Source organism: Bos indicus x Bos taurus, chromosome X (assembly GCF_003369695.1).
Source record: "Bos indicus x Bos taurus breed Angus x Brahman F1 hybrid chromosome X, Bos_hybrid_MaternalHap_v2.0, whole genome shotgun sequence".
Classification (NCBI taxonomy): Eukaryota; Metazoa; Chordata; class Mammalia; order Artiodactyla; family Bovidae; genus Bos; species Bos indicus x Bos taurus.
In genome coordinates, this window is record NC_040105.1 from 127,676,966 (window position 1) to 128,830,398 (window position 1,153,433).

The 1,153,433-nt window shown below is 41.1% G+C and overlaps 7 protein-coding genes, 1 long non-coding RNA gene, 4 other non-coding genes and 2 pseudogenes across 17 annotated transcripts; 4 read left to right on the forward strand and 10 right to left on the reverse strand.

Annotated features, from left to right (window-relative positions):
• Window positions 1-16,809: 16,809 nt before the first annotated feature.
• Window positions 16,810-48,112, reverse strand: HPRT1 (hypoxanthine phosphoribosyltransferase 1). The gene is made up of 9 exons (XM_027533904.1): window positions 47,965-48,112; window positions 38,923-39,029; window positions 37,246-37,429; window positions 28,178-28,243; window positions 24,626-24,643; window positions 21,801-21,883; window positions 18,276-18,322; window positions 18,045-18,121; window positions 16,810-17,523 (listed from the first exon to the last, which is right to left on the reverse strand). The coding sequence occupies exons 1-9, from the start codon at window positions 47,989-47,991 to the stop codon at window positions 17,476-17,478; spliced, it is 657 nt and encodes a 218-aa protein (XP_027389705.1). The 5' UTR covers window positions 47,992-48,112; the 3' UTR covers window positions 16,810-17,475.
• Window positions 48,113-69,700: 21,588 nt separating this feature from the next.
• Window positions 69,701-118,538, reverse strand: PHF6 (PHD finger protein 6). Of its 6 annotated transcripts, none has more exons than XM_027533355.1 (11): window positions 118,370-118,530; window positions 114,285-114,468; window positions 113,943-114,044; window positions 100,149-100,282; window positions 99,839-99,882; window positions 90,347-90,513; window positions 90,043-90,186; window positions 84,040-84,144; window positions 81,447-81,580; window positions 73,171-73,300; window positions 69,701-72,840 (listed from the first exon to the last, which is right to left on the reverse strand). In XM_027533355.1, exons 2-10 carry the CDS (start codon window positions 114,420-114,422, stop codon window positions 73,171-73,173), a joined length of 1,098 nt encoding a protein of 365 aa, XP_027389156.1. In that variant the 5' UTR covers window positions 114,423-114,468; window positions 118,370-118,530; the 3' UTR covers window positions 69,701-72,840. The 6 variants fall into 6 exon arrangements, with proteins under 6 accessions (XP_027389156.1, XP_027389154.1, XP_027389157.1 ...); XM_027533353.1 differs by having other exon boundaries at window positions 90,347-90,516; window positions 118,370-118,459; XM_027533356.1 differs by having other exon boundaries at window positions 69,701-73,300; window positions 118,370-118,538.
• On the reverse strand, window positions 99,602-99,708 carry LOC113888338. Its single transcript, XR_003509964.1, has one exon. It is a non-coding gene; the product is annotated as a U6 spliceosomal RNA (small nuclear RNA).
• A 77,783-nt stretch (window positions 118,539-196,321) lies between the features above and the next one.
• Window positions 196,322-204,860, reverse strand: CCDC160 (coiled-coil domain containing 160). Its single transcript, XM_027534711.1, is given in 4 exon segments — window positions 196,322-196,816; window positions 196,819-197,371; window positions 203,383-203,440; window positions 204,545-204,860. Coding segments are annotated over 2 exon segments (969 nt in total). The 5' UTR covers window positions 197,348-197,371; window positions 203,383-203,440; window positions 204,545-204,860; the 3' UTR covers window positions 196,322-196,376.
• Window positions 204,861-389,312: 184,452 nt separating this feature from the next.
• On the reverse strand, window positions 389,313-400,130 carry LOC113887196. The gene is made up of 3 exons (XR_003509662.1): window positions 399,562-400,130; window positions 397,485-397,614; window positions 389,313-389,648 (listed from the first exon to the last, which is right to left on the reverse strand). It is a non-coding gene; the product is annotated as an uncharacterized LOC113887196 (long non-coding RNA).
• On the forward strand, window positions 398,565-862,103 carry GPC3 (glypican 3). The gene is made up of 8 exons (XM_027534191.1): window positions 398,565-399,170; window positions 431,270-431,431; window positions 642,645-643,339; window positions 701,765-701,898; window positions 712,651-712,776; window positions 744,354-744,474; window positions 800,966-801,125; window positions 861,588-862,103. Exons 1-8 carry the CDS (start codon window positions 398,996-398,998, stop codon window positions 861,755-861,757), a joined length of 1,743 nt encoding a protein of 580 aa, XP_027389992.1. The 5' UTR covers window positions 398,565-398,995; the 3' UTR covers window positions 861,758-862,103.
• On the forward strand, window positions 427,601-427,673 carry TRNAG-CCC. Its single transcript has one exon. It is a non-coding gene; the product is annotated as a tRNA-Gly (tRNA).
• On the reverse strand, window positions 457,180-458,589 carry LOC113887195 (ferritin light chain-like). The gene is made up of 2 exons (XM_027534193.1): window positions 458,101-458,589; window positions 457,180-457,464 (listed from the first exon to the last, which is right to left on the reverse strand). Exons 1-2 carry the CDS (start codon window positions 458,383-458,385, stop codon window positions 457,219-457,221), a joined length of 531 nt encoding a protein of 176 aa, XP_027389994.1. The 5' UTR covers window positions 458,386-458,589; the 3' UTR covers window positions 457,180-457,218.
• On the reverse strand, window positions 457,683-458,095 carry LOC113887492 (annotated as a pseudogene).
• LOC113887194 lies at window positions 596,979-597,727 on the reverse strand. Its single transcript, XM_027534192.1, has 2 exons — window positions 597,503-597,727; window positions 596,979-597,338 (listed from the first exon to the last, which is right to left on the reverse strand). Exons 1-2 carry the CDS (start codon window positions 597,641-597,643, stop codon window positions 597,075-597,077), a joined length of 405 nt encoding a protein of 134 aa, XP_027389993.1. The 5' UTR covers window positions 597,644-597,727; the 3' UTR covers window positions 596,979-597,074.
• LOC113888343 lies at window positions 846,993-847,099 on the reverse strand. The gene has a single exon (XR_003509970.1). It is a non-coding gene; the product is annotated as a U6 spliceosomal RNA (small nuclear RNA).
• Window positions 862,104-915,158: 53,055 nt separating the features above from the next.
• Window positions 915,159-915,277, forward strand: LOC113888309 (annotated as a pseudogene).
• A 50,522-nt stretch (window positions 915,278-965,799) lies between these two features.
• On the reverse strand, window positions 965,800-965,872 carry TRNAG-CCC. Its single transcript has one exon. It is a non-coding gene; the product is annotated as a tRNA-Gly (tRNA).
• A 4,990-nt stretch (window positions 965,873-970,862) lies between these two features.
• GPC4 (glypican 4) lies at window positions 970,863-1,081,243 on the forward strand. Its single transcript, XM_027533704.1, has 9 exons — window positions 970,863-971,542; window positions 1,044,318-1,044,476; window positions 1,058,483-1,058,874; window positions 1,071,272-1,071,437; window positions 1,076,568-1,076,698; window positions 1,076,783-1,076,929; window positions 1,077,611-1,077,747; window positions 1,078,389-1,078,564; window positions 1,078,675-1,081,243. Exons 1-9 carry the CDS (start codon window positions 971,383-971,385, stop codon window positions 1,078,875-1,078,877), a joined length of 1,671 nt encoding a protein of 556 aa, XP_027389505.1. The 5' UTR covers window positions 970,863-971,382; the 3' UTR covers window positions 1,078,878-1,081,243.
• Window positions 1,081,244-1,153,433: the final 72,190 nt, after the last annotated feature.

A 1,153,433-nucleotide genomic window follows, 5' to 3' on the forward strand; every position in this document is an offset into this window, starting at 1 on the left:
ATAGATTCTCTAATGTATTTCCCATATGAAAAATTGAGTTGAAAGTTGTTGTACAAAGTTACTGGACATTGAGAATTCCTCTGCAGTCCAGTGGTTAGGCCTTGGCGCTTTCACTGCCTAGGGCACAGGTTCGATCCCTGGTTGGGGAACTAAAATCCCACAAGCCACATGGCACAGCCAAAAAAAAAAAAGTTATTGGGTATTATGAAAATATTTAGCCAAAGATTTGAAGAAAGTCAAGGAGAGAGGGCGAGGGTGAGTAAGAGGAAGGGAGAGAGAGAGCACAAGAGACAGGACAGAGGCAGTCAATAGGAAATATTTAAAATTTTTAAATCAGGAAAGAGTGGTGTTACCACAGGATTTTATTTGTTTATAAGTCTAATATCTCACATAGCTTCTTTGATGTATGGGTTATTTAGAAGTGTGTTAGTTTTCTAATATTTGAGAATTTCCTGCCTTCCTTGGATTAATATTTCTTTGTGATGATGTAATTTTCTCTATTGTCTTCTTAGCTTTACTTCTTTTTGTTATTTTTTAGCAGTTGCTCTAGGGTTAACAACATGCATCCTTAACTTAGAAAGTCTACTGAGAGTCATTATTGATACAGAGACAAAACATCAGACTTCCAGCTTTCCCTTCTCATCTGTGTGTGATACTTCACAAATCTAGGAACCTTAACAACACAGTAATTACATACACTTGCCCTCCTGTTCTCTGAGCAATCATTGTCATATCTTTTACTTCTACAAGTCTTATAAACCCCAGCTGACAGTTTCTATTGTTTATTTTTATCGTCATTTGTCTTTTAAGTAAATGACAGGAAGAAACACAGTCTTTTATGTTTACTCACTTACTTGCCATTTCCAAGGCTCTTCATACCTTCTTGTATATCCAGAAAAAATGATAATGCTATTTTGATTAACAAATTAATCACTGCGGTTAATTTTTAAAATCTCACCATTGGGGGTATGGGTCAAACAAAGACCCTACTTTGGAAGTTTTAACCCATCTCAGTTGAACTGTGAAAGGACCTGCTCTAAGTCAGAGCCCTCCAGAAACCACAGGGAAGAAAAAAACTATTTTGATTTTGCAATAGTTACTGTCTTAAAAATAATATACAGCTGTTAAGGGCTTCCCTGGTGGTCCAGTGGTTAAGAATCCACCTTGCAATACAAGGGACACTGGTTCGATCCCTGGTCCAGGAAGATCCCACATGTTTTGGAGCAATCAAGCCCACCTGCCACACCTACTAAAGCCTATGCACCTAGATCCCATGCTCCACAACAGAAGCCACTGTGATGAGAAGCTCTCACGCCACAACTAGAGAAAACCCCTGTGCAGCAACAAGGACCCAGTACAGCCAAAAATAAATATTAAAAAATAATTATAATATACAGCTGTTAAGAAGATTGGTGATAAAAGCTGTGTAACAATTATAGTAAGAATTGTCATTTATTGACTATCTACCTACCCCATGTTGTTGGAAATGGACACTCAGTGGGAACTGAACCTTGTTCAGATGCCAGGGGTAGGGAGGAAGTGGAAGTGAGCACATAAATTCAATTCTGACAGTAGATACATGTTGGTTTTCTCATGCAATAGCCTGGAAATGTGTATGACACACAAATGTTAGTGTTAGTTGCTAAGTTGTGTCCAACTCTTTGTGACCCTGTGGATTGTAGCCCACCTGGCTCCTCTGTCCATGGAATTCTCCAAACAAGAATACTAGAGTGGGCAGCCATTCTGCTCTCCAGGGGACCTTCCAGACCCAAAGATAAAATCTGAGTCTCCTGCATTGCAGGCAGATTCTTTACAGTCTGAGTCACCAGGGAAGGCACAAAGCTAAGCCCCCAAAAATGTCATGGTCATATATAAAGTGTGATTAAAATTAGGATAAAAAACACTATGCACTATGATTGTGTTTGGATAGACTTTTCTCTAACTTCCACATTTTTAAAAATCAGAGAGCATTAAAATCTATAGGAGCACAAACAGGTTTTCTTCTTGATGTAATCAGAAAGACTGAAAAATAATTGAAAAGAGGAAAAATCACAGAGCATTAGCTTTATTTAAAAAATTATTTTCTTCTTTCTCTGTTTTGGCTACAAAGCAAATAGTTTCATTTTTTTTCTGATTATATAATTTTATCATGCATGCTCAGCTGCTCAGTCATGTCTGACTCTTTGAGACCCCATGTACTGTAGCCCACCAGACTCCTTTGTCCATGGGATTCTCCAGGCAAGAATACTGGAGTGGGTTGCCATTTTCTCCTCCAGGGGATCTTCCCAACCCGGGGATTGGACCTGCATCTCCTGCATTGGCAGGCAGATTCTTTACCACTGAGCCACCTGGGAAGCCCCATAAGCATTCAGATATATGCATAAAAGTTCAAAAATCAAATAAACAACCTGATTAAAAATGGGCAAAGGACTTGAATAGACACTTCTCCGAAGAAGATGTACAAATAGCTAATCAACAGAGGAAAAGATGCTCGACATCACTAATCACAAGGAAAATGCAAATCAAAGCCACAATGCAATGCTATTCATACTTCAGACCTGTGAGAATGGCTGTTATCAAGAAAATAAACAATAACAAGGGTTGGTGAGGATGTGGAAAGTTTGCAACCCTTGTCCATTTTGGGTGAGAATATAAAATGGTGGAGTCATTGTGTAAAGCAGGATGGCAGTTTTTCCAAAAAAAAGTTAACAAAAGTATATGGTAAACATCAATTCCATTTCTGAATATATACCCAAAAGACTTGAAAGCAGACACAAGTGGGTATTTGTATACCCATGTGAATAGCAACCTTATTCACAATAGCCAAAAGGTAGAAGCAAACCCAAGTGTGTTATTTGCTAAGGGCTGCCATAACAAAATGCTACAGACTGGGTGACTTAAACCGCAGAAATTTCTTTTCTCAGTTTTGGAGGCTGGAAGTCTAAGATCCAGCTGTCAGTAGGGTTGGTTTCTCTTGAGACCTCTCTTGTTGGCTTATAGATGGCCACCTTCTTGCTGTGTCTTCACATAGGCCTTTTGCACTCGGTTTCTTGGACTAGGGTCTTATATCCATGACTTCATTAACTCCATTACCTCTTCAAAGTCCTATCTCAAATGCAGTCACATTAGGGATTATGAATTTTGAGGGGACACAATTCAGTCCATGACACCAAATGACCATCAGTGGATGAATGGATACACAAAAAGGCTATATATACATGCGATGGAATATTATTCAGCCTTAAAAAGGAAATTCTGACACATGCTCCGTGGATAAACCTTGCAGACATTATGGTAACAGACATTAGCCAGTCCCCAAAGGACAAACACTGTATGATTCCACTTACATGAGGAATCTAGAGGAGTTAAATTCCTAGAGACAGAAAGTAGAATGCTGGCTGCCAAGGGCTAGGGGAAGGAGAGACTGGGGAGTTATTGTTTAATGAGTACAGAGTTTCAGTTTGGGAAGATGAAAAGGTTCTGGAGATGGATGATGGTGATGGTTGCCCAACAGTGTGAACGTGCTTCACGCCACTGGATTCTACACTTACAAGTAGTTAACATGGTATGTTTTATGCTGTGATGTATACCACAATAAAAAATGTGCAAGAACTTCCCTGAGATAGTAATCATTAAAACTAGGGAACTGTTCTCTGGTGGACCAGTAGATTAGAATCTGCCTGCAAATGCAGGGGCCACGGGTTTGATCCCTGGTCTAAGAAGATCCCACAGGCCGTAGGACAACTAAGCCCACGTGCCACAACTACTGAGCCTGTGCTCTAGAGCCCAGGAGCCACAACTATTGAGCCCACAGACCACAACTGCTGGAGCCCATGCACCCTAGAGCCTGTGCCTTGCAACGAAGATTAGCTCCTGCTCGCTGCAACTAGAGAAAGCCTGCAAGCAGCAATGCAGACCCAGAACCTCCAATAATTAATTTAAAAACACACAAAAACTTGGGGAACTCATCTTTTCATGCATCTTTACACTTACATGTATATATATTATGTGTTTTTTGTCCTCATAGAAATCCTTTTAATTTCAAAATATTTTATTATTGTATGATATATCAAATGTATAGAGAATCATAATGCAGATGTCCATGTACCCACCACTCAAGTTTAGAAAATTTTTTTGTATTTTCCCATTCTGGCTTGAGACCTTTTATAAAAGTCTCTTATCATGTAATATTCAGTACCTACAATATTTTGTGTGTATAAAATTAAAATGCACACTTAAGAACCTACCACAACACCCAGTCTTGGAACTAGGCCCTGTGGATGCCTTTGAATCCACCCGTGTCCAACACCGTGTCATGTCATTCCTCTGCCTCTGCCTACTGGCACCCCGTCCCCTGCCACCAAGAAACGCTGTTCTGACTTTTGTGTTTATTCTTCTCTTGCTTATCACATATGTATCTAGCTCTATTCTGGCCACTTCTTGCTGCCTAAAAACCTGTCTCAAAACAGTGATTTAAAGCATCAGGCATTTAATTATATCTCATGATTCTGTGTGTCAGGAATTCAAGCAGGGTTCTGGTAGGAGATTCTTCTATTACAAAGAGTGGATGGGCTGGGCTGGAAGGCCTACATGGGCTCAGCACAAGTCTGGAGGCTTGGTGGAGATGGATGGGTAGAAGGCTGGGTTCAGCTGGGACTGTTTACTGGAGCCAAACCTCCTGAATAACTGACTCTGGGTAGTCAGACTTTTCCTAGGGTAGCTCAGGGCTTTCAGTGTCCCAAGAAAGCCAAATAAAGCTATAAGACTTCTTATGACTTAGTCTAGAAGTCTGGAATGTCACCCTGCTGGACTCTATTGCTCAAGCAAGTCTCTAAGGCCAGCCCAGATTCAGGAGGAGGGGAATTTTCTCCACCTCTTGACGGGAGGATTAGAGAAGAATTCTTGGCCATATTTAATCTATCACAACAGCCCCTAGACTATGTTTTCAGTATTTTTATTGCCAGATGGTGACAGGGGTCCTGTACATGCTGAGCATTCCACAGCAAATGTCACCTTCTCAATTAAGCTTATCCGGATATCTTGTTTTTCTTCCTTTCGTTAAAAAAAAAAAAAAAAAAGTTTTATAATGGAAAATTTCAAATGTATAAAAACGTACAATAGATCCATCACCCTGCTTCAATGATCATCAGCTCATGGCCAATCTTGCTTTCACGCCCCCACTTATTATTTCCCCCAACTCCCATGTTATTTTGAAATAAATCCCAGACATCAAGACTTTTTTGTCTATAGATAATTGAATATTATTGTATTTCTAAAAGACAGATTATTTTTAAAAAATAACCACAGTATATTATTTCATATTCTAAAGTGAAGTTGCTCAGTCGTGTCCGACTCTTTGCAACCCCATGGACTGTAGCCCACCAGGCTCCTCTGTCCACGGGATTTTTCCAGGCAAGGGTACTGGAGGGGGTTTCCGTTTCCTTCTCCAGGGGATCCTCCCAACCCAGGGATCAAACCCGGGTCCCCCACATTGCAGGCAGACACTTTACCATCTGAGCCTTCTAAAAGCCACAACAATTCCTTGATATCAATGTATGTTCAAGTGTGTGCAAATTTCCAGTTGTCTCCTAAGTGTCATAAATGTGTATTTTTTTCTGCACCAACTCTCCCTTTTTTAAATATGCATGTATTTTAAAGTTTATTTGAATTGGGATCCAAATGAGGTCCATATGTCACTATTGATTGATATTTCTTCTTCTTTTTTGGCCATGCCACATGCATGACATGTGGGATCTTAGTTCCCTGACCAGAAATCGAACCTGTGCCCCCTGCAGTGGAAGCCCAGGGTCCTAACCACTGAACCTTCAGAGAAGTTCCTAATGGATATTTCTTGAATCTCTTTTTCTATTGGTTTCTCCTTTATGTCTTTTTTCCTTGAAACTTATTTGTTAATGAAACCAGGTTGTTATCCATATAAAAACAATTGATAGCATCTTAGATTAGAAACACAGGGATATTTTTGCTTTATGAAACCCAGAAAGTTTTCCAGGTTCTCCAGTTTCTCACTTAACAAGCATAATGCAGTTTCTTGGCACTTTTTGCCTCCTCAGCACAAATTTCTCCCTTATTCTTTCTTCAGTGAATCCTGACCTTGTTCAACATGTTCCAAGGGAAATTAACTATAATCTTAGCTTTAAAAGTGGGCTTGACTTGGGAAAAGGCAATCCCATCCTCCATTTCCAGTGACTGATTAAGAAATGGGACATTTGAGCCCATTTTGGCTAGTGGGACTTGAGAGATTTGTCATTGCTGTTGAGAATTGACTCAAAAAGCCTTTCTCGAGGAAGCTTGCACTCACATGACTATTGTCAGCCTCTCTTCTGAATATTCACTGGAAGAACTGATGCTGAAGTTGAAGCTCCAATACTTTGGCCACCTGATGCGAAGAGTCGCCTCATTGGAAAAGACCCTGATGCTGGGAAAGATTGTGGGCAGGAGGAGACAGGGGCAACAGGGGATAAGATGGTTAGATAGCATCACCAACTTAATGGACATGAGTTTGAGCAAACTCTGGGAGATCATGAAGGACAGGGAAGCCTGGCGTGCTACAGTCCATGGGGTCGCAAAGAGTCGGACATGACTGAGCAACTGAACAACAATTCCTGACCGTAAGAAGGCACAGACTTAGGATGAAGTTGGCATTATGGACCACAGAATAGAGCGATGGAAACCCCGTGAGTCCTTGGCATCATAGTGGAGCAGTGGATCAACTGGTCATGCCTGAGCTACCTCTGGATTTCCCAGTTACATAGTCAATAAATCTTCTTGTGTAAGCCAGTTTGATCTGGGCAATATGACTGGGAGCCTAGAACATCCTAACTGATACAAAGGCCATTCTGATGAGTCCAGTCCCCCTGTCTGGCTTCTTGTCTTGTCACTTCCCTCTACCTTCCCCTTTGCAACCAGAATAGGCTACTCACCATTTCCCACACTCCCCTGCGATTTTTTCCCTATGACTTTGCCCAAGCAGACCTTATGGCTGAAACATTTTCCCCAGCTTTGTTTCCTCTATATCTCCCTGTCAAAACCTTTCCCACTCTCCCAGGTCCCATTTCAATGATTGTTTCTCCCTGAAGCTTCTCCCCAAATGCCCCCCACCTCCACCTCCCTCTTCTGAGTTTCCTCTTTGAATTCCTGTTGCGTTAGGTGCGCCCCTTTTCTAGCACTGAAGGAAGAATTGCCTTGCTTTACAAATGCTTCTATACTTGATCCCTCTCCCCTACTAGACTCCCGTCAAGTGCAGGGATAATTTTCTTTCATCTCTATCCCTGAAGAACCTAGCACAGAACCTGAGACACAGAAAGGCGCCATAATAAGTCCCTCACATACCAAAAATTTCCATTTCGAGTGTGCCTTCGTAAGTCCAACAAAGTCAGCCTAGGTACCCAACTAACACAACTGACTATATGGTACTATACTGTAATAGTAATAAAAATAAAAACTCTACTGTAATAGTACTTACAATACTTTTCACACAAATAATACATTAAAAAACACAAAAAATAAAGAAAATACTTTTAGTCTTACAGTACAGTACCTTGAAAAGTACAGTAGTACAGTGCAACAGCTGGTGCATCTTAGCAGTACCAGCCACATCACTGCTGCTTTTATGCTTGCTTCCAGACATGCTGGGCTTGACATAAAGATACTGTACTACTATACTCTATACAGTACTGCACAGTAAAGTACACTCAAGTACAATCACTTGTAGAGGATTCACACGTGTGACAATGTACGCCAGACACAGATGTTCGCATCTTTGAAAGTTCGCAACTTGAAGGTTCTTGTGGAGGGCGCTTGTACTGAGTTGAACAGCAACAATACCAAATGTGGTTGCTTCTTTAACTTATGTGACTCCAGACAGTTGTTTCCTATGAAGGCTCAGTGACTTTTTAAAGAAATGGTTATGTCTCCAAATTTACAAGTAACATATGTAAACACATTTTGAAAGTGCGGAAGTCAGATTCAACTGAAGGCAGTATCCTCCCCCAAGTTCCACCAAAAGGCCAGATGGCCCCTTGTGAAACTTGTTTAACCACACATGACCAACTAGAGCAAGTGTTGCAACTGTTAACAAAATGTCGTCAGAAAGGTGATTTTGGAAGTGCTGAGGTTCAGAAAGACCCAGACTGAAGAAAGACCAGATAACTTTCCCCCAAGTTCCAACAAAAGGCCAGATGGCCCCTTGTGAAACTTGTTTAACCACACATGATCAACTAGAGCAAGTGTTGCAACTGTTAACAAAATGTCGTCAGAAAGGTGATTTTGGAAGTGCTGAGGTTCAGAAAGACCCAGACTGAAGAAAGACCAGATAACTTTAAGAAAAGGGTGCTTTGAACACCATCCCTGGTGTCAGACAGATCCCGGTTTCAGTACTGGTTATGTTCCAGATATGTCACCTTGGACAAATTCCTTCCACTCTCTGGGAGCTCAGCTCCCTCATCTAAGAAAATGGGAAGAGGGAATAATAGTGCACACTCAAGAGGGTGTTGTGCATAGGAATGAAGCAGTGTGTGCCCAGTGTTCACACATGGTCAGTGGTCGGTAAAAATGTACCTGCCATTAACAATAAGGAGGGTGATCCTCAAGGGATGGGAGGGGAAAGCAGTGGAAAGTAGGGGTAATGGGGACAGGATAGTGTGGAATGGGGAGGGAAAATCTAAGTAGACCTTTTTGTATAGCTCTGACTCGAACGTTTTGCCATAATAAGTATTTACGACTGGGAGCTGGAGGGCCTACCTGAAGTATGAAAGTGAAAGTGAAGTCGTTCAGTCATGTCCGACTCTTCGCAACCCCATGGACTGTAGCCTACCAGGCTCCTCCATCCATGGGATTTTCCAGGCAAGAGTACTGGAGTGGGTTGCCACTTCCTTCTCCAGGAGATCTTCCCAACCCAGGGATCAAACCCGGGTCTCCCACATTGCAGGCAGATGCTTTGCCGTCTGAGCCACCAGGGAAGCTGAGTTTATATATGATGTTTATACATGAAGTATAAACACTAACAAATGAATCAAATTCCATTATAGGTTATTAAAGTAATCATGGAGAACAGCATTTTGACTGAATACTATAAGTCTTATGACAAAAATCTGTCCACAAATACTGGACTCTAGTTAATAAATCTGTTACAGGCATATGTAACTACTTTATGACACTAGGGTCGAACAAACTACTGAATTGAGCCACATTCTCTCTGTCAAAGAAAAAAAAGTTTAAGAATAAAGAAAAGGGGAAGGTTAGAATGGATCTTGTGGTGTGGATGAGTGGAGACAACAGACATACGGAAATAAACATACTGACATCTCCACTCTCACTCAAACTACAGGATTCATTCTAGCCCAGATACAGAAGTAAACATAGATGTGTGTGTACATGGGTTAGTATGCGTGCTTGTATTTCCTAGTTCTGTCCACTGGGAGGACCTAGAAGCAAAAACACCCCAATAGTCATAAGCACATCTAGCTCTCGGATCTTGATTTCTAATACCATTGTCCAGTAAAGGAACCAGGGCTTCTTGAAGTAATGGTTGATTCCATACCAGGGCAGGGTAAACACAAGGCAAACCTGTAATATCCCATGGTGCCAGGAAATAGGAAAGTGCTTGGGAAAGGGTGGGATTAATGGGAAGATGCACAGCAAATGTTCCAGGGGAAAAAATGTGCAATAGAAATGAACCTGTGATTTATGTTCAAAACTCTCAAATACTGTCATAATGAAAGGAATAGGAGAAAAAATGTTAAGAAGAGAAGTTCTACTGAAAAGTTACCAAGTTTGAAAGTCACTTCAGTCATGAATCATAATGAGGAGGCTCATTATGATGCACACTCAGGCTGTATAAAGAGAAAACTTGAAACTTAATTTGGCAGTTTTTATTAGTAATGCTTGAAGTTACAAATAATAATGAAAAACCATTAAAAAATCATTACTCTTTCAAGTGGTTTGAAGTATCTATAAAATTCACATTTAAAAATGGCAAAGAGCACACACAATCCTTCATGCCAGAAAGTTATTTTGTCTGAAGCTGCCCACGGGATCATAAAATAAGCCAGCAGAAAAATTTGAAGATCACATTAGAAGAACTCTGTAATCATCTTTGAAAATGCTTCCCAGTGCCAGAGGAAGTCAGTTTGCATTCTTAAAGATCAGCCATGACCTCAAAAAAGCACTTTAATGTACAAGTCATTTGGAATTATTACCTTCAATGAGCTTAATATTTTCCTCTATGCTCTCAGTGTATTCATTTCCACTTAAGAGCTGAGTGCCAAAGGTTAAGTGGCAGTGAATGAAGAGCCAGGTTCTGGACTAAGATTGCCTGGGTTCAAATTCCTCATCTGCCACTTCTAGCTGTGTGATCCTGGGCAAATGATGCAGCCTCTCTGGGCTTGCATTTCTTTATATGCAAAACTGGGATAGTTAAAAAAACCAACCCACCATCATAGGGTTTATCATAAAGATTCAAAATGCTTAGTATGGTTCTATTGCCTATGGTGATCATTCAATAAAAGATTAATAATAAATAGGGTTTGGGGGTTTTGTGTGGGCCTTTTTTTGTTTGGGTTTTTTTGTTCAACCTGAACATGTTTTGCTTCTTATTCTAGGTAATTCAGATACAATTTAAAAATATTATATTTATCTTTTTACTTTCTATCATTTATTCAACAAATATTTATTGGGCACTACAATTTGGCAGGCACTGTTGTAGGGGTCTGGGATGAAGCAGTGAACCAGACAGTCCAGGTCCTGCCCTCATGGAGCTGATGGTGTACCACCGGAGACAGCCAATAAATAGAGAAATAAAGGAAAAGCTCCACTCGGCAGGTGCTTTTAAGGGAACAGCTCTGCCATAGGCCATGTGGACAAGGTCAACTGCAGTTGGACCCAGGTCTCAGATCAACGCCCCGTGACCCTCCCAGGAACATGGTAAACAGCTTTGTGAGGCGCTGTCCTGAGGCTATTGGTTACCCACCTCCCAACCTTGAAGGGGCTGCCTCAGAAGGCAGTTTCTGGTCCTTCTCCTTGGTTCCCGAGAGGCATGGGGCTTCCAATCTTGCACCACTGAGGCTACAACTGAGGGCAATACAATCATTTAGTTGGAGTATGGAGCCAACCCCACCATGACAGGGCAACCCACCACTTGTCATCTGTCCTCTCTGGTTTGGTGCCATCCTGCAGGGACTGGGGATGCAGGAAGCTGACATCGTGCTGGGATCTCGCCTACCCTTCGAAGTAATAAACTCTGCAGCCACCTTGGGCTTTGTTTCCTCCCCACCCCAATCGATGGCAGAGTGGCAAGTCCCGAGTGGCAAGTCCCACCTAGCAGCTATGGCAGTAGTTGCCATTTAGGGACTGCCTGACCGCTTGACAGAGCTAAGTACCATGAGGAGATTAAAACAGAGGTAATGGAGAGAGACTTTGAGGCTATTAGGCAGACCAGGGACAGGTCCACCAAGGTGATGGGTGAGCTCATCTGGGGGAACAGAGTAATAGGCGGAAGGAACAGCAGTGTGAAGTGAAGTGAGACAGGAGGCAGAGGATAAATGAAGTTAGAGGAGCGGGCAGGGGCCGATTTACCTGGGTTGGGAAGATCCCCTGGAGAAGGAAGTGGCAACCCACCTCAGTATCCTTGCCTGGAAAATCTCATGGACAGAGGAGCCTGGTGGGCTGCAGTCCATGGGGTCGCAAAAAGTCAGGCACGACTGAGCGACTAATACTTACTTACTTTTGCAGGTCTGCGGATAGCTTGAGTTTTCAAGTGCTAAGAAGGCAAGCGATATACAGTTGACGCTTGAACACAGAGATTAGGGCCGCTGACCCTTCAAGTAGTCAGAAATCTGCATAGAAGGTGTCAGTTCCACGTGCACAGATTCAATGCACAGCAGTGTGTAGCCCTGTAGGTATTTTTGGTAACACATCGCTGTATAAGTGGTCCACACAGGTGAACATCGTTATTCAAGGGTCAACTGTAATCTGATCTGTAGTTTTCAAAAGATTATCATCCAAAAAAGAGAAAAAAAAACACGTAAGAATGAAAAAAGGGTGTCCAAAACTATGGCAACCCACTCCAGAATTCTTGCCTGGAGAATCCCATGGACAGAGGAGCCTGGTGGGCTACAGTCCATGGGGTTGCAAAGAGTTGGACACGACTGAAAGCAGGGGCCTAGCACTCTGGTGAAATATGCTCAGAGTACTAGGAGCCTGGTGCTGGGAGCAGCAAGGTGGGGAAGAGATAATCCACCCTTGTAGGAGTTTGGCTTGAACTCTGAAACCAAGAGCCACAGGAAGGATTTGAGCCCTGTACACACACATACACACACAGCCCTATCAATACTCACTCTAGAAAAGATTTAAATTAGGATCACTTAGGCATAAAGGACAGAAATGGTATGGACCTAACAGAAGCAAAAAATATTAAGAAGAGATGGCAAGAATACACAGAAGAACTGTACAAAAAAGATCTTCACGACCCAGATAATCACGATGGTGTGATCACTGACCTAGAGCCAGACATCCTGGAATGTGAAGTCAAGTGGGCCTTAGAAAGCATCACTATGAACAAAGCTAGTGGAGGTGATGGAATTCCAATTCAGCTATTTCAAATCCTGAAAGATGATGCTGTGAAAGTGCTGCACTCAATATGCCAGCAAATTTGGAAAACTCAGCAGTGGCCACAGGACTGGAAAAGGTCAGTTTTCATTCCAATCCCAAAGAAAGACAATGCCAAAGAATGCTCAAACTACCACACAATTGCACTCATCTCACATGCTAGTAAAGTAATGCTCAAAATTCTCCAAGCCAGGCTTCAGCAATATGTGAACCGTGAACTTCCTGATGTTCAAACTGGTTTTAGAAAAGGCAGAGGAACTAGAGATCAAATCACCAACATCCACTGGATCATGGAAAAAGCAAGAGAGTTCCAGAAAAACATCTATTTCTGCTTTATTGACTATGCCAAAGCCTTTGACTGTGTGGATCACAATAAACTGTGGAAAATTCTGAAGGAGATGGGAATACCAGACCACCTGATCTGCTTCTTGAGAAATTTGTATGCAGGTCAGGAAGCAACAGTTAGAACTGGACATGGAACAACAGACTGGTTCCAAATAGGAAAAGGAGTTCATCAAGGCTGTATATTGTCACCCTGTTTATTTAACTTATATGTAGAGTACATCATGAGAAACACTGGGCTGGAAGAAACACAAGCTGGAATCAAGATTGTCGGGAGAACTATCAATAACCTCAGATATGCAGATGACACCAGCCTTATGGAAGAAAGTGAAGAGGAACTAAAAAGCCTCTTGATGAAAGTGAAAATGGAGAGTGAAAAAGTTGGCTTAAAGCTCAACATTCAGAAAACGAAGATCATGGCAACCAGTCCCATCACTTCATGGTAAATAGATGGGGAAACAGTGGAAACAGTGTCAGACTTTATTTTTCTGGGCTCCAAAATCACTACAGACGGTGACTGCAGCCATGAAATTAAAAGACACTTACTCCTTGGAAGGAAAGTTATGACCAACCTAGATAGCATATTGAAAAGCAGAGACATTACTTTGCCAACAAAGGTTCGTCTAGTCAAGGCTATGGTTTTTCCTGTGGTCACGTATGGATGTGAGAGTTGGACTGTGAAGAAGGCTGAGCGCCCAAGAATTGATGCTTTTGAACTGTGGTGTTGGAGAAGACTCTTGAGAGTCCCTTGGACTGCAAGGAGATCCAACCAGTCCATTCTGAAGGAGATCAGCCCTGGGATTTCTTTGGAAGGAATGATGCTAAAGCTGAAACTCCAGTACTTTGGCCACCTCATGCGAAGAGTTGACTCATTGGAAAAGACTCTGATGCTGGGAGGGATTGGGGGCAAGAGGAAAAGGGGATGACAGAGGATGAGATGGCTGGATGGCATCACTGACTCGATGGACGTGAGTCTCAGTGAACTCCAGGACTTGGTGATGGACTGGGAGGCCTGGCGTGCTGTGATTCACGGGTTCGCAAAGAGTCAGACACGACTGAGCGACTGATCTGATCTGATCTGATCTGAGGCTGCTGTACTGAGAGACTGTGTCTGTTGGTCAGGGGAAAGGGGGACAAGAATGGAAGCTGGAGTTCAAATCAAATCGAATCGGAGGTTACTGCCATAATCCACAGAAGAAATCATGGCCAATTTGTCCGTGGCAGCCTTTCCTCCACGATTTTGGCAACTGAAGCTCAGAGATAGTCTCTTCTGTGAAATGTGCTTAGAATGGATGTATATAATGTATAAAATAATGTATATAAATAATTTAGCACAGCATCTGACATATATTAAACCTATTAAATAGTAGCTACTACTGGCTTTGCCAGTTTCATTCCTGAAGCCTCTGCACCTACCTTGAGAACTCTCTTACAGGTTCTTGTGTCTTTAAAAAATGCAAATACAATCTTATCTCTCTCTACTTAAAAACCCTGAAGTGCCTTCACCCTGTGGAATGCAGAAAATCCACCTTCCTGGTCACAGCCTACTGGGTGGTCCATGGTCTGGCCTTGACCTTCCTCTCCAATCTCAGGGCCTGCCTCTCTCCTGGCTCGAAGACACTGGCTTTCCTCCTTTCCCTCCAACCCCTCAGATGGTTGTCACCACCAAGCTCATCTCTTCATGTGGCTGGTTTCTCTTCCATTCAGTTGCAGCTCAACCACGACCTTCCCTAACTGCCTTATCTAACATCCACCCCTCAGCCACCAGTCCCTAACACATTGGTGTTTTAGGTCCTTCACAACCTGCCACTATTGGAAATTATTTGGTTTGTTGTCCCTCTCCCCAACTAGAATGAAATCTTTGTGAAACTAGGAACCTTGCCCATCTTTCCCAGGACCTAGAATATTGTAGATGCTCAATATATTTCTAGGATCTCAAATGCAGGGAAGGACATTACTTGATTAACTCTAGCCTAGCTAAAGAATTAAGGTACTAGCCCTGGTTATCTATAAATCTTTTACACGTGGAATTAAAATGGGGACCTACCTATATTTACAGGTATGATTCATAGATTATAAGCATTCACAATATGGGAACATATGAAAGCTTTGACATAATGAATTTTCCAGGTTGCTGAGGTGTTCTTCTTTAAGCACCAACATTTCCCTGGATGGCAACATTCCTAAAACAGAGTCTGTGTTGCCCTAGCTCCTAAAATCAAGTAAATGAAATTTCATTTTTCCTTCCTTATGAACATTCCTTATTGTAAGAGGCTGAAGTGAAAGAGCAGCCCTGAGGGATTACTGAGGTGTGACATTTATGACCATCTGCTCCAATCCTCAATGACTACATGGTCCCGGAGCCTGCAGCTTTTTCCTTTTAAATATTCTTCCTCTACCTTGACAGGCTGTTATCCTAAAAATTACTGCTATTCCTGTCAGTATCTCCCCTCCCCTTTCTTATAAATGTGTTAGGGGAAGCACACTGATTGAAACCGCCCACCCTGGCCAGGCACCATAGTAACTTTGCATGAGTTGTTTTATGACAGGAGATCCTGTTAAGGAATACAGAAGTAATAAGCCACCACCAATCGGAAGAGTTCGGGAAAGGTCGAAAGGAGACACCGCGTGTCTGTCCACTTCCCAGAATCCCTCTCGCTAGCATCCGTCTTGGCTGAGCGATGTGTGCGCCACCAGGAAAGACTCTGAATTAAAGTGATTGGCCAAAGACCACTCGGAAACTAATCCCATCACCATAAAACCCGAGACTGCGAGCCACGCGGCAGAGCAGTTCTCCTGGGTTCCCTTGCCCTACTGCTCTCCACCCGGGTGCCCTTTCCCAATAAAATCTCTTGCTTTGTCAGCAGATGTGTCTCCTCAGACAATTCATTTCTGAGTGTTAGACAAGAGCCCAGTTTCAGGCCCTGAAGGGGTCCCCTTCCTGCAACAGAAAGAAGAGGGTGAGGCAGGTGTGCAGTGGGAGGCAGGATGCAGTGGTGAGTAGGGTGGCCTGGGACGCCTGGTTGGGGGCACGTGGTGAGGAGAGGACTTGGGAGGCATCCTCTTCCTGATCCTGGATGCTACACTCACAAGGTAACACCTCAGACTCACAGGTCACGAAGATCAAATGAGATAACAAAAAGTGAAAATATTTTGCAAACTAGGAAGTTCTAGGACTATAACACATTATTATTCATTATCATTCAAAGTTCCCTGTAGGGAATTACAGCAAACTTTTTAAGGCACAAATACAGCTGGATGGCCTACAAGGTTGCTAGTTCATACCTTACCTGGAGCAGAGAAGCAGTGAAGAGTTTTGGCGTAAAACTTACCTTCCTGCTCCCAGAAAACAAAAAGTTTTGTTGTTGTTCTTTAGTCAATAGAGTATTCTCTACCCAAAGAAGGTAGCAGTCTATGTTTGAAAAGCTGTGCAAGTGTAGGTGAAGTTGTGACTGAAACAATTTAACAGAATTACAAAAGAGAGAGCCATGTTACTTTATTTTTGGTTGCCCCACTCAGTTTGTGGGATCTTTCTTCCATGACCAGGGATCAAACTTGGGCCCTTGGCAGTGGAAGTGCGAAGTCCTAAGCACTAGAGTGCCAGAGAATTCCCTGAGCCGTGTTATTTTAGCATAGGAAAACATAATAAACTATATACTATGTGTCTAAAATCTAAGGCCTCTGAAGAAGGTCTAGCTCCACCAACCCATTTTAATAGATAACCATTATTTGCTGTGTTTGGTCAAGATTACAATTAAACTATCTACTAAAATTTAACAGACAAGGAAAAGGTAGCCAACAGAAAACTAGGTTAATTTGTAGAGAAATGACAGGTATGCATAATTTCCTTTAAAGAGATAGCCTTTATTTGAAGGATTTTTACACTGAAGAATTCAAAAATGGTAGGTTTTTGGAACTTACTGACCTGTATTGAAAAGGAACTGTTGACAAAGATTCACCAGAAATGATCTGAACAAGCAAGAAAATATAGTTAATACTACCGAAACCTACTGAAACACTTGCGGGACATGCGGTCTCTCTGACACAACAATGCCTCAAAGTGCTGTCGTGGGTACGAGACTGCCTCTCGCTACTTTCCTAAGCACACAGTAGCATAGGGAACAATATTCAGTCACTTCTGTTCTTTCCTGAACATATAAAAGTTAAAATACCAATTAAAAAACTAATATATTCTTCTCTTCAAATGTTTCTTACACATACAATTTCCATATTTCCAGTCAATAGTGGTGTGGTTTAAGAGCTATTTCATTCACAAGTCAAACAACAATCTACCCAAAGGGAACTGATAGTCTTTAGGCTCGTAGTGCAAATGAAGAGTTCGGGAATGCAGCAACTGACATTTCTAAAATACAAAACAGATCAAATTCTTAGGAGATACATGCAATAAGCTCTATTAAGCAGCTGGCCACAGAACAAGAACATTGGATCATGTCACTGGTGATTTCACTGGGACGCCAGGTATTTCCAAACTCAACTCGGACTCTCATCTTAGGCTTTGTATTTTGCTTTTCCAGTTTCGCTAATGACACACACGTGCTATAAAATAAAAATTGAGAAATTTACATTAGAAAAGTATCATCTGAAGTAAAAGGCAAGAACAATATTTGGCATGTCTTCTATGAACAGTATTATGCTGCAGGGGTTTTAGTGAAACCAACAGAGGTCTGTGTGCCTTCCCCATCTTCCTCACCCATGCTCACAAATGCATTCTCCAGATTCCTGCCTCCAGAGGAGGAGGTGGGTATTTGAAGGAGAGTGACTTGAGACAGAAACTAGTTCCTTTCTTTCTTATGACCACATCCATCATCTGAAATAATAATGGGACGGTTATTGTGTATTAAAGCTGTTCAACTGTTGAGCCAGCAAGAAGTGTCACCCTCGCCTGGCCAAGTTCCAGCTCTAAGGATGTCTGTACTTGACTACAGCTTTATGTGACTAATGGGAACCATCAGTCTGTTCAAATTATGAGGTGCTGGAAAGAGAAAACAAGTCTTCCCTTTTGTAAATTTTTATATGGGTTCTGAAAACTGAGAGTGAAGAAAAGAAGCATTACTTACATTCAAGTCCCTGAAGTATTCATTATAGTCAAGGGCATATCCCACAACAAACTTGTCTGGAATTTCAAATCCAACAACTAAAAAGAACCATAATTCATCATTCAGATACAGAAAACATCACTTTCAAATCTAATATGTGTAAACATTCTCTAAAGTAACTCTAAACCATTTCATATAAAACTTGTTTGGGTTAAAGATGGTTAAATGATTGACGAAAAGTAATTCACTTACAGTCTGGTTTATATCCAACACTTCGAGGGGTCCTTTTCATCAGCAAGCTGTTAATTATAAAATGTGACATGTGACACGTGGAGACACCAGAGGGCATTACAGAAGAGAACATGTGTGTTCTGCAACATGGTTTCATCTGCTGTTTAGCCTGCTATGGTCAGTTTTCACAAACTCAAAGAAAGACTGTGAAATGGAGAGCAACATCACAGGGCTCGCTGGGCAGGGGCAGCAACGAGTTCACACTACATATGGGGCCCTTGACTGATCTCCACCTGGGACAGAAGGGACTGTTCTGAGAGCTTCCCCCTGACTACCCACATGCCCATCAAAGGGCAGCTCATTGGGAGGATGAATGGGTGGGGAATGCCAATGAGCAAAGATGATAAGATAAAGGCTCTTAGTCCCAAATCCCCAGAAAACAATCCCTAAGCCACAAATAAGTGGCTTACAAAGAGGCACTTTAGCCAAAAAATAAATAAATAAACTACCACCCTAAAGGAGCTGGTATTTATTTTGGAGAGCAGAAACTGCTGGTAGGATGCGGCACCTCTACAAAAGCTAATTTCATAACCCAAATGCTGCCTGCAGAATTTTTTCAGCTGTTAAAAAAAAAAAAAAAAACAACCTGTAATGGTTCTTTGAAAGTCTTTACATATGATAAGGGCAGTCCCAAAAAAACTCAAGATTTCACACCTTCAGAGATAAGTATATTAAAAGGGCTGGAAAGGACCTGCACATCAGAAGTATCTGGGAACCTTAAAAAATACGTAACAGAACTCAGATGCCCAAGCCATACCCCTCACCAATTACATTTGAAGCTCAAGGGAAGGGACTTTTAAATTCTCAGGTGAGGGACTTCCTGCTCCAAATACAGGGGGTCTGGGTTTGATCTCTGGTCAAGGAACCAGATCCTATGTATCAGAGCTGGGAGTTCACAATGCCACAACTCATGATTCCACATGCCACAGCTGGGGATCAAGGATCCTGAGTGCCATGGCTAGGACCTGGGGCAGCCAAATAAATAAATCAAATAAATAATTATTTAAAAAAACTCTCAGGTGATTACAATGTACAGCCTAAGTTGAGAAGCACTAGCCTAAACCTTAGACTCCAAGAGATCATAGTCTAGTAAGTCCTTCGTGATTCTCCTTTCAGTAATGAGAGGAGACACTTGGACTCAGTTTTCATTTAGAAAGAAAATAACAAATCGATCACAGCAAAACCCCTTCCATCTACCTGAACTCATTCAGGAACAATCCAGAAAAGGTATCATTAAACTCAGTGCAAGCTGTACTAAGAGCTCAGGGGAACTCAGCACCTTATGTTCCTATAGATCTGAATGAAATAATTGGAAGTTACAAAAAAATGCACAGGGAGGATCCCTGCGTCCTTTCTCCAGTGTCCTCCAATGAACATTTCACATAATGTAGCAATTACCACAACCAGGACATGGACATTGGTGGACTGACCTTGCCCCGATCTCACCAGCTTTGCAGGCTCATCTATGTGTAGTTCTAGGCAACTGTATCACACGTGTGGACTCATGTAACCACCACCACAATCAGGATACAGAACTTTCCATCACACATGGCTTTCTCTTGCTACCTCTTTATTTATAGTCACCTCCAAACATCACCTCCTAACCCTTGGCAAACACGAATCTGTTCTCCATTTCTACCATTTTGTCACTTTAAGAGGTTGTGCAAACGGAATTATACAGTATGTGCCCTTTTTAAGATTGGCTTTTATTGAACAGTCCCTTGATCCTCCTCCAAGTCATTGTGTGGATCAGTAGCTTGTTCCTTTTTAGGGCTGAGTAGGATTCCATGGTAGGGTGGACCACAGTTTAACCAGCGACCTACCAAAGGACATTTTCATTCTTTCCAGTTTGGGGCTATTACAAATGCAGCTGCCATGAACACGCACACATGGGTTTTGTGCGGATGCAAGTCCGCATTTCTCTGGGAGAAAAGCCCAGTGTACAGCTGTTGGGAGCTGTATGGCAGATACAGGTTCAGTTTCTTAAGAAACTGCCAAACTGGTTCCCAAAGTGGCTGCAGCATTTGACATGCCTCGCAGTTAATAGTTTTTATTTGCAATTTAACTTTGAAGTTAAAAAGCTTTCTAGTCATTCTTAACCCTGCTCTGAATAAAAAGAATAAGCTTTATGTTTCCTCTCTTTATGCATAAAACACAAATACACATACACTACACAAACAAATGCACAATATATCTGTGATATTAAATGTAATGGCAAGGAAGAGATTGAGAAAAAAAGGTTGAAAAACAACTGACTTGGGTCAAGTCCATCACTAAGAAATGACCTAGGTATTCTTTGACTACTTCACACCTCCAGCAACAGGAAATACCTCTCTCGTGAGGCAGTCTTTCTCAGTTTCTCAGCATATTCCAGGAGAGAGGCACAAAAGAATATCTAGAGAAGTACATGCCATGGTAGGTTGACATTTAAAACCCTAAAAGCACGTAGACAAATAAGCAAGTGCACTGACTGGTTTACAGGAAATTGCTTAGAGCACTAGAATGCATCATTTCTGCACTTCCATCATGCCTGTCCCAAATCCTGATGATAAACTTGCACCAGCTATCAGAAAAGCCCCGAAGGACAAACTGCAGACATATGACTCAGTGGAAGGCTTACTCTGATTCAAAGATGTTCAACAAATACTTTGTTCCTTTAAGACAGGTTTATAAAAACCAGATAATCATTTAGGGGAAAAAAAGGCAGATCACTATCTGACCCCTACACAAAAATTGCAGATTGGTCAAATTTTTTAAAAAAATGAAAAAAAAATCCACACAGGAATGTCAGTCGACAAAACACTTAAAATAGTACAGCATAAACTCAGCCAGGTTTCTGGGTTCAAATCTCACCTTTACAGTGATCCAGCTCTGTGCTTTTTGGATAATTCCCTATGCCTTGCTATCCCCATCCGTGAAGTGGGACTAACAACTGACCTCAGAGTTGTCGGGGGGTGGGGGGGGTGAAACTCTAATTAGGGATAAAATAAACACAGGTAGAATAAAGCAAAAACCAGACAGCATAGGTAGGACCAGGAGGTGAGGCTGATCCAGAAGAAAGGAAGCAGGCACTGTCCATTTTCAATGTAGTTACAAGATGCGACACACAGGCCCACTGCGTCACGTGACTGCGGGAGCTAAGGCGCTTCAAGGCCTACCCCTTCCCTCCACCTCCTTACTTGTCTTTAGGATCCTTGGTCTCAGTTTTGCAAAGTGGCCCCAAACCCTCTGCCATGCTACCCTGGACAAGTTGGTATCATTACTATATTGTTGGAAAACCAAATATTAATAACATAAGACAATAAGGCAACTGCACTGAAAGGCTTTAAAACGTGACGAATGATTTACAAGGACATTTACTGAGTCTTATTTGAGATTACATTACTTTTTGAAGATAAAACTAGAGTTGAAAAAATTTACCCTTACAAAGAAGCAAGTACTCTTTTTTCAAATGAAGTAGCTTATGTCAAAATGTTATATACATACCTCGCAACCTTGACCATCTTTGGTTTATGCTTCTTGACCAAGGCAAGCAAAGTCTGCATTGTCTTCCCAGTGTCAATTATATCCTTTCAAAACAAAGAAAAGATATTTAAATGGCAAATAAAACCGTCACAGCTTTAAATTCAGTCATTATACAAACACACACAAAAAACCAAAATCCCATGTATAACTGGAATAACGCCATTTTTTTAACTGCAGTTATTCTCACCACAATTCATACTGAGATATTCTGGAATCTGAAAATCAGTTGGCTCTCAGCAAGCAGTAGGAACGCCAGTCCTCAGGGCTGGATTTTATAGGCACCAAGAGGTCAATGACAGCTAGTTTAAATATATATGCAAGTATGTACATGCATATTTTATTAGAGAGTTGTGGTTGCTGCCCTTCATTATAAGAGATTAGATATTTTTTCATAAATTCAAGATGAGGATGCTTTCCTTCCAACTCTTAGACACGGGTGGTTAAAAGACCACACTGAGAAACACTGTTTTATATCATCTTAAAAGTATCCAAGGGACTTCCCTGGTGGTCCAGGGGCTAAGACTCCACATTCCCAATGCAGGGGCCCGGGTTCCATCCCTGGTGAGGGAACTAGATCCTGCATGCCACAACTTAAGATCCCGCATGCCACCACCAAGACCAGGTGCAGCCAAGTAAATAAAGACTACAAAAAGTATCCAAAATATTAAGATTTTACTATATAGAATGACTTTACATGAAAGTGAATTTTAGCTATTTAGTCAAAAGTAGGACATTATTCAAAAGAAACCCATCTCTAATTGGGAAAATATTTCTTCAACCATAACCCTAATGTTCTTTTGTGAAAATATTCTCTACAGATGGTCTAAAGCAGCGCTCACAAAATGAAGCTGTAAGTCATCAGAAACATCAGGGCTGGGGATTTGTGAAAAATACAGATTTCTGGGCTGTGGTAGACAGACTCTGACTCCCGCCCCCTAGTGGACACATCGAGAATAATCCCCTGCTCCCTGAGTGTGAGCAGGACTTGTGAAATGATGGAGTAGTCATTAGGTTGTGTTACACAAAACGGCTGGAGCAGCCTGGAGAGACATTCGGCTGGTTTTGAAGAAGTCAGCTGCCATGTGAGAGGGCCATGTGCTAGGACATGAGGATAGCCTAGCAAGAAACTGGGGCTCCCAGTCTCGCAACCACAGGAACTCAGTTGTGCCAACAATGGGAATGAATTTGGAAGACAGTACCAGAGTACCATGAACCACAGGTGAGATCAGAGTCCCAGCCTTGATTCAGCCTGATGAGACCTGGGGCAGAGGATTCAGCTACCCTGAACTCAGGCTCCTGATCCCTGAACCCTGAGATAATAAATGTGTGTTGTTTTAAGCTGCTTAGTTTGTAGTAACTTATTAAGTGGCATCACCCTAGACAAAAATGAATCAATCTGAAGTGGAATTAGTGAATCTGCATTTTAAAAAAGCAACCAGTTCCCAGGGATACTCATGTACACAAACCGTTTGGAAAGAGTCTTACTTGTTTATTTACTTTTTTAATCTATAAGCTAAAATCTAAGAACCCTGATAACAATAAAAAAATGAATTAGGGGTTACTGGCGGCTCAGATGGTAAAGAATCCGCCTGTAATGCGGGAGGCCTGGGTTCAACCCCTGGGTCAGGAAGATCCCCTAGAAAAAGAAATGGCAACCCACTCCAGTATTCTTGCCGGGAGGATCCCCATGGACTGTAGCCTGCCAGGCTCCTCTGCCCATGGGGCTGCAAAGAGTCGGACATGACTGAGCAACTAAGCACATGCTGCTCTTAAGCCTTACACCATTTGACACAAAAGAGTGAGAATTTATTCTGTATAGTACTATGATGAGTAATTTGGCAATAAGAGTCAAATTGAAAATGTACAAATTCTACAACCAAGTCATTCCACTTCTAAGTGCCTGCACCCGGAAGGAACTGGAACACACGCACACGGGACCTCACAGAAGGATGCTCTCAGCAATCCTGTCGTAGTAGGAAAACCTGGAAGCCAGCTCCCTATTTGTAGGGCAACAAACAGGTTCATTCATACACTGCAAAGTTATGATGGATTTTAAGGTCAAGTAACTCTATATGTCTCAACATGAATAACCTCAAAACCAATTCTGAGTGAGAATAACAAGTTGCAAGAGAGAACATATAGAGACTATGGGCTTCCTTGATAACTCGGTTGGTAAAGAATCCACCTGCAATGCAGGAGACCCCGGTTTGATTCCTGGGTCAGGAAGATCCGCTTGAGAAGGGATAGGCTACCCACTCCAGTATTCTTGGGCTTCCCTTGTGGCTCAGCTGTTAAAGAATCCGCCTGCAATTTGGGAGACCTAGGTTCGATCCCTGGGTAGGGAAGATCCCCTGGAGAAGAAAAAGGCTACCCACTCCAATATTCTGGCCTGGAGAATGTCATAGACTGTACAGTCCATGGGGTCACAAAGAGTCGGACACAACTGAGTGACTTTCACATGTAAATTATCAAAAGATATGCTTTGTATATGGTTATATATATGCAACAGAAGCATAAATACATGGATGGGAATGATATATGTAATTTTAATTTTTAAATTCCAAGCCAAAAAGAGAGGGGTAAGATATATACCATAATGTTTCCACTATCCAATTTAACTTAAAAATAAATTACTAAATACTTCTTACAAACGATCTCATTCCCTTATAATACAAGCCCATCACTAAAACTGATGCAAAGGAATTTCTTTCCCTGGGTTACCTTTAGGACTGCATATACCAAGTTAGAAAATCATAAACACCATATTAAAAATATGTAAAACTTACTTCGACAATCAAGACATTCTGGAAGAAAAAGAGAAATGAAAATCAGTACAATGAATCAGACAGTGTTTCCAATTATAGTTTAAGTCACATCATAACAAACTCTAAGGATTTCTCCAAATTCTTGTTTTAACCTACTTTACTATATCAAACCCTGATTTAAACAAATGGGCCATCTGTTGGGATTTGGAACTCTTTAATATAAAATTTTCACTGCAATGGAATTTTTAAAATAAAATTTGACCCATATGTTCAATTTTTTAAAAGAGTTTCCATTACTTAAACAGAATAATCTTGGGCAAGTTGAAAAATTTCTCTGGGCCTCAGTTTCCCATGTAGAAATACACTAATGTGTATTCCAACTCCAACATTCAAAAAACTATAATTTGTACAATAACTCCAAAATCATGCATTTAACTTACCATATGGAATCCTATTAAAACCCCCATTTTCTTGGTAGGCTGAAATTGATCTGCATGTGCTCATATTCTTGGACTAAACTAAAAAAAGATATCAATGCTTCCTGCTACCATAAACCCTTATCCCAATTTCTACCTCTTAGAATTTTATAGCTGAAAGAACCCTTAGAGGAAATACTGCCTTAACTGTCTAAGGTAGAAAAGAGTCCTATCTATTCTTGGGAATGAGGTAGCATTTCATATACTGATTATAATCAGTCATAAGAAGATTCATGTATATTATTTATTTGTAGTCCTCATTTCTCTGTCACATACCTATAGCATTAGGTATGATGTTCTCTATACTTTTCTAAGTCAGTGGTTATCAAAGAAACATTTGAAACTTTTTAAACCTCACCTTATTTAATCTGTAATTTTATAACTGCATGTATTTTATAATATACATTATATTACTACAATAGTTCATATACAACACTCTCTTTCTCATATTACAACTAATTTCTCTCTTCTCAAAAGACACTGTAACCTAAATCTTTAGGAAAATTGAATATACAGTTGACCCTTGAATGACAAGGAGGCTAGGGACACCAACCTTCCACACACTTGAAAACCATATATACCTTTACAGCCAACTGTATCACAGTTCCTCCATATTCACAGATTCAACCAACTACAGATTGTATAGTAGTGTAGTACAGATTGATAGGAAAAATGTGCATATGAGTGGACTCACACAGTTGAAACCCATGTTGTTCAAGGGCCAACTGCAATCAAGTAATGAACCAATAATTGTTTCACCACCCACCATGTGGTTTGCTCAGCATTTTCTCTAGCCCAGCTAGCACATCTGAAGGATAATATTTTCCCATCAGTAACTTTGGCTCACTGATGTGGCAATCAGAACCATGGGATGGAGTTATAGTTTGAAAACAGCATTGAATTATGAGACAGAAAAACTGGAGTCTAGTCTTGGCTCTAATACTAAGTAGCTGCAAAAGCTTGTCTAAATCATAATCAAAGACTTTTAGTACTATGAGACAGTTTACACAAATCAAAGTCTAGAGAGATTAAATATTTGCCACACAAAATTATAGTATTCAGAGTATGGTATCATTACTGTTTAAAAAATAAAAGAATGAGAATTACAACCATTATTGAGAGTTTATTTTATATCAAATAACTACCTCTTTACTTAATAAATGAAAAAAAAAAAAGAGGCTCAGAGGTCAAATGATTTGCTTAAAGTTATAAAAATAGTCAAGTGGATAGACTTGAGAGGTTTTCAGGGTTCAAAGCCCATATTCTCAGCTACTAACTAGAAAAAAAAGGGAAAACTATTCATAGAGACAAACTGAAATAGAAAGTCTAAATAATCCATAATCTCACCCCTAAGAAATAACTTCACCCAACTTCTGCATCTTCATTTTTTTCCACAATAAATGAGCTTACTCAAAGTTATTTCAGAAGCAAAGAACTTGTAAGATCACAGAGCTATGCAGTGGGACAGCCATTAGGTGGGAAAGGCAAGGTCGAACGGCATCAGAAAGCTTTGAAGGCTAGGTCCCTTCCAGCACTAAAAACTGATTCTAGGAGTAAGGGCTTCAAATGACTTCTAAATATGGACAAAGCATGCTGAAAGGGAAGGAGGATATGTCTGGCAGAAAGGGAGAAGAGTCAACAGACTACAATTTCTCCTTTGAAGTTTTCAAAAGATGTTGAGGAAGACAACATTAGTTTGGCATGACCCTGATATGGGACCATAGAATTTGACACAAGTGTTGTATGTTAAAATTGCCTTACAGATACTCAGTCATGTAAGTAAGCTATAAGCATTAAAATCTAAAAACCAGAGGAAGAAAAGAACTTTGGAGCTACATAGACCTAAATTTAAATTCAAGTTCTATCATTCGCCAGCTTCCCTGGTAGCTCAGATGGTAAAGATTCTGCCTGCAATGAAGGAGGCCTGGGTTCAATCCCTTGGTTGGGAAGATCCCCTGGAGAAGGGAATGGCAATCCACTCCAGTATTCTTGCTTGGAGAATCCCATGGACAGACCATGGGGTCGCAAAGAGTCAGACATGACTGAGCGACTAACACTTTAACTTTCTTTCACTCTGCTGGCAGAGTGACTTTGGACAAGTCCTTCAACCTTTCTGAGTCCTAAGTTTCTTGATCTATGAAACGAGAATGATAATATCTACCTCACAGGATTCTTGTGAAACTTTTATAAGTTTATGCCTTTATATTTGGTACTGCATCTATCAGCAAAAAAAATAAAATAAAATAACTGGCAGCTGAAAAAGAAATCATAGCATTCCATCATTTATCACAGGTTACTCAAAAATCATTTCAGTGTATCAGAAGAATAATATTCAAATATTTTAATAGCTCTATTATCTCAGCTAAATGTCTGTACTGGAAGATTTTTGATGTATTTAAAACTCTCTTTGCGATTCCTTAAAATAATAGTATATTTGAAGTGTTTGTACTACCAGAAACTGCTGAAAGTTCTACACAATTATTATCACTTGACCCTTTTAAGTCTCTGAGGTGGTTGCCAGTATCATCCCACCATACATATGGGAGACAGAGAAGTTAAAGAACCTGCCCAAGGTCACGCAGTTAGGAAGCACTGAGTCAAGCATTGAATCGAAGTTCTCCAGCTCCAGAACCCACACTTTCAGTCACTACATTATACTGTTTATCTTGTAAGAAACGATGTGTGATCTATTTTTAAAAAGGAGGCTTTTCCCTTCATATATTCTTTTGAAGGATCCCAAATTAGATCCCCACAGAAGCATACCAACAGTACTTGGCAACAAGAGATTTGAAGTTTAACGTTGGATTCTGTGGCCTCTTTGCTATATGACCTAGCTTAGATGCCTAACTTAGATTGTTTCCAAGGGCTAAATAACTTGTGTTTGAGTACATAAATAACTATCTAAACTGCCTCCTGGTGATGGATTGAAAGCACAGTATGACTCTTGGTATGGAGTGTTCTTTCCTTCTCCCTCAAGATACATACCTTTCCCTAAGAGGAAGTTTATCTATGAGCTTGCCCCAAAAAATGAGAAAAACATCAAATAAACAACCTAACCTTACACCTAAGAGAACCAGAAAAAGAACAAGATACATACCTTTCCAGTTAAAGTTGAGAGATCATCTCCACCAATTACTTTTATGTCGCCTGTTGACTGGTCGTTCTAATTAAAAAAAAAAAAAAGGTATAAATATACATGTATATCCTTCCATATAATACACACACATTTCAAGTTATCAAATGGGAACTAGGAGATTTAAGAAGTTAGCTATCTCATGTCACAGCATTATGATACTCTAAGAATTATGTTTCTAGAAATGAATGACAAAAAATTAAGAAGTTCTAATTAGCCATTACTGATTTGATGCTTTGAAGAGTCCTAAAAATGGCGCACACGCATTTTTGAGTGGGCAGTATTACAGCAGCCACCCATCTTCAGTCTCAGGAATTTCTGAACCATGAAAGAATTTATTAGCATGACAGGTGTCTGGTTCTGGCCCAGGACCATTCCCATGAGTCAATCAAACTGTAGAGTCTGGTCTATATCACATTCAACTCCAAAGATATCTCCCTCAAAAGTCTAGCTGAGGCCCAGGCCATCTTCAGCACAGTCTGGGAAATCAGGTCTGATCAGGAGTCCTTTAAAGCATACCTCTTAGGCTCCAAGTTTTCTGCTATCATAGAATCTAGTAAAAACCATTAAGGAGTTTCAAAAAGGAACGCTCCACACCCACTCTAGCTGGTGGTGATAATGATCGTAATTCAGCTGTGCTGGATTCAAGACAGAAAACTAGTGAACGAACAGTGAATGAAAGAGCTTAGACTTGCCCTTCCAGAGAGCAAACCATACCAAAGTTCTGCCAATTATAATGGTGCTGTAACAGACAAAGAGATCAAGGAACAGAATGGAACCCAGAAACAGACCCAGAAGCACATGAGGATTTAGTACATGATAAAGATGGCTATTTCAAGTCAATAAGAAAAAGAAGAATTATTCAATAAATGGTGTTTCATCAACTAGTAATCCATTTGGGAAAAAAATAATGTATGATCCCTACCTCATAGCATACACAAAAATAAATTCCAGATGGATTACAATCTAAACATAAAAAATAAAGCCATAAGCAGACCAGAAGAAAATGCAGAATATTTTCACATTCTCAACAAAAATTGGAGACAACCAACATGTCTATTAACAGGGAATTATTTAAATCAAGGTCATCCACGCAGTGTAATACTGTGCAGCTATTAAAAAGAATCTGACAGTCTGTACATACTGTCCTGAACAACAGTAACTAAAACACCAAGTTGTAGGGAAATGTGCTGCCCATGAAGCCATTTCTGTTCAGCATTTTAAAAAAGCTTATAACTGCAATTACCTCTGAGCAGTGACAAGGGATAAGAAGACTTTCTACTTTTTCGTGTAGGAATACTTGAGATATTTTGGGTTTGGTTCCAGACCATCACGATAACATGAATGTTGCAATAAAGTAAGTCACACAAATTTTTTGGTTTCTCAATGGACATAAAAGTTATATTTACACTGTACTGTAGTCTATCAAGTGTGAAACAGCATTATGTCTGAAAAACAATGTACATTCCTTAATTTTAAAATACTTTATTGCTAGAAAATGTTATCATTTATATGTGGAATCTTAAAAAATGGTACAAATGAACCTATTTACAAAACAGAAATCGAATCAAAGATGTAGAAAACAAACTTAGGGTTGCCAGGGGTAAGGGGGGAGAGGGATACATGGGGAGGTTAGGATTGACAGATGCACACTGCTATATATAAAACAGATCATAAAGACCTACTGTGTGCAGTGCAGGGAACTCCACTCAACACTCTATAATGGCCTCTATGTGAAAAGACTAAAAAAAATGGATATACGCCCACGTGGGGCTTCCCAGGTGGTGCTAGTGCTAAAGAACCCGCCTGGGAGACAAGATGCGGGTTCCGGAATTTGCCCTGGAGGGTGTGGCAACCCACTCCAGGATTCTCACTTGGAGAATCCCACGGACAAGGGAGCTTGGCGGGCTACAGTCCGTAGGGTTACAAAGAGTCCCACACGACTGAAGCAACTTCATGCACGCACGCATGTGCGTATGCATAACTGATTCACTGGTGTACACCTGAAACTAACACAACGGTGTAAATCAACTATATTCCAATAAAAATTAATTTAAAAGAAAATAAAGTAGTGACAGCAAACACTGTGGAGGATGCAGAGAAACTGGACCATTTATACTTCATGTGAGTGTACAGGCACTCTGGAAATCGTACAGGCACTCTGGAAATCAGCAGTTTCTTTAAAAATAAAACATGAAACTATGGTACAACCTCCCCCAAAATATATATAAATAAAAATTCTAACCATCATTGGAGCCTTCAGTGAGTCTTAACCTTTTTGTAATGGTAACATCAAAGATCACTAATCACAGATCACCATAATAAATATAATAATAATGAAAGCTTGAACTGTTGTGTCAATTACCAAAATGTAATTCACAGATGTAAAGAGTGCAAAAGTGTTGCTGGAAAAATGGCACCAATAGACTTGCTTGACACAGAACTGCCAAAAACCTTCAACTTCTTTTTAAAAATGCACTATAAAATGAAGCACGATAAAACAAGCTGTGCCTGAATGCTTCTATATACATGTCCATATTTGATGGCAATGTTATTTTTGAAAAACACAAATGGGCCAACAGAACACAGTGATGCAAACGAATATAAGATACAAAAGTATGACTTCCAATATAAAAAACCCTTGCATATCACTTCTCATCGCCACCTCTTATTCTAACTAACCTAAAACCTAGAGTTTCAAACACAGAATAGAAAACAAAAAGTGTACAAAACCTGAAGCTTTCAATGAGCACAACAAATCAAGGTAAACAGCGACATCTTCTGTTGAAATTTGGTATTACACTCCAACTTCAATTGACCCTTTTGTACAGAGGATAGATCTGAGAACTGAAAAGTATGGAAAGTATGAAATCATGGAAAAAACCCTGTGATCCAAAGGCGACGGTAATAGGGAAACAGACAAGAGAACTCCAAGTATGCAAGACACTGCTGCTCTGATAGATCTAAATCTCCATATTCGTGTTTGCCCCAAGGGTTTTAGCTTCTAAGGCTTCTTTGATGAAAACACAAACAACTTTTAAAATGCAGGCTAAAACAGCACATTCATTTACGAAAAATGTTACAGTCCACTGTGCTAGAGAAGGCAATGGCACCCCACTCCAGTACTCTTGCCTGGAAAATCCCAGGCTGCAGTCCATGGGGTTGCAAAGAGTCGGACACGACTGAGCGACTTCACTTTCACTTTTCACTTTCATGCACTGGAGAAGGAAATGGCAACCCACTCCAGTGTTCTTGCCTGGAGAATCCCAGGGACCGGGGAGCCTGGTGGGCTGCCGTCTATGGGGTCGCACAGAGTCGGACACGACTGAAGCAACTTAGCAGCAGTTCCCAAATCGCATACAAATGACAACCATGAATCCGTTCCCCCCCAAAGGATTTCCCTCACTCCCTCCATTCCCGTTTAGGTCAAGGTTCCCACTGTCTCCCTGCTGCATTTCACTACTGAGGGACTCTCAAGTACTTCAAACTTCATGAGATGATGGTACTGGCATGGGAGAGCCCAATCTGTCCTTAACTCAGAATGTCACTGTCTACTACATAAAATTCCCAGAGAAGCTCTTTGGGTTTACAAATACATACCCTTAGTGTCTGTGTTTCCATTTTATCAAACCTTCTTTTTTAAAAATATCTCTTTATGTGGCTGTACCAGGTCTTAGCTGTGGCATGGGAACTCTTAGTTGCTGCATGTAGGATCTAGTTCCCTGACCAGGGATCGAACCCAGGCTCCCTGCATTGGGAGTGCAGAGTCTTAGCCACTGGACCACCACGGAAATCCCTCCATGTTTAAAAAAATAAAATTTGTGGTTTCATGGGGCCAAACGTGACTACTTCCTTCATGTTCTATGAGTCAGGGTGCTTGTATAAAACCTAAGCTGCACAAGAAGGACTACATCAAAGTAAAAATCCACAGGCAAGGATGAGAAAACACACTTTTGACCTTTCTGTTAGAGTTTCTTTACACTGTGGACAGTACATATCCCCATTCCTGCCAATTTAAACTGAACAAATTCTTTCCCCCATCAGTGTCCAATAGTCTTAGTTCAATAAGCAGGAGAAAGGCATAAATCACTTCACTTGCTTTATATATATAAAAATAGGTTTACAGAAGATAAGCTTTCAACCACATCAAAGTGGTACTTTACATTTAAACTTTAACTGTTCTGGAGAAAAAAAGCATACCTTAAAGCAATTGACTAAATACATACAGATTGAAAGCTACTGACCTCTTCTTAGAAGAGATACTTTAAGAAACTACTCCAATATTTTCTACATTTTTCTTTAACAAACTCAAAGAGCCAGCTTCTTACAAATAACAAATCACTATAAGTAATTTGCACCTTTCATGTATTAAACAGTTGGCCTAATCAAGCTACTAATCAAGTGACCTCCAAAATTAAGACTGAAACTTATAGCTTTATGAATCTTGATTATAATTGAGGAAAAAAATCCCAGAATTGGCAAAATGAATTGTCTTTGCATGCAAAACTGATGAAGAAATAATAGGAAGCCCATATCAGAGGATCCAAGTCAGTTAAAAAGTTTCCCAAGTAAGACTCTTCTGCACAGAATTAAAGGCCTGGGTTCAAATCAAAGGCCTGCATGATCTTGGGGAAGTCACTTAATCCCTCTGCCCCTCATTGTTCTCAAATGTCTTGTTGCTGTTGTTTAGTTGTGTCCAACTCTTTTGCGACCCCATGGACTGTAGCCCACCAGCTTCCTCTGTCCATGGGATTTCTCAGGCAAGAATACTGGGGTGGGTTGCCATTTCCTTCTCCAGGGGATCTTCCTGACCCAGGCATCAAACCCATATCTCCTGTGTCGGCAGGTGGATTCTTTACCGCTGAGCCACCAGCGAAGCCCTCCCAAATGTACACTGAGATAAGTCCTAACTCAAAAAAGGTTTCTACAAGATTTAAAATCCTAAGAACAATTTCAAGGTAAGCCATTTAGTCTGAACACATCATAAATCAGGCTAATTTTTCCTTTGATTACGGCCCACAAAAAATTTACTCATCTGACAACTTTCCCTCCTGAGGCTTTCTTCTTTTTAAAAAAAATTATTTATTTTTAATTAGAAGGTAATTTGGAGAAGGCAATGGCACCCCACTCCAGTACTCTTGCCTGGAAAATCCCATGGATGGAGGAGCCTGGTCGGCTGCAGTCCATGGGGTCACTAAGAGTTGGACACGACTGAGCGACTTCACTTTCACTTTTCACTTTCATGCACTGGAGAAGGAAATAGCAACCCACTCCAGTGTTCTTGCCTGGAAAATCCCAGGGACGGGGGAGCCTGGTGGGCTGCCGTCTATGGGGTTGCACAGAGTCGGACACGACTGAAGCGATTTAGCAGCTTAGCAGAAGGTAATTGCTTTACAATGTTGTGTGTGTTCCTGCTGTGCATCAACGTGAATCAGCCATAGGTATATATATGTCCCCTCCCTCTTAAACCTCCCTCCCACCTCCCACCCCATCCACTCCTCTACATTGTCACAGAACACCTGATTGGAGCTCCCAGCACCACACAGCAACTTTCCACTGGCTCTCTATTTTACATATGGCTATTTATGTTTCCATGCTACTCTCTCCATTCGTGCCACCCTCTCCTTCCCCCGCTGCGTCCATAAGTCTGTTCTCTATGTCTGCGTCTCCACTGCTGCCCTGCAAATAGGCTCATTAGCACCATTTTCCTATATTCCATATGTATGTTAATACATGATACTGTTTTTCTCTTTCTGACCTACTTCATTCTGTATAACAAGGTCTAGATTGATCCACTTCACTAGAACTGACTTTGTGGCTGACTAACGTTCCACTGTATACATGGACCACAACTTCTTTATCCATTCATCTTGTCGGTGGGTATCGAGGTTGCTTCCACGTCCTAGCTACTGTAAATGGTGCTGCAATGAACACTGGGGTACATGTCTTTTAAAACTGTGGTTTTCTCAGAGTATATCCTCTTGGAAAAGGAAACGGCAACCCACTCCAGTATTCGTGCCTGGAAAATCTCATGGACATAGGAGCCTGGTGGGCTACAGATCATGGGGTCGCAAAAGAGCCAGACATGACTTAGCAATGAAACAACAACAAGGTATACGCTCAGTAGTGGGATTGCTGGGTCATAGGGTAGTTTTAGTTCTCGTTTTTCAAGAAATCTCCATACTGTTCTCCATAGTGGCTGTCTCATTTTTTTTAATTAAACTATTTTAGTAAAAAAAATTACTAAAAAATTGAACTCACAATAGAGAAAATACATTTGCACAGTTACTAACTGCTTTTTAAAAAAAATATCATAGATCTTTAGTGATAGAAAAGGTCACTTAATATATAGCATTTTACTTTTGAAGGATATATATACACATCTTAATACCTCCTGAAATTGACATATGACAGTTGCCAGCAACTTACAGATATAACTGACAGTGTCTTCTTTCTTAGCAGTACAAAAAGTAGTGGGAAATCTTAAAATCGAGGCTATCTTAGATTTAAACATGGTATCTGGAATCCCTAGGCAATTTCTCAACTAGGCAGTAAGCAAATAAAAATCTGAATAGCTAGTCTAAAAGTATGTAAACTATAATATGTGTGTGTATGCACAGAAAATTCTTCAAAATATTACAATTAAAAGAGGTACTGGAATTTAATTCCTTTATAATTTTTTATGGTTGTATGTTCTTTTACAGGTTTTTTTTTTTAATCAGAAAAATTTACTTTTTATTCTGAAGAAAAACTAGATAGGCTGTGTTAACACTGTTATGGCTGTTCATATATCCGGGGAAATTTAATAGTTCATGGAGCATTTCTTTAGGATAAGTACAGATCAGTTAATGTTTAATTCACTACTTCAAACTGGTGAAGATTACACTAACGTCATTGTTACTGATGCTACAAACAATTTTAAATGCCTATTTTATGATTACATCAAATTGTTTTATAATATGCACATGTAAATATCTTCCACAAGTTGATGAATTATTAAAGAGGGTAGAAATGTTACTTCAAATCAACAAAGTATATATGGTTTTCCTAATTTCTATTGTTTAGTAGTAAATCTACACAAAATGTCACATAAAATAGAACAGATAATTTTTCTCTATGGGAAAATTTACCTAAATGTTTGCTTTAATTATGTTCAAGATCTCAACACTTTTTATCAGTTGAGGACTTCAGCTTAACAATCCTCTAAGATCTAAAACTAACGGGAAAAAACTAGCAATTCCTTGGTGGTCCAGTGGTCGGGACTCCACACTTGCACTGCAGGGGCACAAGTTCAGTCTCTGATCAGGGAACTAAAATCCTGCATGCTGTGTGGCGTAGCCAAAAAAACAGAATTAAAATGTCAATGTTCCTACTGCTTCAAATTGCTCTATGACTATAAATATACTTAAAAAGAAAATATTAAACTCCCTTCATTTTTTAATGAGCTTTCTTTTCAAAGAAAGAACATTCTGCACACGTCTCCACAGTAATGAAGTAGAAGTCATAAAGCAACAAAACTGATTTTTATGTGTATGTGTGTGGGCAGGAGGATTCTTCAGAAGATCAAAAACAGAAATCATGCCCTGGACTGTGAGCCTCTAAGCAATAGCATATTAAAGTCAGTTATATTGACTAGAATTAAACCTTAGTGTAAATCAGCAAAACAACTTCTGTTAAGTAAAAATCCAAATTTTGCATTTAAGCAAGTCTTTAATTCAAGCAAGATACGGACAAGTTAAAAGGAGTTTATAATTACAAAGTACTGTCATGATATATAAGCACAAAGATTTTTAACAGGATAGGGAAACTGTCTATGATGATACTTAAATAGTTGTCCAATCACCAGCAGGACTGATAAAAATGGGGGAAAGGTCAAAAACTTGGGTCAAATAGATGATTAACGAAAAGAAAGGAGGCTGAAAGTTAAATGTACGTAAGTGGTCCTTATTTCCAAATGGAAGTGTAAACATAACACAAGTTTCTACAAAGATGCCCTACAATACTGATTTATAAAGCAGAAAAAGATCAGACATTCATTCTAATCCTTGAAGAAGCTAGGGAAAAAAATCTATTATTTAAGGAAAATAGTAACTCTCAGGAATTACAATGCCAACATGCAACCAGAAAAAAGGCAACAGTATGAAGTAATAAAAATCAAGCATACGGATGATGAAATTCACATGAAAAGATGACATGGATTTTGGTTCACCCCACAAGCATCAATAATGCTTACTCTGTCAATATTCTGAAGCATTTGAGACTGTGTGACACAGACAGAGGGAATGTGACACAAAGGTGGTTTCTTCAATGTGCTAATGCTCGCACTCCAACACGCTTCCTAAAGGACAACTGCTGACCCTCCTTATTACTTACAACTAACTCCAAATGCCTAGGACTCCCTTGCAAGTCAATCTAGCGCCAGAGAGGATATCTGCCACCAGTCAACAGAGGATCCCCTAAGTCCCAAGAGCAATTCTTCAAGGGGGTTTTAAAAATCCAGAAAACCGAAACTAAATCAAAAAAACTTTAAAATAAATATAGGCTTTGGGGGAGAATGGATACATGTATATGTATGGCTGAGTCCCTTCACTGTTCAGCCGAAACTACCACAACATTGTTAATAGGCTATATCCTAATACAAAATATAAAGTTAAAAGTTTGAAAAAAACTATAATAAATACTGGCGACTGTATAAGGCAACTAGTTTGAAAAAGACAATATTCACTTGGATATAAAGTACTAGGGAATATATTAGAAAAGCTCAGTAACCATGTAAAATGAACATGTAAGTATAGTTTGAAGAGCTTCAAAACATAGGAAAACCTACAGCTGCCATGGGTTTTTTTGGTTTTGCAAAACATAATGCTTCACAATAAATTCATGTTAATCTGAATTTTAGAATCCATGTAGTTTTGTTTTTATTTATTAATATAGATCAATTGGAATTTATGCATAATCAGTTAAAGCTGATACATATAGGATGCATAATAAAAATGCCATGTTTATTTTAAACATGTATGAAATATACTTACACAGTAGCTCTTCAGTCTGATAAAATCCACAGTCATAGGAATGGATTTGTCACTATTTCTGTTCAGTGCTTTGATGTAATCCAACAGGTCGGCAAAGAACTTATAGCCCCCCTTGAGCACACAGAGGGCCACAATGTGATGGCCACCCATCTCCTTCATCACATCTCGAGCCAGCCGTTCGGTCCTACAGAAATTAAAATCAGTAACTTAATAGAAATTAAATTATATTATTAAAAAAAACATTTAAACTTTATGGAAATTCCCCAGCAGTCCAGGGGTTAGGACTCCATGTTTTCACTGATGAGGGTCTGGATTTGATCCCTGGTAAGGGAACTTAGATCCTGCAAGCTGAAGGGAGTGGACAAACATTTAAAAAAAAAAAAAGGAGGTTCAAGTCAGTAAACCTATTGCTGATTCATGTTGATGTATGGCAGAAACCAACAAATATTGTAAAGCAATTATCCTTCAATTAAAAAATAAGTTCAAAAAAATATAAATAAATAAAATCAATGCATTGCAAATGTTAAAAAAAGGATTAAGCTTCCACAAAACACGTCCTCTGCCCCCTGTGAAGTCTATCTGTGCTCATAAAGCAAAGGTAAAAATTTCAAAAACCTTCAAAATCCATGTGTACTATAAGATCTATCATGAAAAATTTAAAAAAGCAAATTAAAATAAGATACAATTTTTACCTATCAAACTGGCAAATTCTGATAATACAATATTAGAAGAGACGGTGAAGAAAACAGTACACTCATATACCATTGGGAGTATAAATTAATATAACTTTCTGGAGGATACTTTGACAGTATCAAAACATTCAATAAACACCTTCCCCTTGGCCCAAAATTTCCCCATGCATAAAGTTAATTGACCAAATATCTGTAAAAGGATGTTCCCTTCTAGTATGATCTGTAAAAGCAAAAAAATGGAGACATCATGCATCCATCAATAAGGAACTGGTTATATCAATTATGGTACAGCCAGAAAGTGGAATGCCATGCAACCTTTAAATATTGACACAGTACCAGATGTACTAATCTGAAAAAATGTCCAATAAATTGTAGATCTATACAACAGCAATACTCATGTGTTAAAATATATGGTATACATACATAGGCAGTGAGTAGGGAAGAAATGTGTACAGGAGACCGAGAGAACTTTACTCTTCATGTTTAAGCGTCTAGAGTCAGAATATTTTAGAATATAGTTATAATAATATTATAATCTTAGAATAAAAAAGAACAGCCAGAGACACAAGACAAGCATTTAAAGAAAGTGAAGTTTTTCACTGAAATTTATTTAACAGAAAATTTTCAAGCTAGTGTGCGTAATAATCAAAATATGACCTTGCCTTCCCATGATTGAGCCCCACTCCATTACCCTGTTCAGGGTTGAGAAATCAAAGACTTTGTGACTAAAGTTCATTCCTCCAGTTTCCCTTCAATATTTACTTTATTCTTCTCCATACAGATTCCCGGTATACCATGACTTATACTGGGTTATTCATAAGTTCTCCTCCCCTCCCTTTTTGTCAAGAGGGCTTCTAAAATAGAAAGCATCAATTATGTGAAAAGCTGGCCTAGTTTATGTTCAAATATCAACTAGTTAAAACAGTTGCTGACACTAGAAATTAATATAAGGAAAGACAAAATTCCAACTTGAGATCATACTAACCTGTCCATAATTAGTCCATGAGGAATAAACACCTTCTCTAAATCCTCAGCATAATGATTGGGTATACAAAATAAATTTAGGTCATAACCTGGTTCATCATCGCTAATCTGAAAAAGAAATACAGCTGTGTTAATGAGAGCATTTCAGGATACAAACACTTGATTGGATTTAGATGTTTAAAAACCTTAGCCTATCACAATATTTAGATATTATGAGATATCTTGTGTGTGCTAAGTCATTTCAGTTGTTTCCAACTCTGTGACCCTATGGACTGTGGCCAAGAACTTTCTGTAACTTCATAGGTATAATGAATTGTAGTTATAGAAGAAATCAACCACGTTTCAGAGATGAACAGTTAAGATTACAGAAGTTGAATGACATGAAAATTTCTTTAGTTCAGCAGAGAAGAAAAACTAAATAGCTAAGACAAATATGGCAAAATCTTGATAATATTATAAACATAGGTGATAAGTACATAGAGATCAATTATACTTTTAATATGCTCTCCACTTTTGCATGTTTGAAAATTTAGTAAAAAATGTTTAATACACTATAGTCTAACAAGTTAAAATATCACAGTGAACAAGAAAAATTGATGGTCCCTAACTCAAATCAAAATAGTCTCATCTCACAGTAGGGGAAAAAAAACCCACCATGAAGCTAAGTGATTCCTTAAAAACCCACGCTTGCATAACTCTGAGACTGTTATAATCAACTCATGAGGAGCCTTCATACTAGACACTCTAAGATTGTTTGAGTAGGACCACATATTGGTCATCTTGGTATGTCCAGTTCCTGGAAAGTAAAATATTAATAACACTGAGGACGTGGTACCTGTGGTGGTGAAACATACTATGAGTACAGCTTTCTAAATTTTGTATATGAACCTATACACACAGAGGACTTCCCAGGTGGTGCTGGTAGTAAAGAACCTGTCTGTCAATGCAGGAGATGTAAGAGACACAGGTTCGATCCCTGGGTCAGGAAAATCCCCTAGAGGAGGAAATGGCAATCCATTCCAGTATTCTTGCCTGGAGAATCCCATGGACATAGGAGCCTGGTGGGCTATACTCCTTAGGGTCACACAGAGTCAGACACAACTGATGTGATTTAGCACACATACACACAGAAAAACTATAATAAAATCACAAAAACCTTTATCTTGGGGAGTGGAGTTACAGTGATTTTATTTAGCTATATATTTCAAATTGTCTTCGATGAGTATATATTGCTTTTTACAAAGTCAGGTCCTCATTAATTAGTTGTGGTAGTATGTCTTTTCATATATAATATGAAAAGCATAGGGAAATTTTCTAAGATATATTAAAACCAAATCTATGAATAAAAAATTATAATAGAAATAAAAGGAAGACAAGAAAAAAAAGAAAGGTTGGTATGCAAGAATATACCAAACAGTGGTCAACTGTAAAAACTGGGGACCTGCCACTTTCTGCACATTAATCTTGACTTGGGTTTTTTTCATTGTTAATTTCACTTAAAAAAAAATTATAGTTTCTTTATAATTTCTATTCGGCATTATATTTAAAATTTCTTCAGCACCTGGCCAGTTAGCTCAGTTGGTTAGAGTGGTGCTAATACAGCTTATTCCAAAGACACCAACCAGAATTATAATATTTTGTTTCACATTTTATTCAAGATGGAATATCTTCCAAATCACATTCAAGAAGCTGATGACATGAACTTTGGCAGCTGGCAAGAAATATTGGTCAAACCATAATTAAATCTTGCCAAGTCAGTTATTATCTATTGAGCATCTCCTGCTCCACTCAGCACTGTGTTAGGTGCTTAAGGACAAGTAGCTTGGTTTTCAATAAATTGTAAAAATAGATTTTTAAGATGCATCTATTATCCACAGAATTGATAATTATATTTTAAGAAATTTGAAGTTCATGTCGTCTTTCCTTCGGTCCCCAGAGTTCTGAGTTTTCCAGACTTTAGTGGAGTTTCAAGTGCTGTCAGACTGGTAGTAATTGCACGCCACTTCCGTCTGGAACTGTGGCCAGGAGGCTGGTGGTCATTTGGGCAGGTGGATCGGGACATGTCCACGGGCAAGGTCCAGCAGCACGCAGAGCACAGGCACTCGCTGGGCATGCAGCCTGAAGTCAATATGGGTTTGTTTTAAAAACAAACATGTATTACTTTCATACGCAGGGGGGAAAATCCTATTTTGGGTATGGGAGAAAGATTATGCTAGATCCTCTAGGGTGAAGTACTAATGTACCCAACGCAGCATTCACATCAGGCTTATTTCACAAGACATTACTACAAAAAGAATGGGAATGGGACATCTGTGACACCTACAGGAGTATTTTAAGTGAGTATTATTTTTATAATGCTTCATAACAAGCAAGGTATTACTTTTCCAAATTTTATAAACTGAAATCTAATCAAAGTTTTGGGAAAAGGAGAGGTAGACCTTACTAGATCCTATGCAAGGATAAACATTCATGTCAGGCTTGTCAGACTAGATCTGCTATTACCTGACAAGAATGAAAAATGTACCATTTCAGAGTGCTTTAAAATCAAGATCCAGAGCACCAAAATGGCTTCACTTCCTCCCAGTTACTCACTGCTCTGTCACAAGCATAAACCAGGACCCACCCAGTACTCTGAAACATGCAAGACTTTCACGGAAGACTACTGCTTCTGTGAAAATGACTCAGTATCTGGCTATGGGTTTTGCATGCATCCTAAGAACTTCAAGTCTTGTTTGTATCCATCAAAGCTAATGTGAATTCTGCCCAGAGTTCAAGTCAGACACGCAGTCTAACACAGACAGATCAGCAGGGATATAGCCCCAAATAGGAATTCTGTCATCATGCCAAATTCATTTCCATCTCAGGGAATTCCCTGGCAGTCCAGTGGTTAGGACTCCATGCTTTCACTGCTGGGTGCCCGGATTCGATCCCTGGTCAAGGAACTAAGATCCCTCCAGCTGTGTGGCATGGCCAAAAAATGAAATTTTTAAACAAATTTTCTCCAATTGAAAAGGTTTTATTTTCAACTGGTACTATTCGATTTATATATCACATTCAGTGTAAAAGGGTTTTTTTGTTATTTGATGCATTAAAAAAAATACATCAATATAACTCTTTCCAAAAGGCAAAAACAAAATTCATAAAATCTGCATCACTTGAGGTACTTTAGACATAAATTCACAACTTTGTTATAATTCACTATAAATATATGGGGTTGCCATTTCCTCCTCCAGGAGATCTTCCCAACCCAGGGATCGAACTAGTGTCTCATACGTCTCCTGCAGTGGCAGGTGGATTTTTTACCACTGAGCCACCTGGGAACCTCAATATTAACTGATTAATATCTGATATGAATTAACCCCATCTAATATGGATTAGTTAACAATCCAGTGGGTACTTTGATAGGAAGGGATCATATATATTTAATTACATAAAAATGCATTCAGCATCCACCTTGATTATAGCACTATGCCAGATTTTGTAGGAGGATACAAAGATGATTATAAATTGAGAGACTTCAAAGAGTTTATAATCTAATGGAAAAGACAAATATATATATATGACTAACTATACAGCACATTAAAGCTTATAATCTGTACCATATCTAATCCCACAAGCCCACAAATGTGTGATTATCAAAAGTGCTTATACACACTAAAGATAAATGGAACCCAAGGTCACCTAGCACCAATGACCCCTTCCTAAAGAAATATTAAGCTTAAAGTATATGATAAAGTATTATATTCTGTTGCCTAAATTGCAAACTGAGTAAATTAGACTGACATGTCTCTGGCACCGAATTAGCACAGCCTTCTAAATCAACTAGGTGACAGAAATGCCCAACCTTGTATATGAGTATAAATTACAGGTATTATTTGTAGCTTGTATGTCTAAGGACAGTGGTTACTACCAACACTTCCTAAAAGAAGTGTATTAGTCTGCTGTAACAAAAAATCATAGACTGGGTGGCTTAAACAACAGTAATAGTAACTTATTTCTCACTGTTCTGGAGGCTGTGAAGTCCAAGATCAAGGTTAGCAAAGTAGGCTCCATTATGAGGCCTCTTCTCCTGGCTTGTAGGCAGCTATCTTCTCCTGGCTATGTGTGTGCTGGGGGCGGCGTGGGGCTGGGAACTCTGGTGTCTTTCTTCAAAGACCAAGGCCCCACCCCCACAACCTTATCTAATCCTAATTACCTTCCCAAATACCACTGCTTGGCAGGGCAGGTGGGGCGGGGCGGTGGCTAAAGCTTCAACATGTGAACTTAAAATGCCTCAAGCTCACAAAGAAGCTTCTGGATGGCTTTGGGAAGGGCCCAACCCCAAAATATTTAGGGGAGAGCTCTGGAGGGGCTGGAAGTGGAAAACAAATGAAAATGTGGTTTCTTTGCAGATACATCTTTCCTTCTATGATTCCCAGTTCAGCCAGAAATGGCCAAAAGATAGGTTATTAATAGCTCTGAGACACTTACCATTTACTCAGTTCAGAAATCTGACTGCATCTACTCAGAGCTTTAGAAGGTAGCTTTCAAATTCTAACTCATCTATAATAAACTTGTTAATGGTAAAATCTACAAGGCACTTTTATTAATATGAAAGATTACTGAAAAATGTAACATTACTATATATCTTTTGTTTAGGACCAAAATCCATCTTTTACTATCATAACTTATCAAAATTATTTTATTTTCCAGTAAAACTGGAGCCACAAATTCTTAATAATTATATGTGTCACATCTATAATAATGGTTTTCATACATGAAAAATGTTGTTGCTTGTACATAAGATGTCTAATTACAAAGATATATTATCTAAAATTACAGTAAGCAAAGAAATTAACTAGAATGAAGATAACACATGCAACATCAATTCATCATCTGTGAGCTGGATGGCTTAGGTCTATTTGTGATCCAAAAATGACAATGTTTATGCGTCTAAACAAGACTAAATGGAAGTGAGGAAATGAGTTTTAAAATGTGAATTAAAAGGTGTACAGTAATAGATAAAATACATTTTATTTTATTCTTAGTAACCAACAATACGGGCTTCCCAGGTGGTGATAGCGGTAAAGAATCTGCCTGCCAAGGCAGGAGACCTAACAGACAAGAGTTCTCTGAGTCAGGAAGATCCCCTGAAAGAGGAAATAGCTACCCATTGCAGTACTTTTGCCTGGAGAATCCCATGGACAGAGGAGCCTGGCAGGCTACAGTCCGTAGGGTCGCAAAGAGTTGGACACTACTGAAGCAACTTAGCACACACACACCAACAATAATCCCAAGCTTCCAGAATGGGCAGAAATGACCAGGTGGCATATTTTTACCTTTGATATTCAGACACTTCAAACTCTCAAAAAACACCAAAGCAGATATGTCATACCCTTGGGATAATCTGTGATAACTCAGGGTATCTTAAGACCAAAATTATGAATTTCTGATGCATTTATTCCTAAATGTGAAAATAGTTTAAGCTAGTAGTATGTTCATTTTCCAATTTTATATCAGCCTTACAAATAAATTACATACATCACTTGCTTGCCCTCCCTTCTAATAGGTAAAGAATTAAAAGCTTTACAAGAATCTAAGGCTTACAAGAATTAAAATCAGCATTCTATTCAACTCAGGGATAAATTATTACCTGCTTCTATGTAAGCGGGCCCATAACTACTATCTATATGTACAAGGACATGCATTTAGCCAACATTATCATCTTTCCTTTCCAGTGTGCACAGCAGAATAATAGGCATGTTAACTCTGGGCAAAATACATGCCTATCAATTATCAGAAGCACAGTGCTGAAGATAGTAGTTCACAGCAATTTCAAATGTCTGTTTGAATTCTTATTTGTAGCAAATTTTTCTAAATATTAGACATTTGGCAGCCACTGGTAGGAAAGTAACAGTCTCAATATTGATATTAACAATGGTGGCTGGCAATTTTACAGCATATAAATCTTACTGATGCATGTAATATACAATTACAGAGGAAGAAGAGGACACTAGCACATCTTCATCTTTAGCATCTCTTCACACTGGCGGTAAAAATGACACGGCCTAATTACTCCCTAGTGAACTACAGAAAGCTAACAGAAAGCTAAAAGAACTCCAAGACCCTTCTTCTCTGTTGATCTGGTTGTTCCTTTTGTCTTTTTCCCGCCTCTTGCCTACAGACTTTCTGTAATACCTAGATATAAAAAATGGATGGAAAAAGTTAAGATGAATCTATAGGATGCATGTCACATTAATTAATCAATTTTAGAATGAAACCACCAAATTCAACTACTCCATTTCTCAGCGGTCACCAAGGATAATTTTGGTCTACACTGTCAGCCTAAATCCTGTTGATAAAATGATAGTGTTGTGGACCCCAAAAAAGCACTATTTTATCAATTCTGTGAAAATGTGGCAGGGTAAGATTTAAGCCCAGTTAATAGGGATTACATTTCTAGCAGTGCTGCTGCTAAGTCACTTCAGTCGCGTCCGACTCTGTGCGACCCCATAGACGGCAGCCCACTAGGCCCCTCTGTCCCTGGGATTCTCCAGGCAAGAACACTGGAGCGGGTTGCCATTTCCTTCTCCAATGCATGAAAGTGAAAGTGAAGTTGCTCAGTCTTGTTTGACCCTCAGCAACCCCATAGACTGCAGCCTTCCAGGCTCCTCCGTCCATGGGATTTTCCAGGCAAGAGTACTGGAGTCGGCCATCCTGAAATGTAGAAGATATTTTATCCACATAATGTATTTCTGATGCTTCATAATAACCTGCAAAAATTTAAAAGCTTGTTCTTTGTTCAAGTGTGTCCAAGTTTTCCCTGGTAGTTTAGAGACATACTTAGAAGTAGCATGGGTCTTACCAGGTAGATCTGGCGGTCAATTTCATCTGATTGATACTGGGTAAGTTACTTCATCCATCTATGCCTCCAAGATCATACTAGTATTTATCTACCTCCCTCAACGTCCCTCGGAATATCTATTATGTATTCTTAGGGCATTTATACTAGATAATGTTGTAAAATATTTACTTCACTGCCTAAGACATAGTATGTACTAAATAAACACCTACTACTGTCACTTTGAACTTAAAAGTGGAGAGGTTAAGAGCAGACTCTGGGGCCAGATAGCTTAGATTCAAATTCTAGTATTGCTGGGTCATCTTGGGAAAGTTACTTAACCTCTCTGAGCCAGGTAAATTTTTTAAATAAACATCAAACCAATTAATATGTATAAAGGGCTTAGTAACCAGCACATAGCAAGCACTATTTAACTGTTTGTTATTGCTAACATGGAGACAATTTCTGGGAAGGAAATAAAAAAGGGAACAGGAATTTGCAAACCAAAAACACAATGAATATCTTGATGTTTAAACAAAACTAACAGCCAGTTATAGCAAAAATAATTCACTGTATGCTGGGGCAAGCATTGGACCCCAAAACTTAAAACCAATCAACCTCCTCAGCAAGTGAATAAAAATAGCTGAGTAGGTACTATTAGCATCATATTTAAGCACATGGCGCTTGATAGAGACCTAGGTTTGAGTCTGAGCTCCTTTCAATAACTTCAGAGATTTAGAGCCTAAAAGGATTCAAAGATTCCCCATCTGTAAAATGATAACCATACTTCTGTTAGAGGGTTGTTTTGAGGACTAAATAGGGATAGGCAGGTAATGACAATGATAGGATCCCAGCTGCTACTGTTGCTAAGCCGCTTCAGTCGTGTCCGACTCTGTGCGACCCCATAGACGGCAGCCCACCAGGCTCCCCTGTCCCTGGGATTCTCCAGGCAAGAACACTGGAGTGGGTTGCCATTTCCTTCTCCAATGCATGAAAGTGAAAAGTGAAAGTGAAGTCGCTCAGTCATGTCCGACTCCTAGAGACCGCATGGACTGCAGCCTACCAGGCCCCTCCTTCCATGGGGTTTTCCAGGCAAGAGTACTGGAGTGGGGTGCCATTGCCTTCTCTGAAGGATCCGATAGGATCCCAGGGCAGACTCCATTAAGACCACTGCTCTTTAAGTCACAAGGCCTAATATGAAATAGAATCCTTTCTTTTTTAGGGCTCAACGGTTTATTTAATTTACTCATCCAACAGAAAATCATCGAGAATTTCTTACGTGCAAGGCACTGTGATTCCTGCCCTTTTGGGAGAGACAATCAACAGGTAATAAGGTAACTGTTATAATAATAATAGTAATAATGCAGGCTAAGGCATTTAACTATTGAGAGAGGGTTGGCTCTTTTAGCAAGCATGATCAGAAGGGGAGAGCAAGGGGAGGGAGCAGCTTGGCTTCTTGGAGAAACAAGAACCAATGAGGTTGGAGACAGGATACCAGAGACGGATTATGGTACCAATGTCCTTGAAGGTCAGGACCAGATTCGCATTTTTTATGCCCCCTGAGACATCAAAGAGCAACGGATTGGGATTCAAGCATATCTGATTACGAGGCCTGGCTTACCTCTGGGCTGTGGGAAAATTACCTAATATCAGTTAACTATTTTCTACGCATGTAGGTATGGTTACGGCTGCCAAGGCTGCCGCGAGGATGCAATGAAGCAATGCGCATTCCCACAGATATTCATCATAGTGTTTGCAGAACTAAGTGAAAATACCAGTCCCCGCATGCCTCCCATGTGGTCGTTTCCGTGCCCGGGGCCCTCTCCGGACCTGCCCTGAGGACCTCACTCCCACACTCCAAACCTACAGAGAAGAGCCTCTCCTAAGAAATCCCCCACCCTCACCGCGCCAGATCATTCCCGAACTGGCCCACGGCCCCTCCCCATAGCACGCTCGCCAGCGGCACATGTCAACCAAAACGCCATTTCCACCCTCTCCTCCCACACGCAGCCCTCCTTCCCGGGGCTCTCCAGAGGCGGCCACCCCGACCTCGCCGTTCCGTCACCCCAACGCCCCAGCGTGACACGCGGCCGAACCCAGGAAGATGCGGCCTCCCCCCTTCCCGCGACCCCAGGCCACCCGGACCCAAGCCCGCACTGCGGCCCCGCGGCTCGGGGGGGGCCGGTGGCCGCCGCCACGGGCCTCGCGAGCCAGGTTGCTCACCACCACGCTGGGGCTGCGGGCCGCCATAACGTAGCCGGCTGGCGCGCGGGCTGAAGGCAGTCTGGGGAGGAGGAAGCCGGTGGCGGGGCCGAGCGGGAGGCGGAGGCGCGGCGGTGGGCGGCGCCGCGCGGGAAAGCCAAGAGGTCTGCAGGAGCGCTCTCCACCGCCGCTCAGAGCTCCGGAGCAACAGGCCCCGCCCCGCCCCGCCCCGCCCAGGGCCGCCCGCGCGCTCCCCGCGCGCCTCCGTGGGCGCCTGCGGGTTTCCACGCTCCGGTGGTGGCCGTGGGAATTTTCTTCCCAAGGAAGTGGAGAGTCGTCCGCAACCTCTCTTTTGCTTTCCCTCAGTCTCTGTCCAGACGGTCCCCAAATTCCCAGACCTGCCGCCGCCCTCCTTTCCTCCCAGTGGCCCTAAATCAGGCACCGACTCTTCAGGTTTCTGTCACCACGTGGTTCCTCTCGCCCAGCGTCCCCTTCCCAAGACCTTGGACTGCATTGCGGCTTCCATTTCCCTGAATCGTGGCCCAATTCTAACAAAAATCTTTAACTGGGTGTACGAGTTGAGACCTAGAACCGTAGAGTCAACCCGAACAGGGTATAAATCCGAAGGGAAACCTTAACTGTTCTTTGACTGTGCGAATCAGACTCACTGAGCCACTCTTTTGCGTCTCAGTAAAATGAGGGTATTAACTTGGATCGTTGAGAAATAATGATATGTACGTAGACGGTGTTCTATGAGCACACACACACACACTATATATATATATATATATATATATAATATATTTTACATTACATTACATATATATATGTAGTGTGTGTGTGTGTGTGTGTGTACAACACTGAAGACGGTGCACGATCAGTAAATGAGAGCTATCGCCTTCACTGATCTTTATTCTTTGCCGCCACAATTCCCGATATGAATCTGGGGGGGAAAATCTTTCCCTACACTCCAATAGGTCGAGCACGCCAATAACAGTTGTTCCATTTCTACTGTGCTCATCTGTGTAGCTCCAGCACCCACCACAGCGCCTAGCACATAGTTGGTAGCCTCCATTAAGGCCACTGACAGGTACGTGGTGGGAGGAGATTTGTGAAACTGGGCAAGTCATTGAACTCGGAGCGTCAGTCTCTTTCTCAGTTACGAACTTTTTGTACCTATCTTTTGGTGATCATGAGTGTATTTCCATTGGGTATAGACATTGACGTTCATATCAGCACATTTTTATTACTTATTCCTTTAACAAACACTGTTGCCCTAGGAAGTTAAATCAGAGAAGTTTCGGTTATATATTTGGCCCCTGACACAAGCGGACTCAGCCGCCCACGTTGGTTTCTAAATCAAGTTCCAACTCTTCAGAACCCTTCCAGCTTGCTTCTGCTTTGCAGTTTCTTTCTCCAACCCCTATACTCCTGTATTTTAACAGAGACTTGAAATAAATGGTGAAAGCCAGTGATTTTAAAGACAAAGAAACAAATCATTATTTCAACCTTGTCATTTTAGGTGACAACTTGGAGCTTTTACTTGTGAAAAAAAAATTTTTTTAACAGCAAACAGAGTACAACCTACAAGAGGTAATCCTTTTGTTTGGTAAGTGAAAATCTGGTTCATATATGACATCTTTTGCTGATTTTGGACAATATATTTTAAATTGAAATGTATTCATTTAAATTTTTAATTGTTTTAAAACTAAAGATGAAACAAGAAAATAATGGTTTTTACTAATTACTATTTTTTCTGTAGTAATTAGTAATACCATTATTTTAACAGAAAATAATTTTGTCAGATAGGCAAAATAATTTTCTCACATAATTTTGTCATTCTGGGTGTCAAATATGCTAGGCATGCCACCATTCTTCACTAGAAGATCTGCATGCAGAAAGCAGTAAAAAAAAAGCATGGGTATAACGCAACATTCCCCTGCCCCACCCCTGCCTTTCAAGAAACAATTTTGTAATCCACTTATGTGGACAGAATGAGGAATTATTTCTATACTACAGCCAATTCTGAGTATATTTCTGCTCCACAGGTTTCTTTGTTTAGTAAGAACCTTGTTTTTACCATGGTACTGTGTATTTCTATGGGGGAAAAAATCACTGCAAAAATCCGTATCCTAAATGTTGAAAAACTGAATTTACAATAGCCTTCTCAATGTCAGATGTTTCTCCATCAGATTAAATTCTCATTAGTTTTACTTTGATTCCATGAATTGGATGAGAAACTGAACAATTACTGGAATTAACTAATGGGATGGTTCATTTTATGTGCCAACTTTGCTGGGTTGTGGTGCCCAGATATTTCATCAAACATTATTCTGGATGTTTCTATGCAGGTGTTTTTTGGATTAGATTAGCATTTAAATCACTGGATTTTGAGTATACCAGATTACCTCCATTTCAAGTCCTAAATAGAACAAAGGCTAACCTCCCCTGCCGGCAAGAAAGAATTCTGCCAGCCAGACTGGAACTGCAACTCTTCCCAGTTTCCAGCCTGCTAGCCTTTTCCATCAGATTTTGGACTCAGCCAGGCCTCCACAATCACATGAGCCAAGTCCATAAAATCTCTCTCTCTCTCCCTTTCTCTCTCCACACACACACATCCTGTTAGTTCTGTTTCTCTTAAGAACCCTGACTAATATAACTGATTTTCAATTTGAATCATCGCATGATATCAGTATAAAACTGACATCATTTAACTGTGAAGTTCTCCTGCTAGTAGAGCTACATCTTAAAAGCTATTGTTTCACTTTTCATCATGTACAAGGAAGCATGACATCAAAAAGTAAATGAATGTTGAAAAGTATTTGATCTAAACAAGTCATTCATGAGCAATATGAAGCTACCCTCTCTGCAGCTGGACCTCCTTAAGTCATCCTCTTTGGGCACAATTTTCTTAAAATAACTACAAACCTTTGAGGTAGATGATGTTGTCTCTGCAGGCATGCATACAGCTTCTGGTTTTCATGTGATCAGTGATATCACTGAGGAGCCCCACCCATGAGTGGATAATTATCAACAAATGTTTTGTTCACATTGTACATTCATGATCAATTTTCTTAAATAACAAGTTCAGTATTTTTCATTAGTTATGTACTTTAGTTTTTTAAACTCATGCTGAAAGGGTGGACTGCAAGTTTTAAAAAATATAAGGGTTGTAGATTTGCAACATATAATGAATAACTATTGTACCAAGAGCATTCAGACTGTTTGCTGTATTATGTTCTATGGCAGGACATATTTCTACCTCTATTTCCTGAATATATTTTACATACATGTACATATGTAATTTCCTATGTCCACTTGCCTAGTGGCTTCATGTATCTTGCAGGTTTTGGCATGGGCACACCCAGCTGACACACCCAATGTCCAGCAAGAGGCAGAGTAGTGAATACTGCTCTCCCAACCCCCACCCAGGATAAGAATGAGTCGGTTGTCTCTAACTCATAGTGTGAGTGCATTTGCTGACACAAGTGAACACCCAGCACACTGTCCTTGAGAGGAAAAGGGAGAAGGTTTATCACTGGCTGTCCACTGGTTGTTGCTTAGGTTTAACTGTGTTAAAGTGAGAATTTGGTTCTCTGCATATTGCATCTCACAAGCTAGTAGGCAAGGCCAAGGCAGAAGCTGGAATTTAAACAGTGGTATGCAACTGACCCATCCTGGCTTATCTCGATTCAACTATTAATACTTACACTTTGACTTCCCTGGTGGTCCAGTGGTTAAGAATCTGCCTGCCAATGCAGGGAACATGGGTTTGATCCCTGGTGCGGGAAGATCCCACATGCCGTGGTACAGCTAAGCCCATGAGCTGCAACTAGTGAAGCCCTTGTGCCTGGAGCCTGTGCTCCACAAGAAGAGAAGCCACCACGAGAAGCCCACACACAGTGCAACAAAGAGTAGCCCCTGCTTGCCACAATGAGAAAAAGCCCACATGCAGCAACAAAGACCCAGCGCAGCAAAAAATAAATTAATTAGTAAAAAAAATACTTGATAGGAAAATGAAAAATCTGGGACAAATGCTAAATTGGACAAGATGCAGGGTAACACATAAACTGGGACTGTCTTTGGCAAACTGGAATATATAGTCCCCCTATAATGGTGTAGGCCAGGTTGAGGATGCTTTCCAATGCTCCTGATAGGCAGCTCCCAATCTCTGACCGGTTTTCTTCCTCTCCAGTTCATGTTGGCCACCATGCCTAACATAATTTGTGCTTCAGATTCATGGCAGGTCTCCAGTTTCATCATCTAGCATTCTGTTCTTGGCTCTCCTTACAACCTTTACTTCCCACTTCAGTTTGGATTCCACCTGCACCACTCTCTCACCACTGCCAGAGGTCCTTTGTACCCTTCTAATTCTGCTCTGCCACAATGGCAGTGCCACATCCTTGTTCAACCCACAGCCTGCTTTGCCCACCCTATAGGCCGTTAAGGGCTGCTGGAGAATATCCCACAACCATGGACATTGATTCCTCTACAGATTTATGGTCTCAAACCTCAACCGGGCCCTAAACAGCCATGCACAATCCTTTACAAGTGCTTGGTCAGTTACCCCTCTTGTTCTCCTCAGGAATGTTCTGAACACATTCTCCTTCAACTCCATCAGATTCACTCTAGAACACAAATTCAACCCATTAACTTATGAAGAGATGGAAGGAATCAGACCTGAATCCCATCAGTTCCTTCCGCCAACATCTGCACTGCTTCTTCACCTCTTTTCTCCAGGCCAAGAGGTGATGAGTCTCTCCATACTTGCTCCATCTGCTTTTTCATTTCCCATCTCCTCTCAACAAACCTTCATTACCTCTGTCTCCTGCACCAACCATTGTACTGAAAAAAACTTTAACAAAGAACACCATTGACTGCTATCTTGCCAAATCCAATGGACATTCCTTTTGGCCTTACATAATTGTCCTTCACATTGCATTTGATACTATTTATCACTTTGTTCTTGAATGTCTCTATATTTCTTTGGCTGCTGGAGCACCGCCTTCCTGATTCTCCTACTGCCCTATTTCTTCTTGCTCCTTCTCTCAAACTTCCCAGTATACCCTTCCCATGTTAACATCCAATACAATCACACTTAGTGCAATGATCAAAATCAGGAAATTAACATTGCTACAACAGTGTTAACTAATCTAGAACCCTTATTTCAATTTCACCCATTGTCTCATTAATGTCCTTCCTGGACCATGACTAGTTCCAGGAATGCATATTGCATTTCCCGAACTCTCCTTCATTCTGGAACAGTTCCCCAGTCTCTGTGGTCTTGACATTTTTGAAGGGCACTGGTGAGTTACTCTGAACAATGTCCCTCGATTTGGGTTCGTCCAATGGTATGACATCATTAGATTTCAGGCAGTCCACTTTGGGTCAGAAAGCCAACAGTTGTGATGCTGTGTTCCTCACAGCGCTTCACCTTAGGTGGCGCATGTTACCCATCTGTCCCATTATGGATGTTCACTTGGATTACTTAGTTAAGGCAGTGTCTGCTAGGTTTCTTCACTATAAAGACACTATTTTCCCCTTTGTAACTAATAAAGATTATGAAGAATGGTACTTTAAGACTATGTAAAAAATATTTTTTCTCATCAAACTTTCACCAATTTTAGCATTCTTGCCGGAAAGAATCACTGGGATGTTTATCAAATGTTGATTTTTTCTATTAACATAATTCCTTTTTAGTTTATTAGCTTGAATTCTATTACAATGAAGAGCTTTCCTTTCTCCCTATTCATTATTTATTAAGTTATTTATATCATCATAGACTCAGAGACTCCAATTTTATCTTATACATAATGATCCACTAGTAGCATGACTTTGTTACCCAAATTGCCCAAGATTTGGCCATTGGGAGGCCCTCTATGTTGGCTCCTATATCTTGATGTTTCCCCCACCATCCTTTGAGCACCGTGTCTTTATTTTTTTGGCTGTTCCACGCAGCATCCTAGTTCCCAGACAAGGGATCAACTGGTGCCCTCTGTCTTGGGAGCATGGAGTCTTAACCACTTGACTGCCAGGCAAGTCCTGAGCACTAATTTCTGGCACTGCATGATTTTCTATGCTCATCTTGTGCTTTCCGAGCCCTAGCCTTGGAATCAGCCATTTTCCCAAAAAGCCCTGGTTCCTTTAGGTTATAACTTTTAATTCATGATGGTAAAAACCAAATGTCTTATAATAAGCTTTTAGAGATTCATTCATTCATTCATGCCTCACTGCCAACTGGCAGGATCTTAGTTCTGGACCCGGGATGGTACTCCGGCCCTCAGCAGTCAAATCATAGAGTCCTAACCACTGGACTGCCAAGTAAATCCCAAGAGTAATTATATTTTAAAAACTAAGGTTTAAAATGTAATGCCATCTATCAGTATTTAGTATGTGTGCTGTGTGTGTGCTCAGTTGCTGAGTCATGTCTGACTCTTTGAGACCCTATGGACTGTAGCCCACCAGGCTCCTCTGTCCATGCAATTTTCCAGGCAAGAATACTGAAATGGGTTGCCATGCCCTCCTCCAGGGGATCTTCCTGACCCAGGGATCGAACCTGCATCTCCTGTGTCTCCTACACTGGCAGGCAGATTCTTTACCACTGAGCCACCTGGGTATGTATATGTATACTTAAGTTTGTACATTTAAATACTGATATATGTACATTTTGAGGTATGTTAAATTCTTTTTTGAAAAGAGAACCTTACATAAAATAGAATTAGTAGCTCACAAAAATAAAAAAGAGCTATATACTGAGTATACAGTTTGTTCTCAAGGTGAGGCAATAAAAGAATTAATTTCTACATGAAGACAGAGTTGTTGCCTCACCCAATATAAATGTGTACTCTTAAAAGGTCTACCTTTCATGCTTCTGTGCTACATTTGAGTGTTTTTGCTATAGAAATTTGTAAAAATCAGCAAATGAGACAGAAAGGGTTCCTTGCTTCTAGAGAGGCTAAAATCTCTAAGGTTATGTTACCTTCTGTTTTGGTTTTCAGAAAGCACTGTTACTCTGGTTATTAATACAGTTAAAGCTGTGGCTACTTGACGTTCTCAGGTATCTGTATGCTAACATGACATCTCTTTCTGATGGTGCTCTTTTCCAGGATCAGGTTCAAAATTCAGAATATTAAAAACAGACAGGGTATTTTACACCAATCTATCTTTAACACCTTCTTAGATGTCTGCTAGCACCAAAGGCTTACTCCTTGATCTCCTGACCCACAGTGTGGTATCACAAACAAAAGGATTGAGGGGTGTGTGTTAGAAATTATTAGGTATAATAGATATGCTTCATAATTTTTCATGAGTTCAACAGTGAACTGTCTTATATAGTTCAGGATCCCATTGTAGGGAAAGTTGTAAGTCAAAGAAGCTCAGGTTACTTTAGGTTAATTTTGTACAGGTCAAATATACTATAGGAAATTGTGTGTCTTTTCAAGCTGGGCAGTAACAGGGAGACAGATAAGAAATTGACCTAAAAAATATTTTATTGCTGAGTTTAAAATACCTCTGTTGTTTGAAAGTGATTATATAGAACACATTGTACAGGACAGATCGTAACACTGAAGATTTATCAAGGCCTTCTCTGTTGGTATGTTCTTGCCTCAGGGTTATCATACACTAAGTATGATAAAAAGTTACAAGTAGGTTCATTCCCTTGTGTACTAGTCTCTAATCAGACATTCCATTTTCCTCCATTCTGATACTTTTGGTTATTTAAATGCAATCATTCCATCATTCAGCACAGTAGTCTCTGCTCTCCCTTCATGCTTACTTAAAGGGCCCTGCTATAAATAAGATAGAGCTGTGCTGTTTAAGAGAGCAGCCACTAATAAAATCAAATTTAAAAATTGGTTCCTCAGTCTTACTTAGCCACATTTCTTTAAAAAAGTTTTAAATTGGAGTATAATTGCTTTACACTGTTGTGTTGGTTTCTGCTGTACCACATGAATCAGCCACATGTATATGTATGTCCCATCCCTCTTAGACCTCCCTCCTGGTGGCTCAGACGGTAAAGAATCTGCCTGCAATGCAGGAGACCCAGGTTCGATCCCTGGGTTGGAAAGATCCCCTGGAGAAGGCAATGGCAACCCACTCCAGTATTCTTGCCTGGAGAATTCCATGGACAGAGGAGCCTGGCGGGCTACAGTCCATGGGATCGAAAAGTCAGACACAACTGAGTGAATAACACAACACCCGCCTCCCCCAATCAGTTCCCTCTAGGTCATCACAGAGCATCAGGCTAAGCTCCCTGTGTCATACAGCAGGCTCCTTCTAGCTATCTATTTAACACATGTAGTGTACATTCGTCTAAGCTACTCTCAATTCATTCCACCCGCTCCTTCCCCACGTCTGTTCTCTGTGTCTGTGCCTCTATTCGGGCTCCCCTGATAGCTCAGTTGGTAAAGAATCCTACATTGCAAATAGGTTTATCGGTACCATTGTTCTAGACTTCATATATATTTAGCCACATTTCAAATGCTCAATAGCCATTTGCAGCTAGTGGCTACTGTATTAGTGTGGACACAGAACATTTCCATCACTGTAGAAAGCAGAGTGGGTCTTCTGGAAGGAATGCCAAAGAACAGTCTCAGAGCCTCATGAGAAAGGAAGCAGGCTTCTCAGTGTAAGCGGATACTGATCCCAGGTGCATAAAACTGACAGACTGTTCCAGTGTACCAAAGATTCACAATTTCCAGGACTATTTTAGTGTAGAGGGAGATGAGTTCACAAAAGCAGATGACTATGGGGGGAACACATGTATACCTGTGGGTGATTCATGTTGATGTATGGCAAAAACCATCACAATACTGTAAGTAACCTCCAATTAAAATAAATTAATTAATTTTTTAAAAAGTAGATGACTACTCCAAGTGGAAAACAAAATAGGACTGAGTAAAATGGATGAGATATCTATGTATGGCAAAACCAATACAATATTGTAAAGTAATTAGCTTCCAATTAAAATAAATAAATTTATATTAAAAAAAAGAAATCTAGTTGTGGTTGTTTTAGACTCTTTTCAGAATTGCTTTCAATATTCTATTTTCCAACAAAGGCCCCATTCTTTTTGCTTCATTTGTAACCCTCAGTTTAGCAGGTGGCGTCAATGCCCTTGAAATGAACATTTGCTCAAAAATCACTATCAGTGGACTTCCAACTGAAACAATATTTCTAAAACAAAAAGCATAAATTCCTCAGACTGATACGTTATTTTTCCATTATCTGAGGGAGGAACAGAAACAGGAGAGTGAGAGTTGTGGGCAAGGATACAGAGCCCCGGACTAATCTCCTGCAGGAGTCCTGCCTTCAAGCCCGGATGACAAGATTTTGTATTCTGGTATCCCTGGCTACCTGGGAAGATGGGGAGTGGACCCTCTCAAGCTCCTATCAGTCAAGCGCAAGAAACCAGAGGTCCCTGTGGAAGGTACACTTGGAGCTAATGTGGGATGGGGGCATAGCTAGTAAGGGGCCTGGCAGGGCACTGCCAGCTCAGAGCCATAGGCTACACAAAATAGCTACCAGTGGAAATGAAGTATCATGGGATTTTCCTTGGAAACACCTTCCTAATATAGGAAACTAGTTTGAAGGAATATTATCAGTATAACTAAAAATAATGCTAGAAATGACTTTGTTACTATATAATTAAGACTATGCCTAATTTCCACCATTTACTAGAAGCAGCTGCTTTTTAAATAACTCATTTTCACCAGTAGCTATTGCAAAATAATTTAATGTTTGGCTGAATCCAGGTAAGATTCTGTAATTTTCGTGAACATATAGAAATGTTTCCATTCAACTTTGTGTGTGAACTTTTAAAGGTATAGTATCTGACAGACGTTTGTGATAATTATTTAGCAATTGTATTTTGCCTCTATTATTTTAATTGTACCTCCTAATATTCTTAAGTATCTTTGGGGAGTTTAAATTGGCATTAAACTAGATAAATAAGCACTTGATTTTATATATCTACCAGAACTGCCTGTAACATATACCTATATAACACATAATATAGGGGTACTTACATATGTAAGTGAATTTTGACCTTTAAGATGATTTCAAACAAAACCCCAAGAACTTGTGTTTGCTTCTTCCTCCTCAAATCTGGGGAAATTCAGATAATAGCAAACACTTAAATAGCACTTACCATTGGAGAAATTTAAACACTGGAGGGGTTCAATAATATTATTGTGATTATATTTTTTAAAGTCTTCATGCTATATATATATATATATATATACATATATATATATATAAAATAATGGGATTTGATTCAAAATAAACCATGGTGTGTGGGAGAGGAATAGGTAGGGGTGTATATGAAACAAGATTGGAAATTAGTAATTGTTGTATCTGGCTACTGTGTTCACAATAAAAATTTTCTGCAGGGCACTGAGTTATGTGAATTAACGGACTTTAAAAAATGTGCACAGAACTTTGACTTGGGAGTTTCTGTTTAGAAATTTACCTTAAGGAGATAATCAGACAGGGAAGAAAGCTATATGTTTAAGAATGTTCATCTCAGCATTATTTTTAAATATTTTTTACTCATGTATCCTATAAGAAAAAAAGAAATGTTACTTTAATAAAATGAAAAAGGAATCTAAGATGAAGACATGAAATACAAAGCAAAACAGTGGCAGGTGACGGGTCAAAACAGCTCAAAAGACCAGTTCCCTCTATTTTGGGTGTATGTCAGTAGAAAAGGTAGAGAATCCTCTGATTCTTGATTCCCTGATTCCTAAATGGGAAAGGAGAGAGTCCTCTCTAGGCCACCTGATCCAAATATAGTTTATACCCTTTCCTCCAGATGTGGTTCCTTAGTGAAACATCCTGATGACTCACCAAGGCTTACTCATATTTCCTGAGATCCAGCCTTCTTCAGGCTCCCTTAACAAGAACTGCTGTTTCTGCTGGTGTGTTTAACTTTAAAAATAAATAATAATTTCAAAATTACAGATAAGTTACAAGAATAGTACAAAAAAAAAAAAAAAAAGAATAGTACAAAGAACTCCCGTACATCCTTTACCAAGACTTACCAACCTGTGACATTTTGCTCTATTTGTTTTATGTCTTTTTATACATACACACACATGGATTACTTTTTGAACCAGTTAAAATGCAGACATGACACACCTTTACTCCTAAACAGCTCAGTATGTATTTTCTAAGAACAAGGATATTCTCTTATATAACAATAATAATCACAATCAGAAAATTAACATTGAGACAATATCATCTAATATTCAATCCATATTTACATTTAGTTCACAGTCCCCCAAATGTCCTTCATAGCGAGAATTCTTTTTCTGAACCAGGATCCAACTCAGGATTGCACATTGCTTTTACTTGTCATGTCTCTTTGGTCACTTTTAACTTGAAACAGTTCCTCTGCCTTTGTTTTTCAAGACGTTGATTTTTCTGAACAGTACAGGCCAGTTGTTCTGTAGAATATTCTTCAATCTAGAGTTCCCTGTTGTCTCTTCATGATTAGATCAGCCCTCTTTGCACTTGCAAAATAATGGCAACCTAACCTGCAACCAACTTAACTGTATGATGATAGGGAAATGGTTAAATAAACTGTGATACAACCACAAAATGTACTATCATGCAACCAACAAAAATGATAGAGTATATTTACTGAGCTGTGAAGACACTTTCAATTTTTAATTGAAAAAAAGCAGAATACAAATCAATAGTTATAACATGAGCCCATTTTATATAATTACATATATGCATAGAAACCCTGAAGATTTTACAAAAAAATATAATGGTGACCTATGGTCAACAGGAATATGATGGATTAAATTATTTTTTTCTTTTTTTTTTGGTGCCATGACTGAGATGATGGATTAAATTTTTTAAAATTTATCTGTATTTTCTATGACTATACTACCAAATGCAATCTACAGATTCAATGTGATCCCTATCAAATTATCAATGACATTTTTCACAGAACTAGAACAAAAAATTTCACAATTCATATGGAAACACAAGACTCCAAATAGCCAAAGCAGCCTTGAGAAAGAAGAATGGAGCTGGAGGAATCAACCTTCCTGACTTCAGACTATACTACAAAGCTATAGTCATCAAGACAGTATGGTCCTGGCACAAAACAGAAATACAGACCAATGGAACAAGATAGAGAACCCAGAGATAAACCCATGCACCTGTGGGTACCTTATTTTTGACAAAAGAGGCACAAATATATGATGGGGCAAAGATAGCCTCTTCAATAAGTGGTGCTGGGAAAACTGGACAGCTACATGCAAAAGAATGAAATTAGAACACTACCTAATGCCATACACAAAGATAAACTCAAAATGGACTAAAGACCTAAATGTAAGACCAGAAACTACAAAACTCTTAGAGGAAAACATAGGCAGAACACTCAATGACATAAATCAAAGCAAGATCTTCTATGACCCACCTCCTAGAGTAATGGAAATAATAACAAAAATAAACAAGTGGGACCTAATTAAACTTAAAAGCTTTTGCACAGCAAAGGAAACTACAAATAAAGTGAAAAGACAACTGTCAGAATGGGAGAAAATACTGGTAAAGGAAACAACTGACAAATAATTTCCAAAATATACAAGCAGCTCATACAACTCAATACCAGAAAAGCAAACAACCCAATTAAAAAGTGGGAAAGGGACCTGAAGAGACATTTCTCCAAAGAAGACATACAGATGGCTAGCAGGCACATGAAAAGATGCTCAGCATCACTCATTATTAGAGAAACGCAAATCAAAACTACAAGGAGATATGCCTCACACCGGTCAGAATGGCCATCATCAAAAAGTCTACAAACAATAAATGCTGGAGAGGGTGTGGAGAAAAGGGAACCCTCTTGCATTGCTGGTAAACTAATGGATGTAAACTGGTAAACTGGAATGTAAACTGATACAGCCACTATGAAAGACGGTATGGAGATTCCTTAAAAGACTAGGCATAAAACCACCGTATGACCCAGCAATCCCACTCCTAGGCATATACCCTGAGGAAACCAAAATTGAAAAAGACACATGTACCCCAATGTTCGCTGCAGCACTATTTGCAACAGCTAGAACATGGAAGCAACCTAGATGTCCACTGACAGATGAATGGAAAAAGAAGTTGTGGTACATATGTACAATGGAATATTATTACTCAGCCATAAAAAGGAACACATTTGAATTAGTTCTAATGAGGTGGATGAACCTACAGCCTAATATACAGAGTGAAGTAAGTCAGAAAGAGAAATATAAATATCGTATACTGACACATATATATGGAATCTAAAAAGATGGCACTGATTAATTTATTTTCAGGGCAGCAATGGAGAAACAGACATAGAGTACACACCTATGGACATGGCGGGAGGGGAGGAGGGAGAAGGGGAGATGTATGGAGAACATAATATGGAAATTTACAATACCATATGTAAAATAGATAGCCAATGGGAATTTGCTGTATGACTCAGGGACCTCAAACAGGGGCTCTGTGACAGGCTGAAGGGTGGGATGGGGAGGGAGATAGAAGGGAGGTTTGGGAGGGAGGGGACATGGGTGTACCTATGGCTGATTCTTGTTGATGTACTGAACAGAAAACCACAAAATTCTGTAAAGCAATTATCCTTCAATTTAAAAAAATTTTTTAAACTTAAAAATTATCTGCATTTTTCTAATTTTGTCATATGAGCATCAAGTCATCTGTGAATAGTGAAAATATCTTTTAAAAACTTTAAAAAGTAACAGGATGGCTTCACTTTTATATCTGAAGGATCACCATGTGGAAAACGAAATACTTATTACTTTCCTGTACCATGAACCAGCTAATTTCACTTAAAATCACTTCATCTTATTTGCTTTTTATGACAACCCAGTGGTTTAAGGGATATATATTACATATAACATGGATACTATTTTGACAGAGGTGTAGGGGCTGAGACTGAGAGGAGGAAGGTACCTTGCTCAGAGTTTACCACTTACTGGACACAAAGCTAGGACTCAAATCCAGGACTTTCAGACCATAAAGTTCCTATTTATCCACTTCACTCTGCTCTTGTGTGGCTCTTTTTCAGGTGTCTGCTGCCTGACTCTATCTCATAATGGGCTTAGAATTTTGACAGTTTCCCAGATTTTGGTCTTACCATCATACCTCTGATGATTTTCATAGGTTTCATAAATAGGCACATACCTTAACTTTTATTTTTCTACTAAGCAAGATTTATATATGTGTATCTATGTACATTGGAGGAGGAAATGATAACCCACTCTAGTATAGTCTTGCCTGGAAAAATCCCATGGACAGAGGAGCCTGGTGGGCTTCAGCCCATGGGATCACAAAGAGTCGGACACAACTGAGTGACTCAGCATCGGTGTACATTAAATGACTTTGCTTTCTGATGTGCCTCAAGCTTTGAGTTATCTTTATTATGTGGCATTTTCCCAAGCAAGGTGGCTAATCAAATTCATTACCTCATGACAGCGCTGGCCTCAACATCTTCCTTCTCTCAACTTTCCCTTCCACCATTTTACCTCTCAGGTACCTACGGTTCCCTCCACTCTGTCTTTGTAGGTCCTCTGCCAAGGAAAGGAAACCAGATGGTGATTTTGCACAGGCACCTATTAAACCTCTGCTATTGGGGAGGGGCTAGGTAGACAGTCCATGCACAGTCCCAACCAACAGAAGGACTTTTCAGTTTCGGTCTTGTCATCTAGTGGGTTACTCTTCTCTTCGGGTCATCTGCAAAAGCAGATTGGCAGAGAACCGTGTGATGGAGCGTGGACTATATGGACACTAAATAGAGTCAAGGAAGTCAAGTAAAACAGGAACTCAAAAGCGCAAATTGGCTTTAGCAACAGTCACTGGTGAACTGTGCCCGAGTGGTTTTAGTGTAGTTGAGAGAAATGGAGAGATGTAGACAGAAGTGCGTACAGTGAGCTAAAGAGTGTATAATAAAAATATTGAAGTGGAAATATCAAGTGAAGACTTGACTTTCAAGAAAATTATATGAAAAGAGAAGGTAAAGTAAAACTAGAAGGAAGCACAGGAACAAGGGACAGTGTATTAGGGGATGGAGATCTTCAGTCTGTGTTCTCTCCTCTAATTCTCACAGCTCTATGCACAGAGTACTAGTTTCAACTGCATTTAAAAGATGAGAGATAATGGAAGTGGAGAGTCAGCAACCTCATCAAGGCCACCGAAATCCGGAGGCCATCTGTAAGTACAAAGGACTGCAGACTGATATGGAGAATCTGAGACCAAACACCAGTATTTATGGGGCATCAGTCTGCATTGGGATTTCCTCTAGCAGGTCATCTTCCACCAAAGTAAGAGTACGGTAAACTCTAGGCAGAGGAGAAGCAAACAGTGGAAGAGAATTACGAGAAGTGGGAAGCTGAGGCCAGTGGTGTCAAGGGGTAATGGAGCTCATTAACCATCTTATCCAAACTGAGTATTTAAGGAAGCAAGACCAAAGAAAATGAAGGAACTAAGAGTCTGGTGAACATGGGCACAGAGTACAAGTTAGGAATCTTGGCCAAAAGTTCAAAAGAAAAACATACAAACAAATGAAACCCAGTAGAATCCAAATTAGTTTATCAGTGGTAAAAATAGATCCAAAAGACAGAATGAGATTCTAAAGAAGTATATGTGGAAATCAAAGCAGATCAATTTTATCACTATGATTGATGGTATCATTAACAGGCAGATAAAATTCAGGTCAGGACAATTTGATGTGACACTCATGCTTGAGTAGCCAGCACATTGGGTAAAAATGTCCAGAAGAATAGCATAGTGTCCCATTTGAGACGCAGCTTCAGTGAATGGAGCAGACTGCCGATAGGGACTGGAACTAATCACCTGCGGTCACACAGGTGACAGTTTGATCAGTTGATTGTGGTGACAAGTAAGAACAATACAAGAGGGCAAAGACCAGGACACCATGGAACATTTAGATCAAGGTAGGGGGAAGAGTCAGGAAAGGAGTAGTCTTGAAAGAGTGGTATAGATCATGGAAATAGTTTCCAGGAGGGCATCAAAGGAAAAAAAGAATAAAGATAGGAACGTTTTAAAGTTTTATGTCAACCACCTTTCTAGGAAATGGCCTACAAACAGTTGGCTGCATTTCCAAGTTTCATGAAATGGAGTGACTCTGGTTATTAAATGCAGTAAAGGCAGCCTAAATCCTTTCCTACCTTGCCTCTTTCCCAGGGAAAAAGAAAACCTGTCAAGCCTTTTTCCTAAGCAACCAAGGTTTTTTTAACCCCTTTCCCTGCCCCTTGGCCCCCACCCTCATCTCCACCCCCAGCATACTGGATTCCTGCCCTAGGCTGCTTGGACACATGGGATAAGGTGAATCACTTAAGAACCATTCTTCCAAGGGAGGTCTGAGAAGACTATTGTGTTTGAGGATAATGCCAAAATTTCAGCTCTTTGATCTGCAAACTTTCAGACACTGCTTATCTTCTATGCTTGCTCTCTAACAGAGAACATGAGACCAGGGTCCGAAGAATTACTGCTTCCTGGTAATACTAAATCAATACTAAATATAGAACATAAGCTTATTGGGCTTAAGGATCAGGAACATTTGAAAATAAGCCTTTCTGTTAAGTTGTCTGGCTAAACTCTGAAATGAAAATAATACCAGTCTTCATTATTACTAAAGTTTCAAGTTACAAAAATGAACTCTCTAGTGTAGTTATCCTGTTTGTGGCTACTCCTTAAAGACTTAATTATTTCATAAGCATATGAAAAAAAGGGGAGGAAACATAACCAAAGGTCAAGTTATTGGTAAAATATTCAAAAGAATTTTTTGTAAAAAAAAAAAAGAAAAAAGAAAAGCTATTTGTAATATTATACATCTGACTTAAATCTATTTAAGTAAAATAATTGGCTAAAGTCATAAATACCCAATTAGCACAAAATGTTAAACTAATGGCATCAAGTCCTGGTTCCAAATCAGGAAAGGAGTATATCAAGGCTGTATATTGTCACCCTGCTTATTTAACTTATATGCAGAGAAGGCAATGGCACCCCACTCCAGTACTCTTGCCTGGAAAATCCCATGGGTGGAGGAGCCTGGTGGGCTGCAGTCCATGGGGTCTCGAAGAGTCAGACACAACTGAGCGACTTCACTTTCACTTTTCACTTTCATGCATTGGAGAAGGAAATGGCAACCCACTCCAGTGTCCTTGCCTGGAGAATCCCAGGGACAGGGGAGCCTGGTGGGCTACCATCTATGGGGTCGCCCAGAGTCGGACATGACTGAAGCGACTTAGCAGCAGAGTACATCATGAGAAACGCTGGGCTGGATGAAGCACAAGCTGGAATCAAGATTGCCAGGAGAAATATCAATAACCTCAGATATGCAGATGACACCACCCTTATGGCAGAAAGCAAAGAACTAAAGAGCCTCCTGATGAAAGTCAAAGAGGAGAGTGAAAAAGTTGGCTTAAAACTCAACATTCAGAAAACTAAGATCATGGTATCCAGTCCCATCACTTCATGGCAAATAGATGGGGAAGCAATGGAAATAGTGAGAGACTTTATTTTGGGGGTCTCCAAAATCACTGCAGATGGTGACTGCAGCCATGAAATTAAAAGACGCTTGCTTCTTGGAAGAAAAGCTATGACCAACCTAGACAGCATATTAAAAAGCAGAGACATTACTTTGCCAACTAAGGTACATCTAGTCAAGCTGTGGTTTTTCCAGTAGTCATGTATGGATGTGAGAGCTGGACTATAAAGAAAGCTGAGTGCTGAAGAATTGATGCTTTTGAAATGTGGTGTTGGAGAAGACTCTTGGGAGTCCTTTGGACTGCAAGGAGATCCAACCAGTCCATCCCAAAGGAAATCAGTCCTGAATAGTCATTGGAAGGACTGATGCTGAAGCTGAAACTCCAATACTTTGGCCACCTGATACAAAGAACTGACTCATTTGAAAAGACCCTGATGCTGGGAAAGATTGAAGGCAGGAGGAGAAGGGGACGACAGAGGATGAGATGGTTGGATGGCATCACCAACTCAATGGACATGAGAAGTTTGAGTGAACTCCAGGAGTTGGTGATGGACAGGAAGGCCTGGCGTGCTGTAGTCCATGGGGTCGCAAAGAGTTGGACACGACTGAGTGACTGAACTGAACTGACTGAGTGGCATCAATTCATTCTTGAGTAAATTCAATTTATTCTTTAGAAACTTTCTTGATAACCAAATATTCACGTTATTTTTTCCCCTAATTTATTTATTTACTTATGGCTGTGCTGGGTCTTCCTTGCTGCTCAGGCCTGTCTCTAGTTGTGGCGAGCAGGGGCTCCTCTCTAGTTGCACTGTACAGGCTTCTCATTCTGTGGTTTCTCTTGCTGAAGCACAGGCTCTAGAGCACTTGGACTTCAGTAGTTGCAGCACCTGGGCTCAGCAGTTGTGGCTCCCGGGCTCTAGAGCACAAGCTCAATACTTGTGGCTTATGGGCTTGGTTGCTCCATGGCATGTGGGATCTTTCCGGACCAGGGATCAAACCCGTATCTCCTGAATTCGCAAGTGGATTCTCTACCACTGAGCTACCAGGGAGGCCCCTATTCATGTTATTTTTACTCTTATTTCTTATTTTATATTCAGACATGCAGGTAACTGGTGCTTGAAATTCTTAAATGAAAAAAAATTCTAGCAGATAAGCTAAAAGCATGTTATGTATATCAAGTCATTTTTTCTAGTTAGTCTTAGATTTTATTCATACAAGGACAAACCAACTAGTTGAAAAGGTCAAGTGATTCTACCTTATTTTTTACATAATTGACCAGTTGTTAGACAGTGTTTGGGGAGTAGGAACCATCTCAACAGAAAAAGGTCATAGGAATTCTTCAACAAAACAGTACACAACCCCTTCAAGTACACTGAACTGAGTCACATCTGACCCTGGACACACAGTAAATCCATCCGGCAACAATGAACAGCTATGAGCAAGCTGTTACTTTTCAGAAAGCAGAATGAAGGCAAATGATTCACCAATAATTAATACAAATAATAATACATACAAAACTGTTGATAGTACATATGAAACAAAGCCTTTTGACTTAATCTTTTCACAAATGAGATATAATGTCCAGTTTCTCAAAGATAATTCATATTCCACTTTGAGATATAGTCTATTTGGTCTTTACAGCAAAATCAAAACTCCACAGAATTCTCTATAGAGCATGTATGTTTTTTTTAAAGGCTCCACACCTCTTTTTCATTAAAAAGCACTCCTTTGGAGTAGCAGAGCAGGGAAGCTTAGTCCCTACAGGTGGACTTTTAAATTGGTACTAATTTTTTGGATGGTGATTTTTTTAATCAAAATTTTAAATGTACATACCCTTTACTTAGAAGTTCCACTTCTGAAATATAGCCTAAGAAATTACTTAAGAACATGAAGATGTACATGAGACTGGACAGAACTGCAGTTCATCCATACACTCCAATGCCATGGCACTGCTAAACAGAATGTGAGAAATCTCGTTGTGCTGACACTTTCTAGTGTTGTTCAAGTGAAAAAGACAAGGTGCAGAACTGGAAGTACAGCATAAGCCTATTTATGCTAGGTTATATCTTAACATAAGCATTTGGCAGAATACACATCAAGTACAGGGGAATAGGCTGGTGGAAAAAGGGGGATTTTAGCATTTTGCTTTATACATCTGTATATTTTCATGTTGCACAATGACTACATTTTTTTAAACTGAGGTAAAGTTCACATAACATAAAATTCACCCTTTGAAGTATATAATTTGTGGTTTTTAGTATAGTCACAAAGTTGTATAACCATCACTACTATTTAATTTCACACATTTTCATCACCCCCAAAAGAAACTCCATGCCAGTTATTTCTTACCCGCCCCCGCCCCCCACAGATCCTGGCACCCACTAATCTGCATTCCGTCTCTATGAATTTGCCTCTTCTGGACATTTCATACAAACAGAATCCTACACTATGATGATCATAGTGTAGTAAGCTGGCTTCATCCAGTTAGTATGAATCAGCACTTCATTTCTTCTTATGGCTATATATGACTTTAATAGCTCCAATTTTAAAGCTACTCAAACAGAAAAACCTTACTCTTTTGTATACACGACTTTATAGAAACTCAACAGCTCTAAATCCAGTGTCCATATTACAGTTTATTTCTACCTCCCTGCTCCTAACACTCCCTTGAACATTTACTCTCTCAGGTCCCATTTAAAAGGTTGCCTCTTCAAACAGTACTTTTGTTTTCACATAAATCTCTTAGACTATTATCATTCACACAGCAGAACGCTTTTTGCCCAGTTGTACCTTCCCCATCTCCACACCACTGGCCCCACCCCCAACATAAAACACATTTGTAAGTCTATAGACTTTTCACTTTCACTTTCATGCATTGGAGAAGGAAATGGCAACCCACTCCAGTGTTCCTGCCTGGAGAATCCCGGGGATGGGGGAGTCTGGTGGGCTGCCGTCTATGGGGTCGCACAGAGTCGGACACGACTCAAGTGACTTAGCAGCAGCAGCAGACATGTATAGGCAAAGGCAGAATTTGGGAGTTTATGGATCCGCTATGTTGACAAGGACCCAGGTCTGGCTGACTTCAGTACATTTACCACAGGCAGAAATGTCTGCTACAGTGTAACAAAGTAAAATGCTATCGTTAACTTCCATAGTAACTTATTATTAACTTCCATAGGTATTTTATAGCTTTCATCTTCTGAATAAAAATCAAGACTATATTTTTGCCTTGTCCTTCAAGTTCGGTTACCTCATTATCTGAACAAGGCAAAATTATGTAATACTGGTTGATACATAAAGCAGCACTGTCACAGGGACTGGGTTTTTCTCTTAAAAACATGGACTGGCCATAGAATTTTCCTAGGAAATTCTACCACATTTATGCTTTGGAATGACCTCAGCAATGCTGAAAAAAGAAAACAAAAATACCCCAATCCCAAACCCCAGCTGTGAATAGTTTCAATTAGCTAAAGAAAAACCACATAATTCTCTTCTCCATATTTTTATTGGGTAATTAAAATGAAGCTCAGTAATGGATTTTCAATGTGCGCACACATGCACACACACACACACTCACTCACTCAAACATGACAGGTAACATTTGCAATAAAGCACACTATAGTTCTAGTTCCAGCATTAATCAGCAATCTCTTGCTTGATTTCTTTTTCCTCTTGAGTAGGGATGCAGGCATGCAGGTTAGAAATTATATGTATGGAATGAGTATATTCTACCAACCAAAACTTTGATTTCTGCCCTCAATAGGACCACCTCAATATATGAGCACTACTGCTAGAAGTGTCCACAGTAAAGGAAGTATATTTAAATCTTTAAGATGGAATTCCTTTATGACAAGGATATTAACCTTGCACCCTTATGAGCAAGCTGATAAACTATACTAGGAGTTTGGGTTTATCTTTAAAATCGCCTTGTAACTAGGTTTCAGAGGATCTGATGTAAGTCATAGGTATCTGAATCATGTAATGATAAAAGAAACAAGATGTAATGCAGTTCTATTATACTTTTGAAAGATTTGCTGTTTCTCTCCCTGATAAAGCCTTATGTGTGAAACGTCAAAATTAACTCAAATTCACATTTTTCTCTCTTTCATACTTATTTAACCACAAAGTTATTAAACAAACTAGGCATTTCACCTTGAAATAATAGCAAGACTAAAAGGAACATAATACTATTGCAGTTACAGATAAGCTTCATCATACCCTTGTACAAAAAAGACATAAGTACAAACATGAAAGTCATAACTCATTTATTGAATGAATAGTATATGCAAGAATACCAATAAAAGGAAACTAATACTACAAACTACAATTTTGAAAATAAAGCCAATATAACAGGAACAAAATATACATAATATGAGAGGAATGTTTGATTTTGACCCATAATGCATTCCTTATCTTTACAATAACCTAAATGTCTGTTAGAACAAAACTGTATACCTTGGTCTAACTTTAGTGCTTCTTAAAAAAGCAACAACATTCTAGAACACTTTTCTTTTGCTTTGAGATATTTAAGATTCACACATTTGTTCAAGTACATAGATTCTGATTTAACAGTAGATCTACATATCTTGTTATTCTCTTAATATCTTGAGTAACATGTACTCCAGAGCAAGTACTATCTGAAATTCTAAAACTGATGATCATTGAAATAAAATGTACTTCAGTTGTGGGTTTTTAATAAATTGAGATGAAAGTAAAACTCACCCTTCCCACCCCCCTCCCCCCAGGAACAAAGAGCTCATTAAAGTATAGAAACTCAAGTCTATCTTTCTACTCTAAAGAACATTTCTTACTAACATTTCTGGTAAGGCAATAAATGCTCCAGAATAATCTTCAATATATGCTTGCAAAGATTACACTGTTTAATATCGATAACAAAAACAAAACAAAAAAAAAAGGAAAAAAGAAAAAATGCTTCAAAATTTTAAGCTAAAATATGCATAAAGGACAGTCATGGCAGTATTTTTTGAAATGATGTAAATGTTATATACTTATCAAATAATGTCATGCTTATTAAAACTACAGTTAAGGACTTAAGAGATGAACAGTAAATACACTGCTGAGGTCCATTTTTCTAAATATTCATACCACAATGTAATTACTACCCAAAAGATGATGATGCTACTTGGGAACATAAGTACTGTACAATTTTTACATTGTAAGGCACTTTTACTCAGCATGTGACGAAAACATGGATAGAGAATCAAAATATTGGAAGTTTACAACCGAAGGTGATTTTTCATGTGACTTCAATTTACATTTCAATTTTTAATGAAAGACTGTTTAGCCAATGACACCACAGTGAGAAAAATAGGTAGCCAGCCACTTATCTAGCCAACCAAATGGTAAAGTGCTATTCTGGTTGCTAGTGGCAGAGAAAGGGTTGAAGAAACCCATACAAAGTCATACACTTTATTACATAACAAATTTATTAACTGACAGCTATAGTATTTGAAGTTCATTATATGATTATTGACTGGCCATTATTACCCCTTGGCACCTTCCATTTTTCCTAAAAATATCATTACAGTAGTTGTCCAAAAATGAAGGTGCTCTATTATTCCGTGGGTAAATCTATGGCACACAATGTAAAAATGATCTAGACACAGTGATTCAAAGATTTAAAATAATGGGTTTCAAGCTGCTGTAAGGAAATAAAGTACAGATCCTTTGGGAAAAGTCACATAGCTTGGTAAACAAACATCTAGATCTGTCGTTGCACTTCAAGTCATGGTGAATTTTGAAAATTCATCACATACATACACAAAAAAATCCAATGGTATATTTAGAGCAAAAGGAGAACAACGTATAGGGCAATCCACTACTAAAGCTAGTTTCCTTCTAAAAATAATAAAAGATGGTTAAAATAAAGCAATCATTGAGTCCCTTGATTTAAGTAAATGTGTGAATACACACTTGACAAATGTGACTTTAAGGGACTGGCAGTTAAAAAAAATCAGTCATTAAGCACAGTGTAATTTTCCACCTGTTACATTTTTAAAATGCTTTTCCATAATCTGCAGAACATCTCAATGTACAGTCAAGTTAACATGTTATTTCTTGTTGGCTAATCTGCTTTAATGTGGTAGGTTAATAAACCAGAAATCAGAATCCCTACCCTTGATACTGAGGTGCTATGGTAATATTAGGCAGAACACAACTAAAGTTTTTTTGGTTTTGCCACAAAGAAATAGATAAATGTGCTTCAGCAGGTAAATGGAAGAAAATATCACTAGCTAGAAATGCCAGTGTGAAAATCCTTTCTAAAAAGCTGGGTTCTTAGGCTTTGAGAAACAATTCTGATGATCAATGAAACAATACCGAACATTACCAGAAGGAAAATAGGACACAGAAGCCTATTTTATAGATAAGCAAAGCAATGAATGAAAACATTAAAAATATTAAATAAAGTTTCTAAAATAGTGGTCACAAAATTAAAAATAAATACTGTTTTATGCAAAGACTGTTTTTTTTTTTTTACTTCTACAGCACATGAGACCTCCTTACATACTTTGGGCCAATATATGAAGTGTTCCACAAAAACACGGCACTTGAGAGGAACAAGTTTCAGACATGGTGGCTAAAGTCCTTAGTAAGTGGTAACCCCTTAAATCTTAAAGAGGTTTCATTTGCTGTTGCCAAATGTTAGTTTAAACTTGAAAGGATCCAATCATTTTGCTAGAAGCTCTTTGTATGACATGAAAAGAGAAGAGGTTTACTGTCAAGAGAATTTTGGCATAAGCACTGGAGCTCAAAGCTTATAATCACCAGTTGCCCGAGTCCATGCTGGTCAGTGAAAACAACTTTAACAGGAACCAAATGAAAAGCTTTAGCACACTTCTTGGAAGAGATTTTTTAGCATGTGCTGTCAAAGCCAAGAGAAAAAGAAGGTTCTCTTCATTTCTAGCCTCCGTTACTTGAGCGTGGAAAAAAAAATTCAAAAATTCCCATGTGTTGCCACCAGAGGCATGTTTGTACTGTAAAGTGAAATTTGCTTACGCTTTCCCTTGAGTATGAATCCACTAAACAAACTTAGACATTCTAAACAGTAGAACTTTGTTCAGTCCAGAAATATAGCTTACTTCATTTCAATGTCTGCTTTAACTGTTGACACTATACACAGGGTTAATAGTGTTTCAATTGCTTCCCAGAAACTGCAAACTACAGCTACGTAATATCAACATGTCAAACTCTGCCATCTAGTGAAGGCTCATAAAACAAACAAGATGCTTTTAGGCAGTTCAATGAAGGATCTAAGAGTTGGGCAGTAAAAAGTTACAAACCCTTTTTGATTTTAGAAAACAGTGAAAAAAGAATAGTAGTTATGGATGTCTTATTCATTCCCAGTTTTCTAACTCTGTCCCATGAACCTGTTTAAAAGATGATAAAAAAATGTAAAATATGATGCTTGAGGGGAGCACAATAAATAAAATGTTATTGAGGAGCAAGAATATCTTATTGGTTTGACACTACAACTACATTTATTGATAAAGTGGATAGCTTGTTTTTACAGTTACAAAATCAGCTAGTTAAAAGAAAAAAAAACTATGCAAGCCTACACATCCTCAGCATTCTAGTAACATGCTTAACTAAATATAATAGCATTAAAAAAAAACCAAACTGCACATTATTAGTTCAATATATATTTATCAGTGTGTACTGTATTCTGACAACACAGCCAATATAGTTAACTTTCATACCTAGTTTCCATTAAGCTGCTGCTGAGTTAGTTGTTGCTGATCAATTTCTACTTTTCCTCGGCTTTTACTCTCTCGTTCTTCATCTTCTTCATCTCTCTCATCATTTCCACTATGATTTTTACAATATAGTCTACAATGATGAAAGATAAGAATCTCAAAATGTTTTGTCATTATTGATGAGAACATATTTACATCATTAGTGGACGAGGTTGACGCCCATTTAAAATATGGTCTCCTCATCCAAAAACTCTCCACAATTAGGTAAAGGTTCATTTCTATTTAATAGAAAGGAAAGCACTCTATTAATGAGATACAAAAAGTTCATCTCAAATAAAACCTCTGGTTTAGGATGAAAGTTACCACATATGTTCAAATATAAGGCAATTCCTCACTTTGCCCAATGAGATTAAAAAGGTTTTCAGCCAACATAAAAATATCAATTTTCAGTATATATGTGAAAATGTCAGTTGCTCAGTTTTGTCTGACTCTTTGTGACCCCATGGACTGTAGCTCACCAGGTTCCTCTGCCCATGGAATTCTCCAGGCAAGAATACTAGAGTGGGTAGCCACTGCCTTCTCCAGGGGATGTTCCCAACTCAGGGATCGAACCCCGGTCTCCTGCATTAACAGGCGGATTCTTTACCATCTGAGCCACCAGGGAAGCTTTACTATTGGTGTTTTACTATATACGCACCAATATATTTTGCATAATCAATCATCTCCACCATAGTCAGAGAAGGGTGGGGGATGATCTGAGCTTAGTTTTAAGGCAATTATACACAAGATGACAAGATGGAACAATGCTTAAAAAATGTTCAGTAGATGCCCTCTTGTGGGCAGCAATGGATAAAAGATGATCACGTAAGAATTCATCTGCCACAGATGATGTAAGAGTAGCTTTAACATGAACGTTTCTAACAAGTGAGTAGAATAAACGGCAGAGGTGGGGTTGGGGGGGCAACAAGGATAATTGACTTCTGACATAGTTTTGCTCGTCACTTTTTATTCTTAAAACATTTTCAATAATTTTCAAAGAACTATGGAGAATTTCTACTCTTCAAACACTGCACATTAGGAATCACTTTTTAAATCATGACTTCAAGTATCAAGAGTGAGACTTTTTTATAGTGTACCTGTGAAGTATCTTCCTCCAAAATACAACCTGAATCTAATTAAGCCTTTGAACCAAGTTATAAATACAGGAAATACAGAGGGGTAGGAAATGAGGTATATGGTATATGAAACCACGAACAAGCAAATAGATAAAATCTAGAACAAGGGGCTTTTCCAAGACAACTTATCAGGGTTCTTCAATAAGGAGGAGGAAAAGGCAAGGGTGGAGTGGGGACTGTTCTTTATTGACAGAGACTTACTTAAGAGACTTCCATTAAATGCTATGTAAGGACTGTGAATGTATTGAAGTTTGAACAAATCAAGGCCAAAAGAACATTTTCAAGACAACTGGGGAAAGGTGCAAGCGGACTGGGTATGAGATGATACTAAGAATTTACTGTTAATTTTAAAAAGTGTGATAATAATTGCACAGTGATACTAAAGTATCTAAGGATAAAATGACAGAAGATCTGGGATTCTGCTTTAACATACCTCAGAAAGAAAAAAATGTAGATGAAACAACTGTGCAATAACTTGGTACCTGCTGAGACTAGGAGTTGTGTAGTTTTAGAAATTTTGATAACAGAATTTTATCTAAAAGATGAGCTCTTTGTTAGAAAAATATTAATCTTCTCTGGGATTATTTTTCACTCAAGGACTATTTCCCATAGATCTATTATGTGTCTTTCCTCAGTCGGGACACCCAGGCCACAGGTGTTGACCAGTCAAAGATCTCTGCTGTCACAGAACTTACTATTTTATGGTGGGAGGCTAACATTTTAGAAAACTATATATTTATATAGTTTAGAAATACAATAAAACAGGATACAAAGATCACTATATAATCTTCCCTTGCCTTTTTAATATGAATATATTCATGATCCATCCTAAAGGAAATCAGTACTGAATATTCATTGGAAGGACTGATGCTGAAGCTGAAACTCTTAATACTTTGGCCACCTGATGCAAAGAACTGACTCATTTGAAAAGACCCTGATGCTGGGAAAGATTGAAAGCGAGGAGAAGGGAACAACAGAGGATGAGATAGTTGGATGGCATCACCAACTCAATGGACATGAGTTTGAGTAAACTCTGGGAGTTGGTGATGGACAGGGAGGCCTGGCACGCTGTAGTCCATGGGGTCGCAAAGAGTCAGACATGACTGAGCGACTGAACTGAACTGATTAATGATCCAGAGAGGACTGGTAAAGAAAGAAGGGAAGGAAGCCATTTCATGTAGAAATATTCCTCCTTTCATTTCCTCCTATCTGCCCATTCTTCTCTCCCCAAACTACTCGGTTATGGACTTATTTGAACTCAATGGTGTCCATGAAAAAAGCTAGATTCCACCTTCTAATTTTAGAAACAAATTTCAATGTGAAAAAATAAAAAGAACATTTCAAATCATCGTAGATCCCAGTCCAAATATTTTTGTTCAGAGATGACCACTGCAACATGGTGTTCTAACAACTAAAAAAACCATCTAAACGTCTAAAAGAACTGATTAAACAGGCTAAATCACGCATTCAGTGGAATACTAGACAACCATTAAAATGGTGATGTGCTACTGTTTAACATCACAGAAAAAATGCCTCTACTAAAGATACAGGAAGTGGGAAACAGGTTATAAAATATTATATATAAGAAAGTTTGGTTTTTTAAATGTATATATGTAAATAATCACATAAATGTCTAGAAGAAAACATTCCAGAAGATTTAAAAGTTATCTTTGATGCTAGAATTAAAGTTGATACTAAGTTTTATTTTTATCTGTAGTTTCCATTTTCTTTCTGAAATGAAAATGGATAACTATTGTGAAAAGAATATCTAAATAAAGTTAAATTTTAAATACAATAATTCTCATATATTTGATTTTAAATATTTTAAATGAGCTTGTTATTTTAAAATATTATTGGGGGACTCCCCGGTGGTCCAGTGGCTAAGACTCCATGCTCCCTATTCAGGGGGCTGGGGTTCAATCCCTGGTCAGGGAACTAGGTCCCATATGCCACAACTAAGACCCAGCCCAGCCAAATAAAATAAATAACTAAATAAAATTAAAAATAAAACATTATTGGCTACTTTAAAAAATAATGTATTGCTCATGAACTATATAAAGGAGAATATAAAATTGTCTCTTCTTCCCTATGCAATGAATAAGAGGTGACAGCTATTACATTTGCTGACGATACTCCAAGAAATTCTTTTATGTATAAAAACCATGCGACTTCTCTGGTGGTCCAGTGATTAAGACTCTGTGCTTCAAATGCAGGGAGCATGGGTTTGATCCCTGGTCAGGAAGTTAAGATCCTACATACTGTGCAGTGTGGCCAAAAACAATCCTATAATGTGACGGGATCTAAATATAATTTGGACAAATAGGCTTTAAAAAATACACATATCTTGTATGCATGTACTTTTCATATGCTAAAATAGAATTATGCAACTTCCCCCCCTTGACTGGAAATACCTCTTTCATAACTCTACACATGGGTCTACTTTATTTAACTGCTGCATAGCATTCCACTAGATGCTTGTATGTACGAAAATTCATTTACTAAGTCTCTTGATGGAATTCTGATTTTTTTCCTTTCTTTCTTTTCTTCTTGCTATTGTAGGTGAAACGTTAATAAAAATATTTCCCCTTTCTGCATGAGAATTTCACCTTTGGTTAACTCTTTAGCTCTGTTCCCCTGGCAACTTAACAAACATTCAGTTCAGTTCAGTTCAACTGGTAGACTATATCTGGACTGGGGGCTTCCCTGATGGCTCAGCGGGTAAAGAGTCTGCCTGCAATGCAGGAGACAGAGGAGACACAGGTTTGATCCCTGGGTCAGGAAGATGCCCTGGAGAAGAAAATGACAACCCACTTCAGTATTCTTGCCTGAAAAATTAATCCCATGGACAGAGGAGCCTGGCGGGCTATCGTCCAAAGGGTCACAAAGAGTTGGATACGACTGAGTGACTCAGCACATGATTGAAACATTACAACTTCTCTAAGCAGAAAGCCTCCAACTCTGTGAACATTTCCATTTCTAAAATTAGTTTTAATGGTGTCCAAGTCCTTACTGGCAACACACACAAGTTAACCAGGAAAGGAAACTTCCCCTGTAAACTCTGCCTCCCCCCAAATAAAAGTAAAATATTTAAATTCTCTAAAGAACCACAGATGTAAAATGGAGAGCAATTTATCATTGGAGACCTAAACCCTAAACAATATATATCTTTTACTACTAGTCTGCTTGTGTGGACTGAGCAGACAACAGTGCAAGAACATGTATGTGTAAGAAGTTTCATTGCATTGTTAGTGATAGCAGCAATACCCACTAAGGCATCTTCTTAGATTCTAAGATTCCAACAAAGATATGGATCTATCTTCAGTGATCTTTATCCCTGGGCCAGTACCATACTATTTTCATTACTATACAATATGATTGGCTTTGATATATAACAGGAAGATTTCTCTTCTCAATTGCATTAAAAATTTTCTTGGCTTCATGTGATAAAGATTAGTTGGCTGCTCCAATATCTATCCCTGCCCTTACCTACATAGTACTAAACCATAGTTTGGGTAGCAATGTGTCCACTAAGAGTATATTTCCCAGACTCCTTTGGACACATGACTAAATTCTGGCAAATGAGATGCTGAGTGTATGGAAATTCCAGGAAGGCTGATTAAAGCCTGACTCAGGTGGAGCAACAGCAACTTGGCCCTTTCATCTTCCTTTGCCCCTGCTTCCTCCTGCTTCCTATGGAAGGAAGAGACAATGGGAAGAAGGAAATGGGGACCAATGATAACACTGAAAAGCTGCCTACCAATCTGCATTGCTTTCCCCTGGACGTCTTTCGGGAAAGAAACAAACTTCTATCTTGTTTAAGTTTCCATTTCTTTTTCCAGGTATATAAGGTAACAATCATTACTAATAGACAATAATACTACATTTACTTTTTTAGATAAAACTGTCAAAAAGTTGGATTTCATTAAAATTGTATTAAAATGTATAACTTGGGAAGAATAAGTATCTTTCAAAGTTGAGTCTATCAAGGATCATAATATACTTTGTCATTCATTGGGGTCCTGTGTAAGATGCTATTTTTTTAAAACAAAGTTCACCTTTGGTGTGTGTGTGTGTGTGTGTGAAGAGGAGTAAGAGTTTGGCAGGGGGAGTGGGAGACAGTTTTCCTTTACATTTTTTAACTAGCTATTTGTTGTTTAGTTGCTAAGTCATGTCTGAGTCTCTTGTAACCCCATGGACTATAGCCTGCCAGGCTTCTCTGTTCATGGCATTCTCCAGGCAAGTATACTGGAGTGTGTTGCCATGGAACTGTGGGGGTTTTTCGTCATGGAATTGTTTTTAAAAATTCATCTCATACTCAGCAGTCTTACTGAGTGAGCTCTTATAAACTGTTAATAAATTCAGAGTTGATTTCTTTGGATTTTCTTGGTAGACAATGAAATCAATAATATTGACAATTTTTTCTCCTTCACAATATTTACTATACATTTTCCTTCCTTTCCTTGTTGTACCAGCTTAACCCTCCAGAAGAACAGTGAAAGTGACTTTGGTAGTTGGCACCCTTGTCTTGTTGAAATGATCTGAATGAAATGAAATGAAATGAAATGAAATGATCTGAATGAAAGTGTATTGGTATAGTGGTTCTTAATTAGAGATGAACTTGAGAATCACTTAAGTGAAGTGAAGTGAAATCACTCAGTCATGCCCGACTCTTTGCGACCCCATGGATAGTAGCCTGCACCAAGCTCCTCCATCCATGGGATTTTCAAGGCAAGAGTACTGGAGTGGGTTGCCATTTCCTTCTCCAGGGAATCTTCCCAACCCAGGGATCGAACCTAGGTCTCTCACATTGTAGACAGACGCTTTACCATCTGAGCCACCAGGGAAGTCCTGGCAAGTCATAAAATACAAGGTTTGGGCCTCAACCTACTGTGAGGGTAGGGCCCAGGCATGACCATTTTTAAAGAGGGCTCTCTCTACCTTCTGGTTAAGAACCATGGTCCATTTACTTTAATGCCAAAGAAGCTGTTTTTTTCTTTTAACACTCTAGTAAGACTCCTAGCTTACAACCAAGAGTACTTTTGCTACCTTACTTTAAAATTCAGAAATGAATGTTGAATGATATCAAATGTCTTTTCAGTTTCCACTAGGAAAGTGCTAGGATTTTTCTTTATTAATTACAATGGGTCACAGTCCTAATTCTGAATAATCTTGAAACTGTTAGACTACAGCCCTGGATTTGATTTTCTAATATTTTGGATTTTGGTACATATATTTATAAAAGTAAGATCAGTCTCTAGTTCTTAAATTTCTGTTGTTAAATGGTATCTTTGTCAGATTTAGTGTCACAACTATGCAAGTGTTACAGAATGAATCAAGAAGTTTTCCATTTTTTGCTGTGTCCATGGGGTCGCTAGGAGTCGGGCACGACTAAGCGACTTCACTTTCACGCATTGCAGAAGGAAATGGCAACCCACTCCAGCGTTCTTGCCTGGAGAATCCCAGGGACGGGGGAGCCTAGTGGGCTGCAGTCTATGGGGTCGCACAGAGTAGGACACGACTGAAGCGACTTAGCAGCAGCAGGACTTAAAAATAACATTGGAATTATCTGTTCCTTAAAGGCTTGATAGAATTCATTTGAAAAACATGTGCCTTTATTATTAAGCAAAGTTTGGCCAAGTTTATAACACAGCATTAGCACCTCATGCAGTCACCCAAATGGCTTGGTGACTGCTGACACAAACTGCTTTGTCCATGAAGTAGCTGACTCTGGGTCACTGGTTTACTGCACACTGGGAATGTGAGAGCAAAGAAGTCCTTTACAACTTGCAAAGACAAACCAAATAAATATTCAGGGATCCCTATCAACTTACTCTCCATTTGATTAAACAATGGGAACCATTAGAGATTCATATTGATACCACTAGTCCAATGCAGCACAGGTAAGAAGACCATAAAAAAATGAAGGTAACATAGAATCCCAAATCTCCAAACCTTACTCTTTCATCAGTCTTCCAAGAGTACCTTTAGACTTCTATCTTCACAACTACTATTCTAATCTACCAGCAGTTCTCACCTGGACTTGCAGCAGTAGTCTCCTACCATCACCTCCCCCCTCCCCACCATTTGCACCCTGGCTTGTGTACCATCTTAGGGCCTTGCACACACTGTTCTCTCTGCCTAGAACACCTTCCCAACACCCACATCCATTTTGCCTTTGATATCTCAGCTCAAGCACTATTTCCTTAAGGAAATTCCTAGACACTTTTCCACTACAGACTAGGTTAGCTCCTCCTCCTTATATGCTCTCACAGCACTTTGTAACAGAACTTTTACATCAGGGGTCCCAACCCCTACCAGTACCAGTCCATGGCCTGTTAGGAACCAGGCTGCACAGCAGGACGTGAGCAAACCAAGCTTCATCTGTATTTACAGCTGCTCCCCTTTGCTTGCATTACCGCCTGAGCTCCACCTCCTGTCCGGTCAGTGGCAGCACTGAATTCTCATAGAAGGGCGAACTCTACCGTGAACTGCACATGCAAGGTATCTAGGTTGCACACTCCTTATGAGAATCTAATGCCTGATGGTTGGAGGTGGAGTTGAGGTGGTGATGCTATCGCTGGGGAGTGGCTGCAAATATAGATTATCATTAGTACAATAAATGTAATGCGCTTGAATCATCCTGAAACGATCCCCCCACCCCCACCCCAGTCCATGGGAAAATTTTCTTCTGGTTCGGAACCGGAAACCTGGTGCCAAAAAAGTTGAGGACCACTGTTTTATACCGTTTATGAAGTTTGTGATTGTATATTTATTTATGTGGCCATTTGACTGATATGTTTCTCCCACTAGACTGTGAGCTTCCATGAAGACACAGTCTGTGTCCATTTTGATCACTGTTGTATGCTCAGCTCCTAGCCCAATGCCAGGCACATAGGAAGCATAACAAACACTGGATAAACAAATGCTAATCCAGAGATGTCTAGGCAGAGGAAAATGCCACTGCAGTACTCATACAGCGTCCTCAGTATTCTATACGTGGCTAAACATCACCTAAGAAGCGTGAGCAAATAAACTAATGTCATCTATTTAAGGGTGGTTACTTACTGACAAGTTTAGGAAAATGGACAATTGTTGTTCTCTTACTTGTAAATTCCTCGTGACATATTTTCAATGTATTTAGCTTTGTCTTGTACTCCACAGTGGTAATGGTAAGTCTTAACACAGGCTTTTATTTCACATCCAATAGTAGCACCAGGCTGACTGCAAAGTGTACATTTCTGTTTAGGGGAAGAGAAAGAATAATTATAAGCAGTATTTCCAAGTTTATGCAATCTTATTTTTTCTATTTTAGCCATATTTCAGCCAAACATTCCATGTTACAAAGAAAAGTTTTTCTATTGAAAGAGAGTACACTGAACTTATAGTATAGCATATATATTAAATAGTGTTACAATCTAAATCATACTTTGACTTTCTAATATGTAGTCACCCCTGATGTTTCCATTATTTAACTCTAGTAACCATTAGCAATCTGACATTGAAACATAAAGGGAACACTCCTTAATACTGGCAAACACACATAAAAATATATTCTATATTTTAGTGGTTGGCTTCTTCTCTTCCCTGCAATCAGTCCCTTTCTTATTATGACCAGGGGGAAGAATGAGAAGATAGGAAAGCAATGCCCCCCAGAAAGGGATTGCTACCAAGTAGGCAAAAGGGCAGAAAGAGACTAAGGGGCTGAAATTCTCGTAAGACTTAAGGTGATTGTTGGCAAAAGAGTTTCATACTCAAAGAAGTTTGAGAAATGCTAGTTTTAAACAGATTACTTGATTGCAGAACTTCTGACAGCCTTTCCTCCAGGAAGGAGGGTATAGTAAACAGTTTCCAAGTTTATTGAATTCCAGATGCCCTTTTAATTTTGGAGCAGTGGGAGAGCATCTTGATGGAGCGATTTCCTTTGAAGCACACATGGGAAAATGCTAGGTTAGTGCTGACACTAACGGTCAATAGTGTAGAAGCAAGCAAGCTGATCAAGAGAACTGAATGGCTATCCTAGTCACCTATTGGACTTCAGATGTATGACATAACAACATTGCTCAACATCATATGACTGTTTTCCCCTTTATTTTTTTTTAATACTCCACATTCTGTTTTAAAGGAGTTTCGTTTTTAAAAGAATAATCAAAGTATCAAGAAACTGAACTGGATTTAAATGGAACAGATGATATCAATAATTTTTATACCTTCAAAAATGCAGTTCCACAGAGAAAAAGTCATTTCTAATCAATTCAGACAAAGATCAGCAATGTCTGAAACAGATCAAAGGGGAACTTCACAATGGAGGGATTGACTCACCACCTGAATCCAAGGATCAGACATTATGACTTGTCTGATGTGATAAAATATGGACGATATAGTCCCACCTGTGAAGAGTTCTTACCCCCCAAAATGTTGAAAACTGAATCTAATCAGTTTTTTACATCTAACTTCCACTTTAAAAGAAAATCTGGTGGATAGAGGGACAAGTTAAATGGCATTGTGAAAAAGCAAACAGACAAATAAAACATGTGGGATGTTCTATAGGACAATTAATTCATTTTCTTCAACAAGTCAATGGCATACAACAAAACAGAAACAATAAAGACAGGGAGGACGGAGTGCCCTAAATTACCTAAGGGATATGTAACAACCAAATGCAATGTGTGAACCTCCTCTGATTCACACAAACCAACTTTAAAAAGATAGCTTTAAGACAGTTGGGGAAAAACAAATACAAACTAGGTATTAAATGATACTGAAGACTCATTGTTAATTTGTAAGTTGTAATAACATTGTGGTTAGGTAAGAAAATGCCCAACTTTTAAGAGATACATACTGAAATATGTAGAGGTGAAATGATATGAAGTCTCAGCTCTGCTTTAAAATACTTCAAGCAACAAGAATAAAAGGCATAGATGAAACGAGTGCCGCAAATTCTTGATGAGTCAAGGTGATGGACAGACATGTATTACTAGCCTTTCTAATTTTGATGTTTGAAAACTTTCACAATAAAAATTTTTTAAATAAAGTCATTTCTAGAGACAACTGCTGTCTTAAATATTTTGCATTCCTAGAACATTTTATAATATTCATAAACTGTAAAGGAGTAAGTGATCAAATAAAGATGCCAGTATTTCTTAAAGCTATTTATTAGTAATTCAGTATGTTTAAAAACACGAGACTTAGGCACATTTTATAAAGGAAACTTTAAAGCTATGATAAACATATTAAGAGACAACTATGTATGTGAACTTTAAACAGAAGGCTCTGAAAAAATCTTTTCCTTTTATTTAAAAAAAAAGAATGAATAACAACATGGGGAGGTTCTCAATACTCTATTGGGGTCATGAAATTGTTCTTAAAGCGAGCTTAAACAATTTAACATTTTAAACTTAATAAGGTGTGTCACATTCACATCTTCATTTATTTTATTAAAAGACTCTCAAAATACCCTGAAATATAAATCTCTGTATAATTCTCTTAAGTAATGAAGTTACATAGAAAGAAGAATAACTTTCAGTAACATCAGCATCCTTTATTATATTACAAATGAGTCAAATATATACTTTGCTTTAACACATGAGCTACTTTATATTAAAATTTTTGGTGACTGGATGAATTTAAGATGTGTTCTAAATTTAAAGCACAAAGTCAGAAGAGTAACGGTGCATAGCATAAACATAAAAGCACAGACCATTCTTTTCCCTCGTTTAATCTCCTGCAGTACAGTTTTAATATCAAAATCTCCAAATTCTGCTCTTGAAGTTGTTGTGAGCTGCACGGTGCCAGAAGAAAATAACTAGAGAAGAAAAATGCAAAAACATGTAATATTCAGAATCCTTGTGAGGAAAAGATTAAACAATGTGTGCACAAATGTGTTAGATTATTTTAATATCCTGAGAAAGATGACTTTTCCTTAATCAAATACGACTCAAATATTGTTTTAATCTAGTCACATGTCTGATTAAAATATAACTCAAAATAAGAACAATGGAATAAAACTAATATTGCCAGTACAGGAACAAGATTAAATGCTTCATTAAACAAGAAGAGTTCAGCAGTGTCATCCTGTCATCTCAACTATTTTACATTTCCACAAAGTTTAAAAAAATAGTTTCAAATGACAAATTTCAACCACAGATACAGATCAGAATCACCTGGAGATTTTTTTTTCCAACTAGACATGTTTGGCGGAGAAGGCAATGGCACCCCACTCCAGTACTCTTGCCTGGGAAATCCCATGGATGGAGGAGCCTGGTGGGCTGCAGTCCCTGGGGTCGCTAAGAGTCAGACACGACTGAGTGACTTCCCTTTCACTTTTCACTTTCACGCATTGGAGAAGGAAATGGCAACCCACTCCAGTGTTCTTGCCTGGAGAATCCCAGGGACGGGAGCCTGGTGGGCTTCCATCTATGGGGTCACACAGAGTCGGACACAACTGAAGCGACTTAGCAGCAGCAGCAGCAGACGTGTTTGGGATCTACTCCAGGGATATATATTTTGGAAAAACCTCCCCACATAAATTTGATATGCATCTCTGATTAAGAACTCCTGAAATAAGTAATATAATTTTAAAAAAACTTTGGGGCCATGTCACATGACTTGTGGGATCTTCCTTCCCTGACCAGGGATTGAACCCAGGTCCTCAGCAGTGAAAGTGTAGAGTCCTAACCACTGGACCACTAGAGAATTCTATAAATAATATAATTTTTAAAAGCTAATCATCAATGGGATAAATAATTTCAATACAACCTATTTCAAAAATACTTACATATATTATGTGTCAGGCCTGTATCTAATGATGCAAAGATATAGTTTTTACCCTCAAGGAATTAAGGCTCATAAATGAATAACTGCAATACAGTATAAGAAATACAATAAGAGAGATTTTTACCAGGTTATAGTGGGGTCTAAACACAGCTTCCAAGACAAGTTCATAAAGGTGATGTTTTTAGTTATAAGACTGTTAATTATGGATTATCTGGAACACAGTAACTACAATCAGGATTACTTTAAATCCCACTAAAATCATAAACACTATATATTTTAAAATCTAGAGTTTATGAAGATTTGGGATTATAGAACATAATCTAAAAGAGACGCTCAGAGGGCTCAAACAAACTTTGTGTGCACCAGGACCCAGAGACCCCACAGAGACTGAGACAGAACCATGTTTGAGTGTCTCCTGCGGAGGTACGGGTCAGCAGTGGACTGCTGCAGGGGCAGGAGCTTTAGATGCAGCAGACCTGGGTGTGGCGTAAGCCTTCTTGGAGGAGGCCGCCATTAACCCCACCATAGAGCCTCCAGAACTTACAGAGGACTGCGGAAACAGACTCTTGGAGGGCACAAACAGAACCTTGTGCATGCCAGGACCCAGGGGAAAGGAGCAGTGACCCCACAAGAGACTGACCCAGACTTGGCCGTGAGTGTCCAGGAGTCTTGGCAGAGGCCTGGGTCGACAGTGGCCTGCTTCAGGTATGGGGGCACTGAGTGTAACAGTGCCTGCATGGGACCTTTTGAAGGAGGTTGCCATTACCTGTATTACCTCCACCATAGTTTGGCCCCAGGTAAATAACAGGGAGAAGGAAATGGCAACACACTCCAGTATTCTTGCCTGGAGAATCCTGCGGACTGGAGGAGCCTGGTGTGCTGCTGTCTGTAGGGTTGCGCAGAGTCCAAAAGGACTGATGCGACTTAGCATGCATAGCAGGCATGCAAATAACAGGGAGGGAACACAGCCCCACCCATCAACAGAAAATTGGATTAAAGATTTACTGAGCATGGCCCTGCCCACCAGAACAAGACCCAGTTTCCCCCTTAGGCAGTCTCTCCCATCAGGAAGCTTCCACAAACCTCTTATCCTTCTCTATCAGAGGGCAGACAGACTGAAAACCAGTCACAGAAAACTAATCAGGGCAGACAGACTGAAAACCAGTCACAGAAAACTAACCAATCTGATCACCTGGACCACAGCCTTGGCTAACTCAATGAAACTATGAGCCATGCCATGTAGGGCCACCCAAGACGGATGGGTCATGGTGGAGAGTTCTGACAAAATGTGCTCCACTGGAGAAGGGCATGGCAAACCAAGGCAAGATATTCTTGCCTTGAGAACACCATGAACAGTATGAAAAGGCATAAGATAGGACACTGAAAGATGAACTCCCCAGGTCGGTAGGTGCCCAATATGCTACTGGAGATCAGTGGAGAAGTAACTCAGAAAGAATGAAGAGATGGAGCCAAAGCAAAAACAACACCCAGTTGTGGATGTGAGTGGTGATGGAAGTAAAGACCAATGCTGTAAAGAGCAGTACTGCAAGGGAACCTGGAATCTTAGGTCTGTGAATCTAGGCCATGTAAGTGGTCAAACAGGAGATGGCAAGAGTTAACAGCGACATTTTAGGAATCAGCAAACTCAAATGGACTGGAATGGGTGAATTTAATTCAGATGACCATTATATCTACTACTGCGGGCAGGAATCCCTTAAAAGAAATGGACTAGCCATCATAGTCAACAAAAGAGTCCGAAATGCAGTACTTGGATGCAATATTAAAAACGACAGAATTATCTCTATTCGTTTCCAAGGCAAACCATTCAATATCACAGTAATCCAAGTCTATGCCCTGACCAGTAATGCTAAAGAAGCTGAAGTTGAACAGTTCTATGAAGACCTACAAGACCTTTTAGAACTAACACCCCCAAAAAATGTCCTTTTCATTATAAGGGACTGGAATGCCAAAGTAGGAAGTCAAAAAACACCTGGAGTAACAGGCAAATTTGGCCTTGGAGTACAGAATGAAGCAGGGCAAACGCTAATAGAGTTTTGCCAAGAGAACACACTGGTCATAGCAAACACTCTCTTCCAACAACACAAGAGGACACTCTACACATGGACACCACCAGATGGTCAACACCAAAATCAGATTGATTATATTCTTTGCAGCCAAACTTGGAGAAGCTCTATACAGTCAGCAAAAACAAGACCAGGAGCTGACAGTGGCTCAGATCATGAACTCCTTCTTGCCAAATTCACACATAAATTGAAGAAAGTAGGGAAAACCACTAGACCACTCAGGTATGACCTAAATCAAATCCCTTACGATTATACAGTGGAAGTGAGAAATAGATTCAAGGGATTGGATCTGACAGAGTGCCTGATGAACTATGGATGGAGGTTTGTGACACTGTACAGGAGACAGGAATCAAGACCATCCCCAAGAAAAAGAAATGCAAAAAGGCAAAATGGCTGTCTGAGGAGGCCTTACAAATAGCTCTGAAGAGAAGAGAAGCAAAAGGCAAAGGAGAAAAGGAAAGATACAAGCATCTGAATACAGTGTTCCAAAGAATAGCAAGGAGAGATAAGAAAGCCTTCCTCAGCGATCAGTGCAAAGAAATAGAGGAAACAACAGAATGGGAAAGACTAGAGATCTCTTCAAGAAAATTAGAGATCCCAAGGGAACATTTCATGCAAAGATGGGCTTGATAAAGGACAAAAATGGTAGGGACCTAACAGAAGCAGAAGATATTAAGAAGAGGTGGCAAGAATACACAGAAGAACTCTACAAAAAAGATCTTCACAACCCAGATAATCATGATGGTGTGATCACTCACTTGGAGGCAGACATCCTGGAATGTGAAGTCAAGTGGGCCTTAGAAAGCATCACTACGAACAAAGCTAGTGGAGGTGATGGAATTCCAGTTCAGTTATTTGAAATCCTAAAAGATGATTTGTGAAAGTGCTGCACTCAATATGCCAGCAAATTTGGAAAAATCAGCAGGACTGGAAAGGGTCAGTTTTCATTCCAATCCCAAAGAAAGGCAATGCCAAACAATGCTCAAACTACCGCACAATTGCACTCATCTCACACGCTAGCAAAGTAATGCTCAAAATTCTCCAAGCCAGGCTTCAACAGTATGTGAACCATGAATTTCCATATGTTCAAGCTGGACTTAGAAAAGGCAGAGGAACCAGAGATCAAATTGCTGACATCCATTGGATCATCAAAAAGCAAGAGAGTTCCAGGAAAACATCTACTTCTGCTTTATTGACTATACCAAAGCTTTTGACTGTGTGGATCACAACAAAGTGTGGAAAATTCTTCAAGAGATGGGAATACTACACCACTTGACCTGAGAAATCTGTATGCAAGTCAGGAAGCAACATTAGAACTGGACATGGAACAAGAGACTGGTTCCCAATCAGGAAAGGAGTACGTCAAGGCTGTATATTGTCACCCTGCTTATTTAACTTATATGCAGAGTACATCATGAGAAATGCTGGGCTGGATGAAGCACAAACTAAAATCAAGATTATGGGGAGAAATATCAATAACCTCAGATATGCAGATGACACCACCCTTATGGCAGAAAGCAAAGAAAAACTAAAGAGCTTCTTGATGAAAGTGAAAGAGGAGAGTGAAAAAGCTGGCTTAAAACTCAACATGCAAAAAACTAAGATCACGGCATCCAGTCCCATCACTTTACGGCATATAGATGGGGAAGCAATGGAAACAGTGAGTGACTTTATTTTGGGGGGCTGCAAAATCACTTCAGATGGTGACTGCAGCCATGAAACTAAAAGACGCTTGCTCCTTGGAAGAAAAGTTATGATCAACCTAGACAGCATATTAAAAAGCAGAGACATTACTTTGCCATCAAAGGTCCATCTAGTCAAAGCTATGGTTTTTCCAGTAGTCATGTGTGGATGTGAGGTTTGGACTATAAAGAAAGCTGAGTGCCAAAGAACTGATGCTTTTGAACTGTGGTGTTGGAGAAGACTCCTGAGAATCCCTCAGACTGCAAGGAGATCCAATCAGTCTATCCTAAAGGAAATCAGTCCTGAATAGTCATTGGAAGGACTGATGCTGAAGCTGAAATTCTAAAACTTTGGCCACCTGATGTGAAGAACTGACTCATTTCAAAATAACCTGATGCTGGGAAAGATTGACGACAGGAGGAGAAGGGGATGACGGAGGATGAGATGGTTGGATGGCATCACTGACTCAATGGACATGAATTTGAGTAAACTCCAGGAGTTGGTGATGGACAGGGAGGCCTGGTGTGCTGCAGTCCATGGGGTCACAAAGAGTCGGACACGACTAAGAGACTGAACTGGGGATGTAATATACAGCATAGGAGACCTAGTCAATAATACTGTAGTAACTTTGTATGATGGAGAAGGCAATGGCACCCCACTCCAGTACTCCTGCCTGGAAAATCCCATGGACGGAGGAGCCTGGTAGGCTGCCCATGGGGTCACTAAGAGTCGGACACGACTGAGCGACTTCACTTTCACTTTTCACTTTCATGCATTGGAGAAGGAAATGGCAACCCACTCCAGTGTTCTTGCCTGGAGAATCCCAGGGACAGGGGAGCCTGGTGGGCTGTCATCTCTGGGGTCGCACAGAGTCGGACATGACTGAAGCGACTTAGCAGCAACTTTTTATGATACATGGTAACTAGTCTTATTGTGGTGATCATTTCATAATATATAAAAACATTGAATTGCTACGGTGTATGCCTGAAACATATAATGTTACAAGTCAATTATACTTTTTAAATAGATTTGGGATTATAGGATATGCTATTCCTAATTCTAAAATATGAATACTGTGGAGGGAAGTTCTATATTTGGTCACTAGCTAAATGCCTTTCCAAAACTTGGATTTAAAAGCATATAAAAAGAACCATACTTACCATGCACTTATAATGTGCAGCTGCCTTCTTGGCATTAAATATATGCAGTTTTCCTCTTGCTTGATTTTCTTCCTCCCCTACATGACAAAATCCACATTTAGGCCTGGTGTCACTAGGGCTGCTTCTATGTGGAGACCGATCTCTCTGCAAACGTGAAAGAAAAAGAAAAACTTGAAAAAAATCCATAAAAAATATGCTATCAGTACCTCAAGCTTAGTTAACACTTCAAATGATTAACTTTACCTATAAACACAGGTATACTCATGTTGCCACAAAAGTAAGAATCCAACAATTTTCTACTTACATAGGAACTACTTTCCATTTCATCCGTTCCATGAGAGGATGTAGACCTGGTATCTTCCGACAGTCCTTTAAAATTAGTTTTTCGTGGCCTTCCTTTGCGACTTTTCTTTTTACTTTTAGGCGATGAAGGCTCCAGTTCATGTTCATTAAAACTTTCTTCTAAATCAGCTGCTTAAAAATGAACAAAAGCTTTATTAACATGGACCAATTTTAAAATGAGCATTAGTTCATGGGTCCTTAGAACATACGTTTTTCCTCAGAATATCACCTCAAGATATGAGGAGAAATGGTCTGTGGTATGTTTGATGTAACAGCCTAACATTTCATATAAATGCAATGAAAATCAAATACAAAGAAACAGTTTTATTATAATCATTGTAAATTATTTCCATCAAATATATAATTCTATGCAAATGAGTCTTGTGATCCCGACTGTGCACATAATTCAGTAAACATTTCAAAATACCAATAAGGGAAATTTTAGAGTTAGATCTTGTTGGACTGCCTTGGTGGCGCAGTGGTTAGGAATCCGCCTGCCAATGCAGGGGATACAGGTTTAATCTCTGGTCTAAGAAGATTCCACATGCCATGAAGCAAGCAAGCCCATGAGCCACAACTACTGAGCCCACAATTTAGAGCCCGTTAGCCACAAATACTGAGCCCATGGGCCACAATTACTGAAGCCTGCACACTCTAGAGCCTGTGCTCCACAAGAGAAGCCATCACAGTGAGAAGCCCACACCACAACTATAGTCCCCACTTGCCACAACTAGAGAAAGCCCATGCAAAGCAATGAAGACTCAGTGCAGCCAAAATGATAATAATAATAAAAGAAATTACTATTTTAAAAAAAGAATTAGATGTTGTGTTGTTGTTTTTACCATAGGTTTCAAAGAGTTTTCCCTCACACTACTGGTGAAATTAGAAAAATTACCCAAAATTTAAACTTACAATAACTTGGAAAACTACATGAAAATCAAGTAGGTATAACATGCATGTGTGCTCAGTCCCTCAGTCATGTCTGACTCCTTGTGACCCCATGGACTGTAGCCTGCCAGTCTCCTCTGTCCTTGGAATTTTCCAGACAAGAATATTGGAGTGGTTTGCCATTTCCTCCTCCAGGTAGTGGTGGTGGTTTAGTCACTAAGTCATGTCTGACTCTTGCGGTCTCATGGACTGTACCCTGCCAGGCTTCTCTGTCCATGGAATTCTCTAGGCAAGAATACTGGAGTGGTTTGGTTTCCTTCTCCAGGGGATCTTCCCAACTCAGGTATCAAACCTGGGTCTCCTGCACTGCAGGCGGATTCTTTACTGACTGAGCTACCAGGGAAGCTCAGTCACCTCCTCCAGGGGATCTTCTCCACCCAGGGATTGAACCTGTGTCTCCCGTGTCTCTTGCATTGGCAGCTGGATTCTTTACCACTGTGCCACCTGGGAAGCCCATGTATATCTGTGCTGTCTAATATAGCAGCCACTGGCAACATGCTTTTTTTTGAAATTTAAGTCATTTATAATTAAATAAGATTAAACCATCAGTTTCTCAGTCTGACTGACCACATTTAAGTATTTATTAGTCACATGCAGTAAGCTGAGTCTCTACTGGACATCACAGATATAGAATGTTTCTATCATGGCAGAAAAGTTCTATTGGGCAGCACTGTTCTAGATAGCTCTTTAAACTAACATGAAAATCAAAAGACCTAATTCAACAAAGAAGTCATCTACAAATGAGCTAACCAACTGATCAAGTAAACAAATATTAAGCCCTGGTGGCTCTCAGATGGTCAAGAATCTGCTTGCAATGCAGGAGATACAGGAGACCTTGGTTCAATTCCCAGGTTGGGAAGATCCCCTGAAGAAGGAAATGGCAATCCACTCCAGTATTCTTGCCTGGAGAATTCCGTGGACAGAGGACCCTGGCAGGCTACAGTCCGTGGGATCGCAAGAGTCGCACATGACTGAGCAACTAACAGTTTCACTTCCTAAGTATAAAAGGAATTTCTAACGTAAGTGGTAGGAAAGCTATGTTGCAGGCTGTCTGTACATACTTTAATGGATTAAACAAAATTAATGTAGAAGTTTCAGAATTGTACTTCCCAGCAATTTGAAAAGAATTTGTACCATTAATAGAGGTGTTTCATTTGGTTATTCACTACAAATATTTTATTCATTGAGGGTGTACAGTATATAAGACAATGTATTTAGTATTCAAAAGATATAAAAACCAAATATTCAGTCTTAGAGTCAAACTACAGAAAGTTTTAGGTACAGTTCTAATACCTATTTTGATTTTTCTTTTACCATAAATTATTGACTATAATTCCATGGACTAATTTCTCCATGAGAAAGCGTATTAACTCCTATTCTCAGATGCTGATCTTTCCTAATAAATATTTTAAGGGTTTTTTTAAAGCAATAAAAGCACATTCATTATGATAAGAAAAGGGTAATTTAAGTAGTGTACTTGCATATATAAACTCCAGGAACTGAGAGCATTAGATCATCTGCAAAACAGTTACTAAAACTTGTATCAATGTAACTTTACCTAACTATGGTAGAATCTGAGAGAAGAAAAAGGGGAGGGGGAGAGTTTTACAGACAAAAATCTGGATAACTCTCCCTGTGAAGACAGACAAGTCAATTAAAGATATATTCTAATCTTAACACTATAGCAAATTTAACATCAGAACACACCATCTACTTTCTTTAAACATTTAATCTGAGAATTCTTATGACACAATTTCATTAAAGGTACTAGAATTACTGTATGTACCAAAAATTAAAATGAAAAATCATAACCAAATGTTTCACTCATCCTGGTACATACTATATCATATATGTAAAATACATAATATTCTGTCATTTACAATGAAAACAAAAGTCATTAGCTATAATACCTATATTATAATCTATATATAGATTATATATAGAATATATATAGACTATATAACTATATTATAATCACTATAATAACACTACATTGTCAAATACCTATAAAGAAATTACTTAACTGATTCCATTATCAGGCCAACATGTCTAACTTTCTACATGGCAAATCTGTCTGTCCTAAATATGAAATCATTCAGTATAAAATTTCAGGGGACTTTAATAGCAATAGTAAAAAAAACAATCACAAAAGATTGACAAAATTTAACTATATTAGACTCTTAAACTTCTCAAAGTAAAAATATAAGTGATAAACTTAAAAGGCAAACAATAAACTGGAAAAATATCTTCTGTACTTATGACAAAGGATTAGTATCTTTATGATCTGATAAGCTCATAAAAGATTAAGAGCCCAACACAAAAATATGATCAAATAATTCATAGAACATAAATAGTTAAATACACTTTGAGAAAATTTGACTTCTCTAGAGTCAAAGTGTAAATTAAGTGATATATCATTTTCACCTATCAAAATAGCAATCTTTAGTTATAAAAAGCTACAATAAATCCAACAAGAAGTGTGTTAGAAATACAAACATAAAAGAAACCCTACAAATATACTGAGATAAATGATGCTTCTGGAAGAACCAGATCAAAATGAGAATGGTATCAGTTCTTGCTAACCTTATTTAATGAAATGTTGAAAAGACAGAACTTAAGTTGATTCCCCAGTTTTCTGGAACAGTAAATGTATAATACTATCTTTTTAAAAAAGATATCAAAATATACCATAAAGCAAAAGTACTTAAAAACACTGGCATAGGAATAGACACATATCAGCAGAAGAGAAAGCTAGGTTGAAAACAAACCCATATGGATATGGGAAATCAGAGTATGATAATGGTGGCATTTCAAATGAGTTGGGGAGAGACATAATGGCACAAATGGCTACCTATTTTCTAAAAACTGAGATTCCTATTCTCATACCATATGAAACAATTAGAGATGGAGCCAAAAAATCTAGTAAAATAACAAACTATAAATGTAATAGAAGAAAATGGAAGAGAATTTTGGGATTAGGCCACCTAAGAAGCCATTTAGTGGCAGGGAATGAATATCTATACTTTACAGAGAGCACTTCAAATCAATTTTGAAAAGATAAACCTTGAAAGAAAAACATGTAAAAGATAGAACTGACAGTCCACAGAAGAAATATAAATGACCAAAAAAATGGGCAGAAGCACAACCTTATTAGTGATAAGGGAAATGGAAATTAAATGAGATAATCATATGGGTAAAAGTTATAAGGCTGATAATATCCAGCAGAGGTACAGGGAACTGGACACTCTCATACAATATTGGTACATATTATAGTACTTATTTCCAATGTTAAATGCATAGACTGTCACCTGCCATCACCATTTCTAAGATTTTATCCTATAGAATCACTTGCATAAGTACATAAGCACGTATGTATAGGGAAGATCAATGCAGTTTTATTTGTATGTGGAAAAAGTAGATATAGGTGTTTTTAAAACACTTTGTTTGTATTTATTTGGTTGCACTGGGTCTTAGTTGCAGAATGTGGGATCTAGTTCCCTCGCCAGGGATCAAAACCGGGGCCCCTGCATTGGGAGCGCAGTCTCAACCACTGGAGCATCAGGGAAGTCCCAAGGTGATTTTTTAAAGTAGAGAAATCTGTAAGTAAACTACAGTTCTATTTATTCTATGGGATATAACACAACAATTAAAAAGAATGAGGTTGATCTGTATGCAGACAGAGAAGGGTGTCTGATATATCACAGAAAGAAAAAAACAAGTTGCACAACGTCACCTCTATATATACTATGATGCCATTGTATTATGAACAGTGCATATATGGATACATATGTAAGAGTGTATGTATCTAAGAAAGGTTCCGAGAAGATATACAAACCATTATTAGTAGTTACTCACAGAGTGTGATTCTGGGGTGAAGAGAGGGCTTTGTGAATTAATTTAATAGTACCATTGTACTATTTAAATTTTTTAACAATGGGCAGTATACTACCTTTGTATTTAAAAGAATTCGTAAAATACAATGTGCTGAAAGGAGGGGGTAAAGTCAGCCACTGCTGACGGGAATATAGTCTAGCACAATCTTTCTAGAAAGTAGCATGGCAGTGTGGATTGAGGACCTTAAAAAGATTAAACCTTTTGACCCCAGCAATATTATTTTGGGAAATTTATTCTGAAAATTATTTGCACATGAAAATGTGAGGAGGAAGCTAGTCACAGCACCTTTGTTTAAATTTTTCATGGTTGCTTACTGGTTTTTTTCCTATTCAGAACTGTGAAATATTTTACATTTTTTAAAGGTATCATTTTTAATAATAATTGTAAAAGAATTATCTGCATGAAAGAAGGAAAAATCTTCCTTTCCACCTTCCAATTCCAACTGCTCTGCACTCCCAGCTCTTGCCCTAATTTTCTTGCTTCCCTTTCTTCATATTCACTCCCTCCCTTCTCAAGGTACTACTGTTACGTAGTATCTGATATTTCTTTTCTCAGTCTCAAGGGTAGAGAGCTTGGTTTTGAATCCTGGATCTCTTGTCACAGACTTTGTGTCCTTGGACCTGAGACCTACCTCAGAGGGTTCCTGAATTAAAAGAGTTAAGGTACTTAATCTAGAACAGGGCCTGGCACATAAGACACGCTCAATAAATGTCAGCTGTTATTTTCTATGCATATGCAAATCCAAGCATACTGCTCTACATCTTGCCCTTTTCCATTTAATATATAAATGCAAATACCCAAAATATAAGACCTGACATTTGAGTTTTTACTATACCAGATGTGCTGTGCAGTTTACATGCATTATTTCATTTGCGTCTCGAAACTGCCCCATGAGGTTATATCAGTCATCATCCCCATCTCCCATTTTACAGAAGAAAAGTAAATTCAGAAAAGTTAAAATTATTTTGCCCAAGATCACAAAGCTGGGGAAGAGCAGAGCTGGGACAGACACATGTCAGTGAGTGACTTTATGTTCTAGAAGTATTAATACTGACTATCTAGGAAATAAACATTTTTATAAGCTCCTGCAAGGTAGAAAACTGCTAGCTATACATATGCTTATGTATGCATATTAGTGCTCTTGAAGGACACAAAAGAAACTGATCCTAGATGTTGCCTTCAGCGAAAAAATTTGGAAACTGAGAAACAAGGACAAGGATGAGAGGAAAGCTGCCTTTCCAGTACTTAGTAAATCTATTCTATGCACCTAAACTTAAAAGGTTTTTAAAGACCTTGATACCACATTAGGATCTCCCTAAATTTCCATTTAATAAAAGTAATGGAGATTGGAAATTGCCAACATCCTGGGTGATTTCACTGTCCACATGGACAATCCAAGCAACACGTAGTCATTCAGCTCCTTAATCTTCACTAATGTCCTCCATCAACCACCTAATCCCTATAATCACACCCAGATACCTCATAATCACCTAAAAGGATTCTCTCTCTGAAATCACTGCCTCATACCGTGGGACCACAGATGATTGCTTTCCTAAATAGTTTCATTCTCATTGTTCTCCAATCTTACCAGGACCTCCAGTCTATTAATTCCTTTCAGTTTATTTTTCTCTAGCAAATATTCTAAACTTCCTATCCCTTTACTTCTTGGTTGAACTCACTTGGAAAAAATCCTGATTCTGAATGAACCAACTAGCCACTCTCTCTGTGCTACACCCAGGATCCCGAGTTGCTGGAGGAAATGTCACACAAGCTGACAGCATCATTTTATAAATTCAGGGTTACTAACCTCAACTGCTCCAATAAGGTCTGGAAACTTTACACTTCTTTAGGTCAACTTTCTCCCCTGGTCTTCACAACTAGTATTTCAAAACTTTCTCCTTCAACTTCCAACCCTCACCCATCTCCCTACACTTTCCCCCACAGAGAAAACAGACCTAATAGGAACCACCTATCTTCCTTCTCTCCTATTACAGTAGAAAGGTTCTCCTTATCACAGGGCAGTTGTTCCACCTGCACTCAATCCTCCTCCTTGTACCTCCAATCTCTTCTTGTCCATTGAATCCTTTCTTGTAAGCATTAACAACTAATCTCCCTCCCCACAAAGGCCAACTAAGTGAAAGAAACCAAGCTGAAAAGGCTACATATTGTATGATTCCAAGTATATAACATTCTGGAAAAGGCAAAAGTATGGAAGATGGTACAGAGATTCTCAAATCTGATATTTCAAAACACAGTTCATGTTATATCAAGCTAACAGAACAGACTGAATTATATAGTATTTATCACTTTAAGTATTAGTAAAGTAGGTACTGAGCCACAGATGGCAAATGATCAATACACCACCAAAGGTATCAATTCCTCTTTGCTCTATAGACTAGTGCTGTACAATTCTCAAAGACAGTCCCTGAAATACAATCCTATTACCCCCACCATAAATTATAATCATTAAGTAGAACATATGTTTCCCATTAGAATAATGAAGTAAATGGAAGTTGTTTCTGACAAAGCATCCGGTATCTAATAAATTCAAGCTAGATAAACGTGATAAAAGTCTAAATTCAATAAATAGAAATTGCCATATTTTTAAATTGCAAAGTTATGCTCCAAGTTCTACAATATGAGTATATACACACACTACATATGTCACTAATACAGGGAACCCCAATATGCTATAAAGTATACACCGAACCCAAATTTCAAATCAACTGTATCCTAAGTTTGAATTGTAGTATTCCTGCCAGTTCTACTAAAAGAAAAGTCCTCTCGAAAAGTATGAATTTAGATCTTCCTCATTAAAAAGTTTCTCAAAGCAAAACGGTGGTTAAAATTATTTCACTTTGTGTAGTCTGCAGTGACTTATCCCCACCACTAGATGGTACTATCAGCTTCAGAAACTGAGGGAATAAAAGGGGCGATGTCTATAGGACTCATTGTTGTCACCCTTAAATACCCTGCCCCAGTATGTTGATACACTTGCCAGATCATTAAGTCTCAATCCTTGGTTTACTGCATGTGCTCACTAAAATTTTGAAGAGAATCAAATAAATACATTGTTAAAATCTGAAGCAATGAAAGGTGAGAAAGCTTACTCTTAACCTTTCACTAAAGGTTTTTCAACTCAATTCTAGAATTAAATGAAAAAACTGAAGGAAAACACTATAAAGTTTATCAGTTGTACTTTATCAATCAAAAAAGATTCTGTTCTTATATTTGTCCAGTATCTTTATTAATAATAAGTTTTTGCTAAAGACAGTCTTTAACCAGCACTTCTAAAGTATTTAGATTAATCTGGTCCTAAAGGGAAAACAATACTATTTTGTATTATAAAACCAAGACCTAAGAAATCAAAAAGGGCCACAAATTTTAATGTGCTAACACTGATAATTAGGTAAGTCTTTATAAAAGAGACAACTTCTTAAAACAACAGGCTCAAATCATTCTTAATTCTAAGCAACATGCTCTCAGAAGCTAACAAAAACTTGAAAGATCTCTAATCTAAATGAAAGGATAGAACAATCTCAGATTAAATCTGAGCTTTTCATATTGCTAGTAAGAGTATCAAAACCATCTGTATGAGAAATTTGAAACAAGTCAGAATTCAGTTTCAGAACTTTCCCATACGTTTTAAAGACCAACTATACAGCTTGGCTAAGAATATATAAACATGACTGTTCTGGTTTTGTACAAATTTAAGTGGAAACAAACCATAAAATAATTTTAAAGGTTTGTATTTTAAAATTGATTATTTCTTATGAACATGTCTATATTAAGGGGAGTGAAAGTACTTCAGTGTGAATAAAAATTCAACAGAAAGGTTGTTTATCACAAAATGTACCAGTATTTCTAGTCCACATTTTCTTTATCTGACAGTAGCAAGGACTCTCTATAATTATTACCTTTACAACCACTAACATAGTCACCTGAACACAGAAACCCATAACCACTGGCATCATTTCCCCCTAAAGATAAATATATTCTCCATGTACTCCTTACAGGAATTTAAGGTAAAAGTTTTCTTTAAAAATTCAGATCTTTTTCACTATTAGTTTAATGTAAACTTTTCACATTAGTTTATCCAAATGCTTTTCTCTTTTTTTCCCATTGTTCTGGTTCATTCATAACTTGAGTAATTTTTATAGTGCCTTAATTTAAAATGAACAAACATGTTCTCTTAAAATGAACAAACATGTTCTCTATACTTAAGTATCTTCATTATAAATCTTAATAATAGGAATAAAAATTCATTTGCAGATATAATAAAACTGCTCTCAAAAGGCTTTGAACCTCTGTAGGAACTGGGTTAAGTATTCTTTAAAAAAAAACAACTGAAGTATAGTTGATTTACAATGTTGTGAAAAATCTGGAATGCTTCATGAATTTGCATGTCATGATTGCACAGGGGCCATGCTAATCTCCTCTGTATTGTTCCAATTTTAGTATATGTGCTGCTAAAGCAAACACCCGAGTGCTTTTCTTAATTCTTCAAATAGCATTCAATTTTAAGACACCTCTTGTGGTGAAAATATAGTATAATTCGCTCATATTTTACTCAAATTTCCTCTTGAAATTAAAAAGTAGCTGAATGACGTACCTTCAGAATTATGTGCAGTTTTCTTGTGTTTTCGACAATAAACCCTACAAGAAACGAAAAAATTAAAAATTACCAAGTAAACAAACCAACTCATTTTTCAAACTAAGAATGAGCAGTATACTTCACCCCATTCACTAGATTCCAAAAACCTTATCGTTAAACTTTCTATGCCATTTCTCGGAGCAGTCAATTCCCTACCAAAAACACCCTTTGCAACGGATGATGAGATGCTTGGAATCAGGCACAAGTTTTTTACAAAGACCTAAAGAAAGTATGACTTTAAGAAAGCTAAGAGAAGTTAAATAATTACATGTATATCCCTTGTGAAGGTTTCTCTCGTATCTGAGCTTTGTCATGCAACGCACAGTGGTAGTGGTATGTCCTGTGACAAGTCTTCACGTCACAACCGATTGTTGCTCCGGGACAATGGCACAAAGAGCACATCTACAGCAAAACAATAAAATAGTATTATTAGTGTGTGCTTTTGCTACAGCTATGATATCAGGTTAGAGGCATAGCAAATCTCTGTCAAGGAAAAGAAACTGGTTATTGAAAAGTTCTGTAACTAATATTGTTATTTTTCTTATATTTCTCACCTAGAAATAATTCAAATAAAATTCTACTGGGAGTATTTTTTCCCATGTTAAACAACGACAAAATTAATGGAATATTATTGATGCTACTGTTGTATTGTGGTCAAGAGAAAATCTGAAATGCTGCAGGAATGTAAACTGTAGACCTTTTCACAATCCAGATCTTCCTGGAAATGAGTAACTGGGGAAAATGGCTCATACCAGAAAAAACTGTCCTTCACATTTCCACTTATCAGTGAGAATTTTTAGAAAAGAAATCTCACATACTATTTGGGAACCTGGTAAAATCAATTTCAAGTGAGAGAGGGAAAGAAGATAAAAGAATTAGGTAGATTTTTAAATCCCTCAAGCCCTAAAAATATTCTATGATGTCAAACTGATTGTGAAAACATGCTCATCTATTTTAATTTAATCTGTTACTTACCTTTCACATCATGAATTCAAGCAAATAGATAAAACAGATGCTTTCAACATATTTTAATACAATTTACCTCTGACTTTACTGGATAATTCATATTGTTTAACTAGCTCACGTTTAAATTTAGAAAAAAATTCTTTAAGAAAAGTACATAACGATGACTGTTAGTGGTTTTGATTACCATATCATAGTATACTGTACTATGGTGGTGGTTTAGTTGCTAAGTCAAGTCCAACTCTTGCGACCCCATAGACTGGAGCCTGTCAGGCTCCTCTGTCCATGGGATTCTCCAGGCAAGAATACTGGAGTGGGTTGCCATTTCCTTCTCCAGGGGATCTTCCCTACCAGGAATCAAACCCAGGTCTCCTGCATTGCAGGCAGATTCTTTACCCACTGAGCTACGAGGGAAGCCCATTATGAGTGGACTTTTAATGAGGCTCTCTCCTAAGCTATAAATGCCATGCCAAAATAAATTCACAGGAAGGTAAATCTTAAAAACTGTTCACTTTGTTTCTTGGTAGGGATGCCTCATTGGGAACTGTTCTCATTCCTCTTTACTTGGCCCCTAAGTAATTTTGGTGTACCAAGAGGCTAATGTAAATTCTAATAAAATACCTTCTATTTCTCTAAGCAAGTCAAACACTCAACCTTTCATTCAAGCTATCATTTAAAAAAGACTCCTATATAAGTCAGAAACAGAAACATTCTCAATACAGGTACTTCCCAGAAAACACGAGGGCCAGTGCCCATTATTAATGCTAAAGAAATACACCACTTCCTTAAATAAATACAGAAACTTCAAAGCAATACTGTAAAAAGAAACACTGTGCCAAATTATCAAGCAAGGCAAGTTGTTAAATCCTTTTGGGTGGCTTATAAATTGTTAAGGACATGGAACATTTGTACTCAGCTTATGAGGTTCTATTATTTTAGTAAATTATACTTCTAATTAAAAAAACATAGACTGATTATAGAAATTGCAGAAAACACAAAAGAGCACAAAGAAAATTAAAAAATCATTCATACCAACCAAGTGTAGACACCATTACAGTGTTGCAATGCTTATGTGAAAATATTTTTCTCTGTAATTCTATACATATTAATCACCTGGTTTTTAACTTAATAAATTGAACATTACCACTACTTCATTAAGAGCTGTACTGAAAGTAGCTCATTTCGAAATTACACTGAAAATGGGTTTGCACAGGTACATTTGGAAAATATTGAATGCAATGAGCAAGCAAAAATAAAAGGAGAGGTACTGTTACAAATCCCGTACCAGCTCAGCACTGGCATACATATAGTGAGATGGCCACTTTCAGATACTGCTGGAAATTGGTATACTCTCTGGACAGCAACTTGCCTTATTTATCACAGAGCTTATTAAAAGTGTATATACTCTCTGATCCAGTATTTTTCCTTTTATTAACCTAGTCTACAAAAGAAATCAGACTTAATTTATATGCAATCATATTCACTGAAGAATTATTTAGAATAACTCCAAATGTAAAACCACCTGTGGAAAACAGCCATTGAAAAATGTTTAAATAAGTTATAGTACAACCATATGTAGGAATGTTCTTTACTCTTTTCAAAAACATTTTAATGGCATGGGAAAAGGTTTATGCATAGTATCAAGTGAAAAAACAGGACACAAAGTTAGGTATGCAAATTATGACCCCAATTATGTTTATAGCTTTATTCTTTGAAAATAGGTGAAAGTAAACACAGTGAAATGCTGAGTGAGTATCTCTAATTGGTTTTCTGTCTCATAATTTCCTATATTTTCTGATTTTTCTACAATGGGCAAATTACTTTTGTATATGAAAAATTATTTTAAAACCATTGGGAATACTCCAGCAAATGATTTCAATCCCCATCTCTCAGTTTATTGAGAATGAGAAGGAAACCAAATACCAAAATATATCAAAATGTGTTTTGGTTGGTTATAAATTCAAATCTGCCTAAAGTATAACCAGTTAACTACAGCAACTCAGGACAAATAAATTTTCTGAGTGAGAAAAAGCTTATTCTCATTTTTATTTTGTCAGTTTCTCTCAAGGAAGAAAGGAAAGAGGAAGATATACCAATAAAAATGTTTTCAGAGAGGAAGATTCTTCTCAAGGTTAGGAGTAGGAATTTTTCTTCATTAGAATTTATAGGAAAAAGAAAGAATTTACAAGATTTTATGCAGCATTCATATACCAGCAGATATTTCTGCTTGTAAATACATTCTGGGAAGGTATGAAGAAAATACCAAAATATTATCCAGAGTAAAACTAAATATGAAATGTAAATTTGCTTATATACCTGTGAGTACAGAATGGGAACACTACTGTTATGTTCAAGATATCATTGCTATGTTGCAACCCATATCATTGCTATGCTGAACCCCTGAACGCCTATGGGACTTAAGATAGCATATTCATTTTGGCTCTTACCATTTTACTTCTTTGTATGACTAATTATCTTTGTAAATGTATAGATTTTATCTACTGATTGCTTCTAGACCAAGTTTTTTGAAAGATAAACACTGTGACTACCATGTAGCACTCAATAAACATTTTGATTTTAAACTATGTTACTGAAAATTTTAATATCATATACCATATTTTTTTCTCATTCATGTTTTTAACATCTGCAGACTTGACTACTTATCTTCAAGTATGTCTAAAAAATATTTAAAAGTCTGATTTGAAAAGGTAAAATGGAGAACAATCCAGTTGAAGGGGCAGAGAATGAGCAGAGAGAATGAGGAAGAGATAAAAAGACAATTAAAGACATAAAAATCCCAATTAAAGTTTGGAAACTAGATAGGTGGCTAGTATTCTTTTCTTTAAAAAAAAAATATGGATAATAAAATAGAGAGGACTTCTACTGGAAAAAAAAAACAGTTGAATAATAGGAAAATAACCCCTGCCCTGACACGGCAAGGCACTACTAGCTGGCTGGACCAGAGTGATGTTATCCTGTGTTCCTCTTTACACACACCATTTATTTGCCCTTCAATCAGTTATAGGCTCTACTGGGCCCTCACCAGAAGTGTGTTAACCTGCCATTTAACATCATGCTTGCACTGCAGTCAGAGTGCTCTCAAATGTGGTGAAATGCAAGTTAACCTGATGGGAACACATTTTTCAAGGACAATGGTGGACTTCCTCCTTGAAAAAAGGTCTTTTCCCACATACCAAATACACATATCAAATATTCTGTTGAAGGCCAACTTCCTGTCTTCAGGATAGGTATAATGTCAATTCTCAGCTTATCCTGCCTATACCCTGATTTCAAGTTCTTTAAATAGAGGTGAAAATGTCTTTGTTGTTAATGATTTTTCTTTTACTTTTATCCCTCTATTCAGTTTGCTATCTAGTAGACCTAACAAATTCAACAATTTGTCTTCCAAAATAGAGAGATTAGAAAATAAGACTCAACAGATGTTTGCATAACATGGTATCTTTTTTAAAATTTTTAATAAAAATTACATATATTTAGGATATACAGCATGTTTTAATGTACATATACATAGTGAAATAATTACTATAGTTGAGCTAATTAACATACCCCTCTCTCCAATATAGTTGCCATTTTTTGGTGCATTGGTATAAGCCCCTGAAGTCTACTGTCAGCAAATTTCCAGGATACCACAGAGTATCATTAACTATGGTCATCATGTTGTACAACAGATCTCTAGACTTATTCATCCTACATTAAGTGCAACTTTGTACCTTTTGACAAACATCTCCCATTTCCCCGACTCCTCCTGCCCCTGATAACCAGGGTTCTACTCTCTGGGAAGCTATACTATATTAATATTCAGTTGGGCCAGACAAGCAGAGTCTCAAGGAGCTAATCCACAAACAAAAGAGGAACGAAGTCATGCATGAGAGTAGATGAACAGATCTGAAAGGACTATGACTTAGCTAAAGTCCTGCAGGAGCCCAAGGTTGGAACTTATCTGCTCCTCAGTCAGCTGATCAAGGCCAGGACTGAAATTCACTCTACAGAAGGAAGAAGTCTTAAGTAATAAAAAGACAAATACTGCTTTGTTAGTAGCTATGGGGGAAACACAGGGAAAAACTCAAGACCACAGACAGAGACAAGGTAAAACAAATGAGATGCCAACTTCTAGGACAGGTAGAAAGAAAAGGCTCTTGAAGACAAGTTCTAAGACTTAGTTTGCCCCGCTCAATTGCTGTGTATCTACTATGTATGTCAGTAACTGACCACAAGTGTATAGGTATAAATTCTCATAGCCAAGTAGTTACTAATCTCAAGACACTTGTTCCAAGAAAACTGCTACAAATGTACAGAGAATGCAACAGATTTCCAAAAAAAAAGTCTGTAGAGAAAAAAATACCAGAAGCACTTGGAGTTGGGACTAGGGTACCTAAGATATTTTCACAGGAGAGATGAGACAAAAATTAAGTGAGAGCAGTTTACCTTACACTAGTGTTTGTCACTTTGTATTTTTTTTAATAACAGAAAACATTACCTCTAGTTATTAATAATAAAATAATTAGGTCTAAATGGAAAGCTAGAAAGCAAAACTGAACTCTTAAAGTTGTCTAAGTCATTTTAAAAATAACTTGATAGATTAGGACCTTAAATTCTCCAAGTGCTTCTAAAAAACAGGGCCACTGAAAAGTACTTTACTAGAGTGACAGACTAAATCTAAGCAGTTACTGAATAAATAATTTCAGAAGTCTTTTAGAAATCAGAGGGCAAGGAACTAATAATAAGTAAGCCTAACAAGCTCTTACTTAACCTAGTCTCCTGACCTTGCTCTCAATATCACATACTCCAACTCCATCCAACTTTATGAATCATCATTATTCTTACGATTGAAACTGCCCACTCTGGCCAGGCACCATAGTAACCATTTGCATGAGTTGTTTTATGACAGGAGATCCTGATAAGGAATACAGAACTAATAAGCCACCACCAACCAGAAGAGTTCAGGAAAGGTCGAAAGGAGACACCGCGTGTCCGTCCACTTCCCAGAACTCCTCTCACTAGCGTCCATCTTGACTGAACAATGCGTGCGCCACCAGGAAAGACTCTGAATTAGAATGATTGGCCAAAGACCACTCGGAAACTAATCCCATCACCATAAAACCCGAGACTGCGAGCCACACAGCAGAGCAGTTCTCCTGGGTTCCCTTACCCTACTGCTCTCCACCCGGGTGCCCTTTCCCAATAAAATCTCTTGCTTTGTCAGCACATGTGTCTCCTCGGACAATTCATTTCCGAGTGTTAGACAAGAGCCCAGTTTCAGGCCCTGGAAGGGGTCCCCCATCCTGCAACATTATGAGGAATATAAATTCTCTTATTGGAGCTTTTGAAATTTGTTTTACTTATCTGAAAGATTCAGATTCAGAGTTTTTCGGAGCTCAGATCTCTATGTTTAAGCTCTAAGATGTAGGTCTTACAGGCTGAGGGTACTCTAAAGTGCCATACTGCTTGCTATACTTAATCTGTGAACACCAAAAATCCATGCTCAAATAAGTACCAAGACATCCCCCCCAAATCAGACATAGATTATTTTATATTATTGGTTAGGTTATCTTCCATTACCACAAGTAATTACATAATGACATAAATTTACAGTATTCTCAACTGCAAAGAAGTATTAAATGAAGGCAAAGGAGAAAAAAATTTGAATTTTTAAAATATTAATTTGTTCAGTAATAGCCAAAGACCTGATTTTCTCCACCATTAGACTTGAAGTTTCTCTTTGGCCTCACATTTATTCTCTTTAGTCACCTCCAAAGTAAAACAAAGTTATTTTTCTTTTTATAAATGACAGGTAAAATATCTGTGCACATTTAATCTGCATGCCATCATCCGAACTTTGAAAACAATTCACAGCTCTGTGAATACCTTCATGCTGCATGTACACTTAGTTACACAGGTGACGATGAAGCCAGGGAAATCTTCCGGAAAAAACTTACCTGTTTTCCCCCCAAAATACTCTAAGGCAAGCCCAATTCGGCCCATCTCCTGTCTTCACAAAGAAAGTTTTACTGGAACACAATCACACTCCCTTCTTTGGGTACTGTCTATAACTGCAACTGCAACAATATGGCTAGCAAAACCTTAAATATTAATTATCTAATCCTTTATACAAAGTGCGCCAACCCCTGTCCTAAGGCAATGATCCATAACTGAGTGCTCATCAAAAATCATTTGGGAACCTTTTTAAACCCACTCACCCTCCTTTCTGATTGCTGGTTAAGTATCCCTGATCTAAGGATTTAGTAGCACTATTAAGTCCGTGGGCATTTTGTGCTTCTTTGTATATAGTAAGCAGTGGTAACATTCTATACACTTTGGGTGCTTCATTTTACCCTTAATGAATGCCAAATAAGCCACATACTCTAAATAGCACTGGAGGTGATATACGTATAATTATGGCTGATTTGCATTGTTGTATGGCAGAAACCAACACAACATTGTAAAGCAATTTTCTTCCAATTAAAAAATAAATTTAAAACATAGCACTGGCATTTACTACTCTGTACTTGTTAAAAAGTACTTCCTCCTCCTTGAAACTGTTCCCTCTTTGAGTTCTACAGTATCATTTTCCCAGTGGAACACACTTTAAATGTCACTCTCTCTGAAGTCTTCTGATTTCTCAGGTAAAATTAATTATGGTCCTCTCTCCAAGATCTCCTGTGGCATTCTTTACATTCTAGGCTAAAGTACATGTATTCATGATCGCATACAAAGTGCCTAACATTGTGCTTGGTACAAAGTAGGTGCTTAATTAAGTATCTGATAAATGGACAGACAGATGATTTCTAGACTCTGGATAGAGGCTTTGAATACAATGCCTAAGGAAAACAACAAAAATTTAACACCCTACTGGGAGAGTGAAGGTTGAAGAAACATGGAAACGCCCTTGTTTGAGGCATACACAGCTCTTCACCATCCTGAACAAATAAGCAACCCGATCTTTCCTTCTAGATTTCTCTCATTCCTCTTCAAACAGCTAGAATTGCAAACAACACTAAAACACTGATTAACCAAAACAGAGGAATTTTATGCCTATACTCTTATCTCCATGGGCAATTTACACCTAGCCCATTATTAAAGCTTCACACTATTGTCCCATTGAAGCCCTTCCCTCCTTCAAATTCAGCCAATTAAGGAGTGCCCACTTAATAGAGTACAATTGAGCACAAATGAGATGTCAAGCACCGTGCTAAGTGTTTTCCATGCATTCCCCAGCCCCCACCCCCACTTAATCCTATGCTGGGCAAAAAGAATAGTCTTTGCTCTCCCAGAGCTCACAACACAGTGGAGAAGAAAGGCTTGCGCACGTGTAACAAATACAATGCAGGGTGTCAAACCCTGTGTCAAAGATGAAGGTCGAGTTGGACTCAAAAACCAGAGTTCTGAGAGGCAGCTAGGAGATGAATAACGTCAGTACATGCACAGCAGTGGGGGACAAGTGGAGGATATTCAGGAAACAGCTAGAATGAGATAGGGGATGAGATAAACAATGGAAATGGTGGGTTAAGTTATGCATTCTGAAGGGTAGATATTCTATAGGCAGAAAGGAATCAGTAAAGGTTTGGAGTCAGGGAGTGAGTGGTATTAGGTTATAAAGGTAGAGATCAAGTAATTACCAGCACTATGCTGGAAGGATGGAAAGAGGAAGACTGGATATAGGGTCGCAATAAGAAAGAATGCTGAGACATCCCAGAAATAGAATCGATGTGAGTAATATGGAAGGAAGGTATAAAGGATTCAGAAAGAGAATCGGGTTTCAGGGCAGGGAGATGATGAACAGTGGAATAGACAGGTTGAGTTTAAGATGCCTGCAGGACATCCAGGTACAGCAGACAAGTATGCTGCCGTTATTGTATTTCACTTTCCACAATGTATATCACTTGTCTCCTGAAAAATCCTGCTTTGCCCTTCCCTTCCCTTCTTACCTGACTTGAAATCCTGTCTAACGTTTACAGACCCTGAAATCATCCCACCTTTCTCAATTCTAATCTATTACTGCCAGTCTCAGTGGCCCATTCTCATATAGTTAACCTATTTCATGGACTCATACTTTTTTTCCCTTTTAAATCTTACCATCTCTGGGATATAGTCTTAGCTACTTAAATTGGCATGACTCCTCCCACACAAAATAAAAAGGTGTATCTATAAATTGTCATACTGCAGATTCATATATGCAGATCATATCTAGATTATGATCTCTCAAAACCAGATATCCTGTTTCGCTGGGGTGCCAAGCACTCAACTGGTAGTGAGTAAACAACAAAGTCAATATGTAGAATTATAGAATTGGTCTTTTTATTTTCAGAGGCTACTAAAAATATCTTGCAAGTAGCAGAGACTCAGAATATTCTTAGATAGTATGTAGGTAGGATTTTTGTTCTAAAAACTAACAATGCTATTAACAGACTATATTAATAGCAGCCTGATAATGTCCCAAATTCAGTATTATTTCCATCTTTATTAGAAAACTATTAAGCTTTAATTGTAAAATGTGATTTGGGGTTAGGGAGCTTAAAAACAGTCTAGTATAGCCTAGTGATTAAGAGTTCTGGCTTTGGAGTTAACTGGCCCTGGATTCAAATTCTAGCTCTGCCACTTACCAGCTATATGATCACAGTCAGGTTACTTCTCTGAGCCTCAGGTTCCTAATCTGTAAAGTGAGACTAAATACCTTCCTATCTCACAATATGACTGTGAGGATTAAAAAGGATCATGTATTTAAAGTACTTAGCCCAGTCCCTAGCACATACTAAATGTTCAATAAATGTTAGCTATCTCTGCTACTGAAGAAGAAAACAGGAAAAAATGTTCAGAGGATTTCTCAAGACGTGAGAAAAATTTAGTTTAAAAAGGAGAAAGTTTAGGAATGATCTGAGGATAGTTATCAAGTATATGAAGGACTTTTCATTCTTAACACAGGAAAAAAAATACTTCCCTTAATGGAAAGAGACAGACCTAGAATAAATGACTCTAAATTAAATGAGATATTTGATTTATATAGAAGGACGAATTTCTCAACTGTGAAGAGTGTTATATAATACTGGTCCTGTTTCAGCTTGCTTGGGTAGAATCACAATTTCTTAATATATTTAAATATAAGATAGACAAAAAAAAAATCTGTTATATGGCTTGTAGGTAATCTTGCCTAAGGGGAAGGAAAGTGAAATGGCTTCTTAACCCCTTTCGGTCTTAAGAGTTCTTGATACATTTGACACAGGTACCAATTAAAACAGTTCATTATTTGATGTAGATATTTTTTTGGGGGGAGATGGATTTTGGTTCCCTGACCAGGGCTCGAACCTGGGCCCAGCAGTGAAAGCGAGTTCTGATCACTGGGCTACCAGGGAATTCCCGCATAGATACTCTTAACGATCTCAACACCTAGCTCCATTCATCAAGAGTATGTTCTTCAATATTCCTCCCAAGTGTCTCCTTAAACAAAACGAAAACAGCAACAATAACTCATAATTTTACTTGGAAATTTGCATTTCTTGGCTAGATAGCTGGAGAATAAGAGTAAATGGTACAGATGTTGTATCTCCACATATGGATTCAACAGGAACTAGAAACCATTCTGGAAAAAACAATTTGTCTTAATTGCAAAAAGACTTTCAAATTATAAAAACCTTATATGCTGGCAAATGTCTTGATGTAAAAGAGATAAACATGTTCATGCAGAATGGCTTTTCTCTCCAATTCTTATGGCTGACGTGATAATCTTGGAAAGTGGACTATGGCAGCAAGAACACAGAAACTAGCCACCTGTACCCTTCTTTTTTGTGGCTTCCCATCCTTTCAAGACTCTGACGCACCTGGCCACCTATATATTCACACCTTACATCCAAGCCTCTTCTCTTCATGGTTTTCTTTGGGGCAAGCATGAGATACAGACTGGAACCTGCCTTAAAAGGACCTATGGACCAGCACTCTTGCCTTTCATTACTTTCAATGGATATTGACCCACTTCTCACCTAGGAATCTAGATGAAAAAGAGCCAGGGCAAACAGACTCACAAGATAAAACGCCTTAAAAAGTGAATTGTGCTTAGTTGCTCAGTTGTGTCCAACTCTTCGTGATCCCATGGACTGTAGTCCACCAGACTCCTCTGTCCATAGGAATTCTCCAATCAAGAATACTGGAGTGGGTTGCCATGCCTTCCTCCAGGGGATTCTGCCATATGGCAGGTGGATTCTTTACCATATGAGCCACCAGGGAAGCCCAAAAAGTCAATTAGGGAAGCTGATTATCTAGTTTTCACACAGTTTACCTACTTACATGAAACTCTTCACTTTTTGTCTTTCTTTCTGATTTATGCCCTTTTAATTGCTTAGATAAATCTACACAGGGAAAAGTAAAGAAGAAAACCAAAACCTGGAATTTTGGTTACTCAGTAATATTTCATGTAAAAATGATATAATGGAAGGGCCAAAACTAAGGGTAAAAAGGAGACTTAAAAATTATTTCAAAATTTAACATATAAATGCTACTCTAGTCCTAGGCCCTATGTAAATTATGCAAACCTGGCTCAAAAGTTCTCTCCTTCTGCCACTATTACTCAAGGCTGGATGCCCACAGCCTCAAAATTTAGGCTGCAGAACACCTTTCCTAAGGAACTTCCCTGGCAGTCCAATGGCTAAGACTCTGCTATATCACTGCCAAGGGAGCGGGTTCAATCCCTGGTTGGGGAGTGTCAAAAAAGAAAAGAAAAAAAAAAAAAAACCTTCCCTAAGGTAAAACTCTTTACATCTTCTCTAGCATGTTTTAGTTATGCAACATCACTGTATAGCAAGCAGTGATACAGCATTATCCATTTATACTGCTGGTAAAAATACAAATAAGATAATGACTTGTCTAAAGTTACATAATGTATCAGTGGCAGCTATTAGCAAAACAGGCCTCATGAATTCTCAACCCAGTAGGCTTTTCATTAGCCTACAATGTTAGCAGGGTCTTATTATTACTTATGAACAATAACTACAACAGGGCTGCCATTTTTAAAATCTTAACTATGTGCAGGCACCATGCTAGGTCCTCTACAGTTTCTTTTTAATTCTCACAATATCCCTGGGAGGCAGGGACTGTCGTTATATCCTTTAGGCAGGTGAAGAAAACACGGCTTAGAGAAGTAAAGAACTTGTGCAGAGTCACCCAGCTAGTCGGTAAGAGAGCTGGGATTCAAATCCCCGTCTGTTACTACAGCTTGTGGTCTTAACCTCCAGTACTGTTCTACTCCCTAGATCAAGGAATAAGCTTAGTTATGTATAACTCAGTAGGGCAAAAAAATTAACTCCCTACATCTTGCCATTAAAAATTAATCAAGACAATTTATAATAGTGAAATCTGTACAAAGTTCTGATGCTGTCTGCACAAAGGGGAAATTTTACCTAATTTAAGTAAATTAAATCTCCACTGAATTTAGCAATACTGATAGATGTATGTTGCTGCTTCTTATAAAAATAGGCATCGCATTTGTTAGTAACACAGTAACCTCAGGGACCAAAACTGCTCCCGTTCTGACTAGAGCAGCCGCATAGAATAACAACAATGCTAACAAGTCAGGGTGTAGACACGTTTTCCATGAATATTCATCAAGCCAAGGAAAAAACAATGGGTGATAAGGGTTACAGTACTACTAGTTTCGAGTTAGTAGTATTCTGTCTTTGTATCCAAATTGGTTTTTAAGGACTAGGAAATAAAAACATACTGCTCTGGTTCTCAAAACTCAGCAAGCACAGTAACATAAAGAAATCTAAAACCACCAAATGAAAAAAAGATCACATTTTTTTTTTTAATGGAGCATTCTAGTGTTATCTGCAGTTTTGGGGCTGGGAAAGATAAACGTTGTCATGGTTAAGGTCTCACTGCAACAACAACAAAAATGTCTGGCCTCTGAATTCCCAGTTCTGCCTATAGTGACTCTAGAGTTTAAGACTATGCGAAGGGTTGACTCATTGGAAAAGACTCTGATGCTGGGAGAGATTGGGGGCAGGAGGAGAAGGAGACGACAGAGGATGAGATGGCTGGATGCCATCACTGACTTGATGGACCTGAGTCTCAGTGAACTCCGGGAGTTGGTGATGAACAGGGAGGCCTGGCGTGCTGCGATTCATGGGGTCGCAAAGAGTCGGACACAACTGAGCGACTGATCTGATCTGATCTGATCCTAAAAACAAATCTCAAATGTTCTCTTTGAACTTCTTCATACTGCTTTTATTTTTAAACTATAGAAAACTGACTACTTTTCAAAATAGATTATTCCCGATATCAAAATGAGAGCCCTCCTTCCCATCAAGATTCTTTATGAGTATGAGATTACTCAGTGTCTAAGGACATAGATATATGTTCTGCCAAACCCATCTTTAAAATAAACACTTGATAGTGATTCAATAAAGAGCTCAGAAGAGAAAAATAACCAAAGAAGAAGAAATTATTTCAATGTAAACTATAATGTATCAAATACCACTTGAGACAATACTACTTTTCCACCAGAACAATACAGTATCTTGCCAAACTGGTTACTTGGTAGCGAAGACAACTGCAGGAACATTACACTGGTGAAGTTTCAGAAAAACTGTAAAATTCACCAAAAGTTATCCAAAGTCATAAATACTGTGTTGTATAACTGAATCACAGTAAAATATGCTGTTCAGACACTGGTAACATTTTCTTGTTGAAAGGGTTCTGTCATCTTCATTTGTAATGATCACAATTACTTTATCATGGAAAGTAAAAACATTTCAGAATTTTAATTTTAAAAATAAGCTTGAATGATGACTTTAACATAAAACATTCAAATTAAGCAAACTGCTTGTTTCTAAGTCAACACAGCTCGCAAAAAGATTTTAATACTTTTGGGGGAAAAAAAAGATAAATATACATATTGATTTACTCCTTTTTTGTTCATTGGCAGACAAATTAAAACTAGCCTTGCAGTTTGCTGATTTGGGGGGAAAAATAAGACTGCAATTTAAAAAAAATTACACTCAGTTAATAAGGCAATACACTTTAAAATAAGCAATTTCCTCCTTAATGAGCTTAAAATAAGTTTTATTCTCAAGAGGCAGAAATAGCAACTTACCAGCTTCGTGCCTCTTTTAATTTCCTTTTGGACATCTTCAATAGAAAATCCACCAAGACTTTCGTTATCAGAGTGTGATGAAACCAAAGCAGATGAGAACAGCTATAAATTACATTTAAAAGAAATTAAGGTTCATATAAAAAGAAATTACAGTGAAACGTAATTTATAGTGAATAAGATGCTAAATTTAAAAGGAAATAGTAAAGTAAAAATGACACAACATTAGTGAGGAACCATTTAGCCGTTTAACTGGTTTTGTTGTTGTTCTGTTTAGTATTCAGGAATATTCATTGTTAAGATTCTCCCGGTTTCAGGTCTCCTGGTTGCCGCGAGCATACTTACCATACACTTATGGTGTGCTGCCACCTTCTGGTTTTCAGATATTAGTAACTGTCCACATTCCTTGTCTCTATTTGACTTACAAAAGCCACATTTGCGCTGTCTTGTAGGCCCTTTTTTCTGTTCAACAGAGCTTGACATGATTTTTAAATTGCCTTTAGAATGCCACTTTATGCCTCAAGAAAAGCTACAGAGGATAAGAAGGGCAACAAAATGGTTAATTTGTTTTAAAAATCAATTTATACATTCATGTAAATTGTTTCATATTTGACCTAGGTTTTAATATGTGTAATTAAAAATAGCTACTTAGTATAGACAAATGAACATTGAAACCTCTGTAATTTTAAAAAGTGTACTATCTATGCATAAAGATAAATTAATGAAGTAACTGGGAAAAATCAAACTGCTCTCAATTAAGGGACATGTGAAATAATTAGAACTACTTCTGCATGGATAAATAAAACATGAACAATGTGTGAAATTAAAATAGTCATCTGCTGACATAATTAATGAAAAATATTTTTCATGTATACCGGGGTGCCCCTTCAAGGAGACAAAGAATTATATATCTAAGAGCAGAGCAAAAACCATTGAGAACTACACAATATCCAGAGTGAACAGAACTCTTTAATTGCACAATTCTGTAAAGTTCACATATTGATAATCCAACAAATGAGAAATAAATTTTATATAACCATGACTTTGGAACACTTATTTTTAAAATTTGAGTTCTTTTCAAGTTTAAAAAAATCATTTATACATCTTTATTAGTTTTTGCTACTGTATTCCTTTTGCAAGTAAAGGAAAACTTAAGTTTTACCGCAGTCTATTAAAAAACACAGACTTTAAGAACCAATCATTTATAAAAACAACTATGTTATCTGACTCTGAGATTTACTCCAAAAGTCTGCTTATTAAAGTTACAAACTGACAGTGGTGTTCTATATGCAGTAACTTTCATACTTAAATTAGTAATACTGTATAAAGGGTGGGAAATTTTTCTGAATGAGCCTTCAATTTAGTCAAAATTATAATTATAGGTAGTATAGTCAAACAAAAAAAGGGAAGAAAAGTTCTAACATGGAAGGTTTCAGATTTAGATCATCAGTCTCAACATGGATTCTTCAGAAGAACAAAAACAAATGTAAAATCAGTTACTTGAATTGTGCCGTTTTCCCAAATCAAAAGAACTAAGTAGCTCAGGACCTAGGTTACCATAACACACATTTCAACCAATAAAATCTCAATTTTTTATCTTAAAACTGACTAAATTCTTTCCATTCTTTCATATATTTGGACCTTTTCATAAAATGCTGAAAACATGGACTCACTAACACTACACAGTGTCTTTCTGAGGAGCGCTTGTTCACCAACAGAGCGGCAGCAGCTGGATGCCAGCAAGGTGGTAGCTGCAAACCATGCAGTGCTTCACAATATAAAAACACAAATACTGAAAAGTGAACATAAAGTCACAAAGAAACAGGTCTTCTCATCAATTTTTATCTAGGATTTTCGGTGTAACGAAACTTCACAGGCCTTGACAGTCTCTACATTGATGGGTTTAACAAACTCTTAACGCTATCAACAATTTTAAATACCTCCCCCTTTCAAATGGCATCGGATACTTTACAACAGTACTGTATTCACAGCACTGGCTATAAACTGTGAAACTGATTGAAAACAGGCAGCAAATACTTTTAGGATTAAAGAAAAAAAAAAGAACATAACAGAGAAACAAAAGAAACAAAAGGGGAAGTGTGTTTGCATTTGCTCAGGCAAATATGTGTTCAGTTGCTTTATCAAGAATATAGCTGCCAACATCTTTAGAATTAAACATGCAAAACACCAAAATTCATAAATAGCACCAGAATTTGCTACTTGGAGTTCTAAATTAGCTTTCTTTACTACTGTGCAATGAACAGTAAACACTCTGAAAGCACTGTAATGTATTCAGCATTTTTTCCGGTCATCCTTGGCCAGTTGAAAGGATGGCACCACTACAAATCCAATCTATACAGACATCTTAATGTGTAATTTCTGTACAACCCCAGCATAAGCTATAAAATCAGCTTAAGATAAATTCCTAGATTAGAAAATTCTTTATTCTTAAAATTAATTCTGAAAATGGTGTCCCTAAAATCTACCCATATTGAATTCTACCTCTTTCCGTTTATAAACAGATAAATGTCTCATCCTAATTTTGATATCTACTTTACTAGATATCAAAGACCCCAAAATCTAAAAGAGAAAAAAAAGTACACTTTATTTTGCATTCAAAAATATTCTAGTGTATCTTTTCTATAATCAGTTTAAATATAATTTGTTAAGTGAACAGAAACGCACACAAAAGTGCACCAAACCAATTAAAAACTTTCCCCAACGTGCAATGACTAAATGGATTTTTCCACTAAAATTCAAATAATGCATCTGTGCATATCTTGCTAATTTTTTTAACAACCTCCTTGTAAAACATGAAGTGGAGAACATCATGGAAACAATGACTCCTAGCAAAAAATGTCTTTATCATAAAAATATAGATTTTTATCTAATACTGTCACATTTGTGGTTTCTACTTAAGGAGAAAAAGGGCATTCCAAGGACCAATATTAAGTTCATAATGATCCATACAATACATGGCATTTTAGTTCTAGTCTAAAAGGTTTTTCCGGGCATGCAGAGATCAAACTTTGATGCTTTCGCCCAACAATGAGACCTTTTCCTTAAAAGAAATACAGCATTATGAATAATGTTATAAAGCACAAATAAATAGGCAAAGATGCCTGAGAAACATTGTCTGAAAAAATAGAAAAGCCTGTTTAGTTAGGCTGAAGCAATCAGTGCATTTCTGATTTTCCAAGATGCTGTAAAGCACCAAGCTGGCAATAACCTGAAACATCAAGGAGAGCCTTCAAGAACCAACTCGAGAGCTCATTCAATGTCTGGTATCTGAAAGACCATTTTCATAGAAAAACAAAACAAAAACTGCAGTTCCGGAAGATCAAACAATTCCACACGCAAGCAAGTTGAAATATACAGATCAAATATATATATAAACATGATCCAAGAAGCAGTATTTCTATCAGTTACACTGGAGAGAAATTAACGAGTAAGAGACGAACCGGAAGGGCACCTGAATTTGGTTGCACGATATTGTTACATGCTTCGCACTGTTTTTGCGGTTATTCAAAAGGAAACTGAAGGAATTTTCCAGTTGTTTCAAACCCAAGGGTAGAGAAAGAATTTGAACTGTATGAAGAAGACCTGATATTACGTAGTAAGCCGATGAAAAGAAAAAGCATTTGAAAAATAAAGGATTTTTCAACTTCCACGCAGAATATCGAAACGAAGAAATTTCAAAAGAATGCCGAGCTGCTCGTCCATATAATAAAGGATGGTACACAGAACGTACCGGATCCTCTCCGTTATTTATTCCTCAGTACAAACTAGACTCCAAGATCTCCCTCTAATCAAGCGCTAGATAAACTCGCAAAACTATCTTCCACTAAAATACTTTAGCAGGTTCCTTTCGGTCGTGAAGTCAGGGTCCCCTAATTGTCCTTTTCCAATCCTCCTGGATCCAGGAAAAGATCACCCTACCACTTTCTTGAACCCTCCTCCCCCCAGGAGTTCGCCCTCTAATAGTCTTCGTTTCGTATCTCAGTTTCACCCCCAATTCCCCCCACCCCGGAGTTTTTCCTCATTCCGAAAGGCTAACCTTCTTGTCATCCTAACAATTTTTCCTCTCACTCTTCCCAAACTGCGAGTCCCCCTCCTCCCCAAATATGTCCTAAGCGATGGGAAAGACTAAAAATTCCCTGTATTTTGTCCTCCTTAAATGTCGCGCCCCCTCCCCCGAAGTCTAGGCTTAAGCCTAACGTCTCCCTCCGCTCCTCCGAAGCACTTTTCTCAGCAGCCTCTTTGCCAAGCGCCTTCAATGAGTGGCGCTTCTGGGGTCCCTGACAATAAAGCGAGACCACCAAGAGTCCCCCTTAACAACGGGCAGGGGCGGCGGCCTGGCCACCGCCATCCTCCTTGTCTTTCCCCGCTGGGCAGAGAATGGGGGGCCCCAGGGTACCGTGGGGACTCACCGGCGGGGCCCAGAGGCGAAGGGAAGGGGAGAAGCGCCAATAAGGGGAAAGAGAAAGAAGTCGATCTCGGTTCTCCGGCAGCGCCTGGGAGCGGGGCTCTGTCGCCGGAGGTTGTTTCCTTTCATTCGAGGAGAGACGGGCTCGCGGAGCGCCCTTACGTCGCCCCCCTCGCACGCAACGACACACTGAGCGTTAATACGTCTCGAGCGCGCCGCGGGCCCTGATTGGCCGCAGAGGGGACAGCTGAAGCCGCCCAGCCAGGACGCATGTGTAGAAGCCACCCCCAGGATGGATCCAGGCAGCAGGCCCCACCTCCTGCTCGCGCGCGTACCTTCTATTCTCCGGTCCACCGCTTAGCCAAGTGTTTGGGGGCAGAATCCTAGGAGATGAAGAAAGAGATTTAAAGATATCGCTGTGGGTTGGGCGGAGAAGGGACTGGGCTGGGACTAGAAACCGTTGACCAGGGGCCCTGGGTAACCAGTTTTCAACAGTGATTCAAGTGGGTAGGCCTTATCCCTTGCACTTGTTCACTGAGGCCTTTTCACATCCATTATTTCATTGTACTCTCGTGGCATCTCTTTCAGGTCCTCCATTCTCTCATTTTACTGCCAGGAAAAACTGAGAACCTGGTAGTGGAGTCAGTCTGCCTGGATTTCAGTCTGTGGGCCAATCATGTTTCACCTCTGTGCCTTAAATTTGTGTGTATCTTTAAAATGGGGATAAAAATAGTAGCTCACGGGTTTATTGTGAGGTAGAAATAAGATAATGCCAGTAAACCGTGTATTAGGGCCCCTGACGTATACCAGGCCCTGTGTAAGTTATGAGATTTTCACAATCCGAAAAGATAAGTGATTTTCTTCATAATTCGCACAGGTAAACCCAACACCTAAACTGAGCACTTTTCCCCTTTAATGAATGACGCCAGACTGCGTGGGTTTGAAACTCAGCTCCCCCCACTTCTAGTTCAATGACCTTGAGCACATTGTATTACCTCTGTCCCTCAGTTTCGAGACATCGAAAATGGAGATCACAGTGGTATCTATCTCGTAGGGTAGTTAAGAGAAATGGATTGAGATGTGTAAATCACATAGAATGATGCTTGCACACATAGTATGCCATGCTGCTGCTGCTGCTAAGTCGCTTCAGTCGTGTCCGACTCTGTGCGACCCCATAGACGGCAGCCCACCAGGCTCCCGGGTCCCTGGGATTCTCCAGGCAAGAACACTGGAGTGGGTTGCCATTTCCTTCTCCAATGCATGCAAGTAAAAAGTGAAAGTGAAGTCGCTCAGTCGTATCCGACTCTCAGCGACCCCATGGACTGCAGCCCACCAGTCAGTGGGAGTTTCCAGGCAAGAGTACTGGAGTGGGGTGCCATTGCCTTCTCCGTAGTATGCCATAAGGGTCAGCTTTTGTTATTTTCCTCCTGGGCTCACAGACTGCTAACTAGTGGTTTAAAAGAACAACAACAACAAAAAGCCTTAATAAACCGATGAAAATTTAAAGATCTCCTTCAGGTAGCTATTTTTCCCGTCTAAAAAATAAAGAGGGGAGCAGTGGATTTCCATTGTTTTGATCCGCTACCGTTTCGATGCTGTTTCACCATTTTTTTTTTTTTCCGACCTCAATGTCAACATTAGATTGTAATCCTCAAGAAAACGGGAACCGCATTTGATGTAACACTGTATCCCGTTTGAAAGTGTTAGTCGCGCAGTCCTGTCCGACTCTTTGGGATTGCATGGACTTACGCCTGTCAGGCTCCTCTGTCCGTGGGATTTTACAGGCAAGAACACGGGAGTGGGTTGCTATTTTCTTCTCCAGGGGATCTTCCTGACCCAGGAATCGAACCCGTGTTTCCTGTGTTGCAGACGGATTCTTTACCCTCTGAAGTGAGTGAATGAGTGAGTGAAGTCGCTCAGTCGTGTCCGACTCATTGCGACCCCATGGACTGTAGCCCATCAGGCTCCTCCATCCATGGGATTCTCCAGGCAAGAGTACTAGAGTGGGGGGTGCTATTTCCTTACCCTCTGAACATGTACCCAATAAGGGTAGACAAAGCAGGACCCTTTGCCCTTTCATCCAGGCCCTGTACCCTTGAAAGGGAGAAACTAGAGATTTACATAAGATCCAGAATGTGTATTCCAAATATTTACAGCGTGTTTGAAAACAGGTTCTCCCCCCACCCCAACCCCTAGCATCATTTCCCACCAACTTCACACACTTACTGATGTGAGGATGAGACTGATGATTGTGTAAGTGACAAAATGTAGTGCCTGTGCAGTATGTCATCATTTTAGATTTCCTCACAAATCCCCATATTTTGCTCTCTTTTATTCATTCTCTCATCCATGCATTCCTTCTAACACCATTTGATTGAGTAAACATCTGCACAGCTACTAAGTTCCAAACACAAGAAGAGACATAGATCAACTCAATCCCTGACCTTGAACTCATGGTCTAAAAAGGGAGACAGACAAGCAAACAAAAACATTATGATGTGAAATATGCTGTATTAGGTGTGTGCCTGGTACAGATATCCTCTATTATGTACAAAGTATTATGCTAAGGCACAACGCAACTGTGAATAAGACACAGTCTTTGCCCTCAACTCTTTACAGGGTACCAAGGTTAAGATGAATAGCTGCGATAGGGATGGACTATAGCAAGTGCCTTTACAGTGGAAAGGAAGTGCAAGGAGAGTTCAGGAGAAGAAGAGATCAGTGACCCCAGTTAGTTTCAGGTCCCAGGTCTGGTAACTAGTTCCAGTTAGCCTGACTGATCCATGCAACCTGTTATTTCAAGGGCTACAGAAAGGAGTCAGATGGTGGTAACTTGCTTTTAACAATGCCTGAGGATGGAACATCAGATCTCTTAATCTCTTACTGATTCACCAGCACACTCCCACCCAATACTCTTTCTTTTCCTTTCACTTTTTCTTCAGGCTCTAGGTCTGGTTTTTTGTACCTGATTCTCAGCAAAGTCTTTAACTTCCTGACTTATTTAGTGTAGGGCTATCTGAGCCACGCTACTTTATCTTGTACACCCATCCTCTCTGGCTTCCTTCAAGATGCAGAGAGAGAATCGTCCTTCCTGCTTTTTAAAGTTAAAGCTGTAGGTTTAATCACATTGTTTCTGTACTCTGGAGGAACTGATTCCCTACTTATTTTCTGCTTCAGCAGCATCAATTGCCCTGCTCTCATTTACCTTCACTGCCAGACTCTACCTTCACTGGTAGACTGTGTTATTTCTCTCAAATTGCTTTCCCATCACTCATTCAGCAAGCATTTGCAGGTATTTTCTATATGCCAGGTATTATGCCAGACATTGCATGTTTGAAACGGAGTAAGACACAGCTCCTGCCTTCAAGGAATTCTCAGTCTAATGAGAAAGACAGAATTTCTTTCTGTCTGTAGGTGAAATGCTACAATAGAATTACATACCTCCAAGATTTATGGACTCTGTCCAGTGGAGCAGGAAATACATCCCTGCAGAGGAAATGTTTTGAGTTGAGTCTTAAAAGACAGGTCCTGGTCTAGAAAAATCTGGATCCCGTCTTCATGACTCTTCTGTCTTCATTCTTTACATCTTTGTTTCATTTGACTCTTAGGCCATTTACTTGTTCTGAAACGTTCACCTTCCTTGTCTTGTAAGGGACTCTGACTCTGGCTTTCTGGCTGTTATTTCAGTCTCTTTTGTAGGTTTCCCTTCTTCTCTTTTTAAATGCAGGCTTCTGCCTAGACAGAATCCTGTACCCTCCCCTGGTCTACTGTTCTATAAGCCCATGTGTGTGCTAAGTTGCTTCAGTCATGTCCAACTCTTTGCAAGCCTGTGGACTGCAGCCTGCCAGCCTTCTCTGTTCCATGGGATTCTCCAGGCAGGAATACTGGAGTGAGTTGCCATTTCCTTCTCCAGGGGCTCTTCCCAACCCAGGGATTGAAACTGCATCTTTTATGTCTCCTGTACTGGCAGGCAGCTTCTTTACCACTAGCGCCACCTGGGTTGAACCCAGGTTTCCCGCATTGCAGGCAGATTCTTTACCAGCTGAACCACAAGGGAAGCTCCAACCCAGGAATTGAACTTGGGTCTCATGCATTGCAGGCAGATTCTTTACCATCTGAGCTATCAGGGAAGCCCTGTATCAGCCCAGCCGGTCTTAAACTTTGGAGGTGAGAATTATCTGAGGAGTTTGTTAAAAATGCAGAATTTCTGGCACCCCTCCTCTGAGGATTCTGAAGGTTTGGGTCCAGGAATCTGTGTTCTTAAACTGGCCAGATAGCCTGATGTGGATATTCTGGGGATCACACATTAAGAAACTTCCCTGCATTCTTTTTTTGTAGAACAGATACTATCTCTTGACTTCCACTAACTTGTAAACAACCATTTAGCAACTGCGCTTGCTCTGCTTACATCAGCCCTGTCCTTGAGCTTAAATCACTAAGTCCAATATAAGCAAATTCATCCTCTCCAGCAACTACAAAGTACTTTTTCTTCCATCTTCAGTTTTTTGTGTAAGATACCACTAGCATTTCTGCTCCTGCCTAAACCAAAGGCTAAATTCGCCTAGTGCCATGACCTCCCTTCTAGCTGTAATCAACACCAGTGGATTATGCATTCATTCATTAAGTACCTATTGATTACCTACTACATTGTTAGATAAATATGGACATGGTCCATCTGGGTCGAGTGGGGGAGACAGACAGTAATCAATTAATCACATAAACCAGTGTAAAATTATAATTATGACAAATTTTGCACAATTTGTTCAAAAAAGCAAATGTCCCTTATATGAAACTTAAGTCTATTTGCATTTTGTATATTGGATACATATTTTTTTATTCTTTATTTTTAAAGTGGATGGATTAAGCATTTGAAATGTTTCTGTGAAAAAAATACAATGCTATGTATTTGTGTGAGATGAGTCAGAAGACCTGAGTTTGAATTGCTGGCCTGCCACTAACTAGCAGAGTTACCTCAGGTTATTCATTTGGCTTTGTTTACACATCAGTCAGATGAGATTACTGTTACTTGAAAAATTGATTGCAGGTTACTTGCAAGATTACTGTTACTTGCAAGGACAGATAATGAGGTACAAGAGTGTTCTTGCCCAATAAATATGAAGGACAATTTTGTATCCCTGAACTGCCATATCATCTGCTTGATCTACCTGCTGACATAGGCTCCCAGCACTTGGCCACTATACTCTTCTACGCTCAAGCGTCTGTCTACAATGCAGGAGACCCGGGTTCGATCCCTGGGTCGGGAAGATCCCCTGGAGAAGGCAATGGCACCCCACTCCAGTACTCTTGCCTGGAAAATCCCATGGACGGAGGAGCCTGGTAGGCTGCAGTCCATGGGGTCGCAAAGAGTCGGACACGACTGAGCGCCTTCACTTTTCACTTTCACTTTTCACTCTTCTACTTAGTTTTTGTTGTTGTTGTTATTGTTTCAACTTCCACTTAGTGTGTTGATGAGCCTTTATAATATTGTTAACTCTCTCCACCCTATGGAGCTATTCTGGTACCGAAGTGAGGAGATGGGGGCCTTGAGGGCCTTGAGGGCCCCCATCCTTGAGGAATTCCCCATTCCTTGAGGGAATTTGTATAGATCTCTTTCCCTAGTTTAGCAATTTGAAGCTGAATGTGGAGAATGGGCAATGGAAAAGAGAGTAGAAAATGAAGAATGGGAAAGAGACTGTAATGAAGAACGGGAAGAAGTGAAATTGGAATGGGATGACATCATCTCAAGAGTTTGTTAATAATACAGCAGACCAAGCCCCTACCCCAATAATTCTGGCATAGGTATGAAATGAGGCCCAGCAACTATATTTTTAGCAAGCTCCCCAGGTAAAAAACTGTGATAGATATAAAAGTTTGAGAACAACTGACCTATAGCCATCAAGCTGAAAGCAAGAAAAAAAACACAAACACTTATCACTTGGGCAATTCATCAGTTTCACCTGACTGCCCAAGAGATTTCATTCTGATAAATATCATTCTTACACATAGATGTTAGTGAGGACACGTGCTTATAACTGGCTTTGCCATTGGGTCCCAGGTGATCTTGAACATTGTGGTTCTGTGGCCGGCCCTATTTTGGCTGTTGGCTAAGTAGCATGATCAGACAAGTCTACACTAATCGCACATATTATAATAATGTTTTAAAACAAGAAGAATTGTATATGAATAAGATTTGTGGGGAGCTAACATTCACAATGAGATATAGTCTGAGCCAGGAGACAAAAAACAAATGGTATGGACAAAAATCCTGGTTTCAGGTTAACTTTTCAGTGCCTTAATTTCCTCATCTGTACACTGAAGATGATGGAAGTGCCTGTCTCAAGGATCTGGCACAGTTCCTGGCCCACAGAACTCAATAAACATTAGAGCTAGCTTTATGGGCAGCAGTATGGAGTGTTCCACTTAATGAGCAGCTGTAGTAGTCTTCAGTGTTTCTGATAAGTGGAATGGAGAGACAAAAGACTTTTGTTTCTTTCTTTTTGCTGTATTTGCTTCCTACAACTCCTTTGACAGTTTTCTTGGACTTGCTAGGACCTAGCAGCCTTCAAACTCTGGTTCAGTTGTCAGCCCTTAGCTTCCCGAAGCTTTAATTACCCTTCCACTGGGTGAAGCTCCCACCCTCTGTTTCCACAGCATCCTGGCCAGACCTTGAGCTCGTCATTTTCCACCTTGTATTGGAGTTATTGTACTTCTGTCTCTTCCACTAGACAGTGAGCTCTTGGGGAGAACAGGCCATGTCCTATTCATTTTTCTACCCTTAGCACCTAGCACAGTGCTTGCCCCATAAATGTTTACTGAACTTTCTCAGAGGAACATGTTAGGGAGCCAATGGTTACTACTTTGGGAAGACTTTTTCCTGTCTGAGACTGCTGTCTTTATTATTTTATTTATTTATTTGGCTGCACTGGGTCTTAGTTGGGGCATGCAGATCTTTAGTTGTGACATGTGGGATCTAGCTTCCTGACCAGGGATTGAACCCAGGGCCCCTGCATTGGGAGTGCAGTCTGCCGCTGGACCACCAGAGAAGTCTCTGATTCTGCTATCTTGTACTCTGTGCCTTGGCTCCTACACCTTTCTGTTGTGCTGAGAATCATTCAATGCAATTTAGCAATTAATTATATATTGTATACACTATACTATTTTAATTGCTTCATATGTTAATCTACCGCTTATTTCCTCTTCCCTCGGGCATTAAGAGAAGACAGGGCTATAAATGGGAAGTGGATAATCTAGCTGGAAGCCACACCCAGTTGTCAGTCAGGCCTGCTTATTGAATGCCCAGGATACTGTGGATGATACTATCAATCACCAGAGGTGAATGCAAATGAAAAAGTAGCATAATTTACCACAAGTGCCTAGAACACTTAGGCACTCAGTATTTGTTAAATGAATGAGCAATTTTGTGAAAAACAGTAGTGTACTTGATTAGACTAGAAATCAGGAGCCCTGGCTTCCAAACTTCATTTTGAACTTGAAAAGTCACTTCATCTTCCTGGGACACCTTTTCTTGTTCTAAAAAAATATGAAATCAGACTAGATTATCTTTAAGATCTCTTCTAGTTTTAATATGCAGTTCTGCCCAACAGTTAGGCTCCTCAAGGGTAAACCTGGTAGATATTGCCTCTTATCTTCTCCATAGCACATAGCACAGTGGTGAGCACACAGGAGGACTTGAGAAATACTCAAAGTCAGAAACTTCACCAAGATAGTTTTTTTTACCAAGATATTTTATTAAAAAGCACAACCGATGGACTCCAAGTGTGCCATGAAACATGCCTCATCTCTAAAAATGGGACCTCAAAAAAGTAGGAGAAAACCTGGAAACCTGAATTGTTGCACTGCAAAATCATTAAAATATTTAGGATTTGGAAGCCTAACTTAGGCTCCAGTTGACAATCCAGTGATTTCCTTTCCTTAATCCAAGTGATAACTTGAGTGCATGTGGGATACAATTACAGCTTGATCTTAGACTCTGTTCTCTCTCTTACTTGGTAATCATCCACCCCACCACTTTATTTACCACCCACTGGGATTGACAGCACACTCATTTAGCTCTCTAGCCAAAACATCTCTCCTCTGAATTCTAGGGCCATATATCCAACTGCCTATTTGAAATTGCCTAGTCACCTCAAAAGCATCTCAGACTCAGTATGTCTGAAACACAACTCGTTATCTTCTCCCTATAACCTTGGTACTGCTCCACTGTTTGCTAACTCACTGACTGGTACCTCTGTCCACCAGTTCTGCAGGCTGGAGATCAAGAAGTCATCCTTGACACCTCCCTCTATTTCACTCCCCACACTGACCTCTAGTCTATCAATAATCATGGTAATTTTGACTCCTAATGATATCTAAAATCAGCCTACTCTTTGTTATCTCTACTGCCTCTACCATTTCCAACCTGGATCACTCCACCAGTTTACTGACTTGGCTATCTGATTTAATTGTCTCTCTTCCAATCTATCTCCAACACTCCTGCAAGTATCATTAATTCATTTATTCACCAAAAAATATTTATTAAAAAAAGAAAAAGAAAAAAAATATTTATTGAGTACCTAAAACTGATGTGCCAAGCACTCAGGATATAGCAGTGTACAAAACAAGCAAAAATTCCTATTTTCATGGAGTTTGCATTTTAGCAAAAGAGACACACACTAAAAATAATGTGTAGGGACTTCCCTGGTAGTCCAGTGGTTGAGACTTCGCTTTCCAGTGCAGGGGTTACAGGTTCGATCTCTGGTCAGGGAATGAAGATCCCACGTGCCTCGGGGCCAAAAAAGCCAAAATATAAAACAGAAACAACGTTGTAACAATTCAATAAAAGATTTTTAAAAATAAAAATAATACGGAGAATACATAGTATGGGGAATTTACTTCCAGCATGATGAATTAAGAAAGTTAACAAGTCTTCTCCACCCAAAGCAACTATGAAGCTTTACAAAACTATCAAAAACAGCCCTTTCAGTGCTCTGGAAAGCTGCCAAAGACATAACAGGGTGACCAATTATCCTGATCTTCTTGGTTTGTCCCAGTTTCAGCACTGAAAGTCCTACATCCCAGGAAACTCTTTCCCAGTATGCAAAATCAGTTTTCAGCAATGGCTGCCCAGGTTTGAGGGAAAGGTACCAAACTCATACTATGGCTCCAAATACAGGGGCTGAAAGCAATGCTATTTTCAGTGTCCAGTGAATATGGTAGCAATTATCTACCCCTAGTCACTGTTGCTGTTTTTAATCCTGACCACTGATATTGGCAACCATGATTCACTGTTCACAATATCCCATCATTCATTGTAATAGAGAGATGCAACTTTAAGTTTGCAGCTTATATACATTGTAGTCATGATTTGTAACATTCTGTCTTTGACTTTGCCTGTGGATTAACTGTTGTGATTTGTATGGAGATAGTGGCACTGTAATTTTTTTTTTTAATTTATTTTTTGTTGGGGTATAGACAATGTTGTGATAGTCTCAAGTGAACAGTGAAGGGACTCAGCCATACATATACATGTATCCATTCTCCCCACAATGGGCTTCTCTCATAGCTCAGTTGGTAAAGAATCCACCTGCAATGCAGGAGACCCCAGTTTGATTCCTGGGTCAGGAAGATCTGCTGGAGAAGGGATAGGCTATCCACTCCAGTATTCTTGGGCTTCCCTTGTGGCTCAGCTGGTAAAGAATCTGCCCGCAGTGCGGGAGACCTGGGTTCAATCCCTGGGTTGGGAAGATCCTCTGGAGAAGGGAAAGGCTATCCACTCCAGTATTATGGCCTGGAGAAAGTCACAGAGTTGGACATGACACAGAGAATAGTTCACTCACTATTCTCCCCCAAACTCTCCTCCCATCCAGGCTGCCACATAACTTTGAGCAGAATTCTATGTGCTATTCCGTAGGTCCTTCTTGGTTATCCATTTTAAAATAGCAGTGTAGTGGTACTTTAATTTTAAACTTTATGAACATTGTGTTCTAAGTGTTCAGATAAAGAAAATGAGAACAATTACAATACCAACTGCAGCTTGACCCAGAAATTACCAAAAAGGAAAACTAAATAAATGACTATGTTATTTTGATGACAGATGGAAGGACACATACAAATGGATTAGGGAGGTAAACAATGAAAACGACATACTGGATAATAAACTGAAAAGAGTTTGGAACTGAGCATGGCAGAGAAGGAAATGTGTAAGCACATATGGAGATTGAATCTCACAGGTGAAAGGTAAGACAGATAAGTGCTTATAAATCAGTCAAAGGCTTTTGGTCTTCCAAAAGGACACTAAAGTTTGGTTGAAACTGGTGGCCACTAATTTACCCTAGGCATATCATAACAAATATGTCTTATTCTATCATTCCTATCATTGCTCTTTGAATAAAGTTACATTTCCTGATTCTAAGACAGCAACTAAAATGTCCTGTGGGTGAATGAAAGGTGAAATTTTGGTATAAAATGTTTGGCTCCTAGCAGTCTGGAGTTGATTTTACCGAGGATCTTACCAAGGATCATGCTTTGTACAGTAAATCAAATGATGTGTCAAATCATGGCAACTGAAAAATGTTCCTCCTAGCTTTTAGGTACTTTGATTTGAAAAAGAGGATTTCAAATCATCTTCTTAACTTCTTTGAAGATCATAATGAAGCTTCAAAAAATAATAAGAATAAAAGATTGTTGATATCTATCTTTGATCATTGTTCTGCATATTCAGTAGACAGTGCCAATGTAAATTTTGGAAAGCAGATGGTTTTAGAACTCAAAATAAAATGTCACCCAGTAAAGGGCAGTCAAGTTAAACAGTGCTTCCTCAATTTCTTATGAAAATTCTAACTTATTTGGAATCCAATTTTGATTTCACAATTTCAAATTTCCTCTGTACTTTTTTTGCCCTGAGAACAAGGGTTAACTTATGAGTAAAAATTATAGACATTTTAGGCATGAATAAGCCCATACAATGAATTTATAGATACAAAGGACCTGATTGGCAAACAGCTAGTCTAACAAAAGTAGCTTGAAGATACAAAGTGAATGAATGTACATTTTTGGAGAGTTGGAAAATAATTCCTGCAAGTCTAGCAACCTGTTTCCACTTAGTAAAATCTATGTATTCTGTGCTCAACACTTTTGTTGAGATTATTTTAGCTCTTACAGTTAAGCCTTTGATCAATTTTTGGTTAATTTTTGCATATGGTGGGAGGTAGGGTTCCAACTTGACTCTTTTGCATGTGGATATACTGTTGTCCCAGCACCATTTGTTGAAAACGCCATTCTTTCTGCATTGAATGGTCTTGGCACCCTTGCTGGAAATCAATTGACCATAAATGTGAGAGTTTATTTCTGGACTCTCAATGCTCTTCCATTGATCAATATGTTTATTCTTTTGTTAGTACCTCACTGTCTTGATTAGTAGAGCTTTGCAGAAAGTTTTGAAGTTAGGAAATGTGAATCCTCCAACTTTGTTCTTCTTTTGCAGGGTTGTTTTGGCTATTCTGGGTCCTTTGAATTTACAGATGAATTTTAGGATCAGCTTATCAAATTCTGCAACAAAACCAGCTGTGTTCTTGATAAAAGGTTGTGTTAAATCTATAAATCAATTTGGAAGGTATTTCTATCTTTGAAATATTTAAGTCTTCTGATCTATGAACATGGGGCCATTTTTAATATTTTAGGTTTTTTAATTTCTTTTTTTAATCCAATTTATTTTATTTATTTTTTTACCATTTTAAAAATTTTAATTGGATGCTAATTACAATATTGTGGTCTTTTTTTGCCATACATTCACATGAATCAGCCATGGGTGTACATGTGTTCTCCATCCTGACCCTCCCTCCCACCTCCCTCCCCATCCCATCCCTCAGGGTCATCCCAGTGCACCAGCCCTGGAGCACCCTGTCTCATGCATCGAACCACAGTTTTCAGTGTAAAAGTCAGCACATCTTTTGTTAAGTTTATTCCTAGGTATTTTATTCTTTTTGATGCCATTGTGGATGGAATCATTTTATTTTTTTAATTGAACTATAGTTTATTTACAGAGTTGTGTTAATTTCACCTGTACAGCAAAGTGGTTCCATTCTGCATATATATTCATTCTTTTTTATATTATTTTCCATTATGGTTTATCACAAGATATTGAATATAGTTCCCTTGCTATACAGTAAGACCTTGTTTTTATCCCTTCTATATTTAATACTTTGCATCCTATGGAATTGTTTTCTTAATTTCACTTTCTGTTTGATCATTCCTAGTATACAGAAATACATGTGATTTTTGTATTTTGGTTCTATGTCCATGACTTTGCTGAAGTCATTTTCTAGTAGGTTTTTAATGTGTTTGTTAGAATATGCTATATATAAGATCAGTTCAGTTCAGTTCAGTCCCTCAGTCGTGTCCAACTGTTTGCGACCCCATGGACCGCAGCACACCAGGCCTCCCTGTCCATCACCACTCCCGGAATTTACTCAAACTCATGTCCATTGAGTAGGTGACTCCATCCAACCATCTCATCTTCTGTCGTCCCTTTCTCCTCCTGCCTTCAATCTTTCCCAGAATCAGGGTCTTTTCAAATGAGTGAGTACTTCGCATCAGGTGGTCCAAGTATTGGAGTTGCAGCTTCAACATCAATCCTTTCAATGGATATTCAGGACTGATTTCCTTTAGGATGGGCTGGTTGGATCTTCTTGCAGTCTGAGGGACTCTCAAAAGTCTTCCCCAACACCACAATTCAAAAGCATCAGTTCTTCAGCACTCAGGTTTCTTTACAGTCCAGCTCTCACATCCATACATGACCACTGGAAAACCATAGCTTTGACTAGACAGACCTTTGATGGCAAAGTAATGTCTCTGCTTTTTAATATGCTGTCTAGGTTGGTCATAACTTTCCTTCCAAGGAGTAAGCGTCTTTTAATTTCATGGCTGCAGTCACCATCTGCAGTGATTTTGGAGCCCCCAAAAAGATAAAGTCTGACACTGTTTTCCACTGTTTCTCCATCTATTTGCCATGAAGTGATGGGACCAGATGCCATGATGTTAGTTTTCTGAATGTTGAGCTTTAAGCCAACTTTTTCACTCTCCACTTTCACTTTCATCAAGAGGCTCTTTAGTTCCTCATCACTTTCTGCCATAAGGGTGGTGTCATCTGCATATCTGAGGTTATTGATATTTCTCCCAGCAATCTTGATTCCAGCGTGTGCTTCATCCAACCCAGCGATTCTCAAGATGTACTCTGCATAGAAGTTGAATAAGCAGGGTGACAATATACAACCTTGATGTACTCCTTTTCCTATTTGGAACCAGTCTGTTGTTCCATGTCCAGTTACTTTGTTGTTGCTTCCTGACCTGCATACAGGTTTCTCAAGAGGCAGGTCAGGTGTTCTGATATTCCCATCTCTTTCAGAATTTTCCACAGTTTATTGTGATCCACACAGTCAAAGGCTTTGGCATGGTCAAAGCAGAAGTAGATGTTTTTCTGGAACTCTCTTGCTTTTTCAATGATCCAACGGCTGTTGGCAATTTGATCTCTGGTTCCTCTGCCTTTTCTAAAACAAGCTTGAACATCTGGAAGTTCACAGTTCACGTATTGCTGAAGCCTGGCTTGGAAAATTTCAGGCATGACTTTACTGGTGTGTGAGAGGAGCATTCTTTGGCATTGCCTTTCTTTGGGATTGGAATGAAAACTGACCTTTTCCAGTCATGTGGCCACTTCTGCATTTTCCAACTTTGCTGGCATATTGAGTGCAGCACTTTCACAAAATCTTCTTTTAGGATTTGAAATAGCTGAACTGGAATTTCATCACCTCCTCTAGCTTTGTTCATAGTGATGCTTCCTAAGGCCCACTTGACTTCACATTCCAGGATGTCTGGCTCTAGGTGAATGATCACACCATCGTGATTATCTGAGCCATGAAGATCTTTTTTGTATAGTTCTTCTGTGTATTCTTGCCACCTCTTCTTAATATCTTCTGCTTCTGTTAGGTCCATACCATTTCTGTCCTTTATCGAGCCCATCTTTGCATGAAATATTCCCTTGGTATTTCTAATTTTCTTGAAGAGATCTCTAGTCTTTCCCATTCTATTGTTTTCCTCTATTTCTTTGCACTGATCACTGAGGAAGGCTTTCTTATCTCTCCTTGCTATTCTTTGGAACTCTGCATTCAAATGGGTATATCTTTCCTTTTCTCCTTTGCTTTTCACATCTCTTCTTTTCAAAGCTATTTGTGAGGCCTCCCCAGACAGCCATTTTGCTTTTTTGCATTTCTTTTTTTGGGGGATGGTCTTGCTCCCTGTCTCCTGTAGAATGTCATGAACCTCTGTCCATAGTTCATCAGGCACTCTATCTATCAGATCTAGGCCCTTAAATCTATTTCCCACTTCCACTGTATAATCGTAAGGGATTTGATTTTGGTCATACCTGAATGGTCTAGTGGTTTTCCCTACTTTCTTCAATTTAAGTCTGAATTTGGCAATAAGGAGTTCATGATCTGAGCCACAGTCAGCTCCCAGTCTTGTTTTTGCTGACTATATAGAGCTTCTCCAAGTTTGGCTGCAAAGAATATAATCAATCTGATTTCGGTGTTGACCATCTGGTGATATCCATGTATAGAGTCTCCTCTTGTGTTGTTGGAAGAGGGTGTTTGCTATGACCAGTGCATTCTCTTGGCAAAACTCTATTAGCTTTTGCCCTGCTTCATTCTGCACTCCAAGGCCAAATTTGCCTGTTACTCTAGGTGTTTCTTGACTTCCTACTTTTCCATTCCAGTCCCCTATAATGAAAAGGACATCTTTTTGGGGTGTTAGTTCCAAAAGGTCTTGTAGGTCTTCATAGAACCATTCAACTTCAGCTTCTTCAGCATTACTGGTCGGGGCATAGACTTGGATTACTGTGATACTGAATGGTTTGCCTTGGAGATGAACAGAGGTCATTCTGTCATTTTTGATATTGCATCCAAATACTGCATTTCAGACTCTTGTTGACTATGATGGCTAGTCCATTTCTTCTAAGGGATTCTTGCCCACAGTAGCAGATATAATGGTCATCTGAGTTAAATTCACCCATTCCAGTCCATTTCAGTTCTCTGATCCCTAATACGTCAGTGGTCACTCTTGCCATCTCTTGTTTGACCACTTCCATTTTGCCTTGATTCTTGGACCTAACATTCCAGGTTCCTATGCAATATTGCTCTTTACGGCATCAGACCTTGCTTGCATCACCAGTCACATCCACAACTGGGTGTTGTTTTTGCTGTGGTTCCGTCTCTTCACTCTTTCTGGAGTTATTTCTCCACTCATCTCCAGTAGCATATTGGGCCCCTACTGACCTGGGGAGTTCATCTTTCAGTGACCTATATTTTTGCCTTTTCATGCTATTCATGGGGTTCTCAAGGAAAGAATACTGAAGTGGTTTGCCATTCCCTTAATAAGATCAAATTATCTGCAAATAGAGATAATATTGTTTACTTTTTCATTTCCTATCTGGATGCCTAGTTTCCTTGCTAAGGCCTGGTTAGAACCACTAGTACAATATTGAATAGGAGAGATGTTGTTTATGGATGAAAACTTGCAACTAGTAGGTAAATAAATCCTGGAAATCTAATACACAATATAGTGAATATAGACAACAATATTGTATTATGATCATCAAACTTGCAAAGAGACTAGATCTTAATTATTCCCACCACAAAAAAGAAATGATAATTATGTGATGTAATAGAGGTGCTAACTATCCCTACAATGACAATCATATTACTAGGTATATATGTATAACACAGCATTATATGTCAAATATATGTCTTTTACTGTGTTATACATATATACCTAGTAATGTGATTGTCATTGTAGGGATAGTTAGCACCTCTATTACATCACATAATTAGTTGTGGCACATAGTATCCAGTTCCTTGACCAGGGGTCGATCCTGGGCCCGCTGCATTGGGAGTGTAGAGTCTTAGCCACTGGACCATGAGAGGAGTCCCTACGGCAAATATATTTCAATAAAAAATGTTGAAACATGTGGTTGACTACTATTGACTTGAGCAGACATCCACATTTCATTCCTGATCTTAGGGAAAAAATTTTACTATTTCATCATTAAATATGATGATAGTTGTGGATTTTTCAAAGATATTCTTTATCAGGTCAAGAAAGTTCCCTTCAATTCTTAGTTTATTGAGCCATTTTATCATTAAGGGATGGCAAATTTCACCAAATACTTTTTCTGCTTCTATTGAGAGGATTATGTTAGTTTTGTCCTTTATTCTATTTATATGGTATATTATTAATACATTAATTGACTTGTGGATATTAAAACAACTTTGGAATCCTGGGATGAATCACACTTGGTCATGGTCTGTAATTCTTTTTATATGTTGTGGGATTTGATTTGCCAGTATTTGATTGAGGATTTTTGTTTTTGTTTTCATAAGAGATACTGGTTTTTAGCTTTCTTTATTTGCTGTATTTTTGTCTGATTTTGGTGTCAGAGTAATACTGGCCTCATAAAATAAGTTAAGAAGTGTTCCCTCCTCTTTTATTTTTTGGAAGAGTTTGTGGGAAAGTGCTATTAATTCTTCTTTAAATATTTGGTAAAATTCACCAGTGAAGTCTTTTTTGTGTGTGGGTAGTTTGTTTTTTTTTTTAATTTATTTTTTATTGAAGGATAATTGCTTTATAGAATTTTGCTGTTTTCTGTCAAACCTCAACATGAATCAGCCATCAGCTCAGTTCAGTTCAGTTCAGTTGCTCAGTTGTGTCTGACTCTTGCGACCCCATGAATCACAGCACACCAGGCCTCCCAGTCCATCACCAACTCCTGGAGTTCACTGAGACTCACGTCCATCAAGTCAGTGATGCCATCCAGCCATCTCATCCTCTGTCGTCCCCTTCTCCTCCTGCCCCCAATCCCTCCCAGCATCAGAGTCCTTTCCAATGAGTCAACTCTTTGCATGAGATGGCCAAAGTACTGGAGTTTTAGCTTTAGCATCATTCCTTCCAAAGAACACCCAGGACTGATCTCCTTTAGATTGGACTGCCATAGGTATACATATATCCCCTCCCTTTTGAAACTCCCTCCCATCTCCCTCCCCATCTCACCCCTCTAGGTTGATACAGAGCCCCTGTTTGAGTTTCCTGAGCCATACAGCAAATTCCCATTGACTATCTATTAAAATGACTAATTCAGTCTCTTTGCTTATTTTAGTTTTAGTCATAATTTTCTATTTCCTATTCTGTCCAGTACAGTAGGTTGTGTCTTTCTAGTAATTTATTCATTTTATCTAAGTTATCTAATTTGTTGGCATATAGTTGTCCAGGTGGTGCTAGTGGTAAAGAACCTGCCTGCCAATGCAGGAGATATAAGAGACATGGGTTCAATCTGTGGTTCAGGAAGATTCCCTGGAGTAGGAAATGGCAAGCCACCCCACTATTCTTGCCTGGAGAATCCCATGGACAGAGGAGTCTTCCAGGTTACAATCCATAGAGTCGCAAAAAGTTGGACATGACTGAAGTGACTTAGCACATAATTGTTCATAGTATATGCTTATAATCCTTTTTATTTCTATAAAGTTGGTAGTCATGTCCTCTATTTTATTCTTGCTTTTAGTAAATTTTTTCTTGGATAATCTAGTTAAATGTTTTTCAATTTCCTTGAACTTTTCAAAGAACCGACTTTTGGTTGCATTAATTTTTTTCTATTTTTTCCTATTCTCTATTAATTTCTACTCTACTCTTTATTATTCCCTTCTAATTGCTTTGGGTTTCGAGTTTAGTTTTTTTGTTTGTTTTTTAGTTTCTTAAGTGGGAAAGTTAGGCTATTAATTTGAACCTTTCTTCTTTTTTTACTGTAGGTGGTTTATGGTTTTTCCAGTAGTCATGTATGGATGTGAGAGTTGGACGGTGAAGAAAGCTGAGTGCCGAAGAATTGATGCTTTTGAACTGTGGTGTTGGAGAAGACTCTTGAGAGTCCCTTGGACTGCAAGGAGATCCAACCAGTCCATTCTGAAGGAGATCAGCCCTGGGATTTCTTTGGAAGGACCAATGCTGAAGCTGAAACTCCAGTACTTTGGCCACCTCATGTGAAGAGTTGACTCACTGGAAAAGACTCTGATGCTGAAAGGGATAGGGGGCAGGAGGAGAAGGGGACGACAGAAGATGAGATGGTTGGATGGCATCACTGACTCGATGGACGTGAGTCTGAGTGAATCCTGGGAGTTGGTGATGGACAGGGAGGCCTGGCGTGCTGTGATTCATGGGATTGCAAAGAGTCGGACACAACTGAGCAACTGAACTGAACTGAACTTACAGCTATACATTTCTCTGTAAACAGTACTGTAGCTGCATCACATAAATTTTGTATGTTGTATCTACATTTTCATTTATCTCAAAGTATTCTGTAATCACTCTTGTGATTTCTTTGGCCCATTGTTTATTTATGAATATGTTGTTTAATTTCCACATATTTGACTTCTATTTCCTATGTGTACACCTATGTTCATTGCAACCTTATTTATAATAGCCAAGATATAGAACAATCTAAGTGCCCATCAATGGATGAATGGATAAAGAAGATATATACAATTAAACATTACTCAGCCATAAAAAAAAATGAAATCTTGCCATTTGTGACAACATGAATGGACCTAGATGATATTATGCTACACGAAATAAGTCAGATAAAGATAAATACTGTATGATTCCACCTATATGTGCAATCTAAAACAAAATAAATGAACAAACATAGCAAAACATAAATAGAAATATAGAGAATAAACAGGTGGCTGCCAGAGGGGAGGGGGTGGGAAGACGACAGAAATAGGTAAGGGAGACTAAGAGGTACAAACTTCCAGTTATAAAATAAATGAGTCACAAGGATGAAATGTATAGTATGGGGAATATAGTCAATAATAATGTAATATCTTCATATGGTGACAGATGGTAACTAGACTTATCATGGTGATTATTTTGAAATGTTAGAAATACAAAATCACTATGTTGTATATCACTATCTTGCCTTGAGAACCCCATGAACAGTATGAAAAGGCAAAATGATAGGATACTCAAAGAGGAACTCCCCAGGTCGGTAGGTGCCCAACATGCTACTGGAGATCAGTGGAGAAATAACTCCAGAAAGAATGAAGGGATGGAGCCAAAGCAAAAACAATACCCAGCTGTGGATGTGACTGGTGATAGAAGCAAGGTCCGATGCTGTAAAGAGCAATATTGCATAGGAACCTGGAATGTCAGGTCCATGAATCAAGGCAAATTGGAAGTGGTCAAACAAGAGATGGCAAGAGTGAATGTCGACATTCTAGGAATCAGCGAACTGAAATGGACTGGAATGGGTGAATTTAACTCAGATGACCATTATATCTACTACTGTGGGCAGGAATCCCTTAGAAGAAATGGAGTAGCCATCATGGTCAACTAAAGAGTCCGAAATGCAGTACTTGGATGCAATATCAAAAATGACAGAATGATCTCTGTTCGTTTCCAAGGCAAACCATTCAATATCACAGTAATCCAAGTCTATGCCCCAACCAGTAATGCTGAAGAAGCTGAATGGTTCTATGAAGACCTACAAGACGTTTTAGAACTAACACCCAAAAACGATGTCCTTTTCATTATAGGGGACTGGAATGCAAAAGTAGGAAGTCAAGAAGCACCTGGAGTAACAGGCAAATTTGGCCTTGGAATATGGAATGAAGCAAGGCAAAGACTAATAGAGTTTTGCCAAGAGAATGCACTGGTCATAGCAAACACCCTCTTCCAACAACACAAGAGAAGACTCTACACGTGGACATCACCAGATGGTCAACACCAAAATCAGATTGATTATATTCTTTGCAGCCAAAGATGGAGAAGCTCTATACAGTCACCAAAAACAAGACTTGGAGCTGACTGTGGCTCAGATCATGAACTCCTTATTGCCAAATTCAGACTTAAATTGAAGAAAGTAGGGAAAACCACTAGACCATTCAGGTATGACCTAAATCAAATCCCTTATGATTTTACAGTGGAAGTGGGAAATAGATTTAAGGGCCTAGATCTGATAGATAGAGTGCCTGATGAACTATGGAATGAGGTTCATGACATTGTACAGGAGACAGGGAGCAAGACCATCCCCACGAAAAAGAAATGCAAAAAAGCAAAATGGCTGTCTGGGGAGGCCTCACAAATAGCTTTGAAAAGAAGAGATGTGAAAAGCAAAGGAGAAAAGGAAAGATATAAGCATCTGAATGCAGAGTTCCAAAGAATAGCAAGGAGAGATAAGAAAGCCTTCCTCAGCGATCAATGCAAAGAAATAGAGGAAAACAACAGAATGGGAAAGACTAGAGATCTCTTCAAGAAAAGTAGAGATATCAAGGGAACATTTCATGCAAAGATGGGCTCGATAAAGGACAGAAATGGTATAGACCTAATAGAAGCAGAAGATACGAAGAAGAGGTGGCAAGAATCCACAGAAGAACTCTACAAAAAAGATCTTCACTACCAAGATAATCACGATGGTGTGATCACTCACCTAGAGCCAGACATCCTAGAATGTGAAGTCAAGTGGGCCTTAGAAAGCATCACTACAAAACAAAGCTAGTGAAGGTGATGGAATTCCAGTTGAGCTATTTCAAATCCTGAAAGATGATGCTGTGAAAGTGCTGCACTCAATATGCCAGCAAATTTGGAAAATTCAGCAATGGCCACAGGACTGGAAAAGGACAATTTGCAATCCAATCCCAAAGAAAGGCAATGCCAAAGAATGCTCATCTCACACACTCATAAAGTAATGCCTGAAATTCTCCAAGCCAGGCTTCAGCAATACGTGAACCATGAAATTCCAGATGTTCAAGCTGGTTTTAGAAAAGGCAGAGGAACCAGAGATCAAATTGCCAACATCTGCTGGATCATGGAAAATGCAAGAGAGTTCCAGAAAAACATCTACTTCTGCTTTATTGACTATGCCAAAGCCTTTGACTGTGTGGATCACAATAAACTGTGGAAAATTCTGAAAGAGATGGGAATATCAGACCACCTGACCTGCCTGTTGAGAAACCTGTATGCAGGTCAGAAAGCAACAGTTAGAACTGGACATGGAGCAACAGACTGGTTCCAAATAGGAAAAGGAGTATGTCAAGGCTGTATATTGTCACCCTGCTTATTCAACTTCTACGCAGAGAACATCATGAGAAACGCTGGGCTGGAAGAAGCACAAGCTGGAATCAAGATTTCCAGGAGAAATATCAATAACCTCAGATATGCAGATGACACCACCCTTATGGCAGAAAGTGAAGAGGAACTAAAAAGCCTCTTGATGAAAGTGAAAGAGGAGAGTGAAAAAGTGGGCTTAAAGCTCAACATTCAGAAAACTAAGATCATGGCATCTGGTCCCATCACTTCATGGGAAATAGATGGGGAAACAGTGGAAACCGTGTCAGACTTCATTTTTTGGGGTTCCAAAATCACTGCAGATGGTGATTTCAGCCATGAAATTAAAAAATGCGTACTCCTTGGAAGGAAAGTTATGACCAACCTAGACAGCGTATTGAAAAGCAGAGATATTACTTTGCCAACAAATGTCCATCTAGTCAAGGCTATGGTTTTTCCAGTGGTCATGTATGGATGTGAGAGTTGGACTGTGAAGAAAGCTGAGTGCCAAAGAATTGATGCTTTTGAACTGTGTTGTTCAAAAGATTCTTAAGACTCTTGAGAGACTCTTGAGACTCTTGAAGACTCTTCAGAGTCCCTTGGACTGCAAGGAGATCCAACCAGTCCATTCTAAAGGAGATCAGTCCTGGGTCTTCTTTGGAAGGACCAATGCTGAAGCTGAAACTCCAGTACTTTGGCCACCTCATGCAAAGAGTTGACTCATTGGAAAAGATTCTGATGCTGGGAGGGATTGGGGGCAGGAGGAGAAGGAGACGACAGAGGATGAGATGGCTGGATGGCATCACTAACTCGATGGACTTGAGTTTGAGTGAACTCTGGGAGTTGGTGATGGACAGAGAGGCCTGGCGTGCTGCAATTCATGGGGTCGCAAAGAGTTGGACACGACTGAGTGACTGAACTGAACTGAACTGATATTGTATAATAAGAACTAACATATGGTTTTAGGTCAATTATACTTAAAAAACAGATAACTAGAAAAAGAGATCATATTTGTGGTTACCAGATACAGAGGTTAGGGGGGAAGGGGAATTAGATAAAGGTGGTCAAAAGTTACAAATTTCAAGTTATAAGATAAACAAGTACTAGGTATGTAATGTACAACATAAGTATAATTAACACTGCTGCATATTATATCTTAAAGTTGTTAAGAGAGTAAATCTTAAGAGTTCTCATCACAAGGAAAAATAATTTTTCTCTTCCTTTAATTTTGTATCTATATGAGATGATGGATATTCATTAAACCTACTATGTCATCACTTCATGACATATGTAAGTCAAATCACTATGCTGTACACCTTAAATTTATACAGTGCAATATGTCAATTATATCTCAATAAAACTGGAAGAAAAAAAAGGCTTTTATTTCCTTTTCATCTTCTGCATAGTTTTTCTGTCCATTATCAAAAGTAAGGTGTTGAAATCTTCAATTATTGTCGAATTCTCTACTTTCTTGTTTCACTTAAGTCAGTTTTTGCTTCATGTATTTGGGGCTCTGTTGTGGGTGTACATGTTTATAGTTCATATATGATCTTGGTGGAATGACTCTGAATATATGATGTTTTCCTTTGTGTCTAGTAATGATTTCCTTTTTGGTGTCCACTTTGCCTGATACTAATAGAGCCACTCCAGCTTTCTTATGGTTGCTATTTGCATTATGTATCCTATTCCATTTTTTATGTTTTAACCTATTTGTATCTTTGAATCTAAAGTGTGACTCCTCCAGTAAACAGCATACATTTGCATCTTGTCTTCTTTTATCAAGTCTGATATTCTCTGCCTTTTGATTGGATTGTTTAATCCATTCACTTTTGATTTTATTATTGATGGAGTACTTGCACTGATATTTCCCTTTTGTTCACTGTATACAGTTGACCTCTGAACAACATAGGTTTGAACTGTGTGGGTCCACTTATACATGGATTCTTCTCAATAAATCCATACTACAGTATTACACAATCCTTGGTTGGTTGAATCCTCCAAAGCAGAACCGTGAATACAAATGAACAGCATCTATGGAGGGCTGACTATAAATTATACTTGGATTTTCATCTGCAGGGGTGAGAGAGTTGGGGCCCCATGATGCTCAAGGGTCAACTTAATTTCATGCCTTTTATATTCCTCTATTCTTCTTTACTACTTTATTTTGCATTCAATTCAGTTCAGTGGCTCAGTCTTGTCCAACTCTTTGCGACCCCATGAATCGCAGCACACCAGGCCTCCCTGTCCATCACCAACTCCCAGGATTCACTCAGACTCACGTCCATCAAGTCAGTGATGCCATCCAGCCATCTCATCCTCTGTTGTCCCCTTCTCCTGCCCCCAATCCCTCCCAGCATCAGAGTCTTTTCCAATGAGTCAACGCTTCGCATGAGGTGGCCAAAGTACTGGAGTTTCAGCTTTAGCATCAGTCCTTCCAAAGAAATCCCAGGGCTGATCTCCTTCAGAATGGACTGGTTGGATCTCCTTGCAGTCCAAGGGACTCTCAAGAGTCTTCTCCAACACTACAGTTCAAAAGCATCAATTCTTCGGTGCTCAGCCTTCTTCACAGTCCAACTCTCACATCCACACATGACCACAGGAAAAACCATAGCCTTGACTAGATGAACCTTTGTTGGCAAAGTAGTGTCTCTGCTTTTGAATATGCTATCTAGATTGGTCATAACTTTCCTTCCAAGGAGTAAGCGTCTTTTAATTTCATGGCTGCAATCACCATCTGCAGTGATTTTGGAGCCCAGAAAAATAAAGTCTGACACTGTTTCCCCATCTATTTCCCATGAAGTGATGGGACTGGATGCCATGATCTTCGTTTTCTGAATGTTGAGCTTTAAGCCAACTTTTTCACTCTCCACTTTCACTTTCATCAAGAGGCTTTTGAGTTCCTCTTCACTTTCTGCCATAAGGGTGGTGTTATCTGCATATCTGAGGTTATTGATATTTCTCCCGGCAATCTTTATTCCAGCTTGTGTTTCTTCCACCCAGCGTTTCTCATGATGTACTCTGCATATAAGTTAAATAAGCAAGGTGACAATATACAGCCTTGATGTACTCCTTTTCCTATTTGGAACCAGTCTGTTGTTCCATGTCCAGTTCTGACTGTTGCTTCCTGACCTGCATACAAATTTCTCAAGAGGCAGATCAGTTGGTCTGGTATTCCCATCTCTTTCAGAATTTTCCACAGTTTATTGTGATCCACACAGTCAAAGGCTTTCGCGTAGTCAATAAAGCAGAAATAGATGTTTTTCTGGAACTCTCTTGCTTTTTCAATGATCCAGCATTGTTATTCAGTCACCAAATAGTGTCCAGCTCTTCATGACTCCATGGACTGCAGCATGCCAGGCCTCTCTGTCCCTCACTATCTCCCAGAGTTTGCCCAAGTTCATGTCCATTGAATTGGTGATGCCATCCAACAATCTTAACCTCTGGCTCCCTCTTCTCTTTTGCCTTCAGTCTTTCCCAGCATAAGGGTCTTTTCCAATGAGTCAGCTGTTTTCATGGATATGTCTGGACTATTTTTGACCCTTTGCATTTCCATATAAATATTATAATAAGTGTGTCAATTTTTTTAGTGGAATAAAAATAACCTATGCTGCTAAAGAATCTGCCTGCAATGCTGGAGACCTGGGTTTGATCCCTGGGTTGGGAAGATCCCCTGGAGAAGGGAACAGCTACCCACTCCAATATTTTGGCCTGGAGAATTCCATGGACTACATAGTCCATGGGCTCACAAAGAGCCAGACACGACTGAGTGACTTCCACTTCACTTCACTTCATTGGTATTTTGATTACTATTCCATTCAGTTTACAGATCAGTTTGGGGAAAATCAATACTTTCACTGTACTGAGTCATGTAATCCATAAACATGGCATATCATTCTATTTTTTAAATCTTTTTCTGAATTTTCTCAATATATTTTAGTTTTCAGTTTACAGCTCTTGGGTATCTTTTGTTAGATTTATTCCTTATTGCTTGATGTTGTTTGATACCATTATAAATGGTATCTTTAAAAATTTCATTTTGAAAGAAAATTTCATTTCTATTTACTTGATGCTAATATATAGAAATACTATTGATTTTTTATATTTTTATATATAAACTATCCAGTAGATTTGCTAAATTTGCTTATTAATTCTAATAGATTTTCTGTAGATTCTTTCGGACCTTTTTTTTTGGGTGCAAATCATGTCATCAAGAATGACAGTTTTATTTCTTCCTTTCCTACCATATACTCTTTATAGCTTTCCCCGGTGTTATTGCCACTGGACTCCAAGCTTCGTTGAATATAGAAGTTGTGATAACAGACTTCCTTGTCTCAGTCCTGATCTCAGGGAGAAATTTTTCAATAATTCATCATGATGTTTGATCTAGTGGGTTTTTTTTTTAATAGGTACACTTTATATGATTAAGAGTTTCTATTACTAATGTGCTATGAGTTAATTTTTTCCTAATCATGAGTGAATGTTGTATTTTTAAAGATTTGCTCTCCATCCATTGGATCATTCTTACTGTGGCTGCAAATTTATCTATTTCACCTTTTAGTTCTGTCAGTTTTTGCTTTTTATCTAGTATGGGTGTGTATGGCTTTAGAATTTGTAATATTCTCCAAGTCGACTGATTCTTCTATTTTTACAAAATATTCTCTATCTCCGATCATGTTTTGTCTGTGATTAGTACAGCTGCATCAGCTTTCTTGTGGCTAGTGTTTGCAGAATATATCTTTTTTCATTCTTTAACTTTCAACTTATATTTAAGGTGTATCTTATGTAAGCCATTTGTAGTTGAGTTTTATTTTTATCTAGTCTGACAATTTTGACCTTTTGATTGGTATATTTCATCCATTCACTTTAAAAAACAACTTTATTGAGATATGATTCACATACTACAGAATTCACCCATTAAACTGTATAACTCAATGACTTTTAGTAAATTCATAGAGTTGTATAACTCAATGACATTCAGTATATTCATAGAGTTGTGCAACCATTACCACAATCAAATTTTTAACATTTTCATAATCAGACAATTCACTTTTAATGAAATTATAAACATGTTTGGATTTTTAACTCCCACTCTTTTTCTTCTATTTGATTCAGCTGTTTTATGTTCATTTCTCTGTTTTGCTTTCTTTTACGTTAACCTTTGCTGTTATTCAGATTTTCTCTTCTAGCCCGTGGCTTGTACATTCTTTTGTTTTTCTTTCAGTGATTACCTTGGAGATTACACGTGTATCCTTAGCTTATTGCAGCCCAATACAAAGTATTGCTTTTCTTCTTTACCAATAATTTTATATAACCTTAAAGTTCTTTAACTCCATTTACACTCCCATTTTGCATTATTGTCTTTATACTTTAAAAAAGGTACTTAATTCACAGAATTGCAAATTTCAGAGATAGGCTAGTTTTCAGGGATAGGTGGACTCAGGATCTTACATCCCAAATAGACCTCTGTCCATCTACCATCTCTGCTTCCTTCTGTTTTGGATTCATTTCAGATAGGCGATCCCACTGTTATATTAAGCCTTGGAATCTCAAGGTATGCAACCTACTGCTTAGCAACCCGGTGGGGGAAAAATGCCTATACCATAATACTTCCAGCTAAAGTTTCAGGGTTGGTGCTTGCTGGCTTGTTAGGGGTTCATCTTTGATCAAATACCCTGCACTCAACCAATCATCATGGTACTTTATTGACCACATCTGTATCACATGCCTAACCCTGAAGTTAGAGATTGGAATGAACTCCACCCAAATTCCATGGTGTTGTTATGCATTTAAATTATATTTTACACCCTACTAAGCATTACTATTACTGTTTTGTACAAGTAAATCAATCTGTGTTTATTCCAATATTTAGTTCTTTATAGCTCTTTATTTTTTCCTGCATTTTTAGTATCCATCTGGGATCGTTTCCTTCTGCTTAAAGAATTCCTTTTAGTGTAGGCTTGCTGACTATAAATTCACTCAGATTTTGTGTGTCTGACATAAAATAAGTATGGCACCTTTGTTTTTCAAGAATATTTTTACTGACTGGATTTTTACTTTTGCGAGTCACTTTCCTTCATGCTGTAATAACACCATTGTGTTCTGGCTTCTATGGTTCCCGTTGAGAAGTTGGTTTTTTTTTTAATGCAGTATTTTATTTGTTAATTGCATAATTAAAATGGCATAGTGTTTATACTTTTCATGTATCACCTATTTGGAGCTGGTACATTTCCCTCAAAATGTGTTATTGTTTATAAACGCCCTCTAGATTGAATAGCTGTATTTTTCAAGGCATAACAGTATATTGCTTTAGTTTGTTGTGGCAATATGCTTCCATTTATAGATATTTAAATTTATAAATCTAATTTTTCAAAGTTCTTCAAAATGAAATGAAATGCTTTAAGCACATATGTCTAAATCCACTGTGTGTGTCTCTCTCTCTGTTTTATTCTTTTTTTTCCTAAATGTCTACTTCTGATCTTAGATTTCACTTGCTCAAAAACATCATCATCTACCATTTCATTATCAACTTTCCACATCACAACTCATTCACTCACTGAGGAAAGAAACTTTGAATCATCTTGGAATCCTTTCCTTCCTCTGTCTATTTATATTATATCACAGAATAAAGGAAGCAGGCAACAGAAATGCATCAGAAGAGATGCTTAAGTTTTAACCATTTATCTTGAAATGTGTAGAATAGGACTATGTAATAAAGCAAATGATGTAAGATGTGAATGTAAATCCATATTTCAAATTGTCTTCTTGATAATTAGAAAAACTTTTGCCTGACTTTTGTTATATCTGCTTAGAGTGTCTCAGTCTTCACCTTGAAATAGCGATGAAGAAGCACTTATATTGGGATGATGGGAAACCTCTGCTCTTCCATTTTCTTTGCTTGTTTTGTGCTTGCATCATTAGCATTCGCTTCAACCCACGGCTTCTTTGCAAAGATCTTCTGAAATATTTTGTCCACTGTATTAGAGTTGGCTTGTCTCAAATTAGATAACATTATGCATAAATGTATTTAACCCTCCACCGGTAAACTGCAAGACTAAAGAGCCAAGGAATGTGGGAGAACACCATGAGCAAGTCATTTGCTTTGTGGAACTTCTCTTTGACTCATTAATCCCTCAGGCCTTGTTTGTGACCATCTGATATATGGATCCAGGGAAGGTGCTGATGACAACTTGTATATTAAACATTAGTGAAGCTACTTTTAAAATTTTCTTTGGATTAAAAGAACTATCACTATAAGCTCTAATATTTTCTTACAGTACCCAGTGGTACATCTTGCATCTCCCCTCGGGATATACACCCCATTGGGGATCATTACTATCTACCGTCCTGAAATGATGACCCATAAGTAACAGAACTTCACTACAGAAAGTCAGGCAAACGACAGTGTACATTTTTCTCGCTCTTTTCTGTCTCAACCCTAAAGTTCTCAGTGCAGAAGAAGGAAGAGAGAGCAAAAGAGAAGGAAACCCCCTACTCTGTTCTAGACCCATGTTGGAACTCCTCCTTGCCCTGAGAAAAGAATTTTGAATGAACTCAAATACTGAAGCTTAGAAATCAGCATAACTGGGGAATTCCCTGGTGGTCCGGTGGCTAAGACTCTGCACTCCCAATACAGGGGAGCTGGGTTCAATCCCTGGTCAAAGAACTAGATCCCACATGCCACAACTAAAACTCTATGCAGCCAAATAAATAAAAATAAATATTAAAAAAAATAAATCAGCATAACTGGATCTTAATTACTAAAATGAAACTCATGGAAGGGGTTGGAAACTCCTGGGATTGGACCAAGATGTCATTGAAACAAATGAAAAGATAGAAAGGGAATTTCAACCTAGTAGGATGGTCATCACATTTAAAAAAATCCTAAGGAAATGTCATATTTTGAAACTTCAGAGATATCCAGTTGTGGACAAGTCCAAAAGACAGAGAATGAAGGAACTACAGAGAAAACTGGGCCAGGCCAATGGAAGGAGGCACAGAAGCAGTATCACCGTGGGGTGTGACACAAGCCTTCCAGATGGATCGTGTAGATGGTCTTGCCAAGAGACTTGGCCAGTCTGGCATAAATGAGTGGTGTGGATCACCTAAGATCTCAAGCACAACCTCAAAGGTGAGGACATATTGGTTTGGATCTAGGCTTTGCCATTTTCACTTTAAGCATGTTGCTTAACCTCCTTAAGCCCCAGTTGCCCCAACTGTAAAATGGGAATGATAATAGCACTGGTCTTATAGGATTGCTTTAAGGAGTAAATAAAGGTAAATGGGCACATAGTAAGTGCTCCAATAAATGGTAGGTAGAGTCATCATTGTTATCACCATCACCTTCTTTATCATCAGATAGTTGCAGGTGCTTCTGCTGAAAGTGAAACATTTGGTAAATTCTTTACCTGCTCTGCTGAAAATGTTCCATCTTGAAAGAAGATATTGGCTGCCTTTCACAGAACTCCTATGTTATCACAGGTACTGTGCTAAAAGCATTTCTCAGTTGCCACATAACTCCCACAAGATGGATTGTTGCCATTGTTCAGTCTCTAAGTCATGTCAGACTCTTTGTGACCCAATGGACAGCAGCATGGACTGCATTTTACAGGTAAGAACTATCACCAAGTTTTAAAGAGCTTAGTTCACCAATTTGCCCAAGTTCACAATGCTTGTTGGAGACGGAGCCCTACTATTTCCACCGAACCACAGTGCCTCCCACTGAGCATGGACCTCATTCTGGAGAATCTGCTAATAATATGGAAATGTTACTAACAAAGAAAGAAAGGGACTGGGTTGACAGCAAGTTGCAACTGTCAGAAAAAGAACTAAAGACATACTCATAAATGTACCTTGATTTTATGGAAGTCAGCTTCAAAATGTTCCAGGTTGCAAAGTCATTTTTAAGACTTCTTTCGCTTTTTTTTTTTTTTTTTTTTTTGAAGGTAATTTGGCTTTTTCTCTTTGGTTGCTTCTAAGACTTTGTGTCTGACTTTTGCAATTTTACTCTGATGTCACCATAAGTATTTTTTTGTGTGTGTACTTAGCCTGTATGTGGTTCCATCTGTGTGTTAATGTCTTTACTTGATTTTGGAAAATGCTCATCCATAATCTCTTCAAATACTACTTCTGTCCCAATTGTTCTCACTCCTGTCCTCTGGGACTTAAAGGACATTTATATTAGGCATTTTCAATGCGTCCCACCTGTCTTTTTGTTCTGTCTGTTTTTTATTCTTTTTTCTTTCAGCACTACAATTTAAGTGTTATGTATTTAACTCTCAATTCACTGATCCTGGCTTCTGCCAGGTCTGTTTTGTTGTTAAATGTTTCTAGCTAGTTCTTAATTTCAGATATTAGTTTTCTGTTCTATAATTTCCATTTGATTCTTTTTTCCAGCTTTATTGAAATATCATTGACATAAAATATGGTGCAGGTTTAAGGTATTCAGTGTGATGATTTGACACATGTATATATTACAAAATGTTTACTGTGATTAGGTTAACGCATCAACCTCACACATTTACCGTTTTGTTTTTGCTGTTGTTATGGCAAGAATACTTAAGATTTACTCGTAGCAACTTTCAAGTATACAATACAGTATTGTTAACTACCCTCACCATGCTGCACATTATGTTCTTGGAATTCATTCATCTTATAACTGGAAGTTTGTATCCTTTCATCAATATCTTCCCATTTCTCCACCACCCCAGCCCTGGTAACCATCAATCTCATCTCTGTTTGTATGCCTTTGATATTTATTTATTTTAAACAATATTTATTTATTTATTTGGCTGCACCAGGTCTCAGTTGCAGCATGTGGGATCTAGTTCCTTAACCGGGGATCAAACCTGGGCCCTTGTGCTGGAGGTGCGGAATCTTGATCACTGGATGACCAGGGAAGTCCCCCAACTGTCTTTCTCATTTGACTATAAACTCCATGAGGAAAAGAACCCTGCCCATCATGTTTACCACCATAGTCTCAAAGTTTAACCCACATGGTACTCAGTTAATGTTTACTAACTGAATGAGTCAGTGGATGAAAACAAGAAGGCAAGGGGACACGCATGCAAGGAAAACTACTCAAGAGGGTGTCATGGTTAACTAGGAATTAACTATTATGGATTGGTTAATTAACTAGTTGACTATGAATTAATTAACCAATTAACTTTGTCACTGAATTACATTAATTACTTATGTTAATTAGTTTATTAATTATGAATGAACTATTAACAAGAAGGAACTGAGACTTGCAGTAAATGTTGAAAACGAAGAAAATACACAAAAAGCCCAAAGCTAAAACAAACAATAACAAAAAGACCTCTTGCTGCTGCTGCTGCTAAGTTGCTTCAGTCGTGTCCGACTCTGTGCAACCCCATGGACTGCAGCCTACCAGGCTCCTCCATCCATGGGATTTTTCCAGGCAAGAGTACTGGAGTGGGTTGCCATTGCCTTCTCCAAAAGACCTCTTAGGGAATTTATATTCAGAGAAGGAGAAGGAAGATTAAGAAAAGTATATACCTGATGCTTAGGGCAAATGATTAAATTTGATGGATGACACAGGAAATGAATAACTCCAACTCTCACTGTGTTTATTTCTGCTTTGATTGAGAAGTTGTTGGAGAAAAGAGATGTTCAGCAAGAGTGGAAGTAGGCAAAGAAGCTTAGAGGAATAGATGTAGACGTTAGAACTAGACAACAGCGCGATGAATTCTGGCTCTGACATTGGCCTTGGTTAAATCACATAAATAATTCTCACAGCCTCAGTTTTTCCATATGTAAAATGAGGATATAATTATTGGACAAGGTAAGGATTTGAATAATAAATGTGTGTTTAATGCTTTATATACCATAGAGCTTTCTCCTCAAAGAGAAGGTAGATTCCTTAAAAATTACTTGTTATTAATATAACAGTTAATTCTGGCAAGGATTATTAAAGGAAAATGTTCTTCAGTAATTGGATAAAGAAGGGACCAACTGACATGATATGTTTATATATGATCTAATTATATGTATATATAGGGGAGGAGAAGAGGATCAGTTCAGTTCAGTTCAGTCACTCAGTCATGTCCTACTCTATGACCCCATGGACTGCAGCACGCCAAGCTTTCCTGTTCATCACCAATTCCCAGAGCTTGCTCAAACTCATGTCCAATTAATTCGGTGATGCCTTCCAACCATCTCATCCTCTGTCGTCCCCTTCTCCTCCTGCCTTCAATCTTTCCCAGCATCAGGGATTTTTCCAATGAGTAAGTACTTCCCATCAGGTGGCCAAAGTATTGGAGCTTCAGTTTCAATATTCAGGAATGATTTCCTTTAGGACTGACTGGTTTGATCTCCTTGCAGTCCAAGGGACTCTCAAGAGTCTTCTCCAACACCACAGTTCAAAAGCATCAATTCCTCGATGTTCAGCTTTCTTTATGGTCCACCTCTCACATCCATATGTGGCTACTGTAAAAACCATAGCTTTGACTAGATAGACCTTTGTCAGCAAAGTAATGTCTCTGCTTTTTAATACTCTGTCTGGGTTGGTTATAGCTTTTCTTCCAAGGAGCAAGAATCTTTTAATTTCATGGCTGCAGTCACCATCTGCAGTGATTTTGGAAACCAAGAGGATATATGTACATATTTCTACATAGTTAGAGATACAGATAGCAAACTAACTTGATTTGATAGAGTAATTTAGACAGGTTGAATTGGATTACCAAATTGATCATAAAATGACATACAGCCTCTCCAGACTTCAGCAAGGCATTTGACAAGGGTTCTTTAAGTGCAGAAATACAGGTGGATGGTTTTTTTAATTATGGTAAAATATTTTGTGATATTGTGATTAATAATAAGAAATATATATTTGGTCTTCATCTCCATCTCTAGCACAGAGCTCCTAAAACCTTTTGTATTTCCTAAGTGATGAGAACCATAAAGGTATCTTTTGTATGTTAATCAGTAATCTCAGATGTGCAGCTGACACCACCCTTATGTCAGAAAGTGAAGAGGAACTGAAGAGCCTCTTGATGAAAGTGAGAGAGTGAAAGAGCTGGCGTAAAACTCAACATTCAGAAAACTAAGATCATGGCATCCAGTCCCATCACTTCACGGGAAATAGAGGGGAAACAATGTGCCAGTGTCAGACTTTATTTTGGGGGGCTCCAAAAATCATTGCAGATACTGATTGCAACCATGAAATTAAAAGACACTTGCTCCTTGGAAGAAAAGCTATGACCAACCTAGACAGCATATTAAAAAGCAGAGACATTACTTTGCTGACAAAGGTCTGTCTAGTCAAAGCTATGGCTTTTCCAGTAGCCACATATGGATGCGAGAGGTGGACCATAAAGAAAGCTGAGTGCCGAAGAATTGATGCTTTTGAACTGTGGTGTTGGAGAAGACTCTTGAGAGTCCCTTGGACCGAAAGGAGATCCAACAAGTCAGTCTTGAAGGAAATCAGTCCTGAATATTCATTGGAAGGACTGATGCTGAAGCTGAAGCTCCAGTACTTTGGCCAGGTGATGTGAAGAACTGATTCATTAGAAAAGACCATGATGCTGGGAAAGATTGAAGGCAGGAGGAGAAGGGGATGACAGAGGATGAGATGGTTGGATGGCATCACTGACTCAATGGATATGAGTTTGGGCAAGCTCTGGGAGTTGGTGAGGACAGGGAAGCCTGGCATGTTGCAGTCCATGAGGTCACAAAGAATAGGACATGACTGAACAACTGAACTGAAGTGATAAGAGCCAGAAAGGTGTCTTTTGTGTGTTAATGAGTGAATTTGGAACTCATCTAAGGATAGGGATGGGTTGTCAGGGTAACCAATTGGGATTAGAGGGTTGGAATTTTCAGTTCCACTTCTTGATTTCTGGGGAGGGGAGAGGGGCTGGAGGTTGAATAAGTCAGCAACAGCTAATGATTTAATGATTTAATCAGTCATGCATACATAATGAAACTGTCATAAAAATCCTAAAGGATGGGGTTCAGGGAGCTTCCAGGTTGGTGAACCTGTGGAGGGCTGGGACAGAGCATGGATGCTCTATACCCTCACCCCATACCTTGCCCTCTGCATCTCTTCCATCTGCTGTTCCTGAAGTCTATCCTTTTATAATGGGCTTTCCTGGTAAGTCAGCTAGTAAAGAATCTGACTGCAATGAAGGAGATCCCGGTTCAATTCCTGGGTCGGGAAGATCCCTGGGGGAAGGGATAGGGTATTCATGGGCTCCAGTATTCATGGGCTTCCCTGGTGGTACAGATGGTAAAGAACCCACCTGCAATGCAGGAAACCTGGGTTTGATTCCTGGGTTGGGAAGATCCCCTGGAGGAGGGCATGGCAACCCACTCCAGTATTCTTGTCTGGAAAATTCCACGGACAGAGGCGCCTACCAGGCTGCAGTCCATGGGGTAGCAAAGAGTCAGATGTGACTGAAGCGACTGAGCATGGCACGGCACAGCATAGGACAATTTCCGGAACAATTCACCTGCTGGTATCCATGAACTGTTTGGTTGATATGTGGATAAGTCTCCACTCCACATGTTGGAAATTGTGTCCAGGAATTAAAATTATATACATAACATAAAATTTACCATTTTAACCATTTTAAGTGTGTAATCCAGTGGCCTTAACTATATTCACAATGTTGTAAATTCATCTCCTCTATCCATTTCCAGAAATTTTTTTTAGCCTCCTAAATAGAAATTCTGTATCTGTTAAATAATCACTCACATATTCCCCTTCTCTGAGCCCCTGTTAATTTTTCTTCTTTTTCTGTGTTTATGAATTTGACCACTATAGATACTTCTTATAAGTGGAGTCATAATATTTGTCCTTCTGTGTCTGGATTATTTCATTCAGCATAATCTTTTTAAGGTTCCATGTTGACAGTATCAGAATTTCATTTCAAGGCTAAATTATATTCCATTTCATGTATATGCCATGTTTTGCTTATCCATTTTTCTGTTCATGGACATTCTTATTGTTTCCAACTTTTGGCTATTGTGAACAATGCTGCTGTGAAAAAGCTGTTTAAACAATTTGATGAATTAGCAACTGGTTGATACAGTTGTACTCAAAGGGTGCTGCTGAGTGATGGCACCCTTGAAGGAAGTTTCTAGTGGCTTGCCACAGGGTTCTTTTCTGCAGCCTTCCTCTGTTCATCAGTCTTTTCAAAAAAATATAGAACATAAGACTGGCTCCTTGTGTTGCAATAAATACAAACTTGGGGGAATGATAACTATATCATATAGAAAGATTAGAACTCAAAAAGATATTGGCAAGTTAAAGACACTGAATGAATTAAGAAAGACGGAAGTTTACAGGGGCAAAATATAAGGTCATATATTTGAGTTCAAAAAACCAACTGCATGAGTACAGTTTAGGTATGCTATCTCTTTGAAAGCATAAGCTTAATGTGTGCCAATAATATAAATTGTTCCCTCCAAACATTCAACTGATAGTAGGCTACATTCAAGAAAATATAATATCTAAAAAGGAGATCATAGTCATACGTACTTTGTGCCACACCTAAGGTATTGGTGTTCAATTGTGAGCAACACTCTTAAGAATGCAGAATAGTGTGGCGTGGGCTTTACCGTCTCAACTGCCCTACCCCAATTCCAGTTTTGTCACTTTTAATTCAGTTTGTCACTTTTCATTTATTTTTAGTTTTGTGGCATTGAGCAAGTTACTTAACTTCTGTGTTTCTTCAACTGTCAGATAGAGATAATAATAAGAATATTGTGAAAATTAAATGAAGTAACACATAGTAAGTACTCCATAAATATTAATTTTTAAAATGATGTGTTCAAAACAGAGTATTAATATAGTCAAAGAAAAAGAAACACTTATCTTTTCAACCCACAATTATTTATTAAGCTCCTCCACGGTTATAGGAGGAACACTTGAAGAAACTAGGGATGTTCAGCCTAGAGAAGACATAACATGGGGAGTATGAGAGCTGTCTTTAAATCTTTGAAGGACTGTCACGTGGAAGAGGCATTAGACTTTTTTTTGAATGGCCTCCTGGAGTAGAACTAAAACCAGTGGGTGGAAGCTACAGATTTTGGATCAATGTAAGGAAGATGGAATTCTCTGCCTTCTGAGATAATGAGTTAACTGTCATTGCAAATATTCAAGCAGAAGCTCGACAAAGATTTGGCAAGGTACTGTAAAGGAGATTCTAGTATCACATGGGTGATTCGAGTACATGACCGTTAATGTTCATTAATCCTTCCAGACCTGAAGAGTCTATGATGATATGAAAACATTTTTGCTCTTTCTTAACTGTGGGATTGTATAAGGTCTGCACACCTTCTACCTGCTTCCAATTTATTTTGTCAAATCACATTTGGACCTAAACAGAATGACTTGAAGTCAAATGCAGGTCGATCTGGGAAATCTTAGTGGTTTATTTTTCAGCTATCTAGTTTACAAGTGGTTCTTTTGGAACCACATCACTCAGAGTCCCCAACCACTACCCCAACTCCTGTTTGGAATTACAGAGAAAAATGGTAACCCAGACTCCTGGGATACAGAGGCTGAGGGAAGTCTGATGAATTTTTAAAGAAACTATTGAAATGTTCCTAAGTGCTTACTAGAATAAGTGTCATTTGGTGGAAGTGTGGGGAAGATGTATATTTAAATTTTCAACCATAGATTCAGGAATATCATCTGAGAACAACTGAGGTTTGGTAGAGTTTTCTGAAGAGTTGAGAATGACAAATAAAGCTTGTTATTTTTATAGGCTAGAGTTTAGGAATTCATAAACTGTAACTGTTGTCATAAGAAAATTTGAATCAGGAAAGTTTGACTTAGCAAGTGGCTCAACCATGCTCTTTATTTGTCATCTAAATTAAAATGTGAAACAGGATGAACTAAAACAGAAAGTTACATAGAAAAACGTATTATGCATTGTTTTTCATTACCTCCTAAATAGATAAGGATGAGCTAGAGAAAAAAGGCACTAGGTAAATCTACTAAATAAATGAATAAATTGTAAGAAGACTTTGTCATTTAGAGGAGACAACTAGCATTTATCCACAAAATACATAAATGACCAGGCAATTTACATGAATCTGTGACATGATTCGTCTGACATACATTAAAAAAAGAGCTTGATAAGTACATTTAAAAATTTCACAACCAGTTTTGTTGGTACTTTGAGATAGTGTCTTAAAAAATACAGAGAAAATTTTTGAAATGTAAGCCAACAATACAGACTTTATTTCCATTTCTGGATTAGATACTAATGGATAGTATCAATAATTCTGGAGCCCATAGAAGCATATACTGGTTTGGCTACACTCATCTTTATTTATAAGTTAATTACTTTTCAAGTGACAACAAAAATCTTAGTAGATTTTGTTTGTGGGACTTTTTTTCTTACAGTAATTATTTTCTTACCAAGAGATAATTCATTTTCAAGAGGCTGCTCGGGGAAAAGTTAAAAATAGAACACATACCATAGTAGGTGTCAAAAGCACTCTACAGTTCATGAACTACATTGATATCTCATAAATCTATTTTCGAATAGCTACAGAGAATAACTATTGGAATTCAGTAAGTAATAAGATCATAGTTTATAAAACCAAGTCAAGGTACACTAGAGCTGTGCCACAAAATATCTAATACCATCTGATATACTTGTGTAGCACCTCACTGTGTACAAAAGCATGTTAACACCCCTTCTCATTTGAATAAATTCATAACAGCTCTATGAATAGACAATATTATCCAGATCTTGCAGATGAGGAAACTGATATTTAAAGACTGTAATTGATTTGCCCAAGGTCTTACAATGAGAAAAGGCAGTTCTAGGACTCAAACTTAAGATGGCTGGCTCTGTGCTCCAGAGCAGTCATCCTTTATCTCCTGAAGGATACATTCAGCCTAGAAGTGACAACTTGTTGCTCCATTAGTAACTAAACCACTCTGATTAAAAGCCCAAAATACAAAGCACTTCTTATATTGTTTCTCTCCTTTGGGAAGAATTACAACAAGTGTTACAAGTTTTAAATATTCTGACAAGTGGAGACTTCCAAGAAAGTGTATGAATATGTAACATCAGAATAGATACGTTATGTGATTGTTTCGTCTGGGTACCTGAATTAGACACAAAGCTCTGTTTATTTTTCTTGCTAGTAAAGAAGCAATGTACCAGAACTGTATTGCTTGGGTCACTCAGATATTGGGTATCTACAGTGTACTGGGCACTCTATGTATACAACCCCATGAGTAACATAACTATTACTCTCATTTTAGAGATCAAGTATCCAAGTTTCACAGAGATTAAATAACTTGATTGAGACCACATAGTTAATAACTGAAAAAGCTGGGATATAAACACAGATGCTCTGACTTCAAAACTCATTCTATTAATCAAAACTACATTACTTCTAACATAAAAGAGGTATGAAACCATATATGACTTCAAAAAGAAAAGGATATTTTAAAGGTTAAAAAAAAGAATAAAAGCAGGAACACAAATTCCGGGTTACTTTGAAAGCTTTTTAAGATCATTTCTTTTAGTTTTTATTGGAGTATATAGTTGATTTAAAATGTTATGTTAGGTTTTGGTGTACTGCAAAGTGAATCAGTTATACATAAACATATACACACTCTTTTTTACATTCTTTTCCCATTTGGGCCTTTATAGACTACTGAGTAGAGTTCCCTGTGCTACACAGTAAGTCCTTATTCAGTTACCTGTTTCAAATATAGTAATGCGTATATGTCAATCCCAATCTGGGATCATTTCATTAAAAAATTTTTTTTTGGCACACCCTGTGGCATATGGGATCTTACTTCCCTGACCAGGGATCAAACTCTCACTTCTTGCATTGGAAAAGGGGGTCTTAAGCACTGGACCACTGGGGAAGTCCCTGGTATCATTTCTTAATAAGTAGTCATATAGGTATCTCTCATTTTCTCTGTGTAAATAATAATCTCTAGTAGAATAAAATCGCTCTGTATGTGCAATATAGGTATCTCTCATTTTCTCTGTGTAAATAATAATCTCTAGTAGAATAAAATCGCTCTGTATGTGCAATATATACATATACAGATATATTTAATACTTTCTAGTCTACATTCCAATTTTTTTCTTGATTTTGGAGAAATTATGAGTACACACTGATACTTCTAACTTCATTCCAACTCTACAAGTTATCTCCTGCTGGTGACCCTTTTAAAATTTTTATCTCCCTTCTTCCAGCAAGAAGTCCGATTTCCAACAGTATTAACTCATTTTCTCCAATACACATAAAATAGTTTCAGAATTACTGTTTTCATACTACTATATAAAACAAATCTACTTAGATGGATTGAAGATCTGTATGCAGGTCTTTTTTATCCCTAGTCAGAGAATACACAGCCCAGGTACTTTGTTTCAAAGTTATTTGGATTAGTTATTTTCCATGTGGTGATGTTATTCATTTGAAATACAGTTGGGTTCATTTGTTTCTGTTTGTATTCAGTTTTAAGTTTCTTTTCCCCTCCTGTTGATTCAATTTTATTTTTGAAAATGTAGAACATTGGCACAATTTCCAAAGCTAAAACTGCAAAAATGTATCCTCAGAGAAGTGTGACTCCCTCTCCATCCTTTACAACATGCCGCTGCTCTCTCCTCCCTGAAACAGAACCTTAGCCATAACAATAATTTGTCACTTTCCAAACCTCAGTCCTACCTGATAAAATCTTCTTCCTTGGTATTTCATTTGGGAGGAAGCTATTAGAAAAAAATGTCTAAAAACTCTTCTCAGGGGGGCCAAAAATGAAAAAAAAAGTTAAAAACACTGATCTATTCTCCATCTTTATAATTTTGTCTTTTTTATCATATTAAATAAATTGAATCATACAGTATGTAACCCTCTGAGATTGGATTTTTATCATTCAACATAATGTCTTTCAGACCCATTCAAATTGTGTAGATGAGAAGTTCTTTCCTTTATACTGCTATGTAGTGTTTCATGGTATGAATATATCAGTTTGCTTATCCATTTATCCACTGAAGGTCTCTTGGGTAGTTTCTAGTTTTCAGAGATTGTGATTGAAGCCTCTATAAACATTTGCATATGGGTTTTTGTGTGAACATAAAGTTTTATTTCTATGGAATAAATACCAGGCATACAGTTGCTGGGATGCATGGCAAGAAAATGACAAACTATTTCTAGAATGTCTGTACCATTTTAGATTCCCACCAGCAATGTATGAGAGATCCAGTTTCTCCACATCTTCACCAGCATTTGCTAGCATCAGTGTTTTTAATTTTAGCTATTTTGGTGAAAATGAAAGTGTTAGTCGCTCGGTCGTGTCTGACTCTTTACGACCCCATGGACTGTAGCCCACCAGGCTCCTCTATCCACGGAATTCTCCAGGCAAGAATACTGGAGGGGGTTGCTATTCCTTTCTCCAAGGGATTTTCCCAACCCAGGGATCAAACCTTGGTCTCCTGCACTTTCTGGTAGATTCTTAACCATCTGAGCCACTGGGGAAGCCCAGGTGTGTATTAATATCTCATTGTGGTTTCAATTTACATTTCTCTAGTGGCTAATGATGTTGAACATCTTTTTGTGTGCTTATTTGTAGTCGTTCAGCACTTAGATTTTGTACATGTTTTGTTAACATTTTACCTAATTATTTTATTTAGCCTCTTGATGAAAGTGAAAGAGGAGAGTGAAAAAGTTGGCTTAAAGCTCAATGTCTTTTCTGATCTTCAGAAAACTAAGATCATGGCAACTGGTCCCATCACTTCATGGGAAATAGATGGGGAAACAGTGGATACAGTGGCTGACTTTATTTTGGGGGGTTCCAAAATCACTGCAGATGGTGACTGCAGCCATGAAATTAAAAGACGCTTACTCCTTGGAAGGAAAGTTATGACCAACCTAGATAGCATATTGAAAAGCAGAGACATTACTTTGCCAACAAAGGTCCGTCTAGTCAAGGCTATGGTTTTTCCAGTGGTCATGTATGGATGTGAGAGTTGGACTGTGAAGAAAGCTGAGCACCAAAGAATTGATGCTTTTGAACTGTGGTGTTGGAGAAGACTCTTGAGAGTCCCTTGGACTGCAAGGAGATCCAACCAGTCCATTCTAAAGGAGATCAGTCCTGGGTGTTCATTGGAAGGACTGATGCTGAAGCTGAAACTCCAGTACTTTGGCCACCTCATGCGAAGAGCTGACTCATTGGAAAAGACCCTGATGCTGGGAGGGATTGGGGGCAGGAGGAGAAGGGGACGACAGGGGATGAGATGGCTGGATGGCATCACCGACTCGATGGACATGGGTTTGGGTGGACTCTGGGAGTTGGTGATGGACAGGGAGGCCTGGTGTGCTGCGTTTCATGGGTTCGCAAAGAGTCAGACACAACTGAGTGACTGAACTGAACTGAACTGATTTCATGTTTAAAATGGTATTGTTTTTAATTCTGGTTTCTACCTGTTCAATGCCAGCATATAAAAATACAGCTGATATCTGTGTGTTATCCTCGACCCAGTGACCTTTGGCCTTGCTGAATTCACTTATTTTAGTGCTTTCTGGTAGATTCTTGGGATTTTCTACTTAGACAAAATGACATCTGCAAATAAGGACAGTTTTATTTCCTCCTTTCTAATTTGCATATCTTTTTCTTGCCTTCTTGTCCTGTTTAGGAGTTTCAGTACCATGATGAATAAGAGTAGCGAGAGTAGAAGGCATCCTTGCCTTTTGCTTGTTTTCTGGGGAAAGCATTCAATATTGCACCATTAATTATAATGTTAACTATAGGGTTTTTTAGTACGATGATCTTTATTAAGTTGAGCAAGTTCCCTTCTATCCTTAGTTGGGAAAGAGTTTTTATCATCAATTTTATGGACTGAATGTTTACTTCCCCCCAGAATTCGTATGACAGCACTGGCCTTAATTCCCAAACCATCCACCTTTGCCAGGCACAATGATAACCACTTGCATGAGTTGTCTTATAACAGTAGGTCCCAATAAGGAACATGGTGCTGCCACCAAAAGCTAATTACAAGAATTTGGGAGGGGCCAAAAAGAGGGAGAAGACTCTGGCCCATAATATGTCTTATAAAACTAACCCGAAGTATTTGGGAGGGGTCAAAAGGAGGTAGGAGATGCCATCCCATAATATTGTCCTGCCAACCTCCCAGAATCCTTTTCACTGGAATCCATCTTGGCTGCAAGATGTATGTATCACCAGGAAGGACCCTGAGTCAGACCAAATATGGGCACAAGCATGATGACTGATCAGAGACAACTGGGAAACTAACCCCATTACAATACAACCTGAGACTGTGAGGCACATGGCAGAGCAGTTCTCCTGGGTTCCCTTACCCTGCTGCTCTCCACCCAGGCACCCTTCTCAAATAAAGTCTCTTGCTTTGTCAGCACGTGTGTCTCCTCAGACAATTCATTTCTGAATGTTAGACAAGAGCCCACTCTGAGGCCCTGGAAGGGGTCCCCCTTCCTGCAACACTTTCTTTTGATTAATGTTTACAGGATATATCTATTTTCATTCTTTTGCTTTCAACTTCTGTATATCGTTATAGTTGAAGTGAGTTTGTGTAGACAGCATCTAATTGAACCATATTCATTTATCCACTCTTCCAGTCCCTCTTTTTCAACAAATGTGCTTACATTTACTTTTAATGAAATATTGCTATGTTAAGGCTTATGGTTTCCATTTTGTTATTTATTTCTCTTTGTTCATTTTCTCTTTTTTATTGAAGTAGAATTCATATAACTTAAAGCTAACAATTTTAAATTATACAATTTAGTGGCCCATTCATAATATTGTATACCTCTATCTAGTTTCAAAACAGTTTCATTACTACAAAAAAAATTCCTGCACCCTTTAAGCACTCATTCCTCATTCCCTCCTCCCCTCAGACCTTGACGACCACTATTTTACTTCCTGTTTCTGTGGATTTGCCTGTTCTGGGTACTTCATATGAATGTGGCCTTTTATGTCTGACTTTTTTTACTTTGCATATTTCTATGTTTCACCCAGAATGCATTATGTATCACTACTTCATTCCTTTTTATAACTCAATAATGTTCCATTGTATGGATGTATCACATTTTACTCATACATGCATGATTTTATGCATTTGAGTTATTTCAAACTATCAGCAATTGGAAATAGTTTTGAACATTTTGTGTACAAGTCTTAAATACTTATACAAGTAAAAATAGACATCTGATTTTTAGCCAGTGGATAAGAAGAAAAGATAACATCTGTACTTGAAGTGTATGTTGGTGGGGAGGGGTCAGTCTTGTGGGACTGAGACCTTAATTTGTGGTCTCTGACAACTATTTCCAGGTAGATAGTGTCAGAATTGAGCTGAATCATAGGACACTCAAAGAATTGTTTGGTGGTGTGTAAAGCCAACCACCCCCAACACATATACACATTGCAATTGGTGACTAGAACCTTTTCATACCTATTTTCAATTTTTTTGCATATCTCCCTAGCAGTGGAATTGCTGAGTCATTTAGTGATTCTATATTTATTGTTTTTAGAAACTTTCAGACTGTTTCTAATGTGGTTGCCCCATTTACAAATCCACCAGAAGTGTGTAAAAGTCCTAGTTTCTCCACATCCTCACCTACAATTTTTTAAATGTTTTTTTTTTTTTTAATAATCATCCTAGTGGGTTTGAAATGTATATGAGCCGTATCCCATTGTGAATTTGAATTGCATGTCTCTGATGCCTAATTTTGCTGAGCATCTTTTCTTATGCTTCTTGTCCATTAGCACATCTTAGGAGAAATGTCTATTCAGATCCTTTTTCCATTTTTAAATTTGATCATTTGTCTGTTGCTGAGTTTAAAAGTTCTTTATATATTCTGGTTATAAGACCCATATTGGGCTTGCAAGGTGGCTCAGTGGTAAAGAACCTGCTTGTCAATGCAGGAGACACAGGTTCGATCCCTGGGTCAGGAAGATCCTCTGGAGGAGGAAATGGCAGCCCACTCCAGTATTCTTGCCTGGGAAATCCTATAGACAGAGAAGCCTGGTGGGCTACAGTCCATGGGGTCACAAAGAGTAGAAAATGAGTTAGCGACTAAACAACAACAACAGAAAAGATAAAGATTAGTAAATTGATCTTCCTTAAAATGAAGAATTTTTTGTACACCAAAAGACACCATTTAAAAAGTGGAAAGGCAAGAGATAGAGAGATAAGATTTGAAATCCATTTATCCAATGAAAGACTCCTGTGCAGCATGCATGCTAAATTGCTTCGGCCATATCTGACTCTTTGCGACCCTATGGGCTATAGCCTGCCAGGCTCCTCTGTCCATGGGGTTCTCCAGGCAAGATTACTGGAATGGGTTGCCAAGGCCATCTCCAGGGGATCTTCCCAACCCAGGGATTGAACCTGCGTCCCTTATGTCACCTGCATTGGAAGGTGGGTTCTATGACTATATAAAGAATTGTTACATACTAAGAAAAAGAAAGTTCATTTTTTAATGAATAAAAAGACTTAACTGATATTTCAAAAATAGTATCTACAGATGGCCAATTACCACATACAAAAGTGCTTAACATATTATCAAATTAAATCCATAATGTGATAACAAATCTATCTGAAAAATCTAAAATTTAAAAGCCTGATGATGGAAGGTTTGGCAAGTTTGTGGAGTAATTTTTATACTCTATTCATTGCAGTAAAAATTGGTACAACCATTTGGGGAAACTGTTTGACAGTATCTGCCAAGATGAACACGTTTTTCCTATGACCTAGTAATCAGGGTGCCAAATATATACCCAATACAAAAATTAATACAACATTGTAAATCAGCTTTATTTCAATAAAATAAATTTTAATAATCAATAAAAAGTTATGACCAACCTAGATAGCATATTCAAAAGCAGAGACATTACTTTGCCAACAAAGGTCCGTCTAGTCAAGGTTTTTCCAGTAGTCATGTATGGATGTGAGGGTTGGACTGTGAAGAAAGCTGAGCGTTGAAGAATTGATGCTTTTGAACTGTGGTGTTGGAGAAGACTCTTGAGAGCCCCTTGGACTGCAAGGAGATCCAACCAGTCCATTCTAAAGGAGATCAGTCCTGGATGTTCATCGGAAGGACTAATGCTAAAGCTGAAACTCCAGTACTTTGGCCACCTCATGCAAAGAGTTGACTCATTGGAAAAGACTCTGATGCTGGGATGGATTGGAGGCAGGAGGAGAAGGGGACGACAGAGGATGAGATGGCTGGATGGCATCACCAACTCGATGGACATGAGTTTGAGTAAACTCCAGGAGTTGGTGATGGACCGGGAAGCCTGGAGTGCTGCAATTCACGGGGTCGTGAAGAGTCGGACACGACTGAGCGACTGAACTGAACTGAACTGTACCACATGAGATCCCAGTTCCCTAAAGCCCATCCCTCACAATGGAAGCACTGAGTCTTAGCCACTGGACCAGCAGGGAAGTCCCTGTTCTTCATTTTCATCTGGGTAGTGAGGACATGACTGTGTTCATTTTGTGACAATTCACTGGGCTATGCATTAAAGGTTTGTGTACTTTATGTAGTATGTAGATTTTACTTCAAAAGAAAATTAACCTGAAAATTTGCCTTTGAAAATTCTCATAAAGGTAAATGGAATCCAAGGGAGAATAGGGAGAGAAAGAAAACCATGTTTTATTATTTTCTGTGATTTGAATTTATATAAAAATACCTTTTCCCAGAAGTATAATACAGATCTAGTGGGTGGGACATATTTCCTGACTTTATAGTTGATCATAAGAAGGATAATAAAAGTAAGTAAAACATATATTCTAAGGGTCAAATTACATCCCTTTCCCCTCACTCAGTTCCCCTCACCTCTTCCTTATTTTGGCACCAAAAATGAGGCAGTACACTATGGTTAAAGGAACATAGGCTCCTTGAGTCAGGTAGCCCTAGGTTTGAATCCCTGCTCAGCCACAAGCCAGCTAGCTGTGTGAGCTGACCCAAGCATTGTATCCTCTTTGAGCTTCGTGTCCTTCAACATTAAAATCAGGCTGATGAGACCTCCCTCATAGGGCTTTATGTCAAATACTTAGCCCCTAGTGCCCATTCAATAAATGCTAGCTGTTGTTGTTCTTCTTCTTCTTTGGGCCATTGTTCTTTTCATAAACTGTATTACTGTATTCATATTACTGTAAAGTGTAGAGGCTTCTTCAGTTGGAAGTATGGAGATAGCTGTCTTGCAAAGACAGGCGGAGGAAAGGTGCTAGGATTGTGTCTGCTGCTGCTGCTTAGTCGCTTCAGTTGTGTCTGACTCTGTGCAACCCTATGGATTGTAGCATGCCCAGCTCCTCTGCTCATGGAATTCTCCAGGCAAGAATACTGGAGTGGGTTGCCATGCCCTCCTCCAGGGGATCTTACCAACTCAGGGATTGAACCCAGGTCTCCTGCATTGCAGGCAGATTCCTTACTGCTGAGCCAGGGAAGCCCCAGGATTGTATCTACTATCCCCTAATCCATAACTTTTTAAATTTTAAAAAAATTGGTCAATTTGGGGCGATCCTAAGATGGCGGAGGAATAGGACGGGGAGGCCACTTTCTCCCCGACAAATTCATCAAAAGAACATTTGAACACTGAGAAAATTCCACAAAACAACTTCTGAATGCCGGCAGAGGACATCAGGCACCCAGAAAAGCAGCCCATTGTCTTTGAAAGGAGATGTTTTATCAATGGTGCTGTATAGATGGAGAAATCTTGAGGCTACTGTAAGAATAAGACTGAAAACCAGAAGCAGGAGGCTTATGTCTAAATCCTGAGAACACCAGAGAACTCCTGACTCCAGGGAACATTAATCGACCGGAGCTCATCAAACGCCTCCATACCTACATTGAAACCAAGCACGCCCCAAGGGCTAACAAGTTCCAGAGCAAGACATACCACGCAAATTCTCCAGCAACACAGGAACATAGTCCCAAGCTTCAATATACAGGCTGCCCAAAGTCACTCCAAACCCACTGACATCTCATAACTCATTACTGGACACTTCTTTGCACTCCAGAGAGAAGAAATCCAGCTCCACCTACCAGAACACCAACAGAAGCTTCCCTAACCAGGAAACCTTGACAAGCCACCCATACAACCCCACCCACAGCGAGGAACCTCCACAATACAGAGAACTCCACAAACTGCCAGAATACAGAAAGGACACCCCAAACACAGCAATATAAACAAGATGAAGAGACAGAGGAATACCCAGCAGATAAAGGAACAGGATAAATGCCCACCAAGCCAAACAAAAGAGGAAGAGATAGAGAATCTACCTGATAAAGAATTCCAAATAATGATAGTGAAAATGATCCAAAATGGAATCACAGATAAATAGCCTGGAGACAAGGATCGAGAAGATACAAGAAAGGTTTAACAAGGACCTAGAAGAAATAAAAAAGAGTCAATATATAATGAATAATGCAATAAATGAGATCAAAAACACTCTGGAGGGTATGAATAGTAGAATAATGGAGGCAGAAGATAGGATTAGTGAGGTAGAGGATAGAATGGTAGAAATAAATGAATCAGAGAGGAAAAAGGAAAAATGAATTAAAAGAAATGAGGACAATCTCAGAGACCTCTGGGACAATGTTAAAAGCCCCAACATTCGAATCATAGGAGTCCCAGAAGAAGAAGACAAAAAGAAAGGCCATGAGAAAATACTTGAGGAGATAATAGTTGAAAACTTCCCTAAAATGGGGAAGGAAATAATCAACCAAGTCCAAGAAACCCAGAGAGTACCAAACAGGATAAACCGAAGGTGAAACACCCCAAGACACATATTAATAAATTAACAAAGATCAAACACAAAGAACAAATATTAAAAGCAGCAAGGGAAAAACAACAAATAACACACAAGGGGATTCCCATAAGGATAACAACTGATCGTTCAATAGAAACTCTTCAGGCCAGGAGGGAATGGCAGGACATACTTAAAGTGATGAAAGAAAATAACCTGCAGCCCAGATTACTGTACCCAGCAAGGATCTCATTCAAATATGAAGGAGAAATCAAAAGCTTTACAGACAAGCAAAAGCTGAGAGAATTCAGCACCACTAAACCAGCTCTCCAACAAATGCTAAAGGATCTTCTCTACACAGGAAACATAGAAAGGGTGTATAAACTCAAACCCAAAACAATAAAGTAAATGACAACGGGATCATACTTATCAATAATTACCTTAAACTTAAATGGGTTGAATGCCCCAACCAAAAGACAAAGACTGGCTGAATGGATACCTAAACAAGACCCCTATATATGTTGTATACAAGAGACCCACCTCAAAACAAGGGACACATGCAGACTGAAAGGGAAGGGCTGGAGAAAGATATTCCATGCAAATAGAGACCCAAAGAAAGCAGAAGTAGCAATACTCATATCAGATAAAATAGACTTTAAAACAAAGGTTGTGAAAAGAGACAAAGAAGGACACTACATAATGATCAAAGGACCAGTCCAAGAAGAAGATATAACAATTATAAATATATATGCACCCAACATAGGAGCACCACAATATGTAAGACAAATGCTAACAAGTATGACAGGGGAAATTAACAATAACACAATAATAGTGGGAGACTTTAATACCCCACTCATGCCTATGGATAGATCAACTAAACAGAAAATTAACAATGAAACACAAACTTTAAATGATACAATAGACCAGTTAGACCTAATTGATATCTATAGGACATTTCACCCCAAAACAATGAATTTCACCTTTTTCTCAAGCGCACACGGAACCTTCTCCAGGATAGATCACATCCTGGGCCATAAATCTAGCCTTGGTAAATTCAAAAAAATTGAAATCATTCCAACCATCTTTTCTGACTGACTACAATGCAGTAAGATTAGATGTCAATTACAGGAGAAAAACTATTAAAAATTCCAACATATGGACGGTGAACAACACGCTGCTGAATAACAAACAAATCACAGAAGAAATCAAAAAAGAAATAAAAATATGCATAGAAATGAATGAAAATGAAAACACAACAACCCAAAACCTGTGGGACACTGTAAAAGCAGTGCTAAGGGAAAGGTTCATAGCAATACAGGCATACCTCAAGAAACAAGAAAAAAGTCAAATAGATAATCTAACTCTACACCTAAAGCAACTAGAAAAGGAAGAAATGAAGAACCCCAGGGTTAGTAGAAGGAAAGAAATCTTAAAAATTAGGGCAGAAATAAATGCAAAAGAAACAAAAGAGACCACAGCAAAAATCAACAAAGCCAAAAGCTGGTTCTTTGAGAGGATAAATAAAATTGACAAACCGTTAGCCAGACTCATCAAGAAACAAAGGGAGAAAAATCAGATCAATAAAATTAGAAATGAAAATGGAGAGATCACAACAGACAACACAGAAAAACAAAGGATCATAAGAGACTACTATCAGCAATTATATGCCAATAAAATGGACAACTTGGAAGAAATGGACAAATTCTCAGAAAAGTACAACTTTCCAAAACTGAACCAGAAAGAAATAGAAAATCTTAACAGACCCATCACAAGCATGGAAATTGAAACTGTAATCAGAAATCTTCCAGCAAACAAAAGCCCATGTCCAGACGGCTCCACAGCTGAATTCTGCCAAAAATTTAGAGAAGAGCTAACACCTATCCTACTCAAACTCTTCCAGAAAATTGCAGAGGAAGGTAAACTTCCAAACTCATTCTATGAGGCCACCATCACCCTAACACCAAAACCTGACAAAGATGCCACAAAAAAAGAAAACTACAGGCCAAATCGCTAATGAACATAGATGCAAAAATCCTTAACAAAATTCTAGCAATCAGAATCCAACAACACATTAAAAAGATCATGCATCATGACCAAGTGGGCTTTATCCCAGGGATACAAGGATTCTTCAATATCCGCAAATCAATCAATGTAATACACCACATTAACAAACTGAAAGATAAAAGCCATATGATTATCTCAATAGATGCAGAGAAAGCCTTTGACAAAATTCAACATCCATTTATGATAAAAAAAGAAAAACCCTCCAGAAAGCAGGAATAGAAGGAACATATCTCAACATAATAAAGCTATATATGACAAACCCTCAGCAAAGATTATCCTCAGTGGTGAAAAATTGAAAGCATTTCCCCTAAAGTCAGGAACAAGACAAGGGTGCCCACTTTCACCACTACTATTCAACATAGTTTTGGAAGTTTTGGCTACAGCAATCAGAGCAGAAAAAGAAATAAAAGGAATCCAAATTGGAAAAGAAGAAGTAAAACTCTCACTGTTTGCAGATGACATGATCCTCTACATAGAAAACCCTAAAGACTCCACCAGAAAATTACTAGAGCTAATCAATGAATATAGTAAAGTTGCAGGATATAAAATCAACACACAGAAATCCATTGCATTCCTATACACTAATAATGAGGAAATAGAAAGAGAAATTAAGGAAACAATTCCATTCACCATTGCAATGAAAAGAATAAAATACTTAGGAATATATCTACCTAAAGAAACAAAAGACCTATATATAGAAAACGATAAAACACTGGTGAAAGAAATCAAAGAGGACACTAATAGATGGAGAAATATACCATGTTCATGGATCGGAAGAATCAATATAGTGAAAATGAGTATACTACCCAAAGCAATCTATAGATTCAATGCAATCCCTATCAAGCTACCAATGGTGTTTTTCACAGAGCTAGAACAAATAATTTCACAATTTGTATGGAAATACAAAAATCCTCGAATAGCCAAAGCAATCTTGAGAAAGAAGAATGGAACTGGAGGAATCAACCTGCCTGACTTCAGGCTCTACTACAAAGCCACAGTCATCAAGACAGTATGGTACTGGCACAAAGACAGAAATATAGATCAGTGGAACAAAATAGAAAGCCCAGAGATAAATCCACGCACCTATGGACACCTTATCTTTGACAAAGGAGGCAAGAATATACAATGGAGAAAAGACAATCTCTTTAACAAGTCATGCTGGGAAAACTGGTTGACCACTTGTAAAAGAATGAAACTAGAACACTTTCTAACACCAGGATGGGGAACACATGTATACCTGTTGTGGATTCATTTCAATGTTTGGCAAAACCAATACAATATTGTAAAGTTTAAAAATAAAATAAAATTTAAAAAAAATAATAAACTCAAAATGGATTAAAGATCTAACCATAAGACCAGAAACTATAAAACTCCTAGAGGAGAACATAGGCAAAACACTCTCCAACATAAATCACAGCAGGATCCTCTATGACCCACCTCCCAGAATGTTGGAAATAAAAGCAAAAATAAACAAATGGGACCTAATTAAAATTAAAAGCTTCTGTACAACAAAGGAAACTATAAGCAAGGTGAAAAGACAGCCTTCAGAATGGGAGAAAATAATAGCAAATGAAGCAACTGACAAAGAATTAATCTCAAAAATATACAAGCAACCCCTGCAGCTCAATTCCAGAAAAATATACGACCCAATCAAAAAATGGGCCAAAGAACTAAATAGACATTTCTCCAAAGAAGACATACAGATGGCTAACAAACACATGAAAAGATGCTCAACATCACTCATTATCAGAGAAATGCAAATCAAAACCACAATGAGGTACCATTTCACGCCAGTCAGAATGGCTGCTATCCAAAAGTCTACAAACAATAAATGCTGGAGAGGGTGTGGAGAAAAGGGAACCCTCTTACACTGTTGGTGGGAATGCAAACTAGTACAGCCACTATGGAGAACAGTGTGGAGATTCCTTAAAAGCTGGAAATAGAACTGCCATATGACACAGCAATCCCACTGCTGGGCATACACACCAAGGAAACCAGAATTGAAAGAGACACGTGTACCCCAATGTTCATCGCAGCACTGTTTATAATAGCCAGGACATGGAAGCAACCTAGATGTCCATCAGCAGATGAATGGATAAGAAAGCAGTGGTACATATACACAATGGAGTATTACTCAGCCATTAAAAAGAATACATTTGAAGCAGTTCTAATGAGGTGGATGAAACTGGAGCCTATTATACAGAGTGAAGTAAGCCAGAAAGAAAAACACCAATACAGTGTACTAACACATATATATGGAATTTAAAAAGATGGTAATGATAACCCTGTATGCGAGACAGCAAAAGAGACACAGATGTATAGAACAGTCTTTTGGACTCTGTGGGAGAGGGCGAGGGTGGGATGATTTGGGAGAATGCAATTGAAATATGTATAATATCATATGTGAAATGAATCGCCAGTCCAGGTTTGATGCATGATACAGGATGCTTGGGTCTGGTGCACTGGGATGACCCAGAGGGATGGTACAGGGAGGGGATGTGGGAGGGGGGTTCAGGATGGGGAACACGTGTACACCCATGGCAGATTCATGTTGATGTATGGCAAAACCAATACAATATTGTAAAGTAATTAGCCTCCAATTAAAATAAATAAATTTATATTTTTTTAAAATTGGTCAATTTATCTAATGAAAAACATCTGCCAAAACAGTTCACCCATTCCTCCCACCCTCTACTCCCTGTCTCTTAAAACTACCAATCTGTTCTCTTTATCTATGAACTTGGTGGCTTTTTTCCCTTAGATTCCACATATAAGAGAGATCATACAGGGACTTCCCTGGCAGTCTAGTGGTTAAAACTCTGCACTTCCACTGCAGAGGGTGAGGTTTCATCCTTATTCAGGGAACTAAGTTCCTGCATGCCATGGTAAATGGCCAAAAAAGAAAAAAAGAGAGAGAGAAGGAGAGAGAGATCATACAATAGTTTTCTTTCTCTGTTCGACTTTTTTCACTTAGCATAATGCCTTTAAGGTCCATCCATGATGTGGAAAATTGATAAGAATTTACTCTTTTTATGACTGAATAATATTCCATTGCATATATGTACCACAATTTCTTTACCAATTTAATCATTGATGGACACTTGGGTTGTTTTCCTATCTTGGTTATTGTAAATAATGTTGCAATGAACACAAGGGTACCTATATCTTTTTGAATTAGTGTTTTCATTTTCTTCAGATAAATTTCTTAAATATTTCCTATGTTCAAAGTTGTATGCTGACCAGCATGGAAATGATGTGACCCCAGGGCTTAGAACACACCTTTTGGCAGAAACAAGACATGTTCAGAAAGGATTGGTGGAAAGCAGGCATAGAGGTGGCGTAGGTCTGAAAGATAGGGATGAAAGTTACATATGAGCTTGGTAGCAGTAGGGGTCTGGGACCAAATTGTAATGATAAAAACTTCCAAATTCAGTTGAGAAATTGAGACAGCAGGAAGACTTTCAAAGCAAGAAAGGGATTTGGACTTGCCAGTTAGTTCAGTAATTCCCTGAGTAGTTACCAGGGATACCACTGTTGACCAAGTGTGGGTGGTGTTCAGGTTGGAGCTTACAGACCTTTCAAGACACTTTCAAAGAAGGGGAGAAAAACAGGGCTGGCAAATGGTTTAGGAACAGGGCGAGCAAGGACTTCTGTGACCTGAGCGCTGTCATCCATAAGTGAGCAATTAAAGCGACTTTCAACCTTAACACAGGGGTTGTCCTTAATCATTGACAACTTGGCTAAAACTTTTCAATTTCTGATTATTTCATCTCCCATGATGAAGCTATCTGTTCCTTGTTATCAGTTTATCAGGCTGTCAGCCTTTTGAGCACTCACAAGGGGCAACAGAGAGCATTAAGTATTCCCAAGGGCTTCCCTTGTGGTTCAGCTGGTAAAGAACCTGCCTGCAATGTGGGAGACATGGGTTCGATCCTCGGGTTGGGAAGATCCCCTGGAGAAGGCAATGGCACCCCACTCCAGTACTCTTGCCTGGAGAATTCCATGGACAGAGGAGTGGGACAGGCTATAGTCCATGAAATCACAGAGTCGGACATGACTGTGTGCTACCTTTCACTTTTTTTCACTTTAGGCTCAGCAAACCCAATCTTTGGGGGTCTTTTAAGAAACTGCACTCCATGCCAATATGAAGCCTTCATTCAGTAACTAGAGTTAAGGAGAGGTCAATTGCTTGGAAGAGGAAGTAAAGAGACTGTGCACAGGGAGACCTACCTTCTTTTATGGCCTAACCCTCACTCTTGCCTGGCTCTTTCCTGGCCTCCTAGGAATCATGCTATTGGCTGGGGACAAAGTGATCCACGTTCATAACAGATCCTATCACACTACTGTGTTTCTGCTTCCTAGCCTTTGACTTTTCATTTAAATGATGTTGGATCTAATTTCTTTATGGCTGACTCACAACATAAAACATTTATTTATGATTCTGTACCCCCCTGAAAAATAAACAAGAAAAACACATCATTCATTCATTCATTAGACATTTGTGCAGAATCTACTATTGAAGAATTCTTTCAGACAAGATGACAATGTGGGGTAATTGTTATTGAACTGGCAGGAAGCCAAGCAGCATTAACAACAAACAAGTGAAAAGAAAAACTTTTCACTGGCAAACTAGGTGGCAAAATCATTACACACAAGCCTGAGTATTTATATTCTCCCATTTCAGTATAAAAACAAATGCCTTGATCACAAATTTATGGGATTTAAACTACAAACAAGAGCATGTCACTTAACTGACACTGCATTAATCCTCTTTCATAGGCCAGAATGTGTGTAAGTGAGACAGCTTCTCATCAGACATGATCAGCTCCCTGGCATGTCCATTGCTCAGCTGGAGAAGAAAATGTCTTTCAAGAACAACCTGTGCATCTAAGTTTTGGATAAACATAGAACAGAAAACATCACTGTGCTTTTAACAGAAATTGTTGGGGAAAGCAAAATGTACTGCACACATTTCTGGAGAAATTACCAGAGTAACTATTAGAGGAGTGTTATTAAAATGTGTCCTGCAGGGTCCTGGAGCACAGCCATTCCCAATTAGATGTTGGCTTTATCAGAAACCTGCCCCTTCCCTTCACAGAGAAAATAATTGGCACCTTAGGAGAATCTGTGACAACATCAGCAATTTCATTTGCTTGGTAGTGGTATTTTTTCCCTTCTCCTTTTCTTCCTCTCCCCCACCCCAAGCTATAATTCACATGCCACATACCATTTTTAAATGTACAGTTCATTGCTTTTTAGTGTATTCACAAAGTTGTGCAACCTTGACCTCTAATTAACTTTCTGTCTCGATGGATTTGTCTATCCTGGATGTTTCAAATGAATGGAATTATCCATATGGGGCCTTTTGTGTCTGCCTTCTTTGATTTAACGTCATTTTTTTCAAGGTTCATCTATGCTATGGTATGGATCAGTACTGCATTCCTTTTATGGCTGATTGATATTCCATTTTACTGATATACCACACTTTATCAATGTATCAATGGACACAGATTATTTCCACATTTTGGCTATTATATATAATGTTGCTATGAACATTCACAGACAAGTCTTGTGAGATTGCATATTTTATTTCTCTTAGATGTATACTTAGAAGTGGAATTGCTAGGTCATGTAGTAAATATGTTTAACTTTTTGGTTAAAACTTTGGTTAACTTTTTGGTTTTCCAAATCAGCTGCAACATTTTGCTTCACACCAGCCATGTATGAGGTTTCAAATTTTCTCCATATCTTTACCAATACTTGTTATCATCCTTTTTGTTTATTGCCATCTTAGTGGATGTGAAGTGGTATTTCACTGTGGTTTTGATTTGCATTTCCCTAATGAGTAATTTGGAAAACTCAGCAGTGGCCACAGGACTGGAAAAGGTCAGTTTTCATTCCAATCCTAAAGAAAGGCAATGCCAAAGAATGCTCAAACTACCGCACAATTGCACTCATCTCACACGCTAGTAAAGTAATGCTCAAAATTCTCCAAGCCAGGCTTCAGCAATACGTGAACCATGAACTTCCAGATGTTCAAGCTGGTTTTAGAAAAGGCAGAGGAACCAGAGATCAAATTGCCAACATCTGTTGGATCATTGAAAAAGCAAGAGAGTTCCAGAAAAACATCTATTTCTGCTTTATTGACTATGCCAAAGCCTTTGACTGTGTGGATCACAATAAACTGTGGAAAATTCTGAAAGAGATGGGAATACCAGACCACCTGACCTGCCTCTTGAGAAATCTGTATGCAGGTCAGGAAGCAGCAGTTAGAACTGGACATGGAACAACAGACTGGTTCCAAATAGGAAAAGGAGTACGTCAAGGCTGTATATTGTCACCCTGTTTATTTAACTTATATGCAGAGTACATCCTGAGAAATGCTGGGCTGGAAGAAGCACAAGCTGGAATCAAGATTGCCGGGAGAAAGATCAATAACCTCAGATATGCAGATGACACCACCCTTATGGCAGAAAGTGAAGAGGAACTAAAAAGCATTCTGATGAAAGTGAAAGTGGAGAGTGAAAAAGTTGGCTTAAAGCTTAACATTCAGAAGACAAAGATCATGGCATCTGGTCCCATCACTTCATGGCAAGTAGATGGGGAAACAGTGGAAACAGGGTCAGACTTTATTTTGGGGGGCTCCAAAATCACTGCAGATGGTGATTGCAGCCATGAAATTAAAAGACACTTACTCCTTGGAAGAAAAGTTATGACCAACCTAGATAGCATATTGAAAAGCAGAGACATTACTTTGCCAACAAAGGTCCATCTAGTCAAGGCTATGGTTTTTCTAGTGGCCATGTATGGATGTGAGAGTTGGACTGTGAAGAAGGCTGGGCACCAAAGAATTGATGCTTTTGAACTGTGGTGATGGAGAAGACTCTTGAGAGTCCCTTGGACTGCAAGGAGATCCAACCAGTCCATTCTGAAGATCAGCCCTGGGATTTCTTTGGAAGGAATGATGCTAAAGCTGAAACTCCAGTACTTTGGCCACCTCATGCGAAGAGTTGACTCATTGGAAAAGACTCTGATGCTGGGAGGGATTGGGGGTAGGAGGAGAAGGGGACAACAGAGGATGAGATGGCTGGATGGCATCACTGACTTGATGGATGTGAGTCCGAGTGAACTCCGGGAGTTGGTGATGGACAGGGATGCCTGGCGTGCTGCAATTCATGGGGTTGTAAAGAGGTGGACATGACTGAGCGACTGAACTGAACTAAACTGAATGAGTAATGACATTATTAGACATGAAGGAAGCTTAAATACATATTACCAAGTGAAAGAAGTCAATCTTAAGAGTTTACATAATGTATAATTTCAACTGTTTGACATTTTGGAAAAGGTGACAGTAAAAAAATCAGTAGTTGCCAGGGATTGGGGCAGAGGTGAGAGGAAGATAGATGAACAGGCAGAGTACAGTGGATTTTTAGGGCAGTGAAAATACTCTGTGGGCTTCCCAGGTGGCTCAGTGGGTAAAGAATCCACCTGCAGGGCAGGAGACCCAGGTTCGATCCCTGGATCGAGAAGATCCCCTGGGGGAGGGCAAGACAACCCCACTCCAGTATTCCTGCTTGGAGAACCCCATGGACAGAGGAGCCTGGTGGACTATAGTCCATAGGGTTGCAAAGAGTTGGACATGACTGAAGTGACTGAGCATCCAGGCACAAATACTCTATCATTCTATAATGGTGGATACATATTATTATCCATTTGTCTAAACTCATAAAATGTACACTGTCAAGAGTGAATGGTAATGTAAACTATGGATTTGGATGATTATATTTCAGTGTCGGTTCATCATTTGTAACAAATGTACCACTCTGGTGGGGGAAGTAAATAATGGGAGAGGATATGCATACACGGAGATAGGAGGTATATGGGAAATCTCTGTACCTACTGCTTAGTGTTGCTGTGAACATAAAATGGCTCTAAAATATAAAGTCTATTTAAAAAAAAACAGAAAGCAGGGCTTCCCTGGTAGCTCAGTGGTAAAGAATCTGCCTGCCAATGTAGGAGACACAGGTTCAATCCTTGATCCAGGAAGACTCCACATGCTTCAGAGCGACTATTGAGCTCGTGCTCTAGAGCCCGAGAGCCACAACTACTGAGCCCACATGCTGCAATTAGTGAAATTCGAGCACCTAGATCCTGTGCTTCACAACAAGAGAAGCCATTGCAATGAGAAGCCCATGCACTGCAACTAGAGAATGGCCGCCGCTTGCCAGAACTAGAGAAAACCCCATGCAGGGACAAAGACCCAGCACAGCCGAAAAAAAGACCTTGTTAAAAAAATCAAGATAATGCAAGAGGTATTTAGGGAATAGTGCTAGAAAATGTATATGCCTCACATTCAAGTATAATAATTGTATTTTTAATGTATTAACTTTTGTATTCTTGACTCAGCTCCTAAATTATAAAGACCTTGAAACTATAAAAACCTTGATAAACCATGGTTTCTTTTTTATGTTACATTTAAGCTCTAGCACAATGCATATAATAAACTTTCAATATATACTTCTACCAAGAAAAGGAAAAGAGAATGGATAACGTCTCAAATGGACGAATCAAGAAACAATAATATGCATATAATATTATTTGGAAATATCATGGTAAATACAGTCAAGACTTGTTTAAATATTTTGAAAGTGGTTGTCTTTTGAAAATGAAAACAGCACCTCAAATCACATATTTTAAAAAACCCAACAAATGAAGCCTTGTTTTGAATGAAATTTATAAACTCTTAAATATATTCACTATTATAGTACCCTTGGTTCTTCTGACTCCTCTTGTTTTCAAAAAATATTTTTGAGTCTTTTGCTTAAAGTATATTTTACTTGGTTTCTATTTCTTCTCTGTTTTCAAAATGCAAGCAACTTTTCAAATATATGTTGTCAAACTTTTTAAAATTAATTTTTACTGGAGTATAGTTTATTAATAGTGTTGTATTAGTTTCTGCTGTACAGCAAAGTACATCACTTATACATATATGCACTTTTTTTAGAGTCCATTCCTATATAGGCCATTTTGAAATGAGTTTACTCTTTAAAAACTCTTAATAATTTTCTTTTGCTTTTTCCATTATGTCTTATTTAATTTAAATTTATTTTTAATTGGACAATAATTGCTTTACAATATTGTGCTGGTTTCTGCCATATATCAATATGAATTAGCCACAGGTACACATATGCCCCCTCCCTCTTGAACCTCCCTCCCACTCCCACCCCATCCCATCCAATTTAGGTTGTCACAGAGCACTGGATTTGAGCTCCCTGCATCACACAGCAAATTCATGGATCTCAAAACTACTCCTGAAGAGGTTTAAGGGAGAAATCTTAGATTGTACCCAGGTATATCTGGTTAACTTCTGTCTGGGAGTTCCTTACTCCCTTTATCTCTTCCTGAAAGCAATTTTTTTAAAGTAAATGGCCAAAGTCATACCCCCAAAGTTTCCATGTCTTATGGTCTTATATTCAAAACGTTCTAAATCATTTAAAAGATTACAAAGAGTCCAAGTGTCCATCAGTAAGGGCTTGGTTAAATTATGGTGCATCTACCCAATGTTAAATTTCATATTCAGCTACTTCCTTTCACCATCTTTCTAAAATAACAACAGGAATACAATTAGTGAGATATAAGTAGTGTACTCGATTTTTCATCATTTTTCAAATTGATTAGAGTAAAAATGTTTGACCTAAATACAAAAAGGACAGTGGATAAATTAAGGAGTAATGGCAACTAATTAACCAATATATATATATATATATATTTTGTTGTTTTCAGTTGCCTAATTCTATTTGTGATTAGACCAATAATTAAATTTACTTTTATTCCCTGAGAAGACACCAAATGATCATGGAACATATGAATAACAGAGATGCAAGTGTGAGAATAAACTGGCTGGTGACTAATCCATGAAGTAAAAAATTTACATGCTGAAAATTAATAATCAATTTTCTATGAAATGCATCCTCAGTTCCTCGACAAGTTACAGTTACCATATGACCTAGCAATTCTCCTCCTAGAGAAACGAAAGCATACGTCCTCATAGAAACCTGTGTGTTAATGTTCATAGCAGCATTATTCATAATAGCCAAAAAAGTAGAAACTATACAACGTTCACAACAGATGAACAGATGAATAAGAAGTGGTATATCCCTACACTGGAGATATTACTCAGCCATAAAAAAGAATGAAGTACTAATACATACTACAATCTAGATGAACCTCAAAAACATTATGTGCAATGAAAGAAAACAATGTTTCCATTGACATAACATACCCAGAATAGGCAAATCAGTAGAGACAAAGCAGATTGGTATTTGCTTGGGGTTGGGGGATAGGGTCTTGCCTGGAGAATCCCAGGGACAGGGGAGCCTGGTGGGCTGCCGTCTATGGGATCGCACAGAGTCGGACACGACTGAAGCGACTTAGCAGCAGGGGGATAGGGAAATGGGAAACTATTGCTTAATCAGTACAGGTTTTCCTTTTGGGATGAGGAAAATTTTCTAAAATTAGATGGTGGTGATGGTTGCACAAGCCTATGAATATAGTAAAAATCACTGGATTGTACGTATTAAATGAGTGAATTATATGTATTAGGAAGTTATATGAATAAAACTGTCAACAAAAAAGAAAGGAGCAATTAGGACAGATAAGAGGAGGGTAGCAGGTCTCCCTGGCAGATTCAGGTAAACACAGCTGGATGTGAAATCCCTCGGGTTTCTGTTCTCAGACCCTTGGGTTTTGGAAGGAGTCACAGCTGTGGTTTGCCAAAGCACCTGAAAGGCTCCAATCAGTCACAGGCCTAGAGAAACATCATGAGCTGAGAGAAGCAGGATTCTTGATCTGCATGGCAGTCAGCCGGATATCCAGCCACCCATGCCTGTGGGTGAATGAAATCACCTATATGGCAGGGAACACCAACCACTTGGTGCTGGGAAATGGAAGTCAGAGGCCCAAGCAAGCATGGTACCACTTGGAAGAAGAGCACAGCAGAAGGTGTGTGGGAAGCCAGCTCTACCCTGGGATGCCCATGGACTATATGAGGAGACTGTCGACAGCCAGTTCTGATAGAGATCAATATATGCTAACTACAAAATCATTCCAAAAAAAGGAAAAAAGATACACGTACATTTTATCCTATCTTAAAACCTGTACACTTGCTCACCAATCTATTGATTTAAGGCCAATGTTTTTTTTCCCCCGAACATGAATATGTTGATGGGTTTTTCTCCTTATCCTTCTTGTTTAAATAGCACATTTAAACAGCATCTGATTCCCAGTGTCTGTTTATTCAAAACAAATAAAGGACTCAGAGATATGGGTAGTGAAATCTGAGAGTAGGATATTTCTAGATTTTCATGTTTTCCCATCTTTGCTGATATCTCAACCACAACTAAACTGACAATATTTTAGCTATTTAAGTCTTTTAACAGTTTCTACAATCATTAAACTTAGCTTTTATAAAATGTTTTTACAGCCATATCTATTCAATTTATGTAATATTTAGTTATAATTACAATAACTAGTGTTATTAGGGGTTAGGGGACTGCTTTGGTCTGAATGTGTCCCTCCAAAATTCATATATGGACATTCTTACCCCTCAGGTGATGATATTAGGAGGTGACTATGTCATGAGGTTGGAACCCTCTTGAATGAAATTAGTGCTCTTATACAAGGAGCTCCCAATCCAGTATTCTGGCCTAGAGAATTCCATAGACTGTATAGTCCATGGGGTCAGGTTGCAAAGAGTTGAACACAACTGAGTGACTTTCACTCACAAGGAGCTCGAGAGCTTGCTCACCCCTTTCACCATGTGAGGATACAGTGAGAAGCTAGCAGTCTGCAACCTAGAAAAGGGCCTTCAATAGAATGAGACTGTTCTGGCTCATTCACATTGGACTTCCAGCTTCCAGAAGTGTGAGGAAAAATTCATCGTCTATAAGCCACCCAGTCTGTGATATTTTGTTATAGCAGCCTGAATGGTCCAAAAGAGGGCCAGACTGAACTGACTTGTGGAAGGTATACCATCCCAGTGGACGAGGTGGGAGTGCTCAGGGCTGACCGGTGGGAAGCCTTCCCCAGGCAGGTGACTCCTGTAGGCAGACAACTCAGGCATTAGTGAGCACATCCACAGAGACTGGAAAGTATCTGTGAGTTCAGCTAGTCAGATTAGTGGAGGTTGTCTAAGAGGCCTTTTGTTGTACCCAGTTCACCTCTTGGCCACAGTCAATCTTAATAGAGCCCTGCTCCTGAGTGATTGGACCCCACTCTGAAGGTTGTTCTGAACCTTGATTTTATCTGTCACTCTAGGTCTGAGGTGTGACATGCTGGCTTTCAGATGCTCCCAATGACCCCCATCTCCTGGCATTCACACCTTGTGTAATTGTCTCCCTTCAAGTGTGGTCTGAAACTTGCTTTTAACCAGTAGAATGTGGCAGGGGCTATGGGTGTCACTTCCATGATTATGTTACGTAAAATGGTAACCTCTGTCTTGCTAAGCAGACTCTCTGTTGCTGTCTCAGCACTTTGGTGAAGCAGGCAGCCATATTAGGGAAGCCTAGGTGACAAGAAAATGAGGTGAGTGTCTGGCCAGGAGACAGCCAGGAACTGAGTCCCTCAGTCCAACAGAGACCACAAGGAAATAAACCCTGACAGCAAACTGTAAGATTTTAGGAATGGATTCTTCCCCAGTTGAGTCTCAGAAGAGGCCCCAGCACTAGTTAACACTTTGCACCTTGTGAGAGACCTTGAGGCGAAGGACTCAGCTAAACCAAGCCTGGATTCCTGGAACTGAGATAATAAATATATGTGTCGTTTTAATTTAAGCTGCCGATTTTGTTTTTGTTTTTGTTTTGGTGAGGGGGGCTACTCTATATGGCATATAGGATCTTAGTTCACCGACCATGGGTTGAACCCCTGCCCCCAGCTAGACTGCCAGGGAAGTCCCTTAAGCTGCTTTTGAAAAATGTAGAATTAGGGCTTCCCTGGTGGTCCAGTGGTGAAGATCTGTCTAGCAATGCAAAGGACACTGCTTCTATCCCTAGTCTGAGAAGATCTCACATGCTATGAGGCAACTAAGCCCATGTGCCACAAGTACTGAAGCCCGTGTGCCTAGAGCCTGTGCTCCACGACGAGAAGTCACTGCAATGAGAAGTCACTGCGATGAGAAGCCCATGAGCTACAAGCAGAGAAAGCCTGCTTGCAGCAATGAAGACCCAGTGCAGCCAAAGATAAAACAAAGAAAGAATACAGGATTAAATACCAATACTGCCTTGTTGAGAATATTTGATTTTACATTTTCCTCAAGGAGATTAATATTGTTATAGATACCAGTAAACAAACACAACATGGCAAATATCTCTTTCAAAATAGTTTTTAGAAACTGAAGCATTTATTGGTGAAATGATATGCTGTCTCAGATTTGCTTTAAAATTGTCCTGTAGGAGTTGGGGGAGGAAGAATGGAGGGAATATATTTGACACAAGTTGGGCTATGTGCTAGTAATTATTGAAGCTGAGTGATGTATCTGTGGGGGTTCATTATATTATTGCTTGCTTTTCTGTATGTTTGAAATTTTCCATAATAAAACCAAAACAATTTCTATAATGTCACACAGTTCAGCAAAGGTAACAATAGTTAAACAACTAGTATTTCAGAAGCTATTATAATCTATGTATAAACACTGTACAAAGTAATGGGAATATTGTGATTCAAAGTAGGTGGTATGGATACTTCTATACTTGATTTGAGATACTGTTTTTCAAATACTATATATACATGCAAGTTATGACATTGTTAATTATTCAGTTTTGGAGAGGAAGGGGATCCAAGACTATAGCTTTCTAAATGTATTTTGGTTATATAAGCTGTATGTAAATCATTGCCATATTAATTGGCAATGACTTTGTATAGAAAATTTAATTAGAAAATTTTAAGCAGAAAAAGTTACAAATATATTGACTGTAACATAGGTTGACTCTCTCCCTATATGTGTGTATTTCTCTTTTATATACATATATATAGTAGCATAAATAAAACTGAAATCATATGTAAAAATGAAAAAGTTCCTATGTAAAGTTCTATGAAACTTGGGGAAAGCCTAGAGTGAAAAAAAAGTAGTTTAGTTGTTCTCTTGGAACCAGAACATTTAATAGAAGGGGAACAAATGAGGCCTTCTATTTAGCAATAAACATCTCTTTTTTATTTTTTTAAATTAAATTTATTTATTTTAATTAGAGGCTAATTACTTTACAATATTGTATGGATTTTGCCATACATCAACATGAATCCACCATGGGTGTACACGTGTTCCCAATCCTGAACCCCCCTCCCACCTCCCTCCCCATACCATCCCTCTGGGTCATCCCAGTGCACCAGCCCCAAGCTTCCTGTATCGTGCATCGAACCTGGACTGGCGATTTGTTTCTTATATGATAACATCTCTTTTTTTTAATTGCCTTTTAAAAATATTTCATTCAGTCACTTAGTCATTCAACAAATATTATTGAATATCTGTACTGTGATAATCAAGGAGCTCATGTTTTGATAGGAAAGAAAGAGGAAATTTAAAGTCCAGCCTTCAGTGAGAAAGTGACACTTTGGGGCAAGGCCTCAAGGAAAGGACTTTTAAAAATTATTTTATTTATTTATGGTTATGCTGGGTCTTGTTGCTATGGGCAAGCTTTCTCTACTTGCGGCGAGCAGAGACTACTCTTTGTTGCGGTGTGCGGCTTCTCATTGTGGCGACCTCTTCTATTGCAGAGCACAGGCTCTAGGCACACAGGCTTCAGTAATTACGGCACTTGGCTCAGTAGTTGTGGCCCACAGGCTATAGATTGCGGGCTTGGTAGTTGTGGTGCATGGGCCCAGCCACTCCACTGCACATGGAATCCTCCCACACCAGGGCTCAAACCTGTGTTCCCTGTATTGGCAGGCTGACTCCTGTGGACTGCACCACCATGGAAGTCCAGAAAGGACTTCTTGACAGTGGCTTGAAATTATCTTTCAGGGAGGGACTGATTGGTCAGAAAATAATATTAATGGAAATGAAAGCATGCACATAGTCATTTACAAAGCTTCTTATGTACATGATCACATAGGATCCTCACACGATAGAAAGAAGCATTGTCTACCTAAACAAGAGCTTACTTGCATGAACATGATTATAAAGCCACCAGGTAAATACTACTAACAATTTGTGCCTGTTACAAGGGAGCCAATGAGCCAATTGTCTCAGAACATGCAGGACCCATCTGATGGGAAATTCTCAGCCCGTTGGTAATGGCATATTCAAACTAAAGGATTTCACAACCTGTTGGTCTACTAATGTAGCTATATCATGAAAATAAAATATGGGTTTATTATTTAATTTTCCAGATAATTATTCATTTCTGATTACATTTTCTGTCTCCTCTAAAAGTGGGCACAACTTTTCCCATTCACTCACTAACTGAGCAAATATTTATTGAGTGCCAAGCTCTGTATTGGGTTTCCAAGGTGGCTCAGAATTAAAGAATATGCCTGCAGTACAGGAGATTTTGATCCCTGGGTCAGGAAGATCACTTCAAGAAGGAAGTGGCAACTCACTCCAGCATTATTGCATGGAAAATCCCATGGACAGAGAGCATGGTGGGCTATAGTCCAAAAGAGTTGGACATGACTTAGTGACGAAACAACAACAAACAAAGCTCTGTATTAGGCACTATTGGCTATCCATATTAAGTCAAACATGGATCTTCACATGAAAGGAAGATCTTTCCCCAATACAGGAAAAATGCTGGTTAAGACTTTATTCAGTGCATCACCTTAATTTAGGAGGCTGAAAGAAGTGGAAGTAGTTCAGAGAAAGGGAAAAAACCCTATGAATCCCAGTTAATGTGGACTTTTTTGCATGTGGAGATTTATAATACACCTTAGAGTTTACAAAGTGATATCATATGTGTATTGCTTCCTTTAATCTTCCCATAACAACCCCATGAGGGAGGTATTTCCATAAAGATTCAGCAATGTAGAACTTTGTCCGGTGTCACACAGTGAGTCAGGACTCAGATCCTCCTCGTCTTCTCCGTGATAGACACAAAGAAGTCCACCTCGAGGAAGGAAATGCTGCCTAGCTGTGGGGAGTTCAGTCAGCAAACAGCCTCCAGCTGTCAGCTCCTTCCACAGCTACAGAGTTACCTCACAGCCAGATCGCACCTTTTCTGAGACAGCCTGCATCTGTTGACTCAGAGAGGTTGGATTATAAAGGTGTAGCTATTTTGGCTTGATAACAGAGCACTTAGGTCATCACTGGTTGCTCCAGAGTCCCACAGAAGTAGAGAAAAAACAATCCTAAAGTTCATATGGAAACACAAAAGACCCCCAATAGCCAAAGCAATCTTGAGAAAGAAGAGCAAGCCTGGAGGCATCATGTGTTCTGATTTCATACTATATAACAAAGCTATAGTAATCAAAATAGTATGGTATTGGCATAAAAATGATACATAGATCAATGGAACAGGATAGAGAATCCAGAAATAAACTCATACATATACAGCCAAGTCATCTTTGACCAGGGTGTCAAGAGCACACAGTGGGCAACAAACGGTGCTGTGAATACAGGGTAAGTCTAAACATAACCCAGATGCACTGGGCCTGACAACGGAGGAAAAGGACTATATTCCAAAGAAGCTGCAAGAGGTAGCTGGTGTGTGTCAGCAGGAGAAGATCGGATTTTGAGGGTGGTTGATCGATGTGGGGATGGATAACCTCAGAGAGATATAATTGAGTTTACTGAGTACTTTCCTGAAATACAGGTATAACACCTTGTTACGGACCCCAGGAAGTGGTGTAAATTTTCTATTAGGATGGCTCCTAGAAGGAAAATGTGATAGCCTATGCTGTATGGATTTGAAATGTCAATTACTGTGGTGGCAAATAGTTGAGGATGGGATTAGAAGGCTCAAGGAAGTGGGCGTGCTGGAATGGACATCCCCACGTCCAACCACAAGAACCAGCATAAAAGTTTGTCTTCCATAGGAAGAGCCAGAGAGCACACTATTTAACAAAGCTGTCAGGAATGCTCAGGTGAGACGGACGCCAACGTCACTCAAGAGTTCAGTGGTGGCCTCCTTTGCCATCCAGGTCTGAGAAAAAACTGTCATAAACTTAGGTTACTGATAGCCTTATAGATGAAAAAACTCATGACAACAGAAGCCAGGTTGTGGTGCTTAATCACCAGGCACCAGGAGTTTGCAGTTATTGTAATATAACCAAGTTTACACTGGCAGCCAAGGGGTCTGACCCACAGAGTTATGGAGATAGTGAACAGAGCGTAGCATTTACAGGCACTATTACTACTCCATTTGTGATAACAGAAACAGTCTGGGAGACCAAGGCCCCTTGTTTAAAACAACGAAAAATCATGATCCCCTGTCCAGTTTCCAGACCCAATTCAGTTTTCGACTCACTGATAGAAGACCTGGCTGAATCCCTCAGAGAAAGGACCCTGCAATATCACAGCAAGTATCCACTATAGTGATTTCCCTTCTGCAAAGGGACCTCTGATCATTTATTTGGGTAACTGTGTACTGGAGAAAGAGTACACTTTGATATTTTGAGGGCTATAGGACATAGGGTCTGAGTTGACATAGATACCTGGATACTCAAAATATCATCATAGCCTCCAGTGAAAGTGGGAACATATGAGGCCCAGGTAATACGTGGAGTCCTGGCCAAGATCCAGTTCATGGAAGGTCCGTGGCTACAAGAACTTCGTGGTCATCACTCCAGTCTCCAAGGGTACAATTAGGTAGTTGGCACAACTACCACTCTGTGTCCTTGGCCAGTGAGATAAGAGCTATCACAGTGGGGAAGGCAAGTGGAAACCTCTGATACTGAACCACCAGCACCACACTGCCCTGCTTGGCTGTGACAGTAAATGGTCACATTGCAGAAGGGGCTTGTAGAGATTAATACCACTCTTAAGGTTCTAAAGGATTGCAGGGTGGTGATTCTCATCATATTTCTATTTAATTTGCCAGTCTTGTGCCTGCAGACATTAGCTGGGATAGGACTGTAGACCACCACAAGTTCAACCAAGTAGTAGCTCCAATCACATCAGCTGTGCTAGATGTGATCCCCTTAAATACGTCCTTATGGCCACTGGTTTGGCAAATACTTTATTTTCTGTCCCAATCAGAAAGGAGAATCGAAAAGAATTAGCATTCAAATGGAAGAGGAAATAGTATACACATTTACGGTTGTTGGGGTTTTTTGGGGCGGTTCTGGCGGATACTCGTTTCTTCACGAGGCCTTTCTCTAGTTGCGGTGAGTGGGGGCTGCTCTTCATTGCAGTGCGTGGGCTTCTCATCGTGGTGGCTTCTCTTGTCGTGGAGCACAGGCTCTAGGCACGTGGGCTTTAGTAGTTGCAGCTTGTGGGCCCTAGAACATGGGCTCAGTAGTTGTGGCACACGGGCTTAGTTGTTCCACGGCGTGTGGAATCTTCCTGGACCAGGGATCAAGCCTGTGTCCCCTGCACTGGCAGGTAGATGCCTATCCACTGTGCTACCAGGGAAGTCCCACACCTACAGCTTTGTCCCAGCGCTATATTAGCTCTGCTATCCTCTGTCATAATTTAGTCTGAAGAGATCAGAACCTTCTGGGAATCCTGCAGAACATCTCACTAGCCTACTACATTGACAATATTTCGTTGATCAGACTAGAAGAGCAAGAGGGAGCTATTGTTCCACTTCTTGGTAAGATGCATGTACTCCTGAGGATGGCAGATAAACCCTACAAAGATTCAGAGGTTTACCAGATCCATAAAATATTTAGAGGTCCAGTGGCCAGGGATTTGCTGGGGGCACCCCCTTCAAAGCAAAAGACAACTTCTTATACTTGTACCTCTTGCCACAAGAGAAGGAATCATGACCTCTGATGGGTCTTCTTGGGTTGTAGAGGCAGTGTATCTCACATCCAGAGATTCCACTCCATCCCAAGTGACAAGGCAACACACATCAGCTATGACTGGGGCCCAGAGCAGTGAAGGGCTTTGCAGCAGGTCCAGGCTGCCATGCATGCTGCCCAGCCATATGATCTTGGCAGATCACATGGAATTAGAGGTATCAGCAGTGGGAAGACACAGTATGGAATCCATGGCAAACCCCCATGGGAGAATCACAATGCAGGCCCACGGGGTTCTGGAACAAGGCCATGCCATCTGCAGAAAAGAGTCACATGCCTTTAGAAAAACAGCTCCTGGTATGCTGCTGGGCCCTGGAGAAGATGAAACACCTGACCACAGGACACGAAGTAACCATGCAACTAGAATTATCTATCATAAACTGGGTCTTATCAGGTCCATTAAATCATAAGGTCAGGCAGACCCAGCAACAATTCATTACAAGATGAAAGGGAGGTATCCAAGGGTGATCATGAACAGTACTAAAGGGAATAAGCAAGTTGCCAGCTCAGGTAGCTCCGATGCCCATAGCACGCACCACTGATACACAGAGCACCTCCCTCAGTTCATGCCAACAGCTCTTTGGGGACCCCCATCAGATGAACTGGAGGAGGAGGGAAAAGCCTGGTTTACAGATGGGTTGGGTCAGTATGTGGGCAGAAGTGAAAAATGGATGGTAGCTATATTAGCCTCCTTCAGGGGATGGGGGACTTGAAAGAGAGTGTCACATGAAAGTCCTCCCAATGGGCAGTGATTTGGGTGATATACTTAATCACCCACTTCGGGTGGAAAGAGAAGTAGCTCTAGGTTAAAATATTTATACATTGATGGTCAGTGGTGAAGGTTCTGAATAGCTGGTTAGGGGTTTGGAAGGAAAAAGCCTGGTAGATGAGGAACAAGGAGATCTGAGACAGAAGCATGTGAATTGGCTCTACGCATGAAGATCTTTGCATCACATGTTAACATCCACCAGAGAGCATACTGCTCAGAGGAGGCACTGAATAACCAAGTAAACAAAACGACCTGGGCAGCCGACATCAGCCAATCTTTGTCACTGGCCACCCCAGTGATGGCAAGATGGGCACGTGAACACAGTGCCCACGGTGGCAGACTCAGAAGCTACACATGGCTCCAACAGCATGGACTCCTGCTTACGAAGGCTGATCTTGCTAATGCTACTGCAGAATGTTCAACATGCCACATACAGAGACCAACACAAAGCCCCCAGGATGGCACTATTCCTTGAGACCAACTGGGCACCTGGTAGCAAGCTCACAACATTATGTTCCTTCCATCCTGAAAGGGCCAATGGGTCATTCTCATAGAAACAGACACAGATTTCAAGTATGGGCTTCACTCTCCTGCCTGCAGGTCCTCAGCTAGCAACTTCTTTCTCAGGACTTATTATGGGATGCCATATAACATTGTATCACACCATCTGTGATGTCTCTATCCATAGATGATAGATAGGTAGACAGATAGATAGGTGATAAAGAAATGTAGAAGATATAGGTATAGATATCAAAATAAAATCTCTTAATGGTTCTACTTCTCTGTTTGAATCCTGCCTAATGCAGGAACTTACACTTACCCTCCCTGTAACTCTACAGGACTTGAGGACCTGGTTTCCAAAGGAGGCATCCCTTCTCTGGGGACACAACTAGAATCCCACTGAGTTTGTTTCCTTTCCTTTTCTTTTGGTTGCACTGTGCAGCTTGTGGGATCTTAGTTCTCTGACCAGGGATCAAACCAGGGCCCTGGCAGTGAGAGCACCATGTCCTAACCACTGGACCACCAGGGAATTCCCAAGAATCCCATTGAATTCTAAGCTACAGCTGCTGCCTAAGCCTTTTAGGGCCCTTGTGTCCAGTGTCCAGCAGGCCAGAAGAGAGGTCAGTGACACAGCAGGGGTAATGGACTCTGATTGTCAGGAGCAGGGCTGCTGTTAAACGAGAGCCCTGAAGAAGCGCGTGTGGAACTGTGTGGCCACTTGGGCCTCTGTGAGTTCTCTTTTGCCCAGTGATGACAGGAGGTGGACAGATACAGCAGCCTCAGCCTGAGAAGGGCATGATGACCAGGGGCTCCCTCCCTTCGAAGACGGTCTGGGTCAGGCCCGCCAGTAAGGCACTGAGGCCACCAGAGGGCGGTAGCACCGGGAGAGCATGACCTAGAACAGAGAGTGAAGGAAGAAGATCCTGTGGTTATGCATGCTGTCGTGTCTGACTTTTCGCGACCCAGCTGACTGTAGCCCGCCAGCCTCCTCTGTCCATGGGATTCTCCAGGCAAGAATACTGGAGTGGGTTGCCATTTCCTTCTCCAGGGGATCTTCCCGACCAGTGATCGAACCCACATCTCCTGCATTGGCAGGTGGGTTCTTTACCAGTGAGCCTCCTGGGAAGCCTAAGAAGCTGAAGGAAGGAGATGCTGAGTGATAATTGCAGCCCCAAGAGCAGCTGCAGAGGTGGTGGTTGTCGTCAGTCCCACGAACGTAACTCTTTTAAGTTTCCCCTCTGGAAGAGAAGCCTGAAGGAGGCCAGAAAGACTTTGGAGGACAGGGTTGTGGATGCAAAGATGAACCTCCCAAATCTCCTTAAGGACGGACTCTACCCGACAGAGGGGAGTGAGGGCTGGAGACATCTGTAGCCGTCAGCTCTTTGAGGAACAGCTTTATCCTCAGAGAGCCATTCCGCCTTCCAGAGACCGCCGGCATTTGGCGAGGCACAAAGGCCCAGCCATTTCCACCCAATGGGGGTCACTTTGATGGATAAAACTCCAGAGCTTCTGCCCGGTTGTCAAGACTTTGCTGTTCACATGGCAATTCCCTCTCTGCTCAATGTTGCTTCCTCTTTTCCTTCACAGGTGTCGATCCCTCATAAATTTCTGGGATCCTAAACTCCATCTTCTATCAGTGACCCAACAAGGCAAACTCCACATCTCCTGCTTTGCTAGTACACTGCCCTGCCTTGGCACAAACATATGAGCTGGAGCCCTTCAATCTCAGCTCTATTTATAAACATACCCTAATATATACCCAAAGGAAAAGATTTTAGATAACTCATGTTTTATGGGAGAAAAGTCCTTATGCTACATGTAAAGGTATTTTTGTACTCATTAAAACCACATAAAATGTATTATGCATTTTAAAAGGTTGATTACCTTATAACCAGAAATGCCCTCCAGGCTTACTGCTGACATAACCCACATTCATGAATGTCAAGAGCAGCTCTCCAGATTTTCTTCTACTTCATTATATGAAGGGGACATGTTGTTTTATAAAATCTTGAAAAAATTTGTAAATCTAAAGGAAACATTTTGTCTGTTATTGAAGATATTTTAATAAAGAGATATTGAAATGGTTTTTCGGAGAACTGTTTAGTTATGAATGAACACAATATGATTCCTTCATTGGAACTTTCAGAAATTTACCAGAGCATCAAGGAAAGAATAAGAGTGAAGTATATAAATTATCAGCATACTTAACACTGTCCAAGCGGTAAGGGGGGCTTAGAGCATTTTTTTTTTTTCTTAAAAAGTAGCCATCTTTCAATGAAAACACTTTAGGAAGCAAAGATACAAAGGAAAAAATTGGGTAAAATGTGATTAGTAATTTTTAATTTTAAAGAAAAAACTCAAACCCCAAAGCTATGATGAGCATAGAAAGACTCCTTGTTGTTTACTAAGTTGGTTCTATTAGTGCTGGAGCTTGTTTTAGAGAGCTGTCAATTGGTCTTCATATTTCAACTGTTCTTGTTTATGTTACTGTATGTTGTGTCCTTCATGTAGACCTAATAACCCACCATCAGAAGATGTATACTTTATGGTCTTTTCAATAATCAGATGCATCTTCACTACTCAGCCTTGCCATTTAAGAGATGGTTGACTCAAGTTGAGTCTGGATTGTGGCAATAAACCAGTTTATCCTTGAGAAAGTTAAATAACCTCTATGGTGATTGAACCTTTGGCTTATTAATTTTTGTACAAAAAAGTGACCTGATATAATGGAACAAACATCACATGTGGAGTTGGCCAAGCTGGGTTTGAATTCCAGATCCACTGCTTACTGTGTGATATTGAAAAAGTCATTTAATATCTTTGAGCCTTGGTTTCCTCATCTGATAATCAAGGATTTTTGTGCAGATTACAGAAGACAAGGTACAAGGAAATATTTGACACAAAATAAATTAGTCTCCAACCAACAGTCCAAGTGCAGGCTACAGTACTACTGACATAAAAAAGAATCTCTCAGGTTATATCTTCTATCATGGTCTGGAATATACCTATTGTGGAGTTAGCAGGCATGGGCTGAAAGGCCAAAGAAATTCTTAAAAGTACCCCAGAACACACCCTCAGAGAAGCAGGTATAAACTGAGTCTCCTGGGAAATGCAACTTGAGCCCACTGAAATGTTGCAATCATCAAAAGTTGGGTGTGATCAATGGTGAGGAAGAGAATGAGAATGAGAGGGGGAGAGGAAGCGAGGGAGGAGGAGGCTGTGTGAACAGTAGCTCTGCCCACTCAACAGGGGAGACACCACCTTGATACTCAGTACGGAAAAAAGGGCACACCTACAGTACATGGGAAACTTCAGCTTCAGTGTCTTAAGAGTACAGAAAAGAAGACAATGACTTATTCTTATCCGAGCAGCTGTAGTAGTGGGTCCCCAGCTGCATGGCTCCTTGTGCCAAGGGGAAATGGAAAATACTATAATAGCCTCTCTTGTCTCCATTCCCTCTTCCTAGATGAGCTTTTTCCCACTGGAGCACTAGAGCGGGGCTTTCTTCCTCCTTCTGGTATTGTGCCTGCCAAGGCCAGGGGCCAGCCTTACTCTGACCTGATTGAAGGGGGGCTGGGTGGGCTCTGACCCAAGAAAATTCCCTTTGTCTTGAGGCCTGAAAGTCCATCATGACAGATTCACTACTTTGGCTTAAGCCTTCATACACTAACAAAATCAAAATATCGCCTCCCCCCCTGCAATTTGTTCCATCTTCCCAAATATATCACACACATCATTGATACACATCTTATGAATGAGTTTATCCTAATTCTCCAGAGAACACAATTTGAGGGTCAATAAATGTAAAAAGCTTAATGAAAATAATAGCTGGGAGGAGACAGATGGACTTGATCAACTTCCCCTTGTCAGTTATATGATAAAATAATAATAATAAAGATGGTGACATTTACTGACTGTATGTGATCTCATCTTATCCTTCTGACAACACTATTTATTAACCCCATCCTGCAAAGTGAGAAAATTGAGCTACAGGGAATCACACAACTTGACCAGCCACAGGGCTAGTAAGTAGATAACCAAAGTTTGGGCACTTCATCTCTGTGTTACACTGCTTCTTGAAGACAGGAGCCACTGTGGTATTTCTGTTTCATATCTCTCTTTGAAACCGGACCACTCACAGTGGACTTAGCTGGGTACTATGAAGACAATCTCTTAGATCTTTTGTTTCCAAAACAAAAATGATGGCAGCCACAGGTACAGTGGCACCAGTAAAAAAATGTTTCCTGCAATTTGTTATCTGGAATCTCGTGTTTATGTCACAAGAACTTCATTCTCCAGTTTATCTGCAAAAAGCTGGAATCCAGGCAGTTTTCAGAGTAGAACCTCGCATGGGACTTTAAAACGTAGTCAGCAGAATGTAACATCGCAGTGTTCTAATTCATTGCTGTTAAAGAGTTTTCTTTGAAGCCAAATAGACTTTGCACATTCACATTCCAGAAATGCCCCCACCCCTGCCCCCATGCTTTGCCTGGAAAAATCCTTCTTATCCTTCAAGGCCCAGCTCAAATGTCACCTCCTTTATGAAGTCCTTCCCAGCCCCACAGGCAGAATTAATTGCTCCTCCTCTGTGCTCCCACAGCACTTTGTATTAGCACTGCTAGTAGAGCCCTGGCCACGTTGTTTTAGTTAGTTGCATAAGTAAGGTCCCTGAGGTCAGAGACCTGTCTTACTCTTAAATCCTTTTATCCCCATATCCCTGGCCTAGCTCATACCACATTTCATCAAATCTAAAACCCCAGTGATTGTAAGATCCACCATTATTTTATGAACTACTAAGAGAGACTTAAAAAACCAAACACAGACAATTATACTATGACTTGCCATCAATTTAAAGATGTGCCCCAAATTCAGGGATGTTTATTTATTTAGTTATTTATTTATTTGGGGCTTCCCAGGTGGTGCTAGTGGTAAAGAAGCCGCCTGCCAATGCAGGAGACAAGAGATGCAGGTTTGATCCCTGGGTTGGGAAGATCCCCTGGAGAAGGAAAGGGCAACCCACTCCAATATTCTTACCTGGAGAATCCCACGGACAGAGGAACCTGGTGGGGTGCAGTCGGAGGGGTTGCAAAGAGTCATACATGACTGAAGCGACTTAGCACTTAGTATATCTATGTTTTAGAAGTGATTAACTATGGTAATAACTGCTCAGCAAATGTTTCTAGAACTGGGTTGTAAACTCAAGGTGGAGCAGCTATTCCTAGAGCCCTTGTTTTTGAATAATTATGGAATTGGGAGTTGATAGGGATGGTGTGCAATTGTATTGCTGATTTCAAATATTTTACCCAACAGATTGAAGGGATAAGTGGCTTGACATGCCATTCCTGTTAAGAAACACTGCCACATTGCTCATTCAATGGACTAGAAGGTACAGTGACAATATGTTCTGATCTAAATTGGGGGCCCACAATCACTCAAGTGAGTGTGATTACAGAGACAATGGGACAGAGTATTTGCATCAGCCTTGACTCTGGTTCTGTAAGCCAATTCAATCCACTGCTGTTCCCATCTGCCCATGAAGATGAACAGTAACTTCTAAGCTTTCTCTCAGCTTGCTTCAGCCCTGCTTTGAAAAATTAAAGCATCAAAAGATGTGGTCCTTTCTCAGCTCCAAACTGTTGGCTCTCCTTGGCCCTCTGGACTTGGTGATTTTATATTGTTCTCCCTGGATTGTTTCTGGATCTAGGCTTTCTAAAGGGCCTTTCCACAGGGTGAAGCTTGCTGGGACTCACCATCCCAGGCTGTCTCATCAGGACTGTTTCAGTTCCATCCTAGAAATACAAAGCCTCCCCCACCACTCGACCTAAGAGCTGGACTAAGTGATGCACTTATCTTTTCTGCACCTCCTAAAACCATACTCCTTTCTCATCCCCCAAGCACTCATAAACACATACACACACACACGCAAGATAAACCAAGTTGTCACCGAAGACTATCGATGTGTGGTTGGTTGATAGAAATTCTGGAGTAAAAACTTCTCTTTAGAAATTGAAATATACTAAGAGGTTGGAGCGTAATAGCTTAATACAATTTGTGAAATATTTTAAACATGTAAGCTTATGTGCACACTAGCAGTCAGGGGCTGAGCGTCTTTGTGGGGGAAGGAAAGACCCTGGGTTGGAAGCAGTGACCATTAAAAGCCTGAAAGTCAGCTTCCTCTTTGAGCAGGCTGCCAGCTCCTGGGTAAAGTTATCACGTTGAAGTCAGAAAGTTCCAAAGATGATTATCTCCCAATTTAGTCCAATCTTCCCAGGCCAGGCAAGTTCTGCTCAACTCCAGGTCAACCTAGTTTCTCTCTATTCAAGTGCCTTCCCTGACCTTAATGAGTAAAAAGGAATCAAGAGAAAGGAGGAGAAATAACCTCATTTACTCCCTCTCCTGATTTATTATTGACATGGTATTCGGAGATGTTCAAACTATAAAAAAGAGCCTTTGTGCATTTCCTTTGAAAGGAGAAGCTCTGTAAAGTAGGTCCCCTGAAGTATTAAGAGCTGAATGCTTTCAAAGCCATGTTTTACTTGCTCGTAGGTAGTTATACACTTGTGATTAAAATCACTGTGATGAAATCACAGAATGTTAGAACTGAACAGAATCTGGATGATAGATCTACTTCTGCATTTTATAGATGAGGACTTTTAGGTCTAGAAGGTTAATTAGCTAGTTAGTAACAACAAAGCAGGTCCTAGAACTCAAAATGTCTAGACTCCCAGTCTGGGGATTTCCCGTGAGGGAAAATACTTGAACCCTTACAACTGTATCTCACCATCACAGGCTGTAATTACATTTGGCTCACTGGACTTAAAAATACCATGCAAATAGAGCTCCAATTACAAAAAAAATCTTGATTGATACAAACAAGTGCAACAATCGACTGGCCCACAGTCTCCACCAAAGGCCTGAGGCAGTACATTTTTATTCTTTTTAAGTAAAAAAGAAACTGTCATCGTCTGGGCTCTTTACACAGCTGGATTCCTGTATAAATCAAGCCAGCTCAGTAAAAGCTTACCTAGATGACATCCAACACCTTTCACTCCCTCTCAGCCAGCTGGTGAAGTAAACTGGACAGGAAGCTTACAAATTTTCCCCTGGTAGAATTTTGGAAGAACTGTGTCAACATCGCCCCTTGCTGGTCAACATAAGAAAATGCAAAAGCCAAGGCTGTCAAAATCAGGGCTCTAGCCAAGGTCACAGCCATGTCTCTAAGTTGTCTTCCAGTCTATGAGAACCATGGCCAGGTCAAGTGAGAAAGCATGGGGAAAACAGCAGGAAGGAGGAAAAGCCTGCATTTGGGGGTGATGTTCATCTATTCCTAATTAAGGATAGATCTCAGGGAAAGCAGATACCTTTTCAGTATCCTGTTGAGTCTTTAAGACCCATACACAAGTCATACTTATATCCATAAATGAAATTTTTATTGTTAATATCAATGAACACAGATAGAAGAATATTCATGTGCCAAGGAAATATTGCTCACAAGATCACAAATGTCTGTTAATTTGTGTTTATCAATGATTTGGTGAATTACTATATGTCTCTGAGTTAAAAACATATATATATACATATATATATATACACACACACATATATATATATACATATGTATATATATAAAGGGGTTTCTGAAACTTCATTTCTATTTGGACTTAGGCAATAAATTCATTAGAAAAAGAAAGCAGAAGCTTTGAAGTTAACATCTATAGCCTTTATGGGTAGCCCGATTCACCAAACATGAAAACTATATCCTGTCCCACACGTTTTAAGTCATACACAAGGAAAGCACAAGAAACACTGATTTGGCTCAAAGATTTGCCCAATGAAAGGATTTTTTTTATTTTCTTTTTTAAGTTTTAAAAAAAATCCCCCATAAAGTTGTCAGAGGTACCTGATGGCATTACAGAAGCAAAGTGTTTCCTAAGCAACTCCAGGGCTCTGTTATTTCTTGCTTGTAGGCTCTTCTCTGTTCTCAGTTCATTCTTGATGGCAGTGAGCTCTCCACGGATCTTTTCCATTTCTAATTCATAATACAATTTCATTTCTTCTTTTAGGAATGCATTTCCAACCTCAGTCTGCCGCTTTAACTTCCTAACAGTTTCTTTTAAATCCTTGTTCTCAAGGCTCAACTTGTGGATGACCTCTTTGGCTTGCTGGAGCTCTTCAGTTAAGTTTTTAACATTTGTTGCTTTTTCAGAGAGGTCATTTCTTAAAGCTTGAAGCTCCCAGTCTGTCTTGGAGGTTTCCACCTCTGCTTCTTGAAAATTTAGGGGTTTTGTGGAGACTTCTTTTTGGAGTTCAAAAGTTCTTTTTCTGCACTTTCAAATTCCTCTTCAATTTTTTTGCATTTCATATCAAGCACTTCCAGCTCTTCATTCAAAAGATTCAGGCGAAGTTTTGAAGACATTCCTTCAGTGAATTTCTTTTTCTTGTCTTTTTGTGGTGGAGTTGATAACTCCTTTATAACCCAGGTAGGAAGCTCTTCTGTGCTATTAAAGCTTTCTTCAGTTGCAATGTCTAAATTAGATGACTCACAGGAGACAGAATTTGTGTCTGCCTCAGTCTTTGAAATGTTTATCTTTCTCTCTATTAAATTTGATTCTTGCTCATTTTCATTTGGTTGGGAAATAAATTCTTTCCTTTTAAATTTATTTTCTTCTCGAAACTTTCTACTAGACAAATTAAATATTATTTCCATTCTCTTGACCTTATCTAAAGGCATTTGTTCAGAAGAAGATTCAAGCTGAGCAGCTTCGTTTGGAATATCCTGTGCACTGAAAAGAGGAGCAAACTTATTCTCCTTCCAGTGTTTTCTCCTAGCATCCATTTCTTCAGGTACCTCTTCCAATTCCTGAAAAACAAAATTTAAAATCAAGGCACATATTTACACTGGCAGCTGGGACAGTGGAAAGAACTAAGAATCCTGGCCCGTTGGTGAAAGAATCTAAATATTTGAGGGCTGGCACACCCTCTAATTCACCACGCGACTCAGGCCTCAGTTCCTTCTTTTATAAATGGAAAGGGCTAAACTGGCTAAGTTCTACAGACCCTTCCAGCTTTAAAGTTCTCTGATCCTATGAAATATAACCAATAAATGGACAAGCTTGGCTATTTATTATAGAGAAAATAATCCTATGAGAAAGCAACATGAAAACAGATTGCTTCAAAACAGTATAAGTGATTTTTAATTAATAGGTAAGCCTGTGCTTCCAATGTGCTTGATTTTTTTCTAGTTCTTCTTGGTTGAACTACTGTTTATTCATTCTTTAAAGTGACTGAAACATCAGTGCTTAATGCAATGTGAGCTGTTTTTGGTAAAGTATACCATGCAGACTTCCTTATGACTAACTCTGCCAAGTGCCCTTCTGTCTTGACCTGTAAATTCCTGTTATTCCAGTCTTGGGCTTTGCTTTTAGACAAGACTGCCAAGTGTACAGAATTCAATCCATTTTGACAGCAATTTCATGATGAGAACCGAATGTCAACAATTGGAAATACTAATGCCACCAAATGGGTTTCTTTTTCCAAGATACTGACTCCAAGTATAATTTTTAGATGAAAAATTAGCATATTAAACCACAACCAACTTTCTAAATTTACAAAAGTTACAGGATATTTATTTTGTTTCCAAAGGAGTCTTCCCCATTCAAAGAGAGTCCATAACATACAGCTTTCCTAAAACACAAAAATATTTGATCAGTGACTACTTTTGAAAAAAGGGAAAAAGAAGGACCCAAGCAACACACTGATGGGCAACTGGCATCTGAAGCCACCAAACTGGTGACTGCAGTTACTGCTAAAGGGTGGGAAGAAAAAGGAGGGGATCACTTTATTCATTCTATACATTAAATTGCTGCAATATATTTGCAACATTACTACTGAGAAAAATCAAAGTATGTTTGCATCTATTCTTCCCATGCACACAAATGTAATTTTATCTTGGTAACAAAAATGGCAGTTGTGCTTATTTTTAAATTAATATTTTCTTTAGTATTATTAAAGAGTATAAATGTTATATTATATTAATTAATATAATATTTCATATAAAGATGCTAATAGTCATGCATTAGCATGACTGTAAAATTTTGGAAGATACAGAAGATCACAGACACACACACACACACACACAGAAATATTCGTCATGATCCCATGGTACTGAGATAACCACTCTTTGGTATATTACTTCTCGATACTTTTTAACAAATGTAGTTTAAATTCTACCAAGTTTTTCTTGCTACAGACAATGAGAGAATAAACTCAATACCTACATGCCTGACACCTTCCCCCGCAAAGAAGAGGGAAGGTAACTCATTATACCCAAGGATATATCTCCACTGACAAGTATTTGGTTTCGAGGAAAGGAAAAGGTGCAAATATGCAGTGAAGGTGTTAAAATGATTGGTTTAAAAGCCATAACCCAAACTTTAAGTTTAGTCAATCAGACCACAGTAGTAAGTCGAGACTTGAAATTCATGATATGTACCAATATTTGCCATTGGAGCATCCTCTGCTTTCTCTTGAAATAGTCCTCTCTGACTTTGTTATCCTATTAGTCACCATCCAGAAGCATCAGTGATGTATCTGCCCTTAAAGACGAAGATGACCATAATCACACTTGCTCTCCTCTCTAGAAACATGAATGCAAATACTGGGGATTATTACAGTGATCATAAAGGAAACGAACAGAGAAAAGGGGAAAGATGCTAATTGCCAGTCACAGTTTTTAGCAGTCAAATTTTTACCAGACAACTCTGTAAGAGTTTAAAAATGCATCTAGGGAATTCCCTGGCAGTCCAGCAGTTGGAACTGTGTACTTTCACTGCTGAGGGCTCGGGTTCCAACCCTGGTTGGGGAATGAAGATCCCACAGGTTGTGCTGCTGCTGCTGCTGCTAAGTCGCTTCAGTTGTGTCCGACTCTGTGCGACCCCATAGACGGCAGCCCACCAGGCTCCCCCGTCCCTGGGATTCTCCAGGCAAGAACACTGGAGTTGGGTTGCCATTTCCTTCTCCAATGCATGAAAGTGAAAAGTGAAAGTGAAGTCGCTCAGTCGTGTCCGACTCTTAGCAACCCCATGGACTGCAGCCCACCAGGCTCCTCCGTCCATGGGATTTTCCAGGCAAGAGTACTGGAGTGGGGTGCAGTACTCTCTGACAAGTTGTGCAGAGTGGCCCCAAAAATGCTTCTAATCTGGTAGCACTGGGAGACAGATTACTATTATTCCTTCTACCAAATTCTGAGTGAAAGGTATTGGTGAGGTTGACCAGGAAAGAGGTGTGCAGCGGGGCAAGTCAGGTGAGGCCACTTTATACTTGGAGATAGCAATAATGACAAATCTGAGATAGGGGTCTGGCTGTAGATAAAGGTTAAAATAGAAAGCTCTTTTCATTAATGATTTTGCACCTTGAAAAAGTCACTCTATCTCCAACCCTCCCATAAATCTCTGGCTAAAAACTTATATATATATATATTTTTTTCAGTGTTACTATCTTTCTTTCCTGAGCCTCTGTACAATTTCCTGATACAGCCAATGCTTTTCACAGAACTGGGAACAGTCCACTTATTTTATAACTGAGGCTCAAAGAAGTGAAGTGACTTGTCCAAGTCCTCACAGCCTATAGTGGTAAAACTGAGACCCTGTCTCCCAGATCAGTGCTTATTCTAAAATTTCTCTTTATTCTTCTGATAGGTTTCATTCCACAGATTGAAAGAAAACAACCCACTATTTTCAGAGCTTAGGTATTTTTTAAAGGGCCACAAAAGGAGAGAGGAAAAATGAATGGGGGAGGGTAAGGAGAATTGCATGTCACATATCAAAGGACAGAACAGAGAAAGGTTTGAAAAGCCTTTTGGAATTTCCCTCCCCTGGCTTACACAGGGCAGGGTCAAGAGGTCTCTGAACTGCTTCTTTCTTTCTCTCTCCCTTTCTTTCTTTCCTTTCTCTTTCTTTTTTTCCTCTTTCATTGGCAAGATATGCTTTAAGGGATTGTTCCCAAATCGAGTCACAGAGGATGGCAAAGCCCAGACTGAGGGTAAAAGGTACCAGGCTCATTTTCTCTTCTCAAATTGTGCTCTTTGTTTTTTCCACAGAACAAGTACGACATTGGTATTCTCTGGCAAAGACAAGAAATATGCTTTGAGACAATGACACTCCTTCCTCTATCCTGGCATGGCAGCCAGTTTGCTTTCAATAAACTTGACTAGGTAATTTGTCGCAGCATAAGGCAAATCAAACCAGAGCCGTTGAGAGAATAAGCATGCCTTTTTAGTGGGTCAATTGCTAACACTTTTTATTACAAGTGCCTACCCAACACAATATCGGGTGTTGAAGGACCTTCGGTAGGGGAAGGAGGTTCAAGAGGAATGAAACATTTAAAGAAAGAAACAACCAGGACACAGGAAAACAATATAAAGTCATATGACAAAAATGACGTTAGTGGTCCTCTAAGCCAGTGATCTCCCAGAAGTCCTTGGGACTGCACTGCATGCTTGTCCATTATATGGCTACATGTATGCATTTGTGTCTGACGTGAATTGATAATGGACTCCTGATTATTCTAGTTAGTGTCTCTCTAAAACATCACCATTCATCCTCTAGTAACTTCCTTATTTTTGCAAAGGTAAAGTAGTAGTGCATCTTGGTGGAGTAAGGAAATTTATTGACTCATGGAAATGGTTTCTACTCACCTAAAGAATTTGGGAACCACTGATAAAATAAATTGAAAATGATTTATAATGTAATATAACATAGTGTAATTGTTGAGAGCTAAGCGAAGAGTGATCACTTATTGTGGATTTTTAGGCAAACTATTACATAAAAATCTTAGGTGAATGCATATCTGTCCTCAAATAGCTCCAGAAACTAATACACTGTTTATTGTGAAAGGAGAAACCCACTAAACTATCTCATTTTCATTTTCAAGGTATGGGGCCCTGGGGAATATGCTCATATTAAGATGGATAAGTGATCAAATATAGGAAATCTAATTATTTTCTAAAATATTCACTTTAAATTACATGCTTTAGAGAAATCTGATGACATAAAAATCAAAGATCTTTTTTCTCTATTTCCTTATCTCATTTACATTAGATTTTATTTCAAAATGTCAGGAGTATCTCTTTTGCATAAATCTCGATCTGCCTGCAAAAGGCAATTATGCTTCCAGGCAGGGGGAGCCAGGGACTGGGAAACCTCCAGAAGCTTTTTCCCATCTTGCAACAGTGCTTTGCCCCAAACTTTGTAAACTGGGAGTGATGTTTAGAAAAGGTCATTTCCAACCTGTGATGGACAACCTTATGTTATAACCCTCAGCACTTCAGCCACACTCAACTAAAACTGTGGCTTTTAGTGACAGCTTAGGGGCAGTAAGGGGGAAGACAAAAGGCCCTTCTTAGCCCAGGGAACTTTTCCCCATTATTCTTGGATGGTTTCAGTTCTCTCAACCCTCAGAAAAACTGGTTGGCCAAGATAGGAATAGAAAAGTTTGTTACAAAGATCACTGGCCTTCCTTCATTGCTCAACTGTCCAATCTGTTCTCACATAAAAGCAGTAGTTCTCAACCTATTTTTCTGCTTCCCTTGTTCCCAAGCACAAAACCCTGCCACCATTACTCTCTTCCCTTGCTCCAGAAGATTCTGACCTGCCCCCTCTATGGGAGCTTCTCCATTATGAGGACTCTCCAAAGCTGTCTGAAAGAAGGTGGGTAAATATGTTTTGCCGTGCAAAATTGTGGGAAGAAGGAAAAGAAAGTTCTTGAGAAAGGAATTGTGTCAACCCTGGTGGAAAAAAGACTGAAGACGTCAGATATCTTGGCACCCACATTTTAGAACTTCATAGAAACTTACCTTTTGTGAACCTCAGTTTCTTCAGGTGTAATATACAGACAATACACCTTTTTCCAGGTGGTTAAGAAAAATTAGTGAAAACGAAAATGCAAGCAATTTTATACTGTACACAATGGGTTTTGTTCTTTTTTAGATTTTCCTTACCTTCCCTTGAAACATCAACCAACAACCCAACCCTTCTCCAAAGATATGTGCTTCAGAATTGCCAGTCTGAAGTCATCAGACCTCAGAAGAAGTCAGTTAAAAAAAAAAGAAGTACTGTTAAGGTAGGTAGAGGGGAACTTAAACTTGAATCTTACATTAATTTGAGCTGTATCTTCATGGAAGAATTAGCCCTAAATCCTGTAAGTTGTTGATGTCCCCAGATTTCCAAGCTAAATTTATTCTAAGCAGAAGAGTGGTAGCCTTTCTACACCAAAGAGATTTACATTTTTTTAAATCACTAATCGCTTTGCCATGAACTTACCAAATGTCCCAATGTTTTTCAGAGCCACCAATAAACATCTTAAAAATATTACAATTGGGGCATCAGTTTGAAGATTAGCAAGGATGACTCTGCAAGTTTTTTCTGTGCTTCAGCATCATTTCATACAGTTTCATTTTACCAATATGCTGAGATCTCCTGGCATCTTTTTCATCATTGTATCCCTTGTTGTTGCCTGGCACATAGTAGCCCTCAATAAATATTTGTTGAGTGAATAATTCTTAATATTCTTCCTGAAAATTCTATAATGTTTTGATTCTAATTGAGTTTCTGTAAATACTTGTAATTTTTCCTTTGGCTTATGAGGTTTTGTGGGTGGCATTTTAGGGAAAGAACTTTTATTTTTCCCTCAAAGTTTATTGGGCTCAGCTAAAGTCTTTAGGACACTTTTTTTTGTATTTCTATGAGGCTTTTTTGATAGTGTACTGACAGTGCAGACTAATGGTCTTGTTAAAAGATTGAAGATATTTGTTGGGTGAGGCTCTGTGCTTCTCAACACCCATAGCAAGCTATCAGCCAGCACAAGGGTACTTACAGTTCCTGAAGTCCAAGGTCTTCTGTTGGTTGCCACCGTTCTCCTTCTCCAGATTGAACTGAAAAAGAAAATGCCACAGCTTAATTAGAAAATATAATTAACAAGAATGACCAAATTGTGTTCATATCTGAGCTGTAGCTTAAAATTACAAGTGATAGCTTTAATGTTGTTTGGCTGATCTGAAATGCAACATCAGACACTTTGAAGCAAGTTTTCATTTTAACTTGTCAACCCAATTTCCCAGCTATTACGCCATTAAGTCTTCCTTCCCCCAGCAATGCAAATATCAGATGGGACAACAATCATGGTCGCATCTTATTCAACACTGTACCTTCTTGCCTTTAGCAACTACTGAACAAATGAGCCACCACTAGCGGCCACAGCAACATGCTTGTTAGTAAGGAGCATGCCAAGAGCCACGTTAGCAGAGGCTGGAGCCAAGGCCTTGGCTCCCTCTCCCAGAGTCCAGTTATTTTGAAAAACCATTAAAAAGGAAAGGGATCCCAGTTTTTGCCTTAATCTCTCAGGGTCCTCACATATGAGCCAAGTGTCCACTTCACGGGACAAACTGTCTTGTCTATTGTTTGGCGGATATTGAGAGCGAAGCCAAGAACCATTGAAAACTGGGCCCTGTGAACGGTTCTTACCCCCAATTCTTTGTTATTAGTGTGGAATTACTCCTTCTAGAAGAAAAGATAGGAAGTCACCTTAATTCTGAAAGGCTGAGTACCGTATTAGTATGAAAGTCACATTTTTGCTATAAAGCTGCATCTAAGCATGCAGAGTTTGGGGGTTTTCTCTGTAAACGATTAACTAAACTCCTGCCACCGCAGCTTCCCGTGCAGAGGAGATGGTGAGGCTCGGGTGCTGCCCGGGACGCCACTGCAGGTGACACCTCCCACTTCCCCAGGCCCTACCCCCATCTACCCCTTGGCTGGGAGAAAGCAGGGACGAGGCCTGACCCCACCCCTCCTTCCACACCCCGACTTCCACGCCCAGTCACCTTCGTTCGCAAACGCCCGCCAGTTCCCGGCCGGAGCCCTAAAGAGTGAGGAAACCGCAGCGGGCGTCGAGGCAGGGAGCACGATGCCTCCGCCCGGGTCACCCAGGGAGGGCGAGGGGCGAGCCTGGGGAGCCCCGGCCTGACTGGGCTCAGACGTACCTGGTGGCGTGGGTGGGGTCCAGTGGGCCCTGGTCCCTCTTCTCCGAAGACGGCCTCCAGCAGCGGGCAGATGACCTGGGTTCGGCGCTGGCCACCGCGACCCGGCCGGGCCGGCCCGGAGCAGAGCCTCTGCACTGCAGCGCCAGCGCGGCTCGCGCCGTTGCCTGGCAACCGGCCGGTCCGATTTAAAGGGACCCGCGCGCCGCTGCCAGGCGCGCGGGGCCCTGCGCTGCTTGGCGGTCGTCACAACCCGCCTGAGCACTGAGCATGCCCGGTGGGGCGGGCGCTGCGGTGGCTTCTGCCTGCACGAAAGCCGAGCTCGAAGAGCAGGAGAGAAGAGTCAGGGAGGGAAGGAGCGAGAAACTGCGAGGCAGCCCCACCCATGGTGGCCTTATTACGGAGGGTGTGGGTGACTCACAAAGCCACCTGGACTCTGCGATTGGCGGGGTGGGGGGGGGAGTGGCACACGGATAATCCCTAGGCCTGCAGTTTAGTAACGTTCCCTCGAGGACGGTCAGCTCTGGAAGGTTGCCTGGATTTGGTTCGGAGTCCCTGACAACGTGGGAATTACACGCCCCCCCCCCCCCCCCCCCGCACATCCTTGCCAGTCAGCACAATGGTCTGGCCGGAATTTCTGCCTCTGACCGAGGTTCTAAGGGCCTGTATCAGGAGAGCATGTGTCCTGGTCGCGCCTATGGGAGACCAGGCTCGTTCCCCAGCTAGCCCATGGTGTCCTCACCCATCACTCAGGAATTTCTCTAAACCACTCTTGCACCTATTTGAATTTAAAACCAGTTGCTGGTAAATGGGCGTCCCTGATGGCTCAGATGGTAAAGAATCTGCCTGCAACGCAGGAGACCTGGGTTCAATCCCTGGGTTGAGAAGATCCCCTGGAGGAGGGCATGGCAACCCACTCCAGTATTCTTGAAGGCAACTATTCCAACACTGGGCTTCTCTGGTGGCTCAGACAGTAAAGAATCTGCCTATAATGCAGAAGACATGAGTTCGATCCCTGGGTTGGGAAGATCCCCTGGAAAAGGGCTTGGCAACTCACTCCAGTATTCTTCCCTGGAGAATCCCATGGACAGAGGAGCCTGGTGAGTTACAGTCCATGGGGTCACAAAGAGACAGATAGGACTGAGCGACTAAAACACACACACACACACATTCACACACACAAGAATCCAAGCTACTGGCAGTGTTAAGTGGTTTCCTTTGATCAGTCCCCAAGCTACTCTCTTCCAGCTTCAAAGGTTGTTCACAACTTTCCTGATTTGGTTGGGGAACAAGCCCATGTTCTTCATCATGTGATAGATTTAAGTCCTACTATTTTGTTAAATAAATTAATGATCTCTTCAGACTTTGACTAGCCTTGTTGCCGAATGATGATTCTTCCATCATCAAATTGGCTACACACACTGACTATGCACCTTGGCTATAGTCTGATTGGTACCCAGCCTGGGCTTAACGGAAAGATGGACTAGACAAAAGTTGTGAGGCCTGAAACAAAGAGAGACTGGACTGTCCAAAATAATAATCCTAGTGACCCACTCCAGTACTCTTGCCTGGCAAATCCCATGGATGGAGGAGCCTGGTAGGCTGCAGTCCATGGGGTCGCTGGGAGTCGGACACGACTGAGTGACTTCACTTTCACTTTTCACTTTCATGCATTGCAGAAGGAAATGGCAACCCACTCCAGTGTTCTTGCCTGGAGAATCCCAGGGATGACGGAGCCTGGTAGGCTGCCGTCTATGGGGTCACACAGAGTCAGACATGACTGAAGCGACTTAGCAGCAGCAGCAGCAGCAGTGACTTTCAGGAAATCTGGTATTTTCTAGGGAGTAGCAAGGTGAAAAGAAACTTTGACTCTGGAATCTCAAGTGAAAGGAGGTTTATACAATTTAAAAAATGACAGTCTAAGGGCTTCCCTGGTGGTCTAGTGATTAAGAATCCACCTACCAATGCAGGGGACACCATTTCCATCCCTGGTCCTGTAAGATGCCACATGCCAGAGAGCAACTAAAGCCTATGTGCCTGCAACCAGTGAGCCGCTGTAACTGGAGAAAGCCTGCATGTAGCAACAAAGACCCAGTGCAGCCAAAAATACACAAACAAATAAATCTTAAAAAATAAATAAAGAGAAAAGGATTTTAAAAAAGAAAGTGACAGTCTAATTTTTCAAGACCTAGCAAGGGAATGACAGAAACAAGACCAGGATTCATTTCAAAACTTCTTGGGAATCAGATCTAACAGGTGTTTGGTGGCTGACAATGTTGCGTTCAGATGCCCGGAGGCCTAGTTCTCAGTCTTTTTTTTCCTCCTTAGAGAACCAATGTCAACAAGAGTTGGCAGCAGGAAGAGGCTCAATGCCAACATTGATTTTGTTATGGACCCCATCAGAATTAGTTTCTGGGATTCTGACAAAACTACTTTCCTTGACATTAAGTCTCCAAACTACTTTGCATTTTATCATGTCTATTTTCGTTCTTTTAAAAGGGTTTCATTTTTTTCCCCTGATATAAGATCCTTTATTAATATAAGAAAAGCTGCTGCTGCTGCTAAGTCGCTTCAGTCGTGTCCGACTCTGTGCGACCCCAGAGACGGCAGCCCACCAGACTTCCCCACCCCTGGGATTCTCCAGGCAAGAACACTGGAGTGGGTTGCCATTTCCTTCTCCAATGCATGAAAGTGAAAAGTGAAAGTGAAGTCGCTCAGTCGTGCCCGACTCCCAGCGACCCCATGGACTGCAGCCTACCAGGCTCCTCTGTCCATGGATTTTCCAGGCAAGAGTACTGGAATGAGGTGCTATTGCCTTCTCCGAATATAAGAAAAGAATGTTTCCTAATTGCTCTGTGAGTCAGTTTCCCTGCTCATACAATAGAAGCTATAATTGTACCTAACTCATAGGAATGTTGTGAGGATTGGGTGAGTTAATATCTTTAAAACCCTTAGAGTAATCCCTGACATGTTGTTGTTCAGTCGCTAAGTTGTGTCCAACTATTTGTGGCCCCATGGACTGCAGCATGCCAGACGCCTCTGTCCTCCACTATCTCCCAGAGTTTGCTCCAACTCACGTCCACTGAGACGGTTATGCTATCTAACCATCTCATCCTCTGCTACCCCTTTTCACATAGCCAACCCTATATAAATGTTTGCTGTTATCATTAGTACTAATATCATCTTGTCTTATAAATTCATTACCCTCCTAAAATATAAACACACTGATGGAGGGCACTTCTATGGCAGTCCAGTGGTGAGGACTCTGCTTCCGTTGTAGGAGGTCACTCCTTCATGTAGTCAAGTATCAAATGGCAGAGAGTAAACAACAGTGAGGACAGAGATTTGTTATTTGAAGGTACTCAGACTTGGAGATAGGTTTTCAAATATGGAAGACAGAAAACAGTTTACCCCTCTAGAACCTTTATCAATACCAAAACAAGGCATGTGATAGTAACAAGATCATACAGTCACACAATGGAACCCAATCTTCTTGTTTTACCAAATAGGATATTGAGACCCAGACAAGTAATGTGATTTACTCCTTGATCACACAGCAAAATAAGCTGCTTTTTGATTTCCCTGGCAAACTTGCTTGAGTAGTCTCAAATGCAGGATATTTGGGAGAATGAAAAAATACACATTTATTGGTATATGCATCATGTTTATAAATATTTAAATTATTCATGCAGATAATAACAGCGAATATTTCTCGCACTTCATATCCTATACATCAGCAGATTCTGTTGGCTGTACCTTCATAATGTATTCAGGATCTGATGGCGTCTCACTGTCTCTATTATCACCACTCTGATCCTGACCCCCACCATCTCTTGCCTGGACTATGGCAATAGCCTCCTAACTGCTTCCACACTTGATCTATATTAGTTTCCTAGGGCTGGCATATCAAAGTATCACAAACTGGGCACTTAAAACAACAGACACTTATTCTGTCATAGTTCTAGAGGCTAGCAGTCTGAAATCAGGGTGTCACCAGAGCTGACTCCTTCTTGAGCTTCTGAGGAACAGTGTGTCTCTCCTAACTCCTGGGAGTTGCCAGCCATCTGTCGCCTTCCCTGGCTTATAGACACATCACTCCGATCTCTGCCTCTGTGTTCTTGTGGTGTTCTTATGTGTCTGTGTGTCTCCACATAGCTATCTCTTCTCTGTGTGTGTCTGTGTGCCCAAAGTCCCCTCCTTTTGTAAGAATGTTAGTTAACTGGGTTAGGGCCCACGTTAATTCAGTACGACCTCATCTTAACTTGATTATATTTGCAAAGACCTTGTTTCTAACAAGAGCACATTCATAGGTACAGGAAGAGGGGTAAGGACATGATGATATCTTTTGGGGGGACACAAGTCAACCCACAACCCCCTCACCGTCTATTCTCAACACAGATCCAGAGAGACTGTTATAAAATACTAAGTCAGACCATGTTACCACTCTGCTCAAAAGCCTAACAAAGGCTTTCACTTTGACTTGTTGTAAAAACCAAAATCCTTATAACAGCCTACAAGGTCCTACAGGATTTGCATGGAGAATCCCCATCCCCTCTTTCTCCACTCCCACCTCCATACAATACCTTTTTGACCTCCTCTCCCGCCACTTTGTCCCTTGATGACGCCACTCTAGCAATACTGGCTGCCTTGTTCCTATAACACCCAGGCACCCTCTCACCATTAGGGATTTGGCTGCCTGTTCCCTCTGCCTTGAATGCTCCTCAAAAAGTACATGATATTCACATATCTTATTGCCTTACCTTCCTCAAGTGTTTGTTCAGATCTTAGCTTCTCTGTGAGACCTACCCTGACCCTTCTATTTAATCCTGTCAACTTTCAACCTCTCCAGTGTTTCCACTTCTCGTTATCCTACTCTACTTGAAAAAATATAGCACTGTATCACTTTTGAATGTACTATACTGTTTTTCTTCTGTTCTCTCCATCCACCCCCCTTCCAGGTTGCTCTTTACTACGCTCCAAGAGGGCACGATCTTTGATTTGTTCACGGATCCATCCCAAGCATCAAAGTGCCTGGCACATGGTAAGCACGAACAAATATTTGTTGAATAGGTGAATGAATGAATGAAGCTCACACCTTATGCCAGGAATGATTCCTTTAACTTTCACAAAAATCATATGACCTAGGTGCTATTATTATCTACAGTTTTGGATGAGAAAACTGGGCCACAAAAAGGTTAAGTAACTAAGTGCCTAAGGTCACAGGGTTAGTGAGCAGCAGAGTTGGGGTTTGAACTCAGAAAAGTCTGGTTTTCAACAACTATACAGCATTGACATATAAAGGGCATCTGACCACAAGTGCCTGGGAGACCCTGTATCTCTTGTTCTGACATTCACATTTTGCAACTGCAGGTGATGCAAAGTAGCCATTTTACACTATTGCCATATGTTGCTGAGATAGTTTGATGTTGTTTGTACATTGCACTGAACAAACTCTGGAGACTTGTTATCTGGGGTCAGATACCAGCTCCACCACTTAGCTCTTATGGGTCTTTGTTAACTTCTTTCTATGCCAGATTATTCATTGGTAAATGGGGAGTAATTATAGTACCTACTTCACAGGGGGCTTTGAGGATAAATTAGTTAATATATGTAAAGCAATTAGAACTATACTTGGTAAACAGAAAGCGCTCAACAAGCCTTAGCCACTGCTAGTAGTAGTGGTGTATGGTTGAAGTGTATAATGAAGGTATCAAATTTTGATCCAGTCTTGGCTGTAATACAGAAGTTGTTATACAGACAAGGCTTATCTTTGGTGTTAGAAGTTAGATTAATAGTTCTCTTAGGGGAGATAGTGACTGAGAAAGGGTACCAGGTAGGCTTCTGGGGTTTTTGTAATGTTCTATTAATATTTCTTGACCTGGGCGTTGGTTATATGGATGCTTTTACATGTAAAAAATCATGAATTGTACACTGGAGATTTGCAAATTTTTTTGTTTGTGTACCTCAATAAATATTTTATTTAAAAGCAACTGAAAAAAAAAATAAAAGCAACTGAACCCAGCCTTATATGACTTTCTTCTAGTGTCTCTATTCTTTTTCTTCAATTTCACCCCAACTTCCATTTATTCAAGCAACAATTGCAGAGAACATATATGTTTTATGTATATATATAAATTAAATCACTTTGCTGCACACCTGAAACTAACACAGTTATTGTAAATCAACTATACTTCAATTTGAAAATAAATTTTAAAAATCAATTGACTATACATTTGAGGGTTTATTTCTGAACTTTCAATTCTATCCCTTTGATTTATATGTATATCTTTGTACCAGTACCACACTGTCTCGGTTCCTGTAGTGCTGTAGTCAGTTTTGAAATTGGGATACGCAAGTCCTTCTACTTTGTTCTATTTCAAGGTTGTTTTGATCTCCTTGAATTTCCATATGAATTTTACACTCAACTTGTCAATCTCTACAAAGACATCACCTGAGATTTTGGTAGAAATTGCCTTGAATCTGTATATCAAGTTGGGTTGCATACTGTTCTATGATATATACGTTTCCCATTCTTTTCCTTTCAATATTTTTGCTTTCTTATGGTTTTTAATATGTCTCAGTAAATAACTGCCTGTATGTTTCTAAGACCAATCTGACATCTTTGTTCATTTCGGCTAGTTAAATACTTTAAATACTTAAATATTTGGTTTAACTTTATAGCCTTACTTTTGTTCTATAAGCTCCTCTTTACCACGTTTCTGTCCTTTCTTTCTTACCTTTTTTTATTCCATGGTTTTCTTCTCTTCTAATCCCAAGATTATGCCCTCTGATTTTATTTTTAAACAGTTATTCATTACTGAGACTGCAGTATGAAACCTACACAAATTTAGAACTAATCAATACTCTTCAGACAACAAAAGGACCTTTAAATACTAGGTTCATTTACTGCTCCCTCTCAGTTTGTGTTGTTATTATATCCTAATTCTATATATTTATATAGTTTAACCCTCTAAGACTTAATTATTTTTATACAGTTAATATTTATTTAGATTTATTCATATGTTTTCACTTGCTTTGCTCTGTTCTTCTTTTTACATCTCTGGCATCTGCAGTAACTTATTTTGCCTTTGAAATTTCCTAAATGAGATTCTGGTGGCAATTCCTTTCATTATATTTCACCGTCTTAGCTGAAAGATATTTCTGCAAGGCATACACTTGTAGGTTGATAGTTCTTTTCCATTAGCACATTAAAGCTATAATTCAATTGTCTTTTGGTTCCACCATTGTTGGGAATCAGCTGTCAGTTAGCTGTCTGATGTCTCTCCTTTCTTTGAAAGTAATCTGTGTTATTTCTCTGGCTGCTTTACTCTGTATCTCTGCTTAGTTCTGAAAAGCTCTTAGCTATTACCTCTACTTTCTTTTTAGAACTCTGATTAAGTGTATAATTCAGATCTATCACTCTAAATTCCAAGTTTCTTTCTTGGAAATTTTGTTTTCTTTTATCGGTTGATTTTTTGATCAGAAAAAAAATTTATTATAATACCTACTAGATGTTATATTATACACCTTGGATTGAAACTTATCAAATAGCAAAGCCTGTCTATAAAATTACTTTGTAGACTCTTTCATATATTTTACCTCTTTGCCTCTCTGTGCTGATTTCTGAATAATTTCTGTTTTTAAAAAAACTGAGGGACTTCTCTGGTGGTCCAGTGGTTAAGACTCCACATTTCCACTACAAGGGACATGGGTTGGATTCCTTTGTGGGGAAACTAAGATCCTACATCCCACACGCCATGTGCAGTGTGGCCAAAAATATTGAGGTATTATTGATGTATGACATTATATCAGTTTCAGGTGTACTACAAAGTGATTTGATATTTGTATATATGGTGACATGATCACCATGATAAATCTAGTTAACATCTATTACCACCACAGTTATAATTATTTTCTCATGGTGAGAACTTTTAAGATTTATTGTCTTAGAAATTATTTCTTCTGAAATGTCTTCCAATCCACTAATTCTCTAATTAATTGTGTCTAATTTGCTATAAATCTCTTCAGTTTGAGTTCCTTGATTTTTTTAACTTTCTGAAGTTTAATGAAATAATTTTTCAAATATGGTCATTCTCTAGAATTTCTTGTTTCCCACACACATTTTTATTTCTTTAAACATAATAAGTATAGATTTTCATGTTCTGTGTTTAATAATTCCAAAATCTAAATTATTTCAGCATATGGCTCTGTTGTCTGGTACTTTTGCTAATTCTCACTTATGGTAATTCAATTTCTTTTTTGATTATTAACTTTTTTTGTGAGCTGCTCATTTTCCTTATAAAATAATTTGGACAAATTCTTTGAGATCTTGGACAAAGAATCTATGTTTGCTTTTGCTAGTTGTCTGGAACATTAACTTGCCAGAATCACTTTAAATTTATGACTAGAGATATCTTGGAGAAGGAAATGGCAACCCACTCCAGTATTCTTGCCTGGAGAATCCCATGGACAGAGGAGCCTGGCAGGTCCACGTGGTCACAAGAGTTGGACATGACTTAGTGACTAATACCACCACCAGAGATATCTTGAGTCACCTCAGCAGTGTGATTTGGGGCTACAAGATGACAGTTTCTGGGTCATCTTTTTCCTCCTTGTCCTGCTTGGCATCATCAAGAAAATATTCCTTTGTAGTCCCTGGGGGAGTGGGTAGGAAAGCAAATTAAGTTCTCATTTATTGAGGGTTTATTCCTTTGGGGCACTAATTTAATAGAAAAAGATTTCTATTAGACTGTTCACCTTTAATTGGTCCCTGGGCTTGCATCTTTTACCCCTATGTTGTAGATGGCTTTTGCAAAGTTGAACTCCTCAAACACCCAAATTTCTCAGTTGTTTTCAGGACAAAGCTGGTTTCATGACTTCACTTCTCTGTGTTCTCAGAGTCTCAGAGGTTTTATCCTGATAATTCCTTACCTTGTAGATCTTTAAGGCTTTTTCAGTGGATGTTTTCTATATATGAACTGTAATTTTTGTCATCTTCAGCAGTGATGACATGCCAGAAACAGAAAGCCTATACTCCCTCTTTGGCCCTCATCAACACAGCTTCTGGATTCACTAAAACCTTTCACAAAGGTCAGTAAAGATCACTCAGCTGCCATATCGATTTGACATACTTTTCATTCCTATTGAATTCAACCTCTCCATGGTTTCCGACACACCTGATTATATTCCTTCCCTTTTGGAACCAGCTTCTGCTTTCACAACACCTCACTTTCCTATACAGCTCATCAACGACCACTCCTCATGGCTCATATCTGACTCTTCTCATTTCTACATTTCCTCTGCCATCATTCTACCTTCACCTACTAACATCTATCTCTTATATTACTTTGGTAGCCTCCTTGTGATGTCCTCTACCCACTCTTCTCTCCAACCAATTCATTCTCCCCACAGCAACCAGAGTGATTTTTTAAAAATGAAACTTATTAGGATCTTGGGATTAACATACACCCACTGCTACATATAAAATAGATAACCAATAAGGATCTATGGTATAACACAGGGAACTCTGCTCAATATTATGCAATAACCTGAATGGGAAAAGAATCTGAAGAAGAGTATGTATATGTATACGTATAGCTGAATCACTATGTTGTAAACCTGAAACCAACACAACAGTGTAAACCAACTATACTTCAATAAAAAATGTAAAAAATAGAGTTCTTTGAGAATAAAATAAAAATGAAAATTAGGTCATGTCATGTTGCCTGGGCCAAACCCTTCAAAGAACTGTATTTGGTAGATAAATTTCAAACTATTTACCATTACCCATAACCACAAACTTTATATAATCTAACTCTAGATTATATATGGCTAATTGTCCCTTTATATAATGCTATAGACAAGCTGATTTTTTTTTCCGGTTCCTCAAACATGTTACACTCTTTCTCACCTCAGATTCTTACAGTTGCTGTTTCCTCTTCCTGGAATACTGTTTCCATGCTTTTTACATGACTAACTTCTATTTATACTTTCATATCTCACCTTTAACTGTAAATTTGTCAGAGACTTTTCCTAACCACCTGATCTAATGGCATCCTGTTCTTTTCCTTGAGAAAGTTTTTCCTAATTTGCAATTAAATATTTATTGTAGGTTTATTTATTTAAGGTCTCTTCCCCCAATTATCTTTAAATGTTAAGAAGGTGGAGGCCCTACTTGGTTCACATAGCTGAGATGATTATTACCAGGCTAAGGGTTGAGCATATGAATTCAGCCTGTTCATAATAAATTCCTTCTTATGAAAAGTTTTTATTCCTTCTGATGAGAAAGGGCCTCCTTATTTTGAAGAGTTTATAAAATTTCACCCCCAAAAGCAAGGGTTTTTAGTCAATGAGTGCTAATAATTTTTTGGTAATTGAAGAATTCACTATGCTGTCATTTAGATAATAAAAAGTCATTATATTTTTCAGGCTCAGGTTATAACTATCAGAGGGAATATTTGAGGGAATTGTTCAAATTTAACATAATTTATTTCTATTCAAAATTTTATAAATAAAGATTCAAGTTTATAGACTATTGTCATCTTAACAATACCAAGTCTTCCAATTCATGAACACAGAGGTCTTTTCATTTATTTGGATCTTTACTTTCTTTCAACAATATTTTGTAGTTTCCAGTCTTGCATTTCTTTTGTGTTAAATTTACCCATAGTGTTTTATTCTTTTTAATGCTATTGTAAGTAAGATTTTTTTTTTGGCTGCACTGGATCTTTAGCACATGGGTTTTGTCTAGTTGCAGCATCCACGGGCTTAGTTGTCCTGATAAATGTGGGTTTCTAGTTCCCTGACCAGGGATTGAACTTAGTCCCATGCACTGGAAAGTGAATTGTTAATCACTGGACCACCAGGGAAGGTCCTGTGAATAGGATTATTTTAATTTCATTTCTGGAATGTTCTTTACTAGTATATACAAATACAAGTGATTGAGGCCTCCCTGATGGCTCAGTGGTAAAGAATCTGCCTGCCAATGCAGGAGACACAGGTTTGATCCTCAATCCAGGAAGATTCCACACGCTGTGGAGCAACTAAATTCATGCACCACAATTACTGAGCCTGTGCTGTAGACCTTGCGAGACACAACTCCTGAAGCCCATGTGCCCTAGAGACCATGGTCTGCAACAAGAGAAGCTAACACAATGAGAAATTTGTGCACCACAAATAGAGAGTAGACTCTGCTCGCTGCAACCAGAGAAAAGCCCTAGCAGCAATGAAGACCCAGTACAGCCAAAATGAAATAAATAAATAAAGTATATATATAAAAAACAAATACAAGTGATTGACCTTTTATCTTGCTATCTTGCTATACTGGTTTATTAGCTCTAAGAAGTTTGTTGTTGGGGGGGTAGGTGTGTATGCATTTATGAATTCTTCAAAATTTTCTATATACAAGATAAATTCCCAATTTAAAAATTCCCCCCAAAGAAATCTTCAGATCCAAATAGTTTTACTAACGAATTCTACCAAATGTTTAAAGATTTAACTCCAGGTTTGCACAATCCCATCCAGTTCATTTTATTAAACTATTATTACCTCTACCATCACTCCAGTGGGGAGGGGAAGGAGCATCTCATTGTTGCCAGGGGTGGCAAATCCAAGCTCTCCATGAGGTCTCCGCTGATACATTTTTGATGGAGAGTGGAAGAGGGGAAGCTTATTATGGGTCAGCAGAGTGACCTGACTTGGCTTTCTCTGACACCACTCTGGTGGGGGTGCTACAGAACTTTGTTACTGCCTGCTTACTGTGGAATTCTAAGCCAGCTCCTGAGCATTTGCTGTTAGGGCTGGGGGTGGGATTGCAGATTTTTCTGTGGTGTTTGGCTGGAGTAGAGCAGTTACTGCAAAATGTTTTCTTTCTTTCTAGGCTGCCCCTTTCTTGGCCCTTTGGCTAAGGAGTGCAGGCTTTTACTGGGACTATTTTGAGTCTGTTCCTGTTGGCATTTCTGGGTTGCCAACTTCTTCTCCACGTCTGGGAAAAATGAGGCAAAAAAGAAAACGCAGGGAACTCGACACCATGCTATTCCTCAGGGCCTGAAGTTCTTAACCAATATGGTTTGTTTGTTTCAGTCCAGCTTTCAGAGTCTTCTTTTGTTGCTTCATATACGATATATATATGAATTGTGTATATATCAATACACAATTGGAGGAAGGAATAGGAACAAGTATGTCTATACCATATTCGTGGAAGAGGAAGTTTTCTTGCTTAGTTTTTTTAAACAAAGAAACAAAGCTCTTTAGTTCTCAATGTTTTAATATTTTAAATGACAATATACTAAGCAAACACTCACTTTACTACATTTTTCTTTTCTCTATACACTTATAAACAACAGTAAAAGAGTTTTAATATTTTGATAAAAATTTCCAAGCTCACAGAACTATTGTTACTTTCTCATTATTAAGATCTCTTGTACAGTTCAGCTTGGGTGGTCATTTTTACAGTCCAGCAGTATCATGCAAAGAGATGACTTTCTGTACTACAAGCCCTAGAAAGCAATAATCAAAATACAACTACAAAGAGTTGTAACTAATGTCAACAAAGGAGATAAGAAGTATTATAATAATTAAAAATACTCAATCCAAAGGAAGGCAGAAAAAGGAACAAAAAGAGATGGGACAAATAGAAGATACACATGGACGGAGGAGCCTGGTAGGCTGCAGTCCTGCTGCTGCTGCTAAGTCGATTCAGTCGTGTCCGACTCGGTGCGACCCCATAGATGGCAGCCCACCAGGCTCCCCCGTCCCTGGGATTCTCCAGGCAAGAACACTGGAGTGGGTTGCCATTTCCTTCTTCAATGCAGGAAAGTGAAAAGTGAAAGTGAAGTCACTCTGTTGTGTCTGACTCTTAGCGACCCCATGGACTGCAGCCCACCAGGGTCTTCCGTCCATGGGATTTTCCAGGCAAGAGTACTGGAGTGGGGTGCCATTGCCTTTTCCGAGGCTGCAGTCCATGAGGTCGCTAAGAATCGGACACGACTGAGCGACTTCACTTTCACTTTTCACTTTCATGCATTGGAGAAGGAAATGGCAACCCACTCCAGTGTTCTTGCCTGGAGAATCCCAGGGATGGGGGAGCCTGGTGGGCTGCTGTCTATGGGGTTGCACAGGGTCGGACACGACTGAAGCGACTTAGCAGCAGCAGCAGCAGTACAAAGGTAGGCTTAAATCCAAGCATATCAATAATCACATTAAATATGAATGGTTGATACATCTCAATTAAAAGACAGAGATTGCCATATTAAATAACAAAGAAAACCTTAAACATATGTCACTTTCAAGAAAATTTAAATACAAAGATACATAGGTTGAAACCAAACAGATGGATTAAGGCACTGTGCTAACACTAATCAAAAGAAAGCTGAGGTGGTTATATTAATATCAAACAAAGTAGATTTCAGAGTAAAAACTGTTACCAGGGATAAAGATTATCATTACATAACGATAAAGCAGTCTATTCTTCTAGATAAGAAGCCTAAATATTTTTGTGCCTAATAGCCAAGCTTCAAAGTACATGAAACATAAACTTACAGAATGCAAAAAGAAACAGAGAAATCCACAATAATACCTGGAGACTTCAACACTCCTCTCTCAATGATTGATAGGACAAGTAAACAGAAAATTGTTGAGCATATAGAAGACCCAAACAACATTATCAGCTCATTTGACCTAATTGATATTTATACAACATTCCACCACTACCAGCAAAATGCATATTGTTTTTAATTACACACATTGACCAAGATAAAACATTCTGGGCCATAAGTCTCAATTAATTTTAAAGAATTAAAACAAAACGTTCTCTCTGTTCACAATGGAATTAAATTAGAAATCAACAACAGAAGGACATCTGAGAAATCCTCAAATATTTGGAAACTAAATAACACACTTTTCAATGACACACTTTTCAATATGGGTCAAAGTAGAGCTCAGAAGGATTTTTAAAATATTTGAAACTGAATGAAAATGAAAACATAGTATATAAAATTGTATTATAGGCAGCTAAAGCAGTGCTCAGAGAAAAATTTAAAGCACTAAATACTTATGTTATAAAAGGAGCCAGTTCTATCTTCTCAAATCAATGACTTCAACTTCTGCTTTAAAAATCTAGAAAAATAAGAACTAATGAAACTCAAAGTAAGCCAAAGAAAAGAAGTAACAAAGATAGAAGTAAAAATAAAAATTTAAAATATAAAGATAACAGAAAAAAATCTATGAAATTAGTTCTTCTTTTTGAGAAGACTAATAAAACCTATAAACCTCTAGCCAGATTAATCAGGAAAAGAGAGAGAAGACACAAAAAACTAAAGTGGAATGAGACAGAAGACATCATTACAGATATTAAAAGCACAAAAAGGGAATGTTATGAACAACTTTACATCTATAAATTCAATGACAGACAAAATGGAGAAAGTCTTTTAACAAACAACCTACTAAAACTCACTCAAGAAGAAATATATAACTTGAATAACAATCTACTATAATAATCGAACTTATTGAAAAGGTTTCTACAGAGAAGACTCCAGTCCCAGATAACATTATTTGGATACTTCCCAGCACTTAGGAACAAAATATTAATTCTACACAAAGTTTTTTAGAAAATGAAAAAGTTGGGATACCTCCCAATTCAGTCTATGAAGCCACCAAAGCTATACAAAGGAATCACAAGTTAAGACAATAATCCTTCATGAACATAGATACCAAAATTCTTAATAAAATATTAACAAATCAAATTTAATTATATAAAGGATAATCCACCAAGTGACATTTTTCCTGGGAATGGAAGTTTGGGTTAACATTTGTAAATCAATCTATGTAACTCAAGATTTTATTCCAAAAAGGAAAAAATATGATCATCAAAACAGACATAGAAAAAGTATTTGACAAAATCCAACATTCATCTCTGATAAAACTTCTCAGCAAGCCAGGAATAGAAAAAAACTTCCTCCACCTTACAAAGGGCATCTATCAATACTAAAACCTACAGCTGATATCATACTCAGTGATGAAAGGCTGAATGGTTTTGCACTAAGATTAGGAGTAAGGTAAGGATGTCTGTTCTCTCCATTTATATTCAATATATTACCAGAGTTTCTAACCAGTGCAACTAGGGAAGAAAAAGAAAATCTTTCCACATTGAGAAGAAAGATGTAATGCCAATTTTATCCTTTGAGACATGATCATCTTTGTACAAAATCCTACAAAAATATGACAAATAATAAGTAAGTTTAACAAGGTTGTAGAACACAAGATCAATATAAAAAAATCAATTGCATTGCTATTTACCACTCTAAAGGCAGAAAGTGAAGAGGAATTAAAGAGCCTCTTGATGAGGGTGAAGGAGGAGAGTGAGGAAGCTGGCTTAAAACTTAATATTAAAAAAGTAAGATCCTTGGAGAAGGCAATGGCACCCCACTCCAGTACTCTTGCCTGGAAAATCCCATGGACGGAGGAGCCTAGTAGGCTGCAGTCCGTGGGATCGCTAAGAGTCGGACACGACTGAGCGACTTCACTTTCACTTTTCACTTTCCTGCATTGGAGAAGGAAATGGCAACCCACTCTAGTGTTCTTGCCTGGAGAATCCCAGGGACCGGGGAGCCTGGTGGGCTGCTATCTATGGGGTCACACAGAGTCGTACACGACTGAAGCGACAGCAGCAGCACCAAGCACATAGTTGAATTTTCTCTTTCAACGTTGGAATCATTCTGATACACAGTTTTTAACTTGCTGTCGAAACAATATGTTGTGAATATTTTTCCATGGCAATAAATATAACATACTTCTAAAAAAAAAAAAAAAAAAGTAAGATCCTGGCATCTGGTCCCATCACTCATGGCAAACAGATGGGGGAAAAGGGGAAGCAGTGACAGATTTTATTTTCTTGAGCTCCAAAATCACTGCAGACGGTGACCACAGCCATGAAATTAAAAGACGCTTGCTCTTTGGAAGAAGAGCTATGAGAAACCTAACAGCATATTAAAATGCAAAGACATCACTTTGCCAAAAAAAGTCCAGCTAGTTAAAGCTATGGTTTTTCTAGTAGTCAGGTACAGATGTGAAAGTTGGACCATAACGAAGGCTGAGTGTGGAAGAATTGATGCCTTTGAATTGTGGTGTTGGAGAAGATTCTTTGAGAGTCCCTTGGACTGCAAGGAGATCAAACCAGTCAATTCTAAAGGAAATCAACCCTGAATATTCATTGGAAGGACTGATGCTGAAGCTCCAATACTTTGGCCACCGGATGCAAAGAGCTGACTCATTGGAAAAGACCCTGATTCTGGGAAAGATTGAAAGCAAAAGGAAAAGAGGCCGATAGAGAGGATGAAATGGTTCGATGGTGTCATCGAAATGAGTTTGAGCAAACTCTGGGAGATAGAGAAGGACAGTAAAGCCGGCTGTGCTGCACTCCATGGCGTTGCAAAGAGTCGGACACAACTTAGCAACTGAACGACAACAGGTCGCTTAGCTGGTAAAGAATCCGCCTGCAATTCGGGAGACCTGGGTTCTATCCCTGGCTTGGGAAGATGCCCTGGAGAAGAGCATGGCAACCCACTCCAGTATTCTTGCCTGGAGGATCCCCATGGACTGTAGCCTTCAGGCTCCTTTGTCCACGGGGTCACAAAGAGTTGGACACGACTGAGCAATGAAGCACATGCACACTCTTTAGCTATCAATTCTCCTCCAAATTGATTTGTAGGTTCAACACAACCCCAATCCGAATCCTAGAAGTTTTCTTTGGTGAAAATAAAAAAAAAAACTGATTTTAAAATTCATATAAGATGTATGAATATATGTACACAAGCGATTTTTGACCAAGTGCAAAGGCAACTCATGGAGAAAGGGTTGTATTTTCAACAATTCATGCTGGAATATTTTAATACCATATGCAAAAAAATAATTTGTATCCGTATCTTGTATCAAATACATTCACTCCAAATGTGTCACAGATCTCGTCCAAACTATAGTCTTTAAACTACATAACATATGGGGTTTTCCCTGGTGGCTTAGTGATAAAGAATCTGCCTGCCAATGCAGGAGGACTCAGGTTCTGTCCCTGGTCCAGGAAGATCTCACATGCCTCAGAGCTACTAAGCCCATTCACCACATCTATTAAGCCTGTGCTCTACAGCTCGAGAACTGCAACTGCTGAGACCTTGCACCCCAACTACTGAAGTCGTCGCTCCCTAGAGCCCGTGCTCCGCAACAAGAGAAGCCACCACAACGATGAGAAGCCTGGGCAGGGCAACTAGAGAGTAGCCCCTACTTGCTGCAACTAGAGAAAAGCCAGCACATCAATGAAAACCCAGCAGAGCCACGAATAAATAAATAAAATTTAAAAATTAAAGCCTATATAGTTTATAAAAGAAAATCTTAGAGAAAAATTTTTTTGACCGTAGATGAGGCATCTCAGGTGGTGCTAGTGGTAAAGAACCTGCCTGCCAATGCAGGATACTAAAGAGATGCGGGTTCGATTCCTCGGTTGGGAAGATCCCCGAAAGAAGGGCATGGCTACCTACTCCAGTATTCTCCCCTGGAGAATCCCATGGACAGAGGAGCCTGATGCACTACAGTCCATGGGGTCGCAAAGAGTCGGACAAGACTAAAGGGACTAAGCATGTGTGCATGCAGAGACATGCTGCTGCTGCTGCTGTCACTTCAGTCGTGTCCGACTCTGTGTGACCCCGTAGATGGCAGCCCACCAGGCTCCCCCATCCCTGGGATTCTCCAGGCAAGAACACTGGAGTGGGTTGCCATTGCCTTCTCCAATGCAGGAAAGTGAAAAGTGAAAGTGAAGTCACTCTGTTGTGTCTGACTCTTAGCGACCCCATGGACTGCAGCCTACCAGGCTCCTTCGTCCATGGGATTTTCCAGGCAAGAGTACTGGAGTGGGGTGCCATTGCCTTCTCTGATGCAGAGGTATAGGTTTCTTATATATAACACCAACAGCACATCCATGAAAGAATAAATTTATAAACTGGGCTTCATCAAAATCTAAAACATCTGCTCTTCATGGTACCCAGTTTAAGAAATATAAAGGTAAGGCATGGACTGGGAGAAAATAATCACAAATTTTATATCTAATGAAAGATGCTTACAGAATATATAGCACTCTTACAGCTCAATAATAAAAAGACAAGTAACACAATTACGAAAAAAAAAAAGCAAAAGACTTGAATCAACATGTTACCAAAGAAGATATATCTATATATCGATGGCAGATAAGCACATGGAAAAGATACTCAATGTCATTCGTCATTAATGAAATGCAAATTAAAACCACTTCATGCCTATTAAAATGACTAAAATTTAAAAGACTGTTTGTACCAAATGTTGGCAAGGATGTAGAAGAGCTAGAATTTTTATACACCACTAGTGTGAATGTAAAATGATACAAGCATTTCGGAAAGCAATTTGGTAATTTTTAAAAAATTTTATTTTATTATTTTTATTGAGATACAATTTACAAACCACATTATGTACATTTCAGGTGTACTGTACAACATAATGATTAAATATTTGTATACATTGCAAAATGATCACCATAATTAGTCTCACATCTGTCACCATACATAGTTACATAATTTTGTTTTCTTGTGATGAGAAATTTTGGCAAATTCTTAAAAAGCTTAATATACACCAACTATATGATCCAGCCATTCTACTCCTAGGTATTTATGCAAGAGACATGAAACCATATGTCCATTTCAAAGACTTGTACATAGATATTTATAGCAACTTTAATTGTAATGGCCCAAAATGGAAAGCAACTCAAATGTCCATTCCACAGCTGAGTGGGTAAACAAATTCTAGTATATTCACACAATGTAACACTATTCAGCAACAAAAAGGAATGAACTTTTGTTATATATAACATCATGAATCATCATCCTAAATGAAAAAAGCCAGACAAAATGACTATATACTATATGATTCTGTTTATAAAGAAAATTCTGGAAATGCAAATTCACCTATAGTAGCATAAAGCAGGTCAGAGGTTTTCAAAGGACGGGGTGCAGTGGGGTGGGCACTACACAAGGGCACAAGGAAATGTTGGGGGTGATGGATACATTCATTATCTTGATTGTGGTGATGATTTCATGGGTATATACAGATGGCAAGATGTACAGTTTGTGTTATGTCAGTGAAAGCATCACTATGAACAAAGCTAGTGGAGGTGATGAATTCCAGTTGAGCTATTCCGAATCCTGAAAGATGATGCTGTGAAAGTGCTGCACTCAATATGCCAGCAAATTTGGAAAACTCAGCAGTGGCCACAGGACTGGAAAAGGTCAGTTTTCATTCCAATCCCAAAGAAAGGCAATGCCAAAGAATGCTCAAACTACCGCACAATTGCACTCATCTCACACGCTAGTAAAGTAATGCTCAAAATTCTCCAAGCCAGGCTTCAGCAATATGTGAACCGTGAACTTCCTGATGTTCAAGCTGGTTTTAGAAAAGGCAGAGGAACCAGAGATCAAATTGCCAACATCTGCTGGATCATGGAAAAGGCAAGAGAGTTCCAGAAAAACATCTATTTCTGCTTTATTGACTATGCCAAAGCCTTTGACTGTGTGGATCACAATAAACTGTGGCAAATTCTGAAAGAGATGGGAATACCAGACCACCTGACCTGCCTCTTGAGCAATCTGTATGCAGGTCAGGAAGCAACAGTTAGAACTGGACATGGAACAACAGACTGGTTCCAAATAGGAAAAGGAGTATGTCAAGGCTGTATATTGTCACCCTGCTTATTTAACTTATATGCAGAGTATATCATGAGAAACGCTGGACTGGAAGAAGCACAAGCTGGAATCAAGATTGCTGGGAGAAATATCAATAACTTCAGATATGCAGATGACACCACCCTTATGGCAGAAAGTGAAGAGGAACTCAAAAGCCTCTTGATGAAAGTGAAAGTGGAGAGTGAAAAACTTGGCTTAAAGCTCAACATTCAGAAAACGAGGATCATGGCATCCGGTCCCATCACTTCATGGGAAATAGATGGGGAAACAGTGTCAGACTTTATTTTGGGGGGCTCCAAAATCACTGCAGATGGTGACTGCAGCCATGAAATTAAAAGATGCTTACTCCTTGGAAGGAAAGTTATGACCAACCTAGATAGCATATTCAAAAGCAGAGACTACTTTGCCAACAAAGGTTCGTCTAGTCAAGGCTATGGTTTTTCTTGTGGTCATATATGGAAGTGAGAGTTGGACTGTGGTGAAGGCTGAGCGCCCAAGAATTGATGCTTTTGAACTATGGTGTTGGAGAAGACTCTTGAGAGTCCCTTGGACTGCAAGGAGATCCAACCAGTCCATTCTGAAGGAGATCAGCCCTGGGATTTCTTTGGAAGGAATGATGCTAAAGCTGAAACTCCAATACTTTGGCTACCTCATGCGAAGAGTTGACTCATTGGAAAAGACTCTGATTCTGGGAGGGATTGGGGGCAGGAGGAGAAGGGGACGACAGAGGATGAGATGGCTGGATGGCATCACTGACTCAATGGACGTGAGTCTGAGTGAACTCCGGGAGTTGGTGATGGACAGGGAGGCCTGGCGTGCTGTAGTTCATGAGGTCGCAAAGATCGGACACGACTGAGGGACTAATCTGATCTGATTTGGTCTCAGTAAAGCTGTTTAACAAGTATTGGGTAGAAAAGCCTGAACAAACATTTTGGCTAACCCAATATTTTTAAAAGTTACAACTAGATGGATAAGTTCTGGAGAGCTAATGTACTGCATAGTAATTATAGACAACAACACTGTATTGTATATTTCAAAATTGCTAAGAGGCTAGGTCTTAAGTGCTCTCACCACAAAAAGAAATAGCACTTATGGTGGTAATCACATTACAATATATAAATGTATCAAATCAACATGTGGCACACCTTAAACCTATACAGTGTTACATGTCAATTATGTCCCCCAAAAAAACAAGCAACCAAAAAAGAGGAATAAGATTACTGAGCATTCTGGAGACAATTAAGGGAGATTGTAGGATAAGACAGTGTTAGAATCTCTAGAATCTCTAGTACGTTTGAAAACAAGACATTTTGTTGCATTGCCATGATTTGTTTGCAGTTGTGTGTTAGTCGCTCAGTCATGTCCGACTCTTGGCTGACCCCATGGACTGTAACTGGAGCAGGTTGCCAAGATTCCCCAGGGGATCTTCCAAACCTAGGGATTAAACCCGGGTCTCCCGCATTGCAGACAGATTCTTTACCATCTGAGCCACCAGGGAAGCCCAAGAATACTGGAGTGGGTAGCCTAACCCTTCCCCAGGCGATCTTCCTGACCCAGGGATCGAACCCCGGTCTCCTTCATTGGCAGGTGGATTCTTTACCACTGAACCACCTGGGAAGCTCCTTGTTTGCAGTTACAATGTTCAATTTACTTTAAAATTTCAAAAAGCACTAAAGGAGAATGTGACATTTTAAAATGTACCAAAAGAGAGGCATGGGGTTTCAGGGGTTCTTTTGGCCACATAGCCCAGCTTGTGGGATCTTAGTTCCTCTGCTGCTGCTGCTGCTAAGTCACTACAGTCGTGTCCGACTCTGTGCGACCTCATAGACGGCAGCCCACCAGGCTCCCCCGTCCCTGGGATTCTCCAGGCAAGAACACTGGAGTGGATTGCCATTTCCTTCTCCAGTGCAAGAAAGAGAAAAGTGAAAGGGAAGTCGCTCAGTCGTGTCCGACCCTAGCAACCCCATGGACTGCAGCCTACCAGGCTCCTCCATCCATGGGATTTTCCAGGCAAGAGTACTGGAGTGGGGTGCCATTGCCTTCTCCTACCAGGGATCAAACCCATGTGCCCTGCAGTGAAAATGCAGAGTCCTAACCACTGGACCACTAGAGCAGTCCCTATAGGTTCTTAAAAGTTACAAAGCTATGGTATTTTCTTTTCTTTTTCTATTTTATTTATTTATGGGTGCACTGGGTCTTCGTTGCTGTGTGTGGGTTTTCTCTAGTTGCAGCGAGCAGGGGGATACTCTCTAGTTGCGATGCACGGATTTCTTTACGCTGTGGCTTCTCTTATTGTGGAGCACAGGCTCTAGGTGCCCAGGCTTCAGTAGTTGTGGCGTCCGGGCTTACTTGCTCCGCGGCATATGGAATCTTCCCCGACCAGAGATCAAAGTATTGGCAGGCAGATTCTTAACCACTGGATCACCAGGGCATTTCCTATAAGTTTTTAAAAGTTACAAAATTATGGTATTTTATTTTCAAAGAACTTTTTCAGCATCTCTTTTCTATTATTTTAGATATGTATGCATGTTTTAAAAGTCAAACAAAACAGTAAGGTAAAAAATGAAAACTCTTCCTTTGTCCTTGTCTCACTGTAATGTTGCCTCCTGGGCATTACCATCATTAACGATTTCTTTCAAATTCATTCCAAATTTTCTACAACATACAAGCAGAGAAAGAAACATTTTTGGGGGGTTTATTTTTGTTTTGTTTGGATACCAATGGGATCACATTAAACAGAGTCCAATACAAACAGAGCTTTCATTATTTTTAACAGCTGCCTGTTACTCCATTGCCTGATGTACCTTAATTTATGTAACTAGTCACTCATTCATAGGTATTTGTGCTCTTTCTAGCTTTTTACTATTTCAATATTGTAATGAACATTCTTCAAGGATGTTTCCTGTACTGGTGGGCATATATTTGTAGGAGAAAAATCACAAAACTTGGACAGCAGGTGGTATAGAGTTATTAAGTGCATGGACGTTGGTCCCGAAGAGGTTGCCAAGATTTGTATTCTCACTATTATTGTTTGGAGAGTGCCTATGGATTTCCCCAGCACCCCTGCCAACATGGGAAGGTGAATAATGCTGTTTTAATGTGCATTCTTGAACTCTGAGTGAGGTTGAGCGTTTTCTTATGTTTTACTGGAGATGTGTATTTCTTTAAAGAAGCACTTTGCTAAAGAGAGTTGAAAATGAATGGATGTATATACACTTTAGGGGAATACAGCAATTATGGTAAATGAAACACACTTCTCTGTTACTTGCACTTAAAAAAATAAAACTTTTCTATCACTAAGAAAAGTGGTAAACGTATAAAGGACAATAGAAATACAGTCTTCTGGCATTTAAAAAATAGACCAGTGATCTGCAATGTGCCATGGGCAGTAAAACATATGGTGGGAATTAAGATTTTCAGAGGGATAGAAAGGATGGCTTGTTTCTTTCACTGGCTTAAAGGTTATGACCCACCGTGCACCATGTGACCTGTCAGGACCTACTGACCCACCAATTATCCTGTGGAAAATGGAACTCACTAACTCTTCCTAACTTTTGCCCAAATCTGTAGCTCCTGCTGCGTTCCCCATCTCTGTTAAAAGCATCACATCTACCCAGTCAGCCGAGCTAGAAATCTAGGGGGCGTCACCACTTCTTTCTCTGCTCCATGCAGCTGCTCCTAGCCCTCACCTCTTTCACAGGGTCTTTGTGAGCCTGAAATGAGGTCCCACGTCTAGAAGTGCCCAGTACACTGTTAGGCAGGCAGTGGTCAGGAAAAGGGATTTCATTCTTTTGCCTTTGGCAGCTTTATCCATCAGTTCCATGCCCCCAAACAACAATCTCCCACAAAAAAAGCAACAAAAAATATTTTTAAAAGCAATGCCCTCTTACCAGCCACCCAGGAACTTTCCACGTTGTCTACCTAAGGCTTCTGCCCTACTTGTTAAACTGTGTACCTGGAGGAATCAGTGTACCAGACAATCACCTTCCACTAGGCAGGAATAATGGAGTTGCCCACGTGCAACATATTAATTGAAAAATATCCTAATCTTTTTCCTTTAAATAGAAAGGATTTTAATGATTTCTTCTCTTCTTATAGACAAGTATTGTTATTTTAAACTTTGGTTTGGAAGGAAAATTTGATGGAATGCTTTCAGAAAGATTTTGGAGGGGAGGTCATATGAAGGCAAAGGCAGAATGTCTAAATGGTGATGGGAAGTGAAATAAAAATCTTCAGTCACCACCTTGTGACCCAGTTATAGGTTATCAGCATCTCCTCTATCACAAAGCTGATTTCTGGCCCATGTCTTCCACCACCTTCTGTTGGTGGGTGCTCAGCGACTACAAATTCACTTTAATATGTCTATTACCCTCAGCAAAACATAATTAAGAACATAAATGGCCTGTTTCTAAAAATAATATTATGCATTTAAAAACAAAATATTATGAAGTTTGGATTATCTGCTGTTTTGGATTATCTCTTCCACTGTCTGAGAGGGTTGAATTTCCTCTGCAGTTTCATAGCCCTTGAAAACATGTGTTTAGTTATAAACATAGGTCCCTCTGGGGAATCTCCAAATGGGAATGTTTCTCTCGTTTGTGAGTGAGAAGTGCATGCATTTCCTTGACACAAAGGAGAGCATTAATGCTTGCCAATTTGCACATAATTTCAAAATGTGTTCTAACCCCCCAACTTTTACCAGTCAGCAAAATTTTTGTCTAGCATCTATTTGGCAATGAGCATGAGTCGACTCAAGAAGTTTAGTTCTTAGATACTACTCTAGGCTATATTTTCAAGCGTGAAAAAAATGAAAAGTATTTTTTAAATTAGAAAAGTTGTCAGAAGCAGTCTCTCTCACCCCATTCTCCTTTAATAGCCAGATTCTTATGTGGGGGCAACCACTGTTAGCAATTTCTTAAGAATATCTTTGAAAATAACCTCTACAAATACATATACATATGGGTATATTTATCCCTTCCTTTTCATGTAAATGGGAACATTTTATTCATACTGTCCTGAAAGATTGTTTCATATCAGGAGATCTGTCAATCCATCTGTCTTTTACTTTTAACAATATCACAGTATCCTATTGTGTGACTATACATTTATTTTATTTAACTAATCCTTATTCTAGATATATGGGCTTCCCTGGTGGCTCAGACGGTAAAGAATCCACCTGCAATGCAGGAGACCTGGGTTCAATCCCTGGGTTGGGAAGATCCCCTGGAGGAGGGCATGCCAACCCACTCCAGTATTCTTGCCTGGAGACTCCCAGGACAGAGCAGCCTGGTGGGCTACAGTCCATGCAGTCACAAAGAGTCAGACACAACTGAGTGACGAAGCACACAGCACAGCATAGTCCTTATTCTAGATATATAGGTTGTTCATAAGTTTCTTTCCAATTACAAGCAATACTGCTATAAAACTTTACACTTCACTATTTTTAAAAAGTCAATGTAAAAGATATTCAAAAGTTAAAAAAAAAAAGATATACAAAAGTAGAGAAACAACACAACAAACTCCCATATACTGAACACCTATCTTTAACAGTAATCAACTGACTCATGGGCAAAATTGTCCCATCCATACTCCTCCACTTCCCCCACCACATTTTGAGGCAGATTTCTTCTGTAAAAATTTCATTATCTATGTATAGAGGTAAGGACTCTTTTAAAAAAATAAACACACACCACTGCCATACCTAAAAAATAACAATAATTTCTTCATACCAAAAATATGCTGTCAGTGTTCAAATTTCCCCTAAGGACAATTGTTTACTGCTAATCTATTAAAAGTCAGAATCCAAACAAGGTCCACGTATTATACTTGATCAACATGTTTCTGAAGTCACTTTTAATTTAGAAGTTCTCCCTCCCCTTTTCTTCCCTTGCAATTTATTTGTTGGCAAAATTCGGTTGTTTGTCCTGCAGTTTCCCATATTCTGGGTTTTGCTGACCGCTTTGCATGGTTTTGTTTAACATGTTCTCTCTTCCTGGTCTTTCCTCCAGACTGATAGCTTGATAAGCAGGCTTTGTCATATTCAGGTTCAATGCTTTGGCAAGAATGCTTCCAATACGATGCTGTGTACTTCCCTCAGGAGACCATACGCATTCTGCTATGGAGGTGGGGCTTCCTGGGTGGCACAGCGTAAAGAATACACCTGCCAATACAAGAGACACAAGAGAGGTGGGTTCAATCCCTGGGTCAGGAAGATCCCCTGGAGGAGGAAATGCCAATACACTCCACTACTCCTGCCTGGGAAATCCCACAGACAGAGGAGCCTGGCGGGCTACTGTCCACAGGATCACAAAAGAGTCAGAGGCGACTGAGCACACAGGCATAGAGGTGGGGGGTGACTGTTGAATACATAACTTTAAGTAAGATTACTTGTTCCATTTTAAAATTTTGACAGTTATTACCAAATTACCATGTGTCTTCCGCAGAAATTGTGCCAATTTACATTCTCTTCTGAAATAAATAAGAATCTCTATTTCTCCATACCAACACTGCTTTATCAAGCTCTTCTTAGTCTTTGCCAACTTGATACACAAAAAAATGTTATCTTGTCAAGTGTTCATACAATCTAGATTTGACTAGAACCAGAGTTCACATTTCTGCAGCCCAATTTCTTTCTTCCCTGGCTCACATGAGTACAATATTGTACATCGATATATCTATAACCACAGCAACATTACAAATGATCTATATAAGCCAAAATGAATTGGCATGTGTGAAATAGTTGTTAAAATTTAATATAAAGCCACATGTACAATGCTACTGCCTTTGTCATGTCAGTGCCAAGTGCAAAGAAATTTGTGTATATATTTAGGAAGTTGGTAGAATTTCCCAAGTCTAGAACACCTGTCCTGTGCTGACTATATGGAGGGATCCAGTGATGACTGAGACCAAGATCTTTGTGCCAACAAGCTTACAGTCCAGTAAAGGAGGTGAGACAAGTATAACGCAGTTAAAATTTAGAGGAAGAAGGGGTCCCTTACTTCTTCAAACAGGTGGCATTGCAAACAGGCTTTGACAAATGAATAAGTCTCAGAAAAGCAGAGGTGGATATTGCATTCCTGATCACAAGAAGGGCATGAGCCAAAACTGGAGTGAAGCAAGCACAGAATATATTCAAGGAATCCTGAGCAAGCTAGTTGGAATGAGGAGTAGATAAAGGACTGGATAATTGAAAGGATAACAAGCCTAGGAAGTATGGAAAATCAAGCTAATTAGCATAGTTACTTTTGAGATACAATGTTTTGAAAGATTAAAAGGAAATAACTTACTGTAAAAAGTAAAAAGCCAACAAGGTGATTAAAAAAATATATATCACATGGGTCTTTTGAATAGTAGTCACTTTACAACATGCTACCATTATATCTTCTCTTAACAATCTTCCATGATAATTTTGTGTTCATTTACTGTATGTCAGCCAAACACAGTTTCCATAGTGTTCTATATATCTTGGTTAGGGAAAAAAAAATAGAAGAAGCTACCTTTCTTCTTTGGTTAATCAAAGCTAGAGGGCACTGGGGAGTTTGATTTGGTTTCGTTGTTTATTTTTAATTATAGGTTAGAGTAACAAACAACTCTTAAAGGGAATTTTCAGAATTCTTAATAATCAAACTAAATTACCAGCCCCAGTGAATTTCTCAAATACATTATGACTGGGAGAAGAGATACCACTCAGCTTCTAGAAAGTTGGGCTTCTGTGGATAGGAAGCTACAACAATCATCAGTGTTTTCTGCTGCCAGATATGAAGAGTTATGTCAAAGAATAAGTACCCTTTGAAGCAGTGCTGTCCAATAGAACTTTCGGCAATGAGGGAAACACTCTACATCGTCATTGTCCAGGTTAGTGAGACTGAGGCACTGCATTTTTTGTGTTGCTGAATTTTCATTAATTAAACTTCAAATATAAAATAGCAACATATGACTGGTGGCTAGTGGTGCAGTTTTTAACTGTAAATGTTTATTCATTTTTCCCTAAAAGATTGAGTTATCAATGAAAACAAACATACAACATGAACTCACAAAACACTTTAATGCTCATACTCTAATGAGGGCAAAGAGATTCAGTCTGGAGCAGTGGAACTTTTCACGCCTTGAACATTCCACTTATAGTCAGAGGCAATGGTAATTTACTTCTTTAGGCCAGTTTACTGGGTCCTATTCTTTTAACAAAGGCAAGCACGCCTGTGTTGTTTAACACACTTTAAAGTAGAGATAATAAAACATTAAAATCCTTAAGTGGCAATACTCAAACTATGCATATTGCTGCTAAATTCTTTGACTTTAACTGAGCTGGATTTTCTTTTTCTCCAAAAGTCTTGAGTGCTAACCCCTCTGGATACTTCATGCAGTGGAATTATGCCTTAAATTGCCAACCAATAGCCCCTTTTGCATACTTTTAAAAATGGAATTTCAGATTCATTAGAACAAAAGGATGCACTTTTCTCGACCTTGGGAGCTTGTGATCGTTGGGAGATGAAAAGAGTAGTGACACTAAGGAAAACTATTGTCCAGAAAAATAAGCCTCTCCAAGGGGCACCAGGAATCCACAATAAAATCCCTGTTTCCAAGAAAATCCAGGCATTTCCATCAAAAAAGCCTGGAAAGATAAATAGAATGTCCTTAAAAGCCACAGGTTTTTAATAATACAAAATGTCTAAGTCCAGGGTAAACAAAGAGCTAAGAAAAACTAACATCTACTAACTCAAGTTTCTCAAGACCCAGGTCGTGACCTAGAGCCTGATCACAAGGTATTTTCAAAAGAGCTGCTTTTCCTGCGCCTGCGATGAGTTTATTTTGTAGAACTTACTTGGCTACAGAACTCAACAACTGCGAGAAATTTTAAAGCCAGGTGAATTACCATGACTCCTTCAGTTCACAACAAGAAGAAATGGGGTTTGGGGGCTCATGTAAAAAGTGATGTCAATTTTTACATGATGTCATTTTAAAAAGGGACGCCCTTCATCTAACAACCAAAATGAACCGGGCTGATTTGTTGAATCCAAAGTTAACACTTACTTTTATCGTATCATTTTCCTGATACATTACTTCCTCTCTCATCTGAATTCCCCAAAGTGATGAGTGAAGCTTTTCAAAATGGAATGGTTTCTTCCTCTTCTATGCTTTCTGAATGAGCTATTTAAATATAGTTCTTTCTGATTTCAACCCTCTAGGAGGCAGAAGTCAACAGAGCTCTCTTCCCTTTGTTGCACAAGCTATTTAAACTTGCTGCTACACCACATCCTTTCTCTGACCGGCTGACTTCCAGGAACTAACCTGTGGTTTTGAAAACAGTATTTTCCATAGCAGGCTGTATTAGTTATTATTGATATTATTCATGCATTCTGAAGGTGTGCCCCAGGGCTTTTACAATGGGCTACTAAAAAAAAAAATCAAAGAGCAATAAACAAAAATCAGAAGTCTTGCTCAACCACCTAAATATTAATTCACTTGTTTTTGGACTTAGCATTTTGTTCACTGAGATAGGCTCTGAAAATGTTAAAAGCAAGGACAAAATGAATTTTCCCATGGTCCCTAAAGTGTATTTTGCACGATTTTTATTAATAATTCAAGAATATGTCATTTGGCTTTTTAAAGTTCTGTTAAGTAACAGCTCTTGAGAATTAAGCTGTCACTACCGAGGCTCTATTCTCCCCTGGAACTAGCTCTGTAGACTTTTCCATCTTCATCCAACAATGAGGGAGACCATCCTCTTTTGTACTTGAGAATTTGTTTAATGTAAACTATTTTGATTTTTTAATGATTTAGAATAAATGATGTAAGGCAGGCAAAAAAAATCATTAAGGAGCAGCCTCTCATCATGTTCATTAGAAGAAGGGTTTTCTGAGCACTTCTAAAAAGTCAGGTTGAGGTTGTGTCAGGGCTCAAGTTTCACAGCCATCTCCACTTTGAAACATAATATACAAAAGCTGAGGTTTTTGTTTTAGCCGAAATCAAGTGTGTTTTGTGCTTAAGTGGGAAACATTTCAACATTTAAACTGTGGTCAAGCTCTCCACTTTGAAATATAAGGATCCGAGGAAAGAAAGATGGCTAGTTCGAGGCTGAAAGAGAATCTTTGTGAGATGTTACTGCTGTCCTTTGGCTGCAATGGCAACCAGCACTAATCTAAAGGTCAAGCTGGTAACAATTCTTTCTGAGTAGTGCATCTTAACATCATTTAATACAATCTATAAAACGAAAAGGCTAAATCCAACCTCCTCATACTGATAATTGTACAATTTCAATTGTGTTAATTACGTATTTATTACAGGCTCAGAATTAGGGCAGTAGAGAATTTAGATAAGTGTATGATAGTGTCTTAATCCTTAAAGAACCTCATATGTGAATTTAAATAAATGTATGATGGTGTCTTAATCCTTAAAGAGCTTAATAAGGGGTTGGCCGGGTGAATCATTAAGGCAACCATGTAAATGCCTGACTAGCGGTGTAAACAAGGGAAGGCAAGAGGAATCCACTTTAACTCTGAGTTCTCCAATTGTAAATTTCTAAAAAAACACAAATGCTTTTTGTAAATGCTGACACAATAAAAAAAATGCTACTGTGGCAGAGAGGATAAACATTTGATAAAGTGTATATTAGTGAGAATAGAATTGCCACACTGTTGCAACTCCTATCTTTCATATGGGAAGTATCCTGGGTAAGAGGTAGTTAGTAGATACAAAATTACTTGAAGTCAGATTATCTGGGTTCTACTTCAGCTGTGTAATTTGGAGCAAGTCTCTTAACTGCTGGCTGCACTGAATTTTCTTGATAAGATTGGTCTTTCAGAGCTCTTCCGGCTCTACAATTCTCTGGTTTTTATGAATACTCTGTAAAGTTTGTGTTTGATCTGTGTGTGTGTGTGTGTGTGTGTGTGTGTGTGTGTGTGTGTGCGCACGCGCGTGTGTGCGCGCGCGCATGCGCATGTAGGTACAGATCTACACAGAGAGAGATCTACAAACCCTATATATTGTACTATGAACTAGTTACTATGGGCAACCACAACAGCAGATGTCCAGATTCCTCGCAGGTCTGGCATGGCCCAGGAGGACCTGAGACTAAGTTGTACCTCTGTCACGGAGTCAGATGGAGTTCTCCTTAGTCAGCTGTGACTCTGGTTCTAGAACATGGAATGGATGCAGAGGTGGTTAAGCTTGTGGGGCTGAAATCATGGCTCCTTCACTTCCCAGTTGTCTAGCTTTCGACAGTTAAATGACTTCCGTTTCCTTAATTGTAAAATGGAGAGATGGTAAAAAGATTAGCTCATACGGTTGCTGTGAAGATTTTTATGGCTTAATACATGTAAGGCTAAAGCTCTTAGAAGCGTGCCTGGCACATAATACATATTCAATAAATGTTAATGTTATTATGAGATGGATATAGAGTGAACCTCTTATTAACAGGGATGGCTTGATGACCTGGAAACATTGGGAAAGCAATATTAACAGCTAACAGCCACACTGTGGATAATGAATAAGAAGAGGGAAGACTAGTTGGTGCTATTAATAGAGTGGTTAGTGCCACAAGGCAGTGAAAATCCCCTAAGCCCTTGCTGTCTGGTATGGTCACCACCAGCCACATGTGCCATGAAGCACTTAAAAAGCATTTAGTCTGAAATAAGATGTGCTATAAATATGAAATACACACCGAATTTGGTAAAAAAGAAAAAACAGGTAAAATATCTCATTCATAATTGTATATTGATTACATAGTTAAACAAGTATATCTTGCATATATTGAGTTAGATAAAATATAGTACTGAAGTTAATTTCACCTGTTTCTTTTTCCTTTTTTAATGTGGCTATAAGAAAATTTTAAATTACATGTGCAGCTTGCTTTACCTTTCTATCGGACCGTGCTGCTTTGAAGAGTTAAAGGAGCCAACTATCCCTGTCCTTAAATTTTTTTCCCCAATAAGTCTCTCACTGAAGGCTAAATCACTCTGTGACTCTATCCCGGAAAGTTCTATTTCCCTTCCTCCCAGATACGTTCCCAGAGAAGTCACGTTCTATCACTGCTACCAGCACTGAGCTCTACTCTGACTTATCATGGCTTTGCTGTGTGTCCTTTGGTGTGAGGATAAAGATTTCTGAAATGATGCTGAGTGACAGGCCAACCTGGCTTCAAGTGCAGGCTCCCTCATGTCAAATTACCGATCCTCTCAGAGCCTCAGTTCACCATCTAGAACAGAAGGATAACAGTAACAATTGCCTATCTAATAGAGTCACAGTGGGAGACATTAATATACAGTATTTAGAGCAGTTCCTGGCACATAGTAAACCTTCAATCAGTGTTACAGATTATTAACATCTTTGCCTGGAGTGTTTCTTGGGATGAGGGGTCTGCATTAATAAATCTGTTTCGAGTTTAGGTGAAAACTCTACCCAAGCTATTCTGCTGATAATGATAAGACAATGGGATCACCTATGATTTTGCATTTTGGGTATTGGTATCCTTCATTTAAGGGAACTGATGGAGTAGAGATAGCAGCTGAAACTATTTTCTAAGGGCCAAGTGACAGTGAAGAGCATACTTTGTGTACCTGAAGCTAATGAAGGAATGAGATCTCCTGGAGCTATGGCATTTGGGATTGCTAAGGAGGGATTGAGCAAGGTGCGTGGAGACCTGAATTGCTCATTCAACCTCTGTCAGCCCCATTTTCTGCAAACAGAAAACACTAAATGCCTAAGCACACAATTGAAACAAAATGGAAATTCTGTTCCATGATAGACTGGAGGAGGCAGAAATCACTGTGTGCTGGATTGAGCAAGGAAGCCTTCCTGCAGGAGGCGTAACTCGAAATGGCGCTTAAAGAATGGGAGGAGAGAGACCTAAAGACCCCACATTTGCCGACATCTCTGCCAACCCTGTGTCCTTGTCACGAGGTGAATCCATTTTGGACATAATCATAGTCAAAGGGGTCTGCAGAATCTTTCTGCTGACTTACATGAATGAAAACCCTTATTTATAGCTTAAAAGATGAGGTCAAATGCAACTTGAGCCTCGGGTTCCAATGCTCACCCTTTTAGAATATTTTTCTATATGGTAGACCTAGGTAAAATAATGCCACATTAATTCCTGATTTACTGCACTCCTTGCGGCCAAATGTTTTGTGTTAACATTCATATCCACAAAAGAGGAACATTTTTGGCAGATTATTGAATACTTCAAGGTAATAACCACCTTAAATGGATGAGAAATGGTAATTTAATCAATAAAGAAAACAGACGGAAAGAAAGAAAAAAGTTCACAGCAGAGATAAAAAGCCAGTCTCCATTAATTCTCCACACACCATCTCAAGTCTCTCTCCAGAGGTAACTAATTCATTATTACTATTATTGCAGTTAAAAGGAAGACCAGGAAGAGGGGGTGGGGTGGGGGGAAAGGAAGAACAAAAAGGAGGGGGGAATAAGATAAAGAGCAAAGATTTATGGAGTGGGAAGAGACCTCAGAGGTAATCTAGTAAGTGATTTGCTTAAATGTCATTCAGCTAGTTAGTGACAGAGAGCAGACTCAAGCTGAGGGCTCCTGCTTCTAACTCCTGGTCCCTTTCGACACTACCACAGGGTTTGGGGAGAGGGTCGGTTAGAGCAGTCAGCAGGAAGGGCAAGGCCCCCATTCCCAGCCTCAGTCTTCTTAGCGTTCCAGCCCCTCCCCCTCTTTGAGATGCAAAACCCTCTTTCTAACACTTTGAACTGGCTTCCCTTAATCTTCCCCTACCCTTTCTATTCCAAATCACCAAAAGGAACTTCTCTGCGAGCTGTCTAAATCTTTACAGAGAAACTCCCTGGACTTATCTTTATTTACTAGGGGAACGCTTGATCTCTCAGTTATATATTTTTAGACAGAGTTAAAGAGTTGCTCGTGTTATCTAGTACTTTACATACGGTTTGTGATCGTTAGTAAACACTTAGTGTTGAAATAGAATTAACAAAGTGGAAAAGAGCTGCCATTTCTGTATCCCCCAATACAAATATTCAACCTAGTCACTAGACTAACAGTGGAAGTGTCAACACACTCTGATAGCGTCTCATAAAACTACAAAGTTGAAGTTGTCTCCACCATCACGGAGTTTACAATCTAGTTGGGTGGACGGACAAAGCTCAATTATCCATAATGGCCTCAGCAAAGATGTGATAATACCTCATCTCATTAGCATGTTAGCATATGCTATAAAATATGATAATTTTAAACTCAGATGAACGCTTTTTATTCTTTTTCCCTATAAAAGGCTGGGGTGGGGATCCAATTCATGACATTCCTATACAACAATGGGGACACTGTTTCCACATTGCTCATTCCAAAAGGCATTTCTGAAAGCTAGAGATAGATGCCTTTTAGAAAGTAGACCACATTTTCTGGCACAATACTTAATTTATTCTCCTTTGATGACACGCCTGGTGGAATGAAGGAAACGGAGGGGGGGGCATTTCCATAAAACCTGATGAGGCAGAATTATAACACAGATGGTATAACAGTTTATACAATATTAACAGCTCTTTTACTGTCAAACTAGTACCGATAAAGGCATCAGAGAGCGAGCTGTGTTTCTCCTTTTTAACTGCATAGTTGACGAAAAGCCTAAGACGCAAGGAACAAAGGAGGCAAATTTCAGTTTGCAGATTACGAAGTTGAACATAAAGTTGCATCTGGATGGTCAAAGGTTCATTATTATTTATGATTTAGGATCCCAGTTTGGAGTGGGGCTGCGAGGCGTGAGAAATGTACCCATTTCCCTGTGTAACAGCCAGGTTCCTTGGAACACTTGAGTAGGAGGGGGTAGTTTTGTGTGTCATTTCAGCTGGCATAATCAGATCCTAGTTAAAGTGTGAGGATGATTAGATTGTTAACATTTTTGGATAGCATGAGTCTGTCCAAACTCTCTTTCAGTGCCTTGCTTGCAACTCTGGTGCCCCAAATGCTGACAGTAAGAACTTGGGATCTTGGCAAGGAGACTGAGAAATAGGCACAGGGCGTCAGTAGGAAAGAGAAGAGAGGGAGAAAGAGCGTTCATTGGGTGCTGTCAAGTGCTGCACATTGTGATCACTCTGATGCTCTCCTGCATGATCTCATTGAATCTTCACAGCAGCCCTATGGGAAAACCAAGCTTGAAAATACGTCAAAAACCATCTAGATTTCTTTCCAAATTAACCAAAAGAGTGGTTTTCTTTATTCTGGCTTTGTGCCAATTTAGTGGAGGCATCTTAGGCAAATTATTTTGGGCGTCTTAGTGTCTTTGTCTGTAAAACTAAGTGATTGGGTTAGATGCCTACTAAGGACCTTTCGAACCTAAAATATTGGCTCAAACTATCCTTTAAAAGATATCTTGCTATGTCCTTTCAAGGTTTAATGCTGTTATTTCAGTGTTTCATCACTTAGCATTGAAAAAACATACACACTTGACCAGGAGTTAGGCAAAATGAAAGGCAAATTGGAATTTGGGATTTTTTTTTTTTTCAAAAATTGTGCCACTCTGTCAAATACTAGGATTAATTTCTATCACTGCAAATATATGACAGTGTTAAAAGCCAGCAAAATTAATTTTAGGATTAATTTGTTAGGAGCTTTAGATCTTAAATATCAAGACTTTTGTGTATACTTGGTAACTTTCTTAGTGAAGTTAAAAAAAAGATGCAGTATGCTTGCAGGGATTAATCAAGTATAGAGATTAGTTTAAGAATGGTGGGTTTGAATTGTAAATGAAATAGTTGAAATTGCAGAAAACCAAGGAACTGTAGACCAAAACAAGCATAAATAGGACACTTTGTTTAGGAACCAAAATATAAAATGAATTCTCTTAACTTTTCTATTTAAATTTCTGACACAGAAGTAAAAATCAAGTAAATGTATTGACTACCCTCCCCTCCTCCCAGTAGATTTTAAAGGTGTTATAAACTGCTATTTAAAGAAGAGCCTTTTGAAGCTTAATGAATAAGGATAATTAGTTTAGTGGGACAAATATAGCAAATGAAAATTGGTCGTGTTTTGTTAGGTGATTAACCAAACTGATGGGATCTATTCAATTTCTAGTTTGTTGATTATCCTTAGACACATTAAATGTTTGTAAATAATTTGGGTTGAGGTATAAATAAAAGGCTATAATTGTATCTATATCTAATAAAAGATATAACATCTAGATACACTAACAAATAATATAATGTCAGAAGAATAAGTACATTTCCAATAACTGAAAAAAACATGATTAAAATATACAGACGGAAAAAAGCAAATTTTTTTTCAGACCAAATTAAAGAAAGCCTCAAAGAGTATAATTTGGTCTGAAGGTAAGTTGTATATCTTACTTTAAAGAAGCTATCTACTACTGTTCATCAAGATCTAGTGGTTTCTATGCTTTTGTTTAATGAGTCTTTAAAGAAAAATTACAAACGAAATAAATATGAAAGGATTTACAGATTAGTCAAGTATTACATTCTAAAAATATAATTTAACGCTAGATATTCACTAGGATTATTTGTCTTGCTGTTTCTCCAAAATCAACAAGCAGACTCTATATTTAAAATAGCTTTGTTTATTAGCCTTGATATCCTCCAAGGAAACACTGAACTTTGGTCTAGTTAATCAATTATAAAAAGCAAAAAAGGTTTAAATGCTGTAATACAGTATTTTTTGTAATACATACCAACATATCATGTTTGCTTCCTTAACCTCGAGTTCTAGTATATTTAAATCACATCCTATAATAATGTTATTTAGTTCAGCAAGTTTATCAATTTGATATCTAAACATTTTCTCAAATATGCAACCCATACTTAAATCTTAACTTCCACATTTTCTTCTTGCTTTAATCTTCTAGCAGCACATAAACTGTTTTAATTCTTAAAGATGGTTTAATAAGTAGCAGCTATAGAAATGGGATCACTAGCAGCTATAAAGCAGCCGTTTGTCTTAGTGATGTGAATCATATTTTAAATCTAGGGAGTAAAGTTTCAAGCAGTTAAATTCATTAGGAATTGAAAAAGTGGGGGATGCTACAGACAGATCACTCTTCTCTAAAAGGAAAATATACATATACAGAGCTCCAAGTAGGGTTATAAATGCTATGATTTTTTAAAAAGAGAACTGTGTCCTTCCATGCTGGATTTTTAAATCATTAGTCTCCCTGTTGACTTAGACATCCTTTCAAAAATGTCAAAAGTAAGCTAGATTACATTTGTTTTGAGAAAATAAAATCTCTCTTTCATTTTGAAAGTAGATATCTTCTGTAGGCTGTATCTGTTGAAAGATTCCCTTTTACAGTGAGTGGTAGTCCTGTTATTTAGGTTGTTCCAAGCTTTCATTGCAGTCCTTTCAGGCATCTGGATAATTCAACACATTTCACTGCGCCTTCCTCCTCAGCATGAAAAAGGCCAGACAATAGTTCTACTTCCTTCAGCAATCACAAGTCAGGAGACAGTTAAAGAGACTCTCTAAGCTTAGCAGAGGACTACCAAACTGAGGATAAACGTTATCTTTGAGGAGAGGGAAGAGAGAGAAGCTCTAAAAAATACTATTGTGCTCTCTCTACCCAAGGTAGTAGGACTTTGCCATGCTTTATTGCAGTGATAGCAGAGAGAAGACTGAATGACTGAAATTTTTCAAACATTAAATGAATACTCGGGATCTTGAGTCTTTACTTCTGAATCACGACCTTTTTAAGTAACACACTTAATATTGTAAAATTATTATATAAATGGGTAATCCTTAACATTACGATTTGCTTGCTTTGGAAGAAAATGTGATGATAGGTTTTGGGAGATTGTACTTTGAATATAAAACTGTATCTTTCATCATGTTCCATGTCATGACTATTTTCCCTTAGAAAATTTATAATGGTGCAAAGATGGACACATTTAATCTGAAAAAATGATTGAAAAAAGTGATGTGTGTAAAATATTTCTGCTTTATAGCTTTTTCTTTGATTATAGTATTACAGTCTGCTAGCAATTTTATGGTTTGTAATATCAGAAGTTCTACTTCTAAGATCACATAAACAGGAAAATCAAAGTGTTTCAAACAGAGTGTAAAAATACCTTTAACACTATTTAATCTTAATAGTGAATCACTTAATGTCTACTGAGTCTATTCTCAAGGTAGGAGAATTAATTTAAGAAATTTTCCTACTGATGGAAGGCAGGTTATTTTGATATCTTTTCAGTATTTGCATAAGTATTTTGACTTGAAATATTTGACTTGTAAAAAATAATGCTGTTAGTGGGAGGAAACTGTTTTATTATACTGTTGAGAGAAGCAAAGATGGACAGAACAGTAATTTTAAAGTATCACATAATAACAAAATTAGTTCCATGCTGTAAGTGCTAGTACTCACATACCTCATTCGATTTACGCAAGATGTAATTTTATTCTATTGTAACTTATTCTTGCTATTCAAAACAAGATTAAATCATTAATAAGGATAAGAGATGTTTGTAAATAATGAAACACTTTTACTTTTAAAAATCAAAGTTAGCAAAGACCAATTCATAAAAGTAAAGTTTACTAACAAATGAAATTTAATAAAATGTGTATTTTAAACTTTTTCACATTTCAGAAAGTCGATCCACCTCTTCTACCATTTGATCTTCATAAAACCCTTTGAGATTGAGATAAATGTATTTTTGCTTTCTGCATTTTAAAACCAAATTATATAATTGTGCATGTTCAATTAGTGAAATTTCCTGCTTCTTAACAAGGGGTAAATCTTTTGAAATTGATGTTTAATTCACACTGACACTATTTAGTTGAAGAAGTATTGTTTACTTTACTCATATGATTTATGTTGGTATATGTTATTGAAAATAAATAGCATTCAGAAGTTCATTATTAATGCAAATATTTTCTTTTGTTTCATTGACACAAATTTTCTCAAACAAATTAAGCCTCAGTAACAAAAAATTCAAATTTCTTTTATTCAGATTAATTTATTTTCATATTCTTGCCATTCAAAACAAGATGATTCATTTTTAAAACAGGAAATGCTTGTAAATAAATGAATACTTTGAAAAGAAACAAAGTTAGTCAAGCCCAGTTTAAAGTGACTCTCCTGAAATCCCAGTTCTTGTTCTAGAATCAAATAGCAAAATAGCATTTGAAATATTTTCTCTTTGGTACCTCCACACGCCCCCCCCCCATATTGTTCAGTGAGTGTTCTGATCTGCTGGCTTTGTTTTAGGCCCCCTGGGCCCACACTCACATATGAACACAGAACCATGCAAATGTAGCCAAACACACAGTGCAGGAGGATGCTGAATTCCTGATCCCAGGCAAAACTAGAGTGTAAGAGACCTTTGCAAGTGTAGTCCAAAAAATTAAAGTAGTAAATACACATAGAACAAAAGCTCCATTCTAGTTGTGTGAGGAACATAATACTCTTAAATTACTTTCTGGTTTCCATGGGGACCTTTTTGTCCTAAGATACCAATCATTAGGTTTAACAGAGCCACTTAATATTATTTCTAAATCAAGTAAAATGATTTCTCAAATGGGTAAAATGTTTATTACCAGTATTTTTAAAGTGCTAAAATTCAGATTACTTGAGACTGCTGCTTTTGGTGGCACAATTAAATCTAGAGTCAATATAGAGGTATCCTCCTCTCCTTTTCAGGCGGATGAACGCTCCAAGTATCTCTATTTGGGGGGCAATTCTTCACAAGATATCTGGTTTTTAATTCATTAGAAACTCAAAATAGTGTCAAGAATTTTACATTGTGATGAGAATTCTTAAATAAATTCTCTCTTCCTCCCTTTGGCCAGTTTCAATGCCTTCCTTACACATTCTTATATAACATCTGGGCTTCTGTGTAAGCGTATGTATGTTCTATATGAGATACACACATATATATAGTATACCCACACCCATACACATAAACACACACACACAGGCCAATCTGGGCGTAAATGATGTGACTGGGACTGGGAGTTGTGGCTCCTTTATTTTGCAGAATGCTTAAGTATTGTTTGTCTCACAATACTGGGAGGGAGAAGGAGCCTGGTGGGAGCTGGAGCCTTAAGCCCTGGGCTGTGGTCTGGGGGAGGGGACGGGGTTGCGGGGTCACAAGCTCTTAGCTTTTAGCCTCAGCATGACCACAAGTTTTAAAGCATGAAGGGATCACGTGCTTTTCTTTGAGCTGTTAGTTATTCTGACTTTTGGGGTGTGTGTGTGTGTGAAATGCTTTGTTCTTTAGCTTTTTTTGATTCTCTAGGTATTTTGGCTGATGATTATAATTTTTTTTCCCAAAAGAAAAAGACCAAAATAAGTGACTTATGTATCAAATGATGTCCTAGTTTTTTCTGGATAGTAACATATAGCTTGTGCTTAATTTTACCTTACACTACCCAGGTACTGAGATGGAATAAATTATTTTCGCCAGTTGGGAACTTGATCCAGACATTCTATATGTTGCAAGCCTTAAAAAAATCAAGAACAAGAAAATATCCTGGTAAAGCAATCTCAAAATACCTTATTCCGGGTATTGTTCTGGCTTTAAAGGGAAGGGGGGTGGGAGGAGGGGTGTAAGTTGGGGGGGGGGCGAGTAGGAAGACTCTGGAGGATGTCTTGTTTAATGAACTGTTTAAAACTTTTGGAAAATCTTAAGCTACTGAAGTCCCTCAACATGGTATTTCCATTTGAAAGCCTCTACTCAGATCTTTCACTTTTGGGTAGCTGCTTCTGCTAGTTCTCTTTTAAAAGGATGATTTCATCTTTTCCAACTCTCTTCTCTTTCTCAAACCAAGACACAGAGACAGAATGCCAAATTAAGACTTCTGATGATAATGAGATTTATTTGGGAACATTTTCCAAAATCAGGGTAATGGGTCTTTTTGTTCTGATGGTGAAGAGGATGAGGATATGTTTACTCATTGACTGGGAGCTCTGGCTGCAGCACACAATTAATTATGCTAATAGTTTGTGAGGAGCGGATGTAACTCCCCTACCCCCCTTTTTTCGGGGGGAGGGGAGTTTGGCAAAAGGGGAAGGAGACGCCCTGGGGTCGGATCACATGATATTATCTTCGCGCCACTTTTGCAAAAACCCTTTTTTTACTCCAGGTTTTGCTCGAGCTCAAAGGTACTGTTCTTATCTTGCTTTAATACAATGTTTCTTGAAGTCGGGTTTAAGATCTCTTCCCTCCCCCTCCTCTTCTTTCCACTGCTAGTCGTTACCATTAAAGGTCGAAAATTGCATTGAAGTCGGTGCAATCTCACAGGACGGATCTGCTTCAGTAGTAAACTTTGGGCTGCGTAGTTTCCAGAAAGTATCAGGCAGAAGCGCCAGGGTGGGCTGCAAAGTCTGTTTGCGTGTTTTATGAAAAAAGGAGAAAGCCCACCTGTAGGAGTGACTCCCATCGAAGAAATAAGTGTGGCTTTCGTTGCCTCCACCCCAGACTCATAAGAGGCACGGGCCGTTCAGGTTGGACTCCATCGCGGACCAGGGCCGGGAGAGGCCAGTCTTTTGTAATCGGCTTGCCTGAGCTACTACTGTACACCAGGTTGAGAATCATATGGCGCCCTTGTCCCCGTCTGGGCTTTGGGCTGCCACAATCTCCTGCGGTAACAATAGTGGGGAGGGAGAGGTCGGCTTCATTTGGCACACCCCTTTCCTCATCCCCCGCTAGCGTCCCAGTGCTTTCCTCTCTGGAATCCGCGTGTTCTTTCCCTTCTCTGATTTGTAACTCTCCCGCACTCCCAAGCTCCCTGCCCGCTCCCGGGTCCGCCCGGAACCTGGAGTGGGTATAGTCTGATGACCGCATTTTGCCCAGTGTTCAAAGTCTGGTATGCTTAATTCCATTTTTATTGTGCTTCTTAAAAACTAAGACGTCGTCTTACTTTTCACAGAGAGTGTACTTGGGCTTTGGCCTTTAAGCAGCCGGCCTTCAATTGGTTCTCATTAGCTGTGGAATGAGAAGAGAAAGCCAGATAATTGCACCGTATCTTCCTTGCATTTGTGCGTGTACTCGGTGGCTGCTACCGTTAACGATGCCTGCCAAGAAAGCCTGATTTACTGGGTGAGGGGGGCTCCTGGCAAAGGCGAAACCCTCCCAACAGTAGCACAAGGTGCCAGAGGTTAGAACTTTCACATGTGCACAGAGTGAATATGCTGTGTCTGTATTTCTTTCCTCCTGGGGCCTTAGGAACACTTTCAATCTAGCGGCGAGGTGGCGCGCATGCGCGCGCCGGGTGGGGGACACCCCGGTCCCACGGCTCCGTGGGCCTCGTCGTCTATCTCCGGTGGGGGGATGGGGCGAGCGCCGCGGGAGCGGGACCGGACGAGGTGGTAGCGAGTGCGCCCTCCTGGGCTCGCCGCCAGTGGCACCGGCTCTAGCACCGGACGCCGCCCGCCCGCGTCGGAGGTGCGCCTTTAATTAAAAGACTTCGGCTCGCGGGAAAGAGGGGAAAATGCCGACTGCGCTCGGCCCGTGGGTAACTGGGACTCGGTGGGGTTTTCGCTTTGGCGGGGTGGGGGTTCCGTTTCCTAATTCCTGTGCGGGCCGGGTGGGCGGGGGCGGGCTTTTTCCCTGGGCTATTAAAGGCAGAGGGGCGGGCTTTTCCCAGGGATAGAGCGTCGGACGGAGGGCCGAGGGGACGGAGCGCTCCTCGAGTGGTGGCAGGACGGCTGGTGGCCCCGCGTCGTGCTGGCCGGGGGCGCTTTGGGTGAGGCGGGCACTCGTGGCCCCGATTAATTTCCTGAACGCTGCTTCTCGCTTCTCTTCCTCCTCGGGCTTTCCGCAGGAGGCTGCGCTCGCGCCGGGTCCGCGGAGCGCTCGGGTGGCGCGCGCCGCCCAGGGTGTGTGGTGGGGCGCCTGCGGGGGACGGGAAGAGGGGTGGCCGGTGCGGGATCGCTGCGCGCGCCACCTGCAAGGGGCGGGCGCGGGCCGGGTCCCGTGCCGGAGTGGCCCGGGCCGGCGGCCGGAGCCGAAGGGGCGAACCTTCGTTGGGGCAGCTCTGATGGGGAGAATTGACTGGCTGGGTGGGAGGGGACGGAGCGGGTGGGACTTGAGAAAAGCAAAGTACCCTAGTGCAGTTGAGGGGTAGCGGGGAGCGCGCGGGAAACGACTCGCCTTTTCTTTTCCATCACTGACCTTTAGGTTCCAGGAGAACTTTGGGGGTGCGGAATGAGGGGGTGCACGTGAAGGGGAAAAAAGGACTCCCCTCCCCCTTGGCTTGTCTCCCACCAACCCGGGAATGGAGGGGGAGGGAGGCGTGGGCTTGGCGCGTTTTTGGGGCTTTGAATGGAGAACTCCGTTTCCCATGATGCTTTGTTTCTTTCTCTTTAATCTCGGCGGCGGCGGCTGCAGCACGAGGACGGGAGCGCGTGGTGTGAGCAGCTGGAGCACACTCTGGGCGCGCGGGCGGCTCCCGGACTTCAACAGGAGCGCTAGGTAAGTGTGTGAGAGGCGCGGGAAGAACCCGAGGGATGCACAAAGGCGGAGGTGGAGGCTTTCCTCGTGGGGAGGGGAGTGTTTTTACATTTTAAGGAAGTGGGAGAGTGGCTGTCCATCGCGGGCGAGGTATACCAGATGAACAGCTCATTAAAGAAAAATAGTAATTTCGGCAGGCGCTCTCCGACCCGTGTGTGGCTCAGTGTTGCCAAGTTGAATCAAATACAATACATTTTTGAGTCCATTTAGGAGTATTTTTTTAAGGGGGAAAAGTACAGGCGGAGAAATCTAATTTAAGAGGAAAAATGGTCCTCTTCTCTACTAATTTTAGTCTTCTTTCTCCATAGAATTTAGATTTTTAGATTTAAGTGTAGTTTTTATGCATCAGTTTAAGGAGTTTTCTTATAAAAATTAGATTAGTGGTTTGGAATACCGTGAAGGAAGCCCAACATTTAAAATTCCCTCACTAGTTAAACATAGTACGGATTCTGAGTCTCTGAATTTTTCTTTTTCTTTTTTTGACAAAACTTAACCCATCATGGAAGAGGTAGAGTAACCCTGTGAACCCTTTTCAAATAGGGGCTCATTTCCTTGCTGCATGTTCTTAGGTAAGATAAGCACTTGGGAATGGAGAAGGTTTGCTTATGGACGATAATGACATGAAGGGAAGAGAAGCTAATCTGCCTTCTTTGGGTTTAATGGAGAAAATGGGTCCATAAATGTTTAAACAGAACAAGAGCCCTTTGAAATAGATCAAAATGTGACATCTCTAGGCCATCTGTGCATTATGTGAAGAGCGTGGAAGGCTGCGTTTCTTAAACCAGCTTTAAAATTTCTCTCATAGTCTATTAATGGAGTGGGGGCAGGGAATGTTCATTTAATCTCACAGTCATTTTTTGTATGGTGCCCTACCTCAAGAAGTGGATAGTCACTCTGATTTTCATATGCTTCTTTCTCTAAATAAACCTCTTCTAAAACCGGGGTGGAGGGAGGTAATGGACCTGCACATTTTCTGGGATGCAGATACCAAGTTTTCTTGGTGGAAAGATGGAGAGGGGAGGTCCGAAATCCGCTTATACATAAGAATTGGACTTTTGAAATTGCCAGTGTTATTTGTGTTCAACTCTGTGTAAATAATTCAGAGTATTAATATTTCTCAGGACTTGGCTGAAACTCCAAAACCTAGCTGGGACTCTCTAAGCCAAAGAAAAGCTTGTTTCAGGAATATTAACTAGTAGTTGACTTGTTCAGTATCTAACTTTTTTTTTTTTTGAACCAGGTGAGTCTGAATAGGTCAGTGAGGATGGAAAAGAAGAGCTCACGAAAGACACTTTTGCTTTTTTGCTTCAGGAATAGGCCTTGGCCATGTAAAAGTGCTTACAGTGCAGGTAGCTTTTTGAGATCTACTGCAATGCAAGCACTTCTTACATTACCATGGTGATTTAATCAATGGCTACTGAGACCTGTAGTTTGTGCAGAAGGAAGCTGTCGGTGCTTTGGAGCTGTTTCCCAGAACGTGTCTCTTGTGTTAAGGTGCATCTAGTGCAGTTAGTGAAGCAGCTCAGAATCTACTGCCCTAAATGCTCCTTCTGGCACAGGCTGCCTGACACACAGCATTGGAAAATATACCTTGACTGATAATTTGCATAGGACGCCTTTCAAAGGTTTGTCTTTGGTTTTGTCCTTGTTTGTTGGGAGCAGAGGGGTGAGGGTGGTGTGCAGCACACGTTTTTTGGTATCAAAGCATAAGATCAGGTCCCAGTAGTACCAAAGTGCTCACAGTGCAGGTAGTTTTGGCAGCGCTCTACTGTAGTGTGGGCACTTCCAGTACTCTTGGATAACGGCTCTTGCTGATGCTGAGAACATTCAAAGACACTGCTACTTACAGTTAGTTTTGCTGGTTTGCATTTCAGCGTGTGGATATATGGCTGTGCAAATCCATGCAAAACTGATTGTGATACTGTGTTTCTTCTGCGGCCCTACCTTCTCACGAATCTCCAGTCTTCACACGAATCTCCAGTCTTCGCACCCATTCATTCATGGGTGGGGATTTGTTGCACTGCTTGTGTTATATATAAAGTATTGCACTTGTCCCGGCCTGTGGAAGAAATGAGGAATTTATCATCTTCTTTTAATGTTTAAAGGTTGTAAGTTCTGATACTTGATCATTGTAAAATGACCTGTTTTGCTGTTGTCGGGTGGATCACGATGCAATTTTGATTAGTATAATAGGAGAAAAATTGCACGGTATCCATCTGCGAACCGCAGGACCCTTGTTGACAACAGTCTGTTGGTACTTAAGTAAGATGTCCTTTCTCTAGTTAACTGCAGTTAAAAAATGTTCTGAAACACATCTGGAGTTTTAAAAATGGTAACAGTTTTTAAAATAAAATATTTGAAATCAAGAAGGTGTATTTTCGCAGTTGGGTGAAGGAGCAGATTGTTACTGAATGTAAATGGACATTTAAATGTAAATTTGCAAAATAAAAGATATTTATAGATCTGGAAAAAATTGACTCTTTTTCAAACAATTGAGAATGCTGGTAGATTCAAGAAAAAAATATCTCATGGTTGGATGAGATGGGGTCCTAAAGGGAAACTTGTGCATATCTGCTTTTCAAGTGTGCATCTGCACAAAGCAGCAAGACACCTAATTTGGAAGATTTTTTATGATGCAGACACATATTTGGACAAAATGTGCTCATTTTAAGTACCTGTGCTTACCCATATGAGGGAGATGCAAAGTTATGGATCAATGGGACGCCTACCCTTGAGGAACTGGGCACACTTGAGATTTAACAGGGTAGGGGGAGCTTGTTGATCCACTCACTTTGGGATTGTCAGAGGAAATCATTTGGTGGAAGGGCCACTGAGATGGAGAAATACTGCCTTGCTTTGGAGACTAGTAGATGTTGGAAACCTGGACGTGGGCTTATTAGAATTTGGGGCCCAGGGTTCTATGGGGTGACTAACCTTGTGCAGAAATTACCCATGAGAGCTGTTTGAGACAGATCACATGGTAGAAAAAGTGAATATTGACTAATAACACAATGAAAGTGTTAAGTTTATTCAGCCAGTCGCCACCCCAGATAAGGCAGCTTGGATCCTGTAGTGGTTCTTGAATGTTAGCACTTGTTAAAATACAGATCCCCAGCCTTACCTCCAAAAACTGATTTAGTAGGTCTGGAGTGAGGCCTGAGGGTTTGCATTTCTAATCCAGGTACTGCTGTGATGGCTGGAGACCACACTTTGAGAACTACTGCTCAAAAACAATGAAAGACCTCAGTTTCTAGGACACGAAGTCAGTTTCTAGTCAACAAAGGAAGGTGTCTATTTGAAATGTCATCTTTTAGTCTTTATTTCTCATCAAAAAGAGATAACGGACAACCGAAAGGTGGTGTATGTGTGTGTCATTTTTAGTTTGTTTCCTGTTGCCATGGAATTTTTGAATTTTAAAACCATTTTAATTTTCCCTTATAACAGTCCAGTTTAATCAAGAAGAGGAGCTCTTACTGAATTGCACTTAGCATTGAGCTACTTGCCTAAGGCTTCTGTTTCCTCATAAGGGGAAATAATGATAACGTTGGTCTACCTCAAGGATATGTGGGTTCAGTATGTTTTCTTTGGTGGTAGTGGTTTGGGGGATGGATTTTAATTCTTGGTGATGAAGTGAAATCTTAATGAAAAGAGACTTGGTAGTAAATTCTGTCTTCCATTATTAAGTAAGTGTGTGATTTTTTAAAAGTGACTAATGCTTGAGGCAATTATACAAGCATAAAGAACTCTACAGATATTTCCTGTGCTGTCTAATGCTTACTACTTTGTTGGTGCCTAATCATAGTTAAGTTTGATGTGGCAGCAAAGCAAAGGTCTCCCTCCCCCCTAATAAAGTAGCTCAGTAAAAGAGGGGATTAAAGCTTATTTGTTATAATCCTTAACACCAGCAAACCTCCGCTTTAATAATGCAAGTTTATTGTCTCTAGTGGTTCACTGGTGCTTTAGCAAAGGTGGCTAGTATGCAGACAGTTATTGCAGTTTCCACTTTTAATGGGCATGTGTGGAGGGGCTGTGTTCCTGAGGGGTAAACCACTTGGCCTCTTTTGAGTCTCAGTTCCTTCATCTAAAATCAGGGCGGATCTGGGTGATGCTAGCTTCAGATATTCTGATCTACCTTTGGAGGAGAAATGTCAAATGGCATCCCGTGTATGCAGAATCTAAAAGGAAGTGATGTGATGCAAATAAACTTATTACAAAACAGAAACGGACTTAGAACAAACTGGTTGCTGGAGGGGAAGGATGAGGGGAAGAGATAGTTTGGGATGGATATGTACACACTGCTATCTTTAAAATGGATAACCAAAAAGGACCTACTGTATAGCACATGGAACTCTACTCAATGTTATATGGCAGCTTGGACAGGAGGGGAGTTTCAGGAAGAATGGACACGTGTATGTATGGCCAAGTCCACCTGAACTATCACTATCAGTTGCTGTCCATCTGAAACTACCACAACATTGTTAATGGACTATACCCCAATGTAGAATAAAAAGTTTAAAAAATAAAAATAATCTCTGTTAAAATTCAGTTCAGTCACTCAGTCGTGTCCGACTCTTTGCGACCCCATGGACCGCACCACGCCAGGCTTCCCTGTCTATCACCAACTCCTGGAGCTTGTTAATGGACTATACTCCAATATAAAATGAAAACTTTAAAAAATAATCTGTTAGACATCTCCAATAATTCTAAAAGTGCTTTGCATTTAAGTCATTTGTTTAGAATTTGAGGGGAAATGGGTCGCTTAAATTGGTAGTTATGGAGAAAATTTGGAGAAGGAAGTGGCAACCCACTTCAGTATTCTTGCCTGGAGAATCCCATGGACAGAGGAGCCTGGCAGGCTACACTCCATGGAGTCAAAAGAGTCGGACATGATTTAGCAACTAAACCACCACATGGGGAAATGAGTAACATACCACATACAGCTTACTTATTTCTAAAGATTTACAATAGGTTCAGGAGAAGCACTACAAGTATATGATTTGCCTTTGATTCAGTTTTTTTTTTCTAAGGTCATCAGTGTGGGCATTTATTTTCCCCAGACAGAAGAGTCAATGTGGCATCAGTTTAATTAGCACAAACATATGTTGACTGAGAAGTTGTCTATTTGGCAATTCTGTTACATTAGCTTTGAAACAAGGGACTGTATAAAATTTAAGCTGAAAGAATCCTACTTTATACATCACTGTTGTTCAGTCGCTCAGTCATGTCTGACTCTGCAACCTTTTGGACTATATAGCACGCAGGGCTTCCCTGTCCTTCACCATCACCTGGAGCTTGCTCAAACTCATGTCCATTGAGTCGGTGATGCCATCCAACAATCTTGTCCTCTGTCGTCCCCTTCTCCTACTGCCTTCAATCTTTCCTTGCATCAGGATCTTTTCTAATGAATCAGCTCTTTGCATCAGATGGCCAAAGTTTTGGGGCTTCAGCTTCAGCATCAGTCCTTCCAATGAATATTCAGGGTTGATTTCCTTTAGGACTGACTGGTTTAATCTTGCAGTCCAAGGGACTCTCAGGAGTCTTCTCCAACATCGTAGTTCAAAAGCATCAATTCTTTGGCACTCAGCCTTCTTTATGGTCCAACACTCACATCCATACATGACCACTGGAAAAACCATAGCTTTGACTAGATGGACCTTTGTTGGCAAAGTCAAGTCTCTGCTTTTTAATAGACTGTCTAGGTTTGTCATAGCTTTTCTTCCAAGGAGCAGGTGTCTTTTAATTTCATGGCTGCAGTCACCATCTGCAGTGATTTTGGAGCCCAGAAAAATAAAGTGTCTTGTTTTCATTGTTTCCCCATCTATTTGCCATGATGTGATGGGATCAGATGCCATTGGTCTTTGTTTTTTGAATGTTGAGCTTTAAGCCAGCATTTTCACTCTCCTCTTTCACCTTCATCAAGAGGCTCTTTAGTTCCTCTTCACTTTGTGCCATAAGGGTGATGTCATCTGCTTATCTGAGGTTATTGATATTTCTCCCGGCAATCTTGATTCCAGGTTGTGCTTCATCCAGCCTGGTGTTTCTCAGGATGTACTCTGAATATAAGTTAAATAATCTGAGTGACAGACAATATGCAGCCTAGACGTACTCCTTTCCCAATTTGGAACCAGTCTGTTGTTCCATGTCCGGTTCTAACTGTTGCTTCTTGACCTTCATACAGGTTTCTCAGGAGGCAGGTGAGATGATCTGGTATTCCCATCTCTTTAAGAATTTTCCACAGTTTGTTGTGATCCACACAGTCAAAGGCTTTAACATAGTTAATAAAGCAGAAGTACATATTTTTCTGGAATTCTCTTGCTTTTTTGATGATCCAGTGGATGTTGGCAATTTGATCTCTGGTTCCTCTGCCTTTTCTAAGTCCAGCTTGAACATCTGAAAGTTCTTGGTTCAGGTACTCTTGAAGCCTAGCTTGGAGAATTTTGAGCATTACTTTGCTAGTATGTGAAATGAGTGCAATTGTGCGGTAGTTTGAACATTCTTTGGCACTACCTTTCTTTGGGAGTGGAATGAAAACTGACCTTTTCCTGTCCTGTGGCCACTGCTGAGTTTTCCAAATTTGCTAGCATATAGATCATAGTCCAGCTTTATTCTTAAGTGGGGAGACTGAAGCCCAGGAGGAAGTGACTTGCTCAAGGTTTTGATAAATAAGCAATTAGGGACCAATATGTTGAGTGCCAAGATAGATGTCCAGAGGCAGAGAAGAGGACGTGAAACCCAGGCTGGATCAGGTAGTGCTTCCCAGGGGGCCTCAGGAAAGGGGGCCTGAGGGGAGGTAGGCAAGAAGGTCAGTGAAGGGTCTTTTTAGGCAGAGTGGTTTATGTAAAAAGACGAGAGCAGATGGAGGTTCTTCTTCAGAATGGCTGGCCCATGTGAGGAGAGAAGTAAGTTGGGGCTAGATCACAGAACCTTGTCCTGAATGGAAAGGGAAGTCACTTAAAAGTTTTAAGCAGAGAAGTGACCCTCATTTGCCCATTTAGTAAGACCTCTCTGACAGCAGCATAGAGGCTGGCTTGGAGAGTACTGGGCCCAAAGGTGGCTAGTAGGCTAAGCGGGAGGTGAAGATGTGAGTCAGGACAGCAGCCCCAGCACAGAGGTAGTGGCAGCTTTCTTCTATAAATACATGGATAAATCTAACACAGTTCCAACCAGTTTCCAAACTTTATGATGATTCTGAAGTTCATCTGTAAGAATACACAGGGAAGACACATGTATCCCGATGTTCACTGCAGCACTGTTCACAGTAGCCAGGACATGGAAGCATGTCCATCAGCAGACAAATGGATAAGCAAGTTGTCGTACATATACACAATGGAATATTACTCAGCTGTAAGAAAGAACACATTTGAGTCAGTTCTAATGTGGTGGATGAAATTGGTGTCTATTATACAGAGTGAAGTAAGTCAGAAAGAGAAACACCAATACAGTACATTAAAGCATATATATGGAATTTAGAAAGCCGGTAATGACAACCCTGTATGCAAGACAGCAAAACAGACACAGATGTAAAGAACAGACTTTTGGACTCTGTGGGAGAAGGCTAGGGTGGGACGATTTGAGAGAATAGCATTGAAACATGTATATTACCATATGTAAAATAGATGACCAGTGCAAGTTTGATGCATGAAGCAGGGCACTCAAAGCTGGTGCTCTGGGACAACCTAGAGGGATGGGATGGGGAGGGAGGTGGGAGGGGGGTTCAGGATCGGGGGACACACGTGCACCCATGGCTGACTCATGTCGATGTATGGCAAAAACCACCACAATATTGTAATTATCCTCCAATTAAAATAAATAAATAAAAAATTTAAAAAAAAATGGTGAGGAGGAAAAGGAGTCATGAAGGAGAACTTAACAGATATTAAAACTTAGAAAGTAGCATTTTAAAAGTGATGCTAGGAAAAAATAAAAGTGATGCTAAGATTAAAAATAGATGCCTGTTGCTGAGATTTCTCTGCTGTTCTACTGATTGAAATATATATATATAAGTATTTAGATGGTCATTAGGGTGCCATTTCAAATTGGGAAAGAAAAGATAGGTTAGTCAGTAAAAGTTGGTTAATTATTTTGAGAAAACCTGAAATGAAATAACAGCTAAAACTCTGATCCCACTCATCAGAATAAACCCCAGATGGATAAAGAGCTGAATATAAAAAATGAAACTGCACATTATCTAATTCTCCCTACTTTTCTTTATATTTAAAATTTTCATAACAAAACAATTAAACTATAAAGTACTAAGAAAATAAGGTGAGAAAAGCTCAGTCATGAGATTGAGAAAAGCTGTTTTAAGAATAATATTGATGACAAGGAACCACTAAAAAAAGATGAATTTGAACACAAAAACTTCACATCAAAAATCATCTGAAAATTAAAAAGCAGAAGATAAACTCATAATGTTTTATATATTGTATTACATATGAATAGTATATAATAGTGTATTATATATGAATAGTAAACCAACTTTCTCCTTCCTTACTTCCCTCCCTCCTCCCTCCTTCCTTCCATGAACGTTTATTGAGGATCTATTATGTCAGATACCCTCTTAGTGCTAGGGTATCACTATGAACAAAACAAAGTACCTCTTCCCTGGTGGTCCAGTGGTTAAGAATCTGCCTTGCAGTGCAAAGGATGTGGGTTCAATCCCTGGTTGGAGAACTAAGATCCCACATGTCTCAGGGCATCTAAGCCTGCGTGCCACATTGAGAAAGATCCCATGAGCCATAACTAAGACCTGACACAGACAAAATTAATATGTATTGAAAAAGTCCCTGCTCTAATGGATCCTTTAGTCAGGGAAATGGATAATAAACAAAATAATTATTATATCAGATGGCAAGTGATATGCAGAAAAATAAGTGAATTTGTTCATCTGCTAGGGCTGCTGTAACAAACTCGGTGGCTTAAAACCACAGAAATTTATTCTTTAATAGTTCTAAAGGCTAGAAGTCCAAAATCAAAGTGTTGGCAGCCCCTCTGAGGGCTCCAGGGGGTGATGCTTCCTTGTCTCTTCCTGGCTTCTGGTGGTTGCCCTCAGTCCTTGGTTTGTAGACACATTACTCCAATCTCTGCCTCTATTGTTGCATGATACTGTTCCTGTGTGTTTCTATGTGTCTCTCTGTTTCTTACAAGAATACCAGTAATTGGACTTAGGGTCTACCCTAATGCAGTGTGACCTGATTTCAACTTGACTACATCTGCAAAGATTCCATTTCCGAAAAAAGTCACATTTACAGGTATAGGTGTTAGGACTTGAACATATCTTTTGAAGGAACACAATTCAACCCAGTACAGCAAGGTGGGGGAAACAGTGTTGGGGTTGGTTGCTGTGTTAAAATATGACAATCAAGGGAGTTGTCACTGATGAGGTGACAATTGAGTAGAGAGGAGGAGGTCATGAGGGTATGAGCTATGTGGGTATGGAAGGAAGAGCACAGTAATCATTCTTAATCCAAATGAAACACTTGATAATAATAGCTGACACTCATTGAACAATTTCTGTGTCTTAGGTATAGTATCTCATAATTTTTACAATCCTATAAGGTTCTATAAGATAAATCAATTATTATGTCCATATTAGAGATGAAGAAACTGAAGCTCAGGAAGGTCAAGTAATTTGTCCAAGTTTTTACATCTGATAAACCAAGAACCAAGTCCCTACCCTACTGTCTGCAGAGTCTAAGGCAATAGAAAAATGAATGTAAAAGAATTCCTAAGTGATAACTTTTTAGGAGTTCATCCTCAGTAGTAATTAGTGCAAATCAGAACAACAGGGAGGTTTTTTTGACATCAACTTTACCACCATTAAAAAGATTGAGGATAAGAGTACATCCTGTATTACTCCATTCATATGACATTCTAGACTAGATTAAACTAATCTCTGACAAGGAAAAAAAAAATCAGAGCAGTGACTGCCTTTTGAAAGGGTAGGGGCATCCCAGGTATGAAGCGGCATGAAACAACCTTCTAGGGTGATGCAAATGTTCTATATTTTGACAGGGGTTTGGGTTCCACAGGTGTGTGCATTTGTCTAAACTCATCAAAGTACATATACTTAAGATTCATTCATTTCACTACATGTTCATTTTATCTAAAAGAATTAAGTATTAAACTCTAGTTAATGACAAGCATGCTAAAGCATTTAGGGAGAGAGTTAACTGAAGCTGCAACTTACTTTGAAGTGCTTAAAAAGTTAAGATGGACTGATGGATGGATGGATGGATAGATGGCTAGACATGCAATAAAGTCAATATCAGTTCAGTTCAGTTCAGTCGCTCAGTCGTGTCCAACTCTTTGCGACCCCATGAATCGCAGCACGCCAGGCCTCCCTGTCCATCACCAACTCCCGGAGTTCACTCAGACTCACGTCCATCGAGTCAGTGATGCCATCCAGCCATCTCATCCTCTGTCGTCCCCTTCTCCTCCTGCCCCCAATCCCTCCCAGCATCAGAGTCTTTTCCAATGAGTCAACTCTTCACATGAGGTGGCCAAAGTACTGGAGTTTCAGCTTTAGCATCATTCCTTCCAAAGAACTCCCAGGGCTGATCTTCAGAATGGACTGGTTGGATCTCCTTGGAGTCCAAGGGACTCTCAAGAGTCTTCTCCAACACCACAGTTCAAAAGCATCAATTCTTCAACGCTCAGCCTTCTTCACAGTCCAATTCTCACATCCATACATGACCACAGGAAAAACCATAGCCTTGACTAGACGGACCTTTGTTGGCAAAGTAATGTCTCTGCTTTTGAATATGCTATGTAGGTTGGACATAACTTTCCTTCCAAGGAGTAAGCATATTTTAATTTCATGGCTGCAGACACCATCTGCAGTGATTTTGGAGCCCCCAAAAATAAAGTCTGACACTGTTTCCACTGTTTCCCCATCTATTTCCCGTGAAGTGATGGGACCGGATGCTATGATCCTCGTTTTCTGAATGTTGAACTTTAAGCCAACTTTTTCACTCTCCACTTTCACTTTCATCAAGAGGCTTTTTAGTTCCTCTTCACTTTCTGCCATAAGGGTGGTGTCATCTGCATATCTGAGGTTATTGATATTTCTCCCGGCAATCTTGATTCCAGCTTGTGTTTCTTCCAGTCCAGCGTTTCTCATGATGTACTCTGCATATAAGTTAAATAAGCAGGGTGACAATATACACCCTTGATGTACTCCTCTTCCTGTTTGGAACCAGTCTGTTGTTCCATGTCCAGTTCTAACTGCTGCTTCCTGACCTGCATACAGATTTCTCAAGAGGCAGGTCAGATGGTCTGGTATTCCCATCTCTTTCAGAATTTTCCACAGTTTATTGTGATCCACACAAAGGCTTTGGCATAGTCAATAAAGCAGAAATAGATGTTTTTCTGGAACTCTCTTGCTTTTTCCATCATCCAGTGGATGTTGGCAATTTGATCTCTGATTCCTCTGCCTTTTCTAAAACCAGCTTGAACATCAGGAAGTTCACGGTTCACGTATAGCCAGCTGTTAACAATAGTAGAACTTAGGTGATAAGGATGTGCATGTTCAATGTACAATTCTTTGAGCTTTTCTTCATGTTCAGGAGTTTTTACAATAAAATATTGGAAGGAGAACGTGATTGGATGAGGGAAGAATGTAGACAACTAAAATAATGGCTAATATTTACTGAGTGGTTACTATGTACCGGTCCTTGTATTGCATGCAATACATCTGTATTATCTCTGTCTTACAGATGAAGAAAATCAGGCCCATAAAGGTTAGATAACTTGCCCAAGGTGACACAGCTTGCAAGTAGGTGATATAGGCTGTGAATCCTGCCTGATTATAGTGGCCAGACTCTATATGGAATTAGTAAGTGGGAGAAAAAAATCTACTTCTGCTTTATTGACTATGCCAAAGCCTTTGAATGTGTGGATCACAACAAACTGGAAAATTCTTAAAGAGATGGGAATACCAGACCACCTGACCTGCCTCATGAGAAATCTGTATGCAGGTCAGGAAGCAACAGTTAGAACTGGACATGGAACAACAGACTGGTTCCAAATAGGAAAAGGAGTACGTCAAGGCTGTATTTTCTCACCCTGCTTATTTAACTTATATGCAGAGTATATCATGAGAAATGCTGGACTGGAAGAAACACAAGCTGGAATCAAGATTGCCGGGAGAAATATCAATAACCTCAGATATGCAGATGACACCACCCTTATGGCAGAAAGTGAAGAGGAACTCAAAAGCCTCTTGATGAAAGTGAAAGTGGAGAGTGAAAAAGTTGGCTTAAAACTCAACATTCAGAAAACTAACATCATGGCATCTGGCCCCATCACTTCATGGGAAATAGATGGGGAAACAATGGAAACAGTGAGCAACTTCATTTTTCTGGACTCCAAAATCACTGCAGATGGTGACTGTAGCCGTGAAATTATAAGACGCTTGCTCCTTGGAAGAAAAGTTATGACCAACATAGACAGCATGTTAAAAAGCAGAAACATTACTTTGCCAACAAAGGTCCATCTAGTCAAAGCTATGGACTCCATATGGATATGAGAGTTGGACTATAAGGAAAGCTGAGCACCGAAGAATTGATGCTTTTGAACTGTAGTGTTGGAGAAGACTCTTGAGAGTCCCTTGGACAGCAAGGAGATCCAACCAGTCCATCCTAAAGGAGAGATCAATCCTGAGTATTCATTGGAAAGACTGATGCTGAAGCTGAAACTCCAATACTTTGGCCACCTGATGTGAAGAACTGACTCGTTTGAAAAGACCCTGATGCTGGGAAAGATTTAAGGTGGGAGGAGAAGGGGATGACAGAGGATGAGATGGTTGGATGCCATCACCGAATCAATGAACATGAGTTTGAGTAAGTTCTGGGAGTTGGTGATGAACAGGGAAGCCTGGCATGCTGCAGTCCATGGGGTCACAGAGTCGGGCACGACTAAGTGACTGAACTGAACTGAACTGAAGTGGGAGAATCTTGCTGATAGTTTCTCTAATTAGAATGTGACTGCATCTGGAGTATCCTAACTCCAAAGTCCACACACTTTATCCCTACTTCTTGAATTTTTTTTGGAGTGGCTCCCGAAATCCTGGCAAGCACAGCTGAAATACAGAGGAACGGCAGGTAGTGGCAATAGGTAAAAGGTTGTGGGAAATGACGCGGGGCTGGTGGACGTGATGGAGAAAGACAACAAGATCACTTTTGTACAAGTGAGTTTAGGAGGTTTTTGGGACATCCAGGGAGAGATGGGGAGAGCGGGACTAGAGCAGAGGACACAGATCTGGCTCTGCCCATCCATTAAAGCCTTAGCAATGAGGAGAGCAGAGAGTGCTGAGGACAGTCATTTAAAGAGCTGATGAAAAAAGAGCATGCAGCCAAGCTGAGGGCCGAAGAAAAAGCAGAGCAAAGTGGTGTCATAAAGATCAACATTTGCTGTGTATCCCAATTTCACACCATTTTCACTTAAGAACATCTGGTCTTGTGTTGGATAATACCCAAACAGCTTTATGTAGCCTGTCTTCTATAGGAACATATGAGAAAATATCCTCATGACTTATATTCACCATATTTTTTTTAACAAGACAAAGGAAAAGCAAGTTCACTTCAGGAACCATAACATTGTTTCATGGTGAAGTGCAGGTTCTTTCATATTCCAGTAATTCCTCTTTTTCTCCAAGAATTTTTCCAGCCATAGATTACTTTGACTATAAGCCAGAACACTTTGAATGCTTTAGAAGAAAAAGTATCAAATGGCATCTGTTTTACAGTGACTTCTGTTCTTTTGTTGCTTTGAGTAATTTATGTAGAATTGTGCTTAAAGGACAATCCTATTTAGACACTATGTTGGAGGTCCGGGATGGTTTTTCAATTGACTTGTTGGAAGCAATTATAATGACTATCTATAATATTGGTTTTTAAAGTGTATCAAATTTGATTTTAGTACGGTCATTTGACAAAAGCTTAAGCATCTCTAATTTGCTTAAATTGCTTTGGCTACCAAACCGGGGATATTACTAGCGCTATTTCTAGGAGCTGCTCAAAAGCATCAACTTGGGAAACACTGTTACAGCCATTGCTTCTAATTTATTTCAAGCATACTCCATGGTTTCTGCATTGAATAATTTGAAAACAGCCATAGTTTAACTTAATGCATAAGTACGCTATTTTAATTTTGACAGGGCTCTTAAATTTTAGGTTGGAGACTGACTGTATTGAAAACAATTGGAAATAAGTATACCTGTTTTGGGCTTCCCAGGTGGCGCTAGTGGTAAAGAACCCGTCTGCCAGTGCAAGAGATGTAAGAGACACGGGTTTGATCCCTGGGTCTGGAAGATCCCCTGGAAGAGAGCATGGCAATCCAGTCTGGTATTCTTGCCTAGAGAATCCCATGGACAGAGGAGACTGGCATGCTACAGTCCATGAGGCTGCAAAAAGTTGGACACAACTGAAGCGACTTAGCACAGCACAGCAGCATACTTGTTTAAGGGTAAAAGCATATCATCAGTAATTTTTCTAAAGATGAAAACTTCATAATTTCCCCAGGGTTTTAGGTCCTGATTTGTGTTATACCATGGTTGATTCAGACAAAATTTAAGTTAGAGATTTATCTTCTTTAATATTGATAATTGGAAGCAGTATTTGAATAAACAGCAATTCTTTCTTGAATATGAAAAATATCTTAAATCAGAAACCAAGAACATTGTTTTTGCTTTGTCAGGTTGAGCAGCTTTCACCTCCTTTCTTCCTGGCCCAACAGTGTGATCTTCCCCACATTTCAGGCTGTAACTGAAACATGGTTTAAACTTTTACTTGTGGGTACATTATTAACAATGAGCACTTCTTTAAAAAAGTTTGACTACTTTGGTGGTGGTGGGGTGTGTGTGTGTGTGTGTGTGTGTGTGTGTGTGTGTTTAGCACTGTGTTCTTAAAGTGTGGTCAAGTGAGGTTCTACCAAGTGACCTTCAGGGGACTGGCCTATTGTATAATAATCTCCATCTTAGCTCTAAGTACAGATTCTGTAAGATAGTGAGTGTCAGCCGCAAATCATCACATCATTCTTGACAAAACCAACATCACTCTGTCAATTAGTGTGTGTATGTCTTGTGATGGGATGACCAGTCAGTAGGGGTTTTAGCTCTGCTGAATTGATTTTTTAATCATCACCCTAGGCAAGGACTAGTCTAAGCAAGAAAGTAATGGCAAAGCCACTATTGAATTCTGGTCTGAGCTTGCTAGTAAATTTGCTATGTGCCCTTGGGCATCAAAATTAAACTCTGCTAGTCCTTCACCTGTAAGGTGAGAACCACAGCCTCCTTTCCCTATTAAAGGTTTGTTTCACCCTACAGAGAAATCAAGGAGCCAGATCCTTGGGTAGTACAAGGATCCAGTAGTGGATATCTCCCATAACTTTTTGTTGAAGGTTAAGTCAGTGATAGGGAAGTCTGGCTGGAGACAGTTTGGAAAATTACAGGACATTAATTCATTGATTGGACAGCTGATTATTTATTTATTTATTTTTGGCTGCACAGCATACAAGATCCTAGTTCTCTGGCCAAGGATGGAAGCCACAGTCCCCTGCATTAGAAGCATGGAGTCTCAACCACCGGACCACCAAGGAAGTCTCAGACAGCTGGTTATTTTAGAGGAAGGATTATCCAGACTTCATGATGGGGAAACCCTAAATTGAAAGCGTCTAGATTCAATCCTAAAGTGTAAGTGCATATTATTTTTGCTTATTTCCGGATGTCTTGGTTTGTCCACTGAAATCCTGACTGTTGAACTAGATAGGTAAATACCTGCCAAAGCAGATTGTGTGATCTTAAGCAATTTTCAGGATGGAAAATATCAATTGCTCAAGCTAGAAGGGAAAAGGAATGAACATTCATAGGGTGCTTACTATGTGCTGGTTGTTTTATACATATTATCTCACTGGATCATCACAAGAATCCTGGGAAGTAGGAGTTACACCCATTGAGATTCAGAGCAGTTACCTGTTGTATTTTTTTAGCTTACTGTAATTTTGGCCAAGGTCACAAATCTATTAAAATAATAAAAAATTAAATACTGCCTTTTTTTTTTGCTTTTCAATTTTTATTTATTTAATTTTTGATATTTTATTTTATTGAAGCATAGTTAACCTACAATGTTGTGTTAGTTTCTGGTGTATAGCAAAGTGATTCAGTTATACATATATATGTATTATTTTTCATGATCTTTTACATTATGGTTTGTTACAGGTTATTGAATATAATTCCCTGTGCTATATAGTAGGGCCTTGTTGCTTACCTATTCTACATGTACTAGTTTGCATCTACCGATCCTAAACTCCCAGTCCATCCCTCCTCCAACCCCTCTTGGCAGCTACAAGTCTGTTCTCTATGTTTGTGAATCTGTTTCTATTTCATAGATAAGTTCATTTTAGATTCCGCGTATAAGTGATATCATATGGTATTTGTCTTTCTCTATCAACTTACTTCACTTTGTATGATAATCGCTAGGTCCATCCGTGTTGTTGCAAATGGCATTATTCCACTCCTTTTTGTGGTTGAGTAGTAGTCTCCTGTCTATCTATACCATTTCTTTAACCATTCAGCTGTTGATGGACACTTAGGTTGTTTCTTGTCTGGCCTATTGTAAATAGTGTTGCCACGAACACAGGGGTGCACATATCTTTTCAAATTATAGTTTTGTCTGGATTTATGCCCAGGAGTGGGATTGCTGGATCATGTGGCAACTCTATTTTTAGTTTCTTTTTTCTTTTTGGCCATGCCTCATGGCTTGTGAGATCTTAGTCCCTCAACTAGGGATTGAATCCACTCCCTTGGCAGTGAAAGCTCAAAGTTCTTACCATGGACCCCCAGGGAATTCTTTATTTTTAGTTTTTTAAGGAATCTCCAAACTGTTTTCCATAGTGGCTGCACCAGTTCACATTCCTACCAACAGTGTAGGAGGCTTCCCTTTTCTCCACACTCTCTCCAGAGTTTGTTTGTGGACTTTCTAATAATGGCTATTCTGACTGGTGTGAGCTGGTACCTCATTGTAGTTTTGATTTGCATTAAATGCCACTTGAGAGAAACTTTACTTGATATTCTGTGAAAAGTAAACTTGCCTCTACCCCCATCTCCACACACTATTTCTATCACAGTGTTTACCGTGTGATGCTTATCCAAATTTATAGTATTTGCTTATTTGCTCATTCCTTGCCTATTTTCCCAACTAGAAGGTAAACTTTGTAAGGGCTGGGACAACCCAATATCAGTCTTGTTCATCTCTCTGTCTCCAGTGCCTGACTTGGTGACTGACACAGAGTGGACACTCCATAAACATTGCTTTAGTGAATGAATGAATGAAAAATCTTGTCTTACACAGAACTCTTTTTTTCTTTCTACAACATAGCACTGACTCATATGTTTAGAAATGGAAAAGTTGAGACTCAGAGCTGTTGAATAACTTGTCCAGGAGATCTGATATAGGTCAGACCATGAAAGCTGATTGTGGTCCAAAGACCTAGGATTATATTAATCACAGTATCAACTCACACTGGTCTGAAGTTGCATGTTTGGTTTGCTCTAGAACCATCAAACGGAGAAGGCAATGTCACCCCACTCCAGTACGCTTGCCTGGCAAATCCTATGGACAGAGGAGCCTGGTAGGCTGCAGTCCATGGGGTCGCTAAGAGTCGGACACGACTGAGTGACTTCACTTTCATGTTTCTCTTTCATGCATTGGAGAAGGAAATGGCAGCCCACTCCAGTGTTCTTGCCTGGAGAATCCCAGGGATGGGGGAGCCTGGTGGGCTGCCGTCTATGGGGTAGCACAGAGTCGGACACGACTGAGGCGACTTAGCAGCAGTAGCAGCAGAACCATCAAATACTCAGTACAAAGGGTGTGGGATCAAGGACATAAGTGAGGGAGTGGATACAGTTTCCAATGACCCTGTTTCTTGCACAGGTCTGGTGGTCAAGGCAGTCCTCCAAGGGTGAGAAAGGGAAGAGCCCTGGAGCCAGGCTTGCAACCTTCTGTAACACTGTGCTGGGAGTAGCCACATCCTTCCTCAAGGGGCTTCCCACTACAGCAGGCAATTCTTGGCTGCATTATTGGTGCCATGCTGAAGCCTTCTCTGTCCTACTGGGTTTTGGGGCTCCCCAAATGTGACAGCTGGTTAGTGGCAGAGCAAATTCAGCTCTCTTGGCTGAAAGCCAGACTCATGTCACAGTGCATACTGATATAGTTTGCTATTACTGCCCAACATAGTAGGAGATGATGTGATCATTATCTGGTAAATATCCACATAGGAGAAGAAAGGAAGAGTGGGTTTAGGGGCTGCAAGAGTAAAGTCAGAATCATGAGGTTATGGTCCAGAAATGACCCAGAGTGGAAGAAAGTGTGTGACCTTGGGGAATTTACTTAACCTCTCTGTGACCCAGTATCCTTATCTATACAAGGAGAATATGGGACAGTTTTTAACACCCTTAGTTTCAGTTCATTTTTCCATTAAGTGGAGATAATGAGGGCTAATGTGAGGTTTTCATGAATAATAAGACATAAAAATTTAGCAAATTCTTGCTCCATAGCAAGCACCCAATAAATGTTAGTTGTTGCTATGAATACTAAAAAATGAAAAGGAGTGATTGATGAAAATTAAATGAGTTAATATCTGTAAAGCACTTAGAATAGTGTCTGACACATAGTAAACTATATATTTGAACCTGTTAAATAAGACAAATAAAAATGAAATAGGATACCAAAAAAGAGAGTTTTGGGTAAAGTGGTTTAATCTATTTTGATACCTTTTATCATTTTGGGTCCTTAAATGTCAACTGGGATTTTTCCCTCAATGGCAATATATCTCTGATTTTTATCATTTTCTTCGTAGGTTTCCAAAATCAACTTTATAGGAACATACTTTATAGTCAGCTTTGTTAAAAACAAAGCAATTTCTCCTGACTCTCACACCAGAAAGATTCAAAGAGGCCCAGGGAGCCCAGGGGTTAAATGTCAGAAAATCTTTCAAGAGAACAAGGAAAAGCTAGAATTATATGTTTCAACAGGTGTTTTATGATGGAAACTCATTAAACTATATGAACATGTGAAAATAATACCCTGCACTTGTAGGACACTTTTCACTATTTCCTTCAACGTGCCTTCATGTCTAGTATTTCAGTTGTCCTTGTAAGGTCTGCATGTGGTAGGGAGAGCAGGTATTCTCATTTGACATAAGAAGAAACTGAATCCAGAAACTCAACCAACGTTTATTGAGTCCTTACAATGTGTGAGGCATTTGTGATACAAAGATGGATAAAACATAGTTGTTCTTGTTCAGCTGCTCAGTCATGTCTGACTCTTTGCAACCCCATGAACTGCAGCACGCCAGGCTTCCCTGTCCTTTACCATCTCCCAGAGTTTGCTCAAACTCATGTCTTTTGAGTCAGTGATGCCATCTAACCATCTCATCCTCTGTCATCCCCTTTTCCTCCTGCCTTCAATCTTTCCCAGCATCAGGGTCTTTTCTTATGAGTTAGTTCTTCACATCAGGTGGCCAAAGTATTGGAGTTTCAGCTTCAGCATCAGTTATTCCAATGAATATTCAGGACTGATTTCCTTTAGGATGGACTGGTCGAATCTCCTTGCAGTCCAAGGGACTCTCAAGAGTCTTTTCCAACATCACAGTTCAGAAGCATCAATTCTTTGGCGCTCAGCCTTCTTTATGGTCCAACTCTCACATCCATACATGACTACTGGAAAAACATAGTACCTGCCTTTAATTAAACCAACTCTTGAAATAGAGTATGTTAAAATGCTATCATGGGGTATAGGAGGGGTGTGGTGATCAACTGGTATGTGTGTGTGTTTGTGTGTGTACATGCGTGTGCACACGTGCATCTAAGGAGGAGAGAATCAGAGCAGGCTGCACAGAGGTGCTCCTTGAGTTGGGTTATAACACTGGTGTGCTGGTAAATACTTTACAATTGGCTCTCTAGGGAAAACCAAGTCTTGACTTGTGGCATTTGCTGATTTCTGTGCTGTAAATACTTCCACCCACTTTAAGCTATCAGTGTGAAGTCCATGAGTGCAGAGCTGGGAAGAGATGTACTGTAGCACATATTTATAGACTATTTCCACCACATAGATGCAATGGATGGAGATAGCATCACAAACACAGATAACAATAAAGTGTGGAAAAATAATTAGGAAGTGATGAGTTTTGAGTATTTATTACCTTTACTTTTAATATAGTTTACTTAATTGGAAATTTATTTAATTAAACTTTGAGTAATGGCTGTGTTTAAAAACCAGTTCACAAAATTACTGTTTAACAATCAGCTCTCTTGAGCCTGTGATCTGGTTCCAGCACACCACTGGTAAAGCATAAGTTGCTAGGTAAAAGCAGGGAAGGGACATTTCAAGTAGGGAGACACGTTTGTCAAGGTAGCAAGCATATGAAGCAGCATGGTGCTTTTACCAAACTGGTGAGTCTTCTTAGAAGTTGATTTTATGTGATGCTAATGAATTTTAAGCTTCAGGGTTCCTCACTTGCAGGGCCTGCCCCCCACCCCGTCCCAGAGTCTCCTACCTAATTTTGTATTCTTTTTCTTAAAGAGACCTCATTAGTGGTATACACTTCAGATGCTGAATCACTGAATCCCTGAGTGCCCTGTTTAAGAAAGAACAGAGCCAGAGATGAGGTTGTTGAGGATAATAGAGAATCTTTTACGTCACATAAAAAGTGGCCTTAATCTTTTAGGCACTAAGGGAAGTTATCTGCTCTGACTTGTGCTTTGTTAGCACATCTCTGGCTGTATGTGGACAATGGGTGGAGGAGTCCAAACAAGAATGCTGTCCAGGTGGTTTGGACTAGAGAGGTGGTGGTGGAGATAGAGGGAGGTGGATGGATTCAAAGGTATTATGAGGTAAAATCAGCAGGACTTGGTAATGGAGGAGATTATATTACATGGGGAGAGGTCTTGAGGAAGAAGAGATGAGCATAACTCTCAGGTTTCTGGTTTAGGTAACATGGTGAATAGTGGTTCCACTGAGCAGGACAGAGCCTTGTAAGTACGGCATAGAAAATTCCAAAATTATCAAAGGGCACTCATGAATGGAGGATGGGATTTTCAGTCAGCCAGACTTAGGCTCAAATCCCAGCCCTGACAATTGTAGCAGACTTAGAAACTGGGCAAGTTGTGTAAACAGAGCCTCAGTTATATCATCTCTAAAATTTGAGTGTTCTTATGTAAATTAAGTTTGTAAAATAAGGCTCAATACATTGGAAGAAGACTAAATATGAGGTGGGTAGGAGAATGAGCTGGACAAATCTGTTGTGTTGGATCTGAAGGGCTTGTGGGATAGCCAAGTAGAGAGGTCCAGTATGGCGACAGAGTCCTGGAGATATGACTATTTTAAAGGGCAGTTGAAGAAAGAAGGTTCAGTAAAAGAGACTGTAAATGAGTGACCATGAGGACAGAAAGAGGACGAGGATATAGTGATGTCATGGAAATCACTGCTGAACCTCTTAGCACCACAGCCTCACAGTAAATTGGCTTCAACTCTGCCTACTTCCAACCTCTACCCCCACCCTCCCTTTGCACTATCTTTTTTTCCCAAATCCTGATCTTTACCATTGAATCTAGTATCCGTGGTCCATCTATTCAACATCTGTCATGCCATACTACTACCTCCCTCGTCCTTGTCCTGGTACAATACTCATTATACAAAATCCCAACTGTGGCCTAATACAACAGCTCTCCTTTCTCTGCTCCTGCACCTGGCTGGCTGGACACTGCCAGAGAACATGACATGCCCAAGTGGGGATTGATGACTTCATGATCTCCGAGGAGTTCACAATGCTGCTATTTTACTGTCCATATTCTGATTCTCCAATTTTCTTACAGCACTAGCTTGTGAGAATGTTAGGGAACTGTTAACCAAAACTATCCACCTTGACAAGGCATGATGATAACCACTTGTATGAGTTGTCTCAAAATAGGAGGTCCCAATAAGGAGCATGGTGCTGTTAACACCATGGTGCTGTTAATTTTTGTTAACACCAAAAATTAATTGGGAGAATTTGGGAGGGGCCTAAAAGAGGGAAGAGACTCCAGCCCATAATATGTCTTCTAAAACTGACTGGAAGTATTCGGGAGGGGTCAAAAGGAGGCAGGAGATGCCAGCCCATAATATTGTCCTGCCAACCTCCCAGAATCCTTTTCACTGGAATCCATCTTGGCTGCGAGATGTACGCACCACCAGGAAGGACCCTGAGTCAGACCAAATATGGGCACAAGCATGATGACTGACCAGAGACAACTGGGAAACTAACCCCATTACAATAAAACCTGAGACTGTGAGGCACGTGGCAGAGCAGTTCTCCTGGGTTCCCTTACCCTGCTGCTCCCCATCCAGGTGCCCCTTCTCAATAAAGTCTCTTGCTTTGTCAACACACGTGTCTCCTCAGACAATTCATTTCTGAATGTTAGACAAGAGCCCACTCTCAGGCCCTGGAAGGGGTGCCCCTTTCTGCAACAAAAACAGCTGAATTTTCCTGTAACCTCTAAGAAGGGCACTGAAGTTATCTGAGAAAAAGAGGAAGCTGGCAGATTGGAAGAAGGCTGCCAGTCACGACTGTATGCATTCAGGGCATGATCGTTAGGCTGGGAAAAATATGAGCCTGGGCTTATCTCAGTGGAGCAATGTGGAGGAGGGACATTAGCCCAGATCCAATGGAATAATGCTGATTTACCTTGAAGCCATTGAAGTTTCAGCTTCAGGGCCCCTCATTTGCACAGACAAATTCCAAGGCCTGTACTTAATATTTATTCACAATTCTTTTAAAAAAACTCTCCAGGGATTTCCCTGGCTGTCCAGTGGTTAAGACTCACTCCATGCTTCCAATGCAGGCGGCATGGGTTTGATCCCTGGTCAGGTAACTAAGATCCTGCATGCCACACAGCATGGCCAAAAAAGAAAAAAAGCCTCTCCAAATTGTGTAAATAGGGTCCCATCAACCTGAATCCACCTCTGATCTAAGTGTTTCCAGGGTGAATAGCTGCTTCTTACAGTAGCCGCTGGGCTTCCTTGGTGGCTCAGATGGTAAAGAATCTGCTTGCAATGCAAGGGATCTGGGTTCGATCCTTGGATGGGGAAGATCTTCTGGAGAAGAAGGGAATAGCAACCCAAATGCTGTACTCTTGCCTGGAAAATTCTATGGACAAAGGAGCCTGATGGGCTACAGTCCATTGGGTCACAAAGAGTCAGACATGACTGAGTGACTAACACTTTCAGTTTTTCAATGCAGCCTCTGGGCTGTTCAAGCCTGCTAGAACTGAGATGCCAGCCCAGGAAGGAGGATGAAGGAAAAATCCTCAACTGATGAAGTTTTATTTATTTAAGTGATATTTTTAGGCAAAATATGTAAATTGTAGATCATCTTCAATTCAATAGGCATTGCCTGTCCCTTCTCTGGCGGATCTTCCCAACCCAAGAATTGAACTGGGGTCTCCTGCATTGCAGGCTGAGCTACCAGGGAATCCCCAAAGAATATATAAGTCTCCTTCTCACCATCCCATTCTTTCTCAAGGCATATCCACTTGTTACTAGTTTCTTGTGTATTCTTTTTAGAGATAGATGCATACATACAAATAAGCATGTATATTCTTTGATTTGGCTTCTCCTTTTCCACATACATTTATAGCATGCTATACCCAGTGTTCTTCAACATGTTTTTTCACTTTGTAATATGTTTTAGAGTTCATTCCACGTCAATCCAAAGAGAGCTACCTAATTCTTTTTAGTAGTTGTAGGCTGTTCCATTGTGGAAATGAACCATAATTTGTTTTATGAATCCCTTATGCTGGAGATTTTGTTTGTTTTCAATGTTTTGCTATTGTTATCACAAACAATATAGACAGAACTGAAATCTGATTATAACTTGAGATAGAGACTGAACTCATTGAAATAATAATCAAGTCACTTTTTTTTTGGCTATGCTGTGCAACTTGCTGGATCTTAGTTCCCAGGGAACTAAGGAATAGAACCTGTGCCCCCTGCAGTGGAAGTGCGGCATCTTAACCACTGGACCACCAGGGAGTTCTCTAAAGTCACTTGTGCAAACTGAGCACAAACTTAAAACTTGTACTCTTTATAATACTGACCTTTAAGTATTACAATTATTAAGTTAGATATATTTATAAAGCACTTAGTATCTAGAATGTGCTCAGCCAATGTTAGTTCTTGTCCCCTTCCTTAGGGCTCAAAGAATGAGAAGTGTCTGTTCCTAACCAGAGCCCATCCCTCCTTCTGTATCCCAGGTCCCCATCCCTTCCATGCCCTCATTAACCTTATCTGTCAACTGGGTCTGCTATCTCCCTTTCTACTGACTCCTTTCTCTAGCTATAAGCATTATCTTCTCTCCCCCATCCTAAAGAAAACCACCCTTTGTATTTCTTAGGATTAGACCCTGCTGTGAGTAACAGAAAAACCCAACCTAACAATGGCTTAAACAAAATTGAAGTTTCTTTCTCATGTGAAGGGTGTGAGGAGGGCAATCCAAGGTTGATGTGGTGATTATATAGTTATCCGGGACTCGAGTTTCTTCCAGCTTTCTGCTCTGCCATTCCCAGAGTGTGGCTCTCTTCCTCAGGGACCAAGAGGAGGTGCCAACCATTGTATCAATATTCCAAGCAGTAAGAAGGAGGAAGGGGTAGGAAGAGGCAAGGGGCACACATCAATGACCTTTTCAGGGAAATATGCAAAATTCTACCACACATTTCTGCTTATATCCCACTGGCCACGTAGAGTTTCAAGAGAGTCAGGAAATATAGACTTTATTCCAATTTAGATGATCATGTGCCCAGTGGAAGCCAGTCTTTTAGAGGGGACAATGAATATTGGTTAGGGAACTAGCAATCTCTGTAACATCTTCCCTCAGCCCTCCTTTCTTCCTTCCCGCCGCCCATTTTTTCATGGCTCATACTCATCTTCTCCATGTACTCCCCCTTCAGTTGTTTTTTAGCTTTTTGGAAACAAGTTTGCTCTTGAATGTGCTTTTCCAAGGTCACTATTTGTTTACCAGCTCAGTTCAGTTCAGTTCAGTCGCTCAGCCATGTCTGACTCTTTGCAACCCCATGGACTGCAGCATGCCAGGCTTCCCTGTCCATCATGAACTCCTGGAGCTTGCTCAAACTCATGTTCATCAAGTCGGTGATGCCATCCAACCATCTCATCCTCTGTCATCCCTTTCTCCTCCTGCCTTCAATCTTTCCCAGCATCAGGGTCTTTTCCAATGAGTCAGTTCTTTGCATCAGGTGGCCAAAGTATTGGAGTTTCAGTTTCAACATCAGTCCTTCCAATGAATATTCAGGACTGATTTCCTTTAGGATGGTCTGGTTGGATCTCATTGCAGTCCAAGGGACTCTCAAGAGTCTTCTCCAACACCACAGTTCAAAAGTATCAATTCTTGGGTGCTCAGCAGTCTTTATGGTTCAACTCTCACATCCATATGTGACTCCTGGAAAAACCATAGCTTTGACTAGATGGACCTTTGTTGGCAAAGTAACGTCTCTGCTTTTTAATATGCTGTCTAGGTTGGTCACAGCTTTTCTTATTTGTTCATAAGTTTATGTATTAATAACTTATTCAATAGACATTTATTGATGCCTAGTACACATCATGGAGAAGGCAATGGCAACCCACTCCAGTACTCTTGCCTGGAAACTCCCGTGGATGGAGGAGCCTGGTAGGCTGCAGTCCATGGGGCAGACACGACTGAGCGACTTCACTTTCACTTTTCACTTTCATGCATTGGAGAAGGAAATGGCAACCCACTCCAGCGTTCTTGCCTGGAGAATCCCAGGGATGGGGGAGCCTGGTGGGCTGCCATCTATGGGGTCGCATAGAGTCGGACACGACTGAAGTGACTTAGCAGCAGCAGCAGCAGTACACATCAGGTACTGGGCTAAATATCGGTGATATAGAGATAAATAGATCAAAGTTGTCTTTGCCTTATAGGACTCTCATGGTTTCATGAAAGGAACAGGAAATAAACAGAATGATTAAAATACAGACTAGTATGTGACATGATAAGGAAGGCATGAGAACATCTGGAAGCACAAAGGCAGCTAGGATGGTGAAAGTAAAGAAAATATTAGAAAATGACACTTAAACTTGCTATCTAAAGATAAGCAGTAGTAAGTAGATGAAGAAGTCAAGGGCTTCTTGGAAGAGAGTGTCACGGGCAAGGACATATAGCATTCTTAGAATTGCAGGTAGGCTAAAATGGTTAGAGTGAGGCTTCACAGGAGGCAGTGAGGAAAGGAGATCAGCTGGAGATAGAGTACAAAGGCCTTGATGTATATGTAATGCCTCCAAGCTCAGTGGGCTTTGTACACATGTTTATGGAGCCCTGTCTTTAACTTTCTCCTAGGTGTAAGGTGCAATGTGGAAAGCTGATGAGCAGAAAGACCTGATTAGATTTCTGTTTGGATAGATGACTGTAGCTACTTGATGGAGGGTGGAGAGTAGGACAAGATTAGAAGAAATGAGATCAACTAGGAGTCTACAATTCTAGCCCAAGTGAGAGACAATGCTCACTTGGACTGAGAGAGAGAAAATTTGATGAGTTTGAAAGATATTTAGAGGGGAGAAGGGTAGGATTCAGTGACTAGGTTGCTGCATGAGTACAGGAAGAGTCAAGAATGATTTTTGGCTTGGGCATGTAGGTTGATGATGGTGCCAGTACTGAGTAGGGGGAGGCTAAGAGGAAGAGTTTGGGTTGGGAGGATAATTAAGAATTCCAATTTGGTCATGTTAAAAGTTTGAGATGCCTAAGAGACCAATAAGCAGGTAAGTTAGGTAGCTAGTCACTTATGGAAGACTAGAACTAGCAATGTCTAAAATACATGGCCAGAGATATAATTTTGGGCAACATTGGGATCTGGAAACTGCATTCCTCGGTCATTCACAAGATCTCCTTAGAAGAATGCAGATTAAAAAAAGAAGAGAGCATAAGACCAAATCGTTTGGATCTTCAATATCTAATTGTTTGATAGGAGAAGATGAACCTGAGAGGGATCAGCCAGAGAAAAATAATGAGACTATAGTTTCATGGAGGCCAAGAGAAAGAGCTCAAATGAAGAGACTGCTAAAAGAAGAAGGAAAGAGTTTCCAGTGTTGAATGTGTGGAAGATGATAACTAAAAGCATATCTGGTAGACTTGAAGTGATGTAGATCATTTGTGACCCTAATGAGAGATGGTTTGATAGAGTTATGGGGAAGGAGGGTTGATTAGTTGAGTGGAGAAGTGAGTAGAGGGTGAAAAATGGAGACTTTTGGTATAGATAACACTTTAAATAAATTTGGCTTATGATTGGGAAGATAGGAAGGAAATGGAAGGATTCAGTGGAAAGGAAGCCATTGCATCTATTTAGAAGGAAAAGATAGTTGAGAGTGTAAGTTTCCTGAGAAAGCAGGAGGGGTGAGGTCAGTGGTTCTCAGGTGTGGTCCCTTGACCACTATCACTTGGAGCTGCTTAGAAAAGCAGATTCTTATGCCTCATTTCAGACTACCTGAATCAGAAACTTGGGGTACAGCTGTATTTTAACAAGTTGTGGTTTAGAGTTCTGTATTTTAACAAGCCTTCCAGGGAATTCTGATGTGCACTCAAGTTTGAGGTTCACTGTACCATAGATAAAAGGGAGAATATCTCCTTCACTGTTACAGGAGAGAATGAGAATCAGAAAAAATACAGATGTGGACAGATGCATCAGTTTGGTTTGGGGAAGTTCATTCATTCAACAAATATATAACATGTTCCAGGCACTAAGGATACAGACCAACAAATTCCTGACTTCATGCAATTTACTTTCTAGTAGCAGGAGACATTGGAGAAGGCAATGGCACCCCACTCCAGTACTCTTGCCTGGAAAATCCCATGGACAGAGGAGCCTGGTGGGCTGCAGTCCATGGGGTCGCTAAGAGTCGGACACGACTGAGTGACTTCACTTTCACTTTTCACTTTCATGCATTGGAGAAGGAAATGGCAACCCACTCCAGTGTTCTTGCCTGAAGAATCCCAGAGACGGGGGAGCCTGGTGGTCTGCCGTCTATGGGGTTGCACAGAGTCGGACACAACTGAAGCGACTTAGCAGCAGCAGCAGCAGCAGGAGACATGGGCTTCCCAGGTGGCACTAGTGGTAAAGAACCTGCTTGCCAGTGCAGGAGATGCGAAAGATGCGGGTTTGATCCCTGGGTCGGGAAGATTCCCTGGAGGAGGGCATGGAAACCCACTCCAGTATTCTTGCCTGGGATCCCATCAACAGAGAAGCCAGGTGGGCTACAGTCCATGGGGTCACAAAGAGACAGACATGACTGAAGTGACTTAGCACACACGCATGCAACTGGAAACACAATAAGCTAATAAAGAAATCTATCATAATAAGGACTTCAGATATTCTGAGTGAGCAGGGAAGTCATTACTAGAATGTAAGTTCCATGAAGGTAGGAATTTTTATCTGTTTTGTTCAGTGCTGTGTCTCATGGCCTTGAAGGGTACATTGATTATGTTTGTTGAATGAAAAAATTACAGAGTTTTGAACTGACATGATTTGGTTTACGTTTTTTAAACTCTCACTATATTGAGAATTGACATTTGAGATCAACAGTGGGAGCAATGACACCAGTTAGAGGCAGCTGAAATATACCAAGCAAGAGTTGATCATGGGGGTTAGTACACAGTGCTAGTGGTGGAAATGGTAAGAAGTAGTCAGTTTCTGAATATATTTAGAGTGGAGGCAGCAGGATTTTCTGACATACTAGATGTAGGATTGGAGAAAAAGGAGAGTCAGTGATAACTGGACAGGTTTAGGCCTGATAAGCTTGAAGGTTGGAGTTGCCATTGGCTAGGAGAGGCAGGCCTATCGGACACGTGTGGTGGAGCGGGGGCAGTGCAAGAATGAACACTAGGAGCAGAGGTAGGTTAACTGTAAAGCTAGCGAAGCTTAGGTCTCTCATTTGCTCTGGCTCTAGCAATATGTTAAGAAGTATTTTTAAGTTCTTCTTCCTAAGGAAGGAACTCTACATTGTATCAGTTTCAGGAACCAAACATTTGTATTTACCCAGATCAGAAGTTACATTTTGGAAACATTAAGGTTGAGATGTCTATTAGACATCTATTATGAAGCTGTATACAGTCAACAAAAACAAGACCAGGAGCTGACTGTGGCTCAGATCATGAACTCCTTATTACCAATTCAGACTTAAATTGAAGAAAGTAGGGAAAACCACTAGACCAATCAGGTATGACCTAAATCAAATCCCTTATGATTATACAGTGGAAGTGAGAAATAGATTTAAGGGCCTAGATCTGATAGAGAGAGTGCCTGATGAACTATGGAATGAGGATAGTGACATTGTACAGGAGACAGGGATCAAGACCATCCCCATGGAAAAGAAATGCAAAAAAGCAAAATGGCTGTCTGAGGAAGCCTTACAAATAGCTGTGAAAAGAAGAGAAGCGAAAAGCAAAGGAGAAAAGGAAAGATATAAGCATCTGAATGCAGAGTTCCAAAGAATAGCAAGAAGAGATAAGAAAGCCTTCTTCGGCGATCAATGCAAAGAAATAGAGGAAAACAACAGAATGGGAAAGACTAGAGATCTCTTCAAGAAAATTAGAGCTACCAAGGGAACATTTCATGCAAAGATGGGCTCTATAAAGCACAGAAATGGTATGGACCTAAGAGAAGAAGAAGATATTAAGAAGAGGTGGCAAGAATCCACAGAAGAACTCTACAAAAAAGATCTTCACGACCCAGATAATCACGATGGTGTGATCACTGACCTAGAGCCAGACATCCTGGAATGTGAAGTCAAGTGGGCCTTAGAAAGCATCACTATGAACAAAGCTAGTGGAGGTGATGGAATTCCAGTTGAGCTATTCCAAATCCTGAAAGATGATGCTGTGAAAGTGCTGCACTCAATATGCCAGCAAATTTGGAAAACTCAGCAGTGGCCACAGGACTGGAAAAGGTCAGTTTTCATTCCAATCCCAAAGAAAGGCAATGCCAAAGAATGCTCAAACTACCACACAATTGCACTCATCTCACATGCTAGTAAAATAATGCTCAAAATTCTTCAAGCCAGGCTTCAGCAATATGTGAACCGTGAACTTCCTGATGTTCAAGCTGGTTTTAGAAAAGGCAGAGGAACCAGAGATCAAATTGCCAACATCTACTGGATCATGGAAAAAGCAAGAGAGTTCCAGAAAAACATCTATTTCTGCTGTATTGACTATGCCAAAGCCTTTGACTGTGTGGATCACAATAAACTGTGGCAAATTCTGAAAGAGATGGGAATACCAGACCACCTGACCTGCCTCTTGAGCAATCTGTATGCAGGCCAGGAAGCAATAGTTAGAACTGGACATGGAAAAAAAAAAAAAAAAAAGAACTGGACATGGAACAACAGACTGGTTCCAAATAGGAAAAGGAGTATATCAAGGCTGTATATTGTCACCCTGCTTATTTAACTTATATGCAGAGTACATCATGAGAAATGCTGGGCTGGAAGAATCACAAGCTGGAATCAAGATTGCCGGGAGAAATATCAATAACCTCAGATATGCAGATGACACCACCCTTATGGCAGAAAGTGAAGAGGAACTAAAAAGCCTCTTGATGAAAGTGAAAGTGGAGAGTGAAAAAGTTGGCTTAAAGCTCAACATTCAGAAAACGAAGATCATGGCATCCGGTCCCATCACTTCATGGGAAATAGATGGGGAAACAGTGGAAACAGTGTCAGACTTTATTTTGGGGGGCTCCAAAATCACTGCAGATGGTGACTGCAGCCATGAAATTAAAAGACGCTTACTCCTTGGAAGGAAAGTTATGTCCAACCTAGATAGCATATTGAAAAGCAGAGACATCACTTTGCCAACAAAGGTCCATCTGGTCAAGGCTATGGTTTTTCCTGTGTTCATGTATGGATGTGAGAGTTGGACTGTGAAGATCGCTGAGCACCGAAGAATTGATGCTTTTGAACTGTGGTGTTGGAAAAGACTCTTGAGAGTCCCTTGGACTGCAAGGAGATCTAACCAGTCCATTCTGAAGGAGATCAGCCCTGGGATTTCTTTGGAAGGAATGATGCTAAAGCTGAAACTCCAGTACTTTGGCCACCTCATGCGAAGAGTTGACTCATTGGAAAAGACTCTGATTCTGGGAGGGATTGGGGGCAGGAGAAGGGGATGACAGAGGATGAGATGGCTGGATGGCATCACGGACTCGATGGACATGAGTCTGAGTGAACTCCAGGAGTTGGTGATGGACAGGGAGGCCTGGTGTGCTGTGACTCATGGGGTCGCACAGAGTCGGACACGACTGAGCAACTGAACTGAACTGAACTGATGGACTGAATTGTGTTCCTCCCAAATCATATGTTAAAACCCTAATCCCCAATGTGGAAGTATGTGAATATAGGGCCTTTAGGGAGGTAATGAAGGCTAAATGAAGTCAAAAGAAGGGAGCCCAAATTCGACAGGATTGGTATCCTTGTAAAAAGAGAAAGACGCACCAGAGAATTCTCTTTCTCTCCATGAGCACACAGAAGAAAAACTTGGGCTTTCCTGGTGATCTAGTGGTTAATAATCTACCTCCTAATGCAGGGGACATGGGTTCGATCTCTGGTCCTGGAAGATTCCATGTGCCAAGGAGCAATGAAGCCTGTGCGCCACAACTACTGAGCCTGAGTTCTAGAGCCTGGGAGCCACAACTACTGAAGCCTGGGAGCCTAGAGACCATGCTCTGCAACAAGAGAAGCCACTGCCAGGAGAAGCTCGTGCACTGCGACTAGAGAGTAACCCCACTTGCCGCAACTAGAGAAAGCTGGTGTGTAGCAACAAAGACCCAGAGCTGCCAAAAATAAATAAATCTTTTTTTTTTTTTAAGAAAAACTATGTGAGGTCACAGCAAGAAGGTGGCCATATACAAACCATGAAGAAGTCTCACCAGACACCGAACACGACAGCAACTTGCTCTTGGACTTCCGGCCTCCAGAACTGTGAAAAAGTAAATGTCTGTCGTTTAAGGCATCCAATCCGTGGGGATATGTAGTGGGCAGCAGAATATGGGTCTGGAATTCAGGAGAGAGGTCTAGACTAAAGATATAAACTTGGTGTCATCAATGTATAGACAGTAGTTAGTCATGAAATGATGCATTCATCAAGGGAGTAAAGTAGATAACAACAGAAGAGCTCCAAGGACAGAACTGTGGGCTCTCAAATATTAAAAGTTGACTTGATGATGAGAAACCAGCAATGGAGGGTGAAGAAAAGCTGCCACTATGGGAAAAGGGGAAACAAGGGATTGTAGCATCTAGAAACCAAGGAATGAAAGTGTATCGAGGAGAGGGAATGACTTTATCAAATGCTGCCAGAAAGGGCCAAAAGGGGAGGACCGCACATCCTGACAGAGTCATCAACTCCGTGTGATGCTTTTGGCTCTGATAGCTTCAGTTTACTCTGTGAAGTAGGTCAACCCTTGAGAGGCAGCGGTGGAACGGGGAGTGCTGCGGAGATAGCAAGTGGGGAGATTTAAGAATGAGGACATCTTCGGGGAAAATGAAAGCACAAGCTGACCTGAGAGAATGAGTAGGATTGTTGGGCAGTGCGGAGTGCCTTTTTGAGACATCCGAAAGGCCACTGGCTTCACAGTTGCTGGAGGGGAAAAGACTGTTAAGGGTTAATAAAGTTTTTTTCCACCTATTTAAAAATGAGAACAGCAGATCCTTGTTTAGGGCCTCAAAGACAGTTTCAAGATAAGAAAGAGCAGGATGCTGACAGTCTAGGAGAGGCCACTTGGACCTCAGGGGGTGTCACGTAGCAATGTACAGCTGTAAGAAATCACACAGCTAGAGCTCGCCGAACCAGCTTTTATCCCCACACAAAGAGCTGCCCCTGGAGCTCTTTGACACTGGGCTGCCCCAGGTGACGTTTGTTGTCCTGACGTTGCTTCCCATTTCCTGGCTGGCCTCAAGGAGCATGTATACATGTGTCTAGTATACGGCAAGGGGAATCGGGAATGAGACCCAGATGGCTGTGCTCTGACAGGCTCACAGACGCATTCCCTGCCTTGCTGAGGAGAGCGCTAGCACGAATATTTTATCCTTTGGAAGCACCGTTCTAGAGAGAACTGAGGCTCTGCGACGTTAAGTAACTTGCTATTAGACACACCAGCAGGAAGCAGTAGAGCCAGAATCCAGCCCCAGGAAGACTGACCAACACAGTATAAAACAGAGTGGGTGTTTGCCATGTTGGTGCCAGGCCATGCACTAAGCACTTCATGTGGATTATCTCATTTCATCCTCACTACAACCTATTAAGGTTGACACCATTATTAATCTCATTTTACTAATGAGGTCAAGTAACTTAAGCCAGATCACATAGCTAAGAAGTGATAGAGGGCACTTTTGAACTCAGGAGAGGGGTTAGGATCAGGAGAGCTAGTCCCAGTGTAGATAGATGTGAAAAGAAATGGATGTTTCTTGTGAGCATGTGAGTTTTCTCTTAAAGGGCCCTTAGCCCCAGCAGTAATAAGGGCTCTGTAGTCCTCAGTGGAGGACCAGGCTGGAGACCTGAGAGCAGAGAGAAATTTGCACTGGGCAGGGGTGTGGGGAGAGAAATCAGTGGGAGGTGAGAAAGTGGAGACAATGAGCCCAGACCACTCTCTGAAGAAGCTTGACTGTGAAAGGAAAGAGAGATGTGATTTAGAGCCAAGAGAGAAAGAAATTCTTTTAAGATGGGGGAGATCTGAGCATGTGTATGACCTGCGGCAATGGGGCGGGAAAGGGGGACTATACAAGTGAGAAAAGGGGTGGACTGAGCGAGTATCTGACTCACGGGAGGGACCAGCCTGGGCAAAGAGGAGGGGCCCCTCCTCAAAGACTAGATGCAAGTTAGTGCAGGTGGGTGTCAGTCAAGTTTGTAGATTAGGACGGTACAGCTCCCCATCTTCCCCATACCTCATGTCTTCTATTTTCCCTGTGAGATAAGGTGGTGTGTATAGAGTGAGGGAAATGCAGATGGTGTTGGGTGCCAGAAAACTGGCAATAAATGAGCTGTGTATATGAATGATCTGCAGTGTGCCAGGCCATTTACGTGCATACCCGTCATTCTTCACAACAACCTGCAGGATAGATATGATCACCCCCAGCTTGTCTATGAGGAAGCAGAGATACTCAGAGGCGTAGGAGCTTGGGAAGAGCTGAAGGATGACAAGGAGAGATAGCTGATGCAGGACAGGTGAAAGCCAAAGGAAAGCTCTGAGGCCTGAGCTGAACTGGGCTCTCCTAACTGTGGGCTGGCACCTGTTTCTCCCGCTGTGCCCCTTGCTTCAGCTGTGGTCATCCTCCTGGAAGGGGGGGGGATGCAGACAGATGATCAGACTGAGGCAGAGTTGGGGGCCAGGCTGACAGACAGAGGCCAAGGAGCTCAGGTGCTGATGAGAATGCAGTTCAAGTGGTCACATGAGGCCTCCAGGGCAGGGGAAGGATGTGAAGTCGGGAGAGGGTGGATAGGCTGGGAAAAGAGGGGTGACTCATGGTCCTGAAAGTCTGCTGGAAGTTAAAAGAATAGTCTCAGTGGGAAGGCGAAAAAGTGGAAAGAACAGAAAGTCGTGGTCCAGTCTGAGAATGAGATTTTGGAGTTGAACATGTCAGAAGAGGAGGTATACCCAGAGATGGCAAAGCCAAAGTTATGTACGTGGGCATGTGTGTGAGGTTGTGAGTGATACCCTGGAGGAACCCTGAGCCTGGTGTTTGGAGGGGGTGCCCACTTAGATACTGGAATCACTTTGGACAATGGCAACCTCATCTGTTCTTGTTCTCACGGTTGGAGAGAATGAGCCACCTGCATTGGGGAAGAGGACCAGGAAGGTTAGTGATCAGGAAAAGCATGCAAACCAGGCTTTCCTCATATCCACGGTCACCACGGTGGCTTTTAAATTTTTTAATCAATTTGGCCATGCTTCGTGGCTTGTGGGATCTCAGTTCCCTGATCAAGGATTGAACTCTGGCCATGGCAGGGAGAGCACCGAATCCTAACCACCAGGCCATCAGGGAACTCCCCGCATGGTGGTTTTTTAACTGACAATGTTGAAATAGTACTTTACCATCTAGAAAGTGTGTCTCAATGGAAATATTCTACTGCATGAATTTTAGTCCGTCTCTTAACGTATTTTCACACCCAGATAGCTTGGAAACAGATTATGTTGGTTTGCATAGAGTTACAAATGCATTTCACATCATTTTAAAAAGCTATTTTAACAATACTTCCTGGTATCTGAGACATAAAGCCCATTCATCTTTTGTCCCTTCCTCTCCTGTCCCTCACCTGCATAAACAAACAAGCAGACACACTCCTAGTATCACATCCTCCTTTTTAGATCACATGCCTCGTGGTGCCTGTTGCCCCAATGAGCTGAAGGACCAGATTTAAGGCTTCTGGCCTAATACTTTTTTCCTACCACATGAGGGCAGACTTTTTAACAAAAAAAAAAGAGGAAACAACTGTTTACCTTATACTATATAGAACTGAAACAGTGCTGGGGATGTATCGTACAACGTGATGACTATAGCCAACAATGCTGTTTTGCATATTTGAACATTGCTAAGAGGGTAGACCTGAAAAGTTCTCACCATGAGAAAAAAGAATTGTAACTACGTGAGTTGATGGATGTTAATTTTTTTTTTACCATGGTGACCATGTCCCAGTAACCACCTGTATCATATTATTATGTTGTACACCTTCAACTTAGACAGTGTTATATATCAATTCTATTTCAATAAAACTGGAGGAAAAAGGAAGAAGAAAGAAAATAATGAGAAATTATACTAAATCCAGATCTTCTGTGGTTTCTAGGCCTTGACAAATCTAGCGATTTCCTCAAGCCTGCAACACTTCCTGCGCACACTCCATCAGGGATGAACTGGCTCCTTTCTTCCCTGCCTTGCTTCTTTTATTCTTTCCTCTGTCATTCCCTTACTCCCACAAATATCTATTGAACATTTACTCTTAGTAGGATTGACAAAATACAGGATGCCCTGTTTTGAACTGCAGATAAATGACAAAAATTTTGTAGTATAAGGATGTCCCATGTGTATACTTGGGGAGTCAAACTATAAAATATTTGTTGTTCAGGAAATACAAATTTAACTGGGTAGCTTGTGTTTTTGTTTGTTTTTGGCCACAACTCGCAGCTTGTGAGATCTTAGTCTCCCCACCAGGAAATGAACCCATGCCCTTGGCACTGAAAGTGAGGAATTCTAACCACTGACCCGTCAGAGAATTCCCAACCTGTGTTTTTGTTACATCTGGTGACCCTAACTCTGGGCCAAGAGCAATGCTGGAAGCTGCAGGGTGGGGCTAGGTCTAGAGGTCGGGGCTCCTGGTGGAGGCACGCCTTAGACAGTGAGCAGTGCAATGTGAAAGCCATGGGTCCATCCAGGAGGGTGACCTTAGTAACCTCACCTTCAATGCTACCTCTTACCTCTTCACCTTGCAAAGCCCAACTTGAGGATCTCTTCCCTGGGACAGCTGTCACCTCAGTGCCTTGTATCCACACCACTATGATTTACATTTCTGTCTCATCCACCAGACTATCGGGGAACTAGACGTCAGAGATTTCTGTTGTTGTTCACCTCTGTTTCCCAGTGGTGAACGCAGTGCCTGGCACAGAACAGGCATGGAGTGTTGTGGGAGCACAGACAAGGGGCATCTTATTCAGATGGGGGTCATCTAAGCTGAGACTGAATGGTGAGTAGGACTTAACCAGGCAAAGTCACAGTGTGTGTGTGACTGGGGTGGGTATGTGGATTGCAAACCATATTGGAGGTAGGAAAAAGCATTATGTGCAAAGATCTAGAGGGGAGACAGTAAGTGTGGCTAGCTTTGGGGAGTGCTACATCTCCTAAGATTTCAGTGCAAACTCTGAAACTCCCATCTTTACCAAAGCCTTCTACATTTGATCTGACTGCATCTAGGCCTTTAAGTTCCTTCTATGCTTTGAGGCTCCCTCCGCCTCACCTTCCCCTGCCCCCCATCGCCCATCACCATTCCACTCTTTGTTATGCTCACTTCCCAACTGAGCTTATGGTCAGTCACACCAGAACTGAACTCTGAGGGCCTCTGGCCAATCCCAGGCTATGGGGAAACCGCACACCTCCAACTCTCAAGTAAAAGTCAGGCACTGGCTAATTTTCTTATGATTTCCTGCTAATCTTGGCCAAGCCTTGACTGTATGACATATGGCAAGAACCTGAGGTGTAGAGTCATACAAACATGGGTTTGAATCCTGACTCCTCTTACCATCACTATGGCCTTGGACAAGGTCCTCATCGTTGAAAGTTTGTTTCCTCTTCTGTAAAATAGGAATACCAATACTATCTACCATCGAGAGTTGTTGAGAAAATTCAAAATAATATAGGCAGGGACTTCCCCCCTCATCCAGTGATTAAGACTCTGCACTTCCACTGCAGAGGGAATGGGTTCAATCCCTGGTTGGGGAACTAAGATTCCACATGCCATGTGGCACGGTAATAATAGTAATAATAATAGGCAAAGAACAATAAACTTAAAATGGATCAGGTACCTAAGTAAGGCCTAAAACAATAAAACTCTTAGAAGACATGAGACAAAAACTTCACAACATTGGATTTGGTAATGATTTCTTAGATATGACATCAAAGGCATGGGTAACAATAGGAAAAAATAGACAAATTGGGCTTCAATGAAAAATTTAAAATTAGTGCATCAAAAGATACTATCCACAGAATAATGGATACAATCCACATAATGGGAGAAAATATTTGAAAATCATATATCTTATATTTAGAATATAAAGAGAACTTCAAAGACTCAACAATAAAGAAAACAAGCAACCCAATTCAAAAATGGGCAAAGAATCTGAATAGACATTTTTCCAAAGAAAAATATAAATGGAAATAAACATAAAAGATGCTCAATATCACTAATCATTAGGGAAATGCACATCAAAACTACAATGAGATACTACTTCTCACCCATTAGGATGACTGCTATCAAAAAACCACAAAACAAATCCAGAAAATAACAGGTTTTGGTGAAAATGTGAAGAAATTGGGACCCTTGGGTACTGTTGGTAGAAATGTAAAATGGTACAGCTGCTGTAGAATACAGTATGGCAGCTCCTCAAAAAAAATTAAAAATAGAATTACCATATGATCCAGCAATGCCACTTTTGGGTATATACCCAAAATAATTGAAAGCAGTGTCTCAAAGAGTTATTTGTGCTCCCATGCTCACAGCAACATTATTCACAATAGCTACATCATGGAGGCAAACCAAGCGTCCATCAGTGGATGAATGGACAAGCAAAGTGTGGTTGTAAAGAGGAAAACCTAGCAGCCTCTCCTTTACTCTCACACTTCTACTAGTTCACAGTACTTCTGACACCTGGTGTGGTGGGAGGGCGGTTTCCCCACTAAGCACTTCTCTGATACCTCAGTTGGGTATCTTATAATTTCACTCAATTCTGACACTCTCTATCTGGAGATAGAGTCAGACCCCACAGGTTAAGCACTCAGTCCCAAGAAACTGCCCCCACCCCCACTTCAGATGCCAATTGCCAGGTAACCCAATCCCTGGGTTACCCACAACTTCTCTCCAACATGGCTACAGACTGAAGGATCCCATGAACCCCTCCTGAAGTTGTATTAATTTGCTTTAACACTCAGAGAATTCAGGGAAACAATTATGTTTACCAGTTTATTAAGGGATATGATAAAAGGCACAGAACAGCCAGATGAAGAGATACCCATAGGGCAAAATCTGGGAGGGTCACAAGTACAGGAGCGTCTGTCTCTGCAGAATTTGAGTCCATCACCCTCCTGGTACATGGATGTGTTCACCAACCTGGAAGCTCCCTTTACCACCTACTATTGGGATTTTGGGGCTTCCTAGGTGGTGCTAGTGGTAACGAGCCTGTTTCCCAATGCAGGAGATGTTAAGAGACATGGGTTCGATCCCTGGGCCTGGAAGATCCCCCAGAGGAGGACATGGCAATCCACTCCAGTATTTTTGCCTGAAGAATCCCACAGACAGAGGAGCCTGGTGGGCTATGGTCCATAGGGCAGCACAGAGTTGGACATGACTGAGCAACTTAGCACACACACACACTGGGATTGTTATGAAAGTTTCATCACATAGGCATAATCAATTATTAACTCTATTTCCAGCCCTTCTCCCTTCTCTAGAGAAGTGGGGTTGAGGCTGAAAGTTCCAAGCTTCTAATCATGACGAAGTATTTCTGGTGACCAGCCTCCATCCAGGAGCTCACCCAGAGTTACTGGTCATAAGAACAAATGATGCTCCTACCACCTAGGAAATTCCAGGGGGTTTAGGAGCCTTGAGTCAGGGACCAGGGTCAAAAACCAAATATTAGAACACAAGATGTTCCTTGTGCTCTTATCACTTAGGAGTTTGCAAGGTTTTCTGGGGCCCTGTGCCAGGAACTAGGGGTAGAGACCAATATATATATTTTCTATGCTGTCACAGTGGTATATGCATACAATGGAATATTACTGAGCCTTAAAAAGGAAGGCAGGTCTGTGACATGCTACTATAAGGATGAATCTTGGGGAACACTATCCTAAGTGAAATGACCAGTCACATTTTTAAAAGACAAATATTGTGTGATTCCACAACTATGTGATACTTAGTCAAAATCATAAGGACAGAAAGTGTAATAATGATTGCTAGGAGCTGAGGGGAGAGGGGAGTGGGGAGTTAATATTTAATAGATATAGAGTTTCGGTTTTGCAAGATGAAAAGAGTTATGGCAGTGGATGGTGGTAATGGTTACACAACAAAATGAACGTGTTTAATGCCCCTGAACTGTACACTTAATAGTTGAGATGGTAAATATTATGTTGTGTGGATTCTACCATGATAAAAACAATGATCCAGGCAGTTCTTGTCACAGTGCCCGCTGCTTAATAGGTGCTGAATAGTTGGAAGCTGCCTGGAGGGCTACAGTCCATGGGGGTGGCAAAGAGCTGGACACAACTTGGCAACTAAATAACGATAACAAAGCTGGAAGCTTTCTTTATTATCTACCTCTTTTTTATCACTAGGTGAATCCCCACAGTTTTATTTAGAGGACCTACTCCAAACTTTTTCCCTTTCCTCAGCCTTCAGTTCTCACTTTCTTTCCTTGCCTTCTGTGTTCTTGGTTCTCCTTTCACTTCTTTGACAGTCTCTTGTGTTGCCTTTACTGGCTCTTCTTCCTTTTCTTTATTTCCTAAATGTAGATATGCTCTCATGATCTCGTGCTCAAAATTCTTCTTGTTCTGCATTCCCTCTCTTAGTAATTTCATTTCAGGCTTTACGTGAACGACTTCTAAATGTGTATCTCTGGTTCCAATTTTCCACTTGAACTCCAGACCTGATTTCCAGGCTCCCAACTTGGCCATCTTCACCTGGATATCTCAAAGGCCCCACACATTTAGTATATGCCAATGTCATCATTTCCAATTCTGCTCCCCGCCCCCACCTCACACCTGTCCTTTTGAATATTTTATGTCTGTTAATGGCATTATCATATTCTCAGGCCCTAAGCTTAAACTCTTGACCTCTCAGAGTTCTAAGGAATTGTCATGCAGTCTTTATATTTCCATTCTCACTGTTGTCAGCCAATTTTATACTTCAGCATCTTGTCCTCCAATAGACGTAATCACTTTTCCATAAATAGGATGTTTGAGTAGTGTCGTATGTAAAGTACTCCCTTTTCCTGATATCAGAATTGTTGAGAGATACAATTCACGAATATGCTTGGTGAGCAAGGACTTAAAGGGAGGGGAATAGTCTTGAGGGATGTTTTATTCCAGCTATGATGAAGCCCGAAGAACTGTCTCTGCTTTGCAGCAAATGGCACCTAAGTTCAACTTTTCACTCCCTCATAAAGTGCAAGATATATCTTGCCAAACTGTGCTCATGGAACACTTCTTTCAATGCTGAGTTCTACGAAGAGACATTATTGAGTGTTGTTAACACCACTGGCTGAGTGACAGTGGAGTTGACAGTCTCCTTCCATTTTGAGTTGATGTAATCAGCTGATATCTCAAAAAAGCGGTCTTAATCCTTGGATTATGGCCTTGCCATGGCAAAGGGGCTTGCATAACTCAATGAAGTTATGAGCCATGCCGTGCAGGGCTACTCAAGATGGATGGGTCGCCATGGCAAAGGGGCTTGCATAACTCAATGAAGTTATGAGCCATGCCGTGCAGGGCTACTCAAGATGGATGGGTCGCCATGGCAAAGGGGCTTGCATAACTCAATGAAGTTATGAGCCATGCCGTGCAGGGCTACTCAAGATGGATGGGTCAAAGTGAAGAGTTCTGACAAAAAGTGGTCCACCTGAGTAGGAAATGGCAACACATTCTAGTATTCTTGCCAGGAGAGTCCTATGAACAGTATGAAAAAGCAAAAAGATATGATACCAGAAGATCATCCCACAGGTCAGGAGGTGGCCAATATACTACCGAGGAAGAGTGGAGGGCAATTACTAATAGTTCCAGAAAGAATGAAGCAGCTGGGCCAAAGTGGAAACGATGCTCAGTTGTGGATGTGTCTGGTGAAGAAACTAAAGTCCCATGCTGTAAAAAACAATATTGCACAGGAACCTGGAATGTTAAGTCAATGAATCAAGGTAAATTGGACATAGTCAAATAGGAGATGGCAAAATTGAACATTGACATCTTAGTAATCAGTGAACTAAAATGGACAGGAATGGGTGAATTTAATTCAGATGACCACTATATCTACTACTGTGGGCAAGAATCCCTTAGAAGAAATGGAGTAGCCCTCATAGTCAACAAGAGAGTCTGAAATGCAGCTGAAGTGCAAGCTCCAAAACGACAGAATGATTTCTGTTCATCTCCAAGGCAAACCATTTCAACATCGCAGTAATCCAAGCCTATGCCCTAATCACTGATGCTAAAGAAGCTGAAGTTGACCAGTTCTATGAAGACCTACAATAGCTTCTAGGACTAACACACACACACAAAAAGATGTCCTTTTCATCATAGGGGATTGGAATGCAAAAGTAGGAAGTCAAGAGATACCTGGAAACTCTTGGTATTTCAAGGTGAGTTTGGCCTTGGAGTACAAAATGAACCAGGGCAAAGACTAACATAAATGTGTCAAGAGAGCACACTGGTCATAGTAAACACCCCTTTCCAACTAGACAAGAGACAACTCTGCACATGAACATCACTGGGTGGTCAACACCGAAATCAGATTGATTATGTTCTTTGCTGCCAAAGATGGAGAAGCTCTATACAGTCACCAAAAACAAGACCTGGAGCTGACTGTGGCTCAGATCGTGAGCTCCTTATTGCAGAATTCAGACTGAAATTGAAGAAAGTAGGGAAAACTACTAGGCCATTCAGGTCAGACCTAAATCAAATCCTTTATGATTATACAGGCATGGGTGACAAATAGATTCATGAGATTAGATCTGGTAGGCAGAGTGCCCGAAGAACTGTGGATGGAGGTTCATCAATTTTACAGGAGGCAGTAACCAAAACCATCCTCAAGAAAAAGAAATGCAAGAAGGCAAAGTGGTTGTCTGAGGAGGTTTTACAAATAGCTGAGGACAGAACAGAAGCAAAAGGCAAGGCAGAAAAGAAAACTTAATGCAGAGTTCCAGAGAATAGCAAGGAGAGATAAGAAGGTCTTCTTAAATAAACATTGCAAAGAAATAGAGGAAAACAATAGAATGGGAAAGACTAGAGATCTCTTCAAGAAAATTGGACATACTAAGAGAACATTTCAAGAAAGGATGGGCATGATAAAGGACAGAAATAGCAAGGACCTAACAACAGAAGCAGAAGAGGAGGCAAGAATGCACAGAAGAACTATACAAAAAAAGATCTCAATGACCTGGATAACCATGACGGTGTGATCACTCATCTAGAGCCAGACATCCTGGAGTGCGAAATCAAGTGGGCCTTAGGAATGATCACTACGAACAAAGCTAGTGGAGGTGACAGAATTCCAGCTGAGCTATTTCAAATCCTGGGCTACCCTGGTGGCTCAGATGGTAAAGAAACCACCTGAAATGTGGGAAACATGGGTTCAATCCCTGGGTTGGGAAGATCCCCTGGACGAGGGCGTGGCAACCCACTCCAGTATTCTTGCCTGGAGAATCCCCATGAACAGAGGAGGCTGGTAGGCTACAGTCCAAGGGGTCACAAAGAGTTGGACTTGACTGAGTGACTAAGCACAGCAAAAAAAAAAAAACAAAAAACATAAAACTATTTAAAATCCTAAAAGATGCTGTTAAAGTGCTGCACTCAATATGTCAGCAAACTTGGAAAACCCAGCAGTGACTATAGGACTAGAAACGGTCAGTTTTCATTCCAATCCCAAAGAAGGGCAATGCCAAAGAATGTTGAAACTACTGTACCTTGGGCTGATTTCATGCTAGCAAAGTTATGCTCCATATGCTTCAAGCTAGGCTTCAGCAGTCCATGAACTGAGAACTTCCAGGCGTACAAGTTGGGTTTAGAAAAGGCAAAGGAACCAGAGATCAAATTGCCAACATCCGTTGGATCATAGAAAAAGCAAGGGAATTACAGAAAAACATCTGCTTCATTGACTATGCTAAAGCCTTTAACTGTGTGGAGCACAACAAACTGTGGAAAACTCTTAAAGAGATAGAAATACCAGACCACTTTACCTGTCTCCTGAGAAACCTGTATGCAGGTCAAAAAACAACAGTTAGAACCAGATATGGAATAACTGACTGGTTCCAAATTAGGAAAGGGGTATGACAAAGCTGAATATTGTCACCCAGTTTATTTAACTTATATGTGGAGTACATCATGTGAAATGCTGGGCTGGATGAATCAAAAACTGGAACCAAGACTGCTGGGAGAACTACCAACAACCTCAGATATGCAGATGATACCATTCTAATGGCATAAAGTGAAGAGGAATGAAAAAGTTTCTTGATGAGGGTGAAAGAGGTGAGTAAAAAAGCTGGTTTAAAACTCAACATTCAAAAAACTAAGATCATGGTGTCTGTTCCCATCACTTCATGGCAAATAGAAAGGGGAAAAATGGAAGCAATGTCAGATTTTATTTTTTTGAGTTTCAAAATCACTGTGGACAGTGACTGCAACCACATAATTAAAAGACACTTGCTCCTTGGAAGGAAAGGTACAACAAACCTAGACAGCATATTAAAAAGCAAAGACATCACTTTGCAGACAAAGGTCCATATAGTCAAAGTTATGGTTTTTCCAGGAGTCATGTATGGATGTGAGAGTTGGACTATAAAGAAAGCTGAGCACTGCAGAATTGATGCTTTTGAACTGTGGTGCTGTAGAAGACTCTTGAGAGTCCCTTGGACTGCAAGGAGATCCAACCAGTCCATCCTAAAGGAAATCAACCCTGAATACTCATGAGAAGGACTGATGCTGAAGCTGAAGCTCCAATAATTTGGCCACCTGATGCAAAGAGCCAACTCATTGCAAAAGCCTCTGATGCTGAAGCCAAAAGGAGAATGGGGTGGCAGAGGATGAGATGGTTAGATAGCATCACCAACTCAATGGACATGAATTTGAATAAACAATGGGAGATAGCAGAGAACAAAGGAACCTGGCATGATGCAGTCCATGGGGTTGCAAAGAGTAGGACATGACTTTGTGAGTGAACGACAATAGCAACAATCCTACACTTAGATTATACTCTTTTTTTTTTTTTTTAAATTTTATTTTATTTTTAAACTTTACATAATTGTATTAGTTTTGCCAAATATCAAAATGAATCCACCACAGGTATACATGTGTTCCCCATCCTGAACCCTCCTCCCTCCACCCTCCCCATACCATCCCTCTGGGTCGTCCCAGTGCACTAGCCCCAAGCATCCAGTATCGTGCATCGAACCTGGACTGGCAACTCGTTTCTTACATGATATTTTACATGTTACAATGTCATTCTCCCAAATCTTCCCACCCTCTCCCTCTCCCACAGAGTCCATAAGACTGTTCTATACATCAGTGTCTCTTTTGCTGTCTCGTACACAGGGTTATTGTTACCATCTTTCTAAATTCCATATATATGCGTTAGAATACTGTATTTATGTTTTTCCTTCTGGCTTACTTCACTCTGTATAATAGGCTCCAGTTTCATCCACCTCATTAGAATTGATTCAAATGTATTCTTTTTAATGGCTGAGTAATACTCCATTGTGCATATGTACCACAGCTTTCTTATCCATTCATCTGCTGATGGACATCTAGGTTGCTTCCATGTCTTGGCTATTATAAACAGTGCTGCGATGAACATTGGGGTACACGTGTCTCTTTCCCTTCTGGTTTCCTCAGTGTGTATGCCCAGCAGTGGGGTTGCTGGATCATAAGGCAGTTCTATTTCCAGTTTTTTAAGGAATCTCCACACTGTTCTCCATAGTGGCTGTACTAGTTTGCATTCCCACCAACAGTGTAAGAGGGTTCCCTTTTCTCCACACCCTCTCCAGCATTTATTATTTGTAGACTTTTGGATCGCAGCCATTCTGACTGGTGTGAAATGGTACCTCATAGTGGTTTTGATTTGCATTTCTCTGATAATGAGTGATGTTGAGCATCTTTTCATGTGTTTGTTAGCCATCTGTATGTCTTTTTTGGAGAAATGTCTATTTAGTTCTTTGGCCCATTTTTTGATTGGGTCGTTTATTTTTCTGGAGTTGAGCTGTAGGAGTTGCTTGTATATTTTTGAGATTAGTTGTTTGTCGGTTGCTTCATTTGCTATTATTTTCTCCCATTCTGAAGGCTGTCTTTTCACCTTGCTAATAGTTTCCTTTGATGTGCAGAAGCTTTTAAGGTTAATTAGGTCCCATTTGTTTATTTTTGCTTTTATTTCCAATATTCTGGGAGGTGGGTCATAGAGGATCCTGCTGTGATGTATGTCGGAGAGTGTTTTGCCTATGTTCTCCTCTAGGAGTTTTATAGTTTCTGGTCTTACGTTTAGATCTTTAATCCATTTTGAGTTTATTTTTGTGTATGGTGTTAGAAAGTGGTCCAGTTTCATTCTTTTACAAGTGGTTGACCAGATTTCCCAGCACCACTTGTTAAAGAGATTGTCTTTAATCCATTGTATATTCTTGCCTCCTTTGTCGAAGATAAGGTGTCCATATGTGCGTGGATTTATCTCTGGGCTTTCTATTTTATTCCATTGATCAATATTTCTGTCTTTGTGCCAGTACCATACTGTCTTGATAACTGTGGCTTTGTAGTAGAGCCTGAAGTCAGGTAGGTTGATTCCTCCAGTTCCATTCTTCTTTCTCAAGATCGCTTTGGCTAATCGAGGTTTTTTGTATTTCCATACAAATTGTGAAATTATTTGTTCTAGCTCTGTGAAGAATACTGTTGGTAGCTTGATAGGGATTGCGTTGAATCTATAAATTGCTTTGAGTAGTATACTCATTTTCACTATATTGATTCTTCCAATCCATGAACATGGTATATTTCTCCATCTATTAGTGTCCTCTTTGATTTCTTTCACCAGTGTTTTATAGTTTTCTATATATAGGTCTTTAGTTTCTTTAGGTAGATATATTCCTAAGTATTTTATTCTTTCCGTTGCAATGGTGAATGGAATTGTTTCCTTAATTTCTCTTTCTGTTTTCTCATTATTAGTGTATAGGAATGCAAGGGATTTCTGTGTGTTGATTTTATATCCTGCAACTTTACTGTAGTCATTGATTATTTCTAGTAATTTTCTGGTGGACTCTTTAGGGTTTTCTATGTAGAGGATCATGTCATCTGCAAATAGTGAGAGTTTTACTTCTTCTTTTCCAATTTGGATTCCTTTTATTTCTTTTTCTGCTCTGATTGCTGTGGCCAAAACTTCCAAAACAATGTTGAATAGTAATGGTGAAAGTGGGCACCCTTGTCTTGTTCCTGACTTTAGAGGAAATGCTTTCAATTTTTCACCATTGAGGATAATGTTTGCAGTGGGTTTGTCATATATAGCTTTTATTATGTTGAGGTATGTTCCTTCTATTCCTGCTTTCTGGAGAGTTTTTATCATAAATGGATGTTGAATTTTGTCAAAGGCTTTCTCTGCATCTATTGAGATAATCATATGGTTTTTATTTTTCAATTTGTTAATGTGGTGTATTACATTGATTGATTTGCGGATATTGAAGAATCCTTGCATCCCTGGGATAAAGCCCACTTGATCATGGTGTATGATCTTTTTAATGTGTTGTTGGATTCTGATTGCTAGAATTTTGTTAAGGATTTTTGCATCTATGTTCATCAGTGATTAAGCCATTCAGTTCAGTTCAGTCGCTCAGTTGTGTTTGACTCTTTGCAACCCAATGGACTGCAGCACGCCAGGCTTCCCTGTCAATCACCAACTCCCAGAGCTTGCTCAAACTCAAGTCCATCGAGTCGGTGATGCCATCCAACCATCTCATCCTCTCTCGCCATCCAACCATCTCATCCTCTGTCATCCCCTTCTCCTGCCTTCAATCTTTCCCAGCATCAGGGTCTTTCCCAATGAGTCAGTTCTTCACATCAGGTGGCCAAAGTATTGAAGTTTCAGCTTCAGCATCAGTCCTTCCAATGAATATTCAGGGCTGATTTCCTTTAGGATGGACTGGTTGGATCTCCTTGCAGTCCAAGGGACTCTCAAGAGTCTTCTCCAACACCACAGTTCCAAAGTATCAGTTCTTCGGTGCTCAGTTTTCCTTACAGTCCAACTCTCACATCCATCCATGAGTACTGGAAAAACCATAGCTTTAACTAGACAGGCATTTGTCAGCACAGTAATGTCTCTGCTTTTTAATATGCTGTCTAGGTTGGTCATAGCTTTTCTTCCAAGGAGTTTGAACATTCTTTGGCAGTACCTTTCTTTGGGATTGGAATGAAAACTGACCTTTTCTTTCTTTTAATTTCATGAATACAGTAACCATCTGCAGTGATTTTGGAGTCCAAAAAAATAGTCTCTCCCTGATTCCACTGTTTCCCCATCTATTTGCCATGAAGTGATGGGACTGGATGCCATGATCTTAGTTTTCTGAATGTTGAGTTTTAAGCCAGCTTTTTCACTCGCCTCTTTCACTTTCATCAAAAGGCTGTTTAGTTCTTCGCTTTCTGCCATAAAGGTGGTGTCATCTGCATATCTGAGGTCATTGATATTTCTTCCAGCAATCTTGATTCCAGCTTGTGCTTCCTCCAGTCTGGCATTTCTCATGATGTACTCTGCATATAAGTTAAATAAGCAGGGTGACAATATACAGCCTTGACGTACTCCTTTCCGATTTGGAACCAGTCTGTTGCTCCATGTCCAGTTCTAACTGTTGCTTCCTGATCTGCATAGAGATTTCTCAGGAGGCAGGTCAGGTGGTCTGGTATTCCCATCTCTTTCAGAATTTTCCAGTTTGTTGTGATCCACACAGTCAAAGGCTTTGGCATAGTCAGTAAAGCAGAAGTAGATGTTTTTCTGGAATTCTCTTGCTTTATCTATGATCCAACGGATGTTGGCAATTTGATCTCTGGTTCCTCTGCCTTTTCTAAAACCAGCTTGAATATCTGGAAATTCATGGTTCATGTACTGTTGAAGCCTGGCTTGGAGAATTTTAAGCATTACTTTGCTCGTGTGTGAGATAAGTGCAACTGTGCAGTAGTTTGAACATTCTTTGGCAGTGCGTTTCTTTGGGATTGGAATGAAAACTGACATTTTCCAGTCCTAGGAAAATCCTTGCATCTATGCTCGAAAGACATGTAAATGATTACTTTTAATAGCAAGCTGCCCCAAACTGAAGGCAACATAAGCATTCATCAGTTGTATAAATTACATCTATGGTTGTATGCTGCTGCTGCTGCTGCTAAGTCGCCTCAGTCGTGTCCGACTCTGTGTGACCCCATAGACGGCAGCCACCAGGCTCCCCCATCCCTGGGATTCTTCAGGCAAGAACACTGGAGTGGGTTGCCATTTCCTTCTCCAATGCATGAAAGTGAAAAGTGAAAGTGAAGTCGCTCAGTCGTGTCCGACTCTTAGCGACCCCATGGTCTGCAGTCTACCAGGCTCCTCCGTCCATGGGAGGAGTACTTTTTCAGGCAAGAGTACCGGAGTGGGGTGCCATTGCCTTCTCCGGCCTTCTCCGCTATGGTTGTATGAATATGGCATATTCATAAAATGGAAAAGCAAAACAAAAGAATAATCTGCAATTACCAAAAAAGAATCACAGATAAATCTCAAAAATGTTGAACAAAGTGAGTCAGGGAACACATGCAGTATAATTTCATTCCTTTGAAGTTCAAAAACAGTAAAACTAAGTAATATCTTATTGGTTTGTGGTTATGGAGGTAAACACATGTGATAAAAACTCTAAAGATAAACGAAGAATAAATAGCACAAAATTCAGCAGAGTGGCTAGCTCTTGCAGGTGGTAAGAAAGAGATGTTAGGCCGAGGAGTGGCATGGAAGGTTTTAAAGGCATTCTTTCTTAAGCTGGGTGGTATATCACAGATTTTCATTGTATTTTTATTCTTTGAACTATGTATTTGCCTTAAATACACTATTACACGCATGGTATACTTCACAGTTTTTATTTTATTTTTTTAAAGGTACTATTATTTTTAAGTTCTTTGAGATGAGAGGATGGCCTTTTTTTTTTCAGCTAGATAGCTCTTGTCCACCTTCAAAACTCACTTCAAATTTCCTTTGGGAAGCCACCTCTGACTCCCTAAGATGATTTATTTAATATGGAATATTTCAAACATACACAAAAGTAAAGAGAATAATACGATGAACCACCATGTAACTGTCTCCTAGCTTCAAAAATTTTTAACATATAGTCAATTATGTTTATTCTACAGCCTGCCACATTTCCCTGCCTGCCGCCCCCCCCGCCCATCCCGTTAGATCATTTGAAAGCAAATCTCTACCATCCTATCACTTCATCTGTAAATACTTTGCTAAGAGTCCCTAAGAGTTAAGAATTCAAAAAAGGCACAACTCCAATATGATTATCCACTTAAAGAAATTGACAATGACTCCTTAATATCAAATATCCAGATAGTGTTAAATTTTCTCTGTGTCCTATAGTTTTTGATTTGTTTGAATAAGGATCTAGGCAAACTTTGCACATTACATTTGGTTATTGTGATTTTTAAATCGCTTTAAATGTAAGGTTTCTGCCCCCCCCCTTTTTTCCCCTTGGAATTTATTTGTTGACAAAACGAGAAGTGGTCAATTTTGTGCATTCTGGATGTCTGGCTGATTTACCTATCCTCTGCTCATTTCATAAGCCTCTCTATCTTTCCTTTTCCTAACATTTTCTATTTTCATCTCTACATTTTGGGGGAATAGATGAGAAAGGATGCCAGGAGAGAACAGAATGAGGATGGGGGTAACCTCTACGCGGATACACCCTAGGGTTCCCCACATTTGATTGGAATCATGAGTGTATTTGCCCATCTCCCTCCAACATACCTCCTGGGGGCCAACACCAATGTCTTCTTTGATTCTGTATCCTCTGTTTACACAGAATTTTACACACAGTAAGTACTAAATACACGCTTATTGAATGAACGAATGCTGCTGCTCTCTTGGATTGCTATGTGCTACACCTTCTTTTCCAACTTTGTAGGAAGATTAAGAATTTGTGAAAACTTTGATTTCAACCCCCTGGGGTAAGGTATTATGCAAAATTCTTTTGATAGTTACTTTTCTCGAAAAGTATGACAAATTTCATTGTGAAGAGCACTTTATTTATTGTACTTTCCTTTGTTGCCTATTTCCTGAACCACCATGGTCTTGATAAGCTTGTTTGAATTTAAACACAAAAGTCCCTGCTCTGTAACTTAATGGGAGGTTGAGGGGGACTCCCAGCAGACTTGTCTTCAGGGAGAATTGTGGGTTAACGGCTTCTGAGTAATGCATTACTCACCACAGCTTCTTAGAAACTTCTGAACCAAATTGTTTCTTTCTGAGATATCATTGCTCTGTTCCTTGAATTTCATGGGTCATCCCCTCTTGTAGATTTTCTGACTTCACTCTATGAAAAACAAACTTCCTTCTCTGCACTTGCTCTAGTATTTCCTCCTGATTTATGGTTGAGGCATATGTACTCTCTAGGGCACATGGCTAAATATCCCTTCTGTTAGCTCTGTAGCAGGTACTTAGACTTGTATTTATTGTCTGTTTTACTTTGTCACAAACAGAAAATGTACCAGTCCCACCAAATAAGGACACTTTTCTATCTGCTATTGGATTTGATAATATTGTACTCATCCATCTGATCCTGTGAATACCACTGATGTCTTTAGAATTCTTTTAGAAATACTCCCTGTTTTCCTAATTCCAGGTAATGAATCTGGTTCATGGAACTTGAAATGTAGTTTTTGTAAAACTGTTATAAATTGGACTCAATAATTTAAAATCCAACCAAACTAATCATGCTGTAGCTCTGAGTGTGTAGGGTTTATGGAATTATGTTTGAAATGGTAGGTGATGAAGTCCCTCCCTCATTATTTTTTAATGCAGCAGTTAGATAATAGTGAATTAAGATTTCCTGGAGAGGCAATTTTAAGCCATAAACTGACAGTGAAAGATGAACAAAGACTGGATGACATATTGAAATTATACCTGGTACATAAACGTATATCAAACACTTCTAATCTGGCAAACAATGCAATGAGTGACAGCAGATGCAATAAAACAGAAACCTAGATCAATTATCTTAGAAAGATTGCAGTCAGCAGATAAAAATGGGACTGTGGAGTCTTCTGAATTAACTAGCACTGAGAACATGAATCAGTCTTTCATCTTTTATTATTTCATCCTTTTCCTTTGAAGTAAACTTAAAAATAATCTTTTTGCCAACTCCTAAAAATGAAATATTCACTATATCACTTTTGCTCCTTATTAAAAACTGGTATTAGTGTGCCTTTATACTGAAGACATCAAAGAAACTATGGAGTATACTTGTATAAACATAAGGAAGCGTGAAGTATATTGTTTATTTTTCTATGGAATAAATGCAAGATCATGATACTTCATTGTTGTGCATTTACTGAATTCTACTTGGATTTTTTGAAAGAAATTTTCCTTCCCTTTTTGATTCGACCTTTGTTGAATGGATGAAATATGTGGTAATTTGTTTATAGCATTTTGCGATCAGCTCCACTTTTCATCCATGATCATGTCCACCAAGTGGACCACTGCATTCGTTTACTCTTTCCAATGGGCTTGGGTTTTAATAGTTTTATTCCACTGCCAAATAGTATCTAACTATATGTTATTAAGTACATCTGGATGTTATCTGTTCCTCCCATGTTTTAAACTGTCAGTATATCCTGGTACATGTTGCAGACACCATTGATTGCCTACCATCACTACCTCTTCCACGATAACAGAACCCCAACTTGTACTGGTTTGAGGCATTGTAGGTTTCAACAGAGGCTCAATCCCTTCTATCTCAGTCTGTTACCCAGCTAAGCTGGCCTTGGTAAATTTTTAAATTAAAACTTATTTTTTTTTTTTAGAGCAGTTTTACATTTGTTATTGACTCTCTCTAGCTGGGCTCCAACAACGGTCCTCCTACCCAGTGCCATTGGAGCCAACAGAAGGAGACCAAGTTCAGTTCAGAGGCAAAGAAAGCAGAGGAATGGTCTGATCAGAGTGGAGAGGTGCGAGCTTGAGCTGTAGAGCACACGTCTATGGGCAGGGCTGCTTTATAGGGCTTTGTCAGCAGGCAGGGGCCAGGATTTCTCACGGGTGGGGCATGGTTGTGCTGCTCAGAGCACTCGGTCCGGATCCAAGTGCTGGGCGCGACGCTTCTGCACTTGGCCTGCCTCCGCCATCTTGGTCATGTGCAGCATTATCGGCATCCAGTCTGCTGCCACCCTGTTGGGTTGCAATGTCATGTACAGAGCTTCTGCACAGCGCCCGCTAAGCTGAGGCGTCAGGCACAGCCATTTCACGCTAGGACTCTGTTATGAAGTGCCGGATGCGAGGCTTCTACACACAACCCCAGGAACAAGTGAAACTAGACTAAGCACAAAAGACCAGAGAAGGAAAAAAAGGGTTAGACTTCATTTTATTACCTAGATTCTATTTTTATCTCCTGGGAATTGTTAATGGCCTTTGCCAGTGACAGATTCACGGCAATAGGTACAGAGATTTTTCTGTTCACCTCTGTTCCCAGCTATGCACAGCCTCCCTCCTGCTCCTTCCCTGTTACCCACATCCCCTCCAGCATGGTACGTTTGTTACAATTGTTGAACCTATGTTGTCACATCATTATCAGCCAAAGTCCATAGCTTACATTACCATTCACTCTTGGTGTTGAACATTCTATGCATTTGGACAAATGCTTAATGCCATATATCCATAATCATGGTATCATACAGAGTATTTTCACTGCCCTAAAAATCTTCTGTGCTCTGCCTATTCATCCCTCTCTGACCCCCAACTCCTGGCAACTACTGACTGATCTTTGTAATATCTTCGTAGTTTTCCTTTCTCCAGAATGTCATGTAGTTAGCATCATCCACTATGTAGCCTTTTCAGAGTGTCTTCCTTCACTTAGTGATAGGCATCTAAGTTTCCTCCATGTCTGCTCATGGCCTGATCATTCATTACTTTTTAGCATCACATAACAGTCCAATGTCTAGATGAACCATGGTTTATGCATCCATTCACCTGCTGAAGGACATCCTGGTTGCTTCCAAGTTTTGGCAATTAGGAGGCAAGTTGCTATAAACATTGTGCACAAGTTTTTGTGTGGACAAAAATTTTCAACTCCTTTGGGTGAATATCAAGCGGGGAGATTGCTGGATTGCATGGCAACAAAGAGTATGTTTAGTTTTATAAGAAATCATCAAAATGGCTATACCATTTTACATTCCCCTCAGCTGTGAAGGAGAGTTCCTGTTGTTCCGCATCCTGGCCAGCACTTGATGTTGTCAGTGTTCTGGATTTTGGCTGTTCTAATAGGAGTGTACTGGTATCTTGTTGTTTTAATTTACATTTCCCTGAATACATATGTTGTGGAGCATCTTTTCATATGCTTACTTGCCATCTGTATATCTTTGTTGAGATGCCTGTTAAGGTCTTTGACCCATTTATTTTTTTTACAGGTTGCTTCTTTTCTTACTGAGTTGTAAGTGTTCTTCATATATTTGGTATAATAGTCCTTTTTATCAGATGTATCTTTTGCAAATATTTTCCCCATTCTGAAGCCATGAGAATTCCATTATCCTTGTTAATGACAGGCTTAGGCAAGGACATGTGATTTAATTCTGATAATGACGCAAATGGAAAAGTCCGTTGGAGGCCTCTGGGGAAGGTCTTTATCTCAGTCTTAGAAAGAAGCACCAGAAAAGAATGTCCTCTTTCCTGGCCTTTGGAAATTGTTTGAGGACATAGTGCCTGGAGGTGTTGTAACCATTCTGCAGCTATGAGAACAGTAGCAGACAAAGAGAACCTCAGAGTAGAAAAATGGAAAGAATGAATACTTGATAATATTGTTGAACCTGTGAATTGCTGACACTGCTTTATCTCTGTTTTCTTTGTCATATGATTTAATAAGCTAACAATTGTTGAAGCCAGTTTGGGTTGAGTTTTCTATTAGTCACATCCAGACATCCAACATAAAGCTGATGGTTCCTATATTGCATTAGGTGAAGTCACTCTCTTAGTTTCCAAGCACTGCACTAAAATTTCATAGCTTCAGCCCCATTAGGGCTGAATATCAACATGAAATAATTAAAACTGAATTACAGGGTATGCTTTCCTATTGTCATTACTTTTATTTTATTCATTAAATGTGTAGCTATCAAAGCAATAGTTGATGTCATAGAAAATTATGAATTTTTAAAATCTTTTTCTTTTTCAAACTGAAGAATTATTGGAGAAGGTGTGTTTAGCAAATTTGTGATGATACAAAGATAGGAGAGCACCATATGACAGGATTCAGAACTAGTTCAACAGGCTGTAATGATGAGCCACAAACAAGTGAATTGTAATAGAGAGAAATGTATGTATTTTTGCATTGAGGTTAATGAGATGCGGGCTAAGGTTGTTTGGGATGAGCATTAAAGTCTGCTTATATGACAAGCATCTGGTGAATTCAGTTCACTGTTAATTCTGTAAGTGCCAAGATTAGGACAAAGCCAAAAAATTACTAAAAGAGTAAATATATAAATCCTTCTTTCATTCAACAAGAATTTATTAAACATGCATTCCAGAAATGCATATTAAGAGCTGGTTGAGAGAAAGGGCTTTGGACGTCAACTGGTCTCAGCTTGGACTCTGAGATCTTAGGCAAGTTACTTCTTGGTGCCTCCATTTTCTTATTTGTAAAATATGACTAATAATAATGCATGATGATTGAGAGAACCAAAATAATTTATGTAAAGAGCCTGGAAAAGTATTTAGTAGCAAGAATAAATTTTTAGCATTTAGCCTTGTTCTAGATCAGCTGTGGTAATTGTTCACACTAATCTGCTTTGTTCAGTTTATACCTGGAGAACTTTGTTTTTGTATCATATTTGGAAGCACACTGAGAGACTAGGGAGCAACCAAGTAAGCGTGAAAAGAGGATCTCTGGAAACAATATCAGACAAGGAATAATATCAGGAATTAAATATATGACCTCAAAAGGCTTCTTATATTTAAAAGGGAGCCATATAAATCGGGGAATAAATTTATTTTGTGTTGTTGCAAAGGGAACCCTGGGCACAATAAGGAGAAGCAGAATTCAGCTTAATACACTGATGACTCTTAGCTATAACTGCTATGCAACAGTTGCCTGGCCTAATTGGAAAAGCAGTGACCTCCCTATCGTTGGAAGTACTTGGGCAGAGGCCAGATGAGCATCTGTCAGGGATGATACAGGGAATTCAATGAGTCCTGCAATTTCTGCAGTTGTGTATTTGACTTGAATCCTTTTTAGCAATGAGGTTCTGATTGAATTTTCATCCATATATCCTTGGAAGGTTTTTTTAACCTACAAGAAGTATTAATACACCAACAAGAAAACTATTTTGCAGAATTAAGAATTTCAGAACTGTCTGAAATGTCCTTCAGAGACTAAATAGATACATTTCTCAATTACTAGTCCCTGAATTGATTGGTAAGGGAATTAAAAATTTGTTATTATTTTTATATTTTATTAATTTTCCTTTCATTATAAAAGAGATACATTAAATAAAATGGTAGAAGAGAAAGAAAAAATCAGTTTCATCACATTTTTATGCATAGTTGATCACATATGACTTGAATTTATATATACAAATATAAATATATTACATAATATATAACATATAAATATATTTTTGCTATTTTAATTGTATAAGGGTTTTATTATTTTTCTATGTTGTAGAAGACTCTTGAGAGTCCCTTGGACTGCAAGGAGATCCAACCAGTCCATTCTAAAGGAGATCAGTCCTGGGTGTTCATTGGAAGGACTGATGTTGATGCTGAAACTCCAATACTTTGGCCACCTGATGTGAAGAGCTGACTCATTTGAAAAGATCTTGATGCTGAGAAAGATTGAGGGCAGGAGGAGAAAGGGATGACAGAGGATGAGATGGTTGGATGGCATCACCAACTCAATGGACGTGTGTTTGGGTAGACTCCGGGAGTTGGTGATGGACAGGGAGGCCTGGCGTGCTGCCACTCATGGGGTCGCAAAGAGTCGGACACAACTGAGTGACTGAACTGAAATGAGGGCTGCCATAACAAAATACCACAAATTAGGTGGTTTAAACAACAAAAATTTAATTTCCCCCTTTCCTAAGGATTCTAGTCATATTGGATTAGGGGCCCACCATACTCCAGCATCATGTCATCCTAACTTAACTAATTACATCTGCAACAATCTTATTTCCATATATAAGGCTACATTAAGGGTGAGGATTTCAATGTATGAATTTTAGGGGTACACAGTTCAACCCACAACAAGGATCAAACCAATTGTAGTGCCATCTATAATGTATAAGAGCACTGTTTTCCTGTATCCTCAATGACATTTAAGCTTTATTATTTATTTTTAAATTAATTATTTTAATTGGAGGCTAATTACTTTACAATATTACAGTGGTTTTTGCCATACATTGACATGAATCAGCCATGGCTTAAGCTTTATTTTTAAAAGAAGTTGTTTTGCCAATTAGGTGAAGAATTGTACCACAGTGATGTTTTAATATATATTCTTTTTCTAGTGAGTGCAAAATTTTTTTTATGTTTGCTTACTAGTTGAATTTCCTCTTTTGTGAAATGTCTGTTCCTGTCTACTGCCTCTATTTTTTTAATTATGAAAATAATATATTACAAAAGATTTGAAAAACAGAGAAAATAAAAACCGGCCATAATGCCACTATTCCAACACAGCTATTATCATTTTTACTGATTTCTGGGCTATTTTCATACGCATGTTTTACCCTTTTGTAATTGTAGTGTACATGTAGTCTTATCTCCTGCTTTCTTTTTTATCTTACAATCTAATATAATATGAAAATGGGTTAATCCTCAGTGCACCAGAATAGCTCATTCAACAATTATGAGTTTGAACTAGGCTTCTAATATTAGACAAATAGAAACTTTTTTCAAGGATATACTACCTGGCCATTAATGGGGTACAAAATAAGAGTATTCCTGGTTGCAAGAAAGTTAAAATTACATTTCCATACCATGGCCTAGCTTTGGGTATCTGGTGCTCGGGTGTCCAATACATGTTAAATGAATTAATAGTCTAGTTATTAGACATCATTTTTTATTCATTTTTTGGTGAAATATCTCCATTTTCAGACTTTTCTTCATTCTAGGCTCACACATGAAATACAGCATTAAGACTTTACAACATAAGGATCAATGCATTATCAATCATGCATTTGAGAACCAGCATCATACTGGACAAAATATAAGTTAAACTAGTATAAGATCCACCATTTAAAAAAACATATTTTAAAAGTCATAAGTGAAAGGAGGATTTTACAAAATGTCTTTCAAAGTAAACTTGTGTGTATCAAGAACTATGGTTCACAAAAACAAATTTATTCGGTGGACAAAAATCCAAACATGGAATTCCTTTTTATCCCTTGTAATAAAAAAAAACTTCACATTAGAACCAAGAGATGTTACAAGTTATCATTGACCTATCGTCTGAGATATACTGAGCTAAAATAAATATCTGATGGTGTTTATAATTCTACAGGTGTATATCGATAATATACACCAAAGATTTCTTTCTTTTTTCTTTCTTCTCCTTCCTCTCATTTCATTGGAAATATTTTGCACATATTGTCACTTGTATTTCAGTCTTTATAATTAAACAATAAGATGGAACAGACTAGAGATCTCTTTAAGAAAATTAGAGATACCAAGGGAACATTTCATGTAAAGATAGGCACAAAAAAGGACAGAAAATGGTATGGACCTAACAAAAGGAGAAGATATTAAGAAGAGGTGGCAAGAATACACAGAACTATACAAGAAAGATCTTAATGACCCAGATAACCATGATGGTGTGATCACTCACCTACAGCCAGACATCCTGGAGTGTGAAGTCAAGTGGGCCTTAGGAAACATCATTACACACAAAGCTAGTGGAGGTGATGGAATTCCAGCTGAGCTATTTAAAATCCTAAAAGATGATGCTGTGAAAGTGCTGCACTCAATATGCCAGCAAATTTGGAAAACTCAGCAGTAGTCACAGGACTGGAAAAGGTTGGTTTTCATTCCAATTCCAAAGAAAGTCAGTGCCAAAGAATGTTCAAACTACCACCCAATTGCGCTCATTTCACATGCTAGCAAAGTAATGTTGAAAATCCTTCAATATAGGCTTCAACAGTATGTGAACCAAGAAATTCCAGATGTACAAGCTGGATTTAGAATAGGCAGAGGAACCAGAGACCAAATTGCCAACATCTATTCGATCATAGAAAAAGCAAGAGAATTCCAGAAAAACATCTACTTCTGCTTCATTGATTATGCTAAAGCCTTTGGCTATGTGGATCACAACAAACTGTGGAAAATTCTTAAAGACTTAAGAATACCAGACCACCTTACCTGCCTCCTATGAAACCTATATGCAGGTCAAGAAGCAATAGTTAGAACTGAACATGGAACAATGGACTGGTTCAAAATTGGCAAAGAAGTACATCAAGCCTGTATATTGTCACCCTGTTTATTTAACTTATATGCAGAGTACTTAATGAGAAATGTTGGACTGGAGGAAACACAAGCTGGAATCAAGACTAAAGGGAGAAATATCAATAACCTCAGATATGCAGATGACACCACCCTTATGGCAGAAAGTGAAGAGGAACTAAAGAGCCTCTTGATGAAAGTGAAAGAGGAGCATGAAAAAGCTGGCTTAAAACTCAACATTCAGAAAACTAAGATCATGGCATCTGGTCCCATCACTTCATGGCAAATAGATGGGGAAACAATGGAAACAGTGACAGACTTTATTTTCTTGGGTTCCCAAATCAGTGCAGATGGTGACTGCAGCCATGAAATTAAAAGGCACTTGCTCCTTGGAAGAAAAGCAATGAGAAACCTAGACAGCTTATGAAAAAGCAGAGATATTACTTTGCCGACAAAGGTCCACATAGTCAAAGCTATAGCTGTTCTAGTAGTCATGTACAGATGTGAAAGTTGGACAATTAAACAAGGCTGAGCACCAAAGAATTGATGCTTTTGAACCGTGATGGTTGGAGAAGATTCTTGAGAGTCCCTTGGACAGCAAGGAGATCAAACCAGTCAATCGTAAAGGAAATCAGTCTTGGATTTTCATTGGAAGGACTGATGTTGAAGCTGAAGCTCCAATATGTTGGCCACCTGATGCGAAAAGCTGACTCATTTGAAAAGACCCTGATGCTGGGAAAGATTGAAGGCAGGAGGAGAAGGGGACGACAGAAGATGAGATGATTGGATAGCATCCCCAACTCAATGGACATGAGTTTGAGCTAACTCTGGGAGATGGTGATGGACCGGGAAGCCTGACATGCTGCAGTCCATGAGCTCGGAAAGAGTTGGGCACGAGCCGGGCGCGGTGGCGCGCGCCTGTAATCCCAGCTACTCGGGAGGCTGAGGCTGGAGGATCACTTGAGCTCAGGAGTTCTGGGCTGCAGTGCGCTATGCCGATCGGGTGTCCACACTAAGTTCGGCATCAATATGGTGACCTCCCGGGAGCGAGGGGCCACCAGGTTGCCTAAGGAGGGGTGAACCAGCCCAGGTCGGAAACGGAGCAGGTCAAAACTCCCGTGCTGATCAGAAGTGGGATCGCGCCTGTGAATAGCCACTGTACTCCAGCCTGGGCAATATAGCGAGACCCTGTCTCTAAGAAAAAAAAAAAAAAGAGTTGGACATGACTGAGCGACCAAACAACAACAAATTGAACTATAAAAAATGGTGTCAAACTTAAACTCAAAAGCTTCACATCCTTCTTCTCTGCCATCTCGTCTTCTCTAAAGCTTCCAATTAAAAAAAAGTGATATAAAAATATTGCTTCTCAAAATATGTGGTGAAGGACATTTAAAAAAATTTCAAATTGTAGTGAACTAATACTTTTATAAAATACAATAAAAACAAACTATTAGAAGAATTAAAAGATCAATGTCATAGAAAATAAAAATCCAAAAAATTTTAAAGATTCTATAGACATGAAAATTATCTTGTCAAATTTCTGTATATAATGTAAAATGCTTAATCTTAATTCCTGTACTTGTCTAGCTATGGACTGGTAATATAGAGTCTACACACTACACTTTGAGTAACATTGATATAAAACAAAGACCCTCTCCTTAAGGAGTTGAGAATCTTGTTAGGGTGAACACTATGATAGTAAAAAATTGTATTACAATTTATAATTGTATTTTTATATAATACAAAATTGTATTATAATCTATGCTATCCCAGACCACACCAGCCTGGAGTGACATAAAAGACATGCTCACTGTGAGACAGTAAAAAAATTTTATCTTGGCCTCTTCCCTGGTTACTGGTATAAGGCTCCTAAAACCCAAGTCATTTTCTGGGTGATAGAAGTGTCTTTTGTTCTACTGAGGCAACTCTAGGGGGGAAGGGGCTCCTGGCTGCCTCCTGAATGAAGACTGGCCACCAGAAAGACCAAGCCATGATTAGTGGCTTGCAATTTTCAGCCTTGCTTCCTTTCTTTTGAGAAAGGAGAAGGGCTGGTACTGGAATTAATGGTCAGTCATAAGGTGACATATACCAACCTCATGGGGACAGAAGCTCCTGTTCTCAGGACCCTCTCAGATCTTGCCCTGTGTATCTTTTCATCTGGTGGTTCATCTGTATCTTTTATCATATCCTTTAATAAACTGGTAAATGTAAGTAAATGTCTTCTTGAGTTCTGCGAGCCACTCTAACAAATTAATCAAACCTGAAGAGAGGGTCCTTGGAATTTCTGATCAAAAGCCAGTTGGTCAGGGCTTGTGAGTGGCATCTGAAGTGTGTGTGTGTGTGTGCGTGTGTGTGAGTGTGTGCGTGTATGTGTGTGTGTGTGGCAGGGGGCAGTCTTGTGGGACTGAGCTCACCTGTGGGATCTGACATATCTCCAGATAGATCCTATCAGAATTGAGTTAAATCTTAGGACAGCCAGCTGGTGGCACAGAGAATTTGCTTGGTGGGGGAAAATCTGCACACATCTGGTGCCAGAAGTGTGAGTGCAGTAGTAGTGAGAATAAAAGAGATACACAGGAGGAGGACTGAGGTTTTTCCTTCTCATCTTAAAGGTAAAGATGGGTACAACATTGATAGGGGAGCACATATCTACATACACAGAGATAACTATTAACAAAAATGGTAATAGTTAAAAGAAGTAAGATGGTCAAAAATATACCAAAACAGCTGTATAAATTATAAAACATACATCATGATTCTTTCAGCTGCATGACTGTAAAATTCACAAATTTCATGGGAAAAAATGCCATTATCATGTTTAAATAATCACAATATGGTCAGAGTGTCACACTCATCATTTCGCTGGGTTTGCTTGAGTTCCTTCTTGTGGAGTCTCCAGTTTCTCTCCACATCAAAACTCAACCACATTATTTCTTGGAACTCCCAGGAATAAAATCTCATTCATACAGCTTTCAAGTGGTCTTGTCCATACTTTTTCCATTGTCTGGTGACCTGCTGCCAAGACTTTTGATGTAATGAAGTTGTCATTACTGCCAGAGTCTATCAAAGATACTACTGTCCTCAACTTCTAAGTTTCAAATAACGGAAACAAAGGTTTGTCAAGGGACCATTAGGTTTAATGATTCATGAGAGGTGCCAGTAACCTTTTTGACTTCTTGGTTCCCAGTCCCATGTATTCGGACAATGAAAGAAATAGCATTATATGTACTATTGGCTGACTCAGAGTGATTCCACATCCTGTAGCAGCATCCCAGCCTCGCAAGGTGTTAGTTTCCTAGGTGGTACCGTAACTGAGTCTTCAGTAACCTTTCCAACGATCTATGAGACCTGCACCTTCAGTGATGGTGTGTATAACACCAGTGAATCTCGTGGACTTCAACCCAATTTATCAGTAGGAACACACTTTGAGCCCCTGGTAAAGTACCATACTTTGAGGTGACTAGCCATAACCTTAGGGAAAGTTGATTGCATTAGACCCCTTCCTTTATGGATGGGGTAGCAACTTCCCTCACTAAAGCAGAAACTGTTTCTGGATTCACTCTCTCTCTGACCCTGGTGGTACAATACTTTTGCAATGGAGAGTAAGGCCTTTTAGCATGCATTCTACTTGAGACATGAAAGTTCTCATTCTCGAGGCCCATTCTGAAGACTTCTTAGCCATTTTCTTTTAAAAGCTTTGGTAGTCTGGTAAAGCTCATGAACCCATTCTCAGAGTAGTATTTTTAAGTGCAACACATAAAATACATAAGATTATTAAGGAAACCAGGATTCTATAATATTATATTGTTCCATCTTCCAGCCACTTAGGATTCTGTGGACCCCAAATTAAGAGGCTAATCTAGTTACCAATTTTCTACTTTCATGTTTTCCAAATCCATAACAATAAATCAAACCATTAGATTCTGCCAGTGAATTGTATAGCTAAGAGGCTGGTAAACTCCAGTTTATTAACTGCTTTTATAAATAAAGTTTTATTGAAATACATATCCTTCTATTTACATATTATCTATGGTCATTTTTACACTACAGGGGTAAAATTAAGTAGTTGCAACAAGATCATATGTGGCCCAAAAGCTGAAAATATTTACTACCTAGCTGTTTAGAGCAGAGAAGGCAATGGCACCCCACTCCAGTACTCTTGCCTGGCAAATCCCATGGACAGAGGAGCCTGGTAGGCTGCAGTCCATGGAGTCGCTAGTAGTCGGACATGACTGAGCAACTTCACTTTCACTTTTCACTTTCATGTATTGGAGAAGGAAATGGCAACCCACTCCAGTGTTCTTGCCTGGAGAATCCCAGGGACGGGGGAGCCTGGTGGGCTGACGTCTCTGTGGTCGCACAGAGTCGGACATGACTGAAGCAACAGCAGCAGCAGCAGCAGCAGCTGTTTAGAGAAAAAGTTTGCCAACCACTGGTATAGATCCTGGCCTAAAGGCCAAGCAAGCAAAGTGGACCTGAAGTTGTACTCCTTGAAGTTCTGCACATTGGGAGGACTTTACTTCTCCACTGTTCTTCTGGGGTAGCCCTCAGGACTATAATGCTGGAACAATTCACTTCTGGCTGTTTCAGGCATATTACACAGAGCCAGTTTTAAATAAGCCTTGAACTTCCCATGAGGTTGTTGGTATTGCAAAAATAGCTATGAAGCAGGAGTATATATGCTGAGACTTGTAACTTCAATATCTACTCAGGCCACATTCTGAATGTATACTCAATAGCTTCCATTGAAGAGGAAATGCTTCAGGGTACATGTAAGGTTATAGCTAGGCAGCTGACTCTTAGCATTCAGTTCATGATGGGCAGTTTGGGTTATAATTAGTCACTTGAAGATCTGTGTTAGAAATTCAACCAGAAACTAAAAACAACCAGAAACTAGAAGCAAGACATGGATTGGTTTTAAAGGAGAAAAGTTACTTCCTTAAGGGAACATAAGTTTGTTTAAGAACTCCAGGGACTCCTTGCTGTGATTATTGGGTATGGACTTTCCACAAGCTATTATAACATCCCAATATGCCACAAATGTTTCTGGCACCATTGGGTTTAATGGGTTATAGTGGCCAAGTGGTAGAACCACTCCTCGGATTAGGTGGAACACCATCTCTTGCTCTGTGTTCCCTCAAAGATGAAAGATTACAGCATTGTAGGCCAGTAAATGGAAAGAAGCAACCAGTCAAACATGATCTATGTTTTCTAAAAATCCGTTGAAATTCTTTAAATGATAGGGAGTCAAAGATGCAACAACTTTTTATTTACTTTGGAAGGGATATTCAGTATGTCTCAAATCCTGGATGTACTTGCCCCCCTCCCACCAAAATTTTACTGATGTGTCAGGATAACCTTGTATTTTGGGGAGAACTGTTGCCCATTTTCTAGCATCTGAGGTACCTGTTAATTTTTGCTTTCTGTATTTAGTCAATATGATGTTATCAGTAGTAGACTAGCATAATGATAGGGGCTTCCCTGGTGGCTCACCGGTAAAGAAACTGCCTGAAATGTAGGAGACCCGGGTTTTATCCCTGGGTTGGGAAGATCCCCTGGAGGAGAGCATGGTAACCCACTCCGGTACCCTTGCCTAGAGAATCCCATAGACACAGGAGCCTGGCGGGCTGTGGTCCATAAGGTCACACAGAGTCAGACACATCTGAAGCAACTCAGCAGCAGCAGCAGCAGCACAATGATGTGCTGTGGGATGGTGAGATGATCAGTGTTCCCTGCAAATTAGTAGCACATGGCTGAAGAGTTGACATAATCTGTGGTATTCTGCTTCTGCTATTCTCTGTTGCTAAGCTTGTCTCTATTTAAAATTTTGCTATTTTGTATGTCACGGGTTTTTGCGTTAGTTTTAGTTTTGTAAAATATTGCATTAAAATATCATTTATCTTGGTTACTGATTTTGGGGGGGAGTCCCTTAAACTTTGTGCCAGAGGCAACTGCTTCACTCACCTCACCCTAATCTTTGTCCTGATTGATATGTAGAGAAAGTGCTTTCATTAGATCAATAACTACTTGCCAACTGTTTATAAGATCACATCTGGAACAGTAGCCAGATTTAGAGTTGACATAAAATTAATGATAATTTAAGGTCACTTTCAGACTCACCTGACCTTTAAAGTAGCCAAATATGAATTAAATCATCACTTCTATATCTCCTATGTTGATTTGAAAGTCACTCAGTCGTGTCTGATTCTTTGCAAGCCCATGAACTGTAGCCCCCCCAGGCTCCTCTGTCCATGGAATTCTCCAGGCAAGAATACTGGAGTGGGTAGCCATTCCTTTCTCCAGGGAATCTTCCCAATCCAGGGATCAAACCCAGGTCTCCAGCCTTGCATGTCAGTTCTTTACCATCTGAGCCACTATGGTAATATTTATCTCTACTATTCTACCAGGGAGGCAATATTGCTTCCTTGTTAAGGAGGTGGAGTTCCAAGAGTCTATACTTGGCCTTTTCTTCCATAATAGTCTCAAAGGCCTATCTCTGTGGCTCAAGAAGTCCAGTGGGAATTCTGTCATTTGCTGAGGATATGCATTTCATTTCTACCTTTAGGAACTGGGAGTATTTTCATTGAATTGGGCTTGGTGGTTTCATTGGGCCTATGGTGAGACTGCCTAGGGTCAAAACTGTACTTATATTCTGTCAATCCTTATCCTAAAAGTCTATGGCTGGTGGCCATAGTGTTCTGACTGTCCAGAAAATAGTGTTAACTCAACATTAGGATCTACTGTTCTCCAAAATGTGGATATTCCCTTTCTGTAGGGAAAATGGCTTCAGTGTCACTGGGCAGAAAATGAGGAAAATGTATATATACTTGTGGTATTCTTCTTTAAGGGTACCTGGACTCCTTTTCATTTATGAGATCCTAAATGTATAAACTGACTCAGATATGGTAATGGGGTGAAAAGTCGTGACTCTCTATTGTGGTAGATCAAACCATGTTTCCCTTCACTAAACCAGGAATTTTGTTAGTTGTAGAAGGACCTCAGTGAGCTGCACATCTATATGTCCCTAGGGTACCTGCTCAGTTATATAATGCCAAAGGACCAGTGAACTACAATTTCTGATTACCCATACAGGCCCTGCTACCTGTCCTAGTAGCTCCCCCCACCACACCATATCCTCATTGAGACCAACAAGCTGGTTTTGACTGCAGTATGTCATATTAGCTTCCTCACCTAGAAAGGACCATCGATAAAGCTGTTTTAAAATATGAGTCCTTGAGTATTGAATGGCAATTGCAGAGGGAGTACTGGAGCTGGAAAATCATCATTTTTCAACCATCATAGTAAAGATTGATTTAAGCAGGAGTCATAAATTGATGCTAAACCAAAGGGAAATTTTTGATGAGGATCAGAATACTTACATTGTTCTTAAAATGTCTCTCCACAGACTACTTATCAGTTGTTAGAGAAAAAAATATTAGGTGTAAAGCGGAAAAATCAGAAAACAACCTGATTGGATGATCAAAAATTACATCACCCATGGAGGTCAAATAAACCTGACCTCATATGAGAGACCTTAATATGTCTCTCAATATTAAACCCTATGAATGACACAGCAGCAAGTATGTAGTTTTCTAGCCAGGAATATATAACATGGATCTAAATATGAGGAAATACTAGACAAACTCCAAATGAGGAACAGTCTATTAAAACAAAAGGAATGAAGGCTTTATTCTTCAAAAAATCTCAATGTCATAAAAGAAAGACTGTGTGCATGCTCCAAACTAAAGAGATGCGACAAATAAATCTATATCTGATCTTAGACTGGATCCTGTGCTAAAGGACAATAAAGTGCTGTAAAGGATATTACTGGTCAATTGACAAAATTGTACTATGGAGGTTGGATCATATATATATATATATATATATATATATATATATGACAGAATTTCCCATTTTGATACTCTACTTCAGTGTGGGTAAGTGATATACACATTAATACATAAAAAGACAAGGATCCTGTCTTACACAGAAGTTTTTTGCTGGTTTGTGAAAGAAAGCGAAGTCGTGCAGTTGTGTCCCACTCTTTTTGACCCTATGCACTGTAGCCCACCAGGCTCCTCTGTCCATGGGAATTCTCCAGGCAAGAATACTGGAGTGGGTTGCCATTTCCTTCTCCAGGGAATTTTCCTGACCTAGGGATAGAACCCGAGTCTCCCACATTGCAGGCAGACTCTTTACCATCTGAGCCACCAGGGAAGCCCAAATGCATATGAGAATCTGTGATTCTGTTACCTATTCAATTCCTAGAAAGCTGCACAAGTTGATATAACAACATTTGGTGCAAAGGAGGAGGAAGTAGTGGAGATTAAAAACTCAGATCTAGATGACTTCAAGAATGATGAAATGAGGAACTCTGAAAACCCTCCCTTCCGTAAAATCAATGAAAACACTAACCAAAAATTGTCAAAAGTAACTTTTCTAGTATTCCAGAAAATAAGTGAAAGCTTACAAAAATCCAGAGAGCATTTCTTCAAGAAAATGGCTTAATCTTGATAAGAACAGTAAGCTTTGTGTTATTAGAAAGTCCCTCTGTTTCCATGCTCCCTCCCCAGTCCTGTGGTAGCCTTAAAAATCAACAGCCCACAAGCACAGTGAAAACCAGCAACTAAGCAGCCACCGGAGGGATGAGAAGGACAAAGAATGTGAACTTTATACTTCGTGATTTCAAAACTTACTATTAAACTACTTTAATGAAAGCAGTGTGATACTGGCCTAAAGACATATAGATCAATGGAGTAAGAAAGAAAGTCCACAAATAAACCCTCACTTCTAAGGTCAATTGATTTTCAACAAGGGTGCCAGGACCATTCTATGGGGAAAGCATAGTCTTTTCAGCAAAAGGTACTGAGATAAATGTATATTTGCATGCAAAAGAGGGAAGTTACCTCACACCATATACCAAAACTTAATTTTAAATGGATCAAAGAGCTAACACTATCAAACTTTAAGAAGGAAATAGGTGTAAATCTTCATGATCTAGATTAGAGAATCTAGGCACTTTTTAGGTAAGACACCAAAAGCACAAGCAACCAAAAGAAAAAACAGATAATTTCATGAATATTAAAACTTTTATACTTCAAAGGGTGCCATCAAGAAAGTGGTGAAACAACCCACAGAATGGGAGAAAACATTTGCAGATCACATATATGATATGTCTTACATACAAAATATATAAAGAACTCTTACAGCTCAACAATAAAAAGGCATTCCACTTAGAAAATGGGCAATGGGGATTTTCCTGGGAGTCCAGTGGTTAAAACTCTTCTTTGGCTTCCCTTGTAGCTCAGTTGGTAAAGAATCTGCCTGCAGTTCAGGAGACCCAGGTTCGATCCCTGGGTTGGGAAGATCCTCTGGAGAAAGAAATGGCAACCCACTCCAGTATCCTTGCCTGGAAAATCTCATGGACAGAGGAGCCTGATGGGCTACAGTCCATGGGGTCGCAAAGAGTCGGGCATGACTGAGTGGCTAACACTTACTTACTGACTTTCCAATGCAAGGGGTGTAGGTTCAACCCCTCATTGGGGAACTAAGGTCCCACATGCTATAGGATGTGACTAAATTTTTTTTTAAAGAGAATGGGCAATGAATTTGAATATACACTTTCCCAAAGATGATACACAAATGGTTAAAAAGCACCTGAAAAGATGCTCAAAATAATTAGTCATTAAGGAAATGCAAATCAAAACATGATGAGATACCACCTCATACCCACTAGGGTAGCTATAATGGCTAGGGTATTATATAAATATATAAAGGCAGACAATATTAAATGTTGATGAAAGGAGAACACTCACTATAGAATACAGACTGGCAATTCCTTTAGTGGTTAAACATAGAGTTATCATATGTTCAAGGAACTCCACTCCTAGGTATGTATCCAAGGGAAACGAAAACTGATATCCACACAAAAACTAGTATATAAATGTTCATAGAAGCATTATTCATAATAGCCCCAAAGTGGAAAGAACTCAAAAGTCTACCAACTGATGAATGAATAAGTAAAATGTGGTATATACAGACAATGGAATAGTATTTGGCAATTAAAAGTAATGAAGCACTAAGTAACATGGATGGACCTAGAAATTATCATACTAAGTGAAGTAAGTCAGGCAAAGATAAATTTCACATGATATCATTCGTATGTGGAATCTAATTTTAAAACATAATAGAAATGAACTTATTTACAAAAGAGAAAAAAGATTACAGATATAACAAACAAATCTATGGTTACCAAAAGTGAAATGTGGCGGGGCAGGGGAGGAATAAATCAGGAGCCTGGGATTAACATGTACACACTACTATATGTTGTTGTTTAGTCACTCAGTCATGTCCAACTCTTGTGCAACCCCATGGACTGTAGCCTGCCAGGCTCCTCTGTCCATGGGATTTCCCAGGCAGGAATACTGGAATGGGTTGCCATTTCTTTCTCCAGGGGATCTTCCCTGGCCCAGGGATCAAACTCACATCTTCTGCATTGACAGGCAGATTCTTTACCACTGAGCCACCAGGGAAGCCTCACTGCTATACATAAGATAAACAAACAACAAGGACCTACTGTATAGCACAGGGAATTCTACTCAATATTATGTGATAATCTATATGAGAAAAGAGTCTGAAAAATAATGAACATATGTATATGTATAATTGAATCACTTTGCTGTACATCTGAAACTAACACATCGGATTAACCATGAGTGAAATCACTCAGTCATGTCCGACTCTTTGCGACCCCATGAACTGTAGTCCATTAGGCTCCTCCATCCATGGGATTTTCCAGGCAGTAGTACTGGAGTGGGTTGCCATTTCCTTCTCCAGGGTATCTTCCTGACCCAGGGATCAAACCCAGATCTCCGTCATTGTGGACAGATGCTGTACCATCTGAGCCACCAGGGAAGTCAATAAAAATTTTAAAAAGTAATGAAGCACTGATACCTGCTACATCATTGATGCACCTTGAATACATGCTTCATGAAAACACCCAGTCAGAAAGACCATGTATTGTTTGATTCCTTTCATATGAGATGTCCAGAATAGGAAAATCCATAAAGGCAGAAAGTACATTAGTGGTTGTCATTGGCTGGTGGGAAGGAGGAGAGGGGAGTGACTGCTTCTGAGCGTGGGGTTTCTTTTTGGGGTGATGAAAATTTTCTGGATTTAAGGAGTGGTGAGGATTGCACAACCTTTTAAATATACTAAAAGCCACTGAATTGTATACTTTAAAATGGTGAAGCTTTTGGTACGTAAATTAAATCTCAGTGAAAAAAAATATCAGACCTTTAAAACTGCTTGATACTTCTTTGCAAGCAAATATAATGATCTAGAATTCCACTTATCAAGTTAGGGGCTGAGATGTAAATGCAACTTACTTGTTTGGATTCCCAGCATGAGGCAAAAAAGCTATGTCCTGTAGTGTCTTAAAAGTATACTCTTTCCTACAAATGAAATTCAAATGGATTGTTGAGAATATGCTTAAAAATTGCTTCCAACTTTGCCATTCCTCTTCTCACATAAGAAAACTACATAACTCTCTTCAAAACAATTTTGTATGTTTAAGATATGTTTAAAAATAGCAAATTTCAAAAATGGGAAAACTTCTTTACTAGGAGCTGCAATTACTTAAAAATTGTCAGTGCCTACACATTTGAGAATTTTCATTGCAAGTTAAAGGCTGATTCATCATAAAGAAAATGGAAACAGAAGAGTGAATAGTACAGAAAGGAAAGACAACAGGAGCTTCCTACATGGAGTCATGGTTTCTTAGGTAATCATGTTCTGATTTTACAAAAACCATTACAGGATCTTAGGCTTTTGGGGTGAAAGAAGGGCAGCATGTTACATTATCCATCTTTCTTCCTTCAAATTTTGATTAGTGTAGACAAAGAAGTAGGTGGAAAGCCGATTGACATTAGGGAGAAATACAAACACCCCTCTAGTGAAAACTGTGCTTTCACCTTTAAAACATTATCATATAGTAGAGTAGTAATAAACAGTTTCTGGAAGACCATTCCTTTGGGAGCGTCCATATGCTCTCAAAGCAGGAAACATAAATCAAACACCTTAATCAGTTCATCTTGCTCTAGCCTACTGCTTGAATTAACCCACTATAGAGGTTCAGCGGGAAGACTTTGAACACACTCCATCTGAGACAACCACAGTGAGGGAAAGCTAACAAAGTGCTGAGAAACAGAGAAATCCATTGGTAAGAAAACCCAAATATTTGGAAGATAAATAATAACAAATATTGGTAAAGACATGAAGAAATTGGAAACCTCGTACATTGTTGGTTGGAATATAAATGGTTTAGTTCATTAGAAAACAGTTTGGTAGTTTCTAAAGAAATTAAACAAAGTAACCATATGATTTAGCAATACCACTCGTAAAGATACTGAAAATGTCGAAGTGAATTGAAAACATACATCCATGCAAAAACTTGTATACAAATGTTCCCAGCAACACTATTCATGAAAGCTAAAAAGTGGAAACAATACAAATGCCCATCAATTGACTAATGGATAAACAAATGTTGTATATTCATAAAATGGAGTATTATTCAGTCATAAAAAAGAATGAAATCCTTATTCAACATGGAGGAAACTAGAAAACATTATGCTAAGTGAAAGAAACCAGACACAAAAGGACAAATATCATATGATTCCCCTTATGTGAAATGTCCAAAATAGGCAAATATATAGAGACAGAAAGTAGAATAGTGGCTGCCAAAGGCTGAGGGGGAGTAGAGAATGGGGAATGACTACATAGGTATAGGGTTTCTTTTTTGGGTAGATGAAAATATTCTGGAATTAGAGAATGGCGATTGTCGCATGTTGTTTTTCAGTCAGTAAGTTGTGTCCGACTATTTGCACCCCATGGACTGCAGCACACCAGGCTCCTCTGGCCTCCACTATCTCCTGAAGTTTGTTCAAATTCATGTCCATAGAGTCAGTGATGCTATCTAACAATCTCATCCTCTGCCACCCTCTTCTCCTTTTGCCTTCAATCTTTCCCAGCACCAGGGTCCTTTCTAATGAGTCAGCTCTCAACATCAGGTGGCCAAAGTATTGGAACTTCAGCTTCAGCATCAGTCCTTCCCATAAATATTCAGGGTTGATTTTCTTTAGGATTAACTGGTTTGATCTCCTGGTAGTCCAAGGGATTGTCAAGAGTCTTCTCCAGCACCACAATTTGAAAGCCTCAGTTCTTCAGCCCTCCCCTTTCTTTATAGTCCAACTCTCACATTTGTACATGACTCCTGGAAAAAACATAGCTTTGACTAGACAGAACTTTGTAGGCAAAGTGATGTCTCTGCCATTTAATATGTTGTCTAGGTTTGTCATAGCTTTTCTTCCAAGAAGCAAGTGTCTTTTAATTTCATGGCAGCAGTCACTGTCCACAATGATTTTAGAGCCCAAGAAAATAAAGTCTCTCACTGTTTCCTTTTTTTCTTCTTTTATTTGCCATAAAGTGATGGGACCAAATCCATGATCTTAGTTTTTTGAATGTTGAATTTCAAGCCAGCTTTTTCATGCTCCTCTTTCACCCTCATCAAGAAGCTCTTTAGTTCCTCTTTACTTTCTGCCATTAAAGTGGTATCATCTGCATATCTGAGGTTTGATATTTCTCCTGTCAAGTATTAACCAAGTTCTGAGATCAGAGAAAATCAGGTACATTCAGGGTAGTGTGACTATAGGACTGTTACATAGGCTTGTAAACATACTAAAAGACATTTATACTAAAAGAAAGAATACATATAAACAAAAACTTGTACACTGATTTTCATAACAGCATTATTTATAATAGCCAAGAAGTGAAAACAACTCAAATGTCCATCCACTAATGAATGGGTGAACAAAATGTGGTATATTAATACAACTAGCTATCATTCATTAAAAAAACTATAAAACTCTAGATAAAAGAAAGCAGACACAAATAAATGGAGGAATATCCATGGAGATATCCCATGTCCATGGATCGGAAGTATTAGTATCGTTAAAAGGTCCATATTGCCCACAGCTATCTGCAGATTTAATGCAATCTCTATCAAAACCCAATGGCATTTTTTAGAAAAATAGAAAAACAATCGTAAAATTCATATGGAACCACAAAAAAACCCAAATAAAGAAATTTTGTGCTAGAAGAACAAAGTTGGGGGCATCCCATATCCTGATTTCAAAATATATTACAAAGATACAGTAAACAAAACAGTATGGCACTGGCATAAAAACAGACACATAGACCAAAGGCACAGCCTAGACAGCCCAGAAATAAACCAACACAAATATAGCCAACTAATCTTCAATAAGACTGTCAAGACCATTGAATGGGGAAAGGACAGTCCTTCAACAAACAGTGCTGGGAAAACTGGATGTCCACATGCAAAAGAATGAAATATGGACCCCTATCTTACATAATATACAAAAAGCAACAAAAAATGAATTAAAGACTTAAATGAGACCCAAATCCATAGAAATCCTAGAAGAAAAAAGGGGAAAATCTTCTTGACATTGATCTTGGCAATGATTTCTTAAATGTGACACTGAAAGCACAGCCAACAAAGGCATAAATAGACAAATGTTACTATGTAAATTAAAAAGTTTTGAACAGCGAACGAGCCCATCAACAAAATAAAAGGCAACCTATGGACTGAGAGAAAAATATTTGGAACTCCCAAATGAGTGAGTTTTATGGTATATTAATTATATCTTATTACAGTTGGGTTTTTTAAGAACAGAGAAGACATAAATAAATGGAAAACATCTTGTGTTCATAGATTAGAAAACTTAATATTGTTAAGATGTCAATAGCACCCAAAGTAATTTTGTGGAAACAGAAAGATCTATCCTGAACTTCCCTGGTGGTACAGTGGTTGAGAGTCCACCTGCGAATGCAGGGGACATGGGTTCAATCCCTGGTCTGGGAAGACTCCACATGCCATTGAGCATCTATCTAGGTCTGTGCGCCACAACTACTGAGTCCATGCTCTAGGGCCCACGAGCCACAACTCCTGAGGATGCATGCTGCAACTACTGAAGCCCATGTGCCTAGAGTCTGTGCTCTGCAATAAGAGAAGCCACAACAGTAAGAAGTCCTGTGCACTGTAACTAGAGAAAGCTCATGTGCAGCAACAATGACCCAGAACAACAACAACAAAATTTCTTTTTAATAAATAAATTAAGAAAAGAAAGATCCATATAAAATTCATATAGAACCTTGAGGGACTCTGAATAGCCCAAGACAATCTTTGGGAAAAAAAAGAATGAGATTGGAGGTCTCACACGTGCTGATTTCAAAACTTATTATAAACATATAGTTACGAAAATAGTGTTGCACTGGAATTAAGACAGACCTACAGATCATTGGAATAGAACAGAGACCTTAGAAATAAATTTTCATATATATATATTTTTTTTTTTCATATATACTGTCAAATATTTTTTTACAAAGCTGTCAAGACCATGAATTTCAAAAGGGAAAAAAAATCCTCTTAAACAAATGATGCTGAAACAACTGTATATCCGTATGCAAACAAACCAAGTTTGACCCATACTTTATAGCATGTATGAAAATTAACTCAATATGGATCAAAGATCTAAATGTAAAACCTTCATGACATTGGATTTTTCAAGGATTTCCTAGTTGTGATACCAAAAGTACAGGTAACAAAAATAAAAATAGAGAAATACAACTGTGTTACATTTTAAAACTTCTGTGCATAAAAGGACACAATAAACAGAGTTAAAAAGTAACCTATATAATGGTAGAAAAGATTTGCAAATCCTATGTCTGATGAGGAGGTAATGTCCAGAATATATAAAGAACTTCTACGATTGAACAACAGGAAAGCAAATAACACAATTAAAAAATGGACAAAAATTTGAATAGACATTTCTCAAAGATATATACAAATGGCCAATGATGCTCAACATCATTAGTCATTACGGAAATGTAAATCAAAACCACAAAGAGATACCAAGTCACATCCCACTAGGATGGCTACTATAAAAAAGAACAGAAAATAAGATGTGGAGAAATTGAAACCTTGGTAGAAGGCACTGATAGTAGAAATGAAAAATGGTACAGATGCTATGGAAAACAGTATGGTGATTGCTCAAAAAATTAAAAATAGAATTACTATATGATCCATCAATCCCATGATTGGATATAGGTCCTGAACAGTTGAAATCAGGATCTTGCAGAGATACTTGCACACCCATGTCCATAACAGCATTATTTACAATAGCTAAGAGGCAGAAAAAAGCCCAGTGTTCATGGTGGCACAGTGGTAAAGAAGCCGCCTGCCAATGCAAGGGGATACAGGTTCTATTTCTGGGTCAGGAAGATTGCCTGGAGGAGGAAATGGCAACCCACTCTAGTATTTTTGCCAGAAAAATTCCATGGACAGAGGAGCCTGGCAGGCTACAGTCCACAGGGTCACAATGAGTCAGACGTGACTGAGCAACTGAACACACACCATCAATGGATGAATGGATAAACAAAGTGTGGTATATATACAATGGAATATTATTCACCCTTAAAAAGGAAGGAAATCTTGTCACATGATATGACATGGATGAACTTTGAGTTATCATGCTCAGTGAAATAAGCCAGCCACAAAAAGACAAACAAATATGGTATGATTCCATCTATATGAGGTACCTCAAATGATCAAATTCATAGAAATAAAATAAAATGATGGTTGCCAGGAGCTGAGTTGGAGAGGGGAAGGGAGATCTGTTGTTTAATGGGTATAATTTCAGTTTTGCAAGACAAAAAAGTTTTAGAGATTGATTGCACAACCATGTGAATATAGTTAACACTACTGAACAGGACACTTAGAAAGTGTTAAGATGGTAAATTTTATGTTAGGTGTGTTTTTTAATCACAATCTCAAAAATATACAAGCAACTCCTACAGCTCAACTCCAGAAAAATAAATGACCCAATCAAAAAATGGGCCAAAGAACTAAATAGACATTTCTCCAAAGAAGACATACAGATGGCTAACAAACACATGAAAAGATGCTCAACATCACTCATTATCAGAGAAATGCAAATCAAAACCACTATGAGGTACCATTTCACGCCAGTCAGAATGGCTGCGATCCAAAAGTCTACAAGCAATAAATGCTGGAGAGGGTGTGGAGAAAAGGGAACTCTCTTACACTGTTGGTGGGAATGCAAACTAGTACAGCCACTATGGAGAACAGTGTGGAGATTCCTTAAAAAACTGGAAATAGAACTGCCTTATGATCCAGCAATCCCACTACTGGGCATACGCACTGAGGAAACCAGAAGGGAAAGAGACACGTGTACCCCAATGTTCATCGCAGCACTGTTTATTAATAGCCAGGACATGGAAGCAACCTAGATGCCCATCAGCAGATGAATGGATAAGAAAGCTGTGGTACATACACACAATGCAGTATTACTCAGCCGTTAAAAAGAATACATTTGAATCAGTTCTAATGAGATGGATGAAACTGGAACCTATTATACAGAGTGAAGTAAGCCAGAAAGAAAAACACCAATACAGTATACTAACACATATATATGGAATTTAGAAAGATGGTAACAATAACCCTGTGTACGAGACTGCAAAAGAGACACCGATGTATAGATCAGTCTTATGGACTCTGTGGGAGAGGGAGAGGGTGGGGAGATTTGGGAGAATAGCATTGAAACATGTATAATATCATGTATGAAACGAGTCGCCAGTCCAGGTTCGATGCACGGTACTGGATGCTTGGGGCTGGTGCACTGGGACGACCCAGAGGGAGGGTAGGGGAGGGAGGAGGGAGGAGGGTTTAGGATGGGGAACGCGGATATACCTGTGGCGGATTCATTTCGATATTTGGCAAAACTAATACAATATTGTAAAGTTTAAAAATAAAATAAAATTAAAAAAAATATTTTAAAAAGAAAAAAAAGTTGGAGGTGCTACTTAACACTACAGGCAGCAGATTTAATTAGCCATTCAAGAGCTGGTATTGGTTCATATTGTTCATAAATTTAAGAAAAGTTTTAGCACAATTATAAATGATAACATTAAAATGGCTTTTTAACAGAATTTGGGATGTTTCTGTGAATCCAGATCTTTGAAATCATCATTAACAAGGGATTATTAGGTTATCAAAAAACCCAGCTTCTAGTACATGGAAAAGAGAGACTTCTGGCCTGAATGGACCACAGTTCTGATAGAATGATTCTATTATTATGTTCCAATAAAATTTAATGTCTAAGTGTGCTTGTTTAATTACTCAATTGCTTAAATAGTAGTAAAGTGATACTGCACAGAGCTTTGTGAAACAACCAAACCCAAACAGTGGTATATATTTTAAAAAAACCTGAAAGGACCCTTAATCATTATTTTATAGTTCTATATTTTCATGGCAGATGTTGACATTTTACCATTGTTCCAGAATCAAATGTCAAGTTATTCCTGTTCAGAATTTTCCATTTCCATGTGCAAAGAATTCCATCTGCAGCTGTATTTATAAGTGAACTCTCTGCTTGCAAAAGCCCAGCATTTCTAAGCAGGTTTGTAAATAGGTTTTGAAGGAGGACATGCAAGCACTAGAGACCTGCCTGGGTTAATTAATTCTCTTTTCAGGCACTAGAACCTACACAAGTAGGCCAGCTGGAGGTGAATGTTTCCTTTGAAAGAGATAATTATATGCCCTACCAATTGTTTGCTTTTCTACATCTCCCCCAGTTAGATTCCCCAGAATTCATAAACTGTCAGGAGAGGTTTTTCCCTTCCTGGGAAACTGAACATGTAGATGAGTTGAGATAATTGTGGGTAATTCAGATAGTTTGAAGGTCCGGATGATGCATACAAATAATTACAAAGAAGAGACTGTGAGCTTCTGTTAAATACAGTGTATGGAAACTGCTATGGCTCTATGAAAACAGGACGGTACTTCAGTTCACGTTTTCTTTCTTCTGAGATGCTCTTCCTCTGTTCCACACTATCCACTTTCTTTCCAGCAGAGCGCTGTGCAAAATAGCTCCCTGCCTCACCTGGCAAGAGTAAGAGCAAGGGGACCCTTCCTTCCCGGGGGAGGGGAGAGCACATGACCCCGGCACCAGCAGGGGGCAGCGAGGACTCTGGGAGCTCTTTGCACAACTAACTGGCCTTGCCCCTCCAAAGCCCACCTCATCCAGGAGCTGGATTTCCTGAGCAGTTTGTTAGATAGACCAAAGTTCTCATTCTTCCTCCCTGTTAGGAATTCAAGCACACCCGACAGACTCTCAGAGGCAGGCTGCTTCTTCAAGTGGTGTGAGGTGGGGAGAAGGTTCTGTGTCCCAGGCTGCCTATTCGGGTGAATGCGTGGACTTAGATGCCTGTCTGAATCTTACGCCCAATACTCTTTTCTTTACAGCTATTTAGAACATGAACTGGAAAGGTTACAAGTTTCACGTGTTCCTCTTCTGTCATGCCTAAAACCTTGTTTGTTCTACAGTATTGGGCTACTGGAACTTTATAAAGCTAGAGGACTTGATGTCTTCCCTCTTCCACCTTTATCTTCACTCAAGGGAAGGAATATATGGGGAACAGGTCAAGAGTGACCTCTGCTTCCTTTGGAGGAATAGGAGAGGCCAGGAGGGGGTTTTTCTGGTAGCACCTGAGACACAAGTTAACGACTTTCTCCACAGAAAAAACAGCAGGGACAAGGGAGCAGATCACACCTGCCTCAGCTTCACAGGTCAGTGCTGCTCCGGGCCTCAGGCTCATGGAGATTTCCTTTCTCATTTTACCAGGACTGCTGTATTAGTGCCACTATAGAGGCAAGGAGCTCATGGTGTCTAATGTCTTCACCCCTGTCTTGCTGTTCAGGGGCAAAGTGTGTGGTGGTTCATAAAAGGGATAGATCAACAAAGACACCAGACTTGCTGGTTGGAGTAGAAGTTAGTCCAAAGGGAGAAACAGTGGGAGGCCCTGACAGGGGCCTTTGGTCTTAGTCCACGATGTGACAGATGAAGGATGAAGGCCGACCTGCCTTATCACACTGGCTCCTTCATCGTGAGTCTCTTATCCTGGGGATCCCATCCTATCACTCAGTTACAGAACTAGAGGCTGGGAGTTCCTGGTGGCTTCCTTTTTCCCTTTTTTTTATTCTTACAGGCAAGGAATATCTGTAAAAAGGGGGAACTGAGGATGACTGAATCTTGCCATAATTAGTAGAATGAAAGTTTCACAGAGTGAAATGTGAGGGAGCAGGTACCCAAAGAGTGATGCCATCTATGCTGATTTGGAAGCAAGACAGAAGCTGCTCTGTAAAGTTTTCTTTTTTAACACCAACATCTCCTTCATAAACCTCTATGGCCTGGGCCTATGAGCTTTAGAAACCTTGCTCCCTCTCCTTTTGAGAGAGTGAAAAAGGGCAGCTGTATGAGTGCTTTTTACAGAGACTGGGGACTGGAAACACCATCAGATTTTCCATTTTCCTGGTCCATAATCTATTTCCAATAGAAACAACTGTGCAGCAGCTCCAAGGGAGCTGGAGCAGGAGTGATCCACACCTTGCTTCACATGTTGGAAGGCAGCCCAAAAGGAAACTTAGGGGGAGCTCTGGTATATGTCTCCAGAGAGGAAGTAGTGGTGGAGGAAATGTTGTTGCCCTGGGAAGTCTAGAACATTGAAGGCAGGCCTCTGCTACCCTGTACCTGTGGGCTTGGCTACTTCTCCTCTATTTTCGTTAAAATAAACTTTTAATTTTAGAGCACTTTAGATGTATAGAAAAGTTGTACTGTCGTTGGATAGTACAGAGAACTCCTGTGTAGCCCACGCCCACTTTCCACTATTATCGACGTTTTATTATAGTCTATTTGCCATAACTAATGAACCCAAACTGGTACATTACTACTAACTAAATCCACACTTATTCACATTTCATTGGTTCCCCCCTAATATCCTCTTTCTGTTTCAGGATCCCATCCAGGATACCACCTGCATTAGTCTGCTCAGGCTACCATAATAAAATTTCACAGACAGGGCAGCTTGAAAAACAGAAGTTCATTTTTTCCGCAGTTCTGTAGGCTGCAAATGTAAGATTAAAGTGTTGACAGGTTTGGTTTCTCCTGAGGCCTCTCTCTTTGTGGCTTGCAGATGGCTGTCTTCTTTCTGTGTCCACATATGGCCTTCCCTCTATGTACATATGCTGTTGCTGCCTCCTCCTTATCAGGACACCAGTACTATTTGGCCCCCACCCTAATGACCTCTGTGCTGTGCTTAGTCACTCAGTTCTGTCCAACTCTTTGCAACTCCATGGGCTATAGCCCATCAGGCTCCTCTGTCCATGGGGATTCTCTAGGCAAGAATACTGGAGTGGGTTGCCGTGCCCTCCTCCAGGGGATCTTCCCAATCCAGGGATCAAACCCAGGTCTCCTGCATCGCAGGTGGATTCTTTACCATCTAAGCCCCCAGGGAAGTCCAAGAATACTGGAGTGGGTAGCCTACCCCTTCTCCAGTGGATCTTCTCAACCCGGGAACTGAACCAGGGTCACCTGCATTGCAGTCAGAGTCTTTACCAGCTGAGCTACCAGGGAAGCCCAAATGACCTCATTTAACCCTAATTATCTCTTTAATAAAACCTTTGCCAACAAAGGTCCGTCTAGTCAAGGCTATGGTTTTTCCAGTAGTCATGTATGGATGTGAGAGTTGGACTATAAAGAAAGCTGAGCACCGAAGAATTGATGCTTTTGAACTGTGGTGTTGGAGAAGACTCTTGAGAGTCCCTTGAACTGCAAGGAGATCCAGCCAGTACATCCTAAAGGAAATCAGCCCTGAATATTCATTGGAAGGACAGATGCTGAAGCTGAAACTCCAATACTTTGGCCACCTGATGCAAAGAGCTGACTCATTTGAAAAGACACTGATGCTGGAAAAGACTCAAGGCAAGAGGAGAAGGGGCCACAGAGGGTGAGATGGTTGGATGACATCACCTACTCAATGGACATGAGTTTGAGTAATCTCTGGGAGTTGGTGATGGACAGAGAGGCCTGGCGTGCTGCAGTCCATGGGGTCTCAAAGAGTCGAACACAAGTGAGCAACTGAACTGAACTGAACTGGTCTCTTTAACCCTAATTACCTCTTTAAAGGCCCTCTATTCAAATGCAGTCACATTGGGGATTTGAGATTCAACATGAATTTTGTGGGGACACAATTCAGCCCACAACACCATCTCTCCTTTCTTTTTCATTAATAAAAACTTTTATTTTGTACTGGAGTATATTCGATTAACAATGTTGTGATGGTTTCAAGTGAACAGTGAATGGACTCAGCCATACATGTACGTGTATGTATCCATTCTCCCCCAAACTCCCCTCCCATCCAGGCTGCCATATAACATTGAGCAGAGTTCCATGTGCTGTACTTGTTGATTATCCATTTAAAACATAGCAATGTGTACATGTCCATCCCAAACTCCCACTCCGTTCTTTTTAATTGAGTTGAGACTGAGCCACCATGTTTCTGCTATTATGGAGGTCGGAAACTGGAATGACTGTCAGATTTTTCATTTTCCCAGAAGTATTTTTTTATTTAACATAATTGATTCACAATATTGTGTTAGTTTCAGGAGTATAGCTTCAGGTTGTTTTTTCCATATAGGTTTTTTTTAAGTTGAATATAATTTCCTGTGCTATATAGTAAATCCTTGTTGTTTATCTATTTTTATATAGTGGTGTTTATCTATTAATCCCAACTTCCTAATTTATCTCCAAGTTCCCCTTTGGCAACCATAAGCTTGTTTTCTATATGTGTGACTCTAATTCTGTTTTGTGACTAAGTTTATTTGTACCCATTTTTAGAAGCCACATATAAGTGATATCAAATGATATTTATCTTTCTCTCTCTGACTTACTTCAGTCAGTAAGACAATCTCTAGCTTCGTTCATGTTACTGCACATGGTATTATTTAGCTCTTTTTGTGGCTGAGTAATTTTCAATTTAGAGAAGGCAATGGCACCCCACTCCAGTACTCTTGCCTGGAAAATCCCATGGACAGAGGAGCCTGGTAGGCTGCAGTCCATGGGGTTGTGAAGAGTCGGACACGACTGAGCGACTTCACTTTCACTTTTCACTTTCATGCATTGGAGAAGGAAATGGCAACCCACTCCAGTGTTCTTGCCTGGAGAATCCCAGGGAACGTGGAGCCTGGTGGGCTGCCATCTACGGGGTCACACAGAGTCGGACACGACTGAAGCGACTTAGCAGCAGTAGCAGCAGCAATTTTCAATTGCATATATTAATATGTAACACAACTTTATCCATTCATCTGTCAATGGGCATTTAGGTTGTTTCCATGTCTTAGATATTGTAAAGAGTGTTGCTATGAATACTGGGGTACATGTATCTTTTTGAATTATAGTTTTCTCCAGACATATGCCCAAGAATGGGAATACTGTATCATATGGTATTCTATTTTTAGTTTTTTAAGGAATCTCCATACTGTTTTCCATAGTGGCTGCACCAATTTACATTCCCATCAACAGTGTAGAAGGCTTCCCTTTTTTCTACCATTTACTATTTGTAGACTTTTTGATCATGGTCATTCTGGCCAGTGTGATATCTTATTACAGTTTTTTTGTTTTTTTTTTTAGTATAAATGTATTTATTTTAATTGGAGGCTAATTACTTTACAATATTGTATTGGTTTTGCCATACATTGACATGAATCCTCCACGGGTGTACATGCATTCCCCATCCTGAACCCCCCTCCCACTTCCCTTCCCATACCATCCCTCTGGGTCATCCCAGTGCACCAGTCCCGAGCATCCTGTATCATGCATTGAACCTGGGTTGGCGATTTGTTTCACATATGATAATATACATGTTTCAATGCCATTCTCCCAAATCATCCCACACTCGCCCTCTCCCACAGAGTCCAAAAGACTATTCTATACATCTGTGTCTCTTTTGCCATCTTGGATACAGGGTTATCATTATTATCTTTCTAAATTCCATATATATATGTTAGTATACTGTATTGGTGTTTTTCTTTCTGGCTTACTTCACTCTGTATAATAGGCTCCAGTTTCATCCACCTCATTAGAACTGATTCAAATGTATTCTTTTTAATGGCTGAGTAATACTCCATTGTGTATATGTACCACAGCTTTCTTATCCATTCATCTGCTGATGGACATCTAGGTTGCTTCCATGTCCTAGCTATTGTAAACAGTGCTGCGATGAACATTGGGGTACACGTGTCTTTTTCAATTCAGTGTATATGCCTAGCAATGGGATTGCTGGGTCATATGGCAGTTCTATTTCCAGTTTTTTAAGGAATTTCCACACTGTTCTCCATAGTGGCTGTACGAGTTTGCATTCCCACCAACAGGGTAAGAGGATTCCCTTTTCTCCACACCCTCTCCAGCATTTATTATTTGTAGACTTTTGGATCTCAGCCATTCTGACCAGTGTGAGATGGTACCTCATTGTGGTTTTGATTTGCATTTCTCTGATAATGAGTGATATTGAGCATCTTTTCATGTGTTTGTTAGCCATCTTTATATCTTCTTTGGAGAAATGTCTGTTTAGTTCTTTGGCCCATTTTTTGATTGGGTCATTTATTTTTCTGGAATTGAGCTGCAGGAGTTGCTTGTATATTTTTGAGATTAATTCTTTGTCAATTGCTTCGTTTGCTATTATTTTCTCCCATTCTGAAGGCTATCTTTTCACCTTGCTTATAGTTTCCTTCGTTGTGCAAAAGTTTTTAAGTTTAATTACGTCTCATTTGTTTATTTTTGCGTTTATTTCCATTACTCTGGGAGGTGGGCATAGAGGATCCTGCTGTGATTTATGTCAGAGAGTGTTTTGCCTATGTTTTCCTTTAGGAGTTTTATAGTTTATGGTCTTACGTTTAGATCTTTCCTCCATTTTGAGTTTATTTTCATGTATGGTGTTAGAAAGTGTTCTTCTGCTGCTGCTAAGTCGCTTCAGTCATGTCTGACTCTGTGTGACCCCAGAGATGGCAGCCCACCAGGCTCCCCTGTCCCCGGGATTCTTCAGGCAAGAACACTGGAGTGGGTTGCCATTTCCTTCTTCAACGCATGAAAGTGAAAAGTGAAAGTGTTCTAGTTTCATTCTTTTACAAGTGGTTGACCAGTTTTCCCAGCACTGCTTGTTAAAGAGATTGTCTTTTCTCCATTGTATATTCTTGCCTCCTTTGTCAAAGATAAGGTGTCCATAGGTGCATGGATTTATCTCTGGACTTTCTGTTTTGTTCCATTGATCTATATTTTTGTCTTTGTGCCAGTACCATACTGTCTTGATGACTGTGGCTTTGTAGTAGAGCCTGAAGTCAGGCAGGTTGATTCCTCCAGTTCCATTCTTCTTTCTCAAAATTGCTTTGGCTATTTGAGGTTTTTTGTATTTCCATACAAATTGTGCAATTATTTGTTTTAGCTCTGTGAAAAATACCGTTGGTAGCTTGATAAGCAAGCTTGATAATTCAAAGCTTGCATTGAATCTATAGATTGCTTTGGGTGGTATACTCATTTTCACTATATTGATTCTTCCTATCCATGAATACGGTATATTTCTCCATTTATTAGTGTCCTCTTTGATTTCTTTCACCAGTGTTTTATCGTTTTCTATATATAGGTCTTTTGTTTCTTTAGGTAGATATATTCCTAAGTATTTTATTCTTTTCATTGCAATGGTGAATGGAATTGTTTCCTTAATTTCTCTTTCTGTTTTCTCATTATTAGTGTATAAGAATGCAAGGGATTTCTGTGTGTTGATTTTATATCCTACAACTTTACTATATTCATTGATTAGCTCTAGTAATTTTTTGGTGGAGTCTTTAGGGCTTTCCTTTTCTTAAATCACTTAAACATTTTTTTTGGCCACACCATGCAACTTGTGGGATTTTAGCTTCCCAATCAGGGACTGAACCTGGGGCCTCTGCAATGAGAACATGGAGTTCTAACCACTGGACCTCCAGAGAATTCACTATCTCATTGTGGTTTTGATTTGCATTTTTATAATAATTAGTGTTGTGGAGCATCTTTTCATGTGCCTATTGGCCATCTATGTGTCTTCTTTGGAGAAATTTTCATTTTTCTATTGGTTTTTGTTGTTGTTGTTATTAAATTGTGTGAGCTGTTTCTATATTTTGGAAATTAAACCCTTGTTGGTTGTGCCATTTTCTAATATTTTCTCTCAGTCCATAGGTTGTCCTTTTGTTTTGTTTATGGTTACCTTTGCTGTGCAAAAACTTATTAAATTTGGCTAGATACTAATCATTTATTATTGCTTTTATTTCTCTTGTCATGGAAAACTGACCTAAGAAAATATTGGTACAATGATTTATGTCAATTTATGTCAGAGAATGTTTCTCTTATGTTCTCTTTAGGAGTTTTATGGTGTCATGTCTTATATTCCAGTCTTTAAACAATTTTGAGTTTATTTTTGTGCATGGTGAGAGAACACGTTCTAACTTCATTAATTTACATGAAGGTGTCCAGCTTTCTCAATATAATTTGCTGAAGAGACTGTTTTTTTCCCCATTGTATATTCTTCCATCCTTTGTCAAAGTTTAATTGACCATAGGTGTGTGGGTTTATTTATAGGCTCTGTATTCTGCTCCATTGATTTACATGTCTGTTTTTGTGCCTATTGGATTACTGTAACTTTGTGGTATTGTCTGAAGTCTGGGAGGGTTATCTTCCAGTTTTGTTCTTTTTCCTCAGATTCCATATAAATTTTATGATTATTTGTTCTAGTTCTGTGAAAAATGTCATAGATAATTTCATAGTTCAGTTCAGTTTAGTTCAGTCGCTCATTTGTGCCCAACTCTTTGCAACACCATGGACTGCAGCATGCCAGGACTCCCTGTGTATCACCAATTCCCAGAGTTTACCCAAACCCATGTCCATTGAGTCGGTGATGCCATTAAACCATCTCATCCTCTGTAGTCCCCTTCTCCTCCTGTCTTCAATCTTTCCCAGCATCAGGGTCTTTTCAAATGAGTCTGCTCTTTGCATCAGGTGGCCAAAGTATTGGAGTTTCAGCTTCAACATCAGTCCTTCCAGTGAACACTCAGGACTGATCTCCTTTAGAATGGACTGGTTGGATCTCCTTGCTGTCCAAGGGACTCTCATGAGTCTTCTCCAACACCACAGTTCAAAAGCATCAATTCTTCAGTGCTCAGCTTTCTTTATAGTCCAACTCTCACATCCATACATGACTACTGGAAAAACCATAGCATGACTAGATGGACCTTTGTTGGCAAAGTAATGTCTCTGCTTTTTAATATGCTGTCTAGGTCAGTCATAACTTTCCTTCCAAGGAGTAAGCGTCTTCTAATTTCATGGCCGAAATCACCATCTGCTGTGATTTTGGAGCCCCTCAAAATAAAGTCAGCCACTGTTTCCACTGTTTCCCCATCTACTTGCCATGATGTGATGGGACCAGTTGCCATGATCTTCGTTTTCTGAATGTTGAGCCTTAAGCCAACTTTTTCACTCTCTTCTTTCACTTTCATCAAGAAGCTCTGTAGTTCATCTTCGCTTTCTGCCATAAGGGTGGTATCATCTACATATCTGAGGTTATTGGTATTTTTCCCAGAAATCTTGATTCCAGCTTGTGCTTCATTGAGCTGAGCATTCCCATGATGTACTCTGCATATAAGTTAAATAAGCAGAGTGACAACATACAGCCTTGATGTACTCCTTTTCCTGTTTGGAACCAGTCTGTTGTTCCATGTCCAGTTCTAACTGTTGCTTCCTGACCTGCATACAGATTCCTCAAGAGGCAGGTCAGGTAGTCTGGTATTCCTATCTCTTTCAGAATTTTCCACAGTTTATTGTGATCCACACAGTCAAAGACTTTGGCATAGTCAATAAAGCAGAAAGAGATGTTTTTCTGGAACTCTCTTGCTTTATCTATGATCCAACGGATGTGGCCATTTGATCTCTGGTTCCTCTGCCTTTTCTAAAACCAGCTTGAACATCTGAAAGTTCATGGTTCATGTATTGTTCAAGCCTGGCTTGGAGAATTTTGAGCATTACTTTACTGGCATGTGAGATGAGTTCAATTGTGTGGTAATTTGAACATTCTTGGGCCTTCCCTGGTGGCTCAGAGGTTAAAGCGTCTGCCTGGAATATGGGAAGCCCGGGTTCAATCCCTGGGTCGTGAAGATCTCCTGGAGAAGGAAATGGCAACCCACTCCAGTACTCTTGCCTGGAGAATCCCATGGAGGAACGAGCCTGGTAGTCTACAGTCCATGGGGTCGCAAAGAGTTGGAGGCGACTGAGTGACTTCACTTTCACTTGAACATTCTTTGGCATTGCCTTTCTTTGGGATTGGAATGAAAACTGACCTTTTCCAGTCTTGTGAGCACTGCTGAGTTTTCCAAATTTACTGGCATATTGAGTGCAGCCTTTTCACAAAACCATCTTTTAGGATTTGAAATAGCTCAACTGGAATTCTATCACCTCCACCAGCTTTGTTCATAGTGATACTTCCTAAGGCCCACTTGACTTCACATTCCAGGATGTCTGGCTCTAGGTGAGTGATCACACCATCGTCATTATCTGGGTCATGAAGATCTTTTTTGTATAGTTCTTCTGTGTATTCTCGCCACCTCTTCTTAATATCTTCTTCTTCTGTTAGGTCCATACCATTTCTGTCCTTTACTGAGCCCATCTTTGCATGAAATGTTCCCTGGGTATCTCTAATTTTCTTGCAGAAATTTCTAGTCTTCCCATTCTGTTGTTTTCTTCTATTTCTTTGCATTGATCACTGAGGAAGGCTTTCTTATCTCTCCTTGCTATTCTTTCAAATTCTGCATTCAAATGGGTATGTCTTTTCTTTTCTCCTTTAATTTCGTTGGGATCACATTAAATCTGTAGATTGCTTTGGGTTGTGTGGCCATTTTGATAATATTAATTCTTCCAATCCAAGAACATGGGATATCTTTTCATTTCTTTGAATCATCTTCAACTTCCTTTATCAGTGTTTTATAGTTCTCAGTGTGTGTCTTTCACCTTTCAGTCAACCAAGAATTCTAAATACATTGAAACTATACTTCATAAAAGAGGAAGCAACCAAGACATTGCCAGAAGAATAAAAGTAAATAATTCTTTGCTTTTCTTGAAGGACCTACCCTCCAAGTAATACCAAAGGGAGCTCTTTAGCCTGAAGTGAAAGGACACTCACTAGACAGTAAGTTGAACCCACACGAATAAATAAAGAGCACCAGCAAAGTTAGCTACATAGATAAAGATAAAAAGACTGTATATAGGTATATAAGTGTATGTATACATATGTATAGTTTGTAACTTCTTTTTTCTACCTGATTTAAAAAGACAGCTACAGAAAGCAATGATTTTTAATCTGTGTTCATGGACATACAATGTATAAAATGTAAAGCAAAAAGGAAAGGAGAAGGAATGGAGTTTTAGGAATGCATACTTTTTGTAAACAATTAAAACGAAGTTGATTTTAATAAAAACTAGACTCTTATAGATTAAGATGTTAATTGTAATCACCAGCGCAACCACTCAATGTTACTATGCCACACAATGTTAGTTTATTCTCTTTACATTGATCTGCTCTTTGCCTGTAGCATGATTTGCTCTCCCTTACTCAGTTCCCTGTGTTTTTCCTCCAGTGCTACTAAGTTACCATCTTTACAGAGCTGGGGGTGTGGAGTGAGGGAGACATGGTTTATTCTGTTTTATGCATATCTAAGGTAAAATAATTCATTATGTCCATTTCTTTATTAGTCACAGGCTATTTTCATCCAAAGTGAATTTTAGTGAAAATAATACTTTTGTGGAATTATCTTTGATTGGTGAAGCAGTTCCAGCTGGAAAGCTTGCCTTCCTGGGCACTCTCTCCACCTTAGTCAGGCTGGCCACATGCAAATGATGTGTCTATAGTCTCAGTGGGCTTCCGTTGTGGCTCAGTCAGTAAAGAATTCGCCTGCAATGTGGGAGACCTGGGTTCGATCCCTGAGTTGGGAAGATCCCCTGGAGGAGGGCATGACAACCCACTACAGTATTCTTGCCTAGAGAATCCCCATGGACAGAGGAGCCTGGTGGGCTACAGTCCATGGGGTCACAAAGAGTCAGACACAACTGAGTGACTAAACAGAGAACAGCACATAGTCTCTGTCTATAGTTTGTAGCATGTTTATGAATGTAGGCATTCACTTGACGGAGCCTGGGAACTAAAGACGGATTTTCAGAGACAGTGTTGGTATACCTACTGAGTCACAGTACAGCTGAGAAGGATCAAATGAGTTCATGAAAAGATGACAGTCTGGACATTACACATGAACTTCTCTTTCACAGACCTTAGCTGCTTTGTGCCAAAAACCTTTGTTGATCTGTCTGTATTTGATGTCCATTTTGTAAACTTTGCTTTCCTCTTTGCCCTTCTGCAAGTGCTGGGTTAGTGGTTTGGTGTTTTGTTCCCTCTAAAATAAATGCACTTTATACCCCAATCTTGTCATGCTCACATGCTGCCCTACATTTTAAAGAGAAAGGAAAAATGTTTATTTGGTTCCCTCTCTATCTTCCTTCTCTGCCTTCCTTCTCTTCTCTTCAGGCTTGAGAAGTTATTTCCATCCCTAGAACAATGGGCAGTGGCTCACATTTTGTCTGTGAGGATCTGAGGAGTACCTTGAGGGAATCATGCTGGGATAGACAGGGCCCAAGACCACCAGGAAGCAGGTAACACTGGAAAGTGTTTGATGTAAAGGCTTCTGTTTTTTCTTTGCTAGAGATCTGGTGCAAAGGCCAGACCAGCAGGCAAAATGTGACCACAATAGGCAATCGGTGGTGGGGGTAGGAGTCGTGCTCCGTGTGTGTGGCCCAAGAAGTGGGAAGCACCACCACACAAGCAGGGAATCTGGTTAGATGATGTGAGAAATCATGGTAGGTTGACAGGAGGAAACTGTGAACATGTATCAAAGTCTGGATATGAATAGGATTTCAGTTGTAGGAGGGAAGATAGCAAGGCTGGTGTTGTGGGATTAGGGGTTTAGGTAGGATATCAGAGTGAGGGTTTTGGCTCAGGAGGAGGCATACATCCATTGACCAGAACTGGAGCACAGGTAGGGCCTGGACCTTAGGACAAGGTGTGTGCAGAGCAGTAAAGAGCACAACTTGGTAAGCTTTCATTCATCCTGAACTTCTACCCTGTACCAGGTGCAAGCACTGGGCTAGATATTTAATGATGACTAACACAGGAAGGCAATGGTACCCCACTCCAGTACCCTTGCCTGGAAAATCCCATGGACAGAGGAGCCTGGTAAGCTGCAGTCCATGAGGTCGCTAAGAGTCGGACACGACTGAGCAACTTCACTTTGAGTTTTCACTTTCATGCACTGGAGAAGGAAATGGCAACCCACTCCAGTATTCTTGCCTGGAGAATCACAGGGACGGGGGAACCTGGTGGGCTGCCATCTCTGGGGTCGCACAGAGTCGGACACGACTGAAGCGACTTAGCAGCAGTAGCAACACAGGATGATTCCAGCCTTGCAAAATTGGGGAATAAAATGAGTCTTCTACTAGCTGTGTGACCTTCGGCAAGTCACTGAACTACCTTGCAGCCCAGTTTTCTCAACTGTAAAATGTTTTGAGGGTATGGCAGCTCCTGAATTTCCAGTCTGTGTGGAAGAAGCAGAGGCGTGGTAGGCTAAGGAACTAGTTTTGAGGACGCTTTCATACAAAAGCAGAGTTTGTTTTTTCTCTAACACTTTATTATGAAGCTTTCAAATGTTTAAAAATTTGAAAGAAGTATAGAGCAAACACCCACCCACCACCTAGATTCTGCAGTGATTAACATATTACTCTATTTGTTTTACCACATATCTGTCCATCCAGCCATTCATCAATCAAGGTAAGTTGCAGACATTGGTACCCTTCACCCCTAAATGCTTCAGCATGTATCGAAATGTCATTAACTATAATTCAGTATTTATTTATGGTACTTTTTCTTTTTGAGATAAATCTCAAGTGTACTATTAGCTGAGTTGTGACAAACGGATATATTCATGTAACCCAAGCCCCTATCAAAATATAGAACATTTTCTTTACCCCAGAAAGTTCCCTAATGCTTCTTTCCAGTCAGTCCCTACTTCACCCACCTTGTATTAGTTTCCTACTGTAACAAGTTATCACAAACTGGATGGCTTAAAACAACAGAAGCTTATTTTCTCACAGTTCTGGAGGGTTCAGTTCAGTCGCTCAGACGTGTCCGACTCTTTGCGACCCCATGGACTGCAGCATGCCAGGCCTCCCTGTCCATCACCAACTCTCAGAGCTTGCTCAAACTCATGTCCATTGAGTCGGTGATGCCATCCAACCATCTCATCCTCTGTCATCCCCTTCTCCTCCTGCCTTCAATCTTTCCCAGCATCAGGGTCTTATCAAATGAGTCAGTTCTTCGCGTCAGTTGGCCTAAGTATTGAAGTTTCAGCTTCAGCATCAGTCCTTCCAACGTACCCAAATCAGGGTATCCACAGAGACACACTCTCTCTGAGGGCTCTAGGAAAGAATCCATTCGATTCCCTTGTTTTTGCTTCTGGTGTTCCTGGCAGTCTTGGTGTTTCTTGGCTTATAGATGCACCACTACAACCTCTGTCTCTGTCGTCACATGGCATTCTCCTTGTGGGCGTCTGTCTTTGTCTCTCTTATAAGACACCAGTCATATTGGACTAGGACCCACTCTAATCAAATTAGTTAAATTTGATTCTATCTGCAAAGACCCTGTTTCTAAATAAGGTCACATTCGCAGGTATTGAGGATTAGGACTTCAACATATATTTTGGGGAGACATAATTCAGGTGGTGCTAGTGGTAAAGAACCCGCCTGCCAATGCAGGAAACATAAGAGACTCGAGTTCACTCCCTGGGTCGGGAAGATCCCCTGCAGGAGGGCATGGCAACCCACTCCAGTATTCTTGCCTGGAGAGCCCTCATGGACAGAGGAGCCTGGTGGGCTACAGTCCATAGTGTCGGAAAGAGTCGGACATGACTGAATCAACTGACAGGCCTAATTCAAACCATAACACATCCCGGATGCAACTGCTATTCTGATTTTTCCACCACTGATTTTGCCTGTTCTAGAATTTCATGTAAATGGAATTATGCAGTATATATTGTTTTGTGTCTAGCTTCTTGCACTCAGCATGTTTTCATAATTCATTCATTTCATTGCATGTATCAGTTTGTATTTCCCTTCTATTTCTGAGTAGTATTCCATTGTATGAAATCACCCTGGTGGCTCAGACAGTAAAGAATCTGCCTGTAATGCAGGAGACCTGGGTTTGATCCCTGGGTTGGGAAGATCCCCTGGAGGAGGAAATGGCAACCCACTCCAGTATTCATGCCTGGAGAATTCCATGGACAGAGGAGCCTGGTGGGCTACAGTCCATGGGGTTGCAAAGAGTTGGATATGACTGAGTGACTAACACTTTCAATACTTCTTTCCATTGTATGGATGTACTACAGTTTATCTACTCTTCTGTTGATGGACATTTGGGCTGTTTCTAGATTTTTAGCTATTAAAAATAAAGTTGCTTTGAATATTGATATTCAAGTCTTTTTGTAGACATATTTTCATTTCTCTTGGGTAAAAACCTAGAGGTGGAATTGCTGGATGATAGGGAGGAAGGAAGGAAGAGAGGGAGGAAAGGAAAAAGGGAAGGGAATTCCATTTTAACAAACTGGGCTACAAGGACAGGACTTGAAGCAAGTTGACATTGAGTCTTAAGAGTGTTGGAGTGGACCTTCTTAAAGCTCTGCTGACAGAACTGTGTCTGCGGCTAGCAATAAGCCTGTAGCTGAGATCAAATTGATGTCTTTGCTATGGGTAAAGGAGGTCTTCGAGACTGGAATCAGACCCTTGTGAATGACCTTAGAGCCAGGGTCAGGAATGAAGGTTAAATTGTCATGTGTGTATTCCATCAGCCCCTTACTGATATTTATGGACAAAGCTGTAGGGACTGGGGTCCATGTGCTTCACATTTTTTCCCCTTTGGCCAGCTGTGCCACTTGCAGGATCTTAGTTCCCTGACCAGGGATTGAACCCATGCCCCCTGCTGTGGAAGTATGGAGTTCTAACCACTGGACTACCAGGGAAGTCCCTGAGGTTTGTTTTTTAAACATCAGTTGCTGTTTCTTTGTCTAATATATATTTTAATCAAAGATCCTAGAGGCTTAGGATAAATCATATTCTGATTTCTAAATGTTATATTAGTGGCCCTGTTGTGGCCATGTTTTCACAGAAGAAAGGAGATGGAATGAAGCAGAATTGGAGAGTCCAGTTCTCTAGGAACCACCCCTTGACACTCTCTGGCCACACTAGAGTTAACTGATCCTGCCAGACTGCTGGAATGGCTACCCTATGCAGCTGGCTGGGATCCAGTTTTTTGGCTGCAGCCAGCCCTTGCTGCAGACCATGTTTAGTTCATCTCTATGTCTGGTATTTCTCTGACTCTACTCCTGGATTTATTCCAAGTGGGTATCTTTCTTGTTCTTAATGAGTTCCAGGGCAGAAGATTTTGCAGCCTCCTCTGACAGCTTATATCATAGAGCTTTATAACACTGTCAAGAACTGCCTATTTCTACTACAACTCATTTCATCCTTTTATGAATTAGTGAAAATAGAGATGAGGCCACCACAGCCTTCTTTCATGGTAGCCCTTATGTTCAGTGTTCTTGTAAAGGCAATTTAGTGCATAAGCTCTCAGACATGTCTGATTCTCTCATGTCTTCTGCATTGACAGGTTGGTGCTAACTGGAAAACCCAATGTTACCTATGAAAGATTATTCATAGTAGATTTTCTTTAGGATTGACTGGTTTGATCTCCTTACTGTCCAAGGGACTCTCAAGAGTCTTCAGCACCACAATTCAAAAGCATCAATACTTCAGCGCTCAGCCTTCTTTATGGTCCAACTCTCACATCCCTACATGACTACTGGAAAAATCATAGCTTTGACTAGATGGATCTTTGTCGGAAAAGTGATGTCTCTGTTTTTTAATATTCTGTCTTGGTTTGTCATAGCTTTCCTTCCAAGGGACAAATGTCTTTTAATTTCATGGCTGCAGTCACCGTCCACAGTGTTTTTGGAGCCTAAGAAAATAAAATCTGTCAGTGCTTCCACTTTTCCCCCTTCTATTTGCCATGAAGTGATGGGACTGGATGCCATGATTTTAGTTTTTTTCTTCCAATTTTATTAAGATATAATCGAGAACAGCACTGTAAAAATTTAAGATGCAGAGCATGATGATATGATTTTCATATATCATAAAATGATTATCACAATAAGTTTAGTGAACATTCATCATCTCAAATAGATAAAAAATTAAAGAAATACAGAAAGACCTTTTTTCTTGTGATGAGAACTCTTAAGCTTTACTCTCTTAACAACTTTCATATATAACATAAGTGTTAATTTTATTTATCGTGTTGTACATTACATCTCCAGTACTTATTTATCTATTTTTTTCCTTTAAACAACTTTAATTGTAGGACAATTACAATATTGTGATGATTTTTGCCATACATCAATGTGAAATGGCCATAGGTATACTATGTCCCCTGCCTCTTATACCCCCCTCTCACTTCCCTCACCTTCCCACCCCTCTGCTACTGCTAAGTCACTTCAGTCGTGTCTGACTCTGTGCGACCCCAGAGACAGCAGCCCACCAGGCTCCCCCATCCCTGGGATTCTCCAGGCAAGAACACTGGAGTGGGTTGCCATTTCCTTCTCCAATGTGTGAAAGTGAAGTCACTCAGTCGTGTTCGACCCTCAGCGACCCCATGGACTGCAGCCTTCAAGGTTCCTCCGTCCATGGGATTTTGTCACAAAGCACAAGCTTCGGTTCCCTGCATCATACATCAAACTCTCACTGTCTATCTATTTTACATATGGTAATATTGTGTAAAGACCTAAATGAAAGACCAGAAACTATAAAACTCTTAGAGGAAAACATAGGCAGGACACTCTCTGACATAGATCACAGCAAGATCCTCTAAGACCTGCCTCCTAGAATAATGGAAATAAAAACAAAAATAAACAAATGGGACCTAATTAAACTTAAAAGCTTTTGCACAGTGAAGGAAACTATAAGCAAGGTGAAAAGACAACCCTCAGAATGGGAGAAAATAACAGCAAATGAAGCAACTGACAAAGAATTAATCTCCAAAATATGCAAGCAGCTCAATGCAGTTCAATACCAGAAAAACAAACAACCCAGTCAAACAGTGGACAGAAGACCTTAACAGACATTCCTCCAATGATCTTAGTTTTTTAATGCTAAGTTTCAAGCCCGTTTTTTCACTCTCCTCTTTCACTGTGAATAGAATTTTATTGAAGTATAGTTGATTTACAATGTTGTGTTAGTTTATGCTGGACAGAAAAGTGATTCAGTTATACATATATGCATTCTTTTCTTATTCTTTTCCATTATGGTTTATCACAGCATATTGAATATAGTTCTCTGTGCTCTACAGTAGGACCTCACTGTTTATTCTGTGTGTAAAAGCTTACATCTGCTAACCCCAACCTCCCAGTCCTTCCCTTCCCCACCCCTCCTCTGCCTTGGCAATCACAGTCTATTCTGAATAGACAACATTTCTATCCAGAAGAAATATTTTAAATTTTTGTTGAATATTTTGGAAGTAAGAAAGAAGTGGGGTCTAAAAGCATTTTCTATAAGGTTTCTTTCAGAATATAAAGTTTCTTGTAGCCTCAAGTCTTGTTACTCAAATTGCGGTCCAGCAAGATGAACACCACCTGGGAACTTGTTAGAAATGCAGAATCATGGGTCCCATGGAGACTTACTGAATCAGAATCTGCATTTTAACAAGATCCGCAGGTGTTTGGCATGCACATTACAGTCTGACAGCAATAGCCTGAAGGTTAGCAGGATGACTTCATGACACTTTAATTTGCCCTGTAATCAGTCTGTAAGTGAGATGGTGCAGCATATTTAATATTGTATTATGTTAATATTCTTTATATAGATTAATCATAGATGTAAACATAGTCTTAAAATTTGAAGGTGAGTCCATTTTAGTATGATTTCTGCCCTTACTTTTAATATTACCTTTTACAGCTCTTTGTAAAATCCTATGATACATTTCTTTTCAATAATATTTCAGTGGTAATTTGTCATTAAAATGGTTACACATTCCAAGAAGACACATCTGGTTAGTATACTTTTAAAAAATTCTTGGAATTTTAAATTAAAAGTATGGGTACAATGATAATTTCCAGTTTTTAAGTGAAACTCAGTAGTAAGGAAAACTATTTAGTATTTAGTGTATTATTTGTTTAGTATGCCAAGTAGGTACATTACACTACTTAGTTAAAAGCTGTTCATTTCCAAAGGATTGTTGTGTCCTTGTTAAATTGCTAAATCACATTTTCAATTTTATGGGACTGCTCTTTCATTCATGTAGAAATTAAGATAAAACGACAGACTGGTTTCATAAATGTTAGGTACATTAATTTGACCAATATTCAATAACTATATATTGTATATATTTTGGAGGAGGGACCATATAGTAAACTTTGAAATCATTTTTGAGATATCAATCATATATACGCATTTTGTAAAATCCAAATAATTTTTTTCTTGCCTTCCTATAGCAATATTATGCCTTTTGAATGTCCATTTGGATGATAAAAAGGTTTTCTTGATTTTACTATATTGCTGGGGATTTTATTTCGCAATTCAACTGCACAATCTCTCAAGAATGATCATTATTAATCATTGTGTAGGCCAGAACTCATTAGCCAAAGCAGTGGCTGTGTGCCGTATTGTTGTTTAGTTGCTAAATTGTATCCAACTCTTTTGCTGCCCTGTGGACTGTAGCCTGCCAGGTTCCTCTGTCCACAAGGTTTCCCAGTCAGGAATACTGGAGTGGGCTGCCATTTCCTTCTTCAGGGGAATCTTCCCGACTCAGGTGGTGCAGTGGTAAAGAATCTGCCTGCCAATGCAGATGTGGCTTGGACCCCTGGGTTGGGGAGATCCCCTGGAATAGGAAATGGCAGTCCACTCCAGTATTCTTGCCTGGATAATTCTCTGAACAGAAAAGACTGGTGGGCAGGTTATAATCCATGGGATCCCAAAGAGTTTCACACGACTGAGTGGCAGAGTACACACGCAGGCCAGAACCTGTGTTCATTTTCTTCCTAAGTCATTGTGGCATAAAAAGAATGTAGCTTATTCGTGGTTTAAGTATCCTTCATTAACATTGTTTGATAGTATATATGGCCCCATTTCTTCTTGCCTTTGCTCTCTTCTGGCCCATTATTTATAGGAGAATAAGGACAACTCGTTGTTATTCAGTCAGTAAGTCATGTCCGACTCTTTGCGGCCCCATGGACTGCAGCACGCCAGGCTTCACTGTCCTTCACTATCTCCTGGAATTTGCTCAAACTCATGTCCATTGATGACAACTTACTCTTTAAGAATTACTCTGTTGGGGTAATCCATGGAGATTGCGAGGGAAGGTATCAGGTGTGAAAGAGAATGGTCTTCCCAGTAGGAACATGGTCAGAGCTGTCCGCTAGTATTTTATTGTTGAAAACAGTTTTGAGTATTAAGTGCATAGTAAAGGCCAAAATTCTTCACATGATCTACAAAGCCCTGCATCATCTGGCCCCTTCCTCTCTCGCTGAGAAGAAACTATAGAAATATTATACTTATTTTGTTTTACCTGTTGTTTAGTTGCTCAGTCGTGTCTGATTCTTTGTAACCCCATGGACTGCAGCACGCCAGACTTCCCTGTCCTTCACCATCTCCCGGAGTTTGCTCAAACTCATACCCATTAAGTCAATCATGCCATTCAATCATCTCATTCTCTGTTGTCCCCTTCTCCTCCTGCCTTCAATCTTTCCCAGCATCAGGGTCCTTTCCAATGAATCAGCTTTCCACATCAGGTGGCCAAAGTACTGGAGCTTCAGTTTCAGCATCAGTCCTTCCCATGAACATTCAGCATCAGTCTTTCCCATGAATATTCCCATGATTTCCTTTAGGATTGTGTGGTTTGATCTCCTTACTGTTCAAGGGACTCTTAAGAGTCTTCTCCAGCACCACAGTTCGAAAGCATCAATTCTTCAGCGCTCAGCCTTCTTTATGGTCCAACTCTCACATCCATACATGACTACTGGAGAAATTATAGCTTTGACTATACAGACCTTTGTCAGCAAAGTGATGTCTCAGCTTTTTAATATGCTGTCTAGGTTGGTCATAGCTTTTCTTCCAAGGAGCAAGTTACTTTTAATTTGATGTCTGCAGTCCCTGTCTGCAGTGATTTTTGGAGCTCAAGAAAATAAAATATGTCACTGTTTCCATTTTTTCCCCATCTATTTGCCATGAAGTGATGGGACCAGATGCCATGATCTTAGTTTTCTGAACATTGAGTTTTAAGCCAGCTTTTTCACTCACCTCTTTCACCTTCATCAAGAGGCTCTTTAGTTCCTCTTAGCTTTCTGCCATAAGGGTAATGTCATCTGCATATCTGAGGTTATTGATATTTCTCCCAGCAGTCTTGATTCCAGCTTGTGATTCATACAGCCTGGCATTTTGCATTATTTTGCTTGGTCTATGTCTAAAATTTAAATGAGCTCTTTCAGTAAACACAGAGTAAGAACTCCAAATGAAAAGACAGCATCAAGTTTTTTGTTTGACTGGCAGTGTTTATCTTTTCTTCAGTTCAGTTCAGTTCAGTCACTCAGTCGTGTCTGACTCTTTGTGACCCCATGAATCACAGCATGCCAGGCCTCCCTGTCCATCACCAACTTAGTATTGAATAAAATAACAATGTGTCTTATAATCATTGGTGGCTTAGATTCACTGAAATGTAGTACTTGTGATTATTATGTACATCTTAGTGAGTTTTCCTATTCAGTTACCTCAGCCTGGAATCTTTTTCCCCTTTCTATGCATACGGGCTGCAAAATCACTGAAGATGGTGATTGCAGCCATGAAATTAAAAGACGCTTACTCCTTGGAAGGAAAGTTATGACCAACTTAGATAGCATATTGAAAAGCAGAGACATTACTTTGCCAACAAAGGTCTGTCTAGTCAAGGCTATCGTTTTTCCAGTGGTCATGTATGGATGTGAGAGTCGGACTGTGAAGAAAGCTGAGTGCCGAAGAATTGATGCTTTTGAACTGTGGTGTTGGAGAAGATTCTTGAGAGTCCCTTGGACTGCAAGGAGATCCAACCAGTCCATCCTAAAGGAGATCAGTCCTGGGTGTTCATTGGAAGGACTGATGCCAAAGCTGAAACTCCTATACTTTGGCCACCTCATGCGAAGAGTTGACTTGTTGGAAAAGACCCTGATGCTGGGAGGGATTGCAGGCAGGAGGAGAAGGGGATGACAGAGGATGAGATGGCTGGATGGCATCACTGACTCAATGGACATGGGTTTGAGTGAACTCCGGGAGTTGGTGATGGACAGGGAGGCCTGGTATGCTGTGATTCATGGGGTTGCAAAAAGTCGGACACGACTAAGTGACTGAACTGAACTGAACTGATGCATACTACAACCTCTCCAATCGTTCAAGCCCCAGGAGCTACTCACCTCCTCTGGGAAGACTCTCCTAATATCATCAGCTTGAAATAATTTATTGCCTTAAATTTGTGTATCATTTAGTCCTATTTATGTACTTCTTATTTTCATCATTTTATTATGGTTATTTGTATATAGGCCTATCCCTTTTTCTAGTCTGTAATTTTTATTCATATTTATATCTCCCACAATGTCTTGAATTTAGTAATTAAATAAACATTTGGATAATAGACACTTGACAGGTACTAGAAGGCCTCTTCTCTTCCATCTTCAAAATGGACCCTCATTTTTCATTTCCAAAATTGAACTGAATCAAAGCATCAGTTCTCATCTCTTTATTTATTTACACTGAGCTTTGTGCACCCCACCTCAACTTTGTAAGACTTCCCACAAGGGAACCTCAATGAAAATGAGTTTATAAGGTCTTTTTGACCTTGACTGACAATTCCAGGAAACATAGAGATCAGTGGAGGAGGGGATGCAAAAATAGGACAAGGAAACCAAAAAAGAAATGGAGTATTTGGTGATGATGACAGGCCAACATATTGAAGAGCAGCTCTGCCCAGGATTTGATGGAGCCACTGGCTTAACCTAGAATCTGACTTCATTGTTAGAGTGCACATGCTTCTCAGGAATATCTCAGTTATTGGATTTTAAAATCCAAATCTCTCTTTGATTTTAAAATCTATTGTCAAGACAAAATTAAAGGCAATTTTAGAAAGAAAAAAATCACCTTTAATTCTCATACTTAAATATGACTCTTTTGGGGACTTCCCTGGTGGTCCAGTGGTTAAGACTCCGGGCTCCCAATGCAGGGGACACAGGTTCAAGCTCTGGTTAGGGAACCAGGATCCTGCATACTGCATGGGCACAGACAAATAGATAAACAAATAGTCATCTGCTTGAAAAATGACTCTTTTCATCTTTTTATGTTCTGTTCCACTATTTGTATATACAGAATTTTGTATTCAGTTTTTTATATTATAGTATATATGTATATTATGTAAGAATGTTTATATATCTTAGTGTTATTACATTATGTTTGTAATTATTACCTTTATAGTTACATACTATTACATTGAATATTGATTTATATAGCATACTTTCTTTAAATTTTTCTCAGTAGTTGTGCTTTTAAGTTATTACAGTACTTGCTAGTATCAGTTCAGTTCAGTCGCTGAGTCGTGTCCAACTTTTTGTGACCCCATGAACCGCAGCATGCCAGGCCTCCCTGTCCATCACCAACTCCTGGAGTTTACCCAAACTCATGTCCACTGAGTCAGTGATGCCATCCAGCCATCTCATTCTCTATAATCCCCTTCTCCTCCTGCCCTCAATCTTTCCCAACATCAGGGTCTTTTCAAATAAGTCAGCTCTTCGTATCAGGTGGCCAAAGTATTGGAGTTTCAACTTCAACATCAGTCCTTCCAATGAACACCCAGGACTGATTTCCTTTAGGATGGACAGGTTGGATCTCCTTGCAGTCCAAGGGACTCTCAAGAATCTTCTCCAACACCACAGTTCAAAAGCATCAATTCTTCAGTGCTCAGCTTTCTTTATAGTCCAACTCTCACATCCATACATGACCACAGGAAAAACCATAGCCTTGACTAGACAGACCTTTGTTGGCAAAGTAATGTCTCTGCTTTTGAATATGCTGTCTAGGTTGGTCATAACTTTCCTTCCAAGGAGTAAGCATCTTTTAATTTCATGGCTGCAATCACCATGTGCAGTGATTTTGGAGCCCCCCAAAATAAAGTCAGTCACTGTTTCCACTGTTTCTCCATCTATTTGCCATGAAGTGATTGGACCAGATGCCATGATCTTCGTTTTCTGAATGTTGAGCTTTAAGCCAACTTTTTTCACTCTCTGCTTTCACTTTCATCAAGAGGCTCTTTAGTTCTTCTTCACTTTATGCCATAAGGTGGTGTCATCTAAATATCTGAGGTTATTGATATTTCTCCCGGCAATCTTGATTCCAGCTTGTGCTTCATCCAGCCAAGAATTTCTCATGATGTACTCTGTATATAAGTTAAATAAGCAGGGTGACAATATACAGCCTTGATGTACTCCTTTTCCTGTTTGGAACCAGTCTGTTGTTCCATGTCCAGTTCTAACTGTTGCTTCCTGACCTGCATACAGATTTCTCCAGAGGCAGGTCAGGTGATTTGGTAGTCCCATCTCTTTCAGATTTTTCCACAGTTTATTGTGATCCACACACTCAAAGGCTTTGGTGTAGTCAATAAAGCAGAAGTACATGTTTTTCTGGAACTCTCTTGCTTTTTAGATGATCCAGCGGATGCTGGCAATTTGATCTCTGGTTCCTCTGCCTTTTCTAAAACCAGCTTGAATATCTGGAAGTTCATCGTTCACATATTGCTGAAGCCTGGCTTGGAGAATTTTGAGCATTACTTTACTAGCGTGTGAGATGAGTGCAATTGTGCAGTAGTTTGAGCATTCTTTGGCATTTCCTTTCTTTGGGATTGGAATGAAAACTGACCTTTTTGGTAGTATAGGTTAATACAATTACTCATATAATACAGAGCTGAAGTAAATATGGATGCATATAGTTTTTGTTCATTTGAATTCCTTCCTCAGGGAAAATTCCCAGGCATGCTATTACTAGGTTAAAGGTTCTTTATAGGTCTTTCCAAATTATTTTCTGCAGTGGACATTGTGGTTCTCTTCTAAGGAACTACTTGATATGGGTGGAACTGATTCTACCACCACCTCCAACTGTGAACCCTCATTACTCTTAACCACTCTGGGCCATCCATTCTCTGCCATAGTATTTGGTTGAGGCAATCCAGGCCTAACCTACTTAGCCTCTGGTATTCCACTGGTCACAGACATCAGTTCGGTGGTGGCCCAGTCAGTATGAAGCTCAGGACTTCTTTCCATGCTTATAAAATGCAGTGGACTCTCTTTACCAAGATCCCAAGAGGAATTATATAGCCTCATTCCTTTGGCAGACATTTTGCAGCATTGAGGAGTGGCAACCTGAGGATGAAGTCAACATAAAGACGTAGGCAGAGGTGAAGGGATTACAAAGAAACAGAGATAGATCCATAATTAAACTGTGCCTTGGAACCTCCTTACTCCTGAACTCTTAGTTATATGATTCAATAAATTCCCTTTAAGTGAATCTGAATTGGGCATCCTGTTACAAGCAGAAGCATACTGACATACTTTTAAAAGAGAAGTCTGTCAATTTATATTGCTACTATTTGAACCGAAACTTCATTGAGCATTTTAAACTGCTAATTTGTCTTAATCCCTTTTTATTTGAATATTTTTTCCATGTTTGCTTCCTACTTTTATTTTCTCATGTGAACTGATTGTTCATGTCCCTTATTCATTTATATACTCGTTCACTTCTTCATTCATTCATTCAGCACATTTTGCTTGACTGCTATTATGAGCCTAGTTTTAATGTCATTTTTATAAATTCAGACAAATTCTTTATCTAGAAGAGCCATTAAGACTTTGCTTATCATGTTTGATGGAATTTTTCTATGGTAGAATCTTGCTCTTAGTTTAGTCTTTTGTTCATTCATTTAGCAAATACTTATTGAGCTCTGCTATATGTCAGGTTTGATTTCAGGCCCCAGGTGTATAGCAATAAAGAAATCAAATTTTTTGCCTTCACAGTCCTTAAATTCTAGTATGGTCAATAATTCAGAAATAAATAAACAAGTAAATTTATAATATGTTAGAGGATAATAAATGCTATAGTTCAAGAAAAATAATGGTCAGTAATGAGGACAAAGAGTGTTGGGTGGAAGGCATTGTTATTGCACATAGGGTGTTATGGAACATTTGAACAGGTGTGTATCTGAGTAGACAGCATTCCAGGCAGAGGAAAATAGCAAGTACAAAGGCCCAGAAGAAGGATCATACATGGTATGTTCAAGGAAGCCAGCATGTTTGAGCAGAGTGAGTAGCTGAGGTCAGAGAGACACTAGATATCCAAATTATATAAATCTTTGCAGATTATCATAAGAATTTTTTCAATGGTGAAAAATTGAAAGAATTTCCCCTAAAGTCAGAAACAAGACAAGGGTACCCACTTTCACCGCTACTATTCAATATAGTTTTGGAAATTTTAGCCACAGCAATCAGAGAAGAAAAAAAAAAATAAAAGGAATACAGATTGGAAAAGAAGAAGTAAAACTCTCACTGTTTGCAGATGACATGATCCTCTACATAGAAAACTCTAAAGATTCCACCAGAAAATTGCTAGAGCTAATCAGTGAATATAATAAAGTTGCAGGATATAAAATTAGCACACAGAAACCCCTTGCATTCCTATACACTAACAATGAGAAAACAGAAAGCGAAATTAAGGAAACAATTCCATTCACCATTGCAATGAAAAGAATAAAGTTCTTAGGAATAAATCTACCTAAAGAAACAAAAAACCTATATATAGAAAACTATAAAGCACTGGTGAAAGAAATCAAAGAGGACACAAATAGATGGAGAAATATACCATGTTCATGGATCAGAAGAATCAATATAGTGGAAATGAATATCCTACCCAAAGCAATCTATAGATTCAGTGCAATCCCTATCAAGCTACAAAGGGTATTTTTCAGAGAACTAGGACAAATCATTTCACAATTTGTATGGAAATACAAAAAAAACTTGAATAGCCAAAGCAATCTTGAGAAAGAAGAGTGGAACTGGAGGAAGCATCCTGCCTGACTTCAGACTATACTACAAAGCTACAATCATGAAGACAGTATGGTATTGGCACAAAGACAGAAATATAGATCAATGGAACAAAATAGAAAGCTCAGAGATAAATCCATGCACCTATGGACACCTTATCTTTGACAAAGGAGGCAAGAAAAGACAATCTCTTTAACAAGTGGTGCTGTGAAAACTGGTCAACCACTTGTAAAATAATGAAACTCAAGCGCTTTCTAACACCACGCACAAAAATAAACTCAAAATAGATTAAAGATCTAAATGTAAGACCAGAAACTGTAAAACTCTTAGAGGAAAACATAAGCAAAACACTCTCTGACATAAATCACAGCAGGATCCTCTGTGACCCACCTCCCAGAGTAATGGAAATAAAAGCAAAAATAAATGGGACCTAATTAAAATTAAAAGCTTTTGCACAATGAAGGAAACTATAAGCAAGGTTAAAAGACAGCCTTCAGAATGGGAGAAAATAATAGCAAACGAAGCAACTGACAAAGAATTAATCTCAAAAATATACAAGCAACTCCTGCAGCTCAATTCCAGAAAAATAAATGACCCAATCAAAAAATGGTTCAAAGAACTAAACAGACATTTCTCCAAAGAAGACATACAGATGGCTAAAAAACACATGAAAAGATGCTCAACATCACTCATTATCAGAGAAATGCAAATCAAAACCACAATGAGGTACCATCTCACGCCGGTCAGAATAGCTGCTATCCAGAAGTCTACAAACCCTCTTACGCTGTTGGTGGGAATGCAAACTAGTACAGCCACTATGGAGAACAGTGTAGAGATTCCTTAAAAAGCTGGAAATAGAACTGCCATACAACCCAGCAAACCCACTGCTGGGCATACACACTGAGGAAACCAGAATTGAAAGAGACGCGTATACCCCAATTTCATCACAGCACTGTTTACAATAGCCAGGACATGGAAGCAACCTAGATGTCCATCAGCAGACAAATGGATAAGAAAGCTGTGGTACATATACACAATGAAGTATTACTCAGCTATTAAAAAGAATACATTTGAGTCAGTTCTAATAAGGTGGATGAAACTGGAGCCTATTATATAGAGTGAAGTAAGTCAGAAAGAAAAACATCAGTACAGTATATTAACGCATATATATGGAATTTAGAAAGATGATATCAATGACCCTATATGCAAGACAGCAAAAGAGACACAGATGTAAAGAACAGACAATTGGATTCTGTGGGAGAAGGTGAGGGTGGGATGATTTGAGAAAATAGCATTGAAACATGTATATTATCATATATGAAATAGATTGCCAGTCCAGGTTTGATGCATGAGGCAGGGTGCTCAGGGCTGGTGCACTGGGATGACCCTGAGGGATGGATTGGGGAGGGAGGTGGGAAGGGGGTTCATGATAGGGAACACATGTACCCCCATGGCTGATTCATGTCAGTGTATGGCAAAAACCACTACAATATTGTAAAGTAATTAGCATCTAATTAAAATAACTTAATTGTTTAAAAAAAGAATTTAAAAAATTTTCTGTATTGCTTAGAAGTTTACTTTTTTAAACAGTGCAGTCATAAAAGATCATCATTTCCTTTTAAATTTCTTTTCCTAGAAAATATCTTTCCAAAGATATAATATGTGTTCTTTCCTAAACCCAGTTTGTTTTTCATCAACTAAATTTTCAATATTTTATCCATCCAAAATTTATGTTGCATAATGTAAGGAATGTAATTCAACCAAATTTTCCCCCAAAGTGGCCATAGTTATCCTAGCACTATTACATAAATATTTCTTTCCCAGTGTTTGACAGTGCTTACCTCATTTGCATAGTAAATTCTTATATATAAATGATTTCTTTCTGGATTGCTTTCCTTTTCTACTAGTTCTCTTTATTTTTCTGTTTTATATTAGTACTATATTGTTTTGATTATTATTATTTTATGTTGTGTTCCAATATTTGGCAAGGTTGTACCTTCTCCTTTTTATTCCTTTGCAAAATATTGTTTTGATATTATTGATGTTGATTTTTTCCAAATGAATTTTAGAATCATTTTGTTGAGTGTCATAGCAAACATTTTGGGGTTTAGATTAGGAATTTATCAAATTTGATACATTATCATTGAGGAATAGTCTAGTACAATGGGAAAAATCATTTTAGCTGTGTTAATGTACAACTAACTGAATTTTTCCTTGGTCTGGGGATTTGATCAAATGGTGATTTTACTTTTTGTGGGAATAAGTTAGTGTCAGTTAACTTAGTTAAAATTTGGGGATTTAAAAAGTTTAAATGAGTAATAAGTATTTTATTTTAATTTCTTTGGGGATTAATGCCAAGCAAGGGTGTGGCACACCACAAAGTAAAATTGAGAATGTAGTTATTTATACATTCAAAAAATTTTTTTGAATGCCTCCTGTTGTGCTAGGTTTTGGGAGCACAACAGAATAGAAAACAAACCCAAATCCCTGCCTTCCTGGAGCTCACAATCTAATCATAGAGTGTTTAATGATCAATGGTGACAACTGAAATATTAGCTCCCAGGCTACAGAAGATTTTACTGAGAAATTCTAGGAGATTCCTTGTCCAAAATTTAGTGTGCTTTCTGCCTGCTTAATTTGAACTGGTTCTGAGGTTTTGCCAAGGATGGCTGGGAAAGACTTGTAATGATATTGGGTAATATCCAGAATGTAATGTGAATGTAGAACCATCACTGAAATATGCTACCCTGCACCTGCATTGCAGCTGTACCCATGAATCTTTATTCTGAGAGGAATGGGTTTCTTGTTTGGCTTTAGATGAGTTTTGTGATCTCATGCTCAGTGACCCAGGCACTGTTGTGAATGTTGCATTGGGCTTATGGGACTTGGTATATTTCTCTTAAATGTTCTTAATATTTGATTTGATTCTTTATGGGGCTTCCCAGGTGGTTCAGTGGTAAAGAATGCGCCTGCCAATGCAGGAGATGTGGGTTCGATCCCTGGGTTGGGAAGATCCCCTGGAGGAGGAAATGGCAACCCACTGCAGTATTCTGCCTGGGAAATCCCATAGACAGAAGAGCCTACAGTTCATGGGGTTGCAAAGAGTTGGACAAAACTGACCACGCACACATGCAATGATTTAGTCTGATATTCTTGATTGGCTATCTGCTCAGAGACTTGGAGGGAGTTGAAAATAAAGGACAAAATGCAAAGGCAAATATTAAAAGCCTTTATGGGAGGGATTGAAGAACAGATGGCATTGGTATGTAGTGGTAGCTGGCATGGGGACATGGGAAGTTTGAGGGAAGATGGCAAAAAAGTCCAAAGTAAGGTAAATGAAGGTTTGTAGAAATCTCCCCGTCACTGAGGAAGTTAGACTTGGCCTCGAAATTAATTAGGGCATGCTCAGTGGTGAAAGAATTTCTTTTGGCATGGGTCTAATCTGAGCAGTTTGAATTTCTCAAAAACAACAGTTGTGGTAGAACAGCTGTTATTTTACATCTGCAAATCTCCACAGGACAAACCCTATGCCCTATATTTGGCTATTTTTCATTAATAGGGATAGAATCCCTGGAAGAGAAAGCAGTCTTGGGTCTTGGATTGAGAGAGTACTGAGGCTTGACACTCTGGAGCTTTAAGAGCAGCTTGCAAAAGGGCATTTGGCAGGGAGGGATGTTTGAAGAGGCAATAAGAGAAGTCAAAGAAGAGGGGAGGGAATCAACAGAAAAGCTGCCTGTGACAAAAGGATAAGCAGTTGGATCAGTACAGAAAAATATGAAAGAAGTCATCTTGGGGTTCTGGCAGAGGAGGCAGAGTTTATTAATGTATGTAATTGTCAACAGTGTTAACAGTTGCCTTATACATGTTATCTCATTTAATCCTCACAGCAATTCTCTGAGGTAATTATTATCACTACCCCATTTTACAAAAAAACAGAGGTGAAGGGACTTAGCTAAAGTTATCCAGGTAGTAAGTGGCAGAGTCAGGATTCCAGTCTCAACAGTTTGGTCTTGAGGGACTCAACTATTACACTTACACAGTCTTTCCCAGACTATGTGGAATCAGAGCAGGATTTTGACATCATCCCAAGCCCATTTTTGTTTCTTTAGTTATTACTAATCTGTGTTTAGTGTATGAGGATTTATTTTGTGATATGGGATGCTTTGTGGGTCCTCTTTGAGTGAAGATTACTTTTGCTTTTTGTTTTCCTTCAGAGTGCCCAGTGGAGAACAGTTGGATCTCTGTATTTCTGAACTAATGCCAGGGTTAAACCCAGGATCACCGGGCTGGTCCATGCTTTTAATGGTCTAAGTGTTTTATTTGTGAACCCCTTCCATTCTTGAAGCACCTCAATCTTGGATGATTTAATGAGCTTCTATTCATTCATATAAAAGCAACAAGCTTATAAAGCAAAACAAAAAGTAGGAATGTTGAAGTGATTATAAAAGGGGAAAATAAGTCTTGAGGAAAAGTCTTGAGAAAAGATGGAGAAAGCAAAATCAAAACACACAAGAGTCTTTAGATTACATTCCTGTCTGTTAGGAAGGAGGGAGCTAAAAGTGGGTGAGGGTCTTAATAATGGCCAAGTACAAGGGTCTTCTTGTGTTCTGAGAATGTCTGGCATGAAGTTACCAGGGGAGAAACTAGAGCTATAGAACTCTATACTTTAAACAGGGTTGAAGAAGACACCCCAGTGGACTTCGAGGTATCTCTCTTAAGGGCATCAAGTAAAATATATTAATAAATACATCCAAAGACTCTCCTTTCATAAGCTATCTAGATTCTGTCCATCTCTGGAGTTACTTTTACTCCAGTATGTGGCACTTAAAAATAACAACTGATTCAAGAATTTATGTCCTTATAACATTTAGGGTTTCCATCTATGAACATAGCATGTGTTCTATTTATGTAATTCATCTTTTATATCTCATAAAAGGAAAACATCTACCTTTGTTAATTAAATTAAGCCTAGAACCCTTAACTCTTGTCCTCAACAAATTGTCTTTCCCTAGGGGTCTTTTGAAATAGGTAGCAGTAAAGAACAGGCGTTTGAAGTTGGACAGAACTTTGAAGTTCTGCCATTTTCCTTGCTGTATAATTTTGGGTGCATCACTACACTTTTCTGAGTTTTAGTTTTCTCATCTGTAAATTGAGGTTTAAGAAGTATCCACCTCCCTGGTTTGTGGAGAGGTTTAAATGAGATTATGTGTGAATTCCCTGGCGGTCTAGTGGTTAGGACTTCATGCTTTTCACTGAAGGCTGGGGTTCAATCTCTGGTTGGGGAACCAAGGTCTCAAGGCCTAAATAAATAAATAAATATAATGAGATTATGTAAAGCAGTGCCTAGTTCAAGCACTCAGTTACCCACATAATTACCCACAACCCATGACTGCCTGTCTATGAAAGAAGAGATTCTGCTCCCCCATGAGCATTTTGGTCTAAATGTGGCTACATTAACTTTACCTGAATACTTTCTAGCATAGTTGAAATAAGGCTGGAACATTTAACAAAATTGTTCTAAAGGCTAGGGAATAACAATAGATCAATAAACACAGAGAATAATAGACACCAGATCATTGTACTTTACAAAAAGACTTGCTTTTCAGAACCCCATTTTATCCTTGATCCACAACTATTTCCACAAGATGGGTACCGTCTTGTGTATTCTTTTTTTTTTTAAATTTTTTATGTGGACCATTTTTAAAAGTCTTTGTTGACTTTGTCACAATATTGCTTCAGTTTTATATATATATATATATGTCTTCTTCAACCCTGTTTAAAGTATAGAATTTTATATATATATATATATATATATATATATATATATATTTCAGCTGCAAGGCATGTGGAATCTTAGTTCTCTGACTAGATATTGAACCTGTACCCCCTGCATTGGGAGGTGAGGTCCTAACCACTGGACTGCTAAGGAAGTCCCTCTCTTGTTTATTCTTAAATTCCTTATTATTTTCCATCATAATTTATTTAATACTTGTATTTTATTTCTTTTTTATATTTTATTGAATTGATCAAAAGTTCTAAAATAATATTAAAAATGATAGAAGATATCTTTTTCTTGTTTTTTTTAAAAAGGAAATACTGTTAATAATTTTCAATAAATATTATTATGCTTCCTGTTTAAAATAGATGTTCTGGGACTTCCCTGGTGTTCCAGTGGTTAAGACTGTGCATCCAGTGTAGGGAAATAGATCCCACATGCCACAACTAAAGATCCTACATACTGCATCTGAGAACCAGTGCAGTCAAATAAATAAATATTTAAAAATAAAGTAGATGTTCTTTGTCATATTATCATTTTCAAATATATCCTTAGCATATTCATCATTCTATTCCTAATTTTACAGAATGCATATTAAATATTATTATTTGCTCTTTTGGTTTTCTCTTGGAATTAAATCTTGATCCATCTGGCAAATACTTATTAAGGTTCTACTCTGTGTCAGGCACTATATGAGGGTGCTGGAGAGATAAAGATGAATAGTATCACAGACTAGTCATAAGGACAAGATGCCAACCATTACAATACAGGGTGGTAAGTCCTAAAACAGACTAAGAGTGCAGGTTAATCCAGACCTTCCCAAGTGATTCACGTGACGGATTGGGTCTGGGTTGCAGACAGAGCTTATATTCAACTGGTCCTCACTAAAACAATTGGATCATTTAAAATATTGAAATACTTCCATAGTCAATCACTGTTGCCTTAAGCACCCTGAGCAATCACTCACTGACCCAGCTGTTTCCTGGAACTCACCCCAGCCCAGACCTCCTGGGAACTTACCAGCTAAAGGAGTAACACCTGCTACAGTATGACACCACAAGCACCCAGATTTAATGCTGCCACCCAGAATCCAAGTACATTCTGATTGGTCAATTCTTGTACCTTATCACTTGATAAATACTGTGAATAGCACCCTTGGTTATGAATGTACCAATATATCCATCCTCTTGACTCTCAAGATGACCAGTGATTTGGGACAGCCAGAGACCCCTTCTCTTCTCCTCCATCTAGGAGCAGCCTCATCTGCATACCTCAATGACCCATACAAATATTTTTATTTTCTATCTATGCTATGAAAACAGTTGGCAAGCACTGATTTAACCTATTTGTTGTTGTTGTTGTTTAGTTGCCAAGTCATGTCCAACTCTTTTATGACCCCATGGACTGTACACCAGGCTCCTCTGTCCATGGGATTTCCCAGGCAAGAATACTAGATTGGGTTGCCATTTCCTTCTCTAGGGAATCTTCCTGACCCAGGGACTGAACCCGAGTCTCCTGCATTGCAGGCAGATTCTTTACCACTGGGCCACCAGACCTATATCAGTTCAGTTCAGTTCAGTTCAGTTCAGTCGCTCAGTCGTGTCCGACTCTTTGCGACCCCATGAATTGCAGCACGCCAGGCCTCCCTGTCCATCACCAACTCCCAGAATTCACTCAAACTCACGTCCATCAAGTCAGTGATGCCATCCAGCCATCTCATCCTCTGTTGTCCCCTTCTCCTCCTGCCCCCAATCCCTCCCACCATCAGAGTCTTTTCCAATGAGTCAACTCTTCGCATGAGGTGGCCAGAGTACTGGAGTTTCAGCTTTAGCATCATTCCTTCCAAAGAATACCCAGGACTGATCTCCTTTAGAATGGACTGGTTGGATCTCCTTGCAGTCCAAGGGACTCTCAAGAGTCTTCTCCAACACCACAGTTCAAAAGCATCAATTGTTCGGCGCTCAGCTTTCTTCACAGTCCAACTCTCATATCCATACATGACCACTGGAAAAACTATAGCCTTGACTAGACGGACCTTTGTTGGCAAAGTAATGTCTCTGCTTTTGAATATGCTGTCTAGATTGGTCATAACTTTCCTTCCAAGGAGTAAGCATCTTTTAATTTCATGGCTGCAATCACCATGTGCAGTGATTTTGGAGCCCCCCAAAATAAAGTCTGACACTGTTTCCAATGTTTCCTCATGTATTTCCCATGAAGTGATGGGACCAGTTGCCATGATCTTTGTTTTCTGAATGTTGAGCTTTAAGCCAACTTTTTCACTCTCCTCTTTCACTTTCATCAAGAGGCTTTTTATATAGATAGTCTTATACTAATAGACTGCATTAGTCTCAACCATTGTTGCTTTCCTACAATCAGTCCTTTATGATTGTGGGTTGCCATTGCCTTCTCCAATGCATGAAAGTGAAAGGGAAGTCGCTCAGTGGTGTCCGACTCTTCGCGACCCCATGGACTTTAGCCTACCAGGCTCCTCCATCCATGGGATTTAAGTTTTGCTAAATCATAACTGCTAGGATCTTCAAGATTTTTTCCTCATATTCAGAGTTTATACGGGTCTCTGATTTTTGTGTTTTATTTTATCTTTGTCAGGTTTTGGGATCAGGGCTAGATTTGTTTATCATGGAACAAATTAGGTATCTCCTCACTTTTTTTATACTTTCTTCCTTGGAAATTTGAAAATACTTATTTATTAGTTTTAACAACTTTATGTGGTGACAGTTTCTCAATTTATTCCTCAATTATTAATTTCTTCAAATTTTCTACTTGTAGTATGAATTTTGGAGAAGGCAAAGGCACCCCACTCCAGTACTCTTGCCTGGGAAATCCCATGGATGGAGGAGCCTGGTAGGCTACAGTCCATGGGGTCGCTAAGAGTGGCTTCACTTTCACTTTTCAGTTTCATGCATTGGAGAAGGAAATGGCAACCTATTCCAGTCTTGCCTGGAGAACCCAGGGATGGGGGAGCCTGGTGGGCTGCCATCTATGGGGTCGCACAGAGTCAGACACGACTGAAGCGACTTCCCTTTCAGCAGCAGTATGAATTTTAGTATTTTATATTTTGAAGAAAAATGTATTAGCATACAATTGTGGATAGCATTTCTTTACAATTAAAAAATATTGTTTATCCTGGTTGTTATATTCCCTCTCTCATTTTTAATTTTATGTGTATGTTTTTCTTACATAGGTTTGTCAGAGGTTCATCTACTTTATTAGCCCTTTCAAGCAACCAGCTCTTGAATTTACTTATTAATTCCACTGTTTTTACATCCTCTAATTAATTTTTCTGTTTTTATCTTTATTATTTCCTTCCTCCTATTTTCTCATGCAATATTTTGCTCTTTTTCTAAAATGTTCCATTTATTTTATTGGCCTTAAATTTTAACAGTGAGAGGTGAAGACGATGCTATTATACATCCATCAGAAATCCTTTTCTCTGAGCTAGACAGGTGTTGGAGGAAATGGAAAATGGGGGCTGCTAGAAACCCAAAACCAGAGACTACCACAACAAATATATGTATTCGCTTTCCTGAAAGCGTTTCTCCACAGTGGGGCAGTAGGGAGTAAGAAGTGTTGGACCTGGCTTTCAAGAGAGGAAAACGTTTCCCTCTGTGCTATGAGACCTGGGCATGTTTGAGCTAGGAGCCCTCCATCCAGCCTGTCTGCTCTTGGTGCAGAGGCTGTGCTTGTAATTCTTGTCCCTAGTGTTTGCTTTCTCTGAGTCTTGCTTTCCTTCCTGCTCACCATAGTAGTTAGGAAGCACACCCTCTAGACTGATGTTTTAACCAAACTAAAATGGTCTGAATCTCTCCAGGAGTCAAGCAGAAGAAGCCCTAGAGCTTTGAGCTCAGGCCGGGATGTGGCGGCTGCACTGCCACCGTCACTCCCTCTTATTTGACTCCAGGGTTTCTGCATTAGAGGCTCAGGCACAGCTTGGCTGTCTCATGGCGTCAGGAGGAGCTGAAGGATATGGCTTGCATGTTTAAATTGTTTAGAGATGTGTGTGGAGGAGGAGGCAGAAGGAGAGTAAAAAGTGGGAGGAGGCTACAGAGATAGGCATTCCCAGGGGACAGAGGAAGCAGGTGCAGGGAAGACCCGTGCTTTCCTTCCTGAGCCCAGGGATCTTGCCTCTGAATATCCCCCTTCATAAATGTGTTTCTTCCAGCCTGGCTCTTGTTATAAGTCAATAGGGGGCAGCAGTCCCAATCCTAAGTGTAGGTACAACCAGAGGTGCGCAGAGCCTGCACAGTTCTGTAAGATCTGACATCTATCAGTCACCCCTTTGCTTCCTGTGCTCTGCCCACCCTAGCCCTCTTTTCTGTCCTTTAATGGGCAAAACACTTTCTTAGCTCCTGGCTCCTATACATCCTGGCTCATCTGCCTGAAACATGCTTCTACTGGCTCTTATCATGGTTGGCTCTTTCTCATCATTTAAGTTGCAGCTCAAATGAATCATCACCTACATAGAGAAGCCTTCCCTGACCACCTACCTTAGTCTCATAAAGCACTGCCCACCTCCACCCCAAGCTACTGTTAGTTCCATTTTCTTGCTGTATTTTCTTCATAGACAAATCTTGGTTTTTTACTTGCCTGTCTCCTTCACCTGAGTGTAAGCTCCATCAGGCCAGGGGTCTTACTGCCTTGTTCACTGATGTATGGTCTAGTCCTACAATCAGTGTTTAGTATATAGTACACACTCAATAGATCTGTTTTGAAGGAATGAATGAACCACTGTGCAAAGCATTATGCTAGGTGCTGGTGGCACAAACCCAGAGGGAGCTTATAGCACAGTAGGAGAGGAAGATATGTAAATGAATAATTACTAATGGAAGGCAAGTGTACTGTACCATCATAAGCCTTGCCTCTGCATTTAGACAGGTCTGGTTTAAATCTTGGCTCTATCGTTTACTGGATGCATGACTGGCTCAAGCCAGTCATGGTGGTTGCTCAAGCTCTCTGTGGCTATTTCCTTATTTGTAAAATGTGGATAATAATAATAATACTTACTCCATGGGATCGTTATGAACATTATACTATGTTATAAAGAGTCAACATGGTGTTTGATAAATGGGAGTTATTATATTGAAGCCTTAGAGTGTGTTTATAGACGGAGTGTGCTGTGCTTCTAAATTTTTTTGTTGCTTTTGACAATTTTAGCTCTAGTTGCTCTAATGGAGAGCAGTATAGACTGAGAAGGAGCCACAGTGATATTCATTAACAGCAAGCCCACTAAGAAGAGTTCAGGCCTGGCTGACGGAGCTGGGAAAGGCTTCACTGAGAGAGAGCAGTACCTCCTACTTTCTATTCCATCTTACATAGCCAGGCCAGTGGAGAGAAATTAAATGCTGATAAATGCACAGGCACTTACTACTACAAATTCAATCAAGTGTCAAGATAGAACTGATTAAAAGAGGATTCAGAAGCTTCTAGCTGATAACCATTCTAATGTAAGACATTATTTTAATTTTTTTTGTTTATTTGATGCCAGTAAATGCCACATTACTAATACTTTAAAGGAAAAAAAAAAAGCAATATTTTGTAAAGTGCCACTTTGTATTAATTTGAGAGAAATGTACTTTTATTGCATTTGGTTTCCTTTTGGCTCTCCTTCACAATTATAAAACTAAACATATCAGTTCAGTTCAGTCGTTCAGTCATGTCCCACTCTTTGCGACCCCATGGACTGCAGCACACTAGGCTTCCCTGTCCATTACCAACTCCCAGACCTTACTCAAACTCATGTCCATAGAGTCAGTAATGCCATCCAACCATCTCATCCTCTGTCGTCCCCTTCTCCTCCACCTTCAATCTTTCCCAGCATCAGAGTCTTTTCCAATGAGTCAGTTCTCATCAGATGGCCAAAGTATTGGAGTTTCAGCTATAGCATCAGTCCTTCGAATGAATATTCAGGGCTGATTTCCTTTAGGATGGACTGGTTGGATCTCCTTGCAGTCCAAGGGACTCTCAAGAGTCTTCTCCAACACCACATTTCAAAAGCATCAGTTCTTCGGCGCTCAGCTTTCTTTATAGTCCAACTCTCACATCAGTACATGACTACTGGAAAAGCCATAGCTTTGACTGGACAGACCTTTGTTGGCAAAGTAATGTCTCTGCTTTTTAATATGCTGGCTAGGTTGGTCATAGCTTTTCTTCCAAGGAGCAAGCGTCTTCATTTTCATTTTTTCATTTCATTTCATTTTCATTAATTTCATGGCTGCAGTCACCATCTGCAGTGAGTTTGGAGCCCCAAAAAATAAAGTCTCACTGTTTCCATTGTTTCCCTGTCTATTTGCCATGAAGTAATGGGACTGGATGCCATGATCTTAGTTTTCTGAATATTGAGTTTTAAGCCAACTTTTTTACTCTCCTCTTTCACTTTCATCAAGAGGCTCTTTAGTTCTTCTTCAGTTTCTGCCATAAGGGTGGTGTCATCTGCATATCTGAGATTATTGATATTTCTCCTAGAAATCTTGATTCCAGCTTGTGCTTCATCCATCCCAGCATTTCTCATGATGTATTCTGCACATAAGTTAAATAAACAGGGTGATAATATACTTGACATACTCCTTTCCCTATTTGGAACCAGTCTGTTGTTTCATGTCCAGTTTTAACTGTTACTTCCTGACCTGCATACAGATTTCTCAGGAGGCAGGTCAGTTGGTCTGGTATTCCCATCTCTTTCAGAATTTTCCACAATTTGTTGTGATCCACACAGTCAAGGGCTCTGGCATAGTCAATAAAGCAGAAGTTTTTCTGGAACTCTCTTACTTTTTCGATGATCCAACGGATGTTGGCAATTTGATTTTTGGTTCCTCTGCTTTTTCTAAATCCAGCTTGAACATCTGAAATTTCATGGTTCATGTACTGTTGAAGCCTGGCTTGGAGAATTTTAAGCATTACTTTGCTAGCGTGTGAGATGAGTGCAATTGTGTGGTAGTTTGAACATTCTTTGGCATTGCCTTTCTTTGGGATTGGAGTGAAAACTGACCTTTTCCAGTCCTGTGGCCACTGCTGAGTTTTCCAAATTTGCTGGCATATTGAGTGCAGCACTTTCATAGCATCTTTTTTTAAGAATTTGAAATAGCTGAACTGGAATTTCATCACCTCTACCAGCTTTGTTCGTAGTGATGCTTCCTAAGGCCCACTTGACTTCGCATTCCAGGATGTCTGGCTCTAGGTGAGTGATCACACCATCATGGTTATCTGGGTCATGAAGACCTTTTTTGTATAGTTCTTCTGTGTATTGTTGCCACCTCTTCTTAATGTCTTCTGCTTCTGTTAGGTCCACACCATTTTTGTCCTTTATTGTGTCCATCTTTGCATGAAATGTTCCCTTGGTATCTCTAATTTTCTTGAAGAGATCTCTAGTCTTTCCCATTCTATTATTTTCCTCTATTTGTTTGCACTGATCACTGAGGAAGGGTTTCTTATCTCTCCTTGCTATTCTTTGGAACTCTGCATTCAAGTTACAAGTATCACTGATACTTGAAAGCAATCAGTGTCTGAGGTGAAAAAAACTGTAAGGATTATTCAGGTGAACTCTTCATTTTGTAGAGGAAAAACTGAGGCCCAGCATCTTGCATGAGGACATTAGATTTGAAAAAAGTAGTGTTTTAGAAAGTTTAATCTAGTAACACAGCGAAAAACCTCCTGTTGGTCTGCTACCAATAAAACGTCCACTTTTCTGTTCTGGGCCAGCTTCTCATGTTTCTGTTTCATTAATTCAACAAAGTAATTAACTGCTTACCATGTGTCACACACTGCTGGTGTTGGGTACAAGCAACATACACACAGCCCACCTTACTGTTCAGCTGGCAAACTGAGAGAAAAACAGACAAAAAACAAGCAAGAAGGGATGCACAGGATATTGGGGGAGCACCTAGGAAGCTTGCCTAATTCAGGCTGGAGCAGGAGGGGATATGGAAGAGGGCTGTCATCAAAGGCTTCTAGGGGGCAATCTTATCATTCCATCTAAATTGAGAACTGAAGTTTTAACTGGGAGTTAGCCATGTGCGTCGAGGTGGAGGGCAGCTATATGTTACTACCAGAGGGGATACCAAGTACAAAGGTCAATGAAAGAACACTTGGTATGGCCATAAACAAGGAATGAAGTACTGATATATGCTACCGCATGGAGAAACGTTGACAACATTATGCTAAGTGGAAGAAGTCAGACACAAAAGGCCACATATTGCATGATTCTACTTATATGAAAACTCCAGAAGAGGTAAATCCATGCAGACAGAAAGTAGATGAATGAGTGGTCTCCTAGAGCTAGGGCAGAGGGAGGTGGCTGGGGGTGATGGCTAAGGGGTGTGGGACTTCTTTGAGGGGTGATGAAAATATTCTAAAATTGAGTGAGATGATGGATACACAATTCTACAAATATACTAGAAGCCATTGAATAGTGCACTTAAAAAAGGAGACTGTGTTATGCTGTAGAAACTAAAAGACATATGGTATAACTAGAGGATAGAGAGAGAGGAGAAGAAATAGCAAAAGATAAGGCTGAAGAGATAATTTTACTATGAAAAGCTAACAGAGAGCACTATTTGAAAGCTATGCATATATTAACAAAGTATTAAAAAAACAGCTCTAGAATGTAGGTACTGTAATTACCTCATTTTACAGATGAGAAAACTAAGACATAGGGAAGTTAACTTGCTCAAAGTTACACAGCTACTAAAAATGGTAAAGCTGAGATATAAACCCAGCCAGTCTTGCTTCCGAGTGTAACCGTTACACTTTACCATGAAAGCAAGATCTGATCATGAAGAGCTTTGGAAATCACGTTCAGTGCTCAGTCATGTCTGACTCTTTGCCATCCCATGGACTGTAGCCCGCCAGGCTCCTCCGTCCATGGAATTCTCCAGGCAAGAATGCTGGAGTGGGTAGCCATTTCCTCCTCCAGAGCATCTTCCTGACCTAGGGATCGAACCGACATTGGCAGGTGGATTCTTTACCACTGGGCCACCTGGGATGCCCAGAAATCATGTTAAAGAGTTTTAATTTTGTATTGAGGTCCTCTTAAAGTGTTTTAAGCAGAGGTGATAAGATCAGACCTGTGTTGGAAAAGACCAATTGCATTCCTGTTGCAATGTGACCAAATGGATTGGGCTGGGGCGGGGAGAGGAGTAGCAAGATCAGAGGCTGTGAGATCTGTAAGGAGTTGATCTGAACTGGGGGCTGTGAAGTAAGAATGGCAGTAGCAATGAGGATGAAGGATGAAGAGAAGATAGATTTCAGAAATATTTAGGAGGATTAATTGACAGAATGTGATGATTGACTGTGGAGAGAAAGTCGAGATTGACTCAAGGGTTTTCACTTGGACAGCTGGCTTGCTGATGATGCTGTTTTCTGAGCTCATAGGAAGAAGATGAATTCAGATTTTTGTATGTCGAATATGTGCTGTGCTGTGTTTAGTTGCTCAGTCACGTCCTACTCTTTGTGACCCTCTGAACTGTAGCCTGCCAGGCTCCTCTGTCCATTGGAATTCTCCAGGCAAGTGTACTGGAATGGGTTGCCATGCCCTCCTCCAGGGGATCTTCCCGACCCAGGGATCGAATCCAGGTCTCCTGCATTGCAGGCAGATTCTTTACCACTGAGCCACTAGGGAAGCCCACGTTGAGTATAAGTTCAAGTTTAAATGTTGAGTAGGATGTTGGATATTAAGGTCCAAAAATCAAGGAGACGTACCACACCAGGCATACAGATTTGGGGAGTTATCAGCCTACTGATGGTAGGAAGCCATGGGAGTAAGTGAGTGCTCAGAGTATGTGTCAAGTGAGAAGAGAAGGCGGCCTAGGGCACATTCTCAAGGAATACCCCTATTTAAGGATTCACAGTATGAGGAGATTGAGCTGGAGAAGCCAAAGAAGTAGGACCCAAATCGGGAGAACCTGATTTTGTAGACGGCAAACGAACAGAATGCTTCAAGAACGAGGGAGTGTCGACTGCATCAGAGATATCTGAGAGCTAATGATGGGAAAGTGCCCATTGAGTTTTGCAATAAGGGGTCAGTCCATTGGTGAGTGCAATTTCAGTGGAGTATGGGGAGAGGAAGACTGATTATAGTCATTGAGAGAGTGATTCATAGGAAACTTGCTTTTTGCCTTTTTTCCACAGATCCCACTAGCTGATTTTTCTACTTGAGTTACTCTCTGCCTTGTCCAGAGAGGTAGCTCCTATTGAACACTCAGCTTCCTTTCCCTTTAAAGCTCCATTTTGCTGGTGATAACTAAATGGAAATAGGCAGCAGATAAAAAAAATTCTAAGGAAGGGATTTAAGGCTTCTAGAAATCTGATAACTTTCTTATCATGGTTATTTCCTAGACCAGTTTTTTTCTAAAATATTTTCCACAGATATTAGATGATAAAAAGTTTCTGTGATTAAGATTGTTTCTTTTATATCTGACATTTGAAAGCCTTTAATATACTTATATACTTTGTGAATCTGTGGGTGCACTGAGTGTAGAATTAATGATGCTGTGTTTCTCAAACTTACTTGTTCATGGAACCTTTTGTTAAGAAGCATTCATAAGATTAGTGTTCCCCAGTATACACTTTGGGCAAGTCTACTCATGTTTATAATTCCAAATAACACTCTTCTGATGGCTCTAGAAGTTTTAAAACCCTCTTACTATTACTCTTCCACTCTTGAGGGTGGAGCTCCTACTCCTTCACCACCTCTTCAAAGTCTACATTCCCTTTCTCTTACCGCCACCTGAGTGAAGCCTAATATGGAGGTGCATACAGGATCAGAATATGAAAGTCCAGCCAGGATCCCATTGTAGATGTCTAGTGTTTCATTTATTTATCCATCCATCCATTCATTCAGAGAGTAACTAAGCCAGACACTGTACATGGTCCTGGAGATATTTCAATGAATTCAACAGCAAAAAAACACAAACCTGCTCTCATGGAACTTATATTCATAGTAGCAGGTGACAGACGGTAATCAAGTAGACAAAAATATAGAATGATTTCAGGCATGAAAGGATGAACTCCTAAACCAAGTAAGGTAGAGGGAATAAGAATAGATTAGTTAAGTCTCAGGAGCAGGTATGGAGCATAGGGAGAGAAATTTCAGTTTGGCAAAGCTGAATGAATGAAACCCAGTCCAGAGCTTGGCATTACCAGTCCTTTTTTGCTTATATCTTTCTCCCAGAGAAGCTCTGGGCAGCGTTTTCTCTGCTTACTTAGAAAACCAATTGTCTTTCTTCACATCTATTGCCTGGGTAAGGATGTTAAGGAAAGCACAAAACATTCTAAAGGGCGTCAGAGGGGTAGTTTTAGACCTCCTAACTTGACACAAGTTGAAGTAATAACTTATTTTGTGTTTGTAGTTTTCAAAATGCTTTTTCATACAAGGTAGAATTTATTAGCCCCATTATATAGAAAAGGACATTGAAACTTATAGTCTGACTTGCTGAAGATTGTATAGCTGTTCATCCTTGGGATTGGGTCTTGAATTCAAGTCTAGCTGGCAAAACATCTAAACGTTGGTTATATTACTGCAGATTTAAAAATTCTCATGCTCATGGACATGTCTGGATTATTCTTGTGTGTTGGGGGGATTGGTAGGAAGTGGAGAGGGTAGAGAGGAGGAGGTGGAGTAATGATTAACTCTCCTTGAGGGGAAAATGGTCCCCGTTAATGCATTTAGATTGAATGAAAGAGTTGTCAGGGCATGGGCCAAATAGCGATTAGATCTTTTTCCCTCCGAGTAATCTCCATTCAGGGCCACATAAATTAGAATCCTAACTGCGAAGCAACTAACCCTTTAGTCTCTCTCCCAACTAGTCAGACACTTTGAATGAGAGAATCTGGATGGGGTTTATGTGAAGGTTTAGGTTTGTAGCTTAAAGGCAGATGTGGTGAACTTGAAGAAGGCTCAGAGGAGCTGATAAAAGGATTGCAGAATAGAGGTTGAATTAAAAAGGTTGAAAGGATTGGAACTGTTCTACTTGGGACTTGCCTACCTCTCTCATCATCCCTCATAACTTCCTGCTTGCAGTTTGTGTTTCTGAGGTACTGAAATGCTTATAGCATTTCACATCCCTCCCCACATTTCTGTGGCATTTCTCACACCATGTCTGTGTATCATGTTGTCCAATTTGCTCAGGGTGTCCTCTCTCCACATACCCAGACTTTACTAAGAGTCTGCACTTAACGAACTCTTACTTGGTATCTAGGACTGTGCTAAATATTTTAGAGGCAGTGATTCATGTCATCCTCATAGAACCTTCTGAGGTGGACAGTGCTGCCTCCATTTTCCATACAAGTGAACGGGGTTCAGAGAAGTGTGGTAACTTGCCCAAGGCCACACAGTTGAATCCAGATATTTCTGATACCAGAGTCTGGCTGCCTATGTTAGTCTGGGTCTTCTGAGAAGCAGAAACCAATATGGGATTAAACGTGCAAAAATCTCTTTAGGGAAGACCAGTATGAGAGAAACTGGAGAGGTTGCTGGAGAAGGCTGAGAGCTATCAGGCTGAGATACAGATCTGAGCTGTGTTGGAAAGATAGGGAAATATCTGGTAGGACTATCCTAGATTGCCAGGTAGTCAAAGAAAGATTCAGAGAGGCCTTCACCATTCTCTTGAGCCAAAGTCTGGTGTTGGTGGATTCCTGCATCTCCTCCACAACAGGTCTGTCTTACTGTTCCTGATGGCCTCAGTCTCTTTGCTAGAGATGGCCTGTGGAAGTGCAGCCTTGCGCACATTCAGTGATGAATTTCAGAATACAGCACCTCAGGCCTTTGATCAAATTATGCTCCTTGTAGTTCAATATCAATCACCTGGGCTAATTTTGTCCCTCCAGGGGACATTTGATAAGACCTGGGACATTTTTGATTGCCACAAGTTGGAGGAGGGTGCTCCTGACATCCAGTGGGTAGAGGCCAGGGAGGCTGCTCAATATCCTGCAATGCATAGCACAGCCCCTACAGCAAAGAAGGACGTAGTCTAAATACCAATAGTGTTGAGGCTGAGAAAGGCTGCTTAGTGAAAAGCCTGCAAGGACCATTCTCCTGGCCTCTGTGATTCTTCCCCTCTCCATCATACTGCCTCTGTTGTTGTTGTCATGTCTGACTCTTTTGCAACCCCCTGGACTATAGCCTGCCAGGCTCCCCTGTCCATGGGATTCTTCAGGCAAGAATACTGGAGTGGGTGGCCATTTTCTTCTTCAGGGGATCTTCCCGACCCAGGGACTAAACCCACATTTCCTGCATTAGTGGGTGAATTCTTTACCCCTGAGCCACAGGGAAGCCCCATATTGCCTCTACCAGCAAGCTTTCTCTGCCTTTCTGCCTTACCCTCACTCCTTTAGGTGCTCTTCCTCTCCTGCTCTTACAGCATTCTTCAGATATGCATCATAGTGCTTATCAAACTGCGTTATTGTCGCACGTTTACTTATCTGTCTCCCTCTATGGACTGTGAGAACCTTGAAGGCTCTGAGCTGTTTAGTGGCAAATGTAGTCGTATATGACAGGAAGTCACATAGTTCCTTTTCAGAACCCATTTACCCTAGTAGCTCCCATAACTCTCTGCTTAATGCTCACCAGTATGGCAAAGCCCCTTTTGAACATTTTCACTTGAATGTCCTATAGTAGCTCAAACTCAACACACAGTAATAAAATTCATGCTGCTTCTCCTCAGTTGCTTCAGTCGTGTCCGACTCTGTGCGACCCTGTGGATTGTAGCCCAGCTCTGTCCATGGGATTCTCCAGGCAAGAACACTGGAGTGGGTTGCTGTGCCCTCCTCCAGGGGATCTTCCCAACCCAGGGATTGAACCCAGGTCTCCTGCATTGCAGGTGGATTCTTTACCACTGAGCTACCAGGGAAGCCCAATAAAATGTATAGGCCTCCTCAAACCTGATTTTCTTCTTATGTTTTCTTCATCTGTGAACGACCCCATAATTTATCCAACTATTGAAACTAGAAACTTCGGAGTCATATCTTTTCCTTCATCTCCCCAATATCCCTAAATCACTAAATCCTCCCAAGAATTTTACTTTTATTCATATCTCTCAAATCTTCCCCCTTTACTCCATTCCCAGAGCCATTGCCTAAACAGTGACTCTCATCACTTCCTTTCTGCATGATTGCAAGAGTCTTTGAACTCATCACCCTGCTTCCACTCTTTCCACACATGCCCTTCAAGTTTACACTCGACACTGCTGCCAGAGTGATAAGTCTTGCACATCTGAACATATTATCTTCTGGCTTGACATGCTTCAAGGGCTTCTTGTGATCTTCAGGATAAAGTCCAAACTTCTTATCACAGTGCACATGACTTTCATGACCTGGACCCCTGCCTGGCCTTCCAATCTTGTTTCCCATCACTTCCTCACACAAACCTTTGCCTCTAACTGTTTCTCAACTGGGAGTTATTTTGCCCCCTGAGGAACATCTGGCAATAACTGGAGACATTTTTGGTTGTTGCAACTCAGGGAAGCGAGGTGCTACTCAAGTAGTAGGTCGGGTCTAGAGCTATTGCTGCTCAACATCCTACAATGCACAGGACAGCCTCCCACAACAGTGAATTATCCAGGCCATAATGCCAATAGTAACTGTATCAACTGGGCTTCCCAGGTGGCTCAATGATAAAGAATCTGCCTGCCAATGCAGGAGACATGGGTTCAATCCCTGGGTTGGGAAGATCCCCTGAAGGGAAAGGGCAACCCACTCCAGTATTCTTGCCTGGGAAATCCCACAGATAGAAGAGCCTGGTGGGTTACAGTCCATGGGGTCACAATGAATTGGAGATGACTTAGTGACTAAAAAACATCAAACTGTATCAACTACCTATAGTTCCTTGGAAACAGCATGCTGCTTTCACCAGCCTGTGTCTAAAACATGCCTTTCTCTTTTTCATCTTGGCTAACTTCCACCTGCCCTACAAAACTCCAGTGAATTCTCACCTCTCCTGGGAAGCCTTTTCTGACCTCTCAGCCTAAATTAGATGTCCCTCCTTTGTGCTCCCATGGCCCTTGGTGCCTATCCCCTCAAGCACTTATAAGATAGCATTGCAGTTATTTTATTGTCTATTCCCTAGACAGATTGAATTCCTTGACAGACAGTACCACAGTTTATTCACGTTTGTATTCCCTATACTTGGCACATGGTACATTTCAATAAATGTTTATTACCTGAATGAATGACCACATGATCTAAACACATGACTGCTCAAATCCAAAACAGAGTAGAAGCTATTCCTTGTCATCATCCTCACCATTTGTCTTTATGAGATGCCTAAAATATTTACTGTGATGTTTGGCCAGCAAACCTACTAGAAGTTGATCTGAAAGGATTCCTTCATTTATTCATCAATGTTTCATTGGTTACCTAGTAGGTGCCGGACACTGAGCTAGGCACTGAGGACACAGCAATGAAAAAGACAGACATTTGTAAGTTGTCTCAAGGAATTTACAAATCTAGCAGGTTATACATGTTTGACTGAAATCTAGTTTGTCTAAGTAGACCACCTTGGGGATCCCAGTTAAGGGTCTGGAAATAATATCTATTAGAAAGAGTGCTTTCCAGTCTGGTTTGATTTGCTTGTAGTAAATTGACCATCTTGCAAATCCTTGCTGTAATAGGCATGTCCTTCCCCTTAGCAATACACAGAGTAAAAATGCAGCTAAACTTGCTCTATTTCTGGCCCTGAGTATTCAGCCATAGGACTGTATCTGAAAGGAAGAAAAAGATTACTGGTCTGAATAAGCTGCAAAATAAGTGCAGCCACTTCCTTAATTGGCTTTGTATGAAGAACATGAACGCTCATTACATATCTTGTCAATTGCCCCCATCCCTGGAACTGGGGCAGCAATTAAATAATGAAAAAAGCTCACTAGCACAGAAACAGTTAACATTAACTATGGTACTGGGTGTCAGGTGAGGTTTGGGCCTGTTATCTCTTTTCTAGGAGTGTCTCAAACTCAGCTACAGCACTAAGATATCCAAAGCAAAGGAGTAAATCATTACATTTTTCCAAGTGGATTTAATGATATTCATTCAACTTATTTGAGTAGCTTTGGGATGAACTAACACTGAAAGTGAAAGCATTAGTTTTACTCACTCAGTCGTGTCTGACTCTCTGGGACCCCATGGATTGTAGCCTACCAGGTTGCTCTGTCCACGGAATTCTCCAGGCAAGAATACTGGAGTGGGGGGAGAGGCTGGGATGATTTGGGAGAATGGCATCGAAACATGTATATCATATATGAAACAAGTCACCAGTCCAGGTTCAATGCACGATACTGGATGCTTGGGGCTGGTGCATTGGGATGACCCAGAGGGATGGTATGGGGAGGGAGGAGGGAGGAGGGTTCAGGATGGAGAACACGTGTATACCAGTGGTGGATTCATGTTGATATATGGCAAAACCAATACAATATTGTAAAGTTAAAAAAAAAAAAAAGAATACTGGAGTGGGTTGCCATTTCCTTCTCCAGGGGATCTTCCTGACCCAGGGATTGAACCCAGGTCTCCTGCATTGCAGGCAGATTCTTTTTCATCTGAGCCATCAGGGAAGCACTACTAAAAGACTTACTTTGACCATGACTGGAAAAAAAATGCTACAGGAAAGGTTAAGTGTTAAACCCCAGTATATGAGAGAATGGAAGGGACAGTATCCTCTAGACGCCCAGAGCAATTTCCAACTGACCTAACCTTGGGAGTTATCATGGAGTCTTTGGGCATCAGAGGAAACTCTGCTTTCATCCATTTAACAAATATTTATTGAGCACATACTATACATCAGCCACCATGCTGTGTGCTAGAGATGCTGCAATAGAGGGGGCGGTAAGACAAAAATCCCTGACCTGGTGGAGTTTACATACTATTGCGTAAACATTTGGTGAACAAAGATAAGCTGCTCTGTGTGTATGGGAGAATTCCTGCTGGGTTTATGTTCAGCCTTTCTCCTCACCCCTTTGCCCTCCCCCAGGAAGGGCTAGTAATTCTTTTACAGATTCTGTAACTTTGGGGGGAACTGAACTAGATGGATATATCAAATCATTGATGAAACTGTCTTGACCCTTAGGTACAATTGGAGTTTTCCCTTAAACACTTACCTTGCCTTTCAGGACTTTACTGCTATAAATGGAATCATTCTGGTTCTCAGTATCCATGATTAAGCTCCTCTGTTTGCATGTTCAAATCTTGAGGGTGCCCCTTGGGCATTTGGAGAGCATTTAGCACACTCAGCAGCCTCTGTAACAGAAGCCAAAGTGGCAGCAGGAGTGCATTCCATAAAAGCAGCTCTCTTCCTAGAGCCCATAATTAGAATGTGTTAACTACATCCTCTTTGCATCTGGTACAGAGCAATTGAAGGGTGACAGAGGCAGAATGGAAATGGTACCCATAAAAACGTCTCACTATCTGTAAAGGTAAAAAGTTGGTCTTTATTCTCACTTGTCCACTGGAAGTTAGGTTTTTTTCCCTGCCCTAGATTAGACACCTATGGAATCCTCACTATTTTCGGAGCAAAGGATTCTATGCTAAACACCACAGTTCCTGGCACATCGTAAGAATTAAAAAAAACAACAAAACATGACAGCTATCGTCATCATCATCATCATCATGTTAGCAGAGAATGCGATAACCAGAAGTAAACACATTGGATTGAGAGGAGTTCAGGTCTGTGATCTGATTTTGTCACTAAATAGTCATGGGGTGTCTCAGATGCCATGATAAGAAGTGCAGTCTGGCATATGGAATAGGGAGGAAGGAGGAAGTGGAAGGAATCTGCTCTCAGGAGCACACTGGGGCTAGGGAGGAAATAATCAAGTTGCACAGTGTTACTAGATACGCAGATCCGCCCTTCACTCTGCTCTGTGCCACAGGAGGCGGATCCATCTGGATTGCATTAATGGGCTCCCTTGCCTCCTGACTTCTGGTTGTGTTTGGCACCAACTGGAGATCAGAGGGTGGACGGAGAGCGAAGCTGGAGTATTTATTCCCCAGGCTCTCTTCTGATGGGCCGAGTACTGGCAGCAGCTGCTTCCCTCTGCTGAAGGCCACACGTCCTATAAAACCACACTCTTCATACTGTTCCCACTCCTTAGCCCTTCGGGTGGGTAACAGCTCCCTGCTATTACTATCTCCTGGGTACCATTCAGTCTCTTGTGAAGTTCCTACACTCTACTCATACCTTTATAAATAACCTCTTTATGAAATTCTCCCAACAGTACTCAGTTTGAGTATGCCATCTGTTTCCTGCCCAGACCTTAATTGATAAACCTGGGTGATTCTTGTACTATATCCCCAAACCCAAGGCATTAGCATCATCACATCAGAAGATGTCCCTCCTTTTGGTCCCTCAAGCCCCTAGCACAGTGCTTGGCAAATAGAAGGTATACGGTAAAGATTAGTTAAATGAATAAATTAATGGACTTTAGTGAGGAGAGCTGCGTGGTCCAAAGGAAAGAGTTAACTAACTTGGGTATAGTTCTGGTCATCAGTAGTTCTCGAAGGGCCAGTCTGGCAAAAGGAGCTGCCTTATGGTGGGGGCATAGGATTTAGGGAGAGCAGAATCCAGCTCTTAGAAGAAGGTTGGCAGAAATCGAGCAAGAATAGTTTCTAAGACCCTCGTCACTGCCTGAGGTTCAAGATGGGGCCCAGATATGGGTGTTTAAGGACAGAAAAAGCAACATTGCAGTTACACTTAATCACTGGAGTTCTGGAGGAGAGTGTCCTGACTGATTGATTTATAGGCCTGGAATCTATTGAGTAGGAGTCAAAGAGTCTAATTCACTAGGCTGGCATAGTTTGAGGACTCTTAACTAGTCATCCATGAAAGGTATTTATTGGGCTCCTTATTCTGATTTTGACACTTACCAAACAATCTTCAAGACTTAACTCAGTTTTCATTATCTTCCTTCTTGGAGAGACAGTACACAAACTAGCCAACAAGTACCATTTTTTCAGTATAAAATAATGAGTAATGGTGGGTGTAAGGTTAAGAACATGGGCATTAGAATCAGATAGACTTTTATTAATAAAAGAATCCTAACTTGCCCAGCTTGGGTAAGTCCTAACCTTTCTGAGTCTTGTTTATTGACTTTAAAAATGAAGGTGGCAGGAGTAGTTTTCTCATAGTGTTGCTATGACTGTTAAATAAGATAATTCACATAAAGCCCTTAGAACACTTCTTGGCATATAGTAAATACATAGTAAAGTAATTTTAGTGCATCATTTATATTAGTACTTGACTTTCTTGTTTATCAGTCCCTTGGAGTTTGATTGGCCCTAGAGCAACTCTTAAAAATAAGTTTCTGAATCTGCAATACTGAGGCCTGTGGCCAATCTTCATGATGCCGCCGCAGCCATTCCTTAGCTCAGCTCTATGTCAATCACTAGCATTGGCCAGAGGAGAACAGTTCTCTCTCCTCTGGGCTCCCTCAGCTTTCGGCTTGTGCTTCTGTCATAGTGAGCCATGTGAGTGCAGGGTGAGGCGCAAGAGTACGAGCTCAAATACACTTTTTGAAGAGTTTTAAAATAAAATTTCATTTGCATACATCATTCTAGGATGTCAACCTCTTCTGAAGAATAAGTTGGGCACTTTCAGCATATGAGGGCACCTGCTTCTCTCCTCTTATTCCAATCCCTGTTCCTTCCACTCCCAGACACCTGCCTCCTGCTCTGAACAAGTGTTGGAAAGCAAATATGGCCGAAATAAATACCATTCAAGCAGTGCCTACCCTGCAGGGAGCCCATAAAAGGAGAAGGCCCCTCTAAACTGGAGATCTGTTTATTTTGCAATTAACAAAAGGTCAGGAGGCCTGGCATAGAATCCAAGTGTAACTCTGCTGTGTTAGCAAGAATTGTGGAGTTTGAAAGTTATTGCTGGGGATATGGTATTTTTATTATGAATTCTGGGAAGCCAAAGGTTTCTGGGTAATATGTGAATCACAGCAAAGTATTCTGCCATGGTTTGACCCAAAGTTAGCTCCTTTTTGGTGATATAAAAGGTCAATAGGTCATGGGAGCTCCTCTGTGTTACCTTAAAATGACCCCTGTTGAGGATGTAACAGATTATTAATCAGGAGCCATATCAAGGAGCTATGGCTAGGGAGGAGCCAGCTTTCAACCTCTGATTTAGGACCTGGGAATTTACAGTTCTCTTTCTTCCGCAGGGCCCTAAATTGGCTTGACATAAGTTTAACAGGAACGTTTATTTAGCTGTGGTTCTTTTCATCACAGGGTATTATGGGATATCATCCATTCAAAAAAAGTTTTGAGCACCTATTATGCACTAGGTACTGAATTAGAGTGATGAAGACACACAAAAGAATCAGAGGACCTTGTCCTCAAAGTACTTGAAGTCCAGCAGTGACACAGACATGAAAACAGAAATGCAAAAAAAAAAAAAAAAAAACAGAAATGCAGTAAGTTGTTATGGGTGATGTGATGGAGCGTGTACCAGGGCACAGTGAGACCAAAAGGAAAGAAAGTCAAGTTGTTTAGTCGTGTCCGACTCTTTGCGACCCCATGGGCTGTAGCCTACCAGGCTCCTCCATCCATGGGATTTTCCAGGCAAGAATACTGGAGTGGGTTGCCATTGCCTTCTCCAAAGGATCTTCCCGACCCAGGGATCAGACCTGGGTCTCCCACGTTATAGGCAGATGCTTTACCGTCTGAGCCACCAGGGAAGTCCAACCAAAAAGAAAGAGTAGGCCAATGTAGCCAGGGGAAGAGTGAGAGACAGGAAAGACTTCAGAGAGGAGGTAGTGTATTTCAATTGCATGAGCAAAAAAGCATCTTTTAAATGAGAAAAGTGCCTCCCTAAGATTTGCTTCATTGTTGCATTGGCCACAGCATCACTGATCCTGCATTTACTTTAGCCCTCTTCTATTGGCTTGTATCTACTTGTACTTTGAAAATTGGTTTTGAAGTCTTAATTGTAAGATTGTGCATTTCAAATTCTTTCACTTTGCCTTTGAAGCTAAAGCGCTTATGCTCCTCTATCCCTCAGTTAATGCATATATTACATTGGTTAACAATGAAACATTTCTGTACTACGTGTGTCATCTCAGGCCGGAAACTTCTTGGAAGGGGAATCCCTTTGTTGTTATAAGCTGCCTGCCTTGTAAGCTTTTAAAGCTTATTACATGAGGTGCATGCTGGGAGGTAAGGGATGATAAAGTATTTGGGCTACAAAACCCAGTTCAGAATACTTTCCTCTTAGCACTAAACTACCTCAAACCCTCAGTCACATGTCTTACCTGCTGCTAGCCAGGTAAGCTCCTATCACCAAGCCTTAACACTCCCTTTCTATTGATGAGACTCAGAACCAGAGCAGCATCATTGCTTCTTTTTTATTCCTGGGGCTCTCAGAATGCTTTTTCAACAGCAAGTCATAATTCTTGTCATATAGGAAACAAATATCAATACAACTATCAATTGACATATGTGTGTGTGTATGTGTGTATACACACATATATAAAACCAAAGACCTATATAAAGCTTCTGAACCTGGCTTAATGTCTTCCTGGGCAACTCCAGCTACTGCACACAGGCTAGAACCCTTGGCATGATAGACTCCCACAGGCTTTAGAGATGAAGTGCTCTTAATATGATTAGAAACATGAAATTCTTATTTAAATATTCTCTTTACACATGTCCTTTAAATGACGTATGGCTCACTTTTTTTGAGCATGCACTTTATAGCTTGATGATCTTAGAAAATATTGTTCAAAAGTAACACGTCACAGGTGTCATTGCAATCCAAAGAGATATCTCAAAGGGCGTGACCGGCCAGAGCATCTTCTAGGATACCTCTAAGTTATCTCATTGTAGGATACCTCTAAGTTATTGATGAGCATTTGAGCTTCATGTTTGAAGCCCAAATGCTTGAAAGCTAACTTAATTTGACATTAGCTTAATAACATTTATGAAACCGAAGAAGAAAAACAAAGTTGTTTGGAACTTGGCAAGAAAGTCAGTGCTCATTCTTGTTGTAACACAACTTTCTAGTGAGAACCAAGGTAAATAATAAGTTGGGAAAAAATGGTCACCTATTGATCCTAATAGTGAGATGTCAAACCGTGTGTCTCAAATTAAAAGAGAGGGTGCGAGAAACCTCTTCTTCCTTACCACTTGCAAACTACTTGAAAATCTGCCTCAGTAAAATCTCATCTATTTGGACTAATGGGGGTGGGGGCAGGCAGACCAATCTGAATTAGTGACAGGTTGGAATTCTGGAATGTCTTAAAACATGCCCTTTTATTAGTTGAAGTCTATGTGTACAATAACTCAAACTAACTGCTCACAATGGTTCCCAAGAGAGATTCTCGGAGACTTGCTTTCTAGAATAGATAAGACCCATTTGTTATTAGCAGTTGCCATTGACTCATAAACCATGTGCTGAAGTCCTTAATAAGTTTGTTCCTTTAAGGAGATAGAAATGCATTTGCAGTATGGTTTAAAGAATCCTGCCCAGCAAACTTTTTCTTCATGGGGAATGCAAAGAGATCTCTCCCTAGAATCTCTCACACACAGTTGCTTGTGGGGTGAGGTAAAGGAAGTTAAGAGAAGCAGAGAATGTAGAGTTGGGAGAAACAACCCTTCCCCACCCCAGCCTCTGCTTGAGTCCTTCTGGTCACAGGAACGGAGATCACTACCTCAGGAAGCTGATCAGTGCTAATGTTTAGAAACGGTGTTCCTTTACTCTCCATTATTTGAGGGGAGGACAGCTTCTCAAAGCCTCTGTGAGGGTGGATTTGTCACATCAGTATCTTTTGCCTCCCTGCCTCCTTCACTTGGGTGTAAAAGTGAAAGCTGATCTTGGTTGCCCACCCATCTCCTGTCCTCCCCCACTGCTTCCTCTCTCATACTGGAGCCCTGTAATAAAAAACAGGAAACAAACTGTTAGCTGAAAACCAGTCGTATCCCTTCTTGGGTTATTTGCCTACTCATTAGGAGTTGTGGAAGATCCTAATCCTTCAAGATTTGAAAAAAGGACTATAATTGTGGAATGCACGACAGGCTGTGGCGTTGATATATTTTTGAGAAATGTATTGGGAGCAGCATCTAGTCAAATTACCCTGTATGGACAGCCTGCCCTCCTTCCATCCCAAAATGCACTCACCTTTGCTCTGTTGGGTAATGTAAATACCCAGCTGCCTCTCCATATCTGGGCTGAATGTTTGTGTTCTCTTGCCTGCGTGGCCTTGACATGCCTGACCACATCATGAAGGGTCTGTATTACAATGTAAACTTCAGCAAAGGGTTTGTGTTTGTTAATCTTTGAACAATGCTCACAAAAAGCGGTTTAATAAGTGTTTAAAATTTTTTTAAATTGTGAAATACACTTAACAGAAAATTCACCATCACAATCATTGTAAGTGTACAGCTCAGTAATATTAAGTATATTCAAGTTGTTGTGCTCCAGAGCTCTAGAACTTTTTCATCTTGCTAAACTGAAACTCTATGCCTGTTAACGTGAGAAACTTTCCATTCCTCCCTCTTCCTAGCCCCTGGCAGCCAACGATTCTACTTTCTTGTCTTTTTGTGGCTGGTTTAATTCACTCAGCATAATGTCCTCAAGGTCTATCCAGTTACACCATGTATCAGAATTTCCTTCCTTTTAAAGGCTGAATAATACTCTATTTGTATGCATAAATGCTGCTATGAGCTGCTGCTGCTACTGCTGCTAAGTCGCTTCAGTCGTGTCCGACTCTTTGCGACCCCATAGACGGCAGCCCGCCAGGCTCCCCCATCCCTGGGATTCTCTAGGCAAGAACACTGGAGTGGGTTGCCATTTCCGTCTCCAACGCATGCATGCATGCTAAGTCGCTTCAGTTGAGTCCGACTGTATGCAACCCTATGGACAGCAGCCCACCAGGCTCCTCTGGCCACAGGATTCTGTAGGCAGGAATACTGGCTGCTGCTGCTGCTAAGTCGCTTCAGTCGTGTCCAACTCTGTGCAGCCCCATAGATGGCAGCCCACCAGGCTCCGCCGTCCCTGGGATTCTCTAGGCAAGAACACTGGAGTGGGTTGCCATTTCCTTTTCCACTGGTATACAAATAGCTGCTAAAGCTTCTACTTTCACTTCTTTTGGACACATACATAGGAATGAAATGACTGGATCATATGGTAATTATATTCTTAATTTTTTGAGGATAATAAGTTTTTTTAAATGAGACTGAGGAGGCAGAGAAACATAAAGTAGATGCATTATTATATTAGAGTCTCCCATTTCACCACACATCTATTGGGTGCTCACCATGTGCTCAGTGCTGTGTCTGATATAACTTGAGACCTTATAGTTCCTTCTTGGCTCTCACTACAATGTCATCTCCATAAAGGTGAGGATTTTTGCTTATTTTCTTCACTGCTGAATGCCCAGAACCTAGCATAGCACCTGACATTCAGTAATTTTTTTCACCAAATACTACTGAATATCTAGTATGTATCAAGTACAAAATGATCATGAAAGTCAGGGAGGAAAGCGATGTTTCCTGTCTTCTTGACTCGTGAGCAGAGTGGGTGAAAGGAGGCAACAGGGTCTTTCCCCCATTACTCTGTGCTAAACACTGGTGATACCCTACTTGCAAAGGGAGAAAGGGGTGAATTTAAGACCAAGAGAGAGCAGCTCAGCTAGAAATAAAGATCAGCGGAGACAGAAGCTTTTTGTGTTCCTAGACAGACAGCTGCCCATTCACAATACTGAAGCCATATTGAATTAGGAAGAGAGCAGAGAGCAGTACTTGATTATCCAAATCAACTGCTTATCTTGGCAGGGCACAATGAGCTCTTGACTGAAAAGAATTTTATTTTACTTTTGCATCAAATCGAAGTGAGGAGTTGGGGGCCCAAGCAGAGCTTTCAAATTAGGGGATTTAAGATGTTACCTCATACCTCGTCAATTCCACTTACAGAATATTAAAGAATATTCTCAGAGTTCTCTGGGGTTCACAAAATGGTGCATTCACGTAACAATGCCCATTCAAGGGCCCTTCCCTAAGTTAGCATGAGATATACTATTGCAAAAGTTTGTCTGGTAGGGAAATACCTAGGGTTCTTCACAAAGCCCTCAAAGGATTTGGCAGTCCCGTGCTGGTTCCAGGTATGCAGCATTTCTTATCCCTTCTGTGAGCCTCAGAGATTTTTCTTGTCTATTTTCTACTTTTAAAACCACCACCACCACTTATTCCATTCCTTAGGGTCCTTTTCACTTCCTTTGGGGTAGGCTGTACTCTCTCCCGTTATCCTCTTCTTGCGGTAATCCCAGTGCTGATACTTCAAGGGAATAAGCAAGTCGCAAATACAGAGAAGAGTTACACAAACTCAAGCCATTTCACAAAGTTCTTGTAATTAGTTCCTGCTTCGTTTCCTCGAAGGTACCCAGAAGCCCCAGTGGTCTGTTTTCTTTTATCTGTGAGGGTGGCACTCCTTCTTGCTTACAGGATAAGGCAACACTAATTAGCCTAGCATTCAAGGTCCTCTAGAAGCAGACTAAGGTCCAGCGCTCCATTATTATCTCCCACTTGTCTTCCAGTCTACACAAACTGTCTGCTCCCATCAAATGGTCTCCTAATTGTTTCCCCCCCCAAACTATTTTCATTCCTGTTTCCTGGTCTTTGTTCACATTAATTCTCTCAGGCTCTCTGCTACTCTTTCCTCAGGGCTTGGAGTCTTACCTTTTGTGACCACCTGGGCCCTTTGGGCAGAGTTACTCCTTCCTTGGAATTCCAGTAATCCTTCTAGTGTGAGCCACTTCTCTGGATTTAGCACATGGGAGTACATATGTGTGCAGGTGTGCCTAAGGGCGGGTGGTTACTCCATCTCTAGGACTAACAGCACTATGCACTGAGTAGGTACTCAGTAAACATTTATTTTTAATGATGATGTCATGTTCTTGAAGCCTGTTCTTTCTTTCCCTAGGTAATGTTTACTAATGTGAATGAAGTGTTGCTGAGACTTGCTCATGTTTTTAAAAAGATGAGGATGGTGATGACTCAGTGGCAAGATCTTTTGGCAGAGAATTCATCTTGAAAATACTTGTATTATCCTAGCAACACACATGTAACAAGGGGAAACAGCCCAACAGTCTTAAGATAAAGCAGCAAAGATTTTTAGGATTTTAGTAAGCAAGACTTTCTTTCTTTCTTTCTTTCATCAAAGTGATTAAACACTGGAATGAGCTACAGAGGTAGATTATTAAGAAAATTTGGAGGGCTGGACAATTTATTCATTCATTCAAAGGAAAACGGGGAGGCAAAATAAAGGAAGGGGGAAAAGTTTAAGTATGAAGGATTTGGCATTTATCCATGTAAAACAGAGGAAGGCGGATGCAATCTTTTTTTTTTTTTTTTTTGCACTTTTTGGTCTTTCAGCTATGTATGGCTTCCCCAGCAGGATGAAGAGCCTTGTGGTGGGTGGGGCTCCTTCTTCACTGGGTTGTATAGCCATCAAGCAGGCCAATAAAATTAAAAAGGCAGCAGATGTTTTTCTCCCCAAAGAAGGGGTTGAAATGGTTATTGAGTAACTGTTTTTGTGATAATGTCCATATACATTTAATCACAAAAAGATACAAACAAATGACAATTGTAGCTCTGATATACTTCACCCAAAGAAGTATTGGGGGTGAGGGGTAGAAAAGGACCTGCTGATACAACAAAGGGGCATCAGGAGTTGGAAAAAAGATAGGCTCATGCATGTAGCAGGACAGGAAGTAAAATAATAAAAAGAAGTACAGAAAGTCACTGAACGGAAAGCACGAAAACAAAAATAAAACGTTAGTGAGAAGTTTGGAAGTTTGCGATTAGATTCTTGGAAGAAAGTACAGACAATTTGGCATGTATTGCACAAAAAGCTGGTGATTGAATCCAATACAGAATACATCAATCCCAGAAACATCAGACCTTGCACTGCTCAATGACACAGTAATTTCAGGTGTCCAAGAGTAGGAATCTGTGTTTCTAATAAGTGATTTTGTTGATTGTTTGTAGTTGCTATTCAGTCACTCACTTATGTCCAACTCTTTGCAACTCCATGAACTGCAGCACGCCAGGCTTCCTTGTCCTTCACTATCTCCCTGAGTTTGGTCAACTCATGTCCATCGAGTCAGTGATGCCATCCCACCATCTCATCTTCTGTTACCCCTTTTTCCTCTTGCCCTCAATCTTTCCCAGCATCAGGGTCTTTTCCAATAAGATCAAAGAAGTTTGGGGAGCACTCTCCTGTAAGGTAGTAGGAGTTTCATCAAAGTGTGAAACATCAAATGATTTCACTTGAAAGACAATTCATACAGAAGACAGAAGGAGAAGTGGGATAAAAGATTGAAAATTTGATTTGAGGAATAATAATTTTCTTTTGCCCTTCTTGCTCCCAAAATGATTAAAGGTAACATAGTTATTAATAATGGATACTAGCTGCTTGGCACTATACATGTATTATTTAATGCCTACAACAATCCCATGAGGGAGAAACTGCAATTGTTGTTTCCATTTTACAGATGAGGAAACTGAGACTCAGGTTAAACTATGAAAGGGTGGAGCTAGGATCCAGAGCCTCCGCTGCTCTTGTTTCATGAAACTGTTTACAAACATCACAAGAGACCAATCCAGAAATCCCAGAAACAACAGCAAAAAACACAACTAAGTGAAGAAATTTGGATGAAGAGAAAGCAAAGGAAGGAAAGTGGGTGAAGCTGAGATAGGGTCCTGTTCATTGATCTACATTTGGCTCTGAGCTTTCCAACAGTCAAAGGAAAGAGGCAACATCTCTTGATTCAAAGTATCCATAAGGTGAAAGCAAACCTGCTTTTTAGGAGAAACATAAGGATCTCTGGTAGAATTTCCTGAGAGCAGTGTCCCATGTGGGTCCTCAAATAGAGGAGAAATGCTTCTATTGAAAGGATTTTTTCAAAGGAGAAAGGAAACTTTACTGTATTAATTTTTTAAAGCTTGGGAAAGCAAATGTTTAAAAAAGGAAATAATTTGAAGATGGATTATAATATTATTCCCTTGTAAATATGTTTTACAGTTCACACTTTTTATAATAAAAGAACTACATGTGGAGTTCTTGTCTTTTGAGATCTTAAAGAGAAAGGTGGCTATTCCTCTGGCGTGGATGCCTGAAGGCAAGGACTGGCTTAATGGGGCCCCCTCCAAATCAGGGGCTGTGATTCTATACTTCTGTCGCTGTGCAAACACTTTTACCTGGGGCAGCTTAACCAGTCTTAAACCTAAAGACTCAGCCACAGCCATGGCAATGAATGCTTCCATTGTGAGAATCCTTTCTGATAAAATAAATGGTTTTTAAAAAAAAAAAAAAACACATACACACATACACACAATAAAACAAAACCTCCACAACATTCAGGATTAAGACACACCCAAGTAAGACATTTGCAGTAACAAAAGTTTCACTTAGTAAATGCTTGTCACTGGGGATGGAGAGTCAGCACTTAAGCACCACTCATTTAACTCCGAGCGTTTGCTGAAGTCCTTTGTGTCTTAGATGTCAAAGAAATCTTTTCTAAGGGAGCCATCAGCACCACCTCAGGGGTGATGTTTTAAGCCTAATGTGAAAAAGAGAGCTTCTCTAAAACTTCTTATATGATTAACACAGTTGAATGCCCTTTATGACAAAGCATGGGGAGTGCAAATAAAATTCTCTTCAGGAGGAGACCTTCGTCCTTGCTTTTTTCTTCAATCATTTCTTAGCAATGTAACACTGGGAAAGAACTTTCACATTTCAGGGGGATCAAAGCTCAGGAACATATAGCTGTGCGGTTTAAACTGACTCAACTCATCACGAATCGGGTCAAATGGCTCAGAAGAGGCTTCCTGGCTGTATGCAGGGAGGCTGAAACCTGGAAAAGAGGGGAGACAATCGAGTTACCGTTACCGTGTGTGTGGGGAAATGTGTTATGTGGCAGTAGTTAACCCAACAGCATTTGCCTTTGAGGGTCTATTTGAATCTTTGGCCTTCTGTCTAGTGCGGCACATCCAGGAAGAAGTGCACAGGAGGTTTCTCTAAAAAAAGAATGAGATGCTTGCTTCTGCAAAGAGAAGGGTATGGTTATGCCGCTGTCAAATGAAAGACTTCAGCCTTCCAACAGAAGGTGTCACCCTCTGGAGCGCCTGATGGACTGCTACCCTAACAGGTTTCCCCTTTATAAACAGAGTCCAGCCGCTTTGGCCTTATCTACTTGATTCTGAAATAGCTCGTCAATTTAATAGCATTCAGGTTGTTTATGCACACACAAGGCCCTTTGAAAATAACCCTTTTCATGTCGCCAAACAGGCATTTTGAAATCAACTAATTGGATGGTTGTCTGAATTCAACTCGTTGTTTTAAAAATAACCAGTTGTTCCACTGAATTACATTTTTTTACCCCCAAGCCAATTGGTGTGTGTAGACAGAGTTTGAGTCAATCCAGATGGCTGGCTGCATTTTTGACTTGAACTGACTGGATGTTTTGTGGTCAGATATATACAGCTCTTGATAGCCACTGGGGAAATGGAGTAGAAGGGAAGGAAGGTGTAGGAAAGTTAGGAGAAATTATATCAACAAAAGTTTCCATCTTGAGTGCTGTGGATCCAGACATTTTCTGCAATCAATCCTCCCTCCCCCTCAACACACATGCACACACGCACGTGCGCACACACACACACGCACACACACACACACGCACATAGTTAAGAAAACAGAAATAAAGTAATAACATCCCTCCCAGCTGGCTCTGCTCACGGCTGTGGGTCTTTTCTTTCTTTATTTCTCTCCATGAATTTCTTCACCGCTTGGGTGGCCTGTGGAGGGATTCTGGCAACTCAGCATCATCGGTTTAGCTCCCTCTTAGGCTAACTTTTCCTTACTGTGTGGAGCTCTCCTTTGAGGGACTTCGTGCTTCTCTCGGTCTGTAAAAGCAAGGCAGGAAGAAGAGGGCTTCAGGCAGACCTGAATCCCTAATTCCAAGCATGAGGCCTGACTCTGACCCATGGAACCACTTTTCCTGAGGGAAACTGAATTTCCTGTAATGAATGTAACCAGTTCTCCCTGCTCAAGCATTACTACTACGTTTTGAGAAATTCTGAGTTTTGTATCATATATGGGCTCCATAATTAGCTGTCAAATTCCGCTGGCATGAGGAAGTGCAGTTCAGATGCTTTCAAAGGCTACTTCATTCAGACTTAATTTAATTTCTTCATCTGCCTTTCTGATAACATGATGACAGTAGAACCACCTTACAAGGAAGAAAAGGTTCTTCACACATTTAAAATCAAACTGCAGAGGCAATTTCCAAAATGCCTTCCACCTTTTTTCCCACAAACTTCGAGTGAATTATATGATACAAACTCACTTTTCTACTGCCAACATGGTGCCTTTTCTACCTTGTGCTAATGTCATCGTTTGCAGTGAATCGAAGAGCAAAAGAAATATTCTGTTTGAAACCTGGCTCTGTCTCTGTTGTCCCTAACTTCTCTCTCTCATTTAGTAAATCTCAAATTGGCGTGCTTCTCAGAACATGTCATTTTTCATGCCTGGCTCTTTAAGGTGCATATTGAATCCTGGGAGGCTTTCAGAGACATCTGGATAACATTCAAAAGTTTTTGCCTATGACATTTAGGTTTTAAACCACTGCCACATGGCTTGTTGGGATTTTGTAGTTTGGGAGGTATTGGAGGTATCTGACTCATGTTATGGCCCTGTCTTCATTGCTGACCAGCTATCTATGTGACCTTGGGCACATCACTTTACTCTCTGAATCTCAGAGGTTTTCTCATCAATATTATGGGGGCAATAATATTTGCCCCCACATCTATCTCATGCCTGATCTAGCTCAGAGGACTCTTGGGAAGAACAATCCAGATAAGGCACAGGGAAGCCCTTTGTAAGAAGAATGAAGTCTCAAACAAATATAAGAGATTCTCAAAAGAGAAAATTTAACTGGGATTATTACTTAATAGGTAGTCCTGAAAACTTGGCCCTTCTTTCCCAGATCAAGAGGTTTGTTGTCAGCTCACAAAATTGCACCGTGTGCTACCATTACTTTAATTCCTGCTTGTTGAATTTTTTAAAAAAACCCAAAGATCAAATTCTAAGGAAAAATGATATGAGTAGATATATTGCCTCAGTTTTCAGAATCCATAATAATATTAGCATAGGTTTAAGGAAACTTGGCAGGCTTAAAGTTTTTTTTTTTAGTATTAATGACACTAAATATAATGACTATGTTAAAGTAATCAGTAATATTACAAGTTCTGTTTGCAGCAAAACTAAAGTGAGAAAGTGAATTTCTCCCTGGATTTCAGATTCAGCTCTGCTTCAGTTGTGAACACAACTGCTTATAGCAAGGTAACCTGCTGTTCTTCTCATTTTAGAGGCAAGAACTAAGCCATATCTATGAAAATATACAAAAGGACAACAGGCACATCCATCCTTTATTCTTTGATGTTTCTGTTTAACCGTCTCAGGGTTTCCCATCCTTGAGTGGTGTAGGGGCAGCTGATAAAGCCCCGATGATTTAGAAGCACACAGAATCCTGCTTTATATTATCATCTTGTCTAGCTGCTCCCATGTGATTAAATGACCTTTTTTTGCCATAGGAGCAGTTATACTGAGGAAGATGAACTTTCCCTTCCATCTGTGTGTGAAATGTTGTTCCTCCATATGCAGACTATCAGCCAAGAGAATGGCATTCTTTCCGGTTGTCAGGATATCATTGGCCTTTTTCCTCTGAAGAAGAGTCAATTCATAGCCTAGTATCAAGCAGAAAAAAAGAAAAATAAATACATCATGATGTTTCTGTACAATGGTAAGTTTGAAATGATATGAGTATATGTGAGTATGACTGTGAAGTTTAAAACTAGGGTAGATCTGGCTGCAAGCTTAAGTTTGAAAACTTTTTTTTCAGAAGTGAATTTGAGCTCCTGTAGTTACATCCAGGAAATACGAGCCATTACTAAGGCTGGGAATTGAGGGTAAGGCCAAAAAAAAAAAAACACACAAAAAAACACAAAAAAAGGTCTGGAAATGTAATTGTAATTGGGGAGGCCAAACGACAGAGGTTAAGCCCTGGGAAATGGAATGGCAAATCGGTCTGAGAATTCCTGGGCCTGTGGCAGGTCTCTTGCTGGACTCTGGCCATCAATGAACACTGCTTAGCTCTCATACTCTCCACATGGACCTGTTTCAAGGGAGGCTGAAGGAGGACTGAGCAGCAGGCAAGATTGTGAAGTTCAAGGAGACCCTCTCAGAGCATATGCCTCCTTCAAACTTATGAATCATGTAAAACCTTGATAATCTGGCAGTCCCAGTGCTGGCATTGAGGTAACCCTGGCAGTGAACTGACAACTGAAGATGCCTGCTCACTCAGATGGTTAAAACAAACCTGGAAAATGTACATGAGGGCAAAAATTTTGCCCTCATCACTATATCACCAGTGCCTAGAACATAGTGACTGTTCTATAAATGTTGGTAATACAAATATTAATTAATGTTTATTACAAATAAACAAACAAACCTGGCTTTGATGGCCTTTAAGAGAAATAGCCTTAAAGTTCATAGAATAATATGAATACCTACAACATGCCAGAAGCTTTACCTATTTTATCTCTAGTCTCTCAAAGACCTTGCAAGGTTATATTTTTCCTAACATACAGAAAAGCTGAAAGAATATTATAGTGGACACTAGTATTCTGACTGCCTATATTCCATAAGTACCATTGTGTTCTCTTTGACTTATCATATGGATCTATCTATCTATTCATCCATTCATCAACGGAGGTTAAGTGTTTAATCCTCATTTTGTAAGTGAAGTCTCAACCAGGTAAGGCGGCTTATCCAAGGTCCCCCAGCTAGTAAGTAATAGAGCTGAAATTTGGACTTGGAACTATTGAACTGCATAACCTATGCCCACTCCACCACGCTGTGTGGACTTTTGTGATCACTGTGTTGCAACATAAGTTAAAGCAAGTAAACTGGAGGGTGGGTTGAAATCGACTGAGAGGTTGAAGGTACTAGTGCTGAAATCAGAGGAACATCCTAGGAAGGGCTAACGTAGCCTTTGACCTCAGTATTACAATGTGTAAATAGCAGACTAACGCAGGAGGGCAAGGATCTATACATTCTACATCATATGTTAAAGAGGAAGAGATAAATCATTACAGGGTATTCTTTTTAAAAATTAATTAATTATTGTTTTTCGCTGTGCTGGATCTTTGTTGCTTCATGCGGGCTTCTCTAGGTGCAGAGAGAGGGGGCTACTCTCTAGCTGTGGTGCATAGGCTTCTCATTGTAGGGGTTTCTCTTGTTGCGGAGCACGGGCTCCAGGCACCGGGGATTCAGTAGTTGTTACACGTGGGCTTAGTTGTCCCGCAGGATGTGGGATCTTCTCAGACCAGGGATCGAACCTGTGTCCCCTGCACTGGCAGGTGAATTCTTAGCCAGTGTGTCACCAGGGAAGTCCTTCTACAGGGAATTCTTGTTATTGTTTTTAAGAAAGCAAGTTTCATGCCATGCCATAGACCCAGCATAGACTCAGCTTATTGTCTCACCATTTCTGTAGATTCATAGCCTAGTATAAAAATTGAATATGATATAACAGAACATCAAGAATAGATTAGATTAGATTTCATATACTTGTTTACTAAGGCAGGGAAATATGTAATACAGTTCAGAAAGATTTCCATAGAAAGGATTGACACAGGTTTTCAACAGGGAAAAATGAATACTAAACCCCCCTAAAAGTTTATTACCATAATTTCCAAACAACAAAGTAATTTGTTAGGCCCATGTATACTGAGATTTAGGTAAACATAGTCTCTTACCTTTAGTACTTTACAATCTTAAAGAGTCAACATCAAAGCCTCAGTTATTTAAAAAATTTAATGACTTAATTACAAAAATCTCTAATTTAGATTTTTGGAGATAAAGAAAACACAAAGGAAGTATGTCTGTTTATATTTTCACTCTTGCAATATTGCTTACAACAAGCATTACTGTGCTGCTCATTAGGAGAAAAATTAGATTTTAAATGTTGTACACAATACTTTGATTAAAGAGAGTGCTAAGGAATCAACAAATATACCTTGAGAATCTCCTATGAAGCCATTTCTGGGGTCTGTGTTGTGGATGCATTCAGCCTTTCATTCAATAAATAGGTACTGGGGGCCTACTATATCCTAGGCACTGCTCTAGATTCTGGGTACAGAAGTGTAAGAACTCTTCCTTCAAGGAGTTCACAATCTTAGAGACACAGACTGTCAGAGGTGGAAGGAACCTTGGAGAGCATGAAGTCGGCCATCCTCAATTTACAGTTAAGGAGGCTGTGATTCAGAGATGTGAAGTTGCATATTCAGGGTCACAATGCTCAGAGAGGCAGGACGAGAATGAGAAACCAGTGCTTTAGACTGCTGCTCCTCTGCTCCTTCGATTATTCCAATCTATTTGGGAAGACAGGGTACTCTCACATGAAACAACTTCAGAACGATATGAGACAAAAAGCTGCTAACAAACCATATGGTATTAAGCATAAGTTTAACAGCAGTTAGGGAAGGACTGGAGACATCCAACAGAGCTTAAATCTTCTGAGTAATGACATGCAGTTTATTTATGGCAGGGGAGACTTGCTGTACTTCTGACATGAGAATGAATGAGATGAAGGCATTCCAAGGAGCCTACTTCCCTCTGTATCTTATCATCTTGTTTTGTTTTGGTATGTTTGCTATGTTTTTGTACACAGGCAAGCGTCTCTTTCATTTACAACAGAAAACATGACATAAATTAGGGGGGAAATAATGGATATAATAAAACATGAAGGTTGTGGAGATCAACCTCCATTCTGTAATTTACACCAAGTTCTACTGAGGGGCAAAATCTCATGCAAACCATATTTCCTGTCTTCTGAGTATTACTTGAATAAGAGTGAGCCAAAGAAGAAGAGTGTTCCTATGGGATAATTTTTTTGGAGAAATCTTTTAGTTACACATTTATCCTCACATGGGCTACCTATTATTGGAAAGTTTTTATGCCTTGTGAATAGGAATTCCCTATAATTAGGGAATGTGGGAATTTTTTTTGTAAAGAAAAGCATTTCAGAGCTTTATTTAAAAACATTTACTCAGTGACTACCATGGGCCAAGGCACTGTGCACATACTTAGCATAATACTTCTCAAACAGTTTGTAGTGAAGGGTCAATTTATTTAATATTATTTTTATTTTCTGATATTAATGTGAACTCCTGATCACCTAAAGCTCAAAAGTCATGATAGAGACAAAAAAGTAAACATACATTTACCCAATGTGGTAAATGCAGTGGTCACCCCAGGTTTTGGTACAGCAAGTGTAGCAGCCTCTGGGCTTGGTTGGTAGGGGATGGAACCATCTAGCACTTCTCTTCCCCTCCTTTGGCTGCAGGTCCCAACCGTACTGCCTCTGAACAACACAGTTTCTAATAGGTAGACTTTACAATTGACTATAGAGTTACCAGTGGGGTGATGGCCTTTTCTTATGAGATGCTACCGTTGAAATTCCCCTGGACTTGGTACTGTGGCTGAGGCTTGGGAAGTCAGATGGACGAGGCCACTCAAAGTATGAATTGCTGTCCGTGGTGGCTGTTGACTCCCTCCCATATGTTGTTGGGAGCTCAGGGAGCTCTGGGGGTGGGAAAAGGCCTTGAGAGAAGCAAACATGCGAGCGGTCAATGGTTAGAGGTCAACTATTGACCTATTGGGCACCCAGGCTCCAAAGCAAAAAGACCCAGAAAAAACTTAGCAAATTTACTTATAGATTCTACACAGCATACATCCAAATAAACATATTACATTACCTAAACCACTGAGTTTTGGGGGACACAATAATTCAAAGCAAAACAAAGTATTCATGAATTGCCATGTGACACCTAAAGCCATGCCTCAGGCGTCACCACTCTTTCCATTTAAAGCTACCATCTTCTCAATCACCTAACTACAAGCTCCTTAAATTTTAATAGAAAACTGATTATCTTACACAATAGAGACAAAATGTTAGATATACATTTATCTGCCCAATCAAAAAAAAAATCAATGGACTAGGGGTATGAAGAAATATGTTAGGAATCTAGATCAATATCCTTTATACATATGAAGACAAAATGGAATAATTTCTTATTTGCAGCAATAAACATGATGCCACAAATAAAAATCTCAATAGTTGTTTTCAAAGTCTTGAACTCTAACTTACAAGAACCTCAGGATATTTTGTGGATTTAGTGAGGGCAAAGTATAGTCTTGGTCTGGGGAGAGGCTATCCATCCACAACTCATAATGCAGGCATCTCAGCTGGGTCTATTAATTTTCCACACACATGGAGCCAAATTCTGCCTAGGATTATTATGCAATTTTCAAAATGGCTTTAAGTCTTTCAACTTACAAAGTTACCATTTACATTGCACTGGCCTGCTGGCTGGGATGAATGAATGAACACTCTTTCCCAAAGGACCATAATTCATTCTCTGATCATAGCTTATACATTTGGGAGAATTGGGATCAGTGTGCCTGGCGCCTCCCCTCCCCTCCACCCCACAAAGGAGTCATACACTGCAAGAGAAGGAGACAAAGTGGCTGTGTGCCATAGAGCACAGAGGTGTGGCTAGGGAGGTGTTGACTGTGAGCAGCACCAGTCTAACATATAAGCAACTGTCTACATGATGTGATTTCAGGTGTACCAAAAAAGGCCTCATTGCCCCTCAGTTTAAACACTCCCTTCCCACTAGCAAATGCCTCGAATTCCACAGTTTTTAGAGCCCTGTTCCTTTGGTTTAAAGCTTTGATCCCTGTGAAAATACCCCCTACCCTGGGTGGGCAGCCTCATTGTACCCCATCAACCATATACACTGTGAGCGGATGAGTTTTAAAATTTCTGTTCAGAAAGGAGGTTTTGAGGGTGGTGTGAAGGGGAGAAGATACTGTGTACCTCAGAGGAATGGCGTGGGGAGAGTATCACCTGGAGCGGGGGTGGTGGCAAGGGGAACTGGGCCCAAAACAAACCATGTGTGCGTGTGTGGCCGTATGCATGGCTATATATGAGCCCCTCCCATGGCGGCAGCTGTTGAACACCCTTTCTTAACCCTCTCCCAGAAACCTTGATTTATGCTGCTTTTGGAGTCATAGAACCAGACTCTCCTCCCAGCTACAGCAAGATAATAGCTGCCGGCTACAGCTGGGAATTCTCGAATTCTTTCAAACTAGAGACTAGGAACGAAAGGTGAAGAAAAGTTCTTCTGGGCCTGCTGTGCTAGGTAGCCTTCCTCTGAGGCCCAAAGAGGAAAATGGGGCCCAGTGGTGTTATCTAAATGCTTCCAACTGGGCCTGAAAGCACAGAGCCATGAATTGTGGAAAGTGAACACCGGTGCTCAATCAGCACATCCTTTTGTGTTTCTAGACTGATTGTTTCTCTTTGTCTCTTCCAGCTGAAGAGTAAGGATGAGTCATTGGCCTGACTTTGAAAATAAGGAAGGGAGCCCTGAAAAGTAAGATGGTTGTTTGTGTAAAAAGAAAAATAAAACCCAATCTTAATTCATAGTCACTCATCTTGGCAATATATAGCAGATAAAGTAACAGCTTTAACAGTTTGGCAAAGGAACGGGATTTTGTCAGTAAAACTCCACACACCGGACACTGGCAGAATGGACAGCTGTCCAGAGTGTCCCTACAGTCTGTCCTGACCAAAAGCCTATTCTTCAGTGCCTATTCCAGGGCCTGAAATCCCACTGGCAGAGTCTTAGCTTGGGGACTGAAACGTTAGAAAGTCTTTGGGAGTCACTTATTAAAAAAATGCAACCACTCCTTAAGCCTAGCAAGTTTTATTAATCCCACCTTGCTGCTGCTGCTAAGTTGCTTCAGTCGTGTCCGACTCTGTGCGACCCCATAGACGGCAGCCCACCAGGCTCCCCCGTCCCTGGGATCCTCCAGGCAAGAACACTGGAGTGGGTTGCCATTCCCTTCTCCAACTCCTTAGGTCGGCTTAAAGCCCTCAAGTAGCTGCTTGTGGGGGGAGCAGAAACTTTAAGGCCAAAACCTTAAATATTTGCCAAAACCTCAGGGTGAGTTTGCTTATGACCGAAGTCCAAATTCTACTCTTTCACATACCACCGCACAAGTTTTGCTAAATCCTCATATTCTCAGTACTATTAAAAAATTTTGAAGCTAACTCACAGTTTTATTTAAGTTAATTGATCATAGTATTGTCTACTAACTTTGTCTTAATGAAATCATGGGTTGAATGTAGTACTATGCATGTTCATACATTTCTGATCCACATTACAACAAAAATTTATTTAAAAAAAAAAAACCAAAACTTCACTGGTCCACATACCACCAGAGATTCACACACCTCACTTAGGGAAGCACTGCCCTAATTGCTTCCCTGGTTCATATAAAGTATATTAGATATAAAAGTATATATTAAAAATAAGTCATAGTCCCTCTGTTCAAGGTACTCAATACCCAGTAGTTGAAAACAACTGTTGCCTTTGTAGTTAGTTGCATGAGCTCTGGAAGATCATGAATTTATGGGAGGTCATGTCTTCCTCTGCGAGGTCATGAAATTCAATCAATGCTTGCCTTCCAATCTGCCCTTTGGTCACAGGGCTCCACAGGTGGAACATATCAAACTCACCAGCCAAATTATGACTCTTAATTGGTGTTTCTTTTAAAGTGGATATGTCATTTGTCAAATGTTCAATGCAGGCGCAGGCCTAGCCCCAGGCAAAATTATGAAGTAGGAGAAGAATGCCAGAGACTTAGGCCGCACTCAAATGTTTGTTGAAAAAAGAATGAATGAGCCTTCCGTCCTTGAATCCCTCTCTCCCAACCCCCGCATCCACTCGGTGCCTTTTTAAATTCTATCTCCTAAATATCTCCAGTAGTGTTTTCCCTTTCCAAGTCTCCTCTGCCACAGGACTTTATCATTTCTTGTCTGGATTATTTTCACAGCCTCTTAACTTGCTTCCAATCTGCTTCCTTCTCCAAGCCAATCCCCACAATGTTGCTGTAGAGATATTTTCATAGGGCAAACAAGATCATATCACCCCTCTGCTTAGAAGTTCCTTCAGTGCTTCCCCAGGCTCCTTTGCATGGTTTGGGGACTCATAATCTGACCCTTGCTTACCTCTGCTGCTTTAGCTTCCCTAACTCCCCAGCCTGAGACCCTTACTTGCACCTCCCATCATCCAACTGGGTCATGCTCTCTCCTGTCAGAATCTTTGTTCATGTTGCTTGTTTTCCCCTGACACCCTCCCCCCATTTTCTTTTCTCACCTCAATTCTACTGGTCTTTCAAGCCTGAGTTTAGGATATCACCTCTTCTGGGAAGCTTTCTGTGACTTGCCTTCTCACCCCTTAGAACTTTGCATTTGCCCCCATGTTAGCACTTACCACATGCTGGGTTGACATTTTTCTGTTTGGTTGTCTTTCCCACAAGACCCGTAGATCTTTGAGGTCAGGTACCAATGGTTAATCTTTGTATCTCATTGTTTGTACCTCACAGTGTCTGGCATGTAGCAGCAATTCAAATATTTGTCATTGAATGAATGAATGAGCCCCTCAGTCACCTACCTTTCCTTTGTCTCTCTTCTAAGCCCACAAGTTCTGGCACACAACCTCTTCCTCCATGGCCTGGCACTCACTGCAGAATTCCTGGGGTGGAGGCTCTCCTTTTCCTTTCTTTATCTGAACCTGCTTCTCCCTAGATCAGAGACAACAGGATCAGATGGTAAACTAATTCACACTGAGGTGTTAAGTCATTTCATTATACAAACACTTATTGAGTTCCTACTATGTGCCAGGCATTGTGCTAAGGTGTGTGTGAGCCACTAGAAAGAATATGGGAGTTAAAGATCCCTACTTATGGGTAATGACTAAATGCATTTCTCCTCTGAGAGGTATTTGATTTTCAAAGAACCGGATTTCAAATGATGAAATTTAAGCAGGAGAGGTGGGATTTGGGCTAGGAGACCTCTCAAACAGGCTAGCTCTGGCTCAATGAATTTGCTGTGTGAAACGGTTTTCTAATGAATTAGTCTGACTTTAAGCCTTAGGTTATCTTGTTGTCACCAGTTGTGCTTTGCTTCATGAAGGGTCACCAGGGGCTACCTTACAGGAGACAATTCTTTTAACATCCTGGGATCAGGTGCCTTATCTGACTTTGTGTGCTTCTATTAAATTAACCCCCATGGGCTGTCAGATTTTTAGTTATAGTATTCAAAGATGAGGCAGGTGTGAACCTACCCCGCTTCGCCAGCGGTCCCCAGCTGCCCTGAATGTGACTCTTTGTGGGGTAGGTTTGTGAGCTGCGTTGGGAAAAAGAATCGAGGGAAGCCCCTCAGAAAGCAGGAAGAAGAGGTGGATTTTGTGCGGAGGAGGAAGACCTCTTGGGAAGCTCTGGTGGCCAGAGATGAGCTGGACCTGGCTGGCGGGGTGGGTACCGAGGCCAGGGACCTCCACGCACCCCAAGGAAGGATGGAGAGGTTGCAAAAATCCTAAAGGAAAAAGCCCACTCGGCTGTAGGCCAATGAGCGGCGGGAAGGAGGAGTGAGGCTGGGGAACTTCTCTCAGAGCCAGTCAGAGGGGACGGCTGCTGGGAAGCCAATCAGCGCGCCCGAGCCTGCAGCCCCTCTGCAGTAGTTATGCCAGAGCGCCCTGTGTAGAGCGGCGGCGAGCCGGCAGCTGGGCTGGGCGGCCAGGAGCCACCGCACGCGCTCCGCGTCCTCCTCTCGCGCGGCTCCTGCGGGATCCCAACACTGCGGTACCCCAGCAGTTCCCGCAGCCCCGCGCCCGCAGGCTGGCCACGCGGCCACCACCGCCCCCTGGCCGAGCAGTTCGCCTCGCCCCGCCCCGCCCGGTCCCTCCTCGCCCCGCCCCAATCCGGTCAGCCCCGCCCCGCCCCGAGCCACCAAGCAGTTCCCGCCCTCGCCCAGCGCCCAGGTAGCTGCGAGGAAACTTTTGCAGCGGCTGGGTAGCGGCACGTCTCCAGCTCCTTAGGGCCACTGCCAGGCTTGCCGCGTCCTGGGACCTCTCTCGCCCCCGCTGCCACTCTCCCACTCTCTCCTCGCTCCCCGCGAAGCAGGATGGCAGGGACCGTGCGCACCGCGTGCTTGGTGGTGGCGATGCTGCTCAGCTTGGACTGCCCGGGACAGGCGCAGCCCCCGCCGCCGCCGCCGGACGCCACCTGTCACCAGGTCCGCTCCTTCTTCCAGAGACTGCAGCCCGGACTCAAATGGGTGCCTGAAACCCCGGTGCCAGGTGAGGAGTCGTCCCTCGCGCATTCCCCGCGCCGAGCGGTGAGCCAAGGGGCGCATGGTGACCGTAACCCGAGCGCGCTAGCCCCGCGGGGCCGCGATCGTGAGCCCAGCGGCTGAGTACCTGGGAGTGGTCCCCGCGCTCGAGCCCGGCCAGGTCTCCCGAGGAAGAGAAGAAGGGTATATGTGGACCGTGTCCGCATCTCCCAGGCTCGCTGGGCTGTCAGCGAAGATGCGAGTGGTTGAAACGGCGAGCATGGCCTTCTAGCGGGCGCCCATTTTTTGGGGAGGGGGGCAGGGCGGGAAGGCTAGAGTTGGTTCTCCTAGCCTCGGCGAACTGGCGCCGCACATCCGAGCTGGTGCCTCGGGAATTTGCCACCCTCGCTCACACTTACATGCCAGAATTTCAGCCTCAGCTGGACCACGGCTCCAGCCATTCTTTCACCAACCTGCCCTCACGCCCTCCTTTCTGCAGCCTGGGTTCCCAAGGCTCGCGGGCCCAAGTGCAAGCAAAGTTGAGGACAGATCTCCGAGTCCGCAGTGACAGGTAAAGACACGCGGAGGGAAACTTTTGAGTAGGAGGGTCCCCCAAATGAGGAGGACTGAGCCTTTTCCCTTCAAAACAGCGTCTCTTCTCTAGGCTGGCAAAATCGTTTCCAAAACCATGCTGCTGGCCGGGGGAGCAAGAGTCCAAAGATGATTTAACTCCTCCCCTTCTCAAATTCATCTGCCTTCTTGACAGGCTGGACCCTGAAGGGAAGATGATTTTAGGTGGAGGAAAGTTTCTGAACGCTTGCCTTTTGTTCAGCACAATCAGATCGTGTTGTAAGGGCATATTTTAACCTTCCCTGAGCACTGCCGCTGTCAACAGATGAATATTAATGGCCTTGTGTGATTGACTGTCCCACGGTTGGAGTCCTAAAAGCCTGCCTTAGAATCCAATTAGGACAAGTTGCTACACTGACAATGCAGGCAAGAAGAGTCGGCTTCAAACAGGTTAATTTATCAGAGGTGCGCTCTAAGAAACGGCTGGTTGTATTCACAAACCGTAAAACGTTTGTGGCCTCCGAGGTCTCTTCACCACCCATGCATCCACCAAGGCGCGCGTCCCGCGCTTCCGAGGGATCAGGGAGCAGCCCTCGCCAAAACTTGGCTCGTGGCTCTCAACAAGTCAGGGAGGCGGGCCTGCTGGTTGGGCCAAGTAGTGAATGCGATGCGCGCCCTGTGGGCGCTGCCGGCGAGCGTTCACTAGCGGGAGGTTACCTAGGCAGCCAGCGCGCCCTCAGCCTTTTCTTTAGGTGGATGAAAAGAGCCAAGCGAGCCTGCTGTTTAGTTGCAAAGGTGATTGGTCACCCTTTTTGGTGACTGAAATGCATTTGCGCATATGTTAAATATTGCTTTGCAGGATTTTGCTCTATGGGAGGGTAAAACTACCTCTTCCACTGTTAAGTGTTAATAACATAACACGTGGGCGTGTGCAGGAGCTGTAAGGGGCAACCTATGAATCAGTTCCACAGAGCTGAAACAGCGGGCGAATCTCTCTCCCCTCGAAGTGCCATCCGTGGTAATTAGATTGCTAAGGCCAGAGACATGCTTTTGTTGGTAATGTAAAAATTGGTCCTCGCAGGATGAGCCCCCACAAGATGAATGGGTCCAAGGTTGGGGCTGGGGCCACACTGGGCGGATTTGAAGCCAAGGAGTAAAGATTGTACTTAAAAGAGGAAAAAAGACCAGAGGGAATGCACAGATACTCATTTAGTAACCCCCCTCTACAGAGACTCAAACAGGCCCTCACCCTCCCTTGCCCTCCCCAGATCTCTGGCTGCCTGCCTCTTTGCAGCATCTGTATAAAAGTATTGGGAGGGCCCACACACCGTGTGTGTGAGATTTGGCCTGGGCTCCCTCCTTCCAAGTTCCCTTACTCCTGGCCTAAGGATGGCCATATTCCATGTAGAGAACAGGGACTTGTGATGGAGATTTTTCATTTTCCTCAAGTATCTCCCAAACTCTATAGGAAAAATCATGTTCCGAGCATCTTTACCATATAAACCCAGCGTTCTCTACTTCACTTCTATTTAACAAACATATACCCTGTTGAGGACCTTCTATATGGCAGGCACTGTTCTGACTCGCCCTGGAACAAAGCCAAACTTCAAATATGGTGGATTATACCCACACAGCTACCATATAGCCTGGATTTTCTGGGGGCGGCGCAGATTTCCAATACCCCTGGCATAAAACCATGTGTCCCAAGCTTTAGTTGGGCAAATACGGTCTTTGTAGATACAGAAAGCATGGTGAAAATCCTAATGTCCGTGTGTGGAAAGAGCTCATCAGTATTTCAGAGAAGAGATGATAATGGCGGACTTAAATACAATGCCAAGTGCATAATTTCAAAATGAATAAATGTGTGATTTGCTGCTGTCATTCAGTGGTTGGAAATTGAAAAACAGCTGCAAAGTACTTGATAGTTATGAACCATCATGATGACCGCTTGACATTTTTTTCCCTATCTATATTTTAAGCCATGTTCAGTTTGCCCGCTCCACTGTATTAACTGCATTAAAGCTTTCTTTGTCCCAGATAAAATGAGATTTGGTCACAGTAAAGAGAAATCCTCAAGAATGTCCTGTGTCACTTAGGGGGAGCATTTGGGATTGACTGCTAACTTTGACCATTAGCAGAATTGGGTTAGACTGGAGAAGGTACATTTCTTATGCTAATATGGATGAGACTAAATAGCATTTGAAATCGGCCAGCCTAAATAAATCATTGGTGCTGAAGGACTACACTAGACTTCCACAAAGCTGATCTAAAGCCTTACAATCTTGTGTTCCCGTTTTTTTTTTAGTGTTCAAACACATAGGATAGCAATTCTAAATGGCATGTCCCCCAAATCCATAGATCTTTTCATACCCCACTCTTTTTTTTTTTAAAGGATTTGTAACTTGGAAAGCACCACAGATGGAAACCAGGCACACAGTTAGCATTTGGCAGAAAAATCCATATAACTGACTTTCAGTGCAGCTCTTTTGCCCTTATTTAATTTAGAAAAATTCAGAAAAAAGCCAATGAGCTCATAAGTCTAGATGTTTATTTTGTTTTGCTTAACCTACCCACAGGCGCAATCAAGAATGGATACAATTTTAGGCAAGGAAAGTGAGCTAGTAATCAGACAATGATGTTTCCAATTGTCTCAAGGGAATGTTACAGAAGTCTGAAAAAAAATTCCTCTAAACAAAAATCAAGTGTAATTCACTTTATGAATGCCATACACCACTTTTGGAGGGGGGTGGTGGTGAAGGGAATGGATGGAAATGAGAAAAACAAACCGTGGTAGTGTTGCAACTCCCAGAAGATTGAGGAATCTTGCCTTAGAGGGCCTTGGAAAGTTCAAGAACCAATCTAGAAGGCCAAATGCCTGTATGGGTAAAAGGCAGGCTTGAAGAGCCAAAATCGACTTGGAGTTTCTCAAAATAGATGAAACAACATAAAAATAAAAATCAACATTCTTGAAAAAAGAGAGTTTGGTATTCGTTGCTGTTGTTTTAAAGTATGAGAACTAGCAATCTCATCCGGGTTGCCAGCTGTGGCTCCCCAATTAGTTGGAAGCTGTTAGTGGTGCTAAAGCCGGGAGACAGAATAAGTGAGGCATGGGAGGGTTTCTCTCCCCTGAGATTGCACTAGACATTTGAGTGAGCAGGTGATTTGTTGAAACTTTGGAAAAGTCGTATTACCATGTGCTAACTTGGACTAGTTTGGCGAACTTGCTCAGATGTGGTCTGAATATATTTATTACGCTAATCCTGATGATCAGTACCGGGATGTACTTAGAGGGAAGCATCAGTCTGATTGAGGAGATGGCTGATGATTGGTGGGGCACCTTGGCTTGAAAGGAGTCTCAGATTGCCTGCTCCTTGGCAGGCTCTCTTGTTAGGTGTTGGGGGGTGCCCAGAGGAAGAAGACATGGTCTCTTTTGTCAAGGCACTCACAGTCTAGTGGGGGAGCATACGAGTAAACAGGCTTCTCAGGAAACTTGTAGGATTAAATAGGGTGAAAAGGGCTAGAAAATACCTTCAGGAAATTAGCTGAAATGGTCACAATAGCCAGCCTGGTCAATGGAAAAAAAAAAAAAAAAACTGAAGAGATGAAGTGGGAGATAGGGAGAGGTCGCTTAATAGGGCCGCCATCTTAAAAAGAGTTTTCTTAATTCTTGGAGCAAATTCTGTTTGTAAGCATTAGGAAATACAGGCATAAGAAGATTTCGATGGATGTTAGATGACACAGATGGTGTCAGTTTGGCAATGTGGTTTTTTTCTTATGGGCTGGTAGGTTGTATCCAATGTTTTGATGCAATATTTTTGAGCATTCTGCTGCTTCCATCTTTAGAGTTGCAATGTTTGCTGTTCACTGTAGCCTAGAAAGAGGCTGCTTATTACCAACCTAGGAGAAAAGAGGTCCGGATTTGTCTGCTACGAGAAAAGACAGAAAATATGTTTTCTCCTTAAATGGCAGCTATCAATAGGACCACGCCAACTCTAGTGTTTGATGCATATACAAAAGCATGGGTCTTAAGAGGTATCTTATTACTCATTTCTAAGAAAATTGAAGATAATCACTTATAACTTGTGCACATGATACATCATTTGGAAAGAATTTCACTGGGGATCATATTGCTCAACTGAAAAGTTCTGGCATGCTGAATTTGTACATTTTTGTGAATGCTTCCTTTTACTCTGATCTCTAGCTTTTTTTCTGCATATGGTTATTTGTATGTTTTAGATTATAAGCTCCTTAAAGGGAAAGCACTGCATTTGATGCAGTGTGGAGCCCAATGCTAAGAGTACCATAGCATGTTTCGTAAATAATAGATAATACACTTTCACTTTTCACTTTCCTACACTGGAGAAGGAAATGGCAACCCACTCCAGTGTTCTTGCCTGGAGAATCCCAGGGACGGGGGAGCCTCGTGGGCTGCCCTCTATGGGGTCGCACAGAGTCGGACATGACTGAAGCGACTTAGCAGCAGCATTTTTAGATCATTATGTATTCTTTGATGAAACTCTCAAATCCTTTCTTAAGCTATATGTCATCTTACTTAAAGTCGAAGTCCAAATTTTTATGAGACATATTGGGGTATGTGGACAAACTTCAAGCTGCATATATTTTGGAGACTGATTCAGGCTTACCTCAGTTAGCTGGCGACTCTTAACCATCAAGCAGGGCTTATTAAGGTTGAGATTAAGGTTGAGTACTCAGAGAACAAATTGAAATTAGCAACATTGTTATGACTGGCCTAGTATCATTAAAGATCAACAATTATTATAGCACATAAATTGTAAGACATCTCTTAAATCAAACTCTCTTTGATTTAATGTCAGCTAGACCTTTCTCACTAATGTTGACATTACCATATTTGGGAGTTGAGCTATAACACATGCATGGACCTGTTGAAGTACCTCACAGGTTTCTGTAACCTGGAATCAGAATTTGTGCACAGCCTCAATTCCAGAGATCACACCAGGAGCCAGCATCTCATCAGCCCTAGCTGAACTTCTAAGCGGGTTCAGTGTTTTTTGTTAATCTAAGGTCGAATGGAAAGTGTGTGCTGAAAAATCTCCCCTCTTCTGCCCATGTTTAGCAAGTTGTCAGGCTTGAAACAGGATCCCGAGGACTCCATTAAGAAATGAGTACCAGAAAATAAGAGTCCAAGTCATGGGCCCCCAACTGGCTTTAGAAAGAGCATAAAGTAATGGGATTTTATCTCCTGAAACATAATGACAGTAAAAATGTGATTCACAAAGCATCCTGAAGGTGAGCATTATCAGCAGAGAAAACGTGCCTTTTGAAATGCTGTGTGTGAGTGGAAAACGCTCACTCGAACGTTATAGTCTTACTTGAATGCCTGTTGAACAGACAATGTAAAGATTTACTTCTCTTCTTCAGATTAGGCCAGTTGAATATTAATTATCCAAGTGCTAATTATTAAAAATACTTGTTTGCCATTTTTAAATAAAAATGAATCCAGATTGATTAACAGAGAACGCATTTCCATGTTACAGCCTTATTTGAGAGTTTGTATTTTTTTCTCATGAATAAAAAGGAGTCAATGTTAGGACCAAAATGTGTTGCTAGTGTTCTGAACAGTTAATTACGTCTAGTAGCTGAAATTGCATTTATATGCTAGATTAGTAAATCTACTAAGCTCTTTGAAGTATACTTAATAGGCTTATATTGATAAATAATTGATAGGAAGACAGATAAAATACAAGCGAAAGTGGCAGTAAAAAGGGACAGAGAAGTTAACGCGATTGTAAATGAAAGCTCCACCCACTGGATTCCAACCATTCACCTGAAAGTTGAAAGATGTACATTTCTCAGAAGTGGAAATTTTGAGTTTTCAGTATTTTTCAAAATTTACACAATGAAGCATGCATTTATTTCTTATAATTTCAGCAAAACTGTAGAATTTTAATTGGCTTTTTTGAATCTGCCTTTTGAATATAAATTTATTACTGGAAAATTAGAAATCTTGATTATGCTATCTTTAAGGTATGTGTTTGTAATAATTTAAATCTCCTTACTAGATTGTGATTTTCTTAGGGTTATAGCGGCTGTGTTTTATCTTTGTATCCCCAGTACCTAGCATAGTGCATAGTACAAATAACAGGTACTCAATACAATTTGTGGGTTAAATAAATAAATGGAATTATAAATGTATTGTAACCATAAAATTTCCATAAAACCATTATTTAAGTAGTTGATTCATTTTTACTAAAATACTAAAATTTCTAAAAAAGGAACTACTTTTTCAGGTCAAAAATCCATTTGTTGCCTATAGGTAAGTGATAAAGGACATTGATTTAATGCATTTGGCTGTACTATAACTCCCTGGAAAAAGTAGGATAGCCAAGACTTACAAGAGGTAAGTAGTTTGTACTTGTTTACAAGGTTATTTTAAGTAGTTAAAAATAAATTTAATATGTCTACATGTACATAAATGCATATTACATAAATGCATACATTTAACTTCACTCTACAGATCTGTAGTATGTAGTGTGAAAATAATGCAACTGGTGTCAGTTACAGAAACATATACTAAATGTATATCAGTTTTTCTTCAGTGTTTGCTGCATCTTACTTAAACATCAAGCTTCATAAATGTACATCTAAGAGGACATAATTCAAAGTGGATTTTCAGCCATGGGAATTTTATTGAAGTAGTATAAAGGGCCTTATGAAAGTCCTCTTAATTTCTGTATGCATTAGGGCATCCTTTTAAAGTTGGCTGGCGATGTTCTTGCAGATACAGGCCCAAGTAGTATAGAGGGGAAAAGAGAAAAAGATTATGATTGTTTAAAAATAATATTAGATTTGAATAGTTTCCTTCTTAATTGTGATTCTGTTCTCTGTCTCCCAAACTCTGCATACTGGTACTTCCAGTGCGTATCATGGCATCCTGGGATTCTCCATTGCTCTTTGTCAAATTTTGGTTTGGATGATTGAAGCTGAGGGAAACATGGTGGAGCCAGGAAAAGTTAGGGTGACAGATACAGGGAGGAGGTAAAAAGCCCTCCCTCTGGTATGTATCAAAAAGTGAACTCACACGTAATGGACTAAAAAGGATGGGGAAACATTTGAACATGGGAATTAACACGTGTGCAGAGACAATACAGAGGTATGCCCCGATTACATTCGGCTCCCAAAATTACCTTATTTGGACTTCTTACTTAGTATCCATGATTTTGAAGTTCATTGTTTATTCATAGCCTCTGACAGACCCTGTGCTCATTGAATGTAGGAGTCATGTTTGATTGTCACAGTATCCTCTAGAGTGGTGAGCAGAGTGCCTTGTACAGAGTTATTATTAAAAGTTGAAATGAATGTAAGAATAAACACATAAAGACCTAGTTTGGAGGACTTTGTCGCTGTCAGATGACATCCTAGGATGCCACGTGTGCTAAGTCTCTCAGCCATGTTTGACTCTGTGCGACCCCATGGACAGTAGCCCACCAGGCTCCCCTGTCCATGGGATTCTCCAGGCAAGAATTCTGGAGTGGGTTGCCATGCCCTCTTCCAGGGGATCTTCATGACCCAGGGATCGAACCCAAGTCTCTTAAGTCTCCTCCATTGGCAGGTGGGTTCTTTACCACTAGCGCCACCCAGGAAGCCCTCAGGATGCTATGTACCTAGAGAAACACTGATTCTCTGAATGCATCATTTTCTAAATTGATTTGTAGCAGAGACTGAGGAAGAGGGGGTGGTGAAGTTGAAGCATATTTTTCTATTCTTTGTGACCCTGGGAGCCTTTTTGCCCCTCTTTAAAAACTGAAGTTTGACAAGTAGAGAGATTTTAGCTGCAGCTTTATCTGAATGTGGTATTTGTATATGTTTTATGTATATATTAATAGATTATATATGTATAAATATATGTTTCTGTTATTTTGATAGCAACAATTAATAATTATGTGTTATTTAAACTGTTTGAAAGTTGTGAGTTGCTACTCTTTGCAGTGGGTGGTCTTTCACAATCATACCTTACATTTGTGTCATGAAAGCTTTGCTTTTATATCTTATGTACAAACAATGCAACCACTCATAAAGTGTCTGCAGGTTCTGAGTTCCACAGATCTGCTTGGTTCCAACAGCCCCCATACATATGTGTGTACTTGTACATACACACATGTAAAATATCCCTATAACTGTCCCCCCTTAATAATCCAGAGAATAAGCCTAACCTACACTGGGAAGAACTAAGGGGGTACAGCTTTTTAGCACCTGAATAAACCATTTTCAGTTGGATTCACCCCAAAGTGTTGCAGACCTAATTGTCACTGATACAGAGCTACAGCTCATTTATTGAGTTCCATCATTTCCCTAAGTACAGAGATATGATCCTTGTTCAAGTTGTGATGGTTAACCCATACTGTGAATTTGGCTCAGTTTGGAGAACTACATCTAGCGCTGGCTCGATTGCATGTTGAGCTCCCTGGAAATGAGACTATGACCCAAGAGATAGTTTTCAAGTTAGGTTTCATAGAGTGATTTTATTGGGGAACCACATTTGACTATTTTGAAAGACAGATGGAAATTCTCAGAAAATGAACCTATTAATAATGAACTTTGTATGCTATCTCTGAATAAATATTACAAGTTTTTCATTCATTCTTCAACCTACATTTATTGAGCACTGATTCTATGCCAGGTACTGAGCTAGGAGCTGATGAATAAGATAAAACCACTGCATAGGGAGGGAGTCAGTAAGGAAAACTATGGTGTCAAGGCAGCTTGATGAGCTGAGTTCCCTGTGGGGATCTGGTTGCTGTTGAATTATGGAAGAGGGTAACCAGTTGCCTTAAGTGGGCTGTCCTGTAAAGGTATTTGCAAAGGTACAGAGTTACTAGACAAAATGAGACATTTGTTGTATTGGACTAGCTTGGATTGTTTGGAGTGCAGATGTGGGGAAAGTAGAGGAAAGATGAACAAGAGAAGTAGGTAGGAAATGCTAAGGGGTTTTGATGAACTGTATCCAAGGATGATGAGGAGCCATGAAAACATTTTAAGAGAGGAAACACTATTCAGTATGGAGGATAACTGGAGAGTGGGTGGTGGCAGAGAGTTTTAATAATGCAGGTGAAAAGGCAGGGCAGTAAATAGAATAAAAGATCAAGTTGAGAGAATATAGGAAGTAGAATAGACATGACTTGTTGACTGGTTACGAGGATAGAAGGGAGAGTCTAGAACTTCTAGTTTTGCTGGGTGGTGGGGCCACAGCAGATAATAGGTGCTCAGTAAATATTTGCTGAATGAATGAGTGAAACATAGGAGGAACATGTTTTTGAGGGGTAAAATAATGAGTTTGATTTTGAACAGGTTGTGTCTGAGGGGTCCTTTGATCATTGGGGCAGAAATGCCTGGTAGGTAGTTGAGGTGTTTTGGACCATAGAAGAGAGAGCAGTCAGGGCTGGAGGTATCTATTTGGACGTTATCAGCATGTAGGTGGTAACTTAATACTGGGGATAGATAGATGAGATCATGGGGAAAGAGTGTATATACTCTTCTGGAGTACCAGAGAAGCAGGATTGCGAATCATTAGCATATAGGCTCAAGTTGGAGCTCATGGGTGTGGATGATATTTTCCAGGCTTTTTCATGTGACATGTCTTAAAGTGTGTTTTGCCAACATCTGGTGATTTTTCAGGGGGAAAAAAAAACAGCCAAAGACTTTAAGAACTCTCTTGATTAAAAGTATGAGTATATGTTGTCATAGTGCAAGACTTTTGCAAAAAAGATAATGTCCTCCAACATACACACACACAGACTTCTATGTAGAAAAATACATTAGAAGCAACGGATCAGACTTCTATTATTTTTGATAGCAATAATTAATAATTATGTATGTCATTTAAACTGTTTGAAAGTTGTTGTTAACTCTTAGCGGTGGGTGGTCTTTCACAGTCACACCTTACATTTACATTGGTAAAGCCTTGTTTTTATATATCTTATGTGCAAACAATGCAGCCACTCGTAAAGTGTCAGCAGGTTCTGACTTCCACAGATCTGCTTGGTTCCAACATGGAGGTCCCTCTGGCTCTCCTGCTTTGGAGAGAAAGAAAGCTCTAACTGTGTGTAGCTTTGGAGCTCTGGTCTCTATTCCATTTTAGACTGGGCCCTGCTGATGAGTCTTTGAAACATATGGTTCCAGGCAAATACTAGGAATACTTATGTAATTGGGCTGGTCTTTTCCTTTTTTCTTTATTTTTAATTGGAGGATAATTGCTTCACAATATTGTGTTGGCTTCTGCCATATAACAACATGAATCAGCCACAAGCATACGTATTTCCCTTCCCTCCTGAACCTCCCCCCAAGTGTCTATGGAGATGGGAATTTTTTTGGTTGGTGGTGGGGAAAGGGTTGTATACTTTTCTGTTTCTCCTGCAAAATGGTTTCTTTAATTTCTCTGTTGCTGAGGTTACCATTTTCATTCAACGTAAGCTTGAAACTCCTTGTTCTTCAGTAGATTTTTTGAGTCTACTTTGTTTGATGGCCTAGTTTGAAAGGGCACAAGAGAAGAGCATGGAGACTACAATTCACTGAGTGCCTACTGGATGTCACTTGTTTTATGTTTAATCTCTCATGTAATCTACACAGCAAAGTTAAAAGGTAGGTGATGTCATCTCCATTTTACAGACGAAGAAACTGAGGCCCGGAAGTTTCCTTTCCCCAAGGTTGTTTAAGTAGTGGAGCCAGGATTTACATCCAGATTAGTCTCACTCCATAGCTCATGTTCTTTCCAGTATTCACACTGTATTATGAGGGGAAGAATATGGTCTGGATGGATATAAACTTTTTGTCCTAAATTCCTTTGACTTTTGTGATACTGTACACTCTGGCTTCCCCTCCTAATTGTAAAACAGAGTCTCTTTGCCTGTTTATGCTCTTCCTCCCACCCTTCATTAGACACAAGTGTTCCAGTTGGGTTTGTCCTTTGCCCTTTCTGTTCTCTTTGTTCATTCCCACAACCATTCCCATGACTTCATTATCTTCACTGCTTGAATGACTCCCCCGTCTTTTTCCAACCTGACCTCTTCCTTGCTGTCCAGTTCAGTATTTCCCAGTTGCCTGTTGGATATCTCCATCCAGAAGTCCTGCCAGTGCTTTACTTTCAACACAGTAAAAAATTAGTCCATCATTTTCTTTTTCTATCTGCACAAACTGCCTCTCTCCAACATTCTTATTTCTGGTGATAGCATCTCTGCATGGTACCCAACTTGAAACCTTGAAATCATCTTTGACTTCTCTTTTTATACATCTCACATCCAAATCAGATGTCTGAGTCCTGCAAGTCTGCCTCCATCTTGCCTCTCACTCTTATCCTGTTGACATGTGTGCCCTCTGTTTAAGCATAACAGGCTGCTAACTCACTACTGAGAGGATCCTGTAGTTGTCTGCCTTCAAGCCTTTACTTATAGACCACCTGACTGTCTTCCTCTCTCTGGTGCCTGTGGCCGTCTTACCCATTTTTCAAGGTGTCAGTGAAATGTTATGTTCTTCATGAATCACTTTATGATTAACCAAGACTAGATGTGATTGTCCCTTTGAACCCTGTGATCAATGAACTTCTATGGCTTTGGTTCTTCTTTGCTCTTGTAAATTATTTATATACTTGTTTCTTATTAGATCCTTGCTCATTAAAGTGTGGCCCTTGGACCAGCAGCATCAGCAGCATCTGGGAGCTTGTAAGAAAATGTAGAATCTGGGTTTCAAAACAGAAAGAAAAAAGCAGAATCTCAGCTGCCACCCTAGATCTACTGAAACCGTATTTCTATTTTTTTAAACAGGATTCCCCCCAGGTTACTTGTATGCATATATAAACTCCTTGAGGGTAAGAACCTTGGAGCACTTAAGAGAGGGTCTTGCATATAATAGATCATTGTTCTTTTGACTTCTCAAGTTTGTGCCCCGCTTCAGCTGTTGATTCACTGATGTGGGAGCGTGGGGTGTGGGTGGAAAGGAGGGTGGGAGGAGGGGGAAGGAGAGAGAGATTCGGAGTGTCGAGGGGAGAGGGAGAGAATGTAGGGGTGTAAGAAAGTGAGAAGGGGTAGGCTAGAGAGAGCCTACAGGATCTTTGCTCATTTGCTAATAACTACGACTGGTTTGGAAAATAGTCTTTGCTCCTCTATTGTCTAGGCCTTGGCTTAATTTAACGTGGCCAGAGGCAGTATCTCTTGTGATCATTTTGCTCTTACTCTAGGGAACTAGGACCTTCCCTGTAGTTCATAAGAATCTGTTTGCAATTCAGGAGACCTGCGTTTGACCCCTGAGTCGGGAAGATCCTCTGGAGAAGGGAATGGCAACCCACACCAGTCTTCTTGCCTGGAGAATCTAGAGCTTCCCAGGTGGCGCGGTGGTAAAGAATCTGCCTGCCAATGCAGGAGACACAGGTTCCATCGCTGGGTCAGGAAAATGCCCTGGAGGAGGAAATAGCAACCCACTCCAGTACTCTTGCCTGGGAAATCCCAGGACAGAGGAGCCTTGTGGGCTGCAATCCACAGGGTTGCAGAGTCAGACGCTACCGAGCATGCACATGCGCTAGGGAAATAATGTTCCCCACGTTCTCTTTTGCTGTATTCTGTGGTGTGTCTTCTCTGGCCATCTCCAGAAGTCAGAGTGGAGCCTGTGAGGAGTTTCAAAGAGCCACAGAACTGTGCTCAGTGTTTCAAATAGTCCCTTCTGTTTTCAGAAACAGATTTTCTGTTTTGTTTTCAAACTTCAAAGTCTATTTCTGAAATAAGGTTTATTTTCCCCCACGGAATTCTGAAGATTTTATACAAGTGTTAATTTCTAAAACCCAAGTCATTTCTTGCCTTTGAAACTTCAGTGCTGTGGGTCAATTTAATAAAGTCGCCTGAAGGTTCTTTTGGCCTTCAAAAGCTGTCAGATTGCCTTTCTGTTCTTTGAGAGAGTGAGGTTGCCTCATTCACAATGCCTGAAGGTGATGTTGGAATCAACATTTATTCAGTTATTCAGAGTCTTTCCCCACCCCTCAACAATATTCAGTTTTATTTTCAAGTGAGGTCTTGGTGGCCGCATGATGTTTTACCAAGTAACAAATTCCCCAAAGCTCCGGAGTGTTCCATAGAGGAGTGATAAGCAGCCCAAGCTCCTCTGACACCCACAGTAAGGGGAAGAGTGAGCCTTCTGTGTGCTTTTGTCTTCCTTTTTCGCCTTCCTCTTTCCCACCCGCACACTCTTTCAAGTGGTGATAGTTTAGAACAGAAGGTGTTTTATGGTTTGCTATATTTATTGAATGCTTTTGTGTTTCTTGTTCTCTTAAAAAGATGAGTGGAATGCTTTGTATTTCCCTCACTATTTTTAAAGTGGCGTTTCCTTTTCCTCTTGCTTCTGAGTTCCCTTTTTCCCCTCTTTCCCCCTGTCTTCCTCTGCCTCCTCCACATCCGCTTGCCCTCAGCCATTCTGGAGAGAAAACAGGCTTTGCATTTCTGCCCACATATTGGGTTGGGGCACCTGGTTACTTCTCTTGGGATATTGTGAAATTCACTTCCTTAGTTTGGAAATGAAGAGGTCTAAAATGTGCACTGATGAATTTACACTCCACTTTCTAAGAACTCTGAGTAGTTAAGAGGCTTCTTGTACAGATAGAACAAGGCTAAATATATCTGACTTGAATACCTCTGATCGTTGCAATATAGTTTACATTCACTCTTACTTTGTCATAATTCTCAATGAATGCAAATTGCATCTCTGTTCTTCAAAATCTCTTTTCTTACACGGAATGCCTTTCCTTTTTCTTGGGTTAAGGGAGCCCCTTTGAAACACTGCTAACATGGGGTAGAACTGCTACCTACATTGTAGGCTAACCAAACTAGTCTGCTTTTCCGTGACGAAGGGATCACATTTCAGGACATTGTTTCATTTGTAGGATTTTAGTGGCCTAGTTTCAAGTTTGACTGCAGGTTACAGAGTGTATTCCAATTGGAGTATTCTGTGGTATTTTTTTTTCTGTGTGTTTACACTTTGGGGATCTTGGGTTTGTCCTATATCTATTATCTCTTCCAAGCCTGGCCAAGGTTGTTAGGTTATGCAGTTATGTATAAATATTTAACAAGATAAGTTAGACAAAATGTGCTTAAAGATACTTTAGCCCTCCCCCCAACCTCCTCACCACCCCGGGCCCCAGCTCAGTTTTTGTGTGGACTCACAGATGGTTGCTTTATCTCACATGTTTAGATTTGGAAGACATTCCTTTGCACTTTGCTTGATGGACACAGTGAAATGGAAGCTTTTCAGTCAATCTTGACTACCAAAATGGTAGCACCAAGTAACAGATAACATTAGGCTCCTCTTCCTATTTTTTTTTTTCCTGACCAGTTATCCAAACTCCCCTAAGCCAGAAGAGTTTTAAGCATGAGATTGTATGTTTTTTAAGAAAATATTTTGGATAAAGACTAATGCTCTCAAGTCCGGAATAACAATTAGTACCATTCATTAATCAGGGGCATGTTTTGACTTTGAGTCCTGGCGAGGAAATATAAACTGTGAAAGTCACACATATATATGAACCTCAGGCAAATTTATGACTTGTCAACCTTTTAAGGTTAAATTCTTAACCCCAAATCGGGGCTGGCTTTATATGTGGAGTTTGACACATTCCTTTGGGCCACTGAACACCCCCCTCCCTGAGCCCTTTGCTTAACAGCAGCTAATGGCCTAATGAGCAAGAAGGATTTCTGCCTCTTATCAGCTGCCTAAACAGCAACAGGAAGGCTGATATACAGAGTATAGGTCAAAACCAGAGTTCTTGAACCAAAAAAAAACCACAAGGTCAGTTAAAAACTCTGGATATATGGCATCGCTATAGTCATCAATACCTGTCAGTAAAGGAGCTGGACACTTGAGTTCAAACAAATAGTTAATAGTTGTCAAAAGCATGAACAGTCTAATTAATTTTGCTAGTAGTCCTTTCCTTCTTTGTTTAGTTCTTCTATAAATAGCCTTCATATAGTCTTTAATGAGCTTTTAGTTTGTGCCTGGAAGTTGTTATGGTCATGCGGCAGGAGTGTTTGATTGTCAGGTGGTGATGATGATGGAGGCAAGGGTATTTATATTTTGGCCCCAATTTTGGAAGGGGCTGCCAGATAAAGGTAAATAGATCTCTACTACTACTTTTCTTCCTTTTCGAAACGGAGTTTTTGAATAAATACACACTCAACTTGCCACAGAGTCAGAGAACCCTTTGTGATTCTTCATATTGTACTCAGACCTTTTTAAGGAGAAAAGAGTCATGGCTTGTTTCTTAGATCCACTTGGAATCCAGGCTCAGACTCGCATAGGATAAATATTTTAGGGGATTCAGTGCCCATCATAGTGAAAGCCCCTTGACTTTCATCTTCCGCATTTGCATTTTTTCAGAGACAATAATGAAAACATTTTTTTTCAGATTCCGTTCCGTTATTGAAAATCCTATTTACATAAACAGGCATTGTTGTGGCTTAGGGAAGAATGTGGGGTCCCATTCTTTAGCTCCTTGTATATCTTTGCTAAGGCTTGTCTAAATAGAAGTAATGACGCTTTAGTCTAAGCAGCTTTTCTCATTTAGGTAAGCAGGGTGGTTTGAAATTTCAGTTTACTAGATAATTGAGTTTCTTCTTCTTAATTATTTCAGGCATGCAGGTTGCTCTCTTGATAGCAAAGACCTTAAAAATCTAGTAATCTCCTCCGGCATCCATTGGGTAATAAAATCCTGTGCATTTTCAGGGGTTAATTTTCATGACAATTGTGTATCCCCTCCCCACCTACAACCCAACCCCCACCCCTGAAGAAATTCTGCTATCTATTAGGGCTTTGATCTCCTCACATTTGCAAAAAGCACACTTAAAAAATATATAAGGATGATGCTGGAATAACTGGATCTAGAGGAAATTTAAATATATTCAGATTCATGCTCATTACACAACTTTAATTTAGCATTTATAATAGCCTTGTCATATTCTTCAGAAAATCATCTGCCTGACTTTGCCAGACTTGGTTTTCTGCCCTGAATGAAAAACTGAAGATCAGCAAAACTGGAGCCTAACTATCCCTATTCTATTCCGTTTCTCGAAAAAAAGAAAAGAAAGGAAAAAAAATGAAAGAAAAAGAAAAATTCTCACAGGTCATCTAGTGCATAGTGAGGTGAGGAAAAACCTTAAAAAAAAAAAAGAGCTCAGGCTGCCTTCACATCTGCTATTCATTCCCACTGGTGTGACTTCAATTCAACAAGTTTTTATTGAGCACCTGTGCTGGGGGCGGTGCTAATAATCATTAACATTTATTGAGCCAGGCGCTGTGCTAAACCCTTTATGGGCAACATCCCATTTAATCTTTACAATAGAACTACCAGGTGGGTATGATTTCTCCCATTTTACAGATAAGGAAACAGAGGCTTACAGAGGTTTAGTGACTTGTCCAAGTTTGAATAACCACAAAATGAATTAAATCTACTTAGGCTGGTTTAAGAGCCATGTTCCTAATCACTACTCTTGTGATGGGCTCAGCATTTCTGGGGATTATTTTTGAAACCAGTTTTGAGAATCCAGTATATGTTAGATACTAGGGGTTTGAAGTAAAACAACAACAACTCTACTCTCTGTTCTTGATGGGGGAGGCAGACATGGAGACAGATGAGGACCAGGCTTGGAGGGGTCTCTGTATCTGTTGAGGGTAAGGAGGAGGGCATGGGAAGAGCAAAGGCTTGAATCTGTGGGAATGCTGCATCCCAAATGTAGCTCAGCAGACAGGGGTTATGGGCATTTGATTTTCCTGTTCAGTGAAGGTTATCATCTCTGGGTTGATCTGCCTCAGTGATTGCATCAAATGGTTTCCATCACTGCCCTAGTTGTCTGTAGCATCAGCTACCTTGAGCACCTATACTTTTTAGATATACATGCAGGGTCAGCGTGGTTTGGGGAGAATTGGCCCCATAGTTCCCATATTGTTTCTACTTTATTTCAGTTCTTTCTTTTAAGAAAGTAAAAATTAAATGGGGCAGATATTCCCGAATCAAATTACTGTGGTCTCAAGAGCTGGTGGCTTTCTGAAGGCAGGTCATATAAGACTAGCAGTTCACAGGGAGGTCCTAGATCCAGGCTTAGTTCGTTCAGCTTGATCTGGAGCCCTCCTGGCACTGCCTCTCGGAGCCCACACTGGGCTCTAGAGAGCTCTGTATCTGAATCATCCTTAGCCAGACAGGAGAATGAAGTTACTATTAGCAGTTTTTGAGTTTTTCAGTGAAATCCTGGAATGAGAAGGCCAATCCCCAAATCACCTGTTTGGGTAATTTATTTTTGTTTTTAGTAGCTCCTGAAGAAAGCAAGGAGGAAAAAAGTCACTACTGAGCATCACGGAACCATCTTTTATGTGTTGCAGTAATAACTTAAAATTTCCTCAGTTTTTGGAAACATTTAGTTCAGGGCAAAGTGAATTCACCAACGTGTATGTGTGTGTTTGAAACAATATTCTTTAGTTTCCGATCTCAGCTTACTCCAAACTCATGTCTCCAAGTTTCTTATAGCTGATTTGCTCGCCAACTCCTCTCCCATGCACTTTCACCTTCATTAAATCTCTTCCACAGAAGGGGTTGCCACCAAGTCTAGACTTCAGTAACACACAAGAGGAGGGCCAATTAGTGAAGATTTTGATTCATATTACATGAGAGTCGGGGGAGGAGGAGGGGGAGGAGGAAAATGTGTCCTTCCCAGTCCTTCAGATACTAAAGTTCTAACACAACAGTATGCTGAAGATGTATAAAATTACTGGAGCATTTACACAGCTATTCCCCAAGATGGCATAAATGCCACAGCACTAGAGCATGTCAGTGTAGACACTCAGATCAGCTGAAGGATAGGAAAAAGGCAAAGATCAATAACGTTGCTTCTCACTAAGGGATCAAGAGTGAGGGTTTGATTTTCTTTTGGTTGCATTTTGCTCAGGTGCAATGTGTCTGTTGTACTAACAAGGCACCCGGCTCCCTTTTCCACAGGTTCCTATCATAGGGAAAGGGGAAAGATAAAATAGAGGGCACAGATTATTTACAGTGGCTGAGAAAGTAATTACAAGGTGCAATGGCTTGAAACTGAAATTTAGGTTAGCCATTAGAGCTGGGAGAAGCATCTTAACAGTAAGGGCAATTGGGCATCAGAAAGATTTGCTTGGGAGCTGGTTAAACAGCATCTCCAGAAGTGCTGGAAGACTAGGGCACCTATAATGTGAAGAAAGACAATGGGATATGCCAGCTCTCTTTGTGGTTGTTCGGTTGCTAATAGCTTAAAACTCTTTTTTCATGGATATGAAATACATCTAATTTATCAGACTTAAGAAAACAAACAGGGATTTCCCTGGAGGTCCAGTGGCTAAGACTCTGCACTCCCCATACAGGGCGCCGAGGTTCAATCCCTGGTCAGGTACCTACATCCCACACTCACCAACTAAAGAGCCCACACGCTGCAATGAAGATTGAGGATGCTGAGTGGTATAACGAAGACCTGGTATTTGGCTAAATAAATAAATACTTTAAAAAGATAACAAACACATTTGAGCACTGAGAATGAGGCATTTGGATTAGTCTGAGCACCCTTCTAACAACTTTTCTGTAATATAAGCCAAGGACTAAGGCAATAATATTGTTTTTTGCTTCTGCAAGACGTCTGTTTTATGGCTTGGGACTAATGCTGTTAAAGTGACATTTGGGCTTTGTCAGTAGGACTTCCTCAAGGCTGAACATAAATAAAATTTGTTTTTTTTTTGTCCCTTTTGATCTTTTTTAAAACTTTCACTTTGACTGTCCAGGTGTTCTGGGTTAACTCCCACCCCCTCTTTCCTGTGCTGAAGGAAGCTCCCACATAAACTCTTTAGATTTGGAGTAAGAGAATTAATTACTCAAGAAATGTTGCACTTTAAGACAACACCTGATGAAACTGTTAATCAAAGTAGTAACTCATTCATGATGGAACATTGAGACATTACTAGGCAGATACTTGGGGACTTCCCAGATGGCTCAGTGGGTAAAGAAACCACCTGCAATGCAGGAGATGCAGGTTTGATCCCTGGGTCGGGAAGATCCGCTGGAGAAGGAAATGGCAACCAACTCCAGTATTCTTGCCTGGGAAATCCCATGGACAGAGGAGCCTGGCGGGCTATGGTTCAGGGCGTTGCAAAAAGTCAGACACGACTGAGCAACTGGCCACACACACATAGGTAGATACTTACAGGTGGTAGAGAGGAGGGTGTACTGGTTTCCTTGGGCTGTCATAATAAATTACCTCAAATTTTGTGGCTTATAACAAGTGAGTTTATTATCTCATAGTTCTGGAGGCCAGAAGTACAAACTCAAAGTATCAGCTGAATTCCCTCCATAGGCTGTAAGAGAATCCTCCCTGGCCTCTTCCAGCTTCTGTTGGCTCCAAGCCTTCCTTGGCTTGTGGCTGCATCAGTCCAGTCCCTGCCTCTGTCTTCACATGGCCTTCTGTTCTTCCTATATCTCCTCTGTATGTGTGTTGTTCATAAGGACTTGTCATTGGATTTAGGGCCCACCTAGCTAATCCAGGATGACCTCATCTCGAGATCTTTAATTTAATCACATCTTCAAGACCCCTTTTTCCAAATAAGATCACATTCACTGGTTCTAGGGGTTAGGAGGTAGACATCATCTTTTTAGGGGTACCAGTCAATCTACTATAGAAGAGAACTTTCAGGGCCTCTTGAATCATACCAATTTACCAGAGCTTTCTACTCTAAGGGTAGCTTGTTCTAGGGAAGCTTAAATTTGGTTGTAACATTTCAGTGTGTTTCCTGAAGGGGATGTAGGTTCAACTGCTGTTAACCCACTTTCTAAATGGGAGTGAAATGACTTACCTAGTCATGCTGGATCAGAAGAAGAGTTCTGAAACAGAGTAGGCTACCATATTATTATTCAGCATGGACTTGGTGTCTTAACTCTTGGCCTTATTGGGTTGGATTTTTCTCATAAAAATATATCTTTTTCTAAACACTTTAGCCATAAGAAGGCAACTATTGCTTATTAACCACTTGAAAAACCTTTCAGATCCTTTTCAGGGGATCTGTAGGGTCAGGGTGGTTGGTGTGTTTTCAGTCTAGTTTTTGTGGTTTGCAGAAACATCAGGTACAGGGATTTTACAAACCAGAGACATCTGTGAAGCAAAAGGTTGCTTTTTCAGGGTTAGGTATACTGAGTCTTGATCTTCCCTGGTGGCTCAGTGGTAAAGAATCTGCCTGCAATGCAGGAGCTTCAGGAGACATAGGTTCAATCCCTGGGTCGGGAGGATCCCCCGGAGAAGGGAATGGCAGCCCACTCCAGTATTCTTGCCTGGAGAATTCCATGGACAGAGGAACCTGGTGGGATACAGTCCATGGAGTTGCAAAGAGTTGGACACGACTGAGTGACTAAACAACAATTCTTAATCTAGAATGGGCTCAGTGATTATCGATTAACCTATAGTTGGAAACTTAGACTCTCAGACCGGAAATTATCTATGCAGTCATCTAGTGAGGCCCAGATTTGAAAAGGTTTTGGTTGAGTTATAATAACACTTTAGTCATGATACAGAGGGTTCTTTCTTCTCCCCTGCCCCAGTGTGATTTCATACACAGGGGGAATGGCCTAGCACTTAGATTGGGCCTAGGTTGTTGAAATTCTCAGCTATGCTTCAGGTCTACATGTTTGAAGATTGTATCTGAAAAATAAAAATTATACATCTCCTAAAATATGGGCTCTCTGCTACTTATCTGAGTAGAATAGCAATTAGTGAAAGAGCGACTTGGGGAGACAGGAAAATTGCCTTGGTTTAGTTCTTCTGGCAGATTTCTAAAGATTCTTTATCCCAATTGGTATATCCTCCACCCCTATTTTGTTTTTATTAGGGTTTTCCCCTGTTGAAGTAATATAGGTGGGTGGGAGGAGGGTGCAGGGAAGAGAAGAGGGGAAAAGAGGAGGAGAGAGAGATCTCCATTTTGGGCCCTGAGCACTCTTCATTTTCTCTGGAATACTGTTCTACAAGTTGCTCTGCTGCTGCTGCTGCTGCTAAGTCACTTCAGTTGTGTCGGACTCTGTGCGACCCCATACACGGCAGCCCACCAGGCTCCCCTGTCCCTGGGATTCTCCAGGCAAGAACACTGGAGTGGGTTGCCATTTCCTTCTCCAATGCATGAAAGTGAAAAGTGAAAGTGAAGTCGCTCAGTCGTGTCCGACTCTTAGCGACCCCATGGACTGCAGCCCACCAGGCTCTCCGTCCATGGGATTTTCCAGGCAAGAGTACTGGAGTGGGGTGCCATTGCCTTCTCCACAAGTTGCTCTAGTAGCATCAATTGGTCTGACCTAGTTCCTTTAAAAGTGAACTCTCTTGACGTTCTGGCATTGGTTCCAAGTCAAAGGGGAGGGCGTGAAGCCCAAACCTCAGTGAGCCCCTTGAGATACAAAGATGAGTCAGTTAAGGAACTTAAATCTAGCAAAGATAAGGCATGCAAATATAACCATGATGCAAGTTACACAGTGTGAGAAGTGTCTGTGTAAAGGATGTGGAGTGCTGAGGGAATTCAAAGGGTAGACAGCTTGTGGAGGATGGAGGACATCTCTGCTTCCACGAACACTCTTTCCTGTGAGAATCCAATCCAAAGATAACTCAGAGTCAGTGATACCTCAGTAAAGCTGGAAAAAGTATTTAAAAAGACAACAAAACAAAAAGTAGCCAAAGATAACTAGGAATCATCTTGTGGCAGGGCTCATATCACTCCTCCTCATCTGGCCCCAGCCACTTTGCACCAGCTCACTTTTGCCTCTAGCCTTACCAGTTTGCTGGGCAATGCCTGAGTATGCCACCCCTTTCACACCCCTGAGCACTTGCTCTGTTTTAAGAAGGAGAAGGATGTAGATGTATATGTTAGCAACATCTCTCTAGGGCTTAGATGGAAGAGCGTGTAGAGGCAGGAAGGCCAGTTTGGGGGCTGTAATAGTTTTCCAAGTGAAAAGAGGTGAGGAGATGAGGCAGAGATGGAAAGAAGGGGAATGATGAGGGATTTTTTAAAAAGCAGAATCAGTAGGAGCGGGCTTCCCTTGTAGCTCAATTGGGAAAGAACCTGGCTGCAATGCAGGAGACCCGGATTCGATTCCTGGGTCAGGAAGATTCCCTGGAGAAGGAAATGGCAACCCACTCCAGTATTCTTGCCTGGAAAATCCCATGGACAGAGGAGCCTGGCGGGCTACCATTCATGGGGTTGCAAGAGTTGGAGACGACTTAGCTATAACCAGTGACAGTTGGCTATAGGGGGAAAAGGTGAATGAGATGTCCTGAGTGATCTAGAGGTTTCCTGTTAGTTTGGGAGTCCATTTCCTGGACCAGTCTATGAACTCCAGGGCAGAGACTATGCCCTGTTCATTATTGTATTCCTTGAGTTGGGCAGAGACCCTAGCTCAGAGTAGGCATTCAGTGAATGTTGGATGAATGAATTGTTCACCACTTTGGCAGGCTGCATGTAATCAGTGAATTTGTATTCCCAGAGCACATGTTGATGGCTGGTTGGCAATGTGGTCCAGAAAGAACCTCTTTGTGGGAGAGTGTAGCAATCAAGGGATTCAGCCTTTACTGGGCATGAAATGATACGCAATTAATTGACAGTTGGCAGTAGAGATAAAGGTAATTCGTTCTTTAATTCTCAGGCTTAGAGAATGGCTTATCTCCAGGGTTGCTTTAAACTCCCAGTACTCCAGTGTGGTAGCGACATTTTTGGCCTGCCTTTTACAGAGGCAGAATCTGTGGCGGCCCCAGGCATGATCTTTGATTTAAAGTCTGAGCTCGTGATACCCAGGTGTGCCCTCTGCAAGGTCATGTTCTTTCAGGCTAAATAATAGAAGAATAACCTTCATCTGGGTTCCCTAAGACAATTTCTTCTACCAGCAATTCTCACTTCCCCATTGGTTTCAAATGCAGCCATTTCTTTCATCTGTATTCCTATCTTGATTAGTAAGAAATTAATGAGCGTGTAAGATTTGATTTAGATAATGATTAATTAGGGGAAAAGGCACCGTTCTAACAGCAAGTCACTATTATATGCTAAGGAAATTAGTTAATATTTTTGGATGGCAAATTGACTTGTCCTCTGTTTAAAAAAAAACCTTTTAAAAATGGTTGATATGGTTTTTTTTTTTTTTTTTTTTTTGGTTCATTAGTAGAGCAATCTGCACTTAATCCTTTGGATAATTCAAATAGGCATCTATTATTTTCCCAATAAGTCATGAAGCAACCAGTTTTGGATATCATTCATTTCTTTGCTTAATATTACTTTAATGGTAATATTGCATTATTACTTTTAGCACAACATACTTTTGTTAGCAAAAAAGTCTGCTGTTCATAAAGCAGACCTTGGCAATAAAATATGTCAAATCATCACATACACACACACACACACACATACATATATATATGGAAAAGATTTCAATTTTCATTGTTACTGAGCCCTGACGATTTATTCTCTTCTGTTGCTGTTTGAATATGTTCTATCTGCTTTTAGAAAAGTATGAGGATAAAGGTCTGCATTAATATTTCTTCTGTTCTTTAGTGTGTTTTTAAATGTGATTTTTGACAATTTATGGTCATTAGCTAAAATTGCAGTGTAGTAAAATAAACCAATATGTAGAACATAATAAAGGTAATTAGAGAATCAGAGGGCTGGAAGTGACCTTGAGGGGTTATTTCGCCCATTTCCCAACTTCAAGCTTTAAGACTAATCTTCCTAGACAGCACCCTTCATCATATTATGCCTCTGCTTGAGACTCAGCGGGGTTCTTTATTGTCTGTACAGTCAAGCTCATAGTCTTTTAACTCCATTCCAGGCCTTTCAGACTCTGGCCCCTCTTGTCTGGTAAGCTAGCTACACCCCAGATTCTAGCTTTTCTCCAGACGGGTTAGACTTGCCCCACTCTTCCACTCGTGCCAAACACATTTCGCCCATTGGCCTCATCTTTTACTGTTTAGCTTAAGCCCCACCTCCTCTTGGAAGTCTTGTTTGACCCCTAGAGCCTCTGGTGAGCATTTACTTATATAGCAAATGTTGTCTATATTTCATATTTTAAAAAATCAACTGTATTGAAATATAATTTACAAATAACAAAGTACATTTTGAGTGAAGAATTTACTGAGTTTTGACAAATTTATATACCCATGTAACTACCACCCCGATTAAAATATAGACTATTTCCATTCCCTCAGAAAATATACTGCATATTTTTTCACCTAACCATATATCAGCTTTAACTGTTCTCTAGCTATTTTTGTGTGTGAAAGTCTGGTCTCTTAGCATGAATTTATTTTTTGTTTATTTTAATTTTACTTAACATATATTGAATATTTACCTTGTATCAAGTAGTAGGCTAAGAGCTTCATATGCATAGTGTTACTCAGTCCTTGCAACAACTTCGCGGGGTAAGTGCTGTCGATAATAAGGATTGAAAAAGCATGTATAGGTTAAATAATCCATCTTTGCTTGCAAGCTGGTAAGTGGTGGGGCTTAGGACTGAATTGTAAACTACTTGACCAGAGGGGCCATAAGTGTTTTGCTCCTTCCTGCCTACTAGTGTCTTACAATGATGTAAGGCCGTTAAAACTTAACTGACTTAGAATAAAATCCAATAGAACAGATGCATTTAAATAGCCTCATACACAGTGTTCACTGTCCCCTTCCAATTAGAGACCAGGCTTAGGCCTGGAATGGGGTCTCCAAGTGAATGTGGCACTGACATCCTGGTACTGGCAGAGGTAGCTAAGGGAATCCAGAGCAGTCTAAAATGTCAAGTCTTTGAATGGAGCTAAAGAAAGACCAAGAACTAGGCCCGAAGGAAAGAGTCTGTGTTATGGGCCAAGAAGGTAAGGCTGGGGAACTTCACTGCTGGGCCAGGAGCTAAGACTCCATGCTCCCAATGCAGGGGGCCCGGGTTCAGTCCCTAGTTGGGGAACTAGATTCCACGTGCCACAACGAAGAGTTCGTATACTGCAAGTAGAGATCCTGAATGTAACTAAGACCCAGCACAGCCAGATAAATAAATAAAAGAATGCAAGGCCATAGGTAGCCAAACCTAAGAGATCCCTTTACACAAGAGGACACAGGAGGGAGCCTGCTGTGGACTTCTTGCTATTTAGCCTCTGGAAGGGGAAGCAACTGGTAAAGGTGCCCAGCTTGGATACACATGGGAATAATCCTCCAGAGAAGAGCTTCCATAACTCAAATATCCATTCTCAGTTGGAAGACCCAGAGCTGGACCCAATGTGCAAGCAAGACATTGTCTCAAAATAACTAGGAATAAATTACTTCATAGCTCCTTCAAGTGAAGCATCTATTTGTGAATCTTCAAGGTGTTTGGAAATTGATTTTTATGGAATTTTAAAATATTTTTCAGAGATCAAAGTTAAGCATACAGATGTAACATTTTCAGGGTTGTCTATCTCCACCCCTCCATTTTCGATCAGACAGAAAGTTCTTTTCTAGTGCTCTCAGTCTGCAGCCCTCATTAATCACTGCTACATGCACAGGGCTGGCTGAGATCGACAGAGCATCCCAAAGGAGATGGGAGTCATTCTCTGCTCTTCAGGAACTGAAAATCTAGGAGAGGAGATTATAGTATGAAGGTACTTTTTAATCCTCCAAAATAAATGGGAACTAGCAGCCCCATAATGACTTTAATTTTTTTTTTCTTTTAGCATCTGGGAATGCAAGTTATTAAGCCCTAAAGAGTTGAACCTTTGTGACTCATTTGAATAGTCAATTGCTAAGTCTTCTCCTTATCTCCATCCCATGCTATACTGCTTGTCTCTAGTCCCATTTCCCAGCTGAATTCCATTTTTACAAAAAAAAAAAAAAAAAAGAACACCTCTTTGACGAGTGTGGCCCGCGATTACTTTTCTTTCCCACCTAATAAAGGAGCACTTTCCCCTGGACCTTCTTTTGTTCCTGACATACTTAAGGAATGCTTTGCTACTTACTACGTCTTTTGTAGGTTGCATCTTATTTTGAATTGGCCTTTCTGCTTTTATTCACACAAGTGTGTACCAGTTCTCAGTGTGCCTCCTTAGTCATCTGCCCTGGGTTTTACTTTGTATTCATCCCACTTGGCATTTGGTTCCCAGAGTAATTCTTTGTTTTGTTGATGAGGATTCCTCTCTAAATTCTTTCTGTATTTCTTTCTGTTTTGTGCATTCTTTCTGTCTTGTTTCTTTCCTGTGCTTGTTCATGCATTAAAATGATTGTATTTCATTGTTGTCATTTAATTTAGGTATGTCTAGCTCTCCTGGCCCACTGTTCCTTATGCTGTCATGTGCGGAGGCTTATTTTAACCTGGCCTGTGAGTTATATGAAATTTACTTAAAAGAAAATGTTTTTCCCTTTGGCATTTATTTTTCTCCTTTGTGGTTTGGAAATCCTGAATTCTTATCAGTTTAGAGATGTTTTATTTCCTCCAATCTATAGCTCACTCTTAGCCCCCAGATCAATTGTACTGGTTTATTGATTAACCAGGCAGTGATAAGTTGGAGGGAGGATAAATATTGCTATATATACATTTCTTATATTTGGATATAATAAGTACCTTTCTTCATGACATCTGACATGTTTTCCCATAAGTTCTCATTTAAGATTTTAGTCCTTTAAAGATTTTGGCTAAACAAATTCTTGAGGTAGTGGGAGTCTGTACAATGATGAGACTTGATCAACTCAGGGAACGGTTACCCCTATGCTTGCTCTAAGTTACTTTGTGAATTATCATATTAAGGCAAACCAAATTGGGGTCATGGTAATTTAAAGAGCCGTTCCTGGGCTTCTGTTGGTACATCGAGTGGCAGTTTGTTACCTTATAGTAAGGTGCTCAGGGTACTTCACAAAGAAAAACTATGAGCCCTATTATATTATGACTCCCACTGGTTAGAGCTGGTGGGAGAAAAGCAGTACTAACAGCCACCCTTCCAAATAAACTCCAGCATTCTTGAAAACTGGAAATCTTCACCAGTGATGAAACACCGGTTTAGAAACACAAAGAGTTTATTGATAACATTTAATTTTAAGAGTGTATGCAAATAAAGGTATTTTAAACACACATTACTTGGGTATCAATTTACTAAGAAAATAAATTAAACCTTGCTAAATGGACAGGAACTTGGTATACGGAAATTGCCTGCTATGTAGGATTTTTCATATCTACACATCAGTCTCAACTACCCTTGTTTAACTCTAGATTAACCACATGTCCCCAAGGGGACTCTTTCCTTTCTTGGTCCAGTAAACTGCATCAGTTTCTGCTTTTAGAAAAGCATTACATTTTGTAACTTCATATAGAAAGAACACCATGAGCTAGAGAGCTCAGTTTTATTTTTTCTTTTTTCCTAAGATAATAATAAAGCCTTTGAGCTTAGACCCTATTAAAATTGGTTTAAGGCTTGTACATGAGATTGACATTTATAGGAGATAAATCTGAACTCTGTGTCTCCAGACCCCAAACTGTATTTTGACACATTAAATATCACCTTTCCATCCAGTACTATAAATCGCAGTGCTGGATTAGGGTCGGTGATACATGTTATCTGTGCTCTCCTTCACTACTTTTGTCAGCAGCTCCCTTGAGGAGGGGAAAGTGGAGAGGTTGGAGTCAATACAGTGAACTCCAACAGTGATCTTATGTGAGGTTGAACTTGATTAATTTCATTCCTAAATTAACAAAACTTGGACACATACATTAAGGTCATGATTAACTGGAATTCATAGGGAAATGAGACATTGTAATAATCAATTTTCTGATAACTTATGGCTAATTAATCCCCCCCACTGAAAACAACACCTCAGATGTTGAAAAGCTGTCTAAAATGTCTGAATATGGGGACTTCCTTGGTGGTCCAGTGGCTAAGACTCTGCACTCCCAATGCAGGGGGCCCAGGTTCAATCCCTGGTCAGAGAACTAGATCCCACATGTCACAACTAAAGATCCCACATGCTGCAATGAAGATCGAAGATCCTGCGTGCAGCAACTAAGACCCAACGTAGCTAAATAAAATATAAATATTCTAAAAAGAATGTCTGAATATGCTTTCTAGCCTCACTTCAGTAAGATTTGATGTTTATTATGAAACTGTACTTTGCCAGGACTTCCCAGGTGGCACAATGGTAAAGAACAGGCCTGCCAATGCAGGAGATGCCAGAGACATGGGTTTGATCCCTGGGTTGGGGAGATCCCCTGGAGAAGGGAATGGCAACCCACTCCAGTATTCTTGCCTGGAGAATCACATGGATGGAGGATCCTGGTGAGCTACAACTCATGGGTTTGCAAAGAGTTGAATATGACTGAACACACATGCACTTAGGTTACTTTGCCAACCACCTCATGGAACTTTGGGGGTGTGCCCCCTCTGGGGGATATCCCATGTATGTGTTTTGTCAACCCAGCTAATGATGTTGCTTTATTGCACTCATTTATATGCACTAGGTATTCATCTCTTAACCCCTTTAGACAGTCCACGTTTTTCCTGTTGAAAGCTGCACAGTGCTTGGCACATAGAAGATATGTTAGCCTGGGTCCTCTGAGAAGCAGATGTTAACTAGATGTGCAAGAAATTTATTGAGTAAAACACTGGGGAAGGAAATGAGCAGGGAATTGAAGGATGCTGGAGAAGCCATTTGACTGTGGTGTAGGTCTGACCCCTGTAGAGGGGAGAGGGAAGGAAGGAGGATTGAGTAGAAAGAATGTAAACTGCAGGGCAGTTTTAAGGAAGTTTTGTCAAGGTCAGTGGGGAGTCCTCAAGCCAAAATGCCTGTCAGCACCTTTGCCATGCTCAGTCATTGGCTGGGAGCAGCCCCTAAGGATTGTGGCATAGGTATAACATGGCAGTGAATGCAGAGTGCAGCAGCTGGGGTCGTTAGTTATACACCCTGCGGCAGAAGGTCTGAGATGCCCATATTCATGGCCACTACAGAAGGAGCTCAACAAATGCTTATTGAAGGGAAAGTTTGAGAAAAACAGGAATTACAGAAGAAGGGGATTAGACTTAAATATTCATTGAGCCCTAATATTTGCTAGTACTGGTGGAGGATATAAAATCATGGGACTCCCTCCTGGTTCTCGCTTCTCCTCAAATGTCACCTTGTGAAAGAAACCATCCCTGATTACCCTATATAAATAGAGTCATCCCTGCAGCCACTACATCCCCTATGTCTCTTAGTTTGTTCCTTAAACATTAAAAAAATCAGCAGCTTTATTGAAGTTTAATTGACATACCACAAATATTTTAAGGGTACCCTTTGACAATTTGACATATGCCTTCAGCCATGAAACAGTCATCACAATCAAAATAACGAGCATACCAATCACTCTCCCAAATTTCCTCACTCTCACCCCCTCCTTGCCCTCCGACTCTCCCAACAACCACTGAACTGCTTTCTGTCACTGTGAATTTTCACTTTCTAGATGGAAACATACAGTTCAGTTCAGTTCAGTTGCTCAGTCGTGTCCGACTCTTTGCGACACCCTGAATTGCAGCACGCCAGGCCTCCCTGTCCATCACCAACTCCCGGAGTTCACCCAGACTCACGTCCATCGAGTCGGTGATGCCATCCAGCCATTTCATCCTCTGTCGTCCCCTTCTCCTCCTGCCCCCAATCCCTCCCAGCATCAGAGTCTTTTCCAATGAGTCAACTCTTCGCATGAGGTGGCCAAAGTACTGGAGTTTCAGCTTCAGCATCAGTCCTTGCAATGAACACCCAGGACTGATCTCCTTTAGGATGGACTGGTTGGATCTCCTTGCAGTCCAAGGGACTCTCAAGAGTCTTCTCCAACACCATAGTTCAAAAGCATCAATTCTTCAGCGCTCAGCTTTCTTCACAGTCCAACTCTCACATCCATACATGACCACAGGAAAAACCACAGCCTTGACTAGACGGACCTTTGTTGGCAAAGTAATGTCTCTGCTTCTGAATATGCTGTCTAGGTTGGTCATGACTTTCCTTCCAAGGAGTAAGCGTCTTTTAATTTCATGGCCGCAATCACCATACAGTAGGTAATATTAAAATCAGGTTTCTTTCACCTAGCATGATGTTTTGGGGGGTTCATCCGTGTGGTGGCATGTATCAATAGTTTATTTCTTTTTATGGCTGGGTAGTATTCCATTGTATGTATATACCACAGTTTGTTTTCCCTTTACTTAGTGTTTTTTTTAATCTGTAGCATTTATCACTACTTGACCTTACATATGCAGTTTGTTGCCTCCCAGAATATAAGCTCCACAGGGGCAGGGTTGTTACAGGACTGCTATATATCCACAGTGCTTGGCACATAGTGGATACCCAATAAAACATTTGTTGAATGACTCTTACTCCCACAGCTTCAATTTTCTTTCACATACTGATGAATTCCAGGGATACAGGAATGTGTTGAGTCACCAGTGAAGAGCAGAAAACAGAAAAAGGGGTTTTTATCATTGAGAAACTTGGTAGATGGTAATTGTTAACTGAGATACAGAATGCAGGAGACTTTGTGTTTGTGCTTCTGGGATATATTGAGTTCAGTTTGGGGTATGCTGAATTTGAGATTCCCATAGAGTAGTTTGAAAATGTGGGATTTGGGAGCTGAGAAGAGAGGTAAAGTCGGGATTAGAGAGTTCAGCAGTCATAGGAGTTATATCAGATCATCAGGGTTGAGAGAGATAGAGAATGAGAAAGGGAGTCAACAACATTTATGTGTTAGGCAGAAGAATAGGAAGCAAGAAAAGACAGATAAGAATAGCCATAGCAGTAGGAGGGTGTATGTGGGTGTATGGGGATGTGTGGGCTCAGAGTAGGTTCACTAAAGCAAGGAATGGGGAGAATTTTAAATAGGGATTGGTTTACTGTGAGGACTGCAAAGTGTCACATTGAGTAAGGACTGAGAAGAAAAGGTTCTGATTCCCTAATTTTGGAATAATCGAGAAGATGATTCATTTGGAAAATCTTTATCAAGATACAAAAATAAAAAAGGCATTATGTATCCTTTGGGAGGTGGTGAAGAGGTGGCTCAGAAATTCAGAGGAACAAGAGTTTGGCATTTGTGATAGAGCTAGAATTGTTGGGGTTGTAAGGGATTTTGGTGATTGTCTGTATGCTAATGTTAGAAGCATGGGATTGGCCAGACATACATTTCACTTGGAAATCATAACTGGAAGTTTGAAAATTGCGTCTTGGTTGTGTTCTCATTCATAAATTATAGTCATGAAAAAGAAATTGTAGGAGTGAAGACTGATCTTTTAACAGGCAAATTAAATATTGGTGTTCAATGACGTATACTTTGTGCTATAAATTAGTTTATGCAGAATTTATGAGTCAAACCTAGGCAATAAGTTCTCATGGTTATTCAAAAAGATTCAGTCATAAGGATAACTGGGAGAAATCAGGGATTATTTAAGATAAACTGTAATTTTAAATAATCAAGATTTTACTGTATTTTAAAAGAAACGCATTGTTTTGCTGTATTTGCCTTGTGTGTGTGACATTCTGCTTACTGAAACATGAAAAACTTACTTGTTTCAGGATCAGATCTGCAAGTGTGTCTCCCCAAGGGCCCAACATGCTGCTCAAGAAAGATGGAAGAAAAGTATCAACTAACAGCACGATTGAACATGGAACAACTGCTTCAGTCTGCAAGTATGGAGCTCAAGTTCTTAATTATTCAGAATGCTGCAGTTTTCCAAGGTGAGTTCTGGGCATCATTTGAGATGTGCTGTGCAATGGCATCATTCTTCGGGCACTGGGCTTTTCACATGCTAAGTATAATTTAGAAATTACCATTCCAGTATTAATGCTTGATATAAAAACCTCCCAATGAGAGATTCTGGTTAAGGAAAAACATGGTTTTTAGAGAAGCCACATTACAGTCTTTGGGAAGGTGGGTATTGTCAAAAATCATTGTCCAAGGATATTCTGTTTACCTGTATGGAAAGGATATAAATCTCTGAAGAAAGAGTAAATGGTACTTTTTCTCCACTAGCCCATTAAACTTGTTTAAAACACCAAAAAGTTTACTTAAATACCAGTTTTCTGCACAAGTTAGTTGGATATTTGTGGAACATGCACAAACTCTTTCTGACCACTGGGACTATTTTCATTTAAGAGGGAGAAACTGGCTTAATGGCTCCACATCTTCTCATCTGTGTGAGTGGCTATCTTTCCTTTCTTTCTGAGTCTCAGTACTTACTATGTGTGTATAAAGGATAGCTAGGAGTGATAGCGAATATGTGTGTAGCGCTATGTGCTAGGTACTCTTGTACGTGTTTTACATATATTAACCCATTTGAGCCTCACAGTAAACCCTTTGAAGTAAGTAGCATTATTGAGTGAAGAATGAGTGAGTGAGTGAAGTCGCTCAATCGTGTCCGACTCTTTGCGACCCCGTGGACTGTAGCCCACCAGGCTCCTCTGTCCATGGGATTCTCCAGGCAAGAATACTGGAGTGGGTTGCCATTTCCTTCTCCAGGGGATCTTCCCAACCCAGGGATTGAACCCAGGTCTCCCGCATTGCAGGCAGATGCTTTAACCTCTGAGCCACCAGGGAAGCCATAGTGGTATGATTAGTTTCCCCATTTTATGGATGAAAACTCAAGGCACAGAGTGGTTAAGTAACTTGCCCAAGGTCACACAACTAATAAATGGGGAAAGTAGGATTTGAACCTAGACAGCCTGACTTGCCGAGCGTTTGCTTCATTACACCACTTTCTGTGAAGGAAAGTTAATTATGGATATTGGAGGTTTCTTCTATCCTTCCTTAAGCAGATGGAATGAGCTGCCTTCTTGTCCCACAAGGAGAGAATTGGGGTCAGGTGAAAAAAGAAAACCACTTCTGACTACTTGACATTCAAACTCTTTTGATTTATGGCACCTTTATAAGAATTAACCTGTTTGAATTGTAAGGTGGGCTGATTATAGCTTATTTTGTCTATTGTAACGAAATACTTAGAATTAGCTACAAAAATTTTTCAAATTAGCTAATAAAACATACGTTCACAACAGTTTCTTGGGTCAAAGCCTCAGGGGACATTGGGCTGATTATATGAAGTATAATACAGAAGCTTGAAGTATTTGTTAAAGCTATTTATGCAGTCAGACTCTTGTGAAGAGTTTGTTGAGACTAACAATTTGGCAAAAGAATGAATAATTTAAGCTCATTTTAAAAATACATGTACCATTCATGTACTTCTTAGATTAGTTTTGGAGCTGATCCGTTGGGTGAAAGTGGGGTGATGAGAAGTGATGTGATACCGACAATCGAGTTGAAGGAAGGCTGAATCTTACTCTGTGGGGTGTCAAGGTGCTTTTCTAGAATGTAGTATTTGTGATTTGTTTCATTTCTGGAGAAACCAAGCTCACAGATGTTATCTTGCTACCTTTTCCTGGCCCGGCTGGAGCGGGGTGGTGGCGTGATCACACTGGTATTGTAGTGCAGAGTAAGCTGATGCGGCTGTCCATCTGAGGACCTTGCATGTCAGCATTCATATCTCCATCCAGTTCTGCATTTTGCATGTTGTATTTTCTGCTTCTGGAACAGCACAAGAGCAGGAGAGAAAGTTTTGACAAGATTTTGGATTAGTTTCCAACCATGGCTGCTTTAGAATGGAAGTTGAACATTTGTCATGTGAATAGATGGTGGTGGGGGGTGGACAATACCTATTAGCTGTCCTCTCTCTCTCTCTCTCACACACACACACACAGACAGAGACATCATTTCTCAAATTGTGGGGACAGGCAGGACAACCCTAGCAAAGGAACCTGGAGACAACTGACGTGTAAACTCATTGCTGCTGCCACCTTCTCAAGGCTGGTGCCTTGCCACCATGTGTACTCATTTGGTATCTGTTTCATTCTGTCTTCTTACTCCTTTCCTGTTTATTTTTTCGAAAAAATAAACCCCAGAAGAAAAAAATAGAACATGGTCCTAGACCTCGAGGCAATTATACCATGCTTGTAGAGACATTGCCCCAAATCCTTTTTGTACGATTGTCCCCTTGTTTGGAGAGACAAGACTGAAATCAGGGACTGCTACGAGATGATGTGTTATTAATTACTGAGAAAAAGAGTATCTCCCCTTTTTTTCTTATAGCTACTTAGTATTCCAATTAATTTAAATTGGGAGCACAGTTGTTTTTTCTCTAAAATACACCCCATCCCCAAGATTCTGGTAGAACAATTTATTGAGAAAATTGCTCCAATACTTCACTCCTGTGAAATTTGATGTTAGCTGTTTTCACCACATGAAGTTGAAGAAGGCGCATCTTGATCTTGGCCTACATCCACAATCTCTTTAGGATTCCTTCACTAGTCCACATTGGGGGTATTAAGTAGTGACTGCGTTCTGCAAATATGTGCACAGTTCCACGAGCAATCCTTACTGCCTCGATTTGGAGTTATGTCTTCTTTTGCAGGAAGCCTTTGCCCTCATAAATGAGCCTGGGGTCCTTTGCTGCAGTGGTTAGAATGCTCTACTGCTAATGTTGTTTTGATAATGATTGAAGCATTAAAAAAGTTGTTCTTTATTTTCAATCTTTGCATTGCCTCGTTTCCTAAATTTAATTTACTTTGATGTGCTAAGTAAAATGGGGCAACACAATCGTTTTTTGTTTCTGCTTAATTAATTCTTTTTGAAAAACCCCTTCACTTAAAGTAGATTTCCTTTTCTCTTTTTCTTCTCCACTACCTAATAATGAGGATGATGATGATGATAATGATAATAATAATAGTGATAGTAACAGTTTGTTAAGTGCCTACTATATGATGCTTACTTTTACATAATTATCTCTCATTCAATTTTCCCAGCAGCCCTATGAAGTTCATACTGTAATCATCTCCATTTTACAGATGAGGAAACTCATTGATGCCCAGCTTTTTCCAAGCCATCATGTGACATGGTTTTCCTTGTTCTTAGTGTGCTTGAGGTAAAACAAAATTAAGAAGTTGCAGGATTTGTGGTCCTTGAGAAGAAAAATGGGATAGAATTCTGAATTTTTCATCATATCTCCACCACCTATCTATCTTCAAGCCTTGGGTTCTGGTTTCTTTGTAGAATTTAAAACTTGTATGGGAAGATCCCCTGGAGAGGGCATGGCAACCCACTCTAGTAGTCTCACATGGAGAATCCCATGGACTGAGGAGCCTGGCAGGCTGCAGTCCATGGGGTCATAAAGAGTTGGACACAGCTGAAGTGACTTAGCACACACACACCCAGGAAATATTTGGGGTATGTCCAGGTGTTTTCTGTATGGTAGAGGATGCCAGTCTTCCCCAAGTTACCACTGACTTGGAGTGAGAATACTTTTCAGAATGTAGCAACACTTTGCTTTTCTGGAAGTTGCCTCTCTCACAACTGGAAGTCTCTCTATCAGAGAGGAGAAATGCTGGGTAAAGCAGAAAACATCTCTGCACCTAAAATGAAGCTCCTGCTTAGGTAGTTGACTCATCTGAGAGCTCCTGGGTCCTTGTTCAGAGCCTACTACTGTTCTGCATTTATGCACAGTCTTTACAAACTTGATTTTCTAGTTTTCTAGTCACTAGTAGATAAGCAGTTAACTAGAAGCGTTTTTTGAAAGACTGCCAGAGGAAAGTACATATGAGGAGCAAGAAGTTAACGAGTGACAGTAAGAATAGAGGACATAAAAGTGACTTGAGTACCCATTGAATGTGGCAGCTGGGAGCATCTTATAGAGGCTTATATTGCTACGTGCCTCATAGCCCCTAGGTTATAGTAGATCCAACAACTAATGTCCCTAGTGATGGCTATGAATTGATAGGGAAAGATCAAGTTATGTTCATTTTTTCCCCTGAATATTTCCATTTTGAATGGCTAAAAATATTTTTGGTGCTGAAAGGCGAAGGAGGACATGCTGGACTTGGAGTCAGAAAAATTTAAATTCTGGTTTTCTGTTTATGGGCTTTATGTCTTTGAGAGGTTCTTTAGACTCTAATAGCCTCAGTTTTCTTATCTGCAAAATGGAGACAATAATTACAGTCCTGCTTCCCTCAGGAGTAGAGGTAATATATGCGAAAATGTCTTGAAAACTGTAAAACACTATATGCATGCAGTATTATCTAGACAGTTCATTTTGTGGCTGCTTTACCCCACATGGGCCAGATAAATGATGCATTACCATTGCAGACAGTAACCTAGATAAAGCCGGAGTTCCTGATGTAATTTAACAACTTTTACCAAGTGTAGGTGATGCTGAAGCAGCTCCAGTGCGCAGGTGAGAGAGCACTTAGGCAAAGGACCCTTTGAAAGAGAGGTTTATTTTATGCATTCATAGATATGAAGCTGTGTTGTTTGAAATGCCAATACTTCCATGAGCAATCCTTTTTTAAGCTTCTGAAATCTTCTCGGAAGGCCCCTACCTGGTGTATTTTACACACAAATGGAAGGCTAGATCACAAAGACACTGCTGTGTTCAGGTATGTTTTCATTGCATTTTCTGGTCCATTCTACCAGGGCAGAGAGGAAGAAAAACGCTGTCTTCATCCAGTATTGGAAGGCTTTCTCCTACCTGCTCTCCATGGAAGAGACGAGTCGGGTGGGGGCAGTGCTTTGCGCTTCTTTTCTTTTTCTGCTCCCTTATTTTCCATTTCCATCTGCTCTTTTTTTTCTGTCAGATTCCTGTCTCTCCCACTCCCCCCTAAATAAAATTGTCCTTGGTTAGAACACCCTTTTCCATCAGCTCAGAGCAATTTCTCCAGTCATTTCTGCTTGAAATAACTGTTTAGGGACATTATTCAAGCAAAGCTTTTTTCCTTCACAGTTAATATGTGACTAAATAATTGCTTGAATGTTGATAAACATGTTTTTGAGATTGAATCATTTGTTAATTTAGTTTTTATAATGTGGTGGGGGTTTTAAGTGAGTACTGAGCAATTTTTCTCCATTTCACACTTTTTTTCCTGCTGCCTAGTCTGACACTTCTCCTGCCCATGCTGAGCTGCAGTGAGTCCTCAGCACAAACTGCGGGCCATTCTGTCACAACCCTTTCTTTTTCAAAAACAACATACAGGAGAAAATAATTACACTGATGTCTAATCAGGACTTAATTCATTTGCCAAGACCAAATATAATAACATTAAACTGACTCAGAGAATTTTAGGAACGCAGACCATGACCATGAGTGAGGTTATATATCCTCAAAAATGTAAATTATTAATCAAACCACTCATCTGTACAGCAAAGCTCTAGTAATCCCATTATAAAAGGGTGAATTTCTCATCAGAGCCCAGAAGATGCTGGCTTTAATTAGTGGACTTTTATGGTGTTGACTCAAAGAGATATTTTGGTTATAAAGTTTTTTAAAAATGTGATTAATTATTAGTACTATTGGAAAAACAATTGGAAACTGGGCGTTTAAAGTTATTTTGGTTTTAAACTAAGAATTTTTTGGATTTAATTCAGTTTCAAAATTCTGTGGCTGTAGCAGAGCCAGAGACGGTTCCGGGTGGGGGGGAGGCATGTGGGTACAGTTGTAAACCTTTCCTGTGCCCGCTATTGATTTAGAAGTCAGTCATTAGACTGAAAACTGTTTAATAAAAGGAGCTTAGAAATATGACTCAGTGGGCAGGTGGGGACTGTCTTGGGCCAAGAGTGGGGTGAGGAGATTGTGCAGATTAACCCTTTACCCCAGCCTGTGCCCCTTGTTTCTGAACTCCCCCCTGGAGCTGCCTTCATCACTGCCCACCTTCTCACTAGTGGGCCTGACAAAGCAAATTAAAGGAAATTGTCCCTGCCCTCTAGAAGCTTCCAGGAAAAATACCACTTTTGGCTGGAGTGATTACTCCCTCCCCTCCCCTACTGGGATTTGTTTACTTTCTGAAAACATATGTTCCTCCTCCTCTTTCTGTCTCACTGAGTTGTACTACCTGATAGCGGAGTAATGAAGCATATGTTCCAGAGATTTGAATTCTCCTGTCAATCGAGTGGAGGTACAAACAATTTGCCTTTAAGCTGGAAGTGGTATCACAGAAATGAAAAACACCTTTCCTTCTATTGACTGTGAGATGCTTCCAGGGGCTGCTGCACACCGTGGTACTCCTCCGTTTGCTGTCTGCTCTTTCATTCAGTCATCAGGTCTTGCTGCTTCTTTCATACTTCCTCCCATCTTTCCCCCACATTCTGTTCCCCTTTGCCTTCCCTAGGTCTCAGTCATCTCATTAATCACATACCATTGCCTTGTAGCTCTGTTTCTCTGATTTTAGTTTCAGGCTCCATCAGCTCACATCCAGGCCACCTGCAAAAGCTGAACTGGGTTTCATGTCTGTGGTCTCCTCCCTTGCTTCTCAGTTCAGCCGTGGAGTATAAGTTCAAGATGGCAGGCTCTGGGATCACTTGGGCTGGGTTTGAATGAATCTAGGTGGCAGAGGTAGGAGATGTGGAGCTGGTGTGGAGGAGAGAAATTGAAGGCTTTTGCAGTAAGAATCACAAACCTCCTGTCTGAATATGTATTTAAGTCTGTGAGAGATGAATGAAAAATTTCCTGTTCTAAAGTGTTTTACTTATATTATCTCATTTAGACCTCACACCAACCCACAAAGTTGGTACTATTATTAGCCTCATTTTATTGCTGAGGAAGTAGAGGCTTAGAGAGATTAAGTAACTTGTCTAAAGTTGCATAGCCAATAAATACATGGAGCAGACAGGAGTTGAACCTGGACATACAGCTCCAGAGCCTGTGCCCTTAATCACCATGTGTTTTATAGTCACTGTATTTTGTTTCATGGTCAAGGACAATCTCCCCAGTTCTAGCTTTCTTGCATGGGAATTCTATTATATTTAACTAAGTAACATTTGCTGAGCAAGTATCTAGCACGTCTGCAGGCAGGCAGGTATAGGGAATTCAAAGATAAAAACTACTTCATGCCTACTTTCAAATAGCTCAAATTTCAGAAACCAAGACTTTTATACATGAGTATCCTATGAGAAATTCAGTAAAAAAAAATGTTAGCCGGTTTCTCTATAGGGGTTAGGAGTGGATCCAGGTTTTTTTTTTTTACATTTATTTATTTTAATTGGAGGCTAATTACTTTACAATATTGTATTGGTTTTGCCATACATCAGGATCCAGGTTTTTTAAGGCTCAAAGGTTACAGAATTTGAAGGCCCTCTTAAAAAAAGGAGACAAATGTGCAAAAACCAAATGCCTGTGGTTCTTCTAGAAGGAGGCTTGCAAGTGCGGGTCCCTGTAGTTTGTTTCATTAACTTCATAGGAAATTCACCTCTGTGTGGGGCTGTGGGGTTGGAAGAGATTAATTTCAACCAGAGGGCAGAGATTCTTGGAAGAGATTGCCTGTATGAATTCTCCAGACAGATGTGGCTCTTGATCAAAGAGAAGGGCCAGTGAGGGAGTTAGGTAAATCAGTACACATCTTTCTGTAAATTTAAACTAAACTTTAAACATTATTAATTGCCTACTAGGTACAAGTCTTTCTGGACTTCCTAGCTAGCCCTTTGGAAAGTAGTTATCCCTTTGGAAAGGGCAAAACACCTAGGCAAGAAGCAGGGGGTGGGGGCGTAATGAGACGGGCACGTGCTCTGGCTTCAGGTAGACTGGAATCTAAGTCCCAGCTCTCCTACCTCCTCTCTTTGTAACCCAGGGCAAGTCATTTCTCTCTGAGCCATGAATTACAGAGGGTTAAAATCTAGTGAGGATGGAAGAACTCAGCTCTGTGCTGGTCTATAGGAACCAAATGCATGGTAGCCATTGTTTTTGTTATTCCTTCTCATACATTTATAAGCATCATTGTGTATGAAATATAATACCTGCTTTGCAGTATTGAATGTCAGATACCTGGCACATATACATTAAAAATGCTTTTCATGTTATAATATCATTTAATTAATATGCAATGCTCTAATATACCCACTCATAAGAGAAAACTATGTTTTCAGAGAATAGCGTTTCTGTGTGTTTTCATTCTTTCTCTGTGTGTATGTGTATACTTAAGCCTAAAAAGAGTCTATGTTTTCTCCATAGTCCCCTAGTGGTCTGAATGAGTTAATGTAGCCTCTTGATCTAAGTAGCAATGGCAGACTCTGATTTCATTGGGTTGATTAGGAGAGGAAGGAGAACAAAAATGATGAAATAAGGATGTTTATCTTGCTTCCCTCCTTTGGTTGAAGTTCTTTAGCATTAGTACTGGACTTGATTAACTGAAATGTAATTATCAGATTAGAACAAGTTCTACTGTATTCCCTCTCCTGGGATCCTATGTTCTTTCTAGCACTTACCAAGTTGATAGTGATATATAATGATTATTTTATTAACATGAATCTCCTTTACTAGAGAATAACCTCTCTGAAGGTGGGGCTTATGTGTATTCTACCTCAACCCTGTATCCCCCAGTGAGATAGTGGACACTCAGTAAATGTTTCAGCAACATACACATACACACACAATGAAAATAAGTAATATTAATAGAAGCAAATTACTGTCTCTTCCACTTCCTCTGCAATCACTACCACGATGACCAGATGGACAGAAAAGTATAAGCTATTGCCTACAGCATTTATTCCTAGGTTTTGAAGTCTACTCAGATGTAAGATCTTAAAAGTCTAGATAGTGGATTGATGCTTTCCCATTGAGATGGAATGTTTTATGTTTACCTGAACCTCTGCCTCTGCATCTAGCCTCGCCATTCCCTGGCTGGTCTTTTCCTCCAGCCTAACCTCTTCACAGAGAACTGTGAACAAAGTGCAAAGCCAAAGATGTACATCTTGTGACCAAGAATAACAAGAATGGTGGCATCAATCACCTTTTCCAGATATACTCTTATATGTCATTCTTGATTACTGTGGGCACTTTAAAGTAATATAGCAAACTTTGTTTGAGAATATTCTTTTTTTTAAATAAGTTTTTAGTATACAAATGAATATACATGTTTATTAGATACAATGAAAAAACCCACAAAGAAATGAAACAGTAGAAAATAAAATGACCCACATTCTATCCCCTAGAGGATAACTACTATTAATGTTTTAGTATATAATTTAACATACTTTTGTTCAGTATTGTACAGATATAGGTATGTATATATTTATAAAATGGATTACACTGCTCTTTCAAGTAATGCAATATAACCATCTTTCCATGTAAATATTTGTATAATATAATAGTAATAGAATATTTAGAGGTTACCTAGTACTTAGTCATGCTATTTTCTCATATGTTATTAATCCAACTCTCTCTGTTGTTAGAAATTTCAGTTGCTTTCAGTAGACCATAGTAAAATAATGTCCATGTAAGTATTTATGCATATCTTTATTTCCTTAGGATAAATTCCTGGAACTGGAATTGCTGGGTCAGGGGCTTATGCAGTTCTTAAGGTTTCTCACATTTATTGCCTATTTTATTTCCATCAAGTTGTATCTCTTCTCTTGCTAGCAATGTATGAATGTCCATTTTCCTGACCATTTGCCCTTTTAGAATAACCCCAGTTTAGGTGAAAAAAATAGTAGTCTTTTCTTGTCAGGAAACTTTGTTGATCATTTGTACTTTTTATTTTGTGATTTTTCTCAATAATATTCTTTCATCTTTTAAAAAATTTAGCTATTCATTGTTCTTATTGGAATGCCCTTTTATTATTGATTTTAAGAGCTCTTTATATATTCAGGATCATAACCCATTTTATATGTTATAAATTGATTTTACTGATTTGTTACTACAATATTCATTTTTTATGGTGCTTTAATAACACTTCCAGTCAAATGTATCAATATCTTCCTTAGGCTTTCAATATAGCCTTTGGATTTTGCCTAATTGATGTTAGCCTTAGATGAATCAAAAGTATGTTCTATTTCCTATTCTGACAGTAGCTGTGTAAAAATTGGTAAGTAATTTAAAGTGTCTGAATTTGTTTTCTTATGTGTGTGATAACACCCGATCTACCAACTTGCCAGAGCTTTTGAGGACCAAAAGAGGTAATGTATATAAAAATGCTTTGAAAACTTTAAAGGATTATTGTTGTTGTTATGCAGTTATCTTTGACACTGACCATTAGTCTGAATGAGTTCCTGTTTATAGTACTGCTATCAGCATTGCCTTTTTTCCCCTGTAGATTTGAGACCTTTCTGACCATTTACTAGGAAATAATCTTGGTCTAGAGTTGCACTGGAGTCTGTGCTCTGGTAGCTGGAAAGGCCCTGGGAGGGTGGTGAAATGTTGCCTGCCACCAGTCTCGGCCTGGAGCATGGATTCTGGGCATCCTTCCCACCTTCCCAGCTGGGAAAATGGGCCCTGGAACTATTCTTTGAAGTAGTGTGCGTGTTGACTCCCACATGCCAGCCCATGAAGGGTAGCTAGAGAAACTCATCCAGCGAGGCCAGAGTGCCTGTTCCTGTCCAACAGAGCAGTAGGTGGGAGAAAACCCAAAGCCTTCTGTCCACACTCGTATTCCCTAGGGACTGGAAAAATAGTACTCTTTCTAGCAATTAACATTTGAAACACACACACTGGCCTATCAGATAAATCAGCAGCTTAGCCTTGTTTTGTGGTACATATTCTGGAACGAGTTATTAGGAAAACCTTTTTTTTTTTTTTTTTAAATTATGAAATGACCAGAATTCTCCCTCTCTAAATGCCAGCTTAAAAAAATCAGAGGAAAAACAATTAAGCTATCTCATGCATCAAAGTAATCATTAGTAGAAAAACAAAGTATGTTCTTTCTGGCAATCTCTGCCAGATGGTTGAGATGGGTGATAGTGGAAGAAGAGGCTTAAATGATACACATATTATTTCAAATATAACCTTGAAGGCTTTTGTTTGTATTTTGATGGGAGGGGAAGATAGTGTATACTTGCATAACTTAAGCCTTCTTGAAGGTTAGAGGCCTCTGGATAGCTGGTTAGACATTTGTGAGTTTAGACATTTGAATTCATCTGGGTCACTTACATGAAGGAGAAGCAAGGTTAACTAAGTTTACTGAAAGACTGTGTGTTAGGTTTGATTAATCTTCCTTATGGTAGTGATATGGCTAGGTATTATTATCCCCATTTCACAGACATGGAAGCTCGAGTTTGGAGCCATTAAGCAATCTGCCCAAGGCCACATAACCAGTAAGTGGCAGCATTAAGTTTCTAACTTCAAAGTCATTGCTCTTTTCATTGAGCCACACTGTCTCCTTGGAGGTAGAAGATAAAAATAAGATTTACGAAGTGATAAAAATGATCGTAGAGAGTTTTGAGAAATAGAAAGTGCTGTTAGGAATCTGTACAGCAATGGAGAAATAAACAAAATGCCTCAAGAATGGCCCCCAAATTTTATTTGGCATAAGGCTTCAAATTCCATTGATGTGAAACGATTCTCTGTAGGGACATACTCTGGCGAGTTAATTGTACCCCGAGTATTCTATGGCAGCACGGCAGCCTTTCCTATTGCCTCATAAAGAATCGCACACACCCCCTTCAGAGTTCATTTTAGTACTTTTCAGGCTGACATCTAAAGGGGCTGCTACTCTGACAAACACAATCTGGCCAGATGTTATTATTTTGCACTACATTTAATTTCTTCCTGCCAAAGATTTAGACTTCTTTTCCCTGATAAAGATCAGGGGAAATTGTCTGGTATTTACAAAATCCCATCCAGGCGTATCTGTTACAATGTTCACTTAACAAAGTTTATTAGATTATTAGGGCTTTAAACCCTTGGGCTCTTTCGGTATTGAAATTAAAAAAAGAAAAACCCAAACATCTTCAACAAATTTAAGTGGCATAATTAGACCCTGGGCTTGTCTTACAGGCATTTTAGAATTATGAAAATGATTTAAATAGTATTTGCTTCCTGAGAAACTTGCTGAGTTTGACAGGGATGAAAGGAAGGCGGTTATGCTCCTTTGGTCTCCTGAGTTAATGGGGAAAGTGATATCTGGAACTGAAATAAATTTGCTATAGTTGTATGGTGAAATCACTCCCATAAGTAGTTAGCCGTACCACACAGGGCCTCTCTTTCTTGGCCTAGTTAAAATGTGGGCACGACAGTGTTAGAGAAACATGGGGGTCTGTCATTTCTTTGCTCATAAAATCTATTTAGAGGAAACACTTACCTGGACTCCTTGAACTTGAATTCTCTGCTCATATCTTCTATATTAGGCGTATTAAGACTGTAATAGAAGTGTTCAATATTTTAAAGGTATGGTTTGTACACACTTTTCCTCAAGAGATTTCAATGTGCTTTATGTTCACTGATTATATTTTTAAGTGTTTCCAGTTGGAGCTTTGTGGTACTCTTGTTATTTTTTCTTTTGTGTGAATGTAAACATGGGAGGGTTGAGAAGGTGACCTGTATTAGTCAAAATAAGGAACTCAGAACCGATCTGAAGCTTTGCCTATATGATGTACATGGGAGAGAGAAGCTAGACAGAAGCAGTCTAATTATGCTTATTTGTTTGGGGAGTTGGGTGGACTGGTACTAATTTAGACACCAGAATTCTGGACCATCAGACTTGGCATAACAAGAGAGAGGACTGTTTAAGAACATTGAATGCAAGTGTTAATTACATATGTCAACTTGGGCATTTTCTTCTATTGTATATTTATTTGGCATTAGACTGGGTTTTTAACAAATTATTAAAGCATAGTTCTTTAGAGACTATATTAGAAATGTCTCACAAATAAAGCAAGACCACAGTTGGGCTTTTCCTTTTTATTTTGAAAGTGGCCAGAAGCCCGTTATATGAAAACTATAATAATGCAAACATACGTCTGTACAGTGCCGTAAGTGTAACTGTAAGTGTAGCAGTAAGTGCTGAAATGGCAGAAGTGAAGGCAAGGCAGGAGGTAAATATTTTGCAAAAATTAATGATCTAGAGTGAACTCTCATTAACTTTTGGCTCTGTTAATTTGAATATTGTGATAATTTGACTTGGACTGAAGTTTATGAAAGAATCTGCTAAACAAATTAATAGTGTATATAAGATTTGTAGGAAGGCATGTTTAATTTGCTTGAAGGACTTGAGCAAGCCCATTAATTGGGGCTGCTAATTATAACGAGCTTTGCTTATTAAAGCAAACCTGATAGAAACTCTACTTGGAAACACTTTATTAGCAGTGATTTAGAGTTACTCCAGGTATGGAAAAAAATAATAAAAAGTAGTGTAGTGTTTAAGAGAATAGATTCTGGAACAAATTGACTTTGAGCTTGAATCTTGTTACCTAGGGGAGCACACTTAACCTCTCTAAGCCTCAATTTCCTTAAACAGGGATAATAAATAATAGGACCTAACCACACACACACAGTTGTTGTGAGAAATAAATGATATGATGCTTGTAAAACTTAGAATAGTGCCTAGTATACAGCAAGTGCTCAGTAAATGTTAGCTGATGTTTGTTATTCTTGGAAAGTAGTTGTTAATCACACTTAACTAACTTAAACTGTCCTTTCCTTTATCAGGTCAATTTAGTGAAGATGTTCCAGGACAACATACTGCTTGTTGAGCTAGCCACTCCTAAATTTGAATGAGAGGCCCTCTGGGGACAGTAACTTAATAAATTGCTTTCCATATTCTATAGACTAAATGTACACATGGAAAGGGATGATGACCAGATTCAAAGGCTTTTTAGTTTCCCAGGAAGGAAATTCTAATTGAGCATATTTTATGTTATAAGCCTAGTTGACCATGCATTGAGGTTGTGAAGTTATTTTGGAGCCTGAAAAATACCAAGACTTTATATGTCTGAATATTGTAACATTTCTAATCTTATTCCTTTTCTGCTATCCCGTTGATACTACATAAATTATAGGTGTTTGTTTTGAAAGAAAAATTGGTAACTATTGGTAAATATAAAACAGAATATAAATACCATCCAGAATCCTAACACCTAGAGATGACCATAAGTTTTCTGGCTTTCTCTCTGCATATATTCAAATACGCATATGTAGATTTTCTTACAAAAATGGAATCATACTGCACTCATTAAAAGCAATGCTAGTGACAAAGCGGAGAGTGTACATGTTCTTTTCAGGTATGCCTTAAAATAGGGCATTAATTGGTAATCATGAGGTGGACTTGAAAAATTGCATATAATTTTACATCTGAGAGTCCTTGATCTGTTTCTGTTAAGACCAATAGAAATTCAGCACAGAGAATATGGACTCAATTATCTTTATAGGTCCATTATTATTCATATTTGATGTCTGTGTGTATAAGTGTGTGTGAGAGAGAGAGAGAGAAAGACAGAGAGAGGGAGGGAGGGAGGCAGGCAGGCTGCCTGTGTATCCTGGGTGGAGATTTCTCCTTGTTGTGTGGTCTAGTGACGAGCATTGGACAGGGAATAAGAAGATAGCAGCTTGTAGCTGTGACTCCATCATGACTCACTGGATGACCTTAGGCAATTAATTTCATTTCTCTGGGCCTTTGTTCATTTTCTCATATATGAAATGTGGGGTTAGACCAGATAACTTCTACATCTGCTTGCAGCTCAGAGAATCGGAGTTTTTTTGTTTTTAAGTCAAAGTTGCCTGTCTGCCTGGAAGAACCCGAGGCTCTGTGGAGATCTTCCTAAAGAGAGGACAGTGATGAATTTCAATAGTTTCTTTGGCGCCAGATAGACCAAAGCTGTAATTTTTAGCCTATCAGGCATTTGACTTTTGAAAGTGCTAAATCCTCCATTAGGAATAAATGTGGAAGCTTCAGGTTATTTATTGTTATTTACACTTTCCATTCATAACTGTCAGTGTCACAGGCTCTGTCGACATAACTGCGTCAGTGAGGTTAGCTTTAATCAGTTTAGTGGCGGCTAAGTCACAAATATATCAAATAGCCAATCATAATGCAGGAGTCCTCTAAAGCCTGACTGAATTATTTATTTTGTTATGATGAAAATGTCTGGGCTTTATTGGTTTTTTTTTTTTTTTAAGAACTTGATTCAGCTTGAAGTCTAAAGATAAAAGATCAGTGATTGTCTCTTAGATTTTTATTCTGCCTTCCTTCAAGGCTTTTCATTTTTCACAAGCCGTTGTTAACACTTTTAAAGTCAAGGTGAGAGATCTGTGATATTTTTTATCCTAGGGGTTTAAGCATATGTGAAAAACTTTTACCTTTGATTTCTTGTTCCTTTCTGTCATGTGAAAGCTGTGTGACCTTGAACTAACCACTCAACCTGTTTGAGCCTCATTTTCTTTGTCTGTAAAATGGGGATAATCTTAGTCTTTTCTAAATCTCAAATTATTATGAGACACAAATAAGATAATGCTTTAGTTGTCATACAAATGTATGATAAACTTGTGATTATCATTAAGTTTAGTGTTATCATTTAGGCCTTCAGTGGGTAGGTCTGACTTGATATAATAGATATTTGTGTGTGTGCATATCAGGCGTGTCTGACTGTTGGCGACCCCATGGACTGTAGCCCACCACGCTCCTCTGTCCGTGGGATTTCCCAGGCAAGAATACTCGAGTGGGTTGCCTTTTCCTTCTCTAGAGGATCTTCCTGACACAGGTATTGAACCCGTGTGATGCTGAAAAATTATATGGAAGCCAATTTTATAAATCAAAACTCTTCTATGTCTTACGTTATATCGTGATAATATTACCCACAGAAAATTTTGTCCTCCAGAGGTCATTAAAAAAATAAAGGATTCAACGAACTTAAAATATACTCAGTACTGAAAAATGAGCAATATTCAAATTAAACATGTGTACTGCAAATCATATTAAATACAGTGCTACAAATATAGAGACTCTGAAAAGGGAAATAATTCATCATGATTCAAAAATGCTCAGGACATTTTAGGGGATGGGTTGAGAAGGGTGGGGGAATGGGCCACTGGCAGTGGGAGGTCAGGGAGGTAAGACAAGAAGAAAAACATTTAAAATATAGCTGAACAATCCTCTCTGTGTCAACCCATGCAGCTATTACCAACCCCCACTGCACACTTATTATTCTTTTTCCAGACATCTTTAATACAGACAGTGAAACTAGAGTAGAAATGTGGCTTTGTACTTAGAATACAGTTGTATGGGCTCTCTAAGAATCACTTTTGTTTTCTTTTTTTCTACCCGGCCATTCAGAGGCCCTGATTACCAGCGAAACAGTAAAGAAAAGAGAAATAGTTAGAGCCAAAGCAAAACACAAAGGAAGCAAGATTAGAAAATGGAGAAGCTGGAGGGAGAACATCTGAGTATAGTAACACGGTCACTCGTAGGAAGAAACTGTTTCAGGTTTACATACTTAATTATCTCATGTTTAAGTTGAATCATGGCTAATTAATTTTCCTGTGCTAAAGCAGATTTACAGGTACTGAGCATGTACTAACTGAGAGTGACGTTTATTGAAAATTGAAGAGTTAGGTGGATTTATTCCTGATGTGACTGAAGCTATGCTCCCAGAATGATTTTTCAACCTCATCTTATTTCCAAGTCCTTGGGAAGCTCATACCATGGGGAAATACCAGCCTTAGGACCCAAATATAGAGGTTCCAGTTCCACCTTGGTCATTCTTCTAGCTCTGGGACCTGCAGCCAGCGCGGATCTTTTGTCAAACTTGCCTGTCTCTCTGCCGCTTTGCTCAGGCCTGCCTGCTCCATGCTCCCTTCTGTATCCTGTGCTGTGCTAAGTCACTTCAGTTTTGTCCGACTCTTTGTGACCCCATAGACTGCAACCCACCAGGCTCCTCTGTCCATGGGATTCTCCAGGCAAGAATACTGGAGTGGGTTGTCATGCCCTTGTCCAGGGGATCATCCCAACCCGGGGATTGAACTCGCGTCTCCTATATCGCCTGCATTGGCAGGTGGATTCTTTACAACTATTGCCCCCTGGCCAAACTAGAAATGATGTGCTTTGGATGAAGGAGGAGGATTTCTGTCCCCCTCACTGAACTGAAGCTCCTCAAGGATCTTCTTTGAGCCCGTCTTTGTATCTCTGCCTCCTAACTGAGTGTTGGTGGGTAGATGCACAAAATAGATTTTCAACACATGTTCGTGGAACTTTAATATCTCTAAACCTTGGGTTCTCATCTATAAAATGGAGCAGCTGCTTTTCCAATCTATCTTATTTAGGAGAATATGAAGATGTACATATAAAATTGCATACTAAACCAAACAGCACTATACACTCATTCATGTAAGGGGCTATTACAAATTAGAGTTGTTATGTGTAATTCACATTTTAAAATTTAGGGCTATTTTCTTAATGGAACTTGATCAAGTTAACCTTTCTGAAGTGTAAATTGTCTGTCCAAAGAGGTGAGTAGATTACCACATTGGTCTTTTAACTGGACAGGTTGCAGGGGATCCACAAAGCCCCTGAAACTGTATATAAAATGTTTTGTATATGTGACTTTTTTTGGAAGAGAGAGCACATATCTCAAATCAGATTTGGGGGTCTATGTACCCCAAACTGTTGAGAACCACAAGGCTGACTAATCTCTAGATTTCATTCTGCTCTAATCTGATTCTATGAAGAATCCTAATCTGAATAAATAGTTTCAAATTTCTGATTATTTAATGGACTTAAGTAAGTAGCCTCAGTTATTTTAATGGCACTTAAGTCAGAATTCCCAGATTTAATAATACCCATTTCAGTACTGATCGTTGGCATATTCTGCTACCACTCAGATGCCAACTTGGCTTGAGGGAAGAACTATTATTTCAAATGTTGCCTCCCATCTACTTTCTCAAATGTAGTTACTTTGTCCTCACCTATGTTGCTTTTTAAGAGGGGCTGTATTTTGGTCTGTAGAATTAGAAACTTTACTCATGTTTGTCAACTGAGTGCAATAAACATTCCTTAAAGAAATAAAATAGCAATAGCAAAACTAAAGCCCAGGAGAGGCATTGGAGGAGTTGCACCATTTAGGAGCCCAGCTGTGGTTGTTCTGATCATAATGAAGCTACTGTATACCATTTAATTCTCTTGGGAAGTGATACAGTTAAAGTCCCAACATCTGTAGAAATAGCAAGGTGGATTCAACTTTGTTATGTACACTGAGCTTTCTATTTTCATGATGAGAGATGGGAGAAAAACTACCAGATTAGGAAGTATGGGCAGTTTTTACAGTGAGTAGAAGGAGGTGGTCTTCCAGTCTGTTTTAGAATCTTATTCATTGCTGGCACTGGAAGGAGAAGACTGCTAACCACGTGGGTGATCTCACCATAATCTTTGGGAGGAGAGCATCTCTAGCCAATCACTTGGAATGATATAGTGGGAAGGAAAAAAAAAACAGCCATTGACTAGGATGCAGAAGATAAGAGTTTTTGTTTATGGCTCTGCCACTAAGCAGATAGTGTATCATTGGGCAAGTCTCTTCCTGATCCTGAGCCTCTTGGCCTAGTTATCATATAGAGGCCTGTTCCAGTGTCAGTTGCTCAGTTGGGTCCGACTCTTTGCAACCCTAAGGACTGTAGCCCACCAGGTTCCTCTGTCCATGGAATTCTCCAGGCAAGAATACTGGAGTGGGTAGCCATTCCCTTCTCCAGGGGATCGTCCCCACCCAGGGATCGAACCTGGGTCTCCTGCATTGCAGGCAGATTCTTTACCATCTGAGCCAATGCTGTAATTATTTTTAATAATAATTATAATAATAGAGTTTCAATTTAATTGTCTACTGGGTGCAACTATGTTAGTGTTAGTAGCTCAGTCATGTCTGAGTCTTTGTGGCCCCATGGGCTATAGCCTGCCAGGCTCCTCTGTCCATGGAATTCTCCAGGCAAGAACATTAGAGTCGGTTGCTGTTTCCTTCTCCAGGGGATCTTCTTGACCGAGGGATCAAACCCATGTCTCGTGCTTTGCAGGCAGATTCTTTACTGTCTGAGCCACCAGAAAAGTCCCCACTATGTTATGGGTTTTAAAATAAAATTGATTTACTTACAATAATCCTGTTAGGTAGGTGGTATTATCTCCATTTTATGGATGAGGAAAACTGAAGTCCAGAGAGGATAAGCAACTTGCTCAAGTACTGGCATCTGCCCACTCCTTCCTGATTTCTTTTCCCTGCAGCCAATCACCACCAAATCCTGCTAGTTATTCCTCTTCACTATCTCTACCATCACTGCCCTGGTTTCAATGCTTACCTCTAGTCTGGACTTTTAAACCACTTCCTAACTAATCTCTCTGCCTCCAGGTTTATATCCTTCCTCTAGTGTCTATCAGTTTTTAAGAAGTAACTCAGATATCATTTCTTTTAAGAAACCTTCCCTGTCTACCCCCTCCACTGGACTATGTTACCTTCTTCTGTGTCCCATAGTACCTTGTTTATCTCTGGTCTGCTTCATTAACAATATAATACTAGCCAATATTTAATTATTTAATTTAAATATTTAATCTAATAGGTGTCTACTATCTACCAAGTATAATACTATTCTAAGCTCATTATATCCATTAAGTCATCGAATCCTCACAGCAACCATATGAAGTGTAGATACTATTGATGCCATGTTTTACAGATGTTCAATAAGTTGCCCATGATCACAAAGCTATTGTGTACCAGAGCTGGAATTTCAAACCCAGACACGCTTGAGAGCCTGAGTTCTCAGTCTCTGCTCTATACTGTCTTTTGCCTCAAGTACTGCCTTCACCAGGGAGCCTTCTATGGCTCTTTTTAAAATTACTTTAAAAAATAATTTGGATTTCATGAAGTCCAAATTAAAGTTTGAAGCTGAAAATGAACCATTGTCAGGCACTTTTGATAGACTTCGGGGCTTCCCTGATGGCTCAGTTGGTAAAGAATCTGCCTGCAATGCAGGAGACCCCAGTTCAATTCCTGGGTTGGTAAGATCCGCTGGAGAAGGGATAGGCTACCTACTCCAGTATTCTTGGGCTTCCCTTATGGCTCAGCTGGTGAAGAATCTGCCTGCAATGTGGAAGACCTGGGTTTGATCCCTGGATTGGGAAGATCCCCTGGAGAAGGGAAAGGCTACCCACTCCAGTATTCTGGCCTGGAGATTTCCATGGACTATACCGTATAGTCCATGGGGTCGCAAAGAGTCGGACATGACTGAGTGACTTTCACTTCCACTTTGATAGACTTGACGCACTAAATTGACCCCGGGATCAGATAATTCTATATTTATATAAAGCTAAACACTTCAGAACATTTATACTTTCAGGAGACACATGGTTCCTATTTTCCAGGTAACAAAATTGAGGATAGAGTTGTCTTCCATTCACATTCTGATGAGGAAGACCTTGGTCCAGGAGGTGCTTTTTCACGTTAACCTTTTCTTTCAAGAAGCACAGAAAGTGTTTGGTGTCTAACCGAAGAAGCACTCATGAGTGATTTACAGGAGCGCTTTGTTGATTCAATCTAGTTATTTGATGCTGTCTCATTTTCTTTTCCTAAACAACTTGTGCATGAGTGTGTCTGGGAGGATTGGATAGAAAAGAACATGCATATCAAGGTTTTATTGCCTGGAGGCTTATGAATCAGCACCTTCATTTTACTGAGTTTCTTTTTGCCTCAAGTGCCAGATTTTCTCCATCTTTCTTCGACAATGGCAAGTAGTTGGTAGGTGCATTACATAATTTTCATAGTGAGCACTGCTGTTGTTGATTACGAGAAGGCTTTGAGAAAGGGTTCTAATGAGACAGGATTGTTGATTCTCCCTGGGTTTTGACTTTCTAAGAAAGTCACTTATTCATAAATTGTCCCCCACTTGGCGCTATGTACCACCCTGAGAACTTTTCTCCCCTGAAACCCCTCACCCCCAAGAGAGAGTGGGAATGACTTGAGTGGAGCAGGGAAGCTAAGTGGGTCCTTCAGCATGGCCCTCTGTGAAGTCCGTGGAGGCTTGGTGAGAGCTTGAGTCCTTAGTTTTTGATATTTTTTCAAATTATGCATGTAATTTTCTGAGATGGAAAAGTGTGTGTAGTATTTAGATGTGCCTAATGCAAAAAAAAGCAATACAGAAATATCTAGAGAGTAAAAAGTGAAAATAGAAAAGTTCCAAGTCCCCCTTTGTCCATCTCCCTCTGTCTGACTGGCTATGCTGACTGGAAATACGGTAGTTTGATGTGTGTGTCCTTCCTCAACCATTTCCTGTGCCTTTGTGTATGTACATACACACTCACTGCTGCTGCTGCTACTAAGTCACTTCAGTCGTGTCCGACTCTGTGCGACCCCATAGACGGCAGCCCATCAGGCTCCCCCGTCCCTGGGATTCTCCAGGCAAGAACATTGGAGTGGGTTGCCATTTCCTTCTCCAATGCATGCGAGTGAAAAGTGAAAGTGGAGTTGTTCAGTCGTGCCCGACTCCTAGCGACCCCATGGACTGCAGCCCACCAGGCTCCTCTGTCCCTGGGATTCTCCAGGCAAGAACACTGGAGTGGGTTGCCATTTCCTTCTCCAATGCATGACAGTGAAAAGTGAAAGTGGAGTTGTTCAGTCATGCCCGACTCCTAGCGACCCCATGGACTGCAGCCCACCAGGCTCCTCCGCCCATGGGATTTCCCAGGCAAGAGTACTGGAGTGGGGTGCCATTGCCTTCTCCGATACACACACTCACTAGTCACTCTCAATTTTTTCCCTATGTAAATGTGACCGTGCCATATGTGCTGTTTTACAATATAATTTTTCACTTCATATATCTTACAAAGTCTTTCGAAATAAGTACTGAAAGGTTTTGTCCTTTTTAAAAATGATTGTGTAATGTTCCTATCTATCTCCTCTCCTGTTGGCACCTGGGTTTGTTATTTGCTTTTTTACTCTGACACACAGTGTCGAAGGGAATATGTTTAGTCATATCTTTTCATGCACTTGAAAACTTATACCTGGAGCAGAAGCTGTCTAGGCTATCCCTAGAAGGAGGACTTTGGGTCCAAGGAAACATTTCCAGAGGCAACGGGCCAGTTTTACATTCGGTGTTACCTCCCAACGTGCAGAGAGAGCCAGCATTTTCCATGTCACTGGGGAAGCACCTAACTGCTCCAGAGATCTGACCCTGAGCAATCTGTCTAGGAGTCTGTCCTTTTTTCAGTGACCCAGAAGTCAAGGAACAGCAAGGACAGCTTAACACGGCCGAGCCCTGTTAAGTTGTCTCAAGTAGAAGATGGTCTTCTAAATCCTGCTGTCATACTATAGGCTGGAATTTTGAGGGCAATTTTTGGTTAAATGCCTCAAAAACTTTCTTTCTCTGTTTCTGTTAGCCAGTCAGCAACCATTCAGGAGCATCTACTGTATGCCATGTGCTGCAGTGCATTTTCAGACACACACATGGGATTATGCAGCTGTACTCCTCAAAAACGTGGTCTTGTCTGCTTATGGATATGCTCTCCATTATTTTTTATGTCTTAATTAAGGGCTCATAGAAGAGATGCTTTGACTTAGATGGACTTTCAGTAGCATTTCACAAATAATATTCTTAAAGTGGGTTAGTTGTTTGTTTGTTTTTTTTTGGTCCCTTTTCATATAAATCACTCTGTCTATAGAAAAACATCAAACTGTTTTCACAGAAGGCAGGGAAATAAGTTGTTTACACATCACCATTTGACTCTCTTTACCCTCATCCTCATTACAAACATCTCAGCCACCCAAGTGAAGTTAGTTTAAACCTCCAAGCTATCCATGCAAACAAGACCCCTACCGCTAAGGAGTTTGGAGCAAGAAAGCATGGGGGTTGTCTGCTATTTTTGTAGTCTCTCTTCTGGGTTCAGAATATTTTTTCCTGTGTTAATTCACTACCAAGAGGTTTGGTTTTAGTTCTGTGTCCTTTTTCAGTTCTATAAATTAAGGAAGGTGGTTCCATAATGTCACAGTATCTCAGAGTTGACAGGGAGCATTAGAGGTCCATCAAATGCAGCCTTCCTGCCTTCATGTGACTCCTCTGTACAATGTATTCTGAGCCAGTGATCATTTGGTTTTGGAGTGAAAACCTCCTCTGATGAAGGAATCCTACCCTTTAAGAAGCAGCCCATTTGATTTTTGTTCAGCTTTAATTGCTAGTTTTTATGTTAGTTTGGGCCAAAGTCAATCTCCTAGTAACTCTTTTGCCATACTGGTCACTCTCATGTGGATAAGCTTCTATTTGGTGATTAGTCCCCTAAACTCTTTTGCCATACTGGTCACTCTCATGTGGATAAGCTTCTATTTGGTGATTAGTCCCCTCAGAATTGCCCAGTACTGAGCACAGAGTAGCCTTCACCTCCTATAGTCTACATATGATTCTTTTATTGAGGCAGCCAGCCTAAGACACTATTGAGTCAAGAAGTGTTGATCTTAAAGTCAAGCAAAATTCTCCAAATTGATGTCACCAGCCTTCATCCCATGTTTGGGGTGTTGGTCTTATATGATAATAATATCTTGTCAAATTTCAGCTAAAACTGTAGCCTGTTGAGATCACTAGGATTTCAAAATGAGTTAACTGTGCCTTCCAGCTTCATGCAGTTTGTAAATTTGATCAGTGTACCATTACGCCATCATACTAGCCATTGATAAAAATGCTGAGCAGAGCAGATCACGTAGGTTCCCCATCAGAAATTTCCTTTTGGATTGACATTAGTCTATTAACTGGCACCTTTGGATACAGCCATTAAAGCAGCGAAGGAACCAGCTAGCAGTATTCTTTCCAATCTCTAATAGTCTGTCTTGGACGTGATGGTTCACTTTGTTCTCAACCCTCTTGAAATCCAGAAGCAGTATATCCACTGTTTTCCCTTAGTTTTCAGTCCAATACTCCCATCATAAAAGGAAATGAGGTTACTGGCGTGACTTGTTCTTATAAAACTATGCCAGCTTCTTGTGATAACTTATTTCTTTGCTCACAAATCTGCTTGATGCTGTGTTCTGAAATCCTGCTTGAGACTGATGTTAGACTGATGAGATTATTATCTGTGACTGCCACCTACTTTTCCCCTTTAAGGAATATGGGAACCAGAGGGGCTTTGTTTTCTGGTTCCCCCTCACCAGTGTTTCCCAAATACTCCTTTCTTTGTCACCTTTTCCTATGCTGGGCTGACTCTCCTTCCCATCCCATCAGAACACTGCCCTCAGTTTTCCTAGGTGACACCTATTTAGTATGCTAATGGGTGCTAATGGACTAAAATGTATTCAACAATGAGTAATCTGTTTGCTTTCTGAGCAGGGCCTAAATCCCAACATGTGATTAGGATGGTGGTAATTTTGGGCATCATGGCGGTTATTAATGTAGTGTGGGAGGCTAAAACCTTTTGTTTCCTCTCAAATAGGTGACTGCCATTTAAACTCCATGTATGGCTTTCTGCCAATTGTGTTGGGGGCAATTTGAAGCGAAATTGATTGGCTAATTGCTTGTGGTCATCCGGCTTTTCAGCTGCCCGTGTAGCATCCCTGGAGGTAATTAGCACTTCCAGAATTGGGGGTGATTTGGAGTTATTCATGGTCATGGCTTCTGTTGTGGGAGCCAGGGCAGCAGTAGCTTAGTTATGAGTGAATCAGTTTTACTTTAAAATGATTACTGAGGATTGATGAGTTTCTTTAACAATTAAAAAAAAAATCCATTATGGAGGAGTTTGATATACAATTGCCTCCTAGAGTCATTTAAAGTGGCCAGTTGGGTTCTATATATTGTGTGATAAACTCATTGGTAGGAAATAGCTTCAAAAATGTTGAGCATTTTCCAAAAGCGACTGGAATTTCAATTGCAGCCCTATAACAGCACACATAGTGGAATATTTTTCAGCCAGTGTTATGCTAAACAGTATAGAATATATTTTTCATTAAGAATGTCTTCATATGTAAATGTCATGTAAAAACCACCGATATCTGTGATCCCCAAATTTAGAATCATCAGCACTTCAAGGTGATTGCTCTCTTTTAAAAACAATGTTCCTGGGTAATTTACAAGGACAGTGAATACCCAAGGAGAGCATCTTGGGATTCTGCCATTTCCCTCCAAAACCTGGCATTTGTCAGTGTCAGTCAGCATTGAAATTCTACCTGTGGCAGTAGAGGAAAGCCCAGAGTCATCTGCTTAGTTTGATTGTTCCTTTTTCATAATTAAATGGGAACCAATGTTATCATCTTTGGAAGATCCAGCTTGAGGGTGATATGCTTTTGCAATGCAAAGAAACAGTGGGTTTGTGTCAGTGCTGAGGCTAGGGCTGAGAAGCCTTGGCCCAACCAGCTGTTATGTTCCAGTTGTTCCCAGGCTCTTCAGTGTGGTCGCCTAGTCCCTTGACCTGCTGGTTGCAGTGTACAGCCCTCCTCTTAGGAATTCTTCTAGTTTTCTCCATTTCTAGCTTGGATTCCCAGCCTTGACTGATGCTGGAATTCAGGGAAGGCTAGAAGGAAAAGGCAATAATTCCTTTCTTTTGTCTACCCAATGATCACAGAAGCCCTACCCTGTATTTTAGGATGAGGTTATAAGAGAGGATGTGACTTAGACTATTTTCTCTTTCTTTTTTTTTTTTTCTGCAAAAAGCTTTATTGTTTCCATTTGGTCCAAGGCTTGAGAGAGGGCTCCAGGGTGTTAAAAAGCTGCCTAATGGCTGCAGAGGGGGGCTTCAGGCAGTCCTGATGTCAGGTGGGTTCTTCAATGGCCACCGGTCTCCAGAAGCTCCTAGTCGTGCTTGAGGGTGAGCCTTTCGAAGAGATACTCGTCCAACCCAGCCTGGGGACAAGCCAGCCTGCGGAGGTTGGTCAGGTGGTCACCCATCTTCTTGATGAGTTTCACTTCCTCATCTAGGAAGTGCTTCTCCAGGAAGTCACAGATGTGGGGGTCTCCGCGGGCACAAGCCAGGCCATGCAGATCCAACAGGGCTTGATTCAGGTTCTTCTCTATGAGAAGGGCGGCTTCCATAGAGTCCTGTTTTTTTTTTTTTTTTTTCAGGTTTTAAAACTTTTTATTTGCGTATTAAAAAAATTGTGCATTCCAATAATTTAAATCATTTGAACAATAAAAAAAATGGCACTCCAATTAAACTGCATTTTACAGTCCGCAGAACACCTTGGACCAGCTTTTTACTCTAGATTTCACTGTCATCCCACCCAGCTTCCTCCTTCACCAACATGCAAGTTCTTTAACTTCCCTGCCAGCCACACAGGCAGATGGGAGAGGCAGGCGCGGCCTACGTTGTCAGTAGTTCTCCATTCTTTGATGTGAAAAGGGGTAGCACAGTCATTTAAACTCGATCCAACCTCTTTGCATCTTACAAAGTTAAACAGCTAAAAGAAGTAAAATAAGAAGGCAATGCTTGTGGAATGTACAGTGCATACTGGCGGTGCACGCTTCATTATGACTCGCCTACTTGCTTCTCCTCTTCAATCATTTCTTTCGAAGGCAGTGGATTTTTCTCTTGCGTTTCCATTTTCTTCAATTTCGACTTATCGAACTTCTTAATCTCAGCCATATCGGGTTTGTCAGACATGGTTGCAGAGGGTGCGAAGCGAACTGCGAGCGAGTGAAGTCGGGTCTGCGCTGTGGCCGCCGCCGAGTGCCCGCGTCCTGGGTTTTACCCAACTCATCTTGAGATGGCTTCTGCACGTCCAGGAAGAGGGCGCGGCCGCCATGTTGGTTTTGCAGTTTCAAGAGACGCTCCGCGCCCTCACGCTTCTCCTTGGCCAGTTCGCGAAAAAAGTGACCGACACCCTCCAGGGCCACATCGTCGCGGTCGAAATAGAAGCCCAGAGAGAGGTAGGTGTAGGAGGCCCGCAGTTGCATGTTAACCAGGCGGTTGACGGCAGCCTCTACCTCGGTAGAATAATTCTGATGAATCTGGGAGCTCATGATTGGTTGGTAATAAGGAGTTAAAAAATGTTGGCTGGTCCGTGATCACAGACAGCTGAGTGGCTGACTCCGGAGGTTGCGACTGGAAAAAAGGTTGGAGGGTGGTCAGAGGCTGGAGCAAGGGGCGTCCCTGGGTCTGTTCCATCCAAGCACTGTTGAAGCAAGAGACAGATCCACGGGCCGCCGAGCGCACTTCCGACTATTTTCTTTTACATTCTTGTTTTAAAACATCTCACAAACAAGGAATCAGTGCCTGACATCTACTGTGTTCCATCTCTGATCACAGCTTCCAGCCTGCTTTCTCTACTTCCTGTTTTCAGCAAGTTTGATTTTTACTTTCACTTGCTTATCTATTCTCAGCCTGTCTTCTCTCCCTAACTAAATTGGTCAGATTTTGTTTCCTAAAAGGAGATTACATTGCTCTTTGCTGGAAAAGACAGTCACTGGCATGGTGGGAGTAGGGGTGTGTGTGTGTGTGTGTGTGTGTGTGTGTGTGTGTGTGTGTGTTGGCAAGGGGTGCTGTGACAGGGTGTGTAAGGCTGCTTTGCTAAAGTCTGTTTTTAATCCTAATGACTCTCTTAGTTCTAAGACTGAGTTCAAATCCTAGTTCTGCCTCTTTGTGATCTTGGGAGTTGTTTCCTTAGTGCTTCAGTTTCCCCATCTTTAACATGCGTGGTAGAAGTCTCTATCTCATACAGTTCTAGTGTGGACCAAGTGAATAAACTCATGTAAGCTTACATTGATGGTTTCTAAAAAGGTCAGAGGAAAAGGTGGGAAGAGGGTAATGGTGGTGATACGTTTGTAGTCACCCCCCTTCACTCTCATCAACAGACGGCACTAGGAAAAGTCACTGGTTTCTCCTGAGGATTCCCTGTTTGACCTAGAGGAAATTGCATAACCCATCTATCCCCAAACTGTTTCTGTCCCGAGTACAAGCTAGATCTTCTGCCGGGGGATCAATCAAAGAGCTGTCTTTGGCAGGGGGAAGTGTCATGAGAATAAACAGCTGCTCTCTCCGCCCCACAACCCCTCCTGCTGCTAAATGACTCTAGGGAAGAGGAAACCAGTCATCAAAGGCTTCTGCCACCTGTGCACAGCTGGTAGTTCCTGAGGTCACTTGGTAGTGACTGGAGGAGTTTAGAAAGTATCCACGGAGCTAAGTCACTGATATATCCCTTTCCCTAAGGCTCAAGGACTTGCTTTCTTCTCTGTCCTTCATTCCCAGAGTGGGGAAGCTCCTTTGTAAGCTGGAACACACTAGGCTGAGATTGCCCTAGGTCTTCCCTAGCGCTGTTTTGTGAATAGCATCCTTTGAGTGATTCTCAGTGTGAAGAAAAGGAGCAGGACTAGGCTTTCTTGTCCTTCTTCTTCAGCCAGAAGAAGAATCTTCAGGAAGATTAGGAAGTCATTTCCTTTGAGCTACTTGCTGCCAAGTGTCAACTCTCCCGGGAAATCCAGGCTGCTTCAGCTAGACTTCCCTTTTCCTGTCTCCAAGGTTGCCAAGCCAACTGGCAGAGTGCAGGGCCTAAAGGTACAGCTAGGCCTGTGTTCCAGAGGGGGCAGAGTGGCTGACAGAGCAAAGGACACCAGAGGCCCCTCATCGTTGGGGACAGGCAGGACGGTCCCCAACCAGGCAGATCCAGAAAGCTTTAACAGAACATGACTGAGACACACTACAGAGGGGTCAACTTGGTTGGTATAGATACAGCACATCTGAGCAGCTAAGGCCAAGGTTTAGTAAAAGGGGAAGGAAGGCACATGGCCACAAATATCAAATCTGAACCACTGCTGGGTCAGAGTTCTATTCAAGGTTGGAATAGTCAGGGTTTAAGAACTAGAACTGGAATAATTCGGCTCCATCGTTTATTGAGAGTTTCTCAAGGAGGAACAATAACAATCAAGAGCATGGATTTAGAGTAACAGAGGAACTGGGGTTAGAATCACTGTTCTGCCATCTATTAACTAATAGACTTTTTGTGGAGTTACTCAGCCTCTCTGCACCACTCTGAAACAGCACACATGATGCTAAAAAGGATTTTATGTATAGATACTAAAGAAATGTTTGGTAAGTGAATCATTTTTATCCAGAGGTTATTTCTGGCAAGATTGAGTTATTGATGGTAGCTCCCAACCTTAAAGTTCTACTGCAGTCAGTTTAGTACTTGTTCTGTGTCTGAGATGGTGCTGCCCTAGTGTCCAGCCACCTGGGGCCTGATCATTAGGGGAATGTGAAACCAGTTAACAGGGACCCAGGGACCACGGGAGGGGGGAAACACAAAGTTCTCTGGGAAGAATTCTGAAATAAATTCATGTGCAAATCAGGAAAACAGATTATTTTGACTTATTTTAAAATGATCTTTTTTATACCTTCATGGCTCTTCAATAGAAATGGCTTAAGCGAAAAGAAAACTTAATTAAATGAATAGGCAATTTATGAGTCTTGGGTGAGGCACAAATTTGAATTCTCTTGTTAAAATTGAGTGACCAAGTAAATGCAATGTGGTATCTTGAATTAGAGCTTGGAACAGATAAAAGACATTAGTGGAAAACCTGGGGAAATCTGAATAAAGGCTGTGTGTGGTCAATAGCATTGTACCAATGTCAACATTTTAATTTTGACAAATGGCCCATGGTTATTTAAGATGTTACTATTAGGGGAAACCAAGTGAAACTAGCTTTGTAACTCTACTGTAAATCTAAAATTATTGCAAAATAAATCAAGTGGTTAAACTCTCTTACTTTCAATGGTGATAAGCTCTGCTTTTCAAAAAAAATTGAAATGTAATTGAATTACAATGGTATATAAATTTCAGGTGTACAGCATAATGATTCAGTATTTTTACAAATTATACTCTGTTAACTGTTATTACAAGATAATGGCTATAATTCCCTGTGCTATATGATATTTGCTTGTTGCTTATCTATTTTATATGTAGTAGTTTGTATCTCATAGCCCTAATTTGCCCCATCCCCTCCATCTCCCCAGTGGTAACCAGTAAGTAGTTTGTTATCTAGATCTGTGCATCTGTTTCTCTTTTGTATATACATTCATTTGTACTATATTTTAGGTACTACATATAAGTGATATCATATAGTATTTGTCTTTCATTGTCTGACATTTCAGTAAGCACAACATTCTCTAGTTTCATCCCCATCTCTGCTTTTTTTTTTTTTCCCCCCCACGCACTTTGTTTGAAGATGTTTTTGAAATTACATGGGATTGGGATGGGGGCACTCGGATACTTGCTTCTACTACATAGAGTTTTGAACTCTGCCCTTTTCCTTAACAATATATACATGCACTTTCACATGCCATTAGAAGTTCATGGTAAGTGTGATTGTTCATATGCATAATGTATGTAAGCACCCCCTTACTGATGTACGTTTAGGGTGTTTCCAATTTCGTGCTGCCGTGAACATTTGTGTACATATAACTTGGTGCTGATTTCTGATGTTTCCTTGGGCTAGAGACATAAGGAAACTGCACCAAAGAATATAAACTTTTAGGAAGATCTAGATACTTAATACCGTATCACTTTCCAGAAGTTTTATCAATCTATACACCCAGGAGCAGTGTGCAAGTGCCCGTCTCACTACCTCCTAATCAACATTGAGTCTTACTATTAAGAACAAGCATCTTTTCTGCATGCACTTGCTTTAACTTGGCTCCCTGCTTAGAATCCGAGTGTCAACCTATGGTTTAAGAATGACCAGACTTGGCCCCTGCCCCACTCATCCTTTTACCATTTTTGTATGTAATTCCTTAACATGGTAGCTAACTGGGACATGATCTTTTAAAAGACAATATCGTATTGACAAGTAACTGGAGATTCTCTTTCTTTTTAACCTTGTTTCCGGGAATATTGTGAAATTCACAGACAAACCTTTTGATTCTTGTTGATATTTACATGCACACACACACTTTAATACCACTGAATGGAAGGGGTGGGGAAAACAAAAAGTTGTCCCTTAGGGAGTCACTACATACCTGGGATTTGGAGAATACCAATTTGACATGGCCTGGGTTTGCTAAATGCACCATTGCCTAGCACTCTACGCTCCTCACATATAGTAAGCAGCTTCTCAATAAGCAGGACTAATGACTACATTCTGCCTGTTTAACCTGCAGAAGTAGAATGGAGGCAGAAGGCGTAGAATGTTCTTGGTGGTGGCAGTGTCACTTCTCCTATCTTGCTGTGTTGGGTCGCAGTTGAGCTCAGGGCCTTCCTTTGACACCAGTCATTCAGGAGGAGTGCACCCTAGCCTGCAAGCCAGCCTCCTATTCTGCTGTAGGGACTGCTCTCAGAAAACCAGCTGCCATTGCTGGGGAAGTAGTTCTTTCCGCTTCTGTCACCCTTCACAGCCTTAGCTCCTCTTGTATTTATAAGACTGTTTTAATAGTCTTGTCTTGTAATTACATCTGGAGACAGGAGACAGCATCTTTTGATAGTTCAAGTCCTAACGCATTTAAATTGCCCTCCTAATGCTGTAAAAGAGTCAAATTATATATTCTGGTTTGCACTAGACAGCAATAAATGTCAAGGTGCCATCCCCTCTGGTCTTTAACTCCTTGATGCTGTCTGTTTTCGTGCACCTCGCACTGACCGTACACTAGTGTTTTCCCATCTCCAGGCTCGAAAGGATCAAGTTGGGGAGATAAATTTCACTATTCAAAATATATTAAAAGGCAGAGGAAGTTTGTAAACATTGCTTTGGAAAGCTAAGCAAAGCAATAAAGTCAAGGACAGGAACCTGATTCAGTAAAGGAAACATTTCACAAGATTGTCATCTACTTTATTTTTAAAGCCGCAATAAGATGTAACGATAAAAAGGCCAATGATGCATTTCAGCCAAGTGATATGAACTCTTGCTAAACCAATTAAACTGTCAGTATACTATGGTTTCACATTTTCTATAACATACTAGGTCACCTTAGGACACTTAGTCACTTATGACTTCTTACCACTGATGCAAAATCAATTTGGCAATTTATAATCTTACATTTCATTATGAAAGTATATTATTCTGTAAGAAAGCTGCTGGAAAAATAAGAGGCTTCTGAAGCCCATTCATTCCTCTCCTGTTCAGGTGATGTCATAAAAGAATAAAATCAATCATATTATCTGATGTTTTGAGACTTCTAGTAGTTTTTGATTTATATGGTTTTTAAAGAAGATGTACCGAGTATACAATTCTAACCCAGGATGCAATTCTGAATGTTAGATAAAATTGCAGACATTAAAAAGTGAGAATTTTTACTGAAGAGCTCATTTTTCATCTACCTCTTTAAAATGTTCGAGTGTATGGATTGAAAGAACCCTTTTGCTTAAGTATCTATATGCCAGAGGGCGGGCTTTTTTGTGTTCCTGTATTTGGAGTTCCTGCTCTTCTCAAAGAGATGGCACAGATGGTTATTCATATTTAATACCATCACATTTCTCAGTTTATTTTTTGGAAATTGTAAGTTACAGAATGATACACCAGCTTATTTGAGAGAGAGGTGGAAAAAAGAAAGAGGAAGAGTTGGAGGCTTATTATTATTATAACTCTCATTTGGAAATGCCTTCCTTTTTTCTCTGTAGGACAAACATGTCACCGCTTTTGGAAAAAACCAGTGGCAGTAATAAAGTGCACATGACAGATCCTTAGTTTTAGGTGCTCATTAGCACAGAAGCAGACAGAACTGTTCTCATAAGATCATATGGCTAACAAGAGCATAATTAACATTGACTGTACATATAGCCCTTTTCTTTTGTTATGAAGTCAACAAGAGTTTCCTTTAACCTTCCCTTATGACTATTAACCACACTTGTTAATACATCTCCCCGTTCCCAAAGCTCAAATCAGATGTGTGCCTCTGGCAATTACAGCTGCAGTAACACTGGATCATTTAAATATGAGATTTAAACCTGAGATTCTCTTCTTTTTTGGTTTAAGTCAGGGTTACAGGGTAGGTAGGGGCGACAAACTGCATTAATTTTGATTCTGCTTGTGATCAAGCATCTCATGATACAAGGACTGTGTGGTACTCAGCTATTTGTCTACTCCCATTGTCTCAGGTATTTCCACTCTCATTGGCATCTCTCCTGTTTGCGTATACTTTTTTACATTCCAGTCTGAACACAGAAGGACACATTGAGTGAGAAGAGAAACACAGAGTAGAAATTGAATAATTATAATGAGAGTCACTTTGCACTTTGTATCTTGCTGAGAAAGGTATTGGAACTAGGTTTAACTGACTTTCCGTTTACCAGGTATAGGAAGAGACACTTCCACCTGCACTGTCTCATTTCAACTCACAACAACCCTGTGAGGTAGACAGGATATTCCATACTTTAGAGATGAGGGCTGTGGTTCCAGGAGATTAAGCAGTTTGCCAGGGGCATAATGTTAGGAACAGGTTGAGTTTAGTTTCCAGTTCTAATTCCAGTATTCTATGGGCTCCATCATGGTTATTTATTATTGTTGATATAATTAAGTCTTGACAAGCCAGAATACATAGGGAATGGTAGCACACACCATAATAGGGGTTTAGAATATGAATGAATGTACAATTTTGGCTTTTTTAAAAGAATAATTTATTGGTATGATACCTGTTAACGTTAGAAAATGCAGCAATATAGGTAAGATAGTGAAGCAAACAATTTACTTGTGATACTAAGACCTATTAACAGTTTGGCTAGTAGACTTTTCTTTTTTAGATCTTTAAATTATATGTATACATTACAAGGGATGGTTAGAAAACATCACAGACTCAGTGGACATGAATTTCAGCAAACTCCAGGAGATAGTGGAAGGCAGAGGAGCCTGCCTGGTGTGCTGCAGTCCGTGGGGTCACAGAGAGTCGGACATAACTTAGCGACTAAACAAAAACAAACATACATACCGTTTTATACCCTGCTTTTTAAAAAATGTAACTATTTTCAGAACATGTTCTTGTGTTATTACATAGATGTCAACATGATTTTAATGGCTATGCAGTACTCTACTGTCTGGGTATCCCATAAAATATTTAAGCAATTTATCTTGGATATATTAATGTGAACCAGTCCTCTGGTTTGATAATGTTCCTCTGATGTCACAAAATACATGGTAATGTGGTTTGTTAAAATGTTCAGAATATGTATTTTATTATTAGTTAGCTATGGTTAAATGTACATCATGTTGCATCTTTTTCGAGCTAGTGGTTGCCTTGGACATGGCCCCAAAGTCTAACTTTCAGAGCTTTTGCTTAGACATATGCAGGTAACACTAAAGCCAGTAACCCCTGACAAAGATGGCTGGAAGCTTGGGGGCTGAACATGAGGTGTAATTTAAGGGAAACAGAAACTCCTCCCTGAAATTCTCATTGGAAGAATCCTCTGGGTTGAGCTACAGAGGCCTATGGTGAAAAGTCAATTGTTTCTGTTGAATCAGTGTTGTGTCTGTTAAACTAGTTATGGTGAATCTATTCACTGGAATATTATGAAGCTGTTAACACTGATATTTCCAAAGAATATTTTATGATATATGTTAACACTTATAAAGAATGGGATATATAAAATTCCAGTTTGGTGGAAAAAACATATATACATATATACTGAAATATCTCAGGGCCTATTTTTGGATGGTGGGTGTAAAGTAAGGGAGTTAGAGAAGGCGAGGTTCAGAAAAAGAACAAGACTGGCACTTTACAGGAACAGATCACCTTTAATGAGGCAAGAAGGGGCAGCAGTCAGATTAGCGAGCTGCTGCGCTTATCCAAGAAAAGAGTAAGTATATATAGGCATGTATGTGGAAAGTTACTGTCTTAAGGGGGCCTGTTCTTCTCCAAGGTTGTTTGGAGTAGTTATCTCTTAAACGGCTGGGGTAAGGAATTTTGGAGATAGACCAGGGGCTGGACCAGCTGGGAGCTGGGCGTAATCAACTTTAATGTCCATTTTTTTCTTCGGGTGAGAGAGTTCTTTGTTTTGCATAGAATGGTGGGGAGGACCTGGAGGGGAGTTTTAACTCCAGGCTATTTTGAGCCATGTAACTTTCCTTCAGTGGGCATGATAGTTCATTTTTTTCTCCATATGTTTCTGAATTTAAAAAATATAAATTTTTTTAGTATTCACTATGTGCTAGGCACTGTACTAGTATCTCAGTCTTCACAACAACACTGAAGTTACTATGATTGTCTGTTTGGCTAAGACCACACAGATTGCTTGGGGACAGAGCCAGGATATGAACTTGGGGTCTTGTTGTTTAGTCGCTAAGTCATGTCTGACTCTTTCGTGACCCCATGGACTGTAACTTGCCAGGCTTCTCTGTCCATGGGATTTCCCAGGCAAGAATACTGGAGAGGGTTGTCATTTCCTTCTCTAGGGGATCTTTCCAACCCAGGGATCAAACCCATGTCTCCTGCATTGACAGGTAGATTCTTTACCACTGAGCCCAGGGAAGCCCAAGTTGGGGTCTGTTTATTTCCAAAACCCATATGACATCAGATAGAAAAGGGAGAAGATATATTTTTGATTTTTTCTTAACTGTTGAAAACCAAGCAGTCAAAGCAGTACTGGGACAAGAAAATACAAGTCCATGGCCAGACGATAGGGCATTTATGCTGGTGAATCCTGGGAGGTCCTTTGGCAACAGGGGTTAGCCTAAGGACTCTGCATCCCTGGGGTTAATAATATCTAACGTCACAGAGCTATTGTGAGGATTAAATGAGGCAATGCATGTAAAGGGCACATGGTGCATGCTTGCTCAATAATGGTAGCTAGTAGTATTATTTCTCTTATTTAGGACCTTGCTTGTTACAGGGATTAGAGACTCCAAGAAGCCTGAGGTAGGACATGTTTACCTAGGGAATCCTGTCACATCTCAATAGTCCTCAAACATTCCTGACCAGTTGAAATACCTTTTATTTGAAACTTTCAAATAAATAAGTCCTAATCAGCTTTGTGGACCCTACCAGCTTTTCCCGAAAACTACTCTGCTTTTTGGGGACTTATTTATTTACTCAATGAAAATAGGGACTTTGTGTAACACAAGGGAAGCAGGAAGTGATTGGTTTGGAGTTAATAGGCAAGCCTTTTCTTTTCCCTTTAACCTGAGGAGGCTTGATTGGGTTATGCTCCTTAAGAGTCTGGGAGCGTCTGGGAATTTGGAGAACAAAAGCTCTGCAGGGAGGCCACCTAAGAGAGAAGGCTCTTCACAAATCTTTGTACATTCTTAAATTTTTCATTCTGTTTTTCTCCTCTCTCAGTTCCTAGAATTGAGTGGCATTATCTTGAAGCCATGGAGATTTAAGAAACAACCAAGGTTGGCCTCTCTTTGTTGAGCTTATGAAAGCCATATTTAGTTTTAGTAGGAATGTGTTTTTCCCTTGGGAGGCCCCTCTATACCTGCAGCCATCAGAAATTCCATATTAAAATCCCACATTTAAGTCTTTACAGCTAAAGTCTGTTCTTGCGTGTCTGGACCAAGTCCAGCTGTCAGACTGCAATATTATTGACTTTCTCTTCTCAAGTGAGTGCTTTATATCTGCTGGCTCCATTTCTTTACCACTCGTTCTGAAACACCTTGTAATCTGGCTTCTGCTGCTGCCTCTTTAGTAAAATTGCTCCCCTGCAGGTTACCAATGACGGACTTTTTACTGAATTCACTGGGGCTTATTTTTCTTTCTCCCCCTTGAATGTTTTCCTTTCCTTGGCTTGTGGCAGTACATGTATCTGTTTCCCTCCCACCCCTCTGAGCATTCCTTCTCTCCTTTTTGATGACAAATCTTCCTCTTCCATTCAAATGTGACTATTCTCGAAAGGGGATGTCTTTAGTGCTCCCTTCCCCCTCTACTCTTTACTCATTTTCATGGCTTCAACTGCTATCTCAATATCATTAATTCTCCAGTTCTCACTTCTTACCGATGCCCCAGTCCTAGAGATCTTAGGGACTAATAATAAAGCTTTCTTTTGTTGTTGTTGTTCAGTTGCTCAGTCGAGGTTGACTCTTTGCGACGCCATGGACTGCAGCACTTCAGGCTTCCCTGTCCTTCACCATTTCCCGGAGCTTGCTCAAACTCATGTCCATTGAGTCAGTGATGCCATCCAACCATCTCACCCTCTGTCGTCCCCGTCTCCTCCTGCCTTCAATCTTTCCCATCATCAGGGTCTTTTCCAATGTGTCAGTTCTTCACATCAGGTGGCCAAAGTATTGGAGCTTCAGCATCAGTCCTTCCAATGAATATTCAGGGTTGATTCTCTTTAGAATTGACTGGTTTGATCTCCTTGCAGTCTAAGGGACTCTGAAGAGTCTTCTCCAACACCACACTTCAAAAGCATCAATTCTTTGGCACTCAGTCTTCTTTATGGTCCAACACTCATATCCATACATGACTACCACAAAAACCATAGCTTTGACTAGACGGACCTTTGTTGGCAAAGTAATGTCTCTGCTTTTTAATACACTGTCTAGCTTTTTGTCATAGCTTTTCTTCCAAGGAGCAAGCGTCTTTTAATTTCATGGCTGCAGTCACCATCTGCAGTGATTTTGGAGCACAAGAAAATAAAGTCTGTAATTGTTTCCATTGTTTCCCCATCTGTTTGCCATGAAATGATGGGTCTGGATGCCATGATCTTCATTTTTTGAAAGTTGAGTTTTAAGTCAGCTTTTCACTCTCCTCTCTCACCTTCATCAAGAGGCTCTTCAGTGCCTCTTCGCTTCCTGCCATAAGGGTGGTGTTATCTGCATATCTGAGATTACTGATATTTCTCCCGGAAATCTCGATTCCAGCTTGTACTTCCTCCAGTCCAGCATTTTGCATGATGTACTCTGCATATAAGTTAAATAAGCAGGGTGACAATATACAGCCTTGGCGTATTCCGTTCCCAATTTGGAACCAGTCCATTGTTTCATATCCCATTCTGACTGTTGCTTCTTGACCTGCATAAAGGTTTCTCAGGAGGCAGGTCAGGTGGTCTGGTATTCCCATCTCTTTAAGAATTTTGCACGGTTTGTTGTGATCCACACAGTCACAATCCACACAGTCACTTTTGTGTACTCAATGAAGCAGAAGTAGATGTTTTTCTGGAATTCCCTTGCTTTTTCTATGATCCAGTGGATGTTGGCAATTTGATCTCTGGTTCCTCTGCCTTTTCTAAATCCAGCTTGAACATTTGGAATTTCTTGGTTCACATACTGTTGAAGCCTAGCTTGAAGAGTTTTGAGCATTACTTTGCTACCATGTGAAATGAGTGCAATTGTGCAGTAGTTTGAGCATTCTTTGGCATTGCCCTTCTTTGGGATTAGAATGAAAACTGATCTTTTCCTGTCCTGTGGCCCCTGCTGAGTTATCCACATTTGCTGGCATATTGAGTGCAGCACTTTCACAGCATCATCTTTTAGGATTTGAAATAGCTCAGCTGGAGTTCCATCACCTCTACTAGCTTTGTCACTTGACTTTGTACTCCAAGATGTCTGGCTCTAGGTGAGTGATCACACCATCGTGGTTATTTGGGTCATGAAGATCTTTTTTGTATAGTTCTTCTGTGTATTCTTGTCACTTCTTCTTAATGTCTTCTGCTTCTGTTAGGTCCATACCATTTCTGTCCTTCATTGTGCCCATCTTTGCATGAAATATTCCCTTGGTTTTCCTGATTTTCTTAAAGAGATCTCTAGTTTTTCCAGTTCTATTGTTTTCCCCTATTTCTTTGCACTGATCACTGAGGAAGGATTTCTTATCTCTGCTTGCTATTCTTTGGAACTCTGCATTCAGATGGGTATATCCTTCCTTTTCTCCTTTGTCTTTCACTTCAACTAAAAGTTGTCTTTTAGAGTCAGGCATTGTGCTCTGTACTTATTTACGTTATCTCTAATTCTCATAACATTCTTCAAGGCAGATAGTCTTAAGTCCATTTTACATAAGAGGAAACCAGCTCAAATAAGTTACATGTGTTTGTATTTTTCCATTCAGTCTCCTACCATCAACTGAAACCCAGCAGGTCCAAAAGAGAATTCCTTCTCTGGCTCCAAACTCCTGACTTTAAGGCAGTGCCACTCTCCCACTTTCTGTTCTATCCCTTGCAGGCTGAGAGAGTTGAAAATCAGACAGGTATTTGCTTTGGAATATTGCCCTCCCTCTCCAATAAAACAACACCCTCAAAATCCCCCAAGTCCAAATTATTACAGCTTCATATCTTGAAAATTAAAGTTTAGGCTATCCTACAGATGAGCAGATCCCAACTATTAGGAGAGCTAAGTCTCATAACTTTCCAATACTGCATGTTCTGGGCTGCCTAGAGTTAAACTTAATTCTCAGCCCCAGCTGTGTTTTCTTCAGTCCTCAAGATACACCTCCCAAGTAGGTCCCTCCCATAGGTGGGGCTAGCCTGGCTTCTGCGCACTTCCCAGTGTACCAGCGGTAATCCCGCCCCTTTCTTCTCTCTTGGACTGGAAAGCCTACTGGAATGTGAATGATTTAGTGATGGTATTTCTGTAGTATAGGAATAGCTTTCAATGTACTATTTTTTAAAAAGAAAATTACTTACAAATGTTGGTAGTTCAGTATTAGTAACAGCTGATGCAAAACATATTCACAGCTGATCTGCACATACCGATGTGTTGAGACCATGAGTTTGAAAACACACCGATTACCAGGGAAGACCCAAATGCCCATTGGTGAGGACTAGCTTTCCTCTGCATGTGGTGTATTTGCCTAATGCTACAACATTTTAAACCTGATACTACTTAAGAGTCAGAGAAGTGCGAAACTCCACATCTTTCTGAAGTCCACTAACAGGATCACCAGGTGACAAGACCTTACTGTAGATTCTCTATGTGCCATTCTTTACTTGGGCTGTTTTTACTAGTACAGCTCCTATCTCTGTGACCATTTCATTTAAAAACAGAAATCTGCCATAGCTGCTATCATTTTTTTATGGAAGCAGTACAGAAGGTTAAAAGTTCACTTATATTTCATTCTTATGAAGTCAGGCTAAAGGAAAGCGTAGACCCATTGAGAAATTTTGGTTATCTGTTCAGTACTTCCGTTTCTTCTCTTAGTAAGGAATGGGAGTCTGGAATTATGGTGGCATGACTCTTTAATCAGACTTGACCAGGATGGTAGTAACATGTATCAAAAGAGAAACATACTCAGATTAGCCTTTGGTGAATGGTCTTCTTAATAAGGAACTTGGAGCATACCTTTTAAAAAATCTGAGAAGCTGGGTGTTTAATCATTGTCATGAAAAGAAGATAAAAAACTGATGGCGTTTTCCAGGATTGTAACCTATATCTAGTTGAACAAACTAGTGACTAGTGGTGTCTAGCATGTACTTGGGGTTCAATGAACACTTGTGGAATGAATTTGTTATTTTAGTAAAAAGATTAAAATGTTCTGAATTATTATGACATTCCCTGTGGTTGTTAGCATAAATTAAAGTTTGATAGCAGTAAAATTTACTTTGAAAAAAATCACTGAAATACTTAGATTGTAAGAAAAGCTTTATCCTAGAATGTAAAATATCAGTGATATCTTACCAGGCTACCTTTTTCCTTCTTGGACTGTAGGGTGCTTTTCATCTTTGACTTAACATATACTATTTAGGCCAAGGGCAGTGGAGAGGTGATGAAGTTGGGGTCACTTGGAAGCATCAGTCCGTCTGGCCAGGGTCTACCATGGAGGACCTTGCATCAGATTTACTTTTGGGGGGCTCAATATTTTCTCAGTCATCCTTGTAAATTTTTATGTTCTGTAAGCAAAGAGTTTGGCCTGATGGTTACAGTCTGACCAGCAACCAAGGTTACCTGTGGTGTCATATGCTCTTCAGAGAAAAATTATTGAATAGAAGCCTAATTATAGCCAGTTTAGCTCACAAGAGGGAAATCAGTTCAATTGAAAAATGGTTAAGTGCCGACTATGGGCCCAGATTGTGTGATGCCTTCTGTAGAAGTATGAGATGTGGTCCTTGACCCAGAGATGCTTAAAGGCAAGATAATTACAAATGAAACAGTAGTAACAGTACCAGGCATCTGAGAATCATCGCTTGAGAAAGAACTATGAAGATCATTTAGCCCAAACTTTCCAGTTACAAGGAAGACAGGCTCAGATTAGGAATAGAATTTCCCAAGGTTTGCCAAATGATTGGTAGAAATCGTAAATATATACTCAAATCTTCTAAGGCTCAGGTACTCCTTTCATTCCATCATTTAGGTAGTTATATGGCATTTGGACACACTTTGCTTTGATCAGTTCTTTTGATGCTGGGAACTTTTTGACAAGACCATTTTAACATGGGCGGGGAGGGGGGACTTCTGCAAAAGCCTACAAAACAAGCTAGTAAAATGTCCAGCTACTTTTTAAAAATTACCAAGTAATGTGCAAAACAGGCATCCTCACCCCATCCCTCAGCTTCACCTCATCCCTTAGCCTGGAGGGTGGAGATCAGGGATGAGGTAGGAGAGGAGGTCAAAGATGGAATGGGTGTCATGGATGGGGTAAAGCTCCAAAAAGGGATGAAGGATGGGGTGGAGGGTCAGGCACCATCTGGCAGGCAAAGCACACATTGCCAGGAGTCATGTGTTTCCCACACTTGCTCATCTTTGAAAGGCCATTAATCATGCTGGGCACATTATCTGCTCATTCTCTGAGAATTCTTTTATTTCTTTAACAGCCTATTTCTTAGAATCTCTGATTCCAAACTTTCAAGGGACAGGAATGGAGTGGGGAAGGATATTTGGGTGACAGTATAGTCCTGTAGTCTCAGACTCAGGCTTCCCTGGTGCCTTAAGTCAGCGTCTATCGGTTCTCTCATTAACATTCCATGTAAAATACTATATGTTTCTGCTCTTTTAAAAATTGTAAGCTTTGATAGGTGCTTTTGAAGGCATAGGACTGTGTAGGCTCTTTTGAGGTTTATCCTCTTTCAAAAGCTAATAAACCTAAATATACATCTAGTATTTTTAATAAAAAATGTATGAGTTTTTCACTTTGTCAGTGCAGTTTTTAATGTAAAATTATTTTTTAAAAATTGCCTCTCTAATGTAAAGAACCTAAAGGCATAAAAGGACTGAATATTCAAGAGTATTCATATAGGAGAAAGTAGAAAATGGAAGTTCCCCTGTAATCTGGGTAAGGATTGAGGATAAAGTGTCAGGGAGGTAAATGATAAACAGCCTCTAGTAGTCTGTTTTTTTCACGGCTGCATCGTGCTGTCTGCATTCTAACAACTGTGCCAGAATGTCAAACATAAATACAGGATGTCTGGATTTTAGCAAACCATTCGAAAGTTTTCTGTAATATCTTGTGCATAAGATTGTGAAATTTGACTGCATAACCAGTAATTAGGCAAATTCACAGCTAGTTGAGCAACAGATTCAGCGTCAACCTGGAGGAAGATGTTTTAGTGAAGGGCCACAGGACTGTTTTGGCTCTGCCTGGGCATTCGTTCACGCAACAAATACTGAGCCCCTACTGTGTAAAAGGCAGCCTACTTAGTACTGTGAGGGGTACAAAGGTGTCCATATCATGGCCCCCACCTTAATGGAGCAAAGTCTTGATCACAATTGATCACAAAGACCGGCTTTTCACTTTGCAGATAACGTAAAGCTGGGTGGCATAGTTTAATATATAGGATGACAGAATCCAGATTTAAAATGACCTCAGCTTGTAGGAACTCTAGGTCAAAACCTACAAGATGAAATTTAACAGTGATAGATGTAAAGTCTTGAATTTAGATTTAAAAAATTGCATATGTACAGGATATGAGAGATGTGACTTGGCAGCAGTTTATGTAAAAAGTTCTTGGGGATTTAGCTGATCACAAGTTTAATATGAGCCAACAATGTGGTGTAGCTTATTTTTTTTTAAAGCCAAACAATTTTAGGCTGTATTAGAAGCATGTGTGCTGATCAGACCACATCTGGAGTATTATGTTCAAGTATAGTCACCACATTTTACGAACATTGACAAAGTTGAGTATATCCAGAAGACAGTGACCAGGATGGGTCTGAAAATCCTATCACATGAGAAATGGTTGAAAGAAAGACCTGAGGGGTAGGGGTGGAGTGTCAGCTTTTGCTTTAAGCCTCAGCTTAGACCCTTCAAGTCTTGGTTAGGTTTCATGGCTGTGTACGTCCACATTCCTCTGGACAACCCTCTTGCCTTCTGCACTAGACTAGGGTTTTGTCAGACCAGGATTCAGTCTTTGTTCACTGTGACATCAGTTGGTCGAGCACTTTGATAACAAGGTCTGTCCCCAGCAATGCTTACAGAATGATGGAGGGAAATTTCCAAGTATGACACTTTATGTACAGCTGGGGGAAAACGGATGAAGAACTATAATGCCTGGCATCTATAGTCATTAAAGAACAGAGAAGAAATGTCAAAGTTCCTAAAAGGTTTTGAATGATTCTCCTTTAGTCATTTTCTTTTGCCTTCTGCTAGGATCTAATACTAGATTTGCATGTCTGTTTTAACAGAAATCCTAAAAATGCATTCTCTCCAAAAGGAGCATTTTCAAAACTAAGTTAAAGTTCAGGCACTAGTATCGAGGAGATACAAATGAAAACAATGAGATACCATTTTTTCACTTGGAGATTAGGGAAAGAATCCATGGTGGTCTTTCCATGGCATTGGTTGAAAAGAGTCAGACAAGACTGAGTGGCTGAACAACAACAAGGGAAAGAGTGGATAAAAAATAACACGCACTGCCAATGAGGCTTTAGTTAAACGGACACACTCATGCATTTCTGGTGCAACCCTTTTGGAACAGCAGTTTGGCAATTTGTATTATCAAGGGCCTGAAAATATTCATAGTTTGATCCAATAATTCTACTTCTGGGACTTTATCCTATGAAAACCATCCTGAATACAGGAAAAAAAGCCCTATGAACAGAGGTGTTTTCTGATAACAAAAATATTGGAAATAACAAAGTATTTAATAATAGAGAAGTGAATGGTTATATAAAATGTGATCTGTCCCTTTGATATAAGGTTATAAAGCCATTAAAGTTTATAGTCTCCACAGGATATAAAGCTGTGCATATAATATGATACAAGTGCATGAAAATAAATAAACCTAAACTTATATGGAGAAAAATCCTGGAAAGTCTTATACTAAAACATCAAAAGTGGCTGTTGTTCAGTGTGAGATTATCAGACTGAAATTACTTTTGCATTTGTCTTCTTTTTTGCATTTTCTAAATTTCTTTTTTAAAAAGCATTTTTATTTCAAAGAGAATTTATGAGTCCTATAATATCTAGGAATAGATCCATAGAGTCCAGGCCTTCAGTCCTCCTGCATGTCACCAGTTATATCAAGGACATTCAGAAACTGTGAGGAAAAAGCAAATCCAAACAACTTCAAGGCTAAATTGATTTTAATTCTAAATTTAATTAAAATTAATTTTAATTCACTTTCATTCAAAGCACGTAAATGTAAATATATACTAGGCACACTTGGATCAAGGGTGTGTTAATGAACTTTACAAATAAAAGATGATACAATTCTTACAAAGGAAATAATCAGCATCTCAGATTCTAAAGAGCCAGGTACCTTTTGTAAATGGACATGAAAAAGTGCCTTGTGGTAACAGGCACTTAATAAAGTCTTGAATGACTGGCTCCTGGATGTGAGGAGGGAAGAATGAGAGATTGATTGCAAATGGATAAGATTGAATCGCTTGATGTGTACTGGAAGAATCTGGATATCAGGTATTATCTCGTTAAATCAAAATGTGTTCTAATGGATATTTATATATTGCTCAGATGTATGAAAGTTCAAGCTGTCAGACTTCTGTATACTGTAAAAATGCATCCATTACAAGTAATTTGCACTAACCCATGACTCTAGACATTCAATTCAGTCCAATTTTCTTCTATCAAAATTACTAGTAGGTTTTCCAATATCCATTGTTTAATTTAACACACGGTTTACCTCTACAAAGAAGACATGTTCACAGGCATGTTTGATGCAAACTTCATTGTGGGCTACATATTAATGCAGCCTGGCCCTGCCTCTTCCTCTAATGAGAGTCTTGGTCCCTGAGTCTCTTGCATTATCATTTTCCCCATCATTTCTACTTTAAAAAAAGGACCATGCAGCCCTCAGAAAACGAAATGGTTCTAAATTTGGTCTGTAATGTTAGTGAGTGGTTGTGGGTAGCAGGGATCAGGATTCTATCAGAGGTAAATAACAGATCCAGTTTCATTGAGGATGTTCAGAATATTTGAAGACAGTCTAGATTTGAAGAGAAAATAGAGTTTTTATACATGTTCACATTTTATAATCCTGTTTTTTTCTGTCTTAGAGTTCTACATAGCATGTGTATATATTTCTGTGGACTTAATTTTATTCTCTGTTTTCTTGTATATTGCGTATTAACGATAATGAAACACTATTAAGCAGATGGCTTCCCAGGTGGCTGTATGGGAAAGAACCCACCTGCCAATGCAGGAGACTTGGGAGACATGGGTTTGACCCCTGGGTCGGGAAGATCCCCTGGAGGAGGGCATGGCAACCCACCCCAGTATTCTTGCCTGGAGAATCCCGTGGACAGAGGAGCCTGGCGAGCTATGGTCCATAGGGTCGCAAAGAATCGGACATGACTGAAGCGACTTAGCACACACACATTCAGTTCAGATAAGTTCAGTCGCTCAGTCGTGTCTGACTCTTTGCGACCCCATGAACTGCAGCACGCCAGGCCTCCCTATCTATCACCAACTCGTGGAGTTTACCCAAACTCATGTCCATTGAGTCAGTGATGCCATCCAACCATCTCATCCTCTGTCATCGCCTTTTCCTTCCCTCAATCTTTCCCAGCATCAGGGTCTTTTCAAATGAGTCAACTCTTCTCATCAGGTGGCCAAAGTATTGGAGTTTCAGCTTCAACATCAGTCCTTCCAATGAACACCCAGGACTGATCTCCTTTAGGATGGACTGTTTGGATATCCTTACAGTCCAAGGGACTCTCAAGAGTCTTCTCCAACACCACAGTTCAAAAGCATCAATTCTTCGGTGCTCAGCTTTTTTTATAGTCCAATTCTTACATCCATACATGACTACTGGAAAAACCATAGCCTTGACTAGACGGACCTTTGTTGACAAAGTAATGTCTCAGCTTTTGAATATGCTGTCTAGGTTGGTCATAACTTTCCTTACAAGGAGTAAGCATCTTTTAATTTCGTGGCTGCAGTCACCATCTGCAGTGATTTTGGAGCCCCCAAAAATAAAGTCAGCCACTGTTTCCCCATCTATCTGCCATGAAGTGATGGGACCAGATGCCATGATCTTCGTTTTTTGAATGTTGAGCTTTAAGCCAACTTTTTCACTCTCCTCTTTCAATTTCATCAAGAGGCTCTTTAGTTCCTCTTCACTTTCTGCCATAAGGGTGGTGTCATCAGCATATCTGAGGTTATTGATATTTCTCCTGGCAATCTTGATTCCAGCTTGTGCTTCTTCCAGACCAGCATTTCTCAGGATGTACTCTGCATATAAGTTAAATAAGCGGGGTGACAATATACAGCCTTGACGTACTCCTTTTCCTATTTGGAACCAGTCTGTTGTTTCTTGTCCAGTTCTAACTGTTGCTTCCTGACCTATATACAGGTTTTTCAAGAGGCAGGTCAGGTGGTCTGGTATTCCCATCTCTTTCAGAATTTCCCACAGTTTATTGTGATCCACACAGTCAAAGGCTTTGGCATAGTCAATAAAGCAGAAATAGATATTTTTTCTGGAACTCTCTTGCTTTTTCTACGATCCAGCAGACATTGGCAATTTCATCTCTGGTTCCTCTGCCTTTCCTAAAACCAGCTTGAACATCTGGAAGTTCATGGTTCATGTACTGCTGAAGCCTGGCTTGGAGAATTTTGAGCATTATTTTGGGATGAGTGCAATTGTGCGGTAGTTTGAGCATCCTTTGGCATTGCCTTTCTTTGGGATGTGAATGAAAACTGACCTTTTCCAGTCCTGTGGCCGCTGCTGAGTTTTCCAAATTTGCTGGCATATTGAGTGCAGCACTTTCACAGCATCATCTTTCAGGATTTGAAATAGCTGAACTGGAATTCCATCACCTCCACTAGCTTTCTTCATAGTGATGCTTCCTAAGGCCCACTTGCAGATGAATTTGATAACTTATTTCTGTTCCTTGCTTGTGTTCTATTCTTTTCCCTCCTCTTATTTAAAAAATACTTTCTTCTTATTTTCTTGTATCCCCTTGTTTTCTGTCTCAGTGGGAAGCAAACTATTTTTCAGAATTGGTCACGTCACTTTGGTTTTTTTTTTTTTTAACCTCCAATCTCTGTTAAATGAAAAATTTCATTCAGCATTGAATTGACATGTCTATAGAGCCCCAAAATAAATAGAAAGTATTTAAGAATGGATTTGATATGAATTTTCTTGTAAGACGTCCTAGGTTGGTTGATACTGACAGATTTTCCACTTGATAATCTGAAGCTGTGATCCCAGGGATGAGTATACTTAAATGGGGATCTGGATTACTGGAAAGAATGGTATGTACTTTAAAACTCTTTTCCCCTCATCTGCAGTTAACTTTAGTGTCTTGTCGGTCTGGCAAGTGTTAATAATAGCTCGATCATTTGCCTGCAGATGACTCCATTGGAACTGTAGGTTGTTTTAGTGGGGGAAGAGGCGGTGAGTCTTTGATCTCCATATAGACAGAGGATAATTCACAAAGAATTCTATTGGAGTGATTTATGGCAGAAACAGCACAATTTTATGAATGTTTTCCCCCAGGATGTCCAAAATATGTTGGCAAAACTAAGTGGAAGATGCGCTCTTTCCATTGCTCCAACTTTCCTTTGAAATGGGCTTCTTGATTATATGAATTTTCAACCCCTGTTTTTTTTTTTTTTTTTTTTAATAAAATGTTTTTAAGAATAAGTAAGTGTCTCCTGATAGTTAAACATGTGAAATATTGGTGCTTGGTGAGGACAGGGGAAAATTTATTTTGAAGGGAGCAGATGGTACCCCATGGGGTGAAGATGATGTGGTAAATTTGCTTTCTTTACCGTGTGCATAAGGTCATGTACAAATGGCCGGAAAGCAAATGAAAGGTACCCTGGAGGCCATTTGCACTTGGATGTCAACTTTCTTTCAGGAAAGGCTATTTTTCTTTATTTTTGTTTTTATACAGATTTAGGCCCCAATGCTGGTTGTTAGTTTCTCTTTTTTTATTGCTGCTTATTTAGGGCTGCTTCATCAAGGGCTTAGGTTTCTCTTTGAAGTATCTGGGTCCTTCCTACCTCTAGAATGCAGCCTCTTAAGGCCTTTAGTGATAAACCAGGTTTGAGCCTGTAGCCTAGCCAGCGTATTTTGCCTAACTGCCTCCTGCCGTCTCGGCATCATTTGAATATGTGGGGGTAGATGTGCTAGACTGATTACTGATGGTGGTGCATTCCCTCTTCGGTGGTTTTCTTATTCTAGGAACATCTTCCCTGTCTCTCTCTGGGTAGCCAGAGACTATCCCGTTTCATTGCTTACTTCTCAGAGCACTAAATGCTAGTCTGACAATAGTCTCACTGCTTCATTTTATTATTCTCTGGTCCTTCCTTGTATTTTCCTTTCTGCTTCCCACTTAGTTTGCAATGCTCTGCAAGGAGAAACCATGTTTTACAGAATAATTCCTATATTAACAAGCTGTATGTGGTCCGGTGATATACCTTGATGTCAAACCATTTTTGGCCAAAGGAAGAAATGCTATAAGAAACACAGCACTCCACGAAGTCAAAGAAAAAGTTATGTCAGATATATCAGAAAAAATAAACTGGATGTTGATGAGAGTACTAATATTTACTTTCAGGTTATAGTATATTGAGTTTTTTTTTCTGAAGCCCTCCAGCTGTACTTCTGTTCTGTCCTCTGAATTGTGTTAGGAATTTGTACTTCAGTAATGACATGCGTGCCTGCTCAGTCACTTCAGTCATGTTTGACTCTTTGAGACCCTATGGAGTGTAACCCGCCAGGTTCCTCTGTCCATGGGATTCTCCAGGCAAGAATACTGGAGTGAGTTGCCATGCCCTTCTCCAGGGGATCTTCCTGACCCAGGGGTTAAACCCGTGTCTTCTGCATTGCAGGTGAATTCTTTACCTGCTAAGCCATCAGGGCTGCAGTGTGTGCTCATTTGTGTCTGACTCTGTGTGACCCTATGGAATATAGCCCACTAGGCTCCTCTGTCCATGGGATTCTCCAGGCAAGAACAATGGAGTGTGTTGCCATGCCCTTCTCCAGGGGATCTTCCCTATGCAGGGATCAAACCTGAGTCTGCTGCATTGCAGGTGGATTCTTTACTGCTGAGCCACCCGGGAAGCCCAGAGCCAGTAATGGCATGGCTGTTGCCTGAGGCTCAGGGGCTATGTCGATGGAGAGCTTGTGGTCCCTTTCCCATCCTGACCCAGGCTAGGAAAAGCAGTCACTTCTTGTCTGGTGTCGAGTGCTGTTCAGATCACCAGCCAGAGAGTGGGTTGCCCCATGGGCCAGGTCGTTGGTGCCTTCTTTTCTAGCTGCAGCCTTGTATGTGTTTGCCCGTCTCCTCAGCCACTTCAGCTCAGTGCAGCAGGGTAGAATCAATCAGAATCTAGAGCCAAATTTAACACAGTGAGGGAGGGGAAAACTGAACAGTAGAAAGGCAAGTAAAAAAGGGGAGGGGTGGGAATGGGGCAAGTTAGCCCCCTCTTGGCTTCCCACAGTGTTGCTCTTTCCTTCTTGGGCAGTGAGTTACTGCAAGGAGATACAAGTTCAGGTGTACCTGAGACGCGCACAAAAACATTTATATAGGAGTTCATTGCAGCATTATTTGTAATAGTGAACAATTTGGATTGGTTGTATAGAGTACACTACGATAAAGCCATTAAAATGGTGTTCTCACATATTTTTAATGACTGCAAAGTACTCACAAAATAATACACATGAAAAAGTAAAATATGGAATAATAGACCTGATCCCAGTTGACTATTTATAATACCCATAGAGAAAATACTATGCAGAAATGTAGTAAAATATTAATGGAGACTATTTTTGGTGGATTTATAAAACATTTCCTTTTTGTATTATATATTCTAAAATTTCTAGAATGCAGATTTATAATTTTATACTCAGAAAAGTAAAATATTCCTTACTACCATCTTTGACCTCCAAATCCACATGCCAATATAGAGAGAACTACTTTTTCTGAGAATAAAAATTATATTTGTATTATGGAAGCTTTTTTAAATATAGAAAAAATAAGGGAAAAATAGCAGCAATGAAATGTCTTGCTGCTACTGCTGCTAAGTAACTTCAGTTGTGTCCGACTCTGTGTGACCCCATAGACGGCAGCCCACCAGGCTCCCCCGTCCCTGGGATTCTCCAGGCAAGAACACTGGAGTGGGTTGCCATTTCCTTCTCCAGTGCAGGAAAGTGAAAAGTGAAAGTGAAGTCGCTCAGTCGTTTCCGACTCTTAGTGACCCCATGGACTACAGCCTACCAGGCTCCTCCATCCATGGGATTTTCCAGGCAGGAGTACTGGAGTGGGGTGCCATTGCCTTCTCCGGGAATGAAATGTCTTAAAATACCCTTAAAACTCTTCCTTTTGCTATGCTATGCTATGCTAAGTCACTTCAGTCGTGTCCAACTCTGTGCGACCCCATAGACGGCAGACCACCAGGCTCCCCCATCCCTGGGGTTCTCCAGGCAAGAACACTGGAGTGGGTTGCCATTTCCTTCTCCAATGCACAAAAGTGAAAAGTGAAAGGGAAGTTGCTCAGTCGTGTCCGACTCTTAGCGACCCCGTGGACTGCAGCCTACCAGGCCCTTCTGTCCATGGGATTTTCCAAGCAAGAGTACTGGAGTGGGGTGCCATTGCCTTCTCCGCTTTTCCTTTTAAGAGGTGCATACTATGACGTATCACTGTAATTTCTGTTACCTAACAAATTAGTGAGGTTTCAAATACAAAATACTTTAAAATAGGTCCTTATATTTTAGACGGTGTCTTCATGCATGATTTTTAGAAACCACAAGAACCTTATACATCCTCTGGCCCAACTCTGGGTAAAGTGAAACAGTAGATTTTGACAGTATTCTTTGGTAGGCAGGGCTCTAACATACCTAAACTGAGAGAGAGTCTAAATGGCTTCTTTCTGGTTATACAACTAGCTCCAGAATCCTGAAGATACCTAGGACTTTGCTCTACCAGTTTATTTCCAATGAGGAAAGACATTTTGATATTCCTAGGGGTAGTAGCTTTCTTAAAATCATGTACCTCACATTTCTAAAAAAGGAACTACCTTTTGTTTTCCTTTAAGATAAGTAACTGTAACTCAAAAATATAGACAAATTTAAAAGATGTGTGTGTATGTGTGTTCATATACAAATGAACAGATTACTTGCTTTGGTGAAATAAAAAGTTGGTGCTTGTTTTTAAGAATGTTTCAAAATTAAAAACTGCTCTAATATTGAGTGAGTAAATATTTGGTGTAATAATTCACTCAGGTTAATGTCTTCTAAGCCTTTTTGCTATACCCTGTTTAAGAAATAAGAATTATTTGACTTATAGTTAATTTTTTATTAAAACATAGCATTTCACGTGCCTTTAAATACACCTATCATAGAAATAGTTCTTTTATCGGATTTATATTATGGTAGGTTAACAGAAGGAGTTGGAGAAGGCAGTGGCACCCTACTCCAGTACTCTTGCCTGGAGAATCCCATGGACGGAGGAGCCTGGTAGGCTGTAGTCCATGGGGTTGCACAGAGTTGGACACGACTGAGCAACTTCACTTTGACTTTTCACTTTCCTGCACTGGAGAAGGAAATGGCAACCCACTCCAGTGTTCTTGCCTCGAGAATCCCAGGGACAGAGGAGTCTGGTGGGCTGCCGTCCATGGGGTCGCACAGAGTCGGACATGACTGAATCGACTTAGCAGCAGCAGCAGCAACAGAAGGAATTGGTTTGATTCAAACAGCAACTCCTGGAAAACCTATGTGATTGTATTTATAAACAATTTAACAATATATTATTCCAAAAAAAGAGAGAGAGATGGACAATACAGAACATAATTTACCTTAAAAAACGAATCCTACTTTGTGAAAAAAATTCCCGTTTTCCTTCTGGATGGTACTTGGTGGGCCTTTTTGTATAAGTAGTTTGTTCTTTGATAACTTTGGCCAGTTGAAGCTTGATTGGAAGCCTGCTTTGCTCAGTGCAGCAAGCTAGCAGAACATGAATGATAACTGAGCAGAGGGATCTCCATGAGAGAAGATTCCAGCAAATGGGGAACCCTTAGAGGACCTTTAAAAATGGTCCTAGGTAAGATCTTATATCCTGGGATCAGTTTCCTTCCTCCTTGTCATTTTGTTGGAAGAGCATTCAATAAGGAAATTGGTTTTCAGTGATGGTTGGTAAAATGTTTAAAGAAGATGACGCCTTGTAGCTCTGCTTGGTTTAATCTATAGACCTTCCACATGGAGTGAGGTATATACATCTGATATTTTCTCAGACCCCACAGCTAGTCTGTCTGGATGGCTTTGGACTCTTAAGAACAAGTGTACAGAGTTGATGCTTTGTAATTGTTACCAGCACTTGATCGCATTACTTTGTTGAAAACACATCCTTTTTTTTTTTTCCTCACAGACTTTTTGCACAGGGCCCCGTATGTGCCAGGCAATCAATAAATATTTGATTGACTGTTATCTTTTAAATGTAAATTCAACATTTAACATTCAGATATTGAAGTTTCCCTGTGCCAAAACCCAAAGAAGTCTCTGCCAGGAGAATGCCTGCTTGAATACTTGGACTAGCTCTCCATAGGTCAGTTGGCATGTGTGTGTTCTGATTCTATGCCTTAGTCTATGAGGAATCTAATAACCAGTAGACTGTTAGTCAATTCACTTATTTAACAGCCACTCAGAGAATAAGGATCTTCCAATAGCTGGTAGGCAACCTAGAATCCTGAAGTTCAATCAAACTGTTTATTGAACATTCCTTGAACTAGGTTTGGGTCATGGAGGGTTGGAGGTAGATTTCACCTACAGTGATGGCTTGGATTTAGTCTCTATTCTCTGAGATCCTATAATATAGAGTGCTGGAATTCATTGAAGAAGACTGATGATATCCCGTTTGAAGAAGACATACTTTGACAACTTAGAAGAAACGGGGCTGGAGTTGGTTGATTATACCTGGGAATGCCAGGCTCCTTGAGGTACTGGAACAAGGAGGAGAAAAAGGAGGTATGTGAGTGCAGGAAACAGCAAAAAAGAATGGAAGAAGGAACAGAGGATGATTGTAAGAAGGTAGATGTGGCCCCAGGGAAGTAGCACACCCAGCTCCATGTCCTACACTGTGGAGACTGATGTTCGTTATAATGAACCAGAGCCATTACATAGTTTATGTTTCATATACAGAACTCCATTTACAGAGACAAACAAATGTAAGAAATATCCATACAGCAGTGTGTAAGTATTTAAAAAGTTACTTTTCATGCAGAAGACCTTAATCTGCAAATACTTAACAAGGTCAGACATCCTGGGGGAGACAGAAAAACATGTGTGTGCCTTTGAGCCGTTTATTTAGCTGAGAAGACCAGACATATACAAATGAAAATTTGACTCTTGTTACAAGGCCGTATAGGCCAGTTGCTTATGGATGGCGACTTCCAGTGGGCTCCAGGGGTTGGCCAGCTCCCAGGGGCCTTGAACAGTCAGGAAAAGTTTCCAGGTTCTTGAGCTGGCCTTGGTGGTTGGGCAAGATTTAGGTTGAGCAAACATAATGCAAGATCTGCAAAAACGTTGTCATTTGCCCTCTGAGAAGTTGCAGTGTCTGAGCTGCTCTCATAAACGCCTCCCCAAAAAAGGCTTGTGCACTTAGCAGTAATAGATTGAACCATCAACTCCTTAAAGCACACCTGGTTGATAATTAGCTCAATCACATTGTGTTTCAGTCATTACCCTTGCATTTCCCAAGGATGAGCTTAATTCATCTCCCACATTCAAGTGAGTGCCTGCATGACCAAAACTTGACTGAATAGAATTTCCGTCTCTATTATGTCAATTTAATGCTGTGGTAGTTTTATTGCAAAATAGGTATTGGGTTACAATTTGCCACCCAAATATATGCTCAGAAATTGTTAATATATGCTGTAAAAAGAGGTCCGATGGCAAAGGACTGTCTTTTTTTTCTAAACAGTGCTTTATCTGAAGGAAGACAAAGAGGAAATGAGCTGAAACTCTAAGTTGAGGAATTTAGAGCTGATAAGATCAACTGTTGTTTATTCAGAGACTACTTACTCTGGTTTTATAGCTTATAAACGTATTGATGATGGATACAGCCCCTTGCTTCTCAGGTTTTACAGAGTTTACTTTGTGTTTTAACCACACTTTCTTTGCCACTGACCTGCTGCTGGATATGAAGGGATAAACTGGTGGTGCATAGGCTATATTACCAAAGTGGAAATGGAAGGGGGTACCTTTATTATATTGGATTACTAGCCAAATGCCTGGAATGCTCAAATCTACTCACTGGTTGCTATTTAAAAGGGAAAAATACAGATATAACCACTTCTAGGAATGGTGCCAGGTGTCTGTACTAAGGCAACCCAACTCCAGAAGGCTATAAAAATAGCCCCCAAGTAGTAGGTTCTGATTTCCCACTGAGCTGACCAATAAATCCAACAACCAGTTAATTAAAAATGCTGGGAGGGAATGTTCGTTCTCCATTACCCACCTGTCCTGTGAATACTCATTGGTTACAAACAGGAGGCTACAACCTAGCGTTTCAACGTCTGCATTAGGAAACTTGCTCTTTCCTTTTTATAGTAACCTGGAGATATAAATGGCCTTTGTGGTTGCCTGGTACTCCTGCTTGGGTGTCAGGGTTTATTTGAGGCCAAAGTGATGTGGATCTTCTAAAAGATGAACCCGTTTATTATATTTGTCTCAGGGTTTCCTGGCACCATCTACAACAGCATGTTTAGTCTACCTTATCTCCCCCTTGTTCAGGCTGTAAGTTTTCTTATAGCCTGCTGAAACCTGATGGGAAACGTTCCTGTCCTGACTGCTGCTATAGACAGGATACCATCATAGTCTAATATGCAAAGAAGAGTGCTAAAAGTTGGATCTTTTAGAATTTCAACCCGATAAAGGTTAAAATCAATTTGTGAAGCAAGCAAGCAAGAACTTGGATCAAGTAGACCATCCATACCATCCTAACCATCAAAGTTATTAAAAGGGACACAGAGAAAGTATCAGAGAGAATACTGGACTTGGAGTTGAAAGTTCTGGGTTTGAATCCTGACTGTATTTATATGGTTTCTCTGAGCTGAGCTCCAGTGGTTCATCTGGAAAACGGGCATAATAGCACCTACTTCACTGGGTTATTATGAAGAATAAATGAGATCCTGTGTGTGAAAGTGCCCAGCACTTAGTGGATGCCCAGTAAATATTACTTGAATCTGATTTTGTTTACAGACTTGGTGTCCTCTGTTGCCTTAGGTGGATACAGGAAACACACATTTGCAGGGAGCTGCTGAAAAGAGGAGAAAGTGGTGGTGGTAAGGTGGAACAGATCCAAACTCACTACATACAACTTTGGTCACCAGGAACCTTTTTTTCCCAAGACACCACTATTAGTTGAATTATGTCTCTTGATGTTTTTTGCAGACTTTTTTTTTTAAACGTAGATGTATTTTGATAGAAAACAGAGAAAAGTCATGAAACTTGAGTTCTAGTCAGGGCTCTGCCACTTACAAGTCACTTTCCCTAAGGCTCACTTTCTTCTATCTAAAAAATATATTGGATTGGAGAAGCATTGTGATTCTCTGTTCACAACCTAAATTCATGGGGATGATTGGCTTTTGCATCTTTAATAACTGTAACTGGAAGTTTTTATATAGAGTGAAAAGTTAGGGGAGAGACTGCTGAGTCCAAGGGTGCAGAAACTTAGCAAGGACAGAAACTTCTCTTGCCAGTGAGCAGTAATCAGGAGACCTGATTGAGATGAATATACAGATTGCTTTTTTAAAAAATTCATGCTTTTGAGCTGTGCTGTGAGCGTGTGTTCGGTTTCAAGACCTTGCTAAAGCTGAAGCTCTATTGTGATTTGCTGCACATTAGCAGGATATGGATTATTATTCTTGATAATATATACTTGATCATAAAGACCACAAACTGGGGCCCTATTATTTGAGGACCTATTGCATCCCTTTTCCACCATCAAAATAGGTTTGTAAATTGTTATTGGGGCCCAGCTATCAACCTTCTAAATAACTCTATCTCCTGCTACCTGGAATTACTTTAATAAGGAATGGCAGAGGGACTCAGAATCACATTACATGAGAAAAAGTTGAGAGACCTGTAATTTTTTAGCTTGGGGAATGAGAGTTTAAAGGGGCCATGTTGGCTGATGTGAAAAGCATGAAGTTTTCTCAAGTCCAATAGAATTAAGCTAGTGTGTGTGTATGTGTGTGTGTGTGTACGTGTTTGGTTTTTGGTGTGGGAGGAGGCACACTAGGATTGATGGAGGAGAATTATAGGGAGATACAGCTTTCTCAAGCCAGGCAATAACTTTCCGGCAATCTAAGCTACCCAAAAAGGGAATAAGGAGCCACCTCACAGAGGTGGCAAAATTCCCACGAGCAGTTCCTATTTATAATCCTAGCTGAAGTAAAAAGTGAGTCTCTTTGATTGGAAGGTTGACTCTTTTCTAGAATAGATCTGTAGGGATCCAGCAGTCTGGTGCTGTTTCCACTACACTGAATACTTCCAGGGCCTAGCCTATGTCTCATTTGTGTCCTCAGCACCTAGCATAGGGCTTGGTCATAGAAGGCGCTCAGAAAATGTTTGTTGATTGACTGATTGAAATTGCACTTGCAAGTAACCAAGTAGGTGCTTTTGGTCCTTGGATCAAGTGTGTTAAATTGATTTCCATATAACTATAATGTCCACGCTTTTCTTCAGGTGTTTCTATGCATTTCACTCACAGAAATCCACCAATTAACAACTTGTCATTGGTAGAGAACTAAGAGAGAAGAAATGTAATTTTAGCATTTTAGCTAGCCAGCTTTATGCTCAGTCATGTCCAACTCTTTGAGACCCCATGGACTGTAGCCTACCAGGCTCCTCTGTCCTTGGGATTTCCCAGGCAAGAATACTGGAGTGGGTTGCCATTTCCTCCTACAGGGGATCTTCCTGACCCAGGGATTGAACCTGGGTCTCCTGCATTACAGGCAGATTCTTTACCATCTGAGCCACCAGGGAAGCTCAGTTTTAACATTGAATAAGCATTATTACAGTTACTGCATATATGGTAGCACAAAAATGACTACACACTCTGGAAAGAATTTTATGCATTTTAATGATGAAAATGTTTATACAGAAAAGTAGAAGAGAGAACAATTTAAATCTTCTTTTGTTTCCTTGAGAAATAAGAGGATGTACCTTGTGATTGTCCTGTGTGTACCTTGCAAGAGACCTCGGAGCCAGTTCTGAAGGTAAGTGTTTGTAGTTCCAGTGGCCAGAGGCCCATGAACAAACATTAGAAAACCAAAAGATCGAGAGTTTTTTGTCAGCCCTATTATGTTCACAATGAGACAGCCTAAAGAAAGGAAGATGAGTTTGCTGGGACTCGGTCTTCAACACTGGTTTCATCATTTTAGTCTTAAATCACCTGGTATGATTGGATACTACGTGTTCTTCCTGGTATTGTCAGGCTTCCTGAGGATTAACTCATTTGTCCGGTAAAACATCTTCCCTATCAGATGCCATTGCGTTGATGCTCTAAAGCTGCCTCTCATTACTTTATTGGTTGATTCTATAATTACTAGTTTGTTTTTTGTTTGTTTCTTTTTCTTCTTTTTAAACTTTTGACTGTACTGCTAGGCATTTTGGAGAAGGAAATGGCAACCCACTCCAGTGTTCTTGCCTGGAGAATCCCAGGGACGGGGGAGCCTGGTGGGCTGTCGTCTATGGGGTCGCACAGAGTCAGACACAACTGAAGTGACTTAGCAGCAGCAGCAGCTAGGCATTTGGGATCTTAGTTCCCTGATCAGGGATCGAACCTGCAGTGGAAGCTTGAAATCCTAAGCACTGGACTGTATAACTAACTAGTTTTTTAAATAAAGCACTTTGAACGATGCCTCGTAAAAATCATATTAAAGGAGTACAGAGGCTAAACCTAATGGGAAAATGCAATCTTCTTCCTCGAGTACCTTGCAGATAACGCAATTTCTTTAGAAACTACCAAGAAATGACAGGAACTTCAAAAATATAATTTGATTAGCAACCTAGGGAAGATAACTGATGGCTCTTTGAAAGACTGGCCCCTGAGAAATATTTGAGCTAGTACCTAATAAAGTAATTAAAGATGCATCTGAAACTTTGGTTGTGTTTGCCTGATGTCTTATGACTACAACTTTTGCCTAACCTAACCTACATTCTCCTGGCAGTGGTTTTCCTGACTAGCCAGTTGTGTGGACACTTTATTCCTCTCCAAGGTATGTAAAGTTCTTTGCAGGGACTTCGTAGGCATTTCTTCCCAAGTATTCATATAGGCAGCTCTCAAAGGTAGTTTATCTCCCTCTTTCCAGCTTGTCTTTCCCTCTCTTTTGGTGTGGAGTGGCTTGAGGGTGTCATCATAGGAATACTACTTTTGAGCCACCCTGGTCACCATTTAGAAAAAAAAAAAAAATCCAAGCATCCTGTTTGGACAGATTGTAGGCTGTGACATTAGACCTTCCTGGTATGCAGAATGGCTTTCATCACTCTCCCACCCCATTCGACAAGGTTAAAGGTCTCAGGAAGGTATTTGACTTGTGGCTTAATCTTGCCCTCACTGCTGAGCAATGATGGGTCTTTTTGCTTGAACCACTTAGGAGGTGCCCATAAGAGAAGCAAACCAGAGAGGAGAAGTGAAGAGCAAAAGTGAGTTCATTGCAGCATTTGAAATGAAGAGGGAAATAGAATGTACACTGAAGCCTTTGCTTGTAGCCTTTTTTTTGTTAAGGTTCTACTTAGGAAGTAAAATGGTGTTTAGTGGTATTTTGTTCAGAGACAGTATAGGGAATCTGAAAAAGCACTGTAATTTATCTTAGATGAGATGACCCTTGGAGCCAGGTACTAACGTCCCTTCTGCCATTTCTGTCTTGACCCAGGACCTGGCATTTGCATGGTATCACTACACGTAACCTTATTGACTATTGAAAACTGTTGTATGCTTTCATGTTAAAAAAACTGTGTGTGTGTGTATTACCCAAAAAAGAATTCTGTCCTTTCTGAATTTTGTAATATATAAATAATAAAGCTGTAAGTGTTCATGATATCAATATTTTTATGCCAAGCTTAAGTCTCAGTCTAGGTGATTTTCAGCTAAACTGTTTATTTAGGTGATCTTACTAGTTGTTGCACAACATTCAGAACACTCTCAAAAGACAATTAATTTTAGTTCATTTTAAATAATTGTTTAAAAAGCTTAGAATTTTTGTTTAACCTTGGACCAAACAGTAACAGACCTCAGACTTTTTAATAACTTTATTGAGCTATAGACATAATATTTTATCTCTAATATTTATTAGAGATAAAAATTGTTTTACTGAGATAAAATTCATCCCTTTAAAGTGTACAATTCATTGTGTGTTTTTTTTAGTATATTTGCATGGTTATGCAGTTATCACTACTGTCTAATTTCAGAATATTTTCATTACCACCAAAAGAAAGCTTATATCCATTTGCAGTCCTTTCCCATTCCCAATTTCTGTCAGCCCCTGGCAACAGCATTATACTTTCTGTCTTTATGGATTTGCCTGTTTTGAACATCTTGTGTAAGTGGAATCATACAGTATTTGTCCTTTCCCATCTGACTTCTTTCACTTAGCATGATGTTTTCAAGGTTCATCCGTGTTTTAGCATGTATCAGAACTTCATTCCTTTTCATGGCTGAGTAATATTCCGCTGGGTTTCCCTGGTGGCTCAGACAGTAAAGAATCTGCCTCCAATGCAGGAGACCTGGATTGGGAAGACACCCTGGAGAAGGAAATGGCAACCCACTCCAATATTGTTGCTTAGGAAATCCTATGGACAGAGGAGTCTGGTGGACTGTAATCCATGGAGTGCTTAAGAGTCAGACACGACTGAGCAGACTAACAGGCACAGTATTCCACTGTATGGATATACATAATTTATTCATCTATCATGGTTGTTTCCCTTTTTTGCGTATCCAGGAATTTATCCTGAGGAAATAACTAAGTGGGTACATAAAGAATTAGTTATAAGGTTATTCATTTGATATTATGCAATTAAGAAACTGAAAATAACCTGAATCTCCAACATTAAGGGATTGGTTCAATTATGGGATATTTATATGATGGAATATTGTACAGCTCTTAAAAATGACATAGGAAAATGCTGACAACTTATTATTAAGTGACAAAATATTACATATAGTGTGATTCCATTTTTATAAAAAATTATTTAATATGCCCAGAAATAAGGCTGGAATCACGGATAACAGGAAACAGTGATTTTCTCTAGATAATGGGGTTATGGGGGTTTTACTGTCTTCTTTTTTATCTGTTTTCTAATTTTTCTAAAATTAAATCATAATTATTTATTGAGTACTTTGTATGTGCAAGACATTTTGTGGTGTACATGTATTTTGTAACAAGGAAATTAAAATCAATGTTATTATTAAAAACAATACAAAAGGGAGTGGGGGATTATGTATTGTGTCTACTCACATGGGCATATACCAGCTTCTGGAGATGTGAAAGGATCTTATAAGCAGCACTAGGGTCTGATGCCTGAACTCCAAACAGATTAAGAAGTACTGATAATGACATGTTTATCAGATAAGAAAGACACTGAGTCACTTTTTTGAAGCAGTCCTGTGCATTTCTGCTTTCTCAGTGGAATGTCTAGCTATTCTTTCCCTACAGGAAGTGATTGGAAGTGGAATGCAGAGTTTATTTCCACCTACACGGTCTGACATTTTGACATTTCCTGAACTGCAGGATGTTTGAGCACAAACAATTTGGCTTTTACTGCAAAAATTAATTTACTGCCACTTTCTCATAGTGATGGGCCTTTCTTTGTAAGAGGACAAAGCTATTCAAGTGGAGAAAATGAGATGGTTAATAGGATGACGGTAACATAAAGGTCTTGAGTCTGGAGAAAAGGACCTCGTTAAGCATTGATTATCAGCGTGGTGTAAACTCTTTGAGAAAGTGTTACTACATTCAGCACCACTGTTGAGTGAGGGAATTTAAATCTGCGTTCCATTTACATCATAAATGAGATGTGTGTATTCTAATAATAGGCTGCTCTTGCTTTTGCTGCATCAGTACACACGCATTTGTTCAGTTGCTCTGACTGGTTTGTCACATCAAGCCAGTCATTTGTGTGTTGACATGCAACCCTTCTGACTGTCTGGAGATAAAGACAATTTGGTCCACCAGGAATATGTATCTTTGAGTTACTTTTGTGGGCAGGACGTACTGTAGGGTAGAAGTTACTGAGTACAGTCAAACCAACCTGAGTTCTAATCCCTGACAAGATCGAGTCTCTGAGCCTCAATTTTCTCGTTCATAGAATGGGGATGATAATATCTGTCTCACAGAGTTGATGCACAAATTAAATGAAGTTATCTTTTCAATGCACTCAGCATATTCCCTGGTACATTGTAAGGGTTCAATAAACTTTTATACTTTTAATGGGTGTGCAAAGGAATTTAGGGAAGAAAATTGAATTCCTGTTATTTTCCTTTTTTCCCTCTTCAGTACATCTCAGCTTTCTCATTCCTGTTTTTTTTTTTTTTTTTATCTTTGCCTAAAGTGAATTTTTTAAAATTTCTAAACTGTAAATTTTAAAATGTAAGCTTTAAGATTACTTTATAGCCCAATGAGGAAATCCTGACATTGTCATGGAACAAAACAAAATGCACAAAGACCCATAGCATTCATACCCAACAAAGCTTGTGCTTAGTAATCTCGGTCATATTTACTTACAGTCATCTAATTTTTGCTTTTTTCTTCTCAGCCTTAGACCTTTCATAAGGATAAACATATATCTAGATCTAAATAGATTTGGCCTCTTAAAATATAAGGCTTTTGTGGGTTTTTCTATAATCCTCACCAGAACACCAACCTATTAGTACATTCCTTTACCCCTCTAACTTGCTGCTTTTCATCTGTTTGGGGCTGAACAACTAGGTTACAAAACTTATCAGAACTGCAGATAAATGAAAAATATTCAGTTCTGAATGAGGACCGGGGTTGGAGAGAGAGGGATCTACATTGTTCCTGCTGAGATACCTTTTCTTTGATTATATTCTGATTCTTTTTTAACTCTGGCCATCGAGGATACCTATAAGGGAGATCCGAATACTATTTCTCAGTAAAATGTGTGACCCTGTTAACATAGAAGAAGAATCTTCTTTGACTCCCTAAAAGGAGTTATTTAGGAAGCTATATGTAATGACTCTGTGCCACAGAACCCAAGCTGTAGTGAATTGTTACATGGGTCAGGTATTGCCGGGGTCACCACAAATGAGCTTTCCAAAAGTGATAGGTGATGTGGAGTCAAATATCTTGGGGAAGGGGAATCTTTGAAATTAAGTCAAATGGCATGTTTACAAGAGTGAAATATTTAGTGCTCTGATAATTGTCTTCTTGATAGACAAAGGGGAAATATTTCTATCCAAAGTATCTGGTTAATATTTGACAACAGACAGTAGTCAGAATGGCAGGCTAATATCTCGAGAGTAAACTAAAATGACCAGAAAGCACCTAATTTAGATGTGGAAAAAAAATTTGACTTTGTGGTTTGTGCCTTTCCTAATTTGATATGACAAATGAACAGTTCATCTCTGATATCTTTCGATGAATTTTCTTGTACTATAGTTTATGTTGAGCATGGATTAGGCTTTTAAGCGAATGCGAGACGCAGGCTTTGACAGTTGTATATTTACATACAGATGACTTATAATTTTCATTCAGGAAGATTCTTGTCTATTAATGTCCCCGAGGTTCTCTCTGTAGATACACAATTACAGCATTGTAGCTGGGACCTTGCAGTCAGCATCTATTGGTTGTTTAATCTCAGTATCCCAGTTTCCTGATATGTATTGATATAATGGAATGGCTAACAACCCATTCAAAAGGTTGCTGTAAAGATTAAATGAGGTAATATGTGCCAAGCACCTAATACAGTGCTTGTACATCATAGAAATCCATAAGTTAATGTTATCACCTAGAGCTGGTCTTGGCTTTGATGATTGGCTAAGGAGACATCCACCAAGTGACCTAGCTGTGTATTTGGCTTGTGATTTGTTAAATCTCTGGAAGACCCAAGGGCTTATTGCAGTCTAGAGGAATGAGACTCTGAGAAGTGAAGACAGCTTGCATGCAGAAAATTGATAGGCAATCATGATGAAGTATTCTTGACTCGCCAAAATGAAAACTTCTTAGTGCAATTGGTAAACGTAGTTAGAGGCTGTTTATTTCTTTTGCTAGTGAAACCTTGCTATTCAGTGCCTCAAGTCTCTCTCTTCCTTAGAATATAGCCTTTTAGAGGAGGACCTATGGAAACTTTCCTGGGATCTCAATGAGCTTAATAAACTTCATCTAGGAATGAGCCGGAGGAGATTTCTTCATCTAGGAATAGGCAGGAGGAGAAGGGGACAACAGAGGATGAGATGGTTGGATGGCATCACCGCCTCATTGGACATAAGTTTGAGCAAGCTCCAGGAGTTGGTGACAGACAGGGAAGCCTGGCGTGCTGCAGTCCATGGGGTCACAAAGAGTTGCACACGACTGAGTGACTGAACTGAACTGACTGAGGAACGAGCCATCATTACCATAATAAAGGCTCACTAATCACTGTTGAAAGCCACAGGTTAATTATTGTATAAGGGTTGTATAATGTAGTTTCAGGAACTGAATAATTAAAAAATTTAAAAGACCATTTAACATATCTTTGACACAGAGCCAGAAAGTAGAAGACAACCTTACTTTAATCATTTAACAGGGATTTAGCAACTCAGGCAACATATATCTGAAGCAGTTATTAATAGTATATTGTGGTTGCAGTGTTGAAGAATAACATTTCCTCAGGACAATTGAAATTCAGTAATGAAAGCTAAAATTGAATACAAATAGGGGGGTTGCTGGGGGAAGAGTATTGGTAATGAGGACCATATAACGTTCAGAATTTGAGTATCTAGATTCTAGAGTATATCCCAATACACTTTGAATTTCTACCCCCCCTAAAGTTGCTTAAAAGATTTCTTTGGCTTAATTGCCCTCTCTTTCATGCCCTTCTTTAGCTTAAATTCCTTATATTCTGTAAAAACTGACTTGCAATTCCCCTGTCTCATTCTGTGTCTTCTCAGTACATACACAGTAAGGATATGTTGCATGTAGAATCCTGTTAAAGGGCAGGATGACAATAATGGTCACATTGTATTAGAGACTCATCGAAACAAATGCCTACCACAAACCTACAGTTTTGATTTGGCCATGCTAAGCTGGGTACTCTAAATGCTCTTACAAATGAAGGGATAGGGAAGATTGTACAAAAGAGGCTATTTTGCTGATTCCAGAGCAGTGGTGTCTCTAAGTAAATACCTCTATAACCTTCTACTATAATTGTATTGGAAAGCAATACAAGTGGGATCTATAAGTATTGAAAGGCCCATAATAAAGACAGGATAAAGGTATTCTTAACCTTTTGTAGGTTTTAAAATTTGTTTATTGTTCATGGGGTATGTCCAACTGAATGCAGAGTTCCAAAGAATAGCGAGTAGAGATAACAAAACCTTCTTAAGTGAACAATGCAAAGAAATAGAAGAAAACAATAGAATGGGAAACGTTAGAGATGACTTCAAGAAAATTAGAGCTACCAAGGCAACATTTCATGCAAAGATGGACACAATAAAGGACAGAAATGGTAAGGACCTAACAGAAGCAAAGAGATTAAGAAGAGGTGGCATGAATACATATAAGAACTATACAAAAAAGATGTTAATGACCCAGATAACCACAATGGTGTGATCACTCACCTAAAGCCAAACATCCTGGAGTGTCAAGTCAAGTGGGCCTTAGGAAGAATTATTCCGAACAAAGCTAGTGGAGGTGATGGAATTCCAGCTGAGCTATTTCAAATCTTATAAGATGATAATGCACTCAATATGTCAGCAAATTTGCAAAACTCGGCAGTGGTCACAGGACTGGAAAAGGTCAGTTTTCATTCCAGTCCCAAAGAAAAGGCAATGTCAAAGAATGTTCAAATTACCTACAATTACACTCATTTCACATGCTAGCAGGGTAATGCTCAAAATCCTTCAAGCTAGGCTTCAACAGTATGTGAACCAAGAACTTCCAGATGTACAGGCTGGATTTAGAAAAGGCAGAGGAGCCAGAGAAATTGCCAACATCTGTTGGATCATAGAGAAAGCAAGGGAATTCCAGAAGAGCTTCTACTTCTGCTCCATTGACCACTTTAAAGCCTTTGTGTGGATCACAGCAGACTGTGGGAAATTCTTAAAGAGATGGGAATACCAGACCACCTTACCTGCCTCCTAAGAAACCTGTATGCGGGTCAAGAAGCAACAGTTAGAACCGGACATGGAATAACTGACTTGATTTTGAACCAGGAAATTGGGAAAGGAGTACAATTTACATGGGTGTATCTTGTCACCCTGCTTATTTAACTTACATGCAGAGTGCATCATGCTAAATACCAGTCTGGATGAAGCACAGGCTGGAATCAAGATTGCTGGAAGAAATATCAACCTCAGATATGCAGATGACACCACCCTTATGGCAGAAAGTGAAGAGGAACTAAAGAGTCTCTTGATGAAAGTGAAAGAGGACAGTTAAAAAGCTGACTTAAAACTCAACATTTAAAAAACTAACTCCTATAGCTGATTCATGTTGAAGTTTGACAAAGCAACAAAATTCTGTAAAGCAATTACATTTCAATTGAAAAATAAATAAATTAAAAACTAAGATCATTGCATCCTGTCCCATCACTTCATGGCAAATAGATGGGGAAAGTGGAAACAGTGACAGATTTTATTTTCTTGGTCTCCAAAATCACTGCAGATGGTGACTGCAGCCATGAAATTAAAAGATGCTTGCTCCTTGGAAGAAAAGCTATGACAAACCTTGACAGCATATTAAAAAGCAGAGACATGGCTTTGCGGACAAAGGTATGGGTAGTCAAAGCTATGGTTTTTCCAGTAGTCATGTATAGATATGAAAGTTGGGCCATAAAGAACGTTGAGCACTGAAGAATTGATGCTTTCAAACTGGTGCGGGAGAAGACTCTTTGAGAGTCTCTTTGACTGCAAGGAGGTAAAACCAGTCAGTCCTAAATGAAATCAGTCTTGAATATTCATTGGAAGGACTGATGCTGAAGCTGAAGCTCCAATACTGTGGCCACCTGATGTGAAGAGCTGATTCATTGCAAAAGACCCTGATGCTGTGAAAGACTGAAGGCAGGAGGAGAAGGGGACAACAGAGGATGGGATGGTTGGATGGCATCACCGACTCAATGGACGTGAGTTTGAGCCAACTCTGGGAGATGGTAAAGGGCAGGGAAACCTGGCATGGTACAGTCCATGGGGTCGCAAAGAGTTGGACATGACTGAGTGACTGAAGACCAACAAATTTGTTTAAAAGGTGATTAGGGAAGGACTTTAGATACACATATTCAAAGAAAGGCAATGCCAAAGAATGCTCAAACTACTGCATAATTGCACTCATCGCACACACTAGTAAAGTGGTGCTCAAAATTCTCCAAGCCAGGCTTCAGCAAATACATAAACCGTGAACTTCCAGATGTTCAAGCTGGTTTTAGGAAAGGCAGAGGAACCAGAGATAAAATTGCCAACATCCGTTGGATCATAGAAAAAGCAAGAGAGTTCCAGAAAAACATCTATTTCTGCTTTATTAACTATGCCAAAGCCTTTGACTGTGTGGATCACAATAAACTGTGGAAAATTCTGAAAGAGATGGGAATACCAGACCACCTGACCTGCCTCTTGAGAAACCTGTATACAGGTCAGGAAGCAACACTTAGAACTGGACAAGGAACAACAGACTGGTTCCAAATCAGAAAAGGAGTACGTCAAGGCTGTATATTGTCACCCTGCTTATTTAACTTATATGCAGAGTACATCATGAGAAACACTGGTCTGGAAGAAGCACAAGCTGAAATCAAGATTGCCAGGAGAAATATCAATAACCTCAGATATGCAGATGACACCACCCTTATGGCAGAACGTGAAGAGGAACTGAAAAGCCTCTTGATGAAAGTGAAAGAGGAGAGTGAAAAAGTTGGCTTAAAGCTCAACATTCAGAAAACGAAGATCATGGCATCTGGTCCCATCACTTCATGGGAAATAGATGGGGAAACAGTGGAAACAGTGTCAGACTTTATTTTTCTGGGCTCCAAAATCACTGCAGATGGTGATTGCAGCCATGAAATTAAAAGACACTTACTCCTTGGAAGGAAAGTTATGACCAACCTAGATAGCATATTCAAAAGCAGAGACATTACTTTGCCAACAAAGGTCCATCTAGTCAAGGCTATGGTTTTCCCAGTGGTCATGTATGGATGTGAGAGTTGGACTGTGAAGAAGGCTGAGCACTGAAGAATTGATGCTTTTGAACTGTGGTGTTGGAGAAGACTCTTGAGAGTCCCTTGGACTGCAAGGAGATCCAACCAGTCCATTCTGAAGGAGATCAGCCCTGGGTGTTCACTGGAAGGACTGATGTTGAAGCTGAAACTCCAGTACTTTGGCCACCTCATGCGAAGAGTTGACTCATTGGAAAAGACCCTGATTCTGGGAGGAACTGGGGGCAGGAGGAGAACGGGACAACAGAGGATGAGATGGCTGGATGCATCACCGACTTGATGGACATGAGTTTGGGTGAACTCTGGGAGTTGGTGATGGAGAGGGAGGCCTGGCGTGCTGGGATTCATGGGGTTGCAAAGAGTCGGACACGACTGAGCAACTGAACTGACTGATTCATATATATGTTTATGTGTGTGTATGCACACAGGCATGTATTTATACATATGTGTATTTCTAAATTTAGACTAGCAGACCATGAAGTCATTCTCAGCAAAGTTCAGAGCCTGTCTTTATGTAAATGATGGCTCAGCTTGAGACATTTTGTTGGACCTAGGGAACTGTTTTAGCAGAAGATGGATATTATCTTAGGCTATCTGGGGAAGGGAAAATGGGAGCAGCTGTGGAAAAATTTGAGTTATCTAGTGGGAGCCAGATTAGAAATAAGGTTGTCAGGGGTTGGATAGGCCTCCCTCCACCAGGTATCCTGCTTCAGAGCAAGACATCTTCCCATTCAACCCAGCTTCTTCGTTGTCCCCAGCCTGTTTGCACAATTAGTGCAAGGTCGGTCACATGATGAGGTAATGGCAGATGGAGACAGTAATTCTCTGTAGGCAAAGACTTGGTGTGCAACTTTGCTCTTGTTTAGGGGCAGAGTTGGTGAGCACAATTTAGGTTTTGTAAATGCTTGCTGACTTGTACCCCACAGGCAACTCCTTGTTAATTAAATTGGCAGCTAAGCCACAAAAAGTTGTTTCAAATATCTAGTGGTCATTTAAATGGAAATCAAGCAAAATTATGTCTTTCATTCTAGGGACAAAAAAGGATGATGCATCTAAACACATCCAAAGGTATTAAAAAGCACATTTCTAAAGAGCAAGTCCAAGGTCCAGTATCTTTCAGGAGCAGAAATAGACAAATTCAAGCAGGGTTTAAGGGCCATATCACTCAGTAGCACCTATGAACAGTTTTAGTCAAGGTCCACATTTAAATGGTTGTTAGTCAGGTCAAGCTATAGATTAGGAAAGGTGGTAGATGAAATCAACTCAGGGTCTGGCACCAGTTACAAAAGGAAGCAGGTCATTGGGTTGTGTTTATAGAGGAAAGAGAATGGATTGTAAGATTGTTATCGCTGGAATCATGGTAGGGGAGGGGATACCCTCATTTGAAGCCTGGGCCCCCAGACTAAAGGAGCCCAGAGTGCTTTAAGGACTCACATTTAATTGGCCATACATTCCACAGGAAGAAGCCCTGCCTCTGGCTACATCCCTTTGCCTTGAAGAAAGGAAAAGGAGGGGAGGGGTGGGGGAGAGCCCTCTGGCATCCTGGGAAGACGTTTCTAAAGCATCTCCAGATTTTCTAGCCTGGTTTCAGGCTTTATACTGAACACTGGCAGATATTTACACACCCTGGTTAACAACTTGGTGAAGAGTTTCTTTTACTGTTGCATCAGTAAGCAGTGGCATATGGAGTTTATACGATCCGGGTTGTTTGGAGCCAGATGATCTCCTAGCCCCTTCGATGTAAATGTTTTATACTGCTTTACAGTTTGCAGCAGTACTGTCCCTGACCCTAGAGGGAGGGAAAAAAAGAACTAAATTCTTCACTTTGAGAATCCAGGTAACAAAGTGAAAAATAGAAGTACAGTTTCACATGTATAATATCATATGTGAAACGAATCGCCAGTCCAGGTTTGATGCATGATAACAGGGTGCCTGGGGCTGGTGCACTGGGATGACCCAGAGGGATGGCACGGGGAGGGAGGTGGGAGGCGGGTTCAGGATGGGGAACACGTGTACACCCGTGGTTGATTCATGATGATGTATGGCAAAACCAATACAATGTATAGCCTCCAATTAAAATAAATAAATTTATATTAAAAAAAATTTTTTTAAAGTTAAATTGCTTAAAAAAAAAAGAAGTACAGTTTCATTAGCTAGAGGTCTTGGGTGTAGTTCACCCTGTTGAATCATACATGATGATCAACATGAATACAAGCAGCTAAGTAGTTTTCATTAGGATCCAATTAGTAGGTGATTTGGTTGCTAAATGTGTTTGCTAATTCATTAACAATTAGGTAAATTAAATTTAATGGAAATGATTTAAATTTGAAAATAAAATGCTGTACATATTAATTTTCACTTTATAGATTAAAATCCATTTGCTGCCTCCCCCATCCCCTTCCTCCCTCTCTCTCTTTTTAAATCATACACAGCACACAGGCAATTAGAGCACACAGGGTAGATTGTTTTTCTCATTTAAAGTATCTCTTCGCTCTGGAAATCAGTCCTCCAGTGGAGCATGTCTGTCTCTGGTTGAGTGTCAGCAACAAATGGTGCATGTGCACATAATACTGATGGGGATTGTTGGTGCAAGTGAGAGCAGGAAAAGCCCTTTGCAATACTGGGAGGGATTCTGGAAGGTATTTTAGAATTTGAAGGGGCTTAAGGCTTGATTCCGCTGCTGATATTGAATTGCAGCATGACCAAATGATTAACAAACTTGTCTTTCTTGAAATATCTCAGGGCAGAGAGGTTCTCAAATGATTGCAAATTGGTTAATGACTTTAAAAAGCATGTTTCTGGCTGTAAATATGTAACTTTGCTGGGTTTTCCTGAACAGTTGAGTATGTTTAGGAGGTAGCAATATAAATCAAGATATACCGAACTAGAAAGGTTATGTTACTTTTTTGTTAAATCTCAGAAAAAGCTCTTCAGTTCAGGATGATTCTTTGAAGACTGGTATCTCGATTTATTTTAAATAAGTTCATTTCAGCTTTACTATCAGTGATTATAAAAGTTGCAGTGCATTTCCTATTGTAACGTTTTGGGTTGTTTTCATTGTCTTTCTGATTTTTTCCTGATCTTTGAATAGGACAATAGTTGAATTGACAACTTCCTGGAAAAACAACCAGTCTTTTCTCACAGGGGATCATATTATGTAATTTTTCCTTGTTGTCAAATAGAAGATTGAACTATCAAAGCTAAACAGGTAGGCAAGGCAGACTTTAATGTGGATTGGTCTTTTCATTTTTAAATATCGTATTCAAATAGGATGGTTGTTATTGTGTGTATCTGAAAGCAGTAAGATGCTGAAGGCCTTTGTTCTTTGGACTTCCCTGGTGGCTCAGTTGGTAAAGAATCTGCCTGTAATGTAGGAGACCCAGGTTTTATCCCTGGGCCTGGAAGATCCACTGGAGAAGGAAATGGCAACCCACTGCAGTATCCTTGCCTGGAGAATTCCATGGACAGGGGAGCCTGGTGGGCTAAAGTCCATGGGGTTGCAAAGAGTCGGACCTGACTGTGAGACTAACACTTCCACTTTTCACTTTCACTTTGATCTTTACTATGGAACAGTGTGAGGAGAATGTGTGACCCAGTATGGTTGGTGACTTGCCAGGGTAGGTTCACATTTCTGAGAAACTGGCTGTGATTGTACAGTTAACATCAGTATTTTGCTTTCAACTCATGTTAATAGGTTGTTGAAAGTTCAAGTGAACATTGTTGAGGTTGAGTGAGTGAAAAAATATTTAATGGGGTCTGTTAAGTATAAGAGGAGATCATTCATTGCTGGCTTCCATCAGGATATCTAATTTCTCCTTGAGGATCTGACCTGATTTTTTGTCATATGAGGGTCAGATTACTATTTACCTCAAAGTCAGCTACTGTGCTCATAAAAGTTGTGTTTATTTTCTCTCTCGGATATGTGGCCATAAATATTGGGTTAGAAGCATCATTGGATTTTTGTCCTGCTTTTACAGTGCCTTCTCTTAGTGAACTTGTCCTGTTTTCTCCCTTTTACATTCAGTTTTATGGGATTCTATAGAAAAATCTTCATAATATGAAATGGATGATGACTTTTATCTTTTTAAAGAGTTTAAGCTATGAAAAAGAGGAGAATCTTGGAGTTAAGCAAGATAGTGATAGTTGGTTCAAAAAATAATGAGGATTCAAGTAAGGATTGCATTCTTATTTTTTTTTAAATATAGATCTATTCATTGGATTGTCCTTATTGTTTCCATTCATTAACCTTGTCAAGTGATCATTTGACTGATAGACCTCTCAATATCACCAATTTTTGAATTTTCAATTAGATGTTACAGAGATAACCACTGAGTTGTTTGACTTTGCATTTGAAGTGTACTTCTTAGAAGCTTGCATCCTGTATATAGATAGACTAAATCTTTAAAAAGCCATAGATGGAAATTTGGGTAATTTTCTTATCTCTCAGGATGGATGAGGGAACAGGGAGACAAAGCACTTAATCCTATGCAGATAGTTCACTGATGTCTCAGTTTTAAAATGTCTCCCTGGATGTGCCATGGCCCTTTCTCTTTGAGGCTTATTCAGTCCAATAAAGCACAGCTGTCAAGTGAACACGTTTAAAAATTCTGTCATTTATACCTCCAATTTCTATATTTGTCTTGTATCCTCCCATTTCCCTATATTTTCCAAAATATTCGAGTTTTGTATAGTTTTCTAGGATTGCTGTCTTATCTAGCAGTTTATAGGTTCTAAGTTTGTCTTCTGGACTGGAGGCCTTGCCAGTGATGAAGATAGATAAATGTATTGTATCCTCATTTGTCATACTAAAGAGGACACTTCTTCACTTGACTCCTGCAGTCATGTGGACATTTTTGCTGTGTATCTAACTGGACAGAGTAGTGGAATATATTTTCTTACCTTAGAAAACAAAAAATGTTGTATAGCTAAAATAACTCTAAGGAGTTTTCAACAGCTTCTGATCCATGTTATCAGGTACCATATGTAGAACGAAAAGAAAAGGTAAGAAGCACATTTAAGGTGTGGAAAGTCAAGCAAGGCCACAGAAGGAACTTTCTCAATACAGTTCTTTTCAGAAACACTTTTTTTAGTTGAATTATTTTTGTCTGTTGACAGTGAGGATTTGAATTTCCCTAACAGTAATGTGAAGTGAAGTCGCTCAGTCGTGTCCGACTCTTTGCGATCCCATGGACTGTAGTCTACCAGGCTTCTCTGTCCATGGGATTTTCCAGGCAAGAGTACTGAGTGGGTTGCCATTTCTTTCTCCAGGGGATCTTCCTGACCCAAGGATCGAACCCAGGTCTCCTGCATTGCAGGCAGACGCTTTACCCTCTGACCCACCAGGGAAGCCCCTCTAACAATAATAATATGATCTTATTTTTGTAATGGGCTTCCCAGCTGGTGCTTGTGGTAAAGAACCTGCCTGCCAATTCAGGAGACAGTATGGCAAAAACCACTACGATATTGTAAAGTAATTCGCCTCCAATTAAAGTAAATTTTTAAAAAAAGAAAAAGAGATATGGGTTTTATCCTTGGATGGGGAATATCCCCTGGAGGAGGGCATGTCAACCCACTGCAGTATTCTTGCCTGGGGTATTCCATGGACAGAGGAGCCTGACTGGCTACAGTCCATGGGGTCACAAAGAGTCCAACACAACTTAAGCAATGTATTATTCTTGTAATATTATCTTAGCGTTTACAAATATACTTTCACAAATATTTAATACCCCCATCCAAAATAGCAGTAGACAGGCAATATTACTTAAAATTCATTTTCAGATTATAAATACAATGCATGGTTTTTAAAGAAGATTTGAAAATGCTGAGTATAAAAAGACAATAAAAGTCATCCATAATTCCTTCTAAAGATAACAATGAGTCAATAGCTCGTGTTTTGGCTTATTTCACTGCAGTCTTTCTCCTTTGCATATGTTGTGTTTGTATCGTTATTTGCATTAGGTTTTATGTACTGCTTGGAAACCCACTTTTCTGCTGTGTGTTTATTGTGAACCTGCTAGTTCATTAAGTATTCTTCTCAATACTGCAGTTTCCACTGTATGGATTTATCCCAATTTATTTGGACTTCATCATCTGTTTAGATTGTTTCTGACTTTTTCAACAAGAATTCATGCTGTGATTAACATTCTGGTACCTAAATATTTGGGTGCATTTCTAGTTATTTTATCAGGATAAAATCTTGAAATTTCAGGATTCCTGAGTTAAAAAACATGTATGAAGATATAAAATTCTTTGATGTATTTTCCAAGTTACACTTTGAAAAGTTGTTTTCGTTTAGTCCCATCTGCAGTGTGTAAGGAAAGAACAATTGATATTATCCCAAAAGCTCGGGTCTAGAGAGACTCAAGACTTGCCCAGGGTCATATGACTGATATCACTTGTCCTTTGGTTTTCTGGCAGTTCTACAGTTTTTCCACTCCACCACTGCTGTTGTAAAGTTAGTGACAGATCTATAGTAATTTAAGTGTGCAGTTTGTGCAGGGAAACCTCATCCAGCCATGGCTTTAAAATAAATTTAGTTCTATTATTATTTACAAACTTTAACGTGTTTGGAATTTGATAAATAATGAGAACTAAACATGAATGCGTGGGTCTCTTCTCAAAGGCATTCTTTTAAATTTGCAATATGTTTTCTGACTTACACCTAAAATATCCACTATAGAGATTATGCTTAACTGAGAAATGATAGCCTAAAGTGATTTTGTTGTTCTTTTCTTGGTCACAAAGAGGTGGTTTAAAGTACTATTCTTTATTAAGTAACAGTTTTTCCAGTTCAGCATCAAGACATTGAAAAGATTACTTCTGTCAAGATTGCATATTCTCTCAAACCATAATAAGTAACCCTTAACATCTACAAAATGAACTGAAACTTTTGTTGACTCTCGTTTTTGGAAAAAGAAGGAAAAAAAAAAAAAACCACATAATTTTTATGTGTTTTTTATGTCAGGACTTCAGAATGAGATGGAATATAGCAATTAAAGATGGTTTCCTTAATTGGAATAGAACCAAACCAAATGTGGGAAGTAAAACAAACCTCTGCTCCACCACCACCAAAACAAAAACAAAACAATACTGCCAAAAGGCAAAACCACATTGGTAGCCTTTACTTCTTTCCCGTAGCATACACTCAATTCTTAGAACAGCTCAGCACCATGGCTGTGTGAGGATGGCCCATTCACAAATTCTAGGTCACCAGGGAGCCATATTTGGACTCTGTTGAAGGCCTTTTGCTCTTTGTCTTAGGGAATCAGTGTGATGACATTGTTTTACTTCTGGATTCCAAGGTATTGGAATAGATAGAAGGGACATAAACTGAAACGACAACATTCAGATTCTGAAAGCTGGGGTAAGGCTTTATCTTATTTAAGGCCATGTTCTCTTTAGTATCACCTTACCCTGGGGGCCCTGTGTAAGTGTTTAATAGGTACCATTGCTTCTGGACTTAGTAGTATGTTGTTGGAAGTCTTCTTTTCGTATCATGATACGCCTTTGAGGGGAAAACGTTTTCCAGGTGTTAATAGGATCTGTATTCTGTTGTAGGCCTTGTCATTATTATTTCAAATCATATTATCTTAATGAAATAGGAATCTATGTAATATGAATTTTGTTATGTTTGGCAACAATTAAAGATGCTTGGGAATGGTGCTCATGTTATTCTAATTGCCTAAAATGTGTTAATGTCCCTTACTTCAGTTGTTTTGTATTGGTTGAACAGCTTTCCAGGTAGATGGCAAATCCGGGTAGATGGCTTTAGTAATAAGGATCTAAATAGCCTATTAATATTTCTGAATGTAGCAGTTCTTCAGTGTTTTGGGAGATGACTTGTTTTTTTCAGCTTTATTGAGACATAATTGATATATTGTCTGAGTGTAAGGTCAACAGTGTAATGATTTGATATATGTATATATCATGAAATGATTACCACAATACCATTAGTTAACACATTACTTACCTCACATGGTTATATTATGTGTGTGTATGTGCATGTGGTGAGAACTTTTTGTTAGAATTAATTAATTTATTTGGCATGAACCCCATGGACAGAAGAGCTTGGTGGGCTACAGTCCATGTGGTCACAAAAGGATCAGTCATGACTGAGCAAACAAACACAAAAAGTCTCCAGGTCTTAGCTGCAGCACACGAAATCTTTAGCTGTGGCATGTGGGGTCTAGTTTCCTGACCAGGGATTGAACCCAGGCCCTCTGCATCAGGAGTGCTGAGTCTTACACTTTGGACCACCAGGGAAGTGCTGTGGGGAGAAGTTTTAAAGACTTATTCTCTTTGCAAACACAGCGTTGTTAACTATGGTTACCATGTTGTATATTACATCCCCAGAACTTTTAGTCATGTTATTACTCTTTGAGCATCTTCACCCAAGGAAATGCCGATTTCTCATCAAGGTGTTTACACTGAATTCAGATAGTGATAGTAGTGGAGGTCTCTGTTGCTTAACTGTTATCAGACAACAAGAACTATATTTTGAATATGTGCATCTTGTGAAGTTAAATTCTCAAAATGTCCATGTTACAGTAAGCATCTTGAGACAGATATCAGTTGACAGGTTCAGTCAATTTGCAAGTATTTATTGAGCATCTGCCAAGTGCCAAGTACTGTGCTAGATACTGTGAGGGTGGTATGTCAGATGCAATTTCTACTTTTAAGTGAGGGTTTATAGTCTAGTTAACAAAGAGGTCATGCACATACTATCCCTTTTTGAGCTAAGCCTGAATGATGGAGAGGCTATTGATGAAAGGATATGAGAGACTGTGATATGTATTGTATATATAATGGCCTGACCAAAATCTTGGAGCCAGGAAAAATGAGCCTTGTGGGTGCCAAAGTAACTATTTGGGCTGGAATAAATGGTTCCTTAAAGGGAATAGTGTAGTGAAAGAGAAAGTTGAAAAGGCAGGCAAGGGACCGAACACCCTCATTTTCATTTCCCAGCTGTTTTCTAGGGCTATATGCCTAGAGCTCAATAAATATGAATAAATTTTAAAAACTTGTCTAGTTTAAAGCAACACCCAAGGAACAATATCTTGAGTTAATCCGTACAACATGTGGCATTGTAAAATAACCCTTCAGGGTGTCCCACTTGAAACAGCCCCCTTTTTAGTTTCTGCATATATCATGTGGGCCACCCAATGAGACCAGTTGGAAATGAAAGACTTGGATTGGAAAATTTGCCAGAGTGGTTAACATCTCTTTGGATCAAGCTGAGCAGCTGTGTGATTTCAAACTCACTACTTTCTAGTTAAATGATGTAGTATGTATTCCTGGATGTTTGAAAGTAAAAGTTGTTGATCAAATGATCTCATATGTGAGCCCTTCATATGGGACATTCCACTAGCCAGAGGATGGCTCAGAGTCTGTCCTTGACATAGTATCTGTTTTTTTTTTATTATTATTATTCTGTCTTGGCCACTGCCTTCATCTGACATATTTTAAAAGCAAGACCCTAGGAGTTTACCTTTGAAGTCAATATTCTAAAGCAAATTTTCTGATGCATTTAATTAATGGCAGTGAACCAGAAGTATGAGCAATTACAAATGGCAGATGATGAATAACTCATTTATATGAGACTTAGAAAGACTGTTTATATTTACATTTGACTATGGGTGAGTCTGTTTTTGAAATTCACTTTCAAACTAAATAATGAAGTCTTACTATAAAGGTCTGACTTGAGCTGCTGAGAGGCTGGCCTAATTTCCTGCAACTGCTCCATGCTGGCTAAAGAACAAAAACATCGCCTGTTGTCCAACATATTACTTACATAGCATCATTCTCAGTCTAACTGATATGACTACCTGAAAAATTTTACTCTCTGGCTTACAGCTATTTCCTCTTGGTTTGTCCTCAACAAATACGGAAGGGAACAAAATCAGAGGACTTGAAAGTAAGATAGTTGTGTATAGGGAACTGTAGGGAAAGAAATATAAGCATAAAATGGAAGGATTAAGACTCAGCAACATAAGCAAATCTTTATACTTTTATTTGTTAATTTTTGGCTGTGCTGCTCTGAGTCTTCATTGCTCTATGGGCTTTTCTCTAGTTGTCGTGGGCAGGGGCTACTCCCTAGGTGTGGAGTGAGGGCTTCCCATGTGGTGGCTTCTCTTGTTGCACAGCACAAGCTCTAGGGTACGTAGCCTTCAGTAGTTGTGGCATGTGGACTCGTAGTTGTGGCAAATGGGCTTAGTTTATTGGTGGCATGTAGGGTCTTCCTCGGAGAAGGCAATGGCACCCCACTCCAGTACTCTTGCCTGGAAAATCCCATGGACGGAGGAGCCTGGAAGGCTGCAGTCCATGGGGTCGCTGAGGGTCGGACACGACTTGGCGACTTCACTTTCACTTTTCACTTTCATGCATTGGAGAAGGAAATGGCAACCCACTCCAGTGTTCTTGCCTGGAGAATCCCAGGGACGGCGGGGCCTGGTGGGCTGCCGTCTATGGGGTCGCACAGAGTCGGACATGACTGAAGCGACTTAGCAGCAGCAGCAGCAGCAGCAGCAGGGTCTTCCTGGACCAGGGTTTGAACCTGTGTCTCCTGCATTGGCAAGGGGATTATTTACCAATGAGCCCCCAGGGAAGCCAAACAAATCTTTAAAAGGGATGAGATAAAGGAGTTGCAGCAAAACTAAGATAACATGACATTTAATGTTCAAGTAGTTAGTTATTGGTCAAACCAAACAGAAAAAAAGTTTCTCTGAGATTAAAAAAATAGGATTGTTTATGCACTCCCAAAATGCAATTGCAAAAGATTAGGGGCTATAAAACATGGAATAGAAGGATTATAACCGTATTCTAGAAAAACAATTGAGTATAATCATGTTCCTTAATAAGAAGGAAATGTTCATAAAAATGTCATTGTAATTTAATGATTTGTTTTGGGTAGAAATAAGATCCCTAGTAAACCTTGGGAACGCTTCTTAGGTATCATAATTAGAACTGGATCATTTCTGACTTTCAAGGAGTCTGCTTCTGAAGATCAGGTTCTATTTTGAAATTATGCTCATTCAGTAAACCATTGTGGATTTAAATCTTATGAATGTGTCTTACTCAATTTTGGGGAAACTGTGTAGTTTCAGCCATTAGCTCCTCTTGGTTTGAATAATGTAATGTGTTCTCTATGTTTAAATTGGCTCCTTCCCACCATCACCCATTTTAATCTGTTTTAAGCTTAGCTTTGTTTACTTTTGAAAGTCTTCTTTATCTCTGCTGTATTAGGATTTGGCGAATAAGTTCACTTCACCTCATCAATATCCATTATTATTTGACAGACTGATTATATCCTTTCCTAGCCTCAATCTGTTTTGACTGGAGTGCCTGAGGTCTGTAATCTGCCTTTCTATAGCATCCCCTGAAGATATTAGCTAAATTTCTCAAGCTTTATTCTGTCTTGTCACCAGGGAGCCCAGAATAGTATGTTGCAACCCAGGTGAATAAGCATCTTGCTTATACCCCTGGCGCCATTTTGTTCATTTTAATACTTTGTGGATGGTTTACATCTCAGCAACAGTCTTTGGATTTTTGAGGGGAGAGCATATACAATAGGCCTAGCTAGTATTTTCTGTACTTTGTGTTGGTTGGTGTACCTGGGAACCTGCGGAGTTGTCTGTGATATTTGTTAAATGGCAAAAGAATGCCAAAGGGTAGTGTTTCTGCCTGGCATCATTGTAAAATGCATTAGCCTTGCATTTTACTTTTGTAGTAAACTTCTGGGATGGCAGCCTGCCAGGGCCTATTAACTAAAGTTTAGAAGACTGTGTGGTTGAGGTTCCAGCCGTCTGTTACCTGTACAATTCCTGCCAGTTAGGTGACTGTGACTAGGGCTACTTTATGAGGGTATAAAAACTTCTTAGCAAATTCAGCTTTTTATTATGTACTGCACAATTCCTATTTCAGGAAGACAGTCTATACCAGGAAATATAAGGGAAAGGAAAGACTTTTAAGTGCTCTCTGTGGGGGCCTTTTAAACATTTTAGCTACTTTGGCAGTTGGCACTGAGTGGGGCGGGGGGCAGTTGTCTTTTAAAAGGGATGATTTTTACATCTGTGATTTGGGGACACACAGTGAGGTGAATGCCCTAGCCATCAGGCAGTTAGGTCAGGCAATTTTCTTCCAACATTGATGCTGTTCCTACCCAAGATTTCCTTATCAATAGTTAAACCCATACAGCAAAATGGAACTGAAGGGAAAAGAGAGGCAGACTTTGCAGCCAGCAGGCAAATGATTAGTTGAAGTAGCCAGGCTCACAGAAGTTCTAAAAACTTAGAAACACCGTCTGTATCCTTTCTTCCTCTCTTCTCATCTCTGTATCCCTCTATCCCCATCCCTCTCAAGGTCACATCAAAAGCCCAGAGCAACACAAGAACAAAGAAAAGACAGTTGGGAGGAAGCAGAAATCATTCTAGTTTTCTCCTTTCCACGTCAACACTGTTGTAGGAATAGTTTTGAGCTCCAGAGAACCATGAATTATATAAATAAAACCAGGAATGTGTCTTTTACTGATGACATTAGATGTTTTAGTGTGATCAGGATACCCACAGAGGCAGTTAGGTAGCCCTACACAGCTAGTTCTTTTTCTGTAAGAAGCTACATTTGCATCCTTTAACATCCCCTTGGCATTTATATACCAAGGAGAATGTCTGACACTCAGAGGAAAAAAAAAATGAGATTCCTGGGTACTTGAAACAGAAAATTGCACTTCTTCTTTCTGTCATGTTTCTTCAGAGTCTTTGGAGAAGGTATTGTATGATGTGCGTGGAGACAGTTAATATAAAAGGTAACCTGTTATCATCTTCCAGTTCTTTGGGTATTAAATGGGGTTGAAACCATTTAAGGGACAATGTCTTGTTTGGCATCCTGTTGCTCCCTTTGGAAGGGACTAAATATGTCGGCCCCGTTTTCACTGTTGTATGGATACATCTTTCTCTGTGAGAGAGCACGTTTCTACTTAACGTGTACCATACGGTTGCACTACTTGAGGAGAGTGGACTGCCTCGTTATAGCACCTAATCACTTCTCCATTCCTACTTTATATGTGGTTAAAAGTGTACGATCTCTCACATGAAACTTTTTATTCAAGGCTTTTATGTGTTTACAAGAAAATTCTTCTGGGATTGCCAGTTCGTGGTGATGGTTGTTAATAGTTGCTTGGCATCATCTGTAGGAAAATGATGGCGTATCAAACACAGATTTATTGTTCACCTGCTATGTGAGCCATGCTGTGTAAAGCACTGAGCAGTGTCCCTTGCATTGCACGGATGATGAAGATCTTAACTTGGGAAGTAGCAGAGGAGATAGAGAAAAGCTGGAGATGGGTGTGAGAAATATTGAGGAAAAGGGAACTGGTTAAGACTTGATGAGTGGATGGATAGGGATGAGTGAGAGGAACGAAAGAAAGGTTTTTTACTTTCAGAGCCATTAGTAACTGGGAACTAGCATGCTGATGCCCTGAATAGAAATGGGGAGATCAGTTGAAGCAGTAAGGATTGAGTGGCAGTCATTCCAGGAGAGAAGATGATAACCTTAGTAATGTGTTAAGACAGAGAAGCAGGGCATCATAGGAACTCAGAATATCTTCTGTTTAATATCTTCAATTTTATCTGGTAAAAAGGAATGTTATTTGCTAGAAGTGAAGAGGACAGGATTGGGTTTGGGACTTGGGAAACTTGGAAAGAGTAGAAAATGGGAAAGATTTAGATTGGCTGTCCTGGAAAATGCCAGGTAATCTGCAAGATATCAATAAAAGGCTTGCTTAACATCAACCAGGGCTTAGCTAAAGTTAAGCTTTATCTTGAATGTATGCCATCAACATGGCAAAATTTCAAGATTATCTGGAGAAAGTCATGAAATTAAGAAGAGAAGCAGTGAAAGTAAATGATTTGGGAGTTGGCAAACTGATGATGGTCACACAGTCATTATTTTGGGGGGACTACCAAGAGCACTGAATATTTGGAAAAGAAAAGTGATCACTTAAATCATACATTTTCCAACCATGCATTCCTTTTGAAATGAATGAATTCAATTGTCCTTCCAAATGTTGCTTGGAAAAAAGAGGATCCCCTCTACTCCCTAACTTATTGCTGTTACAGTGGTGATTGATACATCATCACTAAAAAGAAAAAAAATCAAAGTTGAATTTCCATGTGTGAGAATTCACTGAAGTCGTATGAAATGTAAAATGGTGATTTCTGTAGTTGCCCAGGACTCTTAGAACCAAAAAAACAGTCCCTCTCTTTCCCCACCCTTTGGAAAGTTCAAGTTTCTATTCTGAGCTCATTATTAAAGCAGACTGGGCCATTCAAGCTTGAAATGTGCTTGTGTTGCCATGGTTTGTGTCAATATTCTTCCCATCACGCTTACAGTTGCTTGTGTTCAGTGAACCCCAACAGGTGTGACTTAATGTAGAATGTAAGGAAGAACGCATGAAAACATCTGTTAGTGCTAGATTCTGTGTGCATTTCAAATGAAGTTATAATTGTGACATTTACAATTACTCACACAAGTTAAATTTGCAAGGCATTCCTTCTAAAAGTCATTAGTTCTTCCTAGGCACCATGCATCTGATCTAAGATGACTATTCTTGCACAGAAGCTGTTAAATCTAACTCATATTTTCTGAGATGTAGAGGACTGGCATGTTTCCTTTCAGAGACAACCAGTTTCCTACCATTACATTTCCTCTTCAAGTTTTAAGTGTGTGAAAGAAAAGGATGGTAACAGGGTCGAAGAAAGGTGGGTAGTGCTGAATACCGGAAGAAGCCTTGAGCTCAGTGAAAGGAACTAGGGAAATCAGGCCTAATCCCATCTCCATTCCACTTAGGATCTGTGATAGTTGTTTCTGGAGGCTTTTTAGGTTTCTTAGAACTTCTCTGTGTGTGTTATTAAACCTTGTCTGTTCCCCTATAGTTATTAGCTGTAAAACCCTTTACAAAACCTCAAAAGGGTTTCTGGGCTTAAGTAGATACAGATGGGGAAACTATATAGCTGTGTTCTGCTTGGCAGTGAGCCCAAGAGAAAACCTGAGTCAAAGAATAAGTGCTGGCAGCAGAGGAGGGGCAGGAGGGAGCCAGCACCAAGGGCCTGTTGAAACTGAATGAAGGACGATTCGGAGGGCTCCAAGAGAGGGTGCCCTTTTCAAATGGCTCCTCCTTATGAGGTCCTCTCTTTTTCCTCCAGCTGGAATTCATCTTCCATTACTCTAGACTTCATGTGTATCTCTTTAAAGCAGCAGTCCCCAACCTTTTTGGCACCGGGACCAGTTTCATGGAAGACAATTTTTCCACCAACCGGGGTTGGGGGATGGTTTGGGGATGATTCAAGCACATTATATTTATTGTGTACCTTATTTCTATTATTATTACATCAGCTCCACCTCAGATCATCAGGCGTTAGATCCTGGAGGCTGGGGACCCCTGCCTTAAAGGCATCTGTTATTTAGTATCTTGCATTTGTTGTTGTTCTTATTTTGTACTTTAACAGCTATTTGTAAACATGTCTTATACCCTGAGCTCCTTGAGGGAGCTCTTTGTCTCTCCCACGGCGTCTGCTCCAGTGACTTGCCCATAGTGACTGTTTAATAAAGTTTGACTGATTGACCAAGTGAATGTGTGCTACAGTATGCCATTTCCCCATAGATTCTGCCAGTATTTTTTGAATGTTGCCACTATGGGAATAGAGGGGATTTTCAAGATGGAGGCCTGCCCTCCAGGACTTGCCTAGCTAGGTAGGAGGACCAGACACCAAAGACTATTCTACCTGTGATTCCTTGGGCTTCATTCAGTTCTGTGCTTGCCGTGACTTGTTCAGGTATTTTTTTCATTTCCCCAGTTGCAGTTTTAGCTAACGTTCTCTTTCCTCTGAACACTATTATCAATTCTCCTTCTGCCATTTATTTTCTGGGCCTGGGAACCTAATAATTCAGCATCTGATTCAGTGAAGACTCATTGCCAAACGTGCCACTGACAGTAACAAACTCCTTCCTGGGAGTTAGTCATTTCAAGTCACAAGAGAATCTTAGCGTTAAATGATATTACTCAGGCACTAAATGCGTAGCCTAGAAGCCTGAGAGAGAATGACGGCTTCTTCCTCTAGTACTTTCAACCCTAGAGGAGCCACTTCCATCTCTTATTTACCTATTCCCTCTTCTAGTTCTGATGATTGACTCAAGAGGTTTGGGGGCTTGATCTCTAAAAAAACATGGAAGTTCTTTGAAAATGACTTTAGTTTTATTGAAGAACATTGAAGTAGCAGGTTAGTCCGGACTTTTTTTTTTTAATCAGGGAAATTCCATTTCCTGTATTTGGTAAGAATATTATGAATGAGTTAACATGTTACTGTAGGTTAAGATAATCTAGAAATGTATCTGGAAAATCTATTTCAATTACCTTCTGGGTGCTTTTAGTGAAAACAATAAATTTCAAAGAATTAGGCGAGTCATAAAAATAAATGTTATGAGGGGATGATGCCTCGTTTTTCACCTTCAGAATTAAACATGCACTGTGGAATTATGCACGGCCAGGGTCACTGCCTTGCTTGTGGGTATTAATCGCTGCCATAGGTAACTTCTGAAGGAGGTGAAGGGAACGTTTCCCATAACACAGAGATTAAAGCATGCAATTTACTGAAAATCTCCTAAGTAAATAGCGACCCAATGCTGGATTGTGCATTAAAGGGAATGCTGCTTCATATTTACAATTTGCATATGGATACCCTGTTGAAACTTGCATTTGCATATATAAGGTATTGATTTTGGTTAATGGAACATGAGGTCATTTCTCTTTAGTTTCTTTCAATTTAAGTATCATTTTCTTTCTCTTACAGCTCAGAGAGAGGAAGGCAGAAAAATAGCTTCAGATGATTGTGTCTGGAAATACTACACATATTCGTCTGTTTTTATTTCAATTTTTCATATTTAAATTGCCTGTATTGCTTATTAATCTCTGTAGCTGGCCACTTCTTAAAACTAGAAATTTGCATGACAAGTAATATTTACTTTCCTGAGCTACATTAAGTGGATCTAAAATGCCCTCAGACATCCCTGTAGCATTGTCTCCTAAAATCAGTAAGGCCCAGCATCTCTGGCCCATGTGAAGTGGCTTGGTTGAGTTTTTTTGCCGTACAATTCAGTAAATTGCCTGGCCCTCCTAATTGTGCTGAAGATTTAATGTCAAAATGGTGCCAGGGCTTAATTAGCTTTGGGCTTCAGGTTTTTGTAACTATTATGTTGGTTGCTTACCAATTACCACATGTTAGAAAAGATGAAAAAGGTACTCCATTTTACTGAGACAACAGAATCAGCTGATTTACATCTGCCTATACATTTTCAAGTAAGCAAATTTTATATAGTTTTTTGTTGCAGCAACCAAAACCCAAACTGAGTTCTCCTTCCATGAGTGCTCTTTCCTGTGTGAAATGTTTCTTGTTCTTTCTTCCCTCCTGCTTGATTCAATAACATACACAGCTCATTATAGAGTGGGCACTCCATGGAGAGGATTGCTTGTGACTTTCCAACATGAAATGACAGCATCGATATGCAACTATTTTGTGAAAAAGTGCAAAAGGATTTTGAAACATACCATCTGTAATACTGTAACCTCAATTACATTGTTTTGTTGGCTTATACATAGAAAAATGAGAATGACTCTTATTGCTTCTCAGTACCAAAATCACCCAGTGTAATGTTATCTCTTTAGAATTTATGGTTTCCATGATAGGTTTGAATTTTGAACTTATACAGGGAGAAAACATTAATATTAAAATATCATTTCATTTTGTGGGGGATATGGATAAAAAGACATCCCACAGATAGCTGTAATTGAATTTTATTGAAAGAAGAGAACTTATAAATAGAGCAACAGCTGGATATGTTAAATTAAAAAACAAAACAATACCACATTTAAAGTACTTATGTCTAAGAGTATGTTTATTGTGCCCATATCACATTTGCAGTTCAAGAAGATCAAGGACATCCTTTTCCCATTGGCAAGTTATAATCTGTGTAAAACACCAGGTATGTTTCCATAGGCTATATAAATGCAGGGACATTCAGAATGAAAGAAGACCCCAAATCAACACTAGTTATTTTAGTTTCATTTCATTCACAGTTTGAGAGTTGTGTTTCACACTCATATTTGAGTAAGAAACTTCCTGGCTTCATGAATAAAAATGTTCAACAAAAAAGTTAAATCAAATGTTTGGAAATAGCAACACATTTCTCCATAAATTTTCACCAAAACTTTAGAATTGTATTCCCAAGAAGAAATATTTTTAAATTGGGCAACTTAGCCCATCTGTCAGTTACACTTGGGTTCAGAGGAGACAAGGCTGCTGGAGATGTGAGTGTTGCCTGTTCACAGAGATTAGGGATGGGGCTGAACAACGATCAGAGCCAGGTGGAAATGAGAGGCGATGGGAGTTGCAGCTGTTTGTATCTACCAACCATCATGCTATGCCAACAGCTGGAGAACAAATTTGGTATAAATTCCCAGGAGCTACTGTCGGTTAATGCGAGCCTTCCAGGAACACATACCAAATGATAGCCTACTTTCCTAATTCTATTATGGGAAATTTCTTCAGAGTCAATCCCTGTGAAATGGGATCAGGAAAGGTTTTAGCCAAAACCATGAAGTGAGTGCAATTTGGGTTTCCTGCCCTTTAACCTTTTCTTCAACTTTCATCCCTTCTTCTCCTTTCCCCTCCTAAGATGTCCAGTATTTGATGTCTTTAAAATACTACCCCAACTGTCCTTAGCCCTCCCATCCCAAAACCAGCACTGTGCTGCACTTTTTCTAGAAAATAGCCCTGTGATCAAGGTTTTGAATCTATTGCCCTATGTTGTTCTCGCTCTACTTAAAGTTAGCTGGGTATTCCTTTTCTTCCAGACGCTGTATGTGGAAAGGAAAATGTGCCAGTAATCAGAGATTCTTATTGTGTTCTCTCTCTCAGGAATGTTTTCATGTTAACTAGGGGTATGTGTGTGTGTGTGGCAATACTGGTCGGTGACTGCACAGTGCCCTTAATAAAGAGTGAGGTAACATAAAGGATAGCATTTATTAGTTGTGTGGCCTTCTCAGCACTCTTCAAATTCCATCACTTGGGTGACCCCTTCTCTGCCTGCTAACGCTATCCTGGAATAGGAGATTTTGCATCCATTCATTTACTGCCTGCCAGAAATAACAATTTAAAATTATTCCTGTGGCCCAGTGGAACCAAGAAGAAACTTTCAAGATTATCAAAATGTTCATTCTTACTTAGAGTAAGAGAGGGATAACATCATTCTTCAGTATTCTCTTACTATGCTTAAAATATTTTTTCCTTAGAGCATTGGTCAGAGTATTGCAATCCAGATTTATGGCTATTCTATTGACAAGGGGTTATTGCACAAATGTTTTACTTGCTGTTCCTAGGGGCTTATCAAAAATAATTGGCTGGATGTCATTTTCTCTTTGAGACCAATTACTATTGACCCAGCTTTGCTTATTGTTTTCATTACTGTCTAATAAAGAGTGAAAATGTTGCTGAATGTTCTTAGAATTGACATGAGAAGAGCAGTCTTAAGAAGTGAGCAGGTATCTCTTGTGCTTTCCTAGTGCTGCTAAACAGAGCCCATATTCAGTGCCAGGAGATTGTGTGAACAAAAGCGTCTCCAGTATGTAAAAATCAAAACTGCCCAAGCTATGTTTTGGGATAACTGGGAGTGGGGGTAGCAGTGGGGAAATATAGTAGACTGATGTATGCAAGCATGTGGGTTATGCTCTGCATATAAACATCATGGTCCACGTGCAAGTCACAGCCATATGTGGAAGCCTGGGAGGCATTAGGATAGCTTTTGTGGCTTCTGTGATTAATATTGTCTAGAAGTGAGAAGGCTATAATGTATGAATCAGCACCTTATAAAGGCATGAGCTGCCTGTTTTACTTTTGTTATATGGCCTGTTGGTTGGACATTAACTATATCTTGATACATCCTTGTGCTGTCATCTAGGGATGATTGTTATTTTCTACAGTGGGAAGAGCCTGGCAAATGATACTTGGGCATATGCTGATTAGACAGGAAACTAGATGTGACTTATTAAATATGTTCCATTCTTCATAGGTAGAGTGGAAAGTAAACCCTCTCACTTAGTGAGCGGCAAAGAAATGCCCCTTTCCCCAAAATACTAAGACTTAGCCTTAATAAAGAGGAAATGCAAGTTTATATTCACATATAAGACTAATTTATTTATGAGTTTGGTTTAAGGAGCTGAAAACTACTCTTTATAAATTGGGGCTTTCTCCCTTCAGTTTCTTTAAGCATCTCCAAATATATTTAGTATCATCCATGATCCAGTCCCCATTTAAACTAGTACAGAAGACATACTTTTAGCTTATCCAACTTTGAGGTTGTTAATCTTATGGAAACAAGAACTCAAAGTTGAAGCTTTACATAGTAGCTGGCCAGATTTCAGTTCTTAGGATCCAAATTTCAGATATGCCTAAGTAGGTTTCATTCTTGGATTTAAATCAAATGATCCCAGTCATAGATCCTGTTTTTGAGGGCCCAGATGAGATGCAGATTAGTTACTTACTATGATGAAATTATCTATAAATAAAAATTTAAGGCCCTGCAGTTTTATGCTTATTATTTATATAGTTGCCTCCTCCCAACTGGGTTAAAATGAATATTCCAATCAACATTTTTCTTCCAGTTTTACTGAGATATAATTGACATTCTACACTATATATATTTAAGGTGTGCAGCATAAAGATTTGACTTACAGACATCATGAAATGATGTCCACGATAAGTTTAGTGAATATCCATCATCTCATATAGATACAAAATTAAAAATAATTTTTTCTTGTGATAATCAAATATGGAGTCATGTGACGAACAAGGCCCCTCTCTTTTATTTCCTGTTGAGATATTATACATATAAGCATGCTATCAGAATTCAGTTTTTGGAAGTATCTCATCCCTACAAAGCCATTCTTCCTCTTTTGGTTATTATTTGCCAATAATATTTGCTGATTTACACCAACTATTCTTATGAACTCTTTGGATTTATTCTCTTGACAACTTTCATATATAACATACAGCAGTATCAATCACATTGTAAATTACATCCTTAGTATTTATTTATTTTATAGCTGGAATATTGTGCCTTTTCACCACCTTCATCCAATTCATCCTCCCTTCACTCCTCAAAGCTGGTAACCACAGATCTCATCTCTTTTTTCTGAGTTTGTTTTTTCAAAGTATCATTGACGTACAACAAACACTATGTTAGTTCCTGTTACAGAACATAGTGATTCTGTGTTCATTGCATCACTGTTTATGATAGCCAAGATATGGAAGCAGCCTAAGTGCTCATCAGTAGATGAATGGATAAAGGAAATGTGGTATACAGATTCAATGCAAAAAGAATGAAATCTTGCCATTTGTGACAACCTAGATGGACCTAGTGAGTATTATGGTAAAAATGAAATAAGTCAAAGGAAGACACATACATGATTTTACTTATATGTGGAATCCAAAAACCAAAACAAATGAACAAGCATAAGAAAACATAGATACAAAGACAAATAGGTAGTTGCCAGAGGGGTTGGGAGGCAGGGAGGAAAAGTAAACAAATAGATGAGGGAGATTAAGAGGCACAAACTTCCAGACGAGTATGAAATGTACAGTGTGGAGAATATAGTTGATAATGAAGTAGTATCTTTGTATGGTGACGTATCGTAGACTTATCATGGTGATCATTTTGAAATGTATAGAAGTATCCAATTAACTTTTTTAAAAGATTTACTATGTGTACTAGAATAAGAAGCTTAAGATGCTCTCAATGTTTGGTCCATAGGACCCTCTACAATTCGTAGTTAACATCTCGTGCCTGCGTGCTAAGTCACTTCAGTCATGTCCGACTCTTTACGACCCTGTGAAATGTAGCCTGCCAGGTTCCTCTGTGCATGTAATTCTCCAGGCAAGAATATTTGAGTGGATAGCTATTCCCTTCTCCAAGGGATCTTCCCCACCCAGCGATTGAACCTACATTCCTGCATTGACAGGCGGGTTCTTTACCACTGGCGCCACCTGGGAATCCCAGTTAACAGCACATCTATTGTCAAATCAATTTGAGTTAGAATTCTGGTTTACTCTATCCTAGATGGTCAACTCTGAAATAGTCCATCTTTCTCAGGCCTTTTCTCATTTCTAGAATAGGAATATGGATAGACCTTTCTTCCTTGGAATGTTGTCAGGATTAAACAGGACAGTATCCATAAAGCACTTAGCACAGAGCCTAGTATTTAGTAAGCACTCATTAAGTGCTGCAGAGAAGGCAATGGCAACCCACTCCAGTACTCTTGCCTAGAAAATCCCATGGACATCATGCATTGGAGAAGGAAATGGCAACCCACTGCAGTGTTCTTGCCTGGAGAATCCCAGGGACGGCGGAGCCTGGTGGGCTGCCGTCTGTGGGGTCCCGCAGAGTTGGACACGACTGAAGCGACTTAGCAGCAGCAGCAGCAGCTGCTAAGTCGCTTCAGTCGTGTCCGACTCTGTAGTTTTCACAGTGGTCTGAGTGTCACTTATCAGGTGATCTCCCTTGTTAGGCTGTGAATTTTTCCAGGAAAGGACTATGTCTGCCTGATTGTCCTTTGTATTCCCAACACCTAACCCAGTGACTATTACAAAGCAAGCCCTCTGAGTCTCAGTTTCCGAGTCTAGACAAAAGGAGGATAAGAATGGTGCTTACCTTCACAGGTTTGTTATGAGGATTTAAATTATTCACTAGGATAACATATAGATGAAAATCTCAGTGATTTACACATATATATCAATACTAGGAATTTACTTCCCTTTTTAAATATTTTTTTATGTGGACCATTTTTTTTTAAAACCTTTACTGAATTTATTACAATATTGCTTCTGTTTTATGTTTTGGTTTTTTGGCCATGAAGCATGTGGGACCTTAGCTCGGGGATTGAACCCACACCCCCTGCACTGGAAGGCAAAGTGTTAACCACTGGACCACCAGGGAAATCTCTACTTCCCCTTTTTAATTCAGAGGATTGCCAAGGGTCCAGTGAGATAATGCCATTATCGCTTTGCAAACTCAAAATCTTGACATAGAGGGTGTCTGTAAATCTGTTGAAATTTTCTTTTTGTCAGGAACCTGGCACCCTCACAGACGAGCAATGTCTCTTTCCCAAGCCTCAGACCTTGTTTTCTAAAGTCAGTCATTATCACCCCTTTATCTCCACCCCCACACACCAAAACCGGGTCCGGGGGTCCCTGGCAGAGCACAGTTCTTTGACAATAGCTTTCCTTCACCAGGTGCACGTCCTGGATCCTAAGGGACACATTGAGCCAGGGGCTTCCAATCTGCAATCATTGTTCTCTGGGAACCCGGTGCTAAGGCTCCAATAGCTCTGCTTTCAGACATCCTCTCCTCTCCAGGAAAGGTGGCTGGGGTGTGCAGAAGGGCTGTGTTCTTGGGGAGTATACTGGGAAGGAAGCCTGGAATGCGTGGAAGATGGGGCTTTCTCAGCAGATTCCACTGTTTATAAGTTTGAGTAATTGTGGGTGAAACAGAGCCTTATTCACTAATGTGTGATTTTAATTTCCAGGGCATACAGTAGATAGAATTTCCAAGACTCCAAGAAATAGTTAATGGCACTACCAGTGAGACTCATTCAGGTTTCCATATCGCAAAATGATTTTCTTCTCATTAAGATACTGACCGAAACCTTTAATTTTCATTCACTCAGGGATGAATCTGGGTGCGTCCAGAGCACAATGAGAAATGACAGTAGTACCCAGTATGACTGGATCAGTGATGGAAGTCAGGGAGTCGAATGCAGGAGTGGGTAGCAGTTTGTCAGAAATTAACCTGACCTGGACTCATACTGGAGCAGGGGTGTGGAATTGGAGGTAAGGAGTAGGAGCTAGGAGCAGGCACCATCAGGGTCCCAGAGTATGCTAGATGGCAGGCTGAAGGGTGCATCATGTGGGAGCTGAGATCAGCCAGGGTATTGGTTGCCAACCATTGCTTTTTTGGGGGGGAGTCTGCCCCCAAAGGGCACTATTTGCAATCCCTCATCGTTTTTCCAGCTGGGTGAGCCAGAGGGAGTGTCATTTGGTGCCAGAAAGTAGCCTTTTCCCACTTTGCACAAAGGCGCACTGTGTACTAGCAGTGGCCCCAAGGGTGATTACCCGAGGTGGTGTGGGGGCGAGAATGTCTGTCTGGTGTTAGATGGGACGGGTGGAGGGAAGGTTAGTGATTGCTGGGAATTTTCTCTGGATAATGGCGGGGCACTCCATCAGCAGTCCATTTCCTGAACTGTCCACTTATGAGACTCTGTCCACATGGCCTGTTCTGTGTACCCAGATATCCATTTATCTTGATAACAATCTGATCTCACATCCACCATACCATCTCAGAAGATTGTCTGGCAGACTAAAATATTTCCTCAGCTTTGCTCCCCGACTCTTATAACAAGACTAGCTCCCTTTTCCCCATTTTATCCCTTTTATCTATAAGTACTTTAAAAAAAAAAAAAAAAAAAACAAGGGCTGACAGCTTTATTGTTCAGGAATAATTGCCAAAAGGCTTAGTGGACTGTACTTGCCAGTAAAAGGTTATTTGCTGGCTTGGGATGTGGGCTCCCGTGCTGTAGTGTGTCATTCCAATTATGTTGTCACGTATTGAGCTCCTGCTTTGTGCCTTGTGCTGTTCTGGGCGAGGGCATAGTGACCAGTAGAGGCAGCTCATTTATACGGTGGTATGTTCCCATTTCCCATCTCCCTGCTCCCCTGGCTCTGAGGCATGGAGTCTTGAACAGCTGTTGCGGCTGAACTCATAGGGTGAAAGGGGTGATGACATTCATATTTGAATGTTTCCTAACTCATACAATTTCCATGGATAACTATACCTAGCAGGCAGAGAAGGCAATGGCACCCCACTCCAGTACTCTTGCCTGGAAAATCCCATGGATGGAGGAGCCTGGTGAGCTGCAGTCCATGGGGTCGCTAAGAGTCAAATACGACTGAGCGACTTCACTTTCACTTTTCACTTTCATGCATTGGAGAAGGAAATGGCAACCCACTCCAGTGTTCTTGCCTGGAGAATCCCAGGGACGGGGGAGCCTGGTGGGCTGCCGTCTATGGGGTCGCACAGAGTCGGACACGACTGAAGTGACTTAGCAGCAGTGGCAGCATACCTAGCAGGAGTCAAAGAATGGCAATTGAAAAAATAGTTCTATCAACTTCATATCCAAGTTAATTAAACAAACTTTTATTGATTCAAGAGAAACTGGTTAATCAAGTTCATGATTCATTCATAATCAATTTAACTTGGTATGACAATATTTGCTGGTGTGAGCAAGAAATGTAGGCAAAACGAGCCAGAGAACAAGAAGAATAGGGCAGAAGAAGGGGTATTTGGGGAAAAGAAACGTTTCGTGGGGGTGGACAGTGGTAGACAGAAATCTGGGAGTCAATAGGCACATAGATAACAGAAATGACAGTGGGTGAAACTGCGGAAGACAATCTAAACAAACATCATACAGTAGAGAATGAAAATCTCCATTACTACTTGCTGTGTATCTTTCTTTCCTGAGTTCAAAGCATTTCACCAATGCTCTCACACTCACCATCACAGAATCCCTTTGAGGCATGGAGTAATTATTGATTTCCTAAAACAGACACGAGTTAAGTGACCTGGCCTGAACCAGAGCCAGTGGAGACAGAGCCTGAAAGTATTGCAAAGGTCCATGGCAGTAGAATGGACTCACTTCAGTAACACATGGTTATTCGTGTTTGTCTTTGCTAACTTCTTGGACAATCTAGTTTTTCTTAGTTGAGTTTTGGCCCTGTAAAATTAGTACACGTTCACTCTAGAAAGTTTTTTTAAATATAGGAACCATGAAGAACATAAAACCCAGACTATCATCTTGCCATCCAAAGAAAATTGCTATTAACTTTTTAGTGTATGTTCTTCCTTTTTATATGCATTGTTATACCTTTTTATTACTACAAAGCAATAGTACTGTTACAGAAAATTTGGAAAATTCAGAGAAATATTAAAAAGAACAGTAAAACCACCTGTAATCACACTACCTGGCAATAATTACTGTTAACGTTCTGGTATATTTCAGTCTTTTTTCTCTGTGCATTCACAAAGAAAAATATATTGTTTTAACAGAATGCGATTAAGCTTATATTCAGTTTGATACCTGTCATATTCCCTTAATATTACATCATGAGTATTTTACCATATCATTACACATTCTTAAAAAGTTTATTTTTAATGGTTGTATAGAATTCACTTTTGTGGTTGTACCGTGGTTTCTTATGGATGCACTATACTTTATTTACCATCTCCACTAACAGTGTATGAGTACCCATCTCACCACACTGTTGTCATTGCAGTTTATCTTTTTATATCTTTGCCAATTTGCTAGGAGAATGATGGAATTTCATTGTTTTAACTTAAATTTCTTTGACTACTAATGGGTTTAGCTTTTTTAAAGCAGCTCAGTTTTTTGACATGTGGCTTTCAGCACCTACTGAATGTACAACTTCTAGTCAAAACCACATATACATGTTGAGGACTCGTGGCTCCAGTTGTGACAGAACAAAGATTGCCTTGCTAATATGTTTTATATAGTACTGGGCTCAGTGCCACAGCCGCTAAATAAATCATAAGCTCACTGACAACCAGGCCCATATCTTAATCATTTCTGCATCTCCCGTAGCCCCCAGCCTAATGCCTGACACAGAGAAAGGCTTAATAAATGTTTGTTAAATGGCTATGCAGGTGGAGCTTTTGTGAGGGTCAATATTAGGTTACTAAAATAGTATTTGACGTCTTGATGTGTTAGAAAAAAAGAATCTGTGGATTTAAAATTTTAAATCATTGCCCAGGACTCAACCTATCATCTTATTTTATAAGGAACAAGGAAGAAACTGATCCTTTCATACTAGGGAACCTCTTTTTGCCAAAAGAGCTGTTTTGCAACCATAATATCAAATCTATAAACACAACACCATCATGATAGAAGAGAGTCAAAAGCAAAGCTACCAGAAATGACTAGTTGGCTGCAAGGGAAAATGAATGCATGAGAAGAATAGGAGGAAAGAAGAAATAACTGTGGAATTCAGAGCTATTTTCCCTTCACTTGCCTAGTTGGTAAAAAGTTCCAGACTTTTAAAGTCACAAGGACTAATGGAGATTCTTGACTCCTATCTGTTCATTTTTCTGATAAGGAAAATGGGCTTAAAGGGGTGGGCTGAACTGGCCAAGGCGATGCAGCTTGGATAAGAGCATAGCTAGGACTGGAACGAGTGTCTTTTTCCGAGAGATCTTCTTTGACTACTGTCCTAACTCTCACCCCCAGTTCCCACATCAGTACAATACAGCATTTTGGCGTTCCCCATCCCCCCTCGCCAGCTTTGTATTCATACATCTCTCACTTTCTTTATTGAGGCATAATCAGCACACAACGCTGTCATAGTTTCAGGTGTACACGAAATGTTCTGTGTTTGTAAATATTGTGAAATGATCACCACTGTAAGTCTAGTTAACATCTGTCACTATACACAATTACAGAGTTTTTCCTCTGTGATGAGAATCTTTAAGATCTATTAGCAACTTACAGTTGCCATACTGTACATTGTATCCTCATGTCTTATTATTTTATAACTGGAAGTTTTGACCTTTTGACTTCTTTCACCCATTTACCCACCTCCACCCGCTGCCACTGACAACCACCTGTTCTCTATATCTGTGAGCTAGTTGTTTTCTCAGATTCCACATTTAAGTGGTATCATATAGTGTTTGTCTTTCTGTCTTCCATTTTACTAAGCATAATATTCTCTACATGTATCCACATTGGTGCAAATGCCAGAATTTCATTCTTTTATGGCTAAAAAGTATTCCATCACACACACACACCCCCCCCCCCACCACCACATCTTTATACAGTCATTTGTTGATGTGTCCTTGGGTTGCTTCCAAATCTTGGCTGTTGTAAATAGTGCTATTAATGACTATCAGGGTGTATGTATCTGTTCAAATTAGTGTTTTTTCTGGATATATACCTAAGAATGGGATTGCTGGAATGTATGCTAACTCTATTTTTAATTTTCTCAGGAACCTCCATACTGTCTTCCATAGCAGCTGCACCAAATTTAATTCCCACCAACAGTGTAGTAGGGTTTCCACATATCTTTATTCTTGTGCTTGTTACACTCTACTACAATTATTTGTTTTTAAGTCTGTCTCCTCCAATAGACTGATTTCTTTGAGGACCTAGCATAATGCTCTATCTAGATACTCATGATAATCACCCAAGGTGTGTTGTTACATTTTGGCATTTAAACTCAAAGTGTCTAGAAGTCTTCCTAGTCCTATAAATCTGCAAGGTATCCAATCAGTCCCAGTAAGTACTGCTAATTACTCCTGATTTTACCATAAGGCATCAGTTGGAAAGAATAACTATTAAAAATTCTTTATTCTATAAAGTTAAGTGAAGTCGCTCAGTCGAGTCCAACTCTTTGCGACCCCATGGACTGTAGCCTAGCAGGCTCCTCTGTCCATGGAATTTTCCAGGCAAGAATACTGGAGTGGGTTGCCATTTCCTTCTCCAGGGGATCTTCCCCACCCAGGGATCGAACCCAGGTCTCCCGCATTGCAGGCAGACATTTTACCATCTGAGCCACCAGGGAAGTGGCTCAGATTTTCCCTTGCAGCCATTTATATTGAAGTATAAATGATTATACCACCAGGGCTTCCCTGGTGGCTCATAGGTTAAAGCGTCTGCCTGTAATGTGGGAGACCCGGGTTCGAATCCTGGGTCAGGAAGATCCCCTGAAGAAGGAAATGGCAATCCACTCCAGTAATCTTGCCTGGAGAATCCCATGGAGGGAGGAGCCTGGTAGGTTACAGTCCATGGGGTCGCAGAGAGTCGGACACGACTGAGCAACTTCACTTTCACTATAAATGATTAACAATGTTGTGTTAGTTTCAAGTATACAGCAAAGTGATTCAGTTATAATATATATGTATCTGATCATTTTCAAATTCTTTTCCCATTAGGTTGTTATGTAATATTGAGCAGTGTTCCCTGTGCTATGCAATAGTCCTTGTTGGTTATCCATTTTAGATATAGCAGTGTGTAATAACTATTGTAGAGAAATGCAGACTGGCAGTAGAAGGGCAACGTGAAGTAAACAGAGGAGATCAGGGTAAACTGAAGAGGGTAGTGGGTAGAAGGAGATCCTAAGGGAAATGAACAGTTATTGTTAGGCATATGGTGCTGCACTACGTGTTTTAACATGCACACATTTCTCACTGTAGTATCACACCCATTTTACAGATGAGGGAAATGAGAGATGTTAACAGTATCACCCAGGGTTACACAGTTATGAAGTGGCAGTGGTAGAATCCAAATTCTTGCTTCTCTGATTTCGAAACCTCTGTTTTTCCTTAGGTTTTCTGATACTACATGCTGCTTCTTTCTATATAGTCGGAGGTCACTAACATTTAAAGGAATAAAACATAAGATGCTTTTTTTTTTAAGAAGTTTAAAAAATTACATGTCACATTTACCAAATATTAATGATATGCCATACCTTCTTCTTCTGAGACTTTCCCTTAAATTTTCTTGATAATTCTTAGCCCTTTGGGTTTGCTTATTTATGTAACATTACCTGTGATGTGCTCTACAAGGAAAAGTCATAGGCGACAATGATATTAATGAAAGATTTTAGCATTATTTTAAAGCATCAAAGTTATATGTGTTATCTTGCCTTATTATTGAAATAGCAGACTGTGCTGTTATCAGAAACCTGGCTACCTTGAGCCCCTTCCCCCACTTTTGCCTCCCTGTTGGCTCTGCCAAACTCCTACCAGCTCAATGATCCTTGTCTCAGTGTGTTGTTTATTTCTTGACTGGCAAAGTTCCTACTTATTACTCTCTGTCAACCAATTGGCAGATGATTAGAAATGATATGTAGCTTGCCAAGATTTGTAAAAGTTTAGGGTGTATTTAGTCCCCTAACAATGAGGAAGTCTTGCCCTGATCTTCAAAGAATTCCATTTGAGCTGCTGCTGCTGCTAAGTCGCTTCAGTCGTGTCCGACTCTGTGCGACCCCATAGACGGCAGCCCACCAGGCTCCCCCGTCCCTGGGATTCTCCAGGCAAGAACACTGGAGTGGATTGCCATTTCCATTTCCTTCTCCAGTGCATGAAAGTGAAAAGTGAAAGAAAGTCTGTCAGTTGTGTCCGATCCTCAGCGACCCCATGGACTGCAGCTTTCCAGGCTCGTCCATCCATGGGATTTTCCAGGCAAGAGTACTGGAGTGGAGTGTCATTGCCTTCTCCGCCATTTGAGCTATGTGTTCTCAAAAGTAAAGTTAATACCCATAGCAGTTGATTGCACCTAGTTGGTTGAACAATATGCCAGATTCAGTAAATTTTCTAATAATTTCCCTCCTCTTTTCTAGAGGCAACCTGGCATCAGCTTTAAGGAAAGGCAGGAAGATGGGTCAGTCTCACCCCTTCACCCCTCAAAGGCCTTATTAAATTACAGATTCCATCTTTTCCCCAAGAGGAGCTCAAACTGAATAAAATATTGAGTCGTTTGGGATAATATCTTGACTTGGCTTTGCTTTAATGAATTTTATCTTCATTCTACAAGAATCTAAAAGTTTTCTTAGCAAAATTTGAGACATGTAGCTGGATGAGTATATTGTAGGACCTTAGACCTTGAATAAATAAGCCCCTCAATGCAGCCATCTGCTTAGGTATCCCTACACCTAAATCATATATGAGTTGTGGTTTTCCATCTTATTTGAGATTTTGAGACATAGATATTTTATGTCTTGTTTTTCCTCATGGTCTGTTTCAGTGTTTAAGTCTAACTCTTTTTCATGGGCAAGAAGTTATTCCTAATGTTTGAATTCTCTTCTAGCTATGCATTTAAGCCCAAATGATTGGAGAAATTTTGAAATCTTGGCAAGATTCATGACACTGAAATTTGCTAAAAAGTACTCAGGGTTGAATTACGGTAGAAACAATGAAGAATCGTGCCAGTCAGTAGGGATGTAAACAGAAGAGGAAAATGCAGAGCTGCTTTGATCGTGAATTTGCATGCATATAGGGATGAAGCCATGTATGGGAGAAGGACAAACAACAGGAAGGGAAAGTAGAACTTACATTAATGTTATTGGAAGTGAATCAATAGAGGAGAAAGATTTTAAAGTAATAGTATGAAATAACTGGAGGAAATAAGGCCTACTTCACAGAGAGTAGCAAGATGTGTGGGGATAGCTTTTCAATGGAGAGAACAAGACTGATTGTATGAAATCCATGAAATCATTATAATTAGTGTACTGGGAAGTTGGAGAGTAGATAGATAAAATATTAACTGGTTTACCAGGGGGTGGGGTAGTGCTACAGTATCTAATAAGCTAAGTAATCCACTGATTTTTAAGCATAAATGAAGAAAAACTCTTTGATGCAGTAATTGGAGTGATGTGCATTATGGGGTTTTATTTAGCAAGGATTTATGTTAAGGCCTTGGCAAAATTAGAAGTCATGTTTGAGAACTATCCATTTTGAACACGTATTCATGTGGGCCAGGGTAAAGGCCTTTCTGGAGGTTCAGTTCAGTTCAGTCGCTCAGTCATGTCCGACTCTTTGTGACCCCATGAGATGCAGCACTCCAGGCCTCCCTGTCCATCACCAACTCCTGGAGTTCACCCAAACTCATGTGCATCAAGTCAGTGATGCCATCCAGCCATCTCATCCTCTGTCGTCCCCTTCTCCTTCTGCCCCCAATCCCTCCCAGCATCAGAGTCTTTTCCAATGAGTCAACTCTTCGCATGAGGTGGCCAAAGTATTGGAGTTTCAGCTTCAACATCAGTCCTTCCAATGAACACCCAGGACCAGTCTCCTTCAGAATGAACTGGTTGGATCTCCTTGCAGTCCAGGGGACTCTCAAGAGTCTTCTCCAACACCACAGTTCAAAGGCATCAATTCTTTGGCGCTCAGCTCTCTTCACAGTCCAACTCTCACATCCATACATGACCACTGGAAAAACCATAGCCTTTACTAGATGACCTTTGTTGGCAAAGTAATATCTCTGCTTTTGAATATGCTATGTAGGTTGGTCATAATTTTCCTTCCAAGGAGTACGCATCTTTTAATTTCCTGGCTGCAATCACCATCGACAGTGGTTTTGGAGCCCAAAAAAATAAAGTCAGCCACTGTTTCCACTGTTTCCTCATCTATTTGCCATCAGGTGATGGGACCAGATGCCATGATCTTAGTTTTCTGAATGTTGAGCTTTAAGCCAACTTTTTCACTCTCCTCTTTCAATTTCATCAAGAGGCTTTTGAGTTCCTCTTCACTTTCTCCCATAAGGGTGGTGTCATCTGCATATCTGAGGTTATTGATATTTCTCCCGACAATCTTGATTCCAGCTTGTGCTTCCTCCAGCCCAGCGTTTCTCATGATGTACTCTGCATATAAGTTAAATAAGCAGGGTGACAATATACAGCCTTGACGTACTCCTTTTCCTATTTGGAACAAGTCTGTTGTTCCATGTCCAGTTCTAACTGTTGCTTCCTGATCTGCATATAGGTTTCTCAAGAGGCAGGTCAGATGGTCTGGTATTCCCATCTCTTTCAGAATTTTCCACAGTTTATTGTGATCCACACAGTCAAAGGCTTTGCATAGTCAATAAAGCAGAAATAGATGTTTTTCTGGAACTCTCTTGCTTTTTCGATGATCTGGAAGTTAGGGGAAAATAAATGAGGAATAGGATCTTTGAGGGGTGAGTTTTGAAATAGCTCTTTTAGACAAATCAAAGTTCTCTTTTAACCATGAATGTTATCACTTTTTCACTCCTAATTGGAGATTCTGCCCAGGGAAAGAGGAAAGTGTACTAGGTGAAGACTATTCCCATTCAGAATTCATTGTTGGGCACCTATGCTAAGGATAGGTGCCCTCATCATTGCCATTGATGAGGAAAGATGAACTCATAAAATACATATGTCTTATACATACTTGAAGGCTTCCCTGGTTTCTCACACAGAAGAATCTGCCTGTAATGCAGGAGATCCAGGTTCGATCCCTGGGCTGGGAAGATCCCCTGGAAAAGGGAATGGCTACCCATTCCAGTATTCTGGCCTGGAGAATTCCATGGACAGAGGAGCCTGGTGGGCTACAGTCCATGGGGTCTCAAAGAGTTGGACACGACGGAGTGACTAACACTTTCACTTTCATACATGCTTGAAGTTATATGATCATTACACTAGTATTTAAATGCAGCTTCTATGACTCTGCTCAGCTCAGCTAACATTTCTTGGTACTTAAAGTTAGAAGTTTTTGACTGAGGCCGGCAGCTATTGTAAGGATTACTGAGTAAATACCACATCTCTGTTTGATATTAGCTATTGATCTCCACCCCCCTCAGAAATTGGACAGTAGTGATCTTTTCTCATTCTTCAGGGTACTTCCCGAGCTTTGGAGGTTCTGATAATTGTGTGAAGTTTTGAACCTTCACTTTTCAAATCATTTTACAAGCGACTGTGGAGAAGCTAATGAGAATCCTGTGAATTTGCTGGGTTTGAACTTTTTTTTTTCATCTTAAGCTTTAAGGAAGGAGCACAGCTAGCTTTATTTAACAAAAAACTCATGTTAGACCATAAAGAAGAACATATCTGGTGAATAGAATTTTAGTATCTTAGAGTTTAATTTTGAGGCTCAAAGTAAAGATTATTGATTTTATCTATTATAATATTTTATACAATAATCCAGACTTGAAAGAAATAGACAATTAAGTAAGTTCCTGTCAGGGACCTGTTAGGTTTAAACCATGGCTTTAAACCTAGGAAAGGGCTGTAACTCAACTCACTGAATTTCAATACCCAGGCAGTTTCCTTGAAGTCATAGGGATCCTGAGATGAGTCAGCCATAATCTCTGCCCTCAAGGGATTTCTAGTTTGCTAGAAAAGAGAAGATACAGCCCAGTAATAATCCAAGGTAGAATTTGTCAAATGTGCTAAGACAGGTAAACACAGAGCTCTACAAGCTTAGAAGTGGTTGAGGTTACCTTTGAGTGGGGGTAGGGAGATCAAGTAAGGACTGGACCAAAGGATCATGTGACAGTTAAGTGGGTCCTGTCTCCAGCAAGGATCAGGCAGACTGGGCACAGGAAATGAGATTTTTCTGTGACTTTTTTGCCAGATGGAAAAGATTTTGAAAGTGGATGAGGGGAGCTTACTAAAAAAAAAAAAAAAAAAGAGAGGTTGATGAAATAGAAATAGTTACCTTTTAAGCTGAGTGCTGGTATTAAACTTTATTAGAAAGTTATGGTGAATTATGGGCATATTATTGTTATATGTTGACAGATCAGGATGGATGTTAAGTACAGTGATTGGAAAAAACATGTATCTCCAAGGTCTCTATAAAATTTGTATTTTAATTTTAGAGTGCTTGCTAGAATTGATCAGAAACTGATCAGAGCCATATGGAACTTCAGTGAACTTATTTATTCTGTTGTCCAGCCTAGTTCATCTTGGTTATATGAGAATCCATGTTATTTTAAGGTATTTTCAGTTTCCCTTAGTAATCTTGGGCTTCCCTGGTAGCTCAGATGGTAAAGATGGTAAATGAGGGAGACCCAGGTTCGATCCCCAGTTTGGGAAGATACCCTGAAGAAGGAAATGGCAACCCACTCCAGTATTCCTGCCTGGAGCACCCCATGGACAGAGGAGACTGCCAGGCTGCAGTCCATGGGGTCACAAGAGTCGGACATGACTGAGTGATTAACACTTTTCATTTTCACTTAGTAATCTGTCCAAGTATTTGACAAGAAGTCTTCTTTGTGTGTAACTTAAGTTTAACCTAAGTCATGTAAACAGTGTTTCATCTTGTCCTCTCTTCAGCAGAGATGGAGATCAGCCATGCCCATTCCCTTCTCCAGGGAATCTTCCTGACCCAGGGATCAAAACCAGGTCTTCCACATTGCAGGCAGATTCTTTACCATCTGAGCCATCAGGGAAGCCCAAAATATCCTGGTGTGTGTGTGTGTGTGTGTGTGTGTGTGTGTGTGAGTTGCTCAGTTGTATGTGACCCCATGGACTGTAGCATGCCAGGCACCTCTGTCCATGGAATTCTCCAGGCAAGAATACTGGAGTGGGTTGTCATGCCCTTCTCCAGGAGATCTTCCCAACCCAGGGATCGAACCCAGGTCTCCTGCATTGCAGGCAGATTCTTTACTGTCTTGGCCACCAAGGAAGCCCATAGTATCCTGGAAGACTTATGAAATGTTTTCTCCATTTTATCTAAGCATAAATAATTCCACTGTCGTTACCTTTACTTAAAAACTTACTCCCAAACTTTTTAATGATCTTCTTTTTCTCTAAACATCTTTATTCTGTACATCCTTCCGCCCTCCCAGAGATATTTAGAGAGCATGTGAGTCACTGTGCTAAGTGCTATAGCGTATCAGCCTTCCTTCCCCTATAACACTGATGTGTACCTTGCTGGTTATGGGACCACCTGGCCCTTACGAGAATAATGTACCATAAAGGAAGGGTGTGCCTTTGAACCGTACAGTTTTAATGACCTCGCTAAAAAAATACATCAGCATCACTGGAAACGTTGGATTTCTTGTCTGTTTCCAACTGAGTTCAGTTTCCTCTAGGAATGTGATCAGCATTGATATTCTTGCAGTCTGTCGGCATGCATGCTTCAGTGCTGCTTTTTGTTTGGTGTGACCACTTCGGTTGGTTTATGTGAAGATTGTGTATCTCCTAGTTCAGCTTCCAGTCCATTACCCTTCTCCATCTGTGAGCTCTATGGGAGGAATACCACAGACTCTTTCAGGAAGCAGGCCTATGATAAATTTTTTTCAAGGTAACAAATTCTTCCTTCTGTTTGTTTCTTAATCCCCCTTGGCTCCAACCTCTTCTCTCACTCCCACCCCATATTTCTTTTCCCCATAAAACAAGCAGAAAATCTGTGGCCATGAAGTGTCAATGGACTCTGACTTAGGTTAGCTGAACTAATTTTGAATTCTTGGTTGTCATGAATGTTTCTGCAGTAATTAGCAGCATCTCTTTCCACCGTTGTTTTTATTAATACTGATTGACCTTCCTTGTTCTATCATTTCATGTATGTGAAATGACACCCCTTTCTCTTCCTTCATTGAAGTGGCAGCATTGATTTTCTATGCTTCTGTTTTCAGAAAAAACAATCAGACACACATTGTTTCTGTGAGTAGCTGTTTCTTTTGTCTCTTCTGGCTGGTGTTTTTAATACAAATTTCCTTTCTTATGATCAAATTCTTTTGTACACTAATAGAAGCAGGCATCAGAGAAGTAAGCACATAACATTAATTCTGATTCTGACTCCCATCCAACAAGTCAGGGACTCTGTATTGTGCTTTTTTCTCTTTAAGTGAACACAGTTGTGAGTATTAACTTATTGTAGTTTGAAAATAGTTCATTCTTATTTTTAAGTTATGAAAAATTTCCTCTTTATAGATAACAGGTCTATGCTAACTGTTGCTGTAAAAGTTCTTTATTTCAGATACAAAAAGCTGTGAGCTGGAGAACTGTCATGGAAAGTAGGCAATGGAAAAGTCTCCTAAAATTGGTCCAATTTAAGCCAAGTTGTTCCATTTCTAAAAACATGATATAGTCAGTTGGATTTCTACTACCAGTGAGTGCATATACAGTGGTATCTGAAATTGAGAGCATATGAAATCCATGTTTCATAGAAGATATCTTTTCTGAATAATGAAAATTATGGTAGGGAAATCAATCTTCAAGCAGGAATCAGCTTTTAAAGAGTTTTTTGAAGGTATCTATGCCTACTCTGAAGTAAAAGAGGATAAAATACCTCCTTTGGTGAGAGAAATAAAAATACTCCTTAATACAGATGGCAAATGGTAGAGAAATGCCCTATATGAGATGTCATGTGTAATTATATAGTTTTATCTTGAAACATTTTATGGGTTTTGCTTTGCTGCATGTCTGTTGTCTTTATCCTATGTCATATGCATACATTCGATGTATATGTATGTATACATATAATTTGTTTCTATAAATCCACTTAAGTTAGGTGCTCTTGGCTTTTTCTTTGCTTTGTGACTGGAAGGGTCACATGTCAAAGGTTTCAAAATAGAGAATATTTGAGATGTCAGTCTTTATTTTTAAATGTCTGTTATGTGTTAGCTCTCATAAGGAGTAGTTTGAGTAATGGAAGCTTTACGATGAGTTCTATAGGCACAACTAGTTTAGGTGATGAAGTTCTGTTTAATAAAATGATATTGAATCTTGTGATATCACATCTTAGAATTATTCATCTGTAACTGATAGGCACAAAACTATACAGTATGTATTTATTAGGGCTGGTTAAACTATAAAAATAAAATATTTTGATGGCACTTAGAGAGGAGAACATTTTTCAGGATTTCCGAAAGAACACAGTTTTGTAGAACTGAGTGAATTCTGCCTTTTCATGTTGGATATCATTCTGGGTCTCATCCACATTGGGTCACAAGTTCAGTATCATAAATTTATGATGACTGTAAAACCAAACCATCCCTTCAGGTCTTTGGAGAGAAATATGGAAAAAGTACTGGAGAAAACAAATATGTATTTTTGTTAGCCAGGTTGTGTTTAAAGGACGTAATTATTAGAGTATTTGTCATTCACTTCAAAATCGTGCCTTTGGAAAGTGAAACTCTGGCAAGAATTCTTCAGTAGCTCCCAAAAGAAAAGTTATATTTTTGAGGTCGGGTGTATCATTGGGGTGGGAGGAGAATTATTTCCATGTGTGTTAAAGTTGGCCTGTATTTGAAGTTATTTAAAAAGATCACAGTTCAGTTCAGTTCAGTCACTCAGTTGTGTCCAACTCTTTGTGACCCCATGAATCTCAGCACACCAGGCTTCCCTGTCCATCACCATCTCCCAGAGTTCACTCAACCTCATGTCCATTGAGTCGGTGATGCCATCCAGCCATCTCATCCTCTGTCGTCCCCTTTTCCTCCTGCCCCCAATCCCTACAGATCACAGTTAGACCTCATTAATTCAGAATTCTGTTAATTTGTAAACAAGATTGCCTGAGGAAGCCTTTAAACTTCCTGAGACTAAACTTCTCAAATACTTTAGAAGTAGCTCCTGGTAGACTAATTTCAAATAGTTATTTGCATGTGAGGCAAAAATTCTTGCTAGGCTACGTTTTATTCACTTTACTCTAGGTATAGTATATATACAGTAATCCTTCCTTAAGTCTGAATTCAAAATTGCAGCCTGTAAAGACTTCCACCTATGTATTTTTCTCATCATCTCAAGAATTTTGGATTAACATTACAGAAATCTCCATTTATTGTCAGTTGTGAATTAGGGAGTGTTATCTAGGGACTCAGTATCAAAACATTTGGATGGAGGAAGGAAAAAATGTCTCTTAATATTTTATTTGTAACATTAGCTGCTTAGTCGCTCAGTCGTGTCTGGCTTTTTGCGATTCCATGGACTCTAGCCCACCAGGTTCCTCTGTCCATGGAATTTTCCAGGCAAGAATAGTGGAGTGGGTTGCCATTTCCTTCTCCAGGGGATCTTCCCGACCGAGGATTGAACCCGGGTCTCCTGCATTGGCAGGTGGATTCTTTATGATATGAGCAAGTGAATTTATAAAGATCTCACTCAAACTATTGTGGCAGAAGATCCTGGAAAGTTTGCAGTCAGCAGATAATGGTAAATAAAAGTTAATTGTATCGTACCAAATATTATTGGTATTCTTTTATTTATTGTGCTATTTTTCTTGTCTTATTTTGATGAACATTAATAGATATTTATAAAAGTTGTCCTAGAGGTTTCCTGGCAGTCCAGTGGTTAAGACTCTGCACTTTCAATGCAGGGGGCATGGGTTTGATCCCTGGCTGGGGAACCAGGATCCTACATGACTCGTGGTGTGTCCAAAAAATAAAATTAAAAAAAAATTTTTTTTAAAAAGGAGTTTTCCTAGGGTCACTTCTACCATAGTCTCCTGAACTCTAGGGAGTGTGGTAACTAAAGAGAGACTTCTGATGGCGCCTTGAAGGTACTGGGTGTTTATGTTCTGCTCCTGGGACCCACACTGATGTCAGACTAGGATCTTCTTTTCCTGAGTATCTGAGAGGTGAGCTTTATCTTTCTTGTTTTATTCTGTTTCTCTTGTCAAATACTGAACTTCTCTAGGCTCCTCTCATCTTTGAAGAAAGAAAAACTTCCACACAAACCCCACCTTCTGTCCTCAGCCAGTCACATTGGTGCCCCAGGCCTAATTCTCATCGTTTTAAGTCAGCAGGACTGTGCTAGTTGGTAGCTATACCCTCCCCCAGTTTTCAGCTCCTTCCAGCCCTGACTTCCCCTTTCACCTCATCTAATCTATTATTAAGTCTCAGCTTATTGTTTCTCCTGACCAGCACCTTATCTCTTCAAAAGTAGCATGTACAAGCAGAGTCATTTGTCTAAACTGGGAAGGTTGGATCCTAGCTCCAACCATGAGGAATGTGCAAGGAGTGCAAAAAAGGGACTTGGTATTTCTGCTCCTTCCACTGTTGCCTACAACCTCCTTGCCTTCTGAGCCAGGACCCTCAGGGTTTGTCCCTGGATTAGTCATTTATTTTCTATAGTTTCTTCCAGTAGTCTCACTGGCTTATTGACCCATTATCTGCAGTGACTGTTACTTTCTGCAGTGAATATGGTGGAGGCATGTGATGTAAAATGGGACCAAACATTTAAACATCAAAACTGTTCCTTATGTGCTGCCATTCTTGTGAGTCAGTCATATGTTTCTGTCTTTCCCTCACCTTCCAGAAACTTAAGGGTAAAGGGGGGGAGGTAGGAAGAGTGAGAGGGTTTTGTGAAATAAGTCTTGCTTCTCTTTGAATGTGAAAAATAAGTTCTGATTGTCTCCATTTTTTTTTTTTTCCTGAAGCAAAGTGGATTTACCAAATAAGGTTTCACAAATAGGTCTGCTTTGTCTTCCATAAACCTGGGCTCCTGTACAATCATCCTTGGTGCGAGTGGTTAATTTGGGCTCCTCATACACTTTATTTTGGAGAACAAGTTTAATCAATTTACCATGAATGTCCAGTCACATTTTTAAGATTCTACTGGCCTTCCATGTCATGGTTAACTTGTCTTTATTCACAAGTATATTTTGCCAGGAAGATATTAGGATAATTATTTTAGTTTCCTTTCAATGATTGTCTTCTGTGACATAGATTACCTGGGACTTCGTCTCTTGCTAAAAGGATGTATAAACCAAGGAATGACCCCCAGCAACAGCCATGTAGTTCATGTAGTTTTAAGATACATTAGTTGATGTAAAGGACAGGGAGGGAAACAGTAATGAAATGTACCAATAATGACTGAGTGGAAGAAACTTTTCACAGCAGGAAATGTATGGTTCTGAATAAAGTGTTACAGATTTTTTAAAAAACTGTTGATTAGATTTAGGAGAAGGAGGCATTTGTACAGTTATCTATTTCTGCATGACAAATCACTCCAAACTTACTTGCTTAAAACAGCAATGACAATTTATCTCTCATGGTTTCTCTAGATAAGAAATTGGGGAATGGCTCAGTTGAATGGTTCATAATGTGGGTTCTCTAATAGGATTGCAGTCAAATGGTGGCTGGTGCTCCATTTATCTGAAGTCTTGACTGGGGCTGGAGGATATATTTCCAGATGGCTCACTCACTCGGCTGGCAAATGGATGCTGATTGAACGTGGGGAGTCTCAGTTCTTCTACATGGGCTTCTCTGTAGGTTGGCTTGAATGTCCTCTTAGCATGGTAGTTGGCTTTTCTTAGGACAAATGATCCGAGAGACCAAAATAGAATCCACAATGCCTGTTTTGATCTAGACTTGGAAGTCTTACATCATCACTTCTACTGTATTTTGTTGCTCAAACGGGGCCAGATCTGATTCATTTTGGAAGGAGACTCTTCTAGGGCAGAGATTCCAAGAGGTATGAGTCATTGCGGGCCACCTTGGAAGCTGGCTACTGCACTGTCTACGTGAATAAGGAAAAGCCCTCTGAGTACTGAAAATAGGAATGATCACAACAGTGATTCTGGACTGGCGTTCTTTCCTGATTGTTCTTTACTCTTAGCCTCTATTTTGTCTCTCTCTTTCTTCAGTTTACCCTTCCAGTATGTTTCCTCGGGGGCTCATCTTTGCTTTTCCTCATTGCATACACTGTACCTGGCTGACTCACAGGCTTACTGCTGAGGACTCAAGTATATTCATAGTTTCAGCCTAGACTTCTGTCATTCCAAGCAGCTATCTAAGGGCATTGCAAACTGAACATGTTCAAAACATAATTGACCACCTTCCTCTCTAAGTTTGCCCTTCCTGCATTCCCTTTCTGGATACCTCATCACTGGACTGTGAGTCCTTGAGACTAGGGCCAGTGTCTCATTGCCTTTTTATTTATTTAGTTAGGTATACTAGATATTGGTTTTTCCTGTGGTCATATATGGATGTGAGAGTTGGACTGTGAAGAAGGCTGAGCGCCGAAGAATTGATGCTTTTGAACTGTGGTGTTGGAGAAGACTCTTGGGAGTCCCTTGGACTGCAAGGAGATCCAACCAGTCCATTCTGAAGGAGATCAGCCCTGGGATTTCTTTGGAAGGAATGATGCTAAAGCTGAAACTCCAGTACTTTGGCCACCTCATTCGAAGAGTTGACTCACTGGAAAAGACTCTGATGCTGGGAGGGATTGGGGGCAGGAGGAGAAGGGGACGGCAGAGGATGAGATGGCTGGATGGCATCACTGACTCGATGGACGTGAGTCTCAGTGAACTCCGGGAGTTGGTGATAGACAGGGAGGCCTGGTGTGCTGCGATTCATGGGGTCGCAAAGAGTCGGACATGACTGAGCGACTGAACTGATCTGACTAGATATTAGCTGTGGCATGTGAGATCTTCAATTCTTGTTGCAGGATCTTTAGTTGGGGCACGCAGGGTCCTTAGTTGCCACATGAGGGTTCTTTTATTTGTGGCATACAAACTCTTACTTGTGGCTGTGGGATCTGGTTCCCTGACCAGGGTTTGAACCCGAGCCTCTGCATTGGGAGCGTGGAGTGCAGCATAGCCACTAGACCACCAGGGAAGTGCCGTCATCACCTTTTTAATCCCATGCCTGCCTGAAGTCAACATGGGAGTGTTTGCAAATGATGGTATGCATTATGAAGTCTCTGTCTGTAGGTGTCTTTATGCTTTTGACAGTAGTGGAATGTGACGCTGGTAAAAATAAGTTGATAAAATTTTAAAAGTATAGATGATGCATTAGGATTACACGGGCCATATATATATATATTATATATATTATATATATAATATATATATATAATTATAATTTTTAAGGGATGTTTCAAGGGCTTATTTATGGACCAGAAGAGATGTCTGAGAGTCATTGCAAATGTTCCTTGGCATCTCAATATCCAGTTCTACCAGAAGGGGCCCACATAGACAGGCATCCTCAGGATAGGAACAAAGCTTTGCCTTTTAAAAAAATTCCCCTTTTATTGGGTACTTCGCCATGTGGCCCTTTGTAATCGTTCCTTGCTCCAACTTAAGCAGAGTTCCAACTTTCTCCTTTGACCCGCATACCTTCCATATAATGCACTAGTTCTGAGATGCTGAGACTGAAATCTCTGTCAAAGGAGAAGGAAAGAGGGTGATGACAATTCAGAATGTTTTCTAATATTCCAAGTACTGTGTTAAAGTGATCTATCTGCATTATCTCATTTAAAGTTCACAGCAGCTTAATGGAAAAGATACTACTACCTTTAACCCTGTTTTAGAAAATGAGGAAACTGAATCTTCCATTACACAGTGAAAGAGAGATGGATTCAGATTGGGATTGAAGACTTTCTTACTCGAGACCTTTCTGTGGCATCTTTTCCATCCCTGAGCCTTACCTTAATGGTTGCTAGCTGTATGTATATATGTATCTATTATAGAGGAGATGTATGTATTATAGAGGAGATAATTTTGCCTAGAGTCATTGTTAGAGGGAACTCTAGGTCATATATGTTGTTTATAAATATACATATGTTGGATACAAAACAGTATTACTTCTGTTAATACTTTAGTATCCTAATTTGAAACTCTGTACAGTTCAGTGAAGTATCTATGAAAGCTATTTTCACCATTTACACAAGAAAAGAATCTGAAATAGCTACGTGGCTTGTCAAAAGTCATCCACTGAGCTTAGAACTGAGCTGGGACTAGAACTTAGGTCTCTGAAAACCAAGTTCATTGTTTTTTTCTTCTTTTTTAGTGTTTCTAGTCACATGTCTAATCATTATTAGCCAGTAGATACACATGAATGCTTTGTGTTCTGAGTAATCTCAAATGATACTTATTTTTAAAATTAGGCAACAAAGGACTAATATTAGTTGTGAGCTTGAGAATCACCCTCAAAGGTTTCGATGACTCATTTGCCTTCACCCAAGCACCCTCTTTATTCCTTTAACTTAATTAAAATAAGTATATTCTCCCAGGACCCAGATAAAAGTTAGCTCCTGGGTCCTGGCACAGGGTGTGCGTTAATACAGCTTCTCCCCACAAGGGGGAGCCAAAAATGCTTCGGGGCCTTAGCGACAAACTACTCAAATACCAAGTTCTGAAAATCCTGCTGCCTCTGTTTTCTCAGTGAGGACCTCCCAGTACCATCACCAGAAAGGAAAAGCAGATGGTGCTTATATTGATGGTGGTGTGTTTGGGTATGGACATGGGATGTGGGTGGGGGATTTTCATCTGAAGAAACTCAGCTCTGAGAAATAAAGCTATTATGAGTCAGTCCTATGCTCTCTTTACCTGTTTCTCCTGCTGGAACATTGTCCTTCAAGCCCTTCTTTGGCCACCGTACACGTGAATCAGATAGCTCCCTGCTGAAGTCAGCTCCCTTAGCCCTGGATCAATAATCTTTCCATGTCATCACACTGGAGCTGTTTCTGCCACCTTCCATTAAGGGAGTTAAAGAGTACTTGGTAGAAAGGGTTCCACTGCTTCCTTTGCAGATGGTGGGTGGTGTGGGGAGGGGGCAGACCCCACAGGGTTATGCCCTTTGCTCTTTGCTCGGCTTTAACTTTAGTACTTCAGTTAGGCCAGGAGCAAGAATAGTCGTTGCGGCTTTGACAGATACAGCAAACATCTGAATTTGCATTTGAAGAATAAATTTGGATAACAACCAGGTATATAAAGGGTGGGGAAATGAAAGCTTTTTCTTTACATAAAAATGAAACTGTTGTTTTCATTGACACCATGTGGATCTCTTTTCTATCAGAAATATTTAAGAAATTTAAGTGTGATTATAACTTTCAAATATAATGTTTCCAAGTGTCAAGTTAATGTGTTCAGGGAACAGAAAGACTCAAATACTCAGTGTGAGTCTCACGTAACATCTGCTTCCACAAGTACTTTGGGGACCCTTTGAGGCAAAGACAGTGGGGAACCTTGACTTATTTGCTAGACATGGAGGTGGAGATGGGAACATCCCTCCGACCTCCCTTTCTTTTTGAAAATGAGGATTTCTGAACATAACCTATCATTTCAGGAGAAAACAAATTATGAGTCATTTTAGTTACATAGATAACAATATTCATAAATGAAAAATGGGGTTATTTTTTAGGACAGAGAAAAGCAGGCTATCACCACAATGTACAATGAACAGTATAACCCCCCAGCTAAGATGTAATTACTGAATTTTTAAAATAGTAAAGCAATAATCTAGGCATTTAAGAATTACTGTTTGTATTTTGGAGTGGAAGTAACATCTTTCTCAGTTATTTTTTGGAACATGGCCACTGCTGAATAACGGGGTCCAGTTTGTACATTGTATTTCTTCTGCATAATTGCACTAAAAGAATACGTTGGCATATTGTATGGTTTATAACGAGCTGGAAAAAACCTCCAGAAACCCTCCACAATGAATTAGGTATTCTGAAAACTTTTATTTTTTAAACAGTGATACTCTGTTCAGTTCAGTTGCTCAGTCGTGTCCGACTCTTTGCAACTCCATGAACCGCAGCACGCCAGGCCTCCCTGTCCATCATCAACTCTGAGTCCACCCAAACCCATGTCCGTTGAGTCGGTGATGCCATCCAACCATCTCATCCTCTGTTGTCCCCTTCTCCTCCTGCCCTCAATCTTTCCATCATCAGGGTCTTTTCAGAGGAGTCAGTTCTTCGCATCAGGTGGCCAAAGTATTGGAGTTTCAGCTTCAACATCAGTCCTTCCAATGAACACCCAGGACTGATCTCCTTTAGGATGGACTGGTTGGATCTCCTTGCAGTCCAGGGGACTCTCAAGAGTCTTCTCCAACACCACAGTTCAAAAGCATCAATTCTTTGGCGTTCAGCTTTTTTTATAGTCCATCTCTCACATCCATACATGACTACTGGAAAAACCATAGCCTTGACTAGCCGGACCTTTGTTGACAAAGTGATGTCTCTGCTTTTTAATATGCTGTCTAGGTTGGTCATAACTTTCCTTCCAAGGAGTAAGCATCTTTTAATTTCATAGCTGCAGTCACCATCTGCAGTGATTTTGGAGCCCAAAAAATAAAGTCAGCCACTGTTTCCACTGTTTCCCCATCTATTTGCCATCAGGTGATGGGACCAGATGCCATGCTCTTAGTTTTCTGAATATTGAGCTTAAAGCCAACTTTTTCACTCTCCTCTTTCACTTTCATCAAGAGGCTCTCTAGTTCTTCTTCACTTTCTGCCCTAAGGGTGGTGTCATCTGCGTATCTGAGGTTATTGATATTTCTCCTGGCAATCTTGATTCCAGCTTGTCCTTCCTCCAGCCCAGCATTTCTCATGATGTACTCTGCATATAAGTTAAATAAGCAGGGTGAAGCAAGGTTTGATGCTGTAAAGAGCAATATTGCATAGGAACCTGGAATGTTAGGTCCATAAATCAAGGCAAATTGGAAGTGGTCAAACAGGAGATGGCAAGAGTGAACATCGACATTCTAGGAATCAGTGAACTACGATGGACTGGAATGGGTGAATTTAACTCAGGTGATACTATGTAAATTGAACAAAAAATGTCAAAAAATGCTTGTTGGTTTTTAGTGTTAATCACTCAGTCGTGTTTGACTCTTTGTGACCCCATGGACTGTAGCCCACCAGGCCCCTCTGTCCATGGGATTTCCTAGGCAAGAATCCTGGAGTGGGTTGCCATTTCCTCCTCCACGGGATCTTCCTGACCCAGGGATTGAACCCAGCTCTCCCTCATTGCAGGCAGACTCTTTACCGACTGAGCCATCAGGGAAGCCTTTTGTTGGTCTTTAGGCCGAGAGTTAAACCAAAGCTCTCCTAGATACAGAACAGGCCAGTGACTGGACTTTTGATTCTTCCAAGGAGGTCCTTCATAAGGCAGTTCAGCTCTGTCTAAACCTGCCCTTGAAGACATTTTGGGTTAGGTCCCTTGGACTGCAAGGAGGTCCAACCAGTCCATTCTGAAGGAGATCAGCCCTGGGATTTCTTTGGAGGGAATGATGCTGAAGCTGAAACTCCAGTACTTTGGCCACCTCATGCGAAGAGTTGACTCATTGCAAAAGACTTTGATGCTCGGAGGGATTGGGGGCAGAAGGAGAAGGGGACGGCAGAGGATGAGATGGCTGGATGGCATCACTGACTCAACGGATGTGAGTCTGAGTGAACTCTGGGAGTTGGTGATGGACAGGGAGGCCTGGCGTGCTGCGATTCATGGGGTCGCAAAGAGTCGGACACGACTGACTGAATGAACTGAACTGAACTGAAACCTGTTCTTTTATCACCATGGCCCCAAATCAAGCACTAATGAGGTTTTGTGACCCCCATGGCCCCAGTTGCAACTAAAGTAGTTAATTGTTAAAAACACATGCAGTTGTTCTGTGACAGTGACTGTCTTGAACCACGAGCAATTCTTTCACCTTTTGGCTGTAGATTCTGCACTTTCTTCCTAATTGCTTCTGTGGATTCTATACGAGTCTAGTCAGGGAGTACAGATTGTTAAGAACTGTGATGGGTTGAATTTTTACCTAACTTGCTGGCAGGAGGCACAGGGTTCCTGGATCAGAGATGAAGAACAGTTTCTTATTCACGCAGTAGTCAGAGTATTAGCATTTTTGCCCTGGCCCTAGTACCCACAGATGATGCGAAGACAGGTGGGTGGTAATTGTACGCTCAGTGGGTTGAATTACAGGAGAGGAACCCTGAGTTTAGGGAGCTCAAATCTTTTATAACGGGCAGTAAGTACACCATCCGTTTGCTCCAGAGAGACATTATCTTCATTATACTGGACCACACTCAGCTATATCTTCTAAGTGAACCTGCTCTTTCCTTCAGAGTTAGACACTCTCTCTGTCTTCCAAGGCTGTTTGCTATACATACATCCTCGAAAAAATGTTCCAAAACAAAGGCACTCAGTGCTTCTGTTCACAAGATATGTAGAAACATTAGTTGTCCATGGAGAATTGTCTCCCAACACAGACCAAAGCCAAGAGGGCCTCCGAAGAACTGTTGGGTTGTTCCATCTTTGGGAGTCCTGCTGAGAGGACGAAGCACTACAGTCATCACCATTACTACTATTTCCATTGTCTGGAAGAGTATGGTCCTGAAGGTACTTTATCTCCCCTAACCAAAAAGTCTGGACTCCATTCCTGACTCCATGTTTGGCCAAGAGATTAGGGAGGATGTCTCTTGGTTACCATAATTTGTCTTGTGACCAGAGATTGGGAACCAGTGGTCCACAAGTTACCATGTTCCTTTGTTTTACCTCTGTTCCCTCACTTAAAACACAATAAACTTATCTGACTGAGGCTTTATGTAGTCCTAACTCAGAGGCACAGAGCTTTTAAAAAGAAAGACCATTCTATTGTAAGGAAAGAGGTGGAATTTGAAAGCTCAGGCCAACTCCTTGTCCCTGAATAAAAGTCAGTTTCCCAACATATCCTTTAATAAGCTCTGGATCAAGAGGTCAGAAGGCCAGCCAAAAGAACTGTCTTTGTCTGCCATATTTTTAAGCAAGCAAGATGTATAATCTGAAATTTAAAAAAAAATATTGAATCCTAGAACGGTGTCCATCACAGATGTCCGAAAATGATTCTATGTGTTTAAGAATTCTTTTGCCTTGAAAAATACATTGTTTCTCTGTTGTCTGATTTTAGGGCTTCCAACCTGAGAGGCGGCTGTATTGCCAGACTGTATTTGATGGACACAGTTGTAAGGAACCATCGAGTCATGTAGCTTAGCCGGATCCCTATCTAAGTCCTTGGTCTAGCATCTTGCCAGAACTCAGATGATAGCTGGGGCATCAGAGCTCTGTACTGGGTGGAGCCCTGGATCTGTTCTAACGTCTGCCATTAATTTGGCTATGACACTCTGTGGACATCATGAGTCTTCTCACAGCCTAGGTGTACTCAATCTAAATAGAGAGGCTTATAGTATTCTACCAGCTCTGGCATGCCTCTGGGTGGGTGGGTGGGTGGGTGGGTGGAGTCATCTCTAATTTCTGCAATATGTGAATATTGGAACTTTGTAGAAGGATGATTCTCTTTTCTTGATAACAGCACTAACACATGCTTATTTTAGAAAAATAAGAATATATTGATTTACAAAAAGAATAATTTTTAACCCTATTTTCAATTTCAGTGCCATTTTTTTTCTCAGTGCCATTTAATAGACCATTTTTTGGTCTATTTTATTTGTGTATCTGTGATATAATTGAGATCATATTGTGGTGTAGTTTGCCTTTTTTACTTAAGCTACCATGAACATCTTACCATTGCATTTATACTTTACCCTGAAGATGAAAACTCTTATTAAGTGGAGAGCCATTGAAGAGTTTTAAGTAGGTTTCACTGTAAGTCCTCTCTCTTCAGATCAGAGATAGAGAAAAGAGCCTATTCATAAAATTTTGAGTTGGATTCATTCCATTCTTCATTGCTGTCTGCACAGAAAAAGAATGGCTCAGGGTTATATGCATTAAAGATGGGAGTTATAGATTAGAGGTTTAGTTATCTTGAGATGCTATATTATTAGCACTTGCATGTACACATTTATATGTTATGAAAATGAATTCGAATGGCACAGATCAAGACATCAATCACATGCAGACCACAATCAAAACTATCAACTACGGAATATCAAATCTCACAAGCCCCGATCAGATATGGATAGCTATCGAGCCAGGTTTTAGGAGCATGTGTCTCGTTGTTACCATAAAGCTTTTACTGACTATATTTAAGATTCCTTTCATTCCATGTACCTTCAAAATGATCCAAGGTAGTATATAAAATTTAAAAAAATAAACATAGGACCTTTCAAATAGAAAAACGGAGACAAACCAAAGGAACCAGAAAGGGTGGATGCCATGAGGTATTTGGACAGGCCAATCCAATAATCTGTTTCCTAGCAGCAAAAAGTAAACAGGAAAATACACTGGCGTGTATAGTTTTCATTGTTACTGAAGAAAAATATGTATACTTCTTTTCACCAGACAAAATTTATCATGAAAATTATTATACGGACCCTTCTGTGAGAGATAATAGATTATAGCAGACATCTTCAGCTACAGTTTTGCAAAGGAACAACAACCCTGTTGAAATGGGTAATTGCTGTATCAGCCTTGCACATAAAGGGTGAGAATGTGATATTAAATCATAATTCAGTTTAGGCATTTCTTTGGAGGCTGAGATAATGTGGGCCAGGTACTTGGCTTTCTGATGATTTAAATTAATATGAGAATAGAACTTAGGAAACACAGATGATCATCTTGGAACATGCCCAGTTTTTTGTCAAAACTTTTGAGTTTTGATTTGAGGTCAGATGCCTCAAATGAACTATTGATTGATGATAGCTTGTGTCGGAAATCATACTGGAAACATTGGTTGGGTTATTCTAAGACTAAGGGTCTGACTTGATTCATATGTTTTGAGTAGGCGAGTGATAACCTTTTTTTGAGTGAATAACTTAACCCGGACCCACAGCATGGGCAGAGTCTTTCCTCCCTCTTACTGTTTCCTCTCTAGTAAGAACCAGGTTACCTGAATCCATTTTTTCTTTTCACAAAGTGCCCGACTTCTCTCCTTATTTATCACCGAAGGGTCTTCCACTCTTCCTTTTTCTCTTCAGCAGCTGTACCCTGGGGCAGCCTGAAACCGCCATGTTCCTGGACAACAGCTGTCACAGAATGCAAACAGGATTGCATTTCAAAAATAACTCCTGGTATAATTGCAAAAATAGGAAACAACAAGTCATAAAGGACTGGTTAAATTATGAAAGAGCAATATGATGGAATCCTAGGCAGCTATTAAAAAGATGCTGTTGAAGATTTAATAATATGAATAAATAGTCATTCTATATTTTAAGTGGGAAAAGCCCTGAGTGTGTGTGTGAGAGAGAGTGTCTACATATATTTCTGTCCATAGATATAAAGAGAGAGACATACCTGTCTGTCTAGAAAGAGAGAAAGACAGACTGAGATGCAAAGAGAGACTATGCAGCTTTGAGTGGTGGAGGTACATTTTTTTTTAACATTTTTTCTGTACTCTTAAAATATTGTACAGTAAACATGGATTATTTGTGTTTAAACAAAAGACATAAAATGTGAAAGTTCTTGGCATAGAGTACAAGGCCCTTCAGTATATGTTTGCTGCATCTTCCTTCAACTTATTTCTTGGTGATCTCCCGTCCTTTGTCGTATGCCCTGAAAACTCCAGTTACACAGCCCCACTACTGCTGCTGCTGCTGCTGCTAAGTCGTTTCAGCCGTGTCCGACTCTGTGCGACCCCATAGACGGCAGCCCACCAGGCTCCCCCGTCCCTGGGATTCTCCAGGCAAGAACACTGGAGTGGGTTGCCATTTCCTTCTCCAATGCATGCAAGTGAACAGTGAAAGCGAAGTCGCCCAGTCGTGTCCGATTCTTTGTGACCCCATGGACTGCAGCCTACCAGGCTCCTCCGTCCATGGGATTTTCCAGGCAAGAGTACTGGAGTGGGGTGCCATTGCCTTCTCCAACACAGCCCCACTAGTATTTTCCCGAAGGCTTTGGGATCTTAGTGGCTTGCCCAGCACTTAGCAGGTGCTCAGTGCCTGTTTGTTGAATAAATAGCAAAGGTGTCACTCTCCCCTCCCAGTTTTCATCAGAACCTCACTCCTCCTTCCTGGTCCCTGGTGCACTTCTTCCCACACACTTTCCAACTGCTGGCAGAGTCATGCATTTGAAATATAAACGGGCAGTTTAGTTCTCAAATGGTGGACCTTAGAGCATACAGCTGGCTCGGGTATGTTAATATGGATTTGGGGAAAGTCAGAATGTGTCTGCGGTTGTTTAACAGTGAACTTACATACATTCTTGCTCTTAAACATTTCCTTACCTCTAAGCAAGCTCACTCCTTGTGTACTTCATGAAATTAGCCCTTCATTTTAGGACTTATTTTGAACATAGAAAAGAAGGAAACGATCCAAAGGCATCTTAACTATAAAAACCCGCAGGATCCATTTCCTTCCCCAAACAACGTATCTGGCTCTGTTTTCCCTTCAAAGTAAAATCAGTCCTTGAAGAGACAGTACAATTTACAAAGCGCCACCCAATTAACTTTTCTGGTCAATTTTATTTCAAAAACAATAACTAAACATGGTCCTCTATAACATCTATTCCTTCTCCCCAAGGAGAGATTTTGTGTTACTTGTTTTTGTCTTTGCTCAGCACTTTGGTGTGTGTGAGTTTTCATTAACCATTCTGAATGTAGGCAAAGGCAATGTGGTTGGAACAAACACAAATCAAGACCGCATAAATTAATAATCTTTTTAGTACCATTGTCCTACATGCCTTTAGAAATTAATTTTAATATCAGCAAACAAGTTAAAAACTCCTCTTCCACTTCTGCAGCTACTATAGGAAACCCAAACCTCTTTTGGCAGTTTTGTGAATGATAAAGGTTCATTTTTGTTTATGTTTAAATAGCAAGTGTCATATGGATTTATGCAAGGAGACCAAAAAAATTCATGGCAAGAAACCAGCCACCTGTGTTAATCAGTACAGTCTGTGGGAAAGTGAGATGTAAATTCCGACAGGTAGGTCTTTTGCTTCTGCTTTTCGTCTCTTCCTGACTGATTGGTTGTTTGAATTTAAATCTTAAGGACTTGCTTTAGAGAGTATCAGTTAATAAGCACCTCAAATAGGGTTATTAATGAGGAGAGAGTATCTTCTAAAGAGCTTGTAGTATAGAGCATAGAACTCGGTAAAGCTTCGTAATTAACAGTAGAGACTCTGGACTTAGACTGAAGTTTGGCTTTAATCTCAGCCCCATCTCATCCCAGCTCTTGTCATTTTAGACAGATTATTTAAGCTCAATATGTATCACTTTCCTTGTGTGTAAAATGGGGAGAATACTTACTTACCTCCTCCTGCTGCTGCTGCTAAGTCACTTCAGTCGTGTCCAACTCTGCAACCTCATAGACGGCAGCCCACCAGGCTCCCCCGTCCCTGGGATTCTCCAGGCAAGAACACTGGAGTGTTGCCATTTCCTTCTCCAGTGCATGAAAGTGTAAAGTGAAAGTGAAGTCGCTCAGTCGTGTCCCACTCTTCACGACCACCTGGACTGCAGACCACCAGGCTCCTCTGTCCATGGGATTTTCAAGGCAAGAGTACTGGACTGGGTTGCTATTGCCTTCTCTGACTTACCTCCTAGGATTACTGTTAAAATTAAATGAGTTAATATTTGTCCAATACTTAGAAAAATGCCTGGACTCTGTAAGCGCTATGTGCATATGTGCTCCTACTTTTAAATCTCTAGGTTGTGAAACGACAGTATTACTCTCATAATTGTTATTTTATTTTAAATTAGCATACAATAAATTAGCATATCTTTTGGTGTAGAGGTTTTTTACTGTTTACGCATGCATAAATGCATGTGACCACTATTGAAATGAGGATTCAGTACAGACATCACTTCAAAAAAACTTTGTCTTGCTACTCCTTTGTAACATCCCAGTCCTGTTCTCTATTGCTCTGGTTTTGCATTTTAAAGAATGTCACATAAGTGGCATCTTCTAATGTTGCAGCCTTTTGAGACTGACTTCCCTCACTTAGTGCACTGGCTTTGATATTCATCCAAGTTGTTGCATGTATGAATACTGTGTTCCTTTTTACTGTAAAGTAGTATTCCGTGGTTTAGATAGACTACAGTTTGCTCTTATATTCTCAAGTTGAAGGATATTTGGGTTGTTTATAGTTTGGGGAAACTACAAATAAAGATGCTATACACAATTGAGTATATAAGTTCTATAAGTTTTCATTTCTCTAGAGAATTCTAGAGAATCCACATTATCTAGATGTGGAATTTCTGGATCATATGATAAGTGTATGGTTAACTTTATCAGAAACTGCCAAATGGTTTTCCAGAGTAGCTGTACCATTTTGCATTCCCACCAGCAATTGATGAGAGTTGCTGTCACTTCACATCCTAGTCAGCACTTGGTATTATTGTCAGCAATATTTGTTTTAGCCATTTTAATAGGGGTATAATGGTATCTCAACAGTGACTTTAATTCGCATTCCTGCAGTAGCTAATGATATTAGCATCTTTTCATGTGTTTACTGGTCATATATGTATCCTTTTTTAGCAAAATGTCTGTTCAAGTTGTTTGCCCATTTTTAAATTGGATTGTCTGTTTTCATATTGCTGAGCTCTTTTAGTACAACTTTTAATTTTGAAAAAGTTTACAAATTACAAGAAATTACAAAAATACAGAGATTTTTCTCTGTACCCTTCACCTAGATTGACCCAATGATAATATTTTACATAACCTTAGTACATTGTCAGGAGAAGGCAATGGCAACCCACTCCAGTACTCTTGCCTGGAAAATCCCATGGACGGAGAGCCTGGTAGGCTGCAGTCCATGGGGTCGCTAAGAGTCGGACATGACTGAGTGATGACTTCACTTTCACTTTTCACTTTCCTGCATTAGAGAAGGAAATGGCAACCCGCTCCAGTGTTCTTGCCTGGAGAATCCCAGGGACGGGGGAGCCTCGAGGGCTGCCGTCTCTGGGGTAGCACAGAGTCGGACACGACTGAAGCTACTTAGCAGCAGCAGCAGCAGTACATTGTCAAAACCAGAAAACTGGCACTGGCATAGTACTGTTAACTTAGTATAGATTTAATTAAGGTTTCACTACTTTTTACACATACTTTTTCATGTATCATTCCCTGAAATTTTATTACATGTGTCAGTTTGTATACACATCATGAAAACCGGGATACTAAACTGTTCCATCACAAGTAAACTCCCTTGTGTTGCTCTTTGATGGTCATACTCTTCCCTCAACACTAACGTGTAGTAACCAGTGATCACTCTTCTAGCACTTTAATTTGGTCACCTCAAGAACATCATATCAATGGAATTTGACAGTAACCATTTAGGATTTTTTTTTCTCTCAAGATAATGCCCTTCAAGATCTATTACTCGAGGTCTCTTCATATACTATAATATAAATCCCTTGTAATAATATGATTTGCAAATATTTTCTTCCACTCTGTAGTTTGTCTTTTTGTTCTCTTTAAAAGTTTCTTTCTCAGGGTTTCTCTGGTGGTTCAGTGGCTAAGACTCCTTGTACCCAAAGCACGGGGCCCAGGTTCAGTGCCTGATTGCGGAACTAGACCTACATGCTGCAACTAAAAAAAAGAAAGGAAAAAGAAATCCAACATGCCACAACAAACATCCTGAGTGCCCAGCTAAGATCTGGCACAGCGAAATAAAGAAATAATGAATAAGATAAAATTTAAAAGTCTCTTTCTCAGAGCAAAAGTTTTACTTGTGATGAATCAGTCCAAGTGATCATTTTTTTCTGTGGTAGATTGTGCCTTCAGTTCAGTTTAGTTGCTCAGTCGTGTCCGACTCTTTGCAATCCCATGAATCGCAGCACGCCAGGCCTCCCTGTCCATCACCAACTCCCGGAGTTCACTCAGACTCACGTCCATCGAGTCGGTGATGCCATCCAGCCATCTCATCCTCTGTCGTCCCCTTCTCCTCCTACCCCCAATCCCTCCCAGCATCAGAGTCTTTTCCAATGAGTCAACTCTTCGCATGAGGTGGCCAAAGTACTGGAGTTTCAGCTTCAGCATCATTCCTTCCAAAGAACACCCAGGGCTGATCTCCTTCAGAATGGACTGGTTGGATCTCCTTGCAGTCCAAGGGACTCTCAAGAGTCTTCTCCAACACCACAGTTCAGGATTATGCCTTAGGTGTCATTTAAAAGAACTCTTTGACCAAACCCAGGTCAAAATATTTTCTCACATATGTTCTCTTCTAAAAGTTTTATAGTTTTGCAATTTACATTTAGATCTATAATCAATTTTTTGATCTGTAATCAATTTTGAGTTAATTTTTGTGTAAGACATGATTTTAGGGAGAGGTTCATTATTTTTCAGTACATGTGTGCAATTACTCCAACACCATTGCGGAAAAGACTGTTTTTGCTCCATTAAATCGCCTTTGAACTCTTATCAAAACTCAGTTGGTCATATTTGTGTAGATCTATTTCTGAACTCTCAGTTCTATTCCATAGATCTATATCAGTACTGTCTACTGTCTATACTATTAGATCTTTAAGGAAGACTTAAAATTGTGTGCTGTGATTGCTTTGATTTCATTTGTCTTTTTCAAAATTGTTTTGGTTATTCTAGGTATTTTGGGTTTCCATAGGAATTTTAAGATTGGCTTGTCTGTGTATACAGAGAAAATCTTAGAGAAATTTTGGTTGGAATCATGTTAATTCTATAGATCAATTTGGGGAGAATTGACATCTTTACTATATTATGTCTTCATGTATCTTGAAGCCCTTTTGTTATGTGCATGCACATTTATAATGGGTAGGCTTTCTTGGTGGATTGACTCTTGTCATTATGTAATGTGGTATCCCTGATATTTCTTTTTGCTCTGTAATCTACATTTTCTGGTTTTAAAATAGGCACTCCAGTTTTCTTTTGATTAATGTTGGCACGGTAAATTATTTTCTACCTTTTGCTTTAAATGTCCACATATTTTGTGAATTTCTCAAATTTCCTTTTGTTAATGATTTCTAATTTCACTCCATTATGGTCAGAAAATCCTGTGTATCATTTCAATCTTTAAAAATTTTTTTAAATTGTTTTTGATTTGTGGTCTATCCTGAAGAATGTTCCATGGACACTTGTAAAGAATTGTATTCTACTGTTTTTGGAGGGAGCATGTATAAATGTGAAGTCTGGTTGGTTTATATTGTTGTTTGTGCCTTGTTTCTCTGCTCATCTCCTGTCTAGTTGTGCTATATGTTAATTATTGAAAATGGGTTGTTGAAGTCTTCAACTATTATTGTTGAATTTTTTCTTTCTTTAATTCTGTCATCTTTTGTTCCATGTATTTTGGTTTCTGTTATTAGGTTCAGATGTGTTTATTGATTGTCATTTATTTATTTTGGCTGCACTGGGTCTTCATTGCGTTTGTGTGGGCTTTCTCTAGTGGCAGCCAGCGGGAGTTACTCTTTGCTGCGGGCTTCTCCTCTCCGTGGCTTCTCTTGTTGCAGAGCACAGGCTCTAGGAACATGGGCTTCCGTAGTTGCAGCGTGCAGGCTCATTAGTTATGGCGCACGTGCTCCGGAGGTGCAGCTTGCGGGCTCTAGAGCACGGGCTCAATAGTTGTGATGCGTGGGCTTCTTGGCATGTGGCATCTTCCCAGACAGAGATTGAACCCATGTCCCCTGCATTGGCAAGTAGATTCCTATCCACTGTGCCACCAGGGAAGTCCACAGATATGTTTATAATTGTTACATCTTCTTAACTTTTTAACATTATAAAATGTCCTTTGTGTCTAGTAACAATTTTTGATAGTGTTATTAGTGTAATACTTTAGCATAGCCACTCAAGCTCTCTTTAGATTGCTGTTTTCATGGTATATCTGTATCTTTTTCCATCCATTTACTTTGAAAATATTTGGGTTTTTTTTTATTTAAATGTGTCTCTTGTAGACAAAATATAGTTAGATTATATTTTATATCCATTTTGTCAATCTCTTTCAATTAGTGTAATAAATTTCCATTTAATGTGATTACTAATACATTAATGTGATTAGTAATTACTAATAAAAGGTCACATTTACACCTGCCATTTTATTATTTATTTTCCATGTCCTGTATCTTTTCTTATTCTAGTATTCTTCCATTTCTGACTTGTTTTGTTTTAAATATATGTTATTTTACTATGCCATTTTAATTCCCTTATCACTTCTGCTGTAGAGTATCTAGTTATTTTCTTAGTGCTTGTCCTATTAACTTCTTTTTTTGCTCTTTTTCTTAACAGCTTTATTGAGATATAATTTACATACCACACAAGTCACCCATTTAAAGTATACTGTTCAGTGGCGTTTAGTATTAATATATTCAGAGTTGTACATCCATAATAACAATCAATTTTAGAGTATTTTCTTTACCCAAAAGAAATCTTGTACCTCCTAGCCATGACCTCCAGTGCTGTCATTCCCTCTAGTCCTAGGCAGCTACTAATTTACTTTCTGTCGCTATAGGTTTGCTTATGCTGGACATTTCTTTTCTTGTTTTTTTTTTTTTTTTCTTTATCCCTCCATTACCAAAGGAAAAACCCTTTTATTTCTAAATTTTTTTATTTAAAAAATATTTATTGGCAAATAGTTGATTTACAATATTGTGTTTCAGGTGTACAGTAAAGTGATTCAGTTATGCATATATATATTCATTCTTTTTCAGATTCTTTTCTCATGTAGGTTATCATAGAGTTACTTCTTAATTTTTGATGATCTAGTTCAGGTTAATATCATCTTGATATATAAAAACTTTGCTCCTCCCTGTTCTTTATGCTATTATTTTCATAAATTATGTATTATACATTGTGTTTCCAAACACAGAATTATAATGTTTGCTCTATGCCCTTGTTTTTTAAATAAAGTAGGAGGGAAAATAATTATTAAAAAATATATTTATACTCTTTTTTATATTTACCTATGGAGTTACCCTTATTAGTGTTCTGTGTTTCTTCCTGTAGATTGGGGTCACTGTTTCTTTTTCCAGTCATTGCTCTAGGAATTAGAATATGCATACTCTATTTTTCACAGTTTTTACAATCCATACTTTACCAACCAAAGCTGAATGCAGAAATCTTCCACTGTATAGATCCCTTTTATATTCTCTTTTTATATTATTTTATCCAAATATATTGAAAATCTTGCCAGACATGGCTATAATGGTTGCTTTTAATTGTGAAGCATATTTTAAAGAACTCAAGAAGAGGAAAATGTTATATTTTATTTATCTTGATATTCATTATTTTTTGTCTCTTACTTCAGTCTTGATTTTCCAATTTTCCTTCTGGTATCATTTCCCTTCTCTACAAAGGACTCCCTTTATAGCAGTTCAGTGGCTGTGAATTCTCATAGTTTTCCATCACCTGAGAATGTTTTTTTCTCATCTTTATTTCTTAAAAAATATTTTCACTAGATGCAGAATTGTGGGTTGATAGTTGTTTTCTGCAGTTTAAAAATGTGCTGCTTTTTTTTTCTTACTCCATGGTTTCACGTGAGTAATCCATAGTCATTCAAATTGTTATTTCCTTGTAAGCAATATATTAGTTTTCTCTGGCCAGTTTCAAGATTTTTTTGTTTTTCTTTAACTTCAGCAGTTTATTATCTGCCTGAGTACAGATCTCTTTGACGTTATCCAGTTCAACATTTGCTGAGTTTCTTGAATGTGTAGATTTATGTATTTTGCCAAATTGGGGTAAATTTCTTCTATTTATTTATGTTTTTCTGTACACTCTTCGTTATCTTTTTGGACTCTGGTGGTACAAATATTAGACTTTGTGTTTTATCTTTCCACCATAAGCCTATGTTCATTTTCGTTTGCAATTGTTTTCCTCTCTGTTATTCAGATTGGAGAATTTATATTGCTTTATCTTTGTCATCTCCATTCTGCCATTGAATGAACCTAGTGAAGTTTTTTTGTTTGTTTCTTCAGTTTTTTTTTTAATTGTGTTGCTCAGACCTAAACTTGCCATCTGATCTTACTTATGCCTTCTGTTTCTTTGCAGAAACATACTATCTTTCCATTCCTTTCAAGAGGGTTTATCCTTATTTTTTGCAGCATTTTTATAATAACTGCTTTAATATCTTTGTCTGACAACTCTATCATCTTTGTTATCTCAGTGTTGGCGAGATAAGATTGATCATCTTTGCCCTTGTGAGTTGTTTTGTTTTTTGTTTTATTTTAGTTTTTGTGTGCTAAGTAATTTTTGGTTATATCCTGGACATTTTGTATACTATACTGTGAGACTCTGGATCTTTTAATATCCTATGGTAATTAGGTTAATTGTATCTTCTAAATATGTTTGAATGTTTGGCCTGTGTTACTTATGCATGTTCTTTAGGAAGATAAAATGCATGGTCTCTGCAGTATACAGTTACCTGTTTAATAGATCAAGTGATGCCAATTCATAAAAGAAGTTTTGGGAACATATATACAATGGAATATTACTCAGCCATGAAAGGAACGAAATTTGGTCATTTACAGTGATGTAGATGAACCTAGTGGAGAAGGCAATGGCACCCCACTCCAGTACTCTTGCCTGGAAAATCCCATGGACGGAGGAGCCTGGAAGGCTGCAGTCCATGGGGTCGCTGAGGGTTGGACAGGACTGAGCGACTTCACTTTCACTTTTCACTTTCATGCATTGGAGAAGGAAATGGCAACCCACTCCAGTGTTCTTGCCTGGAGAATCCCAGGGACGGGGAAGCCTGGTGGGCTGCCGTCCATGGGTTCGCATAGGGTCAGACACGACTGAAGAGATTTAGCAGCAGTAGATGAACCTAGAGTCTGTCATACAGAGTGAAGTAAGTCAGAAGGAGAAAAAAAAAAAACATTGTATATTAACACATATATATGGAATGTAAAAAAAATGGTACAGATGAATCCATTTGCAGAGCAGGAATAGAGATGTAGAGAATGGACATATGAACATGAGAGGGAAGGGGAAGCTGGGCCGAATTGGGAAAGTAGTACTGACGTGCATACAATACCATGTGTAAAATAGCTAGCTAGTGGGAACCTGCTGTATCACAGGGAGCTCAGCTCAGTGTTCTGTGATGACCTAGAGGGGTGGGAGGGAGGGGATATATGTATACATATGCTTCATTAATGCTGTTATAGAGTAGAAACTAACATAACATTGTAAAGCAATTATACTACAATTAAAAATAATAATAGTGCCTATCTTAGATTTGTTACAAGGTTTAATAAAGCATTTTTTAAAGTTTGAAAAAATAAAAATGGAATTATTTTAAAAATAAATTCAAGGCAATCTGTTTCGATAAAATGATGTTGGGGGTGTGATAATTGTAGAATTATTATCATACTTGTTTTTAATATGCCTGTCTTTCTGGCAAACAAAAAATTCCAGGGTCAACTATTATGTGTTTTTGAAATTTTCATCACCAAGCAACAAATGTTTCTAAGGCATCTGCTCACTGTTTGTCTGGCACAATTTTCATGTCAGTAACAGATATAAAGATGAATAATATCTACATGGAAAGAGGTAACCTTAGTTAATGTGGGTGGGGGATCTGAGGCACAGAGAGTTAGCTTATCTACTAAGTGGCAGAACTAGGCCTTGGTCTCAGGTTTTCTGACTCTAAATGATTTGCTTCTCTCTAGCCCCAGGTTGTCTCTATTAAGTACACAGTCTAAGAAAAAAGGATGACAGAGCTTCAAAAGAGGTATAAAATAACTCTCCATTCCACCACGATTTGGACAGAATCATCAGTGTGCTAATATTCCTGAATGATAGATACAGTTGACAGTACAAGGATTGTGACATTGCTGTTCTTCACTTATTTGGGCCAGTTAAGAATGTGCCAGGATTATATAGAAATTAAAAATATGAATAATTGGTATATATTTAACCAAAATTCTTTTTTCTTTCTTATGAAGTCAGAAAGCATATTAGTCATTGTAGTAGACATGTTGCCAGCTGGCAATAATTAGTATACATTCATATTTCCAAAATAAGCTGTTTTGATGTTATCCTTGGTTATTAACTTACCCTCATTTTTAGTTATTATGTGTTGAAAAATATAATTTTATAAAAAATGTTGCTATGTAGATGTGTGACTAGAAAGATCACTTTGCATACACTTGGAAATTTTCATCCTTTGGTTTTTAGGCATAATCTCTTTTGCAGGACTTAAAAAAATGTGTTGAGATCCTATTGTGTGCTGGCAATTAGACTAGCTTCCTGGTATATTTTCTCAGTCATAACTTTGACCACAGTCATTTTGAGACTCTATTGCCAGAGTGCCTAATCACATTTCTGTACTGTCTCCCACCTACCAGCTAGTTATTCCTGTGTCTGTTTTGCTCAGCCAGATCTCATTTCCCTCTTTGCTACTAGCTGAAGATATAACTGGTGTATTTCTTCTGTGAGAGAAAGTACATAAGAGTATCTGGTTCAAGCTAGGTGCCTCAAAGAATGATTTTTTGTATGGACTTCTCCCATGTACTCCACTCAAACACATGACTCCACTGCCTGCTCTGAATTCCAATGTCTGCATCTTTCTTTATCTCTGCATAATCTCCTTGGCTTCCTGACTTTTCAGTTGTGCTAACTACTAGTATGGCCTTAGCAAACTTCGCAGTCCCATCATTTATCTGATGGCCCCAGCATTACTGTCACTCAAAGTCCTAGCATGACATTTTATGGAAAACAAGGCATTCTGTTTATGATTCCTTCACACCAGGTTGAAATAACTGCTTCTGCTACCCCTAGCTAAACTGCATCATCTGACATCATGATCAGTAGGTATTGTACTAATTGGCAAGGAAAAAATGCATTAGCAGCACTACTGTAAAATCAAGTTCAAATAGACTAAATAAAATATATGTCTTATGCTGCCCTTTGTATTCTTGTTACAGCATCCATTCTTCGCCCTTAGTGTTGAGACACTTGTTTCTCTTCAATTAGATATGTTATTAATCGTGACATTGATAACAAACATGGCTTGAAGAAGTGAGGTTTCCATGTTTTAATTCTAACTGTTTCCTGAGCAGGTATCTAAGTTGTCATTGACTGCTCACTCGGTAGATGGGATTATTCGGTTCTATTCTGGTTAGCTTTATGTGGCCCAGACCTGATTTCTCAGTAACCAGAGGGACAGTGAAGAAAATAACTCAGGCTTAGATTGAACTCGAAGAGCTGATGGAAGTCTTGATGGTAACCTGATGGAATCAGTGGTAAAAGGTGATTTTAGAGCCATCTTGACCATGGTTTGAATATAAACTCTACAACTATGTATGACTTTGAGCAAGTTTACTTAAGCTCACTGAACCAGTTTTTTCATATTAAAATGGAGATAACAATCTGATAGGATTGTTATGAGGATCAAATGAGATATTATGTACAGCACACCTATTGTGCCTGCCACTGATGCACAGAGAAGCTAAGTACCTTGCCTAAGATCACACTGCTAGTAAGTTGCGGAGTCTAGTCATAGACCCAAGTCAGTTTGGTTCCAAAGACTTAAGCTCTTTTTACTCTGTTTTTTTTTCCCACTAGCAATAGGGCATGTGAGCTGTTAATACTTAGAAACATAGAACTTTAGGACTGGAAGGAATTCAGACATCATCTATTATGCCACTAATTAGATATTTGAATTCCCTTTACAACATATTTCACCAAAGCCCTCTCAAGATATCATTGTGCTTCTCGTGAACACTTCTATTTTATCTGTAATTTATCTCCTCTGTTGTTATGTAAAGTGCCTGACCATGTTTGTGTTATGTTGGAGAGGACACTATCAGAAAGATGTGCAAAGAGAATAGGCACATCATTTAATGAGGAGAAGCCCCTGCCTCCTTCAGTGTTGGTAGCAAGTTTTTTTGTTAATTTTTTTAAACTCTCAGGAGAGAAAATCACCAAGGCATTCTCCATTGCAGCATTCCCTAGAGCTGGCTTTATCAGTCAATCCTAAAGGAAATCAGTCCTGAATATTCACTGGGAGGACTGATGCTGAAGCTGATGTTCCAATACTTTGACCACCTGATGTGGAGAGCTGACTCATTGGAAAAGACCCTGATGCTGAGAAAGATTGAAGGCAGGAGGAGAAGGGGACAACAGAGGAGTAAATGGTTGGATGGCATCACCAACTCGGTGGACATGAGTTTGGGCAAGTTTCAGGAGTTGGTGATGGACAGGGAAGCCTGGTGTGCTGCAGTCCATGGGGTTGCAAAGAGTCAGACATGACTGAGCAACTGAACTGAACTGATGTGGGGTTGCGGTTGTGGCACATCAGTTTTAGAAAGAACTGCTTTGACCTGAACCCAGCTCCTTTTGCTGAAGTACAGAATCATCCCAGATTCCCAAGGGGATTGGGCAGCCTTTTGTTGCCGTAGTGGAGATAGCCATAACTTTACAACTTACCCAGATTAGATGTGGCCAACCACTCTGTTGAGCTTGTTAAGCTGTTTGGGTAATTTGCTTTTCGGCTTCCTGCAACAAGTATTATGTTCTGGGGAGCAACCAGTCTATTTCACTCTTCATTACCTATCATTCAATATCAACATCTAGGGAATTCAGGATGTCTGATTCTGATTGTTTTTGTTTAGTCACTAAGTCATGTCCAACTCTGTGCAACCCCGTGGACTGTGGCCAGTCAGGCTCCTCTGTCCATGGGATTTCCCAGGCAAGAATACTAGAGTGGGTTGCCATTTCCTTGTCCTGGAGTCCTGGTTTAAATCCTCTTTGTTGGGATTACACAGCTGAAGCAGCGCTCTGAGGTTTAGTAGTTAGGCTAACTCTGGAAATGCCCAGCTGCTTTAGACCAAGGTAGGGAGGGTGGTCCTCCATTCTCAGCTTATTTCAATTCCATATCTTGGGGAGGATGCTACTCCGTCTTGTTTGATGTCATAATTTTAAACCACTTGGAATAATATTCTCCTTTGCTTTAATGTTATACATCCCTGTGCATGTTCTTCAGTAATTGAAAGGGATATCGGACAAATTTGATCTGTCTAGCTTTGACTTATGCTGTCCTTATCTTGGCCTTTGTGTCATTAAGAAAAAAATTGGTATTGATCTCGGACCATACCACTACATTGTGCTGCAATTTTTCTTCCTTGCTAGTGGAATATAAATCGATAAAAGGCAGCTGCTTTAGACCAGGGCCAGATATGGTGCTGTCATTTATATATTGTAAATCCAATGATAGCTGATCAAATCAGTGCCTCTCCTGTTCCAAACTTGACATGATTGAATTGTCAATAAAAAGGATTTTACAGTAAGGGAAGGAGAGCTGACAGTGTAAATGTCTGAAAACCCAATGAAATTCAGTGTAAAATGAAACAATGAACTAGGATATCATTTTATAATTTCCAATGGGAAAAAATATTTAGTGAATCATAGCTGAAATTGGGGATGATCACAGGAGGAGGGAAGCAGGAATGAAAAGCCAGCTCACTCGTATTATAATTTTTGAGAAATCTGAAATGCAAATTTGCAGATGCAAATTTTTGGAATTATGCACCATACTCACTGACTTGTTTATTTACAGAAGTGGTTCAAATACTCTCCACCTCCTCCCTCTTCCGTGCACATATTTTCTAGTGATAATACCCAGTTGCTGGGGAAAAATAAGCATTTCCTTCCCCAGGAGTCCTACTGACTTCTCACACGTGATTCAGGAACAGATCTGGTAGAATTTAACCCTACATTCTTAAAGTCAACCAGTAGAGCTCTAGTTTCACTTAATAGGTCCCTAGTGGAGAGTGAAAAAGTTGGCTTAAAGCTCAACATTCAGAAAACGAAGATCATGGCATCTGGTCCCATCACTTCATGGGAAATAGATGGGGAAACAGTGGAAACAGTGTCAGACTTTGTTTTTTGGGGCTCCAAAATCACTGCAGATGGTGACTGCAGCCATTAGATTAAAAGACGCTTACTCCTTGAAAGAAAAGTTATGACCAACCTAGATAGCATATTCAAAAGCAGAGACATTACTTTGCCAACTAAGGTCCATTTAGTCAAGGCTATGGTTTTTCCTGTGGTCATGTATGGATGTGAGAGTTGGACTGTGAAGAAGGCTGAGCACCGAAGAATTGACGCTTTTGAACTGTGGTGTTGGAGAAGACTCTTGAGAGTCCCTTGGACTGCAAGGAGATCCAACCAGTCCATTCTGAAGGAGATCAGCCCTGGGATTTCTTTGGAAAGAATGATGCTAAAGCTGAAACTCCAGTACTTTGGCCACCTCATGTGAAGAGTTGACTCATTGGAAAAGACTCTGATGCTGGGAGGGATGGGGGCAGGAGGAGAAGGGGACGACAGAGGATGAGATGGCTGGATCGCATCACTGACTCGATGGACATGAGTCTGAGTGAACTCTGGGAGTTGGTGATGGACAGGGAGGCCTGTCGTGCTGCGATTCATCGGGTCACAAAGAGTCGGACACGACTGAGCGGAACTGAACTGAACTGAGAAGTACTCAAAAAAATTTAAAGGGAAAACTCTAAATAAGAAGCTCCGACAGATGTAACTCTTGGTATGTGGCCCATCAAACTTAGTTTAGGTAACTACGATCTGACCCCTTGAAAGCTGAAGAAATCCTGCCAATTTTTCATGAGACCTGATTAATCTATTTGCAAATGTAAGAGCATGGCACTTAATTGTATGTTGAGAAGCATATGCTGGGAGAGGCCAGGTTGGGAACTGATAAGAGGATGCTGTTTCGTTTAAATGCTGCCAGAGGCATGTTTGCATGACATTCTTCCCTCTGGACCTGATTAGAGGAGAATTGGCTTCTGAGAGATGCTTGACTTCTGAATTTTCAGCTTGAAAACTGTATTCCGAGTTTGATATATATTTTTGGAGGGCTCTTTTTCCACATTTTCTCATGATAACAGGGTTAACTTATAAACTGTAGCAACCATGACTACCACTGCAACAAGCGTGTTCTTGTGTCATCATGAGGTACCTTATAGGAGAGGGGATTAATCACCACTGTGCATCTTGGAAAGTATTATTTTGACCAGGAGTAAGGCGAGTCTCCTTTCCTGATTTGAACTTGAGACAACTCAAGTAAAATCTAACCTTGTTCCTTTGCTCTTGTTGAGGTACCTCACACCACTAAGAGTCCTCTTCCTCCTGTGATATGCTCTTCTCCTTGGGCTTCTCTTATACTGCTCTTATTTGAAACTTGTCAAAGCTTGTTCTTTGTCTCGTTCAACCAATTTCTTTCTTCTGTTTTTCTCAACTTATTATCATGGCTACCATTTCTAGGAGTGATATACAAACCAGGGACTGTGCCCTTCAAAGTATACCTATTATTTCATTTAATATTGACAATATCTCTATAAAAATCAACCAACTGAACCTGTGCAGAGAACAAAAGAGGGTCAAGGATATGCTAGATTCTTGGTTAACACCCAGTTTTACTGGACAGGGAAAAGAGTAGGAGTGAAAGAAAGAAATGGAGAAGTAGCGATCAGACCGGAAGGAGGGAACCAGAAAGGGCAGGATCCTGGAAGTCAAGAGAAGTTCATGTGATACCCACTATGAATAAAGCTCCCAGCCTGTCTCTCTTCATTTTCAATTTATTACTCATGGCTTATACCAAGGGTATTGTGAGTGGGTTTTGAAGAGTCGCTGGCCCTATGAACTGTGAAGCAAAATTTCAAGTTCACACAAGTGTACATTTTCTGGGGAATGGATCGGCAGATTTCTTTAGTGATCCATACATAAAACAAAGGTATATCTTCAAGCTCACACCTTCAGCTTTCCACTGGACATTTTCCATCATTCTTTCAAAGTCAGCATGTCTAAAATTTAACCTTTGTACCACCTCTTTGCAAACCACCCATCTTACCCCTCCCCTACCTTCTCCTAGGAATCTTGTGCTTTCCCCTTCGCATCACCATTGTCTCTAGGGTTTATCCTTTCTCTATTCTTAATTTTCACTACCTTTTCTTGGAACCTCTTCTCCTAGTTGACTGGATTATTGAGGTTACTCTTTTAACTTTTTAAAAAATTTGTTTGACTGTGCCAGGTCTTCATTACAGCACAGGGATCTTTAGTTGTGGTATGATAGATCTTGTTCCCTGACCAGGGCTTGAACCTGGGCCCCCTGCATTGGCAGCGTGGAGTTTTAGCCAGTGGACCGCCAGGGAAGTCCCCTGGGCATGTGTGCTCAGTCACTCAGTGATATTTGACTTTTTGCAACTCCATAGACTGTAGCCCACCGGGCTCTTCTGTCTCTGGGATTTCCCAGGCAAGAATATTGGAGTGGGTTGCCATTTCCTTTTTCAGGTGATATTCCCAACCCAGGGATTGAAACTGAGTCTTCTGCATTGGTAGGCGGATGCCTTACTACTGAGCCATCTGGGAATCCGAAAGTCCCTTGAGGTTGCTCTTAACCAGTATTGTTGCTTCCTAACCTTCTCTGTTTTATAATAATGTCATACTTTTTGAAAGTTACCCTCATCACATAAAGCAAGCTATTTACGAGCACAGTGTTTACGGGCAGTGGAATCTGACATAAAGTGAAAGTGGTATTCACTTAGTCATGTCCAACTCTTTGTGACCCCATAGACTGTATAGCCCACCAGGCTCCTCTATCCATGGAATTCTCCAGGCAAGAATACTGGAGTGGTTAGCTGTTCCCTTTTCCAGGGGATCGTCCCAGCCCAGGGATAGAACCCAGGTCTCCCGCATTTCAGGTGGATTCTTTACTGTCTGAGTCACCAGGGAATCTGACATATCTGGGTTACAGTTCTGATTTTTCCTCTTGTTCACTGTGCAGTCATAGTCAAGTTGCTTAATATTTCTGATCTTCATTTTTCCCTCTTTAAGAAAATAGGGGTAATGCCAATACTACCTCCTGGGCTTATTGTGAATACTCAATGAGATAATCCATGTAAGGAGCTTAGCAGAGTGCTAGCACATTTGTAAGCTTTCAGGAGAGAGCTATTATTTTCTTCCAAAGAACATAAAATGTCTCCCTGACGCTTACCTCACCACACATAAAATCTTCTGTGTGACTTTTCAGACCTACCAGAAACTGGTCCCCAACTTGCCTGACCCTCAGAAGATGTGTACATCAGGGTTCTGTGTCCTAAATGTGCTCTCATCGTGCATACCTCACCCCCACCTCTGCATTTTCACTCATGCTGTTTCCTCATCCTAAAATGTTGGAGCCCATTCATTCAGCCTTCCTTCACACTCCAGCTCCTGTACCTTCTCTGGTCTCAAGTCCCCCGGTTCTCAACATATTCTAATTTCTCTTGTACTTCGTCATTCTCTGTAGTGCCCGATTAGTACCTTATAATACACTGTTCAGCACAATTTGTGCTTTACTTATGAGTTTATAGTGTTGCAAAATATGAAGCTGTTCATTTCCTTCCTGCTTGTTTTTGTTTGTTTTTTTCCTATCTGAGCACCTATGGGCAGGGATCAGGTCTTGACTTTTTTCCTCTGTTCCATGTGACTTGTAACAGTTTCTCTGTAATTATGTGCTGTATTTGTTGGGTTTTCTTTCTTTTCTTTTCTTTTCTGTTTTTGGTTGTTTTAATCAAACTGTCAAAGTTTGGATGCAGAAGACATGTTATGTAAAACTTGCCACCATGCCTTATTTTTTTATGAACTCAGATACCTGGAGACATGGAATCTAAAGCCGAGATTGCTGGCTTGGGGAAAGCCGAGCACCTCCTTTCTCTCATTTCTAGAAATATTGGGTTTTCCTGGTGGCTCAGATGGTAAAGAATCCGCCTGCAATGCAGGAGACTTGAGTTTGATCCCTGGGTGGGGAAGATCCCCCTGGAGAAGGGCATGGCAACCCACTCCAGTGTTCTTGCCTGGAGAATCCCATTGATAGAGGAGCCTGGCGGGCTATAATCCATGGGGACACAGACAAGATGGAGCAACTAAGCACAAGTAAGACCAGCAGGCTGGGTGAAGTCTCTTAAGTCCTCTCTGATCTCCTAGGACTCTGCGATTCTGATAAAACTAAGAATCTGCTCCAAAGGCCATACGGCTTTATTCTCAGCCTTTGCCCTGGCTTGCTGTGGTTTTGACAGAATGTAGCATCTCAAACAAGGCTTACGTGCTGTCCTTAATTGAAACTGTTTGTCCCTCCTAGTGAGCAGACAAGCCTCAGTTGAGGAAACCACGTCAGCAGATTTCATTCCAGGGTGGGGAACTGTTTCTGACAAGGAGCCCCATAAAGTATGTGTGCTTCAGAGAAAAGGGAAAACTGGGTAAACAAATACTCCCTTTGCTGAAGAAGGATGTGGGTTGAAAATCATATTATAGAAGAGGTATCCTGGAGTGTCCTGGGTAACCAGCCAAAAACTTGATCTGGTTTCTCTTAGCATGGGGTAACTCACTACGCCAACTGACATATTTCTCCAGTGACCTCTGCATCTGAAAATGTCCCCTAAAAGCACAGCTGTCCATTCTCCATGCTCCAAGCCTCACCGTTAGCCCTAACAGCCTGCAAGATGCTGTTGTGCGGGCATTTCTTCAGCATTTCTCAATAGAGGGGCATGTTCGGCTCCTTTCCATTTCTGACATTTGTGCGATTGAATCCCTGCCTAGAGAACAGGAGTGGCTTTTATATGGCCTAGGCCCTCTGTGCTGGGCAAGCCTGGGCTTTGTTGTAACAGCATCTTACTGTTGTTCATCCGCTATTTACCCACTGCCCCGATCTGAGCCGACAGCAACTTGAAAGTTGCTTCCTCAGGATATTCTAGGGAGCAGAGTGGAAAGAAGAAACATTGGCATGTCCTCCAGAATTTTAACTAACCAGAGAGCTGTCTGCTGATGGGTGCTCCGTGCACCACTAGCTCCAAACCCTCACTAATTATACAAACTCATCAGGAATGTCGCCTAGTGTTCTTCTATTTAATGGGTGGTTGTGCACCACATTCCTTTCATTCTGCATTCGAATTATTGACATAATATTGACATTCATGGGCAGGTTAGTTTTCTAATGATGGTCAGAAAATCAAAGTTTTTTTTTTTGTATTTCCTGACTTTACCTGTCCTTTCAGAAAACCTGAGAGTGTTATTAATACTTAATGCTGCATACAGTTTTCGCAGCAGTACTCCTTTCCCCAGAGGTTAGTCTCAGAGAATACAGGACAGGGTAATTAGGTCTATTGATCTTTGCTATAGCCAGTGTTATCGGAATGGCTATCAACTTTATAAGTAAGATGTGGATATTCATTTTAGTTAAGGAGCTGTGACAGCTCTTGCTTCTTGAACATTCTTTACCCTAACAAAGGCATTTCTCAGCAGCAGCTATCTCCAGCTCTCTTTTCCTAGGGCTGGTATTAGGGGCCAGAGTGAATAGGTGCTGTGCCGAGAATGGGAAAACCTTAAACTTAGATAGATTTGGCCTGTGGGGCAAGTTTCAGAAAGTCAAAAACTCTCTTAAGGAGTTCCTGTCCCTGCCATTTAAGTTGACAAGTGAATTCTCTGAAAGAGAGTCTCTCGGGTAAAATGTTCCATATTGAACCCATCTCAGGAGACTCTTCTTTCACTTCACTGAACTTCCAAGTGGGGCAGATAATAGCTTAGCTCATAGCTGGAGATGTGTTAAGCAAGTGGCTTTGACAATGGTATTGGAACTTCAGTTCAGTTCAGTCACTCAGTTGTATCTGACTCTTTGCAACCCAATGGACTGCAGCATGCCAGGCTTCCCTGTTCATCGCCAACTCTCAGAGTTTGCTCAAACTCAAGTCCATTGAGTCGGTGATACCATCCAACCATCTCATCCTCTGTTGTCCCCTTCTCCTCCCACCTTCAATCTTTCCCAGCATCAGGGTCTTTTCTAATGAGTCAGTTCTTTGCATCAGGTGGCCAAAGTATTGGAGCTTCAGCTTCAGCATCAGTCCTCCCAGTGAATATTCAGGACTGATTTCCTTGAGGACTGACTGGTTTGATCTCCTTGCTGTCCAAGTGACTCTCAAGAGTCTTCTCCAACACCACAGTTAAAAAGCATCAATTCTTTGGTGCTCAGTTTTCTTTACAGTCCAAATCTCACATCCATACGTGACTACTGGAAAAACCATAGCTTTGACTAGATGGACCTTTGTCAGCAAAGTATGTCTCTGATTTTTAATATGCTGTCTAGGTTGATCATAGCTTTTCTTCCAAGGAGCAAGCATCCTTTAATTTCATAGCTGCAGTCACCGTCTGCAGTGATTTTGGAGCTCAGGAAAATATTGTTTCCCCATCTATTTGCCATGAAGTGATGGGACCAGATGTCATGATCTTCATTTTTTGAATGTTGAGTTTTAAGCCAGCTTTTTTACTCTCCTCTTTCACTTTCATCAAGAGGCTCTTCAGTGCCTCTCTGCTCTCTGCCATAAGAGCAGTGTCATCTGCATATTTGAGGTTATTGATATTTCTCCCGGCAATCTTGATTCCAGTTTGTGCTTCATCCAGCCTGGCATTTCTCATGATGTACTCTGCATAGATGTTAGATAAGCAGGGTGACAATATACAGCCTTGATGTACTCCTTTCTCAATTGGGAACCAGTCTGCTCTTCCAAGTCTGGTTCTGTTGCTTCTTGACCTGCATACAGGTTTCTCAGGAGGCAGGTCAGGTGGTCTGGTATTCCCATCTCTTTAAGAATTTTCCACAGTTTGTTGTGATCCACACAGTCAAAGGCTTTAGTGTAGTCAGGTGAAGCAGAAATAGATTTTTTTTTTGGTTTGAATTCTCTTGCTTTTTCTATGATCCAGTGGATATTGGCAATTTAATCTCTGGTTCCTCTGCCTTTTCTTAGTTCAGCTTGAACATCTGGAAGTTCTTGATTCACGTACTGTTGAAGCCTAGCTTGGAAAATTTTGAGCGTTACTTTGCTTGCCTAGAGAGGTACATCAGCGTCTACTCAGAGGGCCAGAGAGTCTGAGTGCTGGTTAGGACTGTTTTCTGGATTGTCTGGTGTATAATTCCTAGAGTCAAAGATTATTAGGTCACTAAATCCCTGAGAATAGCTCACAGGGAGTCAGGACTCCTTGTGTTTATTGCTGACAGTAGCCACCCTATGCTCCTTTCTCTTTGGTTTCCCAAGGAGGGATTGTTTTTAAAAAACGGAAGCTCAAATATTCAGGGGCAGTAGGTTCAAACATTTGTCTGGCAAGAGATGTGGTGGGGAAAGATGGAGGCTATACCACCAGGCACACATATACCACTAAGCAAGAGTCTAAAACGTGAATCACCTCTCAGACAGCAAGATAATTTAAAGTCAAGCTAGAAGGATCTGGACTGAGATCTCTTTATATCTCCTTGCCACCCATGTCCACCCTTCACCCTCAATTTCCCATAGGGTTTATGGAAATTGTGGCCACTGCTTTCCATGCACACCTGTACATCTATATACATAGCCTGAGCCAAATATATCAAGATCGAAAATCATTTGAGTTTAAATATTAACAGCATTTTGTTTCTCAAATGGCCTTGTAATTAAAAAGTAGATCCTTCTGGCTTGAATGATAAATAGTTTTTGAGGTTAGGCCTGTCTGCCAGGTATTTCTTCACTGGAAGTATCTAATATTTTTTATATGATGAAGTCCATTAGATACTCGTATATATCTGCTTCTAGGTTGACAAAACAAGTGAAATATTTAGATTCCAAAGAAATTTCAATAAGATTTAACCCAAAGAGCATGAATACCAGAGAAGGCAATGGCACCCCACTCCAGTACTCTTACCTGGAAAATCCCATGGACGGAGGAGCCTGGTGGGCTGCCGTCCATGGGGTCGCGAAGAGTCGGACACGGCTGAGCGACTTCACTTTCACTTTTCACTTTCATGCATTGGAGAAGGGAATGGCAACCCACTCCAGTGTTCTTGCCTGGAGAATCCCAGGGACGGGGGAGCCTGGTGGGCTGCCATCTATGGGGTTGCACAGAGTCGGACACGAGTGAAGCGACTTAGCAGTAGCAGCTTAGCAGCATGAATATTTGTTGAAATTTTGTTCTATTTCAATAATTTAGATATGGTTTTGGGTTTTTACAATAGTTTGTTGTAAACTTTTGTAATCCCAGGAAAGGAAGACTTGGGAATTATCATCACTGTTTCCAACAAAACTTCTTTTCCTTATTTGATTTTTAAAGTAAAACTTTTATGTGAGACATACATTTTAAATTAGATTTAGGTACCTTTGAGGAATTTCTTTTAAGTAGCCTCAATATTTAAAGAAGTTATTTAAGCCTGAAATTCTCAAGACACATTTAAACTAGCACCCTAAACTCTGTGATTATTCGAATAAGAATTGTTGGTGGCTACCCAAGGGCAGATTTCAGCCTATGTGAGCAGCTATGTTGAGTTTTGTGACTTCAGAATGGCTAGTTTTTAGAATTAGACCCTTTTCCCTCAATTTAACTTATGTGCCTTGACCAATACTATATATAAATGGTGTTTGATGATAAAAGGGAGTGAGTCACACTTAAGGAGCAACATCAATGCCCATTAAGCAGAATATAAATAACCCTTTCTAGATATGCAATAGAGATTTAAAATGGTCCCATGGGAGCTGAATTATATAGGAGAATTTCCTGTGTAATTATTCTGAAACAAAAAAACAAACAAAAACCCTCAATAATTTCAGTTAGAGTCTTTACATCTCTTTAGCCAAATAGAGGAAACTCAACTTTACGTTCACTTTAGTCAAACTTATTTCTTTTTATGTCACTGGTTTTATCCTCCCTCCCTCCCTTCCTTCCTCTTTTTCCTCCTTCCTTTCTTTAGGAATGAAGCTCTGTAATTTTAAGCATGTTAGCTAGAGATATGTAATTATCTAGAGCTGTGTACCAAAGTACAAAACTTACATTTAAAAATGACTCAGAGGTAGAATGACAATGTAAATTATTGTCCAAAAAGGGACACTATTGAGAGTGAAAGAAGAGCTAAAAACAACCAACAGGTTGGTTGATCTACAAGGTGTAAATGGAGACTTTAGCAGGTTTGTTGTTGTTCAATCACTAAGTTGTGTCTGACCCTTTTCAACTCCATGGACTGCAGCAGCACTTCCCTGTCCTTCACTTATCTCCATGTCCATTGAGTTGGTGATGCTATCTAACCATCTCATCCTCTTCTGCTCCCCTCTCCTTTTGCCTTCAATCTTTCCCAGCATCAGGGGCTTTTCCAGTAGGTCAGCTCTTTGCATCAGGTAGCCAAAGTATTGGAGCTTCAGCTTCAGCATCAGTCCTTCCAATGAATTTTCAGGGTTGATTTCCTTTAAGATTGACTGGTTTGATTTCCTTGCTGTCCACAGGACTCTCAAGAATCTTTTCCAGGACCACAATTTGGAAGTATCAATTCTTTGGTACTCAGCCTTCTTTATGGTCTAACTCTCATATCTATATATGACTAATGGAAAAACCATAGCTTTAACTATACAGACCTGAGTCAGCAAAATGATGTCTCTGCTTTTTAATATGCTGTCTAGGTTGGTCATAGCTTTCCTTCCAAGGAGCAAGCGTCTTTAAATTTCATGGCTTCAGTCACTGTCGTCGGTGACTATAGATCCCAAGAAAATTAAATCTGTCACTGCTTCCACTTTTTCCCCATCTATTTGCCATGAAGTGATGGGACCAGATGCCATGATCTTAGTTTTTTGTATATTGAGTTTTAAGCAAGTTTTTCACTCTCCTCTTTCACCCCCATCAAGAGGTAGCAGGTTAATCAGAATGTATGGTCACCTTATTCACAGGGAAGCCTAGTTAAGGTGTAAGAGGCTTTAGAAAGCCTCTAGTGTACACTTTTTCACAGAGGAAACTGAGACTCTGGACCCATAATACCTGGTTCTCGTCCAAGTCTTCTGGCTCTCAGCCCAGGCTTCTTTCAGTTACTCTCCGTGCCTCACCACTCTGGCTAGATGAAAGAACAGACAGCACAGAGCCATTTCATTCTCATATTTTCTTTCTCCTAACAGATAGCTTTTTAGATGTGAAATTTCTCAGACATGAGACTCACCAGCCCCTCTTCCCTCCAAATCAGTGCTTCACAGTTAATTAAGTGCACTGATTCTTATTGAACCTTCAGTACAAATTCATTGTGATCTTTCTCTCACTTTCTTGTGGTTTAGTTAGGATGATAAGTTCACAAAATCTAAGCCAATTAGATATTATAGAAGCATTTGGATAGTTTAAATCCAAAAATACTTTTCTTTTGAGAATGGAACCAAGTGAATCCTTAATGGATTTCAAGGCATATTTTTCAAACTAGCCAACATTAGGCAATGGAGTGCAGTTTTTCCTGAAATAATGAACTTGAACTTTTGCATCTGGTTGAGAGTTAAGAATGACTAAAAATCTTTGCTGTTGGCTGACATATTTGAAACTGCACAAAATGTAACTGAAAGAAATGGGCCAGAAACTGAGATTAAGGTTATAAATGTAATACTCATGGTCTCCTCTGGCTTTTATCCTGTGTGTATTCTTTCATCCCTGTGATTGAAACACTAGCTTCCCTTTCCCTGGTGATAGACAGGCAGTGTAGTGATAACCTCATTAATGAAGAGGATGTTCTCCAATGATATACTTTGTTGTCAGAAACTTCATCACCAGTGATACAAATGACAGAGAAAATGTTTAGATGAGTTTAGGGATACATGAACAAAAAAGATATAGAATAAAAATATTGTCAGATTGTGATGGAAATCAGCGTGACTGATATAAGGCCCTCAGCATTGACATCAACATCTCACTCCCCTTTTATGTATAGCTCAGTCGTCGTTTGTTGACTGAATAGCATTGTTGGGTGCCACCACTGAGTCTCCGAGCCAATTGTTCTTCCTTTCATTCATTTAATGGCTCTGGCTGGGCAACTTGGAAGCTATAGCTAGAGGGTGTCTCTAGCTCCTTCTCACTACCCTCCGTTTTGCCCTCCTGGTTGGCACTTTCAAACTAGTAAATTGATTACTTTGGAACTTGCTCTCATCCAAACAAACTTCTGATATTCAGGCAAGCTAGCATTTGGCTTCACAATTTACAAAGTTGTAAGAAATGAATGAAAAGGAGCGCCAATACAACTAACTTCTTTGTAAGTGAATTTCCTAGAGAGTTCGATAGTGGAGGTATATGAAATTGTCTACGTGTTGCTGAGGGTTGGTTAGTTATTTTCTCGAGTCATTTGTGCATTGGTGTTCTTCCACCCCCTAATGTCTCATCCTCCTCTCACATACTTTATAGAATTGATGTTTCTCTTCTTGGCCCTCATATTGGTTCACTTTCTAACCTTACTCTTATATATAGCTTTCAGTTTTTTCCCATCTTCTGTCTTTCCTCCACATCACTGACCTCATTTAAATTCAGGAAACAAGGATTTGAATAGGAAAATGAGAGTAACCTGAAAGATACAGTGAAAAACTAACTTTTCTAGTGCATTCAGAACATATTTTCATTTAAATGCATCTTCTTTATTTGTATTTGGGAATACTGAAGCCATAAAAAGTACTATCTTTTTATTATGTATGAAGTTTCTTTCTGTGTGTTATGCATCTTTGTGTGCGGGAGGATATGTAGGAATATAGTCAAAACTGTAGGTGCTGGTATTATAAATTTGCAAACTTAGAACAGGTATTTGGTTGTTTCCTGGTTTTATAATAGTAATTGTGTGACTGGTACTTTACATATATTATCTCATTTAATTCTCACCACAATCCTGTTAATGGAGTCTTTTCTGTCATCTTATAGCTAGTAAGTGGTAGAACCAGAATTTGAATACAGATTTCTCTGCCTCCAAAGCCCCAGTCTCTTTTCACTATATTATACTGCTTCCAAACATAAAAGATTCTGGGTTTTTTTATTTCCTAATGTTATAGCATATAAGGACCAGGCATATTTCCCCACTGACCTGCGTGTTCTTATATTCAATTTTTTATATCCAAAAGTCTGTAATTTTTTATTTACGAAGCATTCTAAGCTTTGATTTGTATTTTGGGATTGGACGACCCTTCTCCCATTTTCTTTCCCCAACACATATGGATTACTTTGAAAAATTAAACTGTCATTTGAGACTAAGAAGGAAAGGCAGAGTGTGTTAAATTTCTCCTTGTCTTGAGGGCATGTTTTTCATTAAGCTCTCTGCCTTTCTTGCAGGGAACAACTCTTTGGGGCTGGGCTTATGTTTAATTTGTTTTATGTAGACATGGTCTCCTCCCTATTCTCAGGGCCCTTTCATGATTACTTCATAGTAGTGTAGCCAAGTCCTGCCAATGGCATTGCAGTGGTTTGGCCTTCAGTACTTGGCTAGTATTATTAACAGAGTTACTTTCTCTCTGTTCTGCACTAAGTACCATATATTCATCCTTCTACTACATAGTCATTCATTCCTTAGAGGTTGTGCATTTGCCAGATATAACCAGATATGAAACACAGTGTATGCCTTTCCCAGGATATACTTCTTCAAAGTTTAGCCTGCAAGACATAAAATTGCTGATACTTGACTTTTTTAAACTGAAAAAAATGGCAGTTTAGTACGATTCAACCCCTGGTGACTCAGTGGTAAAGAACCTACCTGCCAATGCAAGAGATGCAGGAGACACGAGGTCAATCCCTGGGTCAGGAAGGTCTGCTGGAGAAGGAAATGGCAACCCACTCCAGTATTCTTGCCTGGGAATCCCATGCGCGGAGGAGCCTGGCGGGCTATAGTCAATGGGGTCACAAAAGCGTTGGAGACAACTTAGAGACTAAACAACAACAAACCTAATAGTTTCAGATAATATAATTTTCAAATAGATATGTAGAGTAATTCCTCAAGGTATCTAATAATGATGATAATAGGGATAAAAGCTAGCATTTACACAGGGCCTGCTATGTGCCATGTACTTTCTATGTGATTTCTCATTAACTCCTCTCAACAAACATAGAAGGTATTATTAACACTGTTAGTATCCTGTCTTTATAATGGAAGACACTAACTCTCAGAGAGGTTAAGGAATTTGCTCAAAGTCATGCACAATCAGTTAGCAAAGCTGGGATCCCAACCTAGGTTTGGCTGACTCCAAAGCTTGGGCTCTTTCTAATGTACCATCACTCTTGTGTTGTAATTGAGTATGTGGAATTGTGAATGGTGAGACAGAGTTCACTGATGATCACATTCAAAGATAAGCTGTCTTACATCCAGCTCTAACTTTGGTCTAGAACTTGACCTTATATTTCACTATCTCCAAATCCTAGACTGTGTCTCTTCCCTTTCACCAGTTAAATTCTTCCTTGAGGCATTATCGGAAAGGGAGTTCCAGACAAGGCACCCACTTTTATTTTCTTCCTAGTATTAGATGGGGGGTGAGGGATAGTTGGAGAGGTGAGGGGAGGATCAAGATGAAGCTGTGTAGATGACCCAGTTTGTGACACTACCACAGCTTTCTGTGTCTAATATTTGTCCTCTTTATATTCCCCTTTGGTTGTCAAGACCAAATGATAGATCAGAGAATTCTAACAAAGGCTACAGCTTAAGTTCTATTCTCATATACTCAGCACAACTCCAGGGCCAATTTTAACCTCCATGTGCTTGCTTTTGTGTAATCTGGTGGATAAACAATCTCTCTGAAAAGCCGATGATGGAACTTGCCTCTTCTGATACTTAACTGATACTTCAATTAAGGCCTATTTTAAAAGGACCCAATTTGATAAATAATGGTGATATTCCACGTCTGCATACAAATAATATAATAAGCCTAGTTGATTTTTGTAAATAGAGTGTTTCCTAGAGTCCATTCCTTGAAAAAAATGTATGTGGCCCCCAAGAAAACTGGCAAATAAAGGATGGTAAAAGTTTGTTCCAAGTTTTTAAATTATCAGTTAAAAACAGAGTTTTAAAGGAATATTAAGGTATAAGGTTGGGCTTGCCAGGTGACTCAGTGGTAAAAAATCCACCTGCCAATGCAGGAGAGGCGGGTTCGATCCCTGGGTTGGGAAGATCCCCTGGAGAAGGAAATGACAACCCACTCCGGTATTCTTGCCTGGGAAATCCCATGGACAGATCCGCCTGGTGAGCTATAGTCCAGAGGGTCACAGAGAGTTGGACATGACTTAGCGACTAAACAACAGCAAGGTATAAGATTGCAAGCCAGCTAGAATTCTAGTTCATAGAAGTGCAACTGATCTTGGCACTTGTCTGTTTTTCATGTTAAAAGCAACCTGAAATGAGACTGAAAGAAGGAACAAGTTGGAGAGGAAAAGAAACAGATTCAGTATTTGGGCCTTAGTGCATTGGAGGTGCCCCTCAGATACCCAGAGGGCTTATCTGGAGCTCAAGAGAAAGGTCAGGACTGGAGAGAGACAGGAGCATCCTCAGAAGAGAGCCAAGTTGATACCTGAGGATGCGATGGGTTGGTACAGATGTTTTGAAACTAGTTAAAAGTACAGATTCTTTGGCCTTGCACTTGGAGGTATTTATATGGGGTCTCTGTTTGTTGTGGTGGTCATTTTTGTTTTCCCTTTTGTTTAACAAGCTCCCCAGGCCATTCTGATGATAGTTGTGGTTCAAATTAACCTGAATCAAGTATAGATACCAGGCCATTTTTGAGGTTGAATATTGGATTTTTCCCCTCCAAGCATTGTCTCCAGATCTAACTGTAAGCCCTGGACACTCTAGGCTTCTCGAATCAGATCTGTTTCTCATTTGAAACAGATGGAACCATCAAGGATTTTTCCCATTTGACTATGCCTGGGGAGAGAAGAATGCTTTTCCCTTTGGGCACGTTTAAGGCCAGACCAGTCAAATTGAAGGATGGAGGGAGCAGTCTCTATTTTAGGCGCCAAAGGGTCAGAAGGGGAGTTGTCTTCTCAGGTGACCTAGAAGCCCAGAATGGGATCTTTTGGACCATGGTAGGGAACCTGGAAATTTCAGTTGGTCTAAATTCTTGGTTATGGAATTAAAACAAGTTATATCTACTTTGGTTATCAACTTAGCCTAGTATTTTGTCTCGGCTGCATCCTGCTGGAGTCATATTTTACTTTTGAATTTCTTCTCTTGTGACCTTGCATCTTTCACACATCTCCAAGTTTTCTGCTCATTCTCTCCTTCTGCTCATCTAAACAGATGTTTCCCAGTGGAGCTGGACTGGTCCCTAGTCTCTGGCAGGATCTTTCATTAGATAAGAAACTTGGAAAACATTTTGCATGCTTGATCAATCACTAGCATGTAATATGTAGATTGTTTTTATTGATAAAGTATTGTTGTTGCATATTTGGAGGGATGTTTTTTAGAACAGTTTTATGCGTGTTATCTGCTTTTCACAATAGGCCTGTGAGATAGAGAGGGTAGGGAGGTTTAATACTACCATTTTCCAGACTGGAAACCAAGGTTTTAGATTTATCTCAGTCCAGAGCCCTTGCCATTCAGCCTTCCTGTGGATTGAAGAAGACAAGGAGGAATTGAGAAGAAGATATGGATGCATGGGCTTTGAAACAGCTTTGCAGATATGCAGGCAGGGGATCATCATGATTAATAATTTGCCCATAGGAGGAAAATTATTAAGCACATTCTTAATAACCACACAGTTCATATAAGACTGTTTACAGGCTAGACTCAGTCACAGATTTGGCTTTGAATTTATTATGTTGTTTTGAATATAACACCTGCTTCTTAAATACCATTAACTTTTTATCTTTTCAAATTACTTTTTCTTGGAGTATAATTGCTTAATAATGTTGTGTCAGTTTGTACTGCACAACAAAATGAATCAGCCATACATATACCTATAACCATCTCTTTTGGATTTCCTGCCCATTCACGTTGCCACAGAGCATTGAGCTATACAGTAGGTTCTCATCAGTTACTATTTTCATGAGTTGTTGAGGGTGTGCATGTGAATGTATATAAAAAGTAGAGTTCCTAGAGCTCTCCCTAGATGATGGAGACCTATTGTGCTTAACAATGTGCTTATTTTATATATCGTACTTCAGATATAGAATACATGGTTCTATGAAATGCTGCTTCTATCCAGACCTTCAGAAAGTTTAATCATTCATCTTATTGTTCTATTTGTATTGAGTCTCACATTGGAAGGGGTTATAAGGCTTGGTGTTTATGATTAAGAGTGTTAGAGTTTATAATTAAGTGTGTTACCAATGGTTATCAGAAATGGAGATGTCAGCAAGGGCTTTTTTTCCCCTCTAGGCCCGTTTATGTTTCTTCATTGTATTCTGTCACTATCTTTGAACACATACACACACATACAGATAGACACACACACACACACACACACACACACACACACACACACTCACTCACTCCCCTCTGGATGGTTAATTCATTCACGTGCAATTAAACTTAGAATGCAGACTTCCTGGAGACAAAACATAAAAAACCAAAGCTTAAGAGACCTATTAGTGAAGTTCATCTGAGTGCCTGAGGTATAAAGAGTCTTTACAGCCTTGACAAAATGTATCTGTAAGTGTTCTTTGTTTAACCAAGATGTGCTAATACATGTTGTGTTGTATTTTAGTGTTCTTGACCTTTTAATTAAAATCCCTTGAAATGAAGACTTGAAGAGATAACTGAGATTTAGTTGAAGCTACCCAAGATTAGTATTTCTTAAGGTCATGCCAGTTTTGCTGTCAGTTTTTTAAAAACACAGTAGCTGTTTCTTTCCTTAGAGAAAAAGAAGTGCTTTCTCCTGCATGGTTTTTTAAAATTGTACTAGCCTTTATGTGGATTTACTGGATTCTTAAGCAGAAAGATGCATGCATAAGCACACTTTACCAAGCGTATTTTTATGAAAAATTAGACTTATGAACCTCCATTTTCCAATGTAGAAAGGAAGCAAGCTACAACTCCATTGCTTAGAATACTTTCAATTGAACCTGACAAAAAGTAGAAAATGTATTTCAAAGACCATCTCTGCATGGGCTAGTTAAAGACTGGGACCACCTATCTATCTAATTTCTATGGCTGCTTCAGATGAAAAGCTCTTGGTGGTCACATTTCTCTTTGAATTAAAAGGAACCCCCTCAGTGAACTCTGTTGCCACATTTTTTTTTCTTGTGAGATATTCCTTACAAGAAAGTTTCAGAAGTCATTGATCAATCCTGCTGTTTCTACTAACCTTGATTACTAGTGCTCAGATCTCCTAGTTCATTTACTGGGGAGATTCTTGATTATTCAATTAGTTGCTTGTAAGGGAAGATGTCATACACGAGTAGACTTCAGATGGAAGCAGTGATGGCGTCATTGCAGCTTAGACTATTTGAAATCAGCACATCAGATCAGATCAGATCAGTCGCTCAGTTGTGTCCGACTCTTTGCGACCCCATGAATTGCAGCACGCCAGGCCTCCCTGTCCATCACCGACTCCCAGAGTTCACTCACACGCACGTCCATCGAGTCAGTGATGCCATCCAGCCATCTCATCCTCTGTCGTCCCCTTCTCCTCCTGCCCCCAATCCCTCCCAGCATCAGAGTCTTTTCCAATGAGTCAACTCTTCGCATGAGGTGGCCAAAGTACTGGAGTTTCAGCTTTAGCATCATTCCTTCCAAAGAAATCCCAGGGCTGATCTCCTTCAGAATGGACTGGTTGGATCTCCTTGCAGTCCAAGGGACTCTCAAGAGTCTTCTCCAACACCACAGTTTAAAAGCATCAACTCTTCGGCGCTCAGCCTTCTTCACAGTCCAGCTCATAGATGTGCTTAAACAAAAGGCTTACTTCTCCCATTAATTGGCCGTTTAAGCCTTCCCATAGGGAGAGAAGTAGAGTCCAGTTCAGTTTGGGAATTCTCTCAAACATTGGTGGTCTTTAATGATGCTTTTTAATTTAGTTAAATTCCAAGCCTTCCTAAGTGATCAATGCAAAGAAATAGAGGAAAACAGTAGAATGGGAAAGATTAGAGATCTCTTCAAGAAAATTAGAGATTAGAACATTTCATGCAAAAATGTACACAATAAGACAGAAACAGTATAGACCTAACAGAAGCAGAAGATATTAAGAACAGGTGGCAAGAATACACAGAAGACCTATACAAAAAAGATCTTAATGACCCAAGATAACCATGATGATGTGATCACTCATCTAGAGCCAGACATCCTGAAGTGCAAAGTCAAGTGGGCCTTAGGAAGCATCACTATGAATAAAGCTAGTGGAAGTGATGGAATTCCAGCTGAGATAGTTCAAATCCTAAAAGATGATGCTGTGAAAGTTCTATACTCAATATACCAGCAAATTTGGAAAATTCAGCAGTGGCCACGGGACTGGAAAAGGTCAGTTTTCATTCCAGTCCCAGAGAAAGGCAATGTCAAAGAATGTTCCAACTACCGCACAATTGCACTCATTTCACATGCTTGCAAAGTAATGCTCAAAATTCTCCACATGAACCAAGAACTTCCACATGTACAAGCTGGATTTAGAAAAGTCAGAGGAACCAGAGATCAAATTGCCAAGATCTGTTGCATCACAGATAAAGCAAGAGAATTCCAGAAAAACATCTACTTCTGCTTCACTGACTACACTAAAGCCTTTGACTGTGTGGATCACAACAAACTGTGGAAACTTATTCAAGAGATGGGAATACCAGACCACCTTACCTGCCTCCTGAGCAATCTGTATGCAGGTCAAGAAGCAACAGTTAGAACTGGACATGGAATAATGGACTGGCTCAAAATTGGGAAAGGAGCACGTCAAGGCTGTATACCGTAACCCTACTTATTTAACTTCTAGGCAGAGTACATCATGCAAAATGCCAGGCTGGATGAAGCACAAGCTGGAATCAAGATTGCTGGGAGAAATATCAATAATCTCAGATATGCAGATGACACCACCCTGGAACTTCCTACTGTACATAGCTCCAATGGTTCTTTCTACAATCTTTCCACAATACACTAGAACATTTTTTTTTTTTTTGCTTTTGCTTTTTAAATATGCATCCTACTCTATTATTTGGAAAACCACTCACATGTGCTTTTTTCTTTTGTTTTCTTGTTTAGATAAATGACCACCTAAAGAGATTTCAGGACAAAATGAACCCCCAAAGGCTAGGTTGACAGATACCATAATAACCAGTATCTCAGAGTTCTGCATGCTTGAGTTTTATAATACAGTGGATGAACTCAGATTGAGTGTGGAACCTGGAATTCTTTGCTCAAGTCCCCAGAAATCTAAACACCCTGATGTATTATCTGTAATATCTGGGCTGGTCTATGTATTTATAAAATGTTTTCTGCGTTGAGAAGATGAACATTTCTGTGGAACATTGAGTAAGTTCTTTGGTTCTGGGGAATTCTCAGATGGTGAAGTGAAGTGAAAGTCTCTCAGTTGTGTCCAGCTATTTGTGATCTCATGGACTATACAGTCCATGGAATTCTCCAGGGCAGAATACTGGAGTGGATAGCCGTTCCCTTCACCAGGGGATCGTCCCAACCCAGGGATCGAATCCAAGTCTCCCACATGGCAGGCAGATTCTTTACCAGCTGAGTCACCAGGAAAGCCGTCTCAGATGGTAGAGGTGGTCATTTGAAGCCAAAACAGCCATCTAATCATAGGGCGACATAATTATTTTTACCTATTCCAATTATTGAATTTGACTCTTTTTTTTCTTATTTTGTCTGTTACTTTTTTTGTACAAACTCAATTTCCCCAAGGCAGTCAATCTTTGGGAGGCCAATGAAAGAAGGGATTAGAGGTATCATGGGTCAAAGAAAATGCAAGGTTAGTTGATCAGCTCTGTTCAGAAGGGTGCTGCCAGTTCTGGGTGGCTCCCAGCAAACTGATAAGAGAGCAGAGACCTCTCTGTAAAGTTATTCACGTTCACTTGGGTTGACACACTGACCCATCAGGTCACCCTGGGAAAAGTGGAGCCTATCCTTTTTCCTTTGAGGCTTCCCTGGTGGCTCAGCTGGTAGAGAATCTTCCTGCAATGTGGGAGACCTGGGTTCGATCCCTGGGTGGGATCCCTGGGAAGATCCCCTGGAGAAGGGAATGGCTATCCATTCCAGTATTCTTGCCTGGAGAATCCCATGGACAGAGAAGCCTGGTGGGCTATAGTCCATGGGGTCAAAAAGAATTGGACACAACTGAAGTGACTTAGCTCTCATGCATGCACAATCATACGGAGCCCTGTGCTTAGGGCATAGCACTTGGTTAAATGTTGTCCACTTGCAATTCTCAATTTTTTAAACAAAAAGATGCCCTGGATTTTTGTTTGCACTATTGTGGTTTAGTCACTAAGTCGTGTCCAACTCTTGAGACCCATTGGGCTGTAGCCCGCCAGACTACTCTGTCCATGGCATTTTCCAGGCAAGACTGGAGTGGGTTGCCATTTCCTTCTCCAGGAGATCTTCCCAACCCAGGGATCAAGCCCAGGTCTCCTATGCTGCAGGTGGTCTCCTGCATTGCACGCAGATTTTTTTTTTTTACTGACTGAGCCACCGGGGAAGCCTTGTTTGCACTGGGACCCACAAATTATGAATACTGATCTGCTTGTTGATGAAGGCAATGGCCCACCCACACTCCAGTGTTCTTGCCTGGAGAATCCCAGGGACGGGGGAGCCTGGTGGGCTGCCGTCTATAGGGTTGCACAGAGTCGGACACGACTGAAGTGACTTAGCAGTAGCAGCAGCAGATCTGCTTGTACCATGTCCTGCTTTAACAAGTGTTGGCCTGAGATGAAATAAAAACATCCACCACCCTTTTTTGCACACTTTCATCTTCTATATGCCACCCCAGCTCTGTCCCAGTGAAGGAAGCACCAGATTATACTAATTTCTACCTAAGTTTAGAGGACCTAATGGCTCTCACTTCCAAGGACAATTTTCTTTCTAAAAGAAGGTAGCAGACAAAGGGTAGTGTTCAAAGGAATGCATTTTTAGGTCATTTTTTGTTTGTTTTTGGCCTTTTAAAAAAATATAAAGTGTTTATTGGGACTTCCCTGGTGGTCTAGTGATTAGCACTCTGCGCTTCCACTCTAAGGGGTTTAGGTTTGATCCCTGATCAGGGAACTAAGATCCCACATGCCTAACACTAATCCTAAGATCCCACATGCCATTCGGTCAAAAAAAGTGTGTGTGTATATATATTTATATGTGTGTGTATAATATAAATATGTTTAGTTAGGGCAAAAACAGGAACAACAGCAACAGTTGAACTTAGCTGTTTACAAAACTCATTATTGCAGATTGTTCCACGTACAAAGCGCAGGCAGTGTGATAGTGTTGGTGTTCTATTCAGGAGAGGTAAATAAACAAGCTGGATGGCTCAGAGAAGTTCCTGAAAATAAGCACGTTCATCCTGTCCCATGGGGTTCAAATGCCTGTCCTCGATATCTAAGAGCCTTGGTACTGGCTGTTGGAGGACTGAGCCCTACTCCTTCTTCTCTTGCCAGCATCAATGGGCCAGCAGATCTGAAGACACATAGACCAGGATCTCCTCTCTTGTGAACACCATCATTGCACCATCTGTCTGACCAGCACCTCTTTTAATTATTAGCAATCTGATCTTTCAGTGAAGGAAAGCCGGTTTGCTCTGTTATTTTTGCCAGTTAAATATAAAATGAAGTGTACCACCTTAATGTGTTACTGAGCTCCAGCTGAATTTGAAGTTGACCTTTCTTCACCTGTGCTAAAGAGGCATTATAAAAATTTCTTGATGTTTTGACAAACTTAGTCTATTGAGAAAAGATTTGTAAACATGAGATATCAGGAAATTTCTTACAATTTTTTTTCAAGGAGTAGGAATTTTTTTCTTAATAACATTGAGAGGTTTGAGAGAAGACAAGAAGAACAGAACTAAGATCTAACAATTATTTATGTAAATTTTAGATGCAAAATCTAAGAAACTTGTCCCTAAGCCTTTAAAGAAACTCGGGAACATGGGGGTGGTGATCAGAGAAAATTTCAGAAGCTTAGCTTTATGAGGATAACATCAGTTCAAGTAAACATGGAAGTAAATGATAAATATGGTCGAGGTCTACTGATTCAGCTCTCTCTAGGCTTTCTACTGGTGAAGGCAACGGCACCCCACTCTAGTACTCTTGCCTGGAAAATCCCATGGACGGAGGAGCCTGGTAGGCTGCAGTCCATGGGGTCGCTAGGAGTCGGACACGACTGAGCGACTTCACTTTCACTTTTCACTTTCATGCATTGGAGAAGGAAATGGCAACCCACTCCAGTGTTCTTGCCTAGAGAATCCCAGGGATGGGGGAGCCTGGTGGGCTGCTGTCTATGGGGTCGCACAGAGTCGGACACGACTGAAGCGACTTAATAGCAGCAGCAGCAGCAGGCTTTCTGTATGCTGCGCCTTGTGTTCAGTTCTATGGAATAAAGATGAATATAGTAAGGTCTTTGTTCTTGAGTGCAGAGTCTAGGAAGGGAGATAGACCTGTGCCCAATTGGGAGATCTGATTTCAGCTGAGCCCATCTGACTCTAGTTAAGAACATGGATTTTTAATCCTTGGCTCTAAGGCCAGAACCATAAGGAGCAGCAGCAAGGGAATCCAGAAGAACTAGAGTTCTAGCCAGGAAATCAAGACAAGAACTGAGTCAGGCAAGATAGAGTGTCAAGGACAGGCGCAGGATTCCCGGAACTGACCGAGGCATATAAATCTCATTGAGTTACTAAAGGCTCCCTTACTGCAACTGGAGTAAAATGTCAGAGCAGGACTAGAAGCCCAGGGAGACTTGATGCTGAGCCTTGGGCTTTCTACGAGCTTCCCTGGTTTCAGAGATTATCCTGAGACAAGGTAGGACTGGGCTTGTCTGTGGTCACTCACAAGTAGTAGTGATGAGATTTAGTTAGGTTAACTGTGAGGGCAAAGCAGACAGCGTTATGGTTTCTTGAACAAAAAAAGAAAAAGTTATCTCTGACAGTTTATAAATTGTACCACTTAAGCTTTGGGTCATTTGAAAAAAAAAGTGTCCTCAGAAATCCTAATTTGACTGGTGGCTACTCAAGTAATTGAAGCAGTGGATATTAGAGAAACCTCATCTAAATAAGCACTGAACTGATCTATAGGAATAGAGAATGTTCCAGAATTTAAGTAGGCTTCCTTCTAAGTAGTTTCTGTTTTGAATCTTAGATAAGGTATAGCCAGTTCCTAATTATCATGTTTTCACTGAAAACCATTTGTTTCCTCCCAGTGCACCCCTTTCTTGGTATTACTATGGCAAATGTCTAACTTGTCAGTACATTTGTCTTCAGGCACATTTAAGGATTTGTCATATATGGTGGAAAGTGCTATTTTAAAACTCATACTTAAAAAACTATCAGCTTAGGGTTGATTTTGTGCTTATACTTTAGCATTCAGAAATGAGTTTCTTGATCGTGTTGAAATGTTTCACATTGCCTTCTAAGTTAAAAGTAAAAATATAAATTACTGAAATATTAAACTATTAGGAAATGGCTCTAGTCTATGTCCCTGAGGACTTTGGCTCCATGGAATGTACTTAACCCCATGTACAATATAGATGATAATTGTTTATTTGAGATCCTTATGAGAGGGTTGACCCACCATTTTTCATATCATAGCAGCACAAGAAGTAGAATAGTATTCTAGCACATAATGTGTTTTTCAAAAGCTTCAAGATAATTTATATTACTTGTAATATAACCTTTTTAAAACAGATTTTTAGGTCCATAAGTATTTAGATACATAAGCAAGATAGTAAAGTTGTTTTACTGTTTTTTTCTTTTTGAAGATTTGAATGAAAAATTACATTTCACTGGATAGTTTTCATGACAATCTATCTTATCGGACCAAAGCCAGGTTGTTCAGAATAGAAGCTGGAAATTTTCTCTTGTCTCACCCCACCTTGACCAGGCATTGCAACATGAATTTGGAATTGGGACCATGTGTGACCCTTATCCATTTATTTAATATTTAATCCTAGCAAAGCATAAGCAGACTCTCTTCCTTTGTAGTTTTTCATGGCTATGACCACTTTATGTGAATTACCACAAGGGGAGAACATGGTTCCTGACAGGCAGATAAAGGATAGTGTTTCTGAAGGACATTTTTCCTGAGGAATAGAACAACTTTTTGAATGTTCCTTGCTTCTTTTGATTATATCAGTTGTTTTCTGGTTGGAATAATCATATCTGTCTTAACTACTAAGGTTTTAAAAACATTCTATGATCCACACATTAGCTTATTTTCAGTTGGCAGATTTTAGGCTGAAGGCAGTGTTCTGTTGACTCTTGAAACAGAGCTGGATTCAGGTAGATAGTTATCGAATGCCCCTTTGTGTGTCAGGCTCTGAGGTAAATACTGAGACACAAAGATGAGAGAGACAGAGCCCCTAGCCTCTCAGGGTTCACAGTCCAATGGGGTAGACTAAGAGATAAATAGTTTCCGTGTATCGTGATATACTCAGATGGAGGTATGCAAAAATGTGCGACTGGAGCAAGTACGAAGATATTGTTTCTGCCTCTTAGAACTTGTTTGCCTACTTGCTAGTCACCAAATTTTTACATATTCCTTAAACTAGACTAGGAAGCCAGTGGCATCTTCTGCTGCTTAGTAGCCAACCTTCTGTCCTATGGAAGGACATTTACAGTGGATATGCTTTTGCGCTCGGATATATTTAGGCTCCGAGATACCTGAGGCCACTGTCGAGACAGGTTTCCAACCCCAATTCAGGGTAGTTGGTTTTGGCCTTTTCCACAAGGTTGAGAAGGAACAGACAATAAGTGGAAGCAGGAGGAGGGGAAAAAATGGGGAAAGCTGGAGAAATACTGGGAGGAAGGAGTAGAAAAAATAAGGCAGCAGGAATGGTACACTCCTCCTGTCTCTCAAACCTAGGTGCCTTCAAGGCTAGAAAGGTTACTGACCCGGGTGTAGACTCTGTGTATTTTCGGTAAGCTATATTTAGCTGTCTGCTCCTCCAGCTCCTTCTTCGTAACTTTCACACAAAGGAGGCCTCCTTTGTGCTTAGGGACATTCTCAAGCACTTAGGTTTTTTCCCTGGAATTCACAGGCCCTGCTCTGTTCTGTGTTTTATTGCTTTCAGCTTACTTCCTGTTCTTTTGATTAAAAACTAAAGCCTCTGTAGAAATGATAAGAAGTTTAAAAATGGAGCAGACACCAAGCAGTGCTTACTGGTGTCCACGCCCTGTCCAGGTGCCGTGAATCTAGGGCAGCTGGGGTAAAAACGCTAAGTGGAACCAGCTTTCTGCACATATCTTGTGCATAGGAAAAAGGAGTGCTTTTGAAAAGGCTTTGCTTTTTTGAATTTTCTGTGGAGTTATTTATGTAAGTTTAGAGCTGTTTATTTTTTTTCTTTCATTCTGCTGTGTCGTATGTAGATGGAGGGGAAGTCTGCTATGTTAGCTTGGTTTAAATGATGCTAAAGGGGATACGTTTGCTGACACTATCAGGGGGCCGTCTGAAAATGATCACCTCCGACAGTCCAAGATGGACCAGCTCTTTCTTTTTACCTCCTGAGGGTTGAAACACTCTCAACTTTATTAATAGGAATTTGTAGGGACAAGCCTGCTAAGCTTATCTAGTTCCAAATGAATACCTTAATTCATCAAACGCTTACAGCGAGGCTCTGCAGGTTTATAGAAGAAACACCATACAGAAGCCTCTCAGAGGTCCCAGGCAGTGATGTAGTTCTGAAGCTAGAGATTATTGGTTTGCCACACAAATATATAGAGGTTGTTAGTATTTTGAGCAGACTGCAGTTGGTGGCCTGAGGGGTTGTGTGTGACACTGGAGTCCATAAAAGGATGTACCCAGGGAGTAGAATTTGGATATTGTGGGTTTGGTGAATTAGGGGGAAAATATGAAGAAAATCTGTTTAGGCGTAAGACTTGGACTATATTTACTAAGAGCATCAAACCTGTTATTTCACAGGAAGGAATGGTTAAAATTAAATATGTATATTATAGGTGCTAAGAATTCAAAACCAATAGAATATGACATCACAATCGAAATTCACATATTGAATGGTTTTCGATTTTCATTAAGGCCTTAAATTTCATAATAGAAATTATGTACATATGCCCATACGTATTAACTGTAATAAGGTTTTCTTTATATATATTTTCATACATACCTTTAATATTGTAGCCGAGTGCTCAATTTTTGGATTTAATTATACTCTTTAAAAAAAGAAGCCCCAGTTTATAATGGGTACAGTATTTTAATTAAAGTGCACTTTTAGCAAGTCACAATGATAAATTTCTTGGAGAGGCAAATAATCAGCTTGTAATGTCAGCTTACTTTGATGCCAGGAGTTGGCTTTTTTTCTGGGTGAGGGGGAACTCGGGATGAGTGTAAACCAAAAGATTATCATTATCATTTTATTACATTACTCTAATTAAAGAGAACACATCAAAAAGAAGATTGCATTTGGCAGCCCTTTACATAATGGGCTTTTGTTACAAGGAAACGTGGCTCCCTCTCCTAGTGTGTATAGAGCAACCCGGGACGCTTCTGGCAGCTGGCCATGGAGTCCGTCCTGGCTTTGGCAAGAACAGATGGTTTTGGGGTCTGTTGTTCACGTTTGAGTTCCATGTTACCAATTTTGAATGAAGTCTTTACTGAACCCTTTGTCCTGCAGTCTACAGCTCCTCACGTCAGGGGGCAGTTAGGCGCCGTTCCTGACATGCCAATTGAACGCCGGAGTCCTGCCATTTCTTCTGAACTTGGATTCTCCCTGCCTCTGGCCCTCTGCTGGATGAAAGCAGCAAGTGTGGGTCTACTGCCCCCCGGTGTCCAGCTCGGAGAGATGCCGGACAGCCCTGCTCTGAGCTCTAGGAACCCAGGGGAGACAAATGCCTGAGCTGTCTCTCTGGCTCTTGGGAGCAGATGTGGAGGTGCCTGCTTGACTACCAAATTCTTATCAGGACATGCAGATGCCATGGTCTGTAGACTTTCTACTTTGAGAAGGACCTTGCATTCATCCATTTCACTCCTTTAATTGTCCCACTCTATACACATTTATTGAGCATCTACTATGCTTTTAATTTTTAATTCAACAGATACTTTTGGCACCTACTGTGTGATAGGCACTGTGCCCTGAAGCTAGGGCTCTAGCTGTGGAAGGGAGGCAGTGATAAAGAAAAATCTCTGCCTTAATAGAACTCAAATTCTATTGGCAGGTGAGGAGGTGGAGGGCAAGGAGACAGCAAACAAGGAAATGTGTAAATAAGGCAATTGAAAATTTGTGCCAAGTGCTATTATGGTGTAAAGGTAAGGCAGACTCAAGTAAAAGAGTGAGGTAGGTGGTGATGAGATGTCAGAAAAGCCTTTCCAATGAAGTAGTATTTGAAAGGAGAGCTGAATGAAGTGTGAGAACACACCATTGTGAGGGTGCTAGGGAATGGAGGCCAGAGAGGGGAAGAGACTAGCCTAAAGACACAGCTTTTTCCACAGCAGAAGTATGACTAGAATACATGTGTTCCCTGACTCCAAAGCAATGATCTTATCTCTGTGCTGCATCCAGATAAAATAAGTGGGGAAAATCGTTACTGAGCTTCTATATATTGAGAGGACACCTGGCTTATAAGGAGAGACACAAACATGAGTTAAAGTTAAGAGAGAGGCTAAATCTCTAAGTGTGTGTGTCTGGCAGGTATCCTTGGCATAGAAAAGCGTGCAGTTACCTGCATGAATGGCAGTCTTGCTGCTCAAATATCTCGTTGTAATCCTGTGGTGCCTGAGAGTAGCCTGGTGAGTGCTAGGTGGCCTGTGTGTCTTAGAGGAAGGGCTTCCAGGGTAGATACAACACTAGTTCGTTTGCTGTCTCTCCCGCCACCTCCTAACCATCCCCTCCCCCCAGCAGAATGGCTGCTCCTTGTATTCTCCTCGAGTGCTTGTTGGAAGAGAGGGGCTGTCTCTGCTTGCTTTAAAAGGCGCCAAGTCAGGAGAACTCTGTAGAGGATAAGTCTCTATTATTCACAAAATGGTGGGGGTGATGCTCAAAGGTCATCAGATTCAGAGAAAGGGTCAAAGCACTAATGAAGTGGAACCCTCATCCACATGGCAGTCTAGTCACTTAGGATGGACGGAGGAGACACTGCCTTTGTTGAGAGCCTGCCCTATGTGCACTTTCTGGCATAACCTTGGCCCTTCCTGCTTTTTACGACTTAACTCCCACTCCTTTCATGGGGTTATCCGTACTGTGTGTTTTGACTTGGGATCTTTCTTTAGAAGAAACAGCCTCCTGTTCTCATTTCTTTTTACATAACGATTCAAAGATTGGAAGGGAGTATTTCCTAGTTGACCTTTAAAGTTTGGTTTTCATCTCTTTAAAATCTATTATCATATGTAGCTATGATGTCATATCTGACAGCCTAATTGTGGACATGCCTTTGAACATACCAATAGGCATGTAGTATAAGGGTGTAGCAAGTGACCAGCTTAACCTTTATTTACCTATGCTTTTTCTGCTGCCAAAGGGAATTTTTTTTTTAAGTGAGCATTTTTGGAGTAAAGATATTTCTAGCAGAAAACATGTCCTTTTGAAAGATAAGCATGTTTCATCTCCTATAATAACATAGCCTTTTATGTCCCCCACCTCCAACTTGGAGAATGACACATGAAAGTTAAAGAAGAAGAGTTTGAAATGAAATGTGATGAATATAATTGGAGGTCGCTTTTAGAATGGTCAGTTCAGTTCAGTCACTCAGTCGTGTCCGACTCTTTGCGACCCCGTGAATCGCAGCACGCCAGGCCTCCCTGTCCATCACCAACTCCTGGAGTTCACTCAAACTCACGTCCATCGAGTCAGTGATGCCATCCAGCCATCCCATCCTCTGTCATCCCCTTCTCCTCCTGCCCCCAATCCCTCCCAGCATCAGAGTCTTTTCCAATGAGTCAACTCTTCGCATGAGGTGGCCAAAGTACTGGAGTTTCAGCTTTAGCATCATTCCTTTCAAAGAACACCCAGGACTGATCTCTTTCAGAATGGACCGGTTGGATCTCCTTGCAGTCCATGGGACTCTCAATAGTCTTCTCCAACACCACAGTTCAAGAGCATCAATTCTTTGGCGCTCAGTTTTCTTCACAGTCCAACTCTCACACCTATACACGACCACTGGAAAAACCATGGCCTTGACTAGACGGACCTTTGTTGGCAAAGTAATGTCCCTGCTTTTGAGTATGCTATCTAGGTTGGTCATAAATTTCCTTCCAAGGAGTAAGCGTCTTTTAATTTCATGGCTGCAATCACCATCTGCAGTGATTTTGGAGCCCCCCAAAATAAAGTCTGCCACTGTTTCCACTGTTTCCCCATCTATTTCCCATGAAGTGATGGGACCAGATGGCATGATCTTCGTTTTCTGAATATTGAGCTTTAAGCCTACTTTTTCACTCTCCTCTTTCACTTTCATCAAGAGGCTTTTGAGTTCCTCTTCACTTTCTGCCATAAGGGTGGTGTCATCTGCATATCTGAGGATATTGATATTTCTCCCAGCAATCTTGATTCCAGCTTGTGCGTCTTCCAGCCCAGCATTTCTCGTGATGTACTCTGCATATAAGTTAAATAAGCATAAGCAGGGTGACAATACACAGCCTTGACGTACTCCTTTTCCTATTTGGAACCAGTCTGTTTCTCCATTGCTGCCCTGTAAATGAATTCTTCAGTACCATTTTTCTAGTTTCTGTATATATGCGTTAAAATATGATATTTCTCTTTCTCTTTCTGACTTACTTCACTCTATATAATAGGTTCTAGGTTCATCCACCACGTTAGAACTGACTCAAATGCGTTCCTTCTTATGGCTGTGTAATATTTCACCATGTATATGTCCACAACTTCTTCATGCATTCTTCTGTCAGTGGACATCTAGGTTGCTTCCATGTTCTAGCTGTTGTAAATAGTGCTGCAGTGAACAATGGGATACATGTGTCCCTTTCGATTTTGATTTCTTCAGGGTATATGCCTAGGAGTAGGATTGCTGGGTCATGTGGTGCTTTTATTCCTAGTTTCTTAAGGAATCTCCATACCGTCTTCCATAGTGGCTGTTATCAATTTTCATTCCGACCAACAGTGCAGGAGCTTTCCCTTTTCTCCACACCCTCTCCAGCATTTATTGTTTGCAGACTTTGAGGATGGCCATTGTGACTGGTATGAGGTGATATCTCATTGTGGCTTTGACTTGCATTTCTCTAATAATGAGCGATGTTGAGCATCTTTTCAGGTGTTTGTTGGTCATCTGTATGTCTTCTGTCGAGAAATGTCTGTTTAGGTCTTTTTCTCACTTTTTGATTGGGTTGTTTGTTTTCCTGATATTGAGTTATATGAGCTGCTTGTATATTTTGGAAATTAATCCTTTGTCAGTTGTTTCATTTGCTGTCATTTTCTCCCATTCTGAGGACTGTCTTTTCATCTTGCTTATCGTTTCCTTTGCTGTGCAAAAGATGCTAAGTTTAATCAGGTCCCACTGGTTTGCTTTGATTTTTGTTTCCATTACTCTAGGAAATGGGACATAGAGGATCTTGCTTTGATTTATGTCAACAAGTGTTCTGCCTATGTTCTCTTCTAAGAGTTTTATAGTTTCTGGTCTTACAGTTAGGTCTCTAATCCATTTTGAGTTTATCTTTGTGTATGGTGTTAGGAAGTGTTCTAATTTCATTCTTTTGCATGTAGCTGTCCAGTTTTCCCAGCACCACTTATTGAAGAGGCTATCTTTTCCCCATTGTATATTCTTGCCTCCTTTGTCAAAAATAAGGTACCTGTAGGTGCATGGATTTATTTCTGGGCTTTCTATCTTGTTCCCTTGGTCTATATTTGTTTTTTTTTTTTTTTTTTTTGTGCCAGTACCATTCTGTCTTGATGACTGTACCTTTGTAGTATTATCTGAAGTCAGGAAGGTTGGTTCCTCCAGCTCCCTTGTTCTTTTTTAAGACTGCTTTGGCTATCTGGAGTCTTTTGTGTTTCCATATGAACTGTGAAAATTTTTGTTGTAGTTCTGTGAAAAATGCCATTGGTCATTTGATAGGTATTGCACTGAGTGTGTGGATTACATTTGGTAGTATAATCGTTTTCACAATATTGATTCTTCCATCCCAGGAACATGGAATATCTCTCCATCTGTTTCTGTTTGGTTTCTTTCATTAGTGTCTTATAATTTTCTGTGTACAGTTCTTTCATCTCCTTAGGTAAGTTTATTCCTATATACTTAATTCTTTTCATTGCAGTGGTGAATGGGATTGATTCCTTAATTGCTCTCTCTGATTTTTCATTGTTAGTATATGGAAATGCAAGTGATTTCTGTGTATTGATTTTGTATCCTGCAACTTTGCTAAATTCACTGATTAGCTCCAGTAATTTTCTGATAGTATCTTTAGGGTGTTTTATGTACAGTATCATGTCATCTGCAAACAGTGAGAACTTTACTTCTTCTTTTCTGATCTGGATTCCTTTTATTTCTGTTTCTTCGCTGATTGCTGTCACTAGGACTTCCAGAACTATGTTGAATAGTAGTGGTGAAAGTGGACGCCCTTGTCTTGTTCCTGATCTTAGTGGGAATGCTTTCAGTTTTTCACCATTGAGACTAATGTTTGCTGTAGGCCAATCATATATGGCCTTTACTATGTTGAGGTAGGTTCCTTCTATGTCCATTTTTTGAAGAGTTTTAATCATAAATAGGTGCTGAATTTTGTCAAAGGCTTTTTCTGCATCAATTGAGATTATCATATGGTTTTTATCTTTCAATATGTTACTATGGTGTATCACATTGATTGATTTCCATATATTGAATCCTTGCATCCCTGGATTAAACCCAACTTGATCGTGGTGTATGAGCTTTTTGATGTGTTGCCGTCCAGCATTTACCAAAAAGTTTTCAGGAGCTTAACTGAAGTGGTGGGATAGTGTAGTTTGTGTGTCATAGGAATCTCCTCAAAGGATGATGTCATCAGTGTGAGGTCCTAATTGTGTCCTAGAAAAAGTTAGAGCTGGTGAAAATGTTGCCTTCAAAGACTGTGTGAGATGGCAGGTGTGGACACTGGCCCCACTGAGTAGACAGGTGACGGTGTATCGTTTCCCTTTGAAGGTGAAGGTTCAGTGTAGCCGAGAAGTTGTTGAGATAGGCAGTGAAAACAGCATGCTAGCCAAATGTTTTGCTATGACTGAAAAGTATTTGCCAGTTATTTGTTGGAAGCAGTATTATCAACAAAATACATGGAGCCCTAGTGAGTGGGGCCATGACACCAAGGGTACAAGTTCACACTGAGGCCCTGTTCTTGCTTTACAGCTTTAAGATCAAGTAAAATTTGTTAAGTGCAGCAGAAGTTGGGATAATCACACCTTGCTCAGTAGGTTTCCTATAACAGGTTTCAATTTGTGAAGACCCTGCTTTCATTGAGATTGAATCTTTTAAAAAACAACTGAGGTGAAAAGTGTGATTGCATCTAAGGGAAAAGGGCCATAGGGTCTCATATTTTAAAGGTGAGTATAGGGGCAAGGGCTGAATTTTATTACTCATTGAGTTAGATTCTCCACGTGCACTAGAGGCTACTTGGGGTAATGGAGGTTTTGGCACTGGGAAATGTAGGCAAGGCAGTAATTCCAGTGGTTAAGGTTAGGCATATCTGTTTCTATGTCACGTTCCTTTACTCCCTGGTTGTTTGTAGTAGCTTGCCCAAATGTGGGCCAGAAGAGGAACAGAAATTGATGAGGGGCAAAAACTCAATTGTCACACCTGAAAAGTGGGATCTGATTATTGCACAGAGCCACCACCCCTACATCACCCCTCTCCCTAGATGGGACCTCTGAAACACACAGAAACACCAAGTCCTTTTCCTTCTCACCAGTGGGATGAAGAGTTCAGGAAGCAATCTTCAGTCTGCAGTTCTCAGTCTTCACCCAGTCCTCAGTCCCAGTGTCTGGGTAAGTATGGACTGGCTGGTCTGGGCCCTAGACTGAAAGGACGCCTCCTCCCTCCCTCCTCACACACCGGACCCTTCCCTTTCTCCCCTCTCCATCATCAAAAAAACACGCACACACATCTTTTTACTGCTTGTTGATACTTTAATCGTCAACATCTGAATACTTTGATCTGTCCAGAGGGGACCATCGTTGTATGTTTGATGTCTGCACAAACGACTATTCTGCCTTTGCTTTTCCTGGAGTTACAGCAGATGGCTCAGCATCTTGGGCTCCAGGTGGGCACAGGGGCTTACTTGCAGAATCGTCAGAAGTGTTGGAAGAATCCTCTGGGGTTTCTTCATCCGCCATTGGCCCACTTTCAGTCTTCTTTTTATTCTGCGGGTGGTGGTAGAAGACTGGATTCGCCGACTTCTTCCCTTTCTTTTTCCGGCCCGGATTCCGCTGAAGGGTTGATTTTACCTTCCTCGTGGGCTTTCGTATCTGGTAAGAAAACAGAGTCATCCAGAAAGACATTAGTGGAGGAGGATGGGAAGAACTTTGAGAGAACGGGTGTGCATTGAGGAGGGGTTTGTGCCAGGCAAGCTGCGGCAGGGCGAGTCTTGGGTGGGGGATGAAGAGGAAGAACATGAGTAGGGTAATCTGACCTTCTGACTGTCCAAGCCATCGGACTGATCAGTGTTCTTTCTCTTCCTTTCGTTAGCACTTGAAGCTTGTTGCTGCAGATTGAAAGCGTCTATCTCGATTTCTGTTTCCTCCTCCTTCACTTCCTTAATTAGGTCTGCCATGTTGTAGCAACGGTGGCCTCCACCAAGGCGCCTGGCGTCTCTATATATACCGTCGCAGGACAATGATGAGCCACAACTGTCCGTTTGATTGGTCAGCAAGAAATTTCTCCAGCCAATGGTAGCCCTGACACTGCTGACATCACAAAGCGCCAGTTGGGAACATCCATGGGGGCGGGGAGGGTGCAAAGGAGTCCAAGTGCTCTGGTTTGAGAAAAGAAGTGCTTTCGCAACAACCATTAAAGAGCCTTCCCAATTTGACTTTCCGGAAAACATTTCCTCATCTTGTCCAGTTCAGTTCTTGTGGTGTAGAAGTTAGGGAGCCAGTGTTCCTTCCAAACCATTTCTCATGGCCACCCCCATTCAGTGTTTAATTCTGTCATCTTCCGGATCTCATTACCTAGTATTTGGTGTGGTTTTTTTTTTAAACAGTTTACTTTAGAGGTTTTAGATTTGCACGATAATTGTGAAGAGTGTTTTCATATACTCCACAACCAATTCTCTTGTTTACCATTGTACATTAGTATTGAACATTTGTTCAAATTAGTGAACCCACAGTGAAAGAGTATTATGAACTAAAGTCTGGACATTATCAGATTTCTTTCAGTACAGTTCAGTTCAGTCGCTCAGTTGTGTCCGACTCTTTGCGACCCCATGAACAGCACGCCAAGCCTCCCTGTCCATCACCAACTCCGGGAGTTTACCCAAACCTATATCCATTGAGTCGGTGATTCCATCCAACCATCTCATCCACTGTTGTCCCCTTCTCCTCCTGCCCTCAAACTTTCCCAGCATCAGGGTCTTTCCAAATGAGTCATCTCTTTGCATCAGGTGGCGAAAGTATTGGAGTTTCAGCTTCAACATCAGTCCTTCAAATGAACACCCAGGACTGATCTCCTTTAGAATGGACTGGTTGGATCTCCTTGCAGTCCAAGGGACTCTCAAGAGTCTTCTCCAACACCACAGTTCAAAAGCATCAATTCTTCGGCGCTCAGCCTTCTTCACAGTCCAACTCTCACATCCATAATGGTCAGTGTGAGTGTAATCAATCTCCTGAGGAAATGATCGGCCCCTCTTCCCAGGGAGAGATGCTTCTTGTGGCTGGTAGGAGAGGAACAGGTTCTTTCTTTGCCTCTGACGCTTGCTAAAATCCAGGACTTCTTTGCTGCACATACCTCTTTCTTGGGGCTTTATCATTCATTTTCATTCTCTCTCCCCCTCTTCCTTCTTTTTCTCTCTCATAAATCAGCTGGTGTGTGTGTGTGTGTGTGTATGGCTGATCCCCACGTTCTCTATGTAATCCAGCCAGTTGACTCCTAATTTATCAGTTAATTACTAATACTGCACTGATTACCCTAGACTTCTCCCAGTCCCGTCTGGGGAGGAATCTGCCCTCATTGACCTCATTTCATTGTATCTCTTGCATCAGCATTGTTTTGGAAATAAGTAATTGCCTTGGGGAGCTTAAATAAAAGCCATAGTTAAGCAGGAGTTCCCCCAAGCTTTTAGCTGACTGAGAATATTTCCCTTTGGGAAATTCTTCCAAGTGCGCTCTGGTCTCATTTACAACTTTATTTGGTAAAGTTGACGAATAGCAAAATGATCCATTTGTGTTTTTTCAAATGATAATAGCTTGTATTTGCAGGGTCCTTTAAAAGCATTTCTGTATTTGTTTCATTTTTCTCCTGTAACAACCCTGTGAAGGATATAGCATCATCCTGTTTGATGGTGAGGCAGCAAGGTGTAGTTGAAAGCCTTTCAGACTCAGAATCAAAGGACCTGGTCTCAGTTGGCCGTCCATGGAGGTGACAGGTGTCCCCTGAAGACTCTGAAAATAGGTTGTTCCCTGATAATTAAACTTTAAACAAGATGCAGTAGATCAAAGCAGAGAGGTGTCACCGGAAGGTATTAACATTGTTAAAGAAGTGATATGTCAAGGAGAACAGAGGCTCGAGAGAGTAATTGAGGGCATTCTGCAGAGCCTGTCTAGTTCTAAGGGCCAGTTCCTGTAGCAGGTTTATTTTCATTGCGGAGACGGTTCATTAGATTACAAAGACCTGATACCACTGAACGTGATTTCACTGACTCATCTGGTAATGATTCCGACTCACTAATCAACCCTCTGATTATAATTCATCTTTTCATGTAGCTTGTCAGTGGAGATATGGCCAGGAATATGAGAATCTAGTCTCCCTAGTAGTAATAATTCATATTGCAAATGAATACTTAGGCATTCTGGTTGCATATGCCAGTTACTTGGGATCTTTCTTAGCATGAGTCAGGTGAACACTGGGACACTGACAAAATATGTCAAAATGAAGCCTCTTCGCAGTGGTTGCCTTTCCCTGATGACACCCTTCATTATTACTATGCACATATTCTTTTGAACATCTTTTGAACATTTTTGTATTTATAGATTGTACAAACTTGAGCAAGTCATTCCTCTGCTCTGAACTTGGTTTCAAATCGGGAAAGGAGTATGTCAAGGCTGTATATTGTCACCCTGCTTATTTAACTTATATGCAGAGTATCATGAGAAATGCTGGACTGGATGAAACACAAGCTGGAATCAAGATTTCCGGGAGAAATATCAATAACCTCACATATGCAGATGACACCAGCCTTAGGGCAGAAAGCAAAGAAGAACTAAAGAGCCTCCTGATGAAGGTGAAAGAGGAGAGTAAAAATGTTGGCTTAAAACCCAACATTCAGAAAACTAAGATCAGGGCATCCGGTCCCATGACTTCATGGCAAATAGATGGGGAAACAGTAGAAACAGTGACAGACTTTATTTTCTTGGGCTCCCAAATCATTGCAGATGGTGATTGCAGCCATGAAATTAAAAGATGCTTGCTACTTGGAAGGAAAGTTATGACCAACCTAGACAGCATATTCAGAGAAGGCAATGGCACCCCACTCCAGTACTTTTGCCTAGAAAATCCCATGGACGGAGGAGCCTGGTAGGCTACAGTCCATGGGGTCACTAGAATTGGACACGACTGAGCGACTTCCCTTTCACTTTTTACTTTCATGCATTGGAGAAGGAAATGGCAAGCCACTCCAGTGTTCTTGCCTGGAGAATCCCAGGGACGGGGAAGTCTGGTGGGCTGCCGTCTGTGGGGTCTCACAGAGTCGGACACGACTGAAGCAACTTAGCAGTAGTAGCAGCAGTAGACATCATATTAAAAAGCAGAGACATTACTTTGCCAACAAAGGTCTGTCTATCAAAGCTCTGATTTTTCCAGTAGTTATGTGTGGATGTGAAAGTTGGACTATAGAGAAAGCTGAGCACTGAAGAATTGATGCTTTTGAACTGTGGTGTTGGAGAAGACTCTTGAGAGTCCCTTGGACTGCAAGGAGATCCAACCAGTCCATTCTGAAGGAGATGAGCCCTGGGATTTCTTTGGAAGAATGATGTTAAAGCTGAAACTCCAGTACTTTGGCCACCTCATGCGAAGAACTAACTCATTTGAAAAGACGCTGATGCTGGGAAAGATTGAAGGCAGGAAGAGAAGCAGATGACAGAAAATGAGATGGTTGGAGGGCATCACCGACTCAGTGGACATGAGTTTGAGTAAACTCTGGGAGTTGATGATGGACAGGGAGGCCTGGCGTGCTGCAGTCAATGGAGTCACAAAGAGTCGGACATGACTGAGTGACTGAACTGAACTGAGCCTTGGTGTCTGCATTTTTTGAGTGCTTTGGAAACTGAAGAAATGTAAGGTAGTAGTAGAATGATGAAGAGGAAGGAAGAAAGCAGGTTTGAGGTTTGGCATCAGAGGTAATTTACCTGCATATATATGGAATCTAGAAAGATAGTAGTGATGAACCTATTTGTGGGGCAGGGATAGAGATGCAGACATAGAAAACAGACTTGTGGACACAACGGTGTAAGGGTGGGAGGAACTGAGAGAGTAGCATGGAAACATATACGTCACCGTATGCAAAATAGATAGCCAGTCGGAATTTGCTGTATGATGTGGAGCTCAAACCCGGTGTTCTGTGACAACCTAGAGGGGTGGGATGGGGTGGGATGTGGGAGGGAGGTTCCAGAGGGAGGGGACATACGTATACCTATGACTGATTCATGTTTGTGTATGGCAGAAACCAGCACAACATTGTAAAGCAATTTTCTTCTAACTAAAGAAGAAAAAGGTAATTTGCCTAACATCACATACCTAGCTGACAGCAGCCATAAGTAGCATATGACCCTCACTGTATTCTAGGCACACAGGAGCAAGAGATGGGGACAGAACCAGATTTAGGATAGGCTAGGCTAGAATCCCACGGACAGAGGAGCCTGTAAGGCTCCAGTCCATGGGGTCGCAAAGCATCGGACACAACTGTAGTGACTTAGCACACACACAGCAGGGTAGGATAGGACAGGGTAGGGTAGATGTAAGTTGTGAAGCAGGGGACTGGCCTTCTACATGGCATTTAGGCTTCTCCCACTCTGTTTAGTCCACCTTGTTCCAAACTTCTTTGTGCTGGAGGGAAATGGTTAACTGAATTCTCAGGGGTTCTTCACCACTTGTTCAGTGTTCTTTCTGTTTAAAATCAAAGCCTGATTGCTGTAAGAACTAAAGACCAGATTGTTTTTTTCCAGAAAAAAATTCCAAAAAGTTAGTTTCATACAGCCATTCACTCTGCCATGGGACCCTCAGAACCTAGCTAGAATCCAGGAGTGTTTCTTTTAGATGGTTTTGCTGAGAGGAAAATATATACATTCCAATATCAGGTTATTGATACACAGTTGTATCCTAATCCTCATTCCTTTGATACTGATAAATGTTGGTAGCTCCAGTCTGTTCTTCCTGGGTGTAATTTGATGAGGTTCGGGTAGCTGTGGACCAGAGATTCAGTTGAACCTAGTTCTTAAGGATTATAGGAAATCCTATAGACATGGAATTCTGTTGGGAACGCACTGCTTTGTGATTATATTCTATTGCTGTAAACAGCATTAAGCATCAAGTTATTGCTCATTAAACCTGACGTAGTTAAATAATCACTACAGGTAGAGACCTATGGTAATTCCCTTGTTTCTGTCCACCTACCAGATGGACTGTGTATACAGTTATAAACTCTTCGACTTGGAACTTTTATTAGTGAAGATACATGCTTAATTGTGTTTAAAAATCCTGTTGGAATTTCACACATACTTTGTAAAATATGTATTCTTTATTTTGACAGGATTGTGTTTAAAGGAGTCTTTTGATGATAGACATTTATCTTTTCTAGATCTTTTGTCCCTGGCGATTTGCTGTAACTTTTATAAGTCAGAGGGCTTATTGATCTATAGATTTTATATTATGCTGTGCATGAATAGCTATTGCTATATTACTGGAGAAACTGACTGCTGTATAGTCTGGGTGAAACATATTGATTTTCATGGACTGTAGTATTCTTCACAGAAAGAACATGTTGAATTTTAATTTCCTGAGAATGTCAACTTGCCTTGCCTGTCAAGAAATTAATCTGAGGCTAGTGTTTACTGGTGTGATAGCAGTCTTTTACTTGCTCTGACATCATGTCATCTTATTACATCAATATCTTTTATAGGCATTGCCAATCCTTGTATTCAGAATCTCATCTTTCCTTTTAATGGAAGGTAAGTAACCAGTGAATACAAAAACCTGTACCTGGCACATAATAGGCATTTAATTTGAGATATTTAATGAGATACTGCAAATACCTGCTCTAGTACCAAGTTATCTATATCTATATTCACATCTATCTGTCTAGCTATCTGTTTCTCATTTAGTCCTCAAAAAGAATCCTGTGAGGTAGATCCTACTCTTTCTTTTTCACAGGTGAAAAACTGAGGCTCAGAGAGGTCATTAAAGCTTGCCCATAGTCACACAGCAGAGAATACATAAAAAGTGGTGGAGCTGTGGTTTGGACCTAGTTTACCTGGTTTTGGAGTCTACTTGGCTCTCCTGCTTCCTACAAACAGACTGGGACTGACTTGGAGATACTCACATCTACCCTGTCTCTGACAAATAGCAAAATAAGACCCTCCCACTTTCGGAAAGAGAACGATACCTGGTGGGAAGGGCTGTGCTCAGGCAGTGCTGTCTGTCAACACCTGTCCGCATCCAGAAGTAAAGGCCCTAAGGGAAGTTTCTCGCAAGGAAATTCTCAGGCTGGTTTGTTCAAAGACGTAAATTTTAAATGGAACCACCTCAACATTTCCTACTGATTTATTGTTTCCTGAAGGGGAAAATCCAGTGGTTACTTAAGAAACAAAATAAAAGTCAAAAACCCTTATGCAAAAAGGAATGATTGTCCAGAAGAGGCAAATCCATGCAGACAGAAAGAATAGGGCTTGCCAGGGCTGGGGGTGGGGAGAGGGAAGGAGAAGTGACTCCTAATGTGTCCAAGGTTTCTTTTTGGAGTGGTTAAAATGTTTTGGAATCAGGTGGCAGTGATGGTTATACATCTTTGTGAATATACCAAAACCCACAGAATTGTATACTTTAAAGTGGTGAATTTTATATTATGGGAATTATATCTCAGTATTATTTTTAAAAAGGAAACGGAACATCTGCTTAGAACATCCCCTAAGTGTTCATAGTGCTCTGAGATGCCTTTTTGTGGCCTATGACTTTTGATCAAAGATCAGTGAGTAACTTTAAAATCAGCTCTGCCCAGGGGCTTGTCAGCATGGACTCCTAGTTACCAGTAAAGATTTTTAACTCTGATTACAGTTTTCCTATGAAAATCAGAGTGCCAGATTGGGTCCCTGACCCTCTGCAGGATATCCAGGTAAAGGCTGTGTTTTTCTCCTTAGGAAAAAAATGTGAATAGAGATTTTTAACTCTGATTACAATTTTCCTATGAAAATCAGAGTGCCAGATTGGGTCCCTGACCCTCTGCAGGATATCCAGGTAAAGGCTGTGTTTTTCTCCTTAGGAAAAAATGTGAATAGTTAAAGTGTAACTTCCCCAAATAACTTGATTTATCTTAAAGTGCAGCAATTTGCTACACGTGTGGTTTTCAGAAAGCACTAATCAATTCCAGGTCAGAATCAGTTAAAGCGCTCCACAAATTGATAGTGAGGTCTTAAAAAGGCTCAGCAGCTTTGGAACGTTAAATTTACTTGCTGTAAATTTGGAATAAGAACATAAAGAATCACTTTCCAGCAAGATGATGAAAATTCATCATGTACATTATGTGTTTCTTCAGAAGCACACTACATTAATTTTCCAGCTCAAATAAGTGGAGGAAGTAAGGTTTCTTGTTACTAAAAAGTTGCTGTGATGTTTAGAGAGGCAGACCAATTCCATTAATGAATCCAATCTGCTCTGACTTGTGATACTGCCTAAAGTGTCCTAAAAACCCTAATGTTGATAAATGTCATACAAACCAGTATTAGGCTTTTTCCCCTTAAAACAAGACTGAGAAGGCCTTAGTCTTAACTTAGTTTTGTTTCCCAAGGATCCGAATGCTTACAGTCAGCTCTTGATTATCCAGGCCAATCGTGGAGAGCAGGGGCATGGCTCCTCTGAAAATCTCTCTTTGCCTTTGGTGTATGTATCAGCCCTCATTTGACTCTGAGGGCTGCCTAAGAATGAAAGAAGGCGGAAAATTTTTAAAAAGTCCCGCTAGTCAGCATCTCTCCTCAAAACCCTCTTCAGACATCTGTCCCACTCTAGGCTATGCTGAAGAATTATGGCATCCCCACTCAGCCCAGAGGGGTCTTCTCCTAGCTAGATGAAAATCATGAAGTTTTCATGTTTAAAAGGCCTCCTGCTTCGTTGCTGGCCCACAGAGAGAAGTGAAAAGAAGAGCAAGGCAACATCAGCCGTTCTTTCATCTGCTTCGCTTAACTTTGTTAATAAACATGTGAAAGCAAGGTAATCCACCCTAGGATACCCAAGATTTGCTTTCTTATCTTTGTTGGCCTGTCAAACACAGCTTTCCATCTCATCTTAAAGCACCCCCAAAAGCTTTGCAAATCTATGCTGTGGTCTAGAACTGCTTCACAGCTCCTGAAATGCAGTCTCTGTTGTTGTGAATGATGGCAGCTATTAAATAAATCCTGGAGATGCTGCCCTGAAACTCAGATCAGGAAAGGCTCATTGTACCTTGCCTTCATGTGGTCCCAGCACCTCCAACTGTAGGCTCCCTGGCTCTCTGTGGCCCCTATCTGCTTGGATTCTCCTGACCAAGCTGAGTAGTACCTTGACACGTTTTTTTTGCCTGATGTCTGCTGTGGTGGCACAGGTCTCTTGGTCCCCTCCTTGCCTACTGATTCTTTGACATCTGCCAGACTTCTCTGGTGGCTCAGTCAATAAAAAATCTCCCTGCAATGCAGGAGACCACCTGCAGTGTAGGAGACCTGGGTTCAATCCCTGCGTGGAGGAGATCCCCTAGAGGAGGAAATAGCAACCCACTCCAATATTGTTGCTTGGAAAATCCCATGGACAGAGGAGCCTGGCAGGCTACAGTTTGTGGGGTTGCAAGAGTCGAGCACGACTTAGTAACTAAAACACCACCAGGCTCTGCAGGCCCAGCAAACTCTGAGGGCTGGCCTCTGCTAACCCATCTCTTTGCTGTCTGGGTTGAAAGCTTTGGCAGCCAGTTTGCATAGATGTGTAACACCTATTCTTGTGACAGATCTCTGTTACCATGGGAACTAGGCACAGGAAGTCCATATACCAGACATCCAGTCTGAATTTCTGTGGTCATTTCTTAGTTGTTAGTGCTAATGGAGGGAAGCAGGGGCATTGGTGATCTGATTGAGTGGATGATCCCAAATTCATTTGTGTTTGATGTTGGAATGGACATGCACAGTCCATCAGCAGCCATGGATAAGCAGACTACTCTGAGTCTGACTAGGACTTCCATCCTCTAGTAAGATGCTAGGAGAGTATAGAGAAGAAGAAAGGGGGAAAGGGGATGGAGTAAGAGGGAGAGAGAGAGGATGGGGCGGCATGTGGAATAGGAAATGTGAAGAGATGTACTCAGAGAAGGAGTATGTCTATGAGTTAAAGCAGGTGGAGTTCTGAGAGCTTCCCAAGGTAACTGGCTGGCTCTGCTGGGCTCTCCTTTTCCTTTTGTTCACTAACCAGCAACCTCAGGTTTGCATTTCTATCATGGTTTCAAGCATGATTACTCTTAACAACTGCTTCTCAGAAAGAGAGCCACCTTTTTATTATACTTTCCATAGAGATGAAATTTAGCAAGTGGTGGTAATTACGGTTAGGTCCCCAGCCCCTAGCAGAGAGTATGAGCTTGCAGGGTTCGTGTATGTACCATGATGTTGCTTTGGGGCTGGGCCAGGGGCTTAGGGCTAATACTCTGTCTCGCACAGAAAAGATGGAAGGGAAGGTCTGCCCTTTCAGTAAGTAGGATCCCTATGGTGACTTTTGGGGCTTCTCTGGTAGCTCAGCTGGTAAAGAATCCACCTGCAATGCAGGAGACCCTGGTTCGATTCCTGAGTCAGGAAGATCCGCTAGAGAAGGGCTAGGCTACCCACTCCAGTATTCTTTGGCTTCCCTGGTGGCTCAGACAGTAAAGAATCCACCTGCAATGTGGGAAACCTGGGTTCAATCCCTGGGTTGGGAAGGTCCCCTGGAGAACGGCATGGCAACCCACTCTAGTATTCTTGCCTGGAGAATCCCCATGGACAGAGGTGCCTGGCGGGCTACAGTCCATGGGGTCGCAAAGAGTCAGACACGACTGAGCGACTAAGCACAGCACATGATGGCTATAGGGCTGTCTCTTCTTAGAGCAGTTCCTATTTTGGGAATGAGCTCTCTGATGAATCTCTAGTTTGCATGATTCATGGAGGTCTTTGCAAATGGCAGTGCTTCTGACTCAAAAGGAGTTCTTAATTTCTGTCCTCAGAAGTGCATGTAACATTAAAGCCCCAGGAAGCCTAAATAAACTGTTGATGACATGGCAGAGGTTGGATTTCACACCCGGCAAGGTCCTTCTGGATGAGACTCACATCTGATTCTCTTTGGGGCATGTGGCACCCATAGTACAGTACAGGCCCTCACTGTACCTGGGAGCAGAAGCCAAACAAGCCTGGCCTCGGCCAGCTCCTCACTACCAAGCTGCCTCTTCCCCACTTTCCTGTGGCATACTTACACCTAGTTTCTGCTTCATCAGCCTTGTCCAAAGAGTTTCAGAAGAGAAGTCTACTCTAACGTATCACTTCCTCCAAGCAATCTAGAGTTCGCCTTTGCAAATAGGAGTCCGCTAGTAAAGAAAAGGGTGCAAGTTATTATTTTCTCAGTTTGTTGGAAAAGTGTTTTATTGGTCTCCTGTCATCCTGGCCTTAGAGTCATTTCATGGAGTCCCCAGTTGCCTCATTTTGAGCTGTGACACCTGGCCCAGCTTTAGCCTCTATGATCCTGGCAGTATACCCAGCCGGCTGTGACAGTTGCCATCTGGCCTGGCCTTTCACTCCTCTTACATCAGGATTGACTCATGTGGCAGGAAAACATTCCCATTACCTTTTTGTGGATGAGGCATGCCAGTGGATTTACTTCTGTAGTGAAGGAAATGAGACCGAGAGAGATTTCCTTCCAGCCTATATTGCCAGAGAACATCACTGTGAGGCACTTGAGAAAGAAAATATCGAGCTACCTTTGTAGATGCGGAGGATCGACTCAGAGAGAAAATAATTAAAAAAAATTACAGAATTAAAAAGAAACACAATGTAAGGCTGTATTTGGAGGAGGAAATGCAATATTGCTCATACCGAGAATATCGTTTCTGTAATAATTTTCAATAAGTCAGTGTGAACATTGTAATTCTACTGGGATTTGAGATATGAGAAAAATGAAGTAAATATTTGGAATGAGCCATTATGGAGAAAGGTCCCTGATGAGTTGCTGTTCACTATGACTATACTATAATGATGCTAACACAGAAATCCTTTGGAGCCTCCTTTTTGAAAGTTTTATTGAAGTACTGCAGTTCATTGTTCTCTATCCCTTTTGGGGTAACAACACCCCAGGTAGACTGTGAGGGGTTTGATCAAGGTGGTGATGTTGCCTATCGATCACTCTTTAAATCTCTGGCAACAGAACCTACTTGTTTCCCAGGCGAAGGACCACATTTCTGAAGGGTGGCTATCACTAAGACCACAGTTCCAGTGTTGCAGAAGCAAGTTGGTCGGTAATTATATGTTCTTATATAGATTGCTTTCAGAGATAGGTAATTATTGTGAAACTGACCAGCTGGAACTTACAGTTAGCTCAGGTCTAGACTTCCCAGGCTACCAGCAACCACCTGTCTTTCAGACAGGGTAATCTTGGACATACATTGTTTCTCTTTAATATTATAAAACAGAAAAGCAATGAAAACGAGATATGAGTGAACCCTTTAGAAAAAAGAATCTGTTATTAAAACAAAGTACAAAAGGATATATTGTATCTTTTAAAAAGCTTCCTTGTGGAGGGACAGGTAAGAAAAGGAATTGCTCTGAAACAGTTGTGGCAGGGTTAAAGAGAAATGAACTTTACTATTGAATAGTGAGAAAGCTATAAACTGCTCTTTTAGCCTGCAAATAGCTTTCCCTTTTTCCTTTCCCACTTTTATAACTCAGAAAAATGTATTGACCCTCCATAGCTTGTAAGATCAAACCTAAACTCAAGCATGGTGCCTAGGTCCCTTCTCAACCTGGCTTCCGTCTGCTTTCAGCCTCCTCTTCCATATAGTCTCCATACCCACCTCATTTCATCTATCTATATGACATTTATACAGAGGCGCCATGTACGAGACATCACTAGGTTCGTTGTGATCTAACACACATCATTTTACTTCAGTGGGGGCTTTATTAGTTTACCATGCATCCAACATGAGCTCCATTAAAATATTATGAGGTGCTATGTGCCTGGGCTGGGATTGTAGCAATAACCTGGAGGAAAAAAAGGAGTCTTGGATGTGGTGGGAAAGGGAAGAGTTGAAACGATGAGGGAGTTTGAAAAAATACCATTGAATAACAAAAATGATGGGTATGATCTACCTCCTGTTTTTAATTTTTAGTGATTTTTTTCCAAACTCCTATGAACTCATCTAAAATTATGCAAGATGAAATTGGCTAAGCCAATGAAACATTGCATAGTTACATGAAAATGTGCATATGAAATAATGCTATTAATAATACTTAACATTGAGTATTAGTATATTATGTGCCAGGCACTGTTCTAAGCATTTTTATAAATATTTTATCTTGTAACCCTCAGAACAACCTTCTGAGGGTAGGTACTATTATTTTCCCAATCTTACAGGTAGAGAATCCAATAATGAAAGTTTGAGTGACTGACTGAAGGTCACCCATCTAGCCTGTAGCAGAGTCAGGATTTGAAAGTACATGTATTCTGGCTCCAGAGTTCATGCTTTTAACTACTATAATACATCTGTCTCTAAATGGAAAAGAACTTCAAAAAGTATATAAATGTATTTATGCACATATAGATACATTGACAAAGATAATTCAAATAAATAGATTTAAAATTAGACTCATTCTCTGGTTGTTGTTGTCCCATTGCATCCGACTCTTTGCTACCCCATGGACTGCAGCACGCCAGGTTTCTCTGTCCTTCACCATCTTCCGGAGCTTGCTCAAACTCTTGTCCGTTGAGTCGATGATGCCATCCAACCATCTCATCCTCTGTCACTTCTCCTCCTGCCCTCAATCTTTCCCAGCATCAGTGTCTTTTCCAGTGAGTCAGTTCTTCACATCAGGTGGTCAAAGTATTGGAGCTTCAGCTTCAGCGTCAGTCCTTCTAATGAATATTCAGGATTTATTTCCTTTAGGATTACTGGTAAAGAAGTTTAAATTCATAAGAAAAGGAAAAGAGTAAGAATGGTTTAGTGTCAGAGAGGTCAAGAGAAAGCAGTTTAGGAAGGAGGATATCAACAGGTTCAAATGTCAACTGAATTAGTAATTAACTGATTAACTTAATAACTTTAAGTAAGTCACTTAGCTTCCTTTGTAATTGTTTTCTTATCGTTAAAAATTGCTGTTGCCTTACAGCTATGTTTAGAAGATTATTGAGATAATGTTAAAAAAGTCTTTGTTGTTTCCTTAGATAATAAAGACTTTTTTGAAATACCCCCACACTATTGTAAGCCATGTCCTAACAGATAAAGCTAACGGCAGATTATGTGTGAATTTTCCAAGTCTTGTGCAGTAGTCTGAGGTGTTTTATGGGCTTCTCTGGTTTCTCATTGGTAAAGAATCTGCCTGCAGATGCAAGAGACACGGATTCAATCCCTGGGTTGGGAAGATCCTTTGGAGAAGGAAATGGCCACCCACTCTAGTATTCTTGCCTGGGAAATCCCGTGAACAGAGGAGTCTGGGGAACAACAAACAGTCCATGGGGGTCGCAAAAGAATTGGACATGTCTTAGCGACTGAACAACAACAAAAGTGTTTTATGTCCTTCAGTTCTAGTTGAAATGTCTTGATATTCGAAGGCAGTAAAAGCAAGCATATTCCTAGTTTGGTATCTTGTAGAAAAACCAGTTGATTGATTGTCTAATTTTTCATTGTTAGCATTCATTATGCACAGCGTGAACCATCCATGATGTCTAGTTGACGTCCTTTGATTTCTCATTCATCTGTTTACTCACTCATCCATTCATTTAGCAAACACACATTGGGAACTAGGCTTCCCTGGTAGCTCAGTGCTAAAGACTCTGCCTGCCAGTGCAGGAGCTGCAGGAGACTGTGGGTTCGATCCGTGGGTCGAGAAGATCCCCTGGAGAAAGAAATGGCAACCCACTCCAGTATTCTTGCCTGGAATATCCCATGGACAGAGGAGCCTGGCAGGTTTAGTCCATGGGGTTGCAAAGAGCTGGCCATGATTGAACAACTAAACAACGAAATTGGGAGCCTCTTATGTAACCAGAATCTATCTAGGTGCTGTAGTTAAGATGAATGAGACACACAGTTCTTGCCCTTAGAGCACTCATATGGAGAGATAGGTTTGTAAGTGTAGACTGTCATTACACCTTAGTGAGTATGCTTTAATATAAGGAGTACACATGATATACTCTGGGTGCACGGAAGAGAGATAGAGACTAAGATAGGCAGGCTTGTTCTTTCTTTTTTTTAATTTAGTTTCTTATTGAAGGGTAATTGCTTTATAGAATTTTGTTGTTTTCTGTCAAACCTCAATATGAATCAGCCATAGGTATACGTATATCCCCTACCTTTTGAACCTCACTCCCATCTCTTGCCCCATCCTACCCTTCTAGACTGATACAGAGCCCCTGTTTGAATTTCCTGAGGCAGGCTTGTTCTTATTCAGTTGCTAACTCGTGTCCAAATCTTTGCAACCCCATGGACTGCAGCATGCCAGGCTTCCCTGTCCTTTACGATCTCCTGGAATTTGCTCAAATTCACGTTCATTGAGTTGGTGATGCCATCGAACCATGTCATCCTTTGTCACCCCCTTCTCCTGCCCTTAATCCTTCCCAGCATCGGGGTCTTTTCCAATGAGTTGGCTCTTTGCATCAGGTGGCCAAAGTATTGGAGCTTCAGCTTCAGCATCAGTCCTTCCAATGAATATTCAAGGTTGATTTCCTTTAGAATTGACTGGTTTGATCTCCTTGCTGTCCAGGCTGTTGATTCTTTTTCATTAAATTGAAAGTTTGTATAATCTTTCTCTCTTTCCAGGTGACCAAAATAGCAATAAGTTGAGAAGTAGAGAAGATAACTAAAATTTCTTAATCGTAGCAAATACACGCACAGCACAGACTTGCAGACTCTAAGGCCCCGTACCTTTGTAGGCAATTGCCATACACGTGTTCCACCACCTTTATTACATTTGGATCTAGGTAAACTCATAGCCAAATACTTTTGGTGTCAGCTCTGATCACATATATAAGCCCAGTGCCTTTGTCACATCTTTATATAACTCTCCCACCTGCTATTTCTTGAGTCACCCATGAGCCCTATTCTCTCATATTCAAACCAAGCTTTCAGAGGCCGTCAGGCAGTCCCAGGTAAAGAAAACAATCTGGTATTTCCAGCTGAGTCTTACATGTCTTTGGCTACTATATTTAACTAAGTTTGAAGTGATTTTTTACATTTTTACCAAGTGGGAGATCATGATAATGCTGTAATAGACTTTATGGTCATCTGACTCAGGCCCAAAGTAGTTGATTATTACCTTAAATTCTCAGTTGTTTGTATTATCAAATAATCACACTATTGGTTCTATTAATGTCACCCCACCCCAGTACTCTTGCCTGGAAAATCCCATGGGCAGAGGAGCCTGGTGGGCTGCAGTCCATGGGGTCGCGAAGAGTCGGATGTGACTGAGCGACTTCACTTTCACTTTTCACTTTCCTGCATTGGAGAAACAAATGGTACCCCACTCCAGTGTTCTTGCCTGGAGAATCCCAGGGACAGGGGAGCCTGGTGGGCTGCCGTCTATGGGGTCGCACAGAGTCGGACACGACTGAAGCGACTTAGCAGCAGCAGCAGCAGATAAGAGTTTATTACTAATTTTGTTTCCAAAATATTTATCTACAGTGGAAAAATTTCTTTGTGTAAGTCTCTTCTCTTTTTTCTCTTCTTTTAAAACTTTTATTTGGTGGGAAATTGTCTTACAATTTTGTGTTCATTTCTGCTGTATGGCAACGTGAATAAATCATAATTTTGCATATATATCCCTTCCCTCTTGAGCATCCCACCCCTCTAAGTCATCACAGGGCACCAGGCTGGGCTCCCTGTGTTACTCAGCAACTTCCCACTAACTATTTCTTTTGCACAGGATAGTGTATGTATGTCAATGTACTTCCTCAGTTTGTCCTGCCTTCTCCTTCCTCTGCTTTCTCCACAAGTCTGTTCTCTGCTAGGTTCATCGGTACCATTTTTCTAGATTCAACGTACATGTGTTAATAGAAGATACTTGTTTTTCTCTTTCTGACTTAACTTCACTCTGTATAAGAGGCTCTAGGTTCATCCACCTCACTATAAGTGACTCAAATTTGTTCCTTTTATGGCTGAGTAATATTCCATTGTATAAATGCACCACAACTTCTTTATCCAGTCATCTGTCAATGGACATCTAGGTTGCTTCCATATCCTGCCTATTGTAAATATTACTGCAATGAACACTGGTGTACGTCCGTCTTTTCGAATTGTGATTTTCTTAGGACATGTGCCCAGTAGTCAGATTACTGGGTCATATGGTAGATTTATTTATTTCTAGTTTTTTAAGGAATCTCCATACTGTTCTCCATACTGGCTGTAACAGTTTACATTCCCACCAATGGTGTAGGAGGGTATCCTTTGCTCCACATCCTTTCCAGAATTTATTGTTTGTAAATTTTTTGATGATGGCCATTCTGACCTGTGTGAGGTGATGCCTCATTGTGGTTTTGTTTTGCATCTCTCTAATAATGAGCAATGTTGAGCATCTTTTCAAGTGTTTATTGGCCATCTGTATGTCTTCTTTAGAGAAATGTCTATTTAGGTCTTATGCATATTTTTTTGTTTTGTTTTGTTTTTTTTCCTTCATATTGATCTGTTTGAACTGTTTATATATTTTAGAGATAAACCCTTAGTTGGTTCATCTGAAAATTATTTTCTCCCATTCTGAGGGTTGTCTTTTTGTCTTGTTTATAGTTTCCTTTGCTGTGCAAAAGCTTTTGAATTTTATTAGGTCTCATTTATTTATTTTTGTTTTTATATTCATTAAACTAGGAGGTGAGTCAGAGAGAATCTTGCTGTGATTTATGTCAAAGAGTGTAATGCAGATGTTTTCCTCTAAGAGTTTTATAGTTTCTGGCCTTACATTTAAGTCTTTAATCCATTTTGAGTTTATTTTTTTATGTGATATTAGGAATTGTTGTAATTTCATTCTTTTACACATAGATTTCCTGTTTTCCCAGCACCACTTATTAAGGCTGTCTTTTCTCCATTGTTTATTCTTGCCTCCTTTGTCAAGGAATAGGTGCCCATATGTGCATGGGTTTATCTCTGGGCTTTCTATCTTGTTCCATTGGTCTATATTTCTGTTTTTGTGCCAGTAACATACTGTCTTGATGACTGTAGCTTTGTCGTATAGTCTGAAGTCAGGGAGGTTGATTCCTCTAGCACCATTTTTCTTTCTCAAGCTTGCTTTGGCTATTTGGGATCTTTTGTGTTTGCATATAAATTGTGAAATTTTTTGTTCAAGTTCTGTGAAAGATGCCTTTGGTAATTTGATAGGGCTTCCCTGTTGGCTCAGATGGTAAACCGTCTGCCTGCGATGCAGGAGACCCAGGTTCGGTCCCTGGGTTGGGAAGATCCTCTGGAGAAGGAAATGGCAATACACTCCAGTAGTCTTGCCTGGAAAATTCCATGGATGGAGGAGCCTGGTGGGCTACAGTCCATGGGGTCACAAAGAGTCGGACACTACTGAACAACTTCACTTTTCAATGAATCTCTAGGTTGCTTTGGGCAGTATAGTCATTTTGAAAATATTAATTCTTCCAATCCAATAACATGGTATCTCACCATCTGTTTGTGTCATCTTTGATTTCTTTCATCAGTGTCATAGTTTTCTGCATACAGGTCTTTTGTCTCTTTAGGTAGGTTTACTCCTAAATATTTTTTTCTTTTTGTTGCAATTGTGAATTGGATCGTTTCCTTAATTTCTCTTTCTGATTTTTCATTGTTAGTGCATTGGAATGCAAGGCATTTCTGTGTATTAATTTTATATCCTGCAACTTTACTAAATTCACTGATTAGCTCTAGTAGTGTTTTGGTGGCATTTTTAGTGTTAGGTTGTATGTGTAAGTTATTAAACTGTAAGCTAAACTGGAAGCAACTAAAGCCTAAGGCTGTCTGAAGGGCTACAGTTCTTTCTTTGCTAGTGCTTCTTTTCCATTTTGCTTTTGGCTGTTTGGTTCTCATCCTATTGTCTTTATAAAGAAGGGGTAATAGGTAGATTAGATAGCTCATGTAATCATTCTCATATAATTCTCTTGTGCTCCAATGCAATGCTCAAACTCAACATTCTCTCCTGTTTGTGACCCATTTAAGTTTTGTGGAGGAGAAATCATAAATATTCAGGAGTCAATATGTGTCACCACGAGATGGCTGTCTTCAATAGTGTGCAACCCTTTTAAAAGGGTTTTCAGAGAGTTTTGAGAGGGCTTTGAGAGACTGCAGCAATGAAATTAAAAGACACTTACTCCTTGGAAAGTTATGACCAACCTAGATAGCATATTCAAAAGCAGAGACATTACTTTGCCAACAAAGGTCCGTCTAGTCAAGGCTATGGTTTTTCCAGTGGTCATGTATGGATATGAGAGTTGGACTATAAAGAAAGCTGAGCGCCGAAGAATTGATGCTTTTGAACTATAGTGTTGGAGAAGACTCTTGAGAGTCCCTTGGACTGCAAGGAGATCCAACCAGTCCATCCTAAAGGAAATCAGTCCTGAATATTCATTGGAAGGACTGATGTTGAAGCTGAAACTCCAATACTTAGGCCACCTGATGCAAAGAGCTCACTCATTTGAAAAGACCCTGATTCTGGGAAAGATTGAAGGTGGGAGGAGAAGGGGCTGACAGAGGATGAGATGGCTGGATGGCATCACCGACTCAATGGACATGAGTTTGAGTGAACTCCGGGAGTTGGTGATGGACAGGGAGGCCTGGCGTGCTGTGGTCCATGGGGTCACAAAGAGTTGGACATGACTGAGCGACTGAACTGAACTGAGAGAGTTTAGCTGATAGGCCACTCTGTATTCTTTACAAACAAGTTTTTTGTGGTCATGGACATTATAACTAGCTCTTATGCAAGATAGTTTCAAATGCTTCTCCCTGCAGGAGAGACAGAAGTATGATAGAAAGAACAAAAGACTGGAACTGATGAGCTTTGGGTTTTTTAGTAGCTTCTAAGTTTCCTCATCTGTGAAATGACAGGCTTGATAGTCAGTAGGCCCAGACCTATTTCTATACCAGACTTACCTTGGGAACTTGTTAAAATGTGGATTCTTGAGACCAATGCCTAGAAACTCAGAGTTTAGACATTTGTAGTAGGGCCTACAACAAGCACCCCGGGGGATTCTGGTATCATAGATTTCCAGACCAAAAATGTCCAGGAGACACTGAATTTGATGTAGGCAGAATTGATAAGAGGATCCTTATATTAATATTTTCACACTAAGCTTTTGTTTTCTGGAATTAGAGTTCTCGGTGTCAGGCCTAACTAGAATATATTGGTGAGGTTGTGGGTTCAGCCAATGTGCTGGAGTCAGGGTTCAGATTTCTAACCTGGGAAGGGGAGGTGAGCACTATGATGCCATGATTTCAGGTCAAGAAATTGGCCTCCAAGGGTCTGGAGCAGATAGGAAAAAATGAAGAGGAGTAGAAGCCAACCTTTTACAGGAGTTGGTCAATTTGGAATGCAAGTAATTCCTGGATCAAGAGGGGTAGAGACCAGGGGAGAAGTAGAGATAGAGAAGGTGAGACTGGAGAATAAAATCTCAATTTTTAGAATGGCTGATGGTCCATGCATTAGTAAAAGAAGGCTGTGACTGTCTACTTTTTGCACTAATTTTGGAGTATACTCATTGCTATAATGCTGTAAGAGGATGTGCGCAGGCAAGTGCATGGACTGTGAGTGGAACAGAAATGTTTTTTTACATAATAAGGTATTAGAGATGCACCTGGCTCAGTATTCTTCTGTGCTTTGGACTATCACTGTAGGGGCTGAGAAAAATGACCAGAAAGGGATGATTGTCAGACAGTGTGAGCAGAGATAGGAAGATGAAGGTGGATCAGAAGGAGCCTGGGATGTTCAGCTCAAATGATCCAGAGAGATTTGATAACACAGAATAATGAGGAACAATGAAGGGTTCATGGCATTAGTAAATTTAAAGGACATGTTGATTTTCTATGTATAAAACAATGATATGAATAGGCAGATTTTGCTACTCCAGTTGAAAGCCCAGAGAATAAAAGGATTATACAGTTGTTTGCCTTAACACTGGCAGTAGAACACTCTGGATCTCTGCATAGTAGGAGTGTGCCAAATGCTGTCTGAGAAAGGTTCTGTGAAGGGCTGAGGCAGGAGGGATGTGTTATGTCATACCTGGCGTGGCCAGGAGGGGGAGCAAGTCATTTGGTTGATAGTTCATAATCTATGATAAGATTCTTTGAATGGTGTTTTTATCAGAAATAGCAATGAATTTAGTTTATAATATCTCCTCTGTTTTCTGCTATATATATATTATGAGAAGGATATACTTAGAGTAGATAAACTATAAAAATAACTCTATAATGACAACTCTAGAAGTTTAATGTATCACAGACTGAAAAAGGCTTCTTTGATTCAATGGAAAAGATTTCTTTGACCATTGTTCACTGGGCTCACTTGTTGATATTTGCCATGCACACCACAGTTTTCCCCTTCAGGGAGGCTTTTTAGTTTGCATTAATTTTGTGGTCTTATCCTTTTGCAGATAACCTTTAAAAATAGTTTTGGGCACGCATCTTTCTTTAAACCCCAAAACCAACAACCCCTTTAATTTTTTGTTTTGAAATAAATATAACTGTAATTCATCTGATATCGTGAATTATGTCTGTGAGTTTCAGAAATGTTCAGAGGTGCTTCTAAATAGGTTACTTTGCTATTTCCAAGGTATCTCTTTTCGAAATGATGCCCTCAGTTTTGCTAAAGTCACCCATGTAATTAATTGTTTATATTCAATCCTGTAATTTCCTTGTCAAAATGTAAATACTTTTGCATTGTTGGGGAAAGCTTGTGTAGTCACTGACTCCTTTAAAATGCCATTTTTTGCAATCTTTTATGCCGACCTGGATTTTTCTTAACAATTAAGAGAGTTAAGCAAGCTAGACAAAGTATATGGTTTTGAATTCTGCTGTTAATATGATGGTCAATCTTATCTACCTGTTTTTATACCAATCTTACCATATCTGGTAATAGGTAGTTAGGGCATGATAGCAGCTTGAAGCGGCCTCCCCAAGCACCTGAAAATATTGAAAATAAATTTCCCCCTAAGAGGTAAGCTAGGAAATCAACAGGTTATAAAGGAGAACAGAGTTATGCAAATTCCCTTTGAAGAGAGTAAATTATAAAAGAAGAATGTCATCACATATTATTTGTATAATTTTTAAAGCATACATGTAGAAGAAAAGACTGGAAGCAAATTGGCAAAATTTACCTATTGTTGATAGTAGTTCTCAGAAATATGGGTGATTATTATGCTGCTTCTTTGAATTTTATTTTTTAAATTCCAAAAAGAGAGAGAGCAATACTGAGACAGAGACAGGCAGATTTAATGGCTCCTAGGGAAAAAGACCAGACAGCAGCCTGATTGACCATGTCAACACAGCTGAAGAAAGAATATGTCAGTTAGGCAGCGGGAGTTAGGGGCTGTTGGTCATGAAAGCAGAGAAAAAGGAGAAAGTCACAGAGAAAGCTAGTAGCTCTGATCAGCCCGCTCTATCCAGGTGAGAGACTGCCTTGTATGGCTCTGGAGTAGGCGTCACAGCAATGAAGCAGCATGGTTATGAGTGAAGTCCCATAATCAGACTGATTAGTGTTCATGTCTCATGCCTAACACTCCCTAGTTTTATGATCTTGGGCAAGTGGCTATATGTTCAGTCTTTATTTTAATAATGTTACTTACCACATAAAGCCTTTGTGAGAATAAAGGAAGATAATTTATATATTTAGCACAGTGCCTGGTACATTGCAATCCCTCAATAAATGTTAGCTATTGTTGTAACATGTTATTATAAAATCCTAGTTATAGAGCTATATCTTAACATGATGCTATTATTAAACATTCAAATCTTATAACTTGAGTTGATACCAGCTCTATGTTTGTTAAGCAAATCTTAGATGATACTTTGGCTTCCTATGTTATTTACCAGGGAGATTAGTGAGGATCTGACACGTTGTAAATTATGTTTATCATTATAAATGTATGCAGTGGCATTTAGCTTTGATATAGCAGTCTTAAGAGGGTTTGATACTATGTGCTTAATTAATTCGAGACATTGTCAAAATTAAGTTTGGAGTCTCCAAAGCCTGGGAATTTAAAAATTTTACACACAGCCCTTTGTGAGCTTGGTTGATGTGAATCTATACCTGAGAGAAGTATTACTCAACTCTGGATCTAGTGAGGCTTCTTTGAAGGCAGTCTTCAGCATCCTCCAGCCGATTAACTCCCTCTGTTTCTATAAAAAAATTCCACAGAATAAAAACAAAAATCACATGCCCTTTTTATTGTGTGAAATTTTAGTAATAGTGAATATGCCATTTCAAACTTCTCTCTTCTCTCCTTCTCCAAGGAGAATCAAGTCTCCCATATTTGGCATTAGAGAGAGGTGCTTAAGAACTTTGGAACCAGACAGACCTCACTCTGAATTCCAGCTGTGCACCACTTACTGGCTGTGTGGGCTTGGGCAAGTTCATTTTGCTCTCTGATCCTCAGTTTTCTCATCTTATAAAATGGGAATAAGAATTGTAATGTCTATATCATAAGGTGGTTGTGAGGATTAAAATGAATTAATGAATGTAAAGGGCTTAGAATAGTACCTAGTTCAAATGAATGTGTCAGGCAGATGTTGGGCTTCCCTGGTGGCTCAGGTGATAAAGAATCTGCCTGCAATGTGGGAGACCCGGATTCAATCCCTGGGCTGGGAAAACCCCCTGGAGAAGGGAATGGCTACCCATTCCAGTATTCTTACCTGGAGAATTCCACGGACAGAGGAGCCTGGCAGGCTACAGATCATGGGGTCTCAAAGAGTCAGACATGACTGAGTGCATGCATGCATGCAAGCAGATATTGTTGTTGCTCTTGTCATTATTATTGTTGTTGTTAGAATATTGTCAATCAGTCATCATTATAGAACCAGTCTGTTGTTGTTCAGTCACTAAGTTGTACCCAGCTCTTTGCGACCCCAGGGACTACAGCACACTGTCCTCACTCTCTCCTGGAATTTGCTCAAATCCATTTCCATTGGGTCAGTGATGCCGTCTAACCTTCTCAGGAGGTGGCAGAGGATGAGATGGTTAGAACCAGTCTGTTGACATGTTAACTAATGATACTTGACCTGGATTGTCAGTGTCAGCACTCGCAGGGCCGTCATGGCATTTCTGAAACAAAATGAAATTAACTTTAATTTTAATTTAAAGAAAAAAGGACACTTGGCACTTATGGCGGTAGGGTATGATCATAGTATTAGCCAAATGAGCTAATGATAGAGACACAGTTCCAGCTAGGTTGGGACCAATTATGGTGGATCTTTTCACTGGGTTGCTGTCAGCAGCATACCTGTCTCAACATTGGTCTGTGCTGGCAGAACACACCAGCACCTTTCTTTATGAGCAACACTGACAAATGGCTGCTCAGATGAATTAACATTCTCATCTGGCCTAACGCATTTTGTGGAAACAAGTTGGTAAGCCAGTGTATGAGCTGACCCACAAAACCTCTTAGCTTAAAAAAAAAAAGTACTGTATATCGTTGTTGTTTAATCACCGTGTTGTGTCTGACTCTTTGCGACCCTATGGACTGTAGCCCGCCAGGCTCCTCTGTCCATGGGATGTCCCAGGCAAGAATACTGGAGTGGGTTGCCATTTCCTCTTCCAGGGGATCTTCCCAACCCATGGATCAAACCCGCATCTCCTACTTTGGCGGGCAGCTTCTTTAGCTCTGAGCCACCTCAGAAGTACCAATATCATTGTACTTGTAGTCTAAGGAGTATTGAGAAATGGCAGATAAACTTTTGTTTTTTCCTTCTGTGGCCGCATTTGTTGACCTCCACTTGGTGTTTTTGAGAGGCCCATAGAAAGAAAACTGAAAATTCAGTAGTGGAGGAGGAAAAGATCACGGCGGAAAGGGGCATCTTATAATTTGTCAGCATGAGTACTGGTCACTTGTTCCACAGTAAAAACTCAGATCCAAAAAGTCCTGAAAAGCCTAAACATATAGCACAGCAATAGGGCAGCCTCATAATGGGTCTATCACAGGGACAATTTGAGCATCATTCACACTACTATTCCAGTGAACCTTTGATGTCGTGGTATGCCAGGACCACAGCGCACTTCTATTTCCTTACCCTTTCCCTGCTAAAAGAACTGAGAGCCTAGGGAAGACTAGAAAAGAGTTCACTTCTCTACTTTGGTTTCAGTCATTTTGGACCAGAGTCATTGACCTTGGTGATTTCCACAGGCAGATTTTGGAAAATGAGAACATTGAATTGTAATTCGTCCTTTTGTGGTACATGGCTCAATCGGGAACACTAATGTTTTAGGAACTTCCCCTCAACTTTCCTTCTTAAAACAGAGAATTTTCAGTGCTGTCAGCTCCAGGGTTCTAGACCCCATGAGATGAAATTTTAAAAATTATTTATTTATAATTGAAGGATAATTGCTTTACAATATTTTGTTGGTTTCTGCCATACATTAACATGAATCAACCATCGGTATACATATGTCCCCTCCCTCTTGAACCTCCCTCCCACCTCCCAGCTTTTCCCACCCCTCTAGTTGTTATAGAGCTCTGGTTTGCATTCTCTGAGTCATACAGCAAACTCCCGTTGGCTACCTATTCTCCATATGGTAGTGTATATGCTTCCATGCTCCTCTCTCCATTCATCTCACCCTCTCCTTCCTCTCCCCTCCCACTGACCATAAGTCTGTTCTCTTGTGTCTGCATATCCATTGCTGCCCTGCACGTACATTCATCGTTACCATCTTTCTAGATTCCATATATATGTTAATATATGATATTTGTTTTTCTCTTTCTGACTTACTTCACTCTGTATAATAGGCTCTAGGTTTATCCACCTCATTAGGATTGACTCAAATGTGTTCCTTTTTATGGCTGAGTCATAATCCATTGTGTATAGGTACCACAGCCTCTTTATCCATTCATCTGTTGATGGACATCTAGGTTGCTTCCATGTCCTAGCTATTGTAAATAGAGCTGCAATGAACATTGGCGTACATGTGTCTTTTTCAATTTTGGTCTCCTTGGAATATATGCCTAGTACTGGGATTGCTGGGTCATATGATAGTTTTATTCCTAGTTTTTTAAGGAATGTCCACACTGTCTTCCATAGTGGCTGTATCAGTTTACATTCCCACCAACAGTGCAAGAGGGTTCCCTTTTCTCCATATCCTCTCCAACATTTATTGTCTGTGGATTTTTTGATGATAGCCATTCTGCCCGGTGCGAGGTGATATCTCATTGTAGTTTTGATTTGCATTTCACTAATCATGAGCGATGTTGAGCATCTTTTCCTGTTTATTAGCCATCTGTATGTCTTCTTTGGAGAGCAAGCTGGAATTTATAGCTCAGTTGAGGACAGTTAGGTCAGTGGAGGAGGACACAGTGCAATTGTGCTGTTTCTTCCTTTGCAGTGGCATCGGGGCTGCCTGCAGTCCTGCAAGGGGAGCCCCAAGCATGATTAAGGGAAGTGCTAAGCAACAGGATCAGAAGGTCTCATTAGAGAAAGTGACTGTGGCTTATATTTTAGAGATTGTCTTTAAAATGCCCAATCACAAGATCAGCTTTTTCCAGGCATGTTGCCAAGTTACAGTAATGGACCAGTTTTCAAATGTCCATTTAAAATCAGCTCTCTTGAATGTAGCACTGTGGCAAAGGTCCTTCTGGCAGGAAGCCACTTAAGACATCAGACCACTCCATGCATTATTTTTAAATAGTGCCCAGGCCTTTTAGTGATTTAGGCACTATTTTCTTTGAATCCAGAAAATGTCAGTGTTCCAGAAGCAAACCTAAGTGGTGCTGCCTGGCCAACAACTGGATTTCCTTTTGCGCAGATGTTCCCTTCTTGGGGCTTGAGCCTTGATATTTGTTTATATTGCCCCCTGTCCATCTACCCCATGGAACTATCTTGATTCAGTCCTTTTCCCTATTCCCTCCTAGATTTAAAAATTAGGTTGAGTTTGTGGAGGTTTAGGAATAGAAGAGTTAAAAGGAAGGAAATTCACTGTGGCCTGGATGACACTCCTAGAATATAAAAGAAAATCATCCTGCTGTGAGGAGGCGCCTGTGCTCAGCCCCCCACCCCCTTATCTGGAAAAGGGGGGAGGGATTGGCAAAGGCTGCCAGAGGAGTTTTCCAAAGACATTTCTAAAATCATGAGGTTGGATCTTCTTTAAATAAAGACCTGCAGTTTGCTGGAAGCTCATGGACAAATGGCCAGTCAAGGTGGCCCATGTCTGGGATGCTGTAAGTAACTGAGGTACCTCTGAGTGGCTTGTTTCCTATTTTCTCACTCAGGACCTGGGATTCCCTCACTGATTTTAATATTATTGCATATGATGGTTGCCAGAGGTACTCAGACAACACGAAATGGGAAGCTGAATCAAACATTTATGTTTGTGGGAATGGCTGCTTGTCTTTCTGAGAGGGTACTTTTCTTCTTCCAGGTTGTAATTCTAGGATTACTTCAGTCACCAGCTCTCCATTTTTATAACTCCCCGTTAAGGCCATTTTGTTAAGATTATTGGCTGTTCAAGATTGTTTGGAATGTCAGATTCCATTAGGTCACCTCGTCCTTAGTCATTAACATTGTTCAACAGTAGGACACTGACAGCCCTCGTGGCTGGTGATGTCACACTTCTGTGGAAGGACGGTGGTATACTCTTCTTGCATGCATGGCATTCAGCATGCCCTTCATATATCTTAAAGAAATGTGCCCTTTAAAAACAAATATAATTGTGTGTTTAATAAAAGATGTTTCTGTAACTAATTTCTTAGAATATGTACTAGAAGTTTCGCCTCTTCAGATAGTTGCCAAAGCCCTCAATAACTGCTACAGACCAGAATTCAGGTAGCAGTCAAGCCTCAAAATTTAGCTCATTTGGTGTGAATAGGTACTGATTAATAGTTTATGCATGCCTAGAGAGATGATGTGGAGAAGGCAATGGCACCCCACTCCAGTAGTTTTGCCTAGAAAATCCCACGGACGGAGGAGCCTGGTGGGCTGCAGTCCGTGGGGTTGCTAGAGTCGGACACAACTGAGCAACTTCACTTTCACTTTTCACTTTCATGCATTGGAGAAGGAAATGGCAACCCACTCCAGAGTTCTTGCCTGGAGAATCCCAGGGACGGGAAGCCTGGTGGGCTGCTGTCTATGGGGTCGCACAGAGTCGGACACGACTAAAGCGACGCAGCAGCAGCAGAGAGATGATGGAGGAGGGGATGGTTGGATGGCATCACCGATGCGATGGACATGAGTTTGAGTGGGCTCTGGGAGCTGGTGATGGACAGGGAAGCCTGGCGTGCTGCAGTCCGTGGGGTCGCAAAGAGTCGGACACGACTGAGTGACTGAATTGAACTGAGAGAGATTAGATGACCTGCTTCATAGATCCTACTGATACTGTAGTGGTTTTTTTTCCTTACTGCATTTCACCATTTTAGAGGTCACTAGAACTGGTTCTTTATCCAAAGATTAAGGTGGAGAGGAGGAGGTCTGGAAGAGGAAAGAAATCACAGGCAGTACTCAGATAGGTTCACATGTATTTTTGGATACATAACAATAATTTTCTTGTTAAACAAAAGAAAGGTAATGTCAAAAAAGAGATTATCAAACATCTATTTTTAGAAGAAAGAAAAGTGATTCATGAGAATGTCCATGGAGTCACATTGACTTACTCTCAACTTTTTCCTGAAGGAAGAATTATTTCCTTTAGTTCTTTGCTGCTAAGTAAATTGCAAAACACTTCCCTTTTTGCATGTAAACATTTTTTGACTTCTGGAGACGCATCCAGCATTTATCAAACCCTCCCGCAGTCAAGTCATAATTGCAAATCATAGTGATTTCTCCAGTGCCTTGACGTCCTTGAGAATCTGAGGGAAACATAGACTACCTTGCCCAGCTTCACCAGGGACGTCTTCAGATATTCTGTATTTTTTCCACCCGCTGGCTTTTTTTTGGTCAGGTTCTAACCTTAATCCTATAGTCCCACTGCTTTTCCTACCCCATTCTTTTACACAGACACATACCAGATGCGCACACAGTGTGAGTCAGTTCTAATGTGGAGGCAAAAAGCATTTTATAAAGTTTATAGAATATAATAGCAGCTTGCTAAAGTGAAATATTCCCTCCTTTAAACAAGCTCAGGGGAAAGCCACGTGGTTGACTTTTGCTGGCGTTCCTTGCCTTCCTCCCTGCCTTTGAATTCAGCTGAAGTCATAGTGGTGATTCTGACTTTCCTGCCAAGTCTTTGGTCACTCCCAGAGCCCATTGAGTTCGCCCGAGCAGCTTTCTCCCCCTGAGTTTATCAAGCCAGCCCTCACCTTCCCTGTGTTGCCTGACCTGGAGTGTCCTGCAGGACGCTGATTCCCAAGAAACTGTCAAGATCCTGGCCCTTGAATCCTGTCTCTGCCAGTAGCACTTTGAAGGAACTGTGGGCTCAAGGGAGGGCCTGGCCTTTTTGCAAAGGCTAGCTTTTCAGTTAAATACCATAGTTTTATGATTAGAGCTGAGAGCTCTGAGATTTCATACCCGTATCAGTAATCCCAAGGAAATGCATAGTATTGACCTTTTTCTCTTATTTTCTTATAATTTCCATTTCTTTGTGGCTATAAGGCACTGCAGGCTATGTGTTTCTGGGGAATTTTTGTTCTCTGTAAGTAGTTGGAATCATTCAGGCTTTTGCCTTGTTCTCACATCCTACCCAAGTTATGAAGTTGCTTTCCTGAGATATCCTGGAAACCCAGTATAGCCAAACAGCTGAAATACTTTTTTGGTGTTGAACCACGGGGGGAAAAAAAGGTAAAGCAAGCTACTCACACCTCAAGGAATTATTGCATAGTGTTTTACTGTGTAAGCTTTGGAGTCAAAGTGCTTGAATTCAAACCTTGGCTTTTCTACTTACTGACTGTATATCCTTTGTGGTAAGTTACTTAACCTCTCTGTGCCTCAGTTTTCTCATTTTTAAAATGGAGATAATAGTATACTCACCTCATAGGCAAATGAAGTGAAGTCGCTCAGTCCTGTCCGACCCTTAGCGACCCCATGGACTGCAGCCCACCAGGCTCCTCCATCCATGGGATTTTCCAGGCAAGAGTACTGGAGTGGGTTGCCATTGCCTTCTCCAGGGGATTTTCCCAACCCAGGGATCGAACCTGGGTCTCCTGCATTGCAGGCAGATGCTTTAACCTCTGAGCCACCATAGGGGGGTTCTGATAATACGTGAAACACTGCAGTGTTTCATATCTATGAGGTATCTTATGTTTTTCAAAGTATATAGTAAGAAGATGCTCGCTCTTACTACACAGAAAACTAATCTTTAAGTGCTATGCAATAGTTTCCTTGGAAGGAGATGGTAATAATGGCAAAAAAACATTGCACAGTCAGGAGTCCTGTGTTTCGTTGCTGTCAACAACTGCTGCATAACTATGACTTATGGCCAATCATAGTTTCAGTTATCTCAGCTGTGAAAGTGGGCTAATAATAGTTCCCTTCACTACGCTTTGCATACTTGAGTGTGGGCACACACACAGACAAACACAGATACACACACACGCATGCACATTCACTTTCCATGATAGAGAAGGAGGAGAATTCAATGAGAACACAAACATTAAAACTCTGGAAGGGCATGAAACACTTCAGTTATGGTGATTGTGTTGCCCGGTATACTATGTGTATTTAAGCTATAGTATTCTTGGAACAAAAATTACTTTCATATCTATAAGGTATTTTATGCTTTTCAAAGAAAATAGGCCAGCCAGTATTTTATCACAGCTGGCTGCTGCAAGCCTCTAGGGCATAAGGACTCTGTTTAACTTGGTATATTCACAGTACAGCAGATAGTGTACATTCAGTAAATGTTAAGTGGAAAAAAATGTAATTTTATACAAGTGAAGTTGATCTAATGAGAGAGGTAAGATGCCTTGGAAATGGTCTTTAAATAGTTTTCTAGCAAGTGGTTATTGTTGTTGACTTCACATAATGTCAGAGGCCTGTGATAATTTAGGTTTCAAACAAGTTGAAATTTGGTTCAGACACATATCTTTAGAGACTATGTTATAGCTCAGCAGGAAAAGCCATAGCCTAAGTCTGAGGCTTGGAAACTGCTATCTCAGATCTATCTTATCTTTCATTTGAGAGTAGACTGTAGCCTTTAGGCTCTATATGTGTAAAAAGTGAAAAGTTGTTATAAAGAGTGCTCTGTGAATACTTGTTGAGTGCATGAGTGAAGAAGACCTTGGCAGAGTGTGTGAATAAATTTAAACCAACTCAAACTTGGTACTTCTCATTAGTGTGAGAGGAAGGAGGTTGGAACTGCATCTTCTAGTAACCATGTGGAAGAGGAGTCTGTTTCTTTAATAGTCACTAAAGTGTTGGCTGTGAAGCACTTGGAGCAATATAAAGTGCTACGGAAATTCCTAATAACAGGTTACAGACAGAACTCTTGTTGCATAGACTACTGACAATTAACTTTTCTTAGGTTACTCATTTAGTGTCTAAGTGGTTAAAGGAGGAAAGAAGAGCAAACAAGAGTGAGACTGTATCAGACAAATACATTAATTGTCCTAATATCAACAGAAAAATCCCCTTGTTGTGCTCTTTCTTTTCAATATATAATGGTATATTGAAAAGAAATATGTTTTTATTAGATAAAGGTACTACCAGAATATTTGCATTGAAACTTTTAAGTGAAGCTATTCCCTCTTTATTCAGCAAAATCTTTCATTCAGTAGTTCCATAAAAGACGTTTTATTTTCCTCATGTATGGTTAGTAACAGTAGGAAGTTCAGAAATTCTTTATCCTTGATTCATGGAATTATGGTTCAGTTCAGTCACTCAGTCATGTCCAACTCTTTGCAACCCCATGGACTACAGCACACCAGGCCTCCCTATCCATTACCAACTCCTGGAGCTTACTCAAACTCATGTCCATCGCGTTGGTGATACCATCCAACCATCTCATCCTCTGTCGTCCCCTTCTCCTCCAGCTTTCAGTCTTTCCCAGCATCAGGGTCTTTTCAAATGAGTCGATTCTTCACATCAGGTGGCCAAAGTATTGGAGTTTCAGCTTCAACATCAGTCCTTCCAATGAATATTCAGGACTGATTTCCTTTAGGATGGACTGGTTGGATCTCCTTGCAGCCCAAGGGACTCTCAAGAGTCTTCTCCAACACCACAGTTCAAAAGCATCAGTTCTTCAGTGCTCAGCTTTCTTTATAGTCCAACTCTCACATCCATACATGACTACTGGAAAAACCATAGCTTTGACTAGATGGACCTTTGTTGGCAAAGTAATGTCTCTCCTTTTTAATATGCTGTCTAGGTTGGTCATAACTTTTCTCCCAAGGAGTAAGCGTCTTTTATGTTTATGGCTGCAGTCACCATCTACAATTTGGAGCCAAAATAAATAAGGTCTGTCACTGTTTCCACTGTTTCCACACCTATTTGCCATGAAGTGTCGAGACAGAATGTCATGATCTTAGTTTTCTGAATGTTGAGTTTTAAGCCAACTTTTTCACTCCCTTCTTTCACTTTCATCAAGAGGCTGTTTAGTTCTTCTTCGCTTCTACCATAAGGGTGGTGTCATCTGCATATCTGAGGTTATTGATATTTCTCCCAGCAATCTTGATTCCAGCTTGTGTTTCTTCCAGCGCAGCATTTCTCATGATGTACTCTGCATATAAGTTAAATAAGCAGGGTGACAATATACAGCCTTGACGTACTCCTTTCCCGATTTGGAACCAGTCTATTGTTCCATGTCCAGTTCTAACTGTTGCTTCTTGACCTGCATACAGATTTCTCGGGAAGCAGGTCAGGTGGTCTGGTATTCCCATCTTTTTAAGAATTTTCCAGTTTGTTGTGATCCAGTCAGAGGCTTTGGCGTAGTCAATAAAGCAGAAGTAGATGGTTTTCTGGAACTCTCTTGTTCTTTCTGTGATCCAGCGGATGTTGGCAATCTGATCTCTGGTTCCTCTGCTTTTTCTAAATCCAGCTTGTACATCTGGAAGCTCACGATTCACGTACTGTTGAAGCCTGGCTTGGAGAATTTTGAACATTACTTTGCTAGTGTGTGAGATGAGTGCAGTTGTCTGGTAGTTTGAACATTCTTTGGCATTGCCTTTCTTTAGGATTGGAATGAAAATTGACCTTTTCCAGTCCTGTGGCCACTGCTGAGTTTTCCAAATTTGCTGGCATATTGAGTGCAGCACTTTCACAGCATCATCTTTTAGGATTTGAAATAGCTGAACTGGAATTCCATCACCTCCACTAACTTTGTTCATAGTGATGCTTCCTAAGGCCCACATGACTTTACATTCCAGGATGTCTGGCTCTAGGTGAGTGATCACACCATCGTGGTTATCTGGGTCATTAAGATTTTTTTTGTATAGTTCTGTGTATTCTTGCCACATCTTCTTAACATCTTCTGCTTCTGTTAGGTCCATACGGTTTCTGTCCTTTCTTGAGCCCATCTTTGCATGAAATGTTCCCTTGGTATCTCTAATTTTCTTTAAGAGATCTCTAATCTTTCCCATTCTGTTGTCTTCCTCTATTTCTTTGCATTGATCACTGAGGAAGGCTTTCTTATCTCTCCTTGCTATTCTTTGGAAATCTGCATTAAAATGGGTGTATCTTTCCTGTTCTCCTTTGCCTTTTGCATCTTTTCTTTTCTCAGCTATTTGTAAGGCCTCCTCGGAGAACCATTTTGCCTTTTTACATTTCTTTTTCTTGGGGATGGTCTTGAATTACTGTCTTCTGTACAGTGTGATGAACCTCCATCCCTAGTTCTTCAGGTACTCTATAAGATATAATCCCTTGAATCTCTTTGTCACAAAAATAAAATTTCACAAGCTGAGAAGATAATAACCAAACCTAGAATGTCTTAATGATTTTTTTTGTTTGGCTAAGACATAAGCCATTCTTGTGACTGTTTGGAGCAATCCATGTCCCATAAACTCTTTGATGGGGGGGAACTTTTATTTTTACTAAAATATTTTAGTTAAGTAGAATGATTTGGTGAGCTCTGGGGACTTTAATAAAGTAATTGTGGATTCTGGGAGGAACTACATACAAAACTTGACTTCCTTGGATACTCTCAGACTTTCTGTTGTAAAGAGTAAACTACAAGATCTAAGAACGTGACCCTGAGGCCTCTTTTTGTAGGAGTCATTTATTAGCCATGGCAACCTTGAATATGTAAGAATATTTCCTAATTAATCAAGGATTGGCTTCTTCAAGTGAAAGCCTGGGAGACAGAAAATGAGAAAAAGACTAAAACTTGTGTCTTAGAACTTACTCACCAAGATGACGGGCAAGGTATGGTCTAGCATGAAAAATGCTGGACTACAAGATTATCACGTAAGAATCAGAGTTATTCTTAGTGTATCCACAGTAAATGAGTTCCAGGAGAAATTAAAGTCAACATCTGGAATTCCCTTATATTCTACTGTTAAGCCACTTTCTTGATTTCTCAAGGGTGGCTTGTTCCTTAATCCAATGTGAAAACAGACATATTCCAAGCCATGGTGAAGTCAGCCTTGTTCATGCCTACCCAGTTTTAACATTGTTATATATACTTGACCAATGTTTTAATATATAATAGAAGGGCAGAAAGATAAAAGGTTTTGAAAGGATCATGTATGCAGATTGCATCTCTGGCCCTGACAACTGTAAGGGAAGACAGTGTTGGGCTGCTAATGAGCCCCTGGGAAGTGTCTGGCATTTATGAATACAAACATTTCTATCATTGCTACTAAAACTAAAACTCATGAGAATACATTGTTGAAATAATATTTTATCTTGAAGTAGTAGGTATAGCTGCTCTTTTTCTCCTTCTCCTTATTTATCTACCTACCTATTTATTTATATCCTACCTTCTCCTGAAGAGAGTTTAAAGTACTCTACAAAGGGGCACATAGTAAAAGCAAGATCCAGTGCAACTAAAATACATGGGAACAATTAGGCAAAGGGAAAAATACAGGTAGGGAAGTAAGATGGAACGAGGACTAGGGTTGTGACGCAAAATGCATGACATGAAGTTTACTATGCTTGATAGAGGTAGACCACAAATTTGGTCTATGCTTTCAACCAACATATATGAAGAGAGAAAAATGATTGACGACATGAATCAGAATGTACAGAAGGTTAAAACAAAGTAGTTTTTCAGAAAAGCTAATGGAGGGTGAAGAATAAGAACTAATTGGGCTAATGGGGCAAAAGGTGGTCAACTGTTGCAAGAGTCATAAATTTCCTAGTAGCTATGGATATTCATTTTTGTTTCTGGAGATCCTTTGGGTGAATCATTTTAATTGTCTTCTCTGGTCTGGAATAGTCTTTGGGGGAAAATTCATCGTGTCTATCTATGTATTTATCTATGCATCTATCTATGAAATGATATATATAATAGTGCTTAAAAAATGTTTCCTTCATGTTTTCTTTCATTTATTTCTTTATTTCCAGTTCATGTACTTTGTATTGATATTTGGAAGTCTAGCATGTGAGACTTAGAATGCAAACCTGCATACATTTACAGTCTGGTCATAGACCTGCACCAGCCAATGGTTCCTGTGTAATAGCAACTTATTTCTAAGCTTGTCAATTCTATCTAAATTAATGTGGAACATAAAATTCCAGAAAAGTTCAATAGAAATTGCAGTAGAACTTCTAGTATCCTCTATATTAACTACTGTGAAAAATGTGGGAGGCTTTCTTACCACCTAAACTTGTATTTTTATGTGGTTGATTTTTTTAAAAAAATCATTCAATATTCAAAAGTAGCGTTGACATGTGTTACCTATTTGGGTATTTTGGTCCATTAACTTTTTCCAGTGGTTTTTCCAATTAAAATTACATTGATGCCATATGACATCTATTTGTATGGTAAAACTCCCTAACTCTTGAAAGAAATGTCAAAGCAGATTGAGCAGAGGGAGTGAGTTAACACTTTTCAGTGGTTCTAGTCTCTAGTTCCATCAAGTACTAATTTCCAAGGTTCAGTTTTTCTCATTTGAAAAATTAGACTGTAAAAAAAAAAAAGAAAAGAAAAATTAGACTTTTTTAAAGAACAGTTCTACATTTAAGCAAAAGTCAAGCAGATAATACAGAAGTCCTATTTGCTTCCATTTCCTTGCACACAGTTTCCTCTATTATTAATATTATTAGCATTAATATGTTATATTTCTTGTAATTAGTGATTGAGTATTGATATTATTATTTACTGAAGTCCATAGTTTACTTTAAAATGGACTGTTTCACAGTTCTGTGGGTTTTAACAAATGCATTATGTCTTGTATCCTCTATTAGTATATGATACAGAACTCTGTTACCATCCTAATAATATTTGTGCTTCACCTGTTTACTCTTTCTCCCTGCCTCTCCACCATGCTCAAATCCCTGGTCACTGATCGTTGTTTCCCAATAGTTTTGCCTTTTCCAGAATGGCAAATAGTTGGAATCATATAGTATACAACTTGTTAAAACTGGCTTGTTTTACTTAGCAATAAATGATCTAAGACTCTTCCAAGTCTCTTTGTGGCTTGATAGCTCATTTCTTTTTATTGCTAAATAGTATTCCATTGTGTGGATATACCACTGTTTATCCTTTGAAGGGCATCTTGCTTGTTTCTAGTTGATTATAAATAAAGACTCTATAAACAGTCATGCATAGCTTTTTGTGTGAACTTGTTTTCAATTTGATCCAACAAATATCTAGGAGCACAATTGCTGGGTCATAATTTTATTTATAATAAACTGCCAAACTGCCTTCTCGAGTGACTTTGCTACTTTGCATTCCCATCAGCAGTGTTGTGCTGCCTCTTTGTCAGCATTTGGTATTGTCAGTGTTAAGGATTTTAGCCGTTCTAATAGCTGTGTATTGGTATCTCATTGTTGGCTTAGTTTGAAATTCCCTAATGGCATAAGACATTGAGCATATTTTCTTATGGTTATTTGCCATCTACATATTTTCACTGATGAGATGTTTGTTCAGATCTTTTGTCCATTTTTAAATGAATTGTTTGTTTTTTATTGTTAAATTTTAACAGTTCTTTTATATTTTGCAAATATTTTCTCACAGGCTGTGCTTTGTTTTTCCATTCTCCTAACAGATGTTTGTTTCTTTATTCTTTTAACAAAACAAATGTTCTAAATTTTAATAAATTCCAGCTTATCAATCGTTTATTTCATGTATTGTACTTTTGATAGTCTATCTAAAACCTTATTGCTAAATTCAGAATAATCAAGATCTTTTCCCATGTTACCATCTACAAGTTTTATAATTTATATTTAGGTCTACAGTCCTTTTTGAGTTAATTTTTATGAAGAGTGTAAGGTCTGTATCTAAGATTTATTTCTTTGCATGTAAGTGTCTTGTTTCAGAACTATTTGTTGAGAAGACTATCTTTTTTCATTGAATTGCCTTTCTTCTTTTTGTCAGTCTATTTCGAGGTTTTGTGTTCAGTTCCATTGATCTATTTCTTTATTCTTTTGCTAACACTCTGTTGTCTTGGGGGCTTCCCTGGTGGCTCAGACAGTGAAGAATCTGCCTGCAATGCAGGAGACAGAAGAGACCCAGGTTCAAGCTCTGCGTTGGGAAGCTCCCTGGAGGAAGGCATGGCAACCCAACCAGTATTCTTGCCTGGAGAATTCCATGGACAGAGGAGTCTGGCAGGCTACAGTCCATGGGGTTGCAAAGAGTCAGACACTACTGCGTGACTAACACTTGCGCTTTATGCCATCTTGATTACTGTAACTTTATAAGAATTTCTTTTCCCTCTTTGAAAATTTATTTTGGTCTCAGTGTTTCTCATTTATCTGATTGTAGATATAGGCACTCTGAGAAAACAATAATTAACAATTTGATTGTCTAGTAGTTCTTTTTAAAATTTTCAATATTGTATTACTTTCAGGTGTAGAACACAGTGATTCAGTTTTTTTTTTCAGATTATACTCCATTATAAATTATTACCAAAGGGTAGAGGGAAGGGACACAGTACAAATTAGGGGTATGGGATTCATAGACACCAAGTACTATATATAAAGTAGATAAGGAACAAGGATATACTGTATAGCACAGGGAAATATAGCCATTATCTTATAATAACCTATAGAAATTCTTGAACTTGGGTGTCCTAGTCCTGTGGTTTTGTAATTCTTCAGTGTTGTGATGTCTATTCTGGGTCTTTTGCCTTTCCATACAAATTTTAGTATTGTTATCCACAAAATAACCTGCAAGGATTTTGACTGGTCTTCCATGGAATGTATAGACCATGTTTGGAAGAATTTACTTCATAATAATATTGAGCCTTTCTATTCATGAACAGAGAATATCTCTCCACTTATTCTTATACATATTTTATTAAAATTGTATCTAAGCTTTCCATTGGGGATGCTAATGTAAATGATATTGTATTTCCCATTTGAAATACCAGTTCATCATTGTTGGTGTATAGAAAACAATTGACTTCTGTATATTAACTTTGTATCCTGCAACCGTGCTATATAAGATTATTAATTCAAGCGGAGTTTTACATCAATTCTTTGTGATGATCTATATAGACAAGCATGTCATTTTTGAACAAAGACAGCTTTATTTTTCCTTTCCAATCTGTGTATCTTTCATTTCTTTATCTTGTCTTAATGTGTTGCTGCTGCTGATGCTAAGTCGCTTCAGTCGTGTCTGACTCTGTGCAACCCCATAGACGGCAGCCCACCAGGCTCCCGTCCCTGGGATTCTCCAGGCAAGAACACTGGAGTGGGTTGCCATTTCCTTCTCCAATGCATGAAAGTGAAAAGTGAAAGTGAAGTCCCTCAGTCATTTCCGACTCTTCGCAACCCCATGGACTGCAGCCTACCAGGCTCCTCCGCCCATGGGATTTTCCAGGCGAGAGTACTGGAGTGGGTTGCCATTGCCTTCTCCGGTCTTAATGTGTCAGGTAGGACTTTAAATATGATATTAAATAGAAGCACTAAAAGGGACATCCTTGCCTTGTTCCCTTATCTTAAGTTAGGGAGCAAGCCTCTAATTCCTCACCATTAAGTATGATATTAGCTGTAAATTACTTTATCAGGTAGAGAAATTTCCCCTCTATTTCTAGTTAACTGAAAGTTTTTATCATGAATGGTGTTGGATTTTGGTAAATGTTTTTTCTGTACCTATTGGTACAATTTTTTATAGCCCTTTAATATGATGGATTATATGAACTGATTTACTAATATTTTATTGTGGGTTTTTGTATTTATATTTGTGAGAAATATTGGTATCTATCTTTCCTTTCTTATAATGCCTTTATCTGGTTTTGGTTTTAGGGTAATGATGGTCTTACAGAATGAATTAGGAAATGTTCTCTCTGCTTGTATTTCCTGGAAGAGATTGTGTAGAGTTGGTATTCTTTCTTCCTTAAATGTTTGATAGAATTCACCTGCGAAACCATCTGGACCTGCATTGCTTTTGGAAGTTTATTAATTGATTACTTAATTTCTCTGATGAACAGAGAATAATTCAGTTTGCCTATTTGTCATTTTGTAAGTTTTGGTGCCTTTTGTCTTTTAAGCAATTGGTGGTGCATTTTATCAAGTGCACCAAGTCGTGGGACATAGAGTTGTTCATAATATTCATATATTATCCTATTAATATCCATATAATTATTAATAATGACCCCTCTTTCATTTCTAATATTAATAAATTGTATCTTTTGTTTTCTTCTTGATTAGCCTGGCCAGATATTTTAAAATTTTATCTTTTCAAAGAACTAGCTTTTTGTTTCGTTGGATTTATCTATTGATATTTATTTTCAGTTTCACTGAATTTTGCCCTAATTTTTTATAATTTGTATTCTTTTACTTGCTTTAGGTTTATATTGCTCTTAATTCTCTAGTTTTGTTTGGTGAAATCTTAAATTTATTGATCTGAGATCTTTTTTCCTTTTCTAATATAAGCATTCAATGCTACAAATTTCCCTCTAAACACTGCCTTTGCTACATAACACAAATTTCAGTAAGTTTAATGGTCATTTTCATTTAGTTAAACATTTAAAAAAATTTCTCTTAAGACATTTTTTGTCCCATATGTTGTACTGAAATGTGTTGTTTACTTTGCAGAGGATTGGATATTGTCTTACCTTTCTGTTATTGACTTGTAATTTAAATTCATTGAGTGGGCTAAGAACATTATTTGTATGATTTCTGAGCTTTTAAATTTGTTAAGGTGTATTTTATGGCCAAGTGTTACAGTCTGTTTTGCTGAATGTTACACATAAGCCTGAGAATGTATATTCTGCTGTTGATGGATGGATTACCCTATAAGTGTCAATTAGATCTAGTTCATTGATGATGCTAATCAGTTCAACCATGTCTTTAGTCAGTTTCTGCATGATGGATTTATTAGGTATTGATAGATGGGTGCTGATGTCTCCAACTGTAATTGTGGGTTTGTATATATAAGAATTACGTCTTTTTGGAGAATTGACCCTTCAGATTATGTGACACCCTTTTTTATTCCTGATAATATTCCTTCTTCCAAAGTGTGCTCTGAAACTAATTTGGCTATTCCAGTTTTTTCTATCTGGTGTTAGTATGATATGTCTTTCTTCATCCCTTTATCTGTATCTTTATATTGAAGATGTGTTACCTTAGATAATCTACAGTTGGGTTTTATTTTTATGTTTATTCTGATCATCTCTATCTTTTACTTTTTGTATTTAAACCATTCACATTTAAAGTGATTAGTGAGGTAATGTGTTAATATTCATCATTTATAAATGCTTTTTGTTTATTGCACATATTATTTGTTTTGGTTATTTTTAATCTTCTCTTTTTTTGCCTTCTCAGGCTTTAACTGAAGCCTGAGATATATGATTCCATCTCGATTATGCTTCATTTTGAAAATTTTTAGTGGTTCCTGTCAAGTTTGCAATATGCTTTCTAAACTACTTTAAGTCCAATTTCAAGTCTACACTAAATTGCTTCACTGGTAGTTCGAGTGCCTTATAATATTCATTTTACTTATCCATATACTATAATCACTGATACGTTATTGCTGTTATTACTTTGAACAAAGTTATATGTTAAATCATTGTTTTAAAAAAAGAAAAGGTTTTATTTTGCCCTTATATTTATGTATATATATATATTCCTTCTCTGATGCTCTTCCTTTCTTTATTTAGATCTGATTTTCTGGCTTATATACTTTTCTAGAAAAACATATTTTTTACATTTTTTTGCAAGCCATGTCTACTGATGAAAAATTTCTTCCGTTCTTGTTTGTCTGAGAAAGGTTTTTGTGTTCCTTTTTGATGGTAATTTTGCTGGAAAGAGAATTCTAGCTTGTTGTTTTTTCTTTCAATGCAAGATATTTCCTTTTACTCTCTTCTTTCTTGGATGATTTCTGATGAGATGTTCAACATAATTCTTATCCTGTTCCTTTATAGGTAAGATGATTTTCTTTCTTCCTCTGGCTTCTTGGAAAATTTTCTCTTTGTCTTTGATTTTTTACCATTTGAATATGATATGCCTTAGAGCAGGTACTTTGGTATTCAACCTGCTTGTAACTCTGAGTTTCATGGGTCTGTGGATGGTATCTATTATGAATTTTGTGAAATTTTTGGTATCATTTCCTCAAATATTTCTTTTGCTCTCTTTTGTCTTTCTTCTCTTTCTATAATTGCAATTATACATATGTTACAGATTTTGATTTTTCCCACAGTTCTTGGATGTTCCTTTTTGTGTCTTGTTTTTTTCTCGCCATATTTTCATTTGGGAAGTTTATATCACCATTTCTTTAAGCTCCCTGGTTCTTTCCTTGGTCGTTTCCAGTATACTGATAAGCCCATGAAAGGCATACTTCATTTCTGTTTGTGTTTTCTATAAGACTGCTTTATTCTTAAGGCCTTGAAGGGAACTCAATGGTTTATTTATTCTTCTCTCCAAATGATGTATGGCAAAACCAATACAATATTGTAAAGTAATTAACCTCCAATTAAATAAATTTATACTAAAAAAAAAAAAGAAGTCCAGTCTTCTACTGAAAAGACCGTTGGTCTGGGTCTGAATAAAGAAACATCTGCACCAAGTACTAAGGACAGTCATTTTGCTCTGGTGATAGGATATATGTCCTGGGTTAATAGGGGACAAGTTATCGATTCGTTTAAAGAGAGGTGATAGTTTGATTGCACACTTTCCATACCAAACCATATTGGAAAGTTGTGTCCCCTTTGGAGCAACATAATTTAAGAAGGAAGTTGGTAACAGGAAAATGTGTCCAAAATGGGTGACCAGGATAGTGATAGGGGTATTAGTAAATCTAGAAACCTTGCTATATTTGGATGTGTATTAATTTATCAGATGTCTTTATCTGTATCATCTGTCTTTCTATATATAGTGTTAAAAATAGAATGTTTTCTGTTTGGTGCCAAATTTTTCATAATATCTCTGATTTTACATTGTTCTAATTTTTCCTGGATATAATGCTTGACTTTTTCCCAGGAAAGAGACAGAGGAAAACCTCCCCTAGCATAAGTGTACCTTATTATCTGACCAAAAAAAATCAGTAGACTGAACATTTTTTGCAGTAATTCTAGCTCTTGGCTTCATTTCAGGAAACCTCAAGTTGCCAACTTCAAGCTGAGCGTCACTTTTCACCTGGTGTTGGTTCCTCTACGTCCCCAAGGAGTCTTTGCTTGAGTAGTTATGGTTTGGGCTGTTGTCCTGTGATATAGAAGTAAGGGGGTTGGGTAAAACCCAGAGATGTGCTAAGTGGATTCTGAGCTGTGAAAGTTGGAGCAGGGAGCACATGTGAGTTTGAGGTTGCATATGAACCCCTAGCCCTTTCCCCCTGCAATATGTGTTGTTATTATTATTTCTGGAGAAGAGTTCGTGATCTTTTATAATTTTCTTTTCCTGTTGATCCAGCAGTGCTAGTAACAGAAACTTAAAACAGTTATGGCATATAGTGTATGGAATTTCACGGTCATATATCTTGCACATTAGAGAATAAATGTACTGTGCCAAAGATGAAATTTGCCTTGTAGAGAATTCATTTTAGGGTAGCTTCAATGACTGAGATCCACAGGGTAGCATCTCAGCAGCCGTCTTCCTTCTCTGACCTTATGCAGCCCCAAGACAAAGGTGAAAGTACAATTGGCTTTAGCTGCAATTTCTCCCAGTACTTTTCCATTCGGAGAGGAGAAGCCGATAGAAATATAATGAGCTTAAAAATGAACTTGACTTTCAAAGACTTTTGAGAATGTGTGTGTTTGGCCATATGGCTGAGGACAGCTAGAGTGAAACCATTGCTGGGAGACAGTAGTTTGAGTTGACTACTTCTGCTTTGCATGACTGTGGGAAAGTGCTTAAATTCTGCTTGCCTCAGTTTCATCATCTATAAAGTGGGGACTGCAAAACCAAACTCAGAAGATTGTGGTAAAAAGTGGATATTGTAATATACTTGGAAATGCTTTGTAAATGCTATGCATGCCTTTTCAGTTGCTACAGTCATGTCTGACTTGACTGTAGCCTGCCACGCTCTCTGTCCATGGGATTCTCCAGACAAGAATACTCAAGTGGGTTGCCATCCCCTTCTTCAGGGGATCTTCCCAACCCAGGGATCGAAGCTGCATTTCCTTTCTCCTGTGACTCCTGCATTGCAGGCGGATTCTTTACCACTGAGCTACCAGGAAAGCCCCGCTTATAAGGTATATGGTATAGCATTTAAGGGCTTCCCAGGTGGTGCTAGCCACCAGTAGTCATATATGGGTGTGAAAGCTGGACCATAAAGAAGGCTGAGCATTGAAGCATTGATGCTTTTGAACTGTGGCATTGGAGAAGACTCTTGAGAGTCTCTTGGACAGCAAGGAGATCCAATCGGTCAATCCTGAAGGAAATCAACCCTGAATATTCATTGAAAGGACTGATGCTTAAGCTGAAGCTCCAATACTTTGACCACCCGTTGGGAAGAACTGACTCATTTGTAAAGACCTTGATGCTGGAAAGATTGAAGGCAGGAGGAGAAGGGGACGACAGAGGATGAGATGTTTGGATGGCATCTCTGACTTGATGGACATGAGTTTGAGCAAGCTCCAGGAGTTGGTGATGGACAGGGGAGCCTGGTGTGCTACAGTCCATGGGGTCACAAAGAGTTGGACACGACTGAGTGACTGAACAACAACAGGTGGCGCTAGTGGTAAAGAATCTGCCTGCCAATGCAGAGTTCAGTCCCCGGGTCGGAAAGATCCCCTGGAGTAGGAATGGCTACCCACTCCAGTATTCTTGTCTGGAGAGTCCCACGGACAGAGGAGCCTGGTGGGCTACAGTCCATGGGGTTGCAGAGAGTCAAGCATAACTGAAGCAACTGAGCATGCACACACATACCTTATACTTTCAAGACAAGGACAGTATATTATTTATCCCCATCTACTTAGCACTTATATACCCCTAGAACCTAGCACAGAGTCTAGTATTAATAGAGGATTGGTAGCTAAAATTAATGAATAGTTTTAAATCTTCAAATTTCTGATGATTTTGAAGAATTAATTGACTGGTCCTTTGGATTGCATTAGAAAATCTCTTCAATTCATTCAATGTTTAGATTCAAGGATTGAGAATAGTGTATGAGGTTAAGAAGAGATTGTTATAGATAAGCTTTCCAAGAAGTTCTTAATATTCTAAACAACAAAAATCACAAATGAACATTTAGCAATTGATGAAAATGAAGATTAACTTTCTCAAGTGGGCTTGGAAACCCAGTAGAATTGCTCTGGCATCTGCTCAACATTTCTGGGCATGGTCATAAACCCAAGGGAAGACTCTAGTATGCGCGTTCTACTTTGTGAGGGGTCTGGGGCAGATGGTGGTGGTACAACCTAGAGCTCACTTCTGCCACAGATGACTGAGGTGTTTGGCTAAGTGATCCCAAGGAACAGTTGGAATGCAGTCTCCCTAGGTAGTCTGAAAATGGTAATAATTTGATTTTTCAAGGCTCCTGAAATGGCATCATTTTGGGGTACATCTGTTGTGGACCTCTGTTCTTTGGAAGGAAATGAAAGTGCTAAGTTAATTTTAAAAGTCTTGGGAAACTTGATTATTTTTGTTTTTAAACTATGTCTTATTTCTTGAAAAATCTGTTATTGTTGTTTTTCTTTCCCTCATAAGAAATGCAGAACTCTGATTATTTGGGATAAATTGTGTCTAGAGGGCTTCAGTTTGGAGAAAATGGGATGGTGACATTATTACCTTCTCTCTCAAACCAGTGACACGAATCAGGCCTTATGCCAAGGGTTAGGGGCAGCAGATGTAATCCTGAACCCATAGTCTCTGTAGAGTGGATAAGGCTTCCAAGCCATGTGGAAGCCGAACTTACCAAGGAAGCTTAGCTATTATCCTTCCAGATGTTCAGCTTGCAAATAGCAGAGGTGTTATTTTCAGTATCAAATGTATAGATAAGTACATGCCTTGTTTTTTCCATCCTGATACCGTTTAGGGGATAAATTCCATTTTCAGGTCTGGCAATCTGTCAGATAGCTCCGTTTAAAGTTATCTACCAAAATGATTAAATTGGTGATAGCTTTTATTCTTGGCTAAGAACTTGCCTTTCCTCCAGAGATGAACAGGCTTGAATCGTTATGTGAGTTTATATAGTATATGGTTGGTTGTCAAATATTTATCTTTGTCTAAAAATGAAATAAATGTCTTGAAATACAATTTCTTTTTAACTGAATAAATCAATGAGAGAAAAAGAACCTCTCATTTAGCCAATTTTTAATCGCTATTTTTATGAGAGGCCAGAATGTTAACTGAATCCTGACTTTCGTCATTTGAAATATAATTTGTGTGTTTAAGAATTTATGTACACATCAAGGTTTGGACTTCATGTTCAGAAAGGAAAATTGATTTATAGGAACAAACAACTGCAGGAGTAGAGGCAATTGCCAGAAGTAAACACGAGTCAATTATTTAAGGCAAATGGGACCTTAATCACCACAGCGATAGAGAAATCTCAAGTTCAATTAAATACTGGACTTTCATGCTTTAATTTGTGGGCATTTCTATATCTCTTATTTTGCAGAGGCCTTTGAAATTGTCGTTCGCCACGCCAAGAACTACACCAATGCCATGTTCAAGAACAACTATCCGAGCCTGACCCCACAAGCTTTTGACTTTGTGGGTGAATTTTTCACTGATGTATCTCTCTACATCCTGGGTTCTGACATCAACGTGGACGACATGGTCAATGAATTGTTTGACAGCCTGTTTCCAGTCATCTATACCCAGCTGATGAACCCAGGCCTTCCAGAGTCCACCTTAGACATCAATGAGTGCCTCCGAGGGGCAAGGCGTGACCTGAAAGTATTTGGGAATTTCCCCAAGCTTATTATGACCCAGGTTTCCAAGTCACTGCAAGTCACTAGGATCTTCCTCCAGGCCCTGAATCTTGGAATTGAAGTGATCAACACAACCGATCACCTGAAGTTCAGTAAGGACTGTGGCCGAATGCTCACGAGGATGTGGTACTGCTCTTACTGCCAGGGACTGATGATGGTGAAGCCATGTGGCGGCTACTGCAATGTGGTCATGCAGGGCTGTATGGCAGGTGTGGTGGAGATTGACAAGTACTGGAGAGAATACATCCTGTCTCTGGAAGAACTGGTGAACGGCATGTACAGAGTCTATGACATGGAGAATGTACTGCTTGGTCTCTTTTCTACGATCCATGACTCCATCCAGTACGTCCAGAAGAATGGAGGAAAGCTCACCACCACGGTGAGTACCATTCTACCGTTTTCCAAGGAATTGGATTCTATTCGGGGTGTGGTGGCATGGCCAGTAGGTGCCGTCGGAGAGAACTAAGAAAAATATGGGCAGGGATGATAGAGGGCCTGAATGTCCTCACAAAGCTGGGCAGTGCATTAAATCCACAGGTTATGGAGTCCAAAGCCTGGCTTTGCATTTTAGATCCATCTACTTTCTTGTTTTCAGACCTTGGTTATGAGGCTCTGTATGAGCCTCATCTTGCTGATTGATAAAATAAAGATTAAAAAGAATATCTGCTTCATTGGGAGTAACATGGGTTACAGTTCTTCAGTAATTATTAGTTATTGTTACCACTGCTGTTAGTTAACACAACATTCTCGACAACCCTGTGAGGTATGAGCTATTATCTCCATTTTGTAAACGAGGGAACTGAAGCTCAGGGAAACAGAAACTTGACCAAGGGCACCCAGCTATAGTTAATGAAAGAGCCATGATTCACAAATTGATCAGGTGTCCTTTTAATTAGGTTATCACCAGTTTCTCTGGTTCTGATTTCACTCTTGTGCTCTTAATCACATTACTATTTTGAGTAACGGAGAAGGCAATGACACCCCACTCCAGTACTCTTGCCTGGGAAATCCCATGGACAGAGGAGCCTGGTGCACTTCTGTCTATGGGGTCGCACAGAGTCGGACATGACTGAAGTGACTTAGCAGCAGCAGCATTTTGAGTAGTTGATTTGCGATGTTAGTTTTGATGTGCATTTTGAGTAGTGTCTTTAAAAGTAGGAAACCCAGTTAGAACCTACTAACTAAAGCTACAAATGAATGAGGCAAAACATTCATATCTTCCAGCAGTTGTTTCTGCAGCCTTGATTCATACCAGTGTAAGCCTGATGGTATTTGTATTGGGGTGGGACAGTTCTGTGAGGGAGCAGCTTGCTTGGTTTCAGTCAGACGTTATTAGTTACATTGTACCTGCTAAGCTAGGATGCACACATTCAGAACCACAGGAGCACACACTTTTCAATACAGAAAAGAACATAGAGCCAAGAGCTCTCACTAAGGTTATAGTGACTAACTCCTGAATGTTGTCAGCTTTGTTGAAGGAGGTGGCAGAATCATCTAATACACTAGCCTTGTTGGGATCCTACCATCACCAGTTTACATAAAATTATGTCGCAGTAATCCATGGGATAGATCCTAATATTATCCCCATTTTACACAGGAGTAGATGAAGCCAGCTTCAGAGCTGGCTTATGAGTAAATATTAAAAATAACTAAGGTCATGGCATCTGGCCCCATTACTGCATGGCAAATAGAAGAGGAAAAGGTGGAAGTAGTGACAGATTTCCTCTTCTTGGGCTCCAAAATCACTGCGGATGGTGACTGCAGCCATGAAATCAGAAGACGATTGCTTCTTGGCAGGAAAGTGATGACAAACCTAGACAGTGTGTTGAAAAGCAGAGACATCACTCTGCTGACAAAGGTCCGTGTAGTCAAGGCTACGATCTTTCCAGTGATCATGAACGGTTGTGAGAGCTGGTCTGTAAAGAAGGCAGAATGCTGAGGAATTGATTCCTTCAAACTGTGGTACTGGAGAAGATCCCTGAAAGTCCCTTGAACAGCAAGGAGTTCAAACCAGTCAATCTTAAGAGAGATCAGCCCTGAATATTCACTGGAAGGACTGATGCTGAAGCTCCAGTATTGTGGTCATCTGACATTCACAGGTGACTCATTGGAAAAGTCCCTGATGCTGGGAAAGATTAAGGGCAGAATGAGAAGAGGGCATCAGAGGATGAGATGGCTGGATGGCATCAATGATGTGAGGAATATGAACTAGGGCAAACTCTGGGAGATGGTGAGGGACAAGGAGGCCTGGCGTGCTGCAGTCCATGGGGTTGCAAAGAGTCAGACACAGCAACAAGATGAAGCTTAGTGGCTCAGCTGGTATAGAATCTGCCTGCAGTGCGGGAGACCTGGGTTTGATCCCTGGGTTGGGAGGATCCCCTGGAGAAGGGAAAGGCTACCCACTCCAGTATTCTGGCCTGGAGAATTCCATGGACTGTATAGTCCACAGGGCGCAGAGTCAGACACGACTGAGCGACTCTCACTTCACTTCACAGAGCCTAAATACCTTGCCCCGACATCAAAGCTAGTTAAATGGCAGTGGGGAAACTGGGATTCCAACCCTGGGTTGTTGCCTTGCTTGATTCATGCTTTTACCTTCTATGCAGTGCAACTGCTGTGTACTCTGAACCATCGCTTACCCAGAATGTGGAGGGCAGCTTAGGCCATTTAGCCCTGTCCTTAAGCTCTGCAAGTACGAAATGATAGGGGTAATTGGTTTCTTTGGTGAATTAAACAAGAAAGGAGAACAAAAAATGATTCAACCCACAGGATGGCTACTCACAGAGCCGCTCTAATTGTCCCATTCAGAATGTTAGCCATTTAAAACACATTTGCTGAGAAAATATTTTATAGTAAAATGAACAGAAATGTCCTAGCACTAGTGTTCTTCAGTGGTTAATTATTCCTCTGATTGCTTTATAATTCGAGGCCAGATTCTTGGGCCTTAAACAAAAGTAAATCTCAGAGAATTAGAAAAATGAAAAGCCAGTGCATTCGTATGTTCATTTCACCTGATGTTCGTTGAGGGCCCTCTATGTGTCCGACACAAAGCAAGAGTGCCAGGGGTGTGGAAATGTCTTCAATAAGAGGAAAAACAAGAAGATAACGTTAAAGACAGAGTATGGGAGGCTTTAAAGTTTGCCTCTGATGTTGGTCACTTTGACAGCAACATTTTGAAAACTGATGTTGGTCACTTTGACAGCAACATTTTGAAAACATGTTTTCTTCTCTAGTTATTTTCAACACAGAAAAAAAGGTGGGGTGGAGCTGGTAGTGGATTGAGTCCACTATTTTGATCAGGCCCTAGACATGAAAGTTTACTTAGTGAACATTTCTTAAGCATTTGCTCTATTCATGGCACTTTGCCAGGTGCTGGGTACTCGATGGCCCCAGACATAGTTCTTAAGTCTTTAAAAGGTCAGTTTAGCTTTGTTGACAGACGGACGTGTAACTGAATAATTTTCAGCACAGTGAACATCTCACTATAATGTGAATCTTAGAAGGCCTGAAAGAGATTACCTAGTCCAGTCCCTTTGATTTTACAAATGAAAAAATAAAGTTCAGAGAGGCTTGCCCACAGTTATATAGTTAGTGGAAGAGCCAGAAGTAGGGTCCAAGGTCTGCTGCTGCTACAGTCGAGCACTCTTTCCACCACACTGATCTGTCTCCCATAAGACCCTCCCAGATTTTCACTCAAAAAGCTCCGTTAGGATTCTGCAAAGACATCTTGAACTTAAATTGAACAGCTATTTTGGGGGTGCCAACCCTGCTGTATGTTAGGTGCACGTGGGAGCATCTGTGTGTGTGCACGTGTACACACACACACAAGGAGTACATTTCATGCCATTATCATTCAGGAAGAAAAGCCTTGGCTGTCAGGAGGTGCTCAGTGAGGCAGTCAGTCCCTTTCTGTTTTGGCCATTAAGGGCCTGATTGCTCCCAGCTCCCAGCTGGTTATGAGAGCGTGAAGTCTGTCTTCCCCAGGGAATGCATAAACTAGAACAGAAAGTGTATGTAAAGTCTGCCTTGTTACTGGTTTATGATTGCCAGCTCTAAGTAATGTATACCAAATGGTGGGGGTGGGGAATCACGGTCCAGGTGTGATCCAGTATACTCTGTATGCCCCATCAAGGGGCCGGGTCATTCATTATGGGTGGTGAGGGGAAGTGAGGGCTGGGTGGATTGCAGAGCACTGTTCCCGTTAACAAAACCACAGAAGGCCCCCAAGCCTAAGCTCCTTGAAAACTAAGGCATTAATGAGATTCTGCTGCAGCACCCTCACCTTCCGCTTGTGATCAAATGTGAGACCCGGCCAGTTAGTCCTGATTGAGGTTAAGTTGTGAGAGACCTCTGTGAAAATCAGCTCTTCCAGAGCTCTGTTAGGACAGCATTTTTAGCTAGCTATAAGCTGTGCATGAAGTCTGCCATGGGCTTACCCAGTGGCTCTGCAGTAAAGAATCCACCTATAATGCAGAAGCCATGAAGTCTGCCAAGCAGGGACTTTGCTCATCTACCCCAGATCATGAAGGACATTTTGGTTTTATGGTGATGGACAGGGAGGCCTGGCGTGCTGTGATTCATGGGGTTGCAAAGAGTCGAACACGACTGAGCGACTGATCTGATCTGATCTGATCTGACGTGAGTGGGGCACTGTGAATTTTTTATAATTATGCCCTATTAGTGTTTCAGTTTTCCCTAAGATACTTTTCCATTCTTCAGACTACCAAGTGAAGACATGTGAGCAAATGTTAGGATGTTGTTCCTTGCTGCACACCTAGAGGTGATAAGCATGTGGTTCTCAAACGACTCATCACCACAATCATGTAGGGAACTCATTAAACAGATTCCTGGAGCCCCTCCCCCTGCCCTGGGGATTCTGATACCATAGGTCTGTGCCAGAGAATTTGCCACTTAAAAAGTACTCCATTTGATTCTGATACTTCCTTGGAAGCAAATCCAGCCACCTTGTTTAGAAGATAAGACCCAGAGGTTGGAAGTGAATGACAATGGCAAAGCTGTGAGCACATCTATCAGATGGGGCTGATACTTGGGAATCACTGAAATGGTAGGTTCAAAGTACCTGGCAGAGTTCGAGGCACATGGCAAGTACTAACTAAGCCGCAGTGCAGTACTCCTTCTACAGCGTGTTTCTAAGTGCCAAATGGATAATGAGTTTTTCTTAAACTTGTTTTTAAGTGCCAGGACGTTTCATGTTATTTTAACCCAAAGAAGTGAATAAAAATACCAATATTTTATTGTGTGTTTATATGTGTGAGAGAGAGAAAGAGAGAAGAGGTGAGAGGAAGGTAAGGAAAGAGAAAAGTTTTACTGAAAAGTATTAACGATGGGACTGTAAATAGATCCATCTTGGTTCTTCATCTACATTTGTGAACTAGGTTAAATATCATGGCCCCAAGTGAGTACTGAGTAGGTCTTTAATAGTATTGAGGCATCATTTGGGTAGTATTTGAGAGTGTCATTTTAAAATTTATCAGCACATTATTGAATTCCATACCTTATGGATGTGCTCAGTCCTTCAGCTGTATCTGACTCTTTGCGACCCCATGGACAGGATTATCCAGGCAAGAATATTGGAGCGGGTTGCCATTCCCTTCTCCAGCGGATCTACCTGACCTAGGGATTGAACCCGGGTTTCCTGCATTGCAGGCAGATTCTTTTCTGTCTGAGCCACCAGGGAAGCCCAGTAATCAGCATGTTGGATGTTTATTGCTAATTGAGAAAGTTTCCCAAGAATCTCTATGATTGGACTTACTTTCTTTACCCCCCTAAAGTAAATTGCTCATATGTCCTCACATGGCTGTTTGCACTTTTATTTTTCCAATTTTACTTATGTACTTTCTTTATTGATTCATTTCAGAGTTTCTCAGCATTAGTGTTTCCTCTCCCACAATTTCATTACCTTGACTAGTTATGTGCTTCATTGAATGTTGTCCAAAACTGCAACCTTTTCTACCTTCTCTGTTTCTCCCCTTATTTCCTCACTTCAGTTCACTCGCTCAGACATGTCCAACTCCTTGTGACCCCATGGACTCTTCCCTGTCCATCACCAACTCCTGGAGCTTGCTCAAACTCATGTTCATTGAGTCAGTCATGCCATCTAACCATCTCATCCTCTGTCAGCCCCTTCCCCTCCCAGCGTCAATCTTTCCCAGCATCAGGGTCTTTTCCACTGAGTCAATTCTTCCCAACAGGTGGCCAAAGTATTGGAGCTTCAGCATCAGTCCTTTCAATGAATATTCAGGACTGATTTCCTTTAGGGCTGACTGGTTTGATTTTACTGTCCAAGGGACTCTCAAGAGTCTTCTCCAACACCACAGCTCAAAAGTATCAGATTCTTCGGCACTCAGCTTTATTTATGGTCCAACTCTCACATCCATACATGACTACTGGAAAAACCATAGCCTTGAGTAGATGGACCTTTGTCAGCAAAGTAATGTCTCTGCTTTTTAATATGCTGTCTAGGTTGGTCATAGCTTTTCTTCCAGGGAGCAAGCATCTTTTAATTTCAAGGCTGCAGTCACCATCTGTAGTGATTTTGGAGCCCCAGAAAAATAAAGTCTATCACTGTTTCCATTGTTTCCCATGTATTTGCCATGAAGTGAAGGGACTGGATGCCATGATCTTAGTTGTGTTTTTTTTTTTTTTTTTTTGAAAATTTCAGGTGTGTTTATTTTTTTTTTCCTTACAGAAACAGTTTTTTAGTTTTTAATGAATTTGTAAACAAAAAAGCTCCCAGTTCAAAATAAAAACAAAATCCCAGATCATATAGATGTTTACAGTGATTACATTTATCTAAGCAACATACATACATGTTCAGTTGTAAGATGTTAACTAAATTTCTGTGACAAATATGCGTGTTTTTTTTTTTAATACCAAGAACATTATAGAGTTAATGCAGAGTCCTAAGGATAATCTAGTAGTCACTAAGTTTTTCTTTTCTTTTTTTTTTTTTCAAGTTTCTGCTTATTTTATTTTATTTTTAAACTTTACAATATTGTATTAGTTTTGCCAAAGATCTTAGTTTTTTTAATGTTGAGTTTTAAGGCAGCTTTTTCATTCTCCTCTTTTACTTTCATCAAAAGGCTCTTTAGTTCCTCTTCACTTTCTGCCATAGGGGTGGTGTCATCTTCATATCTGAGGTTATTGATATTTCTCCCGGAAACCTTGATTTGAGTTTGTGCTTCATCCAGCCTGGCATTTTGCATGATGTACTCTGCATATAAGTTTAATAAGCAAGGTGACAATATACAGCCTTGATGTACTCTTCATCAATTTGGAGCCAGTCTTTCCTCACTATGATATTCATTTTAGCACTGTCTGAAATAACATTCATCTCAGGGAACATTTAGTGAGTGTCCAATTGTGGAGCCACTAACAGACACAGGAGGTGCAAGAAGTGGCTGGAAAGATGACCGCAACTGTTGCTGTCCTCAGAAATCATTTGGCCAGGAGGTAGCAGAGCTGGGATTCAAAGCTGGATCTGTCAGACTCCAAAGCACATGCTTCTCACAATTTCTCTACATTGCTCTTTCAAATAGGTTCACTCTCTTCTCACCAAAATTTTCATTCCTTTACCACAGGCTATGTGGGTCTTGATTATCTTGTTTAATATCCTGTATTACTCTCTCCTGTTTTTACAGCTGCACAATCAGTTTGTGAATTCATTCTCCCTCCTTGGAGATTTCTCCTATAGTATTCCTCAATCAAGTGCTACAAAACATGAGATTTTTCGTCTCCGTAACATTTAAAGGCACAGAATAGTTTCTAGAGGAAGAATGAATGTTTTTGTAGGTGATGGAAGACCCAGTCACATGGTGAAACGACTTTGCCTAGAATCTGTATGCACTGTGCCAATGATGAGGGATGGATTATCTTGCCCCTGCAGTGTTTGGAGTCTGCCTGTTGTATCAACATACAGTTTTTAATGCATTTGTCTTTGATTCTGGACTTCAGTACACCCAGGCCTCCATTATGGAGTCTCCTTAATATTAGTAACACTGCCTACTGAGTACCTAACATATTCCAGTATTCAGGTACATCCATTTTCTTAGGTAGAATTTCTGAAGATATCTTCAGTGAAGTCAGTATTTATTTATGTGAGCTAGGAAGCTCTCGGGAAGATTCTCTGTTGATCCTCAATAATAATTCACTCTATCAAATTCTTATATTTTGCTGTCTATGTGAGTGACTGTAGCTCATCAGAATTTCCAAGATTAGCCCTACACTTTTGAAAGCTGAGGTTATTTCTCAGGTGTCAGAATGTCAGTGTTTTTCTCCTCATGCCATCACTTTGGACTTTCATTTTTTAGTCTCATATAGAGATACCTTGTCTGAATTCATACAAGCTGTTGTCAGTAGCAAGTGATTTCAAAGTGATAAAAACAAGTAAATGGCTCACTGCCTAATTACTGTCTGCAGGTCAGCATCTAGAACTGTGGCAAGCAGCTTTATTTCCATGAGGTCCATTTCTGGAGAGAGAAAAATGTTTACAGCATGCCATCTTTTTTTCGTTCACAATAAAAATAGCTTTAGTGATTCCCATGGGGAAAATATATAGTTTTAAAACATAGAGTACCTATTTATTGACAAGCCAAATACAAATGAAAAAATCTACATCACTTTCAGGCACCTAATGTTAATTTTGGGACACGTTTCAAACAGTGGTCACACAAGGGAAGCTCTTTATAATGCTTCATCTTGAAATTATGTATATTATGGGGCATATTAGGGAATCCAGTGGGGTCCTCACAAATCTAGAATTACTTGCCTTTGCCTTGGCACTGTGATTATATGTTCTGAATCTTTAGAAAGAAGTCTTCCCCCCTTGCTGTGGTCTCTGGAGTAATGTGGCAAGAAAGTATCCTCAAGAACTGTGAAACATCTGAGATTTTTACCGATTGCAAACTAACAAGTTACGCAGCCAGTATCATGGATGCTGGATAAGGACAGGAGACTCCAGCTCAGATATGCAGCACAGTTTACTTCTCACAACGAGAGCAGTAGCCAGAGTATCAGCATTTGTGCTGGGTCCCCAAGCCCCAGCTCCCACAGGGAAAGGCAAAGAGGACCAGATGACTCCTACGCACAGTGTGATGCATTACAGGAGAGGAGGCTTGAACTTCAGTTCAGTTCAGTCGCTAAGTCGTGTCTGACTCTTTGCGACCCCATGGACTGCAGCACACCAGGCCTCCCTGTCCATTGCCAACTCCGGGAGTTTACTCAAACTCATGTCCATTGAGTCGGTGATGCCATCCAACCGTCTCATCCTCTGTCATCCCCTTCTCCTCCCGCCTTCAATCTTTCCCAGCATCAGGGTCTTTTCCAATGAGTTAGCTCTTCGCATCAGGTGGCCAAAGTATTGGAGTTTCAGCTTCAACAACAGTCCTTCCAATGAATATTCAGGACTGATTTCCTTTAGGATGGACTGGTTGGATCTCCTTGCAGTCCAAGGGACTCTCAAGAGTCTTCTCCAACACCACAGTTCAAAAGCATCAATTCCTCAGCACTCAGCTTTCTTTATAGTCCAACTCTCACATCCATACATGACTACTGGAAAAACCATAGCCTTGACTAGACGGACCTTTGCTGACAAAGTAATGTCTCTGCTTTTTAATATGCTGTCTAGGTTGGACATAACTTTTCTTCGAAGGAGTAAGCATCTTTTAATTTCATGGCTGCAGTCACCATCTGCAGTGATTTTGGAGCCCCCCAAAACAAAGTCTGACACTGTTTCCACTGTTTCCCCATCTGTTTTCCATGAAGTGATGGGACCGGATGCCATGATCTTCGTTTTCTGAATGTTGATTTTAAGCCAACTTTTTCACTCTCCTCTTTCACTTTCATCAAGAGGCTGTTTAGTTCTTCTTCCCTTTCTGCCATAAGGGTGGTGTCATCTGCATATCTGAGGTTATTGATATTTCTCCCAGCAGTCTTTTTTTTTAATTTATTTATTTTAATTGGAAGCTAATTACTTTACAATATTGTGGTGGTTTTTGCCATACATTGACATGAATCAGCCATGAGTGTACATATGTTCCCCACCCTGAATCCCCCTCCCACCTCCTTCCCCATCCCATCCCTCATGGTCATCTCAGTGCACCAGCCCTGAGCACTCTGTCTCACACATCGAACCTGGACTGGCGATCTGTTTCACGTATAATAATATACATATTTCAATGCTATTGTCTCAAATCATCCCACCCTCACCTTCTCCCACAGGGTACAAAAGTCTGTTCTTTACATCTGTGTCTCTTTTGCTGTCTCGCATATAGGGTCATCATTATCATCTTTCTAAATTCCATATATATGCGTTAATATACTGTATTGCTATTTTTCTTTCTGACTTACTTCGCTCTGTATAATAGACTCCAGTTTTCATCCACCTCATTAGAACTGATTCAAATGCATTCTTTTTATTAGCTGAGTAATACTCCATTGTGTATATGTACCACAGCTTTATTATCCATTCGTCTGCCAATGGGCATCTAGGTTGCTTCCATGTCCTGGCTATTGTAAACAGTGCTGCAATGAACATTGTCTCCCAGCAATCTTGATTCCAGCCTGTGCTTCTTCCAGCCCAGCGTTTCTCATGATGTACTCTGCCTATAAGTTAAAAAAGCACGATGACAATATACAGCCTTGATGTACTCCTTTCCCAATTTGTAACCAGTCTCTTGTTCCATGTCCAGTTCTAACTGTTGCTTCCTGACCTGCATGGAGATTTCTCAAGAGGCAGGTAGGGTGGTCTGGAATCTCTTGAAGAATTTTCCATAGTTTGTGGTGATCCACACAGTCAAAGGATTTGGCGTAGTCAATAAAGCAGAAATAGATGTTTTGTGGAACTCTCTTGCTTTTTCTGTGATCCAGCGGATGTTGGCAATTTGATCTCTGGTTCCTTCGCCTTTTCTAAAACCAGCTTGAACATCTGGAAGTTCATAGTTCATGTACTGTTGTAGCCTGGCTTGGAGAATTTTGAGCATTACTTTACTAGCATGTGACATTAGAGCAATTGTGCAGTAGTTTGAGCATTCTTTGGCATTGCCTTTCTTTGGGATTGGAATGAAAACTGACTTTTTCCAGTCCTGTGGCCACTGCTGAGTTTTCCAAATTTGCTGGCATATTGAGTGCAGCACTTTCACAGCATCATCTTCTAGGATTTGAAATAGCTCAGCTGGAATTCCATCACCTCCACTAGCTTTGTTCGTAGTGATGCTTTCTAAGGCCAACTTGACTTCACATTCCAGGATGTCTGGCTCTAGGTCAGTGATCACACCATTGTGATTATCTGGGTTGTGAAGATCTTTTTTGTATAGTTCTTCTTTGTATTCTTGCCACCCCTTCTTAATATCTTCTGCTTCTCTTAGGTCCATACCATTTCTGTCCTTTATTGTGGCCATCTTTGTGTGGAAAGTTCCCTTGGTATCTCTAATTTTCTTGAAGAGATCTCTAGTCTTTCCCATTCTATTGTTTTCCTCTATTTCTTTGCATTGATCCCTGAGGAAGGCTTTCTTATCTTTCCTTGCTATTCTTTGAACTCTGCATTCAAATAGGTAATATCTTTCCTTTTCCTTTGCTTTTGGCTTCTCTTCTTTTCACAGCTATTTGTAAGGCCTCCTCAGACAACCATTTTGCTTTTTTTTGCATTTCATTTTCTTGGGCATGGTCTTGATCCCTGTCTCCTGTACAATGTCACGAACCTCCATCCATAGTTCATCAGGCACTCTGTCTATCAGATCTAATCCTTTGAATCTATTTCTCACTTCCGCTGTATAATCATAAGAGATTTGATTTAGGTCATACCTGAATGGTCTAGTGGTTTTCCCTACTTTCTGGAATTTAAGTCTGAATTTGGCAATAAGGAGTTCATGGCCTGAGGCACAGTCAGCTCCCAGTCTTGTTTTTGCTGACTGTATAGAGCTTCTCCATGTTTGGCTACAAAGAATATAATCTATCTAATTTTGATATAACGGTGATGTCCATGTGTAGAGTCTTCTCTTGTGTTGTTGGAAGAGGGTGTTTGCTATGACCAGTGTGTTCTCTTGGCAAAACTCTATTAGCCTTTGCCCTGCTTCATTCTATACTCTAAGGCCAAATTTGCCTGTTACTCCAGGTGTTTCTTGACTTCCTACTTTTGCATTCTAGTCCCCTGTAATGAAAAGGGCCTCTTTTTTGGGTGTTAGTTCTAGAAGGTCTTGTAGGTCTTCATAAAACCATTCAACTTCAGCTTCTTCAGCATTACTGGTCGGGGCATAGACTTGGATTACCACGAATATTGAATGGTTTACCTTGGAACCAAACAGAGATCTTTCTTTCGTTTTTTAGTTTGCATCCAAGTACTGCATTTTGGACTCTCTTGTTGACCATGATGGCTACTCCATTTCTTCTAAGGGGTTCCTGCCCACAGTAGTAGATATAATGGTCATCTGAGTTAAATTCACCCATTCCAGTCCGTTTTAGTTTGCTGATTCCTATAATGTCAACATTCAGTCTTGCCATCCCCTGTTTGACCACTTCCAATTTGCCTCGAATCATAGATCTAACATTCCCAGTTCCTATGCAATATTGCTCTTTACAGCATCGGACTTTGCTTCTGTCACCAGTCACATCCACAACTGGGTGTTGTTTTTGCTCTGGCTCTGTCTCCTCATTCTTTCTGGAGTTATTTCTGCACTGAGCTTCAATAGCATATTGGGGACCTAGTGACTTGGGGAGTTCATCTTTCAGTGTCCTATCTTTTTGCCTTTTCATACTGTTCATGGGGTTCTCAAGGCAGGAATACTGAAGTGGTTTGCCATTCCCTTCTTCAGTGGACCATATTTGGTCAGAACTCTTCTCCATGACTCGTCCGTCTTGGGTGGCCCTACATGGCATGGCTCATAGTTCCATTGAGTTAGACAAGGCTGTGGTCCATGTGATCAGATTGGTTAGTTTTCTGTGATTGTTGTTTTCAGTCTGTCTTCCCCCTGATGGAGAAGGATAAGAGGCTTATGGAAGCTTCCTGGTGGGAGAGACTGACTGAGGGGGAAACTGGGTCTTGTTCTGATGGGCAGGGCCATGCTCAGTAAATCTTTAATCCAATTTTCTGTTGATGGGTGGGGCTGTGTTCCCTCACACAAGCTTTTAGGGAACTCAAATCTTTTCTCATAGATACTAAGACTGTCCCCTGCTTTCTCTGACAGAGACACCATTACTATCTTCCAAGACTATTTGGTACAGAAAGATATTTGATACAAATAGTCTGGGGGTGGGGCGATGTGCCTCTGTTTATAAGACATGCAGAAACACAAGAGGACCATGGAGAATTGTCTTGCAACACATGAGTCCCCCAACCTTGGATGGCTGCCAAAACTTCTCAAGTTCATGATGCTTCTGGAGGATCTGTCAAGGAAATAAGAAGTTGCTGAAAGACACTTAGCTCAGCCTTGACTGTTTAGTCAAAAGGCTGGATGTGCGCCAACTGTTGGACGCTAGCAGAAGGAACATCGAAGAATAGATGGCAGCTGTTTTCTCAGCTCTTCAGAGAATACTCTAAAAAATATAAAAGGGGCATTTGAGTAGTTGCCTCTGGTTAGGAATAAACTCGCCCCTTTGGGCCTCCATCTGCTCACTACTCTGTTGCTGTCTCTTTCAGTCTCCAAGCTCTTGTTTCCTTTCTTGCTTGTTCAGGCTCTGGGTTTGGGAGTTTTGTGTTGCTAAGTAGCTTGCCTGAGACTTTTCTCTTTTATGGACGGAGGAGCCTGGTAGGCTGTAGTCCATGGGGTCGCGAAGAGTCGGACACGACTGAGCATCTTCACTTTCATGCATTGGAGAAGGAAATGGCAACCCACTCCAGTGTTCTTGCCTGGAGAATCCCAGGGACGGTGGAGCCTGGTGGGCTTCCGTCTATGGGGTCGCACAGAGTCGGACACAACTGAAGCGACTTAGCAGCAGCATGATGAAGCAAGTGATAACCACCAAGTAGTAAGCAGATGCTTATCCATGTCTGTAGGAGTGCTGTGGAGGACAGATTTGTGCTTGGAATATATTCAGAAAGGTTAGAGAGTCAGGAATATTTGTTCAAGTGGGCAGCAGTCTAGGAAGCCCCCACTGATGACCTGGTATTCAGAGAATACATCTGTTCCCATGATGAGAATGAGGGAGTCCAAAATGCCTTTTTAATGTTGGGTGGCCCGGGAATCAGAGCAGAGGGAAAGCAGCCTTCTATCTGGTGAGGGTAGAAAAGCTCTCGAATACTTGCTTCTTTTTTTTTTAATTGCAAAACCTTAAACACCTCAGAAAAGTGGAGTCATGTACACAGTGTGATTCCTCTGATTCTTTTTTACCCACTTGGAATAAGGTTACCTTTGGCAGCTGTAGGGCTACGTCATTCGCTTGCAGTAGTGCTGCAGATGGCCTCTGCTATGCATTTTGCTGTGTTTCTCAGGTCTCAGGCAGAAAATGCTTTCCACTTGGCCCGTTTCTTAAAGGGCTGTCACTCCCCACCCACATTAAAAATTAAGCGTGTATTATGAACATCACAGAAACATTTTTAAATGCACTTACACTGTAGTATAGTCATTTCCTCCAGGGAAGGGATAGTTATAATTTTTGCTGTAATAAAGAATTTCACATAAGGCCACGATGACAGAATTTGGGGCAGATTTCTTCCAGTGTCTTACAGCCTTCATAAGATAAAACACACACTTTCATCATCACCAGCAGCCACAACTTTCTGAGTTCTGGTACTGGGTACTCTTCTACGTCTTTCTGTTTGCCATTATTTTCCTTATTGGGTAGACTGTTAATCAGTTCAGTTCAGTTCAGTTCAGTCGCTCAGTCGTGTCCGACTCTTTGCGACCCCATGAATCGCAGCACGCCAGGCCTCCCTGTCCATCACCAACTCCCAGAGTTCACTCAGACTCACGTCCATTGAGTCGGTGATGCCATCCAGCCATCTCATCTTCTGTCATCCCCTTCTCCTCGTGACCCCAATCCCTCCCAGCATCAGAGTCCTTTCCAATGAGTCAACTCTTCACATGAGGTGGCCAAAGTACTGGAGTTTCAGCCTGAGCATCAGTCCTTCCAATGAACACCCAGGACCAGTCTCCTTTAGGATGGACTGGTTGGACCTCCTTGCAGTCCAAGGGACTCTCAAGAGTCTTCTCCAACACCACAGTTCAAAAGCATCAATTCTTCAGCGCTCAGCCTTCTTCACAGTCCAACTCTCACATCCATACATGACCACTGGAAAAACCATAGCCTTGACTGGACGGACCTTTGTTGGCAAAGTAATATCTCTGCTTTTTAATATGCTATCTAGACTGTTAATAGAAAGTGGAAGTGAAGTTGCTCAATCGTGTCCGACTCTTTGCGACCCCGTGGACTGTATGTAGCCTACTAGGCTCCTCCGTCCATGGGGTTCTCCAGGCAAGAATACTGGAGTGGGTTGCCATTCCCTAATAGAGTAAGCTAAATAACCCCTGTTTTGGTGAAGGTACAGAGTTCTTAATGTCCTTTCCTTTAAAGTGTCCCTTTGGCGATAGGGATTCAGAATGCATCAGTAGTAGTGTAGTTAGTCACTCAGTCGTGTCTGACTCTTTGTGACCCCATGGACTGTAGCCTGCCAGGCTCCTCTGTCCATGGGGATTCTCCAGGCAAGACCACTGGAGTGGGTTACCATTCCTTTCTCCAGTGGATCTTCCTGACCCGGGGTTCGAACCCAGGTCTCCTGCCTGGCAGGGAGATTCTTTATCATCTGAGCTACAGCTAGAATGGGCATGAGGGATCTTATTGGGGAGATGAAAATGTTGCCAAACAGGTTTGTCATGGTCGCACAACTTCATAAATTTAGTAAAAATCATTAAATTGTACACTTGAAATGGGCGAAATGTATAAATTGAAAATTACACCTGAATAACATTGTGGAAAGAAGGACTTTGTAAAATTAAAAAACTGTAGAATTAACATATAAAGCATTTCGAATACAACAATGTATCAGCATATTACAAAACACCTAGTAAAATGAGACATGTATAACTGTTAGTCATATCATTCCAATAAATTACTCTCCTGAAAGCCTTCAGCCCTTTCATCCCTTGCCCGGCCTCAACCTCTGACCACCCTCTCTTCTAAGCCTATAAAGTAAACAAAAACAAATAAAAGCAGTGCTAGAAACTAGAAGGTTTAAAAAAGTCTCTTTGCGAAGTGCACCCTCCATCAAGGTGGCTTTCTTGTTTTAAATGGAGGGGGAGTGGGAGGTTGGGGAGGGTTGATTCTGACTTCCTGTTGCCCAAATTCAAATCCTTTCCGAAGAACATTCAGAAAGTGAGTTAATTTGTCCTTTTTTTCATTCCACTCAGAATGCCTAAAACAGATAAAGTAGGAAACAGAGTCATTATATTTGGGTGCTGTCTATTATCATTTACTGACTGAGAGTCTGTCTAAGCCTTTCTGCTTTTTGCAGATAATTAATTTTGTTCCTAAATGTAGGAAAGAGTGATTGTAATCAGTATGTTTGTACTTTCAGCCACAAATAGAGCCCATCAAAGATATGCAGTCCAAATAAACCTCATAAAATATGCAGCCCCAGCAATGCTTGAAGTGAATGTTGTATCTTTTTTTTCCAAAGAAAAAATCTAAATGTATGATTTTTAAAAGTCGTTCTTGGTATTCTTGTGTAGTTAGTAGATGAACCCCTCTTTTTCTAACTCAAACCTACACTGCGAATTATTTTTATCATTAAATTTCATGAAGTAGAGCAGAAAGAGACTTTGATTTGGCCCAGAAATCACCTTGTCAGCATACACATATCTCTTGAGTTTTGGGTGCAGGTTGCTCTTATGCTTCTAGAAAATTATGAATAATTAGATCTGAGTTCAAGGCTCAGGTTCATGCGATAAAACCTAAGAGAGTAATGTCTGTGAATGAAGTTGAAGTCCCCTGAACCCTCCTGAAAGCCTTTAACCCTTTTTTTTCCCCAGTTGCCTGGCCTCCACCTCTGACCACCCTCTCTTCTAAACCTATCCCCCCTCCCTCTTCTTCAAAATTATACCTGTCTCAGTGTCTTTCTCAGTCTCAGTGTTCATTCAGGGTCTGCATTTGGTTTAAAATGATGTTTAATCACGGTTTAGTCATCACAGGAAGTCCATTTCTACTTTTGCTAGTTCTCTAATGTGTTCCCTCTCCTGAGACAAACCCACTTCACTTTAACGAAATTTTATATCACCAGAAAACTCTTCAAAGGGGTTATTAAGGCTGGAGATCTCAGTCACCATGACACAGCTGTAGGGGGAACTATTTAAATGTGTGAGGGGCCTTTCAGTGCTTTTGCAATCACCTGCTATGCATCGTAAAGGGGAAATAACATCAGTTCAGGAAACAGACTATGGATATAGAGTCTGTGCCTTGTGCTACCACAGGAGACTGGTGTTGGCAAAGCGACTTAATCTGTACAGTGAAGAATGGGATGATGATGAAAGTGATTATTATTAAGCACTTGCATATGCCACACGTAGTTCTAAGCCCTTTACGTGGATTAACTCATTTAATGTTTATGACAATCCCGACAAGAAAGGAAAAATGATCATTAGTACCATTTTTCCAGGTTAAAGAACTGAGGCAGAAACACCGGGAAGTAGGTGGCAGCTACAAGGTTGCTTTTTAATGGAGGGCCTTCTTAGGGTCTTCTCTTGCCCAGAGCCACAGCCAGCCTTCAGTGTCAAAGTGGAGCCTGGCTCCCTCTGCAGGTGGTCACAAGATGACTTATTTGGTAGAAATGAGGCACAATATGGAGCCAGGGAATCGCTTAGGGTCTTTCATTCCTGCCTGCTCTCTGTTATCATTCATCCTATTTCCTATATGTAGCCTTGAAAACAGCATGGAAACCATTCTTATGGGCTTAGCTTTTATTCTCTGCATTTTCTCATACTTAAATAAATCCTAATTAGATTTTTCTAAATCTGTTTAGAGCTCAGACTTCCCCCCAGGATCAGGGTCTATTCCATTTACCCTTTAAAAAAAATCCATTTTTGATAAGCTTAGGTTTAAGAGATACTTTAAAAGATAATGGCACTTAAGGTTCCCCCCTTTCAGATCAGAAATCCAATGAAATACTAAGTTCTGTGCCTTTCTTATTATGCATTAAACCCTGCAATGATCTCTTTCCAAACAGGAAAAGGGATTCCATAGTAATTGAGTTTCTGATTTACTCTACTGCCCCATTCTGCTGAACAATTCTTAATGTAAAGTGAATAGGTTTCTTGACTATAGCAACCTCCTAGCAGATTTTTAAAAAATTATGAACACTTTAAATTACCCTTGGACAGTCTCTTCACAAGTTTTCTAGACAAAGTACTGTGGACAAAAGAGCAAGAAACTAAATTAGTGCCCTTACTCTGATTAAAAATAAAACAGTAATTGTGATAAATTGTCGTAATCAAACTTGACAGATGGAAGCTATAGAGTGCGTGTTATATTTCCTTTCAGCATGAAAAGGATAATAACAAGCCCTGGATCACAGAGGGTGAAAGAATACAGTACTTATGGGAATGTTTCCCTCACACATCTGTGTTTATCAAGTTAAAGTCTGTTTCTTCCTCCATCATTTCTTCTGAATCTGTAATCCATTGATTTTTTTAAAAAAATAATGCATGACTCAAACCACTCTGCTGTGAAAAGCCCCATTCAGAATTGTCTCAGCTTTGGTTATCATTGACCAAAGACTCTTCAAGAAACCAGGGATAATAAATTGCAACATTCATTTTAATAGCACCATAGAGATTTTTAAGAGCAAAGCTTTCAAGATGGAAAGCCAAGTCAATATCCTGCACAGGAATGGGCCAGCCTGGTATTGCAAGGAGCAGGGTAAAAAAAGGTGCTCTGATGTAGTAGAAGGAACACAGGCTTCAGGAGTTATGGTGTGAATCTCTGCTCAGCCAATCCTTATCTTAGTGACACTGGGCATAGTGTATAATCTCCCTATTCTTAGCTGTATCATCTGTAAAATGGGGAGGAAAATGCCAGCCTCTTATAACTATTATGCAAATTAGCAGGGATGCCTAGCACCTAGTAGCACTATAAAATCTGACATGTAACATGATAGATTTCATATGCTGTGATACCGAGTGGCCTTTTCTTCCTAGGTCTTTCCTCACATGGGGGCATTCATCTTTGGGATCCTCTCATTAGCAACACCATCATTGATAAATATTTACCGAGCCCTTGTGACAAAAACCCTATGACAGAAGCTGGTAGCACAAATATTAGGCTGCCGTTTCAACAGATGAAACCAGTTGGCTTGGAGCAGAATTTCTGGATTCTTTTCCTAACACTAGGATAGCTCTGTCAGGCTAGGTTGCTTGTCTAGGTACTCCACATGTCTCCTGAGGACATGAAGCTCCTGCAGGTCTTTTCATTCAGAGTTTGGCGTGTTTTATTGATTTGTTTGTTGATTGATTTAGTTTTATTTGTGGCTGTGCTGGGTCTTCGTTGCTGCACAGGCTTCTCTCTAGTTGTGAGTGGGGGTTGCTCTCTAGTTGTGGCACACAGGGTGCTTATTGCGCTGGCTTCTCTTGTTGGGGAGCACAGGCTCTGGGGTGCATGGGCTTCAGTAGTTGTGGTTCAGGCTCCAGAGCACTGGCTCAGGAGTTGTGGCATTTGGACTGAACTGCTCCGTGGCAATGGCACCCCACTCCAGTACTCTTGCCTGAAAAATCCCATGGACGGAGGAGCCTGGTGGGCTGCAGTCCATGGGGTCGTGAAGAGTCAGACACGACTGAGCGACTTCACTTTTTACTTTCATGCATTGGAGAAGGAAATGGCAAGCCACTCCAGTGTTCTTGCCTGGAGAATCCCAGGGACGGGGGAGCCTGGTGGGCTGCCGTCTATGGGGTCGCACAGGGTCGGACATGACTGAAGCGACGCAGCAGCAGCAGCAGCAGCAGCTCCGTGGCATGTGGAATCCTCCCAGACCACAGATCAGACCCATGTTCTCTGCATTGGCAGGCAGACTCCTCTCCACTGAGCCACCAGGGAAGTCCTTGGTGTGGTTTTGAACAAGTTCATTCAGCCTGTATGGCTATAGGCCTCTCCTTCCATTTGTCCAATGCTTGCCACGAATAACCAGGATGATCAATCATGTTCCCCCAGGCATTCAGGCGAGCTGATGCCCAGCCAGGCAGATCAAGTTGAACTCATAAGTTTTCCAGCTGCTCAGAGAGGTCTTCACAGAAGACTCATGAATAAAGGGCAGTGTGATATGTCTAGATTCCCGATGGGGATTTCTAGCATTCATTGAATTTGTTTGGGTTTAGTGCTGAAATACTTGGGAGTGGAGGAGGACTCAAGCTGTGCTGATCGTCCCTTTGTTTTGGAGTGTATCTGATGCAGTATGATGCTAAATTGCTTTTGCTGGGCACTACTGTTAAATGTGATTAAATTTAGGTTGGTAGAAAAATAAATAGATCGGCTAGACCTCATTACAAAATAAAAAGTTCAAATGGAAGAAATGAATAGATACCTAGTACATGTCTTTGGGATAATTTAATGATATCCTCTTGTTTTAGACGTTATACTTTTATGAAATCTCCCAATTTTGTTGTCTGTTCTTATCCATCCTGCCTACTCAGAGTCTCTTCCCCCGCTTTGTAATGAATGGCAACTACCTTTATGATTTGGGGGATTTGGGTTTTCATTCTATGTCTTTGGACATAGGGAGAAGAAGAAAACAATAGGGAGGAAGTGAAGGGAGTTACAGGAGAGAAACAGGAACAGGGGAAGTGAATTAAACCATCTGAAAATGATTTTTTCTTGGCACATGTCATCTACAGTATTTAATATAATCATTGCTCCACTCATGCTGGCACAATACAAATAAGTCATAAATTCTAGATTTAAAAAATACAGTGTGTATCAGGGTTTTCTTGATTGCATCAGTTTTAGCATGTGACTACCATTCTCTCCTCGCCTCTAGTCTTACGTGGGGTAGGGCTTTCATTTTTCTCTTAAATCAAGCTAAAGGGGAATGGAGTCCCTCCTTGGGATAGTGAGGAGCCATCAAAAGTATTGTTGTTCAGTCACTAAATTGCATCATGTCTCTTTGTGACCCCAAGGACTGCAGCATGCTAGGCTTCCCTGTCCTCCAGTATCTCCTGGAGATTGCTCAACTCATGTCCATTGAGTCAGTGATGCTATCTAACCATCTCATTCTTTGCTGCCCGCTTTCTCTTTTTGCCTTCAGCCTTTCCCAGCATCAGTACAGAGAGCATGAATCTCCATCCACAAAATCAGAAGTATAATAAAGTACATTTTAAATGCTTTTTTTAAAATAGACTATTTTAAAGCACTTTTTAGGTTCACAGCAAACTTGAGCAGAAAGTACCAAGATTTCTCATATATCTCTTGCCTCCTCAATATCCATAGCCTCCCCCACTATCAACATCCTGCACCAGAGTGGTACATCTGTTATAATCGATGAGCCTGCACTGATATGTATCATTATCACCCAAAGTCCATCCTTTATATTAGGGTTCACTCTTGGGCTTCCCCGGTGGCCAGAGGTAAAGAATCTGCCCACAGTGCAGGAGACCTGGGTTCAATCCCTGCGTCAGGAAGATCCCCTGGAGAAGGAAATGGCAACCCACTCCAGTATTCTTGCCTGGAGAATTCCATGGACAGAGGAGCCTGGTGGGCTACAGTCCATGGGGTTTCAAAGAGACACGACTGAGCGACTAACACTTTACTTGGTGTTATACATTCTATTGGTTTTGATAAATGTACAGTGATGTGTATCTACCATCACAGCATCATACAGAACAGTTTTACTGCCTTAAAAATTCTCTGTGCATGCCTATTCATCCCTCCTTTCTGCTCCACTCCAGCCTTGAACTTCTAGCAACAGCTGTTATGTTTTACTGTCCCCATAGATTTGCCTTTCCCAGAATGTCATGTAGTTGGAATCATACAGCATGTAGCCTTTTCAGATTGTTTCCTTTCTGTTAGTAGTATGCATTTAATCTTCCTCCATGTCTTTTTGATAGCTCATTTCATTTTAATGCTAAATAATATCCCATTGTCTGGAGCATCTTGTATTTTTAAATCAATTTAATTTCCAGTCCAAATCCTTGTTCCCACTGAGTTAGTGGTAAATCCCACATCATTACTTTTTTAATTTATTGAGATATAATTCATATAGAATACATTTACCAATTTACCCATTTAAAGTGTACAATTCAGTGGGTTTTAGTATATTTGTGGAGTTGTGTAACCATCACCAAAAATCAGTATTAGTACAGTTTTATCTTTCCAAAAGAAACTCTGTACCAATAGGTTGTCACTCCCTCTTCTCCTCCCCACCACCCACCTAAGCCCCTACCCTGAAAACCTCTGATCTGCTTTCTGTCTCTGTGGATTTGTTTGTTCTAGACATTTCATAGAAATGGAATCATACAAGTCCAGCCTTTTTTGTCTGGTACCTTTCACATAACATAATGTATTCAAGGTTCATCCATAGTATAGAATGTTTCACTACTTCTTTCCTTTTTATGACCAAATAATACTCCATTGTATGAATATAGATGGGCTTCCCCTGGTGACTCAGTGATAAAGGATCCACCTGTAATGCAGGAAATGCAAGAGATGTAGGTTCAATCCCTGGGTCGGGAAGATGCCCTGGAGGAGTAAATGACAATCCACTCCAGTATTCTTGCCAGGAAAATCCCATGGATAGAGGAGTCTAGTGGGCTACAGTCTATGGGATCTCAAAGAGTCAGACACAATTGAGAGACTGAGCATAATGACTGTTGATGTTGAGTAATTTTCTTGTGATTGTTGGCCAAATAAGATGTATATCTTCTTTGGTGAAAGGGTCTATAAGATCCTTTTCAATTTTTAAATTGGGGTATCTGTCATTCCATTGTTGAATTGTAAGGATTATTTGTATATTCTTGATATGAGACACTTATCAGATGTATGATTTGCAAATATTTTCTCCCATGGTGTGGGATGTCTTTTCATTTTTCTAATAATATCCTTTAAAACATAAAAGTTTATAATTTTGTTTAAGTCTAATTTATATATTTTTGTGTGTTTGTCATATCTAAGAAATCATTGCCTAATCCAAAGTCATGATGATTTACACCTATGGTTTCTTCTAAAAATTTTTTAGGCTTTGTTGTTATGCATAGATGTATGATCCATTTTGAGTTAATTTTCTATATTTGGTGTGAGGTAGGGGTACAACTTCATTCTTTTGCTTGTGGATATCCAGTTTTCAGGAGAAGGCAATGTCACCCCACTCCAGTACTCTTGTCTGGAGAATCCCATGGACGGAGGAGCCTGGAAGGCTGTGGTCCATGGGGTTGCTGAGGGTCGGACACGACTGAGCGACTTCACTTTCACTTTTCAGTTTCATGCATTGGAGAAGGAAATGGCAACCCACTCCAGTGTTCTTGCCTGGAGAATCCCAGGGATGGGGGAGCCTGGTGGGCTGCCGTCTATGGGGTCGCACAGAGTCGGACACGACTGAAGTGGCTTAGCAGCAGCAGCATCCAGTTTTCACAGCTCCATTTGTTGAAAACACTGTTTTTTCCCCGTTGAATGGTCTTAAAAACTTTTTCAAAAATCAATTGACCATAAATGTATGGATTGAACTTCGAGTGAAATGGCAAGAATGGACATCTCTGTCTTTATAATCTTAAGAAAAAAAGTCTTCAGTCTTTCCCCATTAAGTATAGAGTTAGCTGTGAGTTTTTCATAAATGCCTTTTATTAGTTTGAGGAAGTTCCTTTGTATTACTAGTTTGTTGATTGTTTTTATTATCAAGATATATTGGTTTTTTAATCAAATTCCTCTTCTGCATCTAATATATATGTGTCTTTTATTCTATTAATGTATTAAGTGTACTAAAGTGATAACAATAATAATAATTAAACTATTATACTAGATGTTATACCTCCCTTGCATCTCTGGGACAAATATCACTTGGTTGTGATATATGATCCTTTTAATGCATTGGTGGGCTTTGTTTTATACCTTTTTGTTGAGGATTTTGATATTTATCTTCATGAGAGATATTGGTCTATAGTTTCCTTGTAGTCTTTGTCTGGTTTTGGTATCAGAGTAATATTAGCCTCATAGAATGAGTTGAGATGTGTTCCCACCTCTTCTGTTTTTTCAAAAGCGTTTTATAAGGATTGGCATTAATTATTCTTTAAATGTTCGGTAGAATTTGCCAGTAAGGCCATCTGGCCCTGGGCTTTTTTTTTTAAATGGGAAGATTCAAATTGCTAATTCAATCGCTTTGTTATGAATTGATTCAGATTTTCTATTTCTTCTTGAGTCATTTTTGTTGTTTTAGGAATTTGTCCATTTAGCATCTATGTTATATAGTTCGTTGACATGCAATTTTTCTTAGTAATTCCTTAAGACGTATTTTGTTTATATAAGACTTGTACTAATGTCCCCTCTTTCATTCCTTATATAGTAATTTGACTCTTTTTTCTGTCAACCTAACTAAAGGTAGATTGATCTTGTTAATTTTTTTCACAGAACCAACTTTCAATTTTGTTGCTTTCTTTATTTTTGTATTCTTGATTTTATTAATTTGTGCTCTAACTTACTATTTTCTTCCTTTTCTTTTGACTTGTGTATCTAGTGCATTTATATTTAATGTACTTACAGATATGGTAGGATTTACATCTGCCATTTTACTCTTAGTTTTCTGTTTGCCTCATATATTTTTTTGTCTGTGTTCCTCCTTTGTTTCCTTCTTTGCCATTAAGTTTATATTTTTTAGTGTAACATTTTCATTTCTTTGAAGATTTTTTTCCACTTCTTTTGTTATTTTCTTAGTACCTGTTCTAGGACTTAACAGTATACAACTTAAATTGTCAGAGTCTACTTAGATTTATACTAACAATTCCAGTGAGATATTGATATACCAGTGCTTTGGTTTTTTTCAATGCCCTGTCCACTCTGGTGGCCAAATAATTGTCAACTTGTTGTTCTAGAGTTTGAAAATGATTTGTTATCTGGAAAAGGCCCTCTCACAGTTCTACTATCAGCTCTGCCAACTAATTCTGAGTCTTATTTTGCAGTCATCTACTTTTTTTGTGTTTAGTCTTCATGGAATTTTAATTTTCCTTTCTCCCTACAATTCAATATACTTTGTACTTTCCTTTGGCGACAATGTATCTCAGTGTGATTTCCAAGTTAGTACTGCTCAATAGAAGTATAATGTAAGCCACATAGTAATCTTAAATTTTCTAAAAGCCACAGTAAAAAGTTGGAAGAAATAGGTGAAGTTAATATTTTTATTTAGCCTAATTATGCCCCCGAATTAGTGTTTTGGCATGTAATCAGCATTTTAAAAATTGTTAATGAGATATTTTACATTTGTTTTTCATCTCAACTTGGACTAGTCACATTTCATGTGCTCAATGGTCACATGATACAGATTGGACAGTGTAGTTCCAACCTCCGCTCTGGGAAGGAATGTAGTGACAGTGCCAGTCCCACCCCTGGAAGGCTGCTTTCACAAATAATACTAGTTCAGTTCACTCAGTCGTGTCCGACTCTTGGTGACCCCATCGATTGCAGCACGCCAGGCCTCCCTGTCCATCACCAACTCACGGAGTTTACTCAAACTCATGTCCATTGAGTCAGGGATGCCATCCGACCATCTCATCCTCTGTCATCCCCTTCTCCTCCTGTCTTCAATCTTTCCCAGCATCAAGGTTTTTTCAAATGAGTCAGCTCTTTGCATCAGGTGGTCAAAGTATTAGAGTTTCAGCTTCAACATCAGTCCTTCCAGTGAACACCCAGGACTGATCTCCTTTAGGATGGACTGGTTGGATCTCCTTGCAGTCCAAGGGACTCTCAAGAGTCTTCTCCAACACCACAATTCAAAAGCATCAATTCCTTGGCGCTAAGCTTTCTTTATGGTCCAACTCTCACATCCATACATGACTATTGGAAAAACCATAGCCTTGACTAGATGGACCTTTGCTGACAAAGTAATGTCTCTGCTTTTTAATATGCTGTCTAGGTTGGTCATAACTTTTCTTCCAAGGAGCAAGCATCTTTTAATTTCATGGCTGTAATCACCATCTGCAGTGATTTTGGAGCCCCAAAAATAAAGTCAGCCACTGTTTCCACTGTTTTCCCATCTATTTGCCATGAAGTGATGGGACTGGATGCCATGATCTTCGTTTTCTGAATGTGGAGCTTTAAGCCAACATTTTCATTCTGCTCCTTCACTTTCATTAAGAAGCTGTTTAGTTCTTCTTCACTTTCTGCCATGAGGGTGGTGTCATCTGCATATCTGAGGTTATTGATATTTCTCCCGACAGTCTTGCTTCCAGCTTGTGCTTCATCTAGCTGAGCGTGTCTCATGATGTACTCGGCATAGAAGTTAAATAAGCAGGGTGACAATACAACTAACTGCCCTTCTAAGTTGCCCTGCTGAGAACTGCTCACAAGTAGAAGAAAGTAACTCAGAAGAAAGTGTGTGGTCTCTCTGACACACAACTTCTCATCCAAAGCATACTTGCAGGCAATGAAAAATTAATTTGAGGGAACTAGTTTATATTTCGAGGAAGGCATGGCAAACTACTCCAGTATTCTTCCCTGCAGAATCCCCATGGACAGAGAAGCCTGGGGGGCTACAGTCCAAGGAGTTGGACATGACTGAGCAACTAAGCACAGCACAGTTAATATTTAGTTCTTTGTATATATAGAAAATAAAGTGTAGCAAGCTTTTTAATACTAACATTCTAGGGTGGATACCCTATAAAGGATTGAATCAGGCCAAAGCAAGGGGAAAGCCGCACAGTAACTGTACAAATTTGAGCCATTTCAAGTGCCATTTTGGGTGATCCAGTCCCTCCAGACACCTCTCCCTCCTGAAGAGGGTATTTTTCATTGTTTTGTTTTTGACTGGTGTCTAGGAGGTCGTGAGATGAATAGAAGCGTCTCTATATTTGCCCAAATCTCTCCCTCTATCCTTTTGTCTGATTTGGATGATTACTGGTTTCTTGTCCCTTGAATATTGCCTATTCTTAGCTTACTTTTGGTTTTTAAGGAAGAGTTACTGCTGCTTCTCTCATTCACTTCTTAACCTTTCTTGTTTCATGTACTTCTCTTTCTTCATTTTTGGCTGTGCTGAGTCTCTGGCTTGTGGGTTTTCCTCTAGTTGTAGTGCGTGGGCTCCCCATCGTGGTGGCTTCTGGTTGCGGAGCCTGGGCTCTCGGTGTACAGCTCCTGTAGTTGCGGAGCATGGCCTTAGTTGCCCCATGGCGTGTGAGATCTTCCTGGACCAGGGATTGAACCGCATTGGCAGGTGGGTTCTTTACCCCTGAACCACCAGGGAAGTCCGATTCTTAATTTTTCTTAGTCACTCAATTTGATATCTACCCTTTTTGCCTCAGTTTTGCGGACAGTGCAGATAACTAATTTAGGCCTCTGATTTTTTATAAGGTTTTTCATGTTCTCTCTGGCTTTGACAGTAGTACTTTAGGATTCATGTTCCCTTTTTGTTAATTCCATCTATCTGCCATTCAGACTTTTTGCCCAGATCCTGCTGTCTCCTTTCCTAGACTCTGTATCAGGTCCCTGGGCTTATGTTTTATAGATCCTTATCTGGATGCCTGAAACTTCTGGCCTGAATCTAGTGGCCATCAGGCTTGCCTGGATCTAAATTACTTGCCTGTTTCTCCTTCCATTCCTTCAGTCCCCTCTCTTAATACAGCATCTAAATTTCCTTGCTTCGATTATTAGCCAGAAACCTCACTCCACACCCATACTAGCCAACCCTCCTGGGCTTGGCCTTGGATTTCAAAGTGACAGAAGAAGAGGAAGAAAGAAACACTCCTTGAATGCAACTTTCAAGGCAATACACAGCTTTTAGGAAGTAACAAGTGAGGACTCTATATGGGGAGCTTAACTCTGCAAAATAAAAGACCCTATTGGATAAAAACAGAAAGAAACCTATCAGTCCAGCAGCTACAAAGAGTTATCATAGGGAAGACATTTTCTTGTTTTATCTGTCAAGCCAGAATGGGGAGATTTAGTTGATAGAATGTGGTAGACAAATCAGCAAGACAGAGCAGTGAGGATTAGAAGCACAGCAAAGTAAGCAAATATGATACGACTGCCTGTTGTAAAGACTGGAAAAACAAATACTAAGTGGGTATTTTAGTAGCATCTGTAAGTTCTGGGATCAAAGGAAAAATCCATAAACACTTCAAAATGTTTGCCTTGTACTATTTGGCTAATTGGCCAAATGTAATACCAACTTACAGGGGAAAGTAAAACACTGAAGTGTAGAAATATAGACAAATAGCCCAGGTTAGCACAAGCATACATGTCCATAAAAGAAGACCATAAAAACCTGAAACGTCATTCTTGGGATTGGCCTCATGTCAGTTTTAAAAAGCTGAGGTTGTGCTCTGTCAGGGATGCCACAGGAAGTATCCTCCGAAACCACAAGCTTCCTTTACCGTCTGTTCTCAAAAACATCCTTGGGAAATGCTGACCGTGGGTTAGGACTTTTGTTTCTGTTATTGAAACCTCCTGATCTCTGATCCTGGGAAAAGTTCTCACTTGTTCTGTCTTCCTTCTTTGTCCTGTAGGTGGTATAAAGTTATGCATTTTTTTCAGTTATACATATATATTCTTTTTCATATTCTTTTCCATTATGGCTCATCACAGGATAGTGCATATAATCACCTGTGCTGTATGGTAGGATCTTGTTTATCCCTCCTATATATAATAGTTTGTATCTGCTAATCCCAACCTCCCAACTCCCAAACCTCCTCTCCTGGCAACCAGAAGTCTGTTCTCTATGTCTGTGAGTCTGTTTTTGTTTCATAAATATGTTCACTTGGGTTGTATTTTAGAGTCTATGTATGCTGCTGCTGCTGCTAAGTCACTTCAGTCGTGTCCAACTCTGTGCGACCCCATAGATGGCAGCCACCAGGCTCCCCCGTCCCTGGGATTCTCCAGGCAAGAACACTGGAGTGGGTTGCCATTTCCTTCTCCATTGCATGAAAGTGAAGAGTGAAAGTGAAGTCGCTCAGTTGTGTCCGACTCTTAGCGACCCCATGGACTGCAGCCCTCCAGGCTCCTCCGTCCATGGGATTTTCCAGGCGAGAGTACAGGAGTGGGGTGCCGTTGCCTTCTCCGGAGTCCATGTATACGTGATATCATATGGTATTTGTCTTTCTCTTTCTGACTTAGTTCATTTAGTATGATAATCTCTAAGTCCATCTATGTTGCTGCATATGGTATTATTTCATTCTTTTATGGCTGAGTAGGAAATGGTAACCCACTCCAGTATTCTTGCCTGGAAAGTTCCATCGAGAGAGGAGCCCGGCGATCTACAGTCCACGCGGTTGCAAAGAGTCGGGCACGACTGAGCACACACACAATATTCCATGGTATTCGTGTATCACATCTTCTGTATGCCTTCATCTGTCAGTGGATATTTAGGTTGTTCCATGTCTTGCTTATTGTAAATGGGTCTGCTTGGAACATAGGGATGCGTGTACCTTTTCAAGTTTAGTTTTGTCTCAGTATGTGACCAGGAGTGTGATTGCTGGGTCACATGACAAGTCTGTTTTTAGTTGTTGTTGTTCTTCAGGAAACTTCAGACTGTTTTCCATAGTGGCTGTACCAGTTTACATATTCACCAACAGTGTAAGAGGATTCCTTTTTCTCCACATCCTCTGCAACATTTATTATTTCTAGAGTTTTTAATGGTGGCCATTCTTTCTGTTATGGGGTGGTAACTTAATGTAGTTTTGATTTGCATTTCTCCAATAATTAGTGACAATGAGTATCTTTTCATGTGCCTATTGACTATCTGTATGTCTTCTTTGGAAAATTTAGGTCTTCTGCCCATTTTTCAATTGGGCTTTTGTTTACTTGTTATTGAATTGTACTACTTGTTCGTATGGTTTGCAAATTAAGCCCTTGTCAGTTGCATCATTTTCAACTATTTTCTGCCAGTCCTTTGCTTGTCTTTTATTTTGTTTATGGTTTCTTTACTGTGCAACAGCTTGTAAATTTGAGTAGGTTCTATTTGTTTATTTTTGCTTTTTTTTTCTATTGCCTTGAAAGACAGACCTAAGAAAACATTTGTACAGTTTGTGTCATAGAAAGTTTTGCCTTTGTTCTCTTATAGGAGTTTTATGGTATCATGTCTTATATTTAAGCCATTTTGAGTTTATGTTTGTATATGGTGTGATGGTGTGTGCTAATTTCATTGATTTGCATGTGGTTCTCTAACTTTCGTAACACCAGTTGCTGAAGAGACTATCTTTTCTCCATTGTATACTCTTCCGTCCTTTGCTGAAAATTAACTGACATAGGTGTGTGGGCTTATTCTGTTTCATTGATCCATTGTCTCTTTCTGTGCCAGTTCTACCCTGTTTTGATTACTGTAGCTTTGTAATATTATCTGATGTATGAGAGGGTTATACCTCCTGTTTGGTTTTTTCTTCAGGTTTGCTTTGGCAATTCTGGATATCTTACAGTTCCATATACATTTTAGGATTGTTTATTCTAGTTCTGTGGAAAATTCCATGGGTCATTTGGTGGTGGTGTTGTTGTTTGGTTGCTAAGTTGTATCTGACTCTATTGTGACCCCATGGACTATAGCCTGCCAGGCTCCTCTGTTAATGGGATTTCTCAGGCAAGAATCCTGAAGTGGGTTGCCATTTCCTTCTCCAGGGGATCTTTCTGACCCAGGAATCGAACCCACATCTCCTTCATTGGCAGGCAGATTCTTTACTACTGAGCCACCAGGGAAACCTGGGTAATTTGATATGCTGCTGCTGCTGCTAAGTTGCTTCAGTCGTGTCCGTCTCTGTGTGACCCCACAGATGGCAGCCCACGAGGCTCCCTCGTCCCTGGGATTCTCCAGGCAAGAACACTGGAGTGGGTTGCCATTTCCTCCTCCAATGCATGAAAGTGAAAAGTGAAAGTGAAGTCGCTCAGTCGTGTCCCACTCTCAGCGATCCCATGGACTGCAGCCCACCAGGCTCCTCCGTCCATGGGATTTTCCAGGCAAGAGTACTGGAGTGGGGTGCCATTGCCTTCTCCAATTTGATACAGATTGCATTAAATCTCTAGAGTGCTTTGAGTTGTGGCCATCTTAACAATATTAATTTTTCCAATTCACAAGCATAGAACATCTTTCCATTTCTTTGAATCCTCTTTCATTGCTTTATTAATGTTTTTTAGTTCTCAGCATATGTCTTTCACCTCCTTGGTGAGGTTTCTAAGTATTAAATGAGATTTTAAAGGGGATTGTTTGCTTACACTCCATTTCTGATATTTCATTGTTAGTATAAAGAAATGCAACCAATTTCTCTGTGTTAATTTTGTATACTGCTACCTTGCTGAATGTATGAGTTCTAATAGTTTGTATGGAATCTTTAGAGTTTTCGATATATAATATCATGTTTCTTCCCTACTAATTTCAATACCTTTTATTTCTTTTTCTTGTCTTGAGTGCCGTGACTAGGACTTCCAATACTGTATTGAATTGAAGTGATGAGAGTGGGCATCCTTGTCTTCAGATTTTAGTGGGAAGGCTTTCAGCTTTTCACTGATGAGTATTATATTTGCTGTGGGTTTGTCATAAATAGCTTTTATTGAGTTGAGATATGTTCCCACTATACCCACTTTCATAAGAATTTTTATCATGAATGGATGTTGAATTTTATTAAATTAAAGCTTCTTTTTTAAACCAACTTTCCACTTTATATTTAGAGTCAGAAATAACCCTCAAAGATCTACTCTAGTCTCCTTACTTTGAAGATGAGAATACTCAGGCATATGATTTGAGGCAAAGGATTTTCCAAAGATGAACTAGTTAATGTCATATTAGGGTGTAAAACCTGTGGTTTCTGACAAACACGCCAGTATTCTTTCTAAAATACTATCTAATTCTTTGATAGGACATAGTGAGTATGCTAACTTTCATTATTGGACATGCAAACATACTCGCAGCTTTGAAAGTTCACAACTTGAAGGTTCATATGGAGGGGACTTACTGTATCTGCTCCTACCAAAAAATATTCAAAATAACATCTAAGATGCTTCTTGATTCTCTTTGTTTCTTGATTATAGGATTCCTAGAAATCACAATAAATGCATTATGAGTGTGGATTTCAATGTACAGACTCTTATGAGCCTTTTTTCCCATATGATCTTTTTAATTTTATTTTTAATTTATTTTTTAATTTGAGGAAAATTGCTTTACATTGTTGTATTGGTTTCTGCAATACAACAGCACATATCAGCCATAATTATATATCATAAGCATTTTTAGGTGAAGAAAATTAAAATAGGCAGAGGATGAAATTTCTTGCCAAGGTATCCTGTATCTGTGTGTTTAAAAGTTACCTGAGAAAGTCTTTATGCAGAAGGAATCAAATACAAATATGCAGTTTAGACTTGGAGAACATCTTAAAGATGGCTCGCTATATAAATAGTGAATAGAAACCGTCAGTCTTGTTTCTCTTAGACTCTTGCAGAAGTCTAAGCAAATCAATATGAAAGTGTTGCTCAGAATGTGCTCCAGTTATAGCCAATTAAAGGTCAGCATATATAATTTACACAAAATAGATGAGCAGGAACAAAAGGTATCTGTTGTGCCATGAGGAATGATTCTATTTCATCTGCAGATGAGTACTAAAAAGGTCATTGAAAATACAAGATGCAAATCATTGTTTTTTTTTTTTTCAATAAAACATTTGTTCTAGGTTTGTTCTTTCAGCCAGTTTTATTCTCTTGTTTGCATGCATGCCATAGTCATTAGTACAATTGAATTATAGAATGACCTACACCATTAGACTGTTAGGCTGCTTGATTGAAATTATCTTTATAATGGAAATCAGAGAACACTTTTAACCTTGTTAGAGCACCACTGTACCGTTGATTAATATATAAAGCAAGTCATAAATTTCATAGTGAGCTATTTATTTCCAGACTATCTTGTGAAAACAGTTTGGGCTATATTACAGAAACTTTCTTCATACCTTTTTCTAGCTGACACTAATGATCCTGATTATTTCTAGGACTTTCAAAGCGTCAGTGTTAATTAAACTAATGCTTAAAAATAGGGGTAAAACAGAACATTTGACTGTTATATCTTCAATGTTTGACAATGTGTATGGTACTTCTTTTGTTAGGTGGTTAATTTCAGAAAACTGACTTCCTTTGATAAGGTTTTTCTCCAGAAGCAAATACTTGCCTGACTCAGTGGTAATAACCATTATTACCAAGGTCACAGCTTTATCTATACATCTAATGAGTGTTTGTTGAGTACTTTAGGTATGTTTTGTACTGGATTGTGTGGTATGAATAAAAAGATTTTTTAAAAAGTCGGCCCCTGCTCTCAAAAGAGTTCACTGTCTTGTGAGGGATACAATTGACAGAAACAGAGACCATCCAATGCACAATATAAGGACATAGGTTAAGGGGCTTCTAACCTAGCCTGTGGAGAAGGCAATGGCACCCCACTCCAGTACTCTTGCCTGGAAAATCCCATGGACGGAGGAGCCTGGTGGGCTGCAGTCCATGGGGTCGCTAAGAGTCGGACACGACTGAGCGACTTCACTTTCACTTTTCACTTTCATGCGTTGGAGAAGGAAATGGCAACCCACTCCAGTGTTCTTGCCTGGAGAATCCCAGGGACGGGGGAGCCTGGTGGGTTGCCGTCTGTGGGGTCGCACAGAGTCGGACACGACTGAAGCAACTTAGCAGCAGCAGCAGCAACAGCAACCTAGCCTGGGAAGCTGCCACAGAGAACTTCCCCATGAATAAAGGCTCTTCCAGCCAGTGAAGAGGTGAGCACCAAGTTTGTGAGGAATAGATGACTGTGGACAAGGAAACACAGAGGCATGGAACTTAGGTAGACACTATGGAATATAGAAGGAAGAGGGTCTTTCTTACTCCCAGAACTCATCCTATGGCCCAGACTTCCGTCCTAAGCAGTAGCAGGCCACCCGGATCCTGAGACCTTGGATTGACTTTGGAAGAAAGGAGTCTGATATACTGCCTTTCCCCAAGGCCCACTGTAGCTGGCTCCAGCAGCAAGAGGGCAACATGGGTGCTGGAGAGGTCAGGCCTCCCACTCCCACCAGTCACCTGTATATATGGGAGGTTTGGAAACAGGAGCTTGGACGTCTGGGTGGGCCTGGCTTGTTTCCAGAAAAGAAAACAGAAAGGGTTTGTGGGGAAGGGAACTGGTCCTGTTTCTAAAGAAACCACTTCCTATAAAATTATACCCTTGCTTTTAGACTCTCATTAAGGGAAAGTAGGACTAATTAAGAAACCTGAACATCATCAATAATTTTTCTACTTGAGTTTTATGAGTAGTAATTTTTTTTTAAAAAAGCACTCATGAAGTCACTGGTAGAAAAGCTAATGCACAGCTTTTTAGCAAATGCCCTTGAAGACTCAAGTTTTATTCAGTCATAAATTGCATACAAATAGCTAATTGCTAGCTTCCAGAATAAAATGTACTTATTGTCTCAAATTGGATACATAGCTTTAAAAGTCAAGCCATAGCCAATCTTTGTTTTTAGCGAACATTGCTAAAGGAGATACCAAACCAAACGGCCTGGGTGATACCATGCTAAACTCTCTAGGCTGGATTGGTGTGCTTTTAGTTCATGGAAATAGAATTGGGTAAACTCATTGAGTCCATGATGGTTTCAAATAAACTATGCAACAGCAGAGATTTATAGGGTGATTCCTGGTTCACTTGAGAATAATCGACCCTAATAGGTAACTTTGTTTCTTGTCTAAATTGTCCTTCATCTTCTGCTCCTTCTCTTCATTGCTTTCCTTTCCTGCTTCCTTCTCCCTCCTCTTCCTTCTCAATTCTTCTTCTTCAATAAAAATGTAATAGTGAGAACAGATTGCAGTTTCCTTTTATGGGAAGACCTGCTACACGGTGTTTTATCTCCAGAGGCAGATCTTTAAGTGAAGAAGTGACGGCAGAGGACGGGCATTGCTACACAGGCCACAGAGGCCACTGGCGTAGGCATGAGGCAGTTTGCTTGTGGGGAGAACTAGGGCTAGCCTTGTGCCATTTTATTGCCTTTTAGGACAGTTTTCAGGTCTCAAAGTGAAAACTCAATAAAACTTTCAGAAGCAAATAAATAGAACCCAGAAAGCTTGTTTCCCTGGGGATGGGGAAGCACCGTATGTCAGTTTCATGCTTTTAATAAAAAGGCCATGGCTTCATCTAAATCGTAGTAAGTGTTTGCTTTTCAGGAATTTTCATTGAAATGACAAATGCCTGACTATTTCTTATGCACTTTTCCCTGACCAGAGAAAAATCCAGTTCAAAATAAAATACCCACAATAATTTCCTATTGGACAATTTCCTGTATGATGTGCTGTCAGTATCCAATATATTTCTGAGGGAGTCGTTATAACAGTTGTTTGCCCAAGAAGCATTGGAACCCAGACTGTGGCTATAGTTGTGCTGTTTGGAACCCTTAGAGCTTGTGTAGTCCATTCATATTCTTGTACCAGTGAGGAACCAGAGAACCAGATTGGAGAGGAAAGATGCATATAGAGGAGAACAGGAAGTTGGAGATAACCATGGTAAAAGGGAGTGAAGAGGAAGAACATAAAGTATGTTCAGAAGAACCCTCTGTCACTTTTTAAAATTTTTGGTAAGATTAGAGAGTGGAGTGACAGGGTGGGCATACAATATGCATTGGAGGAAAGGGAATTGCTGTTTTTTGAGTCCCTTTTATATACTGAGCTTAGTGCTGAGCACTTTGTATAGATTCTTTCTTTTAACCCTCACCACAATGACATAAAGTGAAACTTATTATTGTCCCCATTCTACAGATGAGGAAGCTGAGGTTGAGTGGAGTGAAATCACATATATTTTCTTTCCATTTAAGAAGAGGCAGGAGAGGATTTCCCTGGAGGCTCAGTGGTTAAGATTCTGTTTTCCCATGGCAAGGGGTGGAGGGGCAGGTATGGGTTCAACCCTTGGTTCAGGAACTAAGATCCCACTTGCCATGTGGTAGAGCAGAAAAGAAAAAAAAGCAGCAGCAGGAGACCTGGGATCAGATGTGTGTGTTTTGAGGGCTCAAGTGAAGCACCTTGCCTCCCAGCCCATGTTGTGAAGTCTGTAACCTGAGAGTGAACACAAAGACTGAAGTCAACACACAGAGAGGGGCAGATCACAGGTAAGAAATTTAGATCTGAAGGGAATTCTTGATAAGAAGAGCACATGACTGCCAGCGTTTTCATTGGACAACATACGAGGCCACCCAGATAGGGAATGATTTCTTTGGAAGACACATTTCAAGTAAAATCCTCCTTGCAGAGTAAACAGAAAGATTTGTGAGCATGGAGGTGAGTGGGGCGATGGAGAGAAGGACTATTTGAACACCTAAGAGTAAGAATAGGAAGACAGACATGTGACTGTCTGCTGAGAGGGGAGCCTGTGAGAAGAGGATGGCAGACTGATACATCAGAGAGGTGAGTGACCAAGAAAGTGAATGAGTAGGTGGCTGCAAGACTCCATGGAGCTCCTCATAGCTTTGTTTGCTCTTTGGACATTTGTGTAAGGACTATTTTTATGGTGTGATCCATAAAACTGAATGCTGACTTCATGCAGTCATTCTACTTCATGTGTTTTTCTTATGATTATTCAATTAGTTGCTTTTTAAGCATTTACTTTTACTCAGTAATCCAGATTCGCTGTCTCAGAATTGATATTTGAGGTAGTGTCTGAAGGGAGACCTACTTAGTGGCCTTTTGCAGGGGAGCTGGAACCTGAATGTTGTCATGTTCTTTTGTTGCTGAACTGCCAATGTTCGGATCAAAACAATCCACTTCTGAGTCATGTATGTTATTAGCTCTGGCAGGATAGCAAGACATGAGGCAGATATTATTTTATATGTTAGGGAAACATAGATAAGGAAACAGAATGAAGAGACTGTCTTTATTCTTTATTAGAAAAGCAATCTTTTGTGATACATCTTAGCAACAAGCAATGAGTTTTTAATAAAACTGAGCAGATAGAGCACTCATATGTCCAGGCTTGCTCCCCCCTCTTTGGCTCCAGAAACATATGATTTCATGACACTAGCAAGAGGCCTGCTGATTTGTCAGTTGATCAAAAGTTGCTGAAGGAAAGTCAATACAAAAAAGCTACTCATCATCTTGTCTTTTCCCGGTAACTCTACTGGACTTCCAGTGTCCACTTGCCTGTTCTCCACAGCAGTGTTATTAACACTAGTGCTTGTCCCTCTGTTGTAAAGGGTGAGAATCTCATTTTGTTTCTTTTCCTCTTGTTCAAAGACCGGGGGCTGACTCCTTGGAAGATCTGGAAGAATTATTATCACCAGCTATGTGTAGCCAAGGGTTGCTTTTCTTCCCTTTCTTCTTCAGTCATTTTCACAGTAATGCATTTCTTTATCACACTTGCCCTCCTCTGGACATATGTCTTAGAAGCCCTGCTCTTACTCACTGTAAATTGACTCAGAAATGAAGCAATTTGATTGTTCTTCAAGTAGAACAGTATGTTTCAGGTGTCCCCAGTCTGAGAGGGTTTGCATAGCTGCCATGCCTGCAGTGGAGTCAGCATAATTGCCTCTACCAGTATTTTGTAATAGACGTCACTAATTTTGTGCAGACAATTCCCACATGGGCAGAATCCGATGCTACAACAAGGATTTTTGCTAAAAGTACCTTTCTCCTTGGAACAAACTTGTTTTGCAATTCTCCTGTGTTATGTAGAGGCTAAATGATTTGTCTTAGGGGTCTATAGCTGACCTGAGAGTATTTCTATTAACAATAATTCTGGGTACCATTGAAGGGCCTTTGAAATCAGTGGGCGATTCTCTGTGAGCCCCAGCTGCCCAAGGTAATATGTTCTCCTGACAGGTTGCAGACTCTCTGATCTGATGGTGCCCATCAGGAGCCCCGTGTATGTCCCTCAAACTTCTGTTTATTTTTCATTATTAGTTGTCACATCACTATATTAAATTATGAAATCTGTTAAAAGATCATGATACAGTGAGCAAGCTTCTTGTCCAAGTCTTACTTATCTTTATTATAGTGGCTGCAAAACCATGAGGGGGAAAAAAGGCAAAATGATGGGCAAGGAAGGAGACAGCCTCTACTTTCAAAGGGGAATGACTCCTTTTTCCTGGCACCACACCTGCTCGTAGAGCCATAGGATTTTAAGATGCCACAGTTGGGAGTGCTTATTTAATCCAATCCCCTTCATCTTGTAGATGAGAAAGCTGAGGCCCCCAGAAGACCTTACCAAGGGCACAAAGGTCCCAGTAGCAGAGCTCGGGCTAGAATAGGCCTTGGATATTCACCCTACTAATTGAGTAACTCATGAAGAATAAGAGATGGGTTTTAAAGTTCAGATCTGGTGTACCTAAGACACATTTCAAGTGAAGTCCTTATTACTCTTCAGTATAAATCAAAAATAGGTCCCATTTTTCAATCACCATGTCCAACTGGACAATGTGGGTGTCACTTGAGACCATTTTTGTTGTTAAGAAAGAAATACAGGAAACACTTGCCCAGGGTTATTTCTGTTGCTACTCGTTTTTTCCATCTTCTTGAAGACCACAGTTTCTTAAGTATTAACTTTGAACTTGGTGAATCTTTGATTGTAAGTTACTCCCAAACAGTTTCCTCAACAGGGACTATAGAGAAGCATGTTGGAATTTGGAGTGTTAGGTCCTGGTTTAAAGGCCCTTTTTTGTCCCTTATTAGCTGTGTGGCCTTGAGCAATCACTTAACTTCTTAGAACCTCTCTTGGTAAAAATAGGCATAAGATCTTCATAGACCTGGTTATAAAACACCTACGTCATAATGTAATATGGACAAGTGCTTTGTAAAGAGCAAAGGGCTATAACTAACCACAATGTTAGTTATTAGAATGCTTACCATACAGATTTCCTGAAACTGGCCTGGAATATCCTTCATTCTTGAATGATCTATAAGCAGTAGATCCTTCAATTTCAATAACTTCTCAATTATTCACACTAATGGTAGGGTGGAAGAGCACAGATGATACAAAACAGCAATCCATTTCGATACCATTTCTGTTTGAGTTTTATTGTATTTGGAAAAGCTTCTAAAATCTCTTTGCAGAAAGCAAAATTCAACCGAGATGAATTCTGTGGGCACATCCAGCGCTTCCAAAAGCTGGCCATGTGTAAACCTGTGACCTTCTCTGGACCTCGGTTTCCTAACTGTAAAAGGGGGAATTGGCCTAACTGATTTCCTGGTGCCCGCCAGCTCTGACATCCATGTGTCTGTGAGTCTAGGTGTATTGAAGGCAACAGGTGAAAGCCCATTTTAGATGATGCCCCAGAGTTCTGTGGGGTGGCTGGAGTTGTGCAAATACTAGGGAACAAAAAAAATCACAAGCTGACAAAATGGCACTACCTCATTAATTTTTTTTGATATATGAATTTTAAACATTTATTTATATTTGTTTTCAAATATATATTCACACCTTGATTTAGATCAATGGGTTAGTCATTATATACACATAGATAAATAGAGTTTAAAATTTGAGGCTCTATATTACCTCATTAATTGCATAGGCAAGGACAGAAGCCAATCCAGGGTGTAGGAAAACCATGACGGACATTTAAGGAAGTGACCAAAAGAAGAGATTGGAGGAAAAAGTGAAAATAACATCTATAGGCAGAAAGGGTTAGAATGATAGCAGTGTTCAACGCTGCTGTCACAGAGGAAACGCGCGAGATGAGTTTCTTTGTGCTATTTCTGTTCAGAGGTCACAACTCTTCTCAATTCACCTGATTTTTTTTTCTCTCTTTTCAATCATGTCCTTTTCAAAATTCATCTCAGCAGTATTTCTGAACCCTTCTGATTATATCTTTTGCTAAAACCAATCAGCAGAGGTCTGTCTACAGTGCAGGGCAATCAGCAGAGACTCCAGGTATTGGTCAGAGACCGTGTCTTTATTTAGATGGACTGTGGCTAGTGGGTTTGGCTGAAGTTACAGTCAGAACAATCCTGGAACAGTCCTGCTGCCATCTATCAGTACATGGCTTCCCATACAATTTTAGGAGTAGTTCCTGGCAGTACAGTGGTTTTTGAATATTTGCATGAGAAATGGAGTATATACATAATGTATGTTGTACTCTAATATTTTTTCTTTTTAACTCATCTAATACCCTACCCCTTCAGCCTCTCAGAATTTAACAACAGTGGTAATCAGAGTGAGTTAAAGAAAATCCAAAATTCGGCTCTCCTGACATATTGTACTATGTGGTGGTAGCCTGTACCAGGGTTAGCATGGACATTGCTGTATGTGATCTGGAATTCTGTGATAGAGTGGTAGGTAATGTTGCATGATAGTCAGCCTCAGTTTTCCATACTATGCATTCCCATTACATACTATACCTCTTCGTCAGACTCAAGTTTTAATTGTGCGTAGTGAATAGGAAGTAAAAGTGTTAGTCACTCAGTGGTGTCCAACTCTTTGCCACCCCATGAGCTGTAGCCCTCCAGGCTCCTCTGTCCGTGGGATTCTCCAGACAAGAATACTGGAGTGGATTGCCATTCTCTTCTGCAGGAGATCTTCCTGACCCAGGGATCAAACCTGGGTCTCCTGCATTGCAGGCAGATTCCTTACCCACTGAGCCACCAGGGAAACCCAGTGAATAGAAACAGACACATGAATAGCAACAAGCTATGAGAAATGAAGATGCATAATTAGTATCAGGTAAGTGACAGACTATAAAGGGGCTAATCAGATTATATCCATGGATTTAATATTATTATTATTTTATTGTTGAGTCATAAGAGTTCTTTAGCATTCAGAATACTAGATGCTTATCAGATATATGATTTGAAAATATTATCTCTCACTCTGTAGGTTTTCTTTTCACATTCTTAATAGTGTCCTTTGAGGCATGAAAGTACTTAATTTATATGAAGTCCAATTTATCTATTTTTTCTTTTGTCAATTGTGTTTTTAGTGTCATATCTAAGAAATCATTGCCAAATAAATCCAGTGTCACAAAACTTTATGCCTGTATTTTCTTCTAAAAGTTGTATATTTTTAGCACTTAAGTATAAGTCTTTATGAGGTAGGGTTCCAAATTCAGGGATGTGTTACTAGATGCAGCTTGTTGGAATTCCGTTGAGGATTTTTTAGTCTATCTTCATAAGTGATATCTTTCTGTTGTTTTCTTTTTTTGTGACTTTTTTTTCTAAGTTGCTTCAGTTGTGTCCGACTCTGTGCGACCCCATAGACAGCAGCCCACCAGGCTCCCCTGTCCCTGGGATTCTCCAGGCAAGAACACTGGAGTGGGTTGCCATTTCCTTCTCCAATGCAGGAAAGTGAAAAGTCAAAGTGAAGTCTCTCAGTCGTGTCCGACTCTTTTCGACCCCATGGACTGCAGCCTACCAGGCTCATTCGTCCATGGGATTTTCCAGGCAAGAGTACTGGAGTGGGGTGCCATTGCCTTCTCCGTTTTTCTTGTGTGTGTGTGTGTGTGTGTGTGTGATATCTTTGTGCAATTTTGATATCAGGCTATTACTGGATTCATAGAATGCTCACTACTCTTTCAGAGGTTCAGTCATTTTCTTGAATAAATACTCCTTGGATCTTTGCAGTCCTTTTGTTAATTTCTCGAGCTATGAAAATGTTGATTCTGACATTTTTTTTCCAGTTTTTTCACAGCTTTTTTGAAGGAGAAATTTCTCCTAGATATGTATGCAGAAATTTTTGCTGATGTCCTATGATTGGTATTTTGATACATATGTTATATAACATTTTATTGCTTAATTTATTATTCATTCAACAAATATTTATTAATCACCTAATAAGTAGAGAGTTTTGCTGAGCACTGGGAATTCAGTGATGAACAAGACTGCTTTTGTCTATGTCCTCGTGAAGCTTACACCTTTGTGGACAGATAGGCTCAAAGAAGTAATATTACAATGTGGTGTCATAAGTACCATGGTCAGGGAAGTATAGAGGACTGTAGGAGATTAGAGAATTAGATCAAATCCAGACTTTGGGGGACAGGAAAAGTTTCTGGAAGGAAGTCAAATGTAAATTGGAACCCAAAGAACAAGGGGATGGTTTCCAGGCAGAATGTAGAGCATGTGTAAAAAGCTTATGATGCTATGAAAGAACTCAGCATAAAATGTGATGGGAGGAGGGAGACACAAAGCTCGGAGTTTTGCAGGAAAAAGATCATCAAGGATATTGTAAGTGAAGGTAAGATATATATTTTATCCTAAAGGCTTTGGGAAGCCACTGAAGGCTTTTAAGCTGAGTAATGATATTATCTTTGCTGTGACTCCAGCACTCAGAACACATTTTGTTGTTTTGTTGCTAAGTCATGTCCAACTCTTTGCAACCCTATGGACTGTAGCCTGCCACACTCCTCTGTCCATGGGACTTCCCAGGCAAAAATACTGGAGTGGGTTGCCATGCCCTTCTCCAGGGTATCTTTCCCACCCAGGGATTGAGCCCGCGTATCCTTCATTGAGGGTGAACTCCTTACCACTGAGCTACCTGGGAAGCTCTCCAAACACAGTAGATAAATAATGCTTTATTTACTATAAATACTTTGTAATTTACTTATAAATTATTGTTTTCTGATTATTCTGGATGTTAGTATGCAGGAAACCTTTGGTGTCAGGACTCTTTTTCACTCTTAAAAAGTATAGAAGCCTCCAAAGAGACTTGCTTATGTGAATTATATCTATTGTTATTTATTGTATTAGAAATTAAAACAGGATTTTAAAATACTTATCTACTATTTTATTTAAAAAATAATAGGGACTTCCTTGGTGGTACAGGGGCTAAGATTCTGTGCTGCCAATTCAGGGTACCGGGTTCAATCCTTGCTCAGGGAACTGGATCCCACACGCTATAACTAAAGATCTCCCATGCCGCAACTAAGAGCTGGTACAAGCCACATAAATACAAATGATTTCTTAAAACAAATAGTAAAGTCATTATGCTCACATATATTTTTCTAAGAAAATAGATATGTTTTCCAAAACAAAATCCTTTAATGGGATGAGTGGCATTGTTTTACGTTTTGTAAATCTCTTTCTTTTGACTTAATAGTAGACTTAATAATCCTTAATAGTAGGATTATCATATCTGCTTCTGCACTCAGTGTGGTTAAACTGATGAAAATTTGATCTCACACAGATAAACAGTTGGACAAAGAGCAGTGTTTTAATATGCTTTTAAGATAACTAAGGCATTCTCTGATATTACATAAAAATTTGACAAGTGACAGTTTCTTTTTTTTTTAAGTGACAGTTTCTTAAAGGTTAGCTGCAATATGGAACCTGAAACATATCAATTAACTTTTTATTTTCTGTTACAAAAAAAAAAATCTTCCTTGCAGTTTTAGTGGATCTTTAGCCATTATGTGATTTTGTATCATTTGAAAAATGGGGTTCACTGAGTTATGCAGATCTGCCAAAGGTTAACACACTTCACTATACAATATCAAAATACCATATGCATTAATATCACCACAGCCTCATCAAAAGCTGTAAAGCTCATAGTGGAAGAACTAAGTTTTACCAAATCCTGATTTTTACTTGATAGTGAAAGCCTTTTCTTATTGAAAGACTTTATTGGGATTTCCCTGGCAGTCCAGTGGTTAAGACTCCACACGTCCATTGCAGGGGGCACTTGTTTGATCCCTGGTCGGGAAACTAAGGTCCTGCATACTGCACAATGTGGCAAAAAAGAAAGGTTTTATTTTTTAGAGCAGTTTTAGGTTTACAACAAATTTGAGAGGAAGGTACAGACATTTCTTATATAGCCCCTGACCTCACACATGCATAACTCTCCCCATTTTACCAGACTAGTCCTTATTTTTTCTTTTTAAAAAAATTTTTACAAGGATGAACCTACACTGGCACATCATTATCAACCAAAGTCCATAGTTTATGTTAGGGTTCACTAGATATTATGTGTTTTATGGCTTTGAACAGAAGTATAATGACATATATCTATCAATGTAATATAATACAGGGTACTTTTACTCATCTAAAAATCCTCTATCCTCTGCCTGTTCATGTCTGCTCCTACCCCCGACCCTGACAACCACTGATCTTTTCACTGTCTCCATAGTTTTTCCTTTACCAGGATATCATCTAATTAGAATCATGTAGTAAGTAGCCTTTTTCATATGGGCTTTTTTCACTTACTAATATGCATGTAAGTTTCCTCCATGTTTTTCATGGCTTTATAGCTAATTTCCAGAGAAGGCAATGGCACCCCACTCCAGTACTCTTGCCTGGAAAATCCCATGGACAGAGGAACCTGGTGGGCTGCCGTCCATGGGGTCTCTAAGAGTCGAACACGACTGAGCGACTTCACTTTCACTTTTCACTTTCATGCATTGGAGAACGAAATGACACCCCACTCCAGTGTTCTTGCCTGGAGAATCCCAGGGACGGGGGAGCCTGGTGGGCTGCCGTCCATGGGGTCGCACAGAGTCGGATACGACTGAAGTGACTTAACATAGCATAGCTAATTTCTTTTTAGTGCTGAATTAAATCCCATTGTCTGGCTGTATCACAACTTTTTACTCATTTCACCTACTAAGGGACATCTTGATTGCTTCTGAGTTTCAGCAATTATGGAATAAAGCTTCTATAAACATCCTTGTGTGGGTTTTTGTGTAGACATAAGTTTTCAGCTCCTTTAGGAAACTAGGAAGGAGTGCAATTGGTGGGTCATGTGGTAAGAGTGTGGTTAGTTTTGCAAGAAACCACCAAACTGTCTTCCCAAATGGCTGTACCATTTTGCAGTCCCACCAGCAATGTTTGAGAATACCTGCTTTTCCACATCCTCATCAGCATTTGGTGTTGTTAGTTTTACAGATTTGGGGCATTCTAATAGCCAGAACAATTCTACAGTCCTTCTAATAGGTGTGTACTGGTATCTCATTTTAATTTGTATTTCTTTTATCACATATAATATGAAAGATCTTTTAATATAATGTCTTTATTTGGGGTGCTTTCCCAATGGCTCAGTGGGTAAAGAATCTGCCTGCAATACTGAAGACCCAGGACACTCAAGTTTGATCCCTGACTTGGGACAATCCCCAGGAGAAGGAAATGGCTACCCACTCCAGTATTCTTGTCTGAAAAAAAAAATCCCATGGCCAGAGGAGCCTGGCAGGCTACAGTCCATGGGGTTGCAACGAGTTGGACACGACTGAGCACACAAGCATGTTCATGTTCATTAGCTATTTTGGTATCAATGATTTCCTATAGTGAGTGAAGAGGTATTCCCTTTCCTTGTATCCTGTAAAAGAGATTGTAGAGAATTGGCATAATTTCTTCTTTAAATGTTTGATAGAATTCACCAGTGATCCATCTGGGCCTAGTTCTTTCTGCTTTGGAAAGATATTCATCATTGATTCAATTTCTTTACTAGGTGTAGTTCTAATCAGATCATCTAATTCTTGTGTAAGTTTTGGCAGATCATGTCTTTAAAGGGATTGGCCCATTATATAGGTTATCAAATTTGTGGGCATAGAGCTGTTCATAGTATTCCCTTATTTCCTTTTAATTTATTTTCATTTCTGTTATTAGTAATCTGTGTCCTCTGCTTTTTTCTTAGCCTGACCAGAGGATTATCAATTAAATCAATTTTCACAAAGAACCAGTTTTTGGTTTTATTGATCTTCTCTATTGATTTCCTGTTTCCAGTTTTATTGATTTCTGCTCTAAGTCATATTATTGCTTTTCTTCCGCTTACATGAGATTTAATTTGCTTGTCTCTTTCTAGTTTCTTAAGGTAGAAACATATGATTTTAGAACTTTCTGATTTTTTAATTACATATTTAATGCTATGCATTTCACTCTGAGCACTACTTTTACAGCATCCCACAAATTTTGTTAAGTTGTATTTTCATCTTCTTTTAGTCTTCTTTGACCCAAGTATTATTTGCTGCTGCTGCTGCTAAGTCACTTCAGTCGTGTCCGACTCTGTGCGACCCCATAGACGGCAGCCCACCAGGCTCCCCCATCTCTGGGATTCTCCAGGCAAGAACACTGGAGTGGGTTGCCATTTCCTTCTCCAATGCATGAAAGTGAAAAGTGAAAGTGAAGTCACTCAGTCGTGTCTGACCCTCAGCAACCCCATGGACTGCAGCCTTACAGGCTCCTCCATCCATGGGATTTTCCAGGCAAGAGTACTGGAGTGGGGTGCCATTGCCTTCTCCAAAGTGTTATTTAGAAACATGTTATCTTATCTTCCAGTATTTTGGAATATTCCAGTTATGTTTCTGTTATTGATTTCCAATTCCATTCTTTTGTGGTCAAACAGTAGATATTATATGATTCCTTTGCTTTTAAACATTTTAAGATGTGTTTATAGCCTAGAATGTGGTTCATCTTGGTGAATGTCCCATGTGTGTCTGAGAAGAATGTATATTCTGCTCTTGGTAGATGACATAGTCTATAGATGTCAATTATATCCAGTTGATTGGTAGTGTTGTTAAGTTCCACTATGTCCTTACTGATTTTCTGCCTGCTGGGATTTGTTTATTTCTGAGAGAGGTGTGTTGAAGCCTCTATGATAGTGGATTCATCTATTTTCCCTGGCAGTTCTATCAGTTTTTGCCTCATGTGGCTTAATGTTCTATTGTTATGCACATACATGTTAAGAATTGTTGGAGAATTGACCTCTCTATCACTGTGTAATGCCCTTTTTTATCCCTGATAAATTTTCTTACTTTGAAGTCTGCTCTATCTGAAATCAATATAGCTATGCCTGCTATCTTTTGATTAGTGTTAGCATGGTACATTTTTCTCCACCCACTTACTTTTAATCTCTATGGGTTTTTATATTTAAAGTGGGTTTCTTGTAGACAACATATAGGTAGGTCATGTTTTTGATCTACCCTGAAAATTTCTGTCTTTTAGTTAATTCATGTAGACCACTGACATTCAAAGTTAATATTTATGTATATATTAATGTCTTGGTCACTGTGTTTTCTATTTGCTGCCCTTGTACATTGTTCTTGGTTTTGTCTTCCACTCTTCTCCCCCTTTTTGTAGTTTTAACTGAGCTTTTTATGTGACTCCATTATTTTCTCCTTTCTTAGTCTATCAATTTTAGTTCTTTTAAGCTTTTTTTATTGGTTGCTCTGGAGTTTGCAATATACATTTACAACTAACCCAGGTTCACATTCAAATAACACTACACCACTTTGCAGGTAGTGTGAATACCTTATAATAACGAAATAATCCCAATTCCTTACTCCCATTTCTTGTATTATTGCTGTCATTCATTTCATTTATATATGCTGCTAAGTCACTTCAGTCGTGTCCGACTCTGTGCAACCCCACAGACGGCAGCCCACGACACTCCCCTGTCCCTGGGATTCTCCAGGCAAGAACACTGGAGTGGGTTGCCATTTCCTTCTCCAATGCATGAAACTGAAAAGTGAAAGTGAAGTCGCTGAGTCTTGTCCGACTCTTAGCGACCCCATGGACTGAAGCCCACCAGGCTCCTCCATCCATGGGATTTTCTAGGCAAAAGTACTGGAGTGGGGTGCCATTGCCTTCTCCAGTTTAAGAGTAAGAAAAGAGGTTTTGTTTTTATTTCGTCTTCGCTTATTCCTTTTTCAGTGCTCTTCCTTCTTTATATAGATCCAAGTTTCTGAGCCATATTATTTTCCATCTCTCTAAAGAACTTCTTTTAACATTTCTTGCAAGGCAGGTCTACCAGCAACAAACTCTTAATTTTTGTTTGTCAGAGAAAGTTTTCATTTCTCCTTCACTTTTGAATGGTAATTTTTCAGATTACTCTCAACTTTCTAGATTGGTGATTTTTTTTCTCTCCACACTTTATTTTTACTCCACTCTCTTTTTGCTTGCGTGGTTCCTAAAGAAATGTCAGCTATAATTATTATCTTTGTTTCTCTATAAGTAGGATATTTCCTCCATCCCAGATTTCTTTCAGGAATTTTTCTTCATCTTTGATTTTCTGTATTTTGAAAATTGTATGCCTATGTGTGGGGTGTTTTTTTTGGGGGGGAGTGCATTTAACCTGCTAGATGTTCTCCAAGCTTTCTGTATCTATGATTTGGTGTCTAACATTAATTTAGAGAAATTCTCAGTCATTACTATTTTAAATATTTCTTCTGTTCTTTCTTCTCCTTCTGATAGTCCCATTATGTATATGTTATACCTTTTGTAGTTGCCCCACAGTTGTTAGATATTCTATTGTTTTTGTCTCTTTTCTCTTTGCTTTTCTGTTTTAGAGCATTCTGTTGACATATCCTCCAGTTAGAGATTCTTTTCTCAGCTGTGTCCAATCTTCTAATAAGCCCATCAAAGGCATACTTCATTTCTGTTAGTAGTTTTCTTTCTTTTTGGCTTTCTTAGAATTTCCATCTCTGTGCTTAACATTGCCAATCTGTTCTTGGGTACTGTTTACTGTATCCATTATTAATAGGTCATAGTTGTTTTAAATTCCCAGTCTGATAATTCCTACATCTTGCTGTCTCTTTAATTTGTGCTTTTTGCCTTTTAGTATGCCTTGTAATTTTCTTCTTGATAGCTGGACATGATCTACTGGTTAAAAGGAACTGCTATAAATAGGCCTGTAATGATATGATAGTAAGATGTAGGGAAGAGGAGGCAGTCTACAGTCTTATATTTAGGTCTTGGACTTTTAATGAGCCTAAGCCTCTGGAGCATAAACCTCCCAACTGTTTCTCAGTTTTTAAAATTCCACCTCCGCTATTAGGTGGGACAGGATGGCTAGAGTGGGCTGGAGTTGGGTATTTCTCTTGCCCAGGTGAGTTAGGTTCTGAAAATACCCTATAGCATTGGGCTTTAGCTAATTGGTTTCTGCTGAGGGCAAGCCTTGTTGAGAAGACCAGAATGCTCTGGTGTATTTCAAAATGATTCCTTTCCCTTTCTCCATGCTGGAAGCATGAGGAATTTTTTTCTCAGACATTTACTATGGGAAGCTGGTCAAACTCCTGAAGGTAAAATTCACATTGTTGGGGTGCCTTTATGGCTAGGTATCTCTGGAGAGTTTAACTTTCAAAGTTGTCTTTGTTGAGCCTCTAGCAGTTTGCCAGTTAGTTTGATTTCCTACTCCAGCCCTGGGTTCCCAAGGCAGTTTCTGCTCCTAAGTCTGTGCTTTGTAAGCCCTTACTCCCTCTATTCGCTATCTGTTTCTCTCATCTTGGTAGTAGTGGTTTACCAGCTCTCCCCTCCTCTCTTATAGATCTGGAAAGAGTTGAATTTTCAGTCTGTTTAGCTTCTTACTTGTTTTTTAGATGGAGTGGCAACTTCCAAACTCCTTACATGTGGAACTGGGAGCCCTGATAATGCAAATTTTATCATTGGTTACAAACTGTCAATTGTTTTCTTTAAAGTAACCGGCTTATTTTGTTCCTTTCCAAGGGTGAACATTTACTCAAATTTTTACTGTTTCTTCAAGTGCAGTAAGTGAAATTGGCTTTTTAAAAACCGGAAGTGCTTAGCAGTGGGAAGTACAGTGACTACTATTAAGAATTTGGTGTCTCTAACCCGACTCATGCTAAGCTGCCAGCAGTTTTACCTCCTATATCTTTTGCATCATCAATGTAAATGCCCTCATAGTTTTTTGAAGGTAAATCATGAATTTCAACATTATTCAACACAGTATTTCCACACTGCTCATGTTTTCCCCCCAAATTCTCATAGATCTTCGATGATTAGTTATACTGGATGGATATAAGCAAAATAGCAGGTCCAGCTCATGAGTGTAGACTTGTCCATTTGAAAGGCAAAAACTCAATTCTGTTGAGGAGGTATAACTCCATCTTTATGTTTGCAGCTAAATCTTTAATTTGGTGAGTTACCTTCTTTCATTGGAAGGTGGTGTGATTTTTTTTTTTCCTATTGAGTCTTCATCCTGTAGACATTGAGCAAATATCAGTCCTTCCGTGTTTATTCGTTTCTTCACCCCATGTGTAACTCTCCAGCTACTGTAATATAACAGCTTACCCTAAACTATGCTTCAGTTGTTTTTCCATTTCTATTTTGAAAAGCTCTAACAAATTTTGACTTTTAAAGAACTCATAACTTCTTTTAAATATTTAACTCCTTTTTTTTACTCCTTTTTCTTTAAACTGAATGATTTTCAAGATGACTACAACTTAGCTCACACTACAGTCCTATTCTGAAATGTTGAATCATACACCCTATGATGAATTATTAATGTATATAAGGCCAAAGGAATGAGGTTTTGTTGTATTTTTGTTTATAGTTAATCTTAATACTTTTTCAAAAAATGTTTATTATTGCAAATAAGACTACAAACTGTAGTTACTTCCTGTGTTTTCACATAGACACAAAGCTTCCGGATTTTACAATTAAATGATAATGAAGTTACAAAAATTATAGTAGGCATAACCTAAGTAAATAGCCAATGAGAGCACTAAGGACTGAGAATAAACTAACCTCTGAAATAAAATATATTTGTGCCCTAAACGTGCTATCTAGACCCACATATTCCAGAGCAATGATGTCATTATACAACATGACGTCTCTGGAAAATTATTCAATGTATTTGTGAGGGACTAGACCAAGTTAAGTCTTAGTACTATTATGATAATAGATTTGACCTCTAGGACTTCCTGAGAGGGTCTCAGAGAACTGCTGTTAAGGGAATGAATTTGCTGCTGTTGTTCAGTCACTCAGTCGTGTCTGATGCTTTGCAACCCCATGGACTGTAGCATGTCAGGTTCCTCTGAATTGAAAGAGGTCAAAACTGGAGGTTGGAAGGCCAATTAAGAGGATGCTGGGCTCATCTATGTACTGGTGGTTTTCCAACTTGAAGTGTATCAAAATCCCCTGGAGGATGGCCACACCCTACTCCCAGGGTTTTTGATTCAATAGGTTTAAGGTCAGGCCTTAAAATTTGCATTTGTAATGAGTTCCCAGGTGATACTGATGCTGCTTGTTTTGGAGCCACACTTTGATAACCACTGCGCAAGGACCTTTGGAGAAGGCAATGGCACGCCACTCCAGTACTCTTGCCTGGAAAATCCCATGGACGGAGGAGCCTGGTGGGCTGCAGTCCATGGGGTCGCTAAGAGTCGGACATGACTGAGCGACTTCACTTTCAGTTTTCAGTTTCATGCACTGGAGAAGGAAATGGCAACCCACTCCAGTGTTCTTGCCTGGAGAATCCCGGGGACTGGGGAGCCTGGTGGGCTGCTGTCTATGGGGTTGCACAGAGTCGGACACGACTGAAGTGACTTAGCAGCAGCCCAAGGACCTTGCTGCTCATCCCAGACCTCACCCCAGATATACTGTGTGTGTTCAAATCTTAACTGTGTAGGATCCCAGGTGATTTGTATACATATCCAAGTTTGAGAAGCACTGCTCTAAGATGCAGTTTCAGTTCAGTTCAGTCTCTCAGTCATGTCCGATTCTTTGTGACCCCATGGACTGCATCACGCCAGGCCTCCCTGTCCATCACCAACTCCCAGAGCTCACTTAAATTCATGTCCATTGAGTTGGTGGTGCCATCCAACCATCTCATCCTCTGTCGTCCCCTTCTCCTTCCTCTTCAATCTTTCCCAGCATTAGAGTCTTTCCCAATGAGTCAGTTCTTCGGTTCAGGTGGCCAAAGTATTGGAGTTTCTTGAGGCAGTTTATGGTATCCTAAAAGCTGAGTATAGAGAAAAGCCCAGAAGTTTAAAAGTTATATAAGAGAAAAAAATAAGACTTAGTGGCTGGACATAGAGAAGTCAGGGAAAGGGAGAATTCACCAGAAATGCTTTCATTTCTTCTGGCTTGAGCAATTGTGAGTAGGTGATTGATTCCTGTTCGCTGGGACAGGGAGCACAAGCAGATGAGTATACTTGGAAGAGTGTGTTTGAATTCAGTATTGAGTTTATTGACTGCATGGAGTTCTCTTTTAGCCCCCACAATATTGGCCATATGTGATTAAACAATAAAGTCCTAGGCTCCTGGTGCTGGGAAGGGATTGGTATTACATAAACTTTAGGCACACATGCACAGTTCTGTTTCTTCTCAGAATCCACTTATGACAGTTATAAATTACTAAAAATAAAAGTCTCTTCCACAAAATGAGTTTTTAAAACCTGTCTCGCCTCCTCACAGCATTCATTCCCATGGACACAAGTAAACAAGTTAGAGACACAGAGTAACTGGCGAAGATCATGTAGCACCCATCAATAATTGGAACCCTGAAGAACAGAATGGGATATCCCAGGTGTCCCAGCGCAAAACAGATCAGACTGTGATGCATGAACAATGTGGGCAGACTCAGTATGGCTCCCTTTCAGAGTGGGGATCCAGTCTCACCAAACAGTTTCACTAGTTCCCCAAAGTCCCCCTTTTAAAGAATTCCTCCAAATATTACTTATAGGTAGCTATGTACCTGACCAGCTAGGCCAGGATTCTAATTCACAAAGAGGGCTGCCAAAGGTAAGCAGTTCTGCCTTATGGAATGAATGAGTCAGTTTTCTGTCTGGATGTGGGAGACATTTCACTTTCATCCATTATTTTATTTGATCTTCACACTACTGCCAGGTACAGCAGGCATTATTATCTTCAGTTTACAGACGAGGAAGCCGAGTTTGAAGGTTATTAAAGGACTCTTCTACAGTTATTGAAATGGTAGGAGGATGTACTGGGACTGGAACCCAGGTCTCCTGACTCCAAATTGCGTGCTCTTTTTACTGTAAGTGATACAGTTCAACTAAACATCAGACTGATCTATAGGACATTAGTTCCGTTTTTTAAAACTCCAGCTTATTTAAAGAGCTGACTTGAATGAAATGTTCAAACAGTGTCACCTGATTTTTAAAAATAGCTTGATTCAGAATACATTACAGATTATTACTGAACTTTTATTTTAATTGTCAAGCAATTAATGATGAGTCACAGCAAATCTGTGGGAGCATAAAATGCTCACATTGTCCCCAGGTCTGTTCATTATCCTCTGTGCTCTCTATCCTGATCAATCAATAGTTAATTAATAATGATGTGCTTCCCAAAGTACAAGGTTATAAATTAATTTAATACTCATATGCATATATTCTGTAGGAAAAATGAGTGGAAACTGCCTGCCATGCCCATCTCATTGTAAGAAAATGTATGTAATGATTACAAGCATATAATAAGAATGGTTGGCCCAGCCAAATGTTTGTTCATTTCTGTTAATCAGTATTCATTTGAGCTACTTCCATGCAGTTCATGGAAGCAGTGCAATCAGTTGAGTAGTGTGGCAGATTTAAATCAGTAATAAAAGCCCTGGGGAAATTAACAAGACAAAACATTAACCACAGACTAAACATTAACATATATTAGCATTTTTATGATACCTGTAGAATTGTTAAATGGGCATGGTTGCTACTGTTTAAAAGTTTATGTTGTATATCACATAATTTCAATGTATATTTTGTTTTAAAACTTTAAGATTTAATTAAGTGAAATTGAACAATGATATGATAGACAATTGAACAAAATGAACTTCAGTTCATTCTTTTCATTTAACTGGAACCTTACGGCCTTTTCACACTACCCTCTCCCCAGCCCCAGGCATGGGGGGAAAATCCATGGCAAGGTTCCCTAAAACAAAGACCACACATAATATTCCACCAGAGTGGACTGCAGGGTCAGAATCAATATTAAATTGTATAACTATATAGGATATTTTATTTTTAATTCTTCAGGATTCTACTACATCCATCGACAATGGAAGACTAAATTTATATGAATTATTTAGCAACATTGCTCAGAGAAACACTCCTTGCGACCACAGTCATCAGCTGGATTCTAGCAGAGTAGTTATTCTGTCATTAAATAAAACTGAAAAGGTCCCCTAGAGGTCCTCAAGTCTTGGTGGCCTCAGGCACAGCTCTTGAGAGGAAAGGAGCTGTACTGCTCACAGGAGAAGTCAGTGGGATATCCATCTTACCAATTAGAAGCGGTCAGATTGCTGAGGGCAGTATGTGTCGTCGCCGGCTCAGCTCGCGCCACTGCCTTAGTGATGGGAACTTTTCTCTCTTCACTTCTGCTGCTTCCTCTCCTTCCTCCTCTTCCCCCTTCCCTCCTGCTCTTCCTTCTGTTATGGACCATGTAAGTTAAAGCACACACACACACCCACCCGCCCGCCCGCCACCCCACCCCCCTTAGCTGCTTTTTAAGAAAGAGAATGTAAAGTCATACACCTGATGTTTAAATCGAGAGCAGTTAGGGCTAGTTAAGAGTAGGGGAGAGGCAGAGATACTCATTAATGTAGGCCAGTATAGCTAAAAGCTTAAACCTCTTGAATTCTTGTAGCCATAGGATTAACCTGGAATTTCCATTTGGGGAGAAACTGTAAAGGATATACTCAAGCCAGATACCAGAACAGACCTGGCAGGATCCAGGGATATCCTGCAGGCAGTAAGCAGCAGGCTAGACCTACTTGAGAACCACGTTCCCACATCCAACAGAACTTGACATTCAGTGCTTTGGTATGGTTATGAAATGAATCTTGTCTGGCAGGTCAGAGAGTTTAAATCATTCCATGAGCAATACTTTCTGAAACTTTGGTCAAAATTGGGTATCACTTTTCTGTTGATCTTTAAGAATGAGCCCTTCTTTGAAGTATAGTTTTAGAGGTTTCATAATCATTATCTTTCTGCAGTTATGGGTGGGATGTCCACATAACTATGGAACCAGGCCACACCAAGCCTCAGAGTCAATCCTTTTGATAGAAATCCATGGCATGGGGGGGGGAAAGCAAAAACAAAACCATAGGTTTTAAAGTCAGACAGATCTGGCTTCTAGTCCCCGGCTCTGCCATTTACTAGGCATTTGACTCTGTTTTAGTTGCTTAACTTTTGTGAGCCTCAGTTTCCTTATCTTTTAAGATAGGGTCAATAATACCTGTACTATATGCCTCGGAGCACTGTGGTAGGACTCACTGGATACAATAGGGAATGGGTGGAGAGGTTTCCTGTGAGGCACCAGGCTGGAGAGAGAGATTATGTTACAAATGCAAGGCATTGATGTTGATGAGAAGCTTACAACAGACCCTCTTTCTCTGCTCAGCCATCTGGAGGGAAAGATCAAGTCTGAGTTTTTTGTCACCTGAGAGTTCCTAGAACCAACAATGAATGGGTGCCTGAGAATGAATTTAATCAGTAGAGTATCTGCATTTCTTGACATGTTGATTATGGGGTGTATGTGTGAATTGCATCAAACCCAAATGCTTGGCATAGTTTCAAAATCTTCGGTAAAGTACTCTACTGGGAAAGGAATCCCCACATTCTCAAAGGAGCCCAGAATAAAATATGGCACTTCAAATACCACACCTTCCTCTTTTGAGACTAGAGTTAAAGGTGGATTGGAACTATGGGAGGTCAAAAGGAAGTCCTTCCGTCAGTGACAGGTGGAAGTGGGGTTGTAGGCCACACTTCCTGATGTCCAGTCTGCTGTGTTCTTACTTACAAATACCTTGCTGGGCCCAGCAGTGTATATTCTCCAGGTATGTGCAAAGCCAGTGCTTCTGGACTCTGGTTAGAGGGAAAGATCAAGTCTGAGTTTTTTGGTCACCTGAGAGTTCCTAGAACCAACAACGACCTGCTGGCCTGGATATGCTCAGAGGCCCTGGCTTCTTCTAACACTTTGGATCTTATAACACTTCAGAGCACTATTGCTTTCCCTGCCACAGGTTCTGGCACATAAATAAAGGCACCATTAGGAATCACAGTTCATGGAGAACAAAAAGGTTTTATATTCCCGGTCTACTGATAGAGACACCTTCGTATCCAATAAATTCACTCCAACTAAGTAGATTTAAAGGTAGTGGTATCCTTGACTAGGTACATTAGTCAGTGAGAAGAAATTGGACTGCACTTTTTATTTAAGAGTCTAAAACTCCTGGGCAGGATACTGATTTCTCAAATGCCACTTGGGAGGCTGACTTCTTTAGCAAGTGCAGCTATAGAGTAAGAGCCAGGTCTCTCAGCATAGCCTGAGGTTTCCCAAGTAGGGAGCTGAAAGGACCTCTTTAATGTGAATACCGCATCTCTTTGTAAATTATGTTTTCTTTTTATGTCTACTTCTCAAAATAAGCTCATAATATTCACCTACAGCTCACACAGTGTGGAGGAGAAAGATGTGGAGAGAAGGGCCCAAAGGGGGGTCTACATTTGACAAACGCTTTGTATATGAGAAGAATTTGCTTCATGGTAGATTTGTGGAAGAAAATACAGCCTGTCTGATAAGATGTGGCAGATTTCAGATGGGGCAGTGGGGGTGTTGGCAGGATACCATTGTTTGCCCCTTACCCCACACAGAGCCTTGGGAAGTCGGCTTGATAATGCCACATTGGGTGGCTTGGGAAGAAAGGTCAGACTGCAGGCTTGCTACATTCTCATTTGTTCTTAACCTTCCTACTTCTGCTTCAGCTGCCCCCCTTTCCAGTAGATTTGGAGGGACTCAAAACTTTAAAGTCTTGCTGGGGTCCAATTAGTATTCACTGATACAAAGGGCAGACTTTCAATGGCGAGGGAGATTTTGCAGCTGTGGGTTGCGAGTAGGCAAGTTACTGTGCAAGATGTGTGAAAGATTGTGATTTTGGTGCTGGATTTGAAGCAGGTGTCGATGAAGAAAGTGTGTCCTGTGCTCCTGAATGTGATGATTAGAATACTTGAATCTCTCTGAAATAAACTCTAACATTGATATGTGTTCACAGAGTCATAAATAGATATTTATGGAAGGAAAATCAAGATTTTGTTCCATGAACGGTCATCTGCAGTTTAACAAAGAAATGCCTATGTGTCTAAGGACATAATTTTATGATGCACAGTCTGCACTCAGTTATTTGTAGCTGCATTATGTAAGTTCTTAAAATTTAACTCCCCAGTGCAGCCAGGCAGCCCCTGCCTAAAGTACCCTACCAGACTGCCACCAAATGGGGCGAATTCAGAGAATACAGACTCTTCATTTGAAGTTAATTAGCCCAAGTCAAGTGGCATTACATAAACACATCTGAAAAATTCAGTATCATACATTCCAAAGCCAAATGGAGTGTTTTAAAATGTCTGCAACTTTTGTTTTATTCTCATTAAGATAAACTATTGAGAAGAGGTGGTCTGAATATCATGCTGTATAGGTGCTGTCTTTCATAAATGGAGGTGATATTACTGCGGATTCTAAATTTTTTTATACTTCAAAAATTCATTTATATATGGATAACTTTCCAAAGCTATACCAGCTACATGCTATTTGTCCCTTTATTAAGAGATTGATAACTTAGTGAATATGATCAGGACCATCTTCAGAAATCCAAAAGCTGGGATTAGCACTCAGAGCCCATGGCCTCTCGGTAGAATGGTATGCCAGATCAGATACTAGGATTTTCCTTCAATTCACTTCAATTATGTCTTTACTAAATGCCTAACCGTGTGTAAAATCCAATGTGAATTCCATGGAGGTATAGAAGTTGACAAAGATATAACCTTTGTCTTCACAAGGTATCTCTAGTATTTTTCCTAAAGTATACAATCTATATTTAAACCTTGTCTATGTTTTTGAGAATGGGGAATTCTTTCTTATCCCCAAACATAGAATGTAAGCAACTGGAAACCAAGCATCATCTTCTTGGAAGGCGATGTTGCATTAGCTTTGAAGTCAGACATGTAGGTTCCAAGGCAGACGGTGAATCCACTGCCTGTTTGTCTCAGGCAAGTCACATCACCTCTCTGAGCCTCAATTTCCTCAGCTGTAAAATGGGAAGTCTGAATCTGATTATGAATTGAAAAGCCCTCTGCCTAATTAAGTGGTGGCGCTAGTGGTGAAGAACCCACCTGCCAATGCAAGAGATGTAAAGAGACGTAGGTTCAGTCCCTGGGTCAGGAAGATCCCCTGGAGAAAGAAACGATACCCCACTCCAGTATTCTTGCCTGGAGAATCCCCTGGACAGAGGAGCCTCATGGGCTCCAGTCCCTAGGGTCGCAAAGACCTGGACATGGCTGAAGCGACTTAGCACACAGTGAGTTGCCTTATTAAAATAACACACAAGGAAACGAAGCATAGCATCTGGCACAAAGGGAAACATATGTTAATATTCATACTTATATAGAAGTTTATTCAGGCTTTTGACTGAAAATGAACAAATAACAAATCTACAAATATTTGCACCAAATCATTTAGATTTGAGATAAGAAAGCTGATGCCATTTTTATCATTGCTCTGAGTATAATAGAGCTAAGCTTTAAATTCTAATGCTGTACACCTGAGATTTATATAATTTTAAAAAGAGCTAGCAAAATGCTCAGAAGAATCGGATCACTTTGTGTGCAGGAGGTTGCTCTTCTATTAACAGACTACTCTGTACATCTCCCACACACCCCTTCACTTCCTACACCAAACCTTCCTAAACTTGAAAGTTTCCATTTGTGAACTTCCTAGGGATAAATATCAAGTGCCATTGAAAGGTATCAGTAGCATAAGTCCTGTGTAGAGGGTCCTTTCTAACGTGTACTTCACTATAGAAATAAGGCATTTTCATCTGAGAAAATCTGTGAATAGACTGCACCCAAAGTGCCCCCCCCGGTCTTCAGCCTTCCTGGTTCTTTGCCTTAAAAGCGTATCACCTTTTTTGACTCCAGTAATAGCTTCGTTCTGCTCTTTAAAAAGAAATTGGGGAAGAAATTGAAGTGCTTTTCAGAATTTGTTTCTACTATCATATCTGTGAAAGTATCATATAATTATATTGCATTTCTTTTTTCAGATTGGCAAGTTATGTGCCCATTCTCAACAACGTCAATATAGATCTGCTTATTATCCTGAAGATCTATTTATTGACAAGAAGGTATTAAAAGTTGCTCGTGTAGAACGTGAAGAAACCTTATCCAGCCGAAGAAGGTGAGAGGGTTTTTTTTTTTTTTCCTTCTAGATTTCAGCATACAATTAGCAATTGTGTTTTAAGATCAAAAACCACTGGAGTGAAGCTTCTTAAATACATGTTATTTAGTTCTTCTGAGTAGAGTATTCAATTAATTAAATTCTATCCTCTGTTAATGTTAAAAGAAAAAAGATATTGTATTATATCCAAGCCATATTTAAATGTAAATTTACCATATGTAAATATCCAGTACAGCAACACAGAGTGGAATAGATTTCCCAAGATCTTTATTGATTAAGCAAAACCTTTTTTATTTATGATCTGGTCTCACAATTCCATGGCTTGGTTTGTGTCTTTCCCAATTCCCAGACATTGAGTCTGGGGTGAGTTCACCAAAGAGAAACTGGCAAGACACTCTGATGTGTACACACCTACAGTGTACACTCTACACACTCTTTTAAGAATGATAAAATGAAGGATTTGGTTTCAGTTCCTTCAGAAGGACAACTGTCCTTCAGACAGTTGAGGGACCAAATTAAAGTTTCTTATTCTTTTCATTCTTCCTTCCCCCATCTGGATTCCCTCCTTCCCTATTATAGTTTCATGCTTACCTATAAAGGATAAAAACTGGATTGGGAAGTTCAGTGCAAATCTTGAAGAACTGATTTCCCCAAAAGGACTGCACCAGTAGCCAACCCTGCCACTGGCTCAGGAATAGCTAGACATGAGTTTAGCCTTGTGATGACTTTGAGAGGATTGGGAGAGATTGGCCTAGAGATGGAAAATTAAGAGATGAAATAAGTAACAGTCTCAGATTTGGACTAAGTTATATTCTTTCATACCCATTTACTACAGGAGATTTTGAAATGGCAACTCTTAAACATATATGATATAGTTTAGAGTGAGAGAGGGCAGTAAGGCCACTTGAGAGACAGTCCTCCAAAGCATTTCAGGAAGTCCCATTGTCTTTGTTGACTTCCAACCTAATACATTTCTAGTTTCCCTAGAGCAGCAGTTTTGAAGTGTGATTTGAGAACTCAGGGAGTCCCAGAAACTCTTTCAGAGGTGTGTAAGATCTTCCTTTTACTAACTACATATCTGTGTGAAGCTGGTTTTTATTCATACACTTCAACCAAAATAATATATGACAACACATTAAATACAGAAACCAATGCCGAAATTTAGCTGTCTCCTGTTCAGCCAGGCAGCGAAGATATTTTGCAAAAACACAAAAGCTTTACTGCTTTTCACACTTTTTTCATTAAAATGTTATTTATGCTAACATATCAAGACTTGTTGGTTTAAAATTAATAATAAATGAAAATTTTTTTCCTGAGTTTTAATTTCTAAAACAGTAGATGTCACTATATATCATGTAAACAAAAGCTCTTCGGGGTCCTCAATAATTCTTAAGAACCTTTTGGGTTGTGTTGGTTATCTGGGGCTATATAAAAAGTGACAACAAAACATAGTTATTTAAAACAACAAACATTTATTATCTCCCAGTTTCTGTCAGGACTTTGGGAGCAGCTTAGCTGGGTGCTCCTTAGTCTCAAAGAAATTTCAGTCAAGGTGTTTCCTGGAGCTGCAGTCCGCTGACAGGTGACGGGAAGCAGGAGGGTCCACCTCCAAGGGGACTCATTTACACGTGGAACAAGTTAGTTGATTGGAAGGAGGCCTCCGTTTCTTACCACACGGACCTTCTGAGTGTCCTTATAACACGACTGCTGACTTCCCCAGAATAAGTGATACACTGTCATTTCTGATGTATTTGATTTGTTAAACACAAGTTACCAGTTCTAGTCCACATGCAAGGGGAGGGAAATTGAGCTCCACCTCTTGAATAGAGGAGTGTCAAAGATTTTGTAAACATATTTTTTATTTTGGCAGTGCCGCAAGGCATGCAGGATCTTAGTTCCCCGAGCAGGGATCAAACCTGCGCTCCCTGCAGTGGAAGTGTGGAGTCCTAATCACTGGACCACTGAGAAAGTCCTTGGACATATTTAAAACCATCTCAGGGGTCCTGGCACCAGAGTACTCTGAGAACCATTTCCACATAGCAAAGGGGTTCTTTGGGAAATTTTTGTCTTTCTGCGAAGACGAAATTAAGGCATTTCTCGAGGCCCTTTTTAGCTTCTGTCTGTCCCCTGTCCATTGTTCTCCGTTGCTTTCACTCTGCCCAAACCACCCGAGAAATTAACATTACTTGTTGATCTTTAACTAATGGAAATCTCTTGCATATTGCACTGAAATGAGGAATTTATATAATATTATGTATTATTTATAAATAATACATAAAATGAAACAGAAATTATAATGTTTGTTATATTTGTTTTTATTTACAGAATAATATAAATTACATATATAGTACTGTGTGTATATATGTGTGTGTGTATGTACGTGCATGTATGTGTATATATATATATTTTGTTGTTACTGCTGTTGTTCAGTTCAGAAATTTGGGAAACACCTATTATGTGCCAGTATACACACTGAAAGTCAAAACACAGTCTGCTCTGCCAAGTCAGTCTAATGTGGAAATAGACTTAAGTACAAATAATTTCAAACCAGTTTTATAAGTGCAAAAGAATGTGCAGAGTCTATGGAGGCAGCCAACAGGGGAGGAGAGAGCTCTGCCCAGGTAGAGTGGAGGCTTCATGGGAGATGTGGTGTATTAATTTGTAACAGAATCACATGTAAAGCTTTTTCAAAATAGCACAGTATTCCAGTCACATTTTGAGTTTACTCTGTCAACCTAAACACACTTATAAGTAAATAGGTTTATTAAGATCCTGCTGCCTTCTATCTTGGGCTCTGTGAGATCCATTCCCTTTTGCCTTATTGGGGAGAGCCCTATGGGTGTTGATTCCTCCAGGGAAAAGAAAAAAATTGGTAAATGAGTTCCTGGCTGAGCACCCAGATTTGGCACTTTGTTAAACTCATTTTTGAATTTGTTGCTAACCCCCAAAGAAAAGAAAGGGTAGTGAGAAAAATGTCAAAACCTGTAGACTTGAGTTAAGTTGCAGTCAGGTAGGACTCCTTGGGTGTTGGAAACATGAGCCCACCCCATAATGCTTCTCATCTTTTTTTGCAAACTGAAGCAAAACTGAGATGGAGCCCTTCTTTCTGAATTCTCTGCCGGAATAAGAAAACAAAGCAACAGGAGAGTATCTGATTTCATTTAACTCTCTCAAATAGGCATTGTAAACCCTCTTAGGGAGAGTGGAGAATTGAAGGTTAAGATGCTCTCTTGCTAAATGCACTGCCCCCCGCAATCTGATGTTATTAAGAGGGCTTGTTTGGGCAGTGGTAGCACCTTTGTAAATTTCTCTTTTTGTTCTGCACAGCATTTCACACTGTCCAAAAAATATCTGTGCCTCCAGCACCCCTCACACCCATGCTCCAGGGCCATCCTCTGATAATTGGAAAGGAGCCCTATTGTAGCTTTCAGTTTGTGGAGGTTGTAAGCAAGCTGTCTGAATCTGATTATGAGTTGAAAAGCTCCATTGCCTTATTAAAATAAAAACACACAAAGAAATGCAGGATTCCTTTGGTAGCATTCAGAAATCATCTGTTTGTTTTGTCTGCCCCCAACTGGGTAGTTTGCAACACACAACTAATCTTAGAAATTGCTTAGTTCAATTTAAAGGCGATTTGATAACTCAACTGGTGGTCTAAGTATGGGACTCAGCAATCCTTGGAGATACAAATATTGAAAATATCTGTCATCAGATTTCAACCAGTGAGGATAGGACAAGATGTACAAGTAGGACAATCAGAATAGAAGAAATGATATTTTCACAGCCCTTTCCAACTCGAACATTTTCAGCACATCTCAGATGTCAGTCTGACCCTCCTTTGCTCTAATGAATGTCTCTTTCACCACTTCCCCTATGATACTACTTACCTTGTCATTTGCATATCCCCCCAAAGTTTGGTATTTTATGACATGAGCACTATCTTTCCCTTTTCCAAACACAAAATCTGTAGTTGAATATAGTCCATTCAGCATCTACATACCAAGCTTCTGGCCCAAATGCTAACCCGTGAGAAAGTCACATGGTCCCTCTACCCTCATGAAATTACATCTATGTATTCCAGCCTTCCTTGTCCTGCACTCCCCCTCCTCCCTTTCCTCTCTGACTTGGCCTAAAGGGGCAATGGATTAGGTGACACTAGTAATGACCTAGAAAGGAAAGAACAAAAGCTGATCTCAGCTCCCTGGTCCAAAATCAATGCTTACTCCCACTGCCTCTCCGATTGCTGCTCTGGTTTGGCCGGGCAGCTTTGTAAGCTCAGTGGTGCCTTCCACCCTCTGAACAAAACAAGAAAACATGTCCTGAATGAATCAATGAGTTTCAGATCTGGTACAAGTCATTCTGCCCAAAATAGAACTCTGCTGCTTTCAACATTTGTCAACACCATCTATGTTGGTATAAGGATTAGGCTCTGATAAATAGGAGGAGCTTCTAGCCTAGTTAGGGAGACAGAGACACACAATTTTGATACATTGATGGGTGAGTACCAAAACAGAGCTATGTACAAAAGAATGGCAGCATCATAGATGGGGAAGTTAGCAGCTCTCTTGTGAAAAGGTAACTCTTAAGGTGGGCCTTGAAGGAAGAACAGAAATTCTACAAATGAAAGAAGGAAAAGAGTGTATTCCAGGCAAAGGGAACAGTATGAGAGAAAGTCTGGGCTAGTCTTTGGAATGGTAGAAAATGATAGTTTAGCGTCAGACTGTGAAAGGTTCTCTGCAGCAGAATTAAGCATGATTCTGCATCATTCTAATGATAATTATTTTAGTTTACATGCTTTTTTGTGTTTTCAATTTTTTTGAGCTCGTATTATTTTATATTAAGAAAAAAAATCCTAATGATAAAGGAGAAAAGTTCAAGATCTGCAGTTGGGGATGAAAGGCTGTTTTTATTTGCAGTGGTTTCCAATTAGTGCTGCTTTGATGCCTGGCCCAAGCAAATCATTGCAAGAAAGCCAAGGGAAGCCCCTCCCCCACAACTCAAGAAGGGGACGCTCCTCTTGAGGATGGTGGGAGACCCCAGGGAAGATCACGTGTGCCCATCTGCAACATTTCAAAATAGTTCGTGCATGCAAAGGGGCCCTCTCCTTTAGTTCCACATTTAACACATTGAAGAGACTCTTTTTCCTGAGTAGACTGCTGTGAGCAAGCATTGGGTTTGTCCCAAGCGAGAGCCTATGGCTCCACTATTTATATGTGAAATGATATGTTTGACATGTATGATTAGAATAAAGTGGAATTGGAATCAAAGAACATTCCCTTCAATTAAATTGTTTTTTCCATTCCAGGCGACTAATTGTCCAAAGTTTTTTCTTTTTTTGAACCAGAGACAATTCAGTTGAGCAGACTGCCTTATTTCATGAGTGGAGGTTTTTCTATTGTCTGTCACGTGCTACTAGCACAAAGAAAAGAAATCTGAACTGAGTCACACGTGGGTCATTAGTATGTCAATTTAGTTTTAGGTATCTTTCTTTAAAGAAATAAAATATTCAACTCATCTCCTTCTAAACTTACTAGTATAAGCAGGGAGACAGAAAGTTACTTAAGAAAAGAGAAAAGTAAAATATACTTAGTTCCCATGCCAGAACAAGTGTAGGAAGGAGTGACAAAGAAGAGGAGAAAGAGATGCCCAGTAAACCCAGTAGGCAGTAAACTGCTTCTGTCCTACTCTGCTACTTTGGGGGCTGTGGTGTCATCAACTCTCCATCAGTTTAGAAAGTCTTCTATCCTGAAAAATGTAACGTCTGGCTTTCTTTTAAAAAATCAAAGTTTTTGGAAACCAAGACTTATTTTCTCAGTCTTTTGGAACCGAAAAGCTGTATGTGGGGACTGTGAAGTATTGGCCAGTTTTCTAGATGCGCTAGAGCCCTGCTCCTTGTTCTCATCGAGCAGCTACTGCCTCATCCCGCAGGTCCTGGGGGTTACTTGAGAACAAGCATTTATTTCATCATTTTGATGTTCTTTGTATACCAAACCCACCCTGGATTCTCGGTGGATTCTAATGGGGGTAATATACACTGAGAACCAAAAAGAACTCAGTGAATAGCCTATCAAGAAGAATAGGTTTTAGAGAAATAACAGTAAAACTTTTCTGGAGAGGAAAGTCTACAAAGGAAATATATCCAAATATTAGCAATGATTATCTCTGGCTGGTAGGACTATAAACGAGGGTTTTTTCCTTTCTGCATTTCTATATTCTATAAATTCTCAATAGTGAACATACATTTTTCTTTTATAATGAGAACAAAGCAGCAGAGTTCATTTTCTAAGATGGAAGAAATAGATTTTAACCATTCTTTGCTGCTCTTACCAATTTCTTTTCTCACGCTTCACCCTTAGCTTTTTTTCAAGTCCATCCAAACTGGCTCTTTCCCAGCTCTCCTGACTGTCTCTTTCCACTGTTTCAAGGAGTCTCTCTCTCTTGTAGACAAGCCCTCTCTTTCTCTAAGACATATTTCACCTTGTAGCTTTTCTGGAGTTATGTCTCAATAACAGCTTTATTGAAATATAATCCACACACCATACAATTCATCCATTTAAAATATGTAATTCAGCTGTTTTTACTATAGTCACAGAGTTGTACAACCCTCACCACAATGAATTCTCGAACGTTTTTGTCACCTTCAGAAGAAATCCCATACCCTGTAGCTGTCGTTCCCCAGCTTTCATCTGTCCCAGCCCAAAGCAACTACTGATCTACCTTATGTCTCTCTCCATTTGCCTATTCTGGACATTTCACATGAATGGAATCAATCGTATGTGGTCTTTCATGACTGGTTTCTTTCACTTAGCATAATGTTCTCAAGGTACACCTCTGTTATAGAATGTAGGAATACTTTTTTCATTTTAAGACAGAATAATACTCCATCATATGGAATATGTAATCATTTATCCATTTATCAGTTGATGCACATCTGTCTTGTTCTGCCTTTTGCTATTGTTAATAGTACTGCTATGAGCGGGTGTGTACATGTACTTATTAGGAGTACTTGTTTTTAATTATTTTGTGTATATACCTGTTATGGTAGTGGAATTGCTGGGTCATGTGGGAACGCTATGCTTAACTTTGTGAAAAACCACCAAACTCTTTTCCGCAGTGGTTTCACTATTTTACATTCCCACCAGCAATGTGTGAGAGTTCCAGTTTCTTCACTTCCTGTCTTTTTTTATTATAGTCATGCTGGTGATGTGGTATCTTACTGTGGTTTTGATTTACATTTCCCTGACGATTAACATATCTTTTTATTTAAAAAAATTTTTTAATTGTTTTTGAATCTCAATTCTTTTTTTAAATCGGCATATAGCTGCTTTACATTGTTCTTAGTTTCTGCTGTACAGCAAAGTGAATCGGATATACATATACATATATCCCCTCATTTTTAGATTCTCTTCCCATATAGGCCATTACACAGAGTATTGAATAGAGTTCCCTGTGCTATGTAGTCGGTTCCCATCAGTTATATATTTTATGCATAGTAGTGTATATATGGGAGAAGGCAATGGCACCCCACTCCAGTACTCTTGCCTGGAAAACCCCATGGACGGAGGAGCCTGGTGGGCTGCAGTCCATCGGGTCGCGAAGAGTTGGACACAACTGAGCAACTAAACTTTCACTTTTCACTTTCACGCATTGGAGAAGGAAATGGCAACCCACTCCAGTGTTCTTGCCTGGAGAATCCCAGGGACAGGGGAGCCTGGTGGGCTGCCGTCTATGGCGTCGCACAGAGTTGGACACGACTGAAGCGACTTAGCAGCAGCAGTGTATATATGCCAACCCTAATCTCCCAATCCATCCCTTCCCTCTTCCCTTCCCCCCTTGGTATCCCACCTGATGATTAATCTACCTTTTAAAATTCAACATCAGATTCTTAGACACGAATCCTTATGAAGGCCACCACCACTTTGCTACCAAGTAAAGACCATCCAAACTGCTATACCAGATTAGTCCAGTGATTTACCCAGTCCAATAGCTAGCTAGTCTCTGAAAAAGAGTAACAGGAAAAATATTTAGGGAGAGAACATGGTTGTACTTTCTCATACCCACTTTAACAGATGAAATATTATTTATCTTGTGTATATAAAGTTATCTGGGACTTGAAAAAGCTTAATTATCTTGCATACATAAGTTTATCTGGAATATAATATATATTTCTATAGATTATATATTTATATTCTACAGGCTCATAATAATGGAAATAAATTGCCAAATGGCTAACATAGTAAGGTATTATTCTGTGCCAGGTACTATGCTAAGCACTTTACATGCATTGTCTCATTTAATCATCCCAGCAACCTATCGTTTGCTTCATTTTAAAATAAAGAAACTAAGCCTCAGAGAAGTTTAGTCTGTCTAGTAAGGTTTTCCTGTTAAGTAAGTGAGGGAATAATTGGCATTTGAAACTCATATGAGTTAGACTCCAAAATCAGTGCTCTTAGCTACTACTCCTAATAGGTTTTAAGGGGCTGTCCTGAGAACCCAACCATCATTATATCATAGCTCGTAGATGATACTGTGTTCTAAATTCAAAACAACTAATTCAGGAACAAGTTTTAAAAATACAGTCTCTTAGATCCATCGTGTATGTCCTATGGAGGTAATGAGTACTCTGTGAAGTAAGATGATCTTTTATTTCCCCAGGCTACCTTGTTCAAGTGTCAGAGAGATTCCCTAAGTTCTACAGTTTTAATGAGCCAGACATTATTTACATTCCTATGTCTTTCTTAGACTTTTATCTTGACCCAACCGAGTAATATCTTTCCATATTAAAGTGGGAGGTCTTAGGTTTATCACAGCCCTTCGTCCCCTCAACACTTAGATAGACCCTCTCTGAATCTGCTCCAGTGTGTCAGTGATCTTTATGATCAGCCAAGAAAAAGACTCCAAGAGTTGGGAGGCTGGAAGCAGTTCAGAGTGTTATGCTGAGTTTTTTTTTTTTTTTTTTAACTTCTAGAAAAGTCAAACTGGAAGGCTTTGCTATGAGTTCAATTTTTCTTGCCAGCGCTATGTTAGTGAGAGAGAATTTGGAGGTAGGAGGAGGCCTAAGGGAAACTTTCATTAAAGGGATGGCCATCACTTCTCATAGACTAATAGCCATATTCCATTTCCTCGTGTAAGGAGGGGAATTACTCGGCCTCAGCCTTTAGTCTTTCAATTTCCACTCTTGGGAACCGTATTATTACCTTGTAAAACGGAGCATCTCCCCTATTAGCGTTAATTGAACCCATCTTTTTCCTCTGTGAGAAACTATAATGTTGACTTTTATGTTCAGAGCCCTATACTGAGCCTCTTCACTTTGGAGATTGACGAAGCGCAGCTACCAGGAGTAGGCTATGAGAGAGTTTGAGCATAACAGGAAGTAACTGTTGGGGTATCAGGAGTTATATATGTCTCAATAGCCCTTCCCCAGTTGTTTTGTCCATCACCCTGGCTTTACTGTGATTCGAGCCTTTCTGAAGATGTGCCAAGTATTGTAAGCACGCATTCTCTCTGTCTTCCTCTGAATCATTAGTTGAAATGAGTCGTCTTATGGTAATAAAATGGAAAATGGCATTAAATGCAAGAAAATAATTTCCACCAGTCTTCTTCTTTTAGCCAAATCTGAGAACAACCCCCAGAAGGCATTTCTGGGCTCTCACCAGTGTCCAAATGAGATTCAGGCCTCTAGCTCCTCCAGAGGCCTGTATATCAGGTCAGTCCATTCTTAGCCTGGAGACAATATTGAATAATTACTCCACTGCCAGGAAATTCCCTAGTGAGACTCTAAAAACTTAGTGGAGACTTAAGATAAACTTGGATACAGGAAGTGCTCTTTAATTTCCTTTCTATTGATACTAGAAATATTGCTTTAGAAAATAAAGAGTATTTTACTTTGGTTTGTTTACTACTGGACATCTTTTGCATAGATAGTTTAGTATTTCTTTATAAGCATATACACTTCCCTCCAGTCTATAGTGTCTTATTTTGTGTGTTCATGTACATCTGAAAGAAGATAATAGGCCAAAAATTTTGCGGGGTATTTATGGGTGTGTGTTTATGCATGTTTGCATATATAATATGTTTTCTCTCTCTCTCTGTGTGTCTGTCTCTCACACGCACTCCTATAACATGAAAGCCAGAGCAAATATATAAAATATACTAAGAGCCCTCCCAACCCCCTTATAGGAACCACAATATACAAACAAAGAACAAAGAAACCTTCCTCCTCTAGCAGATGTGAGTTTCTCTGATGACATTGTCAGGAGAATTTCATAGAGCTTATACTGCTCTGAGCACCCTGCGATTCTGATCTGCAACTAATAGCCAGAGTCTATATGGAAAGGGGCCATCTCTAGGGTAATAGCATTGAAAATTACAATCAATGCACTCAATTACACTCAGAAGCCAAAAGATATGTAGCGCTTCAATGTGCCTTGTAATCAGCACCTTTGAGAATGTAGGTAACAGCATCTGAATGAAAAATGGAAGCTGAACGTGTTAGAAAATGGATGTTAGAATTAAATCATCCTCCTGATAGGAATAGCACCTTATATGGCAGGCAACTTTTTTTTCTGATATCATTTTATTGATTAAAAAAAAAACCTAAATTGTGACCTTGTAGCCAAGAATGTCTTTTAAAATCATTTATTGCTCTAATCAGCCTGGCAGAGCCTTTCTGTCATGCTGATAAGGAAATTAAACTTTCCTCATACTGGGTTTACTTGCGTCTTATGCACAGATGTTTTGTTTTTCTTTCAGGGAACTAATTCAGAAGTTAAAATCTTTCATCAGCTTCTATAGTGCTTTGCCTGGCTACATCTGCAGCCATAGCCCTGTGGCTGAAAATGACACTCTTTGCTGGAATGGACAAGAACTCGTGGAGAGGTAATCTTTTTTGAATGTTAAATATAGCAGTATATGAGAAATACTCATCATATGCTCATCTCAGGCTTAGTTATGTCTTCTCTCCATTAATTTCATGAGAAAAATAATAGAAAAAAACATACACACGAACATCTATGACATGGCACATGCTGTCTATAACTTACAGCCCTCATAGAACTTACAAACTTTGAAGCGCACAGAGAACTATGGATTCAGGTACATTTTACAAATGGTAAGCATAAAGCAAGTCTTTTTTCTGTGGGTCTTTGGCTTCTTCCACCTTCTCATTATGTGGGCCCTTATTGATTGATTGATTTAAAGAAATCATATTTGTACTAATGGTCGTTATTTATGAGAATGAACTACATATCAAGCACCATGCTAAGTGCTTGTATGTGTTAACTCTCTATCCTTATGTCAATCCTATGAAATTGCATTATTTCCCCCTGTGTTATAGATGAAGATGGAGAAAAGAAGAAAGGGGAGGGAAGGAGGAGTACCATTTCACATCATTTTTATTGAAATGTTTGATTCTTTGAGTGTTTCTTAGTATTATCTGTACTAACATTTGTCATCTCTGAAGAATTTGCTAATCGCTGGAAAGGAAATAATATGTATTCTTTTTCAGCAAATATTTACTGAGCATTTTCTAAGTGCCTCTCATGTAGAAGTAAACAGAACAGGCAAATTTTCCTATCCTCAAGGAGCCTTCATTCTAGCGGGTTAGTGATATTCCTGACCGCCATTGCTTTGTATGTGTAGAAAATGGCTTACAATTAAAGAATTAAATCAGGAGGGTAAAATGCTTAGGAAACTCCATAATGGGGTGGATGAACATGCTTTCAAAAATGTGCGTGCAAGGGGTAGCATGTTGTAGAGGGGAGTACAGAAGAGACCTGGGTGCAAGTTCTGAATCTTTCACTGGCCAGTTGTTTAACCCAGGGCGAGTGACTTGAGGCAAGAACTGAGGTGGTTGGGTTAAAGCAGCACTAGTTCCAACAGTCTGTGTGTTTTATCTCCTTATCCACTCATTCATCCATACCTTCAACATTTAGGTTTTGAGATTGATGTTTATGATTATGTTTTGAGATACTGTGCATTAGGCATTGAGGTGGGTGCTAGGGGTATGAAGATGAACAAGATGACAGGCAAGTTACTTGCTTTGAAGACCTTTACATTCTAGCAGAACCCAATATCCAGACATAGGATAATTAATAATGATGCTAAATGGAATTAATTAGTGGTGTAATGCCATGGACGGAGGAACGCTTTGGAGCCACATGAACTTGGGTTTTCATCTCAGCTCTGCTACTGACTCGGTGTGGTCTTGGGTGAGTCACTTCACCCAGCAAGTGTCAAGATCCTCTTCTGTAAGAAAGGGGTATCTCCCAGTATTGTTGTAACTAGCAGGTGAGATAAAGCCCCTAGCAGGCAGGCACATACTGGAAGCTCAGTTGGTGTTAGTTCTCTTCTTTCTACCTTCCCCCACCACCCCTCCTCTTCCCAGGGCAAAGTAGAACATAGGCCTGAAAACAGCTTGTTTCTCAACTAAGCTTTGTACTGACCTGGAACAATGGGAATGGGGTGTATATTATCATGCTAAAGTTTCTATCAGGTGCTGAGTAGAATCATGAAAATGTATCCAACTGTTGTGGCATATTCATTTAAATTATCAAAGAGAAGCAGTTGGTATTTGGCTTTATAAAAAGCAGATGCTTTAAAACGGGTATGCTGTTTAGTTGCTTAGTTGTGTCCGACTCTGTGCGACCCCATGGACTGTAGCCCGCCAGGCTCCTTTGTCCATGGAATTCTCCAGGCAAGAATACTAGAGTGGGTTGCCATTTCCTTCTCCATTAAAACAGGTATAAATGATACCATATTTCAAAAAGAAAATTCCCACAGGTTCAGTATGTGGTTCTTACGTAAACTTGATGAGAAACCATCCCAATAACTTACCCACTGGTATATTAAGATGGTGGAAAATGAACAATTTTTCATTTGTTTTGAGCAGCATAACCATGGTTTTTTAAATTAAAAAGCAAATTTTAGTTTATACTTATTTACTATTGTAATCATTCATTCATTTACTCATTTAACAAATATTTGAGTGCCTATTATGTATCAAGCACTAATATTTGTTTCCTCCTTGTTGTGATCATTTAGAGCAAATGTTGTCACCGCACAGAATATATCTTCTGATATATCAGATGATCCCGTTTTAGTTACTTCAAAACAGTTTCTTCTTAGGCAGTCCTATGTTTTTTGAATTAGTGGGATTTTTAAAAATTGAATTTTACTCATATAAACTATTCATGTTCGGTATACTTTCATGAAGGATGTTGTCCTGAAACTGAGAAAATCATTTTCTATCAAATGGTGGAATCCAAAGCCTGCTAACTTTGAATGAGTCCAGAAGTTAACCAAGGGGGCACTTTTGCACCATGAAAATAGCTCTGCTAAACAAAAACTTTTCTGTTTAATTTGCCAGCTTTTAATATCTTAGGATATTGAACAAAATAATAAATATTATAGTATGGAGGGAAGCCATTATTTCAAGCTCTTATTTGTTACTTCTGCAAAACCTATTTTTTTCAAAGCAACTTTTATTGTTAATATATATGATGCAGAAAATGAAGGAAGGAAGAGAAAGAAGGTGGGAGGAAGGAAGGAAGTCAAATGTTATTTGTAGACAGAATACGGGTAGTGTAATCCAGGAAGTGCTTCTTCCATGGTTGGCAACCTTGGCTTATCATTAACCTGTACTTTAATCACTGACCTAATGCAATGATTGGAGAAGGAAATGGCAACCCACTCCAGTATTCATGTCTGGAGAATCTCAGGGACAGAGGAGCCTGGTGGGCTGCCGTCTATGGGGTCGTACAGAGTTGGACACGACTGAAGCAACTTAGCCTGCATAGCATGCAATGCAATGATGAGAGCAGGAAATAGTCTTAAACTAGGTTTTTACCAAATTACTCAAGAATATACATTTAATAATATGAAGTTCTGTAGCCTGAGCATATGTGTGCCCTCTCTTTGCACCATTTATGAAGAGTAGCCTTGAGCTGCTCATTTAGTCTTAAGTAACAGTTGCCACTTCATATTGTCAAATGGGTTGTGACTTTGTTATCTTTATAGGTTGGGTTTGTGTTCCTTTGAAAATATTTTACTTTAAATCAAGAAAATTAATGAAAATCAAGGATCCCGAAAAAGAATAAGACTTGTCAGTGGAGACACATGATTAAAATGAAAATATTGATGTTAAAAATCCATATCAGCTGGGTTATCATAACTATTTATACCCTCCCACTGTGGATCTACCTATTTCTCAACTTTTAAAAGTCAAACAAGTCACTGTCTCTCTGAACAGAGCCATATCTCACATCCTTTCAGTTTTTGTCTCTTCTGAATAAAATTAATCAAACTATGCAGGAAAAGAACGTTTTCACACATCTAGTCTCAGGGAGTACCACGTAAGCATCATTTGTCTTCTCACCTCCCCCGCCCTCCACCTCCTCCCCATCTTGGCTGGAAATAAATATTGGCTTCCAGGATTTCACAAAGAAGTCTTCAAATTAGCAAGCTTGACTCATGTGAGGTATACTCCATCATGAGAACCAGCATGTATCCTTCAGGCAAAAACCTCCTACCATTGCCAAAGGCAGAAAATCCTCCATCTTTTGCCTTTGTAGAAGCACAGAGAATTTCAACTAGAGAATCCCTGAGACCAAGATAAATATAAAGGTGCCCACGGAAGAAAGCTAACACTGGGCTTAAAAACAGCTAAATGTAGGCTTTGCCTGCAATGATGCTGAAAATACCTGTATGAAGAGTGAACAATTTAGCAAATACATTCTCAAGCACCTTTTTAGAACTGTTAGGCCAACTATCTGGCTGAAATTTTCATTCTTCTTTTAAACGGTTTGATACCACGTAAGCCCTGTTTTATTATTTAATCGTTTATTTTGAATTAGCATGAGAGAAATTATTTGAACCTATACATATTTGAAAACCTTAGAAAAAATGCTGGTTTTTCCATTTAACATCTGGTAATTCAGGTTCCTTCAACAAAAATTGAGCACTTAGTATGTACTAGGCCCTGTGGGGCATCAGTGATAGGTATTAGAAGCCAGTGCCTGCCCCTGCTGAGGGGTTTCCAACTCAGTGAGGAGAAAAATAAGGGAAAAAATCAGCCAGCCTTTTTTCCTCAGCAGTCCAGAGAGAGCTCCCCTCAGAGGTGTCAAAGCAGAGGTTCTACCCATCTGTATTGGGTATCTTTTCCTGCATAGTTCAATTAAGTTTATTCACAAGAGATAAAACTGAAAGAATATGAAATATGGCCTATAGAGTGACAATCACTTTGACTCTTTAAAAGTTGAGAGATCTGTGGATCCATAGTGGGAGGGTATAAAATGCTATGATAACCCAGCTGATACTAATTGATATTTTCTTCAGCATCAATTTTTTCATTTTACTCAGGTGTCCCCACTGACAAATCTTATTCTTTTTCAAGATTCTTGATTTTCATAAATTTTCTTGACTAAAAGTAAGGAATTTTCAAAGGAACAAAAACCCAACCTATAAAGATAACTATGCATGCTTGTGTGTGTGTGTTGAGGTGAAATTCATATGATATAAAAGTAACCATTTTATGGTGTACAATTCAGTGGCATTTAGCACATTCACAGTGTTGTACAATCAGCACCTCTATCTTGTTCTAAGACTATATCATCACCCCAGAAGAAACCTTGTACCCATTAGCGGTCACTTCCCATTCTCCCCTTCCGTCAGCCTCTGGCAACTAACCAACTGCTTTCAATCTCTAGATTTACCTATTCTGGATATTTCGTATAAATGGAACAATTCACTTAGCATAATGCTTTTTAAGGTTCATCCAAGTTGTAGCATGTACCAGCACTTCTTTTCTTCTTATGGCCATATAGTACATTTTGTTTATCCAGTCATCGGTTTTCCACCCTTTTTTTTTTTTTTTTGGTTGCACTGAGTCTTTGTTGCTGCGCGTGGGCTTTCTGTAGTTACAGTGAGTGGGGACTACTCTAGTCGCGGCGTGTGGGCTTCTTATTGCGGTGGCTTCTCTTGCTGAGGAGTACAGCCTCAGTAGTTGTGGCATCCGGACTTAATTTGCCCCGTGGCATGTGAATCTTCCTGGACCAGATATCAAACCTCTGTCTCCTCACTGATAGGCGGATTCCCATCACTGTACCACCAGGGAAGTCCCTCCACCCGTTTTTATGTTAACCCTGAGCAACTACCGCTCTGGTTAGGCTTTTCCCACCCCCTCTGAATCAGCTTGGCTCACGCTTAACCTTGAGGATAAGAGAGCCAAAGCTTTAGGTCTTCCATCCTCATCATCCTTGAGCAGCATTCCTGTGCTAGGCTCTCCTCCACCTGTCCTCATCTCCATGGGCCTTTGCAGTCATTCTCCTCTGAGTCCTTTTTTCTCAGCGTTGTATATATACTCAGCTGGCTTCTCCTACAGTCAGCATACCTCCTACAGGAGTTTCTACTTCCCTGGTGACCTTGACGTTCATCCATTCCACAGGTACTTTGTGCTTTGTGGCACGATGCCTCAGTTCCCTCTCTGACCCAGTCCTAGCTGGTTTTGCTGCTCCTCTGCCATGTTGTTGGCCTCCATGGGCCTGGATCTAGATGTCAGCCCCAGAATGTTTCTGTTCTCTTCTGGCTAATAGATCTACATAGCCACTTGTGTTCATTGTGGATCAGTATCCATTTTGCACTTCCTCAGTATGATGCTGGGACTCTGGGTGGAGTACACGGGGCACCTGGCATTAGAGAATAAACTCCATGAGATCCGCAGGGTCACACTGCAGTGAAGGCACGTCCTCTGCCTCTTACATAATCTTACCTTCCACTTCACCTGAGAGACTATAGACACATACTCTTACTGCGAATTTTCCCTTGTTGCCACTGATCAGACAAGTCTTCCAATGTTTATAAGGCCTCTCCAGGATTTCTCTACTTAATTGGAAAGGCAGAAGCAGGAATATACAAAGCAATTATTTTACTTCTCGAGTTTTGTTCTGGTCTCGAAACCTTCTGAATGCTTCAGGAAAGTAGGGTAATGAGACTATTTTTCTTCTGCTGGATTGGAGGGATAGACTGTGTCATAGCAACAAGTGGGAATGAATGTGAGAACCATTAACACCCAATTTCTGACATGTACAAAATAATTTTTTTTAATTGAGATGAACAAAATGGTTGATTTTGGCTGTATATGCAGGAAAGATGAGGGAAAATAGTTGATTCTGTTTTTATAATGCAAACTGTTTTGAGGATTTGAGGTAGGGGGAGGGGCCAATTTGTAACACTAAAAGGTTTTTCACTGGTTCACAGAGCAAAACGGAAAGACCTTCCAGAATCTTCAATCTGGCAACGAATGATTAATTGTAGAAAAGACCTATGTGCCGAGTGTATAGATATTCAGACACAGACATTTGCACAGCTCATTCCAATCACATCAGAACAGGCCAGCAGAATGCAGCAGTTGCTACATATAGCTCCCACACTCTCATGCTAAAGTAAGTTATTATTATTGTTTGCCTTCTGTTCGTTTAGGATTATGTTGTAGTTTTTGAAGGCTCAAGGCCGTATACATAGAATTTTAAATATGGTATAGCCAGTGAAAACCCCGATGGAGAAGCAAATATAAGATTACAAAAAAACAGAGCCAAGAGGAAGTGGGCAGAGAAAAGAAAGTAAACAGTGGATCATGGAAATAATATTGAGTGATATTGAGTCAAGTCCTAAAGTCATTTGCTTCTGAGCTGGTTTAGGCACAAACCAGACTAAACTCGTGCTGAAGCCAGGGCTTATATCTCTTCTCAGCAGCCCCTGTTGTGGTGCCTGGAGGATTATAATCTGAGGTGCCGTCTTCAGTATCCCAGCTCTTCTCATTGCTAGTTCTTCCTCTGCCTCCTATCCTGCAGGAAGCTCTGCTTGTGAAAGGCTGGTAGGAGGGAGAGAAGAACAAATAGGGATTTGGTTGGTTTTCCTTTTTTTTTTGACCAGGAAAATATTATTTTGTTTGGAGCACTGTCTGCCTCCACGTCTTCTCGGTCCCCTTCAGACATTTTTGGATTTCATTTTATTCAATCTTCCTGGAAGCAGAAACATGACTCTTGACTTTTTTCTGATTTGACTGTGTGTCCTAGAATGAAAGTACTGAGGTATAGCTAGTATGGCAGCTTACATTCTAACTTGCTTTAGGTAAACATAATTGCTCATGGAAAAGTTTGGAAGGAAAAATAGATTACATAGAAAATGGCTTAACTTGGTGTAGCATGAAATATTTGTGTCAGTGAAAGATTTTTATAATCCTGATAAGGTAAGATAGATACATTTGACATGCACCCCCGTGCAATAATTCCTCTAAGGGCTTAGATTGGCATATTCTCCATCATATATTTATTTCAAAACTTGCCTCTAGTGACAGCTATTTTTCAGGACCTACTCCATGGCAATACAGTGACATTTATCCCTTAAGATTATAGTGTCACATACAGCAGCTCAACCTGCAGAATTGAGTGAGAAAAACCCAGCTTATCCTAGTGACTAACAGCATAATATGGTCTGCCACATTCAGGATGGGCTTGTCAACTGTCAGGTCTAAAGTAGTGAGAGGAGACACCCTCACGGCTCAGCACAGATGTCTGTAACCACCTGTTGAAGGCTGGATGACCTATTCTTGAAGCAGTGTGTGCCCTATTAGTACTTAGGCCAGCCCCACCCACGCTCAGTTGGATCATCTCATTATAAGAAGAGCATTTGGGCCTTCAAGACAGGACCCCACACATCCATACCCTCACCAAACCTATCTCACCACACAGCTTCCTCTTTGAAATGTGATTCTGAAGGTGGAGTAAGGCCTGTCTCCTATTACGGTCACTGCTCCATGCACTGCTCCATTTTTGCTTGGAAGGCTTAGGAGATGGATCCATGAAGGACTATAATTGCTTTTAAGAAATTATTTATTTAACACATCAGGGCTTCTATGTGCTTGAGGTATTATTGCCTCCTTCAGAGTAGGCAACTTTAGTAGGTCATGGACTGACTTCACTGAGGCCACCAGTCCTCAAAATATTTTTTGACTTCTTCTTTAGGAAAGGGTCCCTGATAGCTCAGTTGGTAAAGAATCTGCCTGCAATGCAGGAAACCCCGGTTTGATCCTCTGGAGAAGGAATAGGCTACCCACTCCAGTATTCTTGGGCTTCCCTAGTGGCTCAGCTGGTAAAGAATCTGCCTGCAGTGCGGGAGACCTGGGTTCGATCCCTGGGTTGGGAAGATTCCCTGGAGAAAAAGCCTTGAGGTCATATGGTCAGTTTCCCAGTCTGCAAGCTGTTGGTGTTCAGCCCATTGATCATCAGTGATACAGACGGAGAATTAGAGAAGGCCCTGAGAGGTTAGGATGCATGAGCCAGGTGATTGGTGCGTGTCTGGAAGAGTGAGTACAGTCACTAGAATGATACAGGTGAAGGTTTTAATCTTGGTTTAGACATTGACTGTGTGCTTCTGGCAGGTCTTTTAACAGCACAACCTCTTCCCTTATTTTGAGATGGGCATAATTGTACCTGTTCTGCAGGACTGTTGTGAAGGGGTATGCTGACACATGAGTACGTGATTGCTGTTGTTAATATTGGCACATCATTAGGGTGTGGTTGAACAGGACAGGTAAATGTCCAGGGCCAGGGTGAAGAGTTGTAGGCCATTCTTCCTGTCAAGGCACACTGGATTTGGGGTAAATATCTGTAAGTCTTTTGGAACCACACTGTTGAATGGGGAGGCTGCTTAAGCTGCGTTATACCATTTGGGATCTATTTGGGGTAAGAGGATAAAAGGAGCTGTGTATTTCTTGTGACACTTAAACTGATTTTACATAGACTTTCCAGAGAGGCACTCCAGAAATGTTTTAAGTAACGTCAGAATCGCTGATGGTACCCAACATAGTTTTGGCTGTATACATTCTGATTGATATTTATTTACAAATTTGAAGTCTGCCATTGCTTTCTATTCAGTGCTCTGAGAGCACGTAAGGGAGGTGGCGAATTGACTGAAACAAGGCTGCTGGGCGGGACAAGTGCCCCGGCCTTTTCTGTCTGAAGTGGACAGTCAATCCTTGAGTGATAGCAGTGTTGCTTCATCAGAACGCCTTTGACTGACACAAGCAGAACCTGCCTGAAACATTTTCATCCAGGTGCTCTGACCCAGAAGAGTTATTTCTGGCAGTCACTGAGCATCAAGAAAATGGACTCTTGAGACTCCGAGTTTGAAGGACAGGCAGAGGCCTGTTAGGGGAGCCTCTTGGGAGGCTCTTGCCAGTGGCTCTGCTCTTAGACCCCTCTGGCTGCCTTATTGTTGGGGCTGCTGTGATCGTGCTATAGATTTTACCCGCTGCCGGAAACGATTGGCAGGTGCCCCTTCTCTACTGCCACTGGCCCCAGTTCTTGCCCCAGGGTAAGCTTTTGGGGGCTCCCTTGCAAGAAACTCAGCTCTGCAGGTTTTTTTTTTTTTTTTTTTTTTTTGCCCTTTACCACCTATACTTAAGTGAATGCAAAATATTGGCTGCGTTTCTCTGGTGATTTTTACTAATAAAGTCAAGTAGTTAGGAATTAACAAAAAGCACCCAGAGGCAAATTGCAAAGTTACAGGGCAATTGTAAAAAGCCATGGGGTAGTTGTTTCAATGCATAGCTTTCGGATCAGCAAGCCTGGGTTTGGATTTCTGCTCCAGTAGGTATTAGCTCTTTCTCTTCTCTGAGCCCATTTCCACATCTGCCCAATGGAGTTAATAATTTCTACCTTTAATGAATTGTTGACAGGATTCAGAGAGATTGTGAATACAGAGTACAGTGCCCGAAACACAGTAGGCCCTTAAGAAATGGTAGCTGCTATTGCTGTTTTTCAATAAAATGAGCCTATAAAAATGGTCCTTCCCATTCTTTACTGGAAGAGACATGGAGCTCTGCATGACTTTAATTCCCTTCAGTGATCCATTTCTGAAGTCTTTTACCAACAAAGGTCCATATAGTCAAAACTTTGGTTTTTCCAGTAGTCATATATGGATGTGAGAGTTGGACTATAAAGAAAGCCGAGCACTGAAGAATTGATGCTTTTGAACTGTGGTGTTGGAGAAGACTCTTGAGAGTCCCTTGGACTGCAAGGAGATCCAACCAGTCCATCCTAAAGGAAATCAGTCCTGAATATTCATTGGAAGGACTGATGCTGAAGCTGAAACTCCAGTATTTTCCAACCTGATGTGAAGAACTGACTCATTGGAAAAGACCGTGATGCTGGGAAAGATTGAAGGCAGGAGGAGAAGGGGACGACAGAGGATGAGATGGTTGGATGGCATCACCGACGTGATGGACGTGAATTGGAGTAGCCTCTAGGAGTTGGTGATGGACAGGGAAGCCTGGCGTGCTGCAGTCCCTGGCATTGCAGAGAGTCAGATACGACTGAGCAACTGAACTGAACTGAACTGAACAGGGAGACAGCTTCACCCACTTCCTCTCATCTTTATCTTTGTTTTTTCTTCCTTCTGCAAAAATGTTAAAATCCTCACCCTTGCCCCTGTTCAGCACAGGTGGTGGGCATTTGGGCCCACTGCTGATAAAGTGAGAGTTAATTGCATCTATGGGTATGTCCTAGACTAGACTGCCTACCTTTAATATCTTGTTTCATAGCAAAGGCCGTTTCAACGGTTCCACCTAGAACTTTTTAACAGTGACTCATTCAGGGAATCTTTCTATTTTACTTGCGTTAGAAACCAGGAAGGGTGAGGTTGCAGGGCAAATCTAGTTGCCCAATTCTCTGAAGTCCTTTCTGTCACCCTTGGGTTAACCTTTGTGGAAAAGGAGAGAGGTCATTAAAATCAGTCATGATTGCCCAATTTCTCAAGCCAATGAATGTTACTTTTTTACGTGAGTGTGCCTTTGATCCTTGGATTTGTCGCCTCTGTAATGAAGTTTCATTTCCCTCTGAAGGAAAATTTACTTTGATTTGTAGCTCCGGTGTCACAGGAGCTTCTACATTTTGCCCCCTGGTATTTTAGTGGTCCACGTGTCTCTGAATGGATGGATCTTAAGCCACCATAGTTTGAGTTACTCGGTGGCCCATTTTGTCCCCCTTCTTGCTTCTGGACACAGCTTCAGGCCCAGAGCTGGGATAAGTCCCTCTTGAAAGAGAGCCAGAGTGAGCTGGCCTCACCTGAGGTCAGGGTGCACCAGCCTTGGGTCCAACGGATGTGTAGAGGGTTATGCTACACAAGAACTCAGGCTGGGGACTTCCTGGTAATTGAGTAGTTAAGCCTCCGAGCTGCCAGTACAGGGAGTGAGGGTTCGATCCCTGGTCAAGGAACTAAGATCCCACGTGCCATGCAGTGTGCCCCCCGCCAAAAAAAAACTCAGGCTGAAAAGCTTAATGACCAGGACCAGAAAAGGCCTGAAGGGGCCAGAAAAAGCTGTTGCTGTGGCCTGCCCCTCCTTATCCTTGACTCAATGGCATCCTCTGAGGAGCCTGAATCCCCCTGCCCCAAGCCCAGTCTAAGACCCTCAGCACATAGGTGTCCCTCTGGCACATCTCCAGTGAGCATGTTTTATCTAATCTCCCACTAGAAGACAAGCCTGTGTCTTCTCTATGTATCCTCCCTGTTTAGTTGTACCTGCCGTAGAATTGACTCTCTATACTGTTGAATACTGTTGAATTCAATAAATGAACCAACAAACATACTTGTTGGTAACAAACCTGAGTACCAGATCCAGCTTGCTCATGGTATATGTGTCTGCCTTTGGACAGGTTTACTTTAACTCTATGTTTCATTTCCTCCTCCTATGGAATGGTGAAATTAATGCTTCCCCTGCTGACCTCATGGGGTTGTAGTGAGCCTCCAGTAAGCAAACGCACATGAAATATCTTTGAAAATTGTGAGGCGCCCTCCATTTACTAGGTGTTAATGTAGAAAAGTGCTTCCCAAGTGGCTCAGTGGTAAAGAATCCGCTTGCCAATGTAGGAGATGTAGGTTTGTTCCCTGGGTTGGGAAGATCCTCTGGAGAAGGGAAATGCTGCCCACTCCAGTATTCTGGCCTGGAGAATTCCATGAACTGTATAGTCTATGGGGTTGCAAAGAGTTGGACACGACTGAGTGACTTTCACTTCACTTCACTTCAGGAAGATCATCTGGAGAAGGAAATGGCAACCCATTCCAGTATTCTTGCCTGGTGGGCTGCAGCCCATGGGGTCACAAAAAAGTCAGAGACAACTTAGGGACTAAACAACAAAAATGTAGAAAAGTAGATCAGACACGGAGGGAAGTTTTACCTTGAATAAATGGCATTATGTGTTGGCTAATTAGCATAGCATTACTGGACTCTCTTTATGAACACACAGCTTTGAGCATCTTCCTGAGTATCTCTCTGTCTATGCATCTCTCCAGAAAGAGTACTTTAAAAAAACTGGGGACTTCCCTGGTGATCCAGTGATTAAAACTTCATCTTCCCATGGAGGAGGGGTTCAGTTTCAGTCCCTGGTTAGGGAGCTAAGATCCCACATGCTTTGCGGCCAAAAACCAAAACATGACACAGAAGAATATTGTAGCAAATTCAATAAAAACTTAAAAAATAGTCCACATCGAAAACATCTTTAAATTCCTTTTTTCCTTAAGCAAATCCACCTATTCCCACAAACTTCTATTTTTAAACAAGCCATTCCACAGTGTTGAATAAACTGATTGGCCCTGCTTAAGGAGATACTTTGGGGGATTTGTAGCATCAGTTTAAATTAATGAAAAGTCTCAGTGACAGACTTTTAAAATAAATGCAGCTTTATTACATTCAAGCACATATAACAACACCACTGGGAATAGAACTTGAAGAAAGCCTGCGTCGGAGAATCAAAGTGAACAAATAAGGATCGTTGATAATGAGGCTATTGTGCGAATGTCCTGCTGAAGACCAACATCCTCAAACGGGCTAACGTACCCCTGATGAAACCCATTAATTTTAGAAACTCTTCCCCTGCTCTTCATAGATACGATGAAAGTCCAATTAAAGCCCCCTTCACATGGCTTCTGGATAACCCAGCTTTTCCAAACCCCAGCGGATGGCATTTAGCTGGAGTGCTCTGTCCTCTGGTTATAACATAGTGATCCTGAACCGCAAACACCCTCTGGCCCCTATGGTGATCAGCTTGGTCAGGTTGGCCCAAGACTTTCTAATTTGGGCACAGAATGTCCCAAGTCCTGGGAAATTTCTCAGTCTCGGGCAAAGAGGGACAGTTGGTCATCTCCTGGCAACTATGCCCTCAGGAGCATAGGGAAAAGGCACCACCATAGGAGGTTTACACTGGATGGTTGAAGTGTTGCTGGGGAACTGCAGATCTGTTCGGCTTTCAGCCATCACGGTTTACCTTCTCTTACCTTTTCTTCCCTGAGGCATTCTGAAACCTTCTCTCTTCCCTTTGCCCCCTCTAATTCCTGTCTGAGCATGCAGTGAAACTTCAGAAAGTAGGACTGAGTGGAGGTGGCATAGCCCAGGGGTAGAGCATTTGACTGCGGAAGGTAGGACTGAAACAGTGAAAGTCTTAATCAAAAGAATGGCTAACATTTCTATAGTGCTTCTCATGTGTGCATTAAGTAAGTTAATTCTCACCACAGCCTTCTGATCTGGACGTGATTGTTGTTCTGTCGCTCAGTTGTGTCCAACTCTTTGTGACACCATGGACTGCAGCACGCTAGGCTTCCCTGTCCTTCATCATCTCCCAGAGCTGCTCAAACTCATGCCCACTGAGTCGCTGATGCCATCGACCACCTCATCTTCTGTCGTCCCCTTCTCCTCCTGCCTTTAATCTTTCCCAGCATCAAGGTCTTTTCCAACAAATCAGTTCTTCACATCAGGTGGCCAAAGTATTGGAGCTTCAGCTTCAGCATCAGCCCTTCCAATGTATATTCAGGACTGATTTCCTTTAGGATGGACTGGTTGGATCTCCTTGCTGTCCAAGGGACTCTCAAGAGTCTTCTCAAGCACCACAGTTCAAAAGCATGAATTCTTTGGCGCTCAGCCTTTTTTATTGTCCAGCTCTAACATCCATACACGACTACTGGAAAAGCCGTAGCTTTGACTATACAGACCTTTGTCTGCAAAGTAATGTTTCTGCTTTTTAATATGCTGTCTAGGTTTGTCGTTGCTTTTCTTCCAAGGAGCAGACATCTTTTAATTTGGTGGCTACAGTCACCATCCACAGTAATTTTGGAGCCCAAGAAAATAAAAGTCTGTCACTGTTTCCATTGTTTCCCCATCTTTTTGCCATGAAGTGATGGGACCAGATGCCATTGTCTTCGTTTTTTAAATGTTGATGTTTAAGCCAGCTTTTCCACTCTCCTCGTTCACCTTCATCAAGAGGCTCTTTAATCCTTTTTGCTTTCTACCATAATGGTGGTGTCATCTGCATATCTGAGGTTATTGATAATTCTCCCTGCGACCTTGATTCCAGCTTGTGCTTCATCCAACCCAGCATTTCTCATGATGTACTCTGCATATAAGTTAAATAAGCAGGGTGACAGTATACAGCCTTGACGTACTCCTTTTCCTATTTGGAATCAGTCTGTTGTTCCATGTCCGGTTCTAACTGTTGCTTCCTGACCTGCATACAGATTTCTCAGGAGGCAGATCCGGTGGTCTGGTATTCCCATCTCCTGAAGAATTTTCCACAGTTTGTTGTGATCTACACAGTCAAAGGTTTTAGTGTGGTTAATGAAGCAGATGTTTTTCTGAAATTCTCTTGCTTTTTCTATGATCCAGTGGATGTTGGCAATTTGATCTCTGATTCCTCTGCCTTTTCTAAATGCAGCTTGAACATCTGGAAGTTCTCAGTTCATGTACTGTTGAAGCCTAGCTTGAAGGATTTTGAGCATTCTTTGCTAGCATGTGAAATGAGTACAATTGTGCAGTAGTTTGAACATGCTTTGGCATTGCCCTTCTTTGGGATTAGAATGGAAACTGACTTTTTCCAGTCCAGTGGCCACTACTGACTGTTCCAAATTTGCTGGCATATTGAGTGCAGCATCATCTTTCAGGATTTGAAATAGCTCAGCTGGAATCCCATCACCTCCACTAGCTTTGTTGATAGTGATGTTTCCTAAGGCCCACTTGACTTCACACTCTAAGATGTCTGGCTCTAGGTGAGTGATCACACCATCATGGTTATCTGGGTCATGAAGATCTTTTTTGTATAATTTTTCTGTGTCTTCTTGCCATCTCTTCTTAATATTTTCTGCTTTTGTTAGGTCCATACTGTTTCTGTCCTTTATTGTGCCTGTCTTTGAATGAAATGTTCCCTTGGTATCTCTAATTTTCTTGAAAGGATCTCTCCTGTTGTCTTCCTCTATTTCTTTGCATTGTTCACTGGAAAAGGCTTTCTTATCTCTCCTTGCTCTTCTTTGGAACTCTGCATTCAGATGGATATATCTTTCTTTTTCTCCTTTGCCTTTGCTTCTCTTCTTTTCTCAGCTATTTGAGAATAGCTCAGTCAACCATTTTGCCTTTTTACATTTCTTTTTCTTGGGGATGGTTTTGATCAGTGCCTGTTGTACAGTGTTATGAATCTCCATCCATAGTTCTTCAGGACATGATTATTACCCTCATTTATTGATGTGGTTGAAAGTGAAAGTCACTCAGTCATGTCTGACTCTTTGAAACCCCATGGCGTGTACAGTCCATAGAATTCTCCAGGCCTGAATACTGGAGTGGGTACCCTTTCCCTTCTCCAGGGGATCTTCCCAACCCAGGGATTGAACCCAGGTCTCCCGCATTGCAGGCAGATTCTTTACCAGCTGAGACACAAGGGAAGCCCCAATGATATGGTTAAATAACAACAAAAGCCACGGCACTATTAAGAGAGATGGGATCCGAAATCAGGTAGTCTATGCTGTCTTGTCCACGACACTGCCTGTCACATGCTTGGCTTCTCTTCTTCCTGTTCTTGATGGAAACCCTGATCTAAGCTTGTTCTCCTAGTCCAGCACACTTGGGATAGGTGTTCTGTCTGGCTTTTCTTGGCCTGTGCTGCTAAATTCTATCCTTCCCTTGGTCTATCCCCAGTCCTGGCCCAGGAAATTGCAGTTCTTTTTCTGCCTCTTGCACCATGCTTCTCAGCTTTCAGATTTTCTCAGGGCTGGAAGGTGGTATCCCCTGGGAGAAAGAGCCAATGACCTTCACCTCCTTCTGAGGCCAGTATACCATGGCTCCTATGATAACACCATTACCTATGAATGTGAAGCCCATGCAAGTAGAGACCCCTTTAGCCCTAGACTGGAAGTCCAGCTTGGCTCTTAACTCTACCACAAACTGGTTTGTGTGACCTTGGGCAAGTCACTGACCGCCAGTCTTCTATTTGTAAAATGGAGTTAGACAAGATGACCTCTAAAGCTCTTTCCAGCTCTAACAGTCCATGAGTTTCAATGGCAAGGATATTTGAGGGAAGGGGGGAGTCTGAATGGAGGAGGATTGCCCTAAAGCCTCCTTGATGACATTGAATATCCAGTTCTTTCTCTGATGGCTTCCCAAATAGACCAAAGTGAAAGCAATTGAAAAGGAGCCCCGGGGTGTAATCATTCTCATTAGAACAGATCCTTCGGGTATCTTTGGGGCTACAGGGGGGGCAGGTAGGTTGGCTGATTGAGATGTCAGAGTACTCAGTTTCTGATATTGGAGAGTTTGGGGTGAAATTAACATAATTAAGCCTTAAAGAAATTGCCACCCCCATAGCACCACACGACCCCAATGGAGCTTCTGAGCAAAAGAAATAGAATTCAGTGTCTGTTGCTCCAAATAATATTTGACACAACCACCCAGAATGAAAATGAGAAGCCCTCAAACCACAGAGCTCTATCAGTGTGGAGAGAGATCCATGGAGTGGAGTGCCAGGGGCTGAAGGGCAGGTCAGAGCAGAGGGATACAAAGTGGCTGAGCAAACCCAAGGGAGGGAGACAGTTCTCTCTTTGCTGAAACCCTCCGGGAGGGAGGGAGACAGTTCTCTCTTTGCTGAAACCCTCCGGGCTAGAGAGCTAGGGTAATTTTTGACCTAGCTGTCCTTGTGTGCATTGCTGTGAGCTTTTATTAAGTATTTATGTAGCAGTTTATATTTCACCAAGTGCTTTACAATCACTTTTATTTGGCTGAGTAAAGTTTTCCTGGAATCCCATCTACTTTATGATCAGGAGAGGCACTTCTCGTTTGCTTAGCACCACCCTGCACACAGCTGCACACAATAGGCCCCTTGTTCTGGCCGGAGAGCAGGTGCAAAGAGTCGAGGACCTGGAGGCACCTGCCAACTGCTGGGGAGGCTGGAGTAGGGGTGGTTTACACTTCAGTTCACCTTTCCTTCCCTCTGTTACTCTTGAGTGTTATTTTATTGCTGGTGACTAGAGAGCGGCCGTGCCAGACTTGGGCCCGCCAAGGGCAGAGCTGTTCTGCTATTGGCAGTGGAAGGGCCGGTGGCTCTAGTTTGGTTCCTCTGGCCATGCCCACCATGGGCACCGTCTTCCACCAGGGGAATACTGGAACACACTTCCACCAGAGTGTTTCCTTCTGCTCCCCAGGGCCGTGACTGCAGCCTGCATCCTGGGGCTCTGGGACCGAGTTTAAGAGAAGGCAGCAGAAGTGGCAGTTCTGCTTTCTTCAGGCCAGACTTTTTAGTGTCCTTGGGCAAGTCTAACACCTTCGTCTTGCTAGTTTCATCTCCTCTCCATCAGCCACAGAGGCGCCCTCTGCTGGCTCTCTGGGTGTCATGATGGAGGCCGGTGTGTGTCCTCAGCTCATGAATGGTGGGCTGCACATTCTCAAGCATCTTAGTTTGCAGGGAAATCCCACACAGTCACTAGTTGAAGATTTCATTTTCTGAGGACCAGATTTGCCAAAGACCAAACCAGAATCTGGTCTGTGAAGTCCAAACTGGGGATAGTGGGCTTTTAGAACACTGGACAGTTCAGTGTCTCTAACTCCTAGAGTTCTGTAACAGCACAGAGCTGCATAGATGCTTAATAGGCAAGTGCAGAATAGAAGGTATTTGCATTCTGTACTGACATGTGCTAAGTCGCTTCAGTCATGTCCAACTCTTTGCAACCCCATGGACTATAGCCCACCAGGCTCCTCTGTCTGTGGAATTCTCCAGGTAAGAATATTGGAGTGGGTTGCCATGCCCTCCTCCAGGGAATCTTCCCAACCCAAGGACTGAACCCAGGTGTCCCACATTGCAGGTGGATTCTTTACCATCTGAGCCACCAGGGAATCACATTGCTTAAGGTTGCCGCTGCTGCTGCTAAGTCACTTCAGTCGTGTCCGACTCTGTGTGACCTCATAGACAGCAGCCCACCAGGCTCCCCCGTCCCTGGGATTCTCCAGGCAAGAACACTGGAGTGGGTTGCCATTTCCTTCTCCAATGCATGAAAGTGGAAAGTGAAAGTTTAGTTGCTCAGTCGTGTCCGACTCTTCTCGACCCCATGGACTGCAGCCTACCAGGCTCCTCCGCCCATGGGAGTTTCCAGGCAAGAGTACTGGAGTGGGGTGCCATTGCCTTCTTCGTGGTTAAGGTAGCACAAAACTCTTCTCTTTACTTCTAAGCTCAGATACCTTTTTGTCACTGGGTTGTTATTCCCTTCTCCAGGGGAATCTTCCTGACCCAGGAATCGAACCCATGTCTCTTACATCTCCTGCATTGGCAGGTGGGTTCTTTACCACTAGCGCGACCTGGGAAGCCTCTGTACTGATGGAAGACAGCAAATCCTTTTTCTGACCCCCAAAACTGAGAACCTGGAAATTTCACCGTCAGATTTGAAACCCTCTCGAAGTTATTGCCTTGACCGTAGCGAATATAACAGATGGGTTCAAAGAATTGCTTTCACGACGGTAAAATCTTCTCAGAAGCGGGCCAAAGTTTAGACCACTGGAATAGGGTTTGTGATGCAAATTGATATTGTGTAGTGTGGGTGGGCTCAGTGTGGGAGCCCAGGCAATGGGACACAGGCTGCATGAGTGAGTGGTGCTCGGGCTGTGGCAACTCTCCCGTTCGGCTGGCCCAAGTGGGCAGTGACCTGCCACTTGAACGATGGTGTTCACTCGGGCCTCAGGCAGGAACTCCGCCATCCCCTACCTGGCCATTGTTTTCCAAAGTGCTGCAATCTGGCGGCTTGGGACACAGTGGCAGGTTTTCCTGGCAGGGCTCAGACAGAAGTCCAGTATAATGCAGGTCCTCAGTCACTGGCTCCAGATTGGGGCAGAAGACCCCAGGGGAACAGACTGACAAGAGCTGGGCAGAATAGATCAGCTTTGGATGAAGTCTTCAGTCTCAATTCATTTCAACAGAGGTATATTGACTGCCTGTTGTATGCTGGCCACTGGGTAAAGCAGAGGACTGACTCAGGTGAATATAAACACAGAAACCAGGATGGAATTTGGCCATATGGCCCAGGAAAATATACCCGACCAGACGAAGCCATGCCTGAACATGTAGGGTTCACCCCAAAAGCATGAAATACTGGCTCCAAGGATAGGTCAGACAGCTAAGCTCTCACCATTGTCCCCATTGGCTCAGGATCTCAGTAGGTCTAATCCCAAGCACTGAAGATTTATTGTTGTTGTTCAGTTGCTAAGTCATGTCTGACTCTTTCTGACCCCATGGAGTGCAGCATGCCAGGCTTCCCTGACCTTCACTGTCTCCTGGAGTTTGTTCAAACTCATGTCCATTGAGCCAGTGATGCCATCCAACCATCTCATCCTCTGTCATCCCCTTCTTTTGCCTTCCATCTTTCCCAGCATCAGGGTCTTTCCCAATGAATCGGCGCTTATCACGTGTCCACAGTATTGGAGCTTCAGCTTCAGCATCAGACCTTCCAATGAATATTCAGGACTGATTTCCTTTAGAATTGACTGGTTTGATCTCCTTGCAGTCCAAGGGACTCTCAAGAGTCTTCTCGAGCACCACAGTTTGAAAGCATCAACTCTTCAGTGCTCAACCTTCTATATGGTCCAACTCTCACATCCATACATGACTACTGAAAAAACCATAGCTTTGACTGTACGGACCTTTGTTGGCAAAGTGATGTTTCTCTTTAATATGCTGTCTAGGTTTGTTATTACTTTCCTTCCAAGGAGCAAGTGTCTTTTAATTTCGTGGCTGCACTCACCATCAACAGTGATTTTGGAGCCCAAGAAAATAAAATATGCCACTGTTTCTCCACATTTTCCCCATCTATTTGCCATGAAGTGATGGGACAGGATGCCATGATCTTAGTTTTCTCAATGCTGAGTTTTAAGCCAGGTTTTTCTCTCTCCTCTTTCACCCTCATCAAGAGGCTGTTTACCTCCTCTTCACTTTATGCCATTAGAGTGGTGTCATAGGCATATATGAGGTTATCAGTATTTCTTCCTACAGTCTTGATTCCAGCTTGGGATTCATCCAACCCAGCATTTTGCATTATGTACTCTGAATATAAGTTAAATAAACAGGGTGACAGCATACAGCCTTGACAAACTCCTTTCTCATGTCTGTTGTTTCATGTCTGGTTCTAACTTGCTTCTTGACCTGCATACAGGTTTCTCAAGGATTAGGGGCCTGTAAAGGACTGTGGCTTAGACGCTGACAACGAAACAGTGACAAGAATGTTGAGCTTTCTTTTAAAGCATTTCAGTAGTACCCATTCATGTAAAAACAGTTTATCCTTTGCTCGCAGTCTTTATCAGTTCATGAAATAAGGTTCAGCAAGACATCCAAAGCAACATTTAGGAGGCTTTTCTTTGTGAAACGCAATGCATGAAAAAAATCCACAAGTTACGTTCTTCTCTAACTCAGACTTGCCTCTCCCTGAAACTCCTCTTGAGTCTGTGAAGTGTGATTGTAGGTAGAGTTTGAAAGTTCTCTTCTTAATTTTGAAGATCCTTGCATTAAAGAATGGATGTTTGTTCTGGATCCCGCAGGGACCTGGGACAAACAAAGCAGTGTTCTGAAGAGAAAGATTTGAAAAAGTGTGTGGGTGTTTCCAAGAGCCATGTAATTCGTTACTTGTGACAGTTATATGCAAAGTGGAAGCAGAATATTTTCTGTCACAGAGAGCAGGAACATGAAATGTGGAGGGAGGAGAGAGTGAAAAGGCTTCTGACACCCAAAGTTGATCACTCGGGAAACTTGGCTGTCTGCCCTGGGGCACAGGTCAACAACGTCTTCTTCAGTGGACTAAAATAAATGTTGAACCATTTGAAGTCCTAACCATAAGTTCCCTGCCTCAGACGCCCCATCCACTAGCAGTTTTGTGAGGACCTCTCTGCTGAGGAGTAGTTCCTTTCAATCAGGCCTGCCTGCTCAGTGCTGGCTACTCACCCAATGGAGACTCTTCCAGTTCTCTCGGTACAGGGATGAGCAGACTTGAAGCTTCCCCTAAGTATTCATGGCAAGATTTATTCATTCTACTTCAGAAAATTCTTTTCCAAATAACATTTATTGAACACCTATTTTGTGTTGGATACTTTCACAAAACAATACCAGTGCTCATATAAATGTGTTGGGCCCTCTTCTAAACACTAAACCTATGTTATCTTAGATTTGCTAACATTCATTACATCAGCTAATCCTCAAAACAAATGGAGGTGGCATTATCCCTATTTCAGAGATAAGGACACTCAAGTCCAGGAGAGTTTAGTTACTTGTCAAAAGTCACACAGTACCAGCCTTTGAACGTGTGTCTTGACTCCAGGACCAGTGCTCTTTCCACCATATTACTCAGCCTTTCTAAAGTATACTGTCTTTGCTGTCTCAGTAAACTATGTAGACAGGACTGAATTTTACCTTTTAAAAATAAAATAATTATTGATCATTATTTTCAACATCAGTTACTTTCATACAATGTTCTCGTGTGTGTGACCTGTTCTTTGATCTCTTCTTGTCTTTTCTATTTGGGGGACGTTGTGGCTCTAATCACATTCCATCAGCAGTGATACCAATAATAATTTGGATGGCTACTGTTTGGTCTCTCTGGGGCTCAGTTTGCCCATCTGTAAGAGGGGTGCATTGAACTAAATGATTTTGAGGGTCCCTTATGACTCAAATATTTTTGAGTTAAAATCTAACTTTCAAAAAAAAACTAAAAAAAGGTAAAGACCATTTCCTTTTGGTTTAACTCCAGTGGGACAAGAAAACATCTGGTTTTCTGGGCTAGAAAGTAAAAGTCACTCAGTCGTGTCTGACTCTTTGGAATTCTCCAGGCCGGAATACTGGAGTGGGTAGCCTTTCCCTTCTCCAGGGGATCTTCCCAACCCAGGGATTGAACCCAGGTCTCCCACACTGCAGGCAGATTCTTTACGAGCTGAGCCATAAGGGAAGCCCAAGACGACTGGAGTGGGTAGCCTTTCCCTTCTCCAATGGATCTTTCCAATCCAGGAATCAAACTGGGGTTTCCTGCATTGCAGGCGGATTCTTTACCAACTGAGCTATCAGGGAAGCCCACTGTCTGGGCTAGAGGGACTCGGTAAATGAGTTTGGGGTGATTTAATGATAAATCACCATTATACACCCTGCGCTACTACATCTCCACTCCCAAATATTGAACTTTGAATTGCCTTTTTTTTTTTTTTTTGCTATTTTTGGAAATCTTACACTGGCTCAGATTCCTCTCCTCCTTGGTATGTTCCCCTCAAGGACACCCCTCAGAGAACCCTTCAGCAGCCCTGCCCACCCTGGCTTGGTGTCTTGGCTGCCCGTGGTCAGGGCTCAAAGCCCAGGAGGCTGTTCTCACCAACCTTCCCACACATCAGGCTCTGCCCATGCCGCGGTTCTCACAGGAATCGCTTTTGCTTCCTTATTTACTTTTCTCTCTCCTTACCTCCAGGCTCCTCTGTGGAGTTTGCCTCTTCAGACAAACATTCAGGCATTTTCTCTCTGCCTCCCCATCTCTGCAGGAGGCTGTTCCCCACAGCGGGTGATATCAACTTCTCAAGCTTTCCTCACCATCTGGAAAATATTCTTCGCTTCTTGAGGTTTAAATGACTTCTTGATTATATTCCAAGACCAATCTTTTAGTCTCTCCTTACAGGTTAGAAACTAGGCTAAAAGCGGATTCTAATATAGCTATTCCCTTATATAGGTAATGTCCACTAGATGAGGTATAAATGGGCTTTCAGCCCCCTGATTTCTACTCTAAATTTTGCTTCCTTTCTGTTGAAATATATCTGTAATTTCTGAAAGGCTATTGTTTGAGAATCAAAGTAGTTCTTGGAGTCTGGTGGTCGTATCTGTTTCTGGCACTCTCCTGTCTGATATTTGGTCTGAAGTGGTATTGCTGTACCAACAATTATGAAAACCATTTTTCTTTAGACTTGTGCATACATAAATGAGAAGCAAATTGCTGCCTTCTTTATTAAACATATTTATTAAACTCAGCAATTTTCACTTTCGCTTTATTTTTCTGTTCATTTATGTAAATGAAGACTGCATCTTGGATAGAAAAAGAACATTTTCTTAGGCCTATTGATAAGGTGGGTTTTCTACCCTGTGTTCTAGTTTGTTTTTAAAGGTATTTATACTCTTTAAATTATGCCATTTTTTCACAGTGATTGTTGCAGCTGGAGTGCTTTCCAAGGAAACATTCTGATAAATCACTGTTTGGGCAAAGGGCTACTTGCAATACTGCAGCCTTTCCATAAGATGGCGCACTGAGAATGTGAGATCTGTAACTTCTGTGTAGCTCATCTAAAACCCCAGTAGTAAATGAAACAAACTTCTGTGAAATTAAATATTTGGTGGGGGGAGGGGGCAAGTTGGTTTTTCTAAGACTTGCTTTCAAATACTTTCCAGTAGTCTAATGCCTAGAAGAAGGAGGAAAGTGAATTTTCTAGCAACTTCTCTCTCCTGCATCCGTACTAGCAATGCTCAAAATCACCAACGTGTATTTAAGGAACCTTTTAAAGAAGAAATTTATTCTAAAGGTGAGAGTTATGATACTACCTACCTGTGATGCTGGGAAAGTCCCTCCCTGGGTCTCAGTTTCTTCATCTGCGCCATCAGTGGATTGGACAAGGGTGCTTCCTATTTGAATGTTTTATGTTTGAATCCATTGATTTCCTTCCACTTCACCTGTGCTGCCTCAGCCAGCACAGACCCAGGAAGAAAAGACTGCCCATTTTACACATGTTTGACTCTATTCCTCTTCTACTAGTGCTCTCTTTGTGTCATTTGTCCTAACACCGTCACGCCCAGGTGTCCTATTTTCATTGGGTTCCTTTGCTCTTTACGGCTTTTGCAAGGTGTCCCTCCTCCATCCCTGCCCAATCTGCCTGAACAGAGACATGTCTTCCTTTCACTTCACAAATCAAATTTGCTATTTTTGTGCTAATAAGCAGGTACCACACTGGATGGGGGAAGAAGACACCACAGGTAATGCTTTATGGGGACACTTATAACATCACGCATAACATGTCCAGTTAAGAAGAGTTTAGATTTAGGAGGCAGGAGCGCCTCTCTATTTTTCCTTCTCCACTGGCCAGTATTCATTGCCAGAACCATGTCAAAGCTTTAGGAAAAAGCAGTGTTCTGGAGAGAGGACAGTTAATCTAATTAGAGATGAGTGTTGCTAAGCAGATAACCCATCCTTAAAATCCCCCATGGCCAACAGTGTCCCCATTCCTGACACTCGGGGCAGTCTGGGTGGGGAGAATTGTGGCTGCAGTGACTTAGCCTCACTGAAAATCTGTCAGGAACCATTGTACACCAGGGGCACAGAGGAAGTGAGTGGAAATAAAATGCTGGATGAATGAATTAATTACTGCAACTCTACAGAGACACCCCTAACTGAGTCCCTCTGAGCTTAAAGCTTGGAGCATGTATGTTACATGAAATTCCCTGGGGTTCCATTGCATATGTCGTATTGCTACGTGGCAGGGAGACCTTCGCCAACACTCACTTTCCTATTGTCCTTAGAGATTTCAGATCACCTTTGGTGTTTGTCTATACAGTGGTGGTGGAGGAGGATTATTTATATGTCTAACTTCAATACCTTATTTTTCAAGAATGCAAATATTTCACTGAATGGTGATGCTGTTGGATCTCTGTTTGGGAGAAGAAACTCCATACACAGGGCTCTCCCCAAGGGCTTTTAAAGGGCAAGCCCAGGAATCCGCTGATTAGGTAAAGAGAGCTGTTGTGGCAAACCCTGTTGTGAGCCTCGTAGACCATCACCAGTAGCTGGCTAATTGTATCATACCATGAATTGGGCAGTGTGAAATGGAAATGTCAAATATTTAGTCAGCATGGATTATTTCTAAGGAATAATGGCAACGGAGAGGTTAAGAACAGAGGCAGCTGGACATAGACTCAAACGTTCAAACTCTAGCTTTGCTATTGAGTAGCTGTGTGACCTTCAGCAAGTGGCTTCACTTCATGCCTCGGTGTTCTTCTTTGCAAGAAGGAGCTGATTATAATACTGTCCATCTTGTAGGGCTCTTAGGAGGACTCAGTGTGGTGCTGCGGGTTGTATTTTCCCTCATGCTGGAACAGTATCTGGCACAGAGAAACCACTCAGCACTGCCAGCTGGTGTTACTACATGTACTAGGAGGTGCTCTGGGTGGTACACAAGACAGCTAACCAAGCCTCTGCCTTCAGAGAGCTCATGGACTGTACGGGCTGGTAAATGGAACGTATGTGGAAGGAGCACAAGCCACTCAGCGTGGTACCCACAATGCATTTGGGTGCAAGAGCAGCAGTTCAGAATGAATCCCAGGGAGGCCCTCAACTCCCATCAGGAGAGGACTCTTCGAATCTTCTGGGAAGGTTGGCAAGAACTTGAATGGCTTTTATGCCTCTGTTTAGAGACAGGGTCCTCATAATAATACACATTCAGTCATATCCTTACTGACTGTCCTTTTGAAATAGGTTAGCATTACCTCATTGAAGAGTAGAAAACATATAGGCTGTGTTTAACCTAACAAAGTATAGTTTGTGACCTGATGATAACCATCTGAGGTGTGAAGGAATTCCAGGGTGACATTCTGTGTATTGGCCCAAACATGTGTTCTCATAAGGGATCCCCTTTAAGCCGGGGATCTAGTCATGGCCGACATAACTCTGATTAACAAGAATAATTTCCCAGAGGCTCTGAGTGAGGCCTAGGAGTTAGGCCCACTTTTTATTTTCCTTTGATTTGTTTTTTCTTGTTGTTGTTATTGTCGTTTCATGTTGTTTTCTTTTGCCTTAAAAATAACTGCTATATAAATTTTCACCCATTAAAAATTACTGTAAAGGTTTTAAAGTGTAAAAGATATGGAAGGACATAAAAAAGTAAAATTTCCCCCAATATCTTACTTACTGGAAGTAACTGCTTTTACCATTCTTTTTTTTCTCATTAAATTTTTTAAGTGTCTCAAATTCTATGACATATTTTTAATCAAGTTGTTTCCATTAAAAAGTACTGATTTTAAAGACCAATGACTTAGAACGGCCACACAAAAAATGAATGGTCCACAAAATATTCTCCTTTCCTTCTGAAGGTTTATCATGCCAGGTTACCATTAACTAGTCTTTGACTATTGAGCTTAAATGGCCAATTGAGACAAACAGTTCTGAGACCATTCTTCCACCACTGATTAAGATGGCAGGTATTGAGGATGTTGTTCATTTAGCCTTCTGAGCTTTCTGGGCAGACTTGGTGACCTTGCCAGCTCCAGTTGCCTTCTTGTCTACTGCTTTGATGACACCCACAGGAACCATCTGTCTCATGTCGCGAACAGCAAAATGGCTCAGAGGAGGATAGAGAAGCTCTCAACACACGTGCGCTTGCCAGGAACCCTATCAATGATGGTAGCATCACCAGATTTCAAGAATTTGGGGCCATCTTCAGCTTTGTTCTAACTTTGTTCTTTTGATGTCTGCATAGTATTCCATTTGAACACTCAAGAATTTTAAGATTCTGCTCTACATTTTGTCTGGCTAAGGAGAAAAGGGTAGAGGTGTGAGAAACAGGACATAGTATTGGGGATGGGGGAGAGGTATTCACATGCCTAAATGGATAGGGGAAGAGCAGAGTTCCTGAATAGTTTTAAAATAGTGCCACTAAATTTAAAAATAGGGCCACTAAATTTTAGCAGATGTAGACATCAATCGAACCAGTACTTTCGGTTACTGCTTTGTGGAGTAAATAAAATAAAGTTTTAGGTCTAAGCCATAAGCCAGCTCTTCCCAACACTTCTGTAACCAGAAACCATGCTTAATTTACTAAGTCTTTTGAGGATTTAAATAGCACATGGATAGAGCAAAATAGTGGATGCTGTTTCAACTTTCAGAAAGTTTGGCAAGCTTTTAAACTCAAGGCTGTTTTTAAAAAATTGAGTCAGCATGGGATTGGGGAGCAGTGTTTAGTCCCGGCTCCTTATCCAAGACTTGGGGGTAAGAGACAAAAAAAAAGAGCTGAAAGGGCATTTTTCTGAATGGCAGGAAATAGACAGTAGGGCCACAAGGGATCAGCTATGCGACTAATTTGACTTAATATTTATAAATGATTTGGAAGAAGGAGTACAGGGCAAAGTCACTAAGTTGGCAGATGTCTTTACACTATTCCACTGAGGATAATAAACTTTAGAAGGTGACTTGTTTTATAGGAGTGGGCAGGCTTCGATAGGAATAAGTCCAGGGAGATGTCTCTAGGGACACGTTCCTAAAGTTCATTTTAGAACTGCTTACCTCTTTACCTGTGAATCAGGTCTCTGCTTCAGGCATCAGTAGATATAAAGAAAAAGAGGATGGAGTTGGTGGTCATCAAGAGGGAGATGACATTTAAACAGACAGCATTATATACAAGCACACAAAAGGAGGCTAGTGGGGAGCTGATTCTCACCAGATATATAAACAAAGAATTTCCCTTAAAGAAATGCATTGCATTTCTTTAACACAGCCCCCAAAGGCAATTGGTATGTGGTGGGTGATCTGTTTATTCACTGGAGAAGGACATGGCAACCCATTCCAGTATTCTTGCCAGGAGAATCCCTTGAACAGAGGAGCCTGGCGGGCTACAGTCTATGGGGTCGCAAAGAGTCGGGCGCAACTGAAGTATTTCACATGCACACACAGTGTATTCGCTAAGTTTTAACATTAGGTAAGGTAAATAGTCAAGGCTGTATACTGTCACCCTGCTTATTTAACTTATACGCAGAGGACATCATGAGAAACGCTGGGCTGGAAGAAGCACAAGCTGGAACCAAGATTGTCAGGAGAAATATCAGTAATCTCAGATATGTAGATGACACCACCCTTATGGCAGAAAGTGAAGAGGAACTAAAGAGCCTCTTGATGAAAGTGAAAGAGGAGAGTGAAAAAGTTGGCTTAAAGCTCAACATTCAGAAAACTAAGATCATGGCATCTGTTCCCATCACTTCATGGGAAACAGATGGGGAAACAGTGTCAGACTTTATTTTTCTGAGCTCCAAAATCACTGGAGATGGTGATTGCAGCCATGAAATTAAAAGACGCTTACTCCTTGGAAGGAAAGTTATGACCAACCTAGATAGCATATTCAAAAGCAGAGACATTACTTTGCCAACAAAGGTCTGTCTAGTCAAGGCTATGGTTTTTCCTGTGGTCATGTATGGATGTGAGAGTTGGACTATAAAGAAAGCCGAGCACTGAAGAATTGATGCTTTTGAAGTGTGGTGTTGGAGAAGACTCTTGAGAGTCCCTTGGACTGCAAGGAGATCCAACCAGTCCGTTCTAAAGGAGACCAGTCCTGGGTGTTCTTTGGAAGGAAAGATGCTAAAGCTGAAACTCCAGTACTTTGGCTACCTCATGCAAAGAGTTGACTCATTGGAAAAGACCGTGATGCTGGGAGGGATTGGGGGCAGGAGGAGAAGGGGATGACAGAAGATGAGATGGCTGGATGGCATCATAAACTTGATGGACGTGAGTTTGAGTGAACTCCGGGAGTTGGTGATGGACAGGGAGGCCTGGCGTGCTGCGATTCATGGGGTCACAAAGAGTTGGACAGGACTGAGCGACTGAACTGAACTGAACTGAACTGAATATTGACAGAGTATTATACTATAAGGAAGCATCTATTAGATCACTATCTTCTGAAGTTGTGAAATTTTCAATAATAAAGAGATAATGAGGTCTGCCCTATCTCCTCACAGTGTGGCTGAGAAGCTCAAGTGAGCTAAGTGATACAAAACTGCTTTGTAAAATGCTGTGCAAAAATACAGTGGTGTTAATTATTCTTGGCATGTCATAATTTGGGATTAGAAGTACAAATTGATAAAATTCTAGGAACTTAATAGATATTCATGAAATGTACAAAGATCACCATACAAGGATGTTCTTTGCAGCATTGTTTATATTAGTAAAATATTAGAAATACCTCACTTGTTTATCAGTAAGACATTAGATAAATAATTTATGATCTAGCCATACAGAGGAATAAAAACAAAGCAGTTATTTATGTTCTGACACAGAAATGGATCTAAGATACATATTAAGTGATAAGTTGCAAATCAGCCTAACTAGTACAATTCCAATTTTGGTTAGACTTGCATGTTAGTATACACCTGTGAAGGGCTTCCCACGTGGCTCAGTGGGTAAAGAATCTGCCTGCAATGCAGGAGATGAAGGCAGATGTGAGTTCATTCCCCATGTTGGGAAGATTCCCTGGAGGAGGGCATGGCAACTCACTCCAGTATTCTCACCTGGAGAATACCACGGACAGAGGAGCCTGGCAGGCTACAGTTCATAGGGTCGCAAAGAGTCGGACACGACTGAGCGGCTGAGCGTGCACGTATGCACACATACGCATGTGGAAACCTCTAGAAGAATATATATCAAACTTAAAGATGACTCTCTCTTGGAAGGATAAGATGATGCAAGAACTTGTGCTGTATGCTTTGATTATGTCTGTATATTTTAATTGTCTTCAATGAGCACTGTTATTTTTGTAATTAAAAATATGAGTAAAAAATATGAATTTGCCCTTAATTCAACTGCCCTATTGTAATTTTTTAAGTGTATAAGGTAGGGGCAAAAGTCCTGCAAATTTTTCCATTTCTTTAAGAGAATATTCCATTATCAGGATGAGGAAAAAGGGAAAAAAAAAAAAAAAAAGAGATCAAAACCTTCTCCCCCTTTGGTAACAGTGTTCTGGTCTTTCTACATGAGAAAAGATAAAGGAGAAAATGAAATCTGTTTCTTGTTTTTGTTTTGTGTTTGTTTGCCTTGTTTTGAAAGGTGAGTAAATGTACAGAGGTCTGGAACCATGAAGCCAGCAAAGAAACCACCTCAGTAGTGAATTACTGTTCCAGTTGAAGTTGACAAAGCCCCGCACTGAAAGGCAGAATTGCCCAGGATTGTAAATATCCCCCATTCTCATGCTGGTGAGGATGTCCATAGATAGCTTGAAACTTCATTCTTGAAGCAGAAACCTATGTCTTATCCTGGGGGACCACGTTAAAACCTTCCCTTGAGCTGCTGGTTTGCCTCCCTGTAGAGAACAGAGACAGAAGCTGGCAGGTATAATTTATGCTGCAAATGGGTTGGGAAAGCCTTTTCAGGAGGAGCTGGGCTGCCCAGACCTGAAGGAAATGATGGGAGGAGGAAGTGGAGAAGGAGGAAATAAAGAACATGCAAGAGTCTTTATCCTTCAGATGAATAGAAAGCACACTCAGAATTAAGGACCCTCCTGTGTGCTTCCCTGGCCAAGACCCAACACCTCCCTTAGTGCTCTTCTGGACTCTACACTAGATGGAGGGCAAAATAAGGGCAGAGACCTTGTCTCTGTCTTGTTCATTGCCATATCCCCAACACCGAGAAAAAAGGAATGATGAATTAATACTTGTTAACTTTTTTTTTAAAAAAACTTTACAATATTGTATTGGTTTTACCATACATTGACATGAATCCGCCACGGGTGTACACGTGTTCCCCATCCTGAACCCCCCTCCCACCTCCCTCCCCGTACCATTCCTCTGGGCCATCCCAGTGCACCAGCCCCAAGCATCCTGTATCATGCATCAAACCTGGACTGGCGATTTGTTTCATATATGATGATTTACATGTTTCAGTGCCCTTCTCCCATATCATCCCACCCTCGTCCTCTCCCACAGAGTCCAAAAGACTGTTCTATACATCTGTGTCTCTTTTGCTGTCTCGCATACAGGGTTATTGTTACCATCTTTCTAAATTCCATATATATGCATTAGTATACTGTATTGGTGGTTTTCTTTCTGGCTTATTTCACTCTGTAAAATAGGCTCCAGTTTCATGTACACAATGGAATATTACTCAGCCGTTAAAAAGAATATGTTTGAATCAGTTCTAATGAGATGGAGGAAACTTGTTGACTTTTGAATGAATGTTCTCCAGTACAAGTAGACTCTATCTGGAGTGGTCTACCTTTGTACCATGCAGGCATCCCACGGGCTGGAAGGTAAAGGTAGCTTGTGGTCAGCTCGACCATGTGCCAGATACAGTCAACTTGCACTTTGCTTGGAACTCTCTTGTGACAAACCTTTTCTTTACCTTCATATTTCCAGATACAGCCAAAAGGCAGCGAGGAATGGAATGAAGAATCAGTTCAACCTCCATGAGCTGAAAATGAAGGGCCCTGAGCCAGTGGTCAGTCAAATTATTGACAAACTGAAGCATATTAACCAGGTATGTGTGTATCCAACAAAAACAGATATGACAAAAAATTGAGCAATGGATGATGTTGAGTGTTCATACTGTATTCTTGGGCTTTTGGAAAGGCAGCCATGTTCATCGTCTTCAGAGTCTCTCTGCTAAACAGGACTTCTGACCTTTGTTTTTCACCCCATTTTTAAATTATAAAGAAAATATCACAACATAAGAGAAAGCTTGGAAAACAGAAGGAAAAGTATTTGTCTCAACCCCACTAGTCCATCCTGTTTTCATTTTTATATTTTTTAATATTTGGTCAAAAAATCACACATAGGCTTTTTACATAATTGGAAGTATATTAGTGATTTCTGCTTCTTAGAATTAACACTGTGTTGGAAACACTTTTTCATGTTGCCACAAATCTGCATACTAATCATCTTTTGTGGCCCCGAAATATTCCTTTGAGTGTTAATTATAATTAATTTGCCTTTGCTATGCATTCAGATTGCTTCAAATTTTTACCATTAAATAAAGCGACCTCCTGCATAGTGCTGTCTCCTAATCTTAGCTCAGTTTCTTAACATACTGGAGTTATGGGGTTAAAGGATATGAGCGTTTTACTGCATGTTTCCAAACTGCTGTCCAATGGGGATGTGACAGCTTTCACTGCCACCAGCAAGATACGAGAGGACCAGCTTCACTGCACCCATGCCAACTTCTGAGTCACTGCCATGCACAGAGCACCCACAGATTCCCTTGACTTGCACAGTTTTTCTTCTCAGGAGTTTAGTAACTGAGACACAAATAGAAGTTAGTTGTACCATCTGCTTGTGATTGCTTTGTGGCCACAGTTTAAAAAATGCCATCAAAAATGCCACCAGATACCAGAGTGGCAGTGTTCCTACCAGAGTGGCAGTGTCCATGGGTGGGAGGACCCTGGCACCGCTGACTTCTATTCATAGCTGAGGAAAGACTTAATGAATTAAACTCCTTCTGCAAGGACAGAGGTTTCTGTAGGATGACATTGGCATGATTTTGTCTTTTCCTGTGAAGTTTAGCAGTGAAATCTTTATGGTTTTTAGGAAAAATATTTGGAAGGGCTTCCTAATAGTGACATATTTCATGGCGAATGGCATTGTGAAAGTATTTACTACACTTTTGAGTGAGATTCCTCCAGAGCCTAAGAAAGTGCTCTGCTCTCTGTGAGCACTTAATAATTAGTTGTTACTGCTTCTGAGCACAGAATAGTGGCAGTATTTGCATAACAGATCCTTCTTTTTGGTGAACTCACAACCTCACTAAGTTCTATAAAGCCTGGTTACATATAAGATGTTTCAAAACACATCTCTGAAGAATTCAGAGCACGGCATAAACCTCCCATTGCTGTTGGTGTGCTTTACCTGGGGACAAAGGCAGTGTTTCTTTGAATTATTTCTAAATTATCTCAAACCAAATGTGTCTGGGTGACTCCACTCAACTGGTTAGATCCAAGCACTGGTAAGGCCAGAACCTCAGGGTCCATCTCTGTGCCCCTCATTTTAAATGAATAGTGTCAACAGATGTCTTTGGTCACCAGACATGAAGGAATACCTACTATGTGCTCAGCCAGGTTCCAGGGAGTTTGAGGATTCAAAAGGAGCCTGGCCTGTTTTCATACCTTCCTTGGAGGAGAAACACATGTTTAAATACAAAGAAAAGGCAGCCAATAATGAAGAAGAGCTAGACAGTGATGCTGCTCATCAGTTTTGGGGTGATTTGCTTAGGCCTGAGGTGGGCTGGGTACTGTGAGAAGGCTTTCATAAGAAATATCAGAGAAAGACCTGTGGATGGAGCCCCACCCTGTAAAAAGGGAAAGCTGCATCAGAGCATATGATCTGGCAGTCACTAAAAGTGACTATTTATAGCAAGCCCCTCAGTAAAGACTTTGGGTGTTTGATATTAATGCTCTGGGAGACCATGTCATATAATGAATAGAACATGGGCTTTGAATCCACGTGGATCCCAGTTCAACTGTGGGTCTTACTAGATATATAACTTTGGGCAAATCATTCAACCTCTCTGAGCTTTAGTTTTCATCTGTAGTATTTAGAGTTAGCAAAATAGTTCCTTACAAGATTATTGTGAGTATAAGAAATCATGTCTATGTATCTATGTCTATTCATATCCCATTATATAAAATTTATGTATAATTATACATTTTACATATTTGCATATATATGTAAAATGTATATATATATGTATACACACACACACACATAATTGCATGTGCATGACACAGTTAAGGTGATTATTATAGTCAGGATGTCCACTGTAGTCAGGACTTGAGTGAGTCTGAAAGAGAACAGTATTCCAATACTTCTTCCCAGTCTAATTCTGCCACCCAAATTTTGGGTGGATCAAAGAGATCCCTTTGATACATCTTTCTCTCCCATGTTGTTTCCTTCTTTCTCTTCCTGCTAACTTTCAGCCACAAAAGGTGAAGCCTCTTCATAGGTAGGGAGGTATATATTGTCAGTGTCGGAAAGGTCACCATTATAATTACTTTCTCCTACCTTTGCCATGGACATATGTGTGGACATTTTTGGTTCCTTTATAAATACCATTGAGCAACCAATTAATTCTCATTGATAGACCAGTTTTACCCGTTTAAGTTGAGCTGTTAAAATTGGCTGGGCTCCAAACACCCACGCTGGTTTTTTCTTGTCTCATCTGTATTGCTTTACATGGCCAAAATATATCATCTTTCAGACCTTCAGTAAAATTCATATTTTGGCCATGGTTCAATCTGAAAGTGAGACACTTTAGGGAAGTCATAATGAAGAATGGGATGATGATGATAATGTGTTGTATTTGTGTAGCATTGAACCATATTTCAAAGTGCTTTTATGTCCTAAAAGTCTTAACTGCTCATATTGGAAAAAAAATATCCAGCCTGGAATTGTATAAGATACAGTACTGTCAAAGAATCATTCTTTTCAGGAACTCATTGTTACCCTTGGGTATTATTTCATCCTCACTGCCTCCTGGGAGGTAAGTGATAATGTTTGTACCTTTTTTTATAGCTAGGGAAACTGAGGCAGAAAGCCATTAAGGGCTGTGTGGGCATGCTGCCAAAACATTCAGTAAGTTCAGTTGAAAATTCAACCAATCATCCAGATGTTGTTTCCTAGTCACTGCCAAACATCTGGATTCACTGAATGCCTGGCTACATTGACCTACAGTTAGAGTGATGAGGAGGTAGAATCAAGTTAACTTGCCTCAGTTCACATGTAAGTGAGTGGAGAATCCAGGAGTATAATGTTATTTTCCTAAGCTCCTCGCTTGGTGCTGCCACTATTAAAGTACAGTAGGCTGCTCCAACATACGCAACTGTAAGTGCAGAGCTACTTTTGTCTATGCACGCATGCCCGTGTGTGTCCATCCAGATGGACTGTGGCTAGGCCGTTTATGAGCACGTCCCCCAAGACCTCTTCACTTTCTTCCATGGAAATTCTCAGCTGCCTCCTTTCAAGTTATGGTTGCTGTTGATAGGATTTGAAATAATATATTCACTGAGGGAGTAATGTAACATTATTTCCGTATTGACAGTCCCACGATGTAACCTGGAGGGGACGTGTTCCGGGTCAGGCCCAGGGCCCCTTTCCTGGGAAGACCTGCAGGTGTGGAATGTCCTCCCCTCCTCCTTCCAAACCAGAGTTCTTGTGTAACATTCCCACGATTGGAAATGAGGACCCTTTTATTTCCTTTGCAGTTTTTAATTTGTGTGTGAGGATTTATTGTCTTGTGTTAGGAGAGGAATTGAACTCTTAAGTCCTCAATATCAGTCCTGGAATTTGCTGGGCCATGTTGCTTTAAAAGAAAAATTGTGTTTGTCTTACTATCCTGCTTCAAGGCTCCTGCATGGAGAGAAGACCCCACAAATACCAAGAATGATCATGATCCACTCTTACCCACAGGCCACTGTGGCCTGTGCGTCCTCTAACTCAGTTTGTTGGTAACAGTTTCTCTCTAAGACTTGCTGTGTCGTTAGTGTTAATGTCGCAGACCTTAAACTACTACAGAAGCTATTGTTTCCAAGAAAAACCTAGCTGTTTATTATTTTCCCTCAGTTTCAGTTCGGGTTCAAATGAAATTCCAGAAATTGTTTTCCTGCCTGTTGGAAACAGCTGAAGCCAGAGCAGTCAATACCTGCTCATTTGGTGTCAGAGCTTTTCATTCGAAGTTGGATAGTCTCATCTGTTTGGGATGGTTGAAATGTCCTGCTGAATGGTGGGGGTGTGGACGAGATGGCCTCTTAAGATTCCTTCCAGCCGTGTGATTCAGTGATTTGTGGCTCAAGGTCAGGCTTTAACCCAGGACCCTCTTGTGAACAAGTCTTGTGACTTTATTCTCTGCCCTGCCACTCTTTTTTAAACACCCTGTTCCCAGGTCACCCCTTTCTACTTTGTAACCTCGCATCTTTTCAGAGATTCTTCCCTTCCCACCAGTCTTCCAGCCTGGGCAGATGGAACTTAAACTTGCCCTTCCCCCTACCCAATTCTTCTGTTCTCCTGCCTTGTTCTCATTAGGCCATGAAAACATTAAACTACGAAAACACTTGCATTTATCACCCTCCTCCAGAACCAGATAGGTGATCTGTCTTCAGATCGTGTTAGCCATGTGACTCCATATGAATGATAATAATTCTGCCATCAATTTGCACAGCACAATTCAGTTTGTAAAGCTCTTTCATGAACATTACATAAATGGATCTTCACAGTGACTTAGAGAAGCAGACATTATTACCTAGATTTACCAGATGAAGAACCTATGGGCACTGGATGTCTAAGTGACCTTCATATAGTAAGTGGTCAAACTAGACCTAGAATCCAGGGGGACTGATCGCAGTCTCTGTGCTATTTCCTTCTATGTCTTTGAAGACACAGCATGCCTTGCTGTGGTTAGCATGATCCATATATAAAAGATGTGCAGAAAGAAGTACAAATAGCAGAAACTCCTTAATTTGTCTAGCAATTTCCAAGTCCCTAATGTAGTAATATCTATGGTCTGAAGCTCTAAAATTGGCAGCAGAGAAAGAGTAAGCATGTTGTTTACCAAGCATCCACTGGGAAGAGTCCTAGAAAACTGACCCCAATTGTGTATGGTGTGGCAACTGAGGCACTTTGTGACATAGACAGCAGACAAACTTTCTATTAGCTATCTCTAACTCATAAAATGATTTTAAATGGCCAAAGAAAATTTTAAATGTCGAGCACACAGTGGAATGTCTCCACTTCCATCCCCCTTCATAAATACCTGAAAAGTGTTTTTAAGATGCCTGACAGATTCTTTTGGTATCGTGAAAAGGCACTGACTTTGAAATAGAAAGTTGCAACTTTAATAAATTAATTAATAAAGTTGTTACATGTCAGAAAAGTACCCAGGGCATACCTTAGCATGTAAGTTTTAAAAATCTTTAAATGAATCTCAAGCATGATCAAAAATTCTTTGAGTAACTTTTTTCTCACAATAATACCAGTGAGAGTCATAAAATGCTGGCCTACTCCAGTGGTTGCTAGAAAAGCTAACACTGATCTAAAATTTCTAAACCAAAGGAGAAACGTTTTGAGAGTCAAATTTAAATAAAAGGCCTTTCCAAATGAAATTATGTCCCAGTGTCTCTCACACTTCTTCACATACAAATAGTGTAGCCGAACTGTAATAATTGCCATTTCCATATGGAGGCAGAATGTGTGTTTGTGTGAAAGACAGAGTATCTACAATGGCATGTTAACAACAGCCAATGAATGACTTCTGAGTTATAAAAGAACAATGCGAGTTGGTCTTCAAATCCCAGACCTAGACTCTGTGGAGCTAAACATGATTTCATGAAGTAAAAGGGAATTAGCTGATGCATTCCAAAACACATTTATCATTAAAAAATCTTCTGTCATTTTGCTTAATAGCTTGAAAAATAATTACAATGTCTGGTGGCTTTGGGGAGCATGTGTTTTTAATATCTTAATTACTGTGTACAGTTTAATAACACTGCACCAAGATGAATTCCCAAGTATTTCATATTAAATTTCTTGAAAATGAACTATTTGCTTTTTTTAGAGGATACAGGATTAAAAAAGATGAATTCCCAAGTATTTCATATGAAATTTCTTGAAAATGAACTATTTGCTTTTTTTAGAGGATACAGGATTAAAGGTACTTAAATTGGGTCATGTATTTTAATCTTTGCACATTAAGTTAAGTTATTCAAAAGCAGAAGATAAGTCAAGAGTGGTAAGCCAAAATGTTGTTGATAGCAACAACATTTGCTGGTGATTGTGGCTTATCAGTGAAAGGAAATACATGATCTTTTTCATTGCGGTATTATACTCTTTCATAAGGTTTTTTTAGTAAGAAGTATTGGAAGTGTTCAGAGAAGGCAATGGCACCCCGCTCCAGTACTCTTGTCTGGAAAATCCCATGGATGGAGGAGCCTGGTGGGCTGCAGTCCATGGGGTTGCTAAGAGTCGGACACGACTGAGCAACTTCCCTTTCGCTTTTCACTTTCATGCATTGGAGGAGGAAATGGCAACCCACTCCAGTGTTCTTGCCTGGAGAATCCCAGGGATGGGGGAGCCTTCTATGGGGTCGCACAGACTCGGACACGACTGAAGCGACTTAGCAGCAGCAGCATTGGAAGTGTTAACTATGGAAAGACAAGTTCTACATATGAAAAGGAAATTCTATCAAACTATAAAGGCTATTGGGTTTACAAAGTTAGAAATATATTTCCAAATTATCTATGAAATCCATAGAGTCTCTTATTTACATCTACCTGCTGGCCAAATACAACACAGCAAAAATAAATGCTTACAAATGATTGCTCTCTGCCACCATAAACCTGTATTATAAGCAGTATATTGGTGTATGTATGTTCAGATACTCTTCGGAAATTCAGAGACAACTTTTATCTTGATATATTTATGAACATATACGTATCCTGCCTCTGGATTGTCAGCTCCTTAAGTCTGAAATCATGCATACAAGTCTGTTTTCTACAGCACCTAACATAGTGGCATATACAGAATAGACCCTCATATACAGTATTTTATAGATCATCAGTTCATTCAAAGAAGTTAATCTTTGTTGCCCTAAATTTATTTCTGAGCTTTGATTTAATTTAAGGTACTTTTCACATTGAATATCAACCAGTTTTTGTGCTAAAGAAGAGGGTTATGTAAGTGCACCGTTACAGTTTGCAGGGATGTTTCGGTCATAGGGTCCAGCCCTTGGATTTTATAGACGAGGAAATGAAAACCTAGAGAGAGAAATGACTTGTCCAAAGTCACACTGCTAGTAAATGACAAAGCTGGGCCTGGGAAACAAACAGATTGATAGTTTGTGGTGCCTTTGCTCTGCTTCCAAAGGCTCTTGTGTAATCCAAAACATGCTTCTAAACACGCAAGCACATTTTCTTATACAGAACTCCCAACCACAGCAGAAGCCCCTACTGAAGCAGTTCATCTTTGGAACGAAAATGGGCATAGCAAGAGACAGGAACTTGCTAATTATTATCTCTTGTCATATCTATTAACTAGTGTTTGGTCATAACAAGCACGCCTCAGTGCCTCCTGCCTCATTAAACCCAGTGAGCAACGGTTGCACGTGGGCTAGGAGCCAGGGCAGGGGGCTCTCTGCTGGGATCACTGGACCCAAACCAGGCAGAGTCAGCAGGACCTATTGCTCGTGGTTTTATGCCCACTCACACAGTCTGACTTGGGCTCCTGTCCACACTCAGGATTAGTCATTAGTCATCTGTTCACTCTCATGCTCGTATCTCAACTCCTCCACCTTCCTGGGTACCCTATAATGATTTATCCAGTGCTTCTCCCTCCTTCCAGAATGGCAAAATTAGCATCATATTAGTCAGTGGGCTTATGTGCCAGTTAGCTCAGTTGTCAAGGCAGTGTGTTCAGATTCTGTTCCACGGAGAGTAGAGATGTGGGAGACGTGCTGTGGGGGTTATTCTGCGTCCCCCATTCCTTTTTTAACCAGAGTGTCTAAAATCTGCTTTACATATGGGTCTTCTAAATACGATTTCACTTAAACAAAGGGCTTCAACTGCTAAAACAATAAAAAGTCTCAGAGTGCCCTTGAAGCTAATATTAAAGGTTTAATCCCATATGGAGCCATTTCTTCATGTGAGCATTCACTCAATGAATGTACTAAGTATCTACAATACACAACGCAGTCACAGAATGCCTTCCAATCTCCATCTGCCACTCCTAAAATGAACTGTTAGTTAAAATGGAGACAATATGGAAAGTATGAATGGGTTGGTGGAGACATTATTCCTATTGGAAATGATGTTCCCATTGGAAGGCCCATTATTCTCATATTGGTGAACCAAAAGTATCTTCTTTGAAGCTGAAGACCAAAACAAAGTTTTCCTTGCCCATGTCATTAGGATTTTGACAAAACTCAATGGTAATAAAACTAACTTCTGAATAGAGAGCAGATACGTTTGCCCCAGGATGGCAGACCTATGTTAATTGGCTCAACCAAAAGTTTGGCCTTACTCCTTGATATCCATGGGTATTGAGACCTAGGGCTTCCCAGGTGGCATTAGTGGTAAAGAACCAGCCTGCCAATGCAGGAGACTTAAGAGACATGGGTTCAATCGCTGGGTCGGGAAGATCCAGTGGAGGAGGGCATGGCAGCCCACTCTAGTATCCTTGCCTGGAGAATCCCATGGACAGAGGAGCCTGGTGGGCTGCAGTCCATAGGTCGCAGAGTCAGACATGACTGAAGTGACTTAGCACACACACACACTGAGACCTAACCTTCAACTGTAAGCTTATTTGACATATGGCCAGGGACGTTTCCATATTCTGTGTAGGCTCAGTGTTAGTATTTAGTGAATGTAAAGTAATAATAATGGGGTCAGTTCTGTGTGCCTGACTATATGCTTTCCTTAGATAGCAACCACGGTAATTTTGCATAGCAAATTTTGAGTGGAATATTTCCAGCAGAGTTATAATTAATGTTCAAAGTAAAAATTGTGTTATTATTCATATGTACTTCATTGTCTTGGATAAGTTCCTAATATAGTTAAAGTGAAAGTGAAGTCGCTCAGTCGTGTCCGACTCTTTGTGACCCCGTGGACTGTAGCCCACCAGGCTCCTCCATCCATGGGATTTTCCAGGCAAGAATACTGGAGTGGGGTGCCATTGCCTTCTCCAGGGGAATCTTCCTGACCCAGGGATCGAACCCAGGTCTCCCACATTGCAGGCAGACGCTTTAACTTCTAAAGATGGTCTTATTTGTTTAGTGGATCTGTGTTATTTACTTCACAGTCCATATCTTGCTAGTTCATCACTGCACTATGGGTAAGCAGTTGACAAGACCAAATCAGCTAAGAGAATTCCTATTGTGATAAGTCCTAGATAATGATGCCCAGGTTCAGATCAGTTTATATCCCATAGCACTGAAGAGTCTTCTGGTTATTCTCGTGGTATCACTATTAGCAAATTTTGAGTCATCACAACAAGCAGAAGAAGAGCCAAAAGACTGGAGAAAGGCACAAAGTTTTACCCTCACCTTGAATAAGGAGGGGCAATTGGATTGTGGAAACCACATATCAGGGAACCTGGTATCACATCTTCCCCGAATTCTAGACCAGAATCTTGGAGACTGTGAGCTTCCAGACACCATGGTGATGGTTACTAGGAGCCACTTGGGGCTCACTCAGAACAAATCAGACCACTTCTCCTTACTTATATGTACATGTGATATAGATATGGTATACCTAGATTTCAGCAAAGTGTTTGCCAGAAACTCCTATGATCATTTTTAAACAAGTGACATAAAATGTTGGCTTAAGTAATCATATGGTTTGGGGAATGTGTAGCTAATTCAGCATCATTCCTAAAGAGTATTTTCTTAATGTGTCAGTGTTAGCCTGGAGAGAGGCTTTTAGCTATTTGCTTTGACCTTTACTGCCTAAAGTTGTTACCAATGACTTACTACAGACAGAGAAGACATACTTCTGATATTTAGTGATGGCATGAAGCTAGATGGGGTTAGCTGATGCATAGATAACACAATCAGGATCTCAAAATATCTCAGTAGGATAGAGTGACAGAGAAAACTAGCAAGGTGAAATGTTTCAGGGAAAAATGGGAAGTATTACATGAAGATTCACAAACATGATTTCGCCACTCTTTTGATGTTGTGGCCACTACTGGGGGGTGGGGGGAACAGAAGCATGTAAATATATACATATGTGTTGGAGTAGAGGAGGGAGAGCATGCAAGTAAGTAGCTAGAGAAATAGTATCTATCCTATTTAAAGGTTCAGAAGAACTCTTTGAGGATTGTAAGGTTCACTATTCCACATGAGTTTTTAATAAACCAATGCTACCTGTTTCCGTTGTAAAGTCTTACTGGTATGTGACTTAGAGTCATAATGAGAAATTGGAGAGCCACAACACTATATACTCTAGTTTGGGGGAAGTACAAAGGCTTTAGAACCAAACGTAGATCTGTGTTTAAGTCCCAGATGTGTCACTTTGTGATTGCCTAGCTTATGGCCGAATTAGTTAACCTCATTGTACCTCAAGTCCCCTAATCTGTGAAATAGCTATACTGCAATCTATCTTGAAGATTTAATAGAAGTGTTAGAGATAATACATGTAGTAGCATAGTAAATCATTGGTCTCCAACCTCTTTGCCACCAGGGACCAGTTTCATGGAAGACAATTTTCCATAGAGCAGGGTTGTGTGGGAATGGTTTTGAGATGATTCAAGTGCATTACATTTACTGAGCACTTTGTTTCTTTATTTTAAATCAATTAATTTATTTTAATTGGAGGCTAATTACTTTCCAATGTTGTAGTGGTTTTTGCCATACATCGACATGAATCAGCCACGGGTGCAAATGTGTTCCCCATCCAGAACCCCCCTCCCCCCTCCCTCCCCATCCCATCCCCCAAGGTCATCTCCGTGAGCACTTTATTTCTAATCTAATGCTGCCACTGATATGATGGGAGGTACGGGTCCATGGCTTGGAGGATGGGGACCCTTGCAATAAATTATAGCTACTCTTTTTCTTCATGTTATGATAGTCTGAAGAGTTAACATAAAGGAAAGTCACAGGTAACCTTTTAAGTAACTTGATTCACTGTGCCTCAGTTTATCAGTTTTTGGAATGTAGAAACTCTAACTTTTCTAGGTCGAATTATTGTTTAAATGATTTTAAATATAATTATCTCAACCATAAAGATTCTTGGAAAAGTATGTCTAGTGAATCTTTGACAGATTTTTTAACTATTTAATGTTCAGTTTGGCTCAAGGTAACTGAATGGAAAATGAAGCTGATAAATTTAAAAATTATATATACATACATATGTAGTAATATGTTCATATGTCTATGTACACACACACACACACATATATGAAGGAGCGTGTGTTTAAATTAAGTTCCTCAGATTTTTCCAAGTTTGAACTCTGCCCTAAAGTGGAGGATCTATTAATAGGCAGGCTATCCTTAGAGTATAACTTAGAGACCATGATCCAGAAGTCCGATTTTAATCTTCAGCCCCACCAGGACCTTTCATGGAAGGATGGTATCAAGTGAAAAGACTTCAGAGGTATAAAGTTCAGGGCAAATTAATCTGCATTCCTTTTGAACATCTTGCTCTCTGGTTGAAGATGGTGAGCAGTTCCTATATTTAAAACCCGGCTGACATGTTATCCTTATTGGCAGATGTCTCACAGGAGGTATTTAGAATGATTTTGAGTGGCATATAATATGTTCATGAGTGTGTGTGTGTGTATTTCACATGCCGACAGAGCAGAAAGAATTCACAGGGCTTGGGGTTACTGAGCTTTCTTGAGACACCATCACTTTCAGCTGTCGGGGTGATGTCACAAATGCCAGGAACACTGCCTAGGCCCAAATTCCCAAAGCTCAGTTTTGCATTGCAGAGTCTAAGGCAGACAAGACCCCTTCCCTGGGCTCTGCCATCTAAGAACCATGGAATTTGTTAGCTACACGCTGGGACCAGCCGCCACTTGTTGTCAGGCAAAAAGAGAGCTGCCCCCTGCTGCCTGAGCCTTTATCCCGGCCTGGGATACCATGGAAAATGGGGAAGGAATCCAGACTCATTAATGGGCTGGTACAAAAGATTAAGCCAAGCTAGAGGCAGTTTGTTATAGCTGCATATGGATTCTTGAAGGCAGTTGAAGGATCTCCAGACCAGAACCCAGTGGTGCTGTTGCCTTGGTTTGCCAGACCCAAGTATATGATAAGGGTGTCCCTGTAGGGAGCAGTTTTCTTAGTGCCAGTTTCTATTGTACAGAATGTCATTCCCCCGGCTAGTGTAGCAAATTGGTTGATCAATAATTGCAATCTGATAACCCACAGTACCAATTATTGTTAAAGCTACAGGTTTTATTGTAAGAGGCTGAGAGGGAGCTCAGGTCTAAGCTTCTGCTTGGATGAACAGTCTTTGTTCTTATCTGTTGTTCTTGGAAATCAGTTAAACCATGATTCCTTCTATGACTTCTTTTCAAAATGAAACTCAATCAGGAAAAAAGTAAAACATATATATATTTATAACATATATATATATATATATATATATATATCCTCACTGTTCATTTAGCACTTACTTATTGAATGCACACCTTATGTGCAATGCTGAGTCTGGTGGGCTCTATTGTTAAGATATAAAGAATCCCTCCTCCTTGTCTAGACTTGTTACATATACGTGTATCATTATCATTTGAATTCATTTGTTCGCTATTGAGCAGCTCTATGTACTGGAGGTAGGGGCTGTGGACAAGGATATAGGAATAAGTTTAAGCACAATTCTTGCTTTCAAGGAGGGTGATGAAAACATATCTACATAACTATAATCCAGTGCATAGTGTAAGTATCACTAGACAAATATAAACCAAGTACTCTGCTCACCCAGAGAAGGGAAGGATTAATTTCAAGACTTCAAAAATAGGTAGCCTTTAAGCCTTTATGGCTTTGAAAGATGAGGAGAATTTTGACAGATAGAGGTTGGTGGGAAGGATCTTCCTGGCAGAGAAACGTGGTATGCACAGTGGCACAAAGACATGAAAGTACATCGATAACCAGAGTGGAAGAGGATGTAAGTAGTGAGAGATGAGACTGAAAAGATGGTATACTGCAAAATTTGGGAGGGTCATGAATAGTATAGAGCATCTGACTTTGCCTCTGTTAGCAGTGGAAGTTGGGGGAGAGAGAGAGGGGGGCGTGCAAGTAAGTAGCTAGAGAAATACTATCTATTATCTTTGAAGGTTCAGAAGAACTCTTTGGGGATTGTAAATTTCATGATTCCACGTGAGTTTTTAATAAACCGATACTACCTGTTTAATAAACCAATATTCCCTGAGCTAGTGCAGCTGCTGGAGCCAGAGTGACGAGGTCAGATCAGTGTTTTATGATGTTAACTCCACGAGGAGCATGAAGGGTGGCTTGGACATCAGAAATTGGAAGCAAAGAGTTCAGTTAAGCTTGCTCAGGTTCATGAGGCAAAGATGTGACGCTTGCTACTAAAAATCATTCACCTTCCTTTCCACTTCCTGATGGAACAGTTCAGGGGATGAAAACTGCTCTGTATGTGTTCAAGCCAGTCATCTTCTGGCTGTTAGCCAGGACATAGGGAGGCTGGAGCGTGCATTGGTTCGGGCTTCAAGGGTGAAGGTAGCGTGGTGTGACCTCACAGCAGACCAGTACCTAACTCAGGTCTCACAGAAAAAAAAAATTATTTTTAATTCTGGTATTTCATTGAACCTGAAGTAGAAGTTCTCACAATAGAGTATTTAGAGTCCCTGGTGAATGTGTTAACTATTACTTTTTAATCAATTTGTTACACACTTTTTTATTCAGGATTCCAATTAAAAGTGGCTCCTTGGCTGTTGAATGTTGAGCGTCATCCATTCACCGAAGCCTCAAAAATTACCAAAACTGTGAGAAAGAGTGAGAGAGATTATAGTGGTTTTTCTTCAGCTGCCACCGTGGGTGCTTAAATGTGTTGGAGAGACGACTGTGTTTCGTGACAGCCTCACAAAGAGGAGGGGGGGGGACCCGAGGGAAGTGGTGACTGTTCGCCTTCTCCAACCTCCTTAAAACACATTTTCCCATTTGTTACCAACTCCTGTGTCTTTCTAATTATGGCAGCTACTTATAGTTTGTGCTGTTTCCCTAGAATGGTCTTCAAGAACTTTATACACTTTATAAAGTACAGGGCTCTGCTTGTTCAGTTTACTCAAACGTCTGCTGACAGTGAGCTGAGCTGACCTGACCTTTCGCCGAGGCTGGCTGGCAGGCACTCGATACCACTTTTTCTCTCCACCTTAGCACTCTTGTGCCCTTGCTGGTCAGAGCAGATACAGAGAAGGCAGGCAGTGTAAAAGCCTGTTTACAGCACTTCCACAAGGGTAGGGTCTTATCTGCCCCACTCACCGCTGTATCTTCTGCTTCTAGAACAGTGCCTGGCACATCTTAGGCAATGACTTTTTATTGTGTGAATAAGCGAAGTATTCTGTTCCAGCTTTTGAACCAGCTGTTTAACTCCAGTGTAGGGAGTCTGTAAGTTTTATCCTACGCCTGTTTCACCATGGAATTTGGGGAGCAGAAAACTTGCTTTCTAGTTTCACAGGCATACAGACAGAGGGGAAATTCTGACCTAGAATGGACCATGTGCAATGTCTCACTAGTACTTGATTGAGATGATGAGATTTGGGACTTTTCAGCTAAGATGATTAATGAGATTTTTGGACCTAGAGTTGAGTCTGTATTGGGTTGAGACTTTAAGGAATATTGGGATAGGGCAAATGTATTTTGTTCATAGGGAGATAGTGTGCATGCATGAAAGAGAAAGCAGGGGCATTCTTTCCAGCATTAAAAAAAATTATTAAATATTACATTACAGTTTAACCTTTAAAGTATGTACAGAATATGCTAAATCTGCCAAAACCGTCTAGAATAGTGCTTCCTTCGATTCAAAATTTTGTTTTACTTTTTCCAGTTTTATTGAATATAATTGACATATAACATCATGAAAGTTTAAGATGTACAATGTGTTAATTTGATACACTTCTATATCATAAAATGATGACCACCATAGCATTAGCTAACATCTCCATTCAATCACATCATTATATTTCTTTTTTATGATGACATTTAAGATCTCTCTTTCTTCACTTTCTTGAGAAACATGGTGGAATTGTACCATGTCCACCCCATGAATCCACTATTCCATTCATTCAGAACTTGGAGAACTTGGAAAATTCGTGATCTCACTGTTCGGTCTTCCTTTGTTGACCTTCATTTGGCGGCTATGCCATGGTTCCCATCCAGTGCAGTGATTTTTGACAGAAACTGCAGGCTGTGGCCTGCTCCCTCCTACTATGCCTACACTGTCTCTCTAAAATACGGTATTGAGAGGAGATGGGAAACCTACTTTATCTGCCAGAGCCTGAGTAACAGGAACTTTCATTTTCTGGCTGTCTCCTTTCTACTTCAAGCTCAGCTTGTTGAGGCTTGAAGAGCTAAGATGGAATTACAATTCATGTCCCTGTTTTATTTCTCAACTCATCTTCCTGGATTCTGAAGACTGTGGTGGTTCCTGCCTCAGTTATATGTAGGAAACTTTCTTATTTGCAGGCTATGAAAGAGAATCAGGTGATCAAAATCTTTATCATCATCTATCCTATTTACACATATTTCTTGTGCTTTTCTATAGGAAATAGTTTCTGTAAGGGAAGACAAATGGGTCTGTGATCTTATCTACTCTCAGCATCATCTAGTCCTGGTCTCTCTTTCCTGGAGCCCGTCAATCACCAAGTGCTTTCATGTCATTCTTTGTAACCTTCTTTGTCTGAGATCCTTTTCTATCTGTATACCATCACCCTTACTCCAGGCCTGCCTTACTTCACCTCCAATCCCCTGATGGGCACAGTGACTAGAAAAATCTATGAGACACTCACTGCCCTTGGCTTCTAGGGATGGGCAATCTTTTTTTTTTTTAACATCTTTGTTTTCTTATAGCACTAAAGTCTCCAATATGACTTTACATTTCACTTTATATTTTTCTTTTTTGATTCATTTGTATAACTTCTGTCTCTACCACAAAAATACTTGTTGCTTTCCTTTTATAAGTCCCCAAATATGAGACTTGACTCCCACTTATGCCATGCTACCTTCTCTGAGATGGGGAACCTCTTTGCCCACAACTGCTTGCTTCTCATCTTCCTATCCACCCACTCTCATATTCCATATAAGTTAAAATTTTTCTTATAGGTTGATTTTTTTTCTTTATGCCCTTAGTGATGATTCTATCTTTAATAGAAAGTTAAAAAATGACTCTTGGAGAAAGACCGTAATCAAGACTACATAGCATTTATCGAGTGCTTGCTGAGTGCTGGTATTACCGGGTGTTTCAAAACATCTAATTAAGAAGCCCCATGCTTTCTATATGCTCCTTCTAGATTAAAAAAAATCTATATAAATGCTTTTGGCTTGAGAACCATACTTGCTATGTGCTCCTTTCTAGATTAAAAAAAATCCATAATCTATAAATGGTTTTGGCTAGTGATAATGAACAGCAGCACTTTTTTTTCCAAAGCAAAAACACCAGAAGTTTGGAAAGGAATTTGCAAGTTGTGTTGTAATGCAACTGATCTCTTTCTTCCTGAGAAAGTTGGTTTCTTGCCAGAGCGTTCAATTCAGGCCCACGCAAACTGGGTGTATTTATAGAGGGCTGAATGAGGAAGAAAACATGATAAACTTTTCTCCCCAGTACAGCAGACAGTGGTAAACAATCACCAGGTGAATACCATGTAGCACACAACTTGGGGAATCAAATGCCACCTTGGTATATGGCAGCCAGACATCTACTAGGTTGAAGGGTTCCCCCTTGCCCCTGTAGGCAGACAGTTGAGGTCTGGAGACTCAGGAATGCTATTCTGGGTGATGGCAAGCCCTCAGAGGTTTCTTTGAGCACTCTTAGTGTGGGGCACATCTAGGAGAATATGCTCCCTAAAAGTGCCTCCAAATTCTTAATATAAAATGTTAAGAAAATCAGAATTTCTGCATTTAAAGTGCTTTAAGGGCCTTCCTTGTTGGCTCAGATAGTAAAGAATCTGCCTTCAATGCAGGAGACCTGGGTCAGGAAGATCCCCTGAAGAAGTGAATGGCAACCCACTCCAGTATTCTTGCCTGGAGAGTCCCGTGGACAGAGGACCCTGGTGGGTTACAGTTCATGGGGTCACAAAGAGTCAGACACAGCTGAGAGACTAACACACACAAAGTGCTTTAAAGTGTATGAGACTCTTTAATTTACATGACCATGTGTATTTCTCACAAATATTCTGTGAGCTGGTTATTATTCATTTTGGTTCAGTTCAGTCGCTGAGTCGTGTCTGAGTCTTTCCGACCCCATGAACTGCAGCACACCAGGCCTCCCTGTCCATCACCAACTCCCGGGGTCCACCCAAACCCATGTCCATTGAGTCAGTGATGCCATCCAACCATCTCATCCTCTGTCGTCCCCTTCTCCTCCTGCCCTCAATCTTTCCCAGCATCAGGGTCTTTTCAAATGAGTCAGATCTTCTCATCAGGTGGCCAAAGTATTGGAGTTTCAGCTTCAACATCATTCCTTCCAATAGCACACCCAGGACTGATCTCCTTTAGGATGGACTGGTTGGATCTCCTTGCAGTCCAAGGGACTCTCAAGAGTCTTCTCCAACACCACAGTTCAAAAGCATCAATTCTTCGGCGCTCAGCTTTCTTTATAGTCCAACTCTCACATCCATACATGACTATTGGAAAAGCCATAGCCTTGACTAGATGGACCTTTGTTGACAAAGTAATGTCTCTGCTTTTTATATGCTGTCTAGATTGGTTATAACTTTCCTTCCAAGGAGTAAGGGTCTTTTAATTTCATGGCTGCAGTCACCATCTGCAGTGATTTTGGAGCCCAGGAAAATAAAGTCAGCCACTGTTTCCCCATCTATTTGCCATGAAGTGATGGGACCAGATACCATGATCTTAGTTTTCTGAATGCATTAATACTCTCTTTTATAGATGAAGATATTGACACTCAGATTTTAAGTGACTAAAAGGTTGCATTTACTCTAAGTTCTGTGATCTTTCTTCCACTCTTTGGAGGGAAGAAGAACCATTAAGACAGTCTCAGTATATGGCAGGTCATTGGAAGTAGCCTGGAACCAGTAGCTATACCTATAGCGATTTCTGCCAGGGCAAGAGTGTGACAGTCCACAAAGACGTGTGTATAAGCTAAGAACTTGTAGAAAAATTTAAAATTACAACATAAATGGATGATAACATGTTGGAATGATTTGCACTTGGATGTACAATTCAGAATGCTTTGTTGCATATACGCTTGTGTAGGGAAAAGTAATAATTTCCCAAAATATGACTTCTGTTCAGTGTAAAATCTTACACCTGTGTCTCTGGATGATGATTACAGTGACAACAACAATGATGATGCCTTTGATGATTGTAATATTTAAGTTAAAAGGCTGATCTGGGAAAAAAAAAAGATGTGTGTATAAGGATATTTCAGTGGTGGTGTTTGCATGGAAAAATTAAAAGCAGCACACATGTCTATCAATAGGAGATTTATTATGTGAACTACACCGTTTTTATACAATGGAATAATCTGAAGCCATGAAAAATATTGTTAAAATTTTGTTATAGATAGAAAGCTATCTGTGATATACTGAGAAGTACAAAAAGCAGGTGATGAGATAGTACTAAAGTACAATCCAATTTTAACAAAAAATTAGCACATGTATAAAGGTATGTAAAGGGAAAGAGTCTGTAAAACTACATATCAAAACATTAGCAATAGTTGGGTAGTTTTCATTTTATTTTCTACTTCTCTGTTCTCTTCCCAAGTACTTTTTAAAAATCATCTTTAAATCTGAAAAAGCAGTGTTCTGAGACACAGATTATAGTTACCCTACCCATCACAGCTATATGCATTTCTCTCATTTTTCCCATTAGCCTTCATGTTTTCAGACTCAGGGTGTCCGTGATTTTCATCTGTCATCATATAGCTTTGCCTTCTTCTCCATCTTTCATTATCTTACTTCCCCTTCTCTGGACATTTCCCTGTTACATTTTTTTTTAAATACACCATCAGCAGAGGGTAATCCCAAATATTCTGGGAATAAGGTACAGTAGCACATATATGGAGAAGGCAATGGCACCCCACTCCAGTACTCTTGCCTGGAAAATCCCATGGACAGAGGAGCCTGGTGGGCTGCAGTTCATGGGGTCGCTAAGAGTCAGACACGGCTGAGCGACTTCACTTTCACTTTTCACTTTCATGCATTGGAGAAGGAAATGGCACCCCACTCCAGTGTTCTTGCCTGGAGAATCCCAGGGACGGGGGAGCCTGGTGGGCTGCTGTCTATGGGGTCGCACAGAGTCGGACACGACTGAAGCGACTTAGCAGCAGCAGCAGCAGCACATATATAGTAGCTCTAAAATCAGTATTGCAGCTTCGAAGCAACATCTCTCTTAGTGGGTTGCTAGGTGCAGTCATTCAGAAGTTGAGCTTTCACTGGGAGAAGAGTGGTAAAGAGCCGTGGATGCTGGTTGTTTTGACTTAACTCAGAGATGTGTATGTGGTCTCCATTGCATGTTGTCTGCTACACCAGCTTCCAGCTAAACCCCACTAAGTTTGATTTGGGGAAAAAACTTTCAAATCTATGGAATAAATGTTGATTCCAGATATAATATCCAGACTCTATGAAATAAGACAGCCCTAATCTCTCAGAGACCAAAGATAAGGCCATCTGACAGCTTTGCAACGTCAGAGATTTTTCAGTCATTCCTTTACACACATGTAAAACCTTCAGACTTTCTTGCGAAAATAATCTTTATTTCAAAAACTAGCTTTGAAGTTTGAAAATCAAAGCAGACCAGCTGTTTCTCAGCACAGAGAGGACTTTTCTGAAACTGCTAGAAAGCTAATAAGGATTTCAAAGGCCGGTGATAACTTAACTCTAATACCCAGCGTACACGGAGCACTGGGGGTGGGTACAAGCTGTTTACTGCAACCAAGACATTAACTAGGGAGTCTGCCAAGCCTAGTTCTTGTTTTCCCCTCTTTTCCTTTCTCTCGGAATCTGTTTTTCGACTTCCTCTCACAATCTCCTGGCTACTTTCTTTGCCTTACCTTTCATTTTTTCCCTTATTTTCCAAATTTTTCTCTTAGCTCTCCGTCCACATCTTTTTATTTAACCACCTCATTGCCCAAACTTGCTGTAGCATAAACCTGGACTATATTTTAACCACTTATTATATCTTTTGAATGGAGTTTCCCTCCCCCTGTTATTTTTCTAGAGGAGATGAAGTGAATATTTTATATTTATTCCACAAAAACAAATACAAGCTAGACTAAATCAAGTGGTTTCTTGTGTGTGGCTCCCATTGATTTTTTTTCCCTCTGTGGGTCAGTGGCCCTTGGGAGAATAATGGTCCCCACCCTTGCACTAAGGGGTCTTGCCAATTTAATTCTTCAGAAAAGGAGATGAATAACAGTATGGACAATTAGTTACTGTGGGTGGGAGAAGGAATTTGACTGGAGGCCATTTTCTTTGGAAAGAGATAGGAAAGCACAAGAGGTTGCAATAGTTTTACTTGTGAAAACTAGAGGGTATGAAACGACTTGGTGGAAAGTTTAGCCAAGAACGGGAACATCTGGGGCTTATTCATGGTTTTGCAGAAGTTTTTGAAGTTTTTTTATTAGCTGGGTTGACCTCAGATTGAGGAGGAGATTTTTCAACTGTTAAACAGTTTTTTCTTTGCATTCCTAAAGTCATATTGTGCTCAGCTTGTTAATATCTGCACAGGGGGCCTTGGGCAGAGTCGCCAAGCCGAGCGGCATGCTTTTGGGACATATTTCCCCAGAGCTGGTATTTCCTTTTCTTGTTGAGGATTTGCATGTGTCCCTTTCATCCATGCACACAGCAGATTCCTCTGCAAATAATTGCATTTGACATCACAGTTGTTGGAGAAGATGCGGGGTGGGGGAGGGAATCCCCATTTCCCCTACACTGAGACAGCTGGAGGGAGGAAGCAGGTTAGACAGGGACATACATAAACATACCTGGAATGCAGCAGCAGGTAATTCTGTCTGTGTTAGTCATGATAATAACTTGCATGTTGGAATATCAACGACATAGATTCCAAGATGTCTAGAATTCAGAAAGGGGGAAAAAACCCCACAGATCGACACCTAGCATCTCACAGATTTACTGAGCCTGATGCTGGAAACACTGGCAAACATATTTAGTTAGTATCAGTGGAGCATGTTCCAAGGCACTTTTCCCTAATTTTTTCTAGGGAAGGATTGTAGGTCATTTATTTGGAGCTTCTGGCGGCCACAGCAAGAACATCCTGCAGGGAGACCACTACCCACTCCACCCAGCTCCCAGTAGGCTGAAGGGGAGGGGATGTCATCAGTAGAGGTTCCTATTATTTGGGACCCTCAGAAAGGCAGACTCTCCAAAAAAGAGTGTTTGTTCAGGGCATGACAGTGCTGAGAAAAGTGAAAAATAATCTATGCCCTAACACTGTGACCAGAAATAACTTTGTGTTAGAAATTAACCAGTACTGCCTAAACAGAAGCCTTCATTCTTAATGTCTGCAAAATGTTCTGTGGCTAAAACTCTTGGAGGTAAGTCAGTGATTTTTTTTTTCTATTAACTTCCAGGCCCACAAAGGTTTCGTGCAAGCAAAAGAATTCAAACAAATTTCCAAAAATTTGACATTTAAAAATTTGGGGGATTATTCTGACACAGATGTTCTGTGTTCTGTATTGGGTTTGTGGTCTATGCCAGGCTTCTTGATTAATAGCTAGAAGACATAGACAGTTCAATAAATCAACACATAGTACTTGAGCTCCTATTCTAAATGCTTATTGTGTATTTAGCCACTGAGTACCAGGCACTTGGCTAGGCCCTGGGAATCTGTAGAGGCACAAAGATGAATCAGACACAGTTCCACCCTCAAAAAGTCATTAGTCTCATGGAGGAGACAGACAGAGACACAAATAATTACAGTACAAGGCAGAATGTGATTGGGATTTTAAGACAGGCCCAAACAGTGTTGTGGGAGCACAGATGAAACAGATTCAGCTACAGAGACATTACTTTGCCAACAAAGGTCCGTCTAGTCGAGGCTATGGTTTTTCCAGTGGTCATGTATGGATGTGAGAGTTGGACTGTGAAGAAAGCTGAGTGCCAAAGAATTGATGCTTTTGAACTGTGGTGTTGGAGAAGACCCTTGAGAGTCCCTTGAACTGCAAGGAGGTCCGACCACTCCATCCTAAAGGAGACCAGTCCTGGGTGTTCATTGGAAGGACTGATGCTGAAGCTGAAACTCCAGTACTTTGGCCACCTCATGTGAAGAGTTGACTCATTGGAAAAGACTCTGATGCTGGGAGGGATTGGGGGCAGGAGGAGAAGGGACGACAGAGGATGAGATGGCCGGATGGCATCACTGACTCGATGGACATGAGTTTGAGTGAACTCCGGGAGTTGGTGATGGACAGGGAGGCCTGTCATGCTGTGATTCATGGGGTCACAAAGAGTCGGACATGACTGAGCAACTGAACTGAACAGGAATTGGGGAAGAATCTGTGAAGGAAATGACATATGAGATGATTCTTGGAAGATACATAGAATTTTAACTGAGGAGGTTACACAAGGCTAAGAGCATAGCATGGACAAAGCATGGAGGTGTGAAACCATATGGTGTATTTGGAAGACGGGAATTAGTGAAGGTACCTGGAGAGGGTTGTGAGAGTTGGGGGACTCACTGGAATTGTAGCTTGGGCAGTTATGAACTTGAGTTAGCAGCCTGAGAGAAAAGTCTAACCACAGATTCTTTTTAAAAAAATATCTGAACCATATCATTCCTTTGAAGCCAGGTCCCTTGGGGACAATATTAGAACTCTGCATCTACTCTTAGGATCCACAATTAAATTTAGAGGCAAGGTTTTCATATATACCTACACTAGAAAACAGAAAGACGTGCATACTATACGATACAGTATGCATGGACACCAACTGAAGAGTGGAAGGAGGAAAGCACAAGGTATATTATTGGTGATTCATTGTTCTTGAGGCCAACTTGGAGCCTTGGTATATCCCCCCCTGCCATTCAAATATCACACCCTTCCTAGACAAACACTGCCACAAACCACAAACAGACTTCTTTTATCAACACTAATGGATGGGAAGGAAGGGAACAGAGAAGAAAAGGCTGGTGGGTGAAGGAACAATCAATTCATTTTTAGGTTCGAGAATGAAAAAATTAACTGATCATAAATTCCAAGTGATTGGTTTTTCTCCTGTTTTATTATGAATAAAGGATCTGTTCACATTTTTAAAGTAACACCTCATAGTACAAAATGGAATAAGCAGGTAGGCCAGATTCCTTTTGTGTGTTTGTAAAGGTGTGAGAATAGTAGTTTGTCTAACACACATCTGGACTCCCTAGGGGACAAAAACCCTTCTCGTCATGTAGGAACACGTAAATATTTGACACTTCCTGCTGTATTGAAAATAGATTCAATTAAAATATCTAGTAATGACTCATTTTGATGATCAGGTGCTTACACATCCTTATTATTTTGCCTTCCAGAGTGTAATAGATTTGAAAGACAATCCCTGGGTGAATTTATGTTGCCCCTAGTAGAGTTTCTTTCTGGGCGTCATTGTGGAAGTCATCATGGATGGCCTGCGAGAGGAAGCCCTGGGGAGAGTGGAGTTTACTAAGAGTGAACTTCCTTACTCTCCCTTTGGATCTGGTTGGCTAAGGCATCTACTGCCTTTTAGAGCATCATTCTTCCCGGTACATTTCCATTGCCCTACACTACGAGCAGCAGTGCACCTGTCTTGTGCTGGAAAGGAAATAAGTGTCAAAGTGAGAACAAAGTAAGGACAGTTGGCTCATTCCAAGTTCACGTGGGACTGGAATACAACTGCTCTTCCCAGCATGTTGGAAGGGGAAAAGGCAGCCACATGGGGAAGGAGTATTAAATTGTGGCTTGTGTCCAGATCCATTCCAGCTATCATCCCTTTAAATCACTCCAAAATAATGCCAAGTTCATATTTAGAAGTGAATTTTCCAGAGAGCCTACCTTCTGAATAGCAAGGGGAGATCTACTAGTAAAACCATGTAAGTCACCCCCGGCCCCCAGTCAAAACTAGATTGATGCAAATGCAAAGGGTCAGGGCTCCAGAAGTTTCTGCTTTGAATAAGATGTGATGCCAAGGTTGCAGTGACTTTGGGAGCATTAAAGGTCCCATGGCACTTCTTAAAGGAGAGTTTGCCCAGACCGCCTTGGCCAGTGTTCACATCTGGTAATTGCATCTGTTGACATTGGCTCGCCTTGTCCTTTCAGCGGCATACAATATTGCCTCGCTCGCATCCTGTCTCAGACCCTTGCATGGTGTTGCTATATGCTGTTAAATAGCAGTTGCATCTCACCCAGTGGGGAATGCATGTGGAAATCCTTCAGGGAGAGTGGTGCAATAGAAATGTTGGATCGACGGTGTTTTTTCTTTCGTGAGCCAGGAAGTGTTAGTGTAAGAAACAGAGTCAAACACTGTGCAGACTAACCGTTATGCGTGCAGCAGAGTAAGAAACCACCATATGCAAGATATGTCAGGGATCAACAAGACCCCTTAGAGATAGGGAAATGAAAGCAATGTTTTTTGAAGTAATCTTGGGGCATGCCCTATAAGTTCAGAGTAACATCTAAAGAATTTTGGAGTTTCTGGAAAGTAGAAAGCTTCTATTGGCATGGGTCTCTGCAGTTTACAAAGTCCTTTTTATATACACAAGCACATTTAATTCCCATAACCCTGTGAGGTAGGTATTACTGTTATCCTAATTTTATAGCATGGGAAACTAGAGATTTGTGAGGTTCAGAGATCTGCCGAAGGTTTCACTTCCAGTAAGTGGAGGAAACAAAGGAGTTAGGAATCCGGGTCCTCAGACTCCAAATGCTTTACTCTTTGCAGTATACCAGGGCGTAATGAATGTGTTGGTTGTGGTTTGATAAACAAATCACGGGTCTGGCATATCATCTTAGGTACATTTTAAACATTGAGGTCCTAAATTTCTTGGGAATTCTGGAAAGCCCAGGTAGTTTTGACACCTCAAAGTTAGGACCAAAATTTCAAAATGATAACTCTTTTTTATTTATTTTTTTAAAGAAACCTTTCTAAAGTAGACTTCCTTACCTTTTATGACTACACTGTACAATATAGAGAGAGATGCTTTAAGGTGTCGCTTCAGTGTCCAAGACTCTTGGCTACCTCTGCCTTTGGTTCAGGGCTTTACCTGGTAGCTTAGTGGTAAAGAATCTGCCTGCAGTGCAGGAGACACAGGAGATGCAGTTCGATCCCTGGGTTGGGAAGATCCCCTGTAAAAGGGCAAGACAACCCACTCCAGTATTCTTGCCTAGAAAATCCCACGGACAGAGGAGCCTGGCAGGGCCACAAAGAGTTGGACATGACTAAAGCACTCACACATGCAGTGCATTTGTCTGATGCCAAGTCCTCCAGTCCTCACAGAGTAACTCAAAGAAGTATTGTCTAGCTGGCCTATTTTCATTTTCTGTTCACTTCTGCATTGTTGGATAGATAATGATATTTTGCATCCATACAAGAGTGAGTATAGATTGGAAATCACTAGTTCTACAAGTAAGTAGTTCAGTTATCTGTTGGGATCTGTCTGTTCCAATATAAATTCATTGCTATGAAATACTGCCTATAAGAGCCATGAGCATGGAATTAGGAAAGAGGAAGAGAAAAGAGCTCATGCAGACTATAGAAGGAAAAAGTGTGTATAAGTTGAGCAAAACAACACATTTCCGGGGGGAACAACATAAAACAAATATTGAAAAAACTGAAAGACATGGGATGGAAAAGAGAAATCTCAGAGGAGTAGTAATTGAGTTTTTAGAAGTATCAACTTGAACTTCCTGTAGTTAATGTGTCTCCCAGCTAATGGCATGATTACAGTGGCTGAAAGCTAGGATAAGAAAGGAATCTGGGAAGACATTGCTGGCTTCCTATTGGGTTTTGATTCCAAGGGCAGGCATTTTCATCAAAGCTTGTTTTTCTCCTTTGTCACATTGACTGGCACTTCTCCCTTTTTTACAAATAGATTTTTAACCACTTTAGTGAAATATAATTTACATTTAATAAAATTCACCCATTGTTGTTCAGTCATTCAGTTGTGTCCGACTCTTTGAGACCCCATGGACTGCAGCACACCAGGCTTCCCTGTCCTTCACCAACTCCTGGAGCTGGCTCAAACTCATGTCCATTGAGTCGGTGATGCCATCCAACCATCTTGTCCTCTCATCATCTTCTCCTGCCTTCAATCTGTCCCAGCATCAGGGTCTTTTCTAATGAGTCAGCTCTTTGCATCAGGTGGCCAAAGTATTGGAGCTTCAGCTTCATCATCAGTTCTACCAATGAATATTCAGAATTGATTTCCTTTAGGATGGACTGGTTGGATCTCCTTGCAGTCCAAGGGACTCTCAAGAGTCTTCTCTAGCACCACAGTTCAAAAGCATCAATTCTTCAGCGCTCAGTCTTCTTCACGGTCCAACTCTCACACTAATACATAACCACTGGAAAAACCATAGCTTTGATTATATAGACCTTTGTTAGCAAAGTAATGTCTCTGCTTTTTAATATGCTGTCTAGGTTTGTCATACATACAGTCTGAAGAGTGTTACTAAGTGTATACAGTTGAGCAACCATCACCCCAATCCAATTTGGAACATTTCCATCAGCCCAACAATTTGTCCATGCCTGTTTGGAGTCACTTTCTGTACTCATTCCCAGCCCCAAGCAATCACTAAACTGCTTTCTGTCCCTATAGATTTACCTTTTCTGAATATTTCATATAAACACAATTATATAAAATATGGTCTTCTGTGTCTGGCTTTTTTTCACTTAGCATAATGTTTTTGAGGTTGATTTATGTTGTAGCATATATCAATATTTTGTTCCTTTTTATTGCTGAGTAGTCTTTCAGTGTCTGTGTATATACCCCATTTTGTTTATCCATTCACCAATTTTGGTAAATGTTTCTGGATTTGGACTACTATAAATAATGCTGCTATGAACATTCATGTAGAAGGCTTTGTATGGACATATGTGCCATGGTCTGTGTGCAGATTGGAAAAGAATTTCCAGATACAGTATTTCAGAAAGGAGTGAGTTTATGAAAAACAAAGATTAGAGATAATCAGGGCACTGCAAGCTCAGGAGGCTGAGCTCCTGACAGACCAGGGAGAGCTGACCGTTGGAACAGCAGGCTGGCTCAAGGGAGAGTTGACCCCTTTCATAGGCTAGCAGCCAATTTTTGTAGCTTCAAAACAAATACAATTCCTGCTGGAAGGGTGGCATTAGGTGATTGGTTAGGGTGGGTATTTTTACCTAATATGGGGTCAGGGAGCTGGCCAGTTTAGATCAGGGTGGCTCATGGCAGTGGCTGCTGTGGGTTCAGTCATTTCCAGAGATGACCTTATTCTGGGCTCCATGTCTGTGGCCTTGGAACAAGGCCTTGCACCTGTGACCTTGGTCTGGGACTCCACAGTATGTTTTAATTTCTTCTGGGTAGATACCCAGGAGGGTCATATGATAAATAAATGTTTAACTTTTTAAGAAACTCTAAACTGTTTTCCAAAGTGATTGTACCATTTGACGGTCCCACAAGCAATGTGGGAGAGCTCTAATTTGTCTGTATCCTATTCAGCACTGGGTACTCTCATTCTTTGAGTGTAGACTTTTAGGTAGATGTGTAGTAGTATCTCATTGTGGTTTTAATTTGTGTTTCCCTAGTGGGTCATGGTGGTAAGCACATTTTCATGTGTTTCTTGGCAATCTGTATATATTCTTTAATGAAATGCCTGCTCAGTCATTTTGCATGGATATTTTATAGTTTAAATAAGAGAAGATAAGGGGAAAAAATGTGACTATGCTAGGAGATTATACACTCCTCTCTTCTACATGTTAATTAGCTTGTTTCTCTTTCAGTTGTTTTGGGGCTTTTGTTTGTTTTGTTTTGAATAAGTGAAGGACTAAAATGGTCCATAATAGTTCCCTGGGTTAAACAGAATTTCTGAAGACACTGATAATCTTCTAAGTAGAGTTTCTCTGTAGTGGGTGTGTGAAAATCGCTCAGTCGTGTCCAACTCTTTACAGTCCATGGGATTCTCCAGGCCAGAATACTGGAGTGGGTACCCTTTCCCTTCTCCAGGGGATCTTCCCAACCCAGGGATCAAACCCAGGTCTCCCGCGTCACAGACGGAATCTTTACCAGCTGAGCCACCAAGAAACTTACCGTAAATTACTATGGGTGACATATTACAAAATACTTTTACATGTATCATCTCAATGATTCCTCACAGTTGCTCTAGTAGGTACTATAGTCAGTCATCTACCTGAAGTTTCCACATCTGTGGATTCAACCCACCTCAAATCGAAAGTATTCAGGAAAAAAAAAAAAATTCCAGACAGTTCCAAAGAGCAAAACGTGAATTTGCCGACCATGGGCAACTATTTAGAGAGCACCTTACATCACATTTACAACTGTATTAGACATTGCAAGTAATCTATAGATGATTTAAAGTATACAGAAGGATGTGCATAGGTTGTATGCAAATACTTTGCCATTTTATATAAGGGTTGTGAGCACCTGAGGATCCTGGTATCCACGTGGGGAACTAGAATGAAAACCCCATGAATACGGAGGGATGACTGCATTTTAATCTGCTTGTGACTGATTAGGGAAGTGACTTGTATATGTGTAATCAGTTGGCAAGTTGGTAGAGCTGAGTTTTGACCCCAGGTCTGGCTCCCAATCCTCTACTCTTTCCACTCGATCAGGCAGCCACACGTAAAGGTCCACTCTGGTTTTTTGTATCAGAATTTCAGCCAAGCCCAGATTAGTAACTTCAGGATATCACTTGTGGGAATAGCTGTTTGATAAACTTGCAGGAAGTATTTCCTCCATTACCTGATTGAATGGTTTTGCCCATTTTCCCTTGGCCCAGATGTTTGGATTTCTGTATTATGGACAGCTTGATTGTAATCTGGAAACAATGAGGACTCAGAACATCTGTTGAGAGGAGGAAAGCTAATAGATGAGATGGCATATTCTGATTGGATATTATTTTAGGAACAAGTCAGTTTACATAAAACCAATTAAACAATGTTTGACAAAATGCTAAGTTGTAGAATCAAAATATTGTCCAAAACTTAAATGGAGAAATAAGAATACTAGTGTCTATAATATTGGAGAAATTATTGTTTAATTTCTTATATTCAGTGTCCTCTAATGTTTTGAGAATGTTTTATTGTTGGGTTTGGGTAACAGTTCTGCTCATTCAAGAGCATACTTTTAAACGTTTGTCTGTTTTGCCTCATAAATCACTGAGAATGCACCAGAATTTCAGTATTATAATATTCATATGAAGACTCCCAAACTGCTTCACGTGTCAGATACCACATGAACACAGAGAAACACATCCTTTGTTAGATGATGTGGCTTGTTAGGGTTGGAAATTGTGGTTATTATTACTGGGATATGCAAAAGAAATATAAAACACAGTGCCTCCCCCTAAAGATTTTGCAAGTATTAAAGCTGTCAATATTCACACACAGAGAATAATTAGCAAATGATATAAGTCAGAACCTAAGAAACTGCTAAATGGAGCACAGGAACATAAAATTCGTGACAAGAAAAGGATCACTGGAAGCTGAGTGCTATGGCCAAAACAGCTAGCACAGTACTGCACTCTAGCTATTTATCATCAAGTATACTAACGTTTGGGCTTCCCTGGTGGGTCAGATGGTAAAGAATCTGCATGCACTGCAGGAGACCTGGGTTCATTCCCTGGGTTGGGAAGATCCCCCGGAGGAGGAAATGGCTACCCACTCCAGTATTCTTGCCCTGAGAATTCCATGGACAGAGGAGCCTGGCAGGCTATCATCCATAGGGTCACACAGAGTCAGACAGGACTGAAGCTACTAAGCAGCAGCAGCAGACTAGAGTTTAACAATTACTTAATACAGGTTAATTGTAGAAATTTAGAAATTACATAAAAGTCAAAATAACTTAGTTCACTCCTAATCCTACCACCCAGAGATAATCACTGTTTGGACACATACTAATTGTATACGAGTTACCTTCAAACTAGTAAATATTAGCTGCTCTTAAAATAAATGGACAAAAACCCCTCTATCCTGAAAAGCAGTCATTATCATTCATCTGCTCTAGCAATATACCTCTGAGTGTGTTTCCCAGAAATTTTACTGATATGGTGTTAAAAAAAAAAAAAAGAAAAAAAAAACTGTTCTTTCAACAAGCAGATGGAAAGATGCTCAAAATCACTAATCATTCAGTTCAGTTCAGTTCTGTCACTCAGCCATGTCCGACTCTTGGCGACCCCATGAATCACAGCATGCCAGGCCTCCCTGTGCATCACCAACTCCCGAAGCCTATTCAGACTCATGTGCATCGAGTCAGTGATGCCATCCAGCCATCTCATCCTCTGTCGTCCCCGTCTCCTCCTGCCCCCAATCCCTCCCAGCATCAGAGTCTTTTCCAATGAGTCAACTCTTCGCATGTGGTGGCCAAAGTATTGGAGTTTCGGCTTGAGCATCATTCCTTCCAAAGAAATCCCAGGGCTGATCTCCTTCAGAATGGACTGGTTGGATCTCCTTGCAGTCCAAGGGACTCTCAAGAATCTTCTCCAACACCACAGTTAAAAGCATCGTTAGGAAGATGCAAATCAAAGCCACACTGAGATCCACCTATTTGGGTGCCTTGTTGTTGTTTAGTTGCTAAGTCATGACTGACTCTTGCGACCCTGTCAGGCTCCTCTGTCCATGGGATTTCCCAGGCAAGAATACTAGAGTGGGTTGCCATTTCCTTTTCCAGGGGATATTCCTAACCCAGGGATCAAACTCTCGTCTCCTGCATTGGCAGGCAAATTCTTTACCATTGAGCCACCAGGGAAGCCCATTTGGGTGCCTACTGTCAATAAAAACAGTAAATAACAAGTGTTGTCAAGACGGTGGAGAAACTGGGATCCTTGTGCCCTGTTGATGGGAATGTAAGATGGTGAAACCACCATGGAAAACAGTATGGTGGTTCCTCAAGAAATTAAATATTAAATTACTGTATGATATAGCAATTCCATTTCTGAGTATATATTCAAAAGAATTGAAAGCAGAATCTCAAAGAGATATTTGCATACCCATGTTTATAGCAGCATTATTTACAATAGCCAAGAGGTAAGAGAAACCCAAATGTCCATCAATGGATAAATGGATAAACAAAATGTAGTATGTACATGCAATGAAATATTATTCAGCCTAGGAGGAAATCCTCTCACTTGCTACAACATGGATGAACCTTGCGGGCATTATGCTGAGTGAAATAAGCCAGGCACAAAAGGACAATACCATATTATTATACTTACATGAAGTATCTAGAGGAGTCAAATTCATAGAGACAGAAAGTAGAACATTGGTTGCCAGGGGCTGGGAGAAGGGAGAAATGGGAAGTTGTTGTTTAATGGATGAGAAGTTTTAGTTTTGCAAAATGAAAATGTTCTGGAAATTGGGTGCACAGCAATGTGAGCATACATAACACTGGTGAACTATATATTTTTAAATGGTTAAGATGGTAAATGTTATGTGTATTGGACCACAATTTAAATTTTTTTCAGAAGCATTCCATATGCTCACCTAAGGATTAAACAGTAGATGAAATAAAATTTGTTTACATCAGGACTTAGAACCTTTACTATGCTAGTATGCATTCTGACACTTCATGAAGAGATGTAGCATAATGTATTTTCCCAACTTATCTGACCGTGGATCTCTTTTTCCACAGTATTATGGAACAAGGGAAAATATATTAAGGATTTCTCCTTAGGAAATATTACTACAAAGTGTTGGTGATTTAATAACTCACCTCTCCAACAGACATTTTATTTCAGGAAGACACCTGAGATGATCAATGTTTATCCCAAAGGAATGTGTCTCTAGAGTTGGAATGTCAAGCCCTGCAAGTACCTAAGAAGGAAAAGATTTGGGGACACAGCACCTCTCAGATCTCTACTTGTCCGCAACCAACTCTTCTGCCTGCTTGCAAGTTCAGCCCTGCAGTTTGGCAGTTGAGAGGGGAGGCCATCAAGCGTAGAAAGTATTCTTAGGGAGGGGACAATCTTTAGTATCTCATAAAGTTTCATGGTTTCATTAAGGCATCCAGTCATTCTAGCATAGACAGGAGGCCCTCCTAAGCAGGAACTTCAATGCAGTGCTGGAACCTTTGGATGAACAGGATTCAGGTCAAGGGAAAGACAATTCTCTGGGTTGAGTATCTTGCTGTGTAATTCAAAATGAGAGGTTGCTAGTAGGTTTGAATGTAGTTGAGTTAAAGGAGGATGTCATAGTTAAAAGCCAAGAATTTCCTCTAGGAACAGGTGAAAAAACAGCTGACATTCCCAATTGTTTTTCTGTTTAAAATGACTTTTCCAGACCTAGAGCCTGTAAGCATTTTATTAACATTTGATTAGCAATTATTCCTTACTGTGTTGAAGCTAAAATTAGATCAGGTTTCCTTGCATCACCACACACACACACACAAAAATCCTGAGTTCACAAAGAATCATTCGAAAATAATTTCCCCTTTTCCTGTCGTTACCTCTTCTTAACAATCTCTAAAAATCATAGCCTGTCAGAGCTAGAAAAGACTTGGAGCTCATGCAGTCCAAACCCCTCGTTATATATGTGGGGAAACCAAGGCTCAGAGAAGGGGAGAGATTTCCCCCAAGACCCAGAGAGTGTCAAAGCCAAGAAGACCTGCCTGTCCTTTGCAGTACACTGGGCTACCCCATTAGAAGATGATCTGCAGGGACCCAATACAGCTATGACTCCAGATCAAACTTGTTTATAATTTATTAGACAGGCAAAGAGCAAGGGTTTTTATTTGAAAGCCAGAATGCAATTTCTCTTAGGTAATACAATTTGTAGGCTGAACATGAAACTTAAAACCTGAAATAAATCAGCATTCACAGCATGTAAGAATGTACAGTCAACTATAATGTGACATTTTGTTTTATGTGTAAACATATAGCAATTAGGTCAGATATATCCGCTGGAATTACTTGGTGGCTTTGATTTGTGCGGATGCCTATAGCAGATTTATTCAGATTCTGAAGGGAATTGTTATTGTGAATTATCAGGTTTTATAGGAACTCTGTATTTGTAAATGATACACAGGCTATGTAGCTTAATAAAAACCAGGAAATAGTTTACTTGATAGGAAAGTTTGGTAAGAATATAATATAGATAAAATGTATGTTGTGTAAAAAATGGGGGTGGGGTACTTTTTGGTAATGTTCATATTCACTTACTAATTAACATACTGGTGTGTATGTATTTAAGGTCATGTGCTATTAACCAGTTTAAGAGCTATCACCAATCAACCAGTTATTAGGATGACACTTCAGATGTCAACCTTGGGAGTCATTATTCTGTAATCTATGGGACTCACACTTGGTAGCTCAGATGGTTAAGAATCTTCCTGCAATGTGGGAAAGCCAGGTTCGATCCCTGGGTTGGGAAGATCCCCTGGAGAAGCGAATGGCAACCCACTCCAGTATTCTTGCCTGGAAAATTCTATGGAAAGAAGAGCCTGGTGGGCTACATGGGATCACAAAGAGTTGGACATGAGCGAGCAACTCACTTGGGAGTCTGATGTCAACCAGTGGTATATTTCATTGTTCTCTTCAGGGATTCTTAGTATATTAGAATATTTAGAATTGGGACATGTGGGTTTCAAGAGTTTCTTGGGAGAAGCCATCAACTACATAAACAACCCCAATGCAGGTGTTGAGATAGGTTCAGTCTAGTTGTTTTACGATTGCTAAACTTTATCTATACAACAACCTCAGATGCAAAGGTTATAAACAATAGGAACAACAACAAAAAGAAAGGTGGCGTTAACTATTGTTAAAATGCCTAACCCATCAACACTAAAAGGCAAACCGATTAAGCCATATCTTCCCCTTGTCCTAGACTCCAGGTTCCTGGTATGATTGACAGATGTCAATAAGATGCAGTAGTGCAAACGAGAAGCCTAATTAGCAGCTCTTTCATAAAGAGAATTACTAGTTTCATAACTGTGTAGTACTTGGAAGAAGCAGTACAGAATGGCTGTACTCCTACAGCCAATGCCCACAGGGAAGTCTGTTAACTCAGAGCCCAGGGAGGCAATCCCTATAGAGAGATTGTCCACAGAATCACTTGTTTTCTGTAGATGTTTGAAATGTATTTAGAATTTACCATTTTCTGTTTGTGTAAAAATAGGCTCCAAAATATTACATGTGGTGTCTTTTACCTATGGATTGGAACAGATAAAGCTTTGAATCATCCAACCAGGTTTAGAAGTAGGCTTTTGTTGAATTTGTACTTATCAGAAAGCTAGCACTGTTAGTTTAAAGGAAAGAGTATAGCCATGTTCCAAAAGCATCAGATGATAATATTTCCCTTGTAAGATGAAACTGGAAATATGATGGAAATTTCAGAAATATAACAATCTCATTTGCCAAGTTTCCCACTTGGGATCCAGAGAGTCATTCACACAGCACTATTACTATTAACAGTAGGAGTGAATTCAACTCCCCCAGGAAACCATAACTTTCCAATACATTATTCATGGTTTAGGAATCATTTTCATTTTCTACCTCAAGAATTTAGCCAAATGACAACTGTTTACTGAATTCTTTTTCCCAGTGTTTCATCATGTACTAAAATTCCACAGGCCCTTGTCATACCAGGACTAGCAATGTTGCTTCTCCTTGATGGCCCTTCTCCTCGAATGACTCGCTTTCCATGGTCTGAATGAGTACTGAAAGCAAATTCATGAGAGATTCTTGTGGAAGTTGAGGTCACTGAGATTTTGGTGAAATAAGATAATTGATATGCTGTGCTGTGCTTAGTTGCTCAGTCGTGTCTGACTGTTTGTCACCCCGTGGACTGTAGCCCACTAGGCTTCTCTGTCCACAGAGTAGAATTTTTCAGTGACCTTTTCAATTCTAGCAATAGAAAATTTGTTTCTAAATTTGGGGTTGCAAATTTTTCCTAATTAGTTGTTTCCATTTTTTTCTCTTTTTATTGAGAAATAAAATACACATACTACAAAATTTATCTTATTAAAATATATGGTCTACTGGTTATTAGTATATTGACCAAGTTGTGCAACCATCAGTTCAGTTCAGTTCAGTCGCTCAGTCGTGTCCGACTCTTTGCGACCCCATGAATCGCAGCACTCCAGGCCTCCCTGTCCATCACCAACTCCCGGAGTTCACCCAGACTCACATCCATCGAGTCAGTGATGCCGTCCAGCCATCTCATCCTCTGTCGTCCCCTTCTCCTCCTGCCCCCAATCCCTCCCAGCATCAGAGTCTTTTCCAATGAGTCAACTCTTCACATGAGGTGGCCAAAGTACTGGAGTTTCAGCTTTAGCATCATTCCTTCCAAAGAAATCCCAGGGCTGATCTCCTTCAGAATGGACTGGTTGGATCTCCTTGCAGTCCAAGGGACTCTCAAGAGTCTTCTCCAACACCACAGTTCAAAAGCATCAATTCTTGGGCGCTCAGCCTTCTTCACAGTCCAACTCTCACATCCATACATGACCACAGGAAAAACCATAGCCTTGACCAGACAGACCTTTGTTGGCAAAGTAATGTCTCTGCTTTTGAATATGCTATCTAGGTTGGTCATAACTTTCCTTCCAAGGAGTAAGCGTCTTTTAATTTCATGGCTGCAGTCACCAGCTGCAGTGATTTTGGAGCCCAGAAAAATAAAGTCTGACACTGTTTCCACTGTTTCCCCATCTATTTCCCATGAAGTGATGGGACCGGATGCCATGATCTTCGTTTTCTGAATGTTGAGCTTTAAGCCAACTTTTTCACTCTCCACTTTGACTTTCATCAAGAGGTTTTTTAGTTCCTCTTCACTTTCTGCCATAAGGGTGGTGTCATCTGCATATCTGAGGTGATTGATATTTCTCCCGGCAATCTTGATTCCAGCTTGTGTTTCTTCCAGTCCAGCGTTTCTCATGATGTACTCTGCATAGAAGTTAAATCAGCAGGGTGACAATATACAGCCTTGACGTACTCCTTTTCCTATTTGGAACCAGTCTGTTGTTCCATGTCCAGTTCTAACTGTTGCTTCCTGACCTGCATACAGATTTCTCAAGAGGCAGGTCGGGTGGTCTGGTATTCCCATCTCTTTCAGAATTTTCCACAGTTTATTGTGATCCACACAGTCAAAGGCTTTGGCATAGTCAATAAAGCAGAAATAGATGTTTTTCTGGAACTCTCTTGCTTTTTTGATGATCCAGCAGATGTTGGCAATTTGATCTGTGGTTCCTCTGCCTTTTCTAAAACCAGCTTGAACATCAGGAAGTTCACGGTTCATGTATTGCTGAATCCTGGCTTGGAGAATTTTGAGCATTACTTTACTAGCATGTGAGATGAGTGCAATTGTGTGGTAGTTTGAGCATTCTTTGTCATTGCCTTTCAACCATCACCACTATCTAATTCCAGAACATTTTCATCACCCCAAAAAAGAAAACCCATATTATTAGCAGTCACTCCTCATTCCCCCCTCCCCCAACTTGTGGGAACCACTAATCTACTTTCTGTTCCTATGAATTTGCCTATTCTGAACATTTTATATAAATGGCATCATATAATGTATGGTCCTTTTAACTGACTTGTTTCACTTAGCATAATGTGTTCAAGGTTCACCCATGTTGCAGTATGTATTAGTGCTTTATTCCTTTTTCATGGCTGAGTAATATTCCATTGTGTGGATATACTATATTTTATGTATCCATTAATTCACTGATGGACATTTGGGTTGTTTCTACCTTTTGTCTATTGTGAATAATACTGCTTTGAACATTTGTGTGCAGGTATCTGCTGGAGTCCTTGATTTCAGTTATTTTGGGTATATACCTAGGAGTGAAATTGCTGGGTCATATGGTAATTATATATTTATAATGTATATAATTTTAAGTTATATGTAACAATTTAACTTATTGAAGAACAGTGAAACCATTTCAACAATGACTGTACCATTTTACATTCCCATAAGCAATGTATGAGGATTCCCCTTTTTCTATATCCTAACTTGTTATTTTCTGATTATTATTGTTGCCATCTTAGTGGGTGTGAAGTGATAACTCATTGTGGTTTTTGATTTGCATGTCAGTAACGACTCATGTTGATTCTGGGAGGGATTGGGGGCAGGAGGAGAAGGGGACGACAGAGGATGAGATGGCTGGATGTCATCACCGACTCGATGGACTTGAGTCTGAGTGAACTCCGAGAATTGGTGATGGACAGGGAAGCCTGGTGTGCTGTGATTCATGGGGTCACAAAGAGTCGGACACGACTGAGCGACTGAACTGAACTGAACTGAATGACTCATGATGTTGAATATCTTTTAATTTACCATTTACATATCTTTAGATAAATGTTTATTCAGATCTTTTTTAGATTTTAAAAATCAGGTCCCTTTTCATTTTTTACTTATGAGAGTTCATTAGATAATCTGGATACAAGACCCTTATCAGATACGTGGTTTTCAAAGAATTTTTCTCAGTCTGTGAGTTGTCTTTTCACTTTTTGATAGTCTTTTTTGTCACACAAAAGTTTTTCATTTTGATGAAGTCCAATTGATTTTGTTTCTTTTGTCACTTACACTTTGCCTCACTGAAATTCACAAAGATTTACCCCTGTATTTTCTCCTAAGGGCTTTATAATTTTAGGTCTTACATTTTGGCTTTCAGTCACTTTGAGTTAATTGTTGTATATGAGGTAGAGATCAAAAATCATTTATATGAAGTAGGAATCAAAATCATTCTTTTGCATATGGATATCCAGATTCCTCAGCACCAGTTTGTAATGTTGTTTAAGTCATTTATATCCTGTTGATAATCTGTCTAGTTGCTCTCGCCATTATTTAAAATAGGATATTAATATCTATAGTTATGAGTGTGCCAGTTTTTTTAAATTTATTTTCTAATTGCAGGGAAATTGCTTTACAATATCATTTTATTTATTTTTGGCTATGCTAGGTCCTCATTGCTGCTCAGGCTTTTCACTAGTTGCAGTGAGCAGGGACTCCACAGCGGTGCACGGTCTTCTCAAAGTGCTGGCTTCTCTTGTTTTGGAGCGTGGGTGGTGGGGTACGTGGGCTCAGCAGTCATGACTCCTGGGCTCTAGAGCACTGGCTCAACAGTGATGGTGCATGGGCTTAGTTGCTGCATGGCATGTGGGTTCTTCCCAGATCAGGGATCAAACAAGTGGCTCCTGCATTGGCAGACGGATTTTTTACCACGGAGCCACCAGGGAAGCCCCTAGTTATTATTTTTAAATTGCTTACTTTTCCTTTCAATTCTGTCAGTTTTTACTTCATGTCTTTTCAAGTTCTGTTGTTAGATGCATATACATTTATAATTGTAAAGGATTGGCCTTGACCCTCAATGTTTTTAAAAAATGAACTTCTTTGTCTACAGTACCAGTTTTTGTCTTAAAGTGTATCTTATCTGATATAACAATTCTAGCTCTTTTTAAGTTACTCTTTGCATAGTATATTTTCTTATCTTTTTACTTTCAACCTATTTTTATATTTGAGTGGGGAGTGTGTCTCTTATAAGCAGTTTATAATTAGATCCGGAGAAGACAATGGCACCCCACTCCAGTACTCTTGCCTGGAAAATCCCATGGACGGAGGAGCCTGGGAGGCTGCAGTCCATGGGGTCGCTAAGAGTCGGACACGCCTGAGCGACTTCACTTTCTCTTTTCACTTTCATGCATTGGAGAAGGAAATAGCAACCCACTCCAGTGTTCTTGCCTGGAGAATCCCAGGGATGGGGAAGCCTGGTGGGCTGCCGTCTATGGGGTCGCACAAAGTCGGACATGACTGAAGTGACTTAGCATAGCATAGCATAGCATATAATTAGATCTCTGCCTTTAGATTGGAGAGTTTAATCCAATTACGGTTAATGTCATATTGATATAATAGGATTCACATCTATCATCTTGCTTGTTTTCTACATATCTTATGTCTCTTTCTCTCTATTTCTCCATAACTGCCTTTTGCATTAAATATTTTCTAGTTTGTAATTTAATTCCCTTGTCATCTATTTTATCACATTTAAAAATTATTTTATTTGTAGTTTCCCTGTGGATTACAGTTAACATCTTAACTATAACAATTGGGCTTCCCAGGTGGCGCTTGTAGTAAAGAATCCACCTGCCAATGCAGGAGACACAAGAGTCGTGGGTTTGATCCCTGAGTTGACCAGTCCCTGAGTCAAGAAGATCCCTTGGAGGAGGGCATGGCAACCCACTCAAGTATTCTTGCCAGGAAAATCCCACAGACAGAGGACCCTGGTGGGTCACAGTCCATGGGGTTGCAAAGAGTCAGACATGACTAAGAGACTGAGCATGCACACTGATAGTTTGGATTAATCCTAACTTAATGTTACTACTCTATGGTTTTGTTCCCTCTCTCCTCTGTGCTATTATTACCATACACCTTATATCTTTATAAGTCCATCCATGCATAATTGTAATTATTGCTTTATGCAATTTTCCTTTAAAAGAAATAGGGACTTCCCTGGTGGTCCAGTTGTTAAGATTCTGCACTTCCACCACAGGGGATGTGGGTTCAATCCATTGTACCATTGCATGCCACATGGTACAGCCAAAGAAAAAATTAATTGAAAATAAAAATAATAAAAGAAATAGGAAAAATATTTACCAAGTAAAAATTGAATAATAATAATCTATGAAGTTACTTTTTCTAGTTTTCTTCATTTCTTCCTACAGCTTTGGGGATATTGTCTAGTATCTTTTCATTTCAGCTGAAAGGATTCCCTGTACCATTTCTTGAAGGCATGTTTAATAGTGACAAATTCCTTTACTATTTTTCTGGAAATGTCTTCAGTTTTTTGAAGGACTGTTTTGCTGGATATAGAATTTTTGCGTGCGTGCTCAGTCATATCTGAGTCTTTGTGACCCCATGGACTGTAGCCCCCCAGGCTTCTCCATCCATGGGATTCTCCAGGCAAGAATACTGGAGTGGGTTACTATTTTCCTTCTCCAGGGGATCTTCCTGACCCAAGGATTGAGCCCACAGTCTCCTACAGCTCCTACATTGGCAGGTGGCTTCTTTACCATGGAGCCATCAGGGAAGCCCATAGAATTCTTGATTGACAGAGTTTTTAAAATTTTTTTTCAGTGTTTTGAATCTCTTATTCCACTGTCTTTGGCTTCTTGGTTTTTTATGAGAAATTGGTTGTTAATCCTATTGATTATTACTTGTACATGATGAGTTGCTTCTCTCACTGCTTTCATAATTCTCCCTTTGTCTTTGATTTTAAATAGAACTGTTAGAAATAGTAGGTTTGGATAATTATTTAACATAGAGCTAGAAAGTGGAACTTCACAAAGAAATATAGGGAATGATTTGCTCCTCTAAAAGGGAGGTAGTATAGACAAAAGTGAAGGATCTATTTTCCCAGCTGAGCTGATAGAAAATATTTTTTTCTGGCTTGTGTAAATAGAATAAGAAATAGAAGTCAAGTTGGAGGTGGCCTGGACTAGGGTCATGTTTGGGAAAGGAGAAGAATTTGTTTAGCAGTAACAGCAGCTTCCTGTAAAACCTGTACTAATTAAGGCAGTTATGCACTTGTTTTCCATGAATTAAGGTATCTGCATAAGTGTGAGTACCTCAGTGTGTAAATTTGCTGAACACTTTGTCTCTGATGCTGTAGGTGATGTATTTATAGCAGAAAGTTTCTGCACTGTTAACTGACAAATAATGATGCTGGAATTTAGTTCAAACTTGTAGAATCACTACATATAACATCACTGACGGTTACACTACATATTCCTGTCTCTTTCTGGAACCATTAAAACACAAGATGTCGACCATCTGAAATATCATGGTAGTCCCCAAACATAATTATTATTTAAAGATATAAAGATTATAACCAGCCTACCAAACCTAATCTTTGGGACAGCAACATATTTGAAATTTCAATTTAGTTGAAAGCTACCATAACTTAGGAATTTACCACTTATTTTAGCAAAATGCTTAAATGTAATGAGAGTAAGAAACAAAATGGAATTATGTGTAATTGAATGCAAATGCAAGGATTTCAGTATGATTAAGCCTCTCTAAGATGTTTTCAACCAGAATTATTTGGGAATAGACAGGAAGAGATGAATGGGAGAAAATAAAGAAGTACCAATACTTTGGCAGGTGAATTTATCCACCTAATCAGAAATGGATAAGATGAGGACTTTGGAAGGTGTTATTCCACTGCTTTTTACACCTTCTAGAGAAGAACTGCTTTTGGACTATATACTTCTTGAGGGCAGGCTTCATGTTCTGTTATTACCCCTTACCCATGCCAACCTGGAAATTGGCTACCAAGTTCTCAGGAGCCACGCTGTCCTCTTCATAGCCTGTGCTTTGACTACTACTAATGATCCAGGAGAAAGAACCTCATCTCCCTCCTTCCTGTTTTTATTTTTTATTTTTTTGTGTGACCCCATGAACTATAAAATCCATGGAATTCTCTAGGCCAGAATACTGGAGTGGGTACCCTTTCCCTTCTCCAGGGGATCTTCCCAACACAGGGATTGAACCAAGGTCTCCCACATTGCAGGTGGATTCTTTACCAGCTGAGCCAGAAGGGAAGCCCCTGTTTTTAAAGTCATTTTGCAAGTCCCTTTGCCTCTCTCCTGCTGCTGCTAAGTCGCTTCAGTCGTGTCCAACTCTATGCGACCCCACAGATGGCAGCCCACCAGGCTCCCGCATCCCTGGGATTCTCCAGGCAAGAATACTGGAGTGGGTTGCCATTTCCTTCTCCAGTGCATGAAAGTGAAAAGTGAAAAGTGAAAGTGAAGTTGCTCAGTCATATCCAATTCCTAGCAACCCCATGGACTGCAGCCTACCAGGCTCCTCTGTCCATGGGATTTTCCAGGCAAGAGTACTGGAGTGGGTTGCCATTGCCTTCTCCGAGCCTCTCTCCTACCTGCTGTCAACTGATTCTCCCGTGGTATCCCCAAGGATTAGGCAGCACTGGTGTGCTGAAAAGCTCTACTAACAATTGTCTGTGTGGGCTTGCTGTGCTCATCTGTAAAATGGGATTGGACCATATGATCTCTCAGGTCCTTTCGAACTCACTTACCATTCTAGGTCTATGACCTGATTCCCTTAGTAACAGGTTGAATATAATGCTGACTACTTTAGGGTGCTCAATACACCTAATATCTGCATTTCTTACATTGGATGCCATTCTCTGAGAGGTAAGTTCTCTGCTTCTCAACCATCTCCTTACCTGTTGCATGGGCATATGAGCTAATTTCTTCAAAGATGAAAATGACCATGGCTGTATCCAGAAATGTGTTGAATAAACAAGATGTTCAGAATGTGTGCATATTACCCACTATATCCAAAGAGGTTAAACATTGTGGGGTAGGGAAACAAGTGTTTATTTAACAAAATGTTAATATGACTAAAAAGAGTCTCAGAAGATGGTGGAGAAGTCCATGTTAGAACTGATAAAGCCATTCTTACTTACTGAGCTCAATGAAAAGAAACAAATAAAGGTAAAATTATAAATATGTGTTGGCTGCAGCCTGTCATAAACTGTCCTTTTCCCCTCCCACACTTACATTCTCCTATTCCTGCTACTCTGTCACTACCATCACCACCAAATAGTTGTGTGAAATAGAGAAGGAACTCAGGTAAGATAGCCAGCCAAGCTCTTCAGTTCTAGTAGCAAGCAAAATGTACATACCCCATCCACCAAAGAGCCAACAAGGAAAATAATTTATCATAATCCCTAGGACATATACACCACCAAAATAGCACAGAATCAAGCTCTGCCCAACACTGAATACAAATTAGCTGGACTTGGCTACATGGTGCTCTTCCCAGACCTTGTGGTTAAATCGTAATGAGCTTTTTAGGAAAAACAAGGGGCCTGTATGAGAAATGGATTCCTAGGCAGAGCCAATAGGAGAAATGCTTGATGAGGTTTGGAATTTAAGAATAAGAAGCAATGATTAGAGAAACGCAGATGGGGATGAAAATGATTATATCTGTACTAGACTCCAACTCTGCTTATTTACTTCAGAGAAGTGAAATTAATCTAAGATATGCTACCAAGTGGCAAGTATTTCCATATACTAAGTGAGTGAGTATTTTATTTAGGGGATGAAAGGTGAGTGTGAAGGATAGTTTAGCCAAGTAGCAGTTATTTCATAAGTATATACAATCAACCCAGCAGAAACTTCTGCAGGTGCAATTTCTAAAAGTATTTGTATTTTGTAAATAAGTTCATTTGTATCCTAGTTTACATTCCACATATAAATGATACCATATGACATTTGTCTTTGGGTTACTTCACTTAATATGGTTATCTATAGATTCATCTATGTCGGTGCATTTTGTGTTATTTCATTCTTTTTATGACTAATATGCCTTTGGATGTATGTATATGTATATGTATGTATGTGTATTACCACATCTTCTTTATCCATTCATTTGTCAGTGGGCATTTAGGTTGTTTCCATGTCTTGGCTATTGTGAATAATGCTGCTGTGAACATTGTTGAAGAGCACCATTCTTTTGATTCATCTATTTCAACCTTTAAATCTTTTGATTCATCTATTTCAACCTTTAAATCTTTTGATTCATCTATTTCAACCTTTAAAAGTATGTGATTAGATGTGATTATTAAAATAATTTTACTCATGTTTTCTGTTTCCTATGGGAGCCTCCTTCCCTTTTAGGAATCTACAGCCTAAAACTTGGAAAGGGAAGGGTTTAAAGTGCTCTGATTTCCAAGGAAAGAATAACTAGAAACTCAGAATCTAGTTTTTCATCAAGTCCCAGCTAATTTACTTGTACCAGAGGCACCAGGCCATTTATTACACTTCAGAATAATACAGTACAACCTTAATTATCTGAAGCATATTTGAAGTTCATATTTTTCTAAGAGTACACCAGAGACGGAAAACAGTTTTCAATGAAAACCTATTTATCAACCCTGATCTAGACCTCACTTTAAAGGCAGGAAGCTCTCACAGGAAAACTAGAGGCATCTCACTAACCCTTGGTGGGCCTCCTTCTGAAAGATAGTGAACCCTTTACTCCGGCCATTGAGGTTGACTCTTAAAGCCCTGTGCTTGATGACATAGCTGCTGTGGTTCATTCACAGAGGTTATTTTTAGAGGCAAGAATTCTCATTTCCCAAAAGTATAACCACAAAATATCTATTTGGAATGAGTCCCACTTATACACTAGGACAACAGTAAATGTGCAGATCATGTCTGTGTAACCTCAGTTCCCCGAGGAAATGTGATATCCTAATATACCCTCACCCTGGGGCCTTTACCCTCCGTCAGTGGCCCTCCCACGTCTAACAAGGTGATTCCTTTGGAAACCAAGTAGAGCTATGGGGTTTTACAGATGTCTTCAAAGTAAGTTTTCCTTCCAGAAAAGAAGATACGTTTCATCCCCGAGACTTTTCACAATTTAAAACTGACATGGGGATAAAAAGGTCACTCATCTTCAACAATGGTGGTGGCCAGGGTTGAATGCCTTCCGAGGAAAACTGGACTTGGCGGCCTGAAAGGTTACCCTGCTGTATTTGCATTTTGTGGCCACACTGGCAAATCAGCCCAATCTGGCCGGCTCCTGGAGGCTAGGCCAGCCTTGACTCCAGCCTTAGAACCAGAACTGTGTTTGTGGGGCTTTTGAACCCCTAAAATGAGATTCATTCTAGTAATGCTAGAGACACTAAAGGAGGTCATTACAGAGCACGGAACTGACCCCCATTAGACCAAGTAATCTAGAAACAAGACTCACCTGGGGATTGGCAGAGGCTCACCAGGTGGCCTGAAGCAACCATGTTCAGCCCCTTAGTGCTTTGGTTGGTTTTGGCTACATCCTTTGAATTAGTTGGTTCATTTGCTTAAAAAGATTAATTTCCTGCCTTCCTCTTTCAATTTATCCCACTTTATCAGAGGAAGGGGCTCCCTCAGCCACGGGGAGTAAAGGACCTGCTGGCAGTCAGTCACTCCGTGTATCTGTACATCTGTCTAGCCTCAATATATCCAGGGCTCCCTGGCAGGAATCAGCTAAAACCATACAAAAGCAATAGCAATGGCTTATCAGACCAGGGTTGAAGAGAGGGAGATTGAGAGAACCAAAATTCGGTGAATAAATTGCTTGTTTATTTTGTTAGCCCTTTGGTTCATTTATTCTTTCGATCACCAAGCATTTCCTAAGCACCTGTTATGTGTCAGGAACGGTGCTCGTCCCAGGGCCATACCCTTTCCAATTTAATGCTGGAATACAAAAGCCTTCCTCCCTGGCCCCGTTCCAAATCCTAACCACTTTAAAGTACCTACACTTGAACTTTTTCAAGGTAAAAATGAGTACATTGCCTCATATCTCCCTCAGCTCCAAGTTCTTTATTTATAAAAATGAACCTAATAATACTTGCCCTGCTGCCTTACAGGGGTGCAAGATGGATCCACTGAGAAAATAGAAATACCTTTAATTATAAAAATAATGAAATGCTGATAGTAATGACACAATAACTAAGATTTATTGAGAGCTTATAGGCTTCCCAGTAGTAAAGAATCTGCCTGCCAATGCAGTAGACATGGCTTCGATCCCTGGGTTGGGAAGATCCCCTGGAGAAGGGATTGGCAACCCATTCCAGTATTCTTGCCTAGACAATCCCATGGACAGGGGAGCCTGGTGGGCTACAGTCCATAGGATTGCAAAGAGTCGGACATGACTGAGCAACTAAACAACACATGTCCCACAGAACAAGTCTTAGCCAGGCCATAGCTGAATGTTAACTGGAACCAAAAGTTCAGAATTCATCCTCTTCAGAGATTCAGATCTTATAAATGTATTATTTTAATATAAAATTTAATACACTATTGTGTAACTACTTACTATGTGCCAGATACTAAGATTAGTGCTTTACATGGATTACCTCATTTTATCCCCATGATAATGCAATGTGGGAGATAGGAATAGGTATTATGAAACACATTTTATAGATAAGAAATATAAGACTCAGAGAGGTAAAAGAATAACTTGCTTATAGTAACAAAGCTAGTAAATGATAAAGTCTAGATTTGAATACAAGTTTTCTTTGTCTAGAGTGAGCTTTTTAACCACCGTGCTTTGCCTCCTCTTAGAAAAGTATAAAACTCTACAGTTCTAAGCTATTAGTAATATTATTGTAGATATTTTTATTTTAAGGCAGTGGACAGCTTCCTAAAACTGCAGAGAACCTTTTCTACCACTGGGAGGGAGCCCCATGGGAATAATTGTAATTTCATCCCAAGTTCGCTTCTCTTACATCCTGGCTTGTTTTACTATCCAGGTACTTACTGAATTGGGAGGACTTATTTTCACACGTTTCCACTCTACATTAGCAAACATCAAGTAAGAATCAGGGAAGCTAGAAGTGGTAGAGAAAGCATGTGCTGTGGGTAAGAGGCAGAAGTGGAAGCAATTCCCAGGCAGGAGTGTATAGAGCCTCTGACAGGCCCCACTGCTATCTGTTACTGCACATTTCTCTCTCTGCGTGCATCCCTAGTGTACAGACCCTTATCTTCCTGGGAGCATCCAGAAGGCTTTCCCCAGCCTCTTAAAAACATTTCACCCACCCTCTCTCCTGGTGCCTCAGTATTTGGCCATGGAGTGTTACTTGTTTTGCTTCACAAAGCATTTGTAATAAGCTCTTCATGGTGGCTCCTGTGCCTGCTACTGCTTCTCCTCTTCCTCCCTTTCTGCATCTTTACGACCATCACCATCAACCTCAGCAACAGAGTTAACACGTTTGAGCCTCGCCAGGCAATGTGCTAAGCACTTTATACCCATTCTTCTATTTAGTCATTCATCCATTTAATGACTATTTAGTAAACGTTTACTTTGTACCAAACACTGCCCTACACACTGGTAATCGAAACAGACGGTTATTTCTTCTGTTAGTGGGGGTGCAACAGGGGACTATATAATTACAAACTGTGGAAAGTTCTATGAAAGAAGATACATGGGACTATGAAAGGTGAAAGGTACTATTGAATTTACATCTTCAACAATCCTGTGAAGTTAATAAATAGCATTGTCCTCTCTTTTATGGGCATGGAAACTGAAACTCGAAGAGGTTGAGTGACTTGCCCAAAGTAACACAGATAGTAAGTATGCTGAGTAGAGATTCAAATCCATGCTGGTCAGATTCCAGAGCTCACACTCTTAAGGGCTATACTTTATTGCCTCTCCAATGTGTGAAGTGCCTATATAGCCATTCATTCTAGCCCTATGCACTTTGGTTCTGGCTTCTCCTCAAACGTGTGGAGTTGCAATTGTTTCCAATTAGTTGTGGCTGTGGTTTGGTGCATTAGTTCAAAGAAACTGTGCACGCAAAGCAGAGGTCACGTGCCCTAGGTCTCGTGGATGTGCACAACGTATAAATAATAATGGCATTCCTCCAAAGCTGGGATTCATTGGAGCCACTACATTTGTTTCCCATTAGCTTATGCTACTCAAATACAAACAGTCAAGCATGTATTTACATCGCTGTGGACATGGAAAGCCGAGCCCCCAAAGCATCCCTTGCAAGTTGTATAATGCTGAGCACCCAAATAGTTCAAAATCAGTTTTGTAAGCCCAGCTCAATAGCTTTAAAAGGTAACCTGGATTCCAGATATTTTGAAAAATGCCTAGAGAGAGGTATGTGAGTGGCCAAAAGAGACAAACCTAGCTAAATCCTCAAAATATGTACCAAGCCCCATATTTTGTTATTTATCCTTTATTTTTAAAATGCTAAAGTGCTTGAAGTCAAGAAAACTCTTAGCCATGTAGCAGCAGTGATGGAATTCTTCATTCTATTCTAACCAGCTGTCTGAAGCTTTTCAAAACAAACGTGTTTATGATACGATGGTTTGGTTCTTTAAGACACAGGAGATGCGAGGCTGGGAAAAAAGCAGGAGGCATCCGGTGTCATTATCTCCCCCCTCCGCCCCTGTCCCCCCAACCGGCTTTCCCAGCCAATAACAGAAGACTTTCCCATCAAGGTATAGTTCATGGATGGTGTCTGAGAAAATGAGATTGAACTGGAAATTATCTTAGGTAAAGAAGTCAAGATGACAAAAAATGTGAATGAAGGCCCCATTAGTTGATGTCTTTACCTAAGAGAGCATAGGTTTTGTGGGGTTTTTTTGTTTTGTTTTTTTTTGAAGACCTGAGGACTTGGAAGAAGACTCTATTTTTAATGAGGACTCTATCACTTACTTAGTGCTTGGTCTAGTCTTATCTCCTCTCCCAGCCTCCCTTGACATGGGAAATGGGGATGGCAGTCTTCCTTGTTTATACAAATTGATAGTGTGGATTTGAGGATTACATGAAAGAACATATGTTAAGTCCTAGCAAAGTGTGTGGCTGATAAAGTCCATATCTTTACAATCAAGATAATTCCAAGAGGCACATTACTTATACCATATAGGCAGATCGAGAATTGCTGCTCTCTCTGTTCTTTTTTTTTTTTTTTCCCCTCTGTTCTAATTTCAGCATATTTGATCCCGCTAAGAACAACAAGTACGTCGTTTGATCTTTGTTCTCCTGTCAACCAAGCATGAAAAGAGCTTTGGCCAAATCACACTGTCCCATGCTGCAGTGTTCTTTCGTTATCTTGGTTATGGTTTTAAGAACATGAAATTGCTGTACTCTAGAAAGCCTTTTTTGCTCTTATCCTTTGGTTCTAATTTTCTTAAGTAATTATTCGAGGCTTGTTTCCTTTTATCACACAACCCTGAATACCTGTTCCAAGGAAACTTAAATATTTCCCTTTGTAATCCTGAAGTCACTCACTTTACACAAGAGTATTTTCAGTAACTACAAAGACAAAAGGTCATGGTGTCCATACCTAAGTAAAAAGGAAATCATCAGATTTTTAATAAAATGGTTTGAAGAACATGCATTAAGGATTCAGACACCTGTGGAGCTGAGGTGACTCTTGTCCAAAGATGGTTTCACTGGGTTTCTGGGAGGTGGAGTAACACTAGAGTCAGTTTAGTTCATCTCAGTCGTGTCCAACTCTTTGCGACCCCGTGAATCGCAGCACGCCAGGCCTCCCTGTCCATCACCAACTCCCGGAGTTCACTCAAACTCACGTCCATCGAGTTGGTGATGTCATCCAGCCATCTCATCCTCTGTCGTCCCCTTCTCCTCCTGCCCCCAATCCCTCCCAGCATCAGAGTCTTTTCCAATGAGTCAACTATTCGCATGAGGTGGCCAAAGTACTGGAGTTTCAGCTTTAGCATCATTCCTTCCAAAGAAATCCCAGGGCTTATCTTCTTCAGAATGGACTGGTTGGATCTCCTTGCCAGTCCAAGGGACTCTCAAGAGTCTTCTCCCACACCACAGTTCAAAAGCATCAATTCTTCAGCACCCAGCTTTCTTCACATCCATACATGACTATTGGAAAAACCATAGCCTTGACTAGACGGACCTTTGTTGGCAAAGTAATGTCTTTGCTTTTCAATATACTATCTAGGTTGGTCATAACTTTCCTTCCAAGGAGTAAGCATCTTTTAATTTCATGGCTGCAATTACCATCTCCAGTGATTTTGGAGCCCAGAAAAATAAAGTCTGACACTGTTTCCACTGTTTCCCCATCTATTTCCCATGAAGTGGTGGGACCGGATGCCATGATCTTCGTTTTCTGAATGTTGAGCTTTAAGCCAACTTTTTCACTCTCCTCTTTCACTTTCATCAAGAGGCTTTTGAGTTCCTCTTCACTTCCTGCCATAAGGGTGGTATCATCTGCATATCTGAGGTTATTGATATTTCTCCTGGCAATCTTGATTCCAGGTTGTGCTTCCTCCAGCCCAGTGTTTCTCATGATGTACTCTGCATGTAAGTTAAATAAGCAGGGTGACAATATACAGCCTTGACATACTCCTTTTCCTATTTGGAACCAGTCTGTTGTTCCATGTCCAGTTCTAACTGTTGCTTCCTGACCTGCATATAGGTTTCTCAGTAGGCAGGTCAGGTGGTCTGGTATTCCCATCTCTTTCAGAATTTTCCACAGTTTATTGTGATCCACACAGTCAAAGGCTTTGGTATAGTCAGTAAACCACAAATAGATGTTTTTCTGGAACTCTCCTGCTTTTTCCATGGTCCAGCGGATGTTGGCAATTTGATCTGTGGTTCCTCTGCCTTTTCTAAAACCAGCCTGAACATCAGGAAGTTCACGGTTCACGTATTGCTGAAGCCTGGCTTGGAGAATTTTGAGCATTACTTTACTAGCGTATGAGATGAGTGCAATTGTGCGGTAGTTTGAGCATTCTTTGGCATTGCCTTTCTTTGGGATTCGAATGAAAACTGACCTTTTCCAGTCCTGTGGCCACTGCCGAGTTTTCCAAATTTGCTGACATATTGAGTGCAGCACTTTCACAGCATCATCTTTCAGGATTTGAAATAGCTCAACTGGAAATCCATCACCTCCACTAGCTTTGTTCATAGTGATGCTTTCTAAGTCCCACTTGACTTCACATTCCAGGATGTCTGGCTCTAGGTCAGTGATCACACCATCGTGATTATCTTGGTTGTGAAGATCTTTTTTGTACTGTTCTTCTGTGTATTCTTGCCACCTCTTCTTAATATCTTCTGCTTCTCTTAGGTCCATACCATTTCTGTGCTTTATAGAGCCCATCTTTGCATGAAATGTTCCCTTGGTATCTCTGATTTTCTTGAAGAGATCTCTAGTCTTTCCCATTCTGTTGTTTTCCTCTATTTCTTTGCATTGATCGCTGAAGAAGACTTTCTTGTCTCTTCTTGCTATTCTTTGGAACTCTGCATTCAGATGCTTATATCTTTCCTTTTCTCCTTTGCCTTTCACTTCTCTTCTTTTCACAGCTATTTGTAAGGCCTCCCCAGACAGCCATTTTGCTTTTTTGCATTTCTTTTCCATGGGGATGGTCTTGATCCCTGTCTCCTGTACAATGTCACAAACCTCCTTCCATAGTTCATCAGGCAGTCTATCTATCACTAGAGTAGCCCTTCTTAAAGTGTGGTCTGTGGTTCACTCACAGGAAGGTGGGGACAGGGCAGGATGGGGCTGTGCTCCACCCCAGACCTATTCAATTAAAAGCTCTGTGGGTGGGGCCTGGAAGCTGGAGTTTTTAACAAACATCCTAGGTGATTCAGATGGAAATTGAAGACTCACTCTCACGGTACATAAAAATGTACACACCATTTGACCCAGTAATCCTACTAATGGGAAACTAAGGAAATAATCCAAAATATGGAAAGAACTATTGAATACTCCTGATGATCCATCTTTATTTATAGGCGCAAAAGATCTAGAAGTAATGTAATATTTTCAAAATTAGGAAAATGGTTAGGTAGATTTTGGTAGATCCCTGGAGGGCACTGTGTAGGTGTTTTAAACACATTTGAAGTATTACATTGATCACATTTATTCATTACAACAAATCTAGAAGACAGGCATTTCCCTCATTTTACAGATGAGGACATTGTGGTTTAGGGAGATTAAGCAGCAAAGTTAGTAGTGGAAGAAAAGAAGTTAATAAGGGGGAAAGCCAGGATTCTAACCCGAGTCACTCTAAATTCTAAAATGCAAGTTCAACTGTGTAAAAATACAGCCATTAGAAACAAACCCTACCCTCGAAAACCAAACACTGGTTCTTAAAGTTTGGAAATTGGAATTTCTCCCTTATATCCCTTTCTTTCATCTTTCTATTTTAATACTTACATAATGAAAATATGACATCATAAAATAAAAACTGATTGTATATTTAAGCAACTGTGAAAGTTTCATGTGAGTCAACAGAGTAGCAAGGAGGGTAGAAAATGGAAAAAGCTGCGCAGTGGAAAGGTCTCGTGTACTTCTCGCTAGGGCCGGCCAAATGATGCAAGGCAGAAATGTCAGGTTTCGCGAATGTTTCAGTGGGGTCGTGGAGCAAAATCATCAGACCAGTGTTTTAATAAGATCGTTTACATTACTAATCATTATTCTGAGCCCTGGCTTTTAAAAAGCTAATAGGATATTGTCCTTTGAAAATGGCAAACAGTTAATCAAAAGCATTAGGCACCTAAAGTTAACTGTACAAGGTCCTCATAACTTTCCTTTCATAAAGTGAGCATTCAGTCTGGAAGACATTGTAAAGAGTGACAGAGGGAACAAAAAGGTCAATATTGTGAATTGTAATTAGCTGATTTGATTTCTATGCCAAATTCCAGGCTGTACTAAATCCACAGTCCTCACTGGCAGCTCCTCATCTCTGACACATTACCCTTCTTTCAACACTCTGGCGCTTCAGAGTCTTTTAAGACTTTTGCATTAACATTAGCTTTCTAGGTTTGGATTGGTTTTGTTAATGTGTGAGGGTTAGGCTCATCAGCAACGTGTATGTAATATGGTTGGAAAGTGTGCTATAACCCTTCTTCAATGCTGAAGTTGTCACCCAAGTGGGAGTAATTTAAGAACTAAAGAAGTAATTTCACTGGCAAAGTTTTAAAGTTTTTTTTTTAATTGCACTTTAAAAAAAAAAACTGAAATACCAGAGAATACTGGAGGCATTGTACACGAGGTTGGAAAACAGCCTCTCAAAGATTAGCTACAGATCTCAGCCAGGGTCATCCAAAAGCCTTTAGCTATTCATTTACAAGTTTTTCTATAATTCATCTGTGCTTTGGCTTTCTCTTTTTTTATGAGGTTGTGGAAGTAGCTCTTAGAGAATTAAATATGCCACGCCACTTCCTTTTGCTTCAGTTCAGTGCTATTGAGTGCCTATCATGTGCCAGGGGCTTCCCTGGTAGCTCAGTGGTAAAGAGCCCGCCTGCCAATGCAGAAGATGAGGGTTCGATCCCTGGGTCAGGAAAATCCCCTGGAGGAGGAAATGGCAACCCATTCCAGTATTCTTGCCTGGAGAATCCCATGGACAGAGAAGCCTGGAAAGCTACAGTCCATGGGGTCACAAAAGAGTTGGCTACAACTTAGTGACTCAACGACAACTATGTGCCAGACACTGCCTTCAATGGTATGGGGTTCAAAGATAAATAAGGCATTCACTGTCTGCTGGTGGAGTGAAGCCACATGTACAATAAATAATACCAGGTTGCATTCATAAAGTGCTGTTTGGGAGGTACAGATACAGGGAGCAGTGCTGGAAGAGGGAAAGGGAGAATTATAATGAGCATCTGTGGTGGCCAAGAAGGCTTTATTAAGGAAGTGACATTTGAACTTGGCTTGAAAGGATGGAGTGCTTTCAGTCGACGGAAATGAAAACAACTCACATTAGGTGCTCAATTAATGTTTGCTGAAGGGATTAATAAAAGGCACAGATGTGAGATGTGCTTGAGAAATAGCAAGTCCACAAGGCTGTATCTAACCACAGATTCCCCTTATGTGAACAGTTCTAATTCAGGTAATCTGTGACATACATGAAAGATGTATTTTTCAAAATTGGCCTTAAAACGTGTATGTCAAAAGCAGTTTTCCCGTACATTTCATAATGGTAATGGAAGAAATTAGGGTGGTTTGGTCAAACTGAAATGACATCGTCTAGGTAGTAGTAGTTAAATAGTTAATGAACCCTGGTAGTCCATGAAACCCAAGGACCCACACAGTCAAAATGACTTGCACAACAATACTAAATGTTATTTGCCTTTTCACTGTGCTGATATTTGCACTGATGGTACAGAAGCAATAGTGAGAACAACTGTCAGTACCGCAGTATGAATCAAGGCAGTGACACCAAATTGTACTCGAAATCATTACACTTGCAGGAAAATAAAAGGCACTCCACTTAAGAATATCATTGCTAAAGCAGTACAAATGATTAATATATTAAACCTTAACAATTGAGTGTACTTTAAAAAATACATTCTGTGTTATGACATTTGACTTACGTGTAAGGTACTTATGCTACAAACTCAGTTGATATGTGTCTGAAGGAAAAGCATTTGTGAGATTATTTAAGCCATGAGCTAAATTAGCCTGTTTTACTGACTGACAAACTATGGTTATGCAGGCTTGAGTATTTGTTAGACATTTTATTTGAAAGGAACAAAGAGAGCCTGACAGTTAAAGGAAATACTGACAGTGTTTGTTGCCAAGGATAAAATTCAAACTTTAAAGAGTAAATTAAAATTTTGGAAAACTTGTATCTACCACCATGACCCTGAGAGCTTCCCAATGCTTCAGAGACTTTTTAAATGAGATTGGAGGTGATGTTAATGAATGTGATTTTTAAAATATCATATAATGAAAGGTGTCAACATTTGGGAGACCTGCAGAGCTCAGTGAACCAATATTTTCCAGATGAATCTGTGCATGATGAGACAAAATGGGTAAAAGGCCCATTCAAAATTCAAAACATACTAATGGATTTTAATGTAACATAACATGGAAAGTTTACTTATATGGTTTCATATTCAACATTGCAAGTAAGCTTTTTCACTTGTTGAGTTTTTATGTAGTTTCAATGAAAAATATCCAGAATTATCTGAAAAGGCTACTCTTAATAAAATACTTCTGTCTTTTCCCATTACATACCTGTGAGAGGCTGGATTTTCTGCAAATGTTTCAACTGAAACAACATATAACAACAGATTGAAGGGAGAAGTAGATACGTTAATCCAGGTATCATATGAAGCTAGATATTAAAGATACTTGCAAAAATGTCAAACTATGCCAGCCTTCCTTCTAATGGGTTTATGTCAGGGGAAAATATATTTCTTTTTCATTAAAAATGCTATTTATGTTAACATGTTATGGGATTTTTATTTGTTATGTTTTTAAATATTCCTTTTAATTTCTCAGTTGTAATTTCTGAGATGGTAATGTTGATAGATACAACTGTATAATCAAAAGTTCCATGATATTCCCAATAAGAGTATAAAGGGGTCCTGAAATCTAAATGTTAGAGAACTGCTGGTCTGGCTTATCCCAGCCTTTGTGTCTGTATTATACGTTTAGATGTGTAGGATGGGGGAAAGGGTAGAGAAGGAAATGTGTTTAGAGTTTGATGGTGGAGATGGTGCTGGAGTAGATGATAGAGGGGTTGGCTTCACTGATACCATTAGAGGCTGTTGCCCAGGAAAGAGCCAGCTTTTTATTGTGGATTTTTCTTTCTTTGCTTAGAAAGGGAAACAAACCTGCAGAGTCACATTTCTCTATGGTATATAGCTTGTTCCAAGTAGATCATGGCGTAACAGCTAAATCACAGGTGGAGAGCAGAAAAGTATATTTTGCAGGGACAGTGAACACAGACAGTGAAAGCCACGGAAACCAAAATGTGCCTGTGTAAATATGCAGCGTTTCTTTTCTTGGATACTTGTTCTGCAGTTGCGAAAGTCTCACTTTCTGCATATCCACATCTTTTGTTGTCCACTATTTAAAAATAGGAGGTGGACTGATATTTAGGACTAAACATGGATGGTGGGGCAGAAGCTACAGTAGGAACAGAGGGTATTGGAATACAGCCTTGGAGAGAGAGGGTGAGGAAAAGTAAAATTGCCCTCAGAAGACCACTCATGCTGTGAGCTGGGCTTCTGAGTCTGTGGTGAGACTTTTGGGAGTGGAAGTCACCCTAAAATTAAAAAGGCATCGACTGTGTGACTGAAAGGCCAGATACTGCAGAGCAAAACAGGCATGCCTCTTATTAGGTATATGATCTACAATAAAGCAGAATGAATCTCAAAGCATCTTATGGAAACTGTAGAAGATGGAGATATTTTTTAAAGTTTTTCAAGTGGTCAGGGCATAGTATGAAACAATTAATTATAAGTATTCATCTAAATGTGTATAAAATGTCACTGCCATTTTCTTCATGTGGTGGGATGCATTTGCTGATTTAATTAGGTGAATGTAAATATAGATCTAGTGGGCTTTCACAGGCATCTTTTCTGAACTTGGTGTTCTCTCAGCCTATAAATATGCTTTGCCTATCATGACTTAGTTCCTCATCAGTGACTTCTCCTCCCACGGAGGCTGAAGACATGGGAAAGTTCTGATACAATACTCATTCTGGCTACTGATGGTGGAAGTAGAGTGGAAGAGTGGAGAATCATGTCAAATGCTATGGAAAGGTCCAGAAGTATGCAGCTCTAAAGAGTATAAGCAATGTATGTCTATGTAAAGTTTGAAAATGATTTTTAAAACTTTCTGTGTAGCTCTTTTTCACATTTTAAAATGCTTCCCGTTAAAAACACACTGTCTTAGACCTACCTGAGAAATATAAAAAGTTGCTGCAATCCTGGTTGTTTTCTTTCAGCTCCTGAGGACCATGTCTGTACCCAAAGGCAGAGTTCTGGATAAAAACCTTGATGAGGAAGGGCTTGAAAGTGGAGACTGTGGCGATGATGAAGATGAGTGCATCGGAGGCTCTGGTGATGGAATGATGAAAGTGAAGAACCAGCTCCGCTTCCTTGCGGGTAAGTGATTAGTGCTGGTTCAAATCTGAGCTAAAGTGGTGATGCTTGGGAATTAAATACCAATTGAATCTGCTCTTTCTAACTTCCCTAAAATCTCTGTAACACACAATGCCATCAAGGAAAGGTGACACTTGAGAAAAATGAAGTTTTCAGGTAGCTTTTTAAAACTTCTCTGGACCTAAAAGGGTAACTTCCTGTTTTTCATTGTCTAAAATGAACTGACCTAAATCAGTTGGCTTTGTTTCTTACTGGAAATTTCCTTGGTTCTTCTCAGTTATAAAAAGAGGTGCTAAAAGAAATGCAATCTTGAGAGCCTAGTGAAAAACCAATGATGGGGTAACTTTCAAAGAAAAGATATTAGGTGACCTTCCCCTCTGAGAATGGCATATTGGTTTTTTTCCAGTAGTAGTTTAACACTGATAGGCTATGCTACATAACTGTACAGCTACCTGAAAACAAGGAGAAGAAAAATAGAGAGCTGATGCTGCCAAGAAGGCAAACAGCCATAACAAAAAATATTTCTTCACAAGCTACATTTGTATCTGTTCGCCCAATGTTCAAAATGCTTTCGTATGGATAGGCATTCTTGTTTCCATTTATACAGAGAGATAAAGTAGTGTATGACTACAAGACAATTGGGGCTCAGAGAAGAAATGAGATTCATCTAAATGAAAGAGCTAGAAATCCAACTTGGGTCTTAAGACTTCTGGTGTCTGTTCTTCTGCAATGCACAGCCTTCTCCTTGAAATCCTATTGCCTGTGGCCTCTGAGACCCTACAAGCTCCTCTTTCTGTTGCAGCCTCTTTCCTTCCCTATTTCTTTCTAATGCTGTCCTGAAACTGAATCTCTTCTTAAGCTTCTATGTTTTCTCACTTCTCCAGAGAAAATACGTATCTTATCTACTTTGGCTATTTCATTTTTTAAAATGATTTCTGTAAGTTCTTTTTTTTTTTTTTATTCTGGCAAAAAAAATCTAACATGAAATCTACCCTCTTAACAAACTTTTTAAAATCATTTCTTTTTTTTGACTGTACCAAGTCTTTAATTGCCACGCATAAGAATTTTGATCTTCATTGTGGCGTGTAGGATCTTGAGTTGCAGCATGTGAACCCTTTGTTGTGGGATAGGATCTAGTTCCCTGACCAGGGTTGGAACCTGGGCCCCCTGCCTTGGGAGCACAGTCTTAGCCACTGGACCATCAGGGAAGTCCCTCATAACAAACTTTTAAGTGTACAGTATTGTTATTAATAATAATTATTAGATTGTACAGCACATCTCTAGACTTCTTCATTTGTATGATTGAAAATCTGTCCCCATTAAACACTAACTTCCCTTTCCCCCTCCCTCAGTCCCTGGCACCAGCATTTGACTTTCTGCATCTATGAGTTTGGCTACTTCACTCCCTCATAGAAGCGGAGTCACATAGCCCTTCTGTGACTGGTTTATTTCACCCAGCATGATGTCCTCAAGTTTCATCCACATTGTAGTGTATGACTACATGATTTCCCTCTTCTTAAGGCTAAATAATGTTCCACTGTATGCCTGTCCATGATTACTTTATTCCTTTAGCCATCAGTGGACATTTAGGCTGTTTCTACCTCTTGGCTGTGTGGTTAATGCTGCCGTGATCATTCTTTAAGTATTATACCACTGTGGGGATAACTCATAAAATCATTACCTCCAGTCTTCACTGGTCTCCTGAGCTACCTTCCCAGATCTCCAGCTACTTACTAGCTTTCTTCCTGACTTTCCCACCATTACCCCTAAGTCTATGTATCATAAATCAAACTTAACAATGGACCATCTCAAACTGGTTCCTCCCTTAATATCATTATTTTTCTAATGCCGCTACCATTATCCCAGTCTCTGAGGCTTAAAACTGAAGTCATCTTTGACTCGTCTCCCTTGCCTTTCATATATAGTTGGGCACCAAATCTCTGTAGATGATTTATAATTTTTTTCCTGCTTCTCTCACGGTTTCCTTTCTATCCTCCTTTCCTCACATCCCCCACCCCTGCCTATGGTAATATCTCATTGTAAGTGGTCTCCAGGCTTCTAGGATAAGCCAGGAGTATTGAGAGCCTTAGGCTAACAGATTAGAGAACAAAGAATCAGAGACCCAGGCAGAAGATTCCACCAAATTCACCTTGTACAGCTGCCAGGTTAATCTTTCTAAAGCGTCTCCTACCTCTTCCTAGCTCAGCTCCTTTCATCCTGTCCCCATTGCCTAGAGGGTTATGCTCAGACTCCTTAGCAGAGTTCTGAGGGCTTTCTGGTCTAGCCTAAAGTATCCTTCCAGTGTCACTTCCCACCACTAGCCCCACAGCAACCCTACACTTCGGAAAGAACAAACCATACTCATCCCCCAGGAGCATGAATTGACATACTGTGCTTATTCCTGTCTTCAAATGTTCCCCACATTTATTTCTATGTACATACCCTTTTATTTTCTATTGAATTATACCCATCCCTAAAAATGCATTTCCAGTATTATGCAGTGAAAATATTTTTAGGGGTCGAGTAAACTTGTATTTGAATTCTGGCTCTATTCCTTATGAGCTAGCAGGACCTGGGTCAGTTCTTAGCCTCCTAGCTAAATCTCCATCCCCTTATCCATCAAAAGGGGCTCCATTTGATCCATCCATCATTAAGCAACTAGTTCAGGATCAAACCAAGGGAAAAAGTTTGTGAAGCATCTGTCCCAGTATCTGCAACATACTGGATGCTCTGTAATTGTTTGTTTCCTTCAATGAAATCTTTCACAACCATCTCATTGCATACTTATCTCTGCCCTCTGAATTACTAAAACAAATTCTGCCAATTCATTCAAGAAATAGTCTGCACTGTCTCCCAAGTTCCATTCCTAAGGCATAACATGGTCACTCAGAGCCTGGCATCCTACAGAAAGAATGTTGAGTACACATAATAAGTAAAACTCATAGAAGGTTTTGTTTATTGGACACTTAGCATGCTGCAAGTGCTGTGCCAGAAATTCACACACATTGCCTCATGTCATTTTCACAACACCACTATTATTATTCCCACTTTACAGATGAGAAAACTGATGCTGGAAGAGGTAGGGTAATTTGCTTAAGGTCATGCAGTGGCTAAGGTCAGAGTCACGATTCAGAGTCAGGCAGTCAGCTTTCAGAGGCCATTTATTGGACAAATCTGCTTTGCATTTTGCTCCCCCCGAAAAGCTTGTGGTCAGCTAAAGGCTGCTTAGATGACTCAGCAAACTAGTAACTGGTCCCCATGCTGATCCTTAGTACACACCACTGTTCGTGTTTCTCCAGAAGTCCCTGTTTATCCCTCCTCTTGCTCTCCTGCCCAGAAGCCACTTCCCTATCCATTTCAAAGTGCAATTCCCCAATTCCATGGTGACTTAACTTTTTTAAAGAGTGTTTGGTGTGGGACCTTGTCAAGGGCCTTTTCAAAATATAAATAGATTACATCTACTGGTTTTCCTTTGTCCAAATGCACATTTATCCTCTCAAAGAATTCTAGTCAATTAGTTAGGCATGATTAACCCTAAGTGCTTTGTCAACTGTAAAATGCTACACAAATGGTGGTTAATTTAATGTACAGAAAAAATGATGCTTTACTCCCAATAGGGTACACTTGCCTAAACATGTTCAGTGAGCCTACCTGCCTGGAGTTCCTTGAGTCCCCTTTGAAATGCTTCTCATGAAGAGGAGACTCACTGGCAATCTGCCAGGCTCGTGGCACAATAGCTATTAGGAATAACAAGCTATACACTTTGGTCAGCTATTACACAGTTTTACCCCAAATCTGGGTAGATGCCATCTGACCCTGGTGATACATCAACATCCACTTGGTCAGCTAGACTTGGAACACTGTGTGCGGTCACCTCTGTCTCTTTTAGAGCTTCCAAATTCCTTCCTTTAAAAGACAACTTGAAAATAAAAAACAAGGCTCAGAGTATGTTCAGACTCTCTCCTGTCTCCCTTCTGTCCCCGAACAGTTCTTTTGCACTCTGACCAGCAAGCAGTCCTACTGGCTGCTCTCCCTGGCTCACTTATTCCCAGCTTTTGATGCACTGGAGGAAGTGCAGGACACGGAGCTTCTATTCTTGGCTTTGCTTCCAACTCCCATGTGTCCCGGGACAAGCTTCTGCCTCTTTTGAGAAGTCAGTTTCTCCATTTGTAAAATGAAGAGAATGCCCAGGCATCTCTCGCTGGCCATGCTAGTGCCAACAGTCTGTGATGATGTTGGCTTTAGTCCCTGGCAACATGCTTACCGGAGTCTTTCAGGGACACCTTCTTCATGCAGATTCCCTGTGTTTTGTTCTTCTCCTGAGCTATTTACACATTAAAACAGATCTTATTTTCTCTATACTAGCTCCTTTGACTGTCCCAGTCAGACAAGCCAGGCTTCTTACCAAGGGCTGCCCACGCCTGGCCCTCGGCACACTTGTAGGCCAGGATGCTCATAAGAAGTTCTGAGCAGTAACCAGGCCTTCTGAGCTATATTCACTTTTAAAAGTCTTCATCCTAAAGTTTCCCAAGTGCTCTCTTTTTTCCTATAATTCTTCTTCCTGAATTTGGAGTCTGACCCTTCTTTCCGATTGTTGGATTTAATTGCTGCTGAGATGACCACTAAACGATGTCTTCTTACCCACGGTTACAGCTGACCTATTCCTTTCACTTCTCAAAACAAGGCTAAAATGTTTTCCTTTTGGAGGGTTACCTCTTTTCTCAGCCTGTTTCATAGTGTTGTGGCCATTAAATAAAATAATCCATGCAAAGCACTTGGCACAGGGTCTGGACCTAGTAAACACTCCAAAAATGTTGCCTACTGTTAAAGCACCTGGTGTGTTGCTGTTGCTACTGACCTATGGGAACTCCAAGAGCCTGCAAATGTAGATCAGAATTAATCGCCTTATTTTTTGGTTTATTTAAGACCCATAAATGGCAACTAAAGCCAGGTAAGTGACATTCTGCAATCTCCCCTTACCCCATGTTACTCCAAGTGGGGTCCATGGAGCAACAGTATCTGTATCAGCTGGGAGCTTGTTAGAAATGCAGGATCTTAGGCCCCACCTCAAGACCTACTGAATCAGGAGGTCATATTAACACAATTCCTAGGTGATTTGTTTAGTCGTTACCACTTTCTAATTGAACTCTTGTGGCATTTAGGCTTAATACTTGAAGCATCCCAGAAGCCACTAACCTGTCCCTGCATTGAGCTAAGTACTCTAAGGAATATGAGAGAGGCCCAAGGCCCATCATCTCTGTGATAGGTTAGGATACTTCGGTTCTAGTCCTAGCATATTTACTACAGTGGGACCTTGAGCAAGTTATGTAGCTGCTCTGAGCCTCAGTTTCTCTAGCTATAAAATGGGGATAATCATACTTGCCTACCTCAATGGGTGGTTGTGAAAATCAAAGGTGATAATAAGCGTGAAAGTGCTTTGTAACCTATGAAGCTCTACAAATATTTATAACAACCAGAGGACTGTTATTATTATTCCAAAGTCTCTGGAAGCTCTTTGGCTTTCTCAGCAACCCTAGTTCAGCATGTATTTTCTGAAAAGATTGAATTTAACGCATGAGTTATAAAGCACTCGCATTGAACACCCATGTTCAGACTCCCTTCCAAAGATAGATCATCCATGATGGACCTGGTGCAATAAGATGACTGTTTTGTTGCCAGGTTGCCATCAGCATTGTTCCTAGTTTTTGGCCTTGTCAAAGCTCTTATTGTAAGCTGTTTGGGTAGCTGGCAACTCGCAGAGCTTTGGCTGGGGCTGAGCCCTGAGAAGCTTTGCAAGCTCTGGCCATGTGTCCCTGGCCAAGACATGATGACTAAGCATCTTAAGCATCTGCTTCCTGTCCGCCAAGTCTCACCCACAGAGAAAACACACACACATGCCCATGCGCACACATGTACACACACACACACATACGTAGGTGTGCACATGTGCATACCTGCTGTTGGAAACACAATTGAAATTTATGCTCACAGAAAACCTCCCAGCAAGAAGTACCTGTCTCAGAGACATCTGTGTTAGCACTCCCTCACCCCTGTGTCTCCTGGACCTCTTCTTGCTCCAGCTTGTGCTGTTCTGTGGGTACAGCCAAAGCATGCTGGCGAGCCTAACATCTTTGTAACAGCGAGTCAGAAAACAAAGAGGCTCTTGTCTCAAGCTGGGCCAAAGAATGGATACTGCAAAAGCTGATTTCTTTGGATGAGGAAAGCAGAAACAGACCATAGAATATAGGAACATTCCTTGTGGCTCCCTGGGAGGCAGAGGGGCTTCAGCTGCTTGGTGGCAGCGTGAGGAGAACAGTCCATGGAACATACCTCGGGCCTAGGACTTGAACCAGCCCTAGAGCCAAAGGGCAGTCTCCTGCCATACTCAGCCAGTGTTTCTTGTGGAGATATTTGCCCTCAAGAAACATGCAGTCTCTTCATGTCAGTGTGAGGACTGAAAAAAGAAAACTTGACACTTGTTCCCTGACTGGAAGGGAAGGTGAATCCAAGTCTCAGTAGGTCCCTTCTGCCATTCCTCTCTGTCTTCCCCAGCTGTTGGGAGGGACAGAAGCTGGCTGCTTCCCCACCCCTTCCAGTCACCCCTTCCCAGCAGTTCTGGAGAGAAGCTGTGAGCCCCATGAGTCTCTGCACCTCATAGTCCCTCCCTACAGTTACTTTACAATCTGGAAGCAAAAGAACAATGACTCTCCTCTTGCTAAAAACAGAGATTAGAAAATATTTTTAAGCCAATGATTTTCATTCTTTTTTGTTTTTTAAGTGGATGTAGCCTTATACTCCGATTCCTAACACGCTTGTGCACATAGAATAAGGGAAGGATGCTTCAGTGGCTTAAACTGTTCTTCTGAACTGTCAAATCAAACCCTCATAAATGTGGGCTGGTAGTCACGTGTAAGTCATTGACTTGGTGAAAAGGGTAAAATTAATGGAGGAACTCTAAAATGGGCCTTTGATCATGGGTAACATCTGCAAAATTTTCACACTTTAGAACAAATCATATTGCCTGCTGAAGAATGAGTACAGGGTTTGTAGGAGAATGAAATGTCCTCGGATATTTTTAATGGGGAAGTGATCAAGTCCTGTTCAGAGCTCAAAATATATGCGGATTTCTACTGCCCTGCTGGTAACAAGTCCAGGAATAGATTATGGCAGTGTTCCCACAATGTATTCTACAGTTTGAATAACCTGATCTCACTTCCTTTGCACTCCTTGGAAAGCCAGCAGTCAGATCTCTGGCACTTATGTTGAAGGTTGCTAACCACTAAGTGCACTTCCGAAATTCTCAGCTAGGATCCTGTAGTGACTCCCTTCAGCCTTCTTCCTTGGGATATCAGTCCCTCAACCATGAGATCTCAGCATAAGTGGACCCCCTGTCATTTACCCTGGGAGGTAGGTCCCATCTGATGGGTGATCGGGACACTCTCCTACCCTTAGGCTGCTGAAGCTTGAGATATCACGGGAAGGAGGGCATTTCATCTATGGGGTCAGACAAACTGAGTCTCAGTTCTGCTCTATTACCTCCCAGTGTTGGACAAAGTCACTCAACTCCTCTGAGCCTCATATTCCTCATATGCAAAAATAATAAAATATTTCCTGATCTGCCCACTTCATAAGGAATTGAATGAAACACATGTGATAATGAATATAAAAATCCTTTATAAAGCAATTACCCATTTAGGGTAACATTATTAATATTATTTGGTACCATGGGGTCATAATTGAATTTTATTCATCAAAAGCCTACAGCTAAAATAAGAATAATAAAATAATAAATTAAATTCCCAATGTTCTGGCCAACAAATTTCACTATAATGTGCTCTCTCTTTTTTTCATCCCCAGGGTAGCATTTTCAGTTGCTCATTAACTTGTTTTTAGCCCAGTAAGAAGGTATTTAAACAGTGACAAATATGTCTGCTGAGTTGTGCAAATAACCAGTCACAAAAGTAGTAGTCACGTACATCTTGAAAGAATCTCAGCTAGTTATGTTTTGTTTTCTTTGGTGTTAGTGGGGCAGTCAGGGCAGGGGAGGACAATGAGTTGGGTAGGGTCATGAAAGGGCCCCTGATTCTTTCCATTCTATCTTGCTCTTAGCTACAAGCAATCTGCTTTCATGCCTTGATCTTCTCTTTTAGAGATCAAATGCCATAGGGAAGCTGAAGGAACCAAAGCTCACTATAATAGCACTTTTCTCCCAGACACAGACCAGGTGGTTCAGGCTAATACATGGACAAGACAGCCATTCCCACCTCACCCCAGAGCTTTGTGCAGTTCCCGTGGCTCACGCAGAGGGATCTGGATGCAAACTTACATAGTGACATTACCAGCCAACTGAGTAAGTGTACCCAGAAAGGGGCCATCCCCACGCCTTAGTGTTGACTAGGGAATTACTTCAGGTAAGCTGGTGGAAGATGAGAATAAGGAAAGGTAAAAACTAAAGTTACCGTCTTGTTATTTTAAAGGACATATGCTGAGGTTCACGTTTGTGGGTCTACTGCCCTCTGAACCATTAGGTCATGAGGCTTTTATCAGGGGAAATGCTATAATGCTTCTGCTTATTGGTAGACCTTCCATACAACTGTAAGAATTGGGGGAGTGTTGGGGATAGTGTGAGCAATTTGTGACCATTGTATTATATTTTGTCATCAATTTTCAAATGAAAAGGAAACAGTTGACTATATGAATGTGGCTAAATGGGGTGATTGATTCCCCTGGAGGAAGCCATGTTGGCCACTTGAGTGACAGCCTCAACTAATTGCTGTGATCTAGTGTGACTAGAAAGGAATAGGAGGGGGAGGTTCAATACTTACTAGTAGAAAAGAAAGAGCAGAACCAGCAGGAAAGGGGCCAGCCCAGAGCCTCCACCTGAGCTGACAGATAGAAGTGAAGGGATCCTCACTTCATCCCCAAGGGATCTGGGAGCACCAGAAAGAGAGATTCAATGTCTAATCAAACCTGAGTGATGGCCCTACATTCCCCTGATGGACGATAGACTCTAGAGGGAGCCAAATCAGAGGACCCCAGGGGAGCAAGGAATCATGAGCCTGCAGAACAAGGGAGAAGCTGAGAGCACGTGGTGAGCACAGTCCCAGGGGCTGCAGGTGGAGATTAGATATGAAGCCAGGCTGAGGTCCCATTCTTAGAGGAGGGACTCAGAGTCATCAGCTGCCTTACAATCACTGGCCTTCCACAAAACCCCTGAAACTACACGCATTGCACAAGTGCGCACACATATTATCAAGTCTCTTTCCAATTCAGACAGTGCTGTCTGTTAACTTTGTTAATATGGCGAAAAGAATAGAGGTACAGCTATCACCTCTTTCTTCCTCTTATTTGCCTGTGCCAGGGACAGGAGAGTTCCAGTTTCCTTTGGTAGGAATGACGTTACTGGCAGTTTTTGTTGTTAGTCTTTCTGAAAGGAAATCTTCTTACAGGCCCTGCCTACGTACACACCTGTACAAGAGATGTTTAATGATCCAGAAAAATGATCCAAAGCACTACTGGTTTTTGATGTTTCTAAATAGACTGACTTACTGCCTTTTGATTTTTTTAAAACAATCCTAATGGATATGGGTGATGGTAAATAAAACCTTTAAAGATAAGAATGGGAATACCTGTGCAGACAGAATCTTAATTTGTAGCTCATTGGTGGACTTAAGCACTAATATAATTAGCAAGTAAACAAAAATGGAGTCAAGGCTAGTCTGCAAATTCTGGTGTCTGAGAACAGTCTGTTAGACCAGGGGGCAATCTCATTAGCACATTCAGGATGGCTTTCCGAGTGAAGTGGTTTCTTTGATTAATGACGTGCCTCTCAGAGGTTAGAAAGCAAGTCTTGGTCATCAGCAATCAGTCGCCAACCTCTGCTTCCTTCTCCTGCCTTGCCCCACAGTTGTCATTCAGTAGGTGTTTGATAAATACTTCAGTTATCCATGGGCAAGGTTTACTTGTCAGCATTTGCTTCTCTTTGCATCCTGCTTGGTAGCTTTCACGCGCTCTGCTTCTTTCATTGTGTGTGTGTGCTCGGTCGCTTCAGTCATGTCTGACTCTGTGCGACCCCATGGACTGTAGTCCGCCAGGCTCCTCTGTCCATGGGATTCTCCCGGCAAGAATACTGGAGTGGGTTGTCATGCCCTCCTCCAGAGGATCTTCCTGACCTAGGGATCAAACCCAAGTCTTATGTCTCCTGCATTGGCAGGCGGGTTCTTTACCACTAGCACCTCCTGGGAAGCTTCTTTCATTAGCTTCCTCAAAGTATCCTCCTAGCAATGGAAGTTGTGAGCCAAGAGACAAGAGATCCCTCTTCCAGTCAACACCTGGATAGGGCCTCCTGTGAGGGGCCTATCCCTCAGGCCCTATACCTATCCCACAGTGTATCCACACTGTGTGAGACATTGTGAGTCTGTAGCCTTGAGTGCATCCTGAAGAGAGTGAGCAGGATGGAGAAGAATCTGCAAACAGGGTCAGTGAAAGGACAACTGAAAAAAAGTCCCAACGTTCAGTCTCTACAAGAGGAGAATTAGGGGGCTTCCCTGGTGGCTCAGATGGTAAAGCGTCTGCCTGCAATGCGGGAGACCTGGGTTCGATTCTTGGGTCGGGAAGATCCCCTGGAGAAGGAAATGGCAATCCACTCCAGCACTCTTGCCTGGAAAATCCCATGGACGGAGGAGCCTGGTAGGCTACAGTCCATGGGGTCGCAAAGAGTCGGACACAACTGAGCAACTTCACTTTCACTTTCTACTATTTAGAGGTCTTGCATATGGAAGATGAGAATAGATCTAGAACCAATACTTGGAATTTATAAGGAAATATATTTTGGCTGACAAAAAGGTTAAACTTTCCACTTTAAGCAATTCTTCAGTGGAATGGATTGCTCTAGGAAATCAGCTTCCTGACTCTGGAGGTGTTTGACTAGAGAGTGAGTAACCATGTATCTGAAGCTGAAGCTCCAGTACTTTGGCCACCTGATGCAAAGAGCTGAGATGCTGGGAATGATTGAAAGCAAAAGGAGAAGGGCGTGGCAGAGGATGAGATGGTTGAACGGCATCATCGACTCAGTAGACATGAGTTTGAGCAAACTCTGGAAGATAATGAAGGACAGGGAAGCCTGGCGTGCTGCCATCCATGGGGTCACAGAGTCGGACACGACTGAGTGAATGAACAACCATATATCAGAAACATTGGCTTGGTGTGAGGGTAGAGTGGAATATCAGAGAATGGATAGACACCTACATTAGGGGCTGTTGACTTCCATGGTCCTGAATAGCTCTGAGATGCTGTGGTTTTATGATGCAGACATGTAAGTAGAACAAAAGAGAACCAAGTTGTTGGAGCAAACCAATGAGGCAATTTTTCAGGCTCCAGGAAAGAAAGAGGAGTGGAGAAGAGATTTTCTGGTTGTATTTGAGCACCTGTCACCAATTATGATTTTCTGCAACTATTTTCCTAAGCAAACGGATCCTTACAAATGGCAGACTCTTCCAGGGAGCAATTCTCTTCAACATCCTGTCTGTCACTCACAGCCTCTAGATTTGTTTTACTACTATGAGAATCCAGTTCTAATTTCTCCCCAATTATTTCCAGGCTTGTAGCTTCCTGCCTCATGTTAGAAAAGCAAACTGGGATACGGACTCTCCTCCAGTTACAATTCTTTATCCTTAATGGCTGAATGGTCAATATCAAGGCTGTCCAGTCCACCCTTATCTCCTCCACTACTCTCTCCCTTCCAACTCTGGCCTCAAAGAATAGGCCAGTACATTCAGGTTCTCTAGTGAAGAACCAGAGTATTTTTTTAGTTTGCTTTTTTGTTGCAATTGTTGTTCCTCCCAAATCTATCATGGACCAATACTTTTGTATGACATAATAAAAGGAAATGATAAAAAGGCCTACAAAAATAAAAGCCACAGTTTTTAATTATGAGACTCAGCAGACCTAAAAAATTTCTCTGTCAAATTGCTATAAAGATGTCTAAGTGCTTATTGCAACTTCTGGACTTACGTCCTCGAAGACTGGCAGTAAAGAGCAGCAGACCCCACTCTGAGCCGGAAGAAGTAACCCGCTATCTGTTTCTGCCTTGGATCGCTCCCTACCCTTGGACCCAGAGATGGAATAGACTCAAGCAGCAGTCTAGATGGAGGTGGGGGCAGTGGGGTACCGCTGCTGGCTTGCACTGGCTCACATGAGCCAACTGTTCTTTTCAGAATTTTCATGACTCAGTTGTTTAAAATAGCCATTATTAAAAATTAAATTCTATATAGCTATAATTATATTCTATTAAAAACAAGCCATTTAAAATTCATCAGATCCTGGTTATTTTAGTAGTTTTACCATTGTTGTTGTTCAGTCACTCAGTCACGTCTGACTCTTTGCGACCCCATGAACTGCAGCATGCCAGGCTTCCCTGTCTTTCATTATCTCCCGGAGTTTGCTCAAACTCATGTCCATTGATTCGGTGATGTTATCTAACCATCTCATCCTCTGCCACTCCCTTCTTCTCTTGCCATCAATCTTTCCCAGCATTAGGGTCTTTTCCAATGAGTTGGCTCTTCATATCAGGTGACCAAAGTATTGGAGCTTCAGCTTCAGCATCAGTCTTTCCGATGAATATTCAGGGTTGGATTCCTTTAGAATTGACTGGTTTGATATTCTCTATGCCTTTTTGACATTATCTGTGTCTCCTTGTGCCTGAGTGGTAGAAGTACTCTATACTCTTCCCAACTATCATTAGCTTGAAATTGACCATGACAGAAATATTTACACCCCAGAAATCACTGAAAACTACAAATGAGGGCTTGACTTATTGGTTTGTTGATTGTCTAGAATCTAGAGTCAAGAAAGTGATGGAAAAAAATGTTAGCAGTGCAGATTAAACTTTAAATCGGGTTGTCTCTGTAGCTATTTTGTTGCGAATAAATAGCACAATACATCGAGAAACTATTCTTCCACTATTTGAAAACTATTATCCAATTTAGCAGAAAAGTCACTCCTGTCATTGATAAAGGAGTGATGTTCCCACATAAGTCTTTGTTATTTCATTTTTGTCCTGTTCCTTAATGTAAACCAATATATCAAGCAGTGTTCTTGCAGGAACTACACTTGCTTGTCAATTGCAACCTTGGCCTGGCTACAGATGCCAGAGTCTGGCAAGAGTCAGTGAAAGCATTTTATGAAAACCAACTGGCTTTTTTTGGAGTTTAAAGAATATTGATAGATTTTATGATATGTAAATTGTATGACCCACATCCTTTATTCCAACAAAATTTAAAATAAGCCAACATGCATGCTTTTTTTTTTTTTTGAGAGAGAGCCAGTTATTAAACATTTACCAGCACATCATGGGGTAAAGGGAGTGCTTTGAAAGATTATTTTCCTTCCTTCAACCTTAAAGTTTCTAGGCTTGAATCAATAGCTCTTTCTACCACAAGTGGGAGAAAATTTCTCTCTTCCAAAGTTATGCTGGCAAATGAAAGAGCCCCTCATTTTCAGTTAGTCTGAAATCTAAGATGCCTTTGGAATTCCTTAGGAATCCTAGAATTGGAAACTTGGAAACTATTAACCAGATGCATAAAGTTTTTTTTTTTTTCTTCCTCAAAAGCCCTTATTCCCTGTTGAGGTTGATGGACTGCCATTGAAATCTCTCTGCTAACCAATGGAAATCTCTTCAGCTCCCTCCCAAATCTAGATGGGAGTCTTGTAGACCAGCTCATGGGGCACCAAAGCAAGGCCCACTTTCAGAGCTGAGTCTCCCTATATCGGCGGGTATTAAGACAAATGAATGCCGTGTGCTGGGATTAGCCCTGGTTTCACAGACTGAGAGTGGAACTCCTAATATCAGGTTACATTTTGTTGGCTTGGTAATAATTTTTTTAACCACCAACCATATGGGCAGAGGTTGGAAGGAAAGCTAAATTTGGAACACACCCCCACTCTCCCTTTTAACATTTCTTTCTTGTTTGTGCCGGGAGGCAACATGTTACTCATACTCACATTAACAGCACTGGTTGCTATAGGACTGAGGAATGAGATTCTCCCAAAATGCAGTTGGAGCAGGGTATTGGAGATTTTCGACCCAAGTACGCAGTAGTGCAGTCAGAACGTCTGTGCTCTGCTTCTGCAGATTTCTGAACGTGTCTGTGCACACAGCACTAGAAGACTAAATCAATAATGAAAGGATTTCATGTCTATTGGCTCATAAATGCTTTATCATTTTTAGTTGACATCCAGAGATAGCACTTTTCTGCCCTAATATCTTTCTGACTCAGGCGTTTTAGAGCATGGAGCCATGAATTCTCTCTCCGTTTAGTTTTTTATGTTCTGGCTTTCCTTCTCCCCATCCGCCACTTCATGAAGATGGATTAGGTTTTGGTAGTGGTAATGATTTGGGCAGTATCTGTAGAAATTATGCACATTTCAGTTCCAGGGCTTTCTCAACCTGAATACATAAGGCATACTTGAGCCTAAAACAGGAGTTTTAGCGTCTCAAAGGAATTTAGAATCAGATTCAGTTTAAGGAATGGAAATTAGTCTACCTTCCTTCAAGGAGCTGTTGTAGTCTCCCTACGATGGCAATTTGAGGTCAGAAGGGCATTCTTCTTGCTGTCCCTGGATTGCAGGAAACAATGAGAAGTCCTGAAGCCAGATCTCACAGCCCAGCCTCCTCCTCTAATCTTGTCTCCCGCTAATCCCTACCCCACCCTATGTTCCAACTACTTTGAATTTCTCGCTGTTCCTGAACTTGCTGTTCTGCTCTTTAAGGCCTGCCTGAGCCTTTATAAATCCCTGTCTTTGCGACACACATAAAGCACTTAGCTCAGTGTGTGCCCCTCGGTGGGTTCTAATAATTGTTGGCTGTTAATACTCTGCACATGCTGGTTTTTGAGCCCAGAAAAGTTTCCCCTTCTTTACCTTTAAAACTCAGCTCAGATGTGCCTTCCTCCACAGTGAATCCTTGCCCTCGGCAGAGTGCTTTGTTTTGTTAATACCCATTCTAGCCATTATGAGCTTGAAGTCAGGTGATGGCCAGTGCCCGACACATCACCGGTGCTCAGTAAGTTTTGGTCGCGTGACCCTGGCCATACAGCTATGAATAAGCACAGTACCTGCCCATGTAAGCACCTAGTCCAGTCGGGAGCATGGGGGACAGACACTGAACTAGATAATTATGATGTGATGTGATTAAGGTACGGATTGCTATATGCACATGGGGTTGTGGAAACACAAAGGAAAAGCTTCAAACCCAGACAGGGTGGTCAGAAAGTAAGCTGAATCTTAAAACGATGTGTAAGAGTCAGGGGAAAGGTGGAAGGCATTGCAAGGCAGGAGGATAATATGAGAAAAGACATGGAGGTGAGAAAGAGCATGGTGGTTCTGGGAACAATATGCAGCATGATGGGCCACAGCAAAGAGAGGCGAGAGGTGAGGCCAGAAGATTAGTTAGGGTCAGAGCATGAAAGCCTTCTCTGCCTTGTTAAGGAGCTTGGCCTTGATCCTATAGCAGGGTCTATAAATTCACAACATATGGGTCATCAGCCTCCCCACCCCCACCCCTCTCATGGCAGACATTGATAATCAATCACAGCACCCCATTCCACTGGGTCCAGATGTGACCTCATAATCCTTCTCAACGTACTACTGCAGGGCACACCACCCAGAGATCAGAGGTGGCACTCTGGTTGGCTGGTGTAAGATTTTCCACGTGTGTGTATATGAAGGTTGAGAGTTTGGGAGAGTATGAGTTATGGGAGAATTATGACATGGTCAGACTTGCATTTTGGAAATCTCTATGCACATTAAAAAGAAGAATCAACAGAGCCCAATTGTTTAGATGTGGCAAGATGAAGAAGAAAGAGTAGTCAAGAACCAGATGATTGTTCCTTCGTTGGGCAACTGGACAGATCCCAGTGCCATTCAGAGACAGCATGAAGGAGGTAGTGATAGATTTGGCATGATAACAAGAGCTCACTTTTTTTGAGTGTTTACTATATACTGAGTAATGTTTTCAGCATTTTCTGTGAAGCAATTGATTTTATCCTCCCAACAACCCTGTGGGGTAGGTACCATTATTATTTCTGTTTTGCAGATAAAGAAACTGCACAGAGAGGTGTAAAATATTAAAAACCTAACAAAATCAGTGGCACTAAGAGAGATCATTAGGGCAAGAAAAGCTGAAAATACATCACTGAGTCATTTGGATGAATATAAAGAGAGCCAGTCAAGTCACCAGGCACCCGTGCTAGGGTTTATCTGTTTGTCTTTAATCTTTTGGAACCCAAAGTATCTATCATTCTTGGAAAAGGACCACTGTGATGAATACAAATCCATCCAGCCTTCAACACATCTGTTCTACTCACAGGGCAGACATCAGTAGGAAATGAACTCAGTCTGTCAGTTCAGATGCTCAGTCACGTCCAACTCTTTGCAGCCCCACGGACTGCAGCACGCCAGGCTTCCCTGTCCTTCACCATTTCCCGGAGCTTGCTCAAACTCATGTCCATTGAGTCGGTGATGCCATCCAACCATCTCATCCTCTGTCGTCCCCTTCTCCTCCTGCCTTCAATCTTTCCCAGCATCAGGGTCTTTTCCAATGAGTCAGTTCTTCACATCAAGTGGCCAAAGTATTGGAGCTTCAGCTTTAGCATCAGTCCTTCCAATGAATAGTCAAGACTGATTTCCTTTAGGATGGACTGGTTGGATCTCCTTGCAGTCCAAGGGACTCTCAAGAGTCTTCTCAAACACCACAGTTCAAAACCATCAATTCTTTAGCACTCAGCTTTCTTTATAGTCCAACTCTCATATCCATACATGATTACTGGAAAAGCCATAGCTTTTACTAGACAGACCTTTGTTGGCAAAGTAATGTCTCTGCTTTTTAATATGCTGTCTAGGTTGGTCAGAGGTTTTATTCCATGGAGCAAGCGACTTTTAATTTCATGAATTCAGTCACCATCTGCAGTGATTTTGGAGTTCAAGAAAATAAAGTCTCTCACTGTTTCCATTGTTTCCCCATCTATTTGCCATGAAGTGATGGGACCAGATGCCATGATCTTGGTTTTCTGAATGCTGAGTTTCAAGCCAGCTTTTTCACTCTGCTCTTTCACTTTCATCAAGAGGCTCTTCAGTTCCTCTTCGCTTTCTTCCGTCAGAGTGGTATCATCTGCATATCTGAGGTTATTGATATTTCTCCCAGCAATTTTGATTCCAGCTTGTGCTTCATCCAGCCCAGCGTTTCACATGATGTACTCTGCATATAAGTTAAACAAGCGGAGTGACAGTATATAGCATTGATGTACTCCTTTCCCAATTTGGAACCAGTCTCTTTTTCCATGTCTGATTCTAACTGTTGCTTCTTGACCTGCATACAGATTTCTCAGGAGGCAGGTAAGGTGGTCTGGTATTCCCATCTTTTGAAGAAGTTTTCACAGTACTGTTGAAGCCTAGCTTAGAGAATTTTGAGCATTACTTTGCTAGCGTGTGAGATGAGTGCAATTGTGTGGTAGTTTAAACATTCTTTGGCATTGCCTTTCTTTGGGATTTGAATGAAAACTGACCTTTTCCAATCCTGTGGCCTCTGCTGATTTTTTTTTATTTCTTTGCATTGATCACTGAGGAAGGCTTTCTTATCTCTCCTTGCTATTATTTGGAACTCTGCATTCAGATGGGTGTATCTTTGCTTATCTCCTTTGCCTTTACCTTCTCTTCTTTTATCAGCTATTTGTAAAAGGCAGGCAGAATGAAATCCACAATCAAAGAAAACTAACCAAACTGATCACATGGACCACAGCCTTGTCTAACTCAATGAAACCATGAGAAATGCCATGTAGGGCCACCCAAGACAGACAGGTCATGGTGGAGAGTTTTGACAAAACATGGTCCACTGGAGAAGGGAATGGCAAAACACTTCAGTATTCTTGCCTTGAGAACCCCATGAGCAGTATGAAAAGGCAAAGAGATAGACACTGAAAGATGAACTCCCCAGGTCAGTAGGTGCCCAATATGCTACTGGAGAAGAGTAGAGAAAGAACTCCAGAAAGAAGGAAGAGACAGAGTCAAAGAGAAAACAACACCCAGTTGTGGATGTGACTGGTAATGGAAGTGAAGTCCGATTCTGTAAAGAACAATATTGCATAGGAATCTGGAATGTTAGGTGCACGAATCAAGGTAAATTGGAAGTGGTCAAACAGAAGATGGCAAGAGCAAACATCGACATATTAGGAATCAGTGAACTAAAATGGACTGGAATGGGCAAACTTAATTCAGATGACCATTTTATCTTCTACTGTGGGCAGGAATCCCTTAGAAGAAATGGAGTAGCCTTCATAGTCAATAAGAGTCCAAAATGCAGTACAATCTCAAAAACGACAGAATGATCTGTTTCTTTCCAAGACAAACCATTCAACATCACAGTAATCCAATTCTTTGCCCCAACCACTAATGCCAAAGAAGCTGAAGTTGAACAGTTCTATGATGACCTACAAACCCTTCTAGAATTAGCACCAAAAAAGATGCCCTTTTCATCATAAGGGACTGGAATGCAAAAGTAGGAAGTCAAGAGATACCTGGAGTAAGAGACAAGTTTGGCCTTGGAGTACAAAATGAAGCAGGGCAAAGGCTAACAGAGTTTTGCCAATCAAACGCACTGGTCATAGCAAACACCCTCTTTCAACAACACAAGAAACAACTCTACACATGGACATCACCAGATGTTCAATACTGAAATCAGATTGATTATAATCTTTGCGGCCAAAGATGAAGAAGGTCTATACAGTCAGCAAAAGCAAGACCAAGAGCTGATTGTGGCTCAGATCATGAACTCCTTATTGCAAAATTCAGACTTAAATTGAATAAAGTAGGGAAACCACTAGACCATTCAGGTATAACCTAAATCAAATCTCTTACAATTTTACAGTGGAAATGACAAATAGGTTCAAGGGATTAGATCTGATAGGGTGCCTGAAGAACTATGAATGGAGCTTCTTGACACTGTACAAGAGGCAGTGATCAAAACCATCCCCAAGAAAAAGAAATGCAAAAAGGAAAGTGAATTAAAACAAGCCTATCCAAATGACGACCTATATGATTTCCAAATGAATCTTCAGAAGCAAAAGGCAAATGAGAAAAGGAAAGATATATCCATTTGAATGCAGAGTTCCAAAGAATAGTGAGGAGAGATAAGAAGACCTTCCTCAGTGATCAGTGCAAAGAAATAGAGGAAAACAATAGAATGGGAAAGACTACAGATCTCTTAAAGAAAATTAAAGATACCAAGGGAAGATGTCATGCAAAGATGGGCACAATAAAAGACAGAAATGTTCTTAATGACCCAGATAACCATGATAGTGTGATCACTCACCTAGAGTCAGACATCCTAGAATGTGAAGTCAAGTGGGCCTTAGGAAGAATCACTACCAACAAAGCTAATGGAGGTGATGGAATTCCAGTTGAGCTATTTAAAATCCTAAAAGATGATGCTGTGAAAGTGCTGCGCTCAATATACCAGCAAATTTGGAAAATTGCAGTGGTCACAGGACTGAAAAGGTCAGTTTTGATTCCAGTCCCAAAGAAAGGCAATGCCAAAGAATGTTTAAACTACCACACAACTGCACTCACCTCACAAGCTAGCAAAGTAATACTCAAAATTCTCTAAGCTAGGCTACAACAGTACGTGAACCGAGAACTTCCAGATGTTCAAGCTGGATTTAGAAAAGGCACGGCAATCAGATATCAAATTGCCAACATCTGTTGGATCATAGAAAAAGCAAGCGAGTTCCAGAAAAACATCTATTTCTGCTTCATTTACTACGTTAAAGCCTTTGACTGTGTGGATCACAACAAACTGTGGAAACTTCTTCAAGAGATGGGAATACCAGACCACCTAACCTGCCTCCTGAGAAATCTGTATGCAGGTCAGGAAGCAACAGTTAGAACTGGACATGGAACAACAGGCTGGTTCCAAATCAGGAAAGAAGTATGTCAAGGCTGTATATTGTCATCCTTCTTTAATTTATGCGCAGAATGCATCATGCAAAATGCTGGGCTGATGAAACAGCCCAGCTGGAACAAGCTGGAATCAAGCTGGAATCAAGATTGCCAGGAAAAATATCAATAACCTCAGATATGCAGATGATACCACCGTTATGGCAGAAAGTGAAGAGGAACTGAAGAGCCTCTTGATGAAAGTGAAAAAGGAGAGTGAAAAAGCTGGCTTAAAACTCAGCATTCAGAAAACCAAGATCATGGCATCTGGTCCCATCACTTCATGGCAAAAAGATGGGGAAACAATGGAATCAGTGACAGACTTTATTTTCTTAGACTCCAAAATCAATGCAGATATTGACTGCAGCCATGAAATTAAAAGATACTTGCTCCTGGAAGAAAAGTTCTGACCAACCTAGACAGCATATTAAAAAGCAGAGACATTACTTTGCCAACAAAGGTCCATCTAGTCAAAGCTATTACTTCTCCAGTAGTCATGTGTGGATATGAGATTTGGACTATAAAGAAAGCTGAGTGCTGAAGAATTGATGGTTTTGAACTGTGGTGTTGGAGAAGACTCTTGAGAGTCCCTTGGACTGCAAGGAGATCCACCAGTCCATCCTAAAGGAGATCAGTCCTGAATATTCATTGGAAGGACTGATACTGAAGCTCCAATACTTTGGCCACCTGTTGGGAAGATCTGACTCATTGGAAAAGACCCTGATGCTGGGAAAGATTGAAGGCAGGAGGAGAAGGGGACAGCAGAGGATGAGAAGGTTGGATGGCATCACTGACTCAATGGACATGAGTTTGAGTAAGCTCCAGGAGTTGGTGATGGACAGGGAAGCCTGGCGTGTTGCAGTCCATCGGGTCACAAAGAACTGGACACAACTGAGTGACTGAACTGAACTGAGTGTTCATAAATTAAAAGAGCAAGATTAGAGGGGTATTGGATTACATCACAATGAATTGTGCTGTGTTTTTCCAATGATTAACCTTTTCTTATTTCAATGATGATATGCAGTGTACATTTGTGTGTGTGTAAATGTATGTATTTGATCCGTTTGTTTAATAACTTCTTGCCTTCTAAAGCACTTTTTCATTCCCCATTAAAGTGTTCTAATCAGGAATCTAATTGCTTTAAGGAATAGGCTATTTCGGTGGGTAATAGATGTGGTGTTGTTTTCATCTTAGCTTCACGTCTGGCTGTCTGGGCTGCATCAGTGGCATAGTGGCAAGCACTTCCAGGAGACAAGGCACTTTGGCCGGGAGGGAAAAAATGTCCTTGTCTAAGACCTGAGCACACAGCTCTGCATTGGTGTCAAATAGTAGTGAGGACTGTGCAGCCTGTATTTCCTGATCCCCAGACCAAGTTGCCTATTAATGCTGAACTCAGATCATGAGACCATAGATGTGCTAATGATTCCAGTGTTGTCTGGAACTTTTTATAGCTACAAGTGTCCATCTTTTGCCTGAACATACCAATCTCATTACCACCTACCTCTCTTTGATCAGATCATTCTTTACATCTGCCTGTGATGCCCTCTGTTCTCCCCTCCAGTACTTAAATCGTCCTCCACAAAACTCATGTTTGATGGCCTCAGCCTTCCATGTCTCTTCCTTTTCCAAAACGCTGGATCCACCATTCTGCACATAACAAAAATCAACTAGAAGATTGTGATTTACAAACAGCTTTCAAATTCATCATCTGATTAAACCCTTCTGACAGTCTTATGTGGTTTTAATATTAGCTTGTGTACAGGAGAAAACTCAGGCTCAGAGAGTTGGATTACTGGCCCAAGGTCAATTCATGGTAAGAACTAGAATTGGAGCCCAGCTCTTTCTGATGACAAAAGCATTTCCATAACTACCTTGCTACATGGCCCAGCACATGTAGCTGATGAATATTTGTTGATGATGATGATAACAGTCCTCTTATGCCGGTAAATAGCCATTGACTTTCTCCATGGATTTGATGCTCAAAATCAGAACAGCCTCAGCAGGCGTAGTTCAGGGTCTCTCCAGCCTTTAGGGATTAGGTCGTGAAGGGATGAGCTGAAAGCATGGTGCTCAGGCCAGTTTTGTTGGGCTAGTCTGGGTTCCCTCTCCTTTCTCTCTCCCTGTAACCCAGTATCTTTCCCATGAATCACAGTTCCTCTGGGTGCCTGAGTCTGGCCCTAAAGCAGGGACCATAGAGCACATGGTGTTCGAGCAACTCACTCTCTGTGCTTGGGAGATCTGAGTTCACGCCTCTCCGCTCCACTTGAGACCTATAATTATTGACCCACAGCGCATTCTTGTGCTCTGTGACCATCTGGCCTGAGTACGTCCTAGGCTATCATTTGCTTGGGCAGCAGTTGGTTTAGACAGCTTATCCTGAACATATCTTTGGAAACCTGCATAATCTTGGTTCTGGGAGACTGAGCAGGCAGCCAGGCTAAAGGCCCCATGTGCTGTTCTTGGGCCCAATGCCCCAGCTAAAATAATACACTTGGAATTATTCATTATCCCTTCCATGCAACTCTAAATTTTAAATTGCATACTTGTGAGTGAGCCTGGCTTTTTGTAGGTCTTTCGTACATTAGAGAATTGCATGTTTCAAAGATTCAAAATGATTGTGGGAATGAACTTCATTCTAGCAGTAACAACAACAATAGTCAGAAACATAGTAACACTCAACACTGGTAATTCTCTCTGTGATTACACTGGCCTGAATATTACCACATTTAATCTCTACAATATCCTCTGAAAGGTTGGTGATATTATATCCCCCATTTTACAGATGAGGAAAATGAAGCTCAGAGAGATTAAGTAAATGTCTTAAGATTATGCAACTAATAAATGGTTGAACCCAGATTCCAACCCATGCCTTTTTGGCTCCAAAGGCCATGAAATTCTAAAGCCAACCCTTCGCTCTGCCTCCTCCCTTCTTGGTTCATAGGACACTTGTCTATGCCATGTAAGCCTTCAGTTGGCAGCCCATGACACAGGTCCACAAACAGGTCATGAGCAGGATTCAGCACTAGGGTCCTGAAACTGGTCATTCTGTCTATGCTGTGCTCCACTGGCCAACCCTGAGCCTCCTTGTTCTTGGTTCTCCCGATGAGAAAAGGTAGACACAAGAATTCACATAGAGTGCATGAGAGGATGCCACTGAATTGGTCAACTTGGACTTTTGTAAAAATATAAACAAATCTAGTCTAGTATTTATTCCTCTTTTCCTTGAGCCTAGACATGCTCACAAAATCATTCCTCTTTTGGCCAGCCAAAGATCGGACATGTTCCATGAAGAAGAGATCAGTTTTAAACATCTACAACCTTGGCTGAAAAGTATAAATTTGTTCACAGAAAAATCTGGTAAGAAATGACAAAAAATCTAAAATAACTTGAACCAGTGGTTATCTTTGGCTCATATGATGTGGCCAATGAATATAGATAATCTCTACTTTATAAAGAATGTTGCATTTATTAATGTGGGCCTCTATGGAATCTCATTTTAAATATGAGTTGATGAACTGGTCATTTTTTTTTTAATAACAGCTTTTTTTAAGATATCATTAAAATACCTATATAATCACCCATTTTAAGTGTAGAATTCAGTGGTTTTTAGTATATTCACAGAGTTGCACAACTGTTACCACCATTTGAGAATATGTTCATTATCTGAAAAAGGAACTCCATGCTGCTTAGTCATAGACCCTTATCCCTCCCACTTGCCCCCCGCCCCAACTCTAGGTAAGCACTAATCTACTTTCTGTTTCTATGAATTTGCCTGTTCTTGAAATTTTGTATAGATGGAATCTTACTACATGTGATCCTTTGTGACTGGCTTCTCTCATTCAGCATAATACTTTCAAGATTCATTCATGTTGAAGTATGTATAATACTTCAGTTTTTTTATTGCCAAACAGTATTTCATTGTATGAATAGATCACAATGTACTGTTGATGGAAGTTTGGGTTGTTCCCACTTTCTGGCATTATAAATAATGCTGCTATGAACAAGATTTTGTATGGATATGTTTTTGTTGCTCTTGGAAATAAAACTAGGAGTGGAATTTCTGGGGCTTATGGTTAAGTCTTTGCTGTTTTGAGAACTGCCAGATTGTTTGTCAAAGTGACTATACTGTTTTACATTATCACCAGTGGTATGTGAATGTTTCGATTTCTCCACATCCTTTCCAGTATTTACCTTTTTTATTATATCCTAGTGGATGTGATGTGGTATCTCCTTGTGGTTTGGATTTGCCTTTTCCTGATAACTAATGATGTTGAGCATCTTTTCATGTGCTTATTGGCCATTTGTAGATCTTCTTTGTGGAAAAATGTCTATTCAGATCCTTTGACCACTTTAAATTGTTATTTTCTTTTCACTGCTGGGTTGTATTTATATATTCTAGATACAAAACTCCTATCAGATATGACTTGCACATGTATTCTCCCATGCTTGACTTACCTTTTCACTTTACGCTATTGTTGCGGCACAAAAGTTGTTCATTTTGGTAGTGTCCAATTTATTTTTTTCTTCTTTTCACTTGTGCTTTTCGTGTCATATATAAGGAATGATTGCCTAATCTCAGATCAGAAAGATTTACACTTCTTCTAGGAGTTTTATAGTGTTAGTTCTTACATTTAGGTCTTTCAATCCATTTTCATTTTGGCACATAGTGTGAGATAGGGATCCAAATTCATTCTTCTGCACATGGATATCTGGTTACGCTACCACGTGTTGAAAAGGCGATTCTTTCTCTATTAGATGATCTTTATACTGTCATCAGTCAGTTTATTACAAATGTGAAAGTTTATTTCTAGACTTTCAATTTTATTCTGTGAATATATACTTTTGCCAGTTCCTCACTGTCTTGATTTCTATATGTGCAGTAAGTTTTTAAACATGGAAATGTGAGGCCTCCAACTTTGTTCTCCTTTTTCAAGATTCTTTTGGCTATTGTGGGTATTTTGAATTTCCTTATGAATTTTAGGATCTGCTTGTCAGTTTTTAGATTTGTAGAAAAATTTGGGGGAGTTGATACCTTATCAATATTAAGTCTCCCAGTCCATGAATGGGGTGACTTTTTGCTTATCTAGGTCTTTAATTTTTTTCAACAGTGTATTACAGTATTCAGAATATAGGTTTTGCATGTCTCTTATTAAATGTATGTCTACATTTTTTATTGTTTTTGATATTGTTGTAAATGGAATTGTTTCCCTAATTTTCTGATTGCTCATCCCAAGTGTATAGAAATACAATTGACTTTTGTATGTTGATCTAGTATTCTGCTACCTTGCTGAACTCATTTATTACTTCTAATATTTTTTAGTGATTTCCTCAGAATTTTATACATGCAGAATTGTGTTGTCTGCAAATAAAGATAATTTCACTGCTTCCTTTCCGGTCTGGACACTTTTTATTTCTTTCCTGGCCTGACTACACTGGCTATAACTTCTACAATGTTGAATAGAAGAGGCAAGATCTGACATCCTTCTTGTTCCTGACCTTGTGGGGAAAGCTTTTATACATTCACCCTTAAATATGATGTTAGCACTGGGTTTTTTGTGGATGCCCTTTATCATTTTGAGGAAATTCCATTCTATTCTTAAATTGTTAAGTGGTTTTATCATGAAAAAATGTTGAATTTTGTCAAATCCTTTTTCTGCATTTATTGAAATAAGTATGTGGGATTTGTCTTTATTCTGATAATATGGTGTATTATATTGTTTACTTTTTGTATGTTAAACCAACCTTGCATTCCTAGGATAAATCTCACTTGGTCATGGTATATGGTCCGTTTTACATGTTGCTGGATTTGTTTTGCTTGTATTTTGTAAAGTTTTGTGCTTATACTTATCATGGATATTGGTCTGTAGTTTATTTCCCTTTGTGTTATATTTACATAGTAGTGTCATGGCCTCATATAATAAGTTAGTAGTGTCTCCACTTCTGCTTTTTGGAAGAGTTATGAAGGATTGTTGTTAATTCTTCTTTCAACATTTGATAGAAAAAGCCATCTGGGCCTGGGCTTTGTCACTTCAGACTTTCTATTTCTTCTTAAGTCAGTTTTGGTAGTTTGTGTATTTCTATGAATATATCCATTTCATCTAGGGTATCTAATGGTGTTGGTATACAGCTGTTCACAATATTTCCTTATAATTTTTTCCCATAAGGTTAGTTGTAATGTTCCTTTTCATTCCTGATTTTAGTAATTTTTTTTTCTCTTTCTTTTCCTTATTCACTTGAGCTAAATGTTGGTCAATTTTCTGATATTTCAAAGAACCAATTTTTGTTTTTGTTGATTTCATCTATTGGTTTTTCTGTTGTCTGTTACATTAATTTTGGTTAATTTCCCAAATGACTTTCTTCTTTGATCTAATTTATTTATTTATTTATGTACACAACATAAACCTAAATAAACTATATTGAAAAAGAAATCACAAAGTAAATTAGAAAATATTTTGAGATAAATGAAAATGAAGATACAACATACTAAAACTTAATGGCTTCAGGGAAAGTAGTACCATGCCATGACCTGCCCTTCAAACTGCCCTTCAACCTTCCTTTCAAACTTCCATTCTCTTCCATTCAAACTTCTCTTCTCTTCCCTTGCCTATCCTTTCCTACCATTTCCTATCCTTCCCTTCCCTCCCCTTCCCTCCTCTTCCCTCCCCTTCCCTATCCTTCCCTCCCCTTCCCTATTCTTCCCTTCCATATACTTCCCTTCCCTATCCTTCCCATCCTTTCCCTATCCTTCTCTAAATTTCCCTATCTTTCCCTATCCTTCCCTCCCCTTGCCTCCCCGTCCTTATCTTTCACTATTCTGCCGTCCCCTTCCCTTCCCTCCACTTACCTATCCTTCCTGGCCATTCCCAGTCCTTCCATAAGTTTCCCTATCTCTCCTCATTTCCCTAGCTTTCCTTATCCTCCCCTTTCCTCCTCTCTCATTCCCTTCCCTTCCCTATCCTTCCCTATCTTTTCCTATCTTTCCCTTCCATTCTCTATCCTTCCCTCCCCTTCCCTAAATTTCCCTATCTTTCCTTATTTACGTATGTTTCCTTATCCTTCCCTTCCCTTCCCTTCCCTTCCCTGCTTCTGCTGCTAAGATGCTTCAGTCGTGTCCAACTCTGTGTGACCCCATAGACAGCAGCCCGCCAGGCTCCCCCATCCCTGGGATTCTCCAGGCAAGAACACTGGAGTGGGTTGCCATTTCCTTCTCCAATGCATGAAAGTGAAGTCGCTCAGTCATGTCCGACTCAGCCTTCCCTAAATTTCCCTATCTTTCCTTATTTCCATATCTTTCCTTATCCTTCCCTTCCCTCCCCTATCTTTCCCTATCCTTCCCTTCTCTATCCTTCCCTTCCCTATCCTTCCCTATCCTTCCTTCCCCTTTTCTGTCCTTCCTTCCTCCTCCCTGTCCTTCCTTCCCCATCCCTATCCTTCCCTTCCCTATCTTTCCCTTTCCTATCCTTCCTTTTCCCTTTCCCTTTCCCTTCAGAAGAGACTTCCTATAGGTCTGTTTTTAACCCTAAAATCAAATGGTAATTGTGAATCACATGCCCTCTTCTAAAGGACATGGAGGAAGGATCTTTGCTTGAACTTTCCACTTTGTGGCTTATCTGAACTTGCAGCTTTCAATCCTTCTGCCACGTCTCCCAGGCTGAAGCAACTGATGTAAACCAGCACAGAAGTGAGGGGATTTTGAGCACTTGAATGTAGTGGTTTGTTATCCTGTTGCTGAAGCCATAAGAGCCCAGAAAGTAAGAAAGCTCTATTTGACCAGTATTCTCAATCTCCTCAGTGACAAAATCAGATCAGCTGTAGAAAATGGCTATCAATACACCTGAAAAGAAGTAGACAGCCTAAATGCATAGAACACAATGGCTGACTCTGAGTGACTGGATGAAGTCAAACGTGATGCCTAAATTGTCTGTTGCTATCATTTATGCCATTTTTAAAAGCTGACTGTACCTCAAAAAAATAAGTTCTGGAACTAATTTCCTATTTTAAATGGTGTTCAATATTGCCTTTTGTCAGTGAAAATTTCTCACTTGTAGATTTATAAGGTAATGCAAATAAACATCAAAGAAATAAAAATATTATGATCAACCAAGATGTGGGTTTCAAGACAAAAAGAAAAAATCCGATCTCTTTTCATTATTCTAAATTCTCATGATACTTATGCCATGCACATATGTATAAGTTTATAAAGCTATGCAATAATAAAAATCACAGACATTCACAGTAGGTAAGCTTAAGTTTGAAACACAGGAGAACCATTTCTTATGAGATTTTTTTTTTTTTTTACTTCTTACATAAATGCTCTTAAAATCAACCACAAAATATCCTGTCTCTAAGTACTAAAATTGGGTACACACTGGCTACAGTAATATAAAGATGGCCAAAGACCAGGTTCTCAGACCTGGACTGTATATCTAATTCTCTTTCAGTAAATCAAGCTAGTAAAGGCAGTGAATCTCATGCTGAGAAAAGACAGAAGCCCAAGCTCAGTAGGGCCTGATTCTAGTGAGAGCTGAGACCTTGGATGCCTTTAAGAGAATCCTTTTGTTCAGCTTAAAATGAATCATCCACAGATGTGCCCATTTCATATTACATTCATTAATATCTCTGTTTTAAAATGTTCTGTATTGATACAAATGTGTTAAAGCTGATGTTTCTAGCGTAACCAAAATTTATGTAATCTAAAATAACTTCCATCTGCTAATGCTCATTATGCAATATGAAGATGGCTCTTATGAGCTTACTGTCTGTATCTATAGGGCACTATGCAGATACGGCCACATGTGTCTCACATTTAACCGTAAAATGGATACCAACGTCCATTCAGCACAGAGTAATGTGAAATACAACATTTAATTCCCAAATGCTAATTTTGCTAAGAAAAAATATAAAACCTTTCTGGTTGGGGAAGAATTTATAGAATCAGGCTTCAAGGCTATTATAATTGAAGTTGTAGCTTTACTTCAATTAAAGTTCCCATCAACAGTGATGGTCAGGAACTAGGATCATGGCAGTGGGCTCTCCTGTGAAGAAAGGCAACTTCTGTCCCCAGCTCCCAGGAACTGGGATCATGGTTTCTAAGTCTCACACACACACACACACACGCAACACACAGTTGGTCCTAAAATCTTCTAGTGTTTGGCTGTAGACAGAAATAGAGCAGGAACACCACAGCTTTGAAAGGATTGTAGCTCCAAGGTTAAAAGCTCATCTGCATTGGACAACTGCTTTATATTTGTTCATTTATTGAATTGAAGGTGGGAGAAGAGGTCGACAGAGGATGAGATGGTTGGATGGCATCACCGATGTGATGGACATGAGTTTGAGTAGGCTCCAGGAGTTGGTGATGGACAGGGAAGCCTGGTGTGCTGCAGTCCATGGGGTTGCAAGGAGTCTGATATGACTGAGTGACTGGACTGAACTGCTCATTTTTTTCATGGCCCTCTACAGTTTCATCCTACTCAGCCTTTCCCATCTAATCCCTTGCTTCTTCTCGCTCAGTACAGCCAAAGTGTTTCCTGAATATTTTCCGTTTTTCCATGCCTCTGTGCCTCCCTATATACCATTCTTTTTCCATCTGAAATATTTATATCTGTCCTTCCACTTCCTCCTTCCCCTTAATCTGCACTTATCCATACCTACCCATGCTTTCCAGCCTCCTTTTCAGTGCTTCTTCCCTCATAAAATCTCCATGATTTTAAAACATTCATACCCAACCCAGAAGTGCTCGAATCCTCCTCTAAACTTTCTCTGTACCTGACCGAGACAATATAACACAGTAGATAAGAACGTAGCCACATACAAGTGTTTTGGACAACCAAGCTTCTCTGAGTCTCAGTCCCTAAATTTGTAAAATGGAGATATCACTACTTCATAGGATTCTTATGAGGGTTAAATGAAATTATGCACACTAAGAACCCACATGGTAGATGCTCTGTCAGTTGTAGCTGGCCTTAAGTACAGGGACCATGTCTTGTTCAACTTTGTACCCTCAGCACTTAGCATTGTTCCTGGCCCAGAGTGGGTACTATGTGACTGTTTCTGGAGTCAATAGGCACCCCTTTAATAAAGGGAGGACATGCTTTCTAGACATCTGGGAGTTAATCTACTGGGTCTGTCACTTGCCTTCCTCTAGCTTCCTTGTTAGCCTACAAAAGGGAGCTGCTCACTGCAGACTGTAGTAGCTTTCTCTCTGCTTAAGTTGGCCATCAGGTTGAACAATACAAATTGGGCGTTCGGTGCTTCATTCTAGCCTTCTGATTATTCTCTGAGGATTTGTTCTCCTATGTCAGACCTGGAGCTTATCCTTTGTTAAGGATTGAATTCATTCAGAATTTTGCACTGTTAGGTTTTTAAAGCAATTTCAACTGGTTTGGTAGTTTGTTTATTGTTGGCCAGTGTGACTTCCTTTTCTCTCAAAATCCCTTTGAAAAGTTCTGTAAAGTTTTTGGTACATTCAAAAGAACATGAAAGGTTTTATGTGTAAATAAATGAGAAATGCTTTGGTTTCTCCTAAAGTGCTTCTCTGGTAAAGTCAAGAGGAAAACATGTGTTGTAAATGGGCCCCAGTTTTTATTTGCTGGATTTGGGCCTCTCTGCAATCCCTTTTTGACAGATATGTGGAGCATGTTGAATTCCAAGTTGACTTTCAATTAAACTACATTTCTATATTTTCTTTTAAAAAGTATTCTTAGGGATATGGGGGAAAATCTTTAGTGCCAGAGACACTGGTCAATAGCTTGACCACATTTTCAGGAGATAAAGGCAAGGATAAATCCAAATGAGGAACAGGAAACTCAAATGGAAGAAAAGTAAGTAACTAAAAGAGCTCTGCTATGGACCATTGGTTTGACTGCAAAGGAGAATGTGAGTTTTGTCCATCACAGGCAAAATGTGCAACTCTTAATTGTGTTTTCAGAATTGGAGGATGCTACTCCGATGGGATGTGGCCATAATTTTTAAGCGATCAGAGTCTTTAGTCTGTTGTTTCTCTTCTTAGAGCCAAGGTAAGGGTCTCGTGGCAAGGCAGATTGGACATGCAGTTCTGTGCCACCGTTACACACTTAGGTGCACTCTAGGAAGGGGAAGAGACTGGGTCCACCCAGGAAACTTGGCATTCAATCCACGGTATGGTACACAGTATACACTCCAAAGTACTTGAACAAAGGGAAGGAACTAGCCTGATAAGAATGTGTTCCTTGCAGCTTCCTGCTGGCATCAGTGCAGGAGAAATAAGGGAAATACTGACCTTTTCTCTGCCCTTGTGACTCTTGAGCCAATTCCTGCTTGGGTGTCACTGAATTTCAGAAAAAGGTGGAAGGAAAGGGGAAGATTCCCTTTTTAATTTTATCCTATCTTTCCTGTCTCTGCTTGGAAGCTACTGACATATGGACAGACTCAAAGGTTTTTGGTTTTGTTCATTACTTATCACTTTTGTGGTCTAGAAGTCAAGCTTGAGCTAGGTCACAGGGCACAGTGGTGGTTGTTGGTGGTGAGAGGTAAGGTGGAGCTGAGGGAATAAGGCCATCTCTGTAGGAAGAAAAGGCCCAAGGTCATGTTTTGACCTTGTGTCTGCTCACCTTCTGCAGCATAAACCAATTGGTGAGTATTTTATTTGCATAGGATACCTGAAGCTATACAGGTATGTTATATTCATTTTGATACCTCATGTGGTGTCCGTAGGTTTCACGGGCTTAGCTGCAGTACAGCTAAAGATTTTGGAAGAATGGAAGACAAGTAGCAATGTCAGCGCATGTCTGACTTCCATACCACCACATGGGTAGAGTTTGTGTGTGTGTGTGTGTGTGTGTGTTAATTAAAAATTGAATTCAGAATATTGTAAAGCAATTATCTTTCAATTAAAAATAAATGTAAAAAAAACGAATTCAGTTCTCAGTTAGGAAGCCAAAAAAAAAAAGTTGAAAAGCCACAGTAACTCCTAGTGCCCCATGTTATGAACAGAAGTGCCTTCATTCAGGTCAGGCCCCCCGTGTCCTCTCCAGAGGAGGGCCACCCTGTTGGCGTCTGGACGTGGATGATGGTTCTTAAACTACACATAGGAATCCCTCACTGCCGCCGTCAACACCTGCACTCTAGACAAATGACTCACTCATTGTGCCAGCAGACACATCACTGAAACAGATCGTAATCTGCAACAGAATCCATTGGGCCAGCAATACACATTGGGGAGTGGGTATCGTCATGGAGCCTGGCAAGCTCTACATGGAAAAATGATTCAAAGGAAGCATTCTGGCCAGTCCAGTTCTGAGGCTAATGGCTTTATTTGGGAAAATTAGTCATTCTTCCACTTTTGACCAACAAATATTTATTGAGATCCCACTAAATATTGAGTCTTCTACAAGGAACTTGACATAAATGCTCTCATGTAATATGCGCAGCAGCTAGTGGGGGAGGTAATTAGGCTCCCTTTAGAGATGACAAATGGAGAAGGCAATGGCACCCCACTCCAGTACTCTTGCCTGGAAAATCCCATGGACGGAGGAGCCTGGTGGGCTGTAGTCCATGGGGTCGCTAAGAGTCGGACACGACTGAGCGACTTCACTTTGACTTTTCACTTTCATGCATTGGAGAAGGAAATGGCAACCCACTCCAGTGTTCTTGCCTGGAGAATCCCAGGGACGGGGGAGCCTGGTGGGCTGCCGTCTATGGGGTCACACAGAGTCGGACACGACTGAACTGACTTAGCAGCAGCAGCAGCAGCAGAGATGACAAAACCGAGGTAAAAGAAGTCAAGTGACTTGCTCAAAGTCTTACTGCTGGCGATAGGTGGAGTTTAGATCTGCTCTCAGGTCTGTCTTTTCCTCAAAATCTCCCTTTGCTGCCTGTGGCATGCCAGGAATGCTTTCTCCTTATTTCACGTTATTTCATAGCTCAGTTCTCCCCAAGAGCATAAATCTGTTAAGGGCTCCATCGTTACCAAGGTCCCTTGAGGATGGGCCACTTGATGATTTTTAGTGGCCACCTTCAAAGTTTTCCAAGTTCCTTTCTGGCTAACTGTATGCAGGTAGTCGATGGCATGGGAAAATGCCCTCATCTGCATTAACTTGGGAAGGTGCAAGGGCTGAAGACAAGGTGCTCAGAGAGAATTGAATTCAGCCAGTTATTTCAGCTCAATTCATGCATTTTTATGGCATACCTCCTCTGCGCCTCACACATTGTTAGACATGATGAGGATGAAGAAGCCACATGTGATAGTATGTGCTCTCCAGGAGGAAGGAAGGTATAGAACCAAAGAGTTTGTACTTAATCCTAGGAACAGCAGGGAGGCACTGGTGATTCTTGAGCAGAGATGTGACAACTGCTCCCAAGGTTATTTTCATTCACTCCTGCAAGGCTACCTTGGGGGTCAGGAACGGAAAGAGCACAGGGTGGTGGGCACTGGGAAAGCCTGACTGCATGCTCCTGGGGTATTAAAGACGTGACAGTTTCTGCATCTTTGCCTAGCACCTCCCATACATGTGAAATCCCACAGTTGAGTGGAAAGGATATAAACCATCTGCAGTAACATATTTGTTTAAAAAGGAGACACCAGCATGAAGACTTAGCAACTTTGAACCAGTTGAAAGAAGAGCAGCTGCCTGATATTTTTGTAGTGCTTATATTGATTGTTCATCTTCCATTCTTCTTGTGGTTTGTGTTACTAGCATATTTGTATTGGTTCTGCCAAAAGAATCCTTGAGAGAAGAAAAATTCATAAATTATTTTGGAGAGTTTAAATCTACATAAGAATTAAAGTCCCCTGGAGCTTTGGGCCACTGGCGTGCACAGTTGAAGTACATAAGATTATGTGTGCTGTGTGCTAAGTCACTTCAGTCATGTCTGACTCTGTGCGACACGATGGACTGTAGCCCGCCAGGCTCCTCTGTCCATGGGATTCTCCAGGCAAGAATGCTGGAGTGGGTTGCCATGCCCTCCTCCAGGGGATCTTCCTGACCCAGGGATCAAAGCCATGTCTCTTAGGTCTCCTGGATTGGCAGGCAGGTTCTGTACCACTTGCACCACCTCGGAAGATTCAGTTCAGTTCAGTCGCTAAGTCATGTCCAACTCTTTGCAACCCCATGGACTGCAGCATGCCAGGCTTCCCTTTCTATCACCAAGTCCTGGAGCTTACTCAAACTCAGGTCCATCGAGTCGGTGATGCCATCCAGCCATCCCATACTCTGTTGTCCCCTTCATGAGTGTCCTTTTATATCTTAGGGGCCTGGGGGAGGGGCCAGGAATCTCCCATCCCTATTTGCCTTTTTCTGGAATGTTTGCATTTTGGAGGTACCCGCTCTGTGCCAGACGCCATGCTAAGTGTTCTCACACAACCTTACAGCAACACTGTTTTTACAGGTGAGGAAACTATGGTCCAGAGAAGTTATATAACTTGCCTGAAGTCAGAGTTTAGTATATAGTTGGTCCGTTATTGACATCTCTATTTCCGGCTCCCAGTCTAGGACTCTTACCACTATACTATATTACCTTCCTCCCCGATCTATTTGGCATTCCTAGAGTTTACACGGAGAAGGCAATGGCACCCCACTCCAGTACTCTTGCCTGGAAAATCCCATGGATGGAGGAGCCTGGTGGGCTGCAGTCCATGGGGTCACTAAGAGTCGGACACGACTGAGCGACTTCACTTTCACTTTTCAGTTTCATGCATTGGAGAAGGAAATGGCAACCCACTCCAGTGTTCTTGCCTGGAGAATCCCAGGGACGAGGGAGCCTCGTGGGCTGCCGTCTGTGGGGTCACACAGAGTCAGACATAACTGAAGCGACTTAGCAGCAGCAGAGTTTACACAGTATGCATCACAGGAAAAGGATGGCAGTCTCTGATTTGTTCATGAGCACTCATTGTCACTTAAAACCCAGGGTTCTGCAGAAATAGGGCTTGAGACTGTTGTGTTGTGATGGGGGAGAGGGACATGTTGAGAGAATTGGGTACTGATGGAGCAGTGCTAGCCTAGGAAAGTTGCCCTGATCTGCTACAAGACAGCGTGAAGTCAGCAAATCTCTTGAGAAGACAAGGAAGGACCGTGATGCAAAGGACATTAAAATGGGAAGAGATACGCTTGTCTTCTCAATTTTGTCCCAGGTAGACGAGTTAACAACGTGGGGCTATCTGATTTCTTCCTATTCCTTCTGCGGATCCAGGATCCATCTCCCCCAGGGAGCTTGTGGACTGGTAACAGAGATCAAGGTTGATAAATGGTCTCAAGGCCAACTAACAGTGGCAGGTCACTCGAGGGTGGGTCAAAATCTCAGACTTGATTCTGGGATCCCTTTAAGTTCCTGAACTCCTCTGTTAGGTTATGAATTCATAATTTGGCATTGTCCCGACCTTTCAGCACACTCCTCCCAAGTACTTCTAGAAGAAGTGTTGGCATGGGAAATGAAGTCTGGTGAAGAGTTGGCCAGAACCCCACCCCTACATTTTTGAGGGCCATGACACAGGACACCCCATTGTTAGAAATGGTCATGGTACACACGTAGGAAATGGGACATAGAGCCCGACCTGGCTAAATCACACACTTACAGGTGCCTGGGCCCAGAGTCCGGGCTTTGGAGGAATAAAATTTAGGGAATCCTTGTCAGCAAATGAAGGGTTAAGTAGACTGAACTGCCCGCAAAGGAAAAAGGAAGTATTTGAACTTTGTTATTTCAAAAATGCTTGATGTGCTAGCCTATTGCTTTTTACCATCACAAAGCTATGAGGAGTGACAACTTGATTTATATCTGAAATCTAGTATCTGGCATTTCAAAACAGTCACAAGAACTGTATGCAAGAAAACATTTCCTATCTTCAGTTACCTGTAACCGCCTCTTTCTCATTTGAGCGGATTTTGTGAATCAGATTATTTCTAATATATGTAACATTAAGCACCACTGATTGCACGTTCAAACTCAATCTATCTAGACACAAATCAATTGGACCGACTTTCTAAAAAAGAAAGTTGAATTGTCTTGTTTCCATAGCATTAGATAGCCAGCCTGCCTCTTTCATCCTCCAAGTGTTTTGGATTCTTGTAGCTCAGCTTCATTTATTGGTCCCTAAACAAAAATTTAAATATACCCAAACTCAGCCTATTCAGGGAACAGAAACATATTTCAGTTGTCTTTTTTTCTTTTTTCCTGACCATTTCCCTCTCTTTGGTCCACAAATTAGGACTTATGTATTATTTCAGTCAATTCCCTCGATAAACCTGTGAAGGTAGTGGTATTATGTTCACTTTTCAGATTAGCAATCAAGAGCTCAGATTTTTAAAAATATGGTCACATAGCTAGTAAGTGAGGGACCTGAGAGAATGGGTTAGGAACCTGGGACCCTCAGTCTCTGACACTGCCCTTCTAGATCCTAACATTCCCGGGACAGCTCCATGATGGTGATCCTCATTTCAGACTAATCCAGTGGAAGCAGACTAGCATCTCTCCAGAACGGACCTGGCCGTGCAAATTCCATCTGAGTTCTACTTTACCACATTACCTATATTGCAGATGGAGACTAAGGCACAGACATCAAGTCATTTATTCTTTGTTTTTAAATTTATTTATTTATTTTAATTGGAGGCTAATTACAATATCGGTAGGCGTACATGTGTCCCCTCCATCCTGAACCTCCCTCCCACCTCCTCATTTATTCTTGATCTTGGAGAAACTCAAGACTAGAACCTCATACCTCTAAGGGAAACTGAGCCAGGCGGCCTCCTTATTTTAATGCTGCTTGGGAAGGTTTTCGTGACTCCTTCACCTTTTTGATTTTACACGAATATTCCAAGATGCCCAGAAGTTTTCCAGGGCCTAATTTCATTCTTTTGAGTTCTCTTAAAGTTAAAACAGAAAGTCTATATGTGTGTGCCACGTGTATATTTTAGAACTTTGTGTTTTATGTACTATGGCTTTCAAGCCATATTATTATGGATTTATACAGGTTTTCATAATCACTCAAATGGTGCAATTCATGCTTTTGTCATCAAATATAAACTAAATTTCCTAATGGAGAATGCACTTGGTCTGGAACAATGCCAAAAAGAGTCCAAAGAAGCCACTGGAAGTTTGCTTCCCCAAATATGTGTTGATGAATTATCAGGTGTTCAATTAAAAATACAGAACTGATTTTTAATTCCTATTGAAATCGTTGCAAGTGCTCCAGGTTCTATCGCTTGTGCACTTTACATGCCTTCTCCATTATTAACATAAAGAAATTAATGTTTTACAAGCTTCAATACTTGATGCCATATGCGTCCTGAGGATATTTAAAGGGAGAAGAAATGTAAATAGAATGAAATTCTTAAGCAAGATTACTGATATGACAGGACTAAAGAGCTTGGGAGTCTGTGAAAAGTGCCTCTTTTCTTCCCTTTAATAAGTCCATTACTTGCACTTGGGCATATTTTAAGGTCCTTTTCATGCTGAATCTAGAGTTGAGCATGCTTTGCATTTCAAGCTTTGTCTATGAATCAGTAGAAGCCAAAGTTATTTCTGCTTTAAAATAACAGGAGCCAGGAACAGCTAATCTCTTTTCATTCTGAGTTCTTGACATTATTTTACTGGACAAAGTTTGTGTTGGCTACAAAACAGGCCATTCATAACATCTATGAGAAGGAATTTAGGTAAGAATGAAGAGAGATTGTAGGATGTATAAAGACTCCCTCTCCTGAGGCCATTAAGAAATTCCAAATTGGTGCTGTTTTGAATAGTGACATTGCATTAGCCTTGCTAATTTCAGTCATTCAGGCTGATAGTCTGTTTACCAATCTACTAGATGAAACCTTCCCCTAACTACAGCTTCTTACCCAAGGTGAGTTGGTATTTTTAGACAGGCGTGGGGGCGCAGGGGGTGGGTAGGTAGTGAGAGAAGTTGGAAGGTGATCAAGGCTAGCACAGTAGAGCCTCTCAGCCAGAAACTCTTTGGAAAGTGGTGTATGTGTTTAATGCCTCAGTAAGACATGTCCTACATTGTTGAAGGAAGTTTCCTTTCCTTTCCTTTCCTTAAGGAGGAATGAGAATATGAGATTTTGTCACACCCCTGGCTCATTGCATCCAACCTCTTTGATTATCTCTGACTTTTGTCTGTAGTTCAATAATCAGGACTGGCAAAATAATCCATCCACGTGTGTTTGTTTTTAAGTGGGCATATATTTGCTCTTCAGTTCATAAAAATGTGCAAATAAACTGACAGATAATTAGTGGCAAAAACTCCAGGGGATAGGGAACTCCTTTTTAGGGGAGACTACATGTAAATGACATTCTCATAAATCTCTCTGGACTAACTGGCGTCTCACATCATGCTGGAAAAATGTATGGAGGGAAATCTTTGGAGCTTCGCAAGCAGAGAAAGTAGAAAGATTGCCGAGTGTTTGAAAGGGTTTAGGGTTTCATTGGAAGAGCAGCTGCACCCCACCATGCCTGTGCTCAGATACACGGAACACCAGTGAAGTGGTGCGCTGGAAATCATGGGGCACAGAGAAGCCCGCGTGAGGGCAGGGGGCCCTCCACGCCCACTCACATCCGGCCCTGAGTTACTGACCTAGGTTTCCTGTCAGTCAGTGACTGAGACCAAAGGACACGACAAGATCCTTCCCTGAGCTCCACGGGCCATCACACAGTAAAGATGAGAGCGAGAAAGAGGAGGGGTGGGGTGGGGGTGGGAAAACAGGAGAGATTTACTTAGGCTCTAGAGCAATGTCTCTCCAGAGAGAGGACTAATATTTCTGGTTTTCTCAAGTAACAAAAAATAACACCCGTAGCGGATTCATGTTAATGTATGGCAAAACCAATACAATATTGTCAAGTAATTAGCCTCCAATTAAAATAAATAAATTTATATTTAAAAAAAACAAAAATAAATTTATATTTAAAAAAAATAACACACTTGTAGAGCACGTTAAGGTTTAGAAATCACGTTTGCATATCTTCTCATACTTCTCATCCTTCTCACTTAAGAAGCAGCACAACTTTGGTGCCCAGTAACCAAGGATTCTCTGCTTACAGGCAGAACTAGAAAGGTGCAAGGGTCAGGCTCCACCCCAGAACCCCCACTGCACTCAGCTCCTGCCTTTCTTGTGGCACTTCCCCCATTCTAACCTGGATACAGTGATTTTTGTTCCTGTCTCTCCTTCCTGACAGGATAGAGAGGTCCTTGAGGCCAATGACTGAGTTTTCCTCATCTCCGTATCCCCCATGGCACCTGGCACAGTGTCTAGCAAACAACAGGCTCCCAGTTGATACTCATGGTCTGCGCCTCCCTAGATGGACTCCTTGAGGATGGGTGCCATCAGTGAGAACTGCAGTGCCAGGCCTGCATGGTTCTCAGGACGTCAGTAAATGTTCCTAATGCTGAGCAAGTAATTAGTTAATTACACTGGACCAACCATACATAACACAAACCCTTCCATTCAGCCTCGGCTGCCACTCGTCCACCTCAAGGGGTTATCGGTGATATCACATTTAAAATGACATCTTTTAGAACAACTCAGGTATTTGTAACAAATTTAAGGACCCAGAATTTGATACATTTTCAGTCCTATTTTCTGCCAAAAGAGCCCAAGGGTGAGAAGAGGTTTTAGGGAAAGAGAAAAAAGTCACGAGGTAAACAAGGCAGGCTGAGAGGCTGGGGGGTGAAGAACGCTGCCTGAGTCTGTATCCAGGGCCCCATACTCTCTACACTCTGCCCGCCTGCCTGGGGCATGAGAAAGGTGAAGCCAAAAAAAAGAAAAAAAAATCAAATTGAAAAGGAGGCCTCCTAAACTCAGTCTTAGGCTTAATACTAAGGGGAAAAAAAGATTTGAGGATTACTTACCTTGTTGTTAGTCAAAAGGGGGCTTCGGATTTCTCCCCTGGGTGACCTAAGCTGTAATCTGTCTCTATAGTCCTCTGTTAATACTTCTTCCATTTGTGAGGAAATTATAGTGACCGCAGCAGCTCGACTTACTTTCTGTAATCTCTTGGCAGAGAAATTAAAAAGACAACAAAAATTGCTGTCCAACTGGAATACTGCATGACATAGGGGGAATTGATTGGGACAAATCAATGGAAGAAAACAATCTCTATTTAAGGAGAATGCATCTTTAATCATGGTAATCCCTTTAGTAAATTACTTTCTCTGGTGACATGGCATACCTAATTACAGTTTGCTCATTTTGATTCCCCCTTATAGTGTTCCTTGCTGCTAAGGCGGTGGTGGATTTGCAGGCTGAGCAGTGAACTTATTAGTGGCATTAAAAACTCAGCCAATTGGGTCTCAGGACCAAGATGTCACCACATTTAGAAGTGAATCAGAGATCACAGGACAATTATATTTTCATTTCACTTCCTCAGATTTAGTTTCCATCCCCTTAATGATCTGGATTCTCTGCTCTGAGAAGTATTCTCAATATCCTTCTAAAATTGTGAAAATAAAAATGGAATACAATAGTAAAATGGGTATAACCAAAGACAGCTTATGTACTAAGATTTGTTCCACAATCCAGTTTATACAGTTAAGCATAATATTAGGGGTTTTTGTTGGGGCTGGGGGCGGGGGGGGGGGGGCTGTGCTGCACAGCATGTGGGATCGTAGTTCCCTAACTAGGGATCGAACCTATGCCCCTTGCATTGGAAGTGGGTCATTGTGACTCCCAGGTATTCTGTGGCTGTTGTGACCAGACAGATTTGTTATAACTCAGAAGTACCTCCTTTGTTTTAAATGAGTATCTGTCTGTTTTAAAAATAGTTGTTGCAATAGGGTGATGATTTTTCCCCAAAGATGCTTTAATATCATCCTATGTTATTGATGGGCTTCCCAGGTGGCACTAGTGATAAAGAATCAGCCCGCTGATGCTGGAGATGTAAAAGATATGGGTTCAATCCCTGGGTCAGGAAGGTTCCCTGGAGGAGGGCATGGCAACTCACTCGAGCGTTCTTGCCTGAAGAATCCTACGGACAGAAGAGCCTGGTGGGTTACAGTTCATACTGTTGCAAAGAGTCGGACACAACTGAAGCGACTTAACACGCATAAACATGTTATTAATATCCTCTATGAGGAACCAGAGATCAAATTGCCAACATCCAATGGATCATCGAAAAAGCAAGAGAGTTCCAGAAAAACATCTATTTCTGCTTTATTAACTATGCCAAAGCCTTTGACTGTGTGGATCACAATAAACTGTGGGAAATTCTGAAAGAGACGGGAATACCAGACCACCTGACCTGCCTCTTGAGAAACCTATATGCAGGGCAGGAAGCAACAGTTAGAACTGGACATGGAACAACAAACCGGTTCCAAATAGGAAAAGGAGTACGTCAAGGCTGTATACTGTCACCCTGATTATTTAACTTATATGCAGAGTACAAAATGAGAAATGCTGGGCTGGAAGAAACGCAAGCTGGAATCAAGATTGCTGGGAGAAATATCAATAACCTCAGATATGCCAATGACACCACCCTTATGGCAGAATGTGAAGAGGAACTAAAAAGCCTCTTGATGAAAGTGAAAGAGGAGAGTGAAAAAGTTGGCTTTAAGCTTAACATTCAGAAAACTAAGATCATGGTATCTGGTCCCATCACTTCATGGGAAATAGATGGGGAAACAGTGGAAACAGTGTCAGACTTTATTTTTTTGGGCTCCAAAATCACTGCAGATGGTGACTGCAGCCATGAAATTAAAAGACGCTTACTCCTTGAAAGGAAAGTTATGACCAACCTAGATAGCATATTCAAAAGCAGAGACATTACTTTGCCAACAAAGGTCCATCTAGTCAAGGCTATGGTTTTTCCAGTGGTCATGTATGGATGTGAGAGTTGGACTGTGAAGAAAGCTTAGTGTCGAAGAATTGATGCTTTTGAAGTGTGGTGTTGGAGAAGACTCTTGAGAGTCCCTTGGACTGCAAGGAGGTCCAACCAGTCCATCCTAAAGGAGATCAGTCCTGGGATTTCTTTGGAAGGACTGATGCTGAAGCTGAAACTCCAGTACTTTGGCCACCTCATGTGAAGAGTTGATTCATTGGAAAAGACCCTGATGCTGGGAGGGATTGGGGGCAGGAGGAAAAGGGGACGACAGAGGATGAGATGGCTGGATGGCATCACCGACTTGATGGACATGAGTTTGAGTGAACTCTGAGAGTTGGTGATGGACAGGGAGGCCTGGCGTGCTGCGATTCATAGGGTCGCTAAGAGTTGGACACGACTGAGTGACTGAACTGAACTGAACTGAATGTCATCATTTTAAGAAAAAAATAATCTCCTTACTCTCAAAATTTTCTCCAACCCAGCTTTCCCAACTTCTGTCCTACTATCTTGCAACTTATCTCCCATGCATAGCCTCCATCCCTACTTGTCAGTGTTATTCTTGGAATATTTCTGAAAGAAAGACACCATGTTTTCAAAGGTGTATGTCAGAGGATGTTCACTACAGCCTTGTTCATGCTGGGGAGAAATTAAAAACAAACTAAATGCCTATTAGTGGGAAAATGCCTAATAGCACCGTTATATCTATTCATACTATGGAATTTCTCGCAGTGATTAAAGGAATGAGGCAGTTCTCCATGTATTAGCATTCAAAGATTTCCAAGACCTAGTAGCATATGCATATAAAATACATTTACTGGTAATTACCTCTTTGGAGTTGTGGAAAGGGACATGTTGAAAAGGTGGCTGCTTTTTTTTCTTAACTCCATATATTCAGGTATTGTTTCAATCTTTAGCTTCAAGAACATATTCATGTGTTGAGTACTTCAAAAATTAACAAAATAAAAAGAGTCTGTCAACTGTGTGGAGGATGGTTTACGTGAGAAGGAGACCAGGGGAGAGGTTAGAAGAATGTCATCTAAGCAGTAGTGGAATAAGCAGTGGCGCTGGGAAGGGGAAGAAGTCACAGAATATTAAGGAAGCAGAATTCATGGGATGTGAGAATTAATTACACCTGGAGGATGGAAAAGGAAAAGGAATCTAGGGTGACTTGTGGGTTTCTGGCTTGGGCAAATGGATAGCTCAGTTCAGTCCAGTCACTCAGTCGTGTTTGACTCTTTGCGACCCCATGGACTGCAGCACGCCAGGCGTCCCTGTCCATCACCAACACCCAGAGTTTACTCAAACTCATGTCCATTGAGTTGGTGATGCCACCCAACCATCTCATCCTCTGTCGTCCCCTTCTCCTCCCACCTTCAATCTTTCCCAGCATCAGGGTCTTTTCAAATGAGTCAGTTTTTCACATCAGGTGGCCAAAGTATTGGAGTTTCAGCTTCAGCATCAGTCCTTCTGTTGTAGCCACGTGTTCCCGGAAACAAACTCACTCAGAAGGACAATGCAGATAGTGGAGTGCAGTTTATTACACCGGCGGGCCCAAGGCAGAGTCTCCTCTTAGCCAAGGACCCTGACCAGCATTTGTGAAAATCTTTTATACCCCATGTGTACGTGTCTGAACCCACCACTCCAAATTCCTTGAGACACATAAACAAAGGAAGGGTAAATACAATCCCAATAACCCCATCAATTCACGTGTTATGTGCTCAAAAGTTAAACAATTAGCCAATAATCAATAAGCCCAAGGTTACACTCCGATAGGTATGGAAAAATTTACGGCCTGACCAGAGGGGGTCTTATCCTTCTGTCGTTTCCATAGTCACTAAACACAGAATTCAGAGTCCATTGGAGAGGTGGCCGAGCATGATCAGCATGAACAGACCTAAGATGGAGTCCAGGCCCTATGAATTCCCTCTTCACTTTCAATGAATATTCAGGACTGATTTCCTTTAGATGGACTGGTTGGATCTCCTTGCAGTCCAAGGGACTCTCAAGAGTCTTCTCCAACACCACAGTTCAAAAGCATCAATTCTTCAGTGCTCAGCTTTCTTTATAATCCAACTCTTATATCCATACATGACCACTGGAAAAACCATAGCCTTGACTAGACGAACCTTTGTTGGCAAAGTAATGTCTCTGCTTTTTAATATGCTGTCTAGGTTGGTCATAACTTTTCTTCCAAGGAGCAAACGTCTTTTAATTTCATGGCCGAAATCACCATCTGCAGTGATTTGGGACCCCAAGAAAATACAGTCTGTCACTGTTTCCACTGTTTCCCCATCTATTTGCCATGAAGTGATGGGACCAGATGCCATGATCTTCGTTTTCTGAATGTTGAGCTTTAAGCCAACTTTTTCACTCTCGTCTTTCACTTTCATCAAGTCTCTTTAGTTCCTCTTCACTTTCTGCCATAAGGGTGGTGTCATCGGCATATCTGAGGTTATTGATATTTCTCCTGGCAATCTTGATTCCAGCTTGTGCTTCATCCAGTTTTCAAGTACTGGATGGCTAGTTGAAGCTAATCTGAACTGGGGCGAGGGTAGGGCAGCAGGGGCCCACTGGAAGAAGAGCAGCTAAGGGAATAGAAACACTGTGTTGTTTGTGGCTTATTGAGTCTGAGTTGCCTGAGGGACATCCAGGTCAGAACAGTTCACTTTCCAGACAATGTCTGAGCAAGAGATAGATTTGGGACTCTGGGGAAAGAGAAAACCAGGGCCGCAGATGAGAACGTTCAAGAAGGCTTATCAAGTGAGAAGTGAGGAGAGTCAAAGAAGGAGAGAACACCTGTCTTTAAGAAAAACAGCCCCCAGAGCAGTCTGAGAATGATTAGAGGAGGGACCTGAGAGGAAGTGGTATCAGATAGTGAGGAGGACAGCTAGTTTTAAGACAGAGTAGCCAACAACAGTATTGGATGGTGCAGAGAGCTCAAGATGAGAAGATGAGAAACTCAAAAGAAACCATTGAGGGATTAACTGTAAACTAGTATGAGGGACCTTATGGGTAAAGCTCCATGACTGATAGCTGCTGCTGCTAAGTCGCTTCAGTCGTGTCCGACTCTGTGTGACCCCATAGACGGCAGCCCACCAGGCTCCCCCATCCCTGGGATTCTCCAGGCAAGAACACTGGAGTGGGTTGCCATTTCCTTCTCCAATGCACGAAAGTGAAAAGTGAAAGTGAAGTCGCTCAGTCATGTCCGACTCTTAGCGACCCCATGGACTGCAGCCCACCAGGCTCCTCCATCCATGGGATTTTCCAGGCAAGAGTACTGGAGTGGGGTGCCATTGCCTTCTCCTCCATGACTGATAAAAATGGTCTAAAATTGAATTACAATGGTTGCACACCTTGCTAAATTTACTAAAAGTCATTGAACTGTATACCTGAAATTTACTTGAAGTAGGTGATGTGGTATGTACTCAATAAATTTCTTTAAAAAGTAAAAATGAGGGGTGGGGGAAGTATATATTGGAACTTAGTTTGAAGCAAGCTCTGATTCCAGGGAGAACTTTCCAGTCTAACCTCTTCTTCCTAATTGGTTAGAAAAAGTCCCATGAAATACAACAGGCAGGAAGCGTACATTGCTGATGCCACATCCTGATCCTTCCCCAATCTCTTGGAACATCAAAAACTCCTTTATGTGTGTGATTTGCTTTTCACCCAGCAATAAATACTACCACCCTATTCCCTGTCTTCCTTCAGATGATTGCAGTATAGTTGCTGTGTTCATTATTTGTATTAACTTCTAGCATATATTTCCATTTTATAGTGCCAGGCTATAAGGCCCCGGTTCTGATCTGTTTTGTTGTTGTTGATTGCATTTTAGTGTCTTTAAATGTGGCTTCATTATTGCCCCTGCAAGGCCTTTCAGTCTGAAATCTCATCATTCATTTTCTAACACCTCTCTTATGCTTATAGCCTGATGCCTCGTTCTTCTCAGTCATTTCCCTTCTTAAATTGATTTGGCCAATGACATGTATTTGTGTGTTAACAGGCACATTTGCCTTATTCTGTAGACAGGTAAAAACAATATGGAAAACTTCTGCCCCTTCTTAGTTATAAGGAACTAGGGCTGCCCTTGACCCTATGTATTTTTTAAAAAATATGGAACACTTAATGAATTTGCGTGTCGTCCTTGTACAGGGACCATGCTAATTGTCTCTGTGTCATTCCAGTTTTAGTATACGTGCTGCCAAAGCAAGCACAACCCTATTTATTTTTTATGTATTTACTTTTTTAATTGAAGTATAGTTGATTTACAACATTTTGTTAGTTTCAGGTGAATGGCAAACGCATTCATACACACACATATATGCATACATACTCTTTTTCAGATATTTTCCCATTATGGTTTATTTTTGTTGTTGTTGTTCAGCCGCTAAGTCCTGTCCCATACTCTTGCAACTATATGGACTGCAGCACACCAGACTCCTCTTGTCCTTTACTATCTCCAAGATTTTGCTCAAATTCATATCTGTTGAGTCAGTGATGCTGTGGGGTACAAGATACTCTTTTCTTCCTCTGGATCCTGAATGATACCGTTATGTGGCTGTACTGAGCGAGGTGTCTACCACCTGCAAATTACTGATAATTGTTTCCTGTTGATAGGGAAAACTTTCCATGGAAACAATTCCTAAGATGCTTGTTCTGTCTTCTCTATAAACAGCATCCTCTTATGGCCATCCCATACCATATATGCACGTTTCATAGTGTGTGAATTACTCAGTTGTGTCCAACTCTTTGCAACCCCATGGACTGTAGCCGGTTAGGCTCCTCTGTCCATGGAATTTTCCAGGCAAGAATACTAGAGTGAGTTGCCATTTTCTTTTCCAGGGATCTTCCCGACCCAGGGCCAGGGATCAAACCTGGATCATCTGCATTGCAGGCAGATTCTTTACCGTCTGAGCCACCAGGGAGGCCCATGCACACTTCATATTGCCTGACAAATACTCACGTTATTTCTGAGACTTAGCCTCTATCTTAATAAGTGGGACAGATTTTGTGCGGGGGTTTCTCCCTACCCTAGGCAGGCCAGTAGTTACTCCCTTAAATTTATGTCTTGGTTGATAACTCTTTGGCAAACTTAAAGCTCTGGTCACTAAGCTACTCATGGTCTCCAAAAGACACTGATCCCTTTCTTTGAAAGAGAGAATCCAAAGCAGTCTCTTTAGATTCCTCTCTAGACAGTGTCTGTGTCAAAGGGAGGAATGCAAAGGTCACTTGAACCCTGTCCCTTCACCCTTTATCCCTGCCATGAGACCTAGAAAGACCTGAATGAAATCCTAGAATCTCAGGTTTGGAAGGGTCATCAGAAGCTATTTACCTTCACCCCCTCATTCTATGTTTGAATCCCTTCACCAGCCTTTCTACCAAATGGCTGTCCAGATTCTCATGGACCACCTCCAGAGATGGATCTCAGTGCCTAGGGGCAGCCTACGCAATTGTCAGATTGCAGTAATTAAAGAAAGTTCTTTATCTCTTTTGAGTTCAAATCATTTTCCCCTTAGAAGGATGACAAGGCTGTGAAACAGAAGTACTAAAATGGCATGGCTGTGAAGCAAGTAGAATCTGAGATGAGAAAGAGAAGGGAAGGAGCAACAGTGGTATGCGTGGTGCAGGGGGTGGAGCAGAGGCAGATAAGTAGGTCAGTGGAGGTGGCGGTGGGGGGTGGGGCAATGAAGGAGACTGAGCTGAGAGGCAGGACTGTGCCGAGGGTAAACAGGAAGGCCATGGGTATGTTGATGGAAGATTAAGGAGATACTAGAACCTCTTCTAAAACAAATGGAACCCAGGTTAGAGGTTTAAATCAAAGTGCAGAGGAACAGAAAAGCATCTTTAACATTCGGAATCCATCAGAGGATTCCAACCTTGCCCTTTGCCTAAGGATATGGAAAAGATCACTGTAGAGACAGGAGAGAATGTTTAGTAAAGCAACAACTAGACAGAAGAGAAGGGATAATTGGACAGAGGAAATGAGTTTAAAGAGCAATGGAAAGAGAAAAAGAAGTGAATAGAGAAATGGAAAGGGGGGAATGAAAACACAGAACTTTTAGGTTAAGGAATTGTATTTATTCTCATGCCAGCACATAATTGTATTTTCCTGGCAGCCATTCCACAGACCTCTGCAAGGGGAAGGGGTGCCGGCACATGTGACTATAGGGACTGAGGTCTTACTGCTCTGTGCTTTTACAGCCAAGCAAAGGACTTCATTCATGAAGCTGTATTTTGATGTTGCAGGGACAGGCACTGAAATGTCAATCACCAGAAAACAGCTCCTCATTTGGGAATTGGTGGTGATGGAAAGGGCAGGGTATGCTCCAGCGGTGGGTAGATTCTGGGGCGAGGGCAAGGGTCAAAGGTATGGGAAGCCAATCACAACGGTTCCAAGTGAGAAAGAAATGGAACCTGCTCACCAGCAATCCTGTTTCCCACCCAGTGTGGCACCCAGAATGCTGGCATGTGTCCCTTGCTTACATAGTAAGGCATCGAGTTTCAGACAGTGAAAGGGAGTAAGAAGCAAATCGTGTAGATTCCGTCCACACTCAGTACAGTGAACTGATGCTGTGGGTAATGAGAACTGGCTATTGAAAGGGCAGTTTTGGTATCTAAAGGTCAGGGTTTGAACGCTGCCATGTGCTTCCTGGGCCACCCACACCGTTGGCCCTGCCTTTGTGTTATGTTCATCATTGCTCAGTGGGACTCCTTCCGCTAAGGAAATCTTCAGTTGATAAAGATAGACTCCTCAGGAAGGGTATCTACTAAGGAGGTAGCCCTTCACCTTCATATTCTCAGTAGACTGGGGTTACGTGTTCATTTGTGTGGCCATTGAGTCACGCATTCATTCAGTTTTTCACTGTCTCTGCTAGCTCAGTACCAGGTGGGAGCTAAAGAGAGAAGTAAGACTCATTTCTTCCTTTGATGGGGCTCCAAGTCTAGCTGAGTGACTAACTCTACTATGTATGCTGCAGATTGAAATTCGTGCTATGATAGAAGTACAATCCAATTAATAATCAGAGAGAGAAGTGATTCATCTGGACTGGGGTGATAAGGGAAAGAAAGCTTCCTGGAAGAAGTGCCATGTAAGTTGAAGCCTGAGAGAGAGGGAAAAAAAGAGATGCCATCCCAAGTTGAGGGAACAGCATGAAGAAAGACACGGGAAGCTCAAAGCACTTGCCACTCTCAGAAAATAATAAACGGGGTGGTACGACCACAGTCTATGGTACTTGGGGAAATACATGGGCAGTTGAAACTGGAAAGCAAGACAAGATGAGTTCAAGAAGCTCATGAATGCCCATGCTAAGGAACTAGGACTTTACCCACATGCAGTAGGGAGCCATCATCGGATTTTGAGAAGAGAGAAATGTGATTCAACAGGTGATTGGGGAAAAGGGTATTTGTCTTTTTTCTACTGTCACAGAATAGAACATATTCTTTCTTCCCGGACAGCAGCGGGCCATTGGAGAGCAATGGGCATCTTGTCTGCTAGGGCACTGAGGACTGTGGCGGGAGGGGAGAAAACAGGGGGAGAGAGGCTGAGGAGAAGAGGAGAAATGGTCACTGCCCAAAGACTGAGGAGGGGGGACTTCCCTGGCAGTCCAGTGGTTAAGTCTCCATGCTCCCACTGCAGGGGGGCATGGGTTCCATCCCTGGTCACCAAGCTAAGATCCCACATGCCAAGCAGCTCAGCCAAAAACCCCCACACAGACACAGGAAGTGGCACCTTTGTGAACGGTGGTGTACTGACAGTCCAGACCCAAAGACGGGAAGGGAGGAGGGAGCCAGGATGACAATGTGTTCTTCCAAGTAAATTGACAGTAAAATAAACTCAGTTCCCCAAATCCCATTAATGATGAGGGGGGCATTTCACAACTGGAGAGTTTTTGGGGAACAGCTTCAGATAAAACAACTAAGCGAGGCTTTTCATCTTTCATTTATGAGGGCACCTGCCTCCTGTTGATTTCTGGCCTGTAATGTTCCTACACCCAGGCTGAGTGTTTTCAGGGACTTGAGCCATTTTGACCTATTGGCTATTATTCTAGTAACTTTCCTTTGCTGTTGGATATTGTATGCAGTTTAGTTCTCAGGTACATTTTTTGTAAGATCCACCATGGCTGATTAAAAACGGAAGAGTACCAGATTTGGGGTTTTCCCATTCCAGTCTGTCTAAAACCCTATGTCAACTACTATCAAAGAGTTTTTTATTAAGCATCTTGGAGCGCGGGTTCCAAGGGACTATAAGGGCACTCCCTCACTCCTAACCGCCCCCTCAGCGATTTGATTTGGCTACAAAAAGTGACATTTTGTATCTTCCTTCTACATCTTCAAAGCCCAATGATGCATACCTCTGTAGCTGCATCATGTTTGAAATTTATATTATAAACAGAGCTCTGTGAATCTAAACCATTAAGTTTTTTAAAGTAATGAGGACAGAGTGTATTTATTCCTTCATTGATGGTTTTAAAAAATGCATTTTCAGCTTAGCATTTGTGTGACTCACAAAAGTAAATGTAAGTTTCCTGCGGTTGTATATAAATTTCTCTTAAAATAGCCTCAGATTAAAATTCTTGACAAAAAATGCCCTCTTCCTTCACTCCCAATTGAGGAGCCATATTTGCAATTCTAGGGTAGTGCTTAAATATCCATTTAAATTTTTTTGGACAACTTGAATTTCGAAGCATACCTTTTGGGGGTGGGTGTTTTGGTATCAGGTATATTCACACACTCACTCCTCTCTAAAGTAAAATGCCAGAGGAACGCTGCATTCACACTCCCCTTAGGAACTAGGATGTACCCGTAAATGCCATTATCTTTTGGCTTCTATAGTTTTTTAATCATGGTGAAATATATATCACAAAACACTTGTCTTTTTAACCATTAAGTATACAATTCACAGGCATTATTTACACTTGTAATGTGTGCGACCATTACCACTATTGCCAAAATTTGCCTATTCTGCCTAGTTATATTTCTAGAAATGGAATCATGTATTATGTGGTATTTAGTGGCTGGCTTCTTTCAGTTAGTGTAGGTTTTAAGGTTCATATAATCTTGGAGCAGGCAGCAGTACTTCATCCCTTTCTATGGCTGAATAATATTCCATCGTATGGGTAGACCATGTTTTCTTTATCCATTAATCGACGGGTAGACATTTGGGTTTCTTCCACCTCCTGGATGCTGTGAATAATCTGCTGTAAACATTGGTACAGGTATTAATGCGTCAGGGATAACAAGAATATAGCATTTCCAAGACCATCTGGAGTTGGAACTCTGGAGACACCTCCTAATGAAGCTTGCTTGTGCAGGCGTTTGCTGATAGCTCTGCCACAAGACACACAATACACAGCTCTGACGACAGTGCTTCATCTCACTTGCTCCCCAAAGGCTAATCACCATTGAGTGAATCCACATCGGCTCCCTCTCTCTTCTCAATTCGGTACGATCTGGTTTTGGCCCAACCCGATCGAAAGTTCTCTCAAAAATCTTCCATTACCTTCTTGTTGACACTTTGAGTAGCTTCTTCTCAGTCCTTACTTTCCTTGACCTTTCTATAATACTGTGCTTCCCCTCCTCTCTTTAAAGTGTTCTCTTCACTTGCCTTCTTGAAGCCTGTTTTCTTCATCTTCTCCCCTGGCCCTGGCTGAATCATGTCTCTGTCACCAGCTTCTCATATTCCAATGAGTCTCAGGCCATTACTTCCCATGGGAAGGAAAGGCTTTGAGGAACTGTGATTCCTGTGGAGCCCTTAGGCAGCCTCAGATGAGAAGGGTCTGAATCTCTGACAGTAATAGTTATGACACTCCCGTGGAAGGTGGTGATCATTCTCAGGCTGGTGAAGGAAAGCCAGCACCCACACCACCCATCCACACTGTCAGTTTCCAGGATGAAGTTGTTCTGTTTTGGGGAATATGACTTGACCCATGATGTACCTAAACAAGTATAGCATTGGCCCACATCATAATAAGATTCTACAGCAAAATGACAGTTTCCAAACGTATTACATGATGTTCTTCTTTGTTCCTTTCTCAGTGGCTGGACACAAAAGTGAGGCATAGTTAGTGGCCAAATCCCCTGGACGCCATCTTGTGTTAGACACTAAGCTTTCTGAGCCCCATTTAAGGGCAATTACTGTGGCATCCCTCTCCTGACTAGGAAGTTATCGCAAAATGACTTTAAGTCATTAATCAGGAATATGTGGTCAGAATAGCCCAGCTTTGATAGTATACACAGCCTGGGTGACCCAAGTATCCCATGGTGCTCTTAAAACCATTATACAGCAGTGAAGAGTGGGAGTGAACACCTGATTCTGAGGATCTGGGACATAACCTGGAGGTCCTAGTAAACGGGAAATACTTTATGAAATCTTAACTGAGTTTGCAAATAACACCCTTTTGCTCCATCATACAGCCTTGTGTGTCCCAGTATAAAATAGTGTGCTTTTCCCTCTAAATCCCTGGGAAGAAGCATGCCATGGCCTCATGTCCCCACAGCCCACTGCAGCATACACCCAGCCCAGACTGAGAAACAGAGCCTAGAGGAAGAGAGGCCATGCCTCTACTAGTGGTAAAGTCCACTGTATTCTTTCAGCATCCTAGCAGTGTACCTAAGGGTATTTGTAGGCTGGAATTAGCTGTAGGAAATGAAGTGGGCATCTCATTGCCCGGCCCTCTGCCAGGAGCGGTGACTGGATTGTTCCCAGAATTTGCAGTCACGTAGTTGGGGAAATTGGCAGCTCACTTATTTGTCACGAAGGCACGTTGTGAAATGGACCCTAAAAGGAGTCCCATTAGACCAATTAAAACCAGAGGCCTCAAGTGTGCCATTTCCCTCGTCTGATCTATGAAGAAGAAAATCTCCGACTCACTCCCGGAGACCTGAGGTTCATTAACAAAGTCATTTTCCTCTGCTTTCAAGTCTTAAGTAGTCATTTCACACCTGAAAGTTCACAAAGGTGGTGGTGGGGGGGGAGGCGTTGATGTGGCAGGAAGGAAGGTTGTATTGAGGGGAGGACAAGGAAAACCAAGATCAATTAGGGATTCAGAAGCCAACGGCCCAAAGGCTTCTGTGGGAAGGGGCAGCAGAGTGTGCAGTAGTACAATTTCTAGTGATTTTCCCCATTTCAGCCTCGGGGGCCTACTAAGCAGTGCATGCTGGTTTCACATACTCATGTCCCAGGGCCCAACCATACACAGCAGATACAAAACACGGGGAGAACAGTGTTGCTCTGTTGCCATATTAGGGCCTGGATTGAAGCCTTCTGCTGGTGAAGGCTTGGCAAGGAAGACACCCCCTGTTCAGCTCAGCAGCAGCATTTGCTCCCCTGGCATTGCAATGACAGCTCCTCTCTTGGGCTGCCCCTGTGAAGTCCGCCAGCTGGGGTGGGTGAGGCCCCTCTAGCAGTGCCTTGCCCTGCTTGATGCCCATGCCACCAGAGGGTAAGCGTTTGAATCTTCTTATATGTTCAAGACCCCAGTGGCTCTGTAAGGGCCCAAAGGCTTGTCTCACTGGCTGACGGATTTTCCTTGGTTGCCTGTGCATGCCTGCTTGATGTACCTCAGCAACTTCTCCCCCAGGGCTTGGTGTTTACGGCCTTTAGGAGCCGTCAGGGTTTAAAGAAAATAAAAACAGTCCAGCATGGATTTATTTTTTGCCAGGGTCTCTTATCCGCCATTAAACCAGCTTAAGAAGAAAGAGGATTCAGAATTTGGTCGCTGGTGAACATGACTAGGAAGGCTCACACCCCAGGAAAAGCAACTGACTGCAGCTTACAGGTGCTCTGGTGGGGCAGCCATCTTGGCTGCTGTGGGTAGAGGAATGATGGCGGCCTGAGCAGACTGTGCTCCTCATTGGGCCCCAAGAGCCTTGGAATCAGAGAGAAATAAAACTAGAAGGAAATTTAGAGTTCATCCAGTCCAGTACCTTGATTTAGCAAAATGGGGTGACTGAGGCCCAGGAGAGGTGACTTGCCAAAGGTGAAATAGTAACTCAGTGACTGAGCCAGGCCTGGAACCCAGGGCTCCAGACTCCCAGGATGGAGGCATCTTCCTTAACTCCCCTAGGAGATTCTGAATAACTAAGAATGGGGTTGTTGGTAGTATTGTTGAGTTGTTTCTGACTCTTTGTGACCCCATGGACTGCAGTATGCCAGGCTTCCCTGTCCATCACCAACTCCCAGAGCTTGCTCAAAGTCATGTCCATTGAGTCGGTGATGCCATCCAACCATCTCATCTTCTGTTGTCCCCTTCTCCTCCTTTCAATCTTTCCCAGCATCAGGGTCTTTTCCAATGAGTCAGCTCTTCACATCAGATGGCCAAAGTATTGGAGCTTCAGCTTTAGCATCAGTCCTTCCAATAAATATTCAGGGCTGTACCCCAGAGTAAGTGCTTCTTCCAATGCAGAAAACTTTTTCCACACAAAGCTCAGGCCTAAATGACTGATGATAATTTAAAGGGATTATCTAATCTGCAACACAAAGGACATAAGAGCAAAATGAGAGTCAGGGCTGAGTCTGTAATTAGTACAGACTGTTGGGTCTAACCCTCTGGGTGTAGTTAAACTGATGACAAATAGAAACTGATTTTTGAATTTAGCATGAAAATCTCCTTGCTGGCCCAAAAGGTTCTCGCTGACATTCAACTGCAAGACAAAAACAATTTATGTACATTTTACACTATGTACCTAACCAAACATCACTGATCAACATAAAAATATGAGTGATTTAAGAGTATGGTTTGTGGTGATCCCCATAATGCATCTGGCATGTAGCAAAATGAGATGGTCTTGGTTTGGTGTAGATTTAGCTTCTTCGTAGGTTTTTGAATTTTTTTTTTTTTTTTCATATTTGCTACTGGCAGATCCCCAGATACTGTTCCCACAGGCTTCTTGTTTTTCCCAAGACAAGATGTCTGACAAGTCTCTCCCACCCACTTAGGGCTGTCCTCCAAACTGTTAACAATGATCTTTCTGAAAAACACAAAACAGATTGTGCAGATTCCTTCCTTAGAAACCTGCAGTGGCTCCCTATTGCCCACAGAATAAAGTTTTATCTTTCTAATCTGTCAAGATCTGGCCTTTATTTTCTTGTCCTTCCTGCCTTACCTTTTATCATCCAGCAAGCAACACGTGCACAAACACACCCCCCACAACAACGAGTGCTCAACATTACTTCCCTCCATAGAGGCCGCTGGCGTGCACTGAGCGTGCCCTCTCGGCAGTCTCGGGTGTTGATGATTCGACTCCAGCGGAACCCTCTGCCTGAAATGGGTAACCGTCTCACTCAGCCCTGCCACAGTCCACCCATGCTTCATGGCACAGTTATAACCCAATTGTCCAAAGGAGCCTTCCAGCAAGCTTTTTATTTGAAATTTCTCTCCCTTCTTTGTTTTTAAAATTTATATTTTGGCCATGCTGGGTCTTCATTGCAGCACACAGGCTTTCTAGAAACCGTGGCATATTGGATCTTAGTTTCTTGACCCGAGGTCAAACCTGCACGCCCGGCATTGGAAGGCAGATTTTTTTTTCGGCGGGGGGTGGGGGGGGCAGTATAATTGCTTTACAATGTTGTGTTAGTTTCTGCTGTACAACAATGTGAATTACACATCCACTTCCTTTTGAACATCTTACCCCCTAGATCATCACAGAGCACCAGGTTTCCCACTAGCTATCTATTTTATACATGGCAGTCAGTGTTACTCTCTCAATATGTCCCACCCTCCCCTTCTCCACCCCAAGTCTACATGTCTGTTCTCTCTGTCTGCATCTCCATTCCTGCCCTGCAAATAGGTTCATTGGTACCATTTTTCTAGATTTCACATATTGCATTAATATATGATATTTTTCTCTTTCTGACTTACTTCATTCTGTATGACAGACTCTAGGACCATCCACATCAGTACAAATGGCCCAGTTTCATTCCTTTTTATGGCTGAGTAATACTTCATTGTATATATGTACCATATCTTCTTTATCCACTCATCTGTCAATGGACATCTAGGTTGGGAAGGCTGATTCTTAACCACTAGACAAGGGAAGTCCCTTCTCTCCTTTCTAACCCCCTGGTGTTTCATTTTTGCCTTTATCTGAACCCTTTCCACTTTCTGTCAAGTGTCTTGTTGGTTTGTCTATTTGTCTGTAATCCCACCATAGTGTGGATTCCTCAAGGCAAACATTAGGTAAGTCTTTCTCCAATCTTCTAGCTCAATGCTTGGGACATAGTAGGCTGTCATTAAGTTTGTTGAATTAAATTGGATTGTATTTCCCCTGTCCAGGAATGTCCATGCCTATCTTAACCAAATCTCTATTTCCTCTGTGTCCCATAGTGCTTCCTTGTCATGCTAAGCTGTCCTCTTCATCTCTGTTCTTCATGATGGTGGCCCAGGCTCAGAATGAGTCTTTGCTGGGACCCCCATCAGTATCAGCCACGGGAGCCTGGCTATAGGACTGAGTGATAAAGCTTTGCTGCTGCTGGGTGGGAAGTCTCAGGAAACCCATAGCCACAGCGTAGGAAGCACAGGAAGGTATTATTCTGAATATTCCTAGGATCACTTGGAGGTAAGAGACTTGGCCCAGCTTTGTGCCAGGTGTGTGTCTGATGGCCTTGGCCATCATTGCTGATTGCTTCAGGAAAATAGAGCTGATGTAAAAACCACTTGGGGTCCCAAAACCTAAAACTCTTCAGTAGTTCACAAAGCTTCAGAAGGCTACTTAATCAACTATGATCAGTTGTATGCGGAAACGTTGATTTCTCTCATGTGATTTTTCCTATTGATGTATAGTTGATTTACAATGTTCTGTTTCTGCTGTAGCAAAGTGATTCAGTTATACACATAGATAATTTTTAAATATTTTCCATTATGGTTCATCACCAGATACTGACTACAGTGCCCTGTGCTGTATAGTAGGACCTTGTTGTTTATCCATTTTATATTTAGTAGTTTGTATCTGCTAATCCCAAACTCCCATCCTTCCCCTGCCCGTCCTCCTCCTCGACAACCACAAGTCTGTTCCCTGCGTCTGTGAGTCTGTTTCATAGATAAGTTCATTTGTGTCATATTTTAGACTCCACAAGTAAGTGACGTCATAAGGTATGTGTATTTCTTTCTGACTTCACTTAGTATGATAATCTCGAGATCCATCCATATTGCTACCAATGGCATTACTTCGTTCTTTTTTATGGTTGAGCGATATTCCATATATGTGTGTGTGTATATATACACACAGCAGATCTTTATTCATTCATCTGTGGATGAACATTTAAGTTCCTTCCATATCTTGGCAATTGTAAATCATGATGCTGTGAACACTGAGGTACATGTATCTTTTTGAATTATAGTTTTGTTCAGATATACACGCAGGAGTGGGATTGACGGATCATATGTCAATCTATTGACATATGATCTAAAAAACTCTATTTTTAGTTTCCTGGGATACCCTCCATGATGTTTTCCGTAATGGCTGCACCAGCTTACATTGCCCCCAACAGTGTAGGAGGCCCTGTTCTCCACACCCTCTCCAGCATTTGTTATTTGTAGGGTTTCTAATGATAGCCGTTTTGACTGGTGTGAGGTGATATCTCATTGTGGTTTTGATTTGCATTTTCCTAATAATTAGTGATGTTGAGCATCTTTTTATTGCCTGTTGGCCACCTGTATGTCTTCTCTGGAGAAATGTCGATTTAGATCTTAGGCCCATAAGACCTAAGTTGGGTTGTTGGGGGTTTTGTTATTGTTGCATTGTATGAACTGTTTGTTTTGGAAATTAAGCCGTTGTTGGTCACATCATTTACAAATATTTTCTTCCAGTCTGTAAGTTGTCTTTTTGCTTCATTTATTTCATCTGGTTTTTAGTTCTCATTGGCAGGATATTTTCACTAACTGAGGTTTTGGTTTGTTTGTTTGTTTTTCAAGAAGGAACCCATTACTACTTAATCACTGCAGTATATTTGGTGTATAAAATTTGCAATTCGTGTATGGTATAGCTCCATGTGAGGTTCAGAGTTAGCCGTGTGTTCAAAGAACACTTCTGCCACTTACCAGCTGTGTAAATATGGGCAAAAAAGTAACCTGAGCTTGAGCTTCCTCATCAGTAAAATGGGAATTATAATACCTATTTTATAACATTGCTGAGAGGGTTCAGTTACATGAGATCATGTATATAAAGGGTACTTAGCACAGTGCCTGGCACACAATGAGGACTCGATAATTGGTAGTCATTTTTATAATTTCAAAACATAGATCCTAGATATAGACATAACAAAAGATGTATTGGGTGGTACAAAGATGAGAAACTGCTGGATTTAACATAATTCCTGGGTGTACCATAACTGCTATAGTAGACAAAAGTGTGTAGTGTTCATGGATTATTTGAAGAGCAAGATAAATAGTAGGGGAACCGAGTGTTCACAGTAGTAGATGTTGTTTGTTTAATCCTGATGTTGGGCAAGGGGAATATCCGGAAAAGGAATTTTAAAGCACTGCTGAGAAGGCTCTCATTCAGGTCAGTCCTAAAAATACTCCTCTTCATTTAAGTTGAGAAGTTGCCGTAAAACTCAAGGCTGGGCTTTCAGCAGACCCAGCCACATGTGTTCTCAAGGCTGGTGAAATCTGATCAGGCCCTAAGCCTGCACTGTCCTTGCCGACTGACAGCTGACCTCCGCCTGCTCTGTGTGCCCTGCACCATTCACCTTGCAGAGACAGAGGTCTGATTTCCAAGCAAAGCATTGCTCTTTGTTCTTTTTCTCTTTGATTTTCTTTGTATCTAGTTATTTTGGGGGGAGAAGGAATGGAGATTAGTCTGCTGATTTGCTTTTCCCTCAGTAAGAGGGTTCACGGGAAATTTTGATTTGAATTATTAACAATGAAGAAGAAACACTTTCTCAGCTTCAGAAGAGCACAATGTGGTCAGATTCCTATATATTGGAAGTTAGGACATCATTTCTTTGTACAGCAATGAAAAATAATTATAGTTCATAACAAAATAGAAAAATTATTTGTATTGAATATGATAAGCAAAGGACTCAATGAAATATGCATTCAGATTAATAGGAAAAAATCAATACCAATTAGATAAGAAGGCAAAGAATATGAACTGTCCTTCATTGAGAAATACAATTAGTGAATGACAAAAAAACCCTTCATCTATACTAATAATTGCACATGTGTGCTCAGTCGTGTCCAACTCTTTGTGATCCTATGACTGCACCCCACCAGGCTCCTCTGTCCATGGGATTCTCCAGGCAAGAATACGGGAGTGTTCCTCCTCCTCCAGGGGATCATCCCAGTCCAGGGGATGAACCTGCATCTGCGTCTGCTGCATCGGCAGGCAGATTCTTTACCACTGTGCCACCTGGGAAGCTCATACTAGTAATCAGATACATGCAAATTAGAGAAACTGTAAGGTAGCACCTTATACAGACTGCAGTATCTTTCTTTATTGAGACATAGTAAATTTGGTTCCCTCATCATTGCTAGTGGCATTATAAACTGCAATAGCCCTTTGGAAAGTAGCACTGCGGACTGTGTAATCAGACCCTTTGGCTTTGATCACCTTGACTTTGCTGTCTGCTCTCAGCAATGCCAGCCTGTTAACAGCAGCCCTGGTCTTAGGCCCTGCTCTGCACACATCCTGGACCAGCTGAGTCCCCACACCTTCTTCCTGTGACTTATTGCATGTTTCATCCGCTGTAAGAGGAGCTCTTCCTTCCTCTTCCTTCCTTCCTTCTGCAGAATCCCAGTCATTTCCTCTCTGCCTGTTGCTAAGCATCTCCATGTCCCCAAGAGATCTTTCTGGCTCCATTGGCCACAGGACAGTTGGCTGCTGAAGTTGCTCACATCACATCACCTTCACAAGATATTGAAATAGAAACACTGGTGACCAAGTCTAGAAAAGCCAAAAGAAAAGATTTGCACTCTAAATCTGGAAAAGCAAATCTAAAAGAAACTGAGCCTTGGGCCAACCATCTTTAATTTCCTGATACACCACTATCAACTTAGATTTGCCTTCTGGGGGACTTTTGAGTTAGGCCAACCCCAGTACCCCAGTTTCTTTACTGAATCATAAAGATATCTCATAAATGGTAGGCAAAGAAGGACTGTTACCCATAGGCCTCTTAGTCTTAATTTACTTGATATCAACTTAAATCCTAAGCATATCATGTGTGTGTGTGTGTTGCCAGGCAGCAGTAAAAAGACCATATAGATAAAAGAAGAAATATTTCAGAAAAATAAAACAACTTTCAGTAGCAAACTACCCTACTGTCAACTCTAAGGCAAGGCTCCCAGGGGTGCAGGACACAGAACAGGTACACTGGGGGTTCACATCCCCTCCCCCACCCACACACATACACGAGAACACACCTGGAGTTACCCACACGGCACAGCCTTGCCAACCAGGAGACGTGACAAGTGCCAGTGTGCACCCCGGGGTGTGGGTGGAGCCAAGGGCAGGAGGGGCGTGGCCAGCTCATGTGCGCCTTGCTGGTGTGCTCTCTGGCAGGAATACCACTAGCCCTCTTCTTCGGGCGGGCCCCCAGCTCCTCACCCGTGTTTTCTTCCCATCTCCCAGTGGCCTTCCTTTCAAGGAAAGAAAGAACTCAAAGCCGGGCTACCCCAGCAGTCCAGACAAGTGCCTGGCCATGAAGAGTGCGTACCTGAAGCCGTTGGTGAGCCTGCATTTAAAGTCTTTCTTCTCTTTCCGCAGAACTGGCTTATGATCTGGACGTGGACGATGCTCCTGGAAGCAAGCAACATGTGAATCAGAAGGACAATGAGATAGTTGCCTCTCACAACCTTGGGAATGGCCATCCTCCCCTGAAGCTTCTCACCAGCTTGGCAATCTCTGTGCTGTGCTTTTTCCTCCTGGTGCACTGACTGCCAAGCTCACAGGATATGTGCTGCCCTTCAGCACCCTGTGGTCTCCCTCTATAAAGGGAACCACCTTTTTCTTTTTCCCTCTTTTTTTTATCTTCTATACCTCCTTCAGCCATTAAGTAGAAAACTAACCCTGCGTTACGTTTTCGAAAATCACGTGGCATCTCCATGAGGAGGGCAAATTTTAGTGGTAGTATAGATTGTCTTTTGCAATACAAAAAATCAAATTGTGCCAAATTATTTTCCTATGTTTGGCTGCTAGAACATGGTTGCCATGTCTTTCTCTCTGTCTTTCCCTTTGCATGGATTTCTTTGAAAAAAAAAATAATAAACACTCAAATAAAAATGCATTGAGTCTTTTTTGTAAGCCCTTGTACATGGTGACCATGCTGTGCTTTCCTCCTCCTCACCTAGCTTTCTATTCTGTATAAGAAAATCCCCCTCCCTCCCTATCTTTTGGGTGAGTATCAGTCTTGGCCCCAAGCTCCAGCCAAAGCCAATCCCTCCCAACACACACCCCATCCATAATCTCTATTTAGGTTAGAAGGAATTCCCTGATGGTCCAGGGGGTAACACTCCATGTTCTCAATGCAGGGGGCCTGGGTTCAATCCCTGATCAAGGAACTCAATAGATCCCACATGCTGCTACTGAAGCTCCCGCATGCTGCAACTAAGACCCAGCACAGCCAAATAAATAATTTTTAAAAATAAATGGGTTAGAGTGTCTTACCTGTGAAACTAAAGACACTTCAAAATAGTCCCCCCCATCTCTCTTTACAAATTTCACTTTGCTGAAAATGTTTTGCCCAACGAGAAATCCTCTGTATGGATCATGTACACAATAGTCTTCCTTTCTCCCTACCCAGAGAGGGGTCCCCAAGGGTACAAAGGAGTACTTCCCCCAGGTTCCTTGCTGCCTGTCACTCTTCTCCAGGGGTTGCCACATGGCAAGGCCGGCAGTTGCTCTGGGTCAGGTCATAGGGGTGGTTGTTGGGAGACCCAGGATTATAGGAAGCAACGCAGCTCTTGGCCTCAGACGGGGTCCTTCAACAGTTGTTTTTTCCACAACTAGGCCTTGCATACCTGTTGGCTGTCAGGCACTCTCCCAGCTGCAAAATGATAGAAAACCAGATTGGATCCCGCTCTCATGGAGCTGAAGGTTTGGCACCAATACTAATTCCAACACCAACTTTCTGTCCATTGTAGGCCCAGTATTATCACTGAAGACTCTGTTTCACACATACGCCATCCCAATAATGATGCCGATGCTGCTCTTTGAATGTTCTGCTGCCAAAGAACCTCAGGAATGACTGACTTGACATTGTTTCCAAGGCCTGGCTTATTGCCCATTTGCCAGATCAGGTCACCAGAAACATTGTTGACTCTTTCTAAGTGGGACCTCAACTCCCACCTGAGGGCAAGGAGAAGCCAAGCTGAAGGATGAGGAGAGAGGGGGCTGGGCACACAGCCGGAGTGTGAGCCAAGGTCCGGGAGGGGCTGAGACGTCCCCTTTGATTCTGGGAGGCGGTCCCAACCAGGAGCTCTCATATCTGCAGGGTGACAGGAGGAAGGGCGGGGGGTCATTTCTCACAACTTATGGGTCACCAACACACTTTCATCAGGGTCTCCTGAGGAGCACAAGTTCCTGGTAGTCATCCTTTGCAGAAATTTTGCAAATACAAATTGGAAACTTCTGGTTTAGCATTTCCTTCACTTGGTTTTGGTCAAGGCTACAATCAGTGGTCTTTGTTAGCATCTTTCAATGATTTGTAGTGGTTGGTAAAACTTGAACAGGCATTATCTTTTAAACATCATTATTTCTGTATTTGAGTAAGATTTATGAGAATCATTATTCTTTGATTCATGAAACCTAAATACCGCAAAAGTTTGTTCCTTGGACTCGAGTATGCCAGGCTACACTACCAGCAGACCAGAAGGCTGGGAAGCCCAGTTAGCACCTAATGGCGGTCCCTGTCACTTGACAGCAAGCTTTTATTTAATGTGGCAAAAAGGTGACCCTGAGATTGGGTTTTATGGCTACAAACAGAAGGGCACCATCTTAAAGTCCTTTTCCTCCTCTCTAGGAGATGAAAGGGACTGTTTTTGAACATCTTTCACATTCATTTCCCTTTAGTCCTCAGCTTCCCTCTTGTAAAATGGACAATCCAGTTCAGATGTCCAGCTTCTCTGTTGCTCCGATTTTGTGGCATCGTTGGTCCCAAAAGGAAGTAAGAGCCACTCCCTCTGCCCAGTGCTGGGCTTACGCATGTGCTGTTGCCACGTGCCTCTCAAGACGTTGCCAGCTTCAGGTCATATTTGATACACTTTAGTTCCCAGAACATGACCCAAGCCAGGCAGCGTTTCTGTGATCTTGGTACACCGCCACTACAGTCCATGCCCACTGAGTGATGAGCAGCCAGCAGAAGGCTCTATATAAAGTCCAAGGCCTTCTGGCTTCAGCTAAATGGTCAGAATTAAAATAACTACTCACACTTACAAAACATGGAAAATCCACCACCTCCTATTGACACTTTACTTTTACTCAATGGCCCGTCTCAGCATTTTATCCATGCCTTTTCCTGTTTCTCTGTATTTATTCTCCTAGTTCAGAATCTAGTTTCACAGCTCGTTGCTGGTAGCTTTATACCTTTGAAGTATTTATCTTACCCTTTGCTTTAAACATCCTACATGAATTCCGTTAAGATGACAATTCTGTCCTTAGACTAAGCCTGTGTACATGTGTGCTAAGTCGCTTCAGTCATGTCCGACTCTTTGTGATCCTATGGAGTGTAACCTGCTGGGCTCCTCTGTCCATGGGATTCTTTAGGCAATAATACTAGAGAGGGTTGCCATGCCCTCCTCCAGGGAATCTTCCTGACCCAGGTATCGAACCCATATCTCTCATGTTTCCTGCATTGGCAGGTGGGTTCTTTACCACTAGCACCACCTGGGAGTCCTTAGACTAGGCTCAGTAGTTGGAAAGTTGCACCATCTTGGGAGTTTTCAGGCCTCTTTCTGGTTGGATCCATGTGTGAACTTCCACCAGCTCAACTCTGGTATTTTGAACAAGGTTAAATCATGTAACAACATACTGAATCCCTAGGTTGAAAAGGGCCCATTAGTTCATCCCACAACCCGTGTTTGATTAGCACCTAAGGCAGAGCTCTCACTAGGTTGCAAAGCAGACTATTTGGTTGCTGGACACCTCTGATTTTTAGAAAGTTCATTTTTTCAAAAGAAATTTACACAGGTAATCAAAATCTAATTGTACATCATCATGTAAAGCTTAAAAGATGACATTTGTCTCGTGATTCCATACCCCATAGTTAGTATTAAATATTTGATTGAAATCTTTCCACTTATTTTTTTTGCTTTGTATGTATATATTCACACACATGAGATTATAATGAATGTGTAAGTCTATAGAATCAGTCTTTGATAGGTTGAGCCTAAATCTGCCTTTCTGTAATTTCTACCCATCGTTCTTGGCCCTTCCATAATGATTAACATGAGAGTAAGACAATACCACTTTTCACATAGCTGTCTTTAATCAGTCAGTGACTCTTGCCTCTTCTGAGCTGGTTTCTTCAACTCATTCACCTGTTCCCTGCTCCAGCGGGTCAGTGGTCCTTTCATGCTGTTGTGCTGATCAGATCAGATCAAATTAGTCGCTCAGTCATGTCCAACTCTTTGCGACCCCATGGACTGCAGCACACCAGGCCTCCCTGTCCATCACCAACCCCCGGAGCTTGCTCAAACTCATGTCCATCGAGTTGGTGATGCCATCCAGCCATCTCATCCTCTGTCGTCCCCTTCTCCTCTTGCCCCCAATCCCTCCCAGCATCAGAGTCTTCCAATAAGTCAACTCTTCACATGAGGTGGCCAAAGTACTGGAGTTTCAGCTTTAGCATCATTCCTTCCAAAGAAATCCCAGGGCTGATCTCCTTCAGAATGGACTGGTTGGATCTCCTTGCAGTCCAAGGGACTGCTGAGCTCAAAGTGCAGCTGGAGCCTGTGCTGAATGGAGCATGGATTTTCAAGTTCCTACAGAGCCCAAGACCTCCACCTCCTTAGAATGTAGACACTTAGAGGCCACGTCATATTCTTCATGAAGGATGGGCTTGTGGCCAACTGAAACCCCCAGGTGATTTTGCATGAATAGCTGCCAAGCCAGGTCTCTTCCATCCCATACTCATGTAACTGATTTTTTTAAACCAAATTCCAAGGGCTTTTGATTTTACTTGTCTAGATATTGGGCCAGACAGTATACACTGTGTGTGAGAGAGAGACAGAGAACAAGAACAGGGGGAGAAAATTTTCTTCTTGCCAAGGCCATACATTTTTGGAAGTCTTCTTTTGGAACGACTGTTGAGCCAGTCTATGTACCATACAAGAAAATCAGCCTCATTTCTTTATAGTCACACCTTGTTTGAAACCAAAAATAATGTTCTTCAGCTTGATCACCCACCTCATTCACTACATTTGCTGCCAAGTAGCTTTTAGCTGTTTCCAAAAATCTAATTTGCCTCCAAGAAACAAGGCCTCCCTGAGAAGATTCCAAATAATATGCTATGGGATATGGAGGAGTTTTCCCCCAAGGAAAAGTTCTACAGTATTTGAGGACACTGTACATCTTGGAAGGACACGGCATTAGTTTGAATATAAAAGGTCTGCTAGGTTTGCCAAGGAACCGACAAAATAAGCTCATTGCTTTTTATTCATTTTTATTTGTTTGGAAACATATATACTGGTTTTGAAAGTTTCACATTAAAAATAGATGGAAAAGAACAAAATGGCAGAGTAGGAAGACACAGATTTCACCTACTCCCCAACAAACACATCAAAAATACCTCTATATTTGGAGCAATCTCACTGAAAACTAACAAGACTAACATAAAGGCTCTTCTGCAACCAAGGCTAAAAGAAAGATCCACACAGAATCAGGTAGGAAGGGAAGAGACGTGATCAAGTCGGGATGTTTGCCCCTGGAAGAGGACACAGAATGGAGGGAGGGGGTGAAAAACACAGAGATCCTCACTGGGGAGGGAGCAGTTCCAGCCACACATTGGGCATATGCAGGCCTGGGAAGATAAGTCCCCTTAGCTACTTTGAAAACCAGTGGGACTAACAGGAGGGCTGTAAGAAACCTAGACTCTGCTAGTGAAGTGCATGCACACACTTGGCTTACTCCTGAAACAAGGCAGGAAAAGTGAAATTGTATGAGATTCTTTCTAGTTTCCCACGAACACTCCAACGAGCTCCCTAGCCTGAGCCACACGTTCACTGTGCCCACTTGCTTCACCACGCAGCTCTACACTAGGGTAAAGGCTGCCATGAGAGGAGTGATCAATCATGAGGGAATGTGCCGACCCAGACCCAGAAGAGCATCTGAATAGCACAGGGGCAGCCATTATTGGTGCTTATAGAGTCAGCACATCAGAAGTGGTCCAAGACTCTGACTGGTCAGGTGGCCACAGACCAGGCCAGTAGACCCACACTATGCACCCATGCCTGGCCCCTCTTCCTATAGGGAACCCTGCTCCCTCTAGGGCAAGGGTTCTGGTGCTGGGAGGAGGGAGAGCACACACTTAGAAGGAATGGAGCCAGCTTGGACACAAACTTTAGGGCTTCTTCTCCAGCAACGTGGGATCCAACCCCCACTCTAATAGGGTGTTTTTTGGCCACTAAGCAAAGTAGAAGATCATATCTGGCTCCAGTTCTAGCCCCTCTATCTCCAGCCCCACCTCCCACCATGGTGATAGCTGCCAGCACACCCTGAGTAAAGACATAACTCACATGCATGTCAGATTCAGCTCTCCCACCAAAGCCACTGGGCACATGCAGATGGCAGAGGGCCACTCCCACACAAGGACACACCTTCGGGACTACAACAGGTAACTCTTTCAGTTGTCTAATTTCACAGAAACAGAGAAAGTTAAGCAAAATAAAAAGCAGAGAAATTTGTTTCAATTGACAAAACAGGAGAAAATCCCAGTAAAAAGAACTAGTGAAACAAAAAAAGCATAACCAGATAGAGTTCAAAGCATAAGTCATAGGAATGCTAACTGAATTAAAGAAAAGAATAGATGAACACAGTGAGAATTTTAACAAGGAACTAGAAACTATTAAAAAAAAAAACCAATCAAGTGAAAAATACAATAAATGAAGTAAAAAACATACTCTGGTGGCTCAGATGATAAAGAAAAACACTAGAAGGAATTAATAACAGACTAAATGATACATAAGAACACATAAGTGATCTGGAAGATAGAACAGTGGAAAGGGTTCGTCGTTCAGTCAGGTCTGACTCTTTGCAACCCCATGGACTATAGCCCACCAGGCTCCTCTCTCTATGGAATTCTCCAGGCAAGAATACTGGAGTGGGTAGCAATTCCCTTCTGCAGGGGATCTCCTCAACCCAGGGATGGAACCTGGGTCTCCTGCATTGCAGGAAGATTCTTTACCATCTGAACCACCAAGATAGTGGAAATGATCCAGTGATCCAATAAGAACAGCACAAAGGATTTTCCTGGTGATCAGTGGTTCAGAATCCACCTGCCAATGCAGGGGACACGGGTTTGATCCCTGGTATGGGAAGATTCCACCTGCTGTGGAATAACTAAGCCCTTGCACCACAACTATTCAGCCTGTGCTCTAGAGCCCGAGAGCCACAACTAAGGATAGTCCCCACCCGCCACAACGAGAGAGAGCCTGTGTGCAGCAACAAAGACCCAGCGTAGCCAAAACATCAACAAAACAAAACAGCAAACAGAAAAACAAATTTTAAAGAATGAGAATAGTTTAAGGGACATGGAAAAAGCAAGCGAGTTCCAGAAAAACATCTATTTCTGCTTTATTGACTATGCCAAAGCCTTTGACTGTGTGGATCACAATAAACTGTGGGAAATTCTGAAAGAGATGGGAATACCAGACCACCTGACCTGCCTCTTGAGAAATCTGTATGCAGGTCAGGAAGCAACAGTTAGAACTGGACATGGAACAACAGACTGGTTCCAAATAGGAAAAGGAGTACGTCAAGGCTGTATATTGTCACCCTGCTTATTTAACTTATATGCAGAGTACATCATGAGAAACGCTGGGCTGGAAGAAACACAAGCTGGAATCAAGATTGCCGGGAGAAATATCAAGAACCTTAGATATGCAGATGACACCACCCTTATGGCAGAAAGTGAAGAGGAACTCAAAAGCCTCTTGATGAAAGTGAAAGTGGAGAGTGAAAAAGTTGGCTTAAAGCTCAACATTCAGAAAACGAAGATCATGGCATCTGGTCCCATCACTTCATGGGAAATAGATGGGGAAACAGTGGAAACAATGTCAGATTTTATTTTTGGGGACTCCAAAATCACTGCAGATGGTCACTGCAGCCATGAAATTAAAAGACACTTACTCCTTGGAAGGAAAGTTATGTCTAACCTAGATAGCATATTCAAAAGCAGAGACATTACTTTGCCAACAAAGGTCCATCTAGTCAAGGCTATGGTTTTTCCTGTGGTCATGTATGGATATGAGAGTTGGACTGTGAAGAAGGCTGAGCTCTGAAGAATTGATGCTTTTGAACTGTGGTGTTGGAGAAGACTCTTGAGAGTCCCTTGGACTGCAAAGAGATCCAACCAGTCCATTCTGAAGGAGATCAGTCCTGGGTGTTCATGGGAAGGACTGATGCTGAAGCTGAAACTCCAATACTTTGGCCACCTCATGTGAAGAGTTGACTCATTGGAAAAGACTCTGATTCTGGGAGGGATTGGGGGCAGGAGGAGAAGGGGACGACAGAGGATGAGATGGCTGGACGGCATCACTGACTCGATGGACGTGAGTCTGGGTGGACTCCGGGAGTTGGTGATGGACAGGGAGGCCTGGCATGCTGCAATTCATGGGGTCGCAAAGAGTCGGACACAACTGAGTGACTGAACTGAACTGAACTGAATTGAAGCAATATAAAGTATACCAACATTTTCATTATAGGAGTCTTTAAAGGAGAAGAGAGAAAAAGGTGAAAAATATACTTTATGAAATTGGAATGGAAGAAATGAAACTGTCACTATTTGCAGATGAACTGATACTACATATATAAAACCCTACCATAAAACTACACAAATCAGCCATAATTATACATATGGTTGATTTGTGTTTTTGTACCGAAGAAACCAATACGGCATTGTAAAGCAATTTTCCCCTGATTAAAAATAAATTTAAAAATAAATAAAAGTTGAGAAAAATAAAATTAACAGTTAACAAAAAAGAGAAAATCGTAAAGTCTTCACCAGAAAGAGAAATCAAAGAAAAAAATATCCTGTTTAAGACTACATCAAAAAGAGTAAACTACCTAGATATAAAATTAACCAAGGATGCAAAAGGCCTATTCTCTGAAAACTATAAAACACTGATGAAGGAAATTGAGGACAATACAAAGAAATGGGAAGATATACCCTGGGTTCACTGATTGGAAGAATTAATATTGTTAAAATGTCCATATGCCCAAAGCAATCTATAGACTTAATGCAATCCCTATAAAAAAATTTCATATTTTTCAGAATTACAAATAACCCTAAAATTTATACAGAACCACAAAAGAGCCAAGATTTCCAATGCAACCTTGAGAGGAAAAAAAAAAAAAAAAAAACAACAATAACAAAACTGGATGTATCATGCTCCCTAACTTAGACTATACAACAAAGCTACAGTAATTAAAACAGCATGGTACTGGCATAAAAACAGACACATAGATCAGTGAAACCAATAACCCAAAATAAATCAACTCATCTATGATCAATTAATCTACAGCAAAGGAGACAAGAATATACAAAGGGGAAAAGATAATTTCTTCAACAATTTCTACTGAGAAAACTGGACAGCCACACGTAAAACAATGAGATTCAAACATACCCTCATACCATATACAAAAATAAACTCAAAAGGCTTTAAAGACTTAAACGCAAGAGGGAAACCATAAAACTCCTAGGAGAGAACAGAGGCAGACTATTCATTGACATAAACTGTAGCAATGTTTTCTTGGATCAGTCTCCTAAGGTAAAAGAAATAAAAGCAAAAATAAATAAATGGGACCTAATTAAACATTAAAGGTTTAGCACAGAAAAGGAAACCACTGACAATACAAAAAGACAACCTATGGAATGACAGAATATTTGCAGGTCATGTGATGAACAAGAAGTTAATATACAAAATATACAAATAGCACAGACAACTCAATATGTAAAAAAAAAAAAAAAAAAACGCAATCAAAAAATGGACAGAAGGCCCAAATAGACATTTTTCCAAAATAGACATACAGATGGCCAACAGACACATGAAAAAATGCTCAACATCACTAATTATTAGAGAAATGCAAATCAAAATCGCAATGTGATATCACCTCACACCTGTCAGAATGGCTATCATCAAAAAGTCTACAAATAACAAATGTTGGAGAGAATGTGGAGAAAAGGGAATATTGATACACTACTGGTGGGAATGTAAATTGGTACAGCCACTATGGAAAATAGTACTTAATATGAAGGTTCTTCAAAAAAATAAAAATAGAACTACCATAGGATCAAGCAATTCCAATCCTGGCAATATATACCCCCTAAAATGAAGACACTAATTTGAAAAAATAAATGCACCCCAATGTTCATTGCAGCATTATTCACCATAATCATGACATGGAAGCAATCCCTGCTCTCATGGGGATTCACATCTATTGGGGGAGACAAGAAATTACAATACAATATAAACATTAGAATAGAAGTATACACAGGATGTGAGGGAGAGCATAGAACGGGGAACATATTATGGTCAATGTCACTTTCTTCAAGGGATATAACCCTTGAAGAAAGTGTAGAAGAAAGCACAGAAATTTACATATGGCTGATTTGTGTTTTTGTGTGGAAGAAACCAATACAGCATTGTAAGGCAATTTTCCCCTGACTAAAAATGATGTAGAAACTGTAGAAATGCTCCAGATTACAAAGGAGACAGAGTGTCTTCGGCAGAGCAGTATGACAGGTCCACAGTGGACCATGCACACGGCTATTGCATTATTGGCCATTGTGGGGCACCGTGGGACTCCAGGGTGCCCATCCACGAGACGGGAAACTTATGTGGAGCATACACAGAGCATGCAAGGATGGGCACAATAAAGGACAGAAATGGTAGGAACCTAACAGAAGCAGAAGAGATTAAGAAGATGTGGCAAGAAAATACAGAACTGTACAAAAAAGGCCTTAATGACCTGGATAACCACGATGATGTGGTCACTCACCTAGAGCCAGACATTCTGGAGTATAAACTCAGATAGGCTATAAACAATGCTAGTGGAGGTGATAGAATTACAGCTGAGCTATTTAAAATCCTAAAAGATGATGTGTCAAAGTGAAAGAAAGTGAAGTTGCTCAATCGTGTCTGACTCTTTGCGACCCCATGGACCGTAGCCTAGCAGGCTCCTCCATCCATGGGATCTTCCAGGCAAGAATACTGGTTGCCATTTCCTTCTCTAGGAGATCTTCCTGATCCAGGGGTTGAACCTGGGTCTCCCGCATTGTAGGCAGATGCTTTGCTACACTAAACATGCCACCAAATCTGGAAAACTCAGCAATGGCCACAGGACTGGAAAAGGTCAGTTTTCATTCCAATCCCAAAGAAAGACAATGCCAAAAAATGTTCAAACTACAGCACAATTGTGCTTGTTTCACATGCTAGCAAGGTAATACTCAAAATCCTTCATGCTAGGCTTCAACAGTATGTGAACTGAGAACTTCCAGATGTATAAGCTGGGTTTAGGAAAAGCAGAGAAACCAGAGATAAAATTGCTAACATCTGCTGGATCCTAGAGAAAGCAAGGGAATTCCAGAGAAATATCTACTTCTGTTTCATTGACTATGCTAAAGCCTTTGACTGTGTGGATCACAACAAACTGTGGGAAATTATTCAAGAGATGGGAATACCAGACCGTCACCTTACCTGCCTCCAAAAAAACCTGTATGCAGGTCAAGAAGCAACAGTTAGGACCGGACATGGAACAACAGACTGGTTCCAAATTGGGAAAGGAGTACGTCAAGGGTACATGTTGTCACCATGTTTATTTAACTTATATGCAGCATACATCATGTGAAATTCCAGGCTGGATGACTCACAAGCTGGAATCCAAATTGCTGGGAGAAATATCAACAAACTCAGATATATAGATGATACAACTCTAATGGCAGAAAGTGAAGAGGAACTAAAGAGCCTCTTGATGAGGGTGAAATGAGAGTGAAAAGGTTGGCTTAAAATTCAACATTCAAAAACTAAAATCATGGCATCCGGTCTCATCACTTCATGGCAAATAGATGGGAGCGGGGAAATGGAAACAGTGGCAGATTTTATTTCCTTGGGCTCCAAAATCACTGCAGATGGTGACTGCAACCATGAAATTAAAAGATGCTTGCTACTTGGAAGAAAAGGCATGGCAAACCTAGACAGAGTATTAAAAAACAGAGATATCACTTTGCCAACAAAGGTCCGTATAGTCAAAGTTATGATTTTTCTAGTAGTCATGTATGAATGTGAGAGTTGGACCATAAAGAAGGCTGAGTGCCGAAGAATTGATCCTTTCAAACTGTGGTGCTCAAGAAGACTCTTGAGATTCCTTTGGACACCAAGGAGGTCAAACCAGTCAGTCCTAAAGGAAATCAACCCTGAATACTCACTGGAAAAACTGATGCTGAAGCTGAAGCTCCAATACTTCAGCCACCTGATGCGAAGAGCCAACTCATTGGAAAAGACCCTGATGCTGGGAAAGATTGAAGGCAGGAGGAGAAGGGGACGACAGAGGATGAGATGGTTGGATGGTATTGCTGACTCAATGGACATGAGTTTGAGCAAGCTCTGGGAGATAGTGAAGGGCAGGGAAGCCTGGCATGCTGCAGTCCGTGGGGCTGCATAGAGTCAGACGTGACTTAGTGACTGAACAACACAGAGCACCACATAGTGGTTAGAAGCAATGAGAAGTATTCACAGCCAGCAGGATGAGTCTATCTCAAAAGCGCAATATGGACAAAAAAGCAAGACACCGAATGGACTATATCACATCTAACCTTTGCAATGAATGAAGATATATTCACAGAAGACAATACACATTTTACAAAAAAAAGTACACACTAAAAAGCATACACTGAGCATGTTAGAATGGTTGCCTTTGTATGGAGGGGAGTGGGCTTTGGGAATAAAAAGGAATAAATAAGTCAAACAGAGCAAGAAAAAGAGCCTTGTCTTGACCAACTCTGATGATATACAGTGAACTGAGCAGTTATCTTTAACTCAACCTTTTGTACCCGAGGTCACAAACAGAACCAAACTTGAAGAAGAGAGGGAAAGAGGGAGGCTTAGAATTTTGGGAGAAACATCTCTCCAAGGCCTGGCATAGAGTAGGTGCTCAGTAAATACATATTGAGAGAATGAACAAATGAGCAGTCCACACGTTGTACCTCAGGTCACTTGAAAGTATTGGCTAAGCAAATGCGCTTTCAATCATGTGGCGTGTGGAGGTGATTCAGAAGTGACCCATAGAATCCCCGAAGTCTCAGTTTGAGACAATATATTTAAGAGCTCCTTCAGACAGATAATTATTGCTTTCTTTTGGGGTGAAAATCCCAGTACCCTTAGGCAAGGGAACTGTAATATTTATTCTGCTTTATTAGAGTCTTGAACTCATAGAGATAGATGATGAACATTAACTCCCTCATTTTACCAATGTAGAAATGGAGGCCCAGAGAGGCTAGGGGACATGCATAAAGTCACACAGCAAGGTAAGTGCAAAGTCAGTACTGATTCAACCAGAGCCTCTCCCATCACATTATATATACCGTCACCTGGAAAGAGCAGAATTAACAAATGGTTACACTGGAGAGCTAGAGTCAAGGCTGAAGTTTCTTGAAATCTGTGTGCATATAGAGTTAGTTATACTGATCTTCATTTTGATCCTAGTGTGAGTTCAAAAAAAAAACTCTCTTATCTAACAAAACACATTGCCCTTCCAAATGAATGCGTTCAAGCCAGGGCCTGCTTCTAGACGCTTTGTGTTGCCCTTACAAATTGGAACCTGGGGTGCGGGAGTTCCATCCTCCTCAGGAAGCCTCCCTGGCACAACGGCTCCATTGTTCTCCTCTCTCACACTGTTTGCTTTCGTGCCTTTGCTGTAAGATGTTAGGTATTTATTTTGTTTTGTTGGCGCTTTTGTGATCAGTCTAGACATGGGCCTCCATGGAACCATCCAGGAGGCAGATAAATCTCCCACGGTGGAACTGGGGAACCCCCTTGGTGCTGTTCTCTCAGGGAAGGAAGGGCGGCAGCTCCTGGTCACCCAGCTCCCCAGCCACAAATTCATGAAAACGACCGCAGGATGGACTGAATTCACTAACAGAGGAGGTAGGAAGTGTTCCATCTCTAAAAATATTCCCAGTCCCAGAGTAATCCTTACTTGGTCCCTGGGATGAATTTGCTGCCCACATTTTCGTCTTAGCCAGAGCACTCAACACTGTCTCACTGGAGATGAAAAGTCTCTTTTTTGCATGGATCACAGAGACTGCGTTCTTACATGTCTCCACAATGGAGGATCTGAAGATCTGACTTAACCCTAGATAAGCAAAGATACATATTAAGACAAAAATACAGGGGGAGGGCAAAGCTGACTCAGATTGAATAGAGGTGGGTTTTATTTCGACTCTCTTGATGCGAACTGTTTTGGATTCTTATACTATCACAGAACAAATAGAAGCATGACAACTGTTTCACAATTTACAGGGCTGATTACTTTTGCCATTAGGGTACAGTGCTGATAGATAGTAACAATTTTTTACCCTTCCGGAAATTAAAAAAATGTACACCCTTCTCCTATGGCCTCCCCCAACACCACACTGCCAACAGGAGAAGCTTCTAGGGCATTGAGAATTCCAAATAAAAATGGTCTTAGGCTTGCAGTCAATAAAATCATTTAGCCTGGGATCTGCCACCGCACTGAGGTCCACCCCTTACACACGGCAGCACCATTGATGTTTGTGGCATGAACATCAATTTGAGTGGCTGGATCCCTGGCAGGTAACGTGGAAACTATTCACTTTCCCTCAGACAACAGTACCACAGATTCCCACGTCTATACAGCAAGGCCACCAAGCACCAGCCACATGGAACATTGACCATAAGCTTCAAGTCTGACCTCCTACTGATGGAGCATGTATCAGTAACCTAGGGCACGCTTACCTTGGAATAATATCGTCTTGTGTTCTGCCCTTTTACCAACAAGAAAGTTTTATTCTCCCACAGTTTTCTAGAACTTGTTTACGGTTATAGTTGCAAAACTACTACACGGCAAAAGTATTGTTTAGGAGCAACACCAAAAATACGGCTACTTCCAAATGGCCATGGGACTGTCTAAACTTCTCTTTATGCCCTATTTAGAGTGATCAGAGTCCTCAACCATCAAAGAGTCAATGCTTTCTCCATATGCCTTCCTTCAGTGTGTTTCACTGTATTTTAATTCTGGGAATATCAGGAAGCTGTGTATATACATACACAAAACAAAAATGGCATATTTAGTTTTGCCAAATCTATAATTATAAAGAGTTTACCACATTATAACTTGTTCAGTCTAGAAGCTGCTAGTTAAAGGTTGTCTTTCCATTATAATGAATATTTAAAACACAGTTCTGGCTCCCAACAAATTAGAATCTGTCCGAAATATATTGCCACACCCCTCCTTTCCAAGGGTAAACTTCCATCTCTTTAGTTCCTTAAATTTGCTGACAAACTTTGGTATTCCCTGTGCCATCAAAACGGTTATATCTAGTGTTGATGAGCTAAGTCCCTGAGATTTCAGAGGCCCCTGTAGTCCTACCTCACTGGATCATATAAAATCTATGATTCCCCAGCATGGGTCCCTCACCTGGTTTTGAGAAACCTATAGAAAACTGAAGAAGTTTTAGTTAGCAACTTCTCACTGCCTATCATCAGGTCAGCCAAAGAGTATCAACAAAAACATTTTGGTAGATTTTAAAAGTTCTCATAAGGGACAAAAATGTAACTTTAGGAGCTGATGGATGTTATCTAAACGTATTGTGATCACTCATTTATCTATACATATATTCATCACGCTGTACACCTTAAACTTGGACAATGTTATATGTCAACTAGAACTCAATAAAACTGGGGTAAAAAGAATATTAAGTATTACTTCAAGCCCTGTACTGCTTACTGTCAGGCTCGTCCTGAGGCTCACATAGGGAAATGGACAGGAAAATCTTTTAAGTGGCTTGACACATCCATTGGAGGTTTTTGAAAAAAGAACTACCACATTTTTGGTGGGAAGAGAGCACTGTGCTTTGCCCCATGAGAGCAGGAAGCTGTCAGCTCTCTTAGGCCTTTGTAACTGCCTAGTGTCACCTGACTTACGCAGGCCCCTACCTGTCAGGATGAGAGCTCTCCTCAGCCTCAAATGGGCAGTGGTCCTCATATCAAAAGAATCTCTTAGAGACATCACTTGAAAAGGCTTACAGCTTCAGAACCTTTGCCCTCCTCATCCTCTTCCGAGCATTTCACACTTGAAGTTGAGAGGACACCTTCAGAAGGAAGAGAACAAGATGGATATGAAGAATTGAATACTCTGGCTTCTTTTGATCCCAAGAATCAATGTTCCTTTTGAAGGAAACATTACTGAAAACTCATGAATGACCAAGGCCAAGAGCCTGCATGACCACTGCACAACATTGTTCTTAATCAATCCTGCCTCATCTCTTATTTCTCCTGAAAGAGCCTTTTTAAAGCCTCACCGGTGGTCTTATTCCACCTGACAATGCAGTAAAAATTCAGTCCCCTATATTTTGTATTTAGGGGCTCAGGTCCTGCGAGGTATTTTCCAACATCTCTCTCACTGGGCACTCTTGCGTTACCCCCTAGCTAGGGCAGGAGGAAAGGCCCAAGGGGCTGCCTATCCATGACAGTCACCCGAAGGAGACAGGCAAATCCACTTGTCACCGGTCAACTCTGGTCATGGTCTAGGTTTTTCAGAATGCTTTTGTTCATTATAAAGCCATCAGCGGTTCAGGGATATGTGTGTACAGCAGGACTTTGGGAGGGGAATGAGGAGCCTCTAAAGATGAGGTTAGAAAGAGCCAAACTGTGAGGAAAGCTTAGGCTTCCCAAGCATTGACTAGAACCATTGAAGCCTGTGCTCTGAGATGGCCACAGACACAAGGACAAAGGTACTCATATTTTCCAAGCACCTGTCAGATCTTCAGTTCAGTTCAGTCATTCAGTAGTGTCTGACCCTTTGTGATCCCATGGACTGCAGCACGCAGGGTTCCCTGTCCATCATCAACTCCTGGAGTTTACTCAAACTCATGTTCATTGAGTCAGTGATACCATCCAACCATCTCATCCTCAGTTGTCCCCTTCTCCTCCCACTTTCAATCTTGCCCAGCATCAGGGTCTTTTCAAATGAGTCAGTGCTGCACATCAGGTGGCCAAACTATTGGAGTTTCAGCTTCAACATCAGTCCTTCCAATGAATATTCAGGACTGATTTCCTTTAGCATGGACTGGTTGGATCTCCTTGCAGTCCAAGGGACTCTCAAGAGTCTTCTCCAACACCACACTTCAAAAGCATTAATTCTTCAGCACTCAGCTTTCTTTATGGTCCAACTCTCACATCCATACATGACTACTGGAAAAACCATAGGCTTGACTAGACGGACCTTTGCTGGCAAAGTAATATCTCTGCTTTTTAATATGCTGTCTAGGTTGGTGATAACTTTCCTTCCAAGGAGTAAGCATCTTTTAATTTCATGGCTGCAATCACCAACTGCAGTGATTTTGGAGCCCAGAAAAATAAAGTCAGCCACTGTTTCCACTGTTTCCCCATCTATTTGCCATGAAGTGATGGGACCGGAGGCCATGATCTTAGTTTTCTGAATGTTGAGTTTTAAGCCAGCTTTTTCACTTTCATCAAGATGCTCTTCAGTTTTTCTTCCCTTTCTGCCGTAAGGGTGGTGTCATCTGCATATCTGAGGTTATTGATGTTTCTCCCTGCAATCTTGATTCCAGCTTGTGGTTCATCCAGTCCAGCATTTCTCATGATGTACTCTGCATATAAGTTAAATAAGCAGGGTGACAATATACAGCCTTGACGTACTCCTTTCCCGATTTGGAACCAGTCTGTTGTTCCATGTCCAGTTCTAACTCTTGCTTCTTGACCTGCATACACATTTCTCAGGAGGCAGGCCAGGTGGTCTGGTATTCCCATCTCTTTCAGAATTTTCCACAGTTTATGGTGATCCACACAGTCAAAGGCTTTGGCATAGTCAATAAAGCAGAAGTAGATGTTTTTCTGGAACTCTCTTGCTTGTTTGATGATCCAATGGATGTTGTCAATTTGATCTCTGGTTCCTCTGCCTTTTCTAAATTCAGCTTGAACATGTGGAAGTTCACGGTTCACGTACTACTGAAGCCTGGCTTGGAGAATTTTTAGCATTACTTTGCTAATGTGTGAGATGAGTGCAATTGTGCGGTAGTTTGAGCATTCTTTGGCATTGCCTTTCTTTGGGATTGGAATGAAAACTGACCTTTTCCAGTCCTGTGGCCACTGCTGCGTTTTCCAAATTTGCTGGCATATTGAGTGCAGCACTTTTACAGCATCATGTTTCAGGATTTGAAATAGCTGAGCTGGAATTCCATCACCTCCACTAGCTTTGTTCATAGTGATACTTTCTAAGGCCCACTTGACTTCACATTCCAGGATATTTGGCTCTATGAGAGTGATCACACCATCGTGATTATCTGGGTCGTGAAGATCTTTTTTGTATAGTTCTGTGTATTCTTGCCACCTCTTCTTAATATCTTCTGCTTCTATTAGGTCCATACCATTTCTGTCCTTTATTGAGCCCATCTTTGCATGAAATGTTCCCTTGGTATACTCTAATTTTCTTGCAGAGATCTCTAGTCTTTCCCATTCTATTGTTTTCCTCTATTTCTTTGCATTGATTGCTGAGGAAGGCTCTCTTATCTCTCCTTGCTATTCTTTGGAACTCTGCATTCAAATGGGTATATCTTTCCTTTTCTCCTTTGCCTTTTGCTTCTCTTCTTTTCATAGCTATTCTTAAGGCCTCCTCAGACAACCATTTTGCCTTTTTGCATTTCTTTTTCTTGGGGATGGTCTTGATCACTGCCTCCTGTACAATGTCACAAACCTCCGTCCATAGTTCATCAGGCACTCTGTCTATCAGCTCTTGTCCCTTAATCTATTTCTCACTTCTACTGTATAATCGTAAGGGATTTGATTTAGGTCATACCTGAATGATCTAGTGGTTTTCCCTATTTCTTCAATTTAAGTCTGAATTTGGCAATAAGGAGTTCATGATCTGAGCCACAGCCATCTCCTGGTCTTGCTTTTGCTGACTGTATAGAGCTTCTCCATCTTTGGCTGCAAAGAATATAATCAATCTGATTTTGGTGTTGACCATCTCGTGATGTCCATGTGTGGAGTCTTCTCTTGTGTTGTTGGAAGAAGGTGTTTGCAATGACCAGTGCATTCTCTTGGCAGAACTCTATTAGCCTTTGCCCTGTTTCATTCTGTACTCCAAGGCCAAATTTGCCTGCTACTCCAGGTATTTCTTGACTTCCTACTTTGGAATTCCAGTCCCCTATAATGAAAAAGATATCTTTTTTTTTTTTTGGTGTTTAGTTATAGAAGGTCTTGTAGGTCTTCATAGAATTGTTCAGCTTCTTCAGCATTACTGGTTGGGGCATAGGCTTGGATTACCATGATATTGAATTGTTTGCCTTGGAAACAAACAGAGATCATTCTGTCGTTTTTGAGATTGCATCCAAGTACTGAATTTTGGACTCTTTTGTTGACCATGATGGCTACTCCATTTCTTCTAAGGGATTCCTGCCTGCAGTAGTAGATATAATGGTCACCTGAGTTAAATTCACCCATTCCAGTCCATTTGAGTTTGCTGATTCCTAGAATGTCGATGCCATCTCCTGTTTGACCACTTCCAATTTGCCTTGATTCATGGACCTAACATTCCAGGTTCCTATGCAATATTGCTCTTTACAACATCGGACCTTGCTTCCGTCACCAGTCACATCCACAACTGGGTGTTGTTTTTGCTCTGGCTCCGTCTCTTCATTCTTTCTGGAGTTATTTCTCCACTGATCTCCAATAGCATATTGGGCATCTACCAACTGGGGATATTCATCTTTCAGTGTTCTATCTTTTTGCCTTTTCATACTGTTCATGGGGTTCTCAAGTAAGAATACTGAAGTGGTTTGCCATTCCCTTCTCCAGTGGAGCACGTTTTGTCAGAACTCTCCACCGTGACCTGTTCATCTTGGGTGGCCCTACAGGGCATGGCTCATAGTTTCATTGAGTTAGACAAGACTGTGGTCCATGTGAGCAGATTGATTAGTTTTCTGTGACTGTGGTTTTCAGTCTGTCTGCCCTTTGATGGAGAAGGATAAGAGGCTTACAGAAGCTTCCTGGTGGGAGAGACTGACTGAGGGGGAAACTGGGTCTTGTTCTGATGGGCGGGGCCACGCTCAGTAATTCTTTAATCCAATTTTCTGTTGATGGGCTATGTTCCCTCCCTGTTGTTTGACCTGAGGCCAAACTATGGTGGAGGTAATGAAGATAATGGTGACCTCCTTCCAAAGGTCCCATGCAGGCACTGCTGCACTCAGTGCCCCCAACCCTGTAGCAGGCCATTGCCGACCCCGGCCTCTGCCGAGACTCCTGGACACTCACGGCCAAGTCTGGGTCAGTCTCTTGTGGGGTCACTGCTCCTTTCTCCTGGGTCCTGGTGTGTAGAAGGTTCTGTTTGTGCCCTCCAAGAGTCTGTTTCCCCAGTCCTCTGTAAGTTCTGGCGGCTCTATGGTGGGGTTAATGGCAACCTCTTCCAAGAGGGCTTATGCCACACCCGAGTCTGCTGCACCCAGAGCCCCTGTCCCTGCAGCAGTCCACTGCTGACCCGTACCTCCACAGGAGACACTCAAACATGGTTCTGTCTCAGTCTCTGTGGGGTCTCTGGGTCCTGGTACACACAAGGTTTGTTTGAGCCCTCTGAGCGTCTCTGGCGGGTATGGGGTTTGATTCTAAACATGATTTCGCCCCTCCTACCATCTTGATGAGGCTTCTCCTTTGCCCTTCAACATGGGGTATCTCCTCAAAGTCACTCTAGCACTGCGCAGCTGCCATTCCAGCGCCTGCTGTCTTGCTGGGGCTTCTCTGCCTTTAGACCTGGGATATCTCCTCACAGCCACTCCAGCACCACACAGCTGCCACTCCAGCACTGCGCAGCCACTGCTCCAGGTCTAGCCACCCACTGAATTCAAATGAGAGCTTCAGGTACAGAGTCACTTTGCCCAGCAGTGAGGTAGGATATCCACCTGCCACCAGAAGGAGCCTGCAGCTCACACAACAAAGCTCCATGGTGACTCCCTCCTCCCTGCTTGGCTCTGCTGATCACCAGTTCCCCTTCCTGGCCAGCAGCCCATAGGCCCTGCCCCTGTGGCTTCAGAGAACACTTTTAGGCCTGGTCTGTGCCCCGAAGGAGGGATTCACAGATCTTCTCATGTGGTCTGGCCCAGGCCCTTCCAGAAGCTATACTTCCAGGTGGTATGGAGTCCATCCACCAATGCAGCTCAGTCCAAAGGTCTTCTGAGGGTCCCATTTTGCTTTTGACCTTAAGCTCTAAAAGGCAAGGTAGAGTACCAGAACCTGACATCCTCAGAGGCGCCATCCATCACGTCCCTGTAAGTCCAGATGAAACCGAAGTCTTCGGAGCCGGCAGGCAGCCAGGCTTGGTTTCATGCGCTTCCACATTCTTCTTCTCTAAGATGTTTCCGGAAGCTGCAGAGCTTAGTGTTTCTGATCCAAAAATCTTCTGGCATTTTTTATTTGTAATAATTCCAAACCCACTGAACATTCTTGTAACAACTGAGATTTGGGAGTGAGAGTGGAAAAAAAGGATCAGTGAAATGATGAGGGGCCTACTCACTGTTAGATGCTAGATTTCAAAGGGAAAGGAATTTGATGGCCCTGTTTGAGCTCCCAGGAAGTGTTGATCTCCTGCCTGAAGCCCCACAAGGGTTTTTTATTGTGGATCAGGGTAGCGGCAGGTATGGGACTCAGGGCTATGATCCAGCAAGAGTTTGGCAGGTCTGGGAGGAAGTGCCCAGTGCCTCTCAAACCTGGGTACCTTATTCTCAGCCTTTCCTCCTCTACACGTTGCAGCCAGGAGCAGAGCAGGCAGGCCCTTGAGGTCAACTAGTCCAGTCCCCTCAGCTAACAGAAGGGGAAAGTAAGGCCTTGGGGTGAGGGACCTTGGGATTGTTCTAGAGCCTAGGGCCTCCTGGCTCCAGTCCAGGGCTCTCTTGGTCCTAGCCCATGAGTAGGATCAAAAACAAAATCACATCTGCCAAGTTACAGTCTAGAGCTTTCTCCATCTTACGAGTCCCTGACTTCTAACCCCTCCTATCACCAGTCCTTGTGACAAGAATCAGACCAATAAACACCTTGTAGAATCCTTAAATCGCCTAGAAACTGGAAGACAGGTGCAAGGGCAGTGAATAGAGAGCTTATTAGAATCGGTGTTCCCTACGAGTCCTAACAGACATGAATTTTCCTTAGAGAAACAGATGGAGATTCATTTCAAGGGCCATGAAGAAGAAAAAACACATTTGCTCAAATGGCATGGTCTTTTTCTTCTGCAATGACTCAAGCTCATGCTCCTGCCCCATCCCCTGCGAGCTCACAAATGTGCATGTCTGTAGATCTGCCTTTCCCATTGCTCAGCCCTTATTATAGGGAGGGAGGATTCAACTGCTGATTCCAAAAACTATTTTCCAAGAATAACAGCATATCTGGCCCAGCACAAGGCTTTCACTTCCACTTGCTGGCAAAATATGGAGGCTGGGCATTCCCTTTTATCCATCCCTGTCACTGAGGCTTGGCCCAGGCCCTTTGGAAATCTCAGCTCCAGGAGGGGTTCACACATTCAGTTCTTAGAACCAAAAGGAGAGGTTGACAAAAGCAGGGCAGTGTAAGTGAAGAGAAACCAACACCCCCCCTACAGTAGGAGCTAATTGGATTGGAAACATAACTCTGGCAAGACTAAGTCATGGGGCCACAAGGATTTGGCTCAACTAGGGCCTCAGGAAACCTTTTCCAGAGGCCTGCTGGCTCCTGGAGTATAGAGAACCCTGCCCGAGAAGTTGTGGGGAGAAACTGAGCTCCTCCAGACACTGTAAATCCATCTGACTTAGGGCAATCTATATCTGCATGTTAAATGTATTGTCACAGAATACCACGGAGCTATCTACCAGGCCTTTCTGAGAGGTGAATTCCCATAGGGGGAGCACATAATATTAGCAGCTCAGAAAATCTAATGGGTCTGGGGGAGGGGGACGTGGAACAGACCTTGCAATCATTTTGCTTAAGTAAACTTTGAGTTTTTAATCCTACATGGGTCCCTTTCCTTACATTCCTTTAAACATGAGAAAGAGGTTAGATCTTATATTTAACTTTGAAATTTTGGAACAAAATCTCTTCCTTAGTCAAAATCTCCATTTCAATTTCCTCCAAACTAGTTCTTAAACTGTCTAGGGGCAAGAGTGGGTGTTGAGGGTGGTATAAGACTTCTCTGCAAATCATATGAAGGCTTAGATTTCTCTATTAAAAAATAGCATAGATACACTGTGATAGGCAACCTCTCTGATGGCTCCTAATAATCCCTTGATAGTCACATCTTTCAGTAACTGTTTCCCCTTGAGTGGAGACTGAACTTAGTGATTTGTTTCTAATGAGTAGGATAAGACAAAAGTGGTGGGATTAGGTTAGAAATAGATTGTGGCTTCCTTATATATATTTTCCCACAGTAATAATAATAAAGGACTGTTGCTTCCATCTTCCTGCTCACTCTCTTGCTCACTCACTGAAGAAGCCAACTGTCATGTTGCAAGATACACTATGGAGAAATTCACATGGCAAAAAATGAATGTCTCTGGACAGTAGCTAGCAAAGAACTGAGACTTGCCAACAATCATGTGAGTGACTGTAGAAGCAGACAAGCCTTGAGATGAATGCAGCACTGGCCAATACTTGGTTGCAGCCTATGAAAGAACCTAAGCCACACCTGTGTTCCTGACATATAGAATCAAGTGATAATAAATTGTTGATTTTTAAGCTGCTAAATATGAATATAGGGCTTCCCTGGTGGCTCAGCTGGTAAAGAATCTGCCTGCAAGTGGGAGACCTGGGTTCGATCCCCAGATTGAGAAGATCCCCTGGAGGAGGGCATGGCAACCCACTCCAGTATCCTTGCCTAGAGAACTCCATGGACAGAGGAGCCTGGCAGGCTACAGTCCATGGGGTCGCAAAGAGTCAGACACGACTGAGCAATTAAGCACAGCACAAAACGTGGATATTACTTGTTACACAGCAGTAAATAACTAATGCATAGCAATGCACAAAGATTTTTCACATATGTTCAGGGGATTTCAGAACATCCTAAATCTCACGCCATGGCCCTTCTAAGTTAACTCCTTGTTAAGAACCCCTTGACCAGTGATGACCAACAGAAATGCAATACAACCCACACAGATATTTAAAATTTTCTAGGAGCCATGTTTAAAAAGTAAAAACAAATAGGTAAAAAAATTTCAATAGCAATTTAGTTTAAACTAGTATGCCTCAAATATCATCATTTTAGCATATAATCAATATTATTAGTGAAGTTTTTTCCTTTTGTTTCAAATGTTTGAAATCAGATATGTCTCCTCAATTTAGACTAGCAACATTTCAAGTGCTCAGTAACCACACGTGGTCAGTGGCTTCTGTAAATGGACAGTACAGCCCAGGACTAATATGAAATTCACATAATGAACAAATAGTGGTTTCTTTGGTCATCACAGCACCTGCTGCCCTAAATGCCTGGCACTGACAGGGAAGTTAGCAGGGCTTACTGCTACTGAAAAAGCCCAAGGGGGTAAAAATGGTAATATTCTCCAAATTGCTCTATAGATCCAAAACAATTCTTGTCAAATCCCAGCTAGCCTTTTTGGCAGAAATTAACAAGTTGATCTGAAAAATCATATGAAATCATGAGGACACATGATAGCTTAAAAATATTGAAAAAGAACAAAGCTGTATGAATCACATTTCCCCATTTTAAAACTGAAGATAAAGCAACCAAAATCAAGACAGTATAGTACTGGAATTGGACTAACATATAAACTAATGGATACTGTTTGGTGGTGCAAGTGGTAAAGAATCCGCCTGCCAATGCAGGAGATGCAAGAGAGGCGGGTTCAATCCCTGGGTAGGAAAATCCCCTGGAGTAAGAAATGGCAACCTGCTCCAGTATTCTTGCCTGGAAAACTTCTATGGACAGAGGAGCCTGGCAGGCTAGTCCATGGGGGTCACAAAGAGTTGGACACGACTGAACACATATAGACCAATGGAACAGAATTGAGAGTCCAGAAATCAACCTATACACTGATTTTTGACAAGAGTGCCAAGATCATTCAATGGGGAAAGAACAGTCTCTTTCAATACATGGTGCTAGGAAAGCTGGATATCCACATGCACAAGAGTGAAGCTAGACCCTCCCCCCCACCTCGCACCATATATAAAAATTAACTGAAAATGGATCAAAGACTTAAACATGAGAGCTAAAGTGAAAGTGAAGTCCCTCAGTCGTGTCCGACTCTTTGCGACTCCATGGACTGTAGCCTACCAGGCTCCTCCGTCCATGGGATTTTCCAGGCAAGAATACCGGAGTAGGTTGCCATTTGCTTCTCCAGGAGATCTTCCCCACCCAGGGACTGAACCCAGGTCTCCAGCATTGTAGGCAGACGCTTTACCGTCTGACCCACCAGGGAAGTTCTTAGAAGAAAACTTAAGAGTGAATCCTATGACATTTGATTTGGCAATAGTTACTTAGATATATCATCAAAAGCACATGCAACAACAACAACAAAAAGATAAATCGGACATCACATCAAAATTTTAAAGATTGTACTTTAAAGGAAACCATTAAGACAATGAAAAGGCAACTCACAGAATGGGAAAATAAAATTTCAAACCATATATCTCATAAGGGACATGTATCCAAAACATATAAAGAATTCTTACAACTTAATAAAAAAGGCAAACAACTCAATTTTTTAATGGGCAAAGGATGTGAATAAGCATTCCTTAAAAAATATACAAATGACCCATAAATTCTTTAAAAGATACTCAATACCACCGTTAGCCATTAGGGAAATCCAAATCAAGACCACAGTGACATCCTACTTCATACCAATTAGGACGACTAGTTTTTTTAAAAAAAGGAAAAAAATAAGTGATGGCAAGAATGTAAAGAAATTGGAACTCCTCTACATTGCTGATGGGAAAGTAAACTTATGCAACTATTTTGGAAAACAATCTGGCAGTTCCTCAAAATGTTAAACATCATATGACTCAACAATTCGACTCTTAGGTATATAGCTAAGAGAATTGAAAACATATGTCCACATAAAAAACTTGTTCATGATTTGGCAGTTTCTCAAAAGCCAAACATAGAATTACCATATAATCTAATCTAACAATTCCACTTCTGGGAATATATTCAAAAGAATTAAAAGTAGGGACACAACAGGTATTTGTACACCAATGTCTATTTCAGCATTATTCAGAACAGCCAAAAGGTGGAAACAATACATGCCCATCAGTGGATGAATGGATGAATGAAAATGGTATATCCATAAAATGGAATATTATTCAGTCACAAAAAAGAATGAAGTAATGATATGTGCTATAACTTCAATAAACTTTAAAAGAAGTAAAAGAAGCCAGTCACAAAAGGTTATGTATTAGTTGATTCCATTTTAATAAAATGTCCAGAACCAGGGAAATCAAGACTGAAAGTAAATAGTTTAATTTAAAAAAATTTTTAACTTTTAACTTTTATTTAGTAAACTAATATTATATGTTTCACATGTAAAGGTTCAGATTCTTTTCCATTACAAGTTATTATAAGATATTGAATATAGTTCCCTGTGCTATACAGTAAAACCTTGCTGTTTAGCTACTTTATATATAGTAGTGTATATCTGTTAATCCTAAACTCCTGGTTTATCCCTCTCCCTCCCCTTTTCCCTTTGGTAATCATAAGTTTGTTTTCTATGTCTGTCTGTGAGTCTGTTTCTTTTTGTAAATAAGTTGATTTGTATTGTTATTTTAGATTCCATATATAAGTGACATCATGTAATATTTGTTTTTCTCTGACTTACTTCACTTAGTATGACAATCTCTAGGTCCATCCATGTTGGTGCAAATAGCATTATTTCATTCTCTTTTGTGGGTGATGCCCCTGCCCTTCCATCTACACAAGGCAGAAGTGGGTTTTCCCTGCCGGCTCTGCACACTCACATATACACATCAAGTCTGCTCCTGAGAGACTGATTCCTCTTAGGGCCTTTCCCTGTGGCCCATGGAAGCATGGACTAGAAAGAGGTACCATCCACTTATAGGCATTGCCTCCTCCCCTCTCCCTGCACAGAGCCCCATCTCTGTTTACAGAATTGTCTAGAACAAACTTGTTGGTCTTCACTTCTGACCTCCATTTAACTCTGTACCCTAGCTCCTCATCCAGCCTTTGACAACCTCTTTGGAATATACACCTATGACAGCACCAGCTTACCCTCTCAGTGCCACCCTTTCTTGCCTTTAGGAGATACAGTAGGATGAAATACAGCCCCTTGAAAGATATCTGTATCCTAATCCCAAGAACCTGTGAATATATCCTTAGATGGAAACAGAATTTTGCCGGTATGGTTAAAGTAAAGGTTTTATAGATAAGCAACAAGGAATTACTGTATAGCACAGCAAACTATATTTGAAATCTGAAAAAATATATATATAACTGAATCACTTTGCTTTATACCTGAAATTAACACAATATTGTAAATCAACTATACATCAATTTTAAAAATAAAATAATAATAAACTGAAACTTGTTCAGTCGTATCTGACTCTTTGTGACCCCATGGACTGTAGCCACCAGGCTCCTCTGTACATGGGATTCTCCAGGCAAGAATACTGGAAAGGGTAGCCACTCCCTTCTCCAGGCGATCTTCCTGAGCCAAGGATTGAACCTGGCTCTCCCACATTGCAGGCCGAGTCTTTCCCATCTGAGCCACCAGGGAAAGGGTCCTAAAATAGGGAAACTATCTTGGATTATCTGAGTGGACTCTAAATGCAATTATAAGTGTCCTTAAGAAAGAGAGGAGACTTCCCTCGTAGTCCAGTGACTAAGACTCTGAGCTCCCAATACAAGGGGCGAAGATTCAATTCCTGGTCAGGGAGCTAGATCCCACATGCCTCAGCTAAAGATTCCTCATGCTGCTACTAAAAGATCTGGTATGCCACAATAAAGATTGAAGATCATACAGACCCTGCACAGCCAAATACATAAGTAAATAAATATTTTTTTAAAGGAGATAAGTGAGATTTGATAGACAGAAGAGGAGGCAATGTGACCTACCAGAGAGGAAGATATTGGAATGATGCAGTCACAAGCCAAGGAATGCTGGCAGACACCAGAAGCAGAAAGAGGCTAGGAAGGAACTCTTCCCTAGAGACTCCAGAGGTAGGACAGTGCTGCTAGGCCCTGATTTTGGACTTCCGGCTTCCAGAACTATGAAAGTAGAAATTGTGTGGCTTTCAACCACCAAGTTTATATTAACCTGCTGCAGCACACACAGGAAACTAATACAGGAGGGATGCGCCTCAGCTTCAGGCGAGACTCCTTCCTGCTTGAGGATTTCACTTGGCCCCTAAGGCAAAGTCTATTCCCTGTGTGACAAACCAAAGAGGGGAGACCAACAGGGCCAACACAGGCCTCGGTTCCTGAGATTCTGAGGCCCAGGAATCCTGGGGAAGCCCAGGGAAGAAAGTGGATTACTTTATCTCAAATCACAGAAATTTAGAGCTTACAGAGGACACAAGAGTGGTGAAATGCTTTGTAACAGCACTGAGAACTCCAAGCTAACTCACTGGCAAGGCCTAACTGTGGGGAACTTGGTTTTGATGCTTCCCAAATCTTCCTGGCAAGTGGTTCAGAAAGTGCTAACCAGAAAGTATTTTGCATAAACGTATTTATTAAATACAAACTCTTCCTCTTGGCCTTGGTTGTATCCTGGTGTCACCTGGGGAGCTGTGAAAAATCCCAACACACAAGCCACAACCTAAACCAACTAGATCAGAATCTCTGGGGATGAGACCCAGGTATCAGTATTATTAAAGCTCTCCAGATGGTGCCAACGTGCAGCCAAGGTTGAGGACTGCTGCCGAAGTCTTAACCTTCAGCCTGTTCCACCACCTTGTATAGTGCAACCCTGGGAGGTCAGGATAGAAGAAGACAAAGGCTCGTTGAAGATCTCACCTCCAACCTAGCTGGAAAGAGGGAGAGAGAGGCAAAAAGTAAGTGCAACCAAGAGATATTCAGAGGCTCCTCCAAAGACCTCTACACAAGAACCCCAGTAGTGCCTGCAGACTGGAAAACCTCTCTCTCTGGGGGCCATTACAGAAGCATCTAATGGTTCCCTTGGATTGGAAGTGAACCTAGAGTCCTGGGACTGGCTTCATTTAAGATGACACAAGCCCTAGACCAGATAGGGGCATCCCTGGACTCATTTATCCTGATAGGAAGCTGCTGTAGGGTGTTGTCAGGGGCATGACTTACCTCCTCCAGCAGAAAAGACTAAAGAAAACAAATTCTCCTTCCTTCTCTGTTTCCAAGTTTTCTTTGTAGAATAATTATGGTGACTATACAGAATGAGTATTCACTGCCATTTCTGTGAGCTATCTATCATTTACACTTGGTTATAATGTCCTGTTCTTGCCTGGAGAATCCCAGGGATGGGGGAGCCTGGTGTGCTGCCGTCTCTGGGGTCACACAGAGTCGGACACGAATGAAGTGACTTAGCATAGCATAGCATAGCATAGCATCACATCCTGTAGAGCTGAGTATAAAAACTGTCACATGAGTCTGCTTGGGTTGTGAGGTTTGATCAACACTAAACTTTGTTTGCATGCATGCTAAGTCACTTCAGTCATGTCCGGGACTCTTTGAGACCCCATGGACTGTAGCCTTGGATGAGGGGTATCTCCTCACCACCGCCCTTCCTGACCTTCAATGTGGGAAGAGATACCCCACGCCCAAAGTAAGAAAAACCCAAGTAAGACGGTAGGTGTTGCAAGAGGGCATCAGAGGGCAAACACACTGAAACCATCCTCACAGAAAACTAGTCAATCTAATCACACTAGGACCACAGCCTTGTCTAACTCAATGAAACTAAGCCATGCCCATGGGGCAACCCAAGATGGGCGGGTCATGGTGGAGAGATTTGACAGAATGTGGTCCACTGGAGAAGGGAATGGCAAACCACTTCAGTATTCTTGCCTTGAGAACCCCATGAACAGTATGAAAAGGCAAAATGATAGGATACTGAAAGAGAAACTCCCTAGGTCAGTAGGTGCCCAATATGCTACTGGAGATCAGTGGAGAAATAACTCCATGAACAGTATGAAAAGGCAAAATGATAGGATACTGAAAGAGAAACTCCCCAGGTCAGTAGGTGCCCAATATGCTACTGGAGATCAGTGGAGAAATAACTCCAGAAAGAATGAAGGCATGGAGCCAAAGCAAAAACAATACCCAGCTGTGGATGTGACTGGTGATAGAAGCAAGGTCCGATGTTGTAAAGAGCAATATTGCATAGGAACCTGGAATGTTAGGTTCATGAATCAAGGCAAATTGGAAGTGGTCAAAGACAAGATGGCAAGAGTGAATGTCGACATTCTAGGAATCAGCGAACTGAAATGGACTGGAATGGGTGAATTTAACTCAGATGACCATTAAATCTACTACTGTGGGCAGGAATCCCTCAGAAGAAATGGAGTAGACATCATGGTCAACAAAAGAGTCCGAAATGCAGTACTTGGATGCAATCTCAAAAATGACAGAATAATCTCTGTTTGTTTCCAAGGCAAATCATTCAATATCACAGTAATCCAAGTCTATGCCCCAACCAGTAACACTGAAGAAGCTGAAGTTGAACAGTTCTATGAAGACCTACAAGACCTTTTAGAACTAACACCCAAAAAAGATGTCCTTTTCATTATAGGGGACTGGAATGCAAAAGTAGGAAGTCAAGAAACACCTGGAGTAACAGGCAAATTTGGCCTTGGAATACGGAATGAAGCAGGGCAAAGACTAATAGAGTTTTGCCAAGAAAGTGCACTGGTCATAAAAAACACACTCTTCCAACAACACAAGAGAAGAATCTATACATGGACATCACCAGATGGTCAACACCGAAATCAGATTGATTATATTCTTTGCAGCCAAAGATGGAGAAGCTCTATACAGTCAGCAAAAACAAGACCAGGAGCTGACTGTGGTCATGAACTCCTTATTGCCAAATTCAGACTGAAATTGAAGAAAGTAGGGAAAACCACTAGACCATTCAGGTATGACCTAAATCAAATCCCTTATGATTATACAGTGGAAGTGAGAAATAGATTTAAGGGCCTAGATCTGATAGATAGAGTGCCTGATGAACTATGGAATTAGGTTCGTGACACTGTACAGGAGACAGGGATCAAGACCATTCCCATAGAAAAGAAATGCAAAAAAGCAAAATGGCTGTCTGGGGAGGCCTTACAAATAGCTGTGAAAAGAAGAGAAGCAAAAAGCAAAGGAGAAAAGGAAAGATATAAATATCTGAATGCAGAGTTCCAAAGAATAGCAAGAAGAGATAAGAAAGCCTTCCTCAGCGATCAATGCAAAGAAATAGAGGAAAACAACAGAATGGGAAAGACTAGGGATCTCTTCAAGAAAATCAGAGATACCAAAGGAACATTTCATGCAAAGATGAGTTCGATAAAGGACAGAAAAGGTATGGACCTAACAGAAGCAGAAGATATTAAGAAGAGATGGCAAGAATACACAGAAGAACTGTACAAAAATGATCTTCATGACCCAGATAATCATGATGGTGTGATCACTGACCTAGAGCCAGACATCCTGGAATGTGAAGTCAAGTGGGCCTTAGAAAGCTTCACTACGAACAAAGCTAGTGGAGGTGATGGAATTCCAGTTGAGCTATTCCAAATCCTGAAAGATGATGCTGTGAAAGTGCTGCACTCAATATGCCAGCACATTTGGAAAACTCAGCAGTGGCCACAGAACTGGAAAAGGTCAGTTTTCATTCCAATCCCAAAGAAAGGCAATGCCAAGGAATGCTCAAACTACTGCACAATTGCACTCATCTCACACGCTAGTAAAGTAATGCTCAAAATTCTCCAAGCCAGGCTTCAGCAATATGTGAACCGTGAACTTCCTGATGTTCAAGCTGGTTTTAGAAAAGGCAGAGGAACCACAGATCAAATTGCCAACATCCGCTGGATCATGGAAAAAGCAAGAGAGTTCCAGAAAAACATCTACTTCTGCTTTATTGACTATGCCAAAGCCTTTGACTGTGTGGATCACAATAAACTGTGGAAAATTCTGAAAAAGATGGGAATACCAGATCACCTGATCTGCCTCTTGAGAAATCTGTATGCAGGTCAGGAAGCAACAGTTAGAACTGGACATGGAACAACAGACTGGTTCCAAATAGGAAAAGGAGTACATCAAGGCTGTATATTGTCACCCTGTTTATTTAACTTATATGCAGAGTACATCATGAGAAACGCTGGACTGGAAGAAACACAAACTGGAATCAAGGTTGCCGGGAGAAATATCAATAACCTCAGATATGCAGATGACACCACCCTTATGGCAGAAAGTGAAGAGGAACTCAAAAGCCTCTTGATGAAGGTGAAAGTGGAGAGTGAAAAAGTTGGCTTAAAGCTCAACATTCAGAAAACGAAGATCATGGCGTCCGGTCCCATCACTTCATGGGAAATAGATGGGGAAACAGTGGAAACAGGGTCAGACTATTTTTGGGGGCTCCAAAATCACTACATATGGTGACTGCAGCCATGAAATTAAAAGATGCTTACTCCTTGGAAGGAAGGTCATGACCAACCTAGATAGCATATGCAAAAGCAGAGACATTACTTTGCCAACAAAGGTTCATCTAGTCAAGGCTATGGTTTTTCCTGTGGTCATGTATGGATGTGAGAGTTGGACTGTGAAGAAGGATGAGCGCTGAAGCATTGATGCTTTTGAACTGTGGTGTTGGAGAAGACTCTTGAGAGTCCCTTGGACTGCAAGGAGATCCAACCAGTCCATTCTGAAGGAGATCAGCCCTGGGATTTCTTTGGAAGGAATGATGCTAAAGCTGAAACTCCAGTACTTTGACCACCTCATGCGAAGAGTTGACTCATTGGAAAAGACCCTGATGCTGGGAGGGATTGGGGGCAGGAGGAGAAGGGGACGACAGAGGATGAGATGGCTGGATGGCATCACTGACTCGATGGATGTGAGTCTCAGTGAACTCGGGGAGTTGGTGATGGACAGGGAGGCCTGGCGTGCTGCGATTCATGGGGTCGCAAAGAGTCGGACATGACTGAGCGACTGATCTGATCTGGACTGTAGCCTGCCAGGCTTCTCTGTCCATGGAGATTCTCTAGGCAAGAATACTGGAGTGGGTTGCCATTTCCTTTTCTTCCTGGCTCTTGGCTTTGTTGAGTAATGAATGCTGTCCACTAAGTAACTGACGTTCATAGCAGAGTTCCATGCCTGAGAAATTTGTGACCTTGGAAAATACCAGTCTAGCTTCAGAGGTGAGGAAGATGAGCCCTTAAGGAGATCTTTCTTTAAAAAAAAAACATGACCAAATCTGCTCCTTTCTTATCTGTGTTTTAAAGCTACCTGATCCACAGTACCAACAGTGCTGGTTTATCACGGAAAATATAAATGCAGTAGAGCAGCTTGGAGTCCAAATAATGAAAAGGTGGATTTGAGTCTTCTGTAGGCAGCCAAGAATAATGGAGCTGAAGCAGTCCTTGGAGAGAAAGGGGGCTCAGTCAGGAATGTGTGGGAAAATCAAACTCCTCTGTGTCTCTCCAGCTCAACTTGAGAGGAGAGAATGCGTCAGCAAAGACAAACGTTTCAGGACTCTCCCAGGGAGCTCAGTGCGAGCCAAGGGATCTGCTTGGAAGTCATTGTCCAAGAAGGAACACCAGGGCTTTGAAGATGGAGAAAATCATAGGATCTGGCCTGGCTCCGTCCAGCTCCTGACTAGATACAGCAAGTACAGCCACCTTGGGCCCACTGCTGTGTCCTGGGAGACATGGATCAGAAAAAAAGGATCCCATGGGGGAGCAGGGGCACGGGGAGGCTGGGGGTGATATCAGCAGGCAGAGAAGCAGAGCATGTAAGCAGCACTCATCTCTTTGGGTTACAACTTTCTGGCATTCCCCTCAGCTGAGGTAAGGGGCTTCCTGTTAGAAGCAGATGAACAGCTCCTAGCATGTTTATACAACTAGCGATTTTGTTGTTGAAGAAAGTTTCTGTTAATCAAATAGAGTATATTTTGCTCAGAGTTTGGATCCTTTGGAAAATAAACATCTGATCTTATTTCACTAGAAATCTGCTGGTTGCTGTCTATGGGGAATCTCTTGAGAGTTTTTCTCTCTTTAAATGCCACATCAAATAGATTTTATTTGGGAATTTTTATCCTCTTCCCCAAAAACATTTCATTAAAATAAAAATCCAAAGTGCAGCCCCAAACCCTGAAATGAATGAGAATCGGGGGTTCATGTCTGCTGGTAGGACTCATTGGAGCTTTGGAGTCACATTATATTTGATCCCCATTATTTTTTCTCCTAAAACTTGAGGTTTGGGGAGCTTGACATACCACATTTCCTTTGAAATTCAAGGGTGTACACATTAACAGTAAATCTTTCCTCATGGACATAACCAATTTTAACTGATTTGTTTTCTACCCGTGAAAGAGAAATCAACTCAAAGTTCCCAGAACCTAAATAAATAGAAGTGGAATTGGTACATGCATTTTTCAAATGTTTCAAACACTTCAATAACTATGGAAATATCAACAATACAATTCAAAATAACAGTGAAGGAAAATATAATCCGAATAGGTTTGTGTTTAAACTAACAGAGCCCTAATACGCCTGAGAGAAACACTATAATGAAGTTAATTAAGAATTAATGAAGTTTACTAACTAGCAATTAATAAAGCTCTCACAATGTGACACCTGACATTTAGTTCCATGATTTCTTTTTTCTGGTTCCAGATGTTTTTTAACTATAAAAACAGCACCAGCCTCATAAATGATGCTCCTCTGTCTTTTTAGCAGTCATTATTGATCAATGGGCATTTTCTCCCACTCTGTGACTCCTTGTAAATGTCATTTTTCTTATTCCTTTGATGTTTGCAGATACATTTACATTCAAACAAGTACACAAAATCCCAGAGATCACTACAGGAAGACACACTTCTTTGGGAATACGTATCAGCTGCAGGAGGTTTTCAAAAATGCTAATATGTAAGTCAGTCTAGCCTAACATGGAGCTTCATTCAGCCTCATATTCAGTCTTAGACATAAACACGGGGGCAACAAAATGCCTGGCTTGACTGCAGTGATCAGAGTTCCAAAACACAACAAATTAGTTTCACACCAAGGGAAAGGTCATTGCTTTAATCCATGTCTTTGGGGAATGTACACAAATATCATTCTTCCCAACCTACGTAATTCAACAGTTTAACTGGTGTGGCCACTCACTGTTTATTTTCCCATTGGGTAATGGAAGGAGTTAGCATCACATGACAAGGAGAGGATACAGGCAGTTGCAAATGTGTTGATGATTCTCCCTCTCTTTCCCCATCTCTTCCTCTTTCTGTGCCAAGTGGCTTTCCTTCTCTCTAAGGAATCCAGAAAAGGCTTGCCTCAGCCCCCAGGGCAAGATTCAATATCATAGAGCCTCTTTGCCAGTGAGGATTGGCTGCCCCAGCTTTCCTACCCCCCTACCAGTGTGGCCGGCCACTGCATTTAGCTCTGTGACAATTGCTAAATTCACAAAGTCAGGCATCCTCCTAGATAGGGAACTATTCGGAACTCAACTGGGAGGTACAGCATATGGGAGGGCGGGGGAAGAAAACACAGGATTGGAGGTAAAATCCACTAGGGTGACAGTCATGGCTCCAGCAGCATGTGACCTTGAAGACATTTTCATGCCCTTCGGAAGTCCATTTGCTGCATCTCTAACATGGGAATGGGTGGTGGTGGTGGTGGTTTAGTCGCTCAGTCGTGTCTGACTCTTGCGACCCCGTGGACTGTAGCCCGCCAGGCTCCTCTGTCCATGGGATTTTCCAGGCAAGGATACTGGAGTGGGTTGCCATTTCCTTCTCCAGGGGATCTTCCCAACACGGGATCGAACCCAGGTCTCCTGCATTGCAGGCAGATTACCGACTGAGCTACAAGCGAAGCCCAACATGGGAATAATAGCACCTAATTCATAGAGTAGCTGTACTGATTAAATGAGAGATCATATATGAAGTGTGCTTAGTATAGCCCTAACAGGAATGAAGTGCTCAATACATGGAAACTCTGTCTCTCTGTAGAAAGGAAGATTCCAGTGGTTGCATCTTCACCGAAGGAGGGGCTGTGATTGGCACAGGGCCTGTGGAAAGACTTCTGGAGTGGCAGGCAAATTGCTATTTTGTGTCCTAGGTGGTGGTGACAAGGCTACCAGTAACTACTCACTGAGCCATCCCTTTGTTTTATGTGATTTTCTGTATCTGAGTTTCATTTCATAATAAAAAGATTATGATAAAGAGGAACAAATACTTGTTTCGAAAGGGAGGGAGGAAGGAAGACAACCAACATGTGTGAGGAGAGGGAGATGGGAGAAAAAAATACAGGCAGGGAAAAGGAGTCTCACCACACCCACCTGAGGTCAAAGGGATGCACAGAGCCAGGCAGGAAGGCAGGATCAGAGAGCATCACAGTGGTCCGGCTGCCTGGGAACAGGCGCCACGCAGAGCTCCCCAGTGAGCTGAGGGCCAAGGGCCAACATGGCAGGGATTGCCATGTCCCTGCCCCAATTCCCAAACAGTCCCAACCTTCCGGAACTCTTGTCTCTTGTCCTGATGGAAACCTCACATCCACCCTGTAGAGTTCAAGACAGATGTTGCTGTTGTGGTACCAGCCCCTGAAGTCCCTTGAATGAGCCCTGTTCCCTGTTACACCAGATACCTCACTGCTGCTGCTGCTGCTAAGTCATTTCAGTCGTGGCCGACTCTGTGCGACTCCATAGACAGCAGCCCACCAGGCTCCCCCGTCCCTGGGATTCTCCAGGCAGGAACCCTGGAGTAGGTTGCCATTTCCTTCTCCAATGCATGAAAGTGAAAGTGAAGTTGCTCAGTCATGTCCAACTCTTAGTGACCCCATGGACTGCAGCCTACAGGCTCCTCTGTCCATGGGATTTTCCAGGCAAGAGTACTGCACTGGGGTGCCATTGCCTTCTCCGATACCTCACTGGTCCCATCCAAACCAGGTTCTAACGCCAACTGATAAGCTTGGTGCTCTTTTTCTATTTGCCTAGCCTTCTAGAGAATGAATGAGACATCCATCCCACAGAGAGGTGCTCTCTGAGGTCAGAGGTCCTGCTGAGATGAGAAGATTATGGGGGACACTATTCAATGCCTTGACTACCTCTTAGTGCTGTGCATCTGGCCTCCACAGTCATAGACTTTAGCTCAGTTTATTCAGAAGGAGGAGAGAAGGGTGCTGTACTAGGGACATACTATCTATGGACACCAGCTGAAAGATGCTCACTCAGAAGAGTAATAGTGCTTCTGTTAAGGAAGATTCTACAGCTGTTACTGAGCAACACCATGGCTTACTGGCTGAAGGGTGATGGGAAAACCAACAAATCCTAGACACAGCTCTCTTTATCTGTGCGCTACAAAGAGCCAGAGACTGTCTCGAACGCCAGTGGAATGACCAGAGAACCAAATCTGTATGTGGACCCATGTGACAATGGACTCTAGTCCAAGAGGCCCCAGCTCAGGACCCATCCTAAGATCCCATTCTTCATAATTGTACAGCACCTACTACTAACCTCACACCCATCCTTCTCATTTCTGATCCCAGCTGTTCCAAAGTAACATGAGCCTACTCAGCTCTTCTCCCAGTCCTATGCCTGCCACCCACAACCCCTGCCAGGTTCTCTCTAGAACCTCAGACAAAAGAACTGAGACTTACTATTTTCTCTCCTCACTGATGTCTTCCCTTGACCTGTTGAATCGATGGATTTATTTTCGCTTTCCCCACCATCTGTTCTGCACCACCAAATGGCATCCCATCCACTTACTCACATAAACCAACCAAGGCATTATTCAACTGTGAACATTACGGCCATGAACATTCATTTCCAAGGTTTTGTTTGAATACCTGTTTTCAGTTGTCTCAGATGTATTCCTAGAAGAGGGATTGCTAGGTCCCATGGTAATTCTATGTTTACTCACTGAGGAACCAGGGAACTATATTCCATAATGGCTGCACCATTTTACATCCCAAGTGATACCTGAGGGTTCCAATGCCTTCCTATCTTCACCAACACTTGTTAGTTTGCTATTTTAAAAACTGCGGCCATCCTCGCGGATGTAAAGTGGTACTTCACTGTGATTTTGAGTCACATTTTCCTCGTGACTGATGCTACTAAGCATCTTTTCCAGTGCTTCTTGGCCATTAGTAGGCTTATTTCTCCACAAATCTCCCCTCTTCCTTTCTCTTTTTTTCCTCCTACCACTGTCTTGTTCCCCTTCCTCCCTGCTTCTTACTCCCCTTCTTAGTCTCCTTCATGGGCTCCTACCCTTCTGTCTGTCCACCTCTAAATCTGATCTTCCCTGGGGTTCCATCCCAAGTGCTTTTTCCTCCCCACTCCACCCACTGTGTTTGGGTGATTTCATCTGCCCATGGCTTCACCTCTGTCTCCACACTGACAACTTCCAGACCTTCCTCTAGAGCCTAGCCTCTTTCCTAGGCCCCAGGCCCATACCTCCAGCTGCTCTCCCAGTGGCTTCACTTGGACGTCTCACAGCACCTCACACACTTGGCTTCTGCTCGGACAGCACTCACCCCATCCCCACCATTCCAGACCCGCTCCTCCTCCACTCAGTGCCGCGGGCCCAAGACCCTGCAGTCTTCTTAGGCTCCTCATCCCAAATTTCTCATCAGGCATAACAACCTATAGATTCAGTTTTGCAAATGTTTCCAAATATACCAGAAGCCCAACAAAGACTTAAAACTTTGAATTATTTATTGACCTAGCACTCTAGGTGATAAAATACTCAAAGAGATCATATTCAGAAAATGTTTCCAGTTCAAATGAGTAATTGACTTGCCTGAAATCTACCCCCTAGATCAGGTATGAGAGGTGAGGACCCAATTTCTGGGTTCAATATCACTTCTCTCCAGGCTAGCGACCCCTTCATCCCTGGTCTGGGCCCACGCTGTCTCTCACCTAGACTATGGCAAGTCTCCTCACTGGTCTCCCCATCTCCAGAGCCCCCAGTCCTGAAACTGATTCTCTACACTGACAACAGGGTAACCCTCCAGAAGCACCGCTCTGATTATGCTGCACATGTTTGAAAGACTCTTCAGTGATTATCCTTCGACAGCATAAACAGGCTAAAATCTAAACTCATGGCCATGATTTGGCCCATCCTGAGTCTTCCAGACTCATTTACTGTCCTTGCAGCTGCCCCAAACCACCTGCCATGCCAAGAACATACTCGATGACAGCTTGACCCCTTGCACACGTTCTGGTTCTGTCTGTCTAGGAGGAGCCAGGCCTTCCTTCTTCCCTTCCTGCTCCACTCCCTCAGCCACTGACCAACTTGGATTCTCCAAGATTCAGTATAAACATAATCTCCTCCGCAAAGCTTTATTGAATCAGTCACTGGATTCCATCTCATTCAGCTGACACACACTCAGCTCCCATTACATGTTATACAGTGCTAGGCACAAGGATACAAAAATGAGAAAGTCTACAGGTCCTGCCCTAAAGGAACTCACAGAATGGCTAGGGAGGCCAGGTGAGGAAATTATCACAAGACTGCAGTACATGCTGCGGGTTTGCACCAAGGGCCATAGAAACACCCAGGAGGCAGTCAGTAAACCTGCCTGGAGAGGTCAGGATGCAAGGAAACATGAGCTGTGTCTCAAAAGAGACTCCAATGTGAGACTGGAGATGCAGGAGAAGGGGGACCTACCTGGTGGTCCAGTGATTAAGATTTGAAGCTTCCAGTGCAGGGGAAATGGGTTTGATTCCTGGTCAGGGAACTAAGAACCTGCATGCCATACAGCATGGCCAAAAAATAAAGATACCAAAAGAGTGCAATGAATTGAGTCTGATGTAGGATGTGCTGAGTTTAACGGACCTATAGACCATTCATCCAGGAGGGCATATCAAATGGGCACCTGGAAACACTAAGTGTCTGAAGGTCAGAGAAGAGTTGTGAGGTAGGGGGTGGGGACAGTTCTGGAAGATGTCAGCACTTAATGGTGGTAGATGCCTTGACATCTAATGGATGGTAAGTCTGGGAAGGAGACTAGTTGCAGATGGTCCCTTTACTACAAACTGTTGCAGTCTCACCTCTCAGTCCTTTAAAAAAATTTTTTTTTAATTTTTTGGCCATACCAAGCAGCTTGCAGGATCTTAGTTCCCCAGCCAGGGATTGAACCCATGCCCCAGCAGTGAAAGCATGGAGTCCCAACCAGTGGGCCATCAGGAAACTCCCTCTCACTCCCTCTTTGTGTAGCTCAACTGCTAGGCTAAGTGCAACTCAAGGGTAGATGCTGATGTCTGCTTATGTCAGCATCACCCCATCTCCCCACACCTAGTTACTGCCTGGCATAGAGTAGGTGCCCAATACTTGGTTGTTGAATACTCGTCACTGAAATGAGGGGCAGGTGTCCAGTGACCACAGTCGTGAGAGAGGACTAACAAGACTATGACATTGGTGGCTGTTTTCAGTGATGCTATTAAGGATCTCAGAGCCTTTGAGATGGGACACAGAATAGGCATGGGGAAAAGGGCAGCAGAGAGAAGAAGGCATCAAGAAACAGAGGTCAAAGTTCCTCCAAAAAAGCTTACAAACAATTAAGGCTGATACTGTCACTTTGTCACCAGCATCATCTTGCAATCAGTTCTGGCACAATCAGAGTGAAGCATGTTTCTGGAAAAGCATGACAAAACAGGATTTGGTAAATAACATGTGCATTTCACTTCTAGTTGTTGGAGTACTGAAGCCGGGCAGGTGGCAAGGAGGGAGTACAGGGGAGACGCTGCTTCTGTGGTTGACATTTGGCTATCAGGTCAGGAGAAGACTGAGGAGACGTACCTGACCTTGCCCAAGCATCTCTCAACTTGTGTCTGATGCACTGGGCCAATGGTATTGACAAACACTGGGAAGCAAAGAGGTGCCCTGCCAGCTGGGTGAGGGCTGATGAGGACCCAGTGTCCTCTATCTTGGTTTGAGGACTCATCACCCAGTGCCTGAGTGAGATGGCAGTGAGGAGAAGACAAGACAGTGCCTCGATGTAAGTCTTAAACCCACCCAGGTGACAACTTCATTTTCAGTTAGTACTTTGCTGTATTTGCTGTCTATCACATGTTATCCATTTACCCACCCCTCAATCCATCTTATCTTTTGGATTCACCTCATAATAAGCTGCAGACATGAGTACACTTTACTCCTAAACCCCTAGCATTCATAGCATTAACTAGAGTGTAAACTGTGTTTATTGTTCTTTCTTTGAGGTAAAATTTACACTCAGGAAATGCACAAAGCTTAAAAGAGCCACTTGATGGGTTCATTTTGATGAGTATACACCTATGTATCACAAGCTCCCATCATAGCGGAAAACTTGAGTTATCTTGCTCCCTTTGGCAGACTCCTCTGTTGACTGTATTCTCAGGACATCTGATTGAGGAGCTAATATGGTTTTGAAGGATGCTAAGGTGACATTTGTAAATGTAGCAGACACCAGAGTGGAAAGAGCCAGTGAGCCTTATGGAGTACAATGGAATTCTAAATGCTCAAGAGTGCACAATTTCCTTTAGGGTAGAAGGAACTTGCAGCTTCAGGAAACCTCAGAGGTTGGGGATTGGGAGTAGAGAAAGGGTCTGGGAGTAATCAGTTTGAAAGCATACAGAGTTGAGCTTCATTCCCACTCCAGTAAATCTAGAATTGCAATAGTTTCAATAGGCTGTGTAAATGTTGACCTTTGGACTCTCAAGGGGAAAGTGGGGATGGGCCAGAAAAGAATGGCTAGCCATGTGGAGTGTCTCCAGAGGGGAGATCTCCAATCTGGGGACCCTCAGGACTTTGTGAAGCACTTGGTCCCCACCCTCCCTGTGCTGCTCATCCAGGATATGATCTCTGCCCTGAGTCTAACCACTGACTTCCAGAATGTTCTTACTGCTGCTACTGTTGTTGTTCAGTTGCTGTCATGTCCAATTCTTTGTGACCCCATGGACTGCAGCACATCAGGCTTCCCTGTCCTTCACTATCTCCTGGAGCTTGCTCAAACTCATGTCCATTGAGTTGGTAATGCCATCCAACCACCTAGTCCTCTGTTGCCCCTTCTCCTGCCCTCAGTCTTTCCCATCATCAGGATCTTTTCTTGTGAGTTGGCTCTTTGCATCAGGTGGCCAAAATATTTGAGCTTCAGCTTCAGCATCAGTCCTTCCAATGAATATTCAGGGTTGATTTCCTTTAGGTTTGAGTGGTTTGATCTCCTTACTGTCCAAGGGACTCTCAAGAGTCTTCTCCAGTACCACAGTTCAAAAACATCAATTCTTTGGCACTCAGCCTTCTTTAGAGTCCAGTTCTTACATCCATACATGACTACTGGAAAAACCAGAGCTTTGACTCTGTGGACCTTTGTCAGCAAAGTGATGTCTCTCTTTTTTAATATGCTGTCTAGGTTGGTCATAGCTTTTCTTCCAAGGAGCAAGCATCTTTAATTTCATGGCTGCAGTCACCATCTGCAGTGATTTTGGAGTCCAAGAAAATAAAATCTGTCACTGTTTCCACTTGTTTCCCATCTATTTGCCATGAAGAGATGGGAACAGATGCCATGATCTTAGGTTTTTGACTGTTGAGTTTTAAACCATCTTTTTCTCTCTCCTCTTTCACGTTCATCAAGAGGCTCTTTAGCTCCTCTTTACTTTCTACCATTAGAGTAGTATCATCTGCATATCTGAGGTCGTTGATATTTCTCCTGGCAATCTTGATTCCAGCTTGTGAGTCATCCAGCCGGGCATTTCTCATGATGTACTCTGCATATAAGTTAAATAAGTAGGGTGACAATATACAGCCTTGGCGTACTCCTTTCCCAGTTTTGAACCAGTCTGTTGTTCCATGTCTGGTTCTAACAGTTGTTTCTTGATGAGGAGCTTCTAAAAAAGTAGCTGAAAGTATTTTTCAGAAAGTCTATGTATCCTTCCCCCCAAGTTTGAGTGATTCAGGAATGTCGGGGCATTATGGAAGGACTCTTGTCTTCATGAAAACTGAAAGCTGAGATGTGTAAGGCCAGTGCTTGATATAGCAAGCAAGGCACCCCTTCTCTTCTCACAGGTTCGTCAAGTCCCAGGCTTCAAATAAGGGGCCCCCACCTGGTCCAGCTATCTTTAGCAATGCCCTGCTGATAGCCTGAGCTAACCAAGTGGGTCAGATGCCACAGTCAAGGGCAGGGAACCTCTCCTCCATGGTGGCTACTGACCCACAAAACCAATGTCGATTTAGGTCACACACAGTTATCAAAGGCAACTCCTGTTTGCAGTGACTGCTTCTTAAGGAAGGGTAAGGTACTGGGGCTGTTTTTATCTTCAAGCAACCCACAGCAGATAATTGAGAGAATGGACCATAGCACTCAATTCAACACTGAATTCTATTTTCCAAAGATGCTTCATTCCTTCTGGTGGCTATTTAAGAAAAAGACAGAGGGCATGTAGGAGAATGGGAATAGCAGTACAGAAAGAAGACAGTTGGGAGGGACATGGAAGATAGAAGGCGACTGAAAACAATGATAAAAGGAAGAGTCAGGGGTTGGCGGTGGGGGAGGGGAGTGCTGAGAAAAAGAAAAAAAAAATGGCAAGTAGAAAGACAAATCCGTGTAGTACACAAAAGGGACAGAAAGATACAAAACGGGAGAGAAAATGAAATAGAAAACCAGAGTATCAGCCAGGCCAACTCCTTAATTTTATTGAGGGGAAAACTGAGGCCCAGAAAGGGGAAGTGATTTGGCCAAAGTTTTGCTGCCAGTTGATTCTTCAGCTGAGGCTAGGACTCCAGTCTCTAGACTCCCAGATCAGCAGCATAGCAGCCTAGGTACCAGGCTTTCTGGGAGAGACCAGACATTGTTCACTCAATCAAGAAGTTACATGTTGAATCTGAATCTAGGAAGGAAAACAGAAAGCCTCAGATCTCATAAGACCAAGTCAGGCAACTGACAGATCATCAGAACCGGAAATCCCAGGTCCACAAGGTACCTGGAAGGGGCTCCTGGAACCACTGGGTTGACTGAGGCCAATGGGCCCAGTCCTCCTAAGTGGCCCATGGATGGATTCCCTTAGCTACAAGGAGGAAACAAAACAGGCTGGATGTCTGTTCCTCCTCAAAGCTCATCTACGTGTCCACTGCCAGTTCTGAGCACAGAGGTGGAAATCAAAAAATGTCAGAGGTTCCTGGGAAATTGGAGGCAAGATGGACTAAGTCTCCCCCAGGGCAAGCTGATCCTTGGCTCACTCTGGGCCAGACTCACTCAATCCACTCCACCAACTCTAGACTGAGAGAGATCCAGGCCAACTCCAGGTTTATCTTTCTGTTAGGGCCCCTCAAGGCTGATTGCTCCAGATAGTACTTCATGGTTGCCCCAGAGTACTTGGCAATTCACTAGCAAACTCAATCTAACCTGTCCCCCTCCACAGATTTACAAACTTTTGACTGAATTTTGCCACGGCTGGATATAATTAGGCATGGAACCAGAGGTTCCCAAAGTCTGCTATATGCCTACATAATATACCCATATGCATGTGTAGAAAATGCTTTTGATCCACAAATCTTATATAGAAAAGCAGCTTATGATGGAGTTTCTTAAAAACCCTCTTCTATGGAGCATTTATCCTCTTCAGGGATAAGTCTGGATTTAATTCCCAGTTAGCCTCATCAAACCACACAGGCAAGTTTCCTCAGTCTTCTAGTGTTCTGGTTTAAAAACCCTATGGGTGATCCTTTAGTTCCATTCTGTCACCTAGGCTTAGAGTGCGATGATCTGGGGAGGCTGTGGTGAACATGACAAAGAGGAAATGCTGTGAATCAGTAATGTCCTAGGCGGCAGAAACAGCTGAGTACAGCGACTAATACATAGTGGCTGCTCAATAAATATTGTTGCCAGAGTCCTTTCATACCAGCCAAACTGCTAAAGCCCAGAGAGATTAAGTGACTTATCTAGGATCATACAGCTGGTCAGTGACAGCTAGGTCACTGTGGACCTAGTGTGGACCACTCATCCACACTAGGTCGTGGATGAGTCATATGAAAGAGGAATATTTTAAACACAGGAACCTTCTAACACTTCTAATGTATATATAATTATATACACAATACAATGGAATACTACTCAGCCATAACAAAGAATGAAATAATGCCATTGCAGCAACATGGACGGACCTAGAAATTATCATACTGAGTGAAGTAAGTCAGAAAGAGAAAGACAAATACCATATGATTTCACTTATATGTGGAATCTAAAATATAACAAAAAGGAACATATCTGTGAAAGACAAACATTCACAGAGAGCAGACTTATGGTTAGCAATGGGTATTGGGGGTGGGGGAGGGAAGGATTGGGAGTTTGGGATTAGCAAACTACTATATACAGGATGAATAAATAACAAGGTCCTACTCTATAGGACAGGGAACAATATTCGACATCCTGTGATAAACCATAATGGAAAAGAATAGGGAAAAAAATCTATGTATAACTGAATCTTTGCTGTACAGCAGAAATTAATGCAACATTGTAAATCAACTATCAGATCAGATCAGATCAGTCACTCAGTCGTGTCCGACTCTTTGCGACCCCATGAATCACAGCACGCCAGGCCTCCCTGTCCATCACCAACTCTCAGAGTTCACTCAAACTCATGTCCATCGAGTCGGTGATGCCATCCAGCCATCTCATCCTCTGTTGTCCCCTTCTCCTCCTGCCCCCAATCCCTCCCAGCATCAGAGTCTTTTCCAATGAGTCAACTCTTCGCATGAGGTGGCCAAAGTACTGGAGTTTCAGCTTTAGCATCATTCCTTCCAAAGAAATCCCAGGGCTGATCTTCAGAATGGACTGGTTGGATCTCCTTGCAGTCCAAGGGACTCTCAAGAGTCTTCTCCAACACCACAGTTCAAAAGCATCAATTCTTCGGCGCTCAGCCTTCTTCACAGTCCAACTCTCACATCCATACATGACCACAGGAAAAACCATAGCCTTGACTAGACAAACCTTTGTTGGCAAAGTAATGCCTCTGCTTTTGAATATGCTATCAAGGTTGGTCATAACTTTCCTTCCAAGAAGTAAGCGTCTTTTAGTTTCATGGCTGCAGTCACCATCTGTAGTGATTTGGAGCCCAGAAAAATAAAGTCTGACACTGTTTCCACTGTTTCCCCATCTATTTCCCATGAAGTGGTGGGACTGGATGCCATGATCTTCGTTTTCTGAGTGTTGAGCTTTAAATCAACTATACTTCAATAAAATTTAAAAATGTAAGTATTATTTATTCTTATCACTAAAAAAATAAAAGAAATTAGGATGTGGGAATTCCCCAGCCATCCAAGAGAGGTTAGGACTCGGCTCTTTCACTGCCAAGGGCCCAGGTTCAATCCCTGGTCAGGGAACTAAGATCACACAAGCCTCATGGAAGGGCAAAAAAATAAACAAATAGAACACTAAAAAATACATATATATAGTAACCTTCTAGAATCACAGTCTCTCAGAATGACCAGTGTGATCTCCCTGGAGCCAGCATCCAATGATAAGCTAAAAGTGCTCAGAATTACCACCCAGGGATTTTAGTCCTGCCCCCTGGTACTACACGAAGCAGCCAAACCCTTCCACTTGATAAGGATTTGAAGACAGTCAGTGGAACCTCTGCACATCCCTGGTTCCTTCAACCACCCTCCACGTGACACTCCTTCCACTCAATAACTTCATCGCCCTCCTGTGGATTCACTGAAGGCCCTGTGGTGCCCAGAAGTGGGTACATCCTCTGAAGGGGACTTACTCTGCTCCTTCCTCTGGATGTTATGAGAGCGTGCTGCATCTCTCAGCACTCACATGGCACTGTTTGCCCTTCTTTAATCTGTGGTTAGCTCAGACCCCCCCAAGATCTTTTTTATATGATCTCTTGTCAAACTGTCTCCTTCATCTGAAAAAAGTACAACCAAATATTTATAAACTCTGTACTGCACTTCACATGGGTCCCACTTTTTAAGGTCTGATTCCTGGAGGAAGATGCCATCAAATTCTTCTAGGCCAGAAAACCTAAGTCTAAATGGTAAACCTTCAGTGAAGTATTCTTCCACAACCTTAGTTTTTTCCTACCTCACATATTTTTATCTATGTGTGCAACCCCATGGACTATGGCCTGCCAGGCTCCTCTGTCCATGGAAATCTCCAGGCAAGAGTACTGGAGTGGGTTGCCATTTCCTCCTCCAGGGGATCTTCCCAACCCAGGGATTGAACCAGTGTCTCTTACATCTCCTGCATTAGCAGGCAGGTTTTTGTTTTATTTATTTTTTTACCAGTAGCACCTCATGGGAAGTCCATTTCCATCTATATAAAACTTAAATAAGGGCGCGCGCGCGCCGGTCTGGCTGACTTCCGGGTCGTGGTGGGTCGGTGCTGGGTGCTATCTCGTGTGGCTAGTGAGACGCGTATACCAGTCTTCTGTGGTCGCTGCCGGGGCGACCCGCACCGGTAGGCATCCCAGTCCTTCCCAACCACGCTGCGACCTCTAGGGGCAGTGGGACGCATGCTTAGCCCTTATCCAAGCTAGGACGCCCGGGAGCTGCTGCTTAGTGGTGGGACCCGGGAATCAGGGTTTCTGTCACGTGCCTTCTCTGGGCGCTAGCCCTGTGGCCAGAGGGCCGACTCTCACGGATCCAGACTCTGGGACCTAGTCTCAGCCATGTTCCACCTTCCTACGTTCAAGCAATGACCGAGCGCCTATTTCCACCCTGTGTAAGATCAGTGGATTTTTGAACGTTTCAAAACTATTTGGGGCCACCAGCAGGGTCCGGAAGTTTCAAAACTATTTGGGGCCACCAGCAAGGTCCTAAGGTTTCACGGAGAAGGAGTGCAAACACATGGCATAAGGAAGGGCAAAAAAGTGGTGAAGGTGTAAGACGTGGATGTGAGAAGACAGTGAACAAGTGTAGAATCAAAGGAGCTTTGTATGGTCCCAAAGGTTGCTGGGCAACCGCAGTCAGGGAGTGGGACAATAGCTACCCACTGTTCTGGAAGAACTTCTTGTCAGGGCTGTGATGGAGGCCAGTGGTGCCCAAAGTTGCAGGTTCTTGCCCCAAGAAGGTTTTTAAGACACATCGTAGAGAATGTCCAAAAAGACCTGTAGCATATCTATTTTTATTTATTTTCCCAATAAATAATAACTGTAATCATCTAAATAAAAACCTATTAATTAAAAAAAAAAACTTAAATAAGGATCATTTCTACAAACTATTAGAGCTTACTGGTTTAAAGATAGCATACATGTGTTCAGCAGAGTAACATTTATTTAGTGAATATCATGCACTGGACATTGTGAAGGGCTTTCTATACATTTAGCTCATTCCCTCTGACAACTGGAGGATTGTTCTCCCAAGTTTATAGACAAGGAAACTGAAGCTCGAGAGACTCCACTGTTATTAAGGGGGAGAGGCATGACTTGAACCTAGTTCTGACTAATCCCAAAGACCATGTCCTTTCATTTAAGCCAGTGGCTCTTAACCATGGCTGCACATTAGAATCAGCTGGGGAGCACTCAAGCCTCCCAACACCCAGGCCCCACCCCAGCCAATTAAAGTGGAGTTCCTGGAGGTGGGCTCCAGGCAGGGGTAGGTTGTAAAGGCTCCCCAGGTGAATCTAATATACAGCAGTAAAACCACTGCTTTGTACCATGCTATTTCCAAGGTATATTAGGCCAGCATAGATGTGAAAACAACTATTAGGCCCTCTGTATATCTGTAGCACTGGTTGCTTCAAAAAGCAAGACTGAAGTTATTTAAAGGCACTAACATCAAACGAATAGTGCTGGAGAGACAAAGCCTGCAGTCCCCTGTTCTGATGAGGGAACGAGGGTAGCCACCTATATTCCCTTGTAACTTCCCACCCCCTTGAAGCTTCTGCAGCTTATTTCTCTGAGTCATGTGCTTTCCCTGTTCACCGCATTCAGTTCTAGAAGCTGGCCTATCTACTGGGTGAGCAGACTACAGGTGAGTCCTAAACATTCGTAGCTGTGGTGGGGCATTTCTGTGTCTCTTTAATGTATGAGGACAAAAGTCTTGGGTTTTCTGTTTTGCTTTTCCCTTTCTGAGTAGGTTGTCCGAGATGGTGCTTGAAAGGTTTGCCTGGGGAATCAAGACTCTATATTCCTTCCTGTACCCCTCTGGTGGGTCCTTTTATGATGTTTGCAAAATTAGGAACGGACATGATGCAACTGGGAAAATAATTCGTACATTAGCCGGAGGTGAAAATCCCCAAAGAGCCCATTGCCAAACTAAGAAAACTCCAAGTTACTGGGAAGCTGTAAAACCTAGCACTGCGAGAACAAAGGGCCCAGGCATATGGAACAGCTTATCAGAGGCCGGGCAACAGAGCCCGCGTGAGAACAGCGCCGGCTCCAGAGAGAGACACCTAGGTCTGTTCAAGGAGAGGTCAGGAAGCGTTGGGGATGGAGAGAGGGCTGAAAGATGTGATTAAAGTAAATCCTCCAAAGATGGAAAAGCTGGCCTCAATGGCTCCTTCCTGTGCTTAATACACTTTCTCAGTTTCCGGGGAGTGGGCGTGGGCACTGTGGGCCATTTGCTTCTTGACTGTGGCTCCCTGTCCTTCCTCCAGCACTGGAAGACATTCTTTGCAAATCCTGGGTGTGTGTTTCCCTTTTTACAAGCAGTCAGGGCTCTGGGAAGAAAATGGATCTCTCTTCAAAATCATAATACCATCATATAGGCAAAAAGAGCCTCTTCTCATAGCCTTCCCAGAGACTCCATTGTAATAACCCCTAAGTAGTAAGGGCTTCTGGGACAGTTTCCACACACACACATTGAGCACTGAGGAGAATGAAAGCAGAGACCCAATTTAGGTCTCTAAATACACATGTTCCCATGGACTGTGACGAAAAATGGGACTGAGTGGTTTTTTTCTCTCTGTTTATCCTGTCTTTCCTTTTCTTTTTTTTTTTTTTTTGGCCTTGAAGAGTCAGGTAATCTAATCTCCACAGACCTCCATTTTTCCTCAGTTTGCCTGGGCAGCAGACACCACCGAAGAGAGTTTTGGAAGATAAACAGAATGTGTCAACACATCCAAAATGTTTCCCTCATGTGGCTCTCAGCTCACACTTCTTTCGAGCATTGGAGCCATGCGACATTTCCATGCAAAGAAAGTCTCAAAATAGCAAGCAGTAAACAGAGCCAGGGAGCCTGATGTAGCCCTGCCCCGTGCCAGCCCTGGGTCCTGCTCCCATCCACAGGGAAGCCAACTCTTTCCCTCCTCAGACAGCCAAGCCAGGCTACATGGTCAGATAATCAATGACAGGTGTCACGCCCCATAATAAACTTGAAGGAAACAAACAGACACATATAGAATCCTCCAGGCTTGACTGCTGCAGGAGCAGCGTTGACTGGCACCTTACAAAGAAGCCCTACACGTGGGCCTGGATCATTCCATCCCAGGTGCCCTTGGATCGGCAAGGAAGGTGAGAGAGCGGAAGGGGCCCCAGGAACTGCTCAACTGGGGAGGCTCTAGCCAGCAGGGACTGGGCCGAGACACCGGCAATGTTTATTCAGCTTACAGCTTTCATTTATCCTAAGTCATTTCAATGAGTTCAAGGAAAGAAATCATTCTACTGGATTGAGTCCATCCCTAAATATTTGGGACACACGCTGAAAGGTTAGAAGCAAACTCCTGCAAAGAAATGATTGCTGGAATGAGGGAGTTGGCTACCAGAGGAGGCCTGGGACGAAAGCCAACCATGACCCGGGAGGGAATCAAGCGCAGTGAAACGATCCATGAAGTTTCTTGGCATTTTCAAGCACTCCTGGAAAGAGAGTGGCTCATCAACTTCACTGAAGAATCTCCGAACAAATAGCTCCACTGTCTCTGGGTTTCCTGGCCTCAGAAATGGGCTGGGCAACTTGACTGAACACTGGGAAATGAACATTTTGAGTCTGGCATCTGAGGCTTTCTACTGGGGTTCAGGGTGCTTCAAACAGCTTGCTGTGATCTTCAAGGTTGCCCAAGTGCCAGGCAGAGCCCCAGGAGAACAGGTTTTCTCAGCCCTACCTAGACCTACATCTCTTGGCCTCTCGTTGTGTAGGATGGATTTGAGTCAAGCATGTCCTTTGTCTTGAAAACAACAAAATGAAAAACCAAACCTATCAAAACTACTCCAATGAGGCGGTGAATAATTTTCCAACAAAAACTTCCTGAGAAAAAGAGAGAAGGGACTAATAGAGTCAGCATCCTATTAGATTGAGGCTTCCCTGGTGGCTCAGATGGTAAAGAATCCACCTGCAATGCAGGCAGACCAGGGTTTGATCCCTGGGTCGGGAAGATCCCCTGGAGAAGGAAATGGCAACCCACTCCAGTACTCTTGCCTGGAGAATTCCATGGACAGAGGAGCCTGGCGGGCTACAGTCCATGGGGTAGCAAAGAGTCAGACATGACTGAGCAACTAACACACACATTGTTAGAATTAAGGGTCAAGAGCAAATTTCCTGTTTTGGAGAGCTTGGGCCACACTTTTGGGCTTCGTTTTTGGAAACTCAGCACCAGCAAGAGGAGGTGGTGAGCACTTGCCTTGGGAGTTCTCCGCCAAGAATCAGGGACCCAGGCCCAGACCCTGGATCCAGTCCTGGAGCCCAAGGTGGAGCCTGCTACAAAGAATGGACTGGAGTTGCTACAAAGGGGAACAAAAAAGGGGGTTGGAGAACAAGGACAACCTAGATGCCCACAACAAACCAGGGTAGAGGCCGGGACATGTGTGAGACACAAAGTTGGAGGGGCTCCACAGACACCGGGCCCTCCAGGCCTGGCTCTGCTTCCCAGGCCCCTGACCCTGTCTGTGGAGAAAGGGTGCCGTGAAGGAAGGATGCACCCCTGGTGAAGACAGTCACGTCACCCACACGTTATAGCACATTGTATTTTTTGAAGCATATACTCCTGCTTCCAAGAAAGAGATCACAGTTTCATTTGTGGGAGCAGTATCCCCAAAGTACCCAACAAAAGACCAGAAACGAAGAGGCAGGCACAAAGACCTCTCACCAACATTCCTTCGAGCAAAGCAAAGCATTACCACGGGGCTATTTTCATGGCAAGAGGCTCATACGCACTTTAATCCTGAAGAAGCAAGATGAAACACCCTACAATCTCTGTTTCAAATCCATGTTTAAATTTTACTTTAAGTGTTTTATGATAAGGGATACAAAGTCTTACTTAATGTACCTTCTAAGGATTTCTTGTCCTGAAGCAATTTGTAAATGTTGCAGGGTGTCAGAAGTCGGTTTCAGTGCAGAGAAGGAGCTGTGTTCTGAAATCCCAAGGGGCACAGGGCTAGGAGGAGGCCCTGGGGCCATCTGATGGGAAGAGGAGGTTTCTCATTGCCCTGGAGTCTCCCTAAGAGTTTATTACTTAAGATTGGGAAACCTTGAGCAATAGGGCTTTGGGATTTCATCTCAAAATCCTCTAGGCAGCAGATTGCTCCCTTCGGGCTGCTGCTGTGTGTTAACAAGGGATGGGTTAGAGCATCTGCTGCAGATGCAGGGCAAAGCATGAGCAGGTCCTAACCTCCTTAGAGGTAAGCTGAGAGTGCTGGGCCCAAGTTGGAGTCAGCAAACTTTTCCTGGGAAGGACTAGCTAGTTAACAACAGGAAATATGGATCACATATGGTCCCTAGCATATTCTTTCTTTTCATTTTTTAAACAGCTTTACTGTGATATAATCTGCATATCATGCAATTCAGCCATTTAAAGTATATCATTTAGGGACTTCCCTGGTGGTCCAGTCGTTAAGACTACATACTTCCACTGCAGATGGCATGGGTTCGATCCCTGGTCTGGGAACTAAGATCCCACATGCCATGGGGTGTGGCCAAAAATTTAAAAAACAACTATCATTTAGTGGTTTTCTGTGCATTCACTGTGTTGTACAATCATCACTATAATAATTTTCATGTTTATCACCACAAAATTAAACAAACCTGTATCCATTAGCCATCATTCCCTTTTCCCCATCATCCTAAGCTCTAGATATGTTGGCCTATTCTGTTCATTTCAGACAAATGGAATCACAAAATATGTGTCTGGCAAATGGCTTCTCTCACATAGTATAGTGTTTCCAAGTTCATAAATGAGGAACATGTATCAGGAATTCATCCCTTTTGTTGACCAAATAATACTCTACTGTATGGATATTCAATACTTTGTAATTCTTTCCTCAATGGACAGTTGGATTAGTCCCTCCTTTGGGTTGTTGCTAATAATGCTGCTATGACATTCCTATACAATGTCTGTATGGATCTGTGGATCTGTGTATTCAGTTCTTCTGCATATATACCTAGGGTTGGAATTGTTATGCCATAACAGTAACTTTATGTGTAATCTTTTGAGGAATTTCTGTATTTACGAATTGATGGCACCATTTTCCCATTGCACTAGCAATATATAAGAGTTCTGATTTAGTCACAGTTCTCACCAGCACTTGCATTTGTCTTTTTGATCATTACCATCCTAGTGAGGGGCTTCCCTGGTAGCTCAGTTGGTAAAGAATCTGCCTGCAATGCAGGAGGCCTGGGTTTGATTCTTGGGTTGGGAAGACTCCCTGGAGGAGGGCATGGCAACCCACCCCAGTATTCTTGCCTGGAGAATCCCCATGGACAGAGAAGCCTGGCGGGCTGCAGTTCATGGGGTCACAGAGAGTCAGACATGACTGAGCGAGTGAGCGTGAAGTATGATCTCACTGTGGTTTTAATGTGTATTTTCCTAATGACTCTTGATGTCAAGCATCTTTTCAAGTATTTTTGGCATCAACACTCTATCAAGAGAGTGTAAAAACTACAGCCATACCACCCTGAAGTCACTGAATTTCATCTGATCTACAAAGCTAAGTAGGGTTGGGCCTGGTTGGTACTTCAGTGGGAGACCACCTGAGAATTCCAGATACTATAGGCTTAAAAAACAAAACTAGACTTGGCATCTATCCCCAAGCTAATTTTAAAGAATTCTGGAAGTTCCCTGGTGACCTAGTGGCTAGGATTCTAGATTTTTTACTGTCGTGGCTCAGGTTCAAGCACTGGTCATGGAACTGAGATCCAGCAAGTCATGTGGCATGGCAAAAAAAAAAAAAAAGGTGCTCCAATAAGAAATCTGGAACTCTTGACATAAATGGAAAAATAGAAAGTTTCAGTGAAGAAAAAGAAGATGTAAAAAACGAAATAGACATTTAGGGGGAAAAAAAGTGTGGGAAAAAAATAACTCACATATGGGAGAAAACATTTGTAGATCATATATTTGATGAGGGTTTGATATCCTGAAGGATATTAAAACTAATACTCAACAACAAAAAGACAAACATCCTAATTGAAATGAGCAAAGGACTAGAATAGACATTTCTCCAAGGAAGACATATAAATGGGTTATAAGTACATGAAAAGATGCTCATCAATAGTCATCAGGGAAATGCAATTCAAAACCACAGAAGATACCACATCATACCCAGCAGGATGGCTACAATTTTTAAAATGGAAAATAATAAGTGTTGGCACAGATGTAGAGAAACTGAAACCCTCATAGATTGCTGGTGGGACTATAAAAAGATGGAGCCTCTGTGGAAAATAGTTTGCTGGTTCCTCTAAAGTAGTATTGCCATATGATCCAACAATTCCACTGCCAGGTATATACCCCTGAAGAATTGAAAACAGGAACTCAAACATATATTTGTACACCCACATTCATAACAGCATTGTTCGCCATAGCCCAAAGGTGGAAACAACCCAACTGTCCATCAGCAGGTGAATGAATAAAGAAAATCCATACAATGGAACATTGTTCAGTTTTATAAAGCAATGAGGTTCTAAAACATAGCTGCAACTTTAGATGAACTTTGAAAACATTATAAATTATATAACCAGACATAAAAAGCTTATATGGTTCTGCTTATATGAAATATCTAGAATACATCAATTCATAGAGACAGATTAGAGGTTACCAGGGACTGGAGGGAGTGGGGGATGGGGAGTTATTGCTTAATGGGTACAGAGTTTCTGTTTGGGGTGATGAAATATTTTTAAAATGATAGCTGTATAACCCTGTAAATGTGATTAATGCTATTGAATTGTACACTTAAAATGGCTAAAATGGCAGTCTATGTTACTTTGAATTGCAATTAAATACAGTAAAAAGAAGTACTATCTTTAACCCATATATAGTGAATATAATAGTAAAAATGATTTGGGGGGCTAAGAAGCAAGTCCTTGGATCAATTGAAATAAGGATTTCCAAACAAAGAAAGGAGAGGAAAGTGACCCTAATTATCAGGAAAACAAGAACTCCATTTGCAGGAGGAGAGAACAGAAGCCTCCTGGCTTGTGTGGGACACCTGAAGACCGTCAGTCAGGAGGAAATGCTTCAAGCACCAATATGCATGGGGTCTTTCAAGGGCACCCAGTCCGGTGTTTGGGGACCTTGCCCTCAGTCCTTTTGACAGAATGGCACTGCAAAACTTAAAAGTTAAAGCTACCAGGATGCCCAAACATGACTTGTGAGACCAGACCAGTAAAAGCTGGCCGAGAGCTGGCAGTGATCATGGTGGGGGCAGGAGGGGGAGGTTCCTGCTCTTAACTGATCTTAGGAGGGGCACAAGAAAGCATTCTCAGGAATACAGTAAGACAGTGGAACTGCAGAGTACAACAAATCCCTGTGGCCACACAAAGAGGAATTTGAACCTCTCAGGACCCCGGGACAGTCAGAAGTCCAGGGGTTAGAGATCCAGATCTGAGATTGGGTGGGACTCAGCCATATGCTCTAACCATGCATTGAGTCTATGTGCTGGATGAGCCGGCACCTTTGCCAGTAGGCATTTTGTGAACAAGGTTGGCACCTATTTACCACTCAGGTCCTGGACTATCCCATAGTCTAAGGCGGCCTGGACAAACAAGAGTTTCTATATTCATTTTCATCTCTATCTCGGATAAAACGTGCACCTTTCCATTGGGCTCATCAGACCAAGTGAATCAGAGTCCGTGTGCTCCTCTCCCAGATCCCTTAGCTTTACCATCAGTCAGACTCCACCACTTAGCTGCTCACACCTGTCTATTTGGGGCTGTGCATATCCTGGGACCAGTTTTTGCAGTACCAATGGATATAAGGCACTTTTGGTCAAAATTGATATTTGTTGTACATTCTCTAGGTTTTCTTTTCTTTTTTTTGGCCATGACATGCAGCTTGAAGGATCTTAGTTTCCCGACCAGGGATCAAACCCCAGGCTCTCAGCAGTCAAAGTACCAAGTCCCAACCACTCGACCACCAGGAAATCCCTAGGTCTCCTAATTTGAGTCTTATGCTTGCTGAGTCAAATGCTTGCCTGAATGAGTTCCTGACTTTCTCTCTTGTCCCTACCTTGTGGTCCCCAAGAACTACTTTCCATTTCCTCCTCCTTTTCATGTTGGGAAGGGTTCCAATATACCCCTCTGCTTTTTCTCACGGCTTACCCTCAGCACCAGACTGGTGTGGACCCTGACCCGGGCTCTCTGGGCTTTGCTCCACTGTACATGCTGTCCTGGGCATTTTGAACTCTAGTTCACCCCACTGCTCCAGCAGCCCAGCTCCAATTCAACTGAAAGTCTGATCTTTCCCAACCCATTCAATGATCAGCAGTTGCCTATGGTCCTAGCTCTGAGAGAAGCTAGTCCTTGACCAGGGATTGAACCCAGGCCCCCTGCAGAGGAAGCACAGAGTCCTAACCACTGGACTGCCAAGGAATTCCCAGAACCTTCTTTCTCTTAATGGCAATGAGACCAAGCTGTAAGCTCAGTCCTTTTAAATAGAAAACAGTTCTCTTAAAGGTTGTTTCAGGAATTATAAAGTGATAATAAACATCCCAAGAACACATTTTACCCCCAGTTACTTTTGGAGCTAAACATGGTGACAAAATATTCATTGGCAACAGCAATGGTTTACCCAATAGACAAATTCATCCCATGCTTAGGATTCCTATGAAGCTAGGTGCCCCCCAAAAAAGTAGCTGAAAGCATCTGAGGTTTGGTATTTCAGAAATAGAATTGAATTATATAATCATTATGGAAAAAACAACTTTGTTGGGCTTCCTTATACTTATTTTCAATTTAATATTATTTTTCAGTTGATTAACCTATAGCATCAGGAGACACTGTAATTTCCTCCATACCTAGGGTCTCCAAACATTTTTATAAAACCCTAGGTGGCTATTTCATTACAGAGTTCTGTGGATTCCCCATAGTCCCTTCGGGACTACCTAGGCAACAGGGACAGGGGAGAAAAATGATTGAGTTCAGTAATGGGTGAGATCCAGGTTGGGACATTTGTTTCAGGCATTCTCTTGGGTGCTGAGGCTGAATAATTGAAATTCAAAGCTAAAGCAAGGCTAAGACTAACAGACATCCAGATTCAGGTTTCAGCGAGTCAAGAAAGGCAACTTAAGTTCAAAGAACAGGCATTTGGCTCTATTTTTCCTTTTTATAAAGACCTCTTATGAAAAGAAAGTTAATTTCTGTGACTCATAAACAGAAGATCTCCAAAGCGCCATAAGGTTTCTATGCAATTATGTCAGAAGAACGTGATGAGAAAATAAATAATTCCATGCTTCCTGCCAGTATATCCATGTACACAATGTGCAGTCCATAAAAGCAAGGTTAAGGAATAGTGTTAGTTATCAAGGAAAGAAGAGGGTTCATTCTGGTTAATAACTACAGCCTCTCCATGTGCACCAGGGCACCCAAATTTGATTTTGTCTGTGATTGGCTGCTTAGCCACATGCCAAGAACATCTGTGATATTGCCACACACCGGGGAAACAGTAGCTCTCAGCCCACTGGTACCAAGTGGGGTTGCTAAGCAATTACAGAAGTTATCTGAGGGTTTCTGGGTTTGGAAAACCTAAGTGACCCTCTGCATCAGGAGCAGATGGGAACAGGTAGTACCCTCCAGGGACCTGACAGCACCAAGATAGAAAATAGAGAATCAGAAAAGAAGACCCAGGCACATGTCCAAGAAAGACTCTAGTATTTATGCGCTATTTTACTTGTACGTGTTACTACACCATCACAAGGAAAAAAATCCCTTCTGCAAACATGAGAAATGTAACCTCCAAAGATGATGTTAATTGTACTTCTGGGTTCAAAGAACATACTAACTGCAGTATTCCCAGCACTTTATTCCTATAAGTTATTTCTGAAATTGATGCCAATAGCCAGTGACCCCAAGGGAACTCCAGGCTGACTGCAACCAACCTACCCTCCACCCAACTTTGGAGTCTAGCCTGCTCCTTCTTTCCCAGAGCTATAGGAAAAAGACAGTGAGAGGGGCCAAGAGGTGTGGAACTCTGAGCAGCCAAAGTAGTACAGGGAGCCTAGGACCTGAAGAAGACAAACCAATACAAGCCAAGGAAACAGCAAAGGAAGGGAGAATCTCAGCTTTGTCCAAAGATGCATCCTATACCTGATTCAGCTCCAGACCTGAGAACGGAGTGAAGGAGCTAGCTGGGGCCCTGCCTCCATGTAGCTGCCCAGACCCCTACCCTTTGCCAATTAAAGGTCAACTCAGGCCCATTCCATCAATTCCAAGTCCATCTATTCCACTGTCTACTCTACCTTTCCACTTAGATACCAGAGAAGTTTCTCAAATTCAACATGCCAAAACCCCAACATTTGGCCTGTGTCTACTTCCTTCCTCAAACCCACTCACAACCTTCTCAATCTCTCTAATGCAACTCTGTTCCTCCAATTGCATAAACCCAAGTCCTGGGCATCATTTTTGATTCCTCCTTTTCTCTTAAGCCCTCAATCCAATCCATCAGTAAATGCTATTGGCTCTACCTTCAAACTCTATGGAGAAGGGAATGGCAGCCCACTCCAATATTCTTGCCTGGAGAATCCCATGAACAGAGGAGTCTGGCGGGCTTTAGTCCATGGGGTCACAAAGAGTTGGACGTGACTGTGTAACTAACATTTTCAACACTTTCAAACTCTATCTGGAATCTGACCACTTCTCATCTCCTCCACCTCTACCATCCTGGCCTGAGCTGCCATCATCTCTACCCCAGGACTATGTCAATAAGCCCCCTCCATTGCTTCTACCTTTATTCTCCCACACTCTCATCTAAACGTAGCAGCCAAGAATCAAACAGTTTACAAATAATAAATGCTGGAGAGGGTGTGCAGAAAAGGGAACACTCCTACACTGTTGGTGGGAATGTAAATTGCTGCAGTCACTATGGAAAACAGTATGCAGGCTCCTTAAAAATCTAGAGAAACCACGTGACTGAGCAATCTCCCTCCTGGGCATATAACCAGAAAAGATGAAAACTCTAATCTGAAAAGATCCATGCACCCCAATGTTCAGTGAAGCACTATTTACAATAGCCAAGACATGGAAGCAACCCAACTACCCACCAATAGACAACTGGCTTAAGAAGATGTGATACATCACACTACTGTATATAGAGCACAGGGAACTCTGCTCAATGTTATGTGGCAGCCTGGATGGGAAGGGGGTTTGGGGGAGAATGGATACATGTATATGTATGGCTGAGTCCCTTCTCTGTTCACCTGAAACTATCACGATCTTGTTAATTGGCTATAACCCAATATGAAAGAAGGTGTGGTATAGATAGATGTAGATATAGATATATAGGTATTCAATGGAATATTACTCAGCCATTAAAAAGGAATGAAAATTGCCATTTGCAGCAACATAGATGGACCTAGAGATTATCATACTTAGTGAAGTCAGAGAAACATACCATATGATTTCATTTATATGTGGGATCTAAAAAAGTGATACGAATGAACTTATTTGTAAAACATAAATAGACTCCCAGATATAGAAAACAAACTTATGGTTACCAAAGGGTAAGAGGGATGCATAAATTAGGGGTATGGGATTAACAGATACACACTACTACCTATAAACAATAAGGATTTAATGTACTGTGTAGCACAGAGAACTAGTCAATATCGTATAGTAACCTATAATGGAAAATAACCTGAAAAAATAAATATATATAAAACTGAATCACTTTACTGTACACCTGAAACACAACATTGTAAATCAACTATACTTCAGTTTTCTTTAAAAAGATAAAAGGAAACATAAAACACAGCATCCAGACTGAACTATTTCAACTGCAGATCAAACCATGTCATTCCTGCTCAACACTTTGCCACAGTTCTTCATTTTATCCCGAGTCAAAGCCAAAGTCTAAGGCCCTATGTGATCTGGCTTCCCATCATGCCAGCGTATACTGCTCCCCTCTCACACATTCTGCTCCAGCCACAACTTGTAGATTGTTTCTCAGAAATACTGGGCACAAGGACTTCCCTGGTGGTCCAGTGGCTAAGACTCTGTGCTCCCAATGAAGGGGGCCCAGTTTCAATCCATGGTCAGGGAACTAGATCCCACATGCCACAACTCAGACCTGGTACAGCAAAATAAATAAATAAAAATAAATTTTAAAAAAGATTCACTAATAAAAAGAAAATGCCAGGTACAATCTTACTTTAGAGTCTTTGCTCAGACTGTTCCATCTTTCTGGAATTCTCTCTCCCACCTGAGATCTACGTGGCTCACCTCCTCTCCTCCTTCAGTTTTCCACTGAAATGGAATCTTATTGAAATGACTCCCTGACTCCCCTGTGTAAATTGAGGGTCCTTCCCCCAACACTCCCCTTCCCTTTCCCCTGCTTGATTCCCCCTAGTGATTAGCATTCATCATTTAGTTAGTTTAGCTTTTACTTTCCCTAGTGTATTTGGATCTTGAGATGGGAAAAGTTAGGCTTTCTTCTCTGTGGAAGGCATTTCTGGCCACAGGAGACAGGGGCAGGAAACAGACTTTCCCCCCAGAAATAGCCCTCAGTGTGAGGGGTCTCCTGTGCCTCCAGGTAGAACCAGCTCTGTCAAGGAGCTTGGGGTGGGACTGGCCCCACTATTCAGGGCAGATCACCACTGAGAAGGACTGAGATGAACAACTTCTGGGCTCCCATTTGGTGGGTTCCACAGGTTGGGTAGGTAAGCTGTGGACTATGACTCTCCAGGCCCAGCCCCAAACCTCCTTTGTCGCCTATTGTCATGAGTCTGTAAATTCTGTTGGAGAAGGGTCCCTCTCTTATTTGCTGCTGAATCACCAGCACCTAGATTGGGGCTTAGGACACAGTAGTTGCTCAATAAATACTTGTTCGCTAAATGCATGAATGAATCAATGAAATGACCAAGTATACCAGGGAGAACTTGCTCCCTGCCAGCCTCCTAATCACTACTCTTTCTCTACCTTTCTCCCCTATCCTGTTGGCTGTCCCTGGCTTGGTTCCCCCAAGTCCTTTCTGTCTGTCTTCTCCTTCATACCACTCTTCTGCATTGCCTCCCTATTTCCAGCCCCCAACCCAAGCCTGCCTCGACCTGCAGCACAGTTGGCAGGGCCACTGACAGCCCTCATCTCCTGCTTGCTCGAGGGCCTACTATGTGCCCGGCATCATACTAAGTACATGCTACACACTTTCTTTATTCCACAGGATGACACATCTGTGAACAAAGCCAGCTATCATCCACCTGCCCTCAGATCGAGCCTCTTCCCTCAGACCAAGGGAAGGGGTGTTTCCCTGCCCTTCGCACACTGAATGCTGAACTTGCCCACTGTCCTATCTCAGCCTTGCCTTCACGAGAAACCTCCCAGCATCCACCTCACTCCACTCGTTGTAAGCCCCCAGGTCTGACTTCTCAGGATACCTCACACTGAGGACACCTCGGGGATGGCCTACAGAAGAACAAAGGCCTGGATTTCAGCTGCCAATGGTAGCTAATTTTCCCAGAACCTAAATTCTCATCTTGCTGATAATTATTATCGTCTGCTGATAATCCAGCCCCAGGGACCCACATCACTATATAGTGCATTCTCTATATATCTGATCTCTAACCAAAGATTGGAAAATCCTTGCCTGGGAATGGAGTGAAAAGCATTTTTGGAAATATTCAAAACATGCATCTCGGTTCCTCAATGAGAACCAAAGCTGAGGATGTGACGTTTATAGGACATGTCAGTGGAAAAGATTACTTTTCTTAAAATACATTTGTTAAATGATAGGTAAAACAGCAAACGGATGGGAACCTACAACTGGGAGACATCACAGGAAGAGGGAAATATGATTTTTATTATAAACATATGCATTTTATTATTTCTCCCAGTGAGGATCAGGATTGGGAATCTGCAGCTGTGAAAGGGCAAGGAGACAGCAGTATTTTTAGACCTGTCACTTTAAAATATACCTTCTTCTGCTTTGCCGCACTGTTTCTCTAAACAAGGCCCTCTTGCAGCCTGAGCACAGCGAAGATGAATATACATATGAAACAGATGACTAGAAGGCAGTTCCTCTTACCCTGGCAGACACTGTCTGAAATAACTTGGCTTGTCACCACCCCCACCCAGGACCAGCTCATTCCCCATGCTCAGGCATCTGGGCCACTGTCCCCCACCCCACCCCACTCCTGTCCCATCATCCCCCACAAGTCTAGTCCTAGCTGGTACCCAGTCCTGCTGGTTCTTTCTCAAAAAGTCTCTTCCAATGAGTATGAACATGTGAAGCCACTGCTTAATAGCCTGTGTGCTAGAGACATATTTCTTTGCATCTAGGCCATTTTCCCATGAGGCAAGCAAGAGGGTTTTGCCCCAGCTTATAGAGAAGGAAACTGAGGCTCAAAGAGGTGAGGTTTCTTGCTCAGGTGGTGAATGGGCAGATTGGAACCCAGGTGTGTGGTTTCAGAGTTCTGGCCTATGCCATAACCATGCTGTCTTGCATCCTCCCTGCCTTCCCACCCGAGGAGGGCATTGCAACCCACTCCAGTATTCTTGCCTGGAGAATCCCATGGACGGAGGGGCCTCTCGGGCTGCTGTCCGTGGGGTCTCAAAGAGTCAGACACGACTGAAGTGACTTAGCACACACTCGAGTCTTCCCAGCCCTCAGCCTAGGCTAAGCATTAACTGCTGCATGGCTGCGATGTCCCCTTCCCACAACTCCAAGTCCTGCACACAGAGCCACAGGCATTTGCCACAAACAATTCTCTCTTTAGGAAGCCCCTGTCTCTCCAGGGCCCTCTATATTGCCCAGGTATCACATTCCAAAGGTCTCACTGTGGCACTGAACCCTCCCTGAGCCCAACTCTAACTCCAACCTGTCTCCAACCATTTCTCTCCCTCACTTCATCCTCATCGATCCCGCACGTGCCTCAGCATCTTTGCTCACACTCTAATCCTCCACTGGACCTCCTTCCACCCTCTTCATCTCCTTCACAAACCTTCACTGGTGACTCCATAAAGCTGTGAACCCTCTCCTGCAGTAAATTCCACTGCTTGGGTCTATGCCTGTCCTAACATTTTCTAGGTGTACTGTGTGTCTCTCTTCTCCCCACAGTAAGCAGATGTACTACTCCCCTGTCTGCCTGGCACCATATTGGGTACAGAATACAGGGCTTGTAGTTTCTGACCAGTTTTGACTTGAGTCTGTTTAGCGCCAAGCTAATGGGGTTTCCCCAAAGAGGCGGGCTTATGGGAAGGGATGTGACTCATATAGAAGCCACTACTTTGTCCACAGCGAGGGCCAGCATCTCAAAGACAGCCAGAGCTGGCTGTTCAGAGAGCTGAAAGCACTGCATCGGGCCTTTCAATCAGTGATTCTGTTTGTGCCATTAAGCAGTCCCTTCTTCCCTGTGGCATCCAGAACCAGAGGCCTGACACAAGTGGGAGTGACAGGCACTTTATTACTGACATGTCATCACCTACATGGGACTGCTCTGCCAACAAGAAGGCGATTTCTCCAGCCACTTCACAAATGACTGAATTATGGGCTTACTCAGTCTTTCATGCTGCCAGGCTCAACATTTTCGTTTACTCCTCTCGTTACCCTTGGCATGGTTTCCACACTGGGGAAGGCAAAGCACTCCCAAGCTCACATCTCCTCAAGGACTCTTAAAAAATACGCTGCTTTAAACCGAAGATCTTCCTCAGTTCATAGACATCGCTCTCCCTCCCTGCCCATGGGCCCAGGCCACTGTTGGGGTCTCAGGCCTGTGGAGAACAGTGGAGAACTTGTCCACCTCTTGGCTCTTGATTTCAAACCATTTCCTAGTGAAATACTGTCATTTTGGGAAACAAGTCTGTCAGGAAGTCATTTCAGGCAAAAATCAAATCCACAGCACTCCACACAAATAACAAACAGCCTGCAAAGCCCTTCAGTGGGACTCCAAGAACTGCCATTTGGAAGGGAGGTCAGGAAGTAGAGCATAAACATCTGGTGTTCCAAAGGGCTGGCCTGGGGGCTGCGTGCAGATGGGAGAAGCCCTGGGCCCTGGGCCTGGCCTCTCAGTACCTTCTCTTTGTTTTTTTTTCACAACTGATTTTGGCCACCAGGGCACTGAGTCACCAGACCTCAATTAACACTGGAAGTGCTACTCAAACAGATTGACTGTTTATCAAGGTGATGGGCCATTTTCACTGACTATTTCTAGTATTTATTTTTTAGTTAGCCAAAGTGCTAATTTGCTTACCATTTCTTGGCATCAACTGTCCTGAGAGGTCTTTGAATCTTCAGAGGGTCCCTTTTGTCCTTCATTTCCAAGTCATGCTGGCTCCTTGGGCATTTTGCAGAAATGGATTAACTTGGTCCAGTCCTGAAATTAGTGCAAAAACACTCTGACTTCTGGAGTGTCTCAAAAAGAAGACAATGTTAACAATAGTAGACTCTTCTCAAACCACCTTGCATTGAAAGAGCACGACATGTTTCACAAATGTTAACTACTTAAATCACCCAACACACCTGCATCCTGAATAAGAGCCATCCAGATAGCTCTCCCTGGATGAAATGTAGTCCCATCTAGAGTAAAATTCCCATGCGGAAGCTATAATTGCTGGAGCTGCAAGTTGATGGACAGTTTTTGGTTAACATCCAACATTTTGCTAACACTGTAATGGGATCTTCACTGGAGGTCCCATTGGATCAAGAGCTCCACCCCTCATCTAACTGGAAAGATGATGCCTCTGGGCCTGTGTTTCTCAAGTGTAACCTATTGCACTAGCTGGTTTAAAATCTAAGAACAGGATGTGCTGATGGCTGGGTGAGAATTCCAGGCAGCGCAAAAAGTAAAGAGAAGGTGGAGGCAAAGGCTGACTGAATTCATTCTGGCTTGATGGCCCCAAATTCCCCAGGTGTCAACTAAGAAAATTGGGAGTGCTACTATCGGGTTGGCCAAAAAGTTTGCTTGGGAAAACCCTGCACGAATTTTTGGCCAACCAAGTACCTCACTGCTGGCTGCCACCAGGGGTGGGCACAAAGGTATGCAGCTGGATCTCAAGACTTAAAGCAAGGTAAGGGAATCCAGCCACAGGCAGAAGAGAGAAGTGACCAGAGCAGAGACAGATGAGAAACCTAGCAGAAAGATATCACACCAGACAAGGCCTCATTTCCTCTTCCCATCACTCAATGACATGTTGAGAATTTCCCCCAGTCCACCTTAATCTCCACTAAAAGCCACTTCTCCTGATACTCCTTCAGCAAAATGGAAGAGTCCTGAAGCTCAGCAGAAAGTGGATTCCTAGGGTGTTGGCCCCAGGAGGGTTACTTGCTTGTTTTTAACCAAGGCTCTCCCTGAGTTGGGGAACCTTGACTTACATGGTAGCTGACCTTGTACAGACTTCAAGGCTACTCTGCAATCTTATTGTTGATAGGAGTCCTCTGTACCTCCCATTCACCACAATGACTAATCCAAACCTTCAGTTCAGTGCAGTTCACTCACTCAGTCGTGTCCAACTCTTTGTGACCCCATGAACCGCAGCACAGTCCATCACCAACTGCCGGAGTCTACCCAAATCCATGTCCATTGAGCTGGTGAGGCCATCCAACCATCTCATTCTCTGTCACCGCCTTCTTCTCCTGCCATCAATCTTTCCCAGCATCAGGGTCTTTTCAAATGAGTCAGCTCTTCGCCTTAGGTGGCCAAAGTATTGGAGTTTCAGCTTCAACATCAGTCCTTCCAATAGAGCACCCAGGAATGATCTCCTTTAGGATGGACTGGTTGGATCTCCTTGCAGTCCAAGGGACTCTCCAAGAGTCTTCTTCAACACCACAGTTCAAAAGCATCAATTCTTCAGTGCTCAGCTTTCTTTATAGTCCAACTCTCACATCCATACATGACTACTGGAAAAACCATAGCCTTGACTAGACGGACCTTTGTTGACAACGTAATGTCTCTGCTTTTGAATATGCTGTCTAGGTTGGTCATAACTTTTCTTCCAAGGAGTAAGCATCTTTTAATTTCATGGCTGCAGTCACCATCTGCAGTGATTTTGGAGCCCAAAAAAATAAAGTCTGCCACTGTTTCCACTGTTTCCCCATCTATTTGCCATGAAGTGATGGGACCAGACGCCATGATCTTAGTTTTCTGAATGTTGAGCTTTTAAGCCAACTTTTTCACTCTCCTCTTTCACTTTCATCAAGAGGCTTTTTAATTCCTCTTCACTTTCTGCCATAAGGGTGGTGTCATCTGCATATCTGAGGTTATTGATATTTCTCCCGGCAATCTTGATTTCACCTTGTGCTTCTTCCAGTCCAGTGTTTCTCATGATGTACTCTGCATAGAAGTTAAATAAGCAGGGTGACAGTATACAGCCTTGACGTACTCCTTTTCCTATTTGGAACCAGTCTGTTGTTCCATGTCCAGTTCTAACTGTTGCTTCCTGACCTGCATACAGGTTTCTCAAGAGGCAGGTCTTAGCACTCTTCAAATCCCAGGCCCCAGCTCTGCCGCCTTCACTCTTAGCAGGACGCCGGGCAGATGTCCTCACCAAGATACATGCCATAATGTATGAACTTTTTATTCCTTCCCTTGTCTTCAAACTTATTTATAGGTACATGTTTCCAAACCTACCCTTTCTTCATTTCTTCCCCAGGGTCAGCAACAGGTGTCCCTCCCCACTTCTGAGTCCTTGCTCATCATGTCTCCTTCCTGTGTCTTCAGCCTTTCCCTCTATGCTTGCTTCCTGTCCCCAACCTAGAAGTATGCAGAAGCCTCAATTTGGAGAAGGTCATCTTCTACCATTTGCCTTTTAAAGGTGAGATTCCACAGGGTTCTGTCCTAAGCTTGCTCACAATCTCCCTGTTGATCTCATGTATTCCCATGGTTCAGATACTCCAAAACACCAAATATCCCTCAAATAATATCCATAGCACAGGACTTCCCTGGTGGCCCAGTGGCTAAGACTCTGTCCTCCCAATGCAGGGAGCCCAGATTTGATCCCTGGTCAGGGTGTTCTTGCCTGGAGAATCCCAGGGACGGGGGAGCCTGGTGGGCTGCCGTCTATGGGGTCACGCAGAGTCGGACATGACTAAAGCGACTTAGCAGCAGCAGCAGGGACCTAGATCCCACATGCAGCAACTTAAAGTCTCCACATGGGCAATTAAAAAGAAAAAAAAAAAAAGATTCCACATGCCACAACTAAGACCCAGTGCAGCCAAGTAAACAATGTTCAAAAATATCCACAATTCTCTCCCATCACTTTCTTATGAGCTCCAAGCCCCTATGTCCAAATGCCTACTGATGATAGCTCCACCTAGATAGCCCACAGGCCTTTCAAACTCGGCATGTCCAAACTGAAGATATCTTTCCCACCTCCCACTCTCAAGCTCTTTCTTTACCTATAACAATAGCATCCACTCAGACACCTGGATCCAAAACCTGGAGTCACCATTGATAAGTTTCTGATTTTCCACATTGCACGGGATGTCTCCCTGTCCGTTCTGCTTCCTTAATATCACTGTCTGTTAATTCCATCCCCTCTCTTCATATCTTGAAAGTTGCTCAGTCGTATCTAACTCTTTGCAACCCCATGGACTGTAGCCCACCAGCCTCCTCTGTCTGTGGAATTCTCCAGGCAAGAATGAAGTGAAGTGAAGTGAAAGTCACTCAGTTGTGTCTGATCTTTTGCGACCCCATGGACTATACAGTTCATGGAATTCTCCAGGCCAGAATATTGGAGTGGGTAGCCTTTCCCTTCTCCAGGGGATCTTCCCAACCCAGGGATGGAACTCAGGTCTTTCGCATTGCAGGCAGATTCTTTGCCAGCTGAGCCACCAGGGAAGCCCAAGAATACTGGAGTGGGAAGCCTATCCCTTCTCCAGCGGATCTTCCCAACCCAGGAATCAAACTGGGGTCTCCTGCATTGCGGGTGGATTCTTTACCAACTGAGCTATCAGGGAAGCCCCTCCAGGCAAGAATACTGGAGTGGGTTACCATTTCCTTATCCAGGGGATCTTCCTGACCCAGGGATTGAACCCGGGTCCCCTGTGTTACAGGTAGATTCTTTACCTTCTGAGCCACCAGGCAAGCCCATGTCTTAGTAGTCATTTATTTAGTCATGTCATGTCAATTCTAACTACTTGACAGTTCCAGTGGCTTTGTTTTTTTATTCACCTCCCAGTTGTTCTATTTTAATAGTCAACTAACTTGTATCCTTCTTTCTTCTAGGCCCCTCCAGTCTGGGCCTCCAACTGTGAACACAGCCAACTACTTCCTCTATACTAACAAAACACATTATCTTGCCTCCACTCTGGTACTCACAATAGCACATATTTTATGTTGCAATTATTTGTTTACATGTCAGGGAGTCTCCCACTGGATTTAGAGCTGCTTGAGGACAGGCTCTCACTTTAATTTGACTCACTTTTAATTCAGAGCAAATGAATACATTTGATGCTGCTTGGTTGTCTCTAGTAAAAGGGCAGCAAAAGACACTACCAGAATAGCTAAAATTTTAAAAGGCAGATAAGATAAACAAGGACCTACTGTACAGCACAGGGAACTGTACTCAATATTTTGTGATAATCTATAAGGGAAAAGAATCTGAAAAAAAGAATATATATTTTTATATAACTGAATCACCGTGCTATACACCTGAAAGTAACACAATATTGTAAATCAACTATAGGTCAATAAAAAACAAAATATTTTAAAAATAAAGATAATTAGATAGTATTGGTTCCAATTTTTAAAATTTATTTTTAATTGCAGGATTCTTGCTTTACAATGTTGTGTCAGCTTCTGCCATACTCAGCTGTTTAAATTGGGTGGTCCAATGGTTAGGACTTGGCATTTCCACTGCAGAGGCACAAGTTTGATCCCTGGTCGAGGATCTAAGATCCACATGCCACACTGTGTGGCTAAAATAAAATAAAAGGTAGATAATACCAAGTGTTGGAACTGGAATTCTCTTACATTGCTAGGCAGAGTATAAATTGGTACAAATACATTGGATAAGTATATGGCAGTATCATAAATATAGATATATAGTGTCCTATGAAACAAGCAAAATTCACTCCTAAATATATTCCTAACATAAATGTATAGACACATGTACCAAAAAGACATATACAAGCATGTTCATATAGCACTATTCATAATAGTTTCCAGTTGGAAACATAAATAATTATAAGCAATAGATTAAATTCTATGTAGCACTGAGAACGGAGAAGGCAATGGCACCCCACTCCAGTACTCCTGCCTGGAAAATCCCATGGACAGAGGAGCCTGATAGGCTGCAGTCTATGAGGTCGCTAAGAGTCGGACACGACTGAGCGACTTCACTTTCATGCATTGGAGAAGGAAATGGCAACCCACTCCAGTGCTCTTGCCTGGAGAATCCCAGGGACAGGGGAGCCTGGTGGGCTGCCATCTATGGGGTCGCACAGAGTCGGACACGACTGAAGCAACTTAGCAGCAGCCAGCAGCAGCAGCACTGAGAAGCAAAGAACTATTTCTGTTAAAACAACAACAGCAACACATGTATAATTCTCACCAAAAAAATACTGTTGCATGCAAGAAGCCAGACAAAATAATCTACCCTATAGAATTTCATTTATATGAAGTTAAAAGACAGACAAAATTATTCTATGGCATTAGTTCTTAGGTTAATGACTAACCTTGGAGGGGGACTAAATTACTGGAAGGGGACATTAAGGGGGCTTCTATGGTGCTGGTCACGCGCCATTTCTTGATCTGGGTAATAGTTACAGAGGTGTGTTCAGATTGTGATAGTTCATCAAGATGACACTTCACTTTTCATGTATATACTATACTTTCTTTATACTTTAAATAAGTATATCTTGAACTACATTAACCATCTTTTCAACTTTTAAGAGTTCTGTTTTTGAAAATGTTTACATATTTCATTTATGAGTTGCCTCTTGAAATCCTCTCCTCCATGTCACAGTTTCTATTCTCATCTCTTTTGTAGTCTTTTGCTGTTTTCTAAACTGGACTCTCTGCCTTACATCTGTCTCTCCCCCCACCACACATACACAGAGTTCATTTTACATACTATTAATAAAGCCCACAGCTCATCACATCCTACCCTCTACTGAAAAGACTTTAGTGGCTCCACTTCAAAGAATCAAAGTCATTGAGATGCAGCAACTGATTGGAAGATGGAAGCCTGGGAGAGAGGGAAGAGTTAGCAAAGATTCTTGGCAACTGGGTGACCTATGGGTAGTGTCCTAAACAAAAATAGGAAACAGAATAAGATGAGTGAGCACTGAAGGGAAATGGTGAGCTCAGATTAGAATACAGTGAGTTTGAAGTCAGTGGCTAACAAAATTGAGTGGAGCTCTGACAATCTAATGAAAAATGGATAAGCAGTGAAGAGTAGTGAGTATCTCAGGTCAAATCAATACAAAGGGAGACTGATTCTAAAGAACAAGGAATAGATTCTCATCAGATAATTTGAATCTGAAGGAAGTTCACCTCAGCTATAGTTGATAACACCTGAAAATTCTAATCAATGCAGCAAATGTTAGCTCAGTTCCACTAACTCAGAACCCCACTCCTCATCTCCTCCATGTGCAGTTAGTACTGCATGGTCAGGACCTGCAGCTGGACAGGCCACCCAGGAACTGCGGTGGCTCCCAGTGTCCTACAGATCTGCCTGTGTGGCCTGCCTAATCCACCACAAACTCTAGGGCTGGGATTTCCTCCCATCAGTCTCTAACAGCCAGGAGTCAGCAGAAGAAACCACAGCCCTATCCCAAATCCTCAGTCCCTCCCCAGGTACTTAGGGTTGAGAAAAGACACTGTTCCTTCTACACTATTATGCCTGCAAGGACAGGGTCTTGAGACCCTTCTGTGGACCTCATCCTCAAAAGGTACGACCTCTCAGCACCATGCCCTTTTAGATCAAAGTTCTCATTTTTCAATCTGTCTTCAGTAAGCTCAACAACTCTTTATTCTTAAACCCTGAACAGCTCTTTTTCAGTGTTTATTATATATTGCTATATTGGTTTGGGAGGAGAAGCAGGTTATAATATATCTATAGTATGTTCCTGTTTTAGTTATAAGAAATATACATATTTCTATGCTTAAATAAGCACATTGGATATATATACACATTAAAAAAAAAAAAAAAACTGGAAGGAAATATACCAAAATGTTAACAGTGGGTTTACTTTCTTCTTTGTGTTTTTCTATGTCATGTCATTTTTAAATGCATGTATATTAATTTTTTAACTAGAGGTAAATTTTCCAATGTCCTTTTTTATTCAAAAATTGAAAACAGTTTCCACTTCCAGTATGGTAGAACAAGTCATTAACAGAACCACCTCCCTGAAGATATCAACTATAAACTCTGAGGAAAATGACCAAAAAAAAAAAGAAAAAAAAGAAATCTAGAGATTCTAGAGAGTGAAAAAAGGAGCATATTCTGGATGGAAGCTGAAAAGGAAAGCCTGGGATATGGGGTGAGTTTCCATCTTTACAGCTTGACCTTGAGCACAGACTTCATCAGAAACTCTGCCATCTTTCTGCCCTGAAAAACCAGATGATGTCAGAACCCAGGGTAACTATAGCCATCTGAAAATGCCATGGGAACCCTATAAATTAGAGAAGCAGAATAGGAAGTCCCCATATTCCATGCATAAACTCAGCCAAGGTTTCTGGCTGAACCCTGGGCCTTTGAACCATGCATTCCTGGGGGTAGACTCAAGTCTTATCACAGTTAAGGCTAAAAGATTTGAACTGCTAATTGAGCTGATAACCTCCATAGGTGAGGCAGAGTTTGCAGTCTGAGGCTAAGTTAATTGCTTACTAAAACAAAAAAGTGTCAACCCTTTTTGGAGGAATATAGTATAATCCAGAGTCTCCACAAGCTAACAATTACAATGCGTGGTATACAATATGAAATTACCCAACATATGAAAAAAAAAAAAACAAACCAAAAAAAACAGGAAAATGTGACCCATTGATTCTCAAGAGAAAAGATAACCCATTGAGTTCAACACAGAGATGACCTAGATGTTGAAATTATCAGACAAGAACTTTAAAAGAGCTATTTTAACTATAGTCAATGGGGTAAAGGAAAATATGCTCATAATGAGTAAGGAAAAGAAGGAAATCAAGAAAATAGAAACTATGTTTTTTAATCTAAGAAATTCTAAAACTGAAAGATACAGTAACTAGAAAGAAACCTCAATGCACTCAAAAGCAGAATGGAAAGACAGAGAAAGAGTCAGTGAATGCGAAGATAGATCAGGAGAAATTCTCCAATCCAAAGGAGAATAAAGGTCAGAAAATAAAATGAGCAAAGCCTCAGGGATCTGTGGGACATTATCAAAAGATCTAATATACAGGTAATTAGCCCAGGAGAGAAGAAAAAAATTTAATAATGGCCAGAAACTTCCAATTTGGTGAATCTCAAACAGAATAAATATGAAGAAACTTATGTCTAATCCAGCATAATCAAGTGGATGAAAGCCAAGGATAAAAAGTAAATCTTATGTGTAGCCAGAGAGAAACAAAATATTATATATGGGGGAATAATTATTCAAACGACCATGGTCTTATCAGAAATCATGAAGGCCAGAAGGCAGTGGCACAACATCTTTAAAGTGCTAAAGACAAAATATTGTCAACCCAGAATTCTGTAACCAGTGAAAGGATCCTTCAAGAGTGAAGATGAGGGACTTCCCTGGTGGTCCAGTGACTGAGACTCCATGCTCCCAGTGCAAGGGGCCCAGATTCGATCCCATATGCTGCAACTAAGACCCAGAGCAGCCAAATGAAAAAATAAATATTAAAAAAAAGAGTGGAGTGTGAATTACATGAAAGTAGTAAAGTAGTATTAGTCACTCAGTCATGTCTGACCCTCTACGATCCCATGAACTATAGCCAGCCAGGCTCCTCTGTCCATAGAATTCTCTAGGCAAGAATACTGGACTGGGTTGCCACTCCCTTCTCCAGGGATCGAACCCAGGTCTCCTGCACTGCAGGCAGATTCTTTACTATCAGAGCTACCAGGGAAGCTCTGAATTACATATAGAACTCAAATTAAATGTACTCATTAAATTTTATTGAAATGTGATGGACAAAATGAAAAATGAGATAATATTTGAAAACAATTACAAACATAATTTTAAAACAATACTAAAATAAAAAACAACGCTGACAAAATTGTGGTTAAAATTGTCACCTCCATACAAAGTGAATGCAAATTGGTTTAACCTCCTTGAGAAGCAACATGTTACCAAGAACTAAAAAGAAATGTTGATCTCAGTCTTGGAAATTTCATTCACTGCAAAAACTAACAGGTGTATAAAGGTATTCGATTCAGTGTAATTATGAACAGTGTGAGGCTGAAAGGAACCATTCCCATTAACAGGGCAATGATTAGCAAATGACTGTCCATTAATGGAATAGAAAAGACTATTAGGAAACTATTAAAGTATATTATGTGAAAAATAAACAATGTACAAATGTGTACTGTGATGTTAAGAAAAGCAAATTATAAAATTACATGTTTATCATGAGTATGCACATACATGTATTAATTCCTTTGAGAATACTTATTGAACACTTAATATGTCCCGGGTATAGTGCTTTTCACAAAGGTGAAAAGATATGATCCCCTACTTTCAAGGAGATTCAGTCTAAGTGGAAATTATACAAACAAACCGAAAGGTGTTGTAATTTGTAAAATGCTTTTGTGAGGGGGAAGGAACGTGAAAGCCTGATGAAGAAATAAGGAAATACTTCACAAAGTGGCTAAGACGTTTATAGACCATGACAAAAGAGAACATGAAGAAAAGAAACCATTTGTGTTAGGGCAGAGAAATTGGGAGGCATTTATCTCTGTACTTCAAATTTTCTTATGTTAAATGTTTCAATATTTATAGAATTGAAAAAAATTGAAGATATAAAAAGTGAAGCCTTCTATATTTGGCTACTGTGGGAAAGGTTTATGTGAAATAAACCACAAATACATTGTAAAAATAAAGAAAGTAAATTTTTAAAGAAAATAAAAAGGCTCTCTGGTCATTTTCCCCCATTCTCACTTTCCTTAGGGACAGGCCACACAAATCCCCTGAGTGGGCAGCAGCATCTCCTGGCCCCCACCCAAGTTGACACCATACTTAAAATATCCACCCCAGATGGTCATCAACTTACCTCCTTGCACTGGGTTGATTATTAATAGTCTGGAGTCTTTGTGAGGCGGTTTTGTTTGGTTTGTTTTTCTTTTAACCTGAAGTTAGGAAGTGGCCATGCCAGAACTTCTCAGATTCCCATGACAGAATTCCACAGTAGTAGGTTGAATGGTTCCCCCCGCCTCCAAATATACATCCATGTCCTAACATCCAGAAATTGTGATTGTGACCTTATTTGGAAAAAGGGTCTTTGCAGATGTAATTAGGCTAAGGATCTTGAGATGAATGCATCCCGTATCTAGGAGGAGCCCTCAGTTCAGTGACAGGTGGCCTTATAAGAGACAGAGGGAGATTTGGGACACATAGGGGAGAAAGCCATGTGAAGATAGAGGCAGAGATTGGAGCCATGCAGACAAAAGACAATGAATGCTTGAAGCCACCAGAAGCTAGAAGAGGCCAGGAAGGTGTGACAGTTAATTTCATGTGTCAGCTTGGCTGGGCCACGTGATACTCAGATATTTGGCCAAACATTATTCTGGGTATTTCTGTAAGGGTGTTTTGGGTGAGATTAATGTGTAAATTGGTGGAATTAGAATAAAACAAGTTGCCTTCCATACTCTAGACGGGCTTCATCTAATCAGCTGAAGGTCTGAATACAGAAAAGACTAGACTCCCCTAACCAAAAGACAGTTCTCTAGGAGATGGCCTTCTGATTTGATCCGAGACCCTGGATCTTCCTGGTTCTAGAGAAGACTGTCTTCAGACTCAAAACTGGGACATTAGCTCTCCTGGGTCTTCAGCTTGCTAGCCCACTTAGCAGACTTTGGACTTGCCAGCCTCCATATTCCTTATAAATAATTGATCGATACAGCAATGGATCAACAGGTCCTATTGGTTCTGTTTCTCTGGAGAACCCTAACACAGGATCTTCCCCAAGAAGCTTCAGAAGGAACATGGCCTTGCTGACACCATGATTTCAGACCCTTGGCCTCCAGAACTGTGAGAAAATACATTTCCATAAAAAAATATGTTGTTTTAAGATATCCAGTTTATAGGAATTCTTTTTATCACAGCCATAAGACTCCAAGACAGTTACTGTGGCCTCTGACTTTTTAAGGACCTGGGTCAGGGGAACTTTGGAATATTTGCAGAAACATAGACTTCCTTTCTGATATTTTTAAGCCCAACACATGAGTCAGGGGCATGTGAAGAAGTAAGAAAAGCATAGTGTCACAGAATCACACAGACTAGAATTCAAATTCTGGTTCTAGCACTTAACACCTGAATGGATTCAAGAACCTCACGTATTTTACATATAATAGTGTGTGTATGTTAATCCCAAACTCCTAATTTATCCCTCCCCGCCACCACGTTTCCACTTTGGTAATCATAAGTTTGGTTTTCAATATCTGTGAGTTCATTTATTATCATTTTTAAAAAATTGAATCCACATATGAGTGATATCCTATGATATTTGTCTGTCTTTCTGACTTAGCTTAGTATGATAATCTCTAGTTGCATCCATATTGATGCAAATGGTATTATCTCGTTCTTTATGACTGAGTAGTATTCCATTGTGGGGCTTCCCAGCCAGGGAAACTGGCGCTAGTGGTAAAGAACCTCCCAGCCAATGCAAGAGATGTAAGAGACACTGGTTCAATCCCTGGGTCAGGAAGATCCCCTGGAGGAGGAAATGGCAACCCACTCCAGTATTCTTGCCTACAGAATCCCATGGACAGAGGAGCCTGGTGGGCTACAGTCTATAGGGTCACAAAGAGTCAGACACGACTGAAAAAACAGCACAGCACAGTCTTCCATTGTATATATGTACCACAGGAAAAGAATCAATATATGTATAACTGAGTCACTATGTTGTACACTTGAAACTAACAACATTGTAAATCAATTACACTCCAATGAAATTTAAAAGAAAAGAAAAAAAAAGAACCTCACTAACCTCTATGAAGCTATTTCCTCATCAAAGCAATATCTCCTATCTTTCTGGGGTCCTATGAGGAATAGAAACACCCTTGGTAAAGCACCTGGCCCAGAGTACTAATTATAAACTGTTTTTCTTCTCCTATCCACCTCCTTCATTCCTTCTCTAATTTGAAAGCTCTGCAGACAAGGCTTCTTCCAATCCCACCTGGCCTGACATCCCATGACTACAAGGAAAATGCCTTGATCCGATTTTCCCAGCATTCCCCATGAGCCCCCCTCCCCATTCCTGTCTCAGTGCTTTGCGTGCCTTTGCCCCACTTACCAAAATCCTCTTCCTCCTGAAAGGCACAGCTCGAGCTCTCCTACTCTAGGAAGTTTTCTGTCAACACCCAGCCCATGGTCCTCCCTCCCTCCCTCCTCCGAACTCCTCCGACTCTCAGTGAGGAATCACTTCACACACTGAGCTTCCTCCCTGTGTAGCCAGTTCCCACATGCCATCAGGCACTGCGGGAATTGAAAAGCATTTCCCACGGAAACGACATTACAGATAGTAGCCAGACTAGCAAAAGTGTGCACAGTACCCTACTGGGCTTTGCACTTCTGGAAAGCAGGCCCCACATACATTCCAAGTATTATAATTATGATCCATTAGGCATAAAGAGATGCAATATAGACGGTGCCCCTCTGTTCTGGCTGCACCAACCCTCCAGCACCGCCTCCTGGGCTCATATCCATCCATTCCGTCCTAGGAAGGCTGCCTGTCCACCAGGGCCTGCTGCCAGGCCTGCTGTCTGGGACCGGACCACCCTGACAGGTGACAACAGGTGTCCAGAGAGAGGCCACCAGCACAGCTGGGCACCTGGCACAGAGGTGAACTGGCCTGACAGGAAGGAAGTGCTTCCCAGACCCAACAGGGAGGAGGGCGTCCCCGTGCCCTGGTCTGTGGCTAGTGGCAGGGGCTGCAGGGGGCAGAGGCCTGGAGGAAGGGCGGGCCTGGCCCACACAGAGGCCACAGGGAGCCTGGTGGCTTTCCTGGGACACGGCTGCCTTTTCAGCCCCAATTAAAGCCTGGACCCAAGTCAACTGCTTGCTTTTCAGTGGGGTGAGGCTCAGAGATGGGCCGTCCCTCCCTCTGGCTGCAGTTCAGCTCTAAGGGGTGCTTCCTTGGGCCCACAGGGAAGTAGAGAGCTGCTCACCACTTTGCCTGGGGCTGGAAGGACAAAACTGAGGGCTAGATAAGCTCATTTAACTCCTTCGTGTCTTCTACCCAATCCTGAAACTAACTAGATCAGCATCACCTGGGAACTTATTAGAAATGCAGAATGTCAGCTCCCACCCCCTCCACCTACGCATTCAAAATCTGCATTTTAATAAGATCCCCAGGTGATTCCTCCCCACGTTAAAGCTTGAGAAGCACTGCCTTAATTGTTCAAGGCAGAAGGGCAGGAAACCTAGATTTGCAATTTGATGACTGAGGACAGCAATGGTGGATTTTAGCCTTGATCCAAGCAGAAAAACTTGAGTAGTAAGGCTGGTGTGGATAAAAGCCAAATTGCCTACAGCCCAGCCCAGCCTTCCAAAACTCCAGACGTGGAGATTCCAGCTGAGATACAGAAGGGACTTGTGATTGTGATGAGTGTCCATAAACCAGTGACTGCCACTATTTGTATTTGTTTTGTATTTGCATTTCTCATCGTCTCGACTAGACTACAAGGGCTAAAAGGTCAGGAATCACATTGTATGAGTGTGTACATCATAGGAGAAAAATGGTATCTCATTAATGAGCACAAACTCTAAATCAGGCAGACCTGCCTTGTGGGCTCAGAATTTCCAGTAATTTACAACGTGGTCTTAGCCATAACAAGCCCTTTCAGAGACCTTCCGTGACTTGGTTTCCTCATCTGTAGTACTGAAGTGAAAGTCGCTTGGTCCTGTCCAACTCTTTGCTACCCCATGGACTATATAGTCCATGGAATTCTCCAGGCCAGAATACTGGAGTGGGTAGCCTTTCCCTTCTCTAAGGGATCTTCCCAACTCAGGGATGGAACCCAGGTCTTCCAGTACTAGTGAAAACCTACCTCCCAGGATTCTTGGAGGATGAAAAATTGTACCCAGTAAATAACCGGTCCTCCAGGAAACAGTCACGCCTTCCCCTTTGAATCTCCCTACCCCCAGTGCCTAGCTCCAAGCCATCACATTTTAAATGCTAAATTTAAAAAAATGTTAGGTGATTGATCACCCCAATGTTCCTGAATAAAATGCATTTTCAATAAATAACTCTTGCTGTTTTCTTACTGTTTTGCCAAATTTCAAAGCAAATCATCCTTGTTACGGAAATTTGGGCAAAACATAGGAAGGTCTTAATGAGAAGTCTAGCTCTTTTCCATACCACCCTCAGTCACCCGGAGGCTCCAGTGAGTTCAAGATTTGGCTCCCCTAGGAACCCAGAGCCATGGCTTTACAAGGGGTGCTGAAGACTGTCCCGTTGGGGATGGCCTAGCAAATGGAATTCAAGAAACTGCTAAAGCCTCCCTTTGTGAGCTTGCATCCAACTGGGATGAGCCTGTGTCTGTCAGCTGATGGAGGCCCTTTGTGCTGAACACCAAAGCAGCCTAATTAAGGCTGCTGAGGACAAGTAACTAGGGGATTGGGTAGACCTGTGTAAAACTGACAAGAGGCAAACCCACCTGGAGTGGCTGGTTGCCGTCGTGTGGTAGTTAAGGACTTGAGCAGAGTTTCAGGCCAAGGATGACGTCGAGGGGGAGAACTTCAAATGCAAGAAATGAACAAATAACAAACTTGGCTTTTGTTCCTAAAAAAAAAAAAAAAAAAAAAAAAACCGGAAGAATTTTGCTGTAATACCACCACCCAGCAACGTAACATGTTGATGCTAACATTTTGGAGTATTTCCTTTCAGATACAGAATGAATATGAAGGTCATAATAATTATCTGTTATTTCTGTTGTCTTACACAAAAGTTTGTTGTCTCTGAAGACAATGGGTAAGCTGGATTTCCTTCCTTGCTGAGCTGTGGGGGTTCTGGAAACCCAGACCTTGAAAGCAGCCCAACTAAGACATTTCCCTGGTCCAATGGCTCGCCTCTGTCACTCAGATCGCCAAGTGATATGTGTTGCACAATCATACTTTCAAAGACTCTATGCACAAATGAAAGTCATGAAATAAAGCCGGGCAGTTTCCACTTTAATTCAGAGAGAGAGGAGGTACTTGAAATTGAGCAGTAGAAATTCTCTCATTGATCTAGTGGAGTGGAGAGCCTGTTAGGCAAACAAGAATCCTTGCGGTCTCACTGGTCCAAAGAGTAGCTGGCATCCTTTCAAATGAGGCAGTGACAAAGCTCTAAGGCACCTGGCCTTCAAATAACTGAGGATTTGGAAATCAGAATTCTTGTTCAGCCTTGCTCAGTGGCCACCAGGGCCAACATACTCAGATGCAGCCTGGGATTCTGACAGCTCTGAGCCCCTACTCCTCAAAGAATTTGGAGATGTGAGCCTGACCCCCAGGCTTTCATGATCTGGATAAATGCTGTTTCTCTTCCCTCCTTTGTCCAAATCTTATTCATGATCCCGAAGGAATTAGGTTTGATGTGGAAAGGCATGCTTTCAAACCCTGATTTTGGTCACTCGTAATATATATGAGGCCTTGGCTGCTGCACTGAACCCCTCAGATCCTCAGTTTCCATATCTGTAAAATGAAGCTAGTGATATGACTTCTCTCCTTGGTTTAGTGTGAGGAGTCATTGAGACAGCTTCTAGAAAGTTCCCTGGGCTCAGGGAATGCGTTCAATCAATGAGTGGGGGATTCCCTCCTCTCTGTACCTGAGAGACCCCGTTATTTCTTCAACTAGTCCAAAATGTACTTCTCTTTCATCTCTTCGCCAAATCCTTGATGCTGATTTCATGTCTGGAGTCCAGCCTCTTTTGCTTTCCATTGGTCCAAACCACTGCTACTAACGGAGAAGGCAATGGCACCCCACTCCAGTACTCTTGCCTGGAAAATCCCATGGATGGAGGAGCCTAGTGGGCTACAGTCCATGGGGTCGCGAAGAGTTGGACACGACTGAGCGACTTCACTTTCACTTTTCACTTTCATGCCTTGGAGAAGGAAATGGCAACCCACTCCAGTGTTCTTGCCTGGAGAATCCCAGGGACCGGGGAGCCTGGTGGGCTGCTGTCTATGGGGTCACACAGAGTCGGACACGACTGAAGCGACTTAGCAGCAGCAGCAGCTGCTACTAAACCGGGTACATCTTTCTCCCACCTGCGGCTAGGACCTGGCTCCACTGTATAGCCCCTCCCAAACTCATGCCTGACTTCCCTGTCCTTTCCTTTCCATGGAGAACTTTCATTCACTTCGCCATTTCTCCTTTAACATCATTACTGGGACAACCTCCCAGTTTCTATTCACTAAGCCATCTTTCTTCATTTAAATCCCACTCACTTCAGAAGGCTTGCTTAACAAATAAAACCAGAAAAAAACCTAGTAATCAAACTCAAGCGGATTCTTTACCGGCTGAGCCAGGAGGGAAGTCCAGTCAAACTCAAGGGGTAAGGAAGAAAGTGTTTTTTCCTCTCACTGTCAATCAGAGCATAGTTACCCTGAAAAAAAAAAATCAACATTTTTTTAAAAAGCTGATAGCCTGTGCTGGGAAGGGTGTGATGAAAAAACATTATCACGTGCTGTAGGTCAGAGTATATTATCAGCTCAACCCTTTGGAAAGCAACTGCGCAAGATTTATGGAACCATAAACATGTTCCTGCTCGTTAACCCTGTATTTCAATTTCTAGGAGATGACTTTAAGGAAATAGTAAGAAATTTGAGTGAAAAGGCGCTACACTAATATATATTCATTTCAGTGTTAGTTAAGATAGACTAATGTTGGAAACCACCTAAGGGGCCAACAAGAAAAGTGTAAAGGAAGTGACACGGAATCCCCCAGGTGTATTCCACAGGTATTAAAATAATAATTATGAAGTATCTACCTAGAAAAGTGTATAGTATGAAAAGCAAAGTACAACAAAGTGTGTGTGTATGTGTGTAGAAATAAATAGGGAAAGATTTAAAATTTAAAAAACAAAATAGGAAAGTACTACCAGTGTCTGCGTTGAAGTTATTAATACTGAATAGGGAGGGATTTTCTTTTTCTCTGCTTTTCAAAGGTTCTGTCATGTGGTTATATTACTATTATAAATATATAAAAATTACATTATGTTACTTTATATGTTACATTATATTTATAATATATAGCTGAAGCTTCCCTGGAATTAAGGCGTTCAGAACCAGAAGTCCCAAAAAAGGACCACCACAAACAAACCCGAGCCAGGTTGGTCAAACCACCAAGAAACCAGCCCCCCAAGGGACCCTATTTTGGGCTCCACTAAATCGCAAAGTCAGAGCCTGGAAGATGAGCTAGGTCTGTGCTTTCCTCAACGGGAAACACTTGCTACATCTTGGGCTTTGCAAACAGACACCTGGAGGACGGGGAATAGGAGGCCGAGAGGAGCTCAGCCCCGGGGCTGTCCCTTCCCCGCCCCCTTCCCAACGCCTGGGGGCAGGGAATTCCAAGTGGAGTCAGAGAAGAAAAAGCGGTGACTCCACACTCTTAAGAGATGGTGAATTGGGGCAAATACTTCCCAGGAAGAAAGTTTTAGTGGCCATTTGTAAAACTGAAAGAAGCAATTCAGGTGTGTGTGCTCCCGCAGTGATTGGGAATTAGGGCTTTTTCCAAGCCATGGACTGGATTTGGAAGACAAAGGAACTGGATCGGAGCCAGAGTGTTTTAGGGCTGGAAGGGACTTATGCCAGAAAGGAACAAAAGTTTCCTGAATGCTGGCTACTATGTGCCAGACACTTTAAAAACAGTATCTCTTGAATCCTCAGGATAGCTCAGTCAGGAAGCTATTATGGTCCTTGAGTTTCCAGGCAAGGGAACTGAGGCTCAGAGAATGTCCAAGGTTAGGCATCGGCCAGTGGCCAAGCCAAGAGGAGACCTGCAGCTGTCTGACTCCAGAGCCGTGCCCTTTCCTCTAGGTCTAGGCCAACCCCTTTCTTTTGAAGATGAGGAACCTGAAAGTCAGGGAGGGAAAGTGATTATACCTTGTTGGAGAGCTCATCAGAAGGAGAGCAGGACTTGAAGCCCAGTCTTGTGATCCCTGGCTGGCCGGGCACTCTCCACTCCCCCACCCAGGGCTTGCCACCCACCTCTGCCCTTAGGCTTCTGCCCAACCTGCTACTTCTATCCACTTCCCCTTTCCAGGACAATTCCTCCTTGATTGGGAAGCCCAGGTTGACACAATCTCTGGGATCTTTGCAATTTGGGACTTATTAACATTACTATTATTTTTATTTCATTTGATTGTCCACTTCTGTATTTTCTCCTGAGTCGGGAGTATTTGTGGCAAAACATTATCTGAGAAGTAAAGAACATGTAACTGAATACAGAAAAGCTGTTTGCCCTGGGGCTTTATGTTTGAAACCAAAGGCAGCACGACCATTGAGTGTATTATCTGGATGATATCTAATACCACTGCTTTAGAGTGTGAGAATGAACCCTTTTCTTAACAGAAAAAAAAATCAGAAAAGAATATTGACCTTCCTAATGTTTCCCAGCACAAAGAAATCCATCTACTGTAGATTCCAAGACAGACCAGACCAATATGTCGACATGCTGGGCTCAGATTTCATTCCTGAAAATCTGGAACCTTATGCTGTATAAATAACATGATCTTTTCCTTCGTTCGAATCACGGGGGAAAACAATTGCTGGCAGATCTCAGAGTTCGCCCTCCCCGCTAACTGTCCCCACAAGTCCTAACTTGCTACCCGCAAGTCATGACTCGCATATTTTCATTTGAAGAGTTTTGAAACGTTCTGGAAACCATAGGGGGAAAGAGAACCAAATCCTCCTGAGACATAGAGTAAGGGGCAAATTTTTTTAAGAAAAAAAAAAACATAAAAGGAAATGTCTTGCATATATAAGGGTATATTAAAACAGTTCATGGGACTTTATGGTACATTTTCTGGCATTGCCTGGTCAGATACAGAAGCACTGTTAGATCTGTCCTTATTTTCCAGAAGAACAAACTGGTGTGCAGAGAGGGGATATGTCCAAAGAACTGGCTAACTTTGACTTCTGGTCACATTCTCAGTTCTCTGTGCCAATCAGAAGAGCTAAATACCATATTTTAGTCTTTGTAGAAGAAATTTCTGCCTAAACCAGTATCATTTCCTGGTTAAAGATTTTTATATTACCAAAGTGATTATTAGAAGTTGTTATCACTCTAAACCTATTTACATGTCTCAGTGTTACATTTGTTCCTGTTTGAATTACAGCCATGGGGATTCCCTGGTGATCCAGTGCTTCCAAAGCAGGTGGCACAAGTTGGATCCCTGGCTGAGGAAATAAAGTCCCACATGCCGTTGGGCATGGCCAAAAGTAAAATAAAATAATAACAAAATAAATTAAAAGTTACAGTCAAACCCTCTGACAAATTTCTAGATTATTCAAATAGCAGAAGAGTTGAGGGGCACTGGCCATGTCTTATTCTTCTCTATAGTCCCAGAGTGCTTAAATAAGGCTTAGTACTGTGCCTTGCACTTCGGGTCATTCATAAAAAATCAGTTGAATGAATGGAAATTAGCTTATTGGCCCATTCCTAGGCTGTTACCTGTGGTACATTTTCAGAGACTATGGAATATACTGTAGAGAGAGAATTTGGTTGGAAGCTGAGTGACCCTGAGTGAGCGATTCCAATAAATATCTTGGGAGTGGAAGCAAGGTCTTTGACACTCTACTGATTTATTCCATGCACACTTACTCCCCTCTAGTCCATTCTCACCAGTATGTCTTCCAGTGTGTTCCCCTGGTCATCAAGTCCAGACTCCTAAGGTGCTCTGTGGCCTACCATGACAAGTCCATCACCCAGGTGATGGGTCACCCAACTCCTGCCCACCTCTGCCCTGTGCTGAAGCCACAGCTAACTGCTTTTAGTCTTTTCTCCCCTACCCCCACCATCCAAGGCCAGACTTTTCAACGCCTCAATGCTTCTCCCCTAAACACCCAACTCTCCACTGTTCTTAGCTAGCGAACTTCTACTCATCCTTTATTTCTTGTGTCATCTCCAGGAATCTCCCCTTATGTCTGCATTCAAAGTGCAGCATTCCCTTTCCTGTACTCTCATAGCACCTGCCCACTGACTTGAAATACACTGTTTAGATGTCTGTTGCCCCTGTGAAAGTATGATTTTTTGAGGGCAGAGACCAGATCTTGCTCATTTCTGAGTCCTTGGTGCCTAGCACATGAACCTGGTCAGAGGAGCTTGGACCATTTAATGATGTCTAAACTTGCCTGAGGAGTTTTAGTGGGTGAGACCTCAGCAAGAGTGCAGTAAGGGAGGGAAAAGAGTAGCATTTCTGGGGCCTCCCCATCTCCTTATAAGGACGATATTTTTATTTTCTTGAAGTGTTAAGACAATAGTCAAATGTCACTGTGCCATTTGGTCCATGGGAACTGAGTTCTCAGACCAAGGATTGAACCTGGCCCATAGCAATGAAAGCCTGGAATCCTAACCATTAGGCCACCAGGGAACTCCCTAAGGCCTAGTTTTCTGTGAGGTGTGAGGGCAATAACTAGCTTTTAAAATCTTATCAGACATTTCAAGATCTGGGATGGGAGACCTCATCTGTCCTACAAAACCTCAGATGGACCAGTTGTCTTATTGAATGATGGGGGAAGCTGGATCTTTCCATGAGTCATGGTCAGTTACTACCTTAAAAGTGGTAAGAGCATGCTTTCAGGAAATAAAACCTATTACTTTTGACCAGATAGTAACAGTAAGAAAGTGTTCCCCAAAGAGGATAGGTTCCCCGTTTTAAATGAAAAGAAGGAAGTAAAGTGAAACAATCAGGTTACCATAAGCAAAGGATTCTAAGTAGGTGCTTTCAAGACATTTGGTCTCTTTAGTAGGGCTGGGTACCATTAGCACACATTGGATATGACTTTGACTTTCAACCGTATTTTCATAGATGTTCCAAAGCAGCACTATCCAGTAGAACTTTCAGAAATGATGGGAATATTCTATATTTGTCCAAAATGGCAGTCACTAGCACAAGTGGCTGCTAGGCACTTGAAACGTGGCTGGTGCAACTAAACTGAATTTTAAATTTTTCTTAATTCCAATTAATTTTATTTCTAAATAACTATGCTTAACTAGTGGGTAGCATATTGGACAGTACAATTCCAAAGTAAATCTCAGCCCAATGAAGGCCCCAATCACCTTGCCACCTGTAGATCAAGATCAGTTTGCTTCTGGCAAACTTACTTTTAACAAAGCAATTTTTATTTTTATTTTTTTGGCTGTGCCACACAGCTTGTGGGATCTTAGTTCCCACAAGGGGTTTAACCCGGGCCCAGGCAGTGAAAGCACTGAGTCCTAACCACTGGACACCAGGGAATTTCTGTAACAAAGCAATTTTTAGAACCATTAATATAAACGCTTTCCTGAAAATTTAGAAAATAAGGAAAAGGGGAAAACTTCTTATCCCTAATCTCAGCATTTTGGTACATATTTTTCCCACTTTGCCCAGCTTGCTCATTAGCACCTTGAGCCTTTTGGCAGTCAGAAGGTGTGCTCTTCCGTGGAACCTAGGGACCCTTGGGGGCAGCCATGACTGGTAGCCTCACACAAGTACTTCCGGAGGGGTAAGCAGAGGGGCCACGGCTGTTGCCTGTGGTAGCAGCAACCATCATGGTGTCCTGGTTTTGACTCTCCAGGTAGGAAGGTCTTCTGTGTGTTCCAGACTCATGTTCTGTCCTATCCAGGTAAACACTGGAATATTGGAGCTTCAAGGCAATGGCAAGCCACTCCAGTACTCTTGCCTAGAAAATCCCATGGATGGAGGAGCCTGGTGGGCTGCATTCCATGGGGTCACTACCAGTCGGTTGCGACTGAGCGACTTCACTTTCACTTTTCACTTTCACACAACGGAGAAGGAAATGGCAACCCACTCCAGTGTTCTTGCCTGGAGAATCCCAGGGACGGCGGAGCCTGGTGGGCTGCTGTCTATGGGGTCGCACAGAGTCGGACACGACTGAAGCGACTTAGCAGCAGCAAGGTCCCTAGCAATTAGCTAGTCCAACCTATTTAGAGTGTAGATAAAATAGACACAGGACAGAGACTGAAAGAGATTGGATTCCTGACTCTTGATTCCAGTCCAGTGTTCCTTCCTCTCAATCGCCAGTCTTTACAGCAGCTTCCCAAGTCCAGTGACCAGGGCCTCCTCCTCCTCCTCCTGGTACTGCCTTACCACAGCTGCTGAGGAGAAGCAGGAGAAAAACTGAATGTGAGGCACTTGTCTTCTCCCAGATCTCCTCTGTTTTCATTTGCTTGGCAAAGTAGGAGGAAGTGCCTGTAACGACACCTGGCCTCTGTCCTTTGGGTAGCCCCAATCAGATAGCAAGGCCACCGTCACATCTCCTCCAGGCCTGCCGTCATTGCCATCATGAAATAAAGCCTTGGTCGCCTGTTCCCACCATCCCCTTCTCTCCAGGCCTTCTCAGAATGGCCTGCTTGAAACCTGAGCCCAGTTCTTTCCCACACAGGAAAGAAAGGTTCCCACGACGGAGGCCATCTTTTCCAAGACTTCCCTGGCACAGCAGAGGAAGGGCCACATTCCTCCAGAAGGCCAGTCCTGGCCTCAGGGAGGGTGATTTGCAGGAGTTGTCCTGCCTCTTAGGGGGAGTCCGTGAAGCTAAGGCACACATTCACCACTCTCTCTATGCCCTCAGAGTTTCTCCACGAGCCCTGGCCATCATGCGGCCTCTAGTAGCTTGGAAGTCGGGACCCCATTGCTACCTTCCAAATCCCCTAGCCCCATTTGCTCCCAGTAAATTTAAACAACTGCATGAGTGGGTCTAAACTCCCCTTTGTGCTATAATTAGGCTGGAACAAGGCTCACCCCAGGACAGAAATACTGTATGGGGCAGGTTATAGACTGCTGCTGGTCCCCACAGTAGGGAAGGAGCGACCTTCTGAATAGGAGGATTAACACATTAGCACATAGATTCCTGCTTCCGGGGAGGGTTGAATTCTAGGATAAGAGCTCTAGTTTGTAGAGAGGGGGAGGGGAAGGGGAAGACAGCACACTACAGACTGTGTGTTTCCTTCTCAGGGTACCTGGGGAGTCGGCTCAGGAATAGACCGACAGGCACCAGTCAGAGGAGCAGAGCCTCCCCAGGTCCTCCCCAGTTCAGGGTTGCGCCTGGAAAATGCAGAAATCCAGGAAAGAAAAGTCTTTCCTGCCAGTGCCCCTTTTCTCCTTCCCTGTCAGGTAGTGCTGGGGCAGCTGGAAGGCTGTAGAGAAGCTCAGAAAACAGGCACGCTGAAGCTAGCCACACAGGAGTACTCGGAGGAGCAGCTGTGTGGTGGAGGAGCAGCTGTGTGGTCTCGGGCAGGTGCGGCACCCATCTGGGCATCGTTTCTTCATCCACACAAAAGGGGATATTAACATTCATCTCACAAGGTTGTTAGGAAGATTACATGAGATAACATAAGAAAGCACCTAGAAATGAATAAGTAACACCTAGCAGGCCCTCAACAAATGATAAGGGCTCCCTCTCCAACATCCTCTCTGCCACCCACGTGGGCAAGAATTTCCTCAGCAGATTTCCCACTGAGTCTTCTGTTTGACTCAGTTTTCAGCTATGCCCCAAGACAATCGTCCCATGCCTGTCCCCTCTCTTTGCCCATGAGTGCACAGGGCAGAGTAGAGGTGGTCGTGTCCACCCTCCTAGCTCTCCTTCAAAGGGCTCAGCCCTGGAACATGGTCAGCCCAAGTTGGTGATAAGCTCTGCCTTGCTTCTCTTCACAAGAACTCATAGAAAGGAAGCTCTTGATGTCTTCAAGGGCCATAAGGGAGGTGATGGTAGCTGGGAGGGCCCACAGAGTGTCTACAGCCATTTATGACAATGCATTGAAGTGGGCTCCAAGCCAGCAACAGACAAAACAAACAATCAAGGAGCCTTAAAAAAAGTAAAATAATTTTTTTTAATTAAAAATATTAAAAAAAAAAACAAATAATCAAGGGGCCTGGGTAACAGGTTCATTTAAATGAGAGAGAAGTTGGGACATTACCAGCTTTCCACTTGTCCCTCTTAAGAAAGATGGAAAAAATAAGAGAAAAAAACTTAAAAAAAAAAAAAAGCTCTGGAAAACTTTTGAAAACCAGAGAACCTGCTAATGAAGTTTTTCTCAAATCTAACAAAAACAGCAAAGAAACTTGGCAAAGAAATGCCTAGGTTGTTGAGTTACTAAAATAATGAAAAGCTTTTCCTTTACCTCTAGTGTAAGATTTGAAGGGAGCGAAAGATGTTTCTGTCCCCAGACCTGCTGGACAGCCACAACTCTGCAGCTTAGATGTAAAGGAAGGTGCAGAACAGCAATAAAGGTTGGTAACAAAGCACCACTTGCCTGCAGAAGATTTGCCTTCCCCAGAACAGCACGGGGTCAGTACATTCTCATGGCTTCTGCTTGCCCTGCTTAGCTCAAGACTGAGATGGTTGGATGGCACCACTGACTTGATGGACATGAGTTTGAGCAAGCTTTGGGAGTTGGCGATGGACTGGGAAGCCTGGCGTGCTGCAGTCCGTGGGGTTGCAAAGTGTCACAAAGAGTCAGACATGACTGAAAGGAACTGACTGGCAGATGAGGCCAGAGAATAACCCACTTAATGTCTGTAAGTCTCAGTTTCCTCATCTGTAACTGAGAGTGGGTGACCCTAATCTACCTTTACCCCAGTGGAGCTCTGACATCCAAGTTTTCATCTGAGATCTTAACATTCAGGGAGTGCATATGTTCCTGTGGTAGGCTGAGGCTTTGAAGTCCAGGAAATGAAATGTTTTGTAAACTATAAATTAATACACACACCCCCCGCTTCCCCCATAAAGTATCATGATTGAAAATAGTACTCAAGAGTCTTGAATGCTTTCTTTAAACTGAATATTCATGTAAGGGCTGAATACACTTAAAACTTAGATGGAACTCAACATACAGGCTCTAAATCTGCCTCTCCGAGTGCACATCTCCAGATTGAGTCTATCAGGCCTGAATGGCTGAATTCTGCCTGTGAAAAACCACTCTTTCAGAGAATGATGATTTGTGTAGGATCAAAGGTCAAGAATGCTAATTTCACATCTTTTACTCTTAGAGTACCTTTAAGGCGTTGGCAAACTGGTGGAAAATGGTTTGGAGTTTGTAAACATCTTGTATTTACTTGCCAAGCTTGCTTGGTGGTAGCTCTTCATTGGGACAGAAGAATGGACTTGGCTTGGAGAGCGACTGAACAGGTGGGATGCTAGAGCCAGAGGGCCTGCCTGGCGCCCAGAAAGCCCAATAACAGAAGGAAGGTCCAACACCTGGAGGGCCCAGCTCCCTGAGGGTCAAAGCAGGAGCATCTCAACTCACTCCAGGAAGTATTAATACTTGGTCTAGAGCCATGCCTCCTACAGGAGGCAGACTTGGGGGACCCTATTTACATTTCTAAGGGAAGAAATCCTCATTTTACCAGCTGGCACTGGCATTGGCCCTGGACTCAACAGCCACCAAAGTCAGCATGCCAAGATCTCATCTTTAGTCACTTTGAATCATGGGCAGTTAGGGCTTTGGTTTTGCAAATTTGGGCAGAGAAGCAGGATATGTGGTTAGGAGGACTAAATCAGAAACTTAAACACTTACCCACATGGAGAACTCATTACCTTAGCAGGCAACCCATTTAGATTTTAACAGCTCTAGTGGGTTAGAAATCTCTTCCTTATATAGCATTGAAATCTGCATCCTTGTAACTTCCACCCTTTGTTCCCAGTTTCTCATTCAGAAACCACATGGACTAAATCTGTTCTCTTCCCCCAAGAGGCCTTAAGAACATTGTTCCTTGACTCTCAGATTTAGCTGGGCATTGGCTATAGTGATAGGCAGTTGGTTAGATAGATGCCTTTCCATCCTTATGATTCTATGTGGGAAGGAAATAAGGAAATTGATCCTAAAAGGAGACATGACAGTTCCTAAGTTACAAAATTTCTCAGTGGTTTCACTAGGAATCCTTCCTGACTCCAGGTATGCACTCCTCTACACCCACCCCTCCCCACCCACAATAAAAAGGCTCCCCTGAATTTCTATTATCAACCAGAATGTCCTGCTCTGGCTAGTATGATCAATGACTCCTTAGCCAACAGAAGCAAATATCACACAAATCCCTTTACTGTGGTGGAAGTAGTAGCAGGCAGAAGATATCCGAAGTTTACAGTATTAAACATACCTTAAAAAGTCAGGCTTTTCAATATAGACATCCCAGTCTCCCTACCCCTACCCCTCCTTCCCCTTCCCCACTCCCTTTTGCTTTACCATTTTTAAAATTTTTTAATTTTCTTTTTAATTAGAGGATAATTACAATATTTTGATGGTTTCCATCATACATCAACATGAATCAGCCTTAGATATACAGACTTTTAATAGGCAATTTGGAGACTTCCAAATGGAAGTGGTCCACCGGTTTTAAGACTTGGTGCTTCCACTTCAAAGAGGTGTGGTTTCGATCCTTGGTTGGGGAACCAAGATCCTGGATGCCACACGGTGTGGCCAAAAGTCAAAAATAAATAAATAAAACTTAATTTTAAAAAAATAGGCAGTTTGCTGTCAAAGACTCAATTCCACAGAAGGTAATCTGGGCTCATGTTGGAGAAGTAAGCATATACAATCTACTGAAGGAGATGACTGAGCCATCACGCTGTGCCGCACACTGACCCCCGCTCCCGCTCATCTGCTCATAGGCTGGCTTTCTGAACCAGATTGCCCTTGGCATACTTGCACTTTGTGGTTCCTTGTGCCTTGTCTGAGCCAGCCAGGGTCACCAGTGAATGTCACTTAACACTACTTTCGCTGGGGCTTCTAACTAGCGTGTTGATCAAGTCCCCAAAGTCAGACAGTCAGTAACTTCTATTGAGCCTCTGCCCTTTGCTGAGTACAGTTCTAGTCGCCTTGAGAGGGAAACAAAAGAAGTAAAAGCCAGGGCCCTTGTCTCGGATGGATTTACAGGCCCATTAGCGACTCTCTTGAGAAGAGACTTAAGGACACTTAAAATACAACATACAAATGGGTATAATAGGGACGAGAGTGAGCCAAGCAGAGATTCTAAGTTCCTTGAGGGAAGGGCTCTGCCTTTGTGTCCCCCCAGGAAGGGCCTCTCCACTTCCTCATTAACCTTTTGTTTGGAGCAATTAAATAGACCTCAAGGCTGGTCAGCCTCCACTTTCTCTCTGGTCTCAGGTTCAATGATCAAGTTAATAACACTGGGACTTCATTGACTTCAGATGGGGGTATTTCAATATCTTGGTGAGATGGCTGAATAGGCCTTTGATGTCTTGTATATCCACGTGGATCTTGGCATTCCATCGAGGAGAGGAATGATAAAGCTTTCCCCTGGAGTATCTTCCCCTACTGGCTCCTGCTTTATAATAGCAGCTGCTAATTATTGAATACCTACCCTATCCCACTTTACATATGATATTTCATTCAATACAATAGAAAGGATTATTATTAAGTTTAATGAAAGCAGTACTATCAGTATTTCACTTGTTCAGAAATATTAATCTGCAAAAATAAGAAAGCCTGGGTCCAACCTGGAGTTCTTACGCAGAGCAGTGAAAAATAAATCTGAAGAGGACACAGAAAAAAAAACTAACCACAGAAATAAAACATGCTGAGTATACAGATAAGATTCTCCTATAAAATAAGTCATCCCAGCCACATTTCCCTGTAGCAAAGTGCTGGTTAAAACTCTAGGCAGTGGTACATTTATTAAAGTAATATTTAGATCAACAGAAATTGATATAGATCTTTCATGTTGTTTTGAAATGGATTTGTAAAAAATCGATATGGCGCACTGATGTAAAAACTGAAGGGAGCTAATACTTGTCATCTGTATATTATGTTCAAGACACTTTCAAGCTTCACAACCTTTCTTTGAGGAATGCCTCATTTTTATTCCCATTTTTCAGATGAGGAAACTGAAGCCCAAAAGATTAAATATCTCTTCTGAGATCATGTATGAACAAAATGGCAGAGCAAGGATTCAAACACAAGTTTACCTAATCCCAAAAATATCAATAGGATTCTTACCTCTACATCATGTTGCTTCCTAGCAATGAATGAGTTAACCCAGATAATGAGACAACAGAAGAAGAAACTCAGTTGCATCCATCCAGCCCCAGGCTAAGTGCTAAGTGGCTCTCTGCCTCCCTTCAGTCCAAGAAGTGCCCCTAGCCCTGAACTGCAGCCAGAGGGATGGCCCATCTCTGAGTCTCACCCCACTGAAAGGCAAGTGATTGAATGTCCAGGCTTCGGTTGGGGCTGAAAAGGAAGCCAGGAAAGCCACCAGGCTCCCTGTGGCCTCTGTGTGGGCCAGGCCCGCCCTTCCTCCAGGCCTCTGCCCCCTGCAGCCCCTGCCACTAGCCACAGACCAGGGCACGGGGACGCCCTCCTCCCTGTTGGGTCTGGGAAGCACTTCCTTCCTGTCAGGCCAGTTCACCTCTGTGCCAGGTGCCCAGCTGTGCTGGTGGCCTCTCTCTGGACACCTGTTGTCACCTGTCAGGGTGGTCCAGTCCCAGACAGCAGGCCTGGCAGCAGGCCCTGGTGGACAGGGCTTCCTGGGACGGAATGGATGGATACGAGCCCAGGAGGCGGTGCTGGAGGGTTGGTGCAGCCAGAACAGAGGGGCACCGTCTATACTGCATCTCTTTATGCCTAATGGATCATAATTATAATACTTGGAATGTATGTGGGGCCTGCTTTCCAGAAGCGCAAAGCCCAGTAGAGTACTTTCCTTTCCCAGTCAGTCTCTCACACACAGAGGCAGGCATGCAAGCACACTTTAAAGAGCAGGCCAAAAAGTGTTATAAATAAAATTCTAGAACATGAGTGGGAGGAATAAACAGGAAAATTTCACTGTAAGAGATGAGAACGCACCAACTACTTGTAGGATGGCTTTGCTCCAACAGCCCACAATTGTGCTGTTAACCAGAAAGCGGGAGAGATCTCTCTCGTTGCTTTGCTCAGGTTTTTTCTCCTTCTCCTTGTCAATACACATTAGAGATGGTGTAAATATCATTGTTCTTCAGGGTTAAGCTAACAGTAAGAAAAAGAAGGCAGTCTTCATTGGTGCGGTGACAGAACAGAACCTGATGGGTCACACTGACATTACAGAGCATCCTTCCCACCCAGCCAGTCTGGACTCCTGGCTGCCAACCCCATGGGCTCAGCTCCCTTGCTCCTCTCCACCTGTATCCACTCTTCCCGCAAGCTGAAATGTCCCTCACAGCCCTCCCTCTGCTCATTCCCAAAGCCTCCACATCCTCTAGCCCTTTGTTCAGGATATTCTGATGATGTGACAAGCCTTCCCCCATCTTTCCATCCCTTTAGGGGTCTTGCTGGTGTGGATAACTAAATCCAGCCCTGGAAGGCCCAGCCACCTGACCCCTCCTCTGACCATGAGGACCACAGGCTATCTGGATCTAATACATGGCCTGTTTTGTGAGTTAATAGCTCAGTCCTCACCAAAAGTGGATGCTCCCAGAGGCCAGGCCAGGGCTGTGGCTTATTCCCTCTTCATAATATATACTTGACTTTTTTCAAAACTTGAAAAACAGAGAAGTTGTCCAGGGCATGGTCCCTATTTTGATCTCTTTCATCAAAGCATAACTTACTAAATGGCTGCATATATGATTCATAACTCTCCTGACAATTCCTCTATCAGTTCATTCTTCTCTTGCTCACAAAACCCCTCCTCTGCCCCAACCCTGGCCTTTGGCTCAGTGGTTGTGATGGGCCAGTAGTTCATATTTTTCAGGCCAGGGTAGTATTTTCAAAATAACACAAGAGCCAGCTCCATAGCACTAGAACTTCTTTCAATTCTTATATTGTACAAGCCCAGGAAATACACATACGGAGGTTGCTAGGAAGTAAGAGAGATTTTTTTTCCTTTGGGCCTCCATGAATTAGAAATAAAAGAGCCCATGGGGAAAGACGGGTTCTGGAAGGCTCAGAAGAACTTTTAGAAAATCTGCTAAATAATATTTCTGTCTGCTGTTTGTAGACGTGACTCGCTTTGAAACCATCTGTCATGCAGTCCTTTGGAGAGAGCTGAGAAGTATTTAAATCTGTGAAAATGAGTATATTTTGGTATATACCAAAGCAGTGTTTTAATGGGTGCCTGCTGCACATTGTCCAGTGCATTCTTTCAAATGTGCTTTTTATCCAGTTGTCAAGTAACATTTAGAAGAGAGTTGAAAGAAGGGAGAGGGCAAGGAACGGCCAGGTCGCAGGGCAGTCTATAGCTGTGCTTCTTTGCGGAATGGGCGGAGAGGCTGCCATGCAGGTGGGAGAGCCATATTCCTCAGGGGTCTGGGGTGGAGCTAGAGTGTTCACTGCTTTTCCTTCTGCTTAGTGAAGGGGGAGGGCTATGGTCAGCTGCTCCTCTTTCCTAGTAAAGGGTTAGCTTTGTGCAGCCAGAATGGGGCATGCTGACAGCCCAGCACTTCAACCTTTGTAACATTTCTGTTTTCACTGCTGCCCTTGGTCCCTCTGGGTAATATCCCAACTTAGAAGTACCCAAGATGTCTAAATTTCTGGCAGCAGCAGCAGCAGCTGTTGCAATTAAAAAAATATTAATAATTGAAAATCATTATTAATGATTTTAATTAATCATTAAAAGGTTTCTTCATGTTGAGTGGAGAAGGTAGATGGAAATAAAACTCCTTTCTCCCAACACCAGGAAGAGTAATTCTTAGTGTTTCACATATGCTGTGGCCTTGTTTGCCCAGTTAAATTGTAAATTTCTTGGGGGCTAGAATCTTGTTTAGAGCAAAAATCAAGCATCAGAACCAGAAGGAACTCCAGAGCTCACATATCAGAGATGAGAAAATTGAAGTTAAAAAAGTGGGCAGTGGATTTCCCTGGCGGTCCAGTGGCTAAGACTCTGCATTCCCAATGCAGGGGCACAGGTGTGATCCCTGATCAGGGAGCTAGACCCCACATGCCACAACTAAAGATCCTACATACCACAGTGAAGACCAAAGAGCCCATGTGCCACAACTAAGACCCTGAACAGCCAAATAAATAAATAAATTCTTTTTTAAAAACGGGGCAAAACTGACATAAAAAAAGAAAGTGGGAAGTAGCAAGTTAGGACTTATCAGAGATGTCCAGATTCACGGTGCAATGGCTTCTTACTGTGGCATTCTCCAAAATCTGCCAAATACAGACTCCTCAACTGCTGTGCCACAGAGGGCAGCAGGCTAGAAACTTCTCTTATAATAGCTGGATACAATCCATGATAAAGAAAGTATGTCAATACCCCAAAGAATTGGAAATTGGTATTCAAATACATGTGTGTGCATGTTCATAGCAAAGGATGAATGGATTAACAAATTGCAGTACATATACACAATGGTGCTGCTAAGTTGCTTCAGTCGTGTCTGACTCTATGCGACCCCATAGACGGCAGCCCACCAGGCTCCCCCGTCCCTGGGATTCTCCAGGCAAAAACACTGGAGTGGGTTGCCATTTCCTTCCCCAATGCATGAAAGTGAAAAGTGAAAGTGAAGTCGCTCAGTTGTGTCCGACTCTAGCAACCCCATGGACTGCAGCCTACCAGGCTCCTCCGTCCATGGGATTTTCTAGGCAAAAGTACTGGAGTGGGGTGCCATTGCCTTCTCCAATATACACAATAAATACCCTTATAAAAATCTCTTTATGCATCTCCCTGGTTATTTATTTAGAATAAATACCTGGGCATGCAAAAATAAATAAAATGTGCATATTCATATGATGGAATATTATTCAGCCATAAAAAAGGAATGAAATACTGACACATGCTACAGCATGCATAAACCTCAAAAAAATTATGCTAAATTAAATGAGCCAGATAAAAGAACCAATATTGTATGGTCCCATTTATATGAACTGTGGGGGTCACAAAGAGTTGGACATGACTTAGGGACTGAACAACAGCTTATATGAAATGTCCAGAATAGGAAAATTAATAGAGGGAGTAGATGAGAAGTTATTAGGGCCTAGCAGGAGGGAGAGATGAGGAGTTATTACTTAATGAGTAAAGAGTTTCTTTGTGGGGTGATGAAAAGGACTGGACCTAATTAGAGGTGGTCCTTGTACAACACTGTGAATGCACCATGTCACTCAGCTCTTCACTTTAAAATGGTTAATTTGGGGCTCCCCTGGTGGTCCAGTGGTTAAGAATCTGCCTTGCAATCAAGGTCCACTGATTTGATCCCTGGTCTGGGAAGATCCCATAGGCAATTAAGCTCATGTGCTACAACTTCTGAGCCCGAGCTCTAAAGACTGAAAGCCTCAACTACTGACCCACTCGCTGCAGCTACTGAAGCCCACATGCCTAGAGCCTGTGCTCTGCAGTAAGAGAAAGCACCACAATGAAGTCCATGCACCACAATGAAGAGTAGCCCCCGCTTGCCGCCAACTAGAAAAAGTCCACACGCAGCAACAAAGACCCACCACAGTCAAAAAATAATCATAAAATAATAATAATAGATGGATAATTTTATGTTACGTGAATTCCAAGTCAGTTGAAACAAAAAGGAGGGGGAAAAAAAGCATGTCAGCATCTTAGCTCATAAGTCTAGGCCATGTCTGACTGCTGGCTGCCCCCAGCACTGCACATGGTCTCACTGCTATGTAAATAATTTTGTAAGGATAGCCTGGCAGTCAAGGGCAGGGCTTTACTATCAGAATCAGGTATAGTTCTCAGCTCTGCCACAGGCCATCTGGGTGCCCTCGGGCAAGTGATTTAATCTCCCTGAGCCTTAGTTTACTTATATGTAAAATGAAGATTCAGAACCTACCTCATGGAGTTGCCACAAAGTCTAAATAACACAGAGCAGGTGCTCAAAAGGTGGTAAATTATATTTTTATGGAGGCTGTAGAGATGAGAAGAGTTCAATAAAGAGTAGCTGTTAGCTAGGGTAGGACAGTAACCTCTTCCACCAGCCTGAAAGAAACAACAAAGGAGCCAAATGAGTATTGGATCTTAAAAGTGCAACATCTAACAGTATTCAGCTCAGAGGATGTGACCATCCTAATATATGTTTAATATTTTTGAGACTGTAAAAGTCACACATATTTACTGTAAAATAAGGAGAAGTTTCCAAATTTTATGTATACACACACACACACCTCAACCCATCCACTGAAAAAAATTATAGTTGTGGCTTGTATTCCCCTCTTGCATAACATACATCTGCAATGTATATATAGCCTGATGAATTTTTACATGTATATACACTCATGTAATCAGCACATGGATCAAGATATAGAACATTCTGGCACTCCCAGGTTTTCTTGAAACCCTTTTTTCATAAATACTGCCTGTGATGCCTGCTCAGTTGCTTCAGTTGTGTCTGACTCTTTGGGACCCTATGGACTGCAGTCCACCAGGCTCCTGTGGCATGAGATTCTCCAGGCAAGAATTCTCTTGGAGTGGGTTGGCATACTCTCCTTCAGGGGATCTTCCTGACCCAGGGATCGAACCCATGTTTCCTGCATCTCCTGAGTTGCAGGTGGATCCTTTACTGCTGAGCCACTGGGGCGGGGAAGTCCCAAATATTGGCTAACACCAGCAAATTTTAAAAACCATATCATTTGCATATATGTATTAAAAGTAAAAACATGTACAAATCCATCTCCTTGTGAACCGTATGTCATGTTTACTTGGACCTGAGGGAGGAAAAATCCATTAAATGTATTCTATTCTTGTATACATTAAAATATAAACACATGCTCGAACATAAATACACACATATAGTATAGACAGAGGTCTATGTATTTTAAAAGCATGTACTGTCCTTCATCTCATTTCTGTTTTATAATAAAGAAACTTATAAAATATAAAAAAAAATAAAAGTGGACAATGAATCTGTACTTCAAAGGAAGTAAAGTTAGGAGTCAGAGACATGAGAGCATTTATTTGTAAGTAAATTATTTATTTATTTACTTATCTTTGGCTGTGCTGGGTTTTCATGACTGCGTGTGGGCTGTTCTCTAGTTGAGGCAAGCCGGGGCTACTCTCTAGTTGCGGTGCTCAGGCTTCTCATTATGGTGGCTTCTCTTATGGCAGAGCAACGGCTCTGGACACATGGGCTTCAACAGTTGCAGCTCCCGGGCTATAGAGCACAGGCTCAATAGTTGTGGTGCACGGGCTTAGTTGGTCCACGGCATGTGAGATCTTCTAGGACCAGGGATTGAACCCATGTCCCCTGCACTGGCAGGCAGATTCTTAACCACTGGATCACCAGGGAAGTCCCACGTGAGTGCATTTAAATTGGAGATTTGACATGAAAATAAATTTCTCTTGATACATTGTGTAGCTGCCTCCTTACCTTGACCCTGAAGAGTCAAGGGCAGAAAGGACAGGTTCTCTTGGAGGCAGTGGAAGTGGAAGTGCAGGCAAGGGCCTCTTTATCATTTCTACCAGTTCCTGTGCGTCCTCCCCCGACCCCCACCCACCAAGCTGCATGCATGCTGTGTACTCGGAGAATTAAGAAAACGGCCTGGCCGTCTGAATTCTGGAAAGTCAGTCTGGGTGAGGGAAGATGTCAGCAGAGAGGGACATGGGAAAGGCCAACCCCCTGCGCTGCCTGTGCAGCCTGGATTCAGCGAGGGGCTCGGAATGTCTGTCCAGGTTTAATGGTTTCCTTGCTCATTTGAATGCGTTATTGTTAGAGCAGCAGCAACAGCAGCCGTTCTGTAGACTTTACCCATCACTGGTTAGAAAATGACAAATGTCAAACTATGTCTGACCCTGACTCTCTTCAGCTCTTTTTATCTGTGGTATCTCTTTGGAATAAAAATGCCTGCTCCCTGCTGGGTCTTCTTAAAAATGCACATTGTCTCTTCACATAAAAGCAGGGATGATGGTGCTAGGGAAAAAGAAGAGGAGGAGAAAAAAAAAAAGAAAGAAAAGAAAAGGCATTCATTCAGACTTCTCAGGTTTGAAGTGCAAGTCCAAAAACCTGTTGGGCTAAACTGACACTTCATTAAGAATTTCCTTCTGTCCCTTTAAAACATTCTGCAGCTTTCTAATGGGGCCTTGGTTTTGTCGCTCAGTGTCCTGATCCTCACACAGAAGGAACTGGTTTTAGAATGTTCAGGGCCAGCATTGGGGAGAGTGCCCTTCAGCACCAGATGCCCTCTCTGTTTCTCCAAACAAGGTGGAGAATGAATATAAAATGCACTAGGCAGGGTCACATGTCCCTGGGTGTCCTTCTCGCCACGCTGAGCCACAGTGTTCCCTATACCTAGGAGCCTGTGTTCTCAGGTGAATCCTGAGTAGAAGCAGGCAGCTTGGACAAACATCATTACTATGACCGCTGTTCTAGTCAGAACCTTTGTTTTTGCCTCTGACAGTCTGTTGCTGGCTTGAAACTTCAAACCCAAAAGGAAAGGTCAAGTTTGAGGTGGATTGACTAAACAAATGCCAAGGTCCCTTCCAGATCTCACAGTCTAGAAGCCTCTGCTCAGCCGAGAAGCCTCTGCTGGTTTCCTGCTTCCACTCTACCTTTTTGTCTGTGCAATTTTCTCATCAGCTAGGTGAGATGTGGAAGTTATAGAAACAATTTTGAAAAACAAATGTTTCAGAATGCTTTCACAATCTAAGTACCAAACACCGAGTTATTAGTATTTTTATTTAATCAAAGCAATATGAAGAAATAATTTTCTTTCCATGTATGAACCATTTATGTCCAGTGAGTAAATTAGAGACATAACTCTCCCAATTATATTGAAATACACATTTTATATCTAAAGCTGTAGGTCAACTCATGGTCAACAAGCTAGAGTAATGATTATCTATGGCAACAATTTTGCCATCACATGGAAATGTACCCACTGAAAAATGTACCCACATTTCCCCCAGTAATTAGAAATCCCCTTTATAAATTAGACTATAAACAAGAGCTTAGGTGTACAGAACACCAATACCAGAGACCAAAGATCTCTTTCCCATACAACTCCTGGTTTTTGTTCTTCTACAAGCATGAGACATTAGTTGGAATTTATACAGAAGCTACAGACTTTATGAAACTTTTGCCCCAGTAATAAAGTATGAGAAAATATCAATACCAGTGAATATGTGATTATTGCCTAAAAATGTCCATGTTACTCTCTGGGCCTCAGTTGTCTCATCAGGAAAATGGGAATAAGAAGAAACATCTTCCCTATAGTGAGAGGGTACTGTATGAAAGTAACTCAGATCCCTCTCTGCTCTACAACTTGTATAATTCAATGCTAATTATGGACCAGTACAGTGGTAATTCATGTGTCACAATACTAAATTATTAGACCAATTTATTGCCATGCTAAACAACATTCAATGCTGATAGGGCTGGATCAGAGCAAACTGTGAAGCAGATGGAATTTATAATAACCATTGGGCTTCCCAGGTGACTCAGTGGTAAAGAATCTGCCTGCCAATGCAGAAGACACAGGTTCGAAGCCTGGGTCAGGAAGATCCCCTGGAGAAGGAAATGGCAACCCACTCCAATATTCTTGCCTGGGAAATCCCATGGACAGAGGAGCCTATTGGGCGGTAGTCCATAGGGTCGCAAAGAGTCAGACATGAGTGACTGAGCAAACACATAATAACCATAATAACAACAATATTAGCTCATGTTGATTGAGCCCCAACTTTTAGGCTCCATGAGAGAAGAGATGCTGTTTTATTCAAAAAAATATTCCCCAAGACTTAGTGTTGATCTTCTAAAAATGGGTTGAATGAAGGAATGACTGAATGGACAAACAAACGCTTTATACCAGGCTATGCTAAGTGCTTTCTGATTACTTCAATATATTTGTATTTTATCCTCCATGCCTGGAGCTGAGGGCACTGAAAGGAATCCGACATGCTCCAGGCCAAGAGGAATGCTTTTCATATGTTTTGGTGTTTTTTTTTTTTTTTTTTTGTACTCATATGTTTTACTGGCTTTATTCATAATCACCAAAACCTGGAAACAATCTAAATGTCAACTAGGGAATAGGTTAACAAACTGCGGTACATCTACACAAAGGAAGAGTACTCAGCTCTACAAAGGAACACATGATGGTTATGGGCAACTGCATGGAGGCATCCCAAATGCAGTTTCCCGCTGTAATCCTCACAGAGTAGGCGTGACACATGAGAAAAGGGAGCCCTGAAGAGGGTAAGTTACTTATCTAGGGACACACAAACAGGCGATAGCAGAGCCAGGATTTAGCTCTCGGGCTGCCTGAACCTTTAGCCTCACCTTCTTCACTGGGCAACACTATCTTTCTTCTGTCTTATATTTCTTTTCTGCCCTTCATACAGAATACCCAGATGAGAATTGTTGGGACTTCATCACTTGGTTGAAAAGACTGCCAGGGCCTAACCTGCCTTTTTTCAGTCCATTCTATGCCTCCTCACTTCCTCATTTCAGTCTTTTGAATGCACTACTTGAACCTTTTGACTCAACTTACATTATCTTTTCCCAGGGTATTGTGCCGCCATTATCTGGCACTGTATTTCATGACAGTCATTCAGATGAGCCTGTACTTGGTCAAAATGTTGTCATCACTGGCCTCAAAATTCCCACTCCTGGGCTTCCCTGGTGGTCCAGTGGTTAAGAGTCCACCTTGCAATGCAGGGGACACCGGTTTGATCCCTGGTTCAGGAAGATCCCACGTGCCACCAGGCAACTAAGCACTGCAACAAAGACCAAACAGAGCCCCCCAAATAAAAATAAATAAATCTTAAAAAAAAAAAAAATTCCCACTCCTCTCTGCCTAGTGATTCTTCCCCATCCTTCATGGTCCAAAGGGAGGCCTACCTTCTCTACTCATTTGCACATCAGCCTTGCACTGTCTTGGAAGTTTTCCTGGGCATATTTTGGGCTTGGGGCATAGTGAGAAGTGACTGTGTCATTGAACATGGACTCAGAGGGCCTTGATTGAATACTCAGAACCAGTTTCCTCACCCATAAATTATGGAAAATAATGCAGGCTTCACAATAGAGTTCAATATCTGAACTCTGCTGCATTAAACAAATGTGTTATTAGCATGAGATTGCCTTCCCATGGAATTCTTTTTTCACCAAAGAGTGTGACACTTGGAAATCATGCTATAGGAAGGTTAATTTTGTGATAGTCCCTGGATGGATGGAGGGAGGGAGAGGTTGGAGATCTCTTAGGCATTGGCTCTACAGTGCAGACAAGACGTAATGGAACTTGGACAAGAGTTGATGGAGCCTGACTGGAAAGCAAGACTCAGTTTGGGTTTTTAATGAAGAGAGAAAAAGTGTGGCAACTATGGCCCTGGGATAACAGTAGGCAACACTGGCACAAACAGGGAAGTATGGAGAGGTACCTGGAGCTGGTGATTCAATCTGTAAACACAAATGAGCTCTCAGAGAGAAGACAGACTAAGGCGAACTTCAGAGAAGGCAATGGCATCCCACTCCAGTACTCTTGCCTGGAAAATCCCATGGACAGAGGGGCCTGGTGGGCTGCAGTCCATGGGGTCGCTAAGAGTCGGACACGACTGAGTGACTTCACTTTCACTTTTCACTTTCATGCATTGGAGAAGGAAATGGCAACCCACTCCAGTGTTCTTGCCTGGAGAATCCCAGGGACGGGGGAGCCTGGTGGGCTGCCGTCTGTGGGGTCACACAGAGTTGGACACAACTGAAGCGACTTAGCAGCAGTAGCAGCAGCAAGGCGAACTTCAGGCACTAGAGAAAGAATACCGAAGGGAGGTAAGGAATAAGGAGACAGGAACAGAGCACACCCATCAGGTTCTTCAAAGTCACTGATCCTTCTATTGCTGGCACTTCTGTAAATTTGCAGAGGGACCAAGAGGAAGAGTGGCATCCATGGAACAAACAGCAAACTGGGATGAGTGTCCTAAGGGCTGTGCGTTGTCTTGTGTGTTTTTTGTTAGTGTCTTTCTCCACATGGATATGGATCCTACCTCCCCAAGCAGGGTGCTAGCTTCACAAAAGTCTCTGGTCTTTGGAGTTTCTAGGGCCTTTGCAGAACCAACTTTTGCACACAGGAAGTAGTCAGAATACAGACCTCGGTTGGCTGCTTTCTTTTTTTCTTCAAGTTTTCATTCTTTTTTAAAAATTAATTAATTTATTTATGACTGTGCTGGGTCTTTGCTGCTGAAGGGGCTCTTCTCTAGTTGCAGCACATGGACTCAGCTGCTCCACGGTACGTGGGGTCTTCTCAGATCAGGGATTGAACCTGTGTCTCCTGCATTGCAGGCAGATTCTTTACCACTGAGCCACCCAGGAAGTCCACTTGGTTGCTTGAAAAGGGGCAAGGGAGGAAAGTTTCCTGGTGAGATCTAGGCTGAGGACAGGCTTAATTTGTCTAGTAAACTTTTAAGAGTTCTGAAGTAATCATTAACATTTAAGCAACAGGAGATTTCTGGAAATTCCCTAGTGGGAATCCCTAGTGGTCCAGCAGTTAGGATCTGACACTTTCACTGCCGTGGCCCAGATTCAATCCCTGGTCAGGGAACTGAGATACTGCAAGCTGCACTATGTGCCCAAATACAAAAAATAAGATTTCAGATACAATTCTAGGTCTCTTTTCCCCCTGGAAAACTGCCCATCGGGCAAGAGGCATTCAAATGAAAAGCCTAAAGACCTTTTGGAGGCTGCTGGGGGTGGGGTCAAAGAATCCTGAGAGAAATCAGGACCTCTGCTAAGGCGCAAGTGTGGTAGTCATTTTGTATAGACAGGGCTCTGGAAGCCTAGAAGCAGGAGCCATCAGCTCTTTTGTGTGGGGGGATGCAGATCCATGAAGGTTTTCCAAGAAGAGGTGCTATCTCAGCTGAGTTCTGTTTTTATTTTTTAATATTTATTTGGTTGCACCGGGTCTCAGTTGCTGCATGCGGGATCTTTAGTTGTGGCATGCGAACTCTTAAGTTTTGGCATGTGGGATCTAGTTCCCTGACCAGGAATTGAACCTGGACTCCCTGCATTGGGAGTGAGGAGTCTTAGCCACTGGACCATCAGGGAAGTCTCCTCAGCTGAATTTTTTTTCTTAGCTGAATTTTGATGGAAAATTATGAACGACTTTCCAAGGAATGGAGGGGAATGAAAAGTATTCCCAGCAGGGGCAGGGTGAAGATGCAGGCATGATGGAGAATGGTGATGCATTCTTGTGGGGCCAAGCACTAGATACAGGGTAGGGAAAGGCCAGTGAGAAAGCTGGTAATGGAGACTCTGGCCCAATAGCAAAAATCCAGAGCTGTTGAGTGACTTGGCAATTGATCTGGAAAGCAATACGGTACCGATGGGGGGAGAGGTGCAAGGTTAAGCAGGGGAGGGACATTGTTCAAGTGATGTGAAAGGCTCACTGTGATGGCTGTGGGATGGCTGGGTATGGTAGGGGAGAAACTGGAGGGCTGCAGGACAATCAAGTATTAAGGAAGGAAGCCACATCCTACTCCTTATCCGCATATTTGGCAACCAAAGCAGCTCCTCAGCGGGCCATCTCTTGGCCATCTCATCCCAAAGCTGAGAGAGTGAACGGGGTTTGTGTAGTTTCTGGCTTGGAAGCCAGCAGCAGTGAGCATATACTTTGTTCTCTCTGCCTGCCAGCGAGCGACCCCAGTGCCACCTCAGGAGAAATGCCTCACCTGGAAAAACCAACTCTACCAAATACAAGCCAAAACATTTTGGCTTGTATATCTCTCCTCCCTCTCAGGCTGGGTAGCATCTGGCATGTAGTAGGTGCTCAATGAGCATTTATTAATCTGAAATAGGGACATTCATATGGGATTCGGGCTTCCCAGGTGACGCTAGTGGGAAAAAACCCATCTGCCAACACAGGAGACATAAGAGATAAGGATTCAATCCCTGGGTCAAGAAGATCCCCTGGGGTAGGGAATGGCAACCCACTCCAGTACTCTTGCCTGGAGAATCCCAAGGACAGAGGAGCCTGGTGGGCTACTGTCCATAGGGTTGCAAAGAGTCAGACATGACTGAAGCGACTTAGCATGCACGCACGCATATGACTATAAAAGCTGGCTTAAAACTCAACATTAAAAAAACTAAGATCATTGCATCCAGTCCCATCGCTTCATGGCAAATAGATGGGGAAACAGTGGAAACAGTGGCAAACTTTATTTTCTGGGGCTCCAAAATCACTGCGGATGGTGACTGCAGCCATGAAATTAAAAGATGCTTGCTCCTTGGAAGAAAAGCTATGAACAACCTGGAGAGCATGTTAAAAAGCAGAGACATTACTTTGCCGACAAAGGTCCGTCTAGTCAAAGCTATGGTTTTTCCAGTAGTCATGTATGGATGTGAGAGTTGGACTAAAAAGAAAGCTGAGCACTGAAGAACTGATGTTTTTGAACTGTGGTGTTAGAGAAGACTCTTGAGTCCCTTGGACAGCAAGGAGATCAAACCAGTCAATCCCAAAGAAAATCAGTCCTGAATATTCATTGGAAGGACTGATGCTGAAGCTCTAATACTTGTGGCCACCTGATACAAAGAACTGACTCATTGGGAAAGATCCTGATGCTGGGAAAGATTGAAGGCAGGAGAAGGGGACGACAGAGGATGAGATGGTTGGATGACATCACTGACTCGATGGACATGAGTTTGCGCCAGGAGTTGATGATGATCCGGGAGTTGATGATGGACAGGGAAGCCTGCCATGTTCATGGGGTCGCAAAGAGTCAGACACGACTGAGTGACTGAACTGAACACATATGGGATTCAGTCAAAGGCCTTACATTTTTTTCAGTCTTGGTTCAGCTACTTAAGAGCTCTGCGGCTGTGGATAAGCCACATAACTTCAGTGAGACTTAGTTTGCTGATCTATTTTCAAAATCACTAAAATTTTCTATGAGAGTGTGCCTAGAAGCACTTTGCAAACTCTGAAGTACTCTATGACCCAAAGTTGGAGAAGGCAATGGCAATCCACTCCAGTACTCTTGCCTGGAAAATCCCATGGACGGAGGAGCCTGGTAGGCTGCAGTCCATGGGGTCGCTAAGAGTTGGACACGACTGAGTGACTTCACTTTCACTTTTCACTTTCATGCACTGAAGAAGGAAATGGCAACCCACTCCAGTGTTCTTGCCTGGAGAATCCCAGGGACGGCGGAGCCTGCTGGGCTGCCACCTATGGGGTCACACAGAGTCGGACACGACTGAAGCGAAAGTGGTGTATCCATAAAATGGGGTACTATCCATCCACAAAAAGGAAATGCTGACACATGCCACTACATGGGTGGATCTTAAAAAAAAAAAGCATAATGCTAGACACAAATGGCCACATATGACATGATTCCTTTTATGCAAAATGTCCAGAATTGGCAAATCTATAGAGACAGAAAGAAGATGAGTGGTTGCTAGGGGTTAGGGGGGAGAAGTGAATGGACTTTAATTGTTTAATGTGTTTTCTTTTGAGATGCTGAAAATATTCTGGAACTAGTTAGTGGTGATGGCTGCACACCATGGTGAATGAATTAAATGCCACCATTTTGTACACCTTTTTTTTTGGCCACACTAGGTGACTTGCAGGATCATATTTGCCTGACCTGGGATGGAACCCAGCCCCATGAGTAAAAGCAAAAGTCCTAATCACTGGACCACCAGGCAATTCCTGGTTAGTGTATTTTATCTCAATTTAAAAACCAAACCCAAAAGGCAATATGAAAGTTGATCATCCTGAGAAGTTGTTGATTCCTGCACTCTACCTGCAGCCCCCAGTCCATTTTTTGGCATTCAGAGAACTTACAGAGTAGGTGCATCTCCACTAAGGAGTGCAGAAAAACTGGAATGAGAGTGAGGGGGATGGGGAGGAGGAGAGCTACAGGCCATCAGAAAAGGGAAGCTAGATGGTATTTGTTTCACAGATTGCCAGTTGTTCACCCTGTTTGTATTTAAATGAAAGGAGGCTTTGAAGTGGGAGCTGCCTCTGAGCAGGGTTTGGGGTTCCTGACTTGTGTGGTAAAGTTCAGACTTGTCCAGATTCGTTTCTAGCCAGAGGTTACTGTTTCTGGTGGAAAAGGCTCAGGTTTTGGTTAATAATATATGAACAGGAAGAGCTGGAGTAAAATGGGGGACAAGGAATGAGTTCACCCTGTACTTGATGTGAAAGGAAGTTTTCTCTGATTTGGGCTGCATAGTTTGGGAGTATCTTTTTCTCATTTAAGGAGGTTGGGTTTCATTTTATTATTAACGTTGGTCCCATCTCAGATCGTATTCTCTTTGGGAAAGAACATCTTTAAGCAAATGCATCAGTGAATGAAAGTTAAAATTGCTGGGCTAAGTTCTAGCAATGCCTTGAGGACCTGATGATTATCAGTTTAAGGAAAACCTGGACCATTTGAAAGTCCCTCGAAAATGGCAGGAAATTCATTTGTACTGGAGTTTGCATGTTTAGAAAGAGTCCTCTCACAGTTGCAGAGTTAACCATTCTGCCAACCCACAGAAACTGAAGTCCCACTTACAGATGGGTCACAATCCGTCTGTTTATGCTGATGATCTCCAAGAGTTAATAAAATGTAGAAGAGTCTATAGTGAGCTTTCAAAACAACAGCTAGCTACTTTCTACAGCTCCTCACAGCCAACCACATCAACCAGGTTTACAAACAACAGTGTGTGTGTGGGGGGGAGTCTCAACAAACCCTATGAGGGTGATAATTGTAATGATGGTTCATATCTTCACCCTATGTAATTTTATGGGAATTGAGAGTCTAGCCAAATAATAAGTTCCAGCCCCTTTTATCTGCCCAGTTCCCAGCACACTCCCGAGGTGTCTGAGGCACTTCTCACCCTAACCTCTTACAGCAGATTGTAACAATAACAAGGGTAATGACAAGTTCCCAATCTGCACAATTCCCTTCATTAAGGAGCCCTGGGAGCTTCAAAAACATTCATTAATGGAATCTGACGAAGCTTAGAAGGTGGGAAGACTCACCCATTTCCAGTTTTCAGGTGGCTACGTGGAGACGGGGTCCTAGAGAGGTCTGAGTTTCTGTCAAGAGACTTAGGGGGTCCTTGGCTACCTTTATTCCATGTGACCTGGGAGTTATCTCTGGATCTGGGGGCACCCCCCAGCCGCATGCCAAGTGACTGTCCTTCTCTGGGCCTCAGTTTCCCTTTGTGCAGAAGGAGATTTGGGGCCAGAAAGTGAGTTTGGGCCAGAAGATTTCCAAGGTCAACCCTGAATCTGCCAGCGCGCCCCTCCCCCGCCCCGCCCACGCGGCAGTTGGGGCTGGGGGGTGGGTCCAGAACCTTCCGGTTTAGGGTTTGATTAGACTTGTAGCAGAACCAGCTTGGGGGTGTGGGGGTGTGGGTGGGCTGAGAATGCCTGCCACGTTTCCAAACAGGTGAGCACCGTTTGATGGAAAGCAGGTCTGAGGAGGCCAGGTGAGGCTCTAGGGCCAGCTCGTACTCTGCCTGCAGCAAACAATGAGATTAATGCCAGCGTTTTCCATTCCCAGCCCAGGAGCTGGGCGGTGAGGAGCGTCCTCTTGGCTGCGGGGCGGCAGCGGCAGGGGTGGGGTAGGGGGGATGGATTGCCGGGGTAGGTATCGAGACCAGAGGGCTCCGTCCGGCTTTGGCCCGCGGGCAGCGGGTCAGGGGGCGGCGCGCAGAAGGCCTAGGACTCGGACGTGGGTTTCAAGTCCCAGCCTCCCGGCCCGGTCCCCAGGGACTTGGGCCTTTCAAGCCGGAGAAGTTAGCCGGTCCTCTCCGGGTGGGGGGCGGCGGGCAGGCTCCCCGCCTCCCGGGAGGAGGGGAGGAGGGAGGAGTCCTGTGGGGCGTGTCGCGCGAGGGAGCGCCGCGCGCCCGGTGCGGCCCCCTAGGAAGTGGATTTGGTTGCTCCGGATCCAACCCCGCTTCCAGGTTTTCTCCCGTCCCGGCCCTGCGTGCTCCCGCCCGTCTCCGGCACCCCCCCCCCACCCCGCCGCCCGCCCCCCGCCCCCTCCCCCTGAGTGCCGCCCGCTGGGCCAAGTTTGTCGAGCGTCGCCGCGCACGCCGGCCAGTCAATCAGCGGTAAAGCTGAAGAGGGCACAGCCGCGCGGCCGAGGGCAGAGCGAGCCGAGCCGAGTCGAGCCAGCGGAGCGGACCAGCGCCGGGCAGCCCGAGCCGCGCGCCGCGAGCGCCCGCCGCCGCCCACGCCCTCCTCGGCCCCCGCGGCGCCTGCCACCTTCCCCTCCTTCCCCGCGCCCCTGTCCCGCCGCCGAGCAGCTCGCCCGGGTCGCTGCCCCCGCGGAGCCCGGAGGTCACCGGCCCGCGCCTCCGCTCCCTCTGGGCCGCGCAGCGCCTCCACGCATTCCTCCTCCTCCTGCTCCCCGGGCCGGGCTCCTGGCACCGGGGACCGTTGCCTGACGCGCGAGGCCCAGCTCCACTTTTCGCCCCGCGTCTCCTCCTCCTGTTCTCCTTCTCCAACTCCTCCAACTCCTTCGCCCTCTGGCTCCGCTCTCGAGCCCCTGTCTCCGAGCCCGCCCGCCCGCCACTTTCCGTCCGGTCCTAAAGGTGGGAGCGCGTCCGCCCCGGCCCGCACCATGGCACGGTTCGGCTTGCCCGCGCTGTTCTGCACCCTGGCCGCGCTCAGCGCCGCACTGCTGGCTGCCGAGCCCAAGTCGAAAAGTTGCTCGGAAGTGCGACGTCTCTACGTGTCCAAAGGCTTCGACAAGAACGATGCCCCCATGCACGAGATCAACGGTAGGTGGGAACCCCCGGGAGGCGAGCTCCAAGACGGGCACCCCGGAGAAGGGGCCGCGGCAGCTCCCTTGCCCCGCCGGTCTCCGCGCTGCCGGACGCAGGTAGCCGAGACGGAGAAATGGACGGGCGCGCTGGAGCGAGCCCCGGCGCAGAGCGTGCCCCGCGGCGCGGCGGCCCCCGGTGCGCCGCGGGCGGAGGGGCATCCCGGAGTTGCCCGGTGTCACTTTCGCGCTCTGCTTTCATCCCCAACCCCCTCCCACGGTCTCCCGGGTCCCAGGAAGCCCCAGAGGACTCTGGCCCGCAAAGTGCGTGTCACCGGCTCCCTCGCCTTTTCCGGGTTGAACTCCTTACTGGGCTCCCCGCTTTGTTGTCGGGGTGACTAGAGGTCGGGTGGGGGTGGGGGCCGCCAGTGAGGGGGTTTCTAGAACTTGCCAGATTCCCGGGGGCGCGAAACGTGGAATTTGAGTTGATGTTTCATTGATTTTCTTTAAAATCTCCCCGCCTCTCTCCACTCTCCGCCTCTCCCACCCCTGACATGGATTAGGACTTTTAGTAGCTCCAGCGGCTTTAGAAGTGGCCTTTAAAAAGAAAAACGACTCTCCAGCCCTCCAAACCCTGACTTTTGGGAACTCTCCTGCTTTCCGGAAGGTGTTGGACAAGAAGGGTATCCCCCCCCCCCTTTCTTTTTTTCTCACCTCATTTTAAGGGTTAATTGCACTTTCAATTACAAACCTTTGAAAGGACTGATTACAGGAAACCTAAATCTCAGTTTGGATATGGTTATGCAAATAGAGACGGTTTAGCCGGTGAAAAAGTTACCCGGATTTCGGCGCTGGGGATGAGTGGGGTGTTTGTGAAAGCCCGTCTCCGAGCGCCGGGGAGGCAGCTTTGCGTCGGGTGCCCTTCGGCCCTCCTCGCCAGGCGAGCGGCGGTGGCCGGGCCGGTCCCCTCTGGGTGGCACTCAAGCATTCTCAGAGAGGCCAACTGTTCCGCGCAGCCCCGCGGGCCGCGCTGGGGCAGGTAGCCTGTTCGCCCTGAGGATTCAGAAAGAATCACGAATCTAGCTGGCCGATGGCCAGCTTAACCTAACGGAGAAGTGAGCGATTCGAGCCCCGGGGGCCAAGCTCCATTCCGAACCTTTCATGGAAGTGAGCAGAGCGCGCCTTTGCCTCGCGGTGTTGGTCACACGGGTGGGGCGTGCAGGGGGGCGGCAGCCCCAGAGGAAATACTGTAATTTCAACCAGGCGCTTCCAAAGGCTTAGGAAGACTCGGGGGTCATTTTTTGGAAAGGGCTATTAATACCCTTGGAGATTAAGTGCAGTCATCAATTACACATAAATTACAAAGGTAATTGAGGGAAGTTGCTGGGCACTTTTTAAGAGTGTGACCGGCATCTATCTAGAAATAGAACCCAAGAAATCGGTGGAGCAGCCTAGGAGCCCACGGCACCTGGGCAGTTATCAAGTAACCCGCACATTACTGATTAGAGACTGTTTGCCCTTGAGCTGCTTGTCTTTGGGGGAGGTCAAGTCGGTCTTCTTAGCGGCACGAGTTTATTGGCTGGAGTGTCCTAAAAAAGCCCTCTTTCTTTCCCCTCTCCCTTCCGCCCCTCCTGAAAAAGTAAAGTTAAGCCAGCAGCCACTGAAGCTGGGAGGCTCCACAGGTCAGACCTAGGGTCTTTGTGCCCTGCGCGGTTTGGGCCCCGGGGCCCAGCGGAGATGATTGGCGTGAAGGTTACAGTTGTCATTCCCACGTTTTGAAGGGATAGATGCAGCGATGCACTTAATGGGAATGTGACAAGTTTTCATCTTCTGCCCATGCAAAACAGTATGTGCCTTTGAGGTGCACTGGAGGCGTTGGGGGAGTGGGTGCTGAAATTGCCCTCCCCACCTTCTCCAGCTTTGCTCTGTGCAGCCTTGCCAGGGAGGGACATCTTTCCCAGCCAGCATCTCAGGAAAAAGGACGTTTTCAGGGTGCTCAAGGACAGTGCTAGGTGTTCCCTTCGATTGTCATGGTCCCCAGAAAACACCTGAGGAATATTTTTGCATAAATGTTCCTCTGGACATATCCCCCCTTAAAGATAGGAGCGTTATTAGTGACCAGCAGCAGGAAATGGAAGCTAATGTGCTCACACCCAAAACATTTTATTCTTTTTGTCTTGTCCTTCATCTCCCTCCCAGGGCTGCTGCTTTTATTTCCCCTTTTGAATGACCTACTGGACTGCATTCTCCCGAGGAACAAAGGAAGTGCCTTTTTAGCTGGAATCCTTGGAAGACCACCAAGGACTTTAGCTCATGCAGTGCAATTTCGCACCACTTTCAACAATAACAAAAATGCATGACTGAATGGCTCAAAAATGTGGAGTGTTAGAGGCATTCATTTGAGTCTAGGACACTGTCACAACACAGACAGACCCAAGTAAATACCTTTAGATGGTCAGTATAGAAACAGGGGTAATCTTTACTATCACCCTGGCCTCTCCAGATGCCTACATTGTCCTTGTGTCCCCTATGCTCCACTCAGATAATTTTGGTCATTTGGGAGAGCATAGTCAATGGGGTGATTTGAATGAATTAATTGCCAGGCACTTTCCTTGGTTGAGGCGGGAGGTGTGTGTATTTTCTTAAGCGCAAAAAGTCCGCGATTGTTTTCCAGGCAAAGGGTCACGGCGTCTGAGTGCCTAGCCCCAGGCTTAGCCCAAGTTGAAGGTTTGATTCCCAACGGCCTTGCACTTGCCTTCTAGAGGTTTGAACAGGCTTTGAGACTACTCCACGTTCTTAAGGACTCTCAGTCTTTTAAGATCATAATTAAGATAATTTGATGTGCTCTCAAGGGTGTCAGGGAATACACCAGGCTGACAGGGCCTCCAACCTAGGTCTTTCTTGCACTGCCTATCCACTTGACCCCTGTACTTACCAAATAATGGGCAGCTCAGATGCCATGATCAAAAGGCATCTTTAACACAAAATATAGATTTTTACTCAGCTTTCAATGGGCATACCTTCTGGAACACGTAGTATGTGCAATTTTCCTGGAGGCACTCAGCATCGTGGAGGCAGCAAAGAGGACAGGAGGGCTCTGCCACTAGGAACTTACCAGGTAATAGGGAGATAAGCTGTGTATACACATGATGGGAATACAACATGGTGTGTGATAAGTACCATATGAGTGGTGCAGGTGAGGAGAAAGGAGGGCCTGGGGAGTTCAGGGGAGAAGGGATTTGGGACTAGGGTATTAACTCACTAATGGTAGTTCAATAGTTAAAAAAGAAAATAATATTTATGGTGAAAAATTGTAAAATCTTAGCATTCTCATTGTGCCTCCCTCCAGAAGGACAGGATAAAGGACATGCAACAGTTGGCATTTTATTACTCATCTAATCTTTGCTTCAAATTATCTTGAGGAGTGAGCCAGTTTGGTTAGAAACCTTAAGCTTGCCAAGGTGAGATGGAAGGCTACCAAGGAGAACTTGGCATCATAGTTGTGATTTGGGAGTTTGTTTTCCTGTTCCCATTTACGTTTATGACCAGTGCACCTGTGAGTGTGCTTGCACACTCATGTGTATATCTCCAAGGGAATCGCATAAGCTATGCTAGGATTACGTGGGAGAATGTGTGTGGGAGAAGTAGGAATACTTTCTGCTATTGCATTGATTATTACATGTAAGACACACAGCATGTCTTCAAGGTTGTATTCCCTCTTACATACTTTAACTCTGTGGGTTAGATTTTGCTGAGAACTTGTGATTTTTCTCACCTGTCAGTATAGAAATTGTCCCAAGTTTCCTGGACATGCTCAGAAAAGAATTTAGGAAAAGTTCTAGCTTACGCAGCCCAGTCTCTAGTTAGAACATACAAATATAAAATGTTTGATTCAGCATAATTACTATTTTCCTTTTTGATTTGACTCACATTGGGTTGCATGCAATTTCAGGATTAGCTGGAGACTAGACTGAGGAATGAAAAAGGAAGTTTTCTTTTGTTGTCTCAACAAGGGAAACAGCATCAGTGTTCATCTAAGTCAGTTGGCTCCTGAATAACATCATCTGTTTTAGCACTGAATTGGTTGGCAGTATATGTTTTCCAAAAATGCATTTTGGTCTCAGTGAAAGATGGGTGGCTATTAAGTGCTTTCTCTGGGCCTGGTCCTAAACATGATCATCCCAACTCCCATAGAGGGCTGGTTTTGGAAACATAGGCTATGAGAGAACCTATACTTGTGCACTCAGTGGTGTTTAACTCTCTGTGACCCCATGGGCTGTAGCCCACTAGGCTCCTCTGTCCATGAGATTATCCCAGCAAGAATACTGAAGTGGGTTTCCATGCCCCCCTCCAGGATATCTTCCTGATCCAGGGATCAAACCTGTGTCTCCTGCATTGGCAGGCAGATTCTTTACCCCTGAACTACCTGGGAAGCCCATGAAAGAACCAGTAACTAACTAAAGACCATCATCACAGCACTATGCTGATGCTGTACCCTAATGGAGACAATCTAATGTTAACTGTAAATTGTATTTCCTGGGCCATGGGGAGCCAAAGATAGCTTCTGAGGAGGGGAATGTTATTAGTCATACTGTTTCTGGAAGATAACTAGTGGCGCACTGGGAGTTCAGGGTTGGTGAGGCAAGGGGGATAAAGGTAGGGAGGCTGTTTTAAAGAGTTCTTAACTGGTCTACCTGCCTCTGGTCTGTCCCCCTTCCCCATTCCATCCTGAGTATCACCAGCTTCCTTTCCCTTCAGCAGTGCTGTGAGTGGAGTCATTCCTCCGCTTTGAGCTTCCCTGGCTTCAAGCATCTCAAATGATAGTTTCATTGAGTCACTCCTGAACCCCCCCAGGGTTATGTGCCTCCTTCTGAAACCCAGGCTTGAATCAGATCCATGGTCTTTGCACCCAGCTGTCTTGTATCATAGTTCATCGTGTGCGCAGGCACACGTGTGTCGTCTTGCCTCAGCTGTAAGTAAACCGAGGGCACGAGCTCCTGGTGTGTTGCGTGCCCAGTGGTCCCAGGTACAGGAGCGCAGTGCAGTATTTGTTAAACGTGTGTGTATGGTGGGAGGGGGAAGGAGTCACACAGACAATTAGATCACGTTGTCTGGCAGGACACCAGTGCTATCTCGGATTATGCTGCCTTGATAATAGATCGTCATCCCATGGTCTCTTGCTCTTCTGGGAAACTTTTAGGTCTAAACATTCTGAAAAGCAGTACATTTAGAGTAAACCTCCTAGAAATGTTATTATAACTTGGAGACTGTTTTTATTCTTTGATGGGACTACTCGTCTTTACCACTTCATTAATAACTGAGTGTCATACGAATTTTTCAGAAGGATTTGGAATTCTGATTTTCTTCCTGGTTTCTTTAAGAAACAAACCATTGAGACTTTTGTGATTAGGCAATTTAAAGCAAATGGAGAAGAGTAACACCTTAGATTTCAGCATATAGAGCTGTTTGATGTACATCAAGGACCTTTTAAAAAAATCTTGTTTGTTGTCTTTACCAAGGTGAACAACACAGGCTTCAGGATATCGCTAGTTTATATAAGCAGGGACTTCCCTGGCGGGCCAGTGGTTAGGACTCCATGCTTTCATTGCCAAGGGCCTGGGTTCAATCCCTGGTCAGGGCACTAAGATCCCACAAGCAATGCAGTGTGACCCCCCCCAAAAAAATGTTTTTTTATATAAGCAGACACACTAAAATGTGAACAGGTAAAAACTAGCATTTTCAATTCCACTTGGTTAAACATCTGTTTCTTACTATAGAGAACATGAAAGTGCAGAAAATTCATGAAGCGATTCCATCCTGGAGGTAATTTGAAATATTATATTTAATTTCTGATGCATTTAATTCAGCAATCTGGTGGGAGAGAAAAATCAAAGAGATCCATCAGCCAGGTATTCAACTTTTGAAAAAGAAACTCTAACAAATGTTAGAAATTAGGGAAAAAATTGAATGGAAGAGTTTAAAAAAAAAGTCAATAACCTCCAGGAAGCCTGGAAACTATGTAAAAACATCTTATTGGAAGCCCAGATAAATGTGTGCCAAACATCAAAAAGACCAGCTGCTTGGGGGAAGAAAAAAAGAACCCGGCATGACTAACTGGCAGAGTAAAAGAGGCTGCTTCAGGGAAAAAGGCATCTTTCACAAAATGGGAAGAGTTTAGGAAGTCCGTGAGGTATAGCAGGGCAGGTACAAACTAGAAATTAAGTGAGCCGAAAGAGAATCGGAGGTGAGCCTTGCCAGGGACTTGAAAGAGGGCCCAGGTGATGGTAATGGTGAAAAGGGTGGGCTTGGTGAGTCCAGCCTCTCCGAGGAAAAGCAATATGGCTTCTTTAAGGGGCAGCCATGCCTGATTAACCTCCCAGAGTTCTTTGAGAGAAAAGAACCAAGTGCATACAGGGAAACAGACCTCGTTTAGACTGTCAAGAATTAGGCAATGGGATTCCAAGGCAGAGTATATTCAGGAAATTCATTTACTTTGGGATAGGTGAGAATGTTTGTTTATTGCAGAAAGGAAAAGGGAAGGGAGGGGGAGAGGGAAGAAACCCCACTGTCCTAGGTGGAGTAGTTGACATGGAAAGACCATGGTTTCTTAGAAAGAGCGGGTCTAGCCCAGCTCTGTGACAAAGTAGTTATTTGATCCCTTTGGTCAGGTTCTTTCACCTCCATCTGAAAAATGGGTGTGGGGTTGTTAGAAGACTGGATTACATCAGGGATTCTCAACCCTGGCCATGCTTTAGAACCACCTGGAGAGCTTTTAAAATCTACTAGTGCCTGGGGTACTACCCCCAGGCCAATTAAATCATACTTTTTGGCAGTAGGGCTAGGTAAGTTTTCAATTTTTCTTTTCTTTTCTTCCTTTGGCCATGCTGCCCGGCACGTGGGATCTTAGTTCCCCTACCAGGGGTTGAACCCTCACCCCCTGCGTTTGAAGTCCCTTGTAATTTTTTCAAAGCTCCTCAGTGGTTCTGATGAGCAGCCATGGTTGAGAAACAGTGCCCTAGATGATCTGAGGTCCCTTTCACCTCAGATTCTGTGATATTGAATAAATAAATTTCATCACAAACTTATCTCAGAAGAATGCTTTGATTGAGATCCAGTGCATGCTTGTTTTGATTTTGGTTAACTTGGTTTTAAGAGAAGGATCTGTTAAACTTGGGAAAAATATTTTGTAGTCAAGATGCAAGTACATGCCATCACCAGTGATGCTTTGCTGATGGTTGAGAAATAAAGACTAGGACACTGAAAGTACTTTGGAGAGATTTAGACAGGAATCCAGCCTTGCTGTTGTTTATTGATTAAGTGTCAGTGTGCTGGGTGATACTTCTTCCCTTTATCTTTATTGGTAAAATAAAAAAAATCTCTTTATCCCTTACTTTAATGTCCTCTTTGCCATGTGTTTATTCTCTTCAAGTATCTTATCAAGAAATAGAAGTACAGTAAATCCCTAGGCTTCTGGCCGGCATAATCATCCAGAACGCAGCTGGGAATGTGGAAGTAAGCAGAAAAGCTAAATGATGGAAACAGCTGTCATAAAGCCAATGCATTCTACTTGGAGAAAAAGGCCTTCGGAAATTTATCATCCCCGATCATTGATTGAATGCCTTTTGTATCAAGCAGAATGCTAGGTGCTGGGGATTCAAAGATTTTGTTCAAAACCAGAATCCAGCTTTTTGGAGGCTGCTGCTGCTGCTGCTAAGTCACTTCAGTCGTGTCCGACTCTGTGTGACCCCATAGACGGCAGCCCACCAGGCTCCCCTGTCCCTGGGATCCTCCAGGCAAGAACACTGCAGTGGGTTGCCATTTCCTTCTCCAATGCATGAAAGTGAAAAGTGAAAGTGAAGTCGCTCAGTCGTGTCCGACTCTTAGAGACCCCATGGATGGAGGCCCACCAGGCTCCTCCGTGCATGGGATTTTCCAGGCAAGAGTACTGGAGTGGGGTGCCATTGCCTTCTCCATTTTTGGAGGCACTTATATTCAAATTTGGTAGATAGGGTTTATAGGTAAGAAGATAAAAACCTTAAGTCACCTGGCTTCCCAGTCCAAAACTGACTAGGAGTAGGCATAGGAGTAGCCAGTAGTGCCGGTTGGAGAATGGATGGATCAGAGGAACGGGTAGATTCAGAGGCTTGACATCTGGGAGGAGTGAGAGATGATTGTGAAACAGGTTGGGTGGCCAGAGGCTGAATAGTAGACCCAGAACTTGCTGATCATTGGCAGTTGGAGCCCTATTAGGATGGGTGAATACTCAGAGACACCTCTCTAACCATTGAGGGCACTGGTATATTTCAGGGCAGTATTAAATAATTGTGTTTGGAATATTCTGATTTAAAGCTTAAGAAAGTGTGTGTGTGTGTGTGTGTGTTTGACTATACCGCATAGGTTATGGAATCTTAGTTACCTGACCAGGGATCGAACCCACATCTCCCTGCAGTAAAAGCACAGTCTTAATCACTGGACTGCCAAAAAAGTCCCAGAAAGTAGATTTTAGAAAAAGTGGACGCCTTCAAAATACAGACATTGCCCTTGAAGGCATATTGCCTTTTTAGAGCACCTAGTTTCCCAACAGTGCTGGGTCAATAAGGAGTCAATTCTGTGTGTCACTTTGTCGTTTTCTAGGGGGGGAAAAAAAGTTAAAGGCTGTGTATCTTTCTGACCCAGGGATCAAACCTGGGTCTTCTGCATGGCACACAGATTCTTTACCATCTCAGCCACCAGGGAAGCCCATTAATAATTCAGGGGTTTACTCATGGTCAGAACTTTTGGTTGGTGATTTTGTTGCTCTGAACTTTGTCTTATAAGCTCCCTAGAACGTCCCAGGTAGATTTTGTTCTTATACTCTCACCACCTGCTAAACTCACCTTGGGAAACTGACATTCTGACCTGAAGTCATCAAAGGCAAGGGTTGGTTTTGAGTTAGAGGTGACAGGTTTTTGTTTTTTTTTTTAATTGAGTGTGATATTCCTTTTTCATCAGTCAGGTTTTCTTTCTTTCTTTTAACAGATTTATTCTTATTTATTTATTTTTGGCTGCGCTGGGTCTTCATTGCTGCACAGACTTTCTGTAGTTGGGGCGATCGGGGGCTACTCTTTAGTTGTGGAGTTCAGGCTCCAGGGCACGTAGGCTTCTGTAGTTGTGACACACCAGCTTAGTTGCCCCCATGGCATATAAGATCTTCCCAGACCAGGGATCGAGCTCACGTCCCCTGCATTGGCAGGTGGATTCTTAACCACTGGACCACCAAGGAAACCCGTGACAGGTTTAAATATGTGTATGTTGGTTTCCCTTGAAAACATTTACCAAACTAAGTAAATGGATAATCATATATAAAGACACAGTAGAAGTTAAGGACAGGGGTACTGTATTAAAAGTGAGGACACATTTGAGGATTCCCATCTCTGATGAGGTGGCTGTTTGAACCTTTAAAGAAAAAGAAGCCATTCTTGACAGCTCACACATGCTCTGAGAGGCTGTGTAGCTCCAGGTTCTATCACACTGCCTGGCACATGATAGGTGTTAGAAATGTTTGTGGTTGACGAATAAGTTCAAGCATGATTTGTGACTTTGGTAAATTCCTTCGAGGAATGAATATTTCTATTTATCCATCCCTTTTAATTCAATAAATTTTAACTATTTATAAAATTTCAAATATATTCAGTACTAGATGCTTAAGTTAGAAAAATAACCTTTTTTTAAAAAAAACAAAAACCAACTTGTAGTGTTTATTTTTCAGTTTGTCCAGAGATGGGAGCTAAGTATTTCACGTGCTTTGTCTTCATCCTGGTGGACAAATGGTTGCTGCTTCTTACATTGTCTGTTTCAGACGTTAACAGCAACTCCACTGTACCTGCTGAGGTGCTTCTAGAGAAAAAGAACCATTGCTCCTGTTCCTTGCTTTGGCTTCTCAGCCTGGTGTTGATGTCCTTCCCCTTCTTCAGGCAGCTCAGGTTGGGCCCCAGGCAGGATCGCCTGTCTTTGTCTAGTCTAGCTCAAGGTCACCTGGTTCCCGCCAACCCCGCGGCCATTCTTTTCATGCCGGTCCTTTCTCCTCCCAGCTACTTTGTCCGTTGGCTTTTGCAAGCCTCTTTAAGCCTGGCTTCTTCTTGATGTTGGGCTTCTGTCTACATACAGGAGCAGCCTAGGAAGTGGTTTCTCTTGGACTGCAAAGGTTTCCTTAGTTCTCCAAACCCTTGACGTCGGCATCCCAGCAAGCATTAAGCCACAGAAAAAATTTTTTCCCTTCAGTTATTGTTTCTATTCCACCACCCGGGTTTGTCTCCATTGAGTTTTCAGTCTGGTGTTTGGTTAGAGATGAAAACAAAGCACTGTGTCCTTGCAAACTGCAGTGTGAAGCATGTGGTTAACAGTTACTACTTGCAATGGTCCAGCCTGAGTGGGAGTATCGTTTTTCTTGGCAGTCACTTCACAGAAAGTCCTGCCTCTTTGGTGCCAGAATAAGCAGTCATTACATTCCTTACAATTTATAGTCAAATTATTATCTACTATTGTTAAAATTGCCTTAATTATAGAATATTTCCCCATGCAAAGATTTTAAAAAGCAATGCAAGACAACTTTTCACTGGTGTACTTCAGAAATGGTCCTTAAAAATCACTCGCTGACTAGGATGTCAGAAGCTATGATGAGGAATAGTTTTTTTGTGTGTTTATGGGGAGACATTTTTTTTAAGGGGAGGTGTGTGGTGGGTTCATTTTAAACTGAATCTGAGCTAAATGCCCCCAGCTGGCTGGTTTGTTAATATTCTGCCTTGTTTATCCTCAGTTTGGAACTAATTTTTTTTTCCCCCTGCCCCTTCAGGTCCCATGGGCCTGAATACATTCTGGGAAGAAGGCTCTACTGGTGGGAGGTGGATTTATCATTAAGCCGTGTGGTGATGGGAGAAGATGGTCTTGTATCTTTCAGTTCGGAGGGCAAATGAAGAAACCAGAACCTTCCAAAATAAGAGACTGTCCATTTTCTTGTGATCAGCACACAGATTGAGATGACTGTGGGAAATGTTTGTTTAGATTCTTCCAGAAGCTCTGCCTTTGGGCTCTGCTTTCAAGATGTATCCAAGAATCTGTCTTCCTCTTTACCACCCCGATAACTACAGTCCTGATCTCATCCCCCATCACTTCTTCCCTGGATTATCACAGTTGGCTCTGACACATCTCTGCTCTGGCTCTCACTCCCTCCTCTTCCCCATCAGTGTATTCCCAGCACATCAGCCAGTGTGATACTATTCTGTTAAACCTCACTGGGATCTTATCACTTTTGCTCAAAGAGCTCCAGTGACTCCCCTTGCCACCCAGACGGAAAGCCAGAGCTTAGGGAGCCTTACAGGGTCTGCCTCTTGCCCCCTCCCATGCCAGATGGTACTGTCTTCTTTATGTTTTTTATTGTTGTCTCCACATGCTGGTCTATCTTCCTTCTGGGTTTTGCTTACCTGTCACCTTCATGGGGAAGTCTTTCCTGACTTCTGTGTGAACTAGAATGCCCACCTCCACATAAACTTTGTCTCTCTCCCTCACTGCTCTATTCGGATCTCACAATCTGACCCGAGGGCAGGGACTTTGCCTCTTTAGTCACTGTCCTATCTACACCTGGTGTCTAGCGCATTGCCTGGTACTCGGGTGTTCACTGAATGAATGAATGCATGAGTGAGTACTCCTGGCAAGTAGCATGTGGTTTACCCTCCAAAAGCCTTTTCCTAAGAACATCCTACTTGTCAGTGTGAGGCTACATACCTTACCCTCCCTCTGTAGAAAGAGGGTGCCTAGGCTGAAGGTTTATTTAGCAACTGTTTACCAAGTGCCTCTGAATTGAGGGGCATCATCCTGGGCACTGGGGGTAAGGCAGCCTTACTAGTGCCTTATACAGGCCTGGCCTCAACATGCATGGGGCTTACGGTCTCAATGAGGAGACTGATATTGACTTGACAAATCTCCAAATCAGTATTTAGTGACAGCTGTGATAACTTCTTCCAAGGAGAAGCCCTTGAGCTTGGGTGAATGATAATCAGAGTGAAGCAGAGTGTTTTGGGACTTTAGAACCTGTACTTAGGCCCATAGGGCTCTTCTCACTTCCTAGGAGGTGTGCGTTTTACACCATCACACCCCGCCCCCCGCCCCCCACATACACTTGAATGGCAGGGTCTTGAAATGTAAGTCTGCAGCACTTGGGGCAGCACAGGGGAGATGGGCCTGCATTAGCACTCTTCTCTCGTTTTGTCCCTTGGCCATCACTTTAGAGTCGGGGCTTCCGTAGGCACCGGGAAATGCAGAGAACTCTTGTTGTCACTTTGCAGCATTGTCTTCTGTCCTCGGAGTGCTCTGCAGAGGAACCACTAGACACTCTTGAGTCCTGAACCCTCCAGGTTTCTGTGAAAGCTCAATGTCCATTCTTAATCCTGTAGAGACCACAGAAGTGCAAGTTAAAAACATTTATTGAAGTATAGTTGATTTACAATGCTGTATTTAATTTGTGTTGTGCGGCAAAGTGACTCAGTTATACATACTCTTTCCCAGTATGGATTATCACAGGATGTTGAATCTAGTTCCCTGTGCTATACAGTAGGACCTTGTTGTTTATCCATCCTACATATAATAGTTTGCATCTTGTTTTTGTGGTTCAGTCTCTCAGTTGTGTCCGACTCTGACTCCGTGTACTCCACCACACCAGGCTTCCCTGTCCTTCACCATCACCCAGAGTTTGCTCAAACTCATGTCCATTGAGTCAGTGATGGTATGTAACCACCTCATCCTCTGTCGTCCCCTTCTCCTCCTGCCTTCAATCTTTCCCAGCATCAGGGTCTTTCCCAATAAGTTGGCTCTTCACATCAGGTGGCCAAAGTATTGGAGCTTCAGCCTCAGTCTTTCTAATGAATATTCAGGGTTGGCTTCCTTTAGGATTGACTGGTTTGATATTATCTAAGCTTTTTTGACATTATCTGTGTCTCATTGTGCCTCCATCACGTCTGACTCTTTGCGACCCCATGGACTGCAGCTTGCCAGGATTCCCTGTCCTTCACTATCAGAGTTTTCTCAGATTCATGTCCATTGAGTCAATGATGCCATCCAACCATCTGCTAATCCCCAACTCCCAATTCTTCCCTCAGCCATCCCTCCTCCTCGACTCCCAATTCTTCCCTCAGAAACCCCTCCCCGCTGACAAGTCTATTCTCTATATTTGTGTTTGCTTTTGTTTTGCATATATGTTCGTTTGTGTTGTACTTTAGATTCTACATGTAAGTGATATCTTATGGTATTTGTCTTTGTCTGGCTTATCTCAGTATGATAACCTCTAGGTCCGTCCATGTTGCTGCCAATGGCATTATTTCATTCTTTTTCATGGTTGAGAAATATTCTGTGTGTGTGTGGGCAGGGGGGGTGGTGCTTCCCTCGTGGTTCAGTTGGTAAAGAATCCTTCTGCCAAGCAGGAGACGTAGGTTTGATCCCTGGGTCAGGAAGATTCCCTGGAGAAAGAAATGGCAATCCACTCCAGTATTCTTGCCTGGGAAATTCCATGGACAGAGGGACCTGGTGGGCTACAGTCCATGGGGTTGCAAAAGAGTTGGACATGACTTAACTAAAGCAACAACAAATGTGTGTATGTGTGTACATGTATGTGTATACAGCACATCTTCTTTATCCATTCATCTCTTGATGGACGTTTAGGTTGGTTAGATATCTTGGCTATTGTAAATGGTGCTGCAGTGAATATAGGGGTACATGTATCTTTTCAAATTAGTATACTGTTGTCTGGGTATATGCCCAGGCATGGCATTATAGGATTATATGGCAACTCTGGGGCTTCCCTGGTAGCTTAGATGGTAAAGAACCTGCCTACAATGTGAGAGACCCAGGTTCGATCCCTAGGTCGGGAAGATCTCCTGGAGAAGAAAATGGCAGCCCACCCCAGTATTCTCGCCTGAAGAATTCCATGGACTGGCCATGGGATTGCAAAGAGTCAGACACCACTGAGCGACTAACACTTCACTTTTTCATGGCAACTCTACTAATTTAAGGAACCTCCAGACTGTTTTTCCATAGTGGCTGCACCAATTTACATTCCAGTCAACAGTGTATGTGGGTTCCCTTTTTTCCACATCCTCCCCAGTATTTATTATTTGTAGACTTTTAAATGATGGCCATTCTGGCTGGTGTGAGGTGGTGCCTCATTTTAGTTTTGAATTGCCTTTCTGTAGTAATTGAAATGCTAGGGGTTTTTTTTGACCAAGTGGCTCAGAACAAAGCCCTCTGGCCCTGTGGTGACTGTTCCAGTAGAATTCTGGTTCAGCAGAAATGGATCTGATGCTCCTGCCAGTCGGCAGCAGGATTCCTTACCTCTCCAAGCTTTTATGAATGGCAACCAAGTGTGCATGTCTCCCTGGCTGTGTGTGTGTGTGTGGAGGGGGGGCGGTGAGCATGGAGGCTGGCCAGGAAGATGGGATTGTAAGCAAATGCAATCTGAGTGATAAGTGTTCCTGCAGTTATCAAGGGAACAGAATGGGAAAGAGCCTTTCCTGCCATACACTGTGCCCCTCAGAACAGGGTTGACTCCATTTCAGAGTTTGATACTATTTTATTTTTTAAAAAATTGCAATAGGATTGATAGTTTTCAGAATTTTGGATGAGTGCTCTGGATAAAAATAGGGCCTTATTTTTGTTAGTATGTTCAGAAATTCCAGGCTCTAATGAGCGACCCTGAGGCTGAATTATGCATAGGCACCACCTTGCATGCTTGGCAGTTTTACATACTGGTACACAAGTAGTCATGAGATCCCAGGATTGCCAGTGCTTTGCAGTGTTGAAGGCTGAAGTCCCAAGTTCTTGATTTAATGCAGTGAACTGACTGCATCTGTAGTAAATAGGTTGTATGCAAGGACTAAATCTTGTTTAGATATGCAGATTTACGTGTGCCCTAATTTATATATGGATTAAAATGGGAAGCTTTTGGTATATGTCCTATTTTAAATAATATAGGCTTGCACTGTCATTGTATAAGGATAAGTTGCCTGATTAAAAATAAACATAAGCGTTTTGTTTCTTGTTGTCCAAACAAGCAAATGGTTCATATGCTATGAAGTACTCATGGTGAGGACTAAGATATGTAGGTTCATGCTGAGGCAAACCAATCATTAGCTCTCTAAGCATAACTTTACCTTTAGAGAGAAGTGATTAATTGTCTCTGCTTTTATTTTAAAACAGACACAGCATGGACCGTTTTCGCCAATAACCTAGTGTTTCTCTTGGAGCCCGGAGATTTTCTCTTCGTTCCTTCTAAGTTTTAGAATGAGAGATTCTGGGATGAAGGAAGCTGAGGCTAAGCTTGTTTATCTCTGCTGGGTCTGTAATAAAAGGGTTTGCTAAGCAAATGAATAAGTACATTAGGAGATGTTTGACACCTGCATAGGGGAAGGGAGTTATCACCAAACACCTCAAGGACAGCCATTTTGATTGAGACCATTGTGTTCATTACAAATATGTCTGTTTATTGAAGTAGGTCTCTAAATTGCTTTAAAACTTTGGCGGGGGGTGTGGGGAGAAGTCACTTTGTGTTTAAAAAGTGATAAGCCTGCGTTTCTTTAAAATATTGTATAATTCAACCCATATTCCCTCCAATTAGTCAAATTTATAGAAGGCATTTCTATAATTGACCATAGCAACATGAGTGACTAATGGCAGTTCTGCTGTTAGGGTAGGATATTTGTTTTCTTTCTTGAAATCCCAGCAGCTGTTGTATCCTCAGAGTTTGCAGGAGGGAAAAACAGCCCCCCAAATTGAGATGTGTTTTTCATGTGAGAGGAATGCAAGCTGATCACTAAGAATAAAGGGAAATGATTGCATTGGCATAGTTATTAATTTCAGAAATGTCTTTGAATCTGTGCTATATGCTGGAGTGCTATGCCAGTGCTTTGTGGCTTCCTGGGGTGACATTTCAGAAATGTAAGACTTAGATTGTGTATCTTGCCAAATATAAATTGCCTCTAATATTAAGTGTTTTTCTTAACAAAAATTGGTTGTAAAGGAATTTTTCACCGTTTTCAATTTACTTAATGTGTGATCAAACCCTCAATTTTCATCATAGTGTATATTTAGTACTGGACACTCTTGTGGGAGAAAGAATGCCAACTGTAGACAGCCTCCTTAAGGTGTGTCACTTAGGAGAGTCATTCTTGGAAATGAAGGACAGTCTTGATTGTTAATTTTAAAAAGGAAGAATAGGGACTGCCCTGGTAGTCCAGTGGTTAGGACTTTGCTTCTGCTGCAGGGGGCATGGGTTCAATCCCTGGTTGGGAAACTAAGATCCTGCAATGCTGCACAGAGTGGCCAAATAAATAAATAAAAACTTTAAAAAAAGGAAGTATAGGGCATTTTACTCCAGCTAAATGTAAAATGCTGTCAGTTTCTTTAGATACCACATCACTCTAGTATGTTTCTCGGTTATATTGGATTCTGTCCACTGAAGCAGTTGGCTTTGTGCTTTTGTTCCTTTTTAAACAGTTTATTGTAACCTTGATGGGACCTTTCTGACCTCCTTTCTCTTCTCTTCCTTTCCTAATATTTGTTTTGTTTAATCAGTCAATATTGATATATTTTTCCCATTTAAAAAAAAAAAAAAAAAAACAGCCGAGAAGAGGCTAACATGATTTCATCAGCTTTCTAATTGCTTTACTAATGGGAATCTGTTGGTCCCTTCAGCATCAAGGGTGCAGTTTTAAAAGGAGCTGGTGACCGATTCTTCAGCATATGTCTTTAATTTTTAAAAATCTGGCAGGGCCTGAAATTTTGAGAAGTCACGTCATTTTCTTCCAAGGCTTTAAAATTTTAATTGTAAAATAAACCCTACCTACTTAAGATCATTAATCCATATTCAGTAAGATTCCTACAAGCATAGTGATCATTATTATTTTAGTTACAATAGATAGCATATACTGAGTACTCGCCTTGGGTCTTTTTGGAAAGCATTATGTAGAGTAACCCATTTTATATAAACAAAATAAAAAGACACATGGAAGGAGAGGGGAATGAGGAATTCTAAAAGAGAGGCTTATGCCAGTGAATGGGCAAGCCAGTAGGCTTTCTAGGTAGCTTTTATCAGCCAATGGGAATTTGCTGTATGACTCAGGGAGCTGAAACCCGGGCTCTGTGACAACTTAGAGGAGTGGGATGGGGTGGGAGGTGGGAAGGAGATTCAAGAGGGAGGGGACAGATGTATACCTATGGCTGATTCATGTTGATGTGTGGCAGAAACCAACACATATTACGAAGCAATTGTCCTGCAATTAAAAATAAATAAATTAAAAACAAGAAAAGAAAAAATATAAATCAAATCACATTGAAAAAAGAAACCTGACAGTTCTTAAGATAAGACATTTCCTTGTTACTAAACCTAGAAAGAATTTATGATATAGGTTCTTAAGTAAAAGACATCAAACAGTGTAATAATCAATGTCGTCAACATGATTTCATTTCTTCTACTGATCTCCCATAAAACCCCAAGAAACAGCATTTGAGAAATTCAGTCTGGCTTTTGATCCATGGGATTATCTTTAGTCGAAAGAATTCAACTCTTCTATCATTCTAGATAACTGCTTCCTTTTCGTGTATGAATTTATATCTCTTGGTTTCTGAGTCAGAGCTCTCCTGTAATGGCCCCCTGATAGCAGCCATTACAGCCACCTGCAATGTTCAGAAAACCAGGAAGAGTTACACACCAAGGGAAGTGAGAGCCTGTGGGCTGAAGCCACTTTAGATCTAGGGATTGAAACCATTTGAGGGAAGCTGGACAGCATCTTTGATTCTTCAGCCATTTTCCTTCTCCCTGTCCTGATTAACTCTGCTCTCAGGACTTTGTACCTGGCCCTCAGAATTGTCACAGTGTCATTTGGTCTCCAGAAGTGAAAGTGGTAGTCACTCAGACGTGACTGACTCTTTGTGACACCATGGACTGTAGCCTGCCAGGCTTCCCCTGTCCATAGGCTTCTCCAGGCAAGAATACTGGAGTGGGTTGCCATGCCCTCCTCCTCCAGGGAATCTTCCCAACCCAGGGATCGAACCCAGGTCTCCCTCATTGCGGGCAGATTCTTTACTGTCTGAGCCACCATGGAAGCCCGTTGGTCTCCAGAGATACTGTTTATAGTAGGCTAAATTTTTTCCAATTGAAAAGATGATATGACAATAATAAAGAGTAACTTTTATGTCCTTTTCACATCATAGTTCAAACCCTATTCACATGAACACATTTTTATGTGATTGAAATTATAGTGCTTAGTGTATCTGCTGTTTTTCTTCCAGTTTTATTGAGGTATCTTTGACATACAGCATAATGATGTGATTTACATATACCATGAAGTGATTATCACAAGTTTAGTGAACATTCATCATCTCATGTAGATATAACATTAAAGAAATAGAAAAGAACTTTTTCTTATAATGAGAACACTTAGGATTTACTCTTTTAACAACTTTTATATATAACATAGAGCTATCATGCTGTATTACATCTTTAGTACTTACCTTATAACTGGACATTTGTACATTTTGACCACCTTCATCCAATTCCTCCTGTATCTGCTATTTGAAACAGAACGTGAAGAGTGCTTCTGTAGTTCTGTACAGTGCAGATTTTCTAATGGCCACATAGATGTCTGAAGTTGATGCACTAGAATCTATTTTACCTATGCCATATGACTGTGTAGTTACTTTTGGTGGTTTGTGGATGCACGTGTTTATGTGTGTTGGGTACTACATTGAGCGCAACAGTGATCATCTACACACCTATGTGTTTGGCTTCTGTCGAAGAACTTCCTTCAGTTCAATTTTATGTAAATCTGTTTTTTAAAAAAAAAACTTTCAGAAAGCTTGGGGGAAAAAACCCCGACACATTCCTCTGGTGTTTAAAGCCTATTGGCGGCACACACCAGACTCCTCTGTTTCAGGTGTGCAGGGAACAGAGAGGAAATCTGAGGTTTAACCTAGGGACTTGGTCAGCTCTAAGAGTTCAGTTTTTTCCAGCATTTCCCACATGCACTCTCTCTCAGCTCTTGCCAGGAACCTACATGTACTTTGCTTCCTAAGAACGTAGTTCAGCAATATTTTGAGAAACAGCTCAAATGTTGGCTGGTGGGGGGATGGCGATTAAACCTGAAGGAGAGTATGGATTTTTTGCTTGCAGGGCCTTTTTCTGTGGTTCTTAGGCCTTTTGGAGGAAAGTTTCCCACATGTTTGTGTGTCCTATTTAAAAAAAAAAGGTGTGTGTGGGGGAACCCGAACAAAACATGTCCTAAAAACATTTGTCATCTAAACAGAACTTCCTAGAAAGCAGTGCCATTGTTTCTCAAAGGAGGGGCTCGTAATAACCCTCCTTCTCACTCCTCTCTGTTTTTGACAATGAAAAGATTTTATGACTATTAGTTGTGAAATGGCTTAATTCAGCTTCTTATTCTTTATGGAAAATAACTTTGCTATGCCTAGTGTCTGTCTCTGGTCAAAGGGCGTTTCCTCTGTCATTGGCTTCCACGGTTTGTCTGCTTTCAGCTTTGTGATCGGGAGGGTACAGTCTCGCCTTTTAAATTGTCTGCTTCATCTTTTATCTTTCAACAGGTCCTGGAAGAAAAATCATCCAATGGCTTCTTTCCAGGGTCAGTTTTTGAAAGATCCGGGGCTTGCTTTATTTTGACAGGTGGCTGGTGAAAGAGGCGCTTACAGGGTGGGGTAAAGAAGGAGGGACATCTGAGTGCAGGAAGAGGAGAATGGTTGGCTGTTGCTTCTGGGGCTTTCTGACACAACGGCAAGTAATTATGATGCTCTTTCTCCTCAATGGGGTGTTGAAGGAGGAGTTTGCCAACAAGTCCTCCAGTTGGAAGATAGCTGTACCCTTTTTAGAACCATTTTGGGGTTTTTGGGAACAGAATTAAGATCTGTAGAAGATGCAACTGTGTAGATTAATTGGCTGCAATGATGCACAGGAGTGATGAATCATTCAAAAGGTGTCCTTCTCCCAAGGACCTGTCACTTTGGATCAGTCCCAGAGGCCAGGCCAGCGTGGTATCTCAGGTGGTCTCAACGACCCTGGTGTTCTAGGATATCTTCCAGCAGTCCTGACTTGCTTTAGCCATGGTTGCTTTAGTTTATAGCACCCCTGGGGATGGCTAATTACTGACTGCCTACTGGATAAGGTAGTGCCTCTTTGTTATAACTGAAGCAACTCTCGAGGTCATTTAAATTTGGGTTATTTTTAGCTTCCAGAGATTGCCACTTGTAGGGTTCATGGGTCTTTGTGATGTTTGAAGCGTTAGAACAACATGTGGATTCCTTACATCTTCTCTCCTGTACCAGACTGCCCTCACCCCTCTTCCCACTCTACATCCGACTCTTTATCACTTCAGCTTCTCTTTCCTGAGCTGTTGGTTCAGTTTATGTCTTGTTTCATTCGCACAACTCAGAATTATACAACAATATTCCAGGTGGTTGGAAGAAAAGGAGGAGAATATTTTCTTTTTTGATTCCTACAGCCTCCCTTAGGTTCAGGAAGTTTTATTTATGGTGTTTTTGACTACATTTAATAGATTAAGTCCTGTTAATAATTAAGAACAAGATGTAAGATGTAAACCGGTCTAAAAAGTTTACTAGTAAAACAAGTGAAGCTCAGACAGTTCAGAACTGAAAGGATTCGAGATCCAGGAGGTTCTTTTTCAGACCCCCTTTTCTTGCTCTAGGCCAGTTCGGGCTTCCAAGTGCCTTCGTGGGAGGATACAGAGTGATCAGTTAGGGTGAAAGCAGGGGGCAGAAGATGGTCCGTGTTGCCTTTTTGTACTAGAATACTGTGATAACAAAGGCCTCTTGGAAAGAGGGCCATCTGCTGAGGCAGCACAAGCCTTCTATCATGAAGGAGGATGCTTGTTACCTGGGGTTTTAGGAATTCACTGTAAATTAAAGAGCCTTGATAGCAAAGAAGATGGCTCAGTTTCCTAAGTGAAGGCAGGTGCTGGCAACAGTAATTTATTAATTTTTTTATGGAGGGGTTTCAAGAAACTTGACAGTATGCTTTTAATAGCTTTTAATTCCTTTGCTGATCTTTTCTGAAGTTCTGAGGTATTTCATTATGCTATTCAATTTCAATGTTTACATTAGGCTTTAAGCCAATTTGTTTGGTTTGGTTTTTCCCCTAAGTGGACACAAGCTATAACATAAGCACAGAAATATAGCACTGCCAGGCAGGAGAGAGCCTTCCTTGGACCATGTGTGACTCAGGAAGCCTGGGTCCTGTGCCCTGTTTGGCCCCTGACCAGCAGGGTGATGGGCATTCAATAACTCATCATATCAGGGCCTTGTTTGTCCCTGGTGTTCATTAAAGGAGGGCATTTAACTAGATCATCCCTAAGATCCTTTCCAGCTCTGATACTCTATATTTCACTGCAAATGTGTTGAGAGCTGATGAGATGATCTGGAAAGATGAGAGGAATATGAGGAAAGCCCTTTCCTCATTGCATATGTATTCTTGAGTACAATAAAACCTTGAAATGAGCAGTTCTGGGTAACTGAGCTTTCTGAATGGTTTTTGTCTCCTTGCTCGCTGTCAGCTGTCATTCTGTACCGTTGTCAGCATGCCTGCTTTTAGCAACTCCTGTCCATCCCCCCCCCCCCACCCACCCCAACCCCCGTCTTGGCTGCTTCCCTTGTGGTCTTAGGAACCGTAGCATTATGCTCATCAGGACTCTGTGCCAAGTAAGCATACAGAAGCCATGGGGGGAGGGCCTCTCCTATGACCCTTTGGCCGATCAGAGCCTTTGGAGGCTTATTTTTAGGTTCCAGATAGGCTGTGTGTCACTCTATCCCTGTTTGTCTCAGGCTAGACATTAGTGTAGTTAATAATAAGCACATTGCTTCTCTAAGCTAACTAGTAAGAGTAGGTGGATGAGAGGAGGCTAGGATGCACTGAGACTGGAAAGGGGCTGGGAAGGCACTGTGTATCCCAGGGCCTAGCCAGACAGCTCATCTTGTAAAAGATCAAGAAAGTGGTTTGGAGAGTGAAGTAAGTCACAAAGAGAAAAATAAATTGTGTATATAAACACATATATATGGAATCTAGAAAAATAGTACTGATAAACCTGTTTACAGGGCAGGAATAGAGACGCAGACGTCGAGAACTGACTTGTGGCAAGACACACAGCAGGGGAAGGAGAGGGTGGGACGAACTGAGAGATTAGCAGTGATATATATATATATACTACAATGTGTAAAATAGATAGCTGCTATATAGGTTGGAAGTTGCTGTATAGTGCTCTGTGATGACCTGGGGTGGGGGCGATGGAGAGGTAGGAAGGAGGCTCAAAAGGGAGGGTATATATGTATGTGTGAGTGTGTGCTAAGTTGCTTCAGTTGCGTCTGCCTCTGTGACCCTATGGACTGTAGCTTGCCAGGCTCCACTGTGCATTGATATTCTCCAGGCAAGGATTCTGGAGTGGGTTGCCGTGCTCTCCTCCAGGGGACCTTCCTGACCCAGGGATTGAACACTGTATATCCTGCAGCTCCTGCATTGCAGGCAGATTCTTTACTGCTGATTCACTGGGAAGCCCTGTAAAGTAATTACCCTCCAATTAAAAAACTTAAAAAATTTTTTTAAAAGACAAAAAAAGTGGTTTGGGGTGAAGAGCTAGGCTAAGGAGCTATTTGAGAAAGTTGGAGTCGCACTGTAGCTTGGATGCTTGGATTCTAAAGAGAAACGTGCCCCGGGCGTGCCTCTCTGCTTGAAGCAGGATGCTGGCAAGCTCAGGCTGCCCCAGCAGATGTGTGTGTTCAGGGTTTGCTTGTCTGGTTGGTGCCTGGAATGTTTCATGCGAGCTTCTGAAAGGCCACAGATATCTTGCTCCCTGTGACTCAGGGCGTAGTCCCAGAGTGGGAATTTGAATCAAGTTAACCCTTCAGCAAGGGAGAAGGAAATGGCAACCCACTCCAGTGTTCTTGCCTGGAGAATCCCATGGACGGAGAAACCTGGTAGGCTGCAGTCCATGGGGTCGTACAGAGTCGGACACGACTGAAGCGACTTAGCAGCAACCCTTCAGCAAGTTCAATGGCTAGGCATTAACATCCCGATATGCTTCCTTATTCTGAAGTCAAAGGATTCATCATTATGGCACAGTAGTCTCTGGCCATCAGGCCAATAAGCAGTACATAACCAACAGTCGAGGGCGCTGGCCACACAGTGTATTTTGTGGTCACTGTTTCTGCCCAATGAAGTCTCTGCATCTCTCTCAGACCTTTGCATCCATTTTCTCTGATACCCACAGTTGGACAGCTCTTCTGCTTACCCGTAGCATTTTGCGAGGAAGGAATAGAAGGACGAATGAGTGGACATTAGAATAATGAATATTCATTCACTTATTCTGTGTTTATGCAACATCATCTATGTGCCCAACTAAGTGGCAGTTACTAGGAATATAAAAAGACCCTGTCTCAGTCCTCAAGGAAATAATCCTCACCTATTAAAACTGGCTATCAGTTTTATTACTTCTCCAGGTCTGGAAGCTCCTTGAAGTCAGACACCCTGTCTTGCTCAGGTCTGTAATCCCCCACATCATGCCTTGCACACAGTACAGGGGCTCCATAAGTGTTTATTAGCTTGATCTGAAAAACACCCAACTTTCTGCCCATGAAAAAAAAAAAAAAAAAAAACAGGCTTACATTCCCAGAAGCTTTTTCCAGACCATCATCTTTGGCTCGAAGCTTTCTTTGATCTAACAACAGCAGGCATGTTAGTCTTTGAAGCATGCACTGCCCTCGACATCAAGTGGACTGAAAACGCTGGTCACTGTCGGCCAGGTACTGAAAGGGTCTTCTTTTTATTGTGAAGCCTTCAAAGAAAGGACTTGTGCCCATTCGTACTCCTGGATAAGTGCACATTCCAGCCCACCACCAATCTTGTTATGCCCAGAGTTTCTAAAGTGCTTTAGCTACAAATATGTGCATCTATTGAAAAGATTTGATGCCATCTACTCAGCTGTAGGAAAGCCCAGCAGAAGATTTGTCCCAGGAAGAATAAGGCTTTTAGACCACACAGCAGTGTTGGAAAAAACAACGTCTAATCATCTAGTTCTTGAGCTTAAGTCTAGCGTGAAAATAATATAGCTAGGGATAATTTATGCTGAGGGTAAATGGGTGTTCAGAGTTAGCAACTGAAGAACTTACTGGGGGAATTCAGTTCAAGCACTGGAGCCCTTTAATTCAAGCATAAGTGCTGCATGGAATTTGAAGGGCTGCTACCTCACAGGTCACATGATTAATAATCAGCAAGCCTTTCGAAGTACAACGATAAAATTAAATCCAGCTCTCATTTACAGGAAATGCTGCCTCTAGTACAGATTATAGACTTATTAGGTTTATCTGGCAAGGCCTGTCCTTTAAGTGCTATATAATTATTCCTAAACCTTTCAGGAAAGAATTTGAGAAATAATATTTGAAACCCATAAGCTATAATTCACTAACAAGGTGGAAATTTCATTTAGTCGTCTGTGCTTGCTTGCTTATTTATTTATTTTATTGTTCAAAAATTAACCTTTACTCACCAGAATTGCTTCCAGTTCTCTGCTGTTTCCATTCTGGCAGACAACTATAAATAACACAGAATTAATATCATTACAAAATGCTTTATTCGCAGCATATAATTGAAACCCACTGCTGTTTGCACAGGGCATGACTGCAATAACAGGAAATGCTGGGAGACCAAAGGAGACATGCTCAGCCCACCCCAAGGATAACTGGTGGCCTTCTCCCATAAAGCTACTTGGCCCTCGTGAATGGAGGCTGGTGTGTTTTGGCCAAGGATGATTTAGCAGACATCTGTGCAAACAGGCTCCTGTCAGGACACAGTTGGTCAGAAGTCACATAGCAGACTGGAACAGCACTTTGGCCAGCCGCGCAGGTATCTGCCTTTGTGGGCTGCAGGTCCCAACCTCTGCTACCACTAGCAGGCCGGGGTGCATGAAATTTCTTGATTGAGCCCTCAGAGGGAGGCACTGGGGGCTTCTGGCTGCTGCCCCCCTTCAAGGCTTACAACAGTATCTGCTCTCTAATCGCCATGAGAATTAGCTTGGGGTCCAGAAGCACCGGGTGTGAGTTCTTTCTTCCTAAAATCAAATTTCTGCATAAAACGAGCCCTCCTCTGAAACACATAAACTAAACGGAGTAGAAACTGGGCGGGGGGGCGGAGGGTGTCCTTTGTACTCAGAGAATAGGTACTTTTACTTCAAATGTGTCAGCGTGAATTAGCACTATTAATGCTTTCACAACTCAGCTAGTTATTGAGCCGGCCCTTAAAACAAGGGAGGCGAGGGGGATTTGAATAGACAGATCTCTGACTTAATAGCCACTTCTCAGGTTGTTCTTTAGGCTCTGAGCATGTGCACCTGCCTCCCATTTCCATTAACGTCATTAAGAGTTGCGTATCGTGTGTGATACAGGACCATCAGGGTTCTTTATGGCTGTTCTTTGAAAGGGAATAAAATCATGTTCTTTTCATTCTCCCTAAAACATGACGTGTTAAAATTAAGAGCCGTGGTGCTTTTGCCCAATTACTTTTGCAGATAAAGTTTCTTGATAATCGCCTAGAAGTGAATTTTAATTTAAACAAGCAAGTTGTGTATTCTTTGGTTAAACAGTTTCCAATTCCATTTGTGTCCCTGGTAGAATCCTCTGAAAGAACTGCTGAGATTTAGGGGAAAAAAAAAAATTAAAGAACACCCCTCCACCACCAAACACAAGTAAAATGGATGCCGGTGCCCTTACTGCTATTTCACAGCCCACTACCTCCCCATGGGGCCCCCATATCGAAAAGCTGCTGCACAAAGCTGAAACCCCCATCCTATCCCCTCTGCCCAACTATTAGTTTAGAAATAGCCCTTAATTTTAGCATTAGCTTAATAAGATAAGCCAGCCACAAATCAAACATGAGGGAGTTTTGGTTCCCTCACTTTTGGACATGTAGGTCAGAGCAGCAGCAGGACCTCAGCAGTTAAATGACCTGCATTATGACTAGTACTGAGCACCTGTTCTGGGATAAGCTTCAGGAAATCTTTCATCAACTTCATAAGCATCTTAGAAGATGATTATTTTTTTCTTCATTTTTCTGATCAGAAACTGAGCCTCAGTTTTTCTAACTGTAAAATAGGATACTACTTTCAGGGCTTCTGGTGATGACAGAATAAAACAATATATGGAAAGATGCTTCAAGAACCATATGAACCATACCAGGCGCCATTATTGAGACAGCTACTTCTGATTACACATAGGTGCTTGGAGTAAAAAATGAAGCAGGGCAAAGGCTAACAGTTTTTTCAAGAGAACACACTGGTTATAGCAAAACCCTCTTCCAACAACACAAGAGATGACTCTGTACATGGACATCTCCAGATGGTCAATACCAAAATCAGATTGATTATATTCTTTGCAGCCAAAGATGGAGAAGCTCTATACAGTCAGCAAAAAACAAGACCAGGAGCTGACTGTGGCTCAGACCATGAGCTCTTTATTGCCAAATTCAGACTTAAATTGAAGAAAGTAGGGGAACCACTAGGCCATTCAGGTATGACTTTAGGATTATACAGTGGAGGTGACAAATAGATTCAAGGGATTATATCTGGTAGATAGAATACCTGAAGAACTATGGACAGAGGTTTGTAGCATTGTACGGAAGACAGGGACCAAAACTATCCCAAAGCAAAAGGCAAGATGGCAAAGTGGTTGTCTAAAGAGGAAAATAGCTGAGGAAAGAGGAAAGGCAAGGGAGGAAGGAAAGACATGCTTAACTGAATGCAGAGTTCCAGAGATTAGCAGGGAGAGATGTGGTTGAGTTGCTAAGTTATGTATGACTCTTGCAACCCCATGGACCATAGCCTGCCAGGCTCCTCTGTCCATGGGATTTCCCAGACAGGAATACTGGAGTGAGTTGCCATTTCCTCAAGGAGAGATAAGAAAACCTTATTAAGTGAACAATGCAAAGAAATAGAGGAAAACAATAGAATGGGAAAGACTGGAGATCCCTTTAAGAAAATGGGAGATACCAAGGAAACATTTCATGTAAGGATGGGCATGATAAAGGACAGAAATGGTAAGGACAGAAGTTGAAGAGATTAAAGAAGAGGCGGCAAGAATACACAGAAGAACTATACAGAAAAGGTCTTAATGTCCTGGAGAACCATGATGGTGTCCCATTACTTTATGGCAATAGAAAGGGACAAAAGTGGAAGCAGTGACAGATTTTATTTTCTTGGGCTCCAGAATCACTAGGGACGGTTGGTGACAGCAGCCATGAAATTAAAAGACACTTGCTCCTTGGAAGGAAAGCTATGACAAACCTAGACAGCGTATTAAAAAGCAGTGACATCACTTTGCCAACAAAGGTCCATATAGTCAAAGCTATGGTTTTTCCAGTAATCATGCAGGGATGTGAGAATTGGACCTTCAAGAAGACTGAGCGCTGAAGAATTGGTGGTTTTGAAGTGTGGTGCTCGAGAAGACTTTCAGAGTCCCTTGGACTGCAAAGAGATCAAACCAGCCAATCCTAAAGGAAATCAACCCTGAATATTCATTGGAAGGACTGATGCTGAAGCTCTAATACTTTGGCCAACTGATGTGAAGAGCTGACTCATTGGAAAAGACCCTGATCCTGGGAAAGATTGTGGGCAGGAGAAGGGGACAACAGAGGATGAGGTGGTTAGATAGCATCACTGACTCAGTGGAGATGAATCTGAGCAAACTGTGGGAGGTAGTGAGGGACAGAGGAGCCTGGCGTGCTACAGTTCATGGAGTCACAAAGAGTCGGACATGACTTAGCAGCTGAACAGCAACTTTCAAGTAAAAGGTCACAACCAAATGAGCCCAATCTTTTGACTGTTTCTGATATTTAACAACAGAATTAAATTTTTTAAATCATTTCTGACATTTCTCCTAAGACCACCTTGATTACATTTTTAGACTCCTTTTCCCCGACCTGCCACCCCAGAAAAATTGATTTGTAAATGTCACTGCAGGTCACCCTATTTGTGAGCAATATTGAGTCCTTAAATGAAATGCTCTACTACAAAGTCAAAAAGGACATATTCCTGTGAGGCAGAGGTTGTGTCACCCCTAAATACATTTTGTTTATTCACTTACAAGTTGGAAAGGTGCAGGGACTTGGTAAGGAAGTAATCCTAGGCTCTTGGAGGCATCAAATTACCTGTATTAAGGTACATTCTGATACTCTTTTGCACACAGATGTGCATCTGTTATGAGTCCTGGCTTAGGGTTCTTTGGCCCTGATCTGGGTTCAGAAGGGCGGCTAAGGGGAATCCTCAAGGGCAGTGCCTCCCAAGAGGCTCTTAGAGACTAGAGAGAGAGGGACTTAGTCTTTTCAAGCTGGATCCAGTTAGTCTTCCTGTTGGGGTTATACCCCTGTGCCCAAGATCTGACATCTGTGCTAGGAGCTTCTTAAAATGAAAGTGAAACTCGCTCAGTCATGTCCAACTCCTTGCGAGATCATGGGCTATACAGTCCATGGAATTTTCCAGGCCAGAATACTGGAGTGGGTAGCCTATCCCTTCTCCAGCTGATCTTCCTGACCCAGGAATCGAACCAGGGTCTCCTGCATTGTAGGTGGATTCTTTCCCAGCTGAGCTACCAGGGAATCCCAGGATCTTCTTAGGGCTCCTGGTTACTGGTAAGGTCTTTGATGACACCCCCGGGGAGTGATGTCTGACCTAGGACCTTTCAAGGTTCCTGCTTGTACATGTAGCCCAAGGTCTCAAGCCTTCCAGAAACGCTTTACATGTGCCAAAGACAAGGGCCAGAGTCTGCTGTTGGCTTGGGCTCTCCCTCCCACTCAGGTAATTGTGCATCCTTAAGTAACCTTTCAAACTGAACACTGAGACATTTATAGCAACCCTAAAGTTCCTCTCATCTCATCCTCTGTCTTTCCCCTTTCAAAGTTTGAATTTTGAGATCCAGGGTAGGGGTGGGGTTGTGTGTGTGTGTGTGTGTGTGTGTTTTTAAGAAATGAGTTTAATTCACTGAAGATTTAACAACTGGGTATGGCTCTGCTCCCAGCTTCAGCTGAAGGACATGGCCTTTGTTTGACAAAGATCCTTAAGACTTATTAACTTGTAAAAAACTGATAGCATGATCCCTTCCAGGAAAAAGGAGAAAGATTGTATGGGTCCTTCTCATAAAGGAGTCAGAATTGTCCCAATCAGTTAGGGCTTTTTTATTTTGTGCATGGCCATTTGCTGTAGGTGGTGGGTTCCTATGGACACATTAAAGTGCAATTCTTTGTGCATTTTTAGTTCTCTGAAGAAAATTCTCATGTTGCATGATCACAATAATAAGCTACATGTTTTTGAAAGGGCTTTTTAACTTTAAGAGCACCTCATAATATTTTTAATGGACTTTGTTTTTTAGAGCAAGTTTAGAGCAAATTTGAGCACAGAGTACAAAGAGTTCCCATATAGCTCCTGCCTGCCCACATGCCCACCTCCCCCACTATCAACATCTTGCACCAGGGTCATGCATCTGTTGCAATCTGAACCTACGTTGCTATATCAGTGAGCCTGCATCATCAGCCAAAGCCCATCCTTTCTTTACATTAGGGTTCTCTGGTACATTCTGTGGGTTTTTGACAAATGTATAATGACAGGGATCCACCGTTACAATATCACATGGAATAGTGTCACTGCCCTAAAAATCCTCTGTGCTCTGCGTATTCATCCTTCCCTCTTCCCGGCCACCCACCTACCCCACCCCCCAACTCCTGGCAAGCCCTGATCTTCCAGCTGTCTCCATAGTTTCGCTTTTTCCAGAATGTCCTATAATTGGCATCAGATAGTATGTGGTCTTTTGAGATTGGCTTCTTTCAGTTAGTAACATGCATTTAAGCTTCCTTCATGTCTTTTCATGGCTTGATAGCTCATTTCTTTTTAGCACTGAGTAATATTTCGTTGTCTGGATGGACCACAGTTTGCTTATCCGTCCACCTACCAAAGGATGTGTTGGCTACTTCTAGATTTTGGTAATCATGAATAAATCTATAAATGTCCTTGTGCAGGCTTTTGAGTGGACATAGTTTCCAGCTCACGGATAAATACCATCTAGCATGTTTAGTTTTATAGGAAACGTCCAAACTGTTCCCGAGTGACTGTGCTGTTCTGTATTCCTATCAGCAATGAATGAGTTATTTTTGTTCCACATCCTCACCAGCATTTGGTGTTGTCAGCGTTTTGGATTTTAGCCATTCTATTAGGTGTGTAGTGGTATCTCATTGTTGTTTTAATTTGCAGTTCTCCAGTGATGACATGGAACATTTTTTCAAATGTGTTTTCGCCATCTGTGTGCCTTTGGTGAGGTGTCTTCTTAGGTCTCATGTTTTGAATCAGGTTGTTCATTTTCTGATTAATATTTTTTCATCCTATGATGTTCATTTGTTCTCTTCTAACTGTCAGCTGGGCATTTTGATTTTGGTTACATATCTCACCTAAGATATGTAGATTTTAAGGCAGATCATGCCTGGTAAATGTTCCCCCTGGGTTTGCTGAAGGATTCACTTTTATTACCACGAATCTGGTGAAAGGGCAAGTAAAAAGTTAGTGATCAACTCAGTGTGCAGCTGGCAGTTAACCTGTTGAATGTATAAACTTGTTGAATGTATAAGCCCAGTTGGTTCTGCTATATATAACACAATGTATTCCTCCTTAAAAATCACTGTGCTATGCAAAATCGTGCAGTAAAACCAGAGGCCTTAATGGGAATATTGGGGTTAGGGTATAACACTAAGTATCTTCACCAGTGGCACATTTAAATGGCAAGAAACCTAATAAAAACAATAACCTAGTTTTGTACATTCTAAGTGGTCTAAAAATATATTACAAACTACAATAAATATGACACTTTAGAGAACCACCTCAAGTTTGCATGGGGGTTCAGAAGGGTTCAGCCTGTGAGTTATGGTAAAGTGGTGAATGGAAGGTTATCTGAAATCAAATGGTAAATGAATGTGAATGGGTGTGACTCAGCACAGTGAACTGAGGGAACGGGTCGATGTTTGTGTGTTTATGTGTGTGCTTCCATACACGTTTTGTGGATTCCTACATGATTTGTTTCAGCTGGTGGAATTGTTTGCTTTCTTTTGTTTTTTTTTTACCTAGGGTTTCTTGATGAAATCACCAGTGAAGGAACCATGTGGGAGCTGTGAAATTCACATTATGCCCAAATTGTTTCCTAATATAACAGTGGCAGTAGAAGAAATGTACATTTTCAAAATAAGCATTGTGCCCTATTAGACTAGTCAGTTTCTTGAACAGGGTGTGTGTGGGGGGTTAATTTCATCCTCAGAGTAACTGCTCACATATGACCTTCTTTGTCCAGCTGCTCTTGAGGGCCCACCGACCAGGGCTCTTATCACCAGTCAGTCCCTCCATGAGGGGCCTCTTGTGCTGCCTGGGGAAGCTGGTTAGCATGCAAAGAGTGATTTCTGGTTTTATATTGATTGGAGAATGCTAGGTTGTTTAAGACCTCTAGCTTACTCAAATTGCTGGTGTGGATGAGGCATTGGCCAGCACTGAGTGGCGAACAGGCTTTGCTGGAGCTGGTCTAAGTAAGGCTGGCTGCATATTTGATCCCTCAAATGGACTGTCTTCCTAGAGTAATTAAAAGCATATTGAAAGTTGGTCTTCTTTGCAGTCTCTGGCATGGATTGTAACAGGACTGAATTCCAAGTGTCTTTTTTCTGTGCACTTTCCCTCTTATGGATTATAGAAACCATCTCTTGCTAAGCAGAACTTTCAGTCATGTCAAAACCTCGTTTTCCAAGGGAAAACAACACCGTAGAGAGGAATTTATTTTCAAAAATAGACATTCACTTTGCATATAGACAAGTGCTCTAACAACAACACCATGTTGCCCTTCTGTTCTGGGGAATAAATACATTATTGTTAGTTTGGAGGGAGGGATTCTCCACAAAAGACAGATGCTCTGCTCTATGTATATTTCCAATGATCCCCCTCACTAAAGATGCCATGGCTCTATCATTCTTGGGAAGCTTTGGGGTTTCCTGTACATTGGCTGAGACAGATAGGTCCATAGCCTTAAAACTTCTTGCTACCTGGGATCTACATCAGAGGTATGGCACTGCTCTGCTTGATTGGGAATGGGTCCTTGGAATTAGGAGCTAACATTTTAAAAAGGTTTTGTGAACAAAATTCAGGACCATCCCATCTCCGGGTCAAAGCTATGTAGTTCTCCTGGAGCCCCATATTTCTCTGTTATTACTTGCTCTTTAGAACCACTCTCTTCTCTACAGAAGCTCCATTTCAGCATTGCTTTTCATGTGTTTCTCCTTTCATCCTCACAAAACATTGTAAAGTTACTCTTCTCTCCACAATTTTCCACTTATGGGACTTAGCTCCAGGTCCCTTGCACTGGATCAAGCAACATGCAGTTTGAACCCAAAACTTTTGTTTTTAACTCTTTGTTGTTGTTGTGTTAGATTTCATATAATAGAGAATCTACTATTTTTCACCCATTTCCTTCTTTTTTTCTATTTTGGCCATACCACGAGGCTTGTGGGATTTTAGTTCCCTAACCAGGGATCATGGAGAAGGCAATGGCAACCCACTCCAGTACTCTTGCCTGGAGAATCCCATGGACGGACGACCCTGGTGGGCTGCAGTCCATGGGGTCGCTAAGAGTCGGACACGACTGAGCGACTTCACTTTCACTTTTCACTTTCATGTATTGGAGAAGGAAATGGCAACCCACTCCAGTGTTCTTGCCTAGAGAATCCCAGAGACGGGGGAGCCTGGTGGGCTGCCATCTCTGGGATCGCACAGAGTCAGACACGACTGAAGTGACTTAGCAGCAGAAACCAGGGATCAAACCCACGCCCTCAGCAATAAAAACGCAGAGTTCTAACCACTTCACCATTTTAAAATGTCACAGTTCAGTGACATTTAGTACATTCCACAATGTCGTGCAACAGTCAACACTCTAATTCTTTTCTCACGTCAAAAATTCTTCATCTGCCGGGTGCCCCCCAACCCTTGGCAGTCATTAATCTGCCTTCTGTCTGTAAGCATCTTGTCTATTCTGGATATTTCCTATAAATGAAGTCATACAGTGTTGGAACTTTTGTGTCCAACTTCTTCACTTAGCAAAGTTTATCCACACGGTTGCATCTATTGGTATTTTGTTCTTTATACAGCCAAATAATAGTCCGTTGTACAGACGTACCACATTTGTAATCCATTCCTCGTTTGATAGATGACCTGTGGGTTTATTGTACCTGTGGGTTTATTGTACCTTTTGGCAATTTCAATAGTGTTACTGTGAACATTCATGTACATGTTTCTGTCTGAACACCTGTTTTCATTTTTCTTGAGTCTATATGGAGGAGTGGAGTTTCAGGTCATATGGTAATTCTATGTTTCACTTTTTGTGGAGCTGCCAAACTTTTCCACAGTGGCTGCGTTGTTTCACACTCCCACCAGCAGGTGTGAGGTGCATGCAGGTCTTTCTGAAGCCGGAGGCTGTGTTCATTTTCTTAGGCCATACCATCTCATAATAAGTCCCCAAAGGTTCCAGCAGCCCCTTGCCAGGTGTCCCCTCCAGCCAACAACAGAAGCAGGTTTCAGGAGGTCTTGTGTTGTGAGGGGAAGTTGTTGGTAATTACAACTTGGGCTTGGGGAAAAGAACAGGTGTTTGCCATCCTCCTCTTCCTCCGTGTCAGATAGTGAAGAGTGTAGGTGCTGGAACCACACACTGTGTGAGCTGCCAGGGAAGCCCAAGAAATACCCAGAATGGGCAAATCAGTTACTACCTAGGATTTAGGGAGTGATAACTGTGGTATCTTCCCTGGTGGCTTAGATGGTAAAGAATCTTCCTGTAATGTGGGAGACCCGAGTTCAGTCCCTGGGTGGGGAAGATCCCCTGGAGAGGGAAATAGCAACCCACTCCAGTATTCTTGCCTAGAGAACTCCATGGACTGAGGAGCCTGGTGGGCTACAGTCCATGGGATCACAGAGAGTCAGACACGACTGAGCGACTAACTAACTGAGTGACAACAGTTGTATGGAGTTTTTAGGAGTCACAAAAATATTTTAATCTTGGCTGTGCTGATGGTTGCAGTAATTATACTAAAAACCATTGTGTTTCCTGGCTATTATAAACAGTACTGCGATGAACATTGGGGTACATGTGTCTCTTTCAATTCTGGTTTCCTTGGCGTGTATGCCCAGCAGTGGGATTGCTGGGTCATAAGGCAGTTCTATGGAGAAGGCAATGGCACCCCACTCCAGTACTGTTGCCCAGAAAATCCCATGGATGGAGGAGCCTGGTGGGCTGCAGTCCATGGGGTCGCTGGGAGTGGACATGACTGAGCGACTTCACTTTCACTTTCCACTTTCATGCATTGGAGAAGGAAATGGCAACCCGCTCCAGTGTTCTTGCCTGGAGAATCCCATGGATGGAGAAGCCTGGTGGGCTGTAGTCCATGGGGTCACACACAGTCGGACACGACTGAAGCGACTTAGTAGTAGTAGTAGTAGTAGTAGTAGTAAGGCAGTTCTATTTCCAGTTTTTTAAGGAATCTCCACAAAACGAATCGCCAGTCCAGGTTTGATGCAGGATACAGGATGCTTGGGGCTGGTGCACTGGGATGACCCAGAGGGATGGTGCGGGGAGGGAGGTGGGAGGGGGGTTCAGGATGGGGAGCATGTGTACACCCGTGGCGGATGCATGTTGATGTATGGCAAAACCAATACAATATTATAAAGTAATTAACCTCCAATTAAAATAAATAAATTTAATTAAAAAAGCAAAAAAAAAAAAAAAAAAAAAACCCAAAACCATTGTGTGGTATATATTTTTTTTTGCCACACTATTCAGCTTGGTTCCCTGAGCAGGGATTGAACCTGCATTCACAGCAGTGAAAGCACTGGACCACCAGCGAATTCCCTGTGTTTTACTTTAAATGGATACATATTATATTAACATCTCATTAAAACATTAAAAACCAGAGTTGGCTCTGGAGCCTTACTGCTGCTTATTAGCTCTGGCCTGGGACAAGTTCATTAGTGCCTCTGTTCCAGGGTTCATATGTGTAAAAGGTGGTAAAATAATAGGTTGTACCTACCTCATAGAGTTGTGAAGATCAAAGAGGCTAATATACATAATACAGTGCTTGGCATGGTGCCTGACACATAACCAGTGCTCGGTGCATGCTGGTAATTATTAATATTAGCATCATAAAATAGTTTCTGAAGATCCAACTGATAGATGGTGTTCATGATGGGACAATGAGGACAGGAAATAGGTAAAATTCCTCTTAAAATTTGAATTCTTAGTTCAACCCTACTGCTGAGGGCAATCAGCAACACAGGACCGTGTAATGAGGCAATAATTCGGATAGTAATGGGAGATGAGGTCATGTGGCAGGGGGTGTTGGGTAGACCTAAGGGCTAGAAAAAGAATATTGGTACTGATGTGGGAGAGGAAATTGTATTAAAAAGGCTGCTCTGCCTTCACTGACAACAGATGTTGGGAGGTCTCGGGCTCTGGGCTCCAGGGCCTCTGACCCCCTTGGAATTCTCTCCAGTTCCTTTGGAGGTCACAATCTGATAGTTGGAGGAGTCGTCGTGTGGAGGAGTCATGGTATAGAGTAGCTCCCTTGGATAGGTTTTCCTCTTGCTTCGCCTAATGTATCCCATCCCCAGGAACCTAGCAAAGAAAGCAGCCACTTTTCAAGAGCAACGGAGGAAAAGGCTGGAATGGGATGGAAGGCAGGCACCTAAAGGATAGAGAAGGACCTGTGAGTGAAAAAGAAAGCTGAACAAAATGCCGAGCTGCTCCTGCTGGTCCAGTTGCTCTCAGGCTGAAGGGCCTCCAGAGAGAGCCGAGCCATCATCTGTGTTCACACACGCAGACTCCATGCATGGGACAGCCTCCCGCAGGAGGGGCACACAAGAGCCAAGACAGCCACCCTCCCCCCAGTACTTGAGAGAGACTCAGAGTAAAGGGACTGAAGATCATGTCCAGAGAACAAGCTCACAAGTGCCACAGGCTGGCCGTAACCGAGTGTATCAAGTGCCCAGAGAGTCAGTATGGTTGTGTTTAGGTTCACTGGGTGCTTTTCTTCTATTTCTGTGCCTCCTTTCCATAACCCGGTGTCCTACATGGACTGATCATGTTTTACAGCTGGGAACACCCTGGGTTCCTGACCCGCCAAGTGATTTGTCACCAAGAGATGGTTCAGCATTGCTGTCTGCTTCTGCGAGGGTATTTGTGTTGGATTCCATCATCGGGGTAGATTGCCTCTGCCAGCTGAAGCCACACACGCACACACCGTGCCCGAGCCCAGGCCCTGGGCTGTCGCGGCAGCTACATTGCCAGGATGCCGGCAAGTGTGAAATGCCATTGGCAAGGACCAGGGGCTGGAGCGTGCAGCCCTGTTCCCCTGGGGGAGGTGGTTGTGGGCTCAGATGTACAGCTTCTTCCTGCCTGCTCGCCAGCCCCTCCCCAGTCTGCTGTCTGTCCGTCAGCTGCAGGACCGCCAGCCGGTGCCCGCGGGCTGTTCCTTGGCACCAAGCCAGTGGCGAGCTAGGAGCCTGTGACTTTGAGACTTGGCCCTTTTCAGTTCTCTTTGTTCCGAAAGAAGTTTCATCCTGGCTCTCTTCAGTGGCTGCAGAGGATTAGGAGAACCCCGGGGAGACTTGGCTATAGGACAGCTCTCAATGCTGTGCTGGGAAATTTGAAGAGGGGCCATCTCTCTCTGTCTTAGTTCAAGTGACATTCTTCTCTACTTTCCTAAATGGGTTTTTACTGTTGCAAACCCTATAGCATAATCCCCGCGTGTACTTTTGTGATTTTGCAGCTATGGAGGGGATTAGACCAGTATCTGGACCAGTAAAATATGGTAAGGACTGTTGAAATGGACAATATGAAGGAAAATTAAAATCTCAGTACTTGTTTTTAACAGTTGGACTAGTAAGAATCAGTGCTAACTTTTCCAGGTTAGGATTTCTCTCTTTTTTTTTTTTAAAGAAAATAAGAAGTCTGCTTTTCAGTGCCTTGATAAAAGAAGGGAGGCTTTGCTCCTCTGAACAGAGCTTGACAATCGGATCACTAAATGGCCAAAGGCTATGGTATCCCCAAGTACAAGTGGGCCATTTTCCAGAATGTGTAACTACTTGTACTTTTCCCGGTTTAATATTCGTAAGAAATGAAAATAGCCTCAGTTGTAAAGAGGTTTCGTATTAAGCTTTTTTATTAGTGTTAATGGCTTTTAGCTTTTTTAAAAAAAATGCTATTTACTCCATGACTATGAATAACTTGTTTTCTGAGCATCTGATTATTAAAATAGATGGACAGATCTTTCCATTTTCCATAAACTGCCCTTTGGTGTAAATATGAGATAAATGCCTCTATCCATCTTATTAACCATGTTTCTTTTGGTATCTTGGGGAGAACTTAACTGTGAGCTGCTTCTGTTAGATTTATTACCTTGAGGACACATTAACAAATCAAAAAGCTATAACCGACTGCATATATACATACCAGAGGTGTGGAGTTCAGTTTCTGTAATCCCACAATACACAAATGTTGGCAGAATTTCCATGATTGTATTAATCCTGTGAGCTACTCTGTCATGCATGGTAGCTGATATTTACAAATTGAGGTCTGGAATGGTCAGAAGCTTTGAAGATGTTTTATTATGCAGTATGTGAAAGTGGAAGTGTTTTAGACTCTATTGGCTAACCGGGCAGCAAAAAATACAGCCTCCTAATAGGCTGCAGCAATCTCCTAACAAACCTGAAGGCTCCTGGAGAGTTTTTATAGCCTAAACCAACAATGTTTTGTCAAAGGTTTCACCAAGGTCTTACTCCCTGTGGATGGGTTTTTGATATCTGCTGTGAAATGTTAGTTCATTTCTGTCATCCACCTACCTGTTGACTGACTTGCTTAGTCAGTTTCTGTATTGTGGAATAGGATAGCCCTGCTACAAGGAGCTCCTGGGTCTTTAAGGGCTCCTCTTGATTAATGGGAGAGGATTTGAGCATAATTAGGAATCACATTGTGTTTGAAGACTGGAAGTGGAAGCCCAAGAAGGGTCACTGATTTGTCCTCAAGGTCATAGAGTTAGATTGAGTCAGCCTTGCTTCCTTGCAACATATGTAACAGTCTGTATAGAAGTTGCTTTTGCCCGCGGCCTTTCACCCTTTTGAAGGTTTCTGTGATCAAAGAAGGCCTTGGCTCACCCTGGCCACCTTCTTTGTGACTTCCCACATTTCTCTTTCCTCCATTCACCTTCCACCAGTTGTCTTTTTCTCCCATCTGCCTTCTCCCTTCTTGTTCCTTTCATTTTGTTGTTGTTGCCCTTCTCTAGAAAGTCTCTGGGTAGTGTTCAGTAGTTTCAGAACAGCAGATGATATTCCAGGAACAAATGAATTACCCTTTGGTTTGTCTAAAGAGTAGGACTTTCTTTTTCCTTTGGTGGCTATGAGGGGAGTGTTTGTTTTGGTTTCTCAAAGCCTTCCCCAACCACAGCAGTCTCATGGATTAGAGTATTTTTCCCCAGCTCTACTAGTCATACTATGAAAGTCACCATGTTAGAGTGTGCAATTCAGTGCATTTTAATATAGTCACAGAGTTGTGCGACCATCACTAACTATTTTAGAACATTTTTGTCACCCTCCCCAAAGAAACCCCTTTAGCAATCAGTCTCCCTTTAGCCCCTGCTTAGTCCTAGGTAACCACACATCTGCTTTCTGTGGACAGAGCGGCGTCCTGAGAGCCCTGTCTCCGGTCCTTTCCCTGTGCTGAGAGGAGTCGTGGACAGTGGCCTTTCTGATTTTTGCCCGTTTCCCTCAATAACTTCGAGATGAGTGTGCTCTGTATTCCAATTCCTATTCTATAGGCTCCACAGTTGGACTTTGCAGAGCCTCCCTTTCTGATGTCTGACTTCCTGCAATCTTGTTGTCAGATGATGGCGTCCCCTTTGCCTCGGAGCCCTGGTAATGGGAAAGCCCAAGACTCGAAGCTTCCTTAAGGCAGGGACTTCCCCGGCTCTGAGCCCAGTGCATGCCTGCCACATGGGAGATGCTCAGTGTTGGCTGAATAAGTGAACATGGCACCCCACTCCAGTACTCTTGCCTGGAAAATCCCATGGACCGAGGAGCCTGGTAGGCTGCAGTCCATGGTGTCGCTAGAGTCGGACACGACTGAGCGACTTCCCTTTCACTTTTCACTTTCATGCACTGGAGAAGGAAATGGCAACCCACTCCAGTGTTCTTGCTTGGAGAACCCCAGGGATGGGGGAGCCTGGTGGGCTGCCGTCTATGGGATCGCACAGAGTCGGACACGACTGAAGTAACTTAGCATGCGCTGATATTAATGAAGATGAATGCCATTGTGTGTGTGTGTGTTTTCTTTAAATAACCCAATTTTGGAATAATTTTTAAAATAGCATGTAAAGCTGTTGTCAGAACAAATTTGAAATGTATCTCATTTGTGTATTAGTGAGACATGGGTGCTTTTCTCTCAGCCATTTTGTGTATTGTTGTGAGTCTGGTGCTCTGTCTGTCTGAAGGGGAAAAACAGAAGGTTTAGAGGATACAGTCAGACTAGTGCTATAGACATACTCCATGTAGCTAGTGCTATACTCCATGTAGCTGCTTTGGTTCCTTTTAGCATTGTTCTCCTTTATCTGAGGAAGAGCATCTGGTAGGGAATGCTTTTACTTGCCATTGAGGACATGCATGTTGTGCATTCAGAAAATAAGTGGTATTCAGAGATTCTATCTCAAATTCCTTTGAGTACCGTAACAGGGGGCCTGGCGTCCAAGTTGGGGCGTCGATAAAACATTACTGGGGAGAGTGCAGGAGTTCAGGGCATTTTGAAGCTCAGCACATGTTCACATCCCTCTAAAATTGGTGAAGACTCCAAAGTGAAACCTGTAGGATCATGTGGTTTTAATGTTGTCCTGCAATAAGATAGGAAAAGCCACACACTACGGAGCACAATATTGAAAATTGCTTTGAACTTGCAAACCCTGCTATCTCAGCTGTCCCAGCAACTTTCAAAACGTGATAAGCAGGAATGTAGCAGTTCCAAAGACATGTGCTTGCTCTTAAGCAAACGCCTCAAATGCTCCTAATTTGTACCAGAGACCTTATCAAAGGCCTTGGCAAAACTTCCAGTTTTGCAATTATGAGTATTAGTTGAGCTTAACCTCTGAGGCGTGGGGTAAGGGTGGGGAATGAGCATTTCATGTAACTCTCATCAAATCAGGTGGACAGAGAGTGGAAAAGAAATTGAGAAGCATAGGGGCAGGAATTTGAGAGGACCCTCTTTTTTGAGCCACCAGAACTTTCCCTCCAAGAGCACTGTCCCCACCGGGCAGGCTGTGAGAACTCATAATTTATGAATAACAATGTTAACCCCATCGGTGAACACTTGGCTTCATGTTAAGCTTTGGATTGTTGCTGCTCCACCTTTAGGCTCCATTTAGGAGCCTGATAACGCTAGGAATCAAGCCTTTCTAAAGAAATTGCTTTCATTGTTCATTCTTATTAAAGACTTTTTAACAGTCCAGAAGACAAATTTTGTGTTAGGAAAATAAATGACGCATATCTGGGTGTCTGTGACCTTGAAGTAATGACTGGTTTTCCTAGAATTAGGATCTGTATTTCTTGAGAAGCTTTTAAGTAGATTGTAAAAGAGCAGGTCAGAGGATATTTTTAGAGATGCGAAGTATCTATAACTTTGCAAATACAATGGTCAGCAACAAGAATTTTGAAATAACTCCATCTTCCTCAGGAAGGCTGAACAAATAGTGTTTATCAGTAAATGGAGGCCACAGCTGTTTTTCTCTAACATGTGATGGGGAATAAAAATCTTTTACTATATTTTGGCATTTAGGAAAATGTTATAATTTGCTTTTTGGGGGAGTGGGGAGTGTGTGTGTGTGCATGTGTGTGTGTGAGGAGGGGGAACACATTTTCCTTTATATACCGTGTGTTTCAATCTTTATTCATTTTCAGAAAATGCAAGAAACGGGAAGAATTTTGAAGGAACTAGTAAGTTAGGTGTTACTATTGAACCAGAAACCACATTTGCTGATATTTTCTCCATGAACATCTGAGAGTTTTGGTTGTCAGGAGTAGTCCTGAAGCTGGCTGACTCTTGGTGGGGGGACAGGTCATTGGTCATAAGTAGGGGTAGATGACTTGGAAGAGAGGGGCCCGAGTGTTAAGCTTGAGAATGGTTCAGGAGGTTTCGTTCCAGAAAATGAACACCAGCATGTTATGATTGCCCTTAATTTATACCCTTAGGGCTTCCTTAAAAAACAAAAAGACATAAATTGAAAAGCCAAAGTTGGGCTTCGTGGAGACGCCTCAAACTGTTGAGCCAGGGTCTGGGTGGAGTGGCTTGGTATTGGCCTTGGGTGTTGAAGGAATGGAGGTGCTTATTTAGGGTAGGTGGCCTCATTCATTGCTTTGAAAACACAGAATGACTTTTAGAATGTCCTAGAAAGCAAATTATCTTGCAGCCTCAGTTTCTGTTGGGTCGGTGAATTGCCTCTCCCTGTGAGAAACCTTGTAACTCATATAATGGCCTAAAGGTTTTCTTATATTTATATGAACCAATTTGGAAAAAGAGAAATCAACTCAAGCTTGGTTTTTTTCCTATCAAAGAAAGGGTATGCCCATTAAAGACAAGCTTTGTGTATGAAGATGGCTTTATTTATATTTAGAAATGATGGCTACAGGCTTCTCTTTGAGTTTATTTAGATTCCAAAACCTGAGCATGTTTCAGAACTGGGGTAGGGAGGACACTGACACTTCCCCGCAAAAGACAGTAGTGATTTGAGTAAAGCAGAAGTTTGAGTAGTGTGTGTGTGTGTGAGAGAGAGAGAGAGAGTTTTTAGTCCTGCAACTGAAAGTTATTTAAAATAATGAACACCGTGATTCAAAGGACTGCATATTTGCCTTAAGAATATCAGTGAGTATGAGTTGCTTCTTAGCAATTTTTGTAGTTCTGCCCTGTCTTGTTTGTTGTGGGGGTCATGATAGACTCTGAGAGAAGAAATATCGAGGCTAGTTTAGGCCTGGAAGTCAAGAATAAAGTAGGCTTTTAATGAACAGTTTCAAAATTTGCCATAGTTTCCAATTACATTTATTATTTGAACATGAAGATGGCTTAGGACTTTTAAGAAAAATGATGTTCATAAAACACACTGAAGGGGAACTTGCTGAAAGATTAATTTCATATATGTGTGTACACACACAGCAGCTAAATTGGGATGCCACAGCTTGATGAATTTTTCAAATATTTTAGCAAAGGTTTCAGAGCACTCATGAAACAAGCTAAGGATTGCTTGTCATAGCTAATAAAGTTTGCTTGGATCTCACTTAATTTTTCTGCTTGACTTCACAAAGTAATTGAAACTTCCTTTTTGCTTCGAAACCCCCGCCCCCCGCCCCAAGAGCTAGTCTTAAAAGAACCTCTCTTTTGGTTAGCAATTCTGTGGAGTTTTTCTGAATGTAGGACTAGGTCCTTAAATAGTTACTGAGCTAGTGGTCATTCAGTCCTCAAAAGGGAAATTAGTTAAATCTGTACGTGGCTTCTGGAGGCTGAAGAACATCCGAGGAGGAAAGAATGGCTTATTACAACTGGAGCATTTAAAGCATCTCTTGGGGAAGACTGGAAGTATGACCCAAGTCGAAAAGTGGAGAAGGAACTGTCCACCTGGAACAATGAAGGTATGAAGAAGGATCTCCAAGCAACCTGAAGAACTTAGGTGTGGGAACTCTGAATTGATGCAGATGAGTCCAGATGATGAGCTTTCCCAATGCTTGTTGGCGTCTTTATTTCAAGTGGTTCTCTAGAAAATTGCTTTTTTCCATCAAATAAACCAACCCAGAACCCTTAGCCAACTCTTGCAAAATAGCTTCTCCCTCCCTCCCTTCCACCCATGGTTTGTTTTGGGTTGACCGTAAAAGACAAGACAGACTGTTAACTTTACCAGAAAATTGGGCCGGGGGGAGCGCTGCAGACAGGTTTTGCTGCTGTAGCTGTGAGGTGAACAAAAACCTCAGATTGCATGTCCCATATTCTCAGGGCAAAAACACTTATTTTGGGAGCAATGTGGGTGGGTTTTGAGGCACTTTTCTGTTTTTGTTTTAAAGCATTTGGTAAGAAGACACTTGACTTTGAAATTTTATTTTCATATGTACTGGCTTGAGAACTCTGACCTCCCACCTCTGCTCAATCCACCGTGTCAGCTTTCATTTTTAACTAAGTAATCAACTGGTCGACATAACTTGCTTATTTTAAAAGCAATCATATGGGAGTAATTTGGCCTTTTTTTTTTTTTTATCAAGTCGAGTGTTAATTATTTTGATCTGCCTCTTGAATGGTGGGTTGTTAATAGTAATATTAGTCACAGCTGGGCTGTGAGTGCTTGATTCCAGATTCCTTGGTTGAATGTTTCATAGGTCACTAAACAATTTTATGATGAAAATGATTTATTTAAAGCCTAATTCTTGACCTCTCTTTTCCCCCAGTGCCTCAGGATAATTAAATGCTCAGTACTGTACCTCTAGTTACTTGCTGTTCAAGAATTCCTCATTTCAGTGTTCATATCATATGCAGAAAGAATTATGTATCCTGGAAGGAAAGCTTTGTAAATACTGGGGTGTTTAATTCAATTTAAATTCATTTAGGAGAGACTAGTACCATGGATGGAGTGACTGCATTATAATTCACCATGCAAACGAAGCATTTGAAAAAAATTGACATTCTTGACTAGGTTTCTTGTCATTCATACTAGTATATTCGGTTTCTTAGCTTAGCTCCAATGGTCTAATGTGTATACATTTAATATCGTTTAAGACAGACTCTGGTTATCTCATGTAAGTGACAGTGGCTCTGTGAGAACTATAACTTCACAGAAATATAAGAAAAAAACAGGAACTAGGGTCAGAAGCCCCACAGGGTATAAAAAGGTCATAACCTTTCTCAGAGGAGGCAAACGTGACTGATACACTAGTGTGTTTTTTGTTTTTTTTTTTTTTTGATACACTAGTTTTTGAAGAGCACTTTATTGCATGAAGGAATGTAGTAACAGGGCTGAAAGCAAACATGGCAGTAGTGAAGGTGAAATCAGCTGTGTGTCCTGCTTTGGGGGGAGATTAAAGGATGCAGATTTATGTAAAATTATTGAATTATAAGTAGGCTAAAAATGTCCTGTTTTTGCATATCAAAAGGTACAGATCTTCTCAATCTAGTTGAAAATGGATTGAGTGCACCTAACCTACAGAGCATCATAGCTTAGCCTAGTCTTAACACGCTCAGAACACTTAAAAATAGCCTGTAGCTGGGCAAAATCATCTAGCACAAAGCCTATTTTATGATAGTGCTGGAAAAATCATGTAGTTTATTAAATACTGTCCCCAAAGTGGAAAAGAGAATGGTGGTCTGGGTACAGTGGTGTATGGATGGTTTCCCTCGTGAATGCCTGGCTGACAGAGCTTCAGTGGCAGCCACCGCCCAGCATTACCTTCCACATATCCCTAGCCCAGGAAAAGATCAACATTTGAAGTTTGAAGTGTGGTTTCAAGTGGAAGAATGGTAAGTTGAACCACTGTCAGTTGGGAACGGTCTTTACTGTATTTGATGACATCTTGCACGTATACATCTATGTATAAGTAGGATTTGGGCTTCCCTGGTAGCTTCTCAAGGAAGAAGAAAGGACAAGCTTTTTTTCTTTCTCCACATTCCTTAAGATTATATAACAATAATGTATCCTGCCTAAGGACAGTCTCTGGATTAAACCTTCTGTTATCTTAAAATGTAAATTACGGGAGTAGACCTGGTCTTTACAAGGATGTGGAGAAGGCAATGGCACCCCACTCCAGTACTCTTGCCTGGAAAATCCCATAGATGGAGGAGCCCGGTGGGCTGCCGTCCGTGGGGTCGCTAAGACTCGGACACGACTGAGCGACTTCACTTTCACTTTTCACTTTCACGCATTGGAGAAGGAAATGGCAACCCACTCCAGTGTTCTTGCCTGGAGAATCCCAGGGACGGGAGAGCCTGGTGGGCTGCCGTCTGTGGGGTCGCACAGAGTCGGACATGACTGAAGTGACTTAGCAGGTAGCTCAGATCGTAAAGAATCCGCCTGCAATGCAGAAGACCCCGGTTGGATCCCTGGGTCGGCAAGATCCCCTGGAGAAGGGAATGGCTACTCACTCCAGTATTCTTGCCTGGAGAATTCCATGGACAGAGGAGCCTGGTGGGCTGCAGTCCCTGGGTCGCAGAGAGTCAGACACGACTGAGCAACTAAGCACACGTAAGTAGGATTTACACTTGGATATGTGAGCAAAATCAAGAAGCCATGTCAAAGTCTAAAGATCCAGTTTTTTTTTTCTTGCCACACCAGTTCTCCAGACCAGAGCTCGAACCCCTGCCCCCTGCATTGGAAGCTCAGAGTCTTAACCACTAGCTTGCCATGGAAGTTTTCTCTTCTATCCCTTAATATTGAAGTAATGTTGTCAATATTTTCTTAGATGACAAAATTACCATCTTCTTGAAGATCTTGAGAATGAAGCTCTAAGTGAATCAATAAAGTCTTTTAGATGATAAGTAATGAGAGGACAAAAGATGTTGAAACGTGAATACTTTTCTTAATAGTGCTTTTGTGAAATAAAGACATTCCGTTAGACTTTGGTGTGGTGGCTGGAGAGAATGTGATGTATTCAGCATGGATGTTGGAAGTTCTGCAACTTCCAAAATATGCTGCATCACTGGCCCCGGGGCTTCCAGGTGGCCCATTGGTGAACGCCTGCAATGCAGGAGATGCCTGTTTGATCCCTGAGTCAGGAAGATGTCTTAGAGAAGGAAATGACAACCCGCTCCAGTATTTTTGCCTGGAAAATTCCATGGACAGAGGAGCCTGGTGGGCAGTCCATGGGGTGATAAAGAGTCAGACATGACTTAGTGACTGAGCACACACGCATCCTTATCAAAGGGTTTGGTTTGACCATTCAGATAATTGAGATTGAAAGATGGTTTGGCCATCCAGATAATTGAGATAATTGAGATTAAATTAAGACTTCAGATGCTGCCAGGAAAAGTAATAGCATATACATTTCATCCCCAGTTCCATTTCAAGATGATTCACAGTTGGAAGATAGACAGCATAGAGTTTAACCACTAGGCATATTTTTACCCCTTTTATTTGAAAATCTCAGCAAATACTTTACTTGAAATAGTATAGGTGAGGGAGGGGCTCATTTTTCCTGTTTGCCCAACACAGTCCAGCCAGGTTTACACCTGTTGCCAGCGTGATTGTTGATAGTACCTCTTTTCACTCTCTCAATGTGTCCTGGTGTGGGCTGTAATTTACGGTCACCTTAAGGACAGGAAATGGTATATTCACAAAAAGAACTCGATAATTTAAAATGATTTAAGAGAGTCTTGCTCCAAAAAAAAAAAAAGTGGGTAAGTGAACTTGCAAATCTTTTCTAGGTATGACTTAGCGTAAGGTTGAGGAATGAAGCAGCAGCAGATTGATGTCCTGGGGGTTCTGTGTAGGTAGGAAGAGCACTAGAGGCAAGAAAGCCATCTAGATGACGCCTAGAAAGAATCACTCAGAATTGATTCTGATGACATTCCAAGGCCACCATTGTGAATAGCACTCTGTCGCTGGTTGCACACACAGGTGCAGTGGGCGCAGAACAGTCAGGGCTTCTGTCCTGGGAGGGGTGTTGTGGGCTCTCAAGTGTCTTCCTCCCTCCTTGGTGCTTCTGCCTGAGAGTTCAATATGCAACTGCCTTCCTCCAGGGCTTGCCAGTGTTTTTGTTTTTGAAATGACCAATAAAGGGAATCTTTTCTTCTTTGTGAACCTCTTTCCAGGGAATAACAAAGAATGGCAAAGAAGTGCTCTTTGCTGTTTTGTTTGTGCATTAAAAAAAAAAAAAAAAAAAAACTGGTTACAATAGTATAGGGCGAAACTATGAATTATGGTTTTGTGCCCAGTGATCAAATATCCTCAGCCTAGGGAACACCATAATACCCAAGTTGTACAGAAATATCCAAACAGTGCAGAGGAGGTGTTTTTTGGATCAGATTTATGTGTTTTTTATGATGGCATGTAGTTTAGTGGACTTCGAGCTGGGAGACTGATTTCCAGGCTACATTGGATGACCTTGGATAAGTCACTTAATCCCTCTGTGCTTTAGGTCCCTTTTCTATTTCTTGAGGCTTAACAAGGCTACAGAAATCCTCTTCTGGGGTTGAAGGAGTGAAGTGCTGGCTTCCAGTAGATGGATTCACTCACTCAGCCTTGTGTCTCACTTGCTAAAACAGGAGAGGTCATGGAGGGCTTTATAAGTGCCTTCAGCTCTAACCCTTGCCCCAAGCAGAATGAGATTCCGAATGCGGAAAGTTCCCTGGACAGGAATGTGCAACCTAAGTGCGGTGGGAGGTAAGAGGGCCTGGAACTGGCCTGCTTGCAGGACTATTTTTAGTTCTGGGGCACTAGGGTGGGTCAGCTCCTTTTCCAGGGCAGTGTTTTAAACTAGAGCCTTGAGTGGCAGGCCCCTCTGGGGAAGCTTTAAATTGGGCCAGGATGGGGTCCCAGTCCAGCCCTGGCTGACGATAGGAAAACTTAGTTTGGTAGGCAGTGGTAGGGCAGTTAAGAAGTTATTTACAAGTAGAGTATCTCAGTTGAGAAACCTGGATTACCTTGGAGCAGTCAGAGAGTGCTGCTTAAGCAGCGTGGTTCAGAGAGACATGACAGAGAGAATAGGGCAAGGAGCAAAGACAGACCCACAGATCCCCATGTTTTAAAAGCACCTTCGTTCATTAAGTCCAGATTCGGACCATCTCAGCCTGCTTTCTGTGGAGCCCTGTCCCCTTGGAGTTCATTGTCAGAGAGCTTCAGCTGTGGACCTTTATGGTCATAGGCACAGGTTATGTTTATCCTGCTGACTGTCAGTGGTGATTAGAACATTTTTTAGGCTTTTCTTACCTTAATCAATTGTAAGCGATTTGGCCTCGATTCTTTTCAATATTAAATAGAGGAAGACCGTAGTATATTAGACCTGGAGCTAGCCCCAAACTTAAAGTTTGTTGCTTGGACACAGTTTATGAAGTTGGTCCTAGGGACTTACCTCTGTCCTGCTAGGCTGGCAGTGAGAGTAGATTAGTCTGGCAGTGTTCCTGGGAGGAATGTTTTGCTTTAGTTTACTACCGTTTAATTCATCACTGCTTTTCAGTCCTCTACCCTTTGATAGAATGGGAATCATTTTCTGTTTGTCTGTGGTAGAAGTTTAAAATTCGTTTCCAAAGCACAAGTCTGCAAAGGGGCTCCATTTATTTGTCTAGAAATGTCCCCCCATTAGCCTTGGCAGGCCTCCAGCCTTGCAGACGTAATGGACCGAAAACTCTGCTAGTTCCCAGATTTTGGCATTCATACATTGGAATGTACGAACTGAACCACCCCCACAGAGGTAGACAAAACTGTAGTCTCATAATTTACAAAAATACAGCTACTCTGTTTGGCCTGCTACTATATGCAGAATGTAGAAGTTGCCTTTGAACTCTAGGGCTTGGAGAAGAGAAAGTACACTGCAGAAGGAATTCAAAGTGATCAGGAGATCTACCTAAGAACCTCTAAGGGCTTCTGTTGACTAAGAAATCAGAGGTTTAGTCTGAAGGCCGTTTCCAGCCCTCCTATTCATTCACACATTTATTGAGAACTCAGCCAGGTACTGTGGCCCTAAGGACACTCAGGAAAATAAAAGAAACTGTTGACTGCAAGAGGAGCATTAAGTCTAGGAGCTCATTTGGGGGCCGATGTTCCTCAGCTCTGCCCTCCACTGGAAGTCTCCGAGTGCCCCTGAGAAGCAGAATCGTGGGAACATAAGATCTTAGAGCTCTTTTGAACGTTAGAGCCAGAGGGGAGGTCAAAAGTCATTTAACATACGAGGTCATTGAGACTAAGACAGCCAGTTTTGCCACACTTCATCCAGCTGCCTTGTTGCAGAGCCAGGTCTCTTGTTGACAGACCAAGGCTTCTCATCTTTGTTGCTCTTTAAATGATACTGTGCTACTTGTGCTCTCTTTTTGGCCTCAATAGAACTTGGGAGACTTATAAATCCATAGATGTTTGGGAATGTCTCTTAAGACCAACAGGTTGGGAACCACTGAACTGAACCATTGAAAGCATGTGTGTGTGCTTGAACCTAATGATAACGTTTGGCGCTTTGGTCTTGGGACTTGATGTTATGATCTGAAATGCTTTTAAACTTGAGTCACCTCAGTGCATACCTGATCCATGCATGCCTTCATTACATACTTTTGCCCTGAAATACATAAAGCTGATAAGGACTTGAGAAGGCTGCTCTGATGCATGTAAACACTTGGAGGGCTGATGAATGTCCTGCTGCATCCTTGTTGTCCAGCTCTTGAGGGATTGCTTCTTAACATTTCATCAGCCAGTCATTTGCCATTTCTGATCTTACTGTCTAAAAAGCACACCCTCTAACCTAACATCCAGTAGAGGATGTTGCTCCATCTTTTTGCAGGGAAAACGCATGTGAAACAGCTGCAACTATTTAGGAAAGATGAGTAATGCAGAAAATAGTGCATATTTGCAGGTTTTAACAGACTTGTTTCTTTTTCTAACAAAAAATAAAGGAAAATAATCAGTCTGTAGGTTTGGAGGACTTTTGAAAATAAAATCACTCTAACTTTGGTTTGTTAAATGATGGAAATGCTTAAGACTTTCATGTTCTGAAGAGATTTACCACTCAGTGTTTCTATTGAACATCACAATAAATATAGAGTAATGTGAGTGTGAGAGATCAGGAAGTCAGAGGATATTCTGGCAAGAAACCTCAAATTCAACAGGCTTTCTAACAGATGGTTTTGACATGGAATCTTGGTAGGATATTGTTATAACTGCAATGGAAATGGGTGGGGTGGGTTGGTGGGATAATCCATACTAGACTCTGAGCTCCTTTAGGGCAGAGAGTATGCTCATTTTTTTTCCTCACCATCTGGCACCATGCCTGACATATACTGGGTCCCCAATAAATGTTCATTGAGTGACTAGAGAAAGAAAACTGGTGGAGATAGGTACAGCAAGCAAGGTAGTAGTAAATCACTAATGATACCAGGATCAAAAAGGGAAGTTTTAAAAATTAGGTGGAAGCCACAGGTTGTATCTATAGGCAGTCACCAAAACTACAGTTGAAATAGAATGAAAGATTAAGAAAAAACAAGTTGGAGGTGTTGAAAAAAGTACTTAGTTGTCTTTGGGCATAAAATTCTACAGCTGTGATCAGAGGAAAAGCTCAGCTCAGCAGCCTGAGTAATGAATAAAAAGAATTTTTCTGAATGAAAATAAATAAACAAGCTCTGTGACTCTCCACTGAAAGGCCAATTGCTGCCTCCCAGCATCTTTAAGAATGACATTTTACCATACATCAACATGAATCCGCCAAAAATCAATACAATACTGTAAAGTAATTAACCTCCAATTAAATAAATTTATATTTTTTTAAAAAATGACATTTTACCCACCCAAGCCATTCTCCTCTAAAATGAATTGATAATGTTTGCTTTAGTAGTATCTCTTGTTAGAGAATGAGACGGTCTTAAATTTCTTACTCAGGTTTTAGCTGTGTCAGAAGCAGTGGATATTCTTAGATTTTCAACAGCATTTATATCTGGATATCTTTGGGATAATTTGTTGTGTTCTGATCCAGAAAGTTGATTATGTGTTCCTTTTACCATTTCTGAAAGATGTGATTCACATAAGAGTTATTAAAAAACGAGGAGAGTGTTATCTGATTCTTATTTACTATTTCATTGCAGTTTTACAAGTGTGTGCGTGTGTGTGTGTGTGTGTATGGAAGTTCAGAATGCTCTGGCTAAATTCTAGGATGAAAACAGGAAGTAGTGACTATATTTAAGTGTTTTCTTGTTTGAGGGATTAAAACCCATGTTTTGGAGTTTGTTTTGGTCATCACTCCCAATTTAAATGGCATTGTTGTTTTCTGGTGGCCAGAGCAGCTTGTGAAGACCAATAACTTGTGTTAAACTTGTATGTGAGGCCATTTCAGATGGTATTCTTAACTCTTAACATGTCCCTGGGTGGCATTCAGCATACTCTTTGGCCTATCTGATTGACTCCATAATTCCACTCCTAGGTACATACTTAAGAGAAATGAAGCCTTTTGGGCAGAAAAAAGAAAAACAAAACATGTAAATTTGGGGATTACTGAGATTTTAGTAAAGATGGCTTCCTATTTAATGTTTGTATCCAGTATCAAAAGAAAAACCTAATATTAATGTTTGTGACAACACTACCCACAGTTGGTTGTCAGCAGGTGGAAGCAAGCTGAATGTCCATCAGCTGATGAATGCAGAAACAAAATACAGGCCTGCCTCAGTTTATTGTGCTTTACTTTATTACACTTCACGGATACTTGCGCGTGCGCTTGTATGTGTTTTAAACAAATTGAAGGTTTGTGGCAATCCCGCATGTTGACTAATGTGTCAGTGTCATTCTCTTGACATTAGTTGCTCACTCCATGTCTCTGTGTCACATTTTGGTAATTCTCACAATATTTCAGACTTTATATTTGTTATGCTCGGGAGTCTTTGTTACTATTGTAATTGGTTCTGGCATTTTTTAGCAGTAAAGTATTTTAAAATTAAGGTCTGTACTAAAGAAGGAATGTAAAATTAAGGCGTAGTACAGTGTAAACATGGGGTTCCTGGTGGCTCAGGCGGTAATTCAGTTTATTGTGGTGGTCTGGCACCAAACCTGCAGTATTTCTGAGATATTCTTCTTTGCTATGTCCATACAATGAAAATTATATAGCCACAAAGAGGAATGAAGCACTGATACATGTTATAACACAGATGAACCTTGAAATCTTCATGCTTTGTGAGAAAAGCCAGTACAGAAAGACTGTATATCGTATGATTCCTTCCGTATGAAATGTCCAGAATAGGTAGATCCATAGAGTCAGAAAATAGATGACTGGTTGCCTGGGGCTTCCCTGGTGGCTCAGACGGTAAAGCGTCTGCCCGCAATGCGGGAGACCCGGGTTCAATTCCTGAGTCGGGAAGATCCCCTGGAGAAGGAAATGGCAATCCACTCCAGCACTCTTGCCTGGAAAATCTCATGGACGGAGGAGCCTGATAGGCTACAGTCCATGGGGTCGCAAAGAGTCGGACACGACTGAGCGACTTCACTTCACTGCCTGGGGCTGATGTGTGTAGGCAGTTGGACGGGGGAGAGTGATGGTGACTGCTAATAGGCATGAGATTTCTCTTGGGGGCGAGGGAAATGTTTTAGAATTAGATAGTTGTGATGGTTGCAAAACTCTATGAACATACCAGAACCCAGTGAATTGTACACTTTAAATGGGCAAAGTGTATAGTATGTGAATTATATTAGGATTTTTAGAAGTTGGTGGGATGGGTATGGAAAGAAGCATGTTAGTGTCATTTCTGATGTCTGGTTCTCAAATGGCTAATGTCAGGGTTCACCTGACTGATAGGATTCAAGAATTACAACCTGGACCGCAAGAGACCAGAGTTCTGCTGCTGCTGCTGCTGCTGCTGCTAAGTTGCTTCAGTCATGTTCGACTCTGTGCGACCCCAGAGACGGCAGCCCACCAGGCTCCCCCATAACCAAATAAATTGTGCCACCTTGCACAAATTCATCCACATTGGCAGGGAACTTCATTTCCTCTTCTATAGACTGAGGAAACGCGATCTCAAGATCATTAAGTCCCTTCTGGGTTTTAGTACTTGTAAACTTTGATGGCATTACTAACATACAAGCTTATTTCATCGTTTTCCATTCCCAGAGAATGAAGGGTGATGTTGGGAAATGAGCAGTGGGAAAAACAGCATATCCTTTTTCATAACAAAAGGATTGAGGATGTCTGGAGAAGGGTGAAAGAAAGAAAAAGAACTTGGCTTAGTCTCTTTGAGCTGCTATAACAAAAATGCCATAGATTCAGTGACTTAACAGAATTTTTTTCTCACAGTTCTGGAGTCCAGACCAGCAGAGTCTAGTGAGTGTCTAGAGGCAGTGTCTTGGAGAAGGAAATGGCAGCCCACTCCAGTACTCTTGCCTGGAGAATCCTGTGGATGGAGCAGCCTGGTGGGCTGCTGTCCAGAGGGTGGCACAGAGTCAGACATGACAGAGGCGACTTAGCATGCATGCATGCATTGAAGAAGGAAATGGCAACCCACTCCAATGTTCTTGCCTGGGGATTCCCAGGGACGGAGGAGCCTGGTGGGCTGCCGTCTATGGGGTCGCATGGAGTCGGACGCGACTGAAACGACTTAACAGCAGCAGAGTCACTGTCTAGTGAGAGCCCCTGGAGTATTTTTATAAGGTCCCTTATCCCATTCACGAGGGTTCCACCCTCATGACCTAATCACCTCCCAAAGGCCCCACCTCCAGATACCATCACACTGGGGGGTTAGGTTTCAACATAGGAGTTTGGGAGGTGGAGGTACACAAACATTCAGCCGATAGCAGAGCTTTAGGTTTAAAAAAACAAATATGGTTTTTCAGACTGTTAGGCAAGGGCACGAATGTCAGGGTAATTCATATTAGTGATCCAGGCCAGGAATTGACAATAATTTACCCATGCACCCCTTGGCCTCTCTGTCATGGCATTCTCAGCTCTCAGTCATTCCTCAGTTTTCTGTCCCTCATCACCATTTGTTTTTACCAATAGGAGCATCGTCTCTGGGACCCCACCCCCCCTAGACTCCTTCTGTCCTTAGGCTGGCTTGCCTGACTTGACTTACCTGTTATTTGTTTTATTTATTTATTTTTGGCCAAGGGGCCTGTGGGATCTTAGTTCCCCCACCAGGAATGGAACCCGCACCCCCTGCAGTGGAAGCACAGAGTCTTAACCACTGGACTGCCAGAGAAGTCCCTGACTTACCTGTACTTCGTAGTGGGAGGCAGCTGTGCAGATCCACAGCAGCACCCATTCATGGCTCTGAGAGGAAGCAAGGAGTGTACAAGCTTTTTCTGAAAAGTCATCATCGTGGAGGTTTTCAGGAAATAAAGCTTGTGTGCGCGAGCCATCCCAGAGGAGTGTTTTCAGGACATCTCTCATCGAGGAGGCTCGTTCCCCTCAGAAAAGCTGGCAGCATGTAGGCTTTCCATACCTTCTTTAGCAAGGCATTAACTCAGTATCCAAATCAGGGTCCTTGAAAATTGTAAAACCGTTCTGAACTTGTTCTTACCAGTGTAGAACGTTTGTATTGTGTTTGTGTTACATGTAGGGTACAGCTATGGCAAGTGACATTTGGTCCTGGCAGTTTTAGAATGAGAAATAGTTACTGTTTGCTCCAGCTTCTTCCCTTCTCTGTCCTTTTTCTTCATGGTTTTGGTTTCTGTTTTGTTTCCCTTGTGGTTCAGCTGGTAAAGAATCCACCTGCAATGCAGGAGACCTGGGTTCCATCCCTGGGTTGGGAAGATCCCCTGGAGAAGGGAAAGGCTACCCACTCCAGTATTCTGGCCTGGAAAATTCCATGGACTGTATAGTCCATGGGGTCAACTGAGTGACTTTCAAATTGTATTTAATTTGTTTAGGGGTCTTGTCCTTGCTGAGTCCTGCCTTGTTGCTTGTTCTCTTTGGGGAGAGATGAGCGACTTTTGCATGGGTACTGTAAAATGAATAAATGAGAAAACTTATGCAATTTTGTTTTCCAGAAACTTTGGTTATTTTGGTCTTAGATATTACCCAGGTTTTCTTCCATTTCATTTCCCCGGAGAACTTCAGACAGCAGTGGTGTTTTTCCTGATGTGTTCTTCTTCTAAAGGCATGTGGTTTGAGAGATTACTCCACTTCAGGATCTTATTTTTGCTTTCTTCTTGGATGTTTCAGATCGATTTCCTTCACTAAGATCGGGTTGCCTTGAGAGAAATAGAGAACAATCTGAAGTGCAGATAGCAGAGTGTCTCTCCCCAAATGAGAAAGTAGGTGTTTGAAGAAGTAAGCCCACTTTGAGAAATAAACCTTATTTTCATGTTTAATTAACTCTTCTCTCTTAAATCTTCTGGGATTAATATTTTTGGTAATATGAATCAGCCGTTTGATGTGCTTTTGAAAGGAAAAAACAGCACTCTGGTCAGTTGTATCTCTGGTATGGACACCACACTCAGGTGAGAGGAAGAGGAATGTTTTGTTGAAGCAAAAAAATCATCTAAGGATTTAAATGTATACGAAAGAAGCCAGTTTTCCCTAATGAATTGCCCCATTGATCTCTCTCTGAACACATCTAGAACTTTTTGTGAAGCTCTTGAGTTGTAGCCTCAGACAACCGTTGACCTAACCCTTGTGACATTAAGATGTTATGTGTTGGTTGTGTTGCTTCCTCTGAAAAGGAAACATTTGGGGTAACAGATTTTTCTAGATAATTATTCTTTTACAGATCAAACAAACTTATAAAATGTTCTAAACATCTCTGTGAACATATCTTGGAAATATTTATTCTCTTGCCTAATTAAATAGAATGATAAAAAATCATAATGTACTAGTTAAAGAAGACCCAGGGCCATCATGAAAATCATTTGATAAATGATTCTCTAACGTGGTCCTGTCCTTAGGGCTTTTTGAAGGACGGGAAACTCTTTGCCCCTAAGCTAAATGGCCCCATACTGTTCTGCCTCTGTTGCTTCTGCCTCCCTTTTCAGCCGACACTTGAGCTGTCATTGATTTGGGTTCACTCTTTGTCCTTTTTCACCCAAGGCAGAACTGAATGTCTAGAAATCAGACAGCAGCAGCAGAGTGGGTTAAATAGGCAACTGGAATATTTGTGTGCAAAATAAAGGCTATGTCCCAGAGGGTGGCTCCAATATTCTACAGTAAATTGCACAGACTTTGTCCCTGTACCCCACCTCCACCCCCCGTTGTTGTTGTTAAGGTCAGGCTTCTCTTGCTCATTGGGTTGTCTCAGAAGTTGAAGCAATGTGTAAGTGAGAGGTCGCTATGCTTCTGGGCTTGTTTATTGAATGAGTTTAATATATGAGGAGTCAATAAAAAGAATAGTCTTAAAGCCTCTTTTAAAACTTTGAAATTCTGCTTATCTCTTTTGTATCTTTTAAGGTTCAGTGGCAGTATATGGGAGCACGGGTACACGATATTGCTTTCTGTTAGCACCCTCCGTAAATTGTATATTCAGGGTCCCATTTATTCAAATGCGTATTCTCCTTGCCTCACCAACCCGGCAAGCTCTGGTTTATTAGATGAACAGGAGTTTTCTCCTTTGCCAAAATATTTGGTGTTCTGTCTCCTCCATAGGGTTTATTTCTGTAAATATGCAGTGATTTCACCTTTATCATAAAATTGGCCAGCCTACTTGATTTGGAGATGAGCCCTACTGGTTTCTACTTCCCAGGGTCCCCTTCGGAACCCTTCTTATGAACAGGAATTGCATTGACAAGCACCAGTTTCTCGGGCAGCGGCTGTTTGTAAAGATGGCCTACACATGTTGGTCAAAACAGTTTCACCCTTGAGTTACTTCAAAACTGACTGGTGGATACCATCTGGTCCCAGTGATTTATCTACTCCTGGTTTGTGATTAGATGCATAGCATCGTGTTTACCACTATTTGATCTAGTACCTCTGACCTGCCGAGTTCAGTGTTCTGGTTTGGTAATGCGAACCTCCAAGACAAAGAATTCATTCAGTCTCTCGACCCGTCTCCTTTTTAGCTCTGTGACTGTGATTAAGTGAGTCCTTGGATGCTCTAAATGGCTTCCTCCCTTTGATAGAGAGAAAGAGCCTCTTACTGTGTTGACTTGGCAATCTCTTGCAAGTTGCTCCTGCCTAATTTTGATTTTGTGTCTAACCTGCATGCCTTTTGGGCTTTTCTTTATACCCAGTCTGGGATTAGCTCTTTATTTCATCAAAGATACCTTCACTTCTTTTTCACTCTGGCCTTTTAGCTGTGCTGAAGTTTCTCTCTTCTCTCTCTGTCCCCAGCTCTCTTTCAAAATATAAGTGCTTGGGAGCACTTATCTCTGAAGTAACAGGTAAAGGACTCTTCCCCTCACCCCCGATTTTCAAACTAGTCTCCAGATATCTTGCATGCTGTTTACTTTTTGAACCCTTTTTTCCCTCCCTCAATGATGCCTGGTTTGTCATAGCTTCTTACTCTAAAATGGGGGGCGGGGGGTGGAAATCCATGCATTGTGTTTTGCACTTTTCTTTTCCTCCCCCAGGGAGTTGCTGAATTGCACAGGGCCATGCTCCCCAATACATACTCTCTATCCTGTTCCTCAGTGCCTGAGTTCTGTATACCACTCAGGATCAAGGCCAGGGCATCTCAGGCCCTTGTTCTCCCCTCCCTCCCTGCACACCACCCCCCCACCCAACTCCATAAAAACACTTGTTCAGGAAGCATTTTTTGTCTCTCCAAACTTTGCCTACACATCCTGGCAAGTAAGTATTATGGTGATTAATTTTCCTTTTCTCACTCATGTCCATAAATCTTAGGCACAATTGTGAGGCGTAATGGAGGGAAATCTATGGTCCCAGTCTAAAACCTGGTAGAGGAAGACCTGTTTGACAGAAATAGCAAAGAAATAAAGCAAGTAGAAGGAGGTGATCAGGTGATAAACTGACAGACGCTCTGAGGTCAATATACTCTCATCAGCAACATCAAAAAATCAGCACTTAAATGCACCACAATTGTGCAGGGAGCTGTCATTTCAATCTTTGTTCTCCCTTCCTTTGATGTGATAGGGAACGAATTCCCTTCATCTCAGGGTGAGTGTTTTTTTTTTCTGGTTTTTATTTGACACACATTTATTCTTAGATATTCTAAATTTCTGAATCATCCACCTTTATCTTATAGAGCAGAGTGTTCTTTCAACAAAATGATTGGCTAGTAAGAAAGAATTGATCATTTGTCAGCATAGTGCAGTTAACATGGTACGTACTCAAGACATGTGTATGCTTTTTTTAAAGTAAGATGCTTATTTAAGTAAGTAAAGAGGAGTGTCTTATTTCAACCTTTTGTATTTGTGAGTGCAGGAGTCTTAGAATGCAAATGCGTCATACTTTACATGTAAGAATACTTAGATATTGATGCAGAGTTGATTCCTCAAAATATTAGCTAGGCTGTTGCTGGTATTTCACCCTTTTGACTTGAAATAACCACAGCTTCATGTGAATCAACCTTTCTTCTTCTTATTATTATTTTTAATCTCCCAAAAGTATAACAGAGTCATTTTAAAACTAAAGAAAAGGTTCTCTAACCTGTAATCCCAAAGTGATATTGCTGTAGCCTGAATTTTTACCAAGGGACAGTCTGTGTTTTGGCTAAATAAAGCTAAATTGCTGTTTTTTCCCTGTAATTTTTAGAAATAATGGTTCCTAAGCCTAATAATAGTACCTGTAGTAGTAGTAGCAGCAGTAATAATCACAACAGGAAAATACTCTTCCTTTAATTAAATATAGTTGAACCCCAAGGCATAGAAAGGATCCCCCTTCTGAGAAATATACAGCCATTCCTTGGGGTGGGGGGTTTATGGTTACAAGATCCTCCAGGAAACTAAAATCCACAACACATTCTAGCACATCGTTCCATATGCTTTAACTCATCTGTAGATTATTTATAATACCTAACACAATGTAAATATTCTATAAATCGTTGCTGGACATTGAGTGGGCTTCAGCTATTGAAATGGGCTTTCCTCACTACGTTGAAATCGATTCCAGAATATGATTGAAAATCTTGAACTGTGGCAATGCAGAAACTGAAGCTCCAATACTTCGGCCACCTGATGTGAAGAGCTGACCCATTGGAAAACACCCTGATGCTGGGAAAGATTGAGGGCAGGAGAGAAGGGGGCAACAGAGGATGAGATGGTTGGATGGCATCACCAACTCAATGGACATGGGTTTGGGCAAGCTCTGGGAGATGGTGAAGGACAGGGAAGCCTGGCGTGCTGCAGTCCTTGGGGTTGCAAAGAGTCGGACATGACTTAGCGAATGAACAACAACAATACATGTGCTTCTGTAACATTAGCTGTAGTTTGGGATCACGCTACCTTGACTCAGAACGTAAGGTTAAATAGATTTTATTTTTCAAGTGAAAAGTAAAAATAAAATCTTTCAAGTGCACAATTTATGGTTCAATGAAAAGGGACAAAGAAAGCTATTTTCTGTTCATTATTTCTAGTTACCAATACTCATTTAAGTACACTAAAATGTTTTCTAATTCAAACAGATAAGTGTAGTGTTATCTTTAAAAGAGGTGGACATTTAATGTCATTTGGCATTTGTTTTCATCCTCAAAGACAGTTTTAAAAATTGCCTCTCGGGTTCCTATGGGATCCGGAAAAACTATGAACTTGCACAAATATATGTGTGTCTGCAAGGAGAAGGTTACTTTAGTTTTATTTTCCTTTGAAGTACCTTTAAGTATATTCTTAAAATATGTCCTGAACCACATACCGTTGTTCGTTCTTCACATAGGATAAAACATCTTCAAGGAGAGGAGCCAAAAACAAGTATATTAAAGTGACATACTCTTTTCTGGCAGAAAGTCCCAGTATGAAACTGGGTCCTTGAATTTTCCAAAGGAGACTGTATTTATTGCCCTTCTTTTCTAAGAGGAGCCATTTTAATAATTTTGCTATCACTTCAAAGACTTTTCACAATAATTATAGTCAATAATTGCAGTAGTAATGCAGTATGCCATCTGCAGGCTCTGTGTAATGGAAACTAAAGAGAAAAACATGCCCCTCTGCTTGATGGGAGTTGCCGTGAACTTGAGGCCCTGGTGCCAGATTGCCACTAGCATCAGCTTTAGGTGGCCCTCCCAGTCCTCAGCCCTGGGTCCTCTAGCAGTTTCCTTTTCTTTGTCTTTCCCTGGACCCATTTCTCTTTAGTTCTTACTGTCTCTCTCTCCCTCCCCCTGCCACCAGCACCTCCCTCATCCCCCTAAGCTGATAGGTCACCTTCTCAGACTGGAGGAGTAATTGGAACTTCTTTAGGACAGGTATTTGACCAGATCATTTGCTTTATGAGTGAGTAGTTGGCCCATGGCCCCAAAGATTTATGGAAAGCAAGTTGGATATTGAAATAATGAAACAGATGCTTATGCTCCCATTGCTCCAAGCCGTGGAAAGCTGTTTGATGATTTGAATTTGTGAACATCAGGCCTCCAGACTGTGTCCTGGCCAGATTCAGGTTCTGGTGCTCTGGTGGCTCTCTTAGGTCCTGTGACAGTGGCTCCAATGGCAGCTTTAGGGCAAGAACCTTCCTATCTTCTTTGAGGCTCAAACCAGAACGGCCTCTCTCCTTTTATCCCCACCCAAAGCAAAAAATGGGAACAGGAAACCCCTTTATACCTAGTTTTCTGACAGTTCTACAGGAAACAGGGCCAGGCCACCTCCAATGTACTAGTTGCTTTCTGGAACATTCATATCTATCTCTGTGGCCTTGGATCTGGCAGGCCTATATCTGAGGATGGTCAGGAATTGAATAGGCCTGTGGGGACTTGAACACAGAGCAAACGACTGGTTTTTCTCTTTTCCTTGTCACTTGCTGGCAAGGGCAATCACTTTTCCATCTTCTTCTGTAAGGAAGTAAATTTTTGTTTGTGTCATAAATAAGTAATCACGTTAATCCGTTAATTTAGTGCCCAAGATCTGCCCTTATTTTTCCCTTCTCTGTGATACTTAAACCAGAGGAAAATGGTAGGTGACTGGCATGGCAGCCCAGCCGAAAAATTTCCTAATTGATTCCTTACATTTTAAGTACCTTTTTATTGGAGTTTCAGAGCCCAGAACAAACAGGGATTTTTCCTAGCATAGTAGAAAGAAACTGTGTACTATCTCAGTTCCTTTGCTGTTTGGTGCATCAGTCACTTGAGGGCATAGAAGCTCCTCTCCTGAGACCACAGCAGCAAAACTTGAATGGGGTGTCACACCAGTGATTTACTGACTGTTGGATATTAAGTTTAGGGAAGTTCATCATCAAGGATCAGGTTTAGATTCACAGACTTTTCAAAAATCAAAGCATGAACATTGTCTGAAAGATGGGGTTTTAAAATTAATTTGAGTGGTTAGTGACCTGATTTGGCAAGCCGAATAGCTAAAGCATTTGTGTGAAGCTTTTCCTTTGTGGATTTTGCTTTATTGACCAAGAAAGGCAGCAGAACTATATCCTTAAGGAATTTGCTCATTGCAAGATTTTGCTTTGAGTCTAAACTAATACCTTCTGTTACTGTTGAGGACTCAAAAAAAATGGCCACAGCATATCTGGCAATGTATTATATATGAGTATGTAACTTTCTCCCAGCTTGTCCAAAGGACCTACTATAAGGCACATCTCTTGAAGCCTCAGTGTAAGATGCATGAGTTGTGGTGGATTTACCTGGGATAGAATCACCTCTTCTCCTGTCTTTTGAACTTGAGTTGTTTCGAGATAAGATCAGAAGACCACAGAGTTCTTTTGGGGAGGGGATGGAGGAGTGGAGTAATTCAGAATATACAGTAAGAGGGAGAGAGAAAAAGCCTATAGAACAGCAATAAAGTCCACGTCAGATTATCTTGTCATTTTCAAGAGGGTGGAGCCCAAGCATTTTGCCTTCTCTGCACTGAGTGGCATCTAGCATGTAAGACACACTGGGTAAAAATACTAGATTAAGCACCCCAAATTTTTTGTGTTGCCAAATTTGGCCAAAAGTTAGTTTTGGAGAAGTGAATTAATACTTCGATATAGACTTGGGAAAAATTTTAGGACAGGGTTTCATCTCTTGAGGTGGACTGGTTGAAGTAGTAAACACACTGAATTTCCTAATTCTAATGAACAAACAAAATATAATTGATCAACAAGTCTGAGCCTAAAGGAGAGATTCTGAAAAGTGAGATTGGGGAATTGGATGGTATCGAGGAGACAGTCATTAGAATAAATAGGGAGATGGCCATTAAATCCCAGTTAGACCTGGGATGCCTCACTTATAAAGACAAGCAGGTAGAAGATATAGTAAAGAATGGGACCATGGAAAGTTAAGCAGATTTAATCTTCTAGGAAGGCCAAGATCATTTCTATAAGTGGAGTCTCTGCTTGACTAATGACCTTGTGTTTTACCAGAGACTAAAGCATATGTGGATGAAGGGAAACCAGTGAACTTGATCTATCTAGGCTTTCAAAAAGCTTCTCCTGGGGTTGCACGGCAAGCCAAGGCAACGTAAAGTAACTGGCATCACCATACAATTGTGAGACTGTTTCACCAACTACTACGTTTGGCTTAGAGGCAGGATGCAGAGGGTGAGGGATAATAAGTCAAGTCTCTGTATAGCTACATTAAAGTGGCATTCTCTCCAAAATTAGGATGGAGAAAATTTTGCGTAAAACTCGAGTAAATGGCCTAGGAAAGGAAGTGTACTTTACTTTTGGCAACAAAATGGTAATGAATTCTAGGGGTCTGTCCCAGGGGTGGCAGGCCCAGGTGTTAGGATACTAGATAATGGTGAAGAGAGCTTTTTTGAGGGTTGGGGAAAACCCTCAAAACGAGGGCTCTGCCTTTCTTCCATCTGTCTGTGCTAAGATGTGCTGAGGCTGAGTTTTTCTCTCATGTTATAAAAATGAACCCCTATTGAACTGTGGTCCATGGACCTGGGCATCTGTAGTGTTGTTCAGTCGCTCAGGCATGTCTGACTCTTTGCGACCCCATGGACTGCAGCTTGCCAGGCTTCCCTGTCCATCACCATCTCCTGGAGCTTGCTCAAACTCATGTCCATTGAGTCGGTGATGCTATCCAACCGTCTCATCCTCTGTCAGCCCCTTCTCCTCCTGTCCTCAATCTTTTCCAGCATCAGGGTCTTTTCCAATGAGTTGGCTCTTCATACCAGGTAGCCAAAGTATTGGAGCTTCAGCATCAGTCTTTCCAATGAATATTCAGGGTTGATTTCCTTTAGCATTGATGGGTTTGATCTCCTTGCTGTCCAAGAGACTCTCAAGAGTCTTCTCCAGTATCACAGTCTGAAAGCATCAATTCTGTATTAGGGTAACCTGTAACTTACTGTGACCCTTAACAAGAATTTTGTGGAAGTGGATTTTAAGGGTTGTAATGAAGTGCAAACTAATGAATTTCATTGATATCTGGCTAGAATTTTCAATTTATTTATTTATTTATTTGCCTGCATCAGGTCTTAGTTCTGGCATGTGGGATCAATTTTCCTGGCCAGGGATTGAACCTGGCCCCCCTTCACTGGGGAGAGTCTCCTGGCTAGAATTTTAAAGACTGGTTCATGTGGCTTGAAATCTGTTGTTAGAGAATCATTTTTCTTTATGTGAGTCAGTGAACTTTGTTATCATTCAAAGTAAAAGCATTCTAAATAGCCATTTGGAGAAATATCTTTGGGAGAATTTCTAATGAATGACCATGTTGTTCTTTAGGTATATTTTCACTAGAAAGTAGATTCACTGAAAACCTATTCTCACACTATTCTGGAGAGAGGAATTTTAGGTATGTCTTGAAAGGGGGTGAGTAAAGAGAAGCTTAGGAGGGTTTTTATTTTTCTAGTTACCAAAGCTGAAAAGAAGCATGGAAAAAAAGAGAGAAAATAATGTTAAAAATATTCATGACCCACACAACCTGTGACATGTCTATAAAACAAAAGGTATTAATATTTGTATTAGATCAAGTGTCTGGTATTGATAAGCCTCCCCACCAACGACATTTTTAAAATAAACTTTTAATTTTGTATTGGGGTATAGCTGATCAGGGTTTCCCAGGTGGCTCTAGTGGTAAAGAATCCACCTGCCAGTGCAGGAGACAAGAGAGACATGGGTTCAATCCTGGGTCCAGAAGATCCCTGGAGGAGAGCATGGCAACCCTCTCCAGTATTCTTGCCTGGAGAATCCCACGGACAGAGGAGCCTGGCGGGCTTCACAGTCCATAGTGTCGCACAGAGTTGTATACGACTGAAGTGACTTAGCGCGCGCATGCGCGCACACACACACACAGCTGATCAACAAACAATGTTGTGATAGTTTCAGGTGAACAGTGAAGGGACTCAGCCATATATATACATGTATCCATTCTCCTCCAAACCCCCTTCCTATCCAGGCTGCCACATAACATTGAGTGCTATACAGTAGGTAATTGTTGGTTATCCATTTTACATATAGCAGTGTGTACCTGTCCATCCCAAACTGCCTAACTATCCATTCCCCCCATCTTTCCCGCCAGCAACCATAAGTTCAGTCTCTAAGTCTGAGTCTCTTTCTGTTTTGTAAGTAAGTTCATTTGTATCATTTCTTTTTAGATCCCACCATATAAGGGATGCCCACCAACTGCATTTTTCTCCTACACATGGAATAAAGTTGGTACCCACATGTTGACCCTTTCTCATCTTGCTGTGAAACCTCAATGGCTGTGGCAGATTATTTTAGAATGAGGCTCTTGGGGGTTTCTTTAGAGATGAGTGGGAAATAATAAGGAAAATAGCTCCCTATTAGAAGTGTGGCGTTCAATCAGTCCCTGGGAGGAGGGGGAAAGGAACATAGCCAGTGTTTTTTCTGAGGATGCCTTCTTCCTTGCCTTTCTCTGAGGTCTGATGTGCTTGCCTGCAGGAGACTGCTCACAGAGACCATCTTAAGACTTACACTAGGGGTGCAGAGAAAGGACAAAATGCTGGTGGCCAGCATGGCCCCATCCTGAGAATCCCATCCTGAGACTCCTCTGAGCCTGGTCTTAGAGATGTTTGAGACCTTTGAACTGTCTTAGAAATGGCCCTCCTGAGGCCTTGGTCTACCAGGAATTCGGACACATGGCGTGGGTACATAGGTTCCAGAAAGAAGTACCATTGGGCACCAAAGAAAAAAATGTTCTAGCCAGTAGTGTTTCCTCTCTAGGCTACTTTTTATTTGTAGTTGAATATGAAATAGACATATTTGGTCTCAGGCATTCTGTTAAATGATGAGCCCAATGGAAATCATAGATCAGTATTTGCAAGAAACTCTGAAATGATGCTACCCTCGGTATGTGCACCTGACTCATTGACATGAAAGTTCTTTGTTACTTGCAAAACGAGTGAGAGACCTTCTTTTCCTGCCTCCTGCTCCCCCTCCCCTGATCCAAGATCCCCAATACATTTCAGTGAGCCTTTTATTAGACGACTGTTTATGTGGTATTTACTGGATCCTCAGAATTGTTGAAGAGATTTGGGTTAATTGCCAGTATTATTATTGCTGTTGAGTCCTAGATCTGGATGAAGTGGTTGGAAATGTGCAAAATAGATGCAGTCACTCTGGCTGCTCTAAAGTAATGGTAACATAAGGTCAAAGTATGCATTTCAGGCCATTCACTCAGTTTGGTTGATGTGCCTTACTTTAGTAAACCTTTGGTACAGTTAAAATGGGGTTTTAAGATTGTCGGATAAAACCTTAGGTTCATAATTTGCTTATCAGTATAAAGCAACAAAAAGCCCTGCTTGATTTCAATCTGGAGTGGGTTTTAAAGCTGTTGCAAGCTCCCTGAAATGAAGTGTGGAGTTTGAAAGTAGCAACCCTAAGTCTTCCAACTACACTTACATGAAGTATTCTTAGAAAAATATAATAAAACTGACATTTGAAATGTATGTGTTTCTGATTGGCCTTCTAGAGTACCTTGCAGGATTAGTGGACCTAAAAATAATTGGCAGCTAAGCCCTCCAGAGCTATATTTTGGCAAGGTTTTGCAAAATGCTCACTAGCTGCATTTCTTCTACTGATTGGTAGGTGATCTCAAATCATACATCTCCATAATGACTATAATTTATGTGCTTTATTATTAAGGTTTAGGCCAAGTGACTTCAGGCTTTGGATGTGCACAGCACTTTACTTGCAGTCATTTCACTGCTGCTTTGCAAGGGAGGAAGGATGGATTAATATATACATTCCCCCACCCCCCTGGGATTATTAAAACCTTTAGAGATTTTGTTTCTTTGTTCCCATGAAGCAGAGCATTGTATATTCCTCCTGGGGTTCTTAGGTAGCCTGGAGGGGCTGGAGTTATACAGCAACCTGTGTTTTAGCTCACTTTGTGGCTCCATGGATTTAGATCAAGAAAGTGAACAGAAACTATTTTGGTAACCCTTGAGACCAATGGCTAGGAATTGTTTACTTCAGAACAAATAAAAATTAGGAAAAGAGTAAAGTAGCAATTGAGGGATTAGGAAAATTACCCCAGCAAATAATAGCTTGATGTGATTCCCCAATATTAGGATTAAATCAAGTGTTTGATGTAATACTGATGAAAGGCAACTCCCCCACATATTTATCCTTTTTACTTTGAAAACTGAAGCTTGCTTTTTTTAAAAAAAAAAAACAAAAACAACTTTATCCTAGAAGTGTTAGATTTACAGAATTTGGGAAGATAGAGCCCAGAGTTTTCCTGTACCCCACATCCAGTTTCTCCCATTATTAACACCGTATGTTTCTGTGGTACCTTGACACAATTGATAAACCAATATTGATGCATTATTAGCAAGCAGCACATTTTTTACATTAATGGTTTCATTGAGATATGATTTATTACCCAAACAATTCACCCGTTTAAAGTATACAATGGCTTTTAATATACTCACAGAATTGTGTTTATCACCAACATCAATTAGAACATTTTCATTATCCCAGAGAGAAATCATACCTTTAAGCTTTAACCCCTTCCTTACTTCTCACCCCTGACCGCCACCATCCCACCTCAGCTCCATGCAACCACTTTCTGTCTCTATAGATTGACCTAGGCTGGACATTTCATGTAAATGGCATCATACACTATATGGACTTTTGCAAGTGGCTCATTCACTTAATATAGTATTTTCAAGAGTTCACCATATTGAAACACATTTCAGAACTTCTTTCCTTCTTGTGGCTGAATAATATTTCATTGTTCAGATACATCCCATTGTGTTTATCCATCCGTTGTTGGACATTTGGCAATTATGAATAATGCTGCTTTTAACATTTGCATGTAAGTCTTTGTATTATTGCACTGTATTCGTAATGCTTCCTTCTTTACAAAGGGCTCAGCCTCCAGGGGGTAAGTGATTTTTCCTAGAGCTTACAGTGAATCAGGTAGGTCTGAGATTCAAACCCATATTTCCAACTCCCTATATCAGTCTTCTTATCCCCAGACTACCATTAGACCTGAAGAATGAAAGACTCAGATAGTATCAAGTATTTGGAAGTTTTTAAAATTCACTTCTTTAAAACTGCTTGTCAAGAGCTAAGTTTTCATAAGCCTCACCAAGGAGGTGAAAGAATTATACACTGAGAAATATAAAACATTAGTAAAGGAAATTGAAGATGATTCAAAGAATTGGAAAGATATTCCATGCTCTCGGATTTAAAAAATTAATGTTGTTAAACTGGCCAAAAAGCGATCTATAGATTTAATGCAATCGCTATCAAATTACCCATGAAATTTTTCACAGAACTAGAACAAATAATCTTAAAATTTATATGGAAGCACAAAAGATCCAGAATTGCCAGTGGAATTCTGAGGAAAATGCACAAAGCAGGAGGCATAACCCTTTCAGACTTCAGACAATTCTGCAAAGCTACACCTATCAAAACAGTGTGGTATTGGCACAAAAGCAGACATCTAGATCAGTGGAACAGAATAGAGAGCCCGGAAATAAACCCACACACTTAGAGACAATTAATCTTCAACAAGGGAGGCAAGAATACACAGTGGGGAAAAGATTCTCTTCGGTGGTGCTGGGGAAGTTGGGCAGTACATTGTAAATCAGTGAAGCTAGAATACACTCTTACAACATACACAAAAATGACAAGATACCATAAAACGCCTGTAAGAAAATATAGGCAAAAGATTGTCTGTCATAAATTGTGCCATTGTTAGATCACTCTACCAAGGCAATAGAAATAAAGAAAAAATAAACACACGGGATCTAATCAAATTTACAAGCTTTTGTACAGCAAAAGAAACCATAAACAAAACAAAAAGACAACCTACAGACTGGGATGTAATATTTGCAAATGATGCAACCTACAAGGGCCTAATTTTCAAAATATACAAATAGCTCCCACAATTCAATAACAAAACCCCCAAACAACCAAAGTTTTTTAAAAATGGACACAATACCTAAATAGACATTTCTTCAAAGAAGACATACAGATGGCCAATATGTACATGAAAAGGTAGTCCACATTGCTAATTATTGGGTAAATGCAAATCAAAATTACAATGAGGTCTCACCCCACACCAGTCAGAATGGCCATCATCAAAAAATCTACAAACAATAAATGCTGGAGAGGGTGTGGAGAAAAGGGAACCCTCCTACACTATTGGTGGGAATGTAAATTGTTACAGCTACTATGGAGAATAGTATGAGGGTTCCTCAAAAAACTAAAAAAACTACCATATAACCCAGCACACCTACTCCTGGGCATATATTCAGAAAAGATTAAAAACTCCTAAAATGATACATGCACCCCAATGTTTATTGCACCATTATTTACAATAGCCAAGACATGGAAGCAAAGTGAGCATCAATAGACTGTTGGTTTAAGAAGTTGTGGTATTTATATATAATGAGATATTACTCAGCCATTAAAAAGAATGAAGCAATGCCATTAGCCACAAATGGACCTAGAGATTAATACACTAAGCCAGAAAGAGAAAGTTAAATACCATATGATGTCACTTATATGTGGAGTCTTAATACAGTACACATGAACGTATCTGTGAAACAAAAAGAGACCCAGATGGACAACAAACTTGTTGTATTCAAGGGGGAAGGAAGGACTGGGAATTTGGGATTAGCAGATGTGAACTATTACATGTAAAATGGATAAATAACAAGATTGTTCCCTATGTTGCACGGGGAACTATACTCGGTGTCCTGTGATAAATTATAATGGAAAAGAATATACATGTATGTTTGAGTGTGTGTGTGTGTAACTGAGTCACTTTGCTCAATAGCAGAAATTAAAAAGAACATTGTAAACTAACCATACTTCAATAAAATTAATAAAGCAAAAACCCAGAAACAAAGCTGAGTTTTCTCCAAAGTCCTTTCTGCTTGAAAGGCTTTTGCAAAATCAGAACCTCTTACCTTGGCAGTTTTTCTAAGGACTTTCCAGTCAGTTCTTCTCAAATGCTCCTCACTGCAGTGCTCACCCTTAGGGTGCAGTTTGTATATTTGTTATTTACCAAAGGCATTTGGTTTGCATTTTGAGTAAAATCAGTTGGGCATCAGAGAATGTCTGCCTTCAAATTGTGCCGGCACAGGCAAGCCTGAGTTTTCTGCATTGTGTCCCATACACTGGCTGCTGTTTCCTCCATTTAGGACTCTGACAGAGGAATCCTGAATAGACTTATTCTGTCTCCTACAGGTATAGAAAGCTGACACCCTAGTAGTAATTACAAGTATTCCTGTATAACCATCTCCCTTCAAATGTGTGAGAATCTGAGAGACCTTTTCTTGCCTTCTAGTTGGAGTTCAAAATGAAATTATAATTAGCAGTAGTTAGGTTTGTAGTAAATAGGCTGGGAGCTGGCTAATGAAACTAACCATCATTTTTAACACTTTAACATAACATTTGGGTTATGAGTAATTAGAAGTAAATGGACGTTAGCTGCACCTTGTCTGTACATCAGAGCCAGCTTTGGTGGGAGGAGTAAATGAAATAAAATGAGAAAGCCCAGTTCTGCAGATTGCCCACTGCAGAGCCGTGTTAAAGGATGGACTGGATTCCTCATATTCAATGCCTACTTCTTTAACCATTGATTTGAAGTGCTACAGGAAAAAAAAAAAAAAGAGCCAATCCACACTCGGCAGGACTGAGTAGTAATTTATTGTGATTGTCTTTGTTCAGCTTTGAAAAACGAAGGCATTGATATTAGGACTAAGGAGAAATTACATCGAGCTGGTGTGATTGAAAAAAGTTTGGCTCTTTCGAGTGATTTTTTTGTTTTTAATGCCGCAGAGTTAGGCTTTAAAAGCACGCTTCATTGACTCTCATCCAAGCCTCTGAGGACAAGGCTAAGGGACCTTTTTTCTTTTGAGGGCCACTGACCCACAAAGAAAAAAACCTAATCAAGGGCCATGTACAAAAAGCAACTTAATTTAGGTGCTTCCTTAGAAATCCATAAAGCCTTCAATACACCTGCTTTTGAACTTAAGAACAGGGAACTCTCAACAAGTATAACAAATACAAAAAGTCCTTTAGTTTCTCATTATGTGCTGTTAAAAGAGGCGGAGTGGGTTAAGAGAGAATAGGATGAGAAGAGTGAAAAGGGGTGAAAAGGTAAGGGACCCGAAGAAGGCTATGAAGAACGCAGCCAGGGTCCCAGAAGCAGGAGGTTGAGTTAGGGACGTAGAGGAGGCAGATGACGTTTGTAGAGCATAACCATGTTTACTTGAACTGTTGGGTTCTAATGCTTCAGGCTTTGAAGCTAGAATTCTTCAGAAAGGGCATGTGTCAGAAGCTCCTCGCATGCCCTCACCCCCAGCCCCAGCAGTGGCTGTTGTCTACCTGTCCCACATTGGATCCTTTGTGCCTGTACTCTGCTCTTTCAGCCTAAAGACCAAATTGTGACATCCTTCTTAAATGAGAAGTACATAGGATCACCAAGTTTAGAGGAAATCTCCAGAAACAAAAGGCATTTCTCATTCAGACCCAGCGTTTTAGAAGCAATCTCCAACAAAGTGGAATGTCTTTCCGTCGATACGTATGGCCTGGCTTTGAATCATAGAAATCATTTTTTGGTGTTAAAGTAGAACTATTTATGTTTTAAAAATCAAACGAGTTGCTTGAGTTCTTACCAGTGTGCAGGGTCGTAATTTCTTCTTCAGATGCACCAAGACTTGTCCCTTGTCCTCCCTTTGAACTTCTCATCAGCCAGAACTGGTTATGGCACCAAATCCGTAGTAGCCCAAGTATGGTTTGGGATTTAATTCACAAGTGTGTCTTGGACAGGGCTTCTGGCAAGAATGTCACATTACATTTTCAAGTAACACTTTTTAGAAATGCAGACAGATTACGTGGTGTAGTCAGGGCTCAAATGAGCAGAAGTGGCTCTGTGATGATTTTTAGCCTGTGAAAATCTTAAAAGTAGCTGCTCTCTTATTATAATTCATTTATGTAGTTTTGTACATCCTAAGTTCTCATTGTATTTCAGTTCATTTTCTATGTGGGGTATGAGTGTGATATGGATTTCTTTTTAAACACAGTTACAGCAAGTACTGTAACTTGTACTTGCTGTAGTAGTTGGGGACCTTCGCATTATTTTTTGCGTGAAGATTGTGTTGAGGGAGGAATCCTCCACCCTGAAACCAGGAGACAACTGGGTATCTCTTTGCTAATTAGATGTCTCAGTACCAAAAGACCTGCTGTGAACTTGATAAGCCAGTGAGGAGGCAGTTTTGTTTTTGGTTGTAACAAGGTGTTTCCAGAAAACTGGGCTTCTTCCACAAATGAGATCTAAGATGTTCGGCAACCTCACAGCTCTAAACTCTTTCACATCCTTCCTTAGCCCCCACCCCACCCCATCCCCACCCCAAAGATTTCAAAGTGGCAAAAGAAGCATTTTTTAGTTTGTGGATGAGGAAGTTATTTGAAGATTGTTTCCCTTCTCCTTTTCTTTAAATAGCCCTTTACTGCTGCAAACCCATTTTTGTCTGGCAGTAACACTCCCCCTACTTTTTAATTGCCAGGAAGGAAGAATGATCAGGAATATATCTGATTATGTAATTATTTGCATCTGTGCAGTTGACAACACTAGTGTTAGTCAAATAAATTGCCAACACCATGTTATCTGAAGTCTGCCCCTGCCACAAGGCTACTTTGCCATCTGTCCGAGGTGAAGACTTATTTCTTCTAAGCACCCACAGCCAAGAAGCAGCAGTGGTCGGCTCCTGGCCCAGTTCATGTCCACGATTAGTGTTGTTACACAGATTTTACTCTTCATTCCTCATCCCTTGATTTATTAGTCACACTTAACCATTGAAAGGTTCATATGTCTTCAGCATATGCCTTCCTGAGTTCCTGAGACCTTAGATCTTTTCAGAACCCTTTTGTCTATCATGGAACATGAACTGCAACAACAGGAGGAACAGTGAAGGTAGATCCTTGTAAACATCAGTAGAAAATTATACAAGGGTACCTATACTAAACAATTAATATTGGCAGAACTAATGTGATGGTACCTGGTAGGATTTTTTTTGAGTGGTGCTGTATCTCTTGGTCATTATAAGAGAAAGGCATGGTCTGTTCGAAGGGTAAATTTTGGTCTGTGACAGAGGAGGAACAAGGCGGGAGTGAAGTTTGGGGTTTATAAAAAAGAAGCTTTCTAGACTCTGATGTCAAAACCACAAACAGAATACTTTTGGTGTAGGGGAGGCAGATGGTTTGTGCATTGAGCTGCTATGGAGTGAATGTGTCTTGGACATTTTCCTTGACTCTGAGCTACCTGAAGATTATGTTTCTTGAGAGCCATTAGTCTATTTGGATGAATGAGTGACTATACCACACACAGTCATAAAGTCAATCTTCTAGTGTCTTAACACCTGTACAGAAAATGCTGGACAAGAAAATCTTGACATCTGGGCTTTTGCAGGAATATCACAGACAGAGATAAAGCCAAGCATGGGCACCTAAATCAACCTCTTCCCTCTTGAACTTGATGACTTATGGTGGAGATTGATTGTCGTTCATTTTGTCTTCTAGGTGATCATTTGAAAATCTGTCTCCAGGGTTATACCTGCTGCTCTCAAGAGATGGAGGAGAAGTACAGCCTCCAAAGTAAGGAGGATTTCAAAAGTGTGGTCAGTGAACAGTGCAATCATTTACAAGCTGTCTTTGCCTCCCGCTACAAGAAGTTTGATGGTATGTATTAGAACTTTGGTCTCAGTAAGTGTAGTCATTTGCTTAGTTATTTATTTTTCGCCGTGTTGCTTGTAGGATCTTATTTCCCTGACCAGGCATTGAACCTGGACCACGGCAGCGAAGTGCTGAGTCCTAACCACTGGATGGCCAGGGAACTCCCTTGAATTCATTTTATACCTTTTAGTCAAGTCACATCCATGAGCTGCCAGTGAAATTTGTACAGTTGCTTCTCCCTGAGCGCCCTTCTCTCAGTGCTCGTTTTCTCTCAAGATGCTCTCCTTCCTGGATCCCAGGGGCAAGTGAGCCTTACAGCTTTAGTGCTAGAATCCTTCCAGATACACTAGGATCTGTGTGGTCTGGTAGCCATTATGGAAATATGGTCACAAGAAGCCAAGGAAGAGATTGAAGTAGTTTAAATGCTTTCGTTTATTTTCTTGGGTGAACACACAATAGTGTTGTTGACGCAAGTCACTTAAAAAAAAGCTTTCTAATAAAAAACAGGCATTTGAAAACTTAGCCAAAATAGCCATAGATATTCTGCAGATGCTGGACTTCAAATTTAATTTCAAAATGGCTCCCCCAAAGCCAACCAGAATTCCTAGAAACCCTGTAGAACACAGGAATAAAGCTCAGCTCTCGAGTGTCCATCCAGCGGCGACCCAAGAGATAGCTCCTGGGCTCTAGTCTTCAGTATACTGGGCTCCATCCAGAGCCTCATTTTACCTGGAGCTTCAGTAGCTCAGATGGTAAAGAATCTGCCTGCAGTGCAGGAGACCTGGGTTTGATCCCTGGGTTGGGAAATCCCCTGGAGTAGGACATGGCAGCCCACTCCAGTGTTCTGCCTGGAGAATCCCCATAGACAGAGGAGCCCGGTGGGCTGTAGTCCATGGGGTTGCAAAGAGCTGGACACGACTGAGTGACTAACCCTTTCAATTTCACACTTGGTCTATCTATGTGACACTTGATCTTAGCCAAAAGGCCAAGAAGCAATGGTCTATCCATGTTAAAGTCACAAATGAACCCATTTCATAATGTCCCCTGTGCCAAATACGGATTCTCAGATGCACACTTCATCTTTTCAGAGTGAAGAAATAGCCAATCTGAGTTAGATGAGACTTCAGCATATCTGAAGCAATGTAATAGATAACAGACTTTCAAAACTAGAGTTATGTGGTCCCAAACACCTCAGGCTTCCTTTCTCTGGTGCTGTTCACTCAATCTGAAGATTGTTGTGAAGTAGATTTAGTTTTAATAGAAATGATTTCCTTTGTGCCTGTTGTAAAGGCCATTCTAATTACATAGTACCTTTGAAGCATGCTTTTCCTGACATTCTGTGTGGTGAAGAAGTACAAGGCAAATTTTCAAGATGTGAAATGTCTTTGAGCATTTCTGCAAAGGGCTCATTACCATGGTGAGAAGTGGGACTAAATTAGATTTGATCTAGCTGATAAGGCAGCCCCCAGTTAGAACAGGTTGTATTTCAAATGCTGGCTTTGAGATTCGTTATTTGAAACTGATAACTGATTTAATAAGTGTTAGTAGGTTCCCAGGCTACATGACAAATGGATAATTAAACTGTAATGTAGGTGAACTAAATTTTTCTATGTACCAATTTTTGTGCCCACTTTCCCCAACACTTTGTATGAGGAATTATGCTTAGTCTGTATCTCCTTTCTCTAAATAGATGGAAATAATTTATATATTTCTGTATCCTGTTGACACCACGTGAAGATGAGTGTTATTGGCAAAAGACATCATTAGACCACCTGTGTCTCCTGGTCACTAAATTTATCAGTATGATCATTGAAAAGAATGGTATTCCCTTGACTATGGCATTTCCCATTCAAGACAACAACTGAGAAAAACTTAGGAAGATAGTCAGATGGTCATCTTTCAAAACATGAGATGCTGATAATTAAAAATTACTACTTGGGGGTTTCCTAATGGGACTTAAAAGGGAAAATTCCAGCTCTTTAGCAGTGGCTAGAAAAGGCAATGGCACCCCACTCCAGTACTCTTGCCTGGAAAATCCCATGGATGGAGGAGCCTGGTAGGCTGAAGTCCATGGGGTCGCTAAGAGTCGGACACAACTGAGTGACTTCACATTCACTTTTCACTTTCATGCATTGGAGAAGGAAATGGCAACCCACTCCAGTGTTCTTGCCTGGAGAATCCCAGGGACGGGGGAGCCTGGTGGGCTGCCGTCTATGGGGTCGCACAGAGTCGGACACGACTGAAGGGACTTAGCAGCAGCAGCCTGTTTGTAGCCTGCTGGAGTGGAGATGAGGCTGTTAACTTCCAAGGTCACCACCTCCAGATCACCCCATTTCTTATTAGACATGTGTCCTCCTGCTGTGGAGCACAGACATAGTGATTTCTCTTGCCGATGGGCCTGCTGGTTTTCCTATTCTCTCCCCTTCACATTCCCCATGGTTTTATAGCATAATTCGTATGACTCCAGTGTGTAGTTTTTAAAAAGCCATACAAAGAAACTTTATCAGTAAGTGTTAACATATGTTTTTTAAAAAGGTAGAGAAAAACAGTTTCTCTTGCCCATCCCTACCAGGCTTCACCTTCAATATATGTGTTTAGCACTGTTGCTTTATCAGTTTCAAAACTGGCCATGAAAAATTATTATGAAACTCCAGCTTGTTTTTTCTGACTTCACATTAGAGTATGGCATAGACAATAAAGGTAGGCAGCATAGATTTAAATTATTTTGAAGGTGTAGTAGCTAAAATGTGTTTGACCTGCAAATCAGAACAGAGCTTGGATACTTTGCTTCCCCCCCACCCCCAAGTTAGGTTTTCTGAGACAATTAACTGCTTCTATATGGTAAAAATTGAATGGTAGCCAAGAAACCATCATCCGCTGGTGGGTGCTGCATTTATTGATTGATTTTTAAGGTTGGCAATTATGACCTGCCAGTACTCCACAAGGCCTAAAGATGATGTTGAGTGAAGTTGTACAGGGGCTGTTGTGACTCTCAGAAATTCAAGGGTGGGGTGATTTGGTCACCACCTTTGTAAAAGCCGAACCAAGGGTTATTGATGTGAATGGAAGGCAGGAAGTTGAGCAGAGTAACAAGATGGCAACTGGAGAGAGAAAATGGGTCAGCAAGGTGGCACAAAGAAGGCTAGCGATAAGTACTGAGAAAACAGTGAGGGACACATGGGAACAGAGGAGGTCAGACTACTTCAAAGAAGCATCTTTGGCCATCTCCAAGCTTATAGTATAAATGCAAAGTGGCTATCCTGAGCTCAGGCAACTTCCTCTATCATCAAAACCTCAGTCATGTTTATGAGATACCATGTTTTTCTAAGGCAGGAACAAGTACTTTTTTTAAAAATAAAATTTCAAATAAAAACAAGGTTTTTTGAGGCTTTTCAGAAATTCCCCCTTTTTAACCAGAAAGCATCCCATATCACACTGCCTCAATGAGCTCTGGGCAGAGTCTGAGCGCCAGCTCTGGCGTTTTGGAATCAGTTAGTCCCCTTATCTCTAAGGTCCATTGTTCTACACGTTTAATTTTCTGTTCTTTGCACCTGTACAGTGTATAAACCAGTTTTTAAGTTGTGAAACACGTGTGTGTTTTGAGACCTGACTGAAGTATAGAACTTCCTTAGGCATCAGTCCCCCCAACCACACCTCTCATTCTCAGATATCCCATATATTAAAGCCATACCTCTGAATTTAGGACTCACCTTTGTATTCTCCTATGCTTTAATCTACTCTTTGACTTAGAATGTTCAATACCAAAAATCTACTATCCTGGGCTAGAGACATGGAGCCAGACAGAGTTAGCTGCTCCCCCTCTTGGTCAGTCCTGGGAATTTTTCTTTCTTTCTTTCTGTTTTTGAAGTCTAGAACTGCTAATTAACATAGCTGAATCAGTTGTCTCATAAATATGCTAATCAGATACTCCGTTCAGGGGGCTTTGAAAGAATTGCTTGGCAAAAGGACTTGAAATAATAGAAGTAGGGCATAATCCGTGTTTGGGGACCACAACATAAAGACCCGCCCCCAAATGTCACATTTTGTGAGGCTAGTTGTTTTTAAAAGAATCAGAGCTAAATCAAACAACCCAAATAGATTAAGAAGATTAGAGCTGCCATGTTAAGTGCATTTCCAAATGACATAGTAAAAATGATGGTAACAACCACAAAGATAGATTCTTGCTTACAGACTCTCCAAATCAAATTATTTGCACGTTGTTTTGCAGGTTCAAAAAGACTTTTTAAGGAAATTGCAGTGTTGTCCGATGGTAGTCCATTGGGGAAACTGCTTTCATTTGCCATTGTGGGAGCAAATGTAGCAACTTTGGGCAGGAGGTGGAGCCTACCGCGTTATCAGCCTGCTTCTGCTGTGAACCCACTGTGACCTGGGGCAATTAACTGGTCTCAGTTTTCCCATCCATAAAATGAAGGGGTTGAGTTGGATGCTCTCTAAAGACCCTTTCAATTCTACAAATTCTGTGAATCTTCTAAACATGTGACCAGACCAGCTGCTTCAGTGAAAGGTCTTACAAGATGTTAATTAGGCGTCTGCATGGTCCCCTCTATTTTCCTCCTATCATTTCTTAACCCTCTGCTACTTTCACCAGGTCTTTGAAAACCCTCTCATGGGCCTGAAGCTTGTTAACTCGAATAATAGTAGAAATGTTCTGAATTAGCTTAAAACGCACATAAAAGAAATAATTGTCTGTCCCATCTATCTGAAGAGTGCTTCATGTCCTGCTTTTGTGAAATGATAGAAAACAAGAGGGCTGGAGAGCTTAAGTGAGGGGTGGCCACTCTTCAGATTGAGCCAAATTTGTGTTTTAATCACTGACTAAAAATTTTCATGGTTCATCCTGGCCATTACTTCATTAGGCCAATAGGCAAAGCAGTGTGGAGATTCAGCGAGTTGAAGGCATTCGAATTCACATGCCCATGAAAAACAAATGTATAGCCAACTAAACTTCATGGCCATTAGCTAAGCTGAAGTTTCTGGAATTTTCTTGACCCCTGACCATAAGTATTTTTCAACTGTATAGTTCTCTTACTGTCCTTTGCAAGGCCATACCAACTTACTAAAGACTTCCTGGGTCTTTAGTTTAAGTCTTAGACATCCTTAAGATACACGTGTCATAGAAATGTGTAACATACACAAAACATAGTGTTGTTTTTAAGCCTTACCTCAGGTTTCATTCATTAAGATGTCTTTTTAAAATTTGTTGCTTCTTAAAACTTCTAGAAAAGCACAGCAGGCAAGATGTAGCCACAAAAAGTATAGAAAAAGACATGAGGCCTCTGGCTTTCCTGCAAATGCAGGGTTCCTTTCAGATCATACTGTGCTTGGAAAGCACTGCTACTCTATGTTTTACAATTCTATTTTCTTTCTTTTGTTTTTTCCCTCCATGCAAAAGAGACTAAAAAGCTGGGTATTTTTTCTAATTCTTTGATAATCTCCCTGTGAAACGTGACTAGAATGAGCCACTACCAGTTTACTGTAATCAAATCAAGAGCTCAGACAAAACACACACGTTCCTGTATTGACAAAGGTTTTCTGCCTTTTGAGTTGTTATCTCAGGTGTGACCAATTGTGACTGTGGTGTTGGCTCTCTCATTGAAAATGCCTGTGCAGCTTTCAGCGTGCCCTGAGCACTCTCTCTTTGGGCCTCTGCTATTAGCTGTGGCTTCAAGAAGCAGCTGATCTGTTTGGAGGCGAGTAAATACACAGAAGAGCTTGAGCCAAACTGCTTTTATCTGTTTTTGTTGGTTCATTGTGCTTTGAGCCTGGGAGTTGAGAACCTTGTTGATCATCTCTGCTCACCCTTTTTTTCCATGCGTCTGTCTGTCCTGGCAAAGAAAAGGGCTTATTTGATCCAGCAGTTACTCTGATTGACTGAGAGAATTCCCAAGCCATTCAGGCCTTTCTTGTTCATTGTCCTGGCCCATCTCCACCTCTCTCTCTCTGTCTCTCTCATAATAAAGGGGACTCAAGCAGGGAGTGCTACATGGGCACACCTTTTCTGTAGGTCACTTTGGCAGTATGTCAGACGTGTCACATAGGCTCATTCTTACCCTTTGATTCAATAATTCCGCTTCTAGGTATTGATCACCAGGAAAGAAAAATCTGCATACAGGTTTATGTACAGGAATGTGCAGCACAGTGTTATCTGTCATTAATGAAAAATAGGAAATCAATCTAAACATCCCATAGTGATTACATTATGATTTGGCCATATAGTGTCATAGTATGCAGTTGCTAAAAATGATATTTCTGGAAGATTTTAAATCAAATCGGAAGTGCTAACCATACAATGTTACATTAGAACAGGGTATAAATACCGTATGACTTCAACCGTGTGACAACACATTCCTTCATAGAAAAGACAGGAAAGAAATTCAATAAACCATTGTTGTCTCTTAAAGGTGGGATTATGGGTAATTTTTATTTTCTTCATACCTTGCCATATTTTCCACATTGCTACGACTTCAAAGGAATAGTTTGTAGGGAAAAACAGTATTTTTTAACAAAAAATGTAAGAACTGCTTTGGTGTTTTGCCACTTTTGGGTTATTTTCAGCATCATGATACTCACTGTAGACAATTAGGAAAAAGTAGAAAAAAATGCATTGAAGCATTTAAATTGGATGAATATGATAAGGGAAAAAGTCATTTTTGAAAGCATGAGGTGGATTACTTTTCTGATTATGTCACTGCAAAATTGGAGTGAACAAAATTGAGAATCATATTGAAAAACATCACGCTGATTCCCCAATACCCCACCATCACCACTGTATGCCTCATCCTTTTTTGCTCAGGTAGATAATGTATATATGTACATAGAAATCAGAATCATAACTGATTATGCTACTGTGCATCCTCATTTTTCATTTTATATTAGATCATGAACAGATAGACTGTATATGAGGTTTGTGTATAAGGTCATTTCATATAATAGATAGACGTGGAGGTTAGCATATGGAGCACTTGGAACACTACTCGAGCCTCTTTCTTTTTTTTGTTGGAGGTTTCTTACACCTGCCCCCATGGGCCATTCTCAGCAAGAAGGGATACAGCTGTGCTAAGGTGACTTGGCTAGCTGGTGCTGGGAGGATCATTACTAGAAATGGAACAAGGTCCAGGGGAAGGGCTTACAGCAGTGAGCCTTGTGTCCTGGGCCAAGTTATCCGGGAGAGAGAAAGGAAAGGAGCTTTAGCATTCAACGTGCATTAACCACTGAAAGCAACCTTGGGAAGAAAGGGCTGCTCCTACTGTGGCTGGATCCCACAGCCCCTTTCATATGTTAACAGCCCCTAATAAGGGCCGCAGCTGGCAATGGCCTTGTCAGCCTAGGAGAGGTCCATTGTTGGGCGATAGCTGAGGAACATTAGTCAAGTACAAGTCCTTTTAGTGCACCATGCCCTCCCTAGCAGGCACTCCTGAGGAGGGACATTATGCCAAGCTGGAGGACAGTGCCTGTTAAAAACTTAACATGGATTTGGCCAGAAAAGCAAGACAGAGGAGACAGTCAGAAGCCCAAGTTTCAGTTTGGTTTGGTCAGTAAAATGCTTGTTTAATTTCCTCCCCCCCGCCTCCATTTGTAGATGCCTATGTTAGCTGTTCTTCATCAAATACTTAAGACCTTGGGTGAAAGCATGGATAGCTATAATTCTCTGAGTTTTCTTAACTGTGAGAAGTATGATTTGTAGCATTTACCAGGAGGTTTCTTTCTCAGGAATTTTGTGGATGTGGTAACTTACTGTTTGCACACCACACCAGGGCTGTGAAATAAGGCCTTTACAGTAAAGAGGAAATTAATCCTTATATTTAAAAGGCAGCTTCCTAATAACATAAATACAAGGGGGTAATTTATAGCACCAAGCAAATGGATTGAATAGAAAGGGCTCCCAGTCTCTTCAGGTCACGGGTTAATTCTAGAATGCATTCTAACTCATTAATCAATAGCCAGTCGATTGTTTATAAAGTAGTAACTAATGGCATTTAATAGCAGAACTGAAGGCCTTTTGACCCATTTCAAGAATTTTGAATGTTTATTTGATGCAAGACAAGTGGCAGTGGATAGAAGTTCCAAAAGCACATGATGTTCTTTTTGTAAAAGACAGGATATTTACATAGAAAACTTTTATATGGAAAAGTTTTGCCTTTTCACTCTGGTAGTTTTTCCCATCTTGAATGGGTACTACTGACAAGAAGAATAATCACCTTTACAAAAAGGAATAATCACATGTTAAAGGTGGAAAATAGTCCCAGTCTCTTAGCTCAACCCTTGCATTGAGCTGCTTCTGGCAAAGAACGTAGGTGAAACACATGGGAGTGGAGCACTGACCTGCTGTTCTGAATTCCTCATTTTCCTTTCCCTAATTCTTTGCCTTGATCTTTTTGTATTGGGTTAACCAAAAAATTTATTCAGGTCTCTCCATACTGTCTTACAGGAAAACCTGAATGGCCTTTTTGGCCAACGCAATATATATATATGTGTGTGTGCTATATATGATATTCTGTTGTAATATCATGTGTAATCTCTTCCTTGGATTTCTCCATCCCATGTTTTTCACTCAGGAGTTGCTCCACCCTTGTGGATGTCTGGGACATTTTACAGCATTGGAAGCTACAGCCATTATGCATCTTTATCTTTGGCTAAATTGTTCCCAGTTTTATAAGGTCTTGGGTCTTAACTGTTCTCCAGCAGCTTTGGCTTAATTTATGTTCGCCCAAGATCGATAATATTTGACTCTGCCAAGAAAGATAAAAACCAGCCTTGAAAGGTTTTTTTTTTATGATTATATATATAAAGAAACTCTAAAGGTGACAGTATCATTTCATGTATCACGTATGGTGTGCATTTATTGAGCAGCTATTATGCGTGAGGCATGATCCATAATGAGGGGAGCAGTGATAGTCCCATTTAATGGAGGAAGAAGCAACAGAGGCTCGCTGAGGTTTAGATCCTCTGTCCCATCAAGGTCACATAGCTCATAAATGAGAGGTCTCATGCCTTTCCCACTGTGTGATGCTGCTTTAGATCCTGGCATGTTACACTGTTTATTTCCATTGCTATGTTAAGTGGTCATTCATGAGCCCTAGGTGTAGCAGCTGTTTGATCCTTAGAACATAAACCCTTAAGCCCCCAAACTGAAAATTGAAAGAGAAATAAACCCTGATCAGAGACACCATATTTCAAATACTTATAAACTGTCTCCTCTCTGATTCTTCTTTCAGACACCAATGGCATCACTTAAAACTGACTCCCTGAACAGCATTTTTCATGAACACGAGCAGTTCCTACAAGGGAGATCTGATTTCCAATTAATTCAGCTTCTGATTGTGGTGGAACTCTGGTTGACACTGCCCCTGACTGGTTCTGTTTTAGCCACCAACTGTCTTATAATTAACTTTAGGCATAATGTTTATGAAGGAATGATTGCTAGGTATCTCAGGCCCACTCAGTTTTTTCTTCGGGAATTAAGATCTGATTTTGAATAGTGGGGTAGAAAGTAGAGATGAGCTTTGCAGCAATGAATGAAGTTGCTATTGATGGCTGGGGACCATGTCCTGAATGTCTAGTTTGTGTTCTGTACCCCACTGTAGAAGGAAATGTAGGAAGAGAGGGGGATGGGGATGTGAAGGAATCTACAAGAACATATGAGAGCTGCCAGTTTGGTAAGAGGAACAGATGCAAAAGCTTTCCTCCCCCCTTTTTTCCTTACAGCAAATTGTTATGCTTTGATTGGTATTGTATCCAATTGGTATGGATTTTAGAATCTAAGTTATGTCTGCCATATCCTTAAAAGATCTCTTTGAGACAAAAAACATAGGTGGAATAGTCCCATTTACCAGGCTGATAAGAACGTGTCAGGGGCGGCCCAGGTGGTGCTGGTGATAAAGAACCTGCCTGCCAATGCAGGAGACGTAAGAGGTGCAGGTTCCATCACTGAGTCGGGAAGATTCCCTGGAGGAGGACACCGCAACCCGCTCCAGTATTCTTGCCTAAAGAATCCCTTGGACAGAGGAGCCTGATGGGGCTCCTCCATGGGGTCGTAAAGAGTCAGACACGACTAAAACGACTGATCAAGAGCATGTCTAAGGAAGGACCCCTGGTGGTCCAGTGGCTAAGACTCCATACTAACAATCCTGCATTTGATCCCTGGTCAGGGCACTCGATCCCACATGTTCATCTAAAGAGCCCACATGCCACAACTAAGACCAAACACGGCCAGATAAAAAACTAAATGTTTTTTAGAAAAGAACACGTCTAAAGAGAAATGAGGTTGAGTCTCTTGGATCACTTGACTTTTGTTCTGTTGACTTTGTAGGTGAGAAATAGATGAATATTAAAAAAAAAACTTGCTATATGAAATGAAAGATTAAGGATTTTATAGACGCTTTAAAAATCTGGTGCCTCCATAAAGGCATGTGCGGAAAGTAGCAGGATAGTAAAGGTGAATTGGATGGAGAAAATTCATCTTCCTAGAAATTTTCATTACAGTCTGCTTGGGCAGGAATGTTAAGATGCATGGCAAAACCATGTGCTTTGATTTGAGCACATAGCAACCACTTGGTACATACTTGTGAAATTGCATAGTTTGGAGAGAGAAAATTACCAGATTTCTAACTCCTTATATCAGTGTTATAGAATTTCTATATATAATCCACTCAGCCTTTATATTTGCAAGTTATGGCCGCACTAAAGAATCTTAAAAAATGTGAAGAAAAGGAAATCAATTTTCTGAACGGTTAAATGAATTAGAGCCTAATATATATGTAGCACTAAACTAAACTCTCAAAAATATAAGCTAACATCACACACATATGCGCATGCACACACACACACACACACACAAAACCTTCCTAGACAGAATTTGAGTCCTGGGAAATAAAGTCCATTGTGGTATTAGGCAGAGAACGTGCTGTGTTAAAATCAGATCTGTTCTTCATTGGATCATTGATCTTGTACCTCAGTGTAGCTATATAAATATATCTATACCGACCCACGGGCTTTTGACACAAATGAGGAAGTCTTGAGTATGTTTTATTTTTACCATAAAATTTGCAGTGTCTTAGTGATTCTTTGACCTCGAACACTTTTAAGCCTAAAAAAATAAACTCTGACCTTTCATAGTGGTATTCAGTTAAAACCAAGCTATCCGTATCATTCCGCCCCCAGCTTTAAAAACCAAGGTTTTAAAACCATTAAAAACCATTCATTAGAAATGTGAGTATTCAGAATTATTTAATGAGTCGTGAAAACACAAGTCAAATCATTCTCAACTTCCCATTTCTACAGTAAATGATGTGTGCCAATTTTATGAGCAATATAGTAAAAATCCAGCATAGGGAAGGATCTATGGTTGTCTTTGCCATCCGCTCTTTTGGATGGTGAAATATTAGTACCACTGGGTTGACACAAGTTTTCCATATTGATATCAGTGACCAGGCTTTATTTTTCCAGTATGTGAGAGCCAGCACCACTTGGCAAGGATGCTAATGACTCAAGGACGGTATGGCAAGTGGACCAGCTGACGTTTAACGTCTTTTCTTACCCCAACTTTCCCCAACTTTGAAGTCTTAGAAAAATGCTACCTCCATCCTGACTCTTAGTTTCAAGATACTTCCACATGAGGAAATTCACCCCCAACCACCTTCAAGAAATGACCCCCAAGAATGCAACAAAAAAAGCTAAAACCCAATTTATTGGAAATGTATTTTCTTCTAATTAAAGCATTAACCCTTAGCCTGAATGCTTCACATTCAGCACAGTTCCTGAACTGATGGTGACTGCTAGTGAGAGACAAAATGGAACAAGTTTCATTGAGAGTCTTTTTTTTTTAATTTTTTAATTGAAGGATAATTGCTCTACAGAATTTTGTTGTTCTCTGTCAAACCTCAACATGAATCAGCCATAGGTATACATATGTCCTCTCCTCCTTGAACCTCCCCCATCTCCCTCCCCATGCCACCCCTCATTGAGAGTCTTGATTCTCAAACTGTAGGGTGTAGCAGAGTCCCAGATGGCTGCCCCCTCCCTCCAGGGTTTCTGACCCAGTAGGTTTAAGGTGGGATCCAGGAACTTATGACCCAGTGATGTCGATGCATGTCTATACCATGGGACCACAGTTGAGAACCACTTGGGATCTTGCTGAGAATGAGAGCCCCTTCCCAGGTACCTGTTAACTGTAAGTCTTTTCATATGGTTCCCCTAGCTCCTTCTGTACTTTATGTCCTTTCAGGGAGAGAATTTTGGTAAAAATGCCAGGCTGTACAGTATAATGGGGGTTTCCCTTTCTCTCACTGAAGAAAACTCAGGAAATAAAAGGCAAGCAGTAGAGAAGGGTTTTGTAGCGCTATTCCATTTTGATAACCTCACTCATGTTCTTCTGGCTTTGAAGGAGTTGTCTTATTTGTCTTTCTGCTCCACATTCACTTGGAGGCAGCTTCTTTCTTGATGCAGTCCTTATATTTTGCTTTGGTATTTATTACATTTCCTGCTTATAAAAGTGATACCGTGAGGTGTTTATTTTTATACCAGACATAGATTCTTTGCTGCTAAGTCACTTCAGTCGTGTCTGACTCTGTGGGACCCCATAGACGGCAGCCCACCAGGCCCCGCCGTCCCTGGGATTCTCCAGGCAAGAACACTGGAGTGGGTTGCCATTTCCTTCTCCAATGCATGAAAGTGAAAACCGAAAGTGAAGACACTCAGTCATATCCAACTTTTAGCGACCCCATGGACTGCAGCCTACCAGGCTCCTCCGTCCATGAGATTTTCCAGGCAAAAGTACTGGAGTGGGGTGCCATTGCCTTCTAAGAATGATTAATGTTGCAGAAGACTGTTAACTTCTCTTTTTTCTTAACTTCTCTTCTCTTCTGTGAACTTCTGAGAAAAGATTCAGGAGAAACTATTTGTATTTAAGAGATTAAGTCTTTAACATTTAGGCTGTGGGAGTATGTGATGCTACTCCAGTACTCTTGCCTGGAAAATCCCATGGGTGGAGGAGCCTGGTGGGCTGCAGTCCATGGGGTTGTGAAGAGTCGGACACGACTGAGCGACTTCACTTTCACTTTTCACTTTCATACATTGGAGAAGGAAATGGCAACCCACTCCAGTGTTCTTGCCTGGAGAATCCCAGGGACGGGGGAGCCTGGTGGGCTGTCATCTATGGGGTCACACAGAGTCGGACATGACTGAAGCGATTTAGCAGCAGCAACAGTATTTGATGGCCAAAAAGTAAATCTGGGTGGCGGGGGGTGGGGGGGGGGAACAGGTATTCTTTTTTCCCTATTTATTTTCCTGTGTTGTATGGTTGAATCTGTTATGCATTTCATTTCTGTCTTTCTGGACTGGAAAGAATCTCATGGTGTTACTGTATGAATCCTTTAGGAACCCAAGGCCACCTGGGTTACCCCAATTTATACTGATGTCACAGGGAATACCTTAGAACTTCTTTTCTTGCTTATGTGGGGTGTTTCATTATGTTTCTTGGCCTCAAGCATTTCCCAGGCAGTTTTCTTATATGTCATGTAGATATAACGAGGAGAAAGGTGGTTAAAATCATGTCTAAGTAAACAGCACATCTTGACAACACCTGTCGCGGTGTCAGGTTACAATGAGGAGGCATTATTCACTTCAGTTTAGATTCTTACAGTAAAAAATTCAGGGAAACTTTATGTTTTCATTTTTGTCCAGTTCTTTATTTACCTTGTGACTGACTGAGAAAAGGAGGGAGGGAGAGATTCAGTTTTATATTGAGTCCTGAGAAATTATTGGTTTAAAGTTTCTTTTTTTATGTAGGTGTCTTTGTGACATAGGTTTCCCTTCAGTGACAAACTATCAGAGATGCCAAATTCCCCCAAAGAAATCCACGCTATATACAAGCATGTTTTCCAATTTAATATCAGGAGGTTTTTTGTTTTTTTTTTTCAGTTTTCAGATTTACCTGAAAAGCACTCCCATTATTTAATTATTGAGAACCCTTTCCGTTTTGGTTTTGTGTTTAGAATTCTTCAAAGAACTACTTGAAAATGCGGAAAAGTCCCTGAATGACATGTTTGTGAAGACATACGGCCACTTGTACATGCAGAATTCTGAGCTATTTAAAGATCTCTTCGAAGAGTTGAAGCGCTACTATGTGGCAGGGAACGTGAACCTGGAGGAAATGCTGAATGACTTCTGGGCCCGCCTCCTGGAGCGCATGTTTCGCCTGGTGAACTCCCAGTACCACTTCACAGACGAATATCTGGAGTGCGTGAGCAAGTACACAGAGCAGCTGAAGCCCTTTGGAGATGTCCCTCGGAAACTGAAGCTCCAGGTCACTCGTGCATTTGTGGCAGCCCGCACTTTTGCTCAGGGCTTAGCAGTTGCAAGAGATGTGGTGAGCAAAGTCTCAGTGGTAAGTACTGTTTACAGTCCATGATCTTGTTTTGTTTCATGTTAAAGTTTGGGAGGTATGGGAAAATAAACAACTAGAAATCCATTGTCTTAATAACAGTCATCTTTTCTTTCTCTCCCCTCTTGTCACCTACACTTTGTCCTGATACATGAGCACTGTATTGCTATAAACAATACAGTGATGAACATCTTCATGTATCGTCATCATTCTTTTCATGGTTTTCTTGGTAGCCATTCTTAGAAATGGCACTACCTGCTCTTGACTTAATGGCTTTGCAGAATTATCAGGAAAGAGAATGAAATTGTAGTATGCAGGAAAGAGCAGATGCTATGAACCATGTTTTCCTCATTTGTAAATTACAAGAATCAGATGAGATCAGTATTTTTCAGACTGTTCTTTGGAGCCTGCTAAGGTAGGGTACCTCAGGGGCCTCCTTGACAGGAGACAAGGGAGGCGCAGACTTAGTGGGCAAGACTCTGCATCTGTGCCTTTACCTCCTAGCTGCCCTAGGAAACCTTTGCTCTCCTCAGTTTTATGTAGTAGGGTTTTTTGGTTGGTTGGGTTTTGTTTTTGTTTATTTGTTTTGGCCGCACCAGGTGGAGTCTTCGTTCCTGAATCAGGGATCAAATCCATGACCCCTGCAATTGGAGGCATGGAGGCTTAACCACTGGGCCACCGAAAATCCCTGTAGTAGGATTTTGAGCAAGATTTCAAGGAGGGAAAAATGCTGTGCCTTCTTCACCCATCCCCTCCCCACGGTGAAATTTGAGAATGTTTTGAAGGCCTTTCCGCCTCTACCTTTCTGTGACTCAGTGCCAGTGAAGACGGCCTATTCCAGAGCAAAGTTATCTGTGCAGGACTGATCTTAGTGCTATTACTGTTAGACCCTCAAAGGGTCATACCCAGACAACATGGGCAGACCAGGATTCATGGCCCCCCGATTATAGACGAAACTTAATTTAACAGAGTGAATTATGAATTATGTGTTGTGAAAATTAGGTGCTCATCAGATGTTTTGTTTTAGCGTTGCATGGTGTGTTAGTTGATTGGTTGCATTCATTTTTACGGTTGTGTGTGTTCACATTTCCCAGCCAGAAAATGACAGGAAACAATTCTTTACAGCACATTTTGTTCACTCCTTTTCCTCTTGATATTTTCATCATAAATGGCAAAAAGAAAAAAAAAAAAAGAAATGCTGGGGCATAGGAGAGTTGGGTGGGAGCAAGTAGGGAGATGATGGTTATAATTAAAGGAATAGCCTGGTTCCTGAACTTCTGCCCACCCCAGCACCCATTATTAATTTTGGAGATGCTCATGTCAGAGTCCCTAAACAATGCATAGTGAGTCCAGATCAAAGTTATTGACATCATAGTTCCCCTCACACATCTGCCATCTTTCAGCAATTCCTTGCATTTATCCTAAGCTATGGAGAAGGCGATGGCACCCCACTCCAGTACTCTTGCCTGGAAAATCCCATGGACGGAGGAGCCTGGTGGGCCACAGTCCATGGGGTCGCTAAGAGTCGGGCATGACTGAGCGACTTCACTTTCACTTTTCCCTTTCATGCATTGGAGAAGGAAATGGCAACCCACTCCAGTGTTCTTGCCTGGAGAATCCCAGGGATGGGGGAGCCTGGTGGGCTGCCGTCTATGGGGTCGCACAGAGTTGGACACGACTGAAGCGACTTAGCAGCAGCAGCAGCATCCTTGGCTGAGTAGCCAGTAAGGCACTGCTGTGTGATTTTGAATGTCGGTGTGCGTGTGCATGTGCGTGCCAGAGAGAAAAGCAAGGACTAGAAAACCCTTCGCAAGTGTTTTAAACTGGTTTCTTTACATTAACCTCCCCCTTCCCTTTCAGTTTATTCTTGGGAAGAAGGACCAGGCTGACACAAGCCTGCTGTGGTGTTAGCCTCACTTAGCAAGGTTGGGGCCCCTTTAGAGAACTGAGATTCCAGAATCCCTAACTGGAGGAGGAAGGTGGTGATCAGAACAAGGAAGCAGGTTAGAAGCTTGAGGGCTAGAAGGCTAGTCTTCGTCACGCCACCTCCCAGAGGGGAGAGAAATGAACACTTGCAGCTTCCCTGTGTTGCATTCGTCTTGACATAGTTTTCAGAATTAACTGTGGGCAATCAATAAGACTGACCATTCACCCTTACTTACCTATGCAGTAAAGAGTATGTGACCCAAAAGGAAATAATCACAATTTCCAATGTTGCTTTTGATATGAATTTTTTTTAAGCAAGAAAGAAACTTCTGTGTACCTTACTTTTGACAAGTTGTATAAGAAAGTTACTTTCCAAATACGACCCTAGATTTTTTCAGAATTGATCCCTATTCTGTATTGTCATGTCTGCCTAAGAGATATTTGCATCATTATGTGAGAGTGCGATGAATACAAGCTATAGAGCTCAGTTTACTTTGAGTAAAACATTACTTGCCAGTTGTTTAGTGGAAAATACTGTTATGACTTAAAACATTTTTAATTAAAACATAGTTTATTTCCAATGTTAGTTTCTCATGTACAACCAAGTGATTGTTTTTTAATATATATATATATATACACACACACATATTTTTCATATTGTTTTCCATTATGATTTATCCCAGGATTTGAATATAGTTCCTTGTGCTATACAGTAAGACCTTGTTGTTATATATAGTAGTGTGTATCTGTTAATCCCAAACTCTTAACTTCTCCCTCCCCCATTCCCTTTTCCCTTTGCTAAGCATAATTTTGTTTTCTATGTCTATGAGTCTGTTTCTGTTTTGTAAATACGTTCATTTGCATCATCTTTTAGATTCTATGTATAAATACTACCATATGGTATTTGTCTGACATACTTTACTTAACATGACACTCTCTTGCTCCATCCATGTTGCTGTAAATGGCATTATGTCATTCTTTTTTATAACAGAATAGTATTCCATTGAACAGGTACCACGTGGTCTTTATCCATTTGTCTGTTGATGGGCATTTAGGTTGCTGCCATTTCATGGCTATTGTAAATAATGCTGCTATGAACATTGGAGTGCCTGTATTTTTTCAAATTAGAGTTTTTGCCATAAATAAGCCAAGGAATGAGATTGCAAGATCATGTGGTAACTGTTTTTAGTTTTGTAAGGAACCTCCATATGGGGCTTCCTTGATAGCTCAGTTGGTAAAGAATCTGCCTGCAATGCAGGAGACCCCGGTTCGATTTCTGGGTCAGGAAGATCCGCTGGAGAAGGAAGCGGCTACCCCCTCCAGTATTCTGGCCTGGAGAATTCCATGGACTGTATAGTCCCTGGGCTCGCAAAGAGTCGGACACAACTGAGCGACTTTCACTTTCCATATGGTTCTTCATAGTGGCTGTACCAATTTACACTCTCACCAGCAGTGTAGTAGGGTTCCTTTTTCTCCACATCCTCTCCAGCATTTATTATTTGTAGACTTTTTAACTATGGCCAATCTGACTGGACTGAGGTGGTACCTTATTATAATTTTGATTTGCATTTCTCTTAACAATTATTGAAGGTGAGCATCTTTTCGTGTGCTTATTGGCCATCTGTATGTCTTGCTTAGAGAAATGTGATTATTCTAAATGTTATGTTTATAATTAGAAACCTTAAAAAATAATATTTTGCTTTGCTACTGAGCATCTTCTCAACCTAAGGACTGACTTGAAATCCAACTCTTCAACTAGGTTGAGTTGTATCTAAATTATGTAATAATAAGACACTCAAGTATGAAATCAGTTTCTAAAACTGCCAAAACACAAATTATGTAAAAATCTATCGTCTATGTAATGTTTCTTTTTAGAAGGTTGTAAATTCATTACATTTGTGTTTGGACTATGACTACCAGTTCAACAGATTTTAATTTAAGGTATAGTGTGTATTTAAAATTAAAGATGTTGAAGAAACTACATTTGATTAATAAAATAAGAAAGCTCTAACAGTTTGGGGACTCAGGGAATGTTTTTTCATATAGATTCCCACCCCTGCCAACTGTTATCCAATTGTACTTTACAGGTGGACATTGTACTTTACAGGTGGACTAGAACAACCCAAGAAATAAATATTTCCTTCTTTTAGTATCCAGTTTCACTTTCATGCATTGGAGAAGGAAATGGCAACCCACTCCAGTGTTCTTGCCTGGAGAATCCCAGGGACGGGGGAGCCTGGTGGGCTGCCGTCTATGGGGTCGCACAGAGTCGGACACGACTGAGGTGACATAGTAGCAGCAGCAGAATTAATTACCTTTTTAAAGAGACCCACCTCACCCACTTCATCTAACAAGAGGTCAGTGAAGTCAAATATGAAGACCATTGCGGTCTTGGGGCTAGTTATTATTTACTTAACTCAGAGATGTTCCCACTTTCTCTTCGTGAGCATATGCCCTGCTTTTCCAGTTTACTTGTGCAACAAAAGGGTTGCGGTTACGTGTTGAGCAATGATTTGATTGTCACTAAGCCTTTTAAAGGCCATTAGCACCAGCAGGCTTAACTGACGGCAAGAGAAGTCACTTCTTAAAGTATACTTGCCTTGCTTCAGTTTTTCTGGGCACAGACATCCAGAGATTTCAGCTTACTCCATTGAGCTTTGCAATTCAAACTGCAGAAAAGTTCCTTTAATTAGGAACAGATGGTTCAAGAATACCCCGGTGCTCCACATCTTTGTATTACTTATTCCATCTTTACTTGTCATGGTTCATGATACATTTCTTATTTACCTGCTTGCAGCAGCAGTTTTGCCTGGAAGGGTGAAGTCTGTTGTGGTCTTTCAAAAATGCACAAGTGGTTACATGCACCATGAAAATCAATAGCTCCTATGCCAAAGAGAGTTGCATTCTCATGGTTTCAATTAACACTGACATAATGGGGCTATGTCTACACCCCCACCCCAAACCACGGGGACTATAATTAGAAATCAGTGCCTTAGCATTGTGATGTCTAAATGACTATCCTGCCTTGAAAATGAGATCCATTGATCCCTCTTCCATTTCTGTCTATTTGCAATGCACCAACACCTACAAGAGTACTATACAAATTATTTTTCCGTTTTCCCAAATTGTTATAAATGTCTATTTTAAAAATGAGCAATACAAAAAAGCTTTTGAGCATACATGTATATTCAGCCCTTAAGATTCTTTTTCAGTCACAAAGACTAGAATTGCAAAGAGGAAGGAGGGAGGTATATATATTCTCTACACTATAATATATACAGAGGTAGAGATGAGGAAGGTAGGGGTATGGGAAGTGTCATGGAGTGAAGATTCTCAAAACGGTAATAGAGCCCTCTACAAGGGGGGAATACAAAGATGCTTCAATTTAATCAGTAAGTCATGTCTGACTCTTTGTGACCCCGTGGACTATAGCCTGCCAGGCTCCTCTGTCCGTGGGATTCTCCAGGCAAGATTCCTGGAGTGGGTTGCCGTTTCCTTATCCAGGGGATCTTCCAGACCCCAGAATTGAACCTGCCTGGCAGGCGGATTCTTTAACCACTGAGCCACCTGGGAAGCCCCTTGACTTATCATTAACAAGTCTACTTAAAAACACAGCAACACTTATTTTCAAGCATTTATGTAGTTTCAGTTCTACCTACCATGGCCCTACATACTCCTGAATGAATCCTAGCTTATTTCATGTTTTTGTTACATCTTTGAAATTCTATTATTAGGGAAATAGGAGCGTCTTCGCCTTCTTTCTTTGCACGTGTGCATATTGAATCCAAAACTAGTTGGGAAATTGTTGAATAAACCTTTCACATCTCACAGTGTGTTTGGGTTCCCTATCTTTTTCTTTAACGGTAATTTGGAAAACGATTTCCTGTTATTTTTATTGGGTGCTTATGTTACCAAGCAACAGATAAAAATCTAGACCCTTTCTGTTTGTTCAGTACTATTGGCAGCACAGGGGAAAAAATGTTGTAGTGAATGTATGTTAGGAACTAGAAGAAACTAGGAGGAAATGTGTTTTTAACTTGAGTGCCGCATGTTGACTGCCATCACTGTGTAATGTGGCTGAAGGCTCGTTCTGAATTACTGAAATGAAATCCAGGCTGTGTGAAGAGCTTGGCTCCAGCATTTCTCTTTTTTCAGGCAGCTTGCAGTAGTTTTTAATGTGGTGTTTTGAAAATGCAGGTTATTTGGTAGAAAGTCCTGATCTATATTAAGAGAATCTTTGCAGAGAAAAGGACATTTCTGCAAAAGCTTTTTATAGCAGAAATGGCATGCAGCTATCATGTTAAATGTATATTCTGAGGAAGGTAGGAACGAGTATTTTCAAGAGTCTTTACTAAGTTAAAGAGTCTTTACTAGTTAGAAAGGGAAAAGAGGACCCCCCCCCCCCGACCCTGACGGACTTTTACCATAAAATAAACTAGCAGCTAAGATCTAAATGCTTGTTTATCTTACCATTTAGAAACACCTTAGTCAGTCTTGAGGGGCTTCCCTGGTAGCTCTGTTGGTAAAGAATCCACATGCAATGCAGGAGACCCTGGATCCATTCCTGGGTCGGGAAGATCCCCTGGAGAAGGGCTAGGCCACCCAGTTCCATATTCCTGGGCTTCCCTGGTGGCTCAGACAGTAAAGAATCTACCTGCAATGCGGGAGACTCAGGTTTGATCTCTGTGTTGGGAAGAGCCTCTGGAGAAGGACATGACACCCCACTCCAGTATTCTTGCCTAGAGAATCCCGTGGAGAGAGGAGCCTGGTGGGCTACAGTCCATGGGGTCACAAAGAGTCAGACACGACTGAGAGACTAAGCACAGCATAGTCAGTCTTGAGGATTTCATAAGGCTATTAATGTATTGTCATTATGCTCAGTAGCTCAAATTGATTTTGATTTGCATTAATAAAGAAATATTGAGTCCAGATGATATTGCCTTTCTATCTTTTAGGTCCCCCAAAGTAAACACACTAAGCCATCCCATTCTTCTATAAATAATGTCCAAAACTTCTTCTTATGCTCAGCCAGTAAAGAATCCACCTGCAATGTGGGGGACCTGGGTTCGATCCCAGGGTTAGGAAGATCCCTGGAGGAGGGCCTGGCAACCCACTCCAGTATTCTTGCCTGGAGAATCCTCATGGACAGAGGAGTCTGATGAGCTACAGCCCACGGGGTCACAAAGAGTTGGGCACGGCTGAGCGACTAAGCACATGTAAATGATATGTCATGTTCTAGTAGAGATTGATCATCTCTGCTACATTTGGCTGCAAGTTTTTCAAAATGTGAAAAGTTCAGCAAAATATATATTGGTTTTTTTTAATTTAAATTTATTTATTTTAATTAGAGGCTAATTACTTTACAATATTGTATTGGTTTTGCCATATATCAACATGCATCCGCCACGGGTGTACACGTGTTTCCCGTCCTGAACCCCCCTCCCACCTCCCTCCCCATACCATCCCTCTGGGTCATCCCAGTGCACCAGCCCCAAGCTTCCTGTATCCTGCATCGAACCTGGACTGGCGATTCGTTTCTTATATGATATTATACATGTTTCAATGCCATTCTCTTGGGTTTGTTCAAGTAACCTCTTTTCTCCCCATGTCTACCAGTGTTTACTTGAGCTTTTGAGTTCTTTGTATCTCTACTGCTGGTGAATATTTTCTTTCTCACCCTGTAGCACCTTGAAGCATTCTAAGGATATAGCATTGAGTGCACGAGTCATTAATCTTTGTTAAAAACTGTCATCTCATCCATAGTTGTCCAATCATATACTGTTCCATGTAGAACAGTTGCATCCTAACTTGCTCTCCCACCTTAAAAACTGGTGAATAAAAAGTAAAAAAAAAAATACATAAAAAATAAAAAACCAAACTGGTGAATAAATGTGAAGCCTGAAAATTCTCATTAGAAAATATCCAGCCCCAGAGCTGAGATAGTCACTGTGTGTGGATACCCTATGCTGGATCATGGAGCCGTGGAGAAGGGACAGCCCCGTGGGCTTCCCTCAAGGTTCCTATGCAATCTGTTACTCAAAAGAAACACATTAAGGCAATTCAGTGTACCTGCTCCCAGACAAAACTGCCCGAGTTCAAATCTTGGCTATTTACTGGAACATCTTGTGTCTGTTCCTTAATCTCTTTGGGCCTCTGCTTCCTCATCTGTGAAATGAAATGATAATATTCATCTCCTACAATTATTTTGAAGCTTAAATGAGTTAATATGCATAAAGTACTTTGAACGGACCCTGGCACACATAGTAAGTACTCAATATCATATAAATCTGTGAAATCCAATAAAAGGTATCAGAAAATGAATTCTGACATTGAAGAGAATATTTTTCTCTTGAATGTTCACATCTCAACCTTCATGATCATGGTGGTTTAGTCGCTAAGTGCTGTCCGACTCTTGCCACCCCATGGACTGTAGCCTGTCAGGCTCCTCTGTCTATGGGATTCTTCAGGCAAGAATACTGAAATGGGTTGCCATTTCCTCCTCCAGGGGATCTTCCTGACCCATGGATCGAACCCAGGTCCTCCTGCATTGCAGGCAGATTCTTTACCAACTAAGCTACAAGGGAAGCCCAACATAAGAAGTGAATTAAGCATTCTCTCTGAGACCTTTAACCCATTCTTTATGTAAGTGGTTCAGAGCAGGAAGAGAGTAGTGTATAGTTTTCCTGTTCCTTCCAAATATCATTTTGAGAAATAACTATTAACTACTAAGAGAGGTCTGAAATATCTGACTTTTATAAAAGCCATCATAACTAACCCCCACCCAACTCCGACCCCAGCCCCAAGGATTCTGGAAGCACCCGTGGACTCAAGAGACCCTTCTAAATAAAAATAAAACATCAAATGTTAGTCAAGAGCTGTGACCCAAAGGAATAATCAGATTGATCATTTTAAGTGGCATGCCATGCCATAGCGAATCAGTACATAAGTGAGGATTAAAGAAAGATTTTAGAGTATGGTTACCCCTTTTGTTAATCCCCACGTGGCATGATCTACCACCCAGCCTTGGGTCTTCTGGAGTAAATTACTTCAGTAAGTAAGTTCTTTGAGGACTTCAGAGGAGTAATTGATTTCGAGTGTTACAAGGGAGTAGAATGTCAAAGAAGTCGATTTTATATTCAAAATTAATAAATCCCCAGAACAAAGTATGACTTAGTCCACTATTATATCTGCCTATGGGCGAAAGGTTTGCCCTTGAAATCTTGGCAAGACCACTGAGAGCTTGTAAGGGAGCATGGTAGTCCAGAGTCAAAAAGTAGAGCTTGTCCTTGGTACTCAGGATTCACCATCCTGAGCTTGGTCTGGTCAGTGAAAGTGGGCACCCAACACCTGAGGTGGAGTAGTTTTATCACTTCTTCTGGGGGAATGAGCATTGCAGGGGATCCCTATTTCTGCAGTTCTCATGACTGAAAGCCTTTGTCTTTTACTGGGGCCTCATCACACACAAGGGGTTTATTTCCCAGGTTCTGAATGCCCTTCATGTGGAATACTGCATGGTGGTCTGAGTAGTGTTTGGGAGAAGAAAGACAGATTTTCTCTAACTTTGGTGTTTCAAATGTCCTTTCTCATCCTAGCTTTCTTATAATTTCCCCATCTCTCTCCTCAGTCTGGTATTTAGTGTTTCCCATAGCATATTATAGCTGAGTTACTTGTGGTCATTTTTAGTAGTTACACAACAAATCATGTGCAGAACATGAGCCAATACTTAGCCAAAGTATGAAATGGAAAAACTCTGCCAAACCCAGCTTCATAATCTTCCTTTCATAAAACTCTACTGTGTCACTTGGTTTGATCTCTCTTTTTAAAACTTAAGCCTCCATCAACCTATTTAAGGAAAGGGTAGTACTACAAGGCCTGCTGCCTAAATGATTTAGTTTATAGTTGAACCAAGGATACGGTGAACTCATCCTAGAGTTATCTTTGACCAAAGTGTTTCTTGAGCATGGTTACGGAGTTTAAATTTTTGCCTATTTCCTAATGGTCTATACCATTTTGAAATTTCTTTTGTGTTTTCTAGAACAAGTCTCATAGTCTAGAAATTCTTACTTGTCTTGCTACCTAATCAGAAATGCATTCCAGAAAAATCTCTGGCCCATAGTAGGTGCCCAGTAACTACTTGTTGACATTTTAACTCTTTCTACCTTGTTTTCTGCTCCAAGTCCTTTTTTTCCCTAATAAGCATTGTAATGAAAAAATGTCATGCACTAGCCTGCTTTTCACAGACATTTTTTATAATAATTCTTTACCTCTCCAAAATCCAGCCGTTGTAGCAGTCTCACCAGTGTGGAACCTAATTAAAGATCAGAAAACAAGCAATGTTTACCATTTAAGCTTCATATTGTTCTCTTTAAAGAGGCAGCGACATGACAGATGTGGAAAATGCTTTCAGTGTTTGCTGAGGTGCAGTGCTAGAGTCGGATGCGGCGAAGTGGCGAGTCCACAAGTCAGTTGTTCTCTCTGGCTTTGGTTTTTTCATCTCTTAAATGTGAGAGCTATACTTGGTGATCTCTAGGGTCTCCTCCAACTCTAAGACTTCTATGATTCTCTGACCACCTTCTCTCCTCCCTCCAGGCCTGTTTGTTCCTCTGTCAAATGAGAGGGTGAGAAAGTATCAAAGTCCTAAGTCTCTGTAACTTTAAAGGTGTGCTCTTGTTTTTTTGTTGTCCAGAAAACCTAGCTTTCCAGCATGGCTATTCCTTAAGGGTATCGGTTAGCCAAGATTTTACTGTACATTAATACGTGGTTAAAAGGACCAGTTTAGTGCCTAGGAAAACATTTGGCACTGGTTAAAACTGTGGAAAAGTCCTAATTCTTCCTAGGGAACCTTGACTTCAGTGTATACAATTACATCCTGTTGGACAGTCGTCCCCCTTTACACTTGAGTTCTGTTTGAGATAAGAGAGTGTGTGTACATCAGATAGGAGCCTAACAGTGCGAAGTTTTTCTCCTGACAGTGTTAATCCCCCATTCCTGTTCCTAAGGCTACTGTTGATAAGTGGTATCCAAAGTTACACTCCAGAGCAGGTGATGCACATTGCTGCACTGCCCTGTGTCCCAGCATCTGTTCCCTGCGGTGGTATCTGCTTTCACAAGTCTGTTTGCAGAACTGGTCGGTACTGATAGAAAGGAATGCAGTAATCCTCTGATACTGACTCCAAAAGGGGAGGGTGGGGCCGAGAGACTGAGAAGACAGGACCTCTTGGGGAGCTGCTGGCTCGTGATCCTGGCCATCATCCTTTCTAAGCATTGATGGAAATGAATGGCAGGATGGGATCAGCTCTTCTATGCCCAAGACAGTTGCATTCTATAGAAGTAGAAAGATGAAACTAAGTCTCATTTATCTGCAGAGGCCGTCGAGCCGCATCTGACTTCGGTGCCGCCTTCATCCTTGCTGCTTCCCTTGCTCATGAACTTTTAGTAGCTCTCTGTGTCCTGCCATATGGTGTCTTGGTTTCTGCCTGGTGTCTAAGCCCCTTAATAGCCTGGTCACATACGCAGTCCATCTTATATGCGGGCAACTTTATTTCCCAGAATTCCTCAACCCCATCCACAGTCTGCTCTGTACCATGTATGCTTTTGTTGATTTCATTCTCCCTTAACTGTGTGTTCTCCCTTCATTTGATCATTTCAATCTAAACCGCTTGTGATCAGCAGATGCAAACTGTTGTATATAGAATGGATAAACAACAAGGTCCTACTGTATGGCATAGGGAACTATATTCAACACCCTGTTATAAAACATAATGGAAAAGAATCTGAAAAATATAAATACATGCAAAACTGAGTCCTGCTTCTGTACAACAGAAATGAAGCACAACATGGTAAATCAACTGTACATCAATAAAATTTAAGATATAAATAAATCAACCCCTTCTTTGGAATGTAACTAAGTCCTACATCTTCTATCAAGTGTGCCCTGAGCACCCCATGCTTTGTTGCTCCCAAGCCTCAGACAGCCTTCACATAATCCCAAGTTCAAATTTATTCATATTCTTCCATGTAGGATATATCCATTTTGCCTTCTGTGCAGCTATGGGCACAGAAAGGAGTACACACGAGCTACCCTTCTAAACCTTGACTGGGGGCCTACATTTGAAAGGGCGCTCTAGCAGTTTGCAAAGAAGACGTGCTCAGATTACAGTCTGGCATGGCACACACAGTGATGACCATCTAAAATGAGTGGGAGTAGTTGAGTGTGTGTGTCATATACAGCTGAGTTGCTGAATGTTCATTCCTACCTCCCCATGCCTTCCTAGCATACCCTTTTCCTTTACCTAATCTTGCTGTAATTCACCTCTTTGGTAAGCACGCCAGGCCGTGCTACATGTGATCCATTGTGACTCATAGGTGAAATTCATGGCCAAGCCTTCAAAGTCAAGTTGATAGATTTGCAATAGATATGTAGTTGCTGTCTCTATCTTGGTCCCACCATTGTCTATTTCTTCTTCCAAATTAGGTGAATCCCACAACCCAGTGTACCCATGCCCTGGTGAAGATGATGTACTGCTCCCACTGCCAAGGTCTCGTGACTGTGAAACCCTGTTACAACTATTGCTCCAACATCATGAGAGGCTGTTTGGCCAACCAAGGGGATCTTGATCTCGAGTGGAACAATTTCATAGGTGAGCAGGCGATTAATGTGTTTGTGTCACTCCTGGGCTTCCCAGGTGGCCCACTGGTCAAGAACTCACCTGCCAATGCAGGAGACATGGATTCGACCCCTGGGTTGGGAAGATCCCCTGGAGGAGAGCATGGTAACCCACTTTAGTATTCTTGCCTGGGGAATCCCATGGACAGAGGAGCCTTGTGGGCTGCAGTCCATGGGGTTGCCAGAGTCAGACACGACTGAGCGACTAAGCACCCACGCATGCACATCACTCATTAGGGATAGCTCACCTTCCAGCCACAAGAAATGTTTTATTTTTTAATTAAGAAAATGTTTTTTTTGGCTGTGCTGCATGGCTTGTGGGATCTTAGTTCCCTGACCGGGGATTGCACCCCTAGCCCCAGTAGTGAAAGTGCCAAGTCCTACCCACTGGACCAGCAGGGAATTCCCCAAGGGATGTTTTAATTGTCAGCGATGGAATTTATGTTCATTATATAGTGATTCCTGGAGTTCTGACGATACTCAAAGTTCATACCACTCTACAAGTAAATGTTCCCTTGAACTAATGGTGGCATTTCTGAAGACAGTGGACACCAAGCAAATACCAAGTTTCAATAATGAGAAAGTGCCTTTTTGACATTTTCCCCCAAAGGTTAGTTTTAGTTCTACATCGTAGGCTTGTATCCATGTAAACGCTGGAGTACAGCCATCACTGACCTATGGAAGGAGCTTTTCAAATGTTACATTTGTGACATGGCAACTGAATCTTCTGCGTACCTGCCAGATACCACTTAGATATTTGAATCAAGTGCAATCTGACTGTGGAAATTTAACAGTTATATTTCTATAGAGGATTTGACAATCACAGACTGCTCTGGTGAGAGTGGAAGGACTTTTGCCCTGAGAATTTCAGAGGTCAGTGTTCTCACCTACAACCTGAAACCTAGAAAACCTATTACTGGAACCCAGACAGCAATGGAAGTGACCTAGCCAGCTTCCAAGAGGGTTAAGTATGATTTGTGGGAAATGACAAATTAGGGATAATTGAAATATCCAGTCATCAACTCCCGGGATGCCTGCTTAATGCATATGGGAATCCTGGAATGTTAGTGGCAGGTGTTGAAGCTGCTAGTGGTGTGGCTGCACACACAGACTATCAGGACCCCAAAACAAACTCTCTCCCATCCCCCAGTTGCATTTGCATAATTGCAGATTTTGAGTGTCTTTGTAAGCACCTATTTTTCACTTATTTGTCCACATCATGGGAACATGTATGCAATTTGCTGAGGGTTTTTTGTGGGGAGGGGAATGGGAGGATTGGAGCTGGGGAATGCTTTTTAGTCTGCATGAGATCTAATTATATTAACTCTGAAAGTGCATCAATAAATTGGCTCCAACAGATTCTTGAGAATACTGACACAAGGAAAAAAGATGTGAATATTAAACACCGCAGCACAATTGTAGGCTAAATAGTTCAAAGCTAGAAGACCTGAAAAAAAGTCCACACGCAGAAAAGCAGAATCCCATGAACGAGAAGGCCTAAGACCAGACACACACACACCAGTACCACATCATGCCCAGAAAGCAGCCATGGGAGAGACTGTTACTTGAAGACATTTCCAGATCTAAATTAAAGTTGATATACTTTTTCTTTTCTATCTTTTTTTTACTCGCCTTCTCACCTCCACCCGCAAATGTCATGTTTGCAATTCACTTTTGCTTAATTCATTTTTAAGAAACAAGATGGTTTGCCTTTTCACGTTTGCCTGTAGCACCGAATGCACTAGTTCTCTGGGCAAAGCAGTAATACCTGCACACTGATCTAGGTTGGCTAACTTTTCTACAGGCACATCATGAATAATATAAACTATTCTGTTATTCTGATGTGTCTGGGAGAAAGTGTAACTCATAAATTTGTCTTAAAATACAAATTCTAGGGACTCCCCTGGTGGTCCAGTGGCTAAGACTCTGAGCTTTCAATGCTCTGGGCCCTGGGTTTGATCCCTGGTTGGGGAACTAGATCCCACATGTCACAGCTGAGACCCTGTGCAGCCAGATAAATTAGTAAAAATCAACATTTAAAAAAGCAAATTCTATATATTTTTCCAAGAGCTTACAGGTCCATATCAAAACCATACTCTGGCTTCCTTAATTTACGTCTTCAGCCACGTACTCTAAATCAAGGAGGACTTCCATGGCTGCTGTTCTTGCTGTGTGTTTTACAAATGACATTTGTTATCTTTAGAAACAAAATTAAACTCAAGTGGAAATTGGTAGGATTTCAGAATCAATTTTCCTCATTTATTTTAAATATTTTTTTGGAGGGAGGAGGAATATAATTCTATCTAAACTGAATTTTTAATGGGTATTTTATTCTTTATTTCTAATAAGCTGATATAAAAGGCCAGGAGTAACAGACATTGTCAATCTCCAGTGCTTTTTCATGGATTTTCACAAGGGTTTAATTAATTTGCCCTGTGGTTGTCGAATTCAGTCCCAATTTACATGCCTGTGCCGTAAGTTCAGTGTTTTTTTTGTTGTTGTTCCTTCACAAGGAATTTTTCCTCCTTTAAATGACTGCAGTTAATGAATGGTCAAGGAGGGCTTTTCCCCCCTGCTTCTTTAAATCAGATCACGGGGTTAAGTCGGAAAACTGCCTTTTGTTCATCCAGTCTGGTCGTGAGGCTAAAGATGTGGGTTCGTGATTATCAGCAGCACAGAGCAAAAGGAATCACTTTTTCTAGTGAGAAGGGGCTGCTTTGTTGCAGGGTGGGAGAGAGCTGTCATGAACACTGAAATGCTGCAGTCAGACTCGAACCTTTAAGGAGACTAAGAATGTGTTTTTCAATCTGCCTTACCATTGTGCCCTCCTCTCTCTCTTGAACTGCACCTATTAAATGTCACCCACCTTGATAAAGGTGGATCCAAATAGTTAATACACCTTGGACTTGGTTTATAAGCGGTTATAGGAAACCCTCTTTTTGAAAAATAGTGTCCCCACAACAGAAGTCAATTTCTGGAGAATCATAAATTATGTGTAGGTACAACTTGCTCTCCGTCATATACTACCATTGTGCTAACATTCATTTGACTCCCAGCCAACCTTATTCACAGCACGTGTCGCTGCCGCAGGGGATTTAGTATGAGGGGGTTGGGATTGCTGGCTAGGCCGTCAGCCAGTTCCTGGCAGGAGGCAGGAGCTGGTCAGCTATCCTGCAAAGGGAGACCTGCAGCCTAGATTCATCAGAAGCAAGGACACTGGATCTGACATCATCAGATCACGGGGGCGCCCAGTGGATGGCTTAGCAGGACTGTCCCAGGACTGAGCAGAGACTTTGGCTCCCGGGCTGCAGGCTCTGGGCAAAATACAGCCTCACTCACATTGTTCAGCGACACCACACGCAACGCTGGTATGACAGTTCCAGCCCCACTCCCTTCTTAGGCCCTTGTGCGTGGCCAGCCGGCCTGGAGTTGACAGACGCCAAACAGCCAGAAGAATCGGGGTTTGTGTTCCCTTTCACAAGCACGTTCATCATCTGGCCTTTCCTCCCCCGAAGGGAAATAAGTAGTGACGGATGCACTGTTTCCTTCCGATGTAAACCTCTGCATTTGGGGTTTTTCTCTGGAGCTGGCGACTCCTTGGCTCTGAAGGTCTGTGCTCTGCGGACATGGTGGTGCTGATGCTTTGAGAGTGATGAACACGTTTAGGTTTTGCTCCACTTGTTTACAGAACTCCCCTTTCATTAGCACATCAAACGCATTTTTCCTCTTCTGGAAAAATGGTATATTCATGCCAGCAGGCTTTCCTTAGAGGTTGGGAATGTCAGTTTTTGATGATTACCACAATGTGACCTGCAACTTCATTCATTATGACTTTCCCCCCAAATTTGCATTGCTTGGAAGTCTACTCGTGGTTTGTGACATTGGAATTCTGGTTGAGAGAAGTGAGCTCAAGCTTTAAAATGTTGGGCCACATTTGTTCTTGGGGGAGGTGAAAGGTTGCTGACCACCTGCGAGCTTAGGTAGAAGTTCAGCTGTGGCCTGTGCTTTGAGAGGGACTCACTATGTTCTAGAACCTTGCCCTTCTTTCCAGCAGCCGTCCTTGGACTACCTGAAGGCTGTGGAGTATGTGGACCTAACTCTCCTTTAAGGGGAAAGAGCACATGGAAAAGTTCACTGCTTGTCATAAATGAGGCATCCTTTTTCTCATTTGGATATGACCTTTCCAGTTTTCTAATTTTGCACAATGAGTATCAGGGAAAACTACTAACTAAATCCCAAGAACCATGGATGACAAGAAAACCAGTACAGGGGGTGGTTTTCTTTAAGAGATTCAATGTGTCCTAAAAAAGTCTAGACTTTTCCAAAATGTAGAAATGATTTGCTGAGTAGTGAAGGACACACATTGTGAACACAGATTTTGTGCCCTGTCTCTGTTTTTTTCATTTGAATAAAAAGTAGCACATGTTTTTTGCTTTAAAATAACTCAGGACCCTTGTATTTGAAATTGGAAGTTTATCTTAATACAAAAATTGGATTTTACAAAATGCCATTATTTGTAAAGTCCTTAGAATTCTTAAGGAGGCGCCTAAAATTCCTAGAACACTTTCATTTATATTTTCTAACTGCATACCCAAGGATCTGAAAGGGTTTCATTTTAAAAAATGAAAGAAAAGAATTGGTATGCCAGGATTTGAGCTGGTTTATGTTTTTGACTCTGGTAAATCGAACATGAAATGGGAAGAGCCATGGAAGTCCCTGGGCGAGCTGGCATGTTATTCTACTCCCAGCCTTAGGTGTGTCAGGCAGGAGCTAGGTCAGAGCTATGCAGTGACAGCTACTGACACGTGGAGAGATGAATTATCAGTGTAATAGAAGGTTTCCAATTGTGTTTTCTTGCTGGGGGAATAAAGCCTTCATCTGGCCACTTCCCACTCTAGAGAGCTGGCGGTACATAGCGACTGAATGCAGTTTTGTGTCATAGAAAAAGATATGAAAGTATGAATTAATGATGATCATGTCTTCCCCTCCAACACCCCCCCCCACAAGGGAAACAAAGACAGTAAAATAATCAGACTGATCACTCAAGGCCAAGCTAATGATTTACTTTGTATGCTGTATTGTTCTGCCCCAAACCTCATGTTAGATGCTATGCTGATGGTGGCTGAGAGGCTGGAGGGTCCTTTCAACATTGAGTCCGTCATGGATCCCATCGACGTGAAGATATCAGATGCTATTATGAACATGCAGGAGAACAGTGTGCAGGTATCTCAGAAGGTAAGGAAGGCAGGCCCTGGATTGGAGAGGTGGGGCCCACTCTAGCCTGCTATGCCTCATGTGGCCACATTTATGCCCATGCAGGTTTTCCAGGGATGTGGACCCCCCAAGCCCCTCCCAGCTGGTCGGATTTCCCGTTCCATCTCAGAAGGCACCTTCAGTGCCCGCTTCAGGCCCTTCCATCCCGAGGAGCGCCCCACCACAGCAGCTGGCACCAGTTTGGACCGATTGGTGAGCCCTGGGGCAGCAATGGCTATTTTTAAGGGCAAAAACCTGAAAACATTTGCTCAAAATGCAGTTTGATTTGGAGGATTCCAAGCACAGGGTCTTTTCAGGTGAAACTTCTCCAGCAAATTGCACAGCGATGTCAGTGAACCTGCTTCTCTGATTTCCTCGCTCAGAAAGTTCATCCATAGAGCTAGGAAGTGGGGTGCTCGGAGGCTTATCTGAATGCCTACCTTTTATGTCACTGTGTGGGTAACTCATAGGCTGGGTCCTGAGTCATCAAAGCCCTGCCAGAAGATACTGTGTTTTTCCAGTGTATCTCTGGGGCGTGGGACCCGGTAGGCCCCAGATGGTAGTTCTAATGAAGAACAGGAATGGACAGTGGGTGTAGGCACTAGGCAGCTTTTGTTTTAAATGGCAACTTAATCCAGAGCTTGCATTTCATCTGTTAACTCTTGTGGTGATTTTATACATTTTACATAGAAGTATTGGGGTGACCAGAAAGGTCATTTGGGTTTTCCCACCAATCTGAACAAATTTTTGGCCAAGCCAAAAATCTGCATTTTTCTCTTCAGACTACAGAGAGACTCTGGAGATACTTTAGACATGCTCTGAAGGCACATGTGTAGGTAGTTTGGGGTTTTTACAGAGGTTTTTGTGTTCTCTCTCTCTCTCTCTCTTAATGAGGTTACTGATGTCAAGGAGAAACTGAAGCAGGCCAAGAAGTTCTGGTCCTCTCTTCCTAGCAGTGTCTGCAATGATGAGAGGATGGCTGCAGGGAGCGGCAATGAGGATGATTGCTGGAACGGGAAAGGCCAAAGCAGGTGAGCCGTCGTTGGCCAAGTGTGTGATTTCTCCCTCCATGATGGGGAAGTTTCAGAGAAGGTTTGCTCAGTCGTTTCATCGAGGCATTGTGAAGCCTTTCACAAGCAGGTGGCAACAACGTGGAAGATTTCTAAGCATTCTTAGGAACTGGCGTAGAAGTGTCGGGAAGGCTGCTGGCTACTTGCAGAGAGTCTTGGGGCAAAGGTTTATGCCCGTGGTTATATGATAGCGTTACTGCTGCAACCAAGGATTGAGTTGTTCTAACAGTGTCATTATTTTTCATATTTAATACCTGTGGTCCTGTGCCTGATGGCGTGGCCTCATCAAGTACCAATTCTCAAAAGGTCTCATTGTCTTCCTTGATGATGCTCTGTGTCCCTCCCCTACATACCCAGTAACTTAGACAAGTGTCCACTTAACTCTGCCCCACCAACCTCCACAAAATGGGTAGTTTTCAAAAAGGTCCCAGAGTGGAGGAACATGTGTATCCCCAGGAAGAGGAGAGATTCCGAGTTATTCAAAAGGCAAGCACTTGCAGTTCACTGCAAGTGGCCAATACCAGAACCTAGCAAGAATCTTTGCCAATCTTCGGCAGCTTTTGTTTTACTGATCCTCTTAACGAGGTCATTTCTCATTGCAGGTACTTGTTTGCTGTGACAGGAAATGGTCTAGCCAACCAGGGCAATAATCCAGAGGTGCAGGTTGACACCAGCAAGCCGGACATACTGATCCTTCGTCAAGTCATGGCTCTTCGAGTTATGACCAGTAAGATGAAGAATGCTTACAATGGGAACGATGTGGACTTCTTTGATATCAGTAAGCATGTGTGCTTCTAAAGAACAAATTGTTATATGTTTGTTTGTACACCTTGACATGAGAAAGAGCACAATAAACATTCCTTTTTTTTTTTTTTCCCAAAAAAATAGGTGACGAAAGCAGTGGAGAAGGAAGTGGTAGCGGATGTGAGTCTCAGCAGTGTCCTTCGGAGTTTGAGTATAATGCAACTGACCACTCTGGGAAGAGTGCCAATGATAAAGCCAGCAGCGCTGGGGTCCCCGCTGCGGCCTGGCCCTACCTCCTCCCTGTCTTCTGCATCTTATCCCTGGTTATGCAGAGAGAGTGGAGATAATTCTCAACCTTAGAGAACAAGTGTTCATCGTCAGTTACAAAGGCACTGGTTATCACTTTTATACCATCCTAGTGACTTTGCTTTTTAAATGAATGGACAACAATGTACAGTTTTTACTATGTGGCCACTGGTTTAAAAGATGCTGACTTTGTTTTTGCATTCAGTTTTGTGGGAGAAGGGGATTGTATGTAAGGTCAGTCCGGCCTCCTCAGTCATGTTAAATGTGGCTAACAGTGTAGGTACAGAGCGTAGTTAGTTGTGCATTTGTGATTTTTATCACTCTGTCTGTTTGTTTTCTTTCTGTTTGTGGGGTTTTTTTCCTTTCAATATGATCTCACCTTGTTTCTTACAAGAAAACCAGGGTCCTTTCTTGGCATGTAACATGTACGTATTTCTGAAATATTAAATAGCTGTACAGAAGCAGGTTTTATTTATCACGTTATCTTATTAAAAGAAAAAGCCCAACAAGCAGTAAAATTGCCATCTATCCCTGTTGTTTTAGTTGCCTTATCTGGAGAGAAGAGGAGGTGTTGTATCTTTTTTTCTGCAATGTGAAGGCACAAGGGGGCTTCTGAGCCACTTGTCAGGTTGTGTTCAGGCATCAATACCAGAAGAAGGTTATACTTCATTTATAGCTGGTGACTGGAGGAGGCTGCAGACTACCCATTTTGGTTGAGCTGGGTTGTATAAACTTCCATCACAGATCAGTCCATTTCTGGAAGCTGCTTATCCGTCGAAGATTCTTGATCTCCCTCGAAAGATATAAGGCATTCAGGCTATCCCAGGGTATCACACTTAATTTGGGGGTGGGTTTGGTTTGGTGGTTTGTTTTTTTTTTTTTTCATACAGGCACGTTAGCAAGCCACTGTGCTGGTCTTCGTGTCCACACTTGACCCTCTTTGACAAGATCAGGTGTGTTCAGGGTGGTATGGCCATAGACCACCCTCTTTGAAGTGATATCCCACCAGCAGAAGTAAGTGGCTAGCAATCTCACTTGGTCCCTCTTGGTTCAGATTCCAAACCCAATCATAGCCATCTGGGGGGCTAGCCAGAATTGGGGTACAGCCTGGGCTCAGGCAGTAAGTATCAATACTCAAAGTTTTTGTCCATGCATGTGTATTTGCATTTATTTGGTTTTGGATCCAGTGTTTTGTTTTGTTTTTAAAAAAAGAGATTCTAAAGTGTCTTATTGAGTCTTTTTCTTGCCCAGTCCTGCCCCATCTGAAAGCCAAAGGTCTTGCCATGGTTCACAGCTGTGTGCTACCCTATCAGCCAAGCACCCCAGTTGGGGAGCTCTGAGTGTCCAGATTTTTCTTCTCATGTTGTTGGGCGTTTGAGTGGGGGGCAGGGAGGAATGGGAGTAGGTAAAACTGAGAAGATCACATCTTCGGGGTGACCTTTAACCACGCAGGTGAACTGACAAAGGCCATTAACTCTTGTCCCAGACCAAAGAGTAACCACTGCCTTGGCCCCTTTGGGGCCGTTTCCTTGTGTCTTTACCAAATGACAGCTCATAAAACTGTGAGAATGTAACAAATCACATTAAAAGGAGTTCCAGAAGTCTTCAGAAAGAATCACTCTGCAAAGTCTCTTCTTGCTTTAGACAGCCATTCAGATCCCAACCAATTCCCCAAAAGCTGAAACCCACAGAGAGGTTGTTTGTGTTACTGTTCAATCTTCAGTTATAAGAGTAATTCTCTATTTTTATATTGAAACGTAATTACTTGATAGCTCAGGGTCTACATTTCATTCAGCTTTTTACACCAAATTCTGCAGAATGGACAAAATGAATATTGGGGCTGTTATAAACAGAGGCTTAATTTTATTAGAAGTAGCCAGTTATTTATTGAAGCATGATGTTAATAAAATAGGCATATTCTGGCTCATGTGTATAAGTTTTGTTTCTTTTAAACAAATCACAGAAGACGTAAAATTGAGAAGGCGCTCCATTTATGTATGAGGAAAAATTGATTGTAAATAGCTAAGCTGCCTTGTGAGAACTTGGAATATGTGCTGATACTTAGTAACTACCTCAGTTTTGAGGAATTTCCTTTTTAGCTTAGACTGCTATTACTTTTACTTGGTAGAAATGAATCTGGTCTCCAAAATGTGGCTCAGAGAGTTATCCCCATAGACCTTGTTAGATTGTTTTTAATTTAAAACCTTGATCTCTGCCCAGCTGTTTTCTTTCAGTCAAGTTCTCGAAACCAATAACATTTTCCGAATTAAATATTCTTGAAGGTTCTTCTGGAGTCTAAATGATTTGTTTTCTTTCTTTGCAATTTTTCCTGTTACTCTTTTATTATTTAAATTGTCTCTTGCCTTTGAACTTGAACTATGAAATAAACAAATCATAGATTTTTCCATTCAGGTCTGACTGGATAACTGTTGGCTTCCAACCAGCTGGCAGGCTCACACCCCTACTCTCCCCAAAACAGAAATAAAGGCAAGTTGAATATTTTAAAAATCTTAAGAGTTCCGTATATGAGGTAGAAGGAAAGCTTTGTGAGGAGACCTTACTTTTCCAAAGCCTCAGTTAATAGCATGTGAAGAGTTTGTGCTTTACAAAGTCATTAATTAATTACTGGTTACTTTCAAACACTTCACCCACTCTGTACCTTAAGAAACATGTTAGGACTCTTAGATTGTATTTTCTTTCAAAACTAGTAATTAGCACCTATTATTTTGCTAAAACTGTACAAACAATGGACTTAGATTTTTGAACTTTAGTTTCCTGGGTGTTAGAAACCTAACAATATACACATAATTTTTTACAAAAATTAACAGTTAACATCTTTAAAGTAAAACTTACTGTATGTGATTACAAAACCACAATAAAAATAGGTATAGATGGTGCTATACAAAATTCTACTTCCCCTTTTGTGTTGGCAGAATATGTCTATTTGCATAGCTAAAAGGTAGTATGTTAATAACAGTGTCTATTACAGGAAGCCTCCGTGTGTGTGTGTGTGTGTGTGTGTGTGTGTGTGTGCGCGCACTCGCTCTCAAGCAAATACCACACTATCAAATACAACTTTCTTTTTGAAATAAAACACTGAGAAGAATCTTCTAATTAGAACTTAGTGGGAAGAATATAATTTGGCATTCCGTGATATACTTTAAAAATTCAGTTTCTACCTTTAAACTCCTGATTGTTTAACTTTAAAAATCCTTTTTATATGTGTGAAAAATACCTGAAAGAGAACATGGTAATACAGGAATTCAAGCCCACCAGTAAGGCTAATGGCCATGTAAGAATTGCTTGTCTAATTGAGGTTTTAAGTAGGTCGTATATTGACTGGGTTTAAAAACAAAAACCTATACTACAAAAGTACAGAGTGAAAGTTTCTATCCTGTTCCTGCATTCATCTGCTCAGTTATCCCTACACCCTAAATAAACTTATTAGTTATTTCTATATGTCTTCTTCTAAAATTCCTCTATACAAATACAAGCAAATATGAATAGAGGCTTTTCTTTTTTGTCTCTTTACCTGAAATGTAGCATATTATGCCCAATCATCTCATATTTGTTTAGGTTTCTCATAACGTTCAGAAGTATTGAGAGGAAGAGGAGACCCTAAAGGACTCCTGTTCAAAAGGCATGGCTTCTCTGTGCCACCACAATTTGCATTTTTACTGTACTTTGGCCCAGATTAATCTGAGTAATTTTTTGAGAAATAAACATGGAGTTGATGAGCAGTTTGGCATTGTAGTACTATAATCCCAGAGTGCACAATTAGGATGCTCTCTGTGCTTCATTAAGGTTCATTTTTGGCACTTTGTTTCTGTATCATCACCAGCAAAGAAGACCTTGGGCAACGCGACTGGATAGATCCTCTTAGAGCACAGCACATTAATACCACTGTTAATGCTTGGAAATGGTTCAAGAAGGAAATGTCATGGCCTAGAGTGGACTCATATTCTATTAAAGTACTCTTAATGTTTCCTCAAGCTCAAATGCCTTGAAATAGCATCAGCCACCACACAGGAAGGAGATGAGAGTGTTAGGAAAATGTGTAACTAGATTGTCTGGGATACCACATGAATTATCTGTCTCGTGGTCAAGGAATCATTAGGATATGCACGTGTCCAAGTTCAGTTTTCATGTAAAATTAAGTTTTTACTCATCAGGGCATGAAGTGATTTCTAAATTCAGAAGTAATCAGAAAAATTTCAAAATTCATTTTTCAGCTTGAGGGTCCATGTGTGGAATTAAATGCCCAATTTTACTCTACTTTTGATATTTCTTAAAGAAATATTAGGAATTCTGGGGGGAAAAGTATAGGATCATTGGAAAGAAAAAAATTTTTGTGCATCAATCATGCCAGATGCACGCTGATAAAAGGTGAAGAAACAACACGTGTGTGATGACACAAGATGCTTTTCTAAAGGGTTCATGGTCTGGGACTTCTCTGGCGGTCCAGTGGTTGGGACTCCTCACAGGAGGCATGGGTTCAGTCCCGAGTCAGGGAACTAAGATCCCATATGCCTCTTTGGCACAGCCAGAAAAAATAAAAATCATTAAAGAAAATAAACAGCTTGTGGTCTTATAGACTGATTAAAGTTCCCTGCACTTTGGGGAAGTTTTGCAACAACTTTCTTGCCCTACTATGTGTTGCTGTTTCTTACCAGAGGGTTGGAAGTCCTGTGTGTTTGTGAGTGTGTATCTACACACAGAGGTGTATCTGTGTATTTTCAAACAATCCCAGTTAGACTTTACCCTGTCACTTAGGGCTGCCTTCTCCCTGCTGGCAGTGGTGTATGCTTGGGGAACGCAGACAAATTTTAATAATAGCCTAAGGGAAACATAATTAGGAAGGTAAGTCTCCTGCCAAGGGGGAAAAAAATACACGCACATATAAAATGCATTCCAGATAGAATTTCTTAGATTAACCACTGCCTGGGATTTGCTTTTCTGCCTCACCATCGATAGCCTCAAGCTGCCCATAACCCTCTCTTCTTGGTGACTTGCTGCATGGGGCAGTTTGTGCCAAGTTGGCCAGAAGGAAATAAATCATGGTCAGCAGGTGGTTTTCTGAACACACTCTAGGATCTCAACTCTGACTACATTTAAAAGTCTTTAGTGGCCCCGCTCTCACTTCTCTTGTTATTGTTCAGTCACTAAGTTGTGTCCGACTATGACCCCATGGACTGCAGCACACCAGGCTTCTCTGTTCTTCCGCATCTCCCAGAGCTTGCTCATACTCATGTCCATTGAGTCAGGTGGCCAAAGTATTGGAGCATCAGCTTCAGCGTTGCTCCTCCCCATGAATATTAAGAGTTGATTTCCTTTAGGATTGACTGGGTTGATCTCCTTGCAGTCCAAGGGACTCAAGAGTCTTCTACAACACCACAGTTCAAAAGCATCAATTCTTCAGCACTCAACCTTCTTTATGTTCCTACTTACATCCATACGTGACTACTGAAAAAACCATAGCTTTTACTATATGGACCTTTGTCAGCAAAGTAATGTCTTTGCTTTCTAATATGTTGTCTAGGTTTGTCAGAGCTTTCCTTCCAAGGAGCAAACATTCATGGCTGAAGTCACTATCCACAGTGATTTTGGAGTCCCAGAAAATAAAATCTCACTGCTTCTACTTTCTGCCTTTCTATTTGCCATGAAGTGATGGGACCACATGCCATGATCTTAGTTTTTTGAATGCTGGGTTTTCAGCCAGCATTTTTACTTCTCATTTAAGTATAAGGAAAAATTGTTGTTACTCTGTTGTTGGAGTTCTGAATACTTTGCAACAAGTTTTGGCAGCAGCAATGAACAGAAAATCAGCACATTGACTGGAAAAAACAAAGTCATTCCTTTGTATTTCTGTTAATTCACCTGCAGTGAGGCAGGATGAACCTGTATGACTGGCACTAAAGCTGGGCCACAGCCATGATCTCACAGGGTCTTGCAGAGTAGAAACCCTTCCATTTTGCAGATGTGTCAAAGGGATAAGTTGGGTGACTTGTCCAAGGGGTGACAGGTAAGAAATGCAAAAACAAGAGCTGCAACAGGGCTTGGTCTGCCACAAGGGCCTGCTTATCTTGGGCTCTCTTTTTCCTTCTATTACCCTTTCCCCTTTATTTCACGTCTGAATCAGCAGGAAGGGATGGTGCTTGTCAGGCCTGCTGCATGAAGAGCTCTCCCGGTCCTGTGGAAGGGCCAGGGTAAGGGTCATGGCAGACCTTGGCTGCAGACTTTGGCTGGCCTGAGGACAAGGCGAGGAGTCAAGGACCACCTGGAGACAAATCTTGAACATTTTTCTAACCACACACAGTGGCTCCTTGCTCAGCTGACTTCAAATCAGAAAGAGCCTTGATGATAGCGCAAGGGGACCATGTGTTCTTTGCCTTTTGGTTGTACAGAACCGGCATTAAGTCATGTGACCTTGTCTGTCTGCACCAGGACAGCATCATGTGACCATGTATGAACTGGCACTGGGGGTGCTGGGCAGCTGCCTTGCTGAGAAAGGGGACTCACTGAATACCATGGTAGTGAAAAGAATACCATGATTTGTGTTGGAAAAATTCACACCTGTTTAATCAACTGGAGTTTTGTGAGGAGGTAAATACATCTTGCAATAAATAAGGCACACTGAATATTATCTGAGCTTCTTAAAGAGCCCTTGAGAAGATTTCAAAGTCATACCCAGGTTAGAGAGAGGACACAACCGAGCTTACAGGCACTATTCCAGCCTGGGGACTGTAACAAAAGCTGCCTCCTGCTGTACTGGTCTTCATGCTGCTTAGAAATGATAACATCTGAAGACAAAATCTGTGCTTTAGCGTCCAGAGATTTTGACTCACCTTTTGCTACCTAGGGCAAGGTGGGGTGGGCGGGGAGAGAACCTGGGAGCTTTGATTGGTTTCCTGAACACATGTCCAAGCATGCCCATCAAGCAGTATGTGCTATAAAGCTTGGGAAGGGTCCTGCTCTAGAGGTATTCTGACTCTGGTGTTTAATCTCAACCTTGACACAAGGTCCAGAGAGATGTCATTGAAAACCAGCAGGGACCAAGGGCTCTGCCTCCAAAAGAAAGGCAAGTGAAGGCCTCACTAGTCTATGGAGAGAGTGCTGAGAGGCCATGTGACCCCCACTCCCAGATGTTGTGGGAAGAGCAGATTCCTAGGACTCAAGGCAAACCGTCTTAGAATGTGTAAATGGTCCGATTTGAAGACAGAGGAGTTCTTCCTCTACTCGGTGAATAATGACTTACGTAATTGGTTAAACCAACGGTGCTGTAGGCTGATGATGAACAAAACGGTGGGCAGGAGTCGTGTAGAGGCAGCAACCATGGGGGCTGCCAGAGGTTGGTGTTCACCTTGCCCCTTGCGCCACTGGCCCACACACAAGTCAGAGCTGGATGGATCCTTATGTGCCCCACATTGTGTAATTTGTCCTCTAAGTTCCCTTTTGGAGAACTGTAATTTATGTGCAACCAAAGTATTTGAAATTCCTTGTAATGAAACAGACTACAAAGATGAAATACCTAGAGATGTTCGCCTTTGGTGAGCAGAGGTCTCTAATGGCTCTGGGTATATGGGCCTCCCAAATTACATGGGATTTGAGGCAATAATGTGATCTCTGACACGTCTGGCCTTGCTCTGTGTTGGAGGACAAGAGGGAGGATGTAAGATGGAGTCGTCGTCAGGAAGCCCCTGGGGAGACACAGGGATGTAGGACTAACTGGTCTGAGCATGGTAGCGTGGTAGGTATGGGTAATGAGCAGGTGGAAAGGAAAGGTGTGTAAAGCGCAGAGGCCACAGTTTTGCTAGTACAGGGTGGGGCAAGGGTGGGGTCTCTCAGGAGCCAAGCAAGGCAATTTTCAATTCAAGGGGATGGGGACTTCCCTGGCGCTCCAGTGGCTAAGACTCAAGCTCCCAGTGCAGAGGGTCCAGGCTCAATTCCTGGTCAGGGAGCTGCAAGGAACCACATGCTGCAAGGAAGGTCAAAGATTGCATGTGCCACAACCAAGACCTAGTGCAGCTAAATAAATATTTATCAAATGCAAGGATCTATCTAATGCAAATGACTGAAAGGACTTGACCTGTTGCCCAGTGTGTATAAAGAAGATAAACTAAGTGTGAGGTCGCCCTTGGGTTTGACCACATGCTTAGCACTACATAGTCTGAAAGGGCTATAGTATGAAAGGGCTCATCTCCCTCCATAACTCACACACTCTGGCCTCCCCCAAATGATCTTGATTTGGAACTCTCTGGTAATGACAACCCAGTTCCACTCAAGGAGTACTTTTTGGACGTCCAGGCTCAGAATGCAGTCAGACACATTCAAAGTGCTCCTCCCAGCCCATCAGACATTTGCATTCTGGCCACCACCTGCACAAGTCTTCTCCATTTCTTTGAGCACTGCCTCAGGCTCACCTGCACGGCCCTGCCCCCACAGGCCCTCCAGAGCTCCCAGGTATATTCAGCTACACCCTTCTGCTATGGCCTCCTGGCTCTGGAGAAAAACACAGAGAAGGATCCCAGGAGTCTGGTTCCCCAGACAGCATCCTGCACAGACCTGGGATTACAAGGGAGTGAGGAAACATCCTGAAACATTAGACAGCCGGTGAGGGGGATGAATGGGCCAAATATCTTTCAGGTTAAAGGAGGAGCCCCGCCTGCTTGCCTCCTGCCATCCCAGGTGGCTTATGGCACTTTACCACTGGGGTAGTCAACCACTGTTTGCAGACTACGAAGCCTCCACTTCACTTCTTTCTGGGCTTTTCACATCTAGACTTCGGGTGCTGGAAACACAGTGGTGTTCCAAGGGTAAGGAGTGTTCCTCTAAGGGATGAGGAATCAGGAGCTGCTTCATCCATCACAGGCCTTTGCCCAGAACAGTGGCGATTTTACAAAACCTTGCTCACCAGGTTCTATGGCCACCAAGGCCCCTGGAGGTGGGATGACCGCCTTCCCAAGGCCTGCACGGAGCCCTACCTCTGGCAGGGGACCCAGGTTAGAGCCTGTACAGGAAGGAGCCCCAGCTGCAGGACCTCTGAGATCCTGGCTTCGTCTGCCCTCTTGGCACCCTCTTTGTGGGCTGTACACTATCCACATTTAGAACGGAGCTGGCCTGGACACCGACCATTGCTGAGTGATAGCAGGAAAGCTGCATTTAGATCAAAGCCTTAGGCTGAGGTTTTCTGGAAAATGAGCAAGGAGAATGAAGCCTGGTTCTTGCAGGCAAGAAAAGATTCTGACTTTCTAACAATGTTGTTCAGTCGCTAAGTCATATCTGACTCTCTGCGACCCCATGGACTGCCAAATGCCAGGTTCTTCTGTCCTCCACAATCTCCCAGAGTTTGCTCAAATTCATGTCCACTGAGTCAGTGATGCCATCCAACCATCTCATCCTCTGTTGCCCCCTTCTCCTTTTGCCTTCATATTCTGATTTGAGGGTTCAAAACAGAGGAAGATCCAAAATGTCCCTTGACCTCCCATCACCCTGACCTTTTACTATTCTCCATCCTCAAAACATGCCTCATCTCTACTCTTTTCTACCAGGACCCCTAGAGGAGAATTCCACGTGCTAAGCCTTTTATCTAGGAGGCAGGCAGACAGAAAACTTAGGCGACCACCTGTCTAGCCTCTTAATTACCCATCCCCACCCCACTTCTCTCCACCTTTCTCCCCAGTTTCCCACCAAACTGAGTTCCTTGAGAGTTGCCATCTCCTTTGTAAAGGGCTTCCCTGGTGGCTCAGCGGTAAAGAATCTGCCTGCCAATGTAGGAGATGCAGGTTCAAACCCTGGGTTGGGAAGATCCCCTGGAGAAAAACCCACTACAGTAGTCTTGCCTGGAGAATCCCGCGGACAGAGGAGCCTGGTGGGCTACAGTCCATAGGGTCGCACAGAGTCAGACACGACTGAACAACAGCAACAATCCTGTTGTAAAGAAATGCTTTTCTCTCCTTGTCACATAATGAAGCTTCCCCAGCTTCTTTGATTCCAGAATTGACAGGGAGAAAGGAAAAAGCTGTGCAGAAGTGTTTCCCAGGATCAAAGTCCCATCTGTATCTCCCTGAAGAATCCAAGCTGCTCTTGGAAGACCAGTATGGGAGGGAATGGGTGATGCTGAATAATCCCCTGTTCTGTCTTTCCTGTAATCTTCTGGCCCAGACCATGTGGATTAAAGAGTGGTTTCGCCATATCTCTGTAAGATGTTAAGAGGACAAGATCCCATCAAAGACTGTGGTATTAGTTAAGCCCATCCTGGCTTAGGTAAGAATAAATCCAACTCAAAATGATCTAAACAACAAGGGATTTATCATCTCATGTAACAAGAAGCCATGATGTAGGGAAGCTCCAGGAATGCTTATTTCTCAACATTATTATCAAGGATCCAGAGCCTTTCCATCTTTTAACTTTGAGCTGTTGAGTAAGAAAGCTAAGCTAATCAAGATTGGTGCCCTGGGCAGAGTCTAGTCTTATCTGAAAGGCATGGCCACAGGGAAGAGGATGAACACTAAACTACCCTGAACAAATTAGGGGCTGATCAGCAAGGAAGAAGAGAGGAATGGCTATTGGGTAGGCAGATAACTGGGTTGGTTACACCAGTAGGCACATAGGGCGCTCTTGCTGCATCCGGGATGGTGAAGTGCATGGTTGTTGTTCGGTTGCTAAGTCATGTCCGACTCTGCGATCCCGTGGACAGCAGCAAGCCAGGCTCCCCTGTCCTCCACTATCTCCACTATCAGACTCATGTCCATTGAGTCAGTGATGCCATCCAACCATCTCATCCTCTGTCGTCCCCTTCTCCTCCTGCCTTCAATCTTTTCCAGCATCAGGGTCTTTTCCAAGGAGTTGGCTCTTCGCATCAGATGACCAAAGTATTGGCGCTTCAGATTCAAAAGTGCATTAGGCATCAGCAGCTTTGACGGGGATAGAAAACTTCACGGAGCTTCAGGGATTCCAGAATGCAGAGCTACACAGACATAAATTCACCTTCTAGACATACCAGCTCAACTCAATTCCCAGGGTCTCTTCAAGGACTTCCAGGTCAATCTTGAATCCTTAGTGATTGGTTGTCCTCTACAACAGTCCTGCCAAGCAGTTGCCCAGCCACTGCTTGAACAGCTCCAGTGACAGGGAACTCACCGCTTCACAAATGGTGTTATCTCTAGGCAGCTCTAAGTATTAGAAAGGGTTTTCTGCCGACTCCAGAGTGTCCACATATGTACTGTTAGCTCAGTGATTAGGTGGCAAAGCCTTTGAAATTGCTGTCAGTGTTTACTGGAAATGGAAGTTTTCAGATGTTTCTAACTAAAATTTCCTTGCAGATTCATAAGTGTTGCCAAGAGATATTTTAAAAAATAAACAATTGAATAACTCTGGGGAAATTTTGGCTTGTCTGCATTAAGATCTGTAGATATTTTTCATAATTCAAACCCATTTTTGGCTTGACTGGTTTAAATCTTAACAAGAGATTAGACCATAACATAACCTAATAACTAACATTTTGGGGGGAAATGTTTTAAGGAAAGGCCTTGTGGTATTAGCTTTGAAAGTAGTCATTGTATGTGAGTCCCACATAGCTCCTGCCCCAGTTAGATTGGAGAAGCCTAGCTGAACTCCTGGTTGTCCCTGTGGGAAGAGGAGGTCATTTCCCCTGGTACCATCTCTTGCTGTGAGAGTAAGATAGTATATTTGGTGTGTTCACATGAATCCAGATGAATGGGAAATAGCAGTGGCTTCAGCCTTGGCCATGACCGCTCAAGGACTTGGTAGCATTGATGGCTGTGCTGGAGCGGGTGGAAGTTGGGGACAATGTCTCAAGGGGATTCTAGGGTAGAGATTAAGGTATGTTTTGTCCCCAAATAACTGTTCTTCTCTGACTACACGGATCGCCACTCCCTGATCAAACCAAAGGAAGTTGCCCAGGCTCACCAGAGTCATAAATTCTAGTCAATTGTTTTTAAATCTCAATATGATGTTATGGAAAGATTTTCTCTATGTCCAGATGGGAAGATTGCCCATAAGTGTGCCTGCATTGTCAGAAACATGATATTACTTTAAAAAAAAACTGAAGTATAGTCAATGTACAGTAATATTATATAAGTTATAGGTGTACAATAGAGTGATTTATAATTTTTAAAGGTTATACTTCATTTATAGTTGTTATAAAATATTGGCTGTATTCCCTGTGTTTCACAATATGTCCATATAGCTTATTTTATACTTCATTCCCTCCCCCTTCATTGCCTCTCCCCCTCCCCTCACCCCACTGGTCACCACTGGTTTGTTTTCTATATCCTTGAGTCTGCATCTTTCTTTTTAAATTATATTCACTAGCTTGTAGTATTTTTTCAGATCTACATTTAAGTGATAATCATACAGTATTTGTCTTTCTCTGACTTATTTCACTTAACATAGTGCCTTTCCAATCTATCCAAGTTGTTGCAAAATTTCGTTCTTTTTCATGGCTGAGTAGTAGTCCATCCTATATATGTACTGCATATTCTTTATCCATTCATCTGTTTATGAACACTTAGGTTGTTTCCATGTCTTGGCTATGAGCATTGGGGTGCGTGTATCTCTTCAAATTAGAGTTTTTATTATGAAATAAAAAGTAATATTTCAAGGTTGATTCCCCAGTGAGTCACAGGAGCAGTGAGTGGCTAGCCTCTTGAGGGAACAGCCTGAACAGACACCATTGGAAAAATGAGAACATGTCTGTTAAAGGAGAACAGCCACCTGTGACTACTGGGAATTGGGAGCAATCTTCTGAAGGTTGGCTCCACAGGCTATGTCAAGCTCTAATGTTACCCCCTCTTCACCACTCTCCAGGTTCATGTTCATTCCCTCCACCACCAATTCTGAAGCCACTATCATTGCAGCAACCCTACGTCCTTCCACCTCCCTTCTTTGGGACTGGCCACCCCATGTTCAGATATGGGATTTGGGTTTGGTTTCAGCTTTGTAGAAATATGATTAAGGCAGAGTCATACTTCTCTAACAGTGACCAAGAGCTTGACATAGCCTGTGGAACCAACCTTCAGAAGATTGCTCCCAATTCCCAGTAGTCACATATGGCCATTCTCCTTTAACAGACATGTCCTCATTTTTCCAATGGTGTCTATTCAGGCTGCTCCCTCAAGAGGCTAGCCACTCACTGCTCCTGTGGCTCACTGGGGAGTGTCTTCCTAGGCTGTGACACACTTAGGGGCCCATCTCCTAAATCTGATGATGGATATACGTTTTTTTAATAGCCAGAAGTTGGTAAAGGCCAAGTCTGATGCCCTGACCAAAGCACTCGGTCACTAACCAGATCCTTCTGCGTATTATATGGGTGCCAAGGAAGCCAAGTACTCGTAGGGTGACCTCAGTGTCAAGGTAAGTAATTTTGCTCAGAAATGAGATGTGATTATGAAAGGAGAGAGGTTTTCTCATATGGCTCTCAGAAACAGGTTCTGAAGGCAGGTCACATGAACAGTTGCTTCAAGTCGGTACTCGAGAGGAGCCGGCATGCTTGGCAGTGTAAGTCCTGCTCTCTTGTTAAAAGTCACAGATTTCATGACCGTATGGACACATGGTGGCTGGTGTGAGGCTGCGTCAGGAGGTCCTATCAACTGGATGGTCTTATCCAGCTCACTTTAAGGTTGGCCGTTGTCATCTTGTCACCCATGACCTGCTTCTCTGGCAGTTACCACTGGTGTGATCAGTGCTCAGAACCATCGGAGCCTCAATCTGTGTGATCTCTCAGGGACAAATTCTGAAACTCAAAAAAAAAATAGTGGGAGAAGCCAGGTTTGTCCCAGGCCCCCTCTGCCTCCCAAGTATCAGTCTCTTCCTACCCTAGGGGCTCTGACATTGACAGGGAACAGTATCTTCAGTGGAAGCAATGACACTGTCATTGAGGGATTTGAGGTGAGGGTGGCGAGGAAGGGCAGGGCCCTGGAGGCTGCTTCCAAGTTCCCTAAGTCACTCATTAGCTCTGAAAAACACCAGCCACTGTGCTGTTTCCCATCCTCAAGAGAAGGTGCCACCAAGATGGTCTCCAGAACCTTGTAATGCCTGGCCAAGAGAAAGATGGTTTCCATTTAGTCTATACTTTAAGCTGCTTCCCCCAAGGGAAGGCCTGGCCCATCCACTTCACTGTGTAAATAACAGGCAGGAGGAGCCTGTCTGGTGACATGGGCCAGACTTCTCGGGTGCCTCCATGGATTGCAGATAAGCTGAGTGAGGACTCAGGGTGGAGGGCACCATGAGTGGATACCAGCCAGACCACCATGGCCCAGGCAGGTTGGTTATACAGGCGGATCCCTGCTCTGGAGAGGGCTGGGCTGATGAGGAATTGGAGGCTGTTTCAACAGGCAACGTAATTTGAGACCTAAGTAAAAATGTGTGTTTGGTAATAGAAACACTCATATTGGAAACAGGTGGGGTTTGGGCTTTTGCCTATGCTCAAAAGTGGATTGTCTGAGGCCCACAGTGCTTTTCTGGCTCCAAAGTCTGCCTGTTTGGGGCTTGGAGCTTCACAAAGGATGAGGCCTGCTTGAGCCTCTGTTCTGAAGGGGGCTCCTTGAAGGTTACCAAGGATATGGGGTTTTCGTCAAGTTACAGACCTTGCCCCACAGTGAAGAGCAGCAGGAAGCCCAGTTTCTGTCCTGTGGGTCATCACGTGTGCCTATGCTTCCCGGGGGCAAGTGAATAAGCAGCTGTAAAACTTGGAGGGGACTTCCTTGGTGGTCCATTGGTTAAGATTCTGAGCTTCCAATGCAAGGGGCACAGGTTCCATCCCTGATGAGGGAACTAAGATCCCATATGCCACGAGGCATGGCCAAAAATAAACTTACTTGAAGCCCTGGCTGTTCACCAGGTACAGTGTAAGTATGTAGGAGAGACAAAGATGGGGTTTACATGATAATACAAGGCATAATATGCACAGAAAATGCTAACAGTAGAAGGTAACACAACTGCCAATCAAGCACTCGGGCTCTCCAGACTGTTCTCTCTGCTGCTGCTGCTGCTGCTAAGTCGCTTCAGTTGTGTCCAACTCTGTGCGACCCCATAGACGGCAGCCCACCAGGCTCCCCCGTCCCTGGGATTCTCCAGGCAAGAACACTGGAGTGGGGTGCCATTTCCTTCTCCAATGCATGAAAGTGAAAAGTGAAAGTGAAGTCACTCAGCCGTGTCCGACTCTTAGCGACCCCATGGATTGCAGCCCACCAGGCTCCTCTGTCCATGGGATTCTCCAGGCAAGAGTACTGGAGTGGGGTGCCATTGCCTTCTCCAGACTGTTCTCTCAAAGCTTACTATAGTGCACTGGGAGTGTTTTATAAGTAGGGTTGATTCATTAGTGTGTCCCTTGATGCATTTATTAATTCAATCCATAAACTCTTCTTCCATGGAAAGAGAGGTCATTCATATGAGTATGTGTGTGTGTGTTTTAAGTGAGGGGTCCTGGTTATTATTTAAATAATGAATTTCCTTTCTTTTCTCTCTGCAAACCATACTCTGATCTTCACCCTGTAGTGAGTGTATATTCAAGTGCAGGCCAGAATCAGTCAGAAAGTGATCTGTCCAAGTGTTGCTATGTAGAAACAGAAAGCTGTTTCCATCCATATGCCCAATCATCTGTAATACCCTGCATCTCATCTCATCTTTAATATTTTATCATTTTTAAGGAGAATCAACACTCATCATTGTATATTAGTTACAAGTGGGCAAAGTAGGGCTTAATTAGAGTTTTTGTGGGTTGGCGCAATTGATGTGCTGGTTCCATGAATGTGAAGGTAGAGCTCAGACCGGTGGGAAGGAGGGCATAGTGGGGCTCCCACCATCACCACCAGCCCACTCTGGAAACTTTCTGTGGATCAAAAGGATCATTATGCTTAGGTGACTCTTGGGTGTTTGAATGCAATTTCTAAAGCACTACCTGCTCTAAATATCAGTGTTTTGAAGACAATGGATTACCTTAGCTGGGATTACCTTACCCACAGCTGGGGAGGGTAGCCAAGGGCTTGAGGTGGCCCTTGTTAGCATCACTTTTGATTGTAGCTTATATCAAAAGACTACGAATACAATGAAGAAAATAAATTTAATGTGAGATTTTCCAATGTGTTGGGCCACATTTGTCCATCTACGGAATTACTGGGGAAATTACCTGCAAGATTTTGCACAGTGATCTCAAATATTTACTGGAATGCGGTGAATACAGAATCACCGACATATACAAATCCCGATGAATTTGCAGGTGGGTATCTGCTGGGTTTTCGTCAGCAAGCTAGACGATTCTCTGAATTCAGTTCCCAACTCGGAAGTTCCATCCTAGCACTTTGTTTCATGTGAAAACAGGAACAAGCCTGCTGTGGCTTTCTGGCTCTCACTAAAACGCCCTGGAGCCTTTCCGCCTCTCTGCAGTCTGTGGGGCTGAGCCTTAAGTCGGACTGCAGGGCTCTGGAGCCAAAGGCAACCCGAGGTTGGAGGCCATTTAGTTTATGACCATTTGGGGGTCTTAAACCCTCATGAAACTGAATGGGTCTTTTTAATTTTGTTGCTGAGTTAGTGGGGTAATTGCTTCAAATTCCATTTCATTCTGGCTGGGGTCTCGTGCTCTTGTTTTGGTTTCTTGAGGATTGTACTTGATTTTCTCACTTGAATCCTATAAAGGTGCTGTCCACAGTGCTCTTAGGGGACCATTCTTTGGCCATTTTCTCTGATACCTGGTAAGCAACTAAAAAGTCCTGCTCCTAATCAGTGACTGGATGGAGCAGGAGCAGGGAATTTTGATCCCAGTTGTGAATCTTTCAGTGGACTCTCCTGTGAAGCTCATTCTTGGAGGACACTTCCTTCTTAAGGGAGGACCACGGATCTGAAGGTAGTCTGCACTGATTGTGACCAGAGGGAGGGAAAACAGAGTGTTAAGTGCTTCGTATACCTTTTGAAAAGATTTCTCTTTGCATATATGTGTGGGTAAAAATATACATGTGAATATGCTTTTGTTAGCATGAAGTCACCAAAGTTAACCTAAGTAATGAACTTAGAGACCCTTCAAAACCTTTTCTGGTCTCTTTATGCTATACTGAAATCCCCATATAATTAGCCATTCATTTTTAAATCAGAAGAAATGAGTCATATTTGTAGGTAAAAATGTTGAGAAATAAAGAGGAAAGGGAGAGGGTAGAAAAAGATCGGGTACAGGCACAGTGCATGTGCTTCAAATTTTTTTTTTCCTGAGACTCTGAAAAGAGAAATGAAGTTTTGAATTTACCAAGTCTAACTGGACATGGAACAACAGACTGGTTCCAAATAGGAAAAGGAGTACGTCAAGGCTGTATATTGTCACCCTGCTTATTTAACTTATATGCAGAGTACATCATGAGAAACGCTGGGCTGGATGAAGCACAAGCTGGAATCAAGATTGCCTGGAGAAATATCAATAACCTCAGATATGCAGATGACACCACCCTTATGGCAGAAAGGGAAGAAGAACTAAAGAGCCTCTTGATGAAAGTGAAAGAGGAGAGTGAAAAAGTTGGCTTGAAGCTCAACATTCAGAAAACTAAGATCATGGCATCTGGTCCCATCACTTCATGACAAATAGATGGGGAAACAGTGGAAACAGTGGCTGACTTTATTTTGGGGGCTCCAAAATCACTGCAGATGTTGATTGCAGCCATGAAATTAAAAGATGCTTACTCCTTGGAAGGACAGTTATGACCAACCTAGATAGCATATTCAAAAGCAGAGACATTACTTTGTCAACAAAGGTCCATCTAGTCAAGGCTATGGTTTTTCCGGTAGTCATGTATGGATGTGAGAGTTGGACTATAAAGAAAGCTGAGTGTTGCAGAATTGATACTGTTGAACTGTGGTGTTGGATAAGATTCTTGAGAGTCTTCTGGACTGCAAGGAGATCCAACCAGTCCATCCTGAAGGAGATCAGTCCTGGGTGTTCATTGGAAGGACTGATGTTGAAGCTGAAACTCCAATACTTTGGCCACATGATGCGAAGAGCTGACTCATTTGAAAAGACCCTGATGCTGGGAAAGATTGAGGGCAGGAGGAGAAGGGGGCAACAGAGAATGAGATGGTTTGATGGCATCACTGACTCAATGGACATGAGTTTGGGTGAACTCTGGGAGTTGGTGATGGACAGGGAGGCCTGGCTTGCTGCAGTTCATGGGGTCGCAAAGAGTTGGACATGACTGATCGACTGAACTGAACTGAACTGAATTAGGTTTTCCGATTTCAGAACAGGTTAAAGTGGGGTTTCCTTTCCCAACTGTAAGCTAGAATTGAAATAGAGGCCAACTTTGTCTTCTTAGACTTAGAAAGTATTTTCCAGGCAGAGTATTTTAAGGAACAACTTTCCTCATAACTAATCAGTATATACAGAAATGTTTGAACAAATGCCTTCTTCATTCCATAGCAAATAAGGTGCTGATAAGATACAGGAGTAAAAATATAACCACCTGTTCAATAAGGAGTTCCAGAGGGGAGAGAGAGGGGAGAAGAATGTGTGTGTTCCTGTGTCCTCAACCCAGGGACTTTCCTAGTGACCCAAGTTACTAAAAGAGAAGTGGGTGAGTCCAAACCAACCTTTCATAACATTTGCTGGTTTCTTAGAAATAAGCTGCAACTAAGCATCAGGTAATGTTCCTTGGGCATTGTTTGAGGGCTAGTTTGCAAAAGTCAAGTGAAGGAGTTGTTTGAATCTTCTTTGAAAAGCATCGTGTAGCTTTTAGGAGATTTATCAAAGTCATTGAAGTAGCTTCTGAAACAAAGGGGGGATGTAATATCTTTTTTTTTCTTGGCCACATAGTATTTGGGGATCTCAGTCCGCCAACCAGGATGGAACCCATGCCCCCTGCAGTGGAAGCTCAGAGTCCTAACGACTGGGCCACCAGGGAAGTCCCATGGTTTATCTAAATTGTATAAACCTAAGTCATTTGGGGGCTAGAAGGCAGCTGAAGGTGAGGCAGCTTTAGAGGAGCCAGCATTTTGCATTCACATTCCCTTCATCTTCCTTGCCTGCTGTTTAGTCACTCAGTCATGTCCGACTCTTTGTGACCCCATGGACTATAGCCCACAAGGCTCCTCTGTCCATAGGATTCTCCAGGCAACAATACAGGAGTGGGTTGCCATTTCTTCCTTGCCTACTTTCTCAGTAATGGATTTGTCAACAACAGGATTGACCTGAAGAATTCCCTGAGAGCAACGCCTTGTTATTGAGCAAACAATTATAGTAAGAATGTTGAGATTTGGGCTCAAATTGTATTTTGTTACACCGACTTCCTATAGACCTCAGGTGAGTATGGTATGTAGGGCTTTAATGTGAAATGATCTCTATGAAGAATTTCATTTTCCCAGGATCTTTGAATGAAATGAATACTGATCCACTATTGTTTTCTCCCAGGGCTTATCTGGAGGGAGAATAGAGGGGCTATAGAAGTGTGTACTCCTCTCTTTCTTTGGGGCAGAGATCAAGCAGATAAGAACGAGGGATCTTCAGCCAGCAGGGACTCCCCTTCAAAGCAGGAATGTGAGCAGGTCAACTCTTCCAGCTCTTGAAGGATTTGGGTGAGAATTTGTGTGTATTTACGGGTATAGAATTGGACAACTAGCCCTCTCAGCTTGGGTTCATACATCAATTTGATCAAGGGCTTCTACTTAAACTTGTCTTGACAAGGAATGTTCATTCACACAGAGCTAGAGGGTCCCACTCTTCCCCCAAACCCATGCTGCCATCAACCAATTCTCTGGAAGAGTAAGGCACCAGGTGCAAGCCTCCTTAACCGTTATCATCCACCCACATTTCACCCTTTTATTGATGAGAGTATCATGAAAGACAGTACAGTTTAGAACACACAGAAGATCAGCAGATCTTTGAACATGCAGGTAAAGAAGAGTACTCACTGAACCAGAATATCTGGAGCAGGGGCTTTGCTGTTGTGTGAGTGATGAAGGAATTAACAGAAGTCAGCATCAGAAACCCACTTTAAGCTATTCTAGGCTGTTGGTTTTATTTTTGTTTAAGAAAGCTCTTGCCAAATATAATCCATGCTGTAGGTTCAGTCGTTCTCAGTACTTTCCATGATCTTCGTGATGTCCTGTGTTTAACGCCCCCTCCACGTGTTGTTATAGAAACACGAACACTATGGTCCTTCCTGCTTCCCGTCATCAAATACTGCTCTTTGACTAGAGCTGCTCAGAGGTTTCCTCTTTAACCTTTTCAAGCCCAGTGGTGTGTGGGCTCCACATTCTTTTCTAAATATGCAGAAGCCACCTGTTTGAGAATGTGGGCCAGAATATTGCTGGGGCTCAGTGTCAGGTTCACCACTTTGCTGTTTCCGGAATCCACCCATATGTGTGTCTATATTTAGTCACCACCATCAACATTTTCCATCTCTTACATGTTTAGCCAACTTTTGTGTGGGCTGTTGCTTTGACCTTGCAGTGAAGTTCTAACCGTGTATGGGACCCAAAATAAATAATTAAAAGATCATCTGTTCACCGCAGTCTGCAACCTCCTCAACCTATTTCAATTCAGCTACAGTTGGGACCCGAGCCAGGCATACTAGAGGGAAGAACAACTCCTCTCAATGGCTTTGGGTCGCTGAGGGTCTTGTACCTACAACTTGGGTTTTGCCCTTTAGCAGAAATGCTTGCCCACAGATGCACAGCAGGAACCCCATCCTCTCTAAGAGGGATGCAAGTGACATGTTGGGGACTGGTCACAGATGCCTAGGCCACAGCATTCTAGAAAAGGCCCAACCCTCTACCCGTTTAAATGGGACAGAGATTGGTGACAGAGACTATTTCTGGGAAATCCATAAGGGGAAGGAAATTACACAGTGTAGATTGCTTTTATTTAATAATTTCCTCCATAAAATCTGCTTCAAATGAACACCCTGGTGGTCCAGTGGTTAGGACTCCATGCTTCCACTGCAGGGGGCATATGTTCGATCCCTGGTCAGAGAACTAAGATCCTGCATGCCTCATTTTTGTGGCCAAAATAAAAATGAACTAGCCCTTTCATAAAAAAAAAAAATGGAACAGCCAGGAAAGATTAGCAAGGAGAGGGGATGTGACAAGTTGAGCCTCCAAAATCAGGGGAGTGTTCTGGGAAGGGCCTGAGGAAGACTCTATGATGCTGCTGCAATCCTCAGCTTATTTCTGGAGCTCTGCATATGGCTGGTCGTATGTTAGCCTCCAGTGAAATATCCCCTGTTTATGGGAATGCGGGTTATAGAGTAAGCTGTGGATGGTCAGCTCCACGACAGAGGGGCCCAGGTTTGTTTTGTTCAGGCACTTGTCCTGGAACAATGCCTGACACAGACTAGGAGACCAATAATTATTTAAGCCCATAACTATACATAGTATCATAATGTAGTTTAAAGAACAAAACATTAATAAACTCATTGGTCCCCTTTGAAGATATTAGGTAACTAAATCATTTGGAAAATGGTGAATAGTAAGAAAGAATCAAGCATTTATCTTTCTTTTCTATATAAACCATACTCCCAGGGGAACAATATTATGAGGGGAAGATTTGTTTTACTGAAAGCATTCCAGCTAATACGTGAGGAGAGAGGGACAGAATTGAGGTGTCAAGATTTTGTATCCACTAATAAATTGATGAATCCAAGCCTTGATCATCAGTTGCATTAGCATCATAAGAAGAATGACCAGGCATCGAGTGCTTCCTGATGAACTTCAAGCCACCACTTATGAAGGACTCGATCAAAAGAATCAAACGTGAACCTGATCACGCTTCTAATCCTAACTTTCAATTGACAGGAAATCTAGGAAACAAGGCAGTACATTGCCATGAGTAACATCTAGACTGGGAAACTGGACAAGACAAATGCAAGAGGGAAAAAAAAGAGAAGAGGGGAATCTGAGAGGTTTTAAAAGTCTTCAGAAATTTATTGATTAATTGCCATGAGTGAATTGGAGGTTGATCTTGATTTGAACAAATAAATTGTTTTAAAATCTTTTTAAGTGAGTTCCCTGGGCTTCCCTGGTGGCTCAGATGGTAAAGAATCTGCCTGCAATGCAGGAGACCTGGGTTTGATCCCTGGGTTGAGAAGATCCTCTAGAGAAGGGAATGGCAACTCACTCCAGTATTCTTGCCTGGAGAATTCCATGGATAGAGGAGCCTGGCAGGCTACAATCCATGGATTGCAACTGACTGATTAACAGACACACACAAGGGAGTTCCTTAGCAATCCAGTGGTTAGGACTCGGCACTTTTGCTGGTCGGGGAACTAAGATTCCACAAGCCTCGTGGTGTGGCCAAAAATAAATAAACAAATCTAATATTTTTTAAAAGAAAGAAACAATCATTGATGGGTGAATGATGGCAAGTTGAAGCAGAAAACTGCAGCTTGACAAGCTTGCCAGCGCTCAGTGGCTAGCCCAAGCCACGGGGCAGTGGGACTAATTTTAGTTCCCACCTGCTGGTGGAAACAGGGTTCTGAAGATTCTACCAGGCTTGATTGGAATTAGTATATGCTCCATTTCAAGATCAAATCAGCCAGATAAAAATATTTGTAACTTCCAAGGGTTCTGTTTCAGGATGTAGGAGCCCCCTGTACCAAGGCTGGGGGAAGCTGCAGCCTGGTGAGTGGCTCAGAGCTGGACACTGTTGGCACCTTTGAAAGTTAAGGGCAGTTAGAATTGTTAGTCTAAATGGGAATATTAAAGTGGAAAAAGGTGTCAACAAGAGGCGGCCAAGCTCATTGGAGAGCTTGTTCAGGGTGAGGAGAGAGAAAATGAAATTTGCCCATGAGAGAGCCATCCTGACTTACTCCACTGATGGAGGTGTAACTTCGATAAGGGTTATGGTCTAGTTTGGTGATGGTGCATCCCATGATTTTCTGAATTGTACTGGTTCCAAATTGATTTTTTACCTCACTGGCTTATTTATCATTTGGTTTCTAGCCCCTGTCTGCTTCCCCCAAAGGATCGGAGGCGGCTTTCTTCCCTAGTGAATTTTCAAACAGGACCATTTTGAAAGACCTTTTCACACTGCCAGCAGCAGCAGGAGCCGGCGGGGCTGCAGGAGGCAGGCTGGGCCCCCAGTTCTGGTTACTGAACTATTCAATATACCAAGTATTTACAGGGCACCTGTGTGCATAGTTCTCTGGCTACAAAAGAGAAAGAAAGGCTGTTTCTGTCCTTTCTACTTGGCTCAATCGACTCCCAAGGCCTCGGGAACTTGAAGGGGTGGGGAGCAAAGGTGAGAACCCTGGAACAAAAGGGGACATGTGGCAATTAAGAACTCAGGAGCCTCCTATAGACACTAAAAGACGGCCGGGCCCTTTCAGACATTGCTGCCAATGCTTCCCAAACTGAGGCCCGCAGACCCTTAGGGCTCCAAGACAGTGTGCTGGCCACAGGGTAGGACTTGACACCAGTGGAGAAAACATATGTCTTCTTTTTTATATATTTATTTATTTTAATTGAAGGCTAATTAGTTTACAATATTGTGGTGGTTTTTGCCATACATTGACATGAATCAGCCGTGGGTGTACATGTGTTCCCCATCCTGGACCCCTCTCCCACCTCCCTCCCCACCCCATCCCTCTGGGTCATCCCAGTGCACGAGCCCTGAGAACCCTGTCTCTTGCTTAAAGATATTAATTAGAAAGTGAAGGCAGGGAGAGAACTTTGTTTTTCCTTTTTTAGACTTGTTATTTCTATATTAAAACACACACATAGGCATTTATAAAATGAAAACATGAGATTTCAAAGAAACTCCCTGCTTATGGCAGACTGCTTCAGATTATGCTCTGAGCCAGCCTCCTCCCAACCCCTCCCTTCGGTGGGACTTGTATTGGGTGATATTTCTGTGGGGAATTTTAAGGGCCTCTAAGAATTACGACTGTACATCCCAGCGCTGCCTGTGCGATATAATGTGCACCACATGTGTAATTTCAATTTTCTAGTAGCCATGTTCAAAAGAGAAGCGGGACAGGTGAACTTGATTCTGGGAATAGATTTACCTCAAGGTGACATACCCCAAATATTGTTATCTCAACCTGTAATCAATATTTTAAAAATTAGTAATAAGATAGTTCACTTTCTTTTTTTTTCACATTAAGTCTCCGAAATCTGGTGTGTATTTTCCACTTACCACACATCTCAATCCAGACCAGCCACCTTCCCAGGGCTCAACAGCCACACGTCACCAGTGGCAACTTTGACCCCACTGACCCCGGGCTGACCCCCTGCCAGAGCAGAGGAGCCCGACTGCCAAGAATGGACTGCGCGGGCCACACCTTCTCGTTTTGCCAGGACCGGAAGGTACAGTTTCTAGTCTGCCTTCCTAAACTTTTGTATGCTTATGTCAGATCCTTACCATTTTGTTCCTTTACAGTGTGACTATTCTCTTGCTTGGAGAGCAGACACACACACACATATACACCCACAGAGTATTTGCTCACATGCGTTGCCTTTTGCTTTCCACATTCCCTTCCTAGCCCCACACAAACCAAACTGCTCTCTCCTGTGGCCTGTTGCCCCCAGGTCCAGCCTTCCAGACAGAAAAAGCAGACACTCCAACCCCAGGTCAGAAGTTCATAAGTGCTAGTGACTTCACGTGCAAAACCCTCTCCATCCCCACCCTGACTCGCTCCACACACATTCCCACATTTTCAAAGAGGCCTTCTGGAAATCATGCCTTATCATCACTTGGTGGGTAACAATGTATCAGGGTTGGGGCCTTTTGGGGTGGGGTGGTGAAATGCTATTCCAGGAGCCTGTACAGTCATTGTTACAATCAATGAAAAAAATCCAGTGACTCTAAAGAAGAAAAGGAACTCACCCACAAGCCCTCTCCCCAAGCATAAGCACTGCTCGTAGGATTTCCTTCCTGCACAGGGCCTTTTGATGGGCCTGAGACACTTCGGAGGAGGGCCAGCTGGGACCGGGACCACAGTGGCCATAACCTTGTCTCAGTGAGTTTCCCACAGCTTGGCTGCTCGCAAGGGCTTCCTAAGGAAGGGGAGTCCCAGCCCCTCCCCCCAGGCAGCCCCTCCTTATAGACGTGCACTTGCCAGGGACTGGCCCACTCCATCCCCAGCGCAGCCTGAAGCTGTCAGTTGTGCACACAGGAGCCCAAGCAGCCTGTGGAGGTTCCTTGACCCCACTGGCCCCGGGCTGACCCCCTGCCAGAGCAGAGGAGCCCGACTGCCAAGAATGCACTGGAATCCCGCTGAGGCTGGAGCCGAGGCCGCGAAAATGCGCGGAATGCCATTTGTTCAGACACACTGGCCTTTGCACAGAAAAGCTCTTTGGGCTTCAACAAAGGTAGGATGCATTGTTTCAGGACTAAGGGTCTGATCCAAGTTCACTTCAGTCGGTCTTAAAAGGAGGACGCCAGCTCATTAAAAACAGAGCAAAGCAGCGGTGCTGCAGAGATGACTTGAACTTGACAAAGTTCCCACCCGGTCTCAATTTTGAGACTGATGTCAGATCTCGTGTTAAAAAGAAAAACCCAAAGGAGAGGGAAAAAAAGCCCTTGGGCTGTTCACAAAATGGGTACTCTCATAAAGATAATTCCACTGTTATCTACAGTGTAAGGAAAAGATTTAGATGTGACTATGATTTAGAAAATGATTTTTGTAATTTAAAAATTATCATTAGAATTAATTTTCATTAACTTGACGGGATTCCATTTTGGTCGTGGTGGAGGAGTGTGTGCTGGTGAGAGGCATGTGGTAAAGTAAAATCAGTACTAGGCTGGGGCTGCCTAACATTTACCTAATACTTTCCATTTGACACACCTCTTTTAAAAAGTCTTTTTTCCACATAATTAAAATATAACCTTCAAGGTAAGCAAATGGGTGTGGGCTGCTACTATGGTGAGATGAGGAAACTGAGGCAGTTCGCCAGAAGGTGAAGTAACTAGGTGACAAGGCTGACAAGGCGTATCCATTAAAAATAATGTTAATGATACAATCATCATTTTAACGTTCTTTTTACTGGGTTAATAACACAATCATCAGAGACTTCCCTGGTGGTCCAGAGGCTGAGATTCCACACTCCCAATTCAGGGGACCTGAGTCTGATTCTTGGTCAGGGAACTAGATTCCATGTGAAACAATGAAGAGTGAAGATCCCATGTGCTGCAACTAAGACTTGGTGCAGCCAAACACATAAATATTTTAAAAACATCTCACTTTTAAAAAAATCATTATATCACATATTATAGCTTACTGGAATGCAAAAGTAGAAAGTCAAGAAACGCCTGGAGTAACAGGCAAATTTGGCCTTGGAGTATAGAGTGAAGCAGGGCAAAGGCTAATAGAGTTTTGCCAACAGAATGCACTGGTCATAGTAAACACCCTCTTCCAACAACACAAGAGAAGACTCTACACATGGACATCACCAGATGGTCAACACCGAAATCAGACTGATTATATTCTTTGCAGCCAAAGATGGAGAAGCTCTATACAGTCAACAAAAACAAGACCAGGAGCTGACTGTTGCTCAGATCATGAACTCTTTATTGCCAAATTCAGACTTAAATTGAAGAAAGTAGGGAAAACCACTAGACCATTCAGGTATGACCTAAATCAAATCCCTTATGATTATACAGTGGAAGTGAGAAATAGATTTAAGGGCCTAGATCTGATAGACAGAGTGCCTGATGAACTATGGACAGAGGTTCGTTACACTGTACAGGAGACAGGGGTCAAGACCATCCCCATGGAAAAGAAATGCAAAAAAGCAAAATGGCTGTCTGGGGAGGCCTTACAAATAGCTGTGAAAAGAAGAGAAGCGAAAGGCAAAGGAGAAAAGGAAAGATATACCCATTTGAAGGCAGAGTTCCAAAGAATAGCAAGGAGAGATAAGAAAGCCTTCCTCACTGATCAGTGCAAAGAAATAGAGGAAAACAACAGAATGGGAAAGACTAGAGATCTCTTCAAGAAAATTAGAGATACCAAGGGAACATTTCATGCAAAGATGGGCTCAATAAAGGACAGAAATGGTAAGGATCTAACAGAGGCAGAAGATATTAAGAAGAGGTGGCAAGAATACACAGAAGAACTGTACAAAAAAGATCTTCATAACCCAGATAATCATGATGGTGTGATCACTCACACTCACCTAGAGCCAGACATCCTGGAATGTGAACTCAAGTGGGCCTCAGGAAGCATCACTACAAACAAAGCTAGTGGAGGTGATGGAATTCCAGTTGAGCTATTTCAAATCCTAAAAGACGATCCTGTGAAAGTGCTGCACTGAATATGTCAGCAAATGTGGAAAACTCAGCAGTGGCCACAGGACTGGAAAAGGTCAGTTTTCATTCCAATCCCAAAGAAAGGCAATGCCAAAGAATGTTCAAACTACTGCACAATTGCACTCATCTCACACGCTAGGAAAATAATGCTCAAAATTCTCCAAGCCAGGCTTCAGCAATATGTGAACCATGAACTTCCAGATGTTCAAGCTGGTTTTAGAAAAGGCAGAGGAACCAGAGATCAAATTGCCAACATCTGCTGGATCATCGAAAAAACAAGAGAGTTCCAGAAAAACAACTATTTCTGCTTTATTGACTATGCCAAAGCCTTTGACTGTGTGGATCACCATAAACTGTGGAAAATTCTGAAGGAGAGGGGAATACCAGACCACCTGACCTGCCTCTTGAGAAACCTGTATACAGGTCAGGAAGCCAACAGTTAGAACTGGATATGGAACAACAGACTGGTTCCAAATAGGAAAAGGAGTACGTCAAGGCTGTATATTGTCACTCTGCTTATTTAACTTATATGCAGAGTACATTGTGAGAAATGCTGGGCTGGATGAAGCACAAGCTGGAATCAAGATTGCCGGGAGAAATATCAATAACCTCAGATATGCAGATGACACCACCCTTATGGCAGAAAGGAGAGAAGAACTAAAGAGCCTCTTGATGAAAGTGAAAGAGGAGAGTGAAAAAGTTGGCTTGAAGCTCAACATTCAGAAAACTAAGATCATGGCATCTGGTCCCATCACTTCATGGCAAATAGATGGGGAAACAGTGGAAACAGTGGCTGACTTTATTTTGGGGGGCTCCAAAATCACTGCAGATGTTGATTGCAGCCATGAAATTAAAAGACGCTTACTCCTTGGAAGGACAGTTATGACCAATCTAGATAGCATATTAAAAAGCAGAGACATTACTTTGTCAACAAAGGTCCATCTAGTCAAGGCTATGGTTTTTCCAGTAGTCATGTATGGACGCGAGAGTTTGACTATAAAGAAAGCTGAGCACCAAAGAATTGATGCTTTTGCACTGTGGTGTTGGAGAAGACTCTTGAGAGTCCCCTGGACTGCAAGGAGATCCAACCAGTCCATCCTAAAGGAGATCAGCCCTGGATGTTCATTGGAAGGACTGATGTTGAAGCTGAAACTCCAGTACTTTGAAGCTGATGTGAAGATCTGACTCATTTGAAAAGACCCTGATGCTGGGAAAGATTGAGGGCAGGAGGAGAAGGGGGTGACAGAGGATGAGATAGTTGGATGGCATCACCAACTCAATGGACATGGGTTTGGGTAGACTCTGGCAGTTGGTGATGGACAGGGAGCCCTGGCTTGCTGCGGTTCATGTGGTCACAAAGAGTCAGACACGACTGAACGACTGAACTAAACTGAGCTATAGCTTATGTGCATCCTCAGTCACTTCAGTCGTGTCCAACTCTTTGGGACCTTATAGACTGTAGCCTGCCAGGCTCCTCTGTCCATGGGATTCTCCAGGCAAGAATACTGGAGTGGGTTGCCATGCCTCCTCTAGGGAATCTTCCCAACCCAGGGATTGAACCTGGATTTCCTGCATTGCAGGCAGATTCTTTACCCACTCAGCCACCTGCGAAGCCCTATCACTTATATGTATAATGTAAAAAAAAGGGGGGGGATACAAATGAGAAGTAGAAGTGCAGATGTGGAAACAAATGTATGGCCACCTGGGCATAAAGGAGGGGAGGGATAAATTGGGAGATTGGGATTGATGTGTACAAATGACTATATATGATAATCAATAAGAACCTACTGTGTAGCATAGGGAACTCTACTCTGCGATGACCTACATGGGAAGAAAACCTGAAAAGAATAGATATATGTATATGTATAACTGATTCACTTTGCTGTACAGCAGAAACTAACACAACACTAAATCAACACTATGCCAATAAAAATTTTAAAATAATAATACAATCAGCATTATCATTATCATCATCCTGCCAATAACATCTGACACATACACTGCCTCCTTCATGCTAGTTACTGTGGTAAGGGCTTTGAACATACTTCCTCATTGCACGAACTATAGCTCTGTGGGAGAAGGTGTTGTCATTCTTCCCAGTTTATAAATGAGGCAACTGCAGCAAACTGATGTTCAGTACCTTGTCTAGAGTCACACAAGCTAGTATGTGTCAGAGCCAGTATTTGAACCCAGACCTCTCCAACCCCTAATCCTCCATCCCATCACCTTTTCTCCTTAGCAGAGTGGAAAGAGCACTTGAGAAATATGGACAGTAGTAATTGCAGCTCTGTCATGTTTGACTCCAATATACACTCCTTCTTTCAGCATTTATTGAGTGACTACTATATGTATGGCTGTGTGTGTGTGTGTGTGTGTGTGTGTATGTAGGGAACATGGTAGTGGGGGCAGAGGTTAGAGAGAAGAGATCATTGAGAAATTTGCTTATTTACTAAGTATGAATTTATTTGTCCACTGTTCCTGTCCTCATCGTGTTTATGCTCCAGGGTGGCAGACAAATGTGTAAAAATCTAATGAGGTGGAATGCTAAGGGGCTGAAGGGAGGTACCAGTAATCTGGGCTTCCCTGGTGGCTCAGTGTAAAGAATCCACCTGCCAATGCAGTAGATGCAGTTTTGATCCTTGGGTCAGGAAGATCTCCTGCAGGAGGGCATGGCAACCCACTCCAGTATCCTTGCCTGGAGAATCCCTATGGTCAGAGAAGCCTGGTGGGCTACAGTCCATAGGGTCACAAAAGAGTTGGGACACGATTTAGTGACTAAAACAACAACAATTGGTAATCTACTGGGGGAGCCAGTCCTCGGCTTAATGCAAGGAAGGGAGGAAGGGATACACTTTCCCCTGAAAACAGCCTAAGCATAAGGCAGGGCCATGGGGCCATGTGACCAGAGCAAGGCCAGGGAGAGCAGGAAGCTGCATGTGATTGGAACCTAGGGTGTAGGGAAGCTTGAAACAGTAAAAGGGGGGTCCAGAAAGGCAAAAGACAATTAGGGCCAGATGCTTAAATGGAATGCTGAAGAGTTGAACTTTTATTCCTTGGGTGATGGGGAACCATTGAATAATTTTGAGTGGAAAAATGAGAGCAGGATATAACATGCTACGCTTTTTTGGGGGGTAGGGAGGAGTCAGTATGACCACTCTTTGAGGCATGCAAGATCTTACTTCCCGGGCGCCTGCAGTGGAAGCACCGAGTCTTAACCACTGGACTGCCCGGGAAGTCCCTGACTTGCTGTGCTTTTTAAGGAAGTGTGCAGGAGAGGCTGGAGGAAAGTGCCTTCACTGAGAATGCTGGAAGAAGACCCTGAGTTCCAAGTGGAACGAGAGACATCAGATGATACTTCCTATCGACTACAGCATGCGCCTTGTCCACCACCTCTGAGATTCCAGTTTGGAGGAGTAAAAGCATGGCCATGATCTATTAACTTAGTCCTTAGGAAGAAAAGAACAGGTCCTGTTGGAGGGCATTCCAGCCTACTCGTGGAGGGCATTCCACCTACTGGATTAGTTTCCTAATGTTACTGTTAACACATTAACACAAATGCAGTGGCTTGAGATCACACAGATTTATGATCTTCAAGTTCTGGAGGACAGAATTCCTAATATCAAGGAATTGACAAGCCTGTGTTCCTTTGGGAGGCTTCACCAGAAAATGGGTTTCATTCCCTTTTCCAGCTTCTTGAGGCTGGCGCATGTCTTAGTGGATGACGCCTTCCTCTGCTTTCAAAGCCAGCAACCCAGCATTTTCAAATCTCTCTGACCTCTGCTTTCATTGTCATATCTCCTTCTCTGACTCTGAGTTTCCTGCCTCTCTGTATATACGGTCTCATAAGGTCTTTATAATGACAATGGGTCCACCTGGATAACCTCGGATCGTCTCCTCAACTTGAAATCCTTAACTACATCACATCTCCCAAGTCTCTGTTGTCATGTAAGATAATAGACTCTGAGGATTAGGCTGTGAACATCTTTAGAGTGGGCATGGTGTAGCCTACAATACCCATGCTCCTTTAAATCATCTATTTCTCAAGCACCTTAGAGAAAAATGGCTGTCCATCAACTGTAGCTATTTAGACTTTTTTCCTGGTACTTGAAATATCAATAACCTCAGATATGCAGATGACACCACCCTTATGGCAGAAAGTGAAGAGGAAATGAAGAGCCTCTTGATGAAAGTAAAAGAGGAGAGTGAAAAAACTGGCTTAAAACTCAACATTCAAAAAACTAAGTTCCTGGCATCCAGTCCCATCACTTCACGGCAAATAGATGGGGAAACAATGGAAACAGTGACAGACTATATTTTCCTGGGCTCCAAAATCACTGCAGATGGTGACTGCAGCCATGAAATTAAAAGACACCTGCTCCTTGGAAGCAAAGCTATGAACAACCTAGACAGCATGTTGAAAAGCAGAGACGTTACTTTGCCAACAAAGGTGCGTCTAGTCAAAGCTATGGCTTTTCCAGTAGTCATGTATGGATGTGAGAGCTGGACAATAAAAAAGGCTGAGCACCGAAGAATTGATGCTTTCAAGCTGTGGTGCTCGAGAAGACTCTTGAGGGTCCCTTGGACAGCAAGGAGATCAAACCAGTCAATCCTAAAGGAAATAAACCCTGAATATTCATTGGAAGGACTGATACTGAAGCTGAAGCTCCAATACTTTGGCCACCTGATGTGAAAAACTCATTTATTGGAAAAGACCCTGATGCTGGGAAAGATTGAAGGCAGGAGAAGGGGACAACAGAGGATGAGATGTTGTCTCATCGAGACATCGATGGCATCACCGACTTGATGGACATGAGTTTGAGCAAGCTCCGGGAGTTGGTGAGGGACAGGGAAGCCTGGCATGCTGCAGTCCATGGGGTCGCAAAGAGTTGGACAAGACTGAGCGACTGAATTGAACTGAACTGAAGACTTTTTTCCTGATATTTGAGGAAACTCTGATGGAGACACCATATGGGCCATACGTTCATTTGGATTTTTCCATAAGACATTACAGAAAAATCTAAAGAACTTTGTAGGCAATCCAGTATAATGCTTTCTATAGGAAGATGCTATGCTTGGGTTGGTTCCCAGAGGGCTGCAATTACTGAGGTAAATCTTTGGACCAAAGTAGGACTGCCCTTGCCCTCAGTAAAGTGAAAGTTACTCAGTCGTGTCCGACTCTTTGTGACCCCATGGACTGTAGCCTGCCAAGGTCCTCTGTCCATGGAATTCTCCAGGCCAGAATACTTGAGTGGGTGGCTGTTCCCTTCTCCAGGGGATCTTCCAAACCCAGGGATCAAACCCAGGTCTCCTGCACTGCAGGCGGATTCTTTACTGTCTGAACCACCAGGGAAGCCCACCCCTGACCTCAGAGTTCCTGTAAAATTTGTTCTCAAAAACCACCTTGCACAGGAGCCTGGGAGCTGGCATTCCCTGCCCAGCCCTGGAGCTGTCACAGGCAGCAAGGAGTTCACACGGTTCCTGGGAGCAGTTCAGCAGTGCTGTAGTCCAGGATTGTGAGGTCTTGTTATCTAGGGAATTCTGGGACTGCAAACTAGTTTTCTTGTTTCACCTAAAGAAGATCAAATAGAAAAGCTAAATGAGATGATGAAAAGAAAAATTCACTGTATCTCTGCATGAGGGCAAAGCGCTTTTACCACTCCATGTGAACCCTTCCCATCTTGTGAGGAGGTTAATCAAGAGCTGTCTGGATACATATCTTGACTGTGTGCTGGACCCTCTGATGGAAACCCCATCCATCTGGATTTCAGACAAGGGTTGAGTTCAAGCTTTTTTTTCCATGGCTATGAATAAATGAGCAAAAGCATGGTGTAAACTAGAATGCCTGGATGAATGAAAGAGAACAAATGTCTCAGTCCCCCACAGCACCGCAGATGTGTACACGGACAAAAATATAATATGCTGATTAAAAATCATTCTGTAACTGTGAGAACTGACAACAAACTGATCGTTATGCTATTGACAAAGCATCAACCTGTGAGGAACTAAGACCTTAAACTGCTGTTTAAAGTCTCGTTTGGCCATGTAGCAATACACGTGTATCAGTGATTTACGGGACACATTCCTGAATACTTTGCCACTCTCAGAATAGGTTTAACTTTGACAACGTTGGTTGCCAGTGGAGAACATAGCTTCTTGAGATTAAAATGGATCCTATCCAGAACCAGGACCAGAGTGTGCCCATTGGGTTTGTCAAAAGGATATTAAAACACGAAGACAGAAAGTAACAAAGGAAAGATGCTATGTAAGAAAAGGGAGATTGGCAGTACAAAACCGTATAAAAACCAATTGGTCAAATAAACATGGATTTTAAATTTAAAAAATTGATTCAGTGGATCCTTCAAAGAGTTCCATTTAATCGTTTTGTTAGGCTGAACCTGATGGCTGGATAAAAATAATCTTGGAACCAGCTTGTGGTGTCTGGCACACCCCATCTCTGCTTTGGATCACTTTGTGTATGCATAGAATAAGCTTTAGGGTTTTAGCATTCCTTGATGTTCAGTTTACTTATTTTATCAACTGCTTTCAAAGGGAACTTTAAAAGACTTCTTTTCCCACTCCACACACCACCCAACCCCGGCCTGTTTCATGGCATTATTATTATTTGAGCTAAGTGTGTTTTGAATATATTGCAGCTGCTGCTAAGTCGCTTCAGTCGTGTCCAACTCTTCGCAACCCCATAGACGGCAGCCCACCAGGCTCCCCTGTCCCTGGGATTCTCCAGGCAAGAACACTGGAGTGGGTTGCCATTTCCTTCTCCAGTGCATGAAAGTGCAAAGTGAAAGGGAAGTCACTCAGTCGTGTCCGACTCAGAGACCCCACGGACTTCAGCCTACCAGGCTCCTCTATTCATGGGATTTTCCAGGCAAGAGTACTGGAATGGGTCGCCATTGCCTTCTCCGATATTGCAGCTGAGCCTCTGGAAATAAAATGGAAGGTTTTGAGTGATGTAGTGTCCGGAGTCTAGACTAGCCTCCCCCAGACAAATACCTATTGATCTCCGGAGTCAGCTGCCCAATGGCCATTGCCCAGGAGGAACGGGCCTTCCCTCTGTCCCTGCCCTGTGACTTCTCCCACAGCCCCCATCACACCACCTGGCACATGATTTGTGTACCTGTCTCTCTTCTTCAGAGACGCTTAATGCCTCCAAGACTCCAAGGCCTTCTCTAATTTTTTTTTCTAAAACTTTTAACAACTATTTAAATCATACAAGTAATACTTCAAAATGGTTTCATTGTAAAAAAAAAAAAGTGTAAATAAATGAATAGAGATAAAATAACATTTCTGTTCATTCCCCTATTCCCATTCCTTTCACAGCTGTCCAAATCTTTCTATTTTGTTTTTAATTTTATCATTAATTGTGCTTATAAACACCTGACATTAAATTTACCATCTTAATCATTAAGTCGGAGAAGGCAATGGCAACCCACTCCAGTATTCTTGCCTGGAAAATCCCATGGACGGAGGAGCCTGGTAGGCTGCAGCCCATGGGGTCGCTAAGAGTCCGGCACAACTGAGTGACTTCACTTTCACTTTTCACTTTCATGCATTGGAAAAGGAAATGGTAACCCACTCCAGGATTCTTGCCTGGAGAATCCCAGGGACAGAGGAGCCTAGTGGGCTGCTGTCTATGGGGTCGCACAGAGTCGGACTCAACTGAAGCGACTTAGCAGCAGCAGCAGCAGCAATCATTAAGTATAAACTTAAGTATAAAGTGGTAAGTATATTCATATTATTGTACAACAGAGCTCTACAACATTTTATTCCCGCAAAACTGAAATGCTATGCCTATTTAACACTGTCTCTCCCCCACTGCCACCCAGGCCTAGGCACCTTTCTCCTTTCTGTCTCTGTGAATGTCATTACTCTAAGTACCATATATAAATAGAGTCATACAATATTTGTCCATTTGTGACTGGCTTATATCACTTAGCATAATGATGTCAAGGTCCATCCATGGTATACCATGTGTCAGAATTTCCTTCCTTTTTAAAAAATTTAATTATTTTTGGCCATGCTGTGTGACATGTGGGATCTTAGTTCCCTGACCCAAGATCAAACTTGAACCCCCTGCATTGAAAGTGCAGAGGCTTAACCGCTGGACCACCACGAAAGTCCTAGAATTTAAGGCTGGATAATATTCCATTATTCCATCATATGGCTGTATATTTTGTTGATCCATTCATTCATCAATGGACATTTGGGAAGCTTCCATTTCTTGGCTATCATGAATAATAAAGCAGTGAACATGAGCGTGCAAATATCTCTTTGATCTGCCTTGAATTATTTTCTATATCTACCTAGAAGTGGGACTACTGGATTACTAGATCATATTTCTAATTTTTTGAGGAACCATTGTATTGTTTTCCATAACAGCTGCACCATTTTACATTCCCACCAATAGCAAACAAGTGTTCCCTTTTCTCTGCATCCTTGCCAGCACTTGTTTTCTGTTCTTTTGGTCGTTGCCCTTCTCATCAGTGGTAGTGGTTTAATCGCTAAGTCATGTCTGACTCTTGCAACCCCATGGTCAGTAGCCTGCCAGGCTCCTCTGTTCATGGGATTCTCCAGGCAAGAATAGCAGAGTGGGTTGCCGTTTCCTTCTCCAGTTCTCATGGGTATGAGGTGGTATTTCATGATGGCTTTAGAGAAAAAAAATCTCTAATGATTACTGGTGTTGAGCATCTTTTTGATGTTGGTCATTTGTATATCTTCTTTAGAGAATTGTCTGATGAAGTACTTTGCCCATTTTTAATCAGCTTGGCTTGTGTGGTTGAGTTGTGTTAGATGTGTGACTTTCAAATATTCTCTCACATTACACAGGTTGTCATTTGAGTCTGTCAGTTGTTTCCTTTGATGCATAAACAGTTTGAAGTTTGCTGTGGTCCCATTTGTCTTTTTTTTGCTTTTGTTGCCTCTGCTTTTGGTGTCATATCCATCCAACAAAGCATTGTCACATCCAATTTGTTGAAATGTTTCCCCTATGTTTTATAGTTTTAGGTCTTAAGTTTGGGTATTTAATCCATTTTGAGTTAATTTTTGTATGTGGTGTGAAGAAAGGGTCAACCTCATTCTTTTGCATGTGGACATCCAGTTTTCCCTACACCATTTGTTGAAGGAAGTGTTCTTTCCCCGTTGTGTTTCCTTGGCACCTTTGTTGAAGATCATTTGACCAGTACATGCAAGGACTTATTTCTTGGCTCTCTACTCCATTGGTCTGTATGTCTTTATGCCAGTGGCACACTGTAATGATTACTATTGCTTTGTAATAAGTTTTGAAATCAGGAAGCATGACACCTCTAGCTTGTCCTTTTCTCTAAGATCACTCTGAATATTCTAAGTCTCCAGAGATCCCATATGAAGTCTAATAGCAATTTTTGTATAAATAGAAAAATCTAGCATTCATATGTAATCTGTAGTTGTCTTTAAAATATTTTTTTTTAAAACTGAAATGAAATCAGACCAGGCAGACTTCTCTGCTTTTGCCATGCAGCGGCCTCAGCCTCATAGTGGTGCCTGTTGAGCCCTCCCAGTTCTTTTAAGCTGTTGCACAGTCTTCAGATATGTAACTGTCTCCTATATGTCTCAAGTGGCTTCCCACATGGGTCAGAGATAAAGAACCTGCCTGCCAGTGCAGGAGACATAAAAGATGAGGATTCTATCCCTGGGTCAGGAAGATCCCCCAAGGAGGGCATAGCAACCCACTCCTTTAATCTTGCCTGAAAAATCCCATGGGCAGAGGAGTCTGTCAGGCTATAGTGCATGGAGTTGCAAAGAGTCGGACACAACTGAGCGACTGGGCACAAAAACATGCTTGGTAGTGGTTTGATAGTAAGAGGTACTGTGCTAACCTCGAGGTGTCAGAAGGGAAAACAGGTAATAGGATACAGCTGTGAACAGGACAGCCAGGACATCTGTCCTCAGAGTGTTTACATTCTAGTTGGATGAGAGAGATAGTAACCCAAACTGGAAGATAATTTCTGATTATGGTAAATGCAATGAGATAAATCAAAAGATCACATGATGACATTGTCTAAAGGTCGGAGGGATCTTGAATTAGTCATGGATCATCGAAGGCTTCAAGGAGCCGTTCGTGTGGCATGTAAATGTTTGTTGAATGACTGAATGAATGAACAAGCAAATGAAATACTGACTAAATAAATAGAAGTAAGTTGGTTTCTGGTATGAATAGATGTTTATCATTCCATACTATATGTAACTCTGTATAGCTATAGCTGTTCTATAGAGACTTAACTGTCTTCTAAGAATAGATCAGCGGGGTGGGTAAGTCCAGAAGTCCCCAGGTTAGATGATGCTCTAACTCAAGAAGGGGCCTAGCAGAGTCAATAATGAAAATCGAGATTTTTACTCTTGGGTAACTTGAGGCTTTGAAGTTCCTAGGCTGACGCCCTTTTCCTTGGGGGAAGGTTTGAGAGATGAGGTGCCATGAGTTTAGTGTGGATACCATCAGTTGTCTAGCAGCTCCTGGCACAGGCAATTACAGCCTGTGCACCTACAAGGAAATTTGAATTTGGAAATAGGAGAGTTCACGGGAACAGAAAACAGTGAGAAGGAGCTGGGGTGGCATCAGATCTTCCCAGAGCAAGGAGGCAGAGCTGATGCCAGAGCCAGAGACACTGTCCTCAGTGACACCATTGCCTTTTCGGTGCTGTACTCAGAGGGGTGGCAATAGACCTTGGGTGCCAGGCCAGAGGATGTTCTATGGCTTTTCCCCTAGAAGGGTGATAGTAGGGACTTTTGGCCGTAGATGAGACTTCTCCCTTGATAAGGTTTTGTGTGACAGCACCCATGGGGATTTGGCTGGGTTTTCATGCATCACTAACCTGACAGGGAATTCCTGGATGTCTGCTTATATCCTAAATGGAAGTTTCATGTCCATGGACATAGACATATATATTCTCTGAAAGTCCATTGCATGACAATGGCCCTTTATGTGTGTTTCCCAATACAGTAGATCCTCTACATGTGAACCTTCAAGTTTCAAGCTTCCAGCGATGTGAATGTGCATTTGAATGTGCAGTCATGTAAGTTAGTTCATGTGTCTGGCACATATTGTCACATGTGTGCATCCTCTACAAGTGGTTGTACTTTAGTGTACTTTACTGTAAAGTACTGTAAAGAGCACAGTAGTACAGTATTTTTATTTCAAGCCCAGCATGTCTGGAAGCAAGCATAAAAGCAGCAGTGACATAGCTGGTATTACTGTACTTTTCAAGGTACTGTTCTGTAAGATGGGCTTCCCTGGTGGCTCAGACAGTAAAGAGCCTGCCTGCAGTGCAGGAGACCCAGGTTCAATCCTTGGGTCGGGAAGATCCCCTGGAGAAGGAAACGGTAACCCACTCCAGTATTCTTGCCTGGAACATCCCATGGATGGAGGAGCCTGGCGGGCTACAGTCCATGGGGTCACCAAGAGTCGGACATGACTGAGTAACTTCACTATGTATTATCTGTGTGAAAAGCATTATAAACCTATTACAATACATTACTATATAGCCAACTGTGTTATTAATAGTTGGGTATTAGGCTAACTTTGTTGGACTTACAAATTGGACTTAGGAATGGGCTCTTGGAATGGCACTTGTTTGTATGTAGGGACTTATGGTAGTCAGGCACAGATTCAAACCACTTAAAGGAAGATGCCATTGAAAGACCTGTATTGGGGATTATGAGTCCCAGGTCTCAGCCTATGACATTTCACGTGCTGCCCAGCCTCCCTGGACTGCAGTTACCTCATCTAGAAAATGACTACATGATTCCAGCTGCTCCTTTCAGCATGAGATTCAGTGATGATATAACTCTTGCAAGTGTAGATATTCCCCTGGGACCCATGGTGATTTTTGTGCAAACTGCAGAGGTCAAATGGGCCCAAGCCCCTTGGGTATGGAGGAGGAAAAATAGTACACTATTTACAAGATTTTCTAGATTCTGAAGTAGTTGGGTTTGTCACATATGCAACGATGAAGGAAATTAGAAACATAAGGTTAAAAGTGAAGGGATGACAGTCTCCCCTGGTGGTCCAGTGATTAAGACTCTGTGCTTCCGATGCAGGGGGCTCTGGCTGGTCCCTTATCAGTGAACTAAGATCCCACAGGCAGCCAAAAGGAAAAAACAAACAAACCACAAGAAAAACCAATGTCAAAGGACAAGAAGGAAAGATCAAAAGATCAAAACCTTGGAGCTTTATCCCCAAGTTGCAAAGTACAGCTGTCGGGAATGTCCCCCATCCTCCTCATCCCCCAACTCCCTGTACCCCTGCCTCCACTGCCGCCACCCCTGGGGCACTTCCTACCCTTTAGAGACTGTGCAGGCAAGTCAGCTGGATCCTTGCACCCAAGTAAGCCCCTCATCTGTTTGCCCCATTTCCTGATTCTGGAGGACCATACTTCACTCTAGAATCCCATGGAATAGCTCAGTGACTGCGGTGGTCAAAGTTTTGGATATATTGAGTTTTTCCATTCATGTGCTTCTGATGGTTTGAAAATCTACTTTCAATTAATCTTTCCGTTGAATGTTCTGTTCAGATGGCTACAGAGTTAGATCTGGTTCTTTTCACTCCAGATGCATCTGCAGTAACATTTAATAAAATTCTTTTGTCAACGTAATGAAGCAGAAAAACTAGAAGGATTGATAGCCTCCACCTGTGGGGGGAAGTTATGTGCAGGGAATAGAAGTTTCAGAAATAGTGTTTTAGAGGGTTTTCATCTTTGCAATATGTATTTTTTAAAAAGAATGACAGTTGAGAATGTTCTGCCTGCTATTTTGATGTCATTTAGGCTAGTGCAGATGGTGATTGCAGCCATGAAATTAAAAGATGCTTACTCCTTGGAAGGACAGTTATGACCAACCTAGATAGCATATTAAAAAGCAGAGACATTACTTTGCCAACAAAGGTCCGTCTAGTCAAGGCTATGGTTTTTCCTGTGGTCATGTATGGATGTGAGAGTTGGACTGTGAAGAAGGCTGAGCGCCGAAGAATTGATGCTTTTGAACTGTGGTGTTGGAGAAGACTCTTGAGAGTCCCTTGGACTGCAAGGAGATCCAACCAGTCCATTCTGAAGATCAGCCCTGGGATTTCTTTGGAAGGAATGATGCTAAAGCTGAAACTCCAGTACTTTGGCCACCTCATGCGAAGAGTTGACTCATTGGAAAAGACTCTGATGCTGGGAGGGATTGGGGGCAGGGGGAGAAGGGGACGACAGAGGATGAGATGGCTGGATGGCATCACCGACTCGATGGACGTGAGTCTGAGTGAACTCTGGGAGTTGGTGATGGACAGGGAGGCCTGGCGTGCTGCGGTTCATGGGGTCACAGAGAGTCGGATACGACTGAGTGACTGAACTGAACTGAGGCTAGAGTATGCAGCCAGTGGTGGGGGCCCTAAGCAGGACCCCCGTTCCACGTAGGTCACAGTGTTGACACTGAAATTGAGGAGGGGGACAGAAGCCCCGGGTTGTGGAGCTGCAAATCTTGACCCCATCCAAGTGGGAGGCCTGAACCCCCAGATGACAGTGAGACCCAGAGGATTGAGTCCTGCCAGAACCACCTGTACTCACCAGCTGGAACTCTCTACAGGGGAGGCCCTGCTGTCCAGGGCATGGCAGCCACAGGGAAGGTAAGGCCAAGGGAAGGAAGTGGGTCCTGTCTCCAGGAGCAGCTGTGAGGTCAGGTGTGCACAATCCCGAGGCAATAAGGAAGTGGTGACTGGCGACGGGAAACCCTATGGATCAGAAAGTACTGGGGTAACTGCCAGAAGGGGAAAGAAGAAAGGCAGGAGATGCATGGGGTGGGGAGAGAATGCTAATGAGATGAGAGTGCAGGGGGAAGGGCAGGAGAGAGATTCCACAGAAGAGAGAGACAGACAGCAGGTGCTGACGATAGAACTCAAAGAAATAAAGTAGGAGCAGACTCATTTATCTTTTTTTTAATTTATTTAAAAAAATTATTTTATATTAGAGCATACTTGAAGAACAATGATGTGTTAGTTTCAGGTATACAGCAAAATGATTCAGTTATACATATTCTTTATTTAATTCTTTATTCTTTATCTAATTCTTTCCCCATGGAGATTATTACAGAATATTGAACAGCGACCCCTCATTTATCTTTTAATCTTTTTCCTTCCCTTGGGTTGGAGAGACTTGGTGGGGTGTGGCTTCAAGGCATGGGCAGCTTGGCCAACACTGCTCTCCTTCCCCATCTGGCCTGAGCCTGCCTTGACCCTGAGGCTCTGGTTGGAAGGGTCTCTCAGTTCTGACCTCTTGCTCTGTGTGCCCTCCCTCTGCCCACTTCTGCTTCCGCCTCCTCCTGCCCTTCCTTCACTTCTCCTTTCTCTTTCTTCAGCTTTCCTCCCACTTTGGTCTGCCACTTGCAGGGCCTCGAACCAAAGTGAGGATGCGACAGGACCTGAGGACTCCATGTTATGGTGACAAAGTTCCAGTTCAGCACATGGACTGTGTTGCCATGGTCAGCAGGAACATAGGTTTTTCTCTGCAGAGCTGACAACCTCTAGTGCCTGTGAGGTTTGTCAAATGGAGCTCTCACCTCCTGGGGAGATCCCCTGGGCCTCGTGGGGAGATGCTTCTGGCCGTTACCTCCCTGGCTCCCTGCAGATAGGTTTGAAAAAGGTCATGTTAATGGTATTTTGTCTGTTACAGTAAGATTTGTAGACAGCCCGGATTGGCAAATGAGGGGGGGTGGAAATCCCCCCAAACAAATTACAATCCACTTCATGTTTACTAGCCCAAAGCAAATGTGCTTTATAGACTCCAAATGTGTAGCTCGAGGTTGCCAACTCTTTGTGCCTCCAGCTGACTTTGCAGGCCTTGACCCTCTCAGTAACCTGTGGCTCTCCAGGCCCCCATAGGAAGTGACATCTGTAAGGGAATTTGCCAAAGGGTGGCAGAAACAAGGACTGTTTATAAGACTTCAGCCCTAAAGAGTGGACGAGCATATTTCTAAGCACTCCTCTCAAAAAAAAAAAAAAAAAAAATCAGGACCCGCAGTGTGACCAAGATCAAGTGCACTGACATCAATGAGCAGGGAAATAATTAAAATTTGGACTATGTGTTTGCCAGAATTATGACAACCACTACTTTCCATAAATCTGGAGCAGGACCTTGGCAGGACTGCCAGGGTCCCTGTGGAAACCTGATCTGTGTTCCTCTGGCTCTGTTCCCCACCCCCACCCCCTCCCATCCTCACTTAGCTTTCGGTAGCATTTCGAAGCCTTGGTAATCACCGAAGGCAAATGGTAGAACACAGATTCTGAAAAGGACAACTTTGTTGTTGCCAACATCACGGGCACTGTTTGTTAGTTTGTTGTTTCTGAACGAGGATAGGAAAGGGGAGGAGGAATTTGATCTAGCCCTTCCAGCTAGAACTCTGTGAGCTGTGAGACCTGGATCCTGCTGCTAGGCCAGCCGCTGCCAGAGCTAGAGTAGGCCCTCCATCGGGCTCCCTCTGCACACTGTTCCTGGGGCCCACTGCCCCCATTTAGAGGGAAACACGGGGATTCAGAATGCTTCCCAGTCCCCTCCTGGCTTTCTTGTGATGTAGTTTAGATGCTTTAAAAACAAAAAAATGAAGAGCACAGTTGAAGTCCCAGAGAAGTTCTTGAGAAACACTACATTGTATACAAGGGGTTTCCTGGTACAGCAGCGGGTCAAGTGTAGAAGAAAGTTCTAGAAAGTCTGCCGTTGTGACCACTCTAGGATCCTTTGATGTCAGTGTATCCCACAGAAGCAAAAAGCCTATGCTTTCTTCAGGAAGAAGAGGTTAGTCATTTGTACCTATGTGTAACTATGACATGATGAAGATTATTTCTAACTTGTCATCCAACTGGGATATTGTACATGTCTCTGTATACAAGTGTAACTCGGTGACAACCTGAACTTGAGGTCCTGCACAGAACTGGGGATACTTCCTAAGAATCTGGTATTTCTTCAGAGAAACACTAGGTGGCATGGAGAACTTAATAAATAGAAAACACCAATATCACAAATTGGAAAGTAGAAAATAACCTTCTCCCTCAATTTGCAGCAATTATAAAACCACCCCATCAACGTTCAACAGGAAAACATCAGGAATATGGCTAATGTTCCTTCTTGAGGCATTCCCAGAGAGAACTGGGCTGAAGGATTAGCTTTCCCAAATCTCTTCTTATAATCTTTTCTTGAGTATTGCTTTATAAACATGATTATAAATTCAAAAATATAATTGTTACCATGGCCAGATTCCTTAATAGAAAGCACTCTATTTCTGTCAGTGTGGACGTGGTTTTCATTTGAGAAATCCTGACAGACTTTTCTCCTCCCTCTTTTCCTTTATGAAATCAGCCAAGGGGTGGAGGGTAGGGGCGTGGGGAAAACAAAATCGACTCTCATCACTCTTCTCCAAACATCCCTTTGGCTAAAATAGCAGGATTTTCCCTGCCATTTGGGCATTCACATGTTTGCTTCTCTGTGTTCAGGGCTGGAAAGAAGAGTATCTTTCCCATGATGCTAAATATGAAAACATGGGGAACAGGTGTCCGAGTTCAATAACTATACCACTTCTGACAACACCACACCTTCTCCTTTGCTTAGCAAAGCCTATAAGGAAAAGCAAAGCTCCGTCACACGAAGACATTGTTGGCACACCAGGTACTGTTTATCAGAGCCTGGCTTCTTTAAAAAGGGCCTCTTCTGTCCTTCTAGTAGTTGAAAGTCCTAAAACACACACAGTTTCCAGCCACTTAGCAGTACCACAGTCTTCCCCTGCCAGGCAGGCAACAGGCTAGTAAAGGCAGGGGTCACACTTCTTGCTACATAAAGCAACGAGAGCAGTGCTTTGCAGATTTAATATAGTCCAAGAATAAGAGTCAGCCAGAAAAGTGGATACTCCCAAAGGCTTCAGCTCTGTGAAGCGGAGCTGTCTTGTCATAGCTGACACCAATGCTGGAATAGTTGGACATCTCATGCTTAGTCAGAGGACTCACAGGAAGTAATCAAGACACCCCAGTCCAGGTTCCATAGAGACAGTGATCAGATGCCAGGGGATGTGAACATATGGCTTACCTCTCCCTTTGACCAGCTGTGTGACCTCTCTGACTCTGAGCCTGTGTGTGCTCATCTGTGAAATGGGCATTATAACAGTGTTGTACAAAGAAGCACGTTAAATGGCAAGTCCCCTGGGGTTGGGGGGGCTGGGTCATACTGCAGTGTTATGATTCCAAGAAGCAGCAGCTGAAGAACCCAGATGACACTGCTCTTGTCTTCTGACTTCAAGCAGAAGCAGCCAGAATAGACAGTCCAGTTTTGCAGCCGGATCCCAGCAGAGTGAAGCTACATTCAGAAAGTGTCTCCTTACCTCAGTTTTTTTTTTTTTTGCATTTTAAAGTGTCTCCCTCTTACTCTCCCAGAAAGGAAATTCAGCTCACAAGATCTCTCTCTTTTTTTTATTCTTCAAAGTTTGTTTGTTTATTTTATTTCTTGGCTGTGGTGGGTCTTCATTGCTTTGCATGGGCTTTACCTAGTTGGGGAGAGCAAGGGCTGCTCTTCGTTGTGCCGCTCAGGCTTCTCACCGCGATGGCTTCTCTTGTTGCAGAGCACAGATTCCAGGCTCGTGGGCTCAGGAGTGCGGCTCTGGGCCCTGGAGTGTGCTGGCTTCAGTAGTTGCAGCATGTGGGCTTGGAGTTGCAGCTCTCGGGCTCTAGAGCACGGGCTCAGTAGTTGTGGCACACGGGCTTAGTTGCTCTGTGGCCTATGAGATTCTCCCGCACCAGGGATTAAGCCTGTGTCTTCTGCATTCATTGGCAGGTGGATTCCTATCTACTGCAGCACCGGGGGAGCCCAAGATCTCTTTCAATCCACCTTAAAGTGCAGATTTGTATAAGTCCACTTTTCGTTAAATAAATCATGCTAATTTCCACAGAAAAGTATGTAACACACACACACACATACACAATTTAACAGGCATTTAAAGCAGAAGGAATATTTTCTTCCTTGAGGATTTTTGGGACAATGGTGATAAAAACCATTATAACCAATCTGGTTGCACTTTCTCTGAAATTTTGAATATCTCTGTATCTCATATTCCCTCTCTCCCTGGGAATGAAGGGTCTGCTAATACAATACACCAAGGATTATAGCCATTTTGTTATTGTACTGCACTCCTTAGAAGGGATGGATTTGTTTACAAATTAATCAGGTAAATCCTTTTCCATAAAAATGACCATGTCCTAAATGATCAATTTTGCAAATGTGGATTTTTTTTTTCTCGAGGAAGATTATCCTCTTCCCCCTCTCAGTGTATTATGAAAATTTTGAAATACACAGCAAACTTGAACTATTGATATTTTCACAGTGAGCATCTATATCCTGATCACCTAGATTTTGCCACTGATATTTGACTTTATTCGTTTAATCATGAAACATGGAACTATCCATCCCTCTCCCATCTACTCATCCATCTTATTTTCTTGATGCACAAATGTGGCTTTTGGCCTAATCCAAAATTTGAATTTGTTCAAAGTGCTATCCATCTGTTGGGACTCTTGTGAAGCTTGCACTCTTCTCCCACTGACTTAAAAAGAAACATCAGTGTTCACCTGAAGACTCCATCTTCCCTGATGAGCTCACTGCATAGATACATGGTGCCCTTGTGATGCCTCAGTCAAAGAAGGCAGCGTGCCTCTGCTGATGGACTGTGAACCATGGCTCAGTGAGCTCAAGGTCAAACTGGCCCCATTCTGGGCTGTGCCTATGCCCCAGACTAAATAAAGGGTTTGCCAGGACCCTAGTGGCTTGGATTACCATGAGGGCCTGGGTACCAGCATGTACATTTTTCCTCTGCTTCCATCTCATTTTCTTTGAAGTCAAATTAATTTTCAGTCCTACCACCGTTTCTCTAGGTTAGGCACACCAAAAGTGTCAGGCTTTTATACATTTGCCAGCCTGCAAGGAGAGCTGACAACCTCTCCCAGGTCTCTGAGTACCCTTCACCCTCCATTTTTATACTTTGATCTTGTTTCCCGGGGCCCTTTCTTATCTTGCCCGCAGAAAATGTGTGATGCTCCCTCTGATGATCTACTCAGAGCTACACTTCCCTCAAATACTTGAAGCTCTAAAAGTACTTTTCAATAAAATTTTTTCATTTTCACATTGTAATAGACCTCAGATGAGAGGATATTACTGAGTACAAACTAAAGACATGTATACTAAGGTGTGAGTGGCTGATAGACTCTTATCCTCCTAGAGATTAACTGCCTTTTATTTCTTAAAAAAAATTTTTTTTTCATGTGGTGTGGCATGTGGGATTTTAGTTCCCTGACCAGGAATCAAAACTGTAAGCCCTGTCTTGGAAGTGTGGAATCTTAACCAATGGGAAGTCCCCTTAACTGCATTTTAAAAGAAAGAGATACTTACTAGCTCAGATGGATCTTGGGATGGTAGTATATGTGGGAAATCATCATGAGGCCCATCACAGTGACCCTTCTCTGCTTCTAGACCTGTGCTCCCTTGGTTCCCTTCACCACAGTGTACACAGAACAAGGATGTGTTACGTTTGACTCTTTTCAGAGAAGTTGCCAAGCCTTGCTCTAGTCCTTCAGCTCAAAAGGTATACTTTTCCCTTTGAGTTGAGCTTGTTTTCCTGTGCCATTGCCTTGAGTAAATAACATCTTAAAGTATCTTAGATAGTTTCTGGAAAGTTTAGGAGTTCTCTAAACGGGACAACAGAGGCACAGAACATCTGAGTGGTAGGCTCTTTGCAATGCTTCAAGGGTCCCATTGTCCCTGACAGCTAGAGTCCATCTGCCAGGGTGGGGATCTGGAAGCTCCTAAAGTTAGAGGGTTTTTCCTGTGGTCATGTATGGATGTGAGAGTTGGACTGTGAAGAAGGCTGAGTGCCAAAGAATTGATGCTTTTGAACTGTGGTGTTGGAGAAGACTCTTGAGAGTCCCTTGGACTGCAAGGAGATCCAACCAGTCCATTCTGAAGGAGATCAGCCCTGGGATTTCTTTGGAAGGAATGATGCTAAAGCTGAAACTCCAGTACTTTGGCCACTTCATGTGAAGAGTTGACTCATTGGCAAAGACTCTGATGCTGGGAGGGATTGGGGGCAGGAGGAGAAGGGGACGACAGAGGATGAGATGGCTGGATGGCGTCACCGACTTGATGGACGTGAGTTTGAGTGAACTCCGGGAGTTGGTGATGGACAGGGAGGCCTGGTGTGCTGCGATTCATGGGGTCACAAAGAGTCGGACACAACTGAGCGACTGAACTGAACTGAAAGTTAGAGTCTTTTTTTATTGGTTTATCTCAAATGAACTTTTGGGGACATAGAACCTCATATAGTGCTTGAAGCTTCTGCCAAAATTTCCAGATCTTACCATGCACCAAATGCTTGTTTTTTAAAAAACACAATATTTCTGTATTAGAAATTTTTATTCACATTTCACTGACAAAGCCATAACATATCCTACAACAATTAAATTATAATAAGCTCCTGGTATGATATGTGATTTTTGAAGAACACTTATGTATATAATCTTATTTGATACAGCAGCACCTGTGGATAGGCAGAGCACATATCAGTTGGAATATGATTAATCTTGTTTTGTAGAAGTGGACAGCACAGAGATTCTATCCAGACCTCATATAATGTGCCAGCCCTGGAGCTCAACATGCTGTGTCTTCCTAGAATAGTTCTCAGCCACGGAGCATTCTACTAAATTTGGGCATTATTAAGCTCAGGTCTTGAGGAAGAATGGATATTCTAGATATTCATTTTTCAGATGAGAAAATGGAGGCCCAGAGAACTAAAGAGACTTGCTCAAGGTCACACAGCTAATGAGGGTCAGAACTCAATTTCAGAACTTCACACTCCTACTAGATTATAGGACCACACTGATTGGATTGACAGGGAAAGCCAACTTTTGAGAGTGTTGCTTGTGTGAAATGGAAAGATTTGGATTGCGGGCTGTTGGTATATGGTCTCTAAGACTGAGCTTTGGGAGTGGCATTTCCATTCTTCCTCAAGAACTGAGCTTAATAATGTCCAAATTTAGTAGAATGCTCTGTGGATGAGAACAATTCTAGAAAGACAGAGCATGTTGAGCTCCAGGGCTGGCACATTATATGAGGTCTGGATAGAATCTCTGTGTTGTCCACTTCTACAAAACAAGATTAATCATATTCCAACTGATGACTCACTACCGCACATCTGAAGACATCAAGGATTAATAGCACTACAAACCACTTGGCCAAAATAATCCTCAACTTGGGTCATCTTGTGAATCTCAGACCAATCCCTCCACCCTTCTTAGCAGGCCTGGAGGGGTTCACATTCTTTCTACTTTCTCTTCGAGTAATCAACTCTGACCAGTGATAAAAGTCAGATGCTGAGAGCACCCTGGGCAAGTGCCAATTTCCAGAGTCTTCTCTGAGGACTCTGTTGCATCCTGCCTTCCCAAGAACCTCTCACCTACATCCAAGCCAAACATCTCAGTGGGGTTTAGAGCAACACTGCCTTTGCTGTGGTTTCAAAGAGAACTTTAAAACCAAACCCAATAGATAATAAGGACCTACTGTATAGCACAGGGAACTCTACTCAATACTCTGTAATGACCTATATGACATCACTTTGCCAACAAAGGTCTGTATAGACAAAACTATGGTTTTTCCAGTGGTCATGTATGGATGTGAGAATTGGACCATAAAGAAAGCTGAGCACCAAAGAATTGATGCTTTTGAATTGTGCTGTTGGAGAAGACGCTTGAGAGTCCCTTGGACTGCAAGGAAATCAAATCAGTCAATCCTAAAGGAATTAAACCCTGAATATTCATTGGAAGGACTGATGCTGAAGCTGAAGCTCCAATATCTTGGCCACCTGATGTGAAGAACCAACTCATTAGAAAAGACCCTGATGCTAGGAAAGATTGAGGGCAGGAGAAGAAGGGGGCAACAGTGGATGAGATATTTGGATGGTATCATCGACTCAATGGACATGAGTTTGAGCAAACCCTGGGAGATGGTGATGGACAAGGAAGCCTGGCATGCTGCAGTCCATGGGATTGCAAAGAGTTGGACATGACTGAACAACAAAAACTGATTCACTTTGCTATACACCTGAAACTAACATAGCAATGTAAATCAACTATACTCCAATTAAGAAAAATAAAGCCAAATCCAGTTTCTTATTGATGACCTTTAAAGCATTCTCCTATTGGGTCTTTGAAATGGAACAAAAACAGGAATTATTGCTTATATTCAGGCTGGATCTACTTGTCATCAAAATAATTGGTTGAAAATTTAAAATGCAGCTAAAACTTTTTTGGGGTGTCATCTAGCCAAAAAAATCACTGAAAGAGTCAGTATTACCCAGAATTTGAAAACTGGTTTGTATCCAAAGATGCAGCTTAATTTTAGAACATGCATGGTTCGTCAAACTGAATGTTTAAAAGAAAGTTGCTTCTTTTGGGGTGGGTCAGACAAGATAGATCACACCAAGAAAAAAAGACTTCTTTTTAAAGAGCTGGAGTTATCAAAGCCAATCAAAAGAAAAGCTTTAAACATCCTACTCAACCCTAAAACCCAACTCCTGCCACTCAGCATCAGAATCTGTTTTGATGCTGAAAATCTACGAAATCGGAGTTAATCTGAGTCTCAGCATCTAGCAGCAACCATCGAGTCAACCAGTGATCCAAATCATTCAAATACTGTGCAAGAAACTTGTCATGGAAAACTTCATTTTTTGTTTTTTCATCAAAAATGTCTCAGCTTCCTTTGGACAGAAATGGAAAGTGACATTTCAAAGTTTAATCCCTTAATATGTAGTCTGGTTCTTTCCAAAGGTTGCAAGATTTCCAAGTTCTGGAATTCATAACTAACCATATGGAAACAGAATGTTCTACATATCTTAGCTTCCCAAATATTGTCAGAGCATGAGTGACTCTCGTTGACACTGGGCAGGACCATATGCGCAGTTGTCCCTCTTTAGCTTCACTCTTCGCCAGGACAAACCCCTTCCTCTCGTAAGACTAGTGTCTTTACTGTGCCAAGCACATTGGATGTTTGATTTCTTCCATCAAGACTTTGCCCTTACCACTCCCCGTACCTCTACTCCACAAAGAGTGCCTTCCCTGTTTATGTTTCCAGATCCATCTATAATCCCCCCTACCCGTGAAGCTTTCTTGGATTACTACAACCAAGAAGGCTCTCTACAATTTCTCCCAGCTCGTGGGGTTTATTATCTATATCATACAGGTTGAGACTCATGTGTCCATTTTCCAGTCATGACACACTGCCATGGCTCAACTCCCAAACTAGCCTCTCAGAGGACAAGAGCAAGCTTGAAAGTCAGATGGAAGTCGCTTCCACTTAGGGGCCCTCCACTTTCTAGCTGTGGGAACAGTGTACCTCTTCCAGCTTCCCTCATTTTTTTCTCTAACAGAAACCACAGTATCTGTTAATATATTAAAGGGTTAGGAGAGAATATTAGCAGTGTGCCAATAGTATTACTAAACCTGGCACATAATAATTGGGTAATAACGAATAGATTTGTATGTACTTCACAATATCTATTCTGCACAGGGCACACCATGGGTAATGGATCATGACTTGATGACTTCATACATTTTTAAAAATATTTATTATTTTTTTATTTGGTTGGGTTGAGTCTTAGTTGTGGTTTGAGGGCTTAGTTGCGGTTTGAGGGTTTAGTTGCCTGGGGGTGTGTGGGATCTTGGTTCCCTGACCAGGGATCGAATCTGATCCCCTGCATTGGAAGGTCGATTCTCAACCACCAGGGAAGTCCTGACTTCACACATTTTAATGCAGTATCTCTGAGACTTAGATAATAAAATAAAAATAATTCTAGAGTTATGATACTGGGAAAGGTCATAAGAAGTCATCTTACTATGATGTATCTGTTGATATGATACACTATCTATTATTAAGGCAAAAAGACAGCTTCTTAAGTAGGATGTTTGGGATGTGTATGCATTTGTGTGTGTGTGTATGTATATGCACATATAAATGTGTGTGTGTGTGTAGTTTTTAAATTGGAAAGTATTCACCAAAATGCTAACAGTAGTTACCTCTGATTTGTAGGGTTACAAACAGTCTTAATTGTCTTTTTGCCTATCTATCAATTTTTACATTACGAAAATGTTCTACTTGTGTAAATAAGACATAATAAGTGATTTCCAAAATATCCTATGTATATATAATTAAACTATGAATATAGATCAGGTCTGGGAGGTAGGAAAAATGCAAAAATGACAAAAAAAGAGAGTTGTGGGATATGACTGCTTTCTCTCCCCCAAATCTAGTTATTGCTTATTGTTTCACTATGTTTATAACAGCAATTTTAGTTTGTAGAAATCATTTTCTAAATCATTCCTATACTTTTGAAAAAGTGAAAGTCACTCAGTCTAGTGGGTAGCCCTTTCTGTAGCAGATCTTACCAACCTAGGAGTTGAACCAGAGTCTCCTGCATTGCAGGTGGATTCTTTACCAACTGAGCTATCAGGGAGTGCTCATCAGTTTCATTTCTACTCAATAAATAATTGGCTGCTCTCAACAGGCAGTATTCTGAAACAGGGGTCTTCTTCAGCTCCTAAGAATTACCCACATCCATAAAATGGGCAACCTATGTCTTGATCCATCTATTAAGTAGTTTCTTGCCTGGTGGACCCCAGTGATTTTGACTCTGGTGCTCTGTGTCATGTGGATCCTGCCAAGACTTTGTGAATTATTCTGTGGCTGTGGGGATTAACAAGTTCTTGTCCTGGTGGCCAGGGTGAGGACATACGCCTCTGTGTGCATCAGCCTATATCTGGGAGGCTAGAAACACAGTGCCTACAGGTGAGTGAGTACCCCTGGGACGCAGACTGTTTTTTCTCCATCATCTGATCGTCTGTCCTTTACACTGTGTCCCTCTCCATGCCACCTTGTCATGGTTGCCAGCTTAGGACTGGGATATGGGCTCTGACTCTCATCCCACATGGACACACAACCTGGATTTGTAGCAGAGGTCAAGAGGTAAGTAGAGCCGAGACAAGGAGACACAGGGTAGGGCTGGAGGGGTCTTGTTCCTGTCCCTGTCAGCTTCAGGAACAGTTAAGCACATACTGTGTGTGTGTGTGAAAGTGTTAGTTGCTCAGTCATGTCTGACTCCTTGAGACCCCATGGACTGTACCCCTCCAGGCTCCTCTGTCCATGGAATTCTCCAGGCAAGAATACTGGAGTGGGTTGCCATTCCCTTCTTCAGGGGATCTTCCTGACCCAGGGATTGAACCACCATTGAGTCACCAGGGAAGCCCAGTACAATAGCAGATGTATTTTAAATAAATTAATTATCAGAAGCAAAGAAAACCAAGCTCATATGGGATTTAACCCAGGACCTCTCACACCCTAAGTGAGAATCATAGTCCAATGTGATAGCACATGTATTTTAAATTAATTATCAGAAATAAAAAGCACATGGCTTGTCTGGGATTCAAACGCAGGATCTCTCACACCCTCAGCTAGTATCATACCACTAGACCAACAAGCCACATGTCTGTAGGCCTCTCGTGGAGTGTTAAAGTCTTAAGTATCCAGTTAACAACAATAGGAACAGAAGGCGTTTACTGACTGTGTGTCAGACTCTCATCTCTGCAATGGAGCTAAACAGTGAGATTATATACTTTGTATACTTACTGTGGAGGCTCTCTCCAACCTGATGATGCCTTCCCAGTTCCAAACAAAGAAGAAAGTAACACAATGAATGCAGATGAACTCTGGGTTAAGCAAGCACTGACAAGGTTCCTGTTTGTCAGGAAGAGACAGATTTCTGGGACCTTATCTCCTTGTTTCATTAGGTTGTGTTTCTGCCAGGAAAATCTTCATCTTCTTTATGAACACTTGCTTTAATCTATTCTGTATGATCATTTCAGAAAATAACTCCAGAGACCAAGATTTCAGCTTCTGGACCAAGGGTGAGCATACTGGGTGGACAGACTTCCCAACTTGCCTGATGAGGTGAATGGAAGTGTGGTCCATGTTACTATACATAGTATATACAGCAGGGAGCATGATTTCCTATAACAGTAAAAGAGAATGTGTCCTCGGAGATACACTGCCCACTAACAAAGAATTGTGTCATAGAAAATGTAAGTAACTATGTTACAATATGATTCCTACACAATGTTCTGATTATCTATCTTGATTTTCAGACTGACAAAGAGTATGGGAGTTTTCAGTAACGATTTAAGGTGTCCTATCTTGCCTGGAAAATCCCATGGATAGAGGAGCCTGGTAGGCTGTAGTCCATGGGGTCGCTAAGAGTCAGGCATGACTGAGCGACTTCACCTTCACTTTTCACTTTCATGCCTTGGAGAAGGAAATGGCAACCCACTCCAGTATTCTTGCCTGGAGAATCCCAAGGACGGGGGAGCCTGGTGGGCTGCCATCTATGGGGTCGCACAGAGTCGGACACGACTGAAGTGACTTAGCAGCAGCAGCAGCAGCAGCATATTGAACCAAGATCTTTCACAGTGTGGCTTGGAAAATGATGGATCAAAAGGGATAGATCCAGCCATCATAGATCAGTTTCCTTTGGTGAGGGTGTGTGTGTGAGAGAGAGAGAGAAAGAGAGAGAGGGAAGAAGGGACAGAGGAGATATATCTAAGGATATGGAGAATCATTTTGTTTACAGAACGTGGCCTGAAGCTTGTAACAATGCCTTAACAAATCTCCTGGCACTGGAATCCAAGCATTGATTTTCATTAAACTTTGGAGCTTTTGCAATTCTCACTGAGCTGAGGTCAGAGCTGGCAGAGTAGGACCCAGCTGTGTGCCCTAACAACCACAGCCTCTGAGTCCGTATATGGTCTTAATGGCCAAGGAAGCCTCCTCTTCTTCCTCCCCACCGTGACTGTCATTGCTTCAGAAATGCCCCCCAAATGGCACTAAATGATGTGCAAACACACCAGCTGGATTGCTAATCTTTTTTCGAGGCTTCTTTAATGGTGCATTCATAGCCCCTTGGAGCAAACTCAATTTCTCTCTGTGCACGCTATTTCCACTTCTACAATTCTAGAAGAAATCATTTTGGCAAACACATTTTTAGAGTTGGATGAGAGGTAATTTATACAATTGCTTACCTACTATTGACAACAGGCAGCAACTCCAGTCACAGGACGAAGGATGGCTATTCATTACTCACAGTGGAGACACATAAATGGATCTGGAGCCTTTTATGAGGCTTGAAGCAGTGAACTTGGGGCAAGAAAATCTTGTGTGTTTGAGGGGATAGGGAATAGAAAACCAGAAGTCACCTCTTTGGATCTTCACCTTTACACTGAACACCACATCTGAAGAGAGACTCAAAAAGGCCCAGCAGAGAGAAGAAAGCTTGAATGGTACAAATGTTAAATACCACATGCTGAAGTAGGCACTGCCAGGGCATCCATGCTAAGGATGTAGCTGTGGTCCTGATCGTGGAGGGTAATTAGGCAACTGAGTGATGAGACATGTTTATTTTCCCCAATGGACCAGTCAGCCCACCTTTTATGTCTTCTGAGGGAGCCTGTGGTCACATCCAACAGAATTCCAAATGTGCTCAGAAAATGTTGCTTTATACTTCAGGCTCAGTAGAGAATTTTAAAAAATATACACACATATGCATACATATGTATATACACACACACACACACACACACACCCATGAATGGATCATAAGCTCTTTTCTAGGTGTGTTTGTTCTAAGCCAGGACTGATGCTGAAGCTGAAGCTCCAATACTTTGGCCACTTGATGTGAAGAATTGACTCATTGGAAAAGAGACAGGCTGGGAAAGATTGAGGGTAGGAGAAGAATAGGCCAACAAAGGATGAGATGGTTGGATGGCATCAGCGACTCAATGGACATGAGTTTGAGCAAGCTCCGGGAGGTAGTGAAGCACAGGGAAGCCTGATGTGCTGCAACAGCTACATTAGAATCCCCTGAGAAGCTTTGAAAATTCCCTAATGTCCAGGCCCACCCCAGACCAACTGACTCATAATTGCTGGGGGTGGGACCCAGGAGCCAGTATTTTTCTGAGCTCCCCAGATGTGCAGCCAAGGTTGAGAACCAATGCTTTAAGCATTTAAAGGTAATCAAGGCAATGGGTTTCTAGTGCATATTGGAATCATCTCGGAAGCTTGTTAAAATGCAGATTTCCGGGGGACTTCCTTGGTGGTCCAGTGATTCAGACTCCAGGCTTCCACTGCAGGGGGCATGAGTTTGATCCCTGGTCAGGGAAACAAGATCCTGCATGCTGCACAGTCCCCACCACCCCAGAAAAAAGTAAAAGAAAAATGCAGATTCATGGGTCTGGGTTTGGGGCCTGAGATTCTGTGTTTTTAAGAAGCTCCCTAGGTGATTCTGAGGTTGGAAATCCATGGGTCACACACTGAGAATCCTATTTAGAGAACTCTTCCCTGGAGGTAGTGTGTTTCCCATGCGTCATTTATTGTTTAATTTCATATTGATCCTCACCTTTCATACAGATCCCCCTTTGCCAGTGAATATGTGGGAAGTTCTGGTCCCTGACGGTAAGCAGGCTGATAAATTCAGACACTTCACCTTGTCACTTCCAGAGGTACCCAGTCAATATATCTAGGGGTGCTAGAGGCATATGGTGGGGGGTGAAGGTGGACAGAGCAGGAAGAGAAGGGAAAAGCTGGCTCGAGTCTAGTAGGTGCTGGAGAGGGAATGAGATTTGGAGTTGAGAACTTGGTCTCTTAGACAGCCACCATTGGAAAGATCAGCCCTGTAGCAGCCCCTGCATTGCCGCAAAAAAAAAAAAAAAAAAAAGTAGAATCTACTCAACCTGGGCCCAGACCATGGGGTCCCAAGGGTGCTTCCTGAGTGGGTCCAAGCTGTATATGGCTCTGCCCCAGGCACCTCCTCCCTGCAGCCTGCTTCCTTGCCCAACCTGTTGGGCTGACCTCCAGGAGAAAAGTCTGAGTATTGCTGCTGATGAATTTCTAGAAGAGGAAAGGGATGGAGTGGGAGAAAGCAGAGCCACAAGAAAGAGATCCCCAGTGAATTTTCTAACTGCCTGTGATGTTAGATAGTTGTCCATTCTCTGTAATTTACTGCTCATTCCGCAGACCCACTGGATGTAGAATGAGAGTACACAGCCTTTGATGTCAGGAATTAAGCAAATTGTTACATGGAAAGAACAGCATGGCCACCCCTTATTCCTTACTGTGTAGCAATACCCCTGTCAGTCACCTCTGCTGGGGGTGGGGGAGCATGACATTAAGGAAGGCTTTGCAGAGAAGGTTTGCCTGTACCTGGGCCTTGAAGAGGATGGGGAAGGATTTCCATAGCAGAGATGGAAGGAAATGTTTCTAAAAGGAGGCATGATATGCAAAATGCTGGAAAAGGTGATTACTGGATTGTCTGAATTTGCGGCTAGAACCCACCATGGTGGCTGCTGTGAGTTACTTGGTTGTTTTTACCAAGTTCATTTTTAAATTGTAGTTGGCATTTAGCCTCCTCTGACCAATCAAGAGACAGCTCTGGGTTACTTTGTTGTTTGTTTACCCTGAACTTTCTTGAATGTCTGCAACCAAGTGCAAACCTAAAAAAAAAAAAAAAAAAAAAAAAGCCCTGGAACTTTCTCACCTAGTCCAGTCCAGTGTTAACAGATCCCAGAGCCCCCAACACTCCTGTGCACTCCAGCTCTGATGTTTTCCCCCTACTGCCCACCCTACAGCACCAGGAGAAAGCCCATTACCTGCTGGAGTGGGAAAAGAGACTCAGGAAGGCTTCATGCAGGAGGCTGCATTGGAGAAGGGCCCTGGGGGAAGGGACACTGAAGGGAAAGGGGGGAGGGGATATTCCAGTGAGAAGCAACCACACAAAAGGCACAATGACTCTAGAAATCGGTAAAACATGAACACTGGCTAGAGGGCCATGAGTTAATACGATTCTGACCATTTCCTAGTTCTCATGATCCCATCCCCCAGTTCTCTCACAGCCCATGCCCATCCTCCCTGTGGCGTGAACGTGCCCCTAACTGCTCACGCTCAGTGAGGTAGTCTCCATTATGTGTATCTGGGCTTCAGTGGTTGGCCCCCACCCCCATCCCACTTAGGGCACATGGTGAAAACAGGCCACAACTTACTGGTTGTGAGGCCTCAGGTACGCTGTTTATGAGCGTACTTCTATGAGCCTCGTTTCCTGATTTGTAAAATGGGGATATTGAAACTCTCCCCTTATATGCAGTTGTTTTAAGGATTAAATACAATGTATAAAATATATATAAAATTCTTAGCATGATTCCTAGAATATAGTAAAGTCTTAACATATTCTCTCACGATATTATGACTTTGGCTATTACGCTTTTATAATATGAGATAAAAATTGACTTTACTCCGTGAAAAAAGAATTAGAGGACTTCACTTTTTCTTTTTTGATGTCTGATCTTATTTATTTGTTACTCTTAGAACATCTCATTTTTGATTGGACTCAGAAGTAGAAGCTCTCAGAGAGGACAGCCTCCGTCTCTTGGCAATCTGTTCCTGCCATTTTTCTCTGGCCTCCTTCATTCTCTTGGCCAAAAGTTTAGCATATTCTGCAGCCTCTTCTTTATTTTTCTTAGTACGCTGTTTCTTCAGAGCAATATGCCGGCGTTTGTGTTGCAGAACTCGTGGTCACAAGACGCTGAATTTTGGGTGCTTTAGTCCTAGGTTTCTTACCGTTTTTGTTTAGGGGCTTTCGCACAACATATTTGAGAAGGCAATGGCACCCCACTCGAGCACTCTTGCCTGGAAAATCCCATGGATGGAGGAGCCTGGTGGGCCGCAGTCCATGGGGTCGCTAAGAGTCGTACAAGACTCAGTGACTTCACTTTCACTTTTCACTTTCATGCATTGGAGGAGGAAATGGCACCCCACTCCAGTGTTCTTGCCTGGAGAATCCCAGGGATGGGGGAGCCTGGTGGGCTGCCGTCTGTGGGGCTGCACAGAGTCAGACACGACTGAAGCGACTTAGCAGCAGCAGCAGCAGCAGCACAACATATTGGCGGACATCATCTTCTTTAGAGAGACTTAAAAGTTTGCGGATTCTGCTAGCTCTTTTGGGACCCAGGTGACGAGGCACTGTAGTATCAATGAGTCCAGGAATATCCTTCTCCTCTTTTTTCATGATGACCAAATTGAGAACTCAGATTGGCATCCACAATGCAACCCCGTACAGATTTGCACTTTCTCTCTCCAGTCCTCCTTGGTCTGTAACAGGAATGCCCCTTACTCAGTAGCAGGCTAACTCGGTCATGGGTCAAGACACCCTGCTTCATGGGGAAACCCTGCTTATTGTTCCCGCCACTGATTCGGACCACATACTGTGGTGTTGGAGAAGACTCTTGAGAGTCCCTTGGACTGCAAGGAGATCCAACCAGTCCATTCTGAAGGAGATCAGCCCTGGGATTTCTTTGGAAGGAATGATGCTAAAGCTGAAACTTTAGCACTTTGGCTACCTCATGCAAAGAGTTGACTCATTGGAAAAGACTCTGATGCTGGGAGGGATTGGGGGCAGGAGGAGAAGGGGACGACAGAGGATGAGATGGCTGGATGGCATCACCGACTCGATGGACGTGAGTCTGGGTGAACTCCGGGAGTTGGTGATGGACAGGGAGGCCTGGCATGCTGCAATTCATGGGGTCGCAAAGAGTCAGACACAACTGAGCGACTGAACTGAACTGAACTGAACCCTTCCATTCTTTACCCAGAGAGTCAGCAGCAACTTCTGTGGCCATACGCTTCTCATAGAAGGTACAAAGTTTTCGTTCATCATCCACTTCAATGAGCTTCTGGCAGCCAGTGGCCGGGAAAGAGATGTTCAGCTTCATTCTGAAGCAGCCAACAGCCTCCAAGGTGTCACGAAAAAGAGTCGTCACATTCTTTCAATGCAGTTAGGGAGCAGTTTTGCGGACTCCAAGGGTCAACCCTTTTCATAACTAAGTTCTCACTTCATTCATTCTACAAATATTTATTGAGCACCTATAATATGCCAGGAAGTATGCTAACTGCTGGGAACACGGGAAGCAAGACAAAGTAACACCCTCCCCAGCCACATGGGGCTTGCATTCTAAAAGAGAGTAAATGTACACTGTCAAGTTCTAAGGAAACAAGTTCTAAGGAAAAACTCAAGCAGGGTAAGTGGATGGGGAATATGGGGTCTGGGCCACTTGAGTGGGCAGGGGAGGCATAATATAGGAAGTGTCACCTGAAAGCTCAAGAGACTGAGTCATGGGAATGTTTGAGCTTTCCAGGCAGAGAGAAGGGCAAGTGCAAAGACCTTGAGGCTGGAGAGCACCTCATGTGTTTGAGGAACAGCATAGAAACCTTATTATTTTTGTGAACCACAGCGTTGATTTTAAGGGACACATGGCTCTCAATATCTCTATGTTTCTTTCAAAGTTCTGAAGACTGAAGGTCATGGAGAAGACAGCTAACTGTGCAGTCTAATGATTCTTTGTGGATTCTCCAGCCCCAGTCATGCTGCTCCTTTTGTGTGCCACTGGCCTTTAGATCATGCCTGCCTTTGCTGTAGGCATTTGGCCTGGAGTACCTCAAGAATGTGATGGAGAGGTAGAGCTGGGAGGCGAGGAGCCTTTCCTTGGCTCTCACTCTAGGCTAAGGACCCAAATGAATGTACTGGAATTTTATGGATCAATGGCATTCCCTTATTCATCCTGCCAACTCAATAAGCGTTTTTGACTTACATTCTTTAGGTATAACTGGACTAAATTCTGGGAAAGATAGAAATAATTCTAAAATAATAGAATTGTCCCATCCATCTTGAAACCTTTTTGGAAACATTTGGGATAAATCGGAAGTTTTTAGAACTATACCATCCCACTCTCAGGACTAAATGAAGTGAGAAGACATACATACACAGCTAATGCTGCTAAGTCAATTCAGTCGTGTCCGACTCTGTGCGACCCCATAGACGGCAGCCCACCAGGCTCCCCCGTCCCTGGGATTCTCCAGGCAAGAACACTGGAGTGGGTTGCCATTTCCTCCTCCAATGCATGAAAGTGAAAAGTGAAAGTGAAGGCACTCAGTCGTGTCCGACTCTTAGCGACCCCATGGACTGCAGCCTACCAGGCTCCTCCATCCATGGGATTTTCCAGGCAAGAGTACTGGAGTGGGGTGCCACTGCCTTCTCAGTGTTAATAACAGCCCTGGACAATTGTAGTAGAAACAGCACAATGCAGTGCATGATAGTGTGCTAGATATGTTGTTCAAATGATGAAGACTATAGCAGTTGGTTGGAGGAAGCTTCCTGGAAGTAGAGAGGCTCAGACTGAGCCTTGGAAATATATGCAAGGGCAGAGAGGAAGAAGGAATACCTTTGCTCAAGAGAGCAAAATGCCAACCCTTTGGAAATGTTCACTCCTGGAAAAATGTAGGCTAAGTCAGTCATGCTAGCTAGCCCCACTCTCTCTGCCATTACAATCCATGGTCTAGACCCATCATAACTTTTATAATATTTCCACCCTCTAAAATCTTAAGTGTTTTTGCATTCCATGTGAACTCTAATCCTCAAAATAATAATATCGGCAATTTCCCAAGACCATGGGCCTAAGGTACCAAATGGTCTCAGTCCCAGTTTATGCAAAGGATTCCAACTTGCCATAGGAAGATGGATGGCCTTTTCCAAACTGGATAGGCTTTGAAGGCAGAGGTGCTCAGTTCAGTTCAGTTCAGTTCACTCAGTCGTGTCCGACTCTGCGACCCCATGAACTGCAGCACGCCAGGCTTCCCTGTCTATCACTAACTCCCGGAGTCCACCCAAACTCATGTCCATTGAGTTGGTGATGCCATCCAGCCATCTCATCCTCTGCCGTCCCCTTCTCCTCCTGCCCTCAATCTGTCAAAGCATCAGGGTCTTTTCAAATGAGTCAGTTCTTCACATCAGGTGGCCAAAATATTGGAGTTTCAGCTTCAACATCAATCCTTCCAATGAACATCCCGGACTGATTTCCTTTGGAATGGACTGGTTGGATCTCCTTGCAATCCAAGGGACTCTCAAGAGTCTTCTCTAACACCATAGTTCAAAAACATCAATTCTTCAGTCCTCAGCTTTCTTTATAGTCCAACTCTCACATCCATACACGACTACTGGAAAAACCATAGCCTTGACTAGACAGACCTTTGCTGACAAAGTAATGTCTCTGCTTTTTAATATGCTGTCTAGGTTGGTCATAACTGTCCTTCCAAGGAGTAAGTGTCTTTTAATTTCATGGCTGCAATCAACATCTGCAGTGATTTTGGAGCCCCCCCAAAATAAAGTCAGCCACTGTTTCCACTGTTTCCCCATCTATTTGCCATGAAGTGATGGGACCAGATGCCATGATCTTCGTTTTCTGAATGTTGAGCTTCAAGCCAACTTTTTCACTCTCCACTTTCACCTTCATCGAGAGGCTTTTGAGTTCCTCTTCACTTTCTGCCATAAGGGTGCTGTCATCTGCATATTTGAGGTTATTGATATTTCTCCCAGCAATCTTGATTCCAGCTTGTGCTTCCTCCAGCCCAGTGTTTCTCATGATGTACTCTGTATATAAGTTAAATAAGCAGGGTGACAATATACAGCCTTGACACACTCCTTTTCCTATTTGGAACCAGTCTGTTGTTCCATGTCCAGTTCTAACTGTTGCTTCCTGACCTGCATACAGGTTTCTCAAGAGGCAGGTCAGGTAGTCTGGTATTCCTTTCTCCTTCAGAATTTTCCACAGTTTATGGTGATCCACACAGTCAAAGGCTTTGGCATAGTCAATAAAGCAAAAATAGATGTTTTTCTGGGTACTCTCTTGCTTTTTCAATGATCCAGCGGATGTTGGCAATTTGATCTCTGGTTCCTCTGCCTTTTCTAAAACCAGCTTGAACATCTGGAAGTTCACGGTTCACATATTGCTGAAGCCTGGCTTGGAGACTTTTCAGCATTACTTTCCTAGCATGTGAGATGAGTGCAATTGTGCAGTAGTTTGAGCATTCTTTGGCATTGCCTTTCTTTGGAATTGAAATGAAAACCTACCTTTTCCAGTCCTGTGGCCACTGCTGAGTTTTCCAAATCTGCTGACATATTGAGTGCAGCACTTCCATAGCATCATCTTTTAGGATTTGAAATAGCTCAACTGGAATTCCATCACTTCCATTAGCTTTGTTTGTAGTGATGCTTTCTAAGGCCCACTTGATTTCACATTCCAGGATGTCTGGCTCTAGGTCAATGATCACACCATCATGATTATCTGGGTCATGAAGATCTTTTTTGTACAGTTCTCCTGTATATTCTTGCCACCTCTTCTTCATATCTTCTGCTTCTGTTAGGTCCATACCATTTCTGTCCTTTATTGAGCCCATCTTTACATGAAATGTTCCCTTGTTATCTCTAATTTTCTGGAAGAGATCTCTAGTCTTTCCTATTCTACTGTTTTTCTCTATTTCTTTGCATTAATCACTGAGGAAGGCTTTCTTATCTCTCCTTGCTCTTCTTTGGAACTCTGCATTCAAATGGGTATATTTTTTCCTTTTCTCTTTTGCATTTCACAGAGTTGAGTAGGGCTTTTTTTTTCAAGTTTGAGCAGAAACATACCTACAAATGTACAGACACCTAGGCCAAATGGCTTTGTTTGGCTTGATGTAGTTGTTTCTCTTGTGGGCTTCCAAGTTGAGTGGATGTGGTGGCTATATCCATGGATGCTCTGCCACAAGGAATATTGCGATCCAATCTCTTGGACTAGGCTGGATCTTTGCTTTTAATTACAGCAACATACTAAAAATGGACAGGATTTTAATTTGGTTATGTTAACCCATCCCATTCCTTTTGTTTCCTTCCTAGTTCTTTTCCCTGGAAGACACTTTTAGAAATCCAAGTTCTCGGGATGATATGTAGGATAGTGAAGTCCAGAGATTAGTGATGGCTCATTTGTATTTGTACCATTACTACTTACGACCTTTGTTTTTTTTTAATTGAAGTATAGTTGATTTCAATGTTGTGTTAGTTTCAGGTGTACAGTAAAGTGATTCAGTTACACATACATGTATAAGCTATTTTTTTCCAGGTTCTTTCCCCTTGTAGTTTATTACAAAATATTGAGTATAGTTCCCTGTGGGTCTACACAGTAGGTCCTCATTGGTTATCTTATTTACATATATTGATAATAGTATGTATGTGGGCTTTTGGTTTTAATTATTTTTGGTTGTGCTGGGTCTTCACTGCTGCATGTGGGCTTTCTTTAGTTGTAAGTGGGGGCTACTCTTTGTTGTGGTGTGCAGGCTTCTCATTGCGGCGGCTTTTTATTGTTGCAGAGCACAGGCTCTAGAGCATGGGCTACAGTACTTGCAGCTCATGGGCTCTAGGGCACGGACTCAATAGTTGTGGCACACGGGCTTAGTTGCTTCGTGGCATGTGGAATCTTCCTGGACCAGTGCCTATCCACTGTACTACCAGGGAAGTCCAGGCCTTTGGTTTTGAACTACCTAATCTGGGTGAGGAAGCCAGGATCTATTGATGACTCCCAAAGGAGGAAGTCATAAGGTCCCGTAGTAGAGATTTTGGTCATGTTAATAACACTAATGATAGCTACTATTTACTGAAAGCTTACATGGCGCCAGACTATCTGATAATCTGATCTTTCCAACAACGTTGTGAACTAGGTACATTATCCCCTTCTTTATAGAAGAGGAAACTGAAGGTCAGGGACACTAAGTGACTTGCCCAAGTTTGTATAGCTAGTGAGCCTTGGTGCTTCTGAAGCTTGGTCAGGTTTGGGTTCTGAGTCCTCAGTTCAGTTCAGTTGCTCAGTTGTGTCCAGCTCTTTGCAACCCCATGAATCGCAGCACGCCAGGCCTCCCTGTCCATCACCAACTCCCGGAGTTTACCCAAACTCATGTCCATCTGAGTCCTAGTTTGGTCTTTTTAATTTATATAACAGCTTCATCCCCTTTTCTGAAAAATCATCTGATAAAACCCCTACCTCACAAAGTGGCTGTGAGGATAGAATTAGACAACATGCACCAAGTGTCTAATGGGGCTTGGCAGATAGTAAGTGCTTAGTAAATGGTGTGTTCGTGCATGCTAAGTCACTTCAGTCATGTCCAACTTTTTGTGACCCTATGGACTGTATCCCGACAGGCTCCTTTGTCCATGGGATTCTTCAGGCAAGAATACTGGAGTGGGTTGCCATGCCCTCCTCCAGTGGATCTTCCTGACCCAGGGATCGAAGCTGGGGCTCCTGCAGCTCCTGCATTCCAAGCAGATTCTGTACTGCTAAGCTGCTGGAGAATAGCTGCTCTTATTAGGAACCTGATTCCCAGGTTTGGAGACCAAGTGCCACAGTGGTCTAGATGCTGAGTCACAAATAACGTGCCGGTTTCCCTGAGCTGCCAGAATGCACATCTGTTTATATCTCCTTCATCTGATTGAACACGTCACATGCTCCAGTGCTAAATCGGGAATGTGTGCCAATTCTATTAGCTTGGGTAAATTGGGCGGGGAGCCCTGGACAATTTAAGGCATTCATGTGATATTCCTATTGGAATTTGTTGTGTGTTTGTGAATTGGTCCTACAGGAACGTCGTTTCTTCAGAAATCCAGTGGTTGATGCAAAAGCGATTCTGATTGCAGGCGAGAAAATGTCGCCTGACATGGGACATGAATGCCTTTCCATATAATAAGTTTGGTCCCTTTGCTGGGCAGCTCCAAGCCTCCAGAGTATTCAGGCCTCTGTCTCACTCCATCAGGAAAAACACTTTCTGTGGCCCGTTTACCTGGTGTGAAGGGGGAGGGGCTGTGCCTGGTATGTGAAGAAGAGGGTATGGGACCCCGTGGGCAGTGGGAAGCCAGAGGAGAGGAGGAGGCCGGAGGAGAAGGCCTGGGCTGCACCTTGAGGATGAAGTGCCACCTCTATCTATTATGAGGGCAATTACATGAAGAATCCAGAAAATGACTTTGATTAAGGTTATAAAAGAAAAAAAAAGAAAAGGCTGTTCTAGTCTGTTATCTAATAGCAGATGAACTCTTAAGGGTGTTATGGACTGCATGTCTGTGTCCTGTCAAAGTTCATATGCTGAAGCCCTCACCCTCAGTATAAGATTCCTATTGAAATTTGTGAGTGGGGCTGCTGCTGCTGCTGCTGCTGTGTCGCTTCAGTCGTGTCCGACTCTGTGCGACCCCATAGACAGCAGCCCACCAGGCCTCCTGTCCCTGGGATTCTCCAGGCAAGAACACTGGAGTGGGTTGCCATTTCCTTCTCCAATGCATGAAAGTGAAAAAAGTGAAGTCGCTCAGTCGTGTCTGACTCTAGCGACCCCATGGACTGCAGCCTTCCAGGCTCCTCCATCCATGGGATTTTCTAGGCAAAAGTACTGGAGTGGGGTGCCATTGCCTTCTCTGTGAGTGGGGCCTTTGGGGCTAATTAGAAGGCACTTGTCTCGAGACCCATGCACCACCATGGAGAGTAATGCAAATCTAGTACCTGGAGAACTGAGTGGAGACTCATGATCGTGTTTTTGTTTTTTTTTTTTCCTTCAGCATTGAGACTTCACTTGACCAAAAACCTGGAAATGACACTGGGCAAAGCAGATTGAATCATTAAAACCTTCTATCACTGACCTCTCCTTCATTCTTCCTTTCTCCTCCCAACTAATCAGATACATCTTTCTTTTTTAAAAAATGTTCATTTATTTATTTGGATGTGCCAGATCTTGGTTGTGGCACATGGGATATTTAGCTGTGGCAAGCAAACTCTTAGTTGTGGCACGTGGGATCTAGTTCTCTGACCAGGAACTGAACCTGGGCCCCCTGCATTGAGAGTCTTAGCCACTGGATCACCAGGGAAGTCCCCACTTCCGCTATTGCCAAGTCAAACACTTGCGCCTGTCTCTTGCACAGTTATACTCCTCACCTCACCAATGAACTGCAGTTCATTAATTTTTTCATTCCATACATCTTCACTGGCACCTGCTCCCAAGTGGCAGGCGCTGGGCGAGGTGCTGAGGACAGGCCTGTGAAGCAGTCACGTGTCCTCCAAGACCCACTGCTGTCATCAAGTTCTTCTGCTTCCTGTCCTTCACTCCTGCCACTGCCTCTGTACACATGCCTGCTCCTCTATGGAAACGTCTTCTCTTCTCATCTCTGCCAATGTACGCTTCTCATCACCTCTAAAAACTCTATTAAAATGCAGAGTTCCCACATGTGCCCCACACGTTGAAATAGCAAGCGGGAGCCCAGGAAGGTCCGCTTTGCACAGAAGGCTGGAAGATCTGTAGTCAGACACCATCTGTCTAGAGCCTCTGTGTGTGAGCAAAAGAGAGAACTTCCAAAGACTTCACATGTGCCGATTGATTTCATAAAGGGTCATACTGTAGGGATGAGAAACCCAGTTGGCGGCTAGAACAATCCCTGAAGGTGAGAGACAGAAAATCAAGCAGAATTTTTGTTATCATGAATTTTGTGTGTGTGTCTTTGGTGGGGGGTGAGGGGTGGGGACTTCCTTGCTGTATGCAGGTTACATTGATTAACCAAAACTTTAGCCGTCTTTGGTATGCCCTATTACTGGCATGAATTGCTCTGGAATAAGTGGGTAGGTCTTATCAATAGAATCACATTTAGACTCAGTGATACAAATGTAAATCTGAGATGAAAACCACAGCCTATGATATCCATTCACCTAATTATGTACTGAGTAGCTACTATATGTCAGCTAAGCCTGTCTCTAACTTATGTGGGGCCCAGGGCAAATGTGCAAAGGGAGTCCCACATACTATATGGCTAGAGACTTTGAAGTTAAGCTAACAGTGTTTTATAAAATGTGTTCTGTCCTCCTACTTTGACAAATAAAGCAGATCATTGTAATGATCTGGAAGTTCAGGTTCAAATTTAAAATTCTTAGGGGACTTGCCTGGAGGTCCAGTGGTTAAGACTCTGCTTCCAACGCAGGAGGCACGGGTTTGATCCCTGGTTGGGGAACTAAGATACCATATGCTGAGGGTGGCACGGCCAATAAAATAAAATAAAATAAAATTCTTGGATTCGTCAGCATTTCATGCCAAACATGACAGCACAGATGGATCAGTTGCAGGTCCCCAGTCCCCAGCTTGATCTTCTGATTCCCTTTCTTCCATCACATCTCTGTTTTGTACCTGTTATGAATTTTCTCATTCGTGTTTTTTGGTGATCATTTATATAATTCTTTAAAATGCTTTTAATTTTGAAATAAGTTCAGACTTAAATGCAAAAATCTTTCTAAGAGTTCCTGTATATTCTTCACTTGGGTTTCATTCTTTTAAAAATAGCTATATAGTATTCCACTATAAAGACTTTAAAAAGCGTTTACCTCTAATTTCCCCATAATACTTAAAGCTTTTACATTTCTTTTCTGTTTTCTGTTATAGAAATTTAAGCAAAATATATACTTTGTCTGTGATTTACATTATTCTTTGAGTTAAAAAATGCAGTCATACTTCAGACTTACATTTTATCAGTGCCTTTTCAATCTGTGGTCCATAATTTCCAACTGCCTGATTTTCAGAAACAGCTATCGCTCCTTACATTTCTAATCAAATTTTCTTATTGAAATTCCTTTCATTCCTCCCAGATTCCTGAAGCCAGTCTTTTTTCTGCCCCTTTGCAATGTAGGAGAAAATATCTGATTTCTCCCAAGCCTGCTTCTGCTCAGCTGGGGCCCTTAGAGGCAGTCTAGATTCAGGGCTTCATGAGCCTCTGTCCAACTGAGCTGACAGCAGGACTGAAAGTTGAGCTAAAACGACCTGCAACTTGGGAATCGGTAACGGGCTGTGTTTATAAGCATCCACTGATGAGTGAATCACTGACACACACATAAACACACACACACACACACTCAGGGAGACAGAACATGAGCTAATAAGGCCTCCAGGGCACATCTTTGCTTCAGGTAGCTTTAATGCAAAAATGGATTAGCCACAGGTGCTTAATCAGAAGATGCAATGAATGGTAAGCCATTTAACTGAGGGGTTTCTGTCTGTGTTTTGAACATGTACCACACTTGCCTTTCCCACCCCAACTCTACATTGTGATACTCAGTGTGCACCACAGAAGTTTGCTCCATTTCCCAGAAGACCATGGGGTTCACAGTTCATGCTTTGGCCCATTGACACTGCTCATAGCTGCATGTCACCAGAACGGGGCTAATCCATAGGATACTTTCTTCTTCAGGACCACATGCCTATCTCGATGAAAATTTACTCGTTTCTGGCCTGTTTTTTGTTAACTGGCACCCAACACAGCAGGTGCTGAAAACACAACTAGTCCTCACCATATACTTCTTCCTTCATGAAGGCAAAATGTCTAGACAAACAAGAGGGCAGGAGGGACTGTCAGTCCTTTGGAAATCCCTTCCACTCCATCATTCGAAGATTCTCTCATGGTTTTCCAGTCCAACAGAATCTCCAGCTTTTTGTACATTTAATCCATATGTTTCTGATGCATGTAGGTTTAAATTACTACAAGGTGGATTTAGAAAAGCAACTCAGTGTCAAAGATCCCTCAGGATCCATCTTATTTAACTCCACACCAGATGTCTCATTTTCCCAGTAGGAAATACACTTTGAACTTGGAAAGTTCACATTCTGTTTTCTACTCATCTCCACACTGTGAGAGAATTTTCAAATTGGTCAAGTGAGCCTCTTCTCTCCCAGAGCAATGGAGTGTGGTTTGCATTGTGTGGGCTGTCAGTGGACTTGCACTGTGTGTCGGGAAATCTTCTTGGCTTCGAATTCCCCTACATAGTCAGAAGGACCTGCAGGAAGTCACACCTTTTGGGGACCTTTGTTTCCCCCATCAGGAGACAATCATGCCTTGACTACAATATCAGATGATAGAAAAGAGATGTGCAGAATGTTGAGTTGGCTGAGAGAAAGATAATTACATACTCCCCAAGTGGCCTGCCATCACAGTAATTCAACTTTTTAATTCCATGCAGTGAGTTAGGACCTATGAGATTGAGCCTTAAATTTGATTGTGTCCCATGTGTTCATATAGACTCCTATGGTATTAGAAGAATCCTTAGAGATACCATCTATCCCAACTGCTTATGTGGCCAATAAGATTTTTAGAAGCATCCTAACAAATTGACACAAGGCCTGCGCTTGAATGCTGTCTTCCCAGGAGGTGTAGTCCTGTCTGACCAGTCTGTTTCTTTATTGAAACCACTTGGTCATTAGCAATATCTTTCTTAAATTAAACTGGAATTCATGTGTGTGTGATTTCTGCCCTTGCTCCTCACTGGTTGCCCTGGAGTCACAAAGAGGAAGCCTTTGCTTTCATCCACAAGATGGCTCTTCTGATAGTGAAAACAGCTTTCATCATGTCTCCCCTGCTCCAGAGAAAAGTTATTTTCCTTAGCATACAATTCTATCCCCATCCCAGAAGCTCTTGCTAAGAGGATAAAGGTAAGATTTCAGGGATCTTGGGCTTCCCAGGTGTCTCAGTCGTAAAGAATCTGCCTGTAATGCAGGAGATACAGGAGACTTGGGTTTGATCCCTGGGTTGGGAAGATCCCTTGGAGTAGGAAATGGCAAACCACTCCAGTATTCCTGCTTGGAGAATCCCCATAGACAGAGGAGCCTGGCAGGCTACAGTCCATGGGGTCGCAGAGTTGGACATGACTGAACGCCTGAGTACACGCACCAGGGACCTTGACCATGTTCCCTGATTCCCCCAGGAGGAGCTCTGGGATGTCATCCAAACAAGCCCTCATGTCCAGTCCTGAGCCAAGGGGATCAGAAGGTGAGATGCCCACCTCCTCCTTCAGCTCTCCCTCAAGTACCCTGAAGGGCCAGGAGGATATTGTGTTGACAACTTGCTGTCTGTTTTTATAAATAAAGTTTTCTTGGAACACAGCCACGTTTTTTTTTTTTTACATATTTGTGCTATCGGCACTTTGAGCTACAATGACAGTTGAATGGTTGAGACAGAGACCCTCTGGTCTTCAAACCTTGAATTTTTACTCTCTGGCCCTTAACAGAAAAACTGCTGACCTCTGCTTTAGACCATAACTGACAATTCCACAAGTTATGTGAAAAATCTTGATCCTAAACATGTAATACAGTGACTTTGCTGATATAAAGGCAAGCAAAAAAATTTTATGGAATAAATACAAGTTAATTCTCCAATTATATATGTCCTTAAGTTATTACTCATCCAAATATTGTTGACCCATCAAAAGAACATCCAGTTATGCACAATTGTAATTAAATTCAGTCCTCTTTGATATTGTGCTGACTTTCAAAAGTGTAAAAGCCATCACTTGACACATTTTCATTGCTTTTTTTATTATAAATTATACTTGTCAAAGTAAGAGATAGAACATATTTTAATAGTTTGCTGGCTTGACTTATAGTTTTAAATGTTTAGACATATGGTATGTGGGCCTTTGTATTCTTTGCTTGTATTCTTGGCCCCTCAAATGTCAGGGGAGCACATAGAGGTTTTGCAATTATATCAAAAATTAGGTGTCAGGAGCCATTTTTTAGTGCACTGGGGCCTTCTGTTCTGAGCAAAGGCTCTGAGAGGTTCTGCCCACACCTTATGAGTACCGTCAAGCCTGCCCTCTGCAGCCACCCGAGGGCACTTAGAGAGAACCCAGTAGAGAATAATGTTTCCAGAGTTCACCCATACTTCAACATATATATCAGTACTTCATTCCTTTCTAAGGCAGAATAATATTCCATAGTGTGACTAGATCACATTTTGTTTATCTTTTCATCTGTTGATGGAGATGAGTTCCTTCTACCCTTTGGCTATTGTGAATAATGCTTTGATGAACACTGCTGCTGCTGCTGCTAAGTCGCTTCAGTCGTGTCCGACTCTGTCAACCCCATAGATGGCAGCCCACCAGGCTTCCCGTCCCTGGGATTCTCCAGGCAAGAACACTGGAGTGGGTTGCCATTTCCTTCTCTAATGCATGAAAGTGAAAAGTGAAAGTGAAGTCACCCAGTTGTGTCCGACTCTAGCGACCCCATGGACTGCAGCCCACCAGCCTCCTCCATCCATGGGATTTTCTAGGCAAAAGTACTGGAGTGGGTCGCCATTGGTGCACAAATAACTGGTCAAGGCCCTGCCTTCAATTCTCTTGGGTATATGTGTACCTCAAAGTGGACTTGCTGGCTCACATAGTAACACTACATTAAATCTTTTGCAAAACCACCATGCTCTTTCCCACAGAGGTTGTACCATTTCACATTCTCACCAAGGGTCAAGGAGATGGCTTTGACTAGTCCTGGAAGGAGAGCCGACACGACCAAAGTCACATATGTCTAGAAAAGGTACTAGCTGGTACTGGTTTTACAGCCAGTTCTCCTTGTGTTCTGTCTTTATGCTCTTTATGAATTAAATGCCCTTCCTCCTTTTATAATTTTATTTAAAATATTTATCTATTTGGCTGCACTAGGCAACCTCTTAGTTGTGGCATGTGGGATCTAGTTCCCTGACCAGAGATTGAACGTGGGCCCCCTGCCTTGGTAGCACGGAGTCTTAGCCCCTGGACCCCCGTGCCCCACTTTTTAAAAGCAAGTCTTAGCATGGCAGCCCCACCTTAGAAGTCTCACAACCCCTGTAAGACTTTGGGGCACCCCCATGGCACCAAGAAAGGAGATCCACCTCTCCAACTCCACTTGCCCTACTTGGTAGACTTGGACTCCAGGAAGGGCCAGGCCCTAGGATTGTTCAGCCTTTTGCCTGGCTCCCCTTTGGCCCTGGCATCGTCAGCACCTGAATGAGCCTCTCCCAGGGCCTGGAGCAAAGCCTTCCCAGCCAAGTGTAGCCAGGCAGCCCCAGACAACACCTCCTCCAGCCTTCTGGCCTCCTAATATGCTTTGCATTAAAACACCCATTTTGGCTTTGCCTTTGAGTCAGTTCTCAGGGGAGTAATAAAAGATGAGCCCTCAACATGTGGCCCATGGAGACATAGTGGATTGAGAAATGACTACAATTCATTCAGTTCAAGCCCTTTTGGCATTTTCCCACACCCCAGCCTTGCCTGCAGTGCTGTGTGTCTTGGAGGGACACCTCGGAGGTTTGAGCTCCTCTGTGATCTGGAGGTGCAATTCCAGCAGACACCTTCCCCTCTCTGGGTCTCAGTTTCCCTATCTGCTAAACAAAGCGGGTATCTCCGAGGAGCACTTCCAACTCTAAATATCATTCAGTGTTTAATATTCAGAAAGAGCCTGATTCCAACCAATACATTGGTCATCCACTCTGTGCAATAGAATGATGGACAGTACTTTGAAAGATATTTTCTTTCCTGGGTGAAATGGTATGACATACATGTCTTTCATAATGATACCAGTCTCACCTCTTCCAAAACAGAGTTACACCCTTAAATATGTTGTAGGAGAAGGTTTTCTTTGCAGAATCTTAGTGTGACTTTTTCTGAGGCAGAACATTGTGTTGGGGTTGGTGGGGGGAGTGGGAAATGGGGGTGGGAAATGCTGGAGTGATTAACCAGATAATGAACCCCGTCTGCTTTTAATCAGCCCCTTCCTGTTCTCCCAGACCTCTAAACTTTTAATATTAATGGAAACAGATTTGAATTCTGGAAAGAGCTATTCTGGAAAATAATTGGATATTTACTAGGTGAAAAGTGAAATTGCACAGGCATTTCATAGGCTTTGGTATTTGACAGGTGCCATTTTTCTTTCCAATGTGTTGCATACCTCTGTTTTATAAACCAATATGGATAGTGGCATAAAAAGATTACAGGGTTACATGGTGGTAAGGCCTGGGAATATGTTCAGGGTGGGGAGTGGGTGGGCAGAGAGAGAGAACTTCAGTTGGGGACAAGGCTGAAACGCCTGCATTAGTAGGGCAGAATTATTTGAAGGCGAAGAGTGATATGTCTTTAAAAGAACCAGAGCCATGTTCAGCAATGGAGGTTGCACCCAGAGAAAGAGAGAGATTTTACTTATGGAACTTACTTATAGAAGCCTGACTCCTTCCAGGAAGGTCATGCCTCTGTTGGCTTCAAAAAGGACTTTGTAGGACTTCACTGGCGGTCCAGTGATTAAGACTCTGCACTTCCACTGCAAGGGGCACAGTTCCATCCTTGGTCGGGGCAACTAAGATCCCACCCCCTCAAAAAACAAAACAATACAAAACACAAAGGACTCTGTAGTTAGAGGGAGCAGGAAAGCACTGGAAGGGAGTGGGGAACTTTTCTTAAAACAAAGCGCAGGCCCATCCAGGGTTGCAGGCAAGCAGAACAAGGCAGGTCTGCTGGGAAGGAAAGGAGGACTGCCACAGGGTGGTGACTCAGTCCCCTTGGGGTCTTTCCCTTAAAGGCCTCTGACTTCAGTTGTCACTGCTGTGAGTCATGGACCCCAACCTTTCCCTCCTGCTTTGGCTCTCATGTGGACACAAGGCCTATTGGGGTAATTCCTCTAGGTAGAGTTGAATCTGGTAGACACTTTTGAAAGTTATTTTTCTGTAGGGGAAGGAGAGAACCAAAAGGGAACACTTTACAAAGAATATAAAGTGAAGTGGTTCAGTCGTATCCAACTCTTTGCAACCCCATGGACTATAGCCTACCATGCTTCTCCGTCCATGGGATTTTCCAGGCAAGACTACTGGAGTGGGTTGCCATTTCCTTCTCCAAAGAACACAGATCAGATCAGTCGCTCAGTCATGTCCGACTCTTTGCGAACCCGTGAATCCCAGCACACCAGGCCTCCCTTTCCATCACCAACTCCCGGAGTTCACTCAGACTCACGTCCATTGAGTCAGTGATGCCATCCAGCCATCTCATCCTCTGTTGTCCCCTTCTCCTCTTGCCCCCAATCCCTCCCAGCATCAGAGTCTTTTCCAATGAGTCAACTCTTTGCATGAGGTGGCCAAAGTACTGGAGTTTCAGCTTTAGCATCATTCCTTCCAAAGAAATCCCAGGGCTGATCTCCTTTAGAATGGACTGGTTGGATCTCCTTGCAGTCCAAGGGACTCTCAAGAGTCTTCTCCAACACCACAACTCAAAAGCATCAATTCTTCGGTGCTCAGCCTTCTTCTCAGTCCAACTCTCACATCCATACGTGACCACAGGAAAAACCATAGCCTTGACTAGATGAACCTTTGTTGGCAAAGTAATGTCTCTGCTTTTGAATATGCTATCTAGGTTGGTCATAACTTTCCTTCCAAGGAGTAAGTGTCTTTTAATTTCATGGCTGCAGTCACCATCTGCAGTGATTTTGGAGCCCAGAAAAATAAAGTCTGACCCTGTTTCCACTGTTTCCCCATCTATTTCCCATGAAGTGATGGGACCGGATGCCAT

Bases quoted from the DNA above. Each gene is read 5' to 3' on its own strand.
- LOC113887194 (XM_027534192.1), bottom strand. From the start codon at position 597,643: ATGGCAGACCTAATTAAGGAAGTGAAGGAGGAGGAAACAGAAATCGAG. The intron at 597,339-597,502 runs GTCAGATTACCC...TTTTCTTACCAG, and splicing joins ATGGCTTGGACAGTCAGAAG to ATACGAAAGCCCACGAGGAA.
- GPC3 (XM_027534191.1), top strand. From the start codon at position 398,996: ATGGCAGGGACCGTGCGCACCGCGTGCTTGGTGGTGGCGATGCTGCTC. The intron at 399,171-431,269 runs GTGAGGAGTCGT...TACTTGTTTCAG, and splicing joins GCCTGAAACCCCGGTGCCAG to GATCAGATCTGCAAGTGTGT. The intron at 643,340-701,764 runs GTGAGTACCATT...TTCTTTTTTCAG, and splicing joins GAGGAAAGCTCACCACCACG to ATTGGCAAGTTATGTGCCCA.
- GPC4 (XM_027533704.1), top strand. From the start codon at position 971,383: ATGGCACGGTTCGGCTTGCCCGCGCTGTTCTGCACCCTGGCCGCGCTC. The intron at 1,044,477-1,058,482 runs GTATGTATTAGA...TTTTGTGTTTAG, and splicing joins CCGCTACAAGAAGTTTGATG to AATTCTTCAAAGAACTACTT. The intron at 1,076,930-1,077,610 runs GTGAGCCCTGGG...TCTCTTAATGAG, and splicing joins GCACCAGTTTGGACCGATTG to GTTACTGATGTCAAGGAGAA.
- PHF6 (XM_027533353.1), bottom strand. From the start codon at position 114,422: ATGTCAAGCTCTGTTGAACAGAAAAAAGGGCCTACAAGACAGCGCAAA. The intron at 90,517-99,838 runs GTACGTCATTCA...TTCATTTTTAAG, and splicing joins AACTGCACATAATTCTGAAG to CAGCTGATTTAGAAGAAAGT. The intron at 81,581-84,039 runs GTCTGTGCTTTT...TCCCCTAAACAG, and splicing joins TTAAACGAGGGAAAAGAATG to AAATGTACACTTTGCAGTCA.
- HPRT1 (XM_027533904.1), bottom strand. From the start codon at position 47,991: ATGGCGGCCCGCAGCCCCAGCGTGGTG. The intron at 39,030-47,964 runs GTGAGCAACCTG...TTTCTTTTTCAG, and splicing joins CCCGCAGCCCCAGCGTGGTG to ATTAGCGATGATGAACCAGG. The intron at 28,244-37,245 runs GTAAGTATATTT...TTTTTTAATTAG, and splicing joins TCAGACTGAAGAGCTACTGT to AACGACCAGTCAACAGGCGA.
- LOC113887195 (XM_027534193.1), bottom strand. From the start codon at position 458,385: ATGAGCTCCCAGATTCATCAGAATTATTCTACCGAGGTAGAGGCTGCC. The intron at 457,465-458,100 runs GCGGGCACTCGG...AAAAAAAAACAG, and splicing joins AGTTGGGTAAAACCCAGGAC to GACTCTATGGAAGCCGCCCT.